This window comes from Athalia rosae, chromosome 3, assembly GCF_917208135.1.
Source record: "Athalia rosae chromosome 3, iyAthRosa1.1, whole genome shotgun sequence".
Classification (NCBI taxonomy): domain Eukaryota; kingdom Metazoa; phylum Arthropoda; class Insecta; order Hymenoptera; family Athaliidae; genus Athalia; species Athalia rosae.
Window position 1 is genome coordinate 21261037 of NC_064028.1, and position 1150234 is coordinate 22411270.

The window sequence follows — 1150234 nt, forward strand, 5'->3', positions numbered from 1 at the left end:
ATATTCCGTTTCGAGTTTAATTTTTTTCCTCGGTAGAAATTTCGAACTCACCCCTGCAGTTATCTGCAGTTTTTCAATAATTATCAACGATACAATTTCGAATTAAATTTTTCAACTGGCTAAGAAAATAGTCATAGATATTTTCATGATTTTTTTCAACGCCTTCATCTCTTGGATAAATCTTACCAACAATCAGGCCACTGGAAGAAATACGAATAATTTCTTAGGCATTAGGATGAATATTAGAGGGTTCCGCGTGTCAATCAACACGTGTGTATGTTTTTTTTTTTTTTTTTTTTCGATTTAAAGGAGTTGACGTACATCACTATTTTCTGTGAAGAAATTTCCACATTACCAGCGATAAAATGTCACGGTGGTATACCTATACGCATACGTCAGTAGTGAGAATATAGAATTCCAATAAATGGTTTGCTCCTTCGAATGGCGCCGAGAGTCTGTGACTCTGAACTACATTCCAAAGCTGTGGGATTGGTCGGTACGAATTGTGACGTAAGGAAGGATCTCATCCTACCCCAAAATGGCAAACAACGATCTCCCTTTCTGGCTGAACTTCTCGCTTCTCGTTCTTCTTATTCTCCTTGTTTTTTTTTTCTTCTTCTCCTTTCTCGTAGACACGACCACGAGATCTCCAGCTCCCCTCCAAGAACACCGAATACCGCAACCAACATCCTCTCTTCGTTCATTTCTTCTCCTTCCATTTTTTCTTCATCCCCTCGATCCTCTCCGTTCTTTCAACCCCAGCTTATTGTTAGTTCTAGCGCCACGCTCTGGTCCTTTTTTTCCTTTTCCTTCTTCTTCTTCTTCTCCTTCCTCGACAAAAGTTCCAGATCGAGCGGATAATGTTGGAATTTAATTCAACCTTGAAACTTTGGATCGATGCTTATGATTCGAATACGCTAAAAACTAGTTTCCATTCTCATTCGCCCACGGGAAAGTTTTTCGTTGTTTACGTCACGAATAATACATAGGTATAGCTAGACATACCTAGATGCGTATCGAGATATGGGGCGCCATTTTAAAAAACATGTGATATAAATTCGATGAATTCGGTCGCAGATTAAGTCTACATACGTGCGACGATACAGAAGAAACATCAAGATTTTGATATTTCTGAAAATCAAATTTCAGGTCAAAACAAAAATGGTAAGGTTCGAAGTTGACGTGGCATGCCCCATACAATAGATAGATATATTAATCATGTGCATTACGTACGTTGTACGTAAAGCGCAGGTAGTAACGCAATTATTATAAAAGGTGTAAATTTTTTGCGGAGCAATAATTCGCTCTTTTGTTATATCGAGACTACAACCGGAAGATTTATTGTTAGGCAAAGTAGATAAATAACAGAAACGATAATAAATCTATTTTACATGTTTCGACCGTAAAATATGTGCAGATAATGTAAATTATATCGCATGTGCCTATTCGAAGCGTAATAATAACCTGAATTACAAGAGCGATAGGTATGAAAATTACGGTATACCCACATCATCGTGATACGATAACTTACACACCTATGGTATCGTTGAAATATTTTTATCATCATTTTTGTTCCACGAGTCTTACCTTGAAATTTATTTCATTTATTTTATCCCCCGTATTACGCAAGAAAATTCCCAAAATTCTTCAACGTACCTCATCGTCAGTTGAAAAAATTAAACGAAAAAATTTACGAACGCATGAATGCACATTACGCGTTGCTTCATTTTCGTCAATTACGTATCCTCAAAATGAGGGTCTTAATATTAATATAAGCTATTCAAAAAATCTGCTGTATTGCGAAGTATACACACGTATATGTGTATCATACGTGAGAATTAACAAGATGATTGTGTATATTTTAAATTGAATAATTTGCACGTATATTATATGCACAATAGAAATTGTTATATAAATTACCACAGATATATATACATCGTTAATTTTAGAGACGTCATTACATGTTGCAATAATAATGTTTCTTTTATTTCATCTTTCATTTTATTAAATTAAAATCATTAATAATCGTTTTACGTGCTGTACGATATATGTGCATATTCACGAACTGTATATACACATTGTACAAAACAATTTATAATTGAAGTATTTGTTTTCTCTTATTTTTTACGATCTGATCGCACTTTATTCGATAACTCGTATTATACTTGATTGAAGAATTTATTAGAACGGATTGATAATAATCATATTAATAACAATTAATATTATTAATAAATATATTTTCGAAAACAGAACGCGAAGATCATTCGTACAGTTGATCTTCGCAATTCTTTTTTTACACCATATTCTGCGCAATCATCATCGTTGACAAACAACATCCTAGCTTAATCGTCTAATAATGTATTTGTTCAATTGAAAAATTATTCTTATAAATTTTCAACGACCGAATATCGTCGTCGTCGTCGTCGTCGTCACGCTGCACAATTGTATACCGTACTACGTCGTTACATTACCTATACGCATTGAATGTAAAATGCGAGTACGTCAAAAAATAAATTGATCCAACAAGTACACGCGGCTGTACTTTTATTACGAATGTATAACACGTGTATAGTATAGGTACGGTACTGATCAATGGCGCGCCTGGTACGATTTATATACTTAATGTATAATTCGTTCAGACGATGTGTACCTTAGACGTAACGCACACCTATCGTAACACGAGGACATTGAAAAAATACCGTGATTATGATTCGCGAAAATCGATCGATCGCAAGGGGAATATTTTATCATACCGTGTCAATTTTTTTCATATCAAATTTCAGCGTCGTAATGCGCATAAACTGAAATTCGCGATGTCAATCCGCAGCGATTGTTGCTATACCGGAATGAATCTGATTAAAAAAATATTTTTGCCGCACTCTGCAATATGGGTAATCCGATCCTCTCCCGCCTAACAACAATGATAATAAAAATAATAATAATCGCGATAATAATAAGCTATACATTCGGTAATATTGTCATACATACATCCGACGCATTAAGGAGGAAATGATTACGCCGTGCGATGATCATCGCATACCTATACCAACGTACGTAAAATAACTGTAGAGCGCAAAGCTACGATATCCCCATATCATGTTCCCTATAAGTGCGAATATGAATTTATTTCAATACCAATGCGGCACGATTCGCGAATTCCTACGAAATTTAATCCGCTTGAATTTTTTTTTTTTTTTGGAATTTAATTTGACTTGATTTATTTTTAATCAAAAACAGGAGGGAAGAATCAGGTCGCAGAAGATATAGAATCGCGCGGTACAAGTTCTGGACCTACAGCTGTGAGCTTTTGTCCTTGACAAGGAGGATCGTAAAATCCCAGAAAAATCTATATGATAGCGCCATGCAGGCGGGGAACGTCGACGACGGCGTCAGGATATCGGAATCATCCCTTTCCAACGTATATATATAAAATGACGTCAGAACAACGTCGGCGACGGCGTCACCAGCCTGAACGGCGCCGTTTTCGCTATTTCTCTCTTTCTCTCGATTTCTCCTAAAGCTCCTGCAGACGCCCGACAAACGTCAAGATCGCAAGAGACGAAATAAAAAAAAATTCAAAAAAACTCAAAGAGAATATCCACAACAATGATGACAGCGTGCGGTAATATGATTCGGGGCTGCAGCTTCCGCAAGCTCAAAAAATTATGAGATGACGAGTGGAATTCATGCTATCATGTATAATATATATATGCAGATAAATAATTAACTTGGATACCTATACGTATAATTTCCGTACAGATATACGTTAATCGCAACGTAATCTTTGGGATATCCTTACAGTAATCTCACGGATAAGTGTGTAATAATGTTACACATAAGATACTATAAAAATTTAAAAAAGCTTGTGGAGGTCAAGATGAACTCATTTCCGTGCGTCAGTACCCGCGTAATTCTGACGTATTATTTACTCTGTAATCTTACTAAATATACGTACCTATGTAGTCGCACACGAGTGCGTATGTATGTATGTATTATTTCCTCTCTTGACCAGCCCTCGTAAATTACATAGAAATATATATGTATGTATGTATCGTATACGATAAATTCCATCCTCTGTGAATTACCCAAACCGATTTCATTCATCGCGCGTCATTGATTCATGCGCGTAAAAACGACAAGCCGGAAAAACGAAATCGAATAAAATTATTTAAAATATAGGAAAAGAGAAAAATTAAGTATATAATTAAATATATACTTACTAATACTATTCGGGTATATAAATAATATCGGCGCAATTGAAAATGTATGTATAGAGGTACAGTAGACGTTCCTCGTAAAAAAAATGGACTTTCACTAGTGGAACAAGTGGAATGAAAAAAATTAAAAAAAAAGAAAAAAAATTGATCGAAATGGCGCGTCAATAAAATCAAACTGCGATATTTATAAATATAAACCCTTGGTCAACCAAGGAGTCAAATAATTGGCGGTTTCTTTAAATTGAAACGTTTCCACCGGTGCCATGTATAAAGAAGAGGTCAATTGAGGCTAATATAAAACGTACAACTGCTGTCAAATCTGTTATGTTATATCTATGTATCCACGCATCTATATACGTGTATGTAGGGTCCTCAACGACCCGCATCTCCACCGCAATATAAATACGTGTACATATATATGCGCGTATAAATGATAATACATGAAACAAATCCATCTCATTTATATCTTGTTATTTATACGTACAATATTTATGAAACAGTGCACGTTTTTTTTTTTAAGCCGACACAAATAAATAGTGTGTAACATCATCCCGCCGATAGATTATACATAGAAGGTATTATATACCTAGTCAATTCTTACATAACGTAACCGCGGAGATAAATCGTCGCGAAATGTATATGTACTGTAAAACATGTAATTATTATTTATTTAATTTTTTGCAATTACGGGCGGTCTCATTGTCAGAATTTGATTATACATGTACACCCGCACAATATAATGCACATGAGGCTACGTCGACGATGAGAATATACGTATACCTAGTTATCACGATCAAATCACATGATCGATCGATTTACAGATGTGTGTCATGAATATTTCGCCATATCAATATCAAATCTGTTTAAACGCAGACCGAGAGTATATCATGCGCATGTGTATACATATATATTATCTGTCCGTATATAAATATAAAATTATAAATAACGATCGACGTATAGTTCGCGTTTCGTGATCTAATTGCAAGTGTACATACATGTGCTAATTTTTCGATTCATTAACATTTGTGCATATAAATGAACGGGGGAAAAAAATGATCACATGAAATTTTCCATCGCGAATTAAGAAAAGAAAGTATTCGTATCGATAAAAAATTATTACAAGTAAACTTGCAATTAACGCATCGAAGATTTGGCGGGAATTTTTACCGATCGGTTTCATCAATTTTTCATGTACCACGAGCTAAGTGAGTAGCATCGCTATTTCACCCACAACCGTACCATAATACCGAAGTGAAAGTATGAAAAATCCAAATTGCATATTATCACTGAGGTATTCGTATTGATAGTTTCAGAAGAGAGTCCTCCGAGTCGCCACTTCGCGTTCGTCAAAACTCTGCCCATGGGCAATAGATCGTCGAGAATCCCGAGCGGAGTTTTAGTCGGTATTAAAGGAACATCATCGTATCCGCGTTCGCCGGTAACGTTGACGTCGCGTTTAATTTTCAAGCTAAAAAACATCCCTTCATTTTCACCCACTCGCTCCTCATACCCTGTATATTTAATTCTCAAATAAACATTTTCAATTCGTAACGTATATACCTATAGAATTTTGAGCTTCACTTGATTTTTTGCCTCTTCGACCATACGACCATACCCATCGACGCTATATTATGCAGCTCGCGTGCGAGAGCCTAAAATAATGACCACGGCTGTACAATATAATATCATATGCATGGGTACATAATGATAATATATACACAGTGAACCGGTTAACCGGATAAAACTGGATCGCGCGAACAGATAGGCGGTGCCATGTCACTATGGTATATACCATACATGTGATATAGGCTTAAATCGTGAAAATCAATCGATGCCGGCGTATCGTACCTATATAATGTATACATATGTATACACACGTATACGTATGACATGCATGTACACGCGCATACCGTCGTAACCTGCAACCAACGATTTCTGCTCTCTCTCTTCTCCTCACCTCTTTTTTGCTACGTCGGTCTCCGCGCGGGCCGATTACCGGTTTTTACCAGTTATCATATCATGCATATAGGTATATAACAGCATAATTTATACTTTACATATATATATATATATATATATATATATCGCGAAGTTTAAGAACCATTAAACAGCCGCGTATATAATCCGCCAAAATGGGTTTCTTCCTTTTTTGACTTTTGATAAATTTTACACCGTATATAATTCATATGTAAATATAATAAACGAGCGTACATATATTATGTTATCTGCAGTTAAAAAATGGAAAAAAAAATCCCAAATGAAACGAAACAAATATTCTTTCGACTACAAATGCACATTTCTACTGTGCAACGGTGTCATCCGCAACACGCAACGCAGCTGCTGCGATTATTCGCGGTAATTATAATCGTTGCAAACTTTCCATTTATCTGCAGAGACACTGCATTGATATAGGAGGAAAAAAATCTGATCATTATTAATATTATTTTAGCGATAACAATTATTATAATTACTATCGTTATTATTACTAGTATACTGCCTCATGTGCTTAGGTATAGAAATCATAAACGCAAAGTAGATAAAAAATAAGGTATGCATACACGAGTATATATTTTTAATTACACAGATGGATGTATTGTAAATTGAATTCTTTTTTCATCCCCCTCTCTTTTCAATGAAACGGAAGAATGATTTGAAACTTCCGGAAGTCCTTATGATCTGTGAAAGTAAGTATATGAATGTATATAGCTAGCCTCGTGCGGAGATGTGAATCAATTCGTTTTGGTTAACCGGTTAACCCATAATCAAGGTCATAACCTACAAGGTCGCCTTCGTCGGGCCACTTTACCTATACGAATACACGACGATAGTTCTTTTCTTATTCTATTCTATATTTTTTTTTTCGAAACTAATCTGTTACAAATAGACGATGCAACGGTCCAGCCATTTCATTGTACATATTATTTATCATTTTCCATCACTGTCTCATTGTCCTTCTTATAATTACTCGAAATATCGTTCATACCGCGTGTACAATACAATTGTTACCACGATATACATTTATACGTATGTACACGTATGTATTACATACCCACGGATATGTATTAATTGACCCTGACGGATCAGTGACCGTAAAATATTTCAAATATCGATCGCTTGTACCGAACTGTATTGTAATAAATGAATGATGATAATAGAAATTAACAACCTATTTTTTTTTTTCTTTTCTTTTCTTATCGCCCATCAATTTCCGTGTGCACGAGGGTGTCGAATGTAATGACACACTGGGAGTCCTACTAATTACAACTCGTGTCAAGATAAGTGTGATTATTATATTACAGCCATACATTTCGACGGTTATTGGCAAATGGATCAGATAAAAAAGATGCTCCATTTTTCTTCGAGTTGTTTTATCGACAGAATTTCGGTAAGACTTACGAAATTGATTTAGTGTAAAATTACAGAAAAATTATCATCGGGATTAAATAAATTCATCATCCTTGCGATAAATTATCTTGAAATAAAAAAAATATATATATATATATATATGTATATAAAAAATCCGCAAGGCTATATACGTGAAGATTTTTTAATAAATAACCGATAATTTGTATGTGATGTACATACATATTCATCTTTAATAATTTATTGCGTGTCATCTATATAAATATAGCGTGTACATGGTCGCATCTTGTCGAAACGTTTCACGTCTAAGAAAAAATACTCGAATAAATTATTGATATGTGTAAATAATGCATGTATTATACCTCGTGTTATACGCAACGGGTGATGATGGAAAATAACATGAAAGTTTCACAAAAAAAGAAAAAGAAAAAATAGTAATCATAAAAAGTCAAACAAATTTTGACAAAAACGAATAGATAGAAAGGATGTATACAGACTATGTACATACGGAATACATACGTATACTTTGATATACACATGAGAACTAGATCCACAAAAGTTTCCGAGACTGACGACGGAAAGATACAAATCTTATATAGGATCAAGAAACTTTATAATATGAAATCCGTCCACGTGGAACGTATGTACATGACCGGAAAAAAAAAAATTTCCCCCTCTCAACTTGTTTCCTCAGTACCGCCGAGCATATTTGTGTAAAATTTTGGACTTTTTGAAACTTTTGATACCGATGGATGTACATACATGCGACAAAAAATAGATACGATACACGTACGTAGATAATAATTGTTTGTTTGCAATGGTTTTATGGAGAATTTCGTATAAATTTATAGCGCCTTGAAATCAATTAACCGCAGAATTGATACCAACAATTCTCATAATTCGCCATATGGTTATTTTCCACAATCGATGCACATGTGTAATAGGACGCATATTTGCGAGAAGACGCATATTAGGACAAGAAGAACAAAAAAGAATTACTATTCCGCTGTAGCACATTGAAGTAGCCGCGAACCCATTATTGAAGATGTTCATCAACGAAAGGATTAATTAACGACTAATTATCCTGTTCTAAAAAGTTGATGACCAATCGAAACTCGGAACGCCACATGAAATGGGACTAGCCTTATAAAATTGATCGAGTTGTCGTCAATTTATTGATCCAAAAAGTGAAACATCAAAGATATCTCAAAAAGCGAAATTCGTAGATCAATTTGGACAACGGATTCGTGTTCCTCCGGTCAAATTACACAAGAAAAGTGCCATACGATCAATTTTGAAAAATCAAAAATTTTGCCGATTTTGGCTCAAAAAAAAATATTTTATTTTATATGCTATTCTGATGTATTTTGATCTCAGGAATCCGAATCTGGAAGTCAAATTGATCTATCTATAAAATTGATTGAGTTATCGCCAATTTTCCCATTTTTGGAGCAGAAATATTGAGATATCTCGAAGGGAAAAATTCGTAGCTCAATTTACTCAACGGATTCGTATTCCTGAGGTCGAAATACATAAGAAAAGTGCCATACGATCGATTTTTAAAAATAAAAATTTTTGGCCAAAATTTGAGATTTTTCCAAGGGGTACCCCTTACGATTTTTTCAAATTTTGGCCAAAAATTTTTATTTTTTAAAATTGATCGTATGGCACTTTTCTTATGTATTTTGACCTCAGGAACACGAGTCCGTTGTCCAAATTGAGCTACGATTTTTTCCCTTCGAGATATCCTCAAATTTATGCCAAAAAATGCGAAAAAATGGGGATAAATCGGTCATTTTTGCAGATAGATCAATTTTTCTTCCAGATTCGAATTCCTGAGCTCAAATTACAATAATAGAGACTATAAAATCAATTTTTTATTTTTGACCCCAGAAAGCTGAAAATTAGCGATAACTCGGTCAATTTCAGAGATAGATCAATTTTTCCTTCAGATTCGGATTCCTGAGGTCAAAATACGTAAGAAAAGTGTAATACAATCAATTTTTAAAGTACTTCACTTTTGGCCCAAAAATCGATTTTTTTTTTTGGCTTTTCAAGGGTAATCTTACATATAATCAGCTCAGTAATTCAAATCTGAAAGCCAAAATCATCTACCCATGCAATCGATCGAGTAATCATCGATTATTTACTGTTGGGAGCAGAAAAATTATAAGACACATCGATTGGTTTTAGTCGTAGACCCACTTTGATTCGTCGCAATCCGTGCATGGGTCGAAATATTCGAATTCTTCAATTTACCAACGAGCCCGAGCTTTGCTGGAGTCAGGTAGCCACGGGCGCGCGGTTTGTTGTGGGGCGTCACCTCTGCTCAGCCCCGAAGGTGACGTCTCACAACAAAGCGCTACGCTGCTTACTGCATATAACGTAATTCCAAGGGGTATACCTTGGAGTTGTTTCGATTTCGGGGTCAATAATCAACATTTCTTTTTCTCCGGGTTTACAGGCTATTCTTATATATTTTTTACTTTTTCAGTTCATCGAATACTAATCATATAGGTACAGAACGACGTTGATCCTGGCGTGATTCGAATAACGCGGGCTATGCTGGATATCAAATGGCGGCGCATTCACAAAACTCTGTATTCTATAAAAATCCTCCCAAGTATACCCATGAGTATATAAATAGGTATGTGATGGTACAGCGAACGACATCGCGCAGCATCCATATGAAAACGTGGGAGAGTTGAGGTCAACGCGAAACAATAGGAATACGTATTTATTCCTTCGTATGCGAGTATGTTCCTTCGTATACATATATAACAAACGACCCCATATGCAGAAGCAACTCGCGCTGCATCGTCATCACATGCAGGACGAAACAGCAAATCCACCCGAGTCTGCTACAGGCTATGCAGGACCAACCATAAAAGTACACGTACCCATACTGTATACCGTACGGGTACCTACTTACATGTACGTTGAAAAAGAAATGGCAAAAAATATGTACATACGTATAGGTATACGCACATGAGGGATATACGAAAAAAATTTTTTAATAAAAAACTTGAAAAAAAAAAAGGATACAAAACAACAATTTGTACCGCACAAAAGAACTCGTTGCGCACGAGAGAGAAATAAACGAGAGAGAGAGACAGCAAAAAAGGGGAAGAGGGTGAAACGAAATGCAGGTATACGAATGATATGCTCGTGCTTACGAATATACGTACTACGGTACATAAAAGATAATAATGTGACTAATCTGACATCCCCATGGTAAATAATTATACAACCGACCAATTAAAGTTGACGCTATATACCGCAGCTGATGGTGCAGCAGCGGCAGCATGATCACGTACCTTTTAGATAAAATGAAAAGCAATAATGATAAAAAAAATTGCACAACTAGGACCCACATCTAATTAATTATTGACAAAAAACAAAAAAAAATCTACGACAATGGTACACACGTATGTGCATTTGCATACTTGTGCGATAATACAAATCAAGGTGAAACGAAAAATAAAAAGAAAGTTGAAAATTATAAGCGCAGCACGTATTAAAACCTACGAACCTCATATAATTCATGGCCAATTTTCATGGTGCTGCAGCAGGTTCAGAGTGAGAAAAAGCAAAAAAAAAATAAATAAATAAATGAAAAAAAAAAACAAATTTATGGAACCAAGTTTAAATGTCATGAATGGAAATGTTATAACGACATATACGTATATACCAGGGTAAACCCCCCTGTCCCAAAGCCAGATCTAGTCGAAGGGGTAAAGTGGCGTGTAGAGGGGGCAAAGGGAGTGGTGGGGCGCAGGGGCGTAGGGGAAGAGAGGGAGTTTATGAGCAAATGAACAGGCGCCGGGATAGGAGGAGGCCCCACAGGGAGAGATCGGAGAGAATCGGGCCGTATGGTATGGCATACAGTTGGTAGGTACAGTCGGTTTCAAAATTTTTTACGATTTATACTTGTGAGAAATCTACGATATATAGAAAATATGATAAATATAGGTATGTGGGTGAAGGAGACACTACTCTGTCACACATATACCTCCCGGAAATAAGAGGACAAGAAAATTGTAAAATAAATAAGTAGAATTAACTCTCGACAAGATGGCCACCTCGAATCAAGATGGTCGCGGTTCAGAACAGCATTTCAGCAAATGAATGGAATCAATGAAGAACAACGAATGGGGGGAAAAAATTCAATTGCAAAATATGTGATCCATTATATGGGACATCTAGGTACATGTATGCATTCGTAGATACGTAAGTAGCATATCTGATGTCGCCATTTTATATGCGGTCTATGCACGGCGTGCGTATGTATATACGTAATAAGCGAACAATAATTCCTCGACAATGGTAAAAGGATTATGCGACGGAAGATTTTAAACTATGACTCAACGAACAAATTGAAAATAATTCCAAATTCCGAAAAGCAGAATAAAAAAAGTAGGAGTGTCGCAGAAATTTGCCCATGAAAAGAATGAGATTGAATGGTATGAATAATGGTTATGCGAACGTTAAGAAGAAGTAAAAATACATTTTTCCTCATACTCCATTCGGCTAAGATATGTGCCTCTATATGTATGGCAGAAAATGAGAGAAAAAATTTCCGAAGTGAAGAATTATATGTTTTCTGCAGTTCGACTACACATGTGTACATATACTCTTATATGGTTATTTATAAGAAATGTATATATATACACATATACAATTCATATGTACTGCACAAACATAAAAACACATATTCGGGTGAAACTGACAACGTACCTATGGGACGAATACGCTTATGTACGCGTAGAGTTATGTATATATAGATGTATATAGATATGTAAATGGTTTATACGGATCGTATATAAGGGGACTTATATAACACATTCGTCCGTAAGACCGACCTTAAGGCTTGAGAACGCGGCAAATGCAGTCTGGCCTGTCTTTTAGGTGCGCCCAAGACGACGCGACAACGACGACGACGTCGAGGAGCCCCGCGACCAGTGGAAATTTCCATTGCAGTTGGCATGCCATAGTATGTACAGTCGGTACAAAAATTAATCATATATAGCCCCCAATTTCAACCAAATTATACAGACGACAACGCATATGTAATCATTTTATAACTATCCTATCATTCGATCTTTTCGTTTTTTTTTTTTTTTTTTTCTTGAAATTCAAATTACCCACGAAAATCATGTAAAAATTATGGATGCATGAACATCCATATACATTATGCCATTTGTACGTACATATGACAGCTTTAGTTAAAGTTAATCACGATTTTGACCAAATAATTGCTGCAAATTTATATATAATTTAATTAATTTTTTATCATTAACAAAATATAACTATTTCTCTCCTCGCATATGTGTTTGTGTGTGTGTACGAGAAATAATTTGAGTGTGATACAGTTGCGTTGTATTGAAGTTCTGAAATTTTTTACTTCTTTCTTTTTATTTTTGATTTCCGGTCCAAAAGCCGCCCACTTTCACCCGATCGACGATCTCGTTATAAAATGTCGGTATATTACGAAGACGCGAGTGACAAAAACGAAATGAGAAAAACTTAAAAAATATATACGAAGGTAAATACTTACTGGATCGATTCAATTATTGAAATATAATTAATCAAACTGTCATAAAATATTTATATCCGAAAAAATGTACCGAAATTTTTCTCGGAGACGATCATATACTAATTACATATATACTTTGCATATGTATAAAACTACCTACTAAAATATATGCGTAACGCAACCTTGATCAAATATAATTGTCACGTTACAGTCATTGGTAGGTGTATTTGCATATGCACCTGTATATAGGTGCATTTGAAATGAATTCATAAGAAATCCAAAAAAAGGCAAATCAAATTTTAACATTTATCGAGATATATAGTTTATAAATAGAATATACCGTAACAGCTCAAAAGATTGTAAAATAATACGACGAGTGCAGCCATCAGCAAACAACGCGACGAATCTCTATGACAATTGCCATACATCATGTATATCAGTGTGGAGATCGTCATCACGGAATTCCGGCGAAAATAAATGTAATGCATTAAGCATCGTGATATGCTTATACACAGTGTGACTCAGATCTTAAGAAAGATGCTTAAGGGAGCATGATTTCACACATTTGGTGTGTATATATATATATATATATATATATATATATATATATATGTATATAATTAACAATTAAACACGCCAGTTTTTCAATCCATCCCACAAGGTGTGAGTAATTCTGAGATCCCCACCCCATCCTTACATTGGACCAATCAAAAGTGAGCTGCTCGATCATGAGTCAGTAAAATAGAAGCGATTAGAACAGAAGTTTTTATATTATACATGTATATATTTTTGAGATTATTAATAACTGATTTTCTTCATATGTGCGATACGATCCGTGCGCACAGCTGTTTGCTTTTAGATAAGATTATAATTGAATAGCTCCGTTAAATTTATCAAATATACGAATCGTGAACGGGGTGCTACACGCATACCAATTATCTGGTAGCTGTATACGAAGCCACAAGTTTTAAAATTAATTTTTAAATTCATTAAAATTTTTATAATCAAGATAACACACATCTAAGAGGTAAAAGAAACTGCGTAGTTATAATGTCACCGGGTATACCTATATATAATTTACATTTAGTACATACCATGTATATGTGTACACACGTATGTATAAAATACCTATGTGGTAATCGACTAACTATACGGTGTTCTCGAACGGCATAATCGGATGACGAAATTGTGGTTGGCAAACGCGTAAGAATAGCTCTGTAATGTTTACGTATCGACAATGTGTATGTATATTAATAACTTGATACCAACACACGTACATTTTTTTAGACAATAATAGACAAAAATTAAGTCAAAAGTAATGATATGCCTAATTGAAATTTGAAGAATAAAATTTTTCTTACGGTATTTAAATTCAAATTTTCCGTGTTTAAAAATGAAAAAAGCGGACGTGAACGGAATTTATTTTTTCATTTACAAAACGATATATGTATACGACACATCTGTACACGATGTTGAGTCGAACGAACGGAACCTGCAATAAAAGGAACTCGATTGTTGATAAAACAATGAAAACAATCGGCTATTCAATTATTACAGAACGATGTATGTATAAACGATCTGTTTTATTTAGATTATTACTCTTTTCTTTATTCTCACAAGAATATTCAAGGTAAGAGTTATGCTGTTGAACTCATTACGTGTGACTGGATAAAATGGAATATTATACAGTTATCGCTATTATGGCGTAAAGATCGATAAAATTGCGCGAGACAAATTTTTTTTCAGTTAAAACTGATCATACGAGAGTAAAAACTAGCGGAAATATCTGGCAGAAATCAAGTGATCCCTAACTTTAAAAACGCCACGTGTGATGGTCACGTGGTGTTGACTGTTACGTCAGGAATTCCGGAGTGTGAATGATGATATTGTACCTAACCTATCCCACCGGGTATGCCCCTTCCTGATACCCTTTTTCACGGTAAAGTTAACCTAACCGGTGATTCAACACGACGTGTGTAACAGCTACTCGAATAAAACATCATCATCATCATCATCATGCACCACGTTCGCTGTCGCCACTCAAGCTGCATTCCAAACTTGTCCCTAACAGGAGTTATGAATGAAACAACTCCGATAGAATTTAAAGGGATACGTAGCGAAAAAAAAACCAAGAAGAAGTTCATCCTATCGACGAATCTAATTAGTTACCGTTCGAGCGTTTCTAACGCTGGTAATACCGAGCGTCGTCACCAACAATCGATCATAAAAAAAAAATTATTGTTGTTGATGGTCGGTTGCGCTGATTCTATTTTTACCGACAGTTTGACTAACTATTTGAATTCGTTCGTAATGAAAAATCAATCCAAATTAGAATTGAGATGAAATTGGATTTTATATTTTCTATTTTCAACATCGGCTTGGATTTCAATATGTCGGAAATTTAATGCGTAAGAAAATGAGATTTTCTTGTTCAAGATTTTCAGAATAATCAGCGCTTTTTTATTTAAAAAATTTGCTTCTTATTCCCTCGGAAAATCCCTGCTGCGCAAGTATGTACAATATTATCGTAACGTTTGAATGTGTTTTCTTTTTCTTACCTTGACATTCCTGGGCCACTACGTTCCCGCGATGATTTTGCCAAAAGAATCCACGTCTTTTTCGCCGAATTACACAGAAATATCCAAAGCGGGACACTTTTATCACTGATATTCCACCAACCGACGATACCATCGACGCCAACAAGTTCAGAACTGGGTCTGAATTCGTTGACGATACGTTTGAAATCACGGTACGGAAAAACAAACGAACGACACACTTCCATTATTAGGTAAACACTAATGACCTCTGGCCGTAAATTTAATCTGTACTAACGTTGCACTAGTAAACGAATGAACTTAAGAAGCGAATATCACCAAGGAAATAATACACTCAAAACCTGCCTGCGTTTACTGCTAATAAATTTCATGCAACAGTTATTAAAGCTTCTTAATGTTTTATTATCGCAATTTTACCGAGTATAATTTTTAACCAACAGAGATCGTTGACCGTTAGAAACGGTATGAGCCAACCGTTATCAACAAGCGGAGAATCCTGAGACTCTTCACGTCGTACTTAACAATAATTAGCCCTTGTAATTGACCGGCACGAGAAATTGTGTGGGCGATATTAACAATTTGAAAATAATGGCCCGGTCGAATGCAGCCAAGTCACGTGACTCGAACTGAACGCGGCACCGAAAAGACTGCGCAGTGCGCACTAACCGGAAACAGCCATGACTCCGGAAGTCACGCTGCGGCCATATTGAAAATGGCGAACGCACACGCAGCAGACGACAGTTTTCGTAACCAAATACGAACTTCCGTAATATCGATTATATCGTTGTTGTTGGAACTCATAGTCCGCCCTCTGTTCCGCGGTATACTTTATGCCGCTGGTCGCATGGTCTTGATTTTCAATTATAATTTTTTGATTAAAAATCGGTAGGAGTGTGTTAAAACGGCTAGAAAATGTTGGTTTTATTCGAAACCCCGGCGGGGTATGCTATTTTCAAAGTAAGCTATCTTTGAATCCACATTTCAGTTAATTCTAACCAATGGTAACCCAACCATGCACGTGTCTTGACTACCAGAGCTTGAGAATTAAAAAACAAAATCGAAATCATCATTGTTTTCAAGCCAAATTTATGCAAATTTTTTTTTTACTTACAGCTCTTGGATGACAAAAAGCTGTCAGAAACAGATAACCTCTATCATGACTTCGAGACACCTGAAGCAGCTAGCAAAATGTAAGTCGAGAGTGATTTGGCATGACTATTATATTCACAGAAATCTTGAAATTGTTTGCGAATTTCTGTAAAATTCACACAGCAATACCGTTTTTAAATTCTTATCTATTTTGTTTGTTTTCATCCTCAGCGTCAAGCTCAAGCACTTCGAGAAGTTTGCAGATACTACTGAAGCTCTTGCTGCTACCACTGCAGCTGTGGAAGGAAAAGTGAGCAAGTCGTTGAAGAAAATGCTGAAGAAATATTGTGCTGAGGTCCAGGAGCAGCTTGCAGTTGCTGACGCGAAGCTTGGTAATGCAATAAAAGACAAACTCAGCCTCTCGTGCGTCAGCAATACAGCTGTCCAAGAGTTGATGCGATGTATCAGAAGCCAGATGGATTCTTTACTGGCTGGTCTTCCAAAAAAAGAAATGACTGCTATGGCTTTAGGTTTGGCCCACAGTCTTTCCAGATACAAGCTTAAATTCTCTCCTGATAAAATTGATACTATGATCGTGCAAGCAGTATGTCTACTGGATGATTTGGACAAAGAATTGAATAACTATGTGATGAGATGCAGAGAATGGTACGGATGGCATTTCCCTGAACTGGGAAAGATCATCACGGACAATGTCGCATTCGTAAAGACAGTGAAAGTAATTGGTACGAGAGAAAACACAGCAAATTCAGACTTGTCTGATACCTTACCTGAGGAAATAGAAGAGAAAGTTAAAGAGGCTGCAGAAATATCAATGGGTACTGAAATTTCGGATGACGATATTCTAAATATTCAACACCTGTGCGATCAGGTTATAGAAATTTCGAACTATAGAACTCAATTGTACGACTACCTCAAGACCAGAATGATGGCCATGGCACCGAATCTGACAGTTTTAGTCGGAGAATTAGTAGGTGCAAGATTAATTTCCCATGCGGGATCGCTAATTAATCTTGCCAAGCACCCTGCCTCAACTGTGCAAATTCTCGGCGCAGAAAAGGCCCTTTTCAGAGCACTGAAAACAAAACGAGACACTCCAAAATATGGTTTAATTTACCATGCTCAACTTGTTGGCCAATCCTCAACAAAGAACAAGGGAAAAATGTCCAGAATGCTCGCAGCAAAAGCAGCATTGGCCACAAGAGTAGATGCTCTTGGAGAAGATGGAACCTTTGACTTGGGAGCTGAACACAAAGCCAAACTGGAAGCAAGATTGAGAATACTCGAAGAAGGCAACCTCCGCAGAATTAGCGGCACTGGAAAAGCTAAAGCGAAGTTTGAAAAATACCACGGTACTTCTGAAGTCAAACAATATCCCACTGCTGCAGATTCCACTCTACCGACCACCAAGAGGAGGCATTCGCAGATAGAAGAAAAGAAACCACTGATTGAAGAGATTGAACCAGGCACAGAAGCTACAGAGGATGTGCCACAGAAGAAAAAGAAAATCAGAGATAGTATTGGAGAAGAAGCCGTTAAAGTTGAGGGTGAAACTCCTACCAGTTCGAAGAAACAGAAAAAAGCAAAGCAAGAGCAGCAGGAAGTTTCTGCTCCTGTGGAAATTGAAGAACCAGAACAGGATGTTCAAGGTAAGACATTACCCCAAAGATTAGACCCAGGGATTTCTCCTTGCAATACGTGGAAAACGCTCTTTTCATATCATTCTACTCATTTCAGATTCTGGGAAGAAAAAGAAGAAGCAAAAGAAGCTCAAAGTAGAAGAGCCAGAAGTGGTACAGGCCGAAACTGCCGATGCTGAAGAGGTTGCAGGTCCCTCGAGTGAAAAGAAGAAGAAGAAGAAGAAGAAAAAAGCCGTAGCTGAAGACTAAACTATTATTGGAAAATATTATAAATTTACGCATTTCTACGTGACTGTTATTTGACGTAACAGGATTTATAAAATTACAACAGAAAAGCTACACTTCACACTGTAGTCACAGATTCCTCCTAATTAGATATGATTATACAACGTGAAATTGCGCACCCGATTTGCACATGCGCGATCGTCGGCATTTGTTTTGCAGAATGTCCAACAACACTCCGATTTCAGATTTAGCTGTCAAATATAAGGATCTAACTTGAACTTTTCGATGAGTGTATTTCTGTCGACATTCAATTAATCTCGCATTCAATTGATGGAATTTATTTGATGCTATGCCACCCTACTTGTCTGTGTCTGGTTTTGTGCTGCATTATTCACCTGACAGAACATACCTCAGTCATATTTAAATACCGCGATCTCAGCTGTATTGGTGATCGACAATTTGACAGCTAAAGCTGAAATCTGAGGCTGTTGGTACAACACGCTAGCAGCTGATAAATTCGACTGTCGTTTTGATTCGCGCTTGCGCACAAAAATTGGGTGTGCAATTTCACGTTGTCCTCTCTGTATAATCCCCTCCCACTAACTATTGAATTATCAGATACATACCTTAATTAAGTCTCAATCACGATAGTTCTCAACAACGACTGAAGTTTGGGTCATCCAATTACTTTTTCAGTAGTCACTCCAATTCCGTATCGAAGTGTGCGAAAACTTCACGTACGTATGCTCTCTAAAACGAGTCCTACGTATAGGTACTGATATTATTCCATAAAGTGAAGAACTCGTAAGTACACATGCTGGTATCGTGCATACATACCGGTATCTTGTTTCAAAACCAAATATGTATCTATTTTTTAATAAATATATATCATGAAATATTGATGTGGTACCTGGAATGATTTTACACCATCACCACCCCTTTAGCGATCATCATATTACCTAAAATAAAACAATAATAGTTTGAATAATTAGAATTTATTGTTATAATTTTCCGTACCCTTAATTATCTATTATAGATAATGGTGTGTTTCTGGTTACATTATTTGAAAAGTATAAAATATTCTGTTCTTTTTCCCCGTATGCTACTTTAATCTAAAGTTGAACATTTTAATTTAATTGATAATTTTAACTTCCTACATTTCCGGTGCGTATATGAAAAAAAATCTAATTTGATCAAGATTTTTAATATATTACAAACTTGGTTTATTGCAGCAAAATGAAAATGCGATTATTCGTAAATAAAATCAGCATGTCTATGAGATCATTGTGGTTTAAACATTAGTAGTTGTTACAAACTGCGGTTTTTATATTTCAGATTTATGTGATTGTTGAACTTCGTTACGGTATTTTTTTCCTCATGCTGCATGACTGATGTGGAATAATTAATGTTTTACAACAACGAAAACGATGCCGAGATAACAATTAGAGCGGGATGAAATTTATTTTATTTTTATTCTACTTAAACGTAAGTCACTCTACATTCAAAGCATTTTTATCGATTATTCAGCGAGAACATTATATGTATATCTATCAATAAACATACTTGAATTGAAGGTAATCACAAATGATACGATCATTGTTATGATATTCACCTATATCATGGGATAGTAAAACATTCCTCTTAATGACCATTAATTGCATTAATATTGAGCTCATTAGTATTAAGTGACATGACACAATGGCTCTAGTGCTCTGATCTTTTGATAGCAATAAGTTCACTGCTTCCCGCTGTCCCACACATACTATTCTTCATGAGACTGGCAATTACAACTAATGCACTATAAGAGTCATTGCACTTGATTTTAGGTGACATAAAAGAAATTGCATAGAGTAAGATGAACGTCAGTTAATGACAAGTGATATCTACTAGCGAATTGCGAATTAAATTATATGAACAATGATCATTTAATATGATGATATATGGCTTAGAGTTAACAATAAATTCAAAGTACAGATAAAAATTTTTAGCTTAGGTACTTCGAGTTGTGATCAAAGGCTATTGGAAAGGGATTGCCAATAAATAGAATCCCAAAGGTGTACTTTATTTCTAATTTATTAATCTGTGTAATCTATTATTTATAAATAGTGAATTATCATCTCATTAAGGCTATTTGTATATATAATGTATTCTTTCATCTAATTTTGCAATATCGTCAATAGATTCACTGTTCATCAAACACTTTATTTGATATATTAATTTTTAAATACAATTATCAAATGTTGCTAGCAACAAACATGACTGCAGATAAGATCTGCAATAATTTTTATATATTTTTTTTGTATTTTCAGAAATAAATCTACATAGTAATATGAAATATTTTTGGCAGTCGAGATCAGAACACATAACAGTTGGAATAAATAGTAATTCAAAATTCATTTCATTGTTCCAATATTAGTTACTAACTCTGATCTAGGACTATTATTAATATTTTGAATACACACTCCAGCAATTTTCTATAGAATATAATGTGTACCTACTTGAAGAAAAATTCGAATTTCTCGATTCAATTAATCCAGATCTGTCGAGAAGCAATTTGATTCAAGTTCATATTGGAAAAGAATATATAATTTGATCCACTAATTAAATTGCGGAATGTAATCTACTGAGAACTTCTCAGAGACATTTCAGTGATAATCGTAACGCTAAAACGCATGACAGTTGCATTTTGCATATGTATATCCTTGTTACAATAAATTTGGTACATTTCACACAACAGCAAGAAAACAGGTGTACTGCCTTATCCTACAGTGGTCCATAAATATAGGTATATTATATGTTTCCGCAGTTTCTTCACAGTTATTCTCTGTAAATCTATTTGTGTTATAATTTATAGACCACCATAGCGCCAAAAGTATCACCTTATTCCAAGGTTTTCTACAAACGATGATATGAACTGCCTATCAGATGTTGCAAAAAAAAAAATCATAGAATTATTGTTTCACAACAGTGAAATAGATAATTATAATATATTAGTTCTTTATATAAATTAGTAAATTCTTGTTCACTTTAAATTTGTACAAATGACTTGACTTTGCAAAGTATTTATATAAGTTTGTAAGTATATAGATTAATTCATATTAATATTATCATTATTGTTGTTGTTATGAAAAAAAAAAGAAAATAATAATACAATAATGTATCTAAATAAAATATCAGAATCAAAAAGAAAATTAAATTAAATTAAAAAGAATACCATTTCCTATGCAAATATAATTTAGAATTTAGAATGAACCCTCAATGGGAGCAAGGAAAACAGCCTTCTAGTATCTGTATAAATTTTTAGGGGGTCTGACTGGCCAGCCTGCCAATACCCGAGCGGACACAGCACATACGTTACAAGTAACATAAAACACATCATGATTGATCTGCCCTTGTAAGAACTATAATCGATTCCAAAAGGAAAAATAAAATAGAATGATTAACCGAAAACAATATAATCCTCATTATATGAAAATCAAAGGAATACCCTTAAGTTACGTTATTAGAAACATAAATAAAAATTTGTAAAATAAAAAATACAAAAATATAAACCTCATTTTCTTGATTCGCGACTTCAAATAACTGAAGGCAATTGACCCACGTTTGGAAAATATGTATACATAATAGTAGCTTAAATTAATGGCCCGTTTAAACTGCGTACAAAGCTTTGCGAGCGTGTTGGCCGATCACAGCATGCTACAAAAAAATGTCCAAGACACAATTCTGTTTTTTAAAAAGGTATAATGCATCTCGCAATACTTTTCAACATACTTAGTACTTGATACCAAATTGTGAATGACGCTCTCTTAGATTTTGTCCCATCTCATAGGATTTGTAACTAAACCAAAGTTATCTGATTCTATATCTGGCGAATTTTTGTTTGACGTTTCATTATCCGGTTATGAATAATTTATATTAATAATTCACCCTAGTTCAATCGAAGAGGACTTATCAAAAAGTAAATAAGATGTAAATGATAATAGTATATAATATTGTGTATAAAACGTGGTTATTACACGCAGAGGCGTGGTTCACTTTGGTATTATTTGCTTCTTAAAAGGGCAGATTCGGGTGTCGATTGTAATAATGACTTATTGCACACAAGGCTCGGTGTGTTGCAGGCTGATTATATGTATGTGAACTTATTCTACTATACGGTATTGTAATATTTATCTACAAACCTGATGATTAATCATTGCCAATTATACAGCTCTAGCACACCTACATATTTCATTACACATGCACACATATACATGTATATACCAATAAATACGTAATACATGCATGTATATCTGCGCACACATCAATCGTAATCAATTTTTTTCGTTTCGTGGGACTATCCCTACAATAGCCGCAATGTGTATATGAATATTCTTATATATGTACAATACATAAAACAAACCTATACTCTAATATCTATGCGTGTTGTTTTTTTTTTCTTTTTCTTTACCGTATACTGGTAAATAAATTCAGTACAGACTTGTTCTCCTTTTGGCTACGTGCCTTACTAAATACATTCCAAAAACGTAAAGTTTCATCCCCAGCTCCGGTGACAATAGCCTCACCATCCGGAGACATGGCAAGGTATAAAACTCTGTAAGAATGTCCAGTCAACTTAGCAACCTGTGTTAAACTGGGATATTTCCACACCAAAATTTGATTCTGGGAATATCCGTGCGTGCTAACAAGTTCAGAACTGTGTTTACTCCAAGCCAAATTGCAGACTTGAGACCCTGTGTCCACACACTGCATAGGCTGACCAGTTAAAGTGTTCCAAAATCGGATACATCTATCAGCAGTTCCACCCCCAGATGCTAGGAGGCCATGATGATGGGGAGACCACGCAATTGCTTTCACCGCAGCTAAGTGTTCCGTGTAAGTTTGAACCGGAGACAGAGAATGTAGGTTCCATACGTACAAGCGATTGTCGTTTCCTCCTGAGGCTAGATATTGATTATCAGGTGACCATTTCAGCCCACAAACCTCCTGACGATGAGCCCCCAAACGTCTTTCCCCGACAACACTTGGAGTCCTCACATCTCTTTGAAGAATAAGCCTGTCTCTGCTTCCGGAAGATAATACCTCTCCGTTCCAGGCAAGAGCTCCAACTCTTGCGCTATGTCCTTGAAGTTTGCTGACTTGTTTATTTACTGCAACATCCCAGACTTGGATGTAACCCAGGTGGGTCCCTACAGCCACTAGATTTCCTCTTTCATTCCAAGCTACAGATGTGACGCTGTTACCATCACTTGATAAATCGCAAAGACGTGTTACTTGACTTGTGCAAGCAGACCAGAGGTATACACAACTGCCTAGCCCGACGCTGAGCACATTTTGAGATGACCAGTCTACGAGGTTTAAATAGAAATCATCTTGGAGCTCAGGTGCATCAAGAACTTTGAATGGGATTCTAGATATCTTCCTGGTTGCTTTACGTGGTGAACGTAGTAGCTTCTGACTCTTTGAGCTCAATGGAGATAGGGAGTATGGTGAACTTTGATCCAGCAAAGTACGGTCCTTGGTAGGTGTTGTGTATTTGAATAAATTTTTTGATGCAAGGGGTGATAAAATTCTTCGTTCTTCACTCTGACCTTTTACGTCCTCTATACTCGCTCCTAAAAGTTCATTTTTTAACAGGCACGAATAAGCGATCCCATCGCGACTCGCCTCCCCAGTTTCTCTTGTCTTCTTTGTAACGAGTCCTCCACGTCCGTTGTCTGATATCATAGAAAATGTAGTTTGCCAATTATTTCCTGACCGCGTAGGTATGAATCGGTCGAAGCTATTGTTCGTCGATTTAGTTGGTGAGAAATATACGGGCGTACCAGTCCCCCCTGATGTACCCATAGCATCGCTGTAGATATCATTGGTAGGCTTCAATAGTCGCTTTTCATATTCGTAATTAAACATTTTCCTGACTTTAGGGTTATTGCAATACACTCATCAACCAATCACATAATTGTCCGCCAGTCACTTTTTATATTATCAAAAGGTTTTCTTCAATCGGTTCTACAAAATCGAGCCATCTTTTCGACAAATGTTAACACACAAGTTTGTGACAAATTTAGCTCTATGCTGCTGCTATCCGCTGCTGCATTCGTTTCGATTCGACGACGTCACTCGTGGAATTTGTTTTTTTTATTATTTTTTACGTTCATATATATTTTTTTTAACGTTTCAATACAAGTTCTAACTCGTTTCGCTTTGGCTGAATTTCGTAGGCTTTATATTATAAAAAAAAGTTCGTAACTCCGTAAAACTTGCTGTGCGCGACACGATCACCACAAGCAAATACGAACACCCCGAGCCACGAGATCAACTCGCAAGTCCCACAATTTTTCGCCTGCGCTTAGGGTCTGGGCCGACAGGGGCGCGCAGACTGTCGAATCCTGAGGGCCTCGACGAGTTCAAACGCGTTGAGTTCATTGGAGCAGGGCGCCCCAAGGGGTGAGGGGAAACAACGGGAAGAGCGAGGGAAGAGCTGTTTAAATCACGAAGTATAGAATCTCACTAGAACTGGCGCCTCCTATCCGCGCGTGAATTTGAAAAAAGGTACGAGTCACCATTGTCGTGGAATCGATTTTTTTAAATCGTGAAATTTAAATTTTGTTGACAAATTTTAAGAGGCATTCCATTTGAATTCTTTTAATAATACGTTCAGAGATTAGAAGTTACTCAAAATACATCAAATTCATAAATTAATTACGGAATCTGGAGGATTTGAAGGAAAATAATCGCTGAACGATGAAATGGTTTGTCTACCTGCATCCAAAGTATTGGAACCTGACAAATAAAATGCATACCTAAAGCAGGTAAAACTCTACAAATTACGGGGTTTCATTTTTCTACACTTACAGTAATCGATGGCAAAGAAGCCGTTCTTTTACGTGAATGAACCAACTTCCCCAAAACTGGATGAATTTGATTACGATGTCATTATCGTTGGATCAGGTATTACCGGACTATCAGCTGCACACAAAATTCTGAAAAAAGATTGCGGTATTACCTTACTTATCATCGAGGGTAGCGGTGAGTTATTTGCAGTGAAAAAATTCACTGTTAATACTACAAGAACAAATAAAATCATGTATTTTAATCGCAGTGTAAACATTAACTTGATAAAGTATTCGAAATTCCGTGTCAATTTTTACTTACAGATAAGATCGGTGGAAGAGTTGCTGTATCAGGTGGAACGAGAGGATTTTTTATCGATGAGAGACAGCAACATATAAAATATTTGATAAGTAAACTGGGATTAATGGCAATAAACCGAAGAGAAATTGAGGGTGAAAAGAAGAGGGTTTACTACTCTAGAACCGGACCGATAATTCAAAGCCACAACATGTTCGATGAAGTCAATGGCTTTATTGATAGAGTAAGTGTGAAATTTTCATTTTTAACCGCAAGTGTATTGTACGTAAAACCATAGATATGTTGTAAAACAGTTTATTTTATTGTACAGTTGGATTTAACCGCTGAAAATATCGAGCTAAAGACCTACGAGGATTATCCCGATGCTGAAAGACTGGCTAGGACGAGTTTGAACGACTTGATAATTAACTGTATAAGCAGTTCAAAAGCTCAGGAATTCATCAAAGCAATCGCTTACACCATTTGCGGTAATTTTATAAACAACCGTATGTACATGCATCTGTAATAATCGCGGTTCATTATAATCTAACCCATTCCTACGAATTGTTATCCTATTGTTTACAACGCGGAGACTCGATTTACAATAATATCATTCTGTTACGCCTCAAGGAACAACCGCTGTAAATTGGTCAAACAAAACAAGTCCATATAGTACAATATCTGAAAATGCGGTGAAGATGTGATAACATAATTGCCTCACGAAGAACCAAAATACGGGTAGCCTAAATTTAAACTCTCACATTATTGAGCAGGAGTTGAGGCCGTTTCTGTATCCGCTTTGTGGTTCATCGTTATGGGAATCGGAGCTGGAGGATTGAGACGGAGAATGAAATTCGCCTTGGGAAACAAACGGCGTCAATTTATTCCGGTATTTGATGAGTTAACGATTGAATTGAATATTTCTCGAAGATTTCAATTACTCTCCTTAGGATGGTGCTAGCAAAGTACGTAAAAAACTGCAGAGTGAGCTAGAATCTGGAGATTACAAAATCCAGACGAAAAGCGTAGTGAATCTGATAGAATTCAACGACGTTTGTGTTTACGTATCAGTTCGAAACGGAGATCAGTATAAGTTGAGATATTTCTAACTATTTGCATCGCTTGAAACAATGAGTGTATATTCAATTTTCACCACGCCTTTGTTTCCCCCCTGCTTAGATGCGAGTATGTAATCGTGGCAGTTCCACCGCCAGAAAGTTCAAAAATAAAGATTCTTCCCCCAAAGGAAGAAGTGGCGAGAAGTCAGAGGTCACATGAACCTGGAAAGGGAACTTTTTTCCTCGCGATGTACGACGAACCATGGTGGCTGGAGAATAATTACAGCGGAGACATTTTTGGGTCGAAAGATAATCCGAGCCGTTTCCGACTCGTTTACGATGCGACTTACCCTGGACTTTTATCAGGAAATTATCTAGCAGGATTTTTCAAAGGAAATTCGCCACAGGTAGCAAAAAATGTGATTATTTTTTAGTCATTCATGTTCGTCGGCGAGATTTTGGAATCTGTATAATGTAGCCGTAAGTGTAGTCCGAGGAGATTGTTGGCGACGTGTACGTTGATTTGTTTCTTTTCAATTCTGGTATAAAGATTTTTTTGTTTGTACTAACCGGTTAGGATCGGCTAGACGCGATCACCGTCGAACCAACCAACCAACCAACCGCTGTTACTCTTTTTACTTTTTATATTCATTTCAAAAAAAGATATCTTGACGTAATTACACGGGCAAGATCACCGCCGTTCGATCGGAAATACTGCAGTGCATGCACAGGGTACTATTATTTGGGATTTTGTATTCTATAAACTGACGATCGAATCTCATTCTACGATATACGCTGGATCGTATACAAGAAAAAAAAAAAGTCAAAAAAGGGTTCGCTGAATTAAAAGAACTGCCCAGACTCCAAAAATTCCAATCCACCCTTTGATCTCGCTAATTTTTTCCCCCTCTACTGTCTTGTAGTCAGGCCATCCTCTTCGGGCATTACGAAACTGTTGGGTCCAGACGATTTGGGGTGAGAATAGCACCCGGCAATATTCAACCGATTGTAAATCCTTCGCAGAATGGAGATGGCCTCGAGAAAACGAGGAGACAGGAATAGCCGAAGGTGGTTATCCGATGACGGTGATGAGGCCTTCTCACATCAAGAATCATATAAATCCAATGCTGATGCCTCACAAGAGGTGCGTCTAGATCTAAAACGAAGATCATTGTAATGAGAGTTTATCCGTCTATCGGTAAATTCACCCTATCATTTCTTACTACTTTCTCAACAGGGTGTACTGGGCTTGCAGTGAATACGCAAGATGCTGGCCTGGAACGTTAGACGGTGCAGTTGAATCGGGCGAATACGCAGCTTGTTCAATTCTATTCCAGCTTCGTCCGCAGTCCCTGAACAGTCAGGAGCTACGTTTTATAACACCGTGAGTTTGAGATACTATGGTCTTCATCAACTACATTTACTAAGCTTGTATGTATACGACGACATCCCGTCCGTCGACCTCGAGGAATCTCAAGGGAATGATCAAGGACCGTGACGATCACGACGACGACCATGATTTCAGGAATACCGTAGTACGCAGGAAAAATGATCTTCCCCTCGATCTAGTTGCTCTACGCTTTTTCACCATGGGAATCGTCACCGCAGTCTTGATTATCTTCTGTAAACCGGTTACTTGTGCTAGGTGACTACCAAAACGTCCGATAATGTAATTTTGAAATCATATGTAACTGTAGTCTCTAATTTTTTGTACCTGCAGATTACAGAAATACATAGAAAATGGTTTCCAAAAATTATAGAAAAAAAATAATAAATAACACACAGGAAAGTTTTCGAACGAGGCCGACATATTGGTATCCATTTTCAAACTTTGGATGTTGAGACGAAATAGTAACAGCCGTTGGGGAATCTCTTTCTACCGTTGAATCAGATTAACATTTTTTTTTTAAATTAAATGATCTAGCTTAAGCCGTAGCATTAATTGATCAAGAAATTCAAGAGTCTTTAAAGTCGCAAGACAAAAAAAAGAAGGAAATTTTGTTTTTTTAAATAAAACGTGGGACTAGGTTGATCTTCCGTTCTAAAAAAAAGTTCGATATACCGATCCATTGGGACCGTATATAGTAGAAATTCTGTAGTAATATTTTTTTACTCATTTTGCGTCTATTTTTATTTACGAGCCTTTGTGTAGCCCGAGGTATAATTGTATACATTAGGCAGCGAATTATTCAAATCCTTTCATCCTCGTGAAAGAAAAATACATAATGAAAGAGTGGTAGTAATGGTTAAGAAACATCAGACCGTAACAGTCTTGGTCGTACGGGTTTTACTACGAAAACCCACTACGAGTTCCTTTCGCTCCTCCTGCACCTCCTTTCTCGCTCCCCGCAAACGTTAAGAAAAAAGTATAAAAATAAAAATAAATAAATGAATAAAACTGCGAGAGAATTCCATCGTAACGTATAGTAAGATTCCACGAAATATTCTCCGACCTACAACCCGCGCCAACATCAATCCTCGCACGTGTGTTGAGCCCCTCGTTTGACCGGTTTGTAATATTTGAATGTGAAAAAGAAACTCGCATAAACGTATACGCGGGGAACCTCGCACCATTGCAGCACAACTACGCGAAGATCCGTTGAAAAAAATTTGAAATTCACCCATCAAAATTGGCGCGCTGTGCGATTTGGATCTAAGTATAGCACAGTATAACAGCAACTGATTATTCCACGTATAGGGTGATAAGATCGTTTTCTCATCAGGCTATGCAAAACGGAGCATTTAAAAGTACTTGGAAAGTAAAATTATATCGCTGCTATAGAATAGATAAGAACGAATTATCAAGTTTATTTTAATTTATTATTATAAATTTGTTACTATGCTGTATTTGCTGCCGTAAGCAAGATATATATAATTTGGAATAGAATCAAAATGTAGATAGTGTAAGTACGGCTCTTTTTTGAACGCTTAAGATAATTATTGAAGCCTTTGAAGCATTTGTCTTCGTGATAAAACCAAAAGTCGTGTCTATAATTGAGATAAGTCGCAGATTCTTGGCAAAGTCTGACCGGCCAACTGGAAAACCAATTCACGTACATCGCATGATAGATAAAATTATTATTCATGTTCTCAACTGCGACGAGCTAACTTCTCTTCGCCAGCAAGTGTGAACTGCTGCTGGTTGATCATGGAGCCTCACGACCTCCCAGGATTCGGGCAAGAAATCAAAGAACTGGAATTTCATGGAGTGAGTTTTGAACGAGGATTAGAAGGGATAGTTTTTAGGATCTGATCGAATTTCAACAAAGCAATACTTTTCGACTATGCGTACGAAAATAGAAAACTACACTACATATTCGACAAAAGTCATCATATCGACAACTTATAATTAAACCGGCGAGGAATTCAGCTGCGATCATTGACTGGTTTCGGCATTTCCAGGATATAAAATATTTTTTCAGCTAAATTTATTGCTTCAAATTTATCGCGTGAGATATCAAATTTTCGATGCTTTTACTAATACTTTGCAGCCTTTAATATATTCCATTATTTTCAGTTCTTCGACTGGTTAGTCGGTTTCAATGATGTGGGCGTTATGTGGAAAGCACAACCGACTTATATCATAACGCAGGTGTTGCATCTTGCTGGCGGCCTTATCACTCTGCTCCATGGTAAAAAATATTGTTTATCAATATTCGTACAGGTGTAATAAAACCCAACGAATCGTGAGCTTATCAGCTGGGAAATAATGACAATGGTTCAACCAGCACCTTCGCATATTACTATACCTATAACTCTATAGCATTATCAATTCGATTGTTCTTTTTAGACTCAGTGGAAAAGATTGCTACAATCTAGATAGAATAAGATAAAATAAAACAAAAAGAAACATGAAATACTAAAGAAAATTAGAAAAAATTTAGGGTAACTGACTTTCTTGCTGATAAGTTTGAACTCACCAGAAGTCGAGACTGCTGTTTGCAATGTTTCATAAAATTTCCATGAGCTATTTTTACAGCATTGAAAAGCGGTAGTCGATATGTACACTTGTGGATGGCAATTTTTATTTATGGATTAACTATTGAGATGGTCAGCTACTATCTTCCAGCCATTGATAACTTTTGGCACTCGCAAACACCTATTATTTTACTAGGACGACGTTTGCCAATTCATATCCTCTCAGTGTGTAAGTATGATCAACAGGTTGGTATAATTTATGCAAATCTAGCAACAAGCTGGACGTGATTACGTGCCGAACAAAAACGGATCTCAAGAGTCTGTTAAATATTCCAGATAATGTATTCATATATAATGCAAGTATTGCTGCCAAAAAACTGCAACTACCTGCATGGAGCGAGCCCTTTGCTGTTGGGTTGTTAACAGTTCTTATCGATATTCCTTACGATATAATGGCTTTGCGGTTTCTCCACTGGACATGGCACTCGACAGATCCTAACATATATGATCGTCATTACTATGTTCCTTGGAACTCATACTATTTTCACGCAACATTTGCTGCAAGCTTGACCATTATCTTTCATGGCAGTCGGCGCCTCTTCGCCGACAGTGCCGATAAATGGACATCGAGCAAGTCGTAAGTTAGCGAAAAATCTATCATTGAGGGAAATAAGGCAACTTAAATTATTTGGTTTTTCATAGATGTCTCAGGGAAACTATATGCACAGTCCTGACAGGACTATTCACTACACCCGGCGGCATACTGATGTTTTTGCCCATTTACCACCCACTCCATGATATGCACGGTATTCACTCCGAAGTTACGTTTTTCCTTCTCTTGACCATTTTCCTGGCTATCATATGGAGCGGAGACAGGAATTCGATAAAAAAACCAATCAACCAAAAATGCATAGATTATATTATCCCAGCATATTTGGTGGTATATTATTCACTGTTTCTCGGTAAGCACAATAAATCGCCCACAAGTGAATATCTATAAAGTTGGATTCATTTGGTCAAATTTTGAACAGATTTGAAACCCAAAAAATTGTCAATTTCTAGGTATGGCAGCTCTTGGTGATCCATCGAAGGAAGTATCCATTGGTCTCCATGAACCCATAGGGCCATGTGACGAAAAAGTGGAAATGATTTCTTCAATTGGCCAAACTCTTTACAAAACTAAATATCTTTGTGCAGAAAACAACAGAGAAGGCTACTTTGGATGGCACTGTTTGCCAGGTGGAAAGCCACCGAAACACGGTGCTAATTGGTACACAGCTTGTGGGACACCCTTGGAAAATAGAGCTGAGTACATTACTGTTATCGTGACAATATGTATCGCCGCGTTTACTGTCTTTCTCAATATATTCTTCTTGAATAACAAAAGCAGTAAGACAATTGACTCTAAAAAAATCAGCTCAAAAATATCACAGAAAGTCAAGAGAACCTAATGTGCAGATCTTAAAGACTGTGAAGAGAGATTAAAGAATTAATGCCTGGGATGCTATTCTAAATATCATCTAAATATTTTATTGGATGGAAATTTTGTACTTTTGCATGTTTGTTGGATAACAAATAAAGTGTCTTTTTTTGAAAAAATTTGCTAACCATTTATTCCAAACCTTATTATTAAGGTATCAAAATTGGGCCACATTAATCTACAGTGTACGCGTGATAAGGTTGATTATAAATATATTGACCAAGAATGTAGCTATACGAATTTTTCGCTAAATAAGTTGCCAGATTTGGTGGTAGCCATGAAACGATTAAAAATCAACCTTGCTAGGTACAAATACTCTTCATCAACTGTTATCTCAAATGAAATAATCAACTTACATACTGTAATTTATAGAATTACAAATACAAATGAATCTTTGTAAAGTACATTGTACTTGTGTAAATTCGAATGAAACTTTGTATATACACAACAGTCATACGCAGTAAATTATGTGCACAATAATATCCGTGTGCGTGACAATTATTTTAAGCATATTTGGTGTATAGTACGAAAAGTAAGGCTGCTAAAACCTGTAACACAGTGTTTATGCCCCATCAAGGATTTAAAAATAGTAAGTTTAGTATACTATGCTGATAAAACTTGAATCGTAAAATATATAAATTTTTTGGTTTAAAGAGCTTGAATATCAAGAGCTACTATCGTTGGAAAATTAATGATTTACTTATCTTATTCTAACCATGTTTTCAAGCACTAAATGGCCAATACATGTGGAACTAAAATATTTTTGGTAAAATGGAAAACTGACAAGAAATCGTTCATTGTATGTTGAAGACGAAAAAAGTGACTAGACAAGCAATTATGATTACCAATAAGGCTGTAAGCCATTTCAGGTAATTACATTTAGATTTCTCAACACAGGGTTCATCATTGGATTTGTCTTTACATTTACGTCTAGGTTTGAATTTTCTTTCAAATTTCTCTACCTCTCTTTGATTGCGCAGTGCTTCCTCCTTCCTCTTCTTTGCTGCTTCAGCCTCTTGAGCTTGAATTCGTTCTTTCTTCTTTTCATCACACACCTCATCGCATTCTACAATCGCGTTACCCGATCGTATCAGAAGGCAGGAAAAGTCTTTTTTCAATCTCTTACACTTGCACGATATTTTCACTTTCTTATTACACTCTCCCGCACTTTTACATAAACCTGGATGACAATCGTCCACACATCGATGCCCACATGGATACTGTAGAATGAAAGAAACGAACTCTTTGTTAAGTACGATCATGAATAATTTACTTTGTTAAAAAAGTAGACGGAACAATACTCACATTTTTAGGACACTGATTGCCACATTTGAAGATTTCTATCTTTCTTTCAACGCTTGCAGATGTTAACTCAGAACATCTTATGTACAAAGTGTTAATGGCACAGTGACAAGGGAGGCGAACAATTTGCTTGCAGGGTTTGCACGGAGCTGGATGGCAAATGCTGGGGCATACATGGGTACATCCTTCAGGCCTTGGAATCACACACGGCTTTTCACATTCTTCGCATGGGGTCGGTTGAGCATTATCTCCAGAATCTTGTACAACATGACACGCTAGCGTGCACGTATGATTTGTACAGCTCAACAGCTGACCACATGGTCTTTGACAAGATGTTGACACTGCTTCGTGACATGGCCATGGTAAAGTTTCATGCCCACCTAAACATGTAACCATCACTGAAACTTGACAAGGTGGGCAGGGTAACGTTTTCAACTGCATTTTGTCCTTTTGTTTTTCCCACGGCCCAGCTGGCTGAGTGATGCCATTCACTTTCACCCAAACCTTTGTGTGACAAGGGGCTGGACATATATGACCACATTTTTTTAGCGTTAAAGTGCATTGCTTCTTGCAAGGTGGACACTGTCCTTGATGACATTTGTGTGACTCTCGTTTCGAATGATGGCAAATAGGTGGAATTTTACACATTTTATTGCAGTGAGGTGGCTTAATTTTTTTTGCAGTTCCACATGGTATCACAATTTTACTCGATCCACATCGGCATTGTATCGTATCTGTCAGAGGACATGGATAGCAAGGGCCACTGTGACAAGGAGCTGGACATTTGTGTTTGCGACAACTCAAAGTACGGTCACATGTCTTTTCGCAGGCATAAAAATTATTTTTCTTAACACAATCACAGCATTTTTTATTACACGGATGACGTCCGCATAATCGAATTTGCTTGCACTTTGTGTCACAATGAAATACTTTGGCGCAAGCTAACTCCTTCTGATGAGCACCACATTTACAAGATTTAGTTACAACCTCTAAGCATTGGCCGCAGCTATCTAGGTGACAACGTTTATTGCAATAATGTGATCCACAATCCAATAACTTCTCACATGTATCGCCACATGTAGGCGCATCCTGCTTACAAGATATCCTGTACTTGATTTTCCCACATGGACATGTCCTGTTTTTAGCCGTCAAGCAATCCCCACAATCACCAGGCGCATGACAAGTACCCTGACATATGTGGATGTTACAGGATAAAGACTTTTTGCAAGGTTTATTGCACCGCCAATCCTTATCGAAACAATGTCTGAGTTCAGTTTCATTTCCACAATGACAGGATGCTGAAACTTCTTCCTTACAGGGTGGGCAATCTCCGGAATGACACATTTTCCTGCACGTATGTTGAGAACATTTTAAAATTTTTCCACAGACAGTAGCACAGCTCCACTCTTTGGCATTACAACGTCGTGGACGTGCTGGCTGCTTGAGACAGTAACACTTTGATGAAACCATTTTTGGACATGGAGGACAAGGTCCAGGATGACAGAGTAGGACACACGAATGACCGCATTTTGGTTGAAGAAGCTTTCCGCATACTTCTCCACAAGAATGTGGTACACACCAAGGCTGGTAGGGCGGATTCCTCATCTTTCCACAAAAACATTCGTAATGTTGTGGAACCTGGTCTTCTTCATACTCGGTACGACATTTTGGGCTAGAATAACAGGATGCATTGATACGATCAGGATCTACTAATCTAAAACGCATCGTGGATCGTATTGTCTATCGATTGCAGAAGTCCATATTAAACTCACCATGCCCAAACTTGAGAAATTCCACGATCGCGTTTATAAGTCAAACTATCTCGAATCCAATGTTGAATACAAGATAAATGCATAAACGAGTAACATCTACCGCAACTCCATATCTGAATTAAATAAAATAACAAACATTTGAACAGTGGTAGAATATTTCAAAATCAAAAGCTTATTCATACTGACCGCATCTGTTTTCTTCACTGACGAAATACATATTAGGCAAACAGCTCCATTGGATTGAAAGGTATCCGCTAAATAAGACAAAATTTTTTCTGGGTCCCCTCCCTGATCCTGGTAAGATGTTAAAACATTGCCAACTGCTTTTTCCAATATTTCTTGTCCAGACTCATCCTCTTCATCACTGGATGATTCTACCAGTGGATGAGTTACCATGTGCTTTTTAATAGCAGCTTGATTTTGCGCTTGCGCCCTTTTGAATTTCCTCATTTCAGGGCTGCAAATTGGAACTTATGAATTCAAGATAGTACTGTTTAGAATATCTGCTATCACTTTAGGATACTTCAAGAATTTATCGTTCAAGTCATATCTAATCACTGATACTTGCTTTGCCGGATTCATTTGTAATGAAGGTCAATGAGCGTGTCAACGACTGCAATCCTTAAGTTATCAATTGTTCAACTAATTAAATACCTTCATTAAGAACAAGTTGGAAACAAAATCAATGAAAATTGTAGAAACCGAAGATGTGATGCTTGAAAAAAGACCAAAATAATCTTCATACCATAATCTCTAATAATAATATTTAGGTATATCTCAAGAGTGAATCTCACAAATTGATGTTGCTCTTCGCGTGAAGATGAATCAAAGTATTATGGTGCAGTAATGATGAATTGAAAAATTGAAAAATTGTAGAAGTAATATTTCATTGCTGTAAATGATGATATTGAGCAATAAGTACTGGAAAGCGGCATGAGTGCAGCAAAAACGTATCGCTAGAAGGCGCGGACGCAAGAAATATGATCGATGTTTTACGATGTTAATATGCACGAAGCATAGGAAAAATGGATGAAATTTTATACTCTTACCCTATTTCATTCCTTTCAGCTGAATAAACACGGTATAAACAACCATATAACCTCAAGATTCTCACAAAATCCTCTTAAAAATCACACAACCATAATACCCAACCACTGTATCCGTCACACAAAACACCGGTGGAATAAATTCGATTACTGCGCACTACGTTGCGTGGACCAGATGGCGCGTTGTTCCCGACAATCATGTGACATTAAATTTAAATTTGAAGATACTTTTTCCATTATTTTTATTTTTTGAATGATAACTCCATTCAGCATAAGAAATTGAAACGTTTATTCGACAGAAAACGTTCTACATCTTGGAACAAGTCAATCGATTCAATGGAATATTCACGCTCTGACATCCTGTAGCTTTCAGTAGCTTTGACTGAAGAATATTGCATTTTTCAATCAACCTCAGTAGAATAAGTTTGTTACAGTACACATATCGTTGATTAAATAATGCATGAATCAAGAATTGAATCATATCAGAAGTAGATGATTTATACCAAACAAAACAAAAATTATAATCGCTTGATTTTGCCACTCATCTGCTAATAAACTTTAATATCAAATTGACTAGACTTAAATTGGTATACAAAACTTAAATACAGGGCTATACTACTTCGCATTACAAAGATATATTCACACAAGACTCAAGAATCTCGGGTCTTTCTATACCAGATTATTACAGCTCATATCTGCAACACAACGATGAAGAGATAAGATGTGCCGGCACACGTACAAGTAATAAATAATCATTACAAAAAAATCATAATGTATAGAAAAAAACTTGAAAGCAGCTTGTACGATAACTTATTTATTAATTAATAATCTACTAGTTAATTACAATAATGGTGAAATTTTATAAATGCCTTAAGCTTAATCAGGACATAATTACCGCTTCATCCCATGGTCCGTAAATATTTTCTTTGTATTTTTGCCACCTGATGTACCACAAGGGGCAAACAAGTTGAATAAATATGGTAACGCCAACAAAAACACATGCAATTGTCAACGATATCAAGTGCAGTAGGTATACTGTGGTACAAGAGAGAATGATTGCAACGATAACTTTATTCTGAAGTTGATACATAATGAATGGCAATAGAACAAAGCACTGCACTGATATTGTGAGCAAGGTAAAGGCATGTAAAGGCGAGGCCAACCTTGATGCCAACATAAGTGATCCGAATAAAGAAGACGTTATCGATAGCGAATCTGAGAGAGTTACTTGTGGGGAGCCATATTTACTGAATATAAGATGGATCAAAAACATGAATATTGTCATGGCATATATTGTATCAGTACTCACTGTATCGGTCAGGGTTTTCAGAATTGGTGATAAGATATAACCGAAGGCAAGAAATATCACCACAGTTCTAAAATCTTTTGACAATTTTCCTAACATATCTGGTTTTCTAAATGTATGGACAAAGTATCCAGCTGACGTGGGGATCCCACTGAATACAAATATGATGTTGGGTGCCGTCCATTTGTTATTCAGCCACACAAAAATGATAACAAACAGTATAACTATGTTCAGTTGAGTCAATACACTTGCAGCAAAGGAGATAGCTTCCATGGCTGTTATATTACTTGGGTTAATATTCTTGCGCAGTTCTTCCAGAAATGAACTGTCTGTGTAATTGTCAGGGAGACCGTGGGTTTGGTACAAATTTTTGCGCCATCGAGCCGGTAGCTCTCCATTACTCTTTTTTCCGTTCATATTGTACTTATCACAAGTATATGTCATTGGGAATTGATTTTTTAGTCTAATGTCTTTTTCATGAATATTTCAAGAAAATAGCATTCATTCATTTCATATATGTTCATCAACTAAACCCAGGTGAGCACTTGTTAAGTTTATCTGCATTCCGCGTCCGGGCAACGTGAAGCTGAAAACAGAGTATCATCGGAGTGAAAATTGAGTGATATACTGCTTACGAAATCGTTGACAAAATATTAGGCTTTGACGATATCGATATAATCTAATGTGGTTTACATTTTTCTTGTCACCGTGATTTTATTTACATCGGAAGTATGAAAACCAAATATTTACCGAAAAATATTACCTTTCGAGGATGATTCCTCATTGAAATGCCTTTACGTGTCTATACCCATCGAAATAAAATCATGTTCAATATTTCGCTGGGTTCGTAGTGCTCACCCACGATCCGAAATTTATACCCGATAGTTCAGCCTAGATCCAGTAACTCAGAAGTTGTGTCACTTTTGAAATTTATTTATTGAGGACAGAATAAACAAGAACGCACGAACTGTGTAGTTTATATGGACATCAGTAGTGTCGAATGTGGTGTGAGCGCGTTTGTCCTTTGAGGTTATATTCATAGCATTTAAGATTACCGCGGAATATGCGCGTACAATCTTTACTTTGCGCGGATTTTGATTCACATCACATTTGAATCACCAGCGATCAAGAAATGATTTCACGCGTCTCGGTGTTTAAAATTTTTGTTTATCCTGTAATGACGATGGTAAGAGCCGGTTTCTTTTCACACACATGAAAGGAACAGAAGGAAAGGACACAAATTTCGCGACACACTCATGAGGTACCATAATTTATTATTAATAGATGGGAAATGTTGAAAGATCATGTTTAACATAATCTTATTAATGCAACATGGGTTCGAATTGTGATTTGGTTTCTCTAAATAATGCTATTTTTATGTTACTTGGTGATGATAAATTGTAGAAGTCTCTTGATTCTTCTAACTAAAGCTTCGATAAAAGATCGATCGGTTGTTGCATGTTCTCTGGAAGTATCCAGTAATTGAGTAATAAAGCTGTCTGTAAATGTTGCCACCAAACCTTGCTTCAAATCCGATAGCATATCTGCTGATATTCTCCAATCCACCACGGTCGTATCTAGGTTTCCTGATGATAATGCTGTTGAGAAAAAGAAAATTTGTAGAATTGATTTGAACTCGATTAAAACTGTGATTGATATCTCAGTTTGGGTTGGATTTTGAATTTACCTTGGGACCTGTTTTGCCGCGATACGGCCTGCATTGCAAAGAAGTCCAAATGACTCCACAAAATATATAGACTGTGTTCAACTATTAACGAACAGTACTTCAAATCCACTCGTTTGTTGTTTGCCTCTTCTGTGAGACGTTTTTCGACTACTATCCGCTGCTTTTCAATATCAAGTTCCGCCTCCTCTTCAGTCAGATGCTGAAAAACAAAATACCATATAATAAACTTGATATTTAAATTCAATACTGATCGTACACAGTTCTTTCGTTTTCTATAACCACCTTTTTGAGACTGAACGTATTCATGTCTTTAACGATTGCTGCATTCTTCATCAGTGTGTCTACCTGTGGTAGTTCTGAGTGAAGGAGAGATGTGGAAGAAACTAGTTGCCCTATAACTGCACCTAAGTGTACTCCTCCTGTAGAATCCTTGCCTCTTCCGTCCCTTAGTGAAGGTCTGTCAGTTAAATAAGGTTCAAACAGTACGTTCTTGATTTTCTGATCCATTCGACTATGCTCCATCTGTAATAATTAGTAATACAGAAAGACTTAATACAGCGACTAGAAATACAGTGAATAAATGGTGATACTTACTTGATTACGAGTATACAGCATTACATTGGCAGCAATTTGTATGACGCAGGAATGCTGTTGGGTGGTTTCTATTTGCTGTTGTAATGGCATTGCTGCAGGGGATTGAGGCTGAAATCTGGGCACCAGTGAAAGTATCAAACGTTGGAGCCTGTAAAGATGAGCTCGCAGTTCTCGCATGCCTGTACTGTCTTCTGACTTGTGTTCGTAGGAATCCGCTTTTGTCAATTCTTCTTCAACGAGTTTATACATATCTGAGAAGAAAATCACAGATTGAAGAATTTGACAGATATTATTCGAATACAGTAAGCAATAATTTTAATACGAACCAATGTTAGCTGACCTGGAGATCACTCCGGTGAGACTAGCAACTTCTTTCAAAAATAGGACATTGGAGTGAGGTGAGGCATTTCTCAACACCATTTCTACTGTGTCTCTATGACTCTGTAAAAACCCACAAACTTGTATCGCACAGGATTGATTTTCTGTCCCAAGGGTAGTCAGCAATGCATCGCACAAGTAGAGTGCGGGTAAGAAGATTTGTTGATATCGCTGTCCTATAGAAGGTACAAAGCATGTATCTCCACCCTCAAACCCTACGTGCACATCAGGATGCTGATCAAATACACACATGCTTGCTAAACACGACAAGACTTTGTTCTCCAGAAGACATTCGGCACCCAATCTAGTTGATGCCATACGGCATAGCGTGGCTATTTTTGATTCGTACAGATATAGAGGTCGTAAGGTAAGTGGATCTGGTTGAAGCATGGATCGCAATAGATTATCAGAATCCAGAAGACCGTCTACCATGTGTTTTATATACCCTCTGCTAGCCAGATATGTGATCCATACATTATTGCAATCAAACTCTAAAATTTTGTCAAGACACGATAATGATAGCATTTTGCATACGTCGTGTCCTCCTGAACAATCGTGAGATAAAATATCCATCAACTTGTTACCATAACTACTGATCACTTGAACTGTCACATAGCGATGCGAACGTTCTTGTATGGGCGGATTTTTATAAAATGAACTATCTAGTTGGCTAACGTACATGGAATCTGTGTTGCTGATAACATCCGATCTCTCCAAGCTAACTACACAGAGGAAGTTGAGAAGTGCTCCATAAAGATGAGTTCGAACTTTTTGTGAAGAAACTCCAGAATTTAAGATCCATTGTAGAATATGACTGAGGATTATTTTCATCATAGTTGTATTTGAAGCTGAAGATGGTAGTAGCTCGTTCTCAGATTGCATTGAAAAACTATTACGCAGATTCACTAGCAGTATCAGGACTGTACCAGATACAAGAGTTTTTATTTCGTTCAAAGCTTCACAAGACGTCATTTTTTGTAGCAAATCATGTGACAAATTAAGTAATAGATTTTGCCTTTGAGCTGCTGGAAGCTGTTGGCTCGTGGCAACTGAAAACAATATTTCAGTTGTTTGGCACCAACCCTCAACAAACTTGACTGTAGCATAAGAAAGAGTTTTTGTTTGATTCCGTTTCAAAGCGTATGCCAGTATCGATTGCAATTCTTGTTGCATGAGCTTACGCTGCGTTGCAGTTGCACTGCTTTGTGTGCCAGCCAATTCTTCAGTGATCAAATTATGAAGTCTCCTAATGTCAATTAGCTGTGGACTACCACCGAGTGGCACAGGAATACTGCAACGGCCCAGAACCATCTCAATTTGAGAGGGATCAAAATATTCCCAGGATTTTGGTGGTTCCAAATTTAACTGAAAGTCGATGTAGTGTAACAAATCCATCAGGAGTTTCTGAGATGGAACAATTTGATCTCTGTCTTGTATTAGGTTGCCAACCAATCTCTGAATCAGGGAATTTTGTAGGCTACCTCCAGCCACACGTAATTCGATTGCTGATATTTTTAACAACCAGGACATACATGCAAGTTCCGTGGCCTTGTTTGGTCCTTGGAATGGGAGCTTGGATAGATGACGTTGAACAAAATCCTGATTTGTGGCTGTACGTAGGAAGCGTAACACTGAAACGGAGGTTTTATTGTTTGCTGCTAATATATGAAGAAACCAGTAACAAGCCTCTGTAATCTTATCACGGCCACGTTCCAAGGATAATTCTAATATTCCGAGTATAGAGTGCAGACAAGTTCTCGGAAACCCAAGTATTCCAGGCTGTTGAATTGCAGTTTTTTTAATATCCTTGGTAATGTCAAAACCAAGAAGATAGTGAGCTATATTTGGCGCTGGACGTGTTAGACTTTGGATCATGAGTGACAGAATTCTGCCCTTACAGTTAGTAGATTGTTTTTCACTTTCCATTCCCTCATCAGATTCGGCGTTTTCATCAGAATCTAAGCACTCTACAAAACCATGTCTGATCATTGTGGCTAGCGAAGAAGTGGATGTGAATGTTGAAAGTAGTTCCGAATCTGCTCCAGGTTCGTTAGCTACACCTTGAATAACGCCAACTGCTATATAGGCATGTTGAATCAGCCATGAATTGTATGTTACATATTTAGCAATGTTGATCATGTGGTCCGGTTTTCCTGTCCGTGGATTTACGCCAAGTAATAGGCGAGCCAAGCCTGTCAAAATTCTGTTACTCGAACTAGCCGCAGCCAACTGTACCATGTAATTATGATGTATCATCAATCCACGTTCTAATATCTCCAAGCAATGCAAAGTGCTACTCTCAAGGCTCGATTTTCCAGAAAAATCATCATAAGTATCCAAAAGATGGCAGCCTTCATCGAGGATGTAAAGAATAACGTGTAGGAGTTCCGAATTCGAGTTTAACTGTGTCATTAAATGGTGGCCTGGAGCAGGATTAACCATTGTCGTTTCACCACCTTGAAGTTCGATTTTACAGCCGATAAAATCTTCAACTGTTGGCTCATACTGCGTCAGTAGTTTTATGAATATTTTTAGACAGGCATCAGAAACCTCCCATTTTTCTCCCGGGTTTTTGTAAGATCGTGTGTTAAACCGAAGAAAAACAGATTTAATTACAAAATGTAAATATGGATCAAAGCCTGGGTTTCTTTGACCAACACCCAGGAGTCGAGGGATTGGAAAATCCGTGAGGACGTCTAATAGCTCTAGCATAGCTATGGTCAGAGGGTATTCCTCATTTCGCGATTCAATTTCTTCTAATTCCGTTTGAATGCCTCTAGGCTGATAACTGCTAGTTGATGGTACGGTAGTTAAGATTTGTGCAGCTTCCAAGCTTTGCCAAATCGTAGATGAACTTTCCGGGGATCTCGCTAATGCAGCTAAAGTTTTCACTAATGCACCTTTCAGTGGAATCGGCATCGCACAACCGACCAAACCAATTAGAGATGGCAACACGTTCCACCCAGGATGTTCACAAATTGCGACCCGAGACACTTCGTCATAATAAGCAACGACTCTCACCACTAGAAGCACAGCCTCCAATCCTTTGACCTCATGGGGTGTTATACCTTTGGGATGGTTTCTTTGTCGATATACCGTATCTTGAGTAGGTGGTAGTTCTTGCCGAAGATTGAAATAATAGCGACTTAGTGAGTTAAAAAAATGATCCCAGGAGACAGTTGTTGAGCCAGAAGGTCCTGGAAAAAAGTGTTTATCAAGGCTTGATAATTGGGTTATTTCAAGCGATTAATTGGAGAAGCTTGGCTTTTGACTCACCGTTAAGTTTCAAGAAGTTGAATGCCTGTCTGGCAGCTGGAAATGAAGATGCAAGGGATGCCAGCATTTTAAGATAGGGTACAAATAGCCCTGCTGGCAAAACCTCTCCAGCTAATCTGACGAATTTGAACAACGCAACTTGTCGAGGTGGTAATCTGCTAGTGTGCAATGAGTTGGATATGTGCGATGAATCTGAGTGCTGGCACCAATAGTCCATTGCTAAGTTCAACTTTAAAGGATCTTTGCTGTACAGTTCAGCGACGGTTAGCATGAGATATTCGAAATGATTATCGAGGTTCATCGGCGGCTCAATACCCTCTTGTTGATACGCCTGTACAATCCGCATAGATTCGTCTGCTCTATTTCTAAGCTCTTTAACTTTCAGAGGCATCAATAGAATAAAATCAGAGATGAGAGTATGAATAGAGCGAAGATAAAATTCTTCGTTATGGATATTAGAGCTTTTGAGCAGAACTTGAGCTATGAAATGAAAAGCCTTATTAGCTAGAGCAGCTTCAACCAGAATTTCATCCTCTTCAGTAATGTTCTGTGTCGGACAGATATTAGGTGCTGATTTGATCATCGCAATAGCAATCGCTAATGCAAACTGTAGTAGCCCTCGTAAACCCGGACTTTCCCAATTTATACTTCCTGATGTCAACTCTGTTACTATTTGCGGCAGCATGTCAGGGTCTCCAATAAGTGGCATTGCTTTAACAATGGCTAAAAAAACAGATATTTCTTCATTAATAATAAAATCTCACAATTCAAACATGGATTTACAGAGAAAAAAAAGACATCTTACCTTCACCATCTTCTCTTGTGTGAAGTAAACTGAGGTTCAAGGAATTAAGGAGAGCCATAATCAGAGCCAAGGTAACTCTATCTGGGCCGCCAGATCCTGCCTCAGCTTCTGGATTACGCTTACTTAGGAGTGTCAGAAGTCTGTGAGTAATATGGTTAGGTAAAGCTGACTGGGCAGACCATAGGTATAAAATATCAGCTAAGTCCTGTCTGGCACCATTATACAGACGCATAACCATATGGTGATGCTTTGCGCCTCCCAATGCTCGGTTTTGCTGCAGCAGTTCTTGTTCCTAGGAAAATAAGGTACATGTGCGTAAGATGTATAGCAAAATATGATACATGTTAGAAGCAATCAATAATCATTACCTTTGTCACATCCATCTCCTCCAAAAGATTTAGAATTCTATCCAAGAGTCCATCCTCTTGCATTTTATTTGTGTATTCAGTGATCTGTTTAGTAAGTGTCACTGGTGTGTCTAAGACCCAGGTATGTCCAGTTCTAGCTTGAACCAACGTTCTTAGTGTTGAAGTAAGCGCTTTTCGCCCATCGTAGTACAAAAGTACAGCTGTTAAACCTCTTGTCAAGCCAGGATGATGTGGCATTTGAAGTTGAGCAGTACAGAGGAGATCGAGTGCCATAAATTCGTTCAACTCATACATATCTGATATTATTATTGTTTCATCTACCAATTCCTTGGACAGCACCTGGTGGCCCAGTCCTGGTAAAGTTATGCCTTCCGTCACTCCCTTTTTTATTTCTTCACGACTTTTAGCATTTTTTGCCTAAAATTTAATAAAATGAGTTCAGATGTAAGAAATCCTTGCAAGTTGAATGAATTTGTTATCCAAAGCTTGCAAATGAAACTAGAAAACTAAGTACCGAAGAAACTTTTTTCACCGATAAATTTCAAAACTCACCGGATTTTTCAAGAGGGTCAGAAAATTCTGTCTATGGCTTCGAAGCGCCTCCATAAATTCATAGTATTGAGGATCATGAGCGCTAGATGCAGAGGTAATATAACGATCCACAAGGCTCTGGAGCTCCTTAAACGGAGTCCACATATCCTCGCTACTTGTCTTATCTGGAAATAAAATTTGATGGTTGAAGTTTCCCTTTACATCGAAGACTAGACCGACTAGGTAAGATAACTAGGTGATCGAAAAAATGACCGATTTAATTGAATGAAAATGGGAAGAATTTTGATTATAAAAACTGATGAAAATACATTTATAAAATTAAGAGTATGCACCGGTAACCGATGCATTATATAGGGTGAGAAAAATAGGTTAAATCACAAGGAGGTTAGCGTTCCAGTGTTGTGATGTAGATTGAATGAACTCTGCTTGCGGTCTTACCTTCGCTCATTTTATCTGTATTCATGGATCAATTGAATCAATCTTATAGCTATCGCCTATTGTTCACTTATAAATTAGTTCTTTCTACTCCTCCTTAATTGGCGGTTTTCGTTGATTTTGTACAAGCGTGCGAACATATCTGCTGAATGAAAAATAGTATCAAAAAAACATTCGGTGATTGCTACCAACACAAAAATTTCGCTCCAAAAATCGCGAAGCTGCTACTCGGACTGCATAGGTCGCTTTAATCACAATATTTGATTTGAAAATAATTTCTGAGAAAAACGCTCACTAACAATCATACTAATAAAACGTTATATCAAATTGAAATCATTTTTCTCCATAGATCTATTGAATATTGCAGGGAAGCTGCTCGAATATTTGCAATGATATGAACTTGGTGGTGAGGTCATCGCAAATGTAACTTAACATGAATAATAATTGCTTTCAAAGAATAGCCAAAGTGAATAAAAATCATTGATAAATGTCACTGCTCAAAAAAAAGCCAACAAATTTATCATATGATAATGATTCGGTCAATTTGAAAATTTAAGGTCCCGTGGCAACGGGAAAATGCCACGTTAAAAATAGTTGACATAAAATAACGGAAGTAAGCATCTACGTTATTTCGAAAAACAAATGCGCAACTGAAGCACGACTTCCGGGGGGACAGCTGCGATCGAAGGAAGAACAGCATAAACACAGAGATCGAGATTGGAGTGCGCTTTCTCCTTTGTCTACGGGAAGAAAAAATGTTTTAACGGTCAGACTGAAGTGCAATTATTATATTCGGAAAATCCCCTATAGTTTTATCTGTAGTTTACTTATTATTAAGAACATAGAGGCCTCGTTATTTTGGCGCCGTATTTCGACGCGACGTCAGTGACAGCTCGGATTGGTTATGTTGGTGTAGCATATCTTTTATGTTTTTATAAACTTTTGCTGTCTATCAACGAAACTTGCGATCTTTTATCCGATTCAGAGGTTTCTACAAAAAAATCTGGCTAACTTCCACGTTAAAGTGCACCAATAATGATCTTACTTAGTTCCTGTTGCATTGTCAAAATCAGCTGCTCTATTGTTAGTTTATTATTTTAGTGTCCAAACACAGGACTATGCTGTTGATCGTTTTGTTGTGACATAAAGAACAACAATTACCAATCCTATTTTATCATCAGGATAGTAAGAACTCTATTTATCTAATTTCCCCAGAAGCTTTTATTGAGGTTTGTGTCACCCTGTGTTATATTTGTAGTTTTGTATATCTGATTCAAACGTGTACTACTTTCTTTTATTAATATATCTCGTGCATTGCACAATCTGTCAGCCTCCACTGTACACAGCGAATTTGTGCCAAACTTCCACTCAAATGTCCTTGTAAAAATATCTTTTTTCATCTTAATCAACATTGCTAAATCTAGCTGCTCGCAATCACTTATCTATTATTACCACTCATTCATAACATAAGATCATTATCAGACTACTCAGCTGACAACCAGATAATTACAAAATAAATAATACAGTTTGAGGATCTATTTTTTCTTTATCGTCTCCCTGTGAACACTTTTTTCATTTGATTATCGATCATTTAATTTATTCTTCTAAAGATATTTGCAATAAAGACATAGATTGATTAGTGTCGACATAATTATGTTTGGATGTTCGAGACTAGTGTTTCTAGCGTTGATACAAACTGTAGAATTCTTTTCATTGTAGAGCATAGACAAATAGAATATTTCATTTACAATAGATGGAAAAGTCGGAAAAATGAAGAAAATATAGTATGTTGCAACACAGGTGGTTACTAGAGAAATTTTACAGATGGTTAAGCAAGCCAATGATATTCTTCAGCCCAGCTTTCCTTGGGTAAAAATGCTGTGACGTGAGCTGAAAAAGCGACGTGCGTCAAAGGCCAGTACAACAGTGTCCTCACAAAATGTAGTAACTCTTGAAAGTTGTAGGTTCTTGTATAAATTTCGACATGAATATAATTTGAGAGTAATTCGGAATTTTTTTCCCAACTAGTAAACATGTGGAGACCCAGATTGTAATTGTTGAATTGAAAAGTTTGAGAATTTTTGTACTGTAGGGGGGCTGGGTTTACATTGGAAGTCTTGGAAATTCTCCCTAGAAAAAGATCGGAAGAGAAAGAAAAGGAGCCTTTGGTTGGTACAACATCTTACTCAAACTGAAAACGTGGGAGGGTGGGAGGATTTCCCAAAGAAGGGTGACATAGACATTACGAGCAAAACGGGATAGTAGTAAATGTGGTGCGTGAAGAAACGATGGATCCGTCAATGTTTGTCACATATTCCCCACAAACAAATGGAGTCCCACAGGAGTCCAAACTTGCAACCTACATGGTACGTATGCCTCTTAAACTATGAAATAAACTAGCTTAGATCATATTTTCAGAAACAGATTGATTATTCTCCCATCGGTGAAATCTTTTTTTTTTTATGTAGAACCGCCAAAGCCCTGGAGTAGCACTTAATACAGCGGCAGTAACAAAGCATCTCTCCAGTCTTTCCTTGGATGCACAAAAGAAGACAACTGCCAGCCCCGAATTTGTGCCAGGAAGAGGTCTTGCTGGTAGCAACAGTAGTTCTCCAAATCTATTCAACAATTCCTATCATTCCCAGGAGAATGTTGGTGGCACAACTTACTTTTACCTCGGCACATCAGCTACGGAAAATGTGGCCACTGAAGAAGGAGCCGAAGCTGTAAGTTGCATTATTAAGTGGGAAAAAATTTTACTCAACTCTGATAGTTGTTGATAAATTAAATACATTTATGACTGATGGATTTAACCCGTAATAGTTTTAATTGAACTGAAAGAGAGTTTATCTGGGAGTTTTAATAATTGAAATGATTTCTTCAGATAGGAACTTCGAGTGCAAGTCAAATAGGCTACGTATATCCGGGGACGCCTGCTCATTTACAGACTGTTAAAGCAGCAAAATCTCCGGCGTCTAATAGCCCTTCAGCTCCCTCCACACCTCCTCCGCAGGCTGTTCCCAGTTTTTTTGTTAGTGAAGGCCTCCGAATGGACATTCTTCAAAAGAACACATTGACATTAGCTCAGCCAGATGTGGTACAGTTCCCTGATTTGCCAAACGAAGTGGATAATTATCACGAATTATGTCCGCTTGAACCCATCCATAAATCTACTTCTACTGTACTCGGCTATCATACTTCCATGTACAAGGCCACCAGCCTGAAGACTGGCACTCGGTATTGCCTGCGCCGAGTTCATGGTGAGGCTTATCCCGTGAAATTAGAAGTTTTTATTGAATTTTTCATTACTTTTGTAACACGGTATCATAAGTTGAGCTACTAGCTGCAAAAAAAACTTAATCATTCTGGCTTAAAAACGCCAGCTTCAAAATCTGGAGAAGAGTTTATCTGTTTTATTGTTTTGCCGATAGGCGACTTGATGAGAATCACTTCTACTCTAATTTTTTTTTTTTGCCATGCTGAGCACAAACTTTTATTCAGACGAACATTTTCTTCCAGATTTCAGACTCGCCAATACGAAATGTATGGTCTTGGTGGATATGTGGAAGCGGTTGACGCACACAAATTTAGTACAACTGCGAGAAGTCTTCACAACCAAGGCCTTTGGTGATCATTGTCTGTACCTAAGCATTTTCAACCCCATCTAAATTTAATTAATCTGTTCTTATTTCACTGAATTAGCACTGTTCCAGCCATGGTATTCGTTTACGATTACCATCCCGGTTCCGAGACACTGCTGAACAAACACTTCTCAGCTACCGAGCTCAACGGCTACTCAGATCCGTTTTCGTCCGACCCAAACGCTCCCCGCCCTTACAGTCACACGAAGAATACAATTTTGCGACAACAGCACAGTAGTATGCTTCCGGAGAGTGTTATTTGGAGTTACATTATACAACTCACGGCTGCACTTCGCGTCATCCACGCAGCTGGTGAGTTATTTTTTGCTAGTTAAACATAATAAGTATCACGATATTAAGCAGATGTGTAATTCATTGATTTCTGTAGGGATTGCGTGTAGATCTCTGGATCCCACCAAAATTATCCTCTCGTCTGGAAGTCGTCTGCGCCTTAGTTGTGTAGCAATTCCTGATGTCGTAACGTTTGACGGGACAGCAGCGAATCCAATGGCGTTGATGCCTCACTATCAGCAAGAGGACTTACTGGCGTTAGGAAAGCTTGTGCTAGCTCTGGCCTGCCGAAGTCTACTTGCTGTTCATCGTGACAACATGCAGGCCTCCCTCGAATTGGTTGCTCGCACCTACTCTTCTGATCTCAGAAATCTCATACTGTTTGTATTTACCAACTACTTGTTTTTAGTTCTCAGATATGTCAGGTCTTCACTCGAGATGATCCGATTCTCTTTCTTATGTGACACATCACCTTTAAGGTACCTGCTATCATCCCAGCAGCGGAGAAGCGTTACAGATTTAATGCCGATGATTGGAGCTCGGTTTTACACCCAACTGGATGCTGTTCATCTTCGTTCAGATATCTTAGAAGATGAACTTGCCAAAGAGTTAGAAAATGGCAGATTGTTCAGATTACTGGCAAAGCTCGCCACCATTAATGAAAGGCCGGAGCTCAACATGGAGCCCACCTGGGCTGAAACCGGTGATCGTTATATGCTCAAATTATTCCGTGACTATGTATTTCACCAGGTCGCAGCTGACGGAAGACCCTGGCTTGATATGGCCCATATAGTATCCTGCTTGAATAAACTTGATTCAGGATCTCATGATAAGGTAAAGTCCTCAAAGATTATCATGCGTGAAGATGTTTCTCCTACAAGCAATCCAAATCTGACAGTTTGTTGAGGCGGCATCCTGAAATTTCATCGTACGTTTCTATTACTCAGATTTGTTTGATGTCACGGGACGAACAGAGCGTTCTAGTGGTGAGTTACGCAGAATTGCGACAATGCTTGGAGATGTCGTATGCAGAGGTGTTTCATTCCGCGAAGCTAGATGCTGTGTAGGTGACAAAAGCCTCGAGTCGACCTGACAGCACATACTCCGAACCATCATTGTGATATCAACACTTAGCGGTACTACCATTCTAACTTTATTTAGGCTCAAAAATGATCAGAGTCAATGGGATGGATCAGAAACTTGCAAATAGGTGTAAAGTTTGGCGATACGTAACGTAAGTTAACCGCGTTTTAAGATAGAGAATATAAGGTTGAAAGTGGAGGAGCTGTACACAGAGGGAACATCAATGGTGTTTTGATACTTTAATTTGAAGTGTAACATACGCATGTAATGAAATCATGTGATATTGTAAAATGGAAATGGTACATATTTGAATTTGCGATGAAATCCACTACGATACTACCTATACATGTACACAACTTAATAATGCGCTGAAATCTTAAAAAAGAAACACCTTACACGGATACTCAACGTAGTACCTATGTGTATAGGATAGAGATCTTAGGTTTTAGGATACAGCTGGTAAGCATTAATTTTGAAATAAATGTTTATTTTTGAAAGCAATCTTAAAAAAATGCTTCGTTGTTCATAGTTAATTTTCACTCTTCTCGACTACCATTCCCTGTGCGATCCTTCTTCATCCATAAATGGTTTTCCAAATGTTTTAGATCAGAAATTTGTTGAGGGTCTTCTATTTCATTTCAATTCCGTTGACCTGGAAATCAATGAATGCTATGTCGGTTACACAGATTCCCCTTAAGTTATTCGCAAGAGAAACCTGTAATATCGATTGAAAAACAGTAGAAGACACTCGTTAGTACAAATCGAGACTTGGTGATCCATCCGCACGTGACACGGTTTGATTCAAATCATGGTGACGAATTCGCCGACATCGAATCAACCTCCTTCTGCCCCTTTTATAACGTATGTATGTACTAATGTCTTATATTCTTACATATATACAATATCTAGATGTATACCTATGTAAAACATGGATGTCATTCGACATAATGTAGAGTAGATTTGTACCAACCTCCGGCGTACTCCCACTCCTACCGTTGCATTGCGGGGAACTCACTCAAACTTGATCTCATTTCCTTCGCACAATTACTCCTCTACAGTCGAGTAGACGGGCATATTAAAGTTCATGCGTTATGTACTCAAGAGCCCAGATCCCGAAATAAGCGACAATGCAGGCCGTCAGTCAGCCTCACTGCTTACGTTGTCAACTGACTCAACAACCATCATCCATTTAATTGCGTTAACGTCACTACGGAGATATCCTTCGTCATTTGCCTCCTTCACAGTCAGTCAACTTTAATTCTATAATACCTCCCCGTAAGCTTCGGGTAATGAGAAAACATGATCGTCACGTCCTTTACTTTGGTTTCTATTATACCAAACACGCGTCATCTTATGGAAGGATTCCGTTTCAATTTTTCCCTTTCATCGGTTCACGTTTGTCAGAGGAATATATACAAATTGACTGTCTGAATTGAATACATGTCTGTCCTTCGAACAAAAAAATTATGCAAAGTTAAAAATTACCACGTATTTTTAAATCTTATTCTTGCAAATTGATATCGGCCTTAATCATATCTAGTCATGATGTGAAACGTTTGCAACAAAGGCGTTTTGCTGGATTCCACGGATGATATCTCTATAAAGTCGCTGATGTTCGGTTCCTTCAATAATATATAGTAATAATTCTTTCGTTGCAGAGCGAGTTGGCGTTAGCCAGTGAAGGATGTTAATTAAAACCATTGTAATAGTTCTTGCGGCATTTACAACAATGGCTGTATACTCGTTCTGGGATGTGACCCGAAGGGTTGCGGTCGGAAATACGAGCAGTCCCAGAACTCCAGGAGTAATAGAAACGCCGCAAAAGCCGGGGGCGAATTACGCCATGGCACAAACAACCAAACCACCGTATAGGTATACATATATACGCATATATTAGACATAGGTGTACGTATACTTGACTGAGTACTGATTCCATTAAAATATCTCAAATTAGAAATTCTATAAACCCAGAGATAGATACGTTATATATATACAGCGAATTAGCTATGGTAGAAGTTGAATAACGCCAGTCGTATACTATCGATCCTCGGCAAAGGACGGAGCGAATAATTTGCTAGGCTTTTGCCTCTCCTGCAGACCGTTATACGGGAATATCTGTAGACTGTATAATATACATAACTCTGTATTGCAGTTCTTTTTTATAGATTAAAAAAATGTATGTACCAATATTTGGTCAACCCCGTTCGTATGAAATTCTACCAGCTTCAAAGGGGCGCGTTCCAAAATACCTTTCCTGAGTCAACTCTGCAGCAAAAAGTCACATGTATACACTCTTTCATTCTCCAATCCTCAAAAGACATGAAGGAACTGAACAAAAAGGAGAGATCGATTTCATTTGGTCGAATAACTTTGTTTGTTTCAGTTCGTTTTATTTCATTTTTTTCTCATCCCTATACAGGGCGCATAATATACAAAGCATTTTTATATGTGAAATTATCCGATATATGATGCACTATAATATACATACGTAATACCTATAATATCAATATTCCAAGCTCCAATTACTACGAGCGTAATGCGCGACCCGATATCTGCTTTGCGATTGATTATATTCATTAGCGAGTAAAAAATCTGTTTCTCTCCCTCCCTCTCTTCGCCCTACGTTCTCTGATTTGGAAGTTGATAAATTGAATAATAAGAGGGTGGATCTCTTCAAGTTGTAGGTATCTACATACACAAAAATAAAAAAGGTAATAAAAGAAAATAATCAGAGTAAAGAATTTTTTTAAGCTCAGAATCCTCCGGTCCGTTGTAGATTACGTAGGAAGTTCGTACTCCTACCAGTTACCTCCATTCCCAAAGCCACCCTCAAAGGTTTTTTTATTCTAGCTTTATTTCGTTTCCTTTCTCTTTGTATCTTATAGATACATACGTATATGTGTAAAAAAAAATCTTTCACTTTTTAGTTTGCCGGTAAAGAGCGAGGAAGGCAAAAAAGAAGATGTAAAATCGACCTCTGCTATCCTCTCATGGTCTCGGATTTATGACCGACTAAATTATACGCGATCAAAGAGAGAAACCTCTGTGCATAGGCATACATAGGTAATTGTTTTTAAATTCTCGAAAAGCTATTAGAATTACTCAGCAACTGCTTTTATTGTCAAAAACAAAAAAATAATTTTCCCACTTTTTGTAAGTACAACTATAATGTTTTATTCATTGTCAGTAGAAAAAATTTACTGAACACAATTCCATTAACAACATTTCATACCTGCGATGAAATCGGACGAAACTGTTTTTATAATTACTGAAATAAATGTGTAATATAATTTTTTTTTTTTTTTTTTGTTCCCAAGTGTCATAATCTGCTGAAAGGGATAATCCACACGATATCATGGCCACACTAATTCCGCAGCCATAGACAACGCCGTAACATCGCTCTACACTAAGCAACACCGTTAGGGTCAAGAGGACTGGAAGATCTGGGGCTCCCAAAAGAGCCAAGTAAAGAGCGAGTCTACCGGCCCGCTGCACATGTTGGTAGTAAACCCCAAAAGGACGACGAAAGGACTGATGGGTCGACAAGACCAGAGATGCCAAAAGAAGTGACTGGCAATGAGGGGATAAGGTATGGGATAAGATAGAGAAAAAAAACCCTGTACATAAAAAAGAGGGCAAAGGCGAAGGTCCTATGGCTTTGGAAAACACCCACATGGGGTATTTTTTCCCCGAATATTGTTGCTTATATCGACGACTGAGCAGAACATAACGGCTCGGAATTTACGCTCCACATCTGCATAGTTGAAAATTATTTTAACCACATTTTCTACTGAAATTCGAGATTTTATTTGCCAAATTTTCTGAATACTTTTTTAAATTCGTATACCTATAGGTGCTGGATAACTTGAAAAGAAAAATTCTTAATTTATTTAATCATAATTACAAGTTATAGTTTTTCAAATCATTCAACCGTCATGGCACCCCAAAAACTTTTTTCAGGGTATTCAGGTATTCTGACAGTATTAAATTTTCGAGATACAATTTTTTTTGCTCAGCTGCCGACATACGCTTCTAGTAGACTAAAATCACTGTGTGAATTTTTATTCATAATTTTTTCCCCCATCAAATAGTTTTCAAATCCTGTTCGACGATGGTTGATACGAGGGAATTCAAGGTTGGAAAAGTGGAAATAATTAAAGAAGGAGCGCGAGGGGTCGACAGTACATTGAAATTGTTATCAATTCAAACTGACGTTCTATAAATATTATCAGACCTCGTGCACCACATCCCTACCATCGCTGATGCGCAGTCTTCACTGTGTACATCTAAATCCGAGGAAGAATCAGGGATCAAGTCAGAAGAGGATAAGAGTGCAGCAGTTCGGGAAAAAATAAATATATGAAAGCAGAGAAAAAATATATAAATAAATAAAACGAACCAAGAGAGGGATGGGGAGGAGTAGACGCATTAACTCAACTACCAGTATATGGGGAACTGTTGAAAAGAGTACGGCAGAAGAGGAGAGACTAGCTGATAAGAACGTAGAAGAGTAAAGAAAAGCAGGAGAGAGAGGAAAAGAGAAAAAAAAGATACGAGAGAGGAGAGTAGAGCTAGCTAGGGACGTGGGTAGCACAGTGAGGTCTCACAGTTGGCCGGGCGCAGTCTCCGTTAAGCGACCTGCACCATCACCACCAGAAAACTAATACCACCATCGTCGTCATCCGTCGCAGCAAACAGCAACGGCAACGACAGCAGCATCAGCATCAGCAGCATCAGCAGCAGCAACAACACCGACGCCGACGCCGACGCCGACGCATACCGTCGTGCAAGCTACCGAGCATCGAACTGCCCTCGTATTCATTCGTGTCAGTTCACCTGTCTGAAAGGTATCATCGCGCGAGGTACGTAGACAAAGTTTTATTGAGTGAGATGATATCATTGAGTTCGATAATATTGCGGGTTTATCACTATAATTCGCAAGCTCACGAAAGCTCCCGGGAATTCAAATTTGAAAATTCTTAGGGGTGAAATTAAGAGGAATATAAACGATTATATTCTCAGGCTTTGCGATACGTGCCGCCAACGCTCGCTCTCTGTGTTTTCATTGATTTTCCGTCGAGGATACGCCCCATGGGTGGCAAAAGACGTACGAAAATATATGTAACACCCCCGTTTAAACGTATGTTCAAACTTTGAAAAAGCGTATGATTCTTTCAAAAGTTGTAATACAGATTATTCGATATCTTCAACGATCAACTATCACAATTCACAACTGAATTATCTTTGAGTACAGGTGCATGATTCTTAAAAAACAGACAAACCAAAATACCGGCAACTAGTTTGTATCGGGATATTGCAGCCGATATCTATATCAAATCAGGATGCAATTGACCGGGATCTTGTATCATCCATATTAATCGTCGTCCTCATGGTGAGAAAAATCTGTCGATGCAGTGTGCTTCAGGTTTTTATTTCAAACTTCATCAGTTCAACTTTTGTTTTGTTTTCGTTAGACTCTGAACAACAAGCTCTCTTGGACCAAGAATCAACATTATTAAATTTTCAGCCAGATAAACCCATCCACGAGTAACAGAAATATTATACGGCATTTTTTTTTCTCAAATTGCTGAACCTCATATCCGTAATATTTGAAAAGCAGATGGATTCAAATCAATGCTACTTTTGTTTTCCTTCTTTTTCTCTTCATTTGTGCGGCCGCAAGTGAGAGTTGGGGCGGGAATAAATTCCGGGCAATTTATCATAGGAATATAACGACTGCAGCAGCAGCAGCTGCGACTGGGTAGTTGTTACGAAATTAATTCGTTTAATTAAAGTCATTTCTAATATACAGGGCTTCATGGATAAGGCTCAGTATTATAGTGAGTTGGGTCGGCTACTGCAGCTGATGACCTGCCTGCCTCTTTCTCAATAATAATCGTCACAGTGATCGTGTGCGCGTTTTAACTAGTTGGCAAATTAGACGTACAACTAGATTGGACGAATTAAAAGTCGTCGATAATATAACGAAGCAAATTTAGCAATCGGGGTTATATAGTTTGAATAATAAACGCGTCAACTGGTTCGAGAAGTAAATGCTAAATTTTTTTTTTATTGCTCCTTGGAATTTTGGTACCTTGGTATACAAGGAAATAAATTTATCTGCCGAAGCTCGGGCCTGAAAAAACTTTATTCTTAAGGGGTTGAAATTTTACAGAACTTCATTATTTTGGAACTTTTTAAATGTATCATCTGTCGTGAAACTGAAATTCCGTGTATACGCTTCTAGTTTTTACATCTTTTTTTGAGAATAATCTTATATTTTTGGAATCTTTTGAGATTATACAAAAGATTTTTGGATTATTTTATTTTACGAACGGTAAACACGCCGAATTCGTAGTTTCTCTATAAAGATGTATTGTGAGATTCTGGAGAGCGAGCTTCTTTCGTAATCTCCATCTTTAAATCGAGGCAGTATAACTTCTTTCATTTCTTTTCAGACCCGGCCATTGGCGGGAGCTTTTTTCTTGTATATAACAAGGTACCAAAATCTCGGAGAGCGACTAAATCGGGTTTACTTAATGGGCAATTCCTTGAATTCGTTCATACTGTACATAGGTATAATACAACTGTATATAACAACGGAAAACGTCTGCTAAGGGAGTGTAGATCAGAGAGTCAGGAGATCAACGTCCCCTGCAGGCAGAGCAGTTCGTTGGATGCTGACGACGAGTTCGTAGTCCATATAAATAATATATTATATACACACATATGTACGTAGTCGTGTTATGTACAATGTCCATATTGTGTATTCAATTCAAGTAGAGGAGTAATCGTATGAATTTCAAGGGGGGTACGACCGACAAACCGATATAGCTATAATTATATCTCATGTAATATGTACATACATTCGTATATACACTATAAGATATACTGTTTTATATCTGCTTCCACTTGAATTGCGTAGGCAACGTGCGCGTTCTCCTCTTCGTCTTCTTCTTTTCCTAGATTAACTTGGTAGTTCGTTTACATTTTTACAAGAAATGTTTTGATTTCCCTGCTCAAAAAAGTGCGTGGCGGGTTGTAGGCTACGTGAATTATAATTTATAAGCTTCTCCTACTTTCTAAGTATTTACCTCCACCATATCATGCTCAATTCGCGGCGCCCTAAGGGTTAATGAAATGTAAGCACCCCCTCGTCCCTTTTCACCATCAAAAATATATGTATACTTCGAGGGGAAGCTAGATTTTAGGTTTAAACATTCATAAACACACAGAGATGCTGCGGCATAGCTCGGAGAATAATTTGAAAAATTTATTTTCAACAAAACGAATTTCCTCAACCAGCTTATTGCTATGTATACGCATTGTACAGTATACATACATACAATACGCAGCTGTATACCTTGCATATATTCCAAGCTCTCCTCGTTATCGCGAGGTAGGTATTATAAATACAAAATTTTTGGACTGGAGCGCTTTTTAATTCTCAAACAACATGAAATATGTACACGCGTATATATTATGCAAGTAAATTATTTTCATGGGTTCGGCTTAGGTTTCTTGCATTAATATACCTAATTAGCTTTATAAACATAATAATAATATAGACGGATTTGGGCTGGGCTTTATATAATAGTAATTAGATTTCCTTTTCGGGGTTGGCCGTTACTTGTTTATCATATAATATCATACCATGACACAAACGTCACGTCTTCTCTTTAGCCATTTGCACATAAAATTGAATCAATTACATCAGGATAAAAATTTTTATTTCATTTTCACACTTACATATGATAAAGTGACCTACATCTACCCTCATTTCTTGTTCAATATAATTCCTCTGCCAAAAATATTGTTCTCCCGACGTGCTAAAATGCTCACATTTTAAAATTCCCCACGTATAGCTAAATCTCCTGCTGGAAACAGGAGGCCCGATATACCGTCGACGTATATAATTCTTTTTTAAGGGAGGGAGAAAGGTATAGATTAGGATTTAGGATAAAAAACGACTCACCTAAATTATCGCGATTATTTTTATTTATCAGGGTTTTATGTGTACGGCGGAATGTGTAGCATAAGTCGTTTTCTTATCAATGATGACAGTCCATTTCCGTAAAACAAAATGTGTGCATAAGTATATCTACGTGTGAGAAAGATATATGGAATGAAAAATATATAAAAAACGAAAACAGGATAAAACAATATTAATATAAAATAAAATGAAAAATGTTGAAACACAGAAAAAAACACGTATATCTCAAACAAATGATTCTATTCTTAGCGTAGATTCTGAGACGTGACCTCTGGGGGTAGAAAAGAAATATTATAATGATAAACTATCCGTGGGTCTTATATATACGAAGACAGGAGGGAAAAAGTGTTATTTACGTATATCATACTCCATATACACCAAGATGTATGTATAGTAATTTCCTACTGCATCATGGGGTAAAGAAAATTTTCTGTACATACATATGTATACATAAAAAAATATATTACGAATTTTGGCAAAGCTCACTATTACATAGGTATATTTACACCTGTGCAGATATATTCACACGATTCAACGCTGCGTGGTACAATATTACTTTTTATCATAAAGTAAACTTCAATTCTATACACTACAATCATAGATACATGTAACAATATATCTATGCTATAATATATCCCGTTGAAAAAATATTTGAACTTACATTGTTAAACTGAATAATTATTCTGAAACCTATAGCGTTAAAAGTAAGGGATGGATTCAGAAAATCGATTTTATACCGTCTCGGCTCATAATACCTGTACTACGTATATGTTTCATACGTATATCTTCAAAGGAATTAATTATCGGCCTTATTATAGAATGCCCCTCCTGCCCTGTTCTTATACTTCATATAATTATTATAACTGACGACAACGACTACGTAGTTGTAATTGTTAAGTATTGTAATTACAGAGATTATATGTAGGTTTTCATCAAAAGCTCTGTAAAAATAAGAAGGTATCGCAGGTGTACTTGATTGTAGTACATAAACGTATATGTATAAGGAATCATTGCTCCCGCGAGAATCATCAAGCAGACTCAAAAGACCTACTTGAATTTATACGATGAAATATAATTTTTCTTTTCTTTCTTTTTTTATTATAATTTACAGTCATAATGAAGCTTTGGTGGAGTCTTTTGGTGATGAGCGTCGCGATTTTGGCGATTGCCACAGCGACGCCAGGCAATGCAGGTCTTTGGGACGATCACGATGAATTTCTCGTCAGAGTTTCCCGTGGGGCCAACAAGGAACGCGGTAAATATCAATATAATCATGTATAGGTATATTTTTTATTTTTTCTTCAATTGGTCTCAAATATTGGTTGAATTGGATGTCCCAAGTTGGGTGTCTTATACGCGCAGTATACATATATATTGTTCTTGACCACCAGTGTCTGCTGGCACAGTATCCTGCAGGTACTCAAAAGGTGATTGGTCAGCTTGTGATGTAAAGACGAATACAAGAACCCGGACCCTTAGCTTGAAAAAAGGAGACGCTAAGACCTGCGAGCAGACTAAGACGATCGAAAAGAGATGCAAAAAAGGTAGACATTTTTCAAAATTATTACTTGCACACATAACTTAAGGACTCGAAATGGACAATTGAATCACCCAAATATCGTATTATATTTGCGATTTTATCATGCGAATTCTAGTAGATCTGATTTAGCGGAGTAAATATTTTGTGGACTAAATTCCCTCTAATTCATCTACACATGTATGATGGACGACGTAGTCTATAATATCGAGCTGCATAAATTGATGAAATCGTTGTTCCAATTACATCTATATTAAAATACTCTGCCAATGCAACTTGATGATAACAGAGTTTCTTGTGATATAATTATATGCGTGGCGCTGAGCACAGAGTGTCGTTACGAGAAGGGCTCCTGGAGCGAATGCGTTAACCAACTGATGAACCGGATAGACAATTTGAAACCCGAGAGCGACCGTGCTTGCGAAAAGACGCGTCGTCGTTCAAAGAGATGCAAGCCCGAACCAAATTCAAAGAAAACCGCCAAAAGTAAGTGAAGAAAGTAATTCCGCTATATTTCTATCTACGTCTTATATTTACAACAAAATAACGGTTCTAACGGTTGTAAGTAAAAAATTTTTACATTTTGCTTCATTTTTTTCTGCTTCACGCGGTTCAGACTCATGATTTATTCCTTGAAATTTTATTCATTTCTTCTTTATAAGGTTTTCTTATTTATCCTTTTATTTTTTTTAATTCATTTATTTCTGCTTTTTGTTCATACAAGAAGGAAATGAATATACAAGAACGAAATAAATTTATATGAATAAACTAGAGTCCCTATAATCTTCAAATTGAAGAATAAGAAAAGAGCTTTGTTATATACGCACATACAAAAGGAAAGGAAAATGGGCATGTATATACATTGGAAATATATATACCATGTCATTCAAATATATAACTAATTTGTTAATGATATTCTCTACAGAGTCTAAGCCATAGTAGGATTACTGACTCATAAAGCATATAACCAGCGATATAATAACCGATGAATTCTGCGAAATCGTACAGTATGCGTCTTACATTTCTGTACAGAATACGTCATTTGATAAAAAAATATATATACATATATATATAGCTTCGACGAATCATTATTTAATTTCAGGCGATCGATCAAATAAGAAGTCCGGCAAACAATAAATCGCCATAAAGTCATCTGCATCCACTCATCGATTAATTGCGTCTGCTGCACCGTATCATCGGACGAAAGGGATTCCTTGTTTCAGGGTCTGAATATTATCGCGCTATATTATTATTATTATTGTCATTAATATTAATATTATCGTCATTATTATTATTGTTATTATTATTATTATTATCATGATTATTACTATCGCCATCATCATAGTTTATCATTCACTTAATTCGGTGAAGGCTTGCGAATTTTAAATATAATACATAACAAGACGCACAACCGTATCAATTCATATTGTACCTATAAAAATAGGTATACATATACATAGGCATATGCACACGTACTTTATTCATTTCTCCCTACATTATTATTTATCGAAATTTATACTACCGACAGTCTAGTGAATTCATTATTCTTTTGATTTGGAAAAAATAAAAAATTTCATCTTCGTTCCACAAACGGCTCTAGTTCGCAAGCCACGCTGGAATACAATCGATACGATGTCATATTAATATTGTAATTATTATTGTTATTATTATTGATATTTTTTCAATGATAATTTCTAATACTACGTCTTGTGATTATCATTGTCACGGAAATTAATTTCTTTCAATCGTTTATTACCATTATTGATATTATTATCAATATTATCATTATTATTATTACTATTATTATTATCATCATCATCATTACTACTACTACTATTATTATTATAAATGTTGTTGCTATTCTGTTATTGAAATCATTGATATCATTGTAATTATATTATAAATATCCGTTGTGATCATTAAATGTGACCATCAGTAATAATATTCTTATACGTGAGCAAAGAATCTTATATTAGTATACCTAATTGATAGATATAATAATTATTATTACTATTAAATAGATGCATACACTACAATATTATTGTCACGTGGTATATGGTGAACGATGCATTTTATTGTTAGAGAGAGGAGAATAAAACCAAACGAAGAACAAGAATCACAAAGAACAAAAAAAACGAGCGAAAAGAGAAATGAAAAAAAAAAATAACCAAATCACAAAATTTGTTGAATTAAATTGAGATTTAAAAACGAAAAAAGACAAAAGTATGATAATGACGAAAGAAGTATAATCGCTTCCAGTTTTAGTGGCCAAAAGAAAAAAAAACAACAAAAAATAAAGCAAAAATAAAAAAAAAATGTTAATTCATATGATTGTTTGTTGGTAATTTGAAATCTAATATTATTTCGTACTATAAATATATATATTAATTATATATACTCCGTATACATACACAATATAAATGATAAATGAATGAAAAAAAAAATAATATAATAAAACCAAGTCAAATAGTGGGAATTAAGAAAAAAAAGACAAAAAAATGAAGTTATCATGAGAGCTAGAATCTGTTAAAATTTTGAATAAAACACATTTTCTGCCCTGCATATAATTATTAATAGGTGATGAATTGAACATTTACAATTAGAGAGATATTAAATAGTAATTTTTATCAAATATACAATATATATGTATACATATGATTGCGTATGTATATATTTATATATTATCATATCTTGGCTTGTTGTTGCTAATTGACGATCATATATTTGGCACACAAATTAATAACACGTATTATAAGTATTATAACTACATACATGTAAAACGTAAATGTATAATTGTGTGTACAATTTTGTTTTTCTCAATTTTATTTGTTGTATACGGTTCTTTTTCTGTTCTGTTCTGAATTTATTTCGACTTCCTTCTCTCGATATCGGTATCATCGTTTTTATCGTATCTAATTAAACCAGTACCAAATAATGCATTTATATGGCATGATGTTGAGTGCCGGCGCGTCAATGTATTTAACGAATACCTAGAATTACGGGTTATAATAATCGTCGGACTTTATTATATTATAGTATCGGGTAAGAATAATTGAGAAAAATTTTAAATATCTGTATACTTATAAAAACTATTGCTATCCTATATAAGAAGTATACATACTTATAGCGATCGTTCACGCTACGCAGCCTATATTCTTCTATGTTTTTCAAGCTCCATTTTTCTTGTCATTCTCATTGTTTTTACTAATTCATCTAATACTGTTTCATTGAAGAATTTTAAACGAGGTAATGATAGCAACAATGACAACAACAACATCAATTCTTGTCTTCTCAATATAATCAATGTGTAAAAGTTGGTAAATCACTTTTCCAATACCATATGCAAATAAACACACGGCGCAACGTATAATTATATAATTCTTTTCTTATCGCGAGGGGTGGAGAATCGGTCAATAAGAACAAACAAATTTTGAAACGGTTCGAAAACAACGAATAAATAATAATTCTACTTTTATCTGATTATTATAAAGTATATATTTATATATAATAATTATGATAATAATATAAATACCATAATGATGAACACGAGAAATCAAATTGCTGCGATTAACAAAAAGAAAGAAACCACATCGAAATTCTTTCATTTCGTAACATACGTTACATGTATAGGATATCTATGGCATAAATATAATACCGCGGTGACCTCCGAAAAATTATAGTGGGTTGAAGATATTCATCATTGTGTAAATCGTTCTTTTTTTATAAAATCCCGACGAGGATCTCCCGATTCAAGATCGTTCTCCCTCCGACGTATCCCAGATATACGAATTCTATGTATGGTATAACTACATATGTACATATAGTATGTTGTATGTATGTACGTACCACCCTCTTGAGATCCAGTTAACGCGTGAATTGAAAAGAGGAAGAGAAAGAAGAAGAAAAATTGAGAAAAACGAAAAAATAAAAAGCAGAAAAGAAAAAAGTAAACCAAAGATTGAGGAGAGGAGGGTGCACGTGACAGACTAGTGCACGCACACGATTCATTGCTCTTGACAACAAAGAACGAAACGCGAAGGGATCTTTTGAGGGAAGCAGCAGGGTTGGTTTGGTGTCCCTATATATGTATATTAGGGATGAGAAGAGGAAGAGAAAGAAATAAAATGGAGGAAAAATTGAAGAAGGGCCATGACGTGAGATGTTATAGTGGTATGAATGGAGAGATAAAAAAGATGTCGATGTGTGTAGGGTGAACAGGACGGGGAAACAGAAGCGAGAAAATTTCTGCAAGGGAAAGGATGATGCAAATACATATGTGTATGTGTGTATTCGCGGTTCCCTGAATCGAGAAAAAAAGAATAAAACTGGCTTTAGGAGAATCCTCAGAGTTGCCATAGAAGGAGGGGAGGAAGTGAAGTACCGAGGGTTTTGAATATTTTTATTTTTTATTTTATTTTCCACGAGATGACAAAGATCGGCGGATGCTGTTACGATAATATTTTCCTCCCGTGTAACGGAAATGATAAAATTCAACTCGTCAATTTGTTTTTAGCCATATTATAAATATATATCACAATCAATGCCCTTTTATTATCACTATCCAAACGTTCACAATTATTCATTTGTCGATATACCCAGAGATTATGTTATAACAATGATAAATAAGAATTAGAGGGATGAATGAAAAAAGTTTATATATAAATATCTATATCGTTGCGTCGTGTTGTTGAAACCAGAGAAAAATTAAAGAAAAAAAAGAGAATTAATAAATAAAAATTATACAATTGAGGCATGCGAATATTATAAGTATATTTATAGTATCCGCACAGTGAACGCAAAAGAAACGAAAAATAATAAGTATAACAATAACAATAACAATAATAATGATAATGATAATGAAAAAATTATATAAAATGGTGAGATGCTTTTATCGAATCAACAATTTCCCCTGGAATGGACTGCATCTATATATAGATACAAAAATTTAATTAATTATGTTAATATTTTATTAGCTGCAGCAGCAGGATATTCGATCGGTAAAATACAACCCAAAAAGGACAAAGAACTCCGTTAATACAAACAGACATGAAGACAGATAGACAGACGAAATGACAGTTGACAGGACATAAAGACAGACTAATATTAGTCTGACAAATTACACCCACTATACCATATCATCATTATAAAAGTAAGATAAACTCTATTATTAGAATATTATAAGATTATATCTAGAATATGATATACATACTTACGTTCTATGGATCCCACTTACGATTACTTATTATATGATTATCATTAAACGTCTATTATATATATATACACACATTAACCATATTCATTACAGATATTGTGCTTATGACTTCTCTGTGTAGTGTATACTATATTAAAAGAAGACCCAAATGTTACACAAGAAAAAGAAGAAAGAAAATGAGAAAAAAAAAATTGTGCTAAAGAGAAATTTTAAAACACACTAAAGAATCTCGATGTGTTTAATGCGTTGTAACATAGCATTGTAGGGACTATATGTATGTATATTGTGTAAAAATTTATATACATATATATATATACATACATATATATATACATATATAAATTCATCTGAATTTTCATCTACTAAAAAAAAAAAAAATTGAAAAAAAAATAAAATAAAACTGAAATCAACGAACAGAAAAAATTTTTTTGTCACGTAGTACACAATAGTAATATAATATAACTAAATGATAATACAAACCATAATTTTTTGTTACCCACCATAGTGATACACAAATTCGAATTGAAAAAATTCACCAAGTAAATATCCTTTCACATATTGTGCGTGACAGAGATGATTAATCAGATGATTCAATTTATTTTTTTTATATTTTTTATCCAAATTCGTTTATTTATTGATTTATCAATTTTTTTTATCTCTGATTTTTCAACATTTTCTCTGCTCTGATATTTTCGGTCAATTTGCGCTCTCTCTCTCTCTCTATATATATATATATACCTACATATCGGTACTTAATTATCTCAATTACATTCGTTAAAAAAAAAAATGTGTTGCATAAATTTGTCGAGACATCGAGAGTTTTTGAGATTACAATTAATATTATTCTGTGACACCGATAATGGGGATGATATATATTCTTCTAATTGAGGGGACGAGTTACTCTGCATAATAATAAAAATAATGATGATAATAATAATCTTAATAATAATAATAACCATAGTAATTGTCATCTCAATTTAGCAGAGAGCAAATCTTTTCTAATTGCCGCATTCCGCGCGTATAGGTATATACTACACCTATACCAGTATGGACATTCTATATCCGGTGATTATATTATATGTATATTAAAACAGGAAGTGGGGTGCCAATTTTTCTAAAGCTTTTCGGAATGAAAGATATATTGACAAAAGAGAGAGAAAAAAATATTGAGAATATGAATGTTCAATTGTATCGGGGCAACTCGTTTGGTCAGAATTCTGTCATAATAAATGTATATCTCTAGAATGCAATCGGATAGGCTGATCAAAGATAATATATAGAAACGAAATCTCGGTTTTAATCATACAAAAGTAGGAAAAAATAAATAAAAAATTTGGAGAAAATAAAAGGGAGTTATTCTTATTCATCGTATGAACGATCGTTAGCAATTATTTGATCTGGTTATGGTAATAATGTAACGTATATTCAACGTGTAATCGTTACACCTGTAAGAAAAATAAAAAAAAAAACTAAAAATAATCCAATGTTGTTAATAAAATTAAATACTACGAATAATAATTGAAAATAATTTTTTTTCGCAAAATATTTACCAGTATATGATTAATAAAACAAGTAATGCGACTCATATTTTATATCATTTTATTTCAAAACGTTCAAAATAGTTCGTTCACAAATAAACGTATAGTATATTATTGTATAAATTTACATACGGTATATTAAAATCTAACTATTATGTAAACGTATAAAAATTATTGGACGGATGTAATACACATCGGTTGATGAATAGTTGAATAACACTCTGATAAATTTAAGGACGGTATTTATAATCATAACAATATCGATAAATTTATTCACTACGATATTTCACCAGAAATGAGATTCTATTTTAAAATATATAAATTCAATATACCAGACATACAATACTCTGTCATATAAGTTCTTAGGGTGATCTATACATGGAACATTTAAACTTGGAAAACAAAAAAAAATATGTTACTCAGAGCAAGCTGAAAGGGAAGAATATTAACTACCATCATTGAAAAAGCTTGCTTTTGTATAGATGTTCAGAACTAAGGGAAATTCGTACCCACAGAAAAAAAAAATATAATAATATAAGGGTACAATCTATCTTAGAAAAAAATCTTCGAATCTGTTCACAATAGGTTGAATAGAACCGATTCGTGATTCGTCGATACTTTTGGACATCGCAATAGCGAACACAATATAAGGGATCCTCTATCCCCACAGAATTTTTTCCCTTTGGGAATTCGACTGGTTTTCAAGAATAAGACTACAGGTTTCTACGTGAACTAGACGTCAGCTCCTTTAAACCTTTCAGTCCTTTCATCCCTTTTACTTTCCCGAAAATCCAGGCAAAAGGTTCCCCTTCAAGATTAGGGGGAAAGGTTGCGATGGATCTTACGTGTAGCCAATAGCTGGATTAAGGTGAAATTCTTCGTATGTACGGATTATATCTGGACGGAATTTTACTTACAGTAACAGTTTATAATAATAAAAATAATAGTAATACCATTGTTTATTATCGTCATATCCTAGTATTAGAATCGAACAAAATCGTTCATTTGATTCTGCGTTCGATTGTCAGCCAAAAAAAGCTAATAATCTTGCAATATAAAATCGGAGTGGTAACCGTATTTTAAATATACACATATTGCTTATTAGTTTCGCGTGAAAATCGGAGAAATATTTACTGCATATAGGTTTATGATTCAAAGTTCTAACCGAAAATTAGAATATTGAATAAAACAAAATGATCGATGAAAAGGGTGCAAAGGGTGAGCAAACAAATTTAAAAGAAAGAAAATAAAAAGCAAAGAACGAAGAGAACAACGATACGTCTATCCCATGGAAATGGATATTTCTCGCGAATATGATTTTTCCTCCCATTCCTGCTGCGTGGGTAGCGGAGTGTGTCTACTTTGAAATAAGCGTGGTCCGTACTTCAAGATAATCATTATTACACCCACGACGAAAAGGGTGAGACAAGCACTAGCCGGCCAAAAGATGTGGAGGGCCATTGTATTGTCGCCGGTGAAGATTATCTACTGTCACTTCAAGCTAGGCGATATACGTTGTATGAAAAAAGTTTGTAGATCAATTGTTAAAACAACTTGAAGCTGGTTGTTCTTTTTTTGTGATGAAAAAGAATAAGTTAATTATCTGCCTGAACGTTGAAAAGATGTCTAGATTTCACTTTCCCGTTTTTGAAGTTCTAGATACTGTTGAGAGTGAGGTACTTCTTGATGATGATGATGATGCTCAGGTGCTGTCGAATGATGATATTGAGTAATTTGTTCCTGGCGTCGAGTATAAGTTGTCAGACCTGCTTCCAATTCTGTTAAATCCAGAGGAGGATTTTTATGCGGCGTATTTGTCCAGAGAGACTGAATCCAACGATTTCCTACAGGAAAACAAATTTATCTGATTGACTCGATAATTTTTTTAGATTTTCTAATGAAGAAAGAAATAGCAATATGTGCAGCTGATAACGAATTAGATTTGAATGATAACAAACAACGAAACAAAAATTTCTGTTTCTAGGGATTGAAAGTTATTTTTATTGGATTTCATGTACCCCTATTTTTCATACCTGTATGTCGATCGCACCAGTAATCACGCCAGGGTGAACACCAGCAGAAAACTGAGTTGATTACGAAGAGGATGATGCCAATGACAGCGCAAATAGTAATGACAATGTAGAAGGTGGTGAAGTCACCGTACTCGTGTCCTGTGAAATAGGGATTCTTCAAGTACTCCTCGCGGTCTTCTAGAATTGACATTTTACAAATTTACTACTCACTTAGGTCTGAAAAAAAAGAAAAGGGAACTAATTTCAGTACAAAGAGAGTGACGAGGTCCAGTTTCTAAATATATTATTATTTTTACTACATTCAGAGGTCAGGGAACTGATTACCCCCAATTCAAACTACTGCATGTACATATGTATATAGATATACTTGTATTTGGGATTCGATGCACAGTGAAATAATGTTTTTAAAGAACTATTTTCATCTCATTCGTAGTTCCATTTCGCAGTAAAAATTAATGCCGATATTCTGTTTAAGGATTTGTTTCTCTTTTTAAATAAATTTTTCATGTGTTGTATTTTTCAGCCCATTGAATTTCCCCAGAATATGAAGCTGATTCAATACGAAGCGAACGTTAGATCTTTTCCATTTCACAGAGCTTTTTACTTTGAAGTTTGAAATCGAATAACTAGAACTCAAAAAATGATCGAAAAGTCAATAATATATTCATATGAAACAAATAAGTAGATACTAAAAAGATCACGATGAAAAGATGCGACAGATTTGTTCCTTACATATAGTCGCAATTTGGAACTTGAATAGATAGTTGCTATTTATAAGTTTAAAAACGATTCACGTTCTATTTTTTTTTTTTCAAAATGATGAGATTATTTCATGTATTCAGAAGCTTTAAATTAGCAAATAATTGTCCCCGTTAATTGATTAAATGATAATTTTTATTTTCAAATGTGTGTATACACGTGTGCGCGTATAATAACTACATTATAATACTGTAGTATCAACTAATTGCTCATAATATCTAATAAATACCATCGTTGATTGAAAATTCTATCGAGCATCAAAAATCGCGTCGTGTATAATATTTAGCATTCAACGTAATGTTGCGAATAAAATTCCCTAATTTTTATTTAATTTATTCATACAAGAGGCGTGGCACGCACGATGGATTAAAATGATGCAGCGCGTCGTAGCACCTTTTGATTGGTTTCTCAAATTCCTATTTATTTTACGTTGGTAATTTCAGCCGCAACGGTAATTATTGTAAAAACTTGAGTTATCAACGTAGAGCCGAACGTTTAGATTTTTAATTTTTTTCATTCAGTCGTAACGAATGGAAAGACTTGTCGAGCGAAACGCTTCGTGCATAGTGGCCAGCGGAGTGACGAGGATACGTATACAGTTATTTGGTATTATACCTGGCTTAGAATGAAATTTCCAAAGAGTTACCATGGCTACGATATGAAATACAATTTTGATTCTACTTACCGAATTAACCGCGCTTCCACTTCACTTTAAATCCACTTCAATTCCGAAAGATTACTAAAAGTAATTTAATGTTTTTTTCAAAAATTTTCTGCATGGAGTCGCAGGTGGTTACGCCTTGCGTATAGTAATACTGCAGCAGTATGATACTGAACTATGGAATGTTTTGTTGTTCGGTGGTTTCAACGGACTTGGGAGGGGCGGATATTCTTTACTATACTTCAGTCCCTAGCTGCTTTAGTATAAGCTACACCTACCTACCAATACCTGTATACACCATACGGTTTTGACTGTAGAACTACTACAGTGTGCAGTCATTTCTTGCACGGAATGGTAGGGATGGGAGATCGACCTCATTCATTGACTTAGCGCCATAGAACGTAATGAAATTTAATGCATAGACAAATCATTGTTCATCTCAGCAGGGTATATCGATAAATAATTAGTTCATCGATTCATAGTACAGATATCCTGCGGAACAATTGTACAGCTGTGTATATTATTGCATTACTTTTCGCGTCGCTATTATACACATATTTTCGAGAGATATATCGGTTGATATATAATTAACTAACTCGCAATTAAAACCAGCAGTTTTCAGGTACTCGACTCTTCCCCAATTCAATATTGTCTTCACTTTTCGACCGATAGTTTCACGCTTCTGTTGTCGACCCTCTGAGTGTAAACTAGAACAAAGTACACATAGCATTATGAACTCTTTGATGTTACACAGTTAGGAAAAATGAGCAATTTTTTGTCGTATTTCCATTGGTTACCGTAATGAAAGTTTATTACAGTATTATCATGGAATTACCTATCTTTAACAGCCTCGTTCTCGGTTTTTTCCTCCGCAGCTGTCAGTGTTCTACTCTTACCGGAGCCACAGGTTGCCCAACTAGCGATACTACATAGTATCGAAAATTCTTCTGGAAGAAACTCGCAAGTTTTTGCTAAGTAGTCATGCCCCACGTAAGGAGCATACTCACACCTGTGGTGGCAGCAGAATGCAACCACCATACCACTGATTCTGAATTCAGGTGAACTATACATCGCTTGAATCAGACAGCGCATGGTCAAATCTGAAATACGCATTTGATATTGCAAATGCTGACAAACCATTTTTTAAACTATGATTGTAATACCTGTAGCAACTCCGCAGAGGTGTTTAGCAATGCCCACTTTTTGTCTAAAATTCTCAATCTCTCTAACTGCGCTCAAAGATAGATCTGCTATATCTGCTCTGATTCTTATGACATCAAGGGAGTTTGTTTCGTTCTTTAATTTGTTATCACTTTTATGCCTGTGACTTGATCGATCTACTAACATGACTGCAGAGTTCTGCTGCTCCTTTATTGCCTGTGCTAACCAGTATGTCAATTTTCCTGTGAAAAAATCAAATTGATTAGAGTCTGGATGAAGTCAGGATAAGATAGATAAGAAGTAAGAAGTCTTGTACCTTTCCCTGCCCCAAATTCAATGAAACATGTATCATCTTGAAGAAGATTGGCTCTTTGCAAATGGGCTATCAACGAGGAATTTTGGAGCAGATGTTTTCTCACATCTTTTCCATAGGTAACATTACTCAATTCGTCTTCAAGAACAGAATGAGTTAATATCACTTCAGGGATCTCTGGTATTTTTTCTGGAAATGTATATAGCTCAGTTTTCAAGCAATTACAATGTCATTCTTTGATCATAAGATGAAAACTGAATGACCAGACATCGATTTAACATACCGTATGCAGCATTGATTTTTTTCAGAACAGTGTTCAATGTAGACTCATCTAATTGAGAGAGTGGAACATGCTTCAGAGTTTGTAAGTTAGTGTAGCCAGAGTTGATCCCTTTGACAATATAATCTGGCTGCACATCCGTCAACTGTTTAACGTTACAAACCTTGAGGTGTTTTGTGAGTTTGGTGGCATAGCAAGTACTAGAAAAATTCTATAAATTTTATGTGAAGTTGTACAAAAAAATTAGAACCTAGATCGTCAAATTACAGATATGATACGTACTGAGTTGGATCCAAGGGACACAAAACTCTCTTTCGACTAATGGATTTAACATCTTCCGCATTTGTCGTGGTTTCTTGACCCTGTGGAAGATGTTCACCGCAAAAATTAGCACCTTGCTTGACTGTCATTCGACAATAACGCTTTTTTCGCTTAACGAAATACTGACAATTACTCGGTTCTGACATTTCTATACGTGGTACTGCTGTGTGTGGTTAGAAAGCATATAAAACTGTTTTGAAACAGATTGAAAAATCTTTAAAAAATTTCAAAATCAACCCTGCGAGACCATCTGTTGGACCGAAATGAAAGTGTGATGCTGCCCTCAATTTGATGTTGTGACTGCATTGATATCACAGCCCCTAGAGATTGCAATTTCGATGCTCAACGATAGATGTCGGTGAAATTATAAATCGTGCGGATTGTTCACCGCGATGTTCGTTTCTCTCTGAAGAGACGACTGTTCTTCTCAAATGTTCTCAACTTTGAGGGTGAAACATAAATAGCAGAGGTGCTTGAAGAAGCCATTGAACAAAAGGAAGACGATCCAAAGTGGTGACAGAAATTAATTGAGGACCTTGTGAAGCTTATGACGAGGTTTATCTCGCCGCAAGCAAACTATTAGAAACTATATCAGCGATGTTTATGGAGCACGATGTGTAGCTAGAAAAATTACAATCAGTCCACGAATGTTCGTTTCGCCTGGGCATCACTGCTGGTTCTACAATAATTCAAGATCGTGACACGTTCATGCGACGTCAAAAGTCTACAGGTTGAGAACCATGCATTTTATCACTATTTTTCACTGATCTCTAATAAAGATCAGTGCTTTTTTCAAATTCTTACCTTGTCGTTATTTCTGAAATGTTTAACGAATCACGTGTGAATCCTAATCACCACTGAAAAAGATGCTTAAATTTTTCCCCATTGTTCATTTCGAGTCACATGCTCAGATTCATTACAGTTTCTTTCCATTGTTTCATGCTCATCTCAAACTTGGTCATGATGCTGGATTCTTTTTCAGACTCTTTCTGAGTTTGGAGAATCTACATTCATCTTTTACTCGTACTTGTTCTGAACTATTTTTGACGTACCCAAGTTATCAATTACCTTCAGGACTTTCTCTACTATGCTCCGACATTTCTTTTGTCTGAGTTCTTCTTATTAAAATTTGTAGTTTAATCATCACTATTAGATTTATCAAAAACTGTAAACTCTGCATTGAATCTATTATGAAAGTCTTATCATATTTTCAATTCTCATAGAGATAATCGCTAATGTAAAATGATCAAATCCCACAGAACGTAGACTTTGAGGATATAGAGCGATGACTGGTATTGATGATAGAATACGAATCGCTCTAGTTTGCTTCGCTAGCTGAAACATATCCTAAGAAACGGTAAGAAGTCTTCATTACTAATTAATACTGTTGATGTTCATTTAATCATAGTAACATGAACAATAATAATACACAATTTTCAATTACAGATTACCTTTTCCATTAGAAAACCTTTTGCTGGCAATGGCGATGAATTCAAACTACTTTGGTTTGCCACTCAACCTGGATAGGGCATGTAGGATATGCCTTTCAGAGAGTACCAATCTATCACCCATATTCTGCAGTGATCCAGCAACAGATGATTTCTCTGGGCTTTATCAGAAAATACAAGTTTGTGGCTCGATAGAAATCCGGGAACAGGATGGATTGCCTTCACTGATCTGCGACGTTTGTATCTACAAAGCAACAGTTGCTCATGAATTTCGACAACAGTGTCAGAATTCTGATTCGCGATTGCGATTATACTACAATAAGCCTGCAAAGTCGAATGTAACGGTTGGTACATGCAAGCTTTGCCTAAAAATTTTATGATCCCTAGTCTAACAAAGATTTTAGCAACTGTTGTTATCGTTACCTGATATCTAATCAGCCTATGCACTGCGAGCTACGTAATTGTTCCAACAAATTTTTTTTCTAGGATTCGAGCACACAAACCGATCCACAAACCCGAATTATTCTGACAAAAAAATCAGCTAATCCTCAGGAAAATTATTTTGTCAAAGAAGAAATGCAGTCGGCGAACGCACAGGAGTTTGTAAGTCCAGTTGAGTCATTTTCACAGCCTCAGTTATGCATAGAAGAAAATAAAATCACCAACCACACCATGGAAGAGGATAAAATGATGATATGTAATATCGGATTTGACGGAAACAAAGATGATGTTCAACCTGAAATGTTAGAACAGAATACACATCATTCTTTATTTCCTCAAAGAGATTTAGAAGAACCTGGAGATTTGATTACGATAGAAGAAAAACAAACAGAACTCCCAGAAGAAAAAGAAGCAAATCACAAAGAGAATGATATGCTTACAGATGAATATCTTGTCGTCGGATTGTTGAATGAGAATGTGGAGGAAGAGGATAAACCTCGAACAAAGCGTACATTCAGTAGGAAAGCAAAGTCGCTGCCTGTAAAAAGTTACAGTGACGAGGAAGTGAATGATGACTACTATGAGCCGAGCAGCGACAGTCAAGATTCTGATGTGATGAAATTCAAATGCAAAGTATGCTCTAAACGGTACGCCACTCAAAAAGGCTTGAAAAAACATTCCCTTGTCCACGACAAAAAACACAAGTGCAACATTTGTTTCAAAATGTTTTACAAGCTAGAAAATATGGAGAAACATAAAAAGATACATGCTTCAAAACCTCACGCATGTCAGTTATGCCACGCATCATTCTCAAAATCACAGAGCTTAGTGCGCCATTTAAAATCTCACACAGAAAAAGTAAATGACATTATCAAACAAATTAATACCGATGATCAAAATGATGAAAAACATAATAAAAAAGAACTGAAGAATGACGAAGATACTGACGACGAAGTTGGAGCAGTAAATGAACCAGACGAATTTGAAAATGCCCCAGAGTTATACAAATGTGAAGTATGCAGCCAGTATTGCTCTTCATTAAAAAACTTGAAGAGACACACTCTTGTACATGGTGATAAAAAATATTCTTGTACAGTATGCAAGAAGTGGTTCTTCCGACCAGATACTCTCAAGAAACATGCTGAAAAACATGGTCATGGCTTATTGGACAACTTGGTCGAGGATAATAAGTTGTATGATTCAGATGATGATTCGTTTTCTAATCCTCTGGAAAGCTTATCAACCAGCAACAATGAGAGTGTCAAGAAAGAAGGAAGTGATGAAGATGGTGGTGGAGAATACAAATGTCAGCATTGTGATAAAGTCATGGCCTCTAAGAAAGGACTGAGGCGACATGTATCCATGCATAAGCCAAAAGCTGAACCAGCAACATGTGAAATTTGCAAAAAAGTTTGTGCTAGCCAAGCAAGGCTGGCTCTACATCAGAAGACACATAATAAACCTAAAGAAAAGGTACCTAGAGAATATTTGTGCCACATTTGCAGTAAGGTATATCCGAGCAACTCGTCTTTAACTTATCACATGAGGACTCACACTGGAGTCAAGCCACATGTATGCAAAATATGTAACAGCGGTTTCACAACAACGACTAGTTTGGCGAATCATCTCCGCATCCACACTGGCGACAAACCATTTGTTTGCCATGTTTGTAGTGCAGCATTTGCCGTCAGCTCAGCTTTTAGACGTCATTTAACACGTCACACTGGAGAAGCAAATTACTTATGCAAAACTTGTGGTAAAGCTTTTAAGAGACTTAGCACATTAAAAGAACACACTTACACTCATTCCGGTGAAAAACCATACGTTTGTAAAACCTGTGGAGCAGCTTACAGCCATAGTGGGAGTTTGTTCGCGCATCAAAAACGATGTCGAGCTCAATATGGAGAGATGGTTGTTGACGACCATCATCATACAGTTTCACATCATATTCATGTGAATAACGTTCAATCCGCTGTTCGCTCGCTTGCAGTTATTGGTCAGATGTTCTAAGGAATCACATGATTTATAGAGATGAACTCTTAAATTATATCTCCAGGCACATACATCGCAATGATCATACTAGCACTTGTGATAAATTGTTGTACCCGTGTTTATTGACATCATCTTTTACCAAAATTTATAAGACGATCACTATCATTGATCAGACTCATAGTAAGATCTTCTTGATCTGCCGTTGTCTGTTGTCGGAAAAGGAGTCGTATAACTTCATGACATTAATCAAGTTAAACTTTGTTTTTCTGGAGCGATTCAAAGTATAGGTGAGTCGTTGATGAATCATGAACCCACGTTATTATTGCAATGACTATTTTACACATCTTATTGCACAAAAGCCAACCAGCTCTAGGGTATGTTTTTTACATTCATATAAGACCATGTTTTGAAATATTTACCGGCAAAAAGATCAAATTAAAGTACAATCCAGAACATACGCAGGTTTAAGAAAGTTTTGTATAATTATAAGATGACTAATCATCACGATATCACAATTCATTGTTATTTTTTGATCTCATAAACGTCCACAATTTGCGCAATCCAAATATGGAAAACTCCCAAGATATTAGTTCGTAAGAATGAAAAGAAAACACTAAATTGCCATGAAAATGTTGAAAATCTGCTATAGAGAAAATGGCATAATATTTCTCTACCAGTAATGTAAACAACCTACCTATAATGATGCGTACCCAAGATAGATTTGTAAATAATCCGTTATATTTCATTCATCATGTTAAAGAGACTTCAAAAGACTCTCAGAGCTTAGATACTAAGTGAGCAGCTATTGTATTGTATGGTAGGCTGTATACGTTTTTATTTCATATATTGATGGGTATGTTGCGAATGCATGTAAACGAGTGTACGAGCATAATTGATACGAGTTTCAATTTAATGAACTAATCAGTATCAAAGATGGAGTGAAAGATTGATTTAGAAACTATGGTACAATAATTCCATGTTATTGTATGCGACTTTTATAAACATGCTTCAATAATATTTTTGCCTCATTCGCCTCCTTTGTGTCAACGCTCGTGTCCAGTAAGCACTCAATTTCTCCTTAAATCCATGTTCGAATTACGCGCCTGCACGTCGATCTTTGGAGTTATTCGAGTATTCCTGCGTAGAACTTTATTTTGTGGATTTCCGGTAAACGCCGAAGGATGCAAGCTCCCCTTCTTCATTTGTTGTGAATTTTCAGGCTTCGGTTGTAAATCCCGCCATCTCCGTATCCGAAGTCGGCTTTTAAGCATGCTTTGGGATTTTTGTATTCCGGGTTAATTAAATGTGCGGTAGATAAATTACGAGACTACACTGTACCGTGATTAATTCAGCAAGCATTGTTAGTCACGCCATATTTACTTGCGAGTAAAATTCGCTCACACAATTCTCTACTGCGTAATCCGTACAACCTACAAATTTTCGATCATGGCAAACGTTTCTTTGGATAAAGAGACATTTTTCCGGCGTATGAAACGCTTATACACCGCGTGGAGAGTAAGTGCAAACAAATCTCAATTCCTCCGTATTTATATTTCTGCATGTGCACAGTCAACAAAAGTTTTATGTTCCACCAGGATGGGGATCCAGACACAGATGACAGCTTTTCCAAAATGGATTGTCTTGTTTCAGCGGTTGGAACCGACGAAGACATTGTATACAGCAAATCCACTGCTCTCCAGGTATTTTACTCTAATTTATCATACAACCCATTTCGATCTATGACACTTTGGGAAGTGATACGTGATTGACTGTGTGATTTGCAAATTGAAAGCCTTAGTTTTAGGATGCTTTACATTAGGTCAAATATATTAGTAATGCTATATTTGAATTGCTCATATAATCGAGACTTACATTATGACCAGTTTGATTTGCTTTGGCTTATTATTAGAGCTGTAGTATATTTATCTGAAAGTAATTTTTTCAATGAATTTCATATGATTTATTACAGACCTGGCTGCTTAGTTACGAGCTTACTGATACCATTATGATATTAGCTGAAGAGTCGATCTACTTTTTGGCCAGCAAGAAGAAAATTGAGTTTTTACGTAATGTCGAAAACCAAAAAACTGAGGATACTGGGGTACCTCCCGTAAAGTTATTAGTCCGAGACAGGGTGGGTTCTCCTACCATAATATCATCAGGTTTTAAAAATATGAAGATTAACCTCATAATTCAATAACAATTTTTAATGTTTTTCATAGACTGATGAGGACAAAACGAATTTTGCTAAACTCATCGATGTTATACAGAGCAGTAAGAAAGGGAAAACTATAGGGATATTTTCAAAAGAGAATTACCCAGGTTCGTTCATGGTTGCTTGGAAAGCTGCCTTGAAATCAAAGTCCTTTGAAACAGTCGATGTTAGTGCTGCAGCTGCTTATGTTATGTGCCCTAAAGAAGATACAGAAATTTTGACAATCAAGAAAGCTTGCCTTGTGTCCGTTGACGTATTCACAAAATATTTGAAGGATCAAATCATGGAGATTATCGATTCTGATAAAAAAGTAAAACATTCCAAACTTGCCGAAGGAGTTGATGCAGCGATAACCAACAAAAAATATGTGAATGGGGTTGACATAACACAGGTCGATATGTGCTACCCTGCAATTATTCAGAGTGGAGGTAACTACTCCCTAAAATTCAGTGTGGTCAGTGACAAGAATACACTTCATTTTGGTGTTATTATTTGCTCTCTCGGAGCACGCTATAAATCTTATTGCTCTAACATTGTGCGAACTCTTCTTGTCAATCCCACAAAAACTATTGAGGAGAATTACAACTTCCTACTACAATTGGAAGAAGAGCTATTGAAAAAATTGGTAGCAGATGTGAAAATCTGTGACGTATATGAAACTGGGACCAAATATGTGAAATCAGAAAGACCAGAATTGTTGGATCATTTAACAAAGAACTTTGGTTTTGCAATGGGAATTGAGTTCAGAGAAAGTTCTCTGTTGTTGGGCCCAAAAACTACTTCAATAGCTAAGAAAGGAATGGTTTTTAATGTTAATGTTGGTTTTTCAAACTTGGCGAATCCTGAAGCTACCGAAAAAGAGGGAAAAGTTTATGCTCTCTTCATAGGGGATACAGTCATGGTGAACGAAGGTCAGCCTGCTACCATATTAACTCCATCTAAGAAAAAAGTAAAGAATGTTGGGATATACTTGAAAGATGATGAAGAAGAAGAGGAGGAAGAAAGTGGGAAAGAAAATACACCGAAACCAGAGATCTTGGGTCGAGGAAAACGGACAGCTGTTATAGAATCAAAGCTTCGTACAGAGCATAGTTCAGAAGAGAAGCGTAAGCAGCATCAAAAGGAACTAGCGCAGCAACTAAATGAAGTTGCGAAGGCACGCTTGGCTCAACAATCAGGAGGAAAGGAAGAGGAGAAAGTTAGGAAATCTACCGTATCTTATAAGAGTCTCAGCCACATGCCACGTGAAACTGAAGTCAAAGAACTCAAACTCTATGTTGACAAAAAATATGAGACAGTTATCCTACCAATTTTCAGTATACCAGTGCCCTTCCATATATCAACTATAAAGAATATATCCCAGTCCGTTGAAGGAGACTACACGTACCTCAGAATAAACTTCTTCCATCCTGGAGCAACCATGGGTCGGAATGAGGGAGGAACTTATCCCCAACCTGATGCTACTTTTGTCAAAGAAGTAACGTATCGAAGTACAAATACTAAGGAGCCTGGAGAAATATCTGCACCTTCATCCAATTTGAATACAGCGTTCAGACTGATAAAAGAAGTCCAGAAGAAGTTCAAAAATAGAGAAGCTGAAGAACGAGAAAAAGAAGATTTGGTTAAACAGGATACTCTCGTTCTTTCCCAAAATAAAGGCAATCCTAAACTCAAAGATCTTTACATCAGGCCAAACATTGTCAGCAAAAGAATGACTGGAGGATTAGAAGCCCATACGAATGGTTTCCGTTACACTTCAGTCAGAGGGGATAAAGTGGACATTCTGTATAACAACATAAAAAATGCATTCTTCCAACCTTGTGATGGAGAAATGATTATACTTTTGCACTTTCATCTCAAGCACGCTATCATGTTCGGTAAAAAGAAACATGTAGATGTTCAGTTCTACACGGAAGTAGGAGAAATCACAACAGATTTAGGTAAACACCAACATATGCACGATCGTGATGACCTTGCTGCTGAACAATCCGAGCGAGAACTCAGGCACAAATTGAAGACTGCTTTCAAGAGCTTTTGCGAAAAGGTAGGTGACAAACCGCTCCTGTGTGCAGTGACTGGAAATGGCAGTTCATCATTGCAAATTACGCAATAAAATAAAATTGACTTTTTAGGTAGAAGGGATGACTAAGCAAGAAATTGAATTTGACACACCGTTCAGAGAATTGGGATTCCCTGGTGCACCTTTCCGCAGTACTGTGCTTTTGCAGCCAACAAGTGGTTGTCTTGTAAACCTTACAGAATGGGTAATTATTTATCATTGAATTGGTCAGAAACTTCTTGATTTGCCTAGTTGAATGCTATACTAATGAATTAACATGCATTATAGCCTCCGTTCGTCATCACCCTAGAAGATGTGGAGCTAGTACATTTCGAAAGAGTTCAATTCCATTTGAAAAATTTCGATATGATATTCGTATTCAAAGACTATCATCGAAAAGTTTCTATGGTCAACGCAGTCCCTATGAACATGATTGACCATGTGAAAGAGTGGTTGAAGTAAGTCAGAAATTCGTTACTATTTGTTGAATTTAGGACAATCGAATTTTATACCGTCATATCTCCCTACAGCTCCTGCGACATTATATACTCCGAAGGAGTTCAGTCATTAAACTGGACAAAAGTTATGAAAACTATCACAGACGATCCGGAAGGATTCTTTGAAATTGGTGGGTGGACATTTTTAGATGCAGAGTCTGATACTGAACAAAATGTAGAGGACGAAGAGGAAGAGGAAGATGATGCCTACGAGGTTAGTCAAAAACAATAATTCCAACTTCATACTTGTATAAATTACTTGAGAAATTTCACTCATGATTTCTTCGAATATTCTTAGCCTACCGACATTGAAAGTGAAGAGGAGTCCGATGATGATTCAGAATATTCTGAGGCCTCTGAAGATTCTGATAGTGAAGGTAATCCATAATTGTTCTTATTTCTATTGATAATTCATAAACGTGTAATCAGAGCTTAACTAGTAATGTCAAATCAGAGGAGTTAGGATCGTCTGAAGAATCTGGAAAGGACTGGTCAGATTTGGAACGTGAAGCAGCAGAAGAAGATAAAGAACGAGGCGATGTTCGCTTTCAAGACGATTACAACAATGCTAATAAAAAAGGACAGACATCATCCAAGTCAAAGAATAGGTTCGTAGATAACTCAAATACCAGTAATAGCATTTAAAAAAAAATGAAAATTAAACACTTATGTTAAAAGACAATTTATTCATATAATACGAGTTGCTCTCCCTTGTTAATGAGAACTTCTTCATAACCAATGTCCATCATCTATTTCAGTTCAAAGCATAACAAAAGTTCATCGAGTTCCAAGAGCAGACATTCGTCTAGTGGGAGGGATCGAAGGTCATCAGATAAACACAGGTATGTTATGCCATTATTCAATTTTGAATAAATTCTGAATCAGTGACTGTTTGCTCTTCTCATGCTAACTCGCCACTATAACGGGATTCATCGTTTAATAAAGATCTGATCGTTCTCGAAGTGGAGGATCACCCAAGAAGGTGTCTCCTTCCAAATCATCCAAACACAGGTGATTCCCAATACGGAATCTTTCTATTTGAATAGTCTATATTTGATTTCTTTTCATTTTTGACAGTCCCAAGAAAAGTGATAGACACGACAAACACAAATCTACGCATTCTTCATCGAGTAGCAAAAAACGTTCGCGTGACGATAGCTCTGAACGAAATGGAAAAAGTTCCAAAAGATCTCGGTAAGTAACCTAGCGACGTAATAAGTGTCCGTTTTTAACTGTTTCATCGATATTTATTTTATTGTTTTTCTCTCTTTTATCATTACAGGAAGTAAATTGGAACCCAGCATGTAAACTAACCTGAGAGGATACCTGAAGAAGCATAAATATGTGAAGCGTATGATGACTTTTTTTACTTTGTATAATGATCATTTTGCAACTTCAAAGTATTACATTTTCTTGCATAGATTTTGTAAGATCTACGTTCAAAAGTTGATATAATATTTTTTTACACTGTAACGAGAATTGAAGAGACGAAAGATGAAAATAATATACCGAATGGTTATTAGTGGAACAAGCAGAAGGAATTTTTCTATCGTTATTATTATCGAACAAAATAATGGGTTTGATATTACATGGCAATAGCCGAAACCTGATATTTTCTGTTCACTGAGTCTGTAATTGTGCATGATTTGTCCAATATTATAATTGACTGATTAGTTCGGGATGATCTTTCTTTTATGTCAACGTGTCAGAAATTATATCATTAGTAAATGCACAAAACCTTTCAACCTTTCCTCGACCAAAATCTTTTTTGGTGAAACGAAATGTATTGACAAAAACAAACTTTAAATTATTCTTAAATGGTCTGCAACATTGGAAAAACGAACTTCGTAATGTCTATTAATTATTATTTAGTGCAGGTCACGCAGTTATACCTAATAATTTGATCATAAATTGATAGGCCAGTTCTTATCCGGACTAATTGATGAAAAATTCAACAGGTACCTTGCATTATGATAAATTCCATATTAATATTTCCATATCTGGTATACTTGCATGTCTACCTATAATTCGACCTATAAAAACTGTTTGAATTGGTCAATGCTGAGATCTGTTTATGTCTCAATAGTGAGAAGATCTTATTACAATCATTAGTTGATGCAAGGAGATGTTTTACCATGGATGTTGTACACTGTTTGTGGAACGTTTAAATTATGCAAAAACAAACACAAAAAATGATAGACATTATTAGAGGAAGTTTAAAATTTCTACTCATACTGTGTATTTTATTTTATCTCCTCAGTAAATACCTCGTTCAATACCGAACTCTGATAATTTTTAGTCTTAAATCCTATATGATTTTTTTTTGTAATATTCCAACATGTGAGGAAGTTTATTTAACGTACATTAATTGTTTCTAATAAATACTTGAATATCTTGTAAAAAAACAAAGAGGAAAAAAACAACTCAAGTAAGTCCAACGACTCTGTTCACCTACCTTGAAATCCTTAGAAGATATTTAATGACCAATTTTGCATAAAATTTTGAAAGTTAAATTTTGACCTCAACGATTTTGAAGCAACCGTTAATGGCTCATAAAGGTCCAGCGTATCAACGCTTGGATGAAATTGCTCGTAATATTAGTTATTAATAATTAGTAAACATAATTCAAGAATTTGAAATTTGCAAACTCTCACTTGAAATCTTCAATCTTCAAGTTTGTACATGTCTCCTGGCCAGATTATATGTTAATTGGTACTTAGTCAATTTCACGGAATTGTGTAATCATGTAAACTTTACTTCTCATGTCTTGATACAACATGATACAACGAATTACCAATGGCGAATGGTTGCTCAACAAGAGTTGGCGACGATACATGCATGTGTACAAAGTGAAAGTATACCACTCAGTAAGTGGTTCCGTAACTTTCTCTTGACAGTATTGCTAAGTTACATACATATTCTGAGTTTTCTGTACCATGCAGCATCTACTGAAGCCAGAGAGTGCATTTTTATACTTTTAAGAGAAATGTAGCTTCAGATACTTGTTTTATTGGTTTATTAATTTTTTTAAATCTACCGTAACAATCAAGATTGTTATGGAAGATTATTCAATTGAAATTTCTTTGTTAGATATAATGGTACAAAAATAAGGGACCTAGAATATCATAAGTTTGCTTGATATGGTCGTATAATTGTGGATTTGTACATGTTTATTTATGAAAATATCAAAGGTACATTCATAACTGGCGATCGTAGAGTATGAATAGAGTATCAATAAATACGTTTAAATGCATTTTGAATTACAGCAAGGTAGTCCACTGCATACATAAGTGTCATCAATTATGTTGTCCGACTTGATCGACTTGAGCCTGAAGATTGTTTACAACTTCGGGTGGGAATTGACCGCGAAGAATTTCAAAGAGATTGATTTTTTCGTCACCGGGAATAGATTCGTAAGCCGCTACTTCAATACCTTCTTGAACTTGCTGAATGGTTGCATCCTTGGGTATTAAAAATGTGTTTTGTGCCTGCTTTATAGCTTCGTTGCTGAAAATTTGCCCCTCCTTTTGTGGATGTGCTGTAGCTAGAGATACCACTCCTAACACCACGGCTAATGTCAGCACGTATGTGTTCATCTGAAAATAAAAGAAATGGGTGTTGAAAGTTGAAAGTTCATCAAACAATCGCCTCAGGATGATAATATTTAACAGGATAAACGTGAGAGCAAATTTATCAAGTGAAGATGTACTTTCACTGTACGGGAAAACAATCGGGCCTGTACCTCCGATTCTTCAACTTTCCCTTTTATAATAACATACGTATATATAGGTATAACAAAAAAAAAAATTGATTAACTAAATTAGGTAGCGGCCCGGCGTTAATTAATTATTTTACTTGTAAAAAATTTGTCCTCAATAATATCAACGCCGATTTAGTAAAGATTGCATAATTATGAACGTGAATCGGATTTGATCCACTATTGAATTTTTTTAACACACTACCGCCTCTGGTATTCACTGTTTTTTTTCTTGTTGATCAATTAAGATTCAAACTATGAGACACGCAATTAACGCTTATTTGATATCGGGTACTCACTTTTATGTTTCTTTTTAGACTTATGATCGGGTGCAGTTGAACGGAACTAAACGGAGCAGAACTGGAGGTGGCTTTTATATCGGAACCCAAAGGAGATTGAAGTCACCAGTTAGAGGAGGGTACCGGTTCTCCTCTCTGGTTATAGGAATCCGTATTCTACTCCCCGCGTTCACTTATAAGCCGCACTATAAGATGATAACATGACATCCTCTTACTCGCCTCGGGTTACATTTGCTGTAAGTTTCTCAAATGTGAACACAACGATCAGATTAATTAAATTCAATTTGATCTTTTCATATATGTATAATATATCGATAATAATTGTACTTGTTCTTCTAATCTAAATCAGATTATTAGATCGCGATCTGCATAGCTATACAAGGATTTCAATTGCCGCTTAAAATAATTTTATTTCTAAAATTAGTAAAGACAATATAAATAAAAAAAACAACATACCTTCTCATCATCTATAACCGATGATCTTTAACACTTTCCAATTAACTTGATGTGTATTTACTCCATGTTTAACGTTCACATGTACCCATATAAGTATATACTTTATGAACAAAACGAATTAGCTCGCGAATTAGGGTACGAGGCGCGTCTCAAAATGTAGTCGGTGAAATCGTTAGTGAATCTAATTAAAATTAATGCTACCTAGATATATTGTTCAATATATCTATGCTACAAGGTTTATTTATTAGATCGCTAATTGTCTTTATAATTCTAGATTTATTATTTTTTTTTCTTCAGCAGATACATCAGCAATTGAACGTATACAAAATTAACTGAGTAACGGCCTATAATCTAAACGAACTTTCAGTTCACTTGATATGGTGCATTGAACTTAAATATAATGTTGATCTCTTCGGTTCAGGTTTACAGTTAACATAAGTATTATGAATTAGTAAATTTATCACGAATAGGTATACCTATATACGTACATGTAATCGTTCTTTTGACCGAAAAGAAACTTACATGGAGAAAGTTACATGCACTATATTCCTGGTAACTTTTTTAAACAGTAACAATTGTTCGCGTAAATATGTACTTTTGGTATAAATTTATACAGAATTTAATCGGTCGGTTTTGAACTCGATAAATATACCGATTTTGCTTCTACCGTTTTTGCCACAAGGAATTCACTAAAGAATCAGGTGAGTTTATAAAAATTCTCCTTATATGCATGTATATTACGTTTCATGATTTATTACGTATTATTCCGTATTCCTGTATAAACCATCATTTTTTACGGTGATCAATGTCCTTGCAAACATTACGCAATTTCACTTCATAAATAGAGCGATAAAACTCAAATGCAACGAGATTCGTAGCCGTGAGAGAAGATTCCAATTTTTATTATGAGCCAAAGAAAAAAAATGGTCTCTAACAATAGCAAGGTTCATGCGATTTCTTTGTCTCTATTAGCATCGCTCGGAAGAAAACAAATAATCAAAGAGTGAAAAAGGGGTGGTAATCGAAGGAGAAATTTCGCTGTACTCAATCTAACAATATAAGTATCAGTTATCCATCTTGACCTGAAAAATAATATATTTTTTTGTTTATAGTAGATTCAACATTTTATATGGGCTTATAGGCTTCATAATGGCAGATATAAGTGTATCCATTAAACTGCGAGAGGAAGGCCGAAAAAGCGGCGACCCCGATCGTTGAAATGAAAGTAGCAAGCGGTGCCTGACGCATATTGAATCAAAATGCGAACGACTGCTGCTGCACGTGCAGCACAATGTTGAGATGTTACACATTGTAGCAGTAAAAAAAGAAAACAAATTTTCAAGTTGTCAAAAGTTAAAAGTTAAATTCAAATCAAGCGGTTGCCTAGTACGGAGTGTGCAGATTTTATTAGATATTAATTTTATCGCGTAGGAAGAGAGAAAAAAAATGAAAAATAATGTCAAACTATCGTCGCCAGAAATTAAAATGCGGTTACTCAATCGATTGTACTCAATTTATAGGTAATATTTCAGAATATTGTGCCACAATATTTTTGCTGTGAATTCGGGAAAACCGGGCTTCGGATATAAGTATGTATAGAACAGCGTTATTTATGTAACACGTTATGCGTATATCTGAGATCATTTTCAGTGAACAAGGATATGATATTGGAGAATATCAGTTCAATATATGTATGATACAAGTGTAGTACGAGATCTGTTTCAGTGATAAGAGCGATAGGCTGGATTCATCTATGCTTGAAATAATCAAGTCATATCAACAATTTTTCGCATTCTAGAATGAAAGAATCTTCTTCTGCTGATGTCACGCTTCTTTAATGTATTTTGATCTCTGGAACACGAATTTATCGAGTTGATTAGGTTCGATAATTTGATTTTTTTTGCAGGACCCTCAGGATATTTGGAGTCTCACAGTCAGCATCTGCATGGATTCGCCGAATGGAACCGGTACCAAAATAATGACGTCACACCACACTCACGAGCATCTCCTTACCACAGACATATTGTTCAATATATCTATATCCTTACCTTCAACAGGGGAGCATATGATTTGCATTTAGAAATCAATATTCGTACATTTATCGCAAATAATTGATGATGAATAAAGTGCATCACGTATTCATTGGAATACATAGGTCGATGTTGTAGTATTAAAAGAAGTACATTTGTTGTAAATGATGTTCTAACGTTTTCAATATGGCGATAATTATTTGAACGAATAAAATGTCGAGTATTGTATTATTGTATATTAATAAACAGAAAAATCTCCTTTAAGATTGATTGTTTATTTAACTTTGATTTCACCCCTGCACCCATTAATCATTAACATCCTTTACAAGCGGCACTAACAATAAGTAACTAGATGATGTCTCCATCACGAGTTATAGGAGTTGGATCGAATACACAGGATTGCATATGCTTAGTCCTGCAAGCAATTAGGTAATGTCCTCATCATACGCTATGGGAGTAGGATTGAATATACAGGATTGAAGGCATGCACATGATGAGGCACCAGGTCTCGGACCACCTCCTCGGGTTTCCTGTTCTCCTGATACCTAGAAAATTTTTTGACCAAATTCTGAATTCCGAAATACCTCCTCGGTTTTTCTGTTCTCCTGATACCCAGAAAATTTTTTGGCCTGAATTTTAAACTACGGAAACGCTGTTCTGAAGCTAGAAATCATTCTTTTCCTTTGTATCTACGATTTATTGAATAAATAAATACACAGGCAGGCATATAGTTAGTTCTGCAAAGAATCAGTCGCTCTTTCTATCAGACTAGGAATAATCATGAAGGATTGAATGCATGCACATGATGAGGCACCAAGTTTCGGACCACCTCCTCGGGTTTCCTGTTCTCCTGATACAAATCTCCACTTTTCGGCAAACTTTCAATTTTCAGGGCCGGCAATCTAGAGCTCTGCATTATCACTTCCGGTTTAAAGCATGATTGAACGATCAAAGACACAGGCATGCATGCAGTCAATCATGCAATGCATTAGTTGCTCTCTCTTTCATACTAGGAATGAATAAACAGGGTGGAACGCATGCACATGATGAGGCACCAGGTCTCGGAATACCTCCTCGGTTTTCCTGTTCTCCTGATACCTAGAAAATTTTTTGACCAAATTCTGAATTCCGAAATACCTCCTCGGTTTTTCTGTTCTCCTGATACCCAGAAAATTTTTTGGCCTGAATTTTAAACTACGGAAACGCTGTTCTGAAGCTAGAAATCATTCTTTTCCTTTGTATCTACGATTTATTGAATAAATAAATACACAGGCAGGCATATAGTTAGTTCTGCAAAGATTCGGTCGCTCTTTCTATCAGACTAGGAATAATCATGAAGGATTGAATGCATGCACATGATGAGGCACCAAGTTTCGGACCACCTCCTCGGGTTTCCTGTTCTCCTGATACAAATCTCCACTTTTCGGCAAACTTTCAATTTTCAGGGCCGGCAATCTAGAGCTCTGCATTATCACTTCCGGTTTAAAGCATGATTGAACGATCAAAGACACAGGCATGCATGCAGTCAATCATGCAATGCATCAGTTGCTCTCTCTTTCATACTAGGAATGAATAAACAGGGTGGAACGCATGCACATGATGAGGCACCAGGTCTCGGAATACCTCCTCGGTTTTCCTGTTCTCCTGATACAAATTTCCACTTTTGAGCAAACTTTCACTTTTCAAGGCCGGTATTCTAGAGCTCTACATTATCACTTCCGGTTGTGATGTATGATCTGATACGCATACATGCATGTGATGTTGTGCGATATGATATACGCATGAATGAATCACCAACAATCAATATCATCTAATGATGCATACAGGGATGTGATCATTGATAACTGAACAATTGACGTATTGGGTATAATGAGTTTTTATTAATAAATTCATTGTCAAGAATACATATTGAGACTTAGCAATAGACAATATAAATTCATTGTTGTATAGTTGTGATTAATGCGTTACAAGAGTATGGACAATAGTTTCATTTCAATTACCATTAAATTATTTATTTCTTGTTCTCTAAGACACGAGACATTATAATTCATTGCTACATAATTATCTACTCGGAACACATGATGATTCTATGTATAAATCACCCAAGCACAGGATATTGTATAGTCCAGTGGTGTAAATGCATCGAAGATAGTCTTGTATTTCCTATGCGGATGCGGGGCCACTGTTGCTTCAGAGGCTGCCCAATGCTATCCTGAAATATAAGAATGATAGAGTGGTGAAATAACATGATGAAACTCAACGGTAGCTCTTGAAAATGGAATCATCTCGAAAAACATTGCTTCACTGTAATAGAAAGCTTCAACGCATAAATTTTTACTTTCAAAGATGCCTGAAGTGCAGCTTATTCTCTGGTTCCGTGTTAGAATTGTAAATGGAAATAGTTCAACTTCATAAATGTTATCCTTGGATATTGTAAAAATTATATATCAGTTTCTACAACGAAGTCAGTTTGTATTGAGCATTAATGGCGTGGTAAAAATTTATTGCACACATATTTGATATTTCATACTACTCATGATCAAATAAACCAACTATCATTTCAAAATCTTTCCCAAGTTTTTCCAAATATTCGGATTCTATTTCGATTTTTTGATTAATTGTTTAATTAGCGCATCTTCCCATGCCCCTGAAGGTGCCCAATGATATGCGACCATTAGCTACACGGTCCCCAATTTTTTTCCAATTTTTCCCGATTTATTTTCGATTTCTTAATTAATTATTCAATTACTCCATCTTCCCCGCCGAAAAGTGACAAGTAGCGCCGAGAAGCGTAACAGCGGCTCGCGGAATTTGCGTGAACTAAAATTCCAAGTTTCTTGCCCCTTGACTTCACGAGACCCGCATCACCCGCTACGTCTCCAATGTAATGCGGGTCTCGTGAGGTCAAGGGGCAAGAAACTTGGAATTTTAGTTCACGCAAATTCCGCGAGCCGCTGTTACGCTTCTCGGCGCTACTTGTCACTTCCAGATAGGGTAAATTACCAACGGTCGAGTTCACATAGGGTAATTGACCGATGGTCGAGTTCACATAAGGTAATTGACCGATGATCGAGTTCACATAGGATAAATTACCGATGGTCGAGTTCACATAGGGTAATTGACCGATGGTCGAGGTCACAGAGAGTAATCGGTCAATTACCTTCTGTAGATTTTTTTTAATCTTAGTTCACCGAAATTCTGCCAGATGACACTACTTGTACTCGCGGTGGGCGGAGCTTAAAGAAATAGGGCCATACAATTAATTTCAAAGACCCGCACCACCTAGAGGCGGCACAAATGCAAAATAATTTTCAAAATCTAAACAAAATCGGAAAAAATTAGAAAAAAATTAGGAATAAATCGATGGTGGTGTTAATTCAGTACATTGGGATGAAGATGCGATAATCGAAAAATTAATCAAAGAATTGAATGGAAATCGGAAAAAGTGATTCAGATTTTGATCAACGCTTTTATTTCGAAGACCGCGCTCTGTTGACTTCGGAGATATCCGACAATCAGTATTACGTCAAATACGTTCCCATTCCATCTTCTTTCCAACGACGTATCTATACATATAACCTTACCAGGTCTAAACCGGTGAAATAATAATTCTATCTGTTAAAAAATGAGAAGATACTTATTGTATATGAATTATATAGGGACCCAATTTCAGTATGTTTCTTAGCTTTACATGGAATTTTAGGAAGATACGAATACAAATTCAGAAGTGGCACCCTCCCCGTTTGAACCAACAAGAATGAGTGTTAGACATGAGGAGAAAAGTCATAAATATCTATGATAAGACTGTGGATTGTCATTTAGGATTTGGATTTGAATTTTCTCATTATTATTTTTAGGTTTTGGTGAAAAGGATGAGCTATAGTTTTAGAATACTGACAATTGTCTAATTCTATTTTTATAGACTTTTTTCACCATTTTAGTGGTCTTCAGCGTCAAACAACTTCCTTGCGCACAATTCAAAGTACCGTTGAAGAAGGTCTCAGTCATATTGTTAAACCCAAAAGTACTTCTCCAATCATCATACAAGCTTCCAGCAGGTTATATTTTGAGTCATATCATTACTTCTATCATTCATAAAGTCTAGCTATGGAACTTTTGTTTTTTGATATTTCACAAGGATTGCTTAGATTATTTAATATGCCGACACATATTTTACAGGACAGATGCTGGTGTTCATGCCTTTGCAGCAACAGCCCATGTGGATTTAACTCATCAGCATGAACAATTCTACAATATGGAAACGATTGTCAAAGCTACTAATAAGTATTTTCAACGGAAAAACTTCCACATTAGGTCAGTATCTACAAATGAATCACAAAAGTTGAGGTGGTCTTAATTATTTTTTCACAGCTGAGAAAAATTTTGAATTGAAAAACACAGAATCACCTCGTGGTTGGAAGTAAGCCAAGACTTTCATGCGAGGTATGCAGCAACATCACGATCATATTTATATCGTGTGATTGTCCCTAAAGAGGCTAATGAAAAAGATGTTCCTGTTGCTGAGCTATACCGTGCTTGGGACATCAAGTATGCATAAATCTGAATTAAAGAAATATAAGATAAGATTAACTTAAAATAAGATTTTGATTGGTATATACAGGCATTCGAATTTTGACGCAGAACGAGTGAAGCTAGGTACAAAACTTTTTCTTGGGCCAAAAGACTTCCAAACATTTGCTGCCAAACGATGTGGTAGGTATAAAAACGTTGATATAGTCTACAGACGAGAACTAGACTATTTTACATTAGAAAAAGGTGAACCATTGCTTACCGAAGATCCAGCTTCTAAAAAATTCGATTATTGGAATTTTAAATGTGGATCTAAAGCATTTCTCTACAACCAGGTAACAATCAATCTCATAAAATATACCAGACAATTATTAAACTTAAAGCATAATTTGAACATACAATAATTCAATACCAGGTGCGCCGAATGGTGGGAGCTTTGGTTGGACTAGGACTCGGAAAAATTACTGAAAAGGATATCCAGTGCATGCTTCAAGTCCCATCGCACCACAACTGGATCTCAGGAGTAAATCCTGGACCACCACATGGTTTATATTTGTGTAGGGTGGAGTACAATCCATCAGAATTAGCAGAGTGTATTATTCGAAAATCGTGATAATAATTATTCATATTAGCAAAGACTGAAAAGTATTTTCATTCGCAAATTCAATTTTGTTTATTTCTATACATCTAATCAAATAGCCCGTTTGATTTTGATCATCGGTTCATTATGAGTCTCAGCAGTCTCTTACAAGCTAAGAAAAAAGACCTTAAGCACTGTAATACCATAGTTACAAACATGCTCGGTGAGAAATATAAAATTATTGATAACGAAGTAAAATTGATTGATAAAGGACTTCCGTTTGTAGTGGATACGAAACCCGATTTGCAAGTAGCTTTGGCTGCTCCTCGATTATACTTTGGTTCTCAAGACCCAGTAGTAAATATTGATATATTACAGCGCTACAAAATACGTCATGTCATAAGTATTGGTATAACAGTTGAAGTCAGGTTCAAAGAGATTTGTTATTATTCCGTCGATTTATTAGACGTACCCGAATCCAGTATCTTCAACACATTAAAAACCTGCTTCAGTATAATAAAAAGCAATCAACATGAAAATATTTTTGTCCATTGCAATGCAGGAGTATCGAGATCAGCCTCGGTTATAATAGCTTATTTGATGGTGACCGAAAATTTATCCTATGACAAGGCTTACCAAAGAGTTAAATCTGTTAGGCAATGCATCAAGCCGAACGACGGGTTTGTCCGGCAATTAAAGGCTTTGAAAATATCAGATTTCTCATCCGTATGAATTTTTTCTAGGTCAGGATTAAGTTGTCTGAAATACAATGTACGAAGGTAGTAATCAAAGGATAGTACGTGAACACAACGTAAATTTTTAAATGATATATTATTATGATAGAACTCATGTTCAATGACATCACTCACTTATGTAAATATGTTTGTATATATATGTATATATATATATGTTTTCGCGCGCGCGTGTGTGTGTGTAGGTATTATCTGATAATTACATATCGTTATCCATTACTCATTAGAAAAATTCATTTTCATGCTTAGCTTTCTATTAAATTGTCGGCCAAAATTAAATTCTTTTAAATTCATTGATTGCGGCTTATTATAGTATTTATAATATATATTTTTGCATTTGATAAAACGTGCATTGGTAATTCCAAGTGGGTATATTTATAAAAATTGCTGTAAATCTAAAAAATATAAGTGAATTTCTGTGTACGTACTTCAGTAATCATTTAATCAATGATTACTAGCTGTTGACTTACCAGCAGTGTTTAATTATCTGGTTATACATAATCATGTAATTATTATCAATATCATATACATAAACCTAATATTCACATTCCTCCAACAATTGAAATGAGCTGTCTTGAAGAAAGGTAGACAAGGCACTTGAACCGAATAGTTTTTCTTAACTAGTTGGCCTCACAAATCAGTATGCATGGTTTTTGCATATCATATACCAAAATTGTAAAATAAAACAGGAATAAATAAAATTCGCTCGCTGAATAGTATCGTATACCTATTCGAATGTGGAGTATTACTTATAACATATTTGTTTATAAACAACACCAGAGTTAAATAATTTTCTACATTTCTTTTTCTTCATTTCTTCTGGTTATGTTGTAAAGTACTAAATTAGCAGGTCTTGTAAAGATAATGTTCCCAAGCACTCTCCATATTTTTAAGTAATTCGTATTACATCAATCCTTGCTTTTCATAAAATTATAGAATCATAAGAGTTACTTAAGTGGACGATACAGGATATGCAGTTACGGTTATGCCTTTTTTCAATCATCATTAATTATGTTAGGATAGGTAATTTATTTTTAAAAATTCATTTAATTATTTATATATACTTAAAATCTTGATACCTCGTGCTAACAACTACCTTTGTTAACTAAGCGTATTATGTCAATAATATTAACTTTTAAATTCTGAAAAGCAAGCAATCAAAAATTGAAAAGAAAAAAAACAAAAAAAAAAAACCTGTGCTGCATTGAAGCAATATATTATCGCTAAGTTTGCTACAGTAGATTTTCAGTATATTGTATAGGAACATGTTCTTTAAACTGACCTAATACATTATCACTTCAGAAGATTTGCATGATTGTTTTTTTCAGTAAACAGTTAATTAATATCAATGCATGGCTTTTTAGCCGAATTCAATTATGTTCAACACAAAAAAAAATTAAGAAAAAAAAACATTGGAATTTTTATGTACAAAAATTATAAATACAAATAAAGAGAATATTATGCTTGGCTAAAGAAAAGAGAAAAAAAAACAACAATTAGCCTTTGGGTCTTCGCCCATAGATAGAGGCAACAATCTGAAGAATATACAATACGCAAAATTATTTCCTATATGAAGCCACAGTCTTAAGTACAATGTATCTGTACCCGGAAGGCATATCGAAATACGCCGAAAAAAAATATGCAAACAAGAAAGATGGATAAAACTTTTCATCTCATTTCAAACATAACACTGACTATGAATAATGTTTTTCATCTCGGTACATATTATGCGTTGCAGTTACAGATACATATACGTCAGTTTAAACTGTAAATATAAACATTGTCGTCGTACATTGTGTAGTAAACCAGTGTCAAAGTCCAAGAGAGTGGCCAGGTCGTATGCAGCAGCATCAGTAATGTAAAAGGGAAATCACCCAGCAGCAGTGTTACCCTTATCGGTTATCGTTTGTCAGAGGAAAGTTACCTTACATCATACCTTATTAATCGAGCGATATTGATTATTTAACGTTTAGATCCCCAAGGACCAGCCGGGGTGGACGTAGGCACAGGAGCGGATCCACCAAATGAAGGAAACTCCGTAACGCTCGCGGTATTCGGAGCCTCTCTTTGCTGTTGCTCCCACGGTCCTCCTTTCACTACAAAACCAGAGTCACCATCGGCGCCACCTAATCCTCCATTACCTAAATCTCTCTGAGACTGTGGACGGAAAGTGTTGCGGATTTCATTTTCGGTCACATCTTGGAGCTGTAACGTATCACAGTGGGTTAACATTTTTGTTTTTCAGCTTCGAAATATATAGCTAAAGAACACTCCGTTATCACGAATGAGGGCATTTAAAGGGCGAAAATACAATATTCAGACTTACATATTCTTCTTCTAGATTGAGAAGATATTCCCTAGCTTCGATTATGTTGTCCTCGGTGCCCATAATCGTTACGATGTTAGGATCGGGGTCAGTACTACGTGGAAATTTGATGTCTACTTTGAATTCATCCATGATTCTACGAATGTTTCTTCCCTTTGTTCCGATTAGGCGTGAATGTACAGCTGCCTTGATAGGCACTTCTTCCTTCGATAGGTCGTTCTAAATATGAAACATTAGTCGTGAGATAATTCATACTAATTCAAAGTGAAACTGCAGATTATTGTGACACAGGTTATTCGAACTCACCAGTTGATTAACTATTTTCATTATATCATCGCGAGCATCGTGAGCATTCTTTTCATATCCGGTAATGGTAATGATGTGTTGTTCAGGGTCTCCTATGCGTGGGAAAATTATTTGGACTTCGTTGTCAGATCTTATTTTTTTTATCACAGCACCTGAACGGCCTATGATTTTAGGATGATACTCTGGATCCACTTCGATCTGTAATATAAACGAGCGCAAGGTGTGATTTATGAGACAAAATTGTAAGTGAAATGAAAAATAATTTTACCTGAATAAAAATAGCTTACCTTTAGTTCGAAGGACTTTAATGCTCTGTCTTGTCGCTGAGCCTCAAGATTTTTGCATTTTTCTAGAATGGCTTCCTTCGCTTCTTCTACACACCGAGGTGTTCCAGAAATCTGTTGAATTGACGGTAAAAATTTTTTATTCAATAATTTTGAGCACTGATGTCAAGTAGCTGATCTAATTCCATTACCTTGATATAATCTAGTTTCTGGTCAGTTGGCGAAAGTATGATATGTACATCGTATTTTTCCATTAGCTCCTTAACCTCACGACCTCGCTGCCCAATGATTGAACGATGCAGGTCGAAAGGAACATCAACCTGAAGTAAAGCAAAAACCATGTGTTATTAAACCAAAAATAAAATGTCAATGAAAAACATAAATTCAGTATTTTTGTATATTGATTCACCCTACCTCAATAGTTACTGGCACAAAACTCAATAAAGCCTGTTTAGCTGCCTCAGCCTTATCTGGCTGACCAGTGATTTTGATTATATCACAAGCTGGCACTGTATCAGGCGCCTCTGTTTCTTCACCATTAACTTGTTCGTCGGAACGCGGCTCCTCTGAAGAAAGATAATTCCATACCGTTACGAATAGAACGAATTTTAGGTAACCGTTAGTGAAAATTCGATTCTAAGATAATTACCCTGTACAACACGATCCGGGAATTTGATTAGCACTTCAAATTCAGCAGTGATACCTTGGACTTTGCAGCCCCTAGCACCCATAACTGTGCGATGATGTCTTTGTGGAATTACACACTCAATGGTTACCATGGATTCCTAGAGAGCAACAAATACCAAGTTACTTAACAATTATAAATTTTGAATAAGGTGATTCACAGGATTCAGGAATTGTGTGCTATGGATGTTACAGAAGAATGTGTAAGAATTTTATTTACTACTCACCAATTCCTGAACGGTTTCTAACATGCGTTGCTTGGCAGCTTTTATACATTCTAGTGCTCCCTTAATGACAACACGATCGCTATCAACACCGGCACGCGGAAATGAGATTTGAACTCCGCCACATTCCTCTGAAATCCGATGCAGTACTTCTCCTCGACGTGCCACAAAATGTCTGTGATGTTTTGGTTCAATACTAATATCACTCTCCGTGATGTTGTCCTGCAAATACACATTAGACACATTTTTGAGAATTGTAATTGATAACAATGAAAAATGAATTGGACAATAAACACTAATCGTTGCAAAATTTCAACTCACTATTTCCTTAATGGTAGTTTCAAGCTCCGCTTTAGCTTTGTCGACGGCATCTTGCTTGCCTATTATCGTTATTACTTCTTTATCCTCGTCTTCTTCCGTTGGGAAAATAATTCGAACTCCGGTAGAGTCCCTAATCTATGAGGAATCAAAAAAGGACATTGATGCTCGATCTGAATTTTTGACAATTATGATTTTCGTGAGATGGAAGTGATACAATGTGAATTACCTGAGGGATTAATTCGTGGACTTCATAAGAGTGCAGGGGTTCCAAAGGTTACCAAAGATTTGAAGGGAATTCATAAGATTTCGTGGGCTCATGAAATTTCAGGGATTTTATAGGGACTTTGAAAATTTCATGGGACTTTAGAAGTGATTCAACCTTTGTAATTACCTTCTTAATATTGGCACCATTCTTTCCTATAAGAAATTTGTGATGTTGCGCCTTAGCGCGAACTTCTGCAGAAAAACTAGAGAGAAGTTTTTCATTGGATAACTCGAGAAGCTGTTGTTTAGCCTTTTCCACGTCATCTTTTGGACCCCTGATGCTAACCTATCATGAAACAAGAATTATTACTTCATTGATCCTCCAATGTTACCTACAAGGTGAAATTGACGACTGAAATGATATAATATTTTACTTTATCACTCTGACTCTCAGCGGTCGGAAATTTGATGGCAACACCTCCGCAATCTTCCATTATGGAATGAATCAATTTTCCTCCAGTTCCGATAAGTGAATTGTAAAATTTGGGAGGTATAACAATTTCATCGGAAACTATGTTTGCCTGCAAGAAAATTTTGATAAACTTTGTGATGGGATACGAACTCCGAATGAGTAGGATAAAATGACGCACCAGTTCATTCTGAATCTTTTGAATTTTCTCCTTGGCTTCCTTAACGTTTTCCTTCTTTCCAGTGATGGTAATCACGTCACTCTTTTCTCCTTCGGCTGGCAGATCAATCTTCGTTTGAGTTTCCTCTCTAATCTAGTGATTAAACGTTTGGAATAATCGATTAAATTAAATCAGGGAAACGGTGTACCAATTTGTCGTTATGTAATAAATACTCCAAAAGATAAGCGTACCTTGCGAATATTAGCACCACCTTTGCCGATAACAAATTTGTGGAATTGTTTGTATATCGGCACTTCCATAACAAAACTATTCTCATTAAGCTCATTAACCAAATTCATAAGGTACTTCTGACATTTATCTACATCTTCTTTTGGCCCTCGAATTTTCACCACATCTCGTTTTTCACCTAATTTAACGTGAATATGAGAATTTTATTAGCGTGTCGAAATTGTAGAAAAGTAATCAAAATGTTAGAAAAAATTGATTATTAGGTTTAGAAGATTGAGTTTACCTAGCCCTGGAATAGTTATTTGGACTTGGTTGAATTTGTCTCTGATTTCTTTGATGTTATCCCCCTTGGTACCAATAATGCTACGATAGTGACGATGATCAATTATTACATCCTTCTCCATTTCATTTTCTAGTTTTTCAACCATTTCCATCAGTTCCTAGCGTTGCACAATCAAAAAAAAAAAAAGGTTCAGCACATTATTAGTAAACTGATAAGATCGTACACTTTAGCATGTTGGATAACGCTGAAACTCACCTTCTTAGCTTTTTCTACACCAGCATGATTTCCTTCTATGCGGATACGATTTTTACCTTCATTTTCAGATATGTTTATTATTACCCCAGTTTCCTCGTTCAAACGATTTACTGAAGAAATTTTATACGTCAATTTTAGAACTACAGATACCGCTGAATCATAAGTTAATAAAATATTCTAATAGGTAGTACTCACCATTCGTGCCATTCTTTCCAATAATATGTTTGTAGAATTTAGGATCTACATTGAGCTCCGCGAAAGTAAGTTTGTCAATAAGATCATTAACCATATCTTGCAATTCCGCTTGAACCTTTTCTACTTCCTCGGGTGGACCTTCGATCTTGATTTTATCTTCTGAATCGGTAAATTCTACATGGATGTTGCTCAAATCTTGAGTTATTTTTTTTATGTTAGCACCTTTTCGGCCGATAATGTATTTGTGAATCCACGTAGGAGCTTCCACTGTCAAGCTACGAACGCTATTGGCCTTCTCATAGACTTTATGTAACGCTGGAAATATTGGAAACATACTTTTCAGTTCCTAATCCATTGATGAGTAATTTGAACCAAAAAGATATCCGAAAAATCATAAGTACAAATGCATCAGTACTAACCAAGACCTAGTTTCTCCTGGGGACCACGGAGAGTGATAGTTCCTGTGGCAGAATCCAATGCTGGCATTTCTACACTGACACCAGTCAACTGTAGGATTTCAGCAATTGTGCTTCCCCGGTGCCCGATCACATATTTATGTTGGGACTTTATGACCTCGACACATACAGTTGTACATCTTTGTGCCTAAATAGAAATTTTTAAATTTTAAAAATTAATAGTGTTACAAGATTTTAGCTATTTTATATTATAATTGAATTCCTAAAAAGTAGCATACCATATCTTGGTAAATAGCTTCAATCTTTTCCTTAGCAGCTAATACGCCTTCTTTTTCACCAGCGATCGTTATTTCATCTTTTTGCACCGACTGAGGAGGAATGTTGATACGCGCACCAGTCTCAGCAATCATAGCATTCAAATTTTCATTATGGGCACCATAGATGAAAGGATGATATATTTTTGGCACAATAACCCTTTCAAATGCTTTTCTTGACTGTAATACCGAAATATTTTAAATCATTAGCACTTTTTTAATACCACAGACATTACCAAAAATATATATATATACCTGTTCGTCAGAAATAACTTTGATTTCATGCTCAGCTTTCTCAATCCCTTCCTTGGTACCAGTAATGGTAATAATGTCTGACTGATCCTGTACCGATGGTATTTGAATCTTAGTAGCTGTAGTTTTTTCTAAATCCTTCAATCTCTGTCCCAGTTTACCAAGGATCCATCGATGATGCTCCTTAGGGATGCTAATTTGTTTATTTGCCTGTAATTACATAGTATCTCAAACAAGGTTCGACGGAACATTCACACCAACCGCAGTGATAGTTGGTATTATTGCAATATTAACACAAAAAAAAATAAGAAAGCGTGGATTGTAGAAGTAATGTTAATGCAAATACACAAGCGACAAGCTGTATATTCAATGCAAACAAATATTTGCGTTCCAGACCATGAAAATAGAGAAAAATTCAAAGATCAGTTAACACATGCAAAAATAACTTTGAAAAATCATACCTGAGTTTGGAACGTGGTAAGAATACGACGTCGAGCTTCTAGAACCTCGTTTTGCTTGCCAGTAACTAGAAATGTCAAAGACTGATCTTTGGAGGCTGAGATCTCGATGTGAGCCCCGCTCTCCTTCATAATAGTGAGGCATGTCCTCACAGATTCGCCTTCTCCAAATTTATCACTATGATCGAATTTCCGCTCTTCCACAGGTACGTGGAACACCTGCGCAAAAAAAAATATACATGTTTATATATTGTGTTTGACCCAAGGGGGTGATAATGTGTATTGGAACAAGTAACCCGAGATAGGCACCCCGTGGTCAGAGGTGTTGCATTAGGGTGGTACAGAGCATTTAAGCAAAGAGCCTAATTCATAAGTAACCCAGAGCAAGTACTACATAATTGTAATACATATGCAGTTTGGGAATTTTGTTTCTCTGTTTCATTCACCTCTGCAAGAAAGCATCTCACGTTTGAAGGTTGAAAATCATATTTTTCAACTTAAATTTTGCACATTTCAGATGTCAACTTTGAATTGACGTAACTCAGTTTTAGTCGAGCTTTAGAAATTGAAACAAAAATCATAGGGTTTAGGCCAATGTGATACATGTTTGTTTATGCGTTTCTACTAAAAATTCTCAAGTCTAGAGTGAAAAAATATCTTAGTTAAATTATGTGGTCTATGATTCTTTCTTTGATTTATGAAATTTGACTAAAACTGAGTTATGTTAAAAAGCCAATATAATACCTGCGTGACAGCAGAACAGCCGACACGCATACTGTTGTTTTTTATGGCCAGGGGGTTGGGGCTGCTGGAGATAGGGCTGGCCGACTCCGGAAGAACCGGGAAGGTCTCATCATAGCTGTAGGTGGGTGGCTCGTAAGCCGTTCCCTCTTCCATTACTGATTGCTGCTGCATTTTTGGGTTGTCCTATTTCGTGCCAAGTCCTTACAGTAGCACTGCAAAAAGTAAATATTTGATTCCAACTTCAATTATTGGAAGAGGAACTAGAGCATTTTTTCATTGAATAAATTTATTTTATAAACTTGAGCAAAACCAATCAAGGTTTCAACCTACAGGGATGGTAATTACAGCTTTAACTACAGCGATAACATGCTTGAAATAATCTTGAACATTGCAGTATGATTCGAAGACAAATGACAAATTTTTTTGTAGCCGAGCAGTGGCAAAATCAAAGAGATTTTATTTTAAATTATGTACGTATGAATTCTTTTTTTTCTTTTAGGTTAATCTAATTTCTACTGCTCATTAGTCTTGAATGAAATAACGTATTCATTTTCATCGAGTGGAGAAGAAAAAAGAAAACTAGACAACTGCTTTTGAGGAGTAAATATTAGCGAATCATAAGATATTTCGGGAATATTTCATTACGAGACCGGATTCCAGTGGGAATCTGATAGTAAAATCATGTGACACACCCCATATGTGAGAAAATTTTGTAAGAATAAACTTTTTTTTGGTTCAAATGAAATGGACATTCAGAACAAAATAGTTCGTGTATGATAACTGTCGCTAATAAAACGAGCGGTGACCTATGATATCAGAATTGGCAATTAATTCATAGCTCAAAGCGATTTAAATGGAATTCCATTGAATGCCAGCATGTCAATGACCAGTAGTGGAGCCAGTGACCACCATATGGAATGGAGTGCTCACTTGACACGTCATGAGATTGCTAACCTCTGTTTAAAATCATCTGATATTTTAAAAAAAATTACTTTCCATCATCTCAACGATCAAAGGAACAACTAATTGATTGACAAATTTTTGATAGCTAGACCTCACCTGTCCAGAGCGTACTACCTCAAAATAAGAGAACACATTTTTTACCGAAGTTCCCATTAATGGTATGAGCAAAAAAAAGAAAAAAGATACTCACTCTACCGTAATAAAGAAATCCCGCCAGGTAATAAATCTTTATTACGCCGCCAGTTTACCATCAATCCACCTATAATTTTTAGCAAAAAAAAAACGATATCACGTACAGTTAAATCTTATCAATTCCTTAATTATATACGATTTTAGGGCAAAAGATAAGTCTCCGCAAAATGTGCAACACTCCTTACCGGTAACGCAAAGTGAAATGAGACAAGTGTTCGACTGTTCACTGATCGAAGATGATACCAATGGCATGGGGAGTTTTTCTGACGTTGGTAACGCTATTAATTGAGTCAAATACTGTCAAATTAAACGTTGAGAAACAACTTTCTATTTTTCCAGTTATAGCAGAAACTAGCCTTCATATTATGGACTATTGATTCAAATTACGTTATTCAGGCCGCAGTAATTCACGAGAAGAAGTTATATACTGAGATTCTTCTATTTTAAGTTGAGAAGCAATTTTCATTATTGTGAAAAATCAAAGATCGCGCCATTTGTACGCGTAACTATTTGAAACGTCATTGTTGACCATGTTTCATTTTACTTTGGAAATAATTATGTGAAGTTATAAATACGACAAATACGTGACTCAGTGTCTGTAGAAAATAAAATTATTATGCTACAAAAAATTGCACGACAAATCATTTGAACTATATTAAGATTGAAATTTACCAATAAATTGTGGCCTAACTGCCACGTGTTTTTGACTTATCGCAACGTGCACACTATCGTTATATGTTTATAACGCAACGTAGTTCATCAATAAATAAAACTAACGCTGTATTTCTCTCTCGATCATTATTTGCTTACATCATACCCTAGTTGACTACCAAACTTTACAGATATCATAAGACAACCATTGGACTTTTAAATTGTTTACCCATAATATATACATATATCTTTTATCTCTCATCTTGCATACTTTTATCCTAAATTATGTAACCACTGGTACAGCCAAGGGCAATTATAGGTCGTATTTGACATTCTGCATTCCTTGATGCATAAGTCAGTTAAGACACACAGTCTTCAAAACATGCCGGAAAGCGCTGGGAGATTTGGTCCCCTTGTCGGGGCTATTGATGAAGGAACAAGCAGTGCTAGATTTTTAGTAAGTAATTATATTTGAGCTAGAGTCGACAAAATATTGGTAAATTAAAATTACCAACTTATTCATCAAGATATGAGACTTAGCTCCTAACTGCCGCTTGATTTATTACAAGCTTGCGATATAGAAACCGGAAATGTTTGATGATAAACACAATATATGTTAGCAAACGGATTTTCTATGGGCTGAAATTTGGGTGACAGCCAAAACTTTGAACAGTATGTCATGCGAGTCTAAGCAGCACCTAGTTTTTTGAAATGACAAGAAAGTTGTACAACTTTCCTTATATTGTATGAGATAATTCTTGCCTTTTGAGAATTTGTTATAAATTGTTGAATATTATTAAATGTATGTATACTTTTTTATCCAATTCACCTGATTGGTTTTTATAGGTTTTCAGTGTCCGTCGAAGAGAAGTAGTAGCCTCTCATCAGATTGAAATAAAAAATATATATCCTCAAGAGGGTTGGGTGGAACAGGATCCTAAAGAAATACTTAAGGCTGTCCACCAATGTATAACTAAAACGATTGAAAAGCTGGAAGCAATAGACATAGACAAGTCAGATATCAAAGCCATCGGCATTACCAATCAACGAGAAACTACTCTATTATGGGATAAGGAAACTGGAGAACCTTTGCACAATGCAATTGGTATACAATCATGTTCTAGCTCTAACTTTTTAGTCAGGTGTTGACATAGACCTCACTCCAAGTAAAATGATATGCTTAAAGGTAGACTATCTAGAATAAACTCTTACGTGCTTGAAAACATACCTAGGCTTCATATTTGATATAACGTATCAGTAAATACTTACACTAATTGAATTCTGTGGATTTGTTACTCTTATGCTTTTCTTTAAACTGCTGCACATTTTAAACAGGATTGAAACTGGAAAGTACTTAGGTAAAAAAGATGTAAAGTTGCTCTTTTTTAAACCTGATGTAAATATCTTACTGCTAGAAGAGTGTTAGAAATATTTGATGATCAGTTTGATTTCTCCAAATGACTAAATATTTATATTTATTACAGTATGGCTGGATATGAGAACTACAACCACAATCGAAAACATTTTAGATAATGTTCCAAACAATACAAGAAATAAAAATTATCTCAAACCCATATGTGGGCTACCTATATCACCATATTTTAGTGCGCTGAAAATTCGCTGGCTCATTGACAACGTACCAAAAGTGAAACAGGCCGTTCAGACAGGCAGATGCGCTTTTGGGACTGTAGACACCTGGCTCATATGGGTATGTATATGTACATCATTTTGCTCATCGGCTTCATTCTGATACTCGAATTTCAGAAAATCTGGGCGCAGTGTGCAGGCTCTTGAATTGTTTCACTGTCTTTGCATAACACATAGTAATACTTCCAGAACCTTACTCAAGGAAAACTTCATATAACGGATGTTTCCAATGCATCGCGTACAATGTTAATGAATATTGAGACATTAAAGTGGGATCCTCTGCTCTGCCGTTTCTTTGGCATTCCATCTGATATGCTTCCAGAAATTCGATCATCTTCGGAAGTTTATGGGAATGTTACATACCCGGAGGTTTTGAATGGGATACCTATTTCTGGAGTGAGTCTTTGAACACTAACTTTTCAACTATCTAACTAAAACTGAAAGTGTTTAAATTTTTTGGGGAAAACAATGCTTATTAACGTTTTCCAGTTGTTTATATTGTAATGCTGTTACACAGTGCATAGGCGATCAACAAGGAGCTCTTGTTGGCCAATTGTGCCTAAGGCCAGGACAAGCTAAGGCTACTTATGGCACAGGATGCTTCTTGCTTTACAACACTGGAAGCATGGTATGCTACTTAAGTCTTATAGAATTCATAATCAAGAGTCGAGTAATGAAAGAAAAATATTATTTACTAAACCACCAACAATTTTCAGAAAGTAGACTCATCGCAGGGACTGATTACTACAGTTGCCTACAAATTGGGACGCTCATCTGTTGTGTACGCTTTAGAAGGATCGGTTGCTGTAGCCGGAGCAGCACTGTCCTGGTTAAGAGACAACATGCAGCTGATGGGTAATGTCACAGAGAGTCAAGATTTGGCTGAAAGAGTACGCTGTTCTGGTGACGTTTATTTTGTCCCAGCATTCTCTGGGCTGTACGCTCCTTACTGGCAGCAGGATGCCCGAGGGTAATATGCATCAAGATAATTTATAAATATATAAATAAAATTTCTATCAAAGCAGCTATGCTAAAAATATACAGTTCTTTCTACATTCAGAGTGATTTGTGGAATCACCGAGGACACGCAACAGTATCATATAATCAGGGCTGCACTTGAAGCTGTATGTTTTCAAACCAGAGATATTTTGGAAGCGATGGTCAAGGATTCTGGGACTAATTTAACCGAATTACAAGTCGACGGTGGAATGACAGCAAATAATCTTTTGATGCAACTACAAGCTGATTTGACAGGAGTTACCGTAGGTAAGTCTAAGCAATTGCCCCTGGGATAAAATTTTCAGCCGCTAATCCAGTTAACCGATTGACAAAAAAATTATTTGCATTCTAATAGTGAGGCCAAATATGGTAGAAACTACTGCGTTAGGAGCTGCTATTTTAGCGAGTCTTGCTATCGGACTTCTGGATATCAATGACGTTACTGCAGACGAAATCACAAAGTTTTCGCCACAAATCGGAGAAGATGGTATGTTCATCGACTTGATGCGATTCGAAATTTTCTAATAGTTACTGATTACTGATTTATGTTTTTTTAGAACGAGATCTTCGATATTCTAAGTGGAAAATGGCTATCGAACGTTCTATGAAATGGGATTCGTCGTCGGCACCAATTGATGGACGATACTGAAAGTAGTGATTAAGATAAATTTATACTTTCATGTATGAGTTTTAGAAATTCTAATATTGTACGATAAACTGACAGTATATTTACACTCATTGAGAATATAGTCTATCATTATGATATTCATGTGTGTGGTGATGGATGAGAATGTTTATAAAACAGATTATAATAAAGATTTATCCGTTTTTATTACACGTATGTATATTTGTAAAATGAAAAATATTTATGACCATTGACGAAGACGATGTTCTGTCTCAAAAATGTTCACCAAACGCCCATAATTTATCTTGTATTATACGGAAAATTGAAATTAGAACTGAAAGTTCGAGTGATATCTGTTTGATTCAAATCCATAATTACTGTTGATTAGTTATAATTAATTTTCAATGATTAAACTAACTGATTTTGTAGTATTCAACATAACACAGCGATAATTTAAGTGATAACTGAGCTTAACAGCTGCACCCAGTTACGCTTTTCTCATATCTGAACATTAAAATTTGTCTGGTAATGTACAAATATTTCAACATTCCAGAGATAACACAAAGAGATAGTAGACTAAATTTGAATTAAATTGTTATGGTGCATATCACACCATGATAACTCAAGAAATTATTTCCAATTTGCGGTCTTATTTGATTCCAACAACTCTTCAAATCGGCGTTCAGCGTCGTCAAACTGAAAAGTAAGATTTATACGACTCTCGATATGTATGCAAATTTAATCAGAAATCTTAAGTGAACTCACTTTAGTCATCCCATCAATGGCACTGATATCTGAAGAATCGCTAAAATCAAAATGCACAGTATTTCCCTGCGATGAACTAATGGGCGTTGAAGAAATTGGCATTGACTATGACCGACAAAGTGAGAACAAGAATCATATTTATCTATTAATGCAAATTAAAACTATAATGCGGCATGCCCAAGTAGTAAGAATTTATTGAACTACCGTATGTTGCGCATAGGTTGTTCCCATAAGAAGACTCAACTCTTGCCTCTCTAGTTCTTTGCCAACATTTATAGCTGCATTTGCATTTTGAGCAATGTTTGATTTCGTGTGTAGATCTTTGTTTTCATTCTGAGTTGTAATATAGTCTTGTTGCAATTTATCAAATGCAGATTTGAGTTTTGTCAATTCGGCAATGTTTCTTTGATCCTGCGTGTAAGTTTTATCATTTTTTTCCAACTTCATTTTTCTAAGGTCAGCCCTTGCGTTTGATAATTCTTGGTCAAGAATGTGTATTTGTTTAATCTTCTCTTGGATTTCATTTTCATGGCCCATCTTACACTCCTTTGATTCTTTTATTTTCTATAGATATAAATGATGACGATAAAAACAAATATCACAATTTTTCCAAACCAGCTTACCTGTAATTTGTCATTGTACTCCGCAGCTCCAAGTTCCTTTCTTTGCTGCAGGTTTTCTATAACTGATACCAATTCAGTGACCTTGTGACTCTTCTGTTTAATTTCCTGGTTCATCGCATTATTTCCTGCCATAATCTGCGATTTTTCTAGGTTTACTTTGGCAAAAATTTCATCAAAATCGTTAGATTTCTCTTTCAGTTCTTTTTCTTTTTCGGCTATCTTGATCCTCAACACAGATTCTGCCTCAGAATTCTCAGTCTCAATAGTTTCGTATGTCGCATAAAGTATTTTATCCTTAGAGAGATTCTCTTCTTGATGCGCAAATTCTGCATTCAGTTTCCGAATAGTCTCTTTTGCTTTTCTGTTACTCTCAATGGTATTTATCAAATCTTTCCTGAGTCCGCTAATCTAAAACGACATAGAATTTCAGAGAGTATCAATCATATTGGTAGAAATTTTTGATACTCCTGTACAGTTATTTTTAATTACCTTGTCATCTTTGTGTGCTAATGTTCTTTCTAAGTCCTCAATATCCTCAAGAATTTTCGTTGAAGTTTTTGATAATTTTTCGTTATCGGATTTGACTTTGAGTAGCTGATTATTCTCCTCTTCCTGTTTTAATTCCAGATTTTGAATCTGCTGCCTAAAATTGGAATAGATGTGCATTAACATTAGCCATAGTGCGAGTAGCGTTTTTAGTCAGTATAGATATTCTTTGCTTGCTATTTCACCTGTAATCAGCTAATTCTAAATCTCTATTCCATATTGCTGCGAGATGTGTGTTTTTTAAAGCCGCGATTTCATTGTTCACATTCATTTTCGTTGTCTTTATCTTATCTGTTTCAGATGTTAAATCTGTTATTTGCTTTTCATAGACTCCAGGCATAGCTTCGAGAATTTTGTATTGCGATAAGAGTTCTTTATAATTCCTCTCATTTTCGAGACTTTCCTAAAAAGAAAAGGCGGATTATTATTGTTACGGTAATCAAACAGCCTTTTTTTAGTAGCCACTTACCACCTCCAATGTGTGTTTTTTTTCTTGTTCCTTATTCAGAGTTGTCTCTAAAAGTTTTATAGTGTTCGAGATATCCTCAATTTCCCGGCGATGTTTTATCTGGTTATCATTTAGAGTTCTATGGAACTTTTCGAGTTCATCATCCACTCGAGTTACGTTACAATTTATTGTATTTATTTGGGCTTCAAATTCTTTGCACTTAGATTGTACTGCCATCAGCTCATTGACTTTGGTTACTAATTGATCCTTCAATCGCCCTGTTCCTTCCTTAACTGTGAATTATCATAATAACTCAGATTTTTATTACTCCCCCATAAGTAGTATTGTAAACCTAGAATTACCCTGATTATTATCTTGTTGAGATAGATAATCGTTAATCCTTTTTCTCTGTTCTATTATTACTGTATATAATTTTTCCACGAATTTCCGGTCTTTTTCATTCTTCATTGAACTTTCTGTTATACAGTCGCTCTGCTCTTGTATAAGAGACATGGAGTTCCTTATGAGGTTTTGTCTATAAATGAAATTATTTGTTAAACATTGAATTTACGTAGTAGAACAGGTCTGAGGATTACTTTTCCATAATTTCCGTGCGTATTTCATCTTCTGCATTCAAATTTCGTTCAAGAGATTCATGTTCTTCCTCTGCACGGCGGAGATCCCTTTCCAATATTTTAATTCTGTCATTAGCTTTTGCCAGCAGTGATTCGTCCAGCTGTAAGCCCAAAATATGGATATACCTATAGAACAAGCTGCTCAACTTTATGTGTATTCAACTTGCCTCTTTAAATAAAGGAAGTTCATTTTGCGAAACATGATTCCAAATTTCAGTCATCTTATCTAATGCGTCATCAATCTGGCATAACGGTTGAGATGAAATCTGACTCAGATTGCTCGAGATCTGTAGGTCGGTCAATTTTCGAATTTTCTCTTCACTTGGAATAGCGCTATTGTTGGTCGAAGGAATGACTTTGTGTTTCAGCTTTCGTTTTCTATCTACAGTCTAATCGGAATGAAGATAAATAAGTAAAATCGAATAAAAAATAGTATAAGTTGAGCATGGATACGTATCGGAGATTACTGTTGGATCCAAAGAATATTTTATCCCCAAAAGAATGCTGATAATACGTACGCTTGAGCCTAAATATTGTTTTTGGAATCCAGATTGTTTATCCATAATTGCAACAGTTCACTTCGATAATCAGTTGATTGTATCCAGCAAAATATGTGGTAACTTTGCTACTAGTTAAACCCAAAACGATCACACGAATCGGATCTCGTGACACTTCAAAGCTCTATCACACTATCGTCCGTTGTTTCGAGAACACGCTCATCCGGAAAAAATGAATAAAAATAGAGTAACAGTCGATATCACATGGATCTATCTTAATAAATATCACTATTTTCCACTGACAATGAAGCAAGATGAGTAGGTATCTTAATTCTTTGTACGATATGCTGTATACTAATGTGTGTAATTTTCAGATTATTATAGGAATGATATTCACGCCCCTATTAAACATTGATTAATGATCAATTTGCGACGCCGCTATATTCAGATCATAAAAATCTAAATTGTCAGAGACAACCCTATTGCTCTCCAAAGAAGGTCATCTGAGAATCACCTAAAACAAGGGGCGCCAGGCAAATCTCTCCCATCTGGTAATCGATTTTAAATGAAACCCAGCCTCATGTACCGGCTTCCAAATACGTCGAGAAAGTATAGTATCGTAAAAAGAAGAAAAACTTGTTCATCAATCAAATCTTTTTTTGCTTCCATTTTAGACAAAATTTAATTCTCCTGCACACAACGCAATGATAATCAGTCTACGGAAAAGGGGATTATTCAACGGCCGCTGACGACGTTGCCTGAAAAAGGGAGGAGAAAACAAAAAAAGAAAAATTCATCATTTCCGTAAATTGATAATGGTAGCCCCAGATACGCTGAACTCTTTATGAAGCACCTGGTTTGAAACTCGTGGTAAATCGATGGTACATTGCAGCGCATGTGAGGTACTGTTAAGGATGCTGGGCTGCGTCTTTTGCTCTCCCACTCCGCGCCCTTGTCACCGGGAACTCTTGGTTGCTACCTGCATTGACAAATTACGAATAGAAAAGTGCAGATTAGTATAGTTCGGGACAACTAACATAGAAAAAGACGCGCAAATGTTATCAATGCTAAACGTTTGCAACAGACGATAAAACGGGTCCAGAGAAGAATCACCGCTCAGAAAAAGTGAATAATTGAATAGGCAGAAGGATATTTTTGATAATATCGCGATGAAGGACCATGAAGCAACTCCTCCGTGTCAACGTAAACCGATGAAACTTCGAAATCTCATATATAAAACTGAAGCCTTCGACTCTTTGCATTGTAATAACGCCGAGGTTTGTTCGATTAATAATTTATTTGAATGAATTATTATCATTTTCAATATATATGTAGTTGGAAATTCTCCATTTCGTTATTATGAAAAGAAACTTACAACTGTGATATATGTCGATATGCTCAGTAAATTTCCGAATCAAATAGAAAAGTTAATATTTAACATATTTTCGATCTGACAATCTTCGGAATAAACGAAGAATCGATTTAATAATTTTTTCATATAACTCTGTGACCTCTGTATACAGTATCTATTAATATAATTGTTAAAAAATATTATTTAAGTTGAAAAAATCGCTAAAGAATGATTTAAAATCGATCTTTGGAATCCGTAAACATTTATGACTATAATTTCTGTTTATTCTTAATGTGTTTCTTTTATCTACATTTTTCGTTGCTTACTATTAGTAATTATTGCTAGACACGTTTCGTGTTAACATTATGTAGTGAATTGGTGCGGTGGCACAAACTCTCGGAGGTGTAAAAAATTTCAAAAGTTATCGATTACACAAATGATTTATGTCCTCCATGTTAATAATTTTAATACCTCATACATATTCTTGAATTCATTTTACAGAGAACACATTGCTCAAACCAAGTATGTCTGGGAAGCATAATGGCTCTACCTAATCATAGTACTGAACCACGTTCCAAAGAAGAAATCCTTGTACATGCTAAAGATTTTTTAGATCAATACTTCGCATCTATCAGGAGGTAATGCATAACGATTGAGTTAAACGGCTATTAAAATTCACAGAAAGCGCTATTAAATGTGAATATCGTATACCACGATATGGAGAATTAATTTTGAAATAAATTTTGTTCTTTTGTTCTATCAATTCGTGTAGATTGAACAGTGATGCACACCGATCACGATGGGAAAGTATACAAAGAGAAGTCTCGTGTACTAGCACTTATCAGCTAACAGAAACTGAATTAGTTTACGGAGCAAAATTGGCATGGCGTAACGCTGCACGTTGCATTGGAAGAATTCAATGGTCAAAGCTTCAGGTTCATAAATTTTTCTTTTTTATCTTTTAATACAGTTAAGCAAAATATCAGAAATGTATGAAAATTATTTATCAGGTCTTTGATTGCCGATATGTTACAACAACCAGTGGAATGTTCGAAGCCCTCTGCAATCACATCAAGTACAGCACAAACAAGGGAAATATCAGGTAGATGAAAATTTTTAAGACTGTCGTACTTGGTAATAAGAATTACTCGGTAATTACTTTAGAACCCAAACAGATTGAAATCAATGCGTTTACCAATAAACGATTAATTAACAAAATTAAATTTCGAATATTTGGTATCCAAGTTTAAACTTTGTACATAGGTCAGCAATAACTATATTCCCTCAACGCACCGATGGAAAGCATGACTATAAGGTATGGAATCAGCAGCTAATCAGTTATGCAGGATATAAAAACCCAGATGGTACGATCACAGGCGATCCTGTTAATGTGGAATTCACAGAGGTTTGTTACTCAGACAAAGTAAATACGAACTAATTTTTTATCGACAACCACTCCGAAAATATTTTCAATGTCATGTGCTTAATTTTTTTAGTTATGCATGAAACTGGGTTGGAGAGGTGCTGGAACAAGATTTGACATATTACCAATCGTATTATCAGCTAATGGACACGATCCTGATTACTTCGACATTCCAAGTGAACTTGTATTGGAAGTTCCGATTAGTCATCCAACGTAAGTAACTTTTAGAGGTCAATCGGTACGTTGGTTCAACATTCGATTGCAGATGGTTTCCGAAATAATTTTCTAATAACCCCGACAGATTTGAGTGGTTTGAGAAATTAAATCTCAAATGGTTTGCGGTACCTGCTGTTTCGGGTATGATATTTGATTGCGGTGGATTGGAATTTACAGCGGCACCATTCAATGGCTGGTATATGAGTACTGAAATAGGGTCCAGAGATCTCTGTGATATTCAACGTTACAACATGTTGGAGGTAAATTCTATCACAAATTGTCTATTGAAACATCTCACAGACAAATTTCAGCCAACTAATTGTTAATCACGAACATTATTCTTTTTGGCAAATTAATGGATTTTGGAGTTGATTTAGACTATTGCTAGCCACATGGGGCTGGATACTCGAACGCCTATTTCACTGTGGAAAGATAAAGCCATGATCGAGACAAATGTGGCTGTGCTGCATAGTTTTCAGGTAAATTGGATTAGAACATCATTTGGGGTGTTCGGTGATTTTAAAACTTTTATTTTCAAAAAACTTATTATTAATTTCTAGATGAAGAATGTAACCATCGTTGATCATCACACAGCTTCTGAGTCATTTATGAAACATTATGAAAATGAAATGCGTCTACGTAACGGCTGTCCCGCAGATTGGCTATGGATTGTTCCGCCAATTTCTGGATCTGCTACCCCTGTTTTTCACCAAGAAATGGCACTGTATTACTTGAAACCATCCTACGATTATCAGGTGACCATACGAACGATCAAATTGTGGTCTAACTTCAACTGCTTTCATTACTTGACTTCGGGTTTAATGATATAATGATCCAAAAATTTTTAGGATCCTGCGTGGAAAACACATCAATGGAAGAAGGGACGAGATAAGAAATCGACTTCTAAGAAACCAAGAAGGAAATTTCACTTTAAACAAATAGCTAGGTGTGAATATTATTGATATCAAATATATGATGTTGTTAATATATCGTGGGTTCGAAATGATTCATCGATTGTTTGTTACAGGGCAGTGAAATTTACATCAAAATTATTCGGTCGTGCTTTATCCCGAAGAATCAAAGCAACGGTCTTATTTGCTACTGAAACCAAGACGTCTGAAATGTACGCGGTGAAACTTGGGGAGCTTCTTGGTCACGCATTTCATTCCCAGGTAATGAAATATCTTAAAAATATCCACGTGTTAATATTTCGCCAGATGTTACTCCAAAGAACTTGTCATATGTACTTACAGGTTCACTGTATGGCAGATTACGACATCAGCAACATAGAACATGAGGCATTGTTACTCGTGATTACATCTACTTTTGGAAATGGTGATCCACCGGAAAACGGAGAAGTATTTGTTTCCTTCACAGCATATCGATATAAAATATGTGGGATCCGTGGACTTTCTACATCGATATTATTAATATTTTAGGCATTTGCACAAAACTTATACGCGATGAAAATGAACGAAACCTATTCAAATAACGAGAATAAGATTAGGTAAGCCTATAGCAAACGTTCGGTAGCATGAACTGAGATGGTCCTGTTTGTTACATAGTAGATATGCTTTAGCTTGGCTACCTCCAAGTCCTTCATAAAAGCGAACAGCCAAACTGAATTAGGCAGTTCAAAGAAATTGGATAGGCTGGACTCTTTGCGTGGTTCCGTCACGGAATCTCAAGCCGAGGACACTTTTGGACCTCTTAGCAATGTCAGGTTCGTCACAATATTTTGTGAATCAATATATTCAAAAAATTAAAGTCGGGCACTTTATGGTTTATAGAATAACTTGACGCATCTTGGTTCTCACAGGTTCGCTGTTTTTGCTCTGGGTTCTTCGGCATACCCTAACTTTTGTGCATTCGGACGATACGTGGATAATCTGCTAGGAGAACTTGGTGGTGAACGTTTGCTTCGCCTCGCACAGGGGGATGAAATGTGTGGCCAAGAACAAGCATTCCGGAAGTGGGCAGCTGACACTTTTACGGTATTATTTGAACGATAGAATTAAAACATTTTAAAATTACTGTTGCATTCAAAAAAGTAGAAAACTAAAGGTGGTATCGACCTTCGCAATAAATACCTCACATCTAAGGTTGCCTGTGAAACATTCTGCTTGGACGATGATGAGACATTATTAGAAGTTGCCCTTTCATTGGGTTCAGACGTTTTGTCACCAGCTGCAGTTCGATTTGTCGAAGCAGATCCTCAACCAATTGCTACAGGTTTGCAATAATTTCGTGTTGCAGTACATGAAATGTTTGAGAGGGTCTTTTTGAGGATATAATTTTTTGATTTCAGCTTTGAAGAAGTGCCACTCCAGAAATGTAACATCTTGCAACATGTTACGAAAAACTAACTTAAACGGTAGCAACTCTAGGTAGGCCAAATGTCCGGGCAATTTTGAAAAAAAAATTTCTTAAAAATGCAAGATAATATTCAACTTATATTTCTAGCGGTGTGACATTATTGCTTGAACTTGATGAAATAGCGGGAATGGAATTACAATACAAGCCTGGGGATCACTTGGGCGTTTTTGCATGTAACAGAGCTCAACTTGTGGAGAGTATTCTGAAACGGCTACAAACTAATATAGACCCAGATATACCGATTGAACTGCAGATGCAGAAGCAATCTCACACTCCAAATGGTTAGTTAATAACAAGAGTAATGGTGTACAACTAATATCAATAGTCGAAGATCTTTACATTTTTTTATAGGTATTGTAAAAACGTGGATGCCACATGATCGATATCTGCCAAACTCACTACGAATGCTTCTAACAAGATTTTTGGATATCACTACGCCACCAACTCCAAATTTACTGAGATATTTTGCCTCAATAGCTACTAATCCAGAAGAGCAAGCACAGCTAACCGAGTTAGCTACTGTATGTAAAAAGAATTTCGATCTATAATCATGACGCACAAAAGTGGTTTTAGCATTATTAGTGACACAGAAATCTGAGATACTTATCATGGATGTCTTGTTCACAACAGAATTCAACAGCCTATGAAGATTGGCGGCACTGGAAATTCCCAAATCTTTTAGAAGTACTCGAAGAATTTCCATCCGTGAGACCACTGGCATCACTTTTGATACTCCAATTGACACCTTTGCAGCCAAGATTTTACAGTATCTCATCATCGCCTAACGTTCATCAGGGACAGATACATCTCACAGTCGCTGTTGTTCAGTATAAAACACAAGGTAAAATGGAATATTCAAAGACTGTGGTTGTTTCATAGGAAAACAGTTTCAACTGATTTGAATTATATTCACAGATGGTAGTGGACCAACACATTATGGAGTTTGCTCAAATTATCTCCATGAGTTACCAGATGGCGAATCTTTATACGTTTTTGTACGAAGGTCAGTAAAGAACATTTCCTTCCCTTTGCCACCTGAATAACTGTAATCAAAAATGATTTTTCAGTGCTCCAAATTTCTATATGCCATTGGACAAAAAAGCACCAATGATATTGGTAGGTCCAGGAACTGGAATCGCACCTTTCCGCGGATTTTGGCATCACCGACTCTCGGAAATGAAGCTCGTTAAAGGTATAGCAGACAGTTGGTTCTGTACTTTTATTGGAACCAAAACCACTGTGATTTGGTCTGAATTTAATTTTCAATTACAGATGGAATGGTGGGAAAAATTTGGTTGTTCTTTGGCTGCCGTCAAAGAGATTTGGACTTGTATAGAGAAGAGAAAAATAGTATGCTAAAAGCAGGAGTACTGGATAAAGTATTCCTCGCATTATCACGTGAACCTGGTTTCCAGAAGGTAAGTTTCAAGATTTAATCTCAAATAAAATTTTTACTTGCTGAATGATCTGAAAATATGACTATTGACCTGAATATTGCAGACCTATGTCCAAGATCTCATTCAAGCGGAGGCTTCTCAGATTTTTGGAATGTTGGTACATGAGCAGGGCCATTTTTATGTCTGTGGTGACTGTACAATGGCTGAGGATGTCTACCAGACATTGAAACAAATTATTCAGACACATGGAAAACTGAGTAACAAAGAAGTCGAAGCCTATATGTTGTCTATGAGGGTGAGCATTAGAACAAAAATAAATTAGGCTCGAGATATAACTAACGTTAAAATTATTTTAGGACGAAAATCGATATCACGAAGACATATTTGGTATAACTCTCAGAACCGCGGAGGTTCATAACCGATCCCGAGAGACAGCAAGAATCAGGATGGCATCAGAACCATGAAGAAATTGTTAAGTGATCGATTTTGGCACTATATTCAATCTAGGTATAGGCAAATTTTACGAAAAATATATCATGTCCTCTTCTGCATATCTTACAAGAATGTTATATTTCGAATAATAAATTACAATCTTTGAATCTCACATACAGTTAGATTATTCTAGACTAACTCTTCCTCGTGTCATCAATCTCAAATTTCGTGTCGATATTACAAATTGATATCGATATTTTTACTGTCACCCCGATAGAATTCTTTTCTGTAAATACTAAAACCCCAAAAAAAAAAAACGTAAATTTTTAAATATCTATAATTCATAACTCATACTTGGTAGAGATTCAAAAGTGCATCGGAAGTTTTGTACACACGTATAAATAGCTATACTTACACATTTTATAGTGTAAGTATAAGTAATTTATACATTTATTATTCTATACACAAGAATACAGCGTCAAATAAATATCACTTTGCTTGTGAATTTGACTATTGCCTACCAATAATACTCAGTTGTGTAGCGCAGTCGTGTTCAGACCAGGTTGACCTTTTTCTATGACACCAGCCAACAACTTCTTTATTTCTGCGATTGCTTTCCCAGGATTAAGTCCCTGTTTTCATAATAATTCGAATATGTCATCAAAGGTACGATGAAAATCATCACACCGTTCAAAAACCTTAATTAATAAAACTTACCTTTGGGCAAGTACGGCTACAGTTCATGATCGTATGACAACGATACACGGAAAATGGATCTCTAAGTTTCTCAAGACGTTCTTTTGACAAGTCATCTCTGGAGTCAATGATCCATCTGTAAGCCTGAGAAATTACAAATTTTTTTATGATTACAAATCATTAATTTAAAAAATTGAATAAATATCATTTGAATTTGATATCACAAAGAACAAACCTGCATCAACACAGCAGGTCCCAAATATTTATCTCCATTCCACCAGTAAGACGGACAAGAAGTACTGCAGCAGGCGCATAAAATGCATTCGTACAGACCATCCTTTACAAGCAAGATTTTTGTTTGGAATTGACCAAAAATGAATTTTCAGCTATGATGATATATTTTTGTCATTTGACTCACCAACTTTTTACGATCGTCAACACTCTGCAAGTATTGCTGCGTACCACTTTTTTTAGCGTCTTTACGTTGTAGCCAAGGTTGAATGCTACTGTACTGGGCGTAGAAATGATTCATGTCTGGTACCAAATCTTTCACAACATACATATGGGGCAATGGGTAGATCTTAGTGTTCCGGGTCAAGTTCTTGTCAATTTTGCTATGAAAAGTTTTTCATTTGAGGGTATGAATTCATGACAAATTAATTATGTGAGATTCACATGGGTATTATTTGAATCATACCTAATACAGGCAAGTGTGTTTGTTCCACCAATATTCATTGCACAGGAACCACAAATACCCTCTCTGCACGACCGACGGAAAGTCAAAGTTGGGTCAACTTCATTTTTAATCTTAATCAACGCGTCCAAAACCATAGGGCCGCATCTGATTAGATTTTCAATTTAATAAAATATTTAGATACGTCTATAGAAATATTTAAAAATCATATACGGAACGGAAAATAACTTATGAAGCAATTTGGCAAGATGAAGGTCATGGGGCTACACAATTTTCATTAGGGTTTCAGAGGAAGGGGAGGTCTAGTGGTATGGAGCGCAAAATCTGTAATTAATTCAGAATTCTTAAGATACTTAATCTCTATGATTATTCTTCAATTCTTTATTGTGAAGATTCGTTCTTCTTTAAAAAATGAGAAATCATGGCTGAAAATTAATCAGAAACTTTGATAAACTCACGAGTTCAGGTCAACTTTATAATCTTGCATCTGCGGCTTCTCGTCAGGCTTGTCCGGATTCCAGCGATAAATGGTAAAGGTTTTCAATCTGGCTTCAGCGTTCTGGGCTGCAGATGCATGCAACCCACGAACCTATAAAATTCAATCTAAATCATCACTACTGACAAAAAATGCAGTGGTTGAATAGCAAAATCACTTTAAGAAAAATTAAGCACTTCCATAAGCAATTAGTTGTATTGACAGCTAGCGATCTACGTCCAATTATTTTCGCAACTGAGCAGTTATACTGAAATTATAATTCAAAACGTCATTTGCTATGTATAAATATTTCATCGCTGCCAAAATGTAGTGCATGAATGTTGTCATTGGTTATGAAGCCAAGACACAGTAAGGGAATTATTTCAAAACTTTTCATTTATAGAGAACAATCAAATTGAGATACTGTATCAATTCTAAAATGCTGGTTGAATATTTCAACGATTTTAGGAAAATTAGCGAAGAACTGTGCAATATTGTATCAGACAAACAATATATGGGCGGGCATCTGTTATGTCATGTCAGACTAAATGAAACAATTTGAGATATAAAATTTTACGAGTTGGTAGTTGAAAATTATTATGATCCACTATGTTACGATAGGAAATAGAACGCATTTTGAATTGCACATACCTGCCGAATGACATTTCTGCAGCTTGTCGGAAAAATCTTAGCCATCTTTTCGTCTGACTCGGACCAACTCGACTGATATGAACGTTGTATGAACACCACGATTACGTAACTGCAACGATATGAGCGCCAACGATAGCAGACGATAGTTTCGAAACATCGATCCTTGCAATTTGTTGGAATGTTCAAAGCGATTTTGTCGAAAGTTCTGTTGTCACATGCATTATTGTGTACATGTGCAAAAGTTGTTGTTCGCTCGTGACAAACAGTTAAAAATAATTTACGATTCTATTTTATTATTAGCAACATTGACTAACGAATGCCTATTTCATTGTTGTCGTTTGTTGCCCACTAGATTTGAATCAGCCTAGTCATGAATTTCAAGCTACTTTAAAAACATTTAATATCACAATGTACAGGTAATTTTTTCACCTCACATTTGTATGGTCGTTACCTGTTGATTTCTTCGTTGTTAAACAGTAACATTGTACGTGTTGTTTCTATTAAAAAATATACATATGAGATACTAATAGTCGTCCGAGGTTTTTACATATAGGCTAGGAATATAATTTGATTTGTCCACTCCCTTGTGATTTTAAAAGCCAAGCTTTTACAAGATAACTTTTTAAATTTTTATCATTGCCAGGTCAATGTTGTTACTTGAAAGTTGTACGTTACAACTTGGAGAGAACTACAAGAATGCCAACTTCAAACGACTGTATATGACGATCAATAAAAATAAATGCAAGGAGTACGAAGGCCGAAAGTTAATAGGGTAAACAGGAAATTACATGTTCAATTTTTTTTAAGCAGTTATTTTGTACTAGATATTGGTTTCTCTAGAACACATATTTCTCTTACTTGATTTACAGGTAAGGTGAAGGAAAATTTCTCTTGGCATTACGAATCTGATGAGATAGTGACACTAAGTCAAATTGTTATTAATCATTCAAACAGGTTCTCAATGGAGCAAATGTATGACGTAGTAGCAGATGTAGCAAAGTATAAGGAATTCATACCATTCTGCAAAAAATCTGACATACTCACAAAGCGTGATGGATTTCTGAAGGCGAGCTTGAGTATTGGATTTCCACCTATCAATGAGAGTTATACTTCAAATGTCACAATGATATCGCCACGTCTTGTGAAGGCAGAATGTGTTGATGGAAGACTTTTTAACCACTTGAACACATTATGGGTTTTCAGTCCTGGACTAAAAAACAACGCACAAACTTGCTTGATAGACTTCTCACTTTCTTTTGAATTCAAATCTGTTATTCACTCTCAGCTATCCAATTTCTTTTTCAACGAAATTGTAAGGCAGATGGAAAATGCTTTCATCCAGGAAGCTGAGAAACGCTATGGACGACCGTGTATCAAACCTGTTCGATTAGAAAAATGATTAGATATATCACAGAAACGTTTCTTCTGTGTACTTGCATCCTCTAGCTAAGGTCAATGCCAAAACGATCGATTTCAAAACTAGTCTTCCAAATAATCTGGTATTGAAATTTAGGAACCGATAACTATACATATAACTATACTTTGCATGTTGTATGTACGTACATTACATTCTGTAGAAAAGTACCATGTAAATATGTTGAAGAATAAAGTATTTATTTATTAATTTGATGTCTTTAACCTACGCTTTCTGAGTGTATTTTCGATTCTTTTGAAGTTTAACTTACTCAAGTCCTGATCCGAATCATTAATTGGTTTAAATTTTAATTTCTGCGTTTACATCCATGGCTAAGCACAACAGGTTGATTACAAGTCAAACACCAAAGCTAACCTCAAGTGAACTGTCACACCCGGTGGTTGGAGCTTGTCTGTTTTAACGCCAACTTTTACGACAATAATGGAGTTTCAATATTCAAAATAACGTTAATATTTTGTCCACTTAATTTACCGTGGAGACCTTTCGATGCTTATTTATAAAATATAGTCAATTCTCTTGGAATTTATGCCCGAATTGCACCCTTTCAAGTTGATTTTGTTCTACTAAAATGTCATACTTCATTTCTTGCCTTTTAATAGTCTTAGCATTCATTTTTGGAGCTACATGTTCAAATGGAGACAGAGCACAATTCTACAAGGAGTGTCTTCAACGCTGCAATATAAGGAATTGTACAGCAGGTAATCCCATCGAGAACAGTCCAGTTCCTGCTTCAATTGTTGTATCAAAATCACTAGTTACGATATACATGCCTTATTGAAATAAAACCAGTCTATTCAACTCATTGTGAAATTTTTCTGTCCCTACAGATTTGGAGTATAAAATAAGTCCTCCCATAGAATTGAAATTATTGTCATGGACATGCGACGATGATTGTCGTTATAATTGTATGTGGAAAACTGTTGAGTATTTCACATCTCATGGCTCGAGAGTTCCTCAATTTCATGGAAAGGTATAATATAGTACCTATGATATTTTAAATCCATGTTGAGTTAATAGCGATAACTTAAATCATTGATCAATCTACCTGTTGCTTTTTAGTGGCCCTTTGTGAGGATGCTGGGTCTGCAGGAACCTGCATCAGTGTTTTTTTCCGTACTTAATTTCCTAGCTCATTTCATGATGTATAAACGATTCAGGAAAGAAGTTCGACCATCAAATCCCATGTACTCGGCATGGACGTATTTCAGTGTGGTCAGTTTCCTTTTTATATTCATTTCTCAAACTGTAAATAAGAACTCCTTAATCCTTTCAGGTGTGTATGAACGGATGGATGTGGTCCACAGTGTTTCATGCCCGAGATAAAGCATTTACTGAAATGATGGATTACTGTTGTGCATTCACGATGGTTCTCACTTTGTTATATTGCATGCTTCTGAGGTACCATTTTATAACCATATATTATCTCCAAAATTCGTGGTCAATCATTCGTAATTTTAATTTTTTCAATACGTTACTTAAACACCTGTTGCAGAATAGCGTTTAAATGTTACAAGGTGATGGCTTTTTTGACCGGAGTGTACATGATAATACTTTACACACACCTGTCGCATTTATGGTCTGGAAATATTAATTACGGATACAATATGCAGTTCAACATAGCCCTAGGTAATTTTGATCTTTTAATGTCGCTAGTAATCACTCTGAAATATCAAGTAGGTAAACACATGAATAATCTAAGCTACAACTTTTCTTTTCTATTTTTCTATAGGATTCCTATCATTTGCCATTTCGATGATCTGGTGGTATCGCAATCGGAGAATACTAGCACATGTGACATTTGTTGGCTGGTTCAATGTGCTAACTGTCTTTGTTACGCTACTAGAAATCGCTGATTTTCCACCGATTTTTTGGACATTTGATGCCCACGCTCTGTGGCATGCGTCAACTGCACCACTGGCCATAATCTTATATCGGTAATTTCCATTAATTATTTCTTATATCTTTTTGGCCTACGAATTATTACTTGATCCTTTATTTGACATCTTTTTTAGATTCATTATTGAAGACTGCAAGTATTTACAGAGGGTTTACGAAAAGAGTCCATTAGATGCTGAATAAATTAAATCTTTGAATATGCTTATCAGTGTATTCAAACAAAAAATTTTACACAAATCATCAATCGTTCTTTAGAATCCCCCATCCATTATGTAATTATTACGTTAGGACTGAGACTCAAACATCAGGATGCAACAACTTAGCAGTTCTCGAAGTGACGATTACTAGTAATACGTTATTCTCATGGTTTGAGATGAATATGATCCATTAATAATAAAACGTAATCATATATTTCAATTAAGATTTTTTATTGAATTTTATATCCGTACTTAGACGTATTAAATTGCAGCACCATATGGTCATTTATAATCCGTAGGTTACATAAAATTAAGTACAAAATTATAATATTTGTAACAAGATGTTGAAAGCTTTGCACGGTAATGCGTTTCACATTAACTGAAATGAAAATTAAAAAATTTCATCTGCTGCTCTATTTTGATGTGACTAAATATTGAATTTAGTATACCGGTAAAATTTGAGTCAGTTAGAAGTTATCTGTGCTTGTTTCGATTAGATTTGAGTACAAATAAATGGCTAGTCAACAATCTAATTAAAGCTCAAAATTTCAGACAATTTCTTAAGTTCAGAGATGCTTACGAAATTTTGCTATATTCTCAAGAAAATTTTTGGCCCCGAGTCAAAACATTGGAGTATACCAATTCTTTGTTTCTAGAAAAAAATTGATAAAGGAAGTGCCTAGATGAGAAACGTGACACTATAAATATTAGGGTGTTCTGACCCAGTCAATAGCATTCCAGAAGTATATGCAAAAAATTAATTTTCATAAACATTCAATTAAACTTGTACTTGATAACACGCTAAAGATGATATAATCTAAATATTTTTTTAATGTAAGCAGTATCATTATATTGGTTATTTTAACTTATTCTCAAACTTCGAAATCATAGCATCAATGTAACATAGGAATTGAATATCCCGTGTTTAAATACAAATGCCGATTATCATTAGCAATAAAGCTTGGCTGAGTCGATTAGTGCAAGTATTGAGCAGGACGTATAATCCATTTATTCGTCGAAGCAGCCAAGATTCAGTTATGCGAGCCATGCGACTAACGTACTTCAATGAATTAAAATATGTACATGTGCGATCGTTTACAAGGTTTTTATGCAAATAGACAGTCAGCTCAACCGGTCTTTATTCTCATATAGATACTACAACAAATCTATTCTCTCTATGCACTGAAATTATTTGCAGGTATAAATTTCATAGAAATGTGAAAAAAAATTAGTTGGAAGACTCGTTAAAAATTAGTACTACACGAGATTAGTTACGAGTCATAAGTTCGTGAGAATTTCCAATTATTCAATCGTGTTCAATTTTACAAGCGATTACTGATTTTCTGCTTCTAATAGATTGTGCGTTATAAATTACACAAGTGACTAAATTTGTGCCGAATATACCCTGTATAAATGCAATCGTAAAGTATCAAATATAAATCGTTATCAGAGACTGACATTACAAATGTTTATATCTAGTTGGTGAAGTAGTTTTCATATTTATTTACTTCAAGGAATGTAATATTTTATTCCAGAAGTAGTAAATAATATTATATGGCAGTGATATGTATAATATGGTAGTGATTTTACAAGTATCATTATCATAATAATTATTGTTATTATTATTCTTATGTTTTGTATTTACTCAAACTTGAATTGAAGAAATAATGGGAAATACACCAAACGTAAACTATCAAAACCCACGTTTGTTTCCAAAAATTTCTCCAAGGTATTATGATTTATAGTTGCTGCCATTGATGAAATTTTATTTAAAGAAAGCGATCATTGATCTGCATTTACTGTGATTATTATTATTAATTTTCGAATACTGAAAGTAGTCCAGTTCTTATCGATCAAGAACTAGAGATGCAATCAATACAAGATCATACAAATATCGCTATCGAAGCTGCAATGTTAGAAATATTAAATAATTAGGCATAAACGCACTTATTTCTACGTAATAATTAAGTAAAATTATACGAAATGATAAGTAAATGTGGGTATGTTATTAACATAAAAAATTGTAAAATAAAACAAGAATCATTCGTAAAATTTTGTGCTTTATATCATAACGGCCGTTTTTTTTTTTTCTTTCTTTTTTCCCCTTATAGAACGTTTTGCACTTTCGAGAGAAAGTAGTCATCGTAATAAAGAACAACTGATGCTCGAGAGCGCAGTTGATCTGTAAGTGCGAATAGTAAATAAATATTAATTTACTTTATCTCACAGTACGTAACGTGGGTCTTTGTACCGATAAAAGATGAAATATGATCATCATAACATAACCATCCCCAAGACCCTTTGCTAGAGATCTTGTACGATGTTTTCTTTTCTTTTTTTTATGACTACAAGGATTAGTAAAAATTTACAATAAATTTCCAAAGAATAATAAAATTTAACTGCAATTCTTTACATTTTACTTATATTTGTGGCCAAGGCTTCCTCAGCTAAAGCAAAATATTCGATTACGTGATAAAAAACATCGCATCAGTCTTACCACAGTTATAACTAATTTAAGGTTGACGTTATTGATTTTTTAGTTATTCCATGTTATGACTTAAATATTCAAACTTTGATTTTTTTCCTTTTTTAATGCAATTATTCGTTCTTGTTATTATCTAAACTTTGTTGTTCCAATCAACGGAAAACTTTGACAAACTAGTCAGAAGTAAAAGAAAAAAATGATATAGTTGAGATAAATAGGAATTTAACATGAAATGGATAAAATTGAAGGCACTTTATAGTCTTATTTGTATTATAAAATATACGAAAATATCGATTGTTGCAAAAAAGTATTTTATAATCTTTTCGAATTTTATCAAGTGGCCTCTAATATTTACATAAATTCATTTATCCTAAATAAAAAGTTCAGTCAAAAATAGAAAAATAAATACATTATTTATGGCATTAGTATAAAAGCGATAAAAGATTTTAAAAAAGAAAAAAAAAAAGTTAACTACAGTTACTTCGTACACCATTCAGTTCAGCTGCTGTATCGTATCAATAATCGAAATCAAACGGTCTTTCAATCACTTTTATGAAGTAAAATGTAAAGAAGTAGTATTACGATTGCATAATCAAATGCAGAATTTGAAAGCTTATTAATATTTGTAGATATAAATATAATATTGGAAAATATTTTCCATAAAGATATTAGTTCTATTCAGAAATAATCGAACCAAAATCATTATCACAATTGAGATAATAACAATTGGCCTTTAGGTAATTTTTTTTTCTTAAACTTTCAACAATTAAACTATAACATATCAATAATATGCAATTACCAGAATTCATTCATCGCGCTTTATCTCTGAATAATTAGCTAATAGCTAAAGGCAAATACTAGAAGCGTTCAGTATCTTTTCAATAAAAAATAATGTAAGTACCTCAGTGCTTGAACAGTGCTTCATTTTCCGGGTTGTCGTCCCTATGCTTCTCAAGATTACCAGATAGGGTTGGGTCTGGTCTACGTCTTTTGAAAAATCCAAGTTTCCAAAGCACTAACGTCAACAAAATGAGGAGCAACAAACCTGCAACTATAGCTACAATAATTATCCATATTGGGACAGGCTCGGAATCCTGCTGATCCAGTAGATCTGGGTACGCTATGGTTTCTGCGATTCCTTGATCGTCCTTGAGATTTTCTTGTTGTATCACAACCTGAGGCGGAATTATTATTTTCGCATTTGATCCAATCTTCACCATATCCACTCTCGGATAATCTTCTACTAACGTTGAATTCCACAGCCTAGCTTTCAGAGTTATGACTGCCTCTTGTTTACGTTGAAGATTGTAAATGATACACGTAATATCAAAACACTTTGCTGTCGACGCTTCACAATTCATAGAAACAACCTGATGTCTATGACCATCTTTATCAATGGTGGTCTTAGTATTCACTACTTTTTCAGTATCTCGTCTATCTCGGATACTATTTGTGTGATTTGGATAATTTTTCATATTCGGGACAGCGGTAGACGTAGGAAAGAGAGTTTCCATATCATCGAGACCAAAACTACCTTGTAATTTTAATGGATTCACACTGTGTCCTGGTGGTAATGAACATTCTCCGCCTCCCAATGCTGGAAAATCGATCAAATAACTCTACTAACACCTGACATACTTGACACGATACTTTGTCATCATAATGAAAATTAAATATTACCTTGTACGGTTGGCAATTCTTCCAGATAAAGTAACCACTTTCCGTGAGGCTTGTCATTTGCGACTTCGTAGGGCCATGATATACGAACTTCGACACTACTGACTTTCCAAGGTCCTTCGTTAAACACTTCATAGACATGTGACACTCTAGGTCCGACTTCATTCAGATGTTTTATAGCAGATTCACCGACTACGGGTCCACCATAGAAGGCCCATTGCGTTTTTGCGCTTCTGTCAAGTGAGTGAATAAGTGATAAATATCACGTAGCGTTTTAAGATAAGAGGATGCTTGAGATTCGAACGATTTTGGTGACTTACCCTGTGATAGATAATTCAGCCCTCTTGAGAACGGTGGCTCGAAGGGTAATAGGTTCCTTCTCACTTACTTCTTTCGACGTAGAATTAGCAAAAATTACAAATCCGAGTTGCGACTCATTGTCCTCCAACCCTTTGGGGTCGAATCTGATTTGGATATTTACCGACTTATTCATTTTGAACGGGTTGCCAATTGAGCAACTCACTAAGGTAGTATTATGTAAATTACAGATCCCCGAATCGTTACTTTTACTAGCAATATAATTTAAGTTTGCAGAATGTTTTATGAAAAGTTGAGCTTCATAGGCGGATTCTCCGATATTTGTAACATTTACTTCTACCACAACTTCCTCTTTTTCTCCAAGTAACAGTTCGTAGAAATTCGGCTTTATGATTGATGCTGAAAGAAACACATATCAGCTGATTCAGTAACAATATTATGAGATGCGTAAAAATTCCAATTTTCTAGGCATTAGGTTTCAATCAATTCACCTGATAGATTTAATTTCGCACTCAGTTGAAGGTTACTTTCACAAATATCATTTGGCCCACATTCCTTCTGGAAAGTAGCTTCAAAGATTCGGGCAGCTTCTTGTTGATTTAGAATAGGAAAATTTCTTATTTCCGGTAACGGAGCCCCCTCAGCAGGCATAACTGGCTGTTCTTGAATTAGCGTATAATTAAATCGGAATTTGATGGGAGATTGAATATCTCTCGTGTTTTCCTGAAAACATAATAAACATTGACAAATAATTTTCATCTCAGATTATTAAGTACATCGAATGAGTTTTTTAAGCCGTACCTTTAAGTAAACGGTATCTACTTGGCAATGCTCCAATTTCGATGGATCAAGAGTTACAGTGCGACTAATAAAATTTGGACGCACACTGTCGTTTTTAAACCAAACTCTAGAAAACTTTCTTACACCTGAGTAAGTTTCAGCTTCAATGGAATACTTCAGTTTAAGATTCTGCATATCTTCATCCCTCACCAAAGACGCAGTTTTGCAGCAAGCTTCAAATGAGAAGCTTGAGAAAAAATTATATTAAAAGATTACATCAAGGTGTTAATGATGGAAAACAAAACAAGTATAATTTGTTCACATACCATGTATAATTAGAGCTAGGATCAGTTGGGCAGCCAACTTTGTTTGGGTCTATAGGAGCGATCTTCTCCTGATATGTCATATTTTTGTTAAGGTACCTAATATAGGTTGTAATATCAATGATTTTCCTTGCCCGAAGAAGAACTACTGCATCATTGTCATAAGCTCCAACTAGGAGATCTGGATATCCGTTTTGATCCATGTCTATGCCACCACTCAAAGAGTATCCAAACGTACTAAGTGAAGTTGGCATTTGATGAGAATGAATCACTTGAGACGGTGAAGTTATTATACCATCCTTTGATCCAAGATAGATATAAACCGCTCCTTTTCCTTCGTAAGGCGCGCCAATTGCAATATCTTCGTAACCGTCTTTATTTAAATCTCCCAAATTTGTCAAAGAAAACCCAAATCTTGACTCTTCGTGACCAATTAATTTAACAGGTTTATTGCATTTTGGATTTTCCTTTGGATTTTTACAAAGCAGTGTGTAAATGTACACCGCTCCGCCCTCGGCTTTTTTGAAATAAAATGGCGCAGCCACTATGAGATCTCCGATCCTAGACGACGAAAAAAATGGATAATTAATACACTAATACATTGCCTCAAAATGATACTTTTAAATATTCAATTACTTGTCTCCATTAACATCAGCAGACATTATCTCGTAACCATAACTCGAAGCAAACTGTTCTCCATCCAAAATTAAATCCACATTCATTTCAGCCTGCTTGTCGAGTTTGGACAAAAGAACGACTTGACCTGTTCCATTTGACCGTGGTGCACCAGCGGCATAGGATATAGCATCTCCGAAAAATTTGCCTACAGCTACTGACATACCTGTACGTAAAAATAAAGTAATTTATTAAAATTAACAATGCTCGACACCGTTAGGATATATAATAGATTAAAAAAAATCGAGCTTGCCTAAATAGCTGTATTTATCAACGGGAGAGGCGTCTTGCATTGGAGCATAGTAAATGGTGTGGTCTCGCTCGAGAAAATCCTCGGAAACAGCGAAAAGGAATAAATTTCCTTTCCAAGTATGTGGGCCTGGGGTACCTATTAGCACACGGTCTTCGGAAGTCAGCAGTCCGCTGGTGCCGGCCTGGCAATAACCAAACTGTTCGTGGGCTCTAGCGATAACAATGAAATATCAATTATTAAGAAAATACCTTATTTGGATAACCAGTGGAGTGGCGCATAAGAAAAAAGCAGAAGCAATGAAAAAAAATATTAAAGGATTAAAATTTACTTGACTGAAAGCCAATTTTTTATGAAGTTTAAGTGAATAATTAAGAGATGCAGATAGTTATATTTTGAATGCATAACACTGATCAGAGCTGTCATTGTTTGAAAATAGCATAAATGGAAAAAATTCTAACTTGTTTGTTGGTCTCCCTGAACAAGGCTTCTTAACTTCTTCATATTTTAAGTTCTGAGACAAAATGTAGCAGAGACCTTGACCCCAACGAGAATCTGGCGTTTTAACGATGTAACGATGAGCACAAACCTAAGTAGTCAAGCATGTATGGATATGATGGTTTTTAATGCATCCAGTGATTAGAAATTTATTGTTAATGAAATTTGGATTCCAGGATATTTTAATTAGAGTGATTCTTACCATTACTTTACCACCAACACCTTGGCTTCGAACAGTTACTCCCAGCCATTGATTGTCTTTTATTTCGTCATTGCTCGGTTTCACCAATTCTTCGGATTCAATAACTGTAAAGAATGAATTTTTGATAAAATCCAGTAACCTGAGTTATCAGATAAAGCCATCATAATGCAATTCCATCAGTCCAGTGCGCTCAAACAGTGCTAGCTTTGAATTCACGCCAGTAGCTTGGAAGTAAAAAGTTTATACAAATATATCGAGGCAATTGAGATAAAATTTATTCGCTTAGTCCAACGTGGTAAAAATCTACAGAATAATACTTGCTATCATAGAGCCATGAAACTGCTCGGAAATCTTAATACCAAACGTCATTTATGCTGTAATTACATGATAAGAAACTTGAATTACAGACTCAAAACAAGCACACAATGGAAAAGTACACCGAGGCTAAAATCTAATCTGTGAAGTAGAGATCTATGTTTTGGACTAAACGTAATGTAAAAGGTGTGTCTCTGCATAAAGTCTTTTCCACATAACACCAGGTAGGATTATTACGTGAAATGAATTGATGAATTATGACGGTGAAAGAAATTTATCATAAATTGTCAGTGTTAATAAAAAGAGCACAAAGAAGAAGACAGAATCAACATATCTTGAAATTCAGGCATGTTTAATATTTGCATGCGAGAAAAATGTCTTGCATGTTAATTATTTTTTTATGCAACTTGCTTATTATCAAATGTTTAGCCCAGTAGTAATACATGATTTACATGCGTAATAATTAAGTTGTTAGTCGATACCAGCTGTAAAAAGCTTTTGCTGCAAATGTGAGTAATCAATGAACCAGTCAGAAGCATTTCAATTTGCAAAGACAATTTGTTGGTTTATGATAAACGCCCGAGAATTCAAGGATGTACATATGAATCGAAAAAAGGTCGACCAATGACGTCATTTGTATGAGAAATGTTACATCGAATTGTTAGGGATTAATAATATTCTACAATTAGGAGAGAACTCATTTTAACATCAAATTCAGCACTACAATTTTTACAAGTTATTCTTGTCATTAGTTTCTATTGAGGCAATGTAAATTCTAACTACTTTTAATGGTGGATATGGGAAAATTAAAAAAAAAAAATTTATAATAGCTAAATATTTTCGGTCTTGTCCCAGTCGCAAATGACGAAAAATCAAAAGATGTTCTTTGGTAATCCAATTGATCAAGTTGGAGGAATCGAGATTTTTTGATTCATGTAAAGTAACTGAAGTGTATAAATTCTTTGGAAAACCTTATTTGTCATTGCGCTCTCAAATTCTTGATCGTGCTGAATATTAGTGAAATAATGCCATCGTGCGAATAAAAAAAATCGAATTAAAAAATATAAAAAAAAAAAGAACGAGTGCCCTGCAAACGTACATCAGAAAAACTTCATTGACAATCAAATATTCCTTTTTAATCTCATTTCCCTAAAACTCCTCTTGAAAGACTTACTTGAATTACTTGGTATTTCAGCTGCCGCCGGGATGACCAAAACATAATTGTAACATAAGTTATTTACAAACAATATGAAATGGTAAGATACACAGATCATAGTGGATTTCAATAATGATAAAAAATGTTCAATTACCATGTCTTCCATCAGTAACAACTTGGATGCAGTCATTATTATACGTTGTTAAAGGACATTGCCATAACGCACCAGACTTATTGGTTCCTGGTTGCAAGTTTTGATCCAATGGTGCACCGATCAACATCCTAAAAAATATACTGTAGATTAAAACAAACTTTATTCAATAATAGGGACGCAATTGTTCGATAAATCAACATTTCATATTAGTGATGTTCTGCTGTTGGAATCAATAACGACAATGGTAGTATTTTATTGGATATTCAATTGTTCACATTCTGAAGATGAATGGAATGTGAGGTGTGGTATAATTATTGTTGAGTAATATCAAGTGTGTTGTTGGTAGCAATTAAAGGATATATTTATGTAGCTAGCACATGTCAGAACCATTGATAGACACATTCTACTTTGGCTCATAGAATAATGGATCAAATTTGTAAATATGATATCGAGCGGGCCAACAACACCGTTACATATGAAAAAAGGTTCCTGATATGCTGTATGAAATGAAAGAACGTGGCTTTTAGAATACAATGAACAATGAAAACTCACCAACTTGTGGATTTATTATCATCAGCTATTTCTTGATGTTCAGCAACGGAGTAACCAAAATATGAACCTGGTGAGCCCCTTTTGATAACAGGTATCCGGGCTTCCAAATTGAAGGAAAATACACCGTATATTATGGAAAAAATTATTAACAGCATCATGAGTCTCTGCATCTTGAATGATAGGGTACTAACTAAGTACCCATAAGACCGACAAAAAGACTTAAATTCCAAGTAGTATGATCTGTTCAATTCTACCACAAAAACCACAATATTATCGTAGTCGTATCCCTAATTAGGCTTATTCGAATGTGGATGAGGCCAATCACAATATCCTCATGAGTCCACACACCCAGCAGCCACAAGCCGTGATGAATGAGATGAGTACAATAGAATTGATAAGAGCAGCTTAACACAGCATAGCCAACATTCTCTGTTAAATCAAACTCTGATCGTAAATTTATCTACTGTCATCTTGAGTTCAATATTTACTTTGAAGGGTCTAATCGCACACAGCTTCTCTGTTATTATTGAATCGTATTGGGTATCCGAAAAGGCCTTGTGCATTTTATGAATTTATTCACCGATTGCATTTATATTTGTTATTTCAGCATGTTACCAACTGCTAAACCAAAACCTATTCGATCTAACTGTTCACTGCTATTTGAGAGGGTTGGGCTCGCAGACGTATAGCTGGGCCACGGATCTGTTTTATTTCAATGATGCATTTATAGCCTATGGCTATTCGGTGTTGTCATCCTCGGTTGAAAAATTGAGTCAGAGAAAGTTTACATTTTTTTTTAATGATAATCTCAAGGTAGTGTTGTCACTGCCAAGGCCTGCAGGAGAGGAAGCTGGAAGTCACATTCTTTTCCTCAAATCCATTTCATTCTGCAAAGAAACTTGTGTCTGTCATTTAATTTAAGAAGATGGAATAGTTATAATGCTGAAACCTAACGTGATAATTTAGAAGACTACAATAAAAAAATCCATGTATTGCAGGATTACTCAATTGGGAGAGAGCAAAGATAAATCATATGTCATGTAAGTGTGTACCTATTCCGTCAACAGACCGCAGGCCCTTTTGACCATTTACAAACAAAATATGTATTTAGGAATTTCTCATGCTTACACATGGCTATAAATAAATGTCTGTTTACTTCAACTGTCATAAATAGCTACCCAACATTATCAGTGACGTTTTTGATAGTGCTGAATTTATCCAATTAAGCAATGCACTATAATGTTTCTTGTCGAATCAATTCCTTACTGCTCTTTGGAACTTATCTTACCCCTGAAAATATAATTCTTGTAATTTACTATCTTATTAAAAAGTTTGCACCAATAGGAGTCATGATATCATCATATTTCTCAGTCTTACACATTTTAGTCGTGTACAAATTAGATAGAGTTGATCTTGTTCTCCATTTTACTCTCTTGAACTTATTACGGTCTGTTGAAGTAGAATAAATGAGTAACTCATATTCATTGCTTCTTAGGTTGTATATGATGATGAGAGTCAACTTAAAGACATTACTACTAGTCCTTGTTGCTGCTGTATGTAGCTCTCTATTCACATTGTGGTATTATTGTGGACTTAAGACTTCAGAATGGAAAACAACCCTGCAGTACAAAGTAAATGTCAATGGTGGTGAAATTATCAGTTCATAATATGTCACCATTCATTGCATGCGACGTTGTTTCCATGAGAATACACACGTTACAATAAACCTTATTACTATTCTTGCAGAGCAATTTGGTTGATCGGGCTAGTAATGAACTCCCAGGCAACGAAGAGATTGACTGTTACATAAATGGAGGATATTCAATCGGTTGTCGGAAAGAGGGTGATGAAGTTTATCTGCCATTTTCATTCATCCACAAGTATTTTGAGGTGAAACGAAATACTGATGCAGAGAATAGGGGCAAGGAGGCTCAGGACTGTTGTTTATGAACCATTGAATGTTTCCAGGTTTATGGAAAATTAGCAACCTATGATGGGCTGCAGAGGTTTGAGTGGTCACATAGTTATTCTAAAGTTATAAGCCCTAAGGGAAAATATGATCCACGAGGGGTGTTCATGTACTTTGAGAATTACAACGTTGAAGTGAGAGAAAGAGTAAAATGTGTGAGTGGTAGCGACGGAGTGCCAATTTCTACTCAATGGGAAAGCCAGGGCTACTATTATCCAACACAAATTGCACAGTTTGGACTTTCTCACTATAGTAAGAATCTCACAGAACCAGAACCACATAAAAAAACTATTGAAGATTCTGATAAAACTAAACAAGTCTGGACTGTACCCCAGGGCTCTGTAGTATTGAGACAGTATGATAAACGAGTGAATAGTTACGTGATGAAATACGCTACACCGGAAACAAGTAGCTCCGGTATATCGTTGAAGTTTGATCACATACTTGACTTGGTCCTAAAGTTAGATTTATGTATCAAGGATAATGGCAGCTTCACAGTTGTGTTGCAATCTAGAGAAAAAAAGGATACTTATTATCTACATTATACAACAAGAAATTTAGTAATGCAAACACATGACAATCATATTTATTATGGTATTGGTTTATCCAATAATCGTTGGAGGCATCTTACCAGAGATTTGGTGGTCGACTTACAAAAAGGACTCAACTTGAGTGACAAAACTAAGAAGAAGTTATCACGTTCCAAGTTAAAGGTAATTCACTCATACTTTGGTAACAAACTGATGAATTTGTAAGTATCTGGTTTAATAATTTATTTATTTCAATTAGGCGATAAAAATGATACTGTATGGCTCGGGTATGATCGACAATGTAACATTGTCAACAAGTGAACATATGGAACAATTTTATGATGCTGCACGATGGCTGGTTGCAAATCAAAACATAACTTCCGGAGGCTGGCCAAATCCCGTTAGACGAAAAGTTGCCACTGGAATGGCTACGTTGGAACCAGGATGGTAAGATTTATATGTTGAACCCGAAGATGGTAAAATTTCTAGCTAAGTAATTCGACTGTTAAAAATTTTCTGTATAGGTATTCTAGCATGGGACAAGGACATGCGATTTCAGTATTATCCAGAGCTTATTACCACTCAGGAGATGAGCGATATTTGCAAGCAGCTATTCGAGGATTACGTCCCTTCAGATTATTGTCATCAAAAGGTGGAGTAGCTGCTACGTTTCTTGGTAAATACGTTTGGTACGAAGAATATCCGACTACGCCTTCTTCTTTTGTATTGAACGGTTTTATATTTTCGTTACTTGGGTTATATGATTTGAAAAGTATAGCATCAGGCAGAGATGCTGATGAAGCTGCGAGTTTGTTTGACCAGGGTATAACTTCTCTAAAGAGCATGCTAACCCTATATGATATGGGCTCAGGAACAACATACGATCTACGTCATTTCACGCTTAAAATAGCACCCAATCTAGCTAGGTGGGATTACCATGCTACGCATGTCAACCAGCTTCTCTTACTGAGTACGATAGACAACGATCCAATTTTTACTACCACCGCAGAGCGGTGGATAGGCTATATGAATGGAAAAAAAGCTGCACATAATTAATTTAACTGATATCATACTTTTTCATTTTATTAGGAGTACTGCTTGTCTGTAATGACCGGCCTACGCGTTGTTGGCGCAAGTACTGACCGCTCAAAAAAAAAAATCGTTCTAATGAGTTTCAATAGGAATTTTTGATGCTTTGACGTACATATTTGAGTTAGCTTATTTATATACCTAGATAGTTAAAATATTGAAATAGTCGATACAGTGTCTCTGTATCAAACTGAGTGAGATGCTGAGGATTCGTTATATCTAACAACTGCAAATTTATGATTGCAAGGCTTAATTTCTTGTAGAAAAGATTTGGCTAATTCGAGAAATATTCTGTTGTAAAATACGTGCTTGCCTTTTAAGATACTTGTACATTAGGTTCATATCTTGATCGTATTATTGTTCGCCTTATAGTCTGTGTATCTACCTGATCGTATTATCGTCGTTAAATCTCATTACGTGATCCGGGCAAACAGAGATGTACTTGAAAAAAATTCTATTAATTCTGTTGCGATTTGCAGATGCAATTGTTGAAATAAAAACTGTTGCTCTTACACATCGTAGATTGTATTTAGATCAAACTTGGCGGAATTCTACTTTCTTTGATTAAAAAACAAGTCCTCTGCCACAAGACAATTCCGTTCTTAGTATTCAATGATAAATAGTAGATACATGATTTTTGTTGGTGGAAAAGCGGCGGCTGTGACCTAATATTTATTATTTTCATCAGCATTCTAGTATTGATATTACTCATTTTGGGATTATGTAGGATCTATGTCTGAGCTTACTCTGAAACTTATGAGCATTTAATCGAGGTAACTTTTCATTTAACATAAATGCTTATTCACAAAGTCACTCTTGAAATTAAGTGATTGGCTTCAATAAATGCCTGTTTTTTGGATCGTGATACCGGCCGATCACAAAAAAACAGACAGTTTGACAGAAATTGATTCAAGTTACTTGCCATTCATTAGTTATAATTTGTTATTAATTTTCTTTAACATTTTATATTTCTGTGGCGTGAAAATATAGGCAGAGATATCAAAAGAACTTTTGTACAAAATAGGTATGTCCGAACTATGAGCTTTATAAATATGAAAAATTTGACGTAACGATCTTCGCTATTGTATTTGTTATGGAGTAATTGATCAGATCTCTCTTTACATGAATATAGGATGAGTATTTTATACATAAAAAAAATTTCAATCTTGCAAAAATTCATATATTTCATCTGAAGTATGCCTTAAAGATTTTGATAATATTTCTATGATTCATTTCAAGGTTTGACTCTAAAGAATTTTATACTATTTACATACTCTTATATTTGTTTCACATGTGGTTTTTTAACGGATAAAATACTCAATACTCGTTTGATATTCGGACCAGTCTCTTTGAACGTTACCTGATCTTTTTTGACTCACAGTATTATGCTTATAAATTAATTTGAATTTGCTACGTTCAACACTAGAATAAATGATAAGATAGAGAAAAATTTACTGAAAATCTAGATTTGATATCGTCATGAATCAATTGTCCCATGGGACATGGCGTGAAATACTTAGGTGTCATCTAAAGACTGTAAGGATCTTACTTCTTAAATCAGGTACTCGTACCTTTAAAATTCATTCAAGCCATCAGTCTTCAGATGCTTTATGGCTCTTCTCTCGAGTTAATATTATAGGTAACAGTAGACATAACATATTTATGGCAACCATATTTGTATTCTGTAGACAAGCTTTCAGATATAAAGTAGTCGGATTATTCAAACCATCCTATGTAGGAAAAAAAAAACTGGAAGTGGTGTATCGACACTTAGAAATAGCTTACAAAAATACATGTTGATAAACTCAGCTAGAATGTAATCGACCGGTAATTTTACTCGAAAAATTCAAGTAGTTCCAAACAGGCATTATCATTCGAGTTTAAAAAATTGAAATAAAACTTTTATACCTATTATTTATTTGCAATTATTAGAACCTGCCGGTTTGGTTTTAAATTGTGTCGTGAGTCTCTAAAAACTGCTGTAAGAAAAAAGATACATTAAAATAATGATCTTATACTATTTCTAATTAAATATAGTGGAAAAAACAAAACCTCAAGGAACAGGGTAGATTTTAGTGATATACTATCTAGGAAATCTTCTAGGTGCTTTTTGACTATGGAATTTCTTCGAAGAATAATCCATGCACATCATTATGTATTGCAGAATAGTGATCAAAAATTTTAATTTCATAGGCATGATATAATATAAACTTTGCACGCTTTGTTCTAATCTAGCTGAAAATTGTGAAGAATTTTCATTATTCTGCAATAAGATATTGTATGCTTATATTGATACTGATTGCAATCCCTGTGTCACTTTTATATACTATGTACTTTTAGTTAAGAGAGGCAATCAGTTGATTTAAGAACGAGATTTCAACAAATTGAAATATTCGTTACTCTGTCAATTTTCACTGGCGCAGATACTTACCTTCTATTTATTATCGACAAGTACTTGTCAAAAACAAAAATAATGTAAATAATGTAAACTTGGCGAATTGTCTAAACTTTTGGAGATTTTTTTTGCTCCTGTATAGACTTCTCTCTGAATGCAGTATTTAAAACAGTGTTAAAAATAGGAATAATCAATTCTGATTAGAGTATTTTTTTTAGTATACGCTGTAATTCTATTTAATTCGATGAATCATAACTTAAGAAAACATTATTTCATATTACTCGTCTGGTCATTTCACGTTTTAATTTTATAAGTTTTCATTACTTCACATTCCAATCATATTAATCTCATTTTGTTATTGTAGCTATATTTTCGCAATGAATATAATTTAACAAAGAATGTTTGTATAATACGTACACACAAAATATGCACATATATATTCATGAATAGATATATTTCATTGTTATAAAATTCGTAATAGAAACCTGTTCAAAAACAATAGTAACTAGTTTTCAAAGCGTTAAAATGGGATGAGAAATATTCGTTTTCACGTGAAACGCCCTAGAAAAAAAAAGGAAGAGAAAAAGAAGTATTCGTAGTATAGGAAAATGGTTCGTGCACATCAAAAGATATAAATCCAAAATAATTATGTTCTGGTTTGCATTTTATTTACCGAGTATACGTGTAAACTGAACATAAAATATAAGATCTAATAATTTATTTCGTTGACCTCACCCCGAATAAATTTTGACTAATCTATCTAAATGGTCTGCAGTTTTATTTCAGTCCTTACATTTTGTGATCACACTACTGGTTACACAGTACACCTCAATGGAAGATTTAAGATTTGAACTGTTGAATAGATTGTAAATGAATTTATTCATGTACAAATACGATGATACACATCTCATAAGTTAAGGAACAGTAAGTGAATATTATACAATAGAACCATGATTTTCGAATATTCAAATTGTGATGCTTTTTCAATCAAGAAGAGTGATTGATTTACAAATCGACAAAGACAATTCATGATAAAAACATGTAATAGCTGCAACACGACATAGCTATGTCAAAAATTCTACTCTAAAAATATAATTGGTCTAAGACTTTACCTCATCTGTGTCAAATATCCTATTATTTTGACCAACCTAATCAGGCGTAATAGACTTTTCTATACACGATTTTTAATATAGCTCTGAGCTGATATCATAAAATTTCTCACATACCCATGATTAATTTTTTTTTTTCTTTTTTTTCATAACTCATGGTAAGTGCAACAACAGAAATGACCCAACTCGTGAATTGCATGTGCAATCTGGTGTTTGATTCGTGAAATCTTACCTCAATAAGCAATCAAAACTTGTAAGATTTATGGCCATTGATTTACTGCATGCCAACGTAACGATCCCATCTGTTGGAGCTGACTAGATACGATCAAACTTGTACCTCAATTTGTGCAATGAAGAATTTAAATCGCAATTGGCGACTGAATATAGCCTTGAATTAGACAACTACTTATCTAAATGTTGTGGAAATAGCCGGAATAATTGTCTCCATCCAAATCTGAGGAGCGATTTAAAGAAAGATCACCAGTATTGCATGGAATTGTGGGAATGTTAGTGCCCTGAATAGAAAAACCATGGTAATCTTCACGCGCCGGACATACTGGCTTTAAGAGAGAAGGCAAATTAGCGCTTGATCCTTGCGATTGATCCAGCAAACTATCGGAAGAATCTTTATCTTGAATATACGACTCCTCTGTTGTAAGATCGCATTGAGTATCTAAGCTTATCAAGCTAGTATCATCATCTCCCTTACTTCCATGAAGACCGCCATCCGAGTCAAATGGAGGAAAATCGAACGTAGGTGAAGGAGTAATACAATCGTCAATTGAAGGTCCTTTATAATCGTCAGCCTGGATGGAATTCGACGCTAAGTTTTCGCCCGTTTCGTCAGTCAACGTTTGTGAATAAATCTGTGAAAATAATGGTATTGCAAGTGTTGATAAATGACTGGATCTAGATGATTGAATATACCTGTGGTATAATTGGAGGTGGTAGTTGGTAGCTTTCTGCATCCACGCAGTCCAGATCAGTCGGCACTTTTTGACTCTGTTTAATTAGCAGAGGTGTGCGAGCTAATGCAGAATCTACTTCAGTTTTTATACTCAGTGGGAATTGGATGCATTTTTTTTTGAGGTCCTCGGCTTCCGCTATAATGTCCAGATTTTTTATTTTCAGTTCATCCAGCAGCGTGATGTGTTCACACATCAAATGTATACTCTGAAATAAGAATCAGTAAGGTCTTGAATATTTGAAGTTAAAAATTAACAAAATGTATCATGTACCTCACACATGGTGAGAGCAGATTCCCAGGTGCTCGCTGGTACGCGTGCGCCAGACATGTATGCATTGAAATCTTTCTCCGGCATGTTCAACGACTCTGCTGTCAGGTTTTCTATGAAAGATACTGCGCAACACTGTGAGGAAGAAATTAGTTGTCGGTTATAGGTGACAAGTGTAGGATAAAATCATACATTCATCACTATATTAGTTTTTGAATAAATTACCAGATTTGTAAAATAATAACCGCCTTCTCCAGTCATGAGTCTGCTAGCATTACAGAACCTTGTGATAAAGTTTATGTTACTCTTCAAACGTGCGGGATTAGCTTTCAGCACAATGAATATCAACGCTGGGAGAAATTCATCAGCTGACGCTGGTCCACCCACAGATTGTTGAAGTAGTAAAAAGATATTTCTACAGCAATGTACAACACAGGCCAATTTTTCTTGAGGCGCTTTGACAGAGTCCATGTTTAATAAATCTGGAATTATGATTATATTGTCCTACCAGGTCTCTTTGACTTCTCTTATATCTAATTACCTGTTATTGATGTGTAAACAAGCTCCCGGACATCCGAACTAGTTTCATGTATTCGACATTCTAAATTCTTCCCACTTACCCAATTCAGCTGCCGAATCCTAAACATCAGAATATATCATTACAACTATTGAACAGCTATTGGATGGATATCATTCTATCTTCCACGTGGCTTGTTATACCTATTTTGAATGGCCAAATCCTTTTCCTCATCCGTGGTTGATGGTGGACAGAACAATATGCTATATAATAAAGTCATTGTATACCTTTCGATGTAGTCTAACAAACGCTCTTTAGTTTCAGGAGCAATTTCTGAAAATTCAGAAAGGAATAAGGATAATTGTATCTGAATATGATTGTTATAAATACTGACAACTTGAATCAGAGGGCAATACCTGCATAATTGGGACTGTTTTCCATACGTTTTGCAAATACTTGATAAAAGTTTTGCGTAAGTTCTGAAAGTTCTTCCACCCTTTTAATGTCTTTATTCTGCAGAATATTATGCACAAAAGAACGTATCCATTTGCGAGCATCTTTTTCAGCTGGTGTCTTTGAAAGCAATACTACAAGATCTCGGCTATCTGATTTGACTTTGTCAAGTTCTGGATTGTCTTTAACTAACTCCTGCCATAGTTCCGTGACTCCTTGTGCTGGAATAGAGTTTTCATGCTATCTAAGTCTCACTTGGTCAATGTAACAACATCAATGTTGATAGTTATTGTTATAGTGATCTGTATTTGATGTATTTCTAGGAATAGACGATACTAATGAGTTATACTTTTTGTCGTTGGCTTCCTGAAAACAGAGAGTTTCAAAAGTTTAGTTTTCTTTTCTTGCTGTCGCTTCTTTTCTTCAAATTTATAGAAACCAGGTACTGCTGTCTTAGAGCTTGTGTTGCTGAAAATACGAACACAATTATTTTCAATTTGATATAGCAATTGCTGTAACAGATCATCAATACAATCTTATGTCTTATTTATCATAAGTTACATCGGTTTGAAAGAAGCAGGAATAGCAAAAGCTACAATTCATGTTGTTCTGTTCACAGATTATGGTAGGTCTAAATTGTTCCTTCACATATGCGGTTGGTTACAAAGCTGAATCCACGTGACATTTCGAATAAATACCTTTCCTGAGCTTGAGCATGTTCTCTCTGAGCTCGCTGCTTCTGTAGATGTTCTCTGTGACATTTACTGCAATATCCTTGCCACTCGGCATTACCAAAAAATCCACAACCATTTTTGCACTTTAAATCTGCCTCATCTATGCGTAGTGTTGGTGTCTTTATAGAGTACATGATTATCTGAATAAACTCTGACTAATTTGAAAAATTCTTCTTATTCAATTAAATGACTTCTTTTTACATTTACGTAATAAAACATAAAATTAACTGTGACTGAAACCATAACCTTTCTCATTTATTCACAAGTTACCCCACCATTCAGCGATCTGTCAAACGTCAGAAGAAACGTAAACCTTCGCACTTGCGCTTTGACAGTGTTTCCATGACAACCACGCGTCAGCTTGGAGCAAATTTTAAGTTTTTAGATATCCAGGGTAAAGTTATGTATGCACTTACTTTACCGCAGTAATTTTTCCATAAATGATGAATCAATTCCATTTTTCCGTAATGTTTAAGCTGGTGCACAAAATGCGATTGGACCACTCAAAACTAAGTAATGATTAATATAAAGCATCAAAAAGTAGCTTCAAAGCCACCCATCAGCAAATGTTCAATGGAGAGAAGAATGGACAAGGAGAAAGTGAAACTTGCTCAGAATAATAGTGCATCAAACTTGCCTCAAAATATTAGTGAAACTCTGAAAAAACCCGAGTATTTCGCAGTCGCTGATACTACTTCCGAAGAAATAGAAGCAATGATTGAAAACATTGGAATCGATATCCAGAAAATACAAGCTACTAGTGATTTTAACCAGAATGTCATACAGCCTAACTCTTGTTCGTTTGACCAACTGTGTTCTATGATCAATGATCTCGAACAAAATGTAACCGGACATGGAACTAGCAATGTAATTGATGAAAAAATCAGCAGTAACAGATATTCAAATAATCAGGTAACATCGATAATGTATTACTAATTTATTGGCATGGGTCGAACCGTTGCAATTTCTTTCTTCTAAGTTTGTCACATTTAGTTTCAGCCAGAAAGAGACTATTCTATGAAACAAAGTGGATCATCTCCTTCAACATATGAAGATATTATGACTTTATTAGAGATGTTGGATAATGATGGTAAGAGATTAGCTCCATCCTTGAAGTGCATGTAAGAAATAATCAAATGAACAGTTGAACATTATCTAAATATGTTGTAACATTTTCAGGGTATCTTTCCAGGGCCCCCAATGATCAGGCAAATGTTTACTCAAAGGTTGTTAGGAATACACCGGCCGATCAGTGTATTCAATGCTGCAATACCCAAGGGTAAAAATAATGTTGTCTTACAAGGGGCTTTTTCACCAAGACAGCTGATTTATTTTGACATTACAGAATACATCCTGCATCAAGCTATTCCTCTAAGACTTTGAAAGAAGATTTAGCAACAGTGAAGTTGCAGTTAGAGGAGCGGGATAGTACTGTGGAGTTATTAAAGAATGAATTGAAGACTCAATGTCGTTCGGCTTGTGAAAAGATGGAATCACAGACAAAGAAGCATGCTGGTGAGCTGCAAGCTCAGAAGACGAAATACCAGACAGTAATAAAGAGGCATCAGAAATTCATAGAGCAAATAATATCTGATAAGAAGAACTTGACTGAGAAATGTAACGCTCTAACAGAGCACATTAAACAAATGGAAGTTAAATATCAGCGGGAAATGAAGGTTGCCGCTGAACGACATGGTGTGGAATTACAAAGAGCTAGAGAACTTTGTGCTGCCTCTGAAAAAATAAGACGTGAACGTTGGTTGGAAGCCAAAACCTCAAAGATTAAGGTTTTCTATACCAGTAGTATTAGAAACCATAAAACCCCATTGGTCGAAATTTAATAGTGAAATGAATGATAAATCGCTAATCAACAGGAAATGACCGTTAAGGGACTAGAGCCAGAACTCCGGAGTATGATAGAGCAGCATCAACAAGAGCTTCAAGAAATTCGCAGCGCTCACATCAAAGAGCTCCAAGATACCGAATTACGCACAATCCGTCGATCTAATCAGCAACTAGAACAATTACGCTTAGAACTCACTAGCAGTCATGAAAAGCTATTGAGCAATGAGAAAGACATTCTGAAAACTAGGTAAGTTAGATTAAATTTGAATTAACAAATCTATACGTGATAAAACTTATTAATACATTGTACCTGTAGATATAATGAAAAACTTGAACAGCAAGAGAGCTTATTTCAAGACCAACGGCGCAAGCTTATAGATGATTTAGAAGGTGGGAAAAAGATTTTAGCTCAAGAACAGCAGAGATTGATCGCTGAAAGAGATGCTGCAATAAACCTAGCTAATTCGCAATGCAGTGTATGTTGAAGAACTTATTAATATATGTAATAAGTATCGGTGGTTTGATATACTTCAGTCTTATAATTAATTTGTTTTTTATCTCATTTAGGAAAAAATAAACACTCTAATGCGACAGAACCAGATTGAAAAAAAAAACCTCCAAGAAACACTTCGGATAGAACAGGAGACTTGGATGGAAAATTATAGAAGACAGCAGAATACGAAATTAGAGAAAATGGAGTCACGTTTGAGAAATGAATGCAGTCGAGAGCGTGACAGACAAATAGAACTGGCTATTGAACGACTTGAAAAGGAGACACTTGAAATGAAAACCAGCCTCCAACAGAGTTCGGAAAATCGCCTGAGGTACTGAATTTGCCCATCCGTAGATTGTTACCACTGTATTTAGCCATTGCTTTGTCTTGAGAGACTAAAACTCGCATATTAATTCTCATTATTACATTTAAGATGTATGAAAGAGAAATATGAAGCTGAACTACAAGATGTGAGTAACAGTGAACAGTTATTAAAAAGTAAAGTAACATCGATGCAAGAACGCCTCACAGAAACCACAATACAGTTGCAAAAAACTGAGGAAAAACTACAACAATGTATGCTCCAAATCAGTAATTCTGCGCAGGTATATGAAACAACTTCGTTCTTGAGAAACTGATGATATGGTTTCGAAGGCTACGTTTTTGATATTTAAATGAAGAATTTCATCTATTTTACACAGTTGGTAGATCAACTAACTATTGAGAAGAACAATGCAAAGAAGATTGTTCGTCAAGAAATTGAATCGGAAAAACGGGAACTGGAGGATAAGATTGCATCACTCTATAAAGAGCTCACTGAGAATAATTCCAATAGGGATGTACAAATGGCTCAACTGTACAGCAGGTATTGTTTCATAAAATATCTCTCTTAGTTACTCATTGGTTCGATATTCATGGCTCACCTTTGTTTTTCTTTTTCCTCCAGGGTAAAATTACTCGTGACACAAAAAGATCTGACAATAGGAAAACTTGTGAAAGAAGCTGAAGAGTCGCAGAAGAAATGTGACCATTTGGAAAAGCTGTTGGACCAACAAAGAAAAGATTATGTACTGAAGTCTTTATAGCTAGATATAAATAAATATACTTAATTTAATACTAAACTTCAGTTCGTTTTCAGTACCCAATTTTATCCGGAATAATTTTTTATACGTTTATTGTGAATTATCTATGAAAATTTTTGAGAAATTCTGTAATTTTAAAACTACTGTCACTGCTACGGAAGGATGTAATCAGTACTTGCTAATTTAGTTTGTTTTCATCATTATATTTACAATGAACTGCCAATATCATAAGCTGTGGAAAGAATTTTTGTAATATCCCACCTTCAAAGTTTGAAATCTAATTTTTTAACTAAATCATAGAATACACATGCATCATTACATTTTTTAGTACCAGCCCATATTTTATTCAACACTTATTCCTAACAGCAAGACAATGATTTAAAAAAGAAAAATTTGTGAGGCTTTTGTAAAATATATGCCCTAATTTATGTGTATTATTACTTGAAGCCAGTTTTTGTAAATAATTATGCGATTTGCATAAGATAATTACACTGGTAATAATCATCTGGGTTTGTTGAAACGTTAAAAGATCATTACTTTGATAGGCGAATAAAATCGAAACAGTTTTCTTGAGATGCACCCATCATTTTTTTTAGATATTGGTATACCTTCAACACATTATTTGAGCCATGAAATTTCGCACCATCGGAATCACACTCTTTTAACAACCTGTACAACGTCTTCATCACTCAAGACATGATCTTTACCAACTTTTTGAGGCTGATGCTTCACAGAAGAGCCCCAGACGAGTGCGCTAAAGAAAAAAAAGATAGTTTTGAAGTTTGAAGGAAATACATCTATAGCGATAATAATTAACACTCACTATTTAAACTCCTTGGCAATCGAACGATGTAATTTGTTACAAAAATCTTCGACGGATCTTCTGTCAATATTCAAGACAACTGGTGAATTATAGTCAGGAAGTTGACCTTTTGGTTTGGTGTAACTGTACATCATAAATTATAAAATACATTATAGAAAAGTTATCAAAGTATATTATTGTAAATAAAAAGTTTACTCCATTGTAAAATGAACTAACATTCTCACGAGTTGTAGATACTCCCACATCTTTTCTAATAGATCATCAAAGTTCCATTTGTGGTGGGCAGAGATCGGTACGCAGTGTGGAATTTTATAAATAACATCCAACTCCTCGATACTAATTTGATCTGTAAAAGGGAGTTACGTTTTATTTGTGAAAAGGACATTAATTTCTTTACCTTTCCAAAAATGAATATGCATGAACAGGGGGTTACCTATTTTATTGAGGAGGTAAATACAGGGAACATAGACACGATTGCCCTCTATCACATCAATAAGGTCATCTGAAGTAGCATCATAACGTAGAGTTATATCTGCGTTGTGAATTTTGTATTCTGATAGGATAGACTTCACCGTATCTAAGTCAAGTTCAGATTGTGGGCCCTGTAGAACACTGTATCTTTCAGACCATGAAGTTTTCCATGGACTGTGATTTATTAGAAAAACAAAGAAAGGTCTCTCACCATGGTTTGCAAATTAATTCCACCTTTATCTTTTTTTCTAAATGTGAGATTTGGAGGTTGTTTATTGAGCCGCAAACCAAACCCCTCAAGTTCATGTTCGATGAGTCGTTTATGACCAAGAGGTTTAAGGACATCCAACACAATGAATATGAGGCTGCAAGTGCGCGCTACTGCTATGACTTGCCTCCCTCGACCTTTGCCATCTTTTGCACCCTCGATAATTCCAGGAAGATCAAGAAGCTAACGGGCAAAGTTGAGAATAAGTATAATCACTGACTTAAATATCCGTTATTCCAAGTATTAACAATATTATTGTTAATCACAAACCTGTATTTTGGCTCCTTTATATTTAATGCACCCAGGAACAGTGGTGAGGGTTGTAAATTCGTAAGCAGCAACCTCAGAATAAACACCAGCTAGTGTACTGAGTAGCGTTGATTTTCCAACAGATGGAAATCCTGTTGAGATACAAAGAGAGACTTTTAGATCGTTTTCTTCAAATATAAGACTTCGTTCTTCTAAATATAGTTTTTTCAGAACCCACCGACAAACCCGATTCTTGCATCACCGGTTTTGGCTACTTCAAAGCCTTGTTCACCTCCTCCGCCACCGCCTTTAGGAGTGATAAGTTCTCGCCTTAATTTGGCAAGCTTCGCTTTCAGTAACCCTAAGTGTCCAGAGGTGGCTTTATTTTTTTGCGTTCGAGCCATCTACAAGTTATCAAGTCATGTTGTAGAATTAGGTATTGAATCTGTTAGGAAAATATGATAATATATAGGTTACCTCGGCCTCGATAGAGGCGATTTTTTCTAGTATAGTACTCATCCTTGACGAGTTTCAAATAATTTTTTTTATTAATATACTGCTACGGTACTCGACAGGCTATTTCATAAATCATTCCTCGTTCAACGTTGACATTGTTCAATTTTCAACACGTGCACGAATACATGTTTAAACGGTGTAAAAGAAATTAGTCGTGTGTTAAAAAATAAATTGAAACCAGTGAGCTTCAGATACGTAGGTAGGAAAATCCACTCCACTTTGGTCGAGAGGACGATGCAAGTTGAAAACGCCCTCTAAAATAAAGGGGTCAAAGTTAATTACCGACTTTGGAGAACAGATATTGATAAGGTCGATCTAGTTGACCGAGTGGCCGTTAGATGATCAAAATTTAAATTACGGCGGGACGTAAACCAATTATCAGAAAACGCCGCGATATTCGGAATTCAAATATTGAGTACCTCGATTTTACAAATTGGAATGAAATTATTTATGAGGGCTTAGATTAGTATTAATCTTGTGGTATTTCATATCCAGGCGCCAACCGGTGATTGTAAATGAACTTCTCAAATTTCATCTGAAGGGTAGAAAAGAATAAGGGTAGCATACGGGCTTTGACGGAATCGAACGAGTTGCCCCGAGTCACAGCATCAGTGATCCTGATCCCGGTCGGGGAGCGACGGTCCAAAATCCAAATACGAAGGACCGCGCGACTGGGCGTGCGGGGCGGGCGCGAGTGGGAGCGAGCGGGCGAGTTTTAAGGGCCAATAGGGCTCGAAAGGCTTGGAAAAGGGTGGTCCAGCTTTGACAAGGTACCGAGGATAGAAACGGAGAAATACATCTGGATAAAAAGGTAGCTAAATTCGGTTAGAATTCAGGCCGATGGATTTTTAAGGCGAGGCGAACGCTTTCGCATCGGCATTAGAGGAAAGTGGGGGATCAGATCGCGGTGGAGGGCGAAGAGGGCATAGAGGGTGGAGAGGGTGAGTGAGAGGTCGTCTGTACGTACACGGAGAGAGAATCGATCTAAAACTAGGAGTCGCCGCAGTAACCGCTGGGAGGAAGCCACTGTTACAATTTTCCCCATATGCGTTAGTGAAATCTTAGATCGGGTAATTGTAAGATACCTTACCGGTAGGATGAGGCATTCGCTGTTAAACGTTGTACAAAAAAGACCCGTTCGCTAGGGTCCATTTTACAAGGTCTATTGGGAATCGGATCGAAGCAAAAATGCTGCAGCGTTCGGTGCAGCATTTCTTTTAAAATAAGTGCTTGTGGGACGGTCCCGTACCTGCAGGGATATGACGTAATGGCAAGAGAGGTATGGTACAACCTTATAATCAAGATATATATATATATACATACATATAGCTATATATATATATCAATTAATAATACACGATATCATCACCATTTGATTACATTGAAAAAAAGAAGGAATCAAAGTAGAAACGATGACTCTATAAATTTATTTTACCCCAAAATTTGCTACCCCACGTATATATTTTTTACAGGTATAAAAATCCAAGTTTGTAGAAAAATTCCGATTATCCGAATACCTGACATCGCACAGTTTGGTATATAGCGAGATTATTTTGCTCCACACACCCGTGACCTACTTCCCTGGGATTTGACCCCGTGTCGAATCGCGTTCAACGTACGCGGTCGTCTTCATTCTGACTTTGATCTGCGAGGACCTCGTTTATATCTGCAGTTGCCATAGCGCGTTTTATTAAACCAAGCTTTAAAATATTCTATTAGAGTTTTGTATAAACCTCGGCAATTTTCTTGCTTAAAATTATCTACATTGTTTTTTCTATAATAAAAAAACCGAGATTAGTTTTACTTCGACGACATCGTGATATATAACATGGATAATAACGTTTGTCGATCATAATCGTCAATTGCATTGATAAAAATACAGAGAAGACTTCGCTCCATCGATAAAGATTGATTTTATTTAAATTTAATGCGTTTTCCCGAGGTATGAGTCCTTAAAATAATTTTACACCGTATACTGCATATCTTTCGATTTACAAGGATTAAAATTATCACTCTCTGGAGAAGAAAAGGAATATTTTACACCGTATATTTTATTATCTAATCAATTGAACTGAGCTGATTACATACAATTTCAAAATAAAAGTAACAATATTTTTGACAGACAAAACGGGATCCCATAATTCGTCTCTGCGGCGAATTATGCAGTGTTCGAAAATTTCATATATCTATCTCAGACGGGAGTGTAGGTGATTTACCAACACCCAGTGTTTTTTCATAAAGATATTCAAATCGTATTGTAAAAATCTTTTCATCTTATTATTTAAGTATACCTCTATATCCGCATAGTGTTTTAAACCATTACCTTGCAATTTTCATATACTATTTTTTAGACTATGATTGAATGAGGTCAGTGTTTTCGACCATAAGTCGCGCTTGCGCTTTAGCCGCTTAGCGCCACCCTGTTGAAAACGTTGAACAGTAACCCAAACATAATTTGCAATCTTTTTCTTTTTTTTTTTTTTTGTTATTTTGAGAAATAAATTTTCTCCATCAAACCTGCACTCATTTTCGAATGAATTAAAAAATCTCGGAACGCGCGCCGATCATTTAATCGCTGTGGTCCAAAATAATCGATTGTCGTAAACGTCAACGTGGACGGATCTGTCATGTTTTAACTCAACAGAACTAAATGGCAAAAAAATTCCATTCTCTTTTCGTTCGGATCCTAAATGAAACAAACCCTTAACTGGTTTGCCATACGGTTTTCAACATTTTCTAAACCAGCATCAAATACTTTCTTGTCTAAATACTGGATATCCGTCACGCCCAGTTCAAAGGACACGATTAGATTTCGAAGTCTAAGCTCGCTATTATTTTAGAAAAGCAACTTTAAAACCATCCATCGATAATAGCTCGAGTTTGAATCGAACTGACGATGAAATGATTTTTCATCTCCTTTCTTACTGCCGGTTTGCAAAAAAGATGGAGAAAAAACGAAAACAGAAAGAAAAAAAAACTCACGTATACAGCTGAAACTGAACGAGGATTCCGACGAGTTTTAATAAGCTTAATCAAAGTTAACTCGTCCTAATTTTATACCTAATACCTAAATACCTACGTTGTCAGCATTTCTCGGACGAGTGCAGCTTTGCAGGCGATGGAAATCTTAGAAATGTACCTTATACGATCTTATATTATTTATCGTCTGAAAAATCCTGCAACGTACGCCCCATCGATACTTTATTTGTATCGAAACTTACCTGAGCTACTTACAGTCAACGGTCACCATTGATTGAGCAATATCTATAAAAAATTGTCATTTAGCGACATTATCTATTATAAACTTGGTAAAATAATGTATACGTTTGTGCCGCAGGAGTTACGGAGCAAAAGACCTTTTAAGATATGGGACAGTTGGCGAAACGTAAGAAAGGGACTGGTCGTTAGCAATTTTGAGGAACTGTTACACCGTGGTGAGTGACAAAAAAAATTCTCAAATTCGTTTTATAATGACGATGAAAAAGTGTGGAGAGAAAATAAATTGAGGGAAAAAAAATCCCACTTGCTGCTATAAGGTATATCGGATCGCACTCGACAGTGAACTCAGACTCTACTTAACTCCCGTTATACATAATGTGTATGAAAAAGATAAATATCATGAAAGGGTTGTATTTCGCTTGAATTTTGCTTACGTTTCGCATATAAAATAAATTGTCAAGTACGATCACGTGACGATGGCAAGGCCGACATACCTCTGTAACCATGTACATGAAAGTTAATTCAAATCAGTTTCGCTCTTTATCTGATATCTATGAAATTTAATGTCTTTTTTTTTACGATACTTATTTTCCGTTTATTTTAATATTTCTATTTTTTTTTCGTATTGTTTCAGGGAAAGAAAAGTTGGGCGTTCCCCAAAACGAGAATGTCTGTTTAGTGCTCGAATCGGACGGTACTCAGGTGGAGGACGGAGAATATTTCAAGACTTTAGCGAACAACACGATTTTGCTACTCCTCCGGCATGGCGAAAGGTGGTGTCCCACTGGCGTCGACATTATTCGGGCTGGTACGACAACCCCCCTTGGCAGCTCACTACAGCTCTGCCTTTTACTCGTTTTTCCTTGCCCCAGTCCTGGCAGTTGACCTTTTATCCCCTTTCATCCCCCTCCCCTACACGCTCCCAACTTCCAATTTTTTTTTCTCTCTCTTTTCCGTCCTAGCTCCGAGTGTTCTACTCCTTTTTTAAATCCTTCCTTCTTTACTGACTGGCCAGCGCACTTGAGCAACGTATATTGTGTCCAATATACGGGTTTAAGATTGGACGGAGATTGGATCGTTGGGTACTCTGTCCAATCTAATTATAGAGAGATGATTGAGAGTGGGGGTCGATGCTGAACAATGTGCAATGTGCATGCGGGGGTTGAACGAACGAAATATTACCAACGATCAATCGATCGATCAGAGAATCAGTTAAAACGATCTAAAAGAAAGAATCGAGGAGATCTCTTATTACACGATTGTTGGACTGGCCTGTCAACCTCTTCGATTAACGATCTTTCGAAAGAGGTCAGTCCTCACTTTCAATTAAAACAGTTCTACGATTTATTTCTACGTTAATCAAGAAAATGTCCAGGTTGCCGATTTTTATTCGTGCTCTTGAAAATTTTTATGAATTATTCTTTACCAATTAGAATAAATAAAAAAACTACTTCCGAAAATTTCAAAATGTGGTACACGTACTGTAAAAATATTACGGTGGGGACGTTGAAATTATTGTTTTTTTTTTGTAACTTATTTATTCGAGATTTACTTAAATTATTTTCTTCATTAATCAGTTCTGAATTCTGAGGAGATATCGATTTTTTTCTTTCCTTCAAACCGTCCCTTGGAGAGGGCTATTTTATTTATTTTTTTCCCCGTGGAAAATCGGGAACCTGCGCATTTTCTCGGTCCTCTCAGATTATTGCATAAATAGAATGGAGATAAACAAAAAAAATGTGTGTATAATAACGAAGAAATAGTAAAATTCTTAGTACGGATGGAATTAAATTCGCAGGAGTTGTATATATCTTACGGATCGTGCAGTAGTAAGTAGCGCGTCAGTCAGCCGCGGCTGACCATACCGGGGCGTAACTACTGGCGAAGTACAACAGATCCGAACGCGGCGTACGAGTAGTAGAGGTTATCGTGACGGTCAGACGCGCGCAGTAGTCTACATCACGCTAGGGTCAGACCAAGGCGCTCGGGTAGAGCGATGTGTTTTCTGGTTTTTTGTTGTTTCTCTCTCAGGAGGGCGCGTGCTTCTTTGAAATATCGACGAACGGTTTGTACAGCATGTAAATAAGAGCGAATGGTCCCGCAATCTCAATCCAGTTTTATATCTCGTTCGGATCGTTAAAATCGTAGTTTTATTCGGGTTTTGTAAATTCAACGTGATCGACACGGGGCGATCGAGTCTTCTTCGGAGGTTGATGGGATAGAGAAATAGAGAAGAATAGAAATGGCGAAGATAGCGAAAGAACAGTAATTAACTTATTACGTACGATTTTGTTTCAGCAATTTCAGCAATTCCGAAAATAGTTTGCGAAACGATTCACGCATTGGAGTTGCACGATGAAACGCCATCCTGGAAAATTATGGACAATAAAGGACGTGTCACGGTGGTTCTCCACTGGGATCAGCGATCATCGTCGCAGGTTCAACAGCCGAAATCTGCGGACGGTCAAAGCTCGAAATATTCGCCAACGAAAAAGACGGAGCTTAATTCAGTAGGACAGAGGCCGTCTCTAGTGATACAAACGAGCCTTGACAAGCTTCAGAGTTATCACGATGGGATCGGGATCGGTATAGGGATCGGTAATGGGAAAGCTGGAGGCCATGTCGCGGGCGACCTAGGCGGCAGCGTTGGTGGTATTGGCGTAAGTGGCGTGGGAATAGGTCCCCGTTATAGCAGCCCTCAAATAACTGTGATAAATCATGACGATATGGTACAGAAGAGTTTTACTAGTCCGAGTCATAGTTCCTACGGGCCGATACTGGCTCCTGGCTCAATATCATCGTCTACCCAACACACGAGCGGAGTGCCAACGAGCCGTCTAGTGAAGCAGAGTACTAATTCGTTCGATAGTACCACTATTCATATCCACACGCCAGAGTGTTCGAATCACATTCATCAGCCGGTCGTGAGAAACGGTAGTCCTGTAAACGGTGCGGACGGTAGTAGTGCAGCGGAATGTGATTTCCACTGTTGCGCGTTGCACGAAGAGGGCAGAAGGATCGCCGTACACAAATCGGTAGCGACATCGCCGATACAAGATGCGCAGCAGCAGACACCCTCGCCTCAACCCCCCTCATCGCTTTCGGACGGTACGCGTCGTCCCGGTATGGTAAAGGGTCACGTACGATTTCGCGACACCGAAGACCGAGACGAGGGCTCATCGGGTCCTGGCCAAAGATTGGGCGGTGGTAATTCCGCAGGTTCGTTTCACGGTGGTCATACAGTAGGACATCCCCATCACCATCACAATCATCATCAGGAGCACGATAGTTCGGAATCTGAAACCGAAAATACAATTATGGAAGACGAAATCGTAACTTCCGAAAAATTTTTACTTCTCATTGATCAACTCACCGTAGATCAAAAGCATCATCTTAGCATCAAGGATATCGGTATTATACTCGAGAGGCTAAGCTCTAAGATATTAGACGTTGAAAGATTGGATCGAGAAAGCGAAAGCGAGGAATGTTACAATTGGACTATTAAGGCGGTTATTAGGGGAGACGTACTCAGGGAATTAGGTGTTATCTACAACGGGAATTACTACGCTATTTCGGAACACCCTGGGTACAAGGAAGAGTCAGAGGAGAATAACGAGGACAATGAAGAAGAGGAAGAGGAGGAGGAAGATAGACTTTAATATGACGCTGTTTTAATAGTTAGATAGATTATACCTATACCTATTAATGGTTATTATTAACTATTATTAACATAGTATGTACTAACATAAAACGTGATTTTTTTCAAATGTTTTCATAATAAAAAAAAAAAAAAAAATACAAAACAAAACAAATGCATCGTAATAATAATAAAAGAAAACAACAACAACAACAAAAAAGAGAAGAAGAAAGGAAAATGAAAAAAGAAAGAAATAATAATAATATGATTAATAATAATAATAATAATGAATAATAATGAATAATGAATAATGAATAATAATAATAATAATAATAATAATATGATATAACATTAGTTCTAAAGGAGGTTGTTGAAATGTACTTATTAAATAGTGTGTATACATTATGTAGGAATCATTGGGATACGGATCATCTCCGTAACCGTCCACAACACTGCCCTATCTAAAAACAAGAAGAAAAAAAACCAAAAAAAAAAAAAAAACAATATGAATATATTATAAAAGTTCAATCCTGATTAATATGCCATTCTATTTCATATTGTGTTGTGTATATCTCAAAGACTGCATTATTATTATTATTCTTATCCCCCCAACAGAAAAAGCTCCTCAACATCTTTTCTCAATCGATTGACAATTAACTTCATGATCTATATACCCTATATAGTACATACAATATATAGGGTATATAAATATATATCCTACAATATACATAAATATATTATACCTATATACCGACAGATGCCGCTTCCAAGTTCCTCCGTCACATTAATATTATTATACAAATATATATATATATAATATTATATATATAGTCACAAAGTTTTACATACATTTATATAATATCACATTTTGTATATTAATCACCGCCTAGATATATAGTAGTAATAATAATGATAACAATAATAATAATAATATTAATATTTGAGGAGCTTATATATAGAATGCATATACACAATTTCACGATTTCAAACCGCCATTATCATTGTTGGGAATGTATAAATCGTTGAATTTCTCTTATGGAAACCATGAATATATAGGTATATGTACATAGGATTCAATTAACAATTTTAAGCTACGTAAATTTTATTTATTCGATTAATTATTTCGGATTTATAAAACTCAAATCTCTGGTGACCGAGTTCGCGAGCTTTATTTAATGAATTTTTTCTCTTGCTTGATTAATTTTTATTTCTGTCCTTATTTTTTCATTGTTTTTTTTTTTTTTTCCCAGCTATCGCCTGGTAATGTTTATACAATTTTTATAATAATAAGAACATGAATTTTTCAATTAATTATTATTTCCATCGTGAATTAAACTTGTGTGTACAGAGTATAAACCGAGCGTGATGGGATATAATAATTCGCTGCGCAAATATTTTATGGTATTCTAGAGAGAGCAAACATTTTTTCTCTGCTTTCTTTTTCATTTTTCTGGTTCACTTCTTGTTTTTTTTTCACCTCGAATGCGATGAATATATCATAAATACCTGGAAAGTGGAACGAGAAGAGAAGAAAAGAAGAATAATATCTACCGGATGTTAACGTTGACAGGTAAAACAAATGATTCTTTAGTTATGCGAAAGTGCTGTGCAAAATTTATTTCTCTCCTCTCAGTTTCCTTGATCTGTATCTTCTCTTTTTTCTCTCTTGTAAAAATTATTACCTAGTTTCACGTTACGTGTATTACAGTGTTGAACTTTCAGGTGAAATATCTGTAGGTATATCGTTGTAACCAGTTACCTACCGCTAACGAGCTGCCCGATCAAGGTTCACAAAATCCCTAGGGATATGAAACGATACGATAGCTGCACATTTTTATTAAGCTCCCTTCGAACTTTTCATTTTTCAGTTTTAGTTTTACTTTCTTTTGGAAGGAACGTATGTCGTTGATTTGAGAGGGAGTGGGAATCATAGGTAATGCAATCGCGGTTCGTTAAGACACGAAACTTTTCCACAATTTCAACCGGGAAGAGATCGTTATTGCGGAGGCATGGTTACATGAAATAAAACCTGCAATGAATTGAAAGAAAAATCACTAAGTAAATGAAAAACAAAGGACGGGAAGCGATCGGAGAATCGTTATAAAGTTCTGAAATGTATTTCCGCAAGGGTACGGGACATCAGAAACGCGGGGTATCCCGAAGTCGTTGGCGAAGTTATTGACGAGCTTTTGAGAAGCATCGGAGTGGAACGATCCGTCGACGACGATGACATGGGGCGAGTGACAGAAATGAGAGAATCAACGAGATGAAAGACAAATGACCCACAATTCGAATAATAATTGTTACAACATATTTCTGCCGTTTGGTATCCCACAAAATAATGAACAAAAAAAAAAAAGCCTCAAAATCACAGCAGCGCCCGAGTGAAACGTGCTTTGAAAAAGGAATAAATCTCTGCGATGAAGTGGGATGTATAGGAAAATTGGGAAAATAAATGTAAAGATAATGATTTCGAAGCGTTTGAAAAAAATTCTACATGCCACCTAAACTGCTGTGATTTGTTCATTGGGTTATTCTATTTATTTGTAAGTCCTTTTTTTTCCATTTTCACCTCTCTGGATAATTATACGTGCCTTTATGGTTCCTTAAGTAACAGTCGATATATTTTACGCGAGATTTCATATTTACTTTGCTGGTACATTTATTTATTTACGTACTACCTTGTTTTTCGCTTCGCTTCGATCTCGTTCGCCTTTTGCTTCATTTTATACGCTCATACTAGCTACATACACCGCGACGAACTAAGTAAGTTTAAAAAAGAAATGAATAAATAAAAAAAAGGATGTTATACGAGCAAACAAAAATCAAACGGTTAAATACATTCCAGTTCAGAGACTTCTGCCGTTTCGTTTTATCTTCTCCCCACTCCCGAATGCGCGGAAAATAAATTTCGTACGTCATGTTGGACCTGAAAAATTTCAGTCAAATGTTGAGCCTGTAATTTTTCTACACGTAATATAACGTTTGCAATTATAAAATTAAGGGTGAAGTACAAGACTGTGAAAAATCGTCAACGATTTTATCGTCAAGGAAAGAAGTAACGACAGTAAAAAACGAAGAATGATTTTTACCAGGTGTTCACGTCCCTTTTTACGTTATTTGTGAGTCATTTATTTCAATTTCGCATCATTATATCCCACACGCATGTTGAGAGCCTTTTTTTATCAATCTACGAATGTTAATCATCGAGATATTTCAATCTTTCTGTTCCAAAAAGCGAAAAATTGGCGATAACTCGATCAATTTTATAGATAGATCAATTTTACTTGTAAATTCGGATTCCTGAGGTCAGCAAAAATAAGAATAGCATAGAAAACCCCGACAAAAAATGTTGATTTTTTAACCAAAATCGACGAAATTCCAAGGGGTACACCTTTGGATTTTTCAATTTTTGGGCCAGAAATAAAGTAGTTTAAAAATTGATTGTATTACACTTTTTTAACGCAATTTGACCTCAGGAATCCAAATCTGAAAGAAAAATTGACCTATCTCCAAAATTGACCGAGTTATTGCCAATTTTCAGCTTTTTCGGGTCAAAAATAAAAAATTTACTTTTTATTCTGTCTTGATGTAATTTGAGCTCAGGAATCCGAATCCGAAAGAAAAATTGATCTATCTGCAAAAATGACCGAGTTATTGCCGAATTATCGCATTTTTTGGCATAAATTTGAGGATATCTCGAAGGGAAAAAATCGTAGCTCAATTTGGACAACGGATTCGTGTTCCTGAGGTCAAAATACATGAGAAAAGTGCCATACGATCAATTTTAAAAAATAAAAATTTTTGGTCAAAATTTGAAAAAATCGTAAGGGGTACCCCTTGGAAAAATCTCAAATTTTGGCCGAAAATTTTTATTTTTTAAAATTGATCGTAAGGCACTTTTCTTATGTATTTTGACCTCAGGAACACGAATCCGTTGTCCAAATTGAGCTACGATTTTTCCCCTTCGAGATATCCTCAAATTTATGCCAAAAAATGCGAAAAAATGGGGATAACTCGGTCATTTTTGCAAATAGATCAATTTTTCTTTCGGATTCGGATTCCTGAGCTCAAATTACATTAATATGGACTGAAAAATCAATTTTTTATTTTTGACCCCAAAAAGCTGAAAATTGGCGATAACTTGGTCAATTTCAGAGATAGATAATTTTTTCTTTCAGATTTGGATTCCTGAGGTCAAATTGCGTTAAAAAAGTGTCCTACAATCAATTTTTAAACTACTTTACTTCAGGCCCAAAAATCGATTTTTTTTTTGGCTTTTCAAGGGTAATCTCACGTATAATCAGCTCCGAAATCCAAATATGGAAGCCAAAATCATCTACTCATACAATCGATTTAGTAATCATCAATTATTTACTGTTGGAAGCAAAAAAATTATAAGACACATCGATTGGTTTTAGTCGTAGACCCACTTTGATTCATCGCAATCCATGCATGGGTCGGAATATTCGAATTCTCCAATTTACCAACGAGCCCGAGCTTTGCTGGAGTCAGCGTAGCCAGCAGCGTAGCGCTTTGTTGTGAGACGTCACCTTCGGGGCTGAGCAGAGGTGACGCCCCACAACAAACCGCGCGCCCGTGGCTACCTGACTCCAGCTAAGCTCCGAACATCTAAGCATTGAGCTATATACGATTTTTTCCCAACGAGATATCTCCATTTTAATGCTGAAAAATGTGAAAAAATGGCGATAACTCGGTCATTTTTCGAGACAGGTATATTTTTTCTAACAAATAATCTGGTGAGTTAACTTCAAAGTTTTCTCACGAATAATTTACACGTCACATGAGAAAAAGGTAAAAAAAACAAATAAATATGTGTCAATGAATTGAATAAATAAAGGTAAAGAAGAAGAGAGAAAAAAAAAAAAAAATGTTATCCGTTGCGGTCTTTGAAGATAAAATGTGAAAGAAAAAATTGAAATTCCTCGATGATGTCTATGGCACACATACGGGATATACATTTCATACCCTATATCTGTGTATATGAATATTGTTATAAAACTTAAATGCTAATGACGTTTCTGAATGGTTATTATACACCTGTGTGCACACCGTACATACACAGGTATGTATAATGCGAGTCAACATCGCGTTATTTATTCGCTTTGAACTCTCGTTTATTTATAATACATAATATATAGTACGTACCTAACTACCTACTTTTGCCTAAACGCACCTCTGCAGCGCGAGTAAGAAACTGCTGCTTCTCATCAGGCGAAGCTCACAATTAGTCTCGTAATCGTTTTCTCTTGAAGTGAGCGCACGGAACAGCAGGAGGAGTTTCTCGTTTCTTCCTTATTTCTTTCTCTCTTTTCCCTCTTATCGTTGAACGTGTATGTGTTCGTATTTTGTTTCATTTATTTTTTTTTCTATTCCTTCTCTCCATCCCCCGCCCCCGACCTCTTTCTTTCGTATTGTTCCAACTACTTTTTTCTCCTCCTCCTCCTCCTCCTCCTTTTTTTTTTTTTTTTTTTTTTTTTTCTTCTTTTTTCCTTTTCGTTATTTGCAGAATCTATTTTTAATTCGAGTAATGAATTGCCCAGTCCGCGGAAGAAGTAGCGTGCCGGTAACATGCAGCACCGCCGGAGCACCGGCATTCACGGCTGGACCTCGTTAGCTAAATGCTTTTGGTCTTTATGCACGTGTATACGTACGTACGGATATGTACACCGTTTACATAGGTATGTACGTACATACGTACCTTAAAATATATACAGAGGCGCATAACCGTTAGCTCGTAAGCAAATTATTTTCTATAAGCTGGAGAATTAGAAATTCACATTAACGTGGGTGTATTATTTTCTATTATCACGCGGTAAGATTGATCCACGTATACCTGCACGTATGTACGACAACACGTGAGGGGTAATGGTGGATAAACGATATGTGCCACATCGATTCCGATCTATACGGTGCAAATATATGGCGAGGCGCGTTTTACGTAGAAAACGAGGGGATGATCAGAGGAGGGGGGGAAAAAGAAAGAAAGAAGTAGAGATCCTCGGTCCAGAGATATATCGGGGAAGCGAAAAAGAGGAGGAAAGATAAAGGAAAGAAGAAAATAAGCAAAAACGATGGGTAGGAAAATATGAAGGAATATAACAGTATATTCAAATTTCAAACGAACGCAGGACATGGAAGAAAAGGGGGGAAAAGAAGAAGAAAAATAAAAAAACAAAAAAAATCTCCATACGTTCGTCGTGCAGGACTCGGATGATTGCATCCCTCGGGTTAGGGAATACGGCGTACATAAGGATACGGAGCGAGAGGAAGAAGGTTGTCTTCTGTACGGAGAAAATGGGGTACGTATGTTATAGGGAGAGGGGGAGGGGGAGGGGGATGGGTAAACTCTCGAAAACGTTTGCTCGCATATGTAATCAGCCCACCAATTTGTCAACTATATCGCTCTACGTCTATACACACGCGTGTATATATAAGCGTATATGTAAATATGTACACGTGTAATATACATAGAATTTACTGTACATAAATGTATAACGGATGTAATATATCGGGAGAGCCAATATATTAGCTTGAAAGTTTGCGTCGCTAGATCCTCCTTTGAGGAATTAAAGGTTTGTGAAAATCCATGTACGTACGTACGTATATACATATATACGTGATAACGATATCGACCGAACGTAGTATAAATAGTAAGAAAAGAAAAAAAAAAAAAACGTCTATGACGTCACAATTTTCGGAAGATTCTTACCTATGTACAGTGCACCGCATTGCAGCTCGGTTGCAGCTGCGACGGCGGAGTGCATCATAATCGAATTCATTTTATCATAGATATATTGATTTTATCTTTCTAATAACCGAAGCCAAGCGAACGCGATTCTTTCGTTTCACTCGGGGTTTACCAACGTTGTCCGCATACGTGTAGACGGCTGCATTGTTCCGTGTATAAACTAATTTACATGCATAACCACGTATGTATTTATATTCCACGGAGCGGCGACTCCGAAAGTATCGGAATAATAAAAAATCAATTTTCGCCCTTACCCTCCGAGAGACTCCCCCTCTTTCATCGCGCGATATTTGATTATATTTCGATTTTTTTTTTCCACGTGTCTTTTTTTCTTCTTCTACATTTTTCTTACCCCTCGTACTCTTTCGTCATCGCAATGCAAGAACGCGGAGCGGCAATGGAGCGAAAGAGCAGATAATCGACGGTGTTGAATCGGGATCGTTGTCGTCCCGCAGCTCGAGGTCCTCCTGCGCTATTTTCTTCATTTTTTCCCCCTCCTTTAATCGTAGAGAAGACAATCGTAGAACAACACGAGTATCGACCTGTTATAGATCCGGGAGTCTCCGTTCTACGTGGTAAACTCTGGATTTTTGGCCGGTACCGTTAGCTGCCGGGGGTCGGTCGTCCCTCGAGTTTCCGGATTCGTAGTCGAAGCGCCCTCGGAATATTACGGCGACGTTTCCCGCAATCAGATATTCCGAGGGTGTAATTCCCTTTCGAACGTGGCACATTTTTCCCGCCATACGAACGGGTCGCGCCGGTATTATATCGTGCATGAGGGCAGACGACCCGCCTACGAGTTAAGGGTTGCCAGTTCGCGTTCGCGCAAGCTCCGAAGCGGTACGTTTTCACCGGGCAGCTTTTTTCACGGGGTGACGGAAAATTATCGTGACGTGTTTCCACCGAAAGTCGAGGGGAGGTTTTTCGTACACTCGGTTTCGTTAGCGAGGGAATCATAAATTGTTAAGGGGGATTATTCGGAGGGCGGAATCGCGGTAGTTGCGTATCGGCGGAGGATAAAATAACCGAAAGGAAAAAATTGTACGGATTATTAAATAATTCCTGGTAAAGTTGGGGATTATACCTGTTATTTAGACAGCGGGCGTGTGGCGTAGCGATTTTCTGGGTCGCATTTCGTATCTGCGTGGCGCACCGTGTTTCGTGGCCGGGAGGGTGTTATTGATTTGACAGGGTTGACGGGAAATGGCGCAGGAATCGATAAGAGGTGGGTCCAGGCGTGGTGGATGGAGGGGGTAGAGGGGCTGCAAATATTTTCATACTCCAGACTTCCAGCGGAGGAAGAAGATGGCAGCCGAAGCGTGATTTTATCAAATATAACCCCGAGCTCCGCGTATTAAAATAGTAGTTTACCTAAAAATATAAAGTAATATTAATGAAAACCCGAAGAGGGACGAATAAATTAACCAAACGAACGAATATACCGAATAAAATAGTGAAATAGGTTGATTGTTGCGTTTACTTCTTTTTCACATTACATTTCATTGTGATATTAATGATAATCTGACTTAAATGGAAAAAAATCAAATTCAAGAGAAAAAAGGCGAAGAAACGTAGAAGGAGAAAAAAGAACGGGTTCAATCGGCCGCGATATATAGGGGAACGTGTTTGAATTATAAAAAATAAATGAAATAAAATCGAAGATAATACAAATTAACAATAATTATCGAATCGAATGAACTAACGTATTAGTTAGGTCGTGATATAACAATAACAATTATTATTATCATTTAATTTTCGTATCCTATATGGCGTACGCGGTTTTTATATCCGCGATAGGTTACTACAATAATTCTTATAGGTACCAATGATGATTATACGTAACATGAGAAAAATCGACTGCATCATAGTGTTTCACGAGCGTCATGTAAAATGGAATTAAACAATGTTGTTAAGACATAAACATGTTTTGGGTATATTGTGGACTCTTTGTTCTCGTGATTGCTGTACCTGGATTTACTAACAGCGCCGACAGCACGTCGAAGCGAGGTAAAAATCACTCAGCTCATATACGGATACTCCATTTATATTTCGATCTGTGTTACGCATCTCGAATTTTGATTGTTATTCATTTTTCTTATTATTCGTTATTTCTTCGTTTCAGACGAGACTGCATGAGATCATTTTTTCGATTCCGCCGACAAATTTCATCTTCAATTTCCAATTCATCGACTGCGCCACTGACACACTTTACGCGATTTCTACTCCAATTCTCTCACAAATCAATGATTTTTATCGCTTCATTTATTCATTTTTATTTTCCTTCCCTTCCACTCGAACGAAGATATCGATAGAACCCCACCAATCGCACAATTATAATTTTCGAAATCATTATTCATTTCCAATAATTTTTGAAAAATTTATATTTTACGGATCAAATGATATGCATGTTTTCATGTCATCGAACAATTTAATATAATTTATTAATGTATAAGATTTCATTAAATTAAATATATGTATAAAATAGCATGAGTTGTATTTAATTATTATCACATAATGAATGGTAATTTTCCGTTCTATATTTAATTAACTTTACAATTTTTGAATTATTTCCGATCATTATTATTATTATTATTATTATTAATGTTATTATCATTATCTATTAGCATGTATAATTATCTTACGTTATTTTAAAATATCAAGTTTCCATATTTACATAAATGTATATAATACCTCGTATATATAAATGACAATAAAATATATAATTTCCTCCGTACACATATACATCCATGTACCCACTGGTAACGATTATTTTTGGTACATAGTTTTATTTATAAATTTGACAAAAAAAAAAAAAGAAAGAAAAAATTTCTCTCAAACATCAACGGTATCCTACTCTGTTGCATAATTATCAATATATTTATTAATTGAACGAAGCTACTAAAAAATTATCATTTCATAATCAATATGTTTTCGAAATTCAAACTGTGGTTGGGTGTATAATATTTGGTTTACAGATTATACCCGGTATAAATGATGACGCGAAATACGTACGAGTTCAGGAAACGTACAGTCGACGTGGGAGATTTGAATGCCGGGTAACGATGGGCGGGTGGGAACCGTAACAAAATTATTGGTCTTGTCTCGAAATAAAATAAAGTCGAGGTGAGAGAACGTTCGCGCAATTATGACCTTTCATTCCGAACGGAGATTGAAACGTGGTAAGAAAAATTAATGGAAAATAAATGAGCGAATAAAAGTAGCGAAGTTCCCGGTGTTACGCGATAAGGTCTTCGTGATACGTCGGCATTCAAATCTCTCGAAAATCGAAAGAACGTGCATATACACACGTATACGTGTATAAGGTTGGTATATAGTCGTGTGGTTTATAACACGATAGACATTTGTGTGAATGGTCGCGTGTGTCGTGAAATGTAAGGAATGTGGGAATCTTATTAAATTGACTGGTTATACGGTACGATAATAGAAGAGCGGTTGTACGCATACCCGTATATATCTATTCTATATTCATCCCTCTGAAAAGAGACGTGATGATGAATGGCGTAACGCATTTCGAATGGCTTTATTGATTCGATGATATTGTCCATAGAATTTCGTTGCCATCGTTTCGTACGAATCGTCATCGGGTCGTCGTCACTTTTCGGTATCGTTCATTTATTATAACTAAAAAATCACGAATACTTACTAACACGGTGTTACGTGGTAAAGACTGCCGTTAATGGACGGATAATACGGGTGTGCGGAGATGTGGAGGAAAATCGTAGAATCGTTGATCAAAACGTTCTTTGTGAATTTTGATATCGCGCGCTATTAGCACCGTGAATAATTAACGCCTCGTTTCCAGTAGCTGAAATAAAAACCAAAACAGAAAACCAAATTAGCGCAACTTTAACTTTCAGGTTAAAGAATTCCGTTGGATTATTTTGTAATACCTTTGCTAACGCGGACCTTACGTACCCGCATTATTTCATATTCGAGGAACCAAAAAAAATGGACTAAAAAATTTCAAACAACATGAAACGCTGCATGGTTCCGCGCTTCGGAAGACCGCTCGAAGAATTAACATGAAAAATGTAAAAACGCAAAAACGCAAAAAAAAAAACTACATCAAACCCAGTAGGTGCAGGGTTACACCGCGTATACCCTGCGTTCAATGATATTAAATTTTATAAACGAGGTAATATTATAATTAAAGTTTCTGGTAAACGGTGAACTTTATTAAAAATTTTGATCTAGCAAAAAAAATTTTCTTCAACAATAAAATGACGTCCCTTTCCCCCAACTGCGAACGAATGTCGTTTCTTCTCCAGAAGCTTTTCGATCATTTTTTTTTTTTTTCTTCTCTCTATCGAAAATTTCTTCGCTCTGATCTTTTGTCCACTGAAAATTGTACAACAACGTGACATTTCGTCGGACCTTTATTTTCTTCCAATTTCTTTTTTTTTTCCACATTTTTTTGGCGCAAATCGACCAGAACAGATACACACGTCCGACCTTTTGACTTTTAAAATCCAAAAGGTCGTGTCGCGCTGGTCGCCCGCGAACTCGTATGCTATTGGAAATACGCTGTACGTACATACGTACGAGGTGTTCGGAAAAATTGGACAATTAAAATGCGCGTAACATGGAAAATATTCCGTATCGAAATAGAATTTCGAAAATTTTTCACGTATCTACGTTCGTCGATACTCGGTTATAATTCACTGGCGTATATTTTATTCATGTTAGACCTGAAACTCGATAATATATGTGTATAAATATTGAGGCCGCATTAAATATATAAGGTGTATTTATGTGTACAGCCGGTATATACCTCGTGTATCTAGAAGCCTATACATATACTATATGTGCCCTACATTTTGGTTACGGTCAATAAAGTAGGTTTCGCAGCTATAATCATATGTTCGCGAAAATAAAATAGGATACATTTTATATAAAAATATATACATGTATCATGTACACTAGGTGCACACGACGCTATTTATTTTCTGGATCTGAAACAGTTCAGATCCTATAAAAAAAAGATACGTATATATATTCACCTATATGGGTAGGTGTAAGTATTTACGACTATGCATATAAAATTGGGAGTTTCACGTCATCTGAGAAATGAATAAAAATTTTACGTGCAGTATACGATAGATTTAGCTGTCGTACGGTATATAATACGTTTGCATATATTTCGCGTATTGGATTTTCGAAAACTTTGCTTTTTTTTACGTATTCTATGTACGTTTCGTTCTAACGTTTTTAACTCTCCTTTTTCTCTTTTCTATCTCAGTTTTTGTGGATTACGTCTTACACGTAAAGCGTGTATCTCTGTGTGTGCGGGATAATTATTTGAAGAGGGTGTAATTTAAACAAAAGAACGTCGAAGTAGAGCACAAAGTAGTCAAAGGTAAAAGGTGAAAACAGTTAAAACTCGCGAAACACCGTACATATACACGGTTATATACGTGAATGTCTCTATATATTTACCCACACTAATGTGTATACACACGTCTTTTGATCTAGCAGCGTGAATGTGAGAGACCGTGTTTTAAATTAATTGCTTCTAATCTTCAACCGTTTCCGCGTCTTTGAACTCTTGCGAGAAAAAAATTTAAAAAAAACACCGAAAAGGAATTTGGAAAATTTAATAACTTCCCACCTTTGTTTTTTTCCCGAAATCGCACAGTTCTCCACGGCTTTTATGTTCCATGGATCATCGTCCGGCTAGGTTTGTTGAAATTTCTTTTTGCCCCTACGAATACCTGGCTGCGGTCGTCCCTGTACGTCGAGCTTGTCCAACATCGTACACATGTACGACGTGTAAAATTTTCCGCAACACTACACGTATCCAGTTTTACCTGATTCGAATCCGATTAGCGTTGTGATCGTGCGATTCGCGAACGGATGAATTTCTGTATAAAACAATGTGCGATACATCGTCACCCGCGGGATGACATTTTATTCGTATATTGATCGAAAACGAGGCGTGAAATATTACGGGAATGTATCCAACAATTGTTACCAAGTGAATCGATGTTACGGCGTCGATTTGTCATATTTTTTTTTTTTTTTTCAATGTACTTTTTAGTTGACCGCGAATCTGAAAATTCAGGACCTCCACAATCAGAGGGAAATTCTTCGCCAATGGAGACGAATATTTCCGTGCTAACGAGAAAGGAGTTGACGACCTTGTGCGGGATAAAAGAACCAAACGATATAACGAAACATTCAAGAAGTAGGTAACGGAGCTGAGTGCAGGACGAGCGTGATATTTGTTTTAGAATGCCTACGCTTTACCGATGTTCGAAGAGGCAAAGCGTTGGAAATCTGAAACGAATGCGCGTAAACCTTCAGCGAACAAAATTAATCACGATCACGGATCAATCGATGCCTCGTAAGTTTCACGATCTCGGAGCTACGTTGGATCGCTTTTGAGCGGACGACTTTGAAAAAAAAAACCAACGCAACGCAACGAAAACGTGATACGGATACTGCACACCTGCGTTTGATTCCTCGCCGATGAATCGTTGTTGAAATATTTTTACAACGAAACCGGTGTTCCGGAGTACGTGCGAAATCGTTGGTTATCTCGGTGGTTTGTTCTTGCTTTGCTTATCTCAAGCAAGTTGGAAACTAAATTTCTTCGGAGCTATCGTTGGAATCTTTTAAGCTCACTGCAGCAGCGGCACGGACGATGGCGAACCCTCGCAGTTAAATTAGACTGGAAATTTCTGTCTTCCGTTCTAATCCTCTTTCTATCGTTCTTGTGCTTCTAAATTTTTTTTTTTTTTTTTTCCTTTTCTGTGCCGTTATGTACACAGCCGCGAAGAAGAAAGTGCTCGCAAATCTTCTCTGCAAATACATTTTAGCATTAATGTACAAGTGTATCAACAAATATAATTCACACCCCACGCATAGAATACTTGGAATTTTTTTTACCCTCCCAACTTCGGCGGGGCTCTTTACCCCGCATCGCAGGGCGTGGCTGCGCTGATTTTGTCATTGATTCGAAAATATGGAAGGATACGACGTAGTTTACGGGAAACAAAATAAACGAACGAACGAAAACAGTTGGAGAAAAAATAGAACGAACCACGTTCGCGGAAATAAAAATTTCAACCGAACTTTGCTCATTCGGAACGAAGGTTTTTGCACCTGTCGGGTAATAAATTCACTTCTGTTTTTGTTATTAATTTTTGCAGGATTTCAATTAGCGTTGCCGCAAAGTTTTCCACGTAATAACAATCGCGAATAAAATGTATCGAGATACGATGAATTTAATAACCGAATGACGAATGTAAATTTTGTTAGCTTTTCACCGAACTTTCGCCGTTATAATTTCGTAAAACTTTTCCGACTCGTCTCTTCGGAATGCACGGAGCATCCCCCCCGTCGGTATAACCGCTGGATTTAAAAAAAAATCGACAATCGTTCGCGGTAGTTTTTTGCAAACGCCAAATTATTCAACTCGACAACACCCGCGTACGTGTACCCGCCATTACGTATTTCACGTTCAAAGTATAACTGCACGTGGCATGCAATCGGGTCATCTAATATGCATTTACAGTTTCACTGCCTTGTGTCACGATCAACGACGTTTATTAATTCATTTCATTCATGATTACGACCGCCCTCGGTCGCACGGCATCCGATGCACACGCGTATCCGCGGAAACTGTATCCCCTGCGAAAATGTTCGAACGTGAAACTCTTTGGCTTTATTTCAATTATTCAGTTTTCGTTATTGCCTCTATTTCTTTATTTATTTTTTTTTTCCCTCCCTCTGCGATCCGTCAAGTGTTTCCGTCAACGCGATGACGCGACGCGGCGGTACACGTACGTGTCGAACGCGCCTCCGTCGAGGTAAGAGAAAATAAAAGGAAAATATAACCGATGGGAAAAAATTAATCGCTCGTTTGAAGTACCGTATTAAGAGAGGAGGAGGAGGAGGACGACGACGACGATGACTACGACGTCGACGACGGCTGATTATCATCTATCGAGTACCCCCCCGTTAGCTCTTGTGGACTCGAGTGTTGTCGTTATAATATTTCTTTGAGCAGAAAGCAGAAGCAGCGACAGCAGCCGCACTAGCAGTGGTAGGCATCGGTGGCAATGGCAGAGGCATTAGCTGCGGCTAGAGAGAAACCTTCGGGATTTTCGCCATTCTCAGCGTATATTACGAGAGGGTTTGTGTGTTTTTTTTTTTTTTACCCCTCGCCTCTTTACGTCCGTATCTATCGGCTCATCGCTCTCGAAAAATCCCACTAGAGTCGTTGAATATGCCAGGCTGACAAAACAGATGTTTTACTACTGAGAGACACTCCCGCTCTCTTCCTCGTATACCGTACGTGGAATAAAATGAGGAAATAGAAAAGAAACCCTCTGGATACGGTAGACGTACGCGTACAAAAGACACGCGATCAAAACGATTTCATGCTTGGAATACTTTGTTTCTAGTTTTTCTTTTTTTTTTTTTTTCTTGTTTTTGTTTTTCGTCGTTGCTTTTCATCGTTTATCTCCGCTACATTTTATTCCCGGACACTAATTTTTACCGCTTATCGTGCGACGGCATGCTTTTAGCCGGGATATATAGGAGCGAGGATGTAGAAACTAAAAGAAAAGTACGAAAACACTTTCGTGCTAACGATTGTTTGGCCGAAAGTTTCGTGTTTCTCTAATAATCGCGATTATTTTTCGCGACGTATCGCCCGTCAGTTTTCTAATTGGCCCGGCAGCGATGAAAAATTGGAGGGAGAGGGGTAGAAGAAAAAAAAGATTTCGAAATACGTATCAGCGAATGAAAAACCAGGAGAAGTCGGGAGGACAAAAAAAAAAAAAAACGGAGAGCAAGGACGCCCCTGAAAATAGGAGAGAGAGAGAGGAACGAGGGAAAAGAAGACGAGGACGAGTATACCTACGAAATGAATAACAAGGTGGGAAAAAGTGAAATAGAAGAAAGTTGAGGTCGGGAAAAGTGAGACACTTTTACTCGGATTAACGAAATACCCCGTTGCAACGGAAGCGGCAACGGCACACCGGGCTCTTGATGGAAAGCCTGGATCAGCAGCGGAAAGGCTTTTGTTGTGCCAAAACGGAGATGACAGCCTAAATCTTATGGCGTCCGGCCCCCTTGACACGGGAGTACCCACGTCGACGGTAATTTGTCAACCGCAAAAATGACGTCGTTCGATACACACGGACGAATCTTCTTTTTTTTTTTTCCCAAATGTAGGAGAATTTTCGTTCAACAAAATTGGAGAACAAGATTTTGCTTTGCCTTTCTATTTCCCCCCTCCCCCCCTCTAAGTGATTTGAAAGATGACGATTTCGTTGCAGATGTATCATCGAAATTTCGAGAACGATCCAGGTCCCATTTTATCCACCCTCCGTCGTAGCTGCTGACACGTCCGAACTAAGAAATTATGATTTTTATCGAGCCACAATTTCTGTCCCATCAATCGTCCCTGCGGATAACTATCAATTTCGCATAAAATTTCGAGCACATAGCCGATTTCAGCTATGCGGGGGTGGGCAGTTAGTTAGCTAGAAGTACCAGCAGCAGAGGCGGCAGATGTAATTTGGTAACAGACGCTTCGACGATTTATTACACCGGCGTGCTTGTCACGATCAGTTTTGAAACTCTACTGATAATTTTCAGTTGGAATACGTACGTACGTACGTAGCGGCGGCGAGAGGGTTGAGGGTTATATCGTTCGTAGGTTTAGGTGCGCCGCCTTGACGACCCAGAAGGTTGAATTTTGAATCCCAAGAGCGAATCGATCGCACACGTAAACCCGATGGCCCCCCCCCCCCCAGTTATCCCGTTGGAAAAACGGCGGCCGACCCGACGACGATGTTCTCCACTTACGTTTTCACTTCCAACTCGCTCGGCTCGCTCGAAATCAGTTTCTCCGTCTAATTTTTTCGTTTTTTTTTTTTTTTACCCTCGACATTATCCTCCTTTTTTCTTTTCTCCGCACACGGAACACCGCTACCGGTAATAAATGATGTATCATATCACCCGCCATGCCCCCGCGGCTCCGGTATTGTTGTACCTCACCTCACAATGGCTACACAATGTAACGAAGCAAAAAAGCATCGGTGCCAACGGCGAGCAACAATTCATTATTTTTGTTTTCAGTTTTCTTTTCATTTTTATTTTTCTCTTATCCCCCCCCCCCCCCCCTCCCCGTGTCCGCTACTTACAAGATCCGTTGCAGCCGGGAATGATTTAGTGCAGTTTCGAAAACCTCTGAAAAGAATACAAAAAACTAAAGAGGAGAAAAACGAAATGGGGGGGGGGAAGAAAAAAAAAAAAAAAACAACAACAACTTCGGTAAAAACCATCCATGCATAGAACCTACGAACGCATCCTTCCTCTCGGAGGGTACGAAGGTGGAAAAGGTAGAGGTAAAAGATGAGCACCGAGGTAAAGAATAAAAAAAAAAAAAAACAGGCGAACAAAAAGAAAATAGCGAGGTCTATACCGACCGGAAAGTGCACAGCAGAAAAGCAACAGCAGCGGCAGCAGCTTAGGTCAGCTCGGTAATTTTTACCCGGAAAAGGTTGCCCTGTATACCGTGTACAGTTGCTCTGGATGCTAGAAAAGAGAAAGACAAAAAAAGTAAAGAACATTTCGTACCCCACGCGATAAAATAAAGATGTTTACACGGTACGTCCTAAAACTAATGTGCGTATAGGTATTTATTGTAGAAGAATCTCGGCATTCGTTGGATGGGGTAGTAGTCTTTTTCTTCTTCTTCTCCTCTTCGTGTTGGATGAAAAGAAGGCTAACGCGGAATTTAAGAAGTATTATTGGGGCGTGACTGAAATACATGTGAATCTGAGAAAAAACGGGGAGGGAGGAGAGAGAGAAAAAAAAAAAATGGGGGGAAGAGACGCCCTTAACTCGAGAACCATAAAAGCTGTGCAGAAGTCGTCTAGAGAACGCTGCATGTATACGTAAAAGAGAAACTGAAGGAGGTGTAGTAGGTAACGTAAACTAGCGGTGCGGAAGACATCTAGGAAAATAAAATAAGGTAAAACAAAATAGCTGTAAGAGTTTGTTTCGAAAGAAGGAAAGGTCGAAACAGCGACGTATCTTCCGTTACGTCACTCCGCGCGTTTCATTTTTAGGCGATACCGATATAAATACACTCTTTTTCCATCTCTTCTTCGCAATTTCATACGTGACGTAACGAGTGAAAGAATGATGAAAAAATAACGACATCGGTTGACATGCGAATTCGATTCCAGCGATACGATACACAGAGACGCGTACACAGCGAGCGAGGATTTTGCGAGAAGATTAAACAAAAACAAAAGGAATGAAAAAAGAATTTTTCGTAAAAAAAAAAGGAACAAAACGTTATAATAAAATACTGAGTGCTCCGGTTTGGCTTGTTTTTTCGCTACCGGATTTGCACCTATGTACGTACGATGATCGGATGAAAGGTTGAGCAGCTCAGCGGGCAGATTTATCCCTAGAATGTATAGTGTGTACATATGTACGTATTTATATTACGTACATACATATATTTCTGTATACCCCGTTGGTGCGGAGAGTCGGTTATGCTCAATAGACGGGTGTACGAATATAAATCGGTGCGTAAATTGTTTCGTTGCGGGCTTTTTTTTTTTTGCGCCGGTCAAAACTGTTGGATGGATTTTTGATCGTATCTTTCTCGATCAACCGTTGAAACTCGCGTACGGTATTTGAATATATATACTACACATCCGTACGGGTACGGGAAAAATAGGCGACGCGACCGGTCCGGCTCGAAAAATTTTTCGAGTTTGAAAAAAAGTTCTGCGAGAGAAAAAAAAAAAAAAACCAAACCAAACCAAACCATAGGAACAAATGGATCAAAAGGGAAGTTTTCCCTTTTTTCTTCTCAACCGCTCGGAAACTTTGTTCCCGGACGTGTGTGTTCGACGAGATACATTAGAGACGAAACGACGACGTCCTTGTTATAAATTTCTATTATCCTTGGCGAAAACGCGGTGCTTTCGCACAGATTATCGGGTCCCGCTAATCCCCGGGAACGATGGATAGCGAGGGGTCTTATTTCCACGGTTTGGTTAATCGTCGAATTATAATTTATAATCTTCTATTCAAAATGGCGACGGATTTATATAATAAGATTTAACACGGTCATCAGGTGAACGGATAAAACACGTATACAATTTGCAGTGGTATTGACGCGTGGTCGATCCGAAACACGATCTCCTGTCCGGTTCAAATATTAATCGAACAATCAATTCGTAGAATATTTTATAGGTCTAATCTGTTACACTGGAACGCTACACGTACCTACATAATATACACCCCTGCACGTCGATTCCGCGCCCCTCAAAGCAAACTGGTTATAAATATTAGAATTACATCGATTACGACGGTTCCCAGCTGCAATGAATGAAATTAGGAACACGTATACCCGACGTAGCAATTTATCATTCGATCGAACTACTAGTGCCATTTTTCTAGATCCGATTCAAGCAAGTAGATACAGCGTTCGAATTATTTTGTACGATGCACGGTTTTCAAATTTCGTCGAGTCGAAGTACACAGCCCATCGTGTACCACGAATCGATACACGCTCCGAGACGTCGCGAAAGAAGCAATAAAAAGAGTAAAAAAAAAAAGTTGGAAAAAACCAGAAAGAAAAATTAATTAATCGAACCATCGCCGATAACTATCGTACGACGTTCGTTAGCGAACTTTCGGCAACTGCCAAAACCCCCGAATCGCCACGGATGATGATAATAATAAAAACAAGAACAATGATAATAATAATAACGAAGCACCGTTCGTCGGTTTTATAGTCGCACGATGATCTATACGACGTCATCATCCGGGAAAGTTGTCCCGTCTATCGGATTACCCGAATTTCTATGACAAAAAAAAAAAAAAAAACACAACAATAAACGAACAAACAAAAAAAGTAATATTACCATAGAGCATCGACGATACAGTTTCTGTAGAAAAAAATCTACATCACAACTAGAATTCGTCTATTTTTTCCCCCCACAAAATTCGCCTCTACTTTAGTTCATCCGTAATTCATTTATTTTCTCCTCGAGGATGTCGACCCCTACGTACACATGTATTATATATAAATTATGAATGGACAACGTAATACATAATCTATGTAGTATACGCCGCACCCAGCTCGCGATAATTTTTCTATTCAACGCAACGCGGTTTTCCAATTTTATTCAAGACGTAGCTACGCATACCTATGCGCGATCGCATTTCGAATCCCGTTGCGGGGGTGTGTTCTTTTTTGGGTGTGGACGCGAGACGTTGAAAGGGGTCATCGGGGGGCCTCGAGGTGCGGATAAGATGTCGTTGGCTCTGTAAAAACGGGAGCATGACGGCAACGGGTCAGAAACCACCCGATGTAATCGACGTGGAATACGGTTCGTGTGGCACTTACAGCGTTTGTTGGACGCACGGAACAGATATAGATTCGCGAATTCGCATCTGCCAGGTGCAGGGCGTGGTACCGGCGGAACAACCACCACCACCACCACCGCCACCGCCACAATTTCTACCACCAGCAGAAGTAGCAGCAGCAGCAGCAGCAGCAGCAGCGGCAGCACCTCGTCGACAATATCGATTACGTTTTGCTGCTCGCTGGCTGGGGCGGTTGCGCATTCCCGGAGAGACACGTGGACGCAGCCAGACTAAATTTGCGTTGCCCTATATTTTAGATCCGCACTCATCTGCCTCTCAAAGATTGATTGCTTTTTCCCACTCATGCAACCTCGGATTCAACCCCTTTACCCTCCCCCTCGACCGTCCCTTCCCCCCCAGCCCTCCCTGCCCTCACCCCCTCGCCGCCTCGCCGCCTCCTACACTTCCTTCTATATCTGCTTCGTCCCCCGACGATATTTCTCCGAGTATATCGAAAAAATCTTCGATATTCCCGAGGAGAAAATTTACACCCAACCGTAATTGTTACGTGTATTTTACATCGCGCACACGACTCGTGTAAATCTTTCTCACGCGTATGAAGAAAGTTTTTCAATTTTTTCATTTTCTAATTTTGTTCACCCCCCCCCCCCCCCCCCCCCCTCTCTCATTGTGAAAAAGCGAAGAATTTAAATGCGAATTTCTTTGAAACGATCGTCGCTCCAGTCAACGAAATATCATACGCGCTTTTCAGACGTTTTCAAAAATGAAAGAACAAATTCTACAGGACGTCACTATTTTCTATCGTTTCTCGGTTGGATAGAAATAATTTCACATCGCTCCTAGGTACCGAAATTACCTGCAGTCCGATTCGTTCCGTACGCTGAATTTTCTTTCGTCTATAGATTTTTATTTTTCTAATTTTTTTTACTCAGACGTTGATTACGTCATCTCGTTAGGTAATGTTCAGACTCGGGTCGGATATTTTTTGGCACACCAGCTGTACGGACATGAATATAAGTACGCACACGAGCGTTGTGTAATTAAAGAAATTGAAGTGGATCCGTACGTAGGTACGTAAAATATTACATAAAATATGAGGCTGCAATTAACTGATATGGGAATTAGGTCCGGTCGGTCGTTGGGTACACGCGCACCGACATGTGCATACGTAAAAGTGGAATTAGTATACGAGGCGGAAAAAAGGTGGTGCAAAAAAAAACCGCGGATGATATTTTACCAAAGTTAAGGGAGAATTTGACGTGCCAAAAAGGGTGGAGCGGCTCGCTCTACTCCCGTCTGTTTCGCCCCTAAAAGCCGTGATGTGCGGAGAGAAAGAACCGTGTATAATACATATATGTGTATATGTAAGCTGTTCGAGTCTATAAGTGGCTAGAAAGCCTTTCAAATTAGTGTAATTATCAATTTCCAGGATAAATTTTTCATCGGATTTCAAGGGATCGGTTATATTAATTGGGTCGATGTTCGTCGGAATCGCATGATGTGTAGGTAAGGGTAGCAGAGAGCGCCGAAAAATATTTCGTAGGGAAAAAACGTCTTCTTGTACGTACCTACTTTTGAGAAAAAAAATTTCTCGGATCAAGCGCAAAATTCTGAGACGTCGTTTTTGCGAATTTCCTCTCGTTGGGTTCTACCTCACACACCCACACCTCGATACGCTCTTTCTTGTTTATGAGATAAAGTTTCAGCGATCTTATACAAGTTGTGCAAGTTTCATATCATGTTTTATTGACCGGTTGCGTATAACCGCGGTGGTAATACTCAAGATGAACTGCAACAAGCACGCCGACCACGTCCGCCTCTGAGGATATCTTGACGAATTAAACTTCCGATTGAAGTTAACGAGGATAATCGATTGTACCGAACTCTATGATATTCTGAACGTTGACATGTCTCTGTATAACCCTGTGTACCTAAAATACACGTTTTCCTCATCCTGAGCTGAAAAAAATAATCATACAAGTATAGAAGGAAAGAAAAAACGATATTTCAGTGTATTTTTCATTCCCGAAACTCCGGCGTAAATTATCCAGCGTAAACCGATTAGAATTTAACGCCCCGTTCGTTACGACGAAAAGAGAGATTACATCGATACGCAAATCTCCGTAAATTACTACGTAAAAATAAACAGAATAGAGGATGAAAATGAAAGTAAGACCATTTGAATAAATGAATAACGGTAGAAGGGAACGATAAGATTCGAAAAATTCTGGAAAGTGGTGATTTTTATCGTTACGACTAATCGTAGCCCCAGATTTGGCGAAATTTTATATCGTAAATATATTCACGCGAATCCGATTCGAGAAAAATTTTCGTTAATTGCGGTAGACTCCAATTATGCACTCTTTTATTTTTGGCGTATACCCGGATGCGATTGAAGTGGACGAGGAACGTACAAATATTGGGTCACAATTTTCACAGTTTGCAAGTTTCGCTCCTCAACCCCCTTCGTTTAATTTCGTACCGTTGGTTCGCTGAGGGGGTTAAAAATTCATCAGTTTTCACGTCTCGAACGAGGCGACGAAGATTCCGCAGGAGGTACCATCGCTGAACGGAGTACACCTTTGGAAATTGATCTTTTTCCTTTTTTTTTTTATTTTTTTTTCTTTTCTTCTCGCGAAGCTAATCATTTTCACTTCTATGTTTCAGAAGCCGACTATACCTTAGATGATTCCTTTTGGAATGAAGAGAGTCCTGTTGGTGAGTGGAAAAAAAAAACAAAAAAAAAAAAAAAACCAAAACTCCGACGAGAGAACCGTCTTTTCAGTTTCAAATGAAAATAACGAGCTTAAGAAAAACGCAAAATCTAGCGAAAACTTCGTTCGACGGGAATCTCGATCTTCCGCGCGCTTTGAGGTTTTCGCGATTTTTTCTATATATATATATTCATTTATTTTTTGTCTCTCGTCTCCGCCACTCGCGGTTGTTTTGTTATTTTAATTCCTTTTTTCCTTCTTCCGAATTAAAATTCGTAATCACGCCGCCGCGTAGTGTATACGATCCACTTTGTCTGTTTTTAATGCATAAAACATTACGTACTTTGTCAAATCCGTTTCTGTGTACCCAACGAGCAAGGGGTGTTGGAACGTTATGTACATGTATGTACGATACGCGTGTATCCACGGGAAACATATGTATAATAAGTACGTACAGGTATACGCGAATGTGAATTACAGACGTACCACTTGTAATTACGTTATATTATATCAACGCATTCGCGTAACATACGTTATTGCATATGTCACTTTTAGCTACCCATGCGCACACCCACCACCACTCCCCGAATCTCTCTCAATTGTCTCGTACACGGTGGTCAACCGCCTTCCTACCCTTCCTCCACCTGTACCTACTTCAAGTAATTTTCTCATGCACAGCTGCTAATTATTCGCGCTAAACTCAATGTCCGCACACGCGGACTCGTTCGCCCTGTAATTCACGATATTACGCGAGGGCGATTCAACCTTGCGGAAAAAAGAAAAAAAAAAAAAAAAGACATCTAAAATGCGATAGCTGGAAAACCCTCCCTGAGAGATGCAGATCCCGAGGCTCAGCGGCTGCCATTTTGAAACTGGAAGTGCCCGGGATCCGAACAGCCCCGGGGCAAATTGTACCGTTCGTTCTTTTTGTCGCGGTCATATCGTTCGACTCCGTTCACAATTTTGTCTACTTACACGTTACGTAACGTTTACCGGGACAGGTGATTACGTGCATAAAATTGAGGATGCAATATTCGCGTACGCGACATGCGCATTGATTTTCGGTGTCAAGTTTAATTTGACGCCGCTCCCGCAGGGTGCCTGCAGCATAATTGAAAAGTCGTCACGCTTTTTAGATCTATATGTATATATATAGAGTTGGGATATATGCAGGTGTACGAATACGAAACGCGATGTGTAAGTTCGCAACTGGGTGAACTGCTATGTATATATATATATAGCTTTGCTGCTGCGGCAATTTCAGAAAAAAACTTCTTCAAACGCGGCGATATGAAATTTTTTTTTTTCTATCAAATATTTGAATTCTCCGTTGCAATTCGACGCGAATAAACGCGATATTAAAATACACTTGCACACACCTCTCCGTGTATCCAAGTGGAGCTGATTTTGCATAGATCGATCACACGGGGCTTTGTTGTTTGGCGCCGTGTCTGAAAAAAAAGGGCATCTACGGGAGGGCCGTGCTACTCTAAGATTTGTGGAGAAAGGGGGTTGCTTCGCAGACGTGTGTGTGTGTGTGCGCGCGTACAAAAGATATGGGAGGGGGAAGTGGTAGATATTCATACATATTTAGGTAGCTATGTACGTAATGCGAAGACGGTGGAAGTGGACGTATAGATGAGAGAAGGTCGTGTTCTCGGTGGGAGGCGGCCAACCTAACTCGAGTGATTAATGTGGCAGCTCAATGATCTCCGGAGTGTGTTGTTACTCGAGGGAGGACGGTTGAATAGCGGCGAACCTTTGCGAAATTCGTAAATGGAAGAATGAGAAGTAGATTTATTTTTCCGAGACGAACAATGCGCTCGATTTTCAAACCCCCCATTTCTACCACTCCGATCGGGATAAACTATTATTCCTATCTTTCGATCCGTTCCGCCGTACCGACCCTTTTTTTTTTTTTTTTCTTCTCTCTCTCCGTATCTCCACCCGTCTGTTCGCCGCGTCATCCGCGTAACCCGGAAATATATCCTCATATCTGTTAATACTTTTTTACATCACCCCGAGTGAAATAATCACTTGCGGATTCGAGTGCCGATTCGGCGGAGCTCGCATCTAGAATTTCGCCAACCTCTGGCACGAAGAAGTAAAGCCAGTAAACGACGACGCACAATAAATTGATGAAACGGGTCACCGAAATGGCGGCGCAAACACGTGGATATCCCTTGACCGCGAGCACGGGGAATATTCCCAATCTTTTACCCCCTCGTTTCGTAAGAGTGGAAGGAGTCACTTATTCGAATGGTGAATTATCGGATTGATCGAATTTTTCAGGTGAGGTCGAGAGATTACTTCGAGAATATCGCCAAAACCAAGAGCTAGTACGAAATATTGGGGCTCATTATTATCAGATCATCTATCCGGTACAGTTGCGGCATCACGAGAAGATGGGAATTTCCACAAGAGAAGTTGGAGCGAAGGTGAGAATTTATTAATTCGCCTTTTGATCTGTTGTGACTGTAAGCGGAGGAATAAAAAAAAACCCCCACAGATAAATTAGTGGATACAGTCTATAGCGATCCCGAAGGTATAAGGGGTCGGTGGGAAAAGTTTTTTTCGGTGAAATCAGACAGTTTTTTTTTTTTTTTCTTTCTCCTATCTTCATTTTTATTTCTATTTCTTTTTACCTCTATCTCGCGTCCATGGGAGAACGTCCGTTCGCGTACATATAGTTCTATTCCCAAAGGTCTCTGGGTAATCCAATACACGTAGTAAAAGTTTAAAGAAACTGTAGAGCGAAGAGGGTGAGATGAGAGTCGGTCGCGTTATGGTCTCCCTCCGTATATATATAGGTATGTGTATATGTACATATAGTAGAGTACATAAGAGTCCTGAGAAAAAGTTTTTTGGCTCCGATATACGTGGGTATATCGAAAGATGTACGTGTATACCTACGTACGTACCTGTATCTATACCCACCCGTACTTGTACCTATACATATCGAGACGACAGCGTTGAACGTGGCTTTGTCGGAAAGTCGATACATCTGTCAGTGGAGTTTTCCTACGATAGCTCGACCCTCCGCTCCCTCCTAGTAGAATCGGCAACGACCGAAATTCGCGAATCGCTTGTTTCTTGCAGAAATATCTACAGACTTATCTATATAAACACTTGGACATCTATATATATATACGTACCATCCGACGATTATTTTTAGACAATGACACGTCGACGAGAGGAAACTTTTCAGGTGTGGTGTATCACGAGCTCGCGACGGTAGATTTCTTATTTTTTTATTTTTTTCCCCTCGTTTTATCTCACCTCCATTTCTTTTTTCTTGTATTATACACATATACGTGTACTCTCCCACATCTTTTTTTTTTTATTTCGTCTATTTTTTTTTTTTTGTTCACCAGTTTTTCTACATATCTGTTCCAGAATCCACCGAGAAACGGACACATGGGAGATAACAATTACCAGGGTCAGAGAGGACGATTACGCGTAAGAGTTTTCTGGAAAGAAATTTTTTAAATAACTGGATTTTAACGTCGTAGAAATAATTTGTTGACTATGATTTGTTTTTTTCTTTCCATACGTCGTTATTTTTCAGACTGGAAAACACTATCATCGGACATCAATTCTTCTCAAGGCCTTCAATCACAAATTTCGACTAGACTTAGAATTAAATACGTAAGAAATTATACCAATATTATCCATGTTCAGTGAATCGCAGAAAAAAAATCCTAAGGAGAAGGAGGAAAATACGTACAATGATGATTGTGATTTCAGGCAACTTTTAGCACCGAATTTGGTTCAAAGGCACCACTTTCCAAATGGTGCGGAACAAGTATCGAAACAGGTGAATACATAGCGGATATACCCGGTGCCTGGTGAATATCACAATTATTTACTCGAGTGAAATTTTTTTTTTTTAGGAAATCGAACACTGCTTTTATCATGGAACCGTCAAGGATTATCCGGGTGCAAGTGCGGCCTTTCATACCTGCGACGGAGTGAGCGGGGTCATCCATTTGGGCAACGAAACATTCGTTATGCATCCTTTCTACGGCGGTGACATGTCGGTCAGTAAAATCGAACGGATATATATTGGATAATTTGTGAAAAAAGTATACGTAATTTTTGAGGGACGCGGCGCTGTAGCGACAGAACTGAAAAAGCGGAGGATGTTTGAGCTGTACAAGCTTCGCGCAACAATTTTCTTATCCAATTCGAGCGCGGTAAAAAGTGAATCGATCCGATGCGTAGAGAAAAACTGCAGACGTGCGTATAATCAGATTACGCGAGATGAGTTTTTTGCTCCGCGGGCTCTTACGTTATTTTACAGTAAAAAGCGCGGTTTGAAGTCTCGCGGTATTTTATTAGCTAAGAATAATTAATCTTATACTACAGGTCGCTACCCTTGCGCGTATATATATACGTTATATAACTGCTGGGCCTTCTTTTGTACCGTTGGATAATTCGATGGTTTAGCGCGGCGGCCGAGCGTTCGAAAAACGACGAAGTTTTAAGGTTTTTATAGTAAAAACTTGGGGGATCCAAAAATCTGAGGGCTTGAGCCGCCGGTCAGCTCGCGTCAAGTTGGGATCGAGTCTGGTTCTGACCTTTTATCACCTTTTTACTTCCGCGGATAATTAATGGGCCCGCGCAGACGTTCCTCGTTGCTTTTTCCCCGCTCGCTAAATTGTTCCTTCCAAGGGTGAGAAGAGAGAGAGAGAGAAATAGAGAGGGAAAAAACGAATAAACGAAAAAGCGAGGATAAAAAGGATATTCGAACGAGGTGCTGCTACGACGCCGCGATAGTGACGCGATGTAATCTTCGGTCTTTTTTTGAAAACTTATAAATTCGGATTGAGGAAGAAAGGGCATCATCAATCTCTCGCGGCCGAGGAAGAAGAAGACAAAGGAAAACGTTTTATTATTCCGGTAGACGATATTTATCGGCGGGGCGAACTACCGCGTTGCGGCCATTTCGGTTCGTCGAGGCACATTTTACGCAGAATTCAGACTATATACATACCTCTCTTTTAGCAGAAACATCCACACGTCATATTTGAAGCTCGTACAAAGGCTGACAAGGGGTGCGCGAATTCGGCGAATCCTAAATTACCACCTGCAAAAAGCCGACGACAAAAACACATCGTCAATCTCGCCGAAGATATAACTTTTAGCCGATACAAACGGGACGTCAGAGAAGCCACGAAGTACATCGAGACCGCGATGGTTATAGACAAGGCCATGGTACCGTAACTTGAATAAATTTCAATTTCGTTCAACACCGTTGCGGAATAAATACTTTTCCGCTAGAACTTATTGAAACTCGAAAAATAGTAAAAGTTGTCCGGCATTAATAATGGATATTTTGTGTCACAGTTCGAAAAAAGGAACGGCAGTACGAGATTACAAGTTGTCTACGATGCTATACAAGTTGCTAACATCGCGGACTTGGTAAGTTTTTACGAAAACTTGTTACCCAGCAGCGTTCGAGATCGGAAACTTTGCTCTCACGAGCGTTGGTCAATTACAGTATTAGTCGTAAGAATTTGCATCAATTGCTGAATGTGGAAAATTTTACTCGGGGGTTTCCTTCCCAATTTTGCAAATTCGTAGAAAACTAATATATTGTTCAAAACTTACGTCCAAAGTTTGCCCGTGGCGCAGAGCACACGTATATATATATATGAAATAATCCGGCGTGGTTTGAATAATGTTCGAAAAAATTTACGAACGCGCAAGATGACGGAACCGCGCGGTATTTTTCCCCTATTTTTGTTTCAGTATTATCGTACGCTGAACACGAGGGTTTCCGTGGTTTACATAGAAACGTGGCAAGGTACCAACCAGGCGCCGATAAATGAAACCGGTGAAATTCTCAAGGCGCTCCATAATTTCGACGATTACACGAAGAGGAAACTATTCAATGTCGGAAAAGACACGACCCAGTTACTCACGTGAGTACGAAATTTTCCCCCTCCCCGCTTCGCTGCGTGCGAATTTTGAAGAAAAATAAAAAAAAAAAAGCTCCCCGCACGAGACCAACTTGGCGAAGAAAAATGGCGAGGGGTTAATATTACTGGTCCGAATTTCGTACGACGTGGAATACTTTGTTATAATTTAAGTATTAGGATTCTGCTTCTCTAACGCCGACGAAACCCCCGACTTAACGAATTCTCCGACAAGCTTCGTGAGTGCTTTCTCCGCAACTTGGTAATAAGACGGATTTCAAAGGTCATTTTGAAAAGTTGGACGAAGCACTCATCGGGGTAGAACGGGGGTAGCCGTTCCGTGCGAGATTATGATTTTTCTGTTACATTTTTTTCTTCACATTTTCATTAAACAACCGAGGCCCAGCCCGAGCTGGAAAAGCATTCTCTCGCGTCCCCGCACCCCTCGCACCCTGCGGTAAAGTAAAATATCAAAATTATCCAACGTACGACCGGAAATAACGCGTCAGTCCGTGTAAGTTGAAAAAAAAAAAAAGTAGAAGAAAAAAAAATCATTTCGAAGAAACTCGCGATTCAATTTATATGCCGTAGTGCGAACAAGTTTCCGGTAATTTTCACCCTCTGGCGTGAGAATTCGGAGGATGTCGCTTACAGACATGCGTTCATGTAGGGGAGGGAGGAGGGGAGGTGAGGAAAAGGGCGTTGGGTTCGGGCGTACGAAATTATTTGACCTTTTCACGGCTGAGAATGTCAACTAGACATACCTATTTTCTGTAAAGAAAAAAAAGCAAAATTTCGAACGCAGACGGATAACTCGGCGTTATTGTTTTCTCTTACCGTACCGATTATCAGGGGTGAAACTTTTCACGGAGAATCCGGAATCGCCGCGCCGAACACCGTTTGCTCTCAGACATCGGTCGGCATCAGCGTCGACCTCAATAGCTACGAACCTCACCTGGTCGCCGGAACGATGGCTCACATGATAGGCCACAACATCGGAATGGATCACGACAACGGACGTAAGATAACGAAACAGGGAAATCGTCGGCTTCCTATATTCTCCATAAATATTCACATTTTCAGGTGAGCAATGCGTATGCAGAGACTGGCACGGTTGCATAATGGCGCAGTCCATCGTTGGGGTGGACAATGTCCAGCCCTACAAGTTCTCCGAATGCAGTAAATCCGACTACGAAGACGCACTGAGAAATGCTCGCGGAATTTGCTTGCTGAACAAACCGAACGAGGTGAGAGTGTACCATACGGTACGTGCGTAAGTGTACCTACTTTGAGTGCGCGAGTACCTAAACCTAAAACTATAAATAAACGACTACTTCCTCGACCATAAATTTTACGATCTATAAACTTTCGTTACGTTTTTTTTTTTATACACGACGGCGATGGGCGGGCCCGACGAAGGTCGACCGTTCGCGAAAGGCTCTTTTAGTTCACCTCTTTCGGCACCCTTTTTTTCCCTATGCAGGGTTTACCGCGGTATATTTTATCGTGAGATACGACCTAATGAAACCGTACCACAGTTTACCCATTTCCCATCCAAGGTTACAAGCGTTACTCTCAAGGTCGTTGACACGGTGTTCGGGTGTTCTGTCGAATGAGCGAATTCAAATTCTTGAATAGTTGAGAAAAAAAAGGAGAACGATACTTTCGCCACTATCGCGAAATCGTTCGTTAAATTTTTATTTCACGGATTTTCAGCTCGCACCATCGGTGACCGGCACTTGCGGTAACAAGAAGATAGACGCCGGCGAGGTCTGCGATTGCGGCACGATCGACGATTGTCACGAAAAAGATCCATGCTGCGATCCAATTACTTGCGCACTCACTTCGAAAGCCCAGTGCGCCGGAGGCCCGTGCTGCGAAAATTGCAAGGTACGTGGGTGAAAAAAAAAAAAAAAAAACCAAAACATAAACAAACAAACAAAAAGAGAAAAATAAAATTTTAATAACGTTTTAATCGATATCCCGGGGGATTTGGAAAATTTCCCGCGATGTATACGTTGTACGCAAAAGCCAGTCGTATCTGTCGCCCCGTTGACAAAATTCAACAACGATCGATTAGGTGCAGATTAATTGACTCGGAACCTCGTTAGATTCCGAGTTCCGTAACTGTTTGACGATGGATTTTAACCGGCAGTATAACCAATCCGCACCCTTTTCTAACAATTCTCTCGTGTGTCTGGCTATCCGAGTGACGTCAATTTGTCGATGTGGAAATTCAGGAGGATAGAAACGCGGGGCGGGGGGGGGGGGGGGGGGGGACGGGGGAGTGCGGAAGGGAGGGAAAGAGACAGGGAGGGGAATATTTCGAATGATCTCTCCGAGAGCAAAAAAGAGATGGAAGATCAAGGGAGAAGATTGAGTTTTAGCGGGACATCCCGCCGGATGTTCTCGAATGTTCTCGCGGATATTCGTACAGAGTAGATTTTGATGTATAGAGGCACGTACATACCTGGGTACACGTTATACTCGTATATACACCTGTGTACGCCTATGTGTACCTCGTTATACGTTGACGTATAGCGTACCTATACAGTTGTACGATGTACATACGTATATATATATATATATGTATGTATATATATATATATGTATTATGTACACCGTATGAAATGGTGTGGCGCAAGGGAAGAGATGTGTAGTGTAACGGCTCGTAATTCCAAGTTGTGTATCGATTCAGTTTCGTGCTCGGGGCGTTGTTTGTCGGGAGTCAACAAACGAGTGCGACCTTTCCGAAGTATGTTCTGGGGAATCGGGACAGTGCCCGGCCGACGTCTACAAGAAAAACGGAAGTCCATGTGGTAACAAGAACGGATATTGCTTCGACGGTTTCTGCCCCGCGCTGAATTTCCAGTGCCAACAGCTATGGGGCTACGGAGGCGTTGCAGCGGACAAGCAATGCTTCGAACACTTCAACTCGAGAGGTTCGATCAACGGACACTGCGGAACCAATGCCGATGGTCATCTCGTCAAATGCGAAGCTGAGTACGTATCTCTTTGATACTTGTTTATCCGAACGCTTTCCCCGATTCCGAGCGAAGGTAGAAGACCGGAACAAGGTCATCGCGAAAGTCGAACCGTCCGCGACTCACGGAATTGCGTCGCGGTGGCGAATTCACGGCCATTCGAAATTTTTCGCAGCAAAAAAACCGTTGATCCCTTAACGGCGTTCGATTCGAAATTAAATATCACGCATGCCCTCCACTCGAAGCGTATCCGTGTCAATAATATGACACGTATGACGTCAAGAGGAGACATTTCAACATATCTGAACGTACTCGTGTAGTGGTAAAGTACGATAGAGTTAGAGCGGATTATAAACTTAATTTCGTACTAATTCAGCTCTGCGAGATCAAAGCGTTGACATTCGTTGTCGATTATCTTTGATCGTCGTTGGACGTATTGAATTCGGGCGTAGCCCTCCGTTCGATATTTTTAATTTCTATTTTACCTGTTTTTCGTCGTTGTTGTTTTTTCTGTTTTTTTTTTTGTCTTCAATAATCTCGTTGAAAATTGACGCAAAGTGCCCCGCTGCGATGTATCGAAATCATTTATTAGTCATACGTTATCACGAAACCGTGCCTAACGATCGTTCCAGTAATATCCGATGCGGTTCGCTGCATTGTCAATCCGGGAACAAGCAACCGATCATTCCCGGTATGGATCAACTTTATTCAAGGGCAATAATATCCGTGAGGGGACAGGACTACGAATGCAAGTGAGTAGAATTCGGATCCCGAATAACAGGATCGGTTCACCGAAACTCAAAATGGGTTACTCCATTCTTTCTCGTTTTTTTGTCCCTTTTTTTTTCTTTCTGTTCTTCGTTCTCTCAATTTCATCCCACAGGTCGACGAGTGGCACGGTACAAGGCTCAGAAATGCCTGGAATGGGTCTTGTTAGAGACGGGACTACGTGCGGCGAAAATCTGGTGAGAAAAATTATGTATAAATAATCGAAAGCGCGAGTTCTCCTAAAAATATCAATCGAGGGTGATAAGCCCCTAGAATCTGTTTATCCTTTGAAAAAAAGTGGAAAGTTCTGATCAATAGCGCGAGCCCTCGAGCCAAACCTCGAATAGGAGGCCAGTCGATCATGTTCATTCGATTTTCAAGAATGTCTGATTCGCGATGTTTTTTCGTCTTATACTTTTCATTTCATATTCTTTATATTTGAATCGCAGATATGCATCAATCAGACATGCATGAGTCGCTTTCCGTACGAGCATCAGGGTAAATGTCCTACCAATCACGGCGACACCGAATGCTCGGGAAACGGAGTAAGTTTTTCGACCGTTTCGTTCACTTCCTTCTCTCTAACTTATATCCGAATTCTTTTGCGAATATAATAGGACGTATTTCCGGAGATCGTTTTCATTCTTTTTTCGATTTTCTCCCTCGCTAACAGGTGTGCACGAATAAAAATAAATGCTATTGTAACGATCGCTGGACGGGGCCAGATTGCTCGATAGCTCAGGAGCTGACAACAGCAGGGCCCACAACACCCAGCACTCCAGTGCCTGGTAAATCTGACCTAGAGAGTAAAATGGCGAAGAAAGAAACCCCCTACGGTGAGTCGTTCTTACCTTGTATCGATTGACAAATTTAGAAATTATCAAACATATTGACGCGAAGGTTGGGCGGAGCAATAAAATTTGACGATTGTTTCTTTTTAATGATTTCGAACTCGGTCATTGAAATTCAATGAAAAAATTCACTGGATTTATTCAATTTTTCACGATACGAATAGAAACGACAAAAAACGGAAGAAGTACGATGATGAAAAAAAAAAAAGAACAGAAATCGCAATTGTCGAAAAATTATTTGATTCTGTTACAATCATTCGGATAGTAATAATTACAACATTTTTGAAAATATATACGCTCTAATTTCATATGACATTGATAACGAATGATTTTATATTTAAAAAATGAACGAATTCTATACAAAATCCATTGTGCGATTGACAATAATTCCAATAGCTTGTGTAGTTTATAACTTTATATATTTATTTACAGGAATTTCAGGAAATATGCGATATCCATATACTTATACGTACGTGTCATGTAATAGGTACATCTGTCCGATGGTATATTAAGGGATATTGATCATATCCGTATGCGTAATTGATACATTTTATCGCTAATTAACGCGCGAATCGTAATTCGAAATTTTCACGAACTCATCATATGGAAACATATGATCATATTTACAGGGTGTTCCGCACTTCCACGATATTAAGATATACCTTGATAGGTATATGCGGAGTATTGCAAATCCACCTGCTGCGAATCATTCCTTTCGAATTAAACAACCAAATATTCAACTCGTTCGGTTAAAATATTTTCATTGCCTCCATATCACAATTTACACGCTCGCATTGAATAACGGCGATCAGCGTGCACTGCATTCCATTGCGGCGTTACTTCGATTCCATTTATTGCCAGTCGCGACTGCAGCCTTATATTCTTTTTTCGTATCTTCGATCAGAATTCGTGTTTTAAAAGGATATGATACTTATATGTATAAATTGAATGCAACTTGCGATGCAACATCCAACGTCCCTGCTCCCCCATTTCCCCCCCTGTTTTTGTAACGCGTACATATTTCGAATTATTTCTATTCATCATTCATTTTTCGTACACTGTTATTTTACAGTTGATAATTTTTTAATTTTTTTTTTTTTTTTTTGGCCTTCAATTCCCCGTTTTCATCTCCATTGATCACGCCACTGTAAATTGGATTGCAGTATAATCTTTATACTCTACGCCATTTAATGCAGCATCAGCTATATAGTGTATTAATTAATTAATTAATTAAAATATGCAATTTGTTTCGCTGATATTATTGAATATCTATATTACGAAGATATACGTACTTCCATGTATACCTATATTCACAGTCTCTGTTTGGGGTCGTACTATCAGCTGTGCACAAAATACAGTTGACGAAAAAAAAAGGAAAGTCATTAATTCGAACATTGATTGATAGAAAAAGTGTGTCGTATAATCCAACCCTGTATATGCGTTGATTTCTGTCATATATTTTGTCACCTTTCTTTTGAATTTCATCAATTTTTATCTCTGCTGATCCGAGAAAAGACGAAAATGGTGGACCGCACGTGTGCCTACCCACATTCTATTTATCGATAGTTCTCTAAATTTTCCTTTTCATTCTTCGCTGTGATTGGAAAATCTCAGAACAAGACGTGTCTACGATTCGAAATTCACATTGTAAAATAACTTCATGTATTATTGTTGATGTTATTTTCATTGTTATTTTCATCATTGTCAGAGGGCGTGGAAAAAAACGATACGTAACGCGATGCGGTGTGTGCGGAGGAAAAAAAAACTCAAAAAGAAGTAAAAAGCAAAAAAAAAAAAAAGGAAACCACGTAGGAAAAATATTAATACGTAACAAGATTATGGTACCGTTGTACGATTCGATATATGAGAGCCTTTTGTTGAGAATTAATTTAGATAAATTTGTAATCGTAGTTTTACATTATACGTTTTTTCTATTCTTACTAAAAATATTTTTTTCTCTCTCCTTTTATTGTTCAGTTAGATTGCACCGCGAAATTCTTTTGCACGGTTCACGCGTAAACGCGCCAAGAGAGGGAAATGAAAAAAAAACGTTTTATAGCTGTGCGGAATTACATTGGGAGATTTTTCTTTCTCGTTTTTCCCTTATTTTCGCGTGACCAACCTTTCTCTACAACAAAGATTATTAATACATAAGTATATACATGTATTTGACAACAAAATGTATACTTTTTCATATACAAGGGAGGAAAAACCTAGTCAAATTAAGCTCCCCGATCCAGCAATTCGATGTATTTTTCTTTATTCTCACATTTTTTTTCTCACTTCTTCTTCTTCTTCTTCTCATTCGTCTACTTTTTTTCTTGATGCAAATAAAAAATCGCCGCGAGAAACTAAAAGACGTGGAAAATAAAAGAAAATCAAAAGAAAAAAGCTCACCTAGTTTTACATAGCGCGGCGCGGCGCGTCTCGACGCTTTGTGGGACGATGATGGGCGGCGGCACCGCGTAACCCTCGCGTGTTCTTTGCAGAAATTTGTACAAAGTGTGTGCGCGTGTGTGTTATGTATTCATATATACACATGTATATATTTATAATCTACGTTTGTATACGAGTATTATACGTGTATACGAAATAAAATTCGAGGCAAGCAACATCGCGCGCGCGAGCCAGACTGAAGGGCAAAGGGTCACCGCCTGTCGTCGTCGCCTCCGACACTTAGAATTCAACGCTTTTGTTGTTACGTCCCAAAAATCTGACAATAATAATTAAAAAGTCGAAACTTTTGGATTCAGACGGCCTGAGATTTCCCAACGTTGCTTTTATACGGTTCCGACGAGTTCGCACATTTTATACGAATTTACACGCAATACGAAGTGTTTGAATTAAATAATCCTCAGATTGGTTAATTAGAAAATTCGGTTGCGGACGATTATAGGTACGCGATATAAATCGTTGGGCCGAAAACATAAATCCTTTACAGAAATATGATCGAACATTGGAAAAAATAATTTCGACGAAGGTTTAGAGCTTTCGCATATTAATTTATACGTACGAATTAAGACGTAAAATTTACTCAATCAAAATCGCTACACGGTTCAATGTTTAATTTGATATTCAGTAATTTTGGTAACGCGCGATTCACATCGAACGACCTGAGATTAAATAATACTTCAATTATACGTGCATAATTCTATAACAACGATGCGGTGGATTCCATTAATTGTACCGTAGTTCAGTGAAAAGAAAAAAGAAAGAAAGAAAAGAAAGACGTGAAAAAAATTCAATCATATTTACAGGGGGAGAAAAAAAAATGAATGGAACTAAAAGAGACATGGGGTAATTCTGCTCCATTGTCTGCGCAAGCTCCGATCTTTTATTTATTTTCTCTCTTTCTGTGCCATGCCAGGGATCGAATGATAACCGCACGCGTTTGTAGGAATTATTATTTCATCAACGGAACGAAAAGAGAGAAAAAGAAGAAAACTTGAATCACGTATCCGTTAAATTTGAAATGAGATTGAGAAGAAGGAAAAAGAAGAATTATCAGATATCGTTATAATCTGGCTTTGGGAATTTCATAGTGAAATGCAAAAATTTAGGAAAAAAGAAAAAGAAGAAAAATGAAAACTGCCATCCGGGCTCTATCAATTATTATAATGAATTGGGAAAGTGACAAAGATTATTTAATATCGCCCTTCTTTTCTCTGACGAATTAAACGAATCAGACGACGATGGTGAAGATGACGATGATCTTGACATTTACTTTTTTCAATTCTACCATAAGTGTCTGAAAAAAAAAAAAAAAACGGAAAAGAAGTTAGGATATTATAATTTTCTTCACATAAAGTTGTGATGGTTTTTTGAAATAAATTTTACAGGGGGATCAGAGAAGAAGAACCTTAGCACCCCGATCATGGTAGTAATCCTGGTGGTTGTGGTCAAGTCTGTCTTCATTTGTTTTGCACTAATGGCTTGTTGCTACAGGTACAGTAGCCAATTACTTCCGTCGCAGGGAGCTCACTTGGCTAAATTATATTCAAAGAGAACAAAAAAAATTAAAAAAAAAAAACCATTCAAAAAATCGCAAAAGTCCTGTGGGTTTTATGTGCAACAATGATTATGATAATGATAATAATGATAATAATAATAATAACAATAACCGTGTGCCTTAAATATCTGGATGAGAGGAGGCATCGCACGCGGCCATTAATATGTGCTCGAATATTCGATATATTAATTATTAATTATCATTATTATTATAATTATTCTAAATTGTCGTCATTATCGTATTGGGGTGAAAATATTTTGAATATTTCATTTTTTAATATCAAGTCCCCGCGGGGTCGAAAACTCGATTTCCGGTAAGAAGGAAAAAACAAATCAAGGATTTTCTGCATTTTTTTTCTTAACGTTCGAATTTTCATTCATCTTTTTTTCATTCATAACGTACTTGTATGTATCTTATATACACATTCGCGAAAGAATCGGTTCTATTACAAAAAGAAGAGTCGCATTGCCAAATAAACTTCACGATTCTCGTCCATGAAAGAAAGAAGATTATTTACAACCCTTGAAAACTTCGATGAGCTATAATTCCGCTTAGGAACCGGAATAGGCTACGGAATTTCCGCGAGAATCTGAGCTTTTCCTAAACAAAGATAATCATTGATCTCCGTGATACGAGAGACTCGAAATTAAAAATTGCAGGTGACTCAAAATATCGTCACCCTGGTTTGTGTTTCGATGTGTTTTTGCTCTTGTTTCTATAATAACGGTGTTCTCGATGTTATCATGCCTATCCATATATTATACACCTCCCATATATTATTTGGTGATGGTACCACATACGGTGGAAGAAAAATATCAAACTAAAAGTAATCTTCTTGGAGTGATCGAAAAACGCGAGTATCATCGATGTAATTATTATTATTTTCATTGCCTCCATATTCACAAAATTCTTAATCTACCTCCGCATGACCGGTGCACTTTCTCCAATCGCGTCGAGATTTTCGAAATATCAAAGGAAAAGAGCCAAAAACCAAAAAGTACGGATCAATGGCTCACCCCTCCACAGACACAGCCAAGAACGTGGTGCTCGATGAATCAATGTTCTTCTTTTTTTGTGTTCTTTTCAAATCTTATTATTTCTATCTTATCTGTTCTTTCGTTAGTTTTTTTTTTAATTTCTTACACATCATATTATGAATGTGTACAACTTTTTGAAACTACCTATACATTACCAGTACCTTTTGTATGTGAATGTATGCTATAATATATATATATATATATATATGTATACCTCTTTATCTGGGACTAAATACGCGAGAAGGGCGTAACCCACGTAATTTTATTTCTAGACCAGAAGATTGATTGGAAAATCTCAAAAGTAAGGGCTCGCCCCTTCGCTTACCGGCCCTTGATATCACATATCTATTTATACATACATACACGTACATTGTAACCGTTTACATGGATACCTTCATGGTGTGCAATTGTGCCAGCTGTTTGTATGCCCTGTGAGCACGATTATACATATCTATCAAGCAAATTACATTTTAGTTACTATACTATTATTGGTATTATTGTCATATTATATGTATATATATATATTTTTATTTATTTGTATAATCTATATCTCCATGTATATACATATACATATGGTTATTAATACTATATACTATATATGCTGCATCGTAGATATTATACATACATATACTTATGTGCTGTGTGTGGCGCACGGCGGATAAAAATCATGCATTATTTATATCTATTTGATTTCAATTCCGATTTTGTTTTTTTTTTTTCCTTTTTTTTTCTATCATGTACATTATCTAATTTCATACGATCCTTTTCTATACTACCTATTCGAAGATTGCCTACACTATATTTATACATATAGGTATAGGTATGGTATGTACGATATATTCGATCGATTCTTCGACGCTGTGTCACGTGATACGATGTGATACGATGACGTATAGGTATATATGTACTCTCTCTTTCTCTATCCTTTTTTTGAGTATTTTTTTCCTCTATTTTTTCGTCTTTCAATGAGAAAGGGGAGGAGAATGTATTACTATACATGTTTCGCAATTAAAACGAATGCAGGTCAACTGCAATTTTCTATATCCATATGCACATATGGATATATTTTCGTACCCATAGTGTAAGTATTTTCATTTATATTCTTTCTTTCTTGAATTTTCTGCTTCTCTCTTTTTTTTGGATCTCATTTTTTTCATCTCGACCGCGTTGGCAATAAATCTCATCGAGATATCCTTGATTTTTCACTTTTTGGGTTGATAAATTGGCGGTAACTCAATCAATTTTATAGATAGATCAATTTAACTTGTGAATTCGGATTCCTGAGCTCAGTAAAAATAAGAATAGCATAGAAAACCCCGACGAAAAATGTTGATTTTCAACCAAAATCGTCAAAATTCCAAGGGGTATCCCTTTGGATTTTTTCAATTTTTGGGCCAGAAATGAAGTAGTTTAAAAATTGATTGTATTACACTTTTTTAACGCAATTTGACCTCAGGAATCCAAATCTGAAAGAAAAAATAATCTATCTCTGAAATTGACCGAGTTATCGCCAATTTTCAGCTTTTTGGGGTCAAAAATAAAAAATTGATTTTCCAGTCTATATTAATGTAATTTGAGCTCAGGAATCCGAATCCGAAGGAAAAATTCATCTATCTGCAAAAATGGCCGAGTTATCCCCATTTTTTCGCATTTTTTGGCATAAATTTGAGGATATCTCGAAGGGAAAAATTCGTAGCTCAATTTCGACAACGGATTCGTGTTCCTGAGGTCAAAATACATAAGGAAAGCGTCATACGATCAATTTTAAAAAATAAAAATTTTTGGCCAAAATTTGAAAAAATCGTAAGGGGTACCCCTTGGAAAAATCTCAAATTTTGGCCAAAAATTTTTATTTTTAAAAATTGATCGTATGGCACTTTTCTCATGTATTTTGACCTCAGAAACACGAATCCGTTGAGTAAATTGAGCTACGAATTTTTCCCTTCGAGATATCTCAATATTTCTGCTCCAAAAAGCTGAAAATTGGCGATAACTCGATCAATTTTATAGATAGATCAATTTAACTTGTAAATTCGGATTCCTGAGATAAAAATACATCGGAATAGCATATAAAATAAAAAAAAAAATTTTGGGCCAAAATCGACAAAATTTCAAGGGGTACCCCTTCGGATTTTTTCAATTTTTGGGCCAAAAATGAAGTATTTTTAAAATCGATTGTAGAGTAGGACATTTTTCTAACGTCATTTGACCTCAGTAACACGAAACCGTTGAGTAAATTGAGCTACGAATTTTTCTCATCGAGATACCTCAATTTTTCTACTTCAAAAATTTCGAGTTTTCGTCTCGTCGACTTTTTAGAACATGATAATATAAAATATCAATTCAATTCATATCGAGACAGACGAATAATTTTGATTTTTGCAGGAAATTATGAATATTAATATAACAGTTCAACATAATCAGAAAAGATAAAAGAATTGAAATGATACGGTGCAGCGGACGTTATTCTTGTTTCGATTGTATTTGATTGTTCTGTATCTGATAATGTATAGGTTTCTTTTTTCCTTATCGTTATTTTTCCTACTTGAAGTTCATTGAAACCTCCGTGCACGTAAAACTTTTCTTATTCGTTCAACTCACGACCTCATCGTGCACTCAACACGGTTTCAATCGATGGTAGCAAGATTAAGAGAAAAGGTTTTTTTTTCATCTTTCTGTACACCTATATGTACCACATACGTAGGTATGTAACACGTGAAAGGGCGTCGCGACGCGAGACGCGGTTGAAACCGGAAACGAAAGGGGAATATAAAAAACTAAGGGTGGAAAAAACTAAAAAATAAAAATCCGAAAGTTTGCCCCGTGCCGCAATATTGCAAAGCCAACCCTAAGAAAAAGAACGCCTTGAATTTCATCCCATTTTATTTTTTCCTCATTTTCTTTTTCAACTTCTTTTACCGAGTCACATATCATACTCACAATGATTTACGTGCGGTACAATAATTTCGGTATGAAATCATCGTTAGGCGTACAAAAATCCAATCTCATTAGCAGAATATGCGTGTAGAGAGAGAAAATAGAAGATGAATAGAAAATGAAAGATAGCGAACTCTGCGGGTCGTTCTATAATAGATAACGATTATTTTCCAAACCCCCCTGAAGTTTTGCTAAGAATTTTTCGCCCGTATGAGCCGTAAAATTTTAATAATAATAAAACGTGAAATAATATGAAATAACGATCTTAATAATAATAAAGGAAAAATGTTAGAAGTTTATACGCCAGCGTCAAATATGCTGCATCATCGTAACGATGTACATCGTGTTGTTTTATTTTTTATTAAAACAGAAAAGATAAGAAAAAAAATTAAGTGCGAGGAATTTCAAGATTATCGTCATGTGCTGTAATCATGTAGTCGACGAAATCTGATGTCAATCAATGAATCGATCGTCTCAGAAGAAAAAATTGAGAAAATCAAAGAAAGATAGAGGATATGCGCTACGGAAAACTACGGATATACCTTACATAGATTAACTCAAATGAAATTAGTGTACTTACTTATTATATTACATTACATTATTGAATATGATTATATTATCTGAATGGTGTGTAAACGTGCTGATATCGGCTTCTCTGTTTCTTTCTGTTTCTGTCTGTCGCTGCCATCTCTCTCTGTCTGCATGCTGTGGCTGCTGTGGCCTGTGGGGGTGGAAAATTCATCAATGATCGACGATATCAACGAACAAAATTCCGGCAACCCTCGAATTGCGACACTTGGATATCACGCGCGGTGTTGATCGTTCGTCTCTCCCTCTATTTCTCTCCCTCTCTATTACCACATACGTACACATGCACATGTGGGCACACAAATATACGGTTCATGTACCGATCGCATACACATGAAACAAAAATCAACGAAAAAATACACTATAAAATAACAAATTTTCAAATAATTATTATACAGAGAACTACCACGGCTCAAACACTATATTTTTAGTTGGTATGCTCATGTCGGTGGTAGGGGGTGTTTTCATAGTATTTGCTCTGATGGCTCTCTGCTACAGGTCAGTCGTAGTACATAAAAACTTCTCCCTCTGTCTCAGGTTAGTGTGCAGTACATACACATAGAATTTCTTTACAATTTTTTAATTTTCTTTGATTTTTCTTCCGTTTGTGATATTTTTTTATTTTTTTTCTTCAATTTTTTATTTTTCTGAATTCCTTTTTCTCTCTTTTATAATTTCAATTTTTTATCTCTCATTGTTATCATTTCTGTTATTATTTTCATAGATTCTTTCCAACGTAGTCTCTTATATAAGTGTCCAGTAATATTATTAACTATATTATATATTATATAATATATATCACATAAACAAGCAAAATTTTATATATTACATATATACATATATATATATTTATGACAGATATACGTTCGGTTATTATAATTCGTACAAAATTCATCGACGATCTATTTCAACGTGTCCATTTTGAATTTCATTTTTAATATTTAAAATTCGTTTTTCTTTTCCTTTTGGGATTATCAAAATACGCTTTCAAGCAACTTTCATAGTCGTAACTGTACCTACTATAGATTGGAGAAAAAAAAAAAACGCTTTACATCGTGAAATATTCAAGTACTCGTAACTATTATATCTGTAATACAAGGTGTCATAATTCAACTCGAGGATAAAATAGGAGAGAGAATTATTGCTCATGAAACAAGCGGGAAAAGTTTTTTTCTCTTGTTAACATACATTTTTTTCGCGGCCCTTTTTTCTCGTCAAAAGTTTATGAGACACGAGTGATGATATTTCTTTTTTATATTTTCAGAGAAAAGCACTCGCGTATTAAATGTTTTCTTTTCTTTTTTAGCTTTTTCTCAACTTTGTCACACGTTTTGCTGAGATTTTTTTCACTTTTTGCAAAGTTTTAGGTATTTATTTTTTCGTTCCACCTGCATCCCGAGAGTTTATTTCCTGGTTAACAATAAAAATGAAAAAAAAACTCGGATGATATTAAAAATTGTAATCATGTGATGTTAATACGGAATAACGATGCGAGTGATAAATCAAATTTGAGAAAATCGATCAAGTTCATCTTCTTTATATTCTTTTCTTTTTTCTTTCTATATCAACGTCAAAGCCGGGAAATTAAAATGTGCGATCAAATGAGAACGAAAGAATCAAAGAATTGATATAACCAGGAAGCTTTATTCGACTGTAAAATAAATATATTTGTTATTATAATTTTTTCAAATTATTAATGTATACGTATAACCAATGAAAAATAATCGGCTAGTAATAGGCGAGTAGTACAGTCGAGTATTGTAAATTTGTCTCTTTATTGCTATATAGATGGGGAAAATAGGAGCTACTATTTTCATATTATATCTCTCTCTATTTAAATATATATATGTATATATATATACATATCTGAATTATATATGTTACTCAATGTATTATCTGTCTGTTCACATCATTATTATTTTATGTTATTGTTGTTATTATCATAATTGTTATTAGGTTTGTTCGTTTGTTCGTTTTTTATCTTTGTTTTTTCTTAATTTGATTTTTGCTATTTGTCATTTTCAAAAAAGAGATAATTCAGAAAGAAAAGAGAAAAACTAACAAAAAAAAAAGAAAAAAGAAATCGCATTGAAATTAAGAGAGAGAAAAAAAAATGGAAAAAAATCCAAACGAAACCAAAAAAAAAACGAATGAAATAACAAATAAAGAATTAAATATTTAATGGGTACTGCAGTGAAGGGCATCCCAACGTACAGAGATTTGTGCAAGGCCATCCCGTTCGGGTCTACCATTTGACTGGTTTACTATATTTATAATTTATGTTTTTTCCATATTAATTATAACCGCATGTAATTCCACGATTAGATGGTAGCCCCAATACCGAAAGCCGTATATTTATGTAATATAAATTTCATTTAAAATGAAAATACATTAAGTACATCTTCTTCTAAGATGGAAAAAAAGTCATTGAATAAAAAAAAAAATACATATATATAAATTTGTGTATACATATATATGTATATTAATGAATTAGAGAAAGTTTAGAGTTCAATGTTGTATACATATTGTATATATTATATATGTATATAGAAATATATATATAATATGCATATGATTGATGAAAAGAGAAAACAGAAACAAAAAAAAAAAAAAAAAAAAAGAAAGAAAGAAAAAGAATACATTCTCTTAGCAAGTTGTCTCATGCATAGCCCACCCAAATGCACTTTTATTATTATTAATTATTAAAAATGCTTGTTAATTATAGCGTGCATGCGCTTCTTTGTCCTGTCCATCGTCTTTATAAGAATTGGCATTATGATTAATCCGTGATCTTCTCACAGAAGGAAAAGCACCATTCAGAAATATGATCCACCATACTCAAAGAAACCAGTACAGAAAAACTACAGCGGTGTTTCCGGTACCCATAATCCAGAGGATGCCGCCCTGGACAGAGTTAACAAGATGCTCACCTTCGGCAGCATGCCGTCGTACAGGTACTACAATACTACATGATTGATCGAAATGATCAATATCATCATTAACATTATTTTTATAATTGTTATCGGTTATTTTCGGTGATTATTATTAAAATAAGAAGGAAAAACGCGAAAAGAAGAGGAATCTGATTGTTTTATATGATGCAGAGTTACGAGAGGGAAATGATATGAAATTTATGTTGATTCAATGCATGTGAAAGAAGAGTGCTTTATTTTAGATTCTAGATTTTTAGATCTGCGGAACGAGTGACAAAATTTGGAGGAAGAGAAAAAAGTTTTCAAAAATCTTGATGTGTACAGCATATGAATATGACATTATAGCACAGTAGGCTTGTTTCGAAAAGCTTTCTTCATAAAAAAAAAAAGGAGAATTTACTTTTCATTATTTTTTAACGACAGGTTTTTTCATTGTTGCAATTGATTGATGTCGTATTGTTTGTAAAATTTTCCAAGTTCTAGATGTCGTCTTTTTTTACATGCAATTTTGTCATAGATCAGATCCTGTCAGATCTAATTCTAGCGATTTAAAAATCCCTCGGTTAGATCTGATGAGATGTTTAATTAGATTTTAAAATACCCGACGCGATCTGAATTTAGTCCTAGAAAATATCTAATTGTAAGAGCTGAAAAGAAATAGATTAGCACGGATCTGATTAGATCCAACTGTTGTACAAATTGTTGACTCTGTTGTGAAATTTTACCCCAATATCCATAGTGCTGCGTGGTAACAATTTATTAGTGGCATATCCGCAGTATTTATTTTATGCAAAAAGAAGAAGGTGGTGGCACTGATTTCCGAATAATGTTTAGAAAAAAGAATTACAATCCATTGAACTGATAAATGAGCTTAATTATGATACTACATGCGTTATATATGTATATTAATCAATATATGTATATGTTTCGTAGAAAGTTTATTGATGTCATTATTTTGTACATTTTCGATCGTGTTTCTCGAAGAGAAATAAGCAAAAATCTCGTTTGCCGTAGATCGCTAATTTACAAATTATAGATTTCATTTTCACATTTATACTGCGCCGTCGCTTGATTATTTCGAGTTTCCAATACACACAAATATTTACATAATCGCATGTGATTCTTTTCATTTGATATTGTTGAGCAAAATTTAGCATTTTTCGCATAGCTTTTTGAACGACAAATGCACACGTGCATATAGTACAGGTGTAACTGACATATGCCAATACGTATATTACGTACCTATACATATGTAGATTATCCGAGCTGGGAAACAATCTCGGAATATAGTAATTATAACGTAATAATTACGTTTAAGTTTTTTTTTTCGTTTGCCTTGATTAATTTATTTTCTACCATGCAACTCCGGTTGAATAACTTGTCCTAGATCGTTAATTGGGTATGTGTGCGGGTCGTAAATGGTCTGAATATACTTTTAACTAAATACCGCACGTGAATATAATAATATTTTACATTGGAATTACGATTAACGGAACAATGGCTTAGTTAATAAGTAAACGGACACGTCAAAAGTGGAGCGTTCACACAGAATCACATGCTAATTATCGTCATCATTTTCACAGCTGCGCAGCGATTTCTTCGATTATCACAAAACTTTTCATTCAATCACGTATAAACACGGAAACAAAACGATAATTTAAGAGAATTTTTTTTTTTCTTCAATATTCATAGTTTCGATAAGAGATTTTTGGCCGAATTGACGTGACGCATGTTAAGGCGTTCGACATTTTCCTTTATCAACTTTTTAAGATTGGCCATTTTTTTCTTATGTTAGATTTTTCTTCTTATTTTTGGGCCACAACGTGTAGAGAACAACTTGTCAATTCGGTCTTAGAAATTCTCGATAAACGTGTGTAGTATTACAAAGAAACTTTTGGAAAGCACTTGAAATGTGTAAGTCTAACTATACCTATACCGTAAGTATAGTGAAGAAAAAGTTCTGCTCGAAACTCTGTAAGTTTTAATATTTTTTTCCCATTTTTACTTTTATTTCTTTCAATTGTATTATACGAATACGTTGTGTATACCCATATAATGCACCACATAATGCAGTTTTATAACTGAATTTATATAGACGTCAGACTGCATTCCCATCACGTGTAGAAAATAAAATATGTGTAGAGACGAAACTATTGCTGTACGGGTAAAAACAAAAAGTAGAAGAAAAAAAAAGGGAAGAAAATCTGCAGGCTTTACGTGATCCGATTTTATCAATTACGTTTATTTTATAGAACGTTGTGCAGGTAACAGAACATCCCGGTAAATAATATTATCAAAAAAACAGGAACAATACAGGAACAGGAGTAAAAAAATTGCAAATTGTCCGGTTTGAAATTTGATTTTCCGCAGAATTTATTTAGAAAAACGTTTTGTTTTCATATAAAATGATGTGTATATCACCTGCGCGTACCGGATATCGAATTTCCCTCTCATAGCATGGTTTTCTGCACATAGGCTTTTGTGTATAGGAACAAACAAAACAGTTTGAACGAAAAATGAACGAATAAATAAAGTAAAATAAAAAACAAGAAAAACGGCCGAATGACTCGTTAGAACAAACAATAGCACCATCGGCCCATGTATTTAATCCATGGTATACATGAATCATGATAAAATGAATGAACCATTAAAAAATTGGTGCATAAAATCAAACACCCTGTGCAACTACAGTACACCGACAAATTTTGGCCGGTGATAGGTGATTCATTATCAAAATTTAAAGCAAAATACAAAACGTACATTTGCGCGTAGTGTCAACACCTTCTTTGATAAAAATGAAAACAGTGGAATTCGAATCCTATCATAAACCGGATTATAAAAATGCTCAAGTCTCAGAATTTTGTCATGTTATTCTTCGAGGCTCTCATGTAGAATAATTTGTTTTTGAAAGATCAATCGTAAAAATTAAATACCCGCGACATGCCTACAGATCAGTATCTTTCTAGCCGCGACGAGAGTCAGCGCGTCCTGTTCCGATCCATGAATAACGTCGGCCCGACCGCCACGGACGGGACACGGCTCAAGTAAGTCTTAAGTGTCTCGCCGTTTCTATGGTTTCCTCTGATCCCTTTCGTGGTCCCCCGTGATTTCCTCCCCTCGTGATTCGTTTGCTCCGTTGATTTTCTATACATATAATATACGTTAATCCGAAGATCATTTTAGTGTAAATCTATATACCTCCATGTTATACCTATGTGTATATCGTCTCTATGTTGCTTGACATATTTTCCTTACATTATTTGTATGGGATATTCCGTGTCGATTTCTATCAATTTTTTTTACATTTTTCACCTCACGTAAAAGCACCTCCGACGCACTCCAAATTTTTTTCAATTTCAAAATGGTGTCGAATCGACCTGGAATGCCTCTAGTTTCATACTTTGCAAAATATCATTTACCCATGTGTATGAAAACACGATTTATGTAATACGTATCTATTCGTGTGACTATTTTCGAACAATCAATGGATTTGTCCATTTTTATCTGATTATTAGCTGATTATGTGCCATTCGTTGTGTACCATAAAAAAAAAACTACCCCCGTAATATTCACAGCTAGGAATAAAGCAGGATATACAATGACATTAATTGATTCCATAGAAATTTCACGCAATAAATAATTATCTATTATACAATATTCGAATACGCTTTTGACGTGTCGGGGGTAACTGAAAATTCAGAATGATATTTCAAATACACATATACAATAGGTGTGGCAATACAATCGCACAAAATACGCCAAGAGTCTCCAAGAATTTTTTAGACACGCGACGATGTAGAAATTCAAGGACCTCGAGTACTTGGTACAGATAAATTATAGAGATTTGTACGATCGTAACAGCATATACACTTTAGAATGCATGTGATAAATATAATGCTGGGACAATGAAAGAGAATTCGATAAAAATAGCGTTCATAGTTGTACGGTAATGTGAATCATTTGCTGCTCATATATTCTTAAAGCTGTGTTATAACTGCCAATTTAATTATAATCATTCGCATGTCAAGTACGCAGAGAGCTTTTTTTTAAATGTAGTTACACAGAATTAAAAAATGGTTCTGAAATGTACTGGTATGATAAAAAAAAAAAAAAAAATGGGTCTACACCGGACAGGATATAAAAAAATTGTCTATGTAACAGTAACAAAAGTGTTGAGGTTGAGAGATGATTATTTTTAAAAATCTTAAGTGGTGTCAACCATCGATACCTGAAGGCCATATAAAGAGAAATCTTTTGTCCTTGCGCCCCGTCGTTCCAGGAGACGGTTTTTCTGTTTCTTTTTTTCATTCAGTATGTATAATTAATCAACTCTCGACTCGAAGCTATATACCATATTCTAAATCATATCGCAATTGAGAGAATGATCAATGAAAAAATATTAATTAGGCAGCTATACGGTAGCAGCAGGGATGTGATAAATGTGTACTGTACATTGGGTATATGTATGTATAGACATTATATAATGTGTGTGTAAACGTGAATTGTTGTTTGGAGATTTATAATTGAGAGAATTCTTAACTTTCAGGGAACACAAGCCGCAGACGAAGAGGTCGGGCATGGAGGTGGAAGATGGAGGTACGGGAGCCGAGGAGGCTGTCTCTTTCATTGATCTTCCACCAAACAATCACGCAAAGTTGCCTGAGAAGGGAATTTTAAAGAAACACGGTGGTTATGGTATTGTAATGCCTGATAGTTGTAAAGAAAAGTGGGCCGATGACTCACAATCCGATAACCAAGAAGCATTATCCCAGTCCGACAATAACTTGGGTGGCTTGTTACGTTTAGGGGCTGGAACTATAGCGGAGGTCGAAAGGAAACTGAAAAGCTTGAACATTTATCACGGGGATTTGATGGAAGCCGTTCGCGCCGCCGAGCTTCATGGATTAGCAGCGACTCCGTCTGGTAGTTGCAGCCTCCTCAGCGATGACATTGGAAGGAAGTCACTCGTCGACTGTGGGTACCCGGATTCGTATGGGAAATGCTCCGATAGTCAAGACAATATGTGCGACAACATCGACGATCACTTAGAGAACCGTGATGACGAGGATGACGACGGCTCGGTGCCACAATGCGGTCCCATTCGCATACGCAATCTTGAGGACATCATCAGGCAGCTTGAGCATCACTCGACACGCAACATGAGTCCAAGCGGTTCCGAGGACATTAGAATATCCGAAAGCGATCGTCAGTACAGGGTAGATTCGTCCGTATGCAGCGAGTCTTCCCAGGGGTGAGTCCGCCCCGGTCTTTGTCTCCTGCACCTCTGTAAAAAATAAATGAGATTATTATCACCATGTGATTCCTCGGTTCAGTAAATGTCTCCCGTCTGCTCCAAACTGCCGTTTGTCGTCACGACTCGCCGTTTGTTAAATTCTCGATGACTATATCGTTTTGAATGACAGATTTCTATTTATGCAGGAGTCGTCGATGCAGTCGTGGACGTGACGACGATACCAGATTCGTTTACGGTCGATATCGCCAGCCCTCTGGGCGCAGTCCGTACGGTATCCATCAAGGTGGTATAAGTCGTCAAATGCACGAAGAAGAAGGTATCTACGAAACTGCTGATCCAGATAGAGGCTCAAACAATAGGGGTGAAACACCTGACAGTGAAAGGTATCAACCGCAAATATACGATGACTATATTTTCCAGTAGCATAGAGCACGATTCACTATGATACATAATTTGTTACACCTATGCACGGATATTTATCTAACGCAGTCGATCAGTTGTGCCAAATCTGGGTGGTGATTTAATTTCATGTTTTTAACAAATAAAGAGCGTTAGTGATCGTGTTATAGATCCAACGGGCTCGTATAATCTTGTTATTTTCTAGTGATGCATTTATTCAAGCTCAACTACAGCTAGCCCGGTGGATTAATGAGGATGGAGTTGAATATCGACCGCCGCAGCAGCGACCGCCCTTCCATGCGCCAGCAAAATTGACAAATCTGCAGCCACACCTGCAGTTGCTGTTACAGTTGCAGAAACAACATCGTCAGCATCAGGAGCAGCAAAATAAACAGTCTGCGCTCGATCAGCAGCTGCAGGGTAACAAGGGGCAGCAGAATGATGAAGAAGATCAGGATCAGCGTGAGGAAGAGCTGCTACAGAATACGGGAAATCTTCCGATGAAGCAACGCGGTTATTATCCCTCCCCACCCCACTCAGAAAATAGCCTCGACCTGCACGGCGAGGTTCGAAATGCTCAATCCCAACAAGAAAACCCCCCCGAAGAAATAATAATTCATGGAATCGATGTTAATCATTTGCCTAATGTTAACAATTCCCGACTAGACGATAATTTTAGTCTAGATTGTAACATAAAAAACGATTCCCAAAAAGAATTAAATACCAACAACACTAGTGATAATGAAAATACTGCCCTACTGCCCCCTTCACATTTTGCTGAGTACAACCATTGATAATTATTAATCGATGACAGATAGTGTCCAAAACATAGTGGTGTGATTTAATCTTGAACTCGCATTTTATACTGAGAAATAGTGTACATAACGATAAACTATAATTGCAACAATAGGTATTAAATTATAATGAATTAAAATAATCTATATGAAATGTTTATTAATAAACATTAGTAAAACACTTTACTCAAATTTTTATTCCCTACATTATATTATATTATACACTTTTCGGCAGTTACAACATCCTATCCTCAATCATCTTGAGTATTATTCTTGAGGAAAGCTTATTTCCTGCATGCGGACTCAAAACCATTTTGTATCGTGAAAATCGAAGGATTCAAGTTATTGGCGGGCATTATTATTTGAATTCCGCTACAATGCTCAACAATGAGAACGTACTGGCCGTGGACCGCAGATGGCAGCAGCACCTTATAAATTAATTTAGAAACTATGATCAGAACATCGACGCTGTTGGACTGTTGGTTTCCTTGACAAATTGGTCAGTGGTAATCAACAAGGCTGGGAGGGAGGGTGATTTTTGTTCGTGTTTCGCGCAGCTAGATGACTAAATTTCCAGTTAACCTAATTATAGTTAAAGTTAAAGAGCAAAGCAACAACGCAAAGGGCAACTGACAGGAGAAGCGACATCTTGAATGTGCGCTTGGATGCCAGTTGTGAACACGGGTTGTGAATAAGAATACTCTTGTGGATTTTTAGATTGTCAACGGTTGTCAATGACATCTGATTTCATCATCTAATAATAATTATTAAAATCTTCACGTTAACGTAATTTTAAAAAGGTTTTTCTAATTAGCAAACGAAAGTTAAGTGGAATAATCATCAGTATGGTTCAATACTATCAATCACCAGTGCGGGTTTACAAACACCCCTTTGCACTTGTCATGCTGGTATGTCTTTATTATTGAATCAACCTTCAACCTTACCATTTAAATATTCATGACAATTATTTGTCTGTCATTCGTACAACTCGTAAACTTCTTACATTTGTTACACGTAGTCATTCCATTACATATTTTGTTATTGGTACACCTTTCTTTTTTCAGCAAATTCTATCATAGAAAGATAAATAAACACCTTCATAAATCTTCGATCAGTAGTATACACATTCTTACATGAAAAAACAGTGTAGATATTATGAACCATCATTTTACCTTGACTTTTAGTCGTGATACATGAACGCTGCTCCCAATCTATTCATCAACCTTGGATGAATTAAGGAGCGTCAAGTACCTTCCTTAGTCGTAAAGTTCATATTGTATATCTCTTGATTCTACAGATCAAATTACTAATTGAAATCATAATCATCCAATCATTCAGAGAGAAATAAAAAAATAAATAAACTTTGTTATCCGATTGTATTGCATGGTACGATTCATAGAGGACCTAAATGTTGGTGTGAAAAATCAGATTCAGGCTTATGAAACAAACTCTTCCATTATTCTTTATTCATTGGACTGATAATTCATGAACAGTTGCAATAAAAAATAAGGTGTTAAATAACAGAGCACCGCCCTGCACAAGAATTTCGAATTGTAAACATTGATTGTATTATCAGTGCCGAAGGTCATTTGCAATTGACTCTTTCGAGTTGAAGATAATGGAAAGTACCCAAAAAGACTATAACACCAACATCATTCATTCTGTACAAATTCCATAGCATTCTTATCAAAATCTTACACACAACTTTGGATAATTTTGGTCAATTGCATTTTTTAAGAACCAGAAACTTTTCACAAACTGAGTGAAATGTGTATTCTTCATTAAGCTTTTAATAGCGTAGAAAACCAATCTCATTGGAGCAAATAATGAACGTGCAAATGAATTATCTGCAAATTCCCTAGGCATATGAACGACGGTTCCCAACGTGTCCTCAAATCCCAGTTTTTGTTGGATGCGAAGTCACCTTAGATGAAGAAAGCCATGGAGGAGCAATAAGAAAGACAGAACGCCGATGTAAATTGAATGTTGAGGCACCTTACATACTCAAAAAAGTATGAAACTATCCCTACATTGTTCTTATGCATCACTTTCTTTTGCTACACATCTTCGTATTTCAGCAAACGTTGACTTAACTTTGTAATTATGATAACTTTGTAGACATTATGATCATGTGCACCTTGAAATCAACTATGGGAGCACAAAGCACACAAATAGTCGATAAAACTTTGCTTTTCTTCATTCGTCTTACAAAGAACTCATTATCCCCCGTGATATTATATCCAACATAATATTCATTTATAGATTATTGGTGTGGATTTTGTATACTTTATCCAGAGAAATGTTCTCGACAGACGTACCAGCTGTTTAGAGATTGAAGCATGCAATGAAAGTTTTTCCAGCAGAGTCACCGTTGTAGAGAAATGTCGATATTATGTAAGTGTATGGCCGGATCTCAATGGAATAATCAATTTCCGAATGAATGGAATAGTTTTCATTTACTTCGACTGTCCTGTTGAACTTTTACAATATTTTTTTAGCTTCATCCCGAGAATCCAAATTGGACTTGTTTTGAGCAAACTGCTAGTTTGGATATAAAAAATTTTTTTGGATTCGAAAGTTCAATGGAAAAACTTGCGATGAAACAGTATGCCCAAAATATTGCTAAGGTAATCATTGATGTCTCATCTGTGCTATAGTTCTCTGATAATAGAATCTGTTTATAAACTTTCTCATCCAATTCTAGGGCAAAGAAATAATTGAATATTTTATAAATGAATTGAAAGAGGAAGGTATAACGTATGTTGAGCCTTGGACAGATTCATCTCCAGAAAAAGATGTTGAAGCAGATATTCCGTAAGTTCAAGTTCTTTGATTTTATTCAAAAATAGACTGAGAAGCCATAAAGTTAGCGCTCAGACGCAGCTTCAAAAATGTATTCGTGGTTGAACCAGCTTATTGCCTGCTTAACCAGAGCAACACCTAATCATCTTAAAAATTAGGATAAAAATAACAAGTTTTGAACATTAGCGGCCTTCAAATGAAAAGAAATTTTGCACTGAGTACTGCCCATAACAGCTTTCAAATTTCTTGCAGTGTGAAAAGCGAGGGTGAAGCTGTTGTCAATAAAGAATCAAATGATACTGAAACAAAACTACCAAGTAGCAGAGGTGAGATATTGCTATACATTCATTGGGATTTTAGCCAGAATGTTGTTATAAAACTTCTGATGACGATGTAAACGCGAAAAATATTGATGCGGAAATAAGTGCTGCCCACCAACTGTCGTTAATGTGGTCATCACTTATCTTTTTCAGACATGCAACTTTCATCGGATTACATTGCAAGATATTTAGGAAAACTAAACATGATGCAGGAGAGTAGATTAGTACAATTGCGACATAGTATAGAAGAATTACGTGGCAGCTCTGTGCCAGGGGATGCTACATTGCTCAGATTTTTACGAGCTAGAGAATTTTCAGTAGAAAAAGCCAGAGAAATGCTTACACAGTCATTACACTGGCGAAAGAAGCATCAAGTGGATAAGCTGCTGGATGAGTACGAAGCCCCTCAAGTAGTGAAGGATTATTTTCCCGGAGGGTGGCACCACTTTGACAAAGGTAAATAATTTTTCCAAATAAGTACAACTGGCTACTTTTAATCTCTGACGCCATAAATTTTTTCCCCCTACCTAAAAGTGGCTAGATATAAGGAAAAAGGAAGTTAAAGTATTCTGTGGTGTGAGTAAATAATGATACTAAGAAAACTTTTTTTTTATGTTATAATGTTTCACAATTATCAGATGGCCGTCCACTTTATATCCTGCGATTAGGACAAATGGATGTTAAAGGTTTATTAAAATCAATCGGGGAAGATGAGGTATTATTATTGGTGAGTGTTATGGTTTCTCCTATAAGTAGCACGAACCAGTCACAGAAGTAACCAAAGTATTCTCTTCACTAATTTCATCAATAATTGGGTTTTTTTCTGTTGCCTCAAAAAATTGAATCACCTATGTTTTTGATAAGTCTAGACGTTTGATCGATTTTTCAAATATGATCCAACTCCCTGGCAAATAATCATAACGTAGTTCCTATATCATAACTACAGTTGGCTAATAATTATGTGAATGATTAATACTTACGATCTATCATTACAGGCTTTGCATGTCTGCGAAGAAGGTCTACAGTTAATGGATGAAGCAACAACAACTTGGGGCTATCCAGTGTCTCAATGGACTCTACTTATAGACTTGGAAGGTTTAAATATGCGTCATTTGTGGCGACCCGGTATCAAGGTACGAAATCCAAGAGTTGAGTAGTTAGCGATGCAAATCGTGTCGTTTAACTGAAACTATAATACTTCCGAAAAGAAAATAATGAAACGAACCATTTGTCCATTATTTTTAGGCATTGTTACGAATAATTGAAATAGTCGAGGCCAATTATCCAGAAACAATGGGTCGTGTATTGATTATACGAGCGCCTAGATGTTTCCCCATATTATGGACACTCATCAGTACCTTTATCCGTAAGTTTTGGTACAAAATATCATTACATTTATTCGTATTCCTACAGAATACTCTCAGAAGCACTTCCGATGGTTGTATCATGTAGTTCAACCACCTGACTAATAGTCTTGTAGTTTATAGAAATTTTATCAGTCTTTGAGAATAATTGCAATCTTGCAAAAATTTTTCCATCTTCAGATGAAAACACGAGAAACAAGTTCGTTTTTTCTTGTGGCACTGATTACCAAGAACAAGGTGCTGGAGGCCTTACCGATTATATAAACCAAGACGTAATACCAGATTTTCTTGGAGGTCCATCAGAGGTAATGACTCTTTCAATATTTTATATTATCGATTGGACGAATCCTTTATCCATACATCGAATACAGACTACCTAACACATTAGCTTTGCATACTTGATATCCCCGCCAGCTTGCGTACTGAATTAGCGACAATGCATTGAACTGTTAATCATAGTAGTAATACATTAAATTGGCTGACAGGAAGGAGTTTGCGAGATGTATGATATGGTACCGCGTCGCTTTTACGTTATCGACGCAGAAGCCAGCAGTGTAAGATTAATTGATGCAATTTATCTGTGTATCGTTGTTCACATCACGGATCACGTTTAACACTTTTTGTTAAGCAATACTAAAGGGAAAATGCAACGTGAACGAATATGGTCAAGCAATATGAAAACAATAGCGAAAAGCTACTCACATGCAATATACTTGTACCGTTTGATTCTGTTCATACATGTTGGTCCGAAATTATTGAATATCATCAATGGTTCTTTGAAATATACATCAGTGAGTCAGAAAATAGGCAGGCATCATTTTTTATGTCAAATTTAGTGAACGTTACAAAACTTAAAAGGTGTATCGGAATAATCTGATCACATTTTTACCACATTATATGTTCACATTGATGTATTAGCGCACCAGAATGCTTCAAGTGAGGAAAATTGTCGAGTCGATGGAATCACATTATGAAATTAAATTCCCGAATGATTCATATCTAAATGCTGCTCATAAAATGATTACTAATATTCATCTGAAATAAGAAATTTACTTCAGATCCACAAGTTCAGGATACAGCTGTGTCAGCCCTTTAACTTTTCCTTCCCTTCATTAGACGTTTATAGTTGACGGTGGTGTCGTACCAAAGCAGTTGTACCGATTGGATCTAGCTATTGGTGCCTCAACCGAGCACGAACATAGCTTGTATCAATCCATCAGTCTCAGCCGTGGACAAGTACACAATGTATTGATACATTCAAATGATCCTGGGGCCGTCCTTACGTGGGACTTTGATGTGATGCGCCATAACGTGACATTCACTGTTTTACGTAAAACAAAACATAGCATGTCCGATGATGTTGGAGGTAAATATACTCTATGTATCCGGCCTCAACGAGTCAATGAATCTACGAAATAATCTCATTATATCGTATCTCTGGTTATTCAGTATCGACAAACGGTGATCATGAAGCTTCTGTACCAAAAGAATGGAAAGAAGGTGTTGATTGCGTTAAAGTTGAGCCAAGCGTGTTATGTCACGATGGCGAGAGTATTCAGGTAAATTATTAAAATTGTGTAGAATTAGTTAGTGGTCCTCATGCCAAAAATCAGATGACTAAGCAATCCTAATCTCAACAGGGCACTCATATCATGCAACTTGCTGGCAGTTACATTCTACAATGGCAATATGTAGATGATCAAACGGATCGCCTGCCAGCGATTACATCCCACAAGGCGCAGCTTATGTATTTCTACGAGACGCTACCATCTGCCCAATACAGGTTAGCGTATTGTAGTCTTTAGATTTTCAAATCGTTGCTTGGCAATCCCATAAACTGATGAAATATTTTATATACTCATAACAGAGGTTCGATGATGAGTTTGCAATCAGCAGTCAGTGGAAAGTCTATTGCTAGTTCATCTCTGTCCAGATGAGAGATAACGATTGTTGAAGACAGCAGCCTGCTTCCTCTTGACGACAATACCTGAATGGTAACGAATGAAAGATTATAGGTAATGTGTAAAGACCATGGCTAGAATCGATTTGGAAAAATGTACGAAAATATGCCTATGAGTAAAAAAAAATGTTTAACAAATTCTAATTTATGTTCTACTAGAACTTACTCATGATCATACGAATACCGTACTTGAGCTCCTCCATAGAATTAACTATTCTCGTACACTTTTCCATTCCACTTATTTTTACTATTTCAATACAATACTGGGCCAACAATTTTCAGTGACTATAAAAAATTCAACTCAAAGCAACTCAACTAATGCATATAATTTAATGTCTCGAACCTTGAGTTCTCGGAAAAAAAATGCGAAAATTTTCTCATTCCGAGTTTTAAATGGGGCTAGCGATAAATTATACAGAAATTTTCTTTGCAAGGATCAGTGATGTTCGGATAACTAACTAATTTAAGTTTATTTTTACTAAGGCTAAAACTGTCGTTGACATACTATTAGTCACCGTAAATAGCAAAAAACTGCGCCCGAGCTAATAATCATCGATGGCCAACTATAGTAAATTATATATATATACCATAAATGTTTACTACGATCAAATAATTATGAAAAAGCAATAATATAGAATAATCTTCAAGCAACCTTTCAACTACTGAATACCGAACTATAATACGCCTTGTAGATGATATGGGGCAAATTGATAGATTTTCAAGTATCAAGCAATATTATATGAAAAAAAAAAGGTCAAGTTTCGTCCAGTATACGTTCGGTATTCCTCACAGTAATCACGATTGGACCATAAGTTCAACATAAAAGCAAGTTGCTACAAACATAATATGGTCAAAAACGTAGCATATGACTTCAAATAATCCATTCGAACTGATCAATCTAATGAAGATTGCGTAATTCACAATCGCGGTGTTGTTGAGAAGTTATCTCATTTTCAGTTATTTTCCTCAAATTTTGAGAAGAAATCTATGCCCCCCGTCCAGAAGTTATATTTACTATTAAGATTGATGTCATCGATTGATGCACCGTTGTGTCGTTTTATATTAACATTTAAGTACACTGAAATAATGTACTCACTTTTATTCTGTTTTTTATTTGTAAAAATATTGTGGTGTTGGTAGATAGAAAATGCCACACTGACATTGAGTAATCATTATAAAATATGCCTCGTGGCAGTAGGAATTGATGATGTACCAGTAATTAGATTGCTTTCTAGTTTTTGGTGTTGTCATTTACAGTAACCAATTTTTTAATGAATTTATTAAATTTTAGATATCGCCCATTGAATTGACCGTCTATATTCGGCAATGTTATGATTGAACGTAAATGTTTAAAAATGAGATATTCTCGGGTATTATGATTTGGTATGATCACCTTTAAACATAAACTTACTATTCAATGTGTTAGTATTGTTGTGGTAAAAGTAAATTTCAAAAGTTGCAATGATTTTGAAATATTCCAAATTCAAGCATTTACTCTTGTAATAGTAAATCGAATGTTTTATTGACGAAATTAATTGTGTGAATAACATTGTGTAACATTAAAATTCGTGCGAGTTGAACATTGACAATTCGCAAAAGTAATATATTTATATTGTGGGTAAATGAAACCACTATCACGATGATCGATAGTTATCAATTGTTAATTGAAAATCAAAACCAACAAGTACAATACTGAAAAATAATAATATCCGTGCATGTTAGTGATAATAGATCCATAAGTAATGTTTGAAAAATTTCAGATATCAAGTGATATTCAAAGTTGGAGAGATTTTTTAGTAGACAATGTAAAATGAAATTGATGGATTACTATTGTGAGACATTTCGCTACTGATAATGCAACGATCTAAATATCTAGGAAGTTTCAATTCCCTAAAATAGGCAAGAACTATCAGAGTGGTTTAGTGACAGTATTCAATCGGCCAAATAGATTATTCTTGAACCACTTAGCCTGATCTCTGTACAAAACAAAATCAACGATATGAATGAATTTTCAAAAAAACTTCAGTGTATACTTTTGATTTTCATATGTATCTACCGGTACTGACTTGTAGTTCTGATTTGTGTTTTCAACAAAGAAGCCTCACTTTCTGAGATAATTTATGTCCGATTTCAGTTATACTGCCTGACAAGATAGAAATGATAAATACGTAAAATGATGTTCATTGCCCCCCTGTTGAAAGATGTGAATTCATGACAACTCAATTGTTAATTAGTAAAAGTAGGGTGTTGGTAGTGATACCTATATTATACTAATCATAGGTCATACAAGCAGAAGAATAATGTGAGTGATAGACCATGTAAAAGCATAGATAAGAACTTTACATAATGAAAAGTTAGATAAACCGATTCCACATGAATTTTTTTATATTCTCTTAATAGTCTGAATTCTATGAACGATGAAGTTACACAGAAGTTGCTACTACACAAGAGTTTGTCGATACTAAAAATATTGTGCCAAAAAAGTGATATTCAAATGATTAATAGTTTTTCAAAATTTTATTGGTCGTTTTTACTGTAATGAGTGAATGTTATTTTACTCACATACATTATTCTTCTGAATGGTATTTCTTAATCGGTGAAAGGTATTAACAGAGCTCTTTAGTCCCTGGTACCAAATACGTATTATCGAAAGGAAATTGTAAAGAACAAAGAAACTAATTTGTAGTGTAGTCTGAAGGATAGAGATATATTTAAATAAAAATGATATATAACTTTTCATGATCCTCTTTCAATGTAACCATTTCCAGTACGAAACACTGATTTCGGGATATTGTTTCATTGACATAATTTTGATTTAAAGATCATCGTGTTTACACCAACTTTATTTATTATCCATAAAAAAGAAGTCACGTTCTCCATTGACCACAATTCACACACACACAACACCTGCCATTCTTCTCATACATAATAACACCTCGATTTTAGGGTATAGTAATTGATTTATACATAAAGATGGATTTATCGTCGTTTGAACCCATACTTCTTTCTTTCGTAAAATAGATCTGTCTTTGAACTTCCCAGGTTCACTATTTTTGGACACCCATCTCTCTGTAATAAGAAATATTTTGAAAAGACATTGGTTATGAAGTCAATTCGCAAACCAGTTTTGAATTCATAATATTGAGTATGGCGCTTACATCTTTCTCTTGAATTGTACATTCTTTGCAATAATAGGCATCTGAAACACCAGGTCCTCCACATATAACGCAACGTCCTTGGTACGAACCATAATTGCATTCATCACAAATACGTACAAGTGTACAGGGTCGTACATAGGAGTCACAAATCACACATTTCCCATCACATTTCTCACATAACCGACCAATAGCTGAAAAACAATATTTACATTCATTATTACCAATATTACTTACAACTAGATCTTGAATTAGGTTAGGCAAGGTAGGCAATTCGAATCAAATTTAACTGAGAATAAGTAGACTAGCAAAAACAGCAGCAACAGTATTCAGTAATTGAACTACGGTTTATAGAACCCCTTTAGAACACCTGTAGCCACAACTGAATAAACAGAGATGTTGAAAATTGGTTGAAAAATTAACGTTAAAATAACATTATACCGGAATATTTTTCAATTTGTAAATACAATGTTTTTTCAACGAACTTACCAACGCCCGGCTGTTTTCTGCAAAATATTAAATCGGGATGATGCTTCGCCATTATTTAGTATCCTAAGTATCAATCACACCACTGAGAAAATGTTTTTTAACAATTCATGTAAATATTAATTTATATTCAAGTGAATCTTGAGTAACTAGCTTAGAGCAAACACATGAAAAATACACAGAGTACTACCATTGAGAAGGTAAAGTAGTCTACTCTCAACGTTGCTGGTGAGAGGGCGTAAGCTTGCAAAACTTTGTAGTTGAGCACAAGATCGCGAAGCTTCAGTGAACGTTGTTCCAGTTAAATAAAGCTGTCAAAATTTGACAGAAGTGTTGAATATGTCTGTATGAAAAATTAGATTAATTGTAATATGAGGAATATCCTGTTGCTTTGGTGAATATAAATCAACTGATCGTTCGTTATAATATATATGAAAATCCATTGAGATGACATCAAAGACTGAAATCACATTGGAACATTTTTATGTCTTCAATGGCACATATGCAAAGAAGGAAGGAGAGGTAAAAATTTTCGGTATTTTTTTGTGATTGTGCTGATACCGGTCCCCAGAGGTTTTATAGATCAACTACATCACTACAAGATAATTGACTATCTGTATTTTTTTTAAATTGTCGTTGTTCACGAAAAATCACACCAACTTATTGGAAAATATGTCGTGATGAATTTGACTATAATTCTAAAAATTTACTACATTGTTTCAGGAAGAGAAAAAAATTCTATATTATTACCCGGTAGTGACGGATGCTGATACTCAAATAAAAAATATCGGCCTTGGCGAGGCGATCATTAAATTTACCCAGTGAGTATCGTTGGGCTATAATGGAAAACATTCTACTTGACCAATTTGAAGATTCTAAGCACTATTATTCTCCCAAGCACTTACTTTCCAAAATTTTAAATTTCAAGTATTACATACTTGAGAAGATAAATCTATATTTGCATGTTTTTTAGGAATAGTTATATATAACAAATAATTCAATTTTTAATTCTTATCTTTCTTCTGCTTTCAATCGCAGATCTTTCAACCCAGGACAAGCATGTGATTATTGTCATACTCACAAAACTCGTCAAATCTATTACGAACCTGAACCAGATTTCTGGATGGTTATGGTATGTATTTATGCATAGTGGTGTTATGATCTAGACAGAGTACAACCTTGTACAATGAATCTCCTGCAAACTGTAGCCTAGAAAATCAACTGAAGTTTTAATCCTACAGATTGTTGGCGTACCGTATGTTTGGAAGACCAAAGATGATACCGAATATATTGAATACCAGCATGATGAAGTATCGAGCAGTGTTTGCCAGGCTATTCTCAAACAGACTTATGCAATGTTCAGACTTTTTATGGGATCTTTTAATACCATCTTGAATGATCCTGACTGTGGTTCTGTTACTCTTTTAAAACATAAGCTGGATCATTTCTACTCAAGGGTAATTTATCATTATCAGTCATTCATTATCGTTATTCGTTACAACTTTGAATAACAACTGTACACTGAGTTTGAGATGATTACAGTTTCTTATTTTTCTCTTTTGTTTCAGTATCTTCTTTCCTTGAAATTGAATAACAGTGACATTCTGGACGTTTTTCAAGGTCTGCAATTTCTACCTCTGGATAAAACTACCTTTCTTCATGTACAATGCTTCATGAATCTTGTAGAAGCTATGTTTTCACAAGTAAAATATACTGCATTTCTCTACAATGATCAATTGGTCTGGTGAGTCTAATATCTTGATTTACTTCATTATGTACATCTTTAAAATCTCGTGTCGATAAAATATGATACATTTATGACTTTTTAGGAGTGGCTTAGAACCCGAAGATATGCAGGTCGTTTATAATTACTTAGTAAGCACACTACTTCCTGCCCATCTGGAAACAGAATTACACGGAGGATCAATGCCTCGCAATTCTCCTTCACCATTCACAAGTTCACATTATGGCAAGTGAGTTCCATTTCTTCCGACAAACTTATCTTAGTTACCCTATTTCAAATAAATTGCAAACTGTTTGAAGTCAAATCGAAAATCGGATCTTAAATTGTCATCTCTTCAGCCGTCAACTATCGTCTTGTATTTCAGATTTGTGACCGGTCCAAGCAGCATCAATGAGCCCAGTGGAATAGGGAAATTACCTAAAGTGTTTATCAATTATTCGTCAAAACCAGTCTCATTATATTTGGTAGTTTATCGAGCACTGAGTGCGACGTTATGTTTGTTTGTAGATAGTGAGTATATTTGTATGATTATTGAGTATACATTTGACGAGTGTAACTTATATTCCCACTACTCTGGAACACTTATTATCAAACATTATTTCACTGGCATTAACTTTATTTATTATCGCGCCAATAATGATTTTATCATTTTCAAAGGCAGGACAAGTCTACTTATGGATTTTTTTAAAAGCTTGGACACCTTTCTCGGCCCGCAATTAACTACCTTGGTCAGTTTGGTAGCGGAACAATGCTCGAAGCATGTATCGTTCGCTGCTGAATCGTGTCCAAAATATTTATATTTCAACAAACTGAATTTAGCCTACAAGAGTACGATTCATTTGGATAATAGAAGATGTTCTAATGTACTTACGACACCGGAGGTACTGCGGATAATAACAGACATAAACAACGACACCAAGAGGTATGTCACATGGGGTCATCGACAGATTAAAAGGTTTTATTTTAGAGAAGTTTCTACGATGAATATCTTTTTTCAGATTAAAAGAGGCTGGAGAAATCGTCATAAAAACTATGAGCGAATACTGGGTCGTTGGAAAACTCTCTAATTTAAGAGAATTTTTTGTTGTCATACAACAAAAGAATGCTAGTTTGATTGAAATTGATGGTATGTAATCAAATGTCGGACATGAGAACGATATACTATCAGAATTACTCTATCGTTTCAGATGAGGTGAGAAGACTTTGCGATCAACAGTTGAAAAGTATTTTTTTTCATTAATACCTCCTAAAAATGTAACATCGCTTATTCGAACAAGTATTAAGAGAAGAATCAAACTGCAATAATCAGTGAAAAATTGGTAAGCCCAAAACTGTTGCAGCATTGAGCACATTTAACCGATGTGGTTTAATGTCATTCCGTTTTTCATCAGGACGTCCAAACAAGCATCCAATTATGCGAATTACTCATGATAATTGAGTTGTCAGGTAAGGATTTGAACATTTCATCTGTACCGTACAGCAACGTGTAATATACTAGATAACAAGAAAAGACTTCGAAGAATAATAATATTTAATGTACAACGCAATAAATCTACATCAACTTTACATACATACCCATTGTTATCAGATAAGAAACAATTCTGAACACATTCGAATATTGATTGAGATAAATAATCAAGAAGAGTTGTAAATATTATTTGACAGGTTGGAAAATAGGGAGCACTTTAGAGTTTAAAAATTGTATATTCATTTGAAATATAAGATGCAAAAGTTTTGTGTTTGCGAATTGATTTGACAGAAATACAAAAATGAATGATTACCAATCGTATTAATTTTATATTTTAGATAGGTGAATTAATTTGCGTAATCTTCTGTACATACTATTTATTTTAATCAGAGGTGACTGATTCTTCCTCAACTTTGTCTTGTTTGATAACCATATTTGAAAACTTTTTCAACTTAGCAACAAAGAATCCATCCATGTTGTGGGTATGAGGATAGAAACGTCTCGTTAATTTGAGAGATGGATGAAACCGGTGCTGTCTATAATTAGTGAATCCTTCTTCTCCGAAATCCAGACCTGTTGGTACGACTTTTACGTCTCGTTTTTTTAAAGCGTAGTCAACAATCCATTCATTTTCTTCGGGAAGAATGGAGCAAGTGGAATATACGATAATACCTCCTGTTTCAGAGCGTGCATTTACGGAATCTATCGCAGCGAGCAAAAGTTCTCTTTGCAAAGTACAGCATCGTTGAACGTCGACCTCATCCTTATTTACTTTGACACCTGGGTCTTTAGCTACGACTCCCGTTCCTGTACAAGGGGCGTCTAGTAAAACTCTATCAAAGCCTTTGATAATCTGTGACAAAAAAGAGATCCACTTGGTTGATTACAATCACGAAATGTGAGACATCAATGACGAGATTTACGGCGAAGAAAAAGAAAACTTACACCAGGTATTTTTCTACCGTCGTAACTGCAGATGACAGAATTTACTATCCCTAGTCGGTGGAAATTTCCAATTACGGCCTTTATTCTCTCTCTATTTACGTCATTAGAAAAGAGTACCCCTGTATTTTTCATCAAAGCTCCAATGTGCGAGGATTTGCCTCCTGGCGCTGCACACATGTCGAGAATTCTTTCGTTTTCTTTGGGATCCAATGCTATTACTGGTAGGAAACTAGATGCGCCTTGCAAAATGTAATGACCCGCCAAATATTCTGGCGTTGCTCCCATCGGAACTTGCGAAGAATACACGACAAGTCCGACCTTAGTCCATTTGCCGATGGGGTCTAAATTTACCCCTCTGTTGATTAAAGCCTAATCAAAAATTAACAACGACCATTCACATTTTTATTTGTAACTGTTGTTTTGATGCATAATTGAAGTTTTGGATTACAAACTCACTTGGGCTAAATCCCGTCGCCTTGTTTTGAGACTATTGGTACGAATAGTCATAGGCCTCTGAACTTCACTGGCTTCTAAGTATTCTAGTAGTTCGTTGAGAGGGAAAATTTGCATCAATTTCTCCATTAGAAATGTGTTATAACTGAAGTACATACATAGATCTGTTTGCAGCAGCTCTGTGTAATCTGTTCGAGGTCTAAAAATATAACGTATTTAACACAGGATTTAGATTCTTTTTAATTGTTGGGAACGAAATGCCACAATTTATAACTAGTTAATTTTCTTACCTGTCTGTTTCACGCAGTCTTTTAAAATCTGACAAAACTATTATAACGTCACGGATCCGTTGTTGAACATCTTGCAAACTCACAGGATTAGCCAATTCTTCTGCAGTAGGAAAGGTGAATATATCTTGATGGGTCACTGACTCCTGCATTTCATCAGCTGCTAGTTTTCTAGAAACAAAAATAGTGTAAGCAATTACAGTTCCTAGTTTCCTGAATTGTTTCTAACAAAAAATTGAGCTTTCAGATAGTTTTGCTGCAATCCAATAATACCTTTCCTTTGCTTGTTTTTTCTTCAGTTTTATATTTGCTTTCTCAATTGGAAGTAAATTGGATTCTTCTTCGCCATCAGAATCTTCATCTTCATCAGTCTGGTCATTTTTTGCATCTGAATCGTCACTTTCAGCTTCACTTTCATCTTCACTGTTCGTCGCATCACTGTCAGCATCAGGTAATGACAATTGTGCATCAGGAGTTTCTGTCTCCACTTCAGAGGTCACTTCTTCATCTGATTCCTCTTCTTCCTATTTTGTTAAAAGGGAATTATTAGATGAAGGTTCGTTTCTGTGAAATTCCAAACTTATATGGTGTAACAGAAAACTCACAGTTTCAGTTTCTGGTTCCTTCACCTCTTGGACCATGGGTCCTTTACGTTTCTTTTTTTTAGGTTCATTTGATTTCTCTTGCTGAACTTTACTTTTGAGCTGCCTTTTCTTTGCCCTTTGCTTCTGTCGATGGCTCAAACTTGCGGCATCTTTTACTGCAATACAATGAAAATGATCAGATATAATTTGACGTTTGTACAAATTGGAAGGTCATCCATTTGATAGTTGCTTGTGACTGATCATTAATAGAGTCATAGAGTTACCTATGAGCCCTTTTGGAAAAGTAGGATCACTTTGTTTCTTTGATTTTCTTCCTGGACCAGATGGCACAACACTTTCATCAAACTTTGCCTTGCGCCCCATTTTTCTGGAATATCAATCAGGTGAATCCTATTTATCACGAATAATCCATATGCCTATGAACACCAGATTAGGAGCCTCATTTTTGAAAAGAAAATTCGAAGCGTAAATAGATTAGAGGTATTATTGATTCTTAAAATAATTAGTAACTTTTGAAAAATCGCAAGTTTCAGCAATACATCCAACAATTGATCGACGAATGTGCAAAAAATGAAACACTGATCACTCTATTGCTTTCGAAATTGTTTAACGTAAAACTTACGAGTTTTTGATAAGCTATATTCCAATAATATCTACAACTTTAATAAAAGGGATTTTGTTTTTGTAACATAACCAAGTGCGTTAACACATGGTTCGAATCTGTCGAACAGCCATAGAATTGTGTTTCAAGGAAAATTTCAGATTATAAATTGCAAGATCCGGCTACTCTATCGGCTAATATGAACATTATGATCGTGAGTTTTGTTTTATAAAATAATTTATCAACTGCAGTTAGAAATAAATGGAGATTAGAAAATCTCCTACTACTTAAAAATTCTAGATCGTTTTAAAATGGTATTCATATTAAGTTTTAAGGAAAACATGATCGTCGAAAATCCGAGAGAGTATTCTCATCTTAGCGGAAGCTGGTATTTCCTTTCGGCCGGATTTGGTGACACGATATTGTGATTGGCGTCGTCTCAAGTGTTTTCTAGTTCTGGTTTCTAGGACGTATTATTATTTGCCTAACAGTTATAAATATAAACTCCCTATTTAATATAAAAAGAAAATCAGTTGTGGGAAATTGATGCAAAAAATTCTACACGAATTGATATAAAAATGTAAACTCTTTAAATCGCAGTGATATGATTCTATTTCAATAAGATTCATCAGTCGAGAGGGGTGTTTTTTGACAAAGAGAATGAAAGCAAATTAAAATGAGTTTGTGAATACTAAACTTGCGCGCGATATGTTGCTGGTGTATTCCTCTGTGTGCGTGTTGTGTGTGTGTATTGGTTAACAAATGTGTGCATGCGCTAATGCATAATATATAGCTTCAGTTATTCAGTATTTAATATAAATATTATTTATCGATGCTGTCATATTTTGTGTACATTCACGTTACGTCAATTAACGAGGTGCATAGACCGACTTAAAACCGACCTGCCAAAGATAGGTTAAAAATCGAAGCAGATCTGTGGCAAGCTTCAGCTCGACACTCGCGAAGATCGCTTGGAGCTGCTGCTCTCATACCCGTGCCGACCGTCGTTCGTTGTCATTTGAAAACGGAAGCCATCTTGTGGCCGAGCCTCCCATATTATTAGAGGGAATAATAGTTCACCAACTTAATTGTTCCGATATATTAATTCGTATCTTTTTCATTACGTCTAGACTATGCACGAATCATTGTACCATATGTTTACATAGCCATGGCTGCGACGAGAAAGTTGCAAGGTGAGGAGAAAATGTTTCCAGCATGTTTACATCTAGAAATCTTGTTATGACCCTGCACAACGTACATTATTGCCTGAGCTTATTCCTAGTTTCAATACCCTTTTCCCACCTAAAACATCATACAAATATCGTTCTAAGCTTTGATATTCATTACCGCTAAAAATTTAAACCTAGGCTTAAGTATTTGACAGTTATTTTTGGCTACTAGTGGATGCTTTGATGGTTCTTCTTACTTGCATTTTTCCATTCTAATTTCATTCTGACTTAAATATTCTCAATTAAAGATTGTTTTACAATTGTAAATACCGGTTTTCCATGTCGGCATAACCTTAAAACTTGCATTTTTTATACAAAGATTTGTTTTAATAATTTCCATTCAGGATCTCATCCGATGGTTTCGAGGGCCCGTCGTCTTCTTTGTCGACTAGTAAAAAATGGTTCCATTCTTCATCTGTTGCTTTATTTTAGAACAAAGCTGGCTATTTGATCTAAGCCAAGGCTTCCTACATGTTGAAAGTTTTGAAATATTTTACTTTTTAGTCATGTATCATCAAGCATCCAGTTCCATCTATGCATTTCTACTTCCATTTTCATTTTGAATCAAATTTTAGTTCAGGCAAATCAATGACTGTATAAATTACTCTATGCCATTTATTCTTATGTACGCTTATTTCCATCGTCCCAATATTTTTGTTCCACTAGCATTTCACTTTCATTCATTATTTGTGAAAAACAATTTCTCCGTCATTAAATTATGTATAAAGCAGGCATTTTATTTCTAGACGCAAATAAAGCGACCAATGCAGACAGTCTTTTTGTGAATACATGCCCGTGAATAGTGAATTTCAACTCCACTTAAATGTAACTTTTCAATTTTGTTTTCCATGTATGACAGTGATGCCAAGACATAAGCTCATGATTTCAATTTAATGAGATTCTCAAATCGTGTCCATAACTGGGTAGATTCTTTCAAATCTTATAAAAAATGAGTTCAAAGCAACAAAATATTCACTGGCAATGAATGAAATGAATAAAATTCTAACGTTTTATCAAAAAGAATAGCCTTCCATAAACATATAAGAAGAGAGCAGTAAATGTTTCCATGTTTAAAATATTGGATAATCACGTAACAACTGTGATTACAACTGCATAATTTAACAGATGTCAAGTGGAATGGCATTAGGATGAAATAAATGTAAATACTCAATCACACGATTGCACTTCATGTTCAATCTTTGCGTAATACAAACGCATCTGGTTTCGGGAATACAGAAATAGCGTTGTCAAAACTCATAACTACTGTACATGAAATTATATTATTATTTGTATAATAGCGCTGATAGTTTTTTTGTTTTAATCTGTATGCACGCTTTTTGTCCAACCTGTTAATTGTAATTTTTCTACCGCACCCTGGCAAAAAGTTTCCTTTCTCTGTAACTTAACTACAAATCTCAGTAAAGTTGAAAGAATTTACTTCTCCATGCACAGTCAATAATATCTAAATAAAGTGTTACAAAAAAAGAAAATTTCTCAAACTTGTCAATCATGATTTTGGTGTTAGTGGTAGAATGTTATTTTACAAAATAGATACTTATCACTTCTTTCTGTACCAACATGTAGGAGTTAAGATGAGAGAAATAAAAGGTAACTGTTATTTTATATCACGTTAATTGCGATAATTCTATAGCTTGAGTTTGTCAGTAGACGTGAAAAATTTCTTGACTGTAAAGTTTGTCTGTCTTATTAAACTTGGTTTAATCACATTGCATAAAATTTGAATCTAACGGAATGATCCTCTTCTTTCATTTATCAAGCAATTTGAAAGAGAACAATAATACAATTTCAAAACTCTTTTCTCGTAGTAAAAACGAAAATGGTATTGGATATCCCTGTTTAAACTTCATTGGGGGAACTATGTATGATCTTGATAGATATTTAAAACTTACCATTTATACATCCTTTATTTGCGGCTACAAATTGATGATTGGTTTTCAAAATAATTGTCAATGCAGAAGCGAGTATAATGTTCATTTCCAATTTCAGGTGAAATAGACAGGTGCCTTAAAAAAGTGACGGAGGGCGTGGAGACGTTTGAGGACATTTGGCAAAAGGTCCACAATGCCACTAATAGCAACCAGAAGGAAAAGTATGAAGCTGATCTCAAGAAAGAGATCAAAAAGCTCCAAAGGTTACGTGACCAAATTAAGAGCTGGATCGCATCTGGAGAGATTAAGGACAAAAGTACCCTTCTTGATTATCGGAAGCTAATCGAAACTGTGAGTTGGTTATTAACTGCAATGTCTGATGAACTTGTATGAAAATTTAGCTCTCTATAAAAACGAGGCTTAGCATTCCAGCATCAGCTGCTGGGTAATATTTGAGCAATAACTTGAATTATCTGTGTAATCTTAACATGTCGATTTATTACAGCAAATGGAAAGGTTCAAAGTTGTAGAACGAGAAACAAAGACAAAAGCTTATTCCAAGGAAGGCCTAGGAGCCGCCCAAAAGCTTGATCCAGCCCAAAAAGAAAGGGAAGAAATCAGTAATTGGCTTACAAATTCCATAGATGTGCTGAACTGTCAGGTACGAATTTTGTTATTATACCTATAAAAGTTTACTATCTGTCCTTGTGATTTTGTACCAACGCGACATCATCACATAGACTCAGATTTCCAGGTCAAATCCTATCATAACGTTACTGTCATAAAAATTTTCGGTATGTAGATGGATAAATTTGAGTCTGAAATAGAGTCATTGCTTGCCGGAAAGAAAAAAAAACTAGACAAAGATAAGCAGGATAGAATGGATGAACTAAAAACAAAGCTTGACAAGCACCGATACCACATTCGCAAGCTGGAGACATTGTTGCGCATGTTGGATAATATGTCTGTCGAAGTTGATACGGTGAGTGCATCAAATTCATAGATAATGTCTTATCTTTCTACCTTTCTGGGCGGCTTACTTAAACAGCAGTGTAATTTGAGGAAAAATAATGGTACGCATTTATCCCGTTACTCGGAGGCTGTGCCATACATTTACAGTTACAGCAAAATTTGAAAAAAAAATTAAGAAAAAACGAAGGAACAAAAAACAGGTTATGCAAATGCTTGCAATGCGCTAGATTACCATTCATACACTTAAATAAAATTAGAGTTCGCTATATTTCAAGGAGACTATATAATTAGTTTGAGTTCAACGAAGATATTTTTTTCCAAAGCAATTATCGGCGCAGAACAATAAATGATATAGGACTACCGGACTCAGTGTGATGCATGTTTCATTGATCATTATTACCAATGCCATTATTTTGTGTTCATTTATTAGATTTACAACAGATTATTTTATATGATGTGTAAAAAAAATTTATAGATCAAGAGGATAAAGGATGATGTCGAATATTATATCGAATCTTCGCAAGAGCCAGACTTTGAGGAGAATGAATACATTTATGATGACATTATTGGACTAGATGAAGTCGAGTTATCTGGTGTTGGTATACCTTCGTCGGCAACGACGGATAGCAACAACAGTAATGAGATGGGAGGAACTCCAACATCAACAAATTCAGGAACCTCACCCATACCATCTCCTCCTCTTAGTTCTACCATGCACAATCATTCGAGTGATAGTTCTACAGATACTGATAAAAAAACGAAGGTTTTACTCTTTTCCTAATATTTTCACTTAAGCTTAAAAATGTATTGATTTGAATTTGGGTAGTTTTTCCTTAGAGAAACTTGGCCGTTGTTCTGAACCAATATTCACATTTGCTAAATTTTTGCAGCCTGTGAAACCAACAGCGGTAAGACCGTTGTTAAATTCCCAAGGAAGTATTCCAACGACAGGAAGTACCACCATATTGAAGACGAATTTATTATCGAGCAGCACGCCTAGCAAACCCATTCCCATGACATCTAGCCATAGCTCGCCTAGCGCAACAATAAATCATATTGCGACATCTAATGCTGGCAATTTTGCAACCGTTGCTGCCTCGCACACTAACTCTCAAGTCATTCATTCTATATCGAGTAAAACATCATGTGAGTACATTGAACTTTGGACGTTATTATAAAATTAGAGAATCTTCCTTGGAAAAATTGTTCTACCGATCTATGCTAATAGACGTTACGACAATTTCAGCACATAGTAGTGAAAATGGGCTACTATCATCGTCATCCACATCAAGCGTCGCATCAAATGTGCCCCCGACAATTTTGCAGCAGCATAGTAATCCACAGCCTCTTCAGCCAGTTCATATACTCTTGAATCAACAAAGCCAAAATCATAATAGCGAAGCTGAGATGACGACGCCGATCCCATCATCGTCCTCTCCACCCTCGCCAGTAAGCAGTCGATCTTCACCGTTACCTGCCAATTCCTGTTCGCCTGTACCATCCGCTGCCAACGGTCTCATCTCGAAACTTCCTGATGGCATGTCCTCGCTAAAATCCATTGCACAACAAGTAATTGTCAGAGCGGGTCTAGAGATTCCTCCCTCTGAGCCAAGCAGGAACCTGTTCGACAGTACCAAGGCATCAAATGCCACCTCGGAAGCACACATTCCGCCACTACTTGGTGTAGCGCCGTTAGGACCTGTACCTCTTCAGAAAGAGCACCAACTTCAATTCCAAATGATGGAAGCAGCTTACTATCATATGCCTCATCCTTCAGACTCTGAACGTCTTAGATCGTATTTGCCCCGTAATTTGTGTCCGACGCCACCTTATTATCAACAAGTAATTCTGGTTTATGTACACGAATGATTTTATTATTCATTTGTCATTATAACTCTTTTGAATATGAGATTAATAATTTTCCGTTACAGGTTCAGCTCCCACATTCTGATACCGTGGAATTTTTCCAACGATTGTCCACAGAGACGTTATTTTTCATATTTTATTATATGGAAGGATCTAAGGGACAGTACTTGGCAGCTAAGGCTCTCAAAAAGCAGAGCTGGAGGTTCCATACTAAATATATGATGTGGTTCCAAAGGCATGAAGAGCCTAAACTCATCAACGAAGAATACGAACAGGTAAGAGTCCCTCATTCTTTCGTTGTCTTTGCATTATTTTATCAGATTTCGTCAAAAAATTAGACATCAATGGCAAGTGCTTGCTTTTTATGATTACAGGGAACTTACATATATTTTGACTATGAAAAATGGGGGCAGCGTAAAAAAGAAGGCTTCACTTTTGAGTACAAGTACTTAGAGGACAGGGACCTTAACTAATCTCAGATCTGTCGCTCATGGGGTCTCCGAAATGCACTATTTCTGTACCGGTATTAACAACAACAAAAAACAAAAGAAAAATTTGAAAGACAGATTTTATTTTTTATGATTCTATATTTTCACAATATATAATTTTACTTATTGGTAAAAACGTATTTCGAAAAACACAAAAAAACAACCAAAAAAAAACAAAAACTAAAGATAACAATCTGAACATGTGCATAGCAGGCAATGAAGGCATTCATTACATTATCACTGCGGTAAAAATTCCCCTTTAATAATACAGAATGGAGTAAAGATGTATGTTTACCGGGGACAGTACACTGTAACTATAATATCAATGAGAGGCACCAGGGACACACCTTAGCAGTTTTGGTGTGTCGTCTGTGATCATAAAGAGGAAGAAGTTATACTCGCTGGCGACTGACTCGTAATACCAGTACAAACATGTGTGCGGCCCACCTGCCCCGTGGCGGTGAGGTGGAGGGCGCTCATGCTATGGTATGTCTTAATGTTAGATTATAAGTAGCCTTTTTGTATAAAGTATATTGAGGTATAAAACCCTTAAACTGAATTACTGTACAGAATGTGTAGAAATAGTGAATAATAATATTATGGAATATATTTTATTTCTCATTTAAATGAAACCTAAGTTGTTTCAATTTTACCAAGAACTAGCGCCTCTTTGCGACAAGATGAAAAACCCATCGTCGTACATTTTTTTTTTTATATTTCTCAAAGAGGCCCTACACCAAAAATTTGTTGAGAATAACGAAAAGGTTTTGGAGCATCGTGGGTTCGTATGATGGAACGAGTAACTGATATCAATTTAGAGAATTGGCATTTTATTTCAACACGCCCAATATTTATTGGTCGATGTACGAAAACATTCAGATTAGTTATACAACATGAGTTATTTGCATCTTATCCTTTCTTTTTGCCTTTGAATCCTTTGCCTTTCACTCGTTTCCTGACACCCATCGATTGTTCGGTATCGTCTTCATCATCTCCGCCACCCTTTCGCTTTTTACCCTTACCAGATTTTTTGTTGTCTTCAATGTCCTTCATTTCCTGAAGTATAGGATACAGGATTTTTAAAATCATACTTTGAATATTCACTATTTCATCTGCGGAATGAATTTGAGTACGTGTAAACTCACCATTTTTATTATACGCTGAGCTTCTGATACCCTCTCTTGTAGCACCATAACTTCATCCTCCTGAGTTTCGTAAAGAGGCAATTCTTTAGATATCAGTTGTTCTATTCTCTGGTACAATTCAACATCATATTGAGTAACAAATGTTATCGATCTGCCAGAACGCCCGGCTCGAGCTGTTCTTCCCACCCGATGAATATAGTCTTTGCTGTGCGTCGGTATATCGAAATTTATTACTATATCCACATGAGGGATATCAAGTCCTCTGTAGAGAAAAGCGAAATTCAACTGAATGAGCTTCAATTTCTGAAAAAAATTTCCATTCATATTTTGTACAATTATAAAGCTATACTCACCGACTGGCTACATCCGTAGAAATTAATACAGATCTGTTTTTAGCTTTGAATTTGGTGAGCGCAGCCAGACGTTTATTTTGTGACATTTGGCCATGTAATGGAACAGCCATGAATCCAAGATTCCTTAGAAGAAGCGCCGTTCTGATGGTGTTGTTGCATGTTCCACAAAAAATCATGAAACTATTCCCTGCTAATTCATTTAAAATGTGAACCAGGTACACGTCCTGTTGAAACGCGGGAAGAAAAATTATAGCACCAACGGTAAAATTGATGGTAAGATCACTTCGAATTCTATTACCTTGAATTTCACTGGTATGAAAATATAATATTGTTGCAGTTTTTCGACGGTTTGGTATTTCGTTGAGACCTCCACCTTGACGGGATTCTTTAGAGAGGCGCGCTGAAGTTTTTGTACTTTTTTTGTCATCGTAGCAGAAAACAGTAGTGTTCTTCTCTCTCGTGGTATAACTCTTAATATTTTATCAACTTCAACTTCAAAATCCATGTTCAATATTCGATCAGCTTCATCCATTACCTGTGCAGTAGAAATGGAAATTAGAAAATATTGCTATAAGGATCAAGGCAATCAAATATGTGGCATTTATTTACCAGAAATTTCAGTGAACGTAAATTAAATCCTTTAGTGTTTTCAAGGTGGTCGACCAATCTTCCAGGTGTTGCAATTAAAATGTGAGGTTTTTTGGCTAATGTTAGAGCTTGAGACATCATATCCATTCCACCTACTATGACTGCACATTTTACTCCAATACTGGCACCTGTAGATAATGAAATTAATTGATCAGATCAATTTCATGAGCAGACTAAGGACTGTTTGCAATATAATTACCTAGTGCCTCAAATTGTTCTGAAATTTGGAATGCGAGTTCTCTTGTTGGTGTTAAAATGAGGGCAAAATATCTTTGAGGATTTTCTAGCAGAGCCTGTAATATCGGAAGTGCAAAGGCTCCTGTTTTGCCAGAACCAGTTTCAGCCAATCCTATTACATCCTTTCCTGGAAAAAGGATAAGAAAAAAATAATGAACCAAAAAAGATTTGTTTAATTATTGAGTATTTGAAAAACTGATACTAGACCAACAGTTTGATGGCATACCTTGTAGAGTCAAAGGGATGGCTTCTCTTTGAATTTTTGATGGTGCTTTCCATTTTAATTCCTCGCATGCTTGACAAAGCGCATCAACGATACCCTGTTGTAAAAATGATAACATAACTTAGTGTAGGTTGAAATGAAGGCATAAGATAAATTCAGCGAGTTGGATGGTGAAAAAATTGAAACAAAAAATAATTTGTGTAAAAATCCATCATTTTCAGGATCTTAATCCTAACCTTATAGTTGGGTTAATTGTTTGAAATAGTATAATAAACTTAGTTTGTACCAAATCTTTCCACGTTACTTCTTCCACATTTTCTTCGGGTTCATTCGACTCATTACAAGTTGATGCCATTTCGTGAAATTGATATTGTCGTTAATTAAATCTCAGCACATGTGTTGTTGATATTATCCAGGTTATACATATGCCAAAAATTATATCTATTTGAGATAAATTCTTTTTTTTATCGTGAGATGGTGTTGAATTATTATTAGACTCTGCATAGCAACAATATTACTTTTAAGGAACTCTCACAGATGTCGCATAAATGTTGCAAACCATTTATCGGTTTGTATGCAATCCGAAAGATAACGCTAAGATTCATTTTTTCTTTCATTCTCAGGATCCTTCATTTGAATTCAAATCAACTATGATTCGAAATATACTTCTTTTCTATAAGCGCGCGGATCATAAATTTTTATGCAATAATTATTATAAAAATGATTACGAAACGGTGAAACGCATTTTACGGATTATAATGAAGATGATGAACGTGATTTCATAATCCTTGTGTTTTATCGAATCTATTAATTATCCACGAACTTTTCAGTCTTCCTCTCATATCACGTCGATTTTTGTTTTCTTCCTTCGTCAAAGGTAAATGTTATCGCATATACATATCTACGTACGAATTATGTGCAGCGCACAAGCAATTATCTATAATTACAGCATAATATTGTTTATGCGAATAACCCCGAGGATCGAAAAAGAAATCTCTAATTAAGAAAAATTGTATTGCGTAAATCATCCGTTGTACAAACTCGCCGTGCGATATTGCAGCTCTTCTTAAATGCAAAATTGCAAACAGAAATACACCACAAATGCTGCTGCTACCGCTATGTACATAGAAAGAGTTGAGGCGATGTGGGAGGGATATAGAAATTTAAAATCTGACATACACGTACTTATAGATATAAGTTGCGCTATTACGAATAGGCCTACTTTGTGTAGGTGTTTATTGCCGTGCACAATACGCGCGTCGCATTCTACACTTCGATTCATGAAAAATATATAACTTTATACATTGCAGTCTGTTCCTTCTCCTCGAGTCTGAAAGAATCTTATCACGTATCGTTTTTTACCCACCACACTGTTTTCATACATCTGATAACTCCGCATATATTTCTTGCAGAAATTTTGAATTATCAGTGCGTGCGGAGAGTTCGACGCCTGTTGAACGATGTTAAAAATTTCACCTCTACAACAGGCTACGAACGTTTGTCTCTAACGTTAGGAGCTCGTTGTATATGATGTGCTTCTGAAAGACACGATTATAAAACCTTGAAAAACGTACATGGAGCGACAAGCTGATGACTTCGCAAGCAATGGCAAGGCGTGCGTTTATATGGCACGAGCTGGGACGCTGAACGCGACGCCTCTTCGTCTACGACCCGCATATATGTAAAGGTATGTATTAATATGAATATATCCGTATTAATGTACGTGAAAATGAGAGGGGATAGATAATCACATATTGCACTTTGTTTAGGTATTTCAGTTAATGGATATTTCGATCAAAGGAAACATCAACTGCGTCCATCTTTACCACGCGGATAGATTATTTATTTCTATAAGCGGGTGTGTGTTTTTTCTACTACTTAATTCTTGTTTTCATTATGATTACAATTAGCGCACATTAGAGTCGACTAATTGTTTTGATAAATGAGGATCTCCACCTCGTGTACAGGGCATTTCGTGTCAATAAACTCTGTAACGCTTACAACTATTTTTTGCTATTTAAAAAATCTAAATAAATGGAGTAGAAAAAAAAAAACTTAGGGAGGATCAGAACCTGGTCGAGTTGACATGTAATGCCCCGTATTATACGTCCATTCTAATTCTCTAAGCTTCGTCGTGATGATCGGTTTGGGTTTGTTGGTCATCTAGGACTCCTCGTCACGCGGGGTACGAAGATTATAGTGTCCCCATAACACATAATTCGCGTTTAGAGACAGTGTATTGTTAAACGGTGAAGCGAAGGATATTTATGGAAGCGTGCAGCACCAGCACCACTCAGCACTCAGCAACAGCATTCAGGACGTTGAAATTACACGTCGATAATACACAAGGTGATCAAGGTGGGTGCAGCAGTGGTTTTAGAACACCTTAAATTCTTCGTACTCCTTTCTACCCATAGTAAAATAGGTTTTCATATTTTCTCTAACATTCGTATAGGTATATACACAATTAAACAACCGGCAAAATTTACGCCTTTTTTATTTTCGTCCGTTCGATATAAAAAATGTCCTTAAATTTGAAGACTGCATATTTACTTGTAACGTCATAGCTTCGGGAATTTGGAAGCCGGAAATGTATATATATACATACAGAAGGTTTGATGCTTTTCAAAAATTTCACATGCCTGATTTTTATTATTAGAGAATATAAAAAATAAAAGTGAAAGAAAAAAATAATATTCCTGGCGAAGATCGTACGCATTAAAATGTTACGTATATATGTACATTTTATGATCGGTTACGTTCATGCGTTATAAAGGAAGCCAAGAATACGATATATAGTTGAAAAATGAATATACTCATAGTGATACACGTGTATATTTTTGCTCACACATATCCAAAGGTATTTTTAAATGCATACTTGTATAGAACACCTTTCAGTTTCGATCATCGGTAGTTAGCAATCTATGATGACAGTCGGATAAAGTGTCTAACCAGAATTACGTAAGTATATTTATAACATGTGATTCGAATACTTCTTTTACAATTGAACAAATATTTATTCTCACATAAATTTTCAAAAAGGAGGAAACAAATTTTTGGAAAATATCTATCGCACAGAGAGATTATTGTCGTTGCTGCAAATTCTACTCGTGCGTTGAGGGGCTTTTTCATAGGTATATTTCACTACAGAGATAAAACACTATATAGAAAGAATATAATATCTCTGGCTTCGTTGAGATGAAAGCAGGGTATTTCAGTCTTCGTTTAAATGTTGGATATATATTCTTACTCATGCGGTTGCGCTTGCTATTATTAGTTCCTAGTCACCAGAGTAGCTTCTGTGTACGGTGAAATAACACGCTCAAAGTGGTACGCTTGCATAATATAAATTAAAAATTATTAGATAAATGAATAATAATCTACAATGACCAATTATATCGTAATGAGTAACGAAAATTTCGATCGACGTGGCATTTTTTGAAACGAGAAACAACGAAAAATACGAAGAAAACGAGAAAAAATAAGAAACAAAATAAATTTTTCTCCTACGACCTGCAGAATTATAAACTGTGTGGATAAATGTGATGTGCTTATTTCAGCAGCTGTCAAAAAACTAAAAAAACGAAAATTAAGCATGATTTTCCATCACTTCTCACTGTAAGTTATAATTGTTATTTATCGGTAGGTTTGCACGAGACATCAATTCGTTTTTATTTCCTCTTATTGTTCAGTTTCGGTGATAATATTCGACGAAAATTTTTTCCATAGTGGAAAATTATTCATTATTCACGTTTATAAATGAATCGGGGCGAGTTCGTACGCTATATGCGGTGCAGATTTCGTATGCAACAGAGCGAGAATCATGCATGTGCGCTCTCCAGCATAAATATCATGTGAGTGATATAAAAATAAAAGTATCGTTCAGAACGTCACTTCCTTATGTAACTTATGTAAAATAGTGTGCATGTGTTGTACATGGTAATACGAATCGGTTAGGAAAGGTTTATTACATAGGTGAATTTACTATCATTTGCTCCGGGGCAACGAGCCTCGTGGTATTTGCGATCACTTTAGATGATGCTGCTGCTCCTGCTGCTTATTCTGTTGATACAGATTCGAAGCGGAACGGCGATCGATATCGAGACAAATTCGCTTCTCGTGCTGATCCTATCGCGTTCTGTGCTTTTGCCGGTTCGGCTCTTACTGCTGACGAGCTTTTGTGAAATAAAGATTTTAAATATGGCGGCTGAGCGCCAAACAAATGCAATCGCGTTCCGAAGAATTCTTCCTTCATTTTTTCCCGCTGCAAATATGGCGGCTGGGCGCCAAAGAACAGATGACGGTCTACATAACTTGAATTTCAAATGCTTTCTTCTTTACCTTCTTTCTTGGTTCTTCTACCATCATTTACTTTAAAAAGAATTAAACTTGATATTTGCTTTTTCTAACGTATGCTGACATTATTAGTAAAGACTTCATTGCAAATTATTATTCGTAAGCCAAGCGTTTGGCTCAGACATTATTTTACTTTTACTGGTGATAATACATGAGATCATGAACTGAATCACGATTTTTTGAGCTTAATCTTCTCCAATATCTGAGCTACAAAAAAGTAGGTATAATAGTTTCAAGTGTTTTTGATCACAACTCGAAAAAGAATCTATATAATATCTCGTAGTAATTAATCAACTCCGCCAAATACAAATAATATAATTATCCAATTTATTGTAAGTATCTGAATACCGACTCATTTTATAGTTAACTTTTTCTTTACTCTGATTCTTTCTTTCTAATTTTTTTTTCTTCTTTTACTTTCAGATGAGGGATGCCGTTTTGCAAAAACGGAATAGTAACTTAACCACTCCCAAAACAAAACCAACCCTTGAAATTTATCGGCCACCAGGTTAGTCTTTCTTACGATATTATTGCTATCATTGCCATTATTATTCATCAAACGGCCACCAATTTTTGGTTTTTTATGTATTCTTTTTGTTCCGTTCTGTTTATTAAAATCAACGACTTGAATGGAATTTTTGTGACATCGATTTCGACACGGTGATTCACATTCGATAGATTTTTGTTGTACGCTCTTGTGCAGTATAGCACGGGAGTAGAGACGGTTGTTTTTTGTATCTTTTTATTCTTTTCTTATTCGTTGGATGAACCAATCAATGAATCTATAACGATTTTTTTTCTTGTTTTTTTTTTCTTGTCCTCATCAGGTGTCAGAGCAGACGGCACTACAAGCAGCACTATAAATCCAAATTTGAATCCTCACGCAAAAGAATTTACAATGAAGCAAAACGATTTGCATTCTTCCAAGTAAATATTTATTGTATATACATTATAGTATTTCGCTATACGATCATGTGAAACTGACATAAGTATAATTGTCTAACAAAAATTAATATTATTAACAATAAAATTAATTTGCTGTGCACAAATAAACATTATATATATTTAATATTGCAATTATAATAATAATTATAATACAGAAGAGATTATTTTTGTTGTAATTTTTAATACATGCCTAAAAGAAAACCAAAAAATCTAATTACCTGATAAATAATGACAAAAGTTACCCTCGTCCTTTGCACTCCAAATAACCTTGACCTAATTGTGATTTATTCTTTAATTTGTTAACTTAAGTCAGACCCGGATTATGTGCAGCTTGGAACGAGAATTTGATAAAATAGAAATGGAGAAAAAAATTGATTGCGAGGATATTTGGCAAAAACTTCACACAGACTAAAAATGATTCCATATCATGAAAATTATCTGTGCTAAATCATTTCCAAAAGTGAATTATCATATATTTAAGGTGAAATACGGTAATAGGTGAGTCAACGATTCCACATAACTCGCCTCGGGGATTAAGGAACCTGGCAAACTTGTTTTTGATCTGATTCATTTCGCAGGTGGGCGCAGATCCCGGCTGGTCGATGTCATCGTCACCTCCGATCGTTCCGCTAATTTTCAAAGCACTCCTTCCTTTTTTTGATCCTTGTTTTTTCCCTTTTTTTTTCTTTTGTGTTTACGTGTGAATTGTTTTGATCATTCATATTTGGATAATGTTCGGCGGTGATAATTATACCGCAGAGGACCATGGCCCGAGGTCTTGAAGTTGGGGTTTGACAAAAAAAAAAAAAAAAGAGAAAAATGAAGAAATACTAAAAAAGTATGCTTTTTTGCACGATGTTGTTAGAAACGACTAAGATTCTCAGTTCTTTTCACAGATCGCATCATTCGAATCTACAGGATCAGCGACCTCAGTCATTGTACAATCTCCAACACAGTAAATCAAGCGGAAATATTCATCGATATCTTTACGCACAACAGCAACAACTTCAACAACATCCATTTCATCATCACCAACATCATCACGGTGCTCATCAACACGCTCATCATCCTCAGGGACCATATCACGTCAACGTTCCAGGAAATCCTGGGACAAACGCCATGCGACAACCACATGCTTTGAACACCTCTGCCTCCAGCGGTAACATCACGCACGTATGTCGATCCCCGGAAATTTGAAAGATTAGAATTTTGAAATACGCCTTTTTTTCTTCTTCATTAAACTCGAATTCTAATAGCCCGTTAAGAATTCGTTGAAACTCGAATCACCTCAGCTAATCTCATCATTTTTTCCCTCTGTTCTTCGACACGCAGGGTTCGGGGAGGGTTCATTTCAGCGTTGATCAAGGCGATTCGAAAAATACGAGTAACAGTTCCGGAAGGCCTGGAAAACTGGTGAAATCTTCATCGTTCGTTTCTTCCTATGGTTTGAAAAGGTCTAAGAGTCTCAATTCGGCAGACGCGGTTCTAGCAGCAAAGGCGTTGACAATTTCAGACGCTTCAGAACTTGGGAGATTTCCTACCACAATTCAGGATAACCTTATAAAAGCTATTGATGGTCAGTGCTGCATGGTCTTCACGCTTAATGAATTTTTTTTTTCCTCTCGTTCCTTCGTCTCTCCTACAAGAAAATTACCACGCGTAACTCAAACGCACTCGTGCAACGATCAATTACGTTATACCTCATGATATTCTTACGTTATTATACGGTTGGAAGAAAGTCAAGCGCACTCATCGTGACGATTGCTATCATTACTTTTGCTTCGTTTTTCCCTCATTTTTTGTTTCGATTTTTTTCAACGACACGAATCGGGTCTTTCCCACGGGAATTAATGCGTTACTTCCATAATTTCGAGTGAGTCAGCTTACGCTCATGCGCTCGGTGTTGTCCGATCTGTTTTGCTCGATTTTTCAATACTTTATTTTCTCATTTTTATTTTTTTGTTCAATAATCGTCAATGATATCTTGAGATCGATCTCCGGACAAACAAGATCCGGATGGTTTATGAAAATTTATACACTTCGTTTCAGATCCGAATCTACTGAATTCTAGAGCTCTCATGGAACTTGTACGACACATTTTAGACAGAGTTGTTGAAAATCGTCGTTACGCTGAGCCTGGGGCGAAACTTTGCATTACCATAATCGAGGTACGTGAACATTTTTATACGATCTTCTAAACCGCTTCCGCAATTTACCACACGCTCGTTCTCGACTCGGAATATTTGTTGTGAGCTTTTTTTTTCGACAACTTTTTTCCGAACGAAATCTTATGCGTCTACTTAATTCATTGCCTTAAAAACTATTTGACTCAGAAAGAAGTGAAAGAAACGTTCCTCGAGTCTCTGTTGAACACCTGTCAACAGTGGTATCAAGAACGCAGTAAAGTCCTTCAGGAGGTTTCGGCCTTTCATCATCATTCGGCCTTCATGACGTTTCTCAACGAAATGTACTGTCAGGTAACGAAATTATATCAAATTCGTTACGCGTTTCATGTAACTTTAAGTGTAACGATCATTCGATTTCAACGATCGTGAATTTTGTTGAATTTTTTGCTCTCTCGTTACAGTTGAAACGTAGACAACTTCAGTTGAAGACACAGCAGGAAGGTGTTCCTCCGGGACGCGTTTTACTTACACTGTTGTGGAAATGTTGTCAAGACTGTCTCCTACCTCCGATCGTCAATTCTCTCGCAGAGGTAAAGAAAAAGAAATAAGAAAAACACTGAAAATTCTAACGATTTTTGGAAGCCATTTCGATCCGAGCGATCAAATTTTCTGTCTCAGACTGTTCTCTGACCTTGAAATATGACAATCACTGAGGTCCTCGACCCCCGACGACTCAGGTCACTCTTAAGGTCATTGCACATTACTAATTTTTTTTTTACCGCGGAGAACTAATTGCCTTTTAAAATTCCAGTCATCAAATCGCTCGCGATGCATTAAAGTCTCGGAAGAGGTGCTCAATGAGGAAAACATTTTTTTGCGCTTAGTAATGATCTGATCTTTCATTTTTCCAGCGAATAAACGTGCGCCATATTATTTATAACTCGTATCTGTAACTATTTTAAATTATTCCGGTTTTGCTTTTTTATTCTCATCTTATGAGGCCAATTGAACGACTCAAAAATAAGTTCATTTTATCACATTAATTTCCATTTTTTCAATATTAATTCACGCGAAAGAACCAGGCGTCGCTTCATAAGTTTGAAATATGTCAAGAAGAATTCTAGTCGCAGAAGGACCTTCCAACTATTTTTCAAGGTGACCTCATCGCTAGCAAAATATTGTTGTTGAAGATCACTATTAATTTAAGTGCAATTAGGATCACTGATTCGCAAAGTTCGTTTTGTGATTGATTTATTATGCATTTTATACATACATAAATATAATGGTATCATTTGTATTGTTAACTTATGAATCAGAAAAAAATGGAGAGCAAAAAGAAAAGAGAAAAGTTAACGTCTGTTGTTCGAGGCTCCTAACGAACACATCTTACAATTTGAAATAATTATTTTGCTCACTGCCGAACGAAGCGTTCATCTTTTTTGTTTTCTCGTTTTATTTGCTTTTTCTTTTTTTGGTTTTGGATTTTATAGACGGACTGCCTTTTCTACATACTGACGTGTATCGGTAAGGATTTAGATACGGAACTTCCTGCCCAGTTGCAGCAGCTTTTGGGAAGTGTTCGTGACGCTTTTTTGGCCGAACAAACTGTCCTACCCGCTGTCAGAAGGACACTTCTTCAGTTAATTGAACTTCAAGCGGCACAATGGCAACTTCCGGCACCAGCAGTGATATATTATTACCCTGGCGCATCGAAATGATTATCGGAAATCATCCACGATTCGAACCCTCGTCCATTAATTTTTTTATTTATTGGTTTTTTTTTTATTCTCAACCAATCGATCATCATATAGGGAGTAAAACGAAATGAGGAACGTAAGATTTCTGGAACAAAAGGATAAATATACATATCGATTTATATGTATATAAAAATTACATGTTCTAGATTCCTATTTTATTTATTACTCAATCTTGTTAAGGTTCGTTTAAGTTTATGAACAATAAAATCAACGATGATGATGATTATAGAATTTATGATATTTATGTACGTATGTATTATCATAGTATTATATACCATCTGATTCAAAGTCTGTAATATATGATTCGATTAGGAAAATGTTGTTCCTTGAAATACAAAGAGGTGAGGGCAGAAGAAAAGAAAAGAAACACAAATTGTTCCTACTTGGAGCAATAACCAGCTAAGCGTAATTCCGTGAGGTGCAAATTTACGACGATAAGAATAAGTTGGGTATGTATAAAATATTTACTCTTTATTCTTTTTCTTAGCATTGTATCATGCATAAATTGCTTGATCTAAAAAATGATGAAGATAAAAATTGCTGATTGGCTGAGGGGTCAATATTTAAGTTTTCAAATATGTCAGCCAAATGATGTAAGGTTTTTCAGTGAAATCGAAAATTGTCAAGCTAAAAATACGCCAAGTTTATAGCCTTACATTTTCTATGGTATCCTCGAATATCTTGATCTTAGGAATCCGAATTCATCCATCTATAAAATTGATCGAATTATCGCCAATTTATCGATCCAAAAAGTGAAAAATCAGGAATCGATTTTTGGGCCTGAAGTGAAGTAATTTAAAAATTGATTGTATTACACTTTTCTTACGTATTTTGACCTCAGGAATCCGAATCTGAAAGGAAAATTATTCTATCTCTAAAATTGATCGAGTTATCGCCAATTTTCAGCTTTTCGGGGTCAAAAAAAAAAAATTGATTTTTTGGTCTATATTAATGTATTTTGAGCTCAGGAATCCGAATCTGGAAGAAAAATTTATCAATCTTCAAAAATGACCGAGTTATCCTCATTTTTTCGCATTTTTTGGTACAAATTTGAGGATATCTCGAAGGGAAAAAATCGTAGCTCAATTTGGACAACGGATTCGTGTTCCGGAGGTCAAAATACATAAGAAAAGTGCCATACGATCAATTTTTTAAAATAAAAATTTTTGCCCAAAATTTGAGATTTTTCCAAGGGGTACCCCTTACGATTTTTTCAAATTTTGGCCAAAAATTTTTATTTTTTAAAATTGATCGTATGGCATTTTTCTTATGTATTTTGACCTCAGGAACACGAATCCGTTGTCCAAATTGAGCTACGATTTTTTCCCTTCGAGATATCCTCGAATTTGTACCAAAAAATGCGAACAAATGGGGATAACTCAGCCATTTTTGCAGATAGATAAATTTTTCCTTCGGATTCGGATTCCTGAGCTCAAATTACGTAAAGATACATCAAAATATCAATTTTTTATTTTTGACCCCAAATAGCTGAAAATTGGCGATAACTTGATCAATTTCAGAGATAGATCAATTTTTCTTTCAGATTCGGATTCCTGAGGTCAAAATACGTAAGAAAAGTGTAATACAATCAATTTTTAAAATACTTTACTTTTGGCCCAAAAATCGATTTTTTTTTTGGGCTTTTCAAGGGTAATCTCACGTATAATCAGTTTAGGAATCCAAATCTGAAAGCCGAAATCATCTACTCATGCAATCGATCGAGTAATCATCAATTATTCGCTGTTGAGAGCAGAAAAATTATAAGACATATCGTTCGGTTTTAGTCGTAGACCCACTTTGATTCGTCGCAATCCGTGCATGGGTCGAAATATTCGAATTTCTTGGTCTACGAGGGAGTCCGAGCTTAGCTGGAGTCAGGTAGCTACGGGTGCGCGGTTTGTTTTGGGGCGTCACCTCTGCTCAGCCCCGAAGGTGACGTCTCACAACAAAGCGCTACGCTGCTGGCTACCTGACTCCAGCAAAGCTCGGGTTCCCTCGTAGACCGAGAAATTCGAATATTTCGACCCATGCATGGAGTCTAGGTATGACAATCTAGAAGAAAAATTGATCTATCTCTAAATATGACCGAGTTATCGCCAATTTTTCGCTTTTTGGAGCGGAAAAATGGAGATATTTTCTTTTCTTTCGTTCTTTTAACGAAAAAAAATAAAATTTTGTCTCTCTTCCATCCTGCCCGTTCAATCAAATCACTATAAAACATTGCAAGTTCCAAAAACTTTCAACGATCGTGATATCCTGCGTGTTTAATTTGCATTTTACATGTATACGAAATAGAAATTTCCTATACAGCATTAAAATTCTTGTCAATTAGATAAAATATCACCCTGATCGATCTACTCCGTTGGAAAGTTTTTTTCTTTTCTCTCTCTGCTTTTTTTCTCTTCTTCTCTCGGTTCAATATATCTCTGGTGAAAGTGTATAGGTACAGTGCAAATTTATACTATACCGTTTATCATTGACGGAAATTTTGACCTTCATACGTGAACTTTCATTATCACATATATGCATGCAGCTCGCGCAATTTACACGTATATGTATAAGTATGTACAATAATACGTGTACATAGAAATCATCTGACTCACGGTGTGCAGTCATAAATAAATTTTCGAGGAATCAATCAGCTGTGAATTTATAAATATTAATCATCGATGGAAGAAACAAATTTTCAACATCAAATTTGATCTACCATCGTCGTCATGTGTACGTGATTTTAAATACCTGTGTACCCAAAATTGTTTCAATAATTTTTTTAATCGTGCCGAATTGAAATCGGCAAATTTTTGGCGAGTTGAAATTTTCGACGGATCATTTATTGCAACGTCTTCAGTAATCACGTGATATATTATAAGTAATAACCTTTCTCGCTAACAACAATCTCAGGGACTTTTATTTGTACTACCATAGATATAGAGAACCAAGGTGAACTGATTACATACTGATTTATATCTGGGCCAAACTTGCAGACATGTCTTTATACTGTAAAGATCCATGCCCCTGCAGCGCACTTACCAGAGGAATTGAAAAAAAAAAAAAAAAAAAAAAAAACCAGAAACAGAAAAAAAACTGCACCTATAACAATGAAGAACGATCGATATGGATACATATAAATCGGAACAAATTGATTCGAGATAAGAGAAAAAAGAAAAAGAAAAAAGAAGCCATCTTCTTAACTGGGCCACTTGGACAATGGGTTCGATGTGCAGTGGACATTTTCAAAGCAATTACCTGCATATAGATATAAATACACAGTCATTCATATCGTCGAAGACCTTGGGGTTTTCTCATAACGGATATACTTAACCCTCATTACATTACTAAAATTATAAACCTCAGGATGCGACGAGGATGTTGAAGTTTACAAAGAAGGGTAATCGTGCTGATCGTTCTTCGTTGAAGTTCCTGCTCATGGCAATCAGACATACAATATGAAAATTTTGATGTCGCTTATTTGATGGTCGTGAATCTTCGAAATTCGATATTCACGAATTGACGGAGTCCTCAATTGATGGGGGTCCCTAATTTATCTATGCACGTAACAACGCTGGTGTGCTGCGTGAGTTGTGTGAATAGATTTAAATTTGTAAGAAAAGGCGGTTTTAAACTCGTTCACTTTTAAAATAACTGGTATAATAAATGTATAGTTACAGAAGAATCAGAGGTCGGGATCAGGAGATTGCCTGAGGGAACTGGTTCCCATTAGAATTTACACCGTATAACTCCCACCATGGATTTATTCGTCATAGGTGTACAATAAGTTTTTTTTTTTAAAAAAGATGTCGCAACAAAAAATCTTAAGAAAAGATTTTCCCCTCATCGTACAATTATCGAATTCAGAATTGATTTTCCCATCCGGAAAACGACTCTGTGAAAAAAATGTACATCCCCTCCTGACCCGGGAATCAATCGAACAATTTAACGGTTCTGATGTACGCATCGTAACGAATTTTCAACGAGGAGGGGGAACGAGGATGCGAAACGGAATTCCTGATATTTCTATTCATATATCATTGATCATCGGTCTCGGCGATCGGATCCATTAAGGCCTATACAGAAATACCCAGTAGACGACGTATCCGGTTCCGGTCATCACCGAAGCCCTCGAGCATCACCAGATCAGACAGACATTTTGCAGACTTATGAAATAGCGTATTGAATGTAGAGAGATGTGTATGCACGCAAGGTATATGCCCATGTGTTATACAAGCATATAACTTTGCGTATGTGTATCGGTGGGTTTCTGCAGTAACTTATTAACCGGACTGAATTTACTTCTTATATAGTTTGCCCTTGAAAGCAACCACGAAGCCAACGGGCGGTTTCCTTGGCCAATCTGTGCCACAAGCCTGAAACTAGGCCTGTACACAGTGACGTCGGTCGATTATGAATCGCGTCTGCAGGAATGAAGCAAATAGGCCGGTGACTTTCACCGTGTGCTCCACGACGACGACGACGACGGGGCACCGCTCTTGGTCGTTCCGAAGAATACGAAGAGTTCGGGAAAGGAAGGGGAACTTGGACTGCCACTTTACCTGCAGACGAGAACCAAACGTGGCGAACGTCGGCCAGTCAAATTCATCGGCCAGTGAACAATTACAATTTTTGATGTTCGATCCGCGTGCGCGCGTCCTCGCTTTATAGTTCAAATTTTCGATACATTTTTTTTTTCCCACCTTTTTTTTTTCCCCCTGGTTATTCTTTTTCTCATCCTCCTACTCCGGATCGCGATAAGCTGCACCTCCGCGTCCCACTCCCACCCGATGGTGAATTTTGTGAATAATATCGTTTTTCAAATTGAAACTTGTCAGTTAAAAATCATCGTCCAAATGCTACGGGAGGATTTGTTGAGTTCGAGAAAAATTTACACAAGCTAATGAGCGATGCTCACTAATAGATTACGATGACTTTACACAGGATTCAATACCGAGGATACTTTATGGTGTTTAATACTGCAATTGTTTTCACCGTTTTATGGATATCCACGATAAATAATTGCGGTAAGAAGATACAAAATATTTTTTCACACCCAACGTTCATTGAAAATTTTCAATTGTGTTTCACCATAATTTCGATCCTTGTATCAGAATATTTTTAAATTTATTCCAGACAAAATTTGTGATCGTCGTTAGTAGGAAGTTTTTACACATAAAATCGGTAAAATCTTTCCTTGAATTTTATCGACTTTTGATGCAACTAATTGTACTGGCAATACTTGCGCCACTGCATTAGTCACTTTTCCATAAACTCGTAAAATATTCGAATCTTAAGTGCACGTGGTTTTTACTTGTCATCACGTTTATCACCATTTCTATCGTTATAATTATATGTTTCCAATAATTTGACTCTAGTGCGAACGGTTCAATGTCGATGAAACTTGACTCTTTCACCTTTGACCTTTTTAAGCACATTATGCATGTATATGTGGGTTAATAATTTGTTAAACTTGTGGTTTGCTACCGCCGTACGATATTCATTGTTTCGTAGGTACATTGACATCGATTTTCAATTTTCGCACTACGTAAAGCCACAGTCGAATTTCGATTCTCACAATTGGAGACAAAATAAATTAACTGAGAATAATTAAGTCGCGAACCTCGATGTCGTATCGAAAACCCAAAGATGCAATTTGGAATGAAATTTATATAAAAATAAAAATATTGACACGCATACACCTTCACTTTTATGAATGGAATTCTTCCTCTCGCTGTATACTGAAAACATGTATCGGAGTAGGTGGATATAAGCTCCGGCTAACCGGAGTAGGTATAATGTGGATTGAATAATAGACCGTATAGTTCGAAAGAAACGTAATCGTGGTGTATAATTATACGTGTTCACGTGTTATATTATAAATCGAGTGAAAAACGTAGAGTGAGAAAGAGAGTAATAAGAAACGAAATAAAGAAGGAAATATATTTAAACAAACCGAGAATCGTCGTCGTGTACATGACGATGCTTGTAAGATACGAAATTTGTTTGTGTATTTCGTTTTGTCCGTTCAATTATAGCGTGGAAAGAAATTGTTAATATTTTCACATCAAACTTCGAATCAATGTAGACCAAATGAACACGGGACATAATCGCGCGCGATGAGACGCGGAACTTTGGTGTACGCGAGTAACAATAATTGATTGGCAAACTTTTTTTGCAATTCATCAAATTTACATTTCGCAGTATATTACGAATTACATGTATACCGTTCACTTTATTAACGTTCAGAACTAACTTCGTTACTTACGGTGCGGTACATAAAGGATCGATAATATTGAACCGGATTTAGAGCGTATTTGTATACCTGTATACACATTTGAAGTGTACGTTAAATTATTTCTCGTGTGCTCAGGTCATGATCTATTTATACTTGCACTTATTCGCTTATTACCGGTTTTGCATTCTTTACAAAATAAAATTTTTTTTTTCACCTTCCAACCCATTATTCACTTTACTACCCGACAAACTCATATAATAACATACTATAAGGTGTGCAAATTTACTCTCCAATTGTTTCGAACCCTGCGGGCGCGTTTTTTTTTTTCAACGCCTCCGAATTACCGTTTTAATTATTTGTTATTATTTTTTTTTGCATCTTTTTTGCCTTCATTCATTTCTGCGCATCGCAATAGTACGTGATTTGTTTCGTTTTTGAGCTTTCCATGAGTATCGAAAGAACGGAATTGTAATTTAATGTACATACGTACGTACGTATACATAATTTATCTTTCGCCCGCACATTTTGTTTTTGTTTTTGTTTTTTTATATAAATAAATGTGACAAGTGCATATGAGAATAATGTGGTGTACATACGAAAACTGAAAAATCATTTCATCATCATTTGTATCGCATTAATTATACACTTGTTAATAATTAATTAGACATTGTTTTATTCGTAATTTAATGAATCTCAATTCGCACGGTCCGAGAAACTGAATATTAACAATTGTACGTTATTCGCTGCTGAAATCAGAGAAATTTATTTGCCTTTGTAACAAAAAAAAAAAATAAATAAATAAAATAGAAAATGAAACAGAAATCGATGAAAATTTCGTCAAATTTTGAATAATTGCAATTCCAAATTTTTTTATGAAATCCATGTATAGATATTGTGGCAATAAAATGATTCTATTAATAAAACCAAAAGAGAAAAGAAAAAAGGATTTCTCTGAGTGCAATCTAACGTATGCGATAAATAGACCCATTTGTATTAACGTCATTCCCCTTTTTTCTGTGCATGCACGAGAAATAATTAGATACATTCCTGAGTCAAGTAACTTGATACCTTAATTCATGACTTTTATATCTATATGTATCTACTACGTAGCATATTGCAGCTTAAGGTGTCACGTGTCCATATAGCTGTTACAGTTTCGTAAAGATACATACGTACGGTGCGTTCTAATGTCGTTTTTTTTCCTATATGTAATGTTTTCACATTCCGAACACATATTTAAACTAGTAATTGTTTCTGTTTCTGTTTCTGTTTTTTTTTTTTTTTTTTTTCTCAATTCAACTCTACATACTTCACACGTACAAAGTTTTTTTTTTCACCTGCATATATGTGGAAATTTAGCCTGTATATTTTACCATAAAAAAAACGTATGTGCTTCACATACCTATGGAATAGATACGTTGGTATGTACAAATTTTCATTGGAATTCTATTTGAAATAATTTGCTCAACTTCTTTTATTGCCCGCAATCTGTGCAACGCACACTTTTCACCCTTAACATATCTTAATCTGACCTGGATTCCGATTGTAGGGGGTCAAGGAAAAAAGAATTCGTCCGTAAACGCGAACAATTACGGCTTAGTTTCTGAAAAGATAATCGCGTCGTTGAAATTAATTCGAAAATAAAAAAGGACATGTTCTACTCCGAATCTGCGGAGAGTTCAATTTGTCGACGCGTACGTTTTATCGCATACCTAGCACTAGGTCGGTTTGTCAATTCTTTTCCAATAATCTCGACGATACGATTGAACGAATTTGATGTTATTTTAATTCGATGCACAGATGGTGTTCAATACAACAATTATACGGAAAAACAGAGGTACGATGGCTGGTACAACAACCTCGCTCACCCGGACTGGGGATCCGTTGGTAAATATATGCATTGCATTATCTTACATATGTGTAGCAATAGATAAAAATACCTATATGTATAAAAATATGATCATCGAATTATGTCACACGTGGATGTTGCGGAAAAAAAATAATTTTTTAATAATACCGCAGATATATAGGTTCACAGATTTTTCTAAATTTATATTTCAAATGTCATATTCATCGGTGCCGGTAATTAAAATGATTGAGTAATGTGAAAACCGTTGAAAGATTTCTCAAGTATTATTATTACCATTTACATTATTATTGGCATTACAATTATTCCTATAGTTCGCTTATTGTCGGATATTTATTTATTTATTCTTACATTACGAAGCGGGCTATGATTTGATATCAGATCGTCGTTATCTGGAATTCTTGTTCAGATATTTCTTACCGATCGAATTTTCGTGCCCAATTCGACCAGATGATACACGTAAATCGGTAATCTCATGCAATATTCATCGAGAGCGATCTGGAGCTTCGCTGCGCCTGACGAAATGCATCCCGCATAACGTCATGCGAGTTGCATCCGTCAGGCGACACGCAGTGCGGGTCATTATCCACGAATATTGACGGTACATACATTACTTGTACTTAAATTGCTCATCGTTATTATCATTATTGATTATAAATCGAAACGGATCTAACAAATATTGCAGCAGTCTTCGAGCAACGAATAACTGCTGGTGCGAAATAATGATATAATTATTGTACAGATAATGCGGACACTCGAATATTATATACCTATACCTTTCACGAATTGAATGGCGAGCGGCTTTTAAAGTTATTAGATTTTACCTTCGGAATTCGCCGAGTGATCATATCACGTTGTATTATATTATGTTATATTATATTATGTCAGGTCGTGAATAGGTATATATATATACATGTATTGAGTAAGTGGATGTGTTCGATGATCGCAACGTATTATGTATGTGGGTACTTAGATAGGAATATGTATGTACATATGTGTAATGGGTACGTACATGGGTGTATGCATACTTTTAGCGTAAAAATTTACAGACCATATGTTTCGACAAGGTACATTGAACGTTCGCACAACACGCGAAGCGCGTGAAACGGTAATGTATCCAAAACGCCGTTATAATTTTATGTGCTATATCCACAATCTACATACGTGTAACTATATACCTGAGTAAATATACCCGCGGCCCACACGTTTATAACATGCGATCTTCTCTCTCAAATGCCAAAGATGCAAATTCCGCGTACACGAGTTAACGCTCCTCTCGTAAAATTTGCCATATGGGAGTACGAAATTTCTAGCTGATGTTACATAAATTATTCAAATTACACCGCGCGGGACGACGACACGTGGAATTGTACGAAAAGAATTTATTAATAACGAACGATTATATTGGCGGCAAATGAATACCTGGTAATGATTTTTCTAGACAGCAGACTTATCCGCAAAGCACCCGCCGCTTATTCGGACGGAGTTTATATGATGGCGGGACAGGATCGACCTTCGTCGAGAAAATTGAGTGATCTCTTTATGCAAGGCGAGGATGGAATCCCATCGGTTAAAAATAAAACCGCTTTGTTCGCCTTTTTTGGTTCGTATAAAAAAAAATACAAAATAGCTTACGCCACGTATTGGTGCACTGTGCATGGCTAACTGAATATTGTACTTGGACATCCGCTGCTCAGGGTCGAGATTATTCAAGGATCGGGAGATAAAAAAAAAAAAAGTGGATCATTCAATCGGACAAAAGATACGGAATGAAAAAAAATAAATAAACAAAATAACAATAACGACGAATTACATGTAATCGGGTTACGATTCTTTGAATTATTATAATTTAATAAATCGAGACCTTGAACTCTGAGAACGTGGACTTTATACTCAGTTTGCGAACGAGGTGTATCCGTCCGCAAGTTTTTGAAACCACATTAAACGTTGTCCCATTTCCGTAGTAAAAAAAATATCATATCCCTGAGGCAATTTAAAAAAAAGAAAAAAAGAAATTGATACAGATCTTGGAGAACCGTATAATATTTTATACGCTTTGTTTCACAAGGTCCGCGTACGGTTGGATAATAATTTCAAAACTTTCCTATTCAAATAATATTTTTTATTTTCGTGTAACCCTCTTCCAAATTGGTAATGGTGATGATCGTTTTTAAGAGGAAATTCAAACTTTTCTTTACGTGAATATAAGCTGTGAAAGAATCGAGGAAAATATGAAATCGCATTTTTGAATTATATACAGTCGACACAATTTGAAAAATCTTGATGGCCGGGGACGTTTTAGGGCAGCTGGTTTCGGCAGAGATTATAATGGCGAGCGAGAGCGGTTGCCCGATTGAATTTCATCGGATAGAAGTTGAAAAATGCGACTCCGTTTTTGATAAGGATTGTCAAGGGAATAAATACATTCCGTTTCAAAGAGCTGATTACGATCGGGAAACCGGACACAGTCCCAACAGTCCTAGAGAACAGGTATGTAACTTTATCGCGATTATCAATTTATACGGTACCGGAAAGAAATTTTGAAAAAAAAAAGTCAAAAGAGGATCTTTTGAGTGGAAAAAAAATGTTGTTGAATTTTCGGCAGAGCCACAGTTAAATAAGTCTATGTTTCTTCCTTTTTTTTTGTTGGTTTTTGGGAATCACTTCTATCCTTACGTAATGTGTTTTATTTTTTTGTTTGCTAGAATCCTAGACGAGTAAATTGAAAGTATACATATACGTATAATAGCAATTTATACAAAAATTCCGAAAGCGTTTTACTCAAATCATCGTTCTGCAACAGATTTCATTTCCGTCTTTCTCTTCGGGTGAAGATATTTTTAAGTAATCAGAATCATGCGCGTGCTTTTGAGTATAATTGAAATTTTTCAAGTCACGTAATCAAAGGTAATTGCCTTTTAAATTTCAAATTCGACCGAAAGTGAAATTAAGTGAACAAAGTAGAGTGAAAATAAGAAAAAATAAAATCAAATGAAAGAACGTATTTCAAAAATGCGTACGGAATATAGCTGTGAACTCGCGAGGTTTCAGATTAACAAAGTCACCAGTTGGATAGATGGAAGTTTCATATACTCGAGCAGCGAGGCATGGACGAATACAATGAGATCGTTCAAAAACGGCAGCTTTCTTATGGAACCAAAAAAACAATTCCCCGTACGTAACACCATGAGAGCACCGCTCTTCAATCACGCCGTACCAAACGTCATGAGGATGCTGAATCCTGAACGATTGTTTCGTGAGTAATTATTCTTCCTTTAACATCCATATCATCAATCATTCGATAGCTAATTATTTGTAACTACCTTTGATTAATTCGTTGCTTTTTTTTTTTCTTCTTTTTTACTTCTGTATTCAACGAAGGAAACAAAAAACCTTGTGCCTCACCTGCGTATCACTGTGACTCTTATAGAGACACCTATACACAGCCGTTAATTATACCAAAGTTGAAAAAGCATCCTGTTGGGTTTTATCCGTGACCGTAATCCATATCACTCATAGCTATCTGCATCCGGATCTGTTTGTTTGTCGGATTTTTAAAATTCGTGAACGTTCTACTCACGTAAAAACTACATCCAAATAAGTTCGAACCACTCCGTAATCTGATTTATCGATGATACGATGATAGGGAAAAAAAAGGTAATCAGTCTCATCGGATTCTTTTTTCTACTTTGTCTAGTGCTCGGTGATCCGAGGACGAATCAAAATCCACCGCTACTTGCATTCGGCATTCTATTTTATCAATGGCACAACGTGATAGCGGCGCGTGTACAAAAACAAAATCCAGATATATCGGACGAAGAAGTTTTTCAAAGAGCGCGAAGGGTGGTCGTCGGCACTTTGCAAGTGAGTAAGGGAAAAGAATAGGAAAAAAATTAAAAATCTTCTAGTTCGGATTCGCAATTTACGCATATCATTTTTTTTTTTACCCAGAACATTATAATGTACGAATATCTGCCGAATTTATTGGGCGAGGAATTGAAATCTTATTCTGGTTACAAACCGGATCTTCACCCAGGAATAAGTCACCTATTTCAAAGCGCTGCTTTTCGGTACGGTCATAGTTTGATACCTCCCGGAATCTATAGAAGAGATGAATCTTGCAATTTTCGAAAAACTAACATGGGAAAACCAGCGATGAGGCTGTGCGCCACATGGTGGGACTCGAACGTGAGTAAATCAGAAAAAATAAAAAAACAAACAAAATCAAATAAAGGAATAACTTTATCCCGAAGAAAAAACTTAACGAAATCGATACGACGTTTAGGAAGTTCTGGCGAACAGTACGATAGAAGAATTGATAATGGGAATGGCGTCTCAATTAGCTGAGAAAGAAGACAGTTTGTTATGTTCGGACGTGAGAAACAGTCTGTTTGGTCCGATGGAATTTTCTCGTAGAGATCTCGGAGCGTTGAATATAATGAGGGGTCGAGACAACGGTCTTCCAGATTACAACACAGCTAGAGCGCACTTCAAGTTACCCCGTAGAAAAACATGGAACGAAATAAATCCGACTTTGTTCAACAAAAATCCGGAGCTCCTTCGTTCGCTCATGGAAATTTACTCGAATGATTTGAACAACATCGACGTTTACGTGGGAGGAATGTTAGAGTCAACCGATGGACCTGGAGAGTTATTTGCAGCGGCAATTAGGGACCAATTTACTCGACTGAGAGACTCCGATCGTTTTTGGTTCGAGAACCTCGACAACGGGTGAGTAAACCTGGTAGTAAAATAAAATAAAAAAACAAAATTTCATTTATTTTTAATACCTCATACGCGTTCCATTTTTACGCCTCCGATACTCGACTTTTGAACCGTGTAAATAACGGTGCCTTTTCTTCTTCGTTTCATTTCAACGCTCCTTTATTTTTATGCAGTCGTCGAACGGTCAACTAGCATAATCATTTCGATATCCGTTCGAAATTCGCGGTCAACATTGACGCGCGAAGATTCATGATTAATGTCGCACGATTACATCCAACCGGGATCGCCCATACGTGTTCGTTTTTGAATGAATTTTTACATATCATCGTTTCAGGATATTTACGAAGAGTGAAATTGAGGAGATTCGCAAAGTGAAATTTTGGGATATCGTTACCAACACCACCGCCATATCACCGAACGCTGTACAAAGGAATCTTTTCACCTGGATGGAAAACGATCCTTGCCCACAACCCTTTCAATTAAATTCATCGGTACTTGAATCCTGCATGCCTTTGCAGCGGTACGACTACTTCGAGGTATAAAATTAAAACGGAAGTACTCCCCGTGATTTATCAAATTTTTCAATCGTTGAGAAGTAAAAACTGAGGAACAATTTTCACTTTCTTTCTTTTCCAGGGTAGCGAACTCGTCTACATCTACGCCTGCGTTTTCTTGGGTTTTATACCAATATTTTGCGCCGGCGTTGGTTACGGTCTCGTCAAATTGCAGAACAGGAGACGGAGACGTTTGAAAATACTCCAAGAAGAAATACAAAAACGTAGCGACGGTAGAATTTGCGTGGACAAAATGATAGTCAGGGAATGGCTCCACGCGAATTACAGACGACTGGTCAAGGTGAAATTCGGACCGGAAGCCGCACTGCATGTCGTTAACAGAAAGGGAGAAAAACTTCGAACTTTTCATTTCAACAACTTGAACTCGATCACCATCGAAGAATCTCAGGTAAGATCGAAGGCGGTGATTGATTTTATTATTCGTGTATATTTAATCGGCGATTACCAGCAACGTGTGTTGCAGCTGTGCGATGATTATATTCATGCATGGATGTGTTCAGATTGCGTAACGAATGACTTTTTATTTATTTATTTATTTATTTGAAATTAACGTGTTGAGGATGAGTTTCCGCGAGTCGATAGACGCGGCCTTCCCGATCTACGATTATGCACCACGCGATAAGCTTGTAAAGTCAATATTTTTTTGTTCAACTTGTTTTTTTTTTTTTTGTATTTTTTTAGAAAGCCGTTGTATATAATTTAATCTTAATTGCTTCAGGAAAGTGAGAATAGCCATCGCAAGCCATTGGTATTACTGAGAATACCCCGTGATTACGATCTCGTCCTTGAACTGGATTCACTAAGCTCACGTAGAAAGTTTATTGCAAAATTGGAATCATTTTTAACGTCGCATAACAAACACTTCACCCTGATACGAACCAATCGTGACATAATGCTAGCCAAAGCGGAAACCAAGGAACGAAGGCAAAAGAAATTGGAACAGGTAATCGTCCGAATCCAAATCCCGGAGAGAAGAAAAAAAACGAAAAGTGATTTTTCATTCGCACGTCGAAGCTCCCACACGAGCAAATAATTACATTTTATTTCGCACAGTTTTTCAGGGAAGCTTACGCGTTAACTTTCGGTCTGAGACCCGGTGAAAAACGTCGTAGATCCGAAGACAGCGACAGCGGTGAAGTCGTAACCGTCATGAGGACGTCGTTGTCAAAAAGTGAATTTGCGAGCGCCCTCGGGATGCGTCCAGACGCGGTTTTTGTACAAAAAATGTTCAACATCGTGGACAAAGACAGCGACGGTCGAATTTCGTTTCAGGTAAGTTCGGGAAGAGGAATCTAAATCGGACCGATCGATTATCGGAACTCATCGGATGATTGCAGGAATTTTTGGACACCGTGCTCTTGTTTTCGCGGGGTAAAACTGAGGACAAGTTACGGATAATATTCGACATGTGCGACAACGACAGTAACGGTGTGATAGACAAAGAAGAATTGTCGGAGATGTTGCGATCTTTGGTAGAGATAGCGCGTACCACCAGTCTGAGCGATGATCACGTGACGGAATTAATAGACGGAATGTTCCAGGTGAGTTAATTATTCTCGGTGTAAATCAATTCCGCTCCAAATCCATATATGTATGGATCGTTGTATAACTCGTTAAGATCACATGTAACGATGAATTACCGCTCGTGCAATATAGGATGCCGGATTGGAGAGAAAGGATTACCTGACCTACAACGATTTCAAGGTCATGATGAAGGAGTACAAGGGTGATTTCGTGGCCATCGGGCTCGACTGCAAAGGGGCGAAACAAAACTTTCTCGATACCTCAACGAACGTCGCTCGAATGACCAGCTTTCACATAGATCAATTACCGCCCGAGGCCACGAAAAGTTGGGCGAGAAAACAGTGGGACGGAATATCGACATTTCTCGAAGAGAATCGGCAAAATATTTTTTACCTCTTCATATTCTACGTGATAACAATCGCACTTTTCGTCGAGAGATTCATACGTGAGTGAAATTCGTCGGAACAATGAATTCTCAGAGCTACGACAACGTATGAAAATACCGTTCGTCTTATTCCAGATTATTCATTCATGGCTGAGCACACGGATTTGAGGCACATAATGGGGGTGGGAATCGCGATAACGAGAGGATCCGCGGCCGCTCTGTCTTTCTGTTACAGTCTTTTGCTGCTCACCATGTCGCGGAATCTTCTCACAAAACTCAAAGAATTCTCCATTCAACAGTACATACCGCTCGACTCTCACATACAATTTCACAAGATCGCTGCGTGCACGGCACTTTTTTTCTCGGTTCTTCACACCGTTGGTCACATAGTTAATTTTTATCACGTGTCAACTCAGCCGATTGGAAATCTTCGCTGTTTAACCAGCGAAGTCAGTTTCCCCAGCGACGCCAGACCGACTATTACCTTCTGGTTGTTCCAGACCGTCACAGGTTCGTCGGGGAACCGATTTGTTCGTTGCCCTTTCGGCGTGTCTTTCGAAAGGAGAAAACAAAAAAAGAATGGTGTAATGAATGTGAATTATGTTCTTCCAGGTCTCACCGGGATACTTTTGTTCGTCGTCATGACAATTATTTTCGTATTTGCCCATCCGACGATACGCCAAAAGGCTTACAAATTCTTTTGGTCAACCCACAGTCTTTACGTCCTGCTCTACGCGTTATCTCTGGTCCACGGTCTCGCCCGGCTGACGGGGGCTCCGAGATTTTGGATATTTTTTATCGGGCCAGCAACGGTTTATGCCCTTGACAAGGTCAGCGATTCGCTTAGACAGCTCCGACACCTGAAACCGGTTTTGCGCACCGTGATCCGGTTTAAAATTCAAAAAAAAAAAAAAAAAATCATTCCTTTCTCATGAATTTTCAGATCGTCAGTCTTCGCACGAAGTACATGGCGTTGGACATAATCGAGACAGAATTGCTTCCATCTGACGTAATAAAAATAAAATTTTATCGTCCGCCGAACCTGAAGTACTTGTCCGGTCAGTGGGTACGTCTCTCGTGTACCGCGTTCGAAACGAACGAGTTTCACTCGTTCACCCTCACGTCGGCACCGCACGAGAATTTTTTATCGTGTCACATAAAGGCGCAGGGTCCCTGGACCTGGAAATTGCGCAATTATTTTGACCCGTGCAACTTCAACCCCGAAGACGAACACCCGAAAATACGAATCGAGGGACCATTCGGCGGAGGTAATCAAGACTGGTATAAATTTGAAGTCGCTGTTATGGTGGGCGGTGGCATAGGAGTCACGCCGTACGCTTCGATGCTCAATGACCTTGTCTTCGGAACGTCAACAAACAGATATTCTGGGGTTGCCTGCAAGAAAGTCAGTGTTCGTTAGACAAATTTGATACTTTCAGACCGGCGCGCGTGGTTACTCTTCAATTAACGGTTCGGATCTTTGTTTACTTGTCAGGTGTATTTCCTGTGGATTTGCCCTTCGCACAAACACTTCGAGTGGTTCATAGACGTTTTAAGGGACGTCGAGAGAAAGGATGTTACCGATGTATTGGAGATACATATATTCATAACGCAGTTCTTTCATAAGTTCGATCTTCGCACAACGATGTTGGTGAGTAGCCAAGGAGGATAATGAAATTTCGATATATTTTTTTTTTCGTCTACTTCGTAATCTGATTTCCGTTGAATTTTATTTTTCAGTACATATGCGAGAACCATTTTCAAAGGTTATCGAAAACTAGTATATTCACGGGGCTGAAGGCGATAAATCATTTCGGCAGACCCGACATGACGTCGTTCCTGAAATTTGTGCAAAAAAAGCACAGCTACGTAAGTTGCCGCGACGTTGATCAACCGTATTATTTTTGTCGTTCGATTTTATTGTTCATTTTATGCAATGTAACGCGCATCGATCGTTTACGTTACGTTATTTTTTGTCAACCTTGAGCCAAAAATTTCGTATCACAGTTCGTGCAAAATTAAACGCTCTATATTGAGATCTTTCAATGTCTTCGGAAATTGGGAACGCGAATGTTTCGTCTAAATTCAGAACGTGCACGTCCTAACGGTGTAAAAGAAAAAAAAGTCCTGAAAATTGAAAGAGACGATCCGAGGACGCGGCGATAATTTTAGGACATTGAAATTGAACGATTTCCGATTGTAACAGTAAATTTGGTCCACTAGAATCGCCTCCTCAGAGATCCCAAGTTTACCTGGTAGAGAGCCAACTCAATATTCACAGTCGATCGAAACAGTTTCAACGAAACAAATTAATCCAACAATATCGCGCGGTATCGTGTGCAACTAAATTAAATCGCGATTCGCTAATTTTCACTTATATCGAACCTTCTACCAGCGTTCTATTTTTGATTCTTACAGGTCAGCAAAATCGGTGTTTTCAGTTGCGGCCCTCGGCCCCTGACAAAAAGCGTGATGCTGGGATGCGATGAAGTTAACAAGGGACGACGTCTTCCTTACTTCATCCATCACTTTGAAAATTTTGGCTAGAAGATTCGTTTCCCTCAGGGTCGATATGAGCGACCGCGCGTCTGTCTCGTCACTCTCACAGTCTCGATTCGCGCAGCGTACATACGTGTAAATACAAACCAGAAGAAGCTCGGACGAATGAGCGATAAACCGATGAAAAGCTGCGTGGTTTTCTAGCGTCCGTAAAACACGTTCTACCAGTTTTGAACAAATATTGTAAGATAAATACACCGAGAACCACGCAACGCGGTTGTTTCTATAAGCATATCATAATATAGTGAGAAACTCGAATCAATCGCTCCGGTGTCCTAAGCGATGCGTTCGTAGTTCGAAGAAAATAAATTGTATTATATATATTTATGTTATTCTAAGTATTTAATATACGCACATCTGTTAGGTCAGTAATAAGTTATTGTCAAAAATTAAATTCATCGATTATTATTCAACTAAACGTGCTTTGTACAATGAAATTATCATTTTTCGTCTCCCTCAATTCAGGAAACAGAATTCACTCCATCTTTTACGGAACGAGAAGTGTACAGTTCGGAGTCTGCTCGACATCCTCTTTAATACTTTGATTGGATTATTACAGATCATAAATGCGGCAAATACATCCATGCAAGTTCATAAATTAATCGTAGATCATTCGGGTAAATTTTTCCTAATAATTTTAGTTAGTTTATAGTCCTCCGTGTCGACGGAGGGAATGGATAGGACCAATTCTGGTGTTTGGTGGGCTCGTCGTCCATCGATTGAGCAAATTCCAGCTGCTCGTGGCCGACGTATCCTTGATTGATGACACCCTTAGCGTCGGCCTTGTCACTCCCCAACTTATGGGAGAGCTGCCTGTAAAATTTTCGCATCCGATCCGACGCTATTAGTGTGTCCAGGGAGTTCGTGGTAATTGGAGAAAAGATTTATTTATTTTTAGCAAATTTCATTAACACGAGAGTATCTAAACATCTCGGTCCCCATCCTGTTTCCTTATTATTCTATTTGTTTATCCGTCGTTAAAAAAAATTTCATAGGTTTACCTCATGATTCGCTCTCCAAAGGCGTCATCTATTTTTGGCAATTTTCGCCTCGTGTTCCTCGTGTCAAAACTTTCCTCAATTATGACGTGGCGGTCGTAAGGAGTGTCGTAGTCCACTTCTAGTATAGTTGAAAATTGATGCGGGAATATAAGGTCGATCGCAGTGATCACCATACCCGCGAACAGGCAGCCGATTCCTACGAAAAAAATTCAAAGACAATCGTCACCACGAACTTCCTATTCAAAAAATCAAAATATCATCAACTGTCTATCGATTGTCCGAATCGACAAGTGAGTCTCAACAAAATTAGCTCTCGACTAATTAAAACAAATGCGATAGTCCGTATGGTAATAAATCAGAAATTAGCTTCGATTATTGGTATCCCTCCCCCCAAAAGCTTCGTCGCGTATTTTTCAACCGTCGGTCGTGTCTCCGTGTTTGATGGCTAGTTGCCAACGTACACGCGTTCTACGTATAGAAAATTTTTGCTTCCGGTCGGCAAATTTTCCCCCCCACGGAAGCTGTCCGTGAAAATTCATTTCACGTTCCCGCGTCACCGTTTTTATACGATTTGCTACGTACGTACACAAAAGTAGAATAAAAACTCACCGGCGACTAAAACGAGCCAATAATTCCAACCGAGATTGAATATCAAAATCGAACCATCGACGTGTGCGACGAGCGGTTCGCAGGGCAACAACGACCAGTAAGTTAAATTCGTCAGTAACATACAGATTCCCGTGAATACCATACTGTAGGCTCCGTAACGTGGAACTACCATGAGTAGCAAATTCATCATCGTCCAAGACGCGAAGGACGTCCTTTTTTCATCCCATGTACATGAAACAGACGAACAATTTGTTGATTAGTAAGATTTTTGGGATATGTTTATCTCATTGTCAAACGCGGATATTCACCATAGTATAATAGACGAATAGTATCCAGCCTGTCTGTATCTGCTACCCCATGAGAATCCCTCCTGATGAAGGCTGAAATATTCGGCTACGGAAAGAATTGGAAACGGAGCACCTCTGTGGAGGGCTTCTTTAAAATTTGCTGACATTTCCGTAGGACTTCGCCACCAAAATCTTTCATTAAATTCAACGTCAATGTTATTTTCGTTTGCTGAACGAGGAGTAAAGTTATAACATATCGATTACTGAGGAATAATTAATAATTAGTAAAGGGGGGCTACGAGTGTAATAATTTCATAAATACCCGTGTACGTTATATTTATATGCATCAGTCCGATGTAACCGCCGATTTCCGCGGACATTTTTTCCTTGGAAAAAGCGCTGTAGGAACTGACAACGGAAGTGGAAGCCGTATGCCAGGTGGAACCATATTGAGCAACTGAAAATAATTTTAATAAAGAAAAAAAAAAACATAGAAATTTGATGAGCGACAAAAATCTACAGACAATCGATTCTACAAACCTTGAATCGTCGTTCCGACAAATAGACTGAGGGTGACGGTTAGGAATGTAGTTAGTCTCTGTGAAATAAATATATAGGTTTTTTTCGATACACCTAAATCTTCTGCACTCTCTTGCGAAATCGATGTAACGACCGATGCGGTATAAATTTTGGGGGCATTAAAATGTCCAAAAATAAAATTCGATAAAATCGTTTACACAGAGTTATTATTAAACGCATCTAGCCGCGATGAAAAGAAAAAAAAAAAAATCTTCGAAACTAGCGTCTGGTGTAGTTCGATTATCGGATATTAAATTTTTTATATCAACATGTTGTAAGTAGTAGTAGTAGTAACCGGCTTCGAAACGAACGGGAAGAGAAATAAAATTGTTGAAAGTATCGAAAGAAGAAATAAATCTGTTTCAAAATGAGTACGTGTACCTAAAATTCAACGTTATTCTTATTCGCATACACACCTCTTTTCGGATTCCGGGGAATATGATAACGAATGCTGTAAAAATTGTACCGAATATCACGAATATCGTGATCAAGTGAACGTCTCCGCTGACCGGTGTCCTATTACTGTAACTGTACAAAGTTGGTCCGCCATCGTTGCGAAATGCATCGAACCAACCCCTCATTTTCGCTTCTAAAAAATAATAAAAAAAGGATCACGAATAAGGTCGGGTCTAGGGAAACCGTTGATTTACCGACATTATTTTTATTTTTCTTTCGGGATGCGCGAGCGAAGAAATATTGAGTGAAGAAATCGAGACGAAGTTCATAAATTCCCAGTTCCGGTTGGAGAATAACTATGATTTAATCCGACCGAGTGATTGGCCTCGACGATCACGCTTTGAAATGAACGTTATTTTCATTATCATCACAGCAGGACGTAGCTGTCCACCTACGTGAATTTTCGTTCGATATTTTTCCCAACGAATCAAAGTGAACGAACGAAATTATAGGAAAATAAATAAAAACTTGTTCTTCGAATCCACGTTACGTCGATCAAATCTTTTTCAATTACATCTACCGATAGTTTATTGGTGCATGTTTGCGTAATCGATTCGTCGATAATTAATTTCCAAAGACTCGTGGAATGTGGTATGCGAAGAAAGGAATAAATAAATAAATAAATAAATAAATAGACGATGAAGGTATTTTCTCTTACCTGGAGATCAGAGAACGTTGCAAATATGTTGGGTAAAGGTTGTTATAAAATCATGAAGAATTTCTGCTCTACTTGCGTTACTCCGGATGTACAACAGAACAGATTTACACATATACCAACTGGTTGTTAATGGCAAAGAAGTTGAACGTATATAATACAAAATTACGCCTTTCGCGTCACGTCAAATAATTTAATCGCGATAATTATCTATGATTAGTGATGACCACTGCACGGCCGTAGAATTAGCTTCTATAGTTCGTTGCCTTGCCGGTTAAGAATGTTATCAGAGTTCGTTGGCTCAACGGTTCTTCTTTTTCTTCTTCTTCTTCTTCTTATTCTTGTTCTTTTTCTTTTTCTTCTTTTCTGTTTTATTTTTTTTTTTTTGTTATTGCGTCATCGACACGGAATCTAATTTCAAATGTATTGTTTTACGAAATGTAATTAATAACGTGAAAATTTTCAACTCCATTCCAGGCGGACGATGACGTGCGGTTGTACTACGTGTATGTAAATTACTTCAAACCGTAACAAAATCACTTCGATTCTCGTAATGCCAACGCTGATGCACCTGCGGAACGTCCATCAGCTATCATCAGGTAAGTACAAAAGTGGCACAAAGACTGCCGTAAAGTGGGTTAACAGGTTTCGAATTGAAAGTGGCCTCCACAGGTTTTGTAGTTGGTAGCGATCGTCATGCGGGAGAAGGGAGCGTTTTATTAAAGAAGAAGTGGGAGCTGCAAAACGACGTCGTGGAATTACAAACGAGCATGCAACTCCTTGTATTGTACGTTCGCACGATTCTGATTTTCCACAATCGGTCCGATTTTCAATGAGGAAAAACGAAAGGAAGAAAAACGAAATGAACAACAACGAGGAAACTCAATCCGGTCGATCACTTCTCCCGCAAGCCTCGATCACATGACCCGGAACCGATGATGCATTGCAGATTTTCGAATCATGACCCGATGTCGAATTTTTATTTCTCTTTTTCCGCTTCAAATTCTCACCCCATTTTTATTCCACGTTTGTTACAGCCACGAATTTTTCCATTCTTCGAATCGGTGCAGGTGGAAAACTTATGCTGGGAAAAATCACATTCAGGTAAAGCTTTTTTGGTTTATCTTTTACCACCGATTTTCTCTCGGCAAGTAGATTCGTCTAATATAGTATATACGTAGATATATTATATCTAAGCCTTTATTATTGTACAGAACAAAGGAGAAGAACAAAAAAAAGTCGACGTTGTGTTATTTGAAGATTGAATTGCGAAATAATTTTAAATTAAACGTGAGTCACGAGAATTACAATGAATATATTTCGGCGTCTGTTGTGATGTAGGAACCTTCGTAATCCGCTAAGAATTCAGCGGAATTAACAGGCCGAAAGATAAAACGAGAAGAAAAAGAAGAATGTTGCAACGATATCGAAGAATTGCCGATCGAAGGTGATATTCAAATTTTCGCTAAAGATGAAAATTTTGAAATTTCATTCACCACGGTAGGAAGAATAACGAAAACGTGGCCGTGCTTTCGATTGTCTTTTTTTTGGGCGATTGATTTCTTCTGCCGTTTAGGGGGTCGCCGATAGCGAAGTTTGCGATTTTCCCGATTCAGGGGAAAATTAAGGTGTACATGGTGGTGGGCTTTGAGGTAACAGCAATAACTCCTGCTATTTTGAGAGATCTAAATCCGGCAGCGTGATGCCATACTTCAGCAGCAGCAGTAGCAGTAGCAGTAGCAGCAGCAGCATCAGCAGAACTTAGAGACTCCGAAAATCAACCTGGCGCGCAGTCGCCTTTAACTCATCGGCCCAAAAACCACCACCATCACCATCACCATCGTCATCTCCGTCATCATCACACCACCATACCACCACCACCTACCTCACCACTGCCTACCAACCCTCCAAGGTAGGTTACTATTCTTAAATCATTTCTACCGTTCACCAGCCACCGACTGTCATATCTTATTTTATTTTGAATTCTTTTCTCCCCAATCGACGTACACGTAACTAAAATTGTAAATTCTTCTTTCGCGCGGAAGAATTAGGTAATAGAAGAAGAGAGAAAAAAAGTAGCGAAAAAGTTTGTTTGCCCAGAAAAAAAGAAAAGAAAAGAAAAGAAATCGTCGTTGAGGTAAATATGAAATAGTGTACGATACTAAAAATCCGATAAAAAACCAATACGTGTACACGTACAGTGCGGTGTAAAATGGTACGATAACTGGTCGGAAGGACGTTTGATATATTTTCGAGCATGAGACAAAGCGGTGTATTGGTTTGTTTTATTTTTTCAGTTATTTTTTGTTTAAGTTTAAACGTGTGCTTTTGTAAAATACGTTGCTATCGCCGATGACCGCCACATTTGGAGTCGGGGAGTAGTTCTTGATGATGGTCTCTCGGTATATTCGACACGCGCGCGATCCTCTTCCGCGCTTATTCAGTTCCACACGTTTCTTCTATCTGTAATTCCACGCCCCAGTGCGCCTCTTTTAATTATTACAAAGTGCTTTGGCGCGTGCAAAAAAATCACCGCGCACACACCACCATCGTGATTATCTTAAATAAAACCCATTCCCTAAATAAGATTCACAATAATCGCAGTGATTCAGCCGCAGAGTTAACGAAGAACGCCAACACTTCACGTATATACCTTTCCCAATTGATGATATTCCGATCATTGAAATTGGCCATTTTTTTTTTTTAACGATAAATTTGGAAAATTTCAAAAAGAACTGAAAAACTACGCTGCTAAAATTCAACCTCGCGATACGCTCGTCGCGTTCATCTCTTTACGTAAGTCACACGTCTCGACGTATGAATATTTTTCTTTTTATTTCAACAATTTAGGGAGACAAAAATCGCACCATTTTTCGTACTCAAAGCGTGGTTTCCCCAACTATATAGAGACAACGTAACTTCTAAAAAGCTAGCGATCTATTTACGGTAATTTGATGTATCTACTCGTCTGCATATACATATACTACGGGTGTATAGATAGTATATATTCGCTAGGGCTGTTGGATACGATCAAACCATGTTGAGAGTCGTCTTCGAGATCGGTTGAAGAAAAAAAAGTAAAAAATCGTTCAGATCCGCGGGCGAAAGTGGAGACATTACTTATAGATCGTCGACGATTGCTACAGAGTAACCGTACATGGCATACGTAAGGCAAAACCTTTACAAGTAGTTAGTTATAGCTTGGTCTTGATTATACCAGCGAAGAAAATTTCATATCGCACACGTAGATAACTCCTCCGTGGATTTTCATGTATTTGTTTTTTCTCCCCGCCAGACGGAAGGCCGCGGCCATGCCGCCTAATATGTCCGGAGAACGAATTTTCTTACCGTCGGGTTGCCAATTTTCGTTAGAAAACTTGTCCACGGATTTATAAATAATATACGTCATCCAAAGTTTTTTTTTTATTTCCATATGTTGCAATTTTTTTTCGGCTTTTCGTTTTTTGAATTTTATCGAACCCAAGTTAACGTTGAATGTGCATCGGTACCCCAGAAAAATTCCAATGTGTCATTCAATATGTTCGCGTGAAATTTTCCGCTCAGGTTTACGGAATTTGAGGACTGAAAGAATTTGTCAAATTTTTGTTTCCCAAGATTATGAAGTTTTCGAAAGCAGGTACCTGAAATCTCATCGGTTCTTAGCGTACGTAAGATACGACGCGAAGAAATTTGTCGAAAATTTTAAAAGATGACCTGAATTTTGCGAATTCTTCGGACAGTGTTGGTTCGTTATTGGCAAAGGAACTGGCGGCCAAGGAAGCTAACGCTGGCTTAGTCGTGTGCGGCCGTTTGTCTTAGAGTCTGGTTAGTACGAGCTAAATTTACACGGCGATCACCAGCTGGCTATAAGCAGACGTTATACTTGTGGGTTTATCTCTTTGTCGGAAACCCGGCGAGGGGTTTTCCAACTTTGCACTAGTGTACAGGAGAAGCAGGAACTGCAAGTTTAACGAATTTCAAACTCGGTGACAAAGAGAGTTTAAACGACACTGCGATCGAAGGCTCATTTCACTCGGAGATTTTCAATTAAATGTATTTATTTTCTTCCGTTAAACACATTTTGTACAGTGTGCGATAAATTGAACAATTTACATCGTGTTTTCCATAAATTCATCCCCCTCGGTGTCGATTTTTGAGGTTTTTCTCTGCAGTGTGCACAGGACCGCGCGATGATTTTTTTTCTCTTTATTTGGAAACGACGTCCGTAATCGGCTTGAACTTCGTCGTTGGCATCCGAGGTGTGGAATGACGGTGTTAAAATATTGATTCGAATCAAGAATTACTCGCTGCGGTGAGTAATGAGACCTGAAAATTTCGCTAAAACGTTTTACACCCTTTTTTTATGTGAGGTTTTTCTGTAGTTTCGCCAAGCAAACGTTTTGCACGAGAAAATTTTTCACGCAGGAAAGTAAGTTTGAGAAAAATAATTCGAATAATCAAAACCGTAGTGGATCACGTTGACGAGCGGAGTTTGATTTTTTAAAATCGATCGGATATTTCAAATATTAGGTAAAAATTGATGGAAAATACCGTCGCACGTTTGGTAGTGAGTACACGTATGGTACATATAGATATTGTGTGAAATTATTTATAGATTTGGTGCCTCGTGCCGGGTGCAAGCCGATCAAGGCATTTGTAAAGCAGGAGCATCTGCTTCACACCTTTTTCGTTATGATAATTTTCGTTTTTGAGATTTAATCCGATAACTAAATAATTTTCCGATCGTAACTTCATTGATACGTATGTACCCATCTGGCATATCGAGATATACACATCATCGAGCGAAATTTTCATTCAAGATTCTTAAGTGACTTAGAATCGGTTTGCGAGTCTTTAGAAAAACCGAAAAACCAAACAAACGAACAAATTTCTATGGGTATTTCATACTTCGCTCGGTTTATTGTTCTTTTTTGTTTATATTTCAAAAAAATATACACAATATATCGTAATATCAGGATTTATTCATCAGCCACCTGTCGCGTTAACCGTGAATGGATGAACATCCATTTTGTGCAGTGCTAACGGTTTCAATTAGCTTAAAAAAAGGACGTTTCATTTTATTTTAAAGGTACATTAATTATTAGGAATATCTTTCGAAGAGAATTTCAATTAACGATGCTTTTTCAAAAATCTCTATATGCAATGTCTGCAGATAGTTATTTTAACGCAGGTCTATGTAACGAAAAAATCTGAAGGGTTAAACCTTCAATTTCTTGTCTATCTTGAGGTGAAAAATCGTTAACTGAATCGATCTACCTTTCGAAATGACAAAGCTTTCGCCGATAAGACCCTGGAAGAAGATAGGATGTGATAATGATGTGGTATGGATGTTTTTTTTTGTTATCTTCTGCAACGCATAGGTAGAACTTTCGCCAGACTCTTTATCGTACTCATCAGCATGAGCATCTGGGTTATTAGATGGAGGAATGAACAAGAATTTTCTATTTACTCAAAACAGGTCAAAGCTATTTTCGTGTAAAATAGCTTATGCCCAGTAGCCAACGTAACGTCGCATATTTCAATAGAAATTTACATCATACTGCACATTCTAAATAATCTAAATCCCAAATGAATAATAAAAAGCAAAATTAATGGGGAGGGAGGACACATGAGTTCTGCAATTACTGATAATGAATTATAATTACTTTGAGCGCAGGTTCGATTGTACAATTCCTGAACTTCATATACATACAGGAATATATGCAATCTTAATTATTTCTTCTTTCTTACTTTTCTTTCTTCCACATGATTTTTTTCTTGTATCTCTTTTTTTTTTTATCATCTGCAAGAACGTCAACGAAGCATTCCTCGATTAGAGGCGCACCATATGGAGATTACAAGTCACGTTACGGTATAACATCGATTTCATTGCCTTAATGCAACGCCACCGGTCAGACGATCTTTCAAAGCGTGTTGTACTACGTATTTTATCATCGACTGACCTGTTAAATGTTCGCTATCGAAAGAAACTATAAAATGTTAAATTATACTCCGGTGTACACGTGGGTGCAAATTTTATAACAAAAAGAGTAAATGATATAGACGACAAAACTTGTCGAACGTGTCAAACGAGCATAAATATGTACAAAGACGTTTTCAAACAGTAAGAGCAACTGACACGTGTCGAAAACAATCTAGGGAGATAATTTTTCTTGAACTTGGACGTGATTTTGTTCAATAATGACAATTGTTATATTTTTGTTCTCTTTTTTTGTTGTCAGGCGTCCCTATCAGCGAGGTAAGATGTCGGAAACTGAAGGTATGATATATCATTTGATGAGAAAAAAACAAACCGAAACAAAAAAAAAGAAACTTTTCAATTAACATGTTATGGATAATATAATAAAACCGAAATTGATTGAGAATCTTTTTTTTTTTTTTTCCATTTTTTTGGAACAACTGAGAAAATACGAAATACATTACAGTTACGCCTTCAGTACCCGATTCCGAGGAAGTTTCGGCAGATACAGATGATCATCCTGAAAAACCAGAGAATGAAAACGAGGATGATAACGGGGAAAAGGAAGAGCTGAAATCTCCGGAAAGGAAAGAAGAAACGAAACCAACTGAACCAGGTTCGAATCGATTATTCCATTTAGATTTTTCTCTTGTAATATCATCAACAATTTATGCAATCTCGGTATGACTCGAATGTTGTAGAAATTGAATCTGCTAAAGCGAATAATAAGAAAGAAGCGGATAAGAAATCGAGCGATGCTGAAACTCCAAGTTCTGCTGCAGTTAAGACAACGGTCGCGTCCGAACAAAGTAGTAAACCCGGTGAGTGCAATTTGTTGCCTGTATTAGTAGAGCGACTTCGTTCTGCGCTTGAATTATCCTGTTCGAGTCAGAGCAGCGAGGATCATTTGCCGGTCGAAGATTCTGGAATAGATTCGGAAGAGGATCTGAGGATGTGGGCATCGGGTCTGTGCAGTTCGATAGAAAATAATAATCAACAAAACAGTCCGAAACAGTTAGATTTAAAATTTCTGGAAGATCTTTTACTTTCGGATATACAAACGGCCTTGTCACGTTTACAAGATACGTTGAAACGTGTAAACGTCAACACCCTTACGAAGTATAATTCAACTTTAGATTCCACGAATAAATTGTATCTGCTAAGGCTTATATCTAAACTTTTGTCGAAATTAAAAATACCCGAGGAATTAACATCTAGCGAGGCATTACCCGAAGAAAATGGAGAGAAAACAAAAATCTCACAACAAAATGCTACCCAAAAACGACGCCGTGCCAACAGGCACACGATCGGAGTGTCGGCCGAGGAAATAGCTCACGCTAGAAGACTTTTGGATGAACAAAATTTAAGCTGCGGTGTTGGAATCGCCGATTCTACGGTTCAGGCAACGACAAAACCAATCGAACTCAAGGTTCCGGTGGTCAAAACTAAAGAAAAATTGAATGAAAGTAACGCTTTTGTCGCACCTCCTGCGATTCAACCGGTTATTCAACCACCGCTACCCCCACCGGTTGCGACGGAATTAAAATCGTTCGAGCAGGTACGAGACAAACATGTAAAGGATGCCATCAATCAACAACAAACTTATTACAACAAAAATAAAGAGTTTTACAAAGATAATTCCTATTTTCACACGCCGATCGATGATAATAATTCTGGGAGTTTGAACCGTGTCGAAATACCGTATAAAGATGATGAGAATTTCGCGAGTGGTGGTGAGGTGGAGGAGTATAATAATCAATCAGTTCCGTCCTTTTATCAGCAACCGATTGCGTCCAAGTATAACAAATTCGTAGCAAAAAAATCAAAAATCAAAAGAGCCAACACTATAGACATACCGAATTACCTTAAATTACAGGCTGAAAATTTTGGACAAAATCAATCCATATCTTTGAGACGTCCTATTGATATAGGAGACAAGAATTTATCGTCCAATACAAATATTATACCAGCATTTAAACCGAAAACTGATAACGACAGAAAATTTCTCGCTCTCATAAACAAGAACAACGACACAGCAGCGAGTAACAGTAATCTACCTTTCAAATCTTTCAATTATCGACAGCCGGCGAACATCGACAAAAATTGGAACAGCCGTTTTTCGAACATAAAAACGACCTTCGACAAACAGTCGTCGCATATACAGTCCTCCGAATTTGAATCTGAAAGAAAAATGAACCCGGATTCATCGAGAAGATCTCAAAGCGGGAATTCCGACAGTGCCGGTGAATCGGATGGGGTGGTTGTCGGGTCATTGAGATTATCGTACGCAGTTCCACCGTCGCCTAAACAAAAACCAGGAGGTTTCACACACGCTCCAACATCCCCGTTTCAAAGGATAGAAAAATCCTGCAATAAGAATGAAAATACTTCGATATTCAAATCGGGATACCTGCCCAAAGGAGGAAACTCGCTTCAGGACAAAGTTAAGATCTTCAATCAGGATCAGAGTACGGGAGTATCGTCGATAGTCGCTCAAAATAAGAATAAGTTTAATAAAATAAGCGACTCAACCAATTATGGAAACGTCGTCGAGCAGAAACCTGGTAAAATAAATCAACACGGACATTGGAACTACAACGCTGCTTACAGGCAAAAGGATTCGAATAAAATTGACTCTAAACAGGATAATACCATAAGGTCTGCATACTTGCCCGAAAATCGGAACGTCATATCTTCCAAACTGATAGTAAATGCCACCGTTAACGACGAGAGTCAACACATCCAACCGAAAACCAAAACGCAGTATCCCTACCCAGGATATACGAGCAATGCGAACCATATGAAAACCGACAATCAATATCAAACCGCAAACTATTATCCCGAGAAATTGTACAGCGGTTACGGTAATCAACAAAAAAATATCGACGTACCGGTACGCACGACCTCCCATTCGTTCATGTTGCAGAAAATCGCCAATCAGAATAATTATGAAAACAAACCGAGAGTTAATCGTTATTTAAACGACGCTCTGCAGCTTAAAGATGATAAAGAAACCAGGACCTCCCACCAACCTCTCACTACTCAATATGGTATAAAACCTGCCTCACTACCCATCGACAAATATTCAACGAACAGCGTCCCTCCAAAAAATTATGGGCCACCGGATAAAAACTCTGTGCCGTTGCAGAATTATTCTCAAAATGTCAATGCTCAAAAATCGACGAAAAGTTCCTCCCAAGATTATTCCAATAAGCCAAAGTCTAACGCTGAATATAAACCCATACAAACCTATCCGATAATCAACGATGGTCCTGTTCGTGTGAATAATGTTTCTCACCAAGCTAATACGATGCAAGATAACAAGCTGCCGTTGATTAATACGGTTAAAAATTACGCCACATCCTACGACAAGAATTCCATCCCGCAGTATTCTTCTCATCAAACAAACGATGGGATTAATTTGTTCAATATCCAGATTCAGCCGGACTCAAATTACACGACGGAAAGTTTTCCGAGACCGAGCGAGCCCCCCGGTGAAAGATATCCTGTTCACCAAACGACAAATGATACCGCGAATCAGCATCATCGGGCGGACGCTCACCATCAACCGAACCCCCTGAAGGATGTGAAACACTCTTCAATCTACGCAAATAACATCAGCGTTCAAAGTTTTGCTGCACCATCCGAAGCTTCGATTGATCATTTTGAGGGTAGAATAAATTCCGACGAAGTGAAAACTCAGCGGCAGAATCAAAACGAAGCTAATTTTCCATCCAGTAATCGTCCGACTGTGGATTATCGAGGCTCAAATTATGTTCCCTACGAAAGTTACCAGAGTAAAAAGTTGCCGGAACCGATAAATGACCAATCGAGGAGTTTTAATGAGAGTAATTATTACAATAATCCTGATTTGTCGCTAAATGAACGATTGCGAAGTCATAGTGGAAATCCGTACAACAAAACTCTGCCAAATCAGACTGTTTCTTACAATTCTATTCGTACCGGTGAACCCGTAGAGTCTTCGACAGATGAGAATAACTGTAATAAGGGAATACGAACGTATGTGGAAGAACCGGATAAAAGGTCACTGGGTGTTAATTTGTACGACACAGGAATTCTCGAGGATGAGAATATTCAAAATCAGGATATCAGTTCCGATGGGATTGTGACGAGATATCAATGTGCTATCGCTACCGTTGCCACTACTCCGGAAAGTTCGGAGGCTGACATCAGCGAGATAGTATTTCCAAATCCAAAATTGTACAACTTGAACGTTTCCGCGTATCCCACCGCCCCCGAGGAACCACAACCGATTATTGCCAAGTGCAACAACTACGAGGATAAGCCGTCGTCCGTAAAAAGCGAGGCAATAAATGAAATAAAAGATGAGTCTGCGGATGCTTTTGAGGAGATACAAAGGCACAATTTGCTCCAACAGCAAATAATTCAAAAGTTACAAGACGACGAGAACTCGAACAAGGTCCCCAGGAGACGATCGCTTGAGAAATTCAAGTGGGAAGAAAAATCACCGACCGAAGCGGAGCGGAGATTTTCGTACTTTGATAAATTTAAACACGAAGACAGATCGCCGACGAGTCAGCCGTCGAACTTTCCATTCAACAAAATAAATACTCCTCAAAAACAAGTCGAGGAGCCGGTCATCGAGAGCAATAATACACTGGAGAAAATCAACATATTTGAAGAAAAAAGTCATAATCCACCACCAGCTGTGACGAGACAACGATTCAGACCGTTGAGCATACCGAAGTTTGACAAACCAAGAGATTTTCCGCCCCCTAAAATCAACGTAGTCAGTCCCTCGAAAGTGGTCCAAAAAAATAGCGAAGAAAATAGCCCACAGATAATAGGAAGCTCTACAAATATTTGCGACTCTAGCGACGAATATTTGATGTCCTGTGCCAACAGACAATCTCGATCGATAGTCCTTTCGAAGTCTGAATCTTGGCATCAACTGGCACTGAGCAGGGGTAATTTGCAATTACCAGAAGCTTCGCCAAATCCGCTTTTGAAACCGCCGAAACCGAAGTCTCCAGCCTCGTTAAAATTGTCGAAACAGTACGAGGCGTCTTCGTCTTCTGATAATATGAAAAAAATGGAAGAAAAAATTCAGAGATACTTTCACAGTCCAACCAATATATCTGCTACTGAATCTAGTAATAGTAAACGAGAGTCGAAGAGCAAACGACATTTTTCAACAAAGAAATATCAAAGTGGTCTCGCTCGTAGTCAAACGATGCCACACTTGTACGATGAAAAATTACTCGACGAAAGTACCGACGTAGAAAAAGCATTCGATAGCTTGTTCAAGGAAGCAACAAAGTCCGATAATCGTTATTAATGGATAAATAGTCTTTAATAAGCATAATTTGTTTTAATAATAGTACGTTTACAAGAACTAAAACTGAGTCTGCAAGAATTTAGAAGCTGTGATAGCCAAACGCAGTTTTGTATGTCGTGTCTGATGTGTGTTTCCGAAGCCCTGGGATAGATGGACGTTGTTATATTTGAGGCAGCCCTAATAAGCAGTGAGTTTTTTTTTAATAGTATTATTAAATTTTTACTATGAAAAACAAAGAAGTGATGTTAGCATTTTTAAATTAAACAAAAAAAATAAATAAATAAATAATAGAATAGATACCATTAACATATTTGTGTGATTTTGTTTTACAATCAATATTCACATTCACAATACTCTTATTATAATTGCCTTGCCAGATTTTTTAATTAACTGTTGTTTTATAGTCCAATTATTTAACAGAGTTTTGAAATTCAATTAGTTCCGCATTAATCAAGTTTAAATGTATGAGCGTAGTGGTACTTTATAAATTTATCTCAATTTTCCAAAGCTCTCACTACATCTATTCTTCAAAAAATATCCTTTTACGATCACCGACTTGCTCTCAACAGATTTGAAACCAATTTATTGCAAAATTAAAATTACTCGGTCATACGATCATTAGATGGGTACATCAGAGTAAATCAATTATTATACGTAAAAATCAGTTAAAAATTGAGAAAAAGAAATTACATGTTCGTTGATTTGATGACAGACGACTCATTGTGCGACGAGAAGTAGATAGTAAAATCATAAATGGACGTTCAGTGCATTAAAATGAATGTATTTTTAATCAACTCAATTTAAATTATTGGACTTTTTACGAGAGGGTTACCAAAATACATTCTTATTGTTAGTTTGCTTTTTGCCAGCCCATCTTCGAAACACGCACTACACAGCACACATCAGGCATTTGCAATCAGTACAGACATACCTATATGGGTCATACTTGTACTTGGACAGTACCGGCCACTGATGTGTGCAAATTTGAAAATTTCTTCACAGATAATTCTAAAAATTCAAAACCTACTACACGCAGTCCTTTGTGGTTTGTTGTACCTTAAGAATAAGTAATTTTAAGTAAAAATCAGTGTGATATATTTGGAGTATTTTTGATTTGTTACCAAATAACTTGATTTTGAAAATGTGATTACCAAAGAACTGTGAACTATGATAAATTATGTACACCAAAAAAACAAAAGTATTTACGGAAAATTAGACTTACGGAAAACCATGACAATATTTTGTACGTCGAATTTTACTTATTTTTAGAAACGAAGCTAAATGATCGCATAAACATTCATCCTTCCTCTTCCAAATCCATCGAATCAAATTTACAGAAAATTATTCTCAGAACTCAAATTCGAAAAGATATAAAAAAAATTCGACCTACTTGACAGTGCTCAAGATACATTGATCTTAATCATCATAAATTTCATAAGAGATTATAATTTAACGAGATATATCGCCTCACATCTTCCAATACTTCAAAGAATCGTACTGAATAATTTTAAATTCTAGTTGATTAATATTTTGGATAGTGTGAGAACGTCAAAAAAATAATCAAAGAATCATTTTACCATGGATAAATTTTGAAATTCGGATTACTGCATGTTTTTAGTGGAATAAAAGACCTGTGATTATTAGTCTTTGAAATAATTTGGATAATGAATATTGAGTACTTTTTCAGCACCTAAGAAGCCCATGTCGCCATTTGCTAAGTTTCGTCAACTTGATCGGCAGAATAGTGCTCCTCGTACGCCAAGGTAAAGATGGAAAAATAACTCAAGTCAAATGGGAAAAAATTGTTGACAATTCCCCTATAGCATATCCGGATTATTGATAATTTTCGCCTCTTAATTCAGCACACCTAAATCACCTGGGAAGGACTTTCAATTTAAGTTCACTGACCCCGTGGTACAAAATAATGCCGTCCTCATAAAGGAAAGACTTTTGGCATGGTGTCGAGCAAAGACCAAGGAATATGAGGTGAAATTATTGAGTACAATGAAATTCGGATGTTTATGTGGCGCATGGAGCAATTTTTCAATTCATGATTGGGTTATATTCTTGTAGAACGTTCAACTTGATAACTTCTCTACAAGCTGGAATAATGGACTCGCGTTCTGTGCACTGCTTCATCATTTCAGACCTGACGCTTTTGATTACCATAGTCTCCGCAAAGAGGAACGTAGGAAGAATTTCGAATTGGCTTTTACCAAAGCAGAGTAAGATGAAATATTTTAAATCCATTCGTTGAGGTCTTGTTGCTCTACAACCGAAGCTCACGGATGAATTCATGAATTTTCAGCGAAGTAGCAGGGATTGCTCCACTGTTGGATGTTGAAGATATGGTGATAATGCAAAAACCGGACTGGAAATGTGTTTTTACTTACGTTCAGTCTATCTATCGTCGCTTCAAAGATGAGGATTGATAATTCTTCTAACTATCGTTGTTTTGTTATAAAATTTTTGTTACTTATCTTTATAAACGCATATTTTATTTATATACTATTTTTGTGATTAATAACGTGCAATAGTATTATTAACTGCAGGTCTCTATGCTGATTTAAAATGAACTTTATAATTTTTATATTCCGGGCATCTAACTCTGTACTGTCAAGATATTATAATATAAATTTGTACGTTTACAAAAGTCATTATGCTTTTCTCTTCTCATAATTCGAATAGACATTCGAATAACAGGTAGATTGATCGCAAAAATTAGATGGGGGTATATTTGTGATAGTCGTAGATGTAGCTGATCAGCAATACTAATGTATTATTCAGATTTATTCAATGAACATAATCTTGTACATATCAAAATTCTAATGATGGAGAAGCTATATTAGAAAATAGACATTTCTCTACAGTTGAAGTAGTAAAAGGATTCTCGATAAGGCAGAGTATTAAATTCAAAATTATATGAAAATATTTTTACAATCATGATCGTTAACAAAATAAATTACGTCTTTATTAAATAGAGAGGACTCCTATCTTGGCTATCAATGATTGATCAAAGTTGACAGTGAAATTCTCAGGAAAAAATTGTATAGGAAATATTTATAACACGATTAAACGTTGCAATTAGTCAGAAAATATACTGCTCGTGGGCACAGCATTTTTAATTTTTAATAAGTCAATCTGTAACTTAGAAAGAATGTCAAACACGATACCAATTATTTAAGAATTACAAAATGTTAAATTCTATATATTTCAATTTTATACCTTAAGAATGACCATTACATGTTTATAGATACGTATAATATGTTCCACCAAAAAGCGAACAGTTCGGGTTACTATGTCGTTGGATTAGGTATTTTTTTTTATCACTTTTAGCAATCAGCAGTTGATTAATTATCATAGCCATGAAATATTGATACAGCAATCCATTTTATAAATGTTACAAAAATATATAGCTTACGTTAGTCTATCTTTAATGGTATCTAGTAGGCAGTCTCAATTCTACTCTTTCTTGAAACACAATTTTTGCAGATTTCAAAGGCGTAATTTGAACAAACTTATCTTATGTATCGAATTGATGGAAAATCGGCTGCCGCTGGTAGTACGTAAGCTAAATCTTGTTCAAATCAACATTATACTTCACATAATCGATCTCGTTGGACGACTCAGAATCAACAATGCCTATTGAATGATTTCAGCGTCACATGTCAGCGGTGAAAACTCCAAAAAAAGCTTAAGAATTCTTATATCTATGTCAATTTCAGATGGGAATTCTAGTATACATTTTTCTACCAAGAGAAAAAGTCCACTAACTTAAATTCTCTACGAACTGGAATGTTTCCATGCGCAGTAGCGCAAGGTTTAATAATATGAGGCTACGTGATGCGGTGCATGTTTCGTACGTATTATAAAAATGAAGAGAAAAAATAATATTATCTGTGTTGGTTTCACAACGCGTTATACAAGTTTGTGGTAAAAAAAAATATTGTGTTTGTACTACTGATGAATAACTGAAACACCAGATATTCATTCATATCCTCAAATGAATAGCAGAGTTTTAATCTTTTCCAGTTACGATATAAAACTTGTGTTGGAAATTGGATCTTATGTGGTAATTGAACAGTCAAATATCTTACGCAACGAGTAATTCACAGTGCACTATCGTCTAACGAATTGTTGATACCATTGCCATCTTCGCCAATCATGTCCTAGAAAAAAAATATATATTTAGTACACCGACGATTCAAAATATCCATCAATATCTGGATATAACTCATGATAATAACAAATATTTTTGATTTTAGGAGATGTTTTCTACCTGTAAGACTTCAACGAGGGCTCTGGTTTCATCTAACATCTCTTTACACACACGATTTTCTTCTTCTAGTTTGGCAACTCGTTCCGTCAATACGCTATTTTCTTCCAATGCATCCTCAAGTGCAATACGTCGGCGCTCGGCTAGAACTTCCCAATAATTTTCACTGGGCCCAGCTGAAAATACAACGAAATATTCATGTAATGAAATCTAAAATTTTATAGGTCTTACTTCATACTCAGGAGATCAAGGTTACCGATGATAATAATAATAATGATATGCTAGTCAAAAAATTACCTTCTGAGGTAAGATCTTCCTGTGATATTATTATTTTTTCCTCAGTAGTTTGTATGCCTTTGTGGTTAACTTTTTTGCGTTTTCCAGTTTCAATTTTTGCTGTTTTTTCAGACATCTCACTATAAATAATAATTCACATAAGCCCAGATAAATATACTATGTTTACTTTGAGAATATAAAGCTATTAGTGAAATACTTGTGCAAGATAACATGATTGATATGTTCAAGAGCAGATCGGAGCAAGCAATGAACAGCTGAATTATATTTTGGCACAGTTAATATATGTATATCATGACTGTTAATTGTGAATAATTACTCACTTTTTAAGAAGCTCTTTAGCAGATGCTGTAGACCTCAGGGTTCTGCCGGCACCGACCAAGTTCTCTTTGTCCCTTGCAGCTGGCTGCAAAACATGTAAGGATTTCCTTACCTTTGTATCCTATTTACAGGGAACAGAAAGTAAATGAGTATTCTATCGACTCTGTGCTTTGGTGTGACTGAACGATGGGTTAAAATTATCTAGTGAATAAAGATGATACAAAGCGTTTTACATTTACTTAAAGAAATTTTTCCTCTAGTTAAACCAGGGTCTACTGCAGTTACCAAAAATGTGATCTTGTAACTAACCTCAGAAGCTCCAGTTTTGGCGGTAGAAACTTTGGTGGTACCTTCTGGTTTCATAGTGAAAATTGAAATACTGGCGATTCACCGTTTTACAAGACGGAAATAAAAGCGGTGAATTCTTCAACTTTTGCTGATGAATACAGACGTTTTCTAATATTGTTTTGCATCAATTATCAAGCGACCGTTTCAATTTTAAAAACACTGCAAGCTACGATTCCTCACAGCCATAGGCACTGTAAATTGATAGAAAGAAGTTTCAAATATGGTTTTTGGAAACGAATTCAGAGCTATTGCATCAGTTTACGAACCCTTAATTTGTAAACTCAAACACTGGTATCGTTCTCATAGCGTAAAATTATAATCCATGACTGAACGCGATTTGACAGACAGATCATAAAAAAGCTCGTGCCTAAAAAATGCTGGTATTTAAAAATTATTAAAACGAAAAAGGTAACATGTCGGAGAATATATCTTTCGAATTGAAATGTAGAGGACTGTGAAATTTGAAATCATTAGATTTTCCCCGTGTGATATATATGTAACACATATGTTTCATATACCAAAGATGTGTTTTTTAAAATACATCTGTTGAGCTGTTTAAAAATGAAGGTTTTCGAGAATAGTATGAGTTAAATTATGCAGTTGGAAAAGTTAAATTTTCATTACTGTTGAAAATTATAAAATGAATCGAAACAATCACAATATGGATAAAAAATTGTCTCAACTGCCAAGTTGGTTGTGGACAACCTCAAATTCTTTACCAGGGGTATACAGACAAATTTGGGAAGGAGTGAAAGAAAATAGATCTGCTATCTACGCATCGTCTAGTACGGTGAGTGAGGTACTAGTTGATACCAATAAGGTTTTTCCACTTCTACTGACTAGTCAATTACCAACTGAAGTCCTTGGATATATTTGGAGTCTCGCCAATCACAAGTTTGCTGGCCAATTGACTGAACAAGAATTATACGTCGTTTTAGCTCTGGTAGCTATCGCGCAAGCTTCCTATACCTTCAACAGTTTGGATATTTTACATTTAATGCCATCACCACCAATACCAAGTTTAAATTTATCACTAATCGAAGGAAAACAAATTATCCAACCAGTAAAATTTGAACCCAAGACTCAATTGGCAAATTCATCTTTTGATGCAAATGATGAGTTCTCAGATTTTCAAAGTGCTGCTCCTGTTAATGCTATTCCCAGCCTTCCCATGTTGGATACAAAACAGGGATCAGCTATAGGAAGCCGACTTGCAAATCATAATCTTGGAGTGAAAAAATCCAGCGACAAACCGAAGAAAACCAATGCCTGCAAACATGCCTCGGGTAGTCAGTTTCGAAATTCTAATAGCAACTCGAGTTCGACCACTCATAACAAAGACCAAATAGCTATTGAACAAATAACGATGGAACTTTTTCCTAAATGTTCTCTGAAAACACAATCCAAGGTGGTCATACTTAAAGATACTGCGATTCGCAGTAGTGAGGTCCTGAAAGATAATAATGTTAACAGCAGGGATCCTATACATTTTATGGATAATATTCCTGCTGTAGATAATACAGTTCTAAAGTTACAAGAGTCACGAGATAAAATACTCCCAAAAAAGGAACCAGAAGCCAGTCGATTAGACCTGATGAGCACTCAGCCAGTTGAGGACAAATACAGTGCACTACGAGTATTGATTGAACAACCACAGACACCAAAATTAGAAACAGACCTTGCTATCGAAACTGCAATGGATGATTTTGGCGACTTCGTGTCTGCTCAACAGCCTGAACCACCTTCTCAAACTCTGCCTGCTCAAGAATCAGTAGATTTTTTCTCATCCTTTGACTTTAAGGACTCAAACAATGACTGTGCAACTGAGAACACATTGGATCAGCAGATATCTGATTCGTTCAGCAATCTCAGGGTGGAAAGTGTCACTGACCCAAGTTTTTCGATTGAAAAATCTGATATTAATAATGATCCAGGTTTATTAATTTATCACATATGTCCAAGCAACAGCAATTATATCTAAAGACGTTTACTGATAACAAGTATTGTTGCAGATACAGTTATTCAGAAGGAAGATAACATTTCAGTGAATAGTATAGAACTGGGTAGTGGATCGCTCAACTGTATACCGAGATCTGGTTCCGTTCCAAGTCTAGATCTGAAGTGTTTTTTGACAAATAGTCAGGATGAAGATCACCAAATAGAAAACATGCACCAGGTTTGGATATCTGAATTTGTATATTGGAGATGTGTTTATTTTTTGTCAGACCATCATGTTTAATTCATCTTAGAATATTCATTATTGCATATTTAACATTTTTACAGCTGATTTATTGGGAATGGAAACAGTACATGGAAAGTTGTGTACTGCTGTTGCAAGTTGCAGCTAATATATTTACCAGTATAGCCTCGGAAGAAGTTTTACAGGAAGTTCTATCCACAGCGCAAGGATATAATTTTTTATGCAGTAAGCTTAAAAATTAAAAAATTATCCCTTGTTAGAATTGATCATGCTTTTGTGAAAAAATGGCATCTACCCATTGATTAAATATTCAATCAAATATTTCAGATTTAGCTGAAGTAGCAGCAGTTTGCAGACGAGTCAATTTTTCCCACAAAGAGTTAGATATTAATATCATGGGATTTGATGATCTCCTAATGGATATTGACAGAACTTGGGCAGAGATGGAACCTTTTTATTCTAATATTCCGGTAATTCATTTAGCTAGCAATGCGCTCACAATTTATCATGATGTTACATTTTGTAATTACTTTCAGATCGTGACAGAATTGCCAGTTTGGCCTTTACACCAAGGTGAGAATATTACCTGTTCGCTATGTTTGACAGTAGTGACGAGTGGTAGGATTGTTTGTAATGAGAATAGTTATCACGTGACTTGTGCAAACTTATGGTTAAATTGTGTGAACAATCACCTGCCAGTTTTATCCTACCCACCGCCTTTACTATCGACTACATCACTCAGTAATAGTCATGTCTGATTATTAACATGTACAAATATTTTATTGTTTATTTACTCTTCTCAGTATTTATCACGTACAATAGGGTTGTGCAGATCACTATCGTTGGCTCGTATCACGTGGCCTGTACACGATTCCTCGACTCTTCATTTCTCTAATAACGTTGCTAGGCAATCGTCCGGACACAGAAATTGCGTATACGCCTTTGCAAAAACGATCTGAAATAGAAAATTTGAATCTCTTATTATTAATGCGTCTTTGCTTCAGCAATGGTAAATTATTAATTATTACCAAGTGAACTTGAAGTTATTTTAGTAACTCGATAACATTAACAATGATAGTATTTCATTAATAATACCATTTAATGTTCATAGAATCAATTACATAATCACAGTTTGTATTCACTATAGAATTTAAGGATTGTTGATTAAGAATTAAGAGTCTCTTTAAAATATGAATGAAAAGAAATCACGTAATACCTGAAACACTCATAGGACCACTCATGATTGATATAATATCATTCCATGTAGTCTAACAATTATTAATTATATTGCTTAGTTAAACATATGAATATATTCTCTAATAGAATGATGACTTTCACATTACGTATACTAGTTTTGATGACTACTAGTAAAGATTATCTGGTAAATCCTGTTTCAAATAGAGAATTTAGTAACAAGGAATAAATTATTGTTTCCAAAAATGAATATCTAAATATTGAATTTTGCAGTATAGTATTTTCACTTACTTATCCTCTGCCATTTGCATACCCAACTATCCTCTGGGCTCATTACTGCTATCATCCTAAAAATTTAAGTGAATTATGACTTTTTTATGTCACTGATGAAAATAATATGCAGAGGTCAGTTGATATCCTTATGTTCTTACCCATCAAAATTAGAACTTGTGCAATCGAACACATTGTCCTTATTATTTTTCATTCGCAGGAACTCGTCACAGTTATCGCAACCATCAAATTCAAACTGATCGAACGTCTAGAAAATAATAAGGTGGTCATGTAATAAAACATGATCTCTCGTGGATGGTTAAATCGTATCCCATATTTTCTCGGAGATCAAAAATAGCTGCGAAACACAGACTTCTAGTAATATTATTTAGGTGTACGGTTATGTCAAACCATAGCAATTACAGTACCTTGATCAAAGAACACACCAAACATGCTCTTAGTCCACGTAAATCTTTGGGTACTGTTTCCATAGACATAATTGATGAAATTCTTTTCTATTAATAATTAATAAACCCACTTGATTCACTTATTTATCAAAGTGCTAAGTTGACAGGTGCGAAGCTTTTGATTCACTCGGATACAACGGGTAGACATTTTTACCAGCCAGTACTGTTCAATCCACCATCTAACTATTGGTGGTTTATGCAGATAACGGTAGAGGTAGACCATTTGTTGCTTTCAGGTCTGCTCTGGTAGTATTCCTACATTCTGCGATTGATCATTGCTCCGGTATTAAAAAAGTAATAGGCAGCGTCTGTTGGTGTTCAGATCTTAATATTTGTTGTAAAGAAAGTATCTTATAGATCTAATATAGTTGAAGAAACTCCTGAAGCTGTGAGAGAATGTCGACGGATTTTTATATACGCTACTATGTGGGCCACAAGGGTAAATTTGGTCATGAATTTCTCGAGTTTGAATTCAGGCCGGATGGCAAATTGAGGTACGCAAACAATTCCAATTACAAAAATGACACGATGATTCGTAAGGAAGCATACGTTCATAATTGCGTCATGGAGGAACTTAAGAGGATAATTCAAGACTCTGAAATAATGCAAGAAGATGATTCTTTGTGGCCACAACCTGATAGAGTCGGTCGACAAGAGCTAGAAATTGTTATTGGGGACGAGCACATTTCATTCACAACATCCAAAACTGGTTCACTTCTGGACGTCAATCAATCCAGAGATCCTGAGGGTCTACGATGCTTCTACTACCTCGTACAGGACCTCAAGTGTCTTGTATTCTCTCTCATTGGACTTCACTTCAAAATAAAACCTATATAAAAAAGTCGCTTAATGTATACCCTTTCAAATTATGCTTATATAAAATGTATCTTCTTCTACAACTAAAGTAATGTAAAGATCATTTTATTTATAGATGCTACATTTTGTATACGATCATTATTCCATGTTTGTAAGCAATAAATGTTTCAAATACCAATTAATTATAGCTTGAATCCAGCACTGTAGTGTCTTGATGAATTCATTGCTTGGTAGCGTCATGTGAGTGAACATAGGCACTCTAGTCAATCGACTGTATTGACGAATCGAAAATCTAGCTGTCAGCCGAATAACGAACATTCATTTCGGATCGCGAATTCGAAGTAGAAGGTTGGTCTGTCAAGGGTCTCACTTCTTGAATTTTTCTCCTGCCACCATAATCTGTTCTATTTCCGTTACGTTTATTATTCAGCCATTATCACATAACTGCAGCTATCACGGTAACTGCTATTACCAGTAAGATTACCATACGGTTTTTTTCAATGCTTGGTTTTCCGTGATTTGTGCACCAGTCAAGTGATCTGTCATCGTGGATTATTTTCCCGCGGCTAGCCACAGGTGAGCGCGCGATTTGGGTAATTACATACTGAAAACATTATTTCCCTACAAAATAAGAATGGAAAGTACAATGTACAATGCACAGTTCTTTTTTAATTTGTAATTCATAATATAAGTAGAAAATTCTAATTAGGATCTGTTTCTGATTTGTCTAGAATTATCATGGATAGTCGAACTACTGCAGATGCGGTGCACCAGATATTCAGAGCACCTTACTTTCTCTGTTTGACATGTACAGCAGAATTTCCTAGCGACAAGATTGAGCTGCACTATAGTCACCCTCATGCATCAGGTCAATGTTGCGCATATTGCAGAATACCTTCGGTTCATCAATATCGTGATCACAGGCAAGTGACTCAAGTTTGGCATAAATGCCCAAGTAGACCATCAAATAGAACCACTTAAACTGTCCATATCATTGTGCAATGTGTATTCAATTGATCATATTACCGAATCAAAGCAGTATTTAAAATATGCTTGTGGTCGATTGTTCTCGAACAAAACTACATTGCACCGATAGAGAACAATCTCAATTAAATATTTCGCCAATTCGTAAAAGAAGATTAATTATTCTGCTAGGAGAATCTATACTTTATTATACTTAGAAGATTTGATACATTTATACAATCTTTTATATCACTTTTTAAATCAAAACGGATAATAACGGTATCATGAATAATGAAGTCACAAAGGACATTGATAATTGCATCAGGTATCCACGTAGTGCTGATAATTTTGAAGCATTATATCATGATTGAACAGATAAAAATATGACCTCGATTATACATATAAACCGATTTAATAACACTTACAATTACTCTGAAAGACTTCCTGAACCTGGATAATTGGTTATTCTGTTTTGTGTATGTTGATCCCAAAATCTGTATATCTTGCAGATTAAAGAAATCGCCAATACTGTTCAGTTTTCAGACAATTTATTCATTTGCATGATTTATTCAACTCCTACAATTTTACTTGTCGAAAATACAGATATTTGGAGAGTTTATAGAAATAAATGCAAATACAAGCAAATAATCAAGGGATTTCTCATTAGGCTACTTGTCAACAGTATATAAGGAGATTGAAACTTATGCTCCATTGATGTGGTATGTAGAAAGTTAATTACAAGCTGTTTTTAAGCAATCCTACAACCAGTTGTAATATGTCGAAGCAATCACGATAAAGTGAAAGAAATATTCTCAATTAGCTTGTTGCATTGCTCCTTAGTATACAAAGTTTTTAAAGTTCAATAAGTTTTTTGGTATACTACGAAAAGGTTTTGTCCATAACAACGAAATCTCAGGGTAATTAGAATCAATATCTTCTAGCAATTAGAGGATACATTCAATGACAAAACATTCAAAATTACGATACAAGCCAACTGTAGTGGTGATTGAAAAAAACTGGCAAATAGAAAATGTATATTTACACAATTGATATTGTGTTCTACCACCAAAAATATAATTAGTATTTGCATGGCCATGTGTTTCTATGGATTTATTTATTGATAATAAACCCAATAAATAAATTTGGCTTGTATCTATTAATTTCAAATATAACAATTATTATACTCATTTACATTTGGATGAATGCAGAAATGCATTTACAAGTAACAACGATTCATACTTATTTAATAATACATTTTTTCGATTAATATTGAAGTAATCCATGTCATAAAAGCTAAAGTTCATGGTGGATTCAAAGTGAAACTAGGTAGCATATTTAAGTTTTGTATAAATACACTTATATATTATGAAAATACGCTAATCTCCTTGACTTTTGAATAGACATAGGAGAAAGATTATTTTAAAAACGTGAGTCCATTGCTCCAAATTTCAAAGATCATTCCACAACGAATCAACAGCCACAAATTATTTATTTCACTTATTATAACAATATAATTATGTACTTTTGGCTTTCATTTACGTGATTGTATTGAGAAATACGATTTTCACGGGTTAAAAGGCATGTGGAAGCCCTCATTTTGTATTTAATTAACCAATTATTTTATTTATCTGTTCATTTTTTTTCTTGCTTTATAATAGTATATTTTATTATGATTTCGAGTTACTTGAGTAATATACAATGGCAATGTACCACTTTAAGGAAATTTTGTTCTTAATATATCATTGTGCAAGAAGGAAGTATAAGTTACATCCGAGATACCAAAAACCAAAAGTACACAAATGATTATAATAAACACTTACAGTTATAGAATCTATGACAGAGACTGGATACATATTGATCACCTAATTGGAAAGGGAGTCTTTGTTATCCTCTTATTGTACCACCACAATACAGGTTCTATTTAAATTTTGTAATTGAATAATACTTTCTCAACTATACTTGTCTGATAATAGCGAACAATATGACTTCATATAATATCGGATGTATTTACAAGACACTGAATTATATAGTGTCACTTTGTTTACTTATATAATTTTGAGGTAAACGCGGATAACTAAAACTTATAGCACTTAACTTCTTAAATTTTGATGATCAAGAATAATGAAATAAAGTACGTATTAGTATGATAAATAGCTTTGGCAACATAAACGAAGCATATTTCTCGCACTATGTGATTATAATCTAATCTTAAGTTATAAAATTCGACACAGACTTTATCAACAATGTGTTAATTAACACTATTTTGAGTATCCACCTTAGCAGTGGACTAGTATACATATACTATTTGATGAATGGTTGCAGCTTCGCGTTTAAAAAGAGGGTGTGGTAAAATAAAATAGTATGGCAGTATCGTAACTATGCATAATACTTATTCATATTTCGAAGCTATATACTGTGAAGGTGTGTGACGAATCATCCACTTATAGTCTCAGTTTGTAGTAAATTACTTTCAGAATATTCCAACCGGCATTTATCAGTCGAGGTAATGGAAATTAAAAAAAATCTCATTTCTGCAGAATTCATTTCTATTGGAAAAATGCGAAAATGCCTTCAAAAACAGGAACTTGAAAGTAGAAAATTGAACCGACTAGCAGCACGTCTTCGTCTAATACTTGCATGATAACGGAGCTGGGTAAACTGTTTAATTACCCAAATTTACTAAGGGTAAAAGAAGACTAGAGAATTAATTTTGACCTTGCTCTAAATATCTACGTCAATTTTCATAATTTTCCGCAATACTGTTCGATGTATAAAATATATGGAAACAGTGAACTATTTTCTGTTCGCCTCTGAGATTTTAGTAAAAGATTTGAAATTTTAGGATCCTGGTGGCGTGACCGCATAGCCACCGAAGAAACTTTATAAATTTGTTTACTTAACTGAATACATTTTATAAAAAAGTCAGGTATTTCGCATTTGGTATAATGGTCCGTTTAATACATGTATACTTAATTTTTATCCAGCTCTGTAGAGTGGGTCAATTAAAAAATTTGGATCCATTTCAATTCAAAGATATTCTACACAATAAATAATTAAAATTTTTCCAATCATACAATAACACTTCTATAACCCAAGTGAAGTAATTTTGAACTGGACATGTTTTACCTCTAAATATTACGTAATTTACAAATTTATAGAAAAAAAAAAAAAAAAGTATTCAACTGCCAACAGAAATCCTTACAATCATAATTTTTGAATACATATATCAGTACGTTGAGCAGTATAGGTAATTTCAGATCAGGAAACATCTCTGTCAATAGCATTAAACGTTAAATGAACGCCTGTTGTTGACTCTGCCTATAAATCGTACGAAAAAGTCGTTGTACATTAAGAAGTACCATTCTGCAAAAATAATTTCAGCCTTGTAGGATAATCTGTCATTACACCCGTTGCACCCAGGTCAAAGGCTTCCTTAAATTCATCCTCCTTGTTCAATACCCAAAAGTATACCTATGAATGAGAAATTACTAGATCGTAAGAAAATGTCAATCATAGCGATCATACAAAATAATACCATTTGCATATGATCGATTTTAAATTACAGTTCATCAGGTTACCATCAATAACTCACATGTATACCACGAGCCTGCAAGTGATTGAACAAACAAGGTCTCATGAGTAGCAAATTGATCGAGCGAACCACTAATTTCTCAAATGGAAGGAAAGATGGACTTGGACCACCTTTGCGCCTAGAAGTAAATAGATGCATATTCAATTTAGTAAATTAAATTATAGTTTTCCTGAAACTGTTAGTGGTAAAAATTTTTTATTTCTACAGTGTCCTTATTCCAAATATATTCACCTCAAATAAATAGATGGTAGAAATATTTCCAGATGAGTCTCTTTCAAAGGCACAAATGGTAGTAAACCGGTGTACATCAGAAATATGAGTAGGGTAACACGTTGCATGGAGAACAATAAATTTACATTTGGATTCTGGAATATATTCAAAAAAAAGAAATGAGATTCATGTTGTCAAATGGGTCTTATAGTCTGGATTTCATTTTACTAACCGCTTTGTAACATTTCTTAGTTATTTCATCACTGAAGTTACCCCAGACAGTGAAATCTTCACGATTGTACTCCTTTATAAGATCGGACACTTTGGCAATGAGCCGATCGTCATTGACTTTGATATCAATATTTATTGGAAGGTTTGGGAAAGCGTCGAATACTTCTTTCAAGAGCGCGAATCGTCTTTCTTCTTCTTTCTCCGACCCAACAAACTCCATATCTGTTAAACTTTACCTCTTAAATGGATTTAACAAAAGATTACAACTTTAAAAAACGACGATGTGAGTTAACTACCTGGGTCAAAATCAATGGGAAGGTTTCGTTTCAACAATGGTAAATCCTTGTAGTCCAAATCTGATATATTTCTGTTTGTACCAGTGCTACGTAAAAGATTTTGATCATGAGATACGACCACTTGACCATCTCTGGTTAAGTGACAATCCAACTCCAACATTTCTGTTCCAATTGCAACAGCTCTGTAACAATAATTATTCATTCAAAAATAATTCACATGGCCATAGTTTTTCCTCAAAGAATCTGCATTCTGGTTATTAAGACCTTGAATAATGATTGTTTGCATTTCCAAGCTATCGATGACGTCGATAAATATTTGATTTCAAAGATAAAGGCTAGTCTTTGAGGAATAATCGCAACATAAAAAACTATCTTACGTTCGTTCTGATTAATTAATACGTGGACAAGCAAATCAACCTTCATAGATATAATGATACATATTTATGAGTAAAATAATCATAATTTCATGTTCCATTGAATAAGCATGATCATATTTCTGTAATATTTTTTAACTTATCACCAGAGCAAACAAAGGCAGGAAATGGAAATGTTGTATGACACATACCTCCTAAATGCACACATTGTATTTTCGTAACTCTCGCCGGCACCTGGAAACAAAGAAAATGATAAAAACGATGTTATTCGATGCTGGGATGACAAATGAGTTTGACCTAATTAGAAATCAAATTTCAGGCACAAGAGAATTATTATAAAATCGTCTTGAAAAATCAGGTAATGTTGTAATACGTACCGCCCCTATGACTGATGTGATGGCACATGAATTTCACCTTTTTTTTCTTGTGAATTAATGTCGGATACTTGAATAAAAATACAGAAGTTATAACGTACCCTCCTATTAGAGCGTAAAACAACATTTTATTTGGTAATCGTGTGGATTAGAATGAGCTGCGACCAGTCAAGCCGAAGGCAATAAAGTGACAAGTAGCAGACGATAAATTGATGTTATTATTATGTTTAGATTGGAGAAAGATTGAAGCAGACGACGCACGGCTGTCAAGTGTCAGCGATCTCCCCACTCATCCTGGTGGTGGTAGCTGGTAGCGAAAGTCACGGATAAAACAGAAATTTCACGGCTAACTGTGCATTTTGTGTCGGGCAATGGACAGTCTAGTAGGTGAATAAACCATGTTCAATTTCCCCACCACTAAATTTTTTATTGCGCTATGGTTCGTCGAAATATGTGGTGTGATGTGAAAAACAGTTATGGTAGGGTACGGTTAATGTCAAGTCATACGACGAAATCTTTATTTTTTTCACTGTTCGTCATTATTTTAAGTGCACACTGGTCAACTTCATGAATAACTCAGCTTAAATATTCTTTTTTTTTCTAATAAACAAGTGATTTATTATGGAAACTACAAGGTTACCTTCAAACCTGTCCCATCAGCATTTGATGGCTGGTGAAGAGAATGAAACTCCCTTGGCAGTTCCCACAAAACGGAATTCGCCGGTTCAGAGGGTCATCACAGTTCGAGAATGGTTAACTGTCATAGTTTTGTGTTATGTCAACTTAATCAACTATATGGACAGATTTACAATAGCTGGTAGGTATACAAAGACGCATCTATGAACATCGTTATTTGATTAGACTGTAAGTTATCTTGAAATTTAAGAATCTCTGATTTCTGATAAGCTTGGCTGATAGTATTCGTGATAATGTCGAATAGATACCCAAATTCAATCAATAAATATCAAGGCAATGTTCTCCGTCACTGCATCTGATTTTCAATCTTCACTTTACATCCTTCATCTAATTGGTTTAAGTGAGGTTAATTTGACTAATAATAACCCCTCATGATCCAGGATGGTAATAGACCAAAAGAGGAAAATTAATTTATTCTCATGCCATTGGTCATTATAACAGTATCCACAGATTACTGGTGGGGGACTAGTTTTTTCTCTTATCAAACGTCTCACGATACCTCTTGTTTACCACAAGTTACAATCAATATTATAATTCATCCATATAAGAATTGCAGAATAATTTAGAGTATGTCAGTAACATAATTACAGCATGTTTTTATCTTGTATGTTCAATTAATGTTGGAAATAGATATTTTATAATCAAAATTTGTTATTACCATTTTTTTATAAATAGATGGAATTCTTAATTCATGTCGAAAGATGTTGAGTCAATGTTCTACATTTGTCTTATGAAGCATTTACGACATATTAATATATTTTTATTTTTGATTTCTTCCTTTTTTCTGTAGGAATTTTGACAGATATTAAAGATGAATTCAAGATTGGGAATGATGATGGTGGTTTACTACAAACGGTGTTTATTATCAGTTACATGATTTTTGCACCTTTATTTGGGTACCTTGGTGATAGATATAATCGAAAACTCATCATGAGTTTTGGAGTATTCCTTTGGTGCCTTACTACCTTCATTGGCTCTTATATGAGGGTAAATCTAAGATCCTAAATGCAGTAAATCATATGACTAATATCTGAACCAAATTTAATCAGCTAGAATAATCTCTGTTTCAGACGTTTGGATGGTTTCTCGTTTTTCGAACGTTTGTAGGTATCGGCGAAGCCAGTTACTCAACGATAGCTCCAACGATCATAAGTGATTTATTTGTTAAAGATGTGCGGTCGAAAATGCTTGCCCTATTCTATTTTGCCATACCGGTTGGAAGGTGAGTGTTTGATTTTTCTCCCTCATAAAATCAGTATGACAATCCACTATAAATATGGGGACAAATTGCATGGTATTTAGTGATTGTATCCTGAATCTTCCAGTGGCTTGGGATATATAACAGGTAGTGAAACGGCGCGAATAGCTGGTTCCTGGCATTGGGGATTGAGAGTCACCCCGGTACTCGGAGTGCTGGCCGTTTTTCTACTTCTAGTTGTGGTTCAAGATCCAGTTAGAGGTGAAAGAGAAGGTGGAGGCCACATTCACAGCACATCATGGTCTGATGATATCAAATCATTGTGCAAAAAGTAAGCTGATTATTTCCATATCGTTCTGCATGCATATTTTATGAAATTATGATAAGTAATAGAAATTTATATTTTGTTGAGTTGAATAAATATCAGTCAAAATTTTATTTTCAGTCCAAGCTTCATGCTCTCCACTGCAGGATTTACCTGCGTCTCGTTCGTTGCTGGAGCATTGGCATGGTGGGGGCCTACGTTTATACATTTAGGTTTCCAATTGCAGCCTAACGGCGAAAATACCACGTTAAACGAGTGAGTTTTTTTCTCCCTTTGTATGAACTATATTTTGATGAATATCGACTCATTGTGGACTATGATTCGTTTCTTCAGTGTTTCCTACAAATTTGGCTTGATAGCCATGGTAGCTGGCGTGATAGGAGTTCCGCTTGGCTCGTATTTGGCACAACGACTGAGGGTAGCTTGTCCACAAGCTGATCCACTGATATGTGCTGTTGGTTTAATTTTGAGTGCTCCTTTGCTCTTCTTTGCAGCTATAGCTGCCAGCAAAAACTCAGTTGTTTGTTATGTCCTTATATTTTTTGGGCAACTTGCGTTGAATCTCAATTGGTCGATTGTAGCGGATATGTTGTTGGTAAGTTATTGTTCATCTTTTAATAATAATTATCCAATTTCGTATTGAGGCAACTCACAAAAACATCCAATTGATCAAACGTAGCGAATTTTGTTGTGACAAAAATTAGATGTTTTCGATCCTAGTTTTTTCGAAAATATATATATATTTGCAAATTCTAAAAGGAATTTTCCTTGCATTTTTATAGTATGTTGTCATCCCAACCAGAAGATCGACTGCTGAAGCCTTCCAAATTTTAGTAGCTCACGCGTTAGGAGATGCAGGAAGTCCGTACATCGTCGGTGTGGTAAGTATTACATTTATGAATACGGCTTCTGATTTGAGACGATTAGAAATAATTTCATAAAGGGAGATCAAAAGAATAGTTTTACATGCAATAAATTGCATGATTTTTGCATTGAGATCTAGATCTTCACGTGTGATAATTCTTCGATATGTTTAGATTTCCGAAGCATTGAAAGCGGCGTTGTCACCAGACACAAATATACATGAGCCACTGCCCAGTCAAAATTCTACCATAGATGATCCACTCACTACGTTTCGTAGTCTACAATATTCGCTGTTCTTAACAACATTTATCGAAGTCATCGGTGGACTCTTCTTCTTCATCACAGCTCTTTATATACAGAGAGACAAGGCTATAGTTGATCTGTCAATCGCAGGTGAGTACGTCAAACCTTCATACATTGGATATCATATTGATTGAATTACTTTGACATCTTCGAGAATCACTTATCTTCAAATTTATGCGTTATGAAAATAGAATCTAGGACCAGATTATTGCTCTATCAATACTTCAGACCTTTAAGCTATTAGTTGAACTGCCAAAAAAGTACTTCATGTACAGTTTCAGGTTGAGATATGTGTGATATATGTTAACAATTTGAGTACTTGAGTGAGCGTTTACTTCTAATTCTGTTTCCTCTATGAATGGCGTTTTTACAAACTGTATAACAAACTCATCGCCAATTAATACACGCTATAATTCTGGGCTACTGCAAGAGCCTGCACGAATTCTGGTTGACTATTTACATTGAAATCCGATCAAAAAAATGAGTGCTAAAAATTCGGAAAACTGACGGGTATTATTACAAGCTTCGATACTTGAAATCGACTCTAACAATAAGTCACGCACCGTTGACCACGCTTCGATTCTCACTCACAAGCTTGCAGAATTAAGATCATGCACTCCGTTCTTTTTTTCTACACAATGTTCGAATCGTCGAGATCGTTCTTTAGAAATATCCATGCTGCATAATATATGAAATTGAAGTCCTGAATAACATATTCTTGTGTGTAACTGCTGACCCGTGTTTGACATGCGAATAGAGTAGTACCGAATATATACAATAAGAATTTCCAAGTTATTCGTTTGCCATAGTTCTACTTTTCTAAACCAAAAACTGTCTTTGGTGTGCTTCCTAAATGTCTACCATGAAAAAAGCCCACAGACTTTTCCACCTCCCGATTTACAATCATCTGAATAAGTTGGAATATGAAATAAATTACTTGTTTTGTTATAATTTCAATTTATCATGTCAGGAATACAAAGGAGAACCACTGTTTGTCCGCATTGAATTTCATTTTTATTTTTGCATTTAATTAGCATACGTCTCGTTTTTTGTTAAACATTAATTTGTTTTTGCACAGTACACGAACTGGTTGCAAGTTTGCAGTTATCAAAATCTCACACAGCTGTCTGACACAGGTAGAGTTACAGTGCTATATACATATGTACACGTATAATACACGTACATAATTTTTTTTCCTCTTCTGTTTTTTAGTATTTAACACGTCAAGCGCCATACCCCCTCTCAGATATTAAAACTTGACTATTCAGCATATTATACAATTTGTAACGATATTAGCCAGCGGAATACCTAATTTGCATTTGCTTCTGTTACGTAATTTAAACCGTATATCACTTCATGATTTTATTTTTAGCCTACACTGCTATGTTCCCAATTGTATTTATATTATCAATACCTACATTCTAAAAGTAGCAGTCCGTTCTCAACCGAACATGCGTACACCAGGCCTTGACCTACAAGGTATGCCCCACCTATTTTTGTATTGACACCACAAAAAGTGTTCAAAAAATCTCACTAACATGGTGCTTTACTTGTTAAGTAGGACAGATCTTCAATTGCTACAGTAGAACTTCGAAACATTCTTTTTTATGAAAGACTTGGGTAGTCTAAGCTCATGTAATAAATTGCCTCAATTTTTCAATTATTATTTTATATTCCAGCATACAAAATATGTATATTCTGTGTCCTTTTTTTTTCACACCATTCAATGCTTTTCAGTTTTTTGCCACTACCATCAGTCTAATGTTTGCTTATTATTCGATGATCTTGACTCTAATACTTTCGATGATATTTTTGATAACTTTCCATGGGATTTTGGAAATCCAAGCAATTTTTAATGGCATGTTTTTTGTTGGTGAATGCAACCTGATTGATACATAAGAGAGCAGCTATAGTCCTGCTCAGATAATTTTTTTCAGCTTATACTATATTTATGCTTGTATAAAAATTGATTAAATGGCTTGTTGTATTCTTGTACTGGTGGATGATGTACTGGGTTCCTTCATGCCTTTTCTAAGTATATTGTTCTGTATTATTTGTGAATGGGAAAATTCATTTATTTTATTGGAAATTTATTTTTTGCTAATTTCACAAGTTACAAATTCAACAACCGCTTCACAGGCATTTGCCTAATTTTATTTTTGAACGAAATTCCGTATCATTCAAAAAATTCTGACATCATTTGTACAGAAAGTAAAGCTTTGGACAAGAAACTTGATTTTCTGATTAAAATTTATTCATGTACCTCTGGGTTCTTTTCACTTGAATCGAAACATGGTAAAACAATATCTGCCTTGTTTGGATGATTGAAAAAAATATAAAACTTCTCACTGGTGCGTGTGAAGCCAAGTTGAGCCTGTGACGCACAAGTGTAATGTTTCGCTTTTATTTATTGTTGAATAAGTGACAAAAATAATTTTTTGTTATTTGGTTGTGCATTTCTAATTCAACATTATTTGATCTAATTTGGTACATGCATGTAACATTTTATGTAACATACAAACATCTTTATTACAGAAAAAAATCTAGACACTAAGAATAATGGGCAGGCAGAATCAACGCGTTTATAGATCATCAGAAGGCCCCCCCCCAATCCGGTAGTGCGCTGTATACCTGGTATATAATTTATTTTCATGATTTCATTACGCCTTATGTGATAATGCGGCAATCAATTTGACTTCCATTTACTCGGTAATTTCATTGATCGCGTTTTGTTAGACTTTACGAAAAATATCTGTTCATTCTAGACGTGGTTCTTCATTTTGATGAGTACTTGATATTAATTGATTACCCATTACGCATTTGATCTATTATCATTTCTTATTTTTATTTTCATATTTTTTTAGTTCTTTCAATTTGTTTAATTTTCAATTTTCAGATTCGATTACATATAAATACCTCGAAGAATATAGTCTCATGTTTTGATACAGCTCTGAAAACTTGGAGTAGATTTTTACAATTAGGATTACAATTCATACATTATCACACAGAATGATGGGTAGCATGCTAAGAAAAATATATATTTGCATAATGTGGTAAATGCTTCTTACACAGAATTTGAGATGCCTCAGCTTGTATATTTTCAAACATTGATTTACAAATACTATTCATTTTCAATTATTGAATTTTATGGACCAGGAGAGTTACTGGCAGGTCGACATGGGAGATCAATGTTATGTGTTTATTGTTAGTGTTATTAATGGACAGACGTACGTACGTGTCATCTTTATTTCCCAAGATAGATTAGTTTTCTCTATTTTATATACGTATTTCGTATAACATCACTGTGTAGTGAAATTCCCCTCAAAAACACAGCCAAAATTTTATGGATGTGAAAGGTATGTGTGCCTCATAATCGTTGGTGCTATAATGTAGTAGTGCCATGGAAAGATAGTTACATTTCCTATTTCTTATAATCATCATACATTATAGTGTCAATATTTGGGAGCATTTTCACAGTGTAAGATACTCTGTCATCACACAGTTTGTATTTGAGTACTAAGGCGTATATTTTACATGGACAAGTATCGCTGCATGGTAAAAATAATCGTTCTAAAGTCGCACACAAAGATGTCATTCTTCATTCCAAGGATAATTTAGTTCCATACTTATTGAAGTTGAATTTTCTTCCCCCATCCTAAACTTCATTATGTTATCTTGCTCTTATTGTCAGTCATAATAGTCTAATGATCCATAGTGCGCTTTGAATGCATGTTGCATCCTACTAATAGTTTGATAACACAGTGAATCCGTAGGACAAGGTGAATCAAGGACAGTTTAATCTCTTTATTTAATTTCAAGACTGCGCACAGATGAACTCTGTTCGTTTTTTCGTTTGATAGACTCCAATTTTGTCCCTGATTTGACCCATTCTACAATATTCACGTTTCGTATGCCATTCAAGTCGATTTCAATGATCAGAATGTGATGTGATATTAACACTAAATTTTTACCGTTAGTTTCTTCGTTTCGTCTCCTCATGGTCACCTGTGGGCAAATTTATTTGGTCAATTGTAACTTCAACTCCTGGCCAATTTTCCAAAATGAATTTTTTCAATTCCGTTTTGTTTTAAACCGGATTTTTTTCGGAAGTAATAACTATCCGTAGAGCATCTTACTGTGGTATGAACTCAATATCTTCTCAAATTTCGAAATACTCATTTCCAATTCGTTCGGATGGTTAAATAACAGGGGTAGATATTTGCAAATAATTGGGAAACAGTGACGTACTCATATCTTCAGGGTAATCTTTAAAGTAAACGTGTTTTTAATATGCACAGCTATGCATACAACGATAAATTTTATTTGAATTTATGATATATTTCTTCTTTTGAACTAATATTTGGATTTGTAAAATTCTAGTAGCTTAAGAATAACGTACGTAAAATTTATCGATAAAATTTTTTATGTGTTATGAATGTATCATGTTATGTTACAGATGCAGAAACAGATTCAGATACATCACATATCTGCGAATATGATGACGAACTACCGAATAGTATAACAAATTCAATTATTGTAAGACCATGACAAAGGATTCCAGTTGTCTTCTGAAAAAATTGGAATTATTGTTGGTTACGATGAAGGTTTTGTACAAAAATAGTATCAGTATGATTTCTCATATAATCATACAGGTCGCCCTGAGCTGAATGTGAGAACCCAAATTAGTTGGCAGAATGTTTGTTGTGAAACAGAATATTTTAGTATTAAATTGAAATAGTATTTTTCTGCTCCTTTTTTTTTTCTCTTGTTTAGAATGCCGAAGAGTGCATTTACAAGCTATTAATTTTCTTGTTTCATCATCGTTCATTAATCATAAAATATTAACATTTAGTTGTGAACATTGACGAGTTTTAAGAAACGACTTAAAAATAAGAGCTTTACTTAATAGCACAGTACTTTTCTCGGATAGAACGTAAAAGTAATTGAAAGAGAGTGAATGTCTTGAAATTCACCTATGCAAAAGTGGATAACGTAAAGATAGTGATACACCGTAAGCATATCGTGTATAAACGGTTAATAATATTCTCATTATAAAAAAAAAATTGTGTGACGCGTCGACGAAAAAGTTAGTTTTTATGATATTTAGGGCTTACTTACTAAGGTCATCTTATTATTTGTCATAAAAAAATTCAACGAATATTTTTGGGCAATTTCCCGATAAGTTTTTGCATGCTTAACGTGTTCATTTAGTAGTATACATATAGAGATTATCCATGTGAAAAATTATTTGATTTAGATCTCTTTTCTTTATTCTTTTGCCCAGTGAGCTTGAAATGTAAATGCACTCGTTATTATCGAAATCGATTTTTAAAAGTTCGTGAATAGGTAATTAAATGTAATTTTCTTCGTAGTTTCTGAGTCAGTGTATGGTTTATCACAATTGCATCAATTGTTGAACAGGCATCCAGATACTTTCAAAGGCTAGAGGAAAAAAACTATTCACTCAAAAATACATGATCAAAAAAGTTGTTGAGATACGATGATGTACCGTGAAAGTGAGTTTAATCAGAAATAGTGACAAACTCACAGAAACTGTACATGTGTCTAAACGGGACAAGACTGGATATTTGTTGTTAGTTTTAGGCAAGATGCAACTTTATGCAACGATTAACTGAATATGACATGCTGCGAGAGAACAAAGATTTAGACTGTATTTCCAGGTCTTTTTTGTTCTGCATAGATCTTGAAAGGCTTTCTTTGAACTTGTTCAGATGTACAACGTTCGACCCTGCGACACTCAGACTTACAAGCTTAGTTTTTTTGATTGGTCTCTTTTCCGATATATAATAGTCGAATGATTCACGTTTAGTGCGAGATCATTAAAAATCCTTCACATTATTATGGAAAATACTGAGCTTATTCTTCTTGTAACCAGACCATTGGAAGATTATCTTATTTATTCAGTTAATTTAATAATACATACCTATTTTTGTTGTATATACCTTTGGCCTAAAGCTACAGGAATTCCATTGGCTCAGCTCTTTTCTCAATAGTGAAGAATACTGTCAGAATCATATTTGATTGTTGGAATGAAATAGCTTATCAAAACTTATGGTCTGATTATTCGTTTTCATTAATAATGCCATGTTGATTATGTGATTCAAATTTTTTATCCAATTTCTTCCCATCATAATTGTTAAAGTTGCATCTCATAATTCCAACTATTGTTGGGATCTTGTCATGTTTCTGGTCAAATAATACCATGGTTTTGATATGGTAATCTTATTGACGAAATAATAGGCAAATAGAAATAAATTTGTATTTATTTGAGTATTACAAATTAGGAGCGCAGCCTGAAGCGCAACATCACAATACAAGTTATACGGACACGTAATTATCGTATGTGGAGGATGGAATAAAATATTACCTCAAAATACCTTAGCTTCATGAGTTGCATAGAAATGAATTCTTTTTTTTAATAAACTCAATATCGTAATAAAGAAATTTGGTATTTAGTAAAACAAAAAGTTGTAGTAGATTCATTATTGTACGCCAACACTAAACATGTATTTCCTCAATGAGATAAACATTTTTTGTATAAGTGGCTCTCATTATGACCAAAAAAACGTTGGATGATGACTGAAAATTCCAATGTATCATTACTCTGGTTCAATTTTTGTCACCTATGACATTGCATTTAATTATGCTGGCGTAAGTCCATTAATTTTTATTGTTTAAAGTCAACTCTAGACAATTATGAGTCCACAGCATCAGTCTTCCTCACTGTCACTGTAGACGTATATGTAAGGATGTCTTTCTATAATGTCAATATCTTTTTCCAGCTGCTTCAAGGCCTCCTCCATTTGAGTCTTTCTGGTAACTCTGGGCAGCGTATCAATCACAAATGGTAGACATTGAAACTCTTTTTCCAATTCTTCCCACTTTTTCTTCATCCCCTTGAACGTGAGTATTAACAATATTTTGGATGTTCAATTATTTATAGTATTATGATTTTGGAATGTGGAAAGCTTATTGACTGGAAGTATTCCATAATGACTTAATGGCCTTACTTGGAGAAGAGCTTCTCGTTCAGGTGCGGTGACGTAACGACAAAGAGGCTGAGGATCTTTTGCTTCAGGCTCTTTCTTGGCAGAGTGTTTGATAGTTTTTGATACAAATTTGGGGATTTGTCCATAATCCTATAACGAAATGATATGTACATAATTTTTTGGCCTTGGCTTATCATAGCAGTGGCTTATAAATGGTTCAAAGTACCTTCCTGTGAATGTAAATAGGCAGTAGACCACTAGGTTCCAGATCGTATGTGGAGCCATATCTAGTATCCACATACCGTTTCCGGGGTTGTTTGGGTCGTGATCTTTTAACATTTATGATGTTTTGTTGCCTGAAATTCTTGCGAGCTGTTTGAACTGGATCTTGTGGTAGATCGGGAATATCTTTTTTAGGCAGACGTTTTACTGCTACCCAAGCTGGGAGGGACTGTGGATATCCGGGACGCTTGTAATGTACATGTTTTATATCAGGTCTTGGTGGTTGTATTCGACTTTTCTTTTTCAGAAACTCAGTGGGTGGAGTTTGTGGTACACATGCCACACCAAATGTACGATGCTCGAATTTTTTAATTTCTTTTGGCTCTTCAACAATTCCTGTCTTTCTCAAGTCGGCTGCTCTACTGACAGCTGGTTTTGCATGGTATTTTGAACGATATCTAATCAGGAAGGGTTGTATGTAGCACTTTTTTAAATTCTGAATATATTGCAGCCAAAATGTCAGCACTTTCAACTGGAATGCTAGTTTCTTCAATAACTTACCTGGGACTTTTGACAGGTTCTTCAACAATTTTTGGGATCAGATTGGTGATATTTTCAGTATGATTTGTAATTAGTACGGTAGACATTGCCAGGCCTTTTATCTTTGTATACCCTGTAATTTCATCGAACGTAGGATACACATTCTATAATTGTACTGAAACGGTTTTTTATTTGAAAAGATGAATTGAACTGCTGTCACCATCCACTTGGGAACGAAAAACTATTCATACTTTTGTCAATCGTGTTCTCACTTCAGTGAAATGAAGCTAGAAGATTGTTTGTATTGGTTTCATGGCAACGCATCTGACAATAAGTTTGTTCAATACTTGACTAAATGTTTGGATCTATTGTGAATAGAAAACAGGATATTCAACCTACAACTCAAGTGTTGTTTTCCAAAACTTTAATGTCATAAATTTGTACAAAATAATTTCAGGCACACTTCTATCTATAAAAAAAATAACTTTGGAATTACTGAAACTCAACAGAGTTCTAAAATTCCTCTTTATTCTCATCCTGTAGATCAGCTCCCTGGGATTTTGTCTGTTGCGAAGTTGAAACCTGACGCTTGGATAAATTCCGTACTGGCAATTTGGATTTTCTTTTGGTATCGAGTACGCGGCTATCATATAAAGCTGGTATTTCACAACATGGGCAAAGCGGCTCATTGTACTCCTCATCCAAGCAGGGATGTAACACATGTTTGCATATTGGGCAAGTTCGATAGTTCACCATGGATATTTGAAGAAGAGTTACCGCGCATCTGGGTAACTTATGGCCTGATGGACAGCTCGTAGTTTTCCATGAAAGTTCTGTAATAATTTCTCCACAAATATCGCAAGCTTCAGGTTCAACAGAGCTTAGATGACTTGTCAAACTTAATGCCTTCTTTGCCTCTCGCACCGATGGAGTTTCGCTCTCCTCTTCTTCTTCTCCAGCTAAATATACTTCAATGTATGAACGCAGTAAGCTTGCGGAAAGGCGTTGTTTATCCGATAGCTCTTTTCTAGAACCCAATTCGACAAGACGATCAGACGCTAGGCGCAGAAAAATCAGGGGACGAGCATCCGATACTTCTTCTGAAATACTAGTACTTTTTCGCGGAACTTTCTTTTTCTCTAAAGTTTCTGCGATTGCGGATGTGCACATGGCAAGGCGAAGTTCATAGTTGGATAATTTGTCTAAATTGTCTGGAATCGTTGGTAATATGTCGTCCAAATCTTGAGACCTGAGTGCTTGGACCCGAATCATCTCTAGACAATCCCAATGTTTTGTCAACGAATTCGTATTGTTGTTCCGCAGCAATTGAATAGGGTTCCATTTGCTGCCCTCGATTTTAAATATACACACTGTACTCGGCTCTCGGCTAATTAAATGATCATGCATAACATTGGGACTTGTTATATTGAAGAATAGACATTTATTCAGAGAACATACGAGTCCCAAGTATTGCACATTAGAGCATGGCAGACTATGTGTTACATTATTATATACCAATTGTTTATTTTGAAAACCAATGGTGAATAAGCCACCGTCTTGGGTCGTAATCATCAGCTGACTGCTGCTCAATTCTACCAAACCTACAGAAGAAAAAAAAAGGGTTCATATTGGTTCTTATACCTCATTTGTGGTTTTATAAGGTATATTGAATTGTAGTACGTACCTGTTATAGAGAAGCCTGGAACTTGTACAACCTCAATATCTTGAACAGTACCATCAGACAATAATCGAAAAGTGCACAAAAAAAATCCCTTGCAGATGACGACCTGTGTTCCGTGTTCTGCAGTTTTCCAGATATTGATGCAATTAACGGGGATATGATCTGTATTAGCCCAATACTTGGTCATCTTATGATTCCCCAAATTATCATCGACAAAATCTATTATGATGCCATCCACATTGCCATCAAAATATCCCAAAATGATGAGGACTTTTTTATCCAGTGAAACCCACTTCATTGTATTTATTTTCGTCTTACAGCTAACGCTGGTCTTGAAAACAATGGAAGGTTTTAACTCCCAGGTAGTGCAAGATATCGCAGGTACACACCAGACAGCTATTTCTGAATTGCGGTATGCAGTGACCAGATAAGCAAAATAATTTTTTTCAGATTTGTATAATTCACTCCAGGTGATTGCTGTGGCCTGAAGGCCTCTGAGATATTTTCTGAGCTCAGCAGGTGAAGCTTTTTTCAATTTTGCTTCAGTATCTTCAGATTCTTTGCAAATTTCGTTAAACCAGACTTTGGAGAGATCACAAGCGGAATACCAATTCCTTGATACTTCGAACAGGATATCAATAGCCCCAGCGGAGGTAACAGTAGCAAGTAAACATTTGTTAGGATTCATCAAACACCAGGGTGACCACGCTAGGCTTGTTATCTTTGGCTCCAAATCTTTGGCCCCATTTATGGTTGGAGTAAGTGCTTCCTCCATAAGCAACAAGTATAACTCTCGCTTTTCTAAATTCCATAGTATTGAATCAACTTCTTCCTCAAACTTTTGCGCCGGTAATATTTCTGATGGATTAACAAATGATCGTGCAAAATTAACATTTGGGTATTGGCTTGTTGGAGCGGGCATTAGTTCCTGTGAAAAGACAACAAATATTAGAAATTATAACTGACGACTGCCTGTACAAAGAAGCGTCGAGTTTGACTGTCAACTTACAAACACGTGTACACCCCTCTCCGTTATAAGAGACATGTGATTATCTGTTGACCATTGGGTGGAAAACGGTGCTATAACTAAGGGTGATATGGAGATATTGCACAACTCTTTGGCCTGCATCTTCTCTAAACATCAGGTGTCATTACGTTTGAATAATTGCATGGTATTAGGACGAAGCTAATGACAATCTTTAATTATCTTCAAACTCACAAGTCCTTATCACTTATCCTTATTACTTACATCAAATAATAATACTACACTTATAACGACGTGATTAATGTTTGTTTTTATTTCGTTGAATCGCCTGAATGAATCGTTTATTTTGTCAGATTCCTTTTCTCTCTGCCGAATGGCGATCACGATTAACTTGACATTTCCGCTCAACGAGCCAATCAAAGGGCGATAGTTTTCCCTCTTGTCTTCGGCACGTGTTGTTAGTTGTCGGTTCGTTTTTTACGTTCGCGTTGTTCGAAGTAACCGCTGTGTGTTTGCGATAACTTTGTTATTTTACTGTTAATTGTTAATAACTACAGTAGGTTTTATTATGGAATCCTTACAATCAGATCTGGAACCTCATCTAAATGCTGAGATTTATAGAAATTTGACACCGGCCGATACACCGCCGACCCTTGACCGGCACTTACAGTTTATCCTAATTTCTAAAGGTAATTCTTTAGTTTGATCTACGTTAATAATGAGTGAAGATTATTTTCAATGAAACTTTGTTTGTCAATCTTGACCGACTCTTCTGTAATTTTTGAGATCCTTAACCTCCCATAGGAATACAGCATCTCACCAGCGTCAGACTTTTTCTGTTTGTTTTTGTTATATCCTTCAGAACACTGAATTATTTTCAGATATAGGAGCTATATTGGGTGCGAGCGATTTAACAGGTCGTTACTGGAGCGGCACCATTTGGTATTTCAAAGATCATTCTAAGATCGATAGAAATAATCCAACCGCTGCTAGGGTAATGGAAAGTGGTGTTTGTGATGCTGCCGCTCTTAATGAAACAAACAAATTTGTTGTCGGTGAAGACAGCGGAGTTATACAAATTCTCAGTATCAACGAAATGGCTGATACACATACCCACGAACTCCAATGCCTAGGATATTCCTTTGACCATGATGATAGTATCACTTCAATTTCAACATTCGATGACAACATTCGCCTAGTTACTACAGCAATGGATTACTGGTATGGGTTCTGCAATCACGTTCATCAACAAATTGCTGACTTTTCTCTTGCATAGACGAATAATTGCCATTATCACAGTTATCGTGATTAAATCTTGTGATTTCAGCATAAAAGTGTGGGACATGGTGGAATTGTATTCAACACACTCATTTAGTCCTGCTCATACTGAAATAATTACTTGCGTGCAATCGCAACCAAAATCTAGCAATGTTTTCGCATCTACATCGCTTGATCGGGACGTACTTTTGTGGGATCTGAGGCAATCAAAGCCAGCAAAAAGTATGTATCATATAAATGAAGCGAATATATTATTTCATACAGTTTTTCAACGAGGAACTTTGTTCCTCTGTTCTCGAAGTCCCAAAGCTTTTATTGATTCCTCATTCTTGTCAAAAGGTATACTCAAAGATGCCGATAGCGGGTTGACTGCTGCAGCATGGAATCCCGACAATGAACATGAAATTGTTATAGGCGATTCAGATGGTAAACTGTTATTACTTGATGTCAGACAAGAAAGTCGAGAACCAGTATTCCAAAGCCCCAAAGCATTGTCCAGAAGTGTCCATAGGCTTTTATTTAACAAAACCAAGTAAGTAAAAGCAATTTTCATTAAATCTTATGTAAATATCTCTCAGGCCAATCAAACCAAGGACTAATTTTCTCCTAATATTTTTACAGATCTCATCAACTCGCTGGATGCTGTGATAGTACAGAGGTAAAAGTGTTCGATACGAGCAATGAGATGAATGTGATATACGAAGATAAAAGACATCAGCATTTTGTTCGTGGACTAGCTTGGGACGATAATTCTTTGGTGACAGCTTCATGGGATAGCACTGTTGCAAAACATGTCATACCTGCGTAACTCCCAGCCGTACGTTATTTTAAATTTGATCAAGAATATCGCGGATCGGTGTTTATTTTATTTTATTTTTTTTATTATCTCAACCAATTTTCATTCCACTCATTGTGTTTTCTTTTCTCTTTATCAAAAGTTGGTATATTTACTCCTCGCATTATCCATGATAGGTAAATTTTCAGTAGAGTCATTCTGTTGAAGGTATAATCGAAGTCTACACTGTCCGCAACTGAAATTTTAAAGATTCAAACCCGATCTAGATATAGTGAGAAATTCTTTTGGATGCCGGGTATAAATTACCGACTAGACATTGAAAATAATAATGTATGTACATAATTTAGTTGATCAACGATCAAATGAAGTATAATTGCTCCAAGGAATTCCCTACGAAAATATCTAAAAATCTTCAGATATAGTTCAATTTTTAATATTCCCAAATAATACATTCGAATCTTGTTTTTTTTTTTTTCTCAAATGGATAACAGAAGGGATGAAAGTATATGAAATAAACATGTTTGTGCGTTCTTAAACGCTCTAAACGTACATATTCGTAATACTTTTATGCTAATCACAGAGTCAACTCGTAGCCGTGAACTTGACCGTAACCCAGCATTACTTTGTAGCCTTAGGACTTCGCAAGTTAACTCTGACGCGGCGTGAGTTAGAAAGAGACGCGGGATTCAGAATTAATTTATGAGCGGCGCAAATTTATATTTCTTTTTTTAAAATTCATTTATTCTACGGCTACTTTCAACCGTTCCATTCATGAAAGTAATAGAACGCCGCTAGATTGTTTATTGGTGTGATAAAAATATCCGACGCTGCATACAAACGTAACGATCTTCGTTTTCTGCGTGATGTAAATAGGGGGGAAAAAATAAAAATGATGAAATTATCGCTGACTTACTTTTCTATGCAAATTTAATACAGCGTATGAATAATTTGGAATCCTTAGTAGGTGAACTAACGAATAACAATGTTTGAATTCTTTGAACTTGCACAGCTACAATTGAATTGCAAAATAGAGAGAATCAGACCAGAAATAAAAAGAAAAGAAAAGTGTTTGCCGAAACTCTCCGCAAATTTCTTTGAATTTTAATAAATTCAGTGAAAGTTTCAAACGCATATGTTTTATCAGTACGCATTTAAAAACATGCGAAAATATTCCGTATAATATAAGATCCTCAGGTGAAGGCGGGGTGAATGATCCAAAATATTTGAGAAACACTTTCGAAACTTATCAGCGAGAGTCAACCGATGTCAAAATTTCGCGTTTCTTTTCCGGTCTCACCCCGCTGTAATTAAAAAAAATCAAGTAAAAATAGTTGGAATTTTGGAAGAAAAAGCCTATGTCCAATCGCTCCTAGTCTGCTTTCGCTATTGACGCTTCTTGTAAATTACGGCATCTGCAGTATCGGGAATTCGGATGTCATATTTGTATTTTTTTTTTTCATCGAGGTCGTTATCTGTCTAGGTTTCGATCTGGATATCTTCTTCAATTCCAGAGTTTCCGTTGCAACGAACGTTCAAAGTAAGTCCACCGGTTGAGACGCTTCTTTGGTTTATAAAGAAAACTAACTAAATAAAATAAAAGGAAATGAAATGAAATAAAATAAGATCGAACAAATTCCGCTATTTATTACAAGTCACGACCCGCAGAGTATATAATAAGATAAACAAATGCCTTTTATGGTCCGTGTCTAAATTCGTAATTACTAACGAAAGAACAACTTTTTATGTAACATCTTTTCTTACAACTGCTGCGCCCGACCGGACGGTACATATAAATTATATAGATATATAAATTTATATATTTATATATAGACATAAATATACAGTAGATGGCATATGAAAAGTGTAGTGCACCGCCATCAGCAGCACGGTTTAAAATAAGATCTCTCCGAACTGTTCCGAGATAATTATCAATATAATATGTATAACTTCTCCATTAGTAAATACATATATCTATTCGTCCACTGCATCAGTCACGGGATCCTCAAAACCTACATTCATCTAAAAGCACCCAACTATAACTAACCATTCCGCAATAAAACCATAAATCACGCTCTACTCATCGCGTCCAACGTTATGCCATTCCGTAGGAGAAGGTCATTTTTTACCACATTCAGTAACCGCTGATTATTCCAATTAACTCTTTCAACGCCAAATTTCCTCATTTTACTTATGTATATCATTTTAAATACGAACTTTTTTCATGTTCCAAAAAACACCTTCAGAAAACACCACCCGTTACAGTTAATTCATCCTACTATACGTATTTATAACTGCGCTGATATCACCTGAAAAAACATCATACCAAATACCCGCTTTCCCTTGTAAAATGATACGGTGATCGTATACATGTATATAGTTATATATATTTTTACATCGATCTAATAGCAAAAAAATGACCGAATAAATGAAAAAAGAAGAAAAATATTGAGTAGAGAGGAAAAAACGTGAAGAGAAAAAAAAAGAAAGAAAGAAAGAGAGAGAAAACTAGGAAAGGGCCTGGAGGAAATTATAGGGCAACGTTAAGACTTCAGATTTTAAAACTGTCCATAAAAAAGTGGTAAAAATAATTGAAGAATCTGATATGTAGCTGCTGGAGTAAAAAAAATTAGATTCCTTATTACGTTTGTCTCTATGACGGAGATTGGAATATTGGATTATTAGCGAGGATTATTATCACGTTATGTTAGAAATGAATGAAGATATTCCGTATAAAGGAGTGGCTTTGTACGGGCAGGATGTTGAAGCATTATTTATTATTATTGGTACTATTGTTATTATCATCAAATTCTGTAATGATTATTATTAACGAATGGTGCAAATCGAGTTCAATGATACCTGCAACCAAGAATTAATAATTTCCTGTATTTAATTGTCGTCGCCAGCGGGAATTAGAGGATCACAATCAGAATTACTCTATTTCTGATCGTATTCTTTTAGAGTTCGTTGCCTCTGCAGAGATGAACCGTATTGTATACATGTGTACAGTATACTACAGCAATTTATCTCTTTATTAGATTTAGTCAGTTTTGTTTTTCGTCGTACATTTTTTCATTTAATTTTTTTATATCTGGTTCATCAGTTCGTTTTTGCTGACAAATGATATCAGAATTGTAGAGAATCTCAATTTTTCCATGACCTCGATGCAAATCACATAATAGTCATAACAATTTACACCGGGCCATATAGTGAATAGAAAAAGAAGAAAAGGTCTTAGTTGAAAACACATCAGGCTCAGAATAAAAATTGTTGGAATTGCGGTAAAAGCGGTGAATTTTCTATGTCCGAACTAGATGCAGTCAAATGTAATCACGCGATTTATTACAGCCGCGATCACTCGTGCAGGGTCGCGCTCTAAATATCATCATTGCACAGTTGCCGTTCTAAACAACCAAAGAATAAGATAAAAAGAATTGAAAGAAAGGACTTCTATCGGAATCCAGGGCAAAGATGTAAATTATATTAAAACAAGGGATGATTCTTTCCCACTATCAATACATTCCTTTCCTAATTTGTTAAGATCAAAGTTATCGCTTTATGTATTCCGGATTTCGCATCCCAAGCAGATTAAAAAACAAATAAACAAACACTACTTTCATAATGTTTTAATCATCAGTTTTGCGGGATACACATTTTTTGTCGAAATACCTAATAATCGGAGGTTCAAAAGATGCGGGTTACACCCTTCTGGTTAACATCCCTCCGTTCATAAAAATTGAAACTCGCGGTAAGAGGCGTTGCGCGGTAGGGTGTGCAGAGCACGACCTTTATCTTATAATTAATAAAAAAAACTTCCGTCCACAAGGGTAAGATGGCGTCAGGGGTGGTAATTTACGGTAGATAGGACGGTTGATAACATATACGTGTAGCGGAACCGCCAAAGGCGCGATCCTGTATCGCGAAATGCGACGAAGATTAAAGTGCGAATATAATCTACACGCGGTGAGATGAGGGTGCAAAAAGAGAAGAAAAAAAAGGTAAAACTTTTCAGGCGTGTGTGCAGTAGAAGCGAGAACGAGTAGGAAGAGAAAAAATAATGAATAAATAAATTGTACATCGAGATAAGAAACGGCTGCATGTGTGTAACAGGAATCGCTAAATTAATATTAATTGACGTATTATACTGGCGATTTATTAATCGCCAAACGATTTTCTTTAAAGTGGCAAACTTCCGACACCTGCACATAATACCTATATACCTGTACATACGTGTATTACGTAAAGGTAGACATTATACGTATGTGCATCTTGGAATTTTAAACAACCCGCGTATTACATGCGGCGTGGTTGATATACCGGTTTAAACCGTTACACCTGTATTATTATACATACCATATCAGGAAATCGAAAACGAAAAATTTACCCATGTCACTAACTTCGAGGTGAATTTTATTAGATTGTTTAACAAATACGGCCTGCGTGCAGTGAGAGGTAATATATTTATATTATAAGAAAAAAAATCTTGGGAAATTTCTGTGCAGATCCTGTTGTAGTTTTCGGAGTATTCAAATGTGTCGGGATGATGAGCTACGCAAAGTACCTAAAAAAAAAAGAGAAGAAAATAACAATTTTTCGGGTGTATTTCGTGGCTGAATTCCTAATTATTATAATAATATTTGCAGCTACGGCCTGGGGAGCTGAGACACGATGCGAATTATACAATAAATCAAATGAATTGTATGGTAAAATTTTTTGCGCCTCGCAATTGTGTGTTAGATGTTATTATCAATGACTATTGTATAGTCATGTACAATCAATCAATTTGAGCATATGATCGACGAATATCGATTTCTATATCCGGAGGTAATTCAAATTTGTACATACAACATCTATATGTAGCGGAGTTATTATGTAATATATAATTTTGCAAGTTACGCACATGTGTATTCGACGCATGTATCTGTTAGATAGTTTTATATCCGCACGCCCAGCGACCGGCGGGCATTTTTATCAATTTAATAGAGTTATTACGTTCCGTAATAGATGCGCGAAAACGTTAATAAAGACCGAGCTAGTCAGGAGGATTAATAGTTTCTATGGTGTGCGATAGAGTAGGTGAGCGGTATAGGTGGGCTTTAGAATATACCTGTGCGTGTACATAAAAGTATCAAGATTTAAATTCGCACGTATCGAACCCTGGAAGGTATGATATAATTCATATTCCAAGTATAATTTCCCAAGGGGTTAAAATCCCTCGGGGAAAAAAATTAATTTTTAGCTTCCAGACTTATACCGTTAAATAATAATACGGGATTTCAGGACCATATGAATCGTCAGGATTTCGTAGACTGGAATTTCATGAGATTTGAAAAAATCGATCATCTACGGGTTTCTCGACGTTCGGTGTCAAAAAAAATAGAAAATTTATCAAATAAAATAAGCGTGTAGTAATTGCATTTAAAAAAAAAAAAGAAAAAAAATCTGTATGAGTGATAACCGCATCGCACGTTACGTATAATATGCGGTGTAAATGAAGTGATTCTTTATTTTTTTATTTGCGGGTGGTTTTTTCACACAACTCACCGCACAAACCACGTACGGCGTATGCGTGTGCATTGCAGAATTTCCGTGAAAAACTTGATGCGCATGCACGTCGTCGATTAATCAATGAGATTGATTTTCGATAAAAATCACGAGTGCACCGACCGCATCTTCGCTTAGTTGGGCGGTCGGCCAATTTGTCCGTGTGTCTCGCCGTATATCCACGTGCATACGGCGTTGATATACTTCGCAGAGAAAAAGGGGACTCTTCGCGGTATTCCCTTGTTTGCAGATCCCAGCTTAACTTTTCACTTCACAAAGTCGATCAGCCGTAGACGCCACTTTTTTGTTATTTCGCCTCTCGATGTATTACCTACACTCCAATTGATTTCTCGCATCTTCGATACGCGCCGCCAAACAAATAGATGAACAGTAGCCCCTCCCCAGACCCCGGGGCGATTTAGATCGTACGCTATAATTAAATTAGACAGTAAAAATCTACAATACGTTCGACAAATAAGTCAACTGGATTCACGAATATAATCACGCGAGATCCAGATCGGACGGATTATAATTAATCAATCAATTAGGTGAAGAGCGTTCGAAAAGATAAATAAGGAGGGGTTTGAATAATTGACCTCCATCTCTCAACGTCATACGAACACATCAGATTTTCAATTTATCTCATTCAATTTATTTTCAGATTTCAATTTCAGCTCGCAGTGGTAAAAATATTCATAAATTCCGAAACTAGTTGTGCACGCGAATTGGATACATATATGCTTGAAAAAGATTCAATTTCTGGCACAGAAATTACATCTCTTCCAAAGTATGTAACGCGTGATTTCTTTGCTTTCTTTTTTTCTCCAGAAATCTTACTTTAATTCATTCTTGTTGTATATTTTTCTTTTTTTTTCCAGTTTTTTTATTCCTACATAATTTGCTGTTTTTGCGCAATTATTTCAAAAATCTCATATACAGGTAGTTATATACTTTAACGCAACGGACGATGTTATCATTAATCAAAAGATAATTAGCGTCAAGACTAAAGCAAAATAAAAAAAAAAAACGCTTCGAAGAAGGACTCTGCAGCTTTTCTATCTCACCGAACTCTTTAAGGTCGCTGTCAAAAGTTCGAAAATTGTGTCTGAAAAGTAGTAAGAAAAGAAAAAAGATAGATTTGTAGAGAACACCCATTGTCGTCGAAAGGTACAACGTCGCTCATACCATAACGGTCTGTAATACCGGCAATTTTAGCTCCTCGAAATCTGACGATCGGTAGCAAAATCTAATTTGTAATTTGACGGGTACATATTGTCAGGGGAAGGTATAGAGCGATTAAACATGTACGGTTGACCATTACATTAACACCACATACGAGGCCGCAGTCAAGGCGCCTTCGAAAATCATCGTTTCTAAGGCACGTCCGGGTAAATTCTGACGCGATCCTAGGTGGTATAGGCATCGTGTAGGTACGATACCAGGAAGCTAACAGAAGAGCGGTAAGCCACACGAGCGTAGTTTAAGTTTTTATACGGTTGTAAAAAGAATAGATAAAAATAAAAGAAAATTTATTTTATCACCATACACCTGGATTGTTGTATGCACGAGATGAGACAGTGAATTGTCCAATTAGAACGCTATTTAAGGTCTTCATTCTTAACTGCACGGTCCAATTTACCCCAGCAGTACATTGTATGTATGTAACGCACGTTACACACGTGTGTGTAATTGTGTGTGTATATTATTTTCAAATTCTCGAGTAGACGAGTAGGAATCGGTCGTTCGGATTCAACGATATTAGCTTTTTATTATTTCCTAGATCCGGTTGGTATCATTCGCGTGCGTAATGCCTGACCGATGTTAAGCACGCTCGTTGATCGCTGCACAGGTGTGTAATAAATGCTAACAATTATTCTCGATCGCTCGATGTCATTCGTTTCGCGCTTAAAGAATGCGCTCGCGACTGTGTTCGCCGTCATCATGCTCTGAAAAACACAATCGACCGATGAATAAGGAAAGTAATACGACCGTGTCTAGTTACACCGAATTCCCTCTACGACGACCGCACACGCGGTATTTCGGGTCTTCGAAAATTAGATTCTTGCGAGTACCGAATGTGATGTCAACGTGGTCTCGAAATCTCGGGCCGTACTATAGATCCCGCTCGAACCGGAATCCCATCTCCTTCGATTCTGCGGTCGAAAAAAAAAAAAGGAAAAAAGAAGAGAAGATTTTAATTTTATTTTTCGACGTCCGACGGTCAGCGTCATTCTCCAGATATCCGCGTGCAGCGGGTCTTGTCACCCGCGGAAGGAACGTCGCGGTGCGAAATAAGCGTAGCGGAAAATTGCCGCAACGTTTTTGCCCAGATTGAATTACGGCGACGAATAATAATACAGCCGTGTAAGTTGTTTAAAATTATCGCCAAACATTCTGCAGTTTCGGTCACAATATTTTTACGGTATCACCAACTGTTCTTATGTATAAAACGCGCTCCGACGAGCCCGACGATTTCTCACCCTACATTAGACGCAAACGATGAAACGAAATACCGCAAAATCTAACAAACCTTAGATCACAACTGGATAATATCAACAACAATAAACAAAAAAAAAAAAAAGAGAAGAAAGATGTCTAACCAACGAATTACGAAAGTCGTTGTGGTATCTTTGACGACACTTGCGCTGTCGCACTAAATTATAGTCTTACTTTTTATCCCTAACATTTTTTTCTATTTTTTTTTTCTTTCACGCCTATGTAATTAGCAATCACCCGCAGCTGTACCATAGGTTGCGGTCGTCGTGAGATTTTTCTAAATTTTTACGCTCACCAATGAAAATGAAAAAGATAAAATAATAGAATTGTAGTCTACTTATTTTCCCTTTTTTTTCACAAGTGTCTCATTTTGAGGAAGGATATCGATCGGCTAAAAAACCTCTTTTTCTTTCGAGTGAAATTTTCACGATGATTTATGGAAATAGTTATTATAAATACACCGCGCAACCCTGGCAAATAAACTTTCTAAATAAAAAAACCGAGCAAAAAAAAATATTTGAAATAATTTATATGGACCTGTGCCGTTATGCGTATTAATACCTATATACCTAATTGACGTTTATGTAGTGCATTAGTCCAATTGATTTCTCAATTATATTCGAATAAACTTTCATTTGAATTAGCTGGTCTGCTGGTTAATTTGGACAAATTTTATGTGACTATTAGGGCTCGCGATTATATAGCCATACACGTATATTATACCGATACGTATACAGGTATGTAAGTTGTGTTCCGAATGTGTGTATAGCGCGCCGTGGGCAGTAGGACGTGTGCAATGCAGCGGGCATCGCGCATCCGATAATTTTGACTTTATTCCATATTGTTTTTTTTTTTCTACATCTTTTTCTCTTTTTCTTCATCTCGATTTTACTCGAGTAAAAATTTCTCCGATGGGTATATGATACGTGCATACGGACATGCGGTATATAAAAGCGATTAAATTCGTAGATTTTTAGACACTTAGACGTGAAACACTATCGTCAAAATTGGTTTATAACTTCCTTATACGGATATCGATGCTGACTCCAATCATGCCGCATGAAATTAACGTACATATTTATTATCTGTATATTATTGCATACATGGTATACGTATGGTACATACTGTAGACCTATATACGAGCATTCTCGAAGGAAAGTAAATAGCTGTACGATGTACTTATATGTACATATGTATACCCAACTTCGTATTATTACAGCAGGTGATGCGAGAGAAATGGGTTAACTCCGTTGCCGAAGAGAAAACGAAGAAGAAAAAACGAAAAAAGGAAATTAAGGAGAAAGAAAAATTGGAAGAAAAAAGGTATAAATAAATTAGGATCACAACCACTTCCCATGTAACGCTGTACGTGTACACCTATATATTATCGTGGCTATCATCGTACCCGCGTTCGTTTCATGAGTATAAGGTACGTATACAGTTTGAAGATCAGATCCGAAATAAATTGAGTGTTGCAACATCTCAAGGTTGTTTAATTTTTTTCGTTCCTCTTTTTTAAAAAAAAGTACAAATACCTCGTACGCTATGTGCGGCGGATAAATAAGGCGCACCGCCTCATTTCGCGGTGTGCTCGCTCAATGATGCGAGCTTTGGTGCGTATGAAATACCATGTATATTAGGGTGGGTTGAAAAAAAAGATTTTTCTTTATTTTCTTAGCATGGGGGCATAATTTGTACCGTATAAAAAAAGTGAGAAAATTTTTTCGAATGTGGAAACAATGTTTTACTTGATATTTTGAGGTAGTAGCCCACTCGTTTTTTCAATGAATAATTAATCAATTGGGGTACTTCCAGCAAAACAATTTTTTCCACCTAATGATTACTCGTTCGATTGCATGAGTAGATGATTTTGGCTTTCAGATTTGGATTTCGGAGCTGATTATACGTGAGATTACCCTTGAAAAGCCAAAAAAAAAATCGATTTTTGGGCCTGAAGTAAAGTAATTTAAAAATTGATTGTATTACACTTTTCTTACGTATTTTGACCTCAGGAATCCGAATCTGAAAGGAAAATTATTCTATCTCTAAAATTGACCGAGTTATCGCCAATTTTCAACTTTTCGGGGTCAAAAATAAAAAATTGATTTTTTGGTCTATATTGATGTATTTTGAGCTCAGGAATCCGAATCTGGAAGAAAAATTGATCTATCTGCGAAAATGGCCGAGTTATCCCCATTTTTTCGCATTTTTTGGCATAAATTTGAGGATATCTCGAAAGGAAAAAATCGTAGCTTAATTTGGACAACGGATTCGTGTTCCTGAGGTCAAAATACATAAGAAAAGTGCCATACGATCAATTTTAAAAAATCAAAATTTTTGGTCAAAATTTGAAAAAATCGTAAGGGGTACCCCTTGGAAAAATCTCAAATTTTGACCAAAAATTTTTATTTTTTAAAATCGATCGTATGGCACTTTTCTTACGTATTTTGACCTCAGGAACACGAATCCGTTGTCCAAATTGAGCTACGATTTTTTCCCTTCGAGATATCCTCAAATTTATGACAAAAAATGCGAAAAAATGGGGATAACTCAGCCATTTTTGCAGATTGATCAATTTTTCTTCCAGATTCGGATTCCTGAGCTCAAAATACATTAATATAGACTAAAAAATCAATTTTTTATTTTTGACCCCGAAAACCTGAAAATTGGCGATAACTTGATCAATTTTAGAGATAGATCAATTTTTGTTTCAGATTCGAATTCCTGCGATCAAAATACGTAAGAAAAGCATATTAAACCCAATTAAAGAAATGATTTATTTTTTGCTCAAAAATCGAATATTTTTTTAGTTCTTCAAGAGTAATCTCACGTATAATCAGCTCCGAAATCCAAATCTGAAAGCCAAAATCATCTACTCATGCAATCGAACGAGTAATCATCAATTATTCGCTGTTGGGAGCAGAAAAATTATAAGAAATATCGATTGGTTTTAGTCGTAGACCCACTTTGATTCGTAGCAATCCGTGCATGGGTCGAAATATTCGAATTCTCCAATTTACCAACGAGCCCGAGCTTTGCTGGAGTCAGCTAGCCACGGGCGCGCGGTTTGTTGTGGGGCGTCACCTCTGCTCAGCCCCAAAGGTCACGTCTCACAACAAAGCGCTACGCTGCTGGCTACTCAACTTCAATTTTAAGTCAAATCAAGAGCATGTCATTTTTTGATTTTATACTTGAATTACAAAAATGATAGGAAAAAATCTTGAACAGTGAACGAGTAAAAAACAATCACATCGACAATTTTTAGATATTTTCTATGATTTTTGACCAAAAAAAACATTATTTTGCTGGAAGTACCCCACTTGATTAATTATTTATTCACAAAACGAGTGGGCGACCTCACAATATCAAGTAAAAAAAATTTTCCACCTTTGAAAAATTTTCGTTTTTTATAAGGTACAAATTCTGCCCCCATGCTAAGAAAATGAAAAAAAAATGTTTTTTCCAACCCACCCTAATGTATATCGCGATCCATGTACTACATACGGTCATTCGGTGAAATTGACCATATTTTCAATGCGAGAGAGAGAGAAGAAAATGTTTTTTGAAGGGGAAATAGAATAAGTTCATCAGTTTTTTTAACGCGTTACCTCTCGTCACTTCCCTCGACTTTTTTTTGGTTCGCCCTATGGATATTACGTCTATTGTATGAGCGTGTGAGAAAATTTTTCAATTTATTCCAGCTACCGTTTGACGATTCATTTATTCATTTAGTTTGAATTTTGGATTCTGACCTACCTAACGTGACCTTACTCAACCCAATTTAAATTGTTGAGTCGATCCATCAAACGCGCACGACTGTCTCTCGCGCGACGGAAGAATTAAACTATAAATCATTGACCGAGACTTTAGAGCGTAACCCTTTTTTCGTTCTTTCTTTCTTTCTTTTATCTCGAAAGTGGAATTTTAGTGACTATACGTTCCTCCTGTCATGTTAGCTCGGATATTAATAGAGGTGTATATATATTTATGAGTACACGAGACTTCAAAACCGTTGCTAACGAGATCGTAGTGCACGAAAAGTACGTTTCATTGTCGGAGAGGCACGTGTTCCGTTTCATCGTTGATAATGGGGTTTTATATAGAACGCAAATACGTGCGACCTATAAAACAATTGAGAAAACGAGACACGATCTTGAATCTGATCCCACTACGAGTAGGTATAATGGTAGGTGGGCGAAGTCCTATTATTCGACGATATCATCGCGTACATTCTAAGTCACAAGATTTACATCCGCGGAACAGAAAAATGGAGAAAGAAAAAAATGCAAAAAGAAACGGACAAACAAATTCGTTGAAGAACTTCACATCGGTTTCAATTGTGTTACATCCATAGAGACGTATGAAGATATGCAAAAATTTTGCGCAAAGTTTCTCAAGGTTGAATTTTAATTTAATCACGATTTGCTTGCGCTAAAATTAGCGGATCAAGAGATGATCTCCTTCTTCATAATTACACGTATTATTTCGAATGAAAAATAACTGGTACGTGCGAAAAAGTAACGAAGTTTATATCCAAACAGAATTTTGCGTGGATTGAGTCGTTATTTTATTTTCAAATTTCGTACTTTCTCGCAATCTTTTGGTCCAACGCGCGATCAGAAGGAATAAAAATCAATCAGAGATGAATAATTATTAGATTTTTCGATTGCGCGAGGATTGAATTTTTCAAATCTTACTATTAACTTTTTTCTGGTATTCGATTTCAGGTCGGAAACTATTTTTTTTTCGGCTATTGGTAGAAATGAAATAGAAAATAAAAAGCGAAAAAAAAATATACAATGAGCGAACGGAGACGTTATAGTTTCCGTCCGCGGGAAGAAAAAGCATCTGGGTTTGGTCGGTGTAAGAGAGGACCTTGATGGAAAGCGAGTTAGACATTCTTCGTCCATTTTTTTTTCTTCCTCTTCTTTTTCTTCTCATTTCCTATACGAATGTGACTAGAATGTCGATCGGCAGTAGCATCAAATATATGGTTGGTCATCGTCCGCGTTGCAAGTCAGCCGCGAGAGTTTTATAGCTGTTGAAATTTATTTGTGAGAGTAAGAAAAAAAAAAAAAAAAAAAAAAAAAAAACACCGCCATCGCCGAGTAGCCGCGCGCGTTGCAAGTTGATTTAAAAAGCAAAAAAAAAAAAAAAAATTTGAAAAAGAGGAGAAAATCGGGTAGCGTAAAAAGGATCCAGGGAGACCAAAGAAACGATCTAATTACATCTATGCTGTAGATTAAATAGTATGCAAATGTATAAAGCGCGTTGTTTTCGAAATTTTACCATAGACTACGGTTTTGTTTTATTTCTAATTTTTTTTTTAATCCGATTCATTGCATCTCTCAATATTCTCCGGTGTGTCGAATAGGATAATGAGTAATCGCTGTAATTCGTTGTCGCTGTTTTTACCCTCTTTCTTGTTTCAAAAGAAGTGGATAAAAATTTTTCTGCTCTCATTCCACATCGTGATACGAATCAAAATTTTTTAATTTTACGTACAGCAATTTAACACAGCTAACCCCGTTATCGAAATTTTTATATCCGTCGGTATATTATATTAAATGACCAACTTGTCAAAGTCGGACTTTCGTCACGCGGAACATTCATTATACATATTATAGACCTGCGTTTACCGATAAATTGGATTTGGTCGAAGTTATTATCGCGAACACGTTTTCGTGGCGCGAGGTTTTCGTTAAAGAATAACAATGATAATGACAACGATAATAAAAAAAAAAAAACAATTCCCAATGTATAATACATGGGACGTTGTTAAAACGGATATAAGCGAAATATCGTTGAATTTGGGTTAAGTACGTGAGGGAAATGTTCTCCAGCGTTGGATGCACGTTACATTCAACGATCACGACACACAATCTCTGCAACCGTCTCACAAATCGCTCTTCTAATTCCACCGCTTCTCGCGCGGTGTTCAATTTTATTAAAAAAAAAAAAAATCTTATATTTATTACAAAATTCGTCGATCGAAAAAACTACTTTCTGATAATTTCACCTTTGGCGCGTTTCTCGATCTCGAATAGAAAAAAAAATTCGTTTTTTTTTCGCAAAAATTCAAAGTCCATTCGCTAGACATACGATCGATTATTCTTTCCGATCCTCTGCACTCCGTATCTTGATATATACAGACTGCAGTAATTGATTAGTGTAAAACTAACGTCCCGATAACCGGATTCGTAGTCGTTTTTAGTTCGACGATTCGCGTCGATCGATTCGTTTGCTTAGACTTTCCATATATATACATGTAATGTAGAACTTTCGCGGTGAAAATTAATTGACCCATTAAACGGTCGATCAATTGTTTGTTTCTGAATTATATGTCTTTACGGTTGATTTTTTTGTTTGTTCTTTTTTCCTTTTCATAGAGAATTTCATCCGTTCGTTTATTCACGAGAATGGTATCAGGGATCGTACCGGTATCAGGTAATAAAACACACGTTGCATGTGCACTGGTAGTTTGTATACTTTGAAATTGGCAATTTTACACTTTTTCTAACCGCGGAATACGAGCGCGCGCGGCGTCGCGTCGGTTCGTCAGCCGTTATTACTAGAATTGCATCAGATTTTTCCGGGCGTCAACGTATATTATATGCTCCTCTTATATTCCTATTACAAGGGCTATTAGAAAGAGAGAGAAGGGAGAAGAGGAAAGAGAAAAAGAAAAAAAAAAAAAAAGAAAGAAAAAAAAACACACACAGGGGTAAAAAAGACGTAAAAAATCAAAAACAAGAGCGACTTTTCAAGAGTTAGATTACAGGCTGCGCACATATGTTTCCCATATAATAATCTCAGCGTTGCCGCATGTGATATGCGATTACTGGCTTATAGTATATAAGATTTATACCGCAGTTCGGTAAACTCTGCGTATAAATTTTAATGAAGGAAAATTGGGAAATTATTTAAATATAAATCTCGCGATACTCTCCGCGCACATTATATCGTACGTACATGAATAAACGTATATACGTACACCCGTGCGCGAATGGTAGCGAAGTGAACAACCTACTTGTGGTTTCACCTACATTTTGAACCCCCGTTTAAACCGCAATCGGTCTTGCCTCCGATCCGAGATTCGAATACCAGACATTACGGATCGGTAGGAGCGACATTATGGCCTATCAAATCGTTAGCGATCATGTTTTACACTACCGTAGATCGGAAGTCGAATGGATTCTATTCATTACGAACTCGTGTAGATTCAATCGAATTTTCATGTGAATGAAAAATTTCTCTCGATGATTTTTCTCGCGAGCGCTCCTTCGGTGAAAAATCGATCAACTTTCACCATCGAATTATGGCGTTCATCAGTTTCCGACTAACAATTTCCTCTAATCTAAACATTTGCTTATTCTTTTAGTTTGGAATAATCTGTATCGGACTTCGTTGCACAGATCGCCATCCCCCTTAGTTTTTTCGTTTCGTATCGCTTCTACTCAGCTATACCGCTGTCGTATCGATGGTGGAGGTGCGCCGCTACCGTTGCAACGTCGGGTTAAAAAGCGCGTCGCTTCGCCATTATGTGTGGTGGCATCTAAAAAGAAATTCCGCGACAACCGTATCGAATTGAAATTTTATTAACAAAAAAACATTGTGCATGAAGAGGTTCCAAATAATTTATATACGCCATCGGAGGGACCGTATAAAATTGCGAAATATTAAAACGCTGCAGGTACACGTATACGCAATACTACGCGTTGACACCGGCATCCTGCAGCGTGCGCACCTGCAGCTTTGAAAAATGTATCAAAGTATTGAAAAAAAATATACGTAGGTATATTATAAATATGTAACGTGAGAAAAAATTTGCCTAGCTCTAGTGTCCCCCGTATCGTATATATATGTATATACGTACATTTGTAATGCTCTGCATGTCATTCGCTCTAAACTACTAATTTATTTAATTTATGAGGATTCCACAGTTTTTGCTTAGCAGAAAATTACCAACGAATGCAAAGCAATTGCAGCAGTAGCAGGAGCAGGAGCAGCAGCATCAGCAGCAGCAGCGGTGGTAGTAGAGGCGGATAAACATTTCAAAGAAGTTTCGAACTAACGTACGGGGTGTTTCATATTACAGGTATTAAAATCGTACGCATATATATATATAGACGTTATAGAAATTATATTTCATATAACTTCGCCAAGATTTCTTGAAAATTAATTACAATCGTATATAATTAATGCTGTGGTTTATCTGATTTTATTTTCTTCTCTTTTTCTTTCAATTTTGCTGTCAACGATCTCAGAGTTTCTATATATAATCGACGTCACTTTCGATCTTTTTGAAAAGTCACGCAACTTTCATCTCTGATTTTTGCAGCTGGTTAAAACCTCGCGGGCGAAATATGAAAATCGAACAAATAAAAAAAAAAAAAGTTGTGGAAGAAATAATAATGACCGTTTCAACGATTAGCAAATTAACGAGATATTCGCGATCTTGAATTATAATGTCGTCAAACCGGTAGAAGGCGTCCATCGCATCTTATACCTATACTTTGCGGTTTGCCGCTATCGGCAACATTCTGGTCAATTTTCAAATTCGATTATTATTCATCCATCGGTACAATCGACTCTTAACACTATCCGTACCACCACATGGTTAACGTGACGACCGGGCTAATGCAAACGTCTCTTCCGTATACTGTTGTATAATGTACCGTTCGATACACATATATATTTATATTATGTTATCGGTTCGATCGGATACAAATTTGCCGGAATTTTGTTTATCCTTTTTTCTTTTCGACAAAAAATAAAACTATAGAATTAATTATATCGTTGCAATACACTCGTGAGTCTCTGAATCAACGGGACTTATTTGTAAATTACGTAATTGACAATATTTTCTTACGCACAGGTATATCAATGTTACAATTTCTCCACCCGTTTGAAACGATTCAGATGCGTCAACCTGAGGGCAACAAACGACCTTGCACAAGGTAACGTCGGCGTGGAAATGAAGGAGGCAAAATACGACGTCCTTGATGTTTGTAATAGCTTCAATTTATTTGTCATTCAATTTTATGTGTTGTGTGAACTGCGGCGACGTTTCTCGGGCGACAGAAAATAAAGATAAAGATAACGAACACAGAAATGAAGATGGTGAAAAAAAAAAGTTTGAAAAAGTATGACGCCATTATTCGTAATTATTATAATTATTTATCGAGAGAGTGAATTTCACTCGATACGTTATCGTAACCTGGCTGAAATCAAATTCCTTCGATACGAACGCATAAATATACTCGGAGGTGAAACAGAACGGGACATTAAAGGGATAGCTGGCTAAGGAATAGCAAATAACTTACCATGTTGAGACATGCATTTTACGGTTTTATGATACCTGTTTCTATTATATTGATCGTCAATTTTCTTTGATACCTTCGTTAGTAAGTAAATATGACATTTCTTGTAGCGACCGCGGGCAATTTCTTCGCTAGGAAAGCGCTTTCATATTTGAGTCAATTTTATTACGATAAGTGATGGTCATGAGTCCTGCTACAGTATTTAGAAATAATGGAAACATTTTGCCTCAAGAACGACGACCGTAAATCGTTATTTATCTGGGGGGAAAAATACAGCCAATAATTCTGGGCAAATTTTAATTGAATCTCAACACTTTAGAACCGCGATGTTGCTCGTCGTGTAATCTCCAGTCTCCCATACGAAGTCCTGTGAGTCGAAACCAAGCCCAAGTTCCAAGTTCCACATTGGTCGAGACAAAGGTGAGGCATTTTTTGAAAATCAGATTCCCTCGCGTTGGTATCAGCGTTTCCGGATCATGCACCGTAAATTCCACGCACTGTGTGTCGCTGGGAGACAAAAAGTAACGCGTGTGATCCGATATTCTAGGAGCCGTATTACGGATTTTCACGAGTATAAGGCACCGCAAGCTATTCATCGTCCGTTCGTGAGTCTCCCGCAGTTCTTGTCATCAAAGTATCACGTACAACGGTGATTAGAACACGAGCGACCGAATGCCTCGGTATAAGCTGGGAATTTTTGGCCACACGTAGGATACGAGTATACCGAAACGCGCGCGTTCCGAATTCGAACAATTTGAAATTCAAACGGTTGTACTACACTCGATCTGGTTCACTCACAATCCTAGTAACATAACGTAAAAATACGCATAGTTACAGCTATTCTTTCGCTCACACCCATAGGGTGTCCGAATCTCATCTGGTTCAAACAAAATTCGATGACACATTTCAAGTTTCGCGTGAATCTTTTCACCGAAAACTGTTGAAATTGTTTCGAGATTATTTTCTCTTTATTTCCTTCGAGATTTTCTACAGATAGTTGGTTCAATTACGGAGATAAATTAGAGAAAAAAACTGGAAAGTGAACGTCCAACTGAACTAATTGAATGAATTGATTTACGGGTGAGAACTTTGAATAGTATAATGGAAGAAATTTTTCTTTTCTTCTTTTTGTTCAAAAAACAGACGAAATACATGAGAAAGAGGATATCGCGATGAGAATGAAATACGTCTTCTGAGTCTACGATAAAAATGTAAGGTCGGATATAGCGCAATTAGTTCAAGTCACTGTACGTATACGGGATAATATATCTGTGATGAAACTGCAAACTTGATATGTAAAGCAGTAAAAATCGTTAGAGAACAACTGGTTCAAACTAATGAGAGCTCGAATGAGAGAATTTCAATGTAAACTTCACTCTTCGCAATACTGTACGTATAATCGTTTTGTTCTATTACGGGGCTAGTGACAAATCTCCGTTGAATTAGGTCAGGATTATAATTGGACGGAGAGTTTAAAACTGAATTTCTAATTTCGCTAATTAAATTATCTCACTACCTCGTTCAAAAAAAAAAAAAAATAATAATCATTCGTTAAATGTGCAGCTTTAACTTCTGAAAAACAATTTTTTTAAATTGAATAAATTCTTTTTTTCTCCTTCACCACAATGTCGCAATGAAGTTAACGTAGTTTCTTTACAATCTTCACGAAGAAAGTTAACAAAGTGTGAACGACATGTATCAGCCGTGTGCAGTGGGATCGGTTCATCGCGTATAAGTTTTAATACCAAATAAAGCGCGTTTGGAAACTTGGAAAGTACATAAATTTTCGAAACTCATTAAAACTATATGTATATAGTTCTTAATATGGCTGGTACATATACGCGGTTTGTCATCAATTTCACCAACTGTATGACCGGAAATAATTAGGATCCAATTCCGACACCTGTTCTGCTGCTCTGCACCGCTGATGCTGCTAGAATCCCGTGTATGTTACTTGTGAACCAGGCCCCTAGCTGGTAGGCGGCGTAAATTTTACGAGCCTAGAAAAATAAATTGATTTCAACTGAATACAAATTTATGTATAATTATAATATGTACCTAAGTCTACGTACGGAGGCGAACCTCCCACTTTCTAAAATCTCGCATTATTGTAACGCGGAAATACGAGAGAGAAAAAAAAAAAAAAACAGAATGAAAAAAAGAACCAACAGTTCGCTCGCGCGTTTGTTCTCCGTATAATAAATCTGATTCCGATGTCCGTAACAATTAGGAATCGAATATAATTATCCCACAATTAGTAGACATTCATTTTTAAGTAATGCAACTGCGTTTACTGTTAAATCCATTCATTGCGGGTTCTGCTAGATTATTTTTAGATAAACAAAATACAGGTACTTATACGTGTACGGGAGCGCAACGTGAGGCCCGAAGTCTGACGTAGCGTGGAACGTAATTCGAATTAGTGGAGTTAAAAAAACTTAATTCTGGTCCCCCGAGTCGCAACAAATTAAATACGAACGGAGGCGGAATAAAAGCAGCCGAGTTTACGTAGCCTATATAAAAATATTATTCTCTTTATATCCCTCCGGTAATTAAATGAAAATATCTAGGCTACGTCTATAAGAGTAAAGAAAGGGTTCTAGTTTAAATTTAATTTAATGTTAATTTTTCTTTTCTTACTGCACTGGATATACAACGGTAATTGTCATGGATGCTTAAGCGCCCAGATTTTAAAGACCGTTTCTTTTTCGTGCAGCCGCGGAGCACCTTCTTAATTATTAAGCTAATTTCTTATTCACTAATTGTTTCTGGCTTGTTAATTAATTGACTTCTTATTGCAAGTAAATAAATTGTTTTTTCTTTTTTTTTTTCGTTTCTCGTTTTATTTTATTTTATTTTTTCCATCTCGAAATCGATGAAAGACATCGAATCAGAACCAAAAAAAACAATTCGGGAAAACCGAAAATTTTCACACGGAATAAAATTCATTAATAGATATTTTTTTTTTCAAGTTCTTTCAAACCTCCCTCGTGTTATGCATACACCACAATGTACATGGACGATAATGAGAAAAATCTACGGAATTCATTCGTTTTATTTTCTCTTCGCTAGTGATGTTTGAATTAATCTAATTTCAGATATTTACAATTTCACTTAAGTTTTCAATGTTTTTACGTGTAATACAAGCCGTTATAAAAACTTGAGAGAAGATTCAATTAGCTTCATTAGTAAAGACACGACAAATTGCCCTCCATTTGTTTAATTTTCCAGGAGATATTATCACGTGATATTTATACACCTTTACGTGTGTATATTTCGTTTTGTAACTCGTACACCGCCGCGTTCCGTTTTTCCTAATCACCGGGTTCCACTCCATATTAGCCTAGATAATAAATTCGCGGCAGTTCGGATCCGCCTTAATTCCGTATTAATTAATTACCCGAATGAATTTAAAGCCCACTAACTGCATCGCGATGCCCGTGTACGACGAGGAGGGAAAAAACTGAGTGAAAAAATTCGAAAAGAAAACGTCTGAAATTAATGATAAATCTTTTTCTGCGTACAATACAACCCCGTAACGACGTGTGCAAACGAATCGGTGAATTTAACCGATTGTGAGCAATTGTTGGTGCGAGTAAGTTAAATTTACGCATAAATGTAAGGATTCTCTAGCAATTTAAGACACGCGATAGGTGCATTAGAAATATATTCCAATTTTAAGTGTTGCTGAGATCGTTGAAATTGGGCCGACACCTTTTCAACGCACCTTGTAACGTGAAATTTCGTCGAGTTTTAAATCTTTTTCACAAATTCATCCTCCGGGCTATCTTTCAAACTCTTTTAATAGAAATTCTGAAACAAACGTCGTCGGCTGTTCTCTTGCTCCGCCGAGCAACCGATGTCTAATTATCCCGCACACGATAGTTGTTTTTTGTGTCTCAGACCTCGTTAACAACGCGAAGACAGCTGCAGTTAGAAACACCCGGGTATTCAATACCTCCGTTCGCATTTCAATTTTCCGATTTCTATTCCTCAACAAACAAGGACCAGAAAAAAACGGAACAAAAACGAACGAATTAATAAAAATCTAGAACGAAAAAACCGACGCTATCATTCGAGAAGCCATCGCGACGCGAATTTCAAATTCGTTGTCGATTATTGCAGAACATACTGAACACATTTCAGACGTACGAATCTTCCTACGGATAGAAAATGAAAGATGCGGATGAGGATGAACGTGAAAAATGACTTTTGGATAAAATACGTTACGGTAGACGCGTAGCAGGATGGAATATGTGGTTTCTTTTTACGCTTGTCAAAGCTAATCCGAGTTGAAACGATGCTGATGTACACGCGTTTATTCGGTTCCGATTTATTTTTTCTCCTCACCGTTCTTTAGTTTTCATTTTATCTTCTCGCGTGTTTCGAATCTAATTAACGTACGGGTCGCCGCCCAGATGCGGTGTTTTTGTTCCCCTTACTTTTTCCCAACTCAATTCGTTCGTTTATTCATTAAAGATTTTCGAATAATTTTTCAAGCGTTTTCGATCGATGTACAGACGTCAATTTGTCCTCAGAAAATCTCATCGCACGCCCAGGCTGCGAGCTACTTTCATTTTTCACCGGTTCGTTCGCCGCATTGTGGTCTGTCCAGATTCGCTATTATAATAATTCGTCAGATCGATTGATTAGAAGCATTGTAAATACTCCAGCTAACAAGTTAACGAGATTTTCTTGTTTTATTTATTTTTTTTTTCTCTCCATTTCAGATTGAGCTACAAGGACGGAAAATCACAACCGTGGATCTATCTATGCCGCCTCGCGCAACGATAAGGACGATAATAAGGAATCTCTCCAGCCGAAACGGCTGAAACGAAAGAAAAAAAAATTTAATCCGCTCTTTAAAAATGTATACGCTTCAACACTTTCAACTCGCGTCAATCCGGAACAAATTTGATGCTAAGTGTATCACGGTTATGATTATTCCATACCATAAAATGTACGTGGTTTTGGTCAGTCTTGTCTTAAACTTATTTGAAGAAAAAAAAAATAAAAAAAAATTCTAAAAACATATTTCAATTTATTCCACGCACTCTTTCCGAATCACGTACGGCCTACGCCCCCGTATAACGATCTCGTATCGCCATGATGATCGTTATGTTATTAATAATAAGAAAGAAACAAGGAAGAAAAAAATTGCAGTACAGTAAATTGGGCAATTTTTATTCATACGAATAGATGTATAGTATATTTGCGATAGATGTACGAGTATGCATGCTGCACATAAAGGCGGTTGAAACGGGAAGAGCGTCGGGACGCCGGTGAACCGCGCCGGGGCGTGCAGACGTGACGTTCTCGAAGAAAGTACGTTCTTCTTTTCGGGTATAAGCTCTGGCGGCTGGATATCTGCAGGCCAAGAAGAGTAAGTTGATGTTGGGATGTTGAGGTATATCTACTCGCTAACTAAACTCTAAGGTAGTGGGGAGTCGAGCATAAGTATGGGGAAACCTTAAGAATAACGTTCATTCTGATACTATAAGCCGTAATCTAAGTCTCGCATATCATAATAATAATAATAATCACAGTAGTATTAATATTATCGATGAACGTTGAAATATATCGGCGAAAATCGTCGCGGTTATTGGAAGGAAATAAAAAAAATAATTAATATCTTTTCGCCGCGACTGCAGTTGAATTCATACCGTTCGCTGGTAACGTAAAATCAAAAGCAATTCAATTCCAGCCAGGAAAAAAAGGAAAAAGATCCAAATAAATGGAGTAATTTGAGAAATCTGCGAAGGAAAGAAAAAAATCTTTTATTAACTTGGCCGGATACATGCAATCGATAAAAAAAAGGGTCGTTTTGATTGTTGTAAGGATAAGTAAATAAATAAATAAATATGCGGTTCAGTTGGAGCTGTAGATGATTATCTGGATAAAATAATATAGAATCGAATTAAATTATAATATAGATGAAATAAATTTAACATCAGAAGTGCAACGGATACGAAAAAAATTAAAACCAAAAAAAAAATCAAGGTCGTTCAAAACGTTGGCTGTTATTGTAATAATAATTGAAATCTGCAGTGACGTAAAAGTAATAAGTGTCTTCTATTGCTGCTGTTCACCGCCGAAGATTCTCGAGGTCGCACATAAACATAGGTATGTAAAAATAATTAGATATTAACGTAAAACGAAGAAAAAAAAAGAAAATTAATGAATAAGAAAAGACATGAAACAATTAAGGAAACAAAATATCCAATTAGCGATATGTAATTATCTGAATGTAACTCGGTGTCCTAGAAATATTTCTCATCATGCAACTGTAAATAATGGACGTTATGGTATTTCTTACGTAAATTCAAGGTTTTTTTTATGAACATGGTGGTTGCATTCCTAGATAAAATCGCGCGATTCTACTCTACGTTATAGTACACCTATGAATGTGTTTAAATACATGTATATTTCCACGTTAATCGGGACACTGGGATTTTATTTATATATAGATATTTTGTTATTCTATAATTCGCCGTGTTGAAAATGGCATAAAATCACAGTTATAGACATTCGCTATAATATAGGTAGATACGCTGTGCAGTAGAGATTCCGATAACGAAGAAAGAGAGAAAAAAAGACGACCGATTAGCAAAAAAAGGTAATATCAAAATCGCCGCAACGGTATATACGAAAGATAACTCCAAATTCCCCGCTTGTCGCGAGCAGAAAACCGCCAAAGTGGATCCGTCATATGCGTATTATAGCGTCGACCGGTCCGCGTCATCTTCGATTATCTAAAAACTTAGATACTGCTATACGGCAACAACTTGAACGGATTCGATAATCAAAAACTCAAATACGAACGATATTTTTCTTCGTTAAAATCGAAGGGCAGCGAACAAAATTTTCAAGATCTGATGAGAGCGAAAAAAAAAAGAAGAAAATTGTTGTTTCTTCACTCATTTAATCTTCTCTTCTTCTCCGCGATTTATATTTAACTTCCGGCAACTTACTGCAGCTCGTGTAATACCGTAGTATCCACGCTATAATTTCTGCGGGCATAAAATATGAAAATTTTAGGATGCCGATTTAACGAGCGGATCGAAAATCGAGATCCATACACGGTGATCTGATATCCGACGGTAACAATTCGTCTTCTTTTTTTTTTTACCGGAAATTCCCGCCGATTTTCGCATACCCGGTACTTAAGTCGTTGCCGTGGTCATGCAGCTGCCGCTGCTCTTCCGCGATCCCAATCTTTTTTGGTAGATGTACTCCATTATGGTACCTTGGATGCGTCCATTAAAAAATATACACATATACGTACACCCTATTGTTTCGCAAAAATGAGACATTATCGTACGCGTATCATGGAAAAATTGCATGAATTTTTTTCGTTCTTTATCGCGTCATTTATCGAAGTTAGTTACGTTTCGTCTGGGTTATATGTATATTATTTTTTTCTCTGTCGCCGCTACGACAACTTGGGTGAGGATTTCGCGTCCCAAAAACCCAGTGCCCGCTTCAAGACCGGATTGACGGACGACGAGATTTTATGTATATGCGCACATGTCAATGTGTCTGTATTAAATGTCGGAGTTTTTTTCAAAGTTTTATACACGAAAAGCGGGTAGCGGATGCCTTTTTTTTTCCACTTCTTTTTCTTTCTCACGAGTCTGCACGCGCCGCTATGTATGATATTGTTTCAGGCTGCTTCGGTCTAGTTCGTTACTCGGATTGTCCTTTTTTTTCTCTCTCTCTTTGAGATCCTGTGAAATAATAAGATTTCCTGTGAATTAACGTAGGTACTGTACGTACAAAATTAAACATTGAATACCCATTGAAAGAAAAAAGTGAAAAGAACGAAGGATCTTCACTTCTTTCACTTGCACTTTGCAAGTACATGTTTACGTACATATATATTCGGTTTGCATTTCTGCACGCGCGCTTTGAGCGAAATTATTTATAAAAACGCGAGAGAAGAACTGAGGAAAAATAAATGAAATAGAACAAATATACACGTAGGTGTGTACGGAGTTAACAAAAAAATTCTCATAATGGGATGTCAAGAAAAAAAAAAAAAAAGGGAAGAACAAAAAGAGAAAATTAACTAGTGGCAGGCGTGTACGTCGGTACATTATAGATATATTGTAAAATGTATTGCAGAGACTAAAAAACGCGGGCAGAATTGCCGGGTATAATGTGTATAATGTACTTATATGTAATAAATAAAATTGGCATATAGTATATACGTACGAGGCTTCCAAAAACGCGGTTATCTTATTATCCAATCTATTAATTTTTTTTCACACGATGTGCTTAGGAAACTAAAACCATTGCTCGGCAAATAGCTGTAATTGTGATTATTAGTTTGAACATAAGTTGAATCTTCGTTTTTTGTTTATTAGTTTATCTCAATCGATTTGTTTTTTTTTTTCTCTATCTTCATCCATTCCCACGGATATAGAAGTTTATGAATAATTGATCCTATAAATTCGCTCGAGCGATACGATCGTACATGATTCAATTTTTTCTTCCAACTCTTCTCCTCCACTTTATTCCACACTTGCACTTTAATCGCAACGACCTTCAACAAAAATGAATTTGAATTTGCCAAAAAAAAGAAGAATAACATACACGAATGGATTTTTATTATAACGTAGGTAATACCTTCTCGGTTTAATTAGTTTGTTGAAAATTGAATTCATCTTTACGGTTTTTTTTAACGAAGACGCGTGTATTCTAATTATACACATCTGTTTAAAGTTTAGAATTAATTATCACGCAATTAGATAATATAACATAATATGATATAACATAATATAATACAATAATGCCCCTCGCGTGATTTAAAATCGTTACCTTGATGAATATGTAATTTGTCCATTAATTAAATGCCAAACTTTCAATTTTTACGAACAAGCCTCTAATATTCTAAATATACACATACCTGTGTGTACTTATCTAAAAATATTGGCTAAAAAAAATTGAAACCAAAAAAAAAAAAAGTACGAGAACAATCGTAAATAATCTATCGACGCAAATTATATCCGGTTGTCGAAGACCACAGGACATAAAAACTGTGAATCGATGCCACGAATCGTAAAAACAAAAGTATTTTTGCAAGTAAATTAGCAACAAGCAAAGAACCAAAAAACTATACGATATTAATTTCGTTTCTCAAGAATTTCCTGATATAATGTGTTGCTATGCAGCTGAAATTACGTTACCAACCAGCGAGATAGAAGAACGAGAAAAAAGAATTAATGAAGAAAAAATGATTTCACCGGGAGCGATTTGGTACATAGGAATGAATTATTGGAGGAGTTTTTCAACGACGATACATTTATTATCAATTTTCAGATGCACGCGGTATTAAATATCTACATCGGTTATTCAATACGCGCGGTATAAAATCTTTAAACCATGTGGTTAGAGAACGTATTCTTGATGGCCATTTAATAAAAGCTTGCTTCAAAACCACCCTGAGGTGCTTTTTCAAGAATGTGTAATAGCATATGAGGGGTCGGAAATAGGGCCATTTTATTAACATTTCAAATTCGTAATCACGTTTCATTCGTCTTACTCTTCTCGTTTTAAATATTTCCTTGAAACTTTTTACTCTCCGTTGGACAAAATGTTGTTTAAAAAATTACTAAAGGAATAAATAAATAACTTATATTATATACATAGTTGTGATCGTAATTTGCATCGCGAACATTATATTTATAGCATTAAACGAAGCGACGGCGCGTTTCTTTGCTTTTCCTTTATAATATAATGTATAATAATTTGAATATCGTCGCGAAGTCACGGGCCATGAAACCGTTGCATATTATACTTTTATACTCGGCATCATGAATTAACCACGCACGAGTTTACTTTGATGACTCAATTTTTCCCTAATTTAAATATACAAGTATATAATATATATATGTATATTTTCACTCCCATACTTCTCGCTTTCATCCGCCATTCTTCGATTACGATTTTCTCGGCTTTTATTTTTCAATAAATGCACGCCGCTTGTTGCGGTGTCCTTCCACATCCTGTGCGGATACACGACCGCCGTGCAAATGTTAGCGGGATTTGAATCGATGAGAAAAAAAGTGAAAAAAAAAAAAAAACAACGAGAGGAAAAAAACCGATCACGATTTTCAGTGCACTATTTATACACCGTAGGATCGTTGACCTGTGGCGAAGAGCTGCATTTAGCCGTAACGGAAAATAGAGTTCGAATTTTAAATCGTACAGGGTGTGATAACCATCGACGAAGTGCATTGGCAAGAATTTACTGTACGTAGGGTGTATTGTGCGTACAACATATCTGTGGCACAACGGGACTGTACGGTTTTTTAAATCAATCTCGTATTCTATCGACGATTCTAACGAGACGAAAAGAAGACTTGAATTTTAAAACAACTGCCGTTAATTTGAAAAGTCGGTAGCTAGGCACGGGAACGTAGGTGTGGGTTGTATCTACACACATACCCCTACGTATTACATGCAACGAAATGAAATAAAAAAAAACGAACGAATTAATTTTGTATAAATTTCGCGAGAACCGACAACATATTTATACACATGGCGTCTGAGAAACGCGCTTCTGGTAATATATTTAAATCGATTGATTTCGCGCGCGCGCGTGGTTTTCTAAATTTCACACGCGATGTAAGAAAGTAGTTTTTTTTTCCCGTTCTTTTTTCAAATTTTTGCGCAGGATACCAACTTTTCGGTTATATACCTACTTACCGTTATGGACCGAATAGAGGAGGATCGAGAGTTAATAAATAACTCGGAATATAATTGTTTCTTCTGAAAATTTTTATCGAAAAAAATGCGGCGTTCGGATGACGATACATCATCTCGCAGAAGCGTCGTCACCCTCAACACAACCGGTAAACGAAACGCGTAAGAATCTGTGACAGTTAAAAGAGTCGTTGCGTTCTTGTTGTTCTTGTCGTGGGTCGTAGCGTATTTCGCTACGCTCCTCGAGATGGAACCCTAACAACATAATAATGTTTCTTTTCCCTTAGCCTTTCTTACGGCGCATAACCGAGGCCTCCGCGAGTGCAGGTTTTGTTCTTACGGTCGCGCCGTCTCGTTCGCTAGGTGGTAGGCGAATATCCCTACAACCTGAGAAAATGCAAATAAATCGCATGGCGCTTGCCCGCAACTCCCGCTAGAACTTCGCCGACTCGATCTTGATAAAATCGTATCCGAGAGACAAATAACTCCAGGCGATGTTAAACTCATACCATTATACGTATACGTACGTACGTACGTACGAAAGATACGAGGCCCTGGCTTCGCGCGACTCTGCAGTTGCAACGTGCTCCCGAGACAACGATCGGACACGTTGATCTTCAGCGTGGTTCGCGAAAACGGAAAATAAAACGGCAAACGGCGAGAGCCTGTTGCGTAAATTTTCACCGCGTCGCGTTGTCCATTTTTTGGTTTTTTCAATCGCTTTTGTACAGGTGGATCGAACGGAGCGCCTCCGTTCTTTCCTGTTTTTTTTTTTTTTCATTCTTCTTCCTCTTCATTTTCGATTTTACAACGTCGCTATGGGTATACACCTGCGTGAACCTCCCGCACACCGTAATGCCCCATGGTATTTCTCAAGTTCAAACAAAACTTAGTTGGTATTCAGTTGTTACGAATGTATTCCGAACGTGATGCCGGCAGCTTGTCTCAGGACGTCGTATAAGGACGACCCGAACGACCTGAGAACGCTACTTATATACCTACCGTAGGCCTGGGAAACTAATTGTTATCATTATTTACTCGTTTACAGAGTCAAGAAATGAAGAAGACAATTTTTATGGCGATGAAAATAGAACGAAAAGAAAAAGCTCCGTTTTCTTGGCGGCGATCGGTAACTTCTTGCGTATGCTCATTTTTTCATTTCCCTCGATAAAAAAAGCGAAATCGATCTCGAAAAATCTGAGGAATAAACTGAGATTAATACCGGTGCATATAAGAAGCGGAGGAAGCAAAAATGGGAGTGGTTTAAAAATTGTGTATAATGTATAATCTGAAACAAGGCGTCGCGGGTCACGCTTTACAAGTTTTTCTCGTCATCTCGCGATATAATTTCGGCCGCAAAGCGACGACTACTTTGGTATTGTGAAACGGGGAGCGCAGATTATGATATGCGTTATTCGACAGCTTATAAAATTTACCGTGACTGTGGCATCAACGGAATATTTTTATACTTATCTGAGATGCTGTAAGTAATGGAGTCGCCATCTTTAAATATAACTGCTGTCTGTAAAATATTAACGCTACATGAAATTCGTTTTAAGACCGTTCGAATGATACGACGAGTCGCGTTGACAGGCTTGAAAAATTGATCGGAGAAAATTCATATTTCAAAAGAAATATTATTTTAGAACTGTCATACAAATGAAATTGACAAAAGTAAAATAAGAATTGGGACAAGTTCGTTGCATGATCGGGGAACCTTTTTTTGCCCCTCGGATCGAAAATGTCTGTGTTATACTTGGTCGGAGCGAAGAGAGAGAAGAAAAAAAGTGAACTTCATCCATAAGTTGAACCTTGTAGAACCTGCATCGGTGTGAACTAACAAGTTATTCATTTCCGCATGCGAGGGAGGAGTAATAACGCGCGTCAGAATGTGTACCGTGAATACTTAAATATGTAGGTACACGTTCTCCGACTCCTGTACCATACCGGTGATACTTGCACATCCAGGTATAATATAGGTACTACTACTGTATAATAGAGCAACCAGAGCCGCCCATATTGCAAGACGACGTTGTAAAATTGAACCTAAGTTGTTTTCGCACGCTTCTAGCTTAACAACAGAGATATATATGTGCGGTATATACGTATAACGTACAGAAATATATATACATAGAATATTCAACGGGCTAAAGTTTCACTTCCTAGTAAATTCTGAATATGAATGGCGAGGATCTTTGAAATAAATGATGACCGTCATTATTCTGCGCATAGAAAACCTAATTCGACAAACTACAAACAAAATCTGTACGCGCTTTTATCATTCGTCTTCGGTGTGAAAAATTATGTGTATATTATATAAGCGTTTCGTACATACCTATTACCCATATACCTATGTATAAGCTCGACAATGAGGATCGAAAAAAAAAAATTCTAACACGCGTTTAGGATTATTAACCGTAATACTTTTTTACTTACGGTGACCCGGTACGATTTCTGTGACATTTGACTTTTATGAGGAAAATATATCTGGGCAACTGAATCACATGGATGAAAAAAAAAGTAGATGAAGAATGATGATCGATGGACTAAATAGAAACGCGAATTTTACGTAAAATCGTGCATAACATTTTCTATTTCGCATAGAATGTATAATTAATTGATTATCCTTGTTATTATAATCGCAGCTTTCGATTTTAATCCATTGTACGTACGGTATAACGTCCAGATAGATAAATATATATATATTTGATTCATTATAGAAGACTCGGTTTTTAAAAAATTTCACTCCTTATAATTTCACCATAAATAACCGATTCGCCATATCCGACTATACCTATTCGGATCATTTGTTAAACGGGTTTTCAAATGCTCGATGATGCGTGCCTGTTATAAATAAATAAGTAAAATATAAATATATACACATGCACACACACACACACGTACATACATCATACACCTTTCGATGTTCAGATCGCTTAGAATTACCATTACATGATATCATCTGGAAAATTGATCGTACGCTTGGCTAATTTGAAAAATTTCGTTCGAAAATTGTACATCGTAATTATACTATATGCAAGCTGTAATATAGTTGCATTATTCATAGAATTATCTTTCCAAATCATATATGATTCTTACATACATTTAATTATACTTATAGGCACGCTAATACCTAATCGTAAAATAAAAATACTTTCATACATGACAACGCGACGACGAAATTTTTTTTCGTCAGTTCTTTTGCTCTTCCGGCTCGTGCCACGCGCGCGTGAATTCTAAACTAGAAGAGAATAAGAAATAGAAGAACCGAAAAGAAAAGAACAAGAATGAGACACGATGAGACCAAAGAAAGAATTGGGGAAGAATAGACAAAAAAACGGAATAAATGTCAAGAGACACGAACTATGAGCATTATAATTATTTTATCCCATGCGAACGCATGTATCAAGGATAATCTTGAATCCTTTCAACACTAAATGAGTTGGATACGCGGATCCTTTATGCTCACACTTCACACACCTCTAGCTACCTATTCGTCAAACGAAAACTGAATTACGAAAGATCGGACGAATTCCTGCACCACTTTTTTTTTTCTTCAACTTTTCATCTCGTTCTCTCATTTCTTTTTTTTTTTTTCTTCTCTCTCTCTCTCTACGCCTTGTTCGTCTCCTCTATTATTTTCCATAGCTTCTTTATTCTTCTTCACGTCAAAGATCACCGCATGCACGGGACTCCGTTAGTTCTGTGAACCCCCCTAAGGCCCATTGTTAATGCCTCGTATATTATAATAAGAATGAAATTGCTGAAACTGGATGAACGCAAACCACAAATATACCTACCTCGATTGTCACCTTATGTATATTTTACATAGCAGTCGCGTATATAAAAAGTATGTAGTACCTGTACGTGCACAATATCACTATCATATCCACATAATATGCCGCATCTTGGAAAAATTTGATAAAACATATCGGTAATCAATCCCACGTTGATGAGGATATTAGTAATTTTTGATATTGATAATAATGACGATGATGAGGGTAAATAATAAAATAAGAACGATTGATGGTTAAGAAATTGTAAAATTTTCAAATGAAAACTTACGTTAGCTCGTGTAAGAGATTATTTTTTCAAGTCTACACAGTTCAGAATTACGAAACGGAACTTCTTTCCGTTGTTCTACATTTCACGAAACACGCCCGTAATAATAATAATAATAATAATGATAGCAATAAAAAGTAATGTATAACATTCCTTCCAAACAAGGAGTCTATCGGCGAAACGTGAAGTTTTATATACGTTTTATCATGTATACCAGATTTGAAACAGGGGAACGATTTTTCTTCTTTCTTTTCGAATTGAAAATAGGCATTCGCTTCAGTTTCAAGGGTGAAGGTTCTTTTGTTAAACTAATGAGATCGTGTGAAAGTTGTGAGATGAGGAAAAAAACCGTTGAAGATCGAAAGACAGGGGAAAAAATTTATATGTATGTCGTGTTAGTTGTACGAGATCGTGAAAAGTGGAGTAAAACGTGTCCTAGCGGAAACTGTCAATCGAAATTTTTTCATCGATTCCGCGTATATCTTTTTCTTCTTACGTATCGTACACACGATCTTGCTCCTGTTAATTCTCAGTCGATCTAGATCGCTTCGATCGATCATTTCGATCTAATTTACCGGTCATCGGTATCATTCGTAGATCGATCGATCGATCGAAACTGTCTTACCGACTCTGCAATGTTGCACTTTGGTTAACAGTCAACCGATTTCTCTACAGAAATCTGTAAATTTTCACTCTTTATTGACGTTGAAAATCTTCGGTCGATTTCTGACCGACGATCGTTAAGACGGGATTTTTCTTTTGTCCAGAATTCACTCGACTGCCGATCTTCTTCACCGACGCGAACTATCAGAACTTTACTCTGACTATCCGTTATTTTTTCACATCTTCTTTTTTTATTTTATCGTCGTTTAAACGGAGACAAAACATCCAGTTTGAATTTAATTCCGAAGAAATAATGAAAACTTTCGCTCGGATTACGACGTCAATAAATATTTTTTTGCTTCCCTTTCTTGACGAGTGTTTAATCAACCGAGTATGACTTGACTTGTTATACGTGTATGCCCCTTTCTAGAAACTTGATGGAGCTCAAAAAACACCGACAAAAAAAACGATATCAATTTAACGCTCTTGTTGTGAACCTATAGTAATGAGGTTTTGTTACATCGGCATACTTTCAATATTGTAACAGTCATTAATTGATCAGTTTTTCAGTCTCTACAGGAAACATAAAAAACCTAAGAGAAAATAGAATAAAATGAATCAGAAGATCGCCGTGGTATGTAATTTCGACAACAGTCGAGAATCGTTTCTTGATCCAACAAATCTCCGATCTTCGATTATCATCGTTTATTGCGTGTTATATACATACATGTATAAAATACAGGTAATGACATCCAATTTGGTACCCGCAGAAAACAATTCGTACGCGAGAATAAATCATTTATTATAAGTAAAACGCATACCTGTTTCCCATACGATGTTGTAATCGAGTTGTGATATTTATCTGGGGATTCCTTGGGAACCTGAATTATATGGTGGTACATAATACCCAACCGATGGTCTTTAGGCTGTACGTGGTAGTCATCTTCCTCGTTTTCACGGAACGGAATAGGATGAGATGGCCTAAGGATGGCCTTCGAAGGTCTCCCTCGGGGCGTGAAGAATGCGTGACTCGTCAACTATCTACAACCCGCTTTCAATTACTCATCGTAGTTATTTTTGTTGTTTTATTTTTTGAATATAAATTTATTTCTCATATCACGCGTCGAAGGTGAAATACATGTGAATACATATTTGGAATCTGAAAAACGTTATGACAGAAAAGATGCGATTTTTGCTACACTCCGTTATAACTCGTTTTTGATATGCTCACGGATTTTAAACCATAAGCACGCGCGGATTAAATTATCGTTGCTATCTTATTTTATAAACGCTATTTTAATATCAGAATCAGTAAAGTCCTTTGTCATGCTTCCAAGAACGTCCGAGAGAATGAAAAAAATGCGTTTGGTATTTCAAAAAAAAGGAAGAAAGAAAAAATTCGCTAAACCGCCCTTACCTCACATAATATTCTGATGTGACTTTAAGTGACGCGAACGACTTGTGTAATTCGCTAACCATAAATTACGTACCGTAATTTCTTGAATACGCATCTGAGAAGGCCTCGTGTGTGGCGTTGGGTAATCGCAATTTGAATTTTTCTCGTTTTCTGGCCTCACGGAATCTTGGAGTATTAATTTAATTTAACTTTGTTCTTTCTTTTCTTTTTTCAGGTGGAGATCATGACGCCGTTTATTCTCTTCTTTTTCCTGTTGACCTCCGCTTCGACGGCTCGGTCAGAAGAATCGATTGATAATCAACTGAAAGCACTTTCCGAGGAAGACGTTGGCGACGTGTCCCCGATGAAATTGTCGTCAGCAGCGGATTCGTCCAGTTCCTCAGACGACTGGGGGTCTTCGGAATCTAATCAACAATTGACGACAAATGCGGCGATCCCTTCCTCGTCGGATGAGGAAGATGAGGATCGACCCACCGAGACCAAATCATCCAGAGGGAAAAAGTCTTTTTCCTTTTCAAGTTCACAGAAAAAGGGAAGGAAGCACAAAGCACTTTTCATCGACTACCCGTTCGTGCCTCAGATATCGGCGATCCCAAATTTTAATAATCTCCAGTACGACGATCAGTTGCAAGTCGAAGGTACCGAAGAAAGATCTCCGATAGGTGGAATAAATGGTGGACGAAAACGTTACCAGGAGAGCAATATTTATTACATAAGATTACCACCCACACCTTACATGTTCGTACCGGGTTTGGGTTACGTTTCACAACCCCCATCTTACTCGACCGCTCCCCTAAGGCCGCAAATATCTCATCACATTCGACCTCAAGTGCAACAAAATCTTTACAGACCGTCATCGCCTCATAATCTGTACAATTCACAATTCAACGATATAAATCCATTCATAAATCTTCCTATAGATTTTGTAAGCAACGGTAAACCGACCGGTGTTTATCAATGGCAATCGAGTTATCAAAATTCAAAAAGGCCCGATAGTCAAATTACTAAGTTGGATAAAGCCCCTTATTATTTCAACGGGAGACCTCACAGCGTATATTTACTTAGGCCAGATGCAAGTCAATCGGTTCATCAAGGAATTCAGTACCCTGATTATCAGGATAATTCGTATTATTGAAAAAATAAAAGGAAAGATAACACGAGTAATATATTTTCGTACCACGTCTGATCGCTTGCTTTAAATATGAAAGGATTAATAATTGTTTTGCAAACTTTTTTTGTTTTAATTATGATCATTACTCAATAATTATTAATTAAGTTAGAAATTGAAATGAAATGACGTAAACTAAGTTTCACTATGAAATTCGTATACAATATCGTGACCATGTGGTACCGTACGATTTATTATAAGATGTAAAGTGAACTGGGAAGAAAGTTGGAAGAAAAAACACTCATATGTGCTCAAAATGTTGTGTCTTAAAATTAATGTTAAATTAATCGAAAATTTTTGTTTTATCTAGTATTGTTTATTGTAATAATAATAATCATGACATTGATAGGAACGATATTTTTATTTATATACTACATATTAAGTATATACATATTACATAGAATCGTGCAGTATTTTACATATTATTTATATTCACACTTATTATATTTATGTACGAATGAAACCTATTTATTCAAAAATTATTAGGTATTGTATATGTAGTTGTTACGATAATTTTAGGATGAAAAAAATGTAATAAGACAAAATAATAAGAATATTTATATAAAATTTGTAAATATGCAAGGAAGTTTTGTTTCTTTAAGTTTGCATCCCTTTGCCCCACACCTCCTCCTAATAACCAAATCAATTTTTGGCCAGAATTTCCATCTCCAGTGGTGATATTCTAGAGCGCTACATTATTACTTTCGGTTTCTATACAAGCGTGATTGAATTCACAGGCAGGTATATGCTGAGGCCTGTAAGCAACAAGGTAATGTGACCATCATACAGTTTAGGAGTAGGACTAAATATACAGGATTGAAGGCATGCACACGATGAGGCACATGGGGTCTCGGACCACCTCCTCGGGTTTCCTGTTCTCCTGATACAAATACCTACTTTTCGGCAAACTTTCAATTTTCAGGGCCGGCATTCTAGAGCTCTACGTTATCACTTCCGCTTTGTGTGAAAGCATGATTGAATGATTGAATGCATAGAAAGGCATATGATGAGTCTTGCAAGCAATCAGTTGCTCTCTCTCCATCATAGTAGGATCGAATACAAAGGATTGAATGCATGCACATGATAAGGCACAAGGTCTAGGAATACCTCCTCGGTTTTCCTGTTCTCCTAATACCCAGAGAATTTTTTGGCCTAAATTCTAAATTCCGAAATACCTCCTCGGTTTTTCTGTGCTCCTGATACTCAGAAAATTTTTTGGCTTAAATTCTAAACTTCGGAAACGCTGTTCTAAAGCAAGAAATGAGTCTTTTCCTTTTGTATCTACGATTTATTGAATAAATAAATACACAGGCAGATATATAGTTAGTCCTGCAAAGAATCAGTCGCTCTCTCTATCAAACTAGAAATAATCATGAAGGATTGAATGCATGCACATGATGAGGCACCAAGTTTCGGACCACCTCCTCGGGTTTCCTGTTCTCCTGATACAAATCTCCACTTTTCGGCAAACTTTCAATTTTTAGGGCCGGCAATCTAGAGCTCTGCATTATCACTTCCGGTTTGAAGCATGATTGAACGATCAAAGACATAGGCATGCATGCAGTCAGTCATGCAATGCATCAGTTGCTCTCTCTTTCATACTAGGAATGAATAAACAGTGTGGAACGCATGCACATGATGAGGCACCAGGTTTCGGAATACCTCCTCGGTTTTCCTGTTCTCCTGATACTCAGAAAATTTTTTGGCTTAAATTCTAAACTTCGGAAACGCTGTTCTAAAGCAAGAAATGAGTCTTTTCCTTTTGTATCTACGATTTATTGAATAAATAAATACATAGGCAGGTATACAGTTAGTCCTGCAAAGAATCAGTCGCTCTTTCTATCAGACTAGGAATAATCATGAAGGATTGAATGCATGCACATGATGAGGCACCAAGTTTCGGACCACCTCCTCGGGTTTCCTGTTCTCCTGATACAAATCTCCACTTTTCGGCAAACTTTCAATTTTCAGGGCCGGCATTCTAGAGCTCTACATTATCACTTCCGCTTTGTGTGAAAGCATGATTGAATGATTGAATGCATAGAAAGGCATATGATGAGTCTTGCAAGCAATCAGTTGCTCTCTCTTTTATACTAGGATTGAATACAAAGGATTGAAGGCATGCACATGATGAGGCACCAGGTCTCGGACCACCTCCTCGGGTTTCCTGTTCTCCTGATACAAATCTCCACTTTTCGGCAAACTTTTAATTTTCAGGGCCGGCATTCTAGAGCTCTGCATTATCACTTCCGGTTTCTATATGAGCATGAATGAATGATTGAATCCACAGGCAGGTATACGCCGAGGCCTCCAAGGGCCTCTTGTCGTGAGGTGTTGTTTATTGTTAGACATATAGGATAATAATCAGTGATGGATAGAGATATGTAAATAATTTTAATGGAACAATCAAATCGAGAAGGCCTTCCGTTTATTGATGAATCAAAAATATAATACAAAATTTGAAAATCAATTATGTATATCCTAAATTTATTCGTACAGAGAAATCTTTCTCTTACAATAATTGTGTTATAGTAAAGTACACAGAAGTTCTCAATCAAGCTTATATTTTAATTATCTCAGAAAGTCTATAATCTTCAACTATATAATAAATAATGCACGACATCTAATTCCGTTGACAAATGCAGTGAACAATCTTGCAGATGCACCGATGAGGGTTTTGTCCAGAGGCGAGGCAAAGTCCAGTAATAACGGATGTTCAGCGAGTCAATTTTCCAGTCTCTTGGAAAACCAACTTCCTTTCCTTATGCGTTATCACCGGGCACCCATTCCCATGTATTTAGAGCCCAGGAATATGAATCTGCAAGCTTAATTGATCTACTTATAAAATTAGACGAGATATTGTCGATTACTTAGCGCGTGCATCGCCTGCAGTGCATCATAACACGCGTATACGCCCCACATCCTCCACGTGTGATTTTCGTCATCACATATTTTCAGACGGTTTTGTTTTTACAGGAGACTGAACAACGATTTTCTTTCATCATGTGACGGTGTTATACGGTGGGAATCCGTGTTCTCGATTCTTGAAAAAATATTTATTTAGGATCCGTACACTGCAGCGTAGTTTACTGTCTAGACCCTGATGCGGGGACCCTATGCGCAACACGAGAATAAAATTCAAAATTTCGACGATGAAGTAAAAGAGAATGAAAAGTACAGAAAAACGAATATTGCTCAACTTGAGTGAAGAAGAATGCGTTCGCGTTTGAAGTCTAATTCTCTTCTCATCTCGAATTCGTTGATTCCTCGATCTAATCCTCATAACATTCGATCTGTTGCTTCAGCCACGAGACTAGCCATCCCCAAATTAAAATCAGAAAATTGTAGGAACTTCGAATTTATTGAAGTAATTGATTTATTCCATTGAAAAAATGTCCGAGGTCACATTCAGGGTGAGTTGTTCCCAGTAATTCTCATGCGCGCATAATAATAAATTATTCCGTAATTATGACTAAGTTTTTAACCGCACTTACCTTTTCAAAAAATATGATTTTAACTACCAACTTCCTACAGAAGTAATTCTGTTGTCTTTTTCGGAATTTCCCACGCTCAGAATAGACATATACACGTACATATGTACAGTGGGTGAGTCTAGAAAGGTCTGTCGATAATGGAATACTCAAAGAAACCTAAAAGAATCAATCAAATGATAAAAGGAAAGCAAATCATTTTTGTTTAGGATAAAAACTGACGAAATTGTCGAAGACAGTATTTTACCACGGCGTGTCTGGCAAGTCCGCAAGATTAATTCGAAGGTAACGACGTCTGTCCAAAAAAACTTGAGGAATCGCTGCTGCGGCTCTCAAGAGTGAAGAATGGAAGATGAGAAATTGAAGAAGGAACTCGTACGCACTTAAATTATTGAAATAATTATTTTTTTACAAATAACTATAAATACTTTATTGCAAATACGTTATAATATTCACTATATAATATGCATATATTCATATATATGTATAATACTAATTGCGTACGTTCTCATTACATACAAATATATATGCCTAACACATTAATCTAACTTAGGATTCTAATGATAATATATAAAAATCTTATGTAAAAAAATGGACGTATATAAAAACGTTGTGTGGTACGTAATATTAAATTGAGATATTCTAATACAGTGATCAGACCTCTTTAAAAATTAGAGGGGCGTCGTTACATGATGTAATAGTTATGTATACGGTATATATCTATATATTCATATATATCTATAAATGTATAAAAAACATAAATTTGTATATCTTATGGAAAAGTATTGTCGAGTCTTCCTATAAAATATAACTTACAATTATTATAATTCCGCTATAACATATAGTCGTACCTTAGAAGAAATAAATCAATCAATCAATCAGACAATCAATCAATCGATCAAACATGTCACAATAATTTATCATAAGTACGTTTCTAATTATAATAATGTTAATTACAATTTTTACCGCATGAGAAAAACCTTATTTTTGGCTATAAAATAGACAGCTAGTTTTTTCAACAATTTCATTCAATTTTGACGGAAAAACAAAATTTCAAAAAAGCACGCAAACTTTTTAATCATCAACGTGTAGGCTCATGCAGTTAAATGAAACTATAATTATATACATTTTACATCACATTAATAATAATGATTAATAATTATTATTTCGCATTGCAATAAGAACTGGAAAAAATTTGCGAAAATTTCTCGTCCTATAAAATACAAACCTCGAAGAACACTTCTTTTTTTTTTTTGTTCTGTTACTTAATTTACTTTCAGACTATCGAGCAATTTATATACCGCGTTCAACGAATATCGAGATATACAATATTTTTCAGTTTTTCAATTTTTCACCATCCGAAAAGCTCTAAGTTTCGTTAATAATTATCTCTTAAGGAAGAAGAGGATGATAGTAAACCGGTTTGCGACTTTTTTCGATCACATAAAACGCTTTCGGTTTACCATTGCCAGAAAAATTCTTGTGCAAGCTCGTCGATCCAGATTTTAGACTGAACGGTGCGTAATACGACATGGCCGATTTTTTCCTATGTTTCTTCAGCTGCTTTTGGTGGGACACGGTATTGCCAATATTGTAAATGGAATTGTGCGGATTCGAAGACGACGCCGCGCCGTTCCACATACCCTTGTGGTCAGGTTTTATTCTGTATAGAACCGAATCGTCCAATCTGAAATTTTTATTTCCCGTTCCAAAGTTCTGTTTCATTCCGCTCGATGTTCCTTTTCTGGCATCCCCGTTCGAGAATTCTTTACCCGAATAATTCAAACGTTTGTCATTATTTCTGACGTGTTTTACAACGGGGATATTATCCGCGGGGCGTTTATCAACTTCCGGTAAATCGTTACCACCGATTTGGCCTTTGACCCGCGTCAAATTGGCCGGGGATTCTTTTTTCCCCTCTTCCGTTTTGTTCGAAGTATTTTTTCCCACCGTCCCAACGTCGTTCAAATTCTCTTGTTTCTCTTTCTGTTTTTGAACCTGCTGCAGTCTGTGCTCGACTATCCTTTTTTTCTCCGCCATTTTTTTCATCACCGGTAAATTCCAGTGGTAAATACCGCCGGGTTTCCCGTTGCTCTGAAATCCTACGGGAAAATTCGCGTTGTCCCTCACAACGTTCACGTCAGTTTTCGACTCTTTGTGAGGCCTGGTGATCGCGTAATACGGAAGACTAGGTGGCAACTTGACGATGTAAACGTGACTGTCTCTGTGGCCGTGCCGCCTGCCGTAAGACTGGAGGTGACCTTGGGATGCGAAATTCAAGGGTGGCTCCGGACCCGCCAAACGCTTCTTGTGGTGCCCTTGGGATATGCGGAGAGGTGACAAACCCAGACGATTGAAAATAGCGGCGTTGCTGGTGTGAACGGTCTCGAAAATCGGGGAATCCGATCCCCCGGGATTCCCAACTGCGGACGTTCCTTCCACATTTTTCGATAACGACAACGGTCCCAAGTAGACCACGAGGACCAGCAGACTGAGCCTGAAACTGAGAAGAAAAAAATCAGGTTAACGATCGATTATACTGAATCGAAAAAAGGATCCAGAATTTCATCAAAATTCCAGATGATTCCGCGAACCGGTCAACCTGCACGATTCGGTGTAATGTAGTTTTTTAAGACCTGTCGTATAATGTAATGAAAATTACAAAATTGCACCATTTGAAGTGTGAAATACGGGGATGAGAATTAGAAAGAACATTTTGCCTCGGGGGGATTCCGAAGCTCGCGATCAACGTTTGCTCGGCACGCAACAGCGATCATGAAAGAAGATGAGCTGGTCTAGCAGAGAAGGAGGAGGAGGAGGAGGACGCGTCGCCGATCTAAGCTGACTCCGAGCCACGGGCGTTTTCTGTCCATCTTCTTACGCGGACTTTAGTATAGAGAGCTTTTTTTTTTTTTCTTGTTTTTCATTTCTTCCCAGTGTGTGTATTTCATTTTTTTTACCCTTTGTGTTCGTTTTTTCTTATTTTTTTCTTCCTCTACGTCTTCCTTTCTTCTCGGGGCACAACCGTCCATTACGTTCATGAGAGGACGTGTCCGCCGTGGGAGTTATAAGTTGTTGACCATTCGCATGCTGGGCAAACCGAGAAGAACGCGGAAGATCGTTGAGGGAATAAAATGCATATAACAGAGCCGGGCTATTGACCATATCGAAATCTAGTGGAAAATCTGCAAATACGCAAACGTCGGTATGAGGTTTTGTGGTCAGTCTATAGATCACGACGAAGAATAAGGCGAGGGGAATGGCGGCAACTTTTTTTTTTTTTTTCTTCCTTTTTTGACTTTTTTATTATCTCGGGGCGGGTTTGGGCTCGCCGGTCTTCGGCTTCCCCGCTGCGTCGCAAGGTTTGATCCGCATACGAAACTAAAAGCGATCCTGACAGCGGAATGATCGATACAGATCGATCGATCGTAAAATTTTAAATTAAATTAAATAGCAAAAAAAGTTTGTTCTTTGCCGAAACGGAGAGAAGAAATTTGTGACGATAATGGAGAAGAACGACGATTCAAATAGTGAAAAAATTTGAGAAGAAGAAACAGTTTGCCTTAACGTTCATTAATCAAAATCTCGTTCAGTTGTCATCGTGACTTTTGTAAATTTATGTCTTGTTCGTTGTACGTGGATACGTGTACGTGTATATACACGTATATACCGCAGATGTGTGTTAATATATTACAACGATTAATACCAACGCTGCATATAAGAGAGTTGACTCAACTAGTCTAAGGCGAGGTGTCGCCGTCTTCAGAGTTTGTTCACCTTGCGTGTATGTAAAGGTACCATTTGTAGGCAGGGACAGATGTACCGGGCATTTCGCGACAAATCGAAGAGGTCCATTCAAATTCTGATGTATTCATTTGTGCCAAGTCTTAAGTATCTAAAAAAAACATTTCGAAGTACAAAAATTATTCTTTTCATTTTCTAAAATAACTCCGAAGATTCAAGGTGTGTAATAATCACGTAGGAGCGGTTGAACAGTTTCAGATTATACAAAATTTGCAATCCAAGTGTCAATTTTTGCACCGTACCACGAGGAACGCAAGTACTCGTGTACATATATGAGTCTTCTTTTTCTTTTTGGTTTTTTTTTTTTTTTTTTTTACGCTACACGGTTATTATTCAAGTGCGAGAATCCGCAGTAAATGAGAACGTAGGATATATACCTAACGTATGTGCTGCACGCGTCTTTTGCATTGCTTTTTTCTTTTCTACTTACGTACATATGTGCTCTTCCGAGTGAGCAATATACATGCACTTCTGCGGGCACAAAAGCGAAAAAGGAGACAAGGGAAAAAAAAAAGGAAAAAAGAAAAACGGTGATTGTGCCCATAGAGAGGAAACGGGGAAACAGGAAAGAGGGAATTCTGTCGCCGGTCGCTACGCATTCATGCATGCCGACGTGTATATAGGTACGTACAACTCATGTAAGAAGAAGAACAGAAAGATGAATTTCAGAATTTCGATTGTACTGTCGATATTCGAGATTGAACTGCCCGACAGAGGTCGAAAAAAGAGTGTTCCGAATTCTTCGAAAGAGAAACGAGATGATTTGCAAAAGAAGTTAAAACACCAACCATATTCTACAACGTGTGTAATTTTGGCGGTTGAGAAAAGTAAGAAAAAAAAAAAACAAAATGATAATCATTACCGTGAACTTGTTTGAACTTTTTCGAACGTTTACGCGGTGACGATTTCTTCAAATTGACGATAATCACCGTCGATTCCTAGACCGTATATAATATCGGTATTACCGATTAGCTACATTTAGCATGTCCGAGCCGTTGACGTAACTTAACCGAGAAAATCGAATGACTAGAAGAAAGTGAAGCATGAAAATGAGTGCGTACTTGGAAAAAAGACGCGGGTTGATCCAGCGGATTTAGCAGCTCTCCGCGAAATCTTCCGCACAATTTTATTCACATGCGTAAAACACGCGTTTCAAAAATTAGCCACAGCTTATTCGTGTATAGCACACATATGTTATGTACTACGATAATTATATACCAACATAATATTCACCTAAACGAATACAACGTCGACGGAATAACCACACCGTAGCCCGAGGTTGTTTCCGCTATGTAAAACTACAAATTACTAAAAACGAAAATAAAAATTCGAAATAGAAAAAATAAGTGGTGGAAGAACGGTACTCGTATGTGTTGTACGATGTTCAATTAAATTACGTATATATTTACCCATATTATGCCTAGACATGATAATATCATGTATTCAAATTTACCGCTCCGTAAAACATACCTGTCTACGCCACATGTGAATACGTACGTACGTACAAGTACAAGTACGAGTAAAATTCCCCGTCCGTTAATCTCTTCTTTTTTTCTTCGTTGCAATTATAATAATTTTTTTTTTTCCTCTGCAGGCGTCATAATACTGTACGTTACGCGTATATGTATATGCACGCGGTAATAAACGGACGCCAAAAGCTTGAATATATCGTTAAAAGTGTGTCACAGGTTCGTCAACCTGGCGGTGACAGGTGACGTTTGAAATTTTTCATCGTTAATCTGAATCCGAAATTTCCAAAATTCCGCCCTCAAATTTGGATAGACACACGGGCCCAGCGGTCGTATGTTGGTATTGAGATGAAGAGAATTCTGATTCGAGTCGCATTCATATTTTGCATGCTTACGTACGTTGATGTAAGTAATTACAAACTACTGCAATCTGCGGATTATCACCGGTGATTATCATCTCACTCGTGTAGATCTTATTTTGATTAATGTTACCCGTCATCCGTGTACGCATGAAATCGTTTATTATTAGGTATATATTCGACGTATGTATAAAAATTTATTTACTTTCTTTTTCTAAACGCGATTATAGGTACGGGTGATAGGCGAACGGTATAATATTTATATAATTGCAATTCGTTACGATGATTACCATATTAATACAAATCATCTACGTACCCTATCGCCGCGCTTTAATTATTAGGAGGGCGTAGAATAGCGAAGTAGTAATTCCAGCTGCCAGGTAAACCTGTCTAACTAAGTGGCGGTTTAATTAACGCTCAAATTAAACACGCTCTTACATTTTTTTGCTTTCTTCTTTTTCAACACCGTAGGAATAATTCATATAAATTAATCGTCTGAACGAGATCGATATACGTTGCGGAATGTATACGTATACCGAATGATTCTAATATACGATTAGGTACATTATTTTTTTTCTATCAATCACCGTTCAAAATTTCAATCTCCAGTCCGCACAGTTATTAATTCTGAACTTTGTTCGATTTTCTTACACGTTTTTCTCCATCGTCGTCGAGTGCGAAAATGAGAGTTTCTAAATAAAAATCCAATCGGGGAAAAACGTATCGTGATTCCAATAAAATGAATCACGTGTATAATACATAGAGCGCTGTGTAACCTCATAGGTTTTATAGGCCGTTAATAATGATTCTAAATTTTATTATATTCTTTAGTCTCGTCTGTTCACGTGTATACCGAATGGATATAATTTTACGGCCAATATATAATAATTTACATAGGTATACCTACGGCGTGCTTAGAACATCAATTTGTAAAATGATTAATGATTGAAAGTGTATATGAGATTTAACCGCCGCTCCTCCCTTTGATTTTGAATAGCCCTTCGCCGCGCGCTAGGCACGTTGTAATTAGATTTAGAAAAAAAAAACGAATAGAATAAGAAGAGGATCTTGTTTCCCATCTCTGAGCAGCGTCTCAAAAACGTATTTGCACGTATTCATTATCGGCATTATAATCGATGAAAATTTGCAAAAATAGAAAAAAGGGTTGGAATTTTTTTCTCCACCTCGGACGAGGTTGTACTTCCTAACTTCGAAGGAACTCCGATGCATTTATATGGGGAGGTTATGTCTGGTATTTTTGGGCTCGCCTTTTCATGGGATCGTCTTCGTTCTTCATTCTTTCCTTCCTTTTTTTTTTTTTTTTCTTTTTTTTTTTCGATCTTATCCCTTTTGTTTTGGCGGAGGAAGAAGACACCGTTGCCTGCAGCATATCGCAGCAGCAGCAGCAACAGCAGCAGCAGCGCGCATCGTCAAGCGGATCTGGTATACGAGACGAGAATTTTAAGAGACTTATATATATATTTCTGCGGAAGAATATGCGTCTTATGCATGCCTACAGTTGCATCTACACATGTCCTGTACATCGTTCTCTACTTCGAACGCCGCCCAACCAGTTTCAAAACTTCGAATGTTACTGGAATAATAATCTCTACAGAGATTTGAGAAAAATCGAAGACCCGCGTAAATTTTCCATTGGATAATCGTTCAGCCGATTGGCTATTTGCGTACCTTTTCATACACCAAACTAAAATTGTGTTTCTCTAGATTTTAAAGGAGCAAAAACGAGCCACGCGATAACGCTTGAAATGAAATATCTTTTGACCAATAGATTGCTCAGCTGATCAATTGAGGCGTCGATGAGGGTCCCTTTCCAAAATGACATGAAAGTTGCAGGTGTCTTTCCAACAATTAATTTTCTAATTTCATTATCAATTAGTCAGTTTATTTATTTCTTCTCAAATGATAATATGATTCGAGTGCGCGGTATACGAAGGAGCAGTTGATACGATTTACGCTATATTTACTTTGTGCATAATACGCTAATCAGAAATTCTATATACCTAAGCTATACAGTATTCAATTATACGTAGCTACCCACATAGAGACATACGGAGTATTTATTAATAAAACCGCGGAGTAAGTCGCTACGGGCGGAGTTTGTGAAATCGATACGTTTACCAGGCAGCTGTTATTATACACAGAGCCCGGTGCAGTATAGAGAATCGCGAAGTTGGTCGGGTTTCAAATTCGGCTGTAGTTATAATATCGGAAGACTACAGCATACGTCGCGTACACACATTTAGCCCCCGAGGCTCCGCGCCAACAGAGCGCGAAATTTTTCGAAGGGATTTCGCGAGCCGCGTGCACGCGAGTTCGCAGGATCAAACGTTCTTACCTATGATGAAAAATCCGCGTATCCTACCTATGTACAAGTTCGATTTTTGAACGAGCGAAAAAAACGGTCTTTTGTTTCCCTCTTCATTTGGGATCCTATGGCCACAGCGACAGCGGCAAGTGTTCAAACAGAGGGAAAGAAACGAGAAGGGAAAAGAGAGGAAAAAAAAAAAATAATAATAATTAACACAAGCCGAGGGTGGAAAACGCGCGCACCCGCTTTTGTTACGGACACGTACCTCCCGACCGCGGAAACATAGCCGTAAATTTTTGCAGTCTCAAAAAAAAAAACTACGGAACAACGGCGATAAAATGCACCGTATCAAGTTCCCCGATGATACGAAAAAACTGAAAACACAATTTTTTTTTCCCCCTCTATCAAATCCGCCGCGGTCGATAGCGTGTGCGTTAAACGGCGAAAATAACCCGCCCGTACGGGTAAACCTAGTTAGGTATCGATCGATCGAGTGAGAATCCGAGTTTATATAATTGGTCCTGGTTTTGGTTCGGTCTCGGGTCTCCGGGTCCCGGTAAGGCCGGGTGAGGAGTATTCTTCGACGTAACGTAACGGGGCCCCGTGGCTACTGCACGCGTTGCGGACGGTGCATCGCAGGGTCGCTCAACCGGACTCGGATAAACCGACTGCCGAAGAAGAGTCCGATGCACGGGTTCGATGTAATGATAATCGCCGGAGTAAATCAGGGAGGGAAAGAGAGAAGAATCCGAGTGCACAGAACGCGCGGTGCGGTGCGGTGCCCGGTCTTCCGAGGAAAGAAGATGAGCAGGAAGAGGCGAAGTCGAAGTAGAAACAGAAGAAGAAGAAGAAGAAGAAGAAGAAGAAGAAGAAGAAGTTACAGGAAGACATGACCCGCTGATACTGCTCGATCAACCGGCTCCGCGATCTCCGCGGGACGATCTTCTATTATTTCCCGAGAAGGAGAGGAGACGACGGCCCCGCGTGTTCTGGAAGAAGAAGTTATCCAGGTCCCCGGTATACATGTTTATGGTATGGGGTATCGTTCGGTAGGTACCAGAAAAGGAAGTGAACTTGTCGCGTTCGGATCTACGCTACTCTATGGGGCAACGGCGAAGTTGCGCCAGGTGCTGGTTAGAAGCGGTCATACTTATCTTTTCCAGGAGTACAGGAAGCGCCCCGACTGCAACACTCTTTCGTTTGTCTTGGCGTTCCGTATCAATGTTTTTTTTTCTTTCTCTCTCTCTCTCTCTATTTTCTTATCCTTTTGTTTTTTACCTTCCAGGATATTCCCCCCGCCGATGAGAGAGTACGTGCGCGGATTGTATACCGAGAACGTATGTAGGTGTACCGAGAATCGACGAAGAGTTCTCAGGCTCGGTCGGCCGATTGCCGAAGCAAAAAATGCAAAAATGTACCTCGAACGTCGGAAAATTGGAACGGGGACCGAGTTTCTCCGTCGAACCTCGTCGCTCGTCTGCGCCGAATATGACGAATCGAATTACGTATCGCGGTACAAAAAATGCAATGAGAAAAAAAAAACGATGAAAATTCAGAGGAAAAAAGATTCTCTCGCTGAGCTGCAGATCATCGAAATAATGGATCTACGATCTATATACGTTCGCGCACGTGTACGTATAGCGTACAGGGACACGAGGTGTGAAATATGAAAATCAAGAATCATGCGAGTATAGAAAACGGTTCGATCGTACCGACGGAGACCGAAAAAATTGTCTTGTAGAAAAAAAAAAAATTGAGAAGACGAGAGAGAAAAAAAAAAAGAAAATTATTTATCGTCGTAATTTTTTATTTTTGTTTTTTTTTTCTCACGTCTAACTGTCCCACGTAGCGATCGAGTTAAAGCGCGATATGTTGATGAAATGAATGGTCGACGTAATACAATATGACGTCGGATAAAAATGTGGAAATAATTTCATTATACACTATAATACAACATGACGGGTGGTGTTCTCCGCAGACGGTACAAAATAGAGAACAAATTGAAAGGAGATTAAAGAACGAAAAAAAAAAAAAGCCGACGAACAGAGAGAAACAGAGTTCGCGTTCAAGTCGAATGTCACGACGCGCGAAGATTATATATATATATAAGGCGATGAAATATAATGGAGCATATACAAGCGGAGAATGAATGAAGAAACTATTGACGAAAATTTTTCAAACTCTCATTCGAGCCTCGCGATTATCGCGTGGAATGAAATTTCCCAGAAATACCGAAAATTCTCTCGACGGTTCGGGATGCTGCAGCTGGCCGGCCGGCTTAGGCTGCGGGGCAACGCCGACGTCCGGCGTTACGAGATCGCTGATCAATTCTCGGATCTGATCACCCGTGAATATCGTTTTTATAAGAGGAAACGAAGATAATGAATCGAGTGACCCGAGCTATGTACAATGGGCAATAGACGGGAGATCCTTATTCAGTAAATAGTGGTGATCGCGTACACAGACACCTCGGAGAATCTTCGTGGATACCGAGAGGATCGCGAACTGATACTTTTTATTACCAGCCGGCACTCCGTAACCTTACGGACATCGGAGTGTCGTCGGAATTGGTTTTTTTTTTTTTTCTTTGCCTATAATCTATCTACGGAGAGAAGGCAAAAAAAAAACAAAAAAAGAACGAGAAAATAAAATGAAAATATAAGGGAGGGGGGCGATCAGGTTACGGATGGGAAGAAAGAGAGAAAAAAAAAACATGTAGGATACAAGGGGGGAATTCTAGTCAAAGCTAATTGTTGATAGAATTATAGACAATGACGACAACTAATGATGAGATATATACCGATACTTCTGGAAAATCAATTTACGCTCTTGTACTATTTTTTCCTTTTTCCCCCCCTCACGCAGTCATTCGCCTTTAGAGTACAGAGAAAATTTACCGCTTCCGCACCTTCTACGGGAAACACAGCAATTTAAAATATGTACATTGAAACTGGAGTGAAAAACGAGACAAAAAAAAGTGCTGAAAGATGCGACGAAACAAGGCGAGATAAAAGTTTCTTTTTTTGATCCTCGTTAGTTTCGGAGGACGTCGAAGAATTTCGGAGACAACGTTTGGAAAGGTAGAAGGTTTTGGGTTCGCAGCATCCGAAATGTACGATGACAAGAGAAAAAAAAAAAACTTTTCACAGTCGCCCGAAGCCTAAAAAGTATTCTAACTGCAGTCTAATGGCACCGAGCGACCCCGACTCACTTCGCAGGATTCCTCGTATCCTCCTCCGCCGCCGTTCCCAAGGGATCAACGGAGTGCGTATAAATTCGTTACACTGCACAGTTAATGCCGAAGAGATCCGATATGACGTGACTTGCTCGATTACGTTACACGTACAGGGTGATTCAAAAGTAAAAGATAATTCGAGTCCTGAAACTAACTCGTTATCCCTACACGTCATCGTCTCATTCGCTCGAATCAAAGCGAAAAAATCGCCCCACGTTCGACGGGTATAAAATGGGGGATACATGTTCGTCGGAATTCCCGATGAATTCTTACCGCCCGTATCACGTGTGCGGTAAGCCGCGTGATGAAGGGGTATTTCTGGGTGGTTCAGAAATGAGGAGTAAAATTTTCCGCTACACGCGAATGCAAATAAACGGTCTGTACCTACGCCTCCCGCGGTACCCGATTACGCGATTCGTTATTCTACCGCAAGTCGAACAACGTTGCCTCGGGGATTACGCGGCGCGTTGCATCGGTGGAGAAATGGGAATCATATCGCGTATCGGGGATAGAAGCGCGGCGTTTACACGTCCTATCCGTCTTATTCCCGTAACGTGTAACGTGTAACGTAACGCGAGCGATAGATCGCGTTTCCGATTAGCGGTCTGGACGTTCACCGTGCTCTTTTACACACGATTCAGCGCCGTACGTTTCATTTACGTCCTGGCCCATAGCCGTGCACACATTATACCTGTGCACTAAATGCGTAATCGATTCCCATAATTTCATCCGCGACGACTCCCCGATCCTCTTACGATCCGCTCCCGCTTCGCCCCCCCCCCGACGCGTTTCCTCTGCCTATGCGCGTGATGCGCTTCGGCCAATCTTCCGGTACTGTACGCACATTACACGGGAATAGAACCACCTCGCCTGGTGTCCGTAATTTTTTTTTTTTTTTTCTTTTTGTTTTTTTGTTTTTTCCTCTTCTTCTTCTGCTTTCTCGTTCTTCGCGAACGTATCCGACTTAGGTACACCGTAACCGGTTACCCATAAAATTATAATATCTATATGGAAAATAGTTAACACACGCAGAAAATTACGAGACATAAGTGTACGCGACGTACCGCGCGAACGAACGAGTCGCGGCGTTTCCTTCTCTCTTCTTTCTCTCGTCCTCTTTCGACTCGATAATTACCCGCGTGTAAATTCCCTTTTTCGTTTTCTTTCGATCGCGTCAGCTGCCGGGGGGAATCTCCTCTTATCCGTCCATTTTGTGAGGTGGATACAGTTGACTAATTCTTTCGATAAAACGAGTTATTTCCAAGAAGGAGATGAAGATGCAGCGCGTTCGATTATGCGATGCTTTTTTTTCCCCCCTCCCCCCCCCCCATTTTTTTTTTCGCGTTCCTAGGCCTCGTAGGGTATAGGGGAGGTAGGATAATAGACGCCGCGTACAGCTAGGTGCGTGGTACACCTATGTGCACGTGAGGGATCCGTGGAGTGCGGATCACTTTTCTCCCCGGTGCGACTGCAGTTCGTAGAGAGAGAGGAGACTTGTATCGAAGAGCGGCTCGCTCTTCTCTCAACTTGGTCATCGGTAGGTATACATATATATATATGATACGGCGAACGTGGAGAGTTTCGTTTTCCGCGCTCTTCGTTCCAGGATTCCAATTAACGTGGTCGTTGTCTGCCTCGTCTTCGTCTTTATCCGGTAAAAGAGGAACACGGACGTTAGGTAGGTACACACTTCTAGTAATTGGCGAGTAATTGAAATTGGCTACATTACCGAGGTAATTCCTCTCATTCATCCGTCTAAATACTTTTCTATATCCACGCCATTATATACGTTAACTTCGTACGGATTATATACCCCCGTACGTGGCATTGCATCCATTATACACAGACGGACGCGAACTGCGTCGAATTAAGATTGCAAAATTTCTCTATACCGTAGCCGCTGTAATTAGGTGAATCTGCCATACCTTTTATTATTCTTCTTCTTCTTTTTTTTTTTTTCTCTACTCGCGCGCGATTATCCCCTCGTATGTACGGCGAAGTATAGCGATACCGGTGGAAGAAGAGAGCTCGAAAAATTGGTTTCATTTTTCATCTCTTCTTAACAACGAACGATATCCGAGTGATCGAAATGGGAGTCCAGTCGCCTTTTGGAACACGTGTAAGTAAGTCGCAGCTGTCTGCCCGGTATGTGGATAAGAAAATTCTCTCCGCGATAGATAACTGCGCATTTCACTGTACGCTTATATGTATGTATAGGATGCACATAGTGGTGCAGCGCAGCATCCCATCCCATCCCGTCCCATACCATCCCATCGTTGGCCTTAGACCTCCACTGTTGCACTGCTTGGTGTTTATAAGCCGATGTAGTTCTGCATAACGGTGAATTCACAGACCATTGCATATAGTAGGTATGGGTTAGACTTAATACCGGTATGCAACTTGCCCTCAAACCCACGCTTCATTATGGGTATGCGTCTTTTTATTTGTCCTTTCCGACTAGATTCTCCCATCTTGTTGTTGTTTGTTTTTATTGTTTTTAGTTTCTAGTTTTTCAATTATAACTGCCTACGAGTGCGAGCTGTTCCGGAATTTTCCGAAGTTGCGGGCTGAGAATGGAAATATGATAAAAAGAATTTTTTTGTTCCCTCTCCAGTTTATACAGATATCACAAGTTGACGAATAATCAACGGAGTCTAATTGGATAATTAGACGAATAACGCGACGGCTCGTTTGTAGGCGATTTCGACAACGTGTACGGGCATATATGAGTATAATATTACCGTAATATGGTTCTTTTATTTTTCTATTTTTTATAGCTCGACTATTTCGTGAAGCAGAGTGAAGTGGATACGGTTATGCAACGCGACTTTCTTCATCTTCCCAGAAAATCTTCTTCTTCTTCTTCGTTTGGTCCACGGGACACTAAGGTATTACGCATGTATAGGTACGACTCTACGCGTTGATTACAAAATTCAGGCAATTAAGATTTTCATTTTTATAATATAATTACACACACATATTCTTAACCCGTGTATAATCTCGAATATCATACATACCTCTGTTTGTTCAACACATCAGATAATAGACGCATGTCCAAGTTGCATTGTATACCAATTATGTGATATACATATATATTTTCAACATGGCGAAGCGCTAATTATTGTAAAACGGATACAACTGATCAGAAAAAGGGGGAAATAAACGTGTACGTACGTACCTATATTATATGGCCCTTTGTACGCATATACATGAATGTACGTACCTTTTCCCATAAATTATCGTGCACAGTAAAAGTCGTTGTACTTGTGGGTATTTAAAAATGCGGGACACGTCTCCACATGTAACGTCGGAGATTCTAAAGATTCTTGAAGATCCAATGATCGCTACGCACCGTTCCCTACGGATAACCTGCAACCTACAACCTACAACCTGCACGCCAGAGACTCGCAAAACTTTACTTGAAAATTAAGTATCTGTATACATAATTACCATAAAACTAATATGAGCAACGACAACTATTCTCCCTTTTCATCCCAACTACCCTCTCTCTCTCTCTTTATTTTCCTCTGCTCAACCTCGTCCACTCGCAAGGTTCGTGATGATTGAGATGAAGATGGAATCGGAAAAAAAGAAATTGAGATAAAGAAAATAAAAAAAACATGTTCCAAAGAAATAACGTACAGTGTGGCAGACTGAGAGGAAAAATATGAGAAAATAAAATACCCAAGAAACGAGGAGGGAATAAAAAGAACAATATAATCGCGGAGGTATACTATCTTGACGAGGTGTATTGTTATGTAAGGATATAAAATATAACCGCGATGCGCACGTGATGATCGGAAATTTTATATAAATTGAACCTGCGGCAGGTGTGTATTTTACCTGTATATTTCTGGGGAAGGGTTTATGTGTGTGGGTTCCTATAAGGAAGTGTCGGATATCACGCTGCGCGATATCTGAATTGTTTTTGTTAACGCAACATAAGAGAGTCAGGCAATTACGGACAATTAGTTGGCGGTAATTGAACCTGATGCGCTCTCAAGGGTGACTAAAATGATTCGAAGAATGCTGGAAGTTGGTAACGGCTATGAATAGGGAGCGGAGAACTTTGTTCTCTTTTAAAAATGTCGACTATAAATACGCTCTTCTTCGCTACAGATGAAGCATAATACATCCACTATTTCGATCAATAATCCAGTGGAAAAAAATCATTTGTAAAATCGTGTCGAAAATAAAAAATAGAAAATTGAAAATACGATTCACTAAGATCAAAGATAAAACAAATTTTCTAATCACCCTGCCCTAGAAGGAAAACCATAAGGTAACTTCCATGTTATTTATCAACCTGAAAAAAAAAAACAGAATTCTATTTGAGCAAAAAAACTTGGAAGTTACACCGATTACCCTGGAGCTTATTTCGCGAGCTCTTCGTATTTTGAATCACGCGTACAACGAATCACCGTAGAGCGACGTCTCTCGTTTGTTTCTCGACGAATCAGTTAACGCCAATGAAAGCGTTGCGCGGGTACGGCGCGCGATAGTTTGAAAAATTGAAATCAGATTAGGCCGACGAACGACACGTTCGAAGCAGAAGTAGTGCGGCAGATATTATAGAAATCTAAGTAAGCGTCCGTAACAAATTACAGCTAGGTGATCGGTCTCCGCGGGATGATACGCTTGACAGTAATTGCGCGGGGGCCGATTTACTATAAGCCGGACGATTTATTGCGCGCGTTCGCATATAAGATGCGCGCTGAGCGATCCGTCTCGCTTGTTTTATTTTCATCGACCGCAGTGCGGACAGAGAATATACACGTCTCTGGATACGGATGCGCGTATACCATTTAATAGGGAGGTAGGTAGCATCGAACTCAACCCAACCTGAGGTCGAGCCAGGCTGTATCCTAAGCGTCGAAAGAGAGGCGATATCTTCGCATTCGTTTCGTGCGGCGGGAGAATCGGCGGAAAAAAAGGAGGGATTCGAAAAAGGGTAGGAAAAAGGAATAGAGAGAAACGAAATGGAATAAAATCGAGGAGATGAAATCCGCGTCGCATAATCGCCTCGTCTTTTTCATGCACACAGGGAGAGAGAGAGAAGCAGAGGACTGAGTGAAAATAGGATCGACTCTGTAAGGACGATGCGAAAAGCGGAGGATCCGGATAGTCGCGAGACGACCGCGCCGTGCGCGGTTATAGGTACTGCATGTCATTGCAAATTGCGAGACAGTGACTTATCGATCTTGAGAAACACGAATAGGCTGAGGCTAAGGGCAGAGATCCGTAGGTACGCTGGCGCACCAACCGTAAGGCGAACTTCGAAGAGATGGGTGCGCGCGAGGGAAATTTCGCGCGGTCGCGCGCGATTCCAGCAAGAGCGAAATAATTAATTAAAATGTACCGACGTTGCGTACGTCTGGATTCAAACATCGCATCGTCGATTGCCTACAATTCGAGGAAACAGCTGCAACTTATAAGAAATTTCAATTTGCATTTACAAAAACGTTATTTCCAGATGGTATAAGTTTTTTTTTATTTTTTACGATAAGAGGATTGTGGATTATTCTTTGAAAGTTTGTCAATTTTCGCGACGATCTTTTACGTACACATCGCCATAGATTATATTAAAATTTGTCTCAGACGTAAACGTGTTGTATAATTTCATTGTTACGTTCTTATACCGAGCTCAGACATTTTTAAGTATAAAGTAAACGAAAACGAGGAACGAAATTTAATCCCCGCTAATGAAAAGAAAAAATAAGCTGTTTAATAATCTCCCCCCCCATCGCTACAGCACATAATATACCTACTTCTAGTTATATACGCGTGCATTTCACAGCATCTGCCTCGAAATCTAGTAAAATATAAACTCTTGGAATAATTCCCCCCTAGCAGAACGTATACTATATACCTTCTGTAGAATATAGAGTTGATGAAAACTTTATAATCACCCTTTACATAAAACTCGGAGCTATACGAATTTCAGAGATCCACATAGGTATACGTATATGCGTACGTACCGTACGTACATATGTATCTTCCAATGAACGTACATAACTCGGGGTGGGCGTAAGTATGCATGCGTATATACATATATGAGTCGATGGGGTCGCCTCGGATCGAACGCTATTAAAGTAAGGGGGAACAAGAAAAACGTCTACAGGCGCACGCGACGAACGAATGCCGAATGCTTATTTATTTCGATCATTCGAGAGCCTTTGCGGGGCCCCACGTGCGACAGCAAACGCAGGAACTTCGGGATCAAAGAGAACTTATATCTGTCGAGTAAATATGCGGGAATTACATACGCCGTACGTAAGCATGTGTACATACAAGAGGATTTCCATGTTAACTAGACACAACTATGATTAATAATCAGACTCGCAGGAAGAGCGGTCCGCATGTTCGACATTTCTTCCCCCCGCGCGATCTGATTTTCGATTCTCAATTTTTCCTCTTCTTTTTTCGCGGTCGTTCGGCGATTCTTTTGATCGCAAAAGAAAAAAAAAGAAAGAAAGAATTTCTTTTTTTCGTATACCGTACATCAGTGCGTATGCGCGTACGGTGATTTTGCCGACGAATTTATTGCCGCGGTGCAAGGAAATTCATCGTGCAACAGACGCAGATAATCCTGCCTCGTATATTTCCGGTCGTAAAAAGTTCGACCATCATCATATGTACCGCACGGTTCTACATTACGTATTACGATACGCGGATGATATATCACGGGCCATAACGCGACTTCCGTTTTCTAAGCTGCAATTTCACCCCGGAAAGTAATGTGTAAGGTATATAATTTATCACTATCGGCCGGGGACAGCATACAGGTACAATAAATATACAGATATGGTTGATACCGTATTACATAGAAATGTAGAAAACAATGTACATGTCCAAAATGTCGTCTGCATGGCGCATATTATTATTACAATTATTGTCGGTATAATGGGGTATGTTTGACGAATCGGAAATTAATCCAATGTAGAGTTTTTTTTTTTTGCTTTTCAAAGAGCACCTTAAGAATGTTTCCGTTTAATGTAGTTTCTTTTATAACGATCACCTATTCAAGCTGCATACTATAAAGAGATGCACTTGACCCTGTCGTTATATAAATCGACTATACGTGTATATATTTTTTTATGTACACAATAATAAATTATCTACAGTCTGCGATGTATTATATGTATTATACCGCAGTGGTACAGGTAGTAGTATGCGGTGAGCAGTTAATACGCACGGTGTCTCCCTTTTATTTCTTTTTACTTTCGTCCCCCTGCGCAGTTTCGTTTTGTCCCGTTTTCTTTTTTCTTACTTATTTTTTTTATTTTATTTTATTTTTTTCTTTTCTTTATTTCAATACCTACACATTTTTCTGACATTTTTCCCTGTTTTCTTTACGTTTATTTTTTTCTCCCTTTTCCAGCCCCTCCCCACCGCGTGTATGAAAGTCCTTAACCCCGTAGGGAATCCATGACTAACGCACTAGACACCCAGCGGGCAGGGTCGGTATTTATTACAAATACGTGTATGTGTAAAAAAAATACATATGAGCACACACGCACGGTATGTGTAACGTCATCTTTCAGACGCGCGTTCCGCGCTGCTCCAGCTCGTCATTCCTACGGGAAGATGAGTGCGATTATCCGGAATCCCGTAGGCGTGGCGTGCCCGTATACCTAACTTGACCTCAGGTGTGTATCCTCGGTTTTTGCATCACGCGATCGACTGGCCGAAAAATTTTTTAGCGAGCGCGACGCGGCGGTAAGAATTTTTTTTCATCGTTCACGGGGATGATATGTGCGCCGAATTAATTTCACGATCTGCACCAAATCCCATTTTTTTTTTTTAATTTCTCAACGATAATAATGATTTTGACAATGACGACGACGACGATGATCTCAATTAGGCGCAACGGTACAGCTAAATTTGCGACGACACGATCACGATCATCATCATCATCGTTATGTCGCGCAGTATATTTAAAAGGATACGTCGATGGTCAATATTTTCGAATTTATTCTCTCATTTTTTTTTGCCAATTTTTCGGGCTAACAAGTCCTTCTGCTCTTTACATCCCTCTCAATATAGAGCAGATGAAAAGAGGTAAAAAATCCTGAAATTTTACGATGGCTATATTTTATTCGCCGCTGCACACACGCAGTAGCTTCGCATATCCTATTCCGACATCTCTGCACCGCAGTCGCGAAACGCTCGTCCGTGCGACATGGGTGCATGTATATTGCAAAATATGTACATAGAAATGTATGTACCTATTTATAATATTATATACGTTCGGCAAGGATACCACCACTTTACACACTTTGTATGAAATATAATACGCGCCTCCCATAACTCATGGGTATTTAATGGGCTGTGGGGCAGCACCAACAGGAGCAAGAGGACCAAAAGAACCACGAGATGTAGCGGGAGGACGAGGAACGTGAAGAAAACAAAAAAAAAAAAAAAAAGAGAGAAAAATTTTCTTTGCGCGGGCAGAATATGAGGATATATTATGCGCGCGGTGTAAGTATAATGCCTAGCGCATGTACGGATATTTTTTTAGAAACGAATCCATTCGTACGGACGTAAGAGAAAAATTGAAGCCGGAAGGATCCCGAGGATCTTCTTCGTTTGTTTTCGATCTTCGTTCGATTTTTCTCATGTTTGAATGGGACAGGTCGGTCGGGACGGAAAAATTGATTGGAAATTCGAAAAGTAAGGGTTACGCCCATCTTCTTGTTAGGCCTCGATATATGGCACATTCTGCTCACATAAATATTATCGAGTGAATTCATTTTCAGAACGCGTGGGTCGACCCCTTTAGACCTACGTACTTAATGGACGGAGAAACGCATTAAAAATATACATAAATAAATCCTTAGGTACTGCAGGCTGAAAAATATCATACAATTACGACTCGTTACGCCTAATATTTGCACTTCAAATAAAGTACATGACCTGCACTTTATGGCTTTCCGCATGAACGTTCTTTTTCCTTTTTTCTCTTTTGAATTTGAATTATCCACGCTGCGGATGTATAGAAAGTAAAGGATCGAAAAATCAAGGGTAATATTTGCGGACTTATCTTGCAAACGCAGGGCATGGTCCACAGGTTTCGCGGGTTTGATCATTTTTTAGAATCTCAAGTTGAAATTTTGTTTTTTCTCTCTCTTCAATTTCGACGATTTAAACGGCAGCGCGAAGGGATCGGAATTTGAATAAATGAGGGCCAGACGGAGAAAAAAGAATTGAAAAGAAAAATAAATAAAATAAAACGCACGGGCGACATCTGGGTCCAATTTTTTATGGGATCAAAGTGTCAGGAAGTAAATCCACCCTCACAAATCATGTAAATTGATCTGACGAATTTTAAATTGAATGAAAATAAGGCACGCCCTGACGCAGCGGCATTTATGTAGCGTAGGTACAGTAAATGATTGTTTATCCGGTCGTTGATAAAAAAAGAAAAAGAATTAAGCAAACGAGATGAAAAAATAAAATTGAACAAACTACATATTACAATATTTTGTTACAACAAATATAAAAATAATAATCACGATAAAGATGAAACCTATGTGGATGAGCAAATATTTGCACTCGCTTGTTCATAGAGTTTGTTTTCTTAGTATTTCAGATTGATGAAAAAGTTAAATATTTGCCCGGGAAAAACGTAGATTTAATTGTACAGTACGATACGTAACAAAAAAAAAATTCCTTTTTTATGTTTGCTTTGCACCAGCTTAGTCAACTTGTTTCGACTGACGAAGCGGGAATTTTGTCTAAGGAATTTAGTTATTATCAGTCAACGTCCTGAAACTTGACGGTTTTTTTCCTTTTTTGAATTTTAACCGATTCCAAAATTTGAATTAGGTACATAAATATTCTACTCATACAAAACAGAGGACGTAACGTAAAAATTTATGAACAGTTATCATTGCTGTAAGAAGTAGAAGAAATTTTTCAAAAAAAAACATCAAATTTTTGAGTACTGCTCACCTTATGCTCCTGCACATCCTGTCGGTTGTGAATTATGACGAATAATGTATAGCAACGTTAATAAATTTAAGGCGAAAAGTTGCACTCGTTTCTTTCCTCTTGTTTCGATTTTGAAAACACGTATAGGTGAAATTCGAAATTAAATACGAGGATGAGGGACGCCCTACGTCCAATCTGAACTAACGCGCGCTAAAGACTGACCCCCCTGCGTTACGGACCTGGTAGGTATTAAACGGATGCGCCCGAACTATTCCGGAACTTTCCGAAACCTGCAACTTTAAATCGGATTGCTGCACGCCCGCGGCACATCATCCTTTTACCGCACTTGATGACCTGACGACGACATTTCCGGTCCTGAAAAGAGGCGAAAAATAAATAAAATTAATAGATAAATAATGAGGGACGAATGAAACACCACTCCGTGTTATAATATTTCAATTTATCTTTCGCGCGACTTTATCCCATTATCACAATTCGAAAGAACACACTGTTCTTTATTTTACAGTTTTCTGTACCGTCGATGAATCGTTTTTTATTGTTTCCAAGATTATCTTTAACGATTGATTTGTATCTGTTATACCTACTCGAAAGTATAACGGTATGGGAATAATAGAAAATCCTATGGGAATCAGTCCCTATCAAAATGCCGGTAATCAACTTTTCATTTGATCGCAGTTTAGATTCTTTCTCGTTTGCTATTATTATTCACTTGATTTTTTTCCTTTTGGTAGATGATTCTCATTTTTATTTACGAGCGCTGTGTACTTCTGATCATCGGGTAACTGTACACGGTTAATAGAGGATCGATAAGTACAGGCCTTGCATTGTCTCCTGACGTATGCATGGTTAATTAAAAATCGTTTTCTATCAAACGATCAGACGTCCGCTGTACGTGGTGCGATTCAGACAATTATATTGTGAAGGTAGCATTTATGGGATATTGATTATATAGAGTGACAATTTTTCCTCTTTTTCTACTCTGTAATCCAAGTGCGGAAACTCACCTCTGGACTTACTTGCTTTTACCGTTTGAATAAGTTTTCTCTATTTTTTTGTCCAGAGGTCAAAAAGCTGTCCTCTGGATTGTTTTTCGAGTTCAGTCAGTGCTAGAAATCGGAATTATGACCTGCGAACACGTGACCAAACGTGACACCCAAGACTCACGAGTTAACAGACGCGTGAATTATTGGAAAACCGAAGTATACGGGGTGGTTCGAATGCTCAGGATTGCATTTCAAGGGGGCTTCGAACTGAAAACTCCGATATGGCGGCGTTCGAAGGCTGAAAAAAAATTGTGGCCCAAAATCTAATATACAAAATGCTGTCTGGAATGAACGAACAAAGGGAATCGCGATGTGCAGATATTGAAAAAATTGAGAATTCATTTTAATGAGCAATTTTTGGTTTCACAAACTGCTGATGCTTTCTGGTAAATATTAATGTCTGAGCGGCATATTGAGGCCTTTAACATTTTTTTAAAGAAGTTTCATCCCCGATTAGAATATTTGGGATCACCCTGTACATCACATCTACCCATGATACGTGTTTCACCGTATAAAATTCGAGAGGGTCCGTGGGCGCTCGTGCGAATGCACATTATTACAGTGACTGATAAAGGTATCTGAGCAGCAGGTTTTTCATTCTCTGCAACGAGCAATTTTGTAAACGTATACATATATACAGGGTATCGATGGTGGAGATGATTTTCCTCTATACAGGGTGGCTAGATATTGTCCAATTTGAAAATTGTGTTAGCTAAAGTTAACCACGTTCAGCAATCCTGTTAAACTTTTATTTGTTCAAAGCTAACTATACAGGAATGTAGATTCAGTCCCTCATTTTTCGATTTGTTTCCAACTTATTTGATATGGCGAGAATCAAGAAAAAATGCTTCAGAATTCCTTCAAAATTTCCACAAATAAAAATATGAGAACAAGCAGGTTTTACTGATGTTTCAAAAATTCTAGTCAGTTTTTTCGTTCGCTGGACACCCAGTATATTTGTGCGTGTACGTAACGTGTAAAGATGATGAAGGCGTGAGACGCTTACGCGTGAATGCACTTTAGAATTGCGTGCGACCAACTTCGTATAAGTATAACGAACTTACTCACAGATACCTAGGCATTATTTTGCTTTGCTTTGTAAGTTGCTGCAGCGTAGAAAGTTTTTAAAAAAATTAAAAATTAGCTGCAGAAAGTTGACAGTATGCGTGAATGGAAAATAAATTTTTCCGCGTTTCATTTGCCTCTGCGGTATATCTTATCGATTGAGAAATAAAAAACAGACGAATGTGGATAAAATCACGTTTGATCGACGACCCCGAAATTATGAAGTAACCTAGTAATTTGAAATTTTTTAAAACGCCCCCAGGAATCACGGTTGTAAATTTTGTAAAGTAGTTCTGATCTATACCATTCTGAAAAAAATGCAGCAGGAAACGAAGAGAAAAAAAATTAAGTCCAAAAAAATAACGAGTCTTGATGAGAAGCAGAGCAGAAATTCGATCAGATCCGATAACCTGCACGTCGCTTTGACGCCTTCTACTTTCCGAAAATTCCAAACTTCTGATTCTAGGTTGGTGCGAGATTGAGCCCTTTTCGCGAACAAGTTAAATCGAACTTATCGAATCAACTTTGTTCGGATTAAATAGGCCTTCGACCGCGAAGTCCGCGAGATCGGTAGTGGTGGCGAAAGAGAAGAATAAAAAATTCATGGAAAACCGGAAATTCGGTATCTCTTCGACGCCGCCTTCCGATTATGTCCCGAAGAACGTGGCAGTTCATTTTACAAGTTTTTATGAAAATCAGGATCGTCGGATCGGTGGTTCACTGCCGCATAGCGCCGATGAAAAACAGACTGGACTGGTAGACGCGAAGATAAATTCTCCGCCGAAAATGGAATTCACAAGACAGATGGTTTACAGGTAAGAAATTTGTAGAACTAATGGCGCCAGCCGATTTCGCAACAGTCGGAAGTGATCGACGAGGATTCCTCACCTTCCTTCGCGTAACCACGTGGTAAAAATAAATACATTTTACACCAAGGACGGGGACGAAACGTCGCAACTCATACCCCACATATTTATAAATCCACTTCTTTTTCAACGAATTGCGAACACGCCATTATATTTAATCTCAAGTATAACAGAGCGCGGTAATTAGTGCAGGGCTAATTAAGACGTTACGGTGGAAATACCGAGCAATAAACGACGATTGCGTCTTGTACGACATATATGTATATGTATACTTGGTACTCGACTCGACACGCGGAGAAGAATCCCGCCATTTTATAATGATAATCAACTTCTAATCACCTAGTTTAGCGCTAAAGGGCGATAGCTTGTTTAATTTTTTATTACAATTTTTTCTTTGGTCTTAATCGTTTCGTACATGCAACGTGAAACCGGTCTTATTTTAAGGCTCGAAAATTCCGCCGGTACGGAAAATTACGGAAAACAGGTATCGGCGCTTTTGGACGACACTGTGGAGTCTCCGGATTTTGACTTAAAGTTACCGCCGATCGACAATTGCGCACCAAATTTCGGAAAAGCTAACGACGTTTCCTACCCTCTGTGGTACAAGGATCCCAACAAGATGCCGTGCGTACAAATTAAGCTCATATTATCTCAACGAACGAAAGCGTTTACTGAGGAGATTCAAATCACCTTGCTCAATTTTTAGACAAATTTCGTCCGAGCAATTTCGAGAATTGAAGGTGAGGTACCAAGAAGTGAATAAAAAGAGATTTGAAAACCCGGAAGTTCGAAATTACGACTCTAGTTCGGAAACGAAATCTGAAGTCGAATCAACCGAAGCTGAAAACGACTCTTCCGACGATGAAAACAATTCTAGCAACAATTCTTATAGCACAGATATGATGGAAAACAAAGAATTAAAAAGATCCCTCGAAGATCTCGTTGAAGATTCAATTTCAAAAACGAACTGCACCTCTATCTCATCTTCGCCAAGTACGTGCGAAACGGAAACCGACGAAGAAGTAAAGGAAGAAGATTCGATCAGCTGGGAAACATCCGACGACGAAGATTCCAAAGTCAAACCCAAGGTCTCCCGTGCGATTCCCACCGCAAAATTGAACAAGGAATTAATCGCCCGTTCCAGGATCCCCGTCAAACTTTGACGACCGATTTTCCAGCCCAAATATTTCGGGATGAATAATTTCGACTCTTCAAATTCTTGAATTGTAAAACAGAAATTATCCTCCGCATCGCGATCGCGTCGAAATTCAACATCAAATACGTCAATACCAACTATTCTTTCGACGCCGATCGGACCCCAAGGGGTCGTAGAAGCGGTCGAACAAGATTTCAGCCGATGACGCGACGACGACCTGCAGTTCGACTCGGCCCGGACGTTTGACGGCGTTTTTAATCAGATGTAACAGCTGATATTTTCAAATAATCTTTCTCAGCTACTGCAGAAGATATTAAAGTTACGGTATATTAAATACCCGCGGGCCGTTGAACGCCTCCAATTAATTCACCTCTCGAATAATAATTGAAATAACGAACGCTCCGCAGCTATTTCGCATTAATTAAGATCAACTGTTAATTCTTCGTATGTGCTGTACCATGTTACGTATACAGATATGGGTGAGTATGGACGAACAACATTGATTTTCGGTTCTCCATTTCGCGTCCATGATATAATTCGTTGAAATATACTTGGCGCTTGTACTCTACCGAGTCTATTAATAAATGCAACAAAAACTGTTTCCTAATTTTTCCGACCGCTATGTTTTCAGTCTTTTTCGATTTTTCTTTTTTCTGCTATACGATGGTGTCAGCCACCTGTACAAATTGTAAATCTACGGGACACGAAACGAGGAAATTGCAAAAACAGCTGCATTGTCCCGTAAAGAGTGAAGATTTACGTCCTGCTCAGGGATGCGTTCAAAGCGAGACCGTAATCTAGTTAATTTCAAATCCAGCGCACGAACGTTAATTAAATTTTGCGATAAACATTAACCGTTCGTTACCGGCTGCATTATTATAGACCCTAAATTAATTTTTCGATACACACAAGTGGCTTTTTTTTTATCGCTAAACAAGAAGTGAAAAATGAACATTATTCACCGCACATTTAAATTTTCTACGAGTTTTATTTGTTGACCCTAAATAACGGTTGCCATCGGCTTCTTTTTCTGCGCGTAGATTAAATTTTCACAATCTTCTATTTCTGCATAAACCGATCACAGTTTATCGTAAATAGGTAATTAATTCAATGTGGCGTAAGTATAATAGCCGTGCAATGGGAAGATTCTTTTCTTTTTTCTTTTTGGTTTATCTATTTTTTTGAAATTTCAATGTGCAATAATTTTTAGCATATTAGAAAGTAAAACTTCCGACGTGACCGCGGACCCGGGTGGTTGAATGCGTGCAGTTTATAAGCCAGAGTAAGTACAAAAGCGAAATTGGATGCAAGTTTTGCCCCGAACGCCCCCGAGGCCTGCGGGGGTCGAACAGTTGAGAGAGAGAGTTTACTTTATTATTATGTCTGAAAATTGATGCCTTTACAAAAGTTTAAAGGATGGATGGCGAGTATCGATTACCGGTATTATACAAGAGTACGAAGAAGTTATAACGTACCGAGGGCAGCTCATAAAAAAAATGTATATGTATATATCTGAGGTATGAATTCGGACTCAAGCGGCGGTTTTAACGGTGTAAAAGACGTGAGAGCTTAAACATGTGCATATTTTTAGGATCAGGCCCCGTAAAAGTACGGAGAGAACAACAAAATAAAAAAATAATAAAGGATGAAGAGGATTTGCAATTTGACGGAGCTGGTTTTTCTGTAAAATTAAACGCCTTTCGCACTATTACTTTTCAGATATGTGGTCTCTTCCGGGTTCAATTTAGTTATAAAATGAATATATTTAACAGCGCTGAAAATGTTAGGGCAAATCGAACCCCGGTTTGATTATTATTCCACTGATATGTAACCGACTTACCTCTAGTTTTTTACCCTTTTCTTCCAAAAATTAAGTTAGGTAGTTGATCATTCAAGATAATCTGTCGAGGAAATAATCCGAAAACGATTGATCATTGGTTACCGATACTAGGAGCCATGTATTGGGTATTTACACTGTTTTATTCCACCTTCATATATAACTATACGAAATATACATCATATATTACACTTTGGATTCAAAAAAGCATTGAGCTTCTTACATCTAATTGTTGTCATCTGAATTCAAAGGTATTTGCAAATTAGTACGTAAATATCACAAAGGCTCTAAACCTCTAGGGGGATACTGTATTGTCCACTTTAAGAAGACAATCGTGTGGCTAATTGTGAGTAAACTACTGACTATAATTATTTCTGCCACATAGAAAAATGTTTGACAATGCTTGTTGTAAATGCGATTATAAACTCTTTGTCACTGGTAAAATATAGATATTTATTTATGTGATTTGACGGTTGCACTGGGTCATTTTTAAAGGATAAAAATATCTGGTCAACATGCTAGACATCAGAAATGATCCAATCGCGATGTAAGCATAGCGTAATTGATCGTGAAAACATCTTTACTGTTACGCTAAGTATTCACTTCTAGCGCAAGATAATCATTGTTTTATTATTATTATCCCGACTAACAGAGATTGCATATTCCGAGCCTTTGTATTGTTATTTATTAGCATCTTTGACTGGCGTCGATAACTGATTATAAAAGATTCATGACTAATCTTGATTCAACAATGACTCTGGTTCTTTGGTTTAATAAGGCAACAGAAGATAAGTTTAATCGTGCTTCAGTTCAGTAAATCAAACCAATTTTAAAGCGCTGTGTTTCCGAAACGGATAAAAACTTAAACGCTTTTATTAAATTCTTCTTCTTATTCTGGGCTATGCCCTCATCACCGACTCGACAGCGATACTTTTTGAATGACAGCAAGAGCTGTCGCAGATATATTTTTCAAAAATATCATCAAGCGGCTCTGCTTTCACATAGAGCCCTTGTAACATAGTTAAAGCTATTTTTGAATTTTTCATTTACCATTGCAGGGGACTTTGAGAGTGAATTATTACTTGCTCTAGTCTGACTGAGACTTGTTTGGCCTTCCCTAGGTCTTTTTCCACGAATAATACATTTCCAAAGGCCGATTTACCCGCCAAAATTTATCATTTACCTGCCTCAAAGTTTGAGATCCACTCAGGACTACCAGCTGCCCCGGAGATGGAGCGATGTAGATGCAGAAATTCAAATGCCTGTGGGACTCGGACAATTCTGTGTCAAGATCCAACGTCAAACGCATGGCAAGGTATTTACTGAGATGATCAACTGCAACAAAAAAAAAACCAGGTGGGTGGTTATTATCCTTAAAACTTTCAATCTGAATTATTAATAAACCCTATCAATTCATTTTATTAGACAGAATTTTCTCTCACCAGTAGCATTAGCTGTAGTTTTTATATAGCGAATGCTATTTTCTTTAAGAGCTTTTATCAGTGAATTATCATTCGGCATTTCTGTTGGATGTGGTTTAAACACAAGTTCGATTTCATTCAACATAAGCGGTTCGCTAGGGCCTTCCCCTTCAGTATCAACCATGGATTCGCCACCACCTGTTTCAGCCTCTGCACTCGATCCAGCAGAGTCATTTTCAGAATTTTGCAAACTTTTAAGTCGCTTTGCAGCTTTTGGGATTTGATTGGCTGGGTTTGGTGAGGGGGTTGTAGAATTTCTCGATGTCGTTCCTGTTGAATATCAGGCAAGAAACTATGTAATAATACGAACAATCTAGTTTACAGAAAATTACAGAAAAAAAACTTTCGAACAAGTGCAGCTAGAAAATCATAATGAAGCCAACTGAGGGGAAAAACGTGTTCAAATAATAAAATAATCGAATGCATTTTGAGTTGATGGTCATTCAGCTGTTAACATGAGTTGATGAATATTCGTACTAATTTCATTCAGAACCGTAAAAAATTGCTTTTCCATCATGTGAAAACTGGAAATTAGAAGATGAAGAAAACCAAAATATTCTGCATAAAAAGCAACTCTAAGCCCATCGGTTGACTTAGTACCTGAAACTGCAGGACTACTAGCTGGTTGAGATACGCTGTGATTTGAATTGAGTTGATTTGTATTATAAACTACATTTCCCAGGCCATTACTGTTATTAATGGTTCCCATAGGTCCTTGAGAAGAGTCGCTTTGAATAGCCGAAATAGTAGGAGTGATCGGTGTTGTTCTTCCGCTAGTATTAGCAGTGTTATTTAGCAATGGGGTGCTGTTCACATTTTCTGGATCATTAGCATTCTTTCTTGATCTCTGTGGTCTGTTTTGACTCTGAATTTTTATTCCTTCCGTTATAGAGCTCACCATCGCAGCCTGTGAGTGAGATTCATTCAATTTTGCCAGCGCACGTTCTTGATGTGCCTCGTACTCATCTCGGCTTGGATAGATCTTCTGTATAAGGAGATCGAAGTTCGGATCTGGTCTCAGCGACCTTTTAGATACCAATTTCTTTCGGCACGTCGGACATTCCTACAACAAGAAGAATAAGATAAAAAATAAGTCTACAAGAATCAATTGATGGTCAGACGTAAGTCACAATAGATAGTTAAATAAAATCAACCTACCTTGTTCCCGCTGCGCAGTGCTGTGATAATACAATCTGAGCAAAACCGATGAAGACATTCTTTGGTTGTCATAGTTTTTTTTAGCATATCCAAACAGATGGGACACATCAATTCGCTGTGTAAGCTACGCGGGCTGACAGCAATTTCGGTGTTATCAGTAATAGCGTCCTGTGGGGTTCTATGGAGTTCATAAAGCGATAATTCCCATGTTTTATTCAACCCCACTTGCTCGGTAGACGCCATAGCTCCGGTGTCAGCAGCGAACTGCGAGCTTAATCAAAGATTTCCCTATCCCACCGCAATTTATTTTCACAAACACACAACGGAATAATAAAACTCCGACACGATGCACCGCGACGCACAGTGCACACTGTTCTGCAATCCGCGGCCGCAACCCGAAACCCCGTTATTTCGTGAATTGATTCTACAGCAGAACTGAAACCCACTGTAAAATAACTCTTGAGATTTTAATTTCAACGTGCTGCTGTCGGTGAGGATTGATCGTAGAGCAAAATAACAGTCGGTACAAAAGGGCGCTGTTTTACAGAGATCCGCACCTGATAAAAAAATCTGCAGTTGCAATTGTAAAATCCATCACAATGTAACTGTTATCTTAACGATTATTATGCAAACTGCATCAATCAAACAATGGATGAAAATCATAGGAAATAATAGGGTGGATTCCGACACAATCCCATCATCGGTTTTTCATTTCTCGTGAGGATTCAAATCGCTGAGTGAACGCAAAATGAATTCATCGTTGATCAGGTTCCCACCTTGATTTGGTTCACACGTTCTTGAACCCGAAGTAACTAAGTCGACCACATATGCGAAGGGGTCAACCTGTTGTTAATTTACTTATTTTTTTATAAACTCTATTAGAATTTGAAATGATGTAAAAAATCCAGTGTAACGGTCTCAAAAGTGACCGATGACTGGGCCGAATATGCATACATGTCCAGATAAAGTCTAATAGGACCGGTTCCAGTTTCTTATATATTCTTTTTTTCTTTCATTTTGATTATAAGAATTTCAACAGGAACATTTATTAGGCAATTTTGAAAACTAAAGTTCGGTATACGAATCGAAGCAGATTTGTGAATCATATCGCAAATGTTACGTCTCTGATGCGTATATCTTATAAATTATTACAAATCAATATAAATATAGCTCGCAAACTGCCGCTCAATAATTGCGATACAGTAGTAAGACGATAAAAAAAAAAGGTAAATTTAAATTTCTGTACATTTCAACGCCTAAGAATGTATATTCTGCATATACCTTCGTGCCTATATTTTTATTTCTAGGAACAACACGGGATCTCCGGAGAGTTAAACTCGTACGATTCACACTGCTCCCTGTAATGCTGCTGCAGTACCGTGCAATTGCAGTGAAAATATATAACGGCACTCTTTCTTACTTCGAATGCAGCGAAATGTTACACTCGTTATACACCTCGTTATTATAAGGTTTATACGTTCTTTCATCACATTAACTTGAGATCAAACATGAATGATAAAAAATAATTTTGATCGGGGAAAAAAGAAAAATATTCGTAAATATATGCGTATGTGTATACCTATGAGCAATATTATAACGAATTATATGGTGACATAACTTTTTTATTCAGTTTTTTTTTGAAATTTTTTATTGCACAGCTAATGAAAGTTTCAGCATTTCAGCAACGTGTGAAATCTTCGCCTTGAAATTATAATCTGTTATACGTGATATTCGATATTTGAATATTTATGTACACACGTGATAATATCTGCGTATATTATGTGAGTCAAGGACCTAATGTTATAATCCCGATTCAGAAGCCGGTCATTGTTTTTCCATTGTTTACTTGCTTGTTCTTTTTTAACTTATTTCTTTATTTTTCATTCTCTTTGCAATGAATTGATTTTCGATAGAAGAATTATTTTTCCATTAATTATAAAAAGGCCATTCAGGGGTACGAAACACGTAATGCCCCGGGGCCCGCGGGATCTGGCATGAGAGCTCATTGAAAATACTTTCTGCCTACTGCAGCGTATCATTTACAGAATTTGAATTATTGTTATTAACAATTTTGACGGTTAGCATAATCGGCAAATTGAAGCCATCGGTAGCCGCCATCACATATTACGAGTATATTAATCGGTTTATTGAATCGTAAACTGATGTCCTATACATATAATAGAGATTGGTAATTTGAAATCAATTACATTATACCCGCTATATGGTTTTTTGCTCATCTTAGAAGATCGCAATATTTTTTCTTTTTCTTCCCCAATTATCGATAGAATGTAATTCTGAAATTGAGAAATAAAAAAAAAAAGACATAATAAAAATCCGGAGATGTAATTAAGATTCTTCAGAAAACTGCAGCGAGAGGCCGATAAACTCTCGAGATTTCTACAGATTAGAAGAAGGAAAAATAAAAAAAAAAAAAAACTTACTTCACTTTATACTTCACTTACAATCTGCGGGACGGACACGCTTCTTGGTGCCTAATATCCAGAGAAGTTACGAGACTCGAGAATATAATACATCGCGATGCAGGATAACGAACTTTCCAGAATTATCGCAGCATGAACAACTAATTTTTCTGTGCTGCAGAGGGGCGGGTACGCCAATACACGTACACACGTATAGAATATTTTTTTTTCAATTTTCTTTTACACGGGGCCTTGTTGTAATTGTTTCCTGGACAGCTTCGACCGTCTCTTGAACAGCGACGGGAGCGACACAGTAAATAATAAGAGAAGAAATCGCTCTCCCGGGGCAGACATATATTCGCGAAGAAATTCATATCTGTTGGGATATATGAGTTACTGCAAGATCTGCAGGAAGACGCGGTTCTCTGAGTATACGGCAAACGTAATAAGGACATGAAACTGAAGAGTTTATATATAACTAGAATAGAGTATATATAGTACAGGAATCACGTAAGAGCAGCAACAACTCTGCACCATCCTGCAGAAGCGCGGTGCCGAGATGAGATATTTCTCTGTGGTCGACCGGATTGCGTTATATACCTTCTCTTCAACACACGCATATATATATATATATATGCGAGTACAACAAACACATTACGTTACTGCACACTATAAATACGGGAACATCGAACACGTACGTACGTACGTACGAATACATCCGTACAACACAAACTCAATCTAAAACTCAACCTCAACGGTCAAACGGACGTGCAGCGAAGATGAGGAACGAACGGGGACTACTGATCCCGTCTCTAGTTAAGACCGCGTAAATTCCTTCTTTTTTTTTTTTTTTTTTACAATTATTTGCTAGTTTTCCAGCATGCGTTCGTACAGGCACAGGTATATGGGTAACTTTTTTCTTTTGAACTTCAATAATTTTGTGATTTGCCATTTTTTCGTAACTGTACATGTACGCAAATGATGTAGAGGAACTTATGAGTAGACGAGTCCTGCCATGGACGTGCAGCCTCGGTAAATGACTCGGTAGGAATATTCGACTTCCATCGAACATGAAAAATTGCAATCGGTTCTCTTGTTTGTTTCTTCATCGTTTCAATGCACTGAAATCAGACGTCGACGTTAAAGAAAAAAGAAAGAATGCCCGCGGCCTTATAGCAAACCGTATGAACTGTGCGTGTATGCAGGTCACATTGCTGGGGAGCATGAACCGGGGACTAATAGCCCACGCGACGAAGTTGCACTTTGAGACCTTGATTCTGAAATGACGGGACTTTTGATACGAGAGTGATTTCCTATGGGTATGACGGAGTATACCAGAATTTGATGCAAAAAAACTTGTAACGTCCGGGGTTATTACGTATAGTTATTATACCGTTGAAGTAAAATTACTATTCAAGTAAATTAGTGCAGTATCGTAAAAAAGCGTTGCAATTTATTCTCGAGAATCGCGAAGCCTACCGCGTGATATAATGAAAAACACGCCCGTCCTTTTTGCAATGCACGTACGAACTTATTACCGTTATATTGTTTACATATACACCGACAATATTTTAACCTTTCGATGCATGTATAATCAAGCAACGAATTATTGGCGAACACTCACCTCGATTTATATGCACATATTACAGGCATGTACCATTTACGTTATGTTAATAAATTCACTGGCGATAATCATGACCGAAACTTTTCGAGAGACAAAAATTATCCATTTATCGCACATCGATTATTTAATAAATGATATTTTTCTGTTTTGCTGCAACGAATTGTTTCACGAATAATGCTTCATGTTTTATAAATTCTCAAACAAACGATCGTTTTACAAGTCGTGCATATTTTATGTTCATACGTGTAAATAGGCGCGTGTATAATGATAGCATTTATGATTTACATACACATTCTGTATACGTAAAAGGTGATACGCTTTCTTTGTTATAGATGTTATGAGAAAAAGTAAAACCGTATATTAAAAAGTAAGTTACAATATGTACGCGTTATATACCTTATGTTACCGTGTAAAATTATCTTACTCCACTTTGCAATCCCGCAAGTGATTCAAAAGCGAACAACAATTCTCACTGAAAATATAACAAAAGTAGCCGCAGGAATTGCTTGGTAATTTTTGGAAAAGATTCTTTAAGGTCAAGTGGGGCAATAGGCGTGTATAAAAAAATGTGGAAAGATGCCATGAATCCGTTCGAAAACTTAATTTTCACGTTCTCCGAAATTTCAACGAGGAGATCCGGCCTTAATCGGGGCTAGGGATTCCGAAAATGTGAGTTAAAACTCCGGGCTAGTTCCAAATTACGTTCTCGTGCAAGAAGTCATCAATGAAATTTTTTTTACACATAATTGGTTTGTGTACCTTCATGACCTTAAGTGCTCCAGCTTGGCGTAGGTCGCAACTTGACCTACAGTCTGGTACTATGAAAGTCTGAAGCGGTTCTGACTGGAGTCTTTGCACATTCACATCGCGACAAATACATCACGGACAGGTGAACACGAACACCTTTATTATATTTGTGAAGTGGTTTCCGAGACGGCGTGCAAGACACGCGTACGTATATACCTTGAAAAGGTGAACCAATACCCTCTCAAAAGCCGCGGGAGCATTCGCTAGCAGTTCGTGTCGAATGCTCAGCTCCGCTGCTGCATTCAGTAAAATCAACGTGTATTTTAAACCAATCGTTATTATGTAGCCAATCGCATGGCATGGCGATGTGGCCATCGGAGCGACAAATTTAACAAATTGACTTTAGAAAAACCTGATTCTGGGAGTTCGAAGATATAGAGTTTAAAAGGTTTATACGAATAAACTAACAGTAAAAATTGTAGTCGAGTTCAAAACCGTCGATCGAAAGGACATTGGGAATAAAGTTTGTTACTTCGAAGTGAATTATCGAAACCTGGTTTCTAAAAAAAAAATAATTATCAAAGTTGAACGAGTGATGATAATCAAGAAATGGGGCCACCCGCGGACTGTTAATAAAAATTAATTATGTGCGAAAAAGGATTTTTAATATTTCATTCAAAATTGAAACACGAAGGATTATGCAATATAAATCACTATCGGTCGTGGTTACTTTAAATTTTAATTCAATCGTATCTCCGTCGTTTTTAAAATATAAAATCGGTTTGGTCCGTGATTTAACATAATATTTTAACAAATTTTGAATAAAAATTTTTCCCACACGATGCGACTGTTGAAAATTTTCCTAATCATCGAACTAACTGAAAAAATAATTCTCATGTCATTCCTTTGCCACGAATTTTTAATCTCAAGCCTTTTTAATTCAGTCGATATTTTCACCGATCGTGTCGATTCGTTTCATCGGATATTTTCTGTTAGTCCAGAGTTTAGTTAAAAAATCTTGTAACCTTTTTTGTTCCTTTCATTGAAATTTTGTTTTATTCGTAAATCTCATGACCGATTAAAAATCTTACGATCAAATTTTATAGTCTGAAAAATATCCAACCCCGGCGAACATTTCTTTCACATCGCGAATATGTTTCGAGTCAATCGAAGTCGGTTGTAGAAACTACGGGAAAAAAATCGTGAAACGTAGCGTGAAATTGATATTATATTTAAAAAAAAGTACAATTGATAATTAGGTATTTCAGATGTTCCGTTGAATAATATTTTCAAATAATTTTTCTACCCGCATAATAGCTCGTGACCTTTTATAATATACCCACATACTTTTTATATACATATACGTATGCCAGTATGCGGAAATTGTGGTCCAGAATCCTGTGGGTCGTAAATGACCTGTCGGTCATCGTGCAGCGATGAGATGTAACAAATTGTAAAAGCTGTATCCAGGTAATCCGGAATCGAGCACACGTGTTTAATAATCTCTGGTCTCTACCACCTGCAGTTTGTGCGCGTGCACGCACGCGATCGTATATAGTGAATTAACGTTTTCCACGCGAAAAACGTATGGAGTACAAAGAATAAGAAATATACATGAAACAGAACATATTTAAATCGTACAGCTTTCCAAATCGCCTCATGATACCGATCGTCACAAGTTTTGAGAGAAAATCACGAAGAAATCGTGAAAAGCTTCAAATGATCAAGAATTGAGTTTTGAATCGAATCATGGGAAACTCAAAATCTCAGCCATGCCGTCCTCGGAGGCCCATGTATCTGTTTTACCTGATCCATCGAACTTGGAGCGTTGTCGTTGATCACAGAAATGCTGGTAAAGAAGAACGCTACGAAGATATCGATCGTGAAACCGATTTAACGTCACGATGCAGCGGTTGCGCAGGTTGCGGTTACCATCAGGACAGCCTTTTCTTCGAAAGGTAACTATGAAAGCTACATAATAATAATAAATCGAATAAAATAAAAAATCGGATCGGATCGTTACTCTGTCGGCATGGTAGATTTCTTCACTATTATAGATCGGTTGGTAAAGAAGGTCGAAAACTCATTCGCGATCGCGAGAGTAGCGAATCGGCCGTAACGCGAGTCGTTGATTCCAATCTACTTAATCGACTTGTAAAACGATTTCATTCTACACGTTAACACTTTTTTTCTAATCCTTATTTTTGCCAGGATGTACGTGACGCGGGACAATTATAGATGAATAAAAAAATAATTATGCAATTTTATTATTTTTTTTTGCTTTCCATTCACGCTCGTACTATTCTGTATTAATATTATGCATGTAATAAAACTCGGCGATACATCAGATTCGGTTATAGGTTGGTAGAATAATTAACTTTTAGCCAAAGGCAAATTTTTTTAATATCCCACCGTACGCACACCTCGTATAATAAAATAGCTCATGTATTTTTTTGTTTGATATAGTACCTGTAAGGGTTATCGTGGTAATTAAAAAATCTATATATAATTCAACGTTACACAATACACACGGTGTGTAACACGGATGAAGAACGTTGTGGAAAAAACTTGAAAAAAGAAAAGAAAATGAATGAATGGATGGAAGAAAAAAAGTTCTACATCTGTCTGTAAAATCGCTTATTAATAAGCGATCAACTTCGATAAGTATGGGTATAATTATTTTTCGAAAGTTTAATAAGTTATCATGTACCCACGTATCCGTAGGGATATATCTAGATAGTTATATTTTTATATAAATAAATTTTACGTCGCAATTCGGAAATTACATTACAACGATTTGATTGCATACATGATATTGGCTCAGCCGACGATCTAAATCGAACGATTCTCATGGCATGGTATCGATTGGTCAGCAGTTGCCATTCGAACATTGGATATCTTCCTGTATTGAATTATCAACTTCGCGATGCAACTGATGAATTGGAAACGTTAAACATCCGCGTAATTCAATTCTCTGGTTTACCTTATATCTCAAGTGACCATATCATACAATTAAATAACCTGTAGCACGATATGTGGACTTGCAAACCGATATTATAAATCGATTTTTTTTTTTTCACACCTACAATTCTACATAGACATATTCATGATATTCACCTGCATATAAAATTTGCAAAAATGTAGATACGTTATGATAAAATTCGCGAGTATGTTATAGATGGAAAAGTAATTAGAATAATTCGCAAAATTCACGCAAAACGAGTATCTGCCATGAGACAGAAAAAATACATATATTTCGAGAGCCATCAGGTGTTCCACTTTTATTCGACACAGTATAGGTACGAATCTAAAAAGAAGTCGCGAGAAAAGAAGATCGCTCAATTTTGGCGCAGTTACATCTGGTCAGTCAGCCATTTCGGAACAAGTTGTTCGATCGCAAAATGTGTAAAAAATATGTCAACGTTCATTTTATTTTTTGATCCGATCGATTCTATTTCAAAATTGTATCTCCACAACTCTGCTATTGCAATGGTCAAAATATTCGGTCTAGAAAATCGCGAAAAATCATTTTATATTTTCAATGGCAGTTAATTTAACGATAAGTCTCACGTGTATTTTAAAATTATACACTCGCATTGTAATCGAATTTTCTTTGCTTTTTTTTTCACCTCAATTATTTTGATATTATTTCCATGCAACGGGTGTACCGGTGTATTCGTATAAAATAAATGATCGTGCGAATAAATTAATCGGTGCATTTATCCACGTGTGCAATAAGAGGAGAGAGAAGATTTAAAAAACTACAACTACGTAACAAAAACGGACGAGTGGAAAAAAGAATGATAAATGAAATAAAACGAGACAGCACCTGACTTACGGTGAGTAAAACAATGAGGGATTGTTATGCGGAATCATATTAATCCATTTGTATGATTCTCACGTATTTTGCATGACGTGTCGATGGGGTTCGAGAAAGATCATCGCACCTGCTGCATAGCTATACAATATCTTATTTATATTTCTCGCAGAAATTTCACGCGTTCAGGTATCTAACGGCTTCCTGCTCGATTATTTTAATTTTTGCCGTTTTTAGTCACTTTATCTACATAAATATATGTATGTAAATAGAGAATATGTACGGAAAACTGATTCGATATGTATGCAAATATCACCCACGAATCTAATAATTCTACGTACATGATACAACGATGTACATATGTATGTTTGTATTGGATATACACATATGAGTGGATATCAAAATTTAATGAATAAATTATTAGTCGCCGTATAATCGATTAGTTTGGAATATATTAGACATAATATTTGACACGTTTAAGGTATTCCCTTCTTATTTTTTTTTGGTTTTCGTGTGCCATTTTGTTTTATTTTCTCCCGTTCCAGATGAATATATATATATTTGTTAAATATTTATATACAGGAAATGAGGAGATTCCGTGACCGAGTGACTGACAATGTGAAATAATACATGGAAATAAATATACCGTGCACCTTTGAAATCTGCGTCACGCAATTTTAAGTAGTACATATACGTAGGATTATTATAATTCTTATTATTATTTTTCAGTTTAATAAATGGTACAATTATCTTATAAAATAGAAAACAGACGCATGGTATACTCGAGAGCTCCATATGAAATACCAGAAGAATTTAGGGTAAAGGAAATTCAAACGTTTTGGAATCGAGGGAAATTCGTATGGTTTTTTCTTTGTTCAAGAAATTTTGTGGTAAAATGTGGGTGCCTATTATACCGGGTCAGGGGAAGGCTAGAATTTTGAATTTTCTGGCCAATTTGAGATCGGTTTTTTGTAACCTTCTCAGACATCGTCCAGGATGCATTTCTTTGCTATAACGACTCTGATTGTGAGTCACTGGAGGAGCAGGTAGATTCACGAAAATGGATTGAATTTTGTGTAGGCAAATCAATTGAGAATAATTTCAAAGAATATTTGACTCCACAAAAATTCAACCTTCGATAGATATTGCCAGTCGAGATCCTTGTGAAGAAATTATCAAATTTCGTACCAATTAAACGCCATAAAATCCAGCGAAAATCGACAAAATTTGATAATCATTGAACCGAAAAAAAAAGGTAAAAAAGAATTTGTTCGCTCACCCGCATTGTACCGATGGGCGTTCCTCTCCTTGGTAGAATTGAGATTGGTTTAACTAAAAACCCCACCAGGTACACAGGTAGATTTCGATAATACTTGTACTCCTCGAACGCAAGTTTTGATACAAATGATAGAAGATTGGCGAGAACCCAGTTTTTGCTTCTATCTCTCACCTTCGAGGGGAGAATAATTGTGATAGGCTCCACAGGTAGGACGTTATACGACAGGTGCCGCCGCCACCCCATCCACACAAGTTTACTAACACCAAAGAATTATGAACACAAACGACTAAGCACTCACATTCCATAGTTCCATGCTCCGACGATACCTGCACGTTGTCAGTGAAACGGCGTCTGTCACGAAGTAAGTGTCGTTTCGGGTGGTGCTCCGGAAGAGGAGAGCTAAGAAACCGTTGGAAAATATTTTTTCGAACCTCTCGTTATTTTCCTCGTTTACCGTCGGGTTCCTCCGATAAAGAGATTTTTTAAATCCACTGTCTTTCCCGTTTGGATTTTTTAAAATACGTTTCAGACAGGTGTACGAGAAGGATCGGGCGCCGGTTTTAATCGGGTCGAAGTAAGATAAATCGTTAACAGTGTCCGCGAAAATTTATCGAAGTATTAATTTATCTTTTATTCTCTCTCGTTCGTTTTTTCTTTCAATTTTTATTTTGCTTCGTTTCGTTTACTTGATGTGAAAAGTGTGGCATGGATGGGACAGTTTAAGGCGGGTGGAATCTCGACCGGCAAATTAAACAGGTATTTCGGCAAAAGAATTACTATTATTAATGTTATTACCGTGCAACTGCAGTTGAGAAGCTTGGACAATTAATCCACGGGTTATTACGATATTTATTATAAATTTATGTATTTTATATTCGTATGTATGTGGCACACGAATCGTTGTGGCTTTTTTCTCTCTTATTCTCCTAGCGAGCTGGTACCATGAAACAGGACTGACGGTGACTTCGTAATTTATCATCGTTCAAAGATGAAATACCTGTAATTAATAACATACTAAACGTACGTATTTTTACCTACCTGTTTCGATGCTTCCGAAATCTAATAATGATAATATCGCATTCTACGATCACGAACGTATCTATTCGGACGTGGATCGATGGATATGCGAGGAAAAATAATCAATCAAAATAACATTGATAGGTTTTCAAATTTCAAATTCAACGACAAAATACGAACGGCCCGATTGCGTTCTTTTTCTCCTATTAAGCGACCTCAAACGAATGACGCTCACCGTCCGCCATGTTAGATCCGAATTCACTGCACTTGAAAATTTAAAAACGTGGGGATGATTTTGCGTGAAAATACGGAAGATCATTATTAAAGTTATTTTATTATTGTTATAATTATAACTGAACGATGTGCACTGTGAATATTTTTTTCATCCGCGTCATTCATACATAGTTTGTGTTATTTACATCCCCTTGACATAATTAGATTAGATAGCTAGAATATATTATATTATAAATTGCGCTCAATATTGAGCGAATATGAATGAAATTGTGGTGTTATTATTTTCTCGTTACGCTGATCTTGTGTGAAAAATTCTTTTGAACGTTAGTTACAAATTCCAGAGATGCCTCGGGTCCATTGTTATCCGTTTGTAGAAATGTTACTGAAAATAATTCGCTTCATAGTTGAACTTCAACAAGTGTATCTAACAACTATATATTATTCTGCAGTGTAAAAGAGACTGTGAGAAAGTAAGAAGGAAAAAATGATCATTTGTACTTTATAATAATATATAATAATACACGTAGAACGTACATGTGCCGCCTATGTGCATCCAATTCTCTCTGTAAAGCTTCTTTGAGAGTAATTCAATTACACTTATTTGCGAAGGAAAATTATTAACATTAGATTCTCTCGGTAACCCAGAAAAAAAAAACGAACCCATCTAATCGAGTCTAATTACCTTTATATAATTATTACCGTCGCGTGCATAAATTACTATTTAATAAAATAATCAAGTTTCAAGAAGCCTGTCAACTGTAAGGGCACGTGTTATAATTCGAACATCTGTACCCAATTAATTGACAATGCACATACGAAGGGCTCGTTTTTATCGACGCACGATTGAAAAACCAGAATAAAAAATAAAAATTTCTCAAAGTGCAGAACCGTGATGATAATTGTGATTTCACTCCAGTAAAACCGTATCGAGGAAATATCATTTTCTCAACATTTAATGAATTTAATTAGGTAGATAGTTTAAAAAAAAACATTCCAACCCCATCATGAATATTTTTAAATATGATGAAATTGTCGATTATAGCCGCTGGATAAACCTACTAATATTTTTATCATCTGTGTTCATCTAAACTACATCAGCGTACAGTACACACCTATATTTACACACATATATTTACCGTTAAGGTATAGACATATAATTATTTCAATCACAATCAGCGCGGTGTACGTACGAGAGTAGATGGCGAATAATCATCCGAAATGAATGATGAACAAAATGAGATATATAAATCATCTCTCTACGTATCTAGATACATACAGTACAAGAGCTCCCGCGTTCTTGTGTATCGGTAATGAATTTTTAGTCGAAGATAATTAAACGGTACAATTTTTATAGATCAATTTTAATCCATAAATCTTCGCTCTTCGTCCTATTCACGCGCAATTCATCTTCATTCACAGTATAAAATTTGTTTCTTTTGAAATCTCTTACAGTATTTGAAAAATTATAAAAGGATAAAAACTTCTATATTATTCGGGAAATGAGTAAAAAAAAAGCTATCATTTAAACGAGGACGCATCATTTACCTACCACGCATATTAGCATAAAAATTAGTACGTACGAAGTGACCTCGTATTTTTGCGATAATTAATCGTCCGCACTCTAAATTGCTGCGACTTTTGATCGTCGCAATCATGATTATTATTTTCTAGCATAGTTTGGTCTTCGGAAAGCAAAAGTATATACATCCAGCATTGAGAGCGACGTGAATGTATGAACAAGAGAGCAAAAACGAAAATAAAAAAAATATTAATATATAAATAAAAAAAGTACATGACCAAATCGTGGGTTGAAAATTTGGCAAGATTTATTTATGAACATACGTATATACTTGAGTGAATACAAATCTACCTACGCACGGTGTCTTTATATATCAACTTGAAATCTGTTTCGCTCGTATCCGCGTGACAATATACAGGTAGAATGAAGATATATTTATTATATTGTTCGTACCGTATCTATAGATGTAATATCTGCAACACCTATATGGGAAACTGAAAACGTTTTATTTCTTACGTAACTATCTCGAGCGAATTTATTATGCACATGGGTACTTCGGTATACATAACAATGCGTCCCTAGTCTATAGTAATATTATAACTATAGCTATGCCGATTACGTACGCACCTATACGGTGATTTTTATCAGATCGCTGCTGATTCTCACGCACGATCCCGTTACTTTATTATAATTAGGACCTATCATGCGATTTTCGTTCGTCCAAATTAACGAATCTCTACCATTTTTGCCGATTCGAATCGTGATTGATATTAACGAATGAAAAATCCGAGCAGAGATTTGAACGTAGTTTTTTTTTTGTTAATAAATTCCTTGGAAACTCGATGCGTGCGTGTAATTTAATTGGAAGAAAGGAGTGGGTACGTTTCATTGGAATGGTCGTAGTAAAATTTCTATGCGGGTAAGGCCATTACGAATAAAGTGGTACACGTGCCGTTGGTGCAAGTTGTATAGCTACGGTGCCGGATAGCACATAAGATGCAATGTTTACCTCAATGACGAGATAAGTAACTAGACTTTCTTTTATAATTATTATACTTAGTTAATCTTTCGGAATGGTGTCGTTATGCGCTCTTTCGTCGGTCTAGGCTGCGGATTAAACTGTCGCAATTTTATCCATCCACCTTCATTACGCGCTTTTCAGATCGAACGGTGATCGTATGCGTGCGTACGATTGGAGAAAAATAAAATTAACAATCTTCTGAGTGAATGTGATCCGGCTATGCGAATTCGAGAAATTTCTCAGCGTCTTCACGATCGCACGATCGACCGTTCGATCGAAGAAGATGAATTGAAAAAAAAATCGCAAGCGCAACATATTATACCGGAGGTGTGAGAAATAAATTTCCTGATATTACAATAAAACGCATAACGTATACGTATAGTCATGTCTGAAAGGAGTCTTGTTTCTTGTGCGCCACAATTGCGCACGGGGTGTATATACATACATATAGTTACACGAGAATTGTACCTCCTCGGAGGAGCTTTACCAGTAAATAGGGTCGTTAGGTACCTCGTGCGTGACGTACCCGCGCTTCAGGCGGCGTCGTTTTATACCTTGTATATATGAGGAATAAGGTGGTCAGCTCAACGAGATTACCTGGAATCTCCTTGTTCCGAACGCGTTCGTCGTACATCTTTCTAACGTTCGTACCTCGTGTCTTCTTATGTACCGCAATTCACGGGGCTTTTAATGCCCCTCTACACGTTCACGTATTTACCCGTATATCCATCATCCGTATAGTATATGCATGCGCATCAGCCGCATGACACGCTGATCCGGCCGAAGATATCGCGAATCCGAAGAGGTAAATTACGCCGATTTTCAACCGCCTTCGTTTCTTCCTCGTCTTCTTCTCCTTCTCATTTAACGTCGCGTTTCATATCGTATAATTAAATGGAACCTGCGGATACACCGGCGGCGCTCGTAAAGTGCGCCCGATGAAACCGAAGCGGTGAAATTCATCTGCGGGGCGATTGATGAAAAAGAAATAATTCGTTAATTGTAAAAAAAAATTGTTTCGAATCTCGTTCGATTCGCGATTCCCCCCCGACGAAACGACAGGTGACGAACGGATGATTTCTCTCCTCTACCGTAATCGCCTGAACACAACGGTTGAATTAGCCTCGGTTCGATGTTCTTCTAAATAACGTCTTACACACAGGTGTATGTACTTGCGTACACGTGGGTATGTACCAATTATATGTATAATGTACCTTACGTGTGTGCGTGTATACCCCATCAAAGAGACTCGAGCTTTTCGTATTATACCTCTACATCTTTTCGTCATTTTCTTTCACTTTTTCTTTATATCCTTTGTACGTACGTACGTACGTGTATGCGGCACGTAAGTGTACATGCCTTTATTGCATATATAGGCAAAAGTTACAGTTATATTTACCTCGGTGTCGTTTTGAGATAGTTCACACATATGCGTATACACGTACGTACATACGTATGTACGGTACGTACGTACGTACGTAGTATACACGGTACGCGAACGAGAACTTCTACAAGGACCCGGTTTATATGGTCGGAGATTCATAACGGCATATCCTCGCTGCAAACATCTGCACAATGCTCGATCACGTTTCATCTCTCGATATACCATATATCTGCTCAACTGATAAAATCTCATCTGTTTTCACCACGTATCCATGAACGAGTACGTACCGAAAGGTCTTCGAAAATGGAACTCTACTTTTTTTCAAATTGGAAAATAAAATAAAAAAAAATCGCCGTCAAAAGCGGGATCGCATTTTGCGTAGGTATATTATCGTGGAGATTTTTTCTTTTTTCATTACGGTGACACCTGCGGTGTGGGTTTTACCTTTTGTATCTATTACCGGGATGACCAGGCGGTGGTGTTGAATGGGAGTTGGTTTTTTCATGGGATCTTTAAGCGATGCTTTTTGCTCGTAAACCATCGGGTTGCTCAAGTAACGCCGACGACGGTCTGTGTAAAGGTAGAAGTTTTACGGCTTCCAAAAGCGCAGCTATATTACAACGATCACTTTTATATACATACGTACGTATACATATACCGCGGGTTAAACTATGCCTGCGTATATATGTATACAGGGTGGGGCAAAACTTTTGTATGATTTAGTCACTCGAAGGGCGCGGCTGCCGGACAGTCGATGAGAAATTTCTGTAAACGAATTCCCGCGGATAATTTCCTCTTTTCTGTAGTTTTTTTTTTTTTTATCCTTTCTATGTATTCGTTGGAATTCGGAGCGACGGAAAAAGCTTCGGTTTTTTTTTTTTTTCGATCGAGCAAAAAATTGAAGAAAAAAACCAAAATCTCGAGGATTCTGGGGCACTTTCGTTGTGGGTAATGAAAGTTTCAAATACTCTATACGGATGCATGCCTGTGTATTTATTTGCGTAAAATACTCGGGCGCGATAAATCGATGGTAATTAATTATTTAGGAGTATGAGATTGAGTCGTAGTATTATCGAGATAAGGTCCGCACCTCGAGTTTGTACGCGCATACCTGTAACCGCGTATATGGCCGGAGTCCGCGTACGTACTTAGAATTTTATGGATATAACATGCATACGTTTTCATCTGGCGATACGCGAAGATGAACATCTTGGCAACGGTTGGAAGTTGAACAGCGAAGCTCGCACGCAGTTATCCGTAGAATCCTTCGAATTACTCGACTCGCGATATAACCGACGCGCTTATAATGACGATGTTAAGTGTCGAACATATGGCTTGACATTATACACGTCACGTGCCATTGCTACTACTACTTCCACTACTACTACTACTACCGCTATCATTGGGTATTATCATCGTCAATATTTTTATTCGTTAACGAATTTCTCTCCTTGCGCATTTGCAGGAAAATAGAATTTTTATTTTTGTACAACGAAGAGGCGTTTCCTCTTCTTTTATAAATGGCGAAGCGGTTTTTTTCTTGCTTTCGTATTAATTTTTTTTTCCTCAATGGTCGAGGTTTGTCAGTCGCACATTATCACGTTCGTTAATCGCGTGCTTCGGAATTGCTAGTTATGACTCGGTGTGCGGTGTCTGTAATTATACATATGTATATGAATTTCTATGTGTGCTCAGTGGTCATCATCACTTTTGCGTGCAACGAACTAATTGTATGGCGCATACCTCAATATCACGCGATACATGCAGCTCTTGCATGTGGAAAACAATGTAACGAGAAAAAGAGAAAAAATAATTGAAAAAGAAAAGCGATGGATGCGAACACGCTCTGGGTATACCATAAACGTTATCGTTAATACGGTTTGTTGGGTTGGGCTGTATTAACACGTTTAATATATATATCACCGGTATTCAAAATTCAGAAATAGGTATAATGGAAGCATAGATATATTGAACCTATGATGAAAGGGAAGGAAAAGTTGTGATTACATTTTGCGCATACTGTATGGTAAGGTGGGTTCAAAACATTTTTTTTGCTGAAAGTACCCCACTTGATTAATTATTTGATCAAAAAACGAGTGGGCTACCTCAAAATATCAAGTGAAAAATTTTTTCTACCTGATGATTACTCGATCGAATGCATGAGTAGATGATTTTGGCTTTCAGATTTGAATTCCTGAGCTGATTGTATGTGAGATTACTGTTGGAGAACCAAAAGAAAATTCGATTTTCAAGCAAAAAAAAAATCATTGTTTTAATTGGGTTTAATATGCTTTTCTTACGTATTTTGACCTCGGGAATCCGAATCTGAAAGGAAAATTGATGTATCTCTAAAATTGACCGAGTTATCGCCAATTTTCAGCTTTTTCGGGTCAAAAATAAAAAATTGATTTTTTAGTCTATCTTTATGTAATTCGAGCTCAGGAATCCGAATCCGAGAGAAAAATCGAACTATCTGCAGAAATGACCGAGTTATCCCCATTTTTTCGCATTTTTTGTCATAAATTTGAGGATATCTCGAAGGGAAAAAATCGTAGCTCAATTTGGACAACGGATTCGTGTTCCTGAGGTCAAAATACATAAGAAAAGCGCCATACGATCAATTTTAAAAAATAAAAATTTTTGCCCAAAATTTGAGATTTTTCCAAGGGGTACCCCTTACGATTTTTTCAAATTTTGGCCCAAAATTTTTATTCTTTAAAATTGATCGTATGGCACTTTTCTTATGTATTTTGACCTCAGGAACACGAATCCGTTGTCCAAATTGAGCTACGATTTTTTCCCTTCGAGATATCCTCAAATTTATGCCAAAAAATGCGAAAAAATGGGGATAACTCGGCCATTTTTGCAGATAGATGAATTTTTCCTTGGGATTCGGATTCCTGAGCTCAAATTACATTAAGATAGACCAAAAAATCAATTTTTTATTTTTGACCCCAAAAAGGTGAAAATTGGCGATAACTCGGTCAATTTTAGAGATAGATCAATTTTTCTTTCAGATTCGGATTCCTGAGGTCAAAATACGCCAGAAAAGTGTAATACAGTCAATTTTTTAACTTCTTTACTTCTGGCTCAAAAATCGATTTTTGTTTTGGCTTTTCAAGGCTAATCTCACGTATAATCAGCTCAGAAATCCAAATCTGAAAGCCAAAATCATTCACTCATGCAATCGATCGATTAATCATTAGGTGGAAAAAAAAATTTCTTGATATTTTGAGGTAGCCAACTCGTTTTTTGATCAAATAATTAATCAAGTAGGGTACTTTCAGCAATCAAATTTTTTTTTTCAGTCAAAAGTCATAGGAAACATCTAAAAATTGTCGATGAAGAATAAAAGAATAGATCGGCAGCTAAAACTCAATGGCGGATAGCCAATATCGAGGCGCTTCGGAAGCTGCAGAAGCTCCTCATCATCTGACAAACGACGCGGCGGCGTTTCACGTATAGAGTTTCCGACATAAATAACGCAAGAAAACGTTTAACCGATGGCACAGCGTATAATAATATATGCACACATTGGTATCGTATACCTCGTTGTATATATGTATTAACATATACGAATTTACGCGCGCCAAAGCTTCGGATCTGACGGCACCGCCATAACTTATAACATAGGCATATATTCCAACGAACACTCGCGTTAATCTAACCGCTATAACTTCAAAACCCGCGTACACGATTACCTGCACATATACATTCAATATTACAACATGAAATCTCGTTCGCGATATTAAGTGTACATGATATATAATACCTAATACAAATACTTTAGAAGTTATTACTCCTCTAAATTGAGGCCAAATACATATAATACCTGGGCATATACAAAGATACATGTTTAGCCGTATTACAGTACACACACCTGTACAACTGTGATGGATTTCCGCACATCATAAGAGTGAGAAAAAAAATGATAAAGACACGATAATGATATTTTTTTGACTAGTTAATACCCACCTGAATGAAGAAAAAAAATGGCATAATTTTACATGAATAAAAATTATGAATACAAGAAATTCGGCGTGAATTTCGCGCATCTATAAATTGCATGTGCAATGTACAATGAATCGATGCGAATATTCAAATCGTCGGACCACCCCGAATTCAAAATCCGATGAATTTAAAGTGGGTGGCAAACAGATGTATAAACGCATTTCGTATGCTAATGAAATTGATTTGTGGCTGAACGACGTTTGCATTCCTGATTCGGATGAGACTGCAGCTGCAACGCGCGCAATTTATATACGTACGTTTAATTTTTTTCCAGTTCTTTTTTTTTCGTATTTTTTTTTTTTTTTCTTTCCTTTACTCACCACCTCATTACACCGCCGACGCGAAGGTGCAACAAGCGTAACAATTTACCTGTTGCTCATCAATATTATTACACAATCGTTGGTGATTTATAATTGTTCTTCTGTGAAATTTTCAAATCGTCGAATCGTTGCGCCGTTCGTAAAATTGAAGTTTATTTTTTTATTTGATTTGGTTTAATTTCTAATTTTTTCTTACCTCTCCACTCGTTATTATACGTATAAAACGTTGCACTTAGCAGCGGCAGCGGCAGCAACATCAAACCTGCAGCTGTATTACAGCTTATCGCTTTTGTACCGTTGTTTAACACTCTGGAGTATTAAAACTGCGTTGCACTGCTACAAGTAGTGCGGCAATTTCCGGTTTCTTAAATACCGGTTTCCTGACTCGTGAGCGCCGCTCGGTCATGCCCAATATCATACACCTTCGTCTACACGTACGTCGTACATATGTACGAGTCATCTATAGGTATATTTGGAGCAATCCATACGTCGAAACGAAGACGTTTCAACATGGTTTTTCCAAACCAGAACCCCGCACCCCCGAAAGCATTTTTTAATCGGAGCTTTCGTCTTTGAATTAGGCATTTTTTGATATTTACGGTTCTTGCAAAGACTGAAATTTCGAATTTCTTTCCCTTAAAAAGTGTTTGAAAAGTCGAAAATTTTAAGACCAGAATCAAGGTGATCGCTCGATTCCACGAGCTCACATTCGCGAAATTGTGAAATTTAATCACATTTAATTACGCTCCACTTTTCAATATTATTTTTTTTAACTCGACGAAACAAGATCCATGACCACGAAGACACGTCTTTAAAAATTCCAATTCCGTCATCGAATTCCGATCATTCGTTCCCGGGATATGAAGGAAAACGTGATCGCGGATCACTTCGAGATTTCGTATTTCCGCGGGCTGCGCTCCAGCGCTCTCTATCTCGTTCGTATTTCTACCACTCCGTGGCGCATCACCTGCTAGTTTTCTCGCTACTAAATCCACTTGCGAAATTCATGACCCCAAAGCACTCAGCGAACTTTCGGCAGTGAGCTCCGGCTCACTAAAGAAAAGGCGAACCTGCGTCGCATCTTCTGATACCCATTATAACACGTGGTTGGGCATTTTAACAATACCGGCACGTGCGGGAATTTAAAATAAATCACAGCTTTACAACAGGTGGTGGCGGTGTGAAATTCCTTTCCTGATTTTTTATAACTCTCCTTTTGTGAGCAGGTGTCAGACGAGCTGTCATCACCTGATAGATATCTTGTTCACACCTCATAAATTGACCCTTTGATCACCCGACTCGGCGGCATTCCCTTGCAGTGATTTTTCTGCGAAATTCTATGTAACCGTATAAAAAAGTAAATATATAATACATCGGTAGTTAAATGGTTCAGCGTATACTGAGCGAGTTCAATTCTGTCCCGTTTGCCCATGCTAAAGCATGAGCCTTTACGACAGAATCAGAGGCACCGAGTGTACGAAAAAAAAAAAAAAAAAAAAATCCAAATAATTTTTTACTTTCGAGCATCACGTTCTTATATCTTACGAAAGGGTGATCGACATTTTAATCGTTCATTTTTGCTCTCACGAAAATTAACACAATTGTCCTGTTCGACCTGAAATTATTGATATTCGAATTAAATGTTCATTTTAATTTTTTAAGTTTTAATTTTTTTCGTACGGGCAAAATAATTATTTGAAAGAATTTAAAACTCCGCAGACTCGTTAATAGTAGCTGCCCCTCAGAATTATCACAGATTTTGGGCTTTTTAATTTTCATTTCGTAGCTGGGTTAAAAAAAAATTATTCTCTTTTGATTTTTTTTTTTAATTTGTACGAAGCAAATAGCCTCTACCCATAATGTAGGTACGTCCTGCTATTCCGTAACTCGCATTCAGCCTTCGATATTTCTCGCGATAAAACGGCCATTGTCTACACCCGATAAAACTAACTAGGCGTTTTTGATGTTAAAAATGTGAGAAAATTCGCACGCCGTAATAATTTCATCTGTACTGCATAGAAATTTCGAGTAGCGATTTCATATTTTGAGGCAAAACTGTCCACTGCCACGCCCCCCGTGAAAATATTGTGTATAGGACTGAGAATATTACTAACAATCATGAGATTATTATAACAATAACGTCGTATGTGTACTATATCGTTACGATTTATGCCAAAAAATGGGTACCACCCCTTTGGATTATTACGAATTTTAGTCGAAAAATGAAGTATTTTTGGAATTCGATCGTACGACATTTTTCACGGTACAAGTTTCGATTGGTCATCAACTTTCTAGAAGAGGATATATATGCGAATATTTGTGTGTATCTAATTTTCAAAAATTAGATATCTGCATACACTTTTATTTTTCACGATACACCATAGGTACTCGCACCATATATGAATACCCATGTGCGTTCGTGTAATGATCTGATTTAGAGCGTAAAAATTGATTGCGATTTCTTCGAACTTTTACTCACCGTTGCATTAACGTGAACGTTTTAATTGACATCTAGATTTCCTTATACATAGAATTTCGATTAAAATACACATTCGTCTATAGGTGTATGTACGTAGCTGTTGATCACCTGGAGCTTCACGAATTTCATACATAAATATAATATGTTATTTTAAATTACATGTATAATTTCCTATCATTTAAATCTATACGCGCAGATATCGTCGGCGTGGAGAAATCGAAAATCAAAATCTATATACGGCAATTAAAGATCAAGAAGAAAAAAAATATTTATGATCGCAGTATAGTTATAAGCCGTAATTTTATTAATCGTTTCTGGTAGTTTCATTTTTTTTTTTTTGCATTTTTCTTTGCATTTTTTTTCTTCGTTTATCGATCGTTTGTAAATGAAAAAATAATTAGCTTTCTCAATTGAAATATGAACGCGTCGTCAAATGTGGGACATCGCGTTAGATTTAGACGTGAGCTTCGTCTTCGTTGGTTCTTTTTTCTTCTATTTTCTTTGAACTGTAACTCGGTAATTTGACGATCTTCGCTCGGATGATTTCTGCCCGTATACCGCATGTATCATAGATGCGATTTTATCGCATCAGGAATTTTCTTTTCTTGTATATATATATGTATTTACTTCATACATATATTATTTATATGGATCGTCGAAGTCACGCATCGCTGAACGATATTTTCTGAATAAATTGCTGCTGTTCCACAGCTGCGGATCGTACAATATACCTACCCATTTTTTGCAATTCCTGCACTCGTCGATCCCATTTCCAAACTGTTCGATTTTTTTTTTTTTACTCTTTTCATTTATTCATTCATTTCGAATCCTCAGTCATTCGGTTTTGAATTATATACTTCGACCGAAGAATCACCGGTAAATATATTTTGCATCGATCGACGTAGCCTCATTTTTTAATCTTTCCAGTGCAACCGACTCGTTCTTCTAATTTGTTTTTTTTTACTCTATTTCTTTATCTATTTTTCTTCTTCACGTACAGCAAAATCCGAGTTGTTTGAACAAATTGTTTCACGTATAATGTAGATATCATTTCACATAGGTACATATATATCTACCGCACGTCTATACGAATAAAATAATTGAAATAAAAGAAGAAAAAATAAATTAACTGATAAATATCTAGCTGAGGGGCTACAGCTGCACGCGAATATTATAGTCCGACGAACAATTATTAATTAAGTGCCACTCAACAATTAGCTACTGCCATTGTAATTATGTACTTATATTATATACTCACAATTAAATTAGTACGACGCGTGACGTCCATTGCGGGATTTTATGTTCAATGAAAATATCATATTGCACACCTGAAAGGAAAGAAAATGAAAAAAATTTGATATCAGTTTCTAATTCATACATGTGTACTAACGATCACATTCTACCTGACGACGCGGACCGAAGCTGAATGCAACCACAATTACAATTACCTACTCTGCACATATAATTCCCTTAACGATTTCGAAGCTCGTCAGTCGTAGAAAAATCTTCGTCGAGGTTGCAAGTGATTTAAAGTACCCACCTAATCGTCGCAACGCGGATACCAATTAACTAAATAAATCGATGAAAAATTTATTGAAATATATACGCGCGTCAAATCGAACACCCTGTATACAACGCGCGTCGGTTAATTAACACATCAATCTGTGCGTACCTGTTTTTTTTTTTATTTTTGGTTCGTTTTTTTTTCGTGTTTTTCGAGTCGGATCGTAAAATTTCCAAGTTTTTAGGTGAGTGTCAATTCGCGTTACGTACACACACGCGCAGGTATATTTGTGTATATGTATCTACTAGTAACGAATGTTAAGTTGCGGAACTGGACGGCACCGACGATTTACAGTTTTTGAATTTGATCATTTTTACGAGGTGCGATCGCGATATTCGCGGTATACGTAAACCCAACCTGTCGGACATACGCAGCGAATACACATCTATCCAGGTTTTTTTCTATACCTCGATATATCGCGGGCGTCTATATAAAATGAATGGCAAAAACTTTCACGGTCGCGTCGCTCGTATATATGTGTAATGTAAACGCATAATATAATAAATAATAATTTTATACCGTGGTGTAAATAAATGAAACCACATGTACTACTATACGTTACATGTACATCCTTATTATATACATCCGAAGACGAGTCGAAAAGGACACGCCCGATTCTTCGTCGTTTTTTTGAGGGCACTCTTTACGTAGCAGTTTTATTGTAAAAAATAACTGGGAATCGACACGGTTTTTTTATTTTTTTTATTATTCAAGCATTTTCCGCGAATGTTCGTTAATTTTAATTGCCGCCGTATATCAGAGGCCCCAGTTTGGCCGTGTATACCGCGATTTTCTTATTTCGACGTGCAAAAAAATCGATACAACATCCTGCGCCGCAGTATCTTCTGGTAATTTTCGGAAAATTTTTCTCGTTCCACCGGTATTCCCGTTACAACTCTCCTGCAGCCGATCGCCGAATTGCATAATTATATAGACCGTGGCGAATAAAAATTGCATCAAGTCCGATTGCAGGATTTCTGCAAATTATTGGTTCGTCGTCGTCTTACCGATTGAAATATGATTATTCGAAATACATGAGACCGTTACTTAATTTTTCGGGTGAAAAAATACCTTCGAAAGAAGGTTGACGTTACGCCCCTAACACATCAACGGCGGAACTTTTCATGCGGAATCTAATTAATTATACGGTTAGGTGCATGTGACGGTGTAACTGCAACGGACGGGTGTCCGAATCGGGCTTCTTTTACCGGAGGGACGTCCGACGACGATCACCTTTCGTAAGGTTGAATATCACCTCGAGCAACGTTGCAACAGCAGCGGTAGAGGTAGAAGATTTACACGTATATATATATACATATATAAGAAGCGGTAGAACCAACGGCAACGGCAACCGCAGGAGCTACCTTGGCCGTCAAGGCGCCTACGCGTTCCTATAGCACAGCTACGCCCATAGGTGCAATAATTCTTTGTCGTCGCGTTATATTCTACGCTGTGTATACGATATAGAGCCGAGTTGAAACGGACCCATGAGCGGTTGAATTATATTTCAACGAGTTTTTCCCTATTCGCCAAACTCAAATCACCCCGCAAACGCAAATCATCCCTCGCGTTGAGCGACATCGCGATTTCGACGCATGAAGGATGAAAAAAAGAAATGGAAAAAAAAAACGACGACGAAATGCAGGAAACGAATTACAGAAATACCGCACAGAGTGACGAGGGGGGAATGAGAGGAGACCGTTCGTTAAAAATCGTAGAACAGCCGATACTGGGAGATTCGTTCTTCGAATCCGTGGAGTCGCATGGCGTGCGAGTAAATTATCATGTGCAGCGTTCGCGCGGTACGGCGGGCGCAAAGTTTTGAGAAGGCCCCCTAGGACGGCTGCTGGATTTTCTCGGACGTCGCGGCTTAGGTCGCGATCGTGATCGTTCGCGTGGTGCTGCGGGGCGAACGAGATATGTGGAAAAATGGCCGTCTCACCCGGGGCTCCCTGCGCCGAGCCCGAGCCTCCTGTTCCCTTTTCCATGTTCCATGTTCCGTGCGCCTCTCATGTCGGCTTTTGCTGCTCGCTCTGCCCTCCCCGCCGCACATTTATGTATATATATAGGTATACAGTATACCGCGTGCGACTGCGTACATACGCATCTGCACACGCATACCGATTTGTACGCAGGTATATATCAAACACGTACAGGTATACGTACGTACCCGGGCGGGTCAACGTCTTCCATGTCCTCGGGCCCAACTCTCGGGTACAACGACGCGCTTCTTCTATCCCTATAACGCGTACGAACACCACGCACGAATACGAGCATCGCAATACCGAGTATCGTCGTAATCTCCTCGCGCTATGTCCCCTCAACTCTTCGTCGACCGCTCGTTTTCGTTCCACGGAAATTCGTCTTTGGACGAACCAAGAATTCAATCCCTTGATAATTTTCGTTCGGGGGGGATCGAAGGGTACGAAGGTTCTCATAATTCCGTTCACCGTTTCGATTTTTTTACGATCCCTCGTCGTCATTGGATAAAACTTTCGATTTCCAACGTCTATACCGATCCTGTGATCGATCGAAGAATTTTTCTACAATTTTTCTCATCTCCTGTTTTTTTTTTTTTCATACGGTGTCCCAGCAGATGGTGTTCACCTATTATCTGGGTCTAATCTAATCGCTGTCACGATTTCGTTTTCGATGTGCATGTAGCCTTGTTTGATATAGGAAGCAGGTGTTTTGGCTTCTGTTCTATTTTTTCATTTTTTTCTTCAAATTTTTTTACGCGAAAACTAATTCGTAGGAGACGGAAAGAATATCGCATTACTCGATAACTGCAGTTTGCGGAATTGGAATATTTTTTTTCCCCATTCAACCGCCGGACGATCGTTACGTTATGTGCAGATCGTGTTTCAAGATCGCGTGCACGGTTCGGTGCTCACGATCAATTACTTCTGCGGCTATCGACCGCTCGCGGGAGAAAGTGTGGGCATAATGAACGGTTTTCAAAAAAATTTACTCAATGAACTATACGGCTGCACACTACGTAATTAAACGGCACGTCATTAACGCAGATTTTCGCATTGTTTGAGAACGATACTTTAACCTTTTTTGGAAAAAATGAAAAAAAAAAATTCGTAAAACCGTTCAATGGAATTCGGCACGCGATCTGTATCATCGACAAGTTAGCCGAAATAAACACCGATTTGATACAACGCCGTGTATTCAACGATCTTTTATAACTTGAATCGAGAATCACCTCACGAATTAACCGCACGCGATACTTATTTAATGCCGATCGTTTTCGGTGCTAAATGATTTCATTTTTTTTTATCTTCTTTCGAGAAATTCTGCGGACTGTGAGTAATACTGATAAACCGCGCGCGATATGGTCATCGATTTTTGCCACCCTACACGATAATTATTGCCTCCGGTTTCAATTCCTTTTTTTTCAATTCGGATCCTACAATTTTCTGAGTTTGAAAATTTGTTTTTTTCTATGTTCCAGCGAGTCGGAAATGGCTCCCAATGCAGAGGAGGAACTGCTAGCCGTCAAGCCGTGGGGGCCACAGCCGGAAAAAGTAAGAAAATTTACAAAAAATATATTCAATTTGAATCGGTAAACAGATACGAATCGATAGTTATAAATTAAAAATGAAGAAAGAAGAAGAATTTTACTATATAATCCGATTTCACGAACTACCAAACTTCGATCAATCGAATTAGGTACGGAGCAGCAATGCATATTCGAAGAGCTTAGATGAACAAAACTTTCAAATGTATGAGTAAAAATTACATATTTCCTATACACCTGTTATAAAATCGTCGAACTTGACGGTTGAACGGACAGGTAGAGCGTCTCCCTAAATTCAATAGCACGAAACAAGTAGAGCATTTTCATCGGAGGAGAGAAGAAAAAAAAAACTTGTATGAAAAAACGGAGCGAAAAGAGCGAAGGAAAAAAACTGGGAGAAATGTGAAAAACGCGTCGACGAAGCCGTGTCCGATCAGTCGTGAGTATCGGACAGGTTTTTTAGATTTTTTTTTTTTCTAAAGTGTGCGTAACTTTTACTTCGCCTTTTTTATCAGGTTTCCAAAAAATGTGCACGTCAGTCGTATCTGCAAATATATCGGATTGAAATTTTTTTTAAATCGAAATTCGTGATTCGCGAACCACGATATCCGATTGGCGAATATCGCACGTACAGAGTCCAATTAAAAAAGATTAAAAAAATCAAAAGAGAAAAAAAAAAAAAATAGACGTTCATTTGCGGATGTGTTTCAATATACAGTAAGCAGTAGTTGCGGTCAGGGGTACATATCCGTATCGAGTCTCATCAGGTGGTTTTCTAATTTGCGGTCATCACGCGGTCCGCAGCAGCATCAAGTTCACATTATATTTTATCGGCAATGAAAATAGAAAAATAGAAAAATCGTAGACTTGATTTCCGCGTGTCCGTACGATATTCATTTTACACACGCATGTTCGTACAACGTTGTACATCTCATATCTATATGATACCACGGAAGGATATTCGATGCTGTGCAGAAGTAGTGGCGTATCATACCATACATTTTCTTTTTTGTACAAAAATATTCATTTTTGATAAAAAAAAATAAGAGAAATTTTTTTTTACGCGTATACATATATTAATTTACATGTGCGATTATTGTGTACCCTATAATTCGTGAAACTAGATCTATATTAATTATACATCGAGGCCTCGAGTTCACGAATTGTAGGGTGAGAAAAACCAGTTTTTTGACTCAAATTATCACACTAATATCGTTATTTTGCGAACGAAATTTAATTCGAGCCATTTTTTTTTTTTTTTTTTATATGTAGGTTTCATAAATATATATAAATATACCACGAAGTAGATAGGCGAAGATATCCACGCGTTACATGTGCGGGTGATGTTGTATTGTTCAAGCTAAATATAATACTGGAAACCGTCGCGTATGTAAAACGTTAGAAATAAACGTTAGAAATTTATCGCGTGTCTAGCGCGATGATCCACAAAAAACTAGATACACGTACAACGCGAGTACATAGGAATAAATAAATAAATAAGTATAAATAACCAGCAAATTAAATTCGCATATATTATCTATTCGAGTATTTATACGCATAGGCTGGCCGAAAAATTTCTCACAAGTGGATACGTACCGATGTCTCTTTGGTTTGAAAAAATTTGGAAAAAAAATAGTTGGCTCGTAGGTGAGACCGTGAATGCTTGCAGAATGATTTTGACGATGATTTTCTTTCACCTTATTTCATTCGCTTATCGCTTATTTTCTTTTTACAATACTCGAATGTACGTGTACATCCTACACGAGCTGCTCGCGATACGCTAGGTATACATACAAAGGGGTACGCGACGAAGGTGAAAGTGGGGGAATAGGTGTACACGGGACATTGACCAGTCCAAGTTTAAGTCGGCGACTCGGCGGTCGAAAACCTTGAGATTGTTGATTCGAGGTACGTGTAATATAGGCATACAAGTAAACGTACACGTACGCTTCCTATACGAAGCGTATGCTAATTGCGAGTATCCTGCAGCGCGATGACTTTGTACGATAACTTCACGTTTTAAAAATCTCTGTATACGTAGATAAAAAACTATACTTGAAAAAGGCGCTGTATACATACAGGTACCTGTACATACATAAATTTGAGTCTATTTCCAAATATAGTCGGTCTTCTTCAATATGTTTTCCCACGATATAATTTCGTTTAAATAAAGTATATACCTATACTGTTATAGATTCATCATTTATTTAATATACTTACATGTACGGGTAAATAATATTACCTATATCATCATACGTGCTCCTTAAAAAAAAAAATCGATACTCGAAGCCCGGCCATGTACAGTATATGCGTGTAATTAATTTTGGCTCGAAATTCCTCTTTTTTTTTTCTTGTTTCGTTGAATTAGTATTCTGCTGATTGAAACTAAGAGATTAGGATCCCAGAGCGGAAGTTCGAATTGAAGATGTTGTACAGTGAGGTGATTAGATAGGGTTTTTTTTGTTTTTTTTTTGTTCTCTCATGTACGAGAGAAAAAAAAGATAATGAAAAGATATGGGAAAACCAGTCTACGAGATCATCGTTAATATATACGATGTGAATTCTGATGAGTCTTTCGGCGGCTCATTAGATATATTATATACATATATATCTACAAATATGTATAAAAAAAAAGTTGGACGATATCCTAAATCATGATTTTTATCTGATTTCTTTTGCTTTTTTTTTTTGTTTCAACCATTTACCCGCATGTATCGACGATCGTTGCCAAGGCGCCTTTATATGCCCCGATTTTTGTACCTGTACATATGTGGTTATCTGTGAGCATATATATATACCGATGTGTCTACAGTTATATAAAGAATATTAGGGTTCTTTATTATAATGATATTATAATTGCTATCTTTGGATTACCTGGGCAATTACAATATATGTAGGATCGCTCGATGTACGCATAGTTGATCTACGCTTTTTATATATCCCGTCGTAAATCAACTGTAAATCATTAATTACTATTATTGATTGTTTATTATACTCGATATCATGCCGCTGTTTCAGAAGATCCCATATTTTTCAGTTTTTCTTTTTTTTTTTCTCTGTATTACTGTACCTAATCTTCGATGCGTAATTAGTCTTAAGTATATTTTACGTGCGTGCACGCACGTTTACAAGCGTTGTATGTGATATATTTTTTTTGTTCACCCGACTTCGATATTTATATTCTATTATTTTCTTTTGGTATTGCGTAGCAAGAACGCCTGAGGCCACCAACTTATAATGCCGAGGATTACGCGGTGGCTCTCAGAAGATGGGGAAGACGTCCCGTTCTTTCCTCGTCGTCTTCTGGATCGGCGGCAACGTCGGGAGGCTCCGCGGAAACGCAAAACGGGACTCTACCCTCCACGACCAGCTCGAGCTCTGGCTATGCTTCCGGAAGCGGAGAAATGACCCTTAGACAATTCACTTCCGTCAGCGAATTACTCAACAAATTGCGCGCCGATTTGAGACTCGCTTTTCCGAGGTAAGAAACACTGCATACTTCTAAAATCTTATTCGTTTGAACTTGAAAAATTATTTGAACGAGGAAGAGTGGGCGAAAATTGATACCGTCGTGGGGTGGATTTGACGCCGTATTTGGTATGTATTTTAACGCATAAATTTGAAAAATTATCTTCCAACAGCGAATGGGTTGTTAAATGAATCCGGTTGAGGATGACCGATATTGTAAAAACTTTGATACGAGATCCTAGAATTGGAAGTATAGTAAACCGTGCATAAAAGAAAAAAAAAAAAAACAACCATGCACATAATGGCGTTATTCGTCGATCTATAGCGATGGTTAACTGTACATTTCTTTTTCAATGTCGGGACATTCATATTATACCCATCATCGTGAACAATGATGCGACAAATTTTATACGCGCTATAAAATTACTACGTTGATATAATACAACGATTATTATTATTATAAACGTATTTATTTCAAGGAGGGAGATTTAGAAGAGAAAAAAAAATATCTTGTGGGAATTAAACTTTGCCAAGTTTGTACGTTCGTATGTTCACATTACGCATTAAATACTTTGTATATATGCGTGATAACGATAATGGTAATTATGATGATGCATGATGGCCATATACCTTGTTAAAAGTGTTAAGGTTAATATAGCGACCGGTTACCGAACCCGCGAGAAGCGTATTAGTTATAAGTTGACTTCCGCTTTTGGCGTACTGCGGCAATCAGGTATATATAATATAATTTATAAAACGAAACCGTCTGTATGTAAGTGCTCGCAGGTATTTATAGATACCTATACCAGACATACCGATATTGATCGGAAATGTTTGTAGATATTTATCATTTTTTTTTTTAATTTTTATTGGTTTGTTCTTTTTTCGTTTCTTTCGTTGATTTTGTCAGATATTTCGACCACGATTGTAATAAAAAAAAGTCGAAGTCGCAAATCCGGGCGAAAACCAATTAGAGAAAAAAATCATTGATGATGATTCGACTTGCAATGCCTCGAATCATACCTACGAACGTACAACATCGTGGATAAGTATATTCTAATCGTCGATCATTATCCCATAAATATATAGATGAATATCTATAACATATAATTATATATATATATGGTTCGATTTATTGTCTCAGCGTGAGATTATTTATTGCTGTAATATAATACCAGTTTACATGCACATCTATGATGCGAATTAAACGTCATGAGATATCCGCCCGATCTTGAAATTCGGTTCGAAGACCTCTCGACATCTTGGGTCTCTTTTTCTCTCAATAATCGTTCAAGAAATCACGTACATAGTAGGATGGCTTGAACAAAATTTTTTTCTTCTATTTTCTTAGCATGGGGGCAGCGTAGCGCTTTGTTGTGAGACGTCACCTTCGGGGCTGAGCAGAGGTGACGCCCCACAACAAACCGCGCGCCCGTGGCTACCTGACTCCAGCAAAGTTCTGGCTCGTTGGTAAATTGGAGAATTCGAATATTTCGACCCATGCATGAATTGCGACGATTCAAAGTGGGTCTACGACTGAAACCAATCGATATGTCTTATAATTTTTCTGCTCCCAACAGCGAATAATCGATGATTAGTCGATCGATTGCATGAGTAGATGATTTTGGCTTTCAGATTTCGATTTCTGAGCTGATTATACGTGAAATTACTCTTGAAGAACCAAAAAAATATTCGATTTTTGAGCAAAAAATAAATCATTGTTTTAATTGGGTTTAATATGCTTTTCTTACGTATTTTGACCTCGGGAATCCGAATCTGAAAGGAAAATTGATCTATCTCTAAAATTGACCGAGTTATCGCCAATTTTCAGCTTTTTGGGGTCGAAAATAAAAAATTGACTTTTTAGTCTATCTTGGTGTAATTTGAGCTCAGGAATCCGAATCCGAAAGAAGAATTGATCTATCTGCAGAAATGACCGAGTTATCCCCATTTTTTCGCATTTTTTGGTACAAATTTGAGGATATCTCGAAGGGAAAAAATCGTAGCTCAATTTGGACAACGGATTCGTGTTTCTGAGGTCAAAATACATAAGAAAAGTGCCATACGATCGATTTTTAAAAATAAAAATTTTTGGTCAAAATTTGAGATTTTTCCAAGGGGTACCCCTTACGATTTTTTCAAATTTTGATCAAAAATTTTTATTTTTTAAAATCGATTGTATGGCACTTTTCTTATGTATTTTGACCTCAGGAACGCGAATCCGTTGTCCAAATTGAGCTACGATTTTTTCCCTTTGAGATATCCTCAAATTTATGCCAAAAATCGTGAAAAAATGGGGATAACTCGGTCATTTCTGCAGATAGATCAATTCTTCTTTCGGATTCGGATTCCTGAGCTCAAATTACATAAGGATAGACTAGAAAATTAATTTTTTATTTTTGACCCCAAAAAGCTGAAAATTGGCGATTACTCAGTCAATTTCAGAGATAGGTCAATTTTTCTTTCAGATTCGAATTCCTGAGGTCAAAATACATAAGAAAAGTGTAATATAATCAATTTTCAAAGTACTTTACTTTTGGCCCAAAAATCGATTTTTTTTCAAGGGTAATCTCACGTATAATCAGCTCAGGAGTCCAAATTTGAAAGCCAAAATCATCTACTCGTGCAATCGATTGAGTAATCATTAGGTGGGAAATTTTTTTTCGCTCGAAGTACCCCACTTAATTAATTATTTATTCAAAAAACGAGTGGGCTACCTCAAAATATCAAGTAACAAATTTTGCCCCTATTCTAAAAAAATTAAAAAAAAAATGTTTTCCAACCTACCCTAGTACATATGTGAAAAATTGATGAAAGTTCCTCAATTTTCTACTGTTATACTTTCGCATTACGTAACGCACATATATGTTATCCGTGTGGCTATAATATATGACATAACAGAAGCATAAATCGTGGAGTTTTTGCTGTTCAGAGACAATAGTTATTATTTAAATGAACACGAAGTAGATACAGCCGTCGTTTATGGTACGTTCTTATTATGCCGACGGAACAATCAAGAGTAAGTCTTAAAACTGCGTGGATTTGTATGTATTAAAAATATAGAAACTGGTTTCATTATGTAGAGTGACTACCTACCTTGATACTATAGAGAATCAAACTCGTACCGCAATTTTCTATACTATGGGTATCAAAATTAGGGAACCTGTGGTTTTCCAATTCATGCATTTTTTTGTACAAATTTCCTTTTCTTTCGATTTTTCTATTAATCTACGTTGCAGTGACGTCGATCGTCGCGATCAATGTACATTATCATAATTTGATCGCGATCATCCGGTTAGAACGGCCGCGGTAAAAAATCCCACGTTAAATTATTTGAAAAAAACTAAAAAATTTCTGCCAGTAGTCTTTTTCTTCGTCTGCACTCTCAGTGGTCGTTTTTTCCTCGTTCCTGATTCTTTTTTTTTTATTCCTCTTCACGTATATCCCGTTCGCCTTCACCTTGCCTCACGAAAATCACCGAAGTACATACTCGCGTATGGTAGTTTTTACACACCTATGCGAAATTGCATAAAATTTACTCCTCCCAGCATCCTTCATTAGCGACGCGACGATGACGACGACGATGAACGAGGAGACTCGAAAAATTAGTCGCAAACAAAAAACCGAGAGCAAAAAAAAACAATATATACAGGTGATATACTTATGTGTAATGCATATACTTATAAGGCGAGTTTAGAAAAAGAATTAGGTACCTACGCAGCGTCCATCAACGCACGGAGTAAAAATCGGATAAACGAAGAGCTGTAAGTCATGATTGGTACCTATATATACCTGTGGTACCTACTCTTGATTGAGTAGTTCCTTTTACTCCCGATATTCGTATCGGTCGTTACTTTTTCGTTCACCTTTTTCTTTTTTCTCTATTAAGGGGACTCATCTGTTCACGTCTATTACAAGGTATACGTACTACATTCTGAGTAGATATATCATCGCGATATTCTATTGAAGTTCAGTTCCCATCCGTTCCGAACATTACCGTCCAACGCAATTCTTGCGCAAGTATTCGGCGGGCTTTGAATACTTGTTTTTTTTTCTCCTCTCTTATTATTCAATTCGGTCTTCTTGTCTCGGTTCTAACAACGAGTTACCGCGACTGTTATATCATCTCGTTACATCTCCGATCCTCCGTCCGCCGCGGCGTCTCGCTTCAAGAACAAAAAGAGAAGAAGAGAAAAAAAAAAAAAAAGCGGAGAAACGAAAATTCCCCAACTTTAGTTACAGGCAAAGGTACGCAGGATCGTGCAGACATTTCCTTAATTTCTATTTATTTCCATCTCGTTTTTTCGTCGTACATTCTAATCGATACACAGTTCAAAGTTTTTTCAGGGGTGCAAAAAATAATTCGCAATCACGATTGGAGTAGACCTTGTTGTATCAGCGAAATTTCACAAGCGAACACTTTTCTCTGCGTGCATCTTTCGTTGCTCAATCCTCGATTGCAACCCCTAACCGTAAGACAGTTGTTTGATCCTGCGGTAGGTTTTCCGGGTGCCCAAGGAACGTCGACCATAGGAGAACCTGCGATATTCGAACGTCGGATGAAATGGGATGGAGACGAACAATGAATAATAGAAAGAAACGTTTCAATTCATACCGTCGCTAATTTTTCGCCAAGGAGCTCGCTCTTCGGTTCTCTTTATTCCAACCCACACGTAAGCGCCGTTTGGTTTTATCCCGGCGATGTGAGAAATTTTTCGACGCGTGTCAATCAGCGCCAATTGACCGCCAACTTCGTTACATTTTCTGGCGGCGTCGTCCCACGAAAGTTTTTCGGTATAAACTTTGTAAGCGACGTTGACATCCGGGAACTCGACGAAGCCGGACGGAAGGTCCGAATCCGGAGCTGCGAAAAAATAAATATGTAATCCCCGTAAAGATGGATGATTTTGAGAACTTACCTTGATCAGGTATGAAACAATTTGTCGCACGGAATATTCCGATGATCAGTAAAAAAATAGCGGATATTTGCGCGGATGACGACATCGCGGTGATTGTTTTACGTCGAATTTATGTGAAAGACTCGCTCACGAAATCCTCGTTTTAATGCAGCAGAGCTTTTCATCTCAGTTCTTTTTATACCAGCAGCCAAAGTTCCAAGATTGATACGAATAACTCTCGATTTATGATAATCTGAGATAGCACAATCATGTTGTTTTAAAGCAAGTCGTTGATTTCCAAGAATTAAATATATGGACTCCACTTTTTCCTCATCCGCGCACGGATAACAGAGATCACGTATTTTTGTTTTGAAATTGTACGAATATCTGCATGCAGATAGAAACGTACATTCTTCATTCTCACCGAAAAGCAGGGAGGATGAGGTTGAAGATTCCATGGAATCTAACAAAAAATCGAAAGAAAGAAGAGTAAAGGAGATAAAATCTGGTGGTGCCAATTAGCAACGTTATTTGGAGTTTTATTTATTTTCGTTGCGCAGTTTGGTGTGTGCGTGCGCGCGTGTGTGTAAATACGATTGAAACAACTTACGGAGTGAAATCAACGTAATAAGATCGAATAACGGTTGTACATGTACGTCGTATATCCCTACGTGCACATTGTATGTACGTTAAATGTGTAAACTTCCGAGATCTTCTGACGTCTCCTCGCGAAGATTCGCGTTCGACGCGCGTCCCGATGATCCAAATTTTATCATCATTATTGCACAGTCGGTTCGTCGATCACACGAGTAACAAGTCGTACATACGTGAACCCTTCGAAAAGAATAAAAGGGAAAAATTTGCGAAGAAAGGAGGATATATACGAACACAAATTGATAACTTAGCCGTCATTATCGCAATAGCATTCCATTATCGTATTTTATCGACTATAGGGAAAGAGGCTCTACAAAATTATACATATCACGCATGTGTGTTGGTATTTTAATTTATTTACCGTGCATTAGTACACGTATGTATGTGTCGGTAAGTGCGTTCATTATGTACTGCAATGTGTACTGCACACCGCACTTTATGCAGTTCGACCAAAAGTACCGCTTCGCGATATACCTGCGCGTTGTTTTATTCCTTTTTATCTTTTCATTTATTCATTCATTTTTTTTAACTAACTCGAGTAATAGCGTGGCAATTTATATGTTACACGCAGCTGTACGCTAAAACTTTCCTGATATCGAAAATTTGATTTTCGTTCGACTGCTCGCCTGCATTATTGTTGTACCCAAATATCGTTATGTGCGCAATTTTGGCGCTGATGCAAAGATCGGTCGAAAACCCTCGAGGTTACAAGTATAATACGTTGCGTAACGCCGCGCCGTTATGTCGCGATTTTTGGGTACATGGGTGTACGTACAAGTTGTGTTCGCGTGTACATAACGTCTATGTACGTCATTTAAAATATATATACAACGCATGTATACGACACCTACGTATATACCTATGTAGGTATGCTTGCATGCGAGGCAGAAGGAAAGAATTTCGATAAATCAAGGTGAGCTGTCATGACAAAATGCAACTGCAACTGCAACTGCGTAGCAGCAGCAGCAGCCTTACGATTCGATATTTTCGGGAGCGTTGTATAAACGAAAGAAGAGACGGCGAAAATAAAAGGAGGAAAAAAAAAAATCAGAAAAAGGGAGATGAAGAGGGACCGACGAGCTTCATGTGCAACGCGAACGTCCAATTATTTCAGCATTCGCTTGACACATATATTTTACTTTTTCAATTCGAAACGGTCTGCAGCGACTACTTGCTTTATTCTTCTGCTATACTTCTGCAAAAAGTTGAAAAAAAAAACAAATTAGCTCGTGTCGTGGTTTTTGGAAATTTTTCGAAAAAGCTACGGAAAATAAATGCGTCGTACAGAAATTGTCTGCAGTTTTGGAGGCTGCGTTGTGCGCAGACTTTTTCGTCTATAAACGTAGCATAAAGGACCTTTTGTGCGTCGCGAAGGCTGCAGCCGCAGGTCGTAATTCTTGAACATTTTATATAAGATTACAGTTGGTATTTATTGCGCGATCGGTGTATACTTTTTGGTCCTTGCGGAACGAACGTTATACGTTGACTTGAGTCATTGGCCATTTTGTCGACGTCGCGCGTTGCAACGTTTCTTTTTTTTTTTTCTTTTCTTTTCTTTTCTATACGTATCCGTATACGTGCCGCACGTTGATGATATATGGGTGCATTTAAATACAAATATATCAAAGAAAAAGGTCGACTATACAGTCGCGATTTCTTAACATCGCTTCTATAATCGTAGGTTGGATAACTGCTGAGTGTTCTGCATCAGGACGCGCGGCATAATATCGGATTTGGTGATCGATCGATTATAAAACGTCGCCGCGGTGTAGCTGATCGATTAAACATGCAAAGGAATTCGTGTCATCCAACTCTCTACAGGGCAATGCAACAGATGCTTCGGATTCCGGAATTTTAATTCAAAATTGTTGAATAACATTTTTGTGAAAATCCTTCTTTTTTTTTTCAGAAGATTTTTCTATACGTACACGCGGATGTCGTCGTCATGCAAATATATAAAATAATCCTCATCTTATAATATTTCCAAGCGTATATAGGTATACTATTTTATATTATATGCGTACAACAGGTGTGGGAAATGTTGCTTTGAAATTGTCTTGACAGAGATAGGCGGGCATTATATGGGTGGGTAGTAAATATTAATAAAGCGCGAGATTATTGCGTACGGTGTTAGGTGTACGCTTGTATATATTTATACAACGTATGTATACGCGTGTACATACATACATAGATTTGTGTACACACGGTTATATTATAAACTGTAAGGATGATTGCGGTGATTAACGATGAACAACCGCATCGAGAGTAATTATTTCTATATACTTAATGAGAGATACCAACTAGTTAAATAACCTTAACTCGTTATACCTGTACGTGTACACCTATATATGCGCATACCATGTCTAGTAAAGGACAAGGTAGTTAATTAATTTAACTCGCGACGTAATGGATATTTTGTTCGAATAAAAAGAAAAAAAAAAAAAAGGAACTGGACATGAGCCGTATGTGGCGTTACACTTTGAATTGAAATTCTAACGGAAATTCATGCTGAAAGTTCGTAAGAAGTTTCCAGAGGCGTACAGCCTCGATTCTAAAGATTCGATTGAAGGAGTAGCAAAAAAAAAGGAGAGAAAATGACGAAATTTGTTTCAGTTTCGTTCAAGAATTCGCTTCGTCACCGGCGGACGGGATTACCCTGCTTTTGGAAACGTTGAGAGGAGTACAGTTGGCCCAAAATTTACCACCTTCCGGTCAAACTGGACCGAGAATCGGCACTCGGAGAGCCGCTCTGGACGAACTGGGATGCGTCGAATGTCTGGCCGCCTGTGGCGAAAGATGCGCCGATGCACCGAGATTGCTCATCGAAGCTCAACCCGGACTCTTGGCACTCGCCGTTTGTCTCACCAGCAGTTTGAACCGCTCGAGAGTTTTGGCTTTGCAGGTAAATCGTTCGATACGACGAATCATTCAATTTCTTTTTTTTTTATACTATGAAAAATAAAATGAACTGAAACGAATCGTCGATACAACGTTCTTCTGAAACGCGGAAGTCGATCCTGGAAAACAGACAAAGAGGTCAATATCCCTTCCTTCACCCTTTCCCCGACCCTTTTTTTTTACATCGGCTAAAATCTGCGCCGCCTCACAACACGCTTTTCTTATCGTTCGGAGGAGAGAGATATATACGTGTAATAATAGGGTAGATCATACGGACATAGAGATATTAAGTGTATGGGATATCCTAGAGAACCGTGTTCATAAATATCTATCCGGGTATAAAATTTGTATAGTTCGTTGCACGTATTAAATGAATATAAATTTATATACCAGTTGCCAATTTGATTTGCAATTGCACCAGATGCGGGATAAACGAACGTTCCGCGCTCCGTTGCACTGATTGTTACTTACGATAGTTTCGTGTGCATGTCTACCTGTAAGATACGAGGATTTTACGGCGTACACATTCGAAGCAACTGTAGTTACGTATCAAAGTAACTGTCAGACGCACGGCTGCAACGACGTACATTTTGAATAAACGAAGATAAAATATATTTTCTCCTACGAATCCGAGGAACCCCGTTATGTTCCATACAGGGACACTTGCGGACAATTTGAACGAACCGTATTTGGGATTTTTTTTTTTTTCTCGTCAAACAAAAATTGTTTGCCTGATGCTCACGACGTGTGCAGTGATAGTTATTATCATTTTTAATTACATCGTTAAATATGAGCCTTTGAATTTTTTTTTCCCGCATGTATTCGATTTGGTCAAAATTCAAGTACATGGTGTTCGCTCGTTACCTGTATATTCGGAAATGTCTGTTAAATATGTTAATTTGCGAGTCTTAGCTGTGAATTTACAACTCGAAGCAAACACGTTAGACAAATATATATAGTAATAAGCACAGGGGGAAATCGTAAATTGAATTTTAACCGATAATTAATTTCTTGTACGGATATTCTAATTTATACGTGTGCTGCCATTAATCAATTCTACAGCTACTGACAAGGGTCTGTCAAGCACCTGGTGGTCATGCGGCTGTTTCCGAAGCGGTTTCAACTCTGAGATTGAGATACGGAGAAGGTGGAAGGTTCCGGTTTCTTGCAGGAGCTTTACTTGCTCCGAGCGCCGCCATCGTCCTCAGGGTCGCCGGAGTTTCATTTTTAAACGCTTTCATAAAATCCGCTCCAAGGGCACAGGCCAAACTATACATACAGGTGAGCATCGACGACGTGAAAAATATTAGAAGAAATTAACAGTTGGCAAATAAACGAAAAAAAAAAATACCTCGTAACTTGGTACCGTCGATTTTTATTTGAATGTACATTCCGCGGGCGTTAGGACGATGTAAAATAAAATTTATGAATTATTCATAGCTTCATTTTTTATTGGTGCGTAGGCTGAAGCGTGCGAAGCGGGTTTGGAACCGAAGATTTTACAAGAATGGTTAACGGAAATGGATTCGAGCGTGGAGGAATCTTTGTCGGATCTTTTGAGAAAAGAAGTCCACCGTTGGACCCGCAATTGCGTGGACGTTGAGGCGCTTCAAAAACGTGCCGCGCGTGCCGAGGAGACCTGCCGTATGCTGGGGAAGAAGATTCTCTCGTTGCAGAGTCAGATTGAGAATTTGCAAGTGGAGAATATGAACGGTTACAATTCTTCCCACGATCGTAGCAAGAGTTCGAATTTCAGAACGGCGAACTTCAGGGAAGCGAAAATACCGCAAAAGTCTTCCTCGAACGCGGACGACGAGGGAATCAGCTCTTCGGAACGATCGAGCACACCGGAAGAGCTGAAACGCGACGATCAGGGCAATCTGAAATTGTCGGGAGTCGACAACGACCAGGAAACTACGATAGACGACGTCATCGAGGAGCTGAGGATCATCGTCAAGGACGCCGAGGAGGAGTACGAGGATAAGAATACGGTGCAGATGCGGAAAGAGATTTTATCCGCGAAAAATTCGGACCCCAAACCCTTCCGCGGTTCCATTGCGAACACCTGTACAACCTACGATATTTGCGGCGATAAAAATTCATCGCGTCCAAAACCTCTGGGTCATCCGAAGACCTCGAAGTATTCGCAAGGATCGGGACGCACGATGACTTCCTGCACAGAGTCGACCCAAAGGTGTAATCAGACCCCGGTAACATACTTCGGCAATCGGAATGCGGATCCCGAGGGATACAACAGCTCGGATTCATCGGCGACGAGAAAACTGAGCTCCAATCATTCGATAATCAGTAAATCATCGACGGACGGAAGTTTGAAGATCACGATAAAGGGGCCCGATATCGAGGAGGCGATAGTCCCCGCGATCCTGCATCCTCAACCACCGAAAAGAAGCCCTCCGTGTCTGACAGCGATTCTGGCTGCCAGAAACTGTGCGTTCGCCGACCAGGAAGAGGTCTATAATTCACCGGGGGATGAGGTGGAAGAAGAAACGTTGGGCGACGGAAGTGACTCACTTCTGAGTGCTTCGAGGCTCAAATATGCCCAAAATGAAGTAGCGACTCCGTTCAATATGCGGTCAGGTGTCTACGGGAGTCAAGAGGAAAAACCGGCGAGCAGCCAGGCCACCAAAAGTTGCGAGGACCTCTGCAATTTGAAGAGGGAGACGGAGAATAAAGGCGAGAAGAAGACTATCAGAAACTACGACAGCGGTTCGGCACTCAACTCAATTGTCGGGACGAAGAACGACCAGCGTTCGGAGTCTCGGAGCTTCGAAGCCGCCCCTTCTAGTCGTAGGCGTTTGGAGCAAAGGGCCCACAGCCAGAGCAGCGAGCAGTCCCTGAGACACGGGGGTCAGAAGTACAGAAGCGAAGTCGAGAAGAGAAAAATGCTACGCAGAACGTCGAGTCAGGACTGCCTGAGCCAAAAATCTGGCGAACAAAGATACCACCATCACCACCAGAAGCTGAAGAGATCTGAAAGTGGCATAGAAAGTCGGATAAGGAAGTTCGAGAGTCTGAACTCCTTCGAAAACCTCAGTTTGAACAGTTTCTCGAGACCGGGAAGTGTCGATAACGTCAGCATGAGGCAATTCTTGGAATCCGATAGCGGTAAGGGCAGAATGAAGAGGTCGGAATCCTTCCATCATATTTCGATGCAGAGTAAGAAGGAGCTACCGTCTTCCAGAGGCGGAAGTGACAGCGGACTATTTTACGTCACGAACTTTGACCTCGAACCCGTTGTTACACAGCCGATTAAGTCTGAGAGTACAAAATCCCCGAGTCTATTGACCAAGTCCTTGGACAGAATCGACGAGGGATTGGATTCTATGGTCGATATCGTTCTGACGGAAGACAAGCAAGGGTGGCCGGTACACGACAAACAGATCAAGGAAAAACCACCGAAAAATTCAGGAAAACTGCACAAAAGCGAGAGGTCACAGGCAAAGGGCGAAAAGCAGCTCAAGAGCGACGAGTTCTACAGGGGATTCAATGATAAGGTGATATCTAATAAGCAGCTGAAAAGCGACGAACTCTACGACGAGAAACTCGTTCAGAAGCAGTGGAGTTATGAGAGCGAATTGAACAATTCGAGAATGATGAATTCCACCAGCACGGAAAATCCGCTAGCAATGATATCGAGATCCAGCCCGTCCAGCCGACACGAATCTTTCTGTCTCGACAAAAGTGTGGGTAGTAAATTTTCCAAGGGTTCTAACGAGTCCGGTATATATCTGCCTGGAAGGTCGTACGACGCCTTTGGACTGAGCAAGAGCAGATTTAACGCCGGTAAATATTCCGGCAATAATTTAATCCCACGCGATAATCATAGTAGTAGACATCCCATAATATTGCCAACCACTAAACACAATGGTAAGGTAACAGACGTTTTATCCGGTCTGTACTAAATTCGATGTTTCATTTTCTTACTAATATAGACCATTAGGAATTCGGTACCTTATGAATAACAAAAAAATTCGTGCAATATTTTTAACTACGATAAATAATCATAACGTCGTAATTTTTTTACGCTACAACAATCGATTCATCCAAACATAACGTAACTCGCGAACCTTACTCGCAAATTAAGACCCGCTGTAGGGAAATTTTCAATATTCAGAAACACCCATTATACATTCGTACCATTGCATACTGCGTAACATATTCCGTTAGCGTCCAACACCGAGCGCGATCGTTCACGTTCTTTCCGCTTGTAAAACTCCCAACAGTTTCGTGATAGGAATATACAATATAATATTAATGTTATACCGGAGAATGGTCTTTCCCATCTCATAGTGCAGTTAGTCACCTGCCATCGTTTTGCCACGTAGGTTCTCATGCCGTTAAACGAGAAGAGAAGGACAAGTAAGATAAAAAGTGAAGGTTTTTACAATTCCCAAATAAATTTCACCGGTTATACATATGCATACCGAATACGTATGTATAGAATGTAAATACTATAATTCTTATCGCCGTAAGAAAAAAAGGAGTATAGCTCGTATAGATTATGTATACTGAACGAATCATTTTTATTATAATGATTATATTTTTTTTTCTGAAAACAATATCAGGAAGTGTTTCAGTTTCAGCGGCTCTATGGATATAAATAGAGCTGCAGATAACGGTTTGATGGAACGGAGTGGATATTAATATAATTTTAATGCTACTCCTCTATATAAACATAATTGAGATATAATTTATTATACATATATGTATGTCTAAGCTATACAGATTCTTTTAATTACTTATGTGATTCAAATCACTCAAATTTATGTACTTCCCGTACTAATTGAACAACGAGGTAGGTATTTAAAACTTGTCTCTTATTTGTATTATAATAAATTGATGAGTTCAATTAAACAAAAAAAAAATAAGTTGAGGAAATAAAAATATAAACACACACATACCGTGTTGTAATATCGATTAATTATTTTTAAAATATTCATATAATATATTACTGGTACAATAATCCTTGTTTTGAATGGTAACTTGTCAGGGTAATGATAACGTTATAGCACTAGTAATAGTAATAATGATATTCTAGGTATAGAATTGTACTACTGCAGATTATAGGGAGACATGATTTCAGAATTTCATTAATATATAAAAAAAACATTTGTATACCTCATTATTTCCGCGTGGAAATTAGAGTGAATACAATTGATGATGAGTAAAACGTTAAGCCGCAGATTTTTCGAAATCTCTTTTTAACCCAATATTTTGAATCAGTATTATTACAAGACTTAACGATAATTGAGGTCATGAATCCTAGCGAGCTTCTTCGGCCTTGTTAAAAATAGTTTCAGGTCTCAGATCTTTCTGGTTACTCTAAATTCGACAAAGAAAAAACGAAACAAAAATCGAGAATGAAATTCTATACAAAAAAATAAAATGATGATAGTTACATACGTATACGATAAGATGAGAAATACTGATTTAAAATTGTCGTAGTATCAAAAATGTACAAAATTTTTCTCATGTTTTAAAATTCGCAAATTTTTTCGATCAATTGATTCAATAAGTACAACCGTATCGGCCATGCTTCTTTCTACCATGTGAAGCTGAACACTTTTTTTTCTCGTAAAGTATATGTAAGAATATTTTAGAAAATTGATCGTAATCTATACTTCGTATTAGGTATTCAAGTCTTAATTCTCATCTTGCACCAAACAATAATTTGAGCATAGAGACGGCAATGCGATTTGCAATTCGCTAACATTCATTTGCTGAAATAACTGGATTTTATTTCAGAATAAAACTCACAATCAGCCACAACGAAATGAAATGCGAATTTTTCAGTTTCATAGTCGGCACATGACGTCGCAAAATGGTCTAGTTGAAAGAAAGAGAGGTCAACAGATCAAATGAAATGGTACAAAACAAAACGGACATGAATCTCTACGCTCCGCTTCAGCCGATGTTGTCATTGAGAAGGGTCGTCGTCACCTCGTTTAGCTCGTGGGAAGACTGACCTCGATGTGTGAGTTCTGGATTGGCGGAAGCTAAAGGTTGAGATTCATCATGTTTCACTTCTAAAAGTTGTCTAGATTTGTCTGTAACAACGACGTTTCGTGAGTAAAATTGTTGTAATTGGAACACTACACGGTGTGCCGAATGAAAACGAAGCATTCGTTGTACCTGGATTCGAGTACAGCAAATAAGCCAGTTCTTCCTGGGTAGAAACATGCTGAAAATCTTCACCGCAAGCACCTCTTAGGACTGCGACTACGTCCGCCCGAGGATTATAGAAATATAATCCTTGCTTGCGGTTGTTAAGTTCATTTATCAGCGCAGCTATCCCCTGGAGCAAAATCGCAGGTTCTTACGTATTTTTTTTTTCTTATCAACCGACGAAATATCTCAGCACAATTGTAACTGATGTGATTTTTTTTCAAATAATTTACGTCAGATGTGTCTTTTACGTACCTTTGCAGCTGTGAAATCTGCCCCCAAGACGAACCTGCAATCCACGACGACAGGTAATTGACTACATCCTTCTCTTCTGGCCGCCCTTCCAACGGATTGTCTAATAAAATCTACTGCAGGAAAATATAAGCTGTTCCCAGGCGTTACTAAAAGGTATTCCGCGCCAGAATCTGTCTGCGAATGAACGGAATTAGCTGTTAAGTGAATTTTTATCGAAAAATTGGTTCTCTTCTTATCGAGATCGATTACTTACGACACATTTTTCAACGTGTATAGTGGGACGGGCCGAAGGATAAAGTAAAAATATCAAGTTTATCCCAACTCCAACGAGGATACCATACTCCACTCCGATAACTAGACAGACTAAAAAAGTTACGAAAGTTGGTACAAGATCCTTTCGGCTCGTCTTCCACATCGGTTTCACCACCTCGTATTCTATCATAAAAATCACAGCGCAGATGATAACCGCAGCCAAAGACGCTGAAAGAAATATCAGAAATCATGAAGACTCGCTGGACTTTTCGAAAAGGTGGCGTAATGCAATCGTATTGTTTCTACGCCTACCCTTTGGTATGAAGTAAAAGTACGGAGTGAGCAGGCTCAAGGCCAAGAGTATCATAACTCCCGTGTAGAGCCCTCCCATAGGAGTTTTCACGCCACTGGCGTGATTGACAGCCGATCGACTGAAGGAGCCTGTGACAGGCATTGAGCTAGCGAATGATCCGAGAACATTGCAGATCCCCAAAGTTAGAAGTTCTTGGGTAGCATCCATGCTATCCCCACTTGCAAAGGCTTTAGCGATAGCAACGTTCCCGAGAACAGCGATAATGGGAACCAGGACTATTCCCGATCCAAGTTCCGAACACATTTCAATGAAACTTAAAGTCTGGTTGTTGATTTTAGTAGAAAAAGGTGGCACGGAAAATTCGGGCAGGCCAGAACGTACTGTCCCAGTTAATACGAAAGGCGTTCCATGACCCGAGGACTTCAATTGATATGCTATTACGGAGCAAACAATAACGATAATTGCATTACGTGACGTAGAAATGAGCCACATAATCTTCATCGCCAATTGCTGTTTGTCCGTTGGCTTTTCATTCCCATGTGTCAGTCTTATGTCTTTTAGTTTCTGTGGGAAAGTTAGAATCACAATTTTCATAACTAGATCAAAAGAGATCGAGACAGTCGAAGAAAAATATAATGTGGGTGATTACCCTCAACAACAGTAAAATCACGATGCAAACTCCACCCATGATAGCGTCCCATTTTTTAGTGTTTCCAAGATTTTGAAAAATCTTCACCAAATTATCCAGAAAACCGCCGGAGCTTTTGAATTTTAATCCGAGTAATGCAGGCAGCTGCGAAGTTCCTATGATTACCGAAGTAGCTGAAGTAAAACCTACGGTTACCGGTACCGAAATGAAGTCGATCAGGACGCCTATAGAGATGGAAAAAAATCATTCGTTCTGACCGCGGACAAAATCAATTAAATTTCATCGAGGCATCGTTTTATTTATTTTACCCAGTCGTAGGACGGCCATCAGCAACTGTAAACAGCCGGACAAAAATGCCAAGAGAACAGCAAAGTCGGCATTTCTACCCTGGACGTATTGATAAGTCATGAGTGCCATCAAAGCGGTGGGTCCGATTGTTATATCTTTGCAAGAGCCAAAAACAACGTACACTATCGCACCCATAAAAGCTGAGTAAAGCCCGTACTGAAATTCAAAGGATCATATTCTCTGAAAATGATTAGTTTTTATGCGTGTAACGTATTATTCTAACGCTGTAAAGAGTTCGTCGATCTATTCAATTACCGAAGAACCATCGCGTAACAACGACCGCCTGACTCATTGTCAGTGATAGTCAAATTTATCGTGCTTTTATTTCTTGTATACAGGAACAACGCGAGACTAGGTCACCTGGAATTCATTTCAAACTTCGAGGCGAATGTGATAAATGGCAATCAATAATTGAAACCAGCTACCCATGGTTCGTATCGTTAATATTTTAGTGCCTGCATTGTGTATTGTAAAACCGAAGTGCAATTTACCTGAGGTTCAAGACCCGCTAAAGTGGCGTAGGCCAGACCCTGAGGCATGACGGTAAGACCAACTGTCACTCCAGCGATAGCATCGCAGATCAATTTATCCGAATTGTATTTTGGAAGCCATGATGTAATCGGTATTCTTTTTCTCATAATTTTTTTTAACCATCCAGTGCCTTTCCGGTTTTGCCAACGATCCTCCTCTTTACCAGCCATTATTTCAGAGCTTAAGATATATTTTTTTTTTACCACCTGCAATTTATAGTCCAATTGTATTTTAAATGTTTATCATTATGATTGATAGCGTCAGAAGTCAAGTGCAGAAATTTAAGACTGGCCATTGTAACGGTCTTATGCGTGCGGAATGAGATCGATGAAAATAACTCGAGGAATTTGAAACAGTCGGCGAAAAACGGGTGGAAAAACTCAAGATTACTACACGTGCGACTCAAAACTAGACATTATGAAATAATTTCAATACATCTGCATGAAGGATCTTTGGTGAAACGAACCATTATTCTTAAGATATCTATACTGGTTCCGCGATACAGTTTGTCGTGCGGAATTGTATCTTTATAGTTTTTACCTAATTCACATATTTATTGTTGTTTAGTACCAAGGTTACAGTTACTCAACGCGTTTTTCTCCTTCGTTGTTTTTTGCTGAAAATATTACGAAACCACGTTGGGGAACAAATATAAAAATAATAATTCGATGCGAATAAGAGGTTTTATAAACTTTCAAAAAACGTCAGGTGACACTGACGAAGAACTAAAAAAAAAAAAAAAGAATTGCTGTGTCCTCAAAAATCGAAAATCCAAAACTGAAGAAATGTGTCGAGTCGAAAATGATATTGCAAAAATATTCGACTTCTCTTCGTTTCCCTCTTCATCATGAATATTATTCTTCATTAAGAACATTAAACAAAAATGATTTACAGGAGAAAATAAAAAATTGCTGGTAGATAAGTTGATCTAACTTTTATTCTATATGATATCAAACACCGGCATTCTCCAAATATACAGCGTAATCGAACGGATGAATCATCGTGCAAATTGATTTTAGTGCATAGGGGGGTTTTCGATCGGCATCATATACGATGACAAATAGAAAGTTATGATCACAAAGAATTCGCAGCATCCGAATATCGTACAGATCGACGTGTTGAATTATTATCACCTGTTGAGATTTGTAAATTTTTATCAAACGAATTAATTGGCCTGACCTAACAAACTGTTCGTTTGGCCTATCAATAATTAAACGATTGTTCAAAAATTATAATAATTATAGTGATACTGAAAAAGATGAATTTTTTATGGAATTTGCAGAATCGGTATAATTAGTAAAATATTAGCGTTGATAGAGCAGCTAATTAAATCTGTTAACTCAAACCTTATGGGAAGTTGACTCGGGGGAGAGAATAAATTGAGATGCAGAAAGAAAATTAAAAGGCGAGACATACTAGATTATACAAAACAGGTTTTCGAAAATACAGTTAATCCGTCACCACCGACACTCACAAGCCATACAGTGTTCAAATAATTTGTTTAAATAAGCGTGTATACATATATTTACACGAACGAACTTGGTGTACTTCAAACTATCACCTGACTTTGGGAGAAACAAATTTCTAAAACAAATAGAATAAAATAAAAAATCTTCAATATTTTATCGTAGATATTTTCATCAATCACACGTGAAATATGAACAATATCTGTTTGTACTAATAAATCTTATCTTATTCTTCTTATTAATCTTATTCTGTTCTCATCATATTCAAATAAAATCGAGAAGAAAAAAATATCAGCAACTCTCGGAACTTGAAATCGGTTTGCCAATCGTACAAGATTAATGTGTGATGGGGGTTTAAATTTTTTTTTTTTCACGTGCCATTGAATTAGATTTTTATCACTGGGTAAAACGATTATTACTTTTATTAGTGGTTACAAACGAGTTAAAGTATAAATTAAAATATGTGTAAATTACTTGGATTTATTTTCTCACGTTCAAATTCATACGCTCAACTGAACCGACATCTATCCTTACACTCTCTTTTATACTAAACTAAACTAACAATGAGAATCACACTTACATATACATACAAACATACATACGTAAAAGGTACATATTTTAATCACAATTATCCAATTAGAAAGATATATTTATTGAAAGTAAAACGCATGCGAGTAATCAGCAGATACTTTGAACAATAAATGACGAATTCTCAGTTCGAAGTAAGGCAAAAAATAGATAAATAAATGGTAAATATCAAATCAAATGGCAACAAGTCTAACGATAAAATTATACAAATAGCAGACAACGCAGGTTCGGTGAAACTTTATTTAATTTTGTGTCTATCATCTTTTTTTTTTGTTTTATTTTTATTAATCGATCAGCATAACCAGGCGGCTCTTTCAATTTTAAGATTGTTGGATGTAAATAAAATTAAAGAACGAGATAGAAAATTGAGAGATAAGAAAAATTTGACACGTATGCAAATCTACGTACATAATTAATATAAATAATTACATATAAAAAAATTGCAAATCACAAATACCTATGATACAATTTTTACTTCATCATATTTTGTCAGCTGATTTGGGCGATGAATTTCAACGTTTATGGTATATCTCATCAGTCAATATTGCAGTTCTAATAATGGAAGTTTTTTTTAATCGTTTCATTAGCATGCAGACATTATTATAGTCGTATAGACCTATACCAGAAATGTCTCATTCTTTATGTTATACATAGACATAGAGTTGGATGATGATATATCGCATCAATTTTTCTACACGCAATTCAATTCATATAAATTGGGACTTCGTCAATTGTTCAATTGAAACAATTAAAATAACCAGCAACGACTAGACTATACAACATGCATTTATGGCATTTTCACGCCCATGATTAGAGTGAAATATTCAATTACATTGCTTCATAACAATTAAATGTACCTAGTTCATTCTATTGATTGTTAAATCATTATTGTCATTTTATCATTTATATACAATTAATATCTGTGCAATCAACAGACTAGCAAATGATTTCGATTATACCTACGTTACACGTGTCATTGCTGTTGTTATTGTTATTATTGATATGAGAAACATTTTGGGGATTGGTTAAAATTAATAAAAAATAAAAATTCAATATGTGGTACATACTTGTGATTGAAATATAATTCTGCAAGTTACAACCGAAGGACGAATTTTGCAATGACATAACTAAACCTTCGGTTCTTTTTGTTAGAAATTTATGAATATTGCGTAAAAGTGATTGAAAAGAATAATATAATTGGGAATCAGACCATTTTTCTGGGCAGTATTATAGATATAAATGCAACGCTCTATAACCATGTACTATGAACATGTAAAATTTTGCAATATCTTACCGGTGGTTTATATACTTATGTGTCTAGTATAGGTATCTATATAATGCAAATAAGGTTTTTATGCGGTGATCGATAAACCGCAAACTTGGATAAGAATATTGTACACCTCGGATTATAAACATATCGAGCGTTCACGCTTGGAAAAGCTAAGGATATCATAGATGTGAACTATTTTCTATTATAAAAGGTCGTGAATTTGTCTATCCGATTGTTCGTTCAGTTTCTATGGTACGTGCGCTTAGAATAGATTTAGAAAACGGATAGGCGATGGCTACTTGTTTCTAAAAGTTTTCTAAATCCGCGTAGCAATTTAATCGTCCATCTAAGGCAGGCATATTATTGATTTCTATTTCTCTTCCTTTTTTTTAGGTTGAATGAAATTAACGATTATAAATTCTTACCCGTCGATAAATTTTGTTCAATTTTCACTCGAGGGTGTTAGGGAGTTTTCACTATAATGTCACACATATTTTATTCTTTTGTTGTTGCTTTTTTTATCTGTTTTTTTTTGTCCTTTTTACTTTATTTTGTACTTTTTTGCAGCATCCAACCAACGGAACGGACCCGAGTCGTCTCTACGGTTCGGCCACCGACGAACGTCTAATTTGTTGGTATTTCAGTCAACGACGACGACGATGAAAAGATACATGCTGAGAATTCATTTTGCCAGGTGGCGCGACCTGACCAGCTTTGAAGAATCACGTTTCGGAAACACACCAACCCTGGTAACCGCGACCCCTAGCGCGGCGCGGGCAGTGCCTCGCCTCCTTTTTAAATTGCGTCAGTGATTGTTTTGAATAGAATCTTTTTTTGTGACTGTACTTTCAAAATCAAGACTTCTGATTGGTATTTATCCCGGCGACGCGAGATGAAACTGAAAAGTATCAGGTGCCATGTGTTGTGCCCGGAGTAAACTTTCATACGCATGCCGGTTGTATATCGCTAACGTCTTAGTCATCTTATCGTTGTTATTTGACTCTGCAAACTTCGCTGTTGTGAATTAGTATTCTAAACTAACGTGGCTTCGCGCTTACATGCAGTTTAGATCCGAAAATTCTCTACTTTATATCTGCGTATTTCGGTATTTATAATTCTGTCTACTTGTGGCCTAATGTTTATTAAGGAGCTGAGCATTGACTGAAGAACGAGCTGAAAAACATTGGTCAACCATCTCCAGGTCTTGAATCTGGTCACTTTACATCTGTGAATGATATATTCTGTCAAAGGTAAGGGGTCAACAATTTTGCAAAAGACTTGACACATTGTTGTAAGCCCGTCAGAATGTAGTTATTTTTTGTTAATTGTGTTTTTGTTTTGTTCCTCAGATTCTTTTGTGCCTGTCATGTAAATTGTTGTTAAACTTGGCAATGGCCGAAGCAGTAGATCCAAAAGTTCTTTCGGCGAACTCGACAAGTGTTGTTGACAAATTGCACAGCATGCCATGGCTCAAGATTAATGCATCCATAAACGAAAGGTATGTTGATAAATTTTATTAGTTATTGTCACTAATAATGCACAAGTTCATACATAGTAGAGCTACATTATGTAGATTATAAATATAGCAATCAAGTATCTTCCATTTTCAAAATAGGATATTAAAGGTAAATTATGTTATTACAGGGATACAAAACCTGAGGAAAATGACGGTAGGTTTCCCCGAAGCAAAAATGATGAAGACTATTTTCCTGGAACTAAAGAAGTGAAAAAAGGAAAGAAAAAGAGAGAGAAAAGGGGGAAAGTTGTTCTAGATCTAGATAATCTGAATGATTATATGACCTTGACGAATCAAAAAATCCCCCACGCAAAGAAGTGTGAAGAATCTCTACCAAACATATGTCACACTGAGAAACAAGACACACAGAAACCATTGGGCACCAGCTCTGAAAATGCTGATCAAGTTGAGACTATTTGGACAACCAACACTAGTACTGCGAACAAACTATTCCCAAACGTGAATTCAGTAAGGATCGATAGAATGGAAGAAGAAGAAATGTTGAGTATGGCACTTGCGGAGAGTATCATCACCATTCAACTGGAGCAGTTCAAGAAAACATCACCAGAGAAGGTAAAAGGTCGATGGGAAGAGCTTTACGAGGACAGTGACGACGGAGGCTGGTAAGTTTGAAATTAGTTGAACCAGTAGAATCAATTTAGGAATTTTCAGTCATTCTTTAGCGTCATGCGTAAGTGACTCATGTAAGCTTGGAAGCCTTTTTTTTTGTAGTCCTTGAAGCTACCACGCGTCAAGACAAGACAATACGCCTACTTATGATCTTATGTTATGAATTTTTATCTCATGTCCCTTGATCACTCGTTAACAACAGTGCATTAGAATTGCTTGATGGTAACATATTATCTGATGCTAATTATCAAAAGAATATAAAAACAAGTTAGAAAATCAAGCTGACTGAGTAAACTAAGAACATGCATATTTTCATTATGTAGGGATAATGTCCGAAGAAATCTGCCGCCAGCTGATATAGATACTCAAAGTTGCAAAGAACAAGATGCAAATAATAGTAGATCGTTGCGTGATAACCGGGGGTTATCTGGTATATTACGCAATAAAGAAAGTTATTCTGCCTCTCTTGTCTATAATTTACCAGCGTTTCAATTCGAACAATGCTCTGAAAGTTCTCAAGAGGAATTAAAAACAACTCGATCAGGAAAGTCTGTAGTTTTCAGTGATTCAGTCTCTGCAAAAACTGCTTCAAGTGAGTCCAGTAAAAATGATGAACATTATGAGCAACTATCAAAGGAGTCTGGTAATATGCCAGGTAAAAATAATATGCAACCAGATATTGATAAATATGGAAGAATAGGTGGGTATTCAGAACGTCGACTTTTTATGGGAAAAGGAGCTAGAATGAAAGAGCAACTGTACTTAGCACAAAAGTATGGATTGAAGTCAAGTTCACAGTTGGTAGCACAGTCAATACCAGCTCTGCCACACCCGAAAAATTTAGAATCAAAAACATCTATAAACACTGCTGAAGAATCCTCAACACAAAAGGCAACACTGATTACAAAAAAGACGCAGATAGATCCAAAGATGACCACAAAGGATTCAGATACAAAAATTGTTGATCGCAATGCAAATAAAACTAACATATGTGAGGTATCGTCAAAATTTTTGTCAGAGCCGAACTCAGGCAATGAAAGTACCATGAAATCTAGCGTTGGCCAGGTAACTCAAGCAAAACTTGAACCACAAAAATCTGTTTCGAAAGAATTGGCAACACAAAGTAAACCACAGGTGTTAGAAATGGTGGAAATGACTCATAAGGTGGTTGAGGAGGGGATATTGATAAAAAAAACACCAATTGAAGTAAAACAGGATACGTGTGCTGAAACAGATTTGTCCAATAAACAAAAAATCCATTCTGCAGCAGAAAAACAAGAAAAACCATCAACGACAACGAACTCTCTCAATATTAGTAGCAGTCTCCGTAACGAAAATATACCGAAAAACGATGCTGTTCATACAGAAGACTCATTGAGATTGGTTCAAACCAACGACCAGCGAACAACTCCAACCAAAAATGACCAAAATTTAACAACCAACTTTTCTGACATTGTAAATAGAATGATTGATAATGATGTCACAGAAATACCAGATTCTAGAACAGAAACGGACTCTGACACTCGTTGTTTAGTAGCCGTCGCTCAAGGCATACATGGATGTACCTCGAATACGTCTGCAACCAATCCACCCTATACAGAACCACCTCCGGCGATGGTGTTGGCCACGAAATGTCCAAATCCGGCTTGCCAAAATTTGCATTTAGCAGGTGTGGTAAATCCAGAATCATTTTGTAGCCATCTGAATTACGCAACTGAGAATTATCAAAATGTTCAGAATTTCGTAAATAACAATTATCCACTTCAAAGGCTACAACCAGCCCTGTGCTCTGCTTCCTCAAACAAATCTTCACCTCAAACTTTTAGTGATATCAATCATGATGTCAGTTACGCTTATCCAAATGTTCCTCCTGAACAATCATGCATTCAAAATACATACCCTATGAATATGGCTGTTCCGACTTATGTAAATGTGTTACAACACGGGTATCTCGCACACTCCGTTCCTCTGCACCATACACCATATGAGACCGATAGCTTTCTCATGGATAATGCAGAAAATATATTGTCAATCAGTGGCATTCAAGAGTTACCGACAACTCCACAACACAGTGAATCTCCATTCGAAATCAGTGCAGCAAATGATCCCTTAGACGGCAAAGCAAACCGAGTTCCCCAAGCTCCTCCTGGCTTTGTTGAAAAGTTACAGCTTCTTCCCGATTCTGAGAAGACCTTGTCACCAGCCCAGAGTCCACCATTACATAAATCTCATGGCAAACCACCATACCAAAGGGGTACATCTCGGAAAAATTCATCTGGTATTGGACAGCAAGAAACGGCCAAGCCACAGACTCGTGAAAAGGGGAAAATACCCTATGCCATTCTAGGAGCATCTCAAAGTGCAGATCAAGTTCACGTGGAAGCCAGACCTGCCAAAAACCGAAAACCATCCAACTCTGGCTCTAAGAAGCATAAAAATATTGCGAGATCAAATATGAATAACAATTATTTGTCATTGAATAATCCGAGTACAGTCACGGGATTGTATTATCGGAGCACTAATGTTCCTTTGCCAAACACCATTCAATATCCACATCAAAACCCTCATCAATCTGAGGTGAATGCACCCATGTATTATGTGCCACATATGCTTGATGTACAATCAAATGTCGATCAGAATTTACGTTACGAGAGCAGAAACTGTGACCCTTATGCTGCAATGAATCATCCCATTACATCGCAGCCTATGATGCAGTGTCAACTTATTGAAACTGACATGTACGCCGATTACAATATGAATCAGCTACGTATGGGTCAATTCATGCCAGATGTATCCGCTTCTTCCTATGCACCCCAAGCTGTCCCAACTACAGAAAATACGCCTGTATTCATTGAACCTCGAATCGGCAGAGGACGAGGAAGGTTGACTCAAAGAGATTTTTTGTAAGCAAACCAAAAGTGCCTGAAATATTCTCTGTTTAAGTTTCTTCTTTTTTGTTTTTGTTTTTCTTAGCTTTTATACGTATTACTCGTACAGTATTATTTTGAAGTATCGTTATCTTATTCATTGTTATTGGATTACTACATTTCATTATTGCTGTTGCTTAGCAAATATTATTTGGACATTGGCTTTATCAGAAAAATTTCATCATTAATGTTGAAATAAGTCCAAAAAAGTTTTTTGTTTTTCGTTTTCTGTTGTATATTATTATATATACATTTATATTCTTGTTACCAAAGTCAGTGGTTACAGGTGACCACACCAGCAAAAGTATTCAATGGCATTAGGCTGTAAATTTGCTATCAAAAGACTGAGAGCCATAACAAAATCTTTTCCATGTACCATAGAGTCTATGCATGTAGTATTTTTCTAACATCAGCAAAGCTCATCCAAGTTTTAACTTCATCAATTTGGAATAGTTTTTTCTCTATTTGCAATACAGTTCATTTTTCTAAAAGTGGCTGGATCACACTTGTGTGATCAAAGTCAACTAAATATTCGAAGCAGTAAAAGTTTTGATAATTTGAGTATGAAAGGGCAAAGTGCTCTACTTTCCCTTTGTCGCTAGAATAAAAAGCTCATTGTTCATAGTGCTCAGAATTATGGCTCAGAATATTAAATATCACAGATGTTCCACAATGTGACAAAATGTATTCGGTCGAAATTCCAGCTGCTAAATAATCATACTTTTATCACCGTTGCGATTACTCTGAAAAAAAAAAAAAAAACGAAAATACAATTTCCTACAGATATATTATATTTTTTGTTCATAAATATGCTATTTTTTTATTGTTACGAATCCAGAGTCCAAGCATTGAGATTCCGAGTATATAAATGTGACTTGAAATATATTTACTTTCAAATACTGTATGCATGTCGGTGGTGCCACAATCAGAAAAAGTTACATAAATAAAGGACAGTGTCCCAAAAATAAAATAAAATTCGTGCCATTTACGACGTGTGAAAACGAATGATCGATCAGGGTTTGGCGCAAACAAATAGAGCTCATTAAAATCAGTCATCTTTATTCACTTTACGGATAATGAAAAGGTTTTTATACATAGACGAATCATGGAATACGCTGTATAAAAATTATTTTCGCAATAAAATATTGAACATGTTCATGAATAACGCATATCTTGTATAAACCCTTTGTTCAACTACATGTATGTTTTACACTTATATTATAATTGGAAATAAGTGTTTTGCAAGGTATTATCGTCATTTTCACGATCATCTCATTCACTTCTACTGACTATTGTGTCGACTCAATTAGACACACTGACACAAAATATAACAGACATCATCGATTGGACTCGTTACGGCTCATGTACTGAAAGCTTGTATAGTTGTCTCCCAGTTACAAAATGGAAGATGAATATATGGCAATAATGTTTAATATTTACAGTTGGGATAATCTAAGACTTTTCTGGTTTAGGTATTATACGTATAGTACACTTCGTAAAGGTAAAGAAGCATGTAATGCCTTACTTACTTCTATCTGAAGACACAAAGTACAAAATAATACAGAATACATAATATCACAGATTAGTGCTGGCGGTTTCAGGATCTGTTATCCTTGATTTGGATGTTGAATTTGTCAAATTATTTATCTCCAATCTGGTTTCATCCTCTGACGCGCTCTTCGCATCCAGTTGCCTGAGAATCGAAATCAGCTCTGTTTCGGAATGAGCTGATAAAATCGGCTCTTTAACCAGGCATCGCACGCTAGCTAAAATATTTTGTCTGGGATACAGCATTATTAAATGACAACCCTGCTGCGCCAGATCCGAGACTGTTGCGCTTATTCCCTGCGGCAATAAGGGATGAAAAATTATTATTTCCTATTCTAAAATAACATCACGTTCCGGTTATAATTGTAGAAATGAATCTATTCTTAAGTAAGCTATATAAATTTGGTACCTGAACTGAGGTAAAATCTATTCTGTATATATGTTTGCAGTCCAAAACTATGTGGGGTAATTGCTTTTGGTTCTTCATGATCCTTTTGTTCTTGACCAAATTTTTTGTCAAATGTTCTCTTAAGTAATCAATCGCTGGGAAAGAAAGTGATCCACCTGGACGGACTATCACATAATCTGGGTCGCATTGCTAAATCAAATTATTTACTTCAATTATTTGTTCGTGGAATAAAATGATGATAAATTACTTACGTTTCTGTGTTCCACCTCCATGTGGGGTCTGGCATCGAAGTAAATTAGGATGGCAAGGTCAACAGCAACTCCAATTAGGATACCCGATTCAACGCCAACGAATAAACAAGAGAGAAAAGTGACCAAGCCTGGAATGAGGTCCCTTTCTAAAATAACATAAATAAAAAGTAATGATGCTGCAGCTCGGTAAACGCAAAGTCTTAGGGAATGTTCCATGCGAACTCACTGCTTGATCTCCATATCGGCATGATCACGTCTATGTCGACCATGAATATCACCGCACAAATAATCACCGAACTCAATGTAGCTCTTGGAATGTAATAGAAGTAGGGGGTCAACAAACTCAGTGCCAAAATGACCAGGATTCCTGATAAAGTAGAAATCACGAAGCTCATATTTACGATCGTTGGTATAAGATAAGCTCAGCTCACCTGTGTATAATCCACCCAATGGAGTTTTTACCCCGGAAGCATTGTTGACTGCACTTCGAGAGAATGATCCAGTCACTGGGATTGAACTAAAAAAAGAACCCACGATGTTGCATACACCCAACGTGAATAACTCCTGTGTCGCATCCATAGATTTGCCGTGGGCTGTCGGAGAGGACAATTGATAATTAAAAAACATGCGACCGTTGGGAAAAAAATAAAAATTCACAACTGTACACTTACAGAATGCTTTGACAATCGCGACATTTCCAATTATACCCACCAAGGGTACGATGATTATACCAGTGCCCAGGGCCTTGCACATGTCAAAGAAGCCCAGCGTTTGATTCCCTGAGATAAGAGAAAACGAAGGAGGACCCACACTGGGTAATCCCGCGCGGATCTGCCCAGTCAAGAGAAAAGGAACGACCGAGTACGTCTGGAAGAGGTAAGCGGTAACAGCGCAGACAACGACGACCAAGGCGTTTCTGGCAGATCCGATGAACCACAAAATTCTTGTCATATTGGCATTTTCGGATTTGATGTCCTTTATCCTCTGAAACGTTTACTAGTTAGTAAATCTTCGCGTTTGAGTCTCCGGACGTTTTATATCAAAGCGTACCTTCAATGAGAGAAGGACTATGATACAACAACAGGCAAGAATCAAATCAGGCATTCTGGCGGTATGAGCCGCATCGTAAAGCCCTTGCCAAATTTCAATGAAGCCCTCTCCATGCGCCGTTACACCCATTAGACCTTTTATCTGGCTACATGCGATTATGAGACTGGCTGCCGATGTGAACCCAGATACCACAGGTGCAGAAACGAGTTCCACTAAAAAACCAAGTCGCAGAAGTCCGAGAGCCAAGGTAATGCATCCCGAAAGGAAGCACAGTAGAACAGCGTATTCGGGAACTCCTCTGCGATATAAATGAAACTTTTTATTAGTTGTGTAAACTTCTGCCTAGTATTAATCTGCATCGTGAGATGGAATGACCGCAATTAGTGGCAATTCACGCATCAGTCTTTTTTTTACTGAGGATGACATCGTTTTTCCAGAGTATAAAGCCAGGTGATTCTGTACCGGAATTCCCAGTACTTCCAAAAGACTTCGTAGGAGATTGTCAGATCGGTAAAAACTCTTTTAAATATCAAACTGTAATTTAATTATACCCCACGTGTCATTCCAACAGGGAAGTAAAAAAGGTATTTCACCTGTTATACATTAATCGCATAGCAACGCTCTCAACGAGCAGAAAGAAGTGTTCCTGACTTAAAATGAGCAAGCGAAAAAGGGTAATCTTGAAGTGAGTGATCGGCGCTCAATTATCTTGGTAAGTGGTTAATTAATAAGTTACTATTGCGTAGTAGAAAGTAGTAAATAACATATTTTCACTGATCACTGAAAATATGCATCCTCTGTAGGTTTTTTTTTTTTATGCTCACTTCGCGTATGTGTAAGTCAGCAGAGATAACAACGCCGATGGTCCAATGTTTACTTCTTTGCATGTACCCATGGCGATGTAAACCAAACTTCCAGCAAACGCGCTGTACAGCCCGTACTGTGCTCCCAAACCGGCCAATGCTGCGTAAGCGATTGCCTGTCGTATCAAAAGAAGATTTTTTATTATAAATCAGTCGTTCGTTCATTACATAAGTTACAATCGGCTGCGATTCTCTTTCTCTTTTTTTTTTTTTTTTTTTTTACCTGGGGAATTAGAGTCAGGCCAACCGTAATGCCGGCAACGACGTCGCTGAAAGCATCGTTGCATGTGTAGGTCGGAAACCAAGCGATGATCGGTATCCTTCTTCTCGCGAAATTCATGAAATTGAATCTAACCATTTTCTAAAAGAAAAAAATGGAATAAAATCAACAACAAACAAGACTATTTAAAATTCTTGCTTCTGATGGAATGAGGATGTATTTTACGTTGTTTTCTGCGAACCTTACGAGCGATTTTCAAGTACCAGGTAACAATTAACATCGGAAACAATCTGATCGTCTAAATTCTAGACGCAGCTACTTTTTTTCCTTGAATTAAATCGCCATGCATATTGCATATTTTGTGTGGAAAATTATATAAGAATTATTTGAATCCACAGTACAGTCCAACCTTGGTGTTCGGCGATTGTACGTTTTTTTTTCTCTCCCATGTTCGATATGAAGTAAAAACCGACTTCCCTATTTCCACGCGATATTATAATGTTAACCAAATATTAAAGTCCACATTAAGGTTGCGTCACAGTTGAAGGTGTATGTACAACACGTTTGCGTAATTCAATGAGTGACCGATAAATTTGACGGACATTTGCAAAGTAATCATACCGGTTAACTCGAAGGCCGATTATTCACATTCGCCAGAAAAAAAAATAATTTCGTACCCACGTATAATCAGCCTGCGTCAAAATAATGCGAAGAATATGAAATATTATCAACTTTGTCGTGATTATTTACTGTCGAAACTGAAGCTTCTAAGCACGTACGTAATCGAGAGAATAAAATTCACTACTTCACCCCATTGTTGCAACTGGAAACGTGATACGATTGTACTGAGTTATATGTGAAGCACGTTATCGTCTTACTTTACACGTTTATAGTATCTGCAATCGCTCCTCAGTCCCGCAAGAAAAAAAAAAAGAAGGAAATTCTTCTCTTTGAAAACAATCAATTCAACTCAATGGGTTTCTCATAAAACAAACGTAATACGTTGGATTACTTCACGTCGCGTTACCGAATCATGTCCCTGGATTTTCATGGGCACATTTCAAAGATTATTGTTAACGGAAATCGAACAACACTTATCAAGGTTCGCTGACCATATTATTTATTCGTAATAGAGCATTATCTCCGACAATGAAGTTGCGCACACGTATCATCGGTAATAAAATGTCGTTATTTACGTAATTACTCGTTACATTTGTGATTTTTTTTTTCCAACTGCTCACGTGAGTTTTATGCAAAAATGGCGAGATCAATCGCGAGCCATTGATCTTAAAAAAGTAGTCCTTACGATAAAAAGAAGAATCTGATCCGAGTGACTTATTAGTCGAGTCATGTGTTAAAAACTTGTTAATTTCTAAGCATGCTCGCCGGTTATCCCTCATGATTATTGTTGTTTCTCAAGTCGTATGACTATATGTATGAGGAAAATCTTGCGGTATCTTGACGTGCGAATTTCTAAGCTTCTTGAGTAAACATCTTCTAGAAATATGGGAGACAGATTTGTAGTATATTTAGCCTCGAACACCTTATCCCGTTCAGTAAGTTAAATCAATGAAATATTAATAAGAAAAAAATGAAATTAATTCTCAGAAAAACGGAAGCGATCATTACGTTTCAATGACGACGTGATGCGACGAACCGTTACTTTTTATTTGAGTGTTGAGTTTTTTATCGAAAGAATGAAATTAGATAAAGACGGTGATTGCTGAGATGAGTTATCTTCGGATTGAATAATTCACGTCTGCATCGATACGGTTAACTCATTAGCTCGCGAATTTTTCCTCGTTCGAAATTATTATTAACACTTCGACTAATCATATTTTCTACTCGTCCTTGTCAAACTAGGTGCCGTACAAGGTTTTAACGAAATGGAAAAACACACATGTGGAATTACCTGATTGATATTTACTATTATCGGAATTTACTCGTGCGCGGTACGCGTGCTCGTGACACAAAAGTTGTCCGCTGATTGCAATTAGACAACTTATCATCTCGTGCGAGGTGATTAATGAATGAATTAAAAAAATCTCGAACGATTCCCTCAGGTGTGAAATTTTTTTCCCCAACGATCAAAGTAAAAACTTTTCGAGAAAATTCGAATGACGGAATATCGCTCGGAGAAGCGGCGAAGTCAGCGGGGCAGCTAATCTTGGCGTTTAAATTTCTAGAAGCTTCCGGCCGGTTAAACCGGAAATGACCGATTGTAGTCTACTTTCTGCATCGTCAATACTCACCATTTCTAACAGGCGAATTATTAACAATTTTAGATTTTGAAACGAGCAGACACTTTTGAATAAAAATTTTTCTTCGGCAATTCAGAACACGTCGATGGCCGCGATGGGTTCACCGAATTAGTTATTGCGAGGCAAAAACAAATAAATTTATACAGACTTTTCCTTGTCGCAGTTTTAAAAACAGCTGCAGACGTCGCGAAAGTAATTCGTCGATGATTTCACCGCAATTTATATAGCGATGCATGGCTTTTGTACCAATTGTGCAGGTCTCTTTGAGCGAAAGGGCTTTCTAAAGTAATGCATTGTTCATCATTCAGATTCAACTCCCCTTCATAATTGTTGTATTCAAAATTGCGTTTATAATTCGCTCGCATAATTGCAACGATTTCATTCGGAAAACTATCGTTTCAATTGAAACAATTTATTATTCATACCGGTAAAGTGAGAAACAAGGCTCAAAAATCCGTGTACTCACCATGATCGATTAATCGGAGGAACAAAATATATCGCCGTTCGTAGGAATTCTGAATCACATGAAAAACCGACACATCTATAAATCGATGAACACAAAATGTTGTATCGTTGAAAAACTTGAACACTGCGTTATCACGTTCTACAGAAACAAGAAACGTAAAAATTCAATCAAAAGTTTGAAGAGAAAAATTACACTGGCTACGCAAGTTGCATATTGTAATGTCGTCAATAGTTTATTATTTTTTTTTAACAAATTTGCAAACAAAATTTAAATATTGTGTGCAGAGTAATGTCGGACTATAATAACCACTTGTTGATTCCTGTACACGTTCACCTGCTCAACATAGCCGGTAAAGTTTGTTGGACGGCTTCTTGAATCTTTGTGCGTTAAATAAGCGCATGCGCTTAAGATCTTTTTAAAAAATTCAGCAGCGCAACTCACGTTCAATTGGTCCAGCAAATTGATCTTTTCATTATCACTTGGCGAAAACCGTATCTATATCCGTACCGGTGGAGAATTTTTTAGCGAAAGAAAAAGAATGTATAATAAACGATGATCGAACTCAAACGATTATCTATCGTCTCACCGCTACAGCACATCCTACGTTGCACGTGCAGTAAATCCACCTGTTAATTTTTTCTGCTAATGCGAAAAGACGTATTATATACATATAATTTTCGCGTTGTCAATTGAGATCGCATCGAATTTCATAGCCAGAAATAGATCGTCGTGGTGCTAAATTTTTACCACAACGTATAACCGTCGTACGACGTAGACTTTCTATGGAAATTATTCTCCACGTCCGGTACAAATGATCTGGATCGTTCCATAGCAGTATGAAATTATTGCTCGTTAGAATTTTCAATTCTTTTTTTTTATTTTTTCTTCCATCGTATCACGAATCACATGTGCGATGATAATGTTCTCGTTGATCCGAAATTTTAATGTAACTCGCCCACTGATTCCTTGATCTAAATTATTATTATACCCCCGATAGTGGGCCAACATTACAATGAGTTAGTACCTGACTTGGCAGATTATAACTTGGTACATACCTACAGATATACTTCCTCGTGGTAGTCAATAGCACGTGAAGGTTATGATAATTACTTATAATATGTTCAGCTACTTGCGTAGTTTAGAAAAAATTCTTGCATAACACGTTCAATATAAGGTCTTCGAGGCGACCCCGGTCCACACTTCCGTTTTGAACGTACCTTTTTTCGTTCATTTTAATCAATTTTATTTCTTCTATTTTACCTATTTCTTCATTTTCGATTCATATCCTGTAGGAAGATGAACATGTGCGGTGGAAATTGTCCACCGGAATTTACCGGATCTGGTTGGATTCCATTCGGTTTAATTTTCCACCGTTTGTCAGGCTGTGTAGCAAAATTGCGATGAGTATAATACAGAGGAAAAAACACCTTATAAATTTATTGCAGTTAACGATCGCTGCAGGGTCGTTATTATTTGGAAGAAAAAAATCTTACGACACTTTTCCAGCTGTGAGTCAAAACATACGAAACGTATACCGAGGAGAGAAATATTTCCGGAATGTAAATTTGAAAAAAAAAACAATAATAATAATAACAGTAAGACAAATATTTGCGCGATGAGTGAATTCTTCTTTCATACAAACATTTTTTGTTTATTAAATAATAATATTAATAATAAAATTTAAAAAACACTTTCATTCGATTTATTATTCATTACTTAGGAGCTAAACAGGTACGAAATATTGACATACAGCGTTCATACAATTACACATCAGGATTTACAAACCGTTTCAAATATATTTTCTTACAAATTTTTTTTATACCTGGTTTTTTTTTCAATACAATTATTATTTATAACATCTATTCAATAATTGGTCATCATATCCGTTAAAGTTATGGCTGGAGCGGACCTGTGCGAACGACCATTCCCGTTGTAGTAAATAAGTTCCTGTGAAAAGTAAAAATCAATAACTGAAAATATCGTAACAAATGAAACATGTCGAATCGTTACACGATTTTTGAGGAGCAGAATTTTTAGCCTCAAGAAATTGAGAGGAGCTTCGCAAATTCCCTACAAACTTCAAGGTGAAATCGACGTGGACGAACCTCGGATTCTTAGGTATGTATTACCTGACTGTTTTGATGCGAACAGGCTCGGACAGCACGTAAATGAAGCTCCCGTCTGGCAAATCGAAATCCCGCGGGATCGGCATCGAGAAATTCGGCTCCGATCAATGTTCTGCGCAACAGATCCGGCGTCTCGGTTAGTCGATCGGAAGATAGCGAACAGAGCGAACCGTAATGGGAATGATAAAAGTGCGAATTCGATTCGAATATACGATTCTGTCTGCAGAGGGGATCCTCGCTGATGAGCCAGTAAGTCTTCATCTCACCTTTGCCCTGAACGAACGAAAACGTGTATCTTGTCTGTCTTTTTTTTAATAAAAAATGGTTCGCCGTGCGAGGTACGCACCTTGATCTCCACCAGGCCCCGTTCTTCCGCGTGGTATCCTCCGAGTTTCTGCAGCAATCTCCACGTGTGTTCGGACATGTGAATCCTTAAAGGCGATCCCGAAGATTCCATCCTCGAAGCGGTGTTCACCGTGTCACCGAAAAGACAATACCTCGGCATTTTCAGTCCCACTACTCCTGCGACGCAGTGACCTAAGAGTCGGCGATACAAAAACGGAACCTTCAACCGGAAGGATCGTTTTCCAAAACAGCATAAAAAAAAAAGGTCGAGCATTAAACTTACCGGAATGAATACCTATTCGGATTTTCAAACTTTCTCCAGGTTTGTGCGGCAGTTCGAATCGGCTGATACGCCGAAGAAGATGCAGAGCCATGGAAGCTATTTCGCCGGCATGTTTATCGCCGTTTCTGACGGGTAGTCCGGAAACAACCATGTAAGCGTCTCCGATGGTCTCAACCTGGATTTCGGCAAAGTTTTTTACCAGGTCAGTAGATCGATTTGCTTGTCATAAAATTGGGCATGAATCGCAACGTGTTTGCAGCGAACGAATACTGATATTATCATACCTTGTAAACGTCGTAATGCGAGATGATATAATCACAACAGGTGTACAACTCGTTGAGAAGTGTTACAACCTGCGTAACGAGAAAACAAATCAAAAGTACGGAGTAAAAAATGTGCAAATTTTATTGCACGTAATCACAACGACAGCGTAAATTACGTTCAATTACCTTACCAATTTTTATTTTTTCATATTACGCAAATTTGCTTTGTCATTCGAAGAATGGTTTTCGAACGGAGCTTCGAAAGTGTTCGCGTTAATGGGTTCTCTCGATAACAAAGAAATTACCGTCAGCGTTAATGTCGCACGGGGCGACGGGGGGAGAGGGAGAAAAAAAAAAAAAAAACAGATTGACATCCAGACCGAACATCGGCAAAAAGAATTGGCGAGAATCAACGTATGAAAAAAAAAGTTCAATCACAAGCCTATCGCGCGACGAGAGCATATCGAATTATATACCCTTTTTCCATAAATTATGAATCGGTAATAGGGATGAATAACCTTGCGGGGATAACAGTTTTTCTTTCTTTTTTTTTTTTTTCTTCTTCTATGGTAATCTTGAATTTATGCGCGTGCATAATTAATTTTTTCACACAAGCAATAAAAAATATATCTCATACTTGACTGTTTTTTCTTCTCTCTTGAATACGCAAAGCAAACACAAGCGTAAGTACGTGTATCACAAGATCGAATTTGTCAATAGATTGGAAAAAGAGAAAAGATTAATTTTTTTCAAAAAAATTTCCATTACCTGAAGAGGCGTACTCTCCGCCGATAATTCCGTAAAACCAACTATATCGCTGAAATATATCGTGACGCTGTCAAAACTCTCGGCTTCGACGGGATCTCCTCTTTTGAGGGCCTCGGCAACGGTTCTGCATGAAAAATTATCCCCTTTCATTGAACAAACGTGATCGTTTTATCGTTATTTATTTTATCCGCTTTTTTTATTTTCAATCATCGAGTTGGATTAGAAAATTCATGCATTACTTGGGCAACATGCGGTGTAGTAAGGCGTCAGTTTTTTTCTTCTCTTCTACGAGTTCGTTAGTTCTCTGCTGTACGAGACCTTCCAAATTACAGGCATATTTTTCCATTATCGCCAACATGTTGTCGAAAATATTTGCTTTTCTGTTAGAACAAAACGAACATTTGGAATGTGTCGTATTCCGAAATAAATCTAACGGCAATTAGACGTCGACCGTAAAAATAAAAAAAAAAAAACAAATTACAAAGCGATACTCACAATCCCGCTTGCATCGGCTTCAGTATTACGGAGACGAGTTTGATGTCCGGTCTCGCGTCGGGCTCTTCGTGCCAACAAGATTCGATGCATTTAAGAATGTAATCCGAAACTCCCTTGATGCAATTCAAGGGCGGCCGTAACCTTTGACCCTTTCGAATATTTTTTATCACCTCGGACGTCGTCGACACCATGTCATCCCATGGAAATCGACGAGTCATTATCTCGTAAAGCACTAGAGCAAAACTGACAAATTGACAATTGTTAGAATTCGGATAAAACAAAGTCGAATAGAAAAAACAAAACTTGTAAACCTTACATGGATTTCAATGATCCCTCAACTCTTTTATTTTCAGATATGAAGGTTTTTTATTCCGCTCATCTTTTAACATGACATCACATGAATTGGATCGCGTACCTGTACACATCCCCTTTCTGGGATCCTCTGGGCAGTGGGGCAGGACTTCTGAGCAATTCCGGGGCTCGATAAAGCAGCCTCTGGAGTTCCTTTTTATCGTAATCGGGTTCTTCTTGTCCAGATTTAAATTCGTGCAATCCAAAATCAGAGATTTGCAAAACCCAACGGCTGTCCACCAGACAGTTACTGCTCCTCAAATTCCCGTGGGATATTATGTCGCTATCGTGCAGGTATATCATACCCTGAAATCAAAGGTAACGTGAAACTCTATCGGAAACGAAAGGAAACTGCTGCGATAGTTTTTCATTATTTATAGTCATCCATTCATTTCTTTTTCCACCCTCGATGTTCATTAGCCAATTTCCACATTTCCATTACAATCCCATCTCACTTACTCTCAGTAGGTCGGCGACCAAAGAAGACACGAACATCGGATCCAGCCTTAAATCATCCTTCTGTAACAAATCCTGCAAGGATCCACGTGCGCAGTAACCAGTCACTATGAAAATAGCACCGGGTTCAACGACCGCGCCCATGAAAGGTATCAAATTTTCATGTCTTATTTCTCTTATCTGTTTCAATTCCTTGCGAATGGCTCTCGTTATGTCGACTGTTTTTTTATAAATCGGTTTCACCGCCACCATACTTTCCCGGTGCAATGCTACACGCGTGTGCGCCTTCGGAGTGCAACCTGGTTCTCCCAAATATACCTGGCGGTTGAAGAGTAAGTTTAACGATAATTCTCCATGTCCTCCGAATTGGGCTCTACTGAAAATTTCATACCACACTTTTTTCGTTACAAGATTCAGCAACGTCGCTTGGAATCATCGTCAAATCTTTCAACTCGATTCTCCACAGAATACAGGCGAGTTTTTGTTCGTATCTGTAGTGCCTGTTCAAAATTGTATTATTTAATTTATCGAAAGAATTTCATTTCTTTTTTCGTTTCTACTTATTTTAACCAACGGCCTCTCGTACGCCGAATGATATCATTGAATGAATTGATTAAATGTCGACCTTGGCCGTCATCGCGATGATAATTTCGATACGTATATGTATAGGTATATAAAACCGTACGCCCGACGCGGTCATGTCAAAAGCACATTGAGCGATATACACAAGCTTATTAACCAATTAAGTTATTTACGAGTTATCCGAGTAGCTCTGACAACGACCTTATCGTAAAGAAACGTGACGCGATGGTAATAATCGTATAAAGTTATCGCACTATTTTCAAAAAGTTTCTTCCGATCTTCCTTTTCCCGTTTGTTATCGCACAATTTCTGGATACACATAACTCTGCGAAAAAACGTGGGATAAACAAATATGCAATAATAACTTCCAGTAAACGTTGGTGCAGCGATTAAAAGTTACTCGGATATTTTTGTCATTAGAAAAGTTTCAATTACAACCGATAGTACGCCAAAGCTAGATTGCGTTTATTTCTTCATTCTCGGGGTCAAAGTACGACTGGAGGAAACGTTCAATCTTTTACGTACTTGAACGCGAATACCGCGGCGACGATTACGAGGGCAGTGGCAGCCAGCAATGCAACGTGGAGTCTCCAGTCCCTCCAGTCGTTTATATTCGATAGGTGGTCTTCGAATTCCTCGTCAATATCGTCGCGACAAAGTTCACCGGCGAAACCACATTCCGGAACCGCCCTTGGCGGATCGGGTCCGACCCATTGAATCTCTGTGCGGAAAAAAATATATGTATATTTTTGATTTCATTTCGTTTGCTTCGGACGAGTCGAAGTTCCGTCGAATCGTAGAAAAACGATAACGTCGATGATTTTTCTTACCTTTTTTTGAATTGATGTACGTAAATTTTGGAATCCCTCCGGTATCGTTGTCGCTGTATTGAAAGTATCCGACCGGTTGCATAGACATTTTAACCGATCCGCTCGCCTCTTCGTCGTCCAACAACGATACAACTGTAAAGTTACCCTCGGCATCCCCATTTTCATCAATAAATACCTAATGAGCCGTTTATCGAAGCTAGTTAAGTACATTGCGCTCGAATTTCGAAAAAAGTAAAGGTGAGATAAAAAAATGAAGAAGAAGTAAGAGTTCTTCTCCTGAGTTGAACGAAAAAAATGACACACATATATATATATAACAGAAAGAAATTTCAATGTGGAAACGTACGTCGTATCCTTGTACGGAATGATAACTTCTGTTACGAATTTTATTCAGTATTGCGGATCCGTTTCTGGGGTCTTCACCCTCGGCCAATAATTCGGTTGCAGCTCTCGCGTAAATCATCACTGCGTCGTATAAATGTGCTGCTTGAATCGGCATCTGTGCAGTTTTTTTTTTTTTTTCAAATTTAATATTTCACCATTTTTTTATTCTCCAATTAAATAGATCAATTTATTTCTGTTAATGTCAGAGACGATTTTAAAACTTTCTCCGACAATTATGTAATACCTACATGTGTATTCGGGACAAATAATAACTCCGTAAAGAGTTTCTAATTTCTATACGTTCGTGCTTTATGTGGAATTACAGATACATAGATCTATGTATGTGCTCAAATTACTGTCATTTACCTCGGGTATTAAGATCAAACAGAATTTTACGCAAAGCTTATGTACCCAAGGAAAGATCAATGAAATCTCGCGGTGAATCAAGAGAGAAAGATTATTGCGGTTCCTAAAATATAGGGTTGAGGGTAATTCGTGATTCACGTGCAAAGAAGTAACAAAAATTAAAGAAGCAAAAAAAAAAAATAAACGAAAAGAAATAAGTTTTCACATATTTTCTGGTTCATTTTCTCTGTGAATAAAAGTGGGAAATATTTTTAAAAAAGGACCGTATCATTGTGAAGAGTGACCTTGAGGAGCTTTTTCTTTTATTCTCACGTAAGATAACGAACGAGACTTTATAGACGGTTTTCGGTCTGCAGGGGATAGAAAATGAGCACTTTTCTCGTTCCAAAAATAGGTATACCGCATTTGCCACGTGCGGCTCATCTCGTAACGTGTGCAGTGTGATGTTGTTTGTTACTTTTTCACGTAGGTACACAGATATATATGAATGATGATTGTTCTCTCGGAAAGTCTTTCCTTCATTTTTATCTCTTTTTTTTTTTCCTCGTAGTTAGTGTAGGACGATAGAAGGCGATTATACTCAGTCTTTGATTTTCGATTCTGAAAGTAATCGCGATAAATTCAAAGCTTCTGTTGTACAATAATAGAATGGAAGAAAATTTTTGCAAGAATTTTCAATTTGCAACTACCTAATTGTTAGAGAATCGATTTCTGGGGTTCTGCTGAAACTCGAAAATTGAAGGAAAGAAGAAGAGGGAATTCTTATTGTTAGCCATGCCCGGATGATCGTGGTAATTAAAATCTCTTAATTAATTTTGAGTTCATGTATAATAGTATATATGTGATATCCACCAACCGCAATTGTCTTGAATATCTCGCTGTGATAAGGTACACAAAATGGCGGTTCCACCGAATACTTTTTTATGTGTTCACATACTTTCCTGCAAAAAGAAAAGAAAGAAACATAGAAAAGATGAGCGTTTCATTGAGTATTCGTTCATTTTACTTTTTATTTTTTTTCTCATTAAACAGAATATCCAAATCGCTCGGAGATTTTGCCTAGATTCATAATCGACTCACTTGAAGTTTGGATTTATAATGTGAGTCGGCGTAAGTTTGAGGACAGATCGGAATCCAAATTTCACATCCTGCGACATGTTTCTATCCGGTAGATAGGGGTCAATATAATCTGAAAACATTGGAGTTATGGAATTGAAACTGAACACAACGAAAATTTGGAAATCAAATAAAATATTTTGAAAGCGGAAGACGGAGAATTTGAACGGCAAAGCGGTATTGAAGGTGAGCCTGAAGCAGTAGGTTATTGAACCAACATGAAATCTGTATTCACAAGTTGAATTGATGTATCTTCAAAAATGACCGAATTATCCCCATTTTTTCGCATTTTTTGGTACAAATTTGAGGATATCTCGAAGGGAAAAAATCGTAGCTCAATTTAGACAACGGATTCGTGTTTCTGGGGTCAAAACACTTAAGAAAAGTGCCATACGATCAATTTTAAAAAATAAAAATTTTTGGTCAAAATTTGAAAAAATCGTAAGGGGTACCCCTTGGAAAAATCTCAAATTTTGGGCAAAAATTTTTATTTTTGAAAATCGATCGTATGGCACTTTTCTTAAGTGTTTTGACCCCAGGAACACGAATCCGTTGCCCAAATTGAGCTACGATTTTTTCCCTTCGAGATATCCTCAAATTTATGCCAAAAAATGCGATAATTTGGCGATAACTCGGTAAATTTTTAAGATAGATCAATTTTTCTTCCAGATTCGGATTTCTGAGCTCAAATTACATCAATATAGACTAAAAAATCAATTTTTCATTTTTGACCCCAAAAAGCTGAAAATTGGCGATAACTCGGTCAATTTTTGAGATAGATCAATTTTACTCTTAGATTCGGATTCCTGAGGTCAAAATACGTAAGAAAAGCATATTAAACCCAATTAAAAAAATGATTTATTTTTTGCTCCAAAATCGAATATTTTTTTGGTTCTTCAAGAGTAATCTCACGTATAATCAGCTCCGAAATCCAAATCTGAAAGCTAAAATCATCTACTCATGCAATCGATCGAGTAATCATCAATTATTCGCTGTTGGGAGCAGAAAAATTAAGACACATCGATCGGCTTTAGTCATAGACCCACTTTGATTTGTCGCAATCTATGCATGGGTCGAAATATTCGAATGTCTCGGTCTACGAGGGAGCCCAAGCTTTGCTGGAATCAGGTAGCTACGGGCGCGCGGTTTGTTGTGGGGCGTCACCTCTGCTCAGCCCTGAAGGTGACGTCTCATAACAAAGCGCTCCGCTGCTGGCTACCTGACACCAGTTGTAAGCTCGGGCTCCCTCGTAGACCGAGAAATTCGAATATTTCGACCCATGCATGGATTGCGACGAATCAAAGTGGGTCTACGACTAAAACTTGGAAATTTGTCGATTTAGGACCAAAAAAATATTCCATTTTATCTGCCATTCTTATGTATTTTGATCTCAGAAACACGAATGCGTCGGTCAAATTGAGCTACGATTTTGTTCCCATCGAGATGTCTCAATTTTTTCGACTTTGGGGTGAAAAAACGTAACATTTTTTTCTGGGGGTTTTCGTATGCTATATTCAAGTCTTTTGACGACAGGAATCTAAATCTGAAAGCAAAAACGAAGAGATCACCCCTGAGATATTAAGATTAGCAAAGTTTTTTCATGTATGTATAATTACTCACAAGGGTCGGGTAAAGTTTATTATCATAGTTCATGAACACTAGAAACCTACATATTTGTATAAAATGCTTTAGTATAATGGTAACAGTAATAACAATAGCAATAATAATAATGACGATAACAACAATAACGAAATAACAAATGAGGAAACTCACTGCGTTGAGTGATGTCTATCCTCCTTTGGGGGTCGTAGATCTTGTCGTCTACGGAGACTATTATATAATCCCCACTGTAAAGCAACCTACGCTTCTGAAGACACTTTACAAAGTCCACCAAGGCTATGTGCTCTCCGACGAATAGGTAAACTGTCAAAATACATTGTTAATGATCCCCAATTCCCTGTTCATTATTACTATTATATTTAGAATCATCATCTTATTACTTCATCATCATTATTCTGCTTCCAACCGTTCCTTCAATTTTTCTTTTTCTCCTTCTCTCACCGAACTCAATGTGTAATTGTTACCTATTTATCTGTCCGTATACTTACTGAAATACCTATGTCTGCGAGATTGAGATTTTCCAGTCTAAAGAATTATTATTCACCGGAATTTAACTCTGGGTTCAAATGTTGGATAATATATAATGTAGTATTATTTAGGTGGATGGAAATATTTGGCAACGAAATTATATTGTACAAGTATAAATTAATGTAGTGACGAAACCGCCTTGGCATTATTATCATTATTATTATTATTATTATTATCATTATTGTTGTTGTTGTTGTTGTTATTATTTCTATGTAACAACGTAAAGACCCAAGGCAACTTCTGTAGGTCCATTAATTATATAACTGTGTTTTATGTATGAAAGTAGGTATAGCTCGTGTTCACAAGTTGTGTTGTGTGTATCATACCTTCTTTACGTCCCTTATATTGTATATAGGGTGGGAAAGAAACGAGAAGAATAATTGAAATTAAAATTATAGAAATTTGTCAATTTCACTACTGATATATAGAGAAAGTTCACAACGAGGTGAAAACTTTTCTTTTTTAATCTATTCTACTTTTTGCAAAGTAAAGTAAAGAAACACGAAATTTTTTTAGGAGTAAAGAAGATATGAAAACAGACTGACTCCTATATCTCAATCTTCCTTTAAAATTGGTCGATATTTCTTTTTTTTTTTTGGACCCACCCTGTATATTAAATTTCATTTACACTAAACAAAAGTTTGTAAAAGCATTATACGTATTACGAAAAGCACGATACTCTCACGCAAGTTTAGCGTGAAGTTATATACGTAATATGTATACATACATATCGTGAACGTTAATGTATACCGTGTGAAATATCGCATGATATTAATAATAAAATAATAATCATTATTATCATTATTACGAGAAGCTTCGCTTCAAGACGACCGCTTGAGAAAATAGGAATGAATTAATCCTACAATCACTCATTCGCCGTATTTTAATAAATGAATTTTTATTTCGCGTTTTTTGCAGCGACAAGAGCAGCGGCGGCTGTTGGTCGAATTTCTTTACAGAAGCTTTTCAGCTTTCGTTTCAGAATTGATATTTAATGAAAAAACTAGTTTGTCGATAATGATAATAATTTTTTATTCATTTATTCATATTTTTTTCATCTATAAGTCCATCGGTAATGAAAACGTAAGACCGTTGGCTTTCCGTCGTTTTTTTCACTGTTTCAGTTTTCTTTCGTTTCTTTTTCCCTTTTTAATTTATAATTTTCACTCTACTTGTTTTTAATCCGACCTGCAACGGGAATGAAATTAAAATAAAGTCGCAGAATTCTCGGTAATGGAAAATCTGTGTGGAGTTCGTATACTGCGATACGGTAATCGATAGGTATGAAAAATAAAATATACCGTTAAATAAAATTAAGTACAACAAATATAATTATAAGACGAAGAAGGAAAAATACATTATACATCCCCTCGACCATATGGTACAAGAAACGGATGGATCGCGTATCCCAGTATCTTGAGAAAACGTTGGATTAATTTTCACTCCCCTTCACCATCTCATCTTACGCAGTATACAATTGCCAACCAATAATTCCATAAGAAGATTCCATGCGAAAAAAATTTGCGCGTCGTGTTTTTCACCTCGCACGATATACGTACACAAAATTGAAATTACCTCTCGTTTTTGAAAATGTTGCGGTAACGATGTCGTCCAGTTTGCTTTCAAAAATCGGTATGTAATCGTTGACGGTAAACGTGTCCATAACGGTGATGCCATAATTCTGAAGAAAGATGAGGAGAATTAAGAAAAAAGTTTTAAAAATTTTAAAAGAGAGAAAAAAGTAATAAAAAAAAAAATATATATATATACTCATTAAGAATATATACTGGCGTGACAAGTATCCTAAGGGAGGAGAGAGAGATGAGATAAAAGTAGAAAAAAAAAAGTACGTAGTGAAGTTGAGGGAGAGAAAATAAGACGAAATGTATAGCGATATACATACCTGCAAGTAATCCTTGAGCTTCTCACTCCATGCCGGCCTAGTTTCGCATACTACGACGACTTTCGTCCAGGAAAAAGCTCTCAGGAGAGCAACGACGCTTTTGCTTATTTTACTGGTCGGCGGAAGTGTTCTGGCAAATGTGTAGTACACTCGACTGTCCGATACTTCCGAGTCTTCACATTTCTGTAATAGAGATTCGCATTTCACGTCGAGCTAACGACCTAAATGCCATTTAAAAATGGATGTCTTGTTTTGTCTCTTCTCTCCCTTTTAATTATTTTTTCCTCGGCGTTTTTGTCGTGCTTGCAGTCTGCGATTGTTTTAGAATTAACGATACGGTTGAAAATTTTCCAACTTTTTTTCGGGCTCTCGCTACTGGATACCTCGTTAAATTGGAATGCGAAGATGTCACGTAGATGAAACCAATAATAAACAAAATGATCGCTTGATTCTCATCTTTTCGCTTTTTATTTATTATCGAATTTCTTTCACACGTACCCTCGAATGAGATAATTTCAATCGTAGACTTTTCGAGAATCTTGCGGGGGACAAATCAGATTAAATGGTTATTCGAGTAAAGTTGAAACACGATATTTTAATTCAATTATTTAATTAGTCAACTGAGACGCGTGCAATATTGAAAAATAATTATCAGTGTAATCAATCTTGATGATAAAACTCCCGACGTACATCAAAATATCAATTTGATTGATTTTCTTAACGAATTATTATTACATCAAGGATGATATTCCACGATACGGACCAACAATAATTATAACAAACTGTCAAAAGTAACCTTGAAGAACGATAAGACGTTACTTAGAAAATTCTAATTTTCCGTAAGTAACTATACCTGTTGTTAAATAATTCGCCCAGTAACAGTTTACTCTACATAATGTAGATTTACTTGCTAATTGCGTCGGCCAAGTAAAAGCTAATTTGAATAAAATCTAATTTTGAATTATCTCATCTGTAACTAATACTGATTAATTATTCAACTCGTAAAACCACGCCGATAAAACGATATATCCTCGAAGTTGAAAACCAACCGGCGAGGACGTCGCTAAAGAAGAAAAAAAAAAAAAAATAGAACCGCTTAAGACTTTCCAAAAACTTCACCAAAGAGAATAGATAGAGAGATTGCAAGAGAAAAAGAGAGAAAGAAATCTACTAGACTTGACAATTTTTTTTTTTCTCATTTTCTTTTTCTTCCTTTTATCGGAGAAAATTTTACGACCTTATATATATATAATTTCCAATCGGCTGAACTTTAACTTAATCGTGAGGCTTGGAGAAAAATTTACCACCAATTGAGATAAAAAAGGAAATTTTTTATTTGCCGCATAAGATTAGTGTAAGTTATTTTTCATCGTAAATTGAATTCGTCTGCACTATGTAACGCGTGCTCGTAAAACGGTAATCAGCGCATACACTTCGTTCGATTTATGTTTAATATGAAAAAAATTTTCTCGTTAAATAGTAGCCATGATTGAACACTACGATATACATACGTGTACCTACTCCGACACATGAACGTGTACCATGTACAACCAAAATTGAAGGCGATATATATTGCGCGGACTAAATTCGTTCGCGGTTCGTTCGTAGTATACCGTACCAGTGTGAGTATCACATTTGTCTTTCGCAAAAATAAAAAAGAAATAAAACCGAAAAGAAACAATATGGACACACGGCGCTAGTCAATTTTCAGAGCTTTATTTTCCTTCGCAAAATTATATACATACGTCTAGGTCAAGCTTTTCTCAGGTATATAAATGGAGTGTAACGCCATGGACCGTAAGGTACATGCATGTGGATAAATTTTTCATTTCATTTCTTTTCTTCTTGTCCCGATAAGTTCGGATCTGATGACATTCACGCATGTATGATCAATATAATTTAGGGTGCTATCTTATTCGTTATTTTCTTTTGACTTTATGAATTTTATCCTGCAGCCAAAACTAATCCCAACGTTATTTTATTTTATCATACCAGCACGAAAAAAGAGCCAAGGAAAGAAAAAAAAACTGCGGGGATTGAATCGAAATCGTGTTGGTCAGGAGACTACGACCCTTTTCTTTTTCGTTTCGTAGTTCGTATTATCATATTAGCCAGACAAACGTAGGGCAAATTTATCGACTTTACCCATACCAGATAGACCTCATGGTAGACCCACACGACTTTAAGTGAGAGGAGAAAAAAGAGGAGAAAAATGCCACTCCTGTGTCCTGTGGTAAATTAAACGCCAAATTTTTTTTTTTTTCTTTCCACAAGAATTTGGAAGAATTGTTCTTATTCTTTTCGATAGAAAAATATTTTTTAAGCGAGTAACCAGAATCAAGATTTCATCTCGATACTGTTGAAGTTCCTCTTTAAGATTCTGTCCAGATTTTCGTTAATCATTCAATTTAATTAACAAGGTTGTACATTCGAAATACGTGTATTTCGCGAATACTTTGCCACGGATTTTTTTATCACAGTTTTTTTGTTTTTGTTGTTTTCTATGTTTTTTAGGAGATTTTCTTTTCTATTTTTATTAGACAATGGCGAGACGTCATCCGCACGTAATATGGCACGTGACTGGAAGGTCAACCTGAATTTCTTGCAAAATTCAGCGAATCACGAATGATAGGTCGATTCTGGCTTCACTCCAACTATCGATCAGAGGACCTTGATTTTTTCCTGACTTTTTTCTCGTAAAAATCAGGATATTGAGCTTTTATCCTTTTCTGGGTTACGTTGCAGTCAAATCAAGTAAAAAGTATGTCGAACGAACTAGTTTAAAGAAGCTTTACAAACACAAAACAAAAAAAAGCGAAAACAACTCGTAGTCGAATAATGTTTCAGAATTTTCATGATGTAATTGATATAAGTTACAAAACTCTCGGACCTCCTGGTATTATTTAAACGATAAAGAGAAAAAATAGAGTCAACAACGAGCTCGTTAATTGAGAATGTAACGGCGAAATTTCTCGGGTGTTAGAAAAGCTCCGCGATATGCTAATGAAAACTGAAACGTTAAAGTTCTCAAGTACCTACTTAATAAGTTTCTTTATTTTTTTTTCTTTTTTTTTGCTTTTGTTTGATTAAAAACTTTAACCGAAATTTTATCAAAATAAACGTCGAACTTTCGTGGAATAACTTACGTATGATATCAGAGGTAAATTCCAAGCTGCGGCGACGAGAGCTTCAGCTTTGCAGGAATCATCGGGTCCGATGAAAGCGACGGTTCCAGAATCCCTCATTTCTGTCATTATTCTTATGCTAACTGCGGCCAACGAATCGGCGTTACTTCGCCCTATGTTAGAATTTGTGTAGAAAAATTGTAGAGTTAAAAAACCAAAGAAAAAAACATTTTCACGTCAAATTTTATATGTGATTTTGGTACAACGATTGTTGACTTGGTTTTTTATTTTTCATATTCATTACCTATGTCAGCCGCTATGAATTTTAACTCTCTTCCAGGTAAAAGATTCGGATCTAGATTCACCGTGGCTATAGCCAAAGGGAGGGCTCCAAGAACCACCTGTTCGATTTCAAGAGAACTGAACATTAACAATCTGTTACGTTCAATCGAGCATGAAAATTATATCCTGAACAATTTTACTTGTTCCTGCGGTCATTAATGGTAATAATGTTAATAATCGTAACAACAATAACGGTAAGAAACAAACAAATTTATCGTATGAGAATTCGAAAAATTTGCAAAATGGAACGAAATAAAAAAGAGGAGGAAAAAAAGACGAAGGAAACACCCCGCATGACGTCGCTCAAGTGACGAGTATTATATATTTCTCGAATGAATTCCCGTATCACTGAGATAAGAATATTTTTAGATCGAAATAATGGCGTGGGGTCTTCTTTTCTTTCTTTCTTTCTTTCCTCCGTCAATGATCTTTATTCATTTTTTTTTATTCAATCCAAACCGAAAAAAAAGCAAATTTGTTTGCAGAACCGCGAGCACTGCAGATCATGTTCCTATATTGACGACGTGGGTGATAATGGTAATAATGATAATAATAATAATAATAATATGACAATGGCACAGACATAGTACAGGTATTCTAAGGCACCACATATATGGATCCACACCTGTTTGATTTCTTTGATGTTGTTTTATCATTTTTTCTTGTCGACTTTATGAGGGAAAAATTAATATAACTGGAAGTAGTAGAAAGTTTGCTTTGGAAAGAAATAAGAATATGAGGTGAATCGGGAGGTATGCATGTATATATTTTCTTTTCAATTTTTAATTGGTTTTTTTGTTATCTCACCTGACTTCTCCCGTAGGATCCCAAGAACCCAATCGTCAGACTTTCGTTGAAGCTGTGTGCCCCGCTCTCGGTCAAACAATTGTATAAAAAGCTGTAATCCTGTGCAACAAGTGCCGAACTCGAATTTTTACATTTTTGATATTTGCTTCCCAGATCGGCACGAGATTTTTCTAAAAATGATATCAAAATCCAAATAGAGTATAAGTAAAGTCCCAATCGCGCCGGGGAAAACGACATTATTATCTCGTCGGAATCTCGAAGTTCCGAAATTCTGTTTCTTATAACTCAATTTTTTTGTTCCACATTCAACATCAGCCTTTGTTTTTTTCAACAGTCTCGATCTTCCTGCCGATTTATCACTTTCTCCCTCATGCTGCTCGAATTTTATTTTAAGATTTTCGAATTTTGGTCCGGTTGCGTTTTATGTTTTCTTAGTTTTTTGGTGTAGTCCGACTCTAGCTTAGGGAATAGAACGTCGTGAGCGTAGGGGATGATTTTTCGATGCGAAAATTGCATGGGATTCCTGATGCCCAGTTTTGATATTTTTCATGTTCTGAGGATTAAATTTTTCTCTCTGATCAGCGATCATTGTAGAACAGCGTAGGTTGTCGGTTTGTTTTATATTTTTCTTACAAAATAGACCGCCAATTTTCACAGCCAGAATATTCAAAGGAAGCGAAGAGGATCTCAGTTTTTGAAAAATCGTAATTATACGAACGTCAGATTTTCTCGATAACTTCGATTGAAAATTCTTCGTGAAAAGTATGGTCCACGTTATACATTGCGAAAATCAAGCTCACGCGCTCCCACGTGCGTCATCGAAAAATCTCAGGTCGAGCGAGATTCATTTTTGACACAATTATAATCAGTTAGAAAATTTCAGCATTCAATTTTATTCATCCCTCGTAGGCGTATATTCACACAACGATCACTTTGCGAAATCCCCAAAGTTGTTTTGACTATTTAAAAACGTTCATTTCGTATTCACTAATGTTTAAATGAGCCACAACTTTTTTTTAAGACAATTTTCGCCCGTTATGAAAAAATCTTAATCCCTGAATAATTCGATGAGAATTATCGGAGCTCGGTGAAGTTTTAAGTAAAAATAGTTAAATCGCCGTGCTTTCTTGACGTTTCTCGTCGTACTGACGGTGTTTTCTTCATCTCCAACAGTTTTCCATGGACCACGCGCGCGTTACCATCGACGCGAGGGCATAGCCTTTGCTGTATGCGAAGTATGGGGTGAATTTTCTCGTAAGATATACATCTCGTTGATTCTGCGCAAAGGGGATGAAACTTTTTCCACACAAATATAAGAAAAATAGTTATAATAATAAAACAACATCTTATCCCTGCACTCGACGACGACTCGCCACTGTACAGTATTATAGGTGAGGGTATATTTCAGCGATTTATATTATTTTCTTAACTTCGTTCCAACTTACTTTGAAATCTCTGATGAAACGTATAAGATCTGATAAATTTTTCATTTTTCTCTACTTTGTTTTTTTTTTTTCAAATTTCTATTCGTATAATATTTCTGTATACATCATTCGATTTGGATTCCACGAGTCTAGACTATTCATGTATACATGTATATTCACTAAAAAGTTCGTGCAGATGATTTATTGTATAAAAGCTTAGAATATTTTAGCAAAAAATTCTGTTTTACATTTACCTATACAATATAGATTGTATGTATACTACGAGACAAACAGTTGCTTATTCCCAGTTTATTGTCAACGAAAAACCAGAAACGAAATTATTTTAGAAAAATCAAAAAAGATTATCGAAAAAAATCAAAATTTTTCAATCGGGGTCCATACCGTGAAGCATGCGAATGTTCCACAGATGTAATTAATTTCTTACTATTATTTTGTACCTCTTACTTTTCGTCATTTTTAAAATCCTTTCGGATAAAATATTTTTTATCTCAGTTTTTCAGTTATTCGTGTATTTCTTTATTTTTTGACGAGGTGAAGTAAGTTCCTGTAATAATTATGTCGTTACATTATTCCACGTCAAACGCGCGTCACTGGAGCAGTGCTATAAGAGTAAAAATCTGTCCCTGGCATATTCAGGGTTCGTGAATAAAGAAAATTATTAATTTTCAACCTGCCGGAGCGGCAGTTGGTCTGGTGTATTTCTATTGTACCGCCTCGATGAAGCAGGTGAAGAAAATTTTACGCAAAAATAATCAGGCAGGAATTTCACCAGGTTAAATATCTATGGGTATGTATGGGTGTGCCATATATTCAATTCATCTAAAAATTTGTTAATTTTCACGTCATTTTATCACTATCATTATTTTTTCGCTCGGTACACCTGAGCCTGTGCAATAATTAAATCGAGCCGTCTCATGCAGTTATAAATTTTTTGAATGAAAAAAAGTCTCGGCGGAAGACAGAGAAAAAAAATCGATCAGTCGTTGAGGCGTATTTTATCATTCTTAGGATTACCCTATCGATGCGAATTTATAATCTGCAGAAAAGTAATGACATCTTAACAATTTTCACCGATTTTATTCCGGCGTCAATCGCCGCAACTGAAAGAAATTGACAAAAAAAAAAGTATATTGAATTTATAAATTGGCCGAAGAACGTCGTATATTTTCCGTCGTTGTTGTATTCTCGGGAGACAGACCCCTGAAATTTCGGAATCAACGTGTCAAAGCAAAAATTACCCAATTTCCATGTAAACTTGGTTCAATTTTCTTTCCAAGTATATAGGCGCCCTTCTATTTCTCAGTCCTCGATAGACACGCCGTCGATAGGTACGGGTATAGGTGATTTTTTTCTCTTCTTCCAGCGTCGAGTCATCTTTTTCTCGTTGATCCTGCAGCAATTTTTTTTTCATTCCCTTTTTTTTTTTCATCAGTTTTGCTCGGCCTTAGCGTACAGCGTCTCGTTACCGAGGCTGCAAATTATGGAAATATGGAATCGTACGGAGTCGCAGCGACATTGTCGACATCTTGGGGATACGAAAAAGCAAAAAGAGTAAGGGATAAAAACGAGGTTAACAAAAAAAAAAAAAAAACACTGAATAATCGAAGCAAAAAAAAAAAATAGTACACACGTAGATAGTGCGAGACCTCCCCTGCCTCGCGTCTCCTAGTCAAAGCTGACGACGAGGATTTTTCATCCAAAAGAAAATAGACCGCCATTTTGCGCGTAAACAACAATTATAAATAAATATGTGCACTGGGCTGCTCCTTCTTTTCAATTTTTTTAAATTTACTCAAAAGTTTGTAAATGAGCGAAGAAAATTGCCCCAAAGTTACAGGTCTTTCATCTCAATTTCAACCCGTGCCTCTCGACCCGATAAGTATTCCATTTAAACGACACGGAGCTTTTCTCAGTGAACATTGAAGTTTTTTTCCGGCTAAACTAATCGTTCAAAAAATTTCAAACTCCGTAGGCTATAACCTCGCGATACTGGCTATCCCTCGGAATTTTTAGACGTCACGATTTCGAAGAGAAAAATTTTAGCTGAACTATTATCGAAGAAACAAGTGAAACGGCACACCCTATAGCGGTGGAAGCAATCGCTTACCAGGCCTTAAGGGCTCTACTGACACGTCGATGGGGGATATTTGGCACTTCTACTTCGGCACTTTGAATTAAATTCAACTGGAAATGGAGAGGGATTATTATACCGCTTGGATACCCTATTTCCTTGTCGCTGCTCGAGTACAATGGGGATGTACCTTATAGTTGTACGAATAAAAATCTCGCTTCACTTCAATTAATATAGGGTAGTCTATCTACATGCTTGTTGATTGAAAATATGAACGTCACCTCGATTTTTTCCGATAAAACTTAGTGAGGTTTTTTTTGTCTGAATCTCTTTCCCTTATTCGAAATATCCGAAAATATCTGCGTCCCCTAATATGAATGCAGAAACATTAATTCGCAAATAACTTTGAATCGCAAACCCTTTGTACGTACTTAGTGGGTTCATTTGAACTATGGTGATTTCCGATTACCAAGAAAATCCAATCTACAGTAATATAATTGGCCTTGTTCTGAGAACCATTGGAACTGACCACATGAATGGGTATAATTCAATTAGGTACATATTTGCCTCGACATCCCGAAGAGTTGTTGAAAATTCTTCTTTTCATGCCTTTTTTTTTTTTGTTCAAATGAATAAATAAAAATGTGGGAAAAACTCCGGAATTGAAAAACGTGACACCATATTTATTCGAAGAGATCTTCTCGTGTCGGAGGTACGGAGGAGATTTGCACCCAATTATTTTTTATTTCTAAAAAGTCGAAACTTCCAGTTGGAATCTTCAACCTTCAACTGATACATGACATGTTCACTATATGACGTGGTATGTCATCTCAACTATGTTTTATCATCGAAAATAATTGAATTAGTCGTTGGTTTTGTCGGTTGTCGAATAGTTTGTTAATTATGGCAAGTTTATAGATCAATTTAATTAATATATTCTTCATTCTAATTATAGTTGAACTATACGTAGTAATACCACATATCAAATAGATCATGTTAATCGATGCGACCGAATCTCAAATGTTTTTTTTTCAATTTTGTTTCATAAAATGCCAAGAGCACAAATTTGATTGAAAAAAAAAAAACTGCAGTCGAATCGTTGGCACGAAATAAGAATATTATAAGGTAAACATGTTTTTGTCTCGATCGATTTTGTACATAAACGATAAAAACGACGACTACGTAGGGGGCTGAACGGAATTCAAATCCGAGGGAGAAATATAAGGAGAAGAAAAAAAAAACAGAAATTGGGGGAAAAAAATGGTGTGAGGGAGGAGGTATTTGTGGCATCGTGTGTACACGTGCGTACATACATACACCTATGAGTATACGACGCAACGGCGAATCTTACATGCGATTCCTGCGAATCTTATGTACATGCTCCAGAGATGCCGAAGATATGTATGTAATTCGCTTTTCTCACGGAACGCGCATCCTCGCATAAATTGACCCGTGCGTGAGAATGTAGGAAGAGGAATAGGATAAGAAAAAACATCAAAATCTCAATCCCCGTAAACACACATACAGTGTACGGCGTATAAGGGTGCAATTCGGGGTGAAAAAAAAAATATTCTAAATATAACCTTTTTCGATCGGTGGAATATTTTAGGTATTCTCGAGTGCGGTCCGTCTTGAGTGTAAGATCAGAAAATTTTGTAACTTTTTTTTACTGTGAAGAGAGTGTAAAAAAAATTTCCAGGTGTTTGGGGAATTTTCATAAATTTTTTATTTTTGTGGTCCCCACTTCGCCCGTCAGCTTACGGGCATTAATTAAATGCCGTTTCGATGGATTAGGAGTGCAACTCTTTTTTCTTAATTACAAAAAGAATCTTTGCGTATTCAGGAATGAATATAATTAATTGTAAAGATTAAATTAATAATCAATCCTCGTTTGTATCTCTTACAAACGTAATTCAAACAGATCTCTAATCGACGCGATACTTGAGTATTAATTGCCACTTGAAATGTTCATGAATTCTTTTCTTTTTTTTTTTCTTTTCATTCTCATTTTATACAAGACACGTGATTGTACCTTGAAATACATAATCATATTTATATAGGGTTCAGTTAAAGCGAGCGAGAATTAACAGCAGTTTACAATCTCAGCGTAGATAAATAAATGACAAAACACGTCAAAGAATAAATTGAGGACTGAATTTTCACTTTAATCTTATTCAAAGATATACCATACGGTCTGTAGTCGCGTGGTCGTCGCACGCAGCTGAAGTGCATCGATAAACATTCCTCTTTTTCATCTTCTTTTATCAGATTCGGCAACAAAAAGAATCGTCTTATCGCGGGTTTCTTTTATAACATAGTTTTCAACGTATCTACGTGGGAATATTCGGAGTGAATATATTTTCTTCCTTACGGCAGACGTACGACGTGCTGTAGCTCGGCTTTTATATACTTGTGAAATGAAAGAGAAAATATATGAGACTTGTGATGTACCCATGAATAAACTAAAACGTTATAGACGGGTTTCCGAGAATTTTTGTTTTCGCTAAAAGCATAATGCGGGCATTAGCCCACCGGAAAGCACATGGCACATACCGCATGTGATACACAGAATTTTCGCTAGGGAATCGAATCGCGAATGACGAATAAAAATCAGAAATTAGGTTGCAAAAATGTTCGACAGAAATGCATGGAAATTTCAATTGGCTCCCATACTTCGGATGATATTTAATTTCTTTTCTTCTTCTCAATGAGCGAAGATTCCTTGCTGCCAATGGAATTAATGCCAGCAAGACCAATACCGTAAAGTAAAAATTTATAAAACATGGCTAACGTTAAAAATGTTGCTATTACAGATCCAGCTGACAAAATGGCGATCACATCCATGTCGTATCGACTGTACCACGGTTCGTCAGCGGTAGAACAATGCAGCTGAGGAGCGCCTCGTCTACGTATCACGTGCTCTGTCCACCAAATTGCATTTTCCAGAGGATCCTTCGGTTTGTCCTTCAGCAATGAACGTAAATTCAGCATCCTCTGTTTGTAGCTGGAACAGAAGCGATGACGGTTTTTTTATCCGGTTCGATCGTCGTGACGTTGGGTAGGTCGAATTTTGGCCTGAAATAAATTACCCGTTGTCGGATGTGATCGCGCGAATCGCTTCCACTAAATCTTCGCTGCGTACATTACCGATGTCTAATTTTTTAGCGACACCGAGAGACACCATTTTACCGACTTGCATAGACTGATCCGCGTAGACCGGTAGCCCGATCAGAGGAACGGCGTGGTAAGTGGCTTCCTCCGTGCTCTGGAGTCCGCCCTGGTATATGAATACTTTCAAATTTGGGTGAGCTGAAAAAAGCCGACGAAAGATCGAATTAGAAACATTTGAATTTATCGTGCGAATTTCTCGAGCGTTTTTCACGCTCCGCAAATCCATTCGATGTTACCTAGAACCCCCTGTTGTGGGATCCATTTCATAGTCACTACGTTTTCGGGCCTCCCCGGTAGATCGTCGTCCTCGAATTTCCAGAGAACTTTGTAGGGTAGCTTTGAAAACGCGGTGATAAATTCATCTCGCGTTCGGTTAGTCAACAAGTTACTTTTAACGTTCGATCCGAGACTCATGTAGACAAATCCTTGAGTAGCTTCGTCCAATATTTTCTGAAGACCCTGTCGGATTCATTATGATTTTACACAAATTTCCAAAATCATTTTGAAGGTTTTTAAAGTTTTGGGAATCCGACCGGATGATTAGTCAGTCACCTTTGGTAGTTTAACGATTTCTCTGGAAACGTGAAAATTGCCGATTTCGATGTACTTCGGAACGTGAGCTCTGACGAACGAAATCGGTGTCTGTTGATTGACGAAAACCAAGCTTATGTTTTTTTCAATATCCCTGATATCTGGTATGTCTTTTCCAAAATATTCCTCAGCAATCTCCTGCTGCTTTCTCATGTGATAAGTTCTATAGTAATAGATATGTTTCCACACGGTTACGAAGTTTTTTATCCTCTCCCAAAGCGTCGGTGACCCGTGCGCGTCTAAATTTATTTCCCAATTCGACGGATGAGAAGGCAACACGGGATTGCCTATGCTGTAGTGAATATTGGCGGACAATCCCAGCGAGGTTATCCCTTGCAGATAATTAGGTAACGTTAAATTTTAATTAAAAAAATTATCACACACAGAGAAAAGGATGAAAACTGGAAAAATAAATAATTCACTCACCAATGATCGGTGCATCGAATCGGGTAGCCAATGCCAAAAGAGACGGAAAGAAAAGCGACTCAATCAATACCAGATCAAAAGTTTCGTCGTTATCGGGCGAATACAGTTCCTTTAATTCCGGGGTTTGCAAAATTTTATGCGTGTACACGTCGAAGAGATTTTCCAAGTCGTTCCAGAATATGTCCAACCAGTTCGTGTTCGTTTTGAATTGCAGGGAATCGAGATTCTTACGGTCGTCATACAGGTAACTGAGATCGATTTCCTTGTAATTCTTCAACGTCGGATCCCTAACCGGATTAGGAGTAACGACCACCAGCTCATGTCCACGTTTATTCAACGCTAATGTCAGCCCACGAAATACAACTTGATGGCTAATCGAAGACACGGGAAATATTCCAAGAATCCTCGCCCCGTTACCGACCCGCAACGTACTAATAAGGAACAAAATAACCGTCGCGATAAAGAAAAACCGTGACATTTTCGGGCACCTTGTTCATTTATTTATTCTATTTTTTTTTTTCTATCCCCTGCAGATTCTACGACCACTATTACTTTCAATTGACCGAGATTCTGGTGCGCCACGTGCCTATCATTCGTTCGCTCTAGACTAACATGGATTTTCAGAAGAACTTCGTCAGACGAATTCTTTACCATAGCTCTATCGCAATACGTATCACCGAACCATTAACGTACTTTGGACTGGTCATGGTCAATAACTATTCGTATATATAGTTATCGTGATTCAGCTTAGTCGCGTGGAATTCTACCCACATTTGTGAAAGATCGTTTCCATGTTCGTAACAGCATGCGTGGATCCCCGTAATCGAACATCGCTCCGAATCCAAGTTTTGTCGAATCTTAATCACGTCTTTAGGGAACGTTGAAATCAAAGGTGATAATATTGTTCCATGAACTTCGTCTGACTTAACTTCATTGCTCGGTTCAAAATTTTAGTACAATCTGGCTATCGCATATCGTTGCAATTATCGGTGCTAATCACATTTCTTTATACTCTTCTTCATTTATCAAATCATCAATCAAACAACAAATGAAATTTTTTTCTGCCTTTCATTTCATTATTAGAAAAATCGAAGGACTATCCGCTGCAGAGTAACGTTGTTAATTTGCCGATTCGATTGGCAACTAGTTGAACGGTTCAGAATTCTCGGTGGTATAAATTCAGGCGTTTTTTGTTGAATCCGAGAGCCAGTCAGTTTCGAAGAATCAATGATGTCGGGATCTCTGCATTACCAATCTCTGTTGGCAAAAATTTTTTTCGTCCAAGAACACCTCGGAAGGTTCAAAATTCGCGTTACATTCGCTACCTTTAATTCAGTCAATGTTAAAGACGGGATCGTCTTACCGATGTTGTGATTCAGCCGGTTTTTTCTTTCATTACTTTTTTTGGAAGAAAAAAATTAATTGAGTTATCGCTCGAAGCGTTTTTTTTTCTCATATCCAAAATTCACTTAATACATCAATTTTTTATTCATGCTAATGTCTAGCTGTGATTTTTGTCGCCTTAAAATATTATTACACAAACTTATAAATGGTAAATAAATTTTAATATACATCAGATTCACTGCGGTCGATCGGTTAATTAATTTATCGAACTTGTTACGAATTCTGAATTTTGTACATAAATTATGGCGGCGAATTACAGTAAATCGACGGTGTATCCGCGGGAGCATCGATAATTTATTTATATAACATCCCAGATCATGTAAATTAGTATTGAATATCATTAATCAAATTGATTGTATTACAGTCCTATTAACCCACGCGCAGTTTCATGTTTTAATCTGATTTAAGATACGGCGATGACAAGATAGTCGGATTCGAGAATAGTAGTAAGTGCAAATTGCGCGTATGAAGTTTGTCAAATATATTTATATTCGTAGCAGAAAAAGCGAAAAATCACGAGACATCGAATCCCGCGGTGGTGCTGCATATGAAGTTACCGTTACGAACGAGCAAATTGTATGAGTATGTTAATTATTGAGAATTCGCTGCACATTACATATTCCGGGAACTCGAAATATCTCCGTACTGCAGATTATTTATACTCATAGACATAGATGTAGGGAAGATAATGTGGTCATTTGGTATAAACTCTCCATGTTTTATGCGAACATATGCGCGTACATGAGAAAACTTTGCTGTAAATTGCATTTAAAGACCTTGTCCTTCGTTCGCATTACATTCGATTATCATCGTAGGTATGACAGTTATGGGTATTTATAGTAGTACAAAATCGCGATCATCGAAATGAAAGATATTGAAAATTGAAACGGTCCAGTTATCGCCGAATTTTCGCCTCTTCATAAGCTCTCAAAAATGGCGGAGAGAACTGAAAAAAAAAAGAACGAAACCTGCACTCGAGTGTTTAATGAACGAAATAAATTGCAGCCGATCTTGATTCACGCCCGAAATTTATTACATGTTCAGGTGTTCACGCGTCGCTGCTGAATTAATTGCACCTGCAGCTTGTACCGGAAATGAGTCGCAGCGTTGAAGAAGCAAAAAAAAAAGAATGAAATCGCCAAGTGCTGAGGAGATAAAAAGAGAATCTTATATGAATTAGTACCGGAGGTTTTGTTGATGGTTTTGTTTGAAATTTTCAGGGTTTCGCACCAGATCTCTGAATTCTGCGGGTTCTTTCGCTGGCATGCTGCGCAGCGCCTGTAACGCGGTAAGACGAAGAAAAAGAATAATAAGGAAAAAAAGAAGACGAAGAAGAAGAAGAGGAAGATGTGTTCTCCGCCCTGTTGGCGACGGTCATAAATATCGTCGCTAACGGAACCATCGGGGCCTCCAAATGAAGGTGGTCGAAGGCGTCCGAACACGGTTATACGCGAAGCCGTTAATGATCAAATTATCTCAAAACGAGACGACTGGTCATCCGATCACGAGTGACGTCAGATCGTTTAATTCCACCAATTATTTGCCTAATTGTTCGTATTCCAACCTGCACTACGGTAGCCCCGTGCGTGTCGCATTTATGGCGAATAATTTAATATTCGCGCGGTATTGAGCCGACCTCAAGTGCGAATCGTTCGGAGCCATTAATGGGATCTTATTGTGTTACGTGTTTTTTTTTTGCGACCTTGTAGATCGTTTTTTTTCACTTTTTTCTAAATTTTTCTTTCTCCTTTATTGCAGAGCTAATGCAACGTTGACGTACCCATGCACGGAGGCACCTGTGCGAACCACGACCGTGGCCATGATGGCATGCTGAAAAAATGATGCCATTTCCTCTTTCGCGGTATTATTATTACAGTATAGCAACGATAGTAATGAAAGGTATATAGATGCAAACCACATGCGAGATATATATTTTTTTATCGATCGGTTCAGATACACGTCATGATAAAACGCGAGAACGCGACAAAAGATGAATTCAATTTCAGAGAATCCAGATTCAGGAAAAAGGAGAGGAAAAATTTGAAAAATGTTTTAATTTTTCACATACTACGCTCCGCGGTATTACATCGGCGATCGATTATAAAAGTTTAATAACTGCTAATTAGAGTATGAATTGTATTACATCCCGTATCTATTTCCGTTACGCAACTCACATAATTTTATGATTAATTGCAATAACCACTTTCTTGTTAAATGCTTAAAACTTATAAGTACGATTTACGAGTTCGATTTTTGCTGGGAGAATTTCATGTTAATTTATAACGCGGCGACTGATTACTTTATGATCTACAAACGAGTCTGATGTAATTAATTTATATCGAACGATCATCGATCAAAGTGCCATGCCATTGATAAGCGTTTGTAAATATGTATGGGATACGCAATTACACGATATAACTGTCGTACGCGTGCATTCATTCATCAATTCATTTACAATTCTTGGAATTGTAAGTAGTAATTGAATCTATCGCGTAGCGCTATGTGATTTATATAATATATAAGTTGTATTCCGCTTTATCGAGTAATGTTTTTTTTTTTCCTTTTTTTTTTTTTTTGCAAATCTTTTTCATTTTTGTACAGGGATTTCCGGTTTTTCAATAACTATTATCGATTTATGGAAATTCCATTTTTATCCCACGAGGTAATTGTAATGTCATTATAATTATACGCACGTGAATGCGAACAATTTTATTGATGGTAACTACACTTCGTATAGTGTGCGACAGTCGAATACCAATTGATTTTCCATTTTTTTTTTTCATTCTTTTTTCATTTTAGTTTTTGGAATTTCATGCATCATACCCGTTCGTACGTCACTTCATTTTTTTTTTCGACGGATACAAAAACGACTAGAGAAAAATTTTTTCTCAACATTTCTTTCAAATCAGAAAATTTAATTGTTATTATTTCACGGGTACAATTTGTCAAAATAATTGTGGAGTATCCTATCGATGTTGTTACGAGTGATTTATAGTAAATATTATCATAGTAATTCAGACTTGGGATCGTTGAGAGAGGAAAAAGAAGAAAAAAAACTGAAGGGGGGGGAGAAAAAAATGATTTCGAATCGGACGAACGACGATCGGTGTAACATGGCATATGATTGATCCGGAAGCTTCTTGAATACCCGATCGATCGTTGGCTTCTCTAGGCCAAGGTCTGATGCATGTATTATTCATATTTTTAATTTATGGAGCCTAACCCTAAAATACGCAAATCGGACTATGTAACTGTTATACGGGAACATCATATGTACACGCGTTCGCCGATACACCCGTACTTCTCATAAATTTCTACAGGAAACTGTGACGATTTCATGTGAAAAACAAACATTTGCAACCCCTGCACATGTGCGGTTAGCACGTTTTCTGCTACCGATCACAGGTATGGAGATTTCGCGAGTTCCAGCGCCGTTTTCCTCAGCCTTTCCTTCTCTTCGTCCTGCGGTAAAATTCCAGGAACACGCGCACCCGTTGAACAGGGACTCCCCGCGGTAGCAGGAGCAGCGAGGTACGTTGTACTCCCTTTGAAGGTACATGAATACCTACGTACGTACGCATACCTATAAAAGTAACGAACGTCTGAGATCCCGTTTTAAATACATGTATTCATTCAATTATAGATTCATAGTAGATAGAATCGCCGTGGGTTTGTCGGTGGACATAAATTCGCGTTAGAATATATAGCCGTTTAAATTTTGCCGCCCGATTGAATATAACAGCCGGGAGTTGGGCGAATTCATGCAGGACTCGAGACGGTATTAAATGTAAACACGTGAAAGCAAAGAAACAAAAAAATTGTCGCCATTTTCTTCATTGCAGAGTATACATTAAATTGAGAAACGCCGGAAATCCAGGAGGTGTATAAAAGGCGACTCGTCGCGCATTCCTCGCAAGGATATCTACCCGTACGACGCGTAACACGAAAAAAACTGCAGTTGAACAGGTTTGGCATCACGTTGCAATTCAAGAGGCTACGGAATATATGTACATATCTATATATATTCGTATGTATCGCAGCTCGAGGATAACAGAATCGGTACCAATAAGGAAATTCATGCCACACCATCGCGCGAGCTGACTTTGGTGGGCGTCTTTATATTGCACGAAAACAGTTATGACCTTGTGCAAACGGTTCCAACGCCATATCATTTACAAGGTTTTTTGGGTCAACTTACATTATCATTTGATTCGATGATTTCTTCTACTCCGCTTCGATTTCCCCCCCCCCCCCCCCCCGCTCTTTTCATTCGTTTGGTTTAAATCTTTCTTGGAGCCTGGAAATCGCGCGGCTCATGCGGAGACTTTGATGCGTGTGCAAGCTTCGTATCGTCAACGACGAACCGGTGAGCGACTGGGCGGGTGGAATAAAATTTGAAAAATCAATCTCGCGGTCGACTCGCGACCCCGTAAAGTTTACCGACGATCTCGAATCGAACGTTACGGTCCCCGATGACGATGCCGATGGTCCAATTCCAGATATATTTTCTGACTCATTGTCAGCGATCGCCGCGAAGTACCGTAAGTATACACATCGCTTCCGAGAGTTGGTGTATAAATATATAGCGGAAAAATACAATGCACAAAAATTATTACAACGATAATACGGTATAGTGTCAATTTGCATACGACTGTATTGTGTCCGACGTTTACACAACGATCGACGCTTCGCAGCAGCGCGGGGAGGAAAGTACCCGACAAAAAACCAACCGCATTCTCATTTATTTTGCAGAGGAAAAAAATTCTCAACTTTTAAAATAAGGGATTGTTGTCATTTATTTTTATAATTTACGATTCCAGGTATTATATCGAAGCGAGAGATGAATTTCGGTTGTGTCTTATTTTTTTATTATCTTATTCTTTATTCTTTGTGGGCAGAGTCAATTAGCGCGTATCTGTTCTCTGATTTTTTTTTTTCATATTTCTACGTCGTCCGCGAAGTGCAGAGCTTGTTCGATCCGCGTTTGATATCTCGAAAGAGATTAGTCAACGTGAATCCCAGAGAGTTTTTTTTTTTCTGGAAGATAGGAGGATGAATTTTTTTGGAACAGTGGCACGGTTATTCTGCCCTCGAGTTTTTTAGCGATCGGCATATCGAACTCTTGGCCAGCGTCGCCTTCGCCTTCACCTTCACCTTGTTGTAACGTAGTAGAAGGTGGTGGGCGTAAGGCATTATGACGATACCAAATTCATGACACACATCGCGCTCGGAGGCGCTCCTTCTCACCGCCCGTATATTTTATTTATTCGTAATTCTGGGTCGATCGAAGGATGCGAATCGTGGAACGCGGTCAATTGGTCGAAAAATTCCGAGTTCAAATTCTGTACGTCATATACATTATAATAGACAATATGTGATTAATAATTATATATAAAACGGATGAGTTCCATTATTTCTTCCCTTTTTTTTTATTTTTACTCGATAATTTGAACGCTAAAAACAAATTCGATTTTTGAGATGATTTGTAACTAAAAAAAAATTCGATTTTGGAGCAAAAAATAAATCATTGTTTTAATTGGGTTTAATACGCTTTTCTTACGTATTTTGACCTCAGGAATCCGAATCTGAAAGAAAAATTGATCTATCTTAAAAATTGACCGAGTTATCGCCAATTTTCAGCTTTTTGGGGTCAAAAATAAAAAATTGATTTTTTAGTCTATCTTAATGTAATTTGAATTCAGGAATCCGAATCCGAAAGAAAAATTGATCTATCTTAAAAATTTCCCGAGTTATTCCCATTTTTTCGCATTTTTTGGCATAAATTTGAGGATATCTCGAAGGGAAAAAATCGTAGCTCAATTTGGACAACGGTTTCGCGTTCCTGAGGTCAAAATACATAAGAAAAGTGCCATACGATCAATTTTAAAAAATAAAAATTTTTGGTCAAAATTTGAAAAAATCGTAAGGGGTACCCCTTGGAAAAATCTCAAATTTTGGCCAAAAATTTTTATTTTTAAAAATTGATCGTATGGCACTTTTCTTATGTATTTTGACCTCGGGAACACGAATCCGTTGTCCAAATTGAGCTGCGATTTTTTCCGTTCGAGATATCCTCAAATTTATGCCAAAAAATGCGAAAAAATGGGGATAACTCGGCCATTTTTGCAGATAGATGAATTTTTCTTCCGGATTCAGATTCCTGAGCTCAAATTACATTAATATAGACTAAAAAATCAATTTTTTATTTTTGACCCCAAAAAGCTGAAAATTGGCGATAACTCAGTCAATTTTAAAGATAGATCAATTTTTCTTTCAGATTCGGATTCCTGAGGTCAAAATACGTAAGAAAAGTGTAATACAATCAATTTTTAAACCACTTTTCGTTTGGCCCAAAAAACGATTTTTGTTTTGGCTTTTCAAGGCTAATCTCACGTATAATCAGCTCAGAAATCCAAATCTGAACTTCATGTTGTGATATTGTTATCATAATCTGAATATTGAAAATCTCCTCCCTTGCATTTGTTTTTGGTACAAGATTTTTTTATTTATATAGAGGGATACGTATTCCAGGAGAATTCAAAATCCGATATTATAAATTCCACTTAAACTTATAACCGGCCATTAGCCCTGCCCGAATATATTTTCGACTGGACGATAAAATCAAACGAAAAATACCTGGAAATGGAACAAAAAGAGAGACGATTAAAAAATCGCGAGTTTAAAATTTCTGATAAACTCCGAGGATGTAATATCGGTGAAGATCGGCGATAATTCGTTAACCGGTACCGTTTTATGCCATTTCAAAAACAACATATCTTATGTGCGTACGTCTCTGCCAATCGTTAATTAAAATAAATCGAACATTATTTGACATTCGAGCTGCCGATAAATCGGCCCACTGCCACCAAATTGAATTGCTATGGGAAAAATAACCGAATAAATAAATGAAAAAAAGAATTCAATACTCGCTAGTACAACGTGTGTTGCGCGTAGTCGTCGGGTCAAGTTGTGTAAAATTTTGCCCCACCCCGAAAACCAAATATCTTCGAATAACGAAACGTCGTGTCTTGTATATCATTTAAATTTTGGCTGCAATGACCTCTTATACCGGCGTGTTGTGGTATAAATAAATTTTCAGAGACGTGGGCCCGGCGTCGTCCTCCTTAGGACGTTTATAGGCTTATGTAGTCGACCCGTTTGGCGGGGCGAATTTTTTTTTTCTTTTCTCCTCCGGTGACGATTGTACGTAATCTGGTGTGCGATAATTTGGGCAATTAGTACACATTGGTCGTCGGGCGCGACTTGCATCACAATTGTCTCGCGAGACAAAATTTTTGATCCCCGGTATTTGACAATAATTATCATATCATATATTTACATTCGACAACTTACCGGACGCACGCGCCTTGTCTAAAGACATACACAATGAATTTGATATCGTGCTAAGACTTCGTTATAAACTCAATCCGAGATTGGTAGCGCGGATAACGTCATAAGCCGCATTATGTAAACCTCCGAAATTAAGACGCGATCAAGAGCTCCTCTTGCTTCTGGGTATTATCAGCATCGTTGTTATTCGGATTTTATCCGAGCCGATTGAATGCAAATGTGATAAATCGTCACATACCGAGTGATGGAAATTTATCGGTTTCTTCGGGAAGATCGAAGAAATCATTGTCAATGGGGGAAAATGACAAAAAAAAAAAAATTGATACTGTAATTTGACATATCCTGAATTTTGTCTATGCAATTTTATGCACTCGCTGTATCGTTTGGTAGATTTTTTTTTTCTTCGTTTCTCATGAATTACTTATAATTATGTAGCCGAATTTAAAATCTAAAACCCGGACGTGTTGAACGAGAACTCCTGGCGGACGTGACGTGTTTTATGCCTATCCTCCTCTCATTGTAAATTACGTAAGATACGTGGCGTGATAATTTTCCAACCTTATTTTCCGTCTTTCTATTTTCTTCATTGCCTATTATTCCACTATGATTTGGGTATCAAATTTTCTTCACGATGCTCGCGAATTTGTTAACATTGAGAGAAATTATTTACGATACGCTGCAGTCGAATAAGATCTGCACATTTTCGAATTCGTTCAGCTATAAATATTTCGAAGATCGGCGTCGTTTCGAACATCAAAAAAAATGAGAGAAAACGAAGAAATCAAAATGGAAGTGTTCGACTCCATTGTTTCAGAAGTATAATTACACCGAACGCACGTATGGTATAATATTTATAATCTTCATTTATCATCTGCAGGAATATACCATCTTCAATCTATTATTCATATTAACCATCATTATCCATGTGTTCAATCTTTTAAATCATTTCCTCGCTTGATACAAACGAACAACGCCAAAACAAGTTCCATATAATACAACTATTACAAGTCTATGCGTATACCATGTGAGTCATTTTTCATTTATCTTTTCGCTTCTTCTCTCTACATCCTTTTTTTCATGTACTTCTCTCGTATAATTTTTCACGATACGATAAAAGATAAAATCTGCACAAATTTTATACCACATAAACGGTACCATACGGTTACAGTCAAAAAGTTATATACAATTACTTGGGACATATTACGAAGTAAAATGTAACCGAAATCGAATTACGATTTAATTAGTCGAGACGGCAATAATTGTTCCTGTTAAAGATCCTATCGGATCGATAAACAAAACTGCAGTGCGATTTTACTCATACCACATAATAAAATGGATATTACTCCGTGTATATTTGCCGTGCCCGTTCACACGCGACAAGAAGAGGAGAGAAAAAAAAAAGGAGGGAGAAAAAAATTGTCGAGATAAAAATTGACATCGTAAAAAACGGATGGAATTAGATAAACCACTCGATAGTATATACTGTAGGTATAATGTAACGTTGTCAGATAGATTATTTTATCGCGAAATTGTTCGATCAACCACCCGTCCGAAAAAACGAAAAAAGTAAAACTAAAAATGACAGCGAAGATAACTGTCCAAGTATTTCAGGTTTTTTTGAAAAAAAATATCCCGTAACGGTCACGCATTATATTCGGGGATTCATTCATTTAGTCATTTTGTTCGAAGAAGGAAAAGAATATTTGGATCATGTATAACACCTCATCGGTTGAGATGATAAAATTGAAGATTGAATAAATTAAAAAAGAAAAAAGAATCGTTCAACATTCTTACAATATTTTTTCGCTATGGTCATTGCAGGAGAAGAAAAAATACATAGATGTAAAAGCGTGCGAATTTAAACAAACGGTTACCACACGTGTAAATCGTTCGTTGTATCACTCGTATTAGGTATTACGTATCGTACAGGTAATGTATACCAACGCTTGCGTGCTTTATATAAACGTTATGACAATCATTCGATGATTACACGACATTCTTCACCGATCCGTAAGCCACACGAACATATTACTAATGCGCGCGTCCGCATGCTTGGCACTTCCACAAAAATTCTAATGTTTTTCTTTTCTCTTTTTCTTTCTTTATCCGATGACGCTTTTGTCCTTACGCGAATCAAACGTTCGCCGGTGCTGAATTGTTTCTTTTTTTTTTTCGATTTTTATTTCGTTTTTACAAATGTATACATTAACAGTCCTCCCTCGTACATATCCTCCGTGTACTACACGCCTTGTCGAACGTAAGATGTAACATTTTCATGTACCTACTTATATGCATGGACGAAATGTGCGAGCGGAAAAATTATTCGACGATTTTTTAATTCTTTTGTGATTTTTTTTTTTCAACCCGTAGATGTACACGGATTTGATTGTCTGATCTACGTGAATACGTATACGGAAGCGAAGTCAGGGCAGTGCGACTGGATCTTTAAATTTTGAATTATGCGAAAGGTAAAAGTATGAAAATTCTATCGAATAAGATTATCGACAACCGGTTGAGATTATCATCTCAACGGCCGTGACCGCATCTCATCACCATCATTATTATAGATGCAGATATACGTGTTACATGATCGAAGGTAAAACGAGTCTTGTGAATCAAATAGATCATAATAAAAAATTTAACGACTACCAATGAAAGTCTATTATATACCTACGTGGTATTTCTTTCTCTTTCATTTTTTTTCCCCCTCTTCTTGGGATTTTTCGGATTTTTGTAACTCACATTTTTTACACGGGGTGAGAACATAGGACTTTACACAAAGCTGCATAATCAGAAAAAAAGAACAGGATCAGCGAATTCGTTGATTGAAATCCATGTGCAGATATTTATTTTTGTTTCTCTTAAACATAATTCACGTTCAAGAACCGGCCGTTTCATTTTACCTCTGACCCACCCCGTTGAAAATGGAAACTCGCAAAAGTTCTGAACTTTTTCAAATCACGTATGCGTGTACAGAGTGTAATGATCGCTAATTAAACGAGAATGCTAATCAATGTGACTCGCCCGGTCCGAAAGAAATTATACAGGTAGACATCATACGCCTATATACGAATGTCTCTCTCTTCTATCGGTAGGTCCAGATCCCGTGAATTTATGGTGACTGGTTCATGTATATATACAGTTAGACTTTGTTAGATCGAAGAACGATCCGTGTACGATCCGTACGCGATCCGCAACAGTTTCCAATCAGCGTAAGTCAAGGCGACATGTATAAATAGAGGTATGTACGGTGGTATAAGGTAAGACATAATGAGTGTTCGGCGACGCTGATCTCGTCTGACGAGGAAGACAAAAAAAAAAAAATAAGATGAAGGCGTTAGAGGGGTCAAATCTAAAAAAGAATCTAACACACCACGTCCATTGTACGCGAATTGATCGATATATATATTCTATTGTGCTGAAAAATTACACAACTTACGTTAGTTTAGGTTAAATAATTGGATTTAACTGTTAAATCTTTGTTACGTACAGTACCAATTTTTCTAATTCAATTTATTTTCGATTTTATTTTCAGAGGGATTTTTTTTCACTCTCGTCAACCTTAATTATAGTTTTTTTATTGTTGTATTCACGTGAGAAAAAAAAAAGAGAGAAAAATCGAGAAATGATCGGCTATAAAATTTTGGACAGCGAAAATTGAAGAAATTTCGATACACGCAGCGAACGAGGTGCGACTTACAATTAATAGACTGTCCAGATTCTACATATAAAAGTGCTTAAGACCGTGGGATCGAAAATTAAATTAATTTATATATAAATTTTATACTTAAATATATATACATGTACGTAAACTGCACGTGAACCAAGAACTAAAGATGTGAGAATTATTTTTTCTATTTCTGTCAATTTTTTGGGTTTCACGTGAAATTTTCGAATTGACAGTTTTTTGATTTTACTTTTTCAGGGCTACCTTCAGATGACTCGATAGTTACGTATGGAGGAGAACTGGATCAGCGTTCGTTGGCTAATGGGGGAGGAAAAGAGAAAATAAGAAACGAACAAAATGAAATGGATATAAAAAACTGAATTCTCGTCAACGTATAACGAGACTCCTGGGTGGCTTCGAATGACTGACGATGAAGTTGAAGTCCATCTGCAATGCGACGAGAACCGATGGGGTGGCCGCCATATTGCAACCGCTTTTGATCATACGAGAATAATTTTGCAATTGAAATCCTACAGGCATCTGTGCGTTCACAGATTTCAGACATCCCACAAGAAGACTGGGACTTCCCTCCATATTCTTAGTCAATACAATTCTCAGGCGAAAATAGACATCTGGCCCTGCAGAAAATTTTATCCGATTCACACTCGAAATCTTCGTCCAAAAAGTGATCTCTTTGTAGAAGTCTATTCTTCTCAATGAAAAAGGATATCAATCTTCAAAAAACTGAAACCGTTGAACGTCGCGAAATTTTCTTTTGTGCTGTCATTTGTTACGTTACATTCTCCGTTTGCAGAGTCATTGAAAATCGATTTAATAAAAACCGATAAATTATCTGTGGAGATGAGTTTACTGTAAATTCGATCACAAAGTTCATTTGTCAAATGAGATTCCTTCTCGCACCTCAACTTCCTGTTCTGAGTTTTAATCGAGCTGAATTTAAAAAAATGGGAGGAAAAAAAAACAAATTGATCGCAGGTATGTCAAAGTATAAGCCAAAAGATAACAAGCAATCGTATGGCGGGAGGCGTGCAAACATCCGTGCCCTGTACCTTTGGTACTTTTAAAGGATTCGGTACACACTACATACGTATACGAAGATATTCGCGAATGGTAATACTTGGAAGTGGAAATTGCCCGTTACTTTGACCGAAATGGCGACCGTTGGGCTAACAGGATCAAAATGCAAGATTATCTATCTTCGTACAGCCTGTTCAATCGCCGTAATTTTTTTTTTTTTTTTTACACGAATCACACTCACGGCGCAACGATTCTCTCGTCGTTGCTGCTTTCATTCTGCATTTTGGAATTTTTTCAAATATTTAACTTTATTATCACACGCGTATTCGTGTATCAATATCTTCGCAAAGTAAAAGTAGGAAGTAGCGTAGTAGACCGTAAAGTTTTACTTTCGACGTTTGAAAATCAAATTTGTTTTGGCAAAATATCGCCCATGTATACATAATACTCTCATCATTCTAAATATTCTTTGCGACGAATCATTTTTTTATTTGTCACTTACCTCAATTCAAAGTAAATCTCATCAAATCTCTCGAACTACACCCAGGAATGAAAGAATATCGTGCGATTTTCACGAGGTACGCGTGTGAATTTCTTCGCATTTGAACAATCAGACGACAGGTGGTTTAAAAAATTTAGGAATCTTCGAACAAAACCTTGACTCTTATATTGTTAAGAATAATTGAGATCGGAAACGATTACACCAACTCTCTTCAGGAATTTACCATACAGGAATTTTTGAAGCTGTGTAATTGCGTCGTAATTTTTTGCATAATATCTCGATCTGCGCGCGTGGTATGCAAATAATTAGGTAGGTCGTTACAGTAGGTGAGTATAATAAGAGCGGTGCTCCGGGTGTATTTGCTCTAGCGATAATATTAGCATAATTGTACCAGATTTATTCAGGAAATCTTTTATAACCTCAGCACTAGACACAAACGCCTTGGTCTCCCTTTACATTTCGAGGCGCAAAAAATTTTGTTTTTTCCCTTGCGCTTCTTTTTTTCACCCATTTTTTGAACATTTCCAAAACGTCTTGTTGAAAATAATTGCAAATAATTCGCTCGTATCAGCGTCGGATTGTTTCAAGTCTCGTATACGTGAATAATAAAACTCCGCATATGATGCGAAGGGCTGGAGCCCTGCAGGGTAAAAATTAAACGCGTTATGATTAAAAAGTAAAGAAAAAGAATCGACATTTACCGTGCCAAATTGCCTGTTTGGTAGGAAGAACAGCATAGCTGTACGTTTGTATGTAAGTGGTTTGCCTCGTGCGCTGCACATGCGATTCGGTTATTTATAGCTTTAAAGAATTACTTCACAAGTACGCACACGTGAAATATACGGCGAGTCGAGGTTCAAGTTCGAGGTCCGTTTGGGCCATCGCTGACTTTATTACCTTCTCATTACAACTTTTCGTTCACGCTGTTACATCGCTGCTGTTGCAACACGTTATTATTTAAAAAAGCAAATCGACCGATCGTCGAAATCTTCGCCAATGGCATCGCCTCACGGCGGGTTTTTGCCTCGCTGTATTAAATTCTCTTTCCGTTGTGTAGAATCATTTTTTTTTTTTTTTTTTTGAAAATCGAGTGATAATCATCGGAAAGGGGTAGCTCATATTTTTTGATTCCATTTACGTACCCTTAATCTTCAAGTATTTCACCCGTGAAAACTAGGAGAAGAAAAAAAACTTCAAAACGTTGTTAAAAATCACAGAAAATTTTTGACCTTACAAAAAGTCAACGACTTTTGCGCTTATATAAATTTGATCGAATAATTCGTAATCGATTATTGCGGAATGAAAAAATAGTTACGTAATTGTAATTGTCATGAGAGGTAGTATAAAAAGTAACGAATAAGTAAAAATAAACTGAAAGAAAATAATAATGAACAAGAAGTCGTTAGTTAGGTCTATCAAAGGCATCGGAGTCACCGCATGATATGCGTGCGTGCAGAGTTAGCTGAGACGGCAAATTTTCGTACTTAAAAAACGACTCGAACGTTCGTGGTCGTCTTCGTAATGGTTTTTTTTTCTCGCCCCTTACTTTTTTCGAAGATTTTTGAAATGAATTTCTTGTATCTCATTTTTTTTTCTCTTCTCGATCACGTTACTGTTCGCGTCAGTCGTACCGTACGTGTACCTTTAGAATCATTGAATTTATTCATCCCATCAACTGCAGGAAAGACGAGGAGCGTACGCGATCTTAATTTTATATTACCCTTTTTTTTCCCTTTTTCTGTTTTAATCCAGATCTGAAAATCGCGGGAGCGACGAACAACGCAGACGAAGCGTGTAACGCCGCACGCAGCGTGTGTAACTATTTTTTTTTCTCTTTTACGCCAAAGTAATTGGAATTTTTTTTTTATACGCGTAGGATAAAATTTACAGTGAAACTGATCTTGACAATGATAGTTGTTGAGGTAAGACAGCCTTGCCTTTTTCTATTTGTGTATTCTTTTTTTTTTCTCCAGTTCCAGTTGCGCTACATCTCGCCCTTAATTAGAAAATCATAAACGGGGTAGATAAAAATATAATGTGCATCGGGTATACTCTGCGATTTCGATTCTGGTTTGCAGTACACGCGTATTACGAAGTGTTCAATTTTTTATTCCTCACAAATGTGTATCGAATATTCGTGGGCCAATGACCCGATAATTATACTATAAATATTTGTACGTGAATCGGAAATTTCGTGGTGAAAATTTCAGGGAGGGGACGAAGCGTGAAGTAATTTTGAGAAAAATGACGTCAGCAGATTGTAATTTGAAAATATGAAATTTTGGCGGAAATATTAAACGAATCTTCGAAATTCATCCTCATAATTGCGGGGAATTAATTTTTAGTTCCCGAAGATCGTCTTCCTTCTGCATTTTTACCACGAATCAAATGCAACTGTTTCGGAACACGACTCGTTGAATTTACATAAAGCGCAGTCCGTCTGCAACCCACGCGCTCTTATCTTTTACAGAAGCACTTTGATCTCTTGCAATAAAGTACTACCTGATGTAAAATTAATTTCACGCTTATTATTTGATATAACGATCTTATTCCCTGCACCGTGCAATGGCTTCTTCACAGTAGGGGATCGATTCAGTTCCATAAACTCTACAAACATATATACAAGCTATTTATGTAAATTGATGATCTTTTTTCTCTTGTTCTCAAGAACCTTTTTCAATTGAAAATGGAAAAAAATATACGTAAAGCAAAAAATTATCCAATCCTCGATCTAAAAAATGAACCAATTAGTTGGATTACATAGTTGAATTAAATTTTTTTTATCGCAGAACGTATGCCTACTATTTTATGGGTTACGGTTTTCTGGTTCTCATCGGTCGATGCAATCGGAGGAAGAACGTGTTCGATCGATCGCTTGAATAGGATATGAAAAAACTGTTGAAAAATCATCTGAATTTTATATTGAAATAAGTATTGATCCGTCGCAGTTGCGGCGCGGGGATTTATTCGCGAATTGCGAAGGTGTCTCATCGCGGTGGGAAAGAGGCCGCGGAATCTATTATCAGGTGAGCCTGTTGCGGCAGAGCAGCGACACGAAGAGTCATCCGCGTATCCCTCCCACCTGTATATATGTATTTCTTCCGGAGGGATACGCGCGAAGTACCGCGCGATTGAAGGAAGAGTGGAGGACCTCCGCAGCGCGGCTGGTCTCTTTTGCAGACTCGACTAACTTGGCGAACTCTATAAGTAGGGGCCATAGTCGATTCCCTGACTTACTCCACGGTTGTTACTCGACACCATCAGAATAAACGAAACTGCAGACACGATCGTCATATCGATCCGATTCGGCGCCATTCATCTGCACGGTCGAAAATAATATCGTCGTTTGAAAAAAAGAAAAACGAAAAAATTTCACCCGAGTCTGCATCGAAATTATCTGCAGATTATTTTTTTGATTCTGTTTTTTTGTTTTTCATTTTATTTTTTCGAAATTTTTACATAGCTACGTAGTGCATCGTTCATTCAGTTCAGTTTATGTTTGTTTAATTTTTTGTCTCTCATTTGCTCGAAGTAATTGGTTTATATTTTTTAATTTTCTTTTTTTTTTCTAATTGTGTGACATGTGGATGATTAAAAAATTGACAACATAATTACAGAAAGTTTGATGAAGGTGAGTACCGTAATTTTCAGAGATTTCATTCCGAATTTCTGTTTTTACTATTACACAAAATCGCACATGTAACGGTCAAGTTGCACGATGATCTCTCTTCTCGAAATACCTACCTGTTAAAAAGATGAGTCTAACCATTCAGTTGTTTGACCCGTGAATTTAAGGCGTTTGAAACGCGTGCGATGTATAAGGTGTATATATATACATATATTTACATCGCGTAGTAGTGAACTCGACGCGCGCATTGAAAATGACGTGTGTATCCCGGCATTGAAGTCTCCGACGCGATTCCCAACCGTTGTATAATAGATGTTGTAGTAGCGCCGAATCGTATCGCGCTGTCTGATAAAAAAACATATTTAACTACATCCCAACAGCTTTTGAAATTTAAACCACATTATACGCGTATAATTCCACCGATTATTTAATAATTTGCAACAAAAAATTAACTATATCGTACAAACGTAATGGTCCTAATGCCATCTGAAAAAATCGCACGAGGCTCTTGAAAAAGACTTGAAATTCGATTGAAGAAAAAAACTTTGCACAGATAAAAATTAAAACAATTCACTTTCTTGCATAACATTCAAATAATATCAGAGTTGATTTTGCTTCTTTTTTTTTTTTTACTGCCCGCGTGTAAACTCTAACGTAATTTGTTACGCTCTGTTATAACGTAATTTGTATATTACTTAAATGCGGAAGCATAGGGAAAAAAACCGTGAGCTTCAATAGCTTTATTTTTTCAACACTTTTCCTAAAATTTTTCGGAAAGGTACAGGTATTTGATTACGTTATCACTCATCTTGTAATTGAGAGATGTGAATTCTATTTTTAGAATTTTCAAGCCAATCGCGATCGACATGTCACGTGTACAGGTACGAACTGCTGCATTACACCCCTTCGATATAGGGATACGTATTTATAGCTCGATAGTTTTCTCGGACTCGCGGTAAAGTTCTTATGTTCTTGATGTATAAGACCGACTACAAAACGGCGAGTCACTTTACCAAGTATATCGAACGCTACTGGATTGTAAAAGAGGCGCAACGAGGGTATAAAGACTGATGCAGGCGATGCTATTATATCTGCGTGAGATCCGTGATCGGTTTTTGCCGAGGAATTCCGTAACTTGACTCACCCGAGCTCGGCGTAACTCATTTTTCCGCGACTCGGAATCTGCACCGTCCCTAATCACCGATTCGCACTACGTATCGCGGACTACGAAATGGACCCTGCTGTTTTTTTTTTTTCTTTTTTTTTTTTTTTTCATCTCGAGCGCGCGATCCTCGCGACAATTTTGGTTCGATGGAAACTTTCGCAGTTCGGTGCCTTATATACGACCGTTTCGATGAGGCCTCCAGGATTGCAGAGGAGCTAGGTGTAATTAATATAAATATGGATAACGATTACGCCGCCGCGTGTTTATGATAAATTCTCGAAGGGCGTATAATTTTCTGCAAAGGTTCTGCGCGTGTGTAGCTGCACGATTTGCATAAAGTTGCGGCGCCCTTAATTGTCGGCTGTCCATCGCGGCGTTCTTACGGAATCGTCAAGAAACCGCGATACGTCGTAAAATCAAAGTAGAAAAAAAAGGAGCTAATATTTTCGAAAAAAATACAACAACAAATAACAGACAAGAGCAAAGAAATGAAAACGCATTTATTTATATCGCGGGGTTGATGGACGCGATAAGTTGTAAAAAAGAAATGAAAAAGTCAATCTTACGTCCAGAGCTACAGGATGATGGTCGTGTAGACGACCTTGCTACTTTCAACGGCAAGGCTATTATAAGTCAACGCGCGGTGGTCACGTAAAGCTATATACGTTTTACAACGGGGTAAAGTGAACTCTTGAAGAGGTTACTTTGCCGTAATCCGTAAATCAACCTGGTAATCAATTTTTCCAAAAATTTTCTCTCAATTGTTTCTTTCTCTCTTTCGTCGTAACTCCGTAATAATTTTTGGTTCTTCTGTTTTCACTTCGAAGTTTGGTGTACGTAGCCACCGATTGTATTATCGTTCCGCAGTCTAATTAATGAATTAAATAAAATGATAAAATGAATGAAAAAAAACAGTTCGTATATCAATTAGCAGATTTTTTGCTACACACGTTTATGTGTATATATAGACATAAATACAATCTGCATTTATAACTGTACCTTTTTGTATGTTCATCGGCGCGATTTAAGATTCATGAAATTCTTACGCGTTGGATTATAATCATTACTCATTTGCAGTTGCGCGGATAATGATGAAATTCGAACATATCGAACTAGTCGGAAATATTTGAAGACAAAAAAATATCCACTATGTAATTTAGCGCGTAGATACATCGCTTTTCTCCGAATCTGACGTTGGGTTGTATTCGAATCGTTGTTTAAAACTAATGGCCTTAAATTGCCGTGGATAATTTCACCGAAAATATCATTGCTCCGTTTCTCAATAACTCGAGTAATCGTGGCGCATTCATCGATCGGTATAGCGGCTTGTATTTTTCAGAGTCCGTTGAACCTGCAACTGGCGTTTGAGAGGAATTCGATCTTATATACCCATCGCGCTAAAAAAAAACAAAGAATTTCATTTATTTAATCGTTTTTTGTTTTTCGCCTCGCCAAGGGTAAATTGCGGTAATTATTTCGATAGAATCGAGAAGAGACGATTCTCCACTTAAGTGAAGAAACTGAAAAAAAGAATTGAAGGACAAGTAGCTCTCAATTTCTTCTTGTACACGTACTCCGGACAGCATTTCAGATCGCTTCTCCTCGTTGTCGTATTATCATGTATGCCGCAGGTGCGGGAATTAATTTTTATAATTACTTTATAAATATAACTAACATATAATTTGATACGACCACGTGCATAAAAATTATCGCATTACGTATTTACGTACGTGAATACCATTGCGCTATATTCATTCGCATATACCATAAATGGTGAATCGAGTAAAATCACACGTAGCTTATAATCGTTGATTTGAATACGTGAACGATTATTACACGGCGGACATGATATTTGATGGGAACGTAATTCGAGTAAAAAAAAGACTACAGATAGGCACAATAATTTGGCAGTTAAAATTTTTATTACGAACGGGATATTCGCGATCATCGATTCGCGAATCTCTCGGCGTCCGGATACGTCGAACTTTATAAACTAACAAATGGGTCCGCCATTTCCTTGACCGTAAACATTTCAATGTAGTATATGTATAGATGGTACGAGTCTTGGATGACCATGTAAGCGTAGAAGGTAAGAGAGAAAAAAGGAAAACGAGATAAAGAAAAAGAAAAACGTGTATTTATCTATTTACGTATATACGGTATAAGATACGGCTGTGCAGTTTCATCTCTTAAAACACGTTGTACTTATGGTATACTTTGAGTTACACCGCATTTGACAAGACAATGGAATCGCAAACAATAGACAAGTGGTTATACTTCCAATTTTATTTTTCTTCTCATTCGTTTCAACAGCTAAAAATGAAATACCAGAAGTTATAAAACTGATGTACGAAACATCGGTAATCTTGATCGAACTCAAGATTTCACGGTCTAACATGAAGATCCTAAAGTCTCATTATTATCGACGTCTAGGAATAATCTGCATAGGTGAACCGTGAAGGTCGATTTTTTTTTACCCCGTGCCACCTAATTACGTAAATTTAAAACTAATTGTAAGTACGTTTCATTCAACTGTTCAGTTCTTCTTTTCCTTTTGCTTTTCGATAAGCGTATCGGAAATGAACGAGTTTTTTTTTTTTTTTTGTTTCCACAGTCTTAATTTAAATTCGATCAGGATACAAAAAAATATAAGAACAGTCTCGAAAAACGAATCGCATACGAATGTCGTTGCGCTGCACAGATGCAATTTAAGCCCCTGAATAAGAACCGGTTTTTTTTTCGGTATTTTTTACATTTCGTTTCGTCGCCGCTGATTAAACGCGTATAATTAATGAAAGACGACTCCCGATAAAAGTGCACTCTCCTTGGTATTTTTAAACCCCCTTCGAAATTTGCGGTACAATAACAATGATAATAAAACACTTCTCGAACTGTACATCGCAAAGTGCAGTTTATTGTACCTGTCTTTGGAATAATAAAAATAATTCAGCTTTGCAAGTCTCGAGATTTCTTCCGGCGTTTCTTCGCAAAGAAAAAAAAAAAAAAAAAAAAGGGATGATAGATTTGTTAAGAATACGCATAGCGAAACGTACGTTACGTTACCGCAGCGTGAGATTTGACGTAATTACTTCAGCATTTGCTACCGCTCTAGGAGCACAATGTGCACCGAATCTTAATTGGTCTGGGGATCGGCAAGTTAAAATACGTCAAAAAAATAAAACACAATACAGAACGGAACGAAGCGGACCAGAAGACAAGAAGATTCGTGTTCTCGTATTCAGTTCGCAAATGGGCCGTTATTCATGCGGACTGTGTGAACGAACGGAGCTCGGAATCACCCATTCGCGAAATGTTTCATTCATCAAAGGTCGCGAGGGATAAGAACGAATCGAGAAGTAACCCACATTCAAAAAATTCTTTCGCTTCTTCTTTTTTTTCCGGTCCTCTTTCACACGTGACAAAATTCCCAATCGTACCCCGATTGGTCCTACAAGAAAAAAAACCAAACATAAAAAACGCAGCAAATTTTTAATCATCTAATGGATCATATCGCGTTCAAGCGATTTTTTTAAATGTAAAATGAAATGAAATTTTGTTACAGTTATGTATGTATGGTATATAGACAGAGAATTATACGTGCCTGTTACTTCTGTCCAAGAATCTAAACGGAATTTCAATTACATATTGTATAAATAAATAGACCATATATTACGTATAACATGCTCGGAAATTTTGCCACCTTGAACCTCGCGGTTCTAGCCACGGTCACGTTTTCATTTTTTAGCAACGTGTGTCGCGCGCATTTTATAATAATGAATAGAAGAATGTAACGGCTGTTCCTTTTTTTTTTTTATTCTTTCAATCTTTGATTCTATTCCCATTTTATTTCTTCTTCAAAATCCAGAGAATTACGTTTTACATGGTCGAGCTCAGCGTTGCAGTGTACAGGTACGCGGGATGATTCTCACAATTTTGCGGATATCGGATCAAAAGTCGACCGATGTGAATCGTTTGATGGCTTCTGGTGTCGATTAGTTCATATAAAACATAAATGGCGATTTTTTTTATTTTCTCCGCGAATTCTTTTCATCTTACACAACGTCGATATCGCGCGCTTTATTAAAACGGTACTTCTATGACGAATTCAATTTTTTTTTCTCCTCTTCTTTTAATTTTTTTTCCGGTTTTTTGTTTCCCTGAATTTCGTCAACCTGTCTCTCGACGATGAAGATTTTCGGTGCTCAGTTCTACCGGAATATCATAGGTATCTGAAAAATTGTCGAATCAATTCTTCGCTCTAACAGTTACGTTCAGATATCAAAATTAACCAATAAATCGACATGTGTGCGCTACGAGGAATCTTGTTTTTTTCTCCTCCTGCTGAAAGAGGTGTGTCGAAAAATAGCTCGAGGAGATTAAAATCTCTACGATCAAGAAGATCGTAAATCTTTCCGCCGGCTGTAACAAGATGATATACGTTACGGGAACAGATGTGTTTTTTCATGTACGAAAAATAATGGGTGATGCGAAAAATTATAACGGAAAAAAATACAAAGACAAGAAATAAAAGAATTCCTCAAACTTAGCGGAGAACGACCACCAAGGTCGAAGTTAATATTTTTTTTCAGTTTTCATCGACACGTACCTTCTGCTTATCATTTTACGATCAAATATTCTACAAACGATAAATTTGATATACGACTCGAGAATTAGGTTTTTTTCTTTACTTCCTCTTCCTGTCTCTGCAGATTCATCATCGGAACGCGCCAAATGCGAATCGTTATTCATCAAAAACACGTCATCGTTTCGATCTCAGCGCCAGGTTGTGTGAGAAGGAAAAAATGAAAATAAAAAATTATTGAAACAAAACCACGAGCTAATACATGTAGTGTACACAAGTGTATAAAAGTATGCGTAAAGTGTGTGTGTGTGTAGTATAAGTGACATTGAACTTGCAGGCTACCTTGCATCAGATCATGTCTTACATCACAGCTGTACACATTCATTGCCAGGTGAACAGCAGGGTACTACAACCGCACATTCACACATCCGTCTACCGTGCAATAAGAGAAAGGAAAATATAATCCTACTCTTTCTCTTTCTTTCTCGATTTTTTTTTTTTCTTTTTCTCTTTCGTTTTTTTTTTCCTCCTTTTTCAGACACCATAGCTCGCGGTAAAGGCTTATGATAATGTACGTCACGCTATGCATTTTACACGGGAGATTTTAATGCGCGGTGTTTTCGCGGTGCATTTATGCCTGTCTCATTTAATCAGGTGCAGCACACAACAAAATCAGCAATTTATACGAGGAAACTTTAATGGAAAAATGCATTTATTTTATGCAGCTTCGAATGATACGTATGCGATATTATATTACATGAGACATTATTCATCTCGAATCGAACAATAGATTATGTTCTATGATTGGTTTCGTTTTTTTTTTTTTCCTTAAAATTTGCAATAAAAAGACCGGAACAAGATTGAGCCAATTTTGATCTCCGAATGTATTTTTTTTTCCAAATTTGGAAAGATAAAAAACGAAAGAAAAGTAAATTGATAAGTAGCACAAAACCCGGTTCAGAATTCTCGCGCCATTTGACACGGAATTCCCCATATAATATATTCATATGCTAATCAGACAAGATTATAATCGAACGGTGGCTTAATCGGCCTGAGGTCAAAATAATGTGACTTTAATTCGAAATGTAACGTTTTTTGCAGTCGACTGGGTGGGTTATCGAGTATTTTTAGGTCTCCCATGGAGTATGTGTGTGCGTGTGCGTGCGTGTGCGGTAAAATTATTAACAGAATTCTTTCCACATACACATACAACGTGCACTCAATCACCTTGTCGCGTAGATCAGGTGTAATAGGTTTATACGTATATACATTAAATGTATACATACAAGTATATAGAAAAATTTACCGTTCGTTCAGGAGACACGACACCGCGATTTCATTACGTACTTTTATACATGCTAAAGATAACTCACACGATTTTAATATACATACACATCTCACACAAGCGTGGCTATTTATTTGAATTGAAAATCTATTCCATTAACATATCCGTGCGATTATCGAACTCGGAGAAAGAATGAAATAAAATAAAATAAAAATCACGTATATCCAGCTGTCGTTTCGTTATACTAGCTGGTTTCAAAACGATTAATGTTAATGAAATGGAGCTAAAAAACGTACTCGATTTTCGTTGATTAATTTATCGCAGGTATAATTTATTTATCGCGAATATTCGTGGAAAGTGATCCTCGAAGCGCCTGGCTTAGCGCAATTCAAACGACAGTGTCACCGACCACGTTTCTTGCTAATTCCTTCTTTCTTTTTTCTATCTTTCCGTTTTTCGTCCACCTTTTACGGTTAATTTAATGCTGGTAACATACATATCGTGATATACTGTGGAGTGACCAGAGTTGGACACAAGCCAGAGATAAACGAATTCCGTAATATTGGCAACGATCGATCCTAACTGTCCCACGACCTTCGGACAGGCGCGACGATACTCTGCCCTAGAAATGGGAAGATTTTTATTTTACTCATATTTTTATTCCAACTCTTTTCATGATTAATTGCTTTTTTTTCTACCTTGATTATTTACTCAAACTTCTCGATTTTCCGTTGCGATTCACCCAAAAGCACATATACGATTCTTGTCAACGCTGAATTTATTTTTTCCATTCAAGAGAAACAGTTAAGTGGATGGAATTCGCGGTTCGGGCATATGCCGAATTCGAGCTTTCGTTAGCGATCACGTATTACATTCGAATCGTTAACGATGACGTCATATCATTATACTCTTCTATTAAACTTTGAGATTAGGTAATTTCTATGTACAAGAGCAGATTTAACGTGTTGCAGACGAAGTAATTTTGTACGGAATAAAATCGAATCCAAAAAATCCACAATCTCTGCATTGCACCGCTGAGAATAGAACGCAGCGAGAAAAATAAACAGGAAAAATATTTGTTAACGGCGCTATCGATACCAATTACGTGTCTGTAATAATATAGATTTCTTCAAATGGACCATTTTTATCTGAGACACGTGAGGATTTGCGTATGTAGATCGCGAGCTTTAATCGAACTATCCCCATGTATGTAACTACCAATTTCAACAACATGGATAAACGATATTGTAGGTACGTACATTCGCGACGTACGTTCGAACCGAATGATAGCGCAGAAGTTCTTGGACAGCCGGCACTGACTTACGTACTACGCACATGTGAACCTGTACGGTAATATTAAACTGAATAAATGGTGATTTTGTTTCCTACGTGATCCTGGTAGTATCTTTTCCATCGGTGGTGACCCCCGAATTTACAACATGAGGGATAAAAAAATATAAAAAAAAATTGTGAGCCTGCAGGGTAAAATATTGCAATCAGTTTTTGATGCTACCCGAATGGAAGGAGCACATCAAACTCCAATCAATCCGTAAAATTACTATAAAACTTTGAGCTAATCGTAGGGCATCGTGAACAATTTTTTTTTTATTCGAATTTTATTATTCAGAAAAAAAAATAAGTATTTTCAACCCACTTCCCCCTTTTAATCATCGTCGTCATCGTTATTAATATTCATCGTGAATTTGCACCGTAAGAAATTCCGCGAAATACTTTAGCATCGGCGCACATCGCAGGACATTATAAAGCAGTAAAGTTTATTGAGAGATTACGTTCGCGTTTTATGGGTCTGTCGATCTTGTTTTTAATTTTCTTCTCTTTAGTATCATCGATTGTCCATATTGCTTCGAGTTTAGTGTACAAGAATTTTGAAATTTTTTTTCCCATCGTTTTTACTCATTCATGCGATCACGGGAAGTTCGATATTACGTGCGCCGCAGTCGGATCAGCGATTCGTGCGGTCGCAAACATTCTTATCTCTTTTCTCTTCTCTTCGCTGCACTAATTGTTATGCACGGAAATTTTTACGTACACCACCCTATGAAGGTCATTATTTTTGATAACTAATCGGAACTCTTGGCATCAACTTATTATTACGATTCAAACGGTGAACTGGTTAACATCTACCGCGTTACGAAAATTGTAAGTTCGGAAAATATAATTACATCGTTTTTGCAGCCCGCGGCTGCTAATTCGCGAGGCTGCTAATTTTTGCAATGTACTTTTTTTTCATTATCTTTTTGTCGTTTCTTTTCTCATTCGGATCGCTTCTACGATCTTGTGATACGCACTCATTTATCTCACGTTTTAATTTTTATATAGCAAGTATAACGTGATGAAGATCCATTTCATTCAACGGAATACCGTCCGACCAATTGACATTCGATGCCCGGAGCAGATTTTTTTTTACCACTTTTTTCTTTTTATTGCAAAGGCCATTATATAATTAAAAGCGGTTTCCGAACCGCTACGTATACATATAGTATAAAGATGATCGCCGCTATATGGGCGCTGGGTAAACCTGTTTTTAGTTCAATAAGTTCGATGACTATGAAATTGATCTACTGTGCGAACGTTGGAAGAATGTAATGGAATGAGAAAAGCGAAAGAGAAATGAACGAAAAACCTGTAAAACCGTACAGACCATTGATAATAAGGGATCTCAAAAAATCCGTTTAATCAGCGTCAAGAAATTTCTAGAAAAAAAAGTTTCAATCGAATGATTTTATACGATGTGAAGCGATAACGTAAATGGTGGTGAAAAATCGTTGAAGAATGCCTCTGTGAAATTGAACTCTCTGTACTCGAAAAGTGGACACTGTAGCAAATAAAAAAAAATAATATAATTCAGTTTTCCGTAAATTTATTTTATATCTTTTATTTGTTTCAGAATAACTTCAGTATTTGAACGATGTGGAGTCAGGTTTGGACGCTTGGCGTCCTGGTTTTATTGGCATGTTCATCGTACGCAGACAGAGGTGAGTGGACGTTCAAGTTCCGATCACAGATTATTACTCCTTTTTTTCTTCTTTTTAGTTGCTCGTTTTTGTTTTTTCTTTATTCAAAAACTTGAGATTTTTACAGCCTTTTATCCAAGAGAATTAAATTTTTTTCCATTAGCAATTGCGTTAACCGTTCGAAATTGGTTGTATAGATTTTATCGTGGAGTTGAAAAATATCGTCGTTAAAATAATGGGCTATTGAAAATACTTGAAGTAGCCTACAATGTTGTCAATTAAAGTTGTCTACCTGCAACCTGCAAGAGCCCTTCTGTGAATCACGTATATTGCGTCCAATTACATCGGGCGTTGAAGCGTGCAGAGCCTACAGATTCATGAAATCCATGGAGAAAATAAATGTATACGTTGCAGGCATCGAGAGAAAAGGGACCAATGGCATTTCGTTGCATTTGTTGATTTTATAAAACGATTCGGACGATTACAGTAAATTTTGCACGATTCTGCAGCGGATGAATCGCTCTCGTTTATGAAAGATGCATAGCCCCTCAAAGCCGATATATTTTTCGAACTGGAATCCATAGAATCTCATGAATCAAAAATCTTATCTTTTCTTCGTCGTACATACAGTGTATCCACTTATAATAAACGATACAGAAACAAATTGTTTTACTTTGTAGTTCTAGACAAGCGATTTTATAATCCTTACTCATCTGTACATATATATTTTTTAGGTGCATCTCGAAGCAGTTCCTGGGATTACAAATCGCCACAGAACAGTCAACCGCCGTTTAAATGTCCTAGTGAAGGATATCATCCAGATCCACATGACTGTAAAGTTTACTACAGATGTGTTGATTGGGGAAACAGTAGCCCTCTCACCTCGTTCAGATTTGAATGTGGTCCTGGAACTGTGTTTTCTAAACAACAGGGTGACATTTGCACGCATCCTTCAAGCAGTGGGCGACCAGAATGTGATGATTCTGAAAACGCAATCAACTCACAGGACTCCGGAGACCGAAATGATAATGGACAGTGGAATGGTGACACTGGACATAATAGTGTTCAATGGAACGGAGATACGGGGGATATGGGTGGCCAATGGAACGGCGATACGGGGGATAACGGTGGTCAATGGAACGGCGATACGGGGGATAACGGTGGTCAATGGAACGGCGATACGGGGGATAACGGTGGTCAATGGGATGGAGATATCGGAGATAATGGTGGTCAGTGGGATGGGGATGTAGGCAACGCAGGGCAGCCCGGACAACCAGGAGATCCAAACGGACAACCAGGACAACCAGGAGATCCAAATGGACAACCAGGACAACCAGGAGATCCAAATGGACAACCAGGACAACCAGGAGATCCAAATGGACAACCAGGACAACCAGGAGACTCAAAAGGACAACCAGGTACTCCTGGTACACCTGGAACACCCGGAACACCAGGGACACCTGGTACCCCTGGGACCCCTGGTACACCTGGTACACCCGGAACACCCGGAACACCCGGAACACCAGGAACGCATGGCACACCTGGTACCCCTGGTACACCCGGAACACCCGGAACACCCGGAACACCGGGAACGCCTGGCACACCTGGTACCCCTGGTACACCTGGAACACCTGGAACACCCGGAACACCCGCTACACCAGGAACGCCTGGCACACCTGGTACCCCTGGTACCCCTGGTACACCTGGAACACCCGGAACACCCGCAACACCAGGGACGCCTGGTACTCCTGGAACACCCGGAACACCCGGAACACCAGGAACGCCTGGCACACCTGGTACCCCTGGTACCCCTGGTACACCTGGAACACCCGGAACACCCGCAACACCAGGAACTCCTGGTACTCCTGGAACACCCGGAACACCTGGAACACCCGGAACACCAGGAACGCCTGGTACCCCTGGTACACCTGGAACACCCGGAACACCCGCTACACCAGGAACGCCTGGCACACCTGGAACACCCGGAACACCAGGAACGCCAGGAACGCCTGGCACCCCTGGAACACCCGGAACACCCGGAACGCCTGGCACACCTGGTACCCCTGGAACACCTGGCACACCTGGAAAACCTGGAACACCCGGAAGTCCTGATGCGTCACGTGCTTGCTATGAGGAAGGTTTTTTTGCAGATCCCCAAGATTGTCGAAAGTTCTATCGTTGTACTGCCGAAGGTGCATCCTTGCACAAATATGAGTTCAGGTGTGGTCCTGGAAGCGTCTGGGATCAACGTTCTCAGGTATGCAACCATCCGAATTCTGTGCCAAGCTGTAATCCGGATACTGGTGAATCCAGTGCTTCTTCGGAGGGTGGACCAGTAGTATCTCCTGATATACCTGGAAAACCTGGAACGCCTGCTACACCGCCCACCCCTGCCACACCAGCCACGCCTGCAACCCCTGCTACGCAACCTACGCCAGCAACGCAACCAACGCCAGCAACGCAACCCACGCCAGCAACGCAACCCACACCAGCAACGCAACCCACGCCAGCAACGCAACCCACGCCAGCAACGCAACCCACGCCAGCAACGCAACCCACGCCAGCAACGCAACCTACGCCAGCAACGCCTGCGATACCTGCTACTCCTGCTACCCCTGCTACACCAGCAACACCAGCAACACCTGCAACACCTGCTACACCAGCAACGCCTGCTACCCCTGCTACACCAGCAACACCTGCGACACCTGCTACCCCTGCTACACCAGCAACGCCTGCGACACCTGCTACACCCGGAAGTCCTGGTGCGTCAGGCATTTGCCATGAGGAGGGCTTTTTTGCGGATCCCCAAGATTGTCGAAAGTTCTATCGTTGTACTGCCGAGGGTGGTTCTCTGCACAAATATGAATTCGGGTGTGGTCCTGGAACCGTCTGGGATCAAGGTTCTCAGGTATGCAACCATCCGAGTTCTGTGCCCAGCTGTAATCCGGATACTGGTGAATCCAGTGCGTCTTCGGAGGGTGGACCCGAAGTATCTCCTGATACACCGGAAAAGCCTGGTGCGCCTGGCACACCTGGTACCCCTGGTACCCCCGGTACACCACGTAAGAGTTTGCCTTTGTTTGCTATTGTGCTTCGTATATAAACTTAAATCTAGAACCTAATGATTAACTAAACAAGAGAAAGAGAGATTTCCATGCGTCTGATTGCGTGTCGTTCTTATTTGGGTGCGCCTGTGACGTACGTTTATTATATGTGTTTAGCTGCATTTAGTCGTATATGTTTAGCTGCACCAATTCTAATCTCTTATACGAAATAATACCACCTGGTCACCCTTCTTATTTCGCTCCTTCCATTTTTCTCAATCTTTTCTCACCTCGTTAATGTTTTCTTTCTCCTCGATTCTCTTTCTTTTTCGTTCTAATCTTTCTATATTATATGTATACTCATTCCTACGTTACCCCTTTTTTAATGGGATACGTCTGTGACGGTTTTCATTAAACTATCATTGAATGATCAGCTTTTTATCACTCATATCGTACATTTTGTATATTGTACATCCTATTGTTACTCATTGTCTTCGTCTTATGTTCACAAATATATCGTCATTACTAAATTTAATTTTCTCTTAATTCTAATAACATGAATGTATAATCAATATAATATTCAATATTATCTGTTAGTCATCGTCTATTGTTTCCAGAATTTTTCTGTGTGATTGGAAGTGTTGATCTTGTGAAAGTGACATGCTTGTATAATTTAGTTATTGGTTAGTGGGCTGCTTGTACTTTCTTAGATGGTATTGATTACAAATTTCTATTTGTTTCTTTTTATCGTCATTGCTTACAAGCCGATACGAATTGTTGTCATATACCTTATCGATTACGAACGGACCGTAGCAAATGTGAAAATTCTTTTTTATTATCTCTTTCATCGCAATTGATTGGTGAGGCGTACGAGCTAATACTAAATCGCCTTCGTTTAGAATAATCCTTGAAACGCCTTTTCATTGGTTTTATCTTTGTAAGAAAGTTTCAAATAGAGTTTTTCGTGCTTCTTCAATTTTATATTCATATGATTCAACTTCATTTTCGGGAAATCTGATTAATTTTATAAACTTATCTTCATGACCATGACCAAATTGTAGTTCATAAGGGCTGAACTCCGTTGATCTGTGAGTAGTTACATTTTAAATCTGCTCAATGTCATTTATCCGAACACAGCGTACGGAAGAAACGTCCCAATTCTTCAAAGCCTTCTCATTTCGCTTTTTCTTTCTTTCTTTTTAATCCATATTATATACCCTTTCCTACAACCAGCGATACCCGGAACACCCGGAACGCCCGCAACACCAGGAACACCTGGTACCTCTGGTACCCCTGGAACACCCGCAACACCAGGAACGCCTGGTACCCCTGGTACACCTGGTACCCCTGGAACGCCCGCAACACCAGGAACGCCTGGCACACCTGGTAGCCCTGGAATGCCCCCAACACCAGGAACGCCTGGCACACCTGGTACCCCTGGTACCCCAGGAACGCCCGCAACGCCAGGAACGCCTGGCACACCTGGCACACCTGGTACCCCTGGTACCCCTGGAACGCCCGCAACACCAGGAACGCCTGGCACACCCGGTAGCCCTAGTACCCCTGGTACCCCTGGAACGCCCGCAACACCAGGAACGCCTGGCACACCCGGCACACCTGGTACCCCAGGTACCCCAGGTACCCCTGGAACACCCGCAACACCAGGAACGCCTGGCACACCTGGTAGCCCTGGTACACCCGGAACGCCTGCAACGCCAGGAACGCCTGGCACACCCGGTAGCCCTGGTACACCTGGTACCCCTGGAACGCCCGCAACACCAGGAACGCCTGGCACACCTGGCACACCTGGTACCCCTGGTACCCCTGGAACGCCCGCAACACCAGGAACGTCTGGCACACCTGGTAGCCCTGGTACACCCGGATCGCCTGCAACGCCAGGAACGCCTGGCACACCTGGTAGCCCTGGTACACCAGGAACGCCTGGTACACCCGGAACACCTGCAACGCCTGGCACACCTGGTACCCCTGGAACGCCCGCAACACCAGGAACGCCTGGAACACCTGGTACCCCTGGAACACCCGCAACACCAGGAACGTCTGGCACACCTGGCACACCTGGTACCCCAGGTACCCCTGGAACACCCGCAACACCAGGAACGTCTGGCACACCTGGCACACCTGGTACCCCAGGTACCCCTGGAACACCCGCAACACCAGGAACGCCCGGCACACCTGGTAGCCCTGGTACACCAGGAACGCCTGGTACACCCGGAACACCTGCAACGCCAGGAACGCCTGGCACACCTGGTAGCCCTGGTACACCAGGAACGCCTGGTACACCCGGAACGCCCGCAACACCAGGAACGCCTGGCACACCTGGTAGCCCTGGTACACCAGGAACGCCTGGTACACCCGGAACACCTGCAACGCCAGGAACGCCTGGCACACCTGGCACACCTGGAACTCCTGGTACACCTGGAAAACCTGGGACACCCGGAAGTCCTAGTGCATCAGGTACTTGCCATGAGGAAGGCTTTTTTGCAGATCCCCAAGATTGTCGAAAGTTCTATCGTTGTACTGCTGAGGGTGGTTCTCTGCACAAATATGAATTCGGGTGTGGTCCTGGAACCGTCTGGGATCAAGAATCTCAAACATGCAACCATCAGAATTCAGTGCCAAGCTGTAATCCGGATACTGGTGAATCTAGCGCAACTACAGATCAACCGCACACTTCTACTCAAGGAGAGACTGCTACCACATCACCTACGTCAGATTCTACAACACTATCTTCCACTAGCATAGCTACTGAATATCCAGAAGCCCAACAACCAACAGCAAAACCTGGATCTGGAACAGACAACGAACCTACAGAATCATCCCTTCCAACTGAACCTTCTACTCCATCGCCTACAAATGCATCTGATAAACCTTTGACTCCCACGACAACATCGGCAGTTCCGGTATCTACAGGCATCACAACCGAAGCAACATTCGAACCAGAAAGTACTTCCCCACTGCTGGTCGAAACTACAACGGCATCAACTTCTCCAGCAACACAGCCAACGTCACCAGGCACTGAATCTACAAGTAGCTCAGCCTCTGAAGGGTCAGGTACGAATTCTCCATGGAATTCAACACCACTGCCAGAAACTACGACGCTACCTGGAAGCTCTACTACTACAAATCCAAATGATTCTGGAAAACCAGGACAATGCTCCGGTGAAGGATTCTTTGTGGATCCTGAAGATTGTCGTAAGTTCTATCGTTGCGTTGCTAATGGTTCCGGATACCAGAAACATGACTTCATGTGTGGTACTGGAACAGCTTGGGATGAGACGGCTGAAACTTGTAACTATATAGAACGGGTAGCGGCGTGCAAGCAAGGAAATAATACTAATGAAAACACCACACCAAGTACATCGACACCTTCAGAGTCTACAACATTAGCACAGTCTTCTACAGTGACTGAAAGCACTACGAACTCGAACGTGGAAGAGCCGGGAAAGACAACGGAAGCTCCGGGACAAGACAGAACAGATGAACCTGGGCAAGTTACAGCAATTACCGGAAGTGAGAGCCAATCAACCGCTAATGAACATGAATCCACTACTCTGCCAGGAATTACTAGCACTCAAAGTTCATCACCAGAAACCACTACTGTCGAATATAGTTCTACTGGAACATCGACGGAGTCTAGTAGCGCTGAATCGACTACGCAAAAGCTAGAAGAATCTTCTACGGGATATCCTGGTCCCGATACTCCTGTTCAATCAACTCCAACTGGAACTTCAACTGAGTTCAGTTCTACTGAACCAACTACGAAATCCCCAGAAGAATATCCTTCGACAGGTCGGCCTACTACCGATAATCCGCTCACTACGGTTCAATCGACGTCTACCGGAATTTCTACCGAGCCAACTTCTACTGAATCTTCTTCCGAATCCACTACAGTAACATCAGCAACGGAACAGACAGTTGCACCATGTGCAACACCGAAGCCTAATATTACCTTGGTCTGCACCGAGGAAGGCTACTATCCGAATCCGACAGAATGCAGTAAATTCTATCGATGTGTCGATAACGGAAAAGGCTACAGTATATACCACTTTGATTGCCCACCTGGAACAATTTTCGATCCAAGTGTAAACGTTTGTAATCACGCTAGCTCCGTCTACCCACCGAGAGATTGTTCAGGGGCACAAGAATCGACAACATCAGCACCTGCATCAACAACTGGAACGGAATCTGAAAACACTAAGCAGCCACCAAATTCGACTGACTCACCCACATCAACAACCCCAGCAGATGGGTCTACAACTACAACGGCACCCACCACCCCTGAACAAGAGTCAACGACACAAGAACACGAATCTACTACTGAACAGATAACGACTGAGAATTCCTCAGAATCCGCCTCCACCTCTGAAAGTTCTGAATCCACAACCATAGAGGCAACGACTGAATCAGAACAAAGTACGACCGATTCTACTTCGGAGACTTCCACATCTCAATCTCCAGTCGAGTCCACGACAGTTCCAGCTGAAACAACTTCATCTGTTTATTCTACTGTAGAGGAGACTGGTAGCACTCCTGAAGGAACGACACAGCTCACTAGTGAAGCTAGTACTGAAACATCGACTCAGGTAACTACTGAAGCCACGACTGAAACATCGACTCAGGTAACTACTGAAGCCACGACTGAAACATCGACTCAGGTAACTACTGAAGCCACGACTGAAACATCGACTCAGGTAACTACCGAAGCCACGACTGAAACAACGACTCAGGTAACTACTGAAGCCACGACTGAAACATCGACTCAGGTAACGACTGAACCCACGAGTTCCGTAACAACTGAAGGAACTACTCAAAGCACAACGCAGTCAGAGACTGAATCGACTACTCACAGTGGTACTGAAGCTACGACTGAAACAATAACTCAAGAAACCTCTGAATCTTCAACTTCTGAATCAACGACAGAACAAACTGCGTCTACGTCTGTTGCTGAGAGTACGGTGACTGAGAAAGTAGAAAGTACAACTGCAACAAGTACAGAGGAATCTCAGGCAACGACTGAACAATCCACAGCTACGACTGAATCAGCAGAAACAACGACACAGCATCCAGATAGCACAACCGAGAGTACGCAGACAACGACACAGTCTGAAGCCACTACAGCAGAAGGACAAAAATCAACAGAATATCCGGATCAATCGACAACTGAAGCTCCAGCATCAACCACAGGACCCCAAGAAAGTACAACCGAACAATCCAGCGAATCGACAACGCAACAACATGAGGAGAGTACAACAGGAGCCCCTGTGACCACAGCACCACAAGTGATCACACCTTGTCCAATTGGAAATTTGACAAACGAACAAATTGCTCTGGTCTGTCCCACCGGTTTCCGTCGACATCCGAAGTATTGCAATCTCTTTTATCAATGTACATCGGCAAGTAACATGGACATCAAGGTCTTGGTTCTGAGTTGCCCTGAGGGCACTGCCTACGACAACAAGAAGATCCAATGCACACCTGAAGAAAGTATGAGTGAACCATGTGATGGACCTCGAGCAGATGCCAGATTTTACCGAAGATTAACCGAGAACTCAATGCCCCCCGTAAGTATAGTAGAGATAAGATGATATAGATATTATCACCTCTATCACTCACATTGTAACTCTCAATGTATGAAATAATTCAATTTCAGGTAAAAGTTCACTCTAGGAGCCTTTGCCCCGGTGAAGGACATTATCCATATCGTGAAGGCTGCAGCAACGCATTCTACAAGTGTAGACGAGATTTGAGAGATGATATGCAAGGATATCTATATAAATGTCCGCAGGATTACGTATATTGGTCAGTTTCCAGGAGGTGCGAAAGAGCAAGTCGATTACCAATGTGTTCATACATGGGCACAAAAAGCAAGAATACGAATCACTCTTGGGAAGGTCGATGGGAAGTACCAGTAGAAGATTATAATCTTTCCGGAAGAATGCTCGACTGGGAGGATTATTAGCTGTTTGATGTTACAGCGGTAGTGAATAGTTACAGAAGATAATCACAATCACAATCGTACATGGGTATCAAAAATCTTGTTCTTCAAATAGATTTTTGCAACCTATTACAGCAAAGGCATCAGCTCTTGGATAATTAACTATATTTATTTAATGGATTACTAGTGATCCAGCAGCTGATGCCTTATCACGAATTTCATTTTGAATAGTTATTATATTATAAACAGAATCTCCGTACGATTTTAGGATACTTGCAGCTTGCGGTTTAAAATCATACGTGACATTCGGGGTCGAGGTTGTGGGAATTCACTTATGATGAATATATTTTTTAATATTAGGTAATCTCATCGCTCTATTTATTTCACTAAAACATTAGCGTCTTGCCAATCATCGGGCAGTTTTGAATCAAAAAGAAATATTCTCATCGTGGGTACGCGCCACGATTGTATATACATATATTATTATATTTAATTTGGCTATTAATCTTATTCTTGTCTAGTTTAAAATTTACATTTCAAAGAATGAATGCTCTTAATGATATTGCACAGCTGGATTTACTTTATTTTATTTTCTTCTTTCATATTGTGAGTGATTTTTGTGTGTTTATTTGTATGTGTATTTGAACTCTTTGTCAGTGCAAATAGCTTCTTTCTAATAAAAATGTGAAATAATGTTTACATGTCTTTCGATTTATCCCTGAAAATTTACTATCTCATCTAAGTTCTAGTGTTTGAGAATAGGAGTGATTCATAGTATTTATTATCCATTGATAAAATGCTCATCGATGCAAATTCATTAATAGAATGTGGCAGTCTTTCAAATTCGAATTCTGCTACATTGTATTCGAGTGAAACGCTTCGATAGATCAAAGGTCGTATACGATTATTTAGTCTGACTATAGTGGTGGCTAACTACGAACGGTACGTACAACTTTTGACTAGAACAGTGGTGACGAATCATCGAACATTGACATTCCGCAAGTGTCAGAAGTTAATTGATGTGGAAATATTTGTTAATTAGTAAGTTTATTGAAAAAATTGAGTAAAACTATTCTTGGCATAGTAGAATGTTTCGAACCTCGTCGAATTTCGATAAATTACTTGGTAAGTAAATCCATAATTCGAAGATGATATCGGAGAAATTAAATGTTTTACGCTTTTACTTATTTGTAACTCGTACATATTTTATTGCGTATAGATAAAGCTACAAGTAACTTGCGGCTCGAGCCTGACTGGCCTACAATTCTACAAATCTGCGATCTTATACGACAGGGTGACGTGCAGTAAGTATACAGAAAATATTTGACTTAACCTATGAAATATCCCACAGCTCACAATCAGTTCCAAATGTCAGATTTAGGTACAAATACTTCGTCACACGCATGTTCAGTTCAGAACAATTGCTGCTATAATATGCATCCATTACTATGATGGGGTTTATTTCAATCAGAGATTGTCTTATCACTAGAGTAGAAACTGAATCTGCTGCGCGGAATTTCTAACATCATTTAATATTCGATACAATAAACTTTCGGAGCTTACCAACTATGTAAATTTTGTTGCTGCATAATTTCACTTCTCACAGAGATACTATTTTTATTTCATTTAGGCCCAAATACGCACTTGCTGCCATAAAAAGGAAGTTAACTAACGCAAATCCACACAGTGCTCTATTTGGATTATTGGTTAGTAGGAAAAAGTGAATGATATATCTTTGAAAATGGAGATATTGTAGAACTTGGATAATATTTATTTTTTATCCTGCATGGGGATTAGGTTCTTGAGTCCTGCGTTAAGAACTGTGGGAGTCTAATTCATGATGAAATTGGGACAAAGCAGTATATGGAACAACTGAGAGAACTAGTAAAGACTTCGCCACATGAAAACGTCAGAACAAAAATCCTAGAGTTGATTCAAGCCTGGGCTTTTGCATTCAGAAACAGTCCAAAATACAGAGCAGTTCAGGTACATATCTGTGAACAAACTTTGTTCCCAACTCCTTATGTTATTGAAAAAATGAGGTTCATGTTACATTCAGCTCACCTTTTCCACTGCGATATCATTTAATGTAAAAAATATGGTTTTTTTACACCTAACATAGTCATTGGCTCCCTGTAATCAGTAGCATTAACTGATAAGAGTAAAAATAAGCAGTGATTCACGATTTTTGTACTGCTTACTAATCTAACTCAGTCAAGTTTTGCCTGTGGTACGTTGATTACACTTAGGTTGAACCCTGCTCTTCTTTGTTTAATTAACAAAACTACGAATTGCTCTTATAGCACTACTCAGACTTGGTTAAATTTGCAAATTACTGCTCTATTTTCGCAGGACACAGTGAATATTATGAAAGCTGAGAGTTACAAATTTCCTACATTGAAAGAAAGTGACGCTATGTTTAGTGCTGACACTGCACCAGAATGGGCCGATGGCGATGTTTGCCATAGATGTAGAGTAGCCTTTAATGTGGTGCAAAGAAAGCATCATTGTCGGGCCTGTGGTCAAGTCTTTTGTAATCAATGCTCAAGCAAAGTATCAACATTGCCTAAATTTGGGATTGAAAAAGAAGTTAGAGTCTGCGAGGCTTGTTACGACCAAGTTAACAAGTGAGTTCTGCGATTGTTATATCAAAGTATACACTTGAGATTATATGCTCTGCATGATTAAACAACCATGATTCTCCCAATTTTCAGACCAACTACAGTGACTCCAAAAGATACCGATCTTCCTGCAGAATATCTGACCAGTTCTTTAGCTCAGCAACAACAAGTGAGTGTAAAACTTTTCTGATTTTATTTTTCAATGGGGTAAGTGACAATCATAGAAATTGTTAGATTCCTATATATATATAGAACTGTTATACCTTCTTTGTACAGTACAGTTACAGCAGGTAGCCTTATAAGTCATCGATACGTCTGTTATAATTAAATTACCTCTTGTTCCATAAAGATGGCTTCTAAAACAATGCAGGTAGAATAATCATGTACACATTAAAAAGATATTTTGTATATTATCATTGAAGATGTATGTAAATTTCCGTACAGTTGTGATTTCTGTACAGTTTCATTTGTCAACTTCAACTGTCTCCTGATATTTTTATCTGTCATTAGGTTTCATGAATTTTCGCACTTTATTTTGTATGTACATTGAGATAACTTTTAGTTTGATTTTCAATATATCGATTATGAACCGACGAAAAAATAAACCTTTGAGAAAGTCTAATAAATTTTTGAATCCTAGATATGGTCGAAATACACTGAATGATGATCCATGTTATAACGTAAAAGCAATTATTGTAACAATTAACCTTGCATATCTGCTCACAGTGCGACAAAAAATGGATTGAAGCTATTTGAGAATCTTGAAGTAGATTTCCCAGAGTATGAATTGTCACTTATTTTTGTATATTAAATGCATGTTTATCTTTGTGACAGGTACCGCCGCGCAAAACTGCTGAAGAGCTTCAAGAGGAAGAAGAACTTCAGCTGGCACTAGCTCTGAGCCAAAGCGAAGCTGAGCATAAGGAGAAAGAAAAGAAACGGGTTACGAGTAGCTTGAAGTCTAATCCGATACCATCTATGTCTAGAACGGCATACTCTCCACCACCATCTCCGGTTAGCATGCAAATAAACATCTGTTCCTGCTCTCATTCAAGTGAAAATAAAGTATTGACTGAACGGGTCTGCTATATTTCCATACCATTTGGTTACAGCAAGGTGCTAGCCCCTCAAGAATAAAGGACGAAGAAGAAGAAGTGAATCCGGAATTGGCAAAATATCTTAATCGCAAGTACTGGGAACAGCGGCAAAGTGTGATCGAAGAACATGCGGGCAGATCTGAAGTTGCTAGTCCATCTGCACCTAATATAAGTAGCCCAATGCCACAGAAAATAATCATGACGAAGCAGCAAAATGGTGAAATTGACACACAAATGGAAGAGTTTGTTGCCGCTTTAAGATCGCAAGTTGAGATCTTTGTCAATAGAATGAAGAGTAACTCATCTAGGGGAAGATCCATCGCCAACGACAGCTCTGTACAAACCTTGTTCATGAATATAACGGCCATGCACTCCAGGTACTTGATTATAAACATGTTGTTAATTAATTTTTCTGTTGTGAATATAAAGTATTATACGAGTACCTGATATCTTCAATTGATTCCGAACTTTGACTTAAACTTATAATTAGTCGTGAAAAATGTTGTTTCAAGGCTACTCCGATATATCCAAGAGCAAGATGACGGTCGTGTTTATTATGAAGGACTTCAAGACAAGTTAGCTCAAATGAAGGATGCAAGAGCCGCACTAGATGCATTAAGAGAAGAATACAAAGAAAAAACTAGGCGGCAAGCAGAGGAAGCAGAGAAACAGAGGCAACTACAGATGGCACAAAAGCTCGAAATTATGCGGAAAAAGAAACAGGAATATCTGCAGTATCAGCGGCAGCTTGCATTGCAAAGAATTCAAGAACAGGAGAGGGAAATGCAGATGCGTCAAGAACAACAGAAGCAACAATACATACTAGGTTAGTGAGTCAACTATATTATTGTATCGTTAACATTCGTTGAATTTCACGATCTAATTTTTTCTGATTTATCATTAGGAGGATATCAACCAGTACCTGGCTTCATGGGCCCACCCTCGCAGGGTTCTCCCATTCGGCATGTTCAGTATCAGGGCCCAGGGCCCAACTATAATCCTATGTCACCAACTAACCAAGGAGTATACATGTACGGTCAACCACCAATGAATCAGTATCCAGTGCCTGGGTACGGAATGCAACCAATGGGTCCGCCTTCTCATATGATGGGCCCGATGGGGGGCCCTGAGCAACAAGGTCCGCCCGATCAATCAGTTCAAGGTCGAGAAAGCATGGGTCGAATGCCCGTGTCTGTTCCAGGAATGGTACGTTTGATAAAAATCTCAAATCCATGTTTTTATGTACCAGATTATCGATCGAATGAATAAATTAATACTCATTTTTGATGAAAATCGAAGATGCCACAGATGCCCGGACCTCCCCCGCAGCATCTTCAACAACTGGGTAGTCATCCAATGGGCCAGCCTGGTCACATGCCTCCGCCGCCAGGCCCATCAAACCAAATACCTCAACCGCCAGGCCTTCAAGGTCATATACCTGTTCCGCAAGGTCAGCCATTACCTCAAAATTCTAGCAGTGGCCTTCCACCACAAGGTCCCGGTCCAATTCAAGGACCTCCAGCAAGCAACGGTGGTCCGATGCAGCCCAATCAACCTGCTGTGCAACAAGTACCTAATGTACCTCAAATGCAAAATGCTCCGCAAATGGTTCATCCGCAAGGACCTCCTATGCAATACCAGCAGCCTCCGGTTGTACAATCCGCTCCACCCGAAAATTCACAACCGGCGCAATTAAAGCAGGAACAAAAACCCGATACAGCTGAACTTATTTCGTTCGACTGATGCGAAATTTATACGCGATATTCGATCACATTTAATCTAAGCATTTATGGTTGTATCTAACACGTATATGTATGTATAATCGATTTATCATTAATGGCCGTTATTTGACATGTATAATAAAAAAAAAGAAAGTGAAAGTGGAAGAAAATTCCAGAAGTTTGCACCATTTGGCGTGACTGTAGAAGTTAGAACACATCTTCTATACAGATCGCTATATTCATTTTAGCTAGTATTGATAGCTATAAAAGAATTCATCAGCTTGCGAAGCTTCATGATTTAATCTTCCAATTTAACAAGTCCCCATCTTTGCGTTTCAAAGTTTCACGTGCAATATAGAACGGTTCTATTCTTGTTACATTATTATTTTGTATCAGCTAATACTGAGTACGATTGAGTTAAAGGGTCATTGACCAAGTGCCGAAAATATATAAACATTAAAACGCTTTTTTCATCGCTGTTAAGATATATTAGTTTGGATCTGCATCTTTATCAAAATAGTTGCAGTCTTAAAAGGTAATAAAAAAGGTTTGACAAAAATTATCATAATTATTTTTTCAATAATAGTTTATTAAGTAGCAATACTTTATTACAACAGTTCGGTACATAAATATACATACGAGCGTAATTTATTCTAGATATCTGTCAACAACTGTTTTCTTCATTTAATTTAAATTTTTATTTTCACTAGACGTTTCTGTTCAATCGTGTCTCATCAATAATTTGAAGCAATTTTTTTCTGTATTCATATCCAAATACTTAAAAGTGGGATTATGTATAAATAAGTAATTAACATTACGGGATTTATTCCAATATTTCATTGGGGGGCAAGGCTATTAAAATCTTTAGTGCACCAAAGTAGGTTTGAATCACTCAACTATTATGATTATTATTATTTTTCCATTCTGTTCGGATAAAAATTCAGATACTTGGTAGAAGAACAGGCTTTATAAGTCACCATTCAAGAAAAACACGTAGATGTAAATTTAAAAAAAGTAATATTAATACTTAAAACAATCACAATTGAGTCATGTTATCACATGCTGTATTTTTAAGCATAAGTTGTGCTTCAGAATAATGATGTCTAAAATCTATCTAAATCTGTTTTGAATATTGCAATTTGATGAAGGATTATTAACTTTACCCCATTTTTTTTTGTTTTCAAAGTGAAAATAATGTATTCTTATTTTTAAATAATATATATCTATGCATTAGATGTAACTAATATTTGTTTGTTGGGATCAACTTTATAGTCCGTTACTCTATGGAATTTTATTATACCTTTTATTTGGGCTCAAATTAGTAATTGCTGGTTTGTTATCGACACTTGTTCCCTGTGATGTGATTTCATTATTAATACATATTGTACGGCTATCTAATTTCCTTCATAGGCAAACTAGCAAGCGACGTCATATTCGATTATCATATTTCTGGTGCATTATTAATACAGGGATTGTAAGGTTCATATGCAATTCCTTGATTTGTGTGCTGATTTTAGGGATCACTTTTGCTGGTCGAATAAAGTAATACCGATGACCTATTTTTTCAATTATTGTTGTTGAGTTATCATAGTATGTTCAGTTTAAACAGTGAATCATCAATAAGTTCTATAAAATCTTGTCAATTTTTGTTTTGCAATGCAAATTTTATATGCATTGCCTTATTTTGGATATTCAAATCCTATTCACTTTTAAAGTGTACCACTGACTTAGAAGTAAGGAGCCTTAAATTATTATCATATAGCGGACTGCCGAACAAAATGTATAATTTACAAAGTTTTTATAAGAAACAATCGACATGCATTACTATGATCCCAATTCATTAAGCATTGCTAGGTAAAACTAGAACAAGTGTTAGTAAATCAGTCGTAGTTACATCATCTATTATCAGCGGTATTACCTCTTAACTAATCGACTTTGCCAAGCCCTCTTGTTTTTTTTTATTTTTTAGTTCAGTCCACCTAAGGGAATAAAACTTTGCGATGAACTCAGTTCAGAAGCATGATGTTGGCTACGTTTATGTTCAATGTTGGTTTTTAGGAACATTTCATTCGGAAGCTGCTGCATAATTACACTTGTGATTCAATATAATGAAGTACACTACGATTCTGTTTTCTCCGTAGGTTCTTCTTTGACTTGAGGTTGAGGTGGCATCGCATTAGAAATTGATAATACACTTTTACCACTCTGAAGACTGGAATGGCTTGACGATCGGCTGTGACTTTGACTGTTGGCACCAACTGGAGTTTGGACTAACGGTTGTGGAGGTGTTCTTGCTCCCGAACCATTGCTATTTGTTGAATTTGGTTGCAACTGCATATGGTATTTGTATATATTTTCCGTGCTTTCAACCACACCTAAAATTTTTGTCAAAACAGATGATCAAAGTTTTACAACTCTATAGGTACTCATGGGCTAAGCATATCCACACTACTCAACTTACCAGCTTGCAAGTTCAAACTCCGACCTCGTACACCAGCTTCTTTACTAGGCGGGCTCCACCAATTAACGAAAGTTCCAACTACAGGTACGTGTCTTAGAATTCCTTCCTGCCATAATTTTTCTGCATTTTCTCTTTCCAAATCAGTTTGCGCGGCCTCTATTCCTCGCTTAACCACCTCTGACATTGTATCTAATAGTTTAGAGCTAGCTTCGACTTCTTGACCAACTTGTAGGACTAGTGATAATAATTCAGCAACATCTAAAATTCACAAATAAAATCGTTCATCAGATTATCCAATTTGGTAGGATTTTCATGGCATAATTATTTTGTAAATATCAAACGCACCAGTATCCTGAGTAACCATGCCGAATCGTACACAGGCTAATCCGTCGGCACCCTCGCCTAAAGAAAAAGCCGCGTCAGTGCTTCTCAGTGCCTCAACCAACTGTGTATTTAATCGGTTCAGTTCTTCTTTAGCTTGGTCAGTCATAACATTTGCCCAAGTCGGAGGGGCGTAACGAACTCCACCTAAACCTGCCCATCCAGCCATTTCGACCAAATGAAGCGAATCGTTTTCTGATACTAGTTTTATAAACGTTTCTTTGTGTTCAACGGTTGCCAATAAGATTTCCTAGGAGAACATGAAAAATATTAATTATAATAATCGCACAACGGATTTAAATTCAGAGAACTGTTAGAGTGAAATATTTCTTACGATTTGCTGTTCCAAACAGGCGACAACGTTATCGATGTCTTCGCTTGTGGGTGGTTTATCCGCACATTCTATCGGGCAAATGCGGATAGCAACTCCGTGCTGTTCAATTTCGCATAATTCTATTTGCACATTTTCAACATCTCGGGGGAGAGTCTGACCAAGCCAAGAATTTAACTTGTCGTAATAAGGTGGAACGCGATCCGTAGCTTGTGGATCTCGATCTGCCGGAATGAATTGTAAAACTAAGGAGCTCGCAACTATTTCATACAGTTGAGGACTCCCAACAGGGTTTGCCAACAATTCATTTATCGTGTACGATCCGTTTTCTCCTCCAGGTGTTTGACTCTGAAACAAGAGCAATACGACAATTAAGTCTTTTGGTCATATGTAATACGAATTTTGAAAAAACGATGAAACTGAACTTACCAATAACCGGATGCAATTGAATTTCTTAATTTTGTTGTACAATTCTTCAACGGCTAAGAAACATTGTTTAAATCTATTCTGAATACCATCCCGACCCAACACTTGCAAAGCCGCCCATAATGGCAGCGTTGGTAGGCGCCTCGATAGAGAATCGGACATCAGGCCTGAAACTAACGATAGCGTAGTATCCCTGGGGGTAGGACGTCCTCCCTTGGTGTCGGTTAGTCTATACAATGTCTAAATATGACATTAAGGAATTTGAGGGGAACTTGATATTGTAAACTTGTAATATATATTCTATTTTAGACAAGATTTTGCACAAGATAAAAGAAAGGATACGACCACAGGCAAGGATGGAATTCCCAACCAAATTCCTAAAGGCAATGTTACACTGTCTGCTATTTTTGAAGGCTGAAACAATATAAGAACAAGATTTCATACGAATAAACGTTGATAACTGTACTGTCAACTACTCAATCAGATCAGTATCCTAATAATTCCATTTGTTCTTACCAAATCCTTAGTAGAGTTATTTAAAGTTAAAGCTGCTAAAGAGTGCCCTCTTAAGTGGAGCCACACATTGTATTTTTCACAGATTTCCCGTAGCCGAGTCACATTGTCACAGTGCCCTGTTAACATGGAACCTGCTTCTGCTAGAACTAGTAGAGGTGTAACACTATTTGATTGACTGTCTTCAGCTAAGCGTCTTTCGAGAGCCGATACATCCATACTATGCCTTGAACCAAACATTGTGTTATGTGGAATGGGACGCATGCAGTGCAACGGCAAGGATAGCTGTAACAAAAAGAGTTAGCCTTTGTGACTTTCTTACTTCATTATTGATAGAAATTTGATACAGTTTAAAATCAGTAATTCAAATATCTCGAAATGCTTAATTTGTGAAACAGAGTTTGCTGTTACAAAAATATGGATGTCAGTAGATTTGTGACTGTATTTGATATTTACACACCTGCCGACACAGATGTTGGACTACTGCAAGTGGTGCAGCTGCAGAGCTGTATATTAAAGGTGGTGAGGCTGCCAGTGCCGTAAAACCATCTTCCATATATCTTGGATATTTTCTGTGCAGTGCCAATCGAGTCACCCTTATCAAGCCCTCTAAATGGTCATCATGGAAGGACGACGCACAATCAACGAATCTGAAAATATGGCTCAACCATCTCGTTGTATCAGCAGCCAAACGACCAGCTAATCTTTGTGCATGTGGTCTTGGTAATGCAGCGGCATAAGCAGCAACGCTGTTAGCTACCAGAGCTAATTTTGCAGCATCAGTTAGTGTTGGCAAAGTCGTTATTTGACTTGGTGGAGGTTCTGTGGGTTCCTCCTCAGTAATTTGCGCTGGTGCATCTTCGTGGATCACTAAATCCTAGAAAAAAGTGATTTAAAGCTCATTTCTTTCTTTCTAGTTTTCATGAGGAAATATATTTTCCCAAATAGAAATATTTGTGGAAACTGTTCACCAAGCCTGAAAGAATTTCCAGCTCAGATATTATCTTATCATTCCATCATCAAATACTGATCAATCGATCCAAGTGTGGGTAACGTAGCTAGTGTCTACTAATAAGACAAAAGCACGAAAAAGTAACCCGTGCACTAATGCGTTGATTGGAAATGTACCTAATACGTGGCTCAAAAATGCTAGCAACACACGCCATCGCACCGTGCGCTAAACCATCGTATTAGAAACGTCCACAGTTTTTAATAATTTTTATCAGTAAAGGCGCGCAATCAAGAATCGAGTGCAAAGTTCTATCCGCATGGACCAATTGAATGATCGCGCTAGAAAATGAACCAATGAAACATCGGTAATGGCTTCTGCTAGTTTTTCACTCACCTGAATAAGTGACAATATTTCTTCAGGACTTTTTGATTGGGATAAAAATCCGGATGGATTATTCCAGGTATTTCCACCTCCATCTGCGGCCCTTTCAACAGCTTCTTCGAGTCGGGAAATAACCTGTGAGGCCTGAAATTCTAAAGCACCCACCTCGTTGTCTCTGGACTTTGCTGTGGCGGCGGTCACCTGTCAGAATCATTATAAAAACGTGAGAAACTCACTATAATATTGTCAAAAAAAAACCTCCCTAAATCAGGGCTACAATATTTTGATTACTGATGATTTCTAACGAAGATTCACCCACCTCAAGAGCATTTTCCGTTATATTTTCCATCACCGCTTTACTGTTTGTGTCAACCTCCTCGGCCATCGTGGCAGTAGTCGTGGCTTAGGGGCGTAATTGCGTACCTAAAGGCCCCAATAATTAACGCGTCATTGATCATTCAATGATTCACTCTTAGCGTCGATCAAAATTAGACTAAAATCATCAGACTAACTTGACTACAGTATGTATTTACAACATCGTTTATTCTCGCAGAAACTTTTTTATGATAACTCAGAATATTCCCCCCAATAATACGCTCTTGAGATTATCGACACCGACACGCTGCAAAATCTGGAGGAAATATGAACAATTTTACGGATGGTTGACATACTTTTCTATCGCAGCACTCATTTATCATCGTTTTGATAGTGCCATAACTAAAATTCCTCACACCCAGACCTTCATTAATTTACCAAACGATCCAGCGCCAAGACTGGATCAGTCATTTGAGTTCAATGAATGGAAAAATGAATGAAGAAAATGAGATACATGTCTTTGTTTAATGTACATTTATTTCTATGATTCTACGACGTAAGTTACAAATCGTGTGTTGCTGTGTTTGGTAACAGTTAAAAATTATTTATTCAATTTCAATAACAGCACCAACTTTGGTAAGTGCTTCTTTCAGCTTCTCAGCTTCTTCCTTTGGAATATCAGCCTTTACAACTGCTGGAGCGCTTTCCACAAACTTCTTGGCCTGAGGGATGATGATAACAGGTTAAGAACAGCATTTAAAATCGGAGTAGATGAGGAATTATTTAACTCAGTTACCTGAACAAGGTTCATTCCTTCTAATTGACTTTTGCATTCTTTGATAAGCGCTACTTTCTGTTTCTCATCAAACTGCATAAGCTTAACTGTGAATGAAGTTTGTACTTTTTTTGCTGCGGGAGCATCCTCATCATCCTGTAGCAAAAGATATCAACATTGACATATAAGATTCTTGAAAAAAGAAATAGCATAAAATCTTTTCCCATTTAATTATAATCAAACCTCAGCTTTTGGTGCAGCTAGACCAGCGAATCCACCGATGGGCATAACGGGTGCATCGGGCAGATTTAGCCTCCTTTTTAATACATCACTAAGTTCTGCTACCTCCAATAAGCTCAGCGCTGTTATGTCAGTGGCAATTCTATCAATTTTGGGACTGACTGGCTTCTCCACTCCTTCGGGATGCGGAATGCTGAGGGGCTCCGATGGCTGAGCCAAAGTAGCAGTTTGGTGCGACGTGGTACTGAGAAGAAAAAGAGGTCATATCAAGATAATTCATTTCTGACGGAAGAGAAATCGACACGTTAATTGAAAGATTACTACGGTAAATAATATGCATTATCGGTACCGATCTTGAAAAAGTAAGGTTGTGTAAGCCTGCGTTAGGAGAATTGCAGCGAGATATTATTTCAATATTTACCATTTATGGAATTGACGTAGCTGCCGTACGTTTTGTCGCAATACCATGCGTAAGGAATTCATATTTTTACAGCAATTAGGTAACAATTTGATTGATGTTTTCGAAATTATTCCACCCGAACGAAAATGTTCACCGCAAGCTAGTAAAAGACAAGTTTCCCCAAAAATTCTACCATGATTCTAGTTCACGATTTCACCTCCATGAATTCATGTCGCTGTTGAGAGTTTCACCATTTTAAGATGAACTTCCGATAGATTTGAATTTATACCGCCAACTATGAAAGCAAAGTAAAATAATTAGCTTTGACTGATACAAATTCTCAGTCAATATAATCAGTAGTAGGTATATCGGATATATGAGTGCATATCTCGATCACGGGCAGAGTATGGATGAAAAATGATGGTATTGCCGGGCAAAATGTGAAGTATTTTGGAAATCAAATACAGGATACTTTTGTAATGTATTTTGACCTGCGTAACACGAATTTGTCGAGTAAATTAAGCTAGGCGTAATATTCTCTGAGATAACTCAATTTTTCTGCAGCTGCAATTTATGTTTATCATGTATACTCACCTCCACTCAAATCTTTGTTTCAGGAGACGAATCTCCATACTATGGAGCAGTTTGGTATCTCATCAAGAATAGAAGACTATCCTTGGAGCATCTAGAAGGCCTCTAGTCATATGTTGAGCGTAGATAATTTATACATGAATAAGTTTTGTGGTTTTTGTTGAAAACTATCAGATTATTAAAACAATATAATTGAAAGAGGAGTACAGTGAATAGAGAATGAATAATATGTTATACATATGAGTGTGCTAAAGAGATTTTGATATTTTGTTCACAACTATTTCATTATGAATTTAATGTAAAAGTAGATAAAGGTGTTAGCATCACTATTGCAACTCTTTCGGAAATAAGAGAAAATAAATGTATCTAAAGTAATGAGTTCATGTGAGCCATTATTATGTGACAAAATGTATTTTCGACCGTTTATTTATCAATAAACATCAACTGCTACTAATGAACAGTTGTAAATTTACTTTCCATCACTTCATCATTCACCAAATAATGGAACGTTACCGAGCTGCTCGCAGGCCTGATCATATGCAATCATATGTATTCGATCTAAGTCCTATGCCGCATAAATGAGCAATCACCAAGCTGCTCGCAGGACTAAGCATATGCCTCTTTATGCATTCAATCATTCAATCAAGTTTGCACACAAACCGAAACCGATAATGTACATCTCCAGAATACCGGCCCTGAAAATTGAAAGTTTGCCGAAGAGTGGAGATTTGTATCAGGAGAACAGGAAACCCGAGGAGGTGGTCCGAAACTTGGTGCCTCATCATGTGCATGCATTCAATCCTTCATGATTATTTCTAGTTTGATAGAGAGAGCGACTGATTCTTGGCAGGACTAACTCTACATCTGCCTATGTATTTATTTATTCAATAAATCGTAGATACAAGAGGAAAAAAGTAATTTCTTGCTTTAGAACAGCGTTTCCGAAGTTTGGAATTTAGGTCAAAAAATTTTCTGGGTATCAGGAGAACAGGAAAACCGAGGAGGTATTCCAAAACCTGGTGCCTCATCATGTGCATGCGTTCCACCCTGTTTATTTATTCCTAGTATGAGAGAGAGAGCAACTGATGCATTGCAGGACTGACTGCATGCATGCCTGTGTCTTCGATCGTTCAATCATGCTTCAAACCAGACGTGATAATGTAGAGCTCTAGAATGCCGGCCCTGAAAATTGAAAGTTTGCCGAAAAGTGGAGATTTGTATCAGGAGAACAGGAAACCCGAGGAGGTGGTCCGAAACTTGGTGCCTCATCATGTGCATGCATTCAATCCTTCATGATTATTTCTAGTTTGATAGAGAGAGCGACTGATTCTTTGCAGGACTAACTATACATCTGCCTATGTATTTATTTATTCAATAAATCGTAGATACAAGAGAAAAAAAGTAATTTCTTGCTTTAGAACAGCGTTTCCGAAGTTTAGAATTTAGGTCAAAAAATTTTCTGGGTATCAGGAGAACAGGAAAACCGAGGAGGTATTCCAAAACCTGGTGCCTCATCATGTGCATGCGTTCCACCCTGTTTATTTATTCCTAGTATGAGAGAGAGAGCAACTGATGCATCGCAGGACTGACTGCATGCATGCCTGTGTCTTCGATCGTTCAATCATGCTTCAAACCGGACGTGATAATGTAGAGCTCTAGAATGCCGGCCCTGAAAATTGAAAGTTTGCCGAAAAGTGGAGATTTGTATCAGGAGAACAGGAAACCCGAGGAGGTGGTCCGAAACTTGGTGCCTCATCATGTGCATGCATTCAATCCTTCATGATTATTTCTAGTTTGATAGAGAGAGCGACTGATTCTTTGCAGGACTAACTATACATCTGCCTATGTATTTATTTATTCAATAAATCGTAGATACAAGAGAAAAAAAGTAATTTCTTGCTTTAGAACAGCGTTTCCGAAGTTTAGAATTTAGGTCAAAAAGGTTTCTGGGTATCAGGAGAACAGGAAAACCGAGGAGGTATTCCAAAACCTGGTGCCTCATCATGTGCATGCGTTCCACCCTGTTTATTTATTCCTAGTATGAGAGAGAGAGCAACTGATGCATTGCAGGACTGACTGCATGCATGCCTGTGTCTTCGATCGTTCAATCATGCTTCAAACCGGACGTGATAATGTAGAGCTCTAGAATGCCGGCCCTGAAAATTGAAAGTTTGCCGAAAAGTGGAGATTTGTATCAGGAGAACAGGAAACCCGAGGAGGTGGTCCGAAACTTGGTGCCTCATCATGTGCATGCATTCAATCCTTCATGATTATTTCTAGTTTGATAGAGAGAGCGACTGATTCTTGGCAGGACTAACTCTACATCTGCCTATGTATTTATTTATTCAATAAATCGTAGATACAAGAGGAAAAAAGTAATTTCTTGCTTTAGAACAGCGTTTCCGAAGTTTAGAATTTAGGTCAAAAAATTTTCTGGGTATCAGGAGAACAGGAAAACCGAGGAGGTATTCCAAAACCTGGTGCCTCATCATGTGCATGCGTTCCACCCTGTTTATTTATTCCTAGTATGAGAGAGAGAGCAACTGATGCATCGCAGGACTGACTGCATGCATGCCTGTGTCTTCGATCGTTCAATCATGCTTCAAACCGGACGTGATAATGTAGAGCTCTAGAATGCCGGCCCTGAAAATTGAAAGTTTGCCGAAAAGTGGAGATTTGTATCAGGAGAACAGGAAACCCGAGGAGGTGGTCCGAAACTTGGTGCCTCATCATGTGCATGCATTCAATCCTTCATGATTATTTCTAGTTTGATAGAGAGAGCGACTGATTCTTTGCAGGACTAACTATACATCTGCCTATGTATTTATTTATTCAATAAATCGTAGATACAAGAGAAAAAAAGTAATTTCTTGCTTTAGAACAGCGTTTCCGAAGTTTAGAATTTAGGTCAAAAAATTTTCTGGGTATCAGGAGAACAGGAAAACCGAGGAGGTATTCCAAAACCTGGTGCCTCATCATGTGCATGCGTTCCACCCTGTTTATTTATTCCTAGTATGAGAGAGAGAGCAACTGATGCATCGCAGGACTGACTGCATGCATGCCTGTGTCTTCGATCGTTCAATCATGCTTCAAACCGGACGTGATAATGTAGAGCTCTAGAATGCCGGCCCTGAAAATTGAAAGTTTGCCGAAAAGTGGAGATTTGTATCAGGAGAACAGGAAACCCGAGGAGGTGGTCCGAAACTTGGTGCCTCATCATGTGCATGCATTCAATCCTTCATGATTATTTCTAGTTTGATAGAGAGAGCGACTGATTCTTTGCAGGACTAACTATACATCTGCCTATGTATTTATTTATTCAATAAATCGTAGATACAAGAGGAAAAAAGTAATTTCTTGCTTTAGAACAGCGTTTCCGAAGTTTAGAATTTAGGTCAAAAAATTTTCTGGGTATCAGGAGAACAGGAAAACCGAGGAGGTATTCCAAAACCTGGTGCCTCATCATGTGCATGCGTTCCACCCTGTTTATTTATTCCTAGTATGAGAGAGAGAACAACTGATGCATCGCAGGACTGACTGCATGCATGCCTGTGTCTTCGATCGTTCAATCATGCTTCAAACCGGACGTGATAATGTAGAGCTCTAGAATGCCGGCCCTGAAAATTGAAAGTTTGCCGAAAAGTGGAGATTTGTATCAGGGGAACAGGAAACCCGAGGAGGTGGTCCGAAACTTGGTGCCTCATCATGTGCATGCATTCAATCCTTCATGATTATTTCTAGTTTGATAGAGAGAGCGACTGATTCTTTGCAGGACTAACTATACATCTGCCTATGTATTTATTTATTCAATAAATCGTAGATACAAGAGGAAAAAAGTAATTTCTTGCTTTAGAACAGCGTTTCCGAAGTTCAGAATTTAGGTCAAAAAATTTTCTGGGTATCAGGAGAACAGGAAAACCGAGGAGGTATTCCAAAACCTGGTGCCTCATCATGTGCATGCGTTCCACCCTGTTTATTTATTCCTAGTATGAGAGAGAGAGCAACTGATGCATTGCAGGACTGACTGCATGCATGCCTGTGTCTTCGATCGTTCAATCATGCTTCAAACCGGACGTGATAATGTAGAGCTCTAGAATGCCGGCCCTGAAAATTGAAAGTTTGCCGAAAAGTGGAGATTTGTATCAGGAGAACAGGAAACCCGAGGAGGTGGTCCGAAACTTGGTGCCTCATCATGTGCATGCATTCAATCCTTCATGATTATTTCTAGTTTGATAGAGAGAGCGACTGATTCTTTGCAGGACTAACTATACATCTGCCTATGTATTTATTTATTCAATAAATCGTAGATACAAGAGGAAAAAAGTAATTTCTTGCTTTAGAACAGCGTTTCCGAAGTTCAGAATTTAGGTCAAAAAATTTTCTGGGTATCAGGAGAACAGGAAAACCGAGGAGGTATTCCAAAACCTGGTGCCTCATCATGTGCATGCGTTCCACCCTGTTTATTTATTCCTAGTATGAGAGAGAGAGCAACTGATGCATTGCAGGACTGACTGCATGCATGCCTGTGTCTTCGATCGTTCAATCATGCTTCAAACCGGACGTGATAATGTAGAGCTCTAGAATGCCGGCCCTGAAAATTGAAAGTTTGCCGAAAAGTGGAGATTTGTATCAGGAGAACAGGAAACCCGAGGAGGTGGTCCGAAACTTGGTGCCTCATCATGTGCATGCATCCAATCCTTCATGATTATTTCTAGTTTGATAGAGAGAGCGACTGATTCTTTGCAGGACTAACTATACATCTGCCTATGTATTTATTTATTCAATAAATCGTAGATACAAGAGGAAAAAAGTAATTTCTTGCTTCAGAACAGCGTTTCCGAAGTTTAGAATTTAGGTCAAGAAATTCTCTGGGTATCAGGAGAACAGGAAAACCGAGGAGGTATTCCAAAACCTAGTGCCTCATCATGTGCATGCCTCTTATTCTTTGTATTAAATCCTACTATGATATGCAATGATGGAGATAAAGCAACTGATTGCATACAGGACTAAGCATACGCCTTTCTATGCATGCAATCATTCAATCACACTTTCAGACAAACCGGAACTGATAACGTAGAGCTCCAGAATACTCGCCCTAAAAATGCTCAGCTTGCCCAAAACTGGAAATTTCTATTCGGAGAACAGGATAGGCGAGGACGTGGTTCCGAGTCTGGACCTAATGTCGTTATTTGTCGCTTATAAAGAATGCTAATTTGTAAAGGGTGCAGGGGTGTAATTTATGACAATGGACTAATCAACTCTGAGTGTGTTTTTCATTTATTATTGTCATAGCTTTACATTATTCGACACTCTTACTATCGAATTTAAAAATGTCGTATTCAAAACGTTATAACACTGTTTATTGGATATTTACTTAACATAATACTACAATGTCGTCTTAATCATCCTTATGAATATCCAACGCACTTTATTTCTTATCAATTATTAGTGACATATGATCATTGATTTCCAAATTCAAAACTCTGACCGACATCGACACAGTTTCTGTTGAAGGTAAGGAAATGTTTTTCAGCGTAGTACGAATCGTGGCATCGGTTCAATTTAGTGAGTCCACGCGGATGTTGATTTTGGCCCGATGCCGAATATCCTGGAAGATCTGCAAAAGAAATCAAGATAAATCGATGAGTTTTCGTTTCATTCCAATCTGTACAAAATCTTTCCCTTGATCAGATCATTTTCACTTCGAAACAAGATCAAATAATATTTTCATAACATGCTATGACTGAACGTGTTAGTATCTTGTAAATTCATCGCAAATTCCCTTTTCTTTGTATTGCACAGCAATGAAATGTTTGCTAGATATCCGCGAAACAATTCGCTGGTAAGAATTAATATTGGTCACACTCACTTTGAGATAACATCTTCCCTCAAGAGTTCTTCTGCTGCTGGACCCAAAATCTTCCTTATCATAAATGTATAGGTTTAAAAATTCCAAAAGCATCTTATTTTCTTCACAAAATTCGAACTTTTCCTTTTTATTACTTTTCTTTAGTTATTGCAATTACAATTCAGTACATAATATCATAGTATCATCAATTATCGAAATATTCAGCATAATAGTTAAGGTAAAAGTTTCACACGATATTATTTCATTAGTTTTCAAACCTGGCATTGCGGTACAATTCGTCGCATAGTGATATGAATATTCTCTATGTGCTTTTATCCATTTTCATTTGGTTTATTCCCTCCTTCTCTTCATATCTCCAATAAAAGGGAATGTAACTTTCTCTCTATCGCAATCAGTATACGGATAACATTCAAATCCATCACCGGCGAAAAAGACTTCCTTCCATTTCAACGCCGTAAAAATAAAATATAATTTCGTTGTTTCTAAAATAAATTTTCAAATAAAATCTCGGAATCCCTTATCTAAACGACGTTAATTATGCAAGCAACTTCGGCGTTTTATTTATAAGTATGTATTGCAATAAATTGATACAGAGGTACGTTTCACTAATCGATATGTCTCTTCGCATATCGATGGGAATTATTCTTCATTTACGATTATGATAATATTCATATTCATATTCATATACATATATATATTTATATCATTTTCATCATAACTTAATTTATCTAATAAGTTAAATTACTGTTGCTGGATATACAAACTACATAATCTGGTTTCATATATACATCTACCAAATAACACGTATGCGCTATATATTTTTTTGTGGATTATTTGTTTCATTCTTCGTTTTCATTACTATATAGTTTCCGTTATCGTGTACCATATTATTGAAAAAAATTTATTTCCTCAGTGTTTCTTACTTTTTTAGTAATGTAATGTATGTGATAATCTTAATGCTGAAAATAATACCAATAATGGTAATGATGATGATCCGAAAACTAATATTCAATAACACACCGGTAGTTCCTAAGTCGTTGTACATTTTTATATAATTACCATTTCATAGTACTATAGATAGAATTATATCTCGTTACCACCTTATCGATTAACAATAATTAATATTACCGTAAGTAAAACTATATTTGAAAAATCCTCGCATTGATAGAAACAATATCCATAGTAATCACGATAATGATAATGATTGTAATGGTTCCTAGATAGCGTGTGTGGTCTATTTCTATCTATGTATATGTATATATTATATGTATATAATGTAATTGATATTTACAGAGTTGAGATACAAAATTATAAACAGTATTTATTAGTATAAAATAATTTTATGATTATAAAGATAATATTATAGGTAATCATATAGCGTAGAAGGTAGCCTGGTGAGCTCTTCAAAGTCTTTTAAAAATTAGTAACATTTTTCAATTCCATTGTCGTTAACTCCTTTGTTGATTAATAATGTGAAAAGTAAAATGGATGTATGACGAAAAATTAAACCAAGAAATGGAGGATTCATGGCTTTTTTTATCTATGACCTGATCATTTCAGCGATATCAGATTGTCCATCATTAACTCGACGATGAAGTTGAATTTCTTTGTCATTATATTTTTGGTACTACGAAGCATCAAATAAGTTGAAAAAAAGTTCAAATGATAATAAATTACTCAGTCTCAAAGCTCATGCTTATGATTGTCAATCAATAATTATAATTCACACTTACGGTCAAATTGTGATAATAGTATTTATAACAACGGAGGTTCAATAGAAAATTAAGAAAGAATATAAAAAATAAAATAGAGCTAGGAGAGCTCACCGTTCGACGTCACGAGCTGTGCTATCGTCGTGCACGTGGAGTGTGTATAGGTATAACTTGGCTTTCTAATAATTTCCCATTCATGTAGAAATAATTTCGACGTTTGGCGATTGAAGGTCAATTCAGTTGGATGAGATCAAAAAGTGGCAGTATAGGATGTTCACATTAACATCGAAGATATTCAAACTGAATATAAAAAAATAATATTGAATCATTCAAATGTATACGACTCGTAAACGACATGGGAGATACTAGAGAGACAGAACTGGAGGAATAGGGGCTGGCATTTGGAGGTCGAAGGTCGAGTTGTATGTCAAGGTTGAATTGAGGACGAGGTTGAGAGTGAGGATGGCACAGATAGGTACTTGCTAGCAGTAAAGAGGGGCAGCAATACAGCCAAAGGCAGCGTTATACTTATATGCTAACTATATATTTATGTATATAATAACTTGACGTCGATTTCTACCCTATGCTTAGAAGTACACATTTGTCTAAATCGACCCAACAATATCTACTCGTAATTTGCAACGACTTAAATTTATTCTTAAATTACATCGTTATACATAGTTATATGTATTTCACGTTGACCTCAATTCTTTCTCAATTTTTTTCTTTCTATTCAGCTACCTTTTTAATTTCTTCAGGTGATACTAAAACGTCCGAAACACCTGAACAATTTCTGTCAATTCATTCCATCTATTATCATCTATGCTATTATATTGAAAATATCGCGCAGGTATTTCACTTCAACATTAATGACTTTTTTCGACATTGGGAATTACGAAGATAGAAAAAAAAAAATGATAACAGACGAGTTTTAAATCTTCTCCCCTAATTTCTTTCGTTGTCTTAACCGATTCGGTGTTATACTACAAGTGTATTAATTGTTTATAAGAATATCGCGATGTATAACTTCTTTCAAATCGGTACCAATATTTTCTTTTTCTTTTTTTTCCTCATTTTCAATCTTTGAGATTGTCGATTGTTTTTTTTTTCGTTTTTTTTTTTTTATAAATTACATCTAGTGTTAAGACTCATTTATTCAACATCACTATTATTAACGTTGGACTTTGCACACGACTGATTTTTATACAGAACTATCGATACAATTGGAGTAACAAAATTACACATTGTGGATATTGAATACAATTTGAAAACTCGATTCGGAAACTGATTATACGCGGATAGCATTTGTAAAAGCCGATACCACGTCTATGTAAAGTATCTAATTATTTGTAAGTGCAATTCGATATTCAGCGTTCAATAAACGATACATAGCTTTGTATAGAATTCCGCGCACATATTGCATTCCTCCTACTGCTGATGGTTTTTTTTTTTCGTTTTTCCGTTTTTCTATTCACGTTTTTAAATTTATATAAAATCAATTCTACGATATGTCAATACTTGTTTTTTTTTCTCCCCTCTAAATTATAGTCAATTTATTATAATTCCATACATGTGATATGATTCGCATATACATATTTCAACTAGAATTATACACATGAATCGCAATATATCCCGGTGCAAAACGATTATTGGAAACTCGTCAAATCACACTCAACTTTTCAATTCCCACCAATACCTTTTCCTTATTTTTTTACTCCTCGGTTTATTTTCATTTCAGGTTTATTCGTATCTTCGGTGTAACTGACTATACCAGTTTTATATATGATAGCGAAATTTTCTCTACAGTGTATGACAAAAACAACGATGACTCGAGATCAGGGGTTAATCACATCATCGTGAGTGTTATTATTATTATTATTACTATGATTGATATCATTAATATCACTATCATCAAAATTATTGCAATAAATAAGGACAGCGAAAATCATACCGCGAAATTTAATATCGTAATGCCAACAGTGCAATAACGATAAGGTTGACGATAATGATGAGAGTTTAATGACACAACATTAGTATCGAAGGTGAATCAGAATCGATCGAGTGATTTTTGCTATTTTCTGTTCATTCATTTACTTTTGTTCTTTAGATTGAGACTCCATTTCACTCGGGGGACCTATTTAAACAGCTTTATCGTACCGTAATCAAATGTGTTCCAAACATATTAGTTATTTTTTGTTGCTTACATCTGCTTCGCTTTCATCCTCAGGAATATCCAAACGCACCTCACTCACTAATTAAACATGTAATTGAGAATTCTTTTTTTTTTTTGTTTCATATTTCCTTCCTTTTCTTCCCTTTTTGTTCTCTTTTATTCTATATTTACAATAAATATATTAATTTTCATTGATCCCGCCTATTTTATTTAAAATTACAATTATGATGTGTCATAGCCATGGTACGCAGCGTATCTATATTTATATAATATGTGATATATATATATACATGCATGTATATAATGTATATATGCTATTATTTGATTTATATAGGTATTTTTTTTTTTTTTCTTTTCAAATTATTTATATATTTATAATTAGTTGTTCATGTTTAATACACTACGTATCAATTATGTCTAGGTATGTAATATTCGAAGTGTAATGGATAGGCCGCATATATATATCAATCATATCTCGAGATATTTCTCTACGTTAATAGTGTCTACGCAATTGTTCTTTGTTTTTTTTAAATCAATAATCGAATTACCGAATCAATGCAATAATATTATATTCATTATGTATCTAATCTAATGAATACGCATACCTCACGTGGTATGTAGTTTTATTTCATCATTTTTATTCTCTTTATATTTATCTATAATAGGAGACGCACGCCGGTAATTAATTCGTTGTTATTCTTTTAACGGGTATTTTATTTTATTCTTTTTCGTTTCTATAAAATTCTCGTACCTATCATTTATTCATTAATTCGTTCGTTCGTTGGTTGGTTCGTCAATCGATCGATCGTAAAGTATCTCAAGATCATATTTCGTCTTCAGTAAATTTGACGCCTGAATTATCATGGCAGCCATAGGGGTGGGTGTGTTTTAGTCGTTAAAAGGGGTGAAAGGCATAACATCGGAGTCGTAAAGTATCGCGCTATTTCAAACTACTACAGAGGTTGTCTGTTACGACTCAAGACTCACATCTTACAGAGTTACGAGTTACGAGTTAAGGGGACTTATTACAACTTATTATATGTATAGGTATTATAATAACCGCTGACTTTAGACGAACGTTTAACTTACGTTGAATCTAAACTAGCAACAGTCACTAAATTATACATGACTATAACAACCAGTCTTATCTAAAAGTATATATGTATACATACATATCGTGGTAAATCAAGGTATAAGGTAAGGCTATAAGAAATTTCAGTTACAATAATTTTGAAAAAAATGATTCTACGCGTATAACAAGTAAGTTGATTTTTTTTTCTTACAGTTGTATGAGTTCACATTTCATGCATTACTTTGCTGGTTGAATGGGTCTTTTTTTTTTTCTTTTTTTTTTTTTTTTCAAATAAAATCGCTGCCGAGTCGACGACCGATCCGTTCAGATTTTTCGTCAGTCAGGCTTTAATCGTCGTTTTCTCTTGCCGAACTCGTGCGACTTTATTGATTCGCTTGGCGCGGGGCTTTCACCGGGTATATGATAGAGGAGTATCCGTTTGATTTGGATAATGATCAAAATCGGACAAGGTCTTGTACGCCCTTATACTCTATAGGTATTGTACATCTTGAGTCGATGTTATTATTTTATAACGTTCCAATTAGACATCATGCCGATGTACGAGGTCGATTCGCTGACTAATTTCTATACAGAGAATGTTGCGCGATCCACCGACACCGGAGTTGGTAGTACTACGTACGTACGTACATACACCACTTATACAGTATATATTACACATAGCTAACAACTAACTCAGGATTCGCTCATCCAAGGGATGATAAACTTTGATCATTGTTATTACCGCCACTTAACTACGAGTAGGTTGCTTTACCTTGTAGTATATATACCGGCGATGGATATACACTAGGAATCTCTTATAACCCGAACGAACTCACGTTATACGATCGAATTTGAACCGACGACCTTTCGACGATCCCTTCGTAATATTATAACCTGCACCTGCAGCACCATTACTACCGTCACCACAACCATAGTGGTAAATGTAGTCTATCCAACTATGAAATTATAGTTATACAGTGTACAGTATATAGGTAGGTATGTATAAATATATATGTGTAATAACATCGGATGATTAGTATCAAGACGTTGGTGCGTATCCAAGATTTTTACGTTGAAGGAATAACGAAATTTCACGAAAAGTTGGTCTTTCATTTTCATCCCTCCTCCAGCACTCTAGCATCAGGTCGTAGATATCCTTCGACGAGGCTGTCGGTCGTTGCAGATAAACAAATTCTGCCGAAACTTCTTCGTCGTTCAAATCTTCTCGTTCGATTAAATCCGATCCAGAAGTGTTGCGCTGAAGTCGTCCTAAACTCGCTACTACTTCTTTATCCGACAAATGTTCGTAAGGTACGCGTCTACCGAGGTTTAAAATTTCCCATAATGTAACCGCGAACGCCCATACATCACTTTTAGTCGTATATTTACCCTGGAAAAAAATTAAATAGAACGTTGGGACGGAATATTATTGATCGATGTTCCTCTAATGCGTGTAACTTATTATACAGACGAGGCAATAAGATTTGTCTTTATTTTTTTTTTTCATTTCTCTTAAATTTGTTTTACCTGAAATATCGATTCCCAAGCCATCCAACGAACAGGAAGTGGCATATTCCCGTCTACCTTGTAATAGTCCGACGAATATAACTCGTTGTCCGTTCCGAAATCGGAAATTTTTATGTGGTAAGCCTTGCCGACCAGACAATTCCTGGGGAGCAAAAAAGTTGACGAATTAAAAGGACGTTGGTCAGAAGGAGGAAATTGATGTTAGGATGATATGAGATACCGGGGGAGTATGGCATCCGGGATATTGTGATAACAATGGCAAAGTTTGGAAATGTAACGACGAAAAGTAGCGGAGCAACTCGGCGAGTATACAATATCCGCTGGAAAGCGTGGTATAGTGCAGGTCGTTAGAAGAGATACCGTTCCGATTTGACCGAGTCCGGTATCAGCAGTAGCGGCGGCGGTAAGGGAGTATCAAGCATAGCGCGTTATTAAATTGCTAGAATCAATTAATTTTGCGAGCTAACAAAGCTCCAATTTGGAGGTACAGCCTCGGTAATTAGTGGGGCTTTATCGATCATCGGAATTGGTTGGTTGTACTACTGGCTTCTCACTTTATGTGGCAGATGTATAGGGTTGGCGTCTATGCTTTGCCAGGTTTCGAACCTTTGCTTTGATTCAGTTGCGCTTTGGCTTTGACTTTAGTTTTAGCATCGGATCTATATCTGTTTTGGACTATCGCTGGCTCAGGTATTTGGTCTAGTTCCAACTGGCCATTTCAGCGAATGCCGTAATATTGAATTCGTAAGGCGAGCAAACAGATGAAACGAAATTTGGAACGTCGACATTTCTTTAAAGAAAAAAAAAGAAAAAAAAAAAAAAAAATGGAACAACCAACTCGGATTTGAATCGCCGATGAGGTGATATCCGCTCAATCGTTGGTCAGACTTTAAACTCGAGAAGGGCAAACTATAAATTGTCCGAATTCGATATCAATCGTGTACGTTCTTACAGACCTCGCGTATACGTGTAGTCCTTCTCGAGTTGTTTCTCTTCGGAGGGTCTACCCCTAATTTCAAGATAAGGAGATTGTACTACGGCAGAAACAAAAAACCCGGTTACCGAAGTCCTCCGGACGTCGCGCGATAAATTTTCACACCTTAACAAGGTGCATTGTTTATGGATACGAAGGACGAAACTCGCTCGCGTTCGCAGTCTCGTCCTCGATGTATGCGGTATGTACCTATACGTGGCGCGGGGGAAGACGACCTGTGGGCGATTTCAATATGCGAGTTTAAAATCGCGCGTACCCTACCTCGGGTAGAAGATGAACGATATGCATTCGTATATTGCGTTACACATCTGAGTATTGCATGCGATAAATCATATCGCAAACTCTGCGCTCGCACGCGGGTGGGTGGGCGGGCGCGCGATACGTAATATCCTACGTTAAGATTCGCGCGTAGCGCTACCGATCGCGTTTTATACGCGTTATAAAAATCGCCGATACGAAATGCGAAACGTTCCGAAGAACCGAACGCCCGGAAGGCAAGAAACTGAGAAACGGCAGCTCGGCAATTATTCCCATCGACCATTTCGCGCTAGGCTCGCGTACCTCTTAAGAGGTGAATTAAAGACCGCGCGCGAGTGGAATAAATAAAATAGAAATTGAATCGCGATCCCGTATAAGCGGGGCGTATACGCCGGCTACCTAAATTTAGGGATCGGATGGAATCGGTTGAATTGAAGACGACTCGGTATAAACGAGGAAGGTTTTCGAGTGGACTACGAGTAGCCCCCCCCCCCCCCCTTCAGCCCCCGAGTTGTTTCCGTGCCAGTGATGGCGATATCGTATAGTAGGGATTTTAGTCCGACCGACCAAGCGACCGACCGGTAGCTGAGGCCCGGGATGCTGAATTCAAGGCTGAAATATTCATACGACTGCATAATGAACGAGTGGTATTCAGGCGCAGCGGCAAGCTCCGAGAAAATGGGGGTTGGCGGTGGGACGAAAGAGGGCGGAAGAAAAGCTCGAGGATTTGTACCAGTGGCAACGATTCGGAGTCGACCAACTGTTAGACTCTTCCGAAGCACAACGGGAGGACGGAGAGAAATCGGATCTGCTTACACCGAGAGAGGCGCCTTTCTTAAATTTTTTTTTTTCATCACTATTCGCATTCGTCTACATCTCTTAGAATCGAGGCAAAAGATGAGAAAAAAAATGAATTCAAGATCTATTTTCAAAAAAATTCATTCGACTTCTTTACCGGAGATCGATTAAACTGCAGAAAGTTATGAGTGATTTGAAAATTTATCCGTTCGTTGATATTTATGAGCTGCAGATCGCGCGGACGAAGTTGGACTCTAATTTGTAACGGTAATATCGGTGATAGTTCGTTTCGTTCGAACTATAAATTTAGTTAACGTCAAAGTTGATTTGAAAAGCATATATAGAAACTCGTGTGTCTAACAAACGTATAGACGTACAACCACCTCAATTGAACCGCACCGCGCGTACACGTACTTTCGGGAGCGTATAAAATAATTAACGTCGACATCAACTTTGTGGCAAACAGAGAATTTTAAAACAGTTAATCGGGGTGCTAAATACCAAACGAACTCATCCCATATTATATTCAATAACTAAAACCGACAGCCGGGAAAATTTATGGAGGGGTAGTCGGGACGAGAGGTAAAAGGGGGAAGGTAGGCAGGCGGGCGGGCGGGCGGCCATTGAAATTCACTAGGAATCATATAAAGCTTAAGCCCCGTGTAATTACCACCATGATAAACGATTTTAATTACCAACCAGTTAATATTTAATAAACATTACGTATACCGTATGGTAAATGTATTAATTATTTGAAAAATTATTACGCCCGCCTTTCAACGATTATATTTTATACATGTACCCGTCCTCAAAGCTAGCAGAGGGTGGACTAAAAATTCTATAGCTACGAAACTACCTCAATATTTCCAACGAAATTCTACTCGACGATGCAAAAATGAAAAAGTTAAAAAAAACTTCAAAGCTGAAAAATTCTTTTTGTTTCTTCGAATGGGGATGTTTTAAATATTTACGGCAACATCGCCAGTTTTTATCCACAGTGTCGCGCAACGAGGATATTCCGGGGTTATAAATTTCTTCAAATCGTGTAATTTTTTTTTTTTTTGTCACGTAAGTTGGAAATACCCGCATCGATCGATCATATCTAGTCGTAGTTTATTTATTTGTTGGTCATTTTTCGAGGTGTTTTTTTTTTTTTGCTCCCACCCGATGCGTACGTACCACCGAGGTATATGTATGCAAACGCGGAAGATAAATTTTTTGAACTTTGTGGCGCACCGGTCTCGGTTGTCAGTATATCGATTCGTTGCAGAAACCTAGAGAGATGCATTTCAATAACTGGAATGTTGCATCGCGGTATTGAAGGTATATATGTACCGCGCATCCTAGCTATCCTACCCACATACACCTGCCATAAAGAGCGCCATACCTGGACACGATCGCACACTGTTGCAGTCCAGATGCATCGTTGCGACGTAATGGTATCTGCCACATCGCTGTCAGGTGCTTACCCGGTAGATATTACATAGCTATACACGCACAAAATTTGTACGTATATACCGGACGTGCATCGAGGTGTGTGTACGAGCCATGTACACGAGTATAGAACTGCATATATAATATTATGTGCGGTGTACAGTGCGCGGTACGTTCGAAGGAGAGAAGTTAAATGCCGTCTTGGTAAAGCGCGGAGAACCGGCGCCAGGCGAGAGGAGAGGAGAGAAAAAAAAAAAATATATATAAAAAAGGGAGTGAATGCAAAAATGTGAAAGATGAGAGGAGAAAGAGCGAGGGAGATGAGGATGGGCGGGGGATGGGGCGAGAGAAAAAAAATGGGGTTATTAAAATGTAGAAATAGGAAAACCGTTGGAACTCTAGAAGTTGAACTTTTCAATGCGAGCTTATGGGTATGGTTCATGTATATGTAACTACTATTATAACCATAAAAAAATGGAGCGTGAAAAACTTTTTGGCGAGGTATGAATATTCCGGTTGAATCTATACAGGCGCGTTTTCAAACGTGTTGTATAAGCCGATGGTGAAATTTTTATTTTCTCCATTTTTAGAGCCACAGATATATTATTTGTTAGAGGAAACGGAAACGCTGCCGAAGAAGTACGATAGAGAAGGGGGGAGGAAAAAGAAAAGAGAAGGAAAAAGGAGGGCAAAAGTGAAGAAAACGAAAAAAAAAAAAGGAAAATGGACAAAGGTTCGATTGGGACGGGTATTTGCCTAGGGTGAAATAGCAACGTCATGCACAATATATAATTTACCGTAGAATAGATTCTCTCGGTACGTCGGGTATAAGGCCGAATTTTGTTTGCCAAAACGTTGGCAAATATTTGTCAATTTATATCGGCCGTCTGACATCGGTCTGCCGAGAGTATATATATTCTTCTATCTATTGTGGATATTATCATTTCTGCACCCCCCCTTCCATACACCTAAACGCGTAGGCGTCGATTTCATACACCGATAAATGTAAAGCATGTACCAACTAAATAGCCTCACGTGTCTAATTGTCACAATGACATTCCCGGGTGGCGCCGGGCGCGTACCCTCCGGAATTTTATGTATCCGCCCGCGTATAACAGACGATAAAGTCTGTACACGGTAGCGGAAATGGACAGTCAGAGGAAAGTCCTAACGAATCGACGGCCGTTGATTTCCCCCGTGGATCCCCGTATCGTCGTCGTTCGCCAATTTCTCCCTTTATTTCATTCACCCGCGGCACACGACGCCTACGGTTTGCCACCCCCCCTCTACCACCCCCCTTTCCCTTTTGCCAACATTTTCTGGATAACCATCCCCACCTATACAGAGTGTACGTGTACGTGTACCGGTCGGACTCGAACGAATGTTTGTTTTGGGCTTATGGAAATACACTCCAGGGTAAAATAATTCAATTTGCCAACCCAAAATCAATACTTTTATCGGTGTTGCGGTACAAAAGCTTTTTCTAACATCCCCTCACTCCTGCACACAGCTTTCGATCATTCGTATTCCTTTTTCTCGATCTATGCTCACCTTTTCGTTCTTTCTCTTTTTATTTCTTTTTTTTTTTTTCGACGAGAAGTCATGTTCAAAGGGTCATTTGAATTTTGACGAAGAAAATAAATACCGATCGACTCACCTTGTCGCAAGATCACGATGAACGAAGTTCAGGTTCTCCAAGTAACGCATTCCGGACGCTATCTGTGCCGCCATGTAAATTAGACAGTTGAAACTGAAAATTGAAAAAATTTCAACCCGTTAACGTCATTAATCCAGGTGAAGGATAGCGAAGAGGATTACAGGTCGAGTCGTTCCGAACACCTAGGGCGGGAGGAGCTTTACCCGGATTTCTTACCCAGTCAACGCTTCGCACACGGCTGAAAAATACAGCTTGGCTCCGCCCTAACACGGAGTTTGAACAAACTTGCCCTGTAGGTAGTCGCCGATGGGTTTTAGTTTGATGATATTTTTTTTTTTCTCAAATTTATTATTCATTTCAAAAAAAATTTTTTAATCCAGTCGTACATGCACCGGCCACGCTTGGGTCCCAATTAATTATTTTACCGTTCGATGTGTACGGCGCATAACTTTTCAACATTTTCAAAATAGACGACGAAAATTGCAACGCCCGGCTACCCGGAATTTTATTTAATCAACTCTCTCTCGTCCAGTTTATACATTATATACATACGTATACGTTAACCGTCCAGCTTGTACCACTACGTTTCAATTTCCAGTACAGCTGGCTAATTATTTCCAATCACAAAAACGCGGATATACTGCAGCAATTTTAGGGGTCGGAGAAGAGAGGGGGGGGGAAAAAAATAGGGAAAATGAAATATTTCACATTGTTATTTTATTCATTTCATTTCAAAAACTAACCACATATTCTCGAATATTATTCGCGTACGAAAAAAATGGATAAAAAGAATCGAAGTAGTTTGATACGGTATAATACTTTTTACAACGATGTGTTATTTTTTGAACTTTTTTTTTTCTTTTCTAAATACAATCTAACGCGGATTCAAAAGAAATTCATATTCTATGCGAGCGGGATCTATGATCCCGGGTATATGATATCTCGTTTCTAGGCAACGGTAGAATTCCAACGAGCGATTTTTGCAGGTAAAAATCTATTTCGGAGGCTTAGCGTCGCTGCGGGTAACGAAATTCCTTGAAAATCCATTTCGCGGTGAATTTGAGGGAACTTTTTCTATACATACCTATATAAACTGCGTACAACGGGTTCGAGTGGATAACGCTGTTTTCCGCGAGTTCACATGGGGGAGTGGAAAGTTTTATTTTATCATTTTTATTTTTATTTTTTTTTTCATCCCCTTTACCATTTTCATATGTATATAAATATATGTGTATACATTTCTTTCTATTCTTCTTTTTTTTTTTTTTTTCTTGCATAAAACGTATTCCCGCGAACAGGTAGGTACGTATTTTCACTCATTTTAGGACTATATTTTCCGCGAGGTTTCCTCTCATATTATAACATGCCACACAACTACACGCGTACGTACATTGTGCGCGGCGGCGTGGATTTTCCTCCCTTATTTTTTTCATCTTCGTTTCACTTTTCTTTTTCTCTTTCTAATAATTTACTGGTTTTACCCTTGAAAGTTTTACTCGTAAATCAAGGGAGTCATGCGCGGGGATAACAAAAGCTTCTTAAGCTCTGCGGGCACGCATGCGGTGTTGTTTTTTTTTTTTTTTTGAAAACTCAGAAATTACATTTACATTTTCAGGGGTCATGATATCGTTACCCCGAATAAGTATATTGATAAAAAAAAAGAAAATACCTTCCCAGGAAGGAAAATGAAAATCCAATACGATATCACAACGCACCGGCGTCGCGGTGGAAACGAAATAAGAAAAGAGACTCGGAAAAAACCGGTACGGAGGGGGAAGAAAAATCCCCATTGCGTTTTCGCATCGGTGAAAAGTCCACCGAATGAAGAAGCTCCGTAAACGACACGGCTGCCTGTTCGATTCCTTTTTTTTTTTTTTTTTGTTTTCGAACAGACAAATTTTCAATCAATTTTTCTGTCCGTTAGACATTGAAAAAAATTGAAAGCTTTTTTATGTTAAAAAGAGCCATTCGAATTTTGTGAAAACTGTTTTCAAAAGTTAGAAATGAAATTGATCGAACAGTTCGATCAATCTTGTTCGTTAATGTTTTGGGTGGGAGGGATGTTTCTTTTTCGCGAATGAAGGGAAGGGGGGAGATTTTTCAATTTTTGAAGCATCTGTTAATAGAAGTTATTTTTTTGATGAAAAATTAATCCTCGTTCACCGAGGAGTAGGGCTCGTGTATTTTCGGCGAGCTTTTTGGCGACGGTAGAGCGCAATTTGGGAATATTCGCTACTTGAATGGCGCATAATGGGGTTGTTGAAGAGGTACGGTTTACATACCTGAGTGTCTTGACACCAATGGGCATGGAATGAGCGTCCTCAGCGGTAATGTGGGTCTTGAGAAATTGACAGAGATCACCGTGATCCAGGTATTCCATTACCACGCAGAAGGGTTCTTCTCTACAGCAAGCCCCCAATACTCTCGCAATGTTGCGATCCTCCAGAGCGGCTAAGATTCTGACGTCACGTTGAAAGTCTAATCTGTATAATAAACAAAAGTGAAAATAGATAATAAATAAATCGCATCGAACTGCAAATTGTGTCAGAAATCACCCAGTCAACCGGCAATTAACTCCACATTCATCTACCCGAGACGTTATTCTTGAGCTGTCGATTAAATTACCTTCTAAAGTTACCACAACAAAGCGTCTAATTATTTTCTCTCCCGTCGTTTTACGATGTTTTTTTTTCAACTACTGCGATACTACGATGTTGAAAGATTCGCAAAAACCGACTTAGCTATACTTCGTTGTATTATTCGTAATTAATTAATTACAACGGCGATAATTATTGTTCGCGGAATTCATTTTCAACATAAAAAATCTGGAACGTGCAAGTTTTTGATTTCACCAGCCTGCAGATATCGTACGACGCGAAGCTGTAAGGAAAATGGTAGAGAAGGGTAGAGGGTGAAAGGGTCAGACGCTTAATTACAGTGGAGCTTTTAACCCGCCCGCGCGTTTTCGTTAAGTTTTTGTTACCGTTTGCACAAAGCAGAAGTAGAAGAAGAAGAAGAAGAAGGAGAAGGAGAAGGAGAAGGAGCTGGTTGATGAGGAGATAGCGGTAAGGGTGTATGAGACGCTGCAGGAGGGAGACTACGGAATGAGAAAGAGGGTGGAAAGCAGGGTGCGCGGGTTTTTGCGGTGAGGAGGAGGGCGAAAGAGGATCTATCGGAAATTGGTAAGTTAACGAAGTTTTGAGTTTATGAAAACGAGCTCGCCGTTCTTCGGTTAAGCTGTATACCGTACGGGATATAGGTAACCGTGCAGTCAGCTGTTTCGGTTACTAATCCTCACTTGTACGTACGTACTTACGTTTCACATTACCTCTACACTACCCTTATTACCTGTACATGAATTATACATAATAATACAACATAATATATACAACCTAAGCGAAATGATGCTCGAGTAATGGCTGTCTCGCGTGATAACTTAATACCGCGTGTTGTTAACGAAAGTATACCTTATCGATTTGCCATAATCTCAAAGTATATAATATCAGACTCCAGGATATGGATACATGCGCGCACACACACACACACACACACACACACACACACATACACATATGCACTCACGATCTATCGATGCACGTAATTTTTTCTTTATTTTACGATCCTACGGACTGAACCAATCGCCGCACCTGCTCTTCGCTATGCAGGGAATCAAATATGGGGGGTATAACGTGTGAACTGAGTTTGCATTCCTCATCGTTGGAACATATTTAACATATACACCATGGTATACGTACACACAAGTATTTCGAGTTATGAATTAGGTGTACTATGTGCAAAAATATCGAAAACGGTGGAAAAAAAAAGAGGAAAAATTCAACGAAATTTCATTGAATTTTTCAATAAAAATTCCCGACTGTATACTGACCGTTGAAAGTATAATAGGTAAAGGGCGTGTACATGGGAATGCGAGGGTATGGTATGAGATTGGGAGTGATAACCCGTTAAACTTTGTCATTACCCTTCAAAGCTTTCGGTATGTATGCCAAAGAGGGGTACGTTTTGCCCTTGTTTTACATTGCAAATTTTGACCCCGAGAAACTGCGCTGCAGAACGTTGTACGTATACCGCTGTATATGTATGTATAACATCGCCATGTACACGTACGTACGTACGTACAAACGCGTCACCTACACCGTCGCGATGAATGAAAAACGAACTTTTATACCGTTGAACCGTGCTCCCGCAGGTAATCCCAGTTTACCGACCATTTCAACCCCCTTACCCCCAGCGTTTTCCGCCCCTATATAGTTATGCGGTGAAAAACATAGGAAACATCCCCCATATCCGCACTGCCCGCGAGTGGAACGCGTGCGATTGTCGTTATAATTTGTGTTAACAAATTTTCACCTATACGCCCGCATGTTATAGGTATATGTATCTATCGGAAAAAGAAAAAAAATCGAAATATACGACTGTATAATATATCAGGGTAAAAGCGATAACGTATTTCGCGTATCGTGTACGCGATGACGAAAAAAAAGAAGAAAAAAAAAAAAAAAAAAAAATGGGGGACAAAAAAAAAGGATACGACAAACCGCGAGCACGTGTCGGAGGTTTGATTTCCGCCCCGCTACCGCGCGTCTGTTAACCCAGAGAATGGTTTCGCCCCCGTAAAGAAAACGGTACTGATGGAATCACCGGTTAAGGAAATGACGCTCTTCTTGAGGGAGAAGATGCCGCGTCATCTTCGCCCCCGCCCCCCCCCCCGCCCCCCTTCCTGGCGAGTCTTCTTATTTCTTCGTTATCTTTTTTTTTTGCCGGCTAGCACGCGATCTGCGTACGAGCCGGTTCGCGTTTTTTCGGCTGAAAATGAGGTGGGGGAGGTGGTGGAAAGTAGCTAAGGAACCGGCGTGCGCGACACAGAGGGTGCTCTGTTATTTTTAATAAAGTACCGCAAGGCAGCAGAAGTCGGCCTGCGGGACGTGATACCGGCTCTGACACATAAAACACCCTTATCTCCCGTCAGCAATGCCGACGCGACGCCGGGCGCCGCAACGTCGTACCCGCGCGCCGTATATACGCGCTGCACCGCGCGAGGAACCTAACGCGGCTTTGTTGTTATATACCTATACCTATGTATACGAACATCGCGCGTTGCGTCCCGTCGAGCTATACGTTACAAATAGTTACGTTACGTTACGTTACGTTACGTTTCCTTTCGGTTACGCGTTACCGCTACGTCGCGTGCCCTCCCTGCATCCTCTTTATTTTATAATCTCCGCATGACGTCCTCAGCAGAGACGGCGTAACAGCGTCAGCTTATACAATACCATCTCTTGCAGAAACTCTCGCGATATCCACGTATAAAATACGTATCAACAATCGTATCGCAGAAATTACGCATCTACTCCGTTCGCCTGCACTTGCGCCCTTCCTTTGAAAAAAAAATAAATAAAAAAAGAAACGAGTAAAACCGATCAGAAAATCAATGGAAGCGAAGAAAAGAAGAAAAAAAACATCCGGAGCACGGTTTGATTTCTCGTACAGAGCTGCCAGTTACACGCTGGCACAAACTGAGGAGAGCGGAGAGAAAACAAGAAGATAAAAAAAAGAAAAAAATAAATAATAAAAATTGGGAACAAAATACCTTCAGGATTTCGCGGGGGCGGCGCGTCGTAACCGTTCGCGTTTGTAGCGAACCAGACAAAAAAGAGAAAAGCAAAAAGGGGAAAAAAAAAATGAAAAATATAAAGTCCTTTTCGCTTACTCCCGTGAAACCAACCGCCGCTTTACAATTTACCGCGAGCGTGTTTTATGTACAATATACTCATGATACATGTACACATATATGTACATGTATGTGTAACGTAAAAGTATGTATCGCAACGCGGAGGGAAGTCAGGTATTCGAAAAAGTATTCAATTTTTGCGACATGATTTTTTTCCATTCTTTTTCTCTTCGTATCGCACGCGTGTACGTAATACCTGTAATAAATATTACGCACTCCCGGTCTCTCATATTATAACATACACGTCGTGACGTTGCGGGAAAATAAAAAATAGAGGGAGAAATACATGGAATAAGAGAAAAATGAAAGAGAAGTGAAAAAAAGAAAAGGACGAGGTAACATTGTACGGGAGAATGCGGTGTCGACGTGCGTTCGAAAAAAGACAGTTGATCCCCCACGTCATCAAACTCGGTTTGTTCTCTTCAGATCGTTGGAAGTTTGAAACCCTTGGAATGGATCGAGCTTATACATATATATATATATACATATATAGTCGTCGGTTAAAGTGCAGTCAGAATCTTCTTCGGATGGCGAATGAACGGAGTGAAACGAGAACGAGGCACCGTGCACCGTGCATAGCTATCTCTCCCGGTCATTGTATGCAAATACATCCCTTTCAAAGAAACGTAACGTTTTTTTTTTTTTTTTTCTATCTTTCTTCTTTCTTCTCTCTATCTTTTATTCCGTTTCTTTTTTACTCGTTGCTTTTATCCGCTTTTTTTCTGATGTCTAGGACGATAACTGGCGAATAATCGGCAGCGAATCGGATTCACGCAGACGAATAGTCAGCCTTTTTAAAAAGTATTCTTACATACCGTGCACACGGATGTATCCGCATTATGTGTATAATACATGTGTATATATGTATAGGTGAGTAAAGTGCAGCCGCCGGGCTTCTCTTACTGCAGCAGTTTTTCCGTTTTATTCCACCGCGGAGGGCCTCAGACTTTATCTTTTATATCCTTTTATCCTTTACATCGAAATATCAACTATATGCCGATGTAAACCCGTCTGTCCACGTCCGCCTAATTTAACATCCACCTTTCTGTTCCTCCTTTTTTCGCGGCATCCTCAAAGTCCTACGCGACTCATACTGTATGTATATTTATAAAAATCGATTCATTTTACACACAGATGTAAGCGTACAAAGTAAATCCTCCACCTACGTGACTCGTCAAAAATAAAAAAAGAAAATAAAATAAACAAATTCCAGGGAAAGGATGTCGCGAACGAGGACACGAGAGACGAGACGAAAAGGATGCGGTCTTCGGAGGAAGAAAGAAAACGTTGTTTCGGTTCTCAATTAAAGCGTCGTCGAGGTGAAAATGTTGGTGCAAAGTTCAGTGAGGACGAAGTCGAAAAATAGTGCATCGTCGGTAGAGAGGAGGACGTAAAGGCGTTCGCATTTGCAGCATCAGGAGTTGGAGGGGAGAGGAGAGGAGAGCGCGGGATGTGAAATCGAAGGAGAGTTGTGCTGCGTCGTAACGGAATCATGCAAATTGCAATCTGCATATACTTACTTTTCTTTTTCGTTTGCATCCGGTAGGAGGAACTTTACTGCGACGAGTCTCTTCCCAAGGGTTGCCGTAGTTCCGTATTCCGGTATGCCCTCAGCCTCAGCCACGTACACCTTTATTAGCATACATTTTTCTATTTCATAAACTGAAACCGAATATACAGCGAAGCGAGAGTACAAGGAGGGCGAAAGAGGGCCCTTCTTCCCCCTCCCTCTACCTCAGCAACAAAAAGCCAATTTCGGAAGGAAGTCACCCTCCACTTATATATATATATATATATGTGCAAGTATTTTCCTTTTCTTCTTCAATTTTTACTTTATTTTATTTATTTCTATTTTATTTTATTTTTTCCCTCTTATTTCATTTCGTTCTCCACTCGGAAACAAATTCCAAATTTTCCGCGTGTCAAACTTTCCCCGATTTCCTTCTTTATTTCATCCTCCGGTAGATTACACAACGTACGCGCGCATACCTACGTGTAACACGAACATCTGGCGATTTCGTAATAATAATTTTTTATACTTTTCATATTTTTTTTACATCCCATTGTAAGATTATTACGAACAAGTGAACGAGTCGTGAACTAACGAGATTACACGCCTAGTCGAACCACCGACGAAATTTCTTCAGATAAATTTCTTAAACGATCCCTTTGTCAGTTGCATTATCATCACTATTATTACTATCGTTATTATCATCGTGAGTCGAGCAGGTAGGTGAGAATAGGTAACAATTAACCTCATTAACCCGTTGGAGCGAGAAAAAAAATTAAATTAAAAAAAAATTGAAAAAACGAAACGAGAAAAAAAAAACAAGGATCAGCTATTAAAGATCCATCACAGCTGTTTATTATACCGCGATGATTGAGCAGTTATTTTCATCCATTGTTAGCCACCGCGTCGTCTAAACGATCCCCGGCGTACCTTTCGTCGGTTCTTGTAACATTGATTTCGTAAAGGCTTTTAGACTCGAGATCACTCGGTCAAACGTCATTATAAAAGTATTATATTTATCGTAACCAGTTTTCTCGAGCGACTGCGCGCCAAGGTATGGCGACTCTTGAAATTTACCAACGCGATATAATTCGCGGTCATCGAAAATTTTGCAAGCGAGAGAACGCCGTAGAAATGAGGGTGAGGTGGAAGAACGAAAGATTTTCATTTCGTTCAATTTTTTTGGCTTTTTTATTTCGTACAACTGAAAAGGGTGGTAATATTTACCGTTCCGAAGGCGCCTTCGGCGAGTTTTGAAAGCATGCGTAGTCTGTGCCGTGGGAAGAGGGGCACGCTGGTCTGCTCCAAGCGGCGCTTTAGGGCTGAGAGAACCTCCTGTTGCGTCGGTGACTGAAAATGTTAATCACATTTCTAATAATTCACGATCAAAGATCACGCTATGCTTCACGTGTAGGTACCGCATAGCCACGCGTGTAACGACCTCGCCACAAACACAACGAATTTACAATTCAACGTATTCAACGACGAGGATTCATCTCTTTTTATTGTGTATCTGCTGCACGTCTACCCCAAATCCATTAATGATAAGGGCATTCAAATCATACGTCAAAACCTGCGGACGTCATATCGCGTAGATTACAGAACCCCCGGTCTACCTGTTGATAACTTTTTTTCCTTTTTTTTTTTTCTGCCTACAAATCGCGTTTCCAAGGGGGAGAAAAACCTCCGTGTCATGGAAGGGGCGGGATCACGACTACGAGGAAAATCCATTTTGCTAAATATTGTTACGCACTCTTCCGTGCCACCGTAGATTTCATTTTATTCCGTTTTTTCGTTTTTTTTTTTTTTTTGCAAAACGAATGCGGTGCAACGGGGTGGGTGGTAACGAAAGGGAGTTTTTTCGTGTTTTATTACTCGCTGAAGGAAAATTCGAATTTTCACCTCGCCTTTCAAATTCGAGGAACGCCGAACGAACGCGATACAAACATTGTTCCGAAGTTCATGAAAATCAAAGGGAAAAAAAAACAACCTTTTCATAACCCGAAAAAAACTGAGGCGACGATACGTCCGATATTCGTTCCTCCGCATGCCTCGCACGAACACAATAGCTTTAACTCCGGCTTCAAAGAGAAACGTTCGCCTTCGGTGCGCTACGTAAAATCACTCGTACGTAAAATACAACGCATAACGTTCGAATAGCGGCAACGCGGTAGGAACTGTACGCATAAATATACCCGACCGATACACGTACGTACGCAGGCAGAGATTTGCTTGGCAGGTACGTACACATTTACGTATGTACATATATATATATATATATCCGTATCTACGCCGCGTACGCGTTAACCGGTGCAGCAACGATAACGATAATACAGCCCTGGACGGGATGCAGATGGATGGATGGATGGATGGAGAATCCAGTTCCCCATTTTGACGGTTTCGAACGGTAGGCGAAGCCTGCAGCTGCCGTTGTAACGATTGTGTTCGGGGTGGCGTCAGCGTCAATCACTAACCCCGTATACCCTACGCACTCGGAGTTACGATATTCCATCCTTTTCACGGGAATCGCGGCAATTTCGAGCCTCGGATAACGACTCGCGTTTCTCCTAAGCCGTACCTACGTCGCATCCTCCACCTCTACCTACATATCGCGTCCCACGGGCTGCTGCTGTCGGAGGAGGATATCCGTTATCTGTATTCGTTAAAAAACTTCGCCCCGTGGCGTTGATACCTCAGTTTTTGCCCGCGCACGGTCGGATCGGAATGCGACCGCGTCGTTTCTCGCACGGGATATGTAGCCAGCCAGCCAGCCCAACGTGCGGATACGTGTATTCGCGTACACGTGTACAACCAGAAACCGAGTGATTATACGCGGCGTATTTCCTACAAACAAATTAACGGGGGGCGGGGGGGCCGAGAGCGCTACATAGCGAGAACGAAAGCGAGCGCCATTGAAACGGTCGGCGAGGGGGTTTGTTGGACCGCGAAATGACAATGCATTCCGCGAAGTATGCGACCATCCGATGAAGAACGACCTCGTCAACCGGCCGTATTCGTCGGGCGTTTCGGTGAAACGCCACGTTGAATTCAAAGAGAACGAAGTTAACCATTTTTTTTTTCCAACGGGACTTCTATTTTTTTCTCTTCTCTTCTTCATCTTCGACGATGCAATTTTCTCGCTACTCCGTACACACGGTAGTCGGCTGTGAGACGTTACACGGGGGATCGCGTGATCGATATATTTAACTGTGAAATTGGTTTTTGGAAATAGACGGTTATATTTCCAGCTAGATGTCCCGGTAACGGAGAGAAGTCTCTCCGATGGAACTGCTACTTCTACCACCCACTACTACCACTGCACCGTTACCGGTATAACTGATTGCAAATTGCACAAATGCAAGTGCAGCACCGCTGCGTCGACTTGCCTGGAGCTGCGAGAGGACCCCCACCCTCCCCCCCTCTCCAAATCGTTGATTCGTTTCCCTGGATGATATCGCTTTTATATATATATAGATCCTTTATTCCTGGTTTTACGATTCGCGGTTCGTGACCGTTACACTCTCGCAACTCACCCGAGCTACAGTCTCCGCGTACGGATAACGTATACCCGCATCGATTTTTCGCTCATCTAGTCGATCGTAACTAGCGTCGAATGAAACTTTTATTCGAACATTCTGCACTGTCTTTGTCCGCCATGTTTTATGGGTCATTGTCGGAACGATGCAAACAGAGTAGAGTAAAGAGAGGAGAAAAAAAATTGCGTCTTGGTACGTGTTACGTGTTGGATTTCTCAAAACCAAAAAAAAAAAAAAGAAAAAGAAAGGAAACTGAATTTATTGATCCGAAGATTTGAAAATCAACTCTCGAGAACGCGGTCCATTTCACGCTCGAATCGCGTTAAATGTTTGTTCAGAGTTTTCGCTCGGAATATTGAAATCGTAGAAATCGAGTTTTGAATGTTCCTCGTGGTATCACATGCTCGTCACCGAGACCTTCTTTTTTTTTCAACCCCTCGGTCCCTCAAGCACGCCCCGCAAAGGTATAAGAATCGACGTTTCTCGAATGAAAATTTCGTTCCCGTAATTTTCATTTAGGCAGAAAAAAAGTCGATCTAACGTTTCTTTTTTTACAATATTTATCGTTATCGTGAAGTTTTCGACTTACTTTTTTGTCTTCGGTTTTACTAGCTCTCGACGATCCTTTGGAGAATAGGCTCTCCTGGTCGCTGGCACCGCTCGAAAGGACCCTCGGCACCCCGTCCGAATTCAACAAGGGTACGTTACCGAGTTCAGGAACAGCGTAATCGTAGGATGTGTCGACGGCGCCGTTAGCGTATACTGTAAAATGTTTATCGAACGTTGTGACAATAGCGTAACACACACAGGACGGCATAGCACCTACAAGGCAGGGGGTGGCTGTCGATCTGTCAGGGTTAAATCTATGGTTTCTGATCCTACCGAATAAAGCCGGGTAAACGGGAGTTTGCGGAACGGCGGCAGGAGTGGCGTGAACGGGAGAACGACGTCTGGCACGTACCTGACTGATTGATGCTACCGGCTCCCTTGTTGTTGAGCATCATGTCTTTCATCTCCATCACAACGGTACTGTAGCTGTAGTACGGAGCGTATTTCAGCGCTTGATACGGTTCCTGGTAATCGTCGAGTTTCACGATATCCAAAAGTCTGTTGCCCAGGTCACGGGGCAGCGTTGGTAACGAGCCTCCGGCGTACCTGATGAAATCAGAGTAACGAAAAAATCGACTGAATACGATTCGGACGAACGACTTTGTAATCTAATAGCTGTTGTCAAGAATTCCGTTGGCCGTTACTTTCTTTGTTGGCGCACCGCACCGTGTCCAGATCCTGATTATATATTTTATTTACTCCAGTTTTTTTTTTCCGGTTATTTCTCTCCCCCCCCCGCATCTGGAGCTTTGTTCATCGCGCCGCGAAAACAACGATTTGTTAATTTGTGCTGCAACTATTATTTCGTCCAGCTTTATTTATCTGTATCTCGCTCCCGACGAGTGCAGGTAAATAAAATCTGCTCCACCTGTACATCGCACCGCTGTATGCACGGTCTCTGTACCGATTCCGCTAACGCGATGTCATACAAAAAAGCTCGCTTCCGTTTGTCCGTATCATAACGAAAAAACGAAGGAGAAGAGAAAAAAAAATATATATTTGAACTTGCAGCGGCGTTAGGATTTTCAAAAGCTTTTGTTCAAATTTTTCCTAGTCAACGCGATGTTTTACGACCGTAACACCATGCGGTGCCCATGGTAATTCGAACGAAAAACGGAAAAATCTCATTTTTTTCAATCGGATAGAAAAAAGAAAAAAAAAAAAAAAAAAACTGTTTGATCCACAAAAAAAGAAGAGGACCAAATACAATAAATTAAGCTCACCTCTCGTCGTCCTCCAGAGTGTAGGCCATGAGGGCGGCCCCTTTTTCCACCGTTGCGCAGGTCGATCCCAAATGTGACGGTGCTTTTCCGGTCATCGGACTGGCGAAACATTTCCGTTGCCTGTGACGTGAAACTATCAGGAATATCGCCACTGCCAGGAGTAGAATGACGGCCGTGAGGACTCCTATGACAACTGCCATGTAAGTCGGGTCGTCGTGTTTAGCCGTTGAAACCGGAAGTTCACCTCCTTCCGCGGTGGCCCCATTTTTTTCGATGAAAACGTCGCCAAGCGCCGGTGATTCGGTGGACGGAGGATCTTCGGCGGTGAAATTTCCGTGGGCGACATCTTGTTTGTTCGTATGAAAATAAAAAAAAAACGATCCGCTCGAGACAAATTTTCACAGGGTTTCCAGCTACCCGGTGTTCAAAAGGAGAACGGAAGAGAGGGGGATAGAATTTTGGCGTAAGGAAGCGCGTCGGGAAGGTCCGTCGCTGACTGCTAAGTGCAGGTGGGTCATAACTTACGATCTAGAAACTGGCGAGGAGGAACTCCGCAGGGAGCTTATATAGGGACAGCCCTCCGAAAGTAGATAGTGCCTCTCTTTAGTAGGGCGGTGATTACCTCTGGGTCGGATGTTTATTCGAACCAATTTCGATCGTTATACTCACACGGCGCGTCGCGACGCCCGTCTCGACCTTATTCGTTATATTGGACGCTTTGGAATAACCTGGGAAATCTTCTTTTTTTTTTTTTTTTTTCTTATCTTTCACGAGGGGTAAAATTCGATCTAACAAAATTGCCATGTCTGCTAATACGCGACGATCCTTTTATAAGGGGTAATTTCGTCCGTTTGGAAATATATCCGTACTCGACCGAAACGTCGTATATACGATCTGAAAAACCGAAAAAAATTTATCGACGAAAAAATAAAAAAAAATTCTCGCTTATTTTCTCTCTCTTTGTGGATTATTTAATAAATATCGCGATATAATAACGCCGAGGGACGCGCCGGTACGCGAGACGAGTGGAAATCCGAGGGTTGAAAATTGTCAGAGAGGAAAATGTGGAAGCTTGAAAAGTTGTCGGGGATGGTAGAGGGAAGTAGTAGAATGCGGAAAGGTGGGGGGGACGAGGGTTTGTATAAAGTAAGTAAAATAAGTTGAGATATGAAAACTCTCGACGGGGAGGGCAACTTGAAACGACGTTACTTTAAGTTACGTCGTTGACGTAGGGTAAATTAGGTGCTAATTTAATGTATAATACAATATTCGTTGAAAAGCAAACATAGATACAGGTATAAGTAGAACGCCCGACCCTGCTGCTGCCTGTAAAGCTTCGCTAATGCAAAACGTAACTTGTGTATCAACGTCAGTTCGTTGCAACAAATATGCAGCAAATATCGTTCGCGAAAGACACAACGTCACATTAATATTTATGATAAAAGTTCAAGTATAACTCGCGTAGCGATCCTCAAGCCCATCACATCCGCTCACCGCCCGACATCGATTCCCTCCAGATGCGCAATTTCGAATTGAAAAAAAAAAAAAAAAAAAAAATTCGCGATACCCAAAACTAACTTCGATGCCCGAGCTTAAAAAATGGCGAGAACTTTCGAAAAAAAAATTTTGCGGAAAATTGGATCATCTTATCGTTCACCTTTTGCTTTCGTTCGCGGTATCAATTCGTCGTAACAAAAAAATTGTCCGTTATTGCACGTGTGACTTTGACGGGGGGAGGTTTTTTTTTTTTTTTTTTTTTTTTCTTTCCTTTGAGCAGTAAGTTGATTTTTCTCTTTCCATGTAATAAATAAATAATACGTAACTAGGTACGCGTCTATACGTGAGGTAGGATAGCTGAAGTTCTCGGAGGTATTCGCCTATAAATTCCCGCCGGTATTACATCGAAGAGAAACAAAGCTGTCGCGCAGTGTTTGATATCTGCTTTATACTCGGAAGTCATCCACCCACTCGCTCGCTCGCTAGCTCGCTCAGCCGGGTAGGGTGGTCCAACCTATACCCTTCAGACATGAAATCTGATATTAAACATTCTTTGCACGACGAGTAAACCGAAAGGGGTGCTCATGGGATGAGGCGACAAACTCACGGCGTAGGGAATTCCATCCAGGTGATACTACGCCGGGAGAGGTACACACAGGAATACATGTTGGCGCACGGGAGACGGAGTTCCCCCCACGTATAGCCGACGCCGTTGCAATACGCCGAGTAAAAAAAATCAAACCACCATCCCTTCTCCCCACACATCCCACCTTCCCACGCGCGAGTTTCAACGTCCCGCGGGTCTTTCGCGGGGGTTGAGGTTTGCGTCCGCGAACAACGCATGTGTCTACGCTACCTAGTAGTATTTCTATTTTTCCTAACAAGTTACTAAAAGCTCGAAGAGCTACGAATCTGCAATTCAAGTAGAATCCTTTCCTCCTCGTTTCGCTGTTCTGGGATGCACTTTAGATTTTTCATCCCTTTTCCCTAAAAAAAATTTACACTCAGCGACTGTCAATTTTTGGAGCAAAAAATTTTTTTTTTTTGTAATCATCCCTTACGACCGGTGAGCTTAATTATTATCTTTATGGAGTGTATGGGGGTGGGTGGAAGGAATAAACATACCAGGTAATAGAGGGATATCGAGCAACGGGAAGTTCTCTTTTTCTCTAAGGTCCCGAATATCCCGAGGGAAGATGAGAGGGGTTGATTTTTCTCGGTCCTCTTGCGCGATTTTTATCTCGCACACATCTTCTTATGTGTTTCACGTATAGGTACGCGTGTAACGTACATACATAGGCACGTATACCGAACTTTCGTTGTTCGTCGGAGCTTTTGGATGAAAAAAGGATGTGCGCGACGTAGGTATGTACATAATGGGTAACCTATACACATAGACGTATACCTAATCCAGATTTCTTGGGATCAGTATAGATCATCAATCTTTGACTTACTTAAACGTAAGCGAGCAGCGGCGATTTAACGGCCCTTTTTTCTTTCTCTCGCTGATCTAAATCTCAGTCAGTAGTAGAACTTTTCCGCCTTCCTTCTTTTTTTAATTCTTTTTTTTTTTTCATTCCCATATAGAAATTCTCAAACACGGTGTCCGAATTTTTTGTTTCGTTCTACCTACATAAGATTATATTACCCGTAGAGCTTTCGAGATTCTTCGTATTTCAAACCGGAGAAGATCTAAAAGTAAAGAACGAGAGTGGAAATAGTTATAATACGAAGTACAATTAGCGAGGTTACCCTCCTTTTTTTTTCTTTCTATCTCGTGTGAATTCGGAAGGCGGTCGTGTTAAATTTGTTCCGTTGAAGTGCAGTGCTTGAACGTTGAGGACCGTCCGAGGGATCATCAACATCTGCACGGATGACGGGTAGAGTTCGTTGTCTGGTCGTTTAAAAGGTCGAGAAAATGTCACGGTACGGATATATATGTATATCTGTATACATTCGTTAATATTTCTCGTTCAGTTTTCGAGAGAGCGAGAGAGAGAGAGAGAGAGAGAAAGAGAAAAAGGAAGAACGCTATAGCGTGTAAACGAGCTTTACGGTACATTTCCATTTCTAGCGGTAAATCAAAGGACTTTAAATTGGCAAAGAAAAGCTCTTCTTCCTCCGTCGAGATCAAGGCGTGCGCTAGTTGCACTTGACGTTTAACGTCAGCTGCGAAAGTGCATGTGCCAAAGAACGGCGATCTGCTATACGGGGTAGGGGTCGGGTTAGATTATCTCTCGTACACCATCGCGTACGTATATGCGAACGTAGTGCGCGCATAGGAGATGCGTAATCGTCGGAGAAATGAAAAATTAATCAGCGCATATCTCCGCGAACGAAAGAGAAAAAAAAAGAAAGAGAGAAAACATATTTCACGTCACGCAGGTAGATCGATAATGAGGATGCTGACGAAACGAAAAGTAAGAAGAAAGAAAAACATGGATAAGGTACGGACGGAGGGTTTAAACAAAAAAGCACAATGTAGAAAAGATGAGAAAATAAAAAAGAAGGAGGGTGGATCTTCGAAGAGGAAAAAAGGGAGTGAGCAGCTACCCTACGGGATTTTTCGTTGGAAAAAAAAAGAAACTAGAATAACGCAGAAAGAAAAAAAAAAAAAAAAAGGAAGCGATTCCTCTATGCATGAACAGCGGAGAGTGAAGGAGGTCCGTCCGTCCGTCCGCGAGCTACACTATCTCGGAAGTGGGTCAGTACGGGTTGTGAGACCCTCGAGTTGTTCAACAAAAGAAGCGAGCTATAATAAACCCCCTACGTTTTTGAAAAGAGAGGAGAGTGGTACCTTCGGGTCGCGTTCACCATGGATAATAAATCAGGTAAAAGACGCATGATATTTTGAATATATCAACAAAAAAAAAAGGGGGGGGATGAAGAAAAAATGAGAAAGTCACTCTTTCCCTCGACCTTTTCAGGTCACTTCGCTCTCTTCGGTTACCAAAAAGTGTATGTAACGTATATATTATTTTTTTTTTTTTTCTCCATCTTCCAGCGATCCTTGAAGTGAATCATATATTTTTAAGAAGGGAGGTTCTCCCCAGCTGTAACCGGAGCGTCGTATACGCAATACAGATATAGGTGTATACCTAGTTTATTTCTCCGCACTTCGCCCGTTGGTAGTTCTCAAGTCACTCGTTCGCTCTCGTGTTTCCGTGTCTAATTATATCCGCCCGCGCCTGCTGGGTGCAACGGCGCTGCAGGATAAAGAGGGTAAATCTACTGTCCAAGAAGGAGACGTTGCGCACCGAGAGCTTTTCGGTCTATTAAATTTCACCAGTCACTAATGGGGAAGTCGAGGTAGCTTATACCGCCGCTTATACTGCCGCTGGATTCGCCTTAAAATTTAACCACGGACCGATGACTACCGCGCGTTTCGCCATGCCGCGGCGTATTTCGGCCGGTGTCGCCCGCGCGTCGCCCTTATTCTTACCGTATTCTCCTTTATTTTTCCCTCTCTTCGAACCCCCCCTCCCCGTTTTTCCCCCGCCCTCCGGTAATTGCGAGCGAATAAACCGGCGAGGCACGAAAAAAAGTGGAAAAAGGAATCTCTCGCCTTCTTATTTCTGTCGGTTTTTCCTTCGTTTTTTTTTTTTTTTTCCTTTCTTTTTATACTTCATTTTTCGGAATATAATAATCCCGTTTCCGCGAGCCAACCTCAATACCCGGCTCTCTCCTGTAGCACTCGCGCGATTCACGCGACAAAGGAAGACGTCGAGGAACGGCCGAGATGCTCGGCGTCACTTCCGCCCTTCGGAGCTTCAAAGCCGCAAAATATAATCCTTAGGAACACCTACCCACCGTCCTTTGAATTTTTACTGCGTAAGCGTTTCAAGCAATTACCGTATCGACGATTTTTGCTTTGTGCTGTTTTATCCTCTCCTTTTATGCCCCTACTTCTTTTTATTTTTTTTTTTATTTATTTATTTTTTTTCCTAATTCCTTTTTTCTCCTTTATTCGCTCCCCCTACGTTTCGATTTCGCCGAAAGAAGTGAAACTACGACAAGAAAGAGATGAGGAGAAAAAAGTTCGACCGCAAAATTCCAAAAATCACGGGCCACTACGACATTCTAATGAGAAAATTCCAAGGCTTCGGAATCAAGACTTATAATTGAACCGAGAGCATGGGATCTTGATTAAATTTTTTTTCCCACTTCTATTTAGAGACATTTTAGCCCAGGGAAAGGTTGAAATTCAAATATGACCCAATTAAGAGACGACGTCCTAATATCTTGCGTGCAATACCAGAAATTCTTTCGACTGCAAGACTGAAGAAAAGAGAAAAAAACGAGCTCAAGCGCGATCAAATTTCTCCCCGTACACAGTCTTTATATAGGTAAAAACGAAGGAGAACGAGAACGAAGTTTGAAGACGAAGACAAAGAAAAAAAAAAGAGAGCCGAGCTTCTGTACTCCCACAGATGCTTCAAGCCCTCGTATACACATCAGACGACATTATACTCGTCTCGAAAGGAAGAATGGGGTGGGGTGGGGGGGGGGGGGGGGGGGGAAATGTGAATTATATGGGCGATGTGAAATAAAATAACGAGAGGAACTTGCGACGGTAACTGAAAGAGAAAAGGAAGAAAACGTTAGAGAGAAAAAAAAAGTAAGAGAAGAAGGTTGTTAATGGGGTGTAGCAAAACCGAGTACGTATATAATACCGTGGACAAAATCCGAATAAAGTCGTACAGTGAAACCCGGCGCACCGTAGTCCGCCGTTTCAAAAGTACGGAGAGCGAAAAGCGGTGAGATAGTAATCGGCTCGGTGAATATACCCAACCGACGTTGGAAAAAAGAAGCGCGCGTCTCCGCCGTACACACGCTTTCGAATACTCCGATAGGTAGAGAGAGAAAATAATAGCCAGTGCTCAAAAACACCCGCATCTTTGATCTCGAAAAGCCACCCCTTTCATCTCCTTTGCAGATCGCCCAGATGGCTAGCTGGCTGGCTGGCTGTCTCAATGCGTGAATAATTTACGTATGTATAATAAGTTTCCACGTACGCGCGTGAAACTTTGAATCTCAATTACAAGACGTATGCGATGAAAATATTGATTGGAAAATGAATTGAATTTTCATTTGCGTCTGCCAATTACGAAAAAATGAAAAGATAAGAAAAGAAACGGAATAAAAATTAGAATAACTAAAAAGCGGGAAAATTTCCCGGGCGAAACTGACGCAATTATGGAAGTAACTGTTGTTAACCATTTTCTTGCGGTAACGACGATGAAATAAAACCGAAGTAATTTTGCCAATTGAGAGAAGTGGAAATTAAAAAATAATTGATTAATTGATTGATTATTTTTCTAACAAGATTCTATTTGAATTGATTCAATTTCACTGTTTCCTCGTTAATACGACGACGAAATTTTCAGTGAATTATTTTTAGTGGATAAATGTACAGTACATAAGTACCCAACAACGTATTCGGTATATAATAAATTACAGAAGAAAGATTATTTGCGAAAAGCAATTAAATATAATGATTGTTGTTCGAATCGAATTTTGCGTATTTACATATACGCTTCTACAGTCGTTGAATACCGAGGATTATCATCACATATTACGAATTGAATCCAATTAATTCATCCGTGATTTGCAGGTATTATGATTATCATCGTACGATATCATCGTTCAAAATTTGCGGTTTCTGTAACCTCATAAATAATATTTTTCGCGTGTAACGTTAAACGAAATAATTTACCACATCATCATCGGCTGTAATCAATGTCATCGATTTGACGGGAGGTTTATTCACCATAAACCGCCCCGCTCGTTAATAATTCCCCTACTAAAATCAAAATACGTTAAAAAATCTGTAATGCACATTTCCAGCAAACCCGACGTTTAACATGGCGTCGAAAATTGTTAACATAGATTCCGAATGCCCTAGTGTAAAGTGATCGATGGGAAGACCACCGACGAACCGGGAGCCGCCGAATTGGAAGTAGAAGACTAGGAATAAGGGGCGGCTCGGTTTTCAGGTTAATTCGATTACAGGCCAGTCGTACTTAATCATTACAGATCACTATGAGGGGCGTAAAATATAACCCCCGAACTAAACCGTCCCTAATACAACGTTAAAGGATGATCAACGTGCTTCGGATATAATTTAATCTCTGGACATTGACGTGCGCCGCGTGTCAATTAAACCGCGTGCTGTTTTCATTATGACACGCGTGTGTGAATAAGTTGCGTCCATATCGGTCGTCCCTGTATCGCGTGATCAGCGATAGTATCTAATAATACGTAACGATAATTAATTGTCGTTGGGATTAGTGTGCGAAAAAATTGCTCCAACTTTTTCCGTTTCACGTAGTACAGGAGGGTAGAAAATAAATTAAAAATTCGCAACCCCTTTCTTTTTCAGCTTTAGACGAGAGTAATACGAATCTCGGGTCGCTCTGGAATCGGGTTCGATAAGTTTCGCAAATTAAAGAATAAAAATAATGAGAATAATCTTTTGATCCCAAACATCGGAGTTGAAGTATAATAAAATTGTGACTTGCAGAGTAAGAACCCCACCCCTGATAAAGGTAATTGCATTTTTTTTTTTTTCAAAGTACAAAAGAATTTCTTTTATATACGTTGAAAGGTACGATATCAATAACCGTTATGTATTTCCACGGTAAAACAGATATTGTTTAATTTAAATCGGAAATTGACGTATCTCCGATAAGCTGCACCGAGCAACTCTCTCCAGCCAGAGAGACGATTTTTTTCCCACCCCTCTGGCGGAGGAGTGCGGCGGGTACGATATCAATTCGAATAACGTCGAGGCGCGGTAATTTTTTTTATACCTCGCCAAGTAACCGACACCCCTCCCCCGCCCTTACGGCAATATCGTACGCGTGTCTGTCGGAAATCTTTGACTTTGAGAAAATACGAAATGAATCGAAGAAATGAGGATGGAACGAAAAAATTGGAAAAAAAAAACAACTCATCGTCAAAGAATTATACGTATGTATACGTAAGTCGACTCACCAGAATCAAAGGTGATCTCGCTGAGCATGATCCACCTTGCGGAAAAGTGTAGTCTGAGTTTAACGAATTTCCCAACTCTATGATGAAGTTTTATGGTTATATTCCTCGATGTTTCGAATATCTTGTCCTCCATGTACGTGTAAGTTATCGGCTCACCGGTGTAATATTTACCACCAACGCTGAAGAGGATGTCGACCTGTGAGAAGACCTGAAAAAAAAAGATTTCAAAAAATCTCTTCACGTCTCCTTTTCCTTCTCGTTTCTTTTCGTACACATATTTAATATCAATTTTTGTGTGATAAAAACGGGACAATGACGGATGAGATCTTGGAACGGAGCGGAGTGGCTCCGTTGGAAATTGATCAGGAACAGGTATAGGTGTGAAATAATATATAGCGTCTAGCTATTGGAAAATTCTCTGATTTCCATATAGCGTCATAGAAGGAAAGTTTAGTGTGTCTTTAAAGTTTGATGGGGTATATGATCCGGTTATAAATCAAAAGTGTTATCCTGGTCGTTGCAGGCCAAGCAGGAACTTCGTGCATGTATATATATAGAGACAATATGTTGGTGGTGATATATTCAAAAGTTTCAATGGCACCCGCGTAGCCGTAGAGTTGGTGAATCGAAAATAAAAGTAAACCAGTACCTTATAAAAGTAGTTGAAAAATAAAGAAAGAGTAAAAATAATCCGAAGAAAAAGGACCATGTTAAGGGTACGGAAATATTTATCCAGTAAAACGACCGAGAAATTCTGCAGAGTTGTCGAAAAAAAAAAAAAAAATCGGGAAAAAAACAAATATTAGTAAAATTATTTTCCTTTTTTTTTTTTTTTCTTAGCAACTCGAGCTTAATTTTCTGCTTTGCTCTCTGTACCTTATTCGCGTGCTTTGTGAGCAAAAAAGATCACGGGGGGAGGAATAAAAAAACAGAAAATTACGTAGACTACGTGCGCGAACTTTATACACCCGCTTGATGTGAATTTTTGCCCGACGCGCTATGGAAATATTGATTCGATCCGCGTCTGAATTATATCGCTGTATCATAACTACGTACACAAGAATTACGAAAATGTTGTTCTATCGATGAAAAAAAAAAAAAAGAGAAGAAACATGGAACAAGAAATACAAAAAATGAGGTATAGCTGCAAAAGAATTGGAGAAATAAAACAAGCATGCTTGAAAATAGAAAAAAAAAAAAAAAGGCAAAAGGGAATCCAATTAACGTGGACCAATTTAAAACAGTTTGCCAATTTGATTACAGGTACGAAACAAAATTTCGGTACATCGATTTGACTTTGTACATATGTGTGAAACGTACTACGTATGCTGCATGTACATACGTACGTACGTATGTACTTTATCTCCACTCCATATGTCCTCGAATAATAAATCGCGTACCGCGGCACATCGACGACGATAGAACTACGGCGCTACGGAAAGCAAAATTTGATTTTTGCCCGATTCAATTTCACCCTCAATCACGTTTCAGGCGTTTAACGAAATTCTGTAACCCATACACCCCCTCAAAAATCAACAATCAAAAAAAAAACTCTGACGAAACTCTTAAATCTCCACGGGTAAAATTATAGAGGGTTGAAAATTCTGACTGCCCGGTGATTCGCGAGTCAAATGAACGGAAAAAGGGGAACTCACAATCGTTGGACTCGTAAATTTCGACTGTGCGATATTCATTGGATAAATTGGCTGTTCTTTTCCTATTCTTATTGTGAGCTTGCGTTTCCGGATACACGCGAATTCTTGTATTCCATTACCACGTCACCAGATTTCATTGTATTATTTTGTCTACATGGGGTAAGATGGCCGCGTATATTTATCTGATTTTCGCAAATATCATCATATCGCTGACGGTAATACCTTTTCGAACCCTCGTCATAACGCCTGACGTTTCATAGCTCGAAACGTAATTGAAAGAAATTCACGGGTGATTTTTCGCGTAGCCGAAACGCATATTGCTGTCACACGAGCGTAGGTATTCGAATCTCGTTTATTTCGTACACTTCCGTCCCACGTGAAGAGAAAAAAAAAAAAACGATACCAAAAAAAGGTCTAGAAAATTTTTAGCGAATCGGAATAGCAGGTGAAATTTTTCCAACGACGAATCCGTGCGCTTCACGGCGTTCATCGGAGGGCAATAAGAATATCGTTGGATCGGGGCGGTTTATTTGCTTGGAAATTGTACACCGGGTAGTAAATTCAGCATTCGTAGATGAGGTTAAGCGGTAAGTACAAGGAGAGAAGGTACGTATTACAAATATATATATATGTATACGAGTGTGTACGCGTATTATACAAGTTACAACTTCCATAACGAAGGTTGGTAAGAATAAGGACTGGATCAACCACCATTACCGGACGGACTAGCCACGGGACAAACGACCGGTAGACACGCGACGTATCATCACGTGGAAAAAGGGGCGGGTATTAGACGTATTATATACTACGTACCATGTATGCGCGTATTTACGTCTCGGAGGATATAGAAAAAGGTAACGTAAGCTCAGCGCGGAGGGGCGGAGGGGGGTGAGGAATTAGAAAATAGAAATAGTGGAGAGAGAGAGAGGGAGAGGGAGAGAGGTAGAGGAGAGAGAAGGTACATGAAAACCGCCGCAACCTGCATAATTAAAAACGGATTGATCAACGTGATAGGTACAGACGACACGCGACGTTACCCCGGGCAATGGCCGAGGGCGTTAATATTATATCCGAAGGTTTTCTGTTCCTGCGGACGACGAAGACGATTTTCCACGTGCGCAAGGACTATAATCTACGGATGATTAAGTACGGTACAAGGTAGATAGGATGCACACGATGTGCACCGCACTTGTTTCTGCCGAGCGCAAGGGAACTAACTCGCTTCGAACCCCCGCCATTCCGAAACGGGATTACCTCCGTGATGAGAGAAAAAAAAAAATCAACAAAAAAAGAAAAAGGGGAATGATATAAAAGAGGAAAATAACTGTACTGGTCGATGGAGAAAATGAAATAAAAAAATCATTTGAGGTCTGCAGGAAAGCTTGATCCTTGTTTTTTTGCTATTAATCGGAAGAAGAATCAAACTGTGACGCAGATTTTGGCATTGAAAAATGAAAGATTTATTTCCTTCGCTTACGATATAAAAAACGTGAAAATTGGTTCGTCGATCGGGTTTTTCTTCACTTCGAAAAAAATCTCAATTTTTCGAAACCACACCCCGGGTGCACGACGACGACGACGAGAAATTCCATCCGCTTCCGAAGTAGTGATTCGAAGAACCGGAATTTCGGCATGAAAAGTAAAAGCCTCTTTTATTGGTTGACCGAGGGCGCGACTAAGGTCAAAGATTTTCATATGCGCCGGATGATTGACATTTTTATTCCGCGGAAGAGTTTAAGTCTTAACTCTAGCCGCGGTTGAACGGATCGTACGATGGATATTAAATTCGGCTCACGATTTCGGGGTGATTTCACCGTATATACGGAGGATACGGGGGTATTCGGGTAGGTCGGTGAAAAACCGCCCGTAGCCCGCGGAGCATAGCTACGTCGGACGAATTCCAACGTCGAGTTGAATTATCGCGTCCGTCATTTTTTTCGCTCTAATTTTTTTCATCTTTCGCGTCACCCTTTTTTTATTTTTTATTTTTTTTCTTCTCTTCCGTTTCGCGTATCACATTTCGCGTTTCAATATTTCATTGCGCCGCCCTCGTTCGCACGCGCGAGGGTAAAAAATACATCGGAGCGGTAAAGGGTGTGCATCAAATGCAGCGGTACGAAGTGCGTATAGGTGGTACCTGTCGTTAAACCGTCAAACACGGGAGGAGGAGGAGGGGTAAAAGCGAGTTCTTCTTTCTCTTTTATCTCATTCCCCCCTCAGATGCGGATGTAGCGGAGCATACCGTCCGTAGCGGATCTGCATAAAAGGCGAATTATTTTATACTTCTCAGTCGCTAATAAACATCAGCCCGTAAAGAAGACGACGGGCGGAGTGGATTCCGTTCGTACGGTCGGTAGTAGTAAAAGAACTTTTAGCCACTTTTAATTACCCCCGTTTTATCATCGGCGATCCCGCTGCTCGCGCGCACGACGATTCGTCGGAATTTATAGGAGCGAGCGGCAGGTGCGGCTCTCCGCTGGAAATCGTCAAGTTTATTTCGTATCGGTATTCAGGATGTCGGGTATTTTGAATGAACGGAGAGGAGGAAGGTACAGCGTCTGTTTCGGATACTCGTATGCGCGCAACCGTCGCTTTGTTCCTGCAGTCGTTGGCGTTGGTTCGGAAATGTTTGGCGTTTCGGTTTTGGCAGGGAGTCGCGGGAGTCGTGAGTCGGAGTTTCGGGGGGTTTAGTTTCGGGTGTGTTTTTGCGAGAGGGGTGGTTCGGTCGTTCGGGTCGCTCGGGTCGCTCGGATCACGGTCTATTATCGCGTAACGTCGCCATGTTTCATTCGGCGGCTTCCGTTGAAGGGGAAAATGTTATTTGGATATCAAAGATGCCCCAACCAAAGCCCCGTAAACCCTGACAGAGCTATTGTGAGGGTGGGTTTATGAGCTCGACGAGAGAACGCGGGCATAAAACTGGTCGGGTTACTTCGACCGACGACCGGCGAGAAACGAAGAGAGGAAAAGGGATCCACCCTCTCCTGGATCCTCCGGAGTAAAACTCTCTTGGAGCGAGTACGGAGGGAACGGGTTACGGGATAGACGCGGGACACCCTCGATATCCGGGGACTGGGTCCAAAACCTTCGAATTCTCCTTATAGTTTCTTTCGATTTTTAATATTCGGTTATTCCCGAATACGACGGGGGTAACGTTTGAGAGAGTTTGAAATTTCATTGGAGAAAACACACTCGATAACCGGTTATCATCCCGCAGCCCTCCCGGCGTTTCGGAGAACCGCGATTTCGGGATGAGCTTCCTTGATTCAATTGGCGAGATTTCAGGGTGACAGGGATTATGGAAAGAGGGGAGATGAGAAGATGGAAAGTAGTGGGCGCACCGCGGCGTCGAATGTACAATGGGATAACGCCAATAAAGCCACCGCGTCGGTGGTGTTGGAGTTGCCGAGAGTCCGTATAGTAGCTGCTCCCGGCTCCGTGAGACATTGAGATTCGGTCGGTGCTCCCTTGATAAAGCGTCGAGTGGAATATTCAATCAACCGGGTATGGAACAGCGTCACCGTGGCCCGTGAAAGAGAGGGATGGGAGGGCGAAGGGGGGGAGGGAGGAGGGAGGAGAGCGGTGTCGGTGGTGCGAGGTAAGGCGGTGTTGGCAGGAATGAGTCCGTTCGCGCGTCTTCTCCAGCCTTTACCTCCTTCCCCCTCGTACCATTCCTTATTCTCCCGGTTATACGGCGGAGCCTGTTGATCGCCGGGTCTGGCGCTGCTTTGGTATTCCGAGTCGGCTACCGGGTAGTACGCGGAGCGTCGCCCGACGTTTCGCCGAGTATAAGAGACGGGTCCAACTAAGCGGAAGCGATTCCTCAAACTCGGTCACCCTCGGTCGCTTCCGAGGTGGGTAAACACCCGCGAGATAATGGCTACTTTGCGCGAGGCGCAGCTACTACCCGCTACGGGACCAGAATTTCGATTAGCCACTTCCAATCGAGTTTACTAATTAAAACGGGATTAAATCTTTGACTTTATATCATCCCTCGTTTAATGCGCCATTGAAAATTTTCGTCAGACATCGTATAACGCTTACGCTATTTATTTATCAACCCCCTCGCGGGAGTACGAGGAGAGATTTCAAAGCAAATTCATCGATCGTGGAAGAAGTGTACATTTTATCGCGGTCTACGGGATTGTCATGCAAATTTTGATCCAGGTAAAATCCGATGCCCGAGTGAGAATTAAATCTCCAAAGTCTATTGAAATTGCGCGAAATTTTCCCCTCACTTTTTCACCTGGCGATAAATCAGGGGGTAGCGCCGATACATCACCCCCTTCGTAAATAGTTGATAAGAATTTTTTTCATTTCTTACCTTCGAAGCGAAAGGTTATATACAACGTGTATTATATACGATCTCACGGACAAGTTCTGGGACTCCGTTGTCTGGAAAGTTTTACCTCACGCACGGTATTTTGTTTTTCGTCCTTTTCCTTCTTTTTTTTTTCTGTTTTTTCTATTTTTTTTTTTTCTCTCTCCTCTCCACGGTACACACACAGAGTGTGCAGTACGGATGCGGGGCGCGGCGGGAATACCGGCACAGGGTGCAGTCGGGGCACAGCGAACGTATAGCGAACGGTGTCCGGGGGGGGGGGGGGGGGGGGTAAAAGTAATATAAAGTAATGGAATGTTATGAAATATACTACCAACCTGTACGTCTCGGGTGAACTGGTTGTTGCTGTATATATGAACGGCGGAGAATTCCCGCACCTGGTCAAACTCGAACTTTATTTCGAGAGGGTGCCCGGATCTGGTGTCGTTCCGCCATCCGACCCAACCCTGGCTTCTGTCGAAGTCGTAGAATCCCATCTTAAAGTTGTCGGGACCCGTACGACCGTCCGTCAACTGTCCCAGACCCCGTCTGAGGTCTCCGTCCCAATGACCGTCGTACGTAGCGTCGAAAAACTCCCATCCATTACCCCGCTTGTCGCCCTGAGGCATCGAATACGATACCACGCCGTCTGACATTGAGAGAAAAGGTGGAAAGATCGAATGATATATCATAATAAACTACCGCGCTCTATTCCAGACGCATTTTTTCTTTCTTTTTTTTTTCTTTCTTTCTTCAAACTCACCCGACCAATAGCATCCGTAGAGTTCGACCCTCATGCACACCGTTCTCCTGTGATAACTGTAGGGCAAAAATCTGACCTTGCTCGCTAGCAAAGGGGGCGAAAGTTCGTACTTGGACTCCAGGTACGTGTTGGTGTTGCCTATGATGACCTGAAAAGAAAATTTCACGTGAATCTCGAATTTTATTTCGTTTCAGCTACCGTAAATTAGTCAAGGTCCATTAAGTTTCCATATTTACAGAGGGGCGCGCGTTCGATTCAAAGGCTGCTTTTCTAATTATGTGTATTTTCTGGTCGGCGGGCTAGCCGGACGGACGTTCGTCGGTAGGTACAGGCGTTAACCGTCGGAAGGGTCAGCGATGTTGGAAAATTAAAGCGTGACGTTTATTTGCTAGGGTTGAGCTTGTTTACTCCTTTATTTACATCCTAATCAATCTCGCGTTCCAATTCAATCAACCGAGCCGCCGCCCGCACGCCGAGCGACCGCTAACGTTCGGCGGACGGAAAGGCGCGCGCGCTCTCGCGTATCGTTACACATTTCGGTGCTCGGTATCAATGGCAGAGGGAACCGCACCGGGGGGGGAGGGTGGTGGTTGGCGGCGGCGGTATCCGCGCACTCGGAGTACGTACCTCGTTGTTTTCAGGTGGAGCTTTTTACGATCGAATTATTATATGTTTTGTCTGACCCCCGGAAAGTCCCGACAGCCGTCACTCCTCGCTGTACACACACACACACTACTCTCCTTGTACGCGCGGGAGGTACGCGCGTGCATTTGGTACACCGAGGAAGGGTCGGTGGGTTTGTATCGCTACAATATTGATTCCACGTGTTACGGATTTATGAATAAAATAAAACGTTTATCCAGTCAGCCGTCCCATGCCATCACGCGATTCAACTTCTCCGCTTATTTCTACGGCTTCGGTTCCGCGCCTCTCGCCCGTTTACCTACGTGCACGCATACCACGCTCCGCTTTATTTCCTCGCTTATAAGGGACACGCGTGTCTTCCAGCGACACGACATTGCTTCCAATTTCCATGTGAGCATCGGCGGAGGCAATATCCGAGTGTATCGCATGCCCGGGTCAGTCGGAGATCCGTGTGTACACGTGAGCGCGGGCTATGGAGACACACCGACACCGCGCGCGGAAGATAACGTGGCCGCGTTGCGTGACAATGCGTTTTTGCGGGCGGGCACACGATATTCTCCGCACGTCCGCCTCGCTTGACATCGTCGTGTAACACGATTCTCTCGCAACTTCCCCCATCATCCCCCTCCCATCCCCACCCCCATACATGGAAGTTCTTACCGGGGTAAAAAAAAAAAAAAAGAGAAACCAAAGGGGGATGCGGAGGGTGTGCGGAAGACGCCTTTCCGCTCGGTACCGCGACGTCGGGTGAGAAAGCTCCTCGCAACATTGTACATAACGTAATACACGTGTATATAGGTACGTACGTACACTCGTGTACGCCCTCCGCAAGTTATATATATATATATATATAGATATAGCTAGGTACGTTATTTTACTTGCGTCGCTCGTTTTCTCGCGGGTTACCTATACACCCGCCAACCCTCGGCGAACCCGCGTCGTTCCCGGGGGTACGGTAAACCGTCAACCGCCCAGGACATACATATAGCCCGGTCGATTCTTTCTCATTTTACCGCACCTGGGACTCCCGCGGATGTTCGAGTCTAAAGGCATCTATAGAGCGCGGCGATCCTCTCTTTACAGTTTCCTACGTCGCCTTTACTTCGTCTTTTGCACCCCTTCCGTTTGTCAGCCACGGTAAAAAGTGCACGGAGGAAAAAGAAGAGGAGCGTTGCCGTAGGTGCACGTAGGGTGTAACGTAGTCGCATCCGTATAGACAGACGTTGTATATATAGATTTCACCGAACTGCGGGGTATTATTTTTCATTACTCAACCACCGGTGCGCCCTGTAGCGTGCGGGTGATGGATTTCGCATATATACACGTTCTTGCATCGGAAGTGACTGAAAACGCGAGGCGTTGCTCAATTTCTAGAAAATTTTTCAAAGTACTTCGTTTCCGGATCACGTTGTTCGTTGGAAATACAGGGGCGGGGGGGGGGATGTTGTTTGTAATTTTTTTAAGTGAGTCGAAACCGTTCGCTACAAGTAGGTGAGGGTGTACGAGTTTAACCCCGTGTCCCAAGAATCCGTCCGACACCCTCGCGGGTAAGAAGGATACCCTTAACAGTCTACTTCAACCACCCAGACACGCCGCTCTCTGACCCTAACGCAATTAGCTTCTCCTTCTTCCACCCTTCCCACATTTCTCCTCTGACTTCCACCCCGTGGAGAACGAATATAGCGACCAACTCCGAACCACGCCGCCAACATACGTCTGTCTCTTCTGGTGTGTTAAGTACCGAGTAATTGCCCACGTGATGTTGAGATTTATCGTATCACTTGTTGTCGAAATATTCGACGTCCACATTTCTGGTTTTTTGGCTATTTCATCACCGTTTTTTTTTTTTTTTTTTTTTTTTCTTTTCAACGACATCGAATTTTGTTTCGTTCTAAAATTTCTTTCAATCAAATCATCTCCGCGTGTGGTTTGAGGTAAGAAAAGGGGGAAAAAAATCAACGGATCGGGTATTAGAGTAAAAATGATATCCGCGCGATGTTTTATCAGAGTTGAAAAATGTCAGAACGGATTACGGGGCGAGCTAGTCCGCCGCGGATTACGCAGCGAGAGTTCCAGTCGCAATAATGGAGGTGATTATAATAATTATTCTATGGCGTGACGATTATTATAACTCAGCGAGTGGTAAGAAAAATCGTTAAGTATTTGCTTTTTTTTTTTTCCTCTTCTCTTTGTTTTACATTTTCTTTTTCTCTCATAACCGATACAAGGATCCGGGTCAAGCTCGCGGCTTTTACATACATATATATATATACGTGCGACGCGAAACGTGTTCTCTTTTCTTTTTTTTTTCTTTACCCCCCTTCCGTATTTGCCTTTCCATTTATTATAAACGGGGATCTCGATTTTGATCAAGGATATTAAAGACTTATAGGGTAGCTAAGTGTAATACCTATATATACGTACATCTTTGAATCGTACATTTCTTGCAAAGCTTATCCGCCCGGAGCTCACGGAGCACGAGGAACTTTGGATTATGCTAAAATTTTGCAAAGTAAACTGTTCAGGAGAAAGATCCTTTTCGTCCGTAATGCTTTCAGCTGTTGGTCTTCTTCTCCGAGAGAACCGAGGACTCTTAGAAGAGAGTTTAAAATTTCCTTCTACAATATTACTATACATTTCATTACTCCGCCATTTGTTATCTTATTTTACTTTACTTTATTTCATTTTCATTCTTACGTTTCTTTTTTTTTCCATTCCTTCTTCCCGTGCAACGTGGATCCAAATTTTTACATCCATTTTACACCATCCCCCGCTTGAGAAAATTTCACGCATACGTACGCCGGAATCGATTTTTTCTTCATATCGTCGAAACGAACGAACGAAAGAACGAAGAGAAATACGATACGGCTGGAAGGGAGGGTGTGAAAGAAAAACTGGTAAAATTTCGTAGAAAGTAAAAACGAAAAGAAAAAAAACAAAAAAAAACCAACAACACGGTGTGTTTGTACGACGTAAAATTTCATTATATCGCCGTAACTTCGAAAGAACAATATTTTATACGCCGCAATAATTTTTCCTCTCGTTTTTATCCCGTATGAAACGAGCGGGTGCGGTACATGACGTTCCCTGTCTTTCAATTCGCGTCTCCTTTTCCATTTTCTGTTTTTTTGCCGCGTTTTTTTTTCTCGTTCCGACTACTAGCTGAAAGCTCTCGCGCTACGTTTGAAAAATCCAGTCGCAAAATATAACGAGTGAAACAAAGTACGTGTATAGCGTACGGCAATATATGTATATGTATATAAAAACGAGATAATATCAAAGGTAGAAAAAATCATTCGACGCAGCTTTTTCAGCGCTTTCATTTTTTATCACTCCACTTTTTTACTCGTCCTTGTTTTTCCGCGCCTTCGTCGCACCTTCCGTTGTATTTATATCCGTTGTTAGTCGCGTGTCTATCCCGTTTCGTGCACCGCGTATTACCTGAGGTACCCACCTACATTCGTATTTTTCGCGCTATGAGCGAAGCCTAGATCGTCGCAAAAACTGCGATTACAATGCTCCGTAGATTACAGTTCAAAAAGGTAGTGTTCGCGTGACCCGGCGAGTTACGAGTAACGGGTAATGTAATAAGCGACAAAAATTTTGCTCAAACTTTATCCCCGTCAATCTAATCTTCTTTCGCTTTTCAATTCTCGACCCTAAAAAATCAGCCAACGATTCGCCGACTCCTTTGCCATTCATTCCCTTTTTTTCCTACGAGCGAAAAATTTTTGCACGGCTACTTCGTCCGAGCCCATCAGCTGTCTTCGTAATTAACTCTGCGTGACGTATCATTATCTTGAAATTTGAACTTTATCTGAAATTCTCATTGTGTCGCGGGTTGCTATGTACGAAATTTCCGCTAATCGATACCTTTTGTATACCTCGTACATCCTCGTTATACCTATACTACACGCAGCTACCAATCAGCGCCCGGCTGACCAATTTTCACCTATGGGCATACGGGTCGATTCGAAACGTTGAGAAAAATGAAAGAATCTTTGAGACCCTTTTATTTTTTTTTTATAAAAAATGAATGCAGAATCGGTGAAGTTTTGAGCATAGTTTTTCAGAGTTTTAAAAAAAAATGATCGCCGAGGTTGGAGAATTCGGCGCGAGGCAAGGAAGGGAGGTACGACGAAATTAAGAAATAACGTTAAATACATACGAAAGTAGGTGCGGAACGGGGAGCGCGGAACGTCTGCGGAGAGTAAAACGAGTAAAGCGTAGTCGTATGTACCCATGGTATACGTATAGGTAGAGGAGACTCTGGCGAGCAGCTAATGAGGCTCGGGAACGCCGTTGCACCGCGGTTTTTGACGTGCCTATTTATTATTAACGCAACCCAAAAAAGCTTTTGGCTGCGCCTCGAGCCTTAATTACCGCTGGCGCTCTTTTGAAGCGTCGTAGTCTGCCCGGTCGACTACGGCTTTGCCGTTGCCTCTTCTTCTCCCCCTTCAATTTCTTTCTTTCCTTATTTCTTATTTTTTCCTTCGCTTCGTTCTTTTTGTATATTTTTATATATATATATTATTACCCGATGTCGTTCTTCGACGCCCGCTGTGCTTCACCCGTTTCTCGCGATTATTCCTCTTATTATCATCATTATTATAACAAACGATCGCTGTCCCGTCATTCCCGTTGTCATCAACTTACACCGTAGCACCTTAAATCACTTTGAAAAATAAAGAAAAAAAAAAAAGAGAGAGAGAGAAAAATTTATAACCGGGGAGATCAACTCTTCTCATTTTTATATTGTATTATTATGTGCACACTCGAATGTGCAAACACGTATAAAAAATGAACGTCGTGAAAAGCGAAAGATATTATGGTAATTTGAGAATATTTTATCGATATTATTAATTTTCCTTCCATTGGATTCCAATTTTTTTTGTTTTCACCGTTTTTTTTTCCCCTGAAAATAAGGTATACACGAAGACGCGTATACTTTGAAAGAGATCTGCGAACAATGATGATAATAAATGCGAGAAAAAAGGGAAAGGTGAGAGCTTATATGCATCGGCGAGAAAGCTCCGAAGGAAATTCTAAGGGCAGGAGGAGACAATAAAAGTAGCGACGTAAAATCCCATCCTTCACTTGGGAAAGGTGTTTGTTCGCGCGGAGGGTTTGCCGTCCCGCGCCCTCGGGCGATCAGCTGTCAATCAGCGATAACTTAACCCTTTGAAATATTGAACACGGTGGGGATTTGGGCGCGTCAAATTTTGCGGTTGCCGCAAACGAGAAAGTAGGAATACCACGTATAGATATACGTATTTTTGCAGAGTTTCTCGTGGGTGGGTGGGTGGGGGGTAGGTGGTTTCGGCGACGCCGCGGCATCGTGCCCCGCTTTTAGGGTCAGGGGTAGGTCGAGGGTTGCGTCTATCAACTGTACGGAACTACATAGATATACATACATACATACATACATACATACGTACACGTTTACAATGGCTATCCACTTGGAAACTATAAATCAAACTGTCCAAACTTTAGCCTTCTTGTAACCAACGAACCAACCAACGAACGAGCTATAGGTATATACAACTGCACCGTATAACATCCTAGGCTCGAATTCACTATGCGAATTCTTAGCGAAACATGACTTCCAAAACCTTTAGAACACCGCGCCGTAATATGTAAGGTCATGAGAAAAAAATAGAAGAGAAAAAATCACCGAACTCCCGAAGGAAATTTTATTTTTTTGGTGATCGACATTCAAAAAGTAGCAGAATTATTTTCGCGTGCAATTTATGGTTACTCAATTCGCAAGGCTACGATAGTTATTTGTGATTAATTATTTTTTTTTTTTTTGTTTTCGCGTACAACAACGTCGTTGAGGTTACCATTTATATCCGCGCGTGCGGTTTGTAGTACCGGTGCGTACAGTAGCGCGGGTGAGATCAAAGTAATGTGGTATATAAATTTGTTGTACGTGTGTATCGGTGTGGTATAAAATTGGTTTCCAGGTTCGAAGATAAGCGGCTTATACACGTAAGTTTTAGCCACAGTAATCCTTCTCTAATTCTTTGCTTTGACTGCTTTGAACTAACGTCGGTTACTCGTCGGGGATGCTGCTGCAGAGCCGAGCAACCTCGCCTCTCAACTCGTCGCAAAGATGCCAGAAATAATAATCTTCACTTTTACGTACCACGTACACGGGTGTGAGTAAATATGTACACCAAGCTCGCCGACGCACACCCTGTTTCATACGCGTATGAGTGTACGTAACAGACGCGAGACGCTCCGCGGAGTTTTTTTTTCTTTTCTTAACCCTTCTTATTCGCTACGAGGCACCACTTTAATCGTAATTGAATGATTATTTTAGGTGATGCGTACGTCCGGCGCTCCCTAAAATTTCTATCGCCCGCCAACACACTCCTTTGGTAACGGAGTGGTAACCGTAAGGCGCGATGCAAACTCGGCAAAGAGGTACACGCATACCTATACCTACGTACGTTAAAAAGCTATTTCAAGCTTTCGGCCTGCGCTTTTAGCTTTCAAAGCGAATGAAAATCAAAACAAAATAACGCAAAAGTATAAAAGTATAAAGCTCCGCCGACTTCCTACCGTATATTCATATACCCACGTATGTATTTATTTATGTATGAAAAACTTTTCGAACGCACCGCCCGTGTTCCTATACGTGTGTACGTATATAAATTTCTTTTTTCACCTGTCTATAAATAATACGTATGGATATGTACGTATGCGTTACATGCACGAAACACTAAAAAAATTCGCAAACTCTTGTTATTATAATATATATATTTGTACACAGGTATGCACAGCTGTTCCGTTACTACGTATAAATCACGCTAATAGAACATTTATATCAATCTGAACAGGGCAAGACCTTTACTTACATAAATACATACATATGTGTGTACATTGTACATACGTGTGCGCGAATGCACCCCATCCGGAACCACCCCACGTATACGTGTATCAACGGGGAACCGAGGATGGAACGCCGTACTCAAGGGGTGTGTAATATCATTCCTTCGCGTTTTAATATTGATGAACCTTCGGTGATTCCCGGTCTATTTTTTTTTTTTTTTTTCTTTGCCAACAACGCACGTAGTTTAGTATGGGAGGTACGGTTGGTGGCTACGAGATATACATGGAACTGTATAACCTTTATCGAGGTCCGAATTGCGATACCCACTTTACTGGTTTTCCGTGGGAATTAGTTCGACGGTGTCTAACGTTAACACATTCCTTTTCTTTCCCCGATTCTTACGTACACCACAGTCGCACCGGTAACGAGCTCTCCCTGCTAAAGATTCATTGCCATTCTCCTTCGGGCTATTCCCGTTTTCACCCAAATTCCCGGAGGAATAAACCCACCCGGAGTCCTCTTTTTTTTCCATTTATTTTCTCACCACCGTTATCATCGTTATTTCTCCACCACGAGTCTATGAGGTTGTTCCGTTGGGATGGAAATTGTATTTTTCGAATTAAAAAATTTTGGTCCAGTCTCGAAATCGTGACGTGAGATCCTTTCTTTGTCGTTTGTGTTACTTTTTATTTTTCGAATAACAATAACACGCGCCGTCCATCTCGTGATGAGAAAAACGAAGAGTAAGCAGCTTTGGCTTGTTACTTTGAAAATATTCACGATATAAAATCCGGGTTGATGGAATCGTCACGTCGAAAGGAGAAGGAAAAAAAGGTCAAGGATAAAATGCGATAAAATAAATTGAAAACCGACGCTAAATTCTCCGTTTTATATACATATATATATAAAAGAGAAAAGAGTCGAGAGCGAGGAAAAAAAATAATTTTAAATAAAATTGCCGCCGGAGCACAATTATAGTTCGCGATCGGTAGAATTAAAATCGGGGTAGAGGTACTCACCTCTTCGCCCTTGACGTCTCTGTATCGAATCCACTTTCCCAATTTAGGACGCCAATATTCGAGTAGATACGCTTCCGCGAATTCAACACCGGCTCCATTGCCGAATCGTCCTTGCGTTCCGGTTGCGGTGATCATGTGAACGGTATGCAAATCGATTTCCAACCACTCTTTCGGTTCCGTTGTTATTTGTTCCTTGGGACACCAGGCGCCGCCGTGATTCTCGGTGCGTATCCTGCAAACGAATCGAAGAAAGAAAATGAAGAGAAAATCCACCGATTGTTGTTGTTATTCATTATTTTGCGGTGTGTATACGAGGGGGATGGAAGGAACTTGCACCTCCGCAACGTGACGAGTAAATAGAGGGAAAAAAAAAGAAATTCATACACATTAAAAGGAAGGGAGGTGGAAGGGTAGGAGGGAAAAGAAATTTGCGCCAAGCTTCTTTTTCGATTGGATTTGGATTTATTTGAAAAGTAAATTCAAGTTTTACGCCCTGTGAGAAGGGAGTAGTCAATCAACGTAAGACGATGAAATGGAATGGGGTGGAAAACGGGTGAGAGACGAAGGGGGGGGGGGCGAGGGGGAGGGAGAGGGAAAGCCGAGACATCGTTACGTTAAAATCGAGAGAGCATTTTCACCGATTGACATTTTCGTATATTCGCTAAAATCAAAATCGATTTTATTTCTACGTACACGAATCTGGGATTTTAGGGTGGAGTTTGGAACACCTGAACTCGTTCTCCTCGCGGACGGTAGAATGACGCCATTCGACTTCTTACCTCGTTGATGTGCTGACGAAAGCATTTCGAATAAAAAAATTAAACAAAATTTCCACCGAAACCCTTGAAGGATAACCTTTTTTTAATTGCCAGATAACCCGATTCGCGCACACATCCGTGTTATCCGCCGAGAACAATTTCGTGACAATTTTTTAAGAACGCAAGAAAAAAATTTTAACGTCGTTAGAAGAAAATTTTCAGATATGCAAATCCGTCGCGTATGAACTTTTTACACAAATGGACAAAAAAATGTTCTCCTTCTTCTGGAAAATCAGTGACAAGAAAAAAAACAAAAATAAAGGATAGGATAAAGAAAAATGGACGTAGGGCGAAGAGGTTTCCGTCTCACCCTGAGTCGCTTGTTGGTGTACTTTAACCTCACGTACGTTTTCAGAGCCACCGTGGAGCACGTATACGGAAACGTAGGGTAGTTTTTCTTTATCTAATCTTTTTTTTTTCCCTTAGTTTTTTTTTTCTTTTTTTATTTTCATCTACACGATTGCCATTTGCTAAATAATTCCAGGTGACAGAGTCCGTAACGCGCCCGCGCTCTCGCGATCTCCGGGCGCAAAGGTAGCTATGCTTATATATAGGTATATGTATTACGTAGGGGTGAGTTTTATATGCGGGCAAAGCTATACAATTCGCGATAAATGTTTGAAGTGGTTCACCCCATCCCCTCCCCCCCTCCCCCTCAGTCCTCTCTCACTCTGTGTTCACTAGTATTTTATTATTATTGCATTTTTTTTTATTTTTGTTTCGTTTGGTTTGGTTTATTTTAATTTTCTCGTTTTTTCCATTCTATTCTCTCTTATTTTCACTTTTTTACTCCGCAAATCTCTCCTCTCTCTCTTTCGTTCTCTCTGCGGATTGATAGACGGGACTAAATTGGTCGGAAGAGCTGGGGACCAGCTTAAATTTTCAATACGCTGTCGCAAATATCAACTCTGGAGACAGCCAACCGTATAAATCGTAATGCACCCCGCGTCTGTACCATCCCACCTACACATCCCTCTGCTGCATGGATACGCGGTATGTAACCGATGCAAAACCGGACGAATCGATTCTTTTTTCTCTTCTTTCAAACCTTTTATTTCGACAGAATAATTCACGTCACGAAATGTTGTTGAGCGTTTTTTTGTTTTTTTGTTTTTTCTCTTTTTTTGAAATGTCACGGGAATCGAAATTCCTAATGAGATATTTTTTTTTTGTGCTCGCGATTTTGAAAAATATCACGAATCATGGCGAGAGGATATTTTGCTTTTATTGAGGCTTGAAAATTTGGAAAAACATTTTTGAGGAAAGCGAGGAGAAAAATCTTCTAGAACCGTTTTACACCGACTGCCGATCATTTTTCCGTTACTCTATTTCGTAGATCTTTTTTTTTTTTATCGAATATATTCGTCACTGGACGGTATCCCTTAATTTTCTGGACGTCCGATTTCTATCGGTCTTCGTGTATCCGAAGAAGGGGTGTGAACCGATGTCAGATGCGTGTTTTATTGTCCGCGAAGGCGTTATTTCTGAATTGGATCTGTCGTAGACGTCCGTAGGTATACGGCGGGGGTGTTGGGTCGAGGTTGGAACGCGGAGATCGCGTCGCGCGGATAAAGGCGGTAATTTCCTCTCTTTTTTTCTCTCCGTCGAATATACAGGTATATTTTTTACCGCTAATACGAGGGGGTTGGTTCTCCTTCAGTTTTGGAGAAGGAGTTCCGTCGTCGGGCGATCGTCACCTCGCTGGCGTCGAAGTGACCAGATTTTCATCTTACACCCGCGATGACGCCGATAATAAGAATGGTAGTAATGATCGTAATAATAATAATGATTACAATGCTGTGGAAGCTGGTCTTCCCCAAGCACTCCGCCAATTCGATTTATCTTAATTGTGATCTCGGCGAGGTGGCAAGGTACTTCAATGAAGGAGAAAAGTAGAAATTAGAAGACCACGGTGTCGAGGAGCGACAAAAAAGAAATAGAATAGGAAAAAGGAGGAGGAGAAAGCGCGGAGCGGAAATTTCGCGGGCATTTTTTTCTTCTCCTTTTCTTCTTACTGCAGCAGCAGCATCAGCGGCAGCGGCAGCAGCAACACCGCAGAAAATGGGAATTTCTTTTATCTTTAGTTTTCCTTTTTATACGCGTTTTCCGAGACAGCTTTTTTCAGTGTATAACCGACGGACAGCCGAATGGGTGTATTGAATTAGATGACGGCGAAGCGCGTGCGGAGGTCGCATCGGGTCGAGGTCGAAGGTCGAAGGTTGGGATGAAAGTATGGAGGGGCGGGGGAGGGGGAGGGGGAGTAGAAGGTTCGCATTCGGCGGTCGGGGGGGCCCAGAGCTCATCAGAGTTAGGGGCCCATTCAGCCGGTCATTGTCTGCGGTAATGGAATGTATTAATATCAGAGCAGGAGTTGGCTCTGGTCTGCGCGACTCCCGCGGGACGCCGGGGCTACTCATATACAGCCGTATATACATACGGATCCATACGTACAAACCCGGTCCACGTCCAGCGGCTACTGTCCTGCTCGCGAACGCGAACAGACTGCACACCGAACTCGACCGTTACCCGGATTTTTATTTTTCATTCACGCGGCTTCGAAATTCTCGAATATCTCGGACGACACGATTTCGCTGAAAATTGGATCTGACGCGATTTTGCCGCGGTAATAATGCCCATCGCCGCGATGAAATAATAAATTTACTGCGATAGAAAAATATATCCGACCACACGAATCGGTAGAAACACTTTTACGGAGCTAAGGATTTGGAATTCAGGTCTCAAGTCTCATAGAAACTCACCTGGCTTGATGCGGTCCAACATTAGCGCTGTCGAAACTTGAGCTTGCGACGATATCCGCGTCTTTTATCGCCCCGGATTCCATACCCAGTGGGGCGATGCATTGCGCTGAAAATGAAAAAATGAAAACAAACGTCAAAATATTTGTGCATCGTTTTTTTTTTTTTTTTTTCTCAAAAGAACGTGAAATTCGGGAAAATTTTTCTTTCATTCGAAGTTTGAGGGACAAATTTATTTTTTTCTCACCGTATACCGCGAGTCGGATTAGAAAGTGAGGGGGTAAAAGGCGACGCGTATCAAAATGGGAGTTAATATCTGGGGGAATGATTAAAACGCGTGAATATAAGGTAACGCCGTAGAGAAACGGTAGCGGAATAAGCGATGCGATTTCACGATTGGATAACGTCCGTGCAACAGCAGGAACGGTACACGGAGGAGGAGGAGGAGGAGGAGGAGGTTGCGGGGGGCGGAGGAGGCGGATGGAGAGTTCCTGGACCAGAACTACAGCGTTGGAAGCGCGCGGGCGAGAAGCGAGTAAAGAGCGTTTTCAACAAAACGACATATTATACATGTAGGTGCGCACACGGAAAGGAAGGGAAGTGAAAACCGAGACCGAGACCGAAACTGAGACTGAATCTGCCTCGCTATAATATTCCTATCGGAGAACCCATCTAATTGTTTCACGGTGCCTACCTATACCTACGTCTACCCCGTACGTACGTACCACCACCACCACCACCCTGCCACGGGACGCGGTACACACATCTATTATACCCGTAGCTGATTCCCCGGTGTTTCCTACCCACCTCGTAACATATTATCTATTTACAATCTATATACCCTACGTAAATTCCTACGTGTACGTACCCTCGATATTCGAAGCTATTTTCACGAGGTGCCTCTGTCAATGACGGGGTTAAAAGCTACCGCGCGGCGCAGAGGAACGATAACATCTTATTCGCGTCGCGCTTACGCCCAACAGATTATGTACGAGTTGAATGTCGTATGAAACAATTTGTGGAATTTGTAGGATGATTTTTACCGCGTTGTAATTATTTAATTTTTTCTCTCCCAATGTTCGTTTATTTTACTTTTGACTTCCGTAAAATATTCAGTCACTGTGCGTCGTTACTTTTATTCTCTTCGAATCTTTTCTTCATTTTGTTTCTTACTTAAGTGCGTGATAAACGTGAGACTGAAGATGAACAAGATAATCGTCGGTTATATTATACAGTTCAGAGAACGTTTCATCAACGCTTTTAATCTTATACGTACACCCGTTTATTTTCTTGACTCGCTGCAAGCGCTGGAGGCAAACGTTTCGAAAGTCAAAGGGTCATCGCTGTGTGAGTTCGTGACTATCCTCACAAAGAGGCTCTCTCGACCGCTACTGTTTATTTATAACAATTTTTCTTTCCGTTCCTTTTTATTTTTTTCTCCGTTTCGTTTCACTTAACTATTTTATTTTATCACACGTTTGTTCCAAGATATTATTGTATTACATCGGACGCTAAAAATACGAATTATTGACGAGAAATAAAAAATTTATTCCAACTCGTTCTATTTGATAACTAATTGTTCCTCATCGCGGCTCGGCAAACGTTCCGCGTTTGTGCCGCAGGAGCCAGCCGATATATAAACGCGATACCTACGGCAAGCGGCGGATGTCGATGGTATTAACCCGGTTAATTAATTAATTAATCAATTAAATAATTAATTAGTTAACTAATTAATTTGCACCGGTCATATCAAACGAATATTGTTACACGGGAAAGTGGATACCGTGTGTGAATATCAATGGCAGCGTACCTAAATTAATTATGCTCGAAAACAGATGGCCGGCATTTTGATACGTGGGTACGAAAGAATCATCAATTTTTTTTTTTTCACTTCTCCTCCATGACTTCTGGTGTATAACGTAAATGTTCCGCGCGTAATTCGCTGACAACCAGTTTCAATTACACGATCACGAATTTATTAGATTACGATGAGATTTCTCCGTCCGTTACGTTTTCTATGCATGTTATACGGCTCGGACGTATATTAACTTTTGCAATAAACATCGAGTCCTATGTCGGGACGTGTATAACGTATGCATACGGTGTATATTTGTTATTGCATACACATGAGGTATGGACGGTTGTATTACCGTCCGTAGAATATTACCAGCTGGCATTTGCGGTATAAATCGATGCGCTTCGCGTTTACGACGACCACCTCGATGCCTCGGCAATCCGCGCTGTGCTTCCTGTCTTACGTGTTTCTCGATGCACGCGTCTCCTTGCTGTACTCGATTCCGAGCACGGGAGGTACCGTAATATCCTACCAAAGTGCGATTAAAATTTCATCGATCGAACGAAGTGGCCAAATTTATTCGAAAAAGGCCTCCGAAACTCCGACGTATACGGGTCCAGATTTAGTGCACAGGTATACAACTTCACGTTAATGGGCGCGACAGGGATAAAAAAGAAAAGGATAGGAAAAAAACATGAGAAAGAGAAAAGGACGAGGAGGATAGGGAATCTATATTTTTTTTTTTTTTATATGCCTATGCGCGTACGTGTGCAAGAAAGAACCCGGCGGGCAGGTCCCTTTGGAGTTTTCACTTTCGTTGTGGGGTGAGGTTGGGCAGGTTGTTGCGTATAACTATATACCTGAATATATATATTATATACACGTGGAGATATATCTACTTTCTAATGTATATGTAAAATGTATATGTATTTTATACGCGACGCTTTCGGGGCGGACCCTCGCATAAAGTTGGCCTATTCAAGGGTTCTTCCTTTGTCGAGAGGAGCGCGACGAAGATGGGGCCACGCGCTACCCCCGCGGAAAGATATCCTGACAAAACTCTCGCGAGCAGACCGTAAATCAACCGATTAACCACTGCCTACTTCTTTTCCTACCTCTCTCTTTTACCTCCCGTTTCTTCCTCTTTTTTTTCCCGTTCCTATTCACGTCCGTATTAGAGGAAGGAACGCAAAAAGGAAGAAACACGTACAGAAATACTCGTATGAATGGAGTATGTAAGCCAGAGAAATAAAGAGATGACGATGGGACGAAGGGACGAAGAAATTTTTATTCCTCCGTAATAAAAAAAATACATTTCATACTCACGACCTTTGACCCGAGTGGAGAGTTTAAAAATTCAAACCAAGAGGCATGTTGGACGATATACAAGGGGATGGAAAATAAAAAATTTATCTATTTACGTACCGAACATTTCTTTCGCTGAAAATCGTTACACGTCGCCCTTGCCCCGATACAACCCGCAGCCGCCTTTTTCTCTATGAAATTTTTCACCCCAGAGAAGATCATCGCGAACGTTAACGCTTCCCGGGAGAAACGGTCGGAGAAAAGGAAAAAGGAAACGTCGTCGAAGGAACGAAACAAGTTAAAAGTAAAAGGTCGAAGAAAAAGGTGAAAACGAACCGCTGACAGGAGGTCCCGAAGCGGAGGTGGTTTGTACTTACAAAGGTCTACGCCGCGAGCCAAACAACCGAGGCTCGCCAGGAGGGCCAGGAACAGGAGGATCGCGGCAGGTGACGCCCTCCCCGAGGATATCCTGAGGGGAAATCCCCTCATCTCTGCAGCAACGACCACCACCCGACGCTCACCTCAATTCGCCGCCCTTCATCTCCCGCGCACCGACCTGAAACAACGAAAACACTTCATTTTTAACACAATCATTTTCTAAATAATCGGATGCGATTTACTCCGACCCTCGGAGCTTTCGCTTTAATTCTCGTAACTGATTATTTATTTTCTTTTTTTGTCCCTCTCCTACGTTCTTAAGAGCGTGACTTTCATCCGGTTTTCAGAAAGGGTACGAGTTTAATTGCGATCTCATCTCCCTTGTTTTTTTGTTTTCGGTTTTGAGCGAGTACACAAGGAGATGTGCGTATACGTGTTTATGTTTAAGCAAACGTCTCGTGATTCATTTTAATGGGGGCCATGAGTAATTGAGTAATGACAGTTCTCCCGAAAATTTTATACACATGTAGCTACGACGAGTACGATGAGGTATGTCGTCGGAGTGACACTAATGGGTGGAGGGTAGCATTAATTTTAGATACCGCTAATTAATAACCTTCCATTTTTATCATTTGGTATTTTCATTATCGCCGGATAAATTCCTTCCCTCTTTCTCTGATTTCTTTCTTCGTCCACGAGCCGCTGCCGAGAAGACATAAACCACGTCGTAATATTTGATTTACAGTTTCCTGATCTCCGCAGCAATTAATTAAACCCGGTCTTTCGGTACGAGGACGTGATTTGTTTTTTCTACTCCCGTGATTCCTTCCCTCTCAATTTTCGCGGTAAGAATAAAATCCCGTATCGGGAGCAACGCGACTCCGTGCATCTCGGATAATTTTTCATTCGATCTCTCTCTCTCTCTCTCTCGTCATCCCAGTCGTCGATTGGTCGAACGATTTTGTATCGTTATTGCAGGTACAACGCAGGTGCAGGTACACATCGGAGCGCGTTGATATTGGTATCGGAGGTTTCGAGCCGTTAAAACGAGCTCTGGGTCGAAGGACTTTGGTGTAGCGTTGAAAACCTATTCATTTGCATAGGAATGAGTTTATGCAGATGAATACCGCTGGATATATATCGATTGCAAGATATGGAAGCGGCATCTCCTCGCCGACGAGTTCCACGAATACGACGAGACACTATAGATGTACGTACTACGAACGTACTTATTATACACGGGCGTTCCGTCCGCGCGAAAAGACGAGAGACAAAAACAATTTTCGATATGCTCCGGAAACGAATGAAACGAGAGGAATCGTTTCTTCGAAAAATTTGTAATCGTTGATAACGAAAATTGGGAGATTTTGTATAGCGTACCTACGTCTGAACGTGCAGGTAGACGCGCTTTGGTATTCGTTCGAGAATTCCGTGTACACGACGCATCTACGCATCCGTAGTAATTTTACAAGGTATATGGAGGACCGTGTGGTTGGTTTTATGGTAAATCGGATCGTTCTACTAAACTTTACTGCAATGTGAATGGGACGGAAAACGGCCGGACTGCGTTCCTGCGGGGTTTTCTGTCACCTGAAAACACGCCGATGAATATAACTCGTTTTTACCAAACCGTAACTATTAACGTTATTTCGTTAACACTTTTGGTTTTACACGTATAACGTTACCCACGTATACTTTCGTCCGCAGCTAACTCTTATTTCCTTACGAATGTCGTTCCCAGTCGTAGCCGTAGGACTAGTTCCGTGACCGTGTAACGTAAGGTATGTTTTTAAAAATGGTCAAAACCACCGAGATTACTGCTCGGGTTAATTGAATTTTTATTCAAATTATGCGCTTCATATTATACGCGCTGCTTGACCGAGCCGACGTAAAATTGGGGTTGAAATTAATATTAAAAATAATGGAAACAATTATTATCACCACCGAACTATTCGAACGATGCGGTATGGGGTATGTATTGTTATTTGAGAGGAATTTCAGTCGATTATAAACCCTTCGAATCGAAGGGATTTACATAAAAGGTACGTAATACCTGAGATTATAAATCTGGGAAAGAAAAAATTAGATAAGCTCGTAAGGTACTTTGCCAAAATTTAACAGAGCTTTTGATGCAAAGGAAAAGTTTTAGATATTCTCTTTTTCTTTGGTTTCTTTTTTTCGTTTTTCGAATGTTTCTCCCCTTTTCAACCGGTTAGAAATTCAGAAGAAAGCGAGAGGGGGAGAAAATCCCTTGCGCTTAAACCGAAAGTTCTAATTAAAAATTAATATTACAACTCGGCTCTTTGCGTCCGGGGTATATCGCGGATACGTGTATTATCTAGGTGCTTATAGGTATTCTACGTAAGGTCTTCACACGTGTAGGTATTTCAAGCGTTAAAAATTGTAAGGGTTTTATAAAAATTGAACAAAAATACACCGCGCAAAATAACATACCGAGATTTCAATCTCGGATTAAAAATACAGTCGGCGGAGGAAGGAAGAGATACGAGTTTCAACGTTGTTGAGAAAGAGGGAAAAAAAAAATCTAAAAATTGAAAAAAAAAAAAAACAACTATCCACGTACGAACGTAGGTAAAATACATCACCGCATATGGAATTTTAACTTTACTTAATTATCCGAATAAATGTCCGGCTATGTAACGTCAGTAGGAAGTTCGGACGCCGCACCGCAGCACGCGTATGTTGTTCCCGTTAAAAATCTACAACTCAAAGTATGCGGCTGCTGCCGCTGCCGTTGCCAGGTAGCCACCAGAAAAAAAAGGTCGTAATAAAATTGACAAAACGAGAAAGAGAAGAAGAATAATATTAAATTAAATGAAATGAAAGACCGAAACCCCGCTGAGACGGTACATACCGTAAGTACAAGCCTTGAGCTACGTTTACTCATGTTTTTCAGTCTTCCTCGTCTTCTTTTTTTTTTTTCTGTTGATTTTTTCTTCCGACCGTGGTTGATTAATCAACGAAGAATATTATTTTCTAATGAAACGTCGTCATCGGAGTATTCTTACGTTCTTTTCATTTCGTTTGATTTTTCTCTTTGTTTTCTGCTTAATGAGAACTTCAAGAATTTTAGAAAACTTAAAGACTCGCTTGATCGATCGTTAGTTGTACAGCTAAAGGGTGATGACATTTTATTCGTTTGCCGATTGAATGAGGGGTTATTATTTAATTTTTCAAATGTGTCAGCCAAATGGTTAGACCGAATCGACCCAGGAGGTACTTTATTTTTGGCCAGAAAATAGAGAAAATCCACTTGAATTTTTCTGATTTTTGGGGTGAAAAAGCAAATATTGATTTGATTAGGTCTTCTATGATTTTCTCATGTATTTTCATCTCAGGATCCCGAATCTGATAGCCGAAATTATCTACTCATGCAATCGATCGAGTAATCATCAATTATTCGCTGTTGGGAGCAGAGAAATTATAAGACATATCGACTGGTTTTAGTCGTAGACCCACTTTGATTCGTCGCAATCCATGCATGGGTCGAAATATTCGAATTCTTCAATTTACCAACGAGCCCGAGCTTTGCTGGAGTCAGCGTAGCCAGCAGCGTAGCGCTTTGTTATGAGACGTCACCTTCGGGGCTGAGCAGAGGTGACGCCCCACAACAAACCGCGCGCCCGTGGCTACCTGACTCCAGATAAGCTTGAGTTTGCTGGTGAATTGAGACTTCGAATATTTCGACCCATGCATGTTTTGCGACGAATCAAAGTGGGTCTAGGACTAAAACCAGTCGATGTGTCTTATAATTTTTCTGCCCCCAACAGCGAATAATTCATGATTACTCGATCGATTGCATGAGTAGATGATTTTGGCTTTCTAGATTTGGATTCCTGAGCTGATTATACGTGAGATTACCCTTGAAAAGCCAAAAAAAAATCGATTTTCGAGCCAGAAGTGAAGTACTTTAAAAATTGATTGTATTACACTTTTCTTACGTATTTTGACCTCAGGAATCCAAATCTGAAAGAAAAATTGATCCATCTCTAAAATTGACCGAGTTATCGCCAATTTTCAGCTTTTTGGGGTCAAAAATAAAAAATTGATTTTTTGATCTATCTTGGGGTAATTTGAGCTCAGGAATCTGAATCTGGAAGAAAAATTGATCTATCTGCAAAAATGACCGAGTTATTCCCATTTTTTCGCATTTTTTGGCATAAATTTGAGGATATCTCGAAGGGAAAAAATCGTAGCTCAATTTGGACAACGGGTTCGTGTTCCTGAGGTCAAAATACATAAGAAAAGTGCTATACGATCAATTTTAAAAAATAAAAATTTTTGGTCAAAATTTGAAAAAATCGTAAGGGGTACCCCTTGGAAAAATCTCAAATTTTAGGCAAAATTTTTTATTTTTAAAAATTGATCGTATGTCACTTTTCTTACGTATTTTGACCTCAGGAACACGAATCCGTTGTCCAAATTGAGCTACGATTTTTTCCCTTCGAGATATCCTCAAATTTATGCCAAAAAATGCGATAACTCGGCAATAACTCGGTCATTTTTGAAGATAGATTAATTTTCCTTTTGGATTCGGATTCCTGAGCCTAAATTACATCAAGATAAACTAAGAAATCAATTTTTTATTTTTGACCCCAAAAAGCTGAAAATTGGCGATAACTCGATCAATTTTAGAGATACATCAATTTTTCTTCCAGATTCGAATTCCTGAGGTCAAAATACGCCAGAAAAGTGCCATACGATCAATTTCAAAATACTATATTTTTGGCCCAAAAATCAACATTTTTTTATGAGGTTTACTATGCTATTTTTATGTAATTTGATCGCAGGAATCCGAATCTGAAAGCTCAATCGATTCATCTATAAAATTCATCGAGTTATCGCCTATTTTTCACTTCTTGGAGCCGAAAAATTGAGATATCTCGATGAGAAAAATTCGTAGATCGACAAAAAAAACCAACTCTCAACATGTGTGTAAAATATAGCAACGTTAGATTAGCAAGAAAAATTACAGGCTAAAAATTAATTCGACAAAATGAAAACGAATGCTGGTGCAATGCTAGTTTTCGTGAAAATGAAAGAAGCTACACAGGAATTATCGATTCGTGTCCACCGATATTCGAAAACCGAATACTTCCGATAGTTTTTCGCCAGCCAATTCTACGCAGGGTTGTTCGGTAGCAGAGGTAATCGCGCCGCTTGTATCGAATCTCCGAAAAAAAAATTTGAGGTGAGAAACGTGCGAGTCCCTCAGAGCGTAAGGTTTGCATATAATATCGGAAGGAACGGGCAGCGGTGTGTACTTTGCGAAAGCGGAGGGATGAAAATCGTCGGTTCGATTGGCCGGGGAAAATCGACGGCAGATGAAACGGGAGGAGAACGTAACGCCGGTGGTACGAGGAGGATAGCGGGCAGAGGCGCGGGCGGTGTTGTGTTTGTCGGATCATCCCGAGTAGATTCATGCGGTGATCCTGAGATCGTGGTCGCGGGCACGCACCCCGGGTATTTTCCCGGGGTGATTTTGGGGTTGGTTTACCGTGAGCTGACGTCAAGCTTATTGTTGTTTTCGAGAGACGGGAGATCGAGCGTAGACCCTATAACGTGCCGTACGTACACACGGAGGATACACGGGCTCACACAGACGGAAAAGCAAAACCCGCGACTTGCGAACTGGAGGCGAAACGTAACCCCTACCCCGACCGAACCCAGGAAAATACCGCATTAATAATAAATCGTGCGGATCCACGCGTGTACCTGAAAGATACAGGCGAGTACCGCCGCTACTTGTATACCCCGTGTAACATATATATATATATATATACGCAAATATACGTATAGGTATACGTGATCCCCGTGTAATTTCCACGAGAGGATATAAGTCAAAAATTCAGAGCGAACCGTATAAAGGGAGAAAGATTTTTTACAACACGTGATCTCGCATGCGATGTCACGATTCGTACGTATCTACGTACGTGTGTACGTTTACTTTCGTCTACTTATACTTATGTACATGGTACATGTGAAACGAGAATTAAAGAACGGAAATTTTGGGTCGTTATCGTACATCCCCTTCTCCTGACTCTGTATTCGCCGTATTTTACTTTACCACATTAATGCAATTGTGTACCTATGTTCGCGCGTAATATACACAAAGGAAACTCGGAACCGTCGGATATTACATCGGAGTATAACGTGTAGCGCGAAGAACTCCTTTACCTCGTTGAGAGCAACCGGCGCGTCGCTCCTGCGATTTAGAATTAGAGGTAAACGCCGCTCGGAAATGCGTCGAAATCCCGTCTTTTCTCGTCGTCAGTCTAAGTTTACATTTTGTCAAGAGAGAGAAAATGTAAGAAGATTAAGTCGTCTCTCCCTACCTTTTACCCCCCCCCCCCCCCCTTTCCCCCCTGTATCTCCCTGCTTCTTATTACCCCCTTCGGATCTTCTTCTTCTCTCTGCCCCGCCCGTTACCGTGTAGGCGTCATGGATTTATCGGTACACGCGTCCCACCGCCCATCCATTAGTCAAACCGATGCTTCGAGGATGCCGATCGACCCACGTGGACACCGCGTCGTCCACCACCTCGCACATATACCCGTACCGATTGCGTTACTCGCGAGCGTAAAAATTCACCGGTAACGCGATCGCCGACGACAGCCTTGGAGTAAATTTTGGAAAAAAAAATATTCAGATTTCCCGTCGAAGTAACGAATTGTTCAAAATTTCGAAAATCTGCTACGTTCAACGGTGAAGAGGAATTTCGTAAGCGGTTGTGAGCCACGCCCTTGTATTCTATCGGTAACCGTGTACAAGTATAGAATGTTAACTCGGTATCAAGTATACCGGTAGCCCGATATGCAGCGATGCTGCACGAGCCTGGGAATACAAGGGAAGATTGCTAAGACCATTCGGCACATTCTAATCCCCCAGACATCGAGAGTCTCATTGTCAGATACCATCTAATTGCGTCGCTACGAACGTGACTCGATAGTTTCAACGGCGTACAACGTACCACGGGTACCAGCGATATGTCGTGCCGTACCCTGACTTATGCCTCACCGATAAGTGACGAGGAGCACCGCTCAAAGTAAAAACCACGCGGTATTATTAACCCAGGACGAAACAATGCGCATCAAGCGATGTAGGAGAGGTCGATTATTTCAACAGTTTCCATCAATCGCACCCGATCGCCGATCAACGGAATCCGTTCGCTTCGATGATGACTTTTAGCGCGAACGATTTTTCCCAGGAGCGGAGGATGAACGAATCAATGGGAGTGCAGTTTTTCCATTCGAAATCGGTACGGAAGAACGAACGGGCGCTCGACGAAGAGATCGGGTCGAACAGTTTAGCCGTGGTGTGTGTGGAAACTAAATGAAATCGGATTGAATGTCGCGTTTAACTCGACGCGGACACGGGTACGCGGAACGTCGAGGTTGCCCGCCTCGTACCAAATCGTGTGTAGTGGGTGACGGCGACGTTCAAACACTTTACACGGAGTCTATGAAGTCTACGCGAGGCAGAGATTATGCTTTTCTATATATACATTTGCTTTGTATAAAGTCGTTGTTCTGGACGCGAAGTACTCGAGAGAGAATCTGAAGAGATCCTTCCGTTCGTAAACCTTACGGAGTAACCAACGTCCTCCCCGATGCGCGGTCGTCTCTTTTAACCGCTGGTATAACATAAGAGTTTGTACACGCAGCTATCAAGGAGCTGCTGTCACGGCTTCAGCGACTTTTCGTTTTCTTTTCTCTCTCGTTTTTCCTTTTTTCTTTTTTTGTTTCTTTCTTTCTTCTTTTTTTTACTCTTTGGCCACCCTGGGCCCAGTCGCCACTTTTAGCCGGACTGCAGCCGCGGAACGACGCGGCATAGACAGGCGGTCCGAGCAACGTATAACGTGATGCGTCGGGGGGCATTGTTAGAGTTTGACGTGAGAACAATGCCTCCGAATGATCCGGCATCCTTCCACCTCACGGAAGATGAACCGCATCGAGTCCCCCCCCCTCCCCCTGCCCCTATACTTCTGTATCTCGTCGAATCATTAATATGTATGCGAGTTTCTTTCAGTACCAACCTGCGATGGCACGTCGGTGCGTTTCCGTTTCCATCCAAACGGATTGTAATCAGCACTTAACCGGTCGATAAAAGGAATGAAACGGCAGTTTCTTCTCCGCGATCGATTTCTCGACCGACGTTCGGTCTATAAACGATTTTCGTTATAGGATCGATCCCCTGCACCGGGATTTCCTATATACATACAGCTCGTGGTTTTAACATTAGTACAAAAGTGTTCTAGACTGTTTTCCATACGTAATTCGGTTACACCTTCGGCGGCTCGGGGGTGCACCTTCGCATCTACCGTACACACGTACGTCTGTGTACGTGCGGTACGGGGGTGGAGGGGGAGAGAGAAGGACTCGGCGAAACTCCGTATAGATGGTCCGACAAAACGTACGAGATACTAAGTCCCACTAAGTCCAAGTTAAGACCTCCTAAGACCGAGTAAAGCCAACCTTAAACCAAACGAACGTAACTAGCCAATTGCGCGACGATTTATTCTTATATATACATACATATACGTAGGTGAAATACTAACTAGATACCCTCGTCCCGCGCGAACCACCTTTTGTACCCCGGTCAATTTGTTCTCCATAATTTCAGCCATATTTATGGGTCGTTTATCTTATCTCGTACCACTCGGACTTTCGGATCATATGCGCGGACGAAACGCTCGCCTCGGGGGTGCAACTTTAACGCGAGTTGAAAAAAAAACAAACAACAAAAAATAATGAAAGGAACAACGACGATTCATCTCGTGCGGCTCTGAATTAGCGCGGTAATAAAAGGATGAAGAGAAAAGAAAAAAAAAAATCAAAAAAACATTAAAATAAAAAAGAAAGATTGAAGAGGATGAAAATTTATTCAAATTATTCCCTGCCAGAAAATTATTGTCTGAGATATTTTCGTCCGATGATTATTATCACTCCGTACGACGAATCCCGCGGAAGGTTACACCCGACGACGCGGAGTACTGCGACGACGACTGCTCGAAACGGAATGAATAAATAATGCCCCGACGGCTGGTTCGAACGTTAACACTGACGAATTTCGGTTGTGATTAATTATTTCTAACCAATCAGTCAACAAGTGCGATAGGTTTAATTGTCGGAGTTATACAGGTGAAACGTCACCCGTTGTACCTCTATAATTCAATTCCGACGAGTGAATTTCCAGTCGAGCGGAAAGTGAACCGAATCGTAAAACTAAATAACTTTCTCACCCGATTCTACGTGCGACGTACACCCACCGCGGTGTTTGTCGCTGTATAATTCGCCAAGTACGAGTAAAACGTACACTCGAACGCGATTCCTTTCTTTTTTCACAATTCAACGCGCTCGAACGTTTCGCATCTCGTACACGGATCTCTTCAGCAGTACCTTACGAATGAGAAACGCGACGGAGATTCGTTTCGTGCGTGTAAGCGATGTACGTTTAATATTTATTCGAAAAAAAAAGAATTTATGGAAATAAAAGAAAAAATAAAAAAAAGAGCGGATGAAAGGGGAGAGAGAAAAAAAAGAAAAAAAAAAATACACGTGGCGACGCACGAGCGACGTAGCGGCGCGTCGTAAACGGTCGGTTGCTTCGTTATACCGGCCGGGGTCGAGAGCCACGGCGAATCCGTCATCGGGGTCGTTCCAAACTCTTTCGAAGCCTCTGCCGAGTCACCTCGTCTTTTCGAGTGTACGGGAGCCGAGAAAGGGCGATCGGATGGGAGATTCTCACACAAACTCGGTGGCTATGAGAGAACCGGGGTTTTCGTAGCGAAAGCCGAGCGCGTTCGTTGCCGCCGCTTCTGCATTCGGCGTACTCATATTCTCTACGTCTTTACGCGTCATCCGCGTTCTAACAAGCTTCTAATGAGGAACGGGTGTTTGTTGTGTTCAGCTGATGTAGTCCAAAACGACGCGACAGTCGCGCGCAATTACCATTTATCACTTGCGCCAGTTTCTCTATATTCTCTTCTTTTATTCTTTGCCTTCTCTTGCTTCTTCTTCTTCTTTTTCTTTTTCTTCTTCTTCTTCTTACTCACGTGATAAAATACTCGAGCGACGTATTTTTACGAACCTTCCGGTCCCGCATTTTCGAGCCCCCTCTTACTTCCGATCTACTCGCACGTTACAGTTCGTATAATATCAGCTCTTCGCTGCGCCCGAATCGGATCGTCCGAAAAATTAGAGAGGAGAGAATTCTCTCGTACACGCGCGTCTGCACGCTGTGGGAGGTCGCGGTGCACCGATCCTCGCGTACATGTATACATATTTTAAAAAAAATGGGTAGCCGGTTATGGCCAACGTCCTATCGGCGGCGTATAAAATAAGTGGCTAGCATATAACGGAGGCTACCGTTGGCTGGTTTCTCTTATCAGATACCAGTGAAACAAATGCACCGCGCAATACCTACAGTCAGGTTTTCTCGAGATGGTTTTGCCCTTTTGCTACATAAAGTCGCGGGCGCGCGCGCGAGCGCTCGCGGTGATTCGCTGTAATAACCGTATGTCACGAAACCATAAAACCAGCCGGGTACGTAAGCGTGTAAGTTCGTCGTGTGTGTACGTACATCGGTGTACATTAGTCGGAGTACCTCTGCTACTCGAGGTATACGAAAGGGGGTGGGTGACCGAGTGCACCATATACCGAGTTTATCGTTTAGACGACGATATTCTCAACTCCCGGAGCGGTAACGTCGTCTTATTAAAGGTCGACACTTATGTTTCTCCTCGGAAGAACGATTAAAACTCCAAAGGTTACGGGTGTAACGGACGCCGCGGAGTGCGCGTCGAGTTGAGAAAAAAGTCGGGTAGAAAAGGTGAAGAATATTCACAATTTCTTCCGTTATCGTCGTCGTCGGTTTCATTTTCATCGGTATCGTTTTTTCTCGAGTCGAAAACGCTAACGGTACAGCGACGTTATATCGAGTAAATCTCTGCGCGGGAGTATAATCGTGAAATCGGATTTTATTCCACTCTCGATGTTTTTCCGAGATTCGTTTCCTCTCTATTTTCTTAATTCGATGAATTCAATTCTTTCCCTTGTATTACAGCGTGAGTAGTTACAGGAAGTTATTTCTAGCCAGTCACGATTTCCGATACGTTGAAAACGTCGGTCTTACGATCAAACCGGCGAAGAGCTTCAGGTTCAAAGTTCTAAGGTTGCAGTTCGCGGCAAGATGTCGTTTCATGTATACATATATATATGTATATACACACCTATAGGAATGGAGAAAATGCTAGAGATTCTTTGGAATGGTTATTTCTTCGTTCATTAACTTTTACGGTCGTCCCTTGTTCCCTGTATATACGTAGGTGAGAATTGTTGTTTTAACGTATCTTTTTGCGTTGCCGTTTTAGGGTCGCAGTTGGGGGGGAGGAGGGAAGGAGATTTTCAACCGAGTAAGAGGGACAGGTGCTGAGACCTCATTACTGAAACGTAAAAATAAAACTCATTACTGTTTAAGTTTCGCGGGTAAATATTGTACGCGGATATTGTACTCGAAAGAGAATTTGAAAAAAAAAAAAAGAAAAAAAACTCTCCCCTTCCTCCGTTTTCTTTTAATGTTTCGCAACGAACGTAATATAATAGTAACTAGGAACGGACGACGACTCGTGTATCATATACTGAAGTGCTGGCTGCTTCTCCTCCGCGCTAACGACGATGGGGTTTATTCAGTCGCACGACTAGGGATGCTTTTCATTGCTCTTCACGTCGACACGTCGCGACGCCGGTCGTCTTTTTCACGAGTTCATCGCACGATCGTCGTCCAAACCATACGGCGAACGAACTCTTACTTCTATACCACACCGTGTCGTGCACGTATACGCCCGCCGCAGATTCAGAAAAAGGGACAAAGAAGACAGAAAGAGGAGAGGAAAGAATCAAAGAACGAAAAAGAGAAAGAAAGGGAAAAAAAAAAAATGAAAAAAACGCACGACGGAATAATCTAACTCCCTTCAAGTGCGTCGAGATCCCTTTTGCACCTACCCCTCTGTCAGACGAGCGTGAAAAATGTGCATCGAACAAATTATAATGAAAACGTCGCCGACGCAAAAAAAATATTTAAACAAAAGAGATCATGCCGCGTAGAAAACTTGGTGCTGTTTTTTCTTTCCATTTTTTTTCCGCACCGCGGCTTTATAATATTCGAAGAAAGAAGAGGCGCCGCGAAATCGAGAAAAACATTTTCACGCCTAGTATTCCCGTGAAAAGATTTCATTCAATCTCTTGAACTACGCCGGTGTAACGTGATAACGTAGACGACCAGGTTGAAAATAATTACCAGTAGATGTGAAACAATTTATTCATCTCGTTTATTCGAACAAGTCGCTGATGGGGTGGAAAATCTTTCGGAAAGAAGACGCGCAGTTTTATTTCGCAAAGTTATATATTTTTTTCCGGCTGCAGAACTATATTTCATCCATCCGGAAAGAATAATGCACCGAGAGTGATGATAAAAGTGGCAACGGAAAAACCGTAAGAATGATAGAATAAAAGGAGGATGTGTAATAATATATCACATTACACGTTACACTCCCCGTAAGTGAATATTGCTCGAGAAGGAAGAGGAGAAGAACGAAGAGTATTATTGCACGTCCGGACTAGAAAGGGTAATTTAAAATATGATCGCGTGACGGGCGAGAAGAAATATCGCATATACACGCGTATTTCACACATGTCTCTGTCGTGTGTACCTCACACGAGGCGGTTGCTTCTGGAGACCGGATGAAAATTGGGTGCGTTCAGCTGTCGCGTGATCGTATCGGTGCTAATGTGAAACAACGATTGAAAATTGCCTATTTTCGAGGAGATGAAAATTCTGCATATTTCGTTTCATCCCTTATTCACATTTACGTCTACGTGTATAACAGGAGTCTTTACGAAGACACATTACAGGTGATGCACAGTTGTGTAAAGTTGGCAAATTTGTGCGCTCACGTACGTGTAGAGAGAGAGAGACGGCGACCTAGCCGAGCGTGTATGGGTATGTAAATACTGGCTAGTCACCAAACGACGCCAACCCTACCGTCGACCTCGTTCCACCCCGTCGACGACACGGTTCCGTAATAACGATATAGTGGTAATAGAACAACGCGAATAATACAATAACGAGAAGTGGCGCGTGCGGCGAGAGAATATAACGGGGGTGTCGGTACCGCCACGGTGCGTTCGAGGTTTTGCATTTACCGCCCAGAGATGCGAGGGTGATACCGTAATTGGGTGGTATTCGAATTTCAATAATCCCACTGTATAATAACGTCTCCGAATAGATGGGATGAACATTTTATCGGAATCGCGAGTAGGACACGCTCGAGCTCAATTAGGGATCCTGCAGGACTCGGATTCTCGTTCGTTGGATCTGTGTATTTCCGAACGCGTATTACGAGGGAACATCGAAATTTCGGATGTTAAAATTAGATCCACGAACTCGAGGATCTCACGGATAACGATATCTTCTCGGGAGACCAAATTTTTCTCGACTCATCGATCATTTCAGCGCCCGAAATAAGAAATCGGGTGACGCGCCTTTGGCCGATGGAACGAAAGAGAAGATGATCAAAGGTCGGGTGAAACAAAGTGGAGAAAGAAAAAAAAAAAATCAAATAAGGTGAAATCCTATCGCGATAACGTCGCACAATGACGGATGAGAGCGTATACGCGGACTCGTCGCAGTCGGGATAGAAAATCAGAATTTCCGAGACGTTCCGGAGAATTCTGGTCTTCCTCTATCCTCCGTTTGTATGCTAGGAGTGGAACCGAGCGGCAAGTATTCCGGTGTTTCCACCGGTGGTTTTCGGCGCGGCACGCGCGTCGCTTCTGTCGGGGATGAGTCAACCACATAACTTTCGGATTAATTAAATTTGAGCGTTGTTAAAAGGATTAATTAGTACTATTCCTGGCGTAAGTTAAGGCCAAGGGTCGCTACGACAGAACCGAGAAAATTTCACCGTAATTAAAGTTGCCTTGATACCAAGGACAAAGATTCAAAAGGGGCGAAGCGCTGAGTCTAATATTATTATAATAACTTTTTCACGTCAAACAATTTTTGGCGCACAAAATATCAGATACAAAAATTTGAACGAGAAAAGAAGAAAATTAAAACGAGTCGAGAATACGGACCCATGTTTTTGGCAGTAGAAGATGAGAAAGTAACGAAGAGAGGTCTGGGGGGGGGGGGGGGAAGGAATTTGGAATGAAAAGGAACGCGCGTGTCACTCCCAGAAACAAAACCCTCAACTTTTCTTCCTCTTGCTTTACTTCTTTCTATATCATTTACCCGCACAATACCGGAATAGTAAAAATAACGTGCATCGGCGGCGACTCTCGTCTGGTTCGCCTAGGTGGTGTAGGTACCGCGCGAAACATTTCTATAAGGTGGAGCGGTGTGGCGTCTCTTCGTCAGTGTCGCGTCGGGAACGTCAACGTTTACGGTTGGCTCGTTCACGTCCCCGGGGGTCTGGCGAACGTGTGTACACGGTAGGCCCCCGCGCCCGCACCGCTATGGTTTGGCGTAACATAGGGCTGCGTGATCGATGTCTCTACTCTCCGCAATTTGAACAATGTCTCGCTATCCCGGGCGTACGCCATTCCCGGCATTCTCCGTTGAAATGAACGCTCTCGCGTACAGCGGCCCCCGCTACGAGTGGAAGAAGACGAAAACGAAGACGGTGAGACGGAGACGAAGAATGGGAGCGGGAGGAAGAACGAGAAGGACGCCACGGGGACCTCCCCCGTTTTTATTTACTATTCAAGAAATGGATACCGTCGGCGAAGGACTTCGAGCGCAAACCATCCGACAACCTGCAGGACTTTCTGATGCGCGGAAGAGTAGCAGAGAAAAATAAAAAAAAGAAAAAAAAACAGATGAAAATGAGAGGAGAAAAAAAATACAGCAAGAAAAATTGAAACGACGACTTTCCGCCCCGGTGAAACTCGCAGAGCAATCGCAAGACTTGAAATATATCTCCGAGCGGTTCAACGAATGAGACGACGACGTCAACATGACGCAGCGGATGAAAATGTCCTAAACAGACTTTTATTCGAGACGAGACCTTTGTAAGGGGTGTATACCTATTTTTAGCCGGAAAAAAAAAAAAATCAACTAAAATAAAATACAAAAAATGACGAGAAACAATATCGGAGCCGTACTGTCTCGGCCCTGATAAAACGGAAGCGCGAACGAAACGATATTAAAAAAAAACGAAAAAAAAAAAATTTCTGAAACACAACGAAAGTAAAAACCTTTTTCAAACTTCGAGAATCTCAACTTCATCCCTTGCGAGACGAAAATTTTTCCCTCCTCTTTTCTCCATCGTTTTTCGAAGGACGATAAAGAAAGTGGCGGTCGGTACAACGTGTACGATACGCATGACGTACACGAGACAAGGTATCCCATGGAAAGGTGACGTTGAAACGTAATGTTTCTCGATAAAATTGAGTGGATCTCAAGATCCCTAGCCGCGATCCCCGTCACCTGTGTACACTCTGCTATATTTTCTGCACCCACGCGAGCGTATATAAGGGTGGGTTACGTAGGGTAAGAGCGGAAGGTGGAAGGTAGGCAGAGGTATGTACGGCTATGTATAGCGTACGTTAAGCGATAGGTGCAAGCAGGTTTTTAGTCGACGCAGGTGATTCCGTGTTCCACGTATAAAGTAGGGGGTGTACTTAAATATCGCCCGCTCGTGTAAAAGGGAGCTTATTATTATACGATGTGCAGACAACGTGGAATGGCGTTCGGCTTTTTTGCAGATAAAAATAATGCCCGAGGTGCGAATTTTAATTCACGTACCGCGTAATTTCGCGATGTTTGATTTTAGGATTGCGCGAGAGTACGCGGTACGAGGTGAGTCGACGAAACGTCGGAATTGATCGAAGGAAAAAAAAAATGAGAAATGAATGAACAAATGAAAGAAAATCCATCGACGATGACGAGCAGACGTTTAAAATTTTTAAATTAATTAGCCAATTATTATATATAATTACATTCCGCCTCATACCACCTGCTCGCATACGGTACCTGGTGGAAGAAAACTTTCTTTCTCGTATCATATCCATAAAAATTTTCATAAATATATGTCTAATCGGTAATAATATTGGAATTTTGATTATCACCCGATGATAACGCCGTTTTCGCTTTATTCGTTATGATGTATTTTATTATAATATTTTCTTACCTATTCGTAATTTTTTTTTTTTCTCTTCTTTGACTCTTAAGTTTCTCTAGTTTAATTACGGTCATTCGTTCGATGATGTAAAATCAAGGAAAGCTAGTTTTTTTTATTTTTTTTCTTATTTCAACCGGCGTTCACGGTCACGTGGAATACGACGGATTAATAACACGAATCGAATTATATAATTACACTAATAAACGCGCATTGTTCATATTGCGTTTCAAAGTTTATGAATAATTTAGCAGTTTCACTGAATATTATAATGCGAGTCACTTTACTTTCTTTCATCTTCTGCGTACTTCGTTGCTCTCGCTACAGCGGCGAGTTGCAGCTACAGGTTCGTAAAGAGAAAGATTTTCAAATTAAAAGTTGAGAAAAAAAAAATGAAATAAATTAACGCACGTATTATAAGTTGATACTTTTATAGCTGAAACGCATCACTCCCTATGCATTATGCTGCAGAGTTTTTTTGATATGCGGCGCGCACGCTGCCGCTGCAGGTTTTGGCCCACCCAAAGCTTAATACGTCGTGGGAATATATATATATTTCTTCTTTTTCCCGATTTTTATTTTTCCTTTTTTTGTTTCAACCTAACGATTCGGAATTACCTAATCAAGAAGAAAATGTAAATATCATGCGGAGAGCCGCAACGCACGCGCTGCAGCAGCATCGGGTAACGAGGATGATATTCTAACCGTACCTGAATATATTATACCGGGTAAATATGTACGTAGATACGTAGGTATATAGAATTTCCTATGTACCTAGGTATATGTGCCTCCGATCGTAAATTAGCAAATTTTATTATAAATGAATACCGGACGGTTTGACGAAATAAAATAAATACAGAAGATGAAGAAGAATGAGGATATGAATATGGAAGAAAAAAAAAAAATTGAATTACTCGATAAATTATTTCAGCTGGTAACGAATAAAATAATGCACATCGACGTACCGTAATGAATTATCAATTCACGATCGAATGACGTGTATAATTAAATTAAACGGAATTACGCAACGGATCATGACCCCGTACAGTAAGAAGAAGAAAAAAAAAAGAAAGGAAGAAGTCGGATCGAGCGCCTATAATTTCGTTGACCTCGATGAACGAGACTCACAATTATTTCTGCTTCGATTTTATCCCCAATCGATTTCGAAAGATGATTTTGTAATCAGTAAATCAAAAGTTGAAATTTTCAATTTTCCCTACGAACGAAACGAGCCAAAGCAACGACTCAATGCAAAGTGCAACGTGCATAAAACTTTCAAACCCCCGAACAAAAAAAAAAAAAAAGAAAAGAAACCACGGCCGCGACAAACGTCGGATAAAGCTGGAAACATTTTTATCGGACCGCCCACCCTGCACCCACGAAGAAGCACTAAACGATGAGAATTTTTTTTCCACTCTCCTACCGTCAAAAACGCCGGGACTCCATAGAGGTGTACGCGGCCACGTACATGTATAACGGCACGAACGCCAGGTAGACCTATGGAATATTCTACGGGCCGCAGGTAGTTCGGAAGCATGGAAGAGGAACGTCCGCGTCGCGGCGTCGGGGCGTAATCGGCGAATAAAAGCGACGCCGGGCAGATGGCTTGTGTGGCCATTAGCTAATGGGTCCCTAACGCCGAAGCCCCCGTTCGCCAGTTCGCGCATCTACAACACGCCCGGACATCCCATACGGTATAACGGTGTATGGGGTTTTCATCCGCAAACATCGACTATAACGTGGACACGTATAGAGGTCCGTGCTCGCGACACTCAAATGCACAGGGTGTCCCGATCCGAACGAATTATTCGATCGATCGCCGGAAAAATTTCTCCCACCGAAAAAAACCGATCGAATTCTACCGAAAAAAAAAATAGGAGGTCGTCTTTCGAGTCGATATGAAAAATTTCAGGAATTCGCGCAGAGTTTCGCAAAGTGCAACGTAGGGGTAGGTGTACCTATACAGGAGCTAGGGCATCGTACTGTGTACCGGCATTTCGGGGCGGCAATCGCGCTAAATTCAGAGTGTAGGACACACACATCGATATTGGTAATACATGGCACCTGTGTGCAGGTATACATGGGTGGGTATGTAACGAATGTGGATACGGAGGAGGAACGAAGGCATCAGGTGCGGCGCTCACGAGCCTCCGGATCATCGATGGGTAAACGCGTGGCCCGAGAGATTCTCCCGTTTCTGTACGATGTATACACCTATCCGTAGACAACCGGTGGATTCTCTTTCTCTTTAGACACGTGTCTGTATACCCGTCCTCTTTAGCTACCCACCAGGTTGATGGATTGCTCGAGTAACCGCGGCTCCCAAGGCCGACGCCAATTAACCATTTACCCTTTACTCCTCATTACCCATCGACCCTAATTGCCCGGATATCAACGCTCTACTCGTTTGTTTAATTTTCCATAATTTCTAAATTCCACAAAACCGATCTGATTTTTTTCTTTCTTTTTTTTTTTGTTGCCGTAACATAATTAAGTTATATGACTCTTTCTTTCTCCTATATTTTCAACCCTTCCATCACAAGTATGGGTTTTTCGTACCCAGTCGATTTTTTCGTACGTTAAATTCGCTCTGAAGTTCTAAATTTCCTCATTCCCCGCCCCCTCCCGCTGCCCCCGAAGAAATTACACGAAATCAAGCAAACTGATTTTAAGATTTGCGTAGTTAAGTGTAAAATTACATTTCTACGAAATAGTTGTAATATTCAGATAACATTTATGAGATAAGACAAACAATCTGACGGCGTAACGTCGTTACTCCAGGGGGTATATACAACGGGCTGTAATAGATCTATGGGGCTGTCCATTGGTTAAAGCGAGCGTGGCACATCTGGTGGTTGAGATAACGCCGTATAATACGCGTACGGTATTTTGTGAACGTGTGTTAGTCGTTGGCATCCCTAGTTTTCCATTTTTTTTGAATTTTTTTTTGAATTTTTTGCCCCCGTTTTCCCAGCTCTCGGCGTACATGTGCATGTTGATACACGCGAGGCGTATGAAGCTGGAGAGGCGGTAGCCCCGCGGCGAATAGTAACAAAAAAAAAGTGAAAAAAGTAAAAAAAAAAAGAAGAATCGTAGGTAAATAAATAAATAGAAGTATTTACATATTCTCAACGTAAATGTTATCCCTTTTCATCCTAACTCCTCTTTTCCGAGAGCTCGAGTGATAATCCCACAGACGGATGGGGATCCCGTCGTACGTCCTTTGAAAAGGAGAATCTCCGTCTGCTGCACCTGTACCCACAACGATTTGTTACAGAATTGCGGAACCCGCCAACGGATCCTTGAAGGATCCGGGGGACGCTTATACGGGGTGTACCGAGAATTGTGAAAAATACTCTCCTGCAACGCGTCCATCTCTTTTTTTTTTTTTCGACGACGAGTAGAAAAAACAGGTGATCGAGTATTTTGAAGATCTGATCGATTTTTCAACCCTCGCGACGCATCGAAGTTTTGGGAAAATCAATTCGACGATGTGAAAGAATTAGAAAGAAAAATAAAACACCGTAATCCGAGATTCTTTTTTCCCTCTACCTTCGTATTTCTCACCCCTATTCCGTTTCTCCTCTCAGAAATATTCCCCTCCGCGTACAGACGTCATATCGTTCGGCTAAAGCGGAACGAATAGGGGTTATTAAATGTAGCTGTTTGTTTCGATCGGAGGGTTGGTTGGATATTTCTGATAAATGCGAACATATTTCACGGGTTCTGTTTCCGGTGCATGCAGAGATCGTTTCGCTAACCGTTCCAACGCGTTTCACGAATGTATTCGCATTTGTGATGAAATTCAAATAATCGATACATCTTTTAATCTCCAATAAAAAAAAAAAATGCCATGTAAATCAAGTCGACTATTAAAAAATTTCGGGCGTGTGCAACGCCATGAAGGGTAGTTTTTTCATGCATCTAAAGTCAGAGACGGTTATTTTGCGAGCGATTTTTCCCGAGAAATCCGTTAAACAGAAAAAGAAGAAGAAAAACGAAAATCCAAATACTGTTCTACTATTTTTCTATTTTCTTGCACATATTTTCTTTTTGTTTCTTTTCTTTTTCCTTCTCCTTTCAACGGGGTCGCCGGAGAACGAACCAGAAGGTGGCGGAGGTTTTGGTTTACTTGTTCTCCGTAGATTTCTTGTTATGCATGTGACGGGGGAAGGAGAAAATCGAGCGACGAAAAACGCAGCTCGATTGCGGGAAACGGGACAAGAAGGGCCTGCGCTTTTCAGGCGAACAACAGCACAGGGAACACCGAGTTTTCTTGCAAAAAGTACAACGACAAGTTGACCTACAATCCACCGGAAAAGAAACCTACTTCGCGCGTTGATTTTTTTCACTTCTGAAGACGGTAAGAGAAATTTCAGAGTGACGATGATTTTTGTAACTACGATGAAAAAAAAAATAAACGATAAAAAAGTGTCCCCGTAAAAAAAAAAGTCACAGAACGAACAGTGAGATCTATGTTCAGAAATTCAATCCATTGTTTTTTGAGTATGAAATAAGATGAAAAATTGAATATAATAAAAAATGCGTTCATGTATTTCACGGTGTACGTGTACTGTGGTTAACCTTTTGTTCGTGCGCCCCACGGGGTAATAATTGTTAAAAGCGTTTTAAAATAACGTCAACGACGACCACGACGACGACAATGGTCGAAGGGTTCTTTCTCTGTGCACCGTGTCCAACGTGGGCAAAAGAAGGTGAACGGCACACCGGGCATGAAAGACCCTGCGTAGTAAGAGGAGTGGAAAAAGGTAAAATGAAACGAAATGAAAAAAAAAAAACAAAAGGAGAAAAAAAGCGAGCGGAAAAGGGAAAGAAAAAGAATGAAAAAGGGGTATTTTTAGAGGAGCTTTACCAGAAAGTTGCGCGGGTTGGAAAGTTGTGTCGGTTGCGGTGTACGGAGTAAAAGAAAAATAAGACCTTCGGAAGCGGAATCAGCTCGATTCACCCCATTACGCGAGAGAAAGGGTTTGTCTAAAAAATCATCGGTTAATTCGCCCGTGCAGGTATAATGATGTGGTGTTTTTTCCGTTCTTTTGTTTTTTTTTTGGCAAATTTTTTTTCTAGTTCAACTCTTCTACCTCCATCGATTAAATTTCAACATATCCTCGTGATGTACGATCCGTATCACGTGCAATTTCTACGTAATATATGTACGCATATTATGTGACGTACACCCGCTTTGAAATATGGGGGAATATTCGTCTTAACCGGCACACTACGCCGACATTTATCGCCGTCGAGCTACCGTGAGATTTAAGGTAAGGTTATGGGAAAGGTAAGGTGAGGTGGACTAAGCCAAACCCCACCCAACTAAAAACAGCGTATGCCTCATCGGTCGGGATAACGTAAGCCGCTACGTACCGAAGGGGATGCTAACTCGGTGGTTCATGTAAATTCAACTTGTATATATCTATACGGAGACATCTTAAAGGGCAGGTCTTCGAGAGATATTATATTCGCCGTTATTATCGAATATCCGGACCTACTTTACACGTATAAGTGTATGGGACATTTCAAGCGACATCGATCATGACCTATCTAAAATCTTGACTCTTTTCGAGACCGGTTCTAATTTTTTCAATTTTTGTCCGACTTATAGAATTTTGAATTTCCTGTTCTTATTCCTGAATCAGGTTATTCGCCTCAAAGTTGCCTACGTATCTATTTAGTTTTCCTCCGAACAATATCGTCGAAACTGTATGTTATGCACCGATGTTACGTTCGAAAAACATATATATATATACATCCATATTTGATTCAATTTGCAAACATATTGCACGAAGGGCTACATTTTTTTTTTTTTCTTTCTGATACGAGCACGGAGAAGAAGTCAATTCTAGAAAACAATATTACATTCAGATAGTAAACTTATTTCTTCTCCACATTTCCTCATAAATTTTTTTTTTTTTTTTTCATTTTCTGTAATTTTTTTGATGCGGCAAATAGATACAGCTCTACTATAACAGCGAATATTGAACGGGTTTGCACGTAGTTTTACAGAATCAAGAAAAAAAAAAAAAGAAGAAACAGCCGCAAGCAATTAATATTCAAAACGTCTGACAAGGGTAATTACAACCGGTTCCTTGACATTACACCGATAGGACTGCTAATGCCGACTCTCAGCGAAAGTATTAGGGTTGAAATAATGCGAAACGTTTTTTATAGCATAAAACTGAGCCTTTTAATTATCCTAATTAAAGATACCTCGGCCGTATGCGAGTAACCGTGTTTATAAAGTACATGGAATTTTTTTTCCAGACGTGCCTCGAAGACCCGACCATCCAATCAAAGGATCTAAAAATTATTCAATTTTTTGCAACGATTTTTTCGTTACGAAAAGGTCTTTCCAGCCTTTATACCTACTGCGTATCCTGACACGAGGCGAAGCAGGGAATAAAGAAAATGACTGAGAAAAAAAGTTGACTCGTAAATAAAAAAAATGTTAAGTACGAAAAAGTAGGACGTACGAAAGTTTTTAGGCGATATGTGTGTCACGAGGCTATAAGGTAGCAATAGGACGAAATCCAATATCGGTGATATTTTATTAGATCTAATATTAATTCGCTCATAAATCTGATCGCACAATAGAAAGGGCTCGCCAGATTTATTGCCGGCAGGTATGACGATGGTTTTCTAGGATATAAAGGATATATCAACGGGGTGGTTTGGTACGGTTCAGTTTCATTGCCGGCGTTGTTGCTGTTGCAGCAGGGATGATGCACAAAGGATAAGAGACGCGCGAGGGGGAACGAGGCTTGTAGTTCGGATCTGATGACGCGGATGAGTGGAGAGGCATCGAAACACAATGCATTCCCATTCGCATTTACATTCGCACATGGCGGCAGATGTGCTGCTGCTGCTGCTGGCCTATAGTTTCCAGGCATATCGTCAAACACTCCTCATAATAAAATTTTTTACCCCGCAAGGTACGTTGCACCGTTGCAAACGTTGCGTATCGCACGACAAAGAAAATAAAACCGAAAAGAAAAAATTTTTCATGTAGGTGTCAAGCCATATGTCCCTTTTATTATATTCGGACCGTGATTGAGAAAACTCGACGATTTTCCGATCAAAGTCTGTAGCGCAGCAAACAAGGGCTGAAAAGTTATAACCCTTTATTTGGGAAACAACTAAATTCACCCCTGACATTTTTTAATTTTTTTTTTTTTTTGATTTGCCGTAACTTCGATTCGCGTTAAAATTTGAAGACATTTCAGAAATCAAGAGAAAAAATCAACCTTGTGCTCTATGCTTTTTTCTTTTTTTTTGGCAATTTTTGGCAAGTGTAAGTCAAAGAAATCGAAGGAGATGGAGAGATGAAAGGCAAGCGCCAGGAAAGAAGGAAGTGAGGAAGGAAGGAAGGAAGGAAGGAAGTACGCAAGGACGAAAAGGGAGGATTTGGGGCGCGGGTATAAAGTGCACGCGAAAGGTCGCGTATAGCTTTCGCCAAACAGAAGCTTGCGAGAAGGCGGACGCTTTGTTCGTTTGTTAAATTATTAATAAGGATCGTGACAAAGCCGCGCTACTCGGACAGGTCCTCTTATACATACGAACGGAATTATTACGCGGTACATAAATACGTGTGCCCAAAAAAAAGGAGAAAAGGTCCTGTAAAACTCTGGTAATACAATACGGGTTATAAAAAATGTACATTCGCAATATTCGTGTACGTGTTGCGTGACGCGGAATGCCGAATAAAATACGTAAATACGAAAAGGACGAAAAGAAATTTTTGCAGTAAAAAAACAGAGAAAGGAATGAAACAAAAAAAGGGAGAAAAAAGTGTCCGCGTTGCGCGTATGAGATAAGGAAAAAATAAAGTTGAGAAAAAAGAGAAAAAAGCGAAAAAAAAGGGGGACGTTCACTGGCCCCCAAAGGTCTATTTCCAGAATACACCTCTATACCTAGGCGATAAAGTTTTCCAGATAGGTGGTATCGGTATACATATTACGGCGAATAACCATCAACCCCCTTCCGCGTTGCAGCGAAAAGAAATATCCACTTGTACGGTGTAAAATAGATATTTCCCGTATCCTCGGATGTCGAAATAAATTGTTTATTTTCAATTTCTTAATTCAACCTGGGCCACGGTATACGGAGTACGGGGTACGTCGGAGACCCCACGAAGAGAGGGTGAATAATCTAACGAATTTATTCCATCCGAAAAAAGCTCGAGGGATTAATTTACTTTTTCCGTTACACTTTTATCACCACCCTAAATCCCCCCCGCTATTCCTTATTCTCCTTTACGGACATGAATTAAAAATACGCAAAGGGTATAGCGATACGTGTATATATATATCTCCTTATTGCGTAATATCAAGAAATAAAAAGGAACTAGTCGAGCGAACCCGGAGCAGTAAAAGAATCCAATTAAATTTGTATAACAAGTGCGTGCCCTCGTGTACTTATAATTCTACAATCTATGTACATTGAACGATAGCCCGAGGTATAAAAAAAAAAAAAAAAACGAGAAATTAAAAATAAAACAATCAATGTGAATGGGGGTGAGAAAAAGAGGTAGGTTTAGGTTCCGCTATTACATGTACGAAAAAAAACCCTGATACACGCAAGTAGTTCATGACGGAAAAAAAAAAAATTATTGTGTACAATTCTGGTACCCCAACGATAATCACGAGTGGATTTTACCTTGTAGAGAGAGAAAAAGCTTCGTTTTTTTTTTTCAACCATGCCGTGGTACACATGAGTATCTGAGAACGTCGAAACGTTGAACGGTACGACGAAGTTTCTTTGTTAAATTAAAATTTTTACGACCATCTTTTTATGACTACGGATCCAATTTCAGTTGTAGGTACCGACCCCAAACGTATTCGGGTAACTAAGGTTGTCGGAGGAAGACGGACTGACGTGATATTCCTTTTTTTTACCTGTTCTTTTTCTACCTTCTTTACTTTCAGTTCCAGCTTCTTTAATCGCACGAGAGAAACATTGTGGTGCATTACATTCTCGCGCGTGCCAATCCCACGCGACCACTCGACCGCATTTGCGGAGATGGTCGTAAAAGAAAAGAAGAAAAATCGGAAAAAAAATATCACGAATAAAATAATCACGAAAGAGCTAAGCGCGGCGACCATCGGGTTTATGGGATTCCAGATTTTTTGACGCGAAAAAAAATCAAAGAAAAAAGCCGGGCGGTTCGGAACTTGATTCGGATCAATTGTCTCAGCCCTCGATACCGCATGGGATCAGATTGCGGTGTACCGCAAATTCATGTTTTTAGGAGCCACCAAATTTCTCGGCTATTTACCGGCAGCTGCTATATACGCGTAGGGGTCGGTGTTGCTCCCGAACTCCCCTGTGACACTCGCGTTATCCTTGTTACAGCGTTAGGGGATATCCCGCGGGATTCCGTCGCGTGTGCATAAGACAATATACGTGTATTATCTCCATGTGGGTAACGTGTACACGACACACACCAGGAAAACTAGGCTACGTCGCGACGGCGAACGTATCTGTAGAGAATCATCCTTTACATTTACAATTTCTCCGTCCCCGTCGCTCTCTCTGTTCCTTTCTCTCTCTTTCTGGGATTTCGATCACGCCAGTAACCACTCGTAATTTACATACGGTCCCTAACGCCACACAATGCATCTGTCTCTATGTATTTACATGCATATATGTATATATACATATACTTGGGATACACACGACTCTATTTGTAAATCGCCGTGCGGTTGTGTAATGGGGTGTGCGTATATATTATGCTGCGGTAAGTGAGAAAATGGAATAATCCCGTATAAGTTAATTGTACTTACATCGCCTCCTGTTATCTACATATATATTTGATAACGTTTACAAGCACATATACGTACGTAGAATGATTTATACAAAGCATTTCTGTAGTTCCGACCGAGCAATGATTAAAGCTTTACAATCATAGACGTTTATCTCTATTACGGAGAATAATTAATCACCCACGGATACGCGTTTGATGCCATTATTTTATCGATCAGCTTGACTTCGTTCGGAAATACTGGACTTCGAAGAATAAGAATACAGTTTTATCAGTTTTACTTTCCACTTCGCACTTTCCGCATAAAGTCGTTTGAAGATGAGAGACAAAGAATCTGACAATTAGTATGTCGAGAATAGATAAGACCTTATTAATTCATATGTCACTGTTTTATAAATGCACATAATTTATACATCAAAGCAAATTGAATTTTTCGTGCACAAATTAATCTACATAGTCATTTCATTTCAGACGCATGTTGAGAGCTTTTTTTGTCAATACTAGATCATTAGTATCGCAATTCGAATTTTTTCGATTTTTAGGCCAAAAATGAAGAATTTTTAAAATCAATTACAGCGCACTTTTCTTATGTGTTTCGATCTCAGGAACACGAATCCGTCGACCAAATTGAGCTACGAATTTTTTCCATCCGGATATCTCAATTTTTCGGCTCCAAAAAGTGAAAAATTGGCGATAACTCCATCGATTTTATAGATAGATCAATTTGGCGTTTAGATTCGGATTTCCGCGATCAAATTACATAAGAATAGCATAGAAAACCCCATGAAAAAATGTTGATTTTTAAGCCAAAAATAAAGTATTTTAAAAATTGATTATATTACACTTTTCTTACGTAATTTGACCTCAGGAATCCGAATCTGAAAGAAAAAATGACCTATCTCCAAAATTGACCGAGTTATCGCCAATTTTCAGCTTTTTGGGGTCAAAAATAAAAAATTGATTTTTTGGTCTATCTTACTGTAATTTGAGCTCAGGAATCCGAATCCGAAAGAAAAATTGATCCATCTGCAAAAATGACCGAGTTATCGCCGAATTATCGCATTTTTTGGCATAAATTTGAGGATATCTCGAAGGGAAAAAATCGTAGCTCAATTTGGACAACGGATTCGTGTTCCTGAGGTCAAAATACATAAGAAAAGTGCCATACGATCAATTTCAAAAAATAAAAATTTTTGGCCAAAATTTGAAAAAATCGTAAGGGGTACCCCTTGGAAAAATCTCAAATTTTAGCCAAAAATTTTTATTTTTCAAAATTGATCGTATGGCACTTTTCTTATGTATTTTGACCCCAGGAACACGAATCCGTCGACCAAATCGAGCTACGAATTTTTCTCGACGAGATATCCCAATTTTTCGGCTCCAAAATGTGAAAAACTGGCGATAACTCGATCAATTTTACAAACAGATCAATTTCGCTTATTAACTTTTCAGAATGGGACACCTAATGTGATGCGTCTGTTATTTTTCACTCGTTATACGCATAAAATATTTCAGCCGATAGAAATTTCGGATTCGTCACAGTTCGCTTATGTGTGTACGATTAGATGGGATTGTGAACGGATTTTCTTTTGACATAAAATTAATAATAAGAATGAGGTTCGCGGTTGGCTGCTCCTGCTGCTCCTGCAGGACCTTGCCCGCGGTGACGTAAGTACAGGGAGCGCGACGTTTGGAGCTCCCATGCGTATAATAATATTCCCAGGCTCTTGGAATTAAAAGACGACTACGGTCGAGTCTTTTAATTTTATTTCTCAATTTCTCTCTCTCTCTCTCCCTTTTTAATTTTTTTATGTCATTTCGCTCCCCTGTATAACATCCCTTTGCGTATGTTTCGTACCGGGTGCCCTTTTGTTTATCTTCATTCTTTTTTGTTTGGTTCCATTTGTATTTTTTTTTTCCACCCAATTCTTTCTGCTCGAGAGTAATTGAAATTACATGTTTTTCGTGTCTTTGATATTCGAAACGAGATGTAAAATACCGCAGATTTGCTACCCTCAGAAAATTAGAATCAGATTTTAATATCGTTACATTTATTATTAATCGTCGCAATTACGAGTCCATGTAGCACGTAAACTTCTTCTAGCGTGTGAACAAACGAGAAATGTCTAGTCCAGATTTTTTTTCTCATTTCGAAATAAATCCGAGCGCAAAGTCTCAGGGTCGGTCGATCGAGATCGATAAAATTTGATTATTGCGTAACCGTCGTGACTGAGAACAAAAATTTCTTCGCAAGTTTGGAAAAACGTTTACATCATTCATCTTGCTCTCTCTCTCCCCGCGATTCTCCTCGTCCCGAAAACCCGGCGACGACTTACATCAGAAGGGGTCGCGTCGCATCAATTCTACAAGAACAAAGAGCGAACTTCTCACAAACTCCTGCAAATTGCCTGGAGGTGGTTATAAGGACTTCCAGGTATTCCCGCGTGACGCACGAGAAGAGAGACGACTCATTGTTAAGAAATTTCGAATCTCCACATCAGCTCGGAAAAGCTAAGAGGGGCGATATTTATATCAAGCTTTCAAATAAATTTTCAAATACCTCGTCACGTCCCAACCCTCAACGCAACTTATCGCGCCGGGTATAAGTAGATAAGTGTAAAAGAAAACCAAAAAAAAAAAAAAAAAATACACGTTCAAAATTTCAAACGTCCCAACTTGAGGACCAAATAGAAAACACAAAATCTTCAACTCGAAAATTTCCGAGGCAAATTCGTCAACCTTTTCTTGTTTTCTCTCTCTCTTTTCTAAATGTCCCGACTAAATTCGTTCGACGTATAAGTTGATTATGGTCTATACCCCATCAGTGGGTACGTACGATGTACATGTACGCGGATAGGGTGTAGAGGGTTCACTTGCGGTCAAATACAGGTCAGATGAAGCGCAGCGTAAAATAGTTGCATACAGCGAAGTAATTCGTTCGAAAGTTCGTTTAATGAAATTTCTGTTCGAACGGTCAAAGCGGTATTTGATAACATTTTATCCGAACGAACCGCGCTCCGGCTACACACGCGCTTCTACACCTGGCAGCACGTGTAATGCACAATTATTTTTCATTCCCCTGGTCATTATTTTCTCCTACGCACGTACGAATATCCGTCGAATATTTTCGTCCGAGAGAGTCGAAATATTTTCACATTGAAATACGCGCAAGTTGTACCTATTTCACACGATACACACACCCATACCAGAATACTGCGTAAAGATTTAGCCAAGTTTTTGTCTCAATGTCAGCCATCAAATGCAGAACAAGTTAATTAAATTCTCTTCGCGAAGTTTGCAAAGGACTTGACGTTTCTACAATGGAGGCAGTACGCCAAGTTGTTAATTAGACTCACAATGAATAGCACTACATTCATCTAGAAAACACTCGAATATATTCAACCCCTATAGCGCGAAATATACACGTCTACGCGTGTATGGGGTATCTGCCGAACTACACCGTAAGTAGGGTACAAGACATATCATACGTACGCGCGGCTCTCCCGCCTTGCAGTGCCCATGAATTAAATAAAGTTCCGGTCATTAATTTCCTCGACGCGAGATTGAAGGGAAAAAAAATATTCTTCGTCTCCACGAGAATCGCGAGTGATCGACAAAATTGAATACGTGCACCGATACGTATGACAATCGTGCCTAGAAAATCAGTCGTTGAATTATCGTTGATTTTATCGGTGAAAAACCCGCAGGGAAAACGGTCGAAGTAAAAGTACCCCCGAGAGAAATTATAATTCGCGCGTATGCGGCGCGGTTATCACACATCGGTAATAAATTAATGCCTCGTGCGATAAAGAAATTTTTGTATTTTGTTCGTTCATTTTTTTTTTTTTTTCGGTTACCGGAATACCACCCTGTACGCAACGTACCCTTGTTTTACGTACGGCGTGCGCGGTCACTTTGCTGACCCAAATATACCTGAGTGGCTTAACGTGGTACGTGTTCGAGTAATTTTGAGACCGAGGAAAGCGAGCTTTTTTTCACCCGGGCAATAACATTCACTTTTCACTCGGCTGAGTGGTGAAATTTTTTTGATTTCCTCCCCGAAAGATTTGGGAGAAAAAAAATTTTCAATCCACTTAAAACGTTGCCGCAGACTTCGCGCTCTCGCGACAAATTTTCTACGAAATGGACGAGGTGATTTTTTTTTTTTTTCAAATATCGAAAGCGCGAATTATGTTGATGCAAATGGGATTGAATTTGTGTAAAAAGCTGTTTTTGATCCTCCGATTTTATTGATCTCCGGGGGGCCGATCCGATTTTCAAATTGTTGGCGAGTATTTTTCTTATTTCGTTCTTTTTATTTTACTTTTTTTTTTTTTTTGTTCCGCGCGTTTTTTACCGCTCCATGCGTAGGTGTATCTACTCGGTTCTCTTCAATTCCCGCATCAGAGAGTACGGTACATATGTATGTACAGGTAGGTATATGGGAGAGCGGGTGGGTGGTCAGCATCTGTTGTTTGCGGTCCTGTAGGTCGGTATAATACGCGACCCTTCCAATTCCACTTTCACACGCACGTTGTGTCCAAGCAAACAACTATTTCTTCTTTACGCTACTCGGGGTCCGATCGTCACGCAATCTTCACGCAATAAGCTTTATTTCTATCTCTCCCTCCCTCCCCGGTCCTCCTCGTCATCCTCTCGCCTGTCATTTCGATTTGGACAGTGAGCGGGTAGACACAGGTATACTTTTTATTCGTCTCTACGACGAGCAGATTCACGATTATTTTTCGCTTCTACGTCACAATTTCAATTAATCGACTGTGTGATCCGCGTTCATAGAATACGTACGCAATTGCGTGCGTAGACACTCGCGAGATACGTGTGGTTGAAAAATTTTTCCGGGAACGCTCCGCGCTCCTTCCGATCGTTAAAAAGGGAGCGCAAGTCGAGCGCGAAGTCTGAGAAATTTATCAGAAAACAGAGACCTCGTTGTTTCGGTTGCTCCGTAGATACCGCGTCAATTATAATCGCACGCGTTTTTCAATTTGATAAAAATTTCAAAGATTCATGAATCACGCGTACATGTGTGCGTCGTGTGATTCATGAATTATCTCGTAGAAATTTTACACCGTACATAGTGCGCGGTGCGTGAGCGTGGATGAGATACTCGAGCAAGTAATCGGCTGTTTCAGTTAATCTTTTTTTCAGGAAAGATCACCATCGGTGAAAAAGAAGATCTTACCATTAAGACGCTAGAATTTCCGAGTGGGCAATTTTACTCTACAATTTGAAAATGATGGAAAAAATAGATGATGGAGAGAAAAGGAAATATGAATCGATTCGAATGCCCCAGTTGCAACAGTGCAGTGGGAATATGAGAGAGGTCGAAGTTGCTCGCGGTATAGACGAGGCTCCCCCTCCCCCTCCCCGACCTAACAAATTGTTTATTGCCACATGCTACGGATCCCAGAGGGTCGCGGTGCCTCTTATATGCGCGAGTCTCTCACCTCTTCCTATTCCCTATTTCCTATTTCCTATTTTCTTCGACCCTCGGAGCGGCGGTAACCACCCCCCCTCGAAAAAGAAAAACCCCAACGGTGAGGAAAGAAACGACCGTAGCAACGCGCCGAGTTTCACCGAGTGGTGGTTACGCATTCGCGCGGCGTACACGGGGTCGAAGCACCGGTATTAGAGGTGGAGAGATAGCTTTTATTGCTGCGGCCTACACGAGCAAAAGTGTCGATGTTGCCCGGTCGCCTGTACAAAAATCCCCCCTGCTGCTGCTGCTGCGAAAAAAAAAAAAAAAAAAAACATCGCAGAGGACGTTAATTGGTCCGAATCAATCGACGCTAAAAATCGTTATTCCTGCCTCCGAAAATAATCTCTGCACCGGAGAAAAAGGATCCGAATTATTTCATAATACCCGCAATTTCACGGCTGGAATCCATAGCGATTTTTGACGATCCGATCCGCCCCAGTGACGTACGGATTAAAATGTACCCACGACCTGAACCGAGTTTACGACAGATAGCGAGTAATCTGGTATTCGTTGAAAGAATAGTCCGAATACAGCTGAAGTGAGCCTTATCTCCGGCGTTCTTCGCGTGGAGTAAAGGAGAGAGGAGAAGGGGAAGGACGTTGCCTGAGCCCACGGCGATAAGGTTTTCTTCTCCGATGACCAAAGAAGAAGAAGAAGAAGAAGAGGGAGAGGGAGAGGAGGAAGAGGAAGAAGAGGACCGTGTAAAACGTCGAGGGGCTAAAGCTCGAGAGAGTTTCAATGTTTCGGGTTTTGGTTCAAAGCCAAAGTCCGAAGTAGCGAACCTCGCAGGATGTACGTATTAATACATATAGAAGAGCACGTACACGTGGCTGCCGCGATCGTCGTAGGGACGCAGAACTCGTCGCGGTCGTTATCTTATTACCGATATCGCCCCGGCATCGCTCGCAAACCGGCGAGCGTCGTCGTCGTCCTGAACAAATGTTTACTCGCTCGTACCGATAGCGCAGTTTCGCTTCCTGTTTCTGTGTACATTCACCTATCGCTACGTACCGGTTGCCCACCCCCTCCCCCCACCCCCCCCGTCGTCCTCGCCAACCCCCGGAGCATCGACGACTCCTCTACCTTTTCATACCGCGGACCGATTCCTCTCCATCCCCAAAGTGCGGGGCGACCAGCGCGAAAAGAGAAAACAAAGATGGACGGGAGGGAGGGAGTGAGGGAGGCAAAGAACGAAGGTCAAAACCGTCTCCATATAATTCACCTTTTGTCACCCAGCTGCACACGTCGCATTGTCCGATTTGTGGAAGGGTTTTTCCAGAGTTTCCCCAAACTATACACGTTTCGCAAATGGTACGTATTCTCGTTCACCTGATCAATTGTTCGATTTTTCTCAGAGTCGCGTACCCGGACGTACCCACCCCCTAGATTTACAAAGGGAACGGAACGTGAGATGTTCGAACCGCGAAATAGGTCTTTTATCTCTTTTTCTTTTTTTTTTTTTCCAATATACGAATGCATTTCAAACATGTAAATGCAAACATGTAAAATTGTTATTGTTAATTATTATTATTGTTATAATCGTAGCGATTATCATCGTTGTATCAAATGCAGAGTTTGGCGTTAAGCCGATTCTCTCTACCGAGGTTGATCGCGGTACTTCCCCGCGTTGTTAATCGCGTACACACGCAATATTTCCGCAGTACTTGGCAATTCGCAACGTTTTACAGCTTATCTATGATATTTATGACGTCACTGGCGAACGAAAACGTGTAGCGCCTAAATGGCAAAACGAAAAATAAAAAAAAAACATTTCCATAGCATTACACGTGAATGCAACGATGGTAACGTGCGAAGTAATGATCGCGGTGTCAATTAACTACTCGAGCGAAAAAATTCGCCAAGGTACGTAAGGTATATCGTACGTACGTACGTACGTGGTGTATTGTAACGCGCACAGTATAGCGACGAATTGAGCTGTGCGGAAGCAGAAAGTAGGAAGAAATTGTGACCTTAAAACATTGCACATCTAGTGGAAAGTACTCTTTTGAGAAGAGGTAGGTCGGACCACGTTAACCCCTAGCTCGTTAAGAAATTACCGTTGACCTCTGAACTGGAAAATACACCGGTGCATATGCTGCATAAGTAGGTATACGTATGTACCCAAGTGGATATATATATATATATACACCTACGTGAACTACTCTTGGCGAAGGAACTTGAGAACGTAACGTATACCCCGGTTCGCGAACTCACGTTTCTTTCCTCGCAGGTGATACGCGCGCCGAGTTGCATTTGTATCCCAGAACCGTGGACTCTACGTTAATTTCTTCGCGATTAAATTTAAAAAAGAAGAAAAAAAGTGATCAACTTCGATCGCGAACGTCGCTCGATCTGTAGTACAGACGCGAGGGGGTGCGGCGTCGGAGCGTCGAATGGTAAATTTTGGTACCTAATCGAAAGGGTGGACGTGAAGAAGCAGTAAGGAGAGCCTTGGCAAGGACAATAACGGAACAATGGAGTGATACGCGCGTTACGGCGATAAGCTAAACACAGGGGACGATCATCGTCTCGGGGATGATTGCGATTATTGTTATATCGTTGGTGAATTTCCGCGTGTGCATTGTCCAGAGTAAAAGAGACGTGGGATATAGTTCGAGGGTTCTAGGGCTCGATCTGCAGGTATATTTGGATGCAAATATAGCCGTGGCAAAAGCGAAGGAGATCGTATAGCTGTACGGAGTTGGAGGAGCTTCTGATGCTGGTGAACGGACTTTGTCGAAAGGATTTGCTTCACCTCTAGCGGTTAGTTGCCCGTGAAAATCCGCATATATTACCATAAATAAATCCAAAAACAGATTGAAATATACATGCATATAACGTGTAGTTATACACCTACGTTTCGTGGTCTGTGTACGTACGATATACGTATGCAAAGAGAGGGAAAGAGATAGACAGAAAGAGAGAGAAGAAAAAAGAGAGACGGAGAGAGAGAGAAAAGAATGCCTCGCAATCATAAATCGTTCGCATTTTCACCGTTCGGTTCAACTTATTTTATTCGAATTCTTAATGGAACCTTGGCATGCCACGAGAGCGAACGAATCCACGCTAACGTATAACGCAGACGACCTCAATCTCGTCGGGTTGTCGAGCTCAAGGAGAATCGTCGTCGTCGTCGTCTCTCGTAGTCGTCGTATACTTCGCGTCCCGAAAAACGGGGGTGGAACGGATGCAAAAAGTAAGGAGAGCGCTTCACGGTATCGGTGGCGATGCGAGGAAAACGTGTAAGTGAAGAAACAAGACTCAAAAACCCCAAAATCTTGCAGGGGGTTGGAGAAACGGAGAGTAATTTTGAATACAGATGGCTTGCAATCGCAAATGAGAAATTTTATGAAATCTGCTTCGAAATTGGATAAAAGAAGTGGAGGAAAATGAACTTCAATAAAACATGATTATGCGAATAGAAATAGGAATAAATGGAGAAAGGGATCGCTTTCACGGGCTACAATACATCTGAAACTTTCGCGTGTGTACGTACACCCGTCTAAACAACTAAATAATATTTCCGTGCACACGTATATGTCCTATGTGCGCGCAATCCGTATACATACTTTATGTATACCTTAACGCAACGCGCGCGGCCAGAAGTAGAATCGGAACTATAATACATCAGACTTCAACGTGGCGCGGTACATATCTCTATGTACGTACCTGTATACAATTGTACCGCACATAGTCGAAGGACTCCGGGTGAGTAATTAATTGATATCCCGTAGCTGTATTGTGCGGAGAACAATTCGTTATTAATGCAGCGCACCGCTTTGACTCGTGTTTCCGCTTGTTTCCACGCCATAGACGTTATAGTTTTGTACGATATACCTGTGTATACTAATCAATGTTCATCGCACACTCGTTCACCTATGCGGTGGTACCTACGGTACTTGACTACACGCGTACCGGGTGCATATAATTCCGCCTCCTTCAACCGCCCTACCCGCTCGTAACGCTCCTCTACGGCTGAAAGGAAACATCCGTATCGCCTCGCGCTTCACGATTTTCCAAGAAAATTCATCCCCGCGTACCGCCGTCTCGGTACCGTACACGTATATACGTACATACAAATGTTCGACTTCAACCAACATCGAGAGTCGACGGAAACAACCGCACTAATAATCATCGAATCTCTGCGGGGTATTTCCCGTCGATCCTATTATTCAAGTTCTCCCGGACCACGAGTTGAGGGAAAAGTTCGAAATATTTGAGAAATAAAATTAGAACGAAAAAAGACGGAAAATAGACAATAGAGCGAGGACTAGAGCTTTGGCACGGAATGTCCTATATTCCGTATAATTATCGCAGGCATTGCGCACAACGGGGCGTTTATATTTTAAGATTGTCCGTTTTTTGTGGGTCGCTGGGGCACGGTGTACGTCTTCCGAGATATTTTCTCGTGTTTTTTTGAATATTTTTTACAATCTCCTTTTTTCTACCCACAGTTTTGTTTTATGCAAGCGGGTTGATGAAGTAAAAAAAAGAGAAGAGAAGTGTAGCGGCGGTCGGAGGAGGGGAGAGAAAAAGAGGAAAGAAATAACGCCGGGAAGAGTTCGTCCACTTCGCATATTTACGCCGCTTATACATAGCGTCGAGAGGAAGAAGGCGGCTCACGTTGCTGCACAGCCAACCCTCGACTTGAGTTTCGTTTCGTTTTTTTTTCTTTTCTTTCAATTTTAATTTTAATTTTTTTTTTTTTTTTTCCTTCATTTTACTCTCTCCTCCATTCTCCGTATAGGCAACCTTTGCTATTCTATTTTATTTAACCTAACACCCCCCCGAGTCAAAAGAAAATATCGCAGATTTCCTCCCTTTTGGGATCTTATTGCGAGCAAACAGTTTTTAATTAAACTTTCGAACTAAAACCTCGTCTTTTTTCTTCTTTGCTTCGGTGTTTTTTTTTTTTTTTTTTTTTCTCTATTCATTTACGCGATGTTGCATGGTGTATGGTATAATCTACTACGGTATTATAAATAGAGGTAAAGGTTAAAAGAGGAAGGGAGAAGTTCCGAGAACCTTTTTAAAGCACGTAGTTCGCTTTATTCGTATCCCTGCACTCATCGTTACTCGATGTACGGAGTGGCTCGTTTTTCGCGAAGCGAATTCGAAAAAGGAAACGCGAAGAAATCCGTTTCTTAATGAAAAACTGTAGAAACGATCGCCAGATAATTCTCGATAGTTTCAATCAGTTGCCATTATTTTTTTTTTTTTTCCACCAGATACGATAACGGTGGAATTTTTTACAAAATTTACTCCGGTCTCGTGACCCGTCCAATTGGTTCTGCGAAACGTTGTTCTTGTTTTTCGTTTTTATAATTGGACTGATTAAAATGCGCCACCACGTGTACACGCTGCGAAATTTTACCCCGCGCTCCGCGATGAGTAGATAGCCGGATAGGGTGGTGTTGTAATAATTTGAAAACCCGCACGCAGAATTTCTAATTCACGTTGTACGCGGTATAGTTCAAACAAAATATATATAGCGGAAAATTGCTGCGGTTATACACGCGCCCGTATAGGTGTGTATAAAATTTACGTGGACTCCGCAGATAATCAACGCGTTTCTCGCTACCGTTTTATCTGATTCGTTTATTTCACGAAAGGGTTCTATGTCATTAGCTGTAATTGTCGTATGGACCGCGTTACGTGCGATTACCGAGATTTTATTCGCGAGTAAAATTTTTGGGGTTAAAAACAGAAATAAAAAAAAAAAATGAATTCAAATTATGGGGAGGAAATAAATTCCTACGATCCCGAACGAATTTTCGCATTTTTTTTGGATCCGACGGGGTCGAGGTCGAAGCGAACGAAGAAAAGCAAAGTGTAGATCTCGAAGGGGATATACGGGAGACTGGAATGACGACACGCGCCGTGTTCCTGGTCGGCGATCAGAGGAGCATGTGGACGAAGAGGTGGTCCGCGTCGAGGGTCACGAGCGGAGTAAAACGACGATGAAAGGTGAAGGGAAGCGGAGGAGCGGGGGGGGGGGGGGGGGGGGGTGGAAAAAGGGGAGGGAGAAAAGGGAAAAAGACCGCAGGGAAGGGGAAGAGGCACCTGTCAGTGGCATGCGCGAAGCCGGCGGTACATGCAACCGCAGAGTCCCGCGGGTCTTATGAAAAGGGTTGGCAGCAGTAACAGCAGCTCCACCGGCAGTATAAGCTTCATAAATCAATCTGTCTCTGCGTATGGGACTCCAGTCAAACAACAGTTTAATCTCAAACGAACCGAGCTGCTAGCTACGAGCCAAGAGAGGACAACGAAACGCGGTTTCTTGCCCCTCCGAGTTATACACGAAATCCTGACCCACCCGAACTTTCGTAACGACGTGAAAAACCGAAGACTCTGATGTTGTTGAAAATAAATCAACAACCGTCGATACGACAAAGATTTTCGCTTTTTCATGTCACGTTATATGATTACAGGATGGATGAAATAAAAAAATTAATCGGCGAATCGCAGACAAAAAATTTGCCGTCATATTAATGGAGAGCAGTAGAGTATAGCGACGTATTTATAAGTAACGATTCTTATGATAATCGCGTTGAATCGTAAGCGAGGGTAGAAAAGATGAAGACGCCTTAGGAGCTACAGAAATTGTGTAGAAAGTATCTATATAGATGTAGCGCCGGAGCAGGTTGGGTACCCACGTGTTCTTTGACAGCTGTCACAATAGGAGAGCGTAGCCGCTCATTCGTGTTCATATTTTTTTTTTGTCTCGAGTATTTTCGATTCAGAAGCGATTATAGAGATGGAGCTTTTTTTCTGTTTGAATCGTAACTTTTTTGACTCACCTTCAACGAGGATAAATCCCGATGATGGATAAGTCAGCTCGTAGAAATTAATGAGTTCTGGTAATTGCTCGGACTTCTTGCTTGGTGCATCGACTGTGAGACACTCGCTAGACACTCGATGATTATAAATTTTTGTTGTTATTATTATTTTTTTTTTTTTACTTATATTTGGAAGACACTCGATGAATCACACTGTGACACAACCGCACCGAATGTTACTATAATTTGAACAGCGATAATACTTTATCGGTGGTTCGATGCATTCATCAATCAATCATCGATCGATCAATCAATCAATCGCTTGGATATTCGATTGTCTTTCGTCGCTAATGAACGACCAATAACGCCGTGAATACTCGGACACGTCGGAAGTCATTTTTGCCACGATATTAGTTTTCAATTTTTCATCTAATATCTCTCGAACCTCCGATGATAATTCGACGAATCTGGAGTGAACGAGGAGGTCAAAAGTGACGATCAAAGGCACAACACTGCGTGTCGGTGTCTGACGGTGGTGATCGAGAGAAGACAAAAATTCCGAGTGAATTTTTTGTTCGAAAAATTTTCTCTCTCAAAACTTAAAAATTACTCATTAAAATTCGGCGGTGTCGGGAAGGGGAGGAAGGGAAAGGAAAAACCAACAAAGCAAAAATAAAATATATATTTTAATTTCCACCGTTGCTGACGGTTAGCGTTCTTTCTCAATATATTTCGTCCTTATTGACATGCATGTGCGCTCCGTACGTAGGTATTATTATTTATTCGAAACAGGTGTACGTCACCGATTTTGATTCAGGCGCTCGATTCCGAACGAGAACCAATCCCCTCGCGACCCCGCGACGGACTGGAGTATCACCACACTCCACAGCGCCGCCCTGACCTGCGACGACGCCGGTAACTACGGATAGGGCTTTCCCCTCCCCCGCCCCTCTACTTCACCCTCGACGCCAAACTCATACCTCTCCGCCACCTTTTACTCTCTTCCACCTCGAAAGCGGGGGAGTCCGCTTGCTTAGGCGGCTGCTTGCCTCGTGCTTTTAATGCTTATCCAAGCCAGGTCCTCTCGCGGTGTCACACGGGGTTCAACGGAGGACCCCCACGACCCAGTGCCACTTTTCCCTTGTATTAGTATTTAGTAGCTTGCTAAATTACCCCGTCTTAAGGTCCCCGTCATCCCCAACTCCTCGGGTTCCTCCGTCTCTTACTTTTACTTTTCTCTTCTCTCCTACTCTTCATTCTTTCCGCGGGCTTTTCCGCGTCTCTATGTATTTTATGTGTCTTCGATCTTTCACCTCCGCTTTCCTCCCCCTCTCTCTCTCTCTCTCTCTCTCGCCCCCACGAAGGTTGGCGGGAGGTAGAGAAGGACGGAGGAAAAAGAAGAGCTTGCAGAGCCAACTTTTTGTACAAATACGAAACGACTTGTACCCGATATTATTACTCGTTATACGACCGGATCGGTATTAAAACTTGGGACGATGGAAAAATAGGTATTAAAATACGGGGAGGATGAAATGAGAAGTAGAAAAAAAAAATTACACCTAATCCAAAATTCAAATGACCTCAGACAAAAAAAGTCAAGGTAACGAGGGAGAGTGCACCGAAGAACAATAGAGTATAGAGGTATAACGACTCTCCGAGAGGATGCCAGCCATTGCGTGTAACGAAGAACGAAACATGAATTTCATTTTTTTCAATTTTCAATTCAAAATGTGCGAATAAAACGGCGAGAAGAATGGTTGCCCGCAAAATCAATTTGGAAATGAGTTATTTCAGGCTCGTTCGAAACCATAGCTTATTATTTCGCCGAAGAGAGAAAAAATTGAATGAATGAAAAGATTCCTCTCGCCGTACGCGGTACAAGTTTCCAGCGAGTATTGTACGCGTAAAACTAAAGAGAAACAAAAAAAATTATATATATAAAATAATTATAATGGATTCGAGTAGTAGAATAGGGGGAACAAAAAGCCCGTGAAAAAGGGTTCGGAAATAAAGGAAACGAATAAAATTAAGGGAATTAAAACTCGCGGCGCGAAACACTTCTGTGTTATGGATCGTCGAATACGCATAATGTAAGTTCCTAACGCGACTCGGGGGTGCGCGTAAGGGGTGGGTTCTGGTAGCTATTTCTTTAATAACGTATTCCTTTTTTTTTCCTAATCGAATTTGTTAAATCTGTAAATAACGGCGAGCTATATTATAGGCGCGGGCGAGACGTGTAGAATAGGAGGAGGAGTTGTATTCAGTTTGTCGAGTACAAAGAACTGAACGAAAAAATAAGGGAGGGTATACTGGTATTGTAAGGGAGGCACGTCGCCGGTTAACGTAATCTCTCTTTTTTTTTTTATATTCCTACGCTTCACTATCTATACAAGTTTCGAGCATTAATAAAACAAAATATGATTTTACCCCTGCGTGAGGGTGCGTAATAATATGGATGCATTTGTGGGCACGTCAACGTTGAGTTTCAACTATATACATGGATAAATAAATTATGAGTCCGTAGGTATGTGGACAGTACGTATAGGCCGCATTAAAATTTCTATCATGTACAGCGACAATAAAAAGAGACACGTCGTTAGTTCGAGTCGTTATATTGTTTTATAAGTCGGATGTGCAGCGTATACCGAAATCGAAATCACTGATCAGCGATCACTAATCGGATTGAAACGGCGGTAATTTAACTTCCAATCACCATTAGCCATAATTGTTGGGATACCTACTTGGCACGAAGTTTGTTACGTCAAAATTGACGTCATCGATCAAGTTCACTTTGGCGCGTACGCATGAACCGAAACTAATTAATTTCACGGTTATTGTTAAATGCCAATGGATCGTGATCGTAATGCCGCACAGTTACAGGTGCCCGAATAAATATCCCACCCGAACCTGTCGCGCTTCGGTTAACGACGCGAAACGATTATAGGTATGCCGGAGAGTTTCGTCAAACGATTCGCCCGAAAAATTTAGACTCGTTTTAATTTAAAAATTTTCCTCTCCCTTTTTTCTCGTATTTCAGCGTAGTTGAGTACCTATTTTCAATTTTGCCAAATTTTTTCCCCAAAGGCGTCCGATGAATTTTTAAACGAAATACGAACGGGGTTCGGAAAAAGCTCTTTCAAACAAATTGTGAACGAACAGTTATGAAGTTTTTTCGAAATTCCAGGGCTGGTAAATCTTTTTTTTTTTTTTTTTTTTGCAAACGCGTTTCCGCCTTTTCAATAAGTTAATAAGAGAGGAAAAAAGGGGTATTCGCTATGCGGGTAGACATATAATGCCCGGATGGGGTTCCCGCGCACCATGGGATAATTATTTCGGTTTCCACGGTTGAATTTCTAAATTTTCATGGAGTTGCATTCGCGCGCGGGCATTGCGGATGATGCCTCACATTCCAGAATACGTTATACATATCCTACCTAACCTGCACACCGGAGGGGATTTCCAGTTCTGTTTCAGGTCCCGTCCGGAAGGGAATGCGGAGCTGCGCGGGGGATACAAGCTTCTAATTCCCTAAGCCCTGTTCTAATTATTCAACCGAATGTAGAGGCGGCTCGCATAAATAATAACGATGCAAAATAACGCGCCGCGAGTCACAGGAGGTATATGGAGAGAGGGAGAGGGAGAGAACGCGAGAGAGGGAGAGGGAGAGAGGGCGAGTGAAGTGAGGGAATAAAAGGGATGTGGGAAAGGTAAGGGAAGGGGAGGGAAGGGAGGAACTGCCGGCTTGACCTGGCACCGACGGATCGATGCACCACCCCCTGGGCTGGTTAGCTGCCCCCCTCGTACACCTTCCAACCTTCCAACCTTATTCCGTCCTACCTGCACTGCCGACGCGGGAAGCATCAAATATATATAAGCCATCGCCCCGCGCCGTTCGCATTCGCATGAATTATTCGTTGCAACCAACAAAAACGACAAAATTTCCAACCAACTTCGGGGAGATTTTGGGGAACCCTTTTTTCATCTTGTTTATTCCTTGTTTCGCTTTATTCTCTTATTTTTTTCCAAACCAGATGGGCAGGGGTACTACGGGTGCGGAATAAACGGGAATTATTTACGGCGGGTCTTCCGCGCGAGTCTAGCTTTCGGAAATATTTTTAAGGTCACGACCTTGAACCGTGGGGATGAAAGTGCTTCCAAGGTGAAATCTGACAAGTTGTTCCACCCGTTTTATAGAATACGGATATGATACAATATCGCTCCCCATCCTCCGTCGATGGACTCTGGAACAGTCCGAAGACGCGGTTGATGTACACGATGTTCGAAACGAAAGGGTTTTTTTATCCTACATTTCCTCGCCGATTTTATACCTCCGTATCCGGTTGGTTTATTACATAATATATATCTTTGTTTCCCGAACTCCTCTGCATCATATTTTTGACGTTTGAGTAGGTGATTCTTTACCTCCTTAGGGATGAAATATCGACAGTATTGTTACCTACCCGAGTATTCTACAGGCGTGGCTATTTTCTGGTATACGAGACACAAGACCTGTCGATTTTCGATTTATTGACTGTACAGAAGTTCGGAATATGGAATCACGGTGTATATGATAAACCTACAAACCTACTTCTTTTTTTATACGTTTACGGACTATATGCGTGTTTTCTCGTTGTAGTCTAGTAAATTATTCAGCGAACAAATCTAAATTATGCACAACGTACGCCGTTTTTCTCCTATTTTTCTATATCTTTTTTCAATACCATTAGGGAGATTCTATCGGCGCGATTTCGATTCACAAGCAATTCATAAAATTGGGAGTAAAATCGAAGCTGATGATTCGGAACGAAATTAAAACAAACGGAACTCGTTGATAAGAAAATAAATATTTCGCCAATAAAATAATCCGAAACCTAGAAAAAAAATTAGTTTTTTTTTTTGTTTTCAGATAAACAAATCGGTTGCAAATCGAATAAAAATCTGTGACGAAAACTACCTCGATCGTTCAGAGAATTCCGCAATCGTTTGACCCGTCGAAATTTTCAAATAAATGCTCTCTGTGTTTTCTGAAGAGGGTGCGGAGGCTCGCGACCCTTTCTACAAGGTGGCAGCACGGGTTCGATGTTAAGGGTTGGAAAAAATGAAATAAAAGCAGACGTCGAATTCAGAATAAAATAGTTAGATAATTCGCAAGCGATGAGACAAAAAGAAAAGTAAAAACAAAAAAAAAAAAGAAAAGCCATCATCAAGTTTTCGTTTTCGCGACCCACTGAATTAGAATCGACGTTGTTCGAAACAAGGAACGTGTATCGTCCAACCGTGAGGAGTTGATGGGCGATATTTTCCGAAGGATTTTCGTTTCAGGGATCAACCTGACAGACAATCGGGTTATATACGTGTCGTTTGTTGCATACGTGAGCCGCGGCTCGACTGGTTTCCGGGGTTTCGAGAAGGACGCTGCAGCAGACGCGCCCTTCGAATATCGCATCCCTACGTAAAAGTCGCACACCTAGACGTTACCAGTGTCCCGTAGTAGGGAACCTACTACCATATATCCTTGCACCGTGCACGAAGGTACAAACTTAGGAACGAACGAACGAACGAACGAACGAACGAACGAACGTAAAGCGCTGTTTATGGAGCGAGCAGCCGGCATCTTCAGCCGAGCTTACCGTTACGGTGAACGGATTTTCTGCCGGATGGGGTTCGCGTTCCCCGTCGCGGGGTAGCTAGGGCTTTTGGGACTTCTTTTACGCGAGTCGCGTCTCGGATTTCGTTCTAATGTATAAAAATAAGCCCGTTTAACCCTCCCCGCCTATTTGCCTTTGACCATTTTTTGCCAATCTTTTTTTTTTAAAACTCACCCCCGAATGTTTTGGGCTGTTGCACATGTACGTGTCCGTATACCTATGATACTCCCTCACCTCTACAACATTTTTATATTACATGTACTTTTATATTCGGGTGATTTTATTCTTTGTCATTCCCTTTTTTTGTTTTATACCTCTCACCTACAAATTTCCTCCCTTTCCTCCTCGAATCAGGGTGATGTATTTCAATGAGGTTTGTTTCGGGGTGCGAGAGGATTAAAATATTTTGGCGTTCATCACCGACACTCGTAGTTTTTTCGTTTTTTTTTTTTTTTTTTTTTTTTTTCTCCGCAACTCTATACCGGTTTCGGCTGCACCACCTGCTGCAACGTTAAAATTCCCCGTGATGGAAAGCGCGCTTTGTATTATTTGTATCCGCGATTTATCAACTGTATACTGTTATCGTTATCACTGCTATTATTATTGTTATTCTTGTCTTGTATATTACGTGGATTGTTAATTCATTTCACTGTCGTTACGAGAAGAATAAAAAAACGAATATCTTTTTTCGAAACGTTGAAGGAAATCAAAGAAGAAAAGGAAACATCATCGAAAAATGTTCGACTTCGAAAACTTTTGCATATCGATATTTTTTCACTAATTCACACTATAATTTCTGATAAAAAAGTGAAAGGTAAAGAATTCATTGAGAAAATGTGTATCGAAGATTTCTGGAGGATGATTCACCCGATTTTTTGTATTTTTTGTGGAGCTGATAAATTTATGGCTTCGTTTCGGGTACGTGTATTTAATTCGTAAGAGTGTGAGGGGTACGGTATACGTACGGTGCGTTGAAAGGGCCACGAGTAAAACATAGCTCAGCAAAATACAAGCGCGATAAGGGTTAATCTTAATATTGTTCTTCCATTAGGATTCACCTACACCGGGTCAAAGTTCGTTTAATGCGAAAGGTGCGCTGTGTACGTGCGGTTTAAGTTGCGTTTGAAAATTTCGGAGAACAAACCTATGGCACTTGAGCAGCAACAGTGCGGAAATATACATACTGTGTGTGTGTGTGTGTATTGTATAAGGAGAGCTTTAAATATCATCTCGGTGCTTTTCGCCCAGCTGTTCAGTTTTTCCTTTTTTTTTCCTCTTTTTTTATTCTCATTGTCCTTCCCGCTCTTCTCTTTTCAACCCTTTCTCTCCTTTCCGCATATATAACGCTAACCAACCTCTACGGTATTTTCCATTCTTCACCTACTCACAATCAGACGTACGACCTTATCCTCTGGGATAAAACTACTCGACGATACAGTCGCCATTATCCGAAAAGTTTCAAAAGCTCAGGATATCGCGAGCGTGTCTATGGTTTTTCGTCTTCGTTATCATTTTTTTTTTTTATCAATTTATTCATTTATTTAGTTGTTTTGTTCTCCTCTTTTTCACATTTACCCGCCACCCCACCCCAGCGAGTATGCAGTCCCCGCCTAGTTTTCTAGCTGCGAAAATAAACGCGAGGGGTGGAATAATAAAAAATGGAGATGACGGGGGCCCTGACACGGATTAAAGTACCAGATACGTAAGTCGTACATGCGCAGGTTAGTTTAGCCGAGCTTTAACTAACAACCATGTATATCATACTAAGCTTCGTCTGTATAATGTAAATTTACTCTCCAAAGTTTTAAAAAACGGTACGAATAAATAAAAACAAGAATAACAAGAAACTGAATGCTTGTGTGACTTTTCTTTTCTACAAATCGAATAAGAGTAATAATTATTTACTAAGATTTTAAATTCTAGTATTTTTTTTTTTTCAAGTCAGATGTAAAACGTCGATACATCCCCTCTTTCTGTATCCGACTCTTCATGAATTATGGGGGTAGTATAATAAAAGCTAGACTCCATAGAGAGGTGACTCTATATAATATTAATGAAGCAAAGAAGAATTAATATTGTCGAAGCAGTAGCGAGGACCCAGGTGCATCGCGTATCCTGGGAAGAGAAGATGGGCGATGAGGTATGGCGAGAGGGAGAGAGAAAGAGAGGGAGAAGTAACGAAAAAACCAAAAACGAGAAAAAAAGTAGCTACACGAGGTTTTGGTAGAAAGTAGTGTATCCGTGCACGGTACTTCGAGGTCGATATCATCCGGCGGAGCTTTTTCCCTCTTTTTTTCCTCTCGGTTTTTTTGTTTCGCTCTTTTTGTTCTTGTTTTTGTACCGGTACCCCAGCTGCTGCAGCAGGTACGGTATCATAACCATGCATCGGTGGAATTCCCGAAATTTTTCTTTGATAATATTTAATCACGTCAAATATTATAACGAGTTATATTACACATCCGACACTGACGCGAGGGGCGAAAAATTTTTTGCTTTCGATAAAATACGTCACAGAGAAGCCAATCCGGTATCACATGCACGCTTTCACATCTTCATGAATTCGTTCGTTTGATCGATTTTACATATTCTATTTATCGATAATGATAAACTTCTCATATTGAAAACGGATATCGAAAATATTCCTATAAAAATTGACACCGATTGCACAAAAAAAAAAAGATCACATCACTGTACGTGTGATCCTCGCTCCAGCGATGGAATTTGGTTTTTTATATTCTTTTTGTTCAAGAAATTACTGAGCTCCGGGTACTTGAGATAACCAATAGTATCTCGATATTTTCACAATGTCGTAAGAATAAAAAATGGTGAGAGAGATCCGGAGGTATGATAAATTTTTGTCTCTTTTTTTCTTCTTTTTTTTTGTTGGTTTTATTTTCTCGTTATTTCGCTCGTCCTTACGCTCGTTGAGCCGGTTATACCAGAACGTGATTTTTTTTCCTCATTTTTATCGGGCGTGCGCCGTGCATCGCGATTTATTGAATAAGCTGACGTCACGCGTGTTATCATGTCTTACACATCTTTTACTTTCGTAATCGCAGACGTGGCTCACACATTTTTTTTTCAAGAAATAACTGAGATTTTTATTCAATTTGGGATAAAATCGTTGGTCGTCTGATTTTCTATATACTGAAAATTGAAAGCAGTAATCTACATACCGTTCTATGCATTGCACCTAGTTGTGTCTATTAACCTGGTTAAAAATGGCCCATGTTTCGAAAATCCAAAACATTTCCCGTACATGGATTTACGAACGCTTCTTTGACCGGTGAAAATTCCAAGCCTTCTTGCTCTCCGATGTTTCAATGGAATTAATTGAATCCAATGTAAATCACAGCTTTTTGTGACGGACATTAATCTAATAATTTCAAATAATCCGATTCAAATAATCCGATTCAATTCATTCGCATGGTTTTCCCCCGTCGTGGTTACGTCGCACTTGGTTTTCGGTACCAGACGCTTGATTCGGTTCGCTACAAGAGGATGAATTAAGCGATCGAATTAATCCCTTTGCCTTTGCATTCTGCGAAATGAAAATTTCACCGAAAATATTCAACGGTATATATATATAGTATATACATATACCTCTGTACATATGTACAGAGAGCCTCTTTCCCCGACATAATGGAAAGAGAGAAGACTCTGGAACGAAATTGTTTCTTCGGACTCGTCTTTTTTCGTTTTTCGTTTTCATACTATTTTCCAACCTGCGAACGGAACGAATGAACGCGGCGAATTTATAGTTTCGCTGTACGATTTCAATTAATATAACTTTCCGTCCGAACACGTGCGAAAGACGTTTAAACCGAATGAATCAGGTAAAAGTTTACTACAGTATCTAAACAGAAAATTAATGCCAGAAGCAATGCCGACTATATTGTTTTTATGTACGGCGCGTACGTTGACTTGTGCATACAAACGTATACAAATATACAGATGGATACGGATCCTATGTCGTGTACGAATAATGCAATTATACATCCCGTAGCTGCAGAGAGCCGCAGCAGTCGAGGTTCCGAGCGGAGGATGAAGTCGGCGTGGCTAAATCTAAAGCCAAAACCAAAGCCAAAGCTAAATCTAAAGCTAGACGGGCTCTGGCTCCAGCACGCCGCGCATAAATGGAATAATAATTTTGATAGTGGTTATATAGCAGATTGTATAAATGGCATCGCTTCCGTATACAAACCGCCCATCTCGCTTCGTATTATACATTCTACGGATACACCCCACGTAAAGGTGAGTCCAGAGTAGCCGTGTCTGCCTCGCGGTCTGTGAGCGGAGTTCGAAATAATTCGGACAATAAGTAGAAGCCGCCTGTCCGATTTATCAATTCCGCAAGGGTTGCAACGCGGGGTAAACTGGGGCAGCTCACCTATACCGACGTGCTGTTGAGTTGCAGCCATTCGAGAAATAGGTCCCGTAACTTTTCTTCCGAGTAATAGCGATTATTTAATTTGAAAAAAACTTTTATTCGTCGTTATATCAGCGTATATTGTACCCGAAGATGCTATAGGTCAGGTTTACGACAGTTTTACGATTTCGTGAAAATGGCATTAGAAATTCGGCGGACATTACTAGTTCGGATATCATATTAAACATCGTCGCGAATCTGTTCGAAAGTTTCTTAGACGTAAGTTATATGGTGTACGCGGATTTTAGTGCCCTTAGAAAGATAACTTTTCGCGTAAAAGTTTCTCGATGCCATTCAACGCGATCGTACGAAGCGTGACGTGATGTGTAATAACATAGGGAATCTGCAAGAACAATTTAATGCCCGCAATTTCTATCACCAATCGACGAGAATTTATTCAATAAACTAAAAGCGTTGAGCCTGACTTAATTAGCCATAAAAAATCCCACGCTTTCGAACGAACGACTTGTTTTTACCCGTAACTGCAATCGTCGTAAAGATACTACTTTGTTATCTCGTGTGTTTCCTGAGCTTGACCAATATTATCAAAATGGCGTTGCGATACGTTCGAAAAAATGAATTCGAACGAATGAATGAGAAACGTTGAACGACGAGATAAAAAATCATCAGAACAAATTCAAGTCATTTTTGGAGTGAGAAAAGGATTTTTTTTTTTCTTGTGATAAACTTTTATTTGTCGTGACACCTTAGCGTGCATACCTGAAGCTCGAATTTTTTCGCGTCCCTTACGTCCGGAAAAAGGAACACCCGAATCCCTCGTCAGTTTGTCCGCCATGCGAGTTCCCCGGATTACACGAGATTAAGACAAGTAAAAAAGGAAATAAAATTGTACAAACAAGAATAAAAAAAACATTCGACATCCCTGACAGGGGAATATATATTCCGCACAGCGGGAGCCGCGCGCGCATTATTCGCAGGGACCACGCGTGATTCACTTGACGTTGGTCCGATCCGCATTTTATAGCGCGTTCGAGAATCGTAATCGTATCTTACGAGCTTCCGATGTCGCTGCTCGTTCCTTTTGATTTTTCTTTTTCGCTTCTCCTTTGCGTCAAATTTGTTTTTTTTTTTTTCCTTTTCCTCCTCCACATAATAGCTGTGCGAGGTGACTGCGGCGTGACGAAACTTTGACGTCGGATCAGAGCGAGTTTGCTGTTTTTATAATTAAAAAGGGCGGGGATCATGTTAGGGCTACTGATGCATCGCTCTCTGTAATCTGTTATTATACGCAGACGTGCCCTCAGAAATGACGTCAGCCGCAAAAACCCGAACCCCTATAAGATCGAGGGGGTCACCCCTGTGTGTCGTAGGATAGGATACGACCCGCGGGGTTGCCAGCGTGACGTCGATATACTGGCTTATAACAGTGGCTGGCACATCGAGCATTCGTAATTACGTGTACAACGAACTAGACGCCGTACAATATTAAACCGGAATACCCTCAGTTTTGATCGATGTATAACGCACAAAAATCTCGTACACATGTCAGATATATGTTGGGGTAGGTTGAAGAAAAAATTTTCTTTTATTTTCTTAGTATGGGGGCAGAATTTGTACCTTATGAAGAAAGAAAATTTTTCGAATGTGGAAACTTGATATTTTGAGGTAGCCCACTCGTTTTTTGAATGAATAATTAATTGAGTGAAATACTTGCAGCAAAAAAAAATTTTCCACCTAATGATTACTCGATCGATTGCATGAGTAGATGATTTTGGCTTTCAGATTTGGATTCCGAGCTAATTATACGTGGGATTACTCTTGAAGAACCAGAAATAAATTCGATTTTTGAGCAAGAAATAAATCATGTTTTCGATTAGGTTTAACGAGCTTTTCTGACGTATTTTGATCTCAGAAATCCGAATCTAGAAGAAAAATTGACCTATCTCTAAAATTGGCCGAGTTATCGCCAATTTTCAGCTTTTTAGGGTCAAAAATGAAAAATTGATTTTTTAGTCTCTATTATCGTAATTTGAGCTCAGGAATTCGAATCTGGAAGAAAAATTGATCTATCTTCAAAAATGACCGAGTTATCCTCGTTTTTTCGCATTTTTTGCTACAAATTTGAGGATATCTCGAAGGGAAAAAATCGTAGCTCAATTTGGACAACGGATTCGTATTCCTGAGGTCAAAATACATAAGAAAAGTGCCATACGATCGATTTTGAAAAATAAAAATTTTTGCTCAAAATTTGAGATTTTTCCAAGGGGTACCCCTTACGATTTTTTCAAATTTTGGCCAAAAATTTTTATTTTTTAAAATTGATCGTATAGCACTTTTCCTATGTATTTTGACCTCAGGAACACGAATCCGTTGTCCAAATTGAGCTACGATTTTTTCCCTTCGAGATATCCTCAAATTTATGCCAAAAATCGCGAAAAAATGAGGATAACTCGGTCATTTTTGCAGATAGATCAATTTTTCTTGCAGATTCGGATTCCTGAGCTCAAAATACATTAATATACACTATAAAATCAATTTTTTATTTTTGACCCCAAAAAGCTGAAAATTGGCGATAACTCGGTCAATTTTAGAGATAGATCATTTTTACCTTCAGATTCGGATTCCTTAGGTCAAAATACGTAAGAAAAGTGAAATATAATCAATTTTGAAAATACTTTACTTTGGGCCCAAAAATCGATTTTTTTTTGGGCATTTCAAGGGTAATCTCACATATAATCAGCTCAGGAATCCAAATTTGATAGTCAAAATCATCTCCTCATGCAATCGATCGAGTAATCATTGGGTGGAAAAAATTTTTTACTCGATATTTTGAGGTTGCCCACTCGTTTTTTGAATAAATAATTAATCAAGTGGGGTACTTTCAACGAAAAAATATTTTCTCCAACCCACCCCAATAGATCTGCCAAAACGAAGGGCGGAGAAATAGAAATCGCACCGACGACGTGGAGCAAAACATACCCCTGGATTCAATATGCTCATTCAGAAATTTCGGAGTATCGATATTTCCTTCCTTTTCATCCCCGTCCGGCGGAGACTGGGAGTCCCCGAGAAAATCCATTACTCGAAGGTGCGCGCGAGGGGCTTTTCCCTCCTCTTCCCGGCGTCCGTTTTATTTCAATATTTCTCCATTCGTGCATATATTCCCGGGGCCTCGAGTGACACCGGGTCAAGATTTATACTTCACCGGGTGCAGGTGGTCCTGCAACGACACCGCAGGATCGGCGTCGTCGCATAAACCGGCGTACCGGGGGGGAGGGGGGAGGGGGCACGCATACGTCGAAAAGTCGAATCGACGTCCATGTGGCGTATTAAACTAAAGCATTGCGGGGTGTTTGCCATTTGGACGAGGCGCGGGATATCGATCGAAAGTAGACGTTCGTACGTCGGTGTTGAAACTCGCGGGGGGCTGCAACACGCGGCGTAGAAGCACGCGGACAAGCGAAACTCACGCCAGCAATCACATCTCGCAGCTAGAGTACGACTCGATCACGTGATTTCCCGTGGGTGCCGTCACCGCGTATAAGCTGGCCCCATCCGGCCCAAGGAGGCTCCAGATGCTACCGAAACCGCATCCCCCTCCCCTCCCCCCCGACTTTATGTACCGTCGCATATAACATTATATGATAGGAGGACCTATATCCTCGAAGAATTTCTTCTCCCGACCAGCTTGCACCGCTCCGAGAAATCGCCATTTTTTATTCCACATTTTTCACTGATGAGGAAGCTTTTTACCGAAGATACGCCGGCCATCTGTCTTTTTACGGGTATAATAAAATTTATCTCGGAATACTTCGATCGAATTATAGTAGGTGTATATATGTATATATCTGTTTCCATTTTATTTTTATTCTCAACTTCTTCCGCGTGCGTTAAGATTTCATGCAGAAATTTACGCTCTGATTGGATTTCCCTGCGGTTGATTGTCAAAGGGTTTGTACAACACAGGCGTCAAAGAGTGCCCCGCGCGCGGTTGTTGTAAACTTTAACGGCTCAACAATTCGGAGTGCCATTTTCCCCACGCACTGCAGGTTTTATTATAAATAGCTGAAGAGAACGCGGCGCAGCAGAAATGATTCGATCAGGAGGTTCATTAGTGGAGCGAGAATGCGGATTTGCAGCCATATTTTTTTCAGATAAAGTTTTCGACGAAAATCGTCATCCATGTATTCGTTTCTCTCTCGAGCACCTCGAAGGGAAGAGAGAAGAAAAACCGGGGCCCAAAAAGGGGAGCGATAATTTATTTTTTTTTTAAAAGGGCCGGGGGTGGTTCTCGGCGGCAATCACGAGTATTTACACACAGCGAAAAAGCATCGAGGTATTTATACGGATAAGAAAAATTCCACCGTTTCCTTTGTTAAATCCTTGAAAAGTCGTTACATACCAGCCGGTATAAAAACGTTCTCGTGACTTCAACGTTATCTCGGCTTCCAGATAACAATGTACAACGAAAGGTGGATAAAATAATTTAAAATAAAGTTACGATCACTCATGTTAAAATAAAAACTACACGGCTGTACCATATAATACATTGAGTAACCAACGACCGACTACACCCTGCCCCAGGTATACCGGATCACGCGACACGCCGCGCGTTCGTCAGTTGTGGACGAAATATTTTCATTATAATTATTAACACCGAAAAAAATCAAACCGAAGCAAGAGAAAGGAATACAAAAATAAGAAAAAGAAACTTGAGAATTGAAAAGCGGAAGAAGATTTTTGGCACAAAATATGCCATGGCAGTGGACATTTCTTGCGGATAAATATAACTTGGACTGGTGAATTTTTATTGGTATATTTATGCGCACATAGGACGACGGTACATCACGTAGTACATGGAGTGAAATAACGACGTGTGCGAGCTACGTACCTATTCGTATTCTTAAATGGTAGATAGGTACATGCATGTACATGAGACCGGAGTGTACTCCAGGCTATTTATTGGGATAGGTATAACGGTCCCATCTGCAGAATTGTACGCTCAAGTAGTTATGTGTATCAAATCTGTACGGGTACTCGCAGTGCTTACGTAAGCTCGTAGTGAAACGTTGGGTTGTTTGTCAAACGAGAGACTACGGATACATATCCGGTGTTACGAGGTTATACGGGGTAGCTATCTAATTTTGAATGAGAGTTTCTATTACTTGGAATACCCGCGACGTGAGCATTGGAATGAAATTCCAGAATTCGAAAGCGGATAGAAATTGATTCGGTCTTCGATTTTTTCGTGTCTACAAAATTTTACGTTCGTTCGAAATTTGATCTTTAACAAATTTTCGAGCGAATCGAATGAGAAAAAACAGGAGCTCGATGTCCCGGAATTTTTCTATGAGACAGGATTGTGTTTTCAAATTTTCGGAGATCGTTAAAATCCTCCAATCAGAGATGAGCAATGAATGAAAAAAAAAAAAAAACACCTTGTACATGCAACGCAAATGCGAATTCCGCAAAAGTAGTTTCAGGGAACGTATCGAAACGTTTCTGTCTAGGGTGCGTTCCGCAGATGCAGAGACCTTGTACGTACAAAGTACATAGGTACGAGCTTTAAATACACGTATGCAAAAGGCATCTGTGATATTGTTGTGTTCGGGGTTTGGGTGGATGTAACTACATTCGTATGTGCATCATCCCGCATCTCCTTTTCCTTCTTTTCCGCCTCTCCTTCGACTCTCTTTTTTCACTTTTGTCTTTTTCCCTTTTTTTTTTTTTTTTTTTTTTACCCCTGCAGGTTATACACAGGAAAAGATATTGCATAATGCTGGTATATCGACAGGCAAGACTTTTACTGAGATTTATTTTTCAATGTACCTACCGACCCACCTACTGTGGGGCGAGGGGGAATCCGAGGGGGAGAAGACGCCGGCGATTCTCCGTGGGAATATAAATACGGATACCCATGTACACACACACATAGACATATGTGTGATTTACAGCTACACGAACGCGTACGTACGCGCGAGCGCACACACACAGTCACCGAAATAACACAAGTTCCCCGTTTCACCTATTTTTAATAAATATAGATAACGGTGCGGAGTCGGAGGGGAGGGCGATGAACTACTTTGGGGATGTTTCGAAGGTGTGTCGCGTTCGCGGTGAAGCTGGTCGGTGGAAAACAAATTTCGATTCGCCGTAGGTTTCATCCCCCGACTCCGTAACCTTCGAACATCCCCCGTAGTCAGCCAGGCCGTATTTATCCCCGCGTCTTGTTTTTCTTATTTTTTTTTTCCCTGCGGAATCTCGTTGTTTTTCTTTAAATTTTCTTTTCTCTCATTTTTCTCCTATCGTCTCTTCTCTTCGTTATTTTTTCTTTTTTACATATCGTCTCTTCCTAGGAGAAAAGCCGGCTGTTTTCGTCTTTACGTGATCTTGTACTGCACTCGTTTATTCTGGTTACCGACTACCTATACGACAAAAGCTGCTGCAGTGTTGGATAAACTCGGTGTTAGGAGGAAGGTAAGGAGTGTCGTATCTCCTCATTTTTCACTTTAAGAATATTATGGACGTGTCTTTTTTCTCTGCCCATCGAATTCCGATGGATGACCGATTTTTGTCGAGTATAAAACCCCGACGATAATCGTGGGTGTGGATTTTATTTGATCTAAAACTGTCTGTAGCTCGAGTGAGCGCCGCTCGTGTCTCCTCATCTGTCCTAGACGCAGAAAAGATCAGCCGATGTTTTGTATGAAATTTCCGGCAGGCGTTGACGTCTACGAGTTACAGGCGAAGTTGAAACTTCTCTGGATCCTTTCCAGGCGGTACGTTTTTTTCAATTCCTTTTTTCGATTTTCTTTTTTTTTTCTGTTTTCCAGATGGGCTCACCCTTCGCAGCTTTTTTGAGCTTCACTTCATCTCGACTCGGTGTTGGCTGAACTTTTTTTCCATCCTCACATTGTTCGAGTTGATTTATTAATTTGGAGTTTCCACTTTCGAGAATATGGTTCACCGGATTCCATTTTGACGAGAGTACGGCTGATAAATTTTTTACGAATTGCATCGCTGCACCGCTGACGTCTGAACGTTATGTAGCGGATCTGGAGGTCCGCGCGTTCCTACGTTGGAACCTGTTGCAACAGTGCAATTCCTACAAGATGATATCGTCTCCTGTATAGCAGCATAAATTGCAATGATCAGTTTGTATTTTTTCAGCAAATCCTTTTCAGCTTTTATTCACAATTCGAAACTGACCGCTTCGTTCGTCCGTGCACCTTTTTTTTTTTCGCTCTCTTTAGCCGCCCTAAATATAAATTTTTTTTTCTTTATAACAGCCCTTGAATTAATTGAACGATAACGCTGGATCGTGTTCAGTCTTTCCGTCTGATTAATCACGGTCAATTAACCGTAAGCGACAGATTTAGGGTGGCCGTAACTCGAATGGCAGGTAATTCACCGAATCAAGAAAAATACGAGAGCGCAAAAATATTGCTGAAAAGAATAAACAAAAAATTAATCTAACCCCGTGTCTGGTGAATTCGACGATTGCGTGTAAAAATAATAAGATTCAATTCGTAGTGTACGCGACGCGAACGGTAGTTTTATAGGTCGCGTGAAAACGAATGGGGAGGGGGTTGAAAAAAAAAATAAAAAAAATAAAAAATTACCAGAAGAGAAATATTTGTTTTCTAGTTGAAAAATGGAACCTTTCAGTAGCCAGCTACGGACAACATCCCGAGAGCGAAGAATTGAGTTGTACCTTATAAATCTCGTGGGTTTGTAATAAATGTTTTTGGTACATGTACGGCATTTATTAGTGCCCCATAGCCATACCGCTTTTATTTTAATGAGAGCAACACGCCGAACGCCGATGCTCGCTCTGCGGAGTACAGCAGGGTTGGGTCGATATAAATGACGACTTGTATCGTCGAACTACAGGTAGGAAATTTCTCTCCTTTCCTCCCTCCCTCTCTCTCTCTCTAACGACAGCCCGCTCCTGCAGACGTTGCAACGTGCGCGCGGATATCGCGCGTTGCATTTTCCGTAGGTACGTGTTGCATATTATTACGTGGCGTTACGTTACGTTGCATTACGTGTTAGCTCGGGTCGGGTTGGATTAGGCTGCGGTGGGCAACCCCCGTGTCGTTGCAGGACGTTGCTTATACCCGCCGTCCCGTATTCGTACAGATACACATATCGAATAAATTTCGCACATCCGTAGAATGTGCCACGGATACAATATGCATGCCCTCCGCATACACCGTACACCCCGTGGATATAAATTTACCGAATGTACGGCTATAGGAGGGCTACACGTTAACCGTATTAAATTATTAATGGACTTTTCATGTTACCAATAAACCGGTTATACCCTCAACCGTTCGATATGCCTCTACTATTTATTTATTGATTATTTTACAGTGAATTCTTTCTTGTTTTTTTTTTTTTTTTGCGATACCTCAAACCGTCCTCCCGCAACCCGGTGATCGATTCTACAAATTTTTCCTTTCGTTATCTGGTCCCTTTTTTTTTGGATAAAAATTTTTGAATTCTAATCGTCATTTTACTTGCGTTCGATAAATTTTCCGAACTTGTTCGAAACGCGTCACCATAAACCGCGAAACGAATGAATAAAATAATCGACTGCAATCAATTAAGGCGTACCGATTCAATTATCGAGGGGTTTACATAAGAGAACGCGCGTACGTGTACAGATGATAATAGCGGAGTGGCAATGCTTCATGAATATATTGTCCGCTCGAATCTCTCAATTTGAGATAATCATTGCAGCGTGTACAGGGGGTATATTAGAGGCGATAGAAGCTTCACCAGGGAAAGCCATTATCGGATGTCAATTTTGAAATTGGCACCGTGGGTAAATTCCGCATAGCGCGCTCTACACCCGCTCCGTACACGGAAGGGACCGTCGGCCCTCCCCAGATTTGGTTGCTCTCGCGATGCCTTCTGCCGTTCGCAGGACCTCCGCGTCGGCACGGGGGAGGAAAAGGAAGAGGAAGAGGAAGAGGAAGCGCGGATCGAGCGGGACGGAGGGATGGACGGCGTTCGTTGTTAATAATGAGCCTGCAAATTCGGTATTTGTTTATTCAGAGAGCACTCTGCCGAGGTATCACCCTTACCCGTTCGCCACATCTGTTTTATTATTGAAGGTCTCGCAATTAGGTAACCCACCCACCCCTCCCCTCCCCTCCCCCGCTGCCTCGAAACGATCCTTCACACCCGCAAAGAGATACGTGTATCCGCTGTGTATATACATACGTAATGTGTAACGCGCATGTAGCGGACTGTAATATAATTTAATAAACCAATGCTATACGATAAATTGCGAAGCATCGAGTATACCGTGTGTGTGCGTGTGTGTGCGCGGGGGCCAAAATCCTTGAGGAGGTCAAGCGTCCTTCCGCGCTTATAAACCTGCTTCGAATTTATAGCCGGAAACTAAACTTCGCGTTGAAACAACCCTCGCGGTATTGTGATGTAAATAATTAACGCACAGGTATTACGTACGTTATACGGTCGAATGAGCGTACAGCGCACGCTCACAATAGCGGCGCTAATTGTTAATCGATAAATTGAGAGGTTTCGCGAAACGTGTATATTCGTACAATAATGAATGTGCGAGTGAAAAAATTTGCGGGAAAGAAAGAGGCGCGCCGAGTGTCCACCGTGTTTCCGTAGATACGTAACGATACATCGGTCGATTTGGTGCGCCGAGTTAAACCTACTTAACTTTTCTCATTGTCAAAGTTTTAATAAATGGTCTCGCGTACACGTGAAAAGAAAAAAAAAGAAAAAAAAAGAAAAAGAAAAAAGGACAAACTTTCCTTAGCACGGTTTCATTACTACTCTATAAATATCTGAGCGTCCCTCGGGTCCTAAAAATCCCTATATAATATTCCTAAAAACGTCGTTAGGAACGTCAATCACAAAGTTCACCTGCGTATACTTTGTCCTATGTACTTATACATATATATACAGGTACGTATGTACGCGGCTCAATGGCGGGAGAAACCAATTTCATGTACCGAAATTTACATGGGTGTACGGTTACAGGACCGATGTGATCAGGACACCGAAATTCGACAACGACGTACGTATTGCAAAAGTGGGAGAAAAGAGAAGAAAATTGAATTATCGGCAGAGATAGTTTTCCACCGTTTCGCGATTCATGTCCGTGTGTGCGCGTGGGTTACGGAGTTGCGATCGCGGATGAATCGTTTAAAGAATTTAGCAGAGGAGAGCAAATTCTACACGGTCCCCGTTCGGTTGTACGGCGGTAGAAAATGAAAGATTCATGGCGTACGGTGGCGATTGAAACCAGTCGGTTAAATTCTTTAATAGAATCTACAAAATTTTCTTGTAGGTACACCGCAAGCTTACTCATTGAATTATTCAGTCTCCGTGTTCGCGCGAATCGACGTTGCGAACTTTTGAATTGTTCAAAATTCTCTATTTATCGAATGATCTTTGTTTTTTTTTTTTCAATCGATCACACGCGCCTAGTAATTTCTCATTACGTAATTAATTAAAGCTCACACGAATCGCGGAGTCTAGAATTCCCTAGGTCGTGGTTAAATTATTACTGGTCCATTATTGAAAGGGATGTGAAACGTCCGATTTACATTTTCTAGGGGGCGGGACGGGGGAGGGGAGGGGAGGGGGTGGCTCAGCTGCGAGGTAACGAGATACTCGTTCGTTGGAAATTATTATTTATTTTTCCATTCGGTAGAAATACCGTTATCGGTGTAATGCGGTTATGTCGTATAAATACAATATGCCCTTCACGTGTACCAAAGCCCGATTTATAGGGTTACGGAGGCGTTATAAATCCTCGTCATAACTTTACATTTGCGGTAATTTTAATTCCCGCTATCCACCCCACCCCTCCCGGGTGTCTGTCTTCCCGGTCTTCCTCCCTTCGCACACGCGAGATTTAGGCTGCACGGACCGTTAATTCGTAATTATTATTAACGACTCGAAACTCGAACAGCAAACCCACGGGTGTCTGCGCTACCCGTAACAACCGGGCGAAATTCCTACCTCCCATCCGTCCGCCCTCCGTACGCAGATTCGTCCGGAGTTTACTACGGTGCAGGACCACTCTCCTCGATACACAAGCGAACCGCACGCGCGTTCATCCCTTTTTGCATTTTATTTCTATTTTTTTTCTTTATTTATCAACGCAAACGAAAATTTCGAATTATTACGCATCGTGCGTAACGTTGAACGTTCCGGATGCAAAAAATGAAAATATACGTATTAATAAAAATGCGGAGAGAAAAATTTGTACGAAGGTATATTAATACGTTACCCGGAAGGGATAATGTTCACTTTATATATTTTTTATATTAATAATCGCGCGTTTATTTTTCGCTTGTGCACACAAACGCAGGTAAAACAAAAAATGAGACAAGACTTTTGGATGTATTTTGAATAAGCAGAATTTTCCAAGATTTCCTCTTTTTGGATTTTTTCATTTCCTATCTATGGTAATCGTCACTCGAATCTCTAAAACAAAAACGATGCAATTTTTGAATCGAAAATTTTCCCAATGTATTTCGCACCCCGCTTCGTCAAGTCACACACCGCATTAATTTTTCCTCCTCAAGTTCTTTTTTATTTCCGTTCGTCCGTCATCCGAAGGGGTTTGCAAGTAAGAAAAAATGAAAAATGGTGAAGTGAAGAGGCGGAATGGGGTAGTAAGTTGCGGCGGCGGCGGCGGCGGCGGAGAGAAGAGGAGAGAAGAGTCGCTGACACGCGGCATATAAATTGAAACGAAAGTGTCGTCGAATACGGGATTAGTTAGGCACGCCCAGAAGGCAGAGCGTTAAAATGCTAAACGGCTTAACAGACCGCGAGCACGCGGTCGTCCGAAGAGGGCTATCAAAAACAAGAATGTACGGCTGTATCGTGCGGAGCGGAACGTCGAACGGAAGATATAATATATTTGAAATGGTGTGGGTGTATGTTAAAGGGCACGTGAGTCACCGGTGAACGGGGTCTCATTGGGTTTCGTTGAGGTTTAGCTTCGGGTTCGGGTTTAGGTAAATTTTCCCTTCGGGGCTCTCGGTCCTTAATTCGTCTGTATATATCTCATTTCTGATATAGCGCGCTCTTCGAACTTATACTATTATCTATTTCTCCCCCCCCTCCTCCCCCCTCCTCGCCCTTTCTCTCTCTCGCTCCGCGACAATGCCTCGAAAATAGCGGCGTTTCGGGATCATGTTCATAAAATAATCCTATATAGCATTGTCGTTCGCCAAGAGGTGGGTGGACCTCCGATGCATAATATTTAGCTGACATGAGAACTTTTGTGTTGCCGTCAGCTGCCCTCCAGGATCCTCGGGCGCCCGTATTCATGACATTTGAAAGGGGATTAGAATTTCTAGGGTCCCGGCTGGCGTTTAGCTATCTCTATTCGTACGACCGCACCGAACCCCGTTGATATGTATATAGCGAGATCACGACGTCGAACCGATGCCCGCGATTCCGCCGGCCTCACGGCATGGCGCAACTTTCCATTTATACATGTATATACGTATATTCGTATATACCACACGTACGTACATCACACGTATTATACCGTGTATATGTCTCTCTGTGTAAACTCTCCACCTCTCATCTCCGCGTCTCCCGGAGGAGTCTACTCCTCTCGAACGTGCAATCCGCTCCCGCGACGTCGGTCGCGGGGGTCAGATCGAGTCGACCGAAACTCCTTCAACGAGAGACGGAGAAAAATGAAGGAAACGACGAGGGACGGGGATATGCGAAATTACGCGGGAAGTCGGGAACAGGCGCGATTTCGCGTAGAACGCACCCCCCCACCCCAAGAAAAGCTCGAGCTCGTTTGTCGCCACAAAAATGAATTTTCATTTCTGACGAACGTTTCGGATTTTTGGAAAAAAAAAAAACTTTCAGTCAACCCTTCATAATGCAGTAGGGTGTCAGCGGTACGGTTATTGGACGTCGGTAACGTCATCCCCGCGTAAAATACAATACACGGGGGTGGTTTTCGGTATAACTGCAGCATCCAGGACTCCCAGAGCTCATCGGTGGCCCGTACGTTAATGGAATGTATTAATAGAAAATGACCTGTGAAATTGGTCTAACGAACGGACGAGGGCCCCCCTGTCTACCTGCGCATGTACACCACACGCGTACACAGAGACACTCGCCGCGAACGTGCACAATATATCCCAAGCAAGTACCCATCACGAGCTTTAAACTTTCCGCGATAAATCTTGGCCGCTGAGTAACTCGGTAACCGGGTAAGTAAGTAAGTAAGTAAGTAAGTAAGTAAGTATATAAGTAAGTAAGGTACAAGTGAGTATGAGGATAAAAGTTCATCTTCCCTATCCTCTAGGTTTCTATCTCTATTTCTCTACGGTATAAAGTAAAGTCAGTATCCCGAGACGAGATGTTACCGTGTAATTAGAAGCGGTCTCAAATTATGGCAGGGTCGCTACCCCCCCCCCGTGCCTCCTGCCCCCAGGCTAACGCCTTGCCAAACTTTGAGTAATTCAAGTAATACGTGACTTCACTTTACTCGCAGCTTTCGAGCACTGACTGTGTGACCTATATATACATATATGTACGAATGCACCGCTCTGTGCACATTCGTACCACCTGATGTGATATACGAGCCGGATTCGTCGGGGATAGTCGGGAAAAATTCTCAAAAGATTCGAATAATTCGGGGACGAAATAGAAGAGGAATAGAGACGCGCGGTCCACGAAGCGAATGAAAAATTTACGTTCCGACAATAAGATTTACTCATTACAGCGTCGAGGTATAATTTAACGCGAAGTCCATTACGGACCGCGGTAATAATTCAGATCGGTAAGAGACGCGGTTAACGAAGCGCGCGCGGTCGATTATACAAGACACGTTGAAATATATTCAATTATAACCGTACAACATAACGATTCAATTATAATATTTTCATCTAGGTACCTATGTTGTACACGCGCGCATATATGTATGTACATACATAATGTACCGTGGACCGCAATGAATAATATCATTTAATCCGAGGACGAACTAACTATTCATTTTGGGATAGAATAGGGTAGACGAGACGGAATGGTATGTATTTTAATACGTGTTGTACCTCGCAATCGCGTGTTTCGCTCCGCAGCGCGCGACCCCGATGAACGATCAACGTTTTCTTTCTCCTCGATTTTTTTTTTCCCCCCTTCAATTTTTCTTTTCACTTTTACCACCTCGTTTTCTCGAGAGTTTTCGACGACGGTTCGACTACGTAAGTCTACGCGCGACACCCGTAAGGTTTTAAATAAATAGAAAGCGATGAAAAAACTCATCCCCTCAGAAGGGAAACGGAGAAAAATGAAGCAACGCGTGTCCTGCTGAGGCGGGGTGAATTTTCGGGAAAAATCAAAGGCTCTAAATCATCCGCGGATACTTGACTTCGCACGCGTTGCCGATCTTCGAAACTTAGCAGCGCTCGCGCTCCTCGTGTATTTCCGAGGAATCCAAGTACGCGCGTATAGGTATAGACGTATACCCGCGGACTCGCTCGTTCACCTTGTACCTCGCACTAGCGTTTAATTTTCACGGGTAAAGTTTCTCTGTTATGACCAAGTTTCAATTAATTTAGGGGAGAGCGAAGGTCGTATAATCTCGAGACCGTTCTTCGTTTACTGCGGAAACAGATGCCACTGCGTCTGCTTCGCGCGGGTACTCTCCGTACGTGCATCTGTATGTAACTCGGCGTCAACGTACGTGGAATCCTACGCTTAACACGTACAATACAAATATTCTATCGAATTCCACACACCGACCTTTGTTCCACTCGCGAGGACGTCGATCTCTCCACGTGAAACTGCCCCTATGCTCGCATGTGAAGTGGAGCGAACGCGTGTGGGACCCTTTCGAACCTGTGGACATTAATGTACGGGGTGGTAAGCAAAAATAGAGAGAACAAAAATGTGAAAAAGTAACGAGAACCAATGTTTTTTTTTTTCACAACGAAACAACAGCGACCGAATTTGACCGAACTGAGTTAGTTTTTTTTTTTTTCCTTCGACGAGGAACCAGAGGGTAGAATATTCGTCAGACTCGATCGACGAAGAAGAAATAAATCGACCCCCAATTCCGAAGGGTTGGGATCCGGTGTATTTTTTTCAGGCGGACTTAGCCGTCCGCGGGTCAAGGAGAATCACCTGGCGGAGAGTCGATATAAAATTCGGATCCACCCCGTAGTCGGACGTGCACCGGGTTAGGGTTATACCCATACGACTGTAATTGTCCAGCGGAGCTGGTGAGTGGCGGAGCAGAGATTACCGCGGCATAATTACCGGGGCAGGAGGTAGTTATAGTGTGCAATATACAGTAATACCCGGTTCGCACAGTTGAGCAACTCGCGTCTGTTTAATCTGCAATTAATGTTTCAAATTGCCATAAACCTCGGACAAACAGATGCCACTTATCAATGGCAGTGATATACCCTAAGCCAAGCTCGCCGCTCCGTGTTCCGACTACAGTGGAAAGAGCGAGAGAGCAACGGCGGAGGGCTAAAGCGTTGCGGATATCGTTGAATAGCCTCCCATTAGCAGAGTGAATAGAAATGCAGATGTGACCTCCGCAGCACATCCAACGGAGACATTTACCTACCTACCCGCGCGTCATACCTCCGCGCCAGATATGACTCCGCCTGCTCTTCTCTCCGCCCGCAGTTAACGTATTAACTGACCTGATCCCCGATTCCGTCGCAGCGTGCGTCGATCGCGGACCACTGTTCAAAAGTGGCCAGTCGGTCGGTTAATTGTTTCAAGGATGAGAAAGAGAAATGAAGAGAAGAGAAGAGAAGAAAAAAGAAAAAAAAAGCTCCGAAGCTTTTTGTTCGCGGCAACCGATCGTCGACCGCTGCTCCGCGGGAGTCTCACTTCGCACACGTATAACGGGCGCACTTATAACGTATGTGTAACATATAAATCTATTAAATTGGTAATTTAATACGAACGGGCGGATGTCCGGTCTTCAAGGAAACCGCGTAATCGTGTTAACGGTAATTACCTACGCTCTGCTCCGTTCACAGTCAAGAATCAAAGACCAGACTCCGCTGAGCGCTCAAGTACGAGGCATCGATGAGTAAACTACAAAGCAGGACGTCTGGAAGAGCAATTTGAGCTCAGCGGGGGGGCAAAAATTCATACCCCCCCAAGTTAGCCGGTCCGATTTCACACGACACTTTCTCCTCTATTTTCATTTTGTATCGTTAACTTTACTGATCGAAATTAAAAAAATTTCCCAACCAAATTACGAACCGGATCAATTTCGGCGTGCATCACCGTTGAATTAGGATTCTCGAATAAATTTTTCAACCCGTAGACTTCTTCCTGTTTCGTTTTTTTTTTCTTTTCTATCACCCAGACACTACGTTATATGTAGGTAGTAAAGGTTGTTTATAGCATCCACGTCGGCAGACAGCCTATTCCATTTTGTAAAGGGGTCAGAAGAAAATACGGTATCCAGCCCGGCATTGGTGTAAAAAAGAAAAATGAAAGAAAAAAAAAAAAAACACCCGTAAGAAACCAAACTGCAAGCGTATATATATAAGGAACATGAAGGTAGTGAAAGTTGGAGGGCAAGTATCTCGAGACTGGAACTATCTACTTAGGTGCTTTTATATTCAATACATTTGAGATGTGGGAAGGGTCGTTTTCCAGCACTCCCCAAGGAAAAACTCTATACGGTACCGGTATATCCTAGCGGTGTGCGTTCGACGGGGTCGGCGTCGGCGTAGGGTGTTCCGTGCAGAATAGCTTGCACCGTCTACTATTCCTCCCTCCCTCCCTCGCATCCCTAACCAACACCCGCGCCGCGACTGTATAGTATATAACATATTCAGTTCTATCGAAGGGCTAGCCCGGCCGCGACTTTGGCGTCGATGCCACTGGGGGGCAACGACAATTTATTACCCCTATTTTTCAGATGGAGACACATTATTTGCGTGTTATACACCGAATAAACATACGCGAGAAAATTACCGTCGTCAAAAGAAAGTAGGCGTATACACAGAGGTGTGTAGCAGATACGCACGTCGCGCTGTACGTGTATTCTACCCAGACCCACAGGGCCGCTGCCGAAGAGGGAGTCGACGTATAATATTATGAAGCTTTTCCCATATCCTTATCCATCCTTTTACAAATCTGCTCCCTTTTTTTCGTTCACCCTCCTCCGCTCCGTTCTCCTCATGCGAATGATATCGCGAATGTATAAACGACGCACGCCGCGTCCCATTATTTGCCGAAAGATACACGACCGCACAACCGCATATAACGTAAAGTACGTACGCACACGCGCACGTCGGTATCCCGAGTTTTTAATTTCACTTAATGGGAAATGAAGAAAAACGACGTATATCGAAAAAAAAGGTTGCCATTTTCAACCCGCTCTTTTTTAGCGACAAGGATCGAGTCGTCGGTTGATGACATATATAATGTTTGCGGGTTGTGAAAAGAGAGAAAAAGGGGTTTGTTCGTATTTTTTGTTTGTTTGTTTTTTTTTTTTTTTCTGTCTCCTCCTTTTTCTAATTATTAATTCAGTACTAATTAATTAGCGGTTAACGCTCGTTAGACGCTTACGATGGTGAATTATACAAATTTGTATTATCCTTCTGCATTCCTTTTAAATAAATTTGCAAAGACCGTGTGTATAGCTGCGTCGGGAAATGAAATTATTTTCTCGTTTCGTACTTTTAATTTCAATTTCTCTTTTGACCCCTCCCCGCCCTCCTCGGGGCTTCGCGTTTCCCTCTCTTCTTCCTTCCCTCGCTAGCTCGCTATACTACAGAACGTGTTTCATCCTCAAGATTTTCTCTCCGCGTATCTCCCCACCTTTCGTATCGTTCCATCTCGGTTCTCATCAAAGCTCTTTCGCGTTTTATTTATACGTACGCGCGAGCCGAGCCAATTTCAAACGCGATTCGATACAAGTATATGGTATGTAGAGGTGATAACAAAAAAAAAAAAAAAAAACAGAGCAAATCGATATTATAAAAGAAATATCATGTTTGACTCGAAACATTTTTTACAAACGACTTCGATTATTACACGTGTGTAGCGGGGTAGCTTGTGCGGTTGAAGGTAAAAAAAAAAAAAAAAGCACGTGAAGAGACGAAAAAAAAAAAAGTCGAACGAATAAATATAAAACTGGGACATTGTCAAATTGTCTTTTGATCGACCTTTGGCCAAATGTATATATGATACGGCCAATTAATCGTGCCGGAGTTGGGCAAATAACGATCCCAAACTAACCCCGAAGGCTTATAATATACGGTGAGGTATGTGGGCGTAATTGCATGTGATACATTCCCTATGTACCATTATATATACGAATACATTTATTGAAAAAAACCGACAAAGAGAAAAGAGAGAAAAAAAAAAAAAGAAGGGAAAGGGAACGAATTGGTGGACTGCCAACTCAATTTTCTCGAACAAGTCGAATCAAATATATTAGATAAAACATTACACGTTTCACCGAGAAAAACAAGTCTCGATTCTATAAAGTCTTCGTTATCTTCGGAATTCGAAAAATCGAATATTTTATCAATGCGATTCGCGGGACGGAGGTTAAACGACGTTCGTTTCGATGAATGAGAAAAAAAAAGAATCAACTGAAAGGAGATGAAATAAAAGAAAAAAAAAATTATACATGTACAAAACTGCAGGCTCGTGATGATCAGGGCCAGTGAAAAAAGAGGCGACGTCCGACGAATTTTATTTCAAGAGAGAGAGAGAAAAGGATAGAATTATAAATAAAACGAACGAGATAAAGACGGAAAAAAGAGTGATGGATCGCTCGCCTTGACCACGAATCCATTATCTCCACCGGTGCTATCCTGGAAGAATTCCAGTTTCATGCCTTCGTCCTCCTGCAGGACAATTAATCGTCGAAAACCGTTTCGTTCCTGCATGCGGGATTGACTATGTACCCTCGTTTGATATTGGCTGCGTGACAAGAACAATAGTTTTCACCTATATATATATAGGGTAATTTACTATAGAATAGGTATAAAAAAAAAACAAATCGTGCGCGTAATCGCGACCATCCCCTGCCCCACGTATTCGGGTCAAACATTTCGACGGACTAGAACGAATTTTTTTCTCCTCTCTTCATTCAATTTTTTTTGCGACCCATTTTTCAAATTCTCTCAATCATTTTGAGAAAAAAAAAATTCTTCAAACGACGAGCCATCGATCGACCCTCTGGTAGAGTAGATATCGATCGACCGTACGGGTGTAATTAACGTGCGCTAATCGTCGAAAAAAACATTGCTGGTACCAGAAGAAAAAAAAAAGAAAATGGAATGAGATAAAATTTATATGAAAGAATAAAGGAGACAGGTAATGATAGGAATAACCAGTGTTTTGTGTGGCCACATCTAGATAAATGAAAAAAAATCCACGCCCACTCGTTACAAACGACGTCCATTCGAAGATGAAAAAAAAAAGGAAAACTTGTGGAATTTACGTATGCGAGGCATGTGAGGACAAGACATAAAACGAAGTTTGATATTACGTATAAATTCGAACGCGCACGCGACTTCTTGGAAGCCTTTCCCTTTCCTTCCGCGGTGCGTACGAGGTAAAATATTATATTATTTATAATACCTATATTTTTACCCGTGATGTAAAAGGAAAACTTTCATTTTTTCATCCACTTTTCCTCACCCCCGAAGTCACGTTCTGTCTTTTTCACCGTTTCTCTGTCGCTGTGCGGTAAACGAGAAATTTCGATGAATTTCAAAATTCAGACTCTCTCTTTCTTCAACTAGAGCGAAATATTTATTTCATCCACCGAAATCGAACCACCCGACGTTCAACGTTCGAGAAGTTGACTTTCGTTGCGCAGGTCGCGAGCCGTGAGATCGCTTTGTAACCATCTTTTTGCCGTGCGACGAGAAACTTTGACGGGAAAATAAGGTCGCCGAACGTCGAATAGGTTGCCGTTAAGTAATTCGATTGTCAGCGCGTTATTGAGTGTATAAACCGCATGAATTCAAAGGAGATCGAACGTCGAGATGGTCGTAGTTTCTTAACAATGTATATATTTATATACAACGATCGTTTATACGCGGGATGTTCGGAGATAAAGAGAGAATCTCGTTTTCTCCGATGGTTTCGCGATGCGGATACGACGGAGACAAACTCTCGGTTTCCGCAAGGACTTTGACGTGCGATTGATGCTTCGCAATTAGTATAAAGCCCCGCAGCGGTCCGCCGTTTCTCTGACAGTCGAACGAACACTATCCGTCTATATCCATCGTCCGTCTCACGGTACAGTTTCGAGTGTTGCAACTAACGGATCAAATATTCAAACACAACTCGATACGTCCGAAACTCCGGCGGACTCGACGGAGTCGCGGCAGTCGTCCGATGAATTAAATCCGACGATCGAGCCGACCGAAGACGTTCGCTATTTTCAAAGGAAATCGAAACTCAATTTACCCACATTGTGCGCACGGGTGTAGAAAAACGCACGTGAAATAAAAAACGAACGGAGACAAAGAAAAAGGGACAACGGTATCCACACGACGACCCCCAGCGGGTGGAGGAATGTTTCGAAATTAGCCGAAATACATTCGGGGTTGATTAATGAACGAGTCATTAACTTTCTCTCTCTCTCTCTCTCCCAACCTGCCCCTCCGTTCATCCAACGTTGCAAAGACCCCTCGAGTATCCCGTTCAGGTTAATACTTACGGTGCCCGAAAAATTCTCGCGGGAAACGAATCGAGATCTTGATTAATGGTTGGGCTACGCCAGATTTTTTTTTTTCTTCTCTCTCTCTCTTTATTTCTTTTTTTCATCCGCTTATTATTTTCCTTATTACATCGTTTTGTTGTTTTTCCGTTTCTTTATTTATTCTCCGTCGAGATTCATCCCGACGATCCACTCGTCGGGATGAGATGGTATGCTCACAATAAAAAAACTTGGAACGTGTTTTGTATTTCATCCTAATTACCTATTCGTCTTTTTCTTCACCTTGATCGAACGGGGGTAGTTAATTTGGAGACACTTTTTTCGGGGAGAGTGTACATACGGACGGCGGTGAGAAGATGATGGAATTACGGGCCATTCGGGGGGGGTTGAATAATTTTAATAAACGTAGCGTGTTTGCGTGTATATAAGTTGACAAATTTATATTACCCGCGTATTTCTCTTTTGTGGTTGCGTATAATACTAAACATTTTACTTAGGCTTACACGGTCGTGCGGTAAAGGAGCTGAGTAGTTAGGGGATGTGCGGTGAAATTTTCGTTAGAAAATAGAAGTAAAGAGGGGGAGGGATACGAAGGGACGGAGAGAGAGCGGAGGACCGACTTTAGTCCTTTTAGCCTGGAATAATGTCAACCATTACCGGGGGCCCCACGAGGACTCGCCCGGGTCTTCTACCACTGCCACTATTATACTTTCGCGACTTCGTCCCCCCCCCCACCCCACCCCCCACCCCCCACCTTTATCCAAACTCTGCCATGGTCTTAAATTATCACTGTAATTATACCGTACATCATAAAGATAAAAGCATTATAAGAGTTACCCCTCTACATTGCGGTGTACACTTGCAGCGTGTGAAAGGGATGTTTCGGGATTTATCATTTTTGTTTCTTTTTTACGAGTGGAAAAAATGGTTCAAAATGCTGTTGTATATACTCATTAACTTTTTTTTTTTTTTTTCAGTCTCGCGAACAATGAGATTCATTGCGGAAAATTTCTCATCATTCTCAATTTGATCGATTTTTTATTCCGGATTCAAGAAACGTTTCCATCACCGAACTACTTATCGTCAGCTGGTGTGCGCTGATGTGCGGCAGCAGAAGCGAAAGAGAGTAGGACGAGAATTAAGGAAATTCTCGCACAGCTAGTGAACGGAGTGTTCGCGAATTCGACGCGCGGTTGTACTTTTACCGTAACAACCGTGTCCCCCACGCACGCGTGGTGTGTCTACATATTTGTGTTGCACCCGACGAAGTTTTTCAACATTTCTGCCGAGTCACCACCTCGCAACAATCCCTCGTTTCAAAGGTTTTTAGCTTTCGAGGTACGCGTCGATCGTGTGGGTTGGTAGGTATTTATACACATTCACACACACACGTCCACGGGGCTGTCGTCGTCGCGTAGAGTCGCGCGATTCGAGTTGCAAAAAGAGAAGAGAGCGAGGAAAAGAGAAAAACAGGAAAAAACTTCAAACAGTACTGCATAATGCATCTCCCGTTCTACCGCTTCCTAGCAACCCTTCAAATAAAAAGCTTTCAGCCAGCTAACTTTTACCGTGCGCGTGGCGTCCCATGACTACACCGGTGAAGATCGCCTCTGTTCCGACTCTCCTTATTTTTCTCCACGTCCTTCTCTCTCTCCCTCTCCTTTTTTACTTTATTTTTTTTTTATTTTTTTTTTTCTCTATTTCCACCGTAAGTGAAACTATACACGCGTCTAGTAGTCGAACGTTACGGATGTTCGCAATATACGAGGAAGTCGCGATTCGATACATTCGCGTACGGTGAAAGAGATTAAAAAAATCAGGGCAGCTCACACGTAGCGGTTACGATATTTTTTTTTTTCCCTCTCCTCCCCCCAAAGATTACGTGCCTGATGGTCGCCAAATCGTACCGGCGGGGTTAGGCCGCTGCACGCGCAGAAATGGAACCGGGCTTCGGGAAATAAAAGGGAAAACCACTTTTACAATAAACTCTGCGGCAGCGACTCCCTTCCCGTTTTCAATTGCTTTGAGTGGTTGTCCACGGTCCAGCGCAGTCCTTCTCCCGTTACACGAACTATTCTGCAGCGGCAGCGGCGGCGGCAGGACCACTCGCACACGAAAGTCTGCACCCCCCGCCCGTATCACGTGCGTCGCGCCCCGTTGCGTGTGTCGACTGCATTCGCGTATTCCCCTTTTCTATTCCCTCCACGTTCTTTTTTTTTTTTTTTTATTATTTTTGCATTCTCGTTCCTTTCTTGCCCTGCGTTTTATCCCTTTGTCTTCCACTATTTTTTACTTTCATTTTCTCTCCGCGCCGCTTAGTACCGCACGAAGAAAAAAAAGAAAAAAAACAGGGAGAAAGTGCAGAGCGCAATGAAGTGGAAACGGCTACGGACATGAACTACCGTATGGCGAGATTAGATTTCTTCAATTTCTTGCCATTTTTTTCGGGTGTCATTGAAAATGACATTGGTCGATCGAACTCGTGCGATTATTGGTATTCCTATCACTTGTAAAACAGAGTCGGTCCGTCGAAGTTCCTGTCAATTTATGCGGACAGTGACAGCTGGAGCGGTGCTCGCCGCGTGAGTCAGATAGTGCGATATTATGTTCAAGGGGTAGAAAATTGCGAAGTTTATTTGTTTTCCATACGTACAAGTGTGTCGGTCTTACAGGTTGACGCTAAGACCGGACTGCGAACGATATAGAGAGTCCGTTAAGTGAATTAAGTGAGTCACGATGGCGCAACTTAGCCCTTATACTACCCTCATCGCGGACCACCCATTACCTACGGGCCATTGGTCCTCCGCATCGGACCGGAGGGCCACCCGCCGCATTGGTCTAATTTCGTAATGCCTTTCTCAACCGCCTGCGCCACTCCGTTTATTCGAGAACAGAAAAAAAAAACAAAAAAACAAAAAAACAAATCCTAGAAAAAAAACAAAAAAAGGGAAATTATCGTGCCTCGAATCTTGTTCTTCGTACCGCCGTTTACGCGCAGACAAAATCCGACGCCATCATCCCTACCACCCGACTACTACCCACCGCCATTAATCTCACTCAACATATGCTACTTCCTGCATCTCTCAGATTTAATAAATTTAATGACTCCGCGTTATTTTATTTTATTTATTCATTTTCTCGTCTTTTTCGACATTGAAATTCGGGAGCACGCTTTCGTTATCGACAGATATTTGCCGTTGATACAAACAAGTTTACGAACGTTTGCACAGGAATCAAGAGGTCGGGTTACCGTCGAACGTAGCGCGTATACATATACCTATATGTATACGAATGCAAAGGAGAGATCGTAGAGTGCAGCGCGAGCGAATGGCGTTAATTTATTTCACAAAGCAATTTAGATAATCCCTCGGAGGTTGTGTTTGGCTTAATCAGAGGGGATCTCCTGTCCATAAAACAGAGGGGAGAGTGCATATGCCGATGGATACCTATACCTCCCTGCATTCGCCCTACGCGTTCGGCATTCCCCGTGTAACGCGCCTCGCCAAAGGGATGACGAGAGGGGGTTGAGGAGATTCCTGCAGGAGTGTCTAAACTACCGTGTATAATGCGGCGATGCCCAACGGACGTCGGGCCGCAATAGCCGACAGCCTTCTGCTCTTTGCTTCTTTTTCAGTTAACTCCCTGCACTTCGGCCCCTTATTCGTATTCCCTACCTCCCTTTTTCCCGCCCTCCCGTTAACGTTTGCGTAGATATACCCGCGCCCCATATGCTCGCTCGTACACAGTCGCCGAGTCCTTATCTTAACTGATATCCCTGGGAAATCAAGTGAACCCTTTTAATTTACATAAACACAATTAGTCCCCGCGCATTAAATTATTCAAAACGTACAATGCGACCATCAAACTAACGTCATTGCTATACCGTGCGATACGGCGGAGCTGGAGGTCCTTCGAAATGAGCCAGTCAAAATTCAGGCTATCACCGTTAAACGGAACCCCGCCTCCGCGCGCAACGTCTACCTTAAGGTCAAAATCGTCCCCGAAAGGCGAATAGTTGCCGGATCGTATCTGATCTTATTTAAATTTATAAAACAGTTTTGACGCTCGGCTCGCCGTCGTTACACGTATGCCGCTCGCGCCGCCGGCCCTTCGAATCCCGGATCGGGATCTTTGTATTTTGGGTGCCCTTCGTTCGTGCCGCGCGACCTATCTCGCGCGTCGCGCGCGTGGCTATCGCATTCGGAATTTAATCACTTCACACAATAGTTACGCTCTGCCTACGAGCCTGCCTAAAGGGCCGGGGGGAGGGGGGGGGGGGGGGTAGCGGAGCGCCCTTATTGTAAAGCCGATGCCGTGACCGTGAATAATGCTGATGAATGATCCGTGATGGTTACACTCCCATTTTGCTCTTATATAATTTTAGATTGTTATTGGACCTCGCGATCGAAACCCATACGCGACGAACTCCTCCCTCTACAGGGGTCGACCTTTCTTCTCTCGACTCTCCATATTTACACTCTCTGCTTTTTCACGATAACCGACGATTTCGATGGGAAATATTATATCGTTGAGGGAATGTCTCGGAATCTACATCGAGGGCCGCCCCTTGTTTTTTTTTTTTTCTCTTTTTTTTTCTCGTACCTTCGACAGGAATGCACCGGAGTCACGCGATGTGGGTGAGCAAGAGTTTTTCACTCCGTATCTCGAATTTTCAATTTTTCATCTTCTCATCGGCCAAAATTTGCTAACCGAATCGATTCTGCGCCGTGTTCGGAGCGAAATATTGAGTAGCCCTAATTCGGTGGACGGATTATCTTCTCGTTGAAATCGTTATCGAGAGTTATGAATAATGAATCTCCCATCACCGTTGAAATGACGAGACTCTTCGGACGTGGAGAGTGTTACGTACACGATACGTGATTCTCCCGATCGGTCGAAGAATAATTAATAGTCTGAGCATAGGCAAGGAGTTCCTGCGGCTAACGTCATCACTCCGGAAACACTTCCTGAGGCGAGCGAGAACGAAAAATGGACAAAAAAAAAGGGGCACGTGATGACGGCTGAGCTATCCACGTACCCGCTTACATATCCCATCCGAATCCGAATACGTCGAGGACCAAGAAACAGAAGGGCGTAACCCGCGAAAATTACCGCGTATAATTATGCAAACGAAATGTAACGCGAAAAGAATTATTTTTAGCAAATTTATTCAAATCATAAAACAAAAAATGGAACAATTAGACACAACTTTGGTGTAATTGACATGAAACATCCCATACATGGTGGATAATTCGATCGACGTACGTACTTTAATTCGAAACTAGTCTGAAAGCAGAAATTAAACTACTAGCTAATTTATTGGATATGACTAGTGTAGGTATATTATGAGTCAAAGTGGGTTGAGGGTGACCGAGCTTTGAAATTTCTTGAGTAGCACGAGCTGTATAAATTCTCAATTAAAGTCGCATTTCAACTAGATTTTCAATCGCGACGTGATATATGTTCGTTTAATAGCTGCGGTTTTAACTTTTCTATCAGCAAATGAAAAAAAAAGGAACAAGAACGAGAAAATCGATGGGAAAGAAAAAGAAGTACTTGTTCATAAATTCCTTCGTTATCAATTTCATTTTTCTTCAGTCGTCTGATTTTTTTTTTTCTTTGTATCGTACCCCGCGAACGTATTGCGTGAATTTGTTTTTCAATTTTCAATTTTTTTCTTCTTAGTTTTCACGTTTCGCGTGATATTTTTCAATTAAAACCCCTGTACAGTGAGTGGTTTAATATTTATATAATATAATTTATGACGTGAGTGAACGGAAAAAAAAGAAACAACCACAGTGTGCGTACGCGTTTATCAATTGGCCTAATTAGAGCTTGTAAGGTAGGTAGGAAAAAAAACCAGAAAAAAAAATCTCATCTAAAAAAAGGAGAAGAAAAATTTGAAATGAATTAAGAATGAGAAAATAAAAATGCGTAACGATATAACAGCTGAAAATGAGTGAAATAAATAAAATAAAATACTGTAACGTACGTAGGTATTACGTACATAAAGTGAGAGGAGAATTAATATTTAACATATTATATGTATATATCTAAATCTAATCTGTAGTTCTGACAGGAATGTAACTTTGAAATGAAAATGCACGCAGAGTAGGCAGGTATATACTCGGATACGTACAGAGCGAGCGGGGCACTTTCTGATGGACAGGTGAGGGAGCTTATAAATATTCAGTATTATATGTATATCTCTCCTACCTACCTACCTACCCACCTACCTACCTATGGAACGGTGAAATAACGAAGCACGCGACAGTAAAGGCATTTCTTATCATCGCGCACAAACCGACGCGGACGCGTGACACGGTGCAGGCTGGCTGTATGTGTGCTACACCCGCGACCCTTGGGCGACACCGAACAACGTGAATATAGCAGCGAATAATAGCGGCGAACCAGAAACCAGAAACCAGAAACCAGAAACCGCAATCACTTTTAGATCTCGGTATATTTAACCTGCACCCCCCGCGAACTTACGGGGCAAATGCTGTGCTTATTTCTCTGTCTCTCTTTCCTCCACTTTTTCCCTTTCTTTTATTTCTCTCTTTTATTTCTCTCGCGTTGTCTGCTGCATTCGAGTAGCGCCCCGAGTATTATCTCACGCATTGCATTACCTGTGTAAGTAATTACGTGATATACTTACGTATATATACACGTACGTAGTTACGTACATTTACGCAGAAGGATTATTTTATCCTACAAACTAAATCTACCCTTATAATGTACAAGGAGAGCTAAGAAATGGCAATTTCTTTGATTAATGACGCGCCTTTGTACGATTAATTTTATCACCCCGTGCTGCACATGCAAAGAATTAAATTAACATACGAAATAATACAAGCCCTTGTTCGAATCGGTTTTTTATATTGGGCTTTTCATTCCAAATCGCTCGCCAAAATTGGAATAGCGAAAGAAATTCAAATTTTCGTTTTCATTTTTTCTCCCTTGTCCGTCGAGATTCTCTTAACTTGAATAATTGATTTTCAAAATTCTTCGCTTCTATGTGGAAAGAAAAGAAAATTATAAAACGCAAAATCTGAATTTCACCTCACTTTGCCCCGGTCCAGTTTTCGAACGGTTGAATTTTTTTTATTACTCAAGAAATGCCCTGTGCACACACGCATCGAAATAGAGCTGCGTCAGTAAGCTCCGTAAAAGTCACTTGAAAAAATAATATCGATATAAATCTTATGGCGAACATAAAAAATTTTATAGTTTCCCGTACCAACTCCCATATATGCAACAATTACAATTGAAACATCTGAATCAAAAAAAAAAACCACCACTCTATTGTACAACAGAAAGAAAATTTTTCACCAGCTAAAACAAAACGATGCTGATTCTTCGGACTTTTTTTTGCCATTTATTGCATCGTTCTTTTTCAACCAATTGCCTTTAAAATGAATAGAATTTAATTACAAAATCGGATATTATAATAAGTAGGTGGTAATATTTGTTCAACGTACATTATAAATATGAAAAATGATCGCTTCTCTGAAGTTAATATTTTTCTTTTCATTCTCTCGTTCGTATGATTTCTGCTAACGTTTCGTGTGCGTGTTCGTGAACGTTGACGTGTCGCGTGTTGGTCGTGAACGACCATGCGGAAAAAAATATATAAGTATATGAGGGAAAAATTTTCCTGCACGGGAAGATAATGTACACATACATGCGTACAAATACAAGTGTGTAATATATATAAAGCAGTTATACGTATAAGTATAACACACGCGACACAAAGTAGTCAGTACACCGTCGTCGAGGACGTTCACGCGATATAATATTCCACTGCCCAAATACATGTGCAATAATAGTAATAATAATAATAACAACAACGATATCAGGTGTATACGAGATGTGCGATAATTCGTTGAATAATTGAAATGGAAAACTGGATAATATTAATGATATTAAAAAAAAAGAATAAAATAACATAAAATACGAAAAGTGTGGAGGACCCGGCATTGATGTCTCCATACTTTAGTATACAGTCGTTATGCGATCATACGTTATTTTATTCTCCACGTTCTGAATTTCGTCATAATTAAAAAAAAAAACAAAAAGAAGACAAGTTACAAGATCGAGTATATAATACTAGATATGTAGTGTAACTATAGACGTGTGCATGGATAAAATAGACAACAGGGCAAAGGCGGACAGTAAAAAATACCGCGCGATTCGTCACCCCGCTGAACTAGTCGCGATGTTATTCTATACGTGCGTTATGTACGTACATCCACGTGATCTCCACAGAACGCCCTGCTCGAGACGCCCACGTGACAGAGGACAGGTGTTCCCATTAACAAAATACCACGAGATATTTCGGTCAGTCGTACCGCGGTATGGAAACGCCAGAGATGTACACCCTCATAAATTGGTTTGCCAAGAAATATATTTAAAGACAAAAGAGAATAAAAAAATCAGGAATGAAAGAACAAAAAAAAAAAAGAAAACAATCCAAAGGGACTAAAGAAGAGGAGGAGAAATCACACTCTCGCCAAGCAGGAAAGAGATACTCCGGTCACTTTCTTTATCCCTGTACCAAAAAGAAAAAAGAAAGATGAAAATTCGGGGCTGATGGTAACTATACAAAAAAAAAAAATGATGGAAAAAAGAATCCAATTTCTACAGTTTAATCCGAATGAACATAATAATTCATGCGTATCTCCGGGTTAGTAGAAATTTTAATTTATGTATGCGGGTAATATCGGCGATTTTCTTTCTTTCTTTTTTCTTTTTAATATTTACTGTACCGTTTCTGCTTCTTTTTTTTTTTTTTTTTGTTATTCGTTTCGCGCACACGTGGCGCAAGATGAGATGAGTTTTTACTTTTTGATTCGTACACACAGGCGGTAGTATTATACGTATTCGGTTTTAGAGAGCTATTTTCCAGCTCCAATCGCACACGGTAGCGCATTGTGTGTGATGAGAGTTTACCACCGTTTCCTCCTACGCTTTTACAGTGTTAATATTTAATTTTCTATTCCTCATCCGCGGGTATACTCTAGGTATATATCTGTGTGTATAAAACACACCCACACACACACGCACGTTACACCGGTATACATAAGACAGAAGTTTTGTCGACTCGCGTTTCTCCGCTTCCAAATCTCTTCTCTCCCAATTCACGGTGTACGTACACGGGGGTGCGGGCTTTTATTCTTCGTCGAGCTTTCCTCTTCCCTCCAATTATTTTCTATTTCGATGTTTCACGAGATTCATTTCTACGGGGAGTATATTTTCGATATTGCCACTCGGTGCGGGGCGTCTTTGTGCCCTCACCCTCGTCGAAGGGGTAGATAATGCGGGGAGAGAGGTGAAGAGTTCTTGGACCGTTACGAGGGACCTTGGACGTTAGACGGTAAAGGGTATATGTAAGGTGTACCTAAGACCTGCCGTTTGGTCCTCGCGTGTTAGAGTCTGGAGAACTTGAGGTTCGCCTCAACTAATGTCGGCACTCGAGAGACTCGTGGGTTCCATGGATGTTCGCGTAAGTTCTAAACCCTTTACCGATTCACGACGCCTTGTATAACCTCTCATTAAGTTACTTGTCCACTGCGACTTACCGTACACGTATACCGCGCCGAGCTGAATCTCTCGGACATCTTGATTTGATTCGCTCGTAATTGCACTTTAACCTATCGCTTCGTTTCCACCCCTAACTCTGCACCCGGCACATCTCGTCTACTCCGTGTTCCTGCGCTCGGGTCGAAAGTTCGGAAAAGTTAAAAAAAAAAAAAAAAACGGCGGAGTTTTGAGCTATCTCTAGAAGAGAGAAGAAGAAAAAAAAAAAAAAAAAAAACTGAACGAAATCCATCAGAAGCAATAGCGAGTCTTCGAGGATTTGTGTAGATTATAGCGAGCTACTTGAGGCGCGCAACGTCATTTCCTATGTACTATGGAATTTTTCGAATTTTTATCACGCGATAGCACTTCTACGAAATGGAGTTGGATGAGCTTATAGGTATACCCCGTATGACTAGATATCATCTTTTTGCATCCGAATTTCATCCGCGGGATAAAGCCAGGATATATTTATACATATATTCTGGGCGATATATCGAACGGGGATACTCGAAAATATCATCGACTATATTCTATATAAATTTCCCCTCCGCGGTGCGATGTAATTTTAACGGATAAACCATGACCGTGCGTTTGTCGTGAGGAGTCGAAGTTCTCGCCGTTAGACGATCGAACGATCGATGCGAGCAAACGAGGCGAAATTTAGTTTGCCACCAAAATTTTAATGCCGGTGAAGGTGCGGTGGTTCGGCGGGAGGGGATGGATCCTCGAAAAAGATGAAGATGACGATGAAGAAGAAGAAGAAGAAGCGGTGGAAGAAGAATAAGAAGAAGTCAGTGGAGCGGGAATGATATTGTGTTCCATACACTACCGACTTCCATTTTGTATTATATTACACTCCCGAAGCGTTCAATGAAATTGGGGGTTCTAAGGTTCCATTTTATTCCCATCTTAAAATTCTCGGAAAGACGATACTCGACAAATTGAATGTTTGGAAAGCAGCACTTATCGTCTTACCCTCGCGTTCCCCCAGCAGTCTTCGCAGTACCTTGTTCTCCGTTCCTCTCGTCTCTCTCTTCCTCCAATTTCCACCTTATTTTTCAAGTAAAAACGAGTACAACGATACCTCCGTTTCCCTTTCATTCTCTCTTCTGTACATCCATCTTACGGGTCTCCGTGCACACTTGTCGTCTTTTCTTTTCTTTCTTTTCATCCCCTACGCCACCCACCTGACCGCTTTTTCATCTTGAGTGCAAGGAGTCTACGACATTCGTCGGTAAGAAATATTTCTGTTCAAATCCGTAATTCTCTTCCAAAAATAACGATCCAAGATTCAAACGTTTTTCGAAAGTGGAGCACCTTCGAGAAGGTAGTAATTTTTTTTCTGCCGAATCCGCAGTGGGATACGAAATAGTCGAAATTATTTTCTTCCCTCAGTTAAGCTTTCTTCTCACAATTAGCTCGAAAAAATTCTTGATTAAATATAATTTTGTTCGTCGGTAATAGGCACGTTTCACTCTTGTGTTCGTAGAGAAACGTGGCTAATGCGGGTTCTAGAGCTTCGTGAGCACAACGATCCGTTGATCCATCTCAGATTGCATCTTCTCAACCACCTTTGATAACGCTCTGATATTCGACCTTATGTAAATTTCACGTACAGCAGGTACTCGCGTGTGTGTGACTAATCGCGTGTACGATCGTGTAGAAAATTGTTTCAGAGGTAATCACGGAATTGCGTTAGCCTTCGAGGATCATTAGCGGCTGTGGTTTAAAAGGAATCGATTATGGAGGAAGTGAACCGACAGAAAGAAAAATTCATCTCGAGAAAAAAGCTCCCGAACTCGTCGCGATTCATAAAGTTCTTTTCATTACTCTACACGTCGTACAATGTCCGGAAAGTTTTGATAGAATTTTCTCCGAAATCTGAATTATTTTTCCCACAAGTTTTCCGCCAAAAAGCTCCACATCTCCGGGGCAAAAGCTTCGGTACGGTGCCGCCATCTTTCGCAACACCGACCTACTCCGAAGGGAGCTTGCAAAATCTATCGGATCTCGGTTACTCGAAAAGCTCTAGTTTCAGCGCACCAAAACCACCCGAATCCAATTTTTTTCCCCCTCGAGATTCGCTTCGATTCGCAATTTTAATGCACAAAATGTCGATGTGTATAAATTTTTCTTAATAAACTTTCGATGGGATATAACATCGATTTTTTTTCTTTCTTATTCGAACCACCTGTAACAAGTCCTCATAGATATATAATTCATCGTACGTACTGTTTTTGCATTGTAGGTTGAAAGAAGAAAGAGAAACGTTAGGAAATAAAATGTAGTTTGTGTCCCCGCGTTTATATCTCGCAGCGTCGTTTACGCACGTGTACATGCGCCTATATATAACGCAGTTTCCGTAACCTTCGCAGTAGCCATATAATTGAAAATCACTGTAATCCAATATTTCACCCTCGGATTTGCGGCACCCTACATACAACGTATGTACGATATAAAACTATACATATACGTATATCCCACCGCACTATCTCAACGTGGCTTAAGTCTCAAAGTCTCGCCTCGGATCGCGGTGAGGAAGTCAGAGAGCTTTGAGATCCTACGAACTACCCTAGTGCGGAAAAAGCGACCTGCAGTCGCCCCGGGCCAATAAGACAATACCCAGCTTACACGTATATATATATATATATATGGCATACGTATCGTACGTTCTTCCGAAGTCTATTGTATAACTATATAATGTTATGTCTAAACATACGTGAAAAATAAACACGTATAATACACACACCCGCACACATTCACTTCACGCACACACGTTCACTTTACGGTAAATCCCGAGCCTCCCTCACGTCGTACATAAACCTTAGACCGAACTTGCGCTCGTACAATATCCGTAATGGTAATTTGCTTTTTTATATATTTCTGCCACATTCGGTGGATCTTGAAAGAAAAAAAAATCACTCCTCTTTCATACGTACCGTTGTACGTATTTGTTGGGTTACGACTTACAGGGTCATTTCTCACGACGAGAACAAATCCGAGTTTTTTGAGTACGTCGGGGTGTAACGGTGGACGCCGTGACGACCCTATATTTTTCCCTACGTCGATGGGCGTATTTTACGTTGGGGAAATTCCAAAATTCATCACACTAATTTACCTGTCCTATAGATAAATTTTTGTAGTTGAAACCGATTTTATTTCACCTGCATTTAATTTTGAGAGTAAAATCAGTGTCTACCCTGGTGTAATATGCGCGCGGAGTACTAAAATAAAAGAAAGAATTGCTGGGGGGTATTGAGGATTATTTTGTTTGTTCGGCTATTGATGTATATCTAAATATATCCTATGGCTTATAATGAATAATTGTAATGATGACGATTCATAAATCTCAAAAATAACGGCACCCTATAAAACAATATACCTATATTCGCCCGTATACGGTGAACACGTTCGATCTTTCGGTCTTCTTAAGTGAAGTAAAGCAACCCTCTAGGGTGGCATCTATTTTATAAGACTGAGAAATATTGGCAGCATCAATAATGGTTTATCTCGAATACAAATTGCCCCCGTCTGTTGAACGGCGCAAAGGGACTCGCGACGGAGAGGGAGAGAGAAAAAAAGAAAAATAGAGAGAAAGAGGGAGGAAAAGAGACCGCCTTAAGAAAACACCCTTAATCCGTCGCTATACTGAAGGAGAAGATCGTGAAGTGTGCAGGGGTGTTGTGGGACGCGGGTCCTTTAACTCCATCTCTCTATTCCCAACGGGAGATGGCGCCGCGTCTTTACCTTATATACCACCCCGAAACGCAACCCCATCTCCGAGATCCCAGGGGGGAACAACAACCGAAAAATTAATTCTACATCTCGTTCTTTCAGAGGGTTCTCCACGGTGCATTTTTATGATTACAATTTTTCAACAAACGCGTTCCGATATATTCTTTTAGCTTTTTTTTTTCTCCGATAAAGCAGAGTTATCAATTTGATTTGATCCCGATAAAATCAATGAGAATAAAAGAAAAAAAAAAACAGACAATGAAATTAGATTGATCAGGTGGGCAAAGAGTTGGAAATTGAAAGTTTTTCATCCACGAACGTTTCGATGAAAATATCACTCAAACTCTGGCTGTTAATGGTACGGAAGAGCACCAAAGTGGCACAGAATGATAAATCGTACCGGAGGACACTGGACGCACGTTGGCTCCGAACCGAAAGCCGTGCGTTTCTTTTTTCTTCGTTTTTAATCTCTTTTTTCTCCATTCGTTTTTCAGTTTTATTTTTGTATTTCTTTTTTTCTCACCCCTGGATTGGCCGCTCGTTACCGGGCGCCAGACTGCCCGGACCATCCGCGGATCCGCTCGCTAATCGCTACCAAAAACTAGGAAAAACTAGACCATTGGCTTCGCAACGTGGTACGTTTGAAGTTTTTTTTTTTTCCCTGTTTTTTTGATAACGGAAATAATATGTGGGAATAGATGACGCGTCGCTGAAAAAAATTTATTCCATAGAAAATTCATCATTTTTTATTTTCTCTCTACTTCCAATTAGAAATTGGAGTAAATTTTGTTTTGGCTTCTTGAACAAATCAATTATTGATTTGATATTTTTTTTTTATTCGAGCACGTCTTGGGTTTGGTTTATATCCGTAATTAGTTTATTTGTAGTTATATGAATTTTCGGTAATGCAGCCAAGTAGCAAAGTGCTCTTTGACTGGCTTGACTCCAACAAATCTTTTTATTTTCTACTTCTCTTCTTTCACTCTCAGGATGAACTTTATTTTTTTCTCTTTCTCTCCTTTTTTTTCGCTTCTTCGCATTGCATTAGCTGAATTAGTGGAGGGTAGGTATGTATACGTGTACAACGAATACGTATACCTCTACATAGACACATATCGTAATAATTTTCTCGAGCTTCGAGTGAAAAACAAGCTTTATTATTATTCTCATGAATGAAGTTTATTCAATCGTAATCGCATATTCATTTGAAATTGTAATGCCCAACGTATTATGGGAATTTTATTCCGGATAATTCTGACTCCCAGGGTCAATTCTCACACCGATCCAACTTTTTTATAGTCTCATCCCCTTTCTTCTCCCACACATAGAGCTTTCTCGAGCCATTTAGATATAACTATGTTTGCTTCTCTTTTATTCTTACCTAATTTGTCTAATTCTACAAATCTTTTTATTCTATTCACGTCATGTTCATCGGATCGAACAGTTGCTGCAAATTTCGGGAGATCGATTACAGACTTCGGTCCGATTAATTCCCAGTCCCTTCCAATAAATCGAAAAAGATTTTCTTCTATTCCATTTCGAGTTATACGTGTGAAAAACTTTGGCGTGAAATTCTGTAAGATCTTTTCCTCTCGTTAGAAAAATAGTTAGCCAACCGAACAACGTTGTACCTACGTACCGTGTAACTTTGAAAATTCTAGAAACCTAGCCCCCCTCCCTTTAATACATATCTCGGGGTTATTATTAACTCGAGACGTGCGCCCGGGTCGTTGTAAAGGAAACGGTGCAGGACGGCGGGGGGGGGGGGGGGGGGGAGGCTTACAAAATTCAATAACATCCAATATCGTACCCCCGTACGGAGATGGAGAGTGAGAAAGCGGTACCTCGAACATAAACGAGATTGATATATTATTAAGAGGCTCCATTAAAGAAAGCACCGCGGGATGAAATATGCGGCTGATGTAGAGGGGGGGGGGGTCGTGTTGCGGTGCAAAGAAAAGGGACGGAGGACGAAGGGTATGCAGCGAGGACAAAAAAAAAAAAAGAAAAGAAAGAAAGAAAGAAAAAAAAAATGCCGTCAAAGCTCGAGGCGAGAGCTTACGGTGTAAGGGCGTGAGTTTTGCTTTCCGGGGTTCAAATCTCCCTTCCATATACACGGGGCTGCGTATCCGCGCTCAGTGGGATACGACGGGAATAAGGGAAGAATTATTTTGTTACCCTGTACGTTTCGGAGGGACGTGTACAGTACCACCACCGCCGTCTACGATGCGTGGTGAGCGTAAAGCGCGCGAGGCGAATGAGTCGGCGAGTTGGCGTGTGCGAGAAAGAGTAAGTTAACACGAGTGAGCGAGTGAGTGAGTAAGTAAGGGAACGACGGGAACTTCATAACCGAATCGTGAACTGGGGCGTCCCGAGGCACGTGGCGTGTATCCCACGCCCTCAAACTTTACACACTTTGCGGGGTTACCCCCGTCGTACGACGTTCCGCTGCAAGGCCATCTAACAAGTGCACGGAATACCAAGGTCAAGGAATCGCCGGTACCGGGGGCCGTCGAACGCTGTCAAACGTGGCCTTCGACTCAGCGAAGACCTTTCGCGGTCACGCACCTCCCCTCTGCGCAGGGTCGTTCCATTCTTTCCGCAGATCTACAACGCATTCCGAATCGCGGGTCACGGCTCACCGGGCTTATATGTACCACGCGTTCTCGAACGAGCATAATTTTTTACATCTTCCGATTCTCTCCACTTCTCACGGGACGTATCGACCCTCGTGGTAAAAAAATCTCCCTTCTTTTTACAGGTTGCATCCTGTTACTCGTTCTTATTGTTAGCTGCACCCATCTACGGAATCGAAGTACCTCGCGTCGTACAAAAGGGTTATTTTACATCCCGCGATAACTTGATTTTTTTTCATTTTTCATTACCATTTTTTCTATCCTTTTTTTTTTTTGTGTAGTTTCAAACCCATCGGGACGGAGTATAACAGTTAAGAATGTGTAATGGCAAAAGGCATAAAATTTTGCCATATACTATCTTACGTTTTCTGCACGCATACATTTCGAGAAATTGCCTCTCCGGTTGTGTGTATATTCCGAACAATAAATGTGTAAGAATTCGGAGTACATACGCGCCGTACGGAAAGGTATGGGTATATACATCGAAATGTCGTTACTTCTGGCTCGCGTCATTTCACTATCGATTTTTGTATGAATTTTTATGGCGCACCGATACAGAAAATAGCAAGGAATTATGGGGTGACGTGTGACGCGATACCGCATGCACGGTGAAAAAATAAATAAATAAATAAATAAAAAATGTGAACCGAAATAAAAAAAAAACCATATAAAAATCTACGTTGCATCCTTCGCAGCACCGGGAAAACGAACACCTACTAGATCATGTGTTATACACTCGATGTATCGCCCGCCACATGTGGCCAAAAAAAAAATATATATATGAAATAAATAGATAAATAGACAAATAAAAGTAAAGGAAAAAGAGACAAAAAATGACAAAAACTGCAACGTAGCCGGGGGGAAATTGAAGTGCCCACTGTATAACGCAGCATCCAATGTACACCGGTGAAATTTTGCCGTTAAAATTTAAAGAAAGGGAGAACATGAAAAACAAAATATTAAAATAATGTAACATGTGCACGGGATTTTTTTGAATGGAATGAACCAGAGGTTATTCACAAGATAATTATAAAAAAAGGAAAACGCGAATAAGAAAAAAGAAATTAACGATGTTTGTTATACTTGTATCATGTGAGGTGTTCAGTTGAAACCATCTCATAAAGTAAAGATAAGCCAGAAGTCGTGGGTAGAAAAGAACGAGATGAAATGCTCCGGAAGAAACAAACGTAAGGGAATAACGCAGAATCAAGGAGAAGAATGGATGAAAAATTGTACGACTCCTGTTGTAAGGTGAGGCAGGAGTAGTAGGTTATCGAACCAACAGATATTTGAATGTTGAAGAGTGTTAATCGAATGAAGATCGTAGAACAAATTGTCGTCAAAAAAAAATTTTGGTTTATGTGCTTTCAGTTAATATAAGTTTATATAGGTAAAAAAAATTTTCCACCTAATGATTAGTCGATCGATCGCATGAGTAGATGATTTTGGCTATCAGATTTGGATTCCTGAGCGGATTGTATGTGAGATTACTCTTGAAGAACCAGAAATAAATTCGATTTTTGAGCAAGAAATAAATCAGGTTTTCAATTAGGTTTAACGAACTTTTCTTACGTATTTTGACCTCAGGAATCCGAATCTGAGAGGAAAATTGGTCTATCTCTGAAATTGACCGAGATATCGCCAATTTTCAGCTTTTTCGGGTAAAAAATAAAAAATTGATTTTTTAGTCCATTTCGATGTAATTTGAGCTCAGGAATCCGAATCCGAATAAAAAATTGATCTATCTTCAAAAATGACCGAGTTATCCTCATTTTTTCGCATTTTTTGGCATAAATTTGAGGATATCTCGAAGGGAAAAAATCGTAGCTCAATTTGGACAACGGATTCGTGTTCCTGAGGTCAAAATACGTAAGAAAAGCGCCATACGATCAATTTTTGAAAATAAAAAATTTTGGTCAAAATTTGAAAAAATCGTAAGGGGTACCCCTTGGAAAAATCTCAAATTTTGGGCAAAAATTTTCATTTTTAAAAATTGATCGTGTAGCACTTTTCTGATGTATTTTGACCTCAGGAACACGAATCCGTTGTCCAAATTGAGCTACGATTTTTTCCCTTCGAGATATCCTCGAATTTGTACCAAAAAATGCGAAAAAATGGGGATAACTCGGTCATTTTTTAAGATAGACCAATTTTTCTTCCGGATTCGGATTCCTGAGCTCAAATCACAATAATATAGACTAAAAAATCAATTTTTTATTTTTGACCCCAAAAAGCTGAAAATTGGCCATAACTCGGTCAATTTTGGAGATAGGTCATTTTTTCTTTCAGATTCGGATTCCTGAGGTCAAAATACGTCAGAAAAGTGTAATACAATCAATTTTTAAAGTACTTCACTTACGGCCCAAAAATCAACATTTTTTATGGGGTTTTCTATGCTATTCTTATATCATTTTATCTCAGGAATCCGAATCTAAAAGCCAAATCGATCGATTTATAAAATCCATCAAGTTATTGCCACCTTCTTACTTTTTCGAGCAGAAAAATTGAGATATCTGGATGGGAAAAATTCGTTGCTCAATTCTACCGATGGATTCGTGTTCCTGAGGTCAAAATATATAAGAAAAATGTCCCACAATCGATTTGAAGAATACTTCATTTTTGGCAGAGAAATCTAAAATATCCCAAGGTGTGCCCCGTGGAATTAAAACGGAGTAGAAAAGACGAAATCGCTGGATGTGGAAGGTGGGGTGAGAAAGAGAGAGAACGAAAAAAGAAAACACAGAAATAGAGAGGGTCGCGTCAATTTGTAGGGTGAAAATCGCAGATAAACATTTTCCCAGAGTCGGTATTGGCGGTGGTGGGAGGAGGGGCGCGAAGGGAGCAGAGGTTTGTCGAGCTGTACGAAGGCGTGAATAATTAAAGTTCGCGGGTGAAGTTGAAGATAGTGCAAATGGAGTTCCGGTCCGTCCGAACGACACCCTACCCCGCCCTCCCCCCTTCTCCTGCCTCTGCAGCCACCTACATCGCATACCCTCCCGGGTTACATCGTTCGTTACATTTATCTCCCTGGGTTTTGAGGGGGCGCCTAGCCGACGGCGAAAGAGGGGTTCCACCCTCCAAACATAAGGCCGTTAAATGATTTAATTCAATTTACGGTCGGCGGAATTTAACACCTCCGTTAGTTCCGCATTTTCAGATAAACCGATTCGCTCTAGACCACCACGATTTTTTACCACGCTCGATCGGGAGGGTGTATTCTTGCCTTCTCTCATTTTTCCATCCGATCACTGTCCCACGGTAATTCGAAATAAAATTCTCACATTCTCGCAAACAATTGTATCGGAATGAAAAGAGGAAAATAAATTATCATTTCGAAACGTCGAAATGACGCGGTGATTCATCAGCCGTTTGTATTTCGCAATATCGGTGCAGAAATGATTTTCAGATTCCGACGAGCTTACGCTACCGCGGTCAGCGGGTCACCTATTGGATTACCAATGGGGTGACGAAGCTTTGCGGTTTCACGAAGAACGACGGATGTTTGCTCGGAGTAAATTTGCATATCTAATCTAACGTTCTGTTCTACGCATGTACCCGGGTTTGTCTAACAACGTTGAACACGTATATTCGCGTCAAAAATTTTAGATATTTGCAAAATCCATGATTGAGGGAATTATTTATCTCCAGATTCAGCAGATTAGGAAAAAAGAAGAATCTTCCATCCATCCGAAGCACCCGTCGATCTCTTCTACTTCTTTGTTAGTTTTTTATTTTTCGGTTATCTAGTCGTGATATTTTACGACGCATAGACGAGTGGATGGGAGAGGTGAATGTTCACGGAAAGACGGGTACCGCGGGGATAATGCGGTGTAGCAAAAAGTTTCCGGGGGTAAGTACGAAGGTATGGGAATACAGCTGGTTATAACGCTACACGGTCGGGCTCCCGTGAATAGGCGAACAATGCGAACTTTGAGATAACTTCAGAGCAGGAATCAACATGAAAGGGGAAGTTTCCGTCTCTAATTGGTATTTAGAAGATCTGAAACAGAGCCAGCCTACTCTAAACCGAACGTCTCCGCCGCTCCTCATTCTCATCCTCATCACCACGGTTCTAATTCTCTCCTCTTCAACGTCTGCACGTCTGTCTTTACGCCAATCCTCACCACTTCCTTCGCTCCCTCTAACCGCTCTTCTTGTTTATTATCATGTTCACGGTTTACTACATCTCGCGTTACCGACAATAGAATATCGGCTACACCGTCATTTACAACGCGCGATAACCGAAAGGGGCCTAAACCGGAGAGAAATGGGCAAATTTCAACGTTTTCACGTTCCCAAAAAAAATCAGATGACTGCAGATACAGGGTGTCAAAGAATCACACGTCGTCGCGTTTCGCCAGACGACTCGCTGCATAATTTCTCGACACCCTGTACGTCGAAGTTGGACATGACTCGCCGAACTATCGGAATAGAAAAAGAAAACAATCGGGTGAAACTGTCAGGGGATGGGGTGGGAAACGGTCGTGGTGTGAGACGAGCGAGTAGGGGAGGGTGGAGAATTGAGGGGTTGCGAAGTAGCTCACGAATTCGCGAATAGATGGCAGCATGGATTCGAAATCTTGATCTACTCGATTTTTACCTTAATCACGATGGAAGCCGGAGATTAGATTCATTGCCATGCACGTTAGGAGTAGGGACACGTACAGGGGTGGGTCGATGAAAAAAGCTACGAAAAAAGCGAGAATAAATGACACATAAATAGCAAAGAGGTGAGTCATTTCGACACAGTGCTACCCTATGCGAATTCGTAACGCATGTGCACACCGTTACAGGGTGAGCAAAAAGAAACCGTACAACGATCGACAGAGTCAGTTTTTAAATTATTAGTCGTCTCATCCTAAGCAATTAAGATCAAGCAAAACGAATATCAAAAAATAAAGACCTTCGGATTAAAAGATTCTATGACACGCCTTCTTTTTTCCCCACAAAAAAAAAAAAAAAACAAAAAAACCGTTGCCACTTCACGATTGATATCCGCCCTTGATATTTTTCCTTCGAATAACCACCACTCGTAGTTCTTCGAGTTGTCAGCGATTAAATAACGCATAGCGAATAGGACATCTGGCCTATTTTTTTTCCACGCTCGAAGCTCGTTGGCCATTGACATGGAATCTTGCTAACAAGAGCGTGTACGAGGTAGTGAAACGGTCTAACGGATACTCAAGCCTTCTCGGACTGTGGGCAAATAAAGTCCTGCTACACAATACACAAGCTACGGAACAAGCTGACTATAACCGAGGCAGGAGACCCCAACCCGAGGGCCAATCGAATCCTGTTAATGGGTGTGAGGAGTCCTTCCGTACTAGCCTCGATGTAACGTGCCCTTTGTGTTGTACGGACTACGAAAGGGCCGGAGGAGAGGGAGGTACTCGCTCACTCAATCACCCTTTAGGCCCTTTCCTCTCCCGCGCTCTTTCTATTCTCTTCTCTTCTCTTCTCTTCTCTGCGCCAATTCCCCTTTTTCTCTCTTCTCCACCCCTTATATATACTTACTCTGGACCGAACGCTCTTTTCGCTACGGCGAGAGCGGAGGTCTATTAGCAGTTTCTTAGACCGCCTTCAAATGGCATTTCTATTGATGCTCGAGGGGCGGATTGCCGTTCACTTTCGTACACTTCGCTACAGCTACTCTATACCGACGCGCGACTCGCCACTTCTATTCGTTTTCTACCTCTCTACGTGTGCGTTCGCGTATACACACATACACATATGTACCACCCAGTACATTTCTATACTACTTTTATTACCCCCATTGTCCACTCGAGGTCTCCTACCCGCTAGCTTTATTTTATGCAGGAGGACTTTCTTCCTCCTCACATAATACCCTCGTTTTCCCGTACCTCCTCTCTGCTACCGCCGATACTTGTTTTTTTTTTCTTACCACCGCGCCCGTCGAATACGTCTAAATATTATACATCGGTATAGATATTCTGTGTTAGAAATCCGGGATGATTTTTCAGTTTACGATACGAGAATGTCGTTGGTTTCGTTTTTCGTTTCATTTGTTGGATTTACGTTTTTTTTTTTTTTTTGGTCTCTGCTGATCCGGAAAATCCACGAAATTCCGATCAATCGAGTCGCGAGATTTGACGTCGTTTTACGACGAATAACTGAATACGGATCGACCGTAGAGCGCGGGAAATAAGTCCGTAACATTCCCCGCGAGAGTGAACGACATTTGGGTTTCTTTTCGTAAGAATTTGATGTTAATTTAGGATATAGTTTGTTCCTTGGCTCAATTCGGAAGGATCGTTGTCCAGGTTATACGCGAAAGTTATACCAGGGAAAATAGTAAGAATTTTCTGTGTGCAGAGAAAGAGGAGAAAAACAGATATCAATGTTTTATTTCGCTAGATAGAAAAACAATATTGTTATTTCATCACGGAGTCGGCACACGTCGCTGAAAGTGACGCTCGTCTTCGTCGGGGGAGCACAAATTGGATTATGCTCGGTGAAGCTAAGGGGAAGGACAGGCAAAGAAGGATGCCTTGGAGGTTGGTTGGTTACTTCCCATTTTTTTTTTTTTTCTTTCTCATTTCGTTTTTTATCCTTCTCTTCGTTCCTCCCTATCCACGTTTATATACCGCTCCCAACTTTCGTCCCTTCCAAAAGTCCCGCATTTTTTTTTTCGCCACCGCTCCACCGCTCCACCCCCGCCCCCGACCAAAACCCCACATCCACGTTTATATACTTTGTCGCGAGGAGGCCACTTGATGGATTGATTTTTTAATGCGAAAGACAGCGGACTCTGTAAGACCTTCGTTGACGTATGTCGCCCACTTCACCCCCCCCCCCCCCCCCCCTTACTCTACCCCTCGAGAAACTAATATTTTCATCGTACGTACGGACGTTATGAAAAAAAAATCCTCCAACTCAATTTTCCACCTACATTGATTTCGTATCGTGTGGAAACGAATATCGCTCCATCTCGAATGAGGTGATCACAAAAATGGCCGACAGCTCTGTTATTTTTCTTTCGCGAAGAAGTTTCCAAGTTTCATCAATTCGTTTTATTTCTGGAGCTACTCTGAATAAAAATGTGAAAATGGTCCGATAATTTTCTCATCTAGGTGCTCATACGTTATCCAACTCGTTGGTTTGATATGGGGTCATGTTTACGCGTGAAGTATCCAGAGCGCGCGATTTACGGAGGGTAAGAACGTGAAGCGGTTTTTGTGCACGATCAGAAAATTCATGCGAGTCGAGAGGTCAGGGAGCAATGGTAAAAGCGATACACATCACGCCGCATAAAATAATATACATCTGGTGCGAACGGCGAGGAAATGAAATGGAAAGAGAAAGAGGAGAGGGCGAGGGAAGAAGATGATATACACGTAACTCGCCGGCGCGGGATAGGAGTTTCGGTGGAATGTCCAACTGTTATTGGTAAAGCGGCGGTGGTGTTACGGTGCACCGGTGAAATTTCATCCCGCGAATATACGTACAAGGTTTACCGCGGTGGTGCAGCGGCACATCGGTAGCAGCTGGGATATAAAGAGAGGCGTGGAGAACAACGCGAATAATATGAGTTCACAATAGAGGGTTGAACGGGGTTCGGGCGGTAAGTTTGAATCATTCTATACATCGCCAAAGGAACAATTACGAGGTAAGTAATTGACGGGGAATTCCTCTGGCAGTCCCACGAATTCAATGCTGTTTGCTCAACTTAAGTAATTGTAGCACCGACTGCGGAATGTTAGTTCGACCTTACCCCTACCCCCACACCCTCGTTCCTTCCACCTAACATCCGAAATTCACACACTCCGAACTCTACGCGACACGTACGACGACTGTACGTGTGTGTGTGTTTTCGATGTATTAACCTGACGATATAACATCGTCGCGCGACCTCCTTCATTTAGCTTCTTGCTACGAATATACACTCGCCGTTTATACATTCCATTCGGAAAAGCCCCCCTCTAAATAATCGGCGTCTGCGGCGTTGGTATCCGTTGGTACGAACGCCGATTTCCGGTTTACAGGATGGAATTGATAGTTCGATTTTAGTTTGTTTCATGATCGTACTAATAAACACCTCGTTATATTTCTATAATGGAAACGATGCGAACGAGCAAAGTCTTGGCTATACATCAAATTCTACTGGAATCCGACGTCCGTCGACTCCGCTAGGTTTCAATTCCAAAAGTTTTGCATCTTGGCCATACGCCAGTTGGTATAAATGCATATTACACGTTGTCGTCCAATAATTCTCAACCATATCGCATTGTCATTGTGTCCGTGTTAGCGGTATGTAATGGACATGCATACGATAAATTCTACGCTGTGCGAGGAGCGGGGGGGTTCACAAAAGGAAGGAGCAAGTTTCGAAATCTACAAATTTTCCATCTAAAAAATTCGAATCTGAAAGCTAAATTAATCCATCTATAAAATTGATCGAGTTGTCGCCAATTTGTCGCTGTGAAATTTCAAAAAAATCAAGGATATCCCGACTCGTCTTCGAGCCTAACTTCACCAGATGCATACCAACGGTTTTTTTTTTTTTATACTTCATTCACGTGACCCGTCAGCGGATATCGAACGACGTTTAAATATAATTTCATCACAATTGACTCAATTTTGAATACCTAGATGAACGTATTGTGGCGCGAAGAGTAAAGGTGTACGGAGAACACGTTATCGATGTGCGAAGGTTTTCAATCGAATAAATGGCTACGTGACGCGTACCAACAACGATTGAATTATTAGAACGTGATTATTATACGTACGATGGTAGTCACTTCCGAAATTCTTTGATAAAACGTAAATTCAAACGTACACAGGTTTCATTCGCAAAATGAAAGAAAAAAAAAAAAGAAAAAAGGAAACCAACCACGCGGTATAACCACGCATTTAATTTATACACTGTTCGCTGCGAACGCGTTGTATAAAGGAAAACATGGGAACGGCGAACGGATTGGTACACGTCATAATTACACAGGTCCCAACTTTTGAATACCCATGTATACGTGTACGAAGCAGTCGCTACGGGTTGTATACGGGAGAATTAGTATTAGTGGTAATTAACGAACGGTGAAGAGCTTTTTGGTCTTTGAAAGTCCAGTTTCGCTGCAGAGTTTCTCTCTCCGTGTTTATACGCGCGACGTGCATAGAGGTATATACGTGAGCACGCTACCACGTACACGCGTATATATGTATATATATGTGTATGTGCATGTATTTGCACGCCTAGGTATGCTGATGATGCTGACGGTCCTCGGGTCGCTCTCTCCCGTCGACTTTATCGCGGAGTCGTCTCTGCTGCTTCATTAGCGATTGAAAATTCGCGACGCGTCGTACGTCTGGCCAAACCGCGGTCCGCACTGCACACCTATACACATCGTGTGTATAGGTGTACACGTATATACCTGCCTGCTTTCTGCTGTCTTAATTAATTCACCGACGCCGCATAATGCACGTATAGGTATACGCGGCACCGTAGATCCATGCAATATCCGCCGACGACACGATCCTTCCCCGTAAACGCATATTTGTATCTTGGAAACGGCGATGGAAGAAAAAAGCAGGATCCCAAGCGGTTATTTCCTTTGGATACCTTTACCGCGAACTACAATATCGTTGGAGAGATCATCGTCGGTCGGATCAATGTGTCGATAGCCACGTTCACACGATGCACATAAGTCTGTGGGAATTCTTTAATTTTCGAGGGGAAACTGTACGGATTTTTGGAACGATTGAAGCGGATGGTTGCAAAAAAAAGGAGACCACAATTATTTTAGAAAAAAATCGAAGTCCTGAATGGAATAGGTTTTTTCATTCGACTAGCAATTTTGGTTGTTTCATGAGCCAGAAATTTGTGTCTCACAGACCGAATGAAAAGTGCGTTTTTGATTTATTTATAATTTCAATTTTTCGCAAAAAAATCTTTACCAACGAGTTAACGCCGACTCAAATCCTGTACACGATTTTCTTGCTTGTGTACTCGATATTATTTAAAATAACAGCTGCTGCTATCTGACGTTTCGGCTCAGGTTATTTAAAGCCACGGGCTTTGATCTTCTGCTTCCGTCTTGCCGTGATAAGATGGAAATGTATTTAGGTAAATCAATGAATAAATAAATATTTATACCCCCGTAAATATAAAGGCGGAGTAAATACGCTGTACGTATCGGTGGGATACCGAAAGAAATTAGTTTTTTTTTTCACCTTCGCAACGCAAATTTCATTGGAAACGTAGAAAGAATGAGGACCCTATATTTGTTCGAAAATTTTCAAAAAGTAACAGCGCGCAGCACGTATTACGTAATATGCTCGAATGTTGCGATAATTGCAAATTTTCCACGTTACAAAGGGATAAGAGACGTCGCGAGGTTTCTGGTAAGGGATAGTCGGGAATGCAACCCGGATCCGGTCTACGTCTAGCAAATGGGGTCTGTATTCGGGCCCTTATTCGCTCTTATCGCGTTTCCTGTTGGATACACTGAGCTAATAGCAACGTTGTTATAACCGAGCTGTGTCATACCTATATATATATACCTGTGTCTATAGCCACCCACAACCACTTAACAAAACGAGCATTGTAACTGCAACGCAGATAAGTATTTGGCAAATAAGATTATTACCATTCGCACCGCGTAAATGACCTCCTTGTACACCTTACACAAAGATAAACGTTCACCCCTCTCCGCAAGAACACCGGAAAACAAACCGACATTCGAGTAAAAAAGAATTACAAAAAATTAGAATTCGAAATGCAACGATTGAATTCAATTTCGAATGGCAAAATGGAGTTTTACTATCGTGGAAATAAATTCGAAGGTTTTCCCGTTTCTACATATGTAGGGATTCGAGGCGAGCCCCGGTGTAATCCGGGTATAATACGCTAGTGAAATTTGCCCAGGGAATAATTTGTCGGTGTATAAAGTCACGATGATATATACGGAGAAACAAAAGCTCCGTCGATGCGAAATTTCAGTTGAGGAAGTTTACGCCGCGGCTTCGGGGGGGGGGGTATCGCGCACGTCATTCCATTCCGCCTCTCATCCTCTTTCCACTATTTGCTCTAGCGCAATCTGTTCCTGATTCCGATGCACCCGGACTATAACAGAGAACACCGCGGAGCGCTTCGTGACACACGATATGCAAATCGAGTCACTTCCCGTCGTCATTCCGCCAAAAACCCCGACCGCAGTTGTAATACGTTTTCGGCGTCGACGCCGGGACGCGCCGTCACCGTCGAGACGCATTTTCAACCTTCGCACTTTTTCATCCCCCTCCTGCGCAGCGCAATGAAGTTCTAGTAGAGACCCCACTCGCGAGGCGCCCCCCGCACACGTCAATTTTATCGCTATCATTGAGGCGGTGTGAAATTTCTCACAGTGAAAACAATATTCGTTGATTTATCGTAACGATTGGCCGACATTAGGGTGATCGCTTTCCTATGTATCTCTACGTATAAATATATGACGTGTAGGTGTATCAATACGAGTGTATTTATAGGGGTAGGGATATATATCTTCGGTACGGATAAAAGTTTTCAAGATGCTGTCTCCGAGTTCCATTCTCAAAAATAGTTCGGAAGAACGATCTGTTCGTGCGTTTCTTTTTTTATTTATTTTTTTTTGTCGTTTTTTTTTTTTTTTCGAGGACCAAAACTTCCGGGACACGCCTTCCCCCCTCCCGCCCCTTTATTCGGATCCCCGCGTCACCCCGTCCGCAAGCTCTCGCAGGAGAGAGACTTCGGAGTTCGGACCACTCTGAAAATCCACTCAAACCCAGTTTCCAGTTCCCATAGTTCCTGGTTCCTAGTTCCCAGTTCCTACCAATTCAAAGATCTTCTTCGACATAACGCTATATAACTACTACCAGCCGAAGTAGATTTCCTGATGGGCATACAAATCGGTTCGTATATATATATATATATCATATATCCACCTCTACGTATTCTCCGCGAAATGGAATCGCGTCACGCGACGCGGATCCACACGACTCCGACGTCTCGTCGCGATGATAATCCTCCCGTACGATTTATCATCGTCTCGTATCCCGACGTACGGGTCAGAGAATGACATGGTAAATCTACGTGTGAATTAGCAATGGTAATATAATTAGACGAACGAATTATTCTTTCGAGTTTTTTTATTTTTCTTCCCCTCTCTCTCTTTTCTTTCCTCTCCCCGTGCGACTTACATGTACATTTGTTCGCTACCTAACGAGCTGTACATGCATTATCTGGCGCGGTTTTGTTAATCGTGATTTTTCGCGTGTACCGCGCGACGGAAATGAAAAAGAAAAGAAAAGGAAAAAGAAAAAGAAATGAAAAAAAAAAGGTAACCACGGCAGAAGGTGATACGGAGAAAGTGAGAGACGGAGAGACGGGGAGAGAGCGAGGAGAAGGTATCTCGGGTCGACCATAGCGATTATGTAAATGTTGTTCTCCAAGGCGCAACAGATGCCTCTTCTCCTCTGGCAGACCCTAATCTCGTCCGTCGTGTCTTCGCTCCACTATATCCCATAAGGATATCACTCCCAGTTTATTCGTCTCACAAAACAGAGGCGCCTCCCCGGTGCAGAAGAAAAAGCAACAGCAAAAGCAAGAGCAGCGGTAACAGCGGCACCGGCACTATAGCTCTTACTTTTTCTTTCCCTCGGGTTCTATTCCTCGTTGTAAAAATACAGGACCGTACGTTCCGGTCCACGTGAATCAAGATTCAACTCGGCAGGTGCATTGAAAAAAAAAAAAAAACAAGTAAAAGGAAAGAAGGGAAATCGGAATGAAAATAGGAAAGGGAGAAGGGCAGTTAGTTCGATCGGGTACGAACGTTTTTATCCACCGATTTTCAAACGTTGTTTCTAATAAATTCAAGGTGTGCGAGGCAGACCCCCCCCCCCCCCACCCCGTAAATACGTACTACAATGATAACGGCGGCAATCATTCTCCCTCTACACTAACTAAACCTGCCAATTTTCACGACCCCTCCTCACAACGTAATATGTAAATAAGTCTCATCACTTTCGAGTTTACGAGGGAAGTGGTGCTACGCTTTCGTGTACCGACACGATTATATATTTTACGACGACGACGACGACGACGTTCCGGGTGTCAGAAGACGTTATGCTCCCAACCTTATTTATTCGGAAGAAAAACCTCGCCGGTTTTTGGAATAAAAATTATTAAACAAATAACTCGACTCTCGAACGAGCGAAAAAAGAACCCCTCTCGTTCTTTTCGTTCGAAATCAATTTTTTTTCGAATTCTATCGGACGATTCCAGAATGTCACTCGATATTACTTTCCGGTGGCGAGGTGGTCATGGGGTAGCCTCATGTGCTTCGCGGGAACAAACGGGGCACCTGGTCAGACGGGTAGTTAAACAGGGATATCCAGATACGTTGTTGGGCGAATTATTCTTAAGCCAGGCGCGTATCTCGTTTGCGTTGTTTTTACTTTAGAATAAATGCGGTTAGAGGTATAGGTACGAGGGAGTATCGCATTATGTGCACTAAGCGCACCAATTTATTGCGGTTACTGTCGGATGGGTATCCTCGGAGGATTCAGTTGCAGCGGTAATACCCCCGTAGAAATGCCCCCGGTGTAGCCAATGACTCATCCTATGGGGACTCAGATGGTCATGGCGTCATGCACGTCGGATTCCCATTACAGCCTCGATCGTCCAGATATCGGTGTAACACGCTGCTCGCAGCGGAGTCGGGGGATATAAGGAAAAGTAACGCAAATGAACGCACGACGTGAAGGAGTTGGTAATTTTTTATCACCCAAATTATTTGACTCGTGAAATTGACTTTCTTTGTTTTTTTTTTTTTTTGTTTTCGGTGCGACTAATTTTCGGTCCAATATCGGAAGGGTGGGTTACGAGACGCGAGAAATATGATAACGACCCAAGTATACACCTGAGATGATAATCGTAATCTAATAAGCGTCGGCTTATGCTTGAATAAAATAAATTCTCAAAGGACGACGTCGTCGACGGACGAGCTTGTTGCTACTAATTTAATGAGGTACTTAGGAAACCTGATTACTCGTAATTCAAATCCATTGTTTATCACTTCTTGTCCCAGCTCCTTATATTGATTTATTCAATTATTTATTTATTTATGCATTTACTTCTCGACTTGGTATGAAAGCAAACAATCTGCACGCGCGTTCTTTTCGAAATAAGTGGGTTAGAATAATTGAAGGGCTATTGATTTGTGTGAGGTGCAATCGCAGATGCGATAATGCCGTTGAGGAAGAAATAAATAAGCTCGATAATAATGAGTCGTCCTTGAAAAATAAAGATTGTAAAATAACAAAAATTCAACGAGAGAGCGAGAGAATCGACACGAAAAAATTAATTGATACGTACTCCGAGCATCGTTTGCGATATACCAATTAACGCTAATTGATGATTGATAATTAAATTCAAATACTGAAATGTAAAATAAATTATATACATGTATATTAGGGTGAGTAGAAGACAAATTTTTTTGTTTTATTCTCTTAGCATGGGGGCAGAATTTGTGCTTAGTGCTTTGTTGTGAGACGTCACCTTCGGGGCTGAGCAGAGGTGACGCCCCACAACAAACCGCGCGCCCGTGGCTACCTGACTCCAGCTAAGCTCGGGCTCGTTGATAAATTGAAGAATTCGAATATTTCGACCCATGCATGAATTGCGATGAATCAAAGTGGGTCTACGACTGAAACCAATCGATATGTCTTGTAATTTTTCTGCTCCCAACAGCGAATAATTGATGATTACTCGATCGATTGCATGAGTAGATGATTTTGGCTTTCAGATTTGAATTTCAGAACTGATTATATGTGAATTTACTCTTGAAAAGCCAAAAAAAAAATCGATTTTTGGGCCAAAAGTGAAGTACTCTAAAAACTGATTATATTACACTTTTCTTACGTATTTTGACCCCAGGAATCCGAATCTGAAGGAAAAATTGATCTATCTCTAAAATTGACCGAGTTTTCGCCAATTTTCAACTTTTTGGGGTGAAAATTAAAAAATTGATTTTTTAGTCTACCTTGATGTAATTTGAGCTCAGGAATCCGAATCCGAAAGAAAAATTGATCTATCTCTAAAAATGACCGAGTTATCCCCATTTTTTCGAATTTTTTGGCATAAATTTGAAGATATCTCGAAGGGAAAAAATCGTAGCTCAATTTGGACAACGGATTCGCGTTCCTGAGGTCAAAATACGTAAGAAAAGTGCCATACGATCAATTTTTAAAAATAAAAATTTTTGGTCAAAATTTGAAAAAATCGTAAGGGGTACCCCTTGGAAAAATCTCAAATTTTGACCAAAAATTTTTATTTTTTAAAATCGATCGTATGGTACTTTTCTTATGTATTTTGACCCCAGGAACACGAATCCGTTGTCTAAATTGAGCTACGATTTTTTCCCTTCGAGATATCCTCAAATTTATGCCAAAAAATGCGAAAAAATAGGGATAACTCGGTCATTTTTGCAGATGGATCAATTTTTCTTTTGGATTCGGATTTATGAGCTCAAATTACATCAAGATAGACTAAAAAATCAATTTTTTAATTTTGACCCCAAAAAGCTGAAAATTGGCGATAACTCGGTCAATTTTACAGATAGGTCAATTTTTCTTCCAGATTCGGTTTCCTGAGGTCAAAATACGTCAGAAAAGTGTCATATAATTAATTTTCAAACCCCTCCACTTTTGACCAAAATATCGATTTTTGTTTTGGCTTTTCAAGGCTAATCTCACGTATAATCAGCTCAGGAATTCAAATCTGAAAGCCAAAATCATCTACGCATGCAATCGATCGAGTAATCATTGGGTGGAAAAAATTTTTACTCGATATTTTGAGGTAGCTCACTCGTTGTTCGAATAAAAAATTAATCAAGCGGAGTACTTCCAGCAATAAAATTTTCTTTCTGGTCAAAAATCATAGGGAACATCTAAAAATTGTCGATTGTGATTGTTGTTCACTTAAATTCCATTTGAAAAATTTTCTTTTTCCATGAGGTACAAATTCTGCCCCCATGCTAAGAAAATAAAACAAAAAAATTTTCTTCAACCACCCTAATATATGTTCAAAGCTGCGCAGCAATAATCAGACCACAAAAAAAAAAAAATAAAGAATCCCCAAGAAATTGAGAAAGATATTAGTTAATTATATTTTTTCCAATTATGATATCATGAGATTTCCATCCCAGAAAATAAATACGAACGAGGCGGGCGCCCGTTGCAGATTTTGAACCCTATTCTCCTTTTTTTCTCAAATGTATACCAAAAATTCCGAATCGACGAACTCGGCGCGATCTTTGAATTTTTTTACTCACAAATTTCTCGGGGCGTTGAATCTGTTGGTTAGATATACACAAGCGTATGATATATATTCACATATATATAATATAAATATATAGGAAGGTTTTTGGGAAGCATGGGGAAGAATCTCGTATGTGAAGCTCGCGGCGTGGGTGAGGCGACGGCGGAAGCTACAACACGGTTTGGCTCTCAGGAGGACAAATAGGAACGGTCCCGAGGGAGGAAGGGCGTGATAACGACGAGTGGGAGTTTGTTGTTCGACTCCCTTTCACCCCCTATCGCCCTCCCAAATAAATACCCATGTGCTGCACACCCATACCTCCGTATGTGTGCCCACACTTCGCGCGTATACAATAATGATATTAATAATAACGAGAATAACGATAATAATAACAACAACATTAAATATAACGAGCACAATAACTGGCCGAACAAGTGACCAGATGTTGTATCGAAAGCATTAGACGCCGCAGACCGGATTCGTGCATAAATAAAATCATACGTGGTCGATACCGACCAACCACCTTCGTCGTTTATCGCATAGGTATAACGTTCAACTGGGCGGAGAAGTGGAGAGAAAAAAGAATAATGGAGGGAAAAAAAATGTCAAAAGAAAAGGTTGAAAAAAAAAAAAAAAAGGAAATAAATAAATGGCGAGGAAGGGGAAAGTGCTTCTAATTAATAAGCCACACGCGTTGTACCGTCGTGCTTTCCGCTACCGACGCGCGACGACACCGCACCTTTTGTTCAGCGGGCATATTCGCGCGCTACGCAGCAGCTACTCGGAACGATCCCTCGGCTTGTGATTATTTGTGCGAACGCATTAAATTCGACTACGTAATTTCATTCATGCCCACGTACTCACCGTGCGCGTATGCTCGTGTACCGTATCGCACTCGACGTACCGCCATTAACTGCAATGTTAACGTGCGACGACACAGCGAGCTTTTCACTTTCGTTGCGTGTCCCGAACTAATGGCGCAACGCGCGAAGAGCTAATTCGCGAGTTTCGTTGATCCCGACGACCGACCCTTGCAATTTTGTAAATCATTTCGATGACTGTGGATAACGTAGCGTTTCATATCCCACGAGATCTATTCTTATCCTTTCTCAAGGAAAGAACGTTTTCATCAACCTAGTTTTATTGAATAGTCGAACGTTATCGATCGCTTGATTATCCGAATATGATGATTCGGCTCATGGAATCCGAATGAGAAATCATATTTGAATATTTTCACCTGAGTGGATACAGTTTTTTTTATCATATTATTACCGCCGTTCAATTTCTGGAGTGTAATAAAAATGTATAATTGAGTATTAATTGGTTGTGTGCCGAGAGTTACCGTACGCGCGTGTACGACGGTCACAGGACACCGTGAATATCCACCTGCGCTCGGTTATGATCTCTCGGTTTTTTAATTATAGTCGTAAATAGAAAAAGCGAGACATTTAAAGTTAGTTAGGTATACGTGTATGTATACATATAAGAGCGCGCTCACCCAAAGATGGAGAGGTAGAAAAGACCCCCCATAAGTTGGTCTGGTGCTCCGCTGTCCCCGCAGCAACTTTCGAAGAATCGTTGGAAAACTTTTGGATTTTAATAAAAGTCAATATTACACGGAAACTTTGATTTACAAATGATTAAAAAATTTCATCTTAATCACCACTCCGTTATACTCGTTCGAGAGAAGCGGAAAAGAAAAAACGAACGAATGAACGGGAGAAAAATAAATCATTTATAAACGCGAAGGAAAATGGAGCTCATTAGTCGAATTAATTGAAAGACGAGAAAAAAAAAAAAAAACAATCGCAATATCACACATAAAATTGCGAACTGCACAACCGAACCGCGATAAACGAACACTTATTTCGTCGAACTTGAACAAGGTGATTCGAGAAAATTGAAAAAAAATAATTTATATCGATACAGAGAGCAGATCGTCGCGTCGATCCGATCATGCCCAAGTCCGGCTTATCACTGAGGTCGCGTTATAGTCGAGAACGAAGAAACGACGGCGTAGTTTCGAGAGCTTCGACATTGTTTACATTTGGAGGTATAGCGGATCGTAAACACGTCGATCATTCGAATAACGGATCGCAGCAATACAATCCGCGATTACGTACGAAGGTATCTGACCGATACGTTTCGAGTGTACGGAGCTTTCGTCGAATCCCTCACTCCGCGGTCCCGTTACTCCTTTATAGCTCGAGATTATTCTACCGATAAGAATAAGGAGGAAAAAATTCGTTCCCATGGGGATCCATGCACGGCGGATCACGCAAGAATGGAGCCGGGAGAAACTCCGTATGAATTACGACGTTATTAAAATTTCAGACTATGCTTGGTAAAAGTCCCATGAGCTAACCACCGAACCAGCGTCGAAATATCCCCCCCCATGGTAGACGGTCTCCTCGATGCTAATAATACGTTTTTTTATTTATCTAAGTTTTTTTGTTTCTCTCAAATTTATATCGTCGATTTCTCGTTCGCGTACTACGCCCATCCTCGTCGTCTATACGCCCGTAATATAGAGGTAGTTCTAAATATTTCTCTGTGTATAATGGGGAGAGATCGTAGAAGGTAGTATACGCCTTATTAATATATCCATAAAATGCGTCGGTGTGCCGCACAATCGAGCGCATAAATTATGGTGATTTTGTAGTTATAAGGAGCGAGCGGCGAGGCGGTTCGTTGGTAGTGGTGGCGAAGCAATTTAAATTCAGTTAACGTAACACGTCTGATTTGATGCCTCGGGCCACCTGCCGGTAAGTGGCGGGCCGATTTTAAGAATGGAAAGAACCTCGCGGATGATGCTAACAAGAAGAACGCGGCACCGGCGCCCTGAAGTCGAACGACCGCGAATGTCTGCAGCTACGCTTTTCTTCGTCGTCTGTACGAGCTAAACTATAACCGCCGATGGCGCATGTGCTCCGTAATAATGGAAGGCGTTTATGCAGCCTCGAGAAAAGGACCCAATCAATTTAACGAAGTGCATCATTTCCATCGTTACGCCTCTCGCATTTTTCTGGATACATTTTTTTCATCCCTCCACCTTCCAACGAATTTACAGTCCAACAAGAATCGACAAAATTTTGAAAATCGGTTGAGATTTACCGAATTTCTTCGACCTGATTTCAGATGCGATTCTTCCGAGAATATGACCATATGAAATATGTATGCACAACCTTATTAGAAATATATATTTTATTTAACAAAGTTCTCGGTGTTCCGGGGGAATAAAGAAGTACCAATAGTACCGGGTCTTGTTTACGGGTTACCGGTTCATTGAATCCGCGCATTTTCCGGTATAAATTTCCCATAAAAGTACCGTTACGTCAATGTTTATTCGAAAACTTTGACCAGGACTTTGGAGATACACGTAAAACACACATGTAAAATACACACCCTCCCCCCGCCGTGTACAGTAGCTCAATTGTTTCGTACGAAGAACTTTGAAATTCGATGTACGTCATACGAGAAACTAGCGGAATTACGATCAGGTGCGGACAGTTTCCTGACCCAAAATCTATTTCCATTTCTCTTTTTTTTTTTTTTTTTTATCTCTTCAATACGACGGGCACAGAGACAAAGATTCGAAGGTCGACGGAACTTCGCGTTTCGCACGGACATTCTGAAATACATTCCGTACAGTCGTTGTTCGGAACTCGTAACTTTTTACGATCGTCTCTAGTCAGTTTTGTCGACGGTGGCTTTTATTCGTCGATACATGCGGATCCGAATGTCAAGTTATACTCCCCGAATGAATATAGATTTTTCGGGATCAGAAATCACTATTTATGATACACGTGTAATAAAATAATTTCTTAAAAAAAAAAAATCCACAAATAGAAAATGAAGAAAAAGATCGTCGGCGCGGCGTTTAACCAGCCGCGGAATTCATCGGAGTGTACATTTAAATATTTTTTCGTCCCTTCCTCCGGTCGTCCTCCCTGTTTACCTACTTCGTTTCTATATACTGGAATAAAAAGTCTGTTACACCCGGGTGAGCCGGAGTAGCGGCGGCAGCAAAAGCTGAATCTCCGCAAGCTGAGCGAATTCGGTTGTTCTTTTCCGCAGCAATCGCGGCGTGGGCATGAAAATGACAGGGCCAATTGTTAAGACGTCGTCGGTGTCTCCCCCGACTATGAATATGCAAGTTTCTTCCCTGCCGGTCGAACGCATTAACCGAATAGGGATGTTACCGTCTCTCTTCCGCCCTTACATTCCCTTCGAACTCGTCGCGCTCGTTCCCTACCCCCCTCTTCGTGCCGCCGACGCAAGTAAAATGTATATACATATATATATTTTACCAAAGTCTGTCGCGTCCTGTGCAAGGGCCGGTCTTTCCTCTGCCAATCGATATTACGGTCCCTACCGGTCCCCGGTTTCGCCAAAAGTCACCCTTCCCTCCCCCTTTTCACTCCGCTGTACGGAACCTCGTAGAAAACCAACCGGCTGCTCCTTTTTTCCTAGATCCTTATGTACATCCTAAACGAGAAGGACGCGACGGATATACCCGACGTCGGGTTCGGAGCGAAAAAGCTCGAGACGCCGGCTGAAATTTTCACAATGAAACGAAGAAAGCTTCCAGTTCTTTTTTCTTCATTTTCTAGCGCGGTTCGGCTACCCCGAACTCGGGCTGGTTCCGTTCTTCGGGGCGGGCGGGCTCGCAGAATCCGGGAGCGCGACTGCTGGCTGTGCCGCGGGTTCCTTTCGAGTTAGTTTTCCGACTACCTCTTCGTCGAAGTTCACTTTATATCAGCGTTCAACAAAGCCTCTCCCTCGGAGGCTTTATTAAAAATTGAGGATGCAATTTGCCTCGTCTTGGCCCGTTCTAAATAAGGAAGACGGTGCCTGGCGCCTGTGTGTTACGCTTCCGTTACAGCGACGACCCCGACGTCGGATGTGGGGGGAAAGGGGGTGGGGGGGTGGGGGGGTGGGCGCGACCCCCGCCGCATTCGTACCTTGGCACGAACGATACAGGCGACTTATACTCCGCACTGCGAGGAAATCCTTCAGACCAGTTTTGTCTTTCGACGTTCCGCTTGTCGAACGCTTTGATCACGCGACCTTATGTATTATACATCCCCGCGTACCGTCCCCCCCCGAAGAATTATCCCCGGCATATATCTTCTGTTTATTTATAAAAAAGGAATAATCTTATACACGCTTAAAATTCGGAGAGATCCGAGTACCAGCCCCCGATACCGCCGACGGATGTTCGTCGGATCGCAGTGGAAACGAAAACAATTTTACCCCAAGCGTCCTAATGTCGTACGTCGTGTTTCGGGGCGGTTACTTAATTGGGTCATGTTCAATTTCGGTAGCCCCGTACGCGCGTACGCAAATAAAATTATGTGGCAAATTTTTTTTACCATTCGAATAAAAATTCTATTTTCATACCTCCGGTGTCTTGGGATACAATTCTACACAATCAGGAAATCAATAGATGAAATCAACCCGAATTCGGTTGAAAGTTTATCGCGATAAAAATGACATTTCAACGTTGAGATTCGATAACGTGACCCAATTAAGGGGTATGCCAAATGTGTGGAGACGCGGTCGTCGCTACGCGAGGGTTTTTGACTTTCGGTTTTTCACTCGGTTGCTTCGGCTTTTAGGTGGCGTGTTTAATTTTGAAACGGTCTTCGCTAAGCGTTTGATTAAATTTAATTACTGGTTACGGCGGTAGCAGAAGCTGAAGCAGAAGCAGCGCTGAACCGGGCGACTCCGAGCCTCGGCATCGCGTTTGTAAAGAGGGAATATAAACGTCGTCCTTCGCGCGGCCGGCTTCCACGCGGGTATTACACACACGTAGTTACGGCGAGCTTTTTGCCCGTTTCTTGGATTCTCCACGTCCTCGTTAACCACCGTACGGAGTGCGAGTTTCCCCAGACCATAATCGCGCGTATATCCATTTACCAAAGAAACTCTCTTTAAACGCAAACAACTTCGAGTTCAAACGGGAAAAACACGCTTTAACGCTATGCTTGTACGTTATACCTAACGACGCGATTCTCACAATCAGCTGTTTAAAACTACGATTAAATACCATTCGCTAAACGAATGTACATTAAACCTTACCCACGTACATAAATATTTGTGTAATTTGTTTTTCAGCTTTTTCTCCTTCTTTCAGTTCCTTTTTTTTTTCATTCGTATATCTTCTCTTTCTCGAGTTACCCCGGAGGCTGGTAGCTGAAATAATAATTATTATTTTCATGCTTTAAGTATATAAGACGCCAATATCAGCCCGCTTTGAAGTTTTATCGTTCTGACCTTCTTCCGGTCGGTTTGAAGCACGCAGCTATACTTAAACTTTATACCGTGTAGGTAATACCGTGTTCGTACCCACTCCTCTTTGACTAGTTATTTTCAAGCTTACAGTTTTTATCGATCCGATCTCACGGATCGATAGATCGTTTGATAATTAGGCTATTTGTTGGCAAGCGGTTACGGTTAATCAAGTTCATGAATAGTACGGCAGGACCATCGAATCGAACGCACGTTGGGCACATTGTGATGAAATGTGAAGAGAAGAGATTGAAAATTAAAAATTTCGATTGAAACGAAGAGAGAAAAAAAAAGGAAAAGAAGAACTATATGTCACCCTGTAATCGGTGGTTATAATTTTCTACAGCTATATAAGTGTATATTGAATACCCGACAGGTAGGTAATGGCTGTCGTAAAGTTGTTAATCGGTTGTGGAAAGGCTCGTTTAATTGCTGACAATGTATAAATCGAGGATCCTTCCTCTATTATTTATTTTTACTATTTTCGAAGATTGTTTTTTTTTTTTGTTTTTTTTTTCACCTTTTTTTCCCTCCGTTATTTACATTAGGATTCCCGCGGTGTCACTAATTTACGATAAGCCTCTCCCCGGGGTATCTCGGTGTTGAGTGGACGGCGCCTGTAGTCCGTTGGGTTTGACCCCCGACGGCGCGACCTGGACCCGTAAGGTGGAAGGTGACCTCCCGCCAGGACTCGAGGATTCGAGGACTCCGAGGTCGCAGCTGGGGGTTCGGGGGGCTCTACTCTATACCCTCGACGAACGAACGAACGAACGAACGAACGATCTCGTCGTCGTAGTCGTAGGATGCGAATCGGCACACACGGGGCTTTCCTCGTCGTCCCGTCCTTCTTCGCTTCGCGTCTGTCGTCGAAATGTTTCCTGTCAAATCTCAAATGTCAACGCTGTTATACCATAGTAACTCAGCGCCCATAGTGCATCACGTCAGACACTCTGTGGGGGACCCTTGTCTGCTTAACGGCAACGTTTTAACTAATTTATGGATTCGCATTTTCACGTGAAAATCCTTCTTCTTCGCCGTTTTTTTTTTTTTTTTCTTTTTTTTGCTTCTGTCTTCTCCTCTTCCACCAAAAAACCAAAAAAAAAAAAAGAGAATGAAAAATTGTTCAATGATCGGTATTCATCTTCGATACGTACACGTGTCTTTACCGTGTGAATAAACCACGACTCCGTTGTTTATTCAATGGAAAAATTTATTTATCTTTCTTCAGTTTTTTTGTAGGGCGTTTGCGGGCTGTTCCGCAGCGGGTGGTGTCGCGGCGCTGCTACGCACACCGTAGTCTTCGAATAAACAGGTCGAAGGGGTAAAAATGGTGGAGGATACGCGCGGCGTTCCATCTGTTGGTAATTTGTAACGCAAGTTGAGCAATTAAAAATTTGATGCGATCATTAAACTCGTCGGGTTATAAAACTGCGCCGCCGTTACCCGCCGGTGACTGCGAGGAGGATGCCCCGTTGCATCGGGTTCGGATTCAACCTTCGAACGAACTTAAACTCGCGATGTTCGGCTTTCGAGGTATTATAGGTACGTACGTACGTACGTACGTTACGCCGCGCACTTTCACGTTGTACCTGTACTACAGGCAATACGTACGAAAGAACGATACAACGTACCTTTACCTCCTATGCGTCACGTAGCAGCGCGCATCGCTCGTAAAACCATATAACATAAAACATAAAATATAAAATATAAAAGATAAAACATAAAACATGAAACCTACTCGGAACACGAGACAATGTCATTTTTAGATATTATTGTTACGACCGACAACCCACGCACCGATCATATGTGCCCCGATGCCCGTTACTCCTCGGTTGACCCACGACCCCCTCCACGAATCTCTCGGAGATCATTCCCTCTTCTTCCATTACCAATAAAAAATGATCAATTCCACCGAACCGTGGCACGACCTCCAAATTCTCGTTCACCTCTGTCGTATCGCGTGCGCGAGGCACATCGAAAGAATCTTGAAATAATCCCGTTGCCCGCGCGACGAAGAGAATTATCGACGTTCGATTTTTGAAGAGAAGAAAATTCGGATTTCAATTATTCTTTGGGATCATTGTGTGATTTTGATTATTTTTTCATCCCATAACCGCGTTATACCGCATTATAAAAAATGTATCATCTTATCGTCGACGTGGAGAAAAAGCAGCCGTAAAAAAGGATAAATCAAAGCAACAGATAAAAGCACCCTGTGCTCCGAAGTAGCTGAGGGTTCGTCGTCGATTCCATCAACGTTATACATGTCGTTTTATATACACGTTTAGATCTCGCCATAGGATACGAGTGCGATCTGAAGCAAGGTGAATATGTTTGTCGTCGGAGATCTTCGGAGGATTCTCCTTCTGGCCGTTTTAAAGTGATGGACGAAGATCTAATCTATGAGAAAAAAAGGAGAGAAAAATAAAGAGGGGAAAAAAAAAAAGAAAGACCGACAGATACTTATCCGCGCACAGTTTGCTACTGCCGATGTTGTAAGCGTTCAAAGCTATCGTAAACCTTCGTCCTCGGGACTCGTCGTGTAGATATAGAAAACGAGTGCTTCGAGGGATGTTTTTGTTGGCCCACCGAATACACCCCGTCCCTCGTCTTCCGGGCTAAAAGACGTTGGGAAAAAACTGAAGAGAAGAGTCCAGGGAACGGAGCCAAGTCGAGACGACAATTGGAGGGCGGACGGCGGTCCGGGGGAGGTGGTTCTCCACAAAGGTCCTTCAACATTAACCAATTATTTCCGTCGACCCTACTTCTCTCTTCTCCTCCCCCCCACTTCACCCCCCGCTACAATAATCTCCTTTCTTTCTCTCTCTATTTCTTTTTTTCTCTCTCTCTCTCTCTCCTTTATACTCGCCAACGTTTTAACTCTCCTATTATACTCGCGAGGTCCCGAGTCCTCGCCCTACGCATTTCCGCACTTATTCAGACGACGCGTAAGTCGCGCGGTCATTCGAGACTTTTACGTTATCAAACGGAGCTAATTTGTTAGCCGGCAGCCCCGTGGTTCGAGAGACTGCATCCGCGTGGTGTGAAGTACGAGGCGCGATATGCGGACGTCGGGGGATGTTGTTAGCGTTTGGGCCCCCGCGTAGTCACGTCTGATGGAAGAAGCGTCGCTGCCTCCGTTCGGACGGAGCGCAGGGTCGAGGACAAACCCCGGAGAATGCGGCCCGTAAAACCGTCCTTGTTCTACAGGCTAGTTGGTAAAGTACAAATTAGATTATGCGCGGCGTCGCCGCGGGGTGCGTTTTTGGTAGCACCCCGATGGTTTCGCGCCCCCGCTGTATACCTTATATACATGTATATATATATATACCTAACTGCTACCTACTGCGCGATGCTTGTTCGGAGAAAAAGTTTAACCCTCGTCCCCGCCCTGCCCTTCCACCCTTTCTCCCCCCTCGCCTCCTCACCTCCGTTATCCCTTCTTACCGGGGTTGACAGACCGCATTCGCGCCCTACCGAACAACCTACAACTTATGTAACACCCGACAAGCCCGGAGGGAAAATATTTCAATATTTACTCGAAAACGATGTGGCATAATCATTTTCTCTATTTCAAAAATTGTAAAAAAAATAGAAAAAAGGAATTTTTCGAAGATCTCCATTTACTTCTAATGAGTTTCTGCCCGCGTTTCGAAAATCTCCAGTATTTCGTGACCAAAAATCTTTGGGAGTGGACTCGAAATCGAGGAAAAAAATCCAGGCGAGATAAAAGTTCAACCCCATTCGAAGTACCGCCGTACCCTACGGCGTATTATATTTTAGCCATACTTATTTGGAAAACAAAAGAAGGTTAGGGCAGTATAATATTATACCGTAATCAATAACGTTTTGGATTCATTATTCATGAGGGTATTGCTGGAGGAGTCTCGTCGTAATACCAGCCCCCTATGAATCTCGAATCCTATTTTCTCAGTTCCCTTTTCTCATTGCCGCCCTATATTCCAACGTATATACAGCTATAAGATATCTTTCGCCCAGTGTGCAGACCAGAGATTTGCCGGATAAGATATACTGACTCTTAAGTTCCTCCCGCAGCGGAACTCAAGCTCTGTTTGATCGTCTCACTTTTGCCGACTTTATTCGAAAGGCTAGCGGCGTAGCGGCGACTCGAGTCCTCCTCCTCCTCGTTCCCCCTCTCTTTGTCCCTTCGCAGGCTCGTTGGCGCCTCGCATTGTTTCGCTGCCGATTTTTTTTCGCCCCTTCTTTTCCCTTCCCCTCCTCCTTTCGTTTCGGTTAATTCATCGTTTTGCTCTTTTCTGCTTCGCATCGAGGTTAAAAGGGAGTGAATCGCACGGAAAAAAAACAGGATACACATTATGTGTGGACACGCGTTAATCAAACGGCGAATAAATTTGCGTACTACCGTCGCAGTGTTTCTTTTATAGATTTCAATTTGCCGAAGGTGGAGAATAATTTATTATTCCGAGAGGGTCGCCCTCGTCGAAATACGGATGAGGTATACCTGTACGGTACGCGGCGACCGTTGACGAGGATCTTCTGGGAGGATGAAAAAAAGAGAAGCAGAAGAAAGAGGAAGAAAGGCTTCCCGAACTTAGTCAGTCCGTGACTCACTTGGAACACGTTTAAGATCATTAGCTAGATCCGTCGTACGTGACCCGCAGTCTTCTCTCACGGTATGATGCAAAAAAGAGACTTGAATTGAAAAAAGAAAAAAAAAAAAAAAAAAAACCACCAACCATCAAGAGTTGAAGACGCGCACCGAGCGGTACATAAACGGCCCGGCAGCGTCGAGTCCTATCCACCACCACTCCAATTCCGCGAACAATTTCAATCTAATTTCAGACGCTAGCTTTCGCGGTCTTGTCGCCGTTCATCTTCCCTATTACAACGCCTCCTCCAACGTATCCGGTCGAAATAATTCCGAGACTTCTCCGCGTCGTCCGATGTACTTTTTTTCTTTATCTTTCAAATTTTCTCGTTTCCACCTCGCAATTAAAATTTTCACCGCACACCGCCTACTTGTTCTTCCGAGTCCCAACGACTGGGGATCGCAGAATTAGCGCAGGTACGGTATCTCGTTTCTATCGCGCGCAGATGATTAATAGGAGTCGTACGTGCACAACGTGCGTCTCCGTCGTTATCTCGGTCGAGTTGAAACCCCGCGGATATCGTCGTTGGCGGTGCGATTGAAACGTAAATATTATCGCGAATATTACGCGACGCTTCGCTTATAGACTCGAACAGATTTTATAACCGAGCCTCTGCGCGTCGCGTGACATGAATCATCCCCGCGATGCTCGATCATCTCATAGTCCGTGTCGGCGTTATTGCCGTCGCCGTTAAAAGTGCCGGCAGGTTCTGCTCGCGCATTTCAATGGCACTTGTGCCCCTGGCCACGCTCGGTGGAGAATGGGTCCTATGTATCGTGCCTATCGTACGACCGCGTGTCGGTCCTCATCCGGTACAATGAAACGCTAGCACTTGTCGGGTCCACTCACTTTCGCTGTTTTATATCCCCCGATAAAATTGGGCGAACGAAAGAGGATCGGCCGGAGCGTTCGTTTGACTGCCGAAATTTTCGTTCCGTCTCGCCGGTCGATTTGGAGATGAAGAAATTTTCGAAAGACGTTGAAAACTGGGGTGAAATTTTTTTTTTTAGGAAACATCAATCGATCGTTACACGGTCCGCGCTGATTCATTCGAATGATTTCTTCGCTTGTAATTTAGAATGAAATGTCGTGTAGGATTGTCACGGTTTTTGAACAGGTGACGGTTGATCGATGTGTTTTAGTTGTCCAGAGACTGAAATATCTATAAATAAATAATCGTTCCCTTACATATCCGGTTTTGTATTAAAAAAGTCAAATAAAATACAGAAGGGGGACTACTTCCTTTCTGGTACATATTTTTTTTTTTCAACATACCGACATACGTGTGTGAGAATGTTTTCGAAATTAAAAATCATCAAGTTACGAACGCCTCGACGAAATTGAACTCACCCTTTAAGTGGGATAATAAAACATGCGGATATACAACCATAAGTGCATCGCTGCGTGTAATATTCATGCAGTTACAACTTAAAAAGTGTATTTCAGTTTTTTTTTGTTTTTTTTTCCCGCTTACCAGAGTCCAAAGTCCGCGATCGTTTCGATACGAAAAGATTTTACTTTTTCTGCGGCACGCGTCACGGGCGTTTTTCAAACCTCGTGTGATTCGTTGCAAGAGTTACAATTTTTCGGTATCTTTTTTGCTTCCGTCATTTTTCCACCCCCCGGTTGTACGGCGAGCGTATAAACATAGGCGTATGTGTGTAAAGTGTACAACTTAAATTATACTAAACGGTAAGACAAGCTCCGGAGACAGCGAAATATCAAAATAGCAGTTATGTATTCGTTGAGTAGTGACTTCCTGAAGCAATTAGAGGCGCGCGCGGGCGCGCGGGCGCGGTTATGGCTTAAAAATAATCTAAAAAAGAAACGAAAAAAAGTGTACGTGTATAAAGTTGAAAAAATAGAAAAAAAGGGAAAAAAGAAAACGGGAAAAAAAGTGCGGCGAAAACGCCGCGCTCCGAAAATGAGCCGGCAACTAACGACCCGTTGAACGCAACGACACGGATCTGCTTCGCCCCAGAGATTTGTCTTCGAGGATATTCCAATTTCTCCAGAAAAACCCGATACTTCTGACTGCTCCGAATGCACCGGTGGATACCGGAGCTGCTGATCGTGCTAACGTTCAACCGTCGCGCGAGCTTTCCGGCTCACCTATACCGCACGATTCCGACGTCTCTACCCCCGTGCCCGACGCTTCGTGACGCCCTTGTCGCTTTGACACTGACGTCCGGGTTCCCGGTTTACACAGGATACAATTATTATTGTTGTTCGTATTATTATCATCATATTCGCAGCACCGTCGCACCGACTGCTACTCCCTCCCACCGAATGTGTAACAACTCGACTATAGCATTCTCGTTAATTATAATTAACTGAAAATCAACCGAAATTATTAAATTATGTTGTTATCACTCCATTTGCTTTTTTTTTCCTAAACGCGTGCATTTTCTTTAATAGCATCATATACCGCAAAAGCCTACACGCGAGCTCGCCACGTTTCAACCACTTCAATTAATTCTTTTAATTTCATTTAGAAAGTTTTTTTTCTCTTATTCTTTCTCCCTGTACCGTGGTACGTAAAATTCCCATGAGAAGGATTCGTCGTATAATTTTTTGTGCGAAATGTTCAGGATATTTTTTTTGCAAAATCTTGATTTTCAGATCTGAGATTTCGTGCGAGCACAGGATAAATCATCGAATGTGATAAAAACCAAATTACTTACCGGAACGGAATTTCCGCCACGTTGGGTCGCGCTGCAGAGTTGCGAGTTCATCCGGAAGTGGCATGGTGTGAAAATTTTCTCAATTTGGTTCGTCGTTACTTTTCGAAAAATTTTCTCACACACGTATCAGCGGATGATTGCAGTATCGCCTACGAGAAAACGATCGTTCAAGATCGAAGCAAAACTATGACTGATTGTGGGTAGGCCACGTGACGTAAATCCTCGGTAATTTCGTGTGTGATACAGCGATATTTAGTGTGGGGTGCGAATGGCTAATATACCTCCTAATACGTATACCCCATAATCCTGAAGAGTGATGGATGAACGTGGTCACGGAACGATGAAACGCGAAGTGAACTGCACACAATGTTACGTATAAATCCAATAGACGAGAACTTTCGACCTCGCTGCAGACTCCCCCATGTAATAAAATACATTTCTCTCCCGTATCAAGCTTTCTCTCTCTCTATGAACAACGTACGATATATCCACGTCGTTCCCGTCGAAACTAAATGGGGACCACGCGCGTTACGCGTACAACGTACGAAGTACGATGTGTTTACTTACCTGTGACAAATTGTCCGTTTGAAGATCGGAAATTGAAGAAAAATTATTCTCGAGGGATGAAATAAGAGAGGGACGCGATCTCGGCGCGATTAAATTCGACTAATTCATCGTTTCAATTCACTATTGAATTTTTTATTCGACCGCTTCGTTACGCGATAAATAATTTCATTTCATTTTTTTTTTTTCATGTTTTTTCTTTATCTTTTTCATGTGTACATTACTGATACTTATATATATTGTGTCATTTCTGTATATGCGTGCGCTTACATTCAACGAATGAATATAAGTACACGCATGTATATAAAATGATTTAATATGTATAATTCTATATTCCGATAGCATACAAAAGGATACAGGCACACAAATATCAAATATGCATCCTGAAAATTCATCGTTAATATATAATTACACTCATTTTACTATTTTTAACATTATATATGTGTGTATGTGTGTGTGTGTGTGTGTGTGTGTATAATATATAACCCATTAATATTATACAATTATTTACAATTTTCATAACTATTACTATTATTATTGTTGTATATTTTTTTTCTAGTTTTGTTCATCTTCATACGAACGCGCGTATAGTATATCGTATCGTGTATAGGTATATTCGTAATATCATTATGCATACATAAATTACAGTATTATTTACAGTTGATGAGAAAATAATAGGAAATGATAATTATGGTAATACTAACAATAATAATAGTAATAATCATAACGACAATGATAATAATGATATAATGATAATACATTCCGATTGTTCCTCTACCACGTCGTGGACGTACGCGGTTATAAATAATCGCGTCTGAAAATTTATCACAAATATTAGCGAAGAATATGTACGTAGATTATGATGAATGAAAGCAAAAGAAAGAAAATGGGGAAAAACGTCGTAGCGACACGGTAATATAATGTGAAGCTAACGCAATCGTATAGTATTCGAATGTCGTGGAAATGATTTTACTTCTTCTCTAGTCGTTCACGCTATTTGGGCGATAAATTGACGAATGGATTAACATTATTATTTTTATTATCATAATCGTTACAAATAATTACCGTTCGATCACTATATAAATATAAAATATACTCTAGTGAAATGAAATATAATAATTATTGCGATGAAATTATTACTACAATTGTTAGAATTATTAATATTTCGTATATTAATTAATTATTACTTGCTCGATATATATATATACATGTTATGTATATTTGTTCTTTATTTCATTTCACCACGAGTTCTACAGATCGGCTATGTACACGTGTACATACACATATCCATTTATACGTGTACGTATTTTTTTAATCTCATTAGTATTGTTTAATTTCTATTTGAAATTTATTTATTGTGTGCATAGTATATGTATATGATTTGTTTTCAGCATACACATCGAGTGATGATGTTCGTTGCGGCACGCGATTTTATTAATCAATTGATTGATCGATCAATCAATGGATGCGATCCGATTAATTAATCATCACGAAAGGCGTTGTTGACTCATTTTTAATTGTTCTTATTTTTTCGGTTGTTTCATTCCAATTTACTTAATAACTTCATAATTTATACGGCTAACAATATGATCGTGTGTCGTCTACTAGAAATATGTATACCGTTATTAATTTTCGTCGTACTTATATTATTCATTCTAAATATTAGTATATAATGTATACCTCATATATATAATTGATATTTCATGTATGTATATACGTATGCTACAATTACGATGCGTATTAAATTTTCACGGTTTATTTATATATAACTACGTAATGATTTTTTTTTTTTTATCTAGTTTTTACCATTTTTATCGATAACAACGTAGCTTTTGTACGTATTTTAATTATCAATTATTCTATATTTACACGAAGCGTTTCAGAAGCTGTCACTTTATCCTAAACACGTGTAGATCGATCGCGGTGTTCTCGTAACGTACGGTGTGGGTAGGTAATTAATATTCGATCGTAATCGTAGGAAATAAAAAAATTAATTTACGCTGCAATTGAGATGTGCATAACAGGCATTAGTAAAATAGAATAGAAAGAAGAAAAAACAGTTTTCCGATTAACGTAATCATTTTTATAATATTCAGAATGTTCAGTTTATTCATTTATTTAGTTTTTTTTTTTTTTTTTTTTTCAATTCAATTTTATTTATTAAATCGTTTTCATCTATAGTTTATTCGATATAGCTGCGTGAGTTTACGTAGAGTCGTTGTAAATTTTTTCATCTCTCGTTAGATATAGTTTCAGTTACGAAGCTTTTAGTAGGATATTTTTTATTTTCAATTTTTCTCTTCTTTTTTCTATGTTTAAGGATAAAATACGATAAAGATATAGCGTTATTATAATATGTGTAAGAACGTGAAATCTTGTCGTTTTGTTATCACAATGTGGTCGGGGGTCACGTACATATATTTAAATACAAATTTCATTTTTTTATTCTTAGTTTTTTCTCTTTTAATTTCATTGTCTTCTCATTTTATTCATTTATTCTCTCTTATTGTTTTTATTGTTATTGTTGTCTCATCCCTGTATTGTCGATTCCTACACTGGACTTTGGATTTCTTCGTTGCATGAAGGCGATGTCGGCAGATAGATTTAAAAAATATATGATTTCGAAAAACGGAAGAGAAGAAAAAACGATTTGGAAATAAGAAACGATATCGATTGTTCTCATCGTTGAACTTTTGCTTAATATTATCGTATTCGTAGGTAAAAAAAAAAGGACCAAAAAAGAAATCGAAAGGAGCTCGGTTAAGCTGAGATCAGCGCGCGTTCGTTGCGAAAATTTGACGAAGAAGAAACCAATGTAAGTCTTATTTTTTCTATCGTGAGAAAGGCAAATGAGTGAAGTAAAAAAATTAGAATGCGATATCAAATACATACATCAACGGAAATTTTATATTTCTACGCGATATATATCTATAATATTTAATCATTTATATATTTATATCGATCAAAGGTATATAAATAATATAATTGCATATTTTTTTTATTAAATTCTTCATAATCCTACTCACGTCGAATAGCGCGTATATTGTTCGATTGTTCCTCCCCCCCTCCCTAATTATGTATCGCGAGTATAGATAACAGGGTGGGTTCCAAAAAAAAAACTAAAAACTTTTTTTTTAAATATACATATATATACACATAAAAAAATGCAGTGACGTCAGTCTTTGTGTGAAATTTCTTGTCTCACTTAAATATATATGTTATAATAATATAGTTTATACCGTAATATCTCTTCGCGAGAAACTCACCGTCGTCCTACTATATAATTAAACGATTAATTTTTATATCATATAGGAGTCAATTTTTTGTTCATTCTTATCTTATTTCTGTCATTTTCGTAACATTGGGCTATAGTATAATGTATGGGGATGAGGGTAATAAAAAATTCGGGTGAATTTTATACCAGGGAAGGAAAAAGAATAAGGGGGTATCGGATACGCCGGGCCTCGATACACTCAAGAGGTTTATCTCCTCGACTTACAATCGCGGCTACCGGTGCGCAGTTTTTCTTGAAAAAAAAAAAAATAAAAAAAAAAAATAAGAAAACTTTTGATCCACGAAAATTGTACGGATCACATCGGAACTCGGTCACGTTCTCAGCCTCTTATACAGATCCTTCCACTCCCGCTGCACCCTCCTTTATTTCTTTTCTTTTTCCTCCGCCTTTCCTCCAGGAACTGAAGATGGGACACTTCATCGTCCTTTTTCAACTATATTCTCCTCCCCTGTCGTAGGGCGATGAATTTCCTCCTTTTTTTTTTCTTTTCCACCCGATTGCTGGATGCTGCTCGAGGACCTCGGGCAACGTGGTACTTTAACGTCTATAAGGTTTCCTTTCTCGTTCTTCTATTCTCTTTTGTTTGAATTTTTTTTCTTCTCTCTTTCTTTCTTTCTTGCTATTTCTCTTTTTGTATTTCTCTATGCGTAACGATGCAGGGAATGCTCCCGGCGTTTACTACCGCGTCTTTCGCGCTCCGAAATCGGCTCGGGACTCGGAGGACTTGAGTACGTTAGATTGTTTGATCCCCTCGGGGGTGGAGCGCACATTGGCGGCGGAGGAGGCGGAAAGAAACTCTGTAAGCACGCCTGTCGACACATACACCACATACCTGGTTAAACGCCCGTCCGAAATACGGCTGGATTCATGCGATAAATACATTTCGTCCGATAAGACGAAAGAGACGTTAATGATAGAATGACAAAAAAGTGCAAGGCGAACTGACGATCCTACAAATGTAAGTTGAACGCAACCCCTTCAGGTCCGAAAAGTTTGACGTTTATATATGTAGGTGAAATCGACTAAATTAATTACCTTCGCGCTGCCCCTCGAAGAAGACTTTGAAAATACGCTATCCTGGTCACTGCTGACACTCGGGACCGGCATCGGTACGGCGTAGTCGTAAGTGGCATCTGTAACAGGAAACGAACGATCGAATTTCACTTCGTGTTTTTTCCTGTGCACAGTTTCATTTTTTTTTTTCTTTTTTTTCTTTTCTTTTTTTCGTTTTTTGGCTACCGAAATTGAAATACATACGATATGCCGGTAATGAAACGTACTCGGAAACTCACCGGAATGTTCTACGTTGTCGTGGAGGTCCTTGTTGTCTATGACGACCGTGCTGTAACCGTAATACGCGGCGTGTGGAGGTTCCCTGTATTTGTCGTGAAAGGGTTCCTGGTACTCGTCGAGTCTGACGTCGCCCAGAAGACGGTCGTTCAGGTCCCTCGGTAACGTGGTTAATTTCGCACCGGCGTACCTATCGTCGAGTTCTTCCACCCTGTAGGTCATCAGCGAAGGATCTTTTTCGGTTGTACCGTAGGCTGATTCCGGTGACAGATGCTGATGGTTTCCCGAAGGAATTGCTCCCTTCGCGCCCAAAGGACTGGCGAAATTTTTTCTCTGCCTGTGCCGTGACACTATTAAGAATATCGCTACGGCGAGTAGGAGGATAACGGCGGTCAGGACGCCGATTATCACCGCCATGTACGTCGGGTCGTCCTGCTTCGCCGTTGATACCGGAACTTCGGCTTGAAGCGGCGTGTCTCGGGCTGAATTTCCGCGGTCTTTTGAGTACGTCGCTTGGGTAGACGGAGGCGTTTCCGGGGTAAAGTTACCGTGGGCGATGTCTGTACAGGGGATGAAATGAAAGAGAAATGATACTTCGATCCATCGACCACCACCCCCTTCTCTTCTTTAGGCGGGGTATATTTCTATGGACTATGAGAGGAGGAACCGAGGCACGAGGGGCTTCGTGAAACAATAGAATAAGCGCGGTAGGAACCGTGCCTGGAATCGACCCTGTTCCTAATTTTAAGCCGAAAGAGGAGCAAGGAGCTGGGGAAAGAGGAAGAGGAGGAGGAGGAGGGAGAAGGAGAGGAGGGGAGGAGGTCACCCCGGCGAAAATGCCTGGCTGGCATTTTCAAGCGGGATACCGAAGGAGGTGGGTAGGCGGGAATTCGATAAATGAATATAAACGCGAAAGGGAAATGAGGATGACGAACTTTAGCGGTAATTTAATCGCTCACAGCTATCGCTGTGTACAAGGTATTCGAATTTGTGATATTAACTTACCGGAATCGAAAGTAATCTCGCTGATCATCATCCATTTCGCGGCGAAGGTAAATCTTAATTTTGCAAATTTCCCTATACGGTGATGAAGTTTTATCGTTATGTTTCGCGACGTTTCGAATATTCTGTCCTCCATCGACGTCCACACTATGGGATCGCCCGTGTAATATTTACCGCCGAAACTGAAGAGCACGTTGACTTCGGCGAATACCTGAAACACACACCATCGCCGAATATAATACGATACCGAGCGGAAAAGTCTCCGAAGCGTTCTCCCATTATCGCGGTTCCAGACGAGGCGAGATGAAATGGCTGCGGGGGGTGGAGGGGTGGTTCTCGACGTTGCAAAAATTATACACTCCGCAACCAAGACGATACCGGCTTTTGAGCTTTCAGCCGATGGGATGCGCGAGGAGGAATCGAAACGAGATGAGAAGAGAATTTGAGTAGCCGTATCCAACTACCGGCGGTACCGTACTGTTAGATGGATTTCAGAAGGTAACCGCTGCAGGCAGTTTCCACTTTGAAGTGCTGTCTTTCAGCGGGTAGTAGCGTGCTTTATCCAGCACGTTGGTTAACAGAAAGGGTCGAACGGTGGCTCTCCTCTTTTCCTTTTCTCCGTTACCCCGACTACTCGCTGTACCCTACTACTTCACTACGCTCTCTTCTCTTCTCTTTTCTTCCCTTCTCTCCTGCGGTGTATCGCATTTGAATACGTGGCATATCTGCGCCGGCTTCCAGTCGTACACGTTTAATACGTAAGGTGGTGGAGGGTGAACATTGCGGAGGTATACATTATATCCGCGAAAGCCGTCGCCGTCGCACAATTGCCGTGCTGGGTAATGAGGCGCTCCATTCAAATAAATCTTGATACCGCCGCGTGTTTTACCGACCATTATACCGTGAAACGTGAAGAGTGCAGAGGCAGTCACTAGTCAGATCTCTCTCCCTCTCCCTCTCTCCCTTCACTTTTCAACTCTTCCACTCGTCGCTTCAATCCTCCGAAACTCCGCTACTCCCTCGCACGCTCGTTTCTTCTTCACGCTCTTGCATCGCTTGCCCCGCTTTCTCCTATTACATCCCCGCATTGTTCGACGATACTGCTGACTTTTAAGTATAACCCCGGAGAGGGTTGGTTGTGTTCCGCAGCGGGTTAACTTTACGTTACGTTGTCACATTCTTTTTTCCCCACTATTTCGGCGCCAGACCGAATCGATTCAAGAAAAAAGGAAAAAAAAAAAAAAAATACACCCACCCCCGCCATTTCGAATTCCCCCCGTAACGGTCGAGCGACGAGTTGAAAAAAAGAATTGCGACGTCGCGATCGCGTATGCTCACCTGAATTTCCTTGGTGAACTGGTTGTTGCAGAATATGTGAACGGCCGAAAACTCCCGGACCTGATCGAACTCGAATTTTATTTCAACGGGGTGTCCGGCTCGGGTGTCGTTCCTCCATCCCACCCAGCCCTGGCCCCTGTCCGAGTCGTAGTAGGCCATTTTATAATTGTCGGGTCCGGTTCTTCCGTCGGTGAGTTGTCCGAGACCCCTCAGAAGCTGCACGCCGTCCCAATGCCCGTCGTAAGTGGCGTCGAAGAATTCCCAATTCCCTCTTTTGTCGCCTTGCGGCATCGAGTACGAGACGATACCGTCGTTCCACGGGCATCCGTATATCTCTACCCTCATGCAGACGGTTCGTCTGTGGTAACTGTACGGCAGGAATCTGATCTTGCTCGCCCAGAGGGGCGGTTCGAGGTCGCGTTTCGATTCCAGGTAGGTGTTGGTGTTCCCCTCGATTACCTGGACAGAGTAATCGCTTAATGAATTAGTTCGTTAAAAGGACCACACGCACCCGTTCGTTCGTTCGTTAGGGATCGCGAGAGCGCGGCACCCGCGGCCCTTTTTTTCCTGCCCTATTGTTTTTTTTTTTTTCGAAACGGTTCGCGTCCCCGTATCTTAATATTTATTTCTCAGGTGCGCGTTGCCGCCACCCACGCGCGTGCCCTCGAAATTGCCCCGACGACACGTGAACACATTTGACAAGCGGTTTGTTAAGGGTGCTATGTGCTTCGAAAGGAGGAGAGAACGCAACGCGTTGTTCGCTCGAGGCTTTGAAAACTCACCTATAATTGGTTATAAATTATACGAAGTCGGACGAACCCGGAGCGCGCAAACGTCGTCGTACCTACTTATCGCCACTCTTAAAACTTGTAGACAAATTCCTTTTTCGTCGGTTGGGCCGCACGGGCATAAGGTGGACGGATATAAAGAGCGATCCGGTTGAGGAGCGCAGAGGTGCGGCCTCACCGAGGACGGTTCGAAGGAAAAAAAGGCCAACGCCCAACTTTCGTTATATGTTAATGGACGGCGATGCTCTTGCGCGTATAAGCAGCCCCGACTACCGTTTTGTTCTTTTATTTTGGACCGTCCCTTTTGTTTTTTCTGTTTTTCTGTTTTTTTTTGTTTTTTTTTCCAACTACCATTAGGCACCTAGACGTCTGGACCTGATGATCAACTTACACCTCTTCAGCATGTGCAGATGGTAGGTATCGGAAGCTGTTAACAGGCAACAGCTCTTTAGACCCGAAATATAACCGACTCGGACAACAACGGATCGCCTGCAGGACGTCGTGTTCGTTGTTACCCGTTTGCCTCGATCGTTAGGAGAGATCGGAGCAGATAGACATGGAAGCCTTTAATTATATGTATGTGTTTTATACCGGAGGGTCGCCGGGCGCACGATAAAAAAAAAGGAAAAAAAAGAACTCCGGGAACGACCCACGTCGCGGAGATTAGCGGATCGTTCGACCGTAGAGTACGGACGGACTGTGGAGAAAAAAAGACCGAAGTTTTGGCACAGTATTTCAACGATTTCGTAATTTTGAAAAATTTAGCAAATCCGCGATATTTTCGGGATAGGCGAAACCGTTCGGGGTTTACTTGGACGGTGTGAATCGAGCGTATAATATTTGTAGAATGTTTCCCAGCAAGTGGGTATAGGTGAGAGTCGTATCGAAACGGTTGGAACCGTCTGACCTGCAGTATAGGAAGCACGCGACGACCTTCCCTCACTCTATTGATCCGCCCTCCTATACAAATAAGCTCGAAGGTTTTTTCCCCTCTCCCTCCGTCGGGTGAGGAAAGAAGGGGGAATTTCCGCGCTTTACATCGCGAGCAAGGGAAGGAAAACGTGATCGCGTTCTTCGGGAGGAGAGGTTTTCAGGGGTGGAGGGGGCCGAGGGGGGGAGGGGTGAAGGGAAAATGAAGGGTGAGGTGAGAAATGACTGTTGAAATTTCGCGGCTCTTTTCCACCGCGCGTTGCATGTAGTATATAAATTTCACCTTCGCTCGTTTTTTCCCCAACGTTTTCTCGTTGCAGTTGAATAAAACTTGGGTTATATACGAGCGGCGTGGAAAATATTATATAATCGTCTGCTGCTTTCGACTGAACCTCCACGCGGTGATCTACACGAGGGAAACTACGGGCAGAAATTACGTCTACCGGGGTATTGAAATATTAAAAATCAATCGTTTCACAGGTAGACGTTTACACAAACTGACGGGCCTGGGGGGTGGGCGAGGGTGGGAGGGGTGGGAAAGCTCGACTTCGCAGGAGCAGAAAACCATTTTTATTCAAATGCGGCGTAAGGTAATTCGCGGGTTATCGTTTCACAGCTCTATAGTGCGGCGGTGGTACGTATCCGAAATTGTTATTCTCTCCCCGCACCCACCTCCCTCCTACCCATTTATCTCGATAACAGGAAATTGGAAATAAAACTGTTTACGATTATCAGGTGTACGCCGTCTATTTCCCGTTCGGCTATATCAACGTACACGCGCGTACACATACATCGAATACATGCTATACCGCTGCTCGATAAATATTTGATACGAAAATTTTTTTCAACGTGGTGTTTCGTTTTTTTTTTTTTTTTTTTTTTTCCAAAGGTACGCGATAGCGAAAATCGACGGAAATTACGTACTGAATAATCCAAGCGTACGAAGAGAAAAAAACGTAACGATACATCTAATGATAAAAAATTCGATTAAAGCGTATTTTTGCGATATCTCTCCTTCCTTTTTCAGGTATATTATTTTCAATATCACTACGACATCCGGCTCTTGCGCAATTTTTCATTTTAATTTTTTTTCCACTCTCTCTCTTTCTCTCTCTGTCCGTCTTGCATAGCATATTTTTCAACGTCAATTACCCGGGCGACGCGGACGTTATATTCCCCCCGGGAAAGATACCGGAGGTATCCGAAAATAGATATAACAAAATATTGACGATGATGACGACGGTGACGGTGATAATGATAATGATGTGAAATTTGATTAATTTTTATGCAATTAAGGGCGTACCTCTTCCCCTTTGACGTCTCTGTATCGGACCCATTTGCCGAGTTTCGGTCGCCAGTAGTCCAGGAGATAACCTTCGGCGAATTCGACGCCTTGGCCGTTACCGAAACGTCCTTGAGTAGCGGTCGCTGTGATCATGTGAACCGTGTGCAAATCGATCTCGAGCCACTCTCGCGGTTCGGTGGTGATTTGCTGTTTCGGGCACCAAGCACCTCCGTGGTTCTCCTGGCGTAGTCTGAAATCAGAAACGAACGACCAATGAAACCCACGTAGTTATTAACCACATAAATTCCCACGCGGATCAAAATCATCCCTCATATCCGATCCGACCGCGGAAGGTACGGGATTGATATCCTCGGAATACTACAAGAACACGAAAAGAAAATACAACAAAAAAAAAAAACAATAGCATCCCGGATTCCCTGCAGGTCCCTCCTCTATTCATCCTCCCTCACAAATCGAGCGTAAGGAATCCAGATTCTTCCTCCCGAGTCCAGGCATGTTTTTCTTCAGAGACAACCAGGGGATCGAATCAACGCGCGGGTGTATTTTTTTTTTCTCTTCACCTTCGAAGCCGTGAAATTAGGGGGTGAATAAGTGTAAATATTTTCACATTTCTTTCAAATAATAGATAAGGTAATTTTTGCGAAAGCGTGACAAGGAAATGGGGGGGAAGGGAGGGGGGGGGAGGACGGTGGGTCGAAAAGTTTGACGCGTCGTGCTGCAGGGCGTTCAGGGAAAAGAGGGTGGATTGCTTTGATGCACCGGAGAACGTCGGGGACACGCCGTGCGCCACTTAGGGCAAAATATGCGGCGAAATTATAATTTATTGATCGAGTTAAAAGACCGGATGATATGAATTAAAGATGAGGGGTTCCCCGTGCCACGGGACAGGACAGGGAACTGCCTTATACTACTCTACCGCTAATTGTTTTCCCTCTCTGTAAATTAAAGGTTATTAGTCGCAATTTGCGCGCGCGCGCGCTCCACCGGTCCAACTTAAATTCTCACCGCATAGAACACCGCTCTTCCTTCTCCCATCTTAGGTACCCACCTCTCGGTGTTCAACCCTTTATTTATAATATGTATTAACGAAATTCAACAAACCCGTATATTCATTACTCGCTCCTTCGGTGTATAATTACATTTCGTTCGTTTCCTTCTTTCCTTTTTTTTTCGTTTTTTTTTTTTTTTCTTCATTTATCATTTTTTTTTACGGGGATGGAAACGAGCAGGTGAGTGCGAGGTATACGGAATTCCCAAGTTTCGAATTTATTATCATCGTCATTATTATTATCATTATTATCGTGAATTTGTATCGTATTTTATTTTCAACCCTCCAATTAACCGAGACGTGGGTATACGAAATATTTGCTAAATTAAGAGACCTTGTGTATTTCGCATAGCGCGGTTTGTTAATTAACGAATAAAGCCTTATATCTGCAGCCAAGGTGAATGGCTCGGGTAAGGTTTGAAATAATAAGGCAAAATTTCGTCTGCAATCGGATATATTTTCTTCGTGCCTTCGAAGACAGAAATGCGAAATCTGCGTAATTTTTACCGTCCACCCCAATTAGATGGAAATGTGCAACTAATAAAATGTTCGCGAACGCGCGTAATTACGTGCAAAAGAACGTGTAAGAAAATCCCCGCCGCCGCCGCCGCCGCCGCCGCTGATCGGGTATGCGAGAATAAATATTCTCTTACGGCATGCGGTGGAGAGCAAACGAAAAAAAAAACAAAAAAAAAAAAAAATAGAGTAAAAAGAAAAAAAGAAACACTTTAGACACAGCAAAGCGACGAAAATATTCGCGATAAAATAAAGTTCTTCCGTGGGATGTGTTGTATGTACGGCGGCAGTTCGCGTTGCGGTATATGGCGTGCGCGGTTCTCTCTGAAGTGTCAGAACGTAAGTGACGCGCGTGGTACACGCAGAAGCTTTGATGGAAGTTGAAGGCGCGGAAAAAAAGGAAGTGAAAGAAGTGAAAGAGTAAAAAAAAAAAAAAAAAAAAAAAAGCCAAGAAAAAGGAGACGTAAACCGCGGCACGTATTTAAGCCGGTAGCTAAAACGCGGAGAGGAAGAAAAAGAGGAAACGCAGGAGAAGGAGGAGGAGGAGGAGGAGGAGGTGGGAGAGGAAGAAAACGGACACCCGCGGCAAGTTTCGCGAGTACGCGGTAAAATAATGTATATATAGTCGGGTGTATAGTTTTGTATGTACCCGAGTTAAGTAGAGTAGAGGATTTTTCGTAAAGCCAAAGTCCATAACTCATACCCCATTAAGAGAGCTCAAACTGCAGCCTTACCAGCTACTTTGATACAGCGACTCTGCCATCAAAGACATTCCAACCGAACCTACACCGCTGGTACATTTCTCAATAAATCTTAACGCCGCGATTACGCGGTGCAACCCCTCCGATATTCTCTCTCTCTCTCTCTCTTTCCGAGTGCGTCGCCAAAAAACAATTCGAAAATTATATTAATACGTATTTCCATTCAACTGCGCCTCGCAACGCCCCGCAATTTTCCACCGATCGAGAAAATAGCCAAAGAACGAAGGCGAAAAAAAAGAAAAAAAACCGGTGATGCGAGTATTTCACGTCATACCTGAAAACTGAAGGGGGGGAGAAGAAAAGTGGAAGGAACCGAAGAGAGAAGAAACGAGAGAAGGTACGGCATGAATCACGATGAAAATTCTCGATGGCGTAAAGTCTCGACTCCACGGAGTAGCGGGACAATTTCGGATGAGGAACGTGGTGGAAAGGAATAGGCGATAAATTCTCGCGAAGGAAACCGGGAGGGCCGGGCGTTCGACGTCGTTCGAAATCCGTAAGGTCTCGGCCCGCGTGAGCGTCGTTTCTTTCTATACGGCGAGACAAATAGTCAACGAATCGGAAACGATCAACCTACATACACGTGCACCGCGTAGGCCCGGAGAAGAGAAAAACCAAAAGAGAGAAAAAAAAAAAAAAAAATACAGAAGAAAGAAAAAACCAATGAACAACGTTGGAAAGGTGGTTATATTCCCCGCGAACTGTCCCGTATACCTACACCGATCCGAAAACTACCTATTCCCGATGCCGAATCATGGGAGGAAAGAAAAACGGGGAAAAAGAATAAAAAGTCACACATGACGCGCTTTCGGATTCGTTCGTCACCCGAAACTCTGTACCTATACGTATAAGGTACACGTGTACGCGTGTGTACGCGCGCGTGTGAGATCTATACGATTTTATTAAAGCGATATATTATACGTGTAAGAAACGAGCCCGATAAGTAACCAGATACGAATGGGAATACAAGATTCATTAGCCGCTTGGAGGTGCCATATATCTTACGAAAGTCTCACATTTATAGTCCCTATGATATAAAAGGATGTGTGTTAAAACCTCGTTGATTATATAATACATATATGTATATATATACCAGCGCGTATGTACGCGCTGGGGGTTATATATGCGCGTTGCATAGACTGCACGCATGGTTCCGTCACGCCCCGTGTGGTGTTGAAAATTAATACCTGCATTAAATAACCGGTAAATATCTGACATTCTAATTGAAAAAATCGCCAGGACGAGTTCATCTCCCCCACCCATGCCCACGGGCTCCCCGACCGCATCGCCGCAAGGAACGACGAAAAAAGATTGAAGAAAATAGAAAAAAAAAAAAAACACACAAATAAAGAAAAATGAAAAAAAAAAATATGGGAAGAAGAAGAAGAAAAAAGGAAAGAGAGACCGACGAAACGAACTTTTAATTAGCTCTAAAAGCTTTTAAACGGACTGCGATAAACTAAGTTGTACCATGGGCGAGGAGTGAAACGAGCTGCTTCTGCTTTTGCTGTTGCTGCTGATGCTGCCTGCCGCTGCACCTTATATACTATCCGCATAAAGATTGAATCGTTAACTTTGAACGTGAGTCTTCTGTACGTGTATGTGCGTAGAGTACAAGTGTGTGGATACGTATCGACGAGCCGCCACTGCCGGGCGATTAAATTCTCAAGATCACGGACTAACTCAACGGTTTTAAATAAGACGGGCGTTATGCTCGCGACTGATTTACAGGTGCTCAACATCCACTGCGAATTACCCCGCATCGATCATTACTCAGATTAAGACTATTATACGGCTGTTCGGAATTTACGACGCGAATTAAAACTAACGTTTATGTTTTTATCAAGCTGGCAACGTTTCGCCACTACCATTCTTCGTTTACGCTTTTCGACGCGGTGATTTACGAATCGGCGATTGATTCCGGGGGAAAAAAATGTACGTTCAAATTTAAGCGAAACTCGAAATCTGCGTCGAGCTATCGTGGTATTTTTTGTCATCCGGTCAAAATTTCAGCAAAAATTCCCTCTTTGATTTTTGCGAAATTTTGTACGTTTTTTTTTTTTTTTGTATCTACTTGAAATTCATTGATGCAGGGGATGAAACTCTTACCGTCCACGATGCGGGCCCACGTTTCCACTCTCGAAACTCGAACTGGCAGTTATGTCGAGGTCAGGAATCGTACCGGATTCCATACCCAGCGGTGCGATGCACTGAGCTGAAATTGAAAAAGAAGAGAAATGGAAATTAGAATATGTCGTTGAATGAGGCTTTTATAACCGGCTAATTAGATCGGTTATCGGTCTCTTTTTTTTTTTATCGAACAACTTTTTCGCCGAAATGCAAGTATATCGCGGCCTACGTGGTTTTTACCGACGAAAGGGTTTGAGTAATATGCATAAACTACGTACGCAGGGGTGAGGGGTTGAGGGGGTTGGTCGGCGTCGCGGAGTTCGATATCGTATTTATAGATATCCTGGAAATAAGGAGTGAGTAAGAAGAGTAACTTATGCGACATTTGCCCGCCCCAGCGACTCATTCGGTGTCCATAACTCTCCCGAGTGACAGCCGGGAGCGGAAGGGTGTGCGGGACTTAAAGTTAAAGGGAGAAACGAGAGGAAAATTGAATGCCTACGCGAGCCGTTCTCCGCCAACTCGTCGTCCTTATATCCTCGCCATCCTCATTTCTCATCCCCCTTACCCTCACGCACATCGCTCGGATCGCATCTCCCGTCACTGTCAAATTGATAACCACTTTTTTTTTTTTCGTTTTCCCTTCCCTTTTTTCTTTCCGAACCAACGATCCGCCACGTAGCGTATACGCCACCTGAGTGTACGAGAACCACCCTGCGATACTTCACGCTCTCCCTTATTTTCTTTTCCTTTTCTCCTTTTTTCCACCACTTCTATCCGCAACCCCTTCCAAAATCCACCCCCCACCCCGAAACCGAGTGACTTTGACACGAATCAGACACGAATTCGCTTCATCCCTTAACTAAACACGGTTATAGCTAAGTAATTGTAAAGGATAACCTGCACCGCTGTGGGCCGAAATGTATAAAATAGAAGGAAGAAGAAATGGAGGAAGAGAAATCGTGGAGAGTGTATGAAAAAAAAAGGGGGGTCGTTTAGAGGGTGTTGATTTTTCATCGGATCGCAGATGAGGGATAAAAATATAGCGATCGCTTTTTACCCTCGGGAATCGGAGAGATCGCGGTGTTAAAATCCGAGAAATATATAAACTCGGCCGTCTCTAACCCTCCCTCCCGCGAAATCCTTGCGGGTTGTTATAAATCATCGTCCGCGCAAGATTTTCTGCTCGGTAAATTTAATTTCGCGCAGAGCCCTCCTTTTGTTATTTCGTATTATGATTGTTATTAATGACTACTTTTGCAGGTTGCCGCTGATTGCCGTCATCCCGTTTGCGGTTCGGGTTGTATCCTATATTATTCCCAAATATATATACAACGTTGCGCGAGCTGTTCGCCTTCCGTTCTCCTCGTTCTATTCGTTTTTTCTTCCTTCCGTTTCTCTCTTTCCCGCTCTCCCTCCTCCTCCACCACCTCCCCCCTGACTTTTCTTGTTCGCGGGCGTGAATGTAAATTAATTACTCCCCGGCCCTTTTCTAAAAACATATTATGCAGCGTACACCTTATTACGACGCGATATTAAACCATAAATCACGACTTACTTAGTTGGCTTTCACCAGGTTATATTCTATTCAGCCCCGCGCTGCGCTGTTTTTTCGCAGGGGTACGGAACCGTACGTACCGAGGAGGTAATACCGCCGTATCGTATGAAACTGTACTAATTGAACGAATGTTTGCCTTGAATTTCTGTGGTTTTTTTTTTTTCCTTTTTTCTTTCTCTTCCCTCTCTTCGTTTTCTTATTATCCGCACAATTAAGGCGGTAATACCGAACTATTAATTAGAACGCGCCCCACTCCGGAACTAGGTATAAGTTTCAAGAACCCGAACGGATTACACGGGGAGTACCTATACTACTCTTCGACTTTGGAAAGCTGCTGCTGCTGCCGCTGCTGCGGCTGCCGCTACGCCACGCGCCCTTCAAAAACTCTTGCAGCTAATTAATCAGCTAAATCTCCTTCTGCACTATAAGCGACACGTTACGCGTATATACATAGCTACGAAGCTCATAGTGATAATTGGGGGATCATTCGTCAACTGGAAAGCTCATTAAACTCATCAATTTTCATTATAACGTAGCTACGGAATAAATCTCAGACGAGCGACATGAAAATGATTGACGTGTTCGTCTAATTAAAATTACGCAAGAAATTCGGACCAAATTGTACGGGAATTTGAAAAACTTTCAAAAATTGAAAATGAACGAAAAAAAAAAGTTGAGTGGAATTTTTGGAGCAGGTGTCTACGTTTTTTCATTTCATTCGAATAAGACGAAACAAACGAAAAAAAAAGGGACAATTTTACGGTCCGCGCCCTTCTGGTTTGGAAAACGTTCGATATTATATCCCCCTGTTTTAAACGAGCACGAATCGTCCCGACGATTATATTCATTTCTCTCGGTTGGGTTTATTTTAAGCTACGCGCGTAAGCCCGGCCCGAAGCGACAGGGATTTTGTATGTACCTATATTATACCAACATTTGAGCGGGTGTCCCATTAAAATATATGTATATTATACGCGCGCGTATACACGCCGTGTGTACACCGTGCGTTACATATACTTGAATGAAAAATATTTATCTTCTTAACAGAAGTACAAAGAACCGTTTTTGTTTTATTTCATTCTCTTTGTACGCATATCGTTGGAATTTACCTCGCGCAAATATCTACCCTACCCCCATAAAAAATAAAGAGAGAGAGAAACCAAAAACGAAGGAAATCTCGCCGTCTTTCGCAAATTCGATTTTATGCCGCCTTCGAATATTTTCTTCTCACGCTGTACACCGAATAAAATAATCAGAACACGTTATCTTTATAATTAGTCATTTCTTAAGAACCCCTTTTTTCTTTCTGCTTTCTTTTTTTTTTTTTTTTTTGAAGCACATCGGTGTAAGGGATGAGACAATTTTTTCCACGTTTTCTAGTAAAATAAACAGCAGCTAAGAATTCGTGGAGGTTGAGGTGGACGTTTCGCTTTCGGGGTCGAAGGAAAAGAGAAAAAGGGAAGAAAGGAAAAAGACGGAGGGGCGGCTCGCCGGTCGTCGCGGTGGTGCGGAATAGTGGTAAAAGCAGAAGTTAGAAACGTTGCGTCGCCGCGTTAGATTCGTTGGCGCCGCGACGGCTGGCGTAACGGAAGTACTACTTTTACGCACCCCACGGAACCCCGACATCCCCTAGAGCCCTGTGAAGCCGACGCAATCAGCGTCTCAAGTTGCGTGCAACTCGGGGCTTATATAGACTCCCGGGTTTTCTACCACCGTACGGTACACATGATGCACGCGGAAAGGGGTTGATCGCTGACGATGGTACGCGTACGTGTATACGTATAATACACGACGAAAAAGCCGTTGCAGTCGCGAGGGACGTTATACCCTGCAAAATTTAACCCCTTCTCAATTATGCCGTACGCACCGCAGACGTCAGGTCCGTATCTGAGCGTGTTCCGCCGCTGAACTCATCCGGTCGCCGCACGCGCAAAATACGGCGAATATTTTCGTCGCGTGTTTTTTTCAAAAAGTAAAACTAGAAAAAGGGGGAAAAACAAAAAAGAGAAGATTCTTCGTTCGTAGAACGGAATACATCGCAAAAAATGTAAAAAAAAAATAACAGACAAATCAAAATATGAATCCACGCCCGGCGTTTTTATTCTCTTACCCCCCCGTTCCCCCTAGCGCCCCGTTTCCCCCCGGCAAATAGGCAATTTAAATTCAATCTAGAACCGCGCTCGATAGTATATGGGCGCCTATGGTAACATTGATCACAGCGAACGAGAGGTGGGAGTGGGAAAAAAACCTCCAAAAAAAAAAACAAAAAAAAAACAAAGGGAATAAAATTAAATTGAAAAACCAAAAAAAAAAAAAAAAAGAATAGACGAATTCAAGAGAGAAAGAAAACGGTGAAAATTGAAATCAAAATGAAAGATATGTATAGTTTGGTGAAAAAAAAATGTGTCAAATGGGGTAGAAATCGTTGGTACCATAGAGCGAATATTATTATAGAGTTGACAACGCGTCGACTATATGGGTACGTGTATATACTGTACACGAACGCGGGATATAAAACGTGTTTTGATTGAATGAAAATTGATTGAAAGCGAGGCTTTCGATCGTAGGGATCGTGAGGACCGTTGGAAAACCAACGGGATGGTGGTAGCTACACCTACATAGTCAGGGCAATCCGCGAACAGGTACGCCGTATGCATAAAAGATGAGATTAAAATTGTGCGACTATTATAGTTGTAGAGGTAGTAACGCCGCCCAAATACACTAGGTTTTCATCGAGTCGGGTATGAAGGGGTCGAACGATATATGGAGCAAGAATTGTAATAAAATCACAAATTTCTCAACATTCGTTTTCCCGACGGTCCCGCGACCCGCGTCCCTTCGAATCTCTTTGTACGGCTAGAAAATAGCGTAGAGTTAACACGTACGTACGTATAGTCGTAGTTTAATCGATGCCCGGTGGTGGGTAACGCGGGAAGGTAACATAAGCGCGAAACGAGGAGACGATAATTTTGGTATTTCGGTGAACTAATAGAGCCACGTAATTGCAAAAGGGGGTGACAATGCTATAACGTCGAGTGGTTCGTAACCGTACCCAAACGCTAGCGGTGGTGGTCAACCCTCGACGGACGAACGGTGAAGGGGGGGAGGGGGAGGGAGTGCGGCGGCGTGTGTGGTCGATTCTACGGAGGGATGGGAAAACGCGCGCGTCCGGCGAGAATAGCTGAAAAGGGAAAGAGAGAAAGGGATAAAGAGAAGGTTTCGGTTCACGGTGGTGAACCGGCTACCGTCGGTCCCTCGGTACACGTACACCCCGCACATAGAGCTGTACCTACGCGTAAACACATATATACATATATATATAACTACGAGCAACGCGGGTACGTACAACCCGTGAGAGGAAAGAGCGCGTGTGTGGACCAGCTGCCGTTGCTTCCCCGCCCATTAGTTTAACTCGGGAGGTGTCCACCTAATGCACGTTAAAACACTCGCTTGCGAATTTCAAAGTTCTCTCTTATTCGTGCTCACGGCCAACGCCGTAACTGGCAGTTCCTCCAGTTACACCGATACCGCAGTTTCGCGCTAATTGCTAGCGATCGCGACCAATTGCGATTAAAAATTGAAAAGCTCTCGATCTTTTTTTTTTTTCTTTTTTCTAGTCAGCCGCTTCGACATCGAATGCGCGAGGGGTTGAGGAGAGCGGATGCGCTTAGGCGTGGCATGGCGGTAACCGCAATCCACGGTTTGCCGGTGTGCGTCTACGCTGTGCCGTACACCGTGTTCGATGTTCACGCATCGCCGCCGCACGAGCTGCGGGCATTAACATCGCGATTTATACGCGCTCTAGACTGCTGCCCCTGAAACACGACCGCGAATTTAACGGGGCTGTAGAGCAGGCCGCATATCCACTTTTAAATTGCCAAACTCCCCCATGGCTCGGGATCCACCGTTTCGTATACCCTCCACCGCGCGATGGGATCGACGCGTTCGGGCACCGCGGGAGGCCCGCCGGCGAATATGGAATATCGAATATCGAATATCGAAACTCGAATATCGAATATCGAATATCGAATATCGAATATCGAATATCGAATATCGAATATCGAATATCGAATATCGAATATCGAATATCGAATATCGAATATCGAATATCGAATATCGAATATCGAAACTCGAATATCGAATATCGAATATCGAATATCGAATATCGAATATCGAATATCGAATATCGAAACTCGAATATCGAAACTCGAATATCGAATATCGAATATCGAATATCGAATATCGAATATCGAATATCGAATATCGAATATCGAATATCGAATATCGAATATCGAATATCGAATATCGAATATCGAATATCGAATATCGAATATCGAATATCGAAACTCGAATATCGAATATCGAATATCGAATATCGAATATCGAATATCGAATATCGAATATCGAATATCGAATATCGAATATCGAATATCGAATATCGAATATCGAATATCGAAAATCGAATATCGAATATCGAATATCGAATATCGAATATCGAATATCGAATATCGAATATCGAATATCGAATATCGAAACTCGAATATCGAATATCGAATATCGAATATCGAATATCGAATATCGAAACTCGAATATCGAATATCGAATATCGAAACTCGAATATCGAATATCGAATATCGACTATCGAATATCGAATATCGAATATCGAATATCGAATATCGAATATCGAATATCGAATATCGAATATCGAAACTCGAATATCGAATATCGAATATCGAATATCGAATATCGAATATCGAATATCGAATATCGAATATCGAATATCGAATATCGAATATCGAATATCGAATATCGAATATCGAATATCGAATATCGAATATCGAAACTCGAAACTCGAATATCGAATATCGAATATCGAATATCTTCATTTCAACCTTCGCCGGCTTACGCGCCGTTTTCGCTCATTAATCGTTCGAAAGAATGTAGAACGTGCGATGAATCGATGAAATTTAACAGCTAAACAGATCGCAGAGGCATTGTAGTATACTCACACGTGTCAACGGCGCGTCCCCCGCAAGAACAAAGAAGACAGAGTAGAAGAATGATCATCTTCATTCTCATGTCGTCCATGATCTTAAATCCGGTGATCTTGCAGGGTAGGAGAACGGTAGTCATCGAACTTTCATAACCGCCACTGAAAAATAGGAATGAAAAAACGAATAAATATTTGATTAGAAAAAATTGTCGAAACGGGAAGAAAATATATGCGAGGGCTTATTATCTTCCACCCACGTAATTCCGACGAACGTAAATATATTCCTGTCATATCTGCGGGTGGATCTCTGAATCAATTGCACTAGAGTGCGGGGGTACCTCCCATACACGGGGATAGAGACAAGTAGTAGCTTATTTCGGTTAATGGTTCCCTTGTGCTTTATTATTTTCTTTTGCCCTCTCTCTCTCTCTCTCTCTTTTCTCCGTTTGCAAGTGAAATGGCGCGCGTTATACACGCTTGTCGAAGGAGAGCTTGCGGACGGTACGGCGGGGCCGGGGGTAGGGGGGTGGGAGGGGGGTAAAGGAGGGTGGAAAGGGGGTTGCGGCGGGTGGTTCGAACGAACGAACGAACGTAGGGAACGGCAGAGCTCGGAGAACCGGACAAAGAGTTACATTCAGGCTTCGGGAGCCATTACGCGTCATTATCGAGATTAGGATCGTTCGCGCGGTATGCGCCCCGACTGCGGGAGTCTACGTCGGCACCCGACGTTTCCCGTCAACGTCGTCGTCCAACGTACCAAGTTTCTAGCTGCGGTCCGTAGCCGCGTACCGCACCGACGCACGTCGAGAAACACGAAAGGGCTCGGCCTATCGAACCGGATCCGTCCAGTATTTTACCGACGATCCGCGTCGCCGTCAGAAAAAAACGAAAAAAAAAAGAAAAAAAAGAAAAAGGAACACAAATATCTGAAGCAAAATGAAAAGAGAGAAAAACCCCAATAATTCATCCGAAGAAAACGTCGGCGGTCGAGTGGAGAGGAGAGAGAGAACGAAATTCCATGACGAAACAATGAGGATGAAAAAAAGCTCAACTTTTTAGCTAATTAACGGGGGGTTCAACTTCTTTGACTACCGACGACTAGCATAGCTCGCTCCGGAGATGTTCATCTCGAAAAGTTCAGATACGCTGATGGGTACGAACGTTTCGGGCCTCATTATTTCGCACGAGATTCAGCCTACCCCTCAGTTTACACTGGTTTTTTACATGTGAATAGCCTCCCTCCGACGTGCAAAGGAATCCTTCGTTCTGTGAAATATATATTTTGTTTTTTTATCCGAAAATCACCCTCGCCATTTGTCGCGTTGCACCAACCACCGGGTGGACGACCTCGACGCTTTTTAGAATCCCCATTTTTTTCCAAGAATCCATAGAAGACTATACGCGCGTAATATTCTTGTATACCGACATTGCGGAGGGTCGTTGAAACTAGGGCTAGGGCTAGGGAGGGAGGGGGGCGGATTGATCTACTTTGCCAATTTTCTTGTAACCGATAAAAGCGATAAATATTTATCGATCCAATCGCACGAGGAGTACGCACGCCACGCTATTCTGCCGCAAGCTGAATTACACGCGCTTATAGACGGGGTAAAAAATCATCTTCGAAATCGGGAGGATGGATCCAGATTCCGTTCGGTATTTCATACAGCGCCGAGGTTGGAGATCGTCGACGGACATACGTGCGGTACGCTGAATCGGGGATGTACGCGCGCACTAAAACAGGCTCGCAACAACCCCGATATTCCGGGATGGCTCATCGCGTTTATAACCCATACATCATAGTGTGAGAGGCTTCGAGTCGCCTTGCAACAGCCACGGAACATGCGATCCGTTAACCCCCCCCCTCCCCCCTGCCTCACGGATATCAACATACGTAAACTACGACGCTCAACATACGTGCGCGGATGTAACGCGAACACGCCCTCGCCCCCGTTACACCCTGCGATACCTACGTTATGTGGGCATATATTCTGTGCGCTGCTTTACAATACGCGCTGTTGCTGTTGCTGTTGCTGTTGCCGCTGCAGACACAACCGCGACGATCACGCGAGGCTTCGTGTGAAAATGGGGGAGCTTTATATTCTCTTCTTCTTGTTGAAGGAAAAAAAGAGAAAGAAAAAAAGGAAAAAATAAAATGAAATGTCAAATAAAGTAAATAAATAAAAGCACAATGTGTCTCGAGCGCGTTTATGTAAACCCGCGAGATGTGTATAAATAAAAAGTATATATTTTACTCTCCGTTGGGGTGCACAGCAGTTTCGAAAATCCAACGTCACAAGGGCTCGCGATACCAAAGGTTTTTTTAGGATGAAAAATCATCGTCTACTCTCTCTCTCGAGAGAGAGGTGCTACATTATTTTTTCGCACCGGAAAAACTTTGCAATTGAAGAATTCGATATTTTACCAATTTTCTCAAATTTGAGGAGCAAAAATATCGAACTAATTCTCGTTAAAGATTTTGTCCAAAAAATTCAGCATTCCTAGCTAATCTTCTATTTTTTTTATCTTCGGATACCAAACGTCGAGATGAAGAGCGCCTTTTTTCTCTTTTTTTTTTTTAAAGACTAAAAAAGTATACATCCACTCTAACAGAAAAGCTTGCCATTCTCTCTCGAAAAAAAGAAAAAAGTGAAAAGAAGAGAGTAAAAAAAGAAAATTCGGAGGAGTACCCGCAGATGAATTGCGGAAGTTTGTCGGTTTTGGCTCGTGTAGACTTAAAAGCTCCGAACTTTCCGATACTTTAGAATACAGTGTAAGGGGTGTGGCGGGGAACGGGGTCGAAGTATAAAGCGATGTAAGAAGGAATATAATCATTTATCCGCGTGTATAGAATTTAAAAAATGGCGGATCCACACCATCCCCATAGCTGCAGCGCAGCGGTATAGATAAATAAATAGATTGGTACATAGATTATAGATATTGTAGACGGACGGACGGATGGATAGATAGATTCCATGTGGGAGGTAAGCGCACGTAGTCAAGGGTACCTACGGCGAACGCGACGACGACGACGACGACGAGGGGCGGAGGGTTGAAGAGAATAAGGCAGAGGGAGAGGGAGATGGAAAAGCGGCACGGACGGCGGTGTGGCTCAACTTTATCCCCGTGTATGCGGTGACGTACAATGCATGCGATGCGGGGCGGCGAGCAGGAGACGAGGCCATGAATTATGCAGTTCGCCCCGGGCCAGAGCTTCGCCGAGAGAGAGAGAGAGGAGGAGGAGGAGAGGGAACGGAGGAATACGTAGGTACGTATGTACGCGGGCGTAGGTATATACCTAACTATGTGCACATAGGATAGAGGGATTCGACTCCGCCGCCCGGTTCGTCGTCCGCTACCGGGTCTCCGGGCCACTCCAACCTTTCCCTACGTATACCTCGTACAGCGCGTACCCTTATTTCACCTTACAAACTCCCAGGCGCCGCGGACGACCCGCTACGTCCTTACGCCCGTCCTCGCCGACACTCGGAGCGATTGAAATTTTCAAACTCCTCCGTATCAGCGCGCATACTGTGCGCACGTGTGTGTACGTGCGACGGGACCGTGTCTCTGCCGCACTACGTCCCAGTTTTACGCTTTTAAAGCACCTACTGTAAGGTTCGTGTATGAAAGGTTGATAAAAAAAAACAGCCGGGCCTTCTGAACGTATAAACGAAAGGAGAATGAGCGGACTGTCTGTACCCGGCAGCTGATCCCGAGGGAATTATTCATCGCAGTCGCAAGAAAATCGTATCTTTGATATGGTTCAGAAGGCCCTTTTTCTTACGGGGAACTTCCGATTCCATAGATTTTTTTTACTCCTTATGTTACGTTATAATTCTTTTTTTTTTTTTTTTCTTTTTCTCTTACGGCTCTCATTTATATTTTTATGCGCGATTTAGCGAACAGCTGCCACGCGGCCGCTGAGTCGCTCAACTTTGGACGTTGCGAGCGGGGATAATTTGGGCTTCGATTTCTTTTTTTCTCCTCTTTTTTTCCATCTTATTCCGAGTTCTCCTGCGGTCCATGACGGGAGATTAAATCTTGCCCAATTAACGCGGCTTAACGATTCGCGGACCCGGGGACGACGACTGAGACGACGGAGCGTACGTAGGGACGGGGTGGACGGGGACTTTGCCTCGGAGACAGGGCGGCTTTTATGATCTGGGATTTAATCTAGCGAGGGATATGAGGGAGGCGTACATGGGATCGTTCTGCACGTCGCGCATACGACGCGCGCTCTTTCTGCCTCTTTTGCTGCAGTCTGAGAAAAAGCGACGAACCACGCCACCGAAGAACGCGAACGTGACTTTGGATTCGGTGGAAAGATACGCTCCTCGAACGCAACACGGAATAAACGACCTCGCAGGGTCCGCGGAACAACGGGCGCCGGGTTTGACGCCCCTCCTCCCCCCTCCCCCTCGAGCTCGATGCCATCGCCAAACGCAACGGGGATATTGGAATAAAAAAAGAAACTCTAAGAATTTCGCATTCCGATACACCCGACAGAGTATCCAAAAATAGAAAGTCTCACTTCTCACCGGAGGAATGAGTCTTTTTCCTTGGTTAATTATTCTCCAAACGAATTTCGGGTCGTTTTGGAAAGTTTCGAATTCGCGGTACGCAGTGACACGTGTACGCGTACGTAACCAGGGCTCAAAACCGTTGCGAGATATATTTTTTGTCGACTCTCCCGCTCGTACCACAGCTGAGTTCACGCCGGACCGAAGGGTTGCCCTTCGGTTCGCTTCCGCAAACGGTGGTCACCGCGTTATAATGTTCGGTGACAAAAAAGGGCCAACGACTGCGCGCCGTAGGTGTATCGGTAATTCGATAACCTCGTAGAAGGAGATACGTACGGTTAAATTATTTCTGAAACGTACCAGATGTTCCCGAACATCCCCATCTGATTACGGACGTTAATTATTTCGGTTGGAATGGTACGTATGTATAATATATACACGTATACCAAAAAAAGAGATAAGATAGGTACCTAGGTACCCGCGTTGGCCCAGGGTCAAAGAATGGCTTTTGAAATTTAGTGTGAAATTTTTATCGGCTTATTTCTCTCGCTGCTCCCTTTCGAAGCGAGCACGTCCTGTGTGTGTATAGGAGAGAACGATCAACGAGATGAATATAAAAGATGTTGTACCTCTATAATTATTATACCCGTATATAAAACTGAAGCGAGTAGTTTATTAGTTCGAAGAAAAATAAGAGAAGGAAGGGAGGAGCACGCCATCCGAGTATCTACAAGCTCGTATGCGCGACGCGAGGATACGAGGAGTGAAGAAAAAAAGCAAGAAGTAAAAAAACAAAGAATACAAAGAAAAAAAAAGTTAAAAAAATTATTACACCGGCGCGAATGAACCGAAAGAAGCGTGTGAGATTGCGTCTGAAACCTGTAGCCTCCAGGTAGGAACTCGTTGCCCATATTGCGTTCAAGGTATAATCAGTTATTTGCACAGCTGCGTTAGCGGGATGAACGATCCAGGGTGAAGGATAATCGAGAGACCTCGCTCACGCTCCGATCCTCCCAATGACGAAGCGGAATGTGAAATGCATCCGTTTAAGGGCGCAAGAAAAATCCGTAAAACGAACACGTTGGCGTCCACCTCCGTCTTTCTCCCACTTTTTTTTTTTTTACCCCTACTCCACCCCCCCGCCCGTGCTCGAAGGAAGTGAAGAAGAGGAGGATAAATTGGTGGCGATAAAAATAATGAGACGAAAGCCAAAAGCCGAGTAGGTTCCGGTGTATTATATCCGAATGATTTTTACAAAGGAGGAAAAGCGCTGTTGCTGCGAGGTAATAAAAATTCGTAGTTCGGGACGAACGCCAAACGGTGCGAAGGGTGAGTGAAAATGGAAGAAAAAAAAAAAAAAAAGGCAAAAAAAAAAAAAAAAACTTCATTTCGTGGAGAATGCGGTAGCGTACGTATTACGGAGGTACGGGTAGCGCGGGGGAGGAATTTCGTTCTACTCCGATTCTTTGGATCACGCGCGCGTGAGGCAGAGCAAATCTTCGACCCTATTTTATTGGGATCAATTCACGGCTCCATAAATCGTTTATCCATGTTTAATGCAGGGCGGCGTTTCTCCAGACTTTTCTTTGGGACAGGAAAGTTTTCCGTCAAACCTTTCAGACGAAAAGTTGCCCGGAGTTGTGGAACTCCGAGTGGGAAAGGGCGAAACCTGCCGCTATATAGAGGGTATATTTCCGAACAAGGGAATGCTTTCGGATGACGCGTTCCCGGTTTACCGTAACGGTGAGAAACGCCTTTTTCCTTTAGTTTTTCCACGTCTCGATTTTGCCGCGCTTACGCGCGCACGGGTGAAAATAATTTAAGGGAGCGAAAAGACGACGCGGTTTTCACATTGTTTTTTTGACTTTTCCCGACGTCTCCCCCGGGCGGAATATAAAATCGGGAACTTAAAAACTCGGAGAGCGACGTGGGCGTGGTTTTTCAAATACCGGTAATACCCCTCCACCTACCCCCCACCCAAGCCCCGAGAAATACCCTTTAAGAACGTCCGTCTAGCAGGGGTCCTTCTCGAGAGTAAATATTTAGGAATTTTTCAAGAGCTCCGAGTGCCTAAGAAAACACTTATACTCCAAGGGGTATAAGGGATCGGCTGAGGGATCTCCCAGGAGTCTCCGTCGCCGCTGTTCCCGTTGCCGATGCTCGAGGCGTCGCGTCGGCTTGCCTCGGGTCGGGGGACACGGGGTGCACGCGGTCCGCCGATTCGAAGAACCGGCGACGCTCGCTTTTGCTACTATTTACGAAAAACTCGACGCGTGTATCGGTTTTAACGAAGAACAGGCACCGCGATATCTCAGTTTTCCAGAACACGTATCGCCGTGCGCATCTCTCCAGCGTTCTTCCCGCTTTTGAAAACGCGTTCCGAACGAAGACAAAGCGAAGATTGAAAATAATGTAGAAAAAAAAAGGGAGGGTAAACGCTTCGGGATCAGCCCTCGCAGTGCGACGATTCTTCCCTCTCTCTCCTCGATGTTCCTCAAATTAGGAGCGATCGCTGCACGAATTACGTCGGGTTTAACGCGTCCCGAATTTCTTGCGCATTCAATTCGCCGGCAAAAACTTTATACCGCGGCGTCAGTCCGGAGAGGCGTAAGCGAAGCACTCGGTAGTCGGTTGGGTAGACATTTTTTGTTTCCGGTTCTAAAATCGGTGCGTCACGCGTCCTCCGCTTATCCTCGCGACGCCGCCGACGCTTCTGGCGAGGTGAAATATCGGGGCGGGTCGCGTGCCATCCGTTACCCGACTGCGGCGGGTCACTTTTTCAATCGTTCAAAGTTACTTGAAATTTTGCATTCCCCGAGATTCGGGGGGAGAGCGCGCCATCCGTACGCGCCGATATACTATTCCGGAGCGTATCACGATCCAGAAGCCAAGACTGCATCGGTACCCTCGGCGATTCGAAGAATTCAAAAAAGCTACCCGGCACGTGGGGATCAGCCCTTTTCTCCGTTCCCTTTTCCTGTCGTTCCCCACCCCCTCCTGCCCTTCAACTAAGTCAAAAACTCCTCGTTAAATCCTATCCCGTAACCTCGGGTCGCCGGCGCGAGATGAAGATGAAGATGAAGATGAAGACGAGCTTCGCCAGCTGCGGGAGTTACGGGTGTTCGGTCCACCGTACCCACCGCCGCCAGCTAATGCCGTAGGGTAGGGAGAAATTTCGTATAAACTTGCGACACAAAGAGTGGCGTAGCGAGTCCAGATCGTCGGGGCTCTCGGCCGGTCGTTTCAGGTTTTAGAAATCTGGCTCCTGGCTCCCGGAGTATCCGCAGACACCCCGAGCGTATTTACTGCTATAATAAATTTAAAAACAGACTACCTCTCCGCATCCCATACGTACGGGGAACGCGAACGCCCGGCACCGGGTTTTCCTCTCCGCACATTAAATTCGTAAGAAGATCGCGCGTTGCTCACGCAGCGCGTCCCCGTATACATACACGTATAATCCGTACGTAGTAACCGAACATGGTTTCCCGTAAATCGAGGTCTGGTAAATAAGTTCACAAGCCAGATTAGGAGAGCCGCGTATACGACGGTGAAAAAACACACACTTACACACACACACGCACACACTTACACGTAAGTTACACGTTGGCACGTATAACTTCCCAGGGCTGAACTACTTTAACGATAAGCTGTGGTTTCGCGGAGCTCGCACGGCAATTCCGCATCGACTTTTACTCGTCGTCGCTGTAGTTTGCAGAAATCGGAGAGAGAGAGAGGTTTTTTTTTCTCCTTCCTTCCTTACTTCCTTACTTTTTCTTTTTCGCTATACATTCCGGTATACCCTCCCGTACACCGCCGGAGTTCTCTCTGCGTTCCGCAGGTCTTGTAAACATTCGTTTGCCGGGTCAGATAACGCCGGCGTATACATATACATATATATATTACTGCACACGTTCGTTCGTTCGACTATTACAGCCTGAAATATGGTACGGAAAATAGAAAACTTGTCCGATAGGTATTGGGTATCGCGTACGTCCGGCGTCCGCGATCGCCATCTTGGTATCCACCCTTTTTCCACCCTTTCGATATAACGTCCCGTAAGAACCCTCCGCGAAGATCGTTCGACGGTCAAAGGAGCTATTTAACCGGAAACTTTCACTCTCTCACTACTACAAGCCGAGCTATCTTCGCGACTTTTATACTTGGCTCGGTAACATCCCGTATAAAGGATAAGAACATCCGAGACCGTCTCCCCTCTCGTTTTCTTTTCTCTTTTTTTCTTTCGATGCACGGCTTGAAATCTATCGACGATTAACAACCCCCCGTCTCCCTATCACTTCGGGTTCTCCAACGTGTACACAACGATCAATGACGTCAGTAATGTTCGGTGTGCGTTTTCAGTACGGTGTGTGTATGTAGGTACAAATTTCCAATTGATACTGATCGCGGTAGGCGTATAACAAAGAAAAAGAAAAAAAAAGAGAAAAAAAGAGAAAAAAAAAAATAGAAAAGTTGAAAGAAAAAAGTATCGGTTCGAACGAATCTGGATGGGTGCAGGACGTACGGACGGATGGATGGGTAGCCGTGTACCGTCTTTGGTGCGGAGGCAAACGGGAGGCATTGTTCACGGATAAAATGCAGCCGAGCGAACGAGACCAATCAGACTGATTGGCCAACTGGTATTTACATTTCTGACGGGTGGCCTGCCTGTCAGCGACCGCTGTACCATCGCCGATCTCCTCCCCTCCCCGCCCTCTCTTTGTCGATGAGGATTTTCGATGAAAGCAATCCCCCGCGTAGGTACATATGCATCCGTAAAATGCGAGCGGGATGAACTAGGAAATCCGTGTCTACAAATGTGGGGCATCGATACGCTGCGCGGACTTTTGCCGATGCGAGATGTGTACAACGCCCCACGATCAATCGGCGAGACGTTCGAACCAGATTCGCCGAGCGCGGTGTTTTCCGAAGCGAAGAGATCACTTTGGGGGTTGCGTCGTACTCGAGCGGAGCGTTTGTCCGACGAAAATGTGTTTGTTTGTTCGATGCGATCGAGTGAACTTGCACCGTATTCCGTTGCGTTTTGGCGAACGGTGGAGCGCGATCGTTATCGTCGGAAATCGGATCGACGCGATTCCGAATCGCGTAGCGGACGTTTTTCTTCGTGGCGAAAAAAAAAAGAAACGTGAGAATCGAAGCAGACGGAGGAGTGAGTCCGTGGGGCTCTAACTTAATTTCGCGGAGTTCGATGGAGTTTTCTAAGCGAAATTGGGATATAATTTCATGAGACGTCGATAAAACGGATTAACGATCTTCGGGACCCGATGCAACGTGCGAGAAGAGCTTTTCTCCAACATAGATGTGTGTGTGTACTATATCTGCAACCGGTGCACCGAACTCCTCGTTTCTCGTTGCTCGTCGGCGGCTTTGTTAATTCTCGATAATCTCGGTTCACCAATTACAAGGATAACTCGCGAACAAACCGCTCCTAGAAAAGCTCCGAAAATTGGTAGCTCGTCTAGAAAAATGAAAAAAAAAAAATCAAACCAGTATTATTCTTCGTAAAATACGAAAACGAACGGTCGTCACCATTTCGCGTTGCAAAACATTTTTTCCTACCCCGCCCTTCCAAATAACTCACCCCATAAAACCGCGCCGTAGAACGAGGATTTCCAAACAAACCACGTTCGGTGGTAGGAGATGATCACAGCGGTCAGGGCGTTTACCGGTTTTCGCGTCCAGCTACTAATTAATAACTTCTAGCAGTTCGCCCCCGGTAACAAGGAGCAGATGTAACGACCGCAAGCGGGTCGAGGAGCCGGGGGGGTAGGGGTGGTGGGCTCTGCACACGCCCACGTTAAAGTATATTTGTGAGCTTAATACGCTCCCGGAACATCGGCGTGCCAGCACGTGTGGTCTTTCCTGCGGTTCGGCTTTTGGTCGCGTGCATGTTATTAGCGGCCGAAAGGAGTGCCCTCCTGCCCGGTAGCGGCGGCGGACGGAGTAAGGGGTCGGTGTCCCGCCGCAGCAGCAGCAGCGCAGCATCCTTGGCGAAAACCATGTGATTTTCACGGGCGCAACAGGAGGAGCAGCAGCGGCGAAACGGCCTATAGATACTGGCATTCGTTCAAAAACTTGAGAGCGAAGGGAACCCGCGGAGTCCGTGTAGCTCGCGAAAATAGAAAGCGCGTTAGTTACAACGACGGCGCAACGTTTCACGAATCCGTTATACTCCCGACGTGAGCATAACTTCGTAGCAGTTTCGGCGTTGCTCGAATTCCCTGATATGCTCTCGCAGTTAATTGCTTCGGTAGAATTTGCCAGGCGGCTGTATGTTATAAAATTTATTAGGTTCGTGATCTTTTTCGTACGTTGTAAAGATCCGGAGTTGAGGAGTTTCCAAAATAAACTGAAGGGTGTCTCGCGTGTAAAAAACTATTCGTTTTAACCCGCACTTGATTGCGGAGACGGGTAATTTGGCCGCCACCAGATTTATACGTATTCTCATTATGCGCGTTGATTAACGCCGACTCATTCGGATTTCGAAACAATCAAACCGGCGTCAATTTGAGGTGTTTTTTTTTGGTTAATTTTTTTTTTTTTTTCTTCTTTTTTCTCTTTACCCTCCCCGTACTCTTTAACCGCGACGTAAATTTTCGGCGCAAAGAGTGTGTGTGTAATGTATACGTATATGTAACGAAAATAAACCGCAGGTGGATATTTCAGGGGGCACGGTAACCAGCGGCGGATTCCTGTCCGGTAATAATTTTACCCACTTGACAAGAGAAACAGGTCTGCGTTTGACGTGGTTTTGCGGAGTGTACGCACTGAAATAAAATGGCATATCATCGTTCGCGATGTCGGGCAACGTTTACACAACATGTGCAACTGCGCTCCGCCATTCATACGTAGGTACGTACGATTGTGTATACCGTAGGTGTTGTAACATCAAGCGAAAATACACGTCGTCAAAATTGTATCGGAACGTGGCCAGGTTTTAATTTGACAATGTTTTTTATTTCATTCATTTTTTTTTTAATCATCCAATTTTATTTTATTTCAATGTTTTTTTTTTTTTTTTCTTCTCTCCAGAGCGACGTATTACAATGTTTATTTTTTCGACAGTTGTTGCACACCGGTTCCGTCACTACGTACCTTGTCCGAGGGTTTTCGGGGGACGGGGGAAACGGAGTAAATACACCGCACCGCAATATACTTGTACCCGGTCTGATATGATGCAGTTTTACATTTCGGTAAACCATGCGTACAGCACGATACGTTCGCGCGCGTGTGTGCGAAATGACTATATTTTCATACCGGTGGTCGTTCGGACTCCCACAAAGCGAACGAGGCGCGCCCCTCTATCTGGTTCAATATGCGGCGGTCGCGTGCAGAATAATTACTTTTTGGTTCGCTTCGCGGGATCCTTCAAAAGCCAACATTTGCACCCGCCAACAGATATATACTGCTGTAAAATGAATACACCTCATATATATATTTCGTGTATATACGTAGGGTGCGCTACGTCACCCGACCACCACCCAGTTGCCAAATGTTGCACATTATTTCTCCCGGCAGCACACCCTCTTTATTTCCCGCATTCGTCGGCTCGTTCGGATGAGGAATGATCGAATAATTAGATGGTCATTTTTTGCGAACTCCATCATTTCGTATGCAATCGAGCCGCGCGAATGAGATTCGTTTGTCGCGGGAGAGGAGAAATAAATTAGGACCCTCAACGCGTTATACCTGCTGTACGTAGAATATTCGCAATGGCGATGGGTAATAACCTTGCGTTGCATTTTTCGTTCGTTTCGTTTATTTTATTCTAGGTTTTTTTTTTTCTTTTTTTCATTTCATCACGAATGCTTATCAAATGCAAATCCTACTTTATAGCTATTGGTATTCTTACTAGGCGCCCTTTTGGCTCGCCCCTATTTCCGCTGATTTCTTTTTTTCGAACATTTCTCCTTCCATAAGCGGATTTCCGAAAGTAGGTATAACACAGTAGCAGCCAACAAATGGTGACTAAGGAAACTCGCTCTCGTTGTATTTTTTCTTGTATTTTCATTTTTCGGATTACACTCGAAAAAATGACGAACGATAACTGTGATTATCTCAAGAATAAATAAAATAGTAATCTGAGGTAGATTTGCCGAATAAATCGTTCAGAGGATAAAAATATATTTCCAAACCGCCGAATCGAGGGGAGTTCTGTTACCGGAATCCACCGAGAAGGATTAAAATTGAATTAAATAAACTGTTGTGTAAGAAGGATAAAAAAAAGAAGAAAAGCAAAACGAGCGTACAAAACGACATCGATTTTCTTCGGGGGGGTTAAGTACTCACGGAATGTTAGCGGTTCGGAAGACGTTTGAGCCTCGGTAATCGGCTCAACCCGTTTCGCGAATTAGGAGTTAGAGGGTGAATTCGGGCAGCGCAACGTAAGGGGTGGAAAAAAGTTTCGGAAAAACTCTCCCGAATACTCTGGGGAACGAGTGACCGAATTTCGGGATTATTATTCGGACCCTGCTTCTGTTTAAACAAGAAACATAATATCCCGTAACTCGATGTCGACTGGAAAAAAAGCTGAAGTGAAAAACGATTTCGTACGTCATGTAATTTCGCTACACGTGGAAACGCTTTTTTTCCCCACAGAGAAATTAAAGCTCTTCCAACGGCATTAGCGAAAAATCTCCTCGCAGTCCAGATATTTTTCCGACAAGATATATACGCCCCGGAATTTCATTCGAGCCCTTTTTTTTTTTCTTCCCCCGATGGCTTTCAAAAAGCACTTGATTCCGACCAACCGACTATACCGCGGTGATAATAAAACTCGGCGAACGGTCGGTCGGCTCGGGTCCACCTGCCGGGCTTTTATCCGGTGTGAATTGGCGGAGGGATTTGGGTAGAGATTCGCTAATCCGGAGGATATTCTTCCTCCGCATCAATCAAGTACTAACGACGACTGGCTACGGTTAACGCGTAGATTCCTATACGGTAGGTGCGTTGTATGCGTGTTGGAACGAACCATCGTCTTCGCGTCTTTGCTCCGCCATTCCGACTCGACGCTAATTCCTAATTTCTAATTTCGAGCGCCCCGCGAGGCAGCATCCCTTGATTGGCGAACGGAGATCTTGATCGAGTTAGCGATATAGCTGTGAGATCCTACCTTAGCATCCCCGCGAGTATACCGAATTCGCACCGATGCGATCCTTCCAACCGAGCGAATGAGGTGGAAATCGAGTCCGTCGAGTGATTTTTCTAGCTCACATTTTGGTACTATTTATACGTACCTATGGACCGAGTGGAATTTCGTGCCATTTTTGGTAGGCCGTAGAGTATAAAGTCCCGCGCGCCTAGAATTCCCGGCGTAATTGCATCCCCCGAATAACGCGGAACGCCAGAGTTCGTTCGCTGACTGAGGGGAAAGTCACTAGCGTTCTACCGTAAGAGAAACTGTACGTATACCAGACGTTTTTCCTCAGCGAGAAATTCTACGTAGCGAAGAGAGCCAAAAGGGCGGTTGGAGTAAGAAGATGTGAAAAGCAGCCGGGGTAGAAAAAAAAAAAAAAGAAAAGGAAAACCCGAAAAAAGTCCGAAGGAATACATCAGCAACCCTATACGTGTACAGTTTAGGGGAACCGGGACGATCTCTCCCGGCACGTGTGGCGGGCTCGGCAACTCGATATCCGTGCAGTGGGACTTGAAAGAGAAAAAAAAAAAAAAATAGAAAAAGAGAAAAAAAAAAATCTGGAGACTCGAGTGCGAGGTCAGACGGAGGTTACCCTTCGAGTAGAGGGTTGAAACTGATCCGCGGAGGCGACGCGCATCACGTGTGATTCTTTGGGTACGACACACGTGCCGCAGAAATATGACGAGGATGAGAAAATTATCGGTGGAAAAGGGTTCACCCGTAGAGAATTGGGAAATAGGACGAAACAAATCGCTGGGAAGGAGGGAGAAAAAATGGGAGGAGGAGGAGGAGGAGGGACGTGCAGGGGGGTCGTGAGAGAGGAAAGAGCGGCGTGCCCGACCCGGCAATCATTCGGCGAAGGCGAACACAACGCGAGCGCGTTCCAATCTCGTTCGCGCGCTTTCGCATGACCGAGCAGACGGGCTGTCGCTGTTTCTGCCCTTGGATTTCTTCCCGTTCTTTCGAATTTCTTTCTTTTCTTTTTTTTTCTTTTTTTTTTCTTTCTTCCTTCTTTTCTCTCCGTTACTCCGGGTGAAATCGCAGCGCAGTTCGAACGGGTTCGGTTCGACCCCTCCGTGCGCCCCCTCGCACTAACTCTCTCCTTATCCCACTTCCGCGACCGTTCCCCTGCTGCCCCTTCCCTTCCCTTCCCTTTTTTTTTTTTCATCTATACATCTAATACGTCGCGGTATAGCACCCCGGCTAGCTCTCATTCCTGCGAAAGTCAACTCCTATCGTCGCCACTTTGAAACTACTTCTTCGAAGTAGTTTCCGCTTCGCCTGCTCCAACGACGGACCTCCTGCTCCTTCTTCCTCGAGATATACTCCTTCCATTTCCTCCTTGGCACGTCCCACTCCCGATTTACTCCTCGTATATTTTCCTCTTTTTTTTACTCCAGCCGATCGTCGTACGGAGAGTGTAAGTGGGGTTGGGGGGGAGGGAGGATAAAGATTTTCTAATTCCTGAAGAACGTAAGACCGGTCTCGAGTTGAAGAGAAAATAGTTGAATCGAATCGCTGAGAGGTCGAAGATCGCCGAACATTGAATCACTCGGAGTTTGTGAAAGAGCGAACTGGGAACGAACGGAACAAAAAAGCAAAAGAAAAGCAAAAAAAAAGTAACAGCAACCCGAAACGCATCTGTTACGGAAATCCCGACCAATGATTAACCGCTCTATCGGGCCTGAACTTTTGGCCGAAAAAAATTAGTTCGCTACTTTCAGCTACGCGAAACATTGTAAGGGCGGAGAAATCGCGGACAGTGACGAAGAGCGAACGCGAGACGCGGTAGCTAATTTAAATATAGCTATTGTCGGCGAAGTTTCGTGAAAACGACGAAAGGATTGTAATTACGAGAGCGGGTCTCCCTTACCACCCGGTAGATCGCACTTGCGCGCACGGAAATATTCAGCTTCTTCTTCTTCTCCTCCTTCTTCTCCTCGAACAACTTCGATACCGGCTCGCCTCGACATTAATAATCTTCGCGGCGATCGACCACGTAGACCGGAAACGACGTTACACGGATACGACGACGTATTCCTCGCTCCGGAAGCAAGAAGAATAAAAAAAAAATAAGAAAAAGAAAGAAAAAAAACACGAGTAATAAAATGAAATTAAATGTGGGCATGAATAATATCCGTTAGGGGTTGTACGAGTACGTAAGTACGTACGTACGTTCGCGTTGGGTAGAAATATAATACGGTACAACCAACGGGCTTGTATGAGAAACGGCGTCGCGCGAAGTATGTATATAGGATATACCAGGCGTCTAATTGAGTTTGAAGTTTTCGAAAGCCTATAAATATTACCGAACTACGAATGTCGCCGCACGCCCACAGAAATAGAAATCCGAAGCGCTGAGGAGGCGGAAGGAGGTGAAGCGTCGAAGAATATCGGAGGCGATGAGCGCGCGGTAATCCAACGAGGTAAAATGCTCGGTAACCGCGTGCCCTCTACGCGCACGTTAAACCTCGTGATACTTCAGCGTTACCGAGAGAAGTTTTCACCGTACACGCCTAGTCGCTTATTAAACGCCGCTTGGCGGGCTAATATTAATTAACCCGAACGGTGTTCGGCAGCCGAGACGTACGCGCGCTGCAGGTATATAGGTGGTACACGCGGCCAAAGCACATTCGAAGGGTGGAGGGGCGCTCAGCGACGTTCGTCCTCCTCCTCACCGTGTCGAGTGAAAAAAAGACACGAGGTACAAAGAGCGAAAGCTGAGTATCTGGAGGTTCTCTTTTCTCGCGAGAAAGGATGAGAGAAATGACATTTCTTATTCGTCGGAGCGGCGAACCGCCCAGAAGGAGGTGAGGATATATATATTTAGAGAATGAGTCGAGTGAGTCGACGGTTTTCTATGAATCGTATGAAGTACGCCTGTCGGAGAAATAAGAGAAGTAAAGGAAGGAGGGAGAGGAGAGGAGAGGAGAGGAGAGGAGAGGAGCGCTTCTTCGCTGCGTAAAGATCCTCTCAAATCCATTTCACCTTGTTAGTTAAGTAAATACTTTTTCTAGAATTTGGTAAATCGGTTAACGCTTTCAAAACTGACAAACGCGTATTTACGCCCGTATAGCCGTTGCAAAGGGGGGCCGCCGCCCGCCCGCCTCGTATCAAGCCTCACAGTTGTACGGTAAATAGGATGCTTTTAAGTCACACACACACACACACGTCACGCGAGATCTTCCGAACTTTCCAACATATTTCTAGTACCTCAACAATTAGACAACAATAACGCTCGTAACTGTTCGCCATCCTAAACAAATAGGCTTACAATAATCCGTAATGGGATGATAGTGTGTCACGTACCCGTACTCGTAAAATATATCACCCTACCCTACCCTACCAATCCGTCCGTTTCACTCTCTGTAATACCGCTCGATCTCTGCAGCGCGGACCAGACTCCGTCCCTCGGGAGCGCTAATGCGAGCGGGGAACAAGGGAGGGAAACTGAAACGGGGACAGAGAGACGCCAGAGACAGTCAAATCAGCTCGGTCTTCGTCGAAGATTTTCCCCCGCGTCCTGCGGAGCCGTGAAGGAAAACCGTCCCGCGGACCGCGATGGGAAAGGACGCGGACGCCTCGTTGGAAAGCCGCCGCAGCGTATAACGTCCGTCAGTTGGCTTATGTCACTGAGGATTAGCGCTCTGTTTGGACGTAGGAAATTAACTACTACACCGGAGACCGTCGGCGCGGTCGACGTCGTTGCCTTCTCTTTTGCCCCCGTATCGCCCCCGGGGTAAGCGAAACGTTGCTCAGAAATATCATCCCCCGAATTGCCCGGAGCTCGGCTCACGGTGTACCGTTAGTACCGACGTATCAACCCTTTACATAATGGAGACGGATACGGGGATATCAGAACTACGGTGCGTTTGGTTTGATACGTTTGGTGCACGTTAACGTACGGCAGGATATGCGATTCTAGTTAGTCGACGGCGCTAGCTGACGAGACCAGAAACACCGGTCGTGATTCCGATGTAGGCGAGACTCGCGAAACTTAACGAACATTAAACCCGGTGACGGCGGTGCGCCCTCGAGTTGTTTCGTTTCTGGTTGATGCCTCCCGCCCTCAAAGGAGTCGTGTAATTAAACTGTGTACAGTCTTTTTGGAGGGCTCAGTCGTCCTTTCCCGTCCTTCGCCCGACAACGCTCGCACCGTCCTTTGTCGGTGACTTGGCCGGGCGCGGATTAGCGCCCGGGTCTACTGTTGCGATAAACGCACCGCACCCGCACACACGGTAAACGCCGGATGTTGGAAAGACCAACAATTATTCAGGGTTTAATAATTGGTAACTACTCCGACGCCGCAGACCTGGCCAACGGGCTAAATCCACTGGGGAGGTTCTTGCACGAGTGTAGTTTACCGATCTAATATAACCCGGTTCGGTCGGATGAGGTGATATTCTTCTTACTCCGTTTTTCTTCTTTCTTCTTGCTTTTTTTTTTACCAATCACCGGCGTTGCACGTTGGATTTCATTCGTCGTTTGAATTTTCGTCCCGTGATTTCGGATCAATTTCACTGAAGAGTGATATATAGGCGTCGATTAGAGTGAGTTGGGAATAAATGCCATCGAGATATCCTTAATTTTTCACATTACAAAGCGATGAATTGGCGATAACTCGATGAATTTTATAGATAGATCGATTTGGCTTTCAGATTCAGATTTCTGAGATCAAATTACACGAGAAACGCATAAAAAAACCTCATAAAAAATGTTGATTTTTGGGCCAAAAATAAAGTAGTTTGAAAATTGATTGTATTACACTTTTCTTACGTATTTTGACCTCAGGAATTCGAATCTGAAAGAAAAATTGATCTATCTCTAAAATTGACCGAGTTATCGCCAATTTTCAGCTTTTTCGGGTCAAAAATTGAGAATTGATTTTTTAGTCTATCTTAGTGTAATTTGAGCTCAGGAATCCGAATCCGGAAGAAAAATTGATCTATCTTGAAAAATGACCGAGCTATCCTCATTTTTTCGCATTTTTTACCATAAAAATGGAGATATCTCGAAAGGAAAAAATCGTAGCTCAATTTGGACAACGGATTCGTGTTCCTGAGGTCAAAATACATAAGAAAAGTGCCATACGATCAATTTTTGAAAATAAAAATTTTTGGTCAAAATTTGAAAAAATCGAAAGGGGTACCCCTTGGAAAAATCTCAAATTTTGGCCAAAAATTTTTAATTTTTGAAATTGATCGTATGTCACTTTTCTTATGTATTTTGACCTCAGGAACACGAATCCGTTGTCTAAATTAAGCTACGATTTTTTCCCTTCGAGATATCCTCGAATTTGTACCGAAAAATGCGAAAAAATGGGGTTAGCTCGGTCATTTTTGAAGATAGATAATTTTTTCTTCCAGATTCGGATTTCTGAGCTCAAAATACATCAGAATAGCAAATAAACAAAAATATTTTTTTTTGGTCCAAAATCGACAAAAATCCAAGGGGTACCTTTTTGGATTCTTTCGATTTTCGGGAGATTTAGTATCTCAAAATCGATTGTAGGACACTTTTCCAATGTATTTTGACCCCAGGAACACGTCTCCGTCGGTCAAATTGAGCTACGAATTTTTCCCATCGAGATATCTCAATTTTTCTGCTCCGAAAAGCGAGTGAATTCCGGCCCCAATTTTTAAAAAAATGTAGGGCTCTAAGCTTGACTTTTTTCCGGCTCAGTATAACAGGATGATGTGAAATAATCGTTCAAAACGCTCGAAGAGAGTCGGCTTTATATCATGTGACAAATTTATCGATCGTTACAGAGGAGAAACGGACGATGCGGTATTAGGAATTCCGTGAAAGGGTTCAGCTCTTGTGCCGATTAATGATTAATCAAGAGGCAAATTGGATTCGGCACGTATCCAGTGATTAGCACGGTCACTTCGTCGGGGAACAGGAATTTCCATATCAAACTTACTCGCGGTAGGGTTCCACGATAAGTGTGCACAGCTGTATAGATATATATACAACCTTCGTTCTGGTTAGGGGTCTCGATACACACACTCCAAGTTCACGTTCCCCTCTCTCTCTCTCCCTCTCTCTCTCTCTCTCTCTCGCGCGAGAGAGCTCTTTCCCGTATCACCAGACGCGTCTGAAATCTGCTATATATCTGTAATTTAATGCCCGTTTTATCTCGCCTCCAGGATCGTTTCTCTCACCAGTTTAAAACGCATTTTCCATCGCGTTCGCTTCCACACGCCTTCCCGGTTTGCGGTTGCAAAAATAGAAATAATGCGAAGAAAAGGAGGAGAGCAGGAGTGAAGAAAAAAAAAGCAAGAAAAAAAAAAGGAAAAAGGAAAAGAAAAAAGGAGGAAATGACAGGGCAGGTTGCTCGGGCGTCACGCCTCGCTTTGGCCGTTCCCGAAGCGATGAGAGGAGGTGGGTAAGCCGTACCGGCACCGTCACGAGGCACCATCGCCATGACCATCACGAACGGTTGGGGCGGCAGAAGCGGGAGCGAGTTCGTTACAACCTTACAGGTAATAAGTAAGGACGCCGGGAGTCGTCGAGAGTCGACGGAGGAAACTGGCGTTGCCGCAGGCGGGATTTTCACACCCGGCGGTAAGCTCGTTAGCAAGAAGATTGCGATCAATGACCGAAGATGGACGCGTTCGCACGAAGGGTCTACCGGTGGATCCTTCCACCTATAACCGCGCTGTCGTCGTCCCTCTTTCCGCAGTATATTTTCCCACCTCTTACCTTTTCTTTTATCGCCCCTTTTATTATTATCCTTTTTTCACTCTCTTTGGTTTTTTTGTTTTTTTCTCTTCTGTTCTCCTCCTTCCGTCCGCACTCGTACTTTCGCGGACGTCGAACGAAGAGGTCCTTATTTTCAACGGTTGCGGTGCCGACGCGGTTCGGGTCAGTCTCGGAAGGAGAGCCGCTCATTAGAGACTCCTCTCGAAGCATCATATCCTCTTAATACATGTTATTCGATAGCCGTATCGACGAGCCGTAACCCTCGACGGGGTACTTTTCACTTTGTGCTGTACGATAATCGTCTTCTTCGCGCCGCTCGCAGAAGCTCACCTCGCCACAGGATAGCCCGAAGAGAAATGTGTATAAGCATAAAGTGAGACGTGAAAATTAGACCCTAGCTGACCAGAACCACCTCGTTGTTACTACGATTTTAGTACCTTGTTCAAGAAAAAAAAAGAAAACGATTCACACGGAAGATCCAACTTGGATGATTTTTGAAAGAGAAAATAATTTATTCCAAAGGGAACTAAATTTTTTGTTTTCTAATCAAACGAATGCGCGTAATTCGATATACGGTGGGGTCGAGAAGAATCCGAGGGAACGACATTGTTTGTTCGATGTAAATGAAAATTACGCCGTTCAAATGTGAACCTTTATTTTTAGGGTTGTCCGTGGGGAAATCAATCGGACTTCGAATCCGGCGTACGTTTATATCCGGAGAAACATCTGTGCACGGGAGATTCCGTTTGATTCGTACAAAGCGCGAGCTAAGCGTGCGATGAACACGTAAGAAGAGTTATAAGTATACGAATACGCTTGTACACGTATACGTCACATACTAGCGTAGATCTCGTACGCGGGGTGAAGCGGAGCTAGGAGTTGGCCGTCGGCGTTGCGATAAATATTTACGGTTTAATTTCAATTAAGACACCGAAGCCGGGCGGCGCGCAGCCTTAATTGGATTCAATCCCTTTCAATCCCTTTGGCACTCGGCTGTGTTACGTGGAGTGGCAAGTCTGACGGTGTTACGTACGTGAAACGTACGTACGTACGTTGACAGACGAATGTGCGGGTAGGAGGAGGAGGAGGACGTACGTACGTGCGCCCGAGTATTCCGTCGTTATAAGCCGACGAGCGGTTCGGTGGCTCACGCCGTCGTAGTCGTAGTCGTAGTCGTAGTCGTAGTCGTAGTCGTAGTCGTAGTCGTAGTCGTAGTCATCTGGTGCCTTCTGCAGCCTTTCACCGATGCAGCGAGTCCACCGAGCGTACATAGCCCCGACTACACACATCCGACGCCACTTGCCGCTCGCTGTTCGTAACACATCCCACTCGACGATTCCGCGGACCTTTCCACGTCGGGTTCAGCGAGTCTCGCGGCCCAACCCTCGAATGACAATTTAACCAAGCGAATGAAATTATCGCGGCTGATAAGCTAACGAGCCACTGGTCCGCACCGCGCTTTACTCGAGCGTGTATCTTGCGGCGAAATCCTAAGGGATTTTCGATCCCGAATTCTCAGGCTCAACGCGCGGCGATAGATAGATAACATAATTATCGTACACGCCCGACGCTAGATAAGGCGAAGGGTGAAATTTTGTATTTCAATTTCAACGGAACGGCGGTGACGTCGGATTTCAGGAAGTAAGAAACAATTAATGTAAAGAGGAAATCACCGAATCTGACTTGGAAAACATTCCGGGAACAACGAAGACGGGGAGGAAAGAAAAGTAAAGCGAAAGGGGTGGTTCGTGGAAACGGAAAAGATTGGATTGTTTCCGTCGAAAGCAGCCGGCTGTGACTCCTGGTGCGAAAGAATTAAGGACCCGCACGTATATATATATATATATATACACACGAAGTCGTCCGTCGAGTCGTCATTGCTCGAAGAAACGAGAGAAGAAGTTGAGAAGAGTGAAAAAGAGTCCGGGGTGGTAAAGGGGTCGGGAAAAAGGCGCGCCACTTTCCACCCACGGCAAGGGAGCCTAGGATCGATAATGGATCTACCCGGCTTTCCAGTCCATTCTATACGCATCATTTGACACCCGATAGACGTGCGAAATGAACAAAAAGAAAGGAGAATTCAATAGATAGAAATCACTGCTATTGTCGGGCACGTATAACCCTGCGAAAAAGGAATCGCGAGGGGGGCGGAGGGGGTGGTTTCCCCCTCCCCCGTCGGATCTGAGAAAATGAGACAGGCGAGAAGAAAAATTATATCAAAGGGCCGGAATCCCTTAAGACCGGTGCTCGCGGGGAGAAAGAGAAGAAAAAAAAATAAAATAAAATGAAACCAAAAACAGGGAAAAAAATACGCGAACTACTATACCACTAGGTCCTACAGAAGATCACACCGTCGTTTCGCGTTCCTACGCCGGGCGATTCTCTGCGGAAAACTCTCTCGGCTCCCACGTTCAACCCGGCGCTATGGTCAGCCGTGAAATAATGAAGGTTCGGATGTGTTCTGACAGCAGCTTATACCCCCCCTCCCCGCGTCTGGAACCCGAAACGCCTTCATTTTTATTTATTTATTTATTTTCCCTTCCTTCGTTTTCCGTTTTTTTCTTCATTTATTTCCCTTTTTCATTCGTTTCTTTCGTTCTGTTTTCCGTTCGCGTTTTCCTCGGCAGGATTTTCGAACGGCGGCGCCGGGAATTCCCGTAGCTCGACCACTCGGAAGGCAACCCCCGATAATCGGCGTTGAAATTACAGGTTCGTTTGTTCGTTTGTTCCCTGCAGTCATCCGTGTGTACGCTTAGAGCGACGCGACGCCGCGTTGCGATCGTCGTACGCCTCGGGGGTGCGATTTGTGTAAATGCTTTGACGATTTCTCGAAGGCCTCAAGGGCTCGAGTATCGCTACCCCCGAGTATTTCCTGTTCTTTAAAATTGCCCGACGCTTATTTTCCCTTTTATTCCGTCGCCTTTTCTCCGCTCCCCGTTACCCTCGAGCTTCTCTATGAAAATTTCTTCGCTTTTCACCTATAAATCCCGACGCCCGAGAACCCAGAGTTTTTCCGGGCTCTAATAAACTCAGGGGACGACGCGATGTAAAATACGAAACTTTACTACCTCGCCGAAAGCGGAGGGGTACAGCGAAACAGCGACCGCGCCGTTGGGGCAGTGGGTATAATTTTTCTAAAACGAGATCGAGAGTAACGGACTTTTATTATACATACGGGCGTAAAACAAGCCGCAATAGGCCGGTTTCGCGGCAGACTACGGGATTGCTGTTGTACAACCGGCGCGTCGCCCGGCTGGGGCGAGATTATAATTATGCAAATGTCTCGTCGTGGGTAAGAAGAAGAAGAAAAAGAAGAAGAAGAAGAAGAAGTTAGCAACAGATGTCTGGTAGTACTGGCGAGTAGGTACGGTGTAAAAAAGATCACGTCGGGGCAACTCTCGGTTAACACAAACGACCGCGTAACGATATGGCGAGCGGTGAAACGCGGTGAAACGCGGGCTAGAACTACCCAAAGAACAGACGTTTTCCAAACGCTTGAAACTAAAAGTCTCACGTTCCTTCTCTCGAATCGACGTCTCAACCTGTCGCACCCTTTGCCACTCGGCAATCCCACGGATCAACCCTTTTATTTTTTTCTTTCTTTTCTTTCTCTCCTTCCACTCTCTCTTTTCCTTCATTTTCTTTATCGCCGTACAGGGGCGAGTCCCGTAAGAAAGGAAGGAAAATACTACAGACCCCTCGTCCCGTTCGTAGCTGGCTGCTTTGTTGCACACTCCGCCTCCGCAATCCACCCCACCCCCACCCCACCCATAAGAATTCTTATTACACGGGATTTGCACAAAAAGAAGTCCCATTATACCGCTCTGTTCATCGCGCGCGCCGGCTATACGGGGTCACGTGGGTTAAGGGCGAAAATGCGATTCCGCTAGATTTGCCCCCGGAAATATCTCCGGTTTTTGCCGCATAACGAATCTTTCTTTCATCCAACGAATCTTTTTTTCATCCTCTTTTATTTTACTATACCATGTTAGTTTAACGTATTTCATTATTTCTGATTGATTTTCATCTCTTTCCTTCGATATAACGATCATCTTTCGCGGGTACGATAGAAAAAAAAGAGAGAAAAATTCTTCGATCATTCGGAAACTGTGGGTACGGATTGTCGGTCTTCACGGAATTGAGGTTCCGCCGAAAAATTTACGACGCGTCGTTGAATCACGGTCGTGTTCCCGGTGGGTGATAAATTAATTACATCGTATCGTACCGCCCGGAATGGTGGGAAACGGAACGACGAAAAAAAAAAAAAATTAAAGAAAGACGAAAAAAGTCGAGCGTGTTTCACTCACTAAACCGTTATACCGTGGCAGCCAGCAGCCAGCAGCAACAGCAGCAGCCCAATGGGAGCTGAATCACTGTCGCTACTAAACAGACGTTAATACACTATTACCGCCTCCACTTTCTCTCCCTCTCTTTCCCTCTTTTTTTTTCCCTCCCTCCGTCTCCGTCTTTTTCTTCGGTGTTCTAATAAGTCGGTGAAAAGAATTATTGAAGGCGATTGCGTTGGATCGCCGGCGACGTAATTCCCGATCAGCCAGAGCGATCGTTTTATTTAAATTCCGATAAGTTTTTCTACTCCATAGCTCGCATCGAATAGATAAATCTCCCGGAAACACACGTACACACGTGGGGCGTAGTGTGAAACGCGATAGTTAGAGACTCGTCGCCATTCCCTACGAATGCGATTCTCGGAAGCAAGCAGTACGTTGTTTCACCAGTCGCGTTAACATGCATGCACGTGAATTTTTCTCCTCTCCGCACGACGATTGCGACGCCTCGCCTTCGGTTTCGCTTCTTCTTCTCTATTTTCTCTTTCGACTCGTCCTTTTTTTTTTTTTTTGTTCCCTCTCAACGTCCGCCTCCCTCCTTTCCCTCTTATCGGACTGTGCGATAGCGTGCGCACTCTCTGCGATGAAATGTATAAGACTTCGCCTGAATCTGTGGCTGAATCAACGTTGGAACGATCGTTGACTTCGGATTGTTTCATGCTGCCCCCTTTTTTCATTTTATGCCATTTATTCCATTTGGTTCGTTTTGTTTTGTTTTTTTTTTTTCAAATTTTCATACGCCAAACACTGTGCCGATGCAAGTGCAACACGCGTTCGTATAAATAGTCATCCGGTTTGATTCGGTCGCGAAAAAACGTGTTCGCTAGCAGCTGCGGTAGCTCGGGTAGCGCGGCGTTAACGAAGAAGGAGAAATGATCGAGAGGAGAAAAATTGAGAGAGAGAAAGGAGTAAGAACTACGTATATTTTGCGCGTCGACCTCCGGTGTTTCCGTTGCGCAGTCCGGAAGTCGGTAACCGTTTCAGGGCTAGCTTTCTCACGAACCATTAGCTGACTAACGTCGCTAAATTTACGTGCCCGTTGCCGCCGTTGCCGCCGCCGCCGCTGCTGCTGCAGGTTTCTCTCCACCTAAGTAATCGCACTTCTACCTCATTAATCGTCGAAAACGTTATATTGGTACACGTGGCGTGCAGTTGTTAACGAAGGACGTTTTACACTCTCGCTATATAAACCCCCACCCCCCCCGTTCCGCACAGTAGGCCACCACCTCTCCGTCACCCGCAAACATCCAAGGTTTTACACGTACATACACCTATGTACATACGGCGGGGGGGGGGGAGGTACACATAGCCGGGATATCTGTAAACTACCTTCCTATATACCAGCGGGTACATGGGACACGAATCTACCCGTGTAAACATGGCGGATGAGATGTATAGGCGGTTAGCTATGTACGAACCGAGCTTGTAGGGCATATAGTTATATCTTATATACTCCGAGCGGTGGGGAGGGTAGGATGGGAGAAGGAGACGAGGACTACGGTGACGTCGGGGGGTGGTGGCTGGGGGGGGGGGCAGAAATCGTCGAGGAAACCCGGCGAAACTCGCCAAAACTTCGGTGTAATTACACGCATCTCTCGGTGTAGGTAAACTCTTGTCATATCTATCTCGAGGCTTGTACTTTGGCGCCCTTAGCCGCCTTTCACCCCCCCCCCCCCCCTCGCGTACGCCGGGTTTTGCCCTCTGCTCGGTTCGTACGCCGGTTACCAGAAACGCCCAGACTACGGGACCTTAGCTACGCTTCAGTTTCAGCTTCGGCTCGAACCCCGCCAACACAGCCATGAAATTACTCTTGCTTCCTTCGCTAGCTAATCAGCGCGCAACCCCCGATGAAGTGCCTCGCGAGCGAGGATATGAAACTCTCCCCCTTCCGCCCGAGAGGATACCGAGGAACGGAGCGGAGTCCTCGTTTCGGTGGCTCGTCTTTTTTTTTCCCTCTCTCTTTCGACCTCCCCCCTCCGGTGGTTCGCTGGTAGTCGGGAGAGCGCAGGAATTGAAAAGTGCGGAACGAGCGCGAAGAAAAAAGGGCGAAAAGAAGAGTCGACGAGGACGATTAAACAATGAAAACAGCGGCGGAAAAATTAGCGTTTCTTTTTCCCGTATCGCGAGTCGCTACCACCCCATCCGGAATGGCGCGTTTCGAATCACGGTAGGAAAATTCAATATCTCCGCGTTACGGGGTCTCGTTTATTGCCCGTGAAGTTGACAATGCCACGCCGACGCGGCGGTTGGTCGGTGAGCTAGTTTCACCGTTGCAAGTATAACCAATCAAAAGTTCTTCAATGTGTACGGTGCGGACTCTCTGATTCGGTGGACTTGACTGGGGGGGTTACCTTTTTTGCCTACCACCCTCCACGCCAATTACGCGGATTGTTGGAACATTGCGAGGGGTGAAATTACCCCCGCGTATTGTCGAACCAGACGACGAACAGATTCAATCTTTGAAACCGTCTCGTGGTGTTTTTTTTTCTTTTTCTTTTTTGTTTTTTTTTTTTTTTTATTTCTTTCAGGGAACAGTAGGAATGCCTTTTGACGTGAGTCATTTTCATCCGCGTAGCTACCGTCCGTACCAGTCGACGACGCCGACGAAGAGATAAAATCGTTCCTCGGTGAACGGAGGCAAAACCTACGGCGTTGGGATATTCTCTTACGAGGGTTCAATCACAAAGGTCGAATGTAGCAGACGCTCGTATGTGATACATATATGTATAGCCGAGTAAAATGGATGAACGCACGATCGGCGATGATATACGAATAACGAATCCCTTGGTCAAGTGCATTAGTCACCCTTACACGCTTCGTGATTCCCGGTATGACGTTATACGTCAGCTACGGCTAAATTAAGAACGGTTTTTAGACCCGTTACTGAAGCTCTTATCTTATTCTCTCTCGCTCTCTACTCGATCCTCGCTCTTGAAATCTTCAGCTGCGTTCGGCTTCGACGAGACTTGCAACACGCACCGGAAAAGGTACCGTAACAAGCACGAGATACCGAATTATATATTCGCACTCGCATCGACGTCGTCGTCGCGTCGTAAAAACGGGAACGAAAAATGAGCGAATCAACGCTCCTAAGAAAAAGCCGTACAAATGAGTGCGAGCGAAGGATTCGTCGTACAGAGTACTTCGAGGAGGTTCCAGAGAGATATATCGGCGATCGGTAGTCAATAAAACCTCTGCCGCGAAGCGAGATATGAAAATCCTAGACGAATCACGATCGGCAGATAGGGAGGCTGCGGTGTCATCCTATCGGCATATCGACGCCCGTGAAGGGAGGGAGGGGGGGGGTGAGGAGAGAAGGTCGGACTCACGGTCCGTTGGGTACATATTTGGACACCTCACCTACTTCCATTTTCTATTTGTCCTATCGGTTACGAAAGTCAGTCGCCGGCCGCGGATCGACGACGTATAAGCTCGTCTCCCTCCTAGAGCAGGAAGACTTTGACCAAGATGCATCATGGTACGACTGTAGAATACGACGGTGTACGGCGACGTTTCCCGTTAGCGTTATTCTAGCGCGGTGCAGACGCGACAATAAAGCCAATTGTGTGACCCTACGTGAGAAACCGGGGCATATATATATACACGTAGAAAGATTTCAATTAGGGCTTGTTAGGGCAGCAGATGGATCTAATGGTGCTGGTGGTTGCTCACCGCCTCCGTCTGCGCACTCCACATCCAAGATCAGCCCCTCCAATATTCCGTGTTTTCTTTTTTTTCCATTTTTTTTTCTTCTTCTTCTTCTCGTCTTCCTTCGTTTCATTCTTCCTACTCTTGCTTCTCCTCCTTACCGAGTCGAGATCCGACTTAACTCGGTACGTCGAGAAACGACAAACGGACGGACGGACGAACGGACTCGGAGCTCGCGGTATATTTTTATTTACTTTTTTCCGCTCTCTTATTGGTACGTATACATATATGTACACGCGCGCGTGAACGTATGCGTGTGTATATATATATTTCCGGGCGCGCGCGTTATATAGCCGGCGCCGAGCAAAATAAACCCCCGAAAGATTATTCCGGGTCAGCGACCATCGCAATTTTTCTGCCCGCGGAATTAAAGTAGCGGCGTTGCTGTCAGAAATGATTTCTGATCGCTCTGAGCCGAGCTCCCCCCCCCCCCCCCCCCCCCGAAAGAATTTATACTCGGTGGACCATCAATTATAACCGCGTAACCCACAGCGCGCCCGCTTATAACCCACGCCATCCGGAGAGCTTTCGCGTCTTCGAATGTACGAAGTACTCCGTACACACTTTGCGCTCGGATAGCGGCGTTCTTTGTAATTTTAACGCGATCCTCGAATAAATCCTCGCAATTTACGAAGAGAAAAACAAAAAAAAACATAGCGAAGCCTGACGGTATTCCATGTATCAACTGTCTCATTATATCCCACTCCGTGATGGCGTAGAGAATCGCAAGAATCGCCACCGGAAGTAGACCCGAAAAAATTCCTTGCGCGATTCCACCGATCAAGAGATGACCAGAAAAACCAGTCTACCGATTCCGGACTCCCTCTCTCTCTCTCTCTCTCTCCATCTCTCAGCCGAAATACGGACACTTTGATTGATATCTACACGATGGTAACAAGCTGCTACGCGTTCCTGACTACGGAGCTTATATATTTATACGTACATTTATATGTGTATATATACCCTACCGTGTATGTACGCAATCTGTGTGTCGGAAACACGAGGGTAGGTAGTATGGGAAGGACGGTCTTTTTTATCTCCGAAACGTGTACCTTATACACGCACGAGTGGATCATATGTGTATCGATCATCAGCTGCGACCAGATCAGCCGTCCCCGCGGGCGACCGAGGACGTCAAATACGCGAGAGACTAAACCTTCGACGGTAGGGTCGGTCTGTCTGACGCAGGAAGACTCGCAATTCAATATCGCGTGTGTCCTTTTTTATTTTATTTCTTCATTTTTTTTTTCTTTTTTTTTCTTATTTTTTTTTGTATACCTATAGCGGGGAAAAATACACAACGAGCTTTTTTCAATAAAGAAAGACAATAAAATCCGCTTTATCGTTCGCCGGTTGACGGGTGTACGGAACGTATCCGTGTATCGCTGATTTCTTTCGTTTATTTTCTATATCTGGTGTAACGTGCTTTATTTTTATTTTTTTGTTTCTTTCCCTCCGTTACGGAGCCGCGATCAGTTCATTTGTTGTACTTAGAAGAGATAAGAATTTAGATCGGAGTTGCAACGGTTACATATACCGCGTTGCAGTTGCGGTACGAGCACGTAGACTTTTCTCGGTACGTACGTACAATAATCGATATCGGAGCGACGATAAGTTCAATGGAGGTCAATAAGCTAAAGTCTCGAGTCTCGAGTTTCTCGGAGTCGATAAAAAATCGTTGAGCTATCGTAACGTCAATAGAAAATTCATCCGCCTATGAACAATTTGTATGTTCCGCGTGCCCGGTGCGCTCGACGCGCTAACAAAGGTTCTTTGATCTCCGATGATAAATTTTTTTTTTACAAAACCGCCGCAGGTCCGCTAGTTCCAGTGTCCCCCGGGCGTAGTAGAAGTAAAAGACGCGCGCGTCGAAATAAAACCGCTCGCATAATTTCAATTGGAATTCACCCACGACCGCATTAATTAAGTCAACCGGAAGATGATGGAGCTACCGACTTCCGCGCAAGGTCAACGACCCTCGTGAACCGCGATCGTTTAGCATATCGTTTCGCGCTCGGTACCGAACACACACCGAGCGCGTTTTTATATTTCATGCGGCGCCGATGACGGCGATCGACGAATCTTACGGATCCTAATTGATCCCGTGATCGATCGATGTTCGAACTGTACGATTCACCCGACATAAAGTGAAAAATCGAATCCAAAGTCGTTCGTATAAAGCGACGTCGTCAATCGAGTGCAATTTCATCCGGTCAGTTTTTTTTCAAATGCACTTGGCACGAGTCGATCCCCGTTGGTACGTCGAAGTTTTTTCCGCACCTGTTCGCGGATTCGGCTATTCGGGGGTTCGAGCCATTGTGTCCTACCGCGTGGCACGACGTAGGAACGAATAGTTTTTTTCCTCCAACTCTTTCGCGTTTTGTTTGCCGTACGCGGTTCGTCTGGTGCAAATCGTGGGAAACAATGAAAAATATGAAAAGCTATATTTGCGGGAGGAATTCCGCAGTTCGATAGCGGCTGGGTGGGTATCCGCCGTATCCGGTGGAAAGGCCCTACCACCCCCCGCGCGGATTAAAAATCCCCGTCAGTGGCCCCGTGATCCCCTCCGGTTTCGGGCAATTCGCGTATCGCTCGCGCGAGATGGCAAATGCGGGCCAAAATTGCGATAGCTACCGCGTCGTAACGGGGCAAATTTCCACGTTCACGTGGATTCCTTTGTTCGTTAAACGTCGCGACACGTAGCGACACGTAGCTAACGTCGTCCTACTGCAGGTGCATTCTGCGCCGAGCAACGCGATATCATCAAAAGCTATCAGTTTCTGCCTCGCCTTCTCTCTCTCTCTCTCTCTCTCTCGACCCGCTGCAGCAGCTATTCTATGAACGACCCGTTATTTGCCGCCGCCGCTGCTGCCGCTGCTGGTTGCTTCGACGCTGTGTACGTTTGTACGATATGATGTTATGTGTACCACCCGTACACAGGTATAAATGAAGCACGCGTATCCGGTACCACAAAACGTTACCCGCACGCGTCAATCAATTCCGCCATATAATTACTCCGTTGTACGCGGGTATGCGTAATATACCTGTGCGGTGTACACCGGTGAACATTGCAACGGGTCGGACGGATTCAACGTAACGCGTCGCTGCTACGTACGTCTAGGCTACTAGCTTCGGTATACGAGTGTGTTATTACACTCGGCAATTACAGCAATTAAAAGATACATACCCGCTGGAAATTAATCGTCTACGAGTCGCACGGATTAATCGTCCGCTTGTTTATAATCACGGATACGCCGACTGAAATTTTTCGGTTATTTTTTTTTTTCACCGGACGTTTTTCGGAATGACGAAATAAGATTCTTCTCCACGGCATACGCCGAGCGAACATTAGAATATTCTCACGTTCGCCACGTCATCCCCGGATTTCCAGGTGTCGTAGAATCCGGCTACTCCTCCTCGGCTTTAATTCTTCCTTCGTTTTTCATCCCGTTCACGTTCACTTTCACACTGTTCATAAAGTCTCGTACGGAACCGGGGGTGCATCACGCGTCGCGATCACACGCGTGCTTCACGTGTGAGCTTAATATTTTTCCCTCTCCTGCATCGGGGTGGCCGCGTCCGAATCTCCTCCACCCCTGCAGCGTAACGCGGTGCGTCCTTTTTTCTCAGCACCTTCCGGAGCGGAGTTTAATCAACAATTTCTCCTTTTTTCTTCTCTTTTTTTTTCCTCTCTGTGTGTGTGATGTACAAACATAGAACCGACAGTTCACGATGTTCGTACCGACCACCTATTATACACACCTTTACCCACACCGTACCTACGGTTGCGGACGGTGACGGGGTGACGGTGCTAAGCTACCGGTGTGCGGAGGTTGGAACCCGAGAGCACGTGACGCGCATTTATATCCTCCGTTTCGTATTTTTTTTTTTTTTTTTTTGTCAACGGGAGTGAGCGAGATGCCGAGCGAGCCAAATTTCCAAAGGTTATAGTCGGCGGAGCATTAATCACGCCGGTACGTCGCTCGAGCTAATAACCGGTCGCCGGACGTCTTTGGACACCTCGCTCTTCCCTCTACCTTCCCTCTAGCAACCGACGTACCTAGCAGCTAGAGTCGCGCGGTTCGGCCGTAGAATTTTTTTTTTTTCTCACGAAAGAAAAATAAAGAAGATCAACGGCGGCAGCGACGGTGGTGGTAGCGGTGTTGTATCGAACGGCCACTTTTCTAATCGACCTCCAACCCCCATCGACCCGAGGTTGGACCAAACAAAGCTCGGAGCAATCCGGGTCACGGAAGATTTTAACGATTCTTTCCGGAAACAATGAGAGAGCGATTGTGTCGTTCGGATGGCGTAGGATGTGTGCACCGGTTCCGTTTCTGCACCGTCCTGCGTGACACGTTCGCGTTTGCGATAGAAAAATTCCCGTACCATGTGAACGAAAACGTTTTACAATCGCGCTCCTGATACGCATCCATCTCCATCTCCGTTTTCGTCTCTCTCTGTCTCTCTCTCTCTCTCCCTCTCTCTCTCGGTCGTTCACATTTAAATATCACTCAAGTTGACGTGCCCCGAATATTATGTCGATATTACATTCTTGAAGGTTGCTGCACAGCTCGGTTGTAATAACGATATTAAAGTTAACGTCACGGATCATATAACTCGAATTATTTTTAAAACAATATATACAAGATCGTCGAACGTCGTGATTCCCTTCGGATCGTCTTTCGGTTGGATCCCGAAAGAGAAAAAAAAAACAGAAAAAACGTCGAGTAGATAATAAAAATCTTGTCGCATCGTAAACGAAAGTGTTTCCCTCTTAAAAACTTCGACTTATAATCACGATTCGGATGAACCGAACCGAGTCATGTTTAACTCTTGACATTATCTGACGAGTCGTCTGCAATTGACCCGTGAAATGCGATCGTTTATTGGTCACGTGACGCGTCGCATCTTGAGAAGAGTATCGTCGTTATTACGACAAATAAAAAAAAGAGATATTCGATAATGATTAAGTTTCTTTTATTTTTTTTCCCCCCCTCGTCTTTATTCTCAAGTGCGATTCACGCATCTTACTCTGAAATACTTTGTGCAACGTTGCGACGAGTGTGCAATACGTAGGTAGCGTGTGAACCGCACCGATGAGAAAAAGGAGGAATAAAATAAAAAGGAAAAAGTCCGCCAAGTTCGTGACGTCCCGCGAAAGAAGCCGCGTGGCTTCTCTCTTATAATATACGTGGTGGGAATGAAAAAGTTTTATTTTTTTCGGCGGAGAGAAAGTAAGTAAGTTTCACCCTCTTCCCGGTTTCGGTAGCGACACTCAATTTCAGCCACAAGTCATCGGTCGTAATTATAATATAGAGCGACGTCGACGTCAGCCACCCCATCGCGTTGCCTGGTACGGCCCTGGAATTCTCATCCGTTGCATACATATATACACGTTACATATAAATTATTTTTTATTTTTTTCTCCTTTGGCGTATACCTCGGTTCCCCATTAAAATTATGTGACCATTTTATATTAACCCTGCTCCACGTTTTATACCCCCCGAAATTTTTTTTTTTCCCTCCCTCTTCTTTTTCTCCGGCAAAGCCCGTAATATAAGAGTAAATAAGGGAAGTTTTCGCCCTCGTAAATATATATAGCTGGACTACCGCTGCAATTCGCCCCCATCCCTGATGGGTTTCGAGTTGGTAATATTATACCTTTATTTTTCATATTTATTCTTATTCCCTTCTTTTTCTTTCTTTTTCTCTCTCTCTTTCTCTCGAGTTTTAAGCCTAATGCATTTTAATGCCCCTTCTGCAGGGGCATAGATTGATGACGGGCAACGAGCGAGCGGTCTCGCTTTTTTAAGAAAATAAAAAAAAGAAAAAAAAAAAACTTTCGCGTCGATATATAATTCTCCCTTCTTTCGATCGTATTATGTGCCGCTGCACCGTTGCGGTTGCGGCCATTTATACACATCACGGGATCGCTTCGCTCATCCATTCAAAACCGTTTAACTAAACCAATAGTTGTCCATGCGGTGTTCGAATCGACTCACCCTTCCAACTGACGTTAAACCCTAACGTATACTTTGGAGTACGCGGAGCGCGAGTATATTCGGGGTAACGTTCGTGCCCGGAGACAAAGTTTGTTAACGTTCCGATAATTGAGGCCGACTAGACTGAACAAACTGGACTGATTACGCGTGGAGCGCCGGAAGAAATGGAACCACCCAGTTCGGAATCGTTGAGTCGTTAGAGTCCTTCGTGTGCGGTCCGTTATGAATTCAAATTCCTCCCCTCGTTCCCTCTTCGACGTCGTCGCGATGTGCAGCTCGCGTCGTTTCGGTGACCGAGCGCGTTAAACTTGCAATCAAAGCTTCCGTGTGCAGAAAAAAAAAAGAAAATTCGTTCGCTTCTACCGCGCTGCCGCGTCAACTTGGCAAATAAATGCGGTGGAGACGTATAAATATTCATCGTGTGTTCGAAAATCCCGTGTGCACGCCTCGCGTACGCGTATATTCCTCGGACTTCCAAGATTCGCACCAATAAATAGAAATTCGCGCCGGTACTCCTGGACGGTCGTCTACCCGGGTAGGTGTGTTTCGAGGGAATTTTACCACGATTTTTTTCTTTCCGCATTCGCCACCTCGTCAATTTTCAACAGACCGGGGCGAGGGGTTGCCACCGCATCGCGTGATTGAGGTTCGATATGGCCTCGGGTCTAACTGCGCCGTCCAATCCACGTCGACTTTTCAAATACAATTCAACGCTGCGATAGAAAAAAAAAAAAAAAAAAAAAGGAAAATAGACCAGCCTGGTTACGGTGCACCTGCATCTCGTCTCATCTAGTCGCGTCTCGTTCTCGTCTGTGGCTTGCAAAATAGATGCGATACTTCTTTTTTGCGGTTCTTTTATTTCATCTCCTTCGTCTACATCCGGAATTCCTCTCTCCTGTAAAATTCTACATTACGGAGTAGGTAGCATTAAAAAAAAAAATTGGCTTTGAGGTACATGTGCTCTTCGTTTCTCGTCAGTCGAGTTTCACGAAAATGAGATTATAGTTTGTTTTTTTTTTTTCTCGTTCCAATTTAGTTACTCGAAAATTCACCGATAATGGTAATTTTCGATGCTACCCTCGGTACACGGTGAGCTTTTGTTCTCGATGATACCGCGAACGCGGTTCGAATCGGTACGGCGGATTGTAAAGAAACTAAAAATAAAAAATGAGAAAGTGAAAGAATAAATTTCTTCATATAAATAAATATTATACCTGTATAGATTCGACTGCAGAAGAATTGCATTTATAAATTATAACTTTTATCCGGGGAAATGAGACTCTTCAATTACGTGCACATAAGAATAATAACGAGGGTCTGGCTAGCTAGCTTGCAATATAACTTTTACCAGTACCGAGTATAATATCCTTCACAAAAAGATCCGTGAGTCGCCTTCGCAAAACTTAATAAACTTTTCTCTCCCTTCTCATACATCTCGCTTCTCTTCTACTCCCCCCCCCCCCCCCCCTCCGGCGTTTCTTTCACTCTCATATACTTCTCACCGCATCGACTTTACCGATTATACATATATACATGTAGACCTAACAATAAATATACCTTATACAATACCGGGTTATACAATAAAATATATATCACCAGTGTCCTCTACTTTTTCCGAACTCACCTCGCTATTTGTTCCTGCTCTGTTCATATAAAAATTTTCTCTTTTTTTTTAAAAATCAGAAACAAAAAAATAGAAAGAATATCACGTCCTCTTTTTATTTTCAAGTGTTAAGTTGATGTCCAAACTCGAAGAATCCATGGATTCAACTTCAAGTGGTTGGATTTTCACTGGGATTTATCGTATTGGATATACGAAGCTGAAGTTTACCTTGCGCGATCCGAGGGTACGAGTGGTGAGAAGGCCAAGGGGGATACAGGCGACGCGCAAGGTAGGAGGTACGGGGTAAACGGGTAAACGAAGGTGAACGCGTGGAGGGTAATAAGGTAATACGAATGAGCCATGAGAGAAGCAGCGCGGCAGCGGCAGAGCGGGTCTAACAGCCAGTTCAGCTTTAGCTCTCAGTTGGCTCGGTTGTTAATAATAGGTGGCATATAAATCAAAGCTCCATTCTCGTCTTTATTGCTCTATTAAATGGGACAGCTGGTGCCTCGGTCCCTCCGCGTCCCTCCGTATCCCTCATCATCCCTTCTCGTCACCCCCCTTTCGTTCCACATTGCCCCGGTCGAGTAAACGTCGTCCCGGTGCCGGCGAACTACCCCGAGCACTAAAGAGGGAGAGAGAGAGAGAGGAGGAGGAGGAGGTCGCGTACGTGGCGGGGTTCTTTCTCTCTCCCTCTCTCTCTCTCTTGTTTTGCGGGGCTAAACGTACACGGCGAATATCTCCCCTGCGAACCCCATGAGCAGAAGGTACATTTGTCTAATACTACGCTCTCTGCCCTCCGCGACCCCCTCCGCGCCCCCTCCTCTCTCCGTCTCTCTTTCTCGATCCGGCTGTCTTTCCTTCTTCAAGAAGGGCGCAATATGGCCGGTGTGGTCTATAAAGTTATACGTATCAATCCGTATCACCCCTGGCCGTTGCAGCAGCCAGCCTCGCGCCATATTGAGTTAATATTATCAACTGCAGTTAAGAGACTCCCCGAACTCCCTTTCGCGTGTACGCGTTACACCCACGTTAAATGTATGTGCACGCTGTATATATACGTAGGAACGTGTGTGTATATATATATATATATACGTGTATCCTGGAACGGTAAACGCGATGCGGTGCCGCGGGTATTAGCTTATCGGTTCAACCACTCCCTCTCACTCCCTCCCTCCCTCCCTCTCCCTCTCTCTCTCTCTCTCTCTCTCTCTCTGCAACTTCGCGCGCCAGTTGACGGAGTAATTATTTTAGTCGATGATTGAATCGCTCATTTGCCACAGCAGTAGCTGCTAGCCGTTACCCGAAAATGTTATATACGCTATACGCGGAGGTGGAGGTGGAGGTGGAGGTGGTGGAGGAGGTGGTAGGCATACACCACCTCGACGCACTCGTCTCGTTCGCCAACGTTTTCTCCTCATCCCTCTCTGTTTTCCGTACGTCACGTGTGTGGCCGGAACGGTTATAACTAATCATGAAAATAATTAGTCTGCCCGCGATTATGTGCTCACCTATGTGGCGCCACTTAAATATAATTTTGTATTATAACACCACCCCCGTAACCGAGTAGCTGAGCGCGTCTAAATTTATCGGCGAATTTTCGCGAGTTTAAATATATCCGAATACGGCGTCGGAATTTGGTTCGTCACTCGCTCGAGAATCTCCACGGGATAATCCGGGGCTAGGAAATGTTTGAAATTTTTTCTTGCTCTCCGACGGGGGATGGTGGAAATCAAAAATTTTCTACAATACACGGCGCACCTTTGCCCATATACCTACTTATTCCGGTAAATCAGTTTTCACGGCATCGGATTAGCTTTGATCGAATATAATGGCGATTCTTCCGTTGTAGTACACCGCCAGCCATACCGGGGGTGCATGGGGGTAGCCATTATTCGCGTTGCTTTTTCGTCAGAACAAGAGAATTAGTCAGGCAAGCCTCGAGGATTTAGTTTCGTTGATAAGTTCGACGATCGTACGTGTATATGTATGTATGTACACTACACGTTTTCGTGTTTCTCCACGTGCGAGGAAAGAGAGAAGAAACGCCAATAATACAGCGAAGCTTTTCACGTCTCGGTTCTATCGGAGCATGCATAATATATCGTGTATAATGCGGGGCAGCTGGAGCCCATAAAGTTTATTATAAAATGGGCTTGGTAGTTCGGGTCCATTGTATCGACTGAAAGAATTGGACGCATCGCGTATCCGACCCGTGTAGGGTATTACCGCGTGGTACGGGGTGTCCCTCGGTACCCTGCACTCTAAAGAAAAGTCAAAGGACTCAGCGTCCCCCCACGGACGAAAATCCGACTCGACGGGCGCGCCGTGTACCCCCCGTAATACTCGTCGTATCGCCGTATTACCTTCGACCCCTGGGGACGCACGGTAATAAGACTCTCGATTTTTACCCATTCAACGCGATTTACACCGCGGGGTTTCCTCGGGCGTTGCTTTGTCGAAAAACACCGTCGAATATCGCCGCCGCCGCCGCCGCCGGAGACTCCCGTTTCTTTCTCTCGATGAATGTCTCCTTTTTTTATTTTTTGTCGGGACGTGCGAAGCTGCGTCTCGTACGCCGTAAGTGGATTATTAAAGTTATCGATCTAATGGGTTAAACGGCGCGTATCGAAACCCATCGGGACTCTGTGCCGATCGGCATCGTCAAGACGGGTAATTGGATGATCTCGTCAGCGCGAGGTGTCGCACCTATAATCGCCGCGTGGATGGATCGACGTTTTTTATTTTTATTTTTTTATTTTTTTTTTTTCTACATATAAAATACATCACGGATACACCGTACAATTTTCCATCGGGTGAATTATTGTAACGAGTGTAGATGCTCGCGCGATACACGAGGGCGCGCCAGCTACGAGTTAGTTTTCATCTCGGTACATAATTCCCGTCGAATAAATATGTATTACATATTTATGTATATTCACGTAGAGACTCGTCCTCGTCTGGCCGGGTACACCCAGTTTCCGAGGGGGCGAAGAGGAGGAAGAAGGGGGTGGGGGTGGGGTGGGGAATAAGTTTTTCTGTCGCGTCGGATATCCCAAGTTCGTAATTGGCCTGGTTATAAATGAGATCAGGATGTTACGACGCCGCTATACTTTTTATAATCCTCTCCGCTCCCGCTCGCGTTTCAACTTCTCGATGTCGGGTAGTTGCCTCCCCTTTTCCTCCGTTACAACCAACCGTGGTGCGGAGCTGGCGAGCTTCGAATTCAACGACGAGCTTCGACGACTTATACCATCGACTTCGACTACGATAATTGGCCGTTCCAACGACTCCCGGCAGCTTCTTCTCCGCGCGCGATGCATTCGAATCGGATTGAAATCATATGTGCTATACGTAGGTAGGTATATATATATATCTATATACCTGTACCACATTGAATTGAGATGACCGGCGGAACTGGAGTCCAGCCCTCCTCCTCGGCGCTCCGCTTCTTCTTCTTTTTTCGTCGTTCCTCCTACTCTCCGCCGTATATCGCCAGTTTATATGCATAGTTTTTTTTACAACGCACGTATATATATGCACCGAGAAAATTCACTCCACCCCGTGTATTATACATATTCTTTCGAGACACACGCGTCCAGCGAATGCAATCTTGACCTCACCTCTTTATGGAAATGCGGGGATATATCGCCGATATATTTTCCATGCATATTATTTTATTTTATCCCATTTCATCATCTCCTTCTTCTTCTTTTTCTTCTCCTCTCACAGGGATGGAAAATTTTTCGGCGTCTCGTTTCTCGAGGTGGAAATATTTGTGCTCAGGGTTATTGTAATATAGACGTGCGGCGTCGAGTACACGTGGTCACGTTTGCGGCGTCGAGGTATCCGCTTACGCGATATTTAAACTAGATCCCCCCCCTAGTCCCCTTGCCGCCCCGTCCTTTCGACCATTAAGGACCTTTGCGGTGGCGCGTTTCGGGTACACACCACCTATGCGCGTACGTATGTATGCGTACGTTTGTGTACGGAAGAGTGGAAAAAGGGTTGTTTGAACGGGTCGAAGAGGATGAGGACGACTGAGGGAGAGGGAGGAAAGGAAACGACGCCCGACGTTGCGTCACAATTAGTGGAGTGTATTTAAAAATGAAGGTTTGAATTCCCAGCCCGATAATTAGCCGGTTGTGGGAAGTCGTCCCGTCGTCACCCGCCCGCCCGCCCGCTCGCGCGCGCGCGCTTCGTACAGTTTCATGGGAAAAGTAGACAATGCGGTTCCTGTCGTCGGAGTTTTAAGGAGCGCGACGCCAGAAAAATAGAACGAGATGAAAACGGGGAGGCGAGAGATGTGCAAAGAGAATACGAAAGTAAAATGGAATACGAAATGAGGGGTTTTCTTGTCCACTACCACCTATACAGACGTACACCGCAATCGACCCAACGTCCTTTGGGATCGCAACGCGTAGGCGGGTTATATCCGTCCAGCTCGTCGTACGTAAACGTCGCTCTTTACTCTTTACTTTCCTCCCCCCCCCACCCCCGATTCCTCGTATGCATCCGACAGCTAACTCTACCAAAGGGGTGGGTTTCGCTCGCCACCGCGACACAGACGAGAAAACTTTTTCAAAAGGTACGTACAAAGGGCGCACCCGCATATAAGTTAACGATTAAACGGTAACAATTTATTCCGGACTCGGGAAGAAGAATTTCCCGTCGTAGAGAGGAGCAAAAAAAAAAATGTCAGCTTTTCCGAACTTCCCGTATCTTTTGGAAAGAAATTTTTCACGATCGGACGCGGTGGGTTGTTTTTTGTATCCTATCACGATTACACACGTGATAGTCGCGTGGCACTCCTACTTTTTATTTTTCAATATATATATATTTTAAGTTAACGAGATCTATTTATGCGTTTATTTTATAATATACGCCGAAGAAAGTATAAATTTTCATGCTACAGCGTCCGTTGTACGTGTGTATGTTTTCAACCCGTTGCTGCTCCTGCCGCTGCTGCTGCTGCTGCTGCTTTCTTGATTGCAAATTTATAGACCTGACCACACAGCAGCCTACGATCGCATAAATTCCAATCAATTCCGCACAACCAGCAACAACTAATAGCCTTCCCCTCGCCCGTAGCCTTCTCATAAATCGTTAATAATAAATTCACTAAAAATATATACTACGTACAAATATATATATACGCACTTTATACGTACAAAATTGAGTGTGAGAGTGAAACAGTAGCCATAATTGATGGCTTTTTACGATTGCCACGCTGCACGATACGATAAAATTCTCTCAAGCTGCCGATCATTTCGCCATTTAACAAATTTTTTTTCCCCCCCTCCCCCCCTTATGCGATTTTAATCTCCTGCTTTACCGATCGAGCGAAACTTTTACCAAACTCCAAAAAATCTGACCTACAGGTCTTTGCAAAGTTATATAATCAATCTACGTTTTCATTACAACCCCCTCCATTGAAGAGAGGAAGAAGATTTTTTTCTTCATTCTCTCCATTTCGTTGCGGGCGTTATTTTTTTTAAAAAACCTCCCAGTATTCACCCCTGAACGGGGGTACGAAATAAATAAAATTGCAGCCGTAAGATATACAGGTTAAACACATAAATTCTTGGAGTCGCTACTATTGCATTTGTATAAAATGTGAATTGTATTTTCCATGAGAGCGATTTAAGAGGGAAAATATGAGGTGATCTTCAACGTCGCCTGCGACTGTACGTATACGTATACATATATACGTATATAATATCCAAGAGGTATGTAAAACGAAGGCAGATGGGATATACATATATAATATCATAACGTACCCGTATTATACATATACGTGGAGCTTAAAGCAAGTTTCCGTTGCAACAATCACACGCGTTATTAGCATACCTACGTCGAGTATTTAGGATGAGTTACGAGCCGGTGTATATATCTATATATGTGTAATATCAGGTATGTACCATATACCTGGCATATAACCTCGGAGACGCGTTTATCCCGCAAGAATATTCGGTGCAACGTTCCCCGACGACGGAGGACCACGGAGAAGCGCGACGTCTGCAGGTGTAGGAAGAAGAAGAAGAAGAAGAAGAAGAGAGCCGGGCTTCGCTATCCCGTAGGAAAACACACCGTCCCGTTGCAGCGTTTATTATCCGTATACGTAGACGTGCGCATATGTGTCTGGATGCATATTTTATCCCTTTAAGCGTCGGGGATCGAGCTGGATACATTTTATACGGGGAATTCGGTGAACGTGCGGGATTTTGATTCGACTATACGAACGAGGAGGAAGTTGCGGAGGAGAGGTGGCGGGTAGACGGTTACGCGACGATGGTGATCGGTGCGGGGTTCGCGTCTACCAAATCAAATGAAATTTACGATCGGTTTTAATACGCCGTTGAGTAAATTTCGTGCCATATGCACGGTGTACGCGTGTGTAAACGTAGTTCGAGGGCTCGCGGTGCGGCGTTTACAAGCGCAGAGAAGTTGAATGAGCTTGAAATTCTGACGTGCGAGTCGCACGCGGTGGTATTTGTTATACGGAAACGAGAGGGATGACAAATGGCCGACCAGCAGCGAATGATTGAATCGTTTTTACTTTATCACCGTAACTCCCGGTGCCGCCGGCCCGCTCACTGCATTATAACGCCCGGCCCTATCGATGCGCCCTGATCGATTATTGAATCGAACTTAAAAACGCGAACGCCCGTTCCTCTCTCTCTCTCTCTCTCGCTCTCTCGCCGATCGTCCCGCGACACGATCTCGTCGTTGTCATTTCGGAGCGACAATTTTATCCGTCCGATGAATAAATCCCCTTTCATTTCGCACGCATTATCGAACGACATTCTGTATCGGCGATTTTACAACCTCCGATCGCCGATATTTCGGAGTGCTTTTCTCTATTAACACGATCCCAGGATTATCTCTACTCGATTTGTAGCGTCGACGATCCGTTCTTTTTTTCTGTTTATTCGACCGATGAGTTCGACTCTCGTCGTTGCACGATTACTTGCATACCTGCCATTCCCGTGCGAATGTAATGATAAAGATGGGATAAAAACTTATGCAAATCTTTAGTCTTCTTCTTCTTCTCCTCTTTGTTTTTTTTTTTGTTTTTTTTTTTGCACAATGCATTTCCTTATCTCATCAATTTATTGCGACTCTCGCGCGCGAATCGTTGACACAAGAACTTTTTTACTCCTTTACCTTCGTCTTGGTCTTTGCCTACCACACGTTATGTCTGCACCGATGGCAGAGGTACGTTTCTAAAAAGAATTAGGTGTATCTCAATATTCGTTGCATCTTAGGAACTAGTTTTCGAACGTGTCGATTACGCGATATGATATCGAGACACCGACACGAATTTCAGAACGATTAGCATAATTGTATCAGAAAAAGAGACGACGTGGAATTGATTTAGAAACTGGTCTGTAGCTTGTTGTGCGGTAGGATCGAAATTCCAGCCATTCAGTTACACGGAATTCATGCATCTTTTCATTATTTCAGTTCTAATTTCAATCTCCTTCGACTTTTTTTTTTTTGTTCGTCGTTTTTTATTTTCACGGACGGCAGCAGGTTGAAAATCAGGAGTCGACGTACCTCTCGGAGGTGTGCGGAGGACGTTGAGAACTTTACTCGTCTATCGATTCGGTCTTCAGCTCCTACTACGGCACGGAAAGTAGTCTTTATACCCTCACGCTATCTGCACCCGTAATACCTACCTACCTACCTACCCCGTGCGATGTGGTTCTACCCATACCGGTAAGTATTGTAATAACGACACATACTGCAGTGTCAAGTTTTGACCTATCAACATTTTTTCGATAAATAAAAAAATGGAAAAACTATTCGAAAATTAGATGACATCGGGAGAGAAGTAGAAGAAAAAAATTGCGGGGGTCGGTCGGTCTGACCGCGAAACTTTGTCGGGTGGTGGACTTAAATTTAATTTTTTTTTTCTTTCTCTCCGATTCTCGGTCTCTCCGCACGATCCGGCGGTACGTTTCTTTCTTCCCTCCCGAACACCCAATTACGAGAAAACTTTATATCGCTCTCGCATGCAGTTCGAGGAGCGCGTTAGGTCCTTCTTTTACATATCCCTAAGGGTTCGGCTATACGCGCTTACAAGCTCCGAATTTGAACCCAATTTTGCGAGCGTTTCACGCACGCGATGGAGTGTGACATATGAACGATTCTTTTTATTATATTCCGTATGTTCCGTATAACCGTACCTCTATATATACATATACGTACGTATATCCCGGCGGAATATCGTATGTCTGTCCATTCAATGAGCGCGCCATACATTCGATACTACCCCTGCGTTGAAATACAACGCGTGTAAAATGAACGTGTCTCAAAATCGTCGGAAAAAAAAAAAAATAAATAATACAATTTATACACGTTTCCTTCCCTCATCTGGCCAGGGGATGTGGATCAATTGTTGTAATATTGTAGGGAAAACGTGAAAATCGACGTTTCTGCCCTTGCGATTTTTCAAGGGCGTCGATTAATCATGGGACGTTGTATTTTTTTGGTTTTTTTTCACCGCACACACGTAGTACGTTACGTGTACATATTTTTTCGCAGCTTTCTATATAGTTATAAATTCACGTCCGATATTATGTAACCGATACACCACCGGCGAACGGCCATTGCTACGGGTCGGGAGTAAAAAGCTTCTCGCGTACCGATATACCTATACTTATACGGGTATATCGAAAGGAATTCAATTTCGCACGCCGTACTCGGATTTCCGGTAGAAATCTGAAGAATTTTATCCCATCCTACGGGAACGCCGAACCGCATAACACCCCCGGCTACACACCGTGGATGTTACAAAATCGGCGGGAGGTTTCATTTTTTATTTTCATTAATAATTTTTTTTCTCTCCGTCTCTCTCTCTCTCTCTCCCTCGCCTCTACTTTCACCCGTACCAATCGAGTCTCGACGACGTCGCGAGGTATTCATATTGGTTTTAATTTCTTTTTCATTCTATATAATTTTATCAATTCTAATCCGTATATCTGTACGTTACGTTACGTACGTATGCACATACCCGCGAGTATACCATATCCTAACGGATCATTCGTGAGATTAATTTTCATTCATATTCATGCTAAAATCCGAATATACATGAGCTGCTGTGGCGCAGTGATGAATAGCCATCAGGGAAAGTACCGGGTAGGTAGGTAGGTAGGTAGGTAGCTACGTTAAATGCGTGGAGAGGGAAGCTCGAAAAAACCAATTGAAATTACCCTACGGTTAATAGACCTGATATGTGACGTTAAATCGAAATATATAGTTCGTCACGATTTGAACGAATTTTTTCAGGAACAATTATAAACGTAGATTAGGACATAGGGGGATGCGGGGCAGAATGGGGTGGCTCAAAAATTTTGTGAAAATTTTTTTAAAATGATCGAGAAGGACTTCAAACGTCATTCTGGATGTAAAATTCTTTCATTTTTTCTTTTCTCATGGATTCTTTAAATGCCCTGTTTTGCCCCGCCCACCTCTGTATTTATATGTATCTGTATATGATAATTGAAAAATCTCTCACCTTTGACACTTGGTATCCAAACTTTCGATGTGTATAAAAAACGATTGCACTCACACACACACTGCGTTTTATTATACGTATATATTTATATACTTCATGTATAGCAAAAGGGTGCGAAAAAAAAAAAAAAAAAATTTTTTTATAGTATACAACACTTGAGCGACAACTTTATAATGATCGCAAACTTCTAATTAATACGTATACGTATATAATTAGCCGATAATTAATTTACATAACTTTTTAATTACACACACATGAAAAAAAGAAAATATAGAAAGTCCGGATCGATGGTAGAAAATAAAAATCCGAAGCACGCTTAATTATATCCAATAAAATTTCACAGAAAAAAAAAAATATGACAAAAAATAAAATAATAATTATCGAAGTATAACTATTTAATCATTCTTTTAATTTTGTTGAAATCGAATTTTTTTCATTTTTTTATAGCATAGTGAAACGGATCACTTCTCATGGAACTTCGTTTAATTTGAATGATTGATTGATATCGGGAGAAGGAAGGGAAGGAAAAGAAAATGAATAAATATATTTTTCTTCTCTATAATTTTTAAAAACAATTTTTCTTTTTTTTTGCGTTATTGACATTTACTGTGCACGATGGTTCGTGTAAATAAAATATGAGGACACATCGATACCTCCGTCCTCGAAGGCGCCGCGGCACTAACTGACAAGCTGACGGTGGGTTGAATTGCTGAGGGCTTTAAGGCGCCAGGTTGATACTATACCGAGGGGCGCCTGATGCTGACACGCGAACGCTGTCTGGTGGAGAAACTGCGAACTTATAGCTATGTACTATGTGCACATATGTACGTGCGTACACATATACATACAATACATACAATACATATACGTATATGTATACGTATAATATATAAGTATGTATAACTGTACGGACACGCTCGTATAAGGGTAGGTCGGTAGGTAGGTAGGTGGGTGGGTAGGTAGAAACTCAAGGGAGGAAATATACGCGGTGGTAGAGAGTTGTCGAGTAATTTGGTAAAGGAAAGGAATTAGAAGGGGTTAGATTAGAGATTCCAAAATAAATTAAATCTACTACCTCGTGTGCGTATATGCAATTATACATACGTGCATGTCATGTACACTATTCACGTGACACTCGTATGTTAGGCTCCACTCATTACATTGCTCGCGTACATAAGTTGGTAATTATTTGCGGAGGTTTTCGTATAATTTCCTTATTGGTTGAAATATTTTCGTCTGATATTTGTACAGAATACACCGAGCTTGTATATCTCTACAACACGACGATAGGTAATATCTGGTAATATAATTTCAGCGGACCTTATCGATTTTTCTTTTGAATTTTACCAACACCAGTTGGTAGACGCGAGAGCCTTCGGAACCCCACAGCTTAATTAAATCGGGATAAACATGAAAACTTTTTTAGCAAACCTCATCCAAATTATTTCCCTATGCCGTACAGCCGCTGTACGTGTGTATATATACGTTTACGTGCACGTGTAGATGCAGAGGTAGCGTAACAACACCGGTGTTTCTGATGCGCGAGGAAAACAGGAAGGAGAATCGTTCCCGGTTTCCCGTTACGTCAACGCGCCAATGGAAAACCGATAATTTCAGTTTCATATTTCTACACTCTACTTGGTAAGTATATACTCTATGTACGCACACGTATAATATAATATCGTTTGCCAGACTCCGTTTTCAGAAATTACGTGTAAACGGTACTCCATGTTTAACGATCCGAACGAACATCGGAAAAAGTTGGACAAAAAAACCCAAGGGAGATTGAAAAAAAGAAAAAATTCGCTCAACCGCGCCAAGTTCGTGCCAATCGACTAGCGATACACTTTGAAAAATAATAACGAATCGAAAAAAGAAACGAATTCGATAGCAAAAAAAAATCACGTTGAAAATCGGACGTACTGCGCTGGTGCAAAGAATGAAAGCGAAAAAAATTTCAAAATTTTGTTACACTATACCTCGTAAATACTTCGACAACTTGTTAGCAAAGAAAATATAGCTACTACGGTCGCCGAGGATCTGACCTGAGGAGATATTTTTTTACGACCGTACATCTAGGTATATCCTTTTTAAATCTCCGACTCGTTTGCTTCGAAAATTAATGAAAGATTTTCGACAATTTCAAAATGCACATGTCGCATCAACCCTGTCCGACTGTCGAGCGAGCGAATTAATGACCGAGATCGTAGGGGTGGTAAAAAAAAAAAAACAACTTAGGGGGGGGTGTCGAGGATTAGCGCGAAGTGAACTCGATGGCGTGAAGCCCCAAGAGTCGAGGTACGGTGAGTCGGGCGGAGGTCAACGGTCGATAACTTCGACGGGCATCGGGCGCTGATATAAACCAATTCCTTGACCGGCTCCGCGACTCTCCGGGTGACCCAGAGTAACGGATAACGTTGATTCGCGTGAAAAAAAAAACCTCCGCACGATTCATCGCCCCGTACATCCCGTCGTCGTTTCACCGACGATCGCGTACAGGTAAGGCGAAAAGAAAATCGATCCGCCGTTTCCTTTCGCAAGTTTTTTTTTCTCCTCCCGCGAGTGCGTGGCGGTGGTCGTTATTAACTCCGCGGGTCCGTTACACCACTCGTCATTTTAAAAGAATCATCGGACTGTGCTGAGCTCGTTTCGTGTCTCTGAAATTTTCCTCCTTGCTTTTCAATATCGCGTGGGAAACTGCAACGTGCCACGGTATTCCATTCTATATGCAAATAGACGGACAGATGACTGGCACCTACCACTTCCGTGTCTACTGACCAGTAGTGCGCTGTAGTAGGGTGCTCGTATACGAACTGGACGGGGCAGCGGCGGCGGCGGCGGCGGCACGGTGGTGGTTAACGGCATTCGCTATTCCATCCGCCTAGTAGACTCCCCGGAGCAGAACTCTGGACTGAATCGACGCTACGTGTACGTACGTACGTAACTTGGTGTATCGCACGGATATACACCCGAATACGGGACCACCCCGCTTGATTTCCAGGATCCACATCCCGTGCGGACCTCGCACACGTCGTATCCACGTTTCAGGTATATCGATATTGTAATTCGAGAACTGTACGTACGTACGCGTATACGTATACCTACCTAGTAGGCTACCGCTCGTGCCGCAGACGCGCGGGACCGTCAGCGCGCGTGGCAAATCATCCGAGTATTGGGTAGCCACTGGGGCAAAAGCGAAAGAGAGACGGGGAGAGGGAGAGACAGAGAGAGAGAGAGAGACGATCTCGAAGGGTGTATTTATACACGTGTACAGGTATATCATTAGCGGGACGAGTTTACACGTAGCTCGAGAAAGGGCTGTAACTCATGATACCCCGATCGTTGTAAACCGATCGACGTCATCGAGAACGCCGCGATGAACGACCGCAGCGGGTTGCCGGTATTCCGTACCCCGTGGCGCCCGATTTCGGAAGAACTTTTCTTCCGATTTTCAAACTGTACAAGTTTCGAACGATACACCGTCGTGCAGAAATTGGGGGTAGGTATGCAGCACGTAAATCGTCCGAACACGCGAGGGTCAAGAAGAGGAGAATTATCGAGGGTGACAATTCGGGGGGTGTGTATCGAGAATATCCGCTAAATGTGAATATTGGACGTCCAAAGGACGTTTGCAGCTAGTGCGCTCTGGTAGTTTATCGGCGCCTTGCACCACGAATTGTGCGGAATGAATGCGTGACGCGCTTCGGCCGTTCGATCGTGATGGAGATGGTTCGGGGGGGAGGGGTGAATTTTATACGTGCGGCGGTTGGTATTCACTGGTATAAATATGTGGAAGAGCAGGAACGGGGGAAAAGAGTACGGTAGGTACCCCCGTAGCGGAGAAAAGCACCGGCGGTGACGATAGTGGCGGCGGCGGCGGTGGTGGTGGTGGTGGCAGCAGCACGTGCAGCCCGCCAATCCATTACCAGAATTGGCTTATTGAAATTTCTCTAGTTGACAGCGAATGGATGGAGATTCATTCGTTCGGCCACACTTGCAGATGCGTTCCTGCCGCTTCCTATAACTACCGGTGCAAGGGGAGCCCCCCCCCCCCCCCCCCCCCACTGACATCCGTACATATGCTACGCGCTACGTGCTCGCCGATGGTATACGTGCTCCGCCAACTCGAGCTTAAGGGGAGACAGTTACCGCGTTTAATTTCATGATTATATGTGTCTACATGACGCAGCATCTGAATATACCCGACCGACGTTATAAGCAGATCTATAAAAATCAAGGATCCCCCTCACTTCGCTTTTATTCGGCTGTTTTTTTTTCCTCTCTCTCTGTCTCTCTCTCTCCGCTATTCCGCCACCCTCCGCACGTCACGAAAGACCGCCAGCTGGTCGCGTGTAATACATTTATTTATTTATTCGAAACGGCGACGGGGGTATCTGCGGTTGTAAGCTAAAAATTTTCAAATTTCCTCGCCTGAATTCTTCGAACCGCGAGTCGATTCATCCGGAGTAGAACAAAAGGAGGAGAGGAGAAAAAAGACCGCTGGTTATTGCGTCCTTTCGTCGGCTCTTCTTCACATTCGACGTGTGTACGCATACCCCGCACGTACACATGCGGTTCGACGAGGAATGTGCAACGGTCTGTTTAAAACCAAAAGGATCGTCGTTTTCGCGTGCGCCGCCTGCTCCAGGTAGATATGGATGGATCGAAGCTGCTTCTCTCTCTCTCTCTCTCGTACATCAGTTTCGTACGCCGAGAATTTTTCCATATTATTTTTTGTTCTCTTCTTCGTCATTTTTTATTTATTTACAACGTCGTCCTAGACGTTTCTCGCTCCGGGAGGGGCGAGGGGACGGGGACGCGAGGCGAAGGAAAAGGAGGTATGGGAATCGGGGGGGCAGGGGGCAGGGGGTCGGAGGTCATAAATAATACCACTCTGTATATTTGAATGCCATGACGGATCCCACATGCTAAATGGAAGGCGACCCTAAACTGCGTCCGGCCGCAAGCTCGCGCAACGTCCCGTGGCGTACGACGCTCATATATATTATAAGTCCCACGGAATTCTTCTCTTTTGTTTATTCCGGAACGCCAAATTTAATGCGGTACGGGGCGAACGCGGAGAGGAAAAACCGTCCGGCGTTTCTTTGATTTTTTTCTTTTTTTTTTTCTCCCTTCCTCCCTCTTTCGCAATTCTTTGAAACGGACGTACGTACACCTCTACGCGAATATCGAAGTAAAACGGCGTCTACCCGGAAGCGCAGGTGATAGCTGAAGGAAAAATATAATATCGTTTATCAAATACACGTCCGATGAAAGATTAAGAGGAATATCGGAGATGCACACGTGCAGTTTCGATTTCCCCGAAGTATCGATCCGACCCCCTCCACGTCCCAAGTGGATAAAATTTTCTAGACGCCGTTCGGACGTGGTTAAAAACTAATAAAATCCCGTTGCAAGTCCGACGTGTACGTCGACGCTAGGTTTTCTCCGGATCCGTTCGTTTATTCCGCCGTTGCAACGGAAAGAGACGAGGGGTAATTAAGGGGGATGATTTTTCAGGGTGAAGTGAAGTCTGCCATAAACACCCCACCATAAGGTAATAGGCATCTTGGCACCGCCATTGTTCGAACGCATTGTCTTTCAGCCACCATTGAACCCTATAGGGAGCTGACTGTACCAACTGACTGCAGGAGGACCAAGTGAAGTTGACTTTGGGCTTCCTTCTCACCACTCGCGCGATATTGAAGCGAAGAATATTCGTCGTTGTCGTAGAATGAGCGCGTGCCTTCCGAAATTGAATAAATCGTATAAAAATCCGACAACAAACAGCTGCAGCGGAATGGAGACGGGTGAATGAAATTACCGTGCCCCAAACGTACGAAGAATAATTGTGGTAAATGGTTATTTTTACGATTGAATTATATAACGCGATACAAATCGTTGATAAATTGCCTCGTTCTTGACGGATGTGCGTTTTGTAACGTGGATAAAACTAGCCGCGTTCGATCCGGCGTATTCAGCGCGCCCGAATTCCCCTGCACGTACAAGTACATTATACGAATGGCAAAAATCCAACGGCGAATCGGACGGTTCCCCGGGTCCGTTTTACGCCCGAAAAACAGTTATGATTTAGACACGCCCGTACCAACGCCCCGCGAGATCCTCCTCGCCGCGAAACCGGCCCGCGGTATATAAGTCGCCGGTGAATTATTGGATCGCAAAACCGAATGTAAGCAAATAACGCACAACGTACCCGGCGCACCGTTACAGATGGATTTACATGGAACGCGCTGCACGGTTCTCCCTCTCGTCTTCCCTTAATCCGACGCCGACACGCAGATGCAGCAAAGAGGAAGAAGAAGAGGAAGGAAGAACTGGAAGAGAAGAAGCAGAAGAAGCAGAAGAAGAGGATCTTCCTCGCCCTCTACTTTAACGTGAATTACGAGCGACTAGGCTCTACCAAAGCAGACTGAATAGCCAGTAAAAGCCCAACGGAATATAAATAAAAATATACATCTCAAACATTGCACTTTCAAACAATAATGTTAGCTCTTCACTCGAAATCCGCGTGTACCTAGCGAGTATCTGTATAAATAATATTGTAATCCAAAGGAGGAGGGATAGAGCGAAAAACGAAAATATATAAGATGACAAACGAAGAAAAAAAAAAAAGGAATCTAGGATATTTATTCGGAGATTTTTTTTCCTCGCTTTTTCGTCCAGGGTTGTTTTTTCGAAGTGTAGATGAACGGCGTACATGGGATCGACTCTTGTTAGCCGATGACAGAAAAGCGACACGGTTCATTGAAGTCTTCCGGTTTCATCGAACGATCGATGGAAGGAAATACACGGGGCTGGTTGTTACGCCGTTTGTATTTTCTGTGGGCGCGGTTGTCCCCTTACAAAAAGTATATCGCCGTACGAAGAAACGGCGAGCCAAATGACCGGCCCTTTCTCGTTGACGCTACCCGGCTCACGCCGGCCGGCTGAGGGATGAATTATTGGCCTTAGAAAAATACCTTCCCGGTATACGGTGGGTATAACGAGGCTGAGGCGAAAAGTGCGAAGGCGTTTCCCCGCAAATAGTTTCACATGTATAACATACGTGTACCATGTTAATATTGTCACGTGAACCAACTTCCGTTTCAATAGGTGATATTTTTACTGAAAAAAAAAAACAACAACGACCCCACCGCAGTCCTCGGTTTTCTTAGGATTGTTTTTTTTCCCCAAATTTCTCGTCGTTTGGGAAAAATCATTTTCTCGAACTATTCGTTCGAAATGCGGGAGGAAAAAGAGAATCGATAAGTTCCGATGCCGCTTGATATTTAATAATCCAGACTGCGGCGATAACAAACATCGTAAAGTAAAAGTGTATATATTTAAGATTGCAGCTGGAGGTTCTGGGGGAGGTATGTCTATATTTTCAAATTTTTTTTTTTTTTCACAAAGCGAGTAAATATTTAACTTTCTGATCAAAAATAAACGTTTAGAGAGATGAGAGGAGATACGAGGTAGTTGTGCATATGATATGAAGGCGCGAGGATCGCCAAAGAGCGGAGTATTATACTCGGTATACACAGAGAAAGAGAGAGAGGAGTGAAGCAGCAGCAGCAGCAGCAGTAAAAGCTACAACAGCAAACGTTGGTCGAGCGAACAAATTACTGTAATTAGTTCGTCGGACCAGCTCGTAGAACTTCTATACTGCAACTACTGTATGCTGCCAGCCTTCGTATTATTTTCAGTCGTATTTTCAACTTCGTCGTTTCTATCTTTACTCCGACTCGGCGGCACGGTGTTTCTCTCTCCCTTCACCCTGTCATACCACTCCGCGCTTCTTATCTGATTGACTTTTCGTAGAATTAAGGACTCGGTTTGTTATTTCTCTCTTTTTTTTTTTTTTTTTTTCACTTTTTGCTTTTTCGTATATTTTTATACCGCTCCAACGGAGACTCCCTGTACTCGTGATCCGTCATTAAAACCCCCTGCGACCCACCCCATCCCCCATTCCCTACGCCGCTTCGTGTTAATACTTAATACTGACCGTAAAATTCTTTCTTTCGACACGGAGGGTTGGGTAATACATACCCTCACATACGTTAAATTTACGCGTACCCGCTTTCCTGAAATGACTCGATCGATTTCACGAGAAGAAATAATGAGATGAGAAAGAAAAATGCGGAAGAAATAAGGTAACGGTGGACGGAATTCTACATTTTGGAAACGTCGATGCTCGAAGGTTTCTCCGATTTTTGGAAAGTTTCGAAATTGTTTTTTTTTTCCATCATTTTTTCCAGCGAATATTTTCGGAGATTTTCGGGGTGACCGGAAGGCCGACGTTCGAGCGTTCCGTGTAGCGGCGAAGAGAACTCGCATTATAACTGCAGGTCGACCCGTTACGCTTTGCCCCAAATTAGTTGCAGACGTTCATTTATAACACCGCAGCCATTATGAGTACGGCACAATGCTATTGTGTCCCGTCCGCCATAGTTCGGTGTGCATAGCCCACACGTATATATATATACGTATACGTATACGTGGGGGCCGTTCTTCTATACTTTTGATGGGCTCAAAGAACGGGAACCCGAAATGCCGCCAAACTAATTGAATATTAGGCGTGAAAATTTCACCATTTAAAAACTTTTAATCTCGATCGTGATGCATGGCGGACCGGCGCCGGTGGTCCAAAATTTTCATCTCACGCGCTCTCACCGGCTACGGACTCGTCACGAGGAATTATTATCTCTCCGTTCGATCATTTTTTTTCTCTCCGTATCTCGTATCATTCGTTATACGTGTACCGGATTTTGGCCTTGGTAAAGCGTGCGAGCGTATGACTTTTCTATGTGAACGGTGGACGCGCGTGTGCATTTCTTTCTCTGTACGCGCACCAGGCGATATTCGTTTCTCGTTTCGTGGAAGAGACAAATTCGTTCGAGATCCTCGTTCGATCTAATCTGCTGTTCGTACTACACCAGATGCGGTAACGCGGGAATAATATACGCCTATAAAGAAGATACACCGTGAAGTCGGATTCGTATCTCGCACACATCACCCGACCTGATCCCGGAGAATAATTTCACGTGAGACGCGGCAGGACGTCGAACGGATCCGTTATCAAATCGAGTTGCGGAGGGGGGTAGAAGAAAAAAAAAAAAAAGTAGTGAAAAGTCGCTTGGGTAGGAAAATTTTTGAAATAAATTACGCCGAGCGGAAAAATTGATGCAAAGACTGCGGCGGCAGGGGTTGAAACGAACTTTACCCTTTTCTTTTTGCTCCTCCGAGAAAAAAGAATCGCATTTTAATCCCGCTAGAGAATTATATTTTATCGTGTAGATATGAGCTAGGGTTGTACGACGTAAACTACCCAGGTGAATTTCCCACGGTTTGACGGCGGTCTGCCCTTTGACCGCCTGCCGTGCAAAATATGCCAAGTGCTTTGGTGAAACGGGTCGCGCGCACAGTAGTTTCAGACCGGTGAGGTGGGGTGCCTTTTTTCATTTCATTTCTCTTTTCATTTTTCCATCGGTATTATTCTTCTTCCCCCGTTGTTCCACGGCGTTGTTTGTTGGATATTTTAATTAGTGATTTGAAAAGAGCTAACGACGCGGGACGCGACGTATAATTTAAGAGGCGAATCGACTTCCGATTGCGTTATTCATATCGAAGGAGTGAAGCGAATAGAGGGAAAATGGATCGGCCATGCGGAGCGGCTCGCGTTGCCGCCATTTTTTCCTTCGAAAAACCAAATTATAATACAAACTGTGTGTTCCCAAGGTATTCGCGCGATCTCCCGGGTATTCTTCGGTGAAAAATTTAAATGTAGCTACGTTCAGATTACGTCACGTAGCCCACGGGCTCGAGAGTACCGAGCGAAAGAGAATAAAATACCGGTAGCTGCAGGTGTATATAATATATAACGTATATACATGTGAGTATGTACGTACATTGTACATATGTAAACATTTCATTCCTCGTCTCTGGACTGGCAGTTATACCTGCAACGCGAGTACTGTATGAGCGGTTAAAAATTTCGAGGCAAAGTTCGACCTCGTTTCACCTGAAACCGCAAGTTTTTTTTTTTTTTTTTCCAGAAATACTTAATTTCTTTTTGTTTTCTCTTTGATTTTATTTTATTTTTTTCTCCATTTCCCTCGTCATATACGTAAGTAGTTTTTTTTTTGCTCTCCTTTTTTTTTTCCTCCCTTTTTTTCAGCCCGGGTTTTGGCAGCCTACCCCGAGAGCCTCCAGAGACTGCAGCGCGTTGCTTTCGCAAGGTTTTCGCGCGTATATTTGGTTCCTACGGATTCTAAAAGTTGGAAAAAATGTGGTCGAGTTTCACCCAAGGCCGCAAAACTCCCGGGGACCCAGAGTCCCGGCTTCGGTGTAGGCGATGTCGAGGAAAGAGAGAAAAGAGAAAAAAAAAATAACCGCTCGTCGCCGCTCACCGCTCGCTGTTTGTCCTCGTCGGGGAATACTCGGAGAGAATTCGGATTTTTCTACGTATACATATACACATCTATAAAAATATACGTGTACCGCGAGGGGCTGGAGGGGGGTGAGTTGGGGGGGAGGGGAATATAAGGAGGCTAAAGCCCTTGCGGGAGTGCGCCATCGGCGGAGGAGGTGCAGGTTTTTTAGGGAGGAAGGAGGAGAAGGTCCTGGGGACGTCGTCGGTGGCGGTGGTTGAAGTAAGTTGCGCGAGAGGTTCGTTGCGTTGAGAAGGAGACGGCGGGGGGGGGGGGGGGGAGGAAGGGAAAAAGGTTTGAGAGAGTATTGCGGGTTGGAAGGAGAGAAAATGTTAAGGGGTGAGCAGGGGGGGAGGGGGGGGGGGGGGGTAGAGAGTTACGAGGCTCAGGTGCACGCGGGTACATTATTAAAAACAGGAAACCTCATCATTTTCCCCGGCGCTCATAAAGATATTAAATGGAAACATTATATATTATACGTTCGCGTGTGCACCCACACCGGAAAATGCGGCGTCGGGGTAGAGGAAAAACCGGGGTGGGGAAAGGGAAGTTACGGGAAGAAAGAGTGTGAGTATATCGGGCTACGTATTTACATGCATTTGGACGGGTGGATGAGAATTTTTGAAACGCACTCCCGTTTTCATGAACGTCTGATTTCGTAATCGACCTGTTTCCGAAAAAGTCACACACACGACGTCGTACGAGATGTGATTTACTTTGATTCTAAACTTCATCTACCTTTTGCTTACCTTGCAGCCTTGTAAAAAAAAAAAGTGAGACCCGACCTTTCTTCCGTACCCCTCCGACGGTTCTCACCCTTTTTCCGTTTGTTGTATCCAGAAGAAGGGTAGGTATATTATATGGTACGGAGACTAGTGACTTCCGTTGACTGTTTAAGTTCTTTAACGAGCAGGTGTGCCGCAATTGCACCCGGTGAGAGGACCACCTATGTACCCCGAGACCCCGAAGAACATTTTTTCACGGAATTACAAAACTACCTTTCTCTCATTCTCCGCGGTGACTGCAACCGGACTTTCTCGTCAAACTATCGCTACACTTTAAACTTCGGTTCCTCCCATTTTTTTTTTTTTTTTTTTGTATTTCGTCTTTTTCCACTTTGTCGGTAGGACCGGCTAGGAAAGATGCTTCGCGAGGAATCTTACGGAGTCAAGTCTAGACGACGATGATAAGGTCGTTCGAAAATGCAGCCGACGCATTTTTCCATTTTTTCTCTATCTTTTTTTTCTTTCGGGTGTTGAGAAATATCTAACCTGCAGTTTTGGTACTCGTTTCTTAGAAGGTAAATGGAATCTTTTGAATTTCGTCGAGTCAAAAAAAATAGAAAATTGTTAATAATCGAGCAACAGTCGCCATCAACGGCTGAAGCGCCCCGCTGACAATGAAAATGAAAATTCTTGAACGAATGAATTTTTCACGCAGTCGTAAAAGTAATTTATTTAATTTTTTTATTGTTCACTTTTCTTTTTCACCATTGTATATTCACGTCAGACGGAACTCTTGCAATTACTTCTGGTCTGGTACATATAATTATTCCGAAAAATTGCTCGCAATTATTAAGCGCATCATGGGATAGCTCTTAATTGTACGCTCTCTATATTTCGCCCACAAAACTGCGAACATTCGCTCTCGCTAAAAAAAACATACACGTGTACGTATTGGTTCAAATTATTTAAATCAACGACGATAAGTTTCACGCATTCGTATTGTACTCCGACGTAATATTTCATTTCCTGGGAAAATCCTTTCGCTTCTGATCCTCGCAAGACGATATTCCTAGATACATGTATAAAAGCGCGGTTGTTCTAATATACATTCGCAATTATAACGTACCGTGTATTATGAAAATACATATGTATACAGTCATAATAAGTATGAAACTACATTTGTTATATTACAAAACTGATTGGCCCTTCAGTTGTCTAGCATTATTCCTCGAAGAAAAGATTCCAAATCTCCGTTGTTTCCCGGTTACGAATGAGATGAAATAACAAAAAAAAAAAATGAAATAAAATAAAAACACTATAATGTTCATGTTCATTAAATTGCGTTTTGTTTCAACAGGGGAATTTATATCCTGCGAAGAATAATTTTCTTGCGGTATACGGTGGCGAGCTGTTCTTTTCTTTTCTTTTTTTTTTCATGTAGTTTCCTCAAATACAATATTACAAACAATTTGCGAGTACGAAAATTGTGCTCGACGAATGAAATGAAAGGTGCGGTCGACCCCGAGTAAAATTTTACCGAACATCTGCGCTGCTTTTCATATTCAATAACGCACCTAAGAATACGACGATGCGGATCGTCCGACTCTTTAAATCGACGTTGTAATGACGTGTGAATCGAAAGGCCGCGATATCGTACGGAAAGGCAAATATGAAACGACGCGACATATGATACAATATTATTGCGTTCGAATCCAGCGCGACTCCGCATTACGGCGCCGCGCAATATGTGCAACGCGTGTATACAGCCTATATTAAAAGCTCCGGCCACGGACTAAAATCTCAACAAATATGTACCAGCCGGTAAACCGAGCCTAATCTTTGGTCCCGACTGCCAGTAAATAATGAAAAACTGTCAATATTGAAACATCTTATCTCCGGCTCACAAAACGACGTACGCTACGCATCGTCGCACACAAACACCGTGTAATCTCTACCTGCAACGCCGCCACTTTGAGGGAATTTCTGATACGGAGGATTCCGAAAACCGTGCGGTGACTCATTGACGGAACATATAGTTGGAAATGAGATGAAAGATGTGGGAAGAAAAATGTGTATATTCACGTATTTTTCCGTACACGTACGTATTCACAGAATAAGCTACCGGCAGGATATTCAATCTTATTCGTAACAAGATGTATCAAAAATCCGTATTCCCTCGGATAATAAGATTACGATAATAATCAAAAAGAGAAATAAAGATGAAAAGATAATATGCGGAAACACGAAATGAAAGATGTAAAAGAGAAAAAGAATTTTTTTTAAAGAAGTTTCCAGAGTTTTAATTTGAGAAAAAAGGAGAAGAAGAAAAAAGAAAAACCGTTCCGTTGCAATTTAATACGATTATCGTACGCCCCTGTTAGCTCGGAGGTTCACAGGGATCAAAAAAGCACCCGGGTATGAAGAAAAAAAATAAAATAAAATAAAAGAAAAGAACGGAAAGATGAATGATAAAAGACAATGAATAATTCCACCCCACGATCTGACGTCTTTGTTCTTGAGGCGGTGCACCGCTCGTCGAACAACTCGAAAATTCTTATTCCAGTCAATTCTTCAATTTAAAATCTGACAAATGTAACGGATCTTCAATTCAATTGTTACCAAGAGACGAGTATAACCGAAAGTCGATGGTCTTAGTTTACAATCTATTTTCAATCCCTATCAAAGATTTTCGCTCGCTTCGTTGGTCCTATTGAAATTGTAAATTATTTTTTTTCCCACCCCCCCCCCCCCCCCCCCCCCTACAAATTTACCGGCCTCAAAAAAATTCTATTTTTCCGCTTTTTCATGGCCACGCCGCGCCCGCTTACGGTTCTCACCCCCCCCCCACGTTACGGGTCTCGATTTTTTTTTTTTCATACCCTTATAAAAATCGCCGTTTCCGCAACGATTCATCCGATTCTCGCGAACGATCTATATTTCCAGTTTTCCATTCTACTTATTTTTTTTTTTTTTCTTTTCGCTTATTCGAATGTAACGCCGTAACGCCGAGATTATGAAAATTCTCGCAAGCTTGGTTGCACAGGTCATCGATACGAGGAGTCTAACAACCGTAGGTACGTAATAATAGAAATATCGCAACCTACGGCGCATTAAGTACGATATAACCGGCGACGGACAACGGGCGATGTTGCAGCGCGGACAGAGATTTGCGGGAATATCTCTCGGGATAGAAAGGCGGCGGAACGTTAGTCAAAAGGGGATGTACGGCGAAGATATCGAAACGGAGAAACGGTAAGAAGAAGGAGGAAGAGGAGAGGAATTGCGGTGGAATCGAGGACGGACGGACCGTGGACGGTGAGAGCTTAGCGCTAGCGAGCCCGCGGCAAAGCTCTGTCCGAAGGGATCGTCGCGGTTCCGTATTTCCTATACCGAATATAACACATAAATTCCCCTTCCCTTCCATCGCGGAGGACGGGAGCCGAGTTACACCGTATTCTATCCATAGTCTTCCCCCTCTCCCGTTTCCACTGCTTCGCTAGGTTCCGCTTCTCCGTCTACTTCTACTTTTACTTCTACTCCTGCGAGATTCGTCCCTCGTCAAAATCCCCGGGGGACTATGGGAACCCTCCCGACTTTCGGGTTGCCTCGTATACCCCGTGTTTTCAAACAGAATGGGTTTCGTACGGGACCTCCGGTATATCAGGGTCATCGCATCGCCTCGATCATAATTCTCTTAAGTAGATGGAAACGCATTAAACAAAATATGCTAATACCCACGTCCTCCTAGTCCACGTCCGTTGATACGTCTGTGTATATGTATATCCACCCCTAGCGTCCGTACGCGTGTGCGTCAACCCCCCCCCCCCCCCCCCCCGTATGAACGGAATTGAAAAAATTACAATAACAACAACGGTAACAACGAGTTCAATGAAATAAAAAGCGTACCACCTACTTGAACCCTTTCAAAAATACATCCCTCGCACACTTTGAAAATTCAATGGCGCTATGGACGAATACCGAGTATACATAAACGTACAATCGTGCGAATCCCATAAACGTCCCTCCGATAATACCGTACGAACCATGCGACGCTGACGACGCGAATTTTGGTCGTATGGAAATTAAATCGAACGTGAAATTAACCTGTATATTACTAGCGTAAGAGAGACCCTCTGAAATCGTGCGACGCAGCCCACCGGTACCGAGAAATTTTTCCATACGCCGTCGATGAAAATGCTCCGAGTACGTATACTACTTATTGTCCGCGGTGAAGATTCTATTATTTGGTACATAACGGCCAGTCGGTCGCGTTAAGGGTTGAAAGGGTAAGAGGACGTGTTCGAAAGAGGGCACACGATACGGCGTCGAATGGAAACGTCGGTAAAAGGAAGCTTAAAAGCTCGACAATGGTAGCCGCTGGGCATTTCGCGGCACGAAAGGACAAAGAATTCACGCGGAGCAAACAAGGTACATGAATATGCACAGCCCGAAAGTACCCGTGGGCACTTCACGAATATCCGAAGCAAATGTCTGAATAGGTGAAGAGAAAAAAAAGGTGCTCGGAGATTCGAGATTCCGAGTTGAAAATATCGAGCTCGAATATTATAGTACAAGAGTCTTGAGTAAACGGGACGGCATTTTCCGGGACTCCTTTTGGCTGGGATAATTTTTTTCCACTATTTCTTTTTTTTTTTTTTTCTCCTTTTTTTCTATAAAGAAACGGAAATCGGCCAGCGGGTACAGTATTCATAATCGTCAATGCGGACCGGGGGTTTAAATGGCTGGCTTAGATTTTGATCGGTATTAAGCTGTCAAGGGTTGGTTTTTTTTTTTTGAAAATTTTACCGTCGACCCGGTGAGGCTGGTTAATCCCATTTTTAAATGAACCCATCTCACCCCTGTCAGGACATGAATGAGCCGCAGCAAGCTGTGTTTATGTCGGCGTTGTGACTCCTACATAATCCCTCGGGCAACTCGAACCTTCGCACACGGCCGTGTCACGTGTGCTGCGCCGCTGCAGCAGTCCGTCCACTCCCCGCGTGACGCGTGAGTGCGCGCCAAGGGTTTCCATGCTCCTTTCCCTTTTCGTTTACCTTTTTTCTCCCCCCTTCCCCCGCCCCTTTTCTTTTTCTCTCTCCTTTCACTCTTCGGCTCCGCCGACGCTCGTAACTGTAACCTCGAGTTTGGCGTGTCGCGGGGTAGTTTTTGTCACCTTTCGTCGCCCCCCCGAGCACCTGAAGAACCCGTGGAACGTTACGAGGGGGGCGACGGACGATTAGACGATGGAAACGTAGAAAGGAATGAAACGGCGTATCCGCCTACTACTTCCTATTTTCTCGACGTACTCGAGTTTCTACGCGATCGTTGTTAATTCACGATTTGCCGGACGTAATTTTTCACCGAATAATATCGTAGGCGGACATCCATAAGTTGTTTTCCGTCATCGCGTCCGATCCCCTTTCGAGTAGTAACACTGGCAGTCCATAAATTACTCGTATTTCTGCTTATAACTTAATTACCCTTTTATCATAATTTGCCGGTTTCGCACTTTGCATGTTCGCAATAAATCCTAATAGCGACGTTAATACACACAGCGTTACCAAGTGTGTGTGTGTGTTTCCCCCCCGCGTTCAAGTCCCTCGGGATTGAATTGTTTTCGAAAGTTGTTCTCACCCTAGCCGGCGATCGACCGTATCTCCGAGTCCCGTTGGAAGAAATGGCAAAGGATAGTTAGTTCGAGGATACGTCGGCGTTGTACTTTAAGGGCGAACTTGATTCTTCATTCGAGAACAGCGCTACCGTACGTACGGGACCCGAGAACTTTCCGAGAGCAGATCGAACCGATCCACGAAAGATTGCGCCGCGGGGTTCGTCGTCCGGACGAAATATCCGTCGATCGATCCGTCGATCGATCGATCCACCGGCGAACTTACGTCCCTCCAGACTCGATACGACGTCGGCGAGGAAGACGTCGTCGGGGGTTGGAAGCGCGTCGCTCGCGGCGGGAGACGCGGGTAATGAGGGCCGGTCGCGCCCTAAGTGACCAGAATGGCGCAATAATTCCTGACTCTCGTGACGTTAAGAGGTTCCTCGTTCTCGGAGGGTAGCCTCGTCCACCGGAGGGTGAAGGAGGAGTGTCGAAGGGGCAAAGGGCGAGCGAAAGGCGGAGGGATAGAGCGTGCGGATCGGAACGACTGGCGCACACCGTGCGAAACGCACGACCGTCGGCACACCGTCACACCGAACTATATCATTCGTCGTGGTGTCCGCGTCCCGGACGCGCGTGTGCGCGTCTCCCGTACGTCGAGGCGAGACGCACGTCGCCCCAAAATGCGGACCCTTACATAGAACTGACCAGCGACGTCCAATTATAGCCTCTTTGAAGACCGCCCTCAACTTCTTCCTCGTACGGCACGTCGACGGGAGTCCAAACCTCCCGTATCATTTTACCACGATATTTCCGAGGCAAGTACCTCGTATTGTCCGCGCGCGATCATTGTCTCCGGGATTCCGACGTCTCACCCCCCCCAAAAAATATGCGAGGCGATCGAATTGTTTTCCCTCCCTTGTAATTTCGCGGGCTTCGATCGGGAAGAAATGTGCATTCGCGTCTTAGTGGGCGATCGGTTTTCCCCAAGCGTCTTAAACAGACGAAATCCATTCGCCTCGTGGCGTTGTTTGCAACTCGGGAAATGAACGAAGAGAGATGAAAAAAAAAAGGATCGCATACCGCGCTGATATATGAGGATATTTAGAGGGTGTTCGATCCGAAAAAAAGGGCGTCACGTGACACGCGTCAGGGTCACTTCCGGTCTATCCGATCCTCGTATACCGAGAAATTGTACGTGGGTCGGTAAATGGGGTTGCACGTATGTACGTGTGAAATACCAGCCACGTTCGAGGATGTGTGGAGGTGTCGGAGCCTCGTACCATTCCGACCATGTATCGCCGGTAGATCGATGGAATGGTCGTGCAAACTTGCATTCGCCGCTCTTTTCTCTCTCTCTCTCTCTCTATCTCTCTCTCTCTCCCTCTCCCGCTCTCCGCACCCTACGAAAGTCCACGTTATAGCCACCTCGTGCAGCACGGTGCAGACGGGAATTGACTGACATTTCTACTAGCGGGATTTTAAAGCTCGCGACCCGACGTGAGACGACGAGCTTTGTATTCCCTTTTTTTTACTACCCCCGGTCGCTATGCTGACGTTTTCGCTTTCTCGTCTACATGTTTATTACAGAAAACGTTAGCAATGCCAAGAGGAACAGCGTTGAAACGGAGACGCCGAATTTTCTTCGACAAGATTTTTTTTCGCATTTCCCGATCGCGTCCCCTATGATTTTTTTGGATCGTTTCCCGGACAATCTCGCTTCTTCTTATTCATTTTTCTCAATTCTATTTTCGGGCGAGAAACTTGGGAGTACATTATACCGAGGGTATACGCAATCAGCCCCATAAAGTTTTAAAAGTCTCTCGGTAGTTTAAATTTGAAATGAAAGTTCTTTGATGGCGTCGGTGTGGCTCAGGTGTGTCGCGGTCGGGGGTCTCGAGGCGTCGGCTGGGTCGGGTCGGTGTTTTCTAGCATCTAGATATATGTAGACCCGCGCAGGTATATATACCCGTGTGCCGACGGTGTGAGTGTGAGTGCGTACACACGGCCTATGTTCATATATATATATATATATATATATGTATATGAAACTGGTCGACACGCACGCACTATACTCGTAATAAGATCGATATAGACCACGCACGCATACCCGCACGCACCGTGTACTATGAGCCGGTATAATCCCGGTAGACGCCATATTTACAACCTGCAGGGGCACCAGGCACCGCGAATGCGCGACTCGTTCTTTCTCCGTTCTTCGCATGCCGACGCACGTCGTTAGATTACACTCGGCGATGCGACCCTCTTCCGAATCCACAAAAACCACCGCACGACCACCTCCCTTTTCCCTGCCCTTTTACCTCCTCATCCCCCACTAATGTCCCCCAAGTCACACCGCGTTCGGCCTGCAACTTAATAATGCACTTATTATTTTATCAATATCGTTGGTGAGCGACGCGAGATTGTAACGGACATTCGTGAAAATTATGAACGTGGGGTGTTTCGCGTCGACTCGACTATGTCATCCGATTATCACTTTGATGTGAAATATTTGGATCATCGAGTGACGCTTATAATTAAATGCAATTTTTTCAGATGCTACGTTTTTTAGAACCCGGAAAAACGACAAAACGAAGGAAGAATTAGAGAGGGGCGAGGGATAGCGCATATTTGAGTACGGAGCAGTGGAGGGTGACAAATTTATGACGGGAGAAATAATTCTTACTTGATGACTGGTGCATGTTCACGGCACATATAGAGTCCTCTACGCGCCCACATACGTTTCGAAATTACCCGGGCATCTAACAACTCTGCATTAATATTTGATTACGAATGGAGTCGTTTCGTTCGTTTGTTTATTACATTCGCCTCTGCATACCCGTACAGCGAGGTATGCGTGTGGATACCTATTCGTAGAGAAATTGAACCGGTTGTTTCGTTTCCCGATGGAAACACTCGACTCACGTTACAATCGAGCGAAAAATTTCTGTGGAGTAGAAACTTTTATCAATATACAGGGTATACTTCACCTGTATTGTGTATTTTCACAATCGATTTCTGCTGCGGTGAAAATTTGATCAATCTGGCTTTCGAATTCGGATTCCTGAGCTGATTATATGTGAGATTACTCTTGAAGAACCAAAAAAAAAATCGATTTTTGGGCCAAAAATAAAGTATTTTAGAAATGAATCGTATAGCACTTTTCTGACGTATTTTGACCTCAGGAATCCGAATCCGAAAGAAAAATTGATTTATCTCTAAAATTGATCGAGTTATCGCCGAATTTCAGCTTTTTGGGGTCAAAAATAAAAAATTGATTTTTTAGTCTATCTCCATGTAATTTGAGCTCAGGAATCCGAATCCGGAAGAAAAATTGATCTATCTGCAAAAATGACCGAGCTGTCCTCATTTTTTCGCATTTTTTACCATAAAAATGGAGATATCTCAAAGGGAAAAAATCGTAGCTCAATTTGGACAACGGATTCGTGTTCCTGGGGTCAAAATACATAAAAAAAGGGCCATACGATCAATTTAAAAAAATAAAAATTTTTGGTCAAAATTTGAAAAAATCGTAAGGGGTACCCCTTGGAAAAATCTCAAATTTTGGGCAAAAATTTTTATTTTTCAAAATTGATCGTGTGGCACTTTTCTTATGTATTTTGACCTCAGGAACACGAATCCGTCGTCCAAATTGAGCTACGATTTTTTCCCTTCGAGATATCCTCAAATTTGTACCAAAAAATGCGAAAAAATGGGGATAACTCGGTGATTTTTGTAGATGGATCAATTTTTCTTTCGGATTCGGATTCCTGAGCTCAAAATACATCAGAATAGCAAATAAACTAAAATATTTTTTTTTGGTCCGAAATCGACAAAAATCCAAGGGGTACCCCTTTGGATTTTTTCGGTTTTCCGTGCGAGTAACGAAAGAAATCATAAAAAAGGAGAACGATTCTGCAGGTAGTCGTTTTCGGCCACCTGCTTCTTTCGTTAGAACCGAAGCAAAAAAATAAACTTAAGAAAAAAAAAATGATAATGGCAAATAAGATAATGCGAAGATGGGCGATGGGAACCGGTAGCAAAGTTGCAGGTGTCCGTTCTCCGGTTGTCACCCATATAAGCTAAGCATCGGCGATCTGTGAGATAGATATTATTTACCCTCGTCCGTACGAAATTCGGAAGATCATCTGGATACGGAGCTGGCGATCTCCGTCTGAATGCGGACAGGTATACGAAGATCTTTGAGCCCAGCGACGAGCGGATCGATTATCTATTATTCGATCGATATGAGCTTACACGGATGACGTCTACCTTCACGGATCCCTTAAGATCGTTCCATTTCATTGTATCCTCCAAGAAAAAGGCACCGAGTAGTCTCGCTGAAAATACTCGAACGCGATACAATGCCACTTATTTCACTCTCGGCAGGATCAAGCCACTCGATCGAGGATATTCCATTCCAGGTAGCTACTTTTGGGCTGGAAAGAAATACGCATTGCTCCTCTTCTTTTTTTCCTTCTTATAATAAAAAATCGCTCAAAGATCGAACGAGAAAAATCAAGAAATTTCAGCACAGGTCTAGGATAGGATGGTGAAATCTTTTTTTTTTCTTTTTCTCTCTCTCGTCAAGCAAAAGCTCGTAATACCTCGAACACACCCCCTTAATTCCTTTTGGCAATGTTCGGCGGACGTTTGGTAATCTCCGCCAGGTACCCGTACTCATATCCGTATCGAGCATTTAAGCTCGTCGAACGATCCACCGGCATGATCGTTAATAGCGATCGACCGCAACGGAACGGAACGTCCCGTTCTCCGCTGCCCTCGGTCGAGCTGCGGGTCGTGTCACGTGTCCGTTGTATCGTGTGTCGCGCTTAAAGTGTTGTTACTCATTAGTCTCACAGCGAAGCTCGCCACGCCGGTCACCGCGTATACGCACGTACACCAAGAGATGGGTACATAGGTACGTACGTACGTACGTAAGCGTGTGTACACAGGACCAGATTTTACATAGTCGGCCGACGACAGCGGATGATCCATCATCAATTTCTCCTTTTAATTAACCGTCTAATATTTTATTTATAGTAACGCGATTCGAGTTACGAGCTGCGACGATGTAGGTTACACGCTCGCCCTCGTCTCACTACGAAAATAAAGACTCTCGTTAATTAACTTTTCTTACTTTTTTTTTTCTCCACGGAACGAGGACGGGGGTCCTGATGATAATTATACATCGGGTCTGGTGTAACGCGATCTGTCAATCCGCCGACGTCTCGGACAGCCCGAAGCCTCGAAGGGTGTATTTTTAATTCGCGTAATTATTCGCTGCAATGAGGAGACGTCGACACTACCCCTGAAAATTATCAAAAAGTTCGGACGACTCGGTGCCGGTGAACAGCGATCGCTTCGAATTGTGGATAGTCGGTTTTTCACGGGCACAGATCGTACGAAGGGAATTTTCGCAGATACGAACGACCGATTCGATCTCTCGTTTTCCCTCGATATTTTCAAGGCACGGTTCGGAATAGGAGTAATGAAAAACGAAAATGAAAACGGAGGGCAATTAGGAGTATAAAAAATTGTCGCCTACCTAATCCGTGGGTAAGTGTTGAATATATTTTCAGCAATAACTTCTTCTTCCGGCTTATCCGCCTTTCCGCCGATGCGGATATGTGTAAACTGCAAGGCTAGCGGATATCCTGCGGCGGATTTCTGGATACGTATACACCTAAGCACCGAGTTGCGGTAACTTTTCGAATTAACGCGTGGAGCGACCCTATGACCCCAAAACAATGGATTTAGACGATATAAGTCAAAAGTAATTACGCCAAATGCGACTTATAATTAGTTGGCGAGGTTCCCGTTATTATTTTTGGTAACAGAGATGATCGTGTAATTGAATGAAACGATGATAACAAAAAATGTGGGGAAATAAAATTAAATAGACGTGGAGAGAATTAAATGACATTACGGTACATCGGGGGCCAAAAAAAGAGGAGGGCGTAACCCATAAAAGAAGGGAAAGATGCTCTAACGCGAGGGCGTATCAGAGTAAGCAAAGTTGAAAAAAAAAAAAAACACGAAAAGTACTTACTGGTATTCAAAATTTAACGTGCTTCGGAAATTGAATAACCTTATCTAGATTCTTCTTATTTTTTAAAAATAAGTATGCTTTGTTAACAGCGGAATAGAAAACCCTGAAAACGATCTAAAGAGAAAATCGTATCTGTCAAATACATTCAACTTACAAATTTCCCAATTTATACGCTCTTAAGTAGAGCGACAACTCCACTTATATTTTTGTGGGTTACGCCCTCGTTCTTTCGAGCCCTTGGTACAGAATTTCGATATTTTATATCTCCGTGACGGAGGCATACGCTCCATGGTAGGCATATAATATATACATGTACCGATATAATTATAACAAAAGCTGTAGTTGTTATTCGATATGCCAAAAATAATTGGGAATCTTATACAACCAATTTAATAAACGGGGGATTCCCGTGTAATCACCGCGATATCCTGAGAACGATTTTTCAATCTCCGATATTTGAAAAATAAAATACATACATATATATACATATACGTATACACGTCATAATTAAGAACCACCGGCAGCAACAGCCCGTGATAGCTGATGTGCACCGCGGAACCGCGTGCCCCCATTAATTGCGGTGGCTGGGGAGGAAGCGGGGGAAATCATCCCCAGCCTACTTCCTACTTCTGGAACGTTCCTCCTTTTCCACCCCTGTGTAACCGACCCTTGTCCTCCTCTTCGCCGCCCTACTTTCGCGTAGGGCGGCGCGGTGGATCGACACAACCGCACGCACCGCGATCGCTGGCGAAGCCAACCGTCCACCCCTCGCGAAACTCTCCCAATTTCGCCAGCTATCCCGTAGGTTTCGAGGAATCGATTTTCATCTTTACGTTCGACGGGGCGCGGGAGATCCTTCCTCTCCACTTTCTTCGACTTATTATTCCCGAGTCATGTCTCCCTGTTTACCGAACCTTTGTTTTCTTCGAGATCCCGTTCTTCCTCTTTTCAATTTCTTTATCTCCTTCTTCTTCTCCTCCTTCGTTTTTCGCTGCTTCGAGGAATTTCGGCAATAATGAACCTCGCGAACTCTTATAAGAACGTATGAAAATATTGGGACTGAAACTTGAAGTTGAATCTCGAGCTTTGCGCGGCGTCCCTAACCCCGGGCTCGAGTTCCGAAGAAATTTTCCACGGAATTCAAGAACGGCTTGAATTTTTATTTCTCAAACTACGGACCTACACGCTCCGGAGAATAAAAGGATACGGGAAAAAAAAATACACGTTATCCTTAGCGTCGCGCTTTCGAAATAGTTCCGCGAATGCTGTACGTACAAAGCAAAGTGTGTTCCATTTCGAAGGAGTGTTCCTTTTTCGTTTTTTATTTATTTATTTTTTCTATTTTGTCGTCCTTACGCGAGATACTCGTATATTCTCGGTGCGTGTCCTCGGGAATAAAAACTCGTTTATAACGCGAAACCGGAGGATATGATATACGTGCGTGACGTCTACGGATATTACGTCAAAGCTTTCGCCGTCGGTTTCCCATCTAAACGACACGGTATTGTAGTCGATTTTCCGTGACTTTTCCTTCGGAAAGTGAAGACAGAACCGAGCTTTGATTACGTGACATTGTGAGAGGAGCGTGAATTTTTCCACGTCGTTGGTGAAGAGAAAAAGAAAAAACAAAATAAAAAAACTAAAAATAGAAGAACGTCGGAAAGTCGGCGAACGAACGGAGGCCATTTTCCCCTCCACCCCCCCCCCCCCCCCCCGCCCGACGTTAAACGCAAAGAAAACATTTTCAACGGAATTCTTGTCCCGGTCGTTATCCGTTACGAGACGTGCGTCTTCGCGCCGGCTGGAAAATCGCGTACTCCGAGTCAAAGGTAACCGCCCCACAACTCTTTCCACCGTTTCGAAAAGATGCCGAAACTTCCCCGCCCGCTCTTTATCCTTTGCTTACCGATTCCTTCCAATTCTCCGGATATCGCGGGACCCCGCGGGGACCTCGCCCCTCCGCCTCGACGTCGCCAACGTATCCTCGTGTCAGAATTGACCCTCGAAAGCTCTTCGACCAGATCAAAGACAGACTGGAATCGACCAGGTTTCCTTCCTACTTGATGCAATTTACTCTATTACAAAGCTTCGCTCCGTCACGAACTCGTCTTCACTCTGACCACATTTCTACACGTTCACCTTCGTGACACTCGGCCCTCCATCTGCGGGTATTTGGGAGAAAAAAAAAGGGTCATTCCCGGTAATTCGAGAACCTTATAAAACATTCGGATCACCGATTCCACCTGCACTGCGTAAAAGCATTGACGATCGGCAATCGGATAAGTTTTTCTCCCCTTTTGAATCTAGAAGTGAGATAGCGAGGTACGACTGTCCACGTGTCGGTAATTCCTTTGCGAGCGAACCCCGTCCCGGTCCTACGTACACGGGGGTGGAGTTGCAAATCAGCGAAGTAGCTCCGAGGGTGGAGCAGACGTTGACCGGGGTCGACGGTAAGATCGCGGAGTTCTGGTTGGGCGGAACAATCGGTCATTTGATAAGGAATATACACGCGACGAATACACGCGCGCACAGAGCGAGTGCGCGTGTAATTGTAAGTTTCGCGGCAATTTCGGAGAGGAAGGAATTCCTCTGAGGGGTGAAGATAATGGACATCTTGCATCGGCTGCAGGTTATACCGCGGCGACGTTTAGCTCTGTGAGCAGATAAGTGAGCGGATGGACCCGAGCGTCGCGCCCCGTACGAATCTCTGCGATATTTCAGGGGACGCAGAGGGACGAAGGAGGAGGAGGAAGGAGCATCGCCAGGCCGCGTGTGCTGATGGCGGTCTAAAGGGGGAACGGCGAGAGAAATCGTAGAGTTCAACTCGTAGAAGATGAGAAAGGAGGAAGAGAGGTGAAATGGGAGCGAGGGGACAAAGACGAGAGGGAGTGGAGCGATTAGCACGGCCCATTGCCCGATCCTGCCTACGCCGTGGGACACGGGACGACCCTGTTCAACTTGGTTCGAGTCCAATGTACCCACACCGCCCTCGCCTCCGAAAGACCGAAAGACACGCGCCGCTACGTTTCCAGTTTATATCGCCTCCTAGTTTTGCGAAATATGAAATTGCGCGTTCTCGTGAATCTTAAGAGAAGGCAAAAAAGGTTCGAAACTTTCCGTCACTTTCCTCGATCAGATGGACAAATTCAGCGAAACTCGTCGTTACCTTATCTCTCGACCTATCGATATTTCATTCCCTCCCCCCGCCCCCGAAGAATCAATGAAATATTCCGACTCGATAGACTACGAACGGCACTCCAGCCGTGTCACGAGTCACCTCACGATGCCCGAAGGGTTTTTTTTTCGATCGTCGGAGAATCCCGGCACAGATATTCAGATGAAAGGGAAAAATTTAGCGAAAGTGAAACAAGTATTCCATTGACTCGCCGGAATATTTCTCGCGCTTTTTTTATTTTCTCATCTATTTTTTACTTTTGATCCTTTTCCAAGCGTCTCGAAACTCCCTCTCGATCGCAGGGTCTGTGAAATTTCCCTCCCTCCCCCTCCACCCCCCTCCGCCCCTCAAAGACTTAGAGAATAGCTGACGCGCGATGGCGCGATGCTGAGGGATATAAGCGGGAGCGATGTAGACTCGGTCCAAGGTGCACTTAGCCCCCCGAAGGTAAGACCGTAGGGGGGGGGTGGGGGTGGGCACGGGGTGTCAGAAATGCGCGAGGTTCTTTCCTCGGCACGTCTCTCCCTGGGACTCCCGGTAACTCTGATCGTTGCAGCGGCAGCGGCAGCACCGGCACAAGAATTAATATCGCCCGGCTAGCCGCTCGCTCGCTCGCCCGCCCGCCCCGCGCTGCAACCTACCCACCTATATACCTCGACGGTGTAGCACTCGATTACCCTGGATCTGACAGTGATTTATTATCCAGATGTAATACCGCTGTTCCTTGTATTCGCCAATCGATTGCTCGCGGTGGGTATATAGGTGGGTATATTTTTTAGTCACGTAGGTACGCTGCACCCCCCCCCGCCCCCCTCCTACCCACCTCTTTCCTCAACCCCTAAAAGGTCGACGCTTTGTGATTTAAGACCAATTTTTGCATTATATATTTTCTACCGACATGACAGTCTTTTTCAACCACACGCTCTCCCGTATCGTATACATCATATTACGCGGTGTATCTGTCCTCTCGAATTATATTTATTTATTTATTTAGTTTTTTTTTCTTGTTCTCGTCTCTTCGACATCACGTGTAACCGTTTCTTGCGTCGTCTCTGATTTTTATTTTTGAATCAACGGCGAACGAAATCACGTTATTATTTTCATTATAATGTTACGCTATTACATCATGTTTTCGGCATCGTATACGCGATCTCGTACAGGTACGACTCGGTTCTGCACAGTCATATCCGATATGCATATTCCACTTGTGTCTCCTTTGCATATAACATAATTTGAATTTCGAATCCCGTGTATTGTAATGCGTTAAATTTGTTCGCTAAAACTTTAGATCCGTCTCAACGGAGCGATAGCAGCTGCGATTGGGCGATAGAAATTTCGAATCGAACCGATTTGTTGGACGCTAAATGCTGCTACTCTCGATCTTGTGGGGGAATAAATCAAGGACGATCGATCTTTCGGAATTTTTTTTCCCCAAGAATTTTATAGAGAAAAATTAAAAACCGAGTTCGTGATATCGTATAATTATTTTCACCCCCTTTAGTTTGTATCTCTAGAGCTCGTCCTTTTCTCCGAAAAGTTCAACGGGTACAGATCTGGGTTAAGATCCTGCCACGTTGATATCGGGAGGATTAAACGGTTTACGACTTTGTTGTGGGGCTTTGAAATTTAATGCGATAAGTACGGGTTATCGTGCTACGTCATTGACTGACGACTGGTTGTTATACAACGTTATTATATTTACTAAAGCTAAAGCTTAACGCGTTTAATGACCTCGATTCACATACATGTGTGGCTGCAGTCTGGTCGGAGTACATACCCTGTCGTGTATAATTGCATACTCGTAGTCGATGCTGACGTTGGAATTTCGGTCCGCTAAGGGTAGAGGGGTGAGAAAAAAAAAAGAAATTATTATCACCGAGTCCAGCGATAAAAATTTTTTCTTCTTTCTTTCGATCCGATCGGTGAAATTCACGTGCAATTATCCTTTTTTGGATGAATCGTTTCTTTGTCCCGTTCCAAGGACTATCGGTACAACGAACTTTGTTGCTGAATTTTCTCAGAAAGTTGGGTGAGTAATACTCGGGTTGCGGAATTTTTCCGTCGTCGCGTGGCAAGAGTCGATGATGAAGCTTCGCGGCGCGTGGTTTCGAAGAAAGGTATTAAATTTCCGATCATTTGGTTCGATATCCACGCCAGGTCCGAGATAATCTTTTATAATTACATTACCTCGAGCGGGTGTGTTACATAGTGTGTGTGTACACAAGTTTTGCGACCCGTCAGAAAACGGGGATGAAAAAATTGAAGAGTAATTTTGAAAAGGTAAAAAAAAAAATACCTAGAATTCCAATTCATCATTCCGTCCGGTTCGTATATGAATATATCTATACGGGTGTATACCTGTATAATTAATCGACGTGATGGAACGGTTGAAAATATGAACGAGAAGCTCGATCTCTTCAGAGGTCAGTGAAAAGTTGTAAATTAATTGAAGGCGCCTTGCCCAACAGCGGCGGGAGCACCGCCACCAGCTTCTCAAATCGAGATACAATCTGCTAATGGTTCAGTGAACCGAAATCAAGTTGAACCAGAGCTTGGCTAAATAAAAACAAAATCTGGTTTCGAACATTATCCTACCGAAAATAAAAAAAAGTACACGAACAAATCGAGTCGAAAACGAATCCTCGATCACTCTGGTCGAATGTTGAGAAAATAATAAAAAAAAAAAAAAAAGGAATCGAAAAAGTTCTCCAATCGTCGCGGCCATCTTGATCAATTTTCGAATGACTCCGTACGCAATTATTACTACGACGTTATTAAGGAGGAATGGAATAAAAAATCACTACGACTTGGAAATTTTGTTTTTATCGTACCTAACGCGGTCTGTATAAAATAGTTAAACTTATACCGGGGAGACGGTGAAATTTTCGTCCTCGACGCGTCCTCGACGGTAGCTGAAAACTGCCGGGCGCAAGTGTGGGAGCTACTTGAAAGTTTCCTCATTACTTTTTATGCCTCCGAAAGGTAATCATAGCCTCATCACTTAAACATCCCCACAAATGAGAGGGATCTCTCCGTGCTACCCTTCGGTAGTTGAGAGCGCGGTACTCGGGAAAATCCACGGAGTTTGCCGCCAAGATTGAGTGCGCAGGGCATTCCGTATCGAAATATAGTGTCCGTTATTATTCCTCCGCGTACCTCCTCGCTTCGACTACGACTGATTGTAAGTTGGAAAACGACATTTTTCATACGCCTCCGAGTCTCGAATGAATTTTGGAAAAAAATCGAATCGGATGACGAATAAAAGTGATTTTCAAAATTATATCAATAAGTGGACGTGAACGGGTTGCGTTCGTGTGAAACGATATCGATATAATCACGTCGTAGGACCGAGGTAGACTTGCCGGTATAATTCCGCGGGCCGAAATACAATTTCCGGTCGTTCACTCTCGGTGTTCCCAGTCCCTCGAATACCGTGCTGGTTGATTCCCGGTACTCCTCCTCTGTGCGGCACGCGATTCCCAACGAGGATGACGACGACGACCGACGACGACGACGACGACGACGACGACGACGACGACGACGCCTCCAGGGATGACAGCGGTGACAACGACGCCTTATCAAAGTCAACAAGACACTATTAATCACTCCTTGTTTGTTAAGCTGCGTACACACCTGCTGCCGCAATATCCTGTGTCTCCAGTTTCACAATTGCGCGAGCCGGGGCTCGCTCCACGGAGAGAAATTGCCGCTTTAATATCTCGCCAAAATTTTCTACTCGCCGATCCATTCCACCCCGAACGATTATTTGTCTCAGAATACTTTTTTTTTTTTCCCTCGTTCAAAATTTCATGTCAATAAATTGGCAGAAAAATGAATAAAGTTGAGATACAATTAATTTTACATATCTGGAGGAGAGAAGAGCGCGGTAATCAGGAGATTCGCATTAGCTGGGGATTAGATATATTCGACATGGGACCAAACCGCAGGGTTAATCCGGAAGATGATAATGATAAATTATGACTTCCTTCGCCCCGATATTTCCCCTCCCAGTCGAATCCTCGATTTCTATTTTTTTCCTTCACTCGATTTCGTCAGTTGTGTTATTCTCTTTTTTATTTCGGTCGATTGTTACGTACCCGATGCCGGGGTTACGAGCGTCTCTCTGATAATCGAAGTCAAAGGATGCTCGTGATTTATCAAGCGGAACCCTCGTCGTTGCTGCGCCTCATGATTATTCCTTGGTTATTTGAGGAAAGTGCTCCCGGAAAGTCGGCTTGACGATGTCGTGTGGTGGGTATAGCTCGGCGGTACTGAGTGACATTTGTTTGCTTGATGGTTTCCAGGCGAAATCTGCGTGTAGCTTCCGAGGTCCTTATAAGAGTAAGAGCTGCTACCAGGAAGTATAAGGAAGTAAGGAATGAAGGAATCTTGATGAAGGCAGTCTCGCGTGAACCAAAGATAAGCAGAAGAGAAACGTTGTCTGACGTATACGCGTACGTATATATATATAATATATACCTACGTACAAAATACAATAGAATATGTACAACGAACGTACCCCCCGCGCGTACATACAGCGATACACAATTTGCGGAATGATTTCCCTTTGCTGTCTGCAAATGTTGAATTTCTTCTTCTTCGTTTTCTTTTCTTTTCTTTTCTCTCTTCCCCGCCCATCGTTGTTACCTCCCTTTTTTACGTTTAACGCATCGATATACCGACTTGGCTTATAAACGCGACATTTCTAGTCCTTATCCCTCATTTTACTTCGGGTATAAGGAGTAGTACATCGGCATACGCACAACGGTTGTCCTCGCGAATAATTTTCAACGTCGTCTGCACCTGTTGTTCCTCTTATCTCAACATCCTTCCATTCGTTGAGAATAATTAGGTTCCTTTGTCGTAGAGTAATGGATGAGAAAAGAAAAAAAAAAAAACAATATTAAGAGACGTAGAAAGAGACGGCCATTGTCTATCGCACAAAACCATAGAGTCAGTTTACAAATCTTTCTTTAAATGCTAACTATACGTATATTACCGCACGCCGTCTCTCTCCAAGTTCATTCGATAGAACAGCGAGTGCAAATGAATGGGTGGTTTGAGATGACGGAAAATAAAACAAGATGGATCGAGGGGAGGAGAAGAGAAATAAAATTGAAAAAAACTAGAATAAGATAAACAAATATTCGTCTCCGCCTTGATTGAAGTAGAGAAAGCCCGGACAATGGAGCAGGGAAATGCCCCGCTTTTCTTTGTACGACGATAATTGTCATCGGGGGCTGAGGGGAAACTGTGACGTCATGACAAACACTGCCAGTCGTCGCTGAGAATGAAGTCGAAAAACCGGTAGATTCGCTAGCTTCAACGGAAGGTAAAAGTTCATCGTGATCTCCGAGTATTCTTCTTTTTTTTTCTCCTCCCTCTTTTCTCTTGCATCGTTTTTTCTACTACCGTCGGCTCTAACTATATTTACCCAGTTCAACGTAGTCAGACAGACGGGTTACCTCCGTCGTTTTATCGTCATTATTACAAATTATTTTTTTTTTCTTCTCGCTCGTTCTTTGATTCTTTTTTTTTTTTTTTTTTTTCATTTTATTAGTTCTTTCGCGAGCGAGCGGAGCGGGAGAAGACGGAACGAAATAAATGGTTATCCTTTTGGAACGTTTTGTAACGGGTTAGGTGATCTCAATGTGAGCGGTAAAAATGTTCAGACGTACCTACGGTGTGAGAGAAAAAATTATTCCATCCTAATTCTAGTTCTCTCTTTATAATGTCATTCTCAACGCAAACCTATATTTTATACCCACCTATATACATGATACATAAATTATACGTATACAAATATACGTGGATACGGAACGAAATTATACATTATTTAAATTGTTGTTGAAAAACAATTTTTGCGTGACGACCGCTAATGGCGAGACGGATTATTTAAAAATTATTCAGAGTGAAGAAATAAAACAAAAAAGCAAAAAAAAAAAAACGGTAATTTCATATCATCTGAAAATTAAATCAGCTGTGAAATGGATAATTACTTAATTTTACAGGAACCTAGTGAATAAATTTGGCCCTGAACGCAGACTGCGTGGAACGAAAAGAACTTGCGATGACCGGCGCGAAATAATCACAAAGAGAAAAATTTTTTAATATCGCGATTCCCGTCGAAATAAAAAATTTCCGATCGTCTCGAGTAACATTCCCAATGAAATGTGTAACACGAAGTTTCGTCAGACATCGCTTGGCTATGAAATATAAGACGCGTATGCAACGGTATACGTATAGGATAGCACGATAGAAATTGAAAAGAGTTTTTCCTCGCGAATCGGTGACCGAGAGCTTTATTGCGTTTGATTTTGCAAGAGGAGCCTCGCGGTGCAAAGGCGCGGAGGGGTAGGAGGTAGAAAAGTAAACGAGTTCGAACGACGTTTTATATTAAACCTCTGCTCTGTCTGCGATTCACGGCGAGCAACTCTTCAAATTAATCCCGAATTCGTCTGATTGAAATGAACGCGGCAGATGCCTCCGAGGCATAATACCCATATATATACTCCAACATTTTCAAGTATGAGGGTACGACAAATAATCGTTATTCCTTGATAAAAATTTCGCTCTGTTGATCTTCAAAAAATCGCCTGATCCTTGGAGTATGACTCATTGTGTGGTGAAAAAAAAAAGAACTCCAAATTTTGTCATCGAATGTAGTTCCGAAAAAATACTCGATCTTTTTTCCTCTTTCGAATCGAAGTAAAAATGAGATTGCGCTTTGGAAAAAAAAATCGATTTTCACGATGAAAAAAAAAATTCTATTATTTTCTGATATTCATACGAATACGCAGGTGCTCGAATTTCTACCTCAAGCGCGGGTAATAATGGAGAAAAAAAAAAAAAAATACAACCAGAAAGGACAGACGCGACGAGAAAAAAAACGCTAGAAGAAAAATTTGAAAAAAAAAAAAAAAGGTAAAAAGACAAATTTCACGAACGGGGACCAACCGAAAACAGCAGAAAGATGAAAAAAAAAAAAAAGGGAGAAGAAGAAAAGGAAAGTAGACCTCGTTGACAAAACTCGTAAGCGCACTTGAAAACGTTCGAAGCGTGTATAGATTTGAATTAAGAACGGACCACGTCATTCATGGAACAGAATTGCACAAAAGGTTGAACAATGCGCGTCGAGAAGGCCAGTGCTCCTTTTCTTTTTTTCTTTCCCCGTCTCTCTCTCTCTCTCTCTCTCTCTCTCCCTCTCTCTCACTCCCCAAATCTGTTCTCTCTTTTTACTCTCATTCAGAGTCTGGAATGGAGCGAGTCGAAGCGGTTGAACGATCTCCGCAGCAGCAGCAGCGGCAGCAGCAGCAGCAGCTCTTGGGACCTTTGCTTGTTCGAGGGCAACGCGATAGGCCTTCTATCGGCGAAGGGCCTGAATAGGCGAGGGCTTCCTGGGAACCAGATAATCTCGCTTATAATGCTGATCTCAAGTATATTCCCCTCTGCCCCTGCCGCCCCCTTCCTCCACGCCTCTCTCGTTCTCCACCGAGGTTTCCGCCGCCCTCTCTCAACAGGGTGAAACGCTGTGGATGGAGATCGAGATCGAGGCAAGAAGCGAAGCGCCCATCGCCAGACGCAAAAACTCGAACGTTCAAGATCTGATGAATAAGGGAACACACCCCTACCCGGTACCCTCAAAACGCGATACGTGCAACCTATCACCCTTCACGTCGATATAGAATAATCACAACCACGATAATCATACTCGCATAACAACGGAAATCAACATACGAATCTCATGATCGATTCAATTCTCACTGGGGGTTGAATTCTCCTCGGATTTGTTTGCGATTCTTTTCCACGATCTCCATAGATAACTCGCTGAACTTGATATACGCGTAATACTAAATTTGGTGCGAGGGAGGTTGAGTTTGTGTTTTGCAATGATTTGAGTAATTGTACTATACCAATTTTATTATTACGAAGACACGCAACCCCCTTAACCCTGACAATAAAATCAACGCTTCCTTACATTTTAATTAGTATTAATTGAATTTCCAAGATAACGTTTCGAAGGCCAGTTCGTTTGGCGTCGAGTTAAATTAGTGAAGGAAACTACACGGTATAGAAACTATAGAGATAAATCTACAACCAAATTTGTATTCCCTTTGGTGCATTCAATGTAAACACCTCGAGACGTTCATTAGAGTTATAGCGGTCGTTTAGTTAGTTCTAAAATATCGTGGTTAATAAATTTTTTTTCACTTCGACGACGTTATCGTGCGACTAATCGCTCGCCGGACGGGGGAACGGCTGTTCGTGCGAGATTCGTAGGGAAATGGAAAAAGAATAATCGGAACGAAAAAATCACTCGTTGTAATTAACGGTGGATGGCGAGAGAGAAAGGGGTGGAAATTTTCAGCGAATAACGACGAAAAAATTCATCCCGTACCACACGTACCTATATAGTGTGAGCAGAAGTTTAATATCGGGCGAGTAGAGGCCGTGGATGTAAAAAAAAAAAAAAGAAAAAAAAAAAAAAGGAAGATTTCAGTTATCTCGAGGGATAGCTCGATCTTCTTCGGACCTCGAGGCGAGTGCCTTTCGGTCAGACGTGGACGACCCATACGGGCGCTAAGTGACCGATAAAGCGTTTTAAAATCCAATTAGAACCTTTTAATGCTTATCTCAAAGGTCTCTTACGGTTGAATGTGTGGAGAGATGAGATGTAATACGAGGAATATCAAACTCGTGTGTGGGATCGGTGACGATATAATATACATATATACATATATATTTAACCGTGCGGAAGACAAAACACCCACATAAAAATTACATGCTAATTTATCTTTACAAATTTGAAAAGGCGTTAACCGGCTAATATCGACTTGTCGACGGGTGACCGGAACGAGACAGAGAAAACAAAAAAAAAAAAAAAAAAAACAACCGAGACAAAATTGACGTCGATATATAACTAACAAAAAAATATCGTCGAAATTCTCCGTCTCCTGGGAAATTTACGATCGGCTTAAGAAATTAGAACGAGCGTTCCGGTTGAGCGAATTTGACGTTATGTAGGTTACGCGGTTTTACGAGTGGAATTAGTTGACCGAAGCTTTGCGAAACTACGGGGGGAAAGGGGGTAATTTCGGAACCGGCGGACAACAATACGCCTCGCTCTTAAAGAGATGTAATTGCACAAGGTAGAGGAGAAGAACGCGCGCGCGCGCGACCCGCAGGACACACAGGATGCAGGACAAAAGGAAAAAGAGCGAACCGCCACCCTGCCTACACGATTTGGAGGATAAACACGTCCGGCCCATCTCCTTCTCCTCTTTGTCTCGTTCTACGTTTCTCTGTACGTTATCCTCTCGCTGAGAGAGGAGCGTATCCTCACGTATACGGCCTACGCTTCGGTATGCGCTTGATAATACGTCCGTGTACATTTCACGAGTATAGGTACATATAATATCTGCAGGGAAGATGGGTGTACGGGCGCGCTGGTAATGGCACACGAGTGCGGGAACAGAGATATAGATCGGGACGTCGCTATAGGGAACCGGTGAACCTCACGGGTTCACTACATCTGTCCGGACGTTACAGCCACTCCTCAATGTTCCAGTCTACTCGAACCACACCGATTAGAACGTTGCCCCGGAGTCTCCGCCGTGATTCGCAAACCATAATGGCACCGCGTGTACAGCTACTTAGACAAAGCGCAACAATTAAGCTGCGCGCTTAAGGTAATCTCCAACGGTCCACTGATAAGTGTAATTAGCCCGCGGTGAGTGCGGAGAGCGAGGGTATAAAAGAATCGCGGAAATTCGAACGGTTCGGACATTCGACTCGGCGATTCGTATGCGACGGAGTAACCGAAAATTTTCGGTGAAATCGTCGTTTCGGAGACAAGTGCGGTCCACTTGGAAAAGTAACGCGACGATTTGTCGACAGCGACGTGGTTTTTCTTCACCTGGCTATATCGCGGACGGATTTGAACAGGTGATATCGAGGTGCAGCGAGGGACGAGGGGGGGGGGGGGGGGGGGGGGTGGCGGATGAGTCGGTAGCGTGAACCTCGGTGGAAAGATAAGTAGGATGGCATATTGATTGCTACTGACTCGAGACTCGAAGCGACTCGAGCGAAGCCGAGGTCGGCGTCGGTTGTTTGTGGTGTTCGTTGGTTCGTTCGTTCCTTCCTTCGTTCGTTCGTTCGTTCGTTCGAAACTGTGAGGTGAAACCGTGAGCCGCGGTGAGCGCGCGCGAAGGTCGCGAGCGAGCCAGGCGGATCGAAACTTTTCAGCGGAGCGAGAGGGATGGACGGAAATGAAGGAGAGTCGGGAGCACCGCAAGAATTACAACCGGATCGATATGAACTTGCGATAGTTGCCACACCGGCTCGTGCGGCGCTAACACCCCTGAAAACCACCCCGTTACCGGTGTTATTATTACACCCCCCGACCCCCCATCCCCCCGCCGACTCGATGCGGCCGAACGTCGCCCTTGGCCCTCCTCAACTTCGACCGGTGCACCGCCGTCCTCCACTCACGTTCTTTCCTCTCGGCACACACGACCTGCTTTTGTGCGGCAAAACGTGTACCACCCGCTGGCGCGACGGAACCTGCACTGATTGACTCCATTGACCTTGCGGGCTTACGTGTCCTCTGGGCGAGCTTCCAGCCTCGAAAGACCTTTGACCCACATAACTCGAATCGTACGCATGAACGAAATCTCGTTTTGCCCCGGTACGATCGGATCGGAGTGCATGACTGTACGTGGTTATTTTTCGAAAGGAATTTTTTTTTTCTCTAAACTTTTTTACTTTTCTCACCCCTTCGCGGGTATACCAGGTATTATCCCGAGCGGGGGTAGCCGTTGTATCAAAAGGCTGGAAAACTTTGACGGAGGTTTTGAAATTCCGCAAATTTTACGCTCTGATCTCCTTTACCAACCGCACTATACACCCGCTCACATCGCTAGATATTCTTACTTGAGGAAAATTCTTGTACACCCTCGAGCAGACGGGGTATCTAGCTACCGCAAGGTATTTAATAAGCACCCGGCGTTGGGTGCACGCCGTACAACGTTTTCTACCGCTACTTCTGCCGTTGCCACGTAAGGAGATGGAGAGAAGACGAGGGCCTCGGAACTTAAACGGGGGATTGCTTCCGACCTGAAATCTCAAGTGGCAATTTACCCTTCAACTACTAATTCACCGGGACAACCGCGAAGAGATCGCCCCAAAGTCGATACACATAAATCGATCAAGTACGATTCGAATAAGTTTAAGTCAGTTAACGAATTTTTGGTAGCTAAAAATTGGACGAAAAAAAGGTTGGTTGAATTTGGTGCTTCCGAGAAGCGTTGTACATCCTTGTAGCTGGCCGCTAAACGTTTTCAAGGCGGAGACGATCCGTATGACTTTGTGGGTTTAGGGATGGCGGTGCAGAGAAGGGTGACCGTAGCGAATATATGGGTTAATCCATGATCTTGGGGCTTGAAGTCGTCGTTTACCGTTTCCCATCCTTGTTATACTTGGTCCTTAAATTGATAGGATCTAAACGTCGACGGGACGCGGCGTAACGGATCGTGACACAGCGGGTATATTATGAAAGACAAGCGGAGCAGTTGTACAGGGTGTTCGAAAAAAAAAAATAGAAGTCAATCATCGTAATTAAATGTAAATCTCTTTTGTGAACGAAAAAACTTTTATCGACGAAAACTAGAAAAACAATTTGCGAGAGATCTTTTCAAAGAGATCAGCTTTTCAAATAATCTCTGTCCAAGCGATTAGGACAGGCGATGGTGAAAATATTCAAAACCGATTCGCACGATGACTTGACTTGGGATGAAAGTCAAAAACATGGCTAACGAAAATTGAATGAACACTGGATCAAAAAGCTCTTCGTTGAAAGATTTTCGAAACTTGAAATGAAAGCTCTGTACTCGAAAGAGGAATTCTTCGGAATTATCGTTCGCGTGTTCGAATTTAATTGACATTATAAAACGGGCCACCTTGTACATATGCACGCCATAAAACAGCCTCGCATATGGTATAGTTTCGGTAGTTATACCTACACGTATATACGACTGAAACGGGTGAGTCCTGAAAGAATGGGAATGAAGGTTAAGAGCCAGAGAGAGAGTTTTAAGGAGGAAGACACCCGCGACGGACTCGCTTTATGGCCGCGATTCGTAACGCTAGTTAAACGTCGTCCGTTCGCCACGTGGTGCTTACGCGGCCCGGTAAAAGGCGTCGCTCATTTTTCCCCCCCTTTAGTTTTTTTCAATTCTAATTTTTAGTTTTTTTTTTTCATCTTCTCTCGTTCCAAGGAACCGTTTTTCGTTGTTTTTTCGTCTCGGAGCTTATTTTTTTTTTTCTCTCTGTACTCTCGTCCGCATTATGGGGCCGGTGCGCGTCGCGGCGCCCGCATATCTCGGAACGGAGCGACTGTATAAGCGCGTCAAATAAATTTGTAACGTTAGACTTGAGGAAAATATTTCACGTGCGAGAGGGGGCCCCGTGGTATACGCGTACGGAGCCACATGCCTCTGCGCGGAGGAGACGCGGAGGAGACGCGGAACGCGTCAAGCTGCCGTTAACAGGACGAAGGGAAAAAGAAGTCGAAGCTTCTGCCGCCCCCTGCCCCCCTCCGCCCCCGAAAGTTCGTATCGTTTTACTACCGCGATGCAAAATATCAACATTCACTACGTACTACATACATGTATATATCCAGCTGCGACACCCTCGGCTCTTCCGAAGAATTTTTTTGCCGCTTTTCAAGACTCGCAACCGAATATAAAATACAAGCGCACACGCGTACGAGGAACTCGCTCACGTACACGCCGTGAAAGCGAATGGAAAAAAATGGTAGGAAAAATTTTGTGGACAAAAAAAAAAAAGCGGTAATAATAATAACGTCGGTAAAAGTAGACGGTGGATGGCGCGAGCGTGGTTCCTCGAGGATGAGGGCAAGGTGTCGGGTCGGCGTTTCCTGTTCTACGAGGATATTATCAGCTTGGGGTAAATTTTCGAGGGCCCTGCGATTATCGGGAACCAGTAGCGAGTCGTTCTCCTTCTATTTTTCTCCTCCCTCCGGGTGTCCCTCGGTTCCTCGTCACGGGGCTTCCTGTGTTTACTACGTCGCTGTCTAATGTTTCGTTACACTTCAAGTGCGCGCGAACGTCTTCGCTGACAACTCGTCAGCTTCTGTACCAGAAAAAGAGAGAAGAAGAAGAAGAAGACGGAGGAGAAGAAGAAGCGCTCTCCTCCGCGATACCGGGCATATGGATATCGTCTGTCGTCGCCGTCCGTTCGGCCAAACAGACGAACACGCTCCACGCAGCTCTCGTCACCGCAGGGTGGATTCCGCAGACGTTATCGTTTCACCCCAGCGAGCGTTGAATAATCCAAATATTTTTCGCACATTCTGTCCGAGAATAATCCGCTGAGCGGAGCGTTCGGTTAGCCGAGAAATTATTATTTCGGATTGAAGCAAAAGTAAAAAAAATGAAAAGACCAGACTGGCTGCGTGGAAGCTCGAAAGTACCGTATACACTCCACTTCGCTGTAAATGTATGTATAGCGTACGTCAAACAAACAAAAGAAGACATTCGCTGTGGAGATGAAGCGGACGACGTGCTAACGGAGTTGAACAATCACACCCGTTAATACTCGGAGAGATGAACGGACGGACATACGAACGGATTTTCAGGGCCACGAAGCTTCATTCTGTGTGGGAATGAAACTCGACGTCTTGATATCGTGTGTATCGAGCAACGGAGTCTTCGACAAAAAGGTTTTTTGTCTTTTCTTTTTGTTTTTTTGTCAAGTGAAACTAAAAAGGAGTGAGTAAGAAAGGAGAAATAAATCTCAGGAAATTAGGAAGCTGATGGCCGATGAAGGGAGAAACGGACCGGGCATACAAAAAAAAATTGTAGAAAACGTTGAATTTATAATACTCGATATTACTCCGTTTCATTAGCCGGCTACTTAGTTTAATGCGATTATTCTCATAATGACTTTCAGTCTCCTATCTTCCAGCTTTCTCTATTCTACGTATATTTTTCTCTCTCTCGCAAAGTAGGGTAGAGAGGGTCGTAATTCCTACTTCAAGTTTCGAAGCTTACAACAACAAGGAAGTTCAGTACAAAGTGAAAGAACGAGAGAAAAGGCAAAACATTAACAGGAAACAAAAAAAAAAATTTCTTTTTTGATAAAACTGGCCCCCAAATTTCTGCCGTTCGTTCGAAAAAAAGCGTTAATTTTGGTGAAACTTTTTTTTGAAGATAAAACGAAAAAATGAAATCACAAACTGCGTAAATAAATACAGATGTAAAATAATCTGCTCGACTCACTTTTGATCGTGGATCTTTAATAACATAAGTGTTTGAGTTTAACGAGGTCATTTCCCGGGTCACGTGAGAAGCAAAGGGTTTTTGGCTCTACCGATGAAAATACCATTAGTAATGGAATCGAGGAAACCTCCGGGTGAAACTTGGCACTTAAAATAATTGCGGAGCGATCGCGTTTCCCCGAACGGGTTGGCGGTAGCCGAGGAAAGTGGAATGAAAATGGAAGGGAGAAGAAAAGGGAGGAGAGTAGAGGAGAGTTCGCCCGAAATGCATAACTCGTACGACAAATTACCGAAGGCAAACTTCGGCCGGGGTTATATAGCCGGCAACTTATAAGTACGATAAAAAGTACGGTAATTCAAATGAGCGAAACCGGGTACGTTACATCCATTCGAGTTTTACTCCAGCCTCGGTACTCGCTTTTAATAAATATACACATATACAACTCTCCGATACCCGCTAATACATTTTTCCAACGTTCGAAACTTTTCTACACACACACGCACACACACGTGTTATTATTCCACATGAAATAGTTCACCCGTAGTGAAATCCATCCATACTCTCCGAACTCCGTCATTTAATCGAGTCGAAATTATACCTTGTACACGCGTCTAATGACCTTTAATTTCATCGCTTCGCTATTCACGAGTAATTCCCAAGTTTGTCAGCGCTCCGTAACGACAAAGGGGACAATACGCGTTCGTTCGACGGACACGCGTACACCTAGCCGCGGAAAAGTTCGTCGAAAGTTTAAAAGAAAACCACGTATTACCCGATATCGATCCAACCGGCGCACCGTAAACGCCGAGGAGGTAAAATCGTGACGAGATAATGAACGACCTATCGTTACAGTTGCCGGTCGTAAGTTAAACTTTCATACAACCGATACTTTACCGCGCGACGTTCGACAACGCGCAGCGCACATACGCGGTTCCATCATCTCTCATCGCGTAGGGCTACGGGCGTACACGGATAACGTACGGACAGATCTCGTACGTATATACGTATGTAACGTATTGTACTACAATACGGAACGGTTAACGTTTCGCTTCAATTCACAAGGGTGGATAGAAACTGGCGAGCGTATAAGACCGTACGTCGCGGTACCTATGAAGACATTAGTTGCACGAACAAATGGTGTACGAGAGGTAAACGTACTTGTGTATATACACGTACGTACGTACGTGTACGCGAGATAATACCGAAGCGAAATGTCGGTCCCGTATATATAAGTTGAATGTGGCGAAACGTAGCGAAGACAATGGGACGCTGTGTGCTAGGCGGCGATGTTCGTCGCGTTTCTTGTACGTCTATTATACAGCGACGTGTGTGCAATTTTTACTTCACCTACAAAACGGACTCGCTCCTCTCCGCATCCCTCGCCACCGTCTTTCAACGCCACCAGACCCGACCAGAAATTTCCCCTCGCGTGCGTCGTCTTCTCCTTCTTACCTCGCGGTCTGCGGTACGAGCTAATTGGTCTAATTCCAACCGAGAGACTTAGGCAGATGTAAACGCGGAACGAACGTCGTTACCATTCATACACTGTGACGTATTGCGTTGTTAACGTCACACAATGGCCGCTATTCACCTCATTGTTACCCTCGTATTAGCTACACCGGCGCGATAGTTTGAAAACGCGAAGTTTTGATTCTCATCGATTTTTTCCATGAGATCGACAAAATTTTCATCTCCGCGGATCAACTTGGAGTTACGAATTTCGATGGGTCTTCGTGTCGCTTGATATTTGCACACCCCGTAGATCGAGAAACTATAGGTATAAAGGAGAGAGTAATAATCCATACGGACGACAGGTTTCATTGAGAGCCGTTTTACATTGCACGTATGCAGAAACGTGCAGGGGGCATACATTACCGCCAGTGTTTGCGATTGTAACAGCCTTTGAGAAGGTAGTGCGCTTAGCGCATTGTGCCCTTTCATTAATTACGGTTCTGCAGGACGTACGGGGGAGGGGGAGCGGGTGGAAGGAGAATAAGGAGGGCGGAGGTGAAGGGGGGGAGGGGGTGGGGGAGGGAAGCAGTCGGAGGCAGGACAATGCACGCGCTAGGATTTAGGCCCCCGGTTGTACACCGCACCACGTGATTTCCACCCCTCATCTGTGCGAAACGACGACACGTGAGCGTCGCACACATATAAAGGGGAAAAGGGAGGTCGCGGGGGGGTGCGGGGGGTTGGTATACCTGAAAACCATATAGCGTGTGTGCCGTTGCGGAGCCTACCTTATCCAACGGCACCGTGTTTATGCCCGGATAGGCGTCGGTACACGCTATACACCCCATAGTTCCAGTTTCAGGTTGGTATAACCGTACAACGCAAGTATTGTAGATACGTCAGCGAGCAGGGCGACCGTGGCGACCGGGCGAGCGGCGTGTTGCAGTGATTAATGCTAACTGCGCCGTACCAACCCACCCTAACCGTATCCCTTCGCCCCGTCCGTCCCCCTCGCCGCGACCTTCCCGAGGGCGGGCCTGTAACAGATGTACCCCCTATTAATCAATCCGATCCTCCTGCCCGCTCATTTCATCACTCAACCCTCAAACGCCCCTGCGAAATGCTCAGCCCGCACCTTCCTCCTTCCGAGCTTCCAGAAATTCAAATATCACCCTCTTCCTCTTATTCTCCGTCCGTCCGCCCCACCTCCCCCGAATCAAACCCCCCCCTGCGAACCGCAGCGGCTACGCAAAAATTACTCCCTCTCCCTTCCCCCCCCCCCCTCAACCCCCCCCCCCGCCCTCCCGGGAGAAGAAAAAAATTGTGTACTTTTGACTGGCGTTCGGAGCGAATCAAAATTGAAAAAAGATTCTTTCGTTAGTGGAATAAAAAATGGCGGGACTGACTGAGAAATAAAATGACGACGAGAAGAGAGGCGCGCGTGCATCGGCGCAATATAATTTTGAGGCGAAAGAAAAAGAAAAAAAAGAAGGAGAAAAGATGAAAAATGGGAGAGTAAAAATTCACAGTTCTCATTTGGGATTAGACCAACCGATATTACCATATTACATAAAGTGTGGCGGCGGGTTACGAAATAAAATAAACGCTGACGCAACGTGGTGGTGAAATTTACTTTCTTTTTCATCTTGCTCACCTTTTCTTCCCTTTTTTCTCTTATTCCATTCTCCCTGATACGTATATTTAACAGGGGTAACTCCCCGCGCGCGATATAACGCTATACGTAGGTATATACATATAAATTTTTATTATTTTCATTTTAATTCTTCATAAAACGCTCGCTATTACAATAATTAATAAAGGGTATTCATTTGACTCGCTGCTAGTTGATCGTCGGTCGTTAAAATTAAAAAGGCGTGCGAAACGCGGTGACCGGGAACGCGAAAAGAAGAAAGGAACAAACGAAAGAAGGAAAGAGAAAGGACGAACACGAACGTCCTTTAGGGTCGAGGCGTATGTTCGCGCGGATGGGTGAAAGTCCCGGAAAGCGACCTGATGGAAGCAAAAAAAAGAAAATTAAAAAATTAAAAAAAATTAACAAATAAATGAAAGGAGTAAATGGAGGGAAGGAGGAGCGAAAACGACCGCGCATTAAATTATCGCCAACAATACGTATCCTTTATTTAATTCCCTGCCACTGCAGCGGCAGAAACGGCATCAGGCCGGCGTCTCCGACGCTTAATAAATTTGGCTCATTAATCGAATAACGAAAAGAAGTTTAATGCGCGGGAAGGGGGTCGGTCTCTTTTCTCTCGGGTGGTGCGGAGTGCCGTTTATATACGTTTATTACATAACCGGTGTACGTACATAGCTGACTGAGCGAGAGGTGAGACGACGACAGCTTGCGTTAAGTGCAGCGTAAAGCCTTTTAAACCTGTTAAGCCTGGATACACAACGCAGCAATTTTTTTTCATCCGTTTTGTTTTTATTTTTTTTGTCACCCATCGCGCCCTCAAAAAATGCCACGGAGATGGGCTAGTTAAAACAAGAGAAAAGAAGCCGATCGCGTTCGCGAAGGAAACAGCGAACAGCAGCGGCCTACCCACTCGGATGAAATATCGATTCTGTCTCGTTATAAAGAGCTCGATTAATTCTCGAGAAGAGACCACCCCGTATATGGACTGCCACTTCGTCTAGGTAGGCAGGCAGGTGCTTCGTACGTACACCTGTACACATAAGTATATGGGTGGTATACGTACATACCCGACATCCACCCCACTTTTCGCCAGCAAAGCTATTTACGTGATTTACATATCTCGAGATTTTCACAAATCCATTCCGTTCGTTCCGTCTACGAAAATGCGAATTGTATTGTACCTCCATTTTTTTTTTTTTTTTAAACATAACTCGAGATTTCGTGGCCAAGAAATGATCGGAAATAATTCCAGTCATCGATATCAATTCGCATCGAATCCACTGCCGATGAAGTTTCGGCGATAGATTTCACCTGCTGTCTTAGGGGATTAGTAACTAATCAAGATTAATACCTCCTCTTCAGACGAGATATAATCTTCCGAGTTAGCCGAAGTGATTTATCTGTACGTATATATACCTATATATATTTACATATGTATACGCGGTAGAAATTAATCTTGGAAAATAAGATGCATCGGCCGATCGAGGTCGAAATTTGCTACTTCGAGTATGAAATCCTCGAGGATTGATCGAAATATGTACAAGTGGAGAAGTATATAACAATCGCGCGACGTGACGTCGTATCCGTACGGTATTAAGAAGCAGTTGAACCAACTCCGGAGATAATCTTCTTGTACTCCTACCGTTTAACCCGAGATTACCGAACAGACCGCGACGCTTTGCGACGAACTCTGGGGTGCGGGAGGGAGCCTCGTGTATATGGGGAGGAAAACAACCCCGTGCTCTGTACGATCCTAGAAGTACACGCTCGTCCCGAGGATAGAAGATAATAAGAAAAAAAAAAAGAAGAAAATTGATACCTCCTTTTTAGCGGCTCCTATTTCATCTTCATTATTCGTATAAAGTGTCTGCAGTCACGAACGATAATTATCTGCCGTTGTAATCTATCCTTCCTATGTACGTGTATAAAGTGAGAAGTATATAGCCGCTATTTATATCAGATGCACCGAATATATTTCGCAAGCGTCTAGACAGGTGCAAATCCTCTTGAAGGATAGTAGCGTGTACGGTGTATAAATAGGTGTCACTTCAGAAATAGGGTGCCGACGTGAAGTGAGCCGAGGCAAATATTTCCCAGATGATGAAGATACGCCGGACTCGTTTTCGAGTTTCGAAAATTTCAAAGTTCAAAGGTAGGGAATTGAACAAAAAAAAAGTAAATTAAATTTACGAGAAACGTAGAAGCGTGTAGTCTGAATCGATAGAACGGGACGTGAGGATCTTTGGCTGCTCGCGAGTAGTCTTGCGACGAGGTCGAAAAATTCGGTGAAGAAGGCACCCTTCGCCCTTCCAAAAAAAAAAAAAAAAGAAAAAAAGTGAACGAAATAAAACGAAGGTAAAAACAGGGGCTTTTATGTGCGCCGTCAATCGTTTTGTGTACCGAATGTTGGGCGGGTATACAAATCCGTTGTGTGGGGGGGGCGTCGGGACGCCGGAGCGCGTAATCAGAGAGTTTTGAAATCGCGGTGATATACCTTATACACTCGCCGCAGGACGAGTAGCGAATGTATATATGTATAATACACCGTATATACCTATAGCGGGATGCGACGGGGTTCCGGGTGTATAGGAGGGTAATGACGCGAGGTGCGTGTTCTATCTCGTTGTCAGGGTGCAAGGTGTCGCTCCCCTCGCCCTTCCGGCGCCACTTCTACTTCCACTTCCATGGAGAGTTCCACCTCCCCCCCCCCCCCCCCCCCCCGCAAACAGTTGTAAAGAATTCGTGGCGGGTGCGGTTCTCAGCGATCCAACGGCCGCGGTGCAGATAGCTAGGTAGCTAGCGTTCCCGTAGTAAGGGCGGAAGGGCGGAAAGGGCGGAAGGGAGGGAGGGAGGGCAGGCAGCATCGCGACGTCGGCGTCGACGCTATCTCTTCCGAACAGCGTACCCGCTAACTACCATTATCTTGAACAGGGCGCGGGTATACAGGCACCCCGTAATCAATTCCAAGTGCTCCACCAGAATTTTAAGCTTTTTCGACCCCTCATTGAATCGTAACGACACTTTCAAAGACCCACGGTTACACCGACGTAGAATTCTCCCCGGCACCCGCACACGCTGTACGCAAAATCTTTGCATCGAAGATGCCGTGATAATAACGAGGATCCGAAAAGTAGATTAGAAATACCCGCTTCTTTTTCTCCCGTTTTTCTTTTTAATAATCTACTTTTTTTTTTTCTTTCTCTGGCACCTCTCGACAAATTCAACGGTCATCTGATCTGCATGACAGTAGGGCGACGACGTCTCGAACTCCGTACAACTTCTACTTCTCGCCTCGGCGATAGAAGTTGGTCTAATTAAACCTATAAAATGTAAAGTCGACTCGGGAAATCCAAAGTTTTCACTTCTCCAGATTTTCGGATTCGACTGGATCGATTTCCGCGAAAAATTTTCCTGCAAACGAGTGATCCTGCTAATTTTTCAACTACTCGTTTCCCTCTTCGCGGTTCACATCTAGCGTTCTCTAACCGTCGCGTAGGAGTCACGCTAATTGCGATACATCCCACAGAAGCTGCCTAGGTGTGGATTTTCCGCAAGAGCTTAGTAATAATCGTCTGAAACGAATGAGATCGCATCAGGAAGCTGCAACCTGACGGATCATGGAAGGGTAGGAAGGCGGCAGGTAAAGGGTTAAGAGCGAAGGGCGAAGGGTACGGCTGCAATCCAGTGCGGGGTGTCGGTAAGCGAGAGCGTAGCGCCCCGTACACCCACCATCCCCGGTAATGGCCCTAATCCTGAGGTAATTGCTGCCGTAATTACACAAATTCAATTTGTATGAACCTCCACACTCTCCGCATCAGTTTTAGCCCCGACTATCCCATACATCTCTCCGTGTTCCCCTTCCGTTGCGTTCCAAATCATGGGTTTGCCACCGGCCCGATATCTAATAGAAAAAGATGAGCACGAAATGAAAAAATAGGAAGAAAAAAATTTACCGTCGCCCGGAGGTCCCGTCGGACCGCGAGGAAAGTTTTTTTCGAACACCTCCCGTCGGTTTTTAGCGATGATTACAACCCGCGTACCCGACCTTTGAAGTGTTTAGAATTAGGCTCGAAGAACGCCCAAATTTCGAGGCTCTAAGCTGCGTCGTTTCCACGCTTATTTCCCGGAAGGTTTTTCGGGCTCGGCGTTAAAAAAGAAGAGGAAAGCGTCGGGAAGGGCAAAAAGGGGCGTGACAGGTGAAGAGGTCCTTGTCATCGTTACACAAGTAGCGCAATCGAACGAGTGGTTATAACTACCGACGATTGATTTTTACGACTTTCGCGGTAATTTCACCGTCTCTACTTCATGGATGCCGGGCAATTTGATTCAGACCCGAATCTACATTAATTCGTTATCGGTTCCCCGACGTGACGTTTTTATACCGCATTTCCCGCAGGACACAGAGAAGAAGAAAAAAAAAAAAAAACAAAACAAAACGAAAGAAAGAAAGTCACGTCTAGTTTGGTATAATTTCGGTACCCCGGGAATAAATCACGTCCTTCGACGTATTTCGCGTGCCCCTTATAAGCCGAGGATTCGGTGATGTTTGCGCCCTCGGCGGGAAAACCTTTGGCTTCTATATTCATTCGTGAAATTCAAAGGGAACACATGTACCGTGTATACTGGAAAGAAAAAAAAAGAAAAAAAAACAAGTATCAGGGGGCGCTTAGCGAATTGCAGTGTCTGCTGTACCGATCAATCCTCCTCTTCCCATGGGGACTTGGCAGGACTTTGCTCAGGACACTCTGTTCGCGTACATAAGTATTACCCGTGTAAGAAGTACCTACTCCCCACGTACGTACGTACGTCCTGGACACATGTGCGCGATTTGCGAAACGTTGCGGGGACGAATTTGAAAAACATCAGACTAATCCTTGCAGGACTCGAGGGTACCCAGGCGCGTTTATATTCGTACGGGGACGCCTCGTACGGCGGGCGGACGGGAGGGAAACTCCTCGAAATTCACAACAATCAATTAGATTCATCTCGCCCATTGATCCCCCAAGGTTTTTCGGGGCATGTTCTCCCTTCCGTTGCGGCAGCCGTTTCTTATAATACAAAATGTATTTATACGCGCTACTAGCGGCGCGGGGCTGCGGGGACGGCGGTTCTCGCGGTGCCGCGTATTCCTATACACATCGGGCACGTCTCGCATCAATCCGATATTAATAACAACGATTACAGTGCGAGGTTTTTCTACGGTGGCCGGGCGTTGTTTCGTTGAAATATATGCCCCATTATTCGCCGCAGCAGGGATAAACGAGATCCCGTAGCGGCGGAGGGTTCGCCACGTCTACTTCTTTCTTCTCCCTTATTTTCTTCTCCCTTCGGCAAAAGGTACTGACGAGAACTCCGCGTACTTTTACCTACCACGGAGCCTGGTATCCCGGAGCCCTTAAAACAGCTGCGACCAAGGATAGAGGGATACCACCACCACCCCACCACCCCCCACTCCTACACTCCGGCCTGCATATACGAGGCGATGCACGTGCTCTGGATGTTCTCGGTTCGCACGCCCGACTGAAATGAGGAGAAAAAATAAATATAAATATCCTTGGGTGTACTACTCCTTGTTTATGGGCTGGATGTAAAACGATTAATTTCGCCGTTTCACGCCTCCTCGAAGACCGACACTTTTTTTTCACTCTTACGCGGTATGTCCGAATCGTCGAAGCCGAAATTATTTCACTTACACGGAGACTGAATTCGGGAAAAAAAAATCGAGGGACGTAAAATGAAAAAGCTAAATTGATTAGCGCACATCTGGACCGTTACAGTTGTAGCTAAGGTGCACCTTGGCAGGGAGGAGGGAGGCGGGATAAATTGCGTCTACGTAAAGGCGCATAAATATTTATTAAACATCGGATCGTATTTTGCGTGGTCACGATCGTCGATCACTCTTAGCTATATCCCGCTCGATCGAGCGCGGATCACAGAGTTTCCCGGCAAATTGTCAGTCACTCCCCCTTTACTGGGTGTAGTAGATTTTTGTTGCGTCGTCACGCCAGACGGTGTAGGACTCCGGGGGTATTACCACTTCGGTCAAGACCTCCGAATCGCTGACCGTATTTTCATGTACGTACGTACGGGAGATTCTTCGCGCGCGCTTGTTCTAAGCTGCTGTTTCAACGGAGGAAAAGAAGTTTCGATTGACGCGACGATTTATTCTCGTAAAACTCGAAATCGAGCGGAAGACGATCGGAAGAGGGAGAGAGAGAGGCGGGAAGAGAAAAAAGAAAATATCGAAAATCACCGGCAGCAAGAAATCAAAGATCCGCGAACCCCGAAAGCAACTAAATATATTTATGCTTATAGACGTACGTGTACATTTGGTTAAATAAATACGGGGATGATTCAAAGGGCGGATTTTGTGTCGTTTGTAAGTTACCCCCTCCGGTGGTGGGCGTGTATAACGGCAGTTCAATAACCGTATCACTACGCCAAGTTATTTCATTTTCAGCGGGTAGTCGCGTGTAAAATATCAAATAAAATGCGGGATGTTTATTTAAGTGGCGGACCGCGTAGGAGGTGCGGAAGGGGGGAGGGAGGGATGGATTTGCGGGGGTTTTCGCAGCGGGAGGTTTTTGGGGGGGCTGAGGGTGAGGGAAGGGCGGGGGAGGAAAGAGAACGTTAATATCGGAGGCGCGCGCGCGCCGGTTTTGGGCGAGTTGGCGGTTCACAAAGTGAGCGAATGTTGACACTGGCCGCTCATTCCGCCAGCACCGCTACCCCGAAAACCCCCTTTTTTGCCCTCCAGGCGCTTTCCGGACTGCACATATCCGTCGACGCTTCGCCAAAAGCGGGACGGGGCGGAGACCGAAGGGTTGAAGGTTCGGGTAGGAAGGTGGAAGCTGAGGGAGGGGCGATAGGGGGGGGGGGGGGGGGGGGCGAGCGGGCGCCCGCACTTTCACCTTTGAGTCCGTTTTTCACCCTCGGAAACACGTACATCGCCGCCGACTGACCGGTACGTAATTACTTTCGTCGCACATTTTCATCCCGTATATTTGAAACCCCCTTTACGTGTATGTACGCAGGGTATACACACGCGCGAGTACATACCTACCCGAAGGTCTACGTGCATATGCACGATATTACCTAGTGCGATAACCATCCCTTGACAAACTTTGTTCGGGCGCATGATTAATTTATTCGAAAATCGCAAATGTAAATTTCAATTTTATCAACTTAGTTCGACCTTTTCTCTCCTTACCCTCCTCCCCTCTCCGCACGAAGACCGTTTTATATCGAGCCTCGTTCGAAAACAGATTTTTTCTTCCTCCCCACGAAACCCAAATTCTCATTTTACGATCTCGCCTTTATCGCGCGCAGCTATCGCGAAACGGATACTTGTGGACATATATTGAAAAATCTGTACGTCTGCAGCTTTATTTTTTACCGTACGGTACGTAAAAATAAAACGGCGATACGTGTGATACGAAGCGTGTAACCGGTGCATTGTATCGTTTTTGAAGAAAATATGTCTAAAAAAAAAAAAAAAGAAAAATTTATAACAATAAATATTATAACACGAGAGTGTAGAGTTGTAATAACTCAAAGAAAACGTTGGCGATGTAGGGTGCGAAAGATACACGGGGTGAGTTTCTTGAGAATAAGAATAAAATTGAATTAATATAATCCTCGGATACTCCTACTCCACCGTATATATATATATACGCATTACAGTATTTAGACACAGTGTATAGGTATACGCGCGTACGATAAAGCGGACTCGAGTCGAGGGGAACAACAAATTATAAGATTATAATTGAAAATGTTCCGTATTGTGCCCTAAGAGTAAATTTCAATTCCCCGGGCCTCGTAAATCTGAGGTAAAGTGATTATTATTGTATTCCGGCAACGCTTTCTTCCACCATTCACACCACCTCCTCCCCCCCCGCCCCTGAGTCGGTGGTCGGCACGGGCGTAAGAAGGGCTCTTTTTCAAAAAAGACTCTTACTTATTCCAACATCTGCACCGCTCCGCGCCCTTCGCAGCCCTTTTTTGCACCTCGGCACAATTCACCCCTGAAACGCACGCTCGACGTACAATATTAGCCGTGAATCGTACGGAAAACACGCCCGTCGTTTAATATAATCCCTGTACACGCGTACCCGTATAACCCACGATTAAATGAAACAATCTCGCCAAAATTAATTGCTACGAACATAATCAACTTCGATGAAATTACTTTATAACACACGTTACCGAGCGCTGCGAAATGCGGAAACAATTGTTAGTCTGCCCATATGTATTATATATGTATAATATCCACCCGCGTAACATATATTTACTGTTATATATCGTCATTATATTCGCGGATTACGGTAATTGCGAAACGGATATATGATTATCGAATATTTTATCCTACGTATACGCGGAATTGTTACAATTCGCTAATAATTTAATCAACGAATCATAATTGATCACACGCGTTATACCCACACGTTTGTCAAATTTCGAATGTATATTGATTGATTATAGTTCGCGCAAAAAAAAAAAGAAAAAAAACGTGAAACGAGACGAAAATATCGAAGGAATATGAACGAGATTCGTAAGCCGAGGAAACTTGAATTTCACGTCCGATAGAAATTGTGAAATAATGTATCGAACGCGAGTTTTATCCGTTGATACAGAAGAGAAAGTGGAATAAAATAAAGTTAGAAAAAAAAAAAAAACAGTCGGAATTACAGGGGATGGGATTCGGCAGTCTTTGAAGGTTGCACAGCTAGAGCAGCATCTGGTATACACGCCAATGAATTTCGTTGTACCTACCGCGTGAAGAGGAAGATTCTCGGGCGCGAGAGAGATAAAAATAAATGTGCAGAATGGGAACGGAGCGAGAGAGAAAGAGACAGAGGTAGAGTTAAGTTTGAGAGTTCAGATTCGAGAGTCCGGATTCGGTAGCTGCTCTCTGTACAACAACTCTGTTGAAACTTTCCGCCCCTCCGATTAAGCAAATTAAATTTCCTTGGAATGGCAACGAAGGAATCACGGCATGACTCCCTTCCAGTACACCGGTGGAGTACCTTACTCCGATAATATCCTTATACAGGGTGTACGGAATCGGCGCCGGTCTTTTTAATCGAACAATTGAAATCAACCTCGGCGAGAATGCGGCGGCGATCGTTCCTGTTTATTGAAGAATTTTTCGATGAAAAATAAAATCGGAGGGAACGGAGGAGACAATTTAACTTCTGGATGGAAAAATATCAGATTTTGAGGTCAGGACGTTTTTAGATTCCTCAGTCGCGGTGATCCTCGTGTTCGGTCACCCTTACGATCTTCGAAAAACATAAACCCCGGGCATTAATTAACGCGAAGGCAATACGGGTCGAGGTGGATAGATCCGAAGATCCTATCAAAGAGTTCAAAACTTGGAATGGAACTCTAAGAATCCGGTACGTAAGCGGCAACAGCGTCGTCTAGTTTCTTAACGGTCAAGTTATGAGGCTATCCATTTCTCCATAAGTGACTCCAGTTCTCCGTAAGATAAATTTTTTAACGTTGAGGTATTTTCCAACTCCTTTCATGTTCGACTGAAAATAACTATTTCGGAATATGTATAAAAAATGCATATACCCGGTCCAGGGGCGAAAAGAAGAGTAGTGGAAAAAAAAAAGAAAAGACTCCGTCTCTCGACCGCATGAACGTTTTTATCCAGCCACCGAGCCCCGTGCAACCTACGCCGGTACACGCGACGTTTTCACCCTCGGAATCTCTCGCTCGTATTTCAGTTGACAAAAGTATTCTGGATATCGCGCCACAGTTTCCGAAGCCGCGTTCGCGGAAGCGCGAAGAAGCATTTCAAGTTTTAGTTCACTCTTCCGTAATTACCTGCGATACTCTACGAAAATACCGCATCGGAAGATCTCCGCCTCTGCCCTGGCTCCGGACCGAGTAAAACACGTCACCGCGCGCGGAGAAATAGAATGAGAAGAAGAAGAAGGAGAAGAAGAAGTGGGAGAAGAAGAGATGAATAAAACACCTACAACGAGGCGAGGAAAGAAAATTTAATGGTGGTCGGGGAGGAACGTGTTTACTGTATAAGTATATATATGTATGTGGCTTTGTGTAGCGCGGGGGGATGTTGTACGTTGTACGAAGTGTATCTGTGTATGGGAAGACTCGTTTCGCGCGCGTCCTGCAGGATGAGATGAGGAGGCACGTGCCACAGAGCGCACCGCGGCCGGGGGAACCAGGAAGCGGTAAAGACAAATTCAATTCTGTTGAATTAGCCCGCGGTACATGCAAATTGGCGCGAAATGAACTCCCCCCCTCCCCCCCCGTCTCTAGAACTCGCCCGTCGCTCCTCTTTCCTACTCTCCACTTTTCCCCGCCACTTCTGTGGAACTATATTACATTATATCAGCTGCCTATGTACCGTGTATTCCATGTATATTGCGTATATTTGTATATTCCGAGTTGGATTTCCAAATGCGAGGAGGACAACGAGCGACGACGAGGATGAGGTAATTAGGGACTGAGAAATTCGATGCGAATTTAACGTGAGTGAATCAGAGGATTTTGGGGACCCTGACCCTAATGAATATTTATTCTCAGTGGCGTTGCACGCACGCGTCACATTTGGTTTCGTTCGTTATTTGAATTTTTGTCCCGTAACTTTTTTTCGATTTCATATCATTACCTTTCACACGCATAGAAGCAACCCTGAATGAGAAGAACGTTGATTTTTGAGCCAAAAGTAAAGCAGTTTAAGAATTGATTGTATTACACTTTTCTGACGTATTTTGACCTCAGGAATCCGAATCTGAAAGAAAAATTGATCTATCTCCAAAATTGATCGAGTTATCGCCAATTTTCAGCTTTTTGGGGTCAAAAATAAAAAATTGATTTTTTAGTCTATATTAATGTAATTTGAGCTCAGGAATCCGAATCCAGAAGAAAAATTGATCTATCTGCAAAAATGACCGAGTTATCCCCATTTTTTTGCATTTTTTACCATAAAAATGGAGATATCTCGGAGGGAAAAAATCGTAGCTCAATTTGGACGACGGATTCGTGTTCCTGGGGTCAAAATACATAAGAAAAGTGCCATACGATCAATTTTTGAAAATAAAAATTTTTGGCCAAAATTTGAAAAAATCGTAAGGGGTACCCTTGGAAAAATCTCAAATTTTGGGCAAAAATTTTTATTTTTCAAAATTGATCGTATGGCACTATTCTTATGTATTTTGACCTCAGGAACACGAATCCGTCGTCCAAATTGAGCTACGATTTTTTCCCTTCGAGATATCCTCAAATTTGTACTAAAAAATGCGAAAAAATGAGGATAACTCGGTCATTTTTCAAGATAGATCAATTTTTCTTTCGGATTCGTATTTCTGAGATCGAAATACTTTAGAATAGCATCTAAATAAAAAAAAATTTTTTTGACCCAAAATCGCCAAAATTCCAAGGGTATGACACTAGTCTAACGTATTTTGACCGCAGGAACACGAATCCGTCGGTCAAATTGAGCTGCGAATTTTTCCCATTGAGATGTCCTAATTTTTCGGCTCCAAAAAGTGAAAAACTGGCGATAATTCAATCAATTTTATAAAATAAACCAATTTGTTAATAATTCCATCTAGGCGCGGTATAAACTTCTCAGTTATTTTTGTCATCAACTTTTCAGAGGGTAGAAAATTCTGTCACTGCCATATCTAATTTACATTCGTTTCTAGAGTAATTATAGACGAAGTAGTAATATACCGAGACGTCAGGCGCAGGCGACACAATATCTCCTATACCTATACTTTGTTTGGTCTCGTTTCGCACACCCTTTTGCGGATATTTTACCTCTTTACGTCCCTTGGCGTCGTCCCTTTTCCGCACGCCCATCGGAATACGGAGGGAAGAGAAAAGAGCCAACGACCGACTAGCGCATATAACTCATTCAGTATCGATCGATCCAATGAGACGGGTACGCGTTAATTAGTAAACAGGGTGGTGCGGAGGCTTATTCGAATTCTGGTAACGAGTGTTTGACCAACGCGTTCTATTCTTGACGCCCGTTTCTATAGCTAACGCAGGCCAAAGGATCCCCCGATCCGTAGGGAATAAATTAACAATTAGGTAGAAGTGGCGCGAAGGATTCGTGCAAAACAGCTCGCGGAATCAATGGATCGGAGAAGTGGAGCCGAAGGGACCACCGAATTATCGCGCGAGAGCAACGAGGGAGAGAACGAGAGGAAAAAAGCGAAAGGAGATGGGAAAAAAAGGCGACTCGGAATTCACGAGAATCACCGAATCCGGTAGGTAAAACCACCGTGCTCATATTCGGGGGTGGGGTGATTTTGGAAACGCTGATTCAACGTTTTTATAAAAAAAAAAAAAAGCGAGCGAGTTCCGAGGGACGAAAAACACGTCGGGGAAGGATTTTTTCCGATTGTTTGAAAAAAGAGAACCCGGAGAAATCAATTCCGCGATTTCATCGCTAAATAATTTCGTTAGCCGACGATATTCGTCTATTGTAAATTCTCCCGTAACGTGGAAGCTCCCTAATGAATTTCGGATAGCACAGAAGCATTTCCGCGAAGGGTACGCCGCGATCGATTCTCCGGCATAATGCGGCTAGAGTTATACACTCGGTCAAATAACGAGACACAGCTGTTATACTACGAGACCGAATGCCTTTCCCTGTCCTCCGCCGACCCTACGTCTCCGAATTCTCTTTGATAAATGTAGAATTAGCTGCTGGCCTAGCGAAGGGCAAAGGCTGCGGTCGACTTTGGCATATATCTTAGACGCTATCGGCACACGCCATCTCCGAAGGTCTCCCTAATAAGGGCCGTCGTACAGAGGCGACCAATAACTAAATTCAACCCAGATTCCATCCCCCGCACACAGTGTTACCAAATTCAAGGGGATACACGCGCGCGCACCTTCGATCGGTCGAACAATTCGAAGAAAATGATTAAAGTCCTTCATTTCGTTCCACCCCTTCACCCCCCTCCCCCCCCAATTCGCGACCGTGCAGAACGCACGCGTTTTTCTCTATTCGGTATAACGCCTGGAAATTCCTAATCCAACGCAAGCGGCGTGATGTGGCAATACGTCACGAGAAACTCCGAAACACGGTCGTGTATGTTGATGACAGCGTTGATTGTCCGGTCCTACGAATGCGGGGAGGGTCGTCGTTACCCACCTACTCTCTCGCTGGCCAATATGCTTTGCATTTCCGCCCCCGGCGTGTTCGTGCGTAGATACGTATGTACGGACGTGAACAAACCCCCTCCCTCGTACCACCCCGTCCACGTACAGCCGATGCACATTCGGGCACTTGACTCCCGGACAACGCGAACGCTCGCTGAATAACCGGGACCCTCTTCCAGCTGCGGCTGTAGATACGCGGGCAGGACCCCCGTACGAAGTGAAATTATCACCGAGCGAAGGATGGATTGGAAAAGTAGATCATTCGTTTGCCAGGAAATTTCAAGTTTTCGGTTCGAGCGAGCGAAGCGTTATTCGTTAGTTCGCGGGAGGATCAACCCCCGACGTATCCTACGTGTGCAGCTTTAAGGAAAGCTCGTCTGAGAAGTGGCGCCGCCAGTTGATTTTCCCACAAACTTGGTACCCGGTTACCCTTTCCCGTAGATTCTGCGCGAGAGGATTGGTTCCGCCGATTAGAATAAATAAGACGAGAAATGAAATGCTTCGAATCGAACGCCTCGGTCGGAATTTCGGCGACGAACGAAAAATTGCGACAATCTGCCGAGGAGGATTTCGAAGGGCGGGATCGATTTTCGGTTTTGACCGTTGACGGGTAATTTTGGCAAAGAAAAAAAAAAAAAAGGAGTCGCGTATGCGGGCTTCCCGGAGTTCGTCGGTGAGGAGAGGTGGCGAGGGGATGACAGGGAATTTGTTGGTTTCCCGAGGGTTTTGCGGTCCTCTTGATTCCCCGCGAAACGTATAAGAACGTCCCGCAGACTGCTGCCTTGGCGTAGTTCCCGGCTTGACGACCCGGTTGACTTTCTCGACTATCCGCTGCGGGGTATCCTCCGGGACCTTCGGGGATCACCGGAGGAAACTGCCACGCGAAACGGAGGGAGGGATAAGATGTCACGAAGTGCAGACGAGACGACCCGCGCGTACCGGGATTGCCCACATCTTCCTCCGCTGCCCGCGGGACCTCGTCGTAGCCGCGGGAGCAGAAGGGAACGACGACGGGAGGGCGGACTTAATTGCATTTCCCATATAACTTCAACGCTTTTCCTCGATCCGTAAAAGATCCCGAAACCCGCAGGTGCCGTTACACCTACGTAATAGGATATATCAAGACTAAACATCAACAGAAACGAAAAAATAAATAGAAATATAGAGAAAAGTTTCTCTGGCTGGAATAATACATTTTTTTCTCTTCTACACTTTCGGCGGACGACACTTTTGCCGGTTTTCGATCGGTACATTCCTCCTTCCGTACAGTTTGTCGCACGTTGCAGGGGTGTAAAGTTACAAAAGCACGTTTTCCACAAACGTAACGAGGATGCGTATCATCTGTTCTCGTACAGATGTAAATATTTTATTTTTTATCGTCATCCTTTCCCATACCATTTCCGAAGAGCCGTCTCACGTCGCCGCGCCTTTCGACGTTTCATTTTGAATCTCTCATCCCAACTCCGTTACCCTTTTTTTTTTTTTTTTTTCTGAAGCATTTCGTTACAGGAAGGAGACGATCGAAAGTGGAAACTTTGAAACGCGATGTGATTCGAAAAATCAACGTCCTCGTTGCATTTCCTTTCTTTTTCTTTTTCTTTCATCGAAGGAGAGCGGGGAGCGCGGGTCGGAGATTGTTTCGTCTGTTAATCGAGTAATATGCAATTTCAATTCTTTGAGAACGTCGCGGATAATCCGTCGTATAAATGCAAATTTGACGAGACAAGTTTTGCGGAATAGTTTTCTCGGCCAAGGACCGGGCGTGATCGTACAAGAGAGAACCGAAAGAGACGCGAGACGCGAGCATAGGTATACACAAAAGTATGCGCGTTCAGCAAGTCTTGAGAAGAGATATAAGAAAAAAAAAAAAACAGAAATTCGATGATAGCAGGATACACTCGGATCCGAAAATACGAAGGGTTGAGGATAAGGAAACACGAATCCCGCATCGAGAAGGAAAAGGTTCTTCTTTAGTAGCCCTCTTCCCCTAATTTTGATAAGCCTTACCGATACTGTGTACCGCGGCAATAAGATTAACCACTTTACACTCCATACCGTTTCATAAGGATTTATCGGCCGAGGTAGTCTACGGGGTGTCCGTTATTTTTCGAAACTGTCTCCGAGAAAACCGAAGACAAAAGGGAGTTCCCACCGGAAATAAATAAAAAATAATTATTTCACTTCGCAGCGACGAAATTATTCTAACAAGGGGTTCGAGAGAAGCGCGTCAAAAAAACAGAATTCATTGGACTTTTTTCTACTCGTGTATTCCCACACGTCGGCGTTACCACCCCGTATCTTTTGAAGGAGATTCAACGGAGGAATCTCAGGCTTGTAAAGTACCGTGGTACTACTAACACGGTACGTCCGGGTGCTATTAACATAAATCAATTAATTCATTGACAATTCATTAGGGCGATAGGCTAATGTATCCCATTTGAATGCGGACGGTTCTAAATCAAGATGCGATTGGTGATAAACATTCCTCTGTACATACGTAGGAGCGGACAGGGATCTCCTAGGCGTTCCTTGACTCGGTGTGCCCTCACCCTTATTTCCCTTGATTCTCTTATTGTTAGAGCGGTAACAAGGGCAGCGGCATCGGAAGCATCGGAGAAACCCTTGGAAAAACTATCCGAGAAACGTGCCAACTCACGGGATGGCCCTATTCGAGAAACCAAAGTATGCGGTGGTACGGTGTTTCCCCTGACAAACGTGTCGAATAAATATACCACCCCCTCCCCCCCCCCCCCCCCCCCCCGCCCCTCGACTCTTTTTATACGGTTTTCTCATCCTGGCAACGCTATCTTATTTTTAGATGCGCGACTCGTCGGTCTACTTTGTCACTCCGCTTCTGGTCTACGTCAAGATCGGATCGGTTTACTAAATTACTCCAACGAAATCGATCGTACAAGGGTCACTAACGAACCCGACCGATACCATCGGAAATACGTGTGAATGGAAATAATCTTCGAATCATCTCGCTACTTTTTTTATTCGAAGAAAAATTATTGAATACTTATCATTTTCGGATATGAACGATTGATTCTGTGCGAACAACGTCTGGATACATTGGGAGTTCGATTCGTTATTAAAAAAATTTTCCTCAACCTGTATCCGTGATAATTGAATATTAAGTTTTTTCTCTTCGTCTTTTATTGTTCGTTTTCTTTTTTTCAAATTGTCTTTCAGATCGTTTCTTCTTTGTCCTTTGAGTCCATCGAGCGCGACGCGACGTCCTTGAGCGGCGCCGATCTGTTTTACGGTATTTCAGCAACCCGATATTGTTATTATTTTTAATATCTGCTCGATGTTATGGGGGGGTTTGTATCGCCGGTCCAATAATAATCCTCGTTACACGCGTTACATTGGTGGAATTTTTTACATCCCGTTTATAGGCTCGTATTGGGATCAGACGTCACTCCGGATCCGTTCTTCTGTGAAACCGAGATTGTCAAATCTGTCCGATACCCATGAAGCTAATTAGAGCGCTCATCACTTCGTGATGAACTTTGAAAAGTTGGGAGAAAAAAAGTCTAGGCACGCATATAATTACACCGGTAGCTCGCCCTATCAAAAACCAAACCGAGAAGAAAAAAAATAAAAAACAACCCACCGAAATGAAAAAACTGTACCGTGATTATTCGAATGAACAAAATTGATCCAATGTACGTCCGTCGGACCGGTTCGTCTAATCTGCGTTATAGAATTCTTCATTTTTTTTTTGTGACCAGTTGGATTCTCGTAAAGTCCGTGAGAAAAATTTTTCCCGTCAGATCTACAAAAGTAAAAATTTTAAACGAAGAATCTAATTTTCGGACACTTTTTTCTTTTTCAATAGTCCACTACCGTGTGCCGATTTTTATCAGTGTACCGACACGAAGGAGCGAACGAACGAATGAATTCCGTCATTTTCCGAGTCGAATTTTCCGGGCTCGCCGGGTTATTATAATACCTCGGACGAGGGTCGTCCTGGTGAAAGGTGGAGGGATCCTATACCCTGTAGTATTATGTATAGCAAACCCTGGGTATTCGCGTAGTCTACGTTCCTCCGGGAGACTGTTAGGAATTCGAAGCGTTTCTGCCGCTATTATGCGAGGACAATGGGTGTGTTCAACCTTTGCAGCTGTCGGCGGAAACAAATTTATAATACCGTATTAAACAAACCATTACAGTAAAGCCAATAGCTTGACATTTGACACGAGTCGTACAACCATTGTGTTCACCTTCGTACCGATCACGACCTCCAGGTTTCACAAAACGACACGCGTGTCTGCGAACAATTCGAAATGCACCCGCCACACCGCGGTTCCTGGGGGATCTTGTTCAATAAAAACCGGCCATTTCACCTCCTCTATTTCACTTCCCGTCGGCGGTGGTGATCCGGAGATTTGAGCAACGCCAACCCATCGAACGACTGGGAAGAAAAGAGGGAAATCGACGCCCTAAACTTTACCGATATATTGTGGAACTGTTAGGGCATCAAACCGGGACATCGATATACCGGGGGGGGAGGCATGGTCTCGGTGAATGGAACGTGTGGGTCTGCCGGATTATTCCACCCGACCATTTGCGTATTAGCGTCAGATTTGTCGGATTTCAAATTGATTTATGAAAACCGTCGGTGGTTTTAATTTAATTTGGCGGAGTTGACTTTTATTTATTTTTTTTTTTTTATTCCACATCCGTATTTATATTTTCTTTTGATTTTTAGTCACGTAGACGAGGCGGGGCACGCGTTTCGAAATTAACAATCAACTCACGTATCTGACCTAACCCAACGCCGGTTAACTTATGTGAGATATATATATATATATATATATATATATATATATATACGTAGATGGTATATAACAAGGTGGATGAGGTGTATCCCCCACACCGAAACTTTCTTATCCCATACCTCGCCGTACACTATACACACACCATACCTTTGCCCACGGGGAGTTATTTATGTCCCGACTGCTAAAGCGCGTCAAGCTTCCGTACAGATTTCGTCCGTTGATCTCTCAGCATGCTTAGTATGTGAGCTACCGCCGATGGTTATTATAAGGCGGTGACATCCGCGCGTTGAACATTTTCTCAGTGTTGAAATTTCCCAGTCTGGTTATTCATCGTGAATTATTATGCCGTACGAGCGACACTCGTACCAGCTTTGAACAATGTCCAACCCCGATGAATTAATCTCGAGACTCTCGAGACTCTCGACTTAAATCAAGATTTCGTATCTCCTCCACCGGCGAACATCGCTCATAACAAAGGTAATCATTGTCCGAGACTAATTCCTACATGAATTTTTTATGTCCATCAAGATCTACGGGGGGACCGAAGGTGAGAATAATCGTTCTCGCTTCGTTATCGAATCGTCGCCGCTGGTTTCGATCGGGGTCCGAAATTTTTCACCTTCGATTCGTAGTTCGTGCAGGGAGCGAGGATATCGTTGCAGGTGCCCAGTCTCGGGACGCCGGTGAAGGTAATTAAAGTCGAAGGTGTACACGGTGGAAGTCGGTGCAGTTGACAAGCGAAGCGTAAAGAGAGTAATTTGTATTCACATTAGGTGTTGTCTGGAAGCACCTGGCAGCTCCTCTACCGTCTCCCGTCTCCCGTCTCGTCTCTCATAGCTAGTCGTCACAGGACGCGGCCTCATCCCTCCCCTGCCTCGTTCCCATCCATTCCCTTTTCCTTTCGTTCCGTCCGCGGGGATAGGTTTTGGCCGTTCGGCAGCAGCGGCAGTTGATATATGTCCCCATCGATCACTCGACTCATTCCAGTGACTTGGCTCGGTCGTTTGGTCGGGTTGGTTTGTGGCCTCCTTGTATATAAGCCGCTCGGAGTCGATGCGACGACTACACGTTCCTCCGGAGAGCACGCGTTGCGCCTGTATATCCACCTTACACCTTATTTCCGTATTAAAATTCCAAACGGGTAGAGTTTTATTGCTTCAAAGAAACTCCGCGAACAAAGAGAGGAAGAGGTGGTTAAAATGGTGGCCCTTGTCGTGAATAATGTTTCGAAATTTCGAACGCTCAATTTTGATATTTATCGAACGTGATCGATGATCTACTTGAAACTTGGTGAATCGGACGGGTGAATTTTATAAGAAATTTTTCGTGGCAGGCCTGGTTTTATATTTCTCCGCGGTACAGAGGAATTAATGACGTCTAGACTTTTGACTACAGTATAAAGTCCTGCTTCATAACGCGGACTCTGGACTCCGCCTTGTGAGTCTAGACTCTGGTCGAGCGTTTAGTACGGATACTCGATCTCCGGGTAAGGTAAACTTATTATTTAAAAAACTTTAATTAACCGGGGAAACAGCCATCAATTAATATCATACCCCGGCCTTAACGTTGAGCCGTCCTCGTTCGAACCAACCCATTCGTTCGTTGGTTCGAAGCATCGTCGTTGCTTAGCTACGACAAACTCTCTCTCTCTCTCTCTCTCTCTACGTGCAACATCCCTATCCGCATCATCGCCTGTCACCTTTAGCCCCTGCAGCGTAACGTCGCGTCGTTACGCAATTAATAATCCCAAGCGAAACACGACTTGGCTAAATTTTGCCGCACCGCCTCGCGCGACTAGACTTCGACGTCAAAGAGCGATGAGACGACGACGACGACGGAGATAAAAATCCTTTTACATCGTCCTCGTCGTCTCAGTTATTTTTCCTCGACAAATGCCCCAGCCCCGTATCCAACCCCGTATCAACGGATTTCACCAGGTCGATTAGAAAATAAGGAGAAACAAAAACTTCGATAGCTTCTAATGGATTTTGTTCCACTGCTTCGAACTTGAATATTGACATTGAAATCCCCGTTGACCGCAAAGTGCGGCGGCGGCGGCCGGTCGTCCGTCTCGCAGCTGTTGCGGCTGTGGGAAAAAAACCTGCCCATATTATTCTCTCTTACCTAAATCTAATCCCGGAAGAGAAAAGCAAACAACCGATACGTCAGCGAGTTCGGCGGTGGCCGGATACGTGCAGGGGGTAGGGACGTCTACGACGAATGTACTTGTTAGCGAAAAACAAATGTGTACCGCTTTGACGGTGAGGCTCGCATCCCTATCCGTCGAGTCGCCGTCAACACCCTTGGGATTATCCAGGACCCCGTGTGCTACGGTAGTCTGGAAATCCTGCAGCACTACCGGATCATACGGAGTTTGGCAGTCGCCGAAACACGGTACCCACCCCCTACCGCAGCCATCTGGCCAACGCGCGCCGCACCGTTGCGTCTTGAACGGTACGTCGATCCGTTTGTTTGTCGGGGTTGCGGAGATCCCGGAAAGTCGGTGGGGTGAATTTGAAAAACAGACGCCGATGAGTCGCTCCAGAAGGAAAAGGAGACCATCGAATAATCGGAGGAGCGTCGTTTGCGTTTGAAGACATCAGGTATCGATCGACGAGGACGAGGATTAATAAGATCTTCAGTGATCTGTGAACCCGAGTGAACTGTGAACGTTGTTTTTTTTTTCGCTCTCCGTCCAGATATTTTACGGGGACTTTTTCCCCCCGATGGAAACGGACCTCGAGTTCGTTTGGAAAGTGGAACAAAACACTTACGAAACGTACGTATTCTAGCTACTCGGGAACTAGCTGCTCGCCTCGACGATCGAATCTTTGAAACGATGGCGAAACATTTCGAGAATGACGCAGCCGAATCGTTGCACCGATGATGTTAACAACCCGGTTAACCATTCGGCGTACAAATGTTCGCCGTACAAGTGACGACACATCAAGATCTCTCTCTCTAATCCCGGCCGTCGTATGAATAAATGTTCTTCTACCTGAACGAACGGAGTCACGAACGCATGTGTGTACATAAATATGTACGTACGCCGGCTCCGTTATATATGTACATATGTATAAATCGAAGCATGAGAAAAGAAAGAAAGAAAGAAAGAAAAAAATAAAAAACAAGAAATATTGAATAATCCAGCGTTATGCTTCATCGAACAATGGAGAGCGGGCAAAATGTGATTAGCATGGACCACGAAGAGTGCAGCTTTTGTCTCCTCCCACGTCTCTCGTACAAATTTCACCATTTTTTTTTTTTTTTTTCTCCTCTCTCTCTTATATTCAATTATTTTTTTTCTTCTCTTCGCTCCAGTCATTTTTACTCCCCCGGATCGGATCGACCGCCGGTCCGATCCTCTTCGAGATTGGGTCTCCGCATAATCACACCGATTACTGCTATTCGATGACAATCCTTGCGTGCCGTCGGGTGTTTAGAATGTTCGATCCTATCTTCACCCGTATACGAACGCCAGATCTAAAAGTACGAAGACGCGCGTACGCTGCACCCATAACGGGGCGTCCGTTCGTCGCGTCGCGTCGGTCCCTCGTCGTTGTCGAAGATTTAGTTAGCCGAGTGATTTTCCATTACCTTCAATTCCGAACGTATCGAAGTGTGAAATAATTTTATCCTTCGGTAGATGGGCACGCCGACGCGGCGTGCAGCGCGTCGGAAGGTAGGTAGGTACGCAGGGTACACGGGCGCGTTCGAGCCGAGCATATAAATTTACAAAAACAACAAGAATCTTTGAATACCGGTAGGTACGGAAACTTCCCACGAGTGTTGACCCGATGTTTTCACAACTATGTATAAGAAAACTTACGGGAGTCGAAACGATACGAGCTCTCGGGGCTGTATCCTGTACCCTGTAAGCGAAGGGTCGAGAAACCGAGAACTACTTGCCGCCGTATAAATAAGGAAGTCGACATGCAAGTCATACTATACTGAAAAAATTTTTACACACTTCGTAACGCGACGCGGTGCACGTACCGATTGTTGTTTTTACAAGTGCGTCGCACCGTGGAAAGGAAAAACTCAGGGGTCCCTCGCGCTCGTTGCTATCCTTGGAAAAAATTCAACTGAATATGAAAACGTGAATAATAGTGATGGAATGTTGAAGTTTTCCAAAAAACCAGTTTCAACCGGTGACGTCAAGAAATCTGAGGTATTCAATTTTTGGAGCAAACTCCGACTGGGATCGGCACTCGGGGCAGAGGGACCAAAAAAGTGGATCACGCCTCCTCGCGAATACTGCGTTCGGAATTTTTCGGAACCTCGCTAAGAATTCGTGTGTATCGTACAATTTTCCACATCCCTCTCCGGAGGGATGATATTTAATTCTCTGTAGAGGTGTGTGCCACCGTGGAGGGAGAGGGTGGGGGGGACACGGTGGAATAAAAGCTGCGAGCGTCGCTCCCCCGTTTCGACGCTCTTTGCTACCGTAGCTGGTGTTATGTGTAGAGCCACTCTTTGGCTCACCCCCCGACGTTCCGGCTTCTCCCCCGCGAATTTTCGTCATTTGGGAATACAACCCCATCCTCGCCCTCGCCAACGCGCGGATAGATGAAAGCGAAATCTGACCACGAAATGGATTTATATATCTCGCTGCGACGCGCGAAGGGATTTCTCGATTTCCTCCACTTCCCTCCGCGCCTGTGCCCTAGCTCCTGCACATGGGATATTTCGTGTCTCAGAATCTAAATACCAACGTAACTAGATTTCTTCCTTTTTTTTGTTTTTTTTCATTCACTCGAAGAATTTTGCGGGAAACGCCGTCTTCGTTATCTTCCTTGTATTGCAAGTGGAAACGAAGTAGAAAAGTAATCCTAACCAGATCTACTTTGGAGTTTTTCTCTTTTTTTTGAATTTATGATTTCAGAATCGATTTCATTCAGTAGTTTATCTTCGGTCGATGCCGTTTGTTTCCATTTCGGGGCTGTATTTCAGGTCTTTGTCGAGGTCGGCATCATAAAGTGGTCAGGTTGAAAAAAAAAAAAAAAAAATTCTTGACATCCTTTAACCAGCGATGTAACACGATACGTTATTCCCGAGGTAATTCTTTCCGAGGATAGATTCTAGAATTCTATTCTCCGTGAGATATATGTGCGACTTCTTCGACGCGGGGCAACGTTTGAAATACGTTTCGAGGTACTCGCGGTGACACGGCATTAGTCAAATGCGGGTAACGCCGTCATACTCGATATTTTATCATCGTTGACGTCTGCCGGGAATATTATTCAAAGTACACGTTATAGGGAAAGCCTTTGATCCCCGCGCCACCGCGCCACCGTTGTTGCTATGGATATGAGGTAACAAGGTGTGTATAGGTGAACTGGTAGCGTACTCGCCTCTTTGCACCAGATTTCGTAGGCTTTGCCTGCAACCGGCTGCAGTTGGCGAAATTCGCAAGTTTCGACGTTTCGACGCCTTAGCCGAGAGCACCACCCCTCCCCGTATTACTCCGCACGAGATACGTGTAACTTCGTTCCGCCAATTTGCTTGGAATTTCGCGACACCCTACGTTACTCACGTCGCTACCGACATCCTACCGACAACGTCTGCCTACTCCCAAGGGGTAGTGTCTTCGACATTATCCTCCCCGACTTACCGCAGATGAAAGCAAATTCTGACCGCGAAATGTCCCGCCGAAGACACAAGCCCGGGGTAAGTAAAACCGAGGACGCAAAGCCCGTCCTTCCGCTCCCGTAATGTTTTACATAATTCTTTTCAGGAAATTCGGCGTTGAATGAAAACTGAAAATATTACGAGAACTGAATTTCATAATTTTGTGAGTAGAAATGAACGGACGTTCGATTCTCAGAGCCGATCGTATCTCGTTCGAAACGATCGAATTCGAAGGAATAAAGGAAAGTTCTCGATCAAAGGATATATTTTTTTTTTTTATAATCTTTGTCTCGATTATTCGTGGTGGAGGTGTTTAGCCCACAGTTTAACCCAGAATCCCCGTGTAGTATTTATACGTTGTTCGACGTCGCGAGGTACAGACGCAACTCACCCCATAATCGAGAGTAGTCCTTTAGGAGGAGCGGCGTGTGCGCGTGTGTGTGTGTGTGTAAAGCCCACACAGCGGAGAGCTATACACACGGGTATATTATATGCCCATCCCGGCGAGATTCTACGACACTAGACAACGCGGCAATTGGAATAGTCGAGGGGTAATGGCGACGACACCGTCGCCCGTCCCGAATCTCGTATGGGTCGGTTCCTGGGTACAGCGAACGTAAACTCCCGACCGCATCGGCATCCTCCCGCCGGACCACACACGGTTCATGTCAATTTACGCTGGTATTACCTCGTAACTTACGAACACCCACATCCCCGCGCCTTCCGAACCGCTAAAAGGTTACCCGCAACGAACGTATTTCCTTTACAGGATTTCATTCCCCCCCTCCCCCCCACTTGCGTCGCGACGATAATAACGCGACCTCGAACACCGTCCTTTCCCCCCGTATAAGTAAACGTCGTTTATTTTTCTTCACCTTTCCTTAAATTTCTGCAAAACTGTCGAAACGCGCGGGCGTTAGGGACTCCGAGATGTTTGACGTTATTCCCTCCCACCCCGTTATAATCACGAGAGCTCAACCCCCTCGCGCGTACCGCAAAAGCGGTGTCCGCTACTTCGGGGGCATCCGCATGAATTATGTAGTACTTCGCAGAGCGTCGGGGTAGGGCAGGGGCAGGGGGGGTGCGGGGTGTGGGGGGTCGGAGTTAGACCCGGGGCGTTTGGACGGGTTATATCGCGTGCCGGGGAGGGATTCCGATCGTCGTCGGCGGGGTACTGTGCGCCGGGCGACTCTCGCCCGCGAACACCGGAGCCGGTATACCTCGGTACGTGTCCGACCCCCCGCACAGAGAACCGCAGATAACGTATTCAGGAGCGACACATCGACCCCTGCCAATTCAATTTTCATATTCGCATGTCTGAAAGTTTCGCATGATAGCGTCAACCCGGGGTGGGAGGATCAACGCTCCTCGTTCACGGTACACACATACGCGCCGTACGTACGCGTACGTACCTTTACGAACGCGAACGTACGAGGGCTCCTACGGAAAATGGGGATTAATCGAGCCGGGCGAACGCGCACCCGAAGAAAAACCAGACGAAACAAACGGAGAAGAAGGAACCGAAAAATACGGAATTATCCCATCGGTCCTCCCGGACGGACCGTTTCACAAATTTATGCACGTGAACAGGTGAAGCGTTTTCACTCAGGTTTGTAGATTTTTATCCTGGACAATGCTGAAAAGTGGCAATTGAAAGGTCTGGGAATGCGTTTAAAGTCTAATGGTTGAACTCCACGCGGGGACATTTTTTTTTGTCTCTTTCTTCGAATAGTTTTCTTTTCATCTTCCTTTCTTGGTTTTTTTTTTCTACAAAAATCTTCGCACATCAAATGAGCTGCGCGTACGGGGCGTTCGAATATTTTCAAAAACCATGCTGAAATCTTCAGAGGCATAAGCTGCGCGGATTCGATAAGAGGCATATTATGACCGTGGAACAGATGTATCGAACAATATGTATATCTGTATTACGACGATATCGGTTTCGATACGGACAGCCCCGATTCTAAAAAGTCCGTTAAAACGATAATATTGTTTGAACTGAATGTTGCAACTGAATTTTTACCGAGATAAAAGTTGCGGATGTATCTTTTTCGCAGGACTTGAAATCTTCGATGGATTTCGAAGAGCGAAAAATGTAGAGATGTGTGTCAGTGATTTTTCCACTCTGTTCAAATACCTACATGTTCACAAGTTTTTACCCGCATAGAGTACGGTTTTAACTCTGAACGATGCGTCGCTATCGTAGCGATAAATTACCGCAGTCCTTGAGCATGTAATTAATGCAACTAGTGTAGGAATGCACATGTGGAAGTTGCAATGGAAAAATCAGTGAGTGATCAAAGTCAGTATAGAGAGGGAATCATTATAAAAAGGTAACACCGTTGGTCTCGCTTCTAAGTCTCGTCGCGTTTCACGATTCACTCGACAATGGCTGCTCCCGAAGTTAAGGTGAAGCAAGGATGGCTTCGTGGTACCACCGTGAAAAGTGTTGACGGGGGAACTTACGTATCCTTCAGAGGTATCCCATACGCGGCACCGCCGGTAGGAAAATTGAGATTTGCGGTGAGTCTTGTTTAATTTTAACGCGATAATTAATAATGAATCTTCGAAGGTCAGGTGGGTGAAGACTTCGAGTCAAATTAAAGGGTGACCGGTTTTAAATGGTTGCCCGAAGAATTGTAAGATAATTAGCTCAATTTTGTCAAGATCGTACCACGGTTTAAGAACTTGGTTCCGAAGGTTTCGGTTTTCAAATTGTCGGTATTATCGATTTCTGAATTTTTCCGTATTATAGCGAAGATCCGAACCATGAATCATCGTGAATTGCACTCTTTCCATGACATCGGTTGACGTGTGCAACAACAAATTATGTAAGAGCGTACGGCTTATTACACCAGACTTCCTCAAGATAATCATTCAGAGTTGGAGGCGAATGGTCATTGTTTCGAGCAATTTTTACGGTGGACAAAAAGACGGCACTTTCTGCTGATTCGAAAGACTTTGAAAAAGCGTCTTACATCACTGTCGTTGGTTGCGTGAACAGTAGGTTTATGAGTCGAAGGTCAGGATCTTGGAATCTTGCCGAGGCATGTGAGAGACGATCGTACGTTATGATGTGTTATGACAGAGAATTATATTCGATCAATCGTTCTGTGAACAGAACGAACAATAAGTAACAATATGGTAGAGGCGAACTAACAAAAAATACGATGATAAATGAATACGATAATAGCAATCGCTGTCAATGTGTATGAAAGTGTGACGATAACATTACTGACGTGTATCCAATGCACGTTGAATCGGCTAGTCGATGTCGAATTGAAATTCTAGAATTAGACGACACGAATAGAGTGCGACTCGGATGAATGATGACAAAGTTCAGGGGATGCCCGGAGTCTTTCTAACCCATAACTTGGGCCTTACTTTTGAATTCAGGATCCATCGCCTCCGGCGTCATGGACTGGATTCCGAGATGCGTCGAAGTTTGGATCCGTTTGTCTGCAATTCGATACATTTCAAGAGAAAATAATTGGCGACGAAGACAGCCTGTTTCTGAATGTAGCTACACCTTCATTGGACGGACCGCGACCAGTCATCGTCTGGATTCATGGGGGAGGTTTTTTCATGGGTAGTGGAAACGACGACATATGTGGACCGGATTATTTGATCGGAGGAGACGTGATCGTTGTATCCATCAATTACAGGCTCAATGTCTTCGGTAGAGAAAATACTATTCGAAATGCCTACTCGCACCGTTGATTCGTCGGCATAATCTAAAGAAATTTTGAAATCTCAGGGTTTCTTCAACTCCGTGATCCAGTAGCGTCGGGAAATATGGGACTCAAAGATCAGAGAGCAGCGTTGAAATGGGTCAAAGAGAACATATCGCAGTTTGGCGGCGATCCGAATAACATCACAATTTTCGGAGGGAGTGCCGGTGGTGCCTCGGTGCATTATCAACTTTTGTCCCCACTTTCCAAAGGTAGGAAATCGATCGATCGCTTTTGCCATGTATTCAAACGGCTGACTCTACTCTCCTCGTGTTCAAGGACTTTTCAATAAAGCCATCATACAGAGTGGTACTGCATTGGACACTTGGTCTTCAATGAGTGAGTCGCAATCGGCCGAACATTTACGCCGATATCTTGCTGCTTTTGGAAAAGAAATGAGCGATCCCAAAGAGATCGTAGAATTTCTCAGGACGATTCCGGCAGAAAAACTTATGCAAACGCAATTGGATATAACACGTCCGGAGGTTTGTTACCTCCGGTTTTGACAATCGATGATATATTATGTGATAAAATTTCAACTCACGCGTACGGTGGTTCGTTGCTTCAGGATCAGCGTTGGGTAGAGCTGCCTTTCATGCCGAGTGTCGATGACAAAAGTAAAGAACCATTTATGCCGCGACATCCGAAAGAAATTTATTCAGAGGGTATCGATGTACCAATTATCATCGGATGTACTAGCCACGAGGGAATTATGTTTGTGTGTGGTAAAAAGACGATTTTAACTTTAATTCCTATCGAGAAACCGTACAGCAAATACTTAACTCCGAATAGTTCAATATTGTGTTCGGGTTATGAGTTGAATATCAATTTTCAATTCCGTAGCATACAACAATACGTTGTCTGTGGCGTTCGACGAGAATTCCAAGCTGATTTTACCGAATGGTTTGGTTCCGAGAAACCATCCGAAGAAAGACATCATCGGCGATGAAGTGAGGAAATTTTATTTAGGGGATAAGCCGATAACCGAGGACTTGATGGATAATTGGATCCAGGCGACCGGGGATATATGTTTCATTTTCGGTCTATATAAAGTCGTTGAAATTCAGCAGAAAACGAAAAAGGCTCCGTGTTACCTTTACAAATTTTCTTACGAACCAACGCAATCGTGTTCGAAATATTTTTTCAAATCGACGTACAAAGGTATATCAATATTGACAATGAGGATAATTACGGTCACCGGAATCGTTTTTTCTCACATTTTTTTCTACAACGCAGGAGCCGCCCACGGAGATGATGCACCGTTCATATACAACATGAACGTGGCTGGTGATAATTTGAGATACAAACCCGGCACACCCGAGAAGACCGTCTCCGACAGGATCGTCAGGATGTGGACCGACTTCGCGAAAACTGGGTGAGTTCTAAATTCGTTGTAGACATTCATCGGGATGGCTGATCCTGCTAATTCTCATATTTCAGAAACCCTACGCCGGAGACCAATGACCTGATAAACGTCAAGTGGCTACCAGTTACGCAGACAGCGAAACATTACTTGAATATCGGCGAAGAGCTTTCCACAGGCATCAATCCGGATGAAAAAGTGGTCCAGCTCAGTCATCGAATATCTAAGATTCTTGACGGTAAATAGGATACTGCGAAATCGACTTTGAAATTCGATTCGTGCGAGAATTTGAATAAAAGTGGTTTCAGAAAATTTTTGCGTCTAACACGTATATTTGCGAGGTTGCGCGGGGAGAGTGGTTGCGGAGGTAGAAAACTAGTGACGACCTACGTCACGAACTGGAGAGTTGAGTGTGTTCCGAGGGGTGAAGTTAACACGGTCGAAATGATTAATAGCCAAGCTCAGCTTCGCGATGATGTCACCCTGGGGGGTATCAATTCGTAACCAACGGGATACAGCCCACCGCCTCGAAAACCCGAGGCCACCTAGGCCCTCCCTCCCTCCCTTCCTTCCTCCCTAACTCCTGTCCCGTTCCAATTCACCGTGTACACGGGAACAACCCACAGGAAATTACATCTCGCTATAGCACATAACGCAATAACACGCAGTACACCTAACGCTGCTAGCCAATTCGATTCTCGCACCGTAAACGTCGGACCGAAGTCCTCGAAATTTCCAAAATCTAAATTAGAAAAACCGACATTTTTGCGATCTCGATGCCGACGACAACTCCCGTCTGAAAGACGATCGAAGCAAATCTAGCCTCGCGCTGATTATTTTTTGTCCCCTCTCCGTAATTCTTGATATTTGATGTCTGGGGGCGATAGCTTTTTTTTTTTTTTTATAAACCTATAACACGTTTCCAATTCCTGTTTTTCAGAGTATTAAGGGACGACGACTTTTTTTTTTTGTTCACCTCGGTTCTCAAGTCACGTCGTACCTGTTTTCGAAATAAAAATTTTCCAAGCATGCACCGAGCTGAATAAAAGCGTCAGGATCAGGATCAGGATCAGGATCAGCTGCAGCAGCTACTGCGCTCGCTAAAATATAATTGGCGAGTTACTTATCGTCAGAAAACCAGCGAGATATATACATGCAATAATAGCATATATACCTCGGATGATTGATGTCCGTATTATTCTACAACGAAACATTAATTGTTGAGCAAACACAGCGGAAACATGTCAGAAGCATACGATAAGAAAATCCTTACCGGTCGTACGGTGGATGGGTATTATATCGTACATACCTACGTCTGGCTTTTGGATCTGCCTTCTTATTCTTATATTTCTTTTCTTCGCGATCGTTAATCATCCACCAAGGCCCGGCCTGAGACTGAGCTAGCAAATTGCTGGACCGGGAGCCGCGTTCCTAGCTGCCGTCGATATCCTTCCCCCCCCCCTCCCCCTCGTTCCTTCGATACCTGCTACAATTTTCCTACCATCGCGACATTCGAACTACCCTTATTTTATAACGTCCTCCGCAATCTGTGATCTTCACTTTTTTTTTTTTTTTGGTTTTCTGCATCTCGTGCATCGCGTCCTAAGAGTCCATTTGCAGATATCCAGAAACTTACGAACACGGGTGATTAATTTGTTCTGAAAATTCGCATCGGTACTCGAGCCACGTGCTTCGAATCGCAGAACATCAGGTGCGAGTGTACGATTTATACAAGAGTTCCGTTATAAAAATCGACGGGTTTCTCGGGTTTCGCTCCTTCGTGTCACCCTGTCCTCGGACCGAGTGTACGCGGTTCTTTAGTTTTTTTTATTATTCGCGATGTTCGGGTGTATAAATTATTCGGCAACAGCAATTAGCCGGGAGTGTCGAGAGGGATGCGCGTGGGACGAAACAAGGCAGAGTCCGGCCTGTTAATTCGCCAGGATATTTGCGACCTCCCGAATATTATACTTTTCGCTGCGTACGTACGTCGTATAACTGTATACACGCACACCTCGTAACGGAGGATCGGTCGGAACACGATGCAAATAACATGCGCCACGTGGGGAGATTTTTTTGTAATTCTACAAACGTCGCACGCTGCCGCCGATACCGCAGCTCTATCTCATTTGCGGCCACGACACGGAAAATAATACACACGCGTACGATGCATTCGATTTTTTCGACGATCGGTGAAAATAAAAAACCGGATTCCCGTAACTTGATACCTTCGAAATCGTCGAGATCGATCGGAAGATCGTAATATAGATCAAAAGTATACGTTACGTACCCTTGCAACAGGTCGGTAAATTTTGTTTTTATATCATCAGATAGACCGAGAAAATGGGCATAGAAATTACCCGAATCACTCGAAACAGGTTTCGAAGCGTATAATAGACACGTAGCTATTTATATACTTACGAGATAAAGATTGAGCGATCGGAACTTTATCGCGCGTCAAACCGGACGATTCTCTATTTTCTTTTATTATACTTTTTATATACTCTCTACCTGCGTTTCCGTCAACCGTTGTTCGAGTTGCACCCAAGTTTTACTTGCTTATGTTTATAAAATAAACGAACCCGTCGATGCTCGTATCGGTCCGACTATTTTATCTACTCGTCGAACGGAAATTAACGCGCGGTCGAATATCAGGTGAAAAACATCGTCTACGGATATAACAATCATAATAACAAACGATGACGTCGACGACGACGACGACGATGACGATGATGATGATAATGGTAATAAACCAGTGAAAAGAGAGGATGAAAAATCGTTTCATCTACTCTCTCGGGTAGCAAACGAGCGGGCGAGTAGCGCATTATATTATCATCCGTTATACCGATTATTATCCGATCGGCCGCGCCACGGCGTTATCGCGGCAACGTTCGGTCGCCTATAGGGCTACTGTAATGCGGCAACGAACCGCGGCATGTAATTGTACGTACACCGCGTATGAGATAAGCCGAGGTACATATTTACCATCGCTGGGGCCTATCGGTACACCGCATAAAGTTATCACTTGTCGACAACCCACTGCTGCCACGATGCCAACCATTCATTCATCGGGGCCTTCGATCAGATTTTCATTAAATTTATTTTGAAACGAGCCGACGAAGAAAAATTTTTCAATTTTGCGAAACGATATACCGCAATGATCTGACCTGACTTTTTGTAAAATTCTTCCTACCAGCAGTTCGAATTCTCGCGAGAGTTCAATTTTAGCGGAATTTCGAAGATTCAAATTCGAAAATCGGTCCTTCGAATACCATTTTCTATTATTTTTTGGTTGTTGTTTAATTATTGTTACATTTGATCGATTTTATATCGGTCTGTTTTCTCTACATTTTTATTTTGCAGATTCGTTATTGATTCTTCTCGTTTTTTTCTCTCTATTTCCATCGACGGAGGAGTTCATGGATCGAGGTGCATCGATCAACGCGTACCAGCTTATAAACCGATGTAATTAAAAGTGGCAACAATATATTGCTCTGTCACAGATCCGTGCCCCGCGCGCGCCGAGTTCCCTCCAGTAATATCGAGAGCCCACCCAGCTACCGTTAATTAGTAAACTCGCTGCCGGTTTAGTTGAAGCGTACTAATGAGAATTTGAGTAATGACCCCCGTCGACCGGGTCCTACAAACCAGACGAAACTACCTCGGTACACAAATTTCGTTGTTTGATTCTCTCCTCTTTCATATCCTTAAAATTCTCATCAGCAGCTAGACGCGTGTGCATGAAAATGTTCTCATCAGACTACCTGATATCTTCCGATTCCCTTCTTTCTCTTTTGTCTTTGACGCTTGGAAAAGGAGAGCGAGATCATCTTAGAACTGAGGATGAATGTGGGTAAGCCTCATCAACCCTCTACACCTCGTGAAGATCATTTTCTAAACCGTTGGACGAGCTGCTATTCGATCTCTCCGAGTTCAGAAAAATTTTCACTTTGCGCGATTCAAATTCTCTCGGGGAATTGAAATGTACCGGGTGAAGTGAGAAAATAAAAATCTGATTAACCGATGAGATACGCTGGCTCATTTATTGATCGATATAGGCACGTTGTGACTACGCCCTCAAGATTGCAGTTTTTTAGGCCACGCTATCAGGAGTCCAAGGGAAAATAATAAATCATTGAGATTTTACGAATTTTTCGCGGTTATCTGAAATTTTTATCTATCGAGAAATATCGAGGAGCGAAGATAAGATGACTTAGCAACCTCGAGGTCATCCCTGTCGCATCGTGGACCCTGTCGGTGGCGTCATCTGTTCGACTTTCATTTAACCCGCAGCCCTAGCGACAGCCAGCGTGCAGTAAGCCCTCCTGTAATTTCAGGGGATGGATAAGTTCGACCGTCTACGCAACGACTCGATCGAGAAAACAGCCGTCGTTCGACCGACGCATATTTCTCGGAGGGATGATTAATTAACCCCCCAACGAACTTTTTAAATCCCGACTAGCGCAAAGCGAGTTTCGATTTTAATTCCATCGGTCGAATGAACGAGAAAAAGGGGGGAGAGGGGAAAAAAAAAACCACCGTAAAGATTATTATCATTACAATAATAATTGCGGTTAATATATGTGGGGAGTTTTGCGAAAGTTGGAATTGAAATATACGAGTCAGCTTATTATTTGAAATAAAACGTGAGCTGCTTAGGAAAGCTACGGAACGTAATTAATTATTATAAGGATTATAACGAACGTATTCGTGTTTTCCTTTTTCTTTTTACTGTGCCAACCCAAATTTTGGGTTAACGGTTAAATTAAAATATCGCAATATTCGCTCTGCCTAATACCCACGATGAATTATTATTATTATTATTATTAATAATATTGTTATGATTCTGACTTTTTTTGGTTCGGGTAAATAATGTTAAATGCGAATGAAAGATCGCGAGGAGAGACAAATGTATATTATTTTCTCTGTTGATAAATTTCACCGACGTTCTTCGGGCATAAGAAGAAAAAGCTGTCGCGGGGGTCGGGGGTGGGTACTACTGTACATCCAGTTTTTTGATTAATGCGCCTCGAGTAGAAAAAAATAATGAAACTTGTCTAGATATGAAGTGGACAAAGTGAATTCGTCGTCTCATATTTTATACCATATAAACCGATACGGTAATTTCTCGAAGGAACGAGAAAAAAGCAAGAAATGTAAAACACAGAATATACACCCGATGGAAGTGGTTTTGAAAAATAAAATCCGGGAAATAACAGCCCGCGCCGAGTGCGAAAACGTTTGATGTTCGCAAGATATTGCTGCCAATTTTAGCCGTATAAGAGAAGGTGAGGGGAAAAAAAAGCCCGGTGAAATTATTTATGACTTATTCATTCGTTGCTCGATGTAAAACCGGGTAAGTTACGTTCAAAGTTCTCGCAATATATCGCATCCCTCGACCCCCCCCCCCCCTCTCCCCCCTTGCCCCCTCTACTTTTCGACCCTCTCGAAGCTGCGCGCCGCGACGCCACCTTATTGTCTATGCAAATCCTTATTTCAACTCAGTTAAAAATACTTCTTGTATCACCCGATTCTCTTATTTTTCTTACACTTTTCCCCGCTCGTTCGCGAACCCCGAGCCCCCTTGTTTGGAGGTGGGTAGCTGCGGCGCCTCCTCGTCTTCCCTGTTCCTCCGGTTTTTTTCCCGGTGGACCAACTTCCGCGAGGAAATCTCTTTCCTCTTCGCGGCGCGCGGCCCCGGGCTTTTTCGTTAATTTATTTGAATTTAAATTTAACAAGTGCAATAACTCTGGCCGAGGGTGAAATTATTGGAAAGAACATATTGCGAGAATTGAAAACAGGAATTTTCGAAAAAACATCGCCTCGAGAAATTCGAACAAGGGGATGCGGAACCGCTGCGCTACCCTTAATAGGAAGTTAGGAGCGAACGCCCATATCATCCTTTTCCTCGTATACCAGCCTACTCTCACCCTTACTTATAGTTCCTTCAGGGTTTACTCTGCTCCTTTAAAACTTTAGAAATATTTCACGGATTTTACGTTATATGCCTATTTTATTCATTCATTCGCTTGTTCCCCGGCGCGCGACTGCAAGGGGGGAAAAAAGTTAAACTGCGGAAGGGGTTTATTTCTCATCTATACCGAAGTATGAAAGAGTTCTTTTTTTTTTTCTTTCTTCTTCTTGGATTAAAGGATATTTCGGCATCTCTCAAGATTTTTTTCAATCAGAATTACGGTCAAAGTTCAATTTCGAGAATATACAACTTATAGCAGTATACACGCTTCGTTATTTGGAAGAAAGTGAAGGAAAAAATTCCCCATCGATTTTACACGCGACATCGCAGGACCCGCAGATCCCCGCAACTGTTCGCCTCGTGTGGATGAACTTTTAACGAGTCCTGCCCACCAGAAAATTAGGAGCAGCTTTTTAATTGTTTGAGTTTTTTTTTTTTTGTTTTTTTTTCGAGGAATCCGATTAAGCTTGAAGAGAAAAAAAAAAGTAGGAATGAAAATGAATGAATAAATGATTCACGTTTCACACGTATAATAATGAGGGAAGAACACCGGCTACCAAGTCTAGAGGGTCATTATGTAGCCACGAAATAACTCGCGAGCGTTACATTAATCAAGTTAACCGTAACTTTCGAACCAACTTGTTAGCTCGCGACATCCTTGCGGTCTGCCCCCCTTCTCACCTTCGTCCCTTCTTCGCTTCTCATTTCTCAACTGGAGATCGGCGTATGGGGAAAAAATTGAGGGAAGAGGATCGTCGGATGGTTGTAAAATACACACAAGAACGCTTCCGCGGCTCTTGACGAATCAAATCAAACGGCGAAGGGTTGGAAAAATCTGAATTGTGAATGGTGAATTGATTTTCGTTTCGTTTTCGCACGGGTCGGTATTTCAGGGATCGCTCCGTCCCGCAGAAGCGCGTGTCACAGCGAATCGGTATATTTTCCATTTCGTAGTAACGAAAAATTGGAAAGCGAGACTTGAAGTTTTTTGCATACATAACATCGGAGCGAGAGTATATCATGAAATCGAATGTATCACTGCCGATGTTCAATAAACAAAATAACCGAGATGCACGATAATTCGTTTTCGTTCTCATCCCCCAACTTGCAGTCGTACCCCTCGCTTTTACATATACTGGCGAGGTCGCGAGACACCCTTATTTCTTTCTCTATCTTTCGAATCTGTTTGAAAATTTTCACACAACTCATACCGCCTACCAATACCGTTATGGAAGAATTTGTTATCGCTGCAGTCCCCGTAATAGCAATGATGATATCTTCCTATTGATAATCCACATCTCAAGTTACATTTCGAACGAGATAGCAAAAATGGTATCATCGCAAGAAGATAACACTTTTAGTCTCGGTTCGAAGTCTCATCGCGATTCTCGATCTACTTAGAAATGGTTGCTCCTGTGGTGAAGGTGAAGCAAGGATGGCTTCGTGGTACCAACGTGAAAAGTGTTACCGGAGGATCATACGTATCCTTTAGAGGTATCCCATACGCGGCACCGCCGGTAGGAACGTTGAGATTTGCGGTGAGTCTTGTTTAATTTTAACGCGATAATTGATAACGAATCTTCGAAGTGGGTCAAGTGTAGGAGGACCGCAAACGTCAAATACACAGGGTGACTCTTTTGATGTGGTCCACCGAAATAACTCGATAGTCTCGATTTTGTTAAGTTCCCGAAGGTGCAACAAGGTAGATCGAGAGAATCGTTCAGAGTTCGGGTGAATGGCTACCGTTTCAAGCAATCATTGAGACGACGAACGAGATGGGACGCCGTGCCTATAAAAATTTCTTTGAGCATGAATTTGGGAGACTTTGAACAAAACATCTCATGTAACTGTCTCTTATTGCACGAGCAGTGGACGTATGAAAATGTTATCTATCGAAAGTTCCAAATCTTGCCAAGTCATGTGAGAGACGATCATACGTCATAGCGATTACATGTTATATCAGAGAATTATATTTAGTTTCTTTTTCCGAAGGGAAAACAAACTAAGATGTCATCATAGAATCATAGAATCTCGACGGCAAACTGAGTATGATAATAACTATTAGGGTAGGTTGAAAGAAATTTATTTTTTTTTATTTTCTCAGCATGAGGGCAGAATTTGTACCTTGTGAGAAACGAAAATTTTTAAAATGTGGAAAAAATTTTTTACTCGATATTTTGACGTAGCCCACTCGTTTTTCGGATGAATAATTAATCGAGTGCAGTACTTCCAGCAAAAAAAAATTTTCCACCTAATGATTACTCGATCGATTGCATGAGTAGATGATTTTCGCTTTCAGATTTGGATTCCGGAGCTAATTATACGTGAGATTACCCTTGAAAAGCCAAAAAAAAAAATCGATTTTTGAGCAAAAAATAAATCATCTTTTTAATTGAGTTTGATATGCTTTCATACGTATTTTGATCTCAGGAATCAGAATCTGAAAGGAGAAGTGATCTATCTCTAGAATTGACCGAGTTATCGCCAATTTTCAGCTTTTTGGGATCAAAAATGAAAAATTGATTTTTTAGTCGACCTCGGTGTATTGCAGCTCGAGATTTCATATTCTAGCGGGCTGGACTCGAGCGCTCTCTATCTCGTTCGTCTTTCTACCGCTTTGCGGCGTATCGCCTCGCGTTTTACGCTCCCACCACGCTGAGCTTTCTCGCACCAAAATCCACATGTAAAAATCATTGGGCAAATGCAGTCCGCGCGGAGTTTGGTGCCAAGCTCCGGCTCACCCAATCAAAACGAAGCTCGCATTAGCCAATGGGACTTCCTATTTTTACACGTGCTTCGGGCATCTTGACCGACGGCACGTGCCATAAGTTAAACAAAATTTATGGCTTTTTAATAGGTGATGAGGTGTGAAATCACAGTCCTTATTTTTGTTCTTGCTCCTATTGTGAGCAGGTGTCAGACGAGCTGTCATCACCTGATTAAGATCTTGTTCACACCTCATAAATTACCCCTTTCATCCACCTGATCGGCGGCATCCCTTTGCGGCATTTCTGCGAATTCTATGTAACCGCAAACCGTTTAAGAAAGTAAATATGTGAAAATTCAGTATTTAAATGGTCAGGGTACACTCAGCGAGTTCATTTCTGTCCGTGAGGCCATACTAAAGCTTAAGACCTTTAGTACAGAAACAGAGGCACCGAGTGTACATGAATAAAAAAAAAATTCCAAATACATTTTTTTTCCCTTGCATCCTTGTTGTTCCCTTGTTGTAATGCATTATAAAAGTTAGACTGATAAAATTGTGATAAAATGGTCGGTCTTTGTGATTTCACTCGTATTATCAGAGTTTTTTTTGTCAATCTACCAATTTTTCCCATTGAGATATCTCAATTCTTCTACTCCAAAAAGCGAAAAATTGGCGATAACTCGATGAATTTTATAGATGGATTCCTCCGATTGAAATACATGAAAATAACGTATGAACCCTATTAAAAAAAATGTTGATTTTTAGGCCAAGACTGAAGTATTTTTGAAATCGATCGAAAAACACTTTTCTTGCGTATTTTGACCTCAGGAATCCAAATCTAGAAGAAAAATTGATCTATCTCTAAAATTGACCGAGTTATCGCCAATTTTCAGCTTTTTGGGGTCAAAAATAAAAAATTGATTTTTTCGTCTATATTGATGTAATTTGAGCTCAGGAATCCGAATCTGGAAGAAAAATTGATCTATCTTCAAAATTAACCGAGTTATCCCCATTTTTTCGCATTTTTTAGTACAAATTTGAGGATATCTCGAAGGGAAAAAATCGTAGCTCAATTCGGACAACGGATTCGTGTTCCTGAGGTCAAAATACATAAGAAAAGTGCCATACGATCAATTTTAAAAAATAAAAAATTTTGGTCAAAATTTGAAAAAATTGTAAGGGGTACCCCTTTGAAAAATCTCAAATTTTGACCAAAAATTTTTATTTTTTGAAATTGATCGTATGGCACTTTTCTTATGTATTTTGACCCCAGGAACACGAATCCGTTGTCCAAATTGAGCTACGATTTTTTCCCTCGGAGTTATCCTCAAATTTATGCCGAAAAATGCGAAAAAATGGAGATAACTCGGTCATTTTCGCAGAGAGATGAATTTTTCTTCCGGATTCGGATTCCTGAGCTCAAATTACATTTAGATGGACTAAAAAATTAATTTTTTATTTTTGACCCCAAAAAGCTGAAAATTGGGGATAACTCGGTCAATTTTAGAAATAGATTAATTTTTCCTCCAGATTCGGATTCCTGAGGTCAAAATACGTCAGAAAAGTGTAATACAATCAATTTTTAAAGTACTTTACTTCTGGCTCAAAAATCGATTTTTGTTTTGGCTTTTCAAGGGTAATCTCACGTATAATCAGCTCAGAAATCCAAATCTGAACGCCAAAATCATCTGCTCATGCAATCGATCGAGTAATCATCAATTATTCGCTGTTGGCAGCAGAAAAATTATAAGACATATCGTTCGGTTTTAGTCGTAGACCCACTTTGATTCATAGCAAAACATACATGGGTCGAAATGTTCGGATTCCTCGGTCTACGAGGGAGTCCGAACTGTGCTGGAGTCAGGTAGCCACGGGTGCGCGGTTTGTTGTGGGGAGTCACCTCTGCTCAGCCCCGAAGGTGACGTCTCACAACAAAGCGCTACGCTGCTGGCTAGCTGACTCCAGCAAAGCTCGGGCTCCCTCGTAGATCGAGAAATTCGAATAGTACCCCACTTGATCAATTATTTATTCAAAAAACGAGTGGGCTACCTCAAAATATGAAGTAAAAAATTTTTCCACATTTGAAAAAAATTTTTTTTATAAGGTACAAATTTTACACTCGTGCTAAGAAAAGAAAAGAAAAAACTCTTTTCAACCCAACCTAATAACTATAGTAAAAATAAATACGATAACCGCAATCGGATTCCATAGATGAAAAAAGACTGTAGCGATAATCAAACCTACTAACGTGTGTCTCATATAAGTTATAGCACGTTGAATATCTGAAATAAAATTGTCCGTTCAATAACTCTAGCAAATCCCATCAATTGATCCATGAAATAGGCTGCAAAAAAGATAAAGATAAGCCTTGAAACGCGTAGCATGGCTTTTCTTTGGTCTTCTTAAAATGAGATGGGAATCAAATGAATGATGACAAAGTTCAGGGGATGCTGAGAGTCCTTTTGACGCATAACTTGGGTCTTATTTCTAAATTCAGGATCCGTCGCCTCCGGCGTCATGGACTGGATTTCGAGATGCATCGAAATTTGGATCCGTTTCTCTACAATTCGATGCAGTTCAAAAGAAAATAATTGGCGATGAAGACAGTCTGTTTCTGAATGTAGCTACTTCTTCATTGGACGGACCGCGACCAGTCATGGTCTGGATTCATGGGGGAGGTTTTTTCATGGGTAGTGGAAACGACGACTTATTTGGGCCGGATTATTTGGTCGAACAAGGCGTCGTCTTTGTATCCATCAATTACAGGCTCGGTGTCTTCGGTGAAGAAAATACTATTCGAAATGCCTACTTACATTGTTGATTCATCGGCATAATCTAAAGAAATTTTGAAATCTCAGGGTTTCTTCAACTTCATGATCCAGCAGCGTCGGGAAATATGGGACTCAAAGATCAGACAGCAGCGTTGAAATGGGTCAAAGAGAACATATCGCAGTTTGGCGGCGATCCGAATAACATTACAATTTTTGGAGCTAGTGCCGGTGGTGCTTCGGTGCATTATCAACTTTTGTCCCCACTTTCCAAAGGTAGGAAATCGATCGATCGCTTTTGCCATGTATTTTAACGGCTGACTCTACTCTCCTCGTGTTCAAGGTCTTTTCAATAAAGCCATCATGCAGAGTGGTACTGCATTGGACACTTGGGCATCAATGAGTGAGTCGCAATCGGCCGAACATTTAAGCCGATATCTTGCTGCTCTTGGAAAAGAAAGTAGCGATCCCAAGGAGATCGTAGAATTTCTCAGGACGATTCCGGCAGAAAATCTCATGCAAACGCAATTGGATATAACACGTCCAGAGGTTCGTTACCTCCGGTTTTGACAATCGATGATATATTATGTGATAAAATTTCAACTCACACGTACGGTGGTTCGTTGCTTCAGGATCTGCTTTGGGTAGAGCTGCCTTTCATGCCGAGTGTCGATGACAAAAGTAAGGAACCATTCATGCCGAGACATCCGAAAGAAATCGGTTTGGAGGGTTCCGAGGTTCCATTCATCATCGGATGTACCACCCACGAAGGAATTGTACTTGTATCTGGTAAAAAGACAATTCTCAATTTTAATTTGTAACAATCAGCGGAGGAAAACTGTACAGCTGATACTAGGAATTTCAAAGAGTTCAATATTCTGTTCGCTTTGTGATTTTCATATCGATTCGTAACTCCACAGACATGAATAATTCGCCATGTACGGCGTTAGACGAGAATTCCAAGCTGATTTTACCGAATAGTCTGGTTCCGAGAAACCATCCAAAGAAAGACATCGTCAGCGATGAAGTGAGAAAATTTTATTTCGGGGATGAGCCGATAACCGAAGATTCGATAGATAATTGGATCCAAACGACCGGGGATATATGTTTCACTTTTGGTCTCCATAAAGTCGTTGAAACTCAGCAGAAAACGAAAAAGGCTCCGTGTTACATTTACAAATTGTCTTACGATACAACGCAATCACTTGGAAAATGTCTTTCCAATTCGTCGTATGAAGGTATCGATATTGAGTATAATTAAAATTAACGGAGTTCTTTCTCTAATATTTGTCATCGTGAAACAGGAGTTGCGCATGGAGATGAAATTCCGTACCTCTTCAACGTTCAAATCACCGGTGATCGTCTAGTACACAAACCCGGCACACAAGAAAAAATCGTTTCCGACAGGATGGTCAAATTGTGGACCAACTTTGCGAAACATGGGTGAGTTCTAAAGTCGTTGTAGAAATTCATAGCGATGACTGATTCCGCTAATTCACATATTTCAGCAACCCCACGCCGGAGACCAATGACCTGATCAACGTCAAGTGGCTACCGGTTACGGAAAATGAAAAACATTACTTAAATATCGATGGAGAGCTTTCCGCAGGCATTGACCCGGATGAAAAAGTGGTCCAGCTCAGTCATCGAATATCCGAGATTCTCGACGATGAATAGGATACTCCGAAATCGACCGCAAAATTTGATTCTTGCAAATATTCGAATAAAAAACATCGTGATTTGATATTCTTGGGACCACTCTGTCTTTACATAGTAATATGAGCATGTAAGAGCAAATTGGTGTAGCTTTGCCATTGTGCGACGAAAACTTGTGAGGGGAGCCTCGAAGTTTTTTCACACGAAAATATCAGTTTTCGATGGGTGCAGGTAAGATTTGATATTCATGAAAGTTCGGGATCTAAGAACTCAGTCGCTATATGGTGTACGTATGTATACATAGATAGATCGTATGTACTCGGAGGATTGAGAGGATTTACTACCCTCGATGCAGTTTTCTACTGCCGTCGTATTCAGTCGGCATCTTATTTATTATGATATTTTTCAACCATCCAAATATCTTAACGTCAAAGTGTGCGTGGCGAGAGTGTATCTCAAAATCAATTTCAAACTCAAAAACTCACCAAGAGACGTGTAATAATTTGTTGGTGTTCAAATTATTTTTCTCCAAGTACTGTGAGGATATTTGTTCCCATTATTTCGACCTTTTTTCTCCGTTTTTTCGCTCCTCAGCAGTCTAATATCTTGTGGGATAACACCCTGTTCGTCTATAGGCGTCTAGAAGAGCATCTGCGTGTAGTGTATCAAGTTTAATATACAATGCGAGTGTATACGTTGGAAGTTGGGGGGGGGGGGGGGGGGGCTGGGGCGGAGGCGGAGGCGTCGCGTTGCGTCGTCACACAAGCGACAAGAGGGGATGGGGTTGGGGAAGGCATAAATATACATACTAACGTTATGTACACTGAATTTCATCGTTTTATATAAACGAACCTTGAACGAGGTCGCTTTGAATACCGCCCGCCTCGGAGGTCCCCAGACGTCGCGACGTCACGCGTCTCTTTTCTCTGCATTCAAGAAAGAGTTAAGGAGCTTCTATTTTCTTATACATATATATATATAGATACGTACATATGTATATATATATATATATACCGTGTACTTATCTCTTCTCTTTCTATGACTCCCCGCTTCTTTTTATCCTTCTTTCTCTATCTTCGATTCACGCTCCGCAACTCCACTCGCAGAACGCGGTTTCTCTTATTCTCTAACGACTCTCTTCTCTATATAAATCTTTGTAATCACGGGGGAATTGGCAATAAACAACCACCGATCGCTATACCCTTTGATCAACCCTCTAGGTATACCTGCAGGTTCTGCTAACTCTGATTCAACGGGATTCCTGACGTTGTAAGAGATCTTGAAGACTGCATTCGCTATTCATTAAACTTTTTTGTTTTTTGTCTGTTAATTTGATTTTTTTTTCATCTCGTTTTCTGGTCTTTCTTTGTCCAATCTCGTCTCCTTCTCGGTTCCAAAGCTCGATTCGTGAATAATGAATTTGCATGTAGTGTATACCTCTTTCCTTTCCCGTCCTTTCCTTTTTTCCCTGTCTCCGTCTTTGTTACTTTTTTTATTCTTATTTTTCTCTACCACCGTGTAAGTCCAACATAAGCCTCGAGTATGTGTAGATGATACGTAGATAGCAACATGCATGTATCACCCAACTATACACATTCATGGTTTCGCGTTGAGTCGGATAAATTTGGAAAACCCCACGCGAAGTACATCATTACACTTGCGCGATGTACAGCGCATGTTCGGGGTGAACAATAATGATAGGAGTCGATATTCCAGACCACGAAAATTTTTGAAACGTGTCCAGTAAACCCGGAGTTCATTTTTTTTCTTTTTGATTTTTTCCGCGGTGAAAGCTGGAAAATTTTTCGACTGAACCGAATTTGTTTTGAGTACAAATACCAGTGCAATGTGCTATTCAAATTCGAAACAAAAGTTGGAAACGAAAAGAGGAACGGAAAAAAACGGTTTTTCCGTGATCGCGGGTGCATACGGGTAAAAATAGATTCCATGGGATTTTTAAAAATTAAGCATTCCTCGACCAGAAATAGACATTTTTGAAGTTATCAAAGCCGGAATCAAAGCTTCGTTCATCTAATTTTCCTCCATTGATTGAACGAAAAAAAAAAATACAACAGTGGGCCGAGATTCGTCGACGCGTTCAGCTTTTATCTCCGTTTTCAAATTGGCTGTTTTTTTTTTTTTTCTTTTTTTGACCCACCGTGCGCATACATACGAGCCGTGTACATACACGCTTAGCGGGTATAGAGCGTCTCGCACCTCCGTATAACCGTCCACATTTGTTCGACGTTTCATTTAATAGGCACGTAGCGTTTTTTTCCGAGAGGATTTTCAAGGAACTTTTACCTTCAGCTGTAGGTGAGGCAAAGACTTTCAGAAATCCCTGGCCATTAGGATGGTCCCGTGTCACGTGGCGCGTGGTGCGTGGTGAGGGATTATTCTGCCTACGCGCGACTATTTGCAGTATTTATTTTTTACTTTTCATTTTATTATCGTTCTAATCTTCTCCTCTTTTCCGTTCATTTCGCGCACGCTTTGAAAACCGCTCGTCGCATAAGTACAAAGCATAAAAAATAAATGCAATTTTATTTATTTATTCATTTATATTTTCGTGTGTGCGAAGGGAACGCTCTGACGAGGGTCTTATACATATACACGTACGTCGTATTCTAATACGAGACCCCATAAAACCGATGAGGTGTTCAATTATTTATTTATTAATTTCGTTTCTTTTCCAACCTTGGATCGATGGAGTATTACGAAGCACGAAGAAATAACAGAGAAACAATATGAATAAGGAAGGTCAATTGATTTTCGAAAAGGCCGGCGAGAGGATCAAACCATATAACGGGCAAGGTACGCGGGGTGTACTCCGCGAAGACGACCCCGCGCTCTTTATTACGCCTCGAGTAGAAGTGGAAATAGCCTCGCATCGCGTTTTTTTTCTCCCCTGTAGCACGTATGTCCTTACGCGATAGATTCAACCCTCTTGCGCCCCTCGCTTTTCATACTCCCGCGCCGTGAGCCTATCCAATATTTACGCCTTCACGGGAAACGCATAAATATTTCAACCCCAAAAAAAAGCCAGGCCAACTCTTCCCCGAGATCCTCTACATCCCCCGATCCCCCGTTTTACCGTTTCCCCATTTCCATCCGTTGTGAACACGTCACTCCACGCGCCAGGTGAGCGTGAGATTTTCCATCGCCCGAAGGTCCCGATTCTTCTGATATACCTTCTGCTGTCTCACGTGAATTTGACTCTTGAAATACCACCGCTTTTTTGTATCATTTTTTTTTTTACTCAGCTCTTTTTTTCTTCTCCAAACTTTCCCTTTATTCCACTCGATATGCACAGGGCGTTCGGGTCTATTTTAACTCGGGACAATTAAAAAATGTTCAAAAATTTCGGAAGATGGCTCAAAACACTGGTCAGAAATAAAATTTATAAAAAGAAAAAAAGGTGTGAAAATAACGATCGGACCAGGAACTCGGTTCAGTCGACAGAGAATATTTCATTTTTTGTTCTATTGCGTTTTCTGGTTTTTCGTTTTATTTCTCGTGCATACGATATTAATCGCGTTGATTTTACCCATAGGTGTTTATAGAGGTACTGAATTTATCAGCGTAGCTTCAGTTTTGGAAACTCGGCACTATTCATCGAACAACGTTCCCGAACCAGCGCACGTATGCCGCAGAAGCTTATAGTAATTATTGAGCAAATATTTAATTTCAAAATTTGAGAGAAATTGCCTTGATTGTACATTTGTACCTCGTGGAACGAGTGCGCGTATGTTTTATGTGTATTCAAAGCGTTTTCGAAATCACCGAACCGTACCAGTCGTAGCTATTTCATGTACTCTCTTCGGAGGGACGTCATTCGACCAAAAATTGAAATGATCGTTTTGTCGGAGCTGTAATATTCCGAAATGAAATAATCAGATACCATGTATCTGAAAGACGTCCATGTTTTACAATAACCTGTTTTCTATTTCATTATATCATCACCTTTTCTCAGCGTACCCGTTTCCCGATTCTGGTCAGTAGAGCGGTAATTGAAAATAATCTTAGCACGCTCACAAGCCAATGAAAAAGTTGTCTATTTGTCAACGAGCTGATGCAGAGTGAACTTCGGTGCGGTTACATTTACCTCTTCTAAAGTGGGACTTCCACAAACCCCCTTTTCTTCCTCTTCCAATTGGAACAATTTTCTCACACTCCTTCCGGCTTCCCTCCTCCTCTCTCCGCCGCCCTCCCTCTGGCCGCCGCCGCCGCCGTTCCTCATTCTCTTCATCCTCCCTTGAGGTATGCGCGCAATCCTGGCCACAGGACTTCACCGGGAATCGAGCAGCTTCTGTCTGTGGCTTGCCGACGGTCGCCAAGCGATGTGTTCTGTCCCGTACGTTACATGTATACGCATATGTATGTACATAGTAAATATATACACATGAGGTGGATAGACTCCTGGCGAGCCGCATGTGGAAGATTCAAATATTAATTACATGCAGGTATTTCGAGGGATGGGTATTTTAATTACCTAGTAGCGAGTAAACTTCGGGCTTCAAATCACTGTATAATTGAAGGTGGGTACATTACATTACATCACGATCATCGTTATGGACCATTATTACGGTATTTTTTCGTAAAAATTGCGCAAAAGTTTCGTCCGTCGGTATACGCTGTATCAAAGCTCTAGGGGTACCTGAAATTATTTGGATAGTTGAAAAAACCAATGTCAATCGGCTGAAAGCTCTCAGATTTTCGGGACCCGATGCCCCCGATTATTTTTCCATTCCCGCAGTCTTTACGTCACGATTCGAATATACGACCCGCGATCAAAAAGACCCGCGATCACGTTGCGTGAAATATATCGAAAGTATATTAATCGTACGCGTTATCCCGGAACGCGGATTTACGAAATCCCGATGCATCATATTCCCAATCAAAGTGATTATTTAATCCCCGTGGAATTTCCACGCGAGCTTTTGCTTTCGAAAACCCATTATCTCTATCACAGTGACTTAACGTATTACCGTTTTTATCTGTTTTTGTTTTCCTCTCCGCTTTTCCTCTTCCTTTTTTTTGTTTTTTTCTTTTTTTCAACGAATTACGTCGAAAACCAATCTGCTTCGAGTTCGTCGCAGGACTATGCACGTCCGACCGTAACCGTAGTGTATATAAGTCGGCGTGCACGGGCTCTACCGCTACGCCGAAGATTTCATCTCCAACTCCGGAGTACCTACCCACTGTCATTGCCGTTACGTTCAACTATCAATCAAACAACAGCCGACGTTCAGGGGTACGAAAAGCACGTGAGGTAGGCAAGTATAAGGATGTAAGGTACGTACACGTGTGTATTACGTACACACCACCTTATAAGACGGCCAAGTTACACACACCTGCTCTGCGCACCGTTCTCTCTGCGGTAAACTCGATCAGCCGTTTTATTTATTTATTTTTTTTTCTTCATCTCTCTCTCGTCCTTATTCTCTTGGTCTCTTTACGGAGCGTCGAGGTGATCGTTCCGATTGATCTCTTCTTCTTCTTCTTCTTCTCGTCTCTTCCGCGGGGCGCGGTGTCTGCTTTTCTTCGCGATTTCGTTTGAACTCAAATGTTGGCCCCGCACATATCAGGGTACGTGCTTTCGGCTCGAGGGTATCGCGAAACCGGTACAGCGGCTAATCAGGAATACGCTCCGGCTAACTTTCGGTTTTACCTTTGCATCGAACGTTACAAAAATCCTGTACTGCACATCGGCATGCGGGGTGTCCCATTTTTAACGAAATATTCCGATCACCTTCGAAAACTATTCTTACCGTATTACGGAATAGTTCAAAGAAAATCTACAGCGATTTTCTTTTTCTTCTTTCGAACTGGCGTTCGATTCTTTTCGTTCGGAAAAATCTTACCCAATTTCGGGACGAATCGAAGGAAAAGAAACAAAGAGAAAAAATTACCCACCCGTCGCCAGGTATAGAAAAAAGTATCCTCGGTTCGTAAAAACGCAATTAACGAGGATGATGGGTATTCAAAAATGCAAAGAAAAAAGAAGATTGAAAAACGACGGGATCGTTAAGTACGCGATTGCGAGGCTCTTGCCCGTACGATTTTTTCATCGCCCAGGGAGCGGGGGTGACAATCAACCTAGGCAGGCGTGTATATGTACGTAAATATAGCGAGTGTAGTAGTTCATTGCGGAAGCACAAATAAAATCAACGGTATATAGAGGATTTAAGCGAGCGAAGTCTGTCTGTCTCTTTGATTGTCTTCCGATTGACTGCACAGTGGGTGGCTACGGAGTTGGGGGGGGTGAAGGGGGCGAAGGGGGCGAAGAAAAGAGGGACGCATACGTTCTCGCGTCGCTTCACATCGACGGGTTGTGGGCGTCGCGACGCCGCGGTTCAAAAGTCGTTCTCGGCAGAGGAAGCATCGTCCCCCCCGCTGCCGACGCATCTCGCCTCTCGCTTAACCCTCCCTCAATTTTTCTACCCCTCTCTTTCCAGCCCCCTCCGTTTTTCCTATTCCCGCTGTACGAAACACCCGATTTCTCATACTCTTCATTTTTCTAGCGGCAGCCACGGAGCGGGCGGTTCAAGTATGGAAATACAGGGGAAGCTGCGCGTCAATCGCGCGTTGAGTCCGTGACATTTCCGAAGCACTCGTGACGTCCTCTCTTCGTCCGCGCGTGGACGGGACGTGTGAATCGGAAGAGAACGGAAACGAACGAATAAAATGGAATGAGCGTACGATGAAATATAAACCGCGAAAAAACGTATGAAATAAAGGTGGGAACATGAATTAAAATTAAACAGAGAAAAAGGAGATATTCCTCGTTACTCTCGCGGAGCGACGAGACGAGATCGATATCCTGAAAATAGGATTTCCAGATCATGTTCGTCCTCTTCGACGTAGCGAGAGATCAACTTCCTTTTCGTCACGTTTCTCGAGCATTCCTTTTGCACGATTTCCGTTAAATTTCTGTTTTTTCGTTTTCTTTTTTTTTTTTTTCTACCTGACGCAGATAAATTTACTGGAAAAAACCGAACCTCCGGAGCTTTTTGCTCCCGATCGACGCAGACGTCAAGGACATACATGTATCATTGTCGAGTGTATTCGAAATTGGACGGTGCTTGAGTTCGAAAATGAGCGATGAGGGGGGCCGGGAGCGAGGGACGTCAAAATATTCCGAAGTTACCCGCAGACGAGGAAAAGTTTTGAAAACTGACATCGGAAGCGTCGACGTCGCGCGATGTCGTTGATACCGGAATATTCTCGCCGCGATTATATATGTAGTTGCGGATGGAAAAAGATTTTAGCTTCAGCGGAGGACTCGATATCAGCAGTGAATTCATTGACTCGTTAGATCGACGCGGATGACGAACCGGGAATTCGGTAACTCGCGGAGCGAGAAGATCAACGTTTGATCCCTTCGCAAATTAACAGCGAATGCCTCGAAGCATTCAACCGACATATTTCCGTCTCAACAGAAATATGCGTCAGCTTCTCCTCATTGCTCGTGCACTTATACATTATATCGAAATAGAAGAAACCCGATAGCTAGTCATTAGTTCATCGGTGTAACGATCAAATTTCTTTACCAAGAAATCTGAATTCATGTACAAAGTGGCAGAGATTTTCATATCATATCCGTCGCAGCCGTAGCTCGCAATTATCCTTGGTATCGCGTTACGCAAATAATCCGCGCATCGATGGAATAATTTCCATTCTTTTGTCCCCGGAGTCGCGATACGTACTTTTTTTTCACCTCATTTTTCTCGTTTCTTTCCTTTTCTTCCACGCTCTTTTTTTTCTCAAATTTCTCTTGCTTTCGTTTCTTCCCTTTTATTTACAGTCGCGCAAATCTAAAAAGAGAAACTCGGCGCACATACTGTGCGCCACCGGCGAACGAACTACCGGGTGCTGAAACAGGCGCCTTGTGTTCTCACTTGAAACTTTTCCCTGAAAACAGCTCTGAAGAGGAACCTTCTCCTTTCTTCAAGCTTTACTGACAATTCGTTTCGTTCGTCACGTACGTACCGTGCACCTACCTTGCAGCTTTGATGGAATAATATATTTCCAATGTCCGTACATACCTACCCAAACCACCGAAGACACGTGTACGTATACACACAGCGAAGTAAATATGTACATGCACAAATTTGAGAATTTTCGTACCGAAAGGTTTTCGATTATTTTCATTCGTCTTAGGATTATTATTCTATTCTTTTTTTTTTCTGTCTCCGGTTAAGCACCGTGCAGAATGAATTTGAAATATTTTCGTAAAATCGATGAAATTTCAGACGGCGCAATGTACAATCGACCAGACGGGCAATGACAAGTGTGAAATTGTAGGTATAGCTGACTTGGGGAATTTTTTTTTTGCGTTTGTCGTATTTACGTGATAAATACGTGGTATACCTACGTTCATAGATTCCGACGGTGTTGAGATTTATGTATAATTCAAGTTTCTTCGATACATAACAGGTCGTTACGATAACATGAAAGAAAATAATGTGTATGGAGGAGACCATAGAAATAACGAAAATGCGAGTGTGGGAGAGTCTAGTCACTTAAAAAGGGCCTCGATTATCAATAAGATCGCGTGTTTATCAACCCCCAGCGCCGTCACGACGCGACGTTGCTTGCGGCTCGAAGTAGAGGGAAAATATAATAACGATAATAAAAGAGAAAAAAAAAGAACGAAAAAAAAAAAAAAAAATAGAAGGGAATAATAAAATCAAACGAACCAAAAAATAGGGTAAAAAAAAAAAGGAAGAAATAACGTCACGTGACAGTCTTCGCATGCTCACTGAGTCACGTGGACTTCGCCCAAGGCTTAAACTAATCAATTTTGACCAGCAGGCGCGCCTCCATTACGACGTTGCCTACCTCCTACACCTTTCGATGCTTACTTACTATTCCTCTCTCAAATCGCATATACGCTGCGCGGAAAAAAAAAGAAAATCCATAAGGACTGAAAGCTCATCGGGTATACTGGTTCAAAAGAAAATGGAGCTTTTTTGACTTTCGACATTCTTGCGAAGCATCGAAATTCCACAAAGTCAAAATCGAATTCGAAATTTCTATATTTCTAAGGGCTTACGGGACGCCACATTGTATCCGCGTGTATCATTCAATTCGCGAGAATTGAAACCCCATAAGTTTCGAAGCATCAGATATTATGCAGGGAGAATGTAGTCGATTACCATCTAGGGGGGGGGGGGGGGGGGGGGGGTGAATCGAAGTAAAGTAGAGCGAAGCGAAGTGCAGCGAAGTTAGGGGGTAGAGAGTATAAGCGTAATATGGTGAAGAGAATCGGAGCACATACCGTCATCACGGCGGAGGGTATCCCGTAGGACGTCGTCGTCCGTATATAACCACACGGGATGTTGCTCGATACGCGCAGGATCGACAGTAACGGAGAACCCGACGATGTTGGTGGTTGAAAACGGCGAACCCAGGGGCGCCGGTAGACCTCACAATCAGTCGTGCGCGAACGGCGCCTCTAAGAGCGTCGCGACGCCCAAACCGAACCGAACTCTTCGCGTTATCAATTTCGACTACGGCGGGCCGTTGGAAACCTCATGATACGTCTATCGCGCGGCTGACGTCACGCTTCGGTACCACGCGTTCGAAAATACAATTTTGCACCTTCGCACCGTTCGGTAAAAGTTCCACTTCAAGCCCACCTATACGCACGTAGATATTTCAGTGGAGAATCAACCCTCGAATCGATCGATGGATGGACGATCGTCAGAGATGCTGAATTTTTTTCCCCATTCGAAGGGTGACCTTTTTCCAAAGCACTCATAGAATTCAGCAGCGAAAATTTCAGCGCAAGTGATAATCGGACATTCTCGTTTCAAAAAAAGTTTTCATAATCCCTCGACTGAAATTCAAGTGATTCTATCGTGTGATTGTTTTTTAATTATTGCAAAGTTAATCGTTGTGCAGAAACCATAATTATTTTTCTCGTTACAAAAAAGTGACATTTTTTCGAATGTAAGTTTATGAAATTTTATCGAAGAACTGATGCCCGAGGATCACAACTACGAATGATAAATTGGTGAGTCTATGCAATCTGATAACTTTATAACTTGACTAAAAAAATCAAAAAACGCTTTCGAAGCGGAGAAAAAAATATTCCTGCGATAGTACATGTAACGAATGGCGCGCATGTGCGAAAAAGAAGTACATATATATGCATAATGGGTAGGTATATACATATTTAATATCACAGCTATATGCATACCTATAGCGTACCCAATGTGTGTACGTGCATACCTATACCGAATCGAAGACGTTCGGGTTATCCGCCTGAACGTCTTGAATTTTGGAATCAAATTTTGCAAATTGATAAGTTGCATTCATTATTTCCCTGATTATGGAACCTTGTTTTTTTATTTGAAAAAAAAAAAAAACTTCAAATCCGATTCAAGTACGTCGACCGTTAGACACCAAAGAACACGGTGGGGCAGAGCTGCGGGGAGGGAGGGCCCCCGTTCATTTATTTAGGGAACACAAACCGAGCTGCTCTTCTCTATCTCGTCGGTACTTCAGCTCTCGGAGCAATTATTTGGACGTTAATTGCTTAAATTTACTCAACAACTCCTGCCGTCGGGCTACTTGAACATTGCGCATAAAAGTGGAACGGGAACGGAGAACGCAAAATTGTTGGGGAGGAACAGCGAGGATTCTCGCGGAGAGCAGAGTTATGCGGAAGAGAGCAAAACCGCGCGCGCGACTAAACATCCCCCTTATTCCTGTTGGGCGATAGAGAGAGAGAGAGGAGAGAGCGGAGAGAAAGAAGGGAGAAAGATATGGAAGAGGACTGAGAAACTTGGGAGAAATACAGACAGCCTGTTAACATACTAATCACGGCTATATACCCGGCCGCGGTAAATTGAAAGATGTTTTCTCGAGTTGCGGACCGAGTTACGGATCGTCGAGACAGCAAGTAGGGAATACTTAGAACGCGTGGCTGCACAGTCAAAATTCAATTTCTCCGGACAGAGAGAGAGAGAGAGAGAGAGTGAAAGAGGGAGAGAAAATACGGAGGAGATATAAAGCAGGTGTACGGAGGATAAAAGCGTGGGAGGGAAAAGTCTCTGAGTAAATTGGAGCTTAAATAAATTGTTCACACACGACTGGCCCCCCATATTTTGCCCCCTTACCTCCCCCTCTATTTTTCCCACTCGCAGTACCCTCGTGCCATTTTTATAACCGCCAACGCCCGCCCACATCTCTGATCCGCCACGCGCCTGAAAATATTGGATAAGCTTTCTTATATAACGAGATTTATGTATGCGGAACTTGATGACCTTGATTTTATTCAACGTCAAAGTTATAACCCGAGTAGCACTGCCACCCTTCACCTTAAGATTTTACTTTCACCTCGCGCGGTCCTTCCGACAGTCGATACACAAACTCCGACGAACTTACTTTTTGAAGACCGGAAGGAGACACGTTCTCCTCGCTCAGCACCCCTATCGACTGAAATTTTTAATACCCGGAGTAAAAAGCTCGAATCATTTTATTTCTTGCGTTTGTCCGCGCGCACGTCCGACACGTCGTTATCGTCGTCGTTGATTCTCCCTACTTTTTGTTCGATTGTGTTTTTTGAATTTTTTAAAAAATTTTGCTCTCCACTTCTCCGCCCGCGTCCCCTGACAACCCTTAATATCTTTGCGTACTCGACAACGCACGCGTACGGTTGAAATATGTATTTACGAGCGTATAAAAGGTGTGCATCGCCCGCGTGCATGTAGGAGGCTGAAACGGCAGTGGGGCGAAAAAAGAAAGTTTAGTTTTTCAGTTCGCCGTTGTGGTATAATAAAAATTACCTCCGCGATGCAATTGCCGAGTTCATAAATTCACAGAAGTTCTCGCCACATTTTCTAACCTGTTGTAAATTTTCCAAATTTCGGTCATCCCGTTTTACCCCTCCCTTGGGAGGAATCGAAGTGTTCCGTGTTTTTTTCGGGAAACGCACGCACCCCCGGATTATTTATACACACGTATAAATCGCGTTTAAAAGTGCATGTCCCCATGAATACTCTAGCGAAAGTTCGTGACTGCAAAATATCGTACAGAATGCATGTAATTTTGTCAAAATATAACCGCGGAGTTTGCATGGTAAAGAGAAGCTTGCGAGCGTGCGGATGTAGAATTTGCGGTGGTACGGGGGTGGGTTAAAGTGTATAATTTATTAGGGTGTTAACCCAGATAGGGACGAGTAGGGGTGGGGGGAAAAGAGGTTTGAGGGTGTCGAGTGAAAATTGCGTTACTTGACCCGCGTGGCCCGCCGATATCGAGTCGAAACGTCCGCGATCTATTTTCGAAAGGAAATCGGTCGGGATCGGGAGATCAACGGTTGCATGCGGTGCCCGCGTGTTTCCCGGGGATCGAAGAAGAAGGAAAAAAAGAAGAAAGGGTCTCCGGATAATCGGGGGAAAAAAAAAAATTGGAAGACGAGAAATTTTGTAAAACATAAAGAGGCGGATCGATCGGGCCTCCCCAGCTTCGATATGCCGTACATCGTTGTCACGGCGTTCCCGAGTTTCGTTCAAAGAACGGTAATATATCGAGGACATTAATTTCGTTACTTTTAAAAAGCTTCCCCGTTACCCCGACGCCGCTGGAACACACGGGATACGCCGTTTCCTCGTTTCTCATTTCTTTTATTTTTCATTATCTCATATCGCAAAAACGTAAATCTTATAAAACGCTACAACGGGAGAATGTTGCTACACGGTTTAATATACGTACAACATATGTACACGTCGAGTATTTTCGCTCGTGTTCCAGGTACGTACGTACGTACGTCCCTAGACACGGTGGAGCGTAGACGCGAGCGTTGTCATAGATATAATACTGATAATAACAACAACGGCAACAACAATAATAACAATGATAATAACAAACAAAACGGGCGGAGCACCTACATCTGCGATACAGCGTGTTTTACATACTAGTACATGTGTATGCAAAGCTATGTACGAGTAATCTACGTTGTATAATACATTCGAGATATGAGAATTCCGGAAGCTTAAATAGCAACCTCTGCGTTGAGTAAAGCTCGCGGCGTAACGTGTAAAGGGTATCCCCTAAAACCTAATTTTTGAAGCATGTACGTCGGAGTAATGTTTTCGGACGGATGTACGCGCGACCCAAATTCTCGAGAATTCCTAATGAATCGATTCGACGTTTTTCTCATAGCGTATTTTTGCCACAGCCAACACTATGGGGTAATTTGTCTTCCGTAACGTTCGCAATCGGAAGTACGGGGGGTTTCGAGTTTTATCTAAAATCGGCGAGTGAATCGCTGGGGGTGTTGATTCTACTTTGTATAATAAAGGGGGAGTGCGACGATCCCCGTCTCATCTTCAATTAACCATTTCTTGGCAAGTTTTATTTGAGCTTTACTACCCTGTAAAAGAACCTCGGATACAGTCTTTTAATCCGTACCAAGAGTATTAAAGGGTCGTTGTCACGTTCCCGTACGATCGATTCCCGAAGAATCTTGTTAAATTAATAGACCGACGTCGAACGATATAAAGAGAGGGTGCCAACGAAGGAGCTTTTAAACTCTGCGGTAAGATTCCTCGCGCAAGGTACACCGAAATTGCTCGAATCATTCTTGAATGAATTTTCTCACCCCTTAGCTGTATCGCCTTTTTTTTCTCTCACCGTTCAAACTCAACGTGGCTTAACTTTGAATCTGAAATTTTCAGCGCGTTTAAAAATATCAGGCGGACCGGTTGAAAAAACGATTGCACTTGTCTCGAGTCGTGAATTACACAAAAAGTATGTACCGAAAAAATTCAAACTACTCGCAACTTCGTAATTTTTGTCCAAATCACATTTTCGCTTTATCCCATTTTTGGTTTTGTTTTTTCAGAATTTTTTTTCTGTACGCACTACAGAATCTCGTGTGATATTTCCACATCCTCAGCTATTCTCTCGTCTTTCTTCTCTTCGAACTTGTATTTTTCCTAATTTCTTTTCTCTTTATTATCATCTCACTCCCCATTCGTCGTTTTACTCCGGCTTCTAATTCTGTGAGTTCCACGTGTTATTTATGTAGTTAATACCACGTCCGCTGGACTAGACCTCGAAAATTTCTTAGAACCTTCTCATCTCTCAAAGCACACGCTTTTCCCCCCACACATGTGTGTTACGAACAAAAAAAAAAAAACGAATAAAAAGAAAACCACACACACACGTATATATACGGACAAACGTATGCGTACACGTGGAACATATGCTCGGTATATATTCGGACTTTTTGCGCGGGTACCTGCCATATTATTACTATACATACGTACAGATGCATCCGTCAGGTTTCTCAACGGCGCACTTATTCACATTGGGTACATCGTGTATATTTTCAGCCAGAAGGTTCACGAACTCCTAATTTCATTCGCCCCGCAAAATTTTTCAACATAATTACGACGACTAATTCGCACACTGCAGAAAAAGTCATTGACCCTTTTCCGTGCGCCACGTTTCACGTACATATTTATCACACGCGTTACAGTCGAGCGATGCCACATGCGAGAAAGTCGAAAGTAGTGTCTGTTTCATTTTTTTCAAATTCACTCGATGGATCGTCCGTTGACCGAAAAATTATCGAGAAAAAAATCACCGTACAAAATGGTGTGCGAGTGGAAAATTTTTTAACCATTTTCTTCTTTTTTTTTTTCAATTTTTTTTAATCCATAATCATTTTGAAACCGCGAAAAAGCTCCGTAGTATATGTATACACATGTGTATAGCAGAAGCTCGCGGTTTGCTGCACTCTGCGGTTTGCGGTCCGCTGTGTACACACGTTATTAAACATATATGTATAGATCTCGTCATAATCATTACGTAGGATGTGCGGGTAATGAAAATTTGAATCGCTCTATAGAAGTTAAAAAATAAAAGAACGAAAGTTTCGAATCGAAGCGATGTATGGAATGGCGTAAAATGCTGCGGGGAGGTTCAGCAACGCAGCAGCAGCCGGTGTGCAACGGTAGAAATGTGGTATAAACTGTAGAAAATACGGTTGTGGTGGTAAACCCGAGATAAGCGTCGATATCACATAATTATCCCCTGGTAAAGTAATTATAATTTGAACTCTTATTAATAGATAGTCTGGTTACCCGCGCGCCGTTATAATTGCACGGAACACTAACGAACTCGAATAGGGTGTTCAATTAAATGTTACTTAGCGGGCTCTTCGCCCTCAACCTCGCTAATCACCGCTGGCTGCTCGCTGCCTGGCTGTTACTTTGCTCTATCCACCGACCTTCCAATGAAATCGTTTACCGCTCAACCCCCGGCCACCCACCCCCCTGCCGCTTGATACCCGCCACACAGGGTCTATGACTGCGCTAAAACCTGTTAAGCCCCGCGAATTGATCTACGCCGACTAAATCGGTACACCTGTAATACCGATAGAATTATCGATGGAAATTTCATTTATTTATTAATAATTCACCCTCCCCCCCCACCCCCTCCCCCACGATATCCCCTGGTGAAATTGAACATCTCCGGCCTCGATTGGAGTTAAATTTGACTAGCAAATTTCATCTGATTCGAGCTTGCGGAAATGCTGAAAGAAATAAAAAAAAAAAAAGTGGGGGAAAACAAATCGCGTGAATCTCGCTTCGCCACTCGAAGTGAGAATCGGTTTTTTTTTTTTTCTTGACTTGTTCTCGAAAGTTTACACCAGACGGCGTGGTGAAAAAAGTTTTCGAACAAGGTTCTTCGTCAGGACTTTTCCTTTCAATTTTTTTTTTGAATCGAATTCAACTGCCGGTTACGAAATTACGCACCTGCATTCTCAAAAAGGCATGTTCGAAAGCTCTGAAAGCGAAAAAGCTTTTCCCAAATTTTTAGAAACTTTGATGTATATATTTCAATTAATTTTTATTTCATTATTCTCATTCGACCTACTCGATATTATATTTTACTCCAGTGATACGTACTCAAATTTGACCCTACGTAACGTAAATTGTTGGCAAGAATATTCGGAACAGCGTTGAAAATTTCTCAGTTTGTTCGAGGAATTCGAAACTGTTCTTGCTGTAAATTCTGCATCTATAGCTACACGTAGGAGGGTGTGGATCAGTTCCAGTTTATGGAAATTTCCGAAGGTGTTAGAATAGGAGGGATTGCCCAGAGCCAATATAATCAATCCGCGGCGTTGAGGTATTTAAGGGAATACAGTCTGGGGTGCGAAGAATTTTCCAATAGAGACACACGCGGGAACGGGGCGACGAGTCGCGCCGAAAGAAGAAGGTCGGCAGCCCGGCGGCGGGTGGAAATGTTAAAGAGAAGAAAAAACAAAATGGTAGAAAAGAAAAAAATGAGCAAAAGAAATGGAACGGGGGGTAAGATTGGAAGGGAAAAAAAAAAAAAAAGGAAGAGAGACATCAACGGGACACGCGGTGAGCTTGACTCCTCCCGTTCGTTCATTCCGGGGTTAGGGAATATAAGCTTCCCCCGCAGCGCCCCGAAGAGCCGTAGAAAGAATCAGCAAGGAATTTTCGGTTCCAACGTAACCTCAGCTGGTAGGTGTATAAGGTCGAGGTGCCACCGTCCACGGTTCGGTACCACCGTACCACCCGACGTGGCGGTAGCACGATTTTCCCACCGCGAAGAATGTCTTGTTCTCCTTCGCTGCCGGAACGGATCCTACTACAGCCTCAAAAGTATCCCACAACCACCGGCACTATCACCACTACCAACACCGGTAACATCGACTTCCGTATAACCTCGGTACGAAAGAGATCCCGGAATCCCGGAATCCCAGCTATTCCAATATTCACATATACATATATACGCGCCAACCAGAGTTCATCCCTCCCGCAGCCTCGCTGCCACATTTTTTATGCTTCTATATATATTTTTTTTTCTCTACTCCCTTGACGCGCTTTTCCTCATTTTATTTTGTTTTTTTTCTACTTTTTTGATTCGCCGATTTTTTGCTAGGATGTTTTTATCATTGGACCGTTGGCAGAGCTTTCGAACGAACGAACCGTGTGCCGTGTTTTTACGAATAGCCGTAATCTGCACAGACCGTCACGTATTTTCATGCCGTCTTTTTGGTTATTTGGAAATAAAAATTTCCTTTTTTTCCTTTTTATTTGGTAACTAGAGAGCGACGGTTTTTCTGCTCTCAGGTGTTAAGGGCATTTAAGTGGTCCAGGGAAGTAGCAGTTTTTCATGTCATTACAAATGAAATGGACGACGATAAACAATAACGTCCGAACCAACAATTTCTAAAATTCATAGAGCTACACGTTTTCCCAATAGATTGAGAAAGAAATCGTTTTTTTTTCCCTGTTGGTCGGGTGGTTTTTCGCTCGTGGAAAAACGGAGATAGGAGAGAAAAAAAAAGCTTAGTTTTGTCTCAATTCGATGATCGTTACGTCACGTGCCTCGGGTGTATAATTATTTCTGAGCGTTGAGTCGTCGTGACGCGACGGCAATATTTAATACAGATAAGAAGGGTTAAGTAATATTTCTACATGTGTGCGTGTATATATCAATGCTAGAACCCCCCGCGTGCTTGTTTCGCAGGTATTTCACGAGTCCCGTTTATAATTCTCCGTTTGTCAGGAGTTATACATATATAAAGGATAAATGCGAGGAGGCTCTTTCGCAGCTTATTATTCATTGGCGTAATCGTTGTCGGTTCTGAGTCTGATTTATCGTGCTTGCATCTTCGCATAGATCTCTTTTAACCCCTCTTGAGTCGGCGTGGCGCGTTTCGAACCCCCCCTCACCCCCTCCCCCTAATATTTTCTAGGAGTTTCTACACCACCGTCGGGATAAGAGAAACGAGTCTTCCACTCTCTCCCTTCTTCTTCTTCTTCTTCTGCTTGTTTTCGTTCTTTTTCTTCGGGCGAATAATTTAAAAGCTCATTAGCCCCGCCATTTCTCAAGTTCGGTATAAAGTTCGGAGAGAAGCCCAGGTAAGGTAGATATTGGAGTGGGTCGACTTAAAACTATATACTTATGTTTCATAGGAAATGCGATGTCTAGAAATACGGACCAACCAATATTTTTGAAGCGTTCATCTTTTTTTTCAACAAATTTCTAATCGCCCTACTTCAGAATTACGAGTATCGCGGAAGCCGACGAGTAAAAAAAAATAAAGATTTCACTAAAGTTTAAGCCAGGAACGAACAAAAATAAATATCGTAAGTCGCTCGAAGGTAGAAGTTTGAAATTCCAAAAAACGAATTCATCACCCCGATAATGTGAAAATAGTCGAAGCACCTCATCGCCGATGTTTGCTAGCAGGTTCTACGATATCGTGGGATGGGAGATAAGAATAAAAAGAAATTAAAAAGCACAGTAGCTTTCGCGTACGGAGTATGGATACATAAATTCTCCATATATTCACCTACAAACAGAGGCTGGCAGCGAGCTTTACCACATTGGTTTGTCGGGCCATTAATCGGAACAGCTTTATACCAGAAGATTTATATTGGATTAGGCTGCAGGCAGGGTAGGAGTATGAGGCGGGGGAGGGAGGGAGGGGGAGAAGGTATACGCTGCGGTTTAGTCAAAACCCCGCGGGCAACTCTCTCTCTCCCTCTCTCTCTCTCTCGCTCTCTTTTTTTTCTCTCTCTCTTCTCTTCTCCTAACGAGCTTTATTCGGGGAAATTTCACCCGTCAAACTTATCGTGACTTGACTTCGTCTTTTTTCTTTTTTTTTCTCATACTTTTCATTCGCTGCATGTATATGAAAAATGAAATGAACCCCACGAGCTTATATGCCGCTGTTGCGCCGGTATACTTACACGACACGATTTTTTTTCATTCTTTCCGTTTTTCGTCCAAAAAAACGCGTATACTATATATGTATACGTTCGTCGAATATGTGCTCCACCGTGATACGTCGTACGTATATACATACATATACGCAGCGCCACGTGCCACGTATATCACATATGGATATGAAACATGTACACGCGTTACATAGACTAAGACTCATATACAGCAGCGGTAGAACAAGCGCCACTGTACCTTTACCGTTCCATATCCGGCACGTGTGCTTTTCTACCGAGGATAGGTTATATTGAAAAAGTGAAGAAAGGAACACGTTCCGTTCAAAAGATATATATATATACGTGTATGTATACGTATACGTATACCCGTACGAAGTTAACGTATATAATGCCTCATGTTTCCATCCGTTCAACCCTTTCGGCTTCATCCCCTCTATACTGAGTTATACCGGATAGCTCTCTCGCGTGCGATATCAGTCGGTTCCTTCGACACTGAGTGCTTTTCTCTCCATTTTTTTTTTCTCTACTTTTTTTTTTTCTGTTTTTCTCTTCGTGATTTTTGGAAACGGGGAGGCCGAGGGGAGGAAAGTTTCGTCGCGCGTTCTCGCAGCTCCTTTTTCCCCGCTTGGACGGTCAGTGAGTGGGTTAATCCCGAGTAGGTAGCTTTGCCACGGTCCTCGTGCGGGGGAGAAAATAAGTCGATAAGTCTGTAAATCGATAAGCCTTCAAGAATGAACACGAGAGGCTTCTCTTATTTTTTCGTTATTTTATTTCGTTTCAGTATCAGTTTTTTTTTTTGCTCTCTTGACTTTTTTGTTTTCTCATCGTTACGTACTTGTACCATTTTTTTGATAGGATGGTTTCTCCGAACGCGGATCACCCCTTGGAACGACTATGTTTTAATCGATTTATATGATTTTGGGAAAAAAAAAATTCATTTCATTCGTAGTAAAGAAGAAAAAGAACGAGCATTTCGATTCGAGAGTTGTGGGGAAAGCGAATAAGGAATTAAAATCGTAGGATGAGAGGAGATAAAATGTGGCGGCGTAAACTCTTGAGGGATGAAGTGAGGCGAAGCGAACCGAGGGAAGAGGAGATAAAAAAAAAAAAAATGAAATGAAACAAAATAAAATAAAACGGAATGAAAAAAGGAGATAAAAAAAAGCGAGTGAGTTTGAAGTTTAACCGGATCCTCGTAGATCCCGCAAGACCCGCAGGAGATACGCGACTGTAGGTGAATCACACGTGTGTACGAATATATGTACATGTGCTGCTAGGAAAAAGAGGTATGCAGAGGAGAGAAAAATAGAGAGAAAGAGAGAAACGGGGATAGCCGAGAGAGACTCGGACTTTGCGGTCTGTATCCTGTCGGATCAAAGCAAGAAAACGTGGATACGTAGAAACAGGATAACATCTTGTTTGGCCAACTTTCTGCGCGCTGGTGTAGCAGGGACTTAAAATTTATCGATTGGGAGGGGCTATTTTTATCCCTGCAGCTCCGTTCGCGTTATCGTTATCCTAGGATATCAACTTCAGTTCCTGCGGCGTGAGGTTTGAATTTCTTTTTCGCCTCGCGCCGCTGCGGACGCGTTGAGAAAATCCTCAAAAACTTTAATCGCATCTCGAAGATCCGATTGGCCCTTGATCACGAGCTGCCCATTCTTATGCGACCGTTCGGCCCTTCACTCCCTCCGTATCCCTCCTGAGATTCCCCCGAACCCACCGGCTGCCCAACCGATTGGAAAATCGTCCTTCGCGCGTCCCGCCATAACTGATCTTTCCGCACGCAAAGGCTGTACGAAAAAAGTGGCACACTTTTATTCTTTCCTTCCCCAGATTTTTCAGGGTTAAAATTTCACCCCCTTCTCCTCCACCCTCCGTACCCTATTCTATACGGGGTTAGAGAGATAGCTGCGGACACGCTATTCCTATCCTTCGTTTAACTTTTTTTTTATTCGACAAATTGTAGCCTTCAATAAATCGTACAGCTGATTCGTACAAGATACAATCTTTTCCACCCCGATATCGCGATCAATTTCTTCAAACTATTCATACATATATATGTACATCGATCTTTCATTCCGATTCGCGCCAGTCCGGCCCGGGGTATTATAGATTCGTCTTGAGATTTCAATCCCAATTTGGGACTGGAGTGAAATAAGGGACAGAGAAATATCTATACGACGTACACGTGTTCGTTAGTTCGAACTCATATACATCAGTTTTCTTTTCGCTGTGCAATACGGGAACCGGATAAAGGATGAAATTTGAAATCGTAGGCAATAGATGAGCATACATATATGCTGGGGTGGTCGGTATAAAGGTCATTCTTGACTTGTGAACGTAACACGCCCTCAAATGTTTCTGAACGAATAAAAAACTTCCTGCCAAGTTTGAGCTCTCTATGATCGGGCAAAGTAATCGCCTTTCACAGCTGCATGAACGGCTCGAGTTCGCGGGCGTACGAAACTAGTGATATAAAAATAGAAGGAAAATTCACTCGCGTCTCTTCCTTTTTCTTGACATACAGCCCTCTGTTGTTCTACGTTTCAAATACATCGTGACAAAACAAATCCTCTTTCCTCGATCTTCCTTGACGGTGGGATTGAATAAGATTTTCTCTTCACGACGTCGTGGCGGCCCACCATTCTCGTTCTCTTCGTGCACTAAATATTAGGGTGGGCTAAAAAAAAGCTTTTTTTTTTTATTTTTTTAGCATGGCAGCAGAATTTGTACCTTATGAAAATAGGAAATTTTTCGAAAGCGGAAACTTGATATTTTGAGGTAGCCCACTCGTTTTTTGAATAAATAATTGATCAAGTGGAGTACTATTCGAATTTCTCGGTCTACGAGGGAGCCCGAGTTTTGCTGGAGTCAGGTAGCCACCAGCGTAGCGCCTTGTTGTGAGACGTCACCTTCGGGGCTGAGCAGAGGTCACGCCCCACAACAAACCGCGCGCCCGTGGCTACCTGACTCCAGCTAAGCTCGGGCTCCCTCGTAGACCGAGAAATTCGAATATTTCGACCCATGCATGGGTTGCATCAAAGTGGGTCTACGACTAAAACCGAACGATATGTCTTGTAATTTTTCTGCTCCCAACAGCGAATAATTGATGATTACTCGATCAATTGCATGAGTAGATGATTTTGGCTTTCAGATTTGGATTTCTGAGCTGATTATAAGTGAGATGAGTCTTGAAAAGCCAAAACAAAAATCGATTTTTGAGCCGAAAGTGAAGTGGTTTAAAAATTGATTGTATTACACTTTTCTGACGTATTTTGACCTCAGGAATCCGAATCCGGAAGAAAAATTAATCTATCTATAAAATTGATCGAGTTATCGCCAATTTTCAGCTTTTTGGGGTCACAAATAAAAAATTAATTTTTTAGTCTATCTTAATGTAATTTGTGCTCAGGAATCCGAATCCGGAAGTCAAATTGATCTATTTTCAAAAATGACCGAGTTATCCCCATTTTTTCGCATTTTTTGGCATAAATTTGAGGATATCTCGAAGGGAAAAAATCGTAGCTCAATTTGGACAACGGATTCGTGTTTCTGGGGTCAAAATACTTAAGAAAAGTGCCATACGATCAATTTTTAAAAATAAAAATTTTTGGTCAAAATTTGAGATTTTTCCAAGGGGTACCCCTTACGATTTTTTCAAATTTTGACCAAAAATTTTTATTTTTAAAAATTGATATCCCCTTCGAGATATCCTCAAATTTATGCCAAAAAATGCGAAAAAATGGGGATAACTCGGTCATTTTTGAAAATAGATCAATTTGACTTCCGGATTCGGATTCCTGAGCACAAATTACATTAAGATAGACTAAAAAATTAATTTTTTATTTGTGACCCCAAAAAGCTGAAAATTGGCGATAACTCGATCAATTTTATAGATAGATTAATTTTTCTTCCGGATTCGGATTCCTGAGGTCAAAATACGTCAGAAAAGTGTAATACAATCAATTTTTAAACCACTTCACTTTCGGCTCAAAAATCGATTTTTGTTTTGGCTTTTCAAGACTCATCTCACTTAAAATCAGCTCAGGAATCCAAATCTGAAAGCCAAAATCATCTACTCATGCAATTGATCGAGTAATCATTAGGTGGAAAAAAATCTTTTACTTGATAGTTTTGAGGTAGCCCACTCGTTGTTAGAATAAAAAATTAATCAAGTGGAGTACTTCCAGCAATAAAATTTTCTTTCTGGTCAAAAATCATAGGAATCATCTAAAAATTGTCGATTGTGATTGTTTTTCACTCAAATTCCATTTGAAAAATTTTCGTTTTTTATAAGGTACAAATTCTGCCACCATGCTAAGAAAATAGAAAAAAAACATTTTTTTTAACCCACCCTACTAAATATACACAAGGATTTATAAGAGATAAAATATTAAAATAAATGAAAGATAACAGAAGATGAAAATTGAAAAGAGAAGAAAAAAATGATTTTGTCGAGAAATGAATGCGACGATGGTTGTTTTGGAATATATTTGTAATTAAAATTTAACAAAAAAAAAAAAAAATGTGGAAAAAGATATTAGTTCGCAGCGAACCGATTTTAATCAGTCCAGCTTTCACGGATTATAGCGATAATAATAATAGTAATAATAACGGTAGCAAAAATAGTCATATCGACGATGACGATGATGATAATAATGATGATAACGTTTATATCCGATATCGCGCAATCGATAAAGCTGCAGAAATATAGGAGCTTGCGAATGCGGAGAGAAGAGCTTCGAACCGCGGAGTTTGATATACATGCGGTATGAAAATTGCAGTTGCAGGGGCTGTGGGTACCTATACATCTACACGTAGACACGTAAACCGAGACGGGGTAGCAGTGTAGTAGGAGCGAAAGTAATGCATCAAATGTCGTCTTATTGTTAGTCGAGTATTATGGCAGTGGCAAAGGCCTTTTGCCCTCCCATTATTACACATACACACCATTTTCTATACCGCGTGTAGTCGCGCAGCGTACAGTACGTAACGCAGGTACGGCGCGGTATTACAACGTAATACGTAGTAGTCCCGTACGTGGTTGTTGACGCAAATCCTCGCGCAGCTCTTCATCTTGAGATTTATTAAATTTCATAGATGATACGTTCTTATTTACTTGCAGAGCATCCCGAGCGATAGGGATATCGCCGAGGCTCTCCCATCCGCCGCTCACGTACGAACCTCTACCGACAATGGAAAAACCGGCTCCTCTTTCCCTCCACCGTGTACAGACGTACCGCTTCCCGCGGGATAAGGTGTACATACCTGTGGCTATAAATACCTCTGGTATTACATCGCGTAGCTATACTTCCTAAGAAGCTTTCCACGCGCTCCGAGGAACAGGAAATTAAAATTTTTATGTCGGAATTCCATGCGCCGTGTATCAGTGAGTATTATACCTCATGTAGTACGTACAATGTTTCGTGACAATCGAAAAAATATTTTTGAGGTAAAACGGAACGGTTTTTTCTTTCTAAGACGTCCGATGAAGCGATGGGATGGATATCGTTTTTTTTTTTTCGGGGAAAAGATCTTTGAATTTCTTCGGTCAGTCGTATACTTTATCGGAGCGTGTAACAGAAGTGTGAATTCGAGTGTTACATCACCCGTGTGTATGCATTTACAGCTTATGTAAACGTGAAAATTAGCGAACAGTTGGAAAGTATTTATGTACGCACAATGAGGGATGGATAGGTACGTAAATAGCTGGCCACGGAACAACTTTGCGCAACCACCACCCTGTAGCGTAGGACAGGGTATTATATTCGTCCAGAAAACAATGGAATTAAGCCCGGATTAACGTCCTCTGCAAACTTCAACCTGCACGACTTGTTGATATACTACTATACCGAGTACCGCTAATTTCGCGAATATTTTCACCCGAGCTTTATTGCGAGGGAAAAAATGCTCCGGTCCTCCCGAAGTTCTCGAGCGAAAAACGAACTCCTTCGATCCAGCGGATCGTCATCGGCGCTTCGAATTATTTCTTTTTCTTTTTTTTCTCTTACGAGAAACGAAAAAAATTGTACGGAAATTTGAAATTTTTTAGATAATCTTCTCGCCCGCGCAACGAAAGAAAGAAAGAACGATACGAACGATCGTTGTCGAGGTAGTCGAGTCGAGTGAAAGGTGGGTGGGTGGGTGTAGTATAGGTAGGTATTTTTCCGGGGAGATATACGCGTTTTATTCCTGGGAAAAGCGGAGGATGAATTCGAGTGGAAAGTGGAGTCGATATCCGATTTGTCCAATTCCTGTCAAACGTAGACCCGGGTATAGTATTGCCACAGAGTTTCTACGACAGACGAACGAACCGGAAGTAGACTCTGCCGAGCTCCGGACCGGAAAAGTAAACTTTCGAGTGACTAGAGTCCGAGTAGTTGCCCACCAACTGAAACCCGATTTTCGAGACAGTTTTTCCCGCTACTAGCCACCCCTCGGCTTCTTTACAGTGTCACCATTAGGAAGATAGTAAAGACTTACGTCACTTTGAAAAAATAAAAACCAACTGGCTGCTGTTTCTACTTGCTTCTTTTTCGCCCCCGAGTTTCTTTCGCGCTAAGGTGACGGCCGGCCGGACTTTTCGTTCGAACGGCAGGGAAAACGTGGCAGTTGCTCGGATGAGAAAATTTCGTGAAAAGGAAATCGGGCGGGGGCGTAACGAGACGTGGCCTTGGCGAGTGGTTTACTTACATCTTGGGAGTAATCCTTTTGGAACGTAGAGATAATGGCGTTGGGGAGGGGGTGGTGGTTGGCAGCGGGACGGACGGTGGGTCGGTAGAGTCGTTGACCGGGTCGACGTGCGGCACCATCTCGGCCGGCACCTACAGCTACTATGGTTTCCCTCCATTACAGGGTAGGAATTTACTGGTACCCTGGGACACCATCATCCGTGCAAATGGTCCACCGTTAGAAATGACCTTAATAACGTTAATTGAGGAAACTCTAGCTATGCCGCCACGCAAAACACCTGCAACATTGCTGATGGTGTATAACACCTATAGTTACCGCGACGGTTCTACCGGGATGCAAACATTTTCATGAAAAATTCATAAACGAGGTTTGCATATAAAGGCTTTGTCAACTCGACTAATATTAGTATGCCATGTACCGTGCAACCCATAGCACAGGGAAGAACGTATGCATGTATTCCACAATCTCGTTCGGCCTATACACACCTCGCCTCGTGTGCAACGCGATACGCGCGCTACAGGGTCTTCCGAAAAATCGGGACGATTTCGTCACCGGGATACTCGGCCTCGCCTGCCGGTATCTCGGTCGTCAATTTTCTCGAAATATTTTCAAGGAGCACACACGTCGTTTGTCCGGCAACGAAAGATTTTTCGAACTTACAAAATGAGCCGATTTTTTTTCGGACCATCCTGTATATATTCAGGTAGATCCCGTTGCCCAACGTTACCGAAAAATTCGTCCCGTTATTATTTCGTATTTGACCGTCCGACCGAATCAATCGCGTCCATTCGCCGGATTTTTCTCACGCGAAAATCTGAAATGCAACGAGAAAAAAAGGGAATTAAAATGTGCGGTGATGTCGGCGAGTCGATTCACGGCGAATTGAATCCCTGTTCGTTAACGAAAAAGAATTTTCCGCGAAATTCGTCGCGAGCGAAAAAATAAAGTGGGCAGGTCCTCGGGTTGGATTTATCTGATTATTTTTTATACGCCAGTTCATCATTTCTCGATAGTTGTAAGAACCTTTTACACAACACATCTTGAGCAATGGGTTTATCCTTCGCACCTGATTTCAGTCGGGGCGTACGAAAAACGAGTTACGTGAACGGACAACGAATCGATGTTGCTTTCGCGTTTTGCCCACCGAATACGTGGGGTGGTGGTTGTCGGTGTTGGTAAAAATGTGGAGTTGGTTCGAGTCGCTACTTTTCTTTCTTACTCCCACTGGAAGAATTTTCCTTGGGCGCGAACTGGTGCTAACTACTAATGAAACTTTTTCGAAAGCAATTACTTTATAGATACGAACAAACCGTACGGAACGATTTTTCTCAATTTCTCTTCAACTCAACGGGATGTTGGTTGCCGCTGGATACCGCCGCCGCCGCGATCATACTTCCTCTCTCTCTCTCTCTCTTTCCTTATATATTTTTTCTTCCTTTCCCCCATCCGCCTCCAGGGACCTTGGATTTATTTATAGAGTAGCTATTGGAGACATAAGTTTGTCAGACGCCAAGAGCCTAGCAGCGAGAGGTAAAGAAAAGGATATAAGTAAACTATCCTTCCGAAGTGTGTACACACGTATAAATATACGTCCCGTTACACCATCGAATCCCCCAAATCGCTTGGGACGGGGGCTCTAAAACTTCCGTTCCAACTTTTCGCGGCGTTGCTTAGTCTTCCTCAGCTTCTTTGGCCAACGCCGCTAATTCTCCCATCTCGATCCTCCCCTACCGCCTCTGCATACCGCCTTACTCTCCTCTTTCCAAAAAAGGAGAAGAAGAAGTAGCGAGGGACGAGAAAGCGGCAAAATAAAGAAAGAAAGCTCAAAAGCTGTAATAGAAGAAGCTCTCTCTCTCTCTCTCTCTCTCTCTCTCTCTTTCTTTCTCTTCTCTTTTGCAGATTTTCGCCACAGTTGAAAGACCGCATCGTTTCGTGGTTGAGCTTGAATAATGACTTGCCTAACTCTCCGGGAAAGAGTGGGAGAACAGAGCCGCATTTTCACCTACGATATAGCCTGTAGGATCGATGGCGTATACCTTGGACAGTTTTATAATCTAAGACCGGACCTTCGCCTCACATACCGAACGCCAGAGAATTCCGTTATGATTATCCCCTCCGCGAACCAACCCTCCTTATCGACGAACGTCGATGTGTGAGTACATAGCTGGTTCTGCCAAAGGAAATCCACCCCTAAAATTATCCGAGTTCCTTTACGAGTTGGCTTAGAATTTGTCGATCGGTACGATGGATCCGACCGCCCGAAATCAACATCGACCGAAATTTCTTGGTTCGTACGATTTCGAATCGAGACGGGGCGACCCAATTCCATTCGAAATCGCGTCTCTGTGACGTAAGTATAATCTACAAGAACAGACTATTCTGGTGATGCTTAACATTTTCCTGCTTGAATTACATCTACATTTACGTAACATTCGCGAACACAAGTTGTATTTGCAATAACTTCTGGGCAATGTTCTCTTGCACTGATGGAGTTGCGGCGGTTGAGTGATATAAGGTGATTCGAGGGGGAGGGGAGGGGGGAGCGAAGGTGAGGGTGGGCGGGTAATAACTTATCAGATCAATTACAGTTATTACTTTATTCTGGGTGGATGCTCTGCAACTTTATGTTGCGCTGAGGTAAGCGAACCGTTTCTCGTATATATAGCTATACATATACATGCGCTACCTTTCCGTCTCTCTGCAGCAGCTTCTCTCGTTTCAACCAAACCTCGACCGCCTTGCCTCCTCTTCTTCTTCTTCTTCCTCTTTCTCTCCGCTCCCTCTAACCACGGCGATATTTAATTTCCCACAATTTTGCGCCTTGCATTAAACCGTCGGCATCGTTTGGAGCATTCTTGAGAAAAAATGTAAAAGTTGAGAAAAAAAAATATTTTTGAACGAGAAAGAGAAGGAGAATCGTCATCCCTCGAAGGGATTAACCAGCCTCGATTTTCACTATAAAACGGCGAAACGACGAGGTGATATGTATGTAGAATCGATGATTTTTTTTTTTATCTTGTTTCTATATTTGCGGACGGTTGAAAAATGTACGTACACAGAAAGAGGTAAAATGGCGGGTAGATTTGCGTGCGGTAGCTTAAGAAAACTGTGCTACTTACGTATGTAGGGTATATGTATACCGGCGAAAGGGGATGAGTTTTCGCCTTAACATCCTGCAGGGAATAAAATAAATCGATCCATTGGGAATATATTCGTTTCCTCTTACGTTTTTCTTCTTTTCTTATTCCCCGTTCGTTCGTTCCGATTTTCAAGATTCAACCTACACGCTCACCTCTTTACACGTATTCACACACGCGCGAAAGACAAGCGAAGATCAGCATAACAAAGGAATTTAGGACGAAGGAGAAGTGCTGTTTAGATTCCTTTTCTCTTTTTTCCCCCCTTTTTGCCAAGGATTGCCCCACGAGCTTACCTAACATGTTCGCGTACGCGCGCCTTTGCATCTATCGATGTTGCGAAATCGTACCAAGGTTTACGAAAATTTACGGTAGCATTTTTACTTCAAAGTATTACTCTGTTTGCATGGATACATCTACTCGGTACTAGTGAACTTGAAATAGTTGGAAGAGAAACTCGGAGAGGTATAAAATCGGATCTCACGTAGCAGTTATAACAGTTGCAATTATTTACGGTTTCTTCTTTTTTTTTTTTTCCTCAAATTTTGAATATTTATAATTGAAGAATTCAGTAACGGGGATTGTTACGTGGTTGATATTTTTGCACTGTTCCAATTCGTCAGATTCGGCAAAGAATGCGGTCTCGAAATTTTTAAGATCTACAGGGGGGGTACCCTCGGCAATTTTCAGGTGTAACGGCATCGATCTCACCGGACAAAAGCGCGAGTTCGTTGGCTCCGAAAGGGTGGAGAATTTCGTCTTTTGCCTCCTCTTATTTTATTTTTTTGCTGCCTTTGTACCGTAGAGTGGAAAAAGGAATGAAGAAAATGAAAAGAGAAAGATGAAAAATGGAGGAGCTACTACTCGTTTATTCGAGAGTTTACGTTGTCGTCGTTGGTCCGGTACGCAGTCAGTCTCCGTACAAGGGGAGCCCACTCCCTGACTAGCCAACGACGTCGACGTCGACGTCGTCGCAGTCTGCTGAAAAAAAGGACCTTTTGATGAATTTATAACGACGCCCGTTCGAAAACAATGGAAAGCGAGAGAGCCCTTCGACTACTAGATGGTTAAAACATCTTGATAAGCCGTCTCAAAAGGATACCTTATATACATTCCCCAAAAAAAAAACCCTGATATAAATCACCGTTCTTATAATAATAATAATAATAATAATTTCGAATTACGATTTCAAACACGCATTTATACAATAGAAATTGTAGGTAGGTACACGCGGGTGTGTATAGATATAGAAAAGGACGTGTATATCGATAACTCGTTAAACGGTACTTAAAACATTGTTCACTTTAAGCCCCTTACAAAGTGGATTTCAAAGTTTCTTCATCTACGGTTTACTGATCGAACCTCTTTTTTTTTTTCTTCTCTTCCCCTCACCTTTTATTTTCTCCCCCTACCGATACACCCACACCCCGGAGGTTACCCACTTTTGAATCGGATTTCGCGCAGCGAACCCGCTAACGAAAATCTTATAGATTATACAAAGCTGCTATCTCACCGCGAGGAGTTTAGTCGAGTGAAAACGAAAAAAAAAAAACGAAAAAAAAAAAAGTTAAACAAGGAGAAGTGGAAGAAATAAAAAAAAAAGGAAGAGGAGATCGAAAGTTTTTTTACGTCCAGATACACGGCTTTAATAGAGGACGTAAGAAAGCTGAAACTGTATTACGAGTGAAGTTCGTATCTGCTCGATAGCTGGTATTATAACCGAAGACGGATTATTATTGTTTCAAAGTTACACGAATAATAATTGAAGCAAACTTTGGATTTATACCTATTGATTACCTATCTCCGCTCCGGTACGGTACGGGAAAAGGATATTATGGGTGCATGCGCCACACACACACCAACACACCAACACACACCAACACCCGTACGCCGATAACTCGTTAGCAAAGCTTAAGACGCGAAGTACGGGAACCTAGGGCAACGGGAAGGGTACCGAGGCTGTGCCTCGTTCAAACTGATGTTCGAGAGGGGTGGTTCTATGTACGTACGTACGTACCTACTTTATTTCGAGACTATAAGGGCGCCTCTATGCTTATACCAGAGATCCGATCACCAACTAGCTTTTGCATCAGCAACCGGATGAGGAGCACTATTCCAAAGAGGTTATCAGACTCCTATCTCATCATCCCATCGCGCTCGTTGAAGGTGAGACGCTCGCTACCCCGCGCACGGAGCTTTCGTGATTAGCAAATGCCTACATACGCTTCGGGGGGCTTTAACGAACCGACTATAACACTGAAGAGTTTAATCGCTTCCAAGAGTCCAATTATTATTGCTTTTACTCGCAAGCGGCTCGATTCCCCCGCCTCGCCGTTACACCTCCCGATTATTTCGTTTAATCTTCCCGCCTTCTTTCAATTCTCATCTCGCTAACGCGGGGACTACCTGCGATTCGTTCGTTCGTCCCGCGAAGCTTTCGATTTCGATCGGAAAATCCGAATTTCGCGAACGTAGTTTTTTGACTCTTTTTTTTTTTTCTCCGTATATCAAACGCGGACCGTGGAGGCCCGGAATATCGTCGAGACTTTTTTGCGGGGTGGAGAGAAAAGCCCGCACACGTGGCGACGCTTCCGCTAGATTCGCTGAGGGAAACGCGGGGGGGAGGGGGACGCGGAAGAGTAGGGCGGAACCAACGTACGCATAAACGCTTCTTGACTTTAAGTAATATTTATTGCTTCTCCAAACCTTTCAGACATCTTGAGACACCGCGAAGAGGAGGTCTCAGCGCCGTATAGAGCGTACACACTCCTCTTTCGAGGAGTGCAAGAAAAAAGAAAAAATAAAAATAATAAAATACTTTTGACTCGCGGACGGATCCCCGTGGAAAGTTGTCCTCCGATTCGCGGTATTATACTTTTCTCCGTGAAATAAAGAATAAAGGGTCGGGGTAAAAAAACAGCTGGTTCGGAACGGAAGCAGAGTTCGCGGGATTATCAGCTGTATTATATATAATGCGGGGGGTGGCGGAGGAGGAGGAGGGACGGGGGGGGGGAGGGGTAAGCGAATACACGTACAGCCGCGTTGGTTAAAATCGCCATCCATCGCTTAGTTTTACCTTTTGCACCCAATGCAAATGAGTTATTATAGCAATTTACATTTCCATTAGCCGCATGCCTCGACCCGCACCAATAAATCTGGCTTTACACGCCCTGAAATCCAACTTTCTTAAACAATACTCGGAACAAAGGATATTATTCATTTTGGCAGAGTAACGTTTTAGAACAAATTACGTTTATGCTGCAGGGATAGAGGGGCCCGGGCGGAGGGATTTCGCGGACCGCTGTCTACCCTCGAGGAGCGGTAGAATTCGGGGAGGACGAAAAATAGTGAGAGATCCTCGCGGACGCCCGAACGACTCAAAAAATTAAAAGAGAGGAAAATAAGGGCGGCCGGGGGGGGAAAGGGCGGGGGGGGGGGGGAGCGCTTTTAATATGGAACAGCATCCGGCGGTAACGCCGCGATATCCCGAGCAGAACTTACGCGAGCGCGAACTCGCTCTCTCTCCTTTTTTTTTTTTTTTTCCCCCCCTACCTTTTCTCTCTTCTTTACCGCATCTCATCGTCGCTCCGAGGTTTCTTACGCTTTACAAACCACCCCTTTTTCCATCCCCCATCGGTCTCTTACCTCCCACATGTATAGCCCCGGGGCTCTGGTTCGCCGGTGGTTCACCGCGCCGCTCGGTAACTCGCGGGAGAGGAGAGGAAGGGAACGGCCATCAAGCTCCGGGTGAAGCTTTTCAAAGTACAGGGCAGCTACTCCCCGCCAAACCGGGCGACTAGGAACGGTACGCTTATTAAGACTTATTACCCTGCTCACCGCCCTCGCTACCGCCGCGCTCTGTAGGCGAGTTGCCTTCAGGGATGAAGCTGGATACGGAACACCCCCAACGCCCCTGGAGTCCCGCGGATCCCTTAATTGTTATAAATCGGCCCTTCGGTTCGCAAAATGATTTACCACCCCCGACGCATAAATTATCGCGAAAGGAGGGAAAAGGAGAGGGGAGAGGAAAGAAAAAAAAGGGAGAAAAAAGAGAGAAAAAAAAAAAAAACATTCAACCGGCAAAGTGCGGTGTGCTGAGAAAAGAGAGAAAGTAACTCCCGACCGCTAATACCCCGACCACCGACGGTTATAAGTCCTAAAACCCGAAGATGTCGCCAAAGGGCAAACGGCCCCTCAACTTTCGCGGAATAAAATGAAATTCATTTCAATTCATCCGCCCTTTTTTTCTCTTCTTCGTCTGTCCTCGCTCCCCGATAAATTTTACGCTTTTATTAGAAATCCTATAAATCTTAACAGCGCCGCGGATCTCTTGCCTCATTTCGCAATCGTGTTCTCGTCATTTTTACCGGTGAAAAAAAAACAAAAAAAAAAACCAAAAAAAACTGAGAAGAAAAAATGGATGAAATTGCACGGACAAATTTCACACACCGTACCCACCTATTATTATCCAACGCCGGAACGGTACGGGGGGGGGGGGTCGCGGGTGTTGCCCCGGGAAGTCGTACAAGTTCGTCGATGACGAAGGAAGGAAGGCTTACCTTCTCTCTCTCTCGGTATACGGTTCCGGAACGTCATATTTGGCTGAAACCTCGGGGGATCGGAAAACCCTATAACTGTAGCCACCTAAAAATAATGCTCGTAAGCCGAATCTACGGGACTCAGATTCCCTTCTGGTCGGCGCCAGTAGTCCGCGGTGACCAGAGTAAGCGCAAGCACACGAATACGACGACTTTTTCTACCCGAGCTAAGAGTGTAATATAATTCAGGACTGGCACGGTAAAGTCCGCCAAATTGTCCCGCGAGCTGACGGGCTCGAGTCGATACGTTAAGGGCGCATGAAAGTCGGGCGACGCGTGTACCTCGCGAATTCGAGGTGCTTTCAAATCAGGGCTCAGCGAGGCGGAAAAGTGAACGAAAGAAAAGAAAAAAACAAAAAAAAAAAGAAAGAAAGATAAAAGAAAAAACAAGAAAATAGGGAGAAATAAAAATAAGCAAATGAAAAAGTAAAATATAAATGGGGACGTGGCGGCTCTCCCGGTGTAATATTTTTCCAGGGGATACGTCGGCAGCTCGCTCGTCTACTAGTCGGTCCCGAAGGGCCGGTGCCCCTCTTACTCAGGGTTTTTCAGGACTACGTTCAACGCCGCGAAGCTTAATCTCGAGGATGTCTGGCGTGACTCCCGGATGGAAGTTTATAGCCTCGTAACGTACAAACACGAGGTAGACGACGACCGGGATTCGTCGTGGCGCGGCCCTACGAAAACCTCGACATCGCACGAAACGTACAGCGCAGCTCGGTTGTGGTTTGCTTCGGATTTCGCCCCCCCCCCCACCCCCGCCCCCCCTCCGTATGTTCCGACATCACCGCCAAATCCCTACGAATTTTTATACGACCTCCAAGTGCCTCCTCGGGTGGGGGAGGGGAGGGAGAATTATAACCGTGAGCGAATTGGGAAGTTATTACATACATATTACCGAGAGCGAACGAAATGATATGCAAATTCTTCGGGGGTTGAAAATCTTTTTATTACGCCACTCCGCTCGTACGTTTCACTTTTCGTTTCGCATTGAGACGTTACACACACGGTTTTGAAGAATTTTCAAACCTGAATTTCGTGAAGATTTTTTGGCACGCTACGGAAATCCAATAGCGCGGGACCATCAGCTGCGCGCTGCACTTACCGGAGCGTGAGAGAAAACCCATTACCTCATAGACAAGACTCACTTTATACTTTGGAAAATAACCTACCTCGCCCATTCTCATCTCGACTCGCATAGTTTTCTAATAATCCCTATCGTTCCGTAGTAATAATGAACCAAAAAAAAAGAAAATTGAAAATAAAAAAAAAACGTAAGGGAGATTGCACTTTTTAGAAATCTTTCGACAATCTTGGAAAGTCCATTTTCTCATCCGGTGTGAAATGACGGGGAAAATCTCGTTCGTTGTGATAATAGCCGATAGCGACGGCGACGAGGACGTCGATGATGATGATGATGATCGTCCACGGTGGCGCCGAATTTCTAACTTCTCGTTATCGTTGCGTTGCACTTTAGATTTTGCGTCGCGGCGAAATGAAAGTCTAAACTTTCGGACAAAAGGTGGACCAAAGTTCTCTCGGAGTTTCCCATTGTCCTGATCGAAATCAGCTCGGGTGCCGGGCGGGACTATATACTTTGGCATCAGCGGATTGCCAACGATTGGTATTTACATTCGCGGCTCCGTGGAGCGGACAATTTTGATAACAGCCTTTCCCCGTCGCCCCTTCGCCCCGACCTCCCTTACACTCGATTCCTATACCCCCTATCATTCCCTTTATTTCCCACTCGGGTCTGCACGCCGCTTTTTCGTGTTTTTTTTATTTTTTCGTGTTTTTTTATTTTTTTTTTTGGGGTTGATCCTTGGGCCGGTCCTTCCTTCCTTCCTTCCTTCCACGGCGCGCGTCGGACTGACGGAAAAGGTTTTTATTTGCAATAGTGACCCAATTACGGTGAGTGGTTCTCGTATAACGATCCCGCAGGACCGAGGACCGACTCGCGGTGTTACCGAAAAGAGTAAAAATAGAATAAAATTAGATAGAAATGAAAACTATTTCAGCCACGTTCGGCCAAACTTCTCCGCGAATTCGTATATTCACGTGTACAAGTACCTCCCGTTTACATGCATCACTTGTACATAGGCAGGTATATACGTACATTTCATGTATATATATAAACATTTCGCTTCGCGAGCAGCAGCAGCAGTCGAAGCGCCCATTTTAATTTGCGACTTATTAATTTGATATTCATGAACGGTATCCAATTCATTAGTCATTGTGTCGGGAGAGGTGGTCCCCGGGGAAAAGTTTGACTTTTTATTTTTTGATTTGAAGAAAAAAAAAAAAAGGAAGTAAAAAAATTTTTATATATCGTCCCTGCGGGTCGCGGGTGGAGCTAGCGCTAGCTTGCCGTTTCGATCAGTCGTCGAATCTAACACGCAACCGGGCAATCGTCGCGTGGATATACAGCGTGGCCTTAATACGTACCTTGAAGAAAAAAGACAAAAAATAAAAAGGAGAAGAAAAAAAGCAAAGGTACAGGTGGAGGGTACAAGGTTGGTACGTATACCCGCACCTAACAATCTGCCTACTTTTGTATAATGGAAAATCGAATTGCTTATTACGTAGCGTACGGTTGTGCATGCATTACAGTAAATGGGGTATTTTAAGTGGAAAACATTATACATGGGAGAAAATTAGCGCGAGTTAAAGGTTTCAGGGTGATCCGATGCCGCTGCGAGGAGTTTCGATTTGTCAGACTGTAATTCAAACTATTTCACCTATTTATTTTTTATTGCTTTCAATTCGGTAAAATCCTGTTGTAGAAAGTTGATGACCGATGGAAAATTGAAAATACAAGATGTGCGTCGTGTTACTGAAATTCGTGAAGCGAAATGAGCGTGTGACGATTGGTGCCGTTGCATTTTCAAGATCAACTGTGAAGAATACGAATACACTCGTGATAATCGGCTCCACGATAATTTCACGTCCAAACAATTCAGTCGTACGATCGAGCCAAAGACCTTTTCCTTGAAGATTCGCAGTCACATTTAGGCCGACCACGTGCACCCCGCAGGTCCAAAAAAAGTCGAAGCGATTTAAAGCGGAGTTAGGTTGGCCTTTCAACGAGGCTGAGGGGAGGACGTTGCAGTAGCAGAGAAACTGTGGTCGGTATACATCGTATATAAATATATATCACATATGTACGTGCGGTACATATGTACGGTATATACAACAAAGACCATGAGAAGATAGGTCGTGCCTTGAATACGAAGGCAGGAGTGGTGGTGGGTGGTTTTCAAGAAGAGTCCTGCGGGGTGCACGCGACTTTTCTACGTCGACGCGTTTTTCTCCCTTTCGTCCGTTTTTTTTTTTTTTTTTCTATTCGAGATGATCGTTCACAATCACTCCGTATTTTTCCTCGCGCCATTTTCCTTTTTCCTTTTCGTTTTATTTCTCTCGTTTCATATCGTTTTCCTCTCTTTTTTTTTTTTTTTTTTTCTTTTGACTCGGTGCAAGGATATATATTGGATTCGATCGGAATCGCGACTGTAATTCTCTCGCGGAAGAGTTTATTTGAAAAGAGTTATTATCGCAAAGAGGAAAAAAATTGAAAGAGAACAAAAAAAAAAAAAATGGAAAAAAGAAAAAGAAGCCGAAGAAGAAGGATCTTCTCGAAGTAATTGAATGAATGGAGTCCACGCGTTTAGATAGACTCTGAAATTTCGTGTGTCCTTCCAACAAGACACCCGTAGAACTTAAAGGGTGAGCAAAATTCATCGATTACCGATTCGATCGATTTCCTCGTTTCGTTCTCCCCTTTCGAATGAAAGCGTGCAGTTGAAAATTATACTTTTAAAACGACCGGCCGGTCGGCCATACCAAAGACACGTGAGGTACGTAACTTGGACGAAAGCCACGCCGACCGACCGACCAAGTTAACCCTGCCCGGTCATCAGTTGACCGCTGCTACGTCTACCGCTGCCGCTGGTCTGCGCTATAAAAAGAGGCGGATAGGGAGACCGGGGCGAGTCGGAGGTGCAGACCGAAGAGTGCTGACTTCATCAGGACTCGTCTTGAATAAATAACGATATTTCTGCGCCGTGCGAGGAGATCTTTCCGACGGAGGAGTACGAGAGAGCGGAGAGACGAATGGTGCAGATGTCATCGGACGTGGAGAAAAAAAAAACAAATGTCCATGTATATTTTATTCGATTGTTTTACTGTCGCCGGCAATTTTGAAGTAACGGGTGTCGTCGGGCTCCTGGCAGAAACTGCCAGAACTGCCCCGTCGGGGGTGACGTATACGCGTAAAGGATGAGGGCTGGCTCGTATGAAATTCAATATCTACGTTGTATTCATAAAGCCTCGTACTCCGTATCTGGGGTGCACCAATGCGGCATGAATTTCTCCGTAAAATCTGCGGTGAGTTATCACGCTAGGTTTTCCACTGTACGTGGTATTTATAACGTCAAAAACGAACATCGACGTTCGTTCATTCGTTCGTTCGCTAGTTCCCTCGTTCGTATACGTTCGTACGTTCATTTCGATTTCAGTTGTATCTGCCATTAATAAATTGACCAATCAAGTAACGGCGAGTGCTGGCCGACTGGTTACCGGTTGCCGGTTGCCGGTGCACCGTTCCCGCCACCGGAGAATGAAAGAGGCATTTTCATTCCATTTCATTTCATTTCGTTTCATTGCATTTTATTTCATTGCATCGCGTCTAGTCGAGTCGAGGCGAGGCGTGTTATTCATGCATCTCTACCGTTGCAGTTGCAGTTGGAGTTGGAGTTGCAACAGCGGCGAAAGCAACAGCACACTACGGGTAGTACCTACGTCTAACGCGAGGAAGGCGCATATTTACTTTCGACGATGACATACTGCAGAGTGCACCCTGCGCTCGCTGCACTCGCACCGATGTTTTTTCGATCCGATGTGTTGCCTTCTGAGAGCTTGCGATGTGCGCGCTTCCACCTCGTCGTACACCTCGCGCCGTATATACAGCTTGGATTTATTTTCGTTAAACACGAAAGCAAACCTGAAACCGAACGTTCGGCTAAATACTCGATTTGAGGTGGGGGATAAGAAGAATAAACAAGAAAGCTCAGGGGTGAGAAAATTCGAAAATTACGTCCAAAGGGACCGGAGAGATCAGCGGGGTTGATTTTTTCCACGGTCTTCGGTAGGCGCCCCTTTATCCCGCCGTTGATAATACGTAGACTACACAGCGACGCGACAGAGGTGGATGAATAAAGAATTAGGTATGCATATGGTAGGTAGCGTAAGCGAGAAGGTGTGCAACGGTATAACGGGCATAGAGAGCAGCGTCACCGTGGCGGGGGTGCCGCGCCGGGATTTATGAGGGGCTTTTTAGAGCTCACCAGCTACCGCAACGTCGCCACAATTCGACGTCGTCGACGGTGACGTTCGTTTGTTTATTCACTTACGTCGCCCCGACCGCCTCCCTCGGAATGTCTTTGAGCTATTTTGCCAGCCAGACTGCTCCTACTACTTTTACTCCCGTTCACCTTTCATCGCACGTAGTAGACGCTCCCAGACTAACGTTACTACGTACGTACGTGTACACGTGTGTACGCCAGACGAAACCACTGTCACATCTTTACAAAACTTGCGAGTAAAACCCGCCGCGTCTCTGCTACTGCAACTTATGCATATTTACCTCGTATGAAAACGTTGACTTTAGCACAAGATGCGGGGGGCTACGTAACGACGAAGTAAATTTCCAGAGCCTCGAATCAACCCTTTCTTTATTTATAACGAATTTGAATCGGACGGAGACTTTCCCAATATCCAAATCGATTATTTCCAAAAATCTCTGCTTTTTTTTTTTGCTCGACGTATCTTAATTTGTTTGTCAATTTTCTGTTCGCAAATTTCCGTCCATTTTTTCTCCCACCTGCATAGTGTTCGATGCACGTTACCTCCGATTGTGTAAAACAGGAGCTTCCGGAAGCGGTGGAAAAAAAAGGATGTCATTGGTTCGTTGCCAAATCTAATCGTATGTAGAGAATTACGAACGCTTTTCGTTATCTCACGTATTTAATCTGAAGTATATTCCGCGGTATACGTGGTCGATATAATAAATAAGGATTTCGATAGTGGATGATTGTGCCAATTACGAAGCCAATTTCCTCCGCAAGACTCCGTAGTTCGAACGGGCGGACGGATAGAAGGGAAAAAACGACGCGAGCTGCTGCCGCGTACAAATTGAGAATAAGATATGCGACAAGGTAACGTGGTTGAAAAGGGGGGGGGGGGGAAAAAAAAAGAATATGTTCCGGTAGGAATATAAGGGCGCGGGAACTGGAGCGAATAAAATAAAAAAATGGCCAAGAAGTAGGAGGAGAAAAGAATAAATAAATAAAGGAAAAAAATAAATAAATAAAAATAGAGAAACAGAAGAGGGATGGAAAAAATGAGAGGAGGGAAAAAGGGAAACAGAGATGGAAGGGAAAGGAGTCAAACTTGTCGCAAAAGGTCGACCGCTGGCAATGGGAGATCTGCGGCGTGTGTTTTATTGGCCCCGGGATAAATGGGAGCTCATTTCACGACCACTAACTCCTCCATAAAAATGATAAAGAAGGATATCACTGACACAACCGGTGAGAAATATAAAAATACATATGGAAACGTCGCACACGTATTCCCTATGTTATGGGATATATCGGATATATTTATGTATATGCAGCGTATAGTAAGTAGATACGATATTGGAGGGGCGTGTTTGTCCTCCCCTGATAATTAAGGGAAATATTGCTGAGCGAAGGTGCGGAGGATCGGATCGATAAGAATAAGTTCATAAAATTGTAACTTTTTTTTTCTCTTTTTCCTTATCTTTGTTTCATTGCAAAAACACCGCCTACAAGCCACGCATCTTATGTATATATATATATATATATATATATATATATCTGCAGGGGATCCGGAATCCTCTCAAAATTGATTTTGTTACTATTGTAACACGTGTGCGATCCCCTGGGGTGTTAAAAGGGAAATATCAGTATTCCTTTTCTTGACCCTCCAAAGTACTGTATATCTCTTCTGTTGTCTCTATTCCGAAATTGGACCTTCCCCGAGCGGAAAAAGGGAGAAAAAACGCGAAACAAAAATGAAAGAAATTCCATAGATCCTGCAAACTGAAATTTTCGCGTAGTACCGCCCCGGGCGAAATATATTTTTTTTTTGAATTTCTCTTTTATTCCGTCGTATAACGTACGGGATAAATACGGAATATATTACGTCGGCGTTCGTTCGATTTTTTTCATTTTCAACGATTCGTTGGGACCTCCGAATGTGTTGACTTTGTATTTTTCAAAGAATTCACGTTCATCGCGGTACGGTATAACCGGCCTATACCTGCATGCACATAACACATTATGCATATTATTGGTATACGCGGGGCGTTTTATCGAAAATCAATGCGAGCGTTGCCTCGTTGATCGCTGCCTCGATAACTTCCTTTCGCTTTTTGCCTTTTGCTGCACTGTGCAGGGGCAGCCGCCGACGTTTTCCATTTACCGTTCACCGCTCGCCGAACGATATCCACCGTTCGCATAACTCGAATTCGATGTACGCGAAATTGTATCTCTCTGTTTTAGGCAATAAATGCGGTTATTTGATCGAATCTTATTTCGTCACTACCTACGGTACACGGCGTGGTCATATGTGCGGTACATTGTACGTACGTTCGCATAAAACTCGTTATAACGCGCGTCGTATAATCGAGGATATTTTAGCCGCTCCGCGAGATATTACCCGTGTAATAATATACCGTTTCGTTTATAACGTTATTACATTATCCTCTATTTTTCCGTTCGCGGATCTCTTCCTTTTTACGTATAAGTTTTTATTCTTATTTCCGCTTCCGTCGTTCGGCGGGGACGTAACGCGTCGTTGCGAGGATCGTAAGGGCTTTAACGGACGGCGGAACGGAGTGTCTGGATTTGGTAAATCACTACGTTCGATATGCGCGGAATGATTTCGCTCCCATTCTCCCTCCACACCCTTTTCGCGTTCAACTCGCGGCTCTTTATGCCGTCGCGCTTTCGATCCCTAAATCTCGAGGTGAGGGCAAAAAAGAGGAGATAATAAAATGGAGAAAACAAAAAACGAGGTAAGTATAAGAGGCGAAAGGATGAACCGGGAGACGAAAAAACGACGAAATAAAATAGGCATGTATATATATATAAGGTATTTCGCCGAAGCGCCTCGTTATATAAAAACACGATAAATTATAATAAAATAAAAGTGAGCAGAAGCCTCGGCTCGTAACCGTAAAATAAATATCGGTGTATCTTGATGCGGTGGGCGGAGAGCGAGCTATTAACGACACCGACGACGCTCGACGTCGTTTCGCTGCAGCGCGCACAACGTATGCGTCGTCGTCGTCTGACCACATCTTCTCTTCCTCGGACTATCGCGGCGGCTATTATGATATAATAAACCCCAGCCAACGGCGAGAGCGGTGAGGAAGGAATAAAAAATTCACACAGAGACAGATATACATATATAAGCGCGTGCGAATGTAGATATATACGTGTATAGGTATATGTATACAGTGTATGCCGTGCGTCACACCCGGCCGACGATCAAAAACCGGAGCCTTAATGCTTCCAAAAATTACAATCTAGCTACCAGAGTGCCTTTCAAGGCCGCAGACTCCGCCCATAAATGACAGAAAAATATTATGCCACTTGATCTTTTATATGATAAAGGTCGGGGCGAAGGTGGAGAGCGAGAAGAAATAAAGAGGGAAGAAAAAATAAAATCAAATAAAGAAAATTGGCGTTATTTTATGCGACGCGCGTTATCATCAAGGACCACCGCGACTTTTATGCCCGCGTTACCTCGGGAACCAGCTCAAGTAATTTCTCATATCTAGCTGGGTCGGTTGGTATATAATCCGTTCCGTATCCCGAACAAGGCGACTTATCCCGCAGATGTAACAATAGAAGCAAATCTTCTTGCGATGGAACGTTTCCAAACACCTGAGTCGTGACTCGTGCCAGCCGAGACAGTCTTATCTACACCACGGGTCGAGAACGGGGACGCACGTTTCCTGGCTGCGATCGTTTATATACCCAATTTTTTTTTTCGTATTTTGTATTTCATTCTCTTACTTTACGTTTGTCGCAGCGCGTGCTCGGAGCGTCCGCGACTGCCTGGGAGATGAAGAGAAAATTGGGGGCAAAATTGGGCGTCAAGCTAATGCGAGGCATCTTCCACTATATCCAGGCAATGGCCCAAAGGTTCCGGAGATGACTGGTCGGCCGGTGAGAAACGGGGGGAGGGAAGGAGAAAAAGGACGTCGGTCGGGTTAAGGGATGGGGGGGGGGGGGGGGGCGAAGGAAAAGGGGGAAGGCAAAGACTCGACGGGCGCTAAGCTAAGCCGTAATCGTCTTATCTCGTGTTAAATCTCTCCCCCTCCTCATCCCCATCGGCCCTCCCATCGCCGAATACTACGTCTTATAGGGCTGTGGAATACCACGGCGACGAATGCCCGCAGCCATTGTCTCGGGGCTTACCAACTACGAAGGTACATAGTTATAAGCTGGGTAGGTACCTACCTAACCATTCCGTTAAGCGCTTGGAATTCGCAGATTAAAAGCGTACCGCTTTTCTTTGAGTCGACTCGTGTCAAATGTAATATCATACCTCCCTTCCTCCCTCCCTCCCTCCTCCCGCCCTTCCGTCCCCCCGTCCTCCATCTACCCTGCAATGAAACACTTAGTCTTTATCTGGATATCATTCTATTCCCATCTTCAGATTTTTCTTTTTCTGTTTTTTTTTTTTTTATTTCACCTCTTTTAACCGTTTTCTCTGATGTGCATGACCTCCCATTTCTCTATCTGGGTAAAACAGGTAGAATGGAAATATCTGCTCTTCGTTTTCAAACTAGATATTCATTTCATCGTCTGGTTCTTTCAACCATTACATGGAGCAAAGGTATTATACGGAAAATAGTTAATTCCGAAATGCGATTGCGAATACACGTACGTATCTATATTCATTCTTCGCGAAAAAATTTCCTGCGTTTTTATCCTGAATATATTTCATGTATCGAAAAACGAGGATCTTCAGACCGTTTGGCTCGTATATTTTTCACATGTCATTTTTACGCTTCGCAGAGCTTTTCGATTCTGGCAGCATTTACATAATTTTTTTTTTTCTTCTTTTTTTTTCTCTCGTTGGAAAAAACGTCCACGTAAAAGTACACGCTCCATTTTTATTCTCGCTTATAGCTAGCTCCATTATATTTTCTACACCTCTATTTCAGCCATATTGTTTATTTCCGGGTATCTACGTCAGGTTACGTCAGTTTCGGGATTCACGAAAGCGTTGAAATAAGCTAAAATGCTTCCGCATTTCAGGCATGAAAATCCGTTGAAATATCTGCGTGTACCTTCAGAATTTTTTTTCTCGCGAAAATTTTCACTTCGCACAACAGCTCGACGAATATAACGACGATCCACTGCCTAGAAAATAGTTGCGAATACACGCGCGCTTCAGTTTTATTCAAAAGTTTCCGGTCGTACGAACGAACGATGGACGAACGGAGAGGACATTATTCCCCGTCGTCTTCAAACGGATAAGACGGAAAGAGATCCTGCGGGAACATCAAACGAATGGAATGTAGTTTTCGAGGTTCACTTGTCTCACTATTTTACCCAAAGGTACTAAAGAAAAATCTATATTCACATCGCAACAACGACCGGTAGACAGATAAGACAAAATCCAAGTACGAATTATTTTTGGATATCGCGAGGAATTCAATTTTGAAGATACTCCTTCCCTCCGTTTGTCGGTCGTGTTTGAAAACCGACTCTCGCGTCGTACAAAATCATTGCAATCATCGAATTTTTAGAGTACGGAATGCCCGATGGGGTTTTCATTACTTGAAAAAAAATAAAAAAAAAAATAAAAAAAAAATTCGTACTCGCACGGGGATGGAAATTCCGGGCGAATATTTCAAGTGTCACGGTATGTGAACGGCATTCAATAATAACAGTTTGCAGAATTTATACGATTTTAGTTGCAAAACGGTAGTGGCAAGTTTAGTCCGTCTGCTGCACAGTCGAGAGAGGATAAAGTGGCCAAATTTCAACCTCGTATATTAAACGTTTCAAAGTTATGGAGTCCCCACGTCAGAGACGCTCGGGTTGCTCGCAGCTATTGCACGAAAATACGGGCGCTATACGCGCGGTGCATGAAAATTCGTAACCCGTCACCTCTCTCCGCCCCTCGCGCCTCGCCTCTTGCGGAAACACCGGGGTTTCCAACCCTCTTTTTTTTTTTTTTTGTTTGCTTTTTTTTGTGCTTTCGTCAAAAAATGGGTATTCGGGAAAAATCGTCGATCCTGCAATCGGACAGCGATAAAACATACCGACAGTCGTCGACGGCACACGCGTGACGAATTCAAATTATTTCTCACCTTGACGTTTTTTGACCAACGACGCGCATTCGGACGTATTGTTTCTCGCGGAAGAAAACACGAGTTAACCGAATAACCGAAAATCGTATTTCCAGAATCGATCACCTGTTACTTTTTCCCCTTGGAAAATAGCAGTGGGCTCCATTAGCTCGAAAACCGCGTCACTCCGCAGCCGGGCCAATTCGCGTTCTCGAAACCTTGAAACATTATTAGTTTTTCAATCAAAATTTCGAACCGCCGATTTTCGAATCGGAATACGATGTACCCAGTTTAGCTCCACGCCCACCCGGTCGTCGAGCTCCTCTCTTTCTCTCGCGTTGCGACATCGGTGTGTGATGGGATTTCCGATCAGCTTGTGTATCGAGGGTTTTCGGGGGCGGGGGTGGCCTCCGTAGTTGCACAATCGATGCTCGGCCGTGGAGCTTTCAGTTACACCTTTCCCTCCCCCGAGTTCACCCCGCCGTCCGCTCCTCCTCCCCCCCCCCCCCCTCCGATTTTCCCTCCCTTGAATCATTACGTTGCCGGGACACTCGGTACCACGAGGCACGAGGACGCGACGCGATAATACAAGAGCAATTTCCTCGGCACGGCTGTGTCTAGGCGGTGGTCGAGAAGGGGTCGTAGGGAACGGTTACGTTGTAGATTTTGGACTGAGAGTTGGAGGCGCGGGTCAGACGGGGCCATGAGGTAAGCCCGGGTAGGCGCGGGTCGTTGTTGTAAACTTGGCAGAGAACCATCGCCGGGGCTTGTGCACCTCCGTACCTACTACTATCATCTACCTACTACGTTATAAACTCGGCTAATAATGCTACCCCGCGCAAATAATTTATGGACAATAATTAAGGCTACAAAATTGCCTATCATTTAAACCTGAGTTGGAATATTGTGTGTGTGTGTGTGTGTGTGTGTGTGTGTACACGATGTGTAACGTACACGAAATACACGGAGACCCGGACTATTACTCCGTATTGTACAAACTAACCGATCGTATCAGCGTCACCGAAGAAAACACGGGACGTTATACCGATATTCCGCACCGAATCAATAATATATATTGTACAAAACCATGAAATAATGGTATATCATAAAGGCAGAGGAGGAGGAATTATTACGGCGGTTCGCGTACAGTGTAGGGGAGGGTCGCGTGGTCCCTGCAGTCGTCACGCATCTCTTTTCTCTTCCGTGTAGTTATAATATTGTTTATTGTGCAGGTATACGGCTTACATATGTACGCACGTATCCACCGACACATATACTTATTGTTAATCCACCCTGCACTACAAGCTAATGCTGTTAGCCGGCCCTCCGCACCTCGTCCGTTCTACCCGATAATTCCTCTCGTCCCCTATTTTTTCTATTGATTTTTTTTTTTTTTTTTTTTTTGTATCATTTATTTGTCTACGTTTTTCATTTTATCACACATGTGAAACATGCGAATTTCGAGGATGCGGAACACGAGATCAGCTGAACGTGTCGAAATAACAGGAAAAAAAAAAAAAAATTCGTTCACATCGCAACGAGTCGCAATCTAGCCGATGAAGTATTTCGCATGTTCGACGATTACCCGGTTGGACCATATTCGAATAAATAAAAAAAAAAATTCTTCCATTTTTTTTTCATTCACCGAGGTGCTCGAATATCTAGCGATGGAAAAAAATCTGCGATCCATCCGCGCTCGTTCGTTAAACGATTTATTTCTAAAAATTTTTTCTCTCGAAATGTCGGCAATCCGTAGAAATTGTTGTTGCACGGGGATATCCGGAGGCGATATAATACGCCACGATGAAGGTGGTGCTGCGAGTCTTTCGTAGAGAGCGTGTACCAACCGATGCGTGATAAACACATCACCTAATTACATACGCTGGATCACCCTCCCGACGCCCGACACGCGACGCTGAGGTCACGTGAGGGTCACGCAAGGGCGTCGGGCAATATCTACACAATAGTATAACGTATAACAAGAGCTATCTGCTGCGCTCGCAATTATCTCGTCATGACGACTAATTCTGAGCGAATTCAACGTACAACGGGGAGCCGAGTGTAAATCGCATGTGTGTACGGACCTACGTACGTACGTATCTGTAACACCGTGTCCTGAAAATCGTCGAATTTCATTCTCCAATTCGTGTTTTATAGAAATTGTTTTCTCTAGTCATCAGATTAAGAGAGAGAGCGAGAGATAGAGAGATACGTTACATATTCAAGGACGCGAAAAACAACTCGATCCCTGGGGATTTATTTTAATATTTTTTTCCCCCTTTTCGTTTTTTTTTTCTGCCGTACGATTGTCCGCGGTATATTCGTCGATTGGGATGCGCGAGTTTCAATGGATTCGGATTTTTTTTTTTTCGAAACTAGGTCACATCCCTCGGGAGTTCTTTGAGATCTGATTTTGACACATATATACAGGTTATCATTCTTTTCATGCATACCTCTCTTTTGTTACTGTTATTCTTTTTCTTCTTTACTTATTTTTCGGCGGACTGTTCGGTACAGGGAAGAGAAAATCCCTGTTCGGAGAAACGTTGTGTCACGAGGGGGATCGGAGAGCGTGTCTCTCGTATCGCGCGAGAATGATAATGAGGCTACTTTTTTTTCTTTTTTCATTTTCTCTTTTCTCTTCTCTTTTTTATTTGTATGTAAAATCGGAAACGAGTTGCGCTGCAATCGTATAGGAGAGGTTTAACGACGTTGCAAAAAACTACAACGTGCTTAAAGTCTTATCTGGCCACTCCCCGTCTCGCCTTGAAAGAGGCCTAAGAAGCGTAAAGAACTGCAAAAGACGCGGCTATGGTAGCGCGGAGACTACAACGCGACGATGAGGAGACGCGACGTCGCGTTGATCAAAGCCCTCTTTAACTACGGCAGCTTTAGCCAAACACTTTAAAAAACGGCGTTCGTCTTAAAGACTCGGAATTCACGCTCTCTTGGGTCAAATCATAGAAAAAAAAAGAAAGCACGAATAAAAAAGAACGAAAGATTGCGATTCGTTCGTCCCCGGGAAGCCGGAGGGTAGCGACGAAATCCGACGGAAGAAGCGAAAGGAAATTCTTTACCAAATTCATCCCAAAAATTTGTGGACATGCACAGTAGAATTTTCCGTCTTCGCGCGATTAACGGTCCGTGCGATCGTTTCTTAGATGTGAAAATTTTTCGGCTTGCGAGCGCTTTTTTTATGTATCGTTGGGGGTTGGGAAATGTGGTTAATGACGCATAAAATAGTTCGTCATAAAAGGTACTAGATATCTCGCGTGTGTATTATATAAAGTGGGGAGACACGTTGACAGTGGAATTTCGGGCTATAAATCGAAAATGTTCGATGGTGTGTGCGCATTGATATCGGTATATGTCACGCGCGATATGTTAGGCAAAGAGGGGTTAACAGCTATCGAATTCACGACGAAGAAATACGGAAACCTCGGGAATCAGGGGGACTCTTTGACGCGTGAAAATTGAAACTGGGGCCGCACGAGGTGTACGAATCACAAAAAATGTCGACCCGGTGAAAATAGTCGAATTACAAGAAAATTAATTGATCGATATTCTTACGAATGGCGAAGAACAAATATTTTCCTTTTATTCCGAAGAGAAAAATAAAAATAAAAATAAACCGATGGGATAAAAATGATTGAATAAAATAGCGTGAAGAAAGTACGCGAAAGTTTGCGTTTTACACGATGAAATTAGTTTCGGAGTTTGCGGAGGCCTAGTTGCATGCAAGGGAAGGAAATAACTTGAGGAAATTTTCCTGTACATATAATCCAAATCCTATAAAACCGAGAAGTGGGTAACGCGAACGAGTGTAAAGATGATTGAAAAATAAGAAAGAAAGAGGAATCGAAGTAAACAGACTAGTTGATTAAATTTATCTTCGTTAGGTTCAAAAATCGTCACTTGCGATGATTTTTCTTACGTTCGAGGGTACATGCGAAAATGTGAGGAAAAATTGAACAGGGGTGTCGGTGTAGAAGGTGGTGTCGGATTTACATAGGACCGCGTCATGCAACAACCATGATTCGCGTACGTGGGTGGTGTTCGTTCGGCCATTAAAATGCAGGGTGGATATTCACTCGCCTCGTAAGTTGGCGAAGGTAAGCTGCGCCAAGTGTTGCCAAGTCATACGATCTGCGGGCTATACGTATGTGTATACCTGTATTCGGGCGTACGTACCTATACACGGAACGAAACTAGCTGCGCGACGACGCCCGGTGTCGATCCGACGTTTCATAGGTCAAGAATTTCCAGGATCCGGCTACCCACCACTCGATAACATCCGGTATAATATCGATGTCGCACACGCCGAAGATGCGATGATACATCCACCGCCGTATCCGAGGGGAACGGGGAGTTTTCATTTTGAAAAATCCAACCCAATGAAAAATTCGAGTCGAACGGAGTCATTTTTTGATTCGTTGGAATAAGATTTTTGTCCGCTGGGAAATGTGGGGTAGATTCTAAAAAAAAAAAAAAAAAAAAGGGTGCGAGGAAACGTCGACGGGGGGTAAGCGCCGCAAAGATGGATATAAATCGAAGGTCGAATCGGCCAAGACGTCGTTTCACATTTCCGGTAACGTACTCGCCGAAGGAAGGTAGAGGGTGGAGGGCATCACGTGTCTCTGGAACGAGCCAATTATGGCGTCGACGAGCGTACGTGTTTGGCAAAACGTTGAATCTATCCCGCGCGCGCGGGAGGGTTCCGGGATGAGGAGGGTAACCGTGTGCAGAGGCTGCAGAACGGCGGGGCACGGCAAGGGCCGAATGAGAGGGAGGCGGAGGCGAAGGAGGGAGGATAAAATCCTCAGGTATTTTCCAAATCGAATTTAATTCCTTCGCCATCCCTTTCGCAGCGTCTTTGATTCCACCGCAAGAGCTTAAACGAGATTAGAGTACTCTCCTTATTCCCAACGGGGCACTGTCCTGGCGGCGCGTACCCCGAACGCGTCGTTCGTTCGGTAGGTCGGATTGTTCATCCCGGTCTTGAAACTGTATGAGAAACCTTCTCGTCCCTTCGGGAATATGAGCGAACGAGAGAGAGAGAGAGAGAGAGAGAGAGGAGGAGATGGTAAAAAGAATACGGTGAGAAACTAAATTTTAGTCCACCCAACCAAACGTCTGCAACAGAGTCCGTTTTCCCACCTCCGGGTCACACTCGTATAACGTCGTCTAGGGATCCCGACGATCCATCGGCCCTATCTATACGCGTTTTCCCTACTGCCCCTGTATTTTTTATTTCGGTTTTTCAACGTCCCCCCACACCCCCTTCGCCCTTCTCCCTTCTCCTGCGCGTGCACCTGTACCTTCGAATTCTATTCATTTCGCTCCCTGCGTCTACCTTCGGTCGCTTTACTTGATTTCTCTATTTTCGCATCCGTCCTTCGATTCCAGGACCTCGGCTCTCGGGATTTCTGCGAATTTTCCCAGGACCTGGACTCGGACTTATCGATATATTTGGCCGTTTACGGACCCTCCGTAAGTCCGGTTATCTCGAACAAGGTGAACGCACGTACCGCGACCGGAGTCCCAAAAAGCCCCGCGGCCATCTCTACGTGGCCCTCGAAAATTTCGTGGTAAACGTAGGAATTACGGGACTGTACTATGGACATTATTCACACACCTTTCTTGAACAGTTACGTGCACGTGACACGTGTAGGTAGTAGACGTATAGCTTGTACACCCTACACTTATCGAAGTAGCGAAGCAGGAGTTGGTCGGTCGGTCGGATTTGTTGGGCAGATCTTAAGAAGGAAGTAACAGCGTATCTCGCTCTACACGCTTCAGTTTCCAACGAACGTGATTCTCGGAGTGCCCCATACTTGGTTATATACGGTGTATCCTCCGCCTCTCCTTCCTCCCTTTCCTTCCTTCCTTCCTTCTTCCTTCCCACTGCAACCTGCTTTCCAACCCACCACCGCGTCACGTACTTCTATAGGTTATTATTCGACTTGAGTCTTGAGTTATCGTTGTTCGCAGGGTACACTTGTACGTGTACAGGTATACACCGCGTATGCAGGTATTGGACGATACAGGGTGTTCGCCCCATAATTTTGCGTATTAGGCGAAAACTTACCCCTCTTCGTTCCTCGGCCTCCGAAGATCCGAGAATTCCCGTACGATTTCCACCCCATTTCCATCGTTGTATAATTGGGTGATTTGGAAGCTCCTTTTCTTTTTGTTCCTCTTTTTACCGAGATTTAGAATTCACCGACCGTTGCTCGGTTACTTCGGAAATTTCATCGTTTCCGCGAGTTTTTTTTTTTTTTTCTTTTCGGAACACCCGTTACGGGCGACTAGTGAATTATTTTTCCCAAGTCCTTGAGAATCCTTGCGTAGCGTTCAGAGATTAATTTTGTTCTGTTTTTTTTTTTTTTTTTTCACGGTGAGCGACGTGATATTCGACAATATAGATTTCAAAATATCGTTACACAAGATAACTATTGTCTCGTGATATCATATCAGCCGGAGTTGCAGTCCTCGCTGAAAATAACCAGTCTTATTTTTCAGTTCATCCGATTCAGCGAAAGAAGGCGACTATCCACGTTACGCGTTATTCGATAAAGTTACCTTCGTCCGTGCACGTGACTTTTACGATCGGTGTTAATTAAAGCTCTCCGGCATCGAGGCGTAAATTGACCCGTGAGAGAATCGCGAAGAAATCTAGCGGTAACCAGATCCTCGCCATAATTTCTATATTTAAATAACTCCTCGCATCGACGTGATGTAATCCATCGTGCGTGACTCCGGTTCATCATCAAGATATCGTTAATTAATCCCACGAGCGACGGAATAACGTACGATTCTTACAAAACAACAAATATCACACAATATTTCACGAAAGATCGCATCAGAGTCTAGCTGATTCGTTTCTATAATCGAATGAATCGTGTCATTGGACGCTGATTCCTCTCACGTTTTAATATATTTCCAGTTAAACGCGGTACGCAAACATTTTGACGAGTTTTAATTAAATGAAATTCTGTGTCTCTGGAGTAGATAATTAATGGATCCCTTTTCCCCCCTTCCCCGTTGCCGCAACGAGCTGCTGAATTTCCGTTCAAATAAATATAAGCCATAGATGTAATTAAACAACGAATCCCGTTATAGCCGGAACACAACTGAAGTTTACACGAAGAACAAAAAAAATTGCAATTACAAAAACTCCGTATATGTGCCCGGTAAATGGACGAATCGTACGTAACGTATGGTATAAGATACAACATCGTGGCATCGTTGTTCCATATAGGTATACGAAATCGTCGTGTTGATTTCAATGTGCGACTTGCACGGCAGTAGCATGTACGGGGGGGCAGGCGACGGTTATACGTGGGTGTTCGTATACCTGTACTACCTACCTATGTGGTACGCCTGCATATGTATATTTATGTACATACAAGTCAGCCTGTGCGATCAATATATTGCATGTACGTAACGCCACATCGCTGTAAATGGGACACCCAAAAATTTCCGTAATTTCATCACATCGAACGTTCGATGCTGCAGTTCGCGCTCTCGGATCCGTTTGAATATTTTATAATTGAAAGGATACACCCGTTATACGACAGGGTAAGCCAAGACGCGATGAACAGCTCAGAGATCGACGTTGATGGAAGAGTGAGAGAAAAAAAAAGAGAGTTGAAACTTTTTCGCTAAAAACGGCCGGTTTTTCGAAACAGATTTGAGCGAGGTGGAATCGGGTAGCAAGTTCGATATCATGGTGAATATTTATCTAATTTTATTGTCGTCGTATCGGAAATTCTTGCAGAAATTTCAGCGCGTTTGGTGTACGTGGTATATATGTGGTGTACACAGGAACGCGTGTGTGTATTATTCGCGCGTGTATACCTGCGTTATTATTTAAATTCCGATTGAATTTGTATGTGGGGAAAACACGGGGAATCAATCTATTCGATCTGTAGGCAAATGCAGGAGCAGCAGCAGGTCGGAACTCATCGCTCTAGAGATACCCATCTATGTATACCTATAGTTATGCATGACCTATCCGTCTATCTATTTACCGATCTATCGCTATTCAATGAATATTGGAGAGGTGTATAGGTATGTATTTAAATACATTCAATTGTGACAGGGGGTTGTTTTCGCCACCTTCCAAAGTCAATGGCTTTCGTCCTTTTGAATCGCAAAATTTATGTCCAGTTTCAATAAACGCGTGGTATCAATTTCTGAATGAATCGAAAAACGAGAGCTTTTCCTGCTTGATAATTTATTTTTTACCTCGGCCTAACGCATCTGATTTATGTTTCCGAAGCGCGATTTTGTTATTCGTCTGAAAGCGAAATACACGTTATAACGGACCCCAGACGGATCGATAGGAACTACTCAGATTGCAAAAATTTACTGACCACAAAACGCGACGGGAAGACTGACAGCAATTGATTATGTACTAATTACGGCCATATTATTTATAAGCATCCTCATTACCCGTCCAGCGGTAAAATGCTTGAATTATAAACAACGGATCGACGGTTGTTTAGCGAAACGATGAAGTGAATAAAAATAATAAGAAGAATATAATTAATTAATATTAAACAAAAGTAAAGTTTTCGACATTGATGGGTGTACCTATTTTTCGACGTTTTGTTTTGTTTTTTTTTTTTTTTTTTTTTTCTCTTCACCGATCCGATGTTGTTAACGGGAATAACAAAGCTCCAAACCCTTTTTGCGTGCGTTGAACAAAAGCGCGTTATAGTCGAACGGCCGTTCGATATTCGCTACGAGGATATAGTACAGCCGCGGAACAGTGGAAAGAAAAGTCGGAAGTGGGTTGAGATTGGAACGATCAAATTTCAAAGTCGTTTAACGATGTAATACGGAATCTCGTAAAGCTGTATAAATTCAAACGCATATTTAAACGAGCATCACATTTCCTATTCAACCTATAACAGTCGAAGCCGTTTTTCTTCAGGATTTTCCTCTTAAAATTATCACCGATCCTTCTCTTCTTTTTTTGGTTCTTTCGTTCCCCCCTCGGAACACCAAATTTCATTGTTCGCAGGAAGTTACGTGAAATTATTCGCGGTCAAGTCCCGACGGACGGCGAAAATAAGCAAACCGGAAGTGAGCAAATTCGGTGATGATGAATTCAAAAATTTAAGGCTTAAAAGTTGAAAGCTTTTTTTATATAATATCAATGTACGAGAAAAAACAATTCGGACTACACAATCCAATTGCATTAGCCGATCGGAAAATAAAGGAAAAATAAGAAGAATTAAAAAAGCACATCGGGCTGTAATTTAACTGTTCTCGTATAGCAGTGTTCCATCGAATCGGATTGCTTTCGGCACGTTTATTACGCTTATTTCTCTCCAGATATTTTCTCTTTCTTGTTTTTTTGATAATTTTATTTCATTCTTCCATTTCAGAGACGTCACCCGCACACACGTCGTGTCGTGTGAAATTATCTGTACATTTATTCATTGGCATGAAATTCAGCTGTTGAAATCTGAATTTCAGAGATAACTGACCGACGAGCACCGCTCGTCTAAATTAATTTATACACTTTTTTTTTTTTCATTTTTTAGGAGTCATGAAACGCGACGCTAACAGAAAGAGGAATGCACGATAATTTTTCCCCATCCTCTTTCTCTCTCCGTATAAAGCAGATGATGTGATATTATTTCCAAAATATGTGAAGCTTGAGGATTAATTATTTTTCTGCTTTTATTTTTTGTCAACGTATAATAAAATAGCGCCGGGCGACGGAATCCAGTTCACGATTAAATTATAATATCGATCGAATCCCATCGGATTATTATAATCGGGATAATATTATTGGGCAAACAGACGATAATGATGAATGAACGTAGCTACTTTTTACAGGGACAGAGTATTAAATTTCGAACCCTAATACCCGACGGTGAATTATAATTATATGTATATAATTTGTGGTAAATATAATTTATCGAAGGGTGTGAAATATGCAAATCGCGTCCATCTCTGTCTTGGTGGGGGATAAATTTTAGAGTTGAGAAACGTCAAAAATGCGGTGGCACGGATTCCGCGGCTCGTTCGAAGGTTATTTTTATCTCCGTCAGCCTGAAAAAATCGTACGTAAGTCAAAATATCGAGGTAGATTGGGTTTGAGTGTATCATCGGAGGACCCTTTCAACGTTTTTCGGTGGGATACATGCCGCGGCTGATCTCTACGTGATCGTTTCTTCTGACAAACGCCAGGACTCCCCGTCAATCGTCGGATTTAGCCGCGTATAAAATAAAAGGATGTAAAAAAGAGACATCGGAGGTAGGAGGGAGTGGGAGGAGAGAAATAAATAAATAAATAAAAAGGTTCAAAAGGAAAGGACATGAAAGAAAAAAAAAACAAAAAAAAAACAAACAAAAACTCGATAAATAAATATAGTGAAAAGTAAAATATGCGGAACCCTTATTCAACGGGGCATCGATTGTATCCTTTTTTTTTTTTTTGAAGGCGGTTTTCCCTTTAGCTAGCTCTTCGGAATTCGCTCGCGAATGTTTCTCTACTCCAGCGTTATAGCCGTCGTCGTCATCGTCGTTGTTGGTAGCTGCGGGTTGGGCGAAAAAGAGACGGAATAATAAACGAAACGAGGTAGCGAGTGAGAGAAAGGAAAAAGAGGAAGGGTCCTTGGGATCGTCTACCCCACTACAAAACCAGGTAATATCCTGAATCCTCCTCCGCAGCAAACCTGCCAACCACGACGTTGCCACGCGTGAAAGCATAAAGGCATTCCAACCGACAAAGCACGCAATTATTTCATTTCCGCAAGGGAAAATGTTTACGATATTAAAACTGTCCCCCCCCCCCCCCCCTCCGCCCCACCCTTCAACAAATCTCACATGCACCGCGATTTCATACGTTCGCAGAGGTGATGTTACGCTTAATAAAAAATTTGGGAAAAATTAAACGATCATTTTTCAAAAATCATAGAAATACTCGTATAAATCCGAAATGTCTCTACGGCGACGTTCTACGGGATTTCGTGTCGCGAAGCTCTTGAATATTTAGTTTTCTTAGTTTTTATTTCAACATACATATACATACCTATGTACGAAGATAGGGTGAATCTACCCCGAGAAAGAGGAAACGGAAGGGTATAAAGGTGTTGCCGTATTTATTCGAGGCGATAAGCGAACGGCAAGTCCGTGACTTTAGCTGTTGCAGATATAGCGAGATTTGGGCAGGAGTTTTCGTGCCGAGTTGGACAAGATCGTCGTTTAATCGGTGGAACAAAAGAGAAACGGGGAAAAGGGAATGGAAAATAAGTAGAAAAAAAAGACAACAATAATAATAACAACAACGACGACGAAAAGGAGAACTAACGTTTCTCCAAAGATTACGCAGTTTAAGTATATTCCGCAAGTTTTAATCGATTCGAAACCCTCTGAGGCTTGCGTTAATTCGATTGCGATTTCGGGGCGGTATAGTGTATAAAGTAGATACTACCCTGTTCGAGATATAACTATGTATACATATATAATGGCAGAGGAGAGAGAGAGAGAGCGAGGAAAAGCCCCGCGAGTAAATCTTATCGCGAGAAAAGGTATTGGATAGGCGCACCACGCGGCGGCGTTAGAAAGAAGAAGAAGAAGAAGAAGAAGAACAAGAGGAAGAGGAGGAGAAGGAGTAGAAATAAGAAGAAATGGTAAAAGCGATGAAGGGATGAAACGAAGCGAAGAAAAGAGGAGATGCGGGCAGAGGAGTGGAGTGGAGGGGAGAGGAGGCGAAAAAGTAAGAAAGCACTCGGCTGGTGCTTCCAACCGTTCTGCCGATTTAATAACGTAAATTGTGCTCGAGCATTAGCAGTTCCGTCACGAATTTTTCTAAAGCACACTATTGAGTGTTCGCGTTCCTGGTGGGAATACAGAGACCCGATGCCAACCCGCCCAACCCACAGTTCTGCTCTCGATCCGGGTCCACTAGATTCTCTTCTCCTCTTCTTTTTTCCACTCGACTCCGTACTTTCGTCCGTGTTGCGCCTCTGGACCGCCGACGACAACGTTTATATACATATTACAACGGGGCGCACTTTATTTCGCGAGAGTCGAAAAATTTTAATCTCCCACCCCCTCGGTCTATTTCTCCTCGGAGGAGGGAGCCGAAGAAATTTTCCGAATAACTTGAGTCCGATAGGAGTACAGTCTGGCCCGCTCTTCGGAGTGTCTCGAAATTCAACGTCTGTTTAAAACAATGGGCAAAAAAAAAAGTCGGTTTTTTTTTCCATAAGCGGGAAATAGAATCCTCGCTTTTCACTATCTTTATACTTCGAGTCCGTGCAGCGTGTTGGAAAAATTGCAAACTTTCTGCTATATTTTTCTCGGTACGGAGTAGCGTGAAAATAGAAAATTTCGAAAATCAAGGACTTCCATAATTTGCCACGTTCATTAAAGCCACGGCGGAAACAGTTCCGGTGGAAGTGATGCACATTTGATTTACACATGCCTCGAAACAATAGCGGTACATCCTACACGGCCATATGTATTTAGAGTACATACGTACGTACGTGGGAGTGGAAAATTCGACGCATGCTGAAAACGGGATTGATTAATTAGCGGAATTCCAGAGTGCCGTATCCTCAGTACGTAGTAGAGTAGAGATAACGTGTTATGTGATAGTATGTATATATATACCGATAGACCGGATCAGAATTGTATTCGAACCATCATCGTTCCAAAAATCTGCAATTTCGTTATCTCCTCATCCCCAATTATTCGAAATTTTGAACTGTCAAAAATGAAGAAGGAAAAACAAGCCGCCCAGAAATTTCTACCGAAATATTTCGCTCGCTCGTTCCGCGGTGACCTTTGTCGGGGGGTGTTCCGTGAAACCGTCGGTTTCCGGCTGCATGAAATATACGTACGTTCCCCCAAAGCTGCGTGGCGGGATGTTTTATTGCCCGGAGGTGATGAGAGGGATTCCAGAAACGAGGGTAGCTCGCGGAGGTCAACGCGCGTGAATTGGGGTGACGTTCGGTCTTCAATTTTGAAGAAAATCTGTGCCGCCTCCCGCGTTTGCATGAGTCGGCTGGCGCCCCACAGATGAGTTTTCCGAGTTATAACAACGTCGGTGTGTATGAAGAGGAGGAAAAAAAAAAATCATAAGAATAACGATGATAAAATAAAAAAAATAACACGAAATAAGAGAAGTGGGGAGGTTTTTTTTATATTCCGCGGAAGTAAGAACATTCTTTCTGGAATCGTATTATCTTAAAGTGGTGAACATCAACTTTCGCCAGCGGTATTTGCATGTGAGTAATGAACTACGACGACGACGACGACGTGGTTCGAGAAAAGAAGGGAAAAAAAAATAGAAGAGAAAAAAAACCGAAAAAGGCGTGTTAGAATATTATGAGGAGCTGGAGAGAAAGAATGTAAGAGAAAAAAAAAGAAAAAAAACGGTAAAATTCAGGAACTAGGTGAGCGTGTATATATATTCATGTATATATTATACTCACGGAAGAGACTCATTCTCACTGTCCGCAACCTTCTTCGCGCAAAAGGCGTTCGAGAAAACCGCAGAGCAGAAGAAAGAATTCCATCAGGTCCCGCTTTCCGCTGTTCCGCACTCTTCAAACTACATTCGATTTTTCCATCTGGTTCGCTCCGTTCCTTCCCTCCTTTCCTTCGCTCTTTACTTTTTGTCTCTACTCCCGTCCTCTTTCGATCTTATTTTCTTATTTCTATTTATTCAATCTCCTTTCCTACAACTCGTTCGGATTCAGTTTTTCGCGTCACATAACTCTAGACTCGTCGCGCGGGCTGTATGCACGTACTCGAAATATATTTATGCACCTACCTACCTACCTCAATGATTTGCAAGAATATTCCCGTCACCTGCACGAGTGACAATTTTCAATTGATAAATAATTACCGCCAGCTATAATCTGACTCGAGTAATTAATTAATCAAGGCTCACTGAATACGTCGCGGCTGCAGCGCGAGAACTCGAATATATGCACACGTACGGTGAATCGCAGTAATTAAAATTATATTTGCCACCTTATATAGCGGAAAAAAAAACTTGCAGTGAAAATATTGATTATTCTCAAAATTCTCAAATAATTCTCCATCATATGTTTCAACAAAATTACGTTATCCTAATTCGAAAATCCTCGTTTACGCGAACGAGCGGGGTTAAAATCGTAACCTATGGCGGAAGTAGAAAGGGGGGAGGAACGTTTAGCTGCGTTCATTTTATAGTATATACCTGTATAATATGTATGTATATGCTTCGGTGTCGGGGATGGCTTTATTTTATTTTATTTCTTCATTTATTTATTTTTTTCGTCGAGTGCGAGAACCGGAGTAACGTGACAAATTGGCAGTTTTCACTAGCGCGTTTTACCGCGACGCGAAGTCCTGCAAATAGCTGCACATCGTACGTGTACATATAGATATGCATAGAGCGAAATACAGCATGAAATTTCACGTGTACCCGGACTCGTTTTATACGTACATCTCAACCTGCACAAAAACCGGCGGGTTCGTACCAACGTCCATTAATCAGTGATTTTTTTTTAATTCATTTTCTACTTTTTATCAGCGTTTGTCTTTAAATTTTGTTTTTCCATTTGTTCCGCGGTAGTTATTCTTTAATTTATCATTCGTTGGGATATTTTTATTTTTATTGTGATTCTGAATTTTTTTCTTAATTTTTTAAATCCACGCGCGCTCACGTAGACCCGTTACGTTGAAGTATGAATTGTACATTTCGCACTGTTTCGAATTTCGGAATTTCCTTTAACCGATGCAAGCGCGTAACGTACGGCTTCGAGAGTTGTAGGTACAACGCGAATGTATGGGTATCTATCCGCCCTGATAAATGTCCAGGTTCACCCACTGCAACTTGAATTAAACGCATACGTGTAGCTGATGAATTATCACGTCGGTTTCCCGACTGCCGACCGTCCGCCGTCTGCCTCTCTCGCTCTCCAATATTTTTTTTTTTTTTTTCATTTCGGTAAGCGTTTGGTTGCCACGAAAATATCTCAAGGTACTCCCGTGGAATTTTGATTCATGAGAAAATTCAAAAATCTTACCTACGGCCGAATATCATTTCGAAGAGTTGGGCGATTTTCCGATCGAATATTACTCGTTTCAATTAATTAGAGGTGCACGGTAGAATTTCTACGTAACTTGTTAAAAAACGATCCAAATCGTGATAGTTTTGATTTTTCGTTTGCTTCGGTATTCTTCCGTTTATTTTCACACGCTCGCCCATTACTTTTTTTCATATCATTCTACTTTTTTGTTGTATTTCTTTGTTTTTTTTTTGCGCGGGCATGAGAGCGGAGATGAAGTTGGTCGGTTGCGCTTCGAAGGAGGTATGAGAGGGTCCAGAATCGCGGAAAAACTTGACGTCGCTCTATGATATTATGTTGTACATGTGCGGCGAAAAGACAAGCTGAAAATAAGAAAAGCCGGGAGAAGAAAATCGTGTATACCTCTTGCGGCAACTTCTCGCATTGTGCGCCGTACGTACGGCAGGAAGAAAAGCGGAAATTAAGAAAGCGGTCTTGCTTTGACGATATATCTAACTGCTTAGAAAAACTGCGGTATATCTGCGAACCTCCTCGAGCCAATCCGACCAACGGTATTTCGTTTCTCCCATTTTTCATTCGGCCCCAAACTTCTCAGGCATACTTTGTGACGCGCCGAGTTCTTTTATTTCCTTTTTTTATAATTTCACTTTTTATAAAATTCTTCAACGAGCTCCGCAAGCGATTCTATTTCCCTCTGCGATCGTTCCAAGTTTAATTTCATGACGAAGTCTTCCGATCAACGATAACAGATTGTAAATCAACTCTCGATCTTTTCAAAAAGTTCTCATTCCCATCGGATCTCATTTCGAACGTTTTTCTCACCTGTGTGGGCTGCGCCCTCCGGTCCTCAGCAATTGATGCATGTAATGCGAAAATTCATTTTACCGGATGAAAAAAAATCGGCGACGAACGTCTCACGAAGTTTCCGATTGTCTCGGTGGTCCTCCTCCTTCGTGTCTTCTTTCGATCGTCTGGGTCGAATTTTTCCGTTCGGACGGCAGCGAGAGGCGTGGGATCGGGACGTTGTACGCGTAACACGATGTTGCTGCATGCGCACGCGACGGTTCGATTATCATTTAGTGCAGAGCCGTTGAAGAGAAATCGAGTAGTCCCGTTGAATTCTGCTAATTGCAAAGCTGATTGGCGGAAATCCAACGTGTTTGGGCCGGTGCTTGGATTCAACGTTGAATGCAGGTCATTAACACGTTTCGGATTATCCACTATTCTATAATTCAATGGACTCATGCTGCATCGCCAAACTGCATCGATGTAACTGCAGTGGGTACAAACATGCCTTCGCACGGTTCAGATAGCAGCGGGAGAGAACGTGGAAGAAGTGAAAGAAAAAAAAAAAAAAAAAACAGCTCGAACGAAATAAAATAAAATCCTGCAGAGCGAAGAATCATTCAACTATTCGATCTATGCGCGGTTGTACTCACCACTGCCCGTTATACGTACGTACGTACGTACTGAACTATTGCACGGCAGATTGACGGCTTAGTCAAACGGCGAGAATTAACCGTTAATTGCATTCCGTTAATTCCGTTCAATTCGCCCGCACAAGAGAGACTAACAAATGTATTATTATCACCCGAGTGGATAACGACTGGGTTTACAGGATACTTTCCGGACCGCCAGAAATATTCGCGTAGCGCATTTCCGAATTTTGGTCACGCGTTCAATTTTACAAACGCGATCGACGTACCCCGTTGAAAATTGTTCTTGAAACAACTCGACGAAAGCTCCGTAGAAATATTAGAAAAAAAAAACTAAAAAGGATATTCACGGATGAAAAAAAATGGAGAAAATTTCTCATCGCGGTGTTTGAGTTTCTTACATTTTATCGCAATTCGCAACTCTGGGTATTTCGCTGAGTATATATGAGATAAACCTTTTGTAATTTAATTAAGATCGGAGCTCGGCAGTTAAACGGGTATATCTCTGTAAAGTAGGCATAAAAAGCAGCTCCGTTTCTATATTGCAGCGGCTATGTACATCACTCGAGCGAATTGTTTGGACTGAAGTTTTCTTCATTGAATGGAAAGATGTTAGGCAAACGAGTGGTGTATATACACGTGTAGAGTACATACCTTCCGCGGATGCTTGCCCACGAATATTATATTATGACTGGGGTACCCATCCCCTACTTTACTGCATTTTTAATAAAGACATATTGTTCCACAAACAGAAGAACAGAGATAAAAAAGAATCGCAAGAGAGAAAAAAAAACTAAAAAACGAATTAGAAATTCATTTCGTACAAACATATCGAGGTACCGCGTATGTATACTTATACGTACACCACGTGAGTTGAATAGTTAATTTTAAATATGCCGTCGGATAAAATAATTAGAACGAACAATTCTCTCTCGTTTTCCTTTTCCGTAAAATCGAAAAATCGAAAATCCAAGTTTCTGCTCTCTCACCGTATTTCCACTTGATTTTCCTTCGATTTTATTTATTCATTTTTCTTTTTCATCCCATCTACGGAAAAAACCTGCGATAATAAGACACAATTGTTGTCATTCTGGTTATTGTACCTCACAATCAGTGTACCGTTGCCATTGGGGATGTATACCTGTATAACGGTATACTTACAAATATATAGAAACGAACGAAGCGAAATATCTTACGGATGAACGCAACGTCGTGGAAACGAGTATTTCTTTTTTATTCCTTTTTTTTTCTTTCATTTCTTCATTTCATTCTCAGTTTCTATATTTGTTTTATTTTTTCGATATTCTTATTTTTACTCATTCTCAGAAGAGGATCCAAGAGTCGTCGCGCGATCCAGAGGACCCTGCAGACTACGTATGGAATGAAAATAAAAAATCATATTCACACGAATCGTCGCCATTGTCATTTTTTTCATATTTCACCGTAGATTATGAGGGGAAAAAATGCGAGAAACTCCCGCCCCTATTTTTTTATATTATTTTTTTTAACATCTTTTCGAAGTTCGCGACAGGCTTCACACGTCCGCGAAAATATGACGAGTGTAGATTTTGTCGGGTAAAAACGAACGAAAAATTTCATCGTCGTCAACGAAAATTGAAGGATCTTTTTTCAAGGATTGTGAAACTTGCAAAAAAATATAAAAGGAAGACGTTCGGTGCCGATACATACCTGTGCGTAAATTGAAGAGATCAAATGAATTTTTGAATCACTTTGGCGGTTTCCATCTTCAGTTCGTTGAATTTTCTTTTTTTTTTTTTTTTTCTTTTCTTTTTTGTAAAAAACACGAAACCTTCATCGTTTATTCAACGAACCGTGCTTTGAATTTTTTGTTAATTTTTCCACGTGAATTTAAATCAAAATTATCCGTAGATAGGCACAGACAGACAGACCACTCCCGACAATTTCCAACCCTCGATCCGTCCCCCAAGTTTCTTTCTCTTTCCAATTCCTCTGTCAAACCCTCTAATTCCTTCAGAATTAAACGCTACCGCCAGATTTATTTTCACCCAGCTGATGCTCGCGGTCGAATTCCCTTACTTGGATTATAGAATCATCCACCCATACATACGGAAAACTAACTCGATCGTATTTCAACGGTTGTAGAAATTGGCAATCAGATTGAAAACGGTTTATCCCTCTTTTCCTCTTGTAATCTTTTACATAATATGCCAGGCCGCACAAGTTTATGGCTCAAGCACACGGAATGATTTTTGTTTTTTTCTCTCTTCGTCATACTCCCCTCCACCTGCGCCTGAAATTCTACCCCGGTAATTTAATTAATGTAAAACACTAATCAAATTATTACTGGTTGTAATGTACAGTAACTTTCTTTTTTTTCCGTGCATTTTGCACGAGTCTCATTTCCCTCGTTCGTTCTCACGCACCCGAAATATTAATTACATGTAATTCCATCTTGCCTCGAGCGAAAAGTTACTCGTGATATTCGATCCTCCCCCTGTTTGGAAAATCTAACGTCAATTATCGTTCGGCGGCCGGTATTCATTTTCGTCGTATCGAATCGATCGATGAATTTGAATTCGCTTAGAGAAATGAAAACTTAACAGTAGCGTCGACGGTGTCGACCAAAGTGGTTTAGATAACAAACGCGAACCGGTCAATTCCCCAGTCGCGTGCTTTTTCTCTGTTCAACGCCGTAATGGATCGCCGGATTCTATATATCCGTATGGGTACTCTTCTCCCCTCCCCCCCGCGGATATATACCTCTACCGGTAATAAATATAGATATAGAAGAGCGCGGATACTAATCCACTCTAACATTGCAATTGGCCAACAGCTGCCCGCGGCTCCGTCCCTCGCCCATGTGATCTCCGTACCGCGCATATGCTGGAGCATACGTATTCGCACGGATTCGCGTGTACGGAGGTACAACTGCGCCCACTAATAACGAAATCATGCTATACGTGTATAGTCCGACGAATAAAAAGAAGGGAACGGCCAATTTCGGAATGAGAGTAAAACTGAACGCATGATCGAATCCTATGCGAAACTTGGTTGTTCGAATTTTTTTTCACTGCACACCAGCTCGAAAGAAAGTTCTTCAAAAAGTGGCTATTCTAGGATAGCAGCATCTGGCGATGACCGTCGATGTTCGATACAATTCGCATGATCGAACGATTTCAGCATGCTCGATGTGATTAGAATTTGAGAATCGTTGATTAATTTGGCGATTTTTTTGTAACGCTGAAAAATTATCTCGACGACCTAGGGCACGAGCTCAAAAAAAGGTACAAATGACAAGATTCGAAATATCGCTGAAATCTCATTATCCGAAGACTAAAGAGCGCGATTTAGAAACGATCATGTTGACAAAATGCACTCTTACCTTTTTTTTGCCCCGTAACCCCCTGATTATTCGTCCGAAAGACCCTCAAAAATCCGCGATCCGAACGCATCAAGGAGATTGATAATCCTTCGCCTTACCGATCACCGTCTCGGCTACGACCTTCTCCAAAGCTCCCTTTTTAAATCGCTTATTACTTATCGCCGACGGATAAAAAACTTTTCGAAATATATCAGAGACTGTGAGCGAATGTTGATCAAAAAAAAAAAAAAAAAACGCTCGCCAGAATTCACTCACGCTTTCACGCTTTGAGCCGTTCATCGCGTCAACGTTGTGAAAATTGGCCAGTTTTTTTTTTTTTCATCCTTTATCAACCACTCCGTACAGAGAGACAAATGCGGGATGTCCGCGAAATACGTACGCACATATGTATACAAGCGCGCACGTTACACGTGAAACTGTGAAGTGTACGAGGCGGGATCTAACGAGACTCGAACGGTTGGACAGACAGACGGACAGACGGACAGACAAACGGACAGAGAGACATACGTACGAGAAGATAGGCAAAGGTAGGGAATACGGGGGAAACACGTGCATACAAGCGAGATGAGGGCGCGGGATTTTGAGGATGAGGATCGAGGAGAGAGTGGAAGACTCGAGTGTGTTTTGTTGTAGGCTCGTTTGCTTTGCACGGACCATCGAATGCGCACAAAAGCTTACGGGGCTACAGCCAGCCGGTCCGTCTCTATGATACGAGGGCGTGAACGTGAGCGTAAACGAGGACGAGAATCAGGAGGATGAATGTCGAGGGGTTGAGGAGGGAGGTGGGGGGGGGGGGGGGGGGGGGGGGGGGGGAGGGCGAAAGCTATGGAGAGTGCGAGCACAAGAGATATAATAAAGGCCGGGTTTGCGTCCGTCGCGTTACTGACCGCCCTTCGCACCTAATCGATCGTTGTTATCCTTGTTATCGTTCCGATGGTCCCTCCGCGATAACGTCGCCCACCCCCCCGTCTCCTTTCAATTTTCGCCCTTGATTCCGCTACCGTTGTAACAACATCGCAACATCTGCCGATCTTATTTTTGCTCTCAGGGTTCCGTGTACGGAATCGCGAAACAGCGATGACCGTTATTGATGGTGAATTTTTGAATTTTTCTTCTTTCAGATAAGGGAGAAGAGGGCGACCCTTTTCCTCTGGCATGTTGAGAGGTGGTAGGAGAGAGGGAGGAGGCTACCGTAGGAGGTAGGGCACGGTGTCTCTTCTATGATATCGCGTGCCACCGAGCGTTGCTTCGCGATGAGGAAGTTGCACGAGGGAAGATAATGACTTTGGTTAACCGCAACATGACACCCGCACACCTACGAGATCTTCTGATTTTTATTCTGGCCCTGTTTCACCTGCACCACTTGCCGCAGTCCACCGACGCCTTGGATTTAGGTGAGACTTTATCCCCACCGCTTGAAATATGACGCCAAACTTGTTTTTTTATTTTCGACTCACCTTTCACGGCGATTATTATCGCCACTCGGGTTTTTTCATTTTTTGAAAAATAAATCCATTTCAATTTCGGGCGTCGACGCGCTGTACATGAACAATTAGGCGTCGCTAAGGTACAACTTTGGTAGTTATGCATAAATACCTGGTAGATGATGCTGGTAGCTGACTACGCGACGTTTCCTTTATTACGTAACGCTGCCGCGACACACAACAACGACGACGACGACGACGACGACGTGACGACAAAGTCACGAGGGGTAAAGGGCGCCCCGGCATTGTAAACCTACAAATGAAATGTCAGGAGCACGACGAATTAACAATTCTATCTAACGCCCGATTCCCCGGAAAACAGACAAGTGAGCGTTGTCTTCTAACATCACGGTTTTGTTGTTCGCGAACCATTCAACGTGCAATTTTTCTTATTTTCTACTTTTTGTTTTTCCTTATTCTCTATACCCCCCTCTGCATCTTCACAGTCAATTACGATATTCCTATTTAATTTTCGTTCCCAAATTATCTTTCATTTCGCACTAATTTCTGGCATTGCGTTGGGGGGGAGGGGGGGTGGTTGGTGGTGGTTCGCGATCAGACGATTACAGGTACGTCGGTTGGTACGCGAATATGGGGTTGTGATCTGTGCAGTGTAACTGTTTTGATTGCATCTAGGCAAGCGTAATCAAATTGTGGTGAACTGACGTAATTAACTTTGCCGACGTGTTTCGAACCCCCCAAGGTTTATGTTGGGAGCAACGGAAAAGGCAACTACCATACTACGAAGAGAGAGAGAGAGAAAGGGGAGATGCGTTGTACGTACGTACGTACATATAACGCGATCCCCCCGCCCCCCAGGAACATCGCGCGAAATCAATAAACAAACCGTATAGCCAATGAATAATGGGAGTACGAGGAATGACGAATTACGTCGCATATCGCTTAATACACACCTGCACACGTATACCTGTACACACGTCGCTCGGGGAAACACTGTAGAATAATTTCAATCCCACGTACTTCGGATATATACGTACACATATATGTATATATATAAGCGAAGTCAATGAATAGTTTAACGCCTCCGTAACGGTGCACACATCCCCTGAAATATTTGACACCGAATCGTCGACTGCCGAGAAAATCTTTTATGCATACCATATGCTGATCCTAAGTGACGTTTAGATGGCGGTCCGATGTCTCCGTCTACCCTACGCAGATGAATTTGTCAAAACCGATTCTCTGTTTTCGGAGGAGAAAATGGAAAAGAAAAAACAACTGAAAAAACTCGAATACTGAAGATTTCGCCCAAAACCGGTGGACGAAAGCTCTTCTCGTCGCGCGACGAAGTGGTAGCGGTAGTCGTAGTGGTAGTAGTAGTAGAGGGATCGCGTATAGGTGCCGGAAGTTGGCCTCTCTAATACTCTCGACTGTCTCTAAACCGTAACATTCTCGGTAGTCACCCCATGAGCCAACTACCTTCTTTACCGCTAGACTCAGCTACGGCGCACCCCTAACCCCCCTGCGTTGCTTGGGTTTTGCTTGGGTTTGGCTCGACTAGCCCACTCTTCTGGTCTTCCCCCGGTCCGCAGGACGTAGTTCCAGTTCTGCTCCGGCTAATCCCGGGTCCCCTGCATTCTGCAGTTTTGAAACTTTCCCCCGGAATTGTAGTGGTAACTTAAGTGCACGGCCGTATACCACAACGGCTGACAATTTATCACACAAGTGAATGCGCTATGCAGGTAACGCACACACGCTCGACGGTTATCAACGTATAAATTCAACGCTGCACCGGGCGCATGATAAGCGTGTACGAAACGCGCGGTATTGTCGTTGATGAAATTCATTTTTTTTTTTTCTGCGGTTCTTTCCGTTTGGTTTATTTCCCCGTTCGCGTTGCCGTTGTTCGGTGTTCCCTCCGACGTTCGATCGCTTTTGAAACGGGCGGGGGGGGGGGGGGGGGAGGGGGGTTGATTTCTTTATTTGTTCGTCGATTATAGTTGTTTTATTCATTTATTTTTTTACAGGACAATGTAGCGCGGCACTTGGTATGGAAAACGGGGAAATTCCGGACGACGACATCTCCGCCAGCTCAATGTACGATCCGAGCCTCGGGCCGAAGCACGCCAGGTGAGTGCTTTCCTGTTTATATAATGTATTATGTAACCACCTCTTTCGAGTGGATCGTTCGAGCGGCCAACCCCAACCTGCCGTACGACCGTACCCACCACCTCCGCAACGACGACGTTACCAAAGAGTTATTTTATACCTTCGTTTCTTCGTGAACTGAATTTTCAACGCTACTTTCGGTAACGACGTTTTTCGGGGGTATACCGAACTCCGATACGCGTAACTGGAAAGGAAAAAAGGAGTTGAATTAAAAAAAAAAAGACAAAAAAAACGGAGCCTCAAGCTTGAGACAATTTGGTTCCTCTACGAACATCTGTAAAAGTTGTTTTTTTGATTTTAACAATTGACAAGACTCCTAGAATCTTTCTTTGCAATTAAACTAGGATAGATTCCTGTGTGTTTCGTTCCCGGAGTGGTTTACGGTACATCAAATGAGAGGGGAGGGAAGGAGGGGGGGTGGGTTTGTTTGTATCGCTGACGACGAATGTTGACCGATCGTGAGTCGAGGGAATATTTGCAACGTTAGCCCAGATTTCATCCGAAGCCCTCGTCCAACAAAAGCATGGGAACAACAACAAGAACAAGAACAACAACGAGAGGCAGCTAGAGGGTCATTACGGTCTAAACTACAAGATACACACGGGGGAGGGGGGGGAGGGGGAGGTCCGCGGGTGTACGTATATATAGCTGTTTTGGAACCGGTAACACAGCAGCCGAGAAGGACTGCTATACAAATTACCCCCAATTTCGTGTAAATTCCTGAAGCTTGCCTCAGCATAATACCTGTATTAGGGAAACGGCTCGAGCTCTTACCGGCAATAAATCTGTATTAAAGGAGTATTTTCAGACCGACTCCCGTTACATCGCCGGTATATACACCACCGACATGCCGAGGAACTCCGAGGGAGCCGACTTTTTCGAGGCCGGTTATAAATTCTATCAATTTTCCGAAGTCTCGTCTCAATCCGGACGAGATTTCAACCGTTCGAGAGGATCGGGGTTCGCTGAAATTTACCGAAATGCGCAGACTGACCTCCTTCCACTTTTGTCTCTTGTTTCCCCCAGACTTGATCTTTGAATTTTGGTTTTTCCGATGCAAGCGAGCTGACGTGATCCTTCAGGAGGAGCTTTTTCATCTTAGTCCCGAATGAAGGAAAGCTCACGTCTCGCTCATATCTAGAGAATGAATAGACAGCTCAGGTTTTCAAAAACGTGAGGAAAACCCGATTTTTTCTGGTCTTTCGACGAAACGAACTCGGTTAGAATTGATGGAGATTCATCGTAACTCATGGGGTGGATCCGGAGGCTCTGAGCACTTTCACTTTGCCCCGATATGCGCTCTTCGCTAAGAGTGACCGAAGAGTTTCGATGGTAAAAAGTAAAATTTGAAACCCGCCTCGCCCTTATACCCTCGCCACATTTAAACGATCGCCGCTTTGACCTAGGAAAGAATTGTGAATAAAAAACGATCGATTCAGCGCTACGATAACCGACCTCCGATTCTTCAGCGCTCATACGTACGAGCTATAATCCGAACAAAAAACTACACGCGAGTAATATGGTCTGCGTGTTCGTTCGGGGGAAAAAGGGATGACGAAGAAAGAAAAAAAAAAAGGAAGAGAAAACAAAAACCGGTGTCAGGGAGCGTCGGGACGCTCGATCCACCTTACGTATAGTGGCGTCGGAGAGACAAATCGTCACCTTTATCAAAGCAGCCGTATAGCTTACGTAGAATCGAAGCCTGACGTACGCATTACTCAGGTGTTATACGGGGCAGGGACGACGAGAAGATGGGGTAGGATGCGACGCGGGTCAGAGAAAAGGTGGTCTTGGGACGTTGCGAGGACCAGAAAGTAAAAAGAAGCGTAGGAGATATTGTGGCGACGTTGTATCGTCGATGACGGGGTGGCATAGGAAATCGGAACTCACGGTGGCACCACGCACGTATCGTATGGCTTTCAGCGCAACGACAAATGGTCCCTCGGTGTGTCCGTGTGCTCCACGTCGTTTTCCATCGTATCGTCGTACGTATACCCGCGCGAGGAGCGGCGGAAAAATAGGATGCAGCGGATGGCGCGGTGGTGCCACCGTCCCTGCGAACCCCCGATACTCCACTTTGTTAACGGGAGCCGGATAAAATCGCGAAGGGAAAAAGGGAAAAAGGGAAAAAGGGAAAGAGGGAGAGAGGGGGATGCGCACGTGGCGTGATTTATGACCGACTCCTTTAGGCATATCACGCAAATAACGCGATACATTCATGTAGGCACAATCGGGGATACGTCATATTGTGTCCTGGAAATGTCCCGGGTTCTCGCGTGACGACACTTTAGCATAAATCTCGAACGCCCCGCGCCGCGGTACCAACGACGCGCCCGATTTCAGCTGTTGTATAGCCGGGTACCACCCACCCTACGATATGAATACGTACGAACCCGCGCGCACACACGCACACACGCGCGGACGTCCCTATCTCATGCCCCGCGCCAACGTGAATTCTTTTGATAACAACGAAACGCGTGCATTCCCATTCCCCGAAGTAACGGGGAAAAACGGGAGAAAAGATCCCCGCGCGCGAACCGGCGTCGTACACACTTTACACGTGTATACCTTCTACGTGTGCATAATGGAACCATTGAACGGAACATAAAGAGAAAAAATCATTTTTTTTTTCACAAGGACCAAAAAAAATTCGAAGGAAAACGATTCGAAATATCGTGAAATTGTAACGGTGAATGACTTTTTCGAAGTAGAAAAAAAGTATCGAAGAGTTTAAATTTGGGGAATGTGAAGTTTTCAATGAAACTTGTTGCCGGTTTCGCATTTCCTCTATTCATAATTTTTCAAATAATCGAAACAACTGCTCAACCACGGTCGAGTTTTTTCATCCTATATTATTCTACGTATCCGTTGCGGCCGTGTCGTCAACGTGAAACTGGGTCGCATCAGTCCTAAAGTTACACCAACTGATACGAAACTTGCACCATGTTCCGGATTCCCTCCGCACCGATAGATATCATATATATATATATATACACACATACGTTTACATATGTACATAAATCATATATAGCCAGCACCGAACGTCCGTACATTCTGCCGCAGAATCACGTTCAACGTGATGCAGAGCCGGAGAGAATCTCTCGACAAATCTTACGCTCGATGTTCGATAACTTCGGTTCACATCGTGTCCTCAACGTCGTCCACTCCGGTACAGCGTCCGTTTCCACGTACATACATACGTACGTACGTATATTCGCCTCCCCGGCAAATGGAGCATTCAATTTCGAGACGCATTGCCCATTTGTTTGCGCATTTGTAACAATACCCCGTAGATATCAGCGGCAGAAATCAGTCCAATTGTCAACGATTCGCTCTAGCGACTCGCCGCTTATCATTTATCTATATGTTGGACTCGATGGAGGCAATCGGGTGCTTCTGATATCCGATCTATTCGGTTACCAAGTTTCCAACAATTGCTACGGCTCGCGTGGACATCGAAATTATTTTCGTTTCCATTTTTTCTTGCGAAGAATGTTCGAAAACGTTCGAGGTGAAATCCGACGAGATATCGCGACCCCGGGAATCCGCGCGATCGTAATCAATATCCGCATCCACTGAAATTCGAATCCTAGGAGAGAATGGGATGACGTTGCGTTACGCGATTACTTTTCCCAACTGCAACAATTGTTCCGTTACCTGAGGTATAAAATTTCTTTGATTCCGTCCGACGACGACCGATGTTATACTTCGCCGCATATGTTAAAAGCTCGAAATGTTTTAAGGGGAAAGAGAATACAGAGAGCCCCTCGTGCGATGCCCTTTGTATGAAATGCCGTTTGAAAAATTCGCGTTTGTTACTTCCATTCTTTTTACATTTTATATGAATCCGGATAAGGTTATCTACGTCCTCGTACGTCGTTCGATACATTTAGGGTCATGATACAGTATACAGTTGACGAATAACGCTGTTCATTTTATCAACTATTATGTACAGTTTTTTTTTCTTCTTACTTTTCGTTAATTTTTCTTTTACATTCATTAGCTCTCGAATACGAAGCACAAATTATTAATAATCCTCACTTTAGGCGAGTTGGGAAAAAAAAGGAACAAAAAAATAAAAAAAAAAGTGTAACAATTCTTCATGACGTGATTCAAGGCGTGCGAGGTACCTCGGCAGTGATTTAAGACTCGAGTCAATTTTCTCCTCGTACTTGCCACGCTATTCGACACGTGAAAGTTCATCTTTTTTCAAGGGGGTGGGGGAGGGGTGAAAAAAAAGATGAAAAAAGAAAAGAAAATGCTCGAGAGTAACTTACGGAGACAGCGTTCATTGTATAAGGTTGCCTCGTAAAAATTTTCCAAGCATCGGACGGAAAAAAGAGGACAATAAAAAAAAAAAAGAAGAAAAAAAAACCGGAGAGAAATAAAGTAAAATAAAATAGAAGAAGAAGGAGAAGAGACAAAAAAAAAATAAAAGATCAGCGTGCAAAGGAAGAATAGAGGGAGAGTGGGTTACACAGAAGTGAAAGTTGAAGAGAAATGGGAATAGAGAAAAATGAAGAAAAATCTGAAGACGCGTACAAAAGCCCCGGCAAACCAGCCCGAGTGCTTCTAATACCGTCGAGCTAAAATGCCCGTGCTAAAACGCGAAAACGAACGAACACGCCCGCGGGAACTGTACGAGTGGGTGAAGAGAAAAAAAAAAAAAAGGAGAAGGAGAGGAGAGGAGAAAATAGTGCGAGAAAAGGTAGGGAGAAAGAAGGAACGGTAGGAAAGCAGAAAGGATAAAGAAAAAAGATATGAGTGCAAAGAGGAAGAAATTCACGCGTGTAAAATCCGAAGGGGCAAGCAGGAATTTTTACGGATCATTTAGCTGATGGCATATTCGACGCCACATTCCTGGCATATTCAATAATGCCCGGACGATGAGGTCAGCCGGTTGGGTTCGCAGCTCCTGCTGGGATAGCTACTGCGGAGATCGGAGCAAAACCCATTCCTGTTACGCGCCCCCTTCCTCGCAGACCTCGCGGAAATGTAGTTCGCAGATTCTACAGGATGCACCGAAAGTTCGCGAATAACCCAGCGGCGAACAGCTTAGAGAGAGAGAGAGAGAGAGACACGGAAAAACGTCCGACGCAGAGTCGTAATGAAGAAATTTTTTCCTACACATTTCAGCTGCTCGTAATGTCCAATGAATTCGCAAAAAAAAGTGAATCAAATATAAGATTATTTCGCGGCCTACGATCCGTTGGATTAAAAAAAAAAAAAAAGCGTCTTGGTATCGACTCTTGGATGCATCTGTAATTTTTAGCGCTAAATATTTTAATGAAATTTGGGAAAAACTGGGATAATTCACGCAGACTCAGCTAGGAATCGACGCAGTCTTTTTTCCTGGTTTAATTTTTTTTTTTTTCCTCAGCGAAAGTTCTTCCATTATTCCACTGGCCAATTAGGACAGTATGGATGAGGAATAGCAAAAAGAGCTTTTCTATACACCTGAACGATAAGGGTAAATATATACACATCTTTTTTTTTCGGTATTACGGTACGTGGAGGATAAGGGTGGTAAAAATGGTCACGCGCCTGGTATATTTGAACTACATCAAAAGCGTATTACCTAAACCTAAAGCCCCGGCCTAAAGCTGTATCAAGAAAGATATGATCCGAACGAGACTGCTGCGAAATATATCCTCCCTCAAACTTCGTACCTGGCGGCTGCGGTGGGCCCCGTTTGCCACGGCGGGTACCTACTACGTAAGGCCGAAATGGGACGAGGTGAAATTTAAGTTCACCTCCAATTTCTAGACGGGAGAAACCCGCCGCGACAATATCGGATCAAAACTTTTCCTCTACCCGTGATAATAGACTTTCACCTCGCGTCCCTTATATACCGCCACTCTCCGCGTGTACATGGGGGGATCTGCCCGTCCTTACATACGAGCACAACGTGTATGTACGTACATACGGGGCGGCTCGAAGGCAAAGAAATCAGCCGATCCCAAAATTCTAACGAAAATTCGAAAAATCTATCGGGCCCTTATTCCCTAATCCCGTATTATTGCGTCCTTCACCTTTTTGCTTTACGAGCAGCGGCGGATTCTTCGCTCGACAATGGAGCGTCGGATGTTGAGCTGCACGTATATGATGCAGGTGTACGTTCATTTGGTACACATAACCAGGTGGTACCCTGTGCATGGAAACGCATTTACCCACGTGCCATCGTAGCTTTTGTCTTTTACTTCGCCAGACTGGATGTGGAGCAGCGGCGAGGGGTGCGAATGGGGCTCGTATAAGAGGGTGAATAATCCGTATTCCCTTTTACACTTTTCTTGGCTCCAAGTGCGAGGAAAGCTGCCTACCCGGCTGCCAACTTGGTCGGTCGGTAACGTTACGTGCAAATTATAAGCGACGGAAGAAATTAGATGCGGAACAGGTGTAATCCCGAAAACGCTGAAGGCGCCTATGATTAATACTGAACGCGTCGTATCGTGAGCCGAGTACCAGAAGAGAGTAACCCCCCGCCCCCCCGACACTCCGGTCGTAGGAAGAGTAAAAAGTTTCGATCAAAATCAATTATGTTATCCATCGATACAGATTCTATACGTGAAATGGAAAATAGAATCGGTTTAACGTGACTCGAGGCGATATACATATTTGTAAATAAATAGATTTTACTACGTTGAAACGTGACGCTACGTAATCGCACGTATAATAAAAAATTTTCAATCACAAACGGATGTAAAAAGAAAAGAAGAAAAAAAAACAAAAAACGAACAAAATAAAATAAAAAATCTGTTAGAGTCAGCGAGAAGCTTATCAAATGCGCACGTGGCAGTGCAGGGGAGTTTTGTGCGGGGTACGAAGCCGCGGGAGTTTCAAGGGTTCGCGAAAGGTCGGCGAAAAGAGGAGGAAGAGGAGGATGAGGTGGAGGTGGAAGTGGAGTAATGAAAGAGGGGGAAAAAAAACAAATACGATATACATGTATAAAAATGAATAAAATAACTGAAAGAAAAAAGTGACAGCGAGGTTCCAACGGTGCGATTGTCACGTAGACGGAATTTCGCCGTTACAGAAAACGGTTGTAAGGTTTACCGTTCACGGGCGAAAGAAGAACAGGGGGTGAAAAAGGGGGGGGGGAGGGGGAATAAAACACGTGTTGAATCTGCTCCAGACGACACTCCGTTGTCTGATTTACAGTCACGGATGTGCGTTTCATTTTTACTCCGTTTTCTTTTTTTGTCTAATTGACGTTAAAAAGTACAAGGATCCGTGAGTGGACGGACGAATCATAATAATCGGTCGAATGGAAACGGAAGCGAGCGCGGGGTTGAAACGTGGGCAAAATTGCCAACGAGTAATTATTCACTTGGAACCGTTATCATTCGAATTACCTGATTATAGAAATGAAGTGTGGAACGATAATGGGAGAAAATAGAGTGTGAAAAAGTGGAAAAATTAATTACTTTTCATAGACTGCAGCTGAGGCCGCACCACGTACCCAAGAGATAACGAAAGACGGTCGCACTTGCACCGACGTGCTTCTCGTTGAATACAAATACAGACCCAGAAAACGTTAATCCACCCTGGATACAATAATAGATTATACAAAATTACATACGGGCACGTACTTCTGCTGCTGTATGTGATTTTTTTTTTTTTTTTTCAATCTTCTTTTTATAAAATCGGACATAATTACAGCTGGTTCTTTGTTTGTGAAAAATCGTACAGTTCCCGTGCAGGGAAAATCGAATCAATTCGATGAGTTTATTTTTCGTCATTAATCAAGCCGCTTGTTAATTGATGTGCGGGATTACGTTTGAAATGTAATGTAAAGTCGAAGAATTTGGAAAATTTCTATCCACCCTCCGTAGAGAGTAGAGCGTCTCGCCAGCCAACCGAGCGACCACCTCTCGTTTGACCAGACCGGAAGGGGTGTTTCACCCGGGTTATAAACGGCATTATCTTTCCCTTATGATAAACGTTAATCTATTTAAATCCTTCGTATTGCGGATTTAATCCGTAGTTGAAAACTTATATAGAATTAACATGTTTTACAACTCCGAAGGCTGTACAAGTGAAAGGATAATCCTCCCCGCGGGTTTATCCGTGGAAAATATCGTTACCGCAAAATACCGAAAAAACCGAGCGATCGCGTCGCCACGCGTAAAATGATTTCTTTCCTCCCTCTCCTCGCGAATCCTTCTATTTTTTTTTTTTCGTCTCTTCGCGCTTTTCTCACACATTCAGCTGAAAACGTTGGCGAATATGAAAGTAACGTAAAAGCGCAGCGCTCTTGGGGGGTTAGTAGAAATCGAGTGTACGGGGTTGACGGTGAATTGTCGAGAGTAGTGTGTAAAGTAGTATGGAAAAGCGACGCGTCGCGACGGCTTCTCTTTCGTTAGCCGGGGCTAGCAGCAGCTAGGCCACCTCTAGCTTTCCGCGGCATGTGGTGGTAACGACCGTCGTCATTAGCAATGCTAATGCATCTTTCGAGTGATGAGGCAACGGCGTATACCTACCTGGTAATGCTCCCCTCTACGCGCGTACCTATACCACAGACTCGCCGCTTCTATATATATAATATATATATACTTCTGGAAACCCCCGGCGCTCTTCGCGAATGCTGTTCCGATTCCGTCTGATTCTCTCCTCTTACCGTACACCGTGAGGACGTGTACGTACGTTTATACGTATTATACGTCTCTCTTCGTGCGCCATCGACATTCCCGTATTCCCATATTCTCTTTCCTTATACGTATTCTCTCTCTCTCTCTCTCGGTTCCTCCTCTCGTTTCGACGTTCCGTCGCCCATCGTCGTACCTATGTGTAGTATACATAATATATACTCGTCCTCAAATGCATCGCTCGAGTCACCGTCTGATTGGCTTTTCCATTAGAACACCTAGATTATAAACCGCCTACGTTATTACATCCGAGTACCCCTAAGCAGACGCGAAATGAACGTGTACATAGCGGATCGCGATGTTCCGGGCCTTTTCGAATCCTAGGAATATGTTGGTTATCGCGTTCCCGTTGAACATGTTCATTTTACGCGGAGTCGCGTTAAGACCCGTTGAAACGGAATGATCGAGTACATGATCGACTGGATGTAATGTCTGTAGGGTTTCGCGGATGAGTGCCGCATGTGAATCCGATCGCTTTTATTGCCCCCACCCCCCTTTAATTACAGAAGACAACGTGCGCTGGATGACTGTACTAGACGGTAGTATTATACTATACGCGTATATTATGTACTACGGCATAAACTTCAATTCCACGTGTACGAGTCGGTCGGTCGGTTGGTTGGTTCAATGACACTCCTCGATTCTCCTTCATTCCGACGCCGCTGAATTATAGAACGAAGGATATTGTTGAGCGGGAAGATATCTCCTTGCCAATTAACTCTGATTAGAAGGTCTCGATCTCTAATTGATCCCCGCAGTATACGAAGTTGTCGCAACGCTGAAGAGAGAAAAAAAAAGAGAAGAATCCGCGCTGACAGAGACCGAGAGAAAAGAAAAAAGCATATGGAACCTCTCTCGGAATACCCTGAGAGATTAGGCGCGGCTTTGAGCTTGCGTTTAACGATATTGACGCGTTATCTGACCGCTTAGCTTGGGCAGTAAGCAATATTGTGTCGGTTCAGCGAGCCATCCCGTTGACCGGAGGGCGCGGGATTGATTATTGGGGGTTCGATGAACTATTATCTTCTACCCTGCCCCCTTCCCCCCCCCCCCTCCTCCGCCCCCGCCATCACCCCCGTCGCTATCCCTTTTCTCTTTTTTTCTGCTAATCATCCCTCTCATGACCAATTCAACGGGCGACCCGTATTACCGACGTCATTCGGACACTCGAATTTAAATCGAGGAATTTAGCAGCGTAAAAAATTCAACCGAAGTAACGTCAATATCTCTTTTTCGTGTATTTTTATCGTTGGGAAAATGAAAGAATCTAGCCAGAATTTTTTTCTCTCTTCCCCTCAGCACCTACTCTGTAAAGAGATGGAATAATCGAGGAGAACAAAGCTCAGCTTTTTTTTGGAAAATTTTAATTTTTTTTTCTTCGCAACGATGTGATTTCCATTTTTGTAATATCGAGCCAAAATGTCCATTGCAATTACGTATGGAATATAAATGATGCAGGGTAAAAGTTTTTTGCCATCTCGACCGATGTACGATATTATTACAGCAATATATATATGTATTATCGCTGTGCAAGGAAATATACATACACCCTGTATACGTATTTTATTATACGTATTATACCTCCAGTTTTGCCCGGAAGGTAAACGATTCTTTTTTCGCTCTTTTGTTTTTTGATTTCCTCTATATCGCGTAGTTATCGTTTGCCGCAAACAATGCCCTATTTAGAGGTGGTATAGTGCGCGATAAATCTTTCGTAAAAATACAACCCACACTACCGACGATGGAATAATATATAGGATCCAGAAAAATGGTGCGCCGGAATTACGTCCAAACAAAATCTGCAATTAATTTCCTCAAAGAATCCGTAAACTGGTGCAATTTTGAAAACTATTTAATACCACGTACTACGTGGTAATGGAACAACAAAAAAAAAATGAAAAACTGAACAAATAAAAAACTATCATCCGTGTAGTTTTCGAACGTCGAGTGCAGGGGTGTATACACACACATGCATGTAATGATCAAAGTTTTCAATTCAGATGCAGTACGTATAAATCATACGTGACCGGAGTTCGCGTATATAATGAAATAGAAGAAAAGAGTGGAAAGGAAAAACGAAGCGAAAAACCTGGAAACCAAAAACTAAAAATGAAAAACTGAATTAAGCGCGGCCCCGTTTCGCCGTGCCCGGGGCCTCCCGCGAACGATCGTCGAGTTAATTCAAATCGCCGCGCCCCTAAAATCAAACGGAGCAGGCTAGGCACTGGAGTTCATATTCGAAATTCGAAATACCGGCTCGCATGCTTCAATTTCGTTAACAACGACCATTGATGCTTAATTAACCACAGGGGGTTTCCCACTGGCTAACGGGCTATTGTTTGCATGCGGGTGCACAACCCCCGACGTCGACGTCGTCGTCGTCCTCGTCGTCGTCGAGTCCCCGTACGCGTCTGCGTTTTCGTTTGTCAAATTATACAACGCACACGCGTACGGAATGGCGGCTAATATGCCTTTAGGAATCCACCTGTGTATCGCGCACATTCGTCCCGTGTATCGTATGCGATACTTTACGTTAGTGGAGTCGTGCATTTTTTACCTCGGAACTCCAATTTTATCGCGTTACGTCCGCGCAACTGATCAAAGTTTTCATACGTTCTTCAATACCGCGGGGAAGAGAAAAAAAGAAACTCCAACGGTATCGGGTGATTTTCGAGGCTCGTTCGAGCGTCGATTTTCATTCTCTTTTTGAAAATCGTTCGACAAATCATGGAAATAGTTTCGGATCGTTGGTAATGAAATTTGTACGGGTGTGTAGGTAAGTGGTAAATGAAAATGAACGTTCTCGATCATTCGTACGTAGCGATGGTAACCGGTTAATTTTCACCCGCACCGCGCTACGTATTTCCACGTACGTATACACGAATTCGCGCATGAAACATAGAAAATATACGGTATATCCTAAATGAAAACTGCTAGTATCGTTCCCCACGCCGCGTTTAGCTGTATCAACTCGAAAATAAATGAATAAACATTGGGTGGAAAAATGAGCGTGTAGACGGTTGAAAAATGCCTTTGCGAAATTTATTTCTATGGGTATAATATACACGTATCTATGTATACATATTTACGCGATACGTCTACACCGCGGACCGGCATATAGACGGCGTCGTTTATATAAATAATTCACATCGCAATAACGACATCCCCATTCCACCACGCCATTTCCTCGTATCCGGTATTACACCTGTTCATTAATTCAACACTTTTTAAATTCTTTGCGCACTTGTCCAGTTCACGTGCGTCGCCGCCTCGTGTATATATACGGACGCATACACGCCCGCGTTATAGGTGTGCATCTACAGACATGCGACTCGATAAATGCTTGGAACCTATCGCGGTGTATAACCGAAATTCCACATGCGAGTTAAGTTATCGTTAATCTCTGGAAAAACCGTAAGAGAAAATTCAGCGGGAAAAAAAAAACACAAAAAAGGAGAGAAAAAATAAAATATTGCAGAAAAAATGTTGTTAAACTCGCTCTATATCGTTACGCGTATAATATGATTTATCTATGTATATACACGAACTATGGAAAAAATATGGGGAGGAAAAAAAAAAATTCACGCGGGTTAGTTATCATTATTTTATTCTCGCGAAAGAAATACCTGCGCCGTATTCATTCGCGCTCGGTACAGAGGTGGATGAGCGAACGAGTGAAAAAAAAAAAAAAGATAAATGAAAAAAACTATGGAAGTATTGAAAAAAGCCAAGCACGGAATTCCGCCGACTTTATACATGCCGATCATATTTTGTACAGGTACGCATACCCGTGGATCTGTAAGCTCAGCTTTCATCTACTCATTGATGGTATACGTTGACGTTTTTAGACAGGAATTTTTTACACGTCGAATATCCCCAATATATCGAGTGATTGAGTATCGGAAATTTATATACGATAGATAATTTTCATCTGTTATATCGACAACTGAAACTTTATTTGTTTCAAACATATCTTTTCATACGACTGTGGTCCGCAAGAGAGGAGAGAGTAGCGTCGATAAAACCCTCCGTTAAAAATGTTTATTTCTCCCTAAACGAAGAAAAATGTGTGTAAGATAGAATTTTCTAAGGCATGTCGGCGATCGAATTGCCCGCGGAGTGTTCATGTTTTTTTGTCTGCAATAATTTCAGATTACGACAGGACAAGGGCGGCGGGGCATGGTGTCCTCGCAACATGGTTACCAAAGAGGGTAAGGAGTACCTCGAGATAAATCTCCACAATCCTCGAGTCCTCACATCAGCTCGTACTCAGGGACGTTTCGGTAATGGTCACGGGGTAGAATACACGGAGGAGTATTTCGTCGAGTACTGGCGTCCGGGTTTCAACAAGTGGACGAGATGGAGAAATCGTCGAGGAATGGACGTGAGTATATACCGTCCTTTACCTATACGTTAGGCGTATAAATATACCTATACAGGTGGATATTGCACGCACATACCTAAGAAACACTGTGAGCCCCGAACGGATCCGAGCGTGTACCCGCGTACATCCGTGTATAAGACGCGAGAGGATGTTGTCTCGTCTTTCGGATGTTTCGCCGTGGTTCGTGACCGCAGCATCTTGGCCGGATTGGTCTAGGCGCCTTTGTTGTCTACGGTTAGCCCCCTAAATTCCGGTGCAAAGTTCTCCTTTATAGATGCCGCTGACGCAGCTACCGCTGGCCAGGGGCTCACGTTAGGGGCTCACAGTTATTACGGAGAGTTGGCTGTCTTGCCGGGTAGAAACCTGATCCCTTAAACTCGATGGTTAAGTTTAATACCCTCCCAGTCAGGGTCAAGATCGATATCTAATTGTCGAAAGAGGACGCGGTGCGGAATCGGGGGAGCCGAATTCTTGATGCGATTTACATAGACGCGATACTGGCCAATAACGGTATCGACGAATCGATCGTTATCACTCGTCCTCCTCATATTCCAATCGGTATCGCAATGATCAACGACGATTCTCGAATCAATCGTGAACTGATACGCCTCGCGATTTATTTTTTTTGGATTTAATTTTCCTTCTTATAAACACGTTTGGATCGGAGACATAACATTCGATGGGTTTTCTTTTTCTCTTTCGAAGTTCCAACGTCCATGAGACGCGATAATTACCCGGTATAAATTACGACGTGTATATATGCAGGTGAAAAAAGTTGGAAGAAAAAGGAAATACCTCTAGGAGTGTAGTAGCCGCTGTTGTAGCGAAATTCTATACGGCATTGTTATTCGATAGAAGATCAGCTGTCCACGTACGTTTTTCGATGTAATTAACTCTTGAATATAATCACAATTAAGGGTATTGGTATTTCAATCATATTTATTGAAAGTTGGATGATGCGGTACAGGCCTGATACATAGGTGTCCAATTGAGGTGGGCATTTAAAAAGCTCGCCTACCACCAGATAGGTGAATTCCAAAAAAATCACATCACACCGATTCCGGCAGAGTGAAATAACGGCGCAGTTTGCAAATTCAATAAAATAATGATTGAAATCGTAATGCAAGAAGTGAAGAGACAGAGCAATATGATACTCTGCAGGATCATAAATATTTTCAAAGCAAAGCAAAAACATCGGAAATCCCAAAAATTAAAACAACCACCGGTGACCGGACGAGTTGTTTCCCAGCGAGTGTTCGACCATGTCGTTATTAGTGGCACATCAAATCTTCGTCGGTAGCGATGACGTTCTTCTTAACTTTGAGGAAATGTTCCAAAAGACAGAGCTTCTCACAACCGGGTAGGGTCACCTCGACGAATTCCGGTGGAATACCGAGCCAACGAACGATCTGCAGAGGCAATAAAAATTCAATTATCGAATTTCATGATTCTCGGGAAGGCTCCGAACCGACTTCGTGCCGAATGAGTCGATGATCGGGCGACAATCGTAAACGGCGTTGCTGGAATTATCGACCCACCTTGATGTAGTATTTTCCCTCGTTTTCCCACAATTCGGTGATAACGGCGCTCGAGTATTGTGGCATATGGGCTTCCCAGATACCAAGAGTACTCAGAAGAGCGGCGACGTTTATGTCATGGGCACTGTAGAGGTAGAGTTTTCGGCCGTCGGTGATGGTACCGTCTCGGACGTTCTTGAAGTCGTCGGTGATCTTGCGCAACAATTTTCCTGGAGGATAAAAAATTCGATCGTCATCGGTTCGCTTGTGGATTCGATATCCGATTTTTCGCGTGCGATTCGTTCGGGCGAGTATCGAGTCGCAAGATATTTCGATTTACCTCCGTACAAACGCCTGATTTCGTCGTTGCCGTTTTGCAATCCAAAGAAGAAGGCTGCAGCCTTCAACAGTTGACCCTTTGGATAAACACCCTTGAGGTAATCCGGAATGGGATGTCCCAGAGAGTCTTCCTGGGCGGTTCTGATGTAGAGGAAAGCCAAATCGGCGATAGACGTGTACTTCTCTCCGCTAACTTCCGAAAGATGTTTAGCCAGGTCCAAAAGTTCGTTTTCCAAGTCGATATGTCCCTTGCTAGCCTGGTAACGAGAGGATGCAGCGATGGATCTAGTGGGAAAACGATAAATTAATAATGAAGACATCTGAAATTGATACCGGGATCGGTGCGAGCATTTTCCGACCCGAGGAACGAATTTTTCCACGCAAATATCGTACGTCGCCATCGACTCACTTGGGGCATAGATCGGGACGCAGAATGCAGTCCTTCTCTTTGTGCCAGTAATCGGTGGGAATTGGTTGCCAGCACGCTCCGGACTCCCATTGCTGGTTTCCCACAGGTGGGAAAATACCGTACAAGACCAATTGGAGCGACATTTTTGTACGTTCGTAGTCCGTACTGCGAGCCTTGACCACCGCGGGATAGTAGGTCGGACCCAGGAAAGAGTCGTATCTACACCTTAGAGCGCGTCCCAGGGCGAGTTCGCGCTTTTTCCCTTCCTAAATGAGAAGACTGGTCAGCCTTTTGTTTCAATGTCTTCATTCTTTTTTTGCAACTCGAACAAACTCACGTTGGTAAGACCCCCCGGTCCGACTGGGAAGAAGTTGTTCTTGGGGTCGAGTGTCGGATCCGTTGGGTAAGATTCACCCCCTGCTCCATTGACCTCCGGAGTACGGTCACCGTGTCTGAATAGCTAGATCGTATTACAAGCGGAAATTGTTACTAACGATATCCTTGTGCGGAGTCGCATGGATTGTGAGAAAAATGTTGTTTTTTTTTTTGTTCCATCGTAAACTTACCACGGTGACCAGTTTCAGCTGGGCGCGGGGTGCTCCGTCACCGAATTTCGATTCTTCATAAGACATGGCTGATCCACAAACAGAAAAATATTGAAAATAATTTCCTTTGCTATCGCTGGCGATTTCGCTGAGCTTGGTTCAATTTTTTGCTAGATGTAAATAAACTTTTTAGTAAACTACACGATGATTCGTTTTACCGTTGAGTTCGAGCGAATACAATTTGAGAATTTATCGACAGGCTGCAATAGTTTTCTGACTTCGAAAAATGAGAAATAGAAAAATAGGAGGTTTGAATTGATGGACTTGACTCACCGGATTCGGATGGTTAGCGGTGAATAGAAGATACGAAGGACGTTCTTTGTGAATTATTAAGATCGACTGGTGTGTGAGAACACTGTATCGTCGTCTCAGTAAAACTGAACTTCGAACTGTTTACCTCCTGAACTTATATATACCGCCAATCGGAATCCATCTGGAAAAGCTACGGCCTTATTCCGTATTATCTCAATTTGCGGTTGAAGAAATTTTACTATTTCCGCCCATTCTTATCATTCCAATTAGAAGGAATTTATTGCCTTAGTAAATCTAACTAATAGAAATAATTAAGATTGCGCAGTACAATAAATTAGAAACGATCGAGAATAAATAATTAGAACTTATCGATCACTGATATCTGAAATTCCCCTACACTTGATCGGGACTCATATTTGCATCGCACGATAACAGCTGCAGCGATATCGCCGTCGAATCTACGCAGCGCGATATTAGATTGTTTTCTGATATTTCGTGAAATCGCTAATATTGATATCAGTTGAAAAAAGCAGTTCGATTTTAGATTTCGTTCCTAATCGAGATTTTAGTCGTACTTGATTTTATTACGCAACCAAGAGCTCGGGGTGACGGCTCCTAGAATCTTATACAATTCGAGTTGGGAAGTCAGAGTCGGAACGCGTTAGAGTTTGTTGGTATTATTAATTTTTTTTTTCATCAAAATTTCTCATAATTTCGAACGGAAATAATATTTACTCTAAATAAATCGATTTGTCTTGAGGTCTCGCAAAAACTTCTGAGGATCATTTCGCGATGCATGCAATTCGAAGTTCGAGAAAAAGGTTTTTTTTTGTAAATCAGTTGAAAATTTAAATTTATTATTGCAAGTATGTAACGTACGGATAGTGTATTAAATTCACGTTGGACGTTCACACCTAACCCATTGGAAAGTAAAAAAAAAAAAAAAGACTAAAAGAATTGACGCACGCCAGCCGAAGGCGTAAATCGACTTCGCATATCGCGAAATTAATCTGGTCGGCGAAAATATAGTAACGAAAAAACAAAAAAAAATTCAGCAAATAAAAGAGAGAGATGAGAATAGATGGACGGGGGGACGGGACGACGAAATGTAACGTTGATTGTGGAGTCTCGTTTTCATCCGGCGCACGATTTTCCGTCACTCAATTTTTTGATTTATTTCACCGTTTCGGATGTACGCTGACACGTTAAAATGGTTGACGTGTTTACACGCGCTGATTAGAACCGTATAAGCGGACGTTACGTTATAGGACAGCACACACTATCCTGGTACATACAGGGCGTACGAGATCGTCCGCGTTTTATCCGTACGGCAGGAAATTCTCGTACAAGGTGTGTCCTAAAGTAAAGAAAACGTCGGTGGAAAAATACGGATGAAAGTTGAACGCGTAAACGCAACCATTTTCCTTTTTTCGGGATATCGAAAAGGAAATAGATGCTTGATCCGACCGTTCTGTTCCCCGGGAGCCACCCTGTACACACATTATAATGTGTTATATCTTTAACGGTATATACGCCGTAATTATACCGTTCAAATATCGAATCTGAATCAATATTTGATTATACTTTATACCTTACGCGCCGGTGTATTCGGGGGATACCGACACACATGTTCGCAAGCGAGTGTTCCGCCTGCTTCACATCATTCAATCACGTGGAAACCACCGATTCGAATTCGTAGCTTCGACGCGAATACTTTTCGACTTTTTAAATTCGATAAAAAAAAAAAATCCCCCGTTACGCCCGAAACAACCGCGTTAAAACGAAACACAGAACGCACGGTTGATTCGGTTCCTTTATTTTCTCCGACGTGAGATAAGATCGGACAAAATTATCCGCAATTTTTTACACCCGACACCGATGAAGTTATACAGTCAGAGAACCGTAGAACCGGACTTTTAAAATTGATAGTCGAATCGCGTTACCGAATAAATTCTAACTAACATTTCGTGTCCGTTTATAATTATCATCGCATGGCATTTGATTAAGGCCCCACGTCTTATCCCGGAATTCGAAATTTCCTATACTAAAATACTACAGCGGTGACCCCTGGCTATCTCGTGCTTTGCCCCTGAGGAAGGACCTCCCTCCCACGCCTCCCGACCTGCGAGATCCTTTCCCACACAGGCGTGACGAGCGAACGAAAACAGCGGCGAAGCCGGCGGAGCATCGGCGCCAGTAGTAACGCCGCCGTACAGATCAGACTAGAGCATGAGCGCGCCGTCTTCAGTAGAAGCGGCGCGGTACTGGTCAGACCGAAGCAGGCGGCGGTAGGACACCGTCGCGTCGCCGTTGACTCATTTGAATTCACGCAGCGGACCAAAGACGGAAGAAGGAGACGAAGAAGAAGAAGAAGAAGAAGAGGAGAAAGAGAAGCGCGAGGAGAAAGGGAGGCTGGTTCGGTGTGGACTCAGGTTCGGGTTTGAATTCAGGTTTGGTTGGTTGAGGAACGAAACCCCGGTATAGAAGTTGGGCTCGGCGGTTGCGGCGACAAAGCTGGAAAGGGGAAAAGAGAAGAGTGTAGCGAGCTCCTGGGGGAAAGGGACGGGGCACCGGGAGCCCTGATAGATACCGAAGGTAGTTCCCCTCTCTCGTCTCCCTTCGCCTTCCCGAATTTTCCACGGGTCGGAGGGAGAGGGAGGGAGAGAGGGAGAGCCTGCGGCGGGACAATTGCCGACAGTGGACGTGTTTCATTATCGCGGACACAGCACGTAGCGCAGCGACCTCCCGCTCGCAAACTCACGAAATCTATACGTACACACGTATGTATATGTATAGGTATAGAGGTATAACTGTAGGTGGGTAGGTAGAGCTACTCCGTGATGCCGTGATGAGGAGGACACGAAACGGGGAACAGGGAACGTGGAAAAACGGGTGAGGGGACAGGGCTCGCCACCACCTGCTCGTCTTTCTAATCCGTTTGTCCCCGATATGTATACGTAGGTGAGGAGCGTGCACAATTCCCCCTACCCTCCGGTTCGGAACCCTCAGGAATAGATCCCCCCGCCCACCCTTCCGTTTCAGGTCTCCGATTGGCCCCGTGGATTCACCCGGGCTTACAAGACACGCATATAAACCACCCAATTCCACTTTTTTGCACCAGTTCTGCTATCAAATTAAGTGGATTAACGAGGAACAAATGGTGCCGCTCTCTCGCCCTACCCTCGCCACCCTTACCGGCGGGCGCCTCTCTCTCTTCTATTTCTCTTCCCTTTATATCCCTTCTCTTTTACCTAACCACGCGGTCGCGTTCCACATTCCCTGCATTCGCTATGTATACCGTTACCTATATACGTATACCTTTTCCCTCGTTATCAACGCTCGTGACTCGACTTTGCCGTTTGGCGCACATTTGTTTGTGTTCCACCGAACTCTGGTGTTAGTTTCGTTTTTTTCCTCCCTCCCTTTCTTTTTTTTTGTCCGTTTGCTCTCTTCTTTTTTGTCGTATCCAAACTAACGGGGGTGAAATAGCTCGCGGCTTAATCGATGTATTTAGAAATTGGTAGGCCGGACACGGGTTTGACTTTTTTTTTTTTTTTTGTTTTTTCTCTTCGACCGTAAAGACCGAAGCCGCGACGAACAGACGATCCCATCGAAGGCGACGACGTAGCGCGAAGTTTATAAAACGAGGAACAACGGAAAATTTCGTTACTTCGTGATCGGACACGACATCGAGCCGTAGATATGTTCGGCGTATCCACGATCGAGCTGCGAACTATTTTATACGGATGGGTGCGGCGTAGAGATAAAAGATATAGTTCAAAGGGTGTTCGCACGTATTTGATTTCCACGGAGTGCGATAAACGAGCAATCCGCCAGGTCTTCGAAACGCCGAAATGAAGAGGAGAGAAAAAAAAAATAACACGATTCAAATTTATACTTCCGTATGAATTCATCAGCTATACATACTGTGCCGGAAACGAACGAGGACTGGTAATAATTACCATATTCATTACCATCTTCGCTCGACATGGCGTGTAAATGAAGGGCGGAGGGGGGGGGGGGGGGGGGATGGGGAGAAAAAAGGTAGTTCGTCCTCGGCGAAGTAGCTCACTCGAATAGAAATCACGTGAAATAGGGGGCTACTATGAACGGTACACCGTCCCTCCTTTTCTTTTTTTTTTTTTCTCCTACCGGTATCTGCGACTGAAGGAAAATGAAAGAAAGAACAGATATGAAGAGGAGAGGAAAAAAAAAGTGAGAAGAAATAAAGTAAAAGAATAATGGAATATTTATAATTACCCCAGTGATGTCTTCTTTACTTCTTCGAAGTTTCATTATTCATTCAGAATTTTTCATTAAAATTCCATCTTCTAATTCATTCCTATAAATTCATATACGCACTGCATATATATGAGCGCGTAATAATGCAAGCGTAATTGGACAGTCTTGATGGTCGGAGATGTGAAGAATAAAGAAAATTTACAATCAAAATTAAACACACTTTTGGCTCTCACCTCATCAACGTTAAACGTACACGTATATTCGCACGAAAACCGAAAAAAGCGCACCTTAACTGACGATCAGTTTTTTTTTTTTTTTTTATTCATTAAAAAGGTAAGCAAAAAAATATCCGGCAAGGGAAGACCGTAGGGAACCGATAATAAAATTATAAAATAAAGAAACGTTCGCATTTTTTTTATCACGGCCAGCGAAATAAAACGGTGTGTGCATCGTGGTTACGTTATCAGCGATAAAAGAAAACCACAGCTTACGGTATGAAACTGACCACTTCCAAAAAAGTGGTTATACGAAATAAGATAAAATCCGATCAACCGATATTTCCACGCTAGAATTAATTCCCTTATTTTTTTGAGATTCTCTAGTTTTCCCTTACGGACTAATTCTTATCTGTAATAGCGAAAGGACGTTGCATTATTATCTGTTTTTTTTTTCCACCGGTCTATCGATACAGAATCTGTTTTTTTTTTTTTTTACCTCGATCGGTTTTGCCCCGCGGCGCGTTTCTGCCCGTCCACCCTCCTCTCATTTACCTATAACGCGTACATCAAGGATTTTTACTTTTCATTAGCGTTTCGCGTCGACGAGTTTCGCGCGCTAAAAGGAATATCTTTGAAAAAATTCTTTGAGCTGAAGCTCGTACCGTCATACCGACGTTCCATCCAACACTTGACGATGCAGCAAAAAAGTCAGTGAGCTGAAGGGAGCGCAGCGTAATACTTATGTACTGAATATATATATACAACGTGTATATAGATATACGCGGAGATACATATATATAGCACACGGTGGGTACCTATGTGCTACTTATATAGCAGGTATATAAAATCGCACACGCCGAGCTTCGTACGTAATACATGTAAGGGTGGAAAATGCGAGGGGTACATTATCAGTTCTCACAAACAACCCCCTAACCGATGTGGCTTACTAATGAACTGGAATGTTCTCCGTAAGGATCGCGCGGACACCAATTTCTCCTTCTCTTTTTCCCTCCTCACTCCTTATTTTCATTTATATATCATTCTCCTCGTCATTCTTTGCGGTTTTATATTATCGTGCGAGCATCGCAGCCACTGCCTATACCGCCATTATATTTGCGATTTTGCTATCTCTTTTTCATCCCGTTTCGCGTCCCCCTATTTTTGCCCATTACCAACCGGATAAAAGAAGGATAGCCTACAAAGCGGAGGGGCTCCTCCTCCTCCTCTTTCCTTTTCCCTATATTCCTTTCTTTATGTATCTTCTACTCCTCACCCTTACGTTCACCTTAATAATCCTCCCCTTCCCCTTCGTGTCCCGGCATAGAATTTGGAGCATTAATACGACGGGGCGAGCTTTGAGGAAACAGTTTTTAATTAGGGCTAAGTACCCCCGCAGTTTCTGACATTTTTTATTCTCCCTTACTTACTCTCTTCTTTTTTATTTTTGTCTTTTCCTCACTTATTTTTTTTTTATCATGTTTAGAGGGAGACTAAATTTCCCGCGACGCCTCTATACCCGCGATTTTATTTAAAATTTTTTTTGCTCGTTTTTCTACGGTGGGCAGTAAGGCGGGGGAAGGACGATGCAGAAACAATGGATAACCAGAAAAAAAAAGAGGAAAAAAGGCTATCGATAGGACGGGGAAAACGTCATCGTAAACCAATTGATCGGTTTTATTCATGCAAAACGGGACATTTGCACTTTCCATAATTACGTTATCAATCTTATTTTCCAAACGTCCTTCAGGACGTCAACGAAGGATCTTGCTCTTCCCCGTGGAACAGAATGGATAATTGATCCTTCAGATATTGTTCTTATTCTCTTGTACGACAATGTAATACAATACACATTCACGTTTCGTGTGACAAAATTAATGACTTTATATTATTCACACTTTTCGTATTTAGAATAGATTGAATGCGAGATTCGCACCTTGTATTCGCTTTCGTGCCTCGCAACTCGAGAAGCCTTCTTTCTCTTCTTCTTTTTCTCAATCTTACTCTTATTATTCTTATTCTTCTACCAAACTTCTTCAGACGAATTCATTTATTTCTACAGGTTTCTTCTTCAGTGGGCACAGAGCGCGCGCGCAACTTAATATTTATGACATGCTCATGGCAAATTCCGTCTTATAATTAGTTAATTAGAAAAAGTTCTCCATTTTTTTTTCTGGTCTGTTTCTTTTTTTTTTTTTTTCCCAATTTCATTTTTATCATTTCACCGTATATACGTATAACACCTTTTTTCCTCTATCTCTCTCGTTTCATTATTGTCGATTATTTGAATTTTCAAAACTTTATGTATCTCGTTTTGCATTTATATGAAGAATTCTTATAATTAGCTACCGCGAGCACGGACACGGAATTTGTTCTTCTTTCTCTCGATTTTTTTTTCCTCTCAGTCTCTCTGCTCCCATTTTATTACACGTACACACCGCTAGAAAATTCTCGTGAAATTGCCGTCCCAGTTCTGATTTCGGATATCCACGGTGGTGATCAAAGAAAATAGAAAGAAAAAAAAAAAAAAAAAACCCGAGCGAGTTATAAACCTATAATGGATTTTGACGTATCGGCGTCGTTGCATAATGTCGTATGAAATTTTGACGCGTCGGACGGTGGCGATTCGTCGCGGAGGTTATAAGCAGTTCACCTTAACAGTTTTCTCCGCGGAAACTATACGAGAGAAACTTTTGCATCCTTGCCCGACCCTCGGCCCCAACCCACGACCCGACCCCCCTTCATTGTCCGTCGTTATAGTTGCGGGCGTATAACGCGTTCCGTCGTAACTTATAATTAGCAAATGCAATTAACAAACGCCCTGTAACTTTTCAAAGTTTATAATTAAAATCTTATAACATTATAATGCCAAACGCGCGATTCAGAATTCTTAAACCATCCCGTTATATAAGGTTCTAATATAAAGGTGTGCGTATATACCTGTACCGAGATGGAGAGAGAGAGAGAGAGAGAGAGGGTGGGAGGGTGGGAGGGAGAGACGAAGGAAACGAGAGGGAGGGGAAATTCACCCCATGCCGGCGCGTGATCTCTGCGGGGTTCAAGAATTCTTAATTTTCAAAGAAGAAAATAACAACGACAACGACAACGAACGAACGCTTTACTCATTCTCATTTCGTTCCATATTGTACGCGCGGATACCCGACCCGACGAGGAATTCTCAGGAACATTATACGCGGCGCGTGATTTGCGCAAAAAATCAACAACGTGTTCCGTACCCGCACGCTCGAATCGCCGTAGATAACATTTTCTCGAAGATTTATTAGCCCCGCGTGTTTGTTTAAACAGATCATGAACAACTTTTATGGTAAATTCATGCGCCACAAAAACCGGAACGAAATAAAAAATTAAATAAAACGAGCCGGGTATTTTAGTGTTTTAGCACGTGACACGTTACACACGGTAATAATTTCTTTTTTTCACGTGTACACATGCGCGCGTAAAATCTTCTAAACATATTTTTTGGTGCGCGGTTTTTATGCGAACTTAATGGACACGTACGTACGTATGTCGCGTACCACGTGCCGCGTGAACACTCGGCGATAGGAGAGCGAAAAAAATGTTTCTACATTTTTTTTCTCTCTTTTCTGAAATGAGATGAAAGTGAAAACGAGCGAGCGCATTTTTTTCACTTGATCGATGTTATGGTAATTTTATCGCAAATTTGCGATAAGGACGATTGAAAATTTTGGTCTTGAAAGGTTTGACAAAATTTTTACCACACGTATTGCAATATCGTCTGATGAAGTGTAATTTTTGCTGGAAATTTGAATGGGAAGTTTGAAAGATAATGGCTACGAGTTTGTCAGTGACTCGCGCGATTAATAAACAAGGTGGGTTACGACTAATTGCTAATTGCAATTCTAATCTAGCAATAATAACTCATCAACACGTCATAATTATTATAATTACTTCTGCTAATTATCCAAATGGACGAACACGCGAGTAGGTTTACTAATACTTCCGTATCTTCGTCGACCCTCCGTCATCAAAAACCCACCCCCGTTACGTACAACGAAACTTAATGCTTCTAGCCTCCTATTTCCAACATTGTTCACACTGGGGAGGAATAAAAATTAGAAAACAAAAAGTGAGGGGCTTGCATAGGTCAGGTTGTCAGAAATACGGGGACGTGGCGTGCGCGGCTCTCGCGACAACTTGAATCATCCAATCTTGGGACTATAATCAAATTTCTTGTGCAGTTCGTCCACCCTTCCGTCTACGTAACGTGCTATATACACATATTTATATATTATACAACACATACGGCTATGTGGAGGTGCGAGTTGGTAGTAAGTTTTGTCGGGGAAACGGGACCGAGCGAGTACGCGGTATATAGGTGAGGTAAGTTGAAGAGAAGCGGGTGACGGGGTGTTGAAAGTAGCGCGAAGAGGGGGTGGGGGGGGATTGAATTTAATTGAAACATTTCGTTGGTGACATCGCGTGCCTCGAGAATATCGTTGTACGGATGAGTTTTGGAGTTGTATGAGGTACGGTAGTCTCGTGATTCTCGAAAGTTCTGAAGAGTTGAATCTTGAATTTTGGGTCTTGAGGCTTTCGCCGTTCCTCCGCATGGGATAAATATTCAAATATGATTTCGTGCGAAACGTTGCCGAAAGACTGAGTCTCTATAGATCACCTACACCTTTGAAGAAGCCGAATCATCAAGCACACACTGTACGGTATAATAAGAAACGAAGTGTTCCCACCATTTAGCTCGTCTATACCGCACCTAATGCCGAAGAAAGCAGATCATTCTTGAGCGTGCTTTCCAACCTTTTGAGAAAAGCTCTCTCTCCTCCTCCCGCCCATTTTATCCCTCCGTATCGCGTTGGAATCGTTCAGGTATCCCAATTTTTGTGCTCCAAAAAGCCAAAAATTGACGATGACTCGATCAATTTTATAGATAGATCAATTTGGCTTCCAGATTCAGATTCCTGAGCTGATTATACGTGAGATTACTCTCGAAGAACCAAAAAAAAATTCGATTTATGGGCCAAAAGTAAAGTAGCTTAAAAATTGATTGTATTACACTTTTCTGACGTATTTTGACCTCAGGAATCCGAATCTGGAAGAAAAATTGATCTATCTCCAAAATTGACCGAATTATCGCCAATTTTCAGCTTTTTGAGGTCAAAAATAAAAAATTGACTTTTTAATCTATCTTTATGTAATTTGAGCTCAGGAATCCGAATCCGGAAGAAAAATTGAACTATCTTAAAAATTTACCGAGTTATCGCCAAATTATCGCATTTTTTGGCATAAATTTGAGGATATCTCGAAGGGAAAAAATCGTAGCTCAATTTGGACAACGGATTCGTGTTCCTGAGGTCAAAATACGTAAGAAAAGTGCCATACGATCAATTTTAAAAAATAAAAATTTTTGGCCAAAATTTGAGATTTTTCCAAGGGGTACCCCTTACGATTTTTTCAAATTTTGACCAAAAATTTTTATTTTTTAAAATTGATCGTATGGCACTTTCCTTATGTATTTTGACCTCAGAAACACGAATCCGTTGTCCAAATTGAGCTACGAATTTTTCCCTTCGAGATATCTTCATTTTTATGGTGAAAAATGCGAAAAAATGGGGATAACTCGGTCATTTTTGCAGATGGATCAGTTTTTCTTCCGGATTCGGATTCCTGAGCTCAAATTACATTAAGATAGACTAAAAAATCAATTTTTTATTTTTGACCCCAAAAAGCTGAAAATTGGCGATAACCCGGTCAATTTCAGAGATAGGTCAATTTTTCTTCCAGATTCGGATTCCTGAGGTCAAAATACGTCAGAAAAGTGTAATACAATTAATTTTCAAACCACTTCACTTTTGGCTCAAAAATCGATTTTTTTTTTGGCTTCTCAAGGGTAATCTCACGTATAATCAGCTCTGAAATCCAAATCTGAAAGCCAAAATCATCTACTCATGCAATCGATCGAGTAATCATTAATCATTCACTGTTGGGAGCAGACTTCTCACGTATTTCGACCCAAGGAACACGATTCCGTTGTCGCAATTGAGTTCCGAAATCATCGGTCCAGTAAGTGTTCAGTTTTCGATGCATATTTGATGATCATTCGATTCGGCCGACGGTTATAACAGGATCGTCGAAGGTGTCGGCCTCGAAGGATATCGCCTGGGTATAGGTCGGTTGTAGTCGTTGGTTGGGAAGCGTCCCGAATAGGTGGGAGAGGGAAAGGCGAGAGTGTGGCACGTCCTTGTTTATGAGAGTATTAATTATTCCTAGCGCGTATACGTTATGCTCAGGGGTGCAGGGTTTCCCTAGTTGCTTCCCTGGCTCTCTCTCTCTCCTCTTCCCTTGTCTTCTCTCCCGTTCTCTCCGAGGTTTCTACCCCGTTCCGCGATACACATATGACCCGGGACATACGAGCCACCAAGGACACCGAGCACCACGTACGTACGTACGTACGTAGCTCTACCTCTACCTAGTCCTGGACATATCGCGTCACCCGAACCGACACCATTTTCCAGGTTACACACCTAACCGCCCGGATACTGCGGATCGTATTCCTACGGACCACGAGGTGCTAGCAATTCCAACATCGTGACATACGTGCTCTCTTTACATATACAGATATCATACATATAAGTGTGTACATATATTTACTCGCCGTATGTACATCCGTATCAAGTAAAACCGAGCGGTGTGTACACATGTATACGCCGTACCAATATAGTCACGGCTACCGTTTCAAAGGACACGTTTCATTTGCCTCTAGCATGCAATGTCCAGCCGCTGTACAGGCGCCTATAACTCTCTCTCTTTCTCTCTGTCTTTCTCGTTTTCTTCTTTTTTCTTTCAGCTCCTGTTTTTCCTACAGCTACTCTGCAACTGCGCGACTCATTTCGCAGCTGATGTGCATCCCCTTCTGATACCAATCTCTGTACCCAAAGCCTTTTCTCTTTTTTTCTCTTTCTTCCTTTCTCTCTTTCATTCTTGTTTATCCTTTTTTATGCATGCACATATATTCTTTTCTAACGAATAATCAGTCGAAATTAAGCGTGAAGAACTTTTTCTCTTACTTATTATGCATAAATTTACATACGACCTGCAATTTTATAGTGGCTTATATTCGTTTATTCTAGAATCAACGATAATAGGAAGGATAGAATGCAGAGAAACGGAGGAATGAAAGGTTTATCCGGTTTTCAAACGATCAGAGCATCAGAGTTATTATTCGTCAAGCGGAGTTGAATTATATTTTATAGTCCGGACATTGTACTTTTATTCCTCCGTCAATTAACGCGCCTTACCGTGAAGTAGAATGAAAGAAAAAAAAAATAAAAAACATGGCACGAAGTCTAAATGTGTGAGGAATATTTCGGCGGAAATTGATACGGGTCAATTTGATTGGCGTAGAGAGATTTGATAGCGGTAATTTCGGCTCGATTCTATGTGGCAATAATTAATAGAGCATTTCGGTCGTATGTACATATAATATGGGTACTAAACCTTGGGGGCATATAATGTGTTATTAATGATTGCTAACTCCGCGGGATGATGTCCGTTCGGTGTAGAATTTAGTTCGCCGGAATATAACGCTTCGGAAAAGAGGCACCTGGAGGACCTCAATATTATATAGAGGAAGGTCGTAAACGCGGCTCGTCAACCTGAGTAAGGGCCGAGTGTGTAGATACATCTACGTATATATATATATATATTCCCGTGCAAATACGACGCCTGACGGATCATCCCTTACGTATTTAATAATTCGCGTTGGAGAGGATTTGTGACCGCTCCCGATTACGGTTTTCGGTATAAGGGATCACCCCTCCGGCTTCTCCGTTGCTCTCTGGCTCATTCTCGACCGCGCAACGAGCTGATTCGAAAATTAGAAACCTGGCTAAGCCTCCTCCAGAGTTTTGGAATAACTCCAAAACTCCCTCTGGCTATAAATTGTAGTAAAAATATTTTCCCAAAATTATAGGTCTCTACGTGGTCGGGCTCTTATTAAATCCATAACGCTCCCTTGTTACTAAAATAATAGCCCCGCCGTTTTTTTGTTTCTCGCTTATTTTCCCAAATTCGAACACGTGCGCTCACCCTGACGGAAAACAAGAAGGAAAAAAAGGAAGTTTTCGAGTAATTTTAGGAAATGTCTTCGTCCCGAATTTTCAAAGGACAGCCAAAAGAGACGCATCGATCAATTTAACCACTCCGATCCATCAATTTGATTTCAGCTACTCGTCGGTAACAACAATCCGTACACGGAAAAAGAACAGGCGTTTGATCCACCAATAATAGCGACGAAGATACGTTTCATCCCTTATACGTCCCACATGAGGATTGTCTGCATGCGAGTCGAACTTTACGGTTGTCCCTGGCTCGGTAAGTGAAATTTAAAGACACTATTTTCCTATCTTCTTCTGCCCACCTATACCTATTCTACGGGGTCGGTTTTCGCCCTCCCCCACTCCCCCACCTCCTGCCCCCCTCGCAACTCCAAACGCAACAAATATCACCCTTACCGAAGGGGGCTAAATCTCCCTATCTATATAGAGATTTAGATATCGCTCAACGTGGGCACCGCCGCGCTGGAAGCTGTCCTGGTATTTACTGCCGTCGGTGTATCTACAGGCATGTATAGGGTGCAGATAGATTTATGCGAAGGAAATTTCTTTCTATGAAAAGGTATTTCAATTTTCAATCGATACATCGGAGCTACTCTCTCTCTCTCTCTCTACCCGCGGTACATAAAGTTATATCAATAGGGCGCATTCCCCATTTTCTCCACCAACTTCAGACACGCACGATGTATATTTATATACAGTTTAATAGCTAGGAATGCACGACTTTTTTTTTCGCCTTTTCGAAGGAACATTATTCAAAAGGCTCGTTAATTTCTCCCATTCTATCGATTTCGAATTTAATGGAACTTTGTAACGTCAGTCGCGTTCAAATCTGTTCGAATCTCGTGAGACAAAAATTTCATTTATCGTAAAAATCTGAAAAAAAATTAATCTTTATTACCCGGCAAAAAGCTTGGTTTCAAAGTAGCGACTTGCCGAAAAAAAAATGGTCGCATCAGTTTCAGTTTTTTTTTTTTTTGTTTTTTTTTCTTCTCAAAAATTCAGCGTAATCGGCCCTATGAAATCCGTGGGTTTGACAAAAAATTCATCCACAATTAATTCCTATTTGGGATTGCCGGAGCAATCCTTTCGTAACGAGGCAAAAAAATTTGGTTTGTGGATATGGATTATCGTGGCGTTTGATGCAAAAAGAGTCAGAGCTTTTCGAGCAAAAGCTCCCACTTTTTTGGCAACGTTTCTTTTTTTCCGATTACATCGATTCGAATCATCCGCACGTGAGCATCAATCCATTGCTCGTCCGACCGTGGCCATAGTTTTCCATTTTACCAATTTTTTTTTTTTTTCTCTCTCGTGGTTTTTTTTTCTTTTTTTTGCGCATATAGGTACCAACTTGTGGAGCACGCCAAGAGAAAATAGAAACGGAAAGATCGAGAGGGTAAAAGAGAGATCGTAGCGGACGTCTAGCCCGCGCTTTAACCGCGACCGTGGCATCCTCCCACCCCCTAAGTTTCTATCTGAGATTAACTTGGATTTATGATCGGCGGCAAAAGCACAGCTGTGTCTGCATTAATCCAATCCGAAACGGCCAACCAAATAGCTGTATAGATATATTTTATGCCTATATCTCTACATTGTGCTCGGCCATCTGCCGCGCCGCACATCCAACTACCGGAGGGCTTCGCACGCTCCGCCGTATAAGGATTTTGTAGGTGATGTGTAAAATTTACACGTATATATATATACAAACACGTATCCCCGTCTGTACGTGCGAATTTCATACACACAGACTCGCGTGTAATTATACGAGGTCTGCACCGGCGTGCATGTACGTAACAATGATCCCGGGAAAGTTAATTATTACGAAAGACTTTCTTTTCAGCATTTCTCTGCGGGACAGTTCCGTCCCGTCGTTCCTTTTTTTTCAAGCCCATTTTCCTTTATCCGTTTTTTTTTTTTTTTTTTTTCTTTATATCATTTTTTTTTTTTTTACCTTCATTTCGGTTGTCCTCTTCTCGTAGGAAGGCCCGACGATGAAATTAACTCTGCGGAGTGCAAGCTAGTCGGATTTTCAAGCGTGAAGAGGAGAATTTTTTTGAAAATAACGATAATGACGGACTATTATGAAAAAAAAATAAAACAAAATTATACGGGAAGTTTTTTCCTTCTCTTTTTTTCTTACTCTAATTTTGAATTACATTCTCCAGTGTCACCGACTTCAGTCAAGAAACGGTGTTTCAAAACTCGGCCAGCTACGGACCTACTCAAATCCAAAACCCTTATCACAACCTCGCTCTCTTAAATCCGAATTGTACTCGACAGGTAATTTGCGGTGCAGTTTAATATTTCCTTCTATTCTTCTTTCGAGAAATAGAAAACAAAAATGAAATTTTTTCTTTTTTTTTTTTCACCCTTACCTTTATCGTCGGAGAGACAACGCGTTCCAATTAGTACCCCTTATTGTTCTTCCCCAGAATAATTGAAAAAAAAACAACTTTCAAGCGCATAAAAACGTCTCTCTTTTCACCTGTTCGGTGGTTTTTTTTTTACCACAAGATATGCAATTTGTATTTTTGTTTTTTGCTCGTCATTCGTATGAATACAAATTGAAAATTCATGACCATTTTCCGGCATGCCCGGAACAACAGCCGTGACACAAAGAGGCGAAATTTGGAGTCGGACTTTAACATTCTTCCTTCCCGTTTCTTTGAAATTAGGTTCACACCCAGGACTGCGAGTGGAAGTTAGGAATGATAATAAGCTCCGTTGAAGTTAGTTAACATTCACGACTTGTTTTTTTATTTAGTTTATTTTTTTTTCGGGTTTTTTTCTGTCATCAGAGGGTCTCGTCTCGTATTCCATGCCCCAAGGAATTCAGAGAGGATCGGAGGTGGACCTTTCGGACAGAACATACGACGGGCGGGAGGAGGGCGGACATCTCTCCAGGGGGTTGGGGCAGCTGGTTGACGGCCGTAAGGGTGCGGACAACTTTCGCCTCGACGTCAGTGGAAATGGCAAGGGTAAGCTGCTGGACGTTGTTTATTTCTATCGGATATATGTACACCATAGGTATACCAGTCGAGTCGTGATCCCGCAGAAAATTAGTTTTTTAAAAAAAAAAAAAAAAACTATTCTAGAGAATTGGCCGAAGGCAAAGAGAGAAAAAAAAAAAAGATTATGTAACGATGATAACGGTCGACCCTGGTGAAATTTATGTCCACTTTAAGGGGTATGTGTACACGCCTTTTAATGAATGAGGCTAGGAATTGGATAAAAAAAGAGTCCTTCTGTCTCTCGAGTTAAAGTTACGGAGAGAAAAAAATCTCCCCGGACAAAAAACGTCGGGACGAACGCAAAAATTTTGGATTAAACTGAGGTCGAAGAGAAAAGGAACAATTTGTCACTCTCGGATTCTAATGACGTTAAAAATTCACCTACTCCGAGTAGATCGTCGCTAATAAGAATTACGGGCATAAGAAGATAAAAAACACATCAGATCATACACGGATGAAAAAAAAAGGGTCGACAGAGTCGAATCTTTATTGGATCGAATGGGAAACACTGTAGAGAGGGTAACGAGAAAATAGTCCGACCTGGTACGATTGTCGGTCCCTCGCGATAACCGAGTACGGGATGGATATGTGCTAAAGATTTTGGTTCGGAGATGAGGAGAATTGAGAAGGTTGCGTCGGGAGCGTTGGCATTGGTGGTTTGTGCGAGCCCACAGCAGAGGCAAACGAGTAAAAGCTGCGCCTTGTGTGCTTGGCCGGGTGATGAGACCGAAGTGGTGAGTCCATTCAGTCCTCCTGTGTGCCACCCCCCCTTCCTCCCTCCCCCTCCCCCTCCCCTGCTCGCCCCGTAATATATAGGAACGACGGAATGAAGGTAGAACAAAAGATCCAATTAGCGTCAAAACCTGCAGAAACTGAGATATTCATCTCTCAAGTTTCAGTTGGTATTGTCCCTCTCACTGTGTCTACCCGTAGCGACCGCGGTCCGTGAATCAATTTTTAATCTGTTCCAACCACCGTTAAGATTGAGGACACATCGCTGCGTACTAGAAAAATTTCTTCGATTCTTGTTTTTTTTTTCTTTTGTCACCCTTCATTCGTATTCTCACTTTCTTTCGTTCCTTCTTCATTTCTTCATTCCTTTATCGCCGGGTGAATCCCTATCCCTATCGGCTCTCTCTCTCTCCGTTTCTCTTTCTCTCGTCTCATCGCTGTAAAAACCCCCGTGCCGAAATTGTATCCAGATGTAGTATGAAGCGTATAGACGGCGTGTGCGTTTAAGTAAAAGTACGAGGTGCAATTTCCGCTCCGAATTCGCGGGAGATGAAATTTCATTAATCGTTCCTTAAGCCGCGCTCTGGGTACGAGGCGCCTTGAAAATGTCTTAACAACTTTACTGCAGGTCTACACTACGGGTGCGAGTAAAGTGATTGCCCGACATAACGCCGGCGTTGTAGGTACCTAATTAAAACCTCGCCCTACTGCCTCGTTTCGTTATATAATGTAGGTGTGTATAATGTACATGGTTATACGTGTAACACAAGATCCGCCAGTTTAAAGTCAGCGGTGTATTTCACAGATTCAAAATTCTTGAAGAACCTTCTGGTTTAATAATTTTTCCTTTTTCCCATTTTCCCTTTTTTTTGCCCTCGTCTGTTTCACATTATATTTATATATATTTATATTTTTTTTTTCCAAGGGATTCTCCCTAAATTCAATAAACTTAGGGAGTAGGTTTTACCGCAGGGTTGGAATGTGAAAAAATTATTCCAAACTTATTAGAGACCGCGAATTTCATTAAGGAATAATAAATAGCCGCCGTCTCGATCTTGGATATAAAACAGACCTATGAACCGATTTTGGGTTTTCTTGTTCCATTTTGAATTTCCTACAAAGATTATTGAACCCGATGGACATTTGTGTGGACCTATTCGGCCAAAATTACGACATCCTGGATGGAAATTTTTTCATAAAATAAAGTAAATTTCATTCTGACACATGCGATCCAGATTTATAGGTACAAGTATACAAATTTAATATTATTCACCGCGTTCCGAACTCGGCAATAACATCCGTACCTACTGTAAATCCAAACATCAATTTGTCTTCAGCTGTTGCACGTACACAAGAAATGGAACTAGAAAATGGAGAATAGAAAAAAATTGATCTAAAAAAAAAGAAAAACAGAAAAATAAAAGAAAATAATAAACTAGAAAAAATAGAACAGAGTAAATAAAACGTATATTCCAAACTCCCTGGGGATTCTGCATACTCCCATGGTCGCCAATATATTGCAACAACGGCGGCAACGTGTGCGAAACTCGGTATGCATAAGGCTCATGTATTTTATTTCCTTTCGTAACGCCAGTTCCTTCTACATTCCGGTATATATACCGTGCGTCGGAGTTGGTATAAGATATACACTACATATATACATCTCTGGAATACATGTGCCTAAGATATAGTCCCTATTTACGCGAAGGGCTGAGATTGGCGCCCGCATAGAGCTTTGGCGGGACCCGGGGAAGGGGTGAGTTTTCACGGTACACAGCCTGGATACATACGGGGGTGAGGGGGGGGTTTCTATATACATATATGTGTGTCTCTATACATATATGTGAACATATGTATGAATAGGGTTGGTATAGATGTATTGTATAGTAAAGCTACATGAGAACAAAGCCGAAAAGATCGGCCCTGAGGATAACTGGTTTTTCCAGAATCTGCAGGTTTTATTCTTTCACCTATAGTGATTCCAAAAGTCCTTACACACACACACACGCATACGCTGTGTACACGTATCTATATATTTCTATATCTTCTTAACCTCGACGCGTGACGTTCGTCAAATCCAGGGATAAGATACTGGGGATAAAATACGAGAAGACAAAAAAAAAAAAAAACGTAGAGAATAGAATAAAGGAATCGTTCCAATCACCTCTCTCTCCGTCTCTCAGCTCCCAGGCAAAGCTCTACCCCGCAGGACGAAGAATGGTAAAAAGATAAAAGAGGACCGTGCTAAAGGAGAAGCAAAAAGAAAGACGCCAACTGACCCTGCTGCTGCAGTGTATTTATACGCCTACCTCCTAGACACATATACGTATGACTATGGGTGTACATATGCGATACCTATGTATATACATTTACTCTGGATACATATACATACTTGTAACTATACCTACGATACCTATGTATACATTTATGTAAAAGGCAGGAAACCGAGGTTTGGACCGCTGGTCGGTTTTGAGACAAGGAGGAGCGGGACCATAGCGCGAGTGTTCCTTCAGGATAAAGGAGGGATGGGGGCGACGGAAGGCTTTGCTACATTTGAATCTGTTCGGATTTACATTTATATTGAACCGCAAGCTAGGCCGTGGAGGTACTTTGAACGGGCTGCTGTTTACCCGTTCTCTACAAATTTATGTCTTTCTATTACGTGTATGCGTAATTTTACATTTTTACCTTTCAATCTAACCGAACTAAAACCTTACCGTTCGAGACGCGGAAACTGTAACTTATTCTCCGGTCGCGGTGATACCGTCCCCTCCTATCCACCCCGTTCTCCCCTCCCCCGCCCCCCGCCCCCGCCCCCCTTGAACTCTCGGCGGTGAGTCCTTCGACCGCCGTAGGAGAATTAATTTCACCTATTTCATTAATAAATACACAGGAATGGAATTCACCGCACAAAACCCACATCACTTTGTTACGGAGTAGGTATTTGCAGACACGCAGATGTACGTATAATTAACCTTCTAATTGAAGGGAAACCACCGCAACGGCTTGACCAGCGAGCGAGCGAGTCAGTTGGTCATTCGACGAATGTTACAGATAGCTAAATCAAACCAACAATCAGCATAGCGTTGATGCTGTTACCGTTAATCCAGGTTTACGGGGTAATTATTGAATGCACACAAAACCACCGCGGGTATACTCCATTTGTGGAGAAATACACCGATCTATAAACCAGTTTCACTACATAGCGAGCCTACTAATAATATTCGTTGCGGACACATCAGACGAATTTACCAAAGTGCATTGTTCGAACTTACGCGGATTGCATCGCCGATGGAATATTCGTCATCATCGTATCGCCATATCTTCTCATTTCCTCTTCAACGAATTTGGCGTGAGTTTTTTCATTTTACCTTTTTTTCGTTTTGAAAATTTTCCAACCACGTGTTTCAGACATCTTTGATACAGATGAATTTATAAAGCTCGATCCGCTATCGAGTAAAAGTTTGTAAATTGCAGCGGGCGTTCAACCCCTTGAATCGGTATTCAAACCTCCCCCGTGTACACGCGATCTACGTGTACAACAACCGGGCATATTCCGGAGTCCGTGTGCGTTACACAATACAAGGCGTTTAACTGAAACGAAAAAAGGGAAAAAAACGGTATGTCGGAAAAAAAAAAAGGTACAACGAGCTGGTTGTAAAATGCATTATTGAAAATTCTCTCTCGCGAACCTTCTCATCCCCCTTTATTCCTTAAAACGAACGCTGCTCGCGCGCGCGCCCGCGCTCACGCTTTTGGTTCTCGTCAAACGAAATTGCCAAACTTTTCCATTTGCTGGGCACAGGGCAGCCTGCTTTACGCCGCGCCGTACCCGCGCTAAAATGCCCTGCAATTCTCATCTCCTTCTCCCTCCCCCCCCCCCCCATTCCCCCCCCATTCCCTCCCGATCCTCGCACAGCTCCGGCTACGTCGCCTGGCCCAAACGAACGAACGAGCCGGGAGTTGAGAGCTCAACTTTGCTTGAAATAAAGCGATTAAGCGCCGATAGGTATTCGCCCGTACCCAACGCGCGAATACTACACGAACGGCGTAGCCTCGGAGCAAAAGAGATAGGGGATCGATTCGCGCCTTCGATCCGCGACCGCCAAGTGCTAATTCCGAAGGGGCGGGGGGGGGGGGGGAGAATTTCAACGACCGAATCTCCGTAGCAGATGCTCCTCTTCGCGCGTCAATTACACGTAGCCCTCCGATTGAGGATAATGAAAAATTAGAAGATAGATTATTTCCACGCATTCGCGTATCTCGGGGAAATTCACTTGACTCGGGTGTATCGGTTGTCGCGTTTTATCTATATTACTTTTTTTTTTCACAGACACGAGGCGAAAATTCATCCCCATCGAGTCGACTGATTGATCGGCTTGTCGATACGTCAGCGGTAAACAATAGGATTTCGACCTTAACATGAGTAGCAAAATATGTCCGTGGTGATCATACGAATATACCGATAGAGAATATGCTGACAGAATGTAAGGGAAGTCACACCGACGGACGATGAAAAAAAAAACATCGACGTTTAATTAATTCAATCGTTGTTCCGGTCACCACCGGTGACGGCGAAGTAGTCGATAAAATTAGACGAACGCCCTCGATATGTCCAGCCGTTTTTCAACGATTTGAAAATAACGGTTTTCTACCGAAGAATCGGTGATAACGCGGACAGGCCAAACTATGACGTCCTCGAAAAGCATCCGAAACCAACACCCTTCAATTTCACGCCTTGAATCGTCGAAATTCGGGACTCCCTGCGGATCGGAAAATGTTCCCGCCGTGATTCACGCGATCTATAAAAATTTATGGTTTACGGTAAACGTCGCTAATGTCAAATTTGTGATCTGACCTTGAGCGGTATGAAGGGTGAATATTCCCGGGGATGGTAAACGCCGGAGGGGTTGATTTAAAGGAGACCCTTCACGCGACGTGGAGTAAGGCATTCCGAGAGGCAAACCCAAAACTGGAAACTATTTACGGGAGGGACGATATTGCGGGTGGTGTGCACTATGAATACATTATATGTATATACCCGTACATATACCTATGTACGAAAACTGATAGGTCAGGACAGTAGAGAGATATTGTTCGGTAGCTGGAACGAAGACCGGCTGATATGCAAGAAGGGGTTTATATTCATTGTCAGACGGTAAGCGGGAGAGGAAGAGGGAGAGGGAGAGGGAGGGATGGGAGGCTATAGGTGCACGGCGCGGTCGTTCTAGAGGACGAACCCTCGAGTCGGATGGAGAGGGTGAAGGTTGCTTTGGTTTACCACCTGTTTGTCAAACGTATCTGCTTCGCGTACATACGTACAACGTAGGTATAGGTGGATAAGAACATATACGCTCGAGGGATGGAAGGAATATTGAATCTCTGAAAATTCTTCCCTACTATATACGTGTGCATCTACGGACACGGGGTACTCGCGTCCTGATCCTGAAGGACTTCATTCCCGGCAGCGCGAGACACCCGGACGATATGATCCGCGCGGGGTTAAAACGTTCGGGGGGGTAAAAACGGCGAAAAAGTGGAACCGAAATATTAGCTATCTCGTACAGGTGTGCGTATGTGTGTGTGTGTGTACGTAGAGGTATACGTACGTACGTATTTTCATAGCCAGAGGATGGCCCGGCTCGTCGAAATCGATGATGACCTAGATGCGAAAAGTATATCACCTGCAGCCATTTTCCATCCGCAGACACTTACCGGGACACCGGATAGTTCTAATGGCAAATGTCTTGCAATAACGCCAGACTGTATATCTTTAGATTCTTTTATTTATCTTCGATATGGTACACACACTCCCGCCACCCCGTACACACACACACACACACACAGTCATGCACCGGATGTACCGGTGCATATACGTACACATATCCGTATTGACATCGTCTGGATAAGAGAGATATATATAAGTAGGAGTAGATTTATTTCAAATTACTTATCGAGTAAAACAGCTGCTATCCGTTATTATTTTATGTTATTTTTTTTTTGTATGAATTTTTTTTCTTCTATTATATATCATCGGCGGAGCTGGGGTACTTTAGTTCAATTTTAATCACACGATCGCTACCGCTGGTTATACATTAATACCCAACTTCACCTTTATAACTTATCCGAACGACGTATTGGAATAACAATTTGATCGCGAATCGTTCCATGCCGTATATACCTATACGTACAATATTTCATTCCGGTTCAGAGGTCACGTAATAACGGTGAAAGTAAAACTTTTAAGAGGCCGGGAGAGAAGTATTTTTTTTTTTGTATTCTCTCTCCTTCTCTTTTCTCTTCTCTCTTTTTACTTCTGGGTTACGTTACCAGCTATATAACTCGTAAGTCGCGCGGAAGTGCTTCTTATTTCTAATTAAACCAATTCATGCGGTAGACGATATGTTTGAAATTTTTTTTTTATTGCTTCTTCTGCTTAAAGGTTACGAATGGGTCGGATGGAGAAACGACACGCCCAACATGATCGGGAGACCCGTCGAAATCACATTCGAATTCGATTACGCTAGAAATTTCACCGCCATGCATCTTCACACGAACAACCTCTTCACCAAGGATGTACAGGTGATTACGTCCGAACATGCCCTCGATGCGACGCGTGGTTCATTCGAAACCGAGGAGAAGGGGCGTACGGATATTTTGATTCCCCCAATTTCTCATTCGTTCCGCAGGTGTTTTCCCACGCTAAGGTGTATCTGAGCGGCGCTGGATCTGGAAATAATTTCAACGGCGAACCGGTCCACTTTTCTTACATGCCGGATCTCGTTCTCGAGCAAGCGAGGGATGTCACCATCAAACTCCACTCACGTGCCGGACGGTACTTGAAACTTCAACTTTATTTTTCCGCCCGATGGATCATGCTTAGCGAAGTGGTTTTTGACTCAGGTGAGTCTTGAGTTTGAGTGCTACTTTCATTGTCCATTTTTTAGCGCCGATACGTGTCTCTCACGTCCCGAGCTAACGATCGGCGGAAAGGGGAATTCAAAAATTTAATCGCATTCCCACGTACGATTCCTTTTTTTTTTTTTTTCAATTCCCCGCCCCTCTCCCCGATGTTTAATGAATCCGAATAACTTTCAACAATACGGAGTTTCTCCCCCACCGATTTCCATTGAACCGATATCGATGCCGTTGAATAGAAGTGAGTTTAACAAAGATTGTTCGAAACGGTTCGAGTGTATCGTATTTTATACGTTATTATGTCGATCGCCGAATCTACGACTCAATCGAACTAATTTGTAATCGTTATAGACGTGTAATTCAGTTAACGATAACCATTCGCTATTTTTTGTTCCCTTTTTTTTCTTTGCTATCGATTCGTAAAAGTTTTCTGGATGTTCTTCTTTTCTTTTTCTCTCGGTTATACGTGTGTAATGTATAAAAGTTGACTCGTTGACTGGCGGCGAGGGAGACACCATTAATCATTCCGGGGACTCTTAACGGTTAGCTTTTTACCGGTTGTATGAGGTGACTGTCGCCGGCAGAGTGTGCCTCTTGGCTTTCACCCCAAACCAGGGAAATTCACAAGGTTATAACGTAGAAAACCCTCGGCGCTCAAATGCTCCAGTGAACCGCATCATCGATAAGAAAACACTAGATTCCGATACACCCGACCAAGGGTTCACCAAAACGATACACGATCTCTACCACCCACCCCCGCACCCCCGCACCCCCGCACCCGCGCACACACACACACGGACACGAGCGCGCGCGCGTATCACGAACACCGCGCACCTAACAAACTGCCAACCTTCGAGGCACTTCCACCTGCCAAAACATTCGATGGGCTTGGAAACCTTTTCGCAGCATGTTTCGGACGTGAAAACCTATGTTCGTACCCTCATATACCGAGAACAGGTTGTGTGGGTTGCGTGAAATATCGGGATTGATTCGTCCGAACTTCGCGGGGGATACGAGATGAGAGAAAGCTCATGGTAGTTGGGAAGCTGCTGCGGCGGAGTGATGAATTTCTTTTCCATCTGTTTATTATCGTCTTCTTTTTCATTGTCGCTTTCGCAGTGATTTCCGAATGGAACAACACCGACGAGGATATCGTCGAGATGGGGAGGAACAGAAGCACCATTGTGCCCGGTGGTACCGGTAGTCCGTATCAGAATAACGAGGGTCCACTTCAGAGGGACGAAGTCAAAGCTACTTTCAACAACAACGACGCCACGAGAAACGACAATAACATTTGTGAGTCCGGAGTCGAAGCGATTCCTCAATCGATTCGTTTGGTTTTTTTTTACTCAAAAACTATTCGATTACACGTCTTTCTTTTGTCCCTCCAGTTCCGGACAAGAGCAAGGAACCGGAATCGCGCCAGTTGATCGGCTTGGTCATCGGTATACTGACCACCGTAATCGTGATGCTGCTGGCAGCTATTACCTTCATATTTTATCGTAACCAAAGACTGAAGGCCACCCTTTCGCCGGCGACGTTTTACGACCAAAATGAACAACAGTTACCACCAGCGGAATTGAAGGTGAGTGAAGCTGCCGGATTGATTCCGATTCGTTATCGCGAAAATTTTTAGCTCCAGAATTGAGGACCAAAACCGAAAGTTGAACTTAATTGGATGTTGGTAACAATTAAATGTGAATACGTCAGATCCTCGCAGCAGGATATTCTTTTTTTGTTCTACAGAAATTTTCACTCTTGTCTCCCCTTTCCGAACATCTTATAAATTACATCCCTCGCAGGGAACATAGGCTCGAGTTTCCCCGCTCGGACAACTTCGTCAATTTTCTCTCTCACTTTTCTCCACGTAACGTTAAAGGAGTGAAAATTTCCGCCACCGACGACCTTGATAAGCACCATTCAATGCAATATTATTCCTGTTTTAAAACTTTTTATCGGGTTTCGCGAACCCGGGGTGACTTCACTTAATTAGTACCGAAGTAGTAGTACCTACCATCGGGGACGGTGTGCCGCTGCCAGTGAGACGGTTAAAAATAAAAAATAGTGAAAATAAAAATTTCAAGGGAAAATAAAGCTTCGTAAAATCCTCGAAGGAAGAACGGTAGGTACCAGTCGAGTCTGGCGAGAGAAACGTTCGAGACGACGAAGGCATCTATAGTGTCACGAACGACCCGCGCTATCGCCATCACTCATTGGGTTTCCACTTGACTTTTTTTTTTCTCTTTTTCCTCTCCGTTTCGTCTTCCGACCAGCTACTTTCCCCCCCTCTCTCTCTCTCTCCGTCTCTCTACTTTCGCTTCCGTCTTTCCATTCTCCTGTCTCATAGTTTTACTCCCGGGCGCATTAACCACCTGCTACCCCGTTTCGCCTGTCTTACTACAGCCGCACCATACCCCATCTACAAGTAAATTCTACGTTCCTCCCGCTCCTTTTCCCTTCTGACAAGCAACATGGAACATGGGCATAGTTTAGTTTGACGTCTACCCCTAAAGCTGGTGTAAGCTACCGTTTTAAAGACGAAACGTCCGCGTTTTTTTCTTCATCGGCAGTAAAATCCTCCTTAGAATCCGATCAGATATCCGATTCCACGCGACACCCATCCTTATCTCATTTTCGAAGATAATCAGATCCGATCAGATCTGAAAGTTCTCGAATACAAATCCAATTAACTACCGCAGTCCCGAAGAAGACGGCTCGATTCTTCTTCTCTTTTTTTTCTTTCTTCTCGGCAAATGGCGACGCGGTGTATCGGCAGTTCGTTGCAAAAAGGGGGTGAACATTAATTCGATCGAATACGTATCCTTAATCGTTTCTTCGAAATCGCCGTTCGTACGCATATAACGAGTACAGCGTGCAACGGACGTGACAGCGGCTACGTGGTCACTCCCGATGAAAATTTCGCGCAAGTGGTCATGACCCAGAAACCAATTCACACGTTTCGACTTCCGACCCCGCAACCTGCAATCTTCCGCGAAATTTCACGTGTACGGAAGCGGGAGAGTTAAAGAGATAATACGGGCCAAGCATCGCGAGGTAGGTAATCAGAGCATAGCGGGTTGAGTTCCGCAATTGTAGGAGAAGCAGAAAAAAAAAAAAATAAAAAAAGTAATAAAATAAAAAATAAAATTTTCCACCCGGTGAAAATGAAACGTTGCTTCATCATATTCTCGCGGTGCGATTCCCTCTTTCAGACTCCCGCGCGCCAAGCTTTCGTAGATTCATCCGCATCCGTTCGGGTTGAATGCGTAATTTCTTTGGTTATTTATTTTTTTTTTCTCCTTTTCTCTTCTCCAAGTTTTTCGTTATTCTCATTCATTTATTCTCCTTCTCTCCTTCTCTTCTATTTCCTACGTTCTGCACACAGCCGAATGAAACGCGGCCCGGTAAACTTCCGGAATCAAAAAAAAGCGAAGCTTTCCACACGCGCGTGTGTGGGGGTATGATTTTGTAAAACGTGTAATCGTAGAATCGGAACGAAAAAAAAAAGAGAAAACGATCGAGGTAGGAGAAAGGAAAGGAAATCTGTTGTGAGGCGGGGAAATTTTCGCGCGTCCCCGATGCCGATGCGGTTCTGCGATAAGTGTAAATATAAAGCGAACGGAATCGAACTACCAATTCGTATCGTATAAACGTTCCACGCAAGAGCCGCGTAAAATATGCATAGAATATGTATACGTTTCGTTTAACCTAATTTACACAGAGGACTCCTATATCCGCGCGTGCCCTATACGGCAGACATTATATCGGTTGTATCGGAGTTCCGCGTAATATTCGCACGTACTATCGTATCATATGCGATTCGTACATGTGTACCTATATACCGCTGGTACACCTGTATTCGTATCTGTACAGGTAGAAATATTCACACGCGCACACGCCCGTACATCCGCTCCTCCGACTCCTGATCGCGTGTGTAAACATAACGTGCAGATTTGTTTAAGCACACGTCGGTTTACCGCGTATAGTAGATATAACTACATGAATATATTCACGTAACATACCCACGTCTACACATACCTGTAGATGTTCTACATCTCCACCACACACATACATACGTATATTCGAACACGTGTGCGCGCGTGTGTATTTCGCACGTTACACGTTGGTAACATGTACGTATACATATTTATATCATAACGTATGTATAATCCGAAATATCCTGCGAGCGTGCGCAAACTTTAATCTCGAACGTTCAATTCTATTGCGGTTAGCATTCGCTTCCGAAAGATACGACTTTGCCAACAACCATGAAGAGAAGGAAGAGACCCGACCATGAAGAGTTCTGGAGGCTGCGAGTGGGGCGAGGGAGGGGAATCCGGGGAGCCGAAGGGCGAAGTGGAGGGAGAGGGGTACGTGCAGACCCGTGTAGAATCCTGATGGCTAAGTGGTTATCTTATCTTAACGGGCTGCAGCATCTCGGCGTCCCTCTAAAACCGTCGCCCTCCCCCCCCCCCCCCCCCGACCCGCTAACGCGCCCTAAACGGAAATTAACACCACCTCCACCTCCACCCCAGCCCCCCCCTACTTCGCATCGTTTTCATCCCCCGGTTGTCGCGTCGCGGGCGACGAAGCTACACACAAAAATCAATGGGTGTGTAGTAATATCATGAGCTGACTCGCGAGCTTTCCAACGTTCTTGAAAAGAGAAAAGGATAAGGTTGATACGAGCGGTAGGTACATACGTACGTACCATTCGTGTGGGTGTTGCATAGCCACGTGTACTTATCGTAGGTACAACCGCGTCGTCGTCGTCGTCGTCGAGTCTTATCGTTGGTTGTAACTCACAAATTGTTTGTTATAAAAATGTTAATTTCCTCATAAGAGGCGAGCGTGGTGGTTGATTATCGAGGCAAACGCTACGCGGAACACACACACACCCACACACATCGGCACCCGCGGTGCGGACTTTGCGAGTCTAGAGCTTAATCGTTTTTTCACTTATGCGCCGGAGAAACAACTCCGCGGACTTTGTGTGTACAGAGGTGTACGAGACAAAATGTTCTCAGATAAAAGAGCAGTCGAATCTCTTTCACTTTCTCCTCCTCCTCCGTCGCGTACCACCGTTCCTATTTACCCTCAACGATCGCCCTTAGTGTCGACCAATAAACGAACTTTTATAGCTGTTCTGGATTTTATGCCGCATTTGGTAGGAGCAAACGAGCATAACGAATTCAATGTGAAGAGCCCCGCGGAGCTAACGGGGCCCGGGTACACTTGAGAGATAAAAAGAAGGAGAAGAAAAAAGATGAGGAAAACAAAAAAAAAACAATCTAATCGTTTTATATCCACCTCCGCGAATAACCGGAAATGGAAAAATATTTTCAAATGAAATTTTTAATCCGTAGTGGTATTACAAACGATCCGAACCACGGATCTTAAATTTTTCTACTTCTTTCACGCTATCGATGTGATCAGCTGATTAGATTTTTTCATTCGCATTAGCTCGAGATGTTTGATCAATTTTTTCTCGGTGGTTTGGTTCCTTGGAGTGGAGCGATATGAGAAATTAGTATGGGTGGTCGTAACGCGCTTCCTTTTGTTCAGATTTCAGTGGAGGACGCTCAACAGGCGGAAACTACGGAAGACAAGGGTCCGATCTGTCCTCCGCTTCCTCCGCAGTACCACCCGACCATCTACACGAATAGTTCCCAGCAATCTCGAAATAACTGTACAGATTACAATCCAGGTTGGTATTTGATTATCGTTATTATACGTATGGATCTGAATTGATCGTTTCGTTAGTTTGAAAAATCGGCGTTCGAAATCCATTTCTGTGCGGTGAAAATTATTTCCTCGTGTTTTTTTTTTTTTTTCTGGTCTTTCTCATCGCGTTTATTCTTATAAAAATCGCTGCAGCGGTCGGAATTCTCTCTGGGGAATTCAATTTCACGATTCGAACGAACGTGAATAGGTTCACTCGTTTTCGAACAACAAAGCTTAACGGGAAAAGTGTGACGTCCGGTGTACGCCACTCGTTGGTTGATCTCTTCAGAAAACGCACAATGGCTGTATCTCAGAGGAGACAGGAGACACAACGAGACTGTAGATACGAGAGCTAAACTTATCTTATTCCCGACCAGAAAATACGTTGCCTCGTTTTCGGTAAGCACCGATGGAAAAATCGTTCCCCGTGTATTACCGGGAACTATATCTACGTATGTGTGTAGATCTACATATCTACATCCGGAAATAATATCGCGGTCGAGGTATGCATATACACACGAGTACATATTATGGAGGGGAATCGCGATTAGCTATTCCCGATGCGAAAAAATTAGGTGAAAATAATAACGACGAATTAATTAATGATTGATGAATTCCACAGTTTTTATTTGCGCGATTTTTGTTTCGACGAACCCGAGGAGATATTTTTATCGGTTTTATGATTATCGCCTATTCCAAAAAATCATCAATGAAATGTAGAGTGGGAGAATTTTTGAAAAAAATCATCGCCAAATCGAGGTACTTTGAGGTTTGATGTGGTAAATTATTTTAATTAAATGCTCAAAAAATGTAAAACCGAACGCCAAAGAACCGTGCTGATAATCGGAGGCTACGAGAAGATAAAATGTCCGAGGTGCGATAGATAATTTCTTTGGCAAGGGATGTTATTTTATTTTTTTTTTTTTCCACCCACGTTTTTCATTCCAGGATTTTGGTATTCACGCGATGTCTGAGCATTTAATTATTTTTCTCCCCCTCTCCTCTCGAGGCTAAAATTGTAGCCGCGCGCCGGTGATGGTGATTTTATTTTTCTCAGCTCACCGAGTCTAGACATATTCCTCAAAGATGCCAATATTTTTTCTCACAGGCTCAACCGAGATAACTAGCCCCTTTTTTCGACGTCCGAATCATTCCGAATCTCTGACGTCGGAAAATGGTAATCGCAACATCGACGTAAAATTTACCGACCATGAATTCGTGAAACTTGTTAAAAAAAAAAAAAAAAAAACTTGAACTTTTGACGCCAGCTTTTTTTCATTTGTAATGTTTTTTTCTCTTCTCTCTTCATTAACCTTCCGAAAGAGGTGCGAAATATTTCACGTACACAGCGAGGGCTGCGAAATTTTATTTTCCATAAATTCTACGCGTATGAATGTCGGACTACACATTGCAGAAGGACCCACGGAGTTGCAGCAGCCCGTAATCCCGCTGCTGCTGAACTCCGCCATTAATATCACAAGACCAATACCACCGGTGGAGGAATATCAGTCGAATCCACCCCCCATACCACCACCTCCGGAGAAATACTACGCCAGCACGGAGATATGCAAGGTAAGTCCGACTTCGTCCAAACTCGAGTCCAAACCTCGCCCAAGTCCGATGACTGCCCAAATTTCTATTTTATTTATTTATTTATTTTTTTTGTGGTTTTTGTTCGTCTCTTCTGCTTCACCATGTCGCGGGGGCAGCGGGGGCGGGAGGGTTGACTCGCCGTGTTTTAAAAAACTAACTCAACTTGCGTATACCCAAAACAAGGAACGGCAACTAAATTTCCATCCCCCCGGGTAAAAAATTCTGCACTTTTCACCCGCTCGAATGGAACTTCCGACAAAGTTTACATACTTATTTTTTGAGAGATGTTTCCTCTTTTCGTTTTCCTCATTCCGGAAGACCACGTGTAGAGCGAGCGTATATTCCAAGGGCCAGAAAAGAGCGGAAACAAAAAAAAAAAGAAATAATAAACGAAAACAATTCGCAAAAGTACAAAGTTGCGCACTTGGTATCCCCCTTCGGGTTCGTCCAACTCACGCGCGGCATTCTGGATTGTAAGAGGGAAAATTAGGGTGGATGAGTTCGGAGTATTACGTATGCATACCCAGACAGAGTCTGCAACCCGGCAACGGACATCAAAATTATTCTAATTTCAGGGGAGCAAGAAAATTCTAAAATTTGGTCAATTTTTCAATAATTTCCATTTTCATTCCATTCTATTTTTTTTTTCTCTGGTTACTTTCATTTGATTCGAAATTCTGTGATGAAAATGATTTTTCACACGTAAACCCCGAAACATTCCATCAGCCGCGATAACTCATTGCCGCTCTAGAGAAATAGATTCAAGAGGACAAATTTCTCTATTGGCGAATCTGAACATACCGCGTACAGATGCCTTCGTAGGACGTTTCATACACACGTCTGACTTAATGTCAGGTGGTAGATAATTTTTGTTTCGAAATAATACGCCACGTCCTATGTCCGGATAGAGCATTCCAGTCGACGCTATCGCGGTATATCCGTACGTCTTCACACACAGAACTGTCGGGAGTTTATGGAACGCTAAATAATGTTGGGTTACTGCTAATTAATTCCGTTTCGTGAGACGGTCTTGACTGGTTAAATAATATCAGGTTTGCCCTTAAACCGCAAAATCTGGATTTTCGTACAATCGACCGGGATTCAGCGGAAATGAAACCAACCGCACGCCCAACTGCCCTTGGGTGGTAAAGCAGAAAACTCAAAACCACATCCAGCTGCTCTTCACAGCGCTATTAAAAGTTGTACATATACCGCGATGGCGTACATCCTTTTTTTTCTTTTATTCTTTTTTTTTCTTCAGCCATTTCCAACCCACATCCGACCGCGAAGGTACCTCTACCTCTAGTTTACGCTGTTATATCATATCTTCTTTTTTTAGACTTGTCAATGAAAATCCTCCGCGTATACCTGAAACTGAACCGCTGCACCAGAAACGTCGACGTTCCGCACTCTGCATTCTCGCGTTGATTTTCAAAGGGTTTTATGTTTCGCTCACTCGTTGATCGTTTCAGAAAATATATTCTTTTTTTTTTTTCTAATCCCCCATTCCGATACGTCCGAAGAGGTTTGATCGGCGAATTTGTTTTTTTTTTTTTTTAATTTTTTCGAGGGTCGTCGGAGCTTTTCAGTTTTTAGCCCGTGAGAGTAACGAAGTTTACCCCCGGGCTGAATTGATGAGGGGATGTTCCTCGGGTTGTTTTCAGAGTCCTCTTCCGCCTCTCCCGCCTTCGCCAACGCCGAGTACGCCTCCGCCAGCAAGCGCCAAAGCGTCGAGTAGCATGACGAGCTACAGTCCGGAGGACATGCTAACCGAAGAGGAAGACGAGGACACCGGGATCTTTGATTTTCCTCGCGAGAGGTTAAGCATCGTTGAGAATCTCGGTAACGGTAGCTTCGGTGAAATTCACCTGTGCGAGGTCGACAGATTCCCGGGGTACGACGAGGTCTTCAGGAACACCGGTAGCGACCTTGTCGTCGTGAAATCCCTCCGACCGGGCTCCTCGGAAACTCTAAGGTCCGTATACGAGAGCGGCGACGGTACGTAATATAAATCTTATACCCTTAAACAGTTGATCGCAGAAATTCAGGTAACGCGATTCAACGGTTATATCCTTTTCCCTGTAACCTACTTTCCCGCCCAGGAAATTCCATGTAAGGTACTCCCGAGTATATATACACGTATAAGCAAGGCTCAACGCGTGATCGGCTTACGTAAAATTCTTATCAAACACCGAGCGAGAACTGCCCACCCGATTATAGATTCCATCTACTACACCTACTCCACCTATTCATACCTACGTATGTATTTATATATATATACATATATACGGAACTTTGATCGAATCCGGAAAAACACAAAGCTCGATAAACGATCAAAATAGAATTTCACACCGTAGGAGCGCTGGGAGTTGTTCGGTTTTTTTTTCTCTCTCTCTCTCTCTCTCTCGTAGACCCTTGGAATAACGTGAAGGGATATCGTTTGTCACGTTACAGGATAGAATTTCAAGAAGAGGCGAAAAGATTGGCCAGACTTTCCGATTGGAACGTGGCGCGATTGCTCGGCGCGAGCCTCGAGGATGACCCGATGTGCATAGTCCTCGAATACGGGGAGTTCGGAGATCTCAATCAATACCTGCAAAGCCATATAGCCGAGACCTCCACGGTACACACGGCCAAAACGTTGAGGTAAATCCAATTTTCGAGCTAATTGTGCCGCGGCCGCTTCTGCTGCAGGGGCTTATTTATTATTTAATCCTGAGACGATATCGTCTACGAAGTAACGTCTGGAATCTATAAATTCGAGAATCGCGACGGACTGGCGGCGGAATATCGAGTTCGGAACTCCGAGTCGTCTGTGAAACAAATCGGGAGATTATACGCTTAACTTTTTTCCATCTCTTATTTTCTCATTATTATCCACAATCAAATTTCAGATCATCTGAAATACGCTCTCGCCCGTCTCGTGTGCATAATAACCCAATTAAATCCTCAACAGAAAAAAAAAAAATAAAAAATAAAAAGAAATATTCTAATCCGTTTAAATTCATCTCGAGTAGATAGTTGAGAATTATAGTTATGACTTTATCCGCTTTTTTATCTGTATTCTAATCCCTTTTTTTCTAACCACGTCTTGAATAACTTTTCTGGTGTAAAATTGGCCGAAATTTGGAAATCTTTCCACGATCTCTTTCCCCTCCCCTTCGCGAATGAGATTCGCGCGTGCAACCGCGTTTTTAAACAATGGAAATTATAAAGCTTGAATAACATTAAATCGTATGTATATTATACATTTATATAATTCTTTCTCCCACCGCTTTCGTTGAAATTCTGATCGCAAATTATGCTAATTGTGATCTCTTGGTCTTTTTTTTTTTACTTATTTATCATCGAGCTCATTTGTTCCGGTATCTGAAGTGGAACGTTTCTGAAAATACGAACGAGGAACGATCCAGGAATTGAGAAAAAAAAACTCTGATATCAACTATTTTTTCCAGCTTTGGCACCCTGATGTACATGGCAACCCAGATCGCCTCGGGAATGAAGTATCTGGAAGAAATGGATTTCGTTCACAGAGACGTCGCGACGAGGTAATTAATATTACCCACATCACGTAACGGCTGATTATCAATCAAACGGTTGTATCGCACGTTTCAATAAAATGCGGTGTTGTTAATCGAACACCGGATATTATTAGCATCGGCTAATAGCTGAGCTAATTCTTCGGCGTTCAATCGTAAGGTACAAGTGGATTTGATATCGAAACGGCGCTGATAATCAAACCGCTGATTTCAACCGCAAATTAACATTGATTTATTTCCAACGGCGTACAATGAGGTAATCAAACCTATCGCGAGTCGACCTTGAAAAACTATTATCCACGTGTATAATGCCACGATCTAAATGAATGGCGGTTGGGGTGGGAAGGGGGCGGGTGAAGAGGCGGAAGGGGGAAGTTAACTAGTTGACGTTACGCGGTGTTTGACAGGTCGAGTTTGAAAAAATAATTTACGAGGTAGAAAATGAAAGCAAGGCACAGGCAGGCAGGCAGGCAGGCGTCGGCGGAACGCGTTCGTTGATTAACTGAAAGTGCAGAAGCCGGGTTAGGTTTTATGCCTATATATATAAATACACAGGCGCATATACATACATACAGCCTAGGTATTATATACAGGTAGAAATAACGCTTACGGCGCGGGTGGTGTTGGGATCGCTTTATTAGAGTAGTCCATTGTTTTATCGCCGGCCGATTAGAGAGGGCCAGGTGGCTGATTCCTTGCCTTCCTTCATCCCCTTCCAACCGGTCCACCCTCGTCCCCTTCTCTTCCGCACCATTTTGCAGACCGTACGCCCGGTACTTCGGCAATAGGAACCGTAACACACGCCGGTACAACATGGCGCCAAAAGTGCGCGAGCCCAGCTCTTCACCCGCGCTGCCATTTACTATTTAATGAAGGCACGTGTTCGAATTATTAACTGCAATAATAAACCTTAATTATAATACCCTTAGGTATTATGTACCCCGACTAAACTGTTACGTTCGTATTAATCGTACTGATTTATAATATCGAAACGAATTCGGAACACCCGTCTCCCGATGCACATGAACCTGCGAACGCGATCGAACCTACTCGCCGCTTTACCCCCCAGCTCCTTCCGTTCAAGTAGGAAAAAGAGAAAAACGATTCGACGTCACGAAACACCCGGTATAACGTAAATGAACGACGAAAGCTACGCGATCATTTTATTCATTTATTTGAATTTTTTTTCTTCTCTCCACCTTTCCACTTCCCATGGCGATTTTGAGTACAATCGCCCCCATTTTTTTTTTTAATACCAATCCAGTCGTGTTACTAGCGCAGAATTTTCGACTTTCTCTTTTCGATATTACATTAGATACGGGTACTACTCGGTTTTTGTGTATGCGAATTCCGCACATACGTGCGCGTATCGTACGCATCGGGTATCGCGTTTCGCCCCATACAACGCGTACAGGTTTGAAACGGGAATTTCAACCCCCTGGAAAAAAAGAAAAAAAAAAAAATTGGAAAAAGATAAAGGAAATGAAGAGCGGGCCGCGCGGGAGATCGATAACATATTTAACGTTATAATAATAAAATAAAATAATATACACATACACGTGTGCCTTGTTATAACCGCTCTGTACAGGGTGATTAAAAAACGACGCGCTCAGATTCAATGGCCGGCCAATAAAATTTTAGGGAGCATCGATTAATAATTCATCGTGCGTGCGGCTTCGCACACGTAGGTATGAGCCTAACTGTTGAAAATCGTGTTTAGATAATTTGAAAAAAAAAAACAAAAAAAAAAAACAACAAAATTCAATTAAATTTGGAAGAGCTTAATAGTTTGTTGGTTTGGTGGAGCGGAATTTTATTCATATGTACGTACGTATTACTCGGACGTTCTGCCAATATATGCGATATGCATATTCCAGCGCGTAATAAAGCGATAGCAAAAACTGCTGCGGTTCTCTAGGTACGCAGAGGTAGAACATTCCAATTCAATATCATCGGTTCATTATAAAAGCAAACAGAATAAACATCGCGCAGATATTTCTACGCTGGAATCGTAGTCGTTTCCCATCTATACGTATGAATATGTATGTATACCTGCGAACATGTAGCGCGGATCGTATGTACACGGGTTTGCGTATACGTGCGCCACTCCGATGTACATACGGTTGAATATACGTATGCATTCGAGTCGAAAGGTACAGCTTCTTCGGCTGTAAACCAACGGAACTTGAAAACCACTTTCAGAAATTGCCTGGTGACCCGAGGCCACGGAATCAAGGTGTCCGACTTGGGACCGGGAAGAAGACTCTACGCGGCCGACTATTTTCGCATCGACGGTAGACCACCACTTCCTATTCGCTGGATGGCCTGGGAGTCCATGCTCATGGTGAATATGGTTACCAAGATCTGATATTTTTCATAGATTTTCTTTTTCCACAACTTCGTTACGTGTGGTACTTTTTTGGTTTTTTTGGTTAAAATCGAATCGGCGAATTTTCATTGCTCACGAAATCGAATTCAAGCACCACCGATTTAGCTGTACATAAATTTGTCCACGAGACGACCGGACCGGTCTCGTCAGACTCCGAAAATTGAAGGAGCTTAATTTTGCAGCTTTCCATTCTTCGAAAACCCAGAGCGTTGATTGGATGAGAATGGTTATGCCACTTCCATTTTTAGATCGGGTGTACGATGCAAATGTACGTATTGTATATTCATACACTTGCGACGGGAGAATCGTGTGGACTGTATCTATAAAATATAGCAGGTATAGTAAGCTACCAAAACGACGCGACGAGTAACATTTAGCATACATTTGCATAGCCGCTTCAAATTGACTAGGTCATTAATGTTTCATTATTGCCCATTATTTATCCGAAAACGCCATTAACCCTCTACTAATGAAACACATTTGGTACTGCGTGCACGAATATAACGCTACCGAGGCGGTAGTACCGTACAGCCGCGAGTTCTGTGCGATTGCTTTAAATTATCACCGCGGCCGAACCCGTCAGGCTAACGAGGTTTCGACACTAATTTACTGATAAAAACATTTCGCTTCGATTCACTTCACTTATCAACGCTTCGTGACCACGATGACGGGAAACGGTTCATGCGAGGCGGTCGTCTCGAGTCTTAGAGAATGATCAATTTTCTGTTTCTTGTTTTTTTTTTGTTTCTTTCTCTTCACCTCCACCGAGGAAACGAGGGACTTTTTAATTCAGAGTTAAGAATGCGTTAAATTATCCCCCAAACAACTAATTTGGGCGTGTAGACGAGATATCGGTACTAATTGGATAAATTTTTTGAAAATTATGGGCGCAAGTGAAAATTATTAACCCGAGAGTCGACGACGTTGCTTGACTGACTCGCGCTCGAAGGGATTAAGCTTGTTGGAAAAGCAGCTCGTGAGAAATTTCGTGTACCTACACTCGAAGGGAGAAACACCGCTAATTAATATTCTCGTATAATCCAGGGGAAATATACGTCGAAAAGCGACGTCTGGGCTTTCGCTGTTACCCTATGGGAGGTGCTCACCTTTGCCAGGGAACAACCCTTCGAGGAATTACCCGATCATCGAGTAGTCGAGAACGTCACGCATTTCTACCAAGACACTACCAGGAGGGTGAGTCCAAAGAACACAGAAATTTTCTCGTTTCTTTTTGTCTTTTTCATTCGATTCTCCTTCGGAAATATCTCACGGAAATTCGAAGACCGTTTTTTTGTTTGTTTTCTTTTTTTTTTTTTCGTTCTCTTCGCATTCTCTTCTCCTTTGAATCACCGAAATATAAATTAATGAAAGTGAAAGAGGAGAATTTCTCCTCGCCACTCGAAAAGAAAGAAATTGGAAGAGTTCCTCGTGATCCGTTTACGAGGTTGTTTTTTTTCCCCCCCCGGAACTTTTGCAGTTCATCGTTCTCCCCTTGCCGAAGAATTGCCCCAAGGAAATATACGATCTGATGTGCGAGTGCTGGCAACGCAGCGAAACGGACAGACCGACGTTTCGGGAGATTCATCTTTTTCTTCAGCGAAAAAATCTTGGCTACAGACCGAACAACAACGTCACTTGATACAGAGAACTGGAAGGTTGGAACTTGATCCGACTTTCAATGATCGGAGAACTCAACGGAAATTGGTGGGGGACCTCCTCGATTCTTAACGATAAAAATTGAGCTGATACACCGCGACCGCTTTGATCGCTACAATTATCCCGGACAATCGAACGGAGTGATCGATCAATCGACGCAGAACCGGGCGGACTGGACCAAACGAACCACTCGAAAAATTACTCATCTCGGTCGGACGATATGAAATAACTGAGATTACGATTGAAGACGTCTACAAGGGTCAACGCATAACCATGTAAATACCGCGGATCTCTAGGATCCAATGAAGCGTATAGAATATGATGATGAAAATAACAAGATACACGTATAGAAATTGTACAGAGGGATGACGGCGACGCGCGTTGCCATCCGTGAAATATCGACGATGAAAATTGTGGGAGAAAAAAAACAACGTAATTATCGTTAATTTTCCTTTTTTTTTTTAACTTCTATTTTTAAACAGGGGTACAACGTCACGGAATTCCCTAGACGCGACTGTAATTATAGCCTTCAATGATCCGATCAGAGACGCTGACGATCCACGCCCGATGATTTTTTAAGAACCAAATAAAAATTAAGGTAAAAACCACCGAGATACGTAGACGAGCGATATACATACCTGCAGCTGTATCTGATGTGCAGAGTTTCGTTTCCTAATTATACAGGGATAAAAGTTCAATTAATCAGGTCATGCGAGCCGGTAATTCCCCTCAGAGATTGTAAATATATATAGACCCCTACGCACGTATATATAGACATTTGTATGCGTGTATATATTTAATACGAGCAGCAGCAGTAGCTCGACTCAGCTCGGCAACTCGCTCCACTCGGAGTGATTAATTATGTGTTTTGAATTCCGTGAAGAGAATTACTTGCGGGCAAAGAGCTTTAAAACATGCTGACGAATGAGACCCGATTGATCACAATTAGGCTATATATACACGTACAACATCCGATACACGACCCTTACCTGCGCACGTGAAAACTCTGCCGTCGTTAGAAATTTTTCACATATTCTTGAAAAATGATTTTCCACCTCGATGAAAATAAGTCGCGTGTCCGGTGGATCGGTAGATTCGGTTCCACTTGCAACGTCCCCTCAGCTTCCCGAAGGCCATTAAATACCTACATACTTTGTAACATCCACTTGTGAGTATGGTCGTTTCGTTCGATAGGGTGGTTCACGGGCACAGGCATCGTCTCCATAACCGAATCGTACGATGTACGGAGTATCGTCGTAGAGTATTGAGTTAACCGGAACATCGTCCGAGTGAAACTCGCTAATGCTGCTGCATGAACTCCGTATAGAAATACCGCGGTAAATGCCGAAGCCGAACGTTGTAGTCTAACGTTACACGATTTACCAAAAGCTAAACTGTACACCATCTACATAAGTAATACACCTACGGAATTCGTGTACCATAAGTCTGTACGGACGACGGCTATACGTATGTACAAACGCAGCGTATACACACTTGTACATACACATGTATACCTGTTTTGCTTGGTACACTGTTTAACTATTAATTCACCGTGGAATCTAGCGGCCATTGTACTCATTGTGAGTCGGTATACCCGCGGAATTCAACATCCGACCAACCAATCGACCTACAAACTAGAACGACTAGACTTCTGCTCTCCCATTGCACGCCGGACTACGTTCGCTGGACCCGTTCGTTCGTTCTCTACGTAGATCACCTGGGTAATGAAATTAGCCGTACGCGGGTACAATTACACCCCAACGATTGCACTCAAAATTCTCATCGCACAACAAGCTCCGAGTTCCAACTGTCCGAAAAAGAATTTCAAACGGCGCGGTTATTTTTTTTTCATCTGAAAATAGCCAACTTTTACATGAATCTGATCGAGGGTTTTCGGGGCAGAAAATGTGGAAGAAGTAGAAGATTTAAAAGAGAAAGCGCATGGTTTGTTGTGAGGCGTGACCTCTGCTCAGCCCCAGAGGTGACGTCTCACAACAAAGCGCTACGTTGCTGGCTACGCTGACTCCAGGAAAGCTCGGGCTCCCTCGTGGACCGAGAAATTCGAATATTTCGACCCATGCATGGATTGCGATGAATCAAAGTGGGTCTACCACTAAAGCCAATCGATATGTCTTAATTTTTCTCCTCCCAACAGCGAATAATCGATGATTACTTGACCGATTGCATGAGTAGATGATTTTGGCTTTCAGATTTGAATTCCTGAGCTGATTATACGTGAGATTACCCTTGAGAAGCCAAAAAAAAAATCGATTTTTGGGTCAAAAGTAAAGTAGTTTAAAAATTGATTGTAATACACTTTTCCGACGTATTTTGACCTCAGGAATCCAAATCTGGAAGTAAAATTGATCTATCTCTAAAATTGAGCGAGTTATCGCCAATTTTCAGCTTTTTGGGATCAAAAATAAAAAATTGATTTTATAGTCTATATTATTGTAATTTGAGCTCAGGAATCCGAATCCGAAAGAAAAATTGATCTATCTGCAAAAATGACCGAGTTATCCCCATTTTTTCGCATTTTTTACTATAAAAATGAAGATATCTCGGAGGGAAAAAATCGTGGCTCAATTTGGACAACGGATTCGTGTTCCTAAGGTCAAAATACATAAGAAAAGTGCCATACGATCAATTTTGAAAAATAAAAATTTTTGGTCAAAATTTGAGATTTTTCCAAGGGGTACCCCTTACGATTTTTTCAAATTTTGACCAAAAATTTTTATTTTTTAAAATTGATCGTATGGCACTTCTCTTATGTATTTTGACCTCAGGAACACGAATCCGTTGTCCAAATTGAGCTAAGATTTTTTCCCTTCGAGATATCCTCAAATTTGTACCAAAAAATGCGAAAAAATGAAGATAACTCGGTAATTTTTGAAGATAGACCAATTTTTCTTTCGGATTCGGATTCCTGAGCTCAAATTACATTCATATAGACTAAAAAATCAATTTTTCATTTTTGACCCCAAAAAGCTGAAAATTGGCGATAATTCGTTCAATTTTAGAGATAGATCAATTTTTCTTTCAGATTCGGATTCCTGAGGTCAAAATACGTCAGATAAGCATATTAAACCCAATTAAAAAAATGATTCATTTTTTGCTCACAAATCGAATTTTTTTCTAGTTCTTCAAGAGTAATCTCACGTATCATCAGTTTAGAAATCTAAATCTAAACGCCAAAATCATCTGCTCATGCAATTGATCGAGTAATCATTAGGTGGAAAAAATTTTTTACTTGATATTTTGAGGTAGCCTACTCGTTTTTTGAATAAATAACTAATCAAGTGGGGTACTTCCAGCAATAAAATTTTTTTTTTGGTAAAAAATCATAGGAAACATCTAAAAATTGTCGATTGTGATTGTTTTTTACTCAACTTCAATTTTAAGTAAAAAAAAGAGCATGTAATTTCTTGATTTGATATTAGGACAACGATTTACGAATTGAGAAACGGAGAAACTTGAAAAACAAACTGTCAAATATTTAATCTTTCAAAACTTGAAACTTGGAAATGTATGATCTTATAATCTGAATATTAAAAATCTCCTCCCTTGCGTTTATTTTTGGTACAAGATTCCTTTATTCATATAGAGAGATAGCCAACTTTCACATGAATCTGATCAAGGGTTTTTCGGGGCAGAAAATGTAGAAAAAGTAGAAGATTTAAAAGAAAAGGATATGCATTTTAGATTTGTCGTAAGATCGTTATGGGAGAGGCCGTTCACTTTCACAGAGAATGCCCTGTACGTGAACACATAGACGTAAACCGGAGGATGATCTTTGCATAGATATAACTAGTTAAATTATAATATAAGAACAATATACTCGTTACAAAAGGGTCGCGTGTACCGTCGCGTTGCTCGGACTTGAATTAATATAGTTGTACACTCTGACGTGTACGTACTTACGAGAGCTTGCAGTAACGCAGGATGCAGTTCTGGTGACGGTGAATAATTATAATGATAATAATAACGATAATGATAAAAATGGCGATAATAATGATATTGTAACGACCGGTTGGGCGGGGCCTCTCGTCGTCGTCGTCGTCATCGTCATGATATGTTCATCGCGTACATAAAACAGGTTACATAACATACCGATATGGTACACCCGTATACTTCCGGTTCATGTATCCGAAATCAGGAGCCTTGGTAATTATGAAGAGAGAAAGGTAATAACGAAGTAAGAAAATGCGAAATAGAGACGGAGAGAAAACTAACAGCGAACCGAGAAGATTAAAGTTAAGATATATAGGTAATGAAGCTTCAATTGAGTGAATGTTTTCTTATAATTCTTTCACGAGTATAATAATACGACGCATGCGATGTTACAATGGTATATATTTCTAGGTATATACATATAGTTGTGTAATATAAAGGAGAAAACTGAGAGGACTATATAGGTTTATTTAATCTTTAAGCTTAACAAATGCGCTTAGCCCAAGTGCATGAATATTTGACAATACCATAGTGGTTGCAGAATTGAATTAAATGAATATATATATATATATACATGAATATAAATAAATTATATATAAATAATATAAAAATTGTTGATACGAATATGTTGAAAAAGATGAGCATGAAAGAAATAAGAAAAAAAAAATATATATATATATAATGATAACGGATTCAATAATTAAATTAACTGTAATAAAAAACAATGATAATATTTGGTAGGTTTCGATGAAAAAATTATGTCTCACGTACACGTGCAATAGTTACCTTGAGGGCTTACGTTTTTAATACTTGCATGGGAGAAGGAGATAAAAAAACTTGACGGAATATTTTCCTTATTTTCGCTTGAGAATCGGTCGTCATCATATAGCTGTTAATAATTTACAATGGTAATAACGATATTGATAATGATAATTATTATAATGATTGATCATATACCTATTCGTGCTGTAGGCTTTGAAATGCACCCTGTCATGTACTAATTAAATGATGTATAATTCATCATCATATCGCTACCCCCTTCAGACAATAACGACCCGTAAAGAACCAACAAATGAAAAAAAAAAAAAATTGTTAATACTATACCGTTCGTGAAAAAGGACAAAGAACAATTAATGGAAATTATCATCGCTGTGAGTTCTTATCGGTTTTATTACGATAATGACATAGATTGGTTCACCTTCATTTCATTCGTGCGATATTTTAGCCAACGGATTTTTGTTTTTACAAATTTTTGGCGAATTCAATCTTTGGCCGACACTTCGCATAGATTATCACACATATATAAATATAAATAGACGAATGAATAAATGAATAATTATATACGTACGGTATGTAACCATAATTATAAAAATTATTACATAAGCGTATATGCAGTGAAGATATACTGTAAGAAATATTAGGTGCTCGATTAAATTTTGGAAAATGAAAAAGAGATAAGAATACGAATGAATAATAATTCTACCGATACTGAAGATGCAAAATTGTGAATAAGGAGAAACAGAAGACGAGGAAGAGTATGGAACAAATAATAACCTTGACTGCTATATCGGAGAGAATTATACATGTATGTACATTAACACAAGCTGCGCTGCGTTTATAAGTAAGAATAAAAAAATTATTAATATTAATAATAGCAATGTCTAGTCATGGAAGAACAAAAATGAAACAGCGATGTTCGAAACTCGTACATATCCTGATCTGCACAATAATAAATAAATAATTAACTAGTTTAACGAATGAATAAATGGATAAAAATTCATACGAAAAATTATAAATATCATAGGACTAATTTTAAGAACATTTATCATGTGGTCAGAGCCTATAATTGAATTATTATTACACATACGATATACAATATACCTACATTATTAATTAATGTTGAATAAATGAAAGAAAAAACGTGGAAAAAAAGAAAACGAAAATACACTGAAGTCGTTTTCAATATACGTACATACATTTGATGGAACATCACGTTGACAAAAAAATTGACAAAAAATATTGGATACATATAATTACATTAATTCATGTAATCTATGGCACAATATACACCTAGATATACACGACGTAACGCTCTTCAAATAGTTTTGTATAACTACCGAGATAACGAGATGAGAAGAAGGAAGATAACGAAAACGTTTCAAAACTTTTTTTATGTCAAAATATACAGTACGGCAGCGTAAATTATCGTACATCGTTACAGTTCTGACACGACGATATCGGTGCTCGCGCGCGCGAGTCGAAAAATAAGAAATGATTTATTTTTTTTTCCTTATTTTCAAAAAAGCCCAAAAGAAAAAGAAGAAGAACAAGAAGGAAATGATGAAACGTTAAAGTTCACGTCGGAATAAATGGCCAAACCGTGAAGATGCATGATCCTTTTCACCCCTTACTCCCTTTACATTTATGGGTTATACCTTTCATCTTTTATTCGACACTCGACGAAACTTTTTTATTCGTATGTAGCTGAAAATTTGACTTTACTCGAGGAGAATTTTTAGTCGAGAAAAATTCGATTCCGCATAAACCAGTTCGATATAGGTATAGTATGATGTCACGCATATCGTGCGATTGTAACATCGAAAATTGATGTCGAAGGTAACTACAATTATTTGAAATTTCGTATTTGCCGGTAAACTATACGAAAACTGTACTCGTCATTAAATCAGTCGTCCAGTTGACTGTATACACCGAAACCGACAATGTTAATACGTGTGTAATTTTGACCGGTGCAGGCAATTCAATATGAATTTATCATTTGAAAATTTACATTAACTTCGTACGGGTACGCACCGTGTATACATACATAGGTATGTACGGTAATAAAATACATATCCATACAGAAATCACTCCACGCAATTGTTTCGATAGCCCCGTGGCATCGATTTTTTTTGCTTTTTTTTTTTGGCTTCTTTTTTTTTCCCTTCCGTTCCCTGAAAATGTTTAGGGTATAAATCTGGGCAAGTTATACGTTCTATATACCGTGACCCAAGTGCACGCATCATTGCCGCCCGATTTTCGGATAAATCGGATAGCCGGCAGCCCGAGCTATGTGCGCTACCTGCGCAGCATTTCATATAGGAAACCCTAATTTATCAGTTTACTCTAACGGACCAGCGGTTTACCGATCTGACCGTAGACTTGGACGAACTAGATATCAGCCGAAAATGGAAGGTGAAAATTTTAGCCAGGTCACGGCAGATTAGCTCAAGATCCGACGTGGCGCACGATCATTAGGTACCAGAGTTCAGTTGGAGTTCTATAGAGTATATTGATTCGGAAAGGCTGTTAACCGAAAAGGGGATTTTTTTACGCGTTGAACATTTGCGTCCTTGATCTGGTTCGACGGGAAACGCTGGTATCTTTCGAAAACGTGGAAGGGCGCGGGCATCCGAAGAATTCAATGATTCTTATACGAAAAACAATCAAATTAATTTTTAGACGGGATTAAAGAGGGTTCGACGAAAATTTCATTTTTAATATTTTCCTACGTTTTTTTTGTTTCGAAAATCGAGAAATGGTTATCCCTGAAAAAATTCAACAACGTATTCAAAAGACTGAATATCCGAAAAACTCGACGAAATTATTTTCAATGATCCGAAATTTCACGAAAGTCTGTAATCTGTATAAGTGGCATCTGCATTTTTCCCGGACTACGACATCTTCGGCCCTCTACGTATAAAATAGGTGATAAGAAGAACAAAAAATACAACTAATGTAAATAAATCTATGGATAAAGTTGCGTATCTTATTATATATACATATTTACAATTAGCTACATAATACGATATACATATAACGACACTACTATTATAATTATCATTAAAATAAATAAAATAGACACATCGATATACATATATATAATTACGATTACGTATCCTGTATAAATGTTCACGTCTGTTTAATACGTTTGTACATAAATACCTACCAAGCATACGCATAGTATATATACGATACCGTGTAAAAATAATAATAATAACTATGATAACGATGATGATTTGTTTTCAATAAATATATCGAACGCTTTGACTCGAGTCTAGATGGATTTTACACCTGGATTTTGACACAGTTCTAGCGAAAACTTGGACTCGGCGAGCCGCTGACCGGTTAAATCCCTCCTCTTAATTTCACCTTGGGCGGCAACGCCTACAGGGGGTTATCAGACCAACCTTGGCTGAATTTGAAATCGAGTCGGGACCAAGTAAGTTCTCAACCCTATCGGATACCTAGGTACGTACATATATCCACAGCCTACCAGCTCGCAAGTAACAAACAAAGGGGAAAACGTTTGATGAAACCTCCGACTGACCTGCCCCGAGGATACAGACACCGGGGGGTTGCCACGACCGTTAATTTCAAGTCGGACGAATATAATATGCATATTATATCCGTCTATGTACGAAAACAAGTACCTCCTCTACTCTCTCGGATGAATTTTAGCCGTGGCGGAGGTGAAATCCGAAGCTGGTTATTCATTTCGTCTACCCTACGCCGTACACGTGTGTACGTGTGTGATTCTTGGCGTGGGAAAGCGCGCAGGTTGGTTATACGGGCGAAGTTCTTTTTATCTTTTTTTCCGCTTTATTTTTTCTTGCATTTTTATTTATTCACTCGAAACAGTAATAACGTTTACTTTAATTTTTTGAATTATTTTTCGTTCCAACGTTTGAACTTTATCATAGAAAAACCGACCACTCCCAGCGGCGACGCGACGACGCAAATACCTACCTACCTACCAACCCGCTGCAGATGCGAACGCTTTGAGTTGTTTGATCAACGCTGCAGGTAGTTCGCCTTGTAGTGCATCGCGGAATGTAATCAGCTCACGTATGCGCGTGGTTATACACTTATAAACTCGCGTAAGTAACGCATACATGCACGCGCAGGGGTACGCGGGTGTTTCGAAAAATAACGCGCATTCGCGTACACGTACTCGCGAATGTTCGAATACGTACAGAGATTGGAGAACAAAATCAGGAGAAACCTCGGAGGGAATTAGTTTTTTTGTACGTGTGTGTTTTTTTTTGTTTTTTTTTTTTTACTTCGCTTTAATTATATGCCAACGCCTGACTTGCCTCCTGATAATACGCCCGGCCAAACGGAGGGCTCATTAACCGGACTGGGGAGATACAGCCGACGACCGCGTTATCGGAATTACCCGAGCGAATGCCTCGCGTATTTTGCATAAACTGTGGATGGGATTATTCAATTCTTGTTGATTTTCGGTATCGGAAATTTCAGATTTATCGCGCGGCCACGTACCACGATTTTTCAGAACAGCCAATACCGGTTGGGTAATTCGGAGAAAAGGGTGCGCTGGAACTCTGGGCTCCGGAAATTTTTATATCACATTCGGTTTACAACGGCTACACGGTTTTTATGGGTGTAACAGAATTTCATATCGCTGCAGACCTGCGGAAATATCGCGGAGGTAAACCCCCCTTTGTTCGTTCGGTACATCGATAAGAAATCGATACGTTGCGTTGCTTCGACTCGCCGATGACGATCAACGGTATTCTTCGACAAATGAGAGCAGCTCGGTAATTATCCGATCCAAAGAAAATTCGCCGAATGTAAGTAAGATTGAAAGAACTTGTTTTTTTTTTTTTTTTTTCCTACCCTCTGGTCTTCGTGTCTTATTCGGTGGCTGAACATCAGGTGTAGCCGATGAATTTTCGGCGTGAGATTCGAAATTAGTGAATTTCGTTGAAAATATTTTCACCTTTAGCGAAACATCAAAGTGTGAAGAGAATCTCTGGAAAGCGGGTGTGCATTATACCGTGCAGAGTAGGTTATACATAGGAGTTGGGATCCGAGACGCTACATAATCCGATGAGGCGAAGTTGGTAAATTTGTTAGAGTAAAAGTCAAGCCTTTGACTCTGATCCGAAACGCACTCCCGTATCACCCCGAATACAATTGAAAGAGCTTTTCCATATCCTTCTCGCGCTTCTTCTTCTTCTTCTTATTCTTATTCTTATTCCTTTTTTTTTTTCTTCTTCTTCTTCTCTTCCTTGATCTACGTGTCAAGGATGAAGCAAAGTAAGTGACGTACGAAAGTACGTGAGCCAACATCCCGTTGTTAGTAACAAGGTTTAAAGCACCCTCCGCAAATACATGTACCCTAGCCGCAGTTACATTCGACTTTCCCAACTTTTTTCTATTCCCTCTTCCCCGCTCCCATTTCACCTTTCTCGATGAAGATCGCACTATCCCGCGTACCGTATAAAAAGGTGCAGAGGGCTCGCACACACACACACACACACACCGCGTAGGTACATAGAGTACATATAATACCATCGTCCGTGTACGAGGTGTTTTCACACGCCCAACACGTGTCCCGTGTCACAAGCTTCGGAGAAAATTATTGGACGTTTGTTCGCCAGGGGAGTAACGTAATGGATCAAGATGTCACACGCGGCCAGGATATTCTCAAAGTCCCATGTATTTCTATATACTCTGTGTGTGTGTCTACACGACATAGTTTACACGACGACACAGCAAACGCGCCTCCAACATTTTGCTTTCGCTTGAAATCGGCGCGTTTTCGACCAACGGATTGACGTCATCCCGGGGGCCTGGTCGTGGTCCATTTTCCCACCACCTACGGTCAATGAATTTTCCGGATTGCAATGAGTCCTGGGAGTCCGAGGGGGGTTAAAATGATGCGGTGATCAATAGTAAAATTGAGGAGTTTCGATTTTCCGTGATGCACACAACGATGAAATATTGAAATTTCCACATGAACTTTGGAGTACACTTTGCACACGACTGACTGAAAATATATAGGCAACGTTTAGAGTTAAGTAATGGGAAAACGAAGGAGCTAGTTAATTGCAATTTCATCAGCTGCAAGTGGTTTAAACTTTCCAAGAAGTTGTCTTGAGATATATTTACCTGGGTTTGTATATATATATATATATATATATACACATCCAGTCATAGATGGTTCGAACAACAAGCTTCCAGTCAGTCTTCGAAGTCAGAAATCGATCGCAGCCAACTTCGGAGTGCGGACCCGTCGAACTCATTACCAAAGAAACTCACTTACTATTCACGAATTTCTTTTTACCCCCCCTCGACTAAAAATACCGAATGAAAAAAAGTCACAAAACATCCCCATTGACAAATGAACACGGATGTAAAGTGATGGGTTGAAAAGATGTCGGCTCGTATATTCCTCCCCCGCCCCGCCCCGCCTCATCCTGCCCCGATAATTTGCAATCTCTTCCGTGTCAATGTTCGTCTCCTGAAAGGATAATGACAAGTACACAGACCGCGTACAAGCGGTGTGCAAAATGAAGAGAAAAAACTTTCAGCCTCCCTTGTCAAAAAAAAAAAAAAAGGGCAAACTATGCACAGAACGGATGTTCAACACAACGAGGGTAATCGTAACGCGACGGTGAATTTTTTTTTCCAACATTTCGTTTCCAGTTATCAGTCAGTAAGGACGGACCCTTTGAAGATTCACGCCTATCTCTTCTCCTCCGTCACGCGGGAGTTCGCAGTTCACGTGCGTGTGCGTGTGTGCGTAAATATGATACAAGTCGAGCACGTGTACGTCAAAGGACCGATAACGCGGCGGACGTGTGTGTGTAGGGGTACGGGCGTCATAGTTGCCTACCTTTGCTGACAATGAGCTTAAATTTCCATATATCCTTTCGCCGTTCGCGAGCCTTACAAATTTGCGTTGCTTTACTCATCCGAGGATCTACAGATTATGGCTTCGGGATCTCATCTCATTTACTGCCTAGCAACGCTCGCTGTGTTACGCTTTTCGTTCGCCACTTGACTGCAGCGGGCACAAAATGTACGGTAGGGTAGGCTAGGTGGTATAGATATATATACGGATGTGTCTGATGTATACCGTACATATTTCTTGTATAATTTGGTATCCGGTATTGTACGGTGTCAAAATTGAAATACTTTAGTCGAGGGTATTTTACAGCCCGGTGTAATATATTTTACCGTGTCAAGAATTCCTTATTCTTCGTGAAATTATATTCACGTGTACCTTCCGCCAGAACCGTAAAACGATTTCTCTTCATATAAATCCGGAGTTTCGTTGGCGAACCCTCGAACAAAAAAAAAAATAGAAAAAAAAAAAAAGGAGGAAAAAAATGGAAGAACTAATAAAATCTAATTGTCCACAACGCATCGATCATCCGATTCATTCGAAATTTGGGAGGGATACCACTCGATCTTCTCTTGTTTGTTTTAATTAGTATTCATCCGACTTTTGGGTTTTCATGATTAAATATTTACACGGCGAGCGAAGTAACGTGGAATTAATCGAGGAAAATCGATGGGGGATGACGAACAATATTTTCGTGTTTTTCGAACGCTAGCGAGGCGGTGATGCTTTTAGGCGAAATTCATTCTTCATTTATCCGGGAACTTCCATTGCCGCGTAGAAAATCCAGCGACGATAAAAAATGAAAGAAAAGCGGGCGCGCGTTCGGAGAGGGAAGAGTAAATTCGGATAGTAAAAATTGAATCTAGGCGAGACGATGTGTCGCCTAGAGCTCAGTCAGTCATATCCGTCGACAGCGTACTCGCAGCCCTTCCGTCGTCGTCGATTCGGCGAACGGAATTGGTAGCAGAAGAAAACGCGCATCGCGGTAAGGAAGCGACGTCGCGGGTACGCCGGTTGCACGCATCTTGCAGAAACTGTACATCGTGCACTCATCGGTATGCAAAAGCATGTCCCCTGGTTTCCTCGACTCCGCGTTGGCTCGGGGACGTGAATTCTCCGAGACTACGACGTGGCCCCCCCCCCCCCTAGTTTCCATTATATAAGCTCGTAGAATTCTCTCTTCTCCTTTTATTCTCGAGGTACTCCCCACAGCCTCCCCCATCCTCATTTCACAGAGGCTTGAACGCTGCGCTGTCACCTGATAACGTATCTGCTTACGGCTAAACAATGTAGCGACTCTCCAGTTGGCGGTGACAAGAAGAACAAGAGGAAGAGGGAAAAAAAGAAGAAGCGGAGGAGGGGAACGGGCGTGAGGAAGGAGAAGGTGCAGGGTAGGGTATGTATAGAGATAATCCCGTTGCCCGGCGTAATAAATTGTCGCTGAATATTTAGCTGAATATTTGATTAATCTTAAAACGGGAGCACGGTCGGCGAGGGTTGCGTTGATGTTCCGTCGTCGCGGGCCTAGGATGAGCCGGAGTATCCTGCGACCTTGACGCAACCCCCCCCCAACAGAATAGAATGTCATCCCGCCGAGCAACCTTTGCGGATCCCGCGTTTCGAAAGAACGAAGACAAAGTAAGAGCAAAACGATCATTACTTTCGAATGGAGTCCCCGTCTCAAACAAAGCACGGTCGCTCATCGCTGCCGCAGGTCCAGGTTTTCGTGAAAAAAAAAACAGGAGGTAAAAAAAAGGGAATATTAATCCTAATATCCTCCCGGACGGGAGCCCTGATAAATATTAACAGACTCCTGCTTTTTATACACTCTCCCCCGACAGAAGCTTTCGGGACAAAATGTACATGGAGAATTTTTTGTTTTGCTCTCCTCTCGGTTCGTTTTTCTATTATCTGTATTTTATACGGTGGGGGTAAAAAAATTTTAGTTGCCATAAGCTTTTATGTGAAATCGTTGTTTTTCGGAGTCGGCTGTTTTTTTGTTTTTTTTTTCATCTGATTAGCGGTTAAGGTCAGGGCGGTTTTGGCGAAATTTCTGTCTTCTGGTTTTCTCGGTTTTTCAAGCTTCCGCTCTCTTTGCGCTGGAGTTAATCTCGTTCTTAACCAAACCACGAATAATCCGGTGTGCGGTTGGAATAGGCGAGGTAGCTGTATATACGTATACCTGACGTATTCCCGGACTAATGAAATATATCGCGGTATTATACCAAATCCGCATTCCTCTTGAATAAACAAAGGAAAACAACGCGCGGTAGATTTCCCTCCCCCGCAAGTTCGGAGGTCCTGAAAAATAGAGATCGGGAAAACAATGAGATTCGAAAAAAAAAACGGCCTAATCGTTTTCCATAATTTGTGGTGCGCGCGAGTACGGGTACACATTCAAAAGGAAATCGAACTCCTTTCGCCGTCGTTATCCCGGTTTTTCTTTCCCGGGAAGAACAAAACTTGGAAAGCTGCATTCGGAAGGGCCTGCGGGTTGCGGGCGACGTCGGCGGGGGAAACATTTCCATTTTATTGGACAGCGCGAGCGTGGAAGGATGAGAGTATCGGTGTCGGTAGGCATCGAGTGTCGCGGGCGTCGCGACGGGCGACGTCGTCGTGCGCGCGTTACGGACTACAATATAGGAATCCGAATTGGGCAACGTGCAAGCACTCGACCGTCCGCGGGTTCCGCTCCGGGACATCATCTGCATGCCGACTATGCTCCGCACCCCACATTTCCACGTACACGTACATATACATACATACAGCAGCGGCGTATACCTTGTCCCTACAAAACCAGCATCACTGCAAGCCCTATACACGCTCTGTGTAATATGAAATACATATATGTGTACTGATTATGCAGGGTGACTCACCTACGCTGCAGAATTTCTATATATGTAAAGCTCAGGGCTACGCGTACGTACATAACGTCGCTATATATATATGCCCGGGGATATTACAACCCCAATGAATGTACCACCTACAGAGGTGGTACATTCCACGTTGAACAATAAATTGGTTACAAAAAGAGAGAGAAAAAAATGAAAAAAACCCCGATGTAGTTTATAATTGATGGATTGTTCGATTCGTGGACGAGCGTGCTTTGGTAAAAAAGGTAAACGAACGAATTATCGAATTTGTACAAAGTGCGTGAAAATTTTTCAATTCGTTCTCATTCCCTGGTGCCGAGCAACGACGGTGTTAGTTTTTCAGCCCACCCGTTGTACAATTACGGTACACAGGAGGGGTAGGTGTACGACAGACGTTCTTGCGTTCGGATCTACACAATGCGCGACAATACACACAGCAGCAAGGCAATCATCTCGTTACAATACGTTACGTTACGTTACGTTGGGTTACGTTGCGTTGCGTTGCGTTATATGCGTCGCCGCGTTACGACGGAAAGCAATCAAACAGCTCGTCACGCGCGCGGGTGTCGTCGTCCCCGTCGAATCCCCCTTGCGACACATTTAGCCCAAATACATGATTAATGTTTAATTATAATGACGAGCTATTGATATAATGGTCAGCCGTATCCGTGACCCGCAGTCTGCCATCGTGTTATATATATATATATACGTAGACAGGTACACGCTCTCTCTGCGTTACGTACGGGGCGTACGAGTCGATTCGACGACCTGCAGGGCTTGACCTTTGACCTCTCGGATCGGGAGAGCGATTTTTGACGCCCTGATTTTTTTCACCACCTCATTCTTTTCTTTCCTACTTCTCTCGCGTTCTTTCGAACTAGTGCCCAGGTGGAATTGGCTCGAAATGTCCCATCTGTATATATATACGTGGAGCGCGGGGATTCCGGCAGGTTATTGTGTCGTGGTTATAATTATCATTTCTGGTCCTGATTCCGGTTATCGTTCTGTCATCTTCACTGACATGTTTGCTGCGTCGGGGAAAGTACGAGGTGGAAGGTATATATATATATCCCCCGCACCGCGCCGTTGAAGGATTAGGGTGTTTACCTTTCCGAGAGCGGAGACAAATGCCGGTGGCATTATTGATAGTGGTTCCTACGAGTACGGACGTAGTTTATCTTATTCTCATTTCGGGTACCATCGCTGTACGAAACGATCGTACCTGCAAAACCGCCTATACCACCGCGCCGTAGCAGAAGCAAAGTTCATTTCCTCAACCCACGGAGATACAACGAACTCATTTTTAATTCAAACCGGCGCCGTATAGATGATCGCGTTCTCAACCGGAAAGGGTGAACATTTATTCGTCAGAGCGGACAGGCGGCGGACGCAAACGTGAGGTGAACAACGTTCGCATGTTATTTCCCGCAAATCGTTGGGCAAACAACGGTCAGCACGTCGGACAAAATTTGTTGGAGACTTTTTTTTGGTCCGCAAGAAAAATTTCTCGTTCTCCGTGAGCAGGTACTTGTCCCTGATTTATTTTGCTACGGAAAGAGAACGAATTTTCACTCGGTCGGACCATTTTTGAGAATTCATCTTCCTTTTTTTTTTTTTCGAAACCCGGAAAATACGAGTCAAAATGCTGCCGCATCCCTCGAGAGGGACGAAAAAAAAAAAAAGAAAGAATGATATTTCGACAAAGTTTTGAAACTAGCGAAGCTCCAGGCATTATATGTGGAGCCTACAAACGGCACGTGGTGCGTAAAGTGATATCGTGTCCCGTCGAATACGGGACACGAGAGAACGACACCGCGCGCCGCGTTGCTTTTACTAAATTTATTCCCATTGGGAACGAACGGTGTATACGTATATATAGGGAAGGAGGTGAACGTCGGTAAGGGGTGGGTGGAAAGGCGGACGAAAAGGTATGGGGTCGAGATGCGCCCGGTGGGGGTGGAGGATTACTATTTACCGTATAAATTTGCATGGGTTTCAGAAAATCGGAGAAAGCGAATCCCCTCGTAAATCTTAACCGGAATCTAAAATCAGTGATCCCCATTTATGCGTTCTAATCCCCCGGATGCTCGATTCCCATACACGCTAAAAGTGACGCGATCCGCATCCGGCTGCCCGTCGAATTGCCATAGTTTTTGGTTTTTCTATTTTTGGCACAATTCCACCGGGAAAAGCTCGCCCTTCGGTCTCGCGAATTGCAAGAGGGGGAAAAAAAATCCGGGACGAACGAAAAATCATCGGAGAAATATTGGAGTAAAAAATTAAAAAGGTAGCGCCGTCGTGCAGAAATCCGGGATTCGCGAAACGGGAGCTTTTTGCCGACCCGTCGCGAACGAAGCGTGAGATACACACATCGGTGTGATATAGATGCCGGCATCTGAAAAAGGAGTAGACGGATATACTTATGAGTCTGATAGTTCTTTGGGTAATTTTTTCCGATAATTATTTCCTTCCTTTAAGTAATGAGATTTCTCATCGCGAATCGGAGGGGCGTGCTTACAAGAAACGGAGGGAAGATCTATAATCCCGTTTACAGTATAAATGATATTCCGAGATTATCAATCCTAAACCCGCACGTTATTATTACCCGATCATCAATTCGCTTGGATTTGCAACAGCATGCGGAAAATGGGTGTGTCATTTTGTTCAATTTCTACTTGTAGTTACAAATCCATACCTGTACATATATGTATATAAATAATATACCCAGAAGCTGATTCGTTATTGCCTCATATTATACTACAGAGGGGTATAGTCGTGGTTCCCCTCCGGTTGAGTCAACGATGACCCATCAATCCGAGGAGGGTAATATTTCGTTATTATATACCTCGGTCGTATAAATTTGTATTAATGTCTTCCCCGACGTTTATCGTTAACCATAAGTCGTTAGCGTCCCCTTAATATCCCCCCCCCCCCCCCCCTCCCCCCTCCCGCCCTTCTTCTCCCTCATCACCCCCCTCGGTAAAACCATTAAGCGTTCGTTTAGTTAGGAATAAACTCACTCCGTTCTTCTGCATTCTTCTCCTCATTTGTTGGTTATCTATACAATTTACCCTATGGGGGTGCGAAATATTATATAACAACCAAGCGTCGCCATAATTTCGGTAATATGAATAGATTATAGCGCGACTTGAGGAAAAAAGAACAAAATTTCTCTCCTCTATACTTCTGTTCTCAACAAACATTCGCATTACGTGTGACGTTCGATGAAATTTGGACGTTAACTCGAAGGTTCCGGATGCACTTGCGTACTCGGAAATTTCTCACCCCGTCGACCTCCCCGAAATAACGTGCTCGCGTTCACGGTGAAAACTGTCTGAGATTTTTTTCGATACTTCTTTTTATTTCCCTCGTATTATTTCGCTTTACTCTTTTTCTAATTCTCCTCTTGTCACGCAAATATAACGCACCGCGATCCTCGTGTCACGGACACGTCGTCGCACGCGATTTCTTTATTTCCTTGATTCCCCCCAGCGCACGCCGGGCTTCTGTCTTCCCATTTCTTTCGGCTGCAGTGGCTTCGGGTTTTTGGTGAACGACCTCATCCCCCGCACACATACTTTTATATCTCCAACATTTTTCCCACGGAAACGTTGAGCGCGCTGACAGCACGCTGAGACGTTCCCCGCCAGAGCGTGTACGACGTATACACAGGTATACTTATACGGGGGTTGAATTTAGTTGAAAAGTTTCTTCGCGACGCGCGAAGATCCCGCCGTGTCTGCCTGCTCGGTTGTTTGCTTTTTCGAAAAATCGCGACCCTTAATAATATACGGACAATGTATAACCCACGTTACAACCCCCCCTCGCAGTATACAAAATTTTCGAGCGTGACTACGAGAACCTGCGTCTCGATGCGCGTTCGATCGCTTTTCGTTTTTTACTTTTATCCACATTTACGAAATATGTACATGTACAAATGTTGAACACGTTAAAAGTTTGGTGCTACGCACGGCGAGTTTATCGGTGTACCTGTAACTCGGGCGCGGTAATGAATTTTTTTTTTTGCGCTTATACACTTTTATATTCACCTTCGTTTTTTTCCAACGCACCTCTCGAGAATTTCCTCAGAACCTGTACAATCGTACGCGGCGTCGTTTTCTGAATTCTCAATATCTTTCATTAAGCATATATTTTACGATTTTCCCCCGCTATATTTGTTACACTTTACGCTTTTCCTTATTATATTCTCCGGTCTATACGTGCGAAAGCTGCACGTGAAAGCGTCTCGAAGCGGAGCGGCGAAGAGGAATAAAAAAAAAAAAAAAAAAAGGAAAAGTAAAACGCCCTGCTTATACATGTGGTATAAATACTTGAATACCATTACATAAATTGTAGCCGACTTATTTCAGTATATTTCTAAGGTTGTGTCTCGCTACCGTATTCCCGAGGGATTTTTGTCGGCGGTCGAGGGTTAACTACAAAATCTTCTGGTAATCCCTAAATTTAGGTGACAATCATGCAGCCGACTGACCCACCGCACTACACCCTACACCGTACGCGGTATCCACGAAGATTTACCGAAATATAACCGAAATGAGCGAAAGAAAGAAAGAATGAACGAAGATCGTCGAGGAGCTAAAAACGCGAAAAGCGGGAGCCGCGAAAAAATAAACTGAGAAAAAGCGAAAAAATCCGGGGAAAAAAACCGCCGGCTCTCTACTCGGTTCGCGTTGATTGTACGCTGATAATACTTAAAGTTCGTCCGTGCGCGCGACGAGCAAAGAGTTGGCAAGGATGAAAAAAAAATAAAAAAAAAAAAGGATAGTGGAAAAAAGAGCACCGGGAGGATCAGAGGAAAGCACGCGGGACTTTCGTGGAATGTGAAAAACAAGCAACAAGAAAAAAGAAATGAGTGGAAGAAGAAAAGAGAAAAAGAATCAAGGGATCAGGCGAGAAGCAGATGAGGGCCGGAGAGCGGACGGTACGAAAGTGAGAGAGTAGGAAGCTAAAGCTACATTTTAGGAAGGGGGTGGAAAGTGTGGGAGGAGAGAGAAGAAAGTGGAGCCAGGGGGGGGGGGGGAAGGGAGGATGGTGGAAAATATAAGGGGAAGAAGAAAAAGGCACACCGACGCGAGTGCCAATATCTTCGTAGATTTGTGGGTGCCATGGGCCCAACCCCCCCCCTCTCCTTTTTTCCGCCCTTCTTCCTTCCTTCCTTCCTTCCTCCCTCGGTTTCTCGCTCTCGTTCCGTCTCCCTTTCTCTTCCGCTAGCAGTTCGCTCTCGGCCTACATTTTACTCCGCGGATATCACGCCAAGTTTCCACCGGCTAAACTGCTGCAAGAGATAAATAATATAACTTACGACTCGCACGTATTCTCACGGGTTTTTTTTTTCTCTCACCCTGCGCCTCCCTAACTCCTTCCTCCGAAACCATCCGATCACAGAAGCGTCCAAATTCGCGCGTCATGGTACAGGGGGGAAAAATAATGTAATAATAATCTCATAATATAACTGAGTGAACCAACGAGGTTCACTATGGACAAGTTTTTACCGTCACGTTATGAGTTTTTTCCCTCGAACTAGTGAGATATCAAATAAATTGGAGGAATTTTTTTAATTAATTACCGGTCGATAAAAACCCTAACTTTTTGCATTCTCATGCTACAGTATTGGAACCGGTATTAATATCGCGAATTTATAATAACTTTTTTATTTTGTCTTCGGTGTAAATTGTTGTTTCATTTTTAATATGACGAAAATACGAACGTCCGTGTGAGCGGTAATTTGTTATATCTGCGTACGTACGGTAGATTTGATTTTGATTTTGATTTTCCGAATTGGAATTTCACGAAATTTCAATACCAGCGATATTATTTCAGTACACGCGTCGTCAATATCTTCGGAGGGGACGGCGAACAGGTTATTATTGCTCCCCGCGTTCCCGTGTTTTGTAAAATAAAATGAATCTGTTTCGGTTGAGATAAGACGACGCGTGCCGCGGATAGCGTCGAAGCTTTCGGACGCGCGATATGAGAGGGGGATTATTCCCGTACACCAGACGCGCGAGTGTCTGTATCGTTAAATACAAAGGGTGAACATCAGCAACGCCGCCCCGGTTACCCTAACTATGCGCGATGCATCAATTGACTAAGCTCGTAAGCCCTTTAGTTAAGTTAGCACATGGTGCGGATTCGCGTTCGCTCATACCGAGCCCCGTTTCGTTCTCCGTCTCCGTCTCTTCTCTATCTTCCTCCCTCCTTCCTTCCTCGTTCACTTCCTTCCTTCCTTCCTTCCTCCCTTCATAGTTTCATCTTTCTTCAGTCAACGCACGCAACAGTCGGGCTTCGAGAACGGCTAGCCCCACATAACGGAAGTCTTGCCTCGGTCTCTAGATCCTGCGGAAAGGAAACAGACGTGGTTGCGTGACCGAGGTGTTGGCTGTCATTCCGAGGTGGTCGGATCTCTTCCTTACCCCCCACCTCTATCTGGTCACCTGAATAATGCAGCGTCTAAAATCGTTTCTGGATATCAAACAATACGTCCGATGTGGATGATAGGATATTTCAAAACCAAATATAGCGAAGAGGAATTTTCGTAAATCCTAAATATCGTAGACGGCATACAGAATCCGTAATGATTGACCGGCTCGCGTAAATTCGCGTAGAAGAAAACAAAAACCAGAGAAAAAGAAAAAAAAAAAAACTCGTAGGCGATTAAAAAATCTTATGCAAATCCTTACGCCATGACGGTGTAATTACCACAATGGTATACAAGGTGGTGGGCAGTAATAAACGCGAGATTTTCCACCCGACTCAGAGAATGTTTAACCACGAACAATTATACGTACTTTAATCTGCAGTATATCCTGCAGGTTCTACGGTTCTACTCGCAAGGGGGGAGAAGGCGAAGAAAAAAGGATGTGCAAGAAGAGGAATTAAATAAAAGAGAAAAGGTGGTAAAAAAAAAAATATATGATAATAATAATAATGATGATAAAAATAGGTGGGTACATAAAAGCGTAACAATATTTGCTCCCCTTTAGCTGCTACTTGCAGGTAGCACTCTTCAATTTTTATATCTACTTTTATATACTGCAGGATCTGCAGGAGCACTTTCCGCGTCTGCAGTAGCAGCGGCGGCGGCACCAACGGCAGCGGTAGGAGCAGCGGATCACAGAGCTATTTCAACCGGACGATTAACTACGACCTGTTAAATTCTCCTCGACTGATGAAAAGATCCGAATTGGGTCGGGACGAATGGAATAAAATTAAAAGTGGAAGGAAAAAAGATTTTCCTTCCCGGAGTCTTTTCAAGGTTCTGTTATTTTTTTTTTTTTTCATTTCTTTTCTCAGTGCGCCGAAAATTGATCTTCGCCAGTTTGCAACGATAATTAATGTGTAAGTAATTCCTTGTGAAGATATATCTGTGCCATGCTTCAATCACACCGCTTCTCGGTTCAAAGTTCGTTCGTTAATAGTTAATTGGAACATTTTCCCTTCACGGTTATATAGGATGATAGACGGAATACCAAAAATCGTAGCGTTGACTTTGCCCGAAAGTTCAAGAATTTCTAAAGTTTTACCGTACATCGATAATAAATCCGATAAATTCCAAAACTTTATTACAACCTCCGTAATATCGTCGTAATATTGTGCCAATAATAATCTGCTAGACCGTGTCCTTACTAATTACTCTTTTATAATATTATCATCCCTGTTATTACATACAACATACTTTCATTGTGTTTTCAGTGGCGTTTTATAGACTGTTAAGGGTTCGAGTTAACTCAACTTGGGGAAAGTTTTTCAGAGGAAAGAAGATATCGGCTCAAAAAGAGGAGATAAAGAAAGAGAGGAGAAGGGTCTTTTACTTCCAACCTATTCGTTTGATATAATTTCTTTTTTCTTTAATCTAATCGTTTTCCTCTATTTCTATCTGTCCCGAGCAGCGGTGGTAAATATATACTTTCGATAAGTATACCGAAAATCCACTCTATATATAAATAATACATCAATCTCACACATAATTAACCACCCTTTTGTCTCCCTCATGCACGAGAACTTTACAGATTATATATATATACCGACAAAGATCCCCTATATATTTATTATCTGCCCTAATTACAGGGTATAAAGTATGTATGTACTATATAGGTATATAATACGTATATACTTTCAAGTGATACCCACCAAATTCTGCTGTGTCTGTACATATATATATTTAGAGATGTATAGGTAAACGCGTGAGGCTTTTAACGGAATTGCCTTCCGAACTCGCGCCGCGTCGGCCGATTGCAATAGTTGCAGTTTACTAATTATTCATCATCCCTACCGCGCTCCGTTGCCGATTCGGGATCTATGCATTGCCAGCGAGAAATATTTATCCTCTTTCTGTCTTTGAAAAGAATAAAAAACCACAAGACTCTTGTTTCATATACGAATAGGTATATATACGTAGTTTTTAATTTCAGGTATCACCACAAAAATTCATTCCTGCAGGTTACGGTGCCAAAAAAAGAACCTCGAAAAAGTTCTAGACGGACAAAAAATCTCGCTCGAGGGCCTTCAACATTCCTCGAGCTTTTTTTTTCTCGTCGATAAACGTGGACATGTTTTTTTTCCACGTTTTTCTCATGCTGTGGCTAATTTGAAGAGGTGCGTGCGTGGGGGGGGGGGGGGGGGGGGGGAGGGGGAGGAGGGAGGGCGCAATTTCAAGCAAAAATATTGACACCCCGAGGTTGTCGCAATTAATTTCTCAAGAGCTTTAATACTTGTTAGACGAATATTGAGTCGAGTTCAAAGAAAACGAAAGGCCCGTTGGTTGAAAAATTTTTTCTCTTATCGTTCGGAATAAACCGAGGCATGTATCCTGATCCTGGTGAGATATCACATGCGAAAATCGCGGGATCAGCGGGACTCAAAGTTCGGCCGGAGTCGACTGACGTACGTCGCCTCCCGTTGCAGGGGTGCAGATCTGATTGAGGTGCAGCTTAGAGCTTTGGACACCCCACCGGTAAACCCTCTTCGAGCCAGTGCGCACGCAGGGAAATAGGCAGGAGGCCAGCAATTCGGGCTCCCCGAAACGTCAGCCAGGTCGTGGCGCGACGCCCTCCAGAGTCCAACCTGAGTTCCGAACGTAGTTTAAAATCGATGCTTCTCGCAGGTTAACGTTCAGTCTGCGAGGAACCTCCGCGCGCGTCATATCATCGCACCAGGTGTACTCGGAAAACACCCCTTGTCTGTCACGCGTCGAAAACAAAAGCTCACTTTGTTCAACTTGTTCCGAAACCGGAATGAAATTTTGTCCGAAATGATCTACAGCCGATCGTTAAAAATGACGAGAGAAAAAAAAGAATCGTTGAAATGATTTTGAAAAATGACGCATGAATGGCAAAATTTTCTTAACGATATAACGGAAAATGAATCTTCGCCGACTTTTTCTGGGATCGATTTCAGACTTACGTTACGAATATGGGGAGGAACATTCGAAAGATTACTACGAGAGGATCGTCTGTAATTTGTACGATAAAAAAAGTGTATTCAAAAAAATTTTACCGCCGAGTTTTAAACAGTAGAGAAATCATAGATCGTTGAATATTCGTGTAGAAAATCTTTTCGACGGTTGTGAATGTGCTTGAAAATTTCCATCTGCTCCTGCAGACGGACGTCGAGAAGGCGCCGAAAAACGGAGGAAAAATATTCTCCGAGTTTGTCATCAGCTTCGCTTACGTCGTCACCGGAAGAAAAAACCGGAGTTCTCCAAACGAATCTCAAAAATTTGGTGAGTACGAAATCCGATTAGCAACAACTTCATCGACGAATTACGGAAATCGAGGGTTGAAAAATCTGGTGAAACGTGCGACGCGTAAGCGAACGAAAAATATGGTTTAAAAATCATTGTAAACGTAGGGGATGACGGTTATTATGGAATAACACGTCGTTTAATAAAGTGAAACGAGTATTGCGAAAGCGTCGCGACGCGTGCTTTATTCGCGTGTATTATACAAACTGCTTTAACGTCGTTCGTCGATATCAAGCGACTCCCAAAAAGTTTCCCACAGGTAGTTCTTTGTCGAGCGTCCCGGAGCTTTCGACGTTATTGGGTCGAAAGCTCGACAAATTTTTCTCCTTCACAAACGCAATTTAAAAACCCGCACCTATTATCGCTAATTTCTTTCGGTTTTTTCATTTCTCTTCGCAAGCAGCGCGTCGTCTCTCCTTTTTTTTTTTTTTTCTTCTTGTTTCTTTCAAGTTTTCGCAAATCTTGATGATAATTGAATACGTTATTCCATAATTTTCTAACGAGAAGCTCTTTTTATGTATGTTCGTCAGACAATGGTGTGCCGAGAAGGGATTATTTCACTTAATATATAAAAGGCGAGCTTTTGTGTTACGAAATTACCGATATACTATACCGTTCATTCTTTTTCCTCTCTCGGCGAGCTTAACGGTCGTAAGCTTTACCTACGTAAGAAGGGAAAGAAAATGGAATGAAAAAAAGGAAAGAGAATAAATAAAAGTAAAGGCAAACGAGAGGTAAAGAAAAAATTCCTTTTTTTCTTCCTGTAGCTAATCTCTAAGATAACTTAACTAACGTTGATCCTTACCAAGGCGTGCTTCGTTTGTCGAAATTTATATAGATATACCTACGACCGCACGATAGTACCTTCGCTACCACCTCTATACTTTAAACTGACGAAGGATGAAATAATTTTAGCTTCTAGCGTAAAGCAAACTAACCCTCAGCACTCTCTCTCTCTCTCTACCATAGGGGTGAAGAACAAGCGTCTGCAGGAAGAGAATTTTGTCGATGGGACGTAAGCTTTAAAGGCTTAAGCTCGCTCTACGTGTATACGCTTACCTTGTTCCAAGTCTTACGCCAGAGAATGATTTTTTATCTTCCTAGCGATTATCCTATAAATCAAAAAAAAAAAAATCGTCGAACAGCATATCCCCGCATAAGGTAACGCGCGAAATTCAAGAAAATACTTCCGTCAAATTATCAGCGTGTAATGAATTGTGTATATTCAACGTCGGTGCTTTGCACATTTTTTTTTTTGCAACTTTCCAAAATGTAATTAAGAATTTATTTCATTCCGTTTCTTTTTTCGCGCTTTCTTCCTTCCTTTCTCTCGGTCGTAAAAATTTTTTATTCAAGTGTGCACTTCGCGGTACAGTAGGTAGCCAAGAAAAAGAAGACGGAGTAAAAACATTGAAAAAGAAACAAAATAAGTAAAAAAAAAAAGAAAAAAAAAAAAAAAAGAAACGAAACACTACGCTCGAAAGCTCTGGCCCTCGTGTTCGCATTTTCTCGGCCCGGTTGGGCAACTCGTCGACGCGCTTCCCACCACTTCACAAACCAACTCAGCTGGTATAACGGGCGCAGAAATTTTCTCCGACAAAAATCTCGAGTAGGTTTAAGATTTTTTTACGGATTATTTTGTTCTTTTATTTAATATTTATTTCTGTTTGTCTTTTTCTTCTCCATCCCGAGGGGGAGGTGAGGAGGAAAGATTTACCTTTCGAACCGGAAATTACACTCGCGATGTGTCGTATAATATTTCGACGAAGGAAACGTGCCATTTTTTTATGGGAAGTAGATAATTGTTTTTTTTTTCTTTTCAAATTATTTCACAGATTAAGTGGACAATGAAAGTTTCAGACCGGAACCTCCTCCTAATGGATGAGCGTACGTTTGCGTGGATATGGAGTTTCCGGTGAGAAACGATGTTCACCTGGTTAAATCAAGCATGTCGAAGCGCAAAGTCATCGCGAAGGTATTTGTCAAGTTGTAGCATAAATCGATATGGGCCGAGTGTAGGGGGGTGGGAGGCTTTTGAAGAGAGAAAGAGAGGAGGGAAGTGACGATCGTGGAGATTGGAAGATAGCCTGGTCCACGCTCTCCGCAGCTTCTATCACCTATGTGCGGTATATATACAAGCTAAGGCGATAAATTTCATTTAGAAAGTTCGTCCGGTCTACGGATGAGCTATGGAAGCGTTCTAGGAAATTGCGAATCTAAGCTTATCACAGCAGCGGCAGAACCTAATACTGGGCAGTTTGGCGATTGGTACTCAGTTTCGACAAATTAACACCCGATCGGCACACCTCAAGGGATTTCCCCTACCCAAATAATTACACCTTACGTCTACGCCGCTTCTTCCTTTTTACGGAATTTACATTTACCTTTGATCACCGGCTTTTCGATCAGGTCGCGTAATTCACGCCACGTATCGCGAGCAAATCTGTACGTGATGTATTTACATAGGTATGTATGTATGTACATACTACGTATTTATTTAAAATCGAGCGTATATAAATGTGGAACTATGAGATGGCGAAGGTCGGTGAATATTTTTGTACAAATATAGGAGGGCGGTATATTTTTTGTTTTCGACCAACAGTGGAATCGGGCACAACGGTCACGCCGTGCACGCGTTACATAAATGTCACGTACATCACGACACGAACCCCAAAAACAGGCAAGTCGTCCTCGCTTTCGCCCTTATCCTCGTCATCGTCTACGCCCGGAGATAATCTACGAGGATTACGGTCCCGAAAAACCTGGAGAGGGGCGTAAGCCGACGGTAACATACAACAATTTTGTTAACATTATTATTTTTCTTGAACGAGTCGCGACGTCGTTCTTTTCGGACTTTTTTTTTAGTTTCATTACACGCGCGTTCCCATATATTTTCATATGTCGCGTAATTTTGTTCCTGCCCAAGGCTGAGAACCGCAACAACGAACATCAACGATTCCTCTGATTTTCCATGTTCCTTATAATTATTCGTTAACTCTTCGGAAGATGGGTTATCGCGAATCGAGCGAAATGTCGTTTTTTCACAGCCCTCGATATGTATATTTCTGAAAAAATGCAGAGGAAAAAGAACAAAAAAGGCGAAAAACGACGCCGATGGAAGAAGTAGAAGGGAAAAAATATGGTCTCGAGACAAACGAGTAGAAGAGAGTCGTAGTAAATCCTCGTCTTGGAAGGGGATGGAGGTTACTTACCCCTATTATATACGTCCAGTATTATAAGGTGGGCAACGTCTGTCGTCTGCAGAATTTGTCGAGTAGTAGTCGTCCAATAGCCAAGCTACCTACGATCCTCTACGATCCTCGAGGCGATGCTGGTGGATGTAGGTGTACTATAGATATACATGTAAAATATATGACGTATACAGGTGTATAATATATGTGGAAATAAGTATAACGAGCTTGCGAAGGCGAGCCGAGACTCAAAGCGAGTTTTTCAAACAGCACGTGCAATATACAGGAATTCTCTACCAGCTATTGTATTTCACACAGCCAGAATATAACAAGAGAATTGTGGGAGAGTGGAAATCAGAGGGGGATGGAATTTGCAATATTTTTCATTTCCACCCATACAGCGCGCGAACTGCGAAGTCAATTTGGATGGTAATAAAAAAAAAAGAAAAACAACAAAAAAAAAAAAAAAGGAAAACAATATCAAGTGCGAAGAAATGAAAAATGGAACCGAGCCGAGAGAGGAGGAGTCGAACGGGGATATATGAAGGATCGGAAGTCTCGAAAGGAAACGAGAAGACCAGAGAAGAGTGATAAAACAAAAAAAAAAAAAACAGATCACGAGCGACAAAATATAATAAAATAAACCAAAACAGAAGTCTCCGAGAAAAAGGAGAGAAAAAAGCACGCGATAAAAAAAATAAAAAAACAAAAAAAAAAACAAAAAGTTAAACGGAAGCGCAGGGTAAATAGGGATATATTAGCGGGGTCGGTACTTTGGACCGTTAGAGAGCTTAAAGGGGGATCGCGGGGGAGAGGTGGTAGAAGTTGGGGTCTGGTGGAGGAGGAGGTTCAAGAGGGTCGTACGGAGGGCGGGAGAGGCACGGGGGACGAGGAGCGGGTTGTGACATTGACGGATGAAAGCGGAGAAAGGCATCCCTTGGCCCAACCCCCGTTATGCTACATAATTTACAACGCGCCCTCGACGATGGCGAGCAGCCCAGCTAGCGCTCTCTCCTTGCCCAACGCTTAACTCCGAGAACTCCCTTATACGTAAAGGTTATCCGCGACGAAGACGCACCCTCAACCGGCTCCGCGCGGGATCCGGAATTCTATGTGAGTTTTTCTTCTCCCTTTTTACTCCGCTTTCTTTTTTCGTCCTTCTCTTATCCTCGCGGCGCGGAACACCTGGAACGCACCTCTGCATCTCCGTCTGGAGAGAGCGGCGGCAACGTAGTCTCCCTCGGGACCCGAGGAAAGCATATTTTCTTATGCCTGAGAATATGCTCGAAAGATGGACGGACACGGATCACTGCAGCCGAATTCGTGCGCCTCTCTTTTTTGGCAGAGGGGTGGAAAAGGCTTTCTTTCAGAAAACGCCCTTTTCTCTTTCCTTTCTCAGTCTTCTATTCTGCGCCGAGATGAGGTACACGCATGGGATATTTACTCTACTAACGATTAACATTCGGCGAGGTGAAACGCAATTTCGATTTTTCAGAAGTTCGAAAAATGAATAAAATAAAATCAGCCTTGCCAATCAAACTTGGAGAAAACTTTTTTTTTTTGTTCAAAATATTCCTCCATGCCGGTAATTTGGAATCGAAGTTTTACTTTTAGACTTGGGTCCATCGCGTACATATTATACGTAGTAGACGGGAGCTTCCGCGCCTTGACTCGATTCGCTTGACCTGATTCAACACTCGATTAAACCGTGATTACCCCCGTGAATATGTACATATATAGTCGACGACGATCCAAACCAACCTACCCCCGCGGGGTGCTCCTTATTTCTGGAGTAGTCGAAGGAACGAACCATCCCACGCAGACGTATACATACATACATACATATAAACCTACATAATACGCTGCCTCCAGTCGGGAACTTGGGAACCGGAGATTGTGTCCCTAATTTATAATTTACTTAATTTACAACGCGGAATCGGGAGATTCCAGGAGCGGCTGAATTCCCTGCACACGGTTCGTGTACCTAATACACCGCCCCGATGATCGGGAGAAGAGACGAGAGTCCCGAAAAATAAAATGGATGTAAAAAAAAAAAAAAAAATGCGGAACACCGCGTAATATATCGTGCATAATCTTATCGCGCTGCAGTAGTTTTCGGTGTTCGGTGAAAAAAAAAAAAAAGAAAAGAGAAAAGAGCGAGAGAAGAGGAGAAGAAGAAAAAAATGGATGTTATAAAAATGGTGGCGGGCCTCGGGGCGGGAGTCGCTCACCCCCGAAGGGGGTTGGAATCGGTTGTATATTTCTACGTTGTTGTCGTGTGCGGTGCAAAGGATATTATAGTCCTTCCGAAGGTATATCAACGGTATCTCACATTTGGAAGAGTCTTTTTTGGACGGCGAAACCCGCACACACGTGACTAACACTCGTGACGTTACTATGCAGTAACACTTTGCACAAAACTGATGTCGGCTACGGTTGGCTGTGTTATCTTTTGAGGGGAACGTTGCCGAGGGTAGGGGAGGGGAGGGGAACTCGGGAACGAGAATGGCATGCGGCGAGACGGAGGAGCGAGGAAAACTTACTCGAGAGAGAAAAAGAGGCGGGAAGTTAAAGGGGTGGAATGGGACGAAAGATCCCTCGCTTCGGAGGCAATACCATCAGATGAAAAACCCCGCCTCTTGTGTCATCCCTGTACCATGAAAAGTAGGTGGCTGTACATGCGCACACGGATATACCGTACATACATATAATACGAATACGTACGGTGGGGTATCTCGATATATAACTTGAAACCGCAGGGTATGCGCGATAATGGTGACCGATACGCAGAGGAAGTTTTCTCTATAGACTCGACGATCCTGCGGAGCTACAAAAGCAAAATAACCCGCTATGTTGTACACGCGATACAAAAGAATCCACGTACGTCTCTACGTACGATGGGTGTACGGGTAACGTACCTGCGCTACGTACGCATGAAATTCTTACAATTTTTCACTGTGATTTCAAAAGATTTACCGCTTCTTACGAAATCCTTTGCTCCAGATCTGCGAGCTTTCACTCGGAATTCGCTAGTCGTTTCATAGTTGAAAGTGAGTGAAAATAGTTTATTGAAATTCACAGAGGAGAGAAAAAAAAACAAAAAAATCGCAATCCGGAGGATGAAATAAAAAATTCAATCAAAATTGAAACTCACCTATTTACATGAATCACGTTTAGCTCGGGATTTCCTACAGCTACAGCTCCGAAGTGTCCTCTCGTGTAATTTTAGGATAAAGTCCGGAGGGAGTAGACGACGGTCTACAGGTTGCGTTCACTAAGGGAGAAGATTCGCGGGATATAGTTACCGCTGGTAGTCCCCCAGCCAGACGTTGTTGTCTTTTACCTTACCTGGGTTTCGTAAGTACCAAAGCGTGCCTAGGATTCCGAGGCCTACCGGGATTTCTAACGCCGGCTGAACGTTACACGCCCGTATCCGTAGCACTCGCGGAGCGAGTCGTCCGATCCGAAACCCGGTTCGCGTGTACAGGTCCAAACATAGAAGCTGAAAAGTCAAAATCAGCGCGGTCGAACGCCTTGGGCGTAGTCATCGCGTTCACCCCGTAACGGCGCACATCGATCACAGCCCTGATCCGAATTCGTCATTAATTTTTGTCAAATACTATTCACTGCTACGGTACCTGATCAATTAATTACCCCGAGGCGGAGCTACGGGTGCACTCGTATAAATTGGTGTATTTGATTCGTTCCGCGTCCCTTTTTTTATTGAAATTTTTTTTCCTTTTTTTTTTTCATTCGCATACCACAGGATTCGGGACGCTCGTTCGAAACGCGCGCATCGAACAATTTACGGTACGAATCGTCGATCGATTTTTGAATGAATTCTCATTTTTTGCTCCAGGTTCACATGAACGATCTCTGAGGAAGGATCTATTTTTTCATCGTAGACGATAGCATGAAGCACGGTGATTCCTTTTCGACGTTGGCCAACTACCGTTACCTCTGCGTATTGTTCACTCTGCTCTGGCTGGGCGATCACGTGACATCGATCAACTCGAGTAAGTATAGCAAAATGAAAGTGAAGGAAAGAGAGAAAAAGCAAAAAAAAAAAAAAATGGAGTATGAAAAAGGTTTTTGAGAAATGTTGATTTTATTTCCGTAAAATACCGTCGTCGATTTTCGACGATAAAATTTTTTTTTTTTTGTCGGCGAAGGCTCTCCGAAAAACGGATTTGTTTCCCGCGTGTGTTTAGCTGTGTACAACGTACACACGCGATATATACATAGTATCGCGTGTACATATGTACGTACCAATATAAAAGGGATATAAATTGAGATTGAGAGAATTCACCTCAACTTCCATCTGCTCGGAGGCTTATCCGATCGACATCGTGCGCTTATTTTCAATTCGCCTTCTCTCCGTGTGCTCGAATACCTGACTTACGTCGGATGTATGTATGTATGTATGTATGTACGTGTACATATTTACGATACACGTGGATACACGTATATTAGGTATAGGACAATAACGCGCTGGTAGATAATAATTTCTGGTGCGCTCGTTCGTCGTCCTGTTGTTTCAGCCTCGATATTTCCTGTGTACGCGTTACCCGTACCTACGTACATGAGAGAGATTCGTTCGGAGAATTGCTTTGAAGTATCGAGTAGGTTCCCATCCACCCCGCGGCAATATTTCAGCTCGCTAATTATCCAGCCGTATATCCTTCGCTGTAGGTAATGTTGCGAATAGGTACACCTCACATTTGTACTTATACAATAAATAAACACACGTACACGCATGGGGTGGGTAACGAGGAAAAAAAAAAAAGTAGAAAATTTCACATTTCAAAAATCCGAATTAAACACGAATAAGCCAACGAATACGATGATACAGTTGTTTTTGTTTTTCTTTTTGTTTCTCTTTCATCGTGAGAATGGAATATAAACGCCGCGAGCGTCGCGTCTTAATTTACAGATTCTGAAAATCCGATAAACATTTTATGGAATTTCACCTGTACCTATAGAGACGAAAAAGAAGTTCAATTCGTGAGCTTCGTAATTTCAGTTTTCACAATGATAAGAAAAAAAAAAAATCAAGTGTATTCGAAGATTAATTCTTTCACACGTTTAACCGTGATTGACGTTTTAAAAAACCTCCACTGTTGCGACGTCATTTTTTTAACATTTTATTTCGATTGAGGTTTATTTTATTTCGCTGGAGCGCGCATCGGGGAAAATTTGTAGCGAATTCGAAATGAATAAAATAGAGAGAAATGATGTGACAGATGAGAGACAGAGGGTTGGGGCAGGTAGGGGTGAGGGGAAAGGGAGGAGGTGGGAGGTGGTAACGATTTAAATGCGAATTCAATGAAACAAATTGATTTCAACTACGTCGTATTATAATGCGAACGATTTTCCCGTACCCCGGAGCTGCAGCGGCAGCACGCGTGGTGCATTCCACGTATATATACGTATATCCATTTTAGTATAATTAAACGGATCACCTAAATGACGAAGTAAAATCCCATTTATAACGGTCTACTGCTCGTCAGGTAAACCGGGGTGTACGCTATATCGCGCGTATTCACGTTCGCCCGAAAGCAGCTGGACGAATTTCCGAATCGATGGAAAATATTTGAGCTACCGCGGAACCGAGGCGTACGAAGCAACCGGAGAAACGCGATGACGTGCTAAAATAGCTTCACCATCGCCGCCTCCGCGCCAACGATATACCTATAGATATATATAAACTAACAGCGAAATGGACTAAACTCAGTAAACCGTTAATAGGTTACATCTAACGCCAGTTATATTCAACCGGTTGCTAAATGCACGGTCAAGTGCCGTAATTTGCGACCCGCAATCTCCACGTACGGTACGAAGCCCCTACTTTATACCGCTGGAAAATGGAGTAGCGAATTTTTTCAACCTTCCTATCATGCGACGTGTGAATTTTTTTATTTTCTTCTACACACTCGCGGGGGAAAAAATATATCAATTGACATCGAATGGAAAAAAAATAACAGGATTCGTACTCATTAATTATAAAAGTGGGAGCTCAACGAGTAGGAGCAACCGATCGGATTCGAAATTTCGTCGACCTGTTGAAAAAGCAATTTTCGTTCAACGGGGTGGTCGAGAGACGAAGATAAAAAAATAAGAAAACGACGGGAAGAGAAAATATCTGTGCAAGGCGATCGCAGGTGGTGTTATATACGGTAGCGTCGTCTCTATGTATATATAGATATTTATTATGTATTACATATCAGGGTTGTTACTCAGATTCGAAAATGTCTGAGGGCGACGTGGAAGTGGTAGCAGTTGTGTTGGGCCAACAAGGGAGGGCCGAGGGCTGTCGGTTCCCTCGTTACGGTAAATGGTAGATCCTCTGCCCGGGTAAACAGTTACACAAAGACGAGGGCAGGCGACTCGAGACGCCTCAAGTGCCCTCCGTATCGTCCAAAGCTCGCTCGCTCGCTCGCCCGCGACCCTCGCGGCCTCCGCGGCCTCCGCACATCTCCCCGTAGCGTGGAACCGAGGCCCCCCCCCCCCCCCCCGCCAGGATTCCCTTTCTTCCCTCATTCCTTCTTTTATTTCTTTATTCCTTTCCGTAGACTTCGCGCTCAAGGATCTTCCAGTCATCGGGTATCGATCAAACTGTTTCTCCCACCTATAGGTGTATACCTACCTTCCCACCGCGATTGACTCTCTTCCGCTACACCGTACGTACGGGGTATAAGGTATATACAGTCACCTTTATTCCCCTGAACTTAGCGACGCGATTGCTCTGTCATTTTACCAGCTGCTGTACTGACCCGTTTGCTTTCAATCGGAAACAAATTATCGGAACATCGTCCACCGTACCAATTTCAAATTGTTCATCAATCTGGATGCATATACGAACGAATTTATCCTGTTGATTCACTTGTGTTCGGTATCCGTAAAAATCGGATTCTCGTCCTCCGATTTGGAAGTTTCCAAAATTCTAACAGCTGTTGCCCAAATACAAGTTATTCTACAGGATCACAATTCAGGAGAGTTTCGCTTCAGAAATTCCTTATGTATCTGAAACGTTCGATTTTCCCTTCTTTGCTCCGTCTGATTTTTTTTTTTCACGTACCGTCAATATTTGACTCGATTTTACAAATATCTCCTAATCCACGTCCTATTTTTATTTAATTTTTTAGATCCACCCCGTAGATAATTCCCTCACAGAATCTTCGTTCGAATTTTTTTTTTCTCCTTTTTTCTTGGCTACTATTTTTTTTTTTCTTTCTTTTTCTTTTGTTCGGTTCACTTTGGTATTTGGATTTTTTTTCTCTTTTTTCACAAAGTCTACATATTAAGGTATATGATCGGTACATAAAATGTTCTATTGAAAATATGTAGTACATACGGCACGAGGTATTCCTTGGAGACGTGTCTACATACGCGACGCTGTTACACATTTACACACGATACACGGAGGTGTACATATCCCTAGAATTTATACGGACAGGGGTTGGAGCGAAGAGTGGAACAACGTGTACGGCGGGATCGATCGCCGGTTGGTAACACAAACTCACCTACCGTGGAAACTATGTCTGATAATCGGTGGTGCATATTTCATTAGCGTAGTGTTCTAATTGGGCTCCGCTCTCTATAACTGAAGCAGCTACAAAATCGTCCGGGTAAAACCAAGTACGGGGTATTTGGATATTTTACGCATATATAGCTTGCGGTTTTCCGTGCATGTTGATCCTATTCGAAAAAGTTGATGAGCGATCGAAACTCGAAATGCGAGACGAGGAATCCGAATCTGAAAGCCAAGTTGATCGAGTCGTCGCCAATTTTTTGATTCAAAAAGTGAGAAATCAAGGATTTCTGGCCAGGAAAAAATATCATTGTTCGGATGCTATCTTAATGTATTTTGATCTCAGAAATCCGAATCTGGAAGAAAAAATGACCTATCTCCAAAATTGACCGAGTTATCGCCAATTTTCAGCTTTTTGGGGTCGAAAATAAAAAATTGATTTTTTAGTCTATTTTAATGTAATTTGAGCTCAGGAATCCGAATCTGAAAGAGAAATTGATCCATCTTCAAAAATGACCAAGTTATCCCCATTTTTTCGCATTTTTTGGTACAAATTTGAGGATATCTCGAAGGGGAAAAATCGTAGCTCATTTTACTCGACGGATTCGTGTTCCTGAGGTCAAAATACATAAGAAAAGTGCCATACGATCAATTTTAAAAAATAAAAATTTTTGGTCAAAATTTGAGATTTTTCCAAGGGGTACCCCTTACGATTTTTTCAAATTTTGACCAAAAATTTTTATTTTTTAAAATTGATCGTATGGCACTTTTCTTATGTATTTTGACCCCAGGAACACGAATCCGTTGTCCAAATTGAGCTACGATTTTTTCCCTTCGAGATATTCTCAAATTTGTACCAAAAAATGCGAAAAAATGAGGATAACTTGGTCATTTTTGAAGATGGATCAATTTCTCTTTCGGATTCGGATTCCTGAGCTCAAATTACATTAAAATAGACAAAAAAATCAATTTTTTATTTTGGACCCCAAAAAGTTGAAAATTGGCGATAACTCGGTCAATTTTAGAGATAGATGAATTTTTCTTTCAGATTCGGATTCCTGAGGTCAAAATACGTCAGAAAAGTGTAATACAATCAATTTTAGAAAATAAAAATGTTTTCCAAAATTTGAAAATTTTCCAAGGGGTATCCCTTAGAGTTTTTTCGATTTTGGGGTAAAAAATTAACATTTTTTTTAGGGTTTCCTATGCTATTCTTATGTATTTCGATCTCAGGAATCCGAATTTGAAAGCTCAATTGATCTATATATAAAATTAATCGAGTAATCGCCAATTTTTCGGTTTCTGAAGCTAGAATTTTTAAATAACCGTACCCAATTATGACAGTGATAGCGACGATGGTGATAATTTAACGTTGGCGTCGATTCTGGATCTACATACGTTCTACGATTTGTATGATAATCGTGAAAATTGCGTTTTCCGGTCGTAATATGTGTACAGGGAAGACGGAGAAGCGTTTCCGTAGATCCAGACCGAGAACTACTTTGGCTACTTTCCCAGCGAATATGATTTCGGAATAAACTTTCTTTTATAACATAGGAAAGTTATCACGGTCGGTATATATGCATTTATTATATACGCTCTCATATACGTTTTTACGTATAGATATATCACGTGGATGGAAAACTAGCGGCGACGGTATAGAGGCGCGGAAGTAGCTGCAAAAAGAATATACATGATATTACGCCATGTGCGGTACATACGTACACCTATCTACCCTATTTCGAAATAGTTATATTACGTACAGATATATATATATGTATATATTTAGGTCAAATCTGGGATCCAACTACTGTATCCTGCGAGTACATAATAAATTTAGCAAGTTCAATATTTGTTAAGCTCCCGCCGTTCTCGTTTGCGTTACAATATCGCTTTGTTTATCAAGTATAGCATTATTTGCCATGCCAATATGCGAGTGGTTTTAACGGCAGACAAATCCAATTCCTACATTCTCGCAAAACCCACGCCGCGCATACCCTCCACCCCCGCCCTCGAACGAACGTCAAAAACCTTCAAGTCGAAACGAAACAGAATCGCGCGGGGCAAAATTTATACCAATCCCACGTGGAAACTATCGTTTAAATTTACGTTCTGAATTCGTTTCGGAGAAGTTTAGTTGCAAAATTAATTTCCCGAAACGTGTTCGCGTCAAACTTATATTCGGAGCAAAAGCGAAACGGGCGATCGAACAACACTTGCATTATTCGAACGATTCGTTTTTCAAAACTAACTTTTTCTCCTCCTCTGATTTTCTTCGAGAAAAAAATGAGGCGGATCGCACGGTCGGTCAATCAGATTATATCCGGGCACACGATAGCGGGGTCCTGCGGGATAAACGCGCGGTTAAATGTCGATCATCCAGCAGTTATACCCATTATGTAATCTATATGTGTGCGCAGGTATGTATATATATATATAGTACACAGAAATGCAGGGGGTGGCTAGAAACCCTCCGGTTTTCCTCGAGCGCCGTTGGATGGCCCATTGTGGGTTGATATCTTTGTTCGAAGCCGTGAGCACGGTATATAACCAGCTGGTTGGATAGGAAAGACGTGAGCTGAGAGCGTCTTCCGGGTAATACCGTATTATTAAACCATTGTCTTTCGTTAGCCAATTCGAAGTAATGAGACACAGTCACTTGCGAAGAACAATCGCGAGTCGCTCCTTCCTATATCGAGGCAATGGATATAAGGTATAACGCCTAAATATATAACGCTCGCCTTCATCCCCCTATCTGCCTCGGAATCCCAACCCCCTCTCGTATTTATATACGTACGCCGGCTTCATCCAGTTCTCATAACCCTAGCTGCGGCTGGGTGGGTTGAGCCGTTACGCGGATACGCGGCTGTAGCTCTCAGCTGCCTCGTACACCACCCCTGCAGTTGCTCACGCCGCCCGGTTCGACGCTCTTTGGACGTAAACTGGCGCACGTCAACGCGCAAAGTTGTACGAGCCACGGGGTTGCATGGTAGCGGATGGTTAGCTTGGACACGCTTCGTTGACGGTGCATAATATTATATATATAATATCGTCTCTCGGCTCATCGAAAACGCACGCGGGGAGAAGCGTCCGTGTAGGGTACACGTAGACTGCAGACCCCCCCATGCCTGGGTAGCGGAATATACGGGGTGGTGGTTTTTATTGGGAATTCGACGAACCGAGATTTTCGGAATTTCTCTCGGGGTTTCGAAAACGGGGAGAATTTGTTCGTCGCATCGCGTCACTTGCCATTATTACTCGAACAAACGTGCGGGCGATATTGAGATGGAATTGCTTTGCGCTTCCTGCAGGCAAGATTATATTCCGCTCATCTCGTCGCCAGCGTCGTCGTTATCAACGTCTGGATACGTTTAACTTTCGAAAGTGAACAACACTTGGCTGTTTTCTCGTTCGTTGAGCGCTACGGAATTGCTACGGAGAATCTTGAAACATCGACGAAACTAGGGCGATTACATTATATAAACTGTCAATAACCAATTAGCTGGTGTACGAAATGTATATCCTTGGGCAGATCCGTTACTTTTCAACGAAATCGTCCCCCACTCGGGAGAACGATTCGACTGGCGATTTTTTTTTCTTCAAAAGTAAGTTGAGGAAAATGTAATGTTTTGCTTTCTAACATGCGTAATTTTTTTTTTTTATTTCTTTTCTTTCCCAGATTGTACAAATACCCGAAATCAACTGCTCCTGCTAATTGTGGGTGGGGGTTCGATGCCCAGCTCAACGGCTAACGAAAGCTACAATTTCAGACCATCCCCTTGAAAACACCGGATCTAGGTATCCGTCTTGAATATCCATCGGGCAGATGAAACCTTTGAATGACGTAAACCATAGAATTTCCATGGTATCGCGGGAAGTTTATTTCCCTTTTAATTTTCGTCTGCTGTCTCTCACTCTTATTCCCAACCCTCCAACTTTCTTATTTTCCATAATCTCGTTTTATCGAAGTAAAACGTTTCCTCAATCGCGTTTGATTCGCTAATTTATTCATTCATTCGCATACCCATATATGCGCTCTGAAACGAGTGATTCGTATAAAGAGGTGAGAAACGTCTGGCGTATTTCAATTTTAATATAACGTATGTACGTACGAAGGTATACGGTGTACGGTACGGTATACACTCTCATACATAATATATATATATATAGATGGTTAATTTTTCAGCATTGTTTTAGCCCCGGAAATTCACCCTCCTGCATGTCGTGTAAAATAAATTAATATACTACACGCGATGCCATATGCCATTTTTCTTTTATTTGTTTCATTTTTTTTTTTTTTTTTTCAAGTAAAAAGTACTCGCATAAAAAAAAAAACCTCCAACAAAAATAAATTAATGAAAGAAAGAAGAAAAATTGCAAAACGTATTATACCGTACGCTGTAATTTTGTGCACTATACACAGGTCCGTATAAAAGTTTCCATTTATATAGGAAAACATTTAACCACCCTGCAGGATAATTCTTTTCACTCTGGTAAACTTTTTCACCGGTTAGATTGCGTTGCGCAGTGATTGAAAAACAAAGTGAAAGTACCACAATAGATTACACTAGATGATTTACAAAATGTTTTTTTCTTTTTTTTTTCATCCGACTCGTTCTATTTTCGTACTTTCGAAACACCGGAAAAAAAAAAAAAAAAAAAAACATAGAAAAGGAAAGGAAAAAAGAAACACGAAATCGTAATTAGCGTAGGGTGCGGAAATTCGCAGGGGCGCTTACCAAGTGGTTCATAATAATGGTATAAAATAACCCATTGAACTTCGGGGTCACGGTGTGGAGATGTAAGGGTGGTTATTTCTCGCGACGCGCGACGTGATGTAGAGGTGAAAATAAAGGTGGAGGTTGCATCAATTTTCACCCGGCAGCACCCGATCCGCACTGAACGTGAAATTCAATTGTACCTTACTCATCGTAATTCTTTAGTTTGCTTTTCTGCCTTTTATTCTTATTCCACTCTTTCTCGTTCTCATTCTTATTCTTATTCTCATTCTTTTATTTTTCTTCTCGATAGTCGCGTCGTATACGTGCAGCCTACCTTTGGAAAATGGCGTGTCGGTTTCGTACGTAAGTTCTTCTTGTCGTTGGTTTTTCGTTGCGCCGCATACAACTGTGCCACGCAGTGCCTGTCTCTGTCTCAAATTCACCATTTACGTCCGGTAATCGAAAAATCGCAACCGATCCACGGAGATATAAAAATACTCGAATGTCGATGAATTTTATATTTCTATTTACCTAAAATCACCTTTTTTTCCATGTCTACCCAAACTATCCACCCCCCTCCCATCGCTCTATCGTACCAGTTCGTAGCGAACGTGAAAAATTTCTACAAGTACGTTTCCAAAATATTTGAACGAAAAATTTGTCGTCGCTTGGAAAAATCCGATGTCCTCAAATATCGAAAATAACTAGCCGCCCGTGTTCCCGCGACATCTCCTAGAAATGGAGATTCGATCGGATGGGGTTGTTGCGGTAAAATGACGTTGAAAAAATAAAAGGGCCAAATGAGGAGGAAAGCTCGTTGAAATGAGGAAATACGTCGAATAGCGTGGAGGTTATTTTATACACAAATACCATGTAAACCTGACGTGCGGTATAGAAAATGGGTGAGCTTTAAAAAGCTTCTCTCGGTTGGAGTGTCTCGAAGACGCCTGGCCAGATTACTGCTCAATTATCCGCGAAGCTTTTGTTCTCGGCAGAAAGGAAGAAACGAGAAACCAACCCGCCCGGGGACTTTCTCGTAGTCTGATAGTAGTGGGACGTTCGCCGGTAGCGCGGAATTTTCCTCCCTAAGCTTTAACGTTTTTTTTAACCAAAGTTCATTTAAGTGCTCTCTCTACCGTTGCGCAGCGATCACTGTACTAAGCGAGGAAAACTAAAGGAGATGAAAACAGGAAGATGTAGTACAGAGCGATCCCACGAACGGAGGGAGGGAGGGAGGGAGGGAGGGAGGTGCTCCTGGAAGATCTGCAGAAATTTGTTCAAATAAATATACGCAAACGCTCTTTCTTACAGTGGCTCTACACCAAACTCCATCCCGCTAACAACCGCTCTTTTCTGCCGGTAGTCAGAGACAGGATGAATAAAGTTTCTAGGAAAATACAATACCTCGGTGTACCGACCCCTCCCATTTCACTGTTTCTATCCGGCCTCAGCCTACCCCACCAGACAACAGAAACTTCGGTAATTCAAAACTATTACGCTCGTACAATCATTGACGTAGACTCGTGCGCCGAGTGCATGAAAAACCCCGTAATGGAATATCAAAAATTAAACGTAAGTTTTTAATCTTTCCGTGACATAACGTATAATGAAATTGAAACAGCGTTTCTCCACTCCTTCGTCTCGCGGCGAAACTTCGCTGAAAATAGAATTGCAATTGTTCCGAGACGATTGCTCGCCAAATTTGTCCGAGAAACTTACCCCTCGCTACGTCCTCTGAATTTTCCATAAAACTGCGGAAGACGATATCTCCTGTATTTCATCAACTAGAAAACCGAGTGTTTCGCTGCAGTATTTCGTCAAATATCGTCGAGAGACTGTCGTCGCGTACATGGGGCTTTAGACACTCCGTAGATTACTGTATACCTGTACGGTACACAAACGAAGGATTGTACAGGTGACACTATTTCTAACGGATAAAAACCTGATCCTGAAACCAGACTGTTGTAAGTGCGCTCGGAGTTGGGAGGCGAACTCAACGCGCGCTCGTGCCACGGGGCCGATCCGCCGAGTTCAGTTCAGAGGATTATAGCTTTACCACCTGACGGCTCCCATACCGGTTCGAGGGAAAGATTCCCTTCCTTCCCCCTTCGCTTTCCCTTCCCTCTTTTCCCTTCTCCCTTCTCCCTTCGCCGCGTATCATCCCTCCCCGTCGTAGGTCCTCTTCGCAGTCAGAGCTCCGCGCATTTATCCTTCCCTCTGAAACATCCAGCTCCGTTTTATTTAAAAATAATGTCCACCTTCGCCTCGTGCAGTCGCATGAAAACGATTTTGTTTTCTCTTCTTTCACGTTCATACGTTTATTTAGCCATTCATTTATTTATTTTTTAAACAAGAACTTTGCTCGCTCCATTCACCTCGCCTTATCCGACGTTCGAAATTTTCTACTCGCTTCTTCGGGTCGCTTGAGAGATCGGTAATTTTGGATCTTGTTACCGACGAATAGGAACGGGCTACTCGTCCGAGTAAAAATGTCTTCCCTTGCCAAACCCTCGGCGAGAGTGGTTTTTCCTTTCTTATTTCATTTCGCAAAAATCTCGAAATCCGAAAGATCTCGAGCGGTAATACTTTTTCCAACCGGTCTAATGGGTCGACGGTAGGTACAACGTGTACACTTGTCCAGGTGTATAGACACACTCTCACATTAACGCATCGTTCGTATTTCGAGCGTACCAGTTTCGCCACTTTAGCGGTGAGTTTTCATCCGTACACCTTCGGCGGCTCTCGCGTCCGAAATTGAAAGGCGCGTGATGATGGAAATATTGGTAACCCACCACCTATGCCAACTCCACTCACGAACCACTCGCGATTCTACGCTTATACCCACCACTGTGTACTTATTACTATATATAGTAGAATACCGTGTAACGTGTGTACCACACTCTCACGTCGTTACTGTGACTTTTCAAATAAAGTTCACGCGCTACTTCAAATTCGTTTCACGCCATTCGCTTCGATAAGGAGAAAAGAAGGAAAAAAAAATAGATGTGCATGCACACGGCTGCGTGGTATACGTACGCACGCACGAACACGTGTACGATTTTACTTTCCCCACACGAACACTCGTATTCGTAATATACCGTACCAGGCTAGATTCCGATACCGCGTCTGCAATTTTTCCTTAGGAAAAGCTCCTCCTACCGCCGCACTACCGTTCGCGTACGAACAAACACGTAGCTATGTAGGTTTCACTCGTCGCACGAAGCTTTTATAGTTTTTCATAGGAGGAAAATGCGAGCGATGATTTTTGGAACAGAGTGCATCACGCGATCTACTGATTTTCCATCGAAAACTTTCACCTGTAGCTGTACTAATTCTTTTTGGGGTGAAAATCAAATTTTTCCCCGAGCTCGCGAATCGCCGCACGACCCAGGATTCGAAGAGCTGCGGAAGATGAAAAACTGTGGATAAAAAAAAAAAATAGAGAAGGAAAAACGAATTGAAAAAAAAAAAAAATGACGTTATAATACGAATTGAACGTTGAATAATAAATAAGCTTTTATAGCAAGTCGGTTGTTGGAAACTCTTGGGATATGTATTTACGTAGGGAACGGGCGCGAGCGTATACATACATCATATTGCAGCCTCCGTATATCACGGGTATAATTTACGACGTAAATTTATGTAAAAAAAAATAAAAAAAAATAAAAAAAAACAAAAAAGTTTCACTACACCTCGCTCTATGCAAGATATACGGTAACCGCGAGTAGTATCCGCTGACTATTTAAGCAGCTAAGCATTTGCAAAAATGCAACCAGAGTCTGGCAAAGTGCTCGAACAAATATCAATAATAGCGAATGTACGTACGTTTCACGGTGTGTACGGACGTTGAAATTTATTTACATTTGAGGGGAAAACTCGAGAGACCCGTCGTTCGTGTTTTGCCGAGGAAAATTGTTGAACTGCGATATTCTTATATTATCGGCACGAATGGCTTTTATCTAGAAAATATTTCCTCTCATAGATCGAGGCGTTAAATATAATACCGTAGCTTCGTAAAAGGTAGATTCGGTACGTAACCATCTATACAATACTCGTCGGGCAAGACGTAAGGAAGGGGATGTAACGTAGATATAGAAGGCATTCAGCTTCGCGTTCAGCAAATTGCACGCCAACTCGCAAGACGAATTGTTCGACGTGGAATGCGTTGCAATGAATCCTCTCGGTTGACGGGACGGGTACGTTGCGGGTGCGCCGTAAGAGGGAGGACGGGGTTCGAAGGCGGTCCGGGATTTTCGTGGTAAGAATGAGAGAAAATGGAGAAAGTCGCCGAAGAACACCTGCTCAATGACAATTGTCGCATCTAAGGTTACCTAGGTACCGCACCTGTCGATACGCTCGGATAGACTCCGTGTATCGGAACGGAAAAGCCGGGAAAACGCGCTACCTCGAGAAAATTTTACCTCGCAATTTTCAAAACTCAAACAAACCGTATTCACGCTCAACTCCCTCTCGGTATTCGTCGCTTGGAGAATTAGTGGGATTCAGTTGAATGAGGTCCTTTTAAAACCCGATTCGCCATTTTCGAAGCAACAGTTTTCACGTTGACCGGTATCTCATTGAAAGGCCATATCATCCGGTTGTGTAAGATCATTTTTCCGCCCCACCTTCGCTACTCTCGAGTGTCGAGAAACAATGAAATTTTCGTCCTTAAAGGTACGAAACCTTCCTCATGTTGGGTATAGAGATAGATGCAAATTGGAGTTTGGGACGGTTCAATTGCAAGCCGGAGATCCTAAGTGAGTTGAACTTTCGAACGTATTCATGGTACGACACGAAACACCTGTCTTCTTCGATCATTGTTGCGACTCTACTCTCGGTCTGTACGTACATGCATCCACATTCTACACGAGTTGAAGATTCCACTCGTCTCGCGGGATCTATATTCCTCTGTATCGTGTACGCCGTTATTCCAATGAGACGGGCGGATGCGCATTTCGCAAACTGCACAACTTTACCTCTAATGCACCTCACATTTACCACCCCCCGCATCGCCCTCCGTACCACACGTCGTCAGTTATTTGGTCAGTTTTGCGTTACGCTTAAAAATTCTCTCGAGTTACCGCGTGTATCGGAAATTCTTCGCCGACCTCGAGTCTACCTTACCTTCGTTCGATCGATGTCCTGGAAAAAAAAAAAACAAACAAATGTCACACATCTTTACCTGTAATTTTCCGTTACAAGGTGAAAAAGAAAATATCACGGACACATTCTTCTTTTCACATGCACGCGATAAGGCGAAGGGCCGGGATGTTATTTTTCTTATTTTCCCCATTCACGGCGGATATCGTGTAGCTCATTACCGCGCATCGGATGACTAGGTACAATTACGAGGGTTTATAATCCAGAGTCGCGCTCGTAATATACGCTCGTCAAAATCTAGTTTGCCTCGCTCGGCGACATGCTATTCCCTCAGACCGCAGAGGTATAAACCTCCACAATACAGATCGAAGAAGGAGAGGTACCCCGCTATTAGCGATATGGAATAGCTTAGCTCTTGAATTTGCGGGATGGCGTACCCTCTGTATACGGTATCCGTGTACCCGTGTATCTATACGGTATACCGCCAAACCCAAATGTGTTTCCAATAAGTCCCGGGCATCGAGAAACTCTCGCGACTTGTCGCCCGAGAGAACGTCGCCAAGGACAACGACGAAATCGGCGGCGCGGGGACCTGGAGAGGAACAGAAGAGAACGAGGGACGACTCCTCCAGGGGGTTAGGGGGAGGCAGGGATACCGAGTTACTCCAGTTAGTTCAGTCAACCGAATATTCGTATTCCTCTTGAAATAATAGAATGTTGCGTAGGAACAAACTCGCCAACGGTGTACATATATATATCCATCGATACCGTGCCCTCTACGTATCGACGATCGAACGGATATCGGTAAATCCTACTCGCTTGTACCAACGTTTTACCGTCCGCTAATGTGGCGTGGCACAATCTTCCGCGAATTAAATACCGATCGAAAAAAATGATGATAACGAAAATAATCATCAATGGAATTTTTAAAGCTTCGGAGTTATGAATCGACCGCAATAGCGAAAACACAGTTTGTTGGACGGGGTGAAAGAAAATATGGTTGAAAAAAATTTTTCGCTCAAGCGAAATAGAAAAGAGTAAAGATGAAACGAAAATTTTGAAAATAATGTGAGACTGTTTAATTTTACATTTTATAATGGTATATAAAAAGCGTCGGTGGCTACATTTAGAGTGCCGGAGGCTGTTCGTATGGAAAGAGAAAGAAAGAGAGTGTAAAAAAAAAAACAGTAAAAATCTCCGTATCACGAATTCGGCGCGCTGGGTCTCTAGACAAATATTAATTTTTAAGCTTTCGCAATGTTTCAGGATCATGTAACTCACCTTTGGGGATGGAGTCCGGTGATATTCCAGACTCCGCGGTCAACGCGTCATCTTCATACGTAACGAACGTCGGACCACGTTACGCCCGGTGAGATAGATTTTTCTACTATATTTGTTTTGTGAAAATGTGAAAAAAAAAGACGAACGAAACCAAAAAAGATTTTAATTTCCCAACGCCCTCGGTTTACATACTCCGAAATTTTAATCAACTTTTTAGCGTCCTGAAAAACCTGTAGCTGAAAACTCCGGTGCGATTCAATTTCGGAACTTGATCAAGAATTTCGGAAATATGGAGTCAGAAAATTGTCTGTGTGTATTGTATGTATGTATGTGGTTGTTTCTTATCCCCTATTGATCAGCCCCTACGGTATAGCAAAAAGTATCTATACGTACCTTGTTATCGTGCGAGGATGTGTATAATAAACAATTGACAGACAGAAAAATAAGCAAGAAAAGTATAGCGAGCACGTATACCATCGGAAAGAAGCAGAAGAACATCCAATAATACTCCACCTGCTGGAAATAAAGCGCCAACTAGTGTTTCTTGTGAAATTCAATTCTTCTAGAAAGATATAGGGGAGTCGGGGGTGAAGAATATAAAATTTATTCAGATCGCACGCAGTACGTACACGTGTATGGTACACATATAATGAATCTTTCTTATCATTCGATCGTGAGGAATGATCGCGCAGGAGCGACAAAAAAAAATCTCAAGAAAAAAAAAAAAAAAAAAAAAAAACTGATAAGAGAAAAAAGAAGAGAAGAAAAAGTTTGCCCGAAGCACTTTTGGAAAAGACCCCGTTTTCATTATTTCGGTCGTCTATTCATTCCTTAGACGCGAAGGGGAAAAGTGGGGAGTCGGTTCGCCGATTTCTCGTTGGTCATAATATGAAGCTTTCGGTTCTTCATGTTTTTCCATTTTCTGTTTCCTCTTTTTTTTTTTTTTTTTTGTTCCATTCATTTTTCATTCGTCGCGTCGAGAATCCAGAGAACTCTGCAGCTTTTCTTTTCTCTCGTCAAACTTGGGTGTGATATCCTCGTGCAACGGAACGTCTAATGTCTTCTATTTTTTTTTATTCTAACTTTTTTCTTTCCATCTCGATTTTGGTTTTTCGTGAAAAAAAAACTACAAAAATTCCTCGAGGGAAGTCGTCGTCGATCCATGTGCCTGCAACCTCCCTGAAAACAGGTTATTTTTTAAAATAAAAATCGAAAAACGTGAACGAAAGAGAAACAGAATACGCAAGGAGGGTGAAAATTTGAAATGAAAAGAAAGAGAGAAATCAGCGAATCTTTTCTTCAAACTCTCGATTTGTTTTCGAGAACCAATAACAGCCACCGCCTCGGTAAACCATCCCTACGTATCTTCTGGCACCCTCGCCTCCGTGTGCACCGTGAAAACGCGAGGAAATTTAGGCACGAACGCAGGCAAACATAGTTACAGAAGTAAGAAGGTTATTGCAATAACATTTCTTTCCATCCGCTATTGACTCTTGAAACCAACGCCTGCCTATCCTCCCTCATCTCTATTTTCATCCCCCTTCCTCCCCTTCCACGGTGCCCCACCCTAAAAAAAAAACCAAAAAAAAAAACCGTACCTCAACCCACGCCAATATCGGTCGCGTAGCTTCTCGGTAAACACCTCCATTATTTTGTTCAAACAAACGCATATATATGTATGCGCACTGTACATATATATCAGAGTCTGATATACAAGTATATACGACGAACAAAACTCTCTTTACTTATTCATAAACTTCCGTTCATTTGGACTTGTCTTTTTTTTTTTTTTTTTCTTTTCAGTTTTCAAAATTCAATTATCAATATCCGAAGATATACGATCCCCCACCTACCTCTCCCTGAACCTCGGGCGCGGTATACCCATCAGAAAATTTTTCATAAACTTCGAACAATATCGTGAACATCACGTATCGGCGCGGAGAAAAAAAAAAAAAACGCAAGCACTCGCAAAAGTTTCTTAGCATTTTTGGAAGATCAAAAATAGTTGGAGCCGATAAAGATCCCATGGTATATTTTTGTTTCAAGAAATACGACGAGTGGCAGAGAAAAAAACTGAGGGTGAGAAGTGAAAGAAATCGATAGTTGATTAGGAGAATGATAAAAAGAATGAAAGAACGAAAGAAGGAAAGAAAGAAAAAAACGGATGACCGAATAGGGTGGATATTATACACAGATGTACAAGTATACCGTACGTGTCTGAGATTCGCTGAGTTGGCGCGGAAAGCTCTGTGTAAATATACATACCCACTGTGGAATAAATGCACGCAAGCACTCAACGGTCGTACATTACTTACCCCCGTTGAATCGTTGCGCGAGGTCGTCTTGAAACGAGAACCACGACTATACATAGGTAAATAGCGTATAGAACGGGCAATCATCATCAACAACCGGCGTAGCTTGTGGCATTGATAAGATGAATAAATAAGCAACCCTTTCACACCGAGAGTTTAACCTGCAGACGCGTAGGGTGCTTGATTTCTGCAGGGGTGGATTCGTACAACGATTCGTTAGCGTATACGGTGTATACGTGTGCACACGCCCACCGACTAGCTGTATACGTACCTATGTGCCTCGTTTGCTCGCTCGCCATGTGCTACCCTTACGAATGACACTTGCTAAATATTCGAGAAGATTTATTATCGACGCTCATTTTTTTTTTTCAACGCGGAAACCAGCTGACGCAAAATCGACCCGATATACGAAAATGCAGGGGAAACGCGAGGCGGTCACTCGAACTTGTGAGCGAATCGTGACGTGACTCGATCGTTCGTTTCCCTTGCCCGCGCGATTTGTTCCCTCGAGGTATCGAGGTCGTCGCGATTAATTAGTGGATTGATTCGGCTCGGTTCGTTTTATCCAGGTCCGTTTTGCTGCGCGCCTAACGAACATTTCGTTTCTTATTTCCGTGCTTTTACAGATTACGCAAGGAAACTGCGGGTGGCGCGTGGTGTCCGAAGAGACAGATCGAAGCGGAAGTCCGCGAGTGGTTATTGGTGGATCTGGGTGGTTCCCACCTCGTGAGAACGATCCAAACACAGGGACGTTACGACCACGGCCGCGGTCAAGAGTACGTCGAAGAATACACGGTGGAATACTGGAGACCAGGATTCTCCGAATGGCGAGAATACCGCAGATGGGATGACGAAAAGGTCAGGATTACATTTTCGGAAAGGACTCCTTACATAATTCCCGAATTAACCGTCCCCCGGGATTCCCTACGACGCGGGGGACAAAACTTTTAATTTCATATTCATTCATTTATTCCTCCCAACTTATTTCGAGAGACGGAACTCTGACGACGCTTTGAGGAAAAAAAAAAAAAAGGAAGAATCGAGACGCTTTTTTCTTCTCGGGGTGGAAAAGCTGATTTTCTTTGCCGCTTTTTCCCCCCGTGGACGGTTGTCATTTGATTAATAATTACAATTGTAACCCTCATTATAAGTATGACTGAAAATTCACGATTAATTGCGGGAAAAATTATTATCCGACGAATTCGAATGGGGGAAAAGCAACGCACGATCGTTAAGAACGTTCGGTGGAGAAATTATTCGATTAATAAATATCTGAGTCTCAGTCATCCGTGTTCGAGAATATTTTAACTTTCATTCAACCTCATTGACTATCGTCGATGCCGCTGAAAAACTAACTTTCTCAAAAGGTCGGCCTGGAAAATCAATTCCCGCGAACCTCCGAACTTATTGATCAAGTGAATCGAATGTTTTTTATACACGGTCGAGCGTAAGGTGTTCCAACTCGTTTCTCTCCAATATCCAACAATATGAGTACGTTTGATGCGAGTCGGCCGAACTTTCGAACCGATTAAGGTCCTAGCTTGGTCCTTATTATGTACACGAATTCCGTTGTATAGGTATAACGTACTTGGTGTACATAGAAGATTGCATAAGGACGAGAACAAAACTTAAATTTCTTACCGTTTTTTTTTTTTTTTTTCAACTTTTTCATAACAGGGATCGTATTTTTCAGATATTGACGGGAAACACCGACACGGCTACCGTCGTATCCCAAGAAATGGTACCCCCGATTATAGCCAGTAAAATTCGTCTGCTGCCTCATTCGGTTCACAGGCGCACAGTGTGCCTTCGTATCGAGCTAAAGGGGTGCCCCGAGACCAGTAAGTGATACCCTTACCTACCTTATCACCCCTAAATACCAATTTACTCAAATTTAAAAAGCAAATATTTCATTTAATGAACTCGCCGTTAAATCTTCCCCGATGAAATTCAACGTTCCGCATTAGAAACCAGAGCGGCGATCTCTGCCTACAGTTTGAATCGTTTGAGACGACTGGAAAACTTCAATTTTGCGAAAAAGTATACGTTTGCAAAATGCTACAACATGACCCCCGATAAATGTTAATGTTTAATTCTTTTATCGTTCTTCGGAAACTTTTTTATCGACCGGCGAAAACGTTCTTACAGCCCAGACTCGAACCATAAAGATAGGAACAATTTGCGGTGATTGACCAAAAACTGGGCGACAACGCGGGTAAAATATATGCGTGTAAGGGAGGAAAGGGATTCTCCGATATTTTTATAAATAATTTCTCTGGGGCAGCGAGAATTGCGGAAGGACTCGTTACGAGTAGCAGGTGGTTCTTTTTGTTTGAATTTTTCCTCGAGTACTTCGGCGATTTTTTCTTCCACCGGCTTAGGTATACAATATGTATGCATGAGAAATAATCAGAGCGCGTGAGCTGCCGGTGAACAGGAGTGGCAGATTTATGGCGGTCGCGCACGACAGCCAGTTAAAATATGTCGAAGTCATCGCGAATGCCTTCGCCCGCAAGTTGAGCTTCTGAGCCTTTCCCATCGTCCTTTTCTTCTCTCCCTTCGTTTTTTTCCAACTCCCAATAGCTTCGGGTCAGCCCTTTTATACCCGCAGTATTATTAGATCAGAGAACCGCGATTGCGGAAATGAAACTCGGCGTAGGCATTTATCCACTTTTAATACCGATTTCATTAATTAATTTTATTCTGGTAATTACCCACCCCTGATTCCGCCCTTACCCAGGCTCCGCGAACCCTTTTATCTCTACGTATGGGTCGGACGAAAAAAAACTGAACCGAAAAATCCGCGCGTAGAGCCGCTCGGAAAATTCAACGTTACAATAAACCGCGAAACGCGTGGCGAGACGCGTTTATAATCGCGTGCAGCTTTCGTGCGGCTTACATCAGGTAAAACGACGAAAGAAATATGGCAACCAGTTACGGGATTCCGATCACGTCACGTCGTTTTAAAAAGGGGGTAAAAGTAGAGTGGGGCTTTTTTCTCTTCGTTCCTTTTTTTTTCGCGTGTTTTTACTATATTATTAATTAAAGCAGGTATGACGAAGTAAATAGAAAAAAGTTATCGAAGGAGGATCGCGCGGCGAGGGACGGGGAGTGGGGAGGGGGAGGGGGCGATGCAATTAGCTGCACATGCAGGTTATAACCAGAGGGGGAGACGAGTAATCGAATAATACGAGAGTTTTCTCTCCTTTCAGTTTTTATTTCATTTATTTGTAATCAATTTTATTTTTTTATTTTTTTTTCTCCTTTTTTCTTTTTTCTCGTTTTCGGTTACGTGTCGTGAGAAATGAGAAATTGAACTTTCCGCAGGTGGTGTGGTGAACTACGCCATCCCTGAATCTCCGGTGACAGAACTAAGCGACACCTTATACGACGGTCGTCGACAACACGGCGTACTCTTTGACGGTCTGGGTCGGTTAATGGACGGGGAGATTGGCGCCGACGACTACAGAATTGACATGGGCTATGGAAAAGGTATCTTTCTATACACCCCTTCCGATACCATCCTTCTTTGCGTTATACTCAATAAGTGTTACTGCGGTGACGCTGAAATCGACGGGAACGAATTAACGACGTCGCTTCGAATGAAATTTAGAAAAAAAAAATAAAAGGACAAAACTAATTTTGCGTCGAAAGGAAAAATGTTCATCAACTTTGTTATAACGTATTTAATTATATATACGATGTCAGAAGCGAGCGAAAAAAAAAAATGAGAAAAAGAAACGTGAAAAGCCTCCGATTTCAGTTTCTAGATAAAGTAAATATAACTTCTGCCTTGCAGTCGCTAATGACAAACTGAGAAAATAAAATAAAATAAGACAAATGTAGCATATATATAGAATCAAGACAGACCAGCTGCATTGATTCTATTTTTTGTTTATTTTTATTTTTTCTTCTCGTTTTTCGGCCGAGTTTTTCTTCAATTCCGGCAATGCGGGATACCTTATAGGTATATCAACTACGGCAACGCCGTGAAAATCGTTACCCACCGTTGAAATTCTATTTTTCTTCTTGTTTTTTTCTTTGTAAATTGTTTCCATCCTTTTTTTCAAGTGAAATTTCTCACTCGTGGTCATCAAAACTTTTCCCCTGCTTACCCATGTATATACATAGATATGAACGAAGGAGAATCTGTTTGAAAAGCTCTTTGAAAATTTTCTTGGTTACCTACTTCCCTGTCGGAATTTTTAGTCGGAGGAGGGGGAGGAAGGGGCTTGGATTCCACCCCGTAATATACGTACTACCTATGTATAAAATGTATATCTTGTTCCTCCCACGAGCGTTAAATTGGCACCGTAATAATTCTCAGGCACGAGCTGGGTTGCTTGGATGAGCGATTCCTTTCCAACGAACTACGTCGAACTCGTCTTCGAGTTTGACGAGATCAAGGTTTTTCACGCCGTCCACCTGTACGCAAACAACTACTTTTCCAGGGACGTGCAGGTAAGCTGATTATATTTTGATAAAACGAAAAAAAGAGAAAGACAAAAAAAAATGGTAGAAAGCGAAAATTCAACGACTCATTCTTCGGATTTTTTTTTCTTTTTCTGTAACTGCAGAAGACTTCCATCGATGTAATGAAGTTTAGATGAATTTTTAGTTTTTCAAATTAATTGCTCTCGCATTCAATATTTGAACTGCACTGACAAATTTCCACCAGTGAAGAGAAAAAATTCATTTTCTCCACATCGCACGGCAAAAGAAATCCGTTTCTGACAAATAAAAAAAATTGAGAAAAACAACCAATATTTTGAGCGCGATCCTTCGATCAAATAATATTTTTTTTTTTCCAATCCTATTTTCATTTATATCGCAACGGTTGTATTTACTGAATACTTTAACTGTGATAATTATGAAAAATCGCTAGTGGACGATCCAAATCAAGATTATATCTACGATACGTGGATTTAGTGGCGCTCGTATATACGACTTTGAAAACTAATGTTTCAAACTGTACATGCAGAAAATAAAAAATCACGGAATTGATATACGCGTGAAAAAAAAGAACTCAAGAGCGAGTAAAAAAGAAAAGAAAAATGTATTTGAACAGCGGGGTCATGCTTGAAAGTTCGACTTTTTTTTACAATTCAATAAATTGTACAATTTTGAATTCCTACACCGATTCGAATAAAAAGAAAAAAAAAAAAACATTTGTCAATTCAGTTACGGGAAAAAAAAAGGAAAAAAGGAACCGGCTGGTGAAAGAGTGACTCATATTTCATTCGCCTAACCTGACGAGTTTTATAATTTTTTCTGTTTTTGTGTAAAAACGCAGGTGTTCTCGAAGGCAAAAATATGGTTCAGTGTCGGTGGTCAGTTCTATAATGGAAGACCACTTTCTTACTCTTACATGCCGGATACAGTATTAGAAAATGCTCGTAACGTAACGATCGGTCTGCACGGAAGAAGCGGACGATTTGTCAAGTTACATCTCCACTTCGGCAATCGATGGATCATGATTAGCGAGGTCACCTTTGAGACGTGTGAGTAGTTTTCTTCCCTTTTCTTCGCTACGTATACTCGTATAACGTGTAAGCCCTATCGCTCTCTCTCTCTTTCTCTCCCTTTTCCTCGGGGAATTCGGGGCTCGGTTTCCTACGTCCGCATGTATGGAGGAGCCGCGCAACATCCTCCCGAATCCCGATTATAACGAGACTTCACGAAAGCTCAGAGGGGATAAAAATTGACGCGCCGCAGACCTCCGTTCGCTGTACGTATAGCGATGGGAATTACACGGGGAAATATCATCCCGGTTTTCATTTCAACCGGCGGTTTTAAATAAACATCTTTTCCACATTTTTAATCCCTCACGCCGCGCACCTTATCGCCAAGTTTTCATTTTTTATCGAATTTTCTTCTTTTTTTTTTCTTCTCGACGTCCCTAATTATTTGCATTTTCGAGTCAACGGCGATTCCGACTAATGATTTCACGTCGAAATCGCTGTGTTCGTAATAATTTTTTCCTCTCTCTTTTCACAGCGAGCTTGTATGATAATACAACGGAAGAAGTGAACTCCGAGGCCAATGCAGGCGGCAACGAGGTACCTGGGAATTCGGAGCTGGACCTCACTTTACAAACGAGTAAGTACCTCGTTAAATATAACCGCTTTCATCGACCGCCATCTCCGTACCTACCAATCGTTGGAAATTATTCGAAGAATAAATGAAAACTGAACGCGTGAACGAATCGAAGATTACGTTTTGTGGAAATTTTATTTAGTGAAAATTATGATTGACATCGAGTCGGAAACGTGTGTCGGCTGGAGGATTTTTATCGCTCCAAAACTCCGTGAAGTCCTGAGAGGATTTCAGGATTTAAACTGATTAGACTTGATTGTAACTGATTAGAACGCTACGCCCAACATTGCCGCAATTAAGTTGAGGCAAGACACAAGCGACGGGGTTTCTGAGCCGCGTTTCTCCACCCTTCCACCGTCTTTTCAACTTCCTCTTCTCATCCTCATTCAGCCTATAAACATCCAAAAGCGTGGAAACAACACGTACGACAGCGTCAAATTAGAACGGTAGACCGATTTAACGGGTGGATTTTGAACGGCTCGAAGAGCGCTTGTATTCTCACGTCGTGTCGCCTTATATCCAAGGATCATATTAACGTAAGATCACGATAAACAGATCTTTGTGAATATTTCGATCGTTCATCCCCAGAGAAATAAGAGAAACGACGCTCTCTACTCTCAAGAGAGAGAAACCATACGAACACGACACACCTAACTGCCTCCGAATACAAAAACGCAATATTTTTCCCACCATTTATTTTCACACACCATTCGTGCAATAATTCTCCTTCGATTAGACGTAATTTTTTATTCGCTGTATGATTTTTTTGCTTCCCTCCTCTGCTTTATCTCCAATAATTGAAACTCGATCGATATATATATATAACGCGGAGTTCCAGCTGCGAGAATCCGCAGGAGTGAAGAACTCGCGAGTTCGAGACAGATATATGTATATATGAATCTAAAGGTGGTGCAAATTGTCTTCTTCTGCATAAAGCTGGCTGGAGCACAGAGCCCGTTCTTACGTACGTATGTTATCATTGTTGATTGCCATCGCCGCGCACCACGTTGCTGTTGACTTTACCTGATGAAAATTATTAAGGCAACCGCAAAACCTTGGAATTGTCACCACCACCGCCACCCTCTCCCCCCCCCCCCTCCCCCCTCCCTCACGGTATAAATATACATGCGACTAACGTACGTCAGCTCTGGATATATACGTACATTTTAAACCAACGTCAGGATTAGCTGTTTCGCAGTATAGGTATATACGTATATACATGGAGGAGCCATCTAACCAAGAGAGTAACGAACTGGGAGTGAACGAGTAACTTCATTAGTAAAATGAGGCCTCCATTCTTTACCCAGCAGGAGCAACGGCACCGGCGGCACCAGCCAGTAGATACGATTAGCAAAAGTAGTAGAGGTACCCTCGTAGGCTGTAGGCGAGATGCTTTATAATTCACGCGGCAGCTTCCACCTAACGTAAACAATTAGTTGGATTAAGGTAACGGTAGCGGGTACGTGTATAGCCGTACCCGCTACTCGGCTCACCTTCAGCCGGCATTCACAATCCAGCTACCGCCGGGTCCACATACTCCCGAAATGAATGAATGCTAGACGCATACCCTCACGCTGGATATGAAACGAGGGAAAACCGAGGATGGGGTGGGGGTGGGCAGAGGCGCGGCGGCTATGAGAGCAGCCAACCGGATCCGGAATTACGTGTCTCCGATATGCGGGAAGTATAACGACCTTCGCGCATAGCTGCGCTATATCGTCGTACGTGTGCAGAGGCAGACCATGAGGTGTACAGGTAGACGTACACGTACGTACGGAGTCGGTATATTAGAGTAGCGCGAACGCCGCTGGTGCGCAGAGTAAACGAATATTTTGTTCATATGTACACGAGAGCCGAAATACAAGCGAATTCCGTGATGTGTGCATAAGGTGGGGTGGGGGGGGGGGGAGTCAGTCAGCCCCTCGAGCAAAGCTTTTCTCCCCAGGTCCCCGCGAAAGAGAAGAAGAACGGACGTGCAGGTGGTCCGGCGTAACGTCGCGCCTTGTTATACCAGATTGTGCTACGGTAGTGAATAAATACCTCGGAAATGCATATTTCAAACACCGAAAAGATATGAATTTTTACCATAGATATGCAGACGATCGAATCCCAACGAATATATACGGGCCGGTACATGCACGCCCCCCCCCCCCCCCCCCATACCCCGTGTCGAAAATACCGGACGCGTATATGTATACCTACGAACGTACGAGTTTCATCTTTCCTATACACGCGATTTATACATAGGTATACGAAGATGAATATTTTCGACGTGACAACTCTTCCAACGTGTCGGATTTATCCCTCAGGGGGGTTACGGCCAATCGGTTTCTGTCATTTCTTTTTTTTTCTCCTCCTTTTTCGCAGTTATATTTCACCCATCGTATATCAGGTTTTGTTTGATCTTCTTATCTTTTTTTTCACTCCCCCTCGCTGTAGATTATTCATTAGAGTTGACCATGTTACGATTTTCACTCCAGAAATGAAAAATTTGTAGAATATTAAAAATTTCCTTTTCCCTTTTTGGTCCTTTCTTTGTTCAGCGAACTCTGAAAATTTGTCGTACGCGATTGGAGATTATTTATCTGTTCATTACTCTCGGCAAGCGAACGCTCATTTTGGGGGTTGAGAATTGACGTCGAAAATCCGGAAGTTGCGACGCGAAGACGCGTCGGAGTTTCTGACGTGAATTCGGACACGGCTAAGCGTGTTCGGGTTCGCTAATGAAATGAACGAGGGAGATGGCTTAACAATGTAACTGATATACGTTGTGTAGAAGGAATTGACGTTAAGTATTACTCCATTGTTCGTAACAATGAGGGAAGTTGAGTCAGGCGGCGTGCAGCGACAGCGGCAGCAATAGCTCCTATCCCTGTTCTTCGCTTTACCTACAGATATGGTAGCGTTACGTATCGCGCCACGGAGAACCGCATAATAGTGTTAACCACCTCAGGACTTAATCGCGCGATGGAATTGAGATTGATTACACCGCACGGATTTGGCGCTACCGCTACGAGAGGGTTAATTCTATTTCCATTTAGTTACAGCCAGAGAAAAAGGTCAGGAGTACGTCGAGGTCCTCATAGGGGTTCTAACGGCGATAACTCTGCTGTTACTACTCGTATTCGTCATCATATTACTGCTAAGCAGGAGACAGAAACTGCAGAGCTCACCGACTGTACTAAAAAATCCATTCGGATTCGCCGTGAACATGAAGGTACGTATGTCCCCCCCGGTTCGTACGTTACGATAAGAAGGGGATGAAAAAAAAAAAAGAACAATAGCGCCTCGTTTTGAGGACACGATACGTACGAGTCTTCGTTATAATCGACTTTACAGGGTTTACTGTTGAATCTGACGCCCAGCGGAATGTTGCGCGACAACACGCACGCCTCCCCCGGGGCAGGGGAAGATTTGAGCATGCACGAGTCCCTGACAATGGAGCAATTTCACTCGCCGCTGGTTGCAGCACAGTCGCTCTCCTACGAACCGACCTACGCGACGGTCTTGAAAAACGGTAAAAATAGGACTGCTCAGATTTTCACTCATTTTACAATTGTCGAAAGCCAACCGATCCCTTCGTTTCCAAATCTGAATGAAACACATGAAAAAAAAAAAAAAACGCGATGGACGTTCTCCTCCCCAAGGTCTCTGCAATTCGGGAAGCACGGTTGTGCGACGAGTTGTCCAACGGCAGGCGCAGCTTGCGAAAGCTCCAAAAGACAAAAAAGATTTTCTCATTTAAGCTTCTCCGGAGACGTCCAAAGATCTGGAAGACGCGGACGAGCCGGAACCTCCCTTTCAGGATGTTTACGAGCACAAGTCCCGTTCGGAGGCAAAAATGGATTTGACGGTGGGCGGCGGAGGCGAAAGATCACCGTGCGGCTACTCCTCGCCGAGCTTCCAAAACAAGGGCGGTTCATCGGTATCCAGACAGCAATACTCTACGTCGCACTCCCAAAATTATAGGACCCTGCAGAGTAATTCGAGCGGAAGTTCGAGGGCGTTAACCAACGCGGTGATATCGTCGACCTCCCAGAGGGACCTTGACCTCTGGCACTCGAAACGTTGGCACACGGCGCCCAAGGAGAAACACAAGGTATGACGACATCGTGTACGCCGTGATATGTAATACAGGTATAATATAAAACGGTGCGGCACGGTGTACTGTAAATACAAGTATAGATAGGTTCGTGTACCGGAATTCGCCGGAGTACTTAAAGCTCGTCCGTTCAGTCGTACGTACGTATAGTATTAACGTAGGTATATATAAGCGGCTAAAAAGCCGCCCGTGCAAAAGCAGCAACAGAAGCAGCTCAAGGATCTTAAATTATAAACTACTCTTTGTGGGTCGTTAATGAATCGGCTTGTACACGCAGAAGCGACAGACGGCCCATAAATCTAACGTAGAGTCTGTTCGCGTCTCTACGAACCTAGAAAACGACCCCTGTTCCGCGCTCTATACAACGACTATTAAAATAATGGAAGTTGACGTCGCATTAATTAACGCTTCTTGCTCGTTTCCTTTCCTACCCCGCGTACCTGTACGTATACACACATCTATACTGCAGCTACCTGCACCACCGCGGCTACACCGTACCGCGCTTGTACGTGTATAACGGTGGGAAATTGAGTAGCAAGTTTGTTAACGGCTGAACGGAGAAACAACGACGAAGACGCCTGTTTGCTAACGGTCTCGGTCGTTATACTCGTAATCTTAATATCCGTATAGCGAGAGTCTAGACCAGGTGATCGTATAGGTGTGCGACCGTGCGAGTATTGTGTGAGTCATGTTTGCTTGTCATATTCTCGGGCACAGATACCGGCGCCCGTGGTCTGCTGGAACATAGCGCCCAGCATGAGCAAGCCCTACAAGTGCAAGGAAACGGAGCCCACAGAAATTCCGAGGCAGTGTCTTCGCGTTACCGAGAAGCTCGGGTCAAGCCACGTTGGCGAGGTAAGTAAACCGGCGAAGTTAAGTCGCCGCCGACTCAATAATCTCACCAACGATATCCGAACTGGGTACGAACTGTGAGAAATTTCAAACGCCCTCGACCGAACCAGACGATTATTGATCTGCATCGGAACGCCTTTCAAAACTATTCACCTTGTTTGTTCGGCGATGAAAAAAAAAAGCGCCCCTCTTTTTGCCCGACTGCTAATCGACCTTTGAACCACAAACACCCCGACAATACGACGATAATGATAACAGTCCCGCGAAATGTACTAATCGCTAATCGATCGGGAATATTGAAAATTCAGGTTTTTATCTGCGAGACCGTCGGACTGGACGTCGTGGTCCCCGGATCGGGGAAACTGGTGATCGCCAGGGTGCCTCCGATCGGCGACGAGGAGAGGAGCGCTCCGCGGGTGGAAGCGATGAGGGAAGTCGGTTTCCTCGCGAATCTGGTCGACCCAAACTTGGCCCGAATCTTTGGAGTCTGCGTGGCGGATCCGGGTCCCTGGATAATTTTGGAATACACGGAACTGGGAGATCTAGCTCATTATCTGCGGTACAGCGTGCCGTTGACTGGCACCTTACGTCCCAGCTGCAACTTGAAAGCTCTGAGGTGAACATTTTTGCTTGACGAGGTCGATTGCCGACCTTTGACCGTTGCTGTATTTGATTCAACGGACGCCATCGCCACGCGAATCAAATTTCAGAATCTGACCAGGCCTTCGGGTATCATTATCACGATCGTTTATCTTCGCTTTGTTTTACTCCACAGTCAAAGCTGTCTCCTTTACATGGGGGCTCAGATAGCGTCGGGCATGAGATTCCTCGAATCAAGAAACCTCGTCCACAAAGATCTCGCCGCCCGAAACTGCCTTCTCGGACGATCCTACACGGTCAAAGTCACCGACATCGCGATGTGCAGCGATCTTTACAAAAAAGATTATTGCGACATCGGCGGCAGACCGCCGGCCCCTATCAGGTGGCTTCCGTGGGAGAGCATTTTGTTGGTAAATAAAGTTTCCCTCATTTTCCGGAGACAACTTCGGTAAAAATCATCTTCGTTTCAATGTCCGATTGAACTTATGATTGTATTTTCACAGGACAGATACACTTGCGCGAGTAGCGTCTGGTCTTTCGCCGTGACATTTTGGGAGGTCATGAGCCTAGCGCGAGAGAAACCCTTTCAACACCTGAGTAATGAACAAGTTATACAAAACGCCGAGCTTATGTACTACGGTGGCGAACTTCAAGTAAGACTCCGCTAAGTATCTTCCCATTTCAGCCCGTACATACGATACGAGTCCGCTAAGACCCCCGCCAAAGAGGCAGCGGTCCGCTTTTCAGAAATTAACGCGACGTCGCACAAGTTGCATTGGTGCCGAAGTAATTCCTTATGCGCAATGTCAGAAACACCGATTTTCACCGATAATATTTTTTACAGGTATTTTTGCCGAAACCCACGATGTGCCCGGATAAAGTTTACAAGGTGATGTGCTCTTGCTGGAAACGCGACGAAACGGGGCGTCCGAGTTTCAAGGAAATCTGCGCGTTCCTCAGCAGCGTTAACGGTGACTTCAGGCCAACGTAGATAAATGAGTATTCGTTTTCAACTGTGATAAAAAAAAAAATAAAAAATAAAATAAAATAACATCAAATATAGTTGTATCTGTCCGATGAATCTATTCGCGAAAAGATGCCCGATGAAAAAATTTGAAATTTTCTAATTTTTAGACGCAGAAGAGTAAAGTGTAATTGAAATAAAGAAAGAGTTAAAGATTTCGAGGTTCCGAAAATTGGGAAAAAATTGACGGTATCCGTGAAATATATGGCACACATTGATGAATATAAATACCAAATGATACATGCTTGCGAAACGAACTGAGATCAAAGCCCAAAATTTATGTATTTCAACCCTCTGACTATCCGCAGACAAGAAAGGCTAAAAGAAAGAGAAAAAAATACATCATGTAGCATATTATATATAAATTTCGAATAAATCGTAGCTGCTCGTTATCGGTGAGAAGTGTGAATTTCGCCGAAAACTTGATCTCAGAATATTTTTTGAGAACAAAAAACACCCCCTCGATGCATTTCTCTCTAAAAAAAAAAAAAAACGAAAAAAATTAATTAAAAAAAAAAATCAAGCTACCTTTAGTGGCAGCGCAGCCAAATACCGCGGCACACATGATCCTAATGTTCTCTTCCTATTAAATTAGTAATTATTATAACGAGTGTGTAAAATTTTCGATTCACAACGATGATAATGATAGTAATCAATGGCACGCAGCCAAAAGGGTTGATAGAGTTTAACGCAAATCTTGAATCAACGACTCATTGGAGACTCTGTATACCAAAAATATATAATGTATAACGTAAGCCCTGAAGGGAATGAGAAAAAAAAAATACTGTTAGTTCGTTATTTCTATGAGATTGCAACAGAAGATGTTATCGTGTACAGATATTACCTATTGTAACAGCTCCATCGCTATGAATTAATGATAATGAATTATACTGTAAAATGTAACAACTGATTCTAGTCTTGAAAAAGAGAAAAAAAAAAAGGAAGGAAAAGAAGATTAAACAAAAAAAAAAAGAAACAAAGCCAACTCTGGAACGCGTTATTTTCGCTCATTCATTCTCATCCTTGAATCAAAGTGTTTCTCTTCAATTAATTCTTGATCGTGGGAATTTTATGTAGATTTTCTTTTGAAACCTCCGACCAAAACTAAACCGATAAAATCGTACCGACGTGAATTGAATGGGCGGTTTTTTACTCACGCTTCTAATTATACATATAACGTCGATAATATCTGACCATGCACGGTAACGCGGAAAAATTTGTTGTATCATAACGGCTGAATTACAGCTCATTATTACGATATGCAAATATACGTATACATGTACATTGATCTTCGGAATAATCTTTATCAGAGATTTTCCATTTCTTAATAAAGAGCTCAGCGTTGGTCGCCTCATTTTTACTGCACAAGGTGAGATAGAAAATTGACACACGGTTATTCTTACGCCATTTGTCGTAGGACTTTCTCCATCGCTGATAAGCCCATGAAGAGTGAGATTTTAAAATTAGTTTGAAAAAGGAAATCAACGAATGATCCGGATGGCTAACTATTTCTAATGGACGAAATAAAATATGCTAACGTTTCTTTATATCGCTACGATTTTACATAAACAGATGATGATTATTTGGACGTAAAAATTCGTCGCAGAGATTTCAGAGGAATATAAATTCGCAATTGGCATAATTTCACGACCTTGATTCGACGCTATTTTTATCAAAATGCCGTTTAGAAATCGATTCTACAAACGTTGTATATCGGACCGGAAGTTACGTTTCAAGTTGCTACTTTGCTGTACGCAAATACTTCGATGCTCTATACGATCAGTTTGTCGTAGATTATCTTTCCTGCGGGCTATATTTTACCGGTGAGTGGTCAACGATAGATTTGTTGCGGCTAATGCTTAGTCGCCGCTTACCCACTCCGCGTACCACACGGTGTGTGTCCATTAGTTCGAATGAAATTGGACCAATTGTCCCATTAGACAAAGCGGAATGGCGGGGGGGATCGTTACTCAGAAAGGACAGACGCGGAACGTGTTTCCCGAACTCAATCCTCCCGCTACCCATTTCCCATAGACGCAACCCACGGGACTCAACAACTTGGCAGACCGACAAACTACAGGTGTACCATACGGACCCGCGTTTACTCTACTAATCCCGTCATCTATCCCGCTTATCTATTCTAGCGAGGATATTTTGACTTCAAGTGTAGAACTAGAAATAGCATTAAGGGAAAAAAAAATTAGAAAAAGAATTAGAATTTTATACGCCAATTTTCAGCTTTTTAGGGACAAAAATGAAAAATTGATTTTTTAGTCTATCTTGATGTAATTTGAGCTCAGGAATCCAAATCTGAAAGCCAAAATCATCCACTCATGCAATCGATCGAGTAATCATCAATTATTCACTGTTGGGAGCAGACAAATTAGGACACATCGATTGGTTTTAGTCGTAGACCCACTTTGAGTCGTCGCAATCCATGCATGGGTCGGAATATTCGAATTCTTCAATTCACCAACGAGCCCGAGCTTTGCTGAAGTCAGCGTAGCCAGCAGCGTAGCGCTTTGTTGTGAGACGTCACCTTCGGGGCTGAGCAGAGGTCACGCCCCACAACAAGACCCCTCGCTCGTGGCTACCTGACTCCAGCAAAACTCGGGCTCGTTGATAAATTGAAGAATTCGAATATTTCGACCCATGCATGGATTGCGATGAATCAAAGTGGGTCTACGACTAAAACCGATCGATATGTCTTCTAATTTTTCTGCTCCCAACAGCGAATAATTGATGATTACTCGATCGATTGCATGAGTAGATGATTTTGGCTTTCAGATTTGGATTTCCGAGCTGATTATACGTGAGATGACCCTTGAAAAGTTGAAAAAAAAATCGATTTTTGGGCCAAAAGTAAAGTAGTTTAAAAATTGATTGTATTACACTTTTCTGACGTATTTTGACCTCAGGAATCCGAATCTGAGGGAAAAATTCATCTATCTCTAAAATTGACCGAGTTATCACCGATTTTCAGCTTTTTGAGGTCAAAAATAAAAAATTGACTTTTTAGTCTATTTTAATGTAATTTGAGCTCAGGAATCCGAATCCGGAAGAAAAATTGATCCATCTTAAAAAATGACCAAGTTATCCCCATTTTTTCGCATTTTTTGGTACAAATTTGAGGATATCTCGAAGGGAAAAAATCGTAGCTCAATTTGGACAACGGATTCGTGTTCCTGAGGTCAAAATACATAAGAAAAGTGCCATACGATCAATTTTAAAAAATAAAAATTTTTGGTCAAAATTTGAAAAAATCGTAAGGGGTACCCCTTGGAAAAATCTCAAATTTTGACCAAAAATTTTTATTTTTTAAAATTGATTGTATGGCACTTTTCTTACGTATTTTGACCTCAGGAACACGAATCCGAAAGCCAAATTGAGCTACGATTTTTTCCCTTCGAGATATCTTCAAATTTGTACCAAAAAATGCGGAAAAATAGGGATAACTTGGTCATTTTTGAAAATGGATCAATTTTTCTTTCGGATTCGGATTCCTGAGCTCAAATTACATCAAAATAGACTAAAAAATCAATTTTTTATTTTTGACCCCAAAAAGCTGAAAATTGGCGATAACTCGGTCAATTTTAGAGATAGATGAATTTTTCCCTCAGATTCGGATTCCTGAGGTCAAAATACGTCAGAAAAGTGTAATATAATCAATTTTTAAACTACTTCACTTTTGGCCCAAAAATCGATTTTTTTTTCAACTTTTCAAGGGTCATCTCACGTATAATCAGCTCGGAAATCCAAATCTGAAAGCCAAAATCATCTACTCATGCAATCGATCGAGTAATCACTAGGTGGAAAAATTTTTTTACTCGATATTTTGAGGTAGCCCACTCGTTTTTTGAATAAATAATTGATCAAGTGGGATACTTTCAGCAATAAAATTTTTTTTTTGGTCAAAAATCATAGGAAACATCTAAAAATTGTCGATTGTGATTGTTTTTCACTCAACTTCAATTTTAAGTCAAAAAAAGAGCATGTAATTTCTTGATTTTATACTTAGGACAATGATTTACGAATTGAGAAACGAAGAAACTTGAAAAACAAACTGTCAAATATTAAATCTTCAAAAACTTGAAACTTGGAAATATATGATATTATAATCTGAATATCAAAAATCTCCTCCCTTGCATCTGTTTTTGGTACAAGATTTTTTCATTCATATAGAGGGATTAAACATGTCGGATATTGTGAAACTTGATCATCTGCAGAAAAATTTGGAATCTGAGGTGGTTGAAAGTAAACTGTTGCCCCTCGAGAAATTCCTCGAGAGCTTTTTTAGTAACGAAGCGTCAACTTCAGTTTCGAGAGTCGAAATTAAAAAATAAAGCTCGGAATAATATGTAATACAGTCTCGTTCTTGACACTCGACATACCCATAGCACAACATACCCACGTGTCTTTTTACATAGAAAAATCTATATCTTCGCGCGTATTGGCCCGGTGTCGGGACGCGTGATTAGCAGCCGCTAGAAGGTAGTTGTAAATGATGTAAAAATTTCTATCGACATACTTATCTGTCCGCTAAAAACATACGACTTCCTTTCGGGCTAGAATTTTGCAGCGAGCCATGTGCTGTAAGGAGGTACGTTACTCGGGTGCTCAGGGCGGTTCGATTGCGCGTCCTCGCCGCATCGGCCAGATAGCAAACCGGCTATGGGCGACTACTTTGAGTCTGAAGTTAACTTCCTGTTGCTCGCGGCTGCCGACTCCTTCCTCAGCTATACCTGTACACTTTGAACGCGATAACGAATAACATCGAAATAAAATATGTACCTCGTTTTAAATTCTTTCGTAAAGTCAGTGGGTATATAACTTCTTTGCCCGGTTCGCGTTATTCTACAAATGTAACGTGTATATAGGTAAACCATAAAACGGGTTGATTCTTTATCGAGACCGGTTATTTTTATTATATTTCATTATCATTTTTTTTCTCGAAGGTACAGTAATTGTACGTACTATACGCAACGCGAAATCGGTTTCCATATTCGGTGATACGTATAATCGCAAAAATTTCGATTCACATCCACTGTGCGTATCTTTCTTCGTCGGAACATTGTTATCTATTTTTGATCAGATCGGAAATCAACGTCCAACGTGTGATGTACGGTAATACGCGGTATCGATGACGTTGCCGTTGAAGTACATCCGTCATAGTCTGCGACACAAATGATTGTACGTCCGATTGAAATCGCGGACTTCCCCCGATCATGTTGTACTTCCATACGGTTTATAATTCCCACAATGCTTGTTATAAAGATCATTGAAACGATTAGGTCCGACGACGCGCAATGTGTGCGTTTAATTGCCGCAATTACGATAAACAGTCAAGAGATTCAATGCGGCTGAAGAAACAATAGATTCTTTGTTTTTTGTTGTTTGTTTCGTTTTTTTTTTTATTCTTCTCTTTCTTTCAAATTGCATGTATCCCTGTCGCAGATTTCAACATGCGATAACAAATATCCGATTGAGTACTACAATATTTATCCAGATGTATGGGGTGTCCCTGGAAAAAAAACAAAAAAAGTCAGGGCCTCTTCGTAACCAAATAATTCAGAAGTATCTTTTTTTTCTTTTTTAATCTCATCTCTTAATTCGTGTTGTGCGAACTATAATTATTGTAGCTTTTTCTCATACTTATTTTTTTTCATCATACAGCGTTACATTATTTTCTTAATATTCCAGTCACTTTGACCTCATTTTTTGATTATTCCAACTAATTATAACACTTGTTTAATTTTTGGTGACCTACTGAAATTTTAGAATAATGCATCAATGCCAAGTAATTCAAATTTATCAATTGAAAAGACCTTACCAACGACAACGAATAAGAGTATAATAACATTGACACTATGCATGCTAGATTTATGCGAAAATTGCCAGATCGGAAACTGAAGAATTGTTTCTGAAGAGTCATCCACGTCTCTGATTTCTCGATCGGATGCGATGTGAAACCGATTTGCAGTAAAACGGATTCAAACGTCTCTTTTCGAAGATATACAATAAAAGTTCCACATATTTTTCACTTGCTTCCTCTCATTTTAAAATTTCTCTTTTCTTCTCCGTATTTTCTTACCTACCACCACTATATCAGTGCCTACCAGCTACCCCCATTACACCGCCATTCATTTTCATATACCGCGACTCACGTACATGGATTTACATGGATGTAAACGTCACGCAGCAAACGTTGGTGGTTATGAGGTGACAACGTAAATATAATATACATTACACGTGTAAATATGTTTATGTACAGATATACGTGTATGTACGTGTATATTGCGTACCCACAGATGTACTCGCGCATTCGCACAACCGCAAAAAAAGCGAAGCAATACATATCGAAAGGTATGTGCAGACATATACGCGCAATACATATGTATAGAGGTCTACGTTTATATAATAGTCCCGCACGGGAAAGTGCTGGCATTAAATCGTTAACAGTCAAGACGAGCGATATAAGAAGTTGCTTCGCTTAGCCAAAATGCGTTTCGCGTCACTTTTGCTTTTTACAATACTTTTGATCGTCAGCTCCGTACGTGGTTCTGGTAAGTCGACAATTCGTCATTTTCTTCGTCAGAATTTTAACTGGACGCATGTGTGACATTCCAATTATCACGTCAAGACGTTATACATCCGACGGACAGAGGAGCCTCCGTTTTTACGCGCTCATCCGATATCATTCGGCGGAGGAAGATTTCACTTCGACATTTGAAAACTCCGTAACCAAAATGCAATAACGATACCGATTGTATCAAAGTTTTTTCTCTAGTTTTCTCAAGAAAGTACATAACGCGTGTGAAGTTTTGTTCATTTATTCACGTTGCTTTTATTTTATTGAGCGGCGTAATTCACACTCCGGATTTCTGTGAATCAACGACGTGAGATGAATGCGAAAATATCGGACTTCGGAGTGGGTTGCCATACAGCGATGGCAAATGAAAGAGAATAAAATAAAATAATCATCAAACAAATAGAAAAGAAGACGAAAATATGAAAGAAAGAAGATAGTCGCAAACCGTTGTTGGTAACGATCAATCAAAACGTCGTAGATCGCGGCTACCGCGATTGAATAATGAATTAGTGACGCGCAGCTGGTATTGAATAGCATCATCATTATCATTATCGTCAGAGATGATCGGTATAAATCACACGGGAGCAAATCGATAGCTGATGATGATCGTGTATATACACGGTCGCGTCGCTCGCGGAAATTGATAGTGCGGATTATCGTTTGTATTGGTCATTAATAAATAACGAGGTATACGTATAGCCCTCCGTTATAGTATAACGCTTCGGGGAGATATGTATTTCTAGCTTATGTAATATCGCGAGGAAGTGTATGTGTAACTTGCAGTGCACAAGTGTCCAAAATCCAACTGAGATCGTTGATTAGTTTTCTAAATATTAATTAATCAACCGCAAATTAATGATCAGCTCCGCAGTGATTCTACAGTCCGTTGAATTTAAATTGGTACGAATGTGGAATACATCATTTTTTTTTTTTTCTCTTTTTTCGTGTATGGAAAAGCGTGATCATCAGTTGTGGCAATATGGGATTCAAAACTGAGAGCGATACGATTTTTAAAAAAGTTTATTTATTTAATTCTCTTCATTCTGGTTTCTTAATTTTGCAGATTATTCTTCAGCAACCCGTCCTGCGGAAGCTTGCCCTAAGGAGAATTGTTTGACGCGTAATAAATGTGAACTGACTTCGAACGGGCCTGTCTGCGCAAATAAAGGTCACACCTGCTGCAGTGTTGGTAATTATGAATTGAACAATCAAATTTATAGTCGCAGAATTACGTGAGGATGCAATCATTCAGCACACGTTTGGCAGTTGGGAGAAAGCAAAAAAATCTTACGGAGAATCTCAACTGAGCTTTTCTTTAATCGGAAGCCTTTACAGTAGAATGAATCTTATGCTGAAAAAGCTCCTGTTCGGGAAACTTTCTTGTCGAGAAACTTCAAGTTCATTCGCAAGGATATAATATAGGAAAAGCTCATAGTTTGTCGAGCGGATTATTCAGAATTGAGATAATCTTTGATTTTTGTTGTTTTTTTTTCTCAATTTCAGTAAAAGACGAATTCCGAACACACTGTCGTCACCATGGAGGGGAGTGTATGAAAACATGCACTCCGGTACTACAACGTTCAACGATAGATTGTCCTGGTCAAGTATGCTGCGTCCTCGTCTGATCGATCTCAATGAAAGAGCCTCGTGTGTTCCAGCGGTTATTCACCCGTGTTAAGCAATTGAAAAGATAAAAAAACAAAAATGAAAAAAAAAAAAAAAAATACCTTTACAGAAACACAAAAATGAGAGTCAGTTTTATAATTTAAGGAACGGTACCGCACTTCCATCACATCCTTTTGATCTTCTTTGCAATATTTGGGGTTCTTCTTTTCTCTGACCTAGTGGAGAATTATCATTTACTCAGGAAGTATCTGAGGTTCTGATAGTTGGTTTCCCCTAAATTTTCGTTAGTTAAGCGAACGTGAAAAAATCGGATCGCGATATTGCGATACATCGATCTAAAAATTCTGGCGACGCAATCGAGCCGCAGCAGCAGCAGCAGCAGCGGCATCATCGGCATCGGCAGGAGCGGTAGAAGGGGAAAAAATTCTCAAAGCGTGGATCGGTAGAGTACCTACCGGTACCGTAAAGTACAGTACATCGGTACAATCTAGCATGGAGGCACGGTCGAAGTGAATTCCGTCGATTGGTTCGGCGGTACCATAAACGAAAGCCATCTTATCTGGAAGAAATTGCTCGAGGGTACGAGTAGGGATATAGGTAGAGGCACTGCATGAAGGTGGTTCTAAAGAGGAGGTTGGCAAAGTAACGAGAAGGGAAGAAGAAGAAGAAGAAGAAGAAGAAGAAGCAGAAGAAGAAGAAGAAGGAGGAGAAGCTGCAGACTAAGAAGAACGAAGAGAAGGATTGAAGTAGGATGAGGATAACCGTGGTAAAAGTAAAGAAGAGAAGCAAAGCAAAAAAAAAATGAGAAAAAAAAACACATTACGAGTAAAGGATAGGACGAGGACGAGGACGAGGACGAGTACAAGAACGGGATCGCTGCGGGCAATGCAGGCAGACGCGAGGCACAGCCGTTTTGGTTGCCCCGGGGCGAAACTGGAATCATGCCGGTCGCTTCAAGGATGCCTACGCGATTGGTGGCGGACGAGGTGCACGGTACAGAAGAAAAGAAGAGAGGGGACGGGGAGAGAGAGAGGGTCAGGGGGAGTCGCAGGGAAACCCCCGGGCGACTCACGGGGATCGTCGGTACGACCGAAGAGGAGCCTCGCCTCGGCGTGGCACCGCGCGCGCGGTTTCAGGTATACCCGCTATACCAAGGTATACCCTATAACGTTCTTCGTGCGCGACGGAAACGGGCAGAGATAGAGGCTACGCGGCACCATCCCCCCCGGGGCACGAGTGAGACAATGCAGGTCCCGATGCCCCCGGGGCGCGAGACGGGGGAAAATGGGGAAAATGGGGGGTGAAGGGGGGGAGGGGGGGCGGAGAGGCGGAGAGGCGCTCTCTTCGAGCGGTAACGACGCCCCTGGGCTATCCGCGGCAACAGCTCCAAGAAAATGATAAGCGCGAAATGAAATATTAATAATAAACATACCTACCAGTGTGCCCTTATACATCCGACGCTGTACATACAATCCATATCATATTTTATATATATACCTACCTACGTACGTATAGATATATACGTGCAGTCGGTTTGCTCCCCTGCAGATCGACGAGCGTATTACGGCTCCGAGGCTTAGATTTCCACCCGACTTTGACCCCGGGGTTTGGTCCCCCCCGAAGTATACCACGGGCAGCCACAGGTCTCCCATACGAATGTACGATTTTTGGATCCGTTTGATTTTGATTTTTCTCGAAGCGTATTTCTCATCTCGATTCGTTTCTCCGACGTAATGGTACCGCCGCAGTGGTACAAGTACAGTTCCTAACGGATGAAAAATGCCGGCTAATTTCTGGAAACCGTAATTCCCGCGGGTATCGGACTTCAGCACGTGAATCGCGAGGGAGAGGAGAGGAGAGGTAAAAAACTAAAGAAATGAAAAGAAAGCTAAAAACAGTTTCTGCTGCCCCGTTGGCGCCGTTGGAGCTGTTTATACCGGCTGACCCGCGCGCGATCGCGACAGGGGGGCCGCGGATGAATTGCGCGATGAATGCGAAATACCGCGGGCAATTTCCTAATTGCAGTGAGCGAGAGCCCCGCGTGTATATATATATACATATCTATACGTGTGTGTACGTGTGTACATGAGGTTGGTATAGGTTCTTTCGTGGGCGGCTTTGGTACCGCGGCACCGAGGAGAATGGAAAGAGGAGGAAGGACGGAACGAGAATATGGGAACGCAGCGAAAGACGAGAATATCTCGCCCGAAGGAAAAGAATAAGAAGGTGGATAAGAAGGAGAAGGAAAGGGAGCCCCTCTACGCCCCCGCAGCCGTAACCTAGCTCCGAGATCTTCGCGTCCCCCCGCCGCTGCTGCCGCCGCTGCTGCTGCTGCTGCTGCAAGCACGTTGAGCACGAGACTCACGAATTGCCCGAGGTTTTCCACCTCGTCCTCCGAGGTCTGTATGGGTTCCGCGTACGGATGTAAGGAGGTTGCACGCATACGTGCACGTAAGAAGGTAGAAAGCAACGTTATACACACAAATGTTGTAACCACCTATACCTCCCTATAAGCATCGGAACCGAACGAAAAAAATCTCTACTTCTCTCGCGTCGCGGAGGTACCAACGAACCGACCGTCCCTATCTACTTATACCACACCTATACCCAAGAACACCGTTTCCTCTCACGGCTCGAGAAAATGTACATACCTCGCAGACATCTCCGTACAACTAGAGGTAAGTACGTACATTATAGCTATAGCTGTTTCACGGGGAGACCGCGTATAATAAGGCCTTTGTTCGACGGATCGAACGCACATCGCATCGCTGTAAATCGGACCAACGTGAGCCCGGTGGTGGTGGTGGTGAAACGCGCTCTCGCTGGGAAGGCGCGACACCGGAGACCACGGGCGGTCCGACCGACGGAGAAAATACCGAGGAGATTCGGACGATCGAAAAAATTCGTCGCTTTTCGTAATGATCTTATTTCGGCCGTACGTTTCACATTTTTTGAACCAGCCGTTCGGAAGAAGAAAAAAAATTACTACCAACGTAGGCAATCGTAGGTATTTTTTAGGAGAGAAAGCTCTGACTAAAAGTGGGTTGTAAAATCCATCTGATCAATTAATCTGACGACAGTGGTACAGTGTAATCACTGAATTCGCTGATGAATTTATACATCCGTTATGAAGTTACCCAGTTCACTCGAAACTGTCAATTGATCACGCTAATCAATTTCGACCCCCTCGTAGGGAAAAGAATGAAGGAAAACCGAGGCGGGGAACCAGGGCGCTTGCGAAAACCACCCCCTGCATAGGAGGATTTCGCTGTAATTGTTTTGTAACCGGATAGACCGCAGACTGAACCGACGTACTCGTAGAACGCACCAGACGACGCGTTTACCAGGCGTATCGTATACACCTGTATGAATCGCGGATATTCCGAGAACGTGAAGGTTAATGTAATCCTGTACGTTGTAGGAACGCGTACGGTCGGCGGTGTGGTATCGCGACGCGACAAGTTGCCCCACCGTTGCAAGGCCGAGGTCGTTCGATTCTCGGAAGACAATTACAAGAGCACGCGTTCTCCGGTCTCGCGGTACCGCGTACGTCTCTGTACCCATACGTGTAGCTATATGTTGTATAAGAGATGAACGTCGTAGACAACGGCATATATACGTGGCAAGGGTATAAACAATCGGTAACGGCCACCTCGGTTCTCTCCCGAGAATGGAAAAAATCGGGTATCTCATCCGATTCCCACGGGAGTGAAATTAGCTCCTCGATTTACGACCGCCGCAACAGTAAAATAATCTTTCGACAATTTCACACGTTGTAAACTGATATTGAGAAGAAAAAAAAAGAAAGGACAATGAAAATGGAAACCGTTAACGTCACGAAATGTATCTCACTTTGGGATGCCATATCTAGATGTACTGATATTGTAATTATAAATAAATGATGCAGAGCGCAGTTGTATACATCGCATATGTAATTATACGTATATACCTTCAGCTCTACGGGTATGCGTAAAAGAGATTTATAAACATATACGTATTTTTGTTTTCGATGGAACTGGTACAACCTCGGGCAGGCTAATTTGAGGAGTTCTTTATCTGGTTTTCAATTTTTTTTCATCGGTCAGTTATCGAGCTTAATTTCCTATTTTCTCCATCACACGTTGTGAAATATCCATCCGATGTTCACGATTCGGTAGACATTATTGTGGACCGGTCGAACGTAACTTGGCCGAATAATTCCGTTCGTTGTACGACGGGGGAGGCCGGTGGTTTCGGTCCGACCGTGATTACGATTCAGTCTTGACTCACGTGACCCCGGGAGTGGGTGTGTGCTTAACCTTTTTGATGGAAAGGGAAGACCGCGGGCACCGGTACCGGGTACCTGGCATGGGTAAGGCAACGTCCAGAGATCACCCACGCAAGAGCATGTAAATTACCAGAGGCTGTGAATCATTTCGAGCGAAGTGGGAGTAGGAGGACGAGGCGAATAACTCGGAGCACCGATCCTGGATATCCTCCTCGTCGGATCCTGCGGGCCCGATCACGCGCCGCTTACATAAGAATATTCCTTGAGAAAGAGGCTCCTCTCTCGACCCGTGCAACACGCTCGAACGTCGCGATACGCCGATCCCATAGATGGCCGTGGGACGCGCTTCGGGCCCCCCGACTCCCACCTCGAAGATCTCGACAATGAGGCTTATTAGGTATTTCAAAATTCGGGAAGAATATATACGGGGGAAAAACCGACCCACGCTCAATTCCGTCGTCGACTCGTCGTCCGGAATCGTAGGAAGAACCTAATCGGCGATGCGAAGTTACGGCGTATTTTCTCAAAGAGTTTTTCTCGAAGATCCGCGAACAACGGCTACCGAACGACTATTAGCGTCGAGGTAAACGATGAAGGGTTATAAGGTAACGGTGATTCCCCTCCCCCCCCCCCTACGTCGCAACGGCTACTATAGGTGGTACACGTACTTCGTCTCCTGGCTAACTCGGCACCTGGTTTCCGACTACCTCGGATCCAGCTGATTACGCTACGCTCGGCGATCGCGTCCGTATTAACAATAAATATCATACCTCGGATCGCGACTCGCTGGATTATGACCTTTTGGACACGTGGGTGGACGACGGATTCGCAAACTACGTTAAACGACCGTCCGTCGTACATCGCATGTCCTACGCAGATTCTCGCAATATAATTCGCTGATAATTCTCCCGGTTATAAGGCATATATACACATACAATGCACTGCAGAAACGACACGTTGACCGACCTCGAAAAAATTGCCATTTCGCACGCCCGCGGTGACTCGATGCCGATGCCGCGATCCCGATGCGGATGTCGATGCCGCGTCCCGCTGCTCACGAGGTGCCGGCGAACGAGCGGAGGTTCGAGTTGCATGTATTCCCTCGTACCCCTGATCCTCTCGGAGGCATTGTCTGGTGGAGATACGGGAGGGTAGGGTAGCCCGCAGTGAAGAGAACCGAGAGGATCGGGCTACGGCCCGAGCGCGTTGTGTACGGATCTGCAGGGAGGAAAGGAGGCGCGGAGTAAGAACACCGCGCGCGGCCTTAGCCCAAGGCGAAACACGACCCGTTTCAAAGACACGTATAGGGCCAACGGAAGGGCGCGCCCTAAAATATGTGGGCCCTCGGGCGACGCGGACTCCTCGTTACATCCTGGCGGATGCCCCCGGGCCAACAGACTCCGTCCATTCGTCCGTTCGTCTATCCATCCGATGGTCCATCCGGCCGACTCCGCTCCCTATATATACACATACATATAGATATAGATATTCGTATATCGTACAAAAACACCGCGTTATTTTCTCTCTGTATCACGGTGTGCTATAAGGTGGTAACACATAATATGCTTACGTATATATACGCGTATAAAAATTTCTATACGAGTGTAGATGTATGTACGTGCGCGCGTGTGTGTAATGTGCACGTTCCTAAGCCCGTGACCCCAAGGCAACCAAGGCGACGACCGTAACGACGACCTTCCAGCGATATACCCGAGGAGGAAAAAAAAAGAAGAGAGACAGAAAAGAAACAATCAAACAAAACGAAGCATTGAATAGAAAAAAAAAAATCTATCGCGAATCGATTCGCGTTAGGGGAAAAGAAAACAGGGGTAGCTGAGGAGGACGTTGTTTTTGGGCTAGCGTCCGCAACGTAGTTCGTTGTCAATTAGAATTTGCATATTAACGTGGAGGATTGGGCACACCAGGTAGAGCGTTATGCAACCTATGGGATTGCACGGGTATACGGGAGTTCGTGGACAGCAGCGTTTGTTGGTTCGTTCGTTCTCTGTACTCTTCTATTTCGTTCGGAAACGGCCCGGGGGCATCGAGAAATAACGTTGTTGGCCGTGGCTGCTTTTGCCTCGAGGCTTTCCAATAATATATCCTATGGGTGTAGCATAACCATCGCTTCTATCAGTCTTCTCGGTAATAGATAAAACCGATGCCCGATACCCTGTACACCTATACTTCATTTTGACCCACGAGACGATTCGCTCCTTATTCGATATCGACGATAATAACTTGGCCGGGTTATTCGGGATCCGCCGTGTTGAACAGCGAATCGCGACACACCGGAGCTTTTCCCAATTCCGCCATATTTCGTGGCGAGATTTTCCCTCGAAGTGGAATAAAAATTGGCGCATGTTTTCGAGTCCTGCGATTGAAGGAAAGAGAGAGAAAAAAAAAAAACCGAAACCATGACCAGCGCTACCCCAACGACGAGCTTTCGCGACCAAACGAAGTCGTCCAGTCGTCGGGATTCCGAAGACGTTTCAGGTGACGATTTTCACCTGAAACAAGATCTACGACCCCCCGAGAACACCGGCGCACAGTCATCGAGGAGGGGAGACGATTCGGAGTTTGATTTCGGGCGCAGGCGATCCACAATTGGAAAATTCAAAGTCTGGAATCGTGAGAAGCGCCCGGGAAATCCGAGAGCAAAGTCGGTCCCGTGCAAGAGCTACACGAGTCGCGGAAGACCCCAATAAAAAAAATTGGCGTCGATTGCGGCGTCGCCAACGAACCGGACGAAGAGTCCGACCTGCCTCCGGCCCGTCGAAAGCACCGCAGTTCCCGCCAGACTATCGCGTCGTGCGCGTCGATATCAACCGCGCGCGTTCCACCACGTGACAATTGTGCAGTGTGACGTTTTAAAAGAGGCGCTTTTTTGAATCCTCGTCTTTTTCTTCGATTGATTTTTTACTCAACTTCTATTTTCGGTCGAAGAACTTTTTCCTTCGTGAAAATAGTTGACAGTGTGACATTGGATTCAAGTTTTTCCTTTCGGAATGTCAATCGTGCTACCGATACCTGAAATTCTCTGTTTTTGAATACTGAAGATAAGAAATAACAGAACGTGTCAGAAATGTGCGCGAAAAGTGGCCGCTGATCAATTTTTCACCGATCGCTTCGCACATTGGAGTTAAACGATAAAAATTCAAGGAAGAAATTCGTGCAAGTGTTTCGTGCATCCTTTCGCCGTGGACAACAGATCAGGATCCGTCAACCTGGAGCCCACGTGTCCGAAACGGTGAGCGCATTTCATTCGTTTTTTGATTTCTTTCCTTACCTGTATCTTTTCCATCGTAATTCGATTTCAACGACTGTATCCTTCACGGATTCTCTTCGCTTTTCTCATCCTAATGTTGTAGAAAATCGAAAAAAAAAATAATGATCAGAACATCTACGAGTTCAACTTTTGCAAGTCCTTTTGAATCACGTGATTCAAAAAAAGCTCTCAGCGTAGATGCGATCGCGGGCGAATTTCAGATAGGCTATCGTCGTTACATTTGCGCGTCATAATTAATCTTAAAAAACAGCAACTGCTGTGTTTGCATTATACGTGTACACACCCATTGACTCGCCGAGTCGCGTCGTGCGTATCGCGTGCAATTATTATACCATACGTAGGGCTGTACAAATGCGGGATGTTTGAAAACGAGGAGAAGATTTACGATCGTAAATCCGCGCGCTAGTCATGTACCACGCTTATAATATACGTGCAGTGTACACACACACACCAATACACAAATCGCGAGAAAGCAATTAAAAACCAGCAGCGGAATTAGCTACCGCGGCAAATTGACTCGAAACGTGCGCCGCATGTTTCAAAAAACCACATCACGTACACCGTATCATCCGTACACGAGAAACGGAGAAATGAATTCCAACGAATATCGAACACCGAGGATTCAAACTAAACTTCCGACTTATTTTCTCGCCGATAGTGGGCAAAAAAAGTTCTTCATTCTTCCACGAACGTCCCTTTTTTGTTTCATCGTTTTATACAACCGCACAATAAATATGGGCGTATTTCAATCGTGTATTTTACCGAACGAACCCCGTTCGCCGGAGCTCAGCAAAAGCATTTCGAAGGACTCGGCTCCTACGGGTGTACGGCGTATACGTGTGCGATATATACGTATATACATATATACAACGATGGGTCGAGGCTAACCCGGAGCGCCCGAGGGCAACGGGGTGGAAGGCGAAGGGTGGAGAGGAGAGACGGTACAGCTGGGGGTGGAGGATCGACGATGGGGAGAGAGGACCCCGCGATGCCCCCGGGCCTCGGGAGGCCCCGGGCGTAGACGCGTTCGCCGCGCCGTTCCCGTAATTAGAGCGAAAACCCTCGGGGCGAGCCCGTGGCGATCGCGTCACTCGAGGCCCAAACTTATTCACGACCGGAGAATGGCCCTCCGGGCAAAAATTCTCCACCGCGAATATATTTTGTTTGGGTCTCCGGGAGCCTCCCACCCCACGCTACCTCGCCGCAGTACACCCCCTTCGGCGCGGACCGCCGTTTCAAATTTTCCGTGAGTTACAATACACCGAACTCGTATTATGTACTTACGTACCTCGGGCGCGGTGTGAACCGATGTATATGCATATATCTACCGGGAATATGGTCAGTAGGTAACGAAAGTAGCTATGCTTTTTCACCGTGTTTCGGAGGTGGGCGGAAGGAATATCGATAAAAGCTCGACGGCAACGAGGTAACGAAATCTGACCAGCTCTTTTGTCTCTCGAAATGAACTCCTCGCCGTCGTTATTAAATACTGACCCCATCAAAGTGTCCCCTGTTAATTGCAAAAATTTTCTTCTTCTTCTTATTTTTCGAAAGTTTTTACAAAATATGTGTACAGTATACGAATTGGTACAGATGCTTATGGTTCACGAGGCAGGGATATATGTATACGTATGACTAGATCCCGTTGAAGTTGACCGTAGTTTCCGTCCGGTTGTTAAGTAGGTGAGAGCGTAGAGCTGGTCGAATAGGCGAGAGATGAAATGGAGCAAGACACGCATTCGCGCGTGTCGGGGGAGTGGCGATGTTGTGTCACCCCCGCCTATATGCCCCGGCCGTGCTCCGCGAGAATGCAAAATGCAAAATGTCAGTTCCAATCAACTCTGTTTGTAAACTTGTACAAATATGTCCAGAGCCGGCGGCGCCTCGACCGCCAATTATTGTTCGGATAAGACGACGATTTTGACCATTTGAATCGCCACGTTTCAAAAGTTCATCGGGTACACAGCGAGAACGGAAAAATCGGCGGCTCGTCCGAAACCTCGAAAGTGGCCGTCGTACGAATTGCATCGAGTTATTTTTGCTGGTGAGATAATTTTTTAAAACTTCTTTCCATGATGACGAAACGTTTTTTTTTCTTTTTCTTCAATTTTTACGTACCTATAGGTGAGAGCAACGTTTTAGACGCGGTTGATCGATCGTGCCTGTGAAAATTTGACACGGAGAAAGAAACTTGGAATGAAATAAAATCAAATAAAATAGCATAGCGAGACGCCATAGCATGCCATAGCACTATAATGTAATAATATGCCACGGGTTTCACTTTCTTTTGATAGTATTTCTCAATATACTTACACAGGTAGATACCTACCCGTGGTTATAATAGGGCTCGGGGTCGGGTCGTCGCGCAAGAACGATCGCCAGGCGATCACGTTTGAATATCGTTCGAAAGCCTCTACGTTAAATAAATACATACCCAGCTGCTGTTTGTTTAATCGAAGAAATGAAAAAATATTTCTCCATCTCCGTAGACATTCGAGTGGATTCATTCGAGGGCAAAGATTGACCCGATGATATCTGAACGTCGATCGATCGAACGAAACTATGCGAAAATAGATTACAAATGTGAAATAAAATAAAAAGAAAAATCCTTCGAAATCGAATCGAAAATTGGATCGAAACGACGACCTGTCCTCCTAAAGGTCCTGCGGTGTATCGATTTTTTATCGACGTCGATGATGACGTCCAGTTTCGCTGACCGGTTGAGGTGTATACGCGCTCGGTGAGTAGGTCGAGAAATTTTTTGAAAGTAAAGTATCGTCCGGGTGCGTTGCCGCCGTGTCGTTTTATTCATTGGCCCGTAATATATATATATATATATGTGTATACGTGTATATATAGTTTTGCTAAAAGGTACGTTAATAGAGGTCACGCATCGGTATAATGATCGGATGGAAATTGAGAACGACGACGAGCGCCACCGAGGTACATAATAGCGACTCCCGCGCATATGTATACGTACATTCGTGTATCTCGTCGTGTTCGCAGATAGTCGTCGAGGTGTTAAATTTCATAATTATGATCGTATGATTACTATAATTATCAAAGAACCGCAAATGTAAGGTGTTCGCGCGAACGATACGGTACAACCATTTTGTTTTCAATTTTCACGAAATATCAACAAAAAAACTTGTACGCAACGTGTGCAAGTTTCAACGATTATTGAGCAAACCGTGTACAAATTTAATCACAGGTGCGCCGGCACGATTCTCAAAAGGTCGCTCGAGAATTTCGAAAATATGATCGTCGAACACCCATTTTATTGGGGTGTGAAATTTCGAACATAGGAGTCGAGAGTCGAGGAGGCAAAAAAAGATCTCCAAACTTCTTGGGATCGATCGCTGTCGCGAGCGAATGCAAAAAAAAAAAAAAAAAAGAACGGTGTTGAACTTTGGGATTGGATCGGAAACGAGAAGAAAAAATCAAAAATTGTCATTCCACGCGAGTCAGAAAGTTGCGTTCTTTGCGTTTCAAAGAAACTTCGTCCACGTGTACGACGCACACGTCGGTGATTAAATTTCTCAGCGGTACTTTACATAAAGTAGCGACCACCGCAGGGACGCACCGTTAGAAATCGATCTTTATTTATTTATATAATATCTTTTTCCATTTAATTGCGTATAAAGAAGATGATCATCCAAGAGACGCACGCACCGCGTACTTTATACGCTTGTACGCGTACGTGTATGCGCGTGTGTGTGTGTTACATAGGTATGTGCATTTCGTGTATATATGTATATACGTATATAGGTGTATAACATAGATATGCGCGGAGGCGTCGAGACGATCGCCGAGCGCGCGAGCCAAACCGGTCAGGCACGCGCTCATCCAAGTTTCATGTAGGTAATACACGCGTATACCTATATATATACCTCACGAGTACACGTACCTTCATATACCAACCGTCTCAGCAGCCGCTACTTATATACGATATCAGCATCCTCGTCGTCGTCAGAGATCGGTAAGCCGTATCCTTTTTATCTGATATATAAAGCCGATGCCGATCTAGAGCGCGATGTCCAAAAAAGTGGATGTCCGTTTTTTCCGAAATTCACGCGAAGACATGAACCCGATACATGGCGATCCGTGAGGTAGGGATCTAAAATCGATCGAGATACGACTTTTTTTTTAAATTTATTTCAACGATTTTTCAAATCGCCATCAGATCGAGTCGCGCGCTGCAGATGTTCGGTAGCTGTTTATAACCGCGAAGTGACGCTTGTATCTGTCACCGATCTCGTATTACGTATATATACGTGCGTATGTATACGTATACATGGTATTATTAAACTGACCGTAATAACATGCTCGTAGATCTCGATTCTATACGGATGGTCGTTAAAGCAGCGCTACTATCTAATTAACAGATCGCTCAAACCGATAATTTATGCCGTTGTATATATATCCCGGTGTACATACGACGAAGCGTATGCAAAAATGAAATTACATCGCTCGTCCGGGGCGTTTCTGTACGGGCATATATACTATATGTATACTCTAACTGAGGGAAAAAAAAAAGATCATAAAGAAATCTACAAATCAGCGTAGATAACGAAAATCTTCGAAGAGAATACGATCGTTTCCCAAGTTTATTGAAAGTTATCGGATCTCGATCGAAAACTCGGGGGTTGATCACCTCCCGCACGACGATTTCGTTACCTTAAAATCCGAAGTGAAAAAGGGAATCCCACTCGGGCCATATTCGATCGTCACAATTTTCTCGACGAAATAAATAATTTATATCGTTTGCCGAAACGAATATGATTCTCCGTTGCGGTGATGCGGTGCATAAAATGAAAAATATTCTCGCTCATATACGTATACGTTGAATGCATGACGAGCGGTATAAGTGGTCCAGGTACGAGAAATAACGAAGGAAAGAAAGGAAGCGATACGATGCGAAAGATGATCGCCGAGGATGTTACTGCGGGCGGTCGACTCGCTTCTTCCAGATACACCCGATCCTCTCGCAGTCCGTTGATGCTGCCCAGGGCGGAACGAGGTGTACCAATCCGCCCTCGTATCTATCGTTCGAAAAAATCGACGCTGCGACCTCCCCGGCCCTCCCCGCCCCCCCCCTCCCCACCGATGCAAACATCGCCTAGGCGTACAACGGAAATATAAAATGCAACCCACGTCTCATCCGCTATATTACCTATAATACACTTTGTTACGCGAGATGCAGTGAAACCAGTCCGCGTCGCAGCTCGGCGATATCCTGGCAACGAAACTACGATTACAATTGTATTCGCTCTTTGTTCGGCGATTAGATGGAATTCGATGATCTTTCGAAAAAAAAACGAAGCACCGACATTTTTCGTCGAGTTCGTTGCACCGGAGTTGTCTGAACGGTGTTCGGTGGATTCCGTCAATTTTGTCGAGTACATACGCTGGGGTAATTTACACGAGAAGTTGCACTTCCGAGTAAAACTACGGTGTACAGCGTTTTTAGGTTTGCACAGCGCGTATAGAAATGAGTTGGATCTTTACTCGGCGCGGTGTGTACGATATCCAGCTCGCAGCTTCTCCGAGATTCTCGGGTACGATTCCTCACTCGAGTATATTTTTACCGCTCCCTTGCCCAGGTAATACACCCGTCTTTCTCGACGACCCCGCGGTATTATAATTCGACTAAATATTATTTCAACACTAATTGCCTCATTAATGCTCATTAATACCGCGCAATTGGTACATGAAAAATTAGATACAGGGTGTCCCATTTCAGTCGTATTATTTCTACTTTTCTCTCCGAATTTTCACATTTATAGAATCAAAAGTATTTTCTTCACCGAAAATGTTTTGATTACAGTCCGACAACCCTTGTACCGGTACCGCGACACGATCTAGGGACAGGTAAAAAAATTGTTCCAACGTCATTTTTGTTTCCGGATGATTACAGATGAAATAGTTCTTTTTATTTGATCTCGTGAATGGGCGTAAAAATTGTTACACCTCTTTTTTCCTCTCGGTCAAGGAAAGTTACAAAATTCACGCAGGTCACGACGTTCGATACGTCTGTGTTTAGAGTGGAATTTCGCATATGAATCGTCCGGAAGATGTGCACGATACTCGATTGAACGTAACGCTGGAAAAGCTGGAGAATCGCCTCAAACCGAGACAATTTCCGAAGGAACCTTCTACCGCAGCGGGCAATCGACCCACCGGTGAACCTGGTGCGAAACAATAAATTCAAGTTAGTGGTATAAAATATCATTCGATCGAACACCGGCGATCGGATGAAATGATCAATTACCGTTGTCGACTCTGACCCACTCGTTGGAGTTGAAGAGACTGTGAATACCGAGGAACGTTTCGCTCATACCGGACGACGATACCATGTGCTCGACAGCGCGGAATTTCTCCGGAGTATCTATAATAGCGAGACGACCTCCGTCCGAGATACATCTCTTGCGAGCATCGTCCCAATGGAGTTGTACGTCGTTGTAATTTTTGTAAGCAACGCCCAGTTGTTGATTCGACTCGTACCTCGGCGGTAGATTGACTTGACGGTGATATTGGTACGGGCCAGTCGGAACTGTTGCGGTAGCGTTACTCAAACCTGAATCACGATGAAATTTATGTAATGAAGCGGGTCGTGACGACGCGACGATTGAGACGTGGAACCGTGATTCCCCAAAAAAGTCATGCAATCGATATATTCTTATTAAGTGGACGTTGATAAGATGAAATTAATATTATCACCCAAACTGATATTGTTGTATCCCGGTTGACCTGACAGTAAAAATTGACAGGCTAGTTGCAACGGGATGGTCACAGCTGCTACGGAAGGCATATTCGCTACAATTAATCTTCAAAGCAACAGCAACACGTAGTTCGTCTTCTAACGCCCAACGAGAACTGAAACCGAGAATTCCGATGCTCGGCCAATTTAGATTACCCTGTGAACTTTGCACTACGTACACTCATGCATATCGAGTTTCACTTATTTTTCTTTACGTAATTAGTTTACATGCAAACTGATATCTTTATCATCGTTTGTAATTCGGGGTTATCAGTTGCGCTTAGGTATACGTGTCACACGTATTCGTACTCATTTACATAATAACGTGATAAAAAAAAAAAAAACCCGCTCACAATTAATTCAATGAAATTATGAAATCATAGTATCTGTGTTAGAAAAACAAAACTACAATCTCTGAGTAGAGTTTTTCCGCGCGAGTATCAATTTTTTGGAAAAATTCCAGCCTGCCATTGAAAATCAGCCCGTGGTGCAAGTTCTGAACATGATTAAGAAATTATACCGTGGTATTGGTTTATTTGAATAGTAACGAGGTACTCGGTTCGGATATGATGAAAAAACGAAACCAGGTATTGCAGCAATTAAACGCGAGCCCTGCTAGAATGCAGAAATTGGTATACCGTACGTACGTACATGCGGCGTTACCAGTTCAGGCGATGCGGCAATCGACCATGATTAGCGCTTATATTATACACTTGACTCCCATTATCCTGATTACTTGCGCGTGCCAGGAGCCAGTTTCGCTACCAGTTTGTTACTACAGCGCATCTCACCTTTTTTTTTTTGAAACACGTGCACTGAGGACGACTTATGGAAAGCGTCTGAAAACGTCGAGTGCCTTAAGCTTTTTCTTCTTCTTTTTTTTCATCAATTTTTCATTTTTCAGAATCAGGTATATACAGAAACGCGTGTATAATTCTCATCGCGCCTCGCAATACATTTTACGCTTTCTCTATTGCAGACGGAAATGTGAGGCTGATGGGAAGGACGCAAAGACGGAGCTGGCAGCCCAACGCAATATGTTCCCCAGCGCTCAAATAAAAATGAGGTACGTCGATCTGCGATGATGTTCTCAATCATTAGGATAACTCTTGACAAATTTTATCAATCGCCAAACGGCTCAAAGTTCGCCAGAGTTTTTCCAAAAAACCGTAATAATTGTCGAAAATGGGAAAAACTGATATTGAAATGGGTCGTCGTCCGCATTACTTGCATTGTTTTATTTTTTATACAATGAAATGTTTCTTCTCACCGTAATAGATTGCTATCGCCAAGCAGTTCGCCAGCAACGTCGCCCACGATGTCAAATTCTTCGTCACCGACGCCTCCGACGCCCGCGGCACCTCCCTACAACCAAAAAATGACGGGGATCCCATGCGTCGCGGCTGCCTCCAGGTACACCGCCCCCGTCCACATCGATGTGGGTGGAACAATTTATACGTCTTCCCTGGAAACCCTTACCAAGTGAGTAAAATTATTGTTGTTTCACTTAATTCGTTTGATCGTCGAGCGTCGCGTCGAAGTATCATTGAAATTTCACTCCATATTGTATTGTGGAAATCAAAGAGGATTCTCGACTTTGTTTCATTGAGATGATAAAAGCGGACGCGATTACAAGCGATCGGATAGTTTGGAGCGAATCGAGAGCAGCATCCGTACTATCGTACCTACTTAGATGTGTTCGAGATAAACTTATTTTGCATCATGCAGAAATAATCTTCAGCTGCGGTCCACCGCGTTTCTGGAACGTCTGAAATCGCAGCGTATTATAAGCTGTCTAGATTGCGGAACTGTTCCCCTTACAAGCATAGGTATAGCTTAGCGCGGTAAATAGTGCCACGAGATTAGAGAGAAGAAGAAGAAGAAGAAGAAGAAGAACCAGAAGAACGAGATGAGGAAGCGAAAACGGTAGATTATAAAGTGATGGCGCGATGCATATATAGATGGAATAGAAAAGCGCGTGTGTAATACCGCACGGTGTTACGTTGAAAAAAGAATATTGAGAAAATGAAAAATGATAAAATAAAGAAAGGGAAAAAAACGGGAGAGAACATCCGCTGAGGCAGCGCGCAAATCGGACTACTCTCGACACGCTTCGTTGCGCTTTCCTCCCTCGTTAAATACCTATATACGCACACGTGCTGTTGACCTTATTGTTTTGTTGAAAGCGACTGAGATTGTATCATAAACGTCCAGACCTGCTATATTACTTCATTAGTTGGTTTGTAATATACAACCTAGCGACGATAGATAATTCATTGATATCAGCCCGATCGATTTCTCCAAAAATTTCCAACCACCCTAGGAATGAGAACAAAATATTTTTTCAAACTTCGAATATGATAATATTTTCGGGTGTTAGCGAAAATTGCGAATGTGACGCAATGCAGTTTTCATCCCCTTATTTAAGTTTCTACAAAATATCACATACACGAGGGCATATGAATAGCAGTTGGATGCGTGGAAGTAAGACAGTTTTTAATCCGTGGGAGCGACGAAATACCCGCGCTGATTATTATTGGACGTTGAAATACCTCGAGATTATAATATACCGAAGGAGCCCCTGCACACCGAGAGACATAATGTGCGGGTATAATTTTGAATGTATGAGTATACGTCGTGTGTATACGATATCAGCCATGTATAATAAGGTGTATAAAATACTGCTCGGTTCGGTCTAAAACCGACCAACGCGAACGACGCGCGGCAAGGCAAAATACGAGTGATGTGAGCCGATCGTTTAACATTTTCCCATAGCGAGGCCGGCGTTCAACCTACGAAGGAACGAAACGAAATGGAACGAAGGGACTTGTAAGAAGGAACGAGCGAGCGAGCGAGCGGATCTGACCCCGGTCGGTTGGGGATGCCCTGCGGTCATCACGCCCGCCGCCCTCCGGACGCGCTTCCTTTTCCCTCGCCGATCTTATTCTTTTTTCTTCATTTTCTACTTCCCCCTTTGTCGCCGTCGTCGTTATCCCTTCACATGTAGAGGTATAACACGTGCGTCGTAGCCACGATTCACAATACTTACCTACTTTCGCGTACTTTTTGTTTTTCTCTCCTTTTCCGCAAGCTCTTTTTCTCCCGATTCCTTCGTCCTTCGTTTTCGTTATCGTATAACCCCCCCCCGGAGTTTTGTTTCGTCTTCGTTTTTGTATACAACAATTTTTTTATTCATCCATTTGGTTATTTATTTTTATTCCATATACCTGTATCTTCGAGGCTCGCTACACACAGACGCCAGGACGCCCGCGCTGCCGCAACGCGGCGAGCTCTTTTCTCTTCTCATCTCCTCTTCTCCGTTTCTCCACCTTTCCCCTTTTGCCTTCTCCCTACCCTTGCGCTCGACGGACCCCCCCTAGCCGCCCCCCTTTTTGCCCCCGGGACTCGCGGGCGTTATTGCGCGTTATCGCGAGGATGCTATGGGAACGTGCCCCAGGGCACGGGTATTCCTCGTTGTGCCATAAACGTACCTGATACCCACTACTAACGAATAATGAGTTTTGTTTTCCTCATGCCCTCGTCTCTCCCGCGTATACCTCTGTATGTATGTAGTACCTACGTACAACGTATACCGTCCGTGTGGAACGCAAAACGCCCAAGCTCGCATGCGTCCTCTCTGCACCGTGCAGAGCAGAAAAAGCGGTACGTACGTACATCGCGTTGTCTATGCATTGCGAGGAAAACAGAAATAGTCACTCACTTTACCACCTCGATGGAACCTTGAAAGCAACGAGAAGTTCAGCTTTCGCTTCATATTCCCTTTGATGTACAGTTCAATTTATCATTGTCGAGATACCGGAAAGAGGATATGAAATAATCGCCTTCTGAATTCGTTCGTTCGAACCAATTTCAGTTTTTTTGATTCTTCAGACCACGCGATATCGAGTATAGCTCATTCGCCTTTTCGCCTCCAGCTATCTTCAACTGGATCTCATCCATTTTATACACAGAGCGTACGCTGTACCTGTAAGAATCACATTAGATTCCTTGTCTGCATCGGTATCAAAATCAACATCGATGATTAAAATTTTCTAAGAAGAAGAAGAAGAAGCTGCTGCTGCTGCTGCAGAAGATCGGGAATAACAGCTGCGCCGCCGAATAACGATGCCCTTGGCGTATTATTATACCTATGAGAATATGAAGCTGCAGCAAGAGATTTCTGGAAACAGCTTGTGGTAAGCGACTTTTGAACGACTTTCGACGGCAAACGAACAGGTGGAGATGATTGTCCGTCCGTCCGTCCGTCCGCTCATGTTATATATATATACGTCGCTCGATCGCCTCTCCATACACCTGCACCTCATCACCGAACTATTAAACTATTAAACTCCGAAACTCCTTCGCCGCAGCCTTCGAGGTGTCAATTATATTGATTTTTTTCCTACGGCGGCGAGAAAAAATGATGAATGTGCAGAGACATCGCTCATGGAAGCACAGGGAGAAGCATTTGAATTACAGTCCGCTTATGCCCACCGACCACGAAAAAAAGTTTCGACAAATTTAACATAGATTTGCTTTTCATTTTTGCAGGTACCCGGAGTCGAGATTGGCGAAGCTTTTCAACGGCAGCATACCGATAGTCCTGGATTCGCTGAAACAACATTATTTCATAGACAGAGACGGCGGGATGTTCAGACATATTTTAAACTTCATGAGAAACTCCAGACTTCTTATACCCGATAATTTTGCGGACCTTGATTTGCTCCTCGAAGAAGCACGGTACTTTGATATCGCACGTAAGTACACGTCGTCAAGTATGTGTACAGATTTGTCCCGGTTTTAAACTACTCAACAAAATAGTTAGCTAGAAATTAGCCGATAGAAAATAACGGGGCGACTTAGATAGCAAAGCACGAATTTCTAAACACCTAAATATTGTCCTACCGGATTATTTTTACATTCTCTTATATCCAACGAATTCGGAGTATCGTTCAGACGCGTTAATTACAAGATGGTAAAAAAAAAATCTATACATCTGTGTACCGAATTTTTTCCAGCAATGTGCAGACAACTCGAACAGATGAAAAAGGAGCGTATAAAAAACGGAGCGACGACGTCGTCGCCGAGTCCCATGCCAACGCAGCAGCAACCAATTAACAGTGTTAGCGGAGGTGGAGGAGGAGGAGGCGGAGGAATCGGGGGCGGAATAGGAGGTGGAATTCCCACGGGATTATTTCGAGATTCCGAAAAACGAAACGATTCGTACGAATGCGTTGCTCTTCACGTCAGCCCCGATCTCGGCGAGCGAGTAATGTTGTCGGGGGGTCGTGCGTTGTTGGACGAAGTGTTCCCGGAGACTACGCAAGCCGTAATAGACGCTCGTTCCGGTGTCGCGTGGCACCAACAGGACGCTCGCCACGTGATCAGATTTCCCCTAAACGGCTACTGCAAGCTCAATTCGGTGCAGGCAATAACGAGACTTTTGAATGCCGGTTTCCGCGTGGTGGCGAGTAACGGAGGTGGAGTCGAGGGACAACAATTCTCCGAGTATCTGTTCGTCCGCCATTCGATTAACACCTGACAAATATCACCTTCGGTTACACTGCAAACCCGTTCGAAAGCTGGCTCAAATTCTCACCAGCGATAACCGTAGGTTCAGAAAAAAAAAAGAAAAAAAAAAAAAACAGAACAGATTTCCAATTCTGCGTGAACCGCAGATATCCAGACTATGGTGCAAAATTTGTATGGTTGCGGACCGGATATAAGAACTGCGCATTTCCGCAACCATAGTATACAAGCTCTTCAACGTCGCATATAATAATTATTCATGCTTAAGCGCACTGTGATTATTAATGTATATATATGTATATATATATGAGTATATATACTATATAAATACATGATATATGATACGGTCGGTAGTATTTTTTTTTATGTTATTGTATTTATTTGATATCTTTTTTTTACTTTCTATTATTTATAATCACACGACCTTAAAAATATTAACGGACTGATTACTTTGAGTAACTTATATTACGTAATGTTATAATACTTACTTACATTTAGGTATAAAGTGTATTACGATTGGTCGAAATTAATGAAAATCCAATAAAGAAGAGAAAAAAAAAGCAACAGCGAATTAATTCTGTCGAGTGTTATATTAAAATTTGTGTGTTTCATTTCATTGATTTCTTTTTTCTCTTTTTCCATAAATCGGTTGAATGGATTCGGTATCATCGACGAATATCATAATCATTATGTTCAGTCGTGGAAAAAAACTTTCGTAAATTCTTCAGAAACTTGTTATTTAAATTGAAAACGGGTACCTCACGACACTACATAATTAATTATCAACAGAAGATTTATTAGGAAATTCATTACATAAACTGTACACATAAATGCTATAAGATTTGTTGTTGAATTTGTTTATAAGATACATATTTATAGATGAAGATCGATTTTGCAAGTTTCATGTCAGACTTTCAACTACTGTGTCCAAGTACTGCGAAGATAAGATGAAAAAAGAATAAGAAAATTATTTGTATTACGATAGGAACGAATGTATATTACGGCGATCGATGGCCGGTGACGATTATCTATTGGTAGAATGAAAAATAAAGAAAATATAAGTATAAGTTATTCTTTACGAGACTCCCAATTTTTTTCTTCAGATTTAGATGTGAATCTTGAAGCGCATCAAGGTGAAGATTGTATATATGTGCATTTATGAGGAATTATAATACCATGTGTCCCAGCGTTTACACTAGACCATGTCTGGTTATCTTCCGTCAGGCGCCAGCATACGCCATCACGATACACATGGTATACTGATCAGCGAACGATATGTAAAAAATATGGAAAAATCATAATTACATAAAGAAGAAATAGTCAACCTCATGAAACATAGGTGAAAAAGTGCTGAGCGATATCACAAAGAATTCTTTTTAATCCAATAAATGATGTGATTAAAAATTTGAATAAAACTTATTCAGGATTTTCGATAAACGTTGCACAAAAAGATGGATAATCGTCAACTTGGATAAAGCCTTAACTGGGGCGCGTTCGAGTTTAACAAACTTAACAAAAAAAAGCAGAAAAAACCGAACACTGTTTGGTTTCATAGCTAGGTTTGGACACTTTTAGCCTCGGGATCAGTAATCATTTTGAGAGGAAGAAAAAAAGGAGTTGTTGGCACGAATGATTATCAAAAATTGCGGAATTTTCGAGGAATTATACAGTGTACATAATTGTGATGTGAAAGAAAAAAATGAAGGAAATAACAAACCGTTATTATCATCTGGAAAGATTATTGCTGCATATTCTGACCGCCAACAACCTTGCTAGAGCACAATGATGTATACCTATTGTATACCATAATTAATCGCACGAGATGAATTTATCATGTAAATTCTGAATATATTTAAGTCAAAGGAATGGACGGAAGAGGAAATCGTATACCGGTGGACCGCCGGTACCAGCGGATGAACGGATGGACAGACGAATCCTCCGACGCTAAAGCCTCCGGCAAGTTGCCATGGTTACTCCGAACTCAATATCCGTAATGCCAAAGGCGTCCTGGCCTCGGGCTGTCATCCCTAGAACCCGCCGAGCGAAGCGACTGGCTGATTATATTCCATTTCTGGATCGCCTTGAGCGAATATCCTCCGGCGCCCCGCTGCACCACATCACCCAATGCTCGACACATAAAATACCCTTAAGCGAAACGTTAAAGCGAGTTTCAAATTTTAGGATCAAGCCCAAGCCTCGTATACGATCGCGACAGGCACAACGAGCACGTTTTCACTCGCTTATTATATATGTATATACTTCTTAGCTTTAACGAACAAACGAGAAACGTGCGGATTTTTGTTATTTTTGGTAAGAGCTGGAGAACGCTCTCGCAGGGTCGCAGAATCAATATTTTAACGATGTGAAAATCAGAATTGTGTCTGACATTAATTTTTAATTCGCTGTTTCACAATCTAATTTCAAGCAGAAAACACAATGAATTGAGTAATTAGTTTTTGATTTTAGTTTGTTCTTTTCATCGCTGATTGGAAATTAGCCGCTTCGATATCTTTCAAAATTTTATAGAGCATACAATTCATCATGTCATTAAAATTTTTTCGTTATGGTCATCGTTATTATAGAATGTGTCTTAGCGTAATTACGAAAGCGCATTTCAAAGGTTCACGGTATTCTAGTACACAGTCCGATTGTATAAGACGTGAAAAAATAGTCGGTAACGGTTCGCTAGACGGTAGCCCTGGTTCATAAATAATAATTGGACGTTCCTTGGCGTTTTAATAGACTATATAATCCTAGGGAACGGTTTTTTATATATCGGGTAACACATTTAAAACCGTTCGCTCATGGTGTACCAAGATTAATAGGTGTATAAAAACCTAATTCGATGCTTTTTTCAGAGAAATTATATACTTTCATTTCTCAAAAATTCAGTCCCCGAAAAACAAGATGGATTATAAGATTTGGAACACGTACTGCTCCCAGTCATTACAACTGGCGCTTATTTTCAATTCTTTGCAAACTTACTCAGATAAATGAAAGCGCGAAAATATTAAATTGTATATGATATGGATTAAGACATAGAGTTAATTCTTGAACTTATGTAACATCTCGAGCTGTGAAATCCCAATTTCGATCCAGAAGTTGACCCATATGTTTGAAAATTAATAAGCTAACAATAAGTGAGACTCAGCAAAAAGAAGCTGACTTTCGAACTCAAAATGTTTAATAAAGTTCAGTGGTGCTGAGGATCGTCCATTTCGGTGTCGAACATTCAAAAACTAACGCAAGGAACTGCATTAGATAGAGTAAGCACACCTATTCAAAGAAGTGAGATCCACTAGAACACACGTTATTGAAATGTTGATACAAATTCCTAGTTGATTTCAAGAATCATGCTGATCCCCGTATAAATTTTGATTAGCGCCAAAGAATTATGGGAATACATTTCAAACACTGTAGATTATAGCCAAATTTATTGTATGCAAGCAATTAAATGACAACATAATTTTAATATATTTATATACACGTAAAAATTCTTTTGAAGAACATGAGAATTATAATGTGCCTGAAAAGAAGAAAAGGTGTACACGAAAATGGAACGAACAACCCCATGGGTCATCAGGCATTTGAATCCCTCGTAGCGGATGCCGCGCTCAGTTAATCCCTGGTTTCCCCTGAGAGCAGCACCTTCTGGCATTTCCAGGAAGAGCCAGGGTGAAATGTGAAAGAAATGTCGAGAATTGGAGAGAACTCCCCCTGCTGTTTGTGGAGTGCACCAGACTAATATGGCTGACATTTGGACTATCAGCTGCCAAGGGCATAACACCCGTATCATTTCTTTGATGAACTTTTCTTACACCTACAACGAAAAATAAAATACGAGCCTTATAATTGGTGCCATAATAAAAGACCTCGATATTAAATTCATGTTAAGTATAAATTCCGATGAATTCGGAGTCAGACAAGGGAGAGCTGATACATAAGTAGCGGATCCTCTAACAATAGAGAGTTTGTTAATAAAGGAAATAATAGTCAATTTTAAAAAATTGGCATTTCAAGAAAAACATTTTTTATAAAGTTTTGTGAAAAAATTGTGCAGTGTAACAATATTGTTTTATTAACGACGATGGAATATGTCGTGATAAAAGATATACGCCCTGGCCAGAAAAACATAAATGTGGTGTTCATAGTTCTCGAAGTTGGCCATCCTACAATTACCAAAGAAAACCGCGAAGTTCGAACGTTCAAAGTTGCCGACAGTACGGCGTGTATGAATGTATCAATTTGGGATGAACCTGGTCAACTATTGGCACCGGGTGATATTGTTAAATTAACTAAAGGTTACGCATCCGTATGGAGGCAATGCCTAACGCTTTATTCCGGTAAAAATGGTGATATTCAAAAAATCGGAGAGTTCTGTATGGTTATTAATGAACAATTGAACATGAGCGAACCAAACCCTGCCTTAGTTCAACAGCTTATTAATCAAGGAGGTTCCGGCCCACCTGCTAGCAACGTTAACAACACAGTAACAAATAATGGCAATGCAAATAACGTAGCTGGTCCTCCAGGGAGACAAACACCGACGACGCAAAGCAATGCCACAACTCCTGCAACTGCAACAACCACTGGAACGGGAACAGGAACACCTGCGACAAGTTCTGCTCCAGGGAAAGGCGGTAACGGTGGTTCCGCAGGTCTACCTGGGGGATCGGCAAGATTTTCTGGAGAATCGGGCTCGAAATCTTCAACTACAGGGAAGGGAGGATCTCGCGGACGCGGTGGATACCGAAATGGAGGAAGAAGCGATCGCAGATAACAGGAATCGAAAATCTAATCATTTCGTCATTATTTTGTCTCCTTTATATTTGCAAAAAAAATTTCCACACGACCAGACAGACAATGAAGTTGTGAGAAAATGACCGCAGATGTTAAATATTACATTTTTATATTATACTGTAAATGATAATGATAACAAGGATATTAAGATTGGGTGTACTTCCGAAAAACGCATAGCCCCGATCAATCTGAAATTTGGTATAATAACGTATTATCATATGATTATTAAATTAATACAACAATTTATACGAAAAACTTTATTGTATAACTTATACCTTCATTCTTAGATTATAAGTCATGTGTGTAATTTTATTGCCAGTGTAATTAGAACAGAAATCACGAGGGAATTTCTTCTTACCGCAATCAAAGTGCGATAAGAATATCCGCTCAAAATCATTTCATGGTAACGAGCGTAAAATTTCTCATTCGTGCACCGCGCGAGGGGATTCATTTACTTGAATAATTCTGCATGAATAGAAGAACATTTAAAGTAAAGCGGATATTTTTGAGAACTCCAAGTAGTTGTAGTGTTAGCTAATTATTTTATTTCTTTTTTTATATCCACGAATGCGTATCAGTTGGTCCATTCGTATCGGCATGTGCGATTCAAACGCGGTATAATTCTATCGTACAATCATGCGCTTTATCAAAAAGTCTAGTGACGGAAATAACATATCGCATTGAACTTTGTTGAAATAATAACCCAAGAAGCTGAGTAAGGTATAACATCTTGGAAATTATGTTGACTGAAGATCTTCAGTCAACTGTAATTAGCAGTGCAGCAGGTACGTTCCACCTGATTGAATACCAATTCTTGAAATCCTATTCAACTCGCATGCGCAGTCTGTTCGGGAATCCAGAATTATAAGTGACGTGTTTTCAAAGTTGAAAATTGATCCAAATTTATTTGGAATTATTCGCCCATAATTGGACATGAGCACCGCGTTCGTTCGCGCAAGACAAGAGGAAGAGTTGTGTCAAGGTAATAAACACGAAAAAAAAATCCAGAACTGTCACTTGACAGCTGTTGACGTCTGAAGGAAAGGTAGCACAGAAATGTTTAGCAAACGTATATCACCCTAATGGACGAATATTCACAGCTGGAAAAAAAGCTTGATAAATAATTTCATTCGGTGAGAATAAATTCGAGCAGATTACGATCAATGACAGCTTGAACTCGCTGCCTAAAAAATATTATAGTTCTAGGTTATGTTTACATAGTTACCTCATGCTACTCTGGCTGTTCTTTTAGAATATACTTGAATAACGTCAGAAAAAATATGCCGAGATCGAATGTCAAGTATGAGATCGCAAACCAGGATGCAGATACGCCTGATTTTTTCCTACACCATGTACCAGAATTCAAAAACGCAACAAAAAAACACATCCCTTTTTGGTGGAATATTTTGCTGACACTTATCTTAATTCTAATATATTTTGTACTATCTGTTGGGCTCAGTTTTTACCAGCAATGGTTACTTAGAACGCGGGTAAGTACCTCATTCATTATGGATAGTCGAATTCTAATGTTAAACCACATTTGCCAATGCTACTGAGGTGTCTGTCTTGAGCAAGAATTATATTCTCATTTACAGGGTTTTCATTATCCATTGAGTGTTGCGATTTGTCACCTGTATGTAAAGTTCCTATTATCGTGGTTTGTGCGAACTATAATAGAGTGTCGCCATGGGCATAAGAGAGTTAGATTATCATGGCACAATATGGTAATGTCCATGGGTCCACCAGGTATTGCAAGTGGACTTGATATAGGTTTTTCAAATTGGGCACTTGAGCTGCTCACTATGTCACTGTAAGCATCACTAATCATCTGAAATTGTAAGAAAACAATGCCAAACTTAAAATCAATAATTTCAATAACTCAACTACTTTTATATTTTAGGTATACAATGACCAAGTCGACAACTGTAATTTTTATTCTTGGATTTGCACTTTTATTCAAACTGGAAAGAAAGGTAAAGATGAACAATGAGATTCTTGTAGAACATTTGAACAAACATAACAATACTGTCATTTTTCAGTCATGCTCTTTGATGAGTACAGTCGTTATGATATCTGGAGGACTAGCCATGTTCACTTACAAAGCAACAGAGATGAACATTCTTGGATTCTTTTTAGCTCTTTTGGCATCATTTTCAAGCGGTCTTCGTTGGACCATGGCACAACTTATTATACAGAAGTCCAAGCTTGGCCTTGGAAATCCTGTAGATATGATGTATCATATGCAGCCTTGGATGTTATTGTCTCTCGTTCCAATGGCCTTATGGTTTGAGGGTATTACTATTTTTACGTTTTGTAATGAACACTCCTAATTATTTAGTGATACCCTCTTCATTGATACATCATCTCACCAGGTTCGAAAGTCTGGAATGGTTTGGGGGGTACAGATTGGACAGACACCCATGCAGTCTGGGTTATAGTCATTGCTATACTCGGAGGCGCGGTGATAGCATTCTGCATGGAGCTTGCTGAGTATATGGTTGTCACGCGTACGTCTAGTCTGACTTTATCAATATCTGGAATATTTAAGGTAAGATATCAGATCATAGTTCCGAAAAATAACCGAATATCACACCTGTCCCACACCCCAAAAAAAGTGCATTCCGGTAACAGACTAGTAATGAGCCGATAAAAAAATCTTGCAGGAAATATGCACATTAACCCTAGCCTTTGTATGGAAGGGAGATAAAATGAGTGGCCTTAACTTTGTGGGTCTACTGATGTGCCTTGGCGGAATAATCCTGCATGCTATACAAAAAGTATTGACGACCAAAAAAGAAGCAAATGAAGATCTTGAGCTAAATTCTAACTCTGGACTCAGTAATGGCACCAAATCTGACGATGGATTTGATACGAATTTGCCACTTCTAACGCCTCAAAAATCTACATCACTTACTAATTTACTTAATGAAAACTTTAGCTCGGATGACGAGGAGGGCAAAGGCGAAGAGAACTCGTCACAAGTTCTCTTCAACATCCTACAACGCAGGGAACAGTAATCTTCACCAATAATGAAACATAATAATAAAGCATAATATTACCAGAATAGGCATTTTATATCCCTACAACAGACATTAACATTTTCAAATACATTCCCCCCCATTATGCTCACCAGAACCCACTAGGTTTGATCGCACTGATTCGAGGGATATGAACACTATCACTAATCAACCATCGCATACCTAACGAAATAAGGCTTATGAGATGTGGAAAACATTCTTAGTGCACAGTGTTTGATTTTTGTCTATTTCGCATATGAATGGGAATCATTGCTGTGTATTTTATTTCTATAAATCATTCTAAAATATTGGATATTTTGATAAATTATTATTAATTTTTTATGTCTACGAAATACTTAAGTTATATTATTTTGTATCGTAAGACCTAGCATTTATTTTTCTCCTGCAACATTATTGCACAGTATGACTGTAAATTATTTATTTTATTAACCTTGATCGGTACAAATACGTATTTCATTCTGATTTACTTCCTAATTGATGTTCCCTAGTTTCTGGTGAAACATTCCACGTCGATCAGAGTATTAATGATTGTCGTATTAGCACGGCGATTGATATTGGTAAATTATCAATCGACTCCATTAAGCGGGAATGTACAGTAATAGGTTATTTAACCATTTAATACGTGTATAGTTCGGTTTTAATATAAAAATGCATAATATTAGATAGATAAATATCGCAGGGATTATCGAGTTGAGTGCGAAAATCCTGCAACATTCCAATCTAATATTAGCGATATATAGTCTTACGCGGTGTGGTGAGCTTTTGATGTAAGTCTTCGCAACCAGATTGTGAAATCAATAATATTATTATCATTCATTTTTAAAGCAAAGGAAACATTAGTCGAAACTCTGAAAAACGAGAATATTTTTTTAAGTACAAACAAATGTGCACTGTGTAGCTTTGTAAAAAGATGTAATTATACATAAGCTGCGTGACTACTGTATTTCAGGTTTTTTAATGTGCTTTCATTACTTTTATCTTTTATAAAAATAATAAGAAAAATAAATAAACTTCGTTCTAGCACTGGTGTGTCGATTGGGCTTTGCGAGAATTATTTTTACACGAATCATGGATGGTTACGTACCACGTTTTCCGAGTAAGCTTTACGCAAATAAAAATATCAGCTTCTGGCTTCTATTAGTTTACGTGAAATTCAATTAAATCTTCAGGAATCATTATTAGTTATTATCAATGCTTGGATCACTCGATTGATTGGAATTTTTTTTGTGCCAGATAATAGCTATGATCAGATTCCTTTTAGAAATTGGTTCAGTCGATCTAGCAGGTAATGACGAAAGCGTATCGTCCATGTGAAACTTTACAAAATAGGGTGTAGCGACGACTCCGATATGATAAATAAAGAAATCGGCGGTTCATGACAATATTCTTAACTATGTATCGATCTTTTTAAAACCTTTTCCCATCACCATCCATCGTCTCAGTATAAGAGCGAAGGGCTGGCTTAGGGTTTTATGGATCATCACGACCCCGACGTTCCGTTTAAGTGGATCTGCATTAGTGTGCTGCGTTAGATGTTGAGTAAACTAAAAAGGAACAAGAATATAAGAGGAAGACGAAGAAAAAGAAGTCTTTAGTCAGTCAGAACGAGACTCAGATGCCGCATGTAAAAAGGGAGTGCGGGTGCAGTTCTCGGAGAAGTGCGACGAGCTTCTTACCCTGTGGCTTATAACTTCCCTATATCTGCTCATTGTTACGTTAGGAGTATGAAATTCTGAAGTGTCGCATAAAAGAGTTGCGTGTATGAAAGACCTCTTCGTGTTGCTCCTTTCTCACACGCGCAACGCGTATAAAAATCTCTCTGAAGTAGCTCAACCGGCAACTTCTGCATCATATTTCCATCAACCATTTGAAAGAAGCCTAATCCCTTCTTTCAAAAAAATTCCAACCCTCTAACTGTAAATTTCACTTGTCGGTCATAAGAATAAACTCAAACAAAATGCATAATGCATAATATCTAGACGCATTACGCAAGAATTTTTCATTCCTCGGAAAAATCATGGAGCGTAGAGGGAACGTTACAAGTGCAATATCTTCGGGGAAACCGCATTACGGATCACATATGGTAAGTACGGCGTTTACGGTTTGCCAGAAAAAAATGAATAAAAAAATTGGCAATAAAAATAATTAGAATCTAGATTATATTATCAATCGCTGTAACTAGACTGCTCTCGGACAGTAAGTCTATTCACACATAACTTTTAGAAAAATGAATTCATGAATGAGCCTCTCATTCTCGAGGTAACATCGCCAAGTCTCGCAACTATTCAGGATATTATGCGCGATCGTTTATCATATGACCGCGATAACTCGAAGAAAAATAAAAAAAATTTCACGGAAAGACGCACTACGCCCTTTACAGCCTGTAGGCGGCATAGAAAATTTCTCCGTAGGTCGTAGGGAATGAAGAAAGAAAGAAAACTAGCAAAACTTGGGCGATGTTTACTTTACAGAAATCTGTGCTAGTGCAACATGATAGTATGCAGTGTAGGAGGAGTTTTGTGTGGCATGTACTTAAAAGGCAAACTTTCAAAACTCGTGATTTTATCATCATGTTATTACCATTTTATAATTTTTTCTTTTCATTGGGAAATCGATCGATTGATCGATCGTATGCCCACGCAATTCTGATAAAGGTATGCCCCTATTACCATAATCGGAAACGTTCATTCGGATATTGACGAAGGTTTACTACGAAACAGATTATGAACACACGTAGGACGTGGGCAACCAAATAACTTAGATAAAGTTTTTCAGCTTTATAATTCCTCATCGTGATATATCGACACGGTAATTAAGGAGCACGTTTCGGCTAAAGGACGCTAAATAATTCTAACTGGAATTTACATGCATATTATGTATATATATGTGGATATATTTTTCGAATATGATCACTTGCTACACGCGCGGTAGTAACGCAGGTTCGAAGTACAGGAAATGAAGTTCTGTCTCATAGGTATAAGGTACATGCATCGGAGGAACCTTAGCCGTTAGCTACATAGCTCAGGAAGTACGAGAATAGCATCATCACTACACTGTCTTCTATACTATTCGATGTTCCGTGCAGCGTTTTATTATATCCTTTCGTTAGCTAATCGAGATTCTAGTCTTTTTTCTTCTTAATTTTTTTCCTCCCCTGTATGACGTTTATGATAACCGATGAGGTAATCTTGGAAGGACGATTCATGTAACAGGTCTAAAATTATCATTGCAAAAATAATTGGGCAAAAATATTTTTTGATTTGAAATATAAAAATTAATTCGTTAGAACTGCACAGTGTGAACTTTGTAAATCCGTATATCGTTGCTGCAGATGATAATCGTGTGCATCATCACAGTTACGCTGTACTTGATTTTATTTTTCTGTAAGACCGAGCTGACTAACTCTGATGAGATTTAATGCACGAATCGGTACAACTAATTTTGGAAGGCGGACGTAGGTAATGCACTTTTAGAAATATAGTACGTCTATCTCGCGCACACCACATCGCACGTGTACTTGACACTATGTGGCTCCGATATCAAAGGTCTCTTTACTCAACGTCTCGACTAGGATAGATTTTCTATAATTAAAAATTCTATTTCGCTCCATTCTTGATCACGTTATAAATTATCATAAAATCTCCTCATACGTTTAAGACGTAACAAAATGTCATCTAAAAAGATTTATCGATTTTATCGTAGATCAGACCCACCGGTTCCAGAGGATTCACTTTTGTCACTACGAAATTAAGGCGAAACCAACCACTACGGGAATATCAAAAAATGGCCAGGCTGTGCCGGTAAGTCCTTTAATTAAAAAAAAAAAAAAAACAAATCAAAATCCAAAGATTTCCAAAGTAGTATTTTGTATTTTGTGGATTACCGATCGATGTGGATTATTCGAGCAAAAATTCCAGTCAGGAGCTAGACGATTGCCCCTGTAGCGTCCTCCCAAATTCCTGACAAGGTAGCTGGGCATTATTATAATATGTAATACACTCTCCGGGCGAATGGCTTGTGGAGTATAGAACCGGTCGAAACTTCCGGTATACCGCGAGCGCGGGCGAACGACAGTAGAAAAGACGAAGAGACCGGTGGATACGCGGTGCTCTACACTGCACGGTGGTTGTGTGGTGTTATGTCTGTAGAAATTATCTGATGTATCTACACAACACGCATGAGGTTGCGCTATGAGAGGGGGGTTTATATGTGGATGAGATTATAAACCTACACTAACGGAGGTCACTGCACGTATATTCGATTTGGGATAGCGGCACGTGGCTATCAATTGAGGAGGAGGTGGTGATAGGCTACTCCGATCGTTTTACGACGGAGTCATTTTGATTCCAGGCTTTTTCGGGGCGTCGAATGAGCCGTGAAGCCGAAGTGTGAATTCGTGAAATTTTATTCGTGTGAATTAGAATTACACGCGGTAATCATCGTCATCGCGATCGCGATAAGGGTTCACTCCCAGCTTTACAGCCGTGTAAAGGTTCGTCGCGGTATTCGATCGTCCGTTGGCCATCCCAAACTGCTTTGATAACATAAAATATTGTATTTTATTCGTTGCACTCCCTTTACAAGGTTGAATGCTGTATCTGATACTTTCACGCCGTTTCCCTTTTGTCGTCTCGTCCTACGCCTTCTTATTCGTTGAGTTATTCGTCGTGTTTTATACCCACGTGCATCGCCCACCGCGTATACGAACGTTCAAACAGAAAACGGAATATTTCTTTTTCTTCGATTTTTCTTTAAAATTTTTTCTTTTTCACGAACCTCCAAGACTGATGGTGATATATATTTGTATATCCGTACAACATAACGGTGTATTCAACATCTCAAAGCGTTCGCGTGCTTGCAGTTGATGAAAAAAAAGGAGTCTTTTCTTTTTTCGTAATACAATTTATATATATATACGGTTTCAACCATACTGTATTGTAATGTATAAGACGGGGGGAAGAATTATCATCCGCAAGGACGTTTTTCTTTTCTATGGATCGTGACATGCGATGAGTCAGAATCTCGTGAAAAAAATTTAAAAAGAAATAAATAAATAAAAAAAATAACTTCTGATCGTAGGATTCCAGGACGCAAGGTTTTATTACATCTTACAGCGCGTAGACTATTACTATACATAAGTATATGATCGAGAGCGATGAAAATCGATCTCCCGCAAGAGATGACTTTCTGGACGAGTCACGCGTCAATGGATTTCAGGTATTGTTGGACTTCATGGGGCGTCAATTCCGACGAAACCTTTAGTCCGCCGATCGTATTTTAGCTTTGTCTTGTTTAATTTTAGTTTCTCCTACTCTGTCGCTTCTTTTTTCTTTAACCATTGTGCATCGAGTTGGACCGGAGCAAGTCCTGGGTTTCAAGTTAATCAAAAATCTCTAAATTACACTAGCCATATCTGAGTGGCAAAATCATCACGCGATTTCATGTATACGTAGGTACGTTCGAATTGCGGATTCTAATTCTTCTCACCACCATCACGGCCTTCCCGAATAACAAAAATTTACGTATACAAAATATATATGTATATATAATTACCAAATTAGGGTCACGCGGAAATCCCTGGGAGACTCTGATATAAATGATACTGATTCACAATCGTGTTTGTATATATGTACATATGAATTAATTCCCACAAAGAACTATGGTGTATGAATAAAGAAAAAAATGGCCGCAAACCGATGTTCACTTGTTGTTTATACTGTGGGAAGGGAAAGCTGCAGACTCTTCTCGCTTATATTATATATTATATTATTATGTGCCTCCGCAACTTTTGCAGCGAATATATACACATATATATACACGTACGGAGTTTTTTTTCGCATTTTATTTTTATCCCCAGATCCAAGGAGGCATCAGGCTTACGTCTGTTCTTTTACACGAGTCTCCTGCTTCGCCTCTGTACCGCACGAACCTTTGTCCAGGATCCATTGTTTCCGTTTACATGAGAATCCAGCGCTCGGTGTGCAGAAACTTTTTTTTTTTGCACTTCCCCTCTTCTTCTTCCTCAACTATTTTTTCCATTTCCTTTTTCTTCCACTTCGTACCGACGAATTTTTGAAAATTGTATCACGCCATCGTGCATGTTCTTTTACAGTTTCTTTTCGTTCTCTTTTTGTCGAGGCACTTTTATACCGTAATAAACGTACCGCACTCCGTTTGATGCGGATGTAAATTTTTGGTGAACTCGGCAATGATAATTTTCAGATAATCGTAAAAGCGGAAAACTTTTTTCTGTAGGCGTGATGTTGATTTTTCTCTTCAAGGGGATGCCGGAAGTATTAAATCGAGGGAAAGCTGGCTATATCGCCATAGAATGTGAACATCTTTAGCTCAATGTACACACCATCAGTCTGCATGGGATATTATCATCTAATTCAGGAGCAGCTAACTAACTCGCGTGACGTACAGCCTTATACTTCCTGCGGTGTATATATAATAGTCTTGAAAATCTTAATATTTCTTCTCGCCAACGATAGCCAGATATACGTACGTTATACGGATGAAAAATCGTTACACTTTGATGAAAAAAATGTTCTTGGTTGATAGAAGAGAAAGAAAAAAAAAAATGAAGAAGCGAAAGATATAACCGTGATCTAAACATAGTGTACATTATAAATATATACATATACGCGGGTGCTATACGATTAATTATTAATTTTTTAATTGGTGATCCAGGGTTTATAATGTATATTCTACGCTCGTCTGCGTCGATCAACCTCCCTTATATCCTCGACCCTCTTATTTATTTTCCTTTTTTTTCCTCTCCACCTACATATCGTGACTAGTAGGCCGGAAGTAGTTCGGTTTCAGATAGCTCCGAAAGAATGTACTCGTTGTATGCGTGTAGTATATATGATCACAGTATGTACACGATACACCTGCCACCGCAGACACCGAGCGGCTCCCGGAAGCGGATAAAAATCCTATCCGAGATATCCAGTGATATCCTAATTTCATTGAATGCTTTGCGTCAAAATGAGTAATTGAGGAGGATTCGAGGGTGAAAAAAAAATTTCAACCCTTCCAAGGGTTTCCCACGGGTCGTCAAAGAACTCCGTAAAGGATCACCATTTTAATGTGCCGCTGATTAAATGGTCGGGTGCAAATGGGCGGGGGTTTCGTAATCCAGATGTTTTCTTTATACCCCGAGATATCGTTAAATGGATATTATTAGGGTGATTTGTAGTGTTAATAATTCGATACGCGGATAGTAATTAATTATCATCCAGGTGAATACATAATTCTGTTCAAATTTTTTAATTACTTGTGATTAATTTAATTATTCATATCTCTGTTACATATCTGTGAATATACGCGTATCATAGCCCGCATAGATGAAATCTAGGGCAATCGGAAATTGAAAGTTTCCCTCAGGAATCTTAACGATAAACAGCGATCACGCCCATTTTACTATGCAATTGTATATAAATTCATACACGCGAAATAAATATTCGCAAATTATACGAAACGCAATTATATAATATCCTTATGGATAAATGAAAATTCAAGCACATGCGAATGAACCAATTTTAAGAATAATCCTGTTCAACATTCGGATAATTCGTCTTCTTCTGGAGGACCGCGCGCTGCAGGCTGGTATCTTTTAGTGCTGCCAGTATTAACGGTAGGCGGACCGGATCTCGCGAACATATAGGTATAATACTCTGCTGTAGACCAGTAGTTAAAGTGTTACGCAATTCTACGTGTTTCCTACTGTTCGTACCTAACTATATGTACGTGTATATTTCTATATGGCTAGCAACCTACAGTTCTAATATATACGTAATGAGAGAATAGGAGAAAATTGTCGCTTTTATTGCATCCGCAACATGAATGGTGCAGCGGCAACAACTTTGCACACTTCGAGTTCTCAAACGCATTCTCTCTTTAACGACGATTTTTTTCTCCGAAAATAAATTATCCAAACTTCATTACAAAACTTGATTTAAAATCCATGCAGATGTTTATAAAAATTTCCGAACTCGTCGATGGGGGTCAATCAACGAATCGAAAAATGTAGAATAAAAGAACACGTCGATGCACAGGATAATTGCACGCCGATGACATTATAAAATGCAGTTTATAGACGGATAAGGTATTAAACAACAACAGAAACAACCACGATAACAATAACAACACAATAACAACAGGGTTTCGATTTGCGGTACAATATACGGACACGTCGGGACTTCCTGTCGCGATGCTGCTATCCCGTCTAATAGACTTCCTCATCCGGCGGAACACGACCTACCTGACCGTGACCAGGAATTGGAAAAATTAATTAAATTTTCATGTGGAAATATTTATACGAGCTTATACCGACGAGCAATGAGAAGGAGGAGAAAAAAATAGTAGCCTTCCATTTTGTTCGTTTAATGTTCCTTTTTTTTTTGGTTCAATTTTTTCTCTTCCTTCGCACCCCCTACAGCTGATGCATGTGTAATCACATTAACTATACGTCTGTTATCTACCCCATAGTGCAATATGTACCTTAAGTATAACGTATCTGTACACACATACGAGAGGGGTGTGTAGACAGTTAATTCTTTCTGCGGGGAATAATATATAACATCTAGCCAACGCGAACCGAGCCCTTCGGAGCGAAAAAACATACCACACCCTAATAATGCTTCGTTATGGGGTGTGGTCGAGGGTGCGCCCGCGGTCAGTGCTCTTTAAATCCTGCAACTCGCACGCTTCACCTGATGTATACATATATGGTATTCGCTGTAGGTGTGCGTAACGTGTATGTCTTAAGCTCGTTGCGATTAATTTTCATCAGCGAACAACGATTTTTCATTGAAATTATACACCCCATTAGGGGGGGGGAGAGGGTTGTCGATAACGCGAAGTTTATGAGATTCTCGTCGTTATTTTGCTTCAGGTTTAACAAGTTATTGGAGCTTAATCTTGGCAGTACCGACGATTCTTCAATTAAATATAAAACTTCAAATTTCCAAGGTATAGAATATAAATTTGATCAAAAAATAGGAATAGCGTGACCCGAGCTAGGGTGTACAGATATCAAAATTTGGAGGGTTTCTTCATGGTCTATTTATCGTCCCATTCACGAAGAATACGCCATCGGGTGAAAAATAATAGCGTCCACTTCCGGTATCCCTATTTTATTTTCACGCTTTGTGTACACCTATACGTACAACGTTACTTACCACGATCGCAACTATATCCGGAATCGACTAAGGGCTCTATTATGCTATGAATTTTATAGATCCGACGTATTACGCGTACGTCGTTCGTGTTACCAGTTCCCATGGGTCTTGTTTTACCTACACGCGTGTAAATTTGGCCACGCGCGTCGCGTTCGGAAACTTGTTTCCGCGATGGTGAAACGGAACCGATCCCATTATACCTATATCTCCCCCCTCGCATCGTACACAGGACTACACGTCGATAATTTCGAATTTGATGGAAAGAAATTACCAAATTTATCACGTGTTTGGTGGCCGATCGTCATATCATTCGAATTTCCCGTCGCAGGGTGCAATGTGAGGAATTTTTCATTGCAATATACCTGTAAGAAAAGTATCGCGTGTGTAACGATATAAGAATTTCGCGTGAGAGATTTTCTCCCATGATCGGTTTGCGATTAGCTAATTAATAGGCTAATGTATAGTTAATTACCGGATGTTTAATTAACTAACGATCACAGTGGGATATATGGCAATACGTATACTTCAACACTATTGGGTAGTTTTTAACGATTAAAAACTGTCAGCGACAAAATTTATATCATAGTCGCATCGAATGGATGTTACGAATCTCCGGTAATGAGAACATTTATATTAGCAATTTTAAACTTGAAATTCTTAGTAATCGGCTGATGAGAGACGTTGCGGGTCGTGGTTAAGTGAAACGGCCGGTTACGACGGTGTCACGATAATGACGTGTAGGTAGATATAGGGTGGGTAGGTGTAACACTTGCTCATATGTACAGTTTTGCCGTTGCTCTCGACTACCTATATTTTAGAAAGGTGCTCTGCGATAAGGTGTACCTTACCTGTACGTATATGTACATTTATTGTACATAGTAGTGATCACGAGTGGGTCGAATTTGTTAATTGGCGATAACTTAATTAATCACCTATCGCAACGATTGGTGATGATTATTCAACGTTCGTATAGATCTGTAAAATTATTCTCTATTCGGCGTGCAGCAATTTTTTTTTTTTTTCAACAGCATCACCCAACCAAAAGTGGGTCCATAATAAATCTGGTACGCATACGACCATATCGAACTTACTGTAATTCAAACAGTTTTTTCAATACCACAATTCTATGTTTGATTTTTGCAAAATAATTTTTTCATCTCACGGATGGTATACTTTCACCTGATTTTTTCTCTGGAGTGTTTTACATGTCTTTTTTCTCTACATAATTTTGTTTATTAGATGATTAAATTTCTTGTTCATTTTTTTTTCAAATTTGATCTTTTTAATTACGTACATCCACACGGTTTTATGATTCCGGATGGTTTAAATTTGTTCAAACTTTCACTGAGAATGTTAACTCTACTCAACGAGTACTAAATAATTTTTAGTAGCTTTATGTATAACGCTGCATGTAATGATAATCGTGATTCAGCGTACATAAAACAAGGGTTGTATTGTACTAGGTAATTATATAATTTATTTGTAAATTTTTCGGTTTTATCTTAAAGTCTCAATTACACGTACTACATCAAACGTACCTTACATGCTATGCGGCTAAAAACGCGGCGCCCTTTTTGACTTCGTTGATTAAATTTTCCCGCTGAGCGACGTACCGCATATCAAATGAAACCATATGCAGCATGCACCATGTCCCACATTCCGCGGTTCCCGACTGGTTTTGCACTACGTAATTTCATTGCACAGAAATTATTTATTCATTTTTACTATTTTCTACATTTTTTTTTCTCTCCGGTTCGCGTATTTTACTTTACCCGAGATGAGCGCCCGGCATCAAATTAATTTATTCCACCTAATTTAGGACTCGTCGTCAGCTGGGACTCGTCATTTACGCTCCAATGACTCATTGATTCATTTTATACTCATGCCGACGGTTTGAAGAAATTTTTTTCACAGCGCATATTCGCCGCCTCGATTAATTCACGGATTGCATAGTCCTGCGCCTGAATTATCGCTTTTATACATCTCCGTTAATTAATCGATCTCCGATGCGATTCGTGACACTGATTTCGAGATGCGTTTCTGTCTCCCTTTCGCTTATTATATGCAGTTGTGGGTGTGCATCGCGCAGGTCGTCGCGCGCGATGGGGAAAAAAGGGGAGAAAGGGACATTCTGTGGAGCAGTTCACACAACCGGGGTTAGCCTGCTGCAGGATCTGTGGGAACGTAATGCAATACCATGAGACCGACTCGGGCCCTACTGGACCGCCTGGATTCTCGGGGTAAAGGACCCAAACCTCCCATATTATAGGGTCCCCATCTTCATCGACGATGTATATCTTATATATCTTATACCCATGTATGTATACCTATATACATCTCTACGTTTATAATACACTCGAACTTTTTCGAGTTGTGCTGCACTTGTTTGCCCCGTGGTGGTGTAAGTGCAGCGGTGCAGGTGCGGTTGGGAATTTAAAGATTCGTGGGGAACCTTTTTCTCACTTTCTTTCAATGGCAGGAAAAAGAAAATAAAATCGACGCCATTAGAACGCAGCTTATACACGTACACGTGTATTAGGTATGGTTGAAGATTTAAAGCGCCATAACGAACATTATAATATGCGGTTTCATTGCAAAAAAGCGAACTTTTAACTTTTGCAGAAATAATTTCACAAGGAATTGTTAACGACGCGAAATATTTTTTTGAAAAAAAGTGTTTCGAAAATTGAAGTACATATCTATTTTTCTTTTTTGATTTCCGTTCTCATCGAATTTATCGCGGCGACTTTTTGTTCGGATTGAGATGTCGGTTCCGTTCTCGCATGAAACAAAATAAGAAAAATGGACTTTTTGCAATTCTCTTTTATTGTATCGTTATACCTGCACGAAGTCCTTGCAGAGGCGGATATATCGGATATAGAATACGTAATTCTTTCGCCCTTCCCGGTGATATCGTGGGAATCGGGATGGATGGGTGCTGCAGGTTGCGCGCCTCCCCCTATCGCGAACGCAATTATAAATACCCAGTTCTCACTTCCCACCTACACTAATTATCATACTACTTTCGCTATTGTGTCCCAAACAAAATCTTCATCCATACGTGCCAAATAATATATGCGGGATTTCAACATTCTCCACTGCACGCGCAAATTATCGCTCACACTGTATAGGTATACGCGTTGAACATCCCTTATTCACAGTTCAGCTACGGCGATATGAATATTATTTTAAACGTCTAAAATTACACAATACACGATTAATTAGACAATAATTTTATAATCAAATCAATCTCGAGACATCTTGATTCCACCGTGAACAATCGACGGTATGTTGTATGCAGTTATTTTTTTCCTCTCTCAATCGTCATAACGGTGACATGCGGAGCGTGTATTATGTTTATAATGATAATCGGAGACGGCGCAGCATCATCGGGAAGAATGAGAAGCACGTCTTGAAGACGTCTACGTTGCACGGCGTACGTCTTATAAGTGTTGGTGTAACACATACGGATTAAAGTACAGGATATACAGACGTAGCACGTTTTACGTCCCAAGTAAAGCTACTACTACGTGTAGTAGCTACGCGTTGTGGAGGATAGAGAGGGAATGGAAGGTCGTCTTGTATCCTACTCACAACCTCATGAAATGCACGCCATCCAGACCTCCGTTTAGTTGTTCCGAAGCGTTCGTAGTCGTCGGACTGGCGTGGCTCGATTCTCCTCAGAAATTCATTCGAATCATCTTAGTATCAAAACAAAATGACCAAAAATTAATAAATAAACGAATGAATAATTATAAATTATTGTGCGATTAAGATTGTATTTTTTGAATTTCGGACTAACGCTGCCACTCATCATTGTTCATAGTTAACCAAGTACAGTAGAATAACAAATTTAACATTCAAAAAAATTTGACTTATCAGTTGTCACTTTTTTTATTATTTTATCCATCGATGAAACGCAGTGAAATTCTCCTCCAGTGAATCGATGTAATGTAATTATAATATTTACACGCGTATATTTCGGATATTTATATACGCGCGATAAAATATTGTGCATCGTGAGATTAACATTGCGGTACAGTCAAGTTTTTGATAAATTTTATCGAGAAAAATTTGTCAAGTGATCAAAAATTCATCGATGCGTTAAAGGATAAATTCACAACGCTCATGGAGACATCAACATGATCAATATTAATGAGAACTAAAATTGGATTGAAAATATCATCGAATACAAACGACGAAAGTGAGTGATTTTTTAAAATTCAAAGTCTTTTTTTTTCCCTCTCTTCTTCTTCGAATACCTGAATTCACATTTTAGAATCACGCGTATTATTGCACTGATCAAAATCGACAAAATGTTTTACTTATACGATAAAAACAGTAGCAATAATCACAATCAAAACCGCATGACTCATGCATCGATTTGAACACGTACGATCGATAGCAAAAACACAATTTGCACATTATCGTCATCGACCGATTTAATTGTACGGTTTGATTTTTCTTTCATTCGTGGAAAAAAAACTTATTTTCCTTAAATTTCTCATGAAATTACAGGAGATCGGCGGAGCGCAGGATGCTAAAGCACGTGTCGGTATCGCCATGGCGGGGAAGGGCCGATAGCGTTAGCATAGCATCCAGCAGTGCTAGTAGCTGCGGAAGTGGAAGTCCCACGCCAGCCCATACCCCGCCACCTTCGAGAGCCTCTTCATGCGCATCCCTGGCCCCTCTGAATGCACTTTCGAGTTTCTCACCGGCGGACAACAACCCCCAGCAGGTGAGTCCGCGCGATGCGATTCCTCTTTCGTTTCTCCAAGTATTTTTCTCCGTACCCATAATTTGAACCATATTGGGGGTGAGAACGGAATTTTATTGACAAAACAACGTCGACGATACCAGCGATTTTCGGTCATACGCGGATACGTGTTATAAGCTCGTACGACGACGTATGCGGGTACAATTCATCCGTCGCCATCATCTTTTCAGACGATGGTCTCCGGCGTTATCGAAATGTCGTAGTAAAAGAAATCTTTATGGGAATGTACAAAGACCGCCATGAATATAATAATATAATAATAAGCCTTCGGGAATATATTATCGTACTGCACGTGGGTTCATACGATCATGGCCACACGTCGTTGCCGTCGTCTTCGTCGTAGAAGATGGGCGACACTCGAGTTTGGGTCTCTTAGATTTTCTTCAAAGATATGAAAGACCAGAACGCACTCGTCAGCGCTAGAAGAATCGTTGATGATACGAAAGAGCGGTTATAGTTGAAAATTCATAAACACGCAGACGAATACGATACGTAAAACTCGTCCAGAAAAGCGTCATTGTATGTACAGTAGGCCAGAGACCCCTGCGCGTTTCGTACACAGTCGTGGATGACTCGTATATCCTGATTACGGGCAATTGTGTCGTATAGCTGCATCAGCTCCGACGACTGGGAGTGAAAAGAGAAAGAGAGAAAAAGAAAAAAAAAAAGAAACAAAGAAAGAAATAGTCGCGCAGGAGGATGAGGATGAGGACGAGGATGAGGAAAAGGTCGATGGTACCAAAACCTCAACTAGCGTATCGCCATTGAACCGTTATACATGCGGGTGGCGTTACACGACCCTTGCATCTCCGACGATCTCGTCTTGTAGCATCACGAACACATTCACGTTACGGTTACTTTTGTAAATAAATTTCACAAATACAAGTTCCCATTTAATCGTACAAATTAGAGTAATTTACGTTCCCATCCGGTTCTAAAGGGGATCGACTCGAACACGTCTATAAGCGCACTCGAGATCGGGCTGCTCCATGAAAGTGAAATTTAATTAGTTATCTCGGTAAAAGTTTGCAGTATCTCCGAGCGGTTTTTTCACCATCAACTATCCCGATTGCAATCGATTTACAATATATCGGAATCTACTTTCTTCTTCTCCGTTTATGTGCAGCATCCTCCGTCAAAATTAGATAATAAAATTTTTTTCTCACTATTTACGACGCATCTACTCGTCTATATATCTCATAAAATTTAAACGACCGTCGATTTCAAACGAACTAATTCACGTCGCGTTCAGCAGCAAGTTACGATAACTCCCGATCATTTGCGATAAACGATGCCGACATTGAATACAAGAAAATATGTATGTACGTACCTATCCGTGTATTACGTATGTATATTGGACGGCGAGACGGTGCAGAATTTAAACTGTATAAAGTGCAATTAGTCACCGTAACTGCACCAGGTTTGTGCATTCAAAAGAGACGATGATTTCACGGGTAATGGAAGAGCGAAAGAGATCGCTCCTGCGTCAAGGATATATAATTAGGAGTCATATCGGAGTTATAATGTAGATCGGTGTACGTAGTACGAATTAAATCACACTCCTTTGATTTCACCTTCTTTAGAACCTAGCGCATGCGTTGATTGTGTACAGAGTTCACGAGCTTGGCTCGCGACATCCGGTGTTGCCGCGATCCGTAGTTCCGGTTGTTTTCCTCAACTTCTTCTCGCGTACATGCCCGCCACCGCACACTTTTGCCCTTTCCAATGGGTAACCGCACCGAACGAAGGACGTCCGCAGTAAAGATCTTACCGAAATTCACGAGTCTTTCGATACCGCTACGATTTTATGTACGGTAGTTGTTACCGAGCAACACCAACGGCGACCATCGGGGAGATTTCTTTTTGTTTTACACCAGGGAAGAAAAGATGCTGATGCTGATGGCAGGCTATACTGCTCCTGTTGGCCGCAATGTGCGGCATGATCTTCGATAACTAGTTTCCCACCGCATTCGTGTATATATGATACAGTCGTCGAAGTAATTTGTGTGTTTCTTTGAAAAAAAACAAGCTGTTCGTATGAGCGAAACGTTTTGAATTATGAATTCGTTGTAAGATTGAAAAAGCGAATATCTGTAGGTGTTGTACAGTGGTACAAGTTGGTATCGATTTTGGAGTTTCCAATCCATTCCGTTAACGTGTCGTTCAATTAATACTACCGATACCGGGAAATCAAATTTATTATTATCGTGAAAGTAAGGAATTTCCGTGGATGGCGGTAAAACTATATGAATGAATACTCCGAGCATATAATTACCATAATGTAATCAAACTTTATACTCGTGCTTTTGAGATAACGAATAAATATTAGTGGACGTTAATAAAGATGACGTTGATTCTTATCATGCCATGTGCACGTAGATATACTTTTTTCTATTTTTCTTTTCAATTCCGAAAAATAATCTTTGTTACGTAAATCGTACGACGAAGAAAATTTTTCACAATTTCCGCTTTTACATTACATAACAGAACACACATCGTCGTTTCTTTGTTCTTACATAGCCAGAAATAACTGAACTGACGAGCTCGTTTGTGCGTTTGTAATTTCGTAATTATGATCTGTGATAATCTCTCAACTTATTGTGTACATCCGGTAGCTTAATGAACGATAACAACCTATCGTTATACGCATTTTTTCGACTCAAATCTCAAAGTTCAAGTAAAGTCGATAGCGTCGGTTCTTTCATCGATCACCTTTCGGACCCAATAATTTTGTACGACCAGACGTTTAACAGGGAAACTTGGAAGTTGCGAAGGTTAGTGAGCGTGTCTACGTACAATCGCTTTGTCTCTGCAGATTTGATCGTTTGTCGTATCTGTGCCGGTACTATACGTTACGTCATAGTTGTTTGAAAATTTTGAAACTATAAATACGCGGAATCTATGCTAATCAGTATCGATTTCAATCGTCGTATATTATACGATTTAAATCCTGATCACAGTAGCTGATTGCTCACGCCTCAATATTCGTCGAATCACTTTTTCTCGGAAGACACATGTAATTGTATTGCAGAGTTTCACAGTAGCGGCTACCTCGACTTCTTTCACTTATCTGAAGCAGTTAATTATTACGTAATCATCATTCGACATACCGGATTGAGTAATATATACTGCAGATATGCAATAATCAATTTTTGAATAATTGAAATAAAATTTTCCCCAATTTGCTAATAACAGACATCAGGATTCAGGCCAATTCGCAATCACATGTGCATTCAAATCGAAGCGATATCGTGATTTTCTGCGAGAAGGACATTATCGTGCGATCGGATATTTTATAGGTAGAGATACTCGACAGGTGAGCTGTCCTCTGCAGTGGTACGAATTCCGATGTCATGAATCTCTTATACGAGTAAATATGACGATGCCGGTAGCACCAACAGCAGTAGTTCAATATGTCTGTAGACGTAGTACCATAGCTGTAAAACAGTGAAAGCCCCTCCGATCGTTAGAATACAAATTTCTATGGAGGGGGAGGAGATCGACGCGTCAACCAAAGGCATAAACTTTGTTCTTACAACTTTGTCAATTCGTAGTAACGCTTGTTCAACACTTCGTGGCATGCTTGGTGTTCACTTGGCTTGAGTAAATCATGTTTTAACGCTTGCAGAAGAAGGCTTACCGGGAATCACACGACTTGCTCATTGTCAGTGCGATGATGTCGATTTTCCAACGTTAACGTTCCTTATCGACGATCTATGAGAGTCAATTTTCGAGCTAAATCACTCGTTGCTCCGATGTCTTTGATATTTTATCGAACTCCCTATTGGTCTTCCTTCTAATTACGGTGTAGTCTGAGGATCTGCCATATGGTGGCTGCTACGGGAGTGCGTGACTTGCCTTTAGGTGCATACAATTATTACTGTAACGTTTAAGATTCCGATCATACGTTATTACAGGGGTTCTTTATGCGTATGGGGTTTGAATAGCAATGGAGTCCCTTATGGTTCGGAGTCTCTTCTGCCTCTAGCGTTCGCAGTATAAAATGTCCATACGAAAAACGCTGGGAGGCTCTTCACCGTCCGCCGCATACAATGCCCGCTATATGGTCGCTTCTCACTGCGTATCACACGTGTATTATAACATGGATGTTACATACTCGTGTAACGCGCACATATGTAAACTCGTGTTTTTTGTGAAGCTCGTTCCTCTACGCAACCGGAGGAAACCGCATGTGCAGTAACGCATCGGTACAGTATCACGTATTTCACTCGGTTGATATCCGCGTCACACATCCGAAGGACCATTAAAGCTTCATTTACGGATGTGCAGTTGTGTGTGCGTTGAAGAAAAAAATTCGTACCGCTGCATCTTTCGTTTCCTTTTCTCTCCGTTGGTTCTTAGACTTTTTCTGTTTACTCGCGCGTACACGTTGAAAGGAAGCTGCGGTAAATAGGATGTCGTACGGCGCGTTCGTAATATCCTCGTATATGTTATTGATGATGATGATTGCCGGGTGTAGGTTTTGACCGGAAGTCAAAGAGTCCAGGAGGGCCGAGGGCCGAGAGATGAGCGGAAGTGTAACGTGTGGCTATTGAGGATGCAGCTGGCGAACAAAGGGCAAACGAACCGACTGCAGCTTCGCTGCAGCTTCACAGAAATTGGCGTTACTTTGGTTTTGAACTCGGAGCAGATAAGAAGATGAACGGACAAACGAATAAATGACGGAAATGCCGAAACTGGAACTCGAATCCCGTTTCATAGATTAAACTGAAGAATCAGCTATAAAAGCGGGAATAAAGGAAAATATCAACAAAAAGATCTGAAAACTAAAACATACCGCAGACGTGGGTAATTTTTAAGAAAGTGCTGACACGACTTTTATAATGTTATCAGATGGTTTTTAATGACCTACTCTCTTCGTGCGGTATTCCCATGAAACTTGAACCCTTGATTTTTACTTTTTTTATCGCGAGACGTTTGGAGCCGTAAATTAAACTTCTGGTAATCTAACGTGCGCGCATATACGCGCATATGTATGTCGAGTGCGGAGACCCTTGGCAAATATTTTTATCGAGCAAATATCCTGTTTTTATCCTGCGACTATTTATAGCGATAATACTCTTGATAACCGTTTAGAGAATTCTTAGAAAATCCGCCTCAACGAATTCATTGTACCCGATGCAGATGGAGAGTCTAAAAAATTGGGTCGTCTTACGCGAGATAAAATTCATATCAAAACAAACTGCCTTTCGCTACGCTCTTCGCGATCGCGTGATAAATTCCATAACTACGATTAGAAAAATAAAGTTTGTTCCCTAATTTTTTTTTCTATTCATTTCAACGCTTTTCTCCCGCGTACTTTCAGCGGATGAAAAAAGACGCGGTCTGGTTCTCCGGGAGGATCTCGTTCCGCAGAACTGACACTTATGCAGCATAATATGTTCGCTTTGGATTTTGTCGTGTCTTCACGTCGATGGAACTCGACACGTACTCTGCGGTAACATCAAGCTCGAATCGTGAAGCCTCCAACATGTTTCTCCGAGTTGTTTTAATCCTATATACCTAACAAGGTATTCGTATTACACGAAGTGCAGTGTAAAAGACGAGCTCAATTCTTCAAACGCACTTCCTACGGCGACGTTTAAATATAACCATCTACTCGCATACTGACGTGTATCACACATCGCTTCAATAGCATCGGACAAACAACGCGTAATACCGAAAGGACAGACGTGGCGCCAACATGATCCATCTTATATCCATCCGTTCGTCCATTCTTTCGACACGATCTGATTCAAAGTATTTCTATCGTAGTATCATTTTTCGGGATCATCGTACGTATTCCATACATACAACTGGTCGTAACTACTTGCCTTTACTACCAGTTAAAATTAGTTAATTAATTCTGCTTACGAATACCTTGAAATAGGAAGAGTCCGAAGAAATAGATGCGATATGTAATGTGTAGGGAGCAACAAGTTTGACTTGTACACATCGAGGCGTCAAGTGAAGTCAATACGAGGGTTAAACGATCGCACTCGTCACCGCCAGCTCCTCATTCTCGACCTATAATATCTGAGATGACGATAACCGGCCAAAATGTAATGCTTCGAAAAGAAGAGATCATTGAATAATGAGAGACACTTTTTTCGAACCTAGGGGGGGCCTGGTTACGGGTTCAAGGCTCGAACGGTCAACTTTTTTCGAAAGTTGGAAACAATAATTGGATTTATTTCGGACTTGAACGTTCGTTATTTTTGTCGCTCGTCGTCGGCGAGTGTCGATAAAATTAACTACTGAATTTCGCGCAGGTGTAGGTGAGCTTCGAAGAAAAATTGAGCCGAACGATAACGGCCGTAAATAAATATAAATATAGCTCGCGACCATTAGCTGCAAGTCACGTTCTCGGGACGAGGTGTATTTGAAAATCTGCAGAAATAAAATCCGTGGAGATTTATTGTGCGTATACCTAGTACCCTAAATTAGGAGTGCGTTTAGCCGTTCGGTAATGCGCCGGACGTTGGAGAATTCTAGACTTCTATCCTAGGCTGTTACTCCCGGTACAATAATCGGCATGCACCGCACACACGTGTACGTCAACGTTCACGGTGATACACTTGCAGTATTACACTGGTAAGTTGCTACTCATTTAAAACAATCAACAACGGAGGAAGATCCAATTATCTCTAGCTACGTCCATTTATCCGCTTTCAAATAACAATCTCACCGTGTATGATCTCTGCCGCCGAGCGATCGACTTCCGTTTTTCATTCCTTCGCTTTGAAAAAAAGTAAAAAGTGGCAAACGCCGAATCGCAAATCGTTTTCTTGGCACACGTCTGCTCGTCACGTGCTTCGAACTTTCTCGGTACACCGGAGCACCCGTAAAACTTTCGGGAAATTTAAGACCGGAAAAAACTAGCCCCATTCCAAAAGCCCCGAGGGTCAGAGACTCTCGGTCTCGAAGGGAGGATCGGAAACAATAATTTGTCCACACACGGTTGAAGAGGACATCCTGTCCCGTCATTGGCGGGGTGGGGCAGATTATTATCTCGAAAGGGTCAACGTTTATCTCGCATACTCAGACGTTCGTTGGTAACTTCGAGAGATCTCCACCTTTCCGTCAATTTCTGTCTCGATGATGCGTTCTTCGCTTTATATCGAGTTCTTCGAATTTAGATCACACCCCGTAAAGGAAGTCCCCCTTCGCGGCGGCTCCTGTGGGCCATATGTTTTCATTCCCCCACAGGCAGGATGCGTCCAGCATGTTCCGCGTATTATATTCATCCGCAATAAGGACACGTTACAGCTTCGCAACACGATTCCTTCAACCCCATGTGGGCCCGACGAAGACGTCGGGCACGCGCCGTCTTATTTTATAATAGCACATCCCATTATTCGAGCTTATCCTGTGAGCCTTCGAGTCTCTTTTCTTTGAATTTCCACTTTATGTCTTTACAACAACGCACACTCGAAAGTCTTCTCGTTCAGACCTCCCAGAATTTGATGTCGCCATTGTTTCTCACTCGTGAATGGGAAGAAATAGATCCTTCGGCATGGGTGTTCAACGATCTATAACGCGATATCCTGTGAAGTGAAACGCATCTTTAAATAACTCGAGCCAGCTTTGATATGCTTGGACATTTTAGCGGTAATTGCTGATCACAAAGAACTCGAGACGGAACACAATGGCGTCATATTAGGTATACGGTATGAGCCATACCGCGTTGCAACTTCCATAATCAGCATTTTGTCGTATCGTTGGTAACAATTCTCACTGGTGTATGCCGATGCAGTATGAGGTGTTATATTTAGTAGCTGCAGGTGCGCTTGCGGCTACTCGGATTGCGCTAGTTTTTCTCGTCGTCATATCTTATCGATAAATTGCACCAGCTTAATTCTGTCGTCATTGTTACGAATGAAAATACATTATTGTAGACAAAAGAAATTATACTGGAACTGTGACTCATAATTTCGTATCGAATAAGGTATAGATCCGCGGGGTTGTCGTATGATGTGTACGGGGACTTTCTCGCATAGTGCACTTTCCCGTCTAGGAACGGACGGGATTTTTCAACAACAATAGATTGCGAAAGCCTGGGATTTTGAATCCCCGATGAACTCGTTGTTGTTGCAGTGTTTCGCGATGTATAGTTGGTAACATCGTTGTTCGGTACAAAACACGCGATTCTACGTTGCGGAGCAATCAAGCCCATGAGACCCGCATGGTTTATCCGTTTTCATAGTTACTGCTGCTGCAGCACGTCACCATAATTCGCACACTGTGGCAATCGCACGTCCTGGTTTACATAACGTCCATTATAATGGTAAAAAGCGGAGTACCATAGCCACGGTTATATTCATTTTATAAGAGTTGTTTTTTTCGAATAGAAACTCAAATGAAAAGATCCAGAAGGAGCAATAGGTTTTAAGCTAGCCCAAAAATCAGGACGTCGGAATCAGGACAAAATAGAGAGGCACGGAACAGGATATACCGTTCAGATATTCTCGTACAAATTAGGGGGAGAATCGGAGCCCGTGCAGCCCTCGATGTAGTTTTTGTTCTTCTTCCTCTGCACGGTTTTTTAACCGGAAATCTGGGCGGGCACGTGCGCCCCACGCCAGTTGGCCACCTGAACCAAGAGAATAAGAGGAGTACGTCGGGTGGGGTTGTTCAAGAGCAGGAGGGAGTTCAAAGTCTGGATAGAAAGCTGGAACCTCAAGGCTTAAGAAGTCTCTACTGCTGTACGTTGCGCACGTGCCCAAACGGGGATTTTACATGGCATCGCGCGTCGTACGGACGGATGGCGAGGAGGTACAAAGGGGGAGGGAGGTGCGGGAGAAAGGGTTAGGGATTCTAAACCCTGCAGGAGCCTCTGGAACGAAAAGGGTACCAGGAACAGCAGGAGGAGTCCTGATTCCGTATGCAAAGAAAGAGAACGAGGAGCTGGGGCTGAATTTTTATTATTATACTTCATCACGTCTCCTGCTTTTTCTTATTCTTGAGGAAATACGGGATTCGAAACGGGTGGGAGTAGCGCCTCAGACGCTGACTGCAGCTGACGATGAGACTGCCGACCCTCAACTCCGTACAGGCTATTGACGTTTGTCCCGATCCAAGCATACTTTATACAGTCACTACATGAACGCGTGACATGTGTCTCTGCATAATGTAACGTCTGTTAGGACGTACGGACGTTGGCTATTGTCCAACATGAGGATATCATTGTACTTATTATGTTAAACTCTCGTCCATTCCCCGTGCGCGGCTCATCTGCTCACCTCATCGTAAAATATTTTTTATCGTAGGTACAATTCCATATGGTCAAGTGTAGTTTTTTGTTATTCACATCCGTTGATTCATAAAGCAAAAAAAAAAGGAAAAAAAAAACGAAGAGAAAAATGAATAAATATAAATTGAGCACGAATTGGTTAAACTGCGTGAATTGTTTTGGATAGGGATCGTGGGAGTTTCGTTCAGAGTCGCGTTTGTCGAGTGCGATGCATAGGATAGGCCTAGAAATGAGGCGTCAGCGAAAAACAGAGATGGAACAGAAAACAAAAAAAAAACAAACAAAATGACCTTGTTAGTCAAAGTGAGGGGTCACCATTACGTACCAAATGACAAATGACAATTGAATTATTCCTGCGGACTTCCGGCCCCCCGTTCCGTGGAATTAAACGCGGTGCGAGCTGAGCTATTTCGTTGTCGAGTTGGTTGATTGATCTCTGTCCCACTTTCAGCGAAGTAAAAGTGTGTGTATACACCCTTACGAAGCAAAATAATTATTCTGTTTTACACGGTGAAAAACGTTCGAGAGTTTGGATTTTACGAGTGAGAAAAAAAAAAATAAATAAATAAAAAAATTGGTAAAAAGCTGAGAAGAAGCACCGAGTCCCAGTAGTCTTCCGAGGGCATCGGCGTTCCGAAAGCCTCAAAGTGTTTGGAAATAGTTGCGGTCGAAATTCAACCTCCCAGAGGTTTTTCATGGGTTTTATGGATTCGAAGCCTGGCGCAGGGTGGCGACATATGGACCCCCAGAATTTAGATCCTCCCGTTTACCTTCGTCTCGTTGAGCCCACGTGCTCGAGGATGTCCTATATCTGTACGTCGTACGAGTTCTCCCCAGTTCAGCGGAAGTGCTCCAAATTGCTGGCACACCTTCGTAATTAAATTCTCCTTATCCCGAGGCGAAAGGGTGATACGCAAAATTGGAGTTGCTTAATTGCAGCTCACGCGGGGCGTTCATTCCTCGTGTATTCGATATGCGATCGATCTATCAATCCGGAGTTCTCGGTAACCCCTCGAAGAGGCTCCCTGAATTCTTTCATTCTAATGTTGGCATATACGCGCGTGACATCAAAACCGGATGAGAAACAGCTGCTGTCGGCAAATCCATACCAAACGCGCTAAAAGGAACGGCGTCACACTTTAGCCATAAAGTCTCGGTTAAAGAGCCCTTGAAATATGAAAACGTGCCTATATGGTCGAACTACACAGTTCAGTCGTCATCCGGTTGAAATTGTCGAATTAATTGGGCGCCAGTTGGGACCCTTATCCTCGGATCAAGTTATTTGGCACGTGAAATCTGCAGCAATCGCGATCATTGACGGTTCAGCTGGTTGTTCCGCATAAATCGAACGAATCGATTACAGGTCTGTAATCTGCCGGGGGCAGGTCGGATTTTCAAAAGCTACGTCGAACCCTCAGAATTTTCAACGGTAAAACTGCCATGCGATAGTACTCTCGCTAAAGTCCGATGGCCTCCAGATGTGGGACAAATGTCGCATTGCGTATGTATAATACAAACTGGAAATGACATTCCGCAAAGGCCTTCATACTTCGCTCCACATACATCCCGCATCGTGATATATATCACGTTGATTTCCTAGTTTTTGTTTTGCATAGTTTTCCATTAAAACTCAAAAAACTTTCCTTATCGTAGTTTCTTTCCAAAGCATTATGTGTCGGGAGTAGAGATTACGCAATACTCAGTCTATTTCAGACTACTCCAGCATTAGTACACGTTGTAACAAAACTCTTGCTTTCGTGCCCAAGTCGAAGGTAGTACGATTCGCGTAAACCTGTAAACGTTCGGTACGCAAACGAACCCTGAGAACACATGTCAAGAAATTATGTCGCTTGATTTCGTCTAGGTAAAACTGTATACGTTTCACGCATGGACTTCTAAAGATAGTAGATGATGCCTGCCTAGCGTATCCCGTGAGCTTTTATCCCCAAAAAACACCACCCTCACAAAAATAGAAAGCCTGCACCACGCTATCTCCGTCTCTATTTTTTCCTAGCGCCTCAAGCGGTTCACCGGGTGGAAGGTATTGGACCTGGACAGCGGTGCAACGGTTATGCAGTGACAAGACCCATATCTAGTCATTCATCGTTCGTTCGTCCCTCAACGAGTCTCATTCGATGCTTTCTTAGTCACTCCTTTTTTTTTCGTTCAGTATTTTTTTTTTTCTATCTTTTTCCATTCGTCGGCGCAGCTGACCCCCGCTGAATTCTTATTTTTATTACACACCCACCTAGTACGTGGGGCACAATAAATACTTTGGACGTGCGTTAGCGGCTCCCACGTTATTTCCAGACTATTGTAAACATTGTTGGTATATTGTGTGTATGCACATATTCTATCCTCCGATTCGTACCAACGATAATTTAGCGTTATCGCTAATTGTATGTACCCACGTTTAGGAGAACGTCGTGCCATGCCTTTTCAGGTAGCTCCGGCTCTCCCCGTGCTCCACGAAGACTGGATTTATGCTAGCTCGGGGCTTTTATTATCGTCTGTTTACTTGGGCCGGGAAAATGCCTCTTCCGTCTGTGTGAGCTGGTCAAATAAAGTAAAACTAGTCCTTTGGAATTTTGTGAGCACGAATAATGACCGATAGCGCGATATTACGGTTATCTAAGCGCCTCAATTTGTTCGATTTACTTTACTTCCAAGGTCCGAAACTCCCTAATGGTCTGTCTATATGCGAAGCTGGTTCAATGAATCCGTCGAACTCGTTTCGTCAGACAAATAAAAATGTGTAACGCACGCGTCTGGTAATCGTACGTGAAATTATGATTGGTATTATTTTTTTTTTTTCTTTCAGACAACGATAAAAGTCTACGCGAACTGTCTACGTCCTGACATTGAGTACAAAACACTGGGCATCAGTTACGAAACAACATGTCGAGAAGTTGTTCAAAATCTCCTCAACAAGTACCGGATGAGGCACAGAGACCCGCGTCTATTTTATTTAACGATGGAGGTCACGGTGCGGAGGGCGAACGTCCGTACGGTTTTACCCCTAGATGAAGACGCCAGACCCGCTGTTCTCCAATCTTGTCATCCCCCAGGGGATTCGAGGTGACCAAAGATCCAAGATTGAAAAATCTATAAATCGCGCGTAGTATTCGAACGTAAATGATATTGATTTTTCTTTATTTTCAGATTTTCACTTCAAACCCGACGTGGTGGTCTGGTGAAAGTATACGACAGCGCACTTATGTCAGGGGTGAGTGAGAGAAAGCAAATAAAAGTAGAGATAAAATTGCGTATTATGAAAATAAATTCACGCATCTTTTGGCATCGCGAGTCTCGCGGTGCTTCATCGGCGGCTAGAGAACAGAGATTCTTGTATATTTTGGCTGTAAGCTGCTGTACCCAGAAGCTGTAAAACCAACTGAACCGCATCCTTTGTAAAACCCGGATCACGTGAAAAAAGTGATTATTTTTACACGTCCGTACACCATACCCTGTTAGACGACTCGCGAGTTACGTGAGATGCTCCTGGTACTGCTGTTTTCAGACAAAAAATATACACGAGAATTATGATTCAGTATTATTAGGATCAAGGTGCGGCGTACGTGTGACTAAGCAATAGCTATTGTAATAAAATATGACTGTACAATGTATGATTTAGTTGGAAAAGCTAATAATATAATTTTCATTTTTCTTTCAGTCAAAGTACAAAAGTCTTTTGGTATCTGAATACACCACGGTGGATGAGCTCATCCAGATGCTTCTGAGTTGTTATAGTTCAAACGAAAGAGTCGAACAATTTTCATTGTACGAAGTTTGCGAGGGTGAGGAATACCAAAGAAAACTTCATCCCGACGATTCCCCGCTAAAAGTCACGCAGAGATGGACGTCGGTAGATAGACATTTACGCATTAGACGAAACCCCGACTATAATCCCCACAGGAGAAAGGTGAGAATTAATTAATTATCATGATCGATTGGGTAATTGCGAGTGCAGACTTTCTGATGATATATATATTTTTTTTATCTAAATTGCAGAGTATGTGGGCTTCGGATTCGAGCATAACGATGGCGATGTCGAAGCTGCAGCTTCACAGCAACCTGCAGAAGCACAATATACACCACCACCACCACTTGCATCATCATAATAACAATAATAACAATAATAACAGTAATAACAACAATATCCACCGGCATCATCATCAACAAAACAACAACAAAAGCCTGCACTCAATCCTACCCGTTCAACAACAATCTCGTATCGTTGTTCCTCACGTCTCGCAGATAACGCAGAGCGTCCCGACGACGCCGTTGACGACGAAACACATGTCGAATACTTCAGCTTACGCGGACTACGAAAATTACTTTTATATCTAGCTACCTGAATCGAACCTTCAATGATCTTTTTTCCTTTAGATTACGCGCGAAGAAACAAAGATATATAATGAATTTTATACGCAAAATGAACGTATACGTAATCGTATAATTCTTATTTATTCAATAGCCGTTGCAGCTATATCTGTATGTCGCTGAATATGTGTACGAATATTATTTAAATTATAAACGGCGTTTTTCAGATCGCAGCTCTTTTAGTATACTATATATTATAAATGTGTATAAATATATAAGCGATATAATGATTAATTGTCATTAATTTATTATTAAAAAATAGTTTCTAAACACAATGTAACTGTTACCACTGTTATTTTTTTGTGTGTATTGCCAAAGAGATGATGATAATGATACGGGAATGACAAATGTAAGTTTTATCGATATAATATAATATATAAATCACAGTAATCATGTGCTAGAATGAATTTGAAATTTTTTTACGACTTCGATGATAATTGAAAGGCAGCATCTAATCCGATATAATGTTTATTGTATGTGAATGTTCAAATTAAGTATCTGCGATGTATTATCAGTGTCCCGCTTTCATGATTGTTATGTAAATATAACTAGTATACCCTAAATAAGATGTTGTAAAATCAGTAATTATAGAATCTTTCATTTTGAAAATTTTATTTTGGTCAGTCTTGTTTGATTCTGCATGTTATTTTACATTAACCAAGGATCTCATACTGCTTAGCACCTTCATCATCATCATCATCATCATCATCATCATCATCATCACCATGAAAATCATCACTGCCACTATCGCTTTTTTCCTCTGCTGAACTTCTGACCTCTTCGTCGTAATTAACGGTCATCTCTGCCTTAATCTTGGCCTTGTATTTTGCATATTTATACCCATAGTGTTCAACATCATCTTCTGCAAGGGCATAGGCCAAGTCATCATCGTCTTCGGTGGATAGATCACTCTCTTCATCTCCAATATTGATCCTCTGTACCGCTGCCCGCATATCATCTTCACATATTGAGTTTTCTGAGTGATCTGAGTCTGGATAATCATTTCGCCAATTAGATTCAGAATTGGAATCTTCATCTTCTTCTTCTTCGATCTCAGAACCCTCCCCATTTTTATCTCTGTAGGAGTCAAAGACTAGTTCTTCCTGGAATGGGTGGACTGAGACCAAGTGGTCTATGAGCATATCATCTCCAGTCTGTGTATAGTACAAGTCATAAACGTATTCATCTTCTGCCGATGTATCTTTTGAGTAAGAAGGCGAATCCTCGACATCAATTACTGTCATTTCCTTATCCACGAGTTCTAAGACATCATTCGGCTCCAGTGATCGGAAGCAGTTCACTATTTTATAGCGACTCTCCTGCGATTCTTGTTTTGTTTGTTCACGTGCCTTTGAAGTAACGTTAACGACATGCTGCTTGAAGTTTGCCTTCAGTTCGTCTTTACTTAAATTTTTAGTCAAGTGTTCGACAACGTCATCGCCCTAAAATGAAATCCGGTTGAGAAATTGTGGAGCTAGCCTTGTTTTGACATAATCCGAAATACACACGTGATTTTGTAAGGTCCCTGCAAATTTGAGAACAGCGGTTACGGAGGCAGTGAGAGCATCTGTAGTTTCCGAATTCTCTGTGGTTTTTTGACGTTTACAAGCAATCACTAAAGCCTCTGAAGGCTCTTCGTTATTTCTACGTTTGACGCGCAAAACCGCTGCCATAATGACGTCTTATAGAGACAAACGATCAACGACAACACGTGCACCGTGAGCGAGCGAAACAACGTGAACCTTACGTCTTCGGATGCTGAGGACATCTGACTTTGTGCATTGGTATTCCCAACTGCATCAACGTCGATAGAGCAGATGTCGATAGAGCTTGCGAGTCCCTTTCACCCCGTCAACCCTTCTCGGACTTAGGGGTGCATAACGACCGCAATCAATGTGATCATCGATAAATCAACCGGTCACAACCAGGAAATTAATTTCCGCATTTAGCTTTTGATATGCGGGGAAAATATAGGAATGTTTGAAATATGTAGATAATAAATGATTGACTCTACTTTTAAAATATATGTAATAGAAAAGTTTTCACAGATAATTCAAGCAAACTGGATTAGTAGCCAGGGACAGTCTGTGAAAAGCACAGTAAGAAAATTTTATCAGTATTAATAGTAGGGCAATTTTAATCCAAAAGGTAAAATTTTGATTAGTATCTAGCAAATGATCGCGTGGGAGAAAAGTACAACGCACAAAAAGGTGCGATAAATACTTGATTCCTTAACAATTTTTCGGTATTTGAGTTCAAAGTGCATAAAGCGTTGCCACACATGTCTTAAGCACCAAGTTCGCGCGCGTACGACTGGCAGCGACGAAACTTGGGTTTTTATTTCACTTTAAATTCCTGAAAGAAATTCCTCAATGCTCACAAAAAATACAATATGTAGTAAACTAACATTACCGCCACTCCACGTGAAATGAGAGAGGAAAGGACGACCCCGATACAAGCGTTCACCATCGTTTGAGCTGGCAAAGAAATCGAGGAATTCTAATTGCTGGAACTCACCCATCGCTGCCTGTACCAAGACCGGGCCCGAGCCGGTTCCCAAGTCTCGGGGGTCTTGGATTTTACCCGGATGTCTCTGCCTTCCTGCTGGCTGATCACCCAGCAAGAACATTATTATCTAAAACAGGATATCAAAACTTTTATTATAATGATGTTCGTATAGACAAGCAACACGTACAAGAATTGGCCCAATTGGACGCATATAAATATTGCGGTTCTAAATCAAATTGAAAACCTCCGCGGGCTTCCTTACGAAACTGATGTGAAGATAGTCGTAGTAAGAGCTAACTGCGGAATGTTGGCGAACTTCGTGTCTGTAAACACTTTAGGAAGATTGATCGTGAACTGTCATTCGCAATTGTAGTTATTGAAGTATTCATAAATTAGGCAACAAATCATCCAAGGGTTTTTAATGGAATAAAAATGAGCGTTTCTGACGTAGAAACGATTGCAGACTTGGTGCATAAACTGGTCGTATCTCTCTGGGGAGATCAAAAACCAGGTCAGCAGAGGTTAAGCCTTCTGTAACCTCACACAACTTCACAACAAACCATCTGCCGAACCTTTACATATTTATTCATACCCTCCTCTCCAATTAGATACTGTTTGTAATCTAGACGAGAAAAATACACACGAAAATCACCAACCACACATGCATTTTATCATTTCCCTTATTCTCCTGTTTGTTTTTATCCATTGCAGATTCTGATCTGTTTATCTGGATTCATCTATCAAATCTTCAGCTAACGAAATTCTCTGCAATCAAGAATAAAATTCATCCAATATTCTGTGGAATATTTCACAATTCCAAACATCAATTGAAAAAATACTCCAAATATCCCAAAGATTGATAAACAATAAAATAATGCATTTTAGTTTTTTCCTCATTCTACATCAAGTTATGCAACATCATCACAATTGAAAATCAGTGCAACTTCATGGTATTTCAAATGTCACTGTCAAGTTTGGCCTCTGTTCAGATTTTTAATATATTTCTTGAACTATTTTAACCAATTTTCTTTTATTCACCTTGATTTCTGAAAACGTGTACAATATGCCTGTTAAAGACCCATACATCAAAGGTACACTCTTCCTTCTTGTAATATTAAATTCGAAATCTTTTTCACAATATTTACAGAAGCTATTAGACGCTTTGTACGCTTTGCACTGGGCCTACTCTCATCCTCTCCTGGGGTGGACGCTTTGCGTGAAGATGAGATGACTATTGCCGTACAAATTAAGACAAAATTAACAGTCCGCGATGCCTTACAGTTTGAGAAACTCCACAATGACCTCAAAGATGGGGTACATTTTATAAGACCATAGTCTTCAGGATAATATACTTCTTTGAATTTAAACAGCGTTTTTTTTTCAGCCTCTGAAGAACAGACTGAGTATTTTAACATTCCTACTTTACTTGGGAAACTCTAATGATCAATCCAGAGACAGACATTTTTCATTTCCGGATATGAGGCTTGGTTTGAATTCTCCAATGGCTTCTACAAGTCGTGAGTTCTTTGCTCAGGAACAATGCATTAGGGCTTCAATATCTTTTGTGGAATATTCTGTTTCAGGTCAAACCACGCAAGTTTCAGTTTCCCAGGGTCAAATTGTGCCATTGGGTTCCACTGAAAATATTCTACGTGGTCCCCCTTTACATCCAACTAGGATATTTAATGAGGAATCCGTGCCTGAAGATATCCTGGTCCAGGATCTGATCTACTCATTCCAGGGAATAGAAGGAAAGGTATTGAAATTGGACTCCAGTTATGGTTTCCAAATAGATCCAAGGGCAAATGTAAATAGGACGCATAAGCAAGCAGTCTTAAGATTGGCTGCTCTTGGGTATTTGCACAATGTAGTAACTCGAGGATTGGAGAGGATGTCTGCAGCTTGTGCAGGGAGAGTTGCAGACAGTTTCGTTGCAGCATTGCACCAAGAGCTATCCGAGTATTACAGATTCATAGCAATAATGCAAGAGGAAATAAACAGGTATGAAATATCCTACTCTATTCAATCTAATCTCTAAAATCTTCTCACCATTTCAATATTTGACAGAGCGCAAAGCCCTCTTGGAATGGATGGCGTAACCCTGTCGCATCTCCATTTGTGGGCATATGAACCGTTGGAGTCTTTAAAATGGTTAGCAAGCATAGTACGGGCATGTACAGGACAAAAAGGTGGAGCTTTAGCATCTGCAGTGTATAGCTTTAGCCACCATGGAGATCCAGGAGTGAAGCAGTTAGTGAAGAGAATTTTAGAAAAAGTTTGCGACCCTTTGCATACAATGCTAATACGCTGGATAGCAGAGGGAGAACTAGATGATCCAAGGGAAGAGTTTTTCATTGAAGCAAGGTCTGATGTAACTGAAGACAAAATGTGGCACCAAAAATATCAAGTGAGGGATTCTATGGTGCCATCTTTTATCAGCAAGGCCCAGGCCAGAAAAATACTTGGTACCGGAAAAAACATCAATTTCCTAAGGGAAGTATGCAAGGATTCAGCACCCCTGCAGGAGAGACACAGAGAAAATTTCAGGCACAACAGTGCAGAAGACTCTAATGGTAAGTTGTGAAATCAATAAATGTTTGGGTCATGAGTTATGTACTATTCTCTTCTTGCCCAACAGTCGAGGCTCTTTTTGATATGGATCCTGATGGCCCACTTCAAACTATGATGGAAACAGCATTTAAAGAAACCTCGATAAGGGTTGTGGAAATTTTAACTAAACAGTATAATCTTATGGAACATCTTCAAGGAATAAAGGGCTACCTTTTGCTAGGGCAAGGACATTTCATACAGCACTTAATGCACCTTCTAGAGTGAGTGCCAGTTGATTATTCCACCGAGTTCTGTCCCAGTTCAGTTGTGTCTATACATATTTTACTACTATTTCCTGGATTTCAGACCCGAGTTAGCAAAGCCAGCAAATTCTTTGAACACGCACAACTTGTATCCAATTCTTGAAACTGCTATAAGAGCTACAAGTGCAAAGTTCGATGACGTTGACGTCCAAAGACGATTGTATGTGGAATCTTTAGCACCCTCGGAAAATGAAACCGGATGGGACGTATTTATATTAGACTATAATGTCGATGGGCCAATCGGAACGGTGAGATAATTTGATAACAAAACTCATCAAATTATTTACTGAAATCTAGTAGTTGTTATAAGCAATTTTCTGCGCTCTAGATACTCGAGCCTTGTCGAGAGACATACCAGACTGTGTTCTTTTCCTTGTGGCGAGCCAAACGGATGGAATCGATTCTTTCCGGAATTTGGAAACGCCAAACTACCTCAGCAAAGATATTTAGAAAAATGCCAGAAGTCCTGCCTATACAAAACCATATTCATTTGATTACCAGCAGCATGGTGCATCTTGTTCATCAGATGCAGTACTACTTCCTATTTGAGGTACCAAACAGTATTGACTACACTGAATTTGTATCCCAAATTAACGAAATCGTTCATTTCCAGGTCATAGAATGCTCCTGGGATATATTTGCCAAGCAACTAGGTCAAGCCAGCTCTCTTGATGATATTATCACTGCACATAACAACTTCGTAGAGTCAGTTAAGAGAGGAACATTGTTAGATGAAAACTCGCAAGTAAGTTTATAGTCACTTAGTAGCATACGAATGTGCTGTTTTCTTCTCAGTTTTGAATTTTGTGTTTATTTTATCTATACTCTACAGGAACTTATGGATCATCTGAGGTCTGTCTACCGACCAATTCTGGAGCTGCAAAGTTTGGAGGAGACATTCTTAGCCCGAGCAATGCAAGAGTATGAAGAAAGAATGACGGCAGAAGATATAATTGAGAACAAACTTTACCCCAGCAAAAAGTGGGGTCGGACCACAAGCTCAGATGCCGAAGGATCAAAGAGGACGAATCTATTCACAAAATATCTAGCTACGCTTTCATTGAATCTCAAGCTCCTTTCAAGGAATTATCAGGTAAATTGTCACGAGACATCTTAACATATGTTGAATTCTACTGATTTTTTTCCCTAGGACCGGGTTAAGAAGTTTCTACTCATGCTGGCATCTGCAGAAGACGTGTCACTTCAATTACTGAGCGTTCGTTTAGATTTCAACGAGTATTACAAGAGTAAGGACAGCCGATTAGTAGCGCCTCTGACGTACCAGCACCGTAGACAAAGCGAACAATCATTTCCTGTTTCCAAGTGACACCAGTCAGTAGAAGAAGTCTTATCAAGGTTCACCCGAAACAAAGATCCGATTGGAGATGATCATCACCGTAATGTTTTTAAGAATAAACAACCGTGTAGTTGCGCATCAAAGAAATTGCTCTCTACAAATGATTTAAAATATAACTTAAGCCTCCCCAATGATTGCCCGGTTTGTTCTTGTTCTACTTCATCATCTCCGGGTGTAAAATTGAATTTCAATGGGATGGGAAAGTCTCAATATAGCTTCGAAGAGTGCTTGAAGTTCCGTAAAAAAACTGAGAGAATAAATTTGAAGAATATGAGGAAGAGTAAGCAGAGCTTCAGGGAGTTTTTTGAGAATGAAATTGTTCGACATGCTGAAATCGAACTGAAAAAGACCCTAATAGAAGAGCCTGAGACTCCGATAACTCCTGGGGCATTCCTAAGCTACAATTTTACAGAATTGACGGACTTCTCACTCTACCCCCCCAAAAACGTTGCATTTTCACCTGTTGAGTGCACTGCTAAGATAACAGAATGTGAATTACAAGCTGTAGAACAGTCTTCTCACAGCGAGGAATATTCAAATTTTAATTTAAAAAGCTTCGATATTTCTCGGGACCACCTTTATGTCTATGACAATCATTTTAGTCCCACTATTACTCCAACATGCAGTGATGGGTTGATCCATCGAGATCAGATACCCTTAGTTAGTACTGCAAGTAGTTCAGAGCACTCGGGATTACAATGTGAGGAAATGAAGAAACCTGAATATGATCGTAGACGCAGGAAACGAGGAGTTATTCCTTGTTGTGTTGGATAATTTGAAAATCACAATGAAGCCAAGATTAAGTTAAATTAATAACAGCACAATGTAGATGTAAGCTTATTGAAAAAATTATCGTGGCACACTGCCTCCATAGTTAGCTATCTGATTGTGAGTATGCGCCATCAAAGTGATACAATTATTAAAAGTAATATTGAAATACAGCTCACCTGAAGCCCGGATTTTTTCACTCCCACATCCTGCGCTACGGACACTATCCAATTTGAGAACTAACAGTCTTCAAATCACTCACAAACCGGCCGAAACTTTTTATAAATTCGAATGCTATCTCCGCACCATTTACAAAAATTCATAACGGCGAACTACACTGGCCCGCTTGAAAACAATTGAACTCGCGTCCACGGCGGCAAAGTTAACTTCTCTCTTCGCCACGTTAGCAGCACTGTCTTTCGCGCGAATTTAAATTAAATCTGTACCTGTGCTGTCCGGGTGTATTTTTGCGCCTGGAATCGATCGCTATCAAACCTGTGCGACACGGGTGCAGATGAGAGTACGCTATAGTTAGCTTTTTTATTTTTTTTTTTTCAACTCCCCAGCAGCTTTGCAGCAGCGAAGATTTACGATGCGACGTTCGAGCTAGACGCGAAATAAACTTGGGATCATCAATAAGCACGGTAGAGTCGCCGAACCGGAGGTTGGGGGCTGAAAAAGAAATTCGCAAACTTTTTTTTCGCACACTGCAACCTTCCATCAGGTGCAGAGGCTGCCATATAATTTTACGTTCTAAAACCTGCATAAAGTCGAAACCTGTCACGATATATGAGATGAATTTATTTATATCTGCTGTCTCATTGCGATTCAGAATGTAAAAAGTTTTCTCACAGCCTTTATAGAACACGGATCATCAGCATACCAGCAGAGTTCACAGTATATAGGAGCAGCTTGTGATCCACTATATCCGAAAAATTCCTTAGTATGCACTGTGCTGTGAATAAGAATAATACACGTCTTTTTACGTGTATAATACAGCTCACACAGGGATATCCTGTATTTTTGAATAACCGCATAGCAAAAACGCGGCGTGACCGTAAATACTAACGTTTACCTTACACCCCACACACCTACAATAAACGCACACATGGCGACGAGTTGGGATCGAGAAACGTTGACGAATAGCTCCGACGTGACGAGCTGCTCCGTCGCAATAACATCTCTCACTTTTTTCCCCCTTTTCTTACCAGTTTTTTTTTAATTTTTGTCTCTTTATTTTTTTTTGTTTTCTCTTACCCCCTGCCCACATTTGTTCTCTATTAGATCGTTCACTCCAAATACAGCCGATTCAGATTCGGCTGGCATATGTATGGACGGTGCGAAATTTGCCATTTTCATTTTAATTCCCGCAGTTCTCATAAGCCTCAGCTATCCCTTACACGCAGAAGAACGCATACCGGAGATAGTCAGACCCTAAATTTTTGCATTACCAAGCGCTTTTCTCTGAGGTAAGATATCCACCCTGAATTTTCCGACTCACGTCCATGTCTTAGGGTCGTTCTCCAGCACGTGAACGGGTCTCTAATATAAGTCGGATAGGTATATAGAGAGATTTACGTGGTTACGAAATAAGTCTTGACTTTTGAACACAGACGTCAACGGAAACCATCTTCTTATAATAATTATCATTGTTAATATAATTATTATTTGTGCAATGAAACATTCTTCATTGGTAATGAGTAATTATTTTTTCAAGACCGGATTACGTCTAACACGTGATATCTGCTTGACAATCGCGTTTCGCTAACTCATTATTATCTCCTATGCACCAACCATTATCAGGAGAAATTTTAATCTGATCGGACACAATCAGCAAACTCGACTGATAGGTGGCAAGTATCTCTAATAGAAATTATCGAACAGGTTGGACGTCCGCATACTACACATCTGAACTTCCAAGTACTCGATACATCGTCAGGTAAGAGCAAGAACAATTAACACATCGCTCTAGTGATAGATCGTGTCATTGTCAGATGAGTGGGAATGTTGAAATAATTGTTTTAGTATTAAACTAACATCTGTGTTTCGTAATCGGTTTGTGAGACATATTTTTACGTGTATATCTTTTTTTTGTAAAGTAGGCTGCAGTGCATAGATATCCGTTATGACATAACGATTGGCTCAATTGTCTTACACTAGCAAGTCAGTCATTGACGGTTATCTATATTTGAAAATTTTCGAGTTCTCATCTTTTTTTCCTCATCCAGACAAGAAAGTCTATTTTGAAATACCTCATTGCTTCAGATTAACAAATCTTATCCCGCAGGCCAACGTCATGAACGTCAGGGAGTTAATACCAGTGTTGAAAAAATACGCTAAAAAAGAACTTGGCGAGGATGAAGGCAAGCTTGAAGAGCACATTCAAGTCATAAAGGAATGGTTGGGAAAACAACCGCACATCAACGCGAATTTGGGTGAGTCCTTTATTAATTTTTTCATCTTGACCGAACGAGAAGAACGATCGAAAAAATTGTGTGATGAATCAGTCGATCGTAATACTTATTGCGACGAAGGTGCGGGAATTATCGAACCAATAATTTAAATTCATTTATTTTCTTTGATTCATCAGACCCACAATGCCTTGCGGCATTTTTGAGGGGCTGCAAGCACAGCATTGAAAGAACAAAGGAGAAACTGGACACGTATTACACCTTGAAGACTCATCTACCAGAGATTTTCGGCAATAGGGATCCCCACATACCAAAGATAAAAGATCTTTTGGATCAGGGGTATGAAAATTATCAGACATCGATTGAATCGAAGAGCAGATTTTTAAAGGTCACATTATTTATTCACAGGATTTACCTGCCCCTCCCTGTTACTCGTAAGCCTGATAGCCCGAGAATCGTTGTGATTCGTGGAGGAATTTATGACCCTAGTAAATTCAACTTCTTGGACGTCTCGCGCGTTATCTTCATGATCATGGACATTCTGCTGGTTGAAGATGACCAGTTAGTATGGAAACGAGATTAATTTTCCAACTCCTTAACTTCATTCGATGATTCATTTTTTTATGTAACACACTTTAGTGCGGCCGTCGCAGGAATAGAGACAATTCTAGACCTTACCGGAAGTGTTTTCGAGCATGTATCTCAGTTCACACCTACCACCGTCAAAAAAGCTGTCATGTGCTTCCAGGTGAGTTTCAAAATTATTTACAATGTTTTGAAAATGAAAATTATAATTCGTGATATTTTCCAGGACGCTTATCCCTTGAGACCAAAGAGTATGCACTTCATAAACATCCCTCCAAGTTTCGACCTGGTTTACAACATATTCAAACTTTTCATGAAAGAGAAGCTGAGGAACAGAGTAAGCGACATTGTAGATAAAAAATTATTTCGATAGGAATGGATTATTAATCTTGCCTCTAAAATCAAAATTCCAGATCACCGTCTATTCGGACATCAAGGAGCTGTATAAAAAAGTACCTAAGGATGTTTTGCCCTCCGATTTGGGTGGTGCTGGACCCTCGTATGAAAAATTAGCAGGTATGAATAGAACGGTAAAAATCAAATAATAATGTAACTTTGACGCACCTGAAATTAACAATTCACAATTTTCAAGGCGAATGGAAGCAGAAGGTGCTGGATCGACGCGATTGGTTCATTGAGGGCGCAGCTTTCTGTGTCGATGAATCAAAAAGAGTCGGAAAAAAGGTCACCGGTGCTGATCTCTTCGGGGTTGACGGAAGCTTCAAACAATTGTCCATCGACTAGCCAATTAAATTGATTCGTCGAAGATGTACATAATGATTCGATCGTTGAAAAAAAAAATACCAAAAGCACCATAAATTCTATATTATCCATGGAAAGAAGGAAAGAAAGAAGGAAAAAAATCTACCTACATGTGGTGATCACCATGCAAGGTGAATCGAGGAAATTCGAGAAACGTATATACATAAATATATGTCGTAAATAAGGGGTACATCGTTCCGGTGGCTAGGAGTCATTTTAGAATTGCGATTGTTTCGTCTCCCGCAGGATAAAGTGATTCGACCCTTTATACGGCAACGCGGTATCAAGCAGTGTGACACGTGGTATGAATGACCTTTTTCTTTCTTCAGGAGAAACTGCAGCCATTCTTACCGTGTATTCTTTCTTATACATATATATATACCAAAGTATAATCTTGAAGTCTCGGAAACATCAGCTGTGTTGGCTTTTCCCGTCTCCAAAAGTCGTTCCACGTTAACGTTTCCGATATTGCGATCGCTGAACTGCCCATCTCGCTTCTATTTCGGTCGCAGATAGATCTTATATTTCGAATAGTGTATAACGTTATCTTATAACGACATAGATGTCGATGGGAATATCAATAGATAACATTCAAAATGGCTGAGAAACAAATGTATTGACATTTGTTACATTTTTTCCAATAATAAAATGAAATAAAATAAAACAAATAAATTACTTGCGTTGAATCCCAATTCGCAAATACCTCTGACCGCCATTCATACCCCGACTCTTCGAGTGCTGGGCGGTTGTGTGGTTGCACGGAGATCCTGGAAGAAAGAAGCTTTCGAGTATCACCAGATTCACCAATCTCACCCCAGTTGATTCGGTTGATTAATTTGTAAACCTGGTACACGATCAGCCTATGTTATATGACGACATAATGTGACACGTGTATGCATATATCCGAACGTATGGGGCAAAATACAAGGTGGGTTTTGGAGGATGATGTCTTCTCCTATGTATATGTATAGAGATATATATATATATACATAAGGTTTGGGGATTTCGGTTGTTCGGTCGTGGAAAGGGAAGAAGGATAGGGTAAGGGGGATGAGCGGGATGAGGAGGATACCGCGAGGATCGGGAGTAGGCGATACTCGTCTCCGGTAAGACATTATTAAGGACGTGCCGGGAATATCAGTCGAAGTAGATAATTACATTATCATCCGAGGGACTCGCTGCAGACTGAGACGAAGACGAAAACGAAGACGTGGATGAGGACAGGGACGAAAGGTGAGGTGAACTAGCCCCATCTCTCTCTCTCTCTCTATCTTTCTCTCTTTCTCTCTCTGTATAAACGCTACGTGTTCAATCATAACCCGATAATGGGTACGTAACCCCCAGGGTTATCAATGTTATCACCTTGTTGAGTTAGCGGGAGAGAGGGACCAGGGAGGGTGGTTAAGGGGCGAGGGGGTATACGATCGGGATGGGTATAATATAGCGTAAGGGAAAGCATGAACATACCTATACCATGTAGGGGATGAGAATTACTTTCAGGCTGAGAGTTTCGACCGTATTGCCTTATTATAGTCACCGTAATAACTTGCCCGCAAAACACTGATTCAGATGGAAGTCAAATCATGTTCCCCGGAAACGTAAAAATGGCGGAATTCGATTGCGGGAGTTGATATTGTTCTTGAAAATGATTAACGAGCGATCATGTTCGAATTAAATTTGGGCGGATCGGTGGGATAGGGGATGTCATGTGATCGTTCGATCGCATTACGCGTGTACCAAATTAGGCAGAAGTAGTAGAAGAAAAAAAGAATACCGTGCGGAAATAGAGGTTGGAGGGTAGATGTGAGAGCGAAGAAGGGCGTCTGGAGGGTCGGAACCCAACAGCTACAGGATCTTACGGAAATTTATTCTAAGGGTTAATTTCGTTAGATACTTTGTCGACTAAGGTCGCTGCAGGGTTTTCCGCTTTCTGTAATTAGGATTTCATCGGTAAGTTCGCTCGAAAGTATAAATATATGTACGTGCACATCCACGTGTATATTATATATATTTCGAAAGGAGAGTACGGAATCAAAAAATACATACTACTTACATTTTCTTTCTTTCGGGTAACGTGCAGTATACACGAAATTGTCGAACTCGCGATACCGTCCTTTGTATTATAATGTATATGCTGGAGTGTTACGTCAGCTCGTTAATACGGTTTTCCTGTAAGGGTGAGCCTATTTATCAGATGAAAATCTTTGAGAAAGTAAATTTCGAGCGTGCTTTCAACGGCAGCTGCTGATAGGCTTCGGGTTTGGGGGTACGAGGTTCGTCTCCATATGCAAATCGCCTCTCGCTCTTTTCAACCCTTGGAATAAGAAGTCGACGTCGCGGGCGTCGAGAAGGAGTCCGGGCAGGATACGCAGTTTGTTCTATATGCGAAAGGGAGACCCAAAAATCGTCGAGAAAACAGGGGGCGTTGTCGTATTCATTGATGTTATCTAGATTTTCTCATCTCTCGATGTAATATAGCTATCTACACGTATTATATATATATATACGCGAGGATATAACTATACATGTGCCTATGTAAAGTACATACTTTCTCAAAATTATTCAAATAAGAAATCCTTGACTTTTGTCTGGTTTTCAAGCGATTGTTGAGTGTAGCTTCACGCTCTGTGCAATAAGGGTGAAAATTACTCGCTGTATATATATAATAGTTAATCACAATCGGGCTCGTACAGCACAGGCTTCGTAATTAACGGAAGGAGATCAGCTGATTTTACCCTCGTCTCATCCCCCGTAGCTCTGAACAATTATTTTAATTTCAATAATTCTTTTTTTTTTTTTCGCTTTTCTTCAACCCCCAATTACATATAATTATACACGGTACGCGAGCTAATTTATAACCGAAAAGTTTCAACAATTTCAAATAATCAATCCATTAAAGGCACTCGAAAAATAAATTTCAAGAAAATCTAGGGATCGAGCGAAATTGAACGCGAAAGGAGAAATAAGGGAGAAAAAAAAAAAGAGAGAGAACATTTCTCGCAATTCACCGCCGCGAAACGCTTTTTCGTTCTCTTTCGTTTGATTTCTCACAGGGACCATAACACCCCCGCAACGCCTTGCGGCCCGAGAAAGAAAGAGAGAAGGAAAGGAATAAAATAAGCAGAGAACAAAAAAGGCGCGACCATTATACTGCGAGAAGGCATCAGTTATGCGATGTATAGTATGAAGATCAATTTGAATTCAGTAGGGGATGTTTCCGGACTGGATTTACGTTTGTGCTAATTGAACTGCGGGTTCTGCAGGACGATGCCGGAAAGCTCCGGCCTTTCGGCTTATTCTTTTACTGCTAAGATTTCGGTCCGAGGAATAGGGGGGGGGGTGGTGTTTCCCCACGAAAATAGAAAGGGGCGAAGGGAGGGGAAGGGAGAGGAAGCTACGGTATACAAGGTGATTTTCTGCAGGAACGACCGAAGAACACGAGGGAGACTTCTGAGATCGTTCCCGAATAAATTACCACCTCAAGCTGTATAACAGCTAGAAAGCGAGTGAGGGAGGCCCACGGAAAGGGAGATGGAGAGAAAAGTGCTAATGAGAAAACGAATTTCGGATAATTTAACCCTGCTGCAGGAGCAGCAGCAGTAACAGCATCTGCACATCCCCCGTTTATATTATACATGTCCATACATATGTTTATCATTGAAAGCCAACTTGAGAAAATTGAAATCTGAAATGTCGTGAATTCGAGGAGTTTAATTACTTTAAATAATGCTTGGATGCTACGGACCAAACGATTTTTAACTTATACAGATTGCCGAACGAACAGGTTGAAAAACTAGATCTTTGCATGCGTAACGAATGACATTGGCATACTGACGATTTTATACCGATAGAATAAAACTAGGCCATTTGTATTATCAAAAAAATATAAAGAAGAACATAAATTTTTTTTTTTTTTTTCTATAATAAAAACACGAAATACACGGCTCTGGTGAATTTTTTCATGCCACATGATTATCTAATTATCTAGTGCACATACTTAAACGTACGTACATGAAATAAAATTTTTATAAAAAAAAGTTTTGATATTTTTTTATAGTCATCGGCTACTGTAGCAGCTGCTGAAGCCGGAAATTCAAAGGAAAAAGTCAAATAAATGAACCGTGCAGATCGCCAACGAAGTGCTTGTACACAGGTATACAGGTATGATATACGTGTACAGATACGTACCATGCGTTTTGTATAGAAGGTCGAGATAGCGGGGTCGAGGTTTTAATTCCGGGTCTCATTCCTTGAAGTATAAAAATATTATATACGCGGTATTATAAACTACATCGCGCAGCCACTATACGACTGTATACTGCTACCGCGAGGAAAAACTTTGCTCAGATATACGCGGTAGCCAATTGAATTTTAACAATTCGTATGGTACGGTAATAATGCGCGTAATTTCTTACCATACTCAAATCCGCGGTGGGGCACAAATTATAAAATAGATAAAATGTACATAATTAAAAAATCGGAATTTAAATGCAAGAGAGAAAAAAAAAAGAATTGAACATTTTTAGTCCTGACATAAAAATTACCTGCAAAGAATTAAGAATTGTTTTCGTTTTGTTTTATTGTTATAAAAATAAATATATCTGCAACGGTCTGGCTGCGGTCAGCGCCCGTCATTCACGTACATCTAGTAAAAAGTGTATCCCAATCTCTTTGCATATCTACCGAGGTGGTATGCACGTACTACGTATAGCTACTCCGAAGCACGTACTGTACGGACGTTTATTCCGAACCCGTGTATGTGTGGTTGCATGTTAATAATATAATTATTACGTAACGCGCCATTTCTATTTAGTTTCGTTTCAGCCATACACCATAATTTATATCGTTGCGTCTACTGTATATTTTTTTTTTTTTTTTTTTGTCAGGGTTCAATATAATCTGTAAGAAAAATCGACGGCTACGTTTCCGTGAAATGATATAAACGATTGATTGATCGCTGTATACACGCGGTCGTGCATCCACACAGTTGGACGCGGTCAACTTCTACACCGTATACGCGTGTACAGGGGTCTGAAATCGCTATAGCTATATAGCATAAGACATCTTACAGGGAAAAAAGCTCGAATCAAACACGTTTCGGTCATAAAATCGAATAACGTCGATGCCCTAAACCCTGTAGCAAGCCGTATGCTCAACTATGTTGACTCGATATATTTCGTTCAGAAGATACAAACAGGGTGTCGCGCAGAAAAGTAGAATACAATATAAACTTTTTCCGCGCTCTTCCCCCTCTTTTCAAGGGTGGCGATATTCTCGAACCAGCTCTCCCTTTCCCTTCAATTTCTGGTCCATATGAATGTTGGCTAAAAGTTTTAGATCCAACGAAAGATTAATTTTTACATAAAGATGTCAGACGTATTTGTAAAATTAATCCATGAAGGTCTTCCGAAAGCTTTCATCTAATTTCGAGTGAATTTAATCAATGAAATACGTGGAATCGTTTTTATTTCCCGCTTCACTGTGTACAGCGGTATATGATAGATAGATGAAGGTATATAGTGATGTTTTTTGATATTATATATTTATATACATACGCCATTTTATTACCAATCCCCTTGTGGAAACATACGTGGTCGAGTACCAGCTATTAGGGATTTTACCTTCGGAATACTCACCCAACCCGACTCGTATATTATACTGCAGGGGGTAATTCGATATATAATTCTTCAACCGGGGAAGAACTCGTCTGCTTCTGCGGCTATATACACTCAGCTATATTTTTCAGCATCAGTTATTTGCAGAAATTTAGATACACTTGGCTTTGAATCATTAATATAATATTATACAATACTCTCGGATCTGGTTTTCCAAGAAATCGTGACTTTGGAGTCTTTGACTTATTTAACGACAAAAAAGCTTTTCTTTCGATAACTTTGAATGGCTGAAAGAGCATTTTTTCACTCACCCTTCTTTTAATTACCTTTTCCTGTTCGGTGATGATCAGTCATCCAAGTATGACGACGTGAATTAAACGTAGTAATTTTTCAAAAATAACAAACGAATGTAAAAGAATGATTCATAAACTACAGACGGTAATACCGTATACGCGTAGAAATTAGAATTGAATAATTTCCAAAGATATACATAATACAGGAAACATCCCGTGGTATTGCAGCGACGCAATAAAAACTGGATGCGCAGTTTTATTTGGGAGTAAAAATAAAGTGAATAAAAACGTAGGTACGTACGTACGTTCCAGCACGGGGGAGATAGGGGGTGTCGAAAGACGTGGTTGAATAAAATAGTGAGTAACTATACACAGCATCTTTTTATGCGCTTCTCGGCGTTTTTCTCCCCCTGCAGATCGAGACCTTCAACTGGCATTAATTTACCAGAAAGCATCGTCCATCTCCCGTGTTAAATGATTTATTTCAGGATCGTATAATCCGAAGCCTATAGGTACGGGGTACCTGTGTACGTGTACGTATGCGTCGCGGGATGACCGTAAAAGTGTTTTACCATCCACCGTAGGAGAGAAGGAAAAAAAGAGTAATATAAAAAAAAGGGGAACGAAAGAAAAAAATAAATAAATAAAATACATCAGCAGTAGCGCGAGTACTGTACATGTACCGTGCGAAAGCTCGATTCGTCGTCCTCTCGTCAAACTAGTATATCCGTCCTTCTTCCCATCCGCACGTGGAGGACCCTCGGAGACGGAATGTATACCTATATACCTGTACCTAAATTTTAGGGGTCGAAGTCACGTATGCGAATGTCAGGGGCTGCTGGTCCGTTTTACTAGTGTTGGTGGTTGAAGTAAATGAAACATATATAGGAGAATCGAACAGGTAGGCGTGGCTTGAAAGGTACGAGCTTGCGACGCAAACGCGTCAAGTTTCGTCGCAAGCTTTCAAAGCGACCAATCAAACTGCGAGCTTTACGTTACCTTCGACTCTCGGGGGGTGGAGCTCAGACTCAACACGCCTATATATATATATATAAAAAGTATATGTATACGTGTACATAGCTTAAAAAAACTGGCACGTCAAACTTGCAAGCACATAGAACCATTTACGCGTGTACTATAGGTAAACTGCAGATATTTCGACGCTCTGTAATTTTCAAATAGGCACACGCGTGTGTTGGTTCATGGAACTGAACAAACGAGATACTTGGAGGTCAAACAAAATTGGTAGTACATACTTGTCCATTACACTACGTACATATATTTTTTTTATCAATATGTGAAGATAAAATTACTATCTATTAATACGGTTCTGATGAGTAGTTCAAAGAAATTTGTCCCTGCGCTGTTAAAATTCCTTGAAGTCTCATTCTGTCTAATTATTTTCTTCTTCGATCTTGTCGAAGAAAATTATTTACTCAGATCATTAGAAAAGTAGTAATTTTTAAATAACAAGCTCTTGACGTGGTATTTTTTTCCCTTCGAATCCAAATGAATTTTTATTTCGTTTCAAATGAAATTTCTAGGCACATTGTACACGTCGGTATGCGAGTTTCGAGATTGAAAGCAGGTGTAACTAATCGAATACCCGCCACAATTCGGATGGCGTTCGGAAATAATTTTTCAACGTTGTTTTTGTCTATTACCTATTCAGAGTCTGCGGTTTCGATATAAAAATGATATAAGATGAGAAAAAAAAAAAAAAAACTGTATCGTACACGCGGTTATGTACATGAGGTATTATGTATCGGATCGCATTATATATTCTTACGTTGTATTGATTTTGCGTGTCGAATTGATCACGCGGGGAAATCGCGCCGATGCGACCAATGTACGTGTGATTATACACGTATATATATATATATATGTATCGGCTCCAGTTTGTATCACGAAATAGTTTAGTTTTGTTGTATAATCGTGCATATACATAATGCGCGGTTATAACTCGACTATAGTCACGGCAAAATTATCCAGCGTTTATTTAGTCGCATACACGAAACTGCGCCACTGTTAAAATCGGTGTAATCGTCACGTAACGTTATCACGGGCTTTTCGTTTCAAACGTCCGTTCATTCAATTCCGTCTTTTTTTTTTATCGTCTAGTCCGATCCAAATCGACCATCCGAGGTGCATGCATCGCCCAAATATATTATACTTCATCACGCTCCCCGTCGATCGTTTCGATTTTTAATTTTCGTAAATTATATTCAATTTCGCAACACGGATGTTCCGCACAATAAGATCCGGCTGTATACCTGTATACCTGTACGAGTATGTGAGTGAATTATTAAAATTGATGGCGCTGTTAGTTTCGTAAAAAAAAAAAGTTTGTCGTTTGAATAACAATGAGAAGCTGGGGCATATCTTTTTTTTTTCGAGCTTGTCCTGCGGTATTAAAAAATAAAAAAAAATCATCATCGTTAATATCCATTTTCCCACCCGATTTGTTCATTTTTTGCAAAAAGGGAACAAAAGAATTGAAAATCGAAGATGCGTATTTATAATTATAACGTGGACAAAGATCGTGATCGTTGAATATTAATACAGTATTCTACGAATCTAACAAGCCAATATATGACAAATATACGAAGCGTGTGCACGTATACTATATTATCCTTCGTTTTATTCATTGAATTATTTTAAAAGTTTACTCACATCACTCTTTCAAACGTCACCGTTGACCGCAAATGTGGGAGAATCCAAATTTTAAAAGTTGTTGACGTACCCGTACGTATACTACGTACGTAGGTACTTATGGCCATAATACGGCGTGCATGTATAGCATATGAAATCAGATTTCAGCCACCCGCGAATCACATGCTCGTATAGTTGTAAGTTTTTTACGTATATACCATTTTTTCATTTGAACAACTAATGTACGCGAGGCAAACATTGTCGAATAAAAACCGAAAAATTGGGGTCAGCTGCAAGTGCCTGTCATCATCGTCGTTGATCGACTATTGCAGGACATTATATCATACACCTTATCATCTGTTTTCAATTTTTATCTGCTACATTCTCTTTATTCCAATAAAAATTAACGAAAATAAGTCTAAGAGAAAATGGTTCAAAACGCGTAGCTCGCAGGGAAAGTGTGGAGAACCTTATCGCGTTATAGCTGTGGGTTTAATTTCTGCAAACTTTGCGACTTTTTTTCATTCAATATTTGCGTCAACGTACGCGTAATACTTCTTGAAATATTTTCGATGTTTGATCGCGTGTTGAAAGAATACTTCCCATATGTTTCTGCTTCGAAACCATTTTCCTCCCTCCTTTCGGCGCGACCTTTATACCCGTATCGTGTGCAGCATTGGTGTACCGTTTTTGGCGGTCTACACGCTTCGTACGTATGATTCAAAGTACATTTTCCGAATTAGAACTCGATGAGCAGGTAGACGTCGCACGAATACGTGTACTTGTGTTAATTGAACCGTTCGAGCTTATGGACAACACGCGGCATAATGTCGTCGCGCGCGCGTTAAGGTCATACGTGACAATCTTGCGCGTTACACGGTACCTACCCGTGGTTTTAAGAACCGGAAACCCGAAAACGGAAACGTGATTTAATCTTCCGTAGGACTTGAACCCGTCGCCGTTCGATCCAACTGTGGGGGAATATCATTATTATACAGCCGCTATATATGCGTATTCAACGAACGAAACCATCGAAGTCCTTCGTCATTTCTTCCTGAACTTCCTTCTCTCGTATCCTCAGACTAAAAGATCGTCTGCATTTTATATTTAGATACTTCAGTTTACACGTATATCTTATAACCGGGCAAATAGAGTGGAACTCGACGACACAAATTTTTTTTGTCTCCTTTTGTTCTTACGAAGGCCTTTGATTCGAACATGTAATAGTCAATTTTTGTCTTTCATTTTTTTTTTTCAAACTTTTTGGAGGAGCTTTATTTTAGAAAATATTTTATTATTCGAATGATCGCGATCGTGTTTTACGTTTTACCTCAAATGACCCGATTCGCCCCACTTCGTTGTATATTTTTACGATAAACTCGATAACTTTACGGTTACAAAATTTCGTTTTGTCTCCGAGAATCGGGAATCACAGCCGAGAGATAATGTACATTATTATCGTCATTTTTATTATTATATACCTACGCACATCGGACAATTGCGTGACATGCACCCGGCGAAGCGATGGTGCGGTGGCGAAATCGGTAAGAAAAAAATTTTCCATGTATTTATAATAAACCGCGAGATCGAATAAGAAGAATAAATAAAAAAAAAACTGATGAAGAGAATGAAACGGTCGTTTCATTTTTTTCGCTCTCATTTTCCGTCCACCATACACAGGTATACCTTTATGCGTGTGCGGAAAGACCTGGGATTCCATGAGAAATGAAGTGGGGAAATGATAACGAAAACCGCAAGCTCAGCTGCAGATTTGGTTTGCTTAGGTGACGCGAGAATTGACTGAAAAAACAAAAAGTCAAAAATCAATTCGCGAACGGAATATATGGTATGGATATACTATTGAGCGCAATAAATATTTAGCAAGGTTTCGAGTGTGCTAAAGACGTATAATACATTAACGCTAATTATTGATTCTTTTTATTTTATTTTTTTTTGCAGGGAAATTCTAGGTACACGCACCTACCAAGTGATGTTTGAAGTAACAACATCGCGTTTATTCGCCAGTTAATTTATCTCATTTTGTCGATGAAAAATTAATTTTTCTGACCACTCTTTGGGTAGCGTTGTATCTGAGAATGAAAAACTTTTTTCCTTGCTTCATTCTCCGTACGTGTATCATGCAACATTCAGAGGTAATTTTGAAATCGCACGAACGCAACGTTAATCAACGAGGAATGGATTCTAAATTACGCCACTAAGAAATGATTCTTATTTTTTACATTTCTCAAATATTGGTCTCATTCTGAATTTTTCATTTCCTTTTTTTCAGCCGATTTCCTTCAGTGTCTCTGAGAATTACGGCGACGCAACGAGGAAAGGCCGGTTGCGGTCGTCGAAATTATTAACAACTTATATCGATCAATAAGGATAAATCGTATACGTATATACCTGTACGTACTTCGATGTATTACATGAAGCGATGCCGTTGACGCCATCGTCCAATGCACTTGCACCAGAAGTGCATGACTCGATTCGACGTCCCCCTTTTCTCGTTTCTCCATTTCTTCTCTCCTGTTTTCCGCGTCAATTACCGATCCAGCCGCAGATGGGCTCGTAGAGCTGCGATAAAACGAAATTCAAAAACAAGCACGGTTGATTCGTTTTTGACGACATGAGAATCGCGATTATAATTTAACGCACACGCACACGTGTGTACGCCGCGAATTTTTCATGGTCGCGTATGTTGTTGGTATTCGACGAAACAAAAAAAATAATAATAATTACACCGGCCCACCGCCGCAATTCTTGCCGATATATAACAGCTACGATATTTGTAACAAAAAATTTTTCTGACGATGCGCGTAGATTGGTTACATAAAAATGAAATTTCGCATTCGTGTACGCACCTACATACGTACACGAAAATTAATATCGCAATTCGCACAAGTATGTATTATATGAACCTGGTATTTATACACGAACACTCGTACGTTGATAACGTGTTTCGCAACATTATATGCCTGGATAGATATAATTAATTAAAATAAACAAATGTAATTCTTATTACGTTGCACTTGAGATGGAAAATCATAAAAGGTAGTCCAGACAAGCGATTGCACGATCGATCGATTGGATTGACGACAATGAAAGGGGCAAAAAATCTGTAAATAAATGATACAAATTAATAAGCAGGCTTCGCGTTGAAACTGATCGGTCTCGTAAAAGAGAAGAAAGTTTCTAAATCCGAAATTCGTAGGAGAAAAGTATCCCCCTAATAGCTAGCGACACGCGACAAGTGCGTAGACGTCATTCTCGCGTGCAACAATTCCATTTGGTGGTATTTGAGGCTGCAACATTTGCGAAACCGTGGCCGATGTGTGCGGTTATAACGTAATCGACGGTCGCGGGAAATTATAACGCGAAAAACTTACCGGTCAATCGGTGGAGTCGTCGTTAAATGACGTCACTTGTATTGCGAGTAGATCGGAATGCAGCTCTGACATAACATTACGACGACATTTCAGAGCCGCGCATTACCCGTTATACATATACCTGTACCGGCGTTGTTCCGCGATGCAAGAGTAACAGCAAAAGCAACAGCGGCGAACAGATCCTGCTGATTTCCCCCCAACGAGTAAATACAGACGATACCGGTATAGTTAGCGATCACGCATGTGTGACCGCTACCTTGCCTCTCAATTATCATCTCACCGATCCAAATAATAAGCTAATCATTATTTAACCGTGGTAACGAAAAATATGTACGATAGTGTACACATCGCCCGAGTAGCCAGACGTGGGCGAAAATAATTTGTGAGTACGATATAAAAATTACTTTCCATCGGATCGTTGATTGAATCGCCACGATTCACCGTACGTGATGTACAACGAAGCAGGCGCCACGTCGTAATATAATGACAAATTTAATGATGATTCGATCGAAAAATCGGTAACAGTCAACCGGTTTTCGTCACGCCGTCAATCTTCGAATCTCGCGGGAGAGGAGAATGAGAAAAAAAAATAATAAGCGAATGGATAAACAATCGAATGGAAAGAGGTACGGATATTCCGGAGCCGGAGATAAAAACTCATAGTGTAATAAACGGGTGCGTCGTCGATGAAGTATTTCTCGACTACATGTTTTACAGACGATCGGTATAATTATCACGTGATGGAATGCCTAAATCACGTGTCTCGGACATAGCGTACGAACCTCGCCTGCATCTACACCCGTAAGTATAACAAATAGCTTCGAGTTTACTGTAATGGAACTTTGGAGAGAAAAAGAAAAATCGGGACAAAAAATAGGATGAAAAAAAAATAATCGAGCAACAACAAACTAAATGGAATAAAATGAAACGAAGTTGTGACGACAACGCGACACGTGGCGAGGGTTTTACACGTTCCGCATTTTTTCCCGATCATTTTTACAACCGTACGACAGAACTTGTGTAAAGACTACCGATAAGCGAGCGATATGCGTGTGACACCACAGTTGGTACACACGTATTCTTCGTATATCTACGACGCGACAATTAAGGTAAAGAATATGAGGACACGGATGTCGGAATCGGTCTAGCTGGACTATCTACCAGGGGTACATACGCACGAATACATAGGTGTAACCAGCGAGATCGGTATGGATGGCGGAATGCTGGACGATTTATATCGGTCGAGTCGTATGGTTTGGGGGGAGGAAAAGCGGGGTGGATAAGGAAAATAAAATGTTGAGACTGGATCGGGCGAGGCCGCGTATCGCGCATTCTTCTCATTTGTCGTCTTCTTCTTTTCCATGTTCAGGGTTCACGTTAATGTTCATTTTCATCCTCGTATCGAGGATCGTAAAGCATGTGGGGGCACGGGGCATCGGGTCCCCTCTGGGCCCGACAACGGAGTACCGGGGAAGCGCGATCCCGCGCTCTTTGAAGCTCTCCCCACTACAAAATTATATTCTCACCTGTCACTCAATCAGCTTTAAAGGCTCAGTCAGACCACGGATCGATTCAGTTCGGCACCACGTGCCGTTAAAAGATACGGGAATCGGTACGATCCGCTCACAGGAGCAGTAAAAAATTTTAGTCCAACATTGACATAGACAGAGAATTGGCAAAAAGATACAGAATCACACCATTATACCCACCGTATTGGTCGGTCTGTTAGTGACGGTAATTTGACCAGCCGATTTCGAACCGGGGAACGAATATCGGAAAATCATTTTTCGATATCCCGGGACTTTTTTACGAGTTATACTTGTTCCTCTTCAATTTTCCTGCGTCGAAATCGTCAGGGCGATTTCACGATAATCGGGGGAAGTAGTTGCAAGAAAAGCTCATACCGCAGCTTTATCGGTGTGATCGGTAACCGAGACAGTGCAGAAATACGGGGATACGAAACCGATAAAAAAAAAAAAAAATATAAATAAACTGAAGGTAGACAGAGAGAGAAAGTTTCGTAGTTCTTGAAGACCCTGAAAAGTTTGCTGTAGGATCAGACGTCGTGATGCATTTGAAGTTATTTTCCTGCTGGAGGAGAAACGCCGGTCCTCCCGGTACCGGGGGTGCAGTTCGAGAAGACGATCGTCAAGTACCGTCATCGGTCGAAGACGGTGTTACTCGTGACACCGTTGTGAAAAAGCAATTTCAAGAATTCGATCTCCAAGAATCCCCGAATCTCGAAAGAACGAGACAATGGCTGCAGTTCGCTGCCGCTGTCAGTGGTAAGTTTTCGATGATATGAAAATTTCGTCCAATGAAAAGAACTCTGTCAAAACGGAGGCGAATCACGCAACGGGGACTCGGTGCGATATAGATCTCGGAGTGTGCCGATTTGTTAGAGTAAAATTCGCGGTCCTTGTTTCAACTCAATGGACAACCACCGATAAAAATAGTAAAGCAAGACCTTGAGTCACCGTAGTTCAAAATGGAACGGTCATCTCGTACGTTTTGTCCTTGGGATATTTTCATTAAGAAGAGAGAAAAAAAACAAAGCGTCTAGCATCTTGACAGGTACAGAGATTCTCGTACACGTATCTGTAGTGGCACTTGTCCGTAGAGCCTCTACTCGTCACTCTTACATGTCCGTAAACCGTCTACTTTAAATATATTTTGCCCATCGTCTTCCTTTTCTCTTCTTGCAATTTTTGAAGATTTTTTTTCGCATCTGCCACTGTGATTGCGGTCTACGCGTACAATTATTGTACGACCGGAGTTTGAAGACGTTAACTGAATAATTGCCACTTCCTGCACAACACGTGCGAACAAAAAATGAGAACAAAAAAAAAAATAAATAAATAACAATCGAAGTGTTACCGTCTGAATTTACGTCCGCATTTTTTTGAAAATGCGTTCAGGCTACCCGCGAATTCACTGTCATTTATTTTTTTGCTTCGTCGCGATGATTTCGTTTATTTGTTTATTGATTATTTTTTTTTTCGTTAATTTTAATTGGCGCCACAAAGTTTCTATTTTCTCACTCGATGTTTTATAAATAACTGTCACTACAAGGATAAATTATTGAACAATGTGTAACGTGTGTGTGTGTGTATATGCGATATGTATACATAAATCTGCTCCGTAATCCTTGATAGATGAAAGGAATGCGTCTAGAGAAATAAAGAGGCAGGTATAGCAATACCATAGGATTATACGTATAAATGATCTGATTGATAATGGACTTGAATTAATTCAGCAAGTTTGCAGACGAACGTGATCCGTTCGTTTTTGTGTGTTTCTTTTTTTTTTTTTTTTGTTTGACTTTGTAGTTTTGCTCCAATTGTAGGCTGTAACGTGGTGAGATTCAGATCCACAGCTTTCTAACACTCTCGCGAAACTAGTATCGCGAAATTTACTTTGACGTCGTATCGTTGCGAGTGGTGGTGGTTATGCGATTCCACCTAAATACTGTAGTAATTACGTGAAATCAGCTGGACGGGTCGAACAGGAAGTCGTTCCAATAATTGAGGGTTATTAACATTACGTGCGTAGGCATATTATAAGTGCCCGCTGTAGTGTTTTATATCTCTAAAGACCATAGATAATACGGTAGCAACTCATCAAACTGCATTCCGATCGAGTAAAAGAAAAAAAAATAAAACAAGAAGAAAAAGAGGAAAAAAAAAAAAATGGAGTGGAAAAAGTACAAGGAATTGAATAGGATTTTCCGCACTTGCCTCTAATCGCCGACTGGGGAATCGGAAACTCAGGAACTGTACGTCGCGTCTCATTATCCTCGAGGTTTTATTGATATACCATAATCCGACCACCGGAAGAACTGTCAGGATTCGAAGGATGATCGGAAATTCTACCGGTCGTCTGTCGGAGATCGCGATCGTTATACTTTTACATTATGTACTCGGTTCCGAGTATATGTACACGTATGGCGTATATCCGAATCGGATCGGTATTCCATTAAAATTGTACGAACGCGCGCGAAATGAATCGTTAATTAATTCCTGTGTATCGTTCGAACGTACGTACGCGTGTGCATGTACATTCCGTTTCATACCGTAATACCCCATGCGACCGTTAATCTGCACCGCGAGTATGTGACGTAGAATATCGATACGTGTACGTACGTGTACGTACGCGTACGTAGGTCTAATAACTGCAAGTGGCGTTGACGCCCCGTGGCCGAGATTCTAACGCTCGGAGTGCCGGTGACCTGGTTTTCCTACGGGTCTTTTCGATCGTCGAGACATCCCGGTATGAATGCCGAGTGTAACGAAACGCGTTACGTTACGTTACGAACGTTGGGTACCTTACTTCGGTTTACTTCAGTTAACTTCACCGTCCCAGACGATACGTCGCGACGATACAAGGAGGCACGCGAAGCCTCTGCCTTCTTCTACCGTGCGGAGACGTTAACGATCACACCGAGACACCAGACGACCGGCTGTCTGCTACGACGCGATACGGATTCTCTCTCGTAAGATAATCGCCCGCGTAAAACCGGTTGCGCAATTCCTCGATACTTGAAATTCACCTGGTTAATTTTATCGTTGTTGTTCGAGATTTTTGCTCGCTTCGCTTTATACCGAGGTGGTGTCCGACGTGACCATGCGATCGAGCGTCTCGGAACGTTCTTTTTTCTTTCTGTTTGTTTTTTTTTTTCCATTTCAATTTGTTTAATTTTTTTTTTTTCGACGATATACACCTAGCATTCCGTACTACGTCCTCGTGAAACCCGGTGCAGGTGGTCCGGCTTTCGAATCCATAAAGACAATAATTGATTATTATTTGCGTTATTGTTGTTATAACCGTAAAGGCAACTTATTTAGTCGGTTGGCTTGGTATTCGCGGTTTACTGTATTGTCGCACGTGTGCATTACTGTAACTTCGTACACCGCTTTCTCTCGCGATGACGGTCATCCGATTGTACGTTCATACGTACGTACGTACCACGCCGATTTGCGATTCGCAGGAAATCCCTTCATATGGATAATCCCGCGAAAGGTTTTTTTCTCTCCGTCTCTCCTTCGTCGCTTCTTTTTGCCCACACCTAATCGGACGATCCCCGTGGACTCTCCCTCCGCACTGTTATGGTCTTAGAAAACTATCAACTATCGAGTCAATCATTGGCTACATTTTAAACGTGTCATAGATAAGTGCCTACCGGTCTGTCGCATGTCTAACGTCGTTTATGGAGCCGGAGAGGATCGTTCGGTAGAACGCAGATCGCTATATATCGGCTAGTAGAAAATCAGAGATTTGTTGGATAAAGGTGTCGTTTTAACTGACCTTTCGCAACTAAGTCGCCGTTGGCGATTTGTCAAAAATAAAAAAAATGAAGGAAAATAAAATTAAACGGATCGATTAAAGATACGATCCGGAATCCGGTTTACTTGTTGCACGCGAACCGATCGGTATGAAATAATTGAAATATTTTTTTATTTTCAGCCTGCTTGGGCGTAATGGCGTGCGGTGGTCACCTTGGATGGACGTCACCCGCCCTTCCACATTTGACGGGACCAGATTCCGAATTCCCGGTGACCAAAGCGGAAGGCGCCTGGGTAGCGTCGCTCTACACCCTAGGAGGAATTTTGGCCTCGTTCATAAGCGGTTTTTGCGTCGATCGACTGGGAAGGAAATTTTCATTGCTCGCGTTCGCACTACCGCAACTCGCGGGCTGGGGTCTTGTCATTGCCGCAAAAAGCGTGGTGACCCTTTACATCGCCAGATTCGTAGCCGGCATAGGTCACGGCGGTATTTACAACGTGGCTGTCATATACCTAGGAGAAATAGCGGACAAGAATATACGCGGAGCGCTCGGTACGTTTCTAAAAATGTCTACGAACCTTGGAACGCTTTTTGTTACCGCTGTCGGTGCTTACTTGCCGTATTGGCAGTTGAATTTGGTGTCGATGGTGGTTCCACTGACGTTCGTAGCGACCTTTGTCTTTATGCCGGAAACGCCTTATTTCTTCCTAATCAAAGGAAGAGACGAGGAGGCCGAACAGTCTCTGATGAAACTGAGGAGAGTCAATAAACCCGAAAGCGTCAGGGAAGACATAACTGCCATGAAAGACGCGGTTATCGAAGGTCAAAGATCGTCGAGAAACGCGATATTCGAACTAGTCGGAACCAAGGGGAACAGAAGAGCCCTCGTCATACTCCTGGGACTGAAAGCGACGCAACAATTCTCCGGACACATGGCGATCGTCGCTTATACCCAGGAAATATTCAGCCACAGCGGATCGTCCCTCGCACCGAGTCAAGCGGTCATCGTACTCGGTGGCGCCCAATTGGTAGCCGGTTTCGTCGCCGCCGGTTTGGTGGATCGCGCCGGAAGACGACCCCTGATGCTGGTTTCGGGGATAGCGGCCGCCCTCGCACTGGCGATCGAGGGATTGTTCTTTTATCTCAAGTACGAAGCGGAGGTGGACGTTTCTTCGTTCACTTGGCTTCCGATCGTCGCTCTGATTGCCTACGAAGTGATGGTCGCTCTCGGCATAGGTACACTGCCCTACGTACTCCTGGGAGAATTATTCCCGACGAATGTCAAGGGTCCAGCTGTGGCCTGCGGTATAATAGTGGGCTCGATATTCGCGTTCGCGGTCGGACTTGGATATCAGGCGATAAATTCAGTGGCTGGTATTCACACTACTTTTTGGATATTCGCAATTTGTTGCGCATCAGGTACGATATTCGTTTTTTGGCTCACCCCAGAGACCAAGGGAAAAACCTTGGAGGAAATACAAGCGGAATTGAACCCTCCGGCAAAGGTTGTACCGGGTGCCTGAATAACAAATTTCCAAATAACCACACGGAGATGATCTCGAAGGTTCTGGTAAACCCATCCCTTCAATCATACAGGGGTGTATCAGAACGAAAATAAAGCTGCTGAACTGGTTAAAAGATTTTACATTTTAAATAGTTCAGAGTTTACTACTAATAGTCGGAGGAACCGAAGGAGCCGAGGGAATTCGTTGAATCAAAGAAAATGAAAAACGTGAGGCCGAGGAGACGCGGATAGATATATAGAGCCAAGGAACAAAGAGAGAGACATACAGAAAACGAGAGAGAGAAAGAGTTAGAGATGGAGCCGCGTTGAGGATAATTTCATGAATCCTCGAAGCGCCCATAAATTTTGACTCGTTGTTAATAATTACCTGTGTTGCCAATTCAATTATGTACGCACTTGCCAATATTTATTGTAAATAAAATGTTATTTATCTGTAAAAATTGAAATTAATACAAAAAGAAAAAAAAACTTGTACACGATTAAGTGGGGCGAATCGAAAAAATGACAAATTGTGTTTTTTCATGTGACAGAGGTCCAGTTTTTTAACCCACTTTCCCTTACACTAGAATTGACGTTGAAACGTTGAACGTTTTTTTTTTTTCACCGATTCCTTTGATCCTCTTCCTTGTCCGTATTTTAATTTTACTCCGTCTCGTCAGTTTGGAACACTCCAGTCCCCGAGGCAGCTAATAACGAAAAATTCAAACTCACCTTGTCAATCGTTCGTACAGACCATTTAGTTGTAACGGTCGAATAGACCCGCAGGCATGAACTTCCGATTGGCGAACATCCGCATTGCCTTCAGCGCGTTTACATATCCTGATATTTATGTACCTAGTCGTACGCGTGATTCGTTACGTTGGTATTGCAACAAATCAACTCGAAGCTTGCAGTTTACGAATCATATCGACCGCGACAATGCACCAACTTAATCTCCGTCGTCCATCGTAAATGGAGTTAATTATTTTAATTTTAATTGCGACTCGCAGAAGCCGACCCGAATTATAATTGAACACGTTTAATAACAGCGACGTATTTTAGGCACGTAGGATAAAACACACCCCGCAGGAAAAGATTTCTCTTCGTTCGTGGCAATGAAAGACGATGGAACAACGAGAAGGAGAAAAGTAGAACGAAAAGAAGTGCAGGAGCAGGATATTCAGGTGGATTGGGTCTCGATTTATCTCGTTGGAGGGCGGATGGTAAAGCAAACGAAATATTTCGGATGCCGTCAGCGTATTAATTATACCGTCAGCATAATCAGAAGTACGTTCGTGTCTATGAACAAAGTAAACTTTCTACCTTCGCACGGTCAAGGGAGAAATAGGAGAGACGAGAGTAGGTATTTTTCAAAGAACGGAACGAAATAATCGAATGACATCTAATTAAGTGAGAAAACATCGTCTCGTGCTAAATCTGATTACGGTAGTAGAGTGATCCGGAAATGTGGATAACTCGGATCCCGACGAGGACACCAATTTATAAAATGTACACGTTGTATAGCGTTTAGGTTTTCACCATAGATATACTATGGTTATACGTTAAAATAATTACGATAATTAGAATAATAACAAGAACAACATCCCGTGTAAATCGAACTCGTCAATTGTTCATTTTCATTGAATAATTTCAAAGCCAGACCTCCTCATCCGCGAAGAGACCTTGTTAAACACGACGATATCGACGCGGTTCGATATCCGAAGGAATAAAAAGGAATCGGAATAAAAGAAAAACGCTTTAGCCCTCAGTTTCTATTTCTTTTCCTTCTCTTCCTTTTTTCAAACGCTCCGCGTACTTGAAACATCTGTGGAATAGCGACGATAATAACAACGATCTTCGTCAATAAAATTACCGGGTATTTATTGGGAAGGATATATCCTTCGAGGGAAAAACTGTACGAGGACGAGGATTTTTTCGATATCGATCATCAGGTGCGCATTAACTCAGATCCACGATGATCAAAAAATCAACGAATCGTCATCGACGCTTTCCATCAATTTCGTTCACAGGGTTTCCTTTTTTCTTTTGTTGTCTACTGATCCGTCTATTTTTTACGGGGGTAAAATTAGCTGATAGGTTGTAGTAAACAGTCGATATAGGCTAGACATTAATATCAAAGTATACCCCACTTGCCTCTCGATTCGAACAAAGCCAAAACAAGCAGATATCTTTATTCGACTTAGTCATCCTCAGCCACGAATTTCTATCCAGCGTATTTTTATCAAACTCATCGCTGTCCAAAACTTGTGATATATTGCCGCGCTATTATACGTTCAACAACTGATCATTGTTGGGACGATACATAGAATAAACATTGCCGAAAGAAAAAAGAAGAAGAATCGAATCACAATGATAGGCCATATAACGTACAAATGTCGGCATCTATACATTTCGCTTCTTTTTTATTCCGTGTCGAGCCCAATGTCTAATGGGATTTATCGGACACACAACTTAAATTATATATATATATATATTTGTCTTAAATTTTGTCTCTGTCTTTTTTTCATCCATTTTATGTTGTTAATTTTCTTTTAAGGCGTTGAACCTCCATCACCAGCTGGATGTGTGGTGATATTTTATATTTTAGTGGTAGTGGTAATATAAACCGGACCTAATTTCATGCAGTTTTATGAGGTGGACGTGTACACTTCTACTTCAGGGGGTTTTTTATACCACATGTCACTAGTTCGTCGTTCATTTTATGTACCTTTAGTAGACCGTAACTCGTCGTATAAGGGTATTACCGGGGGTTAAAAGATCATCCAACGTATGGGGTATAACGGTCAGAAAAATACCGGACACCGCGTCAAAGACGGAACTGGCTAAGTGGAGGAACACCGTGGAAAACACCTAAAACTGGGCCTAATCCCAACCCAGCGGTAACATCCCTTGGCGCGGCGTAATATCCCACCTCGAAATTGGAAATACATGCGACAGTGCTTCACCTTTTATTATACGTCCGAGAGAAAATTGGCTAATACGTCTCAAATTGGAATGAAAAAGAAATATCGCGTGATTCGTTCGACTTGTCCGACGACTTGTGAGTGTGACGAGACTTCCGTGAGAATGAAAATTCGCCGTTTGACGACGAAACGAAAAAACGACGAAACGTTAATGGAGAATATGCATATCGCTAGATCGGTGGAATAAATTGGCACAGTTTCCGAAGAAGAACGTCCTCGTGTGCACGTACACGTGGGAACGACGTGCCGTTCGTATTGGCGATTGATGATTGACAATCGAGAATGGCAGACCGTATAGAGTCCGGCGGCTTGACTGATGGAATTTAAGTAGTTGTGGTAGTAGTGTTGAAATTATACAGATCCCGCATACGTGGATTTGTGTAATAAACCGGAAATTAAAACTAGTACTGTACACTGTGATCAGATTATAGAGCTTATATACACGTCAATTAAACCGTTGCATGTACGTACTTATAACCGTACATATGTGTACACGTACCGTACCACCTGTGTGCGGAGACAGGGACAAGGCCGAACGTCGTAATGCGAACGCATTGATTTTCATTCTTTAAACCGTCAATCCGTGTCCAGTGATTTTCATAAACCGATTACGTTTCCACCCGATTCACCGAAACCTAAAGAGACCTGCGAACAATATACGTTATACGTGTTCAATGGAAAATCCGTATGAAATTTCACCATTAAATCCGTAACACCGAAAACGTCTCATATACACCGGGCGGGCGTGTAAATCCATCTGATGCCAGCTAATATCTTGATCCCAACCCCGAGAAATAATATCCTCCTCGTATATATATATATATATAGACGTAATAAACGATATTCCGGGGCTGGCGATAGTAGTCGGCCGCGGTACCACGTGGACGAGGATAAGGGAAACCGAGGGGGCGAGGTCTGCCCAGTGTGTGTTTACTTTGGAAGTTTGACAATTTAGTTGATTGCGACCCGTTAGACCCACGGTCCAATCTCATCCGTTGCATCTTTCGTTTCTCTGTTCCATTTTTTTTGTTTTTTCCATTTTTCTTTCTCGTTATTTTTTTTATTTTTTTTTGCTTTCGATTTCCAAACTAATTCCCCTCACCCCCGGTATATATAGATGCCACCAGCACTTGTGAGTTGCCAGAACTGTCGGAATGACACCGAAAAACAAATTGAAATAAGACACTCCTAGCTCGTATGTATATATGCGCATGATTGCCCAATAATTGTACAGTCGAACGACGATCTTATCGATCTTTTAGTTTTTATTTTTTTATTTTTTGTTATCTCTTTGCTTTCTAGTCTTCCTCTATCTTAATATATCTGTTATATTGCCGGGATGATACAGATAGACAAAACTCACACGAAAAAACTTTTTACTTGTTTATTCATTCAAACAATATACGCGATATCTCGCGGGTGTGGTATATATGGGACGTTTCTTATCGAATCAGATTGAATTTCTCTTGATTGATAAAAAAAATTGATAACGCTCGTGCGGCGAGTGAAAGAAAAATAAGTGCTCGGGCACATCGTTGTGACGAAATGATGGATATTGTTTTATTTGTTTGTTCGATTTGATTTGATTTTTTTTTCTTTTATTGCGATCGTTAATCGATTTCCACCGCGATTAAACATGGATGTAGACGACATGGTAATATAATGAATATATGATAGCCTCAAGCCAAGCGCCCGGACGTCTTTTGCGGTAGTTTGATTACCTTATTTATACCATTCTACGTTTACCGTTTACCATTTATACCAACAGGCAGTGACAGCCCCATTACCGAATGCTAATATAAGAATCCTCCGTCCCCCCCCTCCCCCCCCGAACCCCTCCGTCTATAACATTGCACACTCGGAGAATTGTGCCTCATTGCACAAAACGAGGAAAATGCTCTTTCCACTGCATACATTATTCCCATTATTATCATCGTTGTTTGTTCGCCTTTCATTTCGTTAATCTCGGATATGATGACTATATCATTAACATTGCTCGTGATAGGCGCAACCAATTAATTATTTTCTCCTTTTTTGTGTAAATTTTTCGAGTCGTCGATGCGCATGGTGGGGAGAAAATAGGGATAAAATAATGTAATGATAAACGAATAGCTGATCAAGATTCTTGGCGGTAACCCAGCGAACGTGTGTAAGTATTGGCACTCTCGAAAAAACTTCGAAGAGTTTTAACTTTTGAAATTAAGATTTTAAAAAGTTGACTTTGACAAGTTAACGCGTGAAAGTCGATGATGGAGATGAAGATGAAGAGGAGAATACGATTTCATCTTTTCCCCTGCATTCGTCCTGTTGGATAAATATATTTAAGTGGAAAGAATTAAGCACAGAAAATATCGTTTGAATGATGAAATTTGTCGAGTCGAACGCAGAAGACGGTACATGTGCAGTATTTTGGGCCTGGAGATTCGTTTCGACCGAAATGAGAGGAAAAAAAATCAGATAAATATGAAAAAACTAGAACAGCTGAGACAGAAATTGGAGAAGGGTATGAGAAAAAAAAAACATAAGATGAAGAAAAAATGGATAAAAAATGTAATAAGTAAAAAACTGACGGCGGGTTGCCAAGCACCGTAAATCAGTCTTCTTAGTGTTTCGAATCTTTCTGCAGTACTCCCAACGTACGTTCAAGTCAAGAGAGTAACTATGTTAGTTTTCCGTTCTCTAGCGTTGCCAGGATTCTCTATTACACTACCACGTGAACTACGTGGATATGTATTCTAATTTTTTTTGTGTCTATGCATTCTTACTTCGCGTATTGGCTCCAGACGATTCGAGCCTCGTACTCCGAGAACTTGGATGAAATTAAACGTCAAAGATTTATCTCGTGAGGGTTCTGTTTGGTTGTTCTTTTATCCTGGTTTTCTCACTTCAATCTCCTTTCATCTTACTAGCATTGCACGCGCAGGCCGTATTTAATTTCACTCGTCGTTGAAATTTTTGCCTCGTGAAATTCTTTTTTCAATTTCACATCAGTATATTTCACACGCATGGTAGGACTTTTTTTTCGTCAATCTACAAATTTTCTTCTCGAAATTTCTCAATTCTTCTGCTCCAAAAAGCGAAAAATTGGCGATAACTCGATCAATTTTATAGATAAGTCAATTTAACTTCCAGATTCTGATTCCTGAATTCAAATTACATAAGAATAGTATGGAAAATGGAATATTTTTTTTTACCCAAGAACCGAAAAAAATCAAATCCCTTGGAAAATTTTCAAATGTTGGGTAAAATTTTTTATTTTTCAAAATCGATCGTATGGCACTTTTCTTACGTATTTTTACCTCAGGAATCCGAATCTGAAAGAAAAATTTATCTATCTCCAAAATTGACCGAGTTATCGCCAATTTTCAGCTTTTTGGGGTCAAAAATAAAAATTTGATTTTTTAGTCTATATTGATGTAATTTGAGCTCAGGAATCCGAATCCGGAAGAAAAATTGATCTATCTTCAAAAATGACCGAGTTATTGTCATTTTTAGGCATTTTTTTGCATAAATTTGAGGATATCTCGAAGGGAAAAAATCGTAGCTCAATTTGGACAACGGATTCGTATTCCTGAGGTCAAAATACATAAGAAAAGTGCCATGCGATCAATTTTAAAAAATAAAAATTTTTGGTCAAAATTTGAAAAAATCGTAAGGGGTACCCCTTGGAAAAATCTCAAATTTTGACGAAAATTTTTTATTTTTTAAAATTGATCGTATGGCACTTTTCTTATGTATTTTGACCTCAGGAACACGAATCCGTTGTCCAAATTGAGCTACGATTTTTTCCCTTCGAGATATCTTCAAATTTGTACCAAAAAATGCGAAAAAATGGGGATAACTCGGTCATTTTTGCAGATAGATCAATTTTTCTTCCGGATTCGGACTCCTGAGCTCAAATTACATCAATATAGACTAAAAAATCAATTTTTTATTTTTGACCCCAAAAAGCTGAAATTTGGCGATAACTCGATCAATTTTAAAGATAGGTTAATTTTTCTTTCAAATTTGGATTCCTGAGGTCAAAATACGTCGGGAAAGTGTAATACAATCAATTTCTAAAGTACTCTACTTTTGACCCAAAAATCGATTTTTTTTTTGGATTCTTAAGGGCAATCTCACGTATAATCAGCTCAGGAATCCAAATCTGAAAGCCAAAATCATCTGCTCAGGCAATCGATCGAGTAATCATCAATTATTCGCTGTTGGGAGCAGAAAAATTATATGACTTATCGATTGGTTTTAGTGGTAGACCCACTTTGACTCGTAGCAAAACATGCATGGGTCGGAATATTCGAATTTCTCGGTCTACGAGGGGGCCGAGCTTTGCTGGAGTCAGGTAGCTAGCAGCGAAGCGCTTTGTTGTGAGACGTCACCTTCGGGGCTGAGCAGAGGTGACGCCCCACAACAAACCGCGCGCCCGTGGCTACCTGACTCTGGCAAAGCTCGGGCTCGTTGGTAAATTGAAGAATTCGGATATTTCGACCCATGAATGGATTGGGACGAATCAAAGTGGGTCTACCACTAAAGTCAATCGATGTGTCTTATAATTTTTCTAATTTCTCAATTATCAAAATTGATCGTATGGCACTTTTCGAAACGTACTTTGACTTCAGGAACACGAATCCGTCGGTTAAATTGAGCTACGACTATTGTCTATCGAGATATCCATGATTTTTCACTTCTTGGATCGATAAATTGGCGGTGCCTCGATCAATCTCGAACTTCAGTCATCCGATTATCAATTTTCCGAGTGAAATCTTTGTTCACTTTGATCAATCATCGATAACTTTCTCATACATGACTCTGCGGATACCAATTTTTCTCCTTCTCCCCTCCTTCTGTGATGTTGAGGCCGGAGATGCAGCGCAAGCACATTGCGGGAAAAGACGAAATCTCTGGTGTCAAATGAGAGTCCATCAAATAAAGATGCAAATTTTCAACCACATCTAAAGCCACATCTTCCACACCCCATTCTCGTTCTCCACCCGTCATCATCGCATTCGTGGAGTTCTGCTAAAATAAGCATATTCCGCGTGGCCCACCACATCCCAAGCTTCTTTTTCTCCTCCTTTTCCTTCCACTTCTTCCGCTTATTTTTCTTCTTTTCCAAAGGCTTTTTCAACCTTCTTCAACGACTTCTATATACATACTCCGCATTGAGATGCACTTGGAATCATAATAGCAGACACCCTGTGCATGCTAATGGAAAATGTCAAACGAGTCTATGGACGTTATGCTGGTGGTTTGGTATCTTACGGTTATTCAGTTCTTCATGAATTCAAAGGGTAAATTTCCCTTAAAATTTCGTAATAATTGTCACAGTTGCCGAACCATCGAACGGTGATTACAATTCACGCTTTCTGATCATGAGCACCTGATTACCTACGAGATTATTTCTTTTTCTTTTTTTTTTTTCAGCAAAATACCAAATGAACAAACGATATTAAAAGAGAAAAAATAAAAATATATTAGTCCGAAAGCTTGAGAGGGGGGTGGTAAAAAGAAATCTCATTCATAAATTTCCCGTTTCATGCATACGAAATGATCGCGCATCGTGCGCGCCATTTGCTAGATATTTTTGTCTCGCTCGTATTCCTTCTCGCTTATTATCCCTTTGTTTTGTATTTTTATTTATTTTTTTAATTGTCTCATTGTTTTTTTTTTCGTCTCTTATATTCTTTTTCTCTCGCGGGTCTGTTTTAATTTACTTTCGCACCTTCTCCTTTTTTTTTTCTTTCTCCTTTTCCTCTTTTTCTTCTAGTCAGATTCATATTTTCCTATAATTACTCACACCCCGCGTCCTTTCAAGTTCTAGGGGACTGGGAGATTGAAAATAAAAGTGAAAAGAAGTAAAAACAAAAAAGCAAGAAATATGAAAAAAAGTATTACGCGTGGTGTATTAATACAGAAATGAAATAGGATTTCTCATTATGCGCCACATTTACGTGGTTCGGAATCCCTTTTTTCTTTTTTTTTTCATTTCCTTCGTCCGTCCTCCCTCTCTCACGTCCGAAAGTTCGAACAAATTTCATCCGCATATGAAGAAACTATTTTATTTTCGTTTTTAAATTTTTTTTTCATCAACAAAGTTCAGGCGGAGTCAATGTTATACTCGAGACGTGTGTTTTGTTGCAACGTTGACATGTAATAACGTGTTATATGTGGATCAAAAACACTGCACGTGGACGGAGCGGGGGTAGGGGGTGAAGTAAATCATGATATATTACGTGTGCGGGTATAAAAAGATTTTATCCACTTTGGCCTCTGTCGGATGTGGATATCCGTACGTGATTTAATATAAATGTGTACATACATTTCTGCGGCTTGGATTTCGGAGCATATTGTGAAAATTTCGACTCCATCACGTTTGAATCGTTTTCCATTTTTTCGTTTTTTTTTCTTTTTTTCTTGGATCGGTCTTTTGTTTCTCACCGCTGCGATACATTCGTCGCGATGATCGGTAAGGTTGGGGGTGCAGGCGGTATTATAGATTTTCTATCCGTACCCACCACGCGGGTGTACGTATATGTATACGTATCAGAAAAGTGAAATAAGAATAATAAGATAAAAAGTAAGAAGAGGAATGGAATACGCTGGGTTTTAAAGAATGACAAATGGCAGCGTTGACGACGTGCGCGATGAGATTTTTGTGTGCACCGTTGGACTTGATGCGTTCAACGCCGCAGGAATATTTAATATTATGTTACCTCGTTTCTCATACCCCATCCGAAAAGAAAACCACCCCTTACCTCCTCCGACTCTCCTTAACCTCACCGACCCCGACCCCACGCCACCACCCCGTTCTACCCTTCGAGGATCTAAGCGACGTTCGAGATTTGGTGGACATAAGGGCGGAACGTGACGGGATCCCAAAATGCCACAGCTATAATGTATACACACGTTATAATACGACGTCAAACACGTGCGGCAGGTGCTCATTTTATCTTTATCCACACGATTTCTTTACACTTTTTTTTTCACATTCTTTCAACCCTTCTACTTCACCCCGCTCGGACAATGAAGCCTCAACGTCGACTCGATATGCACTTCGCTGTTCCAAACCTGAGGTAAAACAATCTCACCCTTTACCGTTGAATCTCGAATTCGTAGAAAGGAACGAGATACAAAATTTGTCCGAAAATTTCCAATTCCCTCAGCTACGAGCGTAGCAACGCGTAGCAGCGTCACCTCAACCGCGGTGCACCGGGTGTTCGACGGCGTATTATATATCCAGGGAAAGTAATAAGAAGCTTCGGAAAAGGTCATTACCGCGTCTTCCAGACAAATGAGCGAGGATTGGCGTGACTTGGATGTTGACGGTGGTTGGGGGGGGGGGGGGGGGGTAGTTTGGGTATAGAGGTGGTGGCATGTCGCGGAGACGTGTGTCGCAGAAAATTGCGAGGGTGTGAGAATCGGCGGAGGGAAGGTGGTTCCGACTGACTCGAGAGACGCCGCGAAGGGAAGACAGATGTCCAACGTCAGGGGGAGAATCGAAAAGTTATTTAAACGGAGAGCTCGCCGACTAGGGTGAGGAGGGTGCTGCGAAGAAAGAGAATAAGGAATAAGACGAAAAAATAAACAAGACGAATAAGGTGATCGGTAAGTAGTGGGTTGAGGAGAAGATGAAGAAGGACGGAAATAAGAATTTTTCTCGTCGGTTATCAGATCATACCGCGATGATAAAATTTTTATCAATTTATGACGGAGTATATTTAGAAAAAGGAGAAGAGAAAGATGGAGAAAACGATAAAACGGAAAAATAATAATACGCACGCACGAGTTATTCTATTTCATTTTTACCCCGACGCATGCCGACGTCCGACTTGACGTCTACGTTCTGCAGTTCCTTTTTCTATTTCTTCAACGTTCATTCGGGTACGAGGCACGTTTCGGCTGTAAATGGTTCTTTAATAAATCATTGAGCCCTTCGTATATAGAGCTGCAACGTCCTGTAACCTTTCGTAGGTTCAACGGGCGGGGGTGGAAGGGGTGGGGGTGGAGGTTATCCCTGTTTTATTTCATTTTACCTATTTCTTTTTTTTCTGTTTTTTTTCAGCCCCCACCTCTTCGCCGCCCCTTTTTTTTTTTTTTCTTCTCACGGAAGAATTTTGTATACATAAGAGAGAAAATGCAGCAGCGGTGGAGGCTATTAAACGCCATGGAATAATAAATTAGCTACTCTAAGCTGCAGTATTATTTCTTTTAGTTTCTCCGTAAAATCCATAAAGCTGTTTACCATATTTTATATTTACTTCTTTCGCGTAGCTATTCGTTTTTCGGTGCGTTTTTTTTTTTTTTTTTTTTTTTTTTTTTCTCTTCCCTCCCTCCCCCACACTTTGACGATTTTTATTTGACTTTTTCAACCCTTTTCGGCGAGCACTTCCATTGATGGAATCGCTCGGGACTTTGGAGAGACACGTGAAGATAAAATACTGGAAATCTATATTCTTTTACCCCCGGTATATCCATACCTTTACGCTCGGACAGAGTAATCTACATTTTTCCATTTAATGTAACACCCATTTCATTCCTTATACGTATACCACGTACTCGCCCGGCGGAGAAAGTAAGACGGAGATAGAGGGAAAAAGGACGGAAAGTTACTAAACGTGCAGCGGTAGCGATATATACCTATGCATTCGTACACTTGGCAGACAAATCGAAGGATCTTTATCAAGCTTCAGTTGCGGGTGCGGCACGTAGCCAAATAATATGTAACTAATTTTCCAGTACCAACCCCAGTTTCGTATTCACTTCCCCCCCGTACGCCATCCAGCGCCGTCCGGATACACGCATACCCGCGCACTGGCTTGGCGGTGTGCAGATGTTCGACAAGAAATTATGAAAATTTGAAATATTGTCGTAAATAAAATCGTACTGCAACGTTTCCCCGTGGGTACAAGCGCACCAGTGTTAGCGCCGTTGTGTACCTATACGATACACGTACACACACACGCGCACGCACACAAATGCTCGTAGAATTTTGAAACACTGGCAAAGGTGTACGCCCTTTACCTGTCAATTTTATTAAACGAAATTTAAAGGCTGAAACGGCTGCACCGCGTGAATGTTTTTTAAAAAGTGCTCGCTGTATGCGTACCACTGTTTTATCATATTTCCTCACGCTACGCAAGGGTGCCAAATAACGGTGGTGATAAATCGATGAAACAAATTTTCGCAAATCGAATCAGTGCGAATTTATATATGAAAAATTGGTGAACCGCGTACGATGTTTAGTTTCATTTCGAATTCGTTCGATTTTGCAATTGTCTGTTTTTCTCGTCTCCGGTGTTACAGTTTTCAATAAATACTTGTAACGCACACTGCTGCACACGCCGTGTTACGAATGCGAGGTAATGATTATCCTCAGACCTCCTCAGGTATAGTAAAGAGCCGTAGGTGCAGGACCTCAAAGTTAGTAGCTCTCGCTGAGACATCAAAGCAAAGTGACGACGACGCAACATGGCGTTAGGGGGTGAAACTGAAGACGTGTGCTGAATGTGGCCGCAGACTTCATGTAAATATCTAACCTGCGGTACCGCGACGGTTACGTATACACGTATACACCTACGTATCTGGCGACACACAACGATATCCGCCGTGCGATACAACGTGTCGGTTGAATCGCGGTATAAGAATAAGAAGAATGAAAAAAGATCAGCGGTAGTCGGACGTTGCGACTCACAAGTTTTTTCTCCACGCTAACCGTATAAAAAGGACACCGGGAAAAGGACACCACGTCTAAAATATATACGTACACCCTTCGTAAAGCGAAAAGTTATATAACTGAATTTATTTTATACTCCTGCGGAGCTGCCCTCGCGACATGCGTGGAATAAAACAAACACACCTTTGTTCTTCATTAAGTACATTTTCCCGTCCGCACACTCGATCCTGTTGTGAGAAGAGGAGAGGGTGGGCGACATTTTTCGCACACACATTAAAACTCGAAGTTCGAGGACGAAAAAAAAAAAAAAAAAAAAAAAATCATTCCTTCGAACTCAATATGTCCGGTGTAGAAGAAAAAAAAAGAAGCTAAAATCAGCGAGATGATTCATACTTTCCAAACTGGAACGCACGCCGCCTTCCATCCGTTCTTCATCTTCCTCTTATTGTTCTTGTTCTCGCGTTGTTCGTATTCTTCCGATTTCGACGACACGCCGGAACTTATTTTGGAAGACCTCAGCCGACGCCAGGTGATGTCTTCTTTTCGTCGTAGGTACACGTCGCCCGAGTAAGCCCTCGGGGAACGCAGCGTTTAATTTCACGCTGTTGGTTGCAGAAACTTCGGGGAACGTACGGGGTGCGCGGCCTTACCCAACGGGATTGTATAGTACACCTATCACAGCATCAGTCATCTCGCCTCGAACCATCCCCCTCTCGTCCTTTCGGGCTCCACGCGAAGCAAATCAAAGACGCGTCCCCCTCTCCGAATTACCATTGAAGAGAGGAATCATTCGGCGTATTCTTATGAATCATTCAATATCATTCCGCCTTTCGATAACCCAAGTATTCCATCCTTGACCTTCGAACTCGGCGTCCTTGAAGTTCTCTTTTTTATTTTTTACGCGAAGACGAGAAACGCCCCCCCACCCCCCCTCGCTGTTCCCGTTGCGTATACGACGCGACGGTTGATCGCGCGTGAGCGTGTATCCGAAGATGATCACGTTCTGACGAGGATAACAATGATAATAATTATCGCGGATGGGCATTATTTAGCGGGAAGGGATCCCCGGGACGTTCGGGTTTATATGAAGCGAAAATTGATACTTCGGTGTCTCTTAGCGTCCGTAGCGGGGGATGGAAAGCTAATCGCGTTTCGCTCCCCCTTCGTCTTCTTCGGTGCCCCCTGTACCCCGTGGTATTCTCGATGCTTTCACCCCGGTTGAGGCCTACGCGGTACAACTGGTCGCATACTACACCCGCCTACCGTGCGGAGCACACCGTCAAAACATACCCAACAATGTACCGTCTAACACACTAATTTCTTATACAGACTCACCACTACCCTTCTCAATCTTGCTCGTTGGGCTCTGGGTTGGGTCTCTCAGTCCTGGGTTTCGGTATATATAGGAGGGAAAAAGGGAAGGCTGCTGCACGGGGTTCCGAGAGCTAACCAAATTGTCCCGTCGCGTTCTGACGCCGGAATACAAAGAGAACGTGCAGGACTAGCATGGGGGGGTATCCTGGAGACGAGGGAGAGGTAAGACAAGACCGACGGGGGTGCGGAAGGAGGAAGTACGGAAAAAAATAAAAAAATAAAAAAATACAACGGCGAAGGAAAACGTGAAAATTAATAGAAAAAAGAGTGGAACAGGAACGGAACTAATTCGAAAAAGAAGAGAACTTGTCACTCGCGTTCGCCTGCGTATTTACGACGAAAGATTTTTCGACGTTGGCAAAAGATGAAATACTTTTTCATCGAGTTGGAGGAGAAATACAATAAAAACAACGACGAATGAAAAGAAAAAAAAAGAAAAAAAAACCAGAATCGAGTACGCGTTTCCGAATTCGCGTTGATACGAGTAAAGTTTCGGTTCGAGAAGCTTCGCGTCACGGGACGTATCGTAGGGGGTGGATGGCGTGGCGGGTAGAACGAGGGGGTGGGGGGGTGGGGGTGGGGGGATGACCCCTTCGAAAGTCGTGCATGTCCCTAACTCAGTGTGAGATATGGACTTCCTGAGACGTAGATTAGCTGCCACAGTCTTGTCTGTTTTGTGCTTTGTTGTGTACGTATATCCGAGTGGGAGAATGCGAGGAAAGTCCAGAGGTTCGGTAGAGACGGTCGAGTGTTCGGTTTGCCGAGCGCGGCATTAATTGTGTTTGAAGAATATCGTCAAGCGTGTACCTACACCGTATCGCCCCCGCACAACTATCAACCCCGCAGCGCGCGCCCCGTCCACGGTTGCGGTAATTCGTTTATACGCTTTATGCGAATAAGGTGGATCAAACGGCGAACTTGCATGTTTCGTCTCTGATATCCAAAGTTGCAAAGCTCCGATGCACTACGTTTCGAGGTCTGGGGGGGGCGGGCGGTCTTCTTCCTGCGTTTATATAACCGCTACCGTTATACGCCTCGCGCGACTGCGACGAAACACTTCCGTTCCGTCCTCGCTAAATACACGAAGCGTATGTGTGCATGCACGTCGTGCATACGAAGAGGAATAGGAGCGACACGTATATATATACGCGGGGAGATATTTTAGCATGCACCATAGCTGAGGCGTGTAAGCTCTTCAGACAATCCCTTTTCAGGCAATGGCGGTGCTCATTCGCGATGCCCAACGCCTCGTTGTAGGTAAAGGTAGATCCTCGAAGATTTGGCGAGGATATGGGCGAAGTGTCTACCCTCGCGTCGTTTGATAAAACTTGTTCGAAACTTTGGGGGAAGAGCGTTGAGTAAAATAAAGCAAAGAAAAAAATATTTACCTGTAAAACAAATGAAAGAAGAAGAGGAAAAAGTCGTAAACAAAGTAAAACAACGCGACAACGAGAGAGCGAAAGAGAGGGGAAGAGGAAGAGAAAGAAATGGGAAAGGGATGAAGGAATAAAATGCAATAAGGCGTATATAGAGACGTACGTGAGGTAGATGGGAGAGCGGAATGGGTATATGGTGCTTTTCTACGGTGGAAGAGCTACTCGAAACTTCATCATATCTGAAAAACTCATTCTCTCTCTCTATGTATTCTGGCACCTTGAGAAAGAGATTCTCAACGAGAGACATTCGCTCTAAAATATTTTTCGAACTTTTCTCTATCCTCACCTCTTCTCCTCCAGGGGTGGTTTTCTACTTCTTGGCAATCTCTCTTTCGTTGTATGTGTTTACCCCACACGTACGTAATACAAGCACACACGACCACCTATATATATATGTATACATCCAGTTTTGCACACCAGCGGTACGGCAGGCAGCCTACGTCAACGTGTATATGTATATATACGAGAACGGGAACAGGAACGAGAACGGGAACGGGAACCCCAGAAGGAATTGGGCACGCGCGCACCCCTAACGCAATCGTCTCTAGTCGTACGCGTCGTCCCGATCCCTTCGCCCCCCTCATTTCTCCCTTTTTTCCCTCTTTTCCTATTTCTCTCTCTCGTTCTCTCTGGCAATTCTTTTTTTTCTCTTCTCCTTTTCCTTTTTTTCTCTATTTACTTTCTTTTCTCGGGTTTTTTTTTTTTTTTACTTTTCTCCGAGAGAAAAACGTGACTACCATAGCCGTCCTCCTCCTAGCTGAGGCGGGAATAAACCTCTGGGGACTTTTAGCAGCCAGGGAATGAGGTCTGAGCACATAATTCAGCCATCTCTCGTACCTATCTCATACCTATATAAGGATACCTACATGCCAACTGCGCGAGGAAGGAAAAATATAACTGGAGCGAAATAAGAGAAAGAGAAAAATGAAAAACAAAAACAAAAACAAAGAAAAATAAATAAATAAATAAATAACACGCAAAAATTTTCACTCTTTATGAAAGTGAAAAGTTGAAAGTGTAGTACGGTAGGGTGAAATTGTGGTATTGGGGTGGGAGAGATAAAAAATTTTTTTTTGTTCTTCGTTTCCCGTTTCCGTTTCCATCAGGATTGATGTAGCTCGATAGCGCGCAGTATCACGTGTATCGATATTCACATTTTCCTTTATATTTGCTTAACCCGTTCTAGGTTGCGTATAATTTATCTTGGTGCACCGCAGGTCGTCGTGGCTCACTCAGGTAGGCGCCGAGGGGTCTAGACGCCAAAGCGTCGCGTCGGTCTGTGGTGGTAGTGCAGTTGCTGCAGCTGGTTTGTGCGGCTAATGGTCACTAAACATGATATGTAGGGAGGCGAAAGCCGCGCTAGGCTATCCTACCGGCAGGAAAAGCATCTATAAGAACATTGGATTCCAGAATATGCGAATTAGTCAGGCAAAAACGTAAAATGAAAGGGGGAAAAAAATGAAACGGAGCCCCTTTATTTCAGACCCTCTTTCTCCACCTACCTTCTAACTGTGCGGAATCGCTTTGCGAGCGGCGATATTTTTACCTTTGCATTTCAACCGCGCTATATTTCGATTAGAATTCAGTATATTATTTTTTATGCGAATAAAACTCGTACATCCGAGGGTATACCGCGATCGATTCCCCGATAAATATTCCTCCTGTGATCAGAAACGACGAGTATATATATGTATATAAATTTTTCTACATCGTGTACACACACTACGTACACGTACACGTGTGTACACACGTGTGTACAACCATAACGCGTCGCGATACGCGATGTCCGTTTGCGCCGTGCGTGAAATCGTATGCCAGTAGTACAGGTATAGGTAGGTACCGCCGCGGCGTGTGCTTATGCAAGTTCTGCTTTGCCTTGACGCGCGCGCGCCACAACCAATGCCAAGAGCTTTCTGATTTCTCCAAGGGTTTGATTTAAATAACCTTAGATATGGAAATAAATTGAATTTTTTATTCCCCACACCCCCGCAACGGGACGATCACCTAACCAGGCAGGCATTCGTGTACATGCCTATACGCGCGTTATTGGGCCGAGTGTGCAGTTTGCGGGCTTATGGATTAGGGGTGGTTCTCGATGGGTATTTTTTTTTTTTTTTTTTTTTCGAGAGAGAGCGAGGGGGTGATGGAATCTGGATTTGCAACTTTTTTTTGCATTTTCGCCCCACCTGGTGTTTGTTGGGGACGATACTGATTTGATGGACAATTAGCGCGAAACACCACCCCCCCCCGAAATCGGAATTGAAACCTGCGAGGTCTCGATACGAGGAGATGCGTGCGTGTTCGAGAAGGAAGGAATATTAATTGAATAAAAAAAAAGTATTTTTCGAAATACCATAAAACAAAATGAAATAGAAATGAAATGCGGGATTCCCCCGGAGGGTTAAATTGCGGCGGCACGCGCGCGGTTGTGCCTTTGGCGCCGAATCGGGGTCTCGAGGATCGATGCGTCGCGGGGTGGCGTCGGCGTCGAGTTCGTGCGGCACACGAATATAATCTGCAGCACCAGGCCCGAGTAGTAGCTCGAACAAAATCAAGATGGCTGCGTGCCCGTCCTAGTCAGTGTCGCAGCAAAATTTCTACCCCGCTTTTTCCCGCCAAGGTGAGTCCCCGTGAGGCAAATCGATACGCGATCCATTTCAATTTTAATTTGTACGACGAAGCGACCCCTCGAAAATAACCGCTGGACAGCGACGCGATTCAGAAATTTTTCCGATCATTTCCACCCCCGTAATTCTATCCTATCCTATCCTATACCTCCCTGATTATCATTTCACCTCGTGCTGTTACTACTGCTGCCGCTGGTTGCAACCCTTAGAGACTATAGGAATGCGCGCGCAATTCACCCTTCAATTCGACGCGATATTCGATGTATCGCGATAATACCTAATTCACGTGCAGCTATCTCTTCCCGCCAAAAATAAATAAAATAAATAAATAAATAAATAAATAAATAAATAAATAACAACAAACTGAAATAAAAAAAAAAAAAAACCAAGAGAACAATCATCGACTAATCACGCGACTCGTAATATCCGATACGCGGAGATGCGTCCTACGATCTTTTACCCCAACTCTCCAATAATTTCTTTCGTTGTAATGATTTTCATCGATTATTCCGAACTGATTTTTCGCTGCTAACCGATCACCGGTTTCCAAAAATTTCTATCCAAAAATTATAAACGATTTTTGTTTTCTTTTTTATTTCAACACCCTATATCTATCGCGATTCGGGTGTGAAGTGCGCGTTCCAACGATTCAATTCTGATACCGGAGGTAACGGAGAATGACTGAATGAATAACAAAATACATAAAGAACACACCAAAACATAGAAGATAATCAGTGCCTAACCAGGACGTGCGATCCTAGAATATAAAAAAACTATAAAAAAATCAACTTTACTCCACAGCTGCGGACGAACCGGATCACGACAGGATCAATCCGAAAGGTAAAACATTCACGAATTCTTACAATGATTTTTTTTTTTTTTCACATTTTTATCGGAAAGCGAGAGGGGTGATTTTTAGGAGCGCTCCGCGACTATACGTGCTACTTCTCACGGTGCAGCAAAAGCCCGCGTCGAGTGTAGTCATATTTTAGCTTAACTACATCGCATCCTTTACTACGTTTATACCCAGAATGGCGCAACGATTCGTTACCGTAATTAGGATCGTTAGCTGCTCAAACTGCGCCCACTGTAGGTAGGACGTAGTTCGCTATAAATGTGATATTGTACAATATTACAGTGAAATTCAAAAGTTTCACACGTGAAAACCACCTTTCTCTTTCAAAACTCAACGCCGTACGTTTGTCCGTTTTTTTTTTTTTTTTACCACACAACGACAGATTTCTTTTCAACGTTTTTTTTTTTTCTGATTTCGTTTTTCTTTGACATTTTTTTTTTTTTATAAAATAACATTTCGTACACACAAACTTTTGTTCGCTCTACTGTATCACAGCTTCTCATAGGCGAGAAACAAAGATAAACGAAAGAATAAACAGACAAAAACGAAAATGAGATAAAAATGAATGAACGAATTGCGAGTACGTAATTTTTAAACGCACCATCATTAATCTTTGGATTATCAGGTTATCCCAAAGTGCTCGGATGGGAGCTGTAGATTGTGGAAAACAGGTCTGCAGAATACCATAGAAAATCAGATAAAGAGGCAAGCCTTCCCATAACCCTTTCAGATATTCATCGATCTGTTTTTTCCCTTTTTTTTTCCTTTCTCCTTCTCGCGTGTTTTTTTTTTTATCCCTTCCTTTCCACCGGGAAGTATTAGTGACGCACGGAGCTTTTTATTATAGCTATCGACGTGTCAACTTATTTCGCGAACCGATCACACGCACGTGGAAAAAAAAGCAAACGAACCGTAACGACCACCCCTAACTCCCGCAGCCCCAAATTACGCATGTATTTCTGTCTGTCCTAAAGAGAAATCTGATAGTGGACGAAGAAGAAAAAAAAAAATAATAATAAGCGAACAACGAATCGAACGAACGAAAAGGAAATAGAGAAAATAATTTAACGGGATCCTATTTCGTCCGATGAGTTTTTGGCGCGCGAATCAGTCGACGCGTCAAAGGGTTGATACGTGATTTATTAGCATCTAACAACTTCGTGTAATCCTCACCGCCGAACCGCGCGCGTTATGGAACCTTAAACCCACCTGTGGCTGCACTGTAGCAATAACGGAGTAATCCCGTAGGAGACTAATATTATGCATGAATGATGATGACGATGATGATAATAACATTAATAACATTATCTCACGTGCGAATTAACCATTTGTATTCCAGGGAATCGCGCGTAATACGCTCAGCGATCGAATATCGAATTATAGATGTAACGATAATTAGATATTCGTTTCTAAAAATTGTTCGATGTTCATTTTCATAAAATCTGGCATGAAATCACCTCATTTTTCAGTCACGTGTCAGTATTGCTACGGAGTAATGTAAATTACCTGGTTGATCCTTTTTTGGGATCTTTCTTTTTTTAAATAGTCACAAAAGTAAATTAACAAAGGAATTCGCAAGCAAAAATACACGAATGAAGAAAAGTTTCAGCTATACGTACGGGGGATCACCTCATCCAGCATAGATTTCGCGTCAGGAGGTTCCAGGGGGTCGAGGGGGATGACCGAGAACGGACAATTTGGCGTATCAGTATTCGTTGGTGACGAACGCCGGATTGGCCGTCCAAAGGCGGATGGAGGGGTGGCGGAGGGTTAGGGTTTGGGTTTTGGGTCGGGGTTGATCGACGCATCAGTTACCCACCTTCCCCATACTGATGGCATCCGGAGTATAGCTGTACGGATTTACATGCGATTCCAATTACAGATAATCCGCTACCGAAAATTTTTCACCATTCGCGTCGTTGCCGCTGTTGCTGCCGCATGGAGAGTGAACTAATCTAACCTACCTTGACTCGACAGCAGCCCCGGTAGAGAAAAAAAAAAATCAAAAATAAAATAAACGAACGAAACAAGAGCAAAAGAAGAAAGGAAAAAGACCGGGGCAGGGGGGTAAAAAATCGTCACGCTTTTCCGGCCTCTTTACCCAGATTCCCAGTTGATCTCGTGAAGATAATTTTTCCCGCAATGACCCTGTTCTCTTTCTATATATATATATTCTTTTCGACTTATCCACTTTCGATCGTTAAATTTTTCTGACGCGAAATAAACGAACATTAAAATATTTCCTCCTCCGTACTCGACGTTCGTTATACTTTTTTTTCTTCCTTGTTTTTTTTTTCTCTGCGCCTTTTTTTGCTCATTTTATTTATTAGTACCCACTTTCTCCTTACTCACCACTCCTCGTTAGCAGCCCCCGCCTAATTATGAAATTAATTCGCTCTCGCCTCTTTATACGCATTTTCTACCCCTTTTTTTTGGCTCTTTTTTTTTCTCGCCCCTCTCACTCAACCTCCTCGGTTCCAACGGGACTCTACTCTACTCGACTTCACAAAGTTATATATACCTCTCCCGCACTCACCCCCTTCAACCCTCGCGGTTCAGATAACTTTGGGGCAACTTCTGGCTTTCAGGACTTCCTGAAAGATGGCGCACCCCGTACCGTTCGTCCTTTTTTGAGGGGTGAAACGAAATTTTAGAAATATCGCTCGCCGCAGCGATCCGAAATAGAAAAAAAAATTCGCAATCGTTTATCTCTCTCAATTACTCTCCGAGATGCAGATTTGCCTCACCCTTTTTCGCTCCCTCTGGTCTTTCGCTTCTCGAAATTCCGGATTTTCTCGTTTTTCAAATATTTTCCATCGCTCTGAGCTGACCACAGCCGAATAAAGCGACAAAATTAGGCAGAGGAGTAAAGTCATCCAATCATGTCGTGTCGTGCGGTTCAGAGAGAAACTTGAACCCAACCACCCGCTCTAATTAGTGGCGTCAGTGGGATAGCTGCGCGTAAGATGCTACGAGCTAAAGGGGGTGGAAAATAGGTGGGTTTCTAGACTGCTGAAATAATCCTGTTTCCAAAATACATGGTTACCACGGTTTACACAAACCCTGCACGGAGCAAAGCTTCCGGTGGTTTTCTTGCAACCAATTTTAATTCTCAACGTACATCGCTGCTCGTTCCTGCAAATCCCACGTAAGTTTCCCTATGCCGTTGATACGGTTGTTTAATTTTTTTTGACGCACCTGCTAATTTCTTTTTATTATTCTCTTACTCTCCTTACACCGGTAAAATCGTCCCGTTTTATTTTCCCCGTTTCTTTTCCTCTTGCACCTCTTCCAGCGAGTCCAATTTCGAAAAGGATATGAAATATTCAAAACCTCATTGCAACCCTCGGTCCATTTTCAGACCGCACGGGTACGCGCGTGCACATTTCACGCGGGCAAGCAATACCAAAAAACAAAGATGAAAAAAAATTCAATGTAAAAAATATCGGCGGACATTTTGATTTCGTTCTTTTTCTCTTTCATTTTTTCATCTCTTTCCTGCTTTGCTCGGTCAATCGCCCACGCGATCTTCAGCGGGGGATGAAAATTTTATATTGGATGACGAAGATGAGGCTCGTACGGATTTGCTCTTGGAATGAAAATCCCTGAAATCCTTTTAAGATGCCTCTAAATGGGCATGACGTCCTCCTTACAATATCACGGGGAAGCTTCGGGTTAAAGACGTCGTCTCGTTGATCGTCGATCATTAGTGTCAGGAAAATATGCCACGGGGTGGATTATTTTGCACTTCGCGTACATTCGCCTACTCATACGTATAGACACCGGATCAAAAACTCCCCTGAGAATCTAATCGATGAGATACAAGAAAAAAAAAAAAAGGATCAGAGGAGAACAACTAAAAGCAACTGCAGATATACGTAGAGGACGATCAGATTTAGATCTCAATCCCTGAAAGTTACGTTTGGTGATAATTAATATTACTATTAATATTGATGTTTTTTTCACTCATTTGATCGATTATTTTTTTCATTGCCTTTTCTTCAAAGGTACCCACATGTTTTTGGGCAAGCAGTTAGTTCGGTAACTACCTACATATATTTTTATATACAATCCAGTTTCGCCAACTCCCAAGGGAAGGTATACAACGAACAGCGACGGGGGTTCTCGCGCTGCTACCTATACGTATGTATTATATACCTATACCATTGCGAAATTCAATGGGGACATTTCTATCTTGGAAGATGATAAATAAACTTTACGATTTCTCGTTACTAAGTCATGGAAGAATATGGGGGTAGAAGGGGGAGAAAAGGCGAACGATACCGATCTGCAAGCCCTGAAGACATATCGTAATTCGTATCTAATAGATCAAAATTTAAAACCTTTCGTATTGCACAAGGGCTGCAAGAAAGGTTTGAAAATTCCTTTTACTTGAAAGAGAAATTTTTTTCTTCTATTTTCTGTTCTGGGCATTTTGATGAATTTTGGCGTTGAGGCGCGGACGCGAGATTTTCGGAATTTTGAATCACATCGTACCAGAGGTTGATATACTTGAGGGTATAATTTATTAGAAAAAGTGGAGGGTTTCTAAAATGTATACGTACGCGTAGCTGATTATTAATGCAGAACTAATATAACGAGCGTATGGTGTATGAGCTTGCGCCGGCAAAAACGAGTGCAGAAACGAGTGAGTTGAGTAGAGAAAGAGTAGGCAGAAAATGGGGGGAGTACGGAGGTGGATGTATAAAAAAACTTTTCAAATTAGGCGCAAAGGTAAAAACGCTCGTCTGCGAGGTACGCAGCTGTAAAACATGAACGACTGTCATTTAACTTACGTCATTTCCGCAGTCCTCTTTCTCGCCGCCTCTCTCTCTCTCTCTCAGTTTTTCTCTTCCTCTCTCTCCGCATATTATCTAGTATATAGTAATAAGCGTATAATACGGCAGACTGTAAGTTATATAATGTTATCACGCTGTGGTGGTTGACAAAAACACAAAACGTAAGTTGCCAGATCTACCCGCCCCTCCACCCCCCACACCTACCAGCCCCCGCGAACCGCCATCCAGATAAAAATAACCAAATAAAGAACGATATGCCGGCAATGCAAAAAAGTAAAATCCACCAAACGATGGATTGTGCTATTTTTTGTGTCAAAAATTTGTCGTTTTCAAAACGATGGTATCTACGTTCATACCTATACTTTCTCATCACCGATAATCTTTACATAATTCAACCACGCCGGTGTGATCGATCGATTAAAAATATATACACATTTTAAAATCCCATGTTGCTGCATTGCGGCAGCCTATTTTATACCATACCTCCATACCTCCATCCATCCATCCATCCATCCATCTATCCCTCTCCTTCTTTCTATCTCTCTCTCTCTCTCTTTTACCCTAACACACGTGCATACAGAATATGTAATTTTTTTTCCTCTGTCTCTTTTCTCCTCAATGTATTATTTTCTTCTTTCTCTAAACGCTTCTGCTGGGCTTGCGGATATATTGAAACATTTTGAGGTCTCCACGACGCGGTGATCTCGACACTCGCGAACCTTAAACCTCCTACCGACCCCTGGATAAAGAAAAAACCAAAAAAAAAGTAACAAAACAAAAAGAAAAACCAGAAAAAAACCGTCGGCGCGTTTCCGGCGCGGCCAATATAGGAAGTAGATGCGACAGGCGAGCCCGCACTAAAACAAAATTGTCCTTGCTGAATATTTTATCCCCACTTCCTGCGGGATCCAAGAAGAGGGAAGAACGGGGGCGCGATGTGTAGCTGTAGCTCGGAAGGTAGGAAGGTATCCGAACGGGGAGAAAGGAGGGGGAGGCAAAGACGGGTCTCCAGCCCTACGTATATAAGGGTAGCTGCTCGGGTATCTGCAGGGTAGAAGTATAGGGCATCCTGTATATGGGGTATAAGGTACAAATGTCTCGGGATCAGGTTATAGCTCTCCCTTTACAAATATTTTTTATTTATTTTTATGCTCTTGCTTTTTTTTTATTTCATTTTTCTTTTTTTTTTTTCCATTTTTTCCCCCATTTATTTATCCTTTTTCTTTTTCATGTGCGTTTTTTTTTTTTTTTATTTTCGGCCTCACCTAGCTTTTCTCGAGCTTTTTCTCTTTCTCTTTTTTTTCGAACACTTTTCAACCTCCTCCTCCTCCCCCCCCCCCCCTGCCAAGCCTTCCTCAAAACCTTCTCCTTTACTTTATCCTCCTCCATTTTCCCCCTCAATTTCCTTTTTCATTTTACTTTACTGCCACGTGCTGCTGCTGTTGCTGTTCTCGCCGGTGGTTCCTTCGTTTCATTCCCTACGTTCATGTATTAGGTCAGGCGTATAAATATGTTGTAACATGTACGTATCGTACGTACGCACGTGCATTCCACGTATATCCGTACGAGGTGATTTTTCGCGGAGTTATTCTCATGCGGAAGGGAGCTGATTTATCGAGGGGTACGCGCGACTATTTTCATTCATCCTTTACGCGTTACGTACGTACCTCCTCAAACTGCAATTTTTTGTTTCCTTTCCGCCTTCGAAACGTGTACAGGGAGCATGCTCACCGGAAAACGTACGAGAATGAAAAGAAAAAGGGAGAAAAAAAAAATTAACAATCTTCGAATTCGCAAATCGAAATAAAATTTGAGCCCTGAAGCTGCTGGGTTATCCAAAAAAATTGTCCGAATTTTTTTTTGCAATATTTATACGCCACGTAATTTCAATCGGTATCGATAGAAGAGTGAGAAAAAAGGACAACGCTAATTTATGTAGCTTTTATATCGGATAATGTGGCGCGGGTGATGCGGAGGGGTATATAATGTGAACGGTTGGCGGGTTCGTTTCGCGGCGTCGAAACGCCTGGGCGTCTAGGATCTGTTTTCAACGGGTTTGCGTGAGACGCCGAAAAGCCTATACAACTTCTCCCGCATATATATATATATATATGTACGGACACACGTACAACTCCCTCGTGACTTGCACGACCAAGGGAGAGAGAGAGAGAGAGAGAGAGAGGGAGAGAGGGAACACCAGCCAGTTTTCTAACTAATCAGTACCTCGCCATACATATCCGCGCACAAATATTTTCCAAAAGGAACGTACGTATATATATATATATATATATATATATATATATATATATACACACCTGATTCGTACCCGGATCGATGCGGGTACACCGAAACCCCCTTTTCACCCCTATTTTCGCTTTCTTTTTTCTTCTTTCTTCTGTTTTTACGGTTTGTTGTTTCGCTACTTTTGTTCGTTCATTTGCGCTCGCGTATTGTACTTGCACATGCAAATCACCCACAGAAATATGCTTAATCTGCGTGGGATCGGTTATGTAATGACCTCATGTACGTACATACCTGCTTATAATATAGAATTGTCGTTTTTATTATTGTATTTTTATTCAGCATCGTATTACGTACACCGCAATTATCAACCCGCGTTCGCGTATGCACCTTGCACTTTTACCGCCGTTATTATAATCCGAGGACGGCTGGGGGGGTGCGAAATTTCCGCCTTCGGAGATGAGGTTCGCGACACGCGAGCACCGCCCGACGCGGGGCGAAATTTTGAGGCCTGCCCGGTGGGCGGGGGGAGGTAATGTGCATCTACGGTTTGCGCGTACGTTTCTCTTGTATTATACACCTCAAAGTGCCGCGCGAGGTAAGTTACTCGTGACATTTAGGTGGAAGAAGGACCTCTTGAGAGAGTCGGTGGGAGTTTTATTGCGGGAAATAGCACACGTGCCGGTGCCCTTCTTACTTCCAACCACCACCGCCTTGTTTTCACCTTTCCTCGTACGCGCACACTTGTACATGCTGCTTTATACACGTGTACGTATTACGTACACGTTGTATGATGTGTACCTACAACGACAAAATGGCTACTGCAGCGGAAGAAAATTCTCTCTGAACTGCATGAACGACGATTTTAAAAGCGCGTTTCTTTTTTAATGAAAAAAAGAAAACTTTTCAAACAACATTTATTCTACCAAATTGTCTTTGTATTTTTTTTTTTTTTGGGGATGAAATTCGTTCGGGAGTTGAAAAAAAATTGTAGATTGCTGAAATCGTAGGTTGTAATATCCCTTTTCGTCCTCCGCGCTATAATTCTCATTCCTCGAGACGTACCTCCAATCTTTGGAGTGAAGTTAGCTTTACGAGAATACACACAGGAGATAGAAGAAGAGGGAGAGGGTAGAAGAGCGGATGAGAATTCCTACCTCATTCATTTTTTCGTTCTCATTTTTTTCCCACCGTCATTCCTTCCCGTAGGTAACAATCTTATCTTCTTCTACGTCTTCCTATGCTCACCCTTCGCTCTGGACTGAAGTTATACATTTTTTAATAACATCAAATTGGACATCGTGTGTCAAAAATCGTTAAAACTTTGTCCGAAATTTTTATTTTATTCAGCTCATCTCATTAAGTCGCCTATCTCGTTCTCGATATGCAAAAATACGCCAAAAATTATGTAATACCGGAGTGAAAGAAAAAAAATAACTCAAAAAAGAAGTTAACAGAAACCGAAGGAACAAAATTGCGATAATTAAGAATTGAGAAGGACGCGGTGAATATGAAGAATGAAGAGAAAATAATATGAAGTGAAGGGAGGAATAAAAATAAGGGAAGAAAAAAAAAAGGAGAAACGAAAACGAAAAAAGAAATATAAAAATAAAAAATGAGACGCGTGGTTGTGGCGCCTCCGCGGCGTCGGAGGTTAATTAGTTCAATCAAATTATGAATATTTAATTCGTTGGTCATTATTCCACCGCGTACCAAAACCCCGAACCCCAACTCCTCTAGGTCCAACCGGTGATACTATAGGTGGTGGAAACGGAGGGAGGAGGGGGGGGGGGGGGGGGGGTGCCCATCGAGAAAAGATAATTGAGCAGCCCGCCCGAAATTAGTTTTTAGGGGTGAAAGTGCCTTATGCTATGAATGCGGAAGAGGATACCGCCACCAAACCAACCTCTTCCCTTACTCATTTCCCTCCATCCCCCTTCTCCTCCCTCCTCCCCTCCGTTAAGTTTCCCGCTGCAGTCGCGCAAAATATTTCCCCAACCATAGAATATAATATAATAATAGCTATGGGGTTGACTTTATGGAATGGGATTGTGCAGATTTTTTTTTTCTCTTTTTTTTAAAGAAAAAAAAATTAAAACAATATATAACATGTTCACCGATCTTAGGTTACGGAATCATACCGACGAGCTTCATAATTACAGACACGATAATCTGTACGGATATTAATATTTGTGTTTTTGTGCACGCACAACGGAACTGTACAGCAAAAATAATAACGATAGTAATGATAATAATAATAATAATAATACGTGAGTATAAGAATTGGCGAGCTTAAAGCTATTCAGAAAGCTTGCCCTATTATCATATGAAAGAATTCGATCGTAGCTACAGCTCGGCTTATACCTTATACTGCCTGAAAACCCCATAGGTATAAAATCTTCTTTATATACCATGTAAACCTATGCATACATAGTTATAGGTATACCTTATACGTACAATACTTTCATCTTACGGTACGTCGTTCATCTGGGGAAAGGAGAACTTCGCGGGAGTAGAATGGGCTGAAAGAAGGGGGACGAAGGGTGAGTAAGAACGGGTGGGTGGGTGGATGGGTGGGTGGGTGGGCTGCTTGAATCCTTTGAGACGAATATTGGCAAATGGGAGACTGAAGCAAGTCGATAACTTCTAGTTCGCTAATTTTATGAGATCGTTTCTCAGTCTCGTGGCAGAATTGTTTTTCTCCTTATACACACACATATACATGCATACATCTATATACATATATTATTCGAGTTTTTGTCGATTCAAAATGGAAAAAGAAAACTGAAAAACATAAAACAAAAAACGAAAAAAAAGGTGAAACGGAGCGAGAGGAATAAATAAATTAGATACGTGTAAAAAATATGGGGGAATGAAAAGAAAAGCCCGAAATTGAACGGATCAGTAATACGGAAAATGAGGAACCGAAGCCACGAGTCAGAAACAAACGGCGACGTGGGTGGTGACTATTATCCTAGGATTATATTGGCAGAGCCCGATGACGTCAGACAGACTCGCGGGATCGCGATGAGCTGGTTCAAGGTACATCGCGGAGTAGTGACTCAACCTGGTGACGCTAAGGGTGGAATATATACATGTATATACACGCGTGTACATATATATTGCGCGGGTACATACGGAGTCTCGAGAACATTGCGGTGGGTGGAATATAGACATAGATATATTTGGGAGTAACATATCTACTCTTTACCCACCCTTGAAAACTGTCCGCCCCCGTTTTCCTACCGGTATAGCGAGTAGCGAAGAGATATATACATATGTATATATGTATATGCGGACTACAGTTTCGGAGCCCGCTGGTTTAGCACCGCCGAGTACGAAAGTGTAGACGCAGACTAGAAGAACGACGACGACGACGACGACGACGACGACGACGACGACGACAAGTCGTAAACGGTGGCGAATTCTCTCTATATCTCCTTCTATCTTTTGCACTGTAAAGACAGTCGGGGGATGGTCCATTACAAAACAATATTTGGCACTCCGTTTTCTCACCTACAAACTCCCGCAGCTTTTCCCTAACTCCGTCTCTGTTCCTGTTTCGGTATCACGGGAATGGAAGGGGCTAGAGGGGGAGTGACTATTTTCTAGCGTTTCCAGTCCTCGTACTCCGACACCTTCCCCGCCGCCTATCTCCACCTATGTGTATAATATACACACACGGTGTGTCGCGTCGTCATTGCGCACATCCCTCTCTTTCTCACCACCCTCTCATCCCTTATACAGCTCGCAAGGGTTTATGACTTTCTTATTACGCGTCCTCTCTACCGTACCATCCCCCAGTTTTCCTTTCAGGGTTGGTACGACGGGCTCGCGGGAGGTGGGAGAAGGAGATAGGGTGGGAGGTGTGCCGCCGTCAGATCCTCCCCGCTTCGACTCCCACTTTTCACCCCCCCCCCCTTTTTACGTACACAGAGAGAGGAAGTACGCACGTGTACCTCTCCGATACACGGTGAAACTATGGTTGTTCTACTAGACCCCTGGTAGTGTCTGCCTGATGTAGATGCTGCCGCGGTGTCAGGTTTGGGTTTGGGTTTAGGTCTGGGTTCGGTACTCCAAAAGGGGGTGTGTAGCTAGGTACGCCGGAAGGTCAGAGGGAGGAGAGGAGGAGGTAGCAGTCAGCCAGCGCGTGTCCCGGGTCCTCGACCCTAATGCCTATTTATTGCGGGGGTTTCCGTGTTCGCAGGGGGGGGAATAAAGGGGGCGAGAAGTAGTCGGTGGGTTCCGTATTCCCGCGTCCTACAGGAATACATGACGTACCGCCGTACGAACCGTGTGTGTGCGTTGGTGAGGGTACACCACAGTTCCGCGTTTATAGCTGTACCTATACCGATAGCGAAGTAAGGTGCGGGAGAGGCCAGGCAAAGGGAGGAGGAAGGGGAGGAGGCTCACCGTCACTCGTTACTTAGGCTTCGAAGTGTCTCTTCCAATTTCGGTATATTCTCTAGGCCACCTGCAAGTTATCTGAATAGTGGCCACCCTTACTTAACCGACACACCCTCGCTTCTTCGAAGAACACTCCCCCTGATCCGCTTTATGTGTTCTCCTTTTTTTTCTTTTTTTTTTCCTCATTTTTAGTTTTATTACACTTTATTTTCTTCTCATCGGACGTCGGGTCGATGACGGTTGGATTAGTTTTTTATAGATCACATTATCATTTTTAAGAAGCGCCAAATAGGAGGGATTACCGTACGGGCTCTACGAGCGGAGATACTCGAATTCGCGAGATTTTGGACTTTGAAGTTATTTAATCACCCAATTTCACGTGAATTTCAGTCGCTGCATACGATTCATAATTACCCGAAGTAACTCGATAAGCGGCATTTGAATTACTTCGAGTTACTTATTCATCTTATTTATGAGTCAGTTGAAATCGTCGAATCGATTTGAGTTATGCGTTACTTTGAGTGGCTCTGGAGTGAACTCATTTCCTCTCTCTTTGAACCGAACATCAAATGATCATGGTTGAATTATTCCGATCCCGACAACGAGTAACTTCGCGTCATTGAAGAGTCGGTTCGCGTTATGAAGTGTAAGAAAAAAAATTTCATCGCTCTTTTCGATCACGATACGATTTTCAATGACTTCTCACGACTGCTAACCATTTAATGAATGCACCTGACAATCGAAACCGCGAATGATCCTTCGGTAAATCAACTGCGAGTATAGAATGATGTAAAAAAGAGTGAAGTAATTTTCGTATCTTCACTTTTTTATTTGTCGATATTTTTTTTTTCTTCGTTAAAATTTTTGTAGTGATCAAAATGGCGCGCATGCTCCTATAACTCCCCCCTATCATTCCTTCCTCCGCTAACCCCTGTAGGGAATTTGAAAACATGGTCGTAAAACCGTTACTCGGTGTTGGTGCGAGTCGGAGTGGAGCTAAAGGGGGGGGGGAGGTTGAGAATAAAAAAGGTAGTTAGGGGTGGTTCGGGAATTATTAATCCTTATCAAGGTATATGGTATAGTGGTACTTTGTTGAATGGTTGTAGGTGTATAATATGCAGGTAGAGTGTACAATTACATTTTGTACCACTTGGAATTTGAGAAGCCGTGCCCCCGCTTGAATCTCCTGATTGGATGACTGTAGCGAGTGGGTATATATATATATACACATATATATGTACGTATACGTACGTACATATGTACAGGAGCAGCGGTGCGGAGAGTGGGTCGTTTAAACCGAGTAAAATATTTGAAAATAATTGGAAAAACTTGAAGGAATATGAGAGAAGCAATCGTAGAGATATAAAGAATCGCTTTTTTTTCTTCTTCTTCTTTATAAGGAAAAAAAAGAGCACGTCTCTCTCTCTCTCTCTCTCTGAAGTTTACTCCTCGGAAATATTATTTTATAATCTCTCGCGCGGCAAGGTGAGATATATAGGTGAGAGAAAAGAGAAGTAGTAAGTTACCTTGCTTTATGCCCGGATGAAGGGCTAAAGGGTGTGTATAATTTCATTAGGATGCTATTACGGGAACAGATTGCTCTGGGAATAGCTTTGAGACCGCAAAGCAAATACCACCTTCACCTTCGCTGATGGGGTGACGCGAAGCCGTCCTCACTCTCTGTCTCCAATTTCTACAAACCTTATTATTGTATTTTTATTTATTTCATTATCGATTCCATCTGCTTCGCATCGCGATCGGAATTCCCCTATCGCCGCAGCGTAGCACCGCAATAGAAAAAATATCTTACAACGTTTCTCAATTTTATAAAAAATCGGCTGGAGGAAAATTTGCAATAATTTTCTCCGCACTAAGAATTCGTTTTCTAGCAGCGAAAGAAATAAGACGCGCGTAGGGATGTGTCGCGCGTATATCTGCCTACTTGTTCTATTACCTAGGGGTTGGTTGTGCGTTGGCGCCGCGATGTCGGCCACAGGCGCCGTGAGGACGCCTGTGCCTTCGATCCGCGCCCCTGTGGCAACGAGGGGTCTGGGGATCGACTGAGGAACGGTGGTTGAAGGGGTAAAAAGGGGAAGGGGTGGTAAAACCGAGTATACCGAGTGGGAGTACCGCGACGTCGGGACGCGAGCAAAGGGGCGGAGTAGAGAGAGAATGCAATTAGACAGCGGTCGGTCGGCTAGGTGGCTTGTTTATGCGAATTAGCGGGAGAACCCAACCCCTCGCTTTACTACGCCGCGTTGCTCCGCGCATCGCGGAAATAATCCACTTTCTTTCTCCACCACGTTTCTTACGTTTCTACGTGCAACAACGGACACTCACACCGCGGCGATCCTTCGACGATTAAAGAGAATAGAAATATTCGGATGTCTACATCTGAAACGTTCCCATCTAATCGGAAAAGGGTGAATTTTCCCCTGGATAAAACACCCACTCGAATTAGACTTCAAATTTCGACAACTCGTCATCCCTCCCCCCCCCCCCCCCCCCCGTCTCGGAGTACAGTCTCCTCAAAAACAAAAAAAAAAAAAAAAAAAGGACCGATATTTTCACTCCCTGTAACCGAAAAATTGTAATCCTGATTCAATTTTTCCCATCATTTTTTCCAACCGTTTGTCCACGGGATCCTCTTCGTTCGAAAAAGAAATTCCACGCGAGGGACGTATACCTACGTGTGTGTTCGAACTTTTCGTCTGTGGTGTATACGGCGAGGTGTTTACACACGGTGTACGAAACTAAACTAATTTTCAGTTACAGAATTACACGCACTCGCAAATTTCCGCGGTAAATCCTCCCCTACCCCTAATTCCGCCAGGAGCGCGGCAGGTTCTCCGCTTCGTTTTAAGTACACATAATACACACATTCCCGTCACACATCGCAAGGATCAACTAAACACGAGCGGGAGTCACTCCGGTGCCCGTGAATTCGTAGCTACGCGATTCGCTCTATTTGACTTCGTTATTTGATTCGGTAATCCTGATATCAACGGTTCTGAGCTACTCAACTTCGAGGGCGTAATTAGCGGGATTCTCGTAACACTAAACGCCGTTTCAT

General features: G+C 40.4%; 83 protein-coding genes and 5 long non-coding RNA genes across 181 annotated transcripts; 48 read left to right on the plus strand and 40 right to left on the minus strand.

Moving 5' to 3' along the window:
* Positions 1-9863: 9863 nt before the first annotated feature.
* LOC125500269 lies at positions 9864-15822 on the plus strand. The gene is made up of 3 exons (XR_007277549.1): positions 9864-11471; positions 11553-12573; positions 13020-15822. It is a non-coding gene; the product is annotated as an uncharacterized LOC125500269 (long non-coding RNA).
* A 645-nt stretch (positions 15823-16467) lies between these two features.
* LOC105689938 (nucleolar protein 58) lies at positions 16468-19541 on the plus strand. The gene is made up of 4 exons (XM_012407331.3): positions 16468-16628; positions 16785-16861; positions 16992-18427; positions 18516-19541. The coding sequence occupies exons 1-4, from the start codon at positions 16584-16586 to the stop codon at positions 18665-18667; spliced, it is 1710 nt and encodes a 569-aa protein (XP_012262754.1). The 5' UTR covers positions 16468-16583; the 3' UTR covers positions 18668-19541.
* An 81-nt stretch (positions 19542-19622) lies between these two features.
* On the minus strand, positions 19623-24955 carry LOC105689944 (fizzy-related protein homolog). The gene has a single exon (XM_012407342.3). The coding sequence runs from the start codon at positions 24551-24553 to the stop codon at positions 23090-23092; it is 1464 nt and encodes a 487-aa protein (XP_012262765.1). The 5' UTR covers positions 24554-24955; the 3' UTR covers positions 19623-23089.
* A 98-nt stretch (positions 24956-25053) lies between these two features.
* Positions 25054-28850, plus strand: LOC105689232 (amine oxidase [flavin-containing] A). 4 transcript variants are annotated; one of them, XM_048652522.1, is made up of 11 exons: positions 25054-25195; positions 25501-25672; positions 25801-26018; positions 26106-26280; positions 26548-26663; positions 26725-26867; positions 26954-27251; positions 27756-27976; positions 28070-28216; positions 28358-28477; positions 28553-28850. In XM_048652522.1, the coding sequence occupies exons 2-11, from the start codon at positions 25507-25509 to the stop codon at positions 28590-28592; spliced, it is 1644 nt and encodes a 547-aa protein (XP_048508479.1). In that variant the 5' UTR covers positions 25054-25195; positions 25501-25506; the 3' UTR covers positions 28593-28850. The 4 variants fall into 4 exon arrangements, with proteins under 4 accessions (XP_048508479.1, XP_048508481.1, XP_048508482.1 ...); XM_048652524.1 differs by having other exon boundaries at positions 26954-27239; XM_048652525.1 differs by having other exon boundaries at positions 26106-26262.
* Positions 28851-29748: 898 nt separating this feature from the next.
* Positions 29749-32349, plus strand: LOC105689904. 2 transcript variants are annotated; one of them, XM_012407285.3, is made up of 6 exons: positions 29749-30040; positions 30350-30464; positions 30812-30979; positions 31087-31387; positions 31453-31712; positions 31813-32349. In XM_012407285.3, exons 1-6 carry the CDS (start codon positions 29981-29983, stop codon positions 32199-32201), a joined length of 1293 nt encoding a protein of 430 aa, XP_012262708.2. In that variant the 5' UTR covers positions 29749-29980; the 3' UTR covers positions 32202-32349. The 2 variants fall into 2 exon arrangements, with proteins under 2 accessions (XP_012262708.2, XP_048508483.1); XM_048652526.1 differs by lacking the exon at positions 29749-30040 and adding an exon at positions 30071-30281.
* Positions 32265-37371, minus strand: LOC105689885 (NF-X1-type zinc finger protein NFXL1). 2 transcript variants are annotated; one of them, XM_048652519.1, is made up of 5 exons: positions 37246-37371; positions 35491-35761; positions 35305-35417; positions 33536-35204; positions 32265-33450 (listed from the first exon to the last, which is right to left on the minus strand). In XM_048652519.1, the coding sequence occupies exons 1-5, from the start codon at positions 37251-37253 to the stop codon at positions 33025-33027; spliced, it is 2487 nt and encodes an 828-aa protein (XP_048508476.1). In that variant the 5' UTR covers positions 37254-37371; the 3' UTR covers positions 32265-33024. The 2 variants fall into 2 exon arrangements, with proteins under 2 accessions (XP_048508476.1, XP_012262673.2); XM_012407250.3 differs by lacking the exon at positions 37246-37371 and adding an exon at positions 36354-36505.
* LOC105689894 (phosphatidylinositol N-acetylglucosaminyltransferase subunit C) lies at positions 37155-38756 on the minus strand. The gene is made up of 2 exons (XM_012407264.3): positions 38420-38756; positions 37155-38242 (listed from the first exon to the last, which is right to left on the minus strand). The coding sequence occupies exon 2, from the start codon at positions 38098-38100 to the stop codon at positions 37231-37233; it is 870 nt and encodes a 289-aa protein (XP_012262687.1). The 5' UTR covers positions 38101-38242; positions 38420-38756; the 3' UTR covers positions 37155-37230.
* Positions 38757-38910: 154 nt separating this feature from the next.
* On the minus strand, positions 38911-46143 carry LOC105689876 (nuclear pore complex protein Nup205). Its single transcript, XM_012407239.3, has 10 exons — positions 45755-46143; positions 45317-45480; positions 44765-45181; positions 44397-44688; positions 43592-44314; positions 40264-43512; positions 39938-40188; positions 39626-39865; positions 39344-39542; positions 38911-39254 (listed from the first exon to the last, which is right to left on the minus strand). Exons 1-10 carry the CDS (start codon positions 45777-45779, stop codon positions 39037-39039), a joined length of 5778 nt encoding a protein of 1925 aa, XP_012262662.2. The 5' UTR covers positions 45780-46143; the 3' UTR covers positions 38911-39036.
* Positions 46144-46298: 155 nt separating this feature from the next.
* On the plus strand, positions 46299-51278 carry LOC105690177 (PAN2-PAN3 deadenylation complex subunit PAN3). 6 transcript variants are annotated; one of them, XM_048652520.1, is made up of 10 exons: positions 46299-46980; positions 47576-47692; positions 47844-48117; positions 48220-48477; positions 48636-49011; positions 49271-49387; positions 49465-49704; positions 49781-50063; positions 50163-50517; positions 50631-51278. In XM_048652520.1, exons 3-10 carry the CDS (start codon positions 48040-48042, stop codon positions 50748-50750), a joined length of 1827 nt encoding a protein of 608 aa, XP_048508477.1. In that variant the 5' UTR covers positions 46299-46980; positions 47576-47692; positions 47844-48039; the 3' UTR covers positions 50751-51278. The 6 variants fall into 6 exon arrangements, with proteins under 6 accessions (XP_048508477.1, XP_048508478.1, XP_012263196.2 ...); XM_048652521.1 differs by having other exon boundaries at positions 46299-46517; XM_012407773.3 differs by having other exon boundaries at positions 46299-47711.
* A 4121-nt stretch (positions 51279-55399) lies between these two features.
* LOC105690090 (pleiotrophin-like) lies at positions 55400-66987 on the plus strand. 4 transcript variants are annotated; one of them, XM_020854687.2, is made up of 6 exons: positions 56678-56815; positions 57343-57456; positions 59871-60014; positions 60166-60303; positions 60609-60782; positions 61399-66987. In XM_020854687.2, the coding sequence occupies exons 2-6, from the start codon at positions 57444-57446 to the stop codon at positions 61431-61433; spliced, it is 504 nt and encodes a 167-aa protein (XP_020710346.1). In that variant the 5' UTR covers positions 56678-56815; positions 57343-57443; the 3' UTR covers positions 61434-66987. The 4 variants fall into 4 exon arrangements, with proteins under 4 accessions (XP_012263043.1, XP_020710346.1, XP_020710344.1 ...); XM_020854685.2 differs by having other exon boundaries at positions 56686-56815; positions 60151-60303; XM_012407620.3 differs by lacking the exons at positions 56678-56815; positions 57343-57456 and adding an exon at positions 55400-55628 and having other exon boundaries at positions 60151-60303.
* A 106-nt stretch (positions 66988-67093) lies between these two features.
* On the minus strand, positions 67094-68520 carry LOC105690301. The gene has a single exon (XM_012407993.3). The coding sequence runs from the start codon at positions 68505-68507 to the stop codon at positions 68328-68330; it is 180 nt and encodes a 59-aa protein (XP_012263416.1). The 5' UTR covers positions 68508-68520; the 3' UTR covers positions 67094-68327.
* Positions 68521-68664: 144 nt separating this feature from the next.
* Positions 68665-70662, minus strand: LOC105690293. Of its 2 annotated transcripts, none has more exons than XM_012407980.3 (3): positions 70524-70662; positions 69080-69295; positions 68665-68890 (listed from the first exon to the last, which is right to left on the minus strand). In XM_012407980.3, the coding sequence occupies exons 2-3, from the start codon at positions 69267-69269 to the stop codon at positions 68673-68675; spliced, it is 408 nt and encodes a 135-aa protein (XP_012263403.1). In that variant the 5' UTR covers positions 69270-69295; positions 70524-70662; the 3' UTR covers positions 68665-68672. The 2 variants fall into 2 exon arrangements, with proteins under 2 accessions (XP_012263403.1, XP_048508487.1); XM_048652530.1 differs by lacking the exon at positions 70524-70662 and adding an exon at positions 70068-70443.
* On the minus strand, positions 69079-72851 carry LOC105689372 (tRNA:m(4)X modification enzyme TRM13 homolog). 2 transcript variants are annotated; one of them, XM_048652527.1, is made up of 8 exons: positions 72536-72851; positions 72257-72453; positions 71977-72162; positions 71663-71902; positions 71335-71599; positions 70524-71206; positions 69290-69295; positions 69079-69217 (listed from the first exon to the last, which is right to left on the minus strand). In XM_048652527.1, exons 1-6 carry the CDS (start codon positions 72718-72720, stop codon positions 71020-71022), a joined length of 1260 nt encoding a protein of 419 aa, XP_048508484.1. In that variant the 5' UTR covers positions 72721-72851; the 3' UTR covers positions 69079-69217; positions 69290-69295; positions 70524-71019. The 2 variants fall into 2 exon arrangements, with proteins under 2 accessions (XP_048508484.1, XP_012261766.2); XM_012406343.3 differs by lacking the exon at positions 69290-69295 and having other exon boundaries at positions 69079-69256.
* Positions 72852-73036: 185 nt separating this feature from the next.
* Positions 73037-77472, plus strand: LOC105690274 (zinc finger protein 260-like). Its single transcript, XM_012407936.3, has 4 exons — positions 73037-73304; positions 73834-73931; positions 74021-74366; positions 74509-77472. Exons 3-4 carry the CDS (start codon positions 74055-74057, stop codon positions 76471-76473), a joined length of 2277 nt encoding a protein of 758 aa, XP_012263359.2. The 5' UTR covers positions 73037-73304; positions 73834-73931; positions 74021-74054; the 3' UTR covers positions 76474-77472.
* Positions 77473-77622: 150 nt separating this feature from the next.
* LOC105690057 (FACT complex subunit spt16) lies at positions 77623-83664 on the plus strand. 2 transcript variants are annotated; one of them, XM_012407556.3, is made up of 13 exons: positions 77623-77970; positions 78051-78155; positions 78425-78589; positions 78678-80714; positions 80803-80934; positions 81018-81187; positions 81260-81440; positions 81525-81603; positions 81681-81834; positions 81985-82068; positions 82172-82237; positions 82304-82420; positions 82509-83664. In XM_012407556.3, the coding sequence occupies exons 1-13, from the start codon at positions 77902-77904 to the stop codon at positions 82513-82515; spliced, it is 3366 nt and encodes a 1121-aa protein (XP_012262979.2). In that variant the 5' UTR covers positions 77623-77901; the 3' UTR covers positions 82516-83664. The 2 variants fall into 2 exon arrangements, with proteins under 2 accessions (XP_012262979.2, XP_012262987.2); XM_012407564.3 differs by lacking the exon at positions 82172-82237.
* A 714-nt stretch (positions 83665-84378) lies between these two features.
* On the minus strand, positions 84379-85423 carry LOC105690069. The gene is made up of 2 exons (XM_012407570.3): positions 85283-85423; positions 84379-84822 (listed from the first exon to the last, which is right to left on the minus strand). The coding sequence occupies exon 2, from the start codon at positions 84820-84822 to the stop codon at positions 84523-84525; it is 300 nt and encodes a 99-aa protein (XP_012262993.1). The 5' UTR covers positions 85283-85423; the 3' UTR covers positions 84379-84522.
* Positions 85424-91058: 5635 nt separating this feature from the next.
* Positions 91059-92936, plus strand: LOC105689922 (tRNA pseudouridine synthase A). 3 transcript variants are annotated; one of them, XM_012407310.3, is made up of 6 exons: positions 91059-91355; positions 91710-91826; positions 91948-92082; positions 92170-92316; positions 92390-92633; positions 92714-92936. In XM_012407310.3, the coding sequence occupies exons 1-6, from the start codon at positions 91198-91200 to the stop codon at positions 92909-92911; spliced, it is 999 nt and encodes a 332-aa protein (XP_012262733.2). In that variant the 5' UTR covers positions 91059-91197; the 3' UTR covers positions 92912-92936. The 3 variants fall into 3 exon arrangements, with proteins under 3 accessions (XP_012262733.2, XP_012262742.2, XP_048508779.1); XM_012407319.3 differs by having other exon boundaries at positions 91274-91440; XM_048652822.1 differs by having other exon boundaries at positions 91280-91440; positions 91953-92082.
* Positions 92937-93025: 89 nt separating this feature from the next.
* Positions 93026-94401, plus strand: LOC105689238 (dual specificity protein phosphatase 19). Its single transcript, XM_012406122.3, has one exon. It carries the CDS (start codon positions 93026-93028, stop codon positions 93608-93610), a length of 585 nt encoding a protein of 194 aa, XP_012261545.2. The 3' UTR covers positions 93611-94401.
* Positions 93691-103002, minus strand: LOC105689913 (vigilin). The gene is made up of 22 exons (XM_012407297.3): positions 102928-103002; positions 101775-101986; positions 101034-101249; positions 100576-100782; positions 100285-100500; positions 100010-100193; positions 99591-99905; positions 99396-99505; positions 99141-99297; positions 98860-99035; positions 98630-98761; positions 98414-98560; positions 98167-98325; positions 97776-97910; positions 97458-97676; positions 97196-97331; positions 96961-97112; positions 96738-96866; positions 96550-96660; positions 96263-96460; positions 95957-96175; positions 93691-95835 (listed from the first exon to the last, which is right to left on the minus strand). The coding sequence occupies exons 2-22, from the start codon at positions 101943-101945 to the stop codon at positions 95593-95595; spliced, it is 3732 nt and encodes a 1243-aa protein (XP_012262720.2). The 5' UTR covers positions 101946-101986; positions 102928-103002; the 3' UTR covers positions 93691-95592.
* A 449-nt stretch (positions 103003-103451) lies between these two features.
* LOC105690253 (glycerol kinase) lies at positions 103452-107061 on the plus strand. The gene is made up of 9 exons (XM_012407899.3): positions 103452-104037; positions 104427-104685; positions 105065-105288; positions 105417-105623; positions 105745-105855; positions 105944-106197; positions 106288-106493; positions 106582-106713; positions 106784-107061. Exons 1-9 carry the CDS (start codon positions 103927-103929, stop codon positions 106873-106875), a joined length of 1596 nt encoding a protein of 531 aa, XP_012263322.2. The 5' UTR covers positions 103452-103926; the 3' UTR covers positions 106876-107061.
* Positions 107039-110846, minus strand: LOC105689243 (putative leucine-rich repeat-containing protein DDB_G0290503). The gene is made up of 11 exons (XM_020854850.2): positions 110387-110846; positions 110036-110257; positions 109830-109969; positions 109596-109768; positions 109255-109526; positions 108971-109188; positions 108729-108882; positions 108240-108647; positions 107821-108180; positions 107617-107721; positions 107039-107547 (listed from the first exon to the last, which is right to left on the minus strand). Exons 1-11 carry the CDS (start codon positions 110429-110431, stop codon positions 107482-107484), a joined length of 2163 nt encoding a protein of 720 aa, XP_020710509.2. The 5' UTR covers positions 110432-110846; the 3' UTR covers positions 107039-107481.
* Positions 110847-111509: 663 nt separating this feature from the next.
* Positions 111510-117907, plus strand: LOC105689846 (nitric oxide synthase, salivary gland). The gene is made up of 25 exons (XM_012407178.3): positions 111510-111642; positions 112218-112354; positions 112489-112651; positions 112727-112818; positions 112980-113121; positions 113213-113352; positions 113441-113615; positions 113733-113834; positions 113916-114110; positions 114204-114301; positions 114383-114527; positions 114609-114713; positions 114795-114862; positions 114935-115078; positions 115175-115349; positions 115458-115587; positions 115664-115742; positions 115819-116012; positions 116083-116252; positions 116362-116572; positions 116647-116734; positions 116799-116923; positions 117004-117149; positions 117232-117423; positions 117485-117907. Exons 1-25 carry the CDS (start codon positions 111535-111537, stop codon positions 117590-117592), a joined length of 3432 nt encoding a protein of 1143 aa, XP_012262601.2. The 5' UTR covers positions 111510-111534; the 3' UTR covers positions 117593-117907.
* Positions 117680-120574, minus strand: LOC105689859 (succinate dehydrogenase [ubiquinone] iron-sulfur subunit, mitochondrial-like). 2 transcript variants are annotated; one of them, XM_012407214.3, is made up of 9 exons: positions 120528-120574; positions 120077-120185; positions 119409-119539; positions 118954-119097; positions 118675-118870; positions 118492-118593; positions 118278-118400; positions 118082-118192; positions 117680-117855 (listed from the first exon to the last, which is right to left on the minus strand). In XM_012407214.3, exons 1-8 carry the CDS (start codon positions 120557-120559, stop codon positions 118091-118093), a joined length of 939 nt encoding a protein of 312 aa, XP_012262637.2. In that variant the 5' UTR covers positions 120560-120574; the 3' UTR covers positions 117680-117855; positions 118082-118090. The 2 variants fall into 2 exon arrangements, with proteins under 2 accessions (XP_012262637.2, XP_012262627.2); XM_012407204.3 differs by having other exon boundaries at positions 117680-118192.
* LOC105689868 (coenzyme Q-binding protein COQ10 homolog B, mitochondrial) lies at positions 120246-121700 on the plus strand. 2 transcript variants are annotated; one of them, XM_048652823.1, is made up of 3 exons: positions 120246-120341; positions 120720-120848; positions 121031-121700. In XM_048652823.1, exons 1-3 carry the CDS (start codon positions 120292-120294, stop codon positions 121473-121475), a joined length of 624 nt encoding a protein of 207 aa, XP_048508780.1. In that variant the 5' UTR covers positions 120246-120291; the 3' UTR covers positions 121476-121700. The 2 variants fall into 2 exon arrangements, with proteins under 2 accessions (XP_048508780.1, XP_012262649.1); XM_012407226.3 differs by having other exon boundaries at positions 120275-120492.
* Positions 121701-122069: 369 nt separating this feature from the next.
* LOC105689852 (post-GPI attachment to proteins factor 3) lies at positions 122070-123824 on the plus strand. Its single transcript, XM_012407191.3, has 7 exons — positions 122070-122209; positions 122339-122481; positions 122571-122723; positions 122785-122909; positions 123004-123137; positions 123241-123445; positions 123524-123824. Exons 1-7 carry the CDS (start codon positions 122080-122082, stop codon positions 123588-123590), a joined length of 957 nt encoding a protein of 318 aa, XP_012262614.1. The 5' UTR covers positions 122070-122079; the 3' UTR covers positions 123591-123824.
* On the minus strand, positions 123815-133362 carry LOC105690240 (integrin alpha-PS1). 2 transcript variants are annotated; one of them, XM_012407877.3, is made up of 13 exons: positions 132990-133362; positions 132438-132565; positions 132302-132322; positions 130813-130916; positions 130574-130701; positions 130116-130324; positions 129824-130028; positions 129191-129748; positions 128886-129111; positions 128576-128807; positions 128087-128483; positions 127770-127999; positions 123815-127686 (listed from the first exon to the last, which is right to left on the minus strand). In XM_012407877.3, exons 1-13 carry the CDS (start codon positions 133157-133159, stop codon positions 126992-126994), a joined length of 3303 nt encoding a protein of 1100 aa, XP_012263300.2. In that variant the 5' UTR covers positions 133160-133362; the 3' UTR covers positions 123815-126991. The 2 variants fall into 2 exon arrangements, with proteins under 2 accessions (XP_012263300.2, XP_012263310.2); XM_012407887.3 differs by lacking the exon at positions 132302-132322.
* Positions 133363-133622: 260 nt separating this feature from the next.
* Positions 133623-138367, plus strand: LOC105690027 (D-glucuronyl C5-epimerase B). Of its 3 annotated transcripts, XM_012407515.3 has the most exons (7): positions 133623-133892; positions 133988-134029; positions 134485-134620; positions 134736-134879; positions 134958-135671; positions 135748-135935; positions 136013-138367. In XM_012407515.3, coding segments are annotated over exons 2-7 (1716 nt in total). In that variant the 5' UTR covers positions 133623-133892; positions 133988-134027; the 3' UTR covers positions 136545-138367. The 3 variants fall into 3 exon arrangements, with proteins under 3 accessions (XP_012262938.1, XP_012262930.1, XP_012262947.1); XM_012407507.3 differs by having other exon boundaries at positions 133623-134029; XM_012407524.3 differs by having other exon boundaries at positions 133623-134029; positions 134485-134542.
* Positions 138368-139618: 1251 nt separating this feature from the next.
* Positions 139619-143294, minus strand: LOC105690020 (rab5 GDP/GTP exchange factor). The gene is made up of 9 exons (XM_012407495.3): positions 142985-143294; positions 142636-142754; positions 142250-142507; positions 142037-142166; positions 141858-141955; positions 141542-141798; positions 141320-141451; positions 141009-141254; positions 139619-140947 (listed from the first exon to the last, which is right to left on the minus strand). Exons 1-9 carry the CDS (start codon positions 143152-143154, stop codon positions 140492-140494), a joined length of 1866 nt encoding a protein of 621 aa, XP_012262918.1. The 5' UTR covers positions 143155-143294; the 3' UTR covers positions 139619-140491.
* Positions 143295-143387: 93 nt separating this feature from the next.
* On the plus strand, positions 143388-146483 carry LOC105690308 (centrosomal protein of 131 kDa). The gene is made up of 10 exons (XM_012408006.3): positions 143388-143932; positions 144014-144110; positions 144200-144299; positions 144366-144807; positions 144895-145112; positions 145182-145341; positions 145433-145689; positions 145792-145963; positions 146060-146223; positions 146305-146483. Exons 1-10 carry the CDS (start codon positions 143537-143539, stop codon positions 146441-146443), a joined length of 2145 nt encoding a protein of 714 aa, XP_012263429.2. The 5' UTR covers positions 143388-143536; the 3' UTR covers positions 146444-146483.
* A 139-nt stretch (positions 146484-146622) lies between these two features.
* On the minus strand, positions 146623-148967 carry LOC105690313 (GTP-binding protein 128up). Its single transcript, XM_012408019.2, has 8 exons — positions 148729-148967; positions 148490-148655; positions 148273-148403; positions 147946-148185; positions 147697-147865; positions 147480-147609; positions 147264-147386; positions 146623-147194 (listed from the first exon to the last, which is right to left on the minus strand). Exons 1-8 carry the CDS (start codon positions 148768-148770, stop codon positions 147092-147094), a joined length of 1104 nt encoding a protein of 367 aa, XP_012263442.1. The 5' UTR covers positions 148771-148967; the 3' UTR covers positions 146623-147091.
* A 422-nt stretch (positions 148968-149389) lies between these two features.
* Positions 149390-156201, plus strand: LOC105689344. Of its 2 annotated transcripts, none has more exons than XM_020854500.2 (4): positions 149390-150046; positions 152105-152201; positions 152621-152794; positions 154285-156201. In XM_020854500.2, the coding sequence occupies exons 1-4, from the start codon at positions 150035-150037 to the stop codon at positions 155643-155645; spliced, it is 1644 nt and encodes a 547-aa protein (XP_020710159.1). In that variant the 5' UTR covers positions 149390-150034; the 3' UTR covers positions 155646-156201. The 2 variants fall into 2 exon arrangements, with proteins under 2 accessions (XP_020710159.1, XP_048508778.1); XM_048652821.1 differs by lacking the exon at positions 149390-150046 and adding an exon at positions 150413-150709.
* Positions 156202-163201: 7000 nt separating this feature from the next.
* On the plus strand, positions 163202-207157 carry LOC105690110 (disintegrin and metalloproteinase domain-containing protein 11). 11 transcript variants are annotated; one of them, XM_048653413.1, is made up of 26 exons: positions 163202-163620; positions 164215-164402; positions 178455-178505; positions 180794-180939; positions 181898-181960; positions 182070-182149; positions 182249-182318; positions 182395-182541; positions 183509-183718; positions 183851-183925; positions 184256-184428; positions 185275-185441; positions 185506-185669; positions 186139-186312; positions 187121-187425; positions 188039-188158; positions 188290-188371; positions 188624-188719; positions 188848-189010; positions 197995-198133; positions 200398-200550; positions 203496-203573; positions 205076-205224; positions 205336-205780; positions 205969-206166; positions 206388-207157. In XM_048653413.1, the coding sequence occupies exons 2-26, from the start codon at positions 164318-164320 to the stop codon at positions 206974-206976; spliced, it is 4122 nt and encodes a 1373-aa protein (XP_048509370.1). In that variant the 5' UTR covers positions 163202-163620; positions 164215-164317; the 3' UTR covers positions 206977-207157. The 11 variants fall into 11 exon arrangements, with proteins under 11 accessions (XP_048509370.1, XP_048509373.1, XP_048509372.1 ...); XM_048653416.1 differs by having other exon boundaries at positions 163202-163460; XM_048653415.1 differs by lacking the exon at positions 163202-163620 and having other exon boundaries at positions 163653-164402.
* On the minus strand, positions 175414-176074 carry LOC125500413 (homeobox even-skipped homolog protein 2-like). The gene is made up of 2 exons (XM_048653425.1): positions 175807-176074; positions 175414-175724 (listed from the first exon to the last, which is right to left on the minus strand). The coding sequence occupies exons 1-2, from the start codon at positions 176025-176027 to the stop codon at positions 175607-175609; spliced, it is 339 nt and encodes a 112-aa protein (XP_048509382.1). The 5' UTR covers positions 176028-176074; the 3' UTR covers positions 175414-175606.
* A 303-nt stretch (positions 207158-207460) lies between the features above and the next one.
* On the plus strand, positions 207461-216159 carry LOC105689449 (protein real-time). 2 transcript variants are annotated; one of them, XM_020854733.2, is made up of 16 exons: positions 207461-207884; positions 208839-208988; positions 209239-209370; positions 209475-209603; positions 209681-209790; positions 210031-210104; positions 210252-210554; positions 210737-210825; positions 211094-211231; positions 211344-211464; positions 211643-211767; positions 211948-212016; positions 212579-212828; positions 212912-213021; positions 213103-213245; positions 213330-216159. In XM_020854733.2, the coding sequence occupies exons 1-16, from the start codon at positions 207822-207824 to the stop codon at positions 213397-213399; spliced, it is 2076 nt and encodes a 691-aa protein (XP_020710392.2). In that variant the 5' UTR covers positions 207461-207821; the 3' UTR covers positions 213400-216159. The 2 variants fall into 2 exon arrangements, with proteins under 2 accessions (XP_020710392.2, XP_012261894.2); XM_012406471.4 differs by lacking the exon at positions 211948-212016 and having other exon boundaries at positions 207463-207884.
* Positions 216160-216247: 88 nt separating this feature from the next.
* On the minus strand, positions 216248-217258 carry LOC105689484 (PHD finger-like domain-containing protein 5A). The gene is made up of 3 exons (XM_012406523.3): positions 217067-217258; positions 216581-216771; positions 216248-216491 (listed from the first exon to the last, which is right to left on the minus strand). The coding sequence occupies exons 1-3, from the start codon at positions 217116-217118 to the stop codon at positions 216402-216404; spliced, it is 333 nt and encodes a 110-aa protein (XP_012261946.1). The 5' UTR covers positions 217119-217258; the 3' UTR covers positions 216248-216401.
* Positions 217259-217342: 84 nt separating this feature from the next.
* Positions 217343-220587, plus strand: LOC105689463 (vacuolar fusion protein CCZ1 homolog). 2 transcript variants are annotated; one of them, XR_001103249.3, is made up of 11 exons: positions 217343-217585; positions 217787-217884; positions 218102-218195; positions 218305-218520; positions 218632-218807; positions 218893-219036; positions 219172-219317; positions 219465-219729; positions 219806-219933; positions 219995-220126; positions 220199-220587. XR_001103249.3 is itself a non-coding variant. In XM_012406497.3 (10 exons), exons 1-10 carry the CDS (start codon positions 217511-217513, stop codon positions 220045-220047), a joined length of 1395 nt encoding a protein of 464 aa, XP_012261920.1. In that variant the 5' UTR covers positions 217343-217510; the 3' UTR covers positions 220048-220587. The 2 variants fall into 2 exon arrangements, 1 of the variants encoding a protein (XP_012261920.1); XM_012406497.3 differs by having other exon boundaries at positions 219995-220587.
* On the minus strand, positions 220327-224192 carry LOC105689458 (probable 28S rRNA (cytosine(4447)-C(5))-methyltransferase). Of its 2 annotated transcripts, none has more exons than XM_020854742.2 (8): positions 224069-224192; positions 222829-222932; positions 222566-222720; positions 222234-222484; positions 221964-222131; positions 221677-221872; positions 221221-221589; positions 220327-221128 (listed from the first exon to the last, which is right to left on the minus strand). In XM_020854742.2, exons 2-8 carry the CDS (start codon positions 222926-222928, stop codon positions 220658-220660), a joined length of 1710 nt encoding a protein of 569 aa, XP_020710401.2. In that variant the 5' UTR covers positions 222929-222932; positions 224069-224192; the 3' UTR covers positions 220327-220657. The 2 variants fall into 2 exon arrangements, with proteins under 2 accessions (XP_020710401.2, XP_012261906.2); XM_012406483.3 differs by lacking the exon at positions 224069-224192 and adding an exon at positions 223188-223588.
* Positions 223610-230219, plus strand: LOC105689428 (CCR4-NOT transcription complex subunit 3). 8 transcript variants are annotated; one of them, XM_048653089.1, is made up of 10 exons: positions 223610-223746; positions 225980-226003; positions 226403-226635; positions 226790-226945; positions 227087-227266; positions 227732-228019; positions 228147-228402; positions 228503-229113; positions 229188-229397; positions 229497-230219. In XM_048653089.1, the coding sequence occupies exons 2-10, from the start codon at positions 225988-225990 to the stop codon at positions 229593-229595; spliced, it is 2049 nt and encodes a 682-aa protein (XP_048509046.1). In that variant the 5' UTR covers positions 223610-223746; positions 225980-225987; the 3' UTR covers positions 229596-230219. The 8 variants fall into 8 exon arrangements, with proteins under 8 accessions (XP_048509046.1, XP_048509044.1, XP_048509045.1 ...); XM_048653087.1 differs by having other exon boundaries at positions 223643-223846; XM_048653086.1 differs by lacking the exon at positions 223610-223746 and adding an exon at positions 224235-224359.
* A 200-nt stretch (positions 230220-230419) lies between these two features.
* Positions 230420-232666, minus strand: LOC105689476 (probable ATP-dependent RNA helicase DDX47). Its single transcript, XM_012406510.3, has 8 exons — positions 232503-232666; positions 232220-232313; positions 231956-232120; positions 231718-231884; positions 231407-231643; positions 231109-231332; positions 230756-231017; positions 230420-230666 (listed from the first exon to the last, which is right to left on the minus strand). The coding sequence occupies exons 1-8, from the start codon at positions 232569-232571 to the stop codon at positions 230520-230522; spliced, it is 1365 nt and encodes a 454-aa protein (XP_012261933.2). The 5' UTR covers positions 232572-232666; the 3' UTR covers positions 230420-230519.
* Positions 232667-233537: 871 nt separating this feature from the next.
* Positions 233538-241640, plus strand: LOC105690147 (MIF4G domain-containing protein B). Of its 6 annotated transcripts, XM_012407744.3 has the most exons (11): positions 233538-233903; positions 233986-234074; positions 234384-234574; positions 236996-237080; positions 237400-237499; positions 238402-238690; positions 238850-239093; positions 239567-239685; positions 239851-239994; positions 240105-240233; positions 241134-241640. In XM_012407744.3, exons 4-11 carry the CDS (start codon positions 236996-236998, stop codon positions 241359-241361), a joined length of 1338 nt encoding a protein of 445 aa, XP_012263167.1. In that variant the 5' UTR covers positions 233538-233903; positions 233986-234074; positions 234384-234574; the 3' UTR covers positions 241362-241640. The 6 variants fall into 6 exon arrangements, with proteins under 6 accessions (XP_012263167.1, XP_048509048.1, XP_012263142.1 ...); XM_012407719.3 differs by lacking the exons at positions 233538-233903; positions 233986-234074; positions 234384-234574 and adding exons at positions 235262-235834; positions 235946-236070; XM_012407728.3 differs by lacking the exons at positions 233538-233903; positions 233986-234074; positions 234384-234574 and adding exons at positions 235288-235834; positions 235946-236070 and having other exon boundaries at positions 238414-238690.
* A 4288-nt stretch (positions 241641-245928) lies between these two features.
* On the plus strand, positions 245929-259674 carry LOC105690261 (dual oxidase). 2 transcript variants are annotated; one of them, XM_020854652.2, is made up of 20 exons: positions 245929-246415; positions 249427-249513; positions 250935-251096; positions 251796-251983; positions 252545-252749; positions 253191-253357; positions 253445-253681; positions 253779-254224; positions 254553-254754; positions 254855-255181; positions 255512-255736; positions 255847-256065; positions 256131-256334; positions 256450-256762; positions 256838-257212; positions 257315-257532; positions 257646-258107; positions 258198-258353; positions 258443-258571; positions 259121-259674. In XM_020854652.2, the coding sequence occupies exons 1-20, from the start codon at positions 246319-246321 to the stop codon at positions 259247-259249; spliced, it is 4548 nt and encodes a 1515-aa protein (XP_020710311.2). In that variant the 5' UTR covers positions 245929-246318; the 3' UTR covers positions 259250-259674. The 2 variants fall into 2 exon arrangements, with proteins under 2 accessions (XP_020710311.2, XP_048508506.1); XM_048652549.1 differs by lacking the exons at positions 245929-246415; positions 249427-249513; positions 250935-251096 and having other exon boundaries at positions 251848-251983; positions 252538-252749.
* Positions 259651-263492, minus strand: LOC105690269 (dual oxidase maturation factor 1). The gene is made up of 8 exons (XM_012407921.3): positions 262852-263492; positions 262154-262326; positions 261699-261756; positions 261481-261615; positions 261180-261387; positions 260872-261083; positions 260263-260458; positions 259651-260074 (listed from the first exon to the last, which is right to left on the minus strand). Exons 2-8 carry the CDS (start codon positions 262316-262318, stop codon positions 259903-259905), a joined length of 1146 nt encoding a protein of 381 aa, XP_012263344.1. The 5' UTR covers positions 262319-262326; positions 262852-263492; the 3' UTR covers positions 259651-259902.
* Positions 263493-264552: 1060 nt separating this feature from the next.
* Positions 264553-276805, plus strand: LOC105689525 (smoothelin-like protein 1). Of its 5 annotated transcripts, none has more exons than XM_012406641.3 (8): positions 264553-264760; positions 269091-269128; positions 269295-269444; positions 269530-269649; positions 275836-275911; positions 276011-276134; positions 276222-276373; positions 276457-276805. In XM_012406641.3, the coding sequence occupies exons 2-8, from the start codon at positions 269113-269115 to the stop codon at positions 276578-276580; spliced, it is 762 nt and encodes a 253-aa protein (XP_012262064.2). In that variant the 5' UTR covers positions 264553-264760; positions 269091-269112; the 3' UTR covers positions 276581-276805. The 5 variants fall into 5 exon arrangements, with proteins under 5 accessions (XP_012262064.2, XP_012262048.2, XP_012262056.2 ...); XM_012406625.3 differs by lacking the exon at positions 264553-264760 and adding an exon at positions 264790-264985; XM_012406633.3 differs by lacking the exon at positions 264553-264760 and adding an exon at positions 265309-265644.
* Positions 276806-276920: 115 nt separating this feature from the next.
* LOC105689565 (geminin) lies at positions 276921-279795 on the minus strand. 2 transcript variants are annotated; one of them, XM_012406674.3, is made up of 6 exons: positions 279654-279795; positions 279349-279578; positions 279042-279124; positions 278722-278840; positions 278428-278600; positions 276921-278317 (listed from the first exon to the last, which is right to left on the minus strand). In XM_012406674.3, the coding sequence occupies exons 2-6, from the start codon at positions 279400-279402 to the stop codon at positions 278258-278260; spliced, it is 489 nt and encodes a 162-aa protein (XP_012262097.1). In that variant the 5' UTR covers positions 279403-279578; positions 279654-279795; the 3' UTR covers positions 276921-278257. The 2 variants fall into 2 exon arrangements, with proteins under 2 accessions (XP_012262097.1, XP_012262087.1); XM_012406664.3 differs by having other exon boundaries at positions 279042-279160.
* Positions 279796-280024: 229 nt separating this feature from the next.
* LOC105689509 (synergin gamma-like) lies at positions 280025-283031 on the plus strand. 3 transcript variants are annotated; one of them, XM_012406575.3, is made up of 5 exons: positions 280025-281321; positions 281400-281563; positions 281671-281812; positions 281915-282057; positions 282124-283031. In XM_012406575.3, exons 1-5 carry the CDS (start codon positions 280028-280030, stop codon positions 282343-282345), a joined length of 1965 nt encoding a protein of 654 aa, XP_012261998.2. In that variant the 5' UTR covers positions 280025-280027; the 3' UTR covers positions 282346-283031. The 3 variants fall into 3 exon arrangements, with proteins under 3 accessions (XP_012261998.2, XP_048508507.1, XP_048508508.1); XM_048652550.1 differs by having other exon boundaries at positions 281915-283031; XM_048652551.1 differs by having other exon boundaries at positions 281406-281563; positions 281915-283031.
* On the minus strand, positions 282349-283685 carry LOC105689574 (transcription elongation factor SPT4). The gene is made up of 4 exons (XM_012406703.3): positions 283480-283685; positions 283213-283319; positions 283073-283128; positions 282349-282542 (listed from the first exon to the last, which is right to left on the minus strand). The coding sequence occupies exons 1-4, from the start codon at positions 283546-283548 to the stop codon at positions 282424-282426; spliced, it is 351 nt and encodes a 116-aa protein (XP_012262126.1). The 5' UTR covers positions 283549-283685; the 3' UTR covers positions 282349-282423.
* An 80-nt stretch (positions 283686-283765) lies between these two features.
* LOC105689571 (protein mago nashi homolog) lies at positions 283766-284516 on the plus strand. Its single transcript, XM_012406689.3, has one exon. It carries the CDS (start codon positions 283915-283917, stop codon positions 284353-284355), a length of 441 nt encoding a protein of 146 aa, XP_012262112.1. The 5' UTR covers positions 283766-283914; the 3' UTR covers positions 284356-284516.
* Positions 284517-285486: 970 nt separating this feature from the next.
* Positions 285487-290612, minus strand: LOC105689737 (lysophospholipase D GDPD1-like). Its single transcript, XM_012406991.3, has 7 exons — positions 290378-290612; positions 290192-290234; positions 289627-289808; positions 289332-289552; positions 289121-289254; positions 288890-289007; positions 285487-288768 (listed from the first exon to the last, which is right to left on the minus strand). The coding sequence occupies exons 1-7, from the start codon at positions 290499-290501 to the stop codon at positions 288646-288648; spliced, it is 945 nt and encodes a 314-aa protein (XP_012262414.1). The 5' UTR covers positions 290502-290612; the 3' UTR covers positions 285487-288645.
* A 375-nt stretch (positions 290613-290987) lies between these two features.
* Positions 290988-300995, plus strand: LOC105689720 (protein spinster). 10 transcript variants are annotated; one of them, XR_007277558.1, is made up of 11 exons: positions 290988-291191; positions 291861-292057; positions 292141-292292; positions 292396-292599; positions 292714-292848; positions 292927-293188; positions 293376-293474; positions 293631-293850; positions 294839-295239; positions 296296-296394; positions 300564-300995. XR_007277558.1 is itself a non-coding variant. In XM_048652552.1 (10 exons), exons 1-9 carry the CDS (start codon positions 290996-290998, stop codon positions 296346-296348), a joined length of 1518 nt encoding a protein of 505 aa, XP_048508509.1. In that variant the 5' UTR covers positions 290988-290995; the 3' UTR covers positions 296349-296394; positions 300564-300995. The 10 variants fall into 10 exon arrangements, 4 of the variants coding, with proteins under 4 accessions (XP_048508509.1, XP_012262388.2, XP_048508510.1 ...); XR_007277560.1 differs by having other exon boundaries at positions 294839-294896; XR_007277559.1 differs by lacking the exon at positions 300564-300995 and adding an exon at positions 298217-298330.
* On the minus strand, positions 300232-301590 carry LOC105689250 (enkurin; the record flags this gene model as incomplete). The annotated part of the gene is made up of 3 exons (XM_048652166.1): positions 300232-300677; positions 300792-300920; positions 300997-301590. Coding segments are annotated over 3 exons (909 nt in total), but the record flags the coding sequence as incomplete, so codon positions are not given.
* LOC105690074 lies at positions 301454-304364 on the minus strand. Its single transcript, XM_012407586.3, has 3 exons — positions 304223-304364; positions 303217-304141; positions 301454-303133 (listed from the first exon to the last, which is right to left on the minus strand). The coding sequence occupies exons 1-3, from the start codon at positions 304340-304342 to the stop codon at positions 302046-302048; spliced, it is 2133 nt and encodes a 710-aa protein (XP_012263009.2). The 5' UTR covers positions 304343-304364; the 3' UTR covers positions 301454-302045.
* Positions 304365-304652: 288 nt separating this feature from the next.
* On the plus strand, positions 304653-328471 carry LOC105690079 (methylosome protein 50-like). Of its 7 annotated transcripts, none has more exons than XR_007277564.1 (9): positions 304653-304887; positions 305080-305419; positions 305526-305698; positions 305816-306008; positions 306098-306293; positions 315529-315738; positions 322253-322407; positions 323188-323316; positions 328363-328471. XR_007277564.1 is itself a non-coding variant. In XM_020854390.2 (6 exons), the coding sequence occupies exons 1-5, from the start codon at positions 304767-304769 to the stop codon at positions 306282-306284; spliced, it is 1014 nt and encodes a 337-aa protein (XP_020710049.2). In that variant the 5' UTR covers positions 304653-304766; the 3' UTR covers positions 306285-306293; positions 328363-328471. The 7 variants fall into 7 exon arrangements, 3 of the variants coding, with proteins under 3 accessions (XP_020710049.2, XP_012263031.2, XP_048508511.1); XR_007277565.1 differs by having other exon boundaries at positions 323188-323269; XR_007277567.1 differs by having other exon boundaries at positions 315532-315738.
* A 657-nt stretch (positions 328472-329128) lies between these two features.
* Positions 329129-342145, plus strand: LOC105689391. The gene is made up of 2 exons (XM_012406377.3): positions 329129-329755; positions 340636-342145. Exon 2 carries the CDS (start codon positions 340645-340647, stop codon positions 341554-341556), a length of 912 nt encoding a protein of 303 aa, XP_012261800.2. The 5' UTR covers positions 329129-329755; positions 340636-340644; the 3' UTR covers positions 341557-342145.
* Positions 342146-345499: 3354 nt separating this feature from the next.
* LOC105689254 lies at positions 345500-384906 on the minus strand. The gene is made up of 3 exons (XM_012406161.3): positions 384724-384906; positions 366231-366584; positions 345500-347583 (listed from the first exon to the last, which is right to left on the minus strand). The coding sequence occupies exons 2-3, from the start codon at positions 366245-366247 to the stop codon at positions 346473-346475; spliced, it is 1128 nt and encodes a 375-aa protein (XP_012261584.2). The 5' UTR covers positions 366248-366584; positions 384724-384906; the 3' UTR covers positions 345500-346472.
* On the plus strand, positions 368051-371058 carry LOC105689827. Its single transcript, XM_012407152.2, has 4 exons — positions 368051-368804; positions 368881-369153; positions 369649-369828; positions 369911-371058. The coding sequence occupies exons 1-4, from the start codon at positions 368656-368658 to the stop codon at positions 370365-370367; spliced, it is 1059 nt and encodes a 352-aa protein (XP_012262575.2). The 5' UTR covers positions 368051-368655; the 3' UTR covers positions 370368-371058.
* On the minus strand, positions 372322-375847 carry LOC105689817 (E3 ubiquitin-protein ligase RING1-like). 2 transcript variants are annotated; one of them, XM_012407141.3, is made up of 4 exons: positions 374837-375847; positions 374369-374741; positions 373640-373948; positions 372322-373532 (listed from the first exon to the last, which is right to left on the minus strand). In XM_012407141.3, the coding sequence occupies exons 1-4, from the start codon at positions 375077-375079 to the stop codon at positions 373315-373317; spliced, it is 1143 nt and encodes a 380-aa protein (XP_012262564.2). In that variant the 5' UTR covers positions 375080-375847; the 3' UTR covers positions 372322-373314. The 2 variants fall into 2 exon arrangements, with proteins under 2 accessions (XP_012262564.2, XP_012262554.2); XM_012407131.3 differs by having other exon boundaries at positions 374279-374741; positions 374837-375833.
* LOC105689797 lies at positions 379886-418602 on the plus strand. 5 transcript variants are annotated; one of them, XM_048652998.1, is made up of 7 exons: positions 379886-380274; positions 380945-381585; positions 401733-401805; positions 405008-405279; positions 413432-413720; positions 414779-414997; positions 415180-418602. In XM_048652998.1, exons 2-7 carry the CDS (start codon positions 381377-381379, stop codon positions 417637-417639), a joined length of 3522 nt encoding a protein of 1173 aa, XP_048508955.1. In that variant the 5' UTR covers positions 379886-380274; positions 380945-381376; the 3' UTR covers positions 417640-418602. The 5 variants fall into 5 exon arrangements, with proteins under 5 accessions (XP_048508955.1, XP_012262509.2, XP_048508956.1 ...); XM_012407086.4 differs by having other exon boundaries at positions 379886-381585; XM_048652999.1 differs by lacking the exons at positions 379886-380274; positions 380945-381585 and adding an exon at positions 382981-383466.
* On the minus strand, positions 409536-410345 carry LOC105689835 (CD209 antigen-like protein A). The gene is made up of 3 exons (XM_012407165.4): positions 410186-410345; positions 409882-410130; positions 409536-409805 (listed from the first exon to the last, which is right to left on the minus strand). The coding sequence occupies exons 1-3, from the start codon at positions 410268-410270 to the stop codon at positions 409636-409638; spliced, it is 504 nt and encodes a 167-aa protein (XP_012262588.2). The 5' UTR covers positions 410271-410345; the 3' UTR covers positions 409536-409635.
* Positions 418408-426170, minus strand: LOC105689808 (sodium-independent sulfate anion transporter). The gene is made up of 9 exons (XM_012407118.3): positions 426000-426170; positions 422211-422456; positions 421680-421875; positions 421372-421595; positions 420722-421286; positions 420411-420637; positions 420158-420331; positions 419870-420032; positions 418408-419784 (listed from the first exon to the last, which is right to left on the minus strand). Exons 2-9 carry the CDS (start codon positions 422418-422420, stop codon positions 419642-419644), a joined length of 1902 nt encoding a protein of 633 aa, XP_012262541.2. The 5' UTR covers positions 422421-422456; positions 426000-426170; the 3' UTR covers positions 418408-419641.
* A 184-nt stretch (positions 426171-426354) lies between these two features.
* On the plus strand, positions 426355-431816 carry LOC105690215. Its single transcript, XM_012407848.3, has 4 exons — positions 426355-426824; positions 426924-427072; positions 427219-427713; positions 428044-431816. Exons 2-4 carry the CDS (start codon positions 426966-426968, stop codon positions 430625-430627), a joined length of 3186 nt encoding a protein of 1061 aa, XP_012263271.2. The 5' UTR covers positions 426355-426824; positions 426924-426965; the 3' UTR covers positions 430628-431816.
* Positions 431690-438084, minus strand: LOC105690223 (sodium-independent sulfate anion transporter-like). Of its 2 annotated transcripts, none has more exons than XM_012407858.3 (10): positions 437716-438084; positions 434992-435129; positions 434730-434884; positions 433906-434203; positions 433527-433839; positions 433287-433448; positions 433082-433222; positions 432856-433001; positions 432605-432793; positions 431690-432492 (listed from the first exon to the last, which is right to left on the minus strand). In XM_012407858.3, the coding sequence occupies exons 1-10, from the start codon at positions 437716-437718 to the stop codon at positions 432223-432225; spliced, it is 1815 nt and encodes a 604-aa protein (XP_012263281.2). In that variant the 5' UTR covers positions 437719-438084; the 3' UTR covers positions 431690-432222. The 2 variants fall into 2 exon arrangements, with proteins under 2 accessions (XP_012263281.2, XP_012263288.2); XM_012407865.3 differs by lacking the exon at positions 437716-438084 and adding an exon at positions 435230-435609.
* A 1317-nt stretch (positions 438085-439401) lies between these two features.
* Positions 439402-455789, minus strand: LOC105689263 (guanylate cyclase 32E). 3 transcript variants are annotated; one of them, XM_048652995.1, is made up of 22 exons: positions 454406-455789; positions 453561-453657; positions 453278-453429; positions 450132-450314; positions 449804-449909; positions 447854-448003; positions 446045-446153; positions 445821-445905; positions 444561-444713; positions 444215-444389; positions 443910-444105; positions 443194-443302; positions 442806-443120; positions 442411-442652; positions 441996-442238; positions 441740-441880; positions 441501-441624; positions 440754-440822; positions 440470-440644; positions 440188-440378; positions 439845-440114; positions 439402-439662 (listed from the first exon to the last, which is right to left on the minus strand). In XM_048652995.1, exons 1-22 carry the CDS (start codon positions 454640-454642, stop codon positions 439579-439581), a joined length of 3606 nt encoding a protein of 1201 aa, XP_048508952.1. In that variant the 5' UTR covers positions 454643-455789; the 3' UTR covers positions 439402-439578. The 3 variants fall into 3 exon arrangements, with proteins under 3 accessions (XP_048508952.1, XP_048508953.1, XP_048508954.1); XM_048652996.1 differs by lacking the exon at positions 447854-448003; XM_048652997.1 differs by lacking the exon at positions 444561-444713.
* Positions 455790-458961: 3172 nt separating this feature from the next.
* Positions 458962-462743, minus strand: LOC105689269 (UDP-glycosyltransferase UGT5-like). Its single transcript, XM_020854529.2, has 5 exons — positions 462110-462743; positions 461645-462015; positions 461329-461551; positions 461011-461230; positions 458962-460925 (listed from the first exon to the last, which is right to left on the minus strand). The coding sequence occupies exons 1-5, from the start codon at positions 462585-462587 to the stop codon at positions 460607-460609; spliced, it is 1611 nt and encodes a 536-aa protein (XP_020710188.2). The 5' UTR covers positions 462588-462743; the 3' UTR covers positions 458962-460606.
* Positions 462744-462789: 46 nt separating this feature from the next.
* On the plus strand, positions 462790-475722 carry LOC125500351. 2 transcript variants are annotated; one of them, XR_007277692.1, is made up of 6 exons: positions 462790-467044; positions 467157-467291; positions 467356-467479; positions 467554-467692; positions 467810-468054; positions 474789-475722. It is a non-coding gene; the product is annotated as an uncharacterized LOC125500351 (long non-coding RNA). The 2 variants fall into 2 exon arrangements; XR_007277693.1 differs by lacking the exon at positions 467157-467291.
* Positions 475723-479256: 3534 nt separating this feature from the next.
* LOC105689280 (mucin-19-like) lies at positions 479257-499402 on the plus strand. Of its 3 annotated transcripts, none has more exons than XM_048653297.1 (6): positions 479258-479701; positions 489639-489726; positions 490440-492767; positions 493983-494243; positions 494316-498331; positions 498421-499402. In XM_048653297.1, the coding sequence occupies exons 2-6, from the start codon at positions 489660-489662 to the stop codon at positions 498727-498729; spliced, it is 6981 nt and encodes a 2326-aa protein (XP_048509254.1). In that variant the 5' UTR covers positions 479258-479701; positions 489639-489659; the 3' UTR covers positions 498730-499402. The 3 variants fall into 3 exon arrangements, with proteins under 3 accessions (XP_048509253.1, XP_048509254.1, XP_048509255.1); XM_048653298.1 differs by having other exon boundaries at positions 479263-479701; positions 493983-494081; positions 494388-498331; XM_048653296.1 differs by having other exon boundaries at positions 479257-479701; positions 493983-498331.
* A 140-nt stretch (positions 499403-499542) lies between these two features.
* LOC105690011 (hepatocyte growth factor-regulated tyrosine kinase substrate) lies at positions 499543-505388 on the plus strand. Its single transcript, XM_012407483.3, has 11 exons — positions 499543-499830; positions 499925-500009; positions 500336-500411; positions 500503-500691; positions 501058-501332; positions 501420-501495; positions 502161-502340; positions 502439-502800; positions 502936-503249; positions 503328-503629; positions 503723-505388. The coding sequence occupies exons 1-11, from the start codon at positions 499794-499796 to the stop codon at positions 504164-504166; spliced, it is 2340 nt and encodes a 779-aa protein (XP_012262906.2). The 5' UTR covers positions 499543-499793; the 3' UTR covers positions 504167-505388.
* Positions 504713-510044, minus strand: LOC105690002 (putative pyridoxal-dependent decarboxylase domain-containing protein 2). The gene is made up of 10 exons (XM_012407471.3): positions 509909-510044; positions 509602-509790; positions 508717-509133; positions 508260-508541; positions 508086-508157; positions 507747-507983; positions 507321-507665; positions 506951-507236; positions 506606-506863; positions 504713-506519 (listed from the first exon to the last, which is right to left on the minus strand). The coding sequence occupies exons 1-10, from the start codon at positions 509972-509974 to the stop codon at positions 506263-506265; spliced, it is 2409 nt and encodes an 802-aa protein (XP_012262894.2). The 5' UTR covers positions 509975-510044; the 3' UTR covers positions 504713-506262.
* Positions 509142-510911, plus strand: LOC125500392. The gene is made up of 2 exons (XR_007277766.1): positions 509142-509572; positions 509669-510911. It is a non-coding gene; the product is annotated as an uncharacterized LOC125500392 (long non-coding RNA).
* On the minus strand, positions 510424-511520 carry LOC105689363 (39S ribosomal protein L12, mitochondrial). The gene is made up of 4 exons (XM_012406331.3): positions 511341-511520; positions 510923-511163; positions 510701-510835; positions 510424-510626 (listed from the first exon to the last, which is right to left on the minus strand). The coding sequence occupies exons 1-4, from the start codon at positions 511400-511402 to the stop codon at positions 510510-510512; spliced, it is 555 nt and encodes a 184-aa protein (XP_012261754.2). The 5' UTR covers positions 511403-511520; the 3' UTR covers positions 510424-510509.
* A 6356-nt stretch (positions 511521-517876) lies between these two features.
* LOC105689291 (discoidin domain-containing receptor 2-like) lies at positions 517877-675970 on the minus strand. Of its 2 annotated transcripts, XM_025747198.2 has the most exons (17): positions 675545-675970; positions 635883-635978; positions 572817-572995; positions 569343-569448; positions 565766-565997; positions 557264-557411; positions 556839-557149; positions 550525-550732; positions 542032-542377; positions 541161-541354; positions 540789-540961; positions 537891-538013; positions 536674-536783; positions 531687-531887; positions 529405-529497; positions 524264-524405; positions 517877-524126 (listed from the first exon to the last, which is right to left on the minus strand). In XM_025747198.2, exons 3-17 carry the CDS (start codon positions 572926-572928, stop codon positions 523776-523778), a joined length of 2850 nt encoding a protein of 949 aa, XP_025602983.2. In that variant the 5' UTR covers positions 572929-572995; positions 635883-635978; positions 675545-675970; the 3' UTR covers positions 517877-523775. The 2 variants fall into 2 exon arrangements, with proteins under 2 accessions (XP_025602983.2, XP_025602982.2); XM_025747197.2 differs by lacking the exons at positions 635883-635978; positions 675545-675970 and adding an exon at positions 611091-611944.
* A 14371-nt stretch (positions 675971-690341) lies between these two features.
* Positions 690342-755530, minus strand: LOC105689333 (discoidin domain-containing receptor 2-like). Its single transcript, XM_012406252.3, has 9 exons — positions 754742-755530; positions 709191-709333; positions 702603-702708; positions 698166-698397; positions 695145-695603; positions 693810-694017; positions 692807-693364; positions 692550-692647; positions 690342-692323 (listed from the first exon to the last, which is right to left on the minus strand). The coding sequence occupies exons 2-9, from the start codon at positions 709312-709314 to the stop codon at positions 692156-692158; spliced, it is 1953 nt and encodes a 650-aa protein (XP_012261675.1). The 5' UTR covers positions 709315-709333; positions 754742-755530; the 3' UTR covers positions 690342-692155.
* Positions 719872-720960, plus strand: LOC125500155. Its single transcript, XR_007277366.1, has 3 exons — positions 719872-720006; positions 720382-720567; positions 720781-720960. It is a non-coding gene; the product is annotated as an uncharacterized LOC125500155 (long non-coding RNA).
* Positions 755531-824048: 68518 nt separating the features above from the next.
* Positions 824049-839994, plus strand: LOC105689992 (esterase E4-like). Of its 3 annotated transcripts, none has more exons than XM_012407460.3 (8): positions 824049-824230; positions 825104-825386; positions 825465-825650; positions 825718-825923; positions 826007-826163; positions 826282-826599; positions 826675-826813; positions 826879-827113. In XM_012407460.3, exons 1-8 carry the CDS (start codon positions 824096-824098, stop codon positions 827045-827047), a joined length of 1593 nt encoding a protein of 530 aa, XP_012262883.2. In that variant the 5' UTR covers positions 824049-824095; the 3' UTR covers positions 827048-827113. The 3 variants fall into 3 exon arrangements, with proteins under 3 accessions (XP_012262883.2, XP_048507575.1, XP_012262862.2); XM_048651618.1 differs by lacking the exons at positions 825104-825386; positions 825465-825650; positions 825718-825923; ... (2 more) ...; positions 826675-826813; positions 826879-827113 and adding exons at positions 837980-838262; positions 838341-838526; positions 838594-838799; ... (2 more) ...; positions 839555-839693; positions 839759-839994 and having other exon boundaries at positions 824058-824230; XM_012407439.3 differs by lacking the exons at positions 824049-824230; positions 825104-825386; positions 825465-825650; ... (3 more) ...; positions 826675-826813; positions 826879-827113 and adding exons at positions 834148-834313; positions 837980-838262; positions 838341-838526; ... (3 more) ...; positions 839555-839693; positions 839759-839994.
* A 9203-nt stretch (positions 839995-849197) lies between these two features.
* LOC105693178 (discoidin domain-containing receptor 2) lies at positions 849198-963213 on the plus strand. Its single transcript, XM_025747200.2, has 18 exons — positions 849198-849927; positions 905444-905716; positions 907795-907897; positions 920734-920965; positions 936764-936911; positions 939451-939630; positions 946838-946977; positions 947085-947298; positions 948433-948609; positions 948705-948898; positions 952879-953020; positions 954452-954609; positions 956295-956605; positions 957085-957276; positions 958086-958178; positions 960372-960513; positions 961603-961752; positions 962036-963213. The coding sequence occupies exons 2-18, from the start codon at positions 905602-905604 to the stop codon at positions 962195-962197; spliced, it is 2853 nt and encodes a 950-aa protein (XP_025602985.2). The 5' UTR covers positions 849198-849927; positions 905444-905601; the 3' UTR covers positions 962198-963213.
* On the minus strand, positions 921887-924259 carry LOC105693191 (venom acid phosphatase Acph-1-like). The gene is made up of 7 exons (XM_012412959.3): positions 924109-924259; positions 923797-923864; positions 923568-923690; positions 923231-923496; positions 922823-923106; positions 922504-922712; positions 921887-922374 (listed from the first exon to the last, which is right to left on the minus strand). The coding sequence occupies exons 2-7, from the start codon at positions 923860-923862 to the stop codon at positions 922237-922239; spliced, it is 1086 nt and encodes a 361-aa protein (XP_012268382.2). The 5' UTR covers positions 923863-923864; positions 924109-924259; the 3' UTR covers positions 921887-922236.
* A 22535-nt stretch (positions 963214-985748) lies between the features above and the next one.
* On the plus strand, positions 985749-1024250 carry LOC105693179 (discoidin domain-containing receptor 2-like). 2 transcript variants are annotated; one of them, XM_012412946.3, is made up of 17 exons: positions 985749-986434; positions 993506-993662; positions 1008265-1008367; positions 1011218-1011449; positions 1012285-1012432; positions 1013919-1014083; positions 1014919-1015052; positions 1015885-1016092; positions 1016589-1016690; positions 1019729-1019904; positions 1020027-1020204; positions 1020434-1020786; positions 1021507-1021644; positions 1021950-1022257; positions 1022417-1022651; positions 1022745-1022894; positions 1023086-1024250. In XM_012412946.3, exons 2-17 carry the CDS (start codon positions 993560-993562, stop codon positions 1023230-1023232), a joined length of 2880 nt encoding a protein of 959 aa, XP_012268369.3. In that variant the 5' UTR covers positions 985749-986434; positions 993506-993559; the 3' UTR covers positions 1023233-1024250. The 2 variants fall into 2 exon arrangements, with proteins under 2 accessions (XP_012268369.3, XP_048507991.1); XM_048652034.1 differs by lacking the exon at positions 985749-986434 and adding an exon at positions 990627-990759.
* A 5421-nt stretch (positions 1024251-1029671) lies between these two features.
* Positions 1029672-1031600, plus strand: LOC105693188. The gene is made up of 3 exons (XM_012412955.3): positions 1029672-1029828; positions 1030918-1031043; positions 1031358-1031600. Exons 1-3 carry the CDS (start codon positions 1029765-1029767, stop codon positions 1031477-1031479), a joined length of 312 nt encoding a protein of 103 aa, XP_012268378.2. The 5' UTR covers positions 1029672-1029764; the 3' UTR covers positions 1031480-1031600.
* A 6756-nt stretch (positions 1031601-1038356) lies between these two features.
* On the plus strand, positions 1038357-1052396 carry LOC105693183 (BTB/POZ domain-containing protein Tiwaz). Of its 2 annotated transcripts, none has more exons than XM_020856459.2 (5): positions 1038357-1038997; positions 1046776-1046862; positions 1047075-1047278; positions 1050348-1050553; positions 1050815-1052396. In XM_020856459.2, exons 2-5 carry the CDS (start codon positions 1046834-1046836, stop codon positions 1051336-1051338), a joined length of 963 nt encoding a protein of 320 aa, XP_020712118.2. In that variant the 5' UTR covers positions 1038357-1038997; positions 1046776-1046833; the 3' UTR covers positions 1051339-1052396. The 2 variants fall into 2 exon arrangements, with proteins under 2 accessions (XP_020712118.2, XP_048509010.1); XM_048653053.1 differs by lacking the exon at positions 1038357-1038997 and adding an exon at positions 1040873-1041080.
* On the minus strand, positions 1044937-1045919 carry LOC105693184. The gene is made up of 3 exons (XM_012412950.3): positions 1045757-1045919; positions 1045308-1045613; positions 1044937-1045224 (listed from the first exon to the last, which is right to left on the minus strand). Exons 1-3 carry the CDS (start codon positions 1045845-1045847, stop codon positions 1045076-1045078), a joined length of 546 nt encoding a protein of 181 aa, XP_012268373.2. The 5' UTR covers positions 1045848-1045919; the 3' UTR covers positions 1044937-1045075.
* Positions 1052397-1054746: 2350 nt separating the features above from the next.
* LOC125500357 lies at positions 1054747-1095920 on the minus strand. 2 transcript variants are annotated; one of them, XM_048653057.1, is made up of 3 exons: positions 1094450-1095920; positions 1089282-1089399; positions 1054747-1055145 (listed from the first exon to the last, which is right to left on the minus strand). In XM_048653057.1, exons 2-3 carry the CDS (start codon positions 1089391-1089393, stop codon positions 1054940-1054942), a joined length of 318 nt encoding a protein of 105 aa, XP_048509014.1. In that variant the 5' UTR covers positions 1089394-1089399; positions 1094450-1095920; the 3' UTR covers positions 1054747-1054939. The 2 variants fall into 2 exon arrangements, with proteins under 2 accessions (XP_048509014.1, XP_048509013.1); XM_048653056.1 differs by lacking the exon at positions 1094450-1095920 and adding an exon at positions 1090311-1090411.
* LOC105693187 (SOSS complex subunit B homolog) lies at positions 1055072-1056380 on the plus strand. The gene has a single exon (XM_012412954.3). The coding sequence runs from the start codon at positions 1055413-1055415 to the stop codon at positions 1056103-1056105; it is 693 nt and encodes a 230-aa protein (XP_012268377.2). The 5' UTR covers positions 1055072-1055412; the 3' UTR covers positions 1056106-1056380.
* Positions 1056969-1060186, plus strand: LOC105693180 (solute carrier family 35 member C2). The gene is made up of 7 exons (XM_012412947.3): positions 1056969-1057258; positions 1057378-1057615; positions 1057721-1057935; positions 1058026-1058098; positions 1058165-1058417; positions 1058498-1058673; positions 1058789-1060186. Exons 2-7 carry the CDS (start codon positions 1057406-1057408, stop codon positions 1059140-1059142), a joined length of 1281 nt encoding a protein of 426 aa, XP_012268370.1. The 5' UTR covers positions 1056969-1057258; positions 1057378-1057405; the 3' UTR covers positions 1059143-1060186.
* LOC105693189 (kinesin-related protein 12) lies at positions 1071971-1087373 on the plus strand. The gene is made up of 6 exons (XM_012412957.3): positions 1071971-1072555; positions 1072870-1073089; positions 1085203-1085459; positions 1085544-1085607; positions 1086055-1086303; positions 1086393-1087373. The coding sequence occupies exons 2-6, from the start codon at positions 1072889-1072891 to the stop codon at positions 1086729-1086731; spliced, it is 1110 nt and encodes a 369-aa protein (XP_012268380.1). The 5' UTR covers positions 1071971-1072555; positions 1072870-1072888; the 3' UTR covers positions 1086732-1087373.
* LOC105693190 (probable RNA polymerase II nuclear localization protein SLC7A6OS) lies at positions 1087360-1088459 on the minus strand. Its single transcript, XM_012412958.3, has 2 exons — positions 1088273-1088459; positions 1087360-1088206 (listed from the first exon to the last, which is right to left on the minus strand). Exons 1-2 carry the CDS (start codon positions 1088435-1088437, stop codon positions 1087418-1087420), a joined length of 954 nt encoding a protein of 317 aa, XP_012268381.2. The 5' UTR covers positions 1088438-1088459; the 3' UTR covers positions 1087360-1087417.
* LOC105693192 (gamma-tubulin complex component 3) lies at positions 1089575-1093765 on the plus strand. Of its 2 annotated transcripts, none has more exons than XM_012412960.3 (11): positions 1089575-1089783; positions 1090420-1090586; positions 1090657-1090789; positions 1090856-1091273; positions 1091340-1091845; positions 1091911-1092103; positions 1092189-1092393; positions 1092474-1092695; positions 1092759-1092890; positions 1092978-1093238; positions 1093296-1093765. In XM_012412960.3, the coding sequence occupies exons 1-11, from the start codon at positions 1089705-1089707 to the stop codon at positions 1093470-1093472; spliced, it is 2493 nt and encodes an 830-aa protein (XP_012268383.2). In that variant the 5' UTR covers positions 1089575-1089704; the 3' UTR covers positions 1093473-1093765. The 2 variants fall into 2 exon arrangements, with proteins under 2 accessions (XP_012268383.2, XP_012268384.2); XM_012412961.2 differs by having other exon boundaries at positions 1089634-1090222.
* A 150-nt stretch (positions 1095921-1096070) lies between the features above and the next one.
* On the plus strand, positions 1096071-1098703 carry LOC105693185 (retinol-binding protein pinta-like). 3 transcript variants are annotated; one of them, XM_012412951.3, is made up of 8 exons: positions 1096071-1096209; positions 1096558-1096705; positions 1096861-1097020; positions 1097090-1097242; positions 1097321-1097429; positions 1097493-1097603; positions 1097680-1097782; positions 1097859-1098703. In XM_012412951.3, exons 2-8 carry the CDS (start codon positions 1096567-1096569, stop codon positions 1098008-1098010), a joined length of 927 nt encoding a protein of 308 aa, XP_012268374.2. In that variant the 5' UTR covers positions 1096071-1096209; positions 1096558-1096566; the 3' UTR covers positions 1098011-1098703. The 3 variants fall into 3 exon arrangements, with proteins under 3 accessions (XP_012268374.2, XP_048509011.1, XP_012268376.2); XM_048653054.1 differs by having other exon boundaries at positions 1096079-1096209; positions 1096536-1096705; XM_012412953.3 differs by lacking the exon at positions 1096071-1096209 and adding an exon at positions 1096211-1096325.
* A 6729-nt stretch (positions 1098704-1105432) lies between these two features.
* LOC125500358 lies at positions 1105433-1110415 on the minus strand. The gene is made up of 2 exons (XR_007277700.1): positions 1109008-1110415; positions 1105433-1108388 (listed from the first exon to the last, which is right to left on the minus strand). It is a non-coding gene; the product is annotated as an uncharacterized LOC125500358 (long non-coding RNA).
* A 189-nt stretch (positions 1110416-1110604) lies between these two features.
* On the plus strand, positions 1110605-1117011 carry LOC105693182 (facilitated trehalose transporter Tret1-like). Of its 2 annotated transcripts, none has more exons than XM_048653052.1 (2): positions 1110605-1110781; positions 1115444-1117011. In XM_048653052.1, the coding sequence occupies exon 2, from the start codon at positions 1115458-1115460 to the stop codon at positions 1116784-1116786; it is 1329 nt and encodes a 442-aa protein (XP_048509009.1). In that variant the 5' UTR covers positions 1110605-1110781; positions 1115444-1115457; the 3' UTR covers positions 1116787-1117011. The 2 variants fall into 2 exon arrangements, with proteins under 2 accessions (XP_048509009.1, XP_012268371.2); XM_012412948.3 differs by lacking the exon at positions 1110605-1110781 and adding an exon at positions 1111550-1112265.
* Positions 1117012-1150234: the final 33223 nt, after the last annotated feature.

What these genes read in the sequence shown, in the direction of transcription:
- LOC105689938 (XM_012407331.3), top strand. Translation starts at nt 16,584, where the DNA reads ATGTTGGTTTTATTCGAAACCCCGGCGGGGTATGCTATTTTCAAA. An exon ending in CGGGGTATGCTATTTTCAAA is followed by an intron (nt 16,629 to 16,784) that starts GTAAGCTATCTT and finishes TTTTACTTACAG; the next exon opens with CTCTTGGATGACAAAAAGCT. An exon ending in ACCAGAACAGGATGTTCAAG is followed by an intron (nt 18,428 to 18,515) that starts GTAAGACATTAC and finishes TACTCATTTCAG; the next exon opens with ATTCTGGGAAGAAAAAGAAG.
- LOC105689944 (XM_012407342.3), bottom strand. Translation starts at nt 24,553, where the DNA reads ATGTTTAATTACGAATATGAAAAGCGACTATTGAAGCCTACCAATGAT.
- LOC105689232 (XM_048652522.1), top strand. Translation starts at nt 25,507, where the DNA reads ATGGCAAAGAAGCCGTTCTTTTACGTGAATGAACCAACTTCCCCAAAA. An exon ending in CGCCACAGGTAGCAAAAAAT is followed by an intron (nt 27,252 to 27,755) that starts GTGATTATTTTT and finishes ACTGTCTTGTAG; the next exon opens with TCAGGCCATCCTCTTCGGGC. An exon ending in GAGCTACGTTTTATAACACC is followed by an intron (nt 28,217 to 28,357) that starts GTGAGTTTGAGA and finishes CCATGATTTCAG; the next exon opens with GAATACCGTAGTACGCAGGA.
- LOC105689904 (XM_012407285.3), top strand. Translation starts at nt 29,981, where the DNA reads ATGGAGCCTCACGACCTCCCAGGATTCGGGCAAGAAATCAAAGAACTG. An exon ending in AAATGGACATCGAGCAAGTC is followed by an intron (nt 31,388 to 31,452) that starts GTAAGTTAGCGA and finishes GGTTTTTCATAG; the next exon opens with ATGTCTCAGGGAAACTATAT. An exon ending in ATATTATTCACTGTTTCTCG is followed by an intron (nt 31,713 to 31,812) that starts GTAAGCACAATA and finishes GTCAATTTCTAG; the next exon opens with GTATGGCAGCTCTTGGTGAT.
- LOC105689885 (XM_048652519.1), bottom strand. An exon ending in CAGTGAAGAAAACAGATGCG is followed by an intron (nt 35,418 to 35,490) that starts GTCAGTATGAAT and finishes TATTTAATTCAG; the next exon opens with ATATGGAGTTGCGGTAGATG. An exon ending in ATTTCTCAAGTTTGGGCATG is followed by an intron (nt 35,205 to 35,304) that starts GTGAGTTTAATA and finishes CTGTTATTCTAG; the next exon opens with CCCAAAATGTCGTACCGAGT.
- LOC105689894 (XM_012407264.3), bottom strand. Translation starts at nt 38,100, where the DNA reads ATGACATATACTTGTGATAAGTACAATATGAACGGAAAAAAGAGTAAT.
- LOC105689876 (XM_012407239.3), bottom strand. Translation starts at nt 45,779, where the DNA reads ATGAATACAGATAAAATGAGCGAAG. An exon ending in AGGAGATGGATGTGACAAAG is followed by an intron (nt 44,689 to 44,764) that starts GTAATGATTATT and finishes TTATTTTCCTAG; the next exon opens with GAACAAGAACTGCTGCAGCA. An exon ending in CTCCAGGTCAGCTAACATTG is followed by an intron (nt 40,189 to 40,263) that starts GTTCGTATTAAA and finishes TTTTCTTCTCAG; the next exon opens with ATATGTATAAACTCGTTGAA.
- LOC105690177 (XM_012407764.3), top strand. Translation starts at nt 48,040, where the DNA reads ATGGATCCGTCAATGTTTGTCACATATTCCCCACAAACAAATGGAGTC. An exon ending in CCAAACTTGCAACCTACATG is followed by an intron (nt 48,118 to 48,219) that starts GTACGTATGCCT and finishes TTTTTTATGTAG; the next exon opens with AACCGCCAAAGCCCTGGAGT. An exon ending in GATCTCAGAAATCTCATACT is followed by an intron (nt 50,064 to 50,162) that starts GTTTGTATTTAC and finishes ATCACCTTTAAG; the next exon opens with GTACCTGCTATCATCCCAGC.
- LOC105690090 (XM_020854685.2), top strand. An exon ending in CGAAAAGAGATGCAAAAAAG is followed by an intron (nt 60,304 to 60,608) that starts GTAGACATTTTT and finishes ATATAATTATAT; the next exon opens with GCGTGGCGCTGAGCACAGAG. An exon ending in TTCAAAGAAAACCGCCAAAA is followed by an intron (nt 60,783 to 61,398) that starts GTAAGTGAAGAA and finishes ATTTAATTTCAG; the next exon opens with GCGATCGATCAAATAAGAAG.
- LOC105690301 (XM_012407993.3), bottom strand. Translation starts at nt 68,507, where the DNA reads ATGGCCCTCCACATCTTTTGGCCGGCTAGTGCTTGTCTCACCCTTTTC.
- LOC105690293 (XM_012407980.3), bottom strand. Translation starts at nt 69,269, where the DNA reads ATGTCAATTCTAGAAGACCGCGAGGAGTACTTGAAGAATCCCTATTTC. An exon ending in CTGGTGCGATCGACATACAG is followed by an intron (nt 68,891 to 69,079) that starts GTATGAAAAATA and finishes GTTTTCCTGTAG; the next exon opens with GAAATCGTTGGATTCAGTCT.
- LOC105689372 (XM_012406343.3), bottom strand. Translation starts at nt 72,720, where the DNA reads ATGTCAGAACCGAGTAATTGTCAGTATTTCGTTAAGCGAAAAAAGCGT. An exon ending in TGTCCCTTGGATCCAACTCA is followed by an intron (nt 72,454 to 72,535) that starts GTACGTATCATA and finishes GAATTTTTCTAG; the next exon opens with TACTTGCTATGCCACCAAAC. An exon ending in TGAATTTGGGGCAGGGAAAG is followed by an intron (nt 71,903 to 71,976) that starts GTACAAGACTTC and finishes ATTTTTTCACAG; the next exon opens with GAAAATTGACATACTGGTTA.
- LOC105690274 (XM_012407936.3), top strand. Translation starts at nt 74,055, where the DNA reads ATGGCGATGAATTCAAACTACTTTGGTTTGCCACTCAACCTGGATAGG. An exon ending in CTGCAAAGTCGAATGTAACG is followed by an intron (nt 74,367 to 74,508) that starts GTTGGTACATGC and finishes TTTTTTTTCTAG; the next exon opens with GATTCGAGCACACAAACCGA.
- LOC105690057 (XM_012407556.3), top strand. Translation starts at nt 77,902, where the DNA reads ATGGCAAACGTTTCTTTGGATAAAGAGACATTTTTCCGGCGTATGAAA. An exon ending in TCATCCAAGTCAAAGAATAG is followed by an intron (nt 81,835 to 81,984) that starts GTTCGTAGATAA and finishes CATCTATTTCAG; the next exon opens with TTCAAAGCATAACAAAAGTT. An exon ending in AGGTCATCAGATAAACACAG is followed by an intron (nt 82,069 to 82,171) that starts GTATGTTATGCC and finishes CGTTTAATAAAG; the next exon opens with ATCTGATCGTTCTCGAAGTG.
- LOC105690069 (XM_012407570.3), bottom strand. Translation starts at nt 84,822, where the DNA reads ATGAACACATACGTGCTGACATTAGCCGTGGTGTTAGGAGTGGTATCT.
- LOC105689922 (XM_012407310.3), top strand. Translation starts at nt 91,198, where the DNA reads ATGGAAATCGGAAAAAGTGATTCAGATTTTGATCAACGCTTTTATTTC. An exon ending in ATCATACAAGCTTCCAGCAG is followed by an intron (nt 91,827 to 91,947) that starts GTTATATTTTGA and finishes CATATTTTACAG; the next exon opens with GACAGATGCTGGTGTTCATG. An exon ending in AAGCATTTCTCTACAACCAG is followed by an intron (nt 92,634 to 92,713) that starts GTAACAATCAAT and finishes ATTCAATACCAG; the next exon opens with GTGCGCCGAATGGTGGGAGC.
- LOC105689238 (XM_012406122.3), top strand. Translation starts at nt 93,026, where the DNA reads ATGAGTCTCAGCAGTCTCTTACAAGCTAAGAAAAAAGACCTTAAGCAC.
- LOC105689913 (XM_012407297.3), bottom strand. Translation starts at nt 101,945, where the DNA reads ATGCAGCAGCAATCAGTAATGGAAGAGGGAACGGCTTACGAGCCACCC. An exon ending in CCAGGAGAAACTAGGTCTTG is followed by an intron (nt 99,906 to 100,009) that starts GTTAGTACTGAT and finishes CAATATTTCCAG; the next exon opens with CGTTACATAAAGTCTATGAG. An exon ending in TGGAAAGAATGGCACGAATG is followed by an intron (nt 99,506 to 99,590) that starts GTGAGTACTACC and finishes AAATTTCTTCAG; the next exon opens with TAAATCGTTTGAACGAGGAA.
- LOC105690253 (XM_012407899.3), top strand. Translation starts at nt 103,927, where the DNA reads ATGCATAAGTCAGTTAAGACACACAGTCTTCAAAACATGCCGGAAAGC. An exon ending in TTTACAACACTGGAAGCATG is followed by an intron (nt 105,856 to 105,943) that starts GTATGCTACTTA and finishes AACAATTTTCAG; the next exon opens with AAAGTAGACTCATCGCAGGG. An exon ending in GCCACAAATCGGAGAAGATG is followed by an intron (nt 106,714 to 106,783) that starts GTATGTTCATCG and finishes ATGTTTTTTTAG; the next exon opens with AACGAGATCTTCGATATTCT.
- LOC105689243 (XM_020854850.2), bottom strand. Translation starts at nt 110,431, where the DNA reads ATGGATAAACAATCTGGATTCCAAAAACAATATTTAGGCTCAAGC. An exon ending in AACTTCCTTTATTTAAAGAG is followed by an intron (nt 109,970 to 110,035) that starts GCAAGTTGAATA and finishes TTGGGCTTACAG; the next exon opens with CTGGACGAATCACTGCTGGC. An exon ending in CAACCTATGCGCAACATACG is followed by an intron (nt 107,722 to 107,820) that starts GTAGTTCAATAA and finishes TGTCGGTCATAG; the next exon opens with TCAATGCCAATTTCTTCAAC.
- LOC105689846 (XM_012407178.3), top strand. Translation starts at nt 111,535, where the DNA reads ATGAAGGACCATGAAGCAACTCCTCCGTGTCAACGTAAACCGATGAAA. An exon ending in GTTCCGATTAGTCATCCAAC is followed by an intron (nt 113,353 to 113,440) that starts GTAAGTAACTTT and finishes TAACCCCGACAG; the next exon opens with ATTTGAGTGGTTTGAGAAAT. An exon ending in AACGTTACAACATGTTGGAG is followed by an intron (nt 113,616 to 113,732) that starts GTAAATTCTATC and finishes GAGTTGATTTAG; the next exon opens with ACTATTGCTAGCCACATGGG.
- LOC105689868 (XM_048652823.1), top strand. Translation starts at nt 120,292, where the DNA reads ATGCATTATTGTGTACATGTGCAAAAGTTGTTGTTCGCTCGTGACAAA. An exon ending in TTGTTCGCTCGTGACAAACA is followed by an intron (nt 120,342 to 120,719) that starts GTTAAAAATAAT and finishes TATCATTGCCAG; the next exon opens with GTCAATGTTGTTACTTGAAA. An exon ending in GAAGGCCGAAAGTTAATAGG is followed by an intron (nt 120,849 to 121,030) that starts GTAAACAGGAAA and finishes TCATTCAAACAG; the next exon opens with GTTCTCAATGGAGCAAATGT.
- LOC105689859 (XM_012407214.3), bottom strand. Translation starts at nt 120,559, where the DNA reads ATGTTACTGTTTAACAACGAAGAAATCAACAG. An exon ending in TATAAAGTTGACCTGAACTC is followed by an intron (nt 119,098 to 119,408) that starts GTGAGTTTATCA and finishes AAATCTAATCAG; the next exon opens with ATGCGGCCCTATGGTTTTGG. An exon ending in GTAGCCGTACTTGCCCAAAG is followed by an intron (nt 118,193 to 118,277) that starts GTAAGTTTTATT and finishes TTATGAAAACAG; the next exon opens with GGACTTAATCCTGGGAAAGC.
- LOC105689852 (XM_012407191.3), top strand. Translation starts at nt 122,080, where the DNA reads ATGTCATACTTCATTTCTTGCCTTTTAATAGTCTTAGCATTCATTTTT. An exon ending in CATGGACGTATTTCAGTGTG is followed by an intron (nt 122,724 to 122,784) that starts GTCAGTTTCCTT and finishes TAATCCTTTCAG; the next exon opens with GTGTGTATGAACGGATGGAT. An exon ending in CTGGCCATAATCTTATATCG is followed by an intron (nt 123,446 to 123,523) that starts GTAATTTCCATT and finishes CATCTTTTTTAG; the next exon opens with ATTCATTATTGAAGACTGCA.
- LOC105690240 (XM_012407877.3), bottom strand. Translation starts at nt 133,159, where the DNA reads ATGCAGAGACTCATGATGCTGTTAATAATTTTTTCCATAATATACGGT. An exon ending in TGAAATACCAAGTAATTCAA is followed by an intron (nt 130,917 to 132,301) that starts GTAAGTCTTTCA and finishes CATTCTTTACAG; the next exon opens with TTATTGAATCCGAAGAATTG. An exon ending in TAGATACCGTTTACTTAAAG is followed by an intron (nt 128,808 to 128,885) that starts GTACGGCTTAAA and finishes TTATGTTTTCAG; the next exon opens with GAAAACACGAGAGATATTCA.
- LOC105690027 (XM_012407507.3), top strand. Translation starts at nt 133,977, where the DNA reads ATGTATTGCAGGATTACTCAATTGGGAGAGAGCAAAGATAAATCATAT. An exon ending in AAAGATAAATCATATGTCAT is followed by an intron (nt 134,030 to 134,484) that starts GTAAGTGTGTAC and finishes ATTGCTTCTTAG; the next exon opens with GTTGTATATGATGATGAGAG. An exon ending in GCTACGTTGGAACCAGGATG is followed by an intron (nt 135,936 to 136,012) that starts GTAAGATTTATA and finishes TTTTCTGTATAG; the next exon opens with GTATTCTAGCATGGGACAAG.
- LOC105690020 (XM_012407495.3), bottom strand. Translation starts at nt 143,154, where the DNA reads ATGTACTCTATAAAGACACCAACACTACGCATAGATGAGGCAGATTTA. An exon ending in CAGGAAGCCAACGACAAAAA is followed by an intron (nt 142,508 to 142,635) that starts GTATAACTCATT and finishes ACTCTATTCCAG; the next exon opens with CACAAGGAGTCACGGAACTA. An exon ending in GTTATTATTTTACAAATCTG is followed by an intron (nt 141,452 to 141,541) that starts GTAATTTATTCA and finishes TCTTCCTCACAG; the next exon opens with TGTTGCGCAGTATCTTTCAT.
- LOC105690308 (XM_012408006.3), top strand. Translation starts at nt 143,537, where the DNA reads ATGATTAATATAAAGCATCAAAAAGTAGCTTCAAAGCCACCCATCAGC. An exon ending in ACAGATATTCAAATAATCAG is followed by an intron (nt 143,933 to 144,013) that starts GTAACATCGATA and finishes TGTCACATTTAG; the next exon opens with TTTCAGCCAGAAAGAGACTA. An exon ending in ATGGCTCAACTGTACAGCAG is followed by an intron (nt 146,224 to 146,304) that starts GTATTGTTTCAT and finishes TTTTTCCTCCAG; the next exon opens with GGTAAAATTACTCGTGACAC.
- LOC105690313 (XM_012408019.2), bottom strand. Translation starts at nt 148,770, where the DNA reads ATGAGTACTATACTAGAAAAAATCGCCTCTATCGAGGCCGAG. An exon ending in TGCAAGAATCGGGTTTGTCG is followed by an intron (nt 148,404 to 148,489) that starts GTGGGTTCTGAA and finishes GTATCTCAACAG; the next exon opens with GATTTCCATCTGTTGGAAAA. An exon ending in TTACCTCCTCAATAAAATAG is followed by an intron (nt 147,610 to 147,696) that starts GTAACCCCCTGT and finishes TCCCTTTTACAG; the next exon opens with ATCAAATTAGTATCGAGGAG.
- LOC105689344 (XM_048652821.1), top strand. An exon ending in TGAGGAACTGTTACACCGTG is followed by an intron (nt 152,202 to 152,620) that starts GTGAGTGACAAA and finishes GTATTGTTTCAG; the next exon opens with GGAAAGAAAAGTTGGGCGTT. An exon ending in CGTCGACATTATTCGGGCTG is followed by an intron (nt 152,795 to 154,284) that starts GTACGACAACCC and finishes ATTTTGTTTCAG; the next exon opens with CAATTTCAGCAATTCCGAAA.
- LOC105690110 (XM_048653413.1), top strand. Translation starts at nt 164,318, where the DNA reads ATGTTTTGGGTATATTGTGGACTCTTTGTTCTCGTGATTGCTGTACCT. An exon ending in CTACGTGCGGCGAAAATCTG is followed by an intron (nt 188,372 to 188,623) that starts GTGAGAAAAATT and finishes TTTGAATCGCAG; the next exon opens with ATATGCATCAATCAGACATG. An exon ending in ACGGACGGGACACGGCTCAA is followed by an intron (nt 203,574 to 205,075) that starts GTAAGTCTTAAG and finishes CTTAACTTTCAG; the next exon opens with GGAACACAAGCCGCAGACGA.
- LOC125500413 (XM_048653425.1), bottom strand. Translation starts at nt 176,027, where the DNA reads ATGCGCAACCGCCCCAGCCAGCGAGCAGCAAAACGTAATCGATATTGT. An exon ending in CCGTGCGTCCAACAAACGCT is followed by an intron (nt 175,725 to 175,806) that starts GTAAGTGCCACA and finishes CCGTTTTTACAG; the next exon opens with AGCCAACGACATCTTATCCG.
- LOC105689449 (XM_020854733.2), top strand. Translation starts at nt 207,822, where the DNA reads ATGGTTCAATACTATCAATCACCAGTGCGGGTTTACAAACACCCCTTT. An exon ending in AAGATGAGGTATTATTATTG is followed by an intron (nt 210,826 to 211,093) that starts GTGAGTGTTATG and finishes CTATCATTACAG; the next exon opens with GCTTTGCATGTCTGCGAAGA. An exon ending in CTACCATCTGCCCAATACAG is followed by an intron (nt 213,246 to 213,329) that starts GTTAGCGTATTG and finishes TACTCATAACAG; the next exon opens with AGGTTCGATGATGAGTTTGC.
- LOC105689484 (XM_012406523.3), bottom strand. Translation starts at nt 217,118, where the DNA reads ATGGCGAAGCATCATCCCGATTTAATATTTTGCAGAAAACAGCCGGGC. An exon ending in CAGAAAACAGCCGGGCGTTG is followed by an intron (nt 216,772 to 217,066) that starts GTAAGTTCGTTG and finishes ATTGTTTTTCAG; the next exon opens with CTATTGGTCGGTTATGTGAG. An exon ending in GTACAATTCAAGAGAAAGAT is followed by an intron (nt 216,492 to 216,580) that starts GTAAGCGCCATA and finishes TTCTTATTACAG; the next exon opens with AGAGATGGGTGTCCAAAAAT.
- LOC105689463 (XM_012406497.3), top strand. Translation starts at nt 217,511, where the DNA reads ATGACATCAAAGACTGAAATCACATTGGAACATTTTTATGTCTTCAAT. An exon ending in ATAAACAACGACACCAAGAG is followed by an intron (nt 219,730 to 219,805) that starts GTATGTCACATG and finishes ATCTTTTTTCAG; the next exon opens with ATTAAAAGAGGCTGGAGAAA. An exon ending in TAGTTTGATTGAAATTGATG is followed by an intron (nt 219,934 to 219,994) that starts GTATGTAATCAA and finishes CTATCGTTTCAG; the next exon opens with ATGAGGTGAGAAGACTTTGC.
- LOC105689458 (XM_020854742.2), bottom strand. Translation starts at nt 222,928, where the DNA reads ATGGGGCGCAAGGCAAAGTTTGATGAAAGTGTTGTGCCATCTGGTCCA. An exon ending in TTTTCCAAAAGGGCTCATAG is followed by an intron (nt 222,721 to 222,828) that starts GTAACTCTATGA and finishes ATTGTATTGCAG; the next exon opens with TAAAAGATGCCGCAAGTTTG. An exon ending in ACGGTAGAAAAATACCTGGT is followed by an intron (nt 221,129 to 221,220) that starts GTAAGTTTTCTT and finishes TTTTTGTCACAG; the next exon opens with ATTATCAAAGGCTTTGATAG.
- LOC105689428 (XM_048653084.1), top strand. Translation starts at nt 225,928, where the DNA reads ATGTTATTTTACAAAATAGATACTTATCACTTCTTTCTGTACCAACAT. An exon ending in ATACTGATAAAAAAACGAAG is followed by an intron (nt 228,020 to 228,146) that starts GTTTTACTCTTT and finishes AAATTTTTGCAG; the next exon opens with CCTGTGAAACCAACAGCGGT. An exon ending in AACAAGTAATTCTGGTTTAT is followed by an intron (nt 229,114 to 229,187) that starts GTACACGAATGA and finishes TTTCCGTTACAG; the next exon opens with GTTCAGCTCCCACATTCTGA.
- LOC105689476 (XM_012406510.3), bottom strand. Translation starts at nt 232,571, where the DNA reads ATGGCATCAACTTGTAATGAGTCGAATGAACCCGAAGAAAATGTGGAA. An exon ending in TACGTTCACTGAAATTTCTG is followed by an intron (nt 231,644 to 231,717) that starts GTAAATAAATGC and finishes TCTACTGCACAG; the next exon opens with GTAATGGATGAAGCTGATCG. An exon ending in TCATACCAGTGAAATTCAAG is followed by an intron (nt 231,333 to 231,406) that starts GTAATAGAATTC and finishes GCGTTTCAACAG; the next exon opens with GACGTGTACCTGGTTCACAT.
- LOC105690147 (XM_012407719.3), top strand. Translation starts at nt 236,044, where the DNA reads ATGTGCGCTCTCCAGCATAAATATCAT. An exon ending in CTCTCCAGCATAAATATCAT is followed by an intron (nt 236,071 to 236,995) that starts GTGAGTGATATA and finishes TTTTACTTTCAG; the next exon opens with ATGAGGGATGCCGTTTTGCA. An exon ending in TCGTCAATTCTCTCGCAGAG is followed by an intron (nt 240,234 to 241,133) that starts GTAAAGAAAAAG and finishes TGGATTTTATAG; the next exon opens with ACGGACTGCCTTTTCTACAT.
- LOC105690261 (XM_020854652.2), top strand. Translation starts at nt 246,319, where the DNA reads ATGACTTTACACAGGATTCAATACCGAGGATACTTTATGGTGTTTAAT. An exon ending in GTTGTTCCAGACCGTCACAG is followed by an intron (nt 257,213 to 257,314) that starts GTTCGTCGGGGA and finishes ATGTTCTTCCAG; the next exon opens with GTCTCACCGGGATACTTTTG. An exon ending in CGGTTTATGCCCTTGACAAG is followed by an intron (nt 257,533 to 257,645) that starts GTCAGCGATTCG and finishes ATGAATTTTCAG; the next exon opens with ATCGTCAGTCTTCGCACGAA.
- LOC105690269 (XM_012407921.3), bottom strand. Translation starts at nt 262,318, where the DNA reads ATGAGGGGTTGGTTCGATGCATTTCGCAACGATGGCGGACCAACTTTG. An exon ending in TCCCCGGAATCCGAAAAGAG is followed by an intron (nt 261,757 to 262,153) that starts GTGTGTATGCGA and finishes TTTATTTCACAG; the next exon opens with AGACTAACTACATTCCTAAC. An exon ending in TGTCGGAACGACGATTCAAG is followed by an intron (nt 261,616 to 261,698) that starts GTTTGTAGAATC and finishes AATTATTTTCAG; the next exon opens with TTGCTCAATATGGTTCCACC.
- LOC105689525 (XM_048652555.1), top strand. An exon ending in CGAACAAAGTAGTAAACCCG is followed by an intron (nt 269,650 to 275,835) that starts GTGAGTGCAATT and finishes GTACTTTTTCAG; the next exon opens with CACCTAAGAAGCCCATGTCG. An exon ending in TTGGCTTTTACCAAAGCAGA is followed by an intron (nt 276,374 to 276,456) that starts GTAAGATGAAAT and finishes ATGAATTTTCAG; the next exon opens with CGAAGTAGCAGGGATTGCTC.
- LOC105689565 (XM_012406664.3), bottom strand. Translation starts at nt 279,402, where the DNA reads ATGAAACCAGAAGGTACCACCAAAGTTTCTACCGCCAAAACTGGAGCT. An exon ending in GGAAGATCTTACCTCAGAAG is followed by an intron (nt 278,601 to 278,721) that starts GTAATTTTTTGA and finishes TTGTATTTTCAG; the next exon opens with CTGGGCCCAGTGAAAATTAT. An exon ending in CCCTCGTTGAAGTCTTACAG is followed by an intron (nt 278,318 to 278,427) that starts GTAGAAAACATC and finishes TTTTTTTTCTAG; the next exon opens with GACATGATTGGCGAAGATGG.
- LOC105689509 (XM_048652550.1), top strand. Translation starts at nt 280,028, where the DNA reads ATGAATCGAAACAATCACAATATGGATAAAAAATTGTCTCAACTGCCA. An exon ending in TGATATTAATAATGATCCAG is followed by an intron (nt 281,322 to 281,399) that starts GTTTATTAATTT and finishes GTATTGTTGCAG; the next exon opens with ATACAGTTATTCAGAAGGAA. An exon ending in AGGATATAATTTTTTATGCA is followed by an intron (nt 281,813 to 281,914) that starts GTAAGCTTAAAA and finishes CAAATATTTCAG; the next exon opens with ATTTAGCTGAAGTAGCAGCA.
- LOC105689574 (XM_012406703.3), bottom strand. Translation starts at nt 283,548, where the DNA reads ATGTCTATGGAAACAGTACCCAAAGATTTACGTGGACTAAGAGCATGT. An exon ending in ACAAGTTCTAATTTTGATGG is followed by an intron (nt 283,129 to 283,212) that starts GTAAGAACATAA and finishes TTAAATTTTTAG; the next exon opens with GATGATAGCAGTAATGAGCC. An exon ending in ATGCAAATGGCAGAGGATAA is followed by an intron (nt 282,543 to 283,072) that starts GTAAGTGAAAAT and finishes TTTCTATTTCAG; the next exon opens with ATCGTTTTTGCAAAGGCGTA.
- LOC105689571 (XM_012406689.3), top strand. Translation starts at nt 283,915, where the DNA reads ATGTCGACGGATTTTTATATACGCTACTATGTGGGCCACAAGGGTAAA.
- LOC105689737 (XM_012406991.3), bottom strand. Translation starts at nt 290,501, where the DNA reads ATGTTGTTTTACGCTCTAATAGGAGGGTACGTTATAACTTCTGTATTT. An exon ending in ACAATGTGTGCATTTAGGAG is followed by an intron (nt 289,809 to 290,191) that starts GTATGTGTCATA and finishes TTATTGTTACAG; the next exon opens with AGCTGTTGCAATTGGAACAG. An exon ending in CTAAGAAATGTTACAAAGCG is followed by an intron (nt 289,255 to 289,331) that starts GTTAGTAAAATG and finishes AATATATTCCAG; the next exon opens with AATCCAAATGTAAATTTATT.
- LOC105689720 (XM_012406958.3), top strand. Translation starts at nt 290,996, where the DNA reads ATGGAAACTACAAGGTTACCTTCAAACCTGTCCCATCAGCATTTGATG. An exon ending in TTGTAGCGGATATGTTGTTG is followed by an intron (nt 293,189 to 293,375) that starts GTAAGTTATTGT and finishes GCATTTTTATAG; the next exon opens with TATGTTGTCATCCCAACCAG. An exon ending in GTCCGTACATCGTCGGTGTG is followed by an intron (nt 293,475 to 293,630) that starts GTAAGTATTACA and finishes CGATATGTTTAG; the next exon opens with ATTTCCGAAGCATTGAAAGC.
- LOC105690074 (XM_012407586.3), bottom strand. Translation starts at nt 304,342, where the DNA reads ATGCAGGCCAAAGAGTTGTGCAATATCTCCATATCACCCTTAGTTATA. An exon ending in AGAGGGGTGTACACGTGTTT is followed by an intron (nt 304,142 to 304,222) that starts GTAAGTTGACAG and finishes GTCTTTTCACAG; the next exon opens with GAACTAATGCCCGCTCCAAC. An exon ending in TCCAGGCTTCTCTATAACAG is followed by an intron (nt 303,134 to 303,216) that starts GTACGTACTACA and finishes TTTCTTCTGTAG; the next exon opens with GTTTGGTAGAATTGAGCAGC.
- LOC105690079 (XM_020854390.2), top strand. Translation starts at nt 304,767, where the DNA reads ATGGAATCCTTACAATCAGATCTGGAACCTCATCTAAATGCTGAGATT. An exon ending in GTTTATCCTAATTTCTAAAG is followed by an intron (nt 304,888 to 305,079) that starts GTAATTCTTTAG and finishes AATTATTTTCAG; the next exon opens with ATATAGGAGCTATATTGGGT. An exon ending in ACTACAGCAATGGATTACTG is followed by an intron (nt 305,420 to 305,525) that starts GTATGGGTTCTG and finishes TTGTGATTTCAG; the next exon opens with CATAAAAGTGTGGGACATGG.
- LOC105689391 (XM_012406377.3), top strand. Translation starts at nt 340,645, where the DNA reads ATGACGCCGTTTATTCTCTTCTTTTTCCTGTTGACCTCCGCTTCGACG.
- LOC105689827 (XM_012407152.2), top strand. Translation starts at nt 368,656, where the DNA reads ATGCAGCAGGAAACGAAGAGAAAAAAAATTAAGTCCAAAAAAATAACG. An exon ending in ACAAGACAGATGGTTTACAG is followed by an intron (nt 369,154 to 369,648) that starts GTAAGAAATTTG and finishes TCTTATTTTAAG; the next exon opens with GCTCGAAAATTCCGCCGGTA. An exon ending in AAGGATCCCAACAAGATGCC is followed by an intron (nt 369,829 to 369,910) that starts GTGCGTACAAAT and finishes CTCAATTTTTAG; the next exon opens with ACAAATTTCGTCCGAGCAAT.
- LOC105689817 (XM_012407131.3), bottom strand. Translation starts at nt 375,079, where the DNA reads ATGGCGTCTACCGAGCAAGTGGGGTTGAATAAAACATGGGAATTATCG. An exon ending in CACTGCGCAGCGGGAACAAG is followed by an intron (nt 374,742 to 374,836) that starts GTAGGTTGATTT and finishes TTCTTGTTGTAG; the next exon opens with GAATGTCCGACGTGCCGAAA. An exon ending in TAGTAGTCCTGCAGTTTCAG is followed by an intron (nt 373,949 to 374,278) that starts GTACTAAGTCAA and finishes GATATTCAACAG; the next exon opens with GAACGACATCGAGAAATTCT.
- LOC105689797 (XM_012407086.4), top strand. Translation starts at nt 381,377, where the DNA reads ATGGGAAACTCAAAATCTCAGCCATGCCGTCCTCGGAGGCCCATGTAT. An exon ending in GGGGGCCACAGCCGGAAAAA is followed by an intron (nt 401,806 to 405,007) that starts GTAAGAAAATTT and finishes GGTATTGCGTAG; the next exon opens with CAAGAACGCCTGAGGCCACC. An exon ending in AGGCCAAACTATACATACAG is followed by an intron (nt 414,998 to 415,179) that starts GTGAGCATCGAC and finishes ATTGGTGCGTAG; the next exon opens with GCTGAAGCGTGCGAAGCGGG.
- LOC105689835 (XM_012407165.4), bottom strand. Translation starts at nt 410,270, where the DNA reads ATGTCGTCATCCGCGCAAATATCCGCTATTTTTTTACTGATCATCGGA. An exon ending in TTGTTTCATACCTGATCAAG is followed by an intron (nt 410,131 to 410,185) that starts GTAAGTTCTCAA and finishes ATTTTTTCGCAG; the next exon opens with CTCCGGATTCGGACCTTCCG. An exon ending in TTGGCGAAAAATTAGCGACG is followed by an intron (nt 409,806 to 409,881) that starts GTATGAATTGAA and finishes CGAATATCGCAG; the next exon opens with GTTCTCCTATGGTCGACGTT.
- LOC105689808 (XM_012407118.3), bottom strand. Translation starts at nt 422,420, where the DNA reads ATGGCTGGTAAAGAGGAGGATCGTTGGCAAAACCGGAAAGGCACTGGA. An exon ending in GATGGCCGTCCTACGACTGG is followed by an intron (nt 421,596 to 421,679) that starts GTAAAATAAATA and finishes CCATCTCTATAG; the next exon opens with GCGTCCTGATCGACTTCATT. An exon ending in TTTGCTGTACTCGAATCCAG is followed by an intron (nt 419,785 to 419,869) that starts GTACAACGAATG and finishes TCGTTGTTACAG; the next exon opens with ACAAATCTAGACAACTTTTA.
- LOC105690215 (XM_012407848.3), top strand. Translation starts at nt 426,966, where the DNA reads ATGGCCGAAGCAGTAGATCCAAAAGTTCTTTCGGCGAACTCGACAAGT. An exon ending in AATGCATCCATAAACGAAAG is followed by an intron (nt 427,073 to 427,218) that starts GTATGTTGATAA and finishes ATGTTATTACAG; the next exon opens with GGATACAAAACCTGAGGAAA. An exon ending in GACAGTGACGACGGAGGCTG is followed by an intron (nt 427,714 to 428,043) that starts GTAAGTTTGAAA and finishes TTCATTATGTAG; the next exon opens with GGATAATGTCCGAAGAAATC.
- LOC105690223 (XM_012407865.3), bottom strand. Translation starts at nt 435,268, where the DNA reads ATGTTAATTGTTACCTGGTACTTGAAAATCGCTCGTAAG. An exon ending in CTGACTTACACATACGCGAA is followed by an intron (nt 434,204 to 434,729) that starts GTGAGCATAAAA and finishes TTTATATCGCAG; the next exon opens with AGGAGTTCCCGAATACGCTG. An exon ending in TAGATTTTACCTCAGTTCAG is followed by an intron (nt 432,493 to 432,604) that starts GTACCAAATTTA and finishes TTATTGCCGCAG; the next exon opens with GGAATAAGCGCAACAGTCTC.
- LOC105689263 (XM_048652995.1), bottom strand. Translation starts at nt 454,642, where the DNA reads ATGTCGTTTTCCCCGGCGCGATTGGGACTTTACTTATACTCTATTTGG. An exon ending in GCCGCGGTATTCGCGTTCAA is followed by an intron (nt 443,303 to 443,909) that starts GTACGTAAAAGA and finishes AATTTTGAACAG; the next exon opens with GCACTACAGATACGAACAAA. An exon ending in TGGTCGCCGACCTACTGAGA is followed by an intron (nt 442,653 to 442,805) that starts GTAAGTGAGATG and finishes CTTTGATTTCAG; the next exon opens with GGTATGATATACCTGCACGA.
- LOC105689269 (XM_020854529.2), bottom strand. Translation starts at nt 462,587, where the DNA reads ATGTCACGGTTTTTCTTTATCGCGACGGTTATTTTGTTCCTTATTAGT. An exon ending in ATTCGATGCACCGATCATTG is followed by an intron (nt 462,016 to 462,109) that starts GTGAGTGAATTA and finishes ATTATCTGCAAG; the next exon opens with GGATAACCTCGCTGGGATTG. An exon ending in GCGATCACATCCGACAACGG is followed by an intron (nt 460,926 to 461,010) that starts GTAATTTATTTC and finishes CTTCTGTTCCAG; the next exon opens with CTACAAACAGAGGATGCTGA.
- LOC105689280 (XM_048653296.1), top strand. Translation starts at nt 489,660, where the DNA reads ATGTGGAGTCAGGTTTGGACGCTTGGCGTCCTGGTTTTATTGGCATGT. An exon ending in TTCATCGTACGCAGACAGAG is followed by an intron (nt 489,727 to 490,439) that starts GTGAGTGGACGT and finishes TATATTTTTTAG; the next exon opens with GTGCATCTCGAAGCAGTTCC. An exon ending in TGGTACCCCCGGTACACCAC is followed by an intron (nt 492,768 to 493,982) that starts GTAAGAGTTTGC and finishes TCCTACAACCAG; the next exon opens with CGATACCCGGAACACCCGGA.
- LOC105690011 (XM_012407483.3), top strand. Translation starts at nt 499,794, where the DNA reads ATGTTTCGAACCTCGTCGAATTTCGATAAATTACTTG. An exon ending in TGTTACGACCAAGTTAACAA is followed by an intron (nt 501,333 to 501,419) that starts GTGAGTTCTGCG and finishes CCCAATTTTCAG; the next exon opens with ACCAACTACAGTGACTCCAA. An exon ending in ACTCTCCACCACCATCTCCG is followed by an intron (nt 502,341 to 502,438) that starts GTTAGCATGCAA and finishes ATTTGGTTACAG; the next exon opens with CAAGGTGCTAGCCCCTCAAG.
- LOC105690002 (XM_012407471.3), bottom strand. Translation starts at nt 509,974, where the DNA reads ATGGCCGAGGAGGTTGACACAAACAGTAAAGCGGTGATGGAAAATATA. An exon ending in ATAACTCTACTAAGGATTTG is followed by an intron (nt 508,158 to 508,259) that starts GTAAGAACAAAT and finishes ATATTGTTTCAG; the next exon opens with CCTTCAAAAATAGCAGACAG. An exon ending in TTCCATCCTTGCCTGTGGTC is followed by an intron (nt 507,984 to 508,085) that starts GTATCCTTTCTT and finishes TGTCATATTTAG; the next exon opens with ACATTGTATAGACTAACCGA.
- LOC105689363 (XM_012406331.3), bottom strand. Translation starts at nt 511,402, where the DNA reads ATGAATTCCTTACGCATGGTATTGCGACAAAACGTACGGCAGCTACGT. An exon ending in CTACGTCAATTCCATAAATG is followed by an intron (nt 511,164 to 511,340) that starts GTAAATATTGAA and finishes TTTTCTTCTCAG; the next exon opens with TACCACGTCGCACCAAACTG. An exon ending in AAGGAATGAACCTTGTTCAG is followed by an intron (nt 510,627 to 510,700) that starts GTAACTGAGTTA and finishes ATCATCCCTCAG; the next exon opens with GCCAAGAAGTTTGTGGAAAG.
- LOC105689291 (XM_025747198.2), bottom strand. Translation starts at nt 572,928, where the DNA reads ATGAGGGGATTTCCCCTCAGGATATCCTCGGGGAGGGCGTCACCTGCC. An exon ending in GGCTCGCGGCGTAGACCTTT is followed by an intron (nt 569,449 to 572,816) that starts GTAAGTACAAAC and finishes TTTCATTTTCAG; the next exon opens with CGCAATGCATCGCCCCACTG. An exon ending in GAGACGTCAAGGGCGAAGAG is followed by an intron (nt 557,412 to 565,765) that starts GTGAGTACCTCT and finishes TTTTCTTTTCAG; the next exon opens with GTCATCATAGGCAACACCAA.
- LOC105689333 (XM_012406252.3), bottom strand. Translation starts at nt 709,314, where the DNA reads ATGACTACCGTTCTCCTACCCTGCAAGATCACCGGATTTAAGATCATG. An exon ending in CGAGATTACTTTCGATTCCG is followed by an intron (nt 693,365 to 693,809) that starts GTAAGTTAATAT and finishes TCCCCTGTACAG; the next exon opens with ACATCGCCCACGGTAACTTT. An exon ending in CGACAACGTAGAACATTCCG is followed by an intron (nt 692,648 to 692,806) that starts GTGAGTTTCCGA and finishes TTCCTGTTACAG; the next exon opens with ATGCCACTTACGACTACGCC.
- LOC105689992 (XM_012407460.3), top strand. Translation starts at nt 824,096, where the DNA reads ATGGCTGCTCCCGAAGTTAAGGTGAAGCAAGGATGGCTTCGTGGTACC. An exon ending in TTACAGGCTCAATGTCTTCG is followed by an intron (nt 825,387 to 825,464) that starts GTAGAGAAAATA and finishes TTGAAATCTCAG; the next exon opens with GGTTTCTTCAACTCCGTGAT. An exon ending in TTTGTCCCCACTTTCCAAAG is followed by an intron (nt 825,651 to 825,717) that starts GTAGGAAATCGA and finishes CTCGTGTTCAAG; the next exon opens with GACTTTTCAATAAAGCCATC.
- LOC105693178 (XM_025747200.2), top strand. Translation starts at nt 905,602, where the DNA reads ATGACTTTGGTTAACCGCAACATGACACCCGCACACCTACGAGATCTT. An exon ending in CACCGACGCCTTGGATTTAG is followed by an intron (nt 905,717 to 907,794) that starts GTGAGACTTTAT and finishes ATTTTTTTACAG; the next exon opens with GACAATGTAGCGCGGCACTT. An exon ending in CGTCAGTGGAAATGGCAAGG is followed by an intron (nt 939,631 to 946,837) that starts GTAAGCTGCTGG and finishes TTCTGCTTAAAG; the next exon opens with GTTACGAATGGGTCGGATGG.
- LOC105693191 (XM_012412959.3), bottom strand. Translation starts at nt 923,862, where the DNA reads ATGTCTTATGAAGAATCGAAATTCGGTGACGGAGCACCCCGCGCCCAG. An exon ending in AGCTGAAACTGGTCACCGTG is followed by an intron (nt 923,691 to 923,796) that starts GTAAGTTTACGA and finishes AATACGATCTAG; the next exon opens with CTATTCAGACACGGTGACCG. An exon ending in GACCGGGGGGTCTTACCAAC is followed by an intron (nt 923,497 to 923,567) that starts GTGAGTTTGTTC and finishes CTTCTCATTTAG; the next exon opens with GAAGGGAAAAAGCGCGAACT.
- LOC105693179 (XM_012412946.3), top strand. Translation starts at nt 993,560, where the DNA reads ATGAAGCACGGTGATTCCTTTTCGACGTTGGCCAACTACCGTTACCTC. An exon ending in GGACCTCACTTTACAAACGA is followed by an intron (nt 1,016,691 to 1,019,728) that starts GTAAGTACCTCG and finishes ATTTCCATTTAG; the next exon opens with TTACAGCCAGAGAAAAAGGT. An exon ending in GATTCGCCGTGAACATGAAG is followed by an intron (nt 1,019,905 to 1,020,026) that starts GTACGTATGTCC and finishes TCGACTTTACAG; the next exon opens with GGTTTACTGTTGAATCTGAC.
- LOC105693188 (XM_012412955.3), top strand. Translation starts at nt 1,029,765, where the DNA reads ATGCGTTTCGCGTCACTTTTGCTTTTTACAATACTTTTGATCGTCAGC. An exon ending in CAGCTCCGTACGTGGTTCTG is followed by an intron (nt 1,029,829 to 1,030,917) that starts GTAAGTCGACAA and finishes TTAATTTTGCAG; the next exon opens with ATTATTCTTCAGCAACCCGT. An exon ending in TCACACCTGCTGCAGTGTTG is followed by an intron (nt 1,031,044 to 1,031,357) that starts GTAATTATGAAT and finishes TCTCAATTTCAG; the next exon opens with TAAAAGACGAATTCCGAACA.
- LOC105693184 (XM_012412950.3), bottom strand. Translation starts at nt 1,045,847, where the DNA reads ATGCCTTCCGTAGCAGCTGTGACCATCCCGTTGCAACTAGCCTGTCAA. An exon ending in ATACAACAATATCAGTTTGG is followed by an intron (nt 1,045,614 to 1,045,756) that starts GTGATAATATTA and finishes ATCGTGATTCAG; the next exon opens with GTTTGAGTAACGCTACCGCA. An exon ending in GTGGGTCAGAGTCGACAACG is followed by an intron (nt 1,045,225 to 1,045,307) that starts GTAATTGATCAT and finishes GTTTCGCACCAG; the next exon opens with GTTCACCGGTGGGTCGATTG.
- LOC105693183 (XM_020856459.2), top strand. Translation starts at nt 1,046,834, where the DNA reads ATGTTCCCCAGCGCTCAAATAAAAATGAG. An exon ending in AGCGCTCAAATAAAAATGAG is followed by an intron (nt 1,046,863 to 1,047,074) that starts GTACGTCGATCT and finishes TCACCGTAATAG; the next exon opens with ATTGCTATCGCCAAGCAGTT. An exon ending in TCCCTGGAAACCCTTACCAA is followed by an intron (nt 1,047,279 to 1,050,347) that starts GTGAGTAAAATT and finishes TCATTTTTGCAG; the next exon opens with GTACCCGGAGTCGAGATTGG.
- LOC105693187 (XM_012412954.3), top strand. Translation starts at nt 1,055,413, where the DNA reads ATGGAATATGTCGTGATAAAAGATATACGCCCTGGCCAGAAAAACATA.
- LOC105693180 (XM_012412947.3), top strand. Translation starts at nt 1,057,406, where the DNA reads ATGCCGAGATCGAATGTCAAGTATGAGATCGCAAACCAGGATGCAGAT. An exon ending in AATGGCCTTATGGTTTGAGG is followed by an intron (nt 1,058,418 to 1,058,497) that starts GTATTACTATTT and finishes TCATCTCACCAG; the next exon opens with GTTCGAAAGTCTGGAATGGT. An exon ending in CAATATCTGGAATATTTAAG is followed by an intron (nt 1,058,674 to 1,058,788) that starts GTAAGATATCAG and finishes AAAATCTTGCAG; the next exon opens with GAAATATGCACATTAACCCT.
- LOC105693189 (XM_012412957.3), top strand. Translation starts at nt 1,072,889, where the DNA reads ATGCTAAAGCACGTGTCGGTATCGCCATGGCGGGGAAGGGCCGATAGC. An exon ending in CGGACAACAACCCCCAGCAG is followed by an intron (nt 1,073,090 to 1,085,202) that starts GTGAGTCCGCGC and finishes TTTTTCTTTCAG; the next exon opens with ACAACGATAAAAGTCTACGC. An exon ending in ATAATCCCCACAGGAGAAAG is followed by an intron (nt 1,086,304 to 1,086,392) that starts GTGAGAATTAAT and finishes TCTAAATTGCAG; the next exon opens with AGTATGTGGGCTTCGGATTC.
- LOC105693190 (XM_012412958.3), bottom strand. Translation starts at nt 1,088,437, where the DNA reads ATGGCAGCGGTTTTGCGCGTCAAACGTAGAAATAACGAAGAGCCTTCA. An exon ending in CAGGGACCTTACAAAATCAC is followed by an intron (nt 1,088,207 to 1,088,272) that starts GTGTGTATTTCG and finishes ATTTCATTTTAG; the next exon opens with GGCGATGACGTTGTCGAACA.
- LOC105693192 (XM_012412960.3), top strand. Translation starts at nt 1,089,705, where the DNA reads ATGAGCGTTTCTGACGTAGAAACGATTGCAGACTTGGTGCATAAACTG. An exon ending in CAGTGCAGAAGACTCTAATG is followed by an intron (nt 1,091,846 to 1,091,910) that starts GTAAGTTGTGAA and finishes CTTGCCCAACAG; the next exon opens with TCGAGGCTCTTTTTGATATG. An exon ending in TGTTAGATGAAAACTCGCAA is followed by an intron (nt 1,092,891 to 1,092,977) that starts GTAAGTTTATAG and finishes TATACTCTACAG; the next exon opens with GAACTTATGGATCATCTGAG.
- LOC125500357 (XM_048653056.1), bottom strand. Translation starts at nt 1,090,358, where the DNA reads ATGTATGGGTCTTTAACAGGCATATTGTACACGTTTTCAGAAATCAAG. An exon ending in ACACGTTTTCAGAAATCAAG is followed by an intron (nt 1,089,400 to 1,090,310) that starts GTGAATAAAAGA and finishes ATCCTGTTTTAG; the next exon opens with ATAATAATGTTCTTGCTGGG. An exon ending in CTTGGTACAGGCAGCGATGG is followed by an intron (nt 1,055,146 to 1,089,281) that starts GTGAGTTCCAGC and finishes TTTTCGTTGTAG; the next exon opens with GTGTAAGAAAAGTTCATCAA.
- LOC105693185 (XM_012412951.3), top strand. Translation starts at nt 1,096,567, where the DNA reads ATGAACGTCAGGGAGTTAATACCAGTGTTGAAAAAATACGCTAAAAAA. An exon ending in AAGAGAAGCTGAGGAACAGA is followed by an intron (nt 1,097,604 to 1,097,679) that starts GTAAGCGACATT and finishes TCAAAATTCCAG; the next exon opens with ATCACCGTCTATTCGGACAT. An exon ending in CTCGTATGAAAAATTAGCAG is followed by an intron (nt 1,097,783 to 1,097,858) that starts GTATGAATAGAA and finishes ACAATTTTCAAG; the next exon opens with GCGAATGGAAGCAGAAGGTG.
- LOC105693182 (XM_012412948.3), top strand. Translation starts at nt 1,112,049, where the DNA reads ATGCATTTGAAGTTATTTTCCTGCTGGAGGAGAAACGCCGGTCCTCCC. An exon ending in GTTCGCTGCCGCTGTCAGTG is followed by an intron (nt 1,112,266 to 1,115,443) that starts GTAAGTTTTCGA and finishes TTTTATTTTCAG; the next exon opens with CCTGCTTGGGCGTAATGGCG.